Consider the following 1,153,433-nt stretch of genomic DNA (forward strand, 5'->3'; position numbering starts at 1 on the left):
ACAGTCGTAAAAACCAGTTGGAGGTTGACCAAGCAGTGTTCATTGACTGGGACCTGCTAGTTGAAGAGCCCATATCTACTGGTTTTCTGGTGAACAGAAAACAGGAATCAAATATAGGAGAGGATATAACAGTTAGATGGTAACTGTCATTGAGACAGAATGGAGAGGTTAAGAGAGGACAATGAGTTGGTCTCCATTTATGGAGTCTGAGCTCCTGCTACCATGCCACTTACTCTCTGAATAAGGTAAGTGCCCTCTTGGGTGAACTGGAGTTCAAGATGTTGCCCTTAGTTCATGCCTCTTGTTTCCATGTCTGCACTGGGCAGGGCCAGAGCCAAAGCTCCAGTACTGTGAATACCCCATAAGCACTGAAGAAACAGTATCCAGTAGGTGGAATGCCAAGACATATCATGGAGGGAAGTTCCAGAACTCTCAGTCTGTAGGCAAACAGTAGTCCTCAGGGAGATGAACTGTTGTATGAACTCCCTCCTGTCTTTAAATGGAATTTGATGAATTCCTCAGTCAAAGGCAGGTTTTAGAAGCTGCTTAGGGCCTGGATGCAAGGGAGGCCTGAGTCAGGCCAAGCCACCTGGTGGAGCATGGCTGAAGCGACATCCCAGAGAGACCTCCCACGTCCAGAAGCCGCAGATCAGTGTCCTGCATGGCCCATGTGAAGGACATCCTGCTGGCATATGCTGCCCCCCCCCCACCCCCGCCAGGAATCTGTCTTATAATTTCTTAGGTTTTCTGGTGGGTTCTGAGGTATGTGCTGGCTGGGCTTTGGTGACCAGTTACTCTCCTGAGGAACAATGGTCTAAGTGATTGTGTCCAATTCGCGTAGAAATAAAGGGCTTCTAGAGAATAATTAAAACTTCCTCCCTTCTCCCTTTCCTGTCCTCCCTTCCCACTCCATACCCAGCAGAAGCTCCCAGAACTCCTCAACTGTTGAAGAATCAAAGTACATTTCTCTAATGGGGACCAGTAAGGACCAGGACATGGCTCTTTTTTCCCCCCCTGACAGGAATCATTTCTCTTCTTTCTTTTTCTTCTATTTTTTTTTTAATTATTTTTGAGAGAGAGAGAGACAGAGAGAGAGAGAGAGAGAGAGGATCTAAAGTAGGCTCCATACTGACAGCAGAGTGCCCGATGCAGGGTTCAAACTCACAAACCATGAGATCATGACTGGAGTTGAAGTCGGATGCTTAACTGATGGAGCCACCCAGGCGCCCCTCATTCTCGTTCTTTTTTGAGAGAATTTTAAATTTACGTGCGGTTGTAAGAAATGACAGATCCTGTGTTCACTTTGCCCAGTTTTCCCCAAGAGTAATGTCTTACAAGACCACAGCACAATATCAAAATCAGGACATTGATATTGATATATCAGGATACAGAACATTTCCATCACCACAAGGATCCTTCAGGTTGCCCTGTTATGGCTACCCTCACCTACCTTACGCCCCTCCCACCATCTGCTCTCCATTTCAAGAATGTTATAGGGGTGCCTGGGTGGCTTGGTCAGCTGAGCATCCGACTGTTGATTTCAGCTCAGGTCATGATCTCAGGGTTTGTGAATTTGAGGCCTTCCTCGGGCTCTGCACTAACAGTGTGGAGACTGCTTGGGATTCTGTCTCTACCCTTCCCCCATGCTCTCTCTCTCAATAAATAAATAAACTTTAAAAAAAAGTTACATAAATGGAATCAAGCAGTGTGTGACCTTTGAGATGGCTTTCTTCACTCAGCCTGGTTCTCTGGAGATTCATTCAGATTGTTGTGTGCATAACCAGAGTGTGTTTTTCCCTCATTGAAGGACATCTGGGTTGTTTTCAGTTTAGTGCTAGTGTGAGTAAAGCCTCAATGAACATTCTTACACAGGTTTTTATGTAAATGTAAGTCTTCATTTCTCTGGGATAAATGCCCAGGAGTGAAATCACAGAGTCGCATCTCCCTTATGATAGGATATTGGACATATTTTCCTGTGCCTATATGCCATCTGTATATCCTCTTTGGTAAAATGTCTGTTGTCCATTTCTAATTGGATTGTTCGGGGATTTTTTTTGTTTTCGTTTTAAAATTTATTTATTTATTTAGTAATCTCTACACCCCACGTGGGGCTCGAACTCAGGACCCAAAGAGCAAGAATCACATACTCTTACAACTGAGCCAGCCAGGTGCCCCGGATTGTTTTTTACTGTTGAGTTCAACTCTCCATTTTTATAATATGGATGTATGGCAGACTGCAGTATGGAGGCTGGAAAATTCCTGAAATTAACCCATTAATCCTGTTAGGTTTTGTGCATTCCCTAGATCTCTTAGCCGAGGATTAGCAAATTGGGGAGGGGGGCCACGTGCATTTGAATCCTTGTTTTCTTCTCTGAATGAGGTGGGGGTTGTCTGCAAGGACAGAGCCTTTCCTGTGTGTATTTACAGCGGCTAAGAAACAGGGACAAACATCTTTCCTCCAACCTGGTCTCTGAAGGAAGAAAAACAGGGAAAGAGGAAATTTTAAGTTTCATAGTGATGGGTTCCTTGGTCTCCCTTCATGCCCACCAGACTCAATGAGTCTTAAATCAGTGCTTCTCAAATTTCCATGTGCATGTGAATCAACTAAAGATCTTAAGATGCAGATTCTGATTCACTGGGCCTGGGAAGCGTCCATAGATTCTGCTTGTCTCACCAGCTCCACATAATGTGATACCCCTGCTTCTGGGCCCAGGTTTACGGAGCAAGGGCCTAAGCCCCTCCCTCTCACAGAGAAGGAAACTGAAACCCAGGTGAGTTTAGCAGTTTAGCCAAAGTCACCCACAGTGCCTACGACCAGCCCCTCCCTGCCCCCATCGCTGGTAGCACCCCATAAACCCCACCACCTACTTAGGGGAAATGACATTCTTCTCAGGAAGCAGTCAGAAAATCCTGCTCTAGTATGCATTTACTGAGCTAATGCAATTCCCTCCTGGAGATTTCTGCAGTTTTAGTCTCCTCTTAAATGGTTTCTGTCCACTAGACAGATTCCAGGCTCTAACAATATAAATGAGCAGCTATTTCATAAATTGAGTTTCATCAAACCAGCAGACTAAAAAACTTTCAAGGTCTCTGAGAGTGACATGCTGTTAACCTGGTTACCAGCCTTTAGGGGTTGAAGTGTGTCTTCCTAAAACTCCCATGTTGAAGTCCTATCCCCCAGTACCTCAGAATGTGACTATATTTGGACATAGGGCCTTTAAAGAGGTAATGAAGTTTGAATGAGGTCATATGGGTACGCCCTGATCCCATATGACTGTTGTCCTTACAAGAAGAGATTAGGACACAGACACACATGGTAGGGAGACGACGTGAACACACAGGAAGAAGATAGCCATCTGTGAGTCAAGGAGAGAGGTCTCAGGAGAAACCAAGCCTGCTGACATCTTGATCTTGGACTTCCAGCCTCCAGACCTGTGAGAAATACATTTACATTGATTAAGCCCCCAGTCTGTCGTACTTTGTTATGGTAGCAGCAAACTAACACCCCGCTGTTAGGGTAGAGAGAGATGGGAGATAACAAAAAGTCCTCAGCATGTTCTACAGAAAAGTGTCCTGGGAGGGTGGCTGTCTCTCAGCAGCAGGGCCAGGTTGCAGATCCTAGTTTCTGGGAAGAGGCAGGCCAGGCAAAGTAGAATTTCCATTTTCCAAACTGAGAGAGATCTTTTTGTGCTCCTTCTAATCAAGCTCGTTCAAAAGGAAGCGGCGTTATTCACAACAGCCAAAAGGTGGAAACAACCCAAATGACCATCAACAGACAAATGGAGAAACAAATGTGAATGTATATACAATGGAATATCATTCAGCCTTAAAAAGGAATGAAATTCTGACATGTGCTACAACATGGATGGACCTTGAAAACATCATGCTAAGTGAAATAAGCCCATCACAGAAAATCAAACATTGTATGATTCCACTAATAGGAGGTACCCAGAGTACCTCATATTCATAGAGACAGAAAATAGAGTAGGGCTTAACAGGAGGTGGGAGATCCTGTCCAATGGGCACAGAGCTCATGTTTGGGATGATGAAAAAGTTTCAGGTACAGATGGTAGTAATAGTTACACAATATTCTGAATGTATTTAATGTCACTAAATTGCACACATAATTATGTTGTATATTCCACCAAAATTTTATAAATTTAGCATAAATCTAAAAATTAATATTTTTAAAGAATTTTTTTTTTCAAAAAGAAGAGAATGCCCTTAAAGAATTTTACTCAGTTTCATCCTCTTAGTTGGGCAGAAAATCTTGCTGGGGAAGGAATGGTGGAAGGAATTTTGGACCTTGGAGTGGTGGAGTGGGATCCAGACCCTGGGGGGTTCTCTAGAGGAGATTTATATGGCCTCGAGTCAGCAAAGGGAGGAAAGTTAAAGTGTTAGGAGGTTAGAGAAGAGAGAATTGGACTTCACCTCTTTTGAATCCCCCTTTCCCTCCCCAAGACTGGCTTGATTTTCTCCACAGTTGTCTGTGTCTCAAAGCTTTGTGTCTTGAGGCACCCCTGCTGCTCTCACTTCACTCCGCTTTACCTGTTGAAGTATCATGTTGAAAGGTAAAATCAGGACTCTTTTACAAATATAAAGTGCTTGCATGTGAAAGCATTTATTTAACTCATTGATTAATGACAGACCCACTAAGATGTTAAAACCAGATCAAATAAGGTTTAGACTTACAGAGATTTATATTCTCTACTGGACAAATCTATTTTGCATTACTGTGAACAGGACTCATTGGCATCACTAGAGACAGGAAACATTTGCAGGACTGTCAGTTTTCTACAAGTTTACTCATACCTCTACAGAGTTGTAAATTGGTCCAAAGACTATTAAAGGTGCACACACCCTTATCAGATCCGATACTACTGGCCAGGCTGGGGGACAATACCCCAGCATTTCACTGGAGGAATACTACTAGTCTTTTTTGTCCATTTCCAAATCTTTGACAATTTTCCCTGCATAGCTATTTTGCAGAATATGAGTGTGCGTGTCCACGGGGCTCTCCTTGAGTTCTCATCCAACTTCGTGGGTCAGGCATGGATGGGAAGGAACCTGTCACTAAATCCCTGACTGTACCTGAACACAGCCCCCTTGGGTCTGCTCCAACTTGTCTTTCCTGAGCTGAGCTGAAATCACCCTATTAGCTGTCCCCCTCCAACGTTGCTTGAGCCCCACTTCATCCATATCTACATCTTTGAGGGCCCAATATTATTTGGTGTCAAGGGGGAACAGAGTGTCAGCCAACAGTCCAGCATTTTCTGCCTCAGCATTTGCCATTTTGTCTTATCCAGCTTGATCACCCTTAAACTGTGTGTCCGTTTCCTTGGTGCCAAGATGAGAAAACCAGTATCAGCTCCTGTAGTATAATAAACCTTCCTTACTCATCCTGTGGTATAGGCAGATAACAGCTTACAATGGGGAAGAAAATGAATTCAGCAAAGTTAATATTTTTACCAGTATTTGAAACATTTATTAAATTGAGTGCCTATTACATGTTCGTCTTTATGGTAAGAGATAAGATAGATTTTTAAAAATCTAATGGGGATAACAACTAGGAAAGCAGATGATTAGCCAACTATCTGAGAAGTGCCTTGACTGTACATGGCGTTGTAATGTCCCCATCTTCTAAAAGCTTATTGCTTTGCCCTGATGCCCCGTTGGTATAGGCTCTATAAGAGCATATTTATGAGTTTCCCCGAGCATATCTTGTTCGGACAAGCCATGCCACATAGCTGAGTCTTCCCAGTCTTGGCTTGGGTATTTTCACCCTTAGGTAGGTCAGTTAATATGCTTTTGGGGAAATCTGGGTTTGATTAGGAAAGAGAAAAGAGTGGAGGGACATGGGTAGATGTTATGGATTAATTGTGTCTTCCAAAAAAATAAGTCAAAGTCCCAACCCCCAGTACCTCAGAATGTGACCTTATTCAGAAATAGCATTGTTGCAGTTGTAATTAGTTAAGCTGAGGTCATACTGGAGTAGGGTGGGCCCTGATCCAATATGGCTTGTGTCCTTAGCAGAAGAGAAAAGACACACACAGGGGAAGGCCATGTGACAAGGCAGAGGCTGAAGCAATGTGGCTGCAAGCCAAGGAGCATCAACAATGGGCAGCACACCACAAGAAGTAGGGAGAAGAAGGAAGGGTCCTCCCCTAAAGGTCTCAGGGAGGGCATGGCCCCGCTGACACCTTGTTCTCAGACTTCAGCCTCTAGAACTGTGTGAGAACAAATTTCTGCGGTTTTATGCCACCTGGTCTGTGGTTATTTGTCCTGGAAGCCCTAGAAAACTCATACCGTAAGCAACCAATAATGTCTCACATTTGGGAAAAGTGCTCTAAAGGGGGACAGAACTGAAAATATCCATCTGTGGGAGCTCTGGAGCCATCACTTTCTCGGGCATAATTTGACTTTAAACCGGATGATGGACAGATAATAGCTGTTTTCAGGAGGTGACTCTGTTAACCACCCTTCAAAGTGTTTCTGATAATTTTTAGTTTCTGTTCTGTTGAATGTGGATTCAGACCTCTATGCCTTTATCACACCAAATGCCTTTGACCTGAGGGCTTTGGCTGAAAGTGCAGGATTCCGAGGGAGATAGATGCCAACTAACCCATTAACCTGCTCTGACCATCCCAGTAAGGGCTGGGTGCCAGGGCAGGGTGATGACAGCTTTCATGAAGAAGACTTACCCATGTCACTTGCCACAGTTGACAATGGGGCTATTCCAGGGGACAGGAATAGGGTTGGGGTTTTTTTGTTTTGTTTTGTTTTGTTTTTTGGAATTTTTTCAGGAGACAGCAAGCAGCAAAATCTGCTATTCTCTGGAAATTGCTATCTGGACTGACAACATAGAAATGTTTTGCCAAGTCTCTGAGGTTTGACTGTCTTAGCCACTCACTCCTTGAAACTCTTGGCTCTCTCAGTGTGGTTCCCAGATCAGCAACATCAGCATCACCTGAGAACTTGTTAGAAATGCAGATTCTTAAGGCCCTGATCCACACCTACTGGATCAGAAACTCTGCCAGTGGGGCCCAGCAAGCTGAGTTTCCCACAGTCCATCAGGGTGATTCTGATGCCCATGAATGTTTGAGAACCAAAACCTGAATCTGTTGCCATCTGTGGCAATGTATTGCCTTAAGGCACTGCCAGCCTTTTCAGCTGCCTCTTTACTATGTCCTATCCTGGCTCATTCCTCCTTTATCCCCCCTGCTCGTGTGTGAGTATGTATGTGGGCATGAGCATACACGTCAGCAGACATCCAGGAAAGGGTGTGCTATGGTCAGTTTGGTAGGTGGATCTACATGGGTCTGAAGCTCTGATGGGATGTTAGTTAAGCTCCTTAGGTTATAAAGAACAAAGATCCCTTCACATTTTTTCAGGTGGCTGCGTTTATTGTAAAGAAACAATGAGAATGAGCATTTCTTACTACACCAATCAGGAAAAACTGTGAAGTGGAATCACATATAATTTGTATGTCTTTGACTATTTGTGAAGTTGAGCATTTCTTCATATTTTTCCCTTTTATATCTTTGGCTCATTCTTCTACTGGTTTCCTGACATTTTTTGTTAATTTCATCGTATATTCTAGGTAAGAGGTTGATAAATACTGTAAAGGGCCCAGAGAGTAAGCATTTTAGGATCTGCAGGCCACATGTCCTCTGCTGCACCAGCTCAACTCTGCTGTTAAAGCATGTAGCAGCCATGACAGTGCGTAAATGCACGAGCAGGGCTGTGGTCCAGTAAAACTTAAAGGCCAGATCCTGCCTGTAAGCGCAGTTTGCCAACCTCTGTTCTAGATACTACTTCCTTGTTGGGTTTTGACATTACAGTTACCGTCTCCTCCCTCTGTCCGTGGTGTCCTCTGTTGACCACAACCATTGCATTTTGATGGGTTCACATCTATCATATTTTTTCCCTTATAGTCTGTGCTTTTAGAATTTATTTAAGTTCTTCCCAACCTCAAGATGACAAAATTATCTGACAGTTATTTCTATTGGTTTTATATTTTTGTCTTTTCACATTTAGATTTTGGATTATCCAGAATTGACCTTTGTACATAGTGTCGTTTATTTTCCTCCATATAGTAAACCATTTATTTTCCAACATCATCTGATAAATAATCTATCCTTTCCCCACAGGTTTATGGTATCAAGTATCATATATTCATTCCCCGGTGCAAAATAGACCTGCTTTTGAGCATCTTATTCTGCCCCACTCGCTTATCTACCTGTCCCTCTGCCAACAGCACATTGTTTTTATTACTATGGCTTTGTAGTGTGTCTTCATATCTCACGGTATGACTCTTTTCACATTTCCTTTCAAAAGCCTGTGAATCCACATTTATTTCAATGATGTAGACTTCGTAAGTTTTCTGCTACCATTTACAGGACGAAGCACAGAATATCAAGTCAGGCAAGCTCTAAGTGGTAATTCTCTACTCAACATTGTTTAACTACTATTTCTTTTGTTTTTTAATATTTTATTTTATTTTTTAACATTTTATTTATTTATTTTTATTATTGAGAGAGAGAGAGAGAGAGAGAAAGAGGGAGAGCACGAGCAGAGGAGGGACAGAGAGAGAGGGAGACACAGAATTCAAACCAGACTCTAGGCTCTGAGCTGTCAGCCCAGAGCCTGATGTGGGGCTCGAACTCATGAGATGCGAGATCATGACCTGAGCCGAAGTCGGACGCTTAACTGACTGAGCCACCCAGGTGCTCCTAAATATTTTATTTTTAAGTAATCTCTATACCCAATGAGAACTCACAACCCCAAGATCAAGTGTCACATTCTCCACCAACTGAGCCAGCCATGTGCCTGTTAGCTACTATTTCTTGACTAGCTGCTGAATTAAGACTCTTGGCTTCAAGAACCAAAAACTGAACTCAAACAACATTAATTTAGAAAATATATACACACTGGCTGGAAATGTGTCCATACACCTGAAGTCTAATGAATGGCTTTATTAGATCTAAGTGTTCAAACAATATCATTAGGGCTCTCTCTCTCCCTCTCTCTTTCTCAGTTTCTTACTGCTTTTCTCTGTTGCTTGTGTTCTCGAGCAGTCTCTCTCCCCAAAGTAGCTTGGATGGTGATACTGTCAAGCTTTCAGTATCCTTACTGCATGGGATATCAGGAGAGGAGATCCCTTAGTCGCTAAAATTCCTTGCCACACCTCCTTTCCCCCCACCCCCAAGGACTCCGATTGGGCCACATGCCCTATACTGAATCAATCATGGTGGCAGAGAAAATGGTCATGTGAATGACAACCCCACTAACTAGCAGAGGGGTATTCTCAAAAGGAAAGGTACTGGGCAGACTGAACACCCACAGAGTCCACCTCACCTAAAAGAAGCCAAGGCAGAATTAGCAAGCAGCTCTGTCGATGTTAAAGCTGGCTCACTTTCCTCTATGCCACACTGCCATTTGATCATGCTATTGTTACTTCAAACCTGCCATGGCACAAAGTAAGCTCATCATTTTTCCTATAATCATGTTCAAAGTTCAAAGTCTCCAAAAACTACTGCCATTTCCTGGGTCTCCTAGCTGTGAAAATCTGCTTCCTTTCCCATTGATTCAACCTTTTCTTTTACCCTTTGTCAATCTCCTCCCTCTTTCTGTTCCTTCTGGTACCCATTGTCAACACACCTGTTCGTGGGCTGATCATCTGACCTCTGAACCGCTGTACTATCTGTTCCTTACCTCAGTTCAGCCTGTGTACAGCCACACATTAAACTCCCTAAAGTACAATAAGGGTTGTAGTTTTATTTTTATTTTATTTTATTTTATTTTATTTTTAAATATTTATTTTTGAGAGACAGACAGAGCATGAGCAGGGGAGGGGCAGAGGGAGAGGGAGACGCAGAATCTGAAGTAGGCTCCAGGCTCCGAGCTGTCAGCACAGAGCCCGACGTGGGGCTGGAACCCACAAACCGTGAGATCATGACCTGAGCTGAAGTCAGACACTTAACCGACGGAGCCACCCAGGCGCCCCATAAGGGTTGTATTTTTAAAGAAAATGTATTATTATTCTTTTTGCTTAAGATGTGTTTCAATTTGTATCACAATAATGCAGCACAGCACAATAAATTCAGGGGCTTAAAAAAACAAAAAGGATATTTATTATTGGCAAGTGTGTATGCGTCTGTTGAGGTTCGGCCAATCTGGGCTGGGGCAGCTTTGTTTCTCCCTGCAGGTCTGAGGGGCAGCCCGGCTCCATGGGTCTCTCCTTGCCCACATGACAGTGTGCTTTGCCAGGGTCTGCTCTTCTGACAGTGATGGCAACGGTGCAAAGGGCCACCAGAAACATGGGAGGCCTCTGAAGGCCTGGAGCTTCAACAGACACAGGGTCAAGCTCAAAGTCAAGGGGCAAGGGGAACACTCTGTGCATACTGAGCTGATTGAAGGCTGTGGAAGAATTGGAGTCATCAACGCAGTCTACCATTAAGAGGGTCAATCCAAACTCCACTACCTGGATTTCAAAGTCTCCTATTGTCTGGATTCACTCCATTCATCCAACCCAACTCCCCCCCCCCCACTTTGGGCTATTCATTTGGGATACAATTCATGGACTTTGGGAATCTTCTAGAAGCTGGACAATATTGGGCAATCCCAGACAGCAAACCATATTCCAACTGCAGGCCAAACTTAGCTTGCCACTTCTTTCCCACCACACAAAAAAGAGGGGGGAGTTTTATGGGTCCACTCGTTATTGGTAGTGTTTATAAAATAAACAAATGTTAAACAATTTTTCCTCTAGGAAATACACTAAGCCAGAGATCTTCTTTATGATCTTTTTTTTTTTTTCCCAGTTCTTTGGGGGGAAAAATCCCCAGGAATTATTTTCTCAATAAACAACGGCAACAGTTTATTTTCGTTGGATTAACTTGAATCCTTCCCCACTTTCTTTTTTTGGATTAAGTGGTTGACTACAGAAATGAGAAAGAGATAGTTTTTTCTATTCTTTTTTTTTTTTTTTTTTTGTATGTGGTTTCTCTGGCTGGAAAATAAAAGCTCTGCATTCTTTCTGTATTCAGTGTACTTCAAAGTTATAAAAATTTAGATAAAGTACATCAGGGTTATGGTTGTTCTAGATTTTAGTCTATTTATAACTTCCTCATATTTCACATTTGTTTGACCTCAGGTTAAAGGGATGCTTTTGAAAAGTATAATGATTTGATCCTAGCAATGGATATAGCAAAGATACCGGGGTCAATAAGTTAAATTAAAAGGCTTAAAATAAAAAAAAATAAAAAAATAAAGAAGAAGAAGAAGAAGAAAAAGAAGACGAAAAAACTAGATTTGGCAAACTTTAAGTTTGGGACTGCATGACAATAGAATTTCCTAGCTGTGTCTCATAAAAGAATAATGGTGTGAAAAACATTTTTCAAAGCTTACCAGAGTAAAAAAGTTTGAACCAGAAGAAACTAATTTCCTAATATTCTGACTCATTTTCACAATTTACAGAGGGATTTTCTTTGGATTTGTCTTTAGTACCTTTACACATGTGTTTTGTTTATTTTCTTTTCCACAAAAGTCTGAATAATGCCAAATAATTTGGAGTTTTACAATATTAAATATATGCTTCAGTAATTTGCTGAGAGGAAAAAAGCAAGTTTCAAAACTATATATATGTGATCTTAAAAAATATAAAAATGAGTTGTGTGTATCTATAACTATCTAGAGAAAGATACATACACACATGCACGAAAAATGTGTACGAACATGTATATAAGGATGGGGCACCTGGGTGGCTCAGTCGGTTAAGTGTCTGGCTTCAGCTCAGATCTTGTGATTCATGAGTTCAAGCCCCGCGTCGGGCTCTGTGCTGACAGCTCAGAGCCTGGAGCCTGCTTTGGATTGTTTCCCTCTCTCTCTGCTCCTCTCCCACTCATGCTCTCTCTCTCTCTCTCTCCAAATAAATAAACTTAAATAAAATAAAATAAAATGTTTTAAGAAAAAGAACCTGTCTATAAGGAGGATATCAAAATACTAACAATTACCTTGGTGTGTTAACTTTCTCTCCAGGCCCCTATTAATTTATTTTCATATGTTTCAATTTGTCTATAATGAACATATATTATTGCCTATATAATACTAAATGGGATTTTTTTAAAAGAAAATCATTTAAAAAAAAATTTAAGAGAGAGAGAGAGCACACATGTACACATGTCAGGGGGACAGAGGGAGAGGGAGGGAGAGACAGAATTCCAAGCAGGCTCCCCACCCAGCACAGAGCCCAATGTAGGGCTTGATCTCACAACCTTGAGTACATGATCTGAGCAGAAGTCAAGAGTGGGTAGCGTAGCCAACTGAGCCACCCAGGTGCCCCCAAAAAGAGAATAAATATTTAACAATCTGGCCTTTTCACCTGAGGAATTCTTTCGTTTTTAAAAGTTATTTTATTTTTTTAATGTTTATTTATTTTGAGAGAGTGTGTGTGCACTCACACAAGGGCAGGGGGAGGTGCAGAGGGGAGAGAGAGAATTTTAAGCAGGCTCCATGCTCAGTGCAGGGCCCGATGTGGGGCCTGCCATGGGGCCATGTTAGGGCTCAATCCCATAACCCCGGGATCATGACCTGAGCCAAAATCAAGAGTCAGACACTCAACCGACTGAGCCACCCAGGTGCCCCTTGCCTGAGGAATTCTGAAAGTCCTTTAACTTTAAGGAAACTGATGACAAAACCTTCCAGAGGGAGCTTATTTGAAGGCTGGAAATCGCATGGCTAGCTTTATTGTTTCATTAGGCAGAAAATCAGAGTGGGAAAGGATGAGTTTGGATCCCACCAACTGCCTTCGTCACCCGGCTGGTCCTAACACGCCCCTAGAGAAGCATGTTGTGTGCAGGACAGTCTGGGCCTGTGTATCAGCATTTCGTGTACAACTTATCCAGCATGGAGAAGCTGTCACTAGACCAAGGGGTCAGGCAGATGTTGCTAAGTGAGATACTAACTTATGTTTAGAAAATGTTCTCGTGCAGCAATCCTTTATTGTGCTATTATGGATAAGATTAGATACTGACAATATGTTTAGGTTTAGAATTTGGCAGATGGCATTTTACTTCTTATAAATCAAAAGGAATTACAGATCTAATTTAACTTAATCTCTCTTTGTGTTTCCAAATGTAGTCTGTTAAAATTTAGTTATCTGAGGACGGAAATTATGAGAATTTATGAACAAGGCAATCCCACAACTGGTTTGGAGAACGTGCTGAGTGTTAGCTGCTGTAGCCGTTGCTGGGAATGAAGAAATGGACTTTGCATTCAGGGATTTGTGCTTTTCATTGCAACAAGTTCAAGATTTGCTTTGTCCTTTTGTTTTAAATCCTAGAACGACAAATAAAAATAAGAAGAGTGACTAGAGAATCTCAGCCACATGAACAATTATAAACAAAGGGTCCAATTTGTTAGATGGACCATTTTGCCATCCTGGATCAAGGCCATTGTGGGCAGGGGCACAAAGGTTTAGCAAATGGCGATTAAGGAACAGCTCAGAGCAATTAGATCATATAAAGTCCCAAATGCCTACTTTATCAGGATGAATCCAAGTTTGGCTCCTATTGCTAAAAGAAAAAATAAAAAGCAATGCACATGTTACTTACAAGCAAACCTGAGGGCATGCCATCTATTATCAGCAATAAACAGATTTGATTCTTTTATAAACGAGATTGTCAGGGCCCAGAGGATTTGTCAGCACCCAGATAATCCTCAAATCATCTGCCTGGCCTACCATGGTAATAGGAAATTGTCCATAATAAGGCTGGTTAACAATCTTCTTGTCTGGTACATTAAAGATTATTCCACAAAACCCAGAGGGTCTTAGCCAACCAGCCTTCATTGTATGGTTCAATGTTACAAGTCCACAGAGGCTGTGAAGATTGTCACCTGTACAAGTCACTAGGCCCTCACTCTGCACAGCACAGGCTGGGACTTAGGGTGTTTTTTTGTTTGCTTGGTAATGTTTTATTATTTATTTTTGAGAGAGAGAGAGAGGGGCAGAGTGCAAGTGGGGAAGGGGCAGAGAGAGAGGAAGACAGAATCCAAAGCAGTTCCAGGCTCTGAGCTGGAGCCTGATGTAGGGCTTGAACTCACAAGCTGTGAGATCATGACCTGAGCCGAAGTCAGATGCTTAACCTACTGAGCCACTCAGGCGCCCCTAGGACTCAGGGAGTTTTTAATGCAGTATGGGATATGAACAGAGAACTTGGTGGCCATGGGCATGCCAAAGTGACACAGTCTCCCACACTCCACATACGAAGATGGCACAGGTGCCAGGCAGATGTAGGGACCCACAGCTTCATGAAGGTCACACCCTGGTTTCCTGTTTCTTCTTTTTGCCTTATTGTTCATATGATTCAAATTTAGTGTTTTGAGTATTACATACCCATGTTTCAAAAAAGATGTCTCTGGTCTTTCGAGCTATACAGTGTCACTTTGGACTTACAATTGACTTTAAAGGCACTCTTTGAAAACCAGTTTTTATGTACAGGTGCTCTTGGTAAGGTTTCTTTTACTAGTGATAGCAGTTTCTTATTGCTGCTGTGATAAGTTACCATAACCTTGGTGGCTTAAAACAACACAGCTTTATTATCTTGCAATTCTGGAGGTCAGAAGTCTGACATAGCTCTTGTGGGGATTAAATCAAGGTGTATGCAAGACTGCATTTCCTCTGGAGGCTGGAGGGGAGAAGCGGTTTCCTCACCTTGTCCAGCTTCTAGAGAGGTCCGTATTCCTTGGCTTGGGGGCACTTCTCACTCTAGCCTTGATTCCATGTCATACTTTGTTCTTACTCTGACCCCCTTACCTCTCTCTCCTAACGACTGGTGATTCCATTGGGCCCACCCAGATAATCCAGGATAATCTCCCCACCTCAAGTTCCTTACTGTAATCACACCTGCAAAGTAACATATTCAAAGGTTCTGAGGATTAGCTTGTGGACGTCTTGGTGGGGGGGGCGAGGGCATTCTTCTGTCCACCACAGACAATTAAGAGCCTGGCTGGCTCAGTTGGTGCAGTATGCAACTCTTGATCTTGGGGTTGTGAGTTTGAGCCCCACATTGGTTGTAGAGAGATTATTTAAAGATAAAATATTTAAAAAAATAAACAGAAACTGGGGGGGGGGCAAGATAATTAACATACAAGGTGAATTAAAGTAACAAGGAATTATGTAAGGAATAATTTTATCAGAGGATGCCTCAGATTCAACACTTTGCGTTTAGCAAATGAGTTTTAAACATTTGGTGTGTGCCAAGACACATTAGAGAACAAAACAGGCAAAAATCCCTGTCCTTATGGGGTTTGCATTCAATAAAGACATCATAAATAAGCTCATCATGTAGTAATTTGGAAAATGGATAAGGGCTGTAGAAGAAAGGAAGAGTGAATCAGTGGAAGGGACTGGAGAGCAGCCAGTGGGCGTGGGGGAAACCTCCACCTGCGGACACTAGGGGGAGCTGCTGCACAGTTTTGGCGGCTGAGATTGGTGAAGGATTTTAATTATATAATCAGTGTTTGGGAGCCAGAAGGAATTTTAGAGGTCAGCTAGTTTAACTTTCTCAGTTCATAAAGAGGAAGATAAGGCTCAGAAGGTCCACAATGTGGTCGTTAGTTATTCTGCATTTGGCCTAAATTTGAGAGTCTCCTCCTCTCTCCCCAAGAAAGCCAGACATAGTTATCATGTTATCAAAGGCAGTGGCTGTCAGGAGGTGAGGCTGGGAGGGTTTTGTATCAGAGCAGCAGGAGGGATGGATGATCTCAGAGTGTAGTTCTATCTATGCCACTGTTGAAAAATCATTCCACAGAACTTCTAATATGCCTCTTTCTAAGTGCAGCATTCTGAAGTCTTAAATCTGTGACACTGCCCTTCAGCCTTTGAGACTCAGTGTTGGTGAAAATAACCTATATCGGCCAGACACCAAAAGGATGGGAAAAATGGATATGACACAGAGACTTTGCTGTTTATAACAAAAGAATAATGTAGCTTCATTTTCCTAATCATTACTGCTTCAAATGGTTATTTAAGTTATTTAAGCTTTAAATAGTTACAGTAAATCATGGGTTGATTAGTTATTTTCACCCCAGTATCTCCTGGGGTGTGACAATTTGCCAGAGGTGTAGTTGAGCCAATACAAAAGCCCAATATTTCTAAGATTAACAGGGAGAGGTATTTGAGTTTCATGATAATTACAAGACCAAGTGGTAACAATGTAATGCACTTCTATTTAGGACACCTGTATTTTTTCGGGTAACATTAGTTGAGACTTGGGCACTGAGGTAGATTACAGCCTGGCCCCAGGCAGCACCTTTCCCTAAAAGGCAGTGCATTTTTAGATTCACTAGCAGTCCGAGCTGCCTATCCCCTTTCTGCAAAGTCCCCTGGTTGCCCTGCCCCTTTCAAGCAGAGGGGATTCCAGGAGTCTTTCTTTTCTTTTATTTATTTTTATTTATTATTTTTTATTTGAGAGAGAGAGAGTGCACACAAGCAGGGAAGAAGGGCGGGGGGGGGGGCGGGAAGAGTGAGAGAGAGATTGAGAGAGAGAGAGAGAGAGAGAGAAACAAAGAAGGGCAATCCCAAACAGACTCAAACACTCAGTGAAAAGTCTCAAGGTGCAGCTCGATTCCACAACCCTGGGATCATGACCTGAGTCGAAATCAAGCGCTCAACTGACTGAAACTCCCCAGGCGCCCCCCAGGATTCTTTCTGCTTCTGTATTCCTTTCCCCATATCACCAGGAGATCTCAGGACCCACCCATTTTTCCCAATTATCTGTCTGCCTCTTTTACTAGAGTGAATAGCTTCTTTTTAAAATCTTTTTTCTTATTGTGGTAAAATATACATAACAAAAATTTTAAGTATGTTAAGTGTACAGTTCAGTAATGGTAAGTATATTCACATTGTTGTGCAATCATCACCACCATCCATCTCCAGAACTTTTTTCATCTTATAGAATGGAAATTCTGTACCCATTAAACAGTAATCCTCATCCCCACTTCCTCCCAGCTCCTGGCAACCCTCATTCTCTGTCTCTGAATCTGATTACTCTAGGAAACTCACAGAAGTGGAATCATACAGTATTTTTGTGTTTGTGTGCCTGCCTTACTTCTTTTAACATGATGTCCTCAGGTTCATCCCTGCTGTAACATGCTTGTACATTTTATAAAGATAGCTTCTTGAAGTCAGGAATCATTCAATAAATGTTTAAATTTGTTTGAGTTGAAAAACTGGGTGGATATAAAGGTAAAGTAACGAGATCTGTAAATAGTCCCAAACACGAGGAAATAAACACTGACAGCCCCATATCAACAGGGTGAGCCCACAGATCAACAGGCATGCATATGGCCAGAGTGCCTGGTACCCCACACTGACCTGCCACTTCAGTTCCACCCTCCAGATGTCTCTTGTGAACAATCTCAACCTGGAACTACACAGGCAAGGAAATTCAGGGAGAAGTGGTTCCAGCTGAGCTGTGTCAAAGTGTGAAGGCCACTAAAATGCCATGAGAGTGTATCCCAGGGTCACTTGGGTGGCTTTGGCTCAGGTCATGATTTCATGTCCACGGGTTTGAGCCCCACATCAGGCTCTGTGCTGACCGCTCAGAGCCTGGAACCTGCTTTGGGTTCTGTGCCTCCCTCTCTGCCCCTCCCCTGCTCATGCTCTGTTTCTATCTCTCAAGAATAAATAAACATTAAAAAAAAAAAAAAAAAAAAAAGAGCATGTCCCAGACGGGAGAGTTTCCATGTCGAGCAGATACAGATAAGAACCAATCCTTCTCTTTGCAATTGTACATATCTGGTGACTTAAAATTTATCCACGATTGTCTCTGGCTTCATACATTGCAAATTTTCTCTTCTACTACCCACATACTTCTGGTGCCAGGTGCCTTAGGGGCCTATTCTTACTGGGATATGACCTCTGACCTTGCATGTCTACATGTGTGAGGCAGCACATTGGACAGTAATATTCCTAGAAAGCATTCCTAAACCAGGACAGCTAGTAATAACTAAACACGGAAGTGCTTGCAAATCACATAAATACAGGGGCATTTGGCTGGCTCAGTCGGTAAAGCATGCGACTCTTGATCTCTGAGTTGTAAGTTTGAGCCCTATATTGAGTGTAGAGATTACTTAAAAATAAAATATTAAAAAAAATCACATAAACATAGTCTACTAAATCTAAACCAAATATATCCCGGCCCAACTTACCCTTAGCTGGGCCTTCAAAATGCTGCACGCACAGGGGTGCTTAGCTGCCTCAGTCAGTAGAACATGTGACTCTTGATCTCGGGGTTATGAGTTCAAGCCCCATGTTGGGTGCAGAGATTACTTAACTAAATACATAAATAAATAAATAAATAAATATGAAAATGCTGCAGCCATTTCAACACCACTGAACACAAAAGAAGCTTGAGAGAGGGAAAGTTGGAGTACAAAGAGAAAGCACCTTGACTAATGGTAGTTAAAATTTCATTTTTATACACTTTACAAACACAAATGACCTAGAAAGGGCCCATTTAAGTCAGGAACCCTGAGGCTTAACCTCCACTGGCTTCAGGTAAAGTTGCCTTTGGCTCCTTCCATGCTAAGCATTAGTTCAATTGATTTTTGTTTTAATTTTTTGTTAAGAATATTTTCCAACATACACAAAGTTGAGGAATGTGTAACAAATCCCATTCCCACCTCGTGTACCCATCACTTGGCTTCAGTAATTATCAGTATTGGTTCATTATTTTAGTGTCCCCCATTGCTACCCCCAAGCTTATTACGCTCTAGAGGTAATGTCTCTGGCCCCTATCCTTCTTTCTCAGATCTCTGCAAGGTTCTTACCCTACCAGATTGCTTAATTAAACAGGATAATATGTCTTTCCTAAATTTCATATTTTTATTTTTATTTTTTTTTCAACGTTTTTTATTTATTTTGGGGACAGAGAGAGACAGAGCATGAATGGGGGAGGGGCAGAGAGAGAGGGAGACACAGAATCGGAAACAGGCTCCAGGCTCCGAGCCATCAGCCCAGAGCCTGACGCGGGGCTCAAACTCACGGACCGCGAGATCGTGACCTGGCTGAAGTCGGACGCTTAACCGACTGCGCCACCCAGGAGCCCCTAAATTTCATATTTTTAAATGTCCTTGGGGATAAACATGTTCTTTTATTTTTGTTTTAGAGGCTGTGAATAAAAACAGATTTAACTACCTCAAAGGAGGAACGCTGGATCCTTTTCTCTATTATATCCAGAAATATAGGAAATTAATAAAGCCTTATTTTAAAATACACAAAAATTGGGGCGCCTGGGTGGCTCAGTCGGTTAAGCGTCCGACTTCAGCTCAGGTCACGATCTCACGGTCTGTGAGTTCGAGCCCCGCGTCGGGCTCTGGGCTGATGGCTCAGAGCCTGGAGCCTGCTTCCGATTCTGTGTCTCCCTCTCTCTCTGCCCCTCCCCCATTCATGCTCTGTCTCTCTCTGTCTCAAAAATAAATAAACGTTAAAAAATTTTTTAAAAAATAAAATAAAGTAAATAAAATACACAAAAATTAGAAAACAGCTCTTGAAACCTATGAGTTAGTAATCTCATGAAGAAGCTCAACAAAACCACAGAAGTCCTGGTGAGAATGGGCATAGCTACAATTTCTTCAAGCAGAATCTGAAAGAAATTGAATCACCTATTGTGGGAGGTCCTACTTTACTTAAAAGGCCACAAGGCCCGGGGCATTTTAATAAGGAGAACTACTCATATAGCAGTTCTTGGCATTATAATGAAGCTGGTGGAACATCTTCACATTATATTTATTAAATACCTACTGGTTACAAGTCACTAACCCAGGTGCTGGGGGCAGACAGCACTGACAAGATAACCAGGTCCCTGATCTCAAAGAGCTCACAGTCTATTCCTAAAGATGATGTTTTTTAAACTAGAGCACTAGTGGCTTTTCTAAGAGGGGACTTCCCACATGACCCTAGCACTGTCCCCTAAAGGACAATAATACAAGCCCCCCTTCCCTTTGATCAGTGGGCAGAAGTTCCCTCCCACCTTGAGAACCACTGAGGGAAAGGCAACAATAAGAAAGTAAATTCATGGAGAGCCTGGGGGGCTTAGTTAAGCATCTGATTCTTGGTTTGGGCTCAGGTCATGGCCTCACAGTTTGTGGGACTGAGCCCAGAATAGGGCTCTGCACTGACAGCATGGAGCCTGCTTGGGATTCTCTCCCTCTCTCTCTGCCCCTTCCCCACTTGCACTCTCTCTCTCTCTCTCAAAATAGATAAACTTTAAAAAAATATATTAAGAAAAAGAAAGAGAATTCACAAACCCATAAAAATTGTGATATGGGCTGTGATGGAAACCGTCAGGTTGCTGTGCCAGTGGAATAGATTGGGAGGACACTCTAGTTTGGGCAGTCAGTGCAGGCCTCTTTGAGCAGGGGGCAAGTAGTCTAAATGTCCCAGAGGACAAGAAGGTGTAGCTGTGAGTGTTCTTGGTAGGTAAGGAGCAACATGCATGGTAGGTAAGGGCCCTAAAGTGGGAAATGGCTTAGTGAACTTAAAAAAAGTGGAAAGAAGAACATGGGGCTGAAGTAAGGTGGAGAGATAGGCAGAGGTCAGATCCTGTAAGGCCTTCAGAGTTGTGGTGATGAATTTGGGTTTTATTCTAAATGCTTCCTATTGGAAGCCACCAAAGGGTTTTAAGAAGAGAATTGATGTAATAATGGTAATAAGGAGAAGTAATTAATGCTACTGAGCACCTGCTCTGGGCCAGCAAGGCTTTAAGCTCTTTATATATATTAACTCAATTTATCCTTATAACAGCCCTATGAGGTGAGTATATTTATATTCCCATCTTATAGAGGAGGAAACTGAAGCACGGAGAACTTAAGTAACTTGCCTAAAGTCTAGTACAGTCTGGGAACCACTTGCTGAACCAAGTAAAGTTCTGAACTAGTAAAGTTTAGCACAGCTAGTAAAGCCTGTGTTAATACCTTAGTCCCCCAACTGTGAAACGGCAGGAGTTGTATTTGCTGAAAGTAATGCAATCTGGCAGGAAGGAGTTAGAGTGAAGAGTTGTGTTTGCTGCCCTACTTCAGAAGCATTTCTCTGACCCAGAAAGTTGCCCATATCTATTCTGATCCTATTGCAGGCATATGTATCCCATGATGGATTAACTGTTAATTAAGGCATGCACATGGTGAGGCTCACATATTAGGCAGTACTTCTAACAACAAAAACAATGAATCCCTCTGAAAATTGGCCTGTTCTGGCTGGGAAAACGCAAAAGTCGCCTTAAAACCCCAGAAGCACGAAGAGAAGTAACTGGATGGAGTCACCAGAAAACCTCTGAAGAAGTGGCCATCCATTCCGTGCCTCTGCTCTGCCCGCCATGATAGCGGACAAGAAGGTTCTGAGCTCTCAGACATCCCTGGTTAGGGGCGGGAACAGGTGCTCCAGGCAGCGGGGCGTGACTTGCGGGGACGAGGTGGGGCTGGGCTGGGCTTGTGGGGCGGGGCCACGTGGGGGGGGCGTGGCCACGGGGCGTGGCGAGATGAGGAAGGACCTGTCTGAGGCGGGGCGCGCGCGCGTCAGGAAGATGGCGCTGCGTCTGCTGTGGAGAGCGCCACGCGGAACGGCGGCGGCGGCGCTGCCGAGGCTGTGAGTGCAGGTCCCTGGTCCCCCGCCACCCGTGCCGGCCTCCCCAGTTCCTGCCGGGAACCCCCGCCGGCCGGGAGCACCGTGCCCCTCTCGCGCGCCGGCTCGACCTCTGCCAAGGTCGCCGACGCCCAGCGAGGGTCGCCAGTCCTCCGCGTGCCTCCCTGTGGGAGGGTCATTGCTTGGGGGCCGGGAAAATGGGTACAAACATTCGATTAGCAGCCCCAGAACACAAAACCAGCCCCCCGCCCCCCCCCCAAGTGGAAACCGCGAACGTGTGCTGTTTGATAAAAGGGGTTCTGGAATCAGCGTCCGCGAGGCGGCTCGCCTGCTGAGGGAGAACACCCTTCGCTCTTTGGTTCGGCACAGCGGTTCCCAAACTGGTCTCAGGACCCCTTTACGCGCCGAAAAACTATTGAGGACCCCGACGAGCTCTTGCTTGTATCTAGTAATTTTTTGCGGCGTGAGGAATTAAAACAAGTTAAAAAAAATCTTCATTTACGAATAACACACCCGTTGCATTTTAACACACTCATATGTAGTGAAAGAGTGGTGTGGTTTTAGATTTTCGAAAGTCTCTTTGGTTTAATAGAGGACAGCTGGAGTCTCCTCTCCGCTGATTTGGAGGAGGTTTACAAAGCAGTTCCGGGCTCACGGAGGTGCCAGTTGGAAAAGGGAAGACCTCTCAGACCGTGTCGAAGGGGGTCGGGAACTCTCGGGTGTGCTGGGACCGCCCTTGGATAGCCGCTGGGCTAGCAGTTGCCAACTACATGCGCACACGTTAACTTATATGGCTCCCTGACCACCATGTGAAGAAGTCAGAACGAGGAAACTGAGGCTTGGAGAGGCTACGTGACGCCAAGCAGAGAATGGCAGAGTTTGGTTTAGAAACCAAGCCTGTGGCTCTTGGTCTGGAACTTCTTGCATTTGCTTGCTCCCTGCTTCCTGACTCTCCAGTGTGTCCCGTGCCAGGCCCTACCCCGTCTTGTACATCCCGCCTTCCCCTTTCCTAGACCTGAGCCTGGTATGTGGCCCTGGGCTCAGGGGTTCACCCCTGGAACCAGAGATGGCTGCCAAGGCGGTAACACCCAGGCCCTTCCAGAAGGCCCCCTTTTCCTTCAGTAATGTGGTCCAGTGACCACACGCAGTCACCTATTTCTAAGGCACTTGGGGCTCATCTCAAAGTGCTCTTTGCCATCTTCAGCACCTGGGCTCATTCTCCACACACACATCCTACGAAGGCCATGGCAGCAGGCTTTCGTGCTGGGTGCTTCAGGGAGCCTGCTCCCTGGGTTAAATCCTCTGTTTCCACATCTTCAGAACACACACAATTGGGAGAAGTAAAGGTGCTAAACGTCAGCTTAGAAAGGTCTGCCTAGAGATGCCTTAATTTCTAGTTAGGTTGCATTTAAGCTTCAGGCCGGTAGACCTGCTTCTGGTGGCTTTTTCCTTCTGTTTTTAGAGTGTCAGGACCATTGCTGCTAGGCAGGGACCATGCAAGTGCTGTCCTTGATGCCTCATTTTCCACCCTGCCTCTGGCCCTGCTGCTTTCTGTAGCCACTGCTCAATTTATGTAAATACCTGCCCTCAGTCTCGGGGAGCGCAACTCTCCACTCCTAGGGATGCTATTGGTTCGACTGTCTTTTAAGCCCTCTCCGCCGACAGAGAAAATTAAAAAAAAAAAAAAAAAAAAGTGTGAATAGTAACCCATATATATATACCTTCATCTATAAATATATATATTTTTAAAATAGGCTCTACACCCAAGGTGGGGCTAGAACTCACCAACCTGAGATCAAGAGTTACGTGCTCTACCGACTGAGCCAGATGCCCCCGAATATTTCTGTATAAAACCACTGTATCTATATTAACCTAAACCTGAGTTCATACTGCCTCCAATTGTAATCCATTACCACATGGATCATTCTAGCCTCCTCCCCTTTGCTTGATTAATAAATTTTCACTACAACAGTTAGAAACCTGGCTCCCATCATCCACCATCCACCATCCAGTTACTTAATTGTTCAGTTTTAGCATACCCATGCAGCAGTATTTGAATTGTTAGGCCATACTCTGGGGGATGGAACTGTCAACTAAGTAGGGTACTTGTGTGCAGTTCCTTTTCCTTTAGTCTTACAGGTGCCACTCATTTCCATAGTTACTTAGTTCAGGGCCTATTTCTCCCATCCCCTTCAGTGAGGTTGTTTCATACATTTGCAATACAGTTTGAGAGTCCCTTGTCATAATCTGCATTATTTCCTACCTCCCACATGAATTTTTTTTTTAATTGCATATATTAAGGTTTGTTCTTTTTGCTATAAAATTCTGTGGATTTTGACAAATGCATAATATCATGTATCTACCATAAGAGTATTATATACAGAATTGTTTTATTTCCCTGAAAATCCCCCTGTGCTTCACCTGTTTGTCCATCCTGGCTTCTCCCAAACTCCTGATCATATTCTCTATAGTTTTGGCTTTTCCAGAATGTCATAGAATTGGAATTACATAGTACGCAGTCCCGTTAGACTGCATTCTTTCACTTAGCAATGTGCATTAAGGTTCCCCCCATGTCTTTTTCATGGCTTCTTAACTCATTTTCTTTTACTGCTGAATGTTCCATTGTAGAGATGTTTCACAGTCTATCTGTTCACCTATTGAAGGACATTTTAGTTCTATAAAGGTTTAATAAAGCTACTATAAACATTCTCGTGCAGATTTTCTCTGGGTATAAGTTTTCAAATTAATTGGGTGAATACCTAGGAATATGATTGTATGGTAGCTTTGTAAGAAACTACAAACTATCTTCCAAAGTGCCTGTACCATTTTGCATTCCAATCATCAATGGAAGGATGCTGTACATCCTTGCCAGCATTGTCAGTATTGTCAGTTGAAAAAACTGATTTAGTCATGCTAACAGGTGCGTAGTGGTATCTGTTGTTGGTTTAATGTTCATTTGTTTTAACTTGAAATTCCCTGATGTCAGATGATGTTGGACATCTTGTCATATATTTATTTGCCATCTGTGTATCTTTTTTTGGTGAGGTGTGTATTCTGATCTTCTGCCTACTTCTTAGATTGTTTTCTTATTGTTGAATTTTAAGTATTTGTTGCATAGTTTAGATATAAGTCTTATAAAAGATATATGTTTCACAAATATTTTCTCCCAGTCTGTGACTTGTCTTTTCATTCTCTAATGGTATTTTTGACAAAGCAGAAGTTTTTTTATTTTAATGAAATCATGCTTACTTTTTCTTTCGTGGATCATGCTTTTGCTGTTATTTTTAAAAACTCATTGCCAAATCCAGAGTCACATAGATTTTCTCCTGTATTTCCTTCTAAAAGTTCTACAGTATTTTGTTTTATACTTGGGCCTGTGATCCATTTTAAGTTAGTTTTTATAAGTAGAAGGTGTTTGTCTAATTTTTTTGGATGTTGATCCAATTGTTCCATCCCATTTGCTGAAAAAATTGTCCTTTCTCCATTAAATTGCTTTTGCTCCTTTGTCAAAGGTCAGTTGGCCCTATTTGTGTGGGTCTGTTTCTGGACTCTTAATTTTGTTATATTGACCTGTGTGTCTGTTCTTTTGCCAATACTATTGGCTGTCTTTATTACTGTAACTTTATAGTAAGTCTTGAAGTTGGGTAGCATCAGTCCTCCAACTTCAGTTTTCTTTCGTATTATGTTCGCTATTCTGAGTCTTTGCCTTTCTGTATAAACTTTAGAATCAGTTTGCTGATATCCACAAAATAGCTTGCTGAGATACGATTGGAACTGCATTGAATCTATAGATTCAATTGGGAAGAATTGACATCTTAACAATACTGAGTCTTCAATCCATGAATATGGACTATTTCCCCATTTATTTAAATGTTCTTGATTTCTTTCATCAGAGTTTTATAGTTCTCTGCATACAGGTCTTCTACATGTGTTGTTAGATTTATACCTGAATATTTCATTCTTTGGGTGCTGTTGCAAATGGTATCATGTTTTAAATTTCAAATTCCAATTCTTCATTGCTAGTTTATAGGAAAGCAATTATCTTTTAAATATTAATTTTGTATCCTGCAGCCTTGTCATAATTACTTATAATTTACATGAATTATTTTTTGTGAGTTATTTGGGATTTTGTACATAGACGATCATGTAGTTCTCAAAAACTTTTTAAAAAATTAATTAATTTTAAGAGAGAGACAGCGTGAGTGGGAGAAAGAGAGACTCCCAAGCAGGCTCCACTGTGCCAGGTGTGGAGCCTGATGCAGGGCTTGAACCTACAAACTGTGAGATCATGACCTGAGCTGAAACCAAGAGTCAGACACTTAATCAACTGAGCCACCCAGGCACCCTTCAAAGACATTTTTATTTCTTCTTTCTCAAGATATGTGCCTTTTTATTTCCTTTTCTTGTTTTATTGCATTAGCTAGTGGCTCTAATAAGATGTCAAATAAGAGTGATGAGAGGTGGCATTCTTGCCTTGTTCCCAATCTTAGGGAAAGCATCCAGTTTCCCATCATTAATTATGATATAAGCTGTATGTATTTTGTAGATGTCTTTTATTCCCCATTTGCTGATACTTTTTGTTTTTTATTGTGAATGGGTGTTGGATTTTATCAGGTTCTTTTTCTGCATCAATTGATATGGTTTTCCTTGTTTAGCCTGTCAATGTGGCAGATTACATTAATTGATTTTTGGATGTTGAACCAGCTTTGTATCTCTGGAATAAATCCTATTTGGTCATGGTGTATAATTCTTTTTATACATTTTTGGATTTGATTTGCAGATATTTTGTTAGGGGTTTTTTATCTTTGTTCATGAGAGATATTGGTCTGTAGTTTTCCTTTTTTGTACTGTGTGTGTGTGTGTGTGTGTGTGTGTGTGTGTGTGTGTGTGTGTGTGTGTTTTGTGGTGGGGGGGGAGAGAATGCAGGTGTGAGTGGGGGAGAGGCAGAGGAAGAAGAGAGAAAATCTTAAGCAGGCTCTATGCTCAGCATGGAGCCTGGCACAGAGCTTGATCTCACGACCTAGGCCAAAATCAAGAGTTGGTTGCTTAACCCAGTGAGCCACCCAAGCGCCCTGTAGTGTGTTTATTGGTATTGGTTTCTGTGTATCTCATGACTTTTTTGTTTCTCTATTCCTTCTTTACTGCTTTCTTTTGCACTAAGTGAATACTTTGTAATGTTTTAATATTTTAAATTTCTTTAATGATTTTTAACTACTCTTTTACTTTTTAAATTGGAGTATAGTTGACACAGTTTTTTTTTTTAATACTGTTTTTAAAGAGATTTTTTAGTGGTTACTCTAGGGCTTACCATGTACATTTTTGAAAAGAATTGTGGTAAAATAAAATACATGTAACATAAGCTTTGTCATTTTAACCATTCTAAGTATACAGTTTAGTGGCATTGCCACATTCACACTGTTGTGCAACCATTACCACTATCCACATTTTTTTCCTCACTCCAAACAGAAACTCTGTACTCATGAAGCAATAATTCCTTCTCTCTCACCTGGTAGTCCCTAGTCTACTTTCTGTTTCTGAATTTGCTTACTTTAGATATGTAAGTGGGATCATATAATTTACATTCTTTTGTTTCTGGCTTATCTCACTTTGCATAATGTTTTCAAGAATCATTCATGTTGTATGTATGAGAACTGCATTCCTTTTTATGGCTGGCTAATATTCCATCGTAAGTATATCACCATATACATATTAACTTGTAAGAATCTACTTTTGATTTATACTAAATTCCAGAAGAGAAATGTTACTTCTATATAGTTCTATTTCCTTTTCTTCTTTTTTGTGGTATTATAGTTATACATATTATATTTATTTCTTTTTTCTTTTTTTTTGTTAGTGTTTTTTATTTATTTTTGAGAGAGAGAGAGAGAGAGAGTGAGTGGAGGGGGGCAGAGAGAGAGAGGGAGACACAGAATCTGAAGCAGGCTCCAGGCTCCGAGCTATCTGCACAGAGCCTGATACAGGGTCCGAACTCAGCGACTGCAAGATCATGACCTGAGCCAAAGTTAGACGCTCAACCAACACCACCCAGGTGCCCCACATATTATATTTATATGTTACAAACCCAGGATACATTGTTGTAGTTTTACTTATTTTATGTCTTTTAATTAAAAAAACTTTTTAAATGTTTTATGTTTGAGAGTGAGAGAGCGTGAGTAGGGGTGGGCAGAGAGAGAGGGAGACACAGAATCTGAAGCAAGTTCCAGGCTCTGAGCTGTCTGTACAGAGCCCCACACAGGGCTCGAACCCACGAACTGTGAGATCATGATCTGAGCCAAAGTCGGATGCTCGACTGACTGAGCCACCCAGGCGTCCCTTAATTGATTAATTTTCAAAGAAAGCTCCATGCCCAATGTGGGGCTTGAGCTCATGACCCTGAGGTAAAGGGTCACATGCTCTACTGACTGAACCAGCCAAGCACCCCAATTTTATGTCTTTTAAAGAAACTTAGAGAAGGAGCCACAAGTTCACACACACACACATTTTATAGTATTTGTTATACTTACTTTCTTATTTACTAGTTCTGGTTTTCATTTGTTCCTATAGAGTTGAGTCACCATCTGGTGCCATTTTTTTTAACACAGTACATCTTTGTTCTCACCTCCTTTGTGTTGTTATTGGTAAATATACTACATTTCTATATGTTACTGGCCTGACAACACAATTATATAATATTCTTTTATATAGTTGCTTTTTAAATTAGACAAGAGAAGAAAGCAGGAATATGCATTTATTCTTAATTACTTTATTACTATCTGTGTATGTGTGTGTATGGATTTGATCTGTCTGGGATCACTTACTTTCAGCCTGAAGAACTCTCTTTAGTATGTCTTTAAAATTCTTTTAAGTTTATTTATTTATTTTGAGAGAGAGAGAGAGAGCAAGTGGGGTAGGGGCAGAGAGACAATCCCAAGCAGGCTCCGCACTGTCAGTGCAGAGCCCCATGCAGGGCTCAAACTCACAAACCGTGAGATCATGACCCGAGCCTAAATCAGGAGTCAGACTGACCACCCAGGTGCCCCTCTTTAGTATTTCTTGTAAGGTGGGTCTGCTAGCAATAGCCCTACACGTGTGTGTGGCCTTTCAAACCCTCTCCTTTCTCCCTTTTTAGTTCAGTCCCTGCGGCTGTTTCCACTTTTCCACTTTCTCTCCAGCTGCTTTCGGGGGGGGTGCTTTTCCCCGTATTCTCCCCCCCCACCCTCATCCTGTCTCCCCACGCAAAAACAGCTCCCTGCCCTCCACAGCTTTTCTCTCCCCCAGTTCACCTCTCTGCGCTGCGTACCTGCTGAATTCTGTGGTTCAGGTTGTGCAGATTGTTGTGTTAATCCTCACATCAGTTTTCCTGGTGTGCAGGATGGTTTAGTGTTGGTCTGGCTGTATTTCATGGACGCAAGACACAAAGATAACTTCCATGCTGTTCCACCATCTTGGCTCCTCCCTGTTTGCGGCCTTTCAGAAGCCCAGGAAAAGGTCAGAGCTTTTCAAAGTTGATGGATATCTCATTTTCCAGCTTTTTCATTAAAGCTTTATTTAAGGTATACAGGTATACAGCTTTGTTTAAGATTTTATTTTTAAGTCATTGGTACACCCAGCATGGGGCTTGAACCCACAACCTCGAGATTAAGAGTTGCGTGTTCTGCCGACTAGGCCAGCCAGGTGCCCAGGTGTACAGTTTTATAATTTAACATCTGCATACACTACAAAGTGATTACCACCACAAGTCTAGTTACCATCCTTCACCATACTGTTGACCTTCTTTACCCATTTTTCCCACCAGGCCCCCAACCCTGTTAACCCTCTGGTAACCATTAGTCTGTTCTCTGTATCTGAGATTATTTTTATTTTGTTTGTTCATTTCTTTCTTTTTTTTTTTTTTTTTAAGATTCTACATGTAACATCATATGGTATTTGTATGGTATTTGCTCTTCTCCATCTGACTTATTTTGCTTGAATACCCTCAAGATCCAAACATGTTGCAGATGGCAAGATTTCATTCTTTTTTGTGGCTGAGTAGTATTTCATTGTATAAATATACCACATCTTTATCCATTCATCTGTTGATGGACATTTTGTTTCCGTGTATTGGCTATTGTAAACAGTACTGCAGTGAACATAACAATAAACAGGAGTGCATATATCTTTTTAGTGAAAGTTTTCCTATTACCTGGAGGTAGAAGAGTTGGATCATAGGGTAGTTCTATTCTTAATTTTTTGAGGAAACTCCAAATTGTTTTACATAGTGGCTGCTCCAGTTTACAATCCCACCAGCAGTATGTGAGGGTTCCCTTTTCTCTACACCCTCTCCAACACTTGTTATTTTTTGTCTTTTTGGTAATAGCCATTTTTTACAGGGGTTAGGTAATATCTTATTTTGGTTTTTATTTGCATATCCCTAATAATTAGTGATGTTGAGCATCTTTTTCATTTGCCTGTTGGCCATCTCTATGTATTCTTTGGAGAAATGTCTATTCAGATCCTCTCCCCATTTCATAATCAGGTTGTTGTTGAGTTGTATGAATTCCTTTTGTATATTTTGGATATTCACCCCTTATTGGATATGTGGTTTGCAAATATTTTCTCCCATTCAGTGGGTTGACTTTTCATTTTCCTGTTAATTTCTTTTGCTGTACAGAAGCTTTTTACTTTGATGAGGTCCCATTTGTTTACTTTTACTTTTGTTTTTCTTGCCTTTGAAGTCAGATCCACAAAGACGTTGCTAAGACTGATGTCAAGGACTTTACTGCTTATGTTTCTTCTAGGAGTTTTATGGTTTCAGGTCTTACATTCTAGTTTTTAATCCATTTTGAGTTAATTTTTGTGTATGGTGTAATATAGTGGTCTGTATTCTTGTGCATGTAGCTATCCAGTTTCCCCAACACTGTTTATTGAAGAGACTGTTGTTTCTCCATTGTATATTCTTGGCTCCAGCTTTTCCTTTTAAGCTTTTTGGTTAGCCTGTCGTTTGCCCTGTTATCCAGGATCTCAGGTAGCGATGATATTAAATAATTGCTTCTGATTGTTTTGACAAACGCCCTCAGGGAGAATGCTGTTTCCACTGTTCAGGCTCTAAGCCAGGTGAGCCCTGCAAATGGAGTCTTCCAGGGAGCTACCAGGTGGCAGTTCTCTGTGTGTGGTGCTTTCAAAGACCTCCCACCCTACCCTGTCCCCTCCAGTGGCTGCCAGGCTGCTGGTTTTCACAAGGATTATGACTGTTGGTTTTTAAGGCTACCACCGAACTGGGGAGAGGGAGTGGGTAAGTTAAAAAAACAACAACAACAAAAACCCACATGGTTTGCTGTTCTTACTGAGATTCATCCGTGTTTCTTGAATAAATGCTCCCAGATTGCTGCAGGCCTTTGGTTAATGTCTAGAATTCTAAAAAAGTTCATTCTGACTGCCAATATTCTCATTGTTATTGTAGAGGATTAGGTTTTTGAAGTTCCTTTCTCTGCAATTTTGCTGGTCACCCCTGCTTAGAATTTTGATCAAGAATTTGAGTTGGGGTGCCCAGGTGGCTCAGTTAGTTGAGCATCTGGTTCTTGATTTCGGCTCAGGTCATGATCTCATGGTTTATGGGATTGAGCCCCATGTCGGGCTCTGTGCTGACAGTGTGGAGTCTGCTTGGGATTATCTGTATCCCTCTCTCTCTGCCCCTCCCCTGTGCGTGCACGCGCGCTCTCTCTCTCTCTCTCTCTCAAAATAAGTAAAATAAACTTAAAAAAAAAGAATGGATTTGAATTTATAAAATGTTTTTTCAGTATCTGTTGTGATCATGTGGCTTTTCTTCTTAAGTATGTTAATATGATGAATCAGATTGATTAGTTAAAAAAATTTTTTTTTAATGTTTATTTATTTTTGAGAGAGAGAGATAGAGACAGAGCATGAGTGGGGGAGGAGCAGAGAGAGGGGAGACACAGAAGCCAAGGCAGGCTCCAGGCTCTGAGCCATCAGCCCAGAGCTGGATGTGGGGCTCGAACTCACAAACCATGAGATCATGATCTGAGCTGAAATAGAGTTGGACGCTTAACCAAATGAGCCCCCAGGTGCCCTGAAGTGTTATTTTGAAATATTTATTGGCATCATTAGAAATTGACTTTACTTGCCCAAGTGCATGATGAGAAGCTAAAAGGAGATGCTGTAAACAAATATTATGTTTTGGGTTGTAAGGCAGAAAGTAATGTTAAGTGGTCCAGGAGGCAGGGGACCAACCATCTCAACTTTCCCAGGACATTCCTGGTTTTAGCACCAAAAGTCCCACATTCCAGGAAACCTGTTTCAGGCAAAGCAGGATAGTTATTCACTCTAGAGATAGAGAAGTGAAGGGCTGGGACACCTGCGTGTCTCAGTTGGTTGTGTCCGACTTTGGCTCAGGTCATGATCTCATGGTTCATGGGTTTGAACCCCACATTGGGCTCTGTGCTGACAGCTCAGAGCCTGGGGCCTGCTTCAGATTCTGTGTCTCCATCTTTCTCTGCCCCTTCCCTGCTTGTGCTCTGTCTCTCTCTCTCTCTCAAAAATAAATAAACATTAAAAAAAGGGGGGGGGGAGGCGAGAGGGAGAGAAGTGAAGGGCTGTAGGATGAAATGAAGATGACCTAAGGTGGTAGACCAGGGCCTCTGTTAAGAGGCTGAAGAGAAGAGAAAGAGGGAGAAGACTCTGAGGATGTAGGAAATACCATGACGGGGTACACAGACCAGGAGTAGCCTGGGGGCAGGGAACATGTCCTCGGGCTGGATGGAGAAGTTGGTGGGAAATGAGGTATCCCAGAGAAAAACTAGTGGGCAACAGCCAAGCTGGTGAGTAAGAACTAAAAGTGGTAGCTGGGCCTGAATCAGAAGATGCACATGTCCATGGGTGGTACCTCCTGGAGAAGATATCCCTGCAAAGGGCAACTCCCAGCAAGGTACTGTTTGCCAAAACAAGGCTGTGCCACGTCTACTAAATAGCATAGCCTTTGCGTGTGGATCTGTCTATTCCAGCGTGTAGTGCTTCAGCTCTCATTGTACTGTTTCCCTGTCATAGAGTTTTGCTGTGAACTAGAACCATCTGTGTGGGTACAGGCCAGGAGGAAGAACATTGGGTAACCTAAATGGTTTCTGTGGGAAAGGCCAGCAGGTAGGTAGGAAAGGCCAGGACCTGAAGATGAATTCTGACTAAACAACCGTTACCCTATACCCCCTTCGCCCCATGGGCCCATAGCGGAGTTGAGGACAATTTTACCACATGTGCTTTTCTCTACTCCCCAGACTGTGGCCACCAAACTCTTTGCCCTCTCAAGGAAACTGTCCTGAGTGCCCCTGTCTTACAGAATGTTTGAGTGACATATGCACTTTACTATTCTAGAAATACTCCATGTGGTGTGTTGAGGATAGAGTATTCTCTGAAGTTACTTACATATGAGACTTAGAAAGTGAACACATATGCTTGGTTGTGGATGAGCCTGGGGGAAGACATCATACATAGTGAAATCACATCCACAGAGTGGCTGACACGGCTCAGCATCAGTACTTTCCTGAAGTGACTGTTTTCTCCAGTTAGGGCTTTACAGCAGCCAATGTCTGATTGATGTAATTTCTGAGAACAGCCTTTGGTCAGTTTCCTTAACTGGGTGTTGTGGTGGCTGCTCTATAGGAGCTGCTATTTTATGTGTGACTCCCTGTGAGGAAGTCCGCTAAAATTTTAGGTACATGTGGCTAAAATTTTAGGAAGGCAGGGAGAAGAAAGCTGGGCTCCTTGGGGAGTGGTTATTGATGGGTTTGATGACTGTTCTTAAGATTGGAAGAGTTGTTAATTGTAAAAACAATATGCTTTCGTGCCCCTGAGTGCAACTGGAGCTGTGTTCTATTGATACATTTGGCTTCTTTATTCCTCTACACATTGCTCATGATGGCAACAGTTTCAGAATTTTATTAGTTAATAAAAAGATCAAAGAAATAACGTTTATGTTTTCATATAGGTCACTGGGTATGAATTTAAATCCATTGTAATTCAAACAGGTTTAATTTATTTCATGTTGTTAACTTGAATGTTTTATCGCATATCAATTAAATAACTCACTTGAATGATGTAGATAATAAATGGGCTCAAGAATTGAGATTTATTCCTTCCTTCCTTCTCTTCCCCTTTCTTTTCTTTCTCTCCTTTTCCACATCGTCCTTCCCTTCCTTTCATAAACCAAGTTTAAGGTGGCTTTTTATTTAGTTGCTTTGATTTTATATTTTGGTTAAGTTTTAGGATGTTAACTAATCTTGGAGCATTGATATACGCTACAGTTCCATGACTCTGTCACATATATATTTGGGTGTATATAATTCCAGCTATTCATTTAAATTATTTCCAAGTTTTCTGCCTCGGGAAATGCAGAGATAATGTCCCTATACCCAAATCTCTGTGACAGCTCTTACTCATGTACTTAGAGGTGAATTTCTGTATGTGAACTTGCTGGTTCAAAGACTATGGACATTTTAAGCTCTTTGATGCTTGTTTTCAGATCATCCTCCAGAAAGGGTGAGATACCTGGATTGCAGTGTGCCCTTTGGAGGCTCATCTGCCCAATTTCCTCGGCATCTGCAGGCCTGTGCACAGTAAAGTAAGCAAGACTGTCACAGTCGTCAGCATCTGGCCTAGAAAGAACCCCATCCTCTGGCTGTCAGTCAGGGCCAGCTTTTCTCTCTGTGGCCTCAGCTGTCACACTGACCTTGCTTGTGGGTGGTTCTGGAAACAGCTATGGAATTTTACCCCTTTTGCAAGTTCTCTTTTGAACTACACCATATGTAATGTTTTCCTCTTAGTTGGCCTTTTGAGATTGACAGAGGTGCCTGATTTTATAATAAAGAATTCAAAGTAAATATCTGTGAGAAAGTAAAAATTCTTTTTTAATAGGATGCTAGTATGGGCACGTCTTACTTACCTGTTCCCCTTCACTGTGTTCTGGCCAAGAAGGTAGAGTGTTCTGTAAGTATTTGCAGGACACTTTTCAAATATGAATATTCGGAACATGTAAATACTGGAAATTTTAGAAGACACTTCCTACTTTATTGCCCTACTTGGCCACCTTCAGTAAAATTAGGGTCACAGTTCAGTGGTAGAATGTGTTCACTGTTTAACTGAGAGTTCTACATTGGCAAAAAAATGAATTAAAAAAGAGACTCTGTGAACCTTTTGAAAGTTTATATGATTATTTAAAAATACCATTGTACATGTATACATTGTACCACTTTACAAGTAGTGCAGGCTCATTTTAAAGCACACTTGTCTTCTTATTTAATGTCACAGTATTGTTTGTGAGAAAGATGATATGTCCTTAATATACATATCAAAGACAATATGTATTTATTTCTTGGCCAAATACAAAAGTTTAAGAAATCAAAAACAAAAAAAAATCTGTGCCAAATGCAGTTTTCACACAGAGGCACTGGAGGGCGCTCTAGCAATGAGAGATATAAATTGTCTCCTTACAAACATGCCTCTTCGGAAAAGATACGGAAGTTGGTTTTCCTGTCACTTTAAAAAACAATTTTTTTTATTTTTATTTACTTTAATATTTATTTGCTTTTGAGCAAATAAAGAGAAGACAGAGCGTGAGCCAAGGGAGGGGCAGAGAGTGAGACACAGAATCTGAAGCAGGCTCCAGGCTCCAAGCTGTCAGCACACAGCCCGACCAGGAGAGAACCATGAGATCGTGACCTGAGCCAAATTCGGACACTTAACCGACTGAGCCAGCAAGGCACCCCTTAATTAATTTTTTTTTTAATTAAGTAATCTCTGTGCCTAGCAAGGGACTCAAACTCACAACCCTGAGATCAAGAGTAATATGCTTTACTGACTGAGTCAGCCAGGTCCTTTCTATCACTTTTTAAGTCAAATTAAAAACACATAGATGGCAGAGGAAATATTTCTATACTGACCTTTTCCCTTGAAAGGTTTATAAGGAACTTAAGAAGCGGATCTGTGCCCCGCGGCCCCTTATTACTTCCAGGCAGACTGGCCTCCTTACCACCTATACAACATAGCAACTTCCCCCCAACTATTTCCACGCCCTCATCCCTCTCACTCTACCTGATGTTTTTTCCATTGCATTCATTTCCACTTGACATAATGTATGTTTGTCTGTTTATTGCCTGTCTTCACCCCATCCCCCATGCAGCTATTCATAAGAGCAGACACTTGTTCTGTTTATCCCATTGCTATATACCCCAGCCCTAAAACAGTACTTAGCACATAGTAAGTGCCCAGTATAAGTTTGCCAAATAAAAAAAGAACATTTAGGAAGTGAAGTATTTGAGACAGTGTTTCTGGAAATTTGTGCCTTTTTTTTTTTATTGTGGTAAAATATATATAACATAAATTTATCATTTTAACCATTTTTAAGTTCATGGTTCAGTGGCATTAAGTTCACTCACATTTTTGTACAACCATCACTACTGTCTATCTCCGGAACTATATCATCATCTCGAACTGAAACTCGTACCCACTATAGAATAACTCTCCATTGTCTCCTGTCCCAAATCCCTATTCTCCATTTCTGTTTCTATGAATTTGACTATTCTATATTCTCACATAAGTGGAGTCATGCAATATTTGTCTTTTGTGTCTGGCATATTTCACTTAGAATAATGTCAATATCCATGTTGTAGCATGTGTTAGAGTTTGCTTCCTTTTTCAGGCTGAATAATATTTTATTACATGTAAATACCACATTTCGTTTATTCATTCATCCATCAATGGACATTTGAATTGTTTTCATCCTTTAACTATTGCTAGTGCATATTTTATACAGAGCATAGAAATGTGATGTTTAGGTTTTGAGTCTTAAGTAGATTTCTTTGGAACAGTGATAGATTCTTTAGATTATACCAATGAGTCATAGTTCACCCTTGGATGATTTCTGCCTTCAGGAAAATACTGTTAGTTCAGATTAAAGTAGAAACTTATTTAAGACAAGCTCTGAAAGATCAGAAGTGGTTTAATATCCCTACTGGTGCTATTCAAGTTTTTCTTACAAATGCCAAAAAAAAAAAAAAGGTTCAAAACAAAATCAAATTACTAATTCTCTGGTATAAGCAAGAAGATCTTGGATGGATACTCTGGGGTTCTAGTCCAGTGCTGACCCTGCAGTTAGCCCTTGACCTTGTTCAAGGCTCTTGTCTAAATTGAGCCTTATTTCTCTCACAGTTAAAACAGGAGGTTGGACTAGATGCCTCTTATTGGTTGACATTCCATAATCTAGAAGGAATCTAGAAAGGAATTATTGACTTAAAGTAAGAGGACTTTAGAGAATTCAGAAATATAAAATATATGGCTTTTTGAGCTTTTAGTTATTTTGGTCCATTTCAGCTCAATTTTTTTCTTAACGTTTATTTATTTTTGAGACAGAGAGAGACAGAGCATGAATGGGGAAAGGTCAGAGGGAGAGGGAGACACAGAATCTGAAACAGGCTCCAGGCTCTGAGCTGTCAGCACAGAGCCTGACACGGGGCTTGAACTCACGGACCGTAAGATCATGACCTGAGCCGAAGTCGGACGCTTAACCAACTGAGCCACCCAGGTGTCCCTTTTTCAGCTCAGTTTGAACAGAGATTGAAGATAAAAGTTTTGCCTTCCCCAAATTTGTGGGTTCAGTAATTGATTGGAACTCTTCTTGCCACGTTGGGAGGTTGTTTTGTTCATGTATTGTTCATTCTTATCCTTTAGAGCTCCCATACAGGAGGTGTCTTCGTTTCTCTCTCTCTGCAGCAGGGACTGCTGCCAGCTGCTTGCTGTGTTCAAGTCCTTAGTTTAAGTGGCTGCTGACTGCCACAGTACAGAGGGGCTCTGATTTCAAAATAATTTGGCTGTACTGGAAATACAAAATCTTGAAGAGATCAGGAATAATTAGAGGTAGATACCTTAAGTTTTAGTCTAATCTGCAAGATTGTCTCAGAGAAGTGGAGATGTGATTTTTGCCTGCATTCTATCCTCTTCTAGTTATCTCCTGCGCTCCTAGAGCTTTCATACTGACCCACGAATGCTCCAGTGGGTGGAGCACAGAGCTCTTAGAGCCCGCCTATTCTAGCTCCCATAGTCCACGGTTCACCTAGAGATACCCAGTGAATATGAGAAAACCAGCTTGTAATGTCATGTTTGTAATCCTCTCACATGCCTTACCTGCAAAGGAGGTGGGCCACTAAAGAGAATTTCTCTTCTACCAGGAAAGCAAGTATGGACATAGCTTGTGGGGCCCCTCCTGTCCTCCAATCCCTGGACAAGGGTCCAGGCTGTGAATTTGGGTCATGAGTGTCTCCCTGTGCTGCAGAAGAGCCAGGAATTTACCAGGTGACCTGGTAACATGCTTGAGACTGGGGAGAGGATTTACCCTTAGAAATCTCCCTGCTCCTCCCCACCCCCTACACTCACTTCTTACTGACCTTAAGCTTCCTAAAGTGGGCTCTGATCTCCCCCTTACACAGCATAAATTCCATGATATCCTCTGTTGGCTGCATGAAGTCCAGACCCCTGAGTGTGGCATGCATGTGTCTCCTCACTTATCACCCACCTTTCTAACATTGCTCCCAGGGCTGCTTACCTTGCACCACTCAACCAGAAGGCTCACCATTCCACACACCACCCACCTCTCTCTCTGACTTGCTGACTCTCTTCCTCCCACCTCTCATCTTCAGGTTCTGCCTTTACTTATTAGCAGGCAGCCCTCTTCCACCAGCCCCTGGCAACTGTCAGCCTGCTTTCTGTCAATGCATCTACCTGTTCTGGATGTTTCATATAAATGGAGTCATACAATATATGGCTTTTGTGACTGGCTTCTTTCACCTAGCATGTTTTCGAGGTTCATCCATGTTATGGCATGTATCTGTCAGTATTTCATTACCTTTTGTGGCTGAATAGTACTCTCCTGTAGGTATATATTCTGTCTATCCATTCATCAGTTGATGGACATCTGGATTGTTCCACCTGTTGGTGATTGTGAATGGTGCTGCTATGAATATTTATGCATAACTATTTGAGCGCCCGTTTTCAGTTCTTTTGGGTATATACCTAGCTATGGAATTGTTGGGTCATATGGCAATTCTATGTTTAACTTTTTGAGTAGCCCACTGTTTCCCACAGAGGCTTCACCAGTTTACATTCCACTGGCGATACATAGGGTTTCAGTTCGCATCCTTGCCAACTTTGGTTATTTTCTACTGTTTTTATTATAGCCATCCTAGTGGGTGTGAAGTGGTATCTCATTGTGGTTTCCTCCAAACAATTTTTAAATACACAGATCAGTTAAGTAACTGATTTTAAATAAGAATTTGAAAAGGAAAAAAAATGCGCATCAGTTCATTTCACTTCTCTGCTTAGCTCCTTAGAGCTCCTTCTCTTGGCCCTTCAGGGCGAGTCTGGTCTTGTTCCTTCTACTCTTTGTAGCTCACCTGCTTCCACCCTTCTCACACACACTACCCCTTCCAGCATCATTGGCCTTCACTTGCTTTTTTAAGCAAGGAAGGCAGACCATGGGCTTTGAGGCTTAGAGGAGTTCAGACACTTCCCCAAGGTCATACAGACCTGAGCCAGAGCCCTGGCCCTGCCACTTACTAGCCAGTTCCCTTTAGTTTTGTCATCTGTAAAAGCAGCTTGTGATCCTTAACCACAGAGAGCAGTTAGAATTAAATGAGCTCATGCACTGAATGCATGGTGCCTGGCTCATAAGGACATTGATAAACAATGGATATAAAAAGGAAACAAGATAATACATAAGCGCCACCTCCTTGGGGAGGGGGACGACCATCTGAAGCATGTCCTCCCTCACATCCCCATTTGCCTCCCTCAGAGCTTCCTGTTCTTCATTATGCTTGCAGTTCAACATGATGTGAATGAATGGGTGCATTTCCTCTTGTTTGGTCTGTCTCACCCACTCGACTGGAATCTCTGTTTACTCTTTATGCCTACACCCAGCATAGTGCCTGACACATAGTAGGCACTTACTAAATATTCTTGAATGAAAAAACCATCATAGGGTCACAGTAAACAGAATTCCTTACTCATTATTCACTTGACATGAGAGGGTGGAAAGGCAAACTTTTTATGTGTGAGTGTGGGTGTATGTATGTTTTCCTAGATTATAGATTTGTCTAAACATTCCTGCTAATTTAATATGTCAAATCTGAAGGTTCTTTCTTGGCTTGAGTTTTTGAACACAGTCCAGGGCTGTTTTCAGATCCCTTAGTATTCTCCTTTTTTTAAAGAGTTTTTGAAAACATAAAGGGGTATCTTCTGTACATACTTTTCTACATTATTCATTTATGTAAATGAGTTGTGGATAGAGGGGCTATTTTACTGTCAAAATGTGGCTTTACCTTGGCATCGAGGTATCATTAGGAGAACCCAGTCTGTCTGAGTCTATGTGGTTGAAATATCCCTCCAGCCAGTGTTTGTGTCCCAGGTACATTCTGTTTATTTCAAAATTTCTCACCTGTGGAACACACTTCTTTCTTTCAACTCGGGATCAACTCAGCACCTGGAAGATGTGTTTAAACCAATAGTCACAGTCTTTCAGTTCATTGGAGAAATCTTAGGATCGAAAGCAATATTTACTTTTATTCTGCAATTTTCTTTTCTGCTTTTTTTTTTTTTCCCCATTCCACGCTGTTCTCCAACCCCCACCCCACATACCCTGGTTGATATTAGGGTGAGGTGTTCTAGAAGGCTTGGATTTCTGGCCTTGACTATAATCGTGGATTAGTGACCACTGTTGGAGAAGAGCCCTGTATCCTTATGACTTCTCCATTGGGAATTAGTGAAATGAACCCACAGGCTGATAGGGGAAGAATTCTGTTGTTGATCTGATGCCTGGTGGGCTGGATGCTCCCTGAGGACAAGGCACCACATTCTTCATTTCTGTCTCTGTGCAGTGCCTGGGCAGGACTGCTCATCAGCAAGTGTCTGAAACCAGCCAGATGGCTGCAAACATTCTGTTATGTGTGGGAACCTCTAAGTATTAGCAACTAGCCAGAGACCAGCAGTGATGAGCACTTTTTAGGCTCCACACACATTTGATTCCTAAAACGAGGACCCCAGGCATCAGCTGAAGAAATGACTTTTAAAGATAGAAACAGGACTGTTAACACGTGTGCATTTTACTAATCAGTGTACTGTTTTTGAGGCATTAGTAAAAATATTAGTATTTCCAGCATTATTGTTAATGAGGGATAAGAAACTTACATTTATCTTCACAACCATATGGTTTACTGCTTGATGTGGTTTTCTTTTTTGATATTTTTAAATTTGACTTTTAGTAAGGACAAAACCATTAGCTTGTAGGAGTTTATTCTGCAGGTAAATGAGAAAAGTATTTACTTCATAGAATATTTCTTTATAACAAGAAATTCTAGAACATATTGATGGTTTTCTTAAGAGATACTTATATTTTATTATTCAGTCATTCATTTATACATTCTCCTGAAAAGAATGAAAATTATGCCCCTACATAGTCCTAGGGAGCTCCTGAGAACGAGGAAGGGAAGAAAATTTCTCATGGGTTTTTTTTCCATGCCAGGCACCTGGGCACACTTTAGTTGGCACATCTTTTGTAAGATACTGTGTAGTCTAAGGTGCTTGGGTCAGGAGATGAGACACTGAAAGGTAAGTCTGCCACTATTATATTTTATTCCTTGAGTAGCCAGCATAGTGCTGTGGCCCATGGTAGGTACTTAGTAAATGTTGACTAAACAGGATGTGTCATGGGAAGTGGTAAAGTAGAGGCGGGAGCGACTTGCAGAGGGCATGGGGACTATTCCCAGGGAAGCTGACCTCTGAGCAGGTTTGAGAGGATGACAGGGGAGGGAACGGCGTTCCTGGCTGAGGGAACTGCTTGTGCAAAGGCACAGCAGGAGAATTAGGAGTGAGTGGTTGTGGAGTAGGGGTGCCTCCTGGCAGAGGGGCTGGGCATAGCTGAGCAGGTGGGTTGGGGCCGGCTGTTGGCAATGGGGAGGCAGTAGAGATGTTTACTGTCTCTCAGCCTCCATCAAGTGAGTGCTTCATTCCGCACTCTGGTTTAGGGGGTAGTCCCTCGTCATGTCAACCTCTTGCCTTTCTCTTTTCTTTTAATTACATTCAAAACGGGCTGGGAAACCTAATTGGAACAGAGAGAAAGTGATGAAACTGTAGCCTGGGGGGCAGGCCAGTTCATCCGTTCCTCCTAATGCACTTAACTATGTTTAAGCACTTCTAAGTTATTTGGACCCTTCAGATGACTTCATTTCTGTGACTACTGTACACTTAGCTTCCCACATCTGCAGTTAATTTCTTAAGCGACTTTAATGGGAAACTTCAAACAGTTTAAATGTCAATTACCAAAAAAGTGAGGTTTTCAAATTCCAGTAATCTGTCCATATTGGTCAGTGGAACATAATCCCAGGTGGATGTAATTTAAGACAGATGACATTCCAGAGCTTCCCTTACAAAGAGCTTATATATCTTTAGGACTAACAGGCAGGCCCTGTTGTTGCTACACTCACAGAGCTGCCTACAGTTCTGGCTTATCTGCACAGGCTCTGTGCTCAACGCTTTCCGTTCACGGCACTCATTCTGGCTGTGTTTTGGCTGGTGCTTTTGAAGCTGACAAGACCCAAAACCTACTCTGTACATAAAAATATGTTGAGAATATAGTAACTGTAATAATTCCAATTTTTAATCCTATACTTTTGAGAGGCATTAAGTATTCATGATGTACTTTATCATAGGTTTATTCTTTTTCTTCATAGATTTTTTAAAAAGATTTTAAGTAATCTCTACACCCAACATGGGGCTTGAACTCACAACCCTGAGACCAAGAGGTGCACACTCTGCTGTCTGAGCCAACTGGTTGCCCCTTCTTTTTTTTTTAATTTATTTTTTTGATTTACATCCAAGTTAGTTAGCATATAGTAGCTTCCAGTGATTCATCCCGTGTGTAACACCCAGTGATCATCCCAACATGTGTCCTCCCTAATGCCTCTTACCCACTTAGCCCATCCCCACCCACAACCCCTCCAGCAACCCTTAGTTCTCTGTATTTAAGAGTCTCTTATGTTTTGTCCCTCTCCTTGTTTTTATATTATTTTTGCTTCCCTTCCCTTATGTTCATCTGTTTTGTATCTTAAATTCCTCATAGGGGTAAAGTCACATGATATTTGTCTTTCTCTAACTTTGCTTCACATAATACCCTCTAGTTCTGTCCACATGGTTGCAAATGGCAAGATTTCATTCTTTTTGATTGCCAAGAAGTACTCCATTTTATGTATGTGTACACACACACACCACATCTTCTTTACCCATTCATCCGTCGATGGACATTTGGGCTCTTTCCATACTTTGGCTATTGTTGATAGCGCTGTTATAAACATTGGGATGCATGTACCCCTTTGAAACAGCACACCTGTAGCCCTTGGATAAATAGTAGTGCAGTTGCTTCCTTGTAGGGCCAGCTGCCCCTTCTCAACGCAGGGGTTGATCTTACATTTCTGACCGAGAAATCCTGATTTGTTTGTTTCTTGCCACTCTCACCTTTTTTCCCCCTCCTGTGTTCCTTCCTTTGCCTATATTTTTAAGATAAAATGCATGAAAAAAAAAAGTTGAGTAGGGGGATGAGTATTATTTCGACAGGAAGTAAAACCAAAAGCATGCAGAATAAATTAAGCTTGCATTTTCTCTGCAGGTCATTTAATGAATGTTATGTGCTACAGAGTTAAACAGTTTTGGGCAGCTAGTTTAGTTTTTTCCACTTCTAAGCCTCTGACAAATGATTTTAGGTGATCCTTTGGTCTGAAAAAGGAAAACTTTATATGTGTGACTTTTAAGTTGAGTTTTGTTATTCTTTGAAGACTTTTTTATGTAAGCCAAAAATTTTTGTGAAGTTGTTTTAGTTGAATTTGAAATTTTAAAAAAGCTTTAAAAGTAGAGTCTGCCATATTGAACTGTTTTTCACATGTTTTACATTGAAAAGTTAATTTGCGGAGTGCCTGGGTGGCTCAATCAGTTGAGTGACTTCGGCTCAGGTCATGATCTCGTGGTTCGTGAGTTCTAGCCCCACGTCAGGCTTTGTGCTTACAGCCTGGAGCCTGCTTGGATTCTGTGTCCCCCTCTCTCTCTGTCCCTCCCCTGCTCATGCTCTGCTTCTCTCTCTCTCAAAAATAAACAACAACAAAAAAAGTTAATTTGCCTTTTCTTTTTAATTTTTATTTACTTAAAACAATTTTTTAGTGTTTATTTATTTATTTTGGGAGAGAGAGAGAGAGTGAGCAGGGGAAGGGAAGAGAGAGGGAGAGAGAGAATCCCAAGCAGTCTTCGTGCTGTCATCACAGAGCCCGACGTGAGACTCGATCTCACGAACCAGGAGGTCATGACTTGAGCTGATATCAAGAGTCGGATGCTTAGGGGCACCTGGGTGGCTCAGTCGGTTGAGTGTCCGACTTCAGCTCAGGTCACGATCTCACGGTCCTTGAGTTCGAGCCCCGCGTCGGGCTCTGGGCTGATGGCCCAGAGCCTGGAGCCTGCTTCCGATTCTGTGTCTCCCTTTCTCTGCTCCTCCCCCATTCATGCTCTGTCTCTCTCTGTCTCAAAAATAAATAAACGTTAAAAAAAAATAAAAAAATAATAATAAAAAAAAAAGAGTCGGATGCTTAATCAACTGAGCCACCCATGCATCCCTGATTTGCCTTTTCTATTTTTAAAAGATACCAAGAAAATAAAGTTCCCTCATTAAGCAGTCATTATTTGTCAGCTGTTTTTGAAAATTGAGAAATTATGTTTAGTGTGTATGGCTTTAGGTTATCTGACACCTCCCCCAGGAGAAATAATGTCCTACTAAGAAATATTCTTAGTCCTACTATCTGTCCATTTATCTAGTCTGGCATAAATCACTTTCAAAGATAAGAAAATAGTCATACAAAGTTAGATATGGTGGAACATGTGAATTTTATGTATTTTCTGATAATGAGCCCTGTTTTAAAGGTTTCTAGAGTTCTTTCAAAAGCAGCTCACTGGTGCTGTGTTTGGCATGTTGTATGTTGTTAAAACTTCACAGAAATGTGGAGGTGCTGAATTGTGCACTTTATAGAATCTGGTATGTTAACATGATCACTTTTCCATGTACCAGCAATCTTTGGATTGTGAGATACATATATCATGTTTACAAAACTTATGTCTGGCTTATCTGATTGAAATTGAAATGGACATTTTCCAGTAGTTACTTCTCAACATTCTAATTGAGTAATACCCACTAAATATCTATTTAAGTCAAAATGTAAAGGATCAGTGGCTTGCTTAATCAGCTTTAGAGGTATAAAGTTAGAATGTGAATTCACATCCCCTCTTTCTCCAGAGAGGCGACTTGATGACTTCTCTTTCTCTCAGTAATGTAGTAGAGCCTATTTGGCTTAATCAGCAGCCTTGGGAGTTGGAGCAATCATTTGAAATATTGAGTGGAAAAGTTCTTGCACTTGGAGAAGTCAGGAGGCCAGGAGTGAGAGACATATCCACATCCTTTCCCTGGTGGCCCCTCACCTGTGAATTCGCACCAGGGTGGTAATAAAATTGCAGGAGCTCATTTTATGTGAAACCATTAGCAGCCTGAGAATTTGGAGCTAGCTGCCTCTCATACTTTAAGACACTGGAAGGTGTCATTTATAAGCATGGAGAGCTTGAAGGAAGGCAGAACAGGCTTGTAAACCGTAGCTTTAGGCTCTGGACAGTAATCAGTTTGTAATATAGTTTAGTCTTAGGCTATCAGAATCACAAATGTGCCTTTAAGTGTTGCAGGCAAATCCCATGAAATATCGGACTATAAAAGGTAGAGACAATGGCTAGTTATTTCCCAGTTGTTATTGGGGATATGTTATTTTCTTTTTGTTCCTTCATGCATAAGGGTAGAGGGGAAGGGAGCCATGCTGCAAGTGGAACAAGTAAAACTGAATATTCGTGTAAGTTTTTGTTTTTTTACATTGGCCATGATGAAAAGTCAAGTATCACAACTAATATGGAGGTTTTACTTTTTTTTTTTTTAAGTTTTTAATTACTTATTTTGAGAGAGAGATCCCAGAAAGGCAGAGAGAAAATTCCAAGTGGACTCTGCACTGTCATCACAGAGCCTGATGCAGGACTCAATCCCATGAACCTCAAGATCATGACCTGAATCTACATCAAGAGCCAGATGCTCAACTGACTAAGCCACCCAGGCACCCCTGGAGGTTTTACTTTGAAACAGCTACTTGTGCATGGTTCCTGCTTTTTTTGTGTGGCTGACTCTGAGTTCCTAGGCTGGGGCAAGTGTGTGTGAGAGAGCCCTTGGGGCTGGGGAAATAGGGAAGCATTTCCAGCTTCTATTGGCTCATAAGGTGGAGGGTTCCCCAACATGAGGGCAGAATTCAGGTTCTTGGCCACCTGTGGAAATGACAAATGGCCCTCACTGTGGGCTAGCCCAGCTTCAGGATCTCTGCTGATGATCCCAAGAAATGATTCTTTAACTGAACCATGAAGAAAACCAGAAAATTAGGAGAGAATTCAAGAATGCAATTTGCAGATCGAGAACAGTCTATAGAATCTACCTGGGCATAATGATGTGTATGTCAGGGTGCTCCAGGCTTTGCCTCCAGACCAGTACAAACGTGACTGTTCACATCTCAGTGCTTCAAGTCCCCACGGCTTGCCCTCTTCCAGGAGTTCGATAAGTTACCTGAAATGTCCCTGGTTGGCTCCTGTCTGATCAGAGCTGTCCCTGCTGCTTAGCGGTGGTCCTCCTGCTCCAGCCAGGATCCTGTGGCAGTGAGAGACCCAGGTTCATCTGCAGCCCTGTTGCTTGTCTCTTTATTTGGCCAGTAGAAAACAGCCTTTTCGATTCCCATGGGAGGTCCAGAGGAATTTGTAGCCATTCAGTAATATTTCTGTCCTTCATATCAAAGTTCAGTTCTTTCCACAGGACACAAATGGCATTGGGCAGGAGAGAGGTGGCCCTATGCCGAGAGATCAGTATTATCTTAGAGAAACCACTGCTCCCTCTAGACCCTAGGTTCCTGTTGCTCAGGATTCCTGTTTTTAGCCTGGTTCCTTTTTAAGACTTCTTTTTTTTCACAAGGAGATGTTATGCTAATTCTCTCTTGAGGATCTTCACTGTTTCAGTACATGTCTGTCGGCTCAGAGATGGTGTTTAAGCATTTGAAGGTAATCTCTGCTAACATACATGTTCAGAGTCACCAGGTAGAATTTTCTCTGGTGGTGTGGTCAGAAAGGCTCTGCTCATTTCCACAGGCTCTGAGAGGTGCTCAGAGTTGGGTCGGATATGGATTTTCTGCTAGGGCAGTGTTGCTTGCTGCCACTGTGTTCTGTACCCCTGCAAGGGTGGGACCTGGCTAGAAGTAGATTGTTCTCATCCAGCAGAAGTGTGCTTGGATACTGGCTGCCCATTCCCGTCCTCTCCTGCAGAAGCAGCTCAGGGCATTCCTTGTTTAATGGTCATGTGGACTACATTAGCAATGCTTTTCTGAGAGGCAACATAGGGGATATTACCCTGATAAATTATGAAATGCCTCTTTCTGAGCCATCCTGTTCTTTTATACTTCTTTGCCTTTCTTTACTCTGGAGTTCCTTGTAGTGCGGGTGTTAATGTTTTTATGAGGAGATCTTCCTGAGGTTGAGGGAGGCTTTGGGAAGGCTGCTGGCTAGTATAGTGTCCCCCCCACCCCCCACCACCCAAATTTTTAGTTATAACTCTGGCACCAGACTGATAGGGCTCTAGAAGGTTCAGAGAAGTGCTAAAACTGCAAGACTTATGGGCAGGGACCTTGCCCATTTTACAAGTGTTGACTAAAGTAGTTCTGAACAAGAAAAGCATTTGATGGAATCTTACCTTGTACAAAGACATACTATTTTTGGCCTCTCTCTCTTTTTTCACCTCTTTCACCTTTCCCTTGCAACCTTCTCCTCCATCTCAGCTTTCTGATCCCCAGTTGCCCTGTACTATTCCTCTCAATCCCAGATCTGCCCTCTCCTATATCTTGTTCTTATTCTCGGGGAGGATTACATTCTTTTGAGCCCCATGTGCCAAGCCCTGTGCTTGCGCATTTGTGTATTATCATGAGGAAATTCTTTGGCCCATTTTACATATGAGGCAAGTGAGATTCAGGGAAGTTATTGACTTATCCAAATTCATACACCTACTAAGGGATGGAACAGAAGCCAACCCCCTGTTTCTGAAGCCTCTTTACTGAATCACTACATTTTAGTCATCTAGTCTGGGAAAAGAGTATTCTTTTATTGTTACCCAAAGTGATGATAATATAAAACATCTGTAAATTGGAGGTTTGTTAAGTAAATTATGGTATAGTCATACCCTAGTAATGATGTAGGTGTTAAAAATAATAAGGTAGTTTCCATGAATGGTGAAGTAGCTTGATTGCACTAAACCTTCTGTAGATTACATTCTGTACTCTGTAAAAAAAAATATTTTTAAAAACCACTATTTTAAGGCAGTGGAAAGCAAGCAAAGTCAGGCAAAAACTGAAACAGATCTACCCTTGAAACACAAACTACAATGGATAGTTTTTTGGTGGCTTTTTACCAGAAGGCACTTCAAATCTACCTTGTGTCTGTGGCAAAAAGCATAGCCTTACTGTACTGAGGTGTTAGAAGGAGAGGTAGAGACTGGCAGAGCAGCCAGAAAGTTAGGAGGGAAATCCCAGAGGGAAGGAGCTCAGAGGGATAAACTCCAAAATTTACATATAAAATGGCATAAATCCTTGGCTAGCCACTAAGCTGTGTGTGTGTGTGTGTGTGTGTGTGTGTGTGTGTGTGTGTAGAGAGAGCTTCCAGTGGAACTGATGGAAAAGCAGCAGCTGGAAGCTGAAAGACCTGGGTAGAGATCTTAGCTGCTGTTCACAGAGGAGACAGAGTGTGGTGTTTGTGTTCAACCAAATTAACTGTCTGCTAGAACAAAAAAATCACTCTTCAGAGAAATATACAGAATCTAGAATCTTAATAACAATCATAATATCCAAAGTCCTATAAAAAATCACTATATCAAAGCATTATGATGAATACCCAAAATGAATTCAATGTTATATGTCAGTCATATCAATAAAATTGAGAAAAAAAATAACTGTAGAGATGAAGAAACAAGGGGGAAAAAGCAGTTAATTGAGGCCAAACTCAAAATGATCTATACATACATTGCATTTAACAGACAAGGGCTTTAAAGCATCCATCATAAGTATGTTGAAGGACTTAATGGTAAATATATACACAATGAGCAGATAGAGAACATCTCCTTAGAAACAGACACACTAGGGACTCCTGGTTGGCTTAGTTGATTAAGTATCTGATTTTGGCTCAGGTCATGATCACACAGTTCATGGGTTCAAGCCCCACGTTGGGCTCTATGCTAACAGCTCAGAGCTTGGGACCTGCTTCAGATTCTGTGTCTCCCTCTCTGCCCCTCCCCCACTCGTACTCTGTCTCCTCTCAAAATTAAAAGAAAAAATTAGACACATTATTAAAAAGAGCTGAAAGATCAGTGATTGGCATTGGCTGGAGGAGAGGAGGGAGTGGGGAATGACTGATTAATGTGTATGGAGTTTCCTTTTGGGGTGATGAAAATGTTCTTGAACTAGATAATGGTGATGCTTTTACAACATTGTAAAAGTATAAAATGCCAGTATGCTTTTAACATGGTTAAAATTAATTTTATGAAAAGGGAACTTAAAAGTACATTCACTAAGTTTAAAAATTTACTGGATCAGCTTAGTAGTGGATTGTAGAAGCACAAGAGTCAATGAACTCAAAATAGATCAATAGTAATTACTAATTTGATGAAGACAGGAAAAAGATTGAAGAGAAATGAATAGAGCCTCAGAGACCTGTGGGACAATATCAAGCAGTCTAATGTAGGTAATGAGAGTTCTAGAAGGAAAGAAAAAGAGGCCCTAAAAATATTTGACAGAGTAAAGGATAGAAAGTTTCTCAACTTTTTTTCAGAAAGTTCCCAAATTTGATGAAATACACTAACCTGCAGATCACTCAGCAAACCCTCAGCAAGATAAATTTCTCTCTCTCTCTCTCTCTCTCTCTCTCTCTCTCTCTCTCTCTCTCTCTCACACACACACACACACACACACACACACACACACACACACACACACACACACACACGAAAGCCACACTGCTGAAATCCAAAAATAAAGTCTTGAAAGCATCCAGATGGAAAAAAGATAACATTACTTACAAGGGAACAGAGATATGAATGGAACAATGGAGAGTAGAAGGTAAATGCATTGATACCTTTCAAGTGCTAAAAGGAAAAAAATGTCATCTCAGAATTCTATGTTCAGCAAAACTATCCTTCAGAAATGAAGCTAAAATAAAGATGTTTACAGATAAGCAAAAACTGAGAGAATTTGTTACAAGGAAATCCACGCTACAAGAAATGGTAAAGGAGGGGCGCCTGGGTGGCTCAGTCAGTTGAGCGTCTGACTTCGGCTCAGGTCACGATCTCATGGTCCGTGAGTTCGAGCCCCGCGTCGGGCTCTGGGCTGATGGCTCAGAGCCTGGAGCCTGCTTCCGATTCTGTGTCTCCCTCTCTCTCTGCCCCTCCCCATTCATGCTCTGTCTCTCTCTGTCTCAAAAATAAATAAAAACGTTAAAAAAAAATTAAAAAAAAAAAAAAAGAAATGGTAAAGGAGGGGCACCTGGGTGGCTCAAGTCGTTTAAGTGTCTGTCTCTTGATCTGACTCAGGTCATGATCTCACTGTTTGTGAGTTCAAGCCCTACACTGGGCTCCATGCTGACAGTGCAGAGCCTGCTTGGGACTCTCTCTCTCCCTCTCTTTCTGCCCCTCCCCCACTCACTCTGTCTTTCTCTCAAATAAATAAACTTAAATTTTTTTTAATAAAAAAATAAATTTAAAAAATGCTAAGGAAGTTCTTTAGGCTGAAGAGAAGTAACCCCAGATAATTTGGATATCTGTAAATCACCAGAAATGATGAAGAAAAGAACCAGGTAGATCTCTGTGTGTTCATATGAGCATGTCGTAATAACTAACAATAATAAATATTTATATAGCAATTAGTGTTCCGAGTGTCTTAGATATGTTATTTAACCCTCACAGTAATCACATAAAATGGGTATTATTATTAACCTCATTTTACAGATGTGATAACTGAGGCACAGAGTAACTTGCCCAGGGCCACACAATGTGGCAGATGTAGGATTCAAATTCAGCATTCTGATTCTAGAAGCTATCTTTTCAACTGTTCAACTCAAGCCTCTTGATATATTATTACCTGAACCAAGCAGTGTGCATATAGTATGATCTTTGTGTAAATAAAAGTATGTATGAAGATACTATTTTTAGGAGGAATATATAGCCTTTAATGGCGGTCACCTTTGGGGAAAGATTGAAGGCTTGGAGTATGGAAGGGGCGACTAAAGTTTTGAATGTTTTTTAATGTACTTGTGTCACTTTTATTTTTGCAAAATAAAATTATAAAGTCACTAACTGGGAAAAAATATAGGTACATAGTCTGGGGTGGGAGGATAATAATCTGTCTCTGCCTTATAAAGAATTTGACAGAAATGAAGAAAATGTGGACTGAGAATCAGGATTCTGGGTCAGCAAGATGCTGTCATTTGACAAAGGCCGTCATGGAGCTGTCAGGTAGTGTTCTTTGGTCTTTGACACTTTTATCCCTTTGCTGAATCTTCTCCATCCCCAGGCTTCCCCTGTCACTCAGGAGATGACTCTAGGGAAACACTTCTTGCTCTGAAGTTCTCTCCTCCACATTGCCATCTCAACACACAATCTGGCTTAATTCTTACTCAGAGCTGCTGATGTTAGGGCCCCCTGGCTGGTTCTGTCCAAGGTTACTTAGCTACTAAGTGGTAGTGCCAGAATTTGAATAGGGTGGTATGACTCATAGGCACCCTCTTAATGCCTGTGAAGTGTGAAGTCATGTGCTGGTTAACATTACATTAGTTAACCTTATCCATTGCTAGATCAGAGAACCAAGGAGCAGAGGGGTGGGTACCTGCCCCAATATGAAACTAAGGCAGAGTTAGGATCCCAGCCACAGGTTCTGTTCCAAAGCTGGGATTCTTTTGACAAGGCTGTGCTGGCCTAGTATCTTTTGTACACTCTTTCACCCAAGGCTGAATTTTAGGTCACAACCAATTGAATTTTGAAAAATCACCCACTTGAAGATCTTGAAGATGATAGAGATATATGCTGTTTCTAAACCAGCAATATACCAGTCTTCCCATTGATCAACAGTGTGGCCTTAGAATTTATCATCAAAATATGGCATTTTTGAGAGTGAAAGGGATGCTGTTAATATTGACATGGGGTGGGGGGCGCACCTGGGTGGCTCAGTTGGTTAAGCATCCCATGCTTGATTTTGGCTCAGGTCATGATCTCACAGTTTGTGGGATTGAGCCCCATGTTGGGTTCTTCACTGATAGTGCAGAGACTGCTTGGTATTCTTTCTCCCTCTCTTTCTGTCCCTTTTCTGCTCACTCACACACACACTCTCTCTCTTTCTTTCTCTCCCAAAATAAATAGATAAACTTAAAAAAATAATTTTAATATTGACACTGGGACATTAGAAGTCAGCCAAGACTGTCCAGACAAACCAGGGTTTGTGGTCACTCTATATAGACAACACGTTATTTAGTGCCCTCACATATTTATTGTTATTTGTGAATTCTATTACTTTTTGGAATGCAAGCTTCTGAAATGCAGAAATTAAAGCTGCTAACCTTTAATCATACATTGTTTCATAAATATGGGCAACCATAACAGTAACTACTTGGCTAAATCCAATTCTAGAATATAAGCATTTGTAGTCATTCTTAAAGGAGTGAAGCAATGCTTTAGTAGTTACTTAAAATTTTTTTTTAATGTTTTTATTTATTTTTGAGACAGGGAGAGACAGAACATGAGCAGAGGAGGGGCAGAGAGAGCGGGAGACACAGAATCCGAAGCAGGCTCCAGGCTCTGAGCTGTCAGCACAGAGCCTGACGTGGGGCTCAAACTCAAGCTGAAGTCAGATGCTCAACTGACTGAGCCACCCAGGCGCCCCTTTAGTAGTTATTTAAATGCATTTATATGTAACACATGAAAGCCAAAAACAAAAATTAAAATAAAGTATAAACCCATCCTTTTTGCCTATACAAGGTGACTATATTTTTAGAGCCACAGTTTGGTGTATGCACTGAGCACATGATTTGAGTACATTTGTGGAAATGGGTAATTGGACAAAATATTTGAGATTGAAATTATCTGGGAAAATGCCAGGCATGTGATTGTTCTATGTGTAGCTGAAAATGTATACTCTCTATGTAGTGTAGAGTTTAATTAAACAGAATGATCTGATTTTAATCTAACTTTTTATACTTATAAAATTAAGTTTTGGGGCACCTGACTGGCTCACTTGATAGAGCGTGTGATGCTTTTTTTTTTTTTAAGTTTATTTATTTTGAGAGACAGAGCACAAGCTGGGGAGGGGCAGAGAGAGAATCCTAAGCAGGCTGCACCCTGCTGGCATGAGCCTGATGCAGGGTTTGATCTCACCAACTGTGATATCATGACCTGAGCTGAGATCAAGAGCCAGATGCTTAACTGACTGAGCCACTCAGGCACCCTAAACTCTTGGTCTCAGCTCAGGTCATGATCTCATAGTTAGTGGGATTGAGCCCTGTATCAGGCTCTATGCTGAGTGTGGAACCTGCTTGGGATTCTTTCTTTCCCTCTCTCTCTGCCCTACCTGGCTAATGTGCATGCACACTCTCTCTCAAAATAAACTTTTAAAATAAAATTAAGTTTGATTCTTTTATTTTAGGTGTTTTTTAATCATGAAAACTGATGCTCAAAGCACCTATCAAAACAATTTTGTGTATTTTTCATATGAGGCAGTTTATTTACTTATTTTTTAGAGAGAGAGCATGAGCAGGGGAGGAGGCAGAGAGGGAGAGAGAATTTTTTTTGTAGTTTGAGAGAGAACAAGCACAAGTGGGGGAGGGGCAGAGAGCAAGGGAGACAGAGAATCCCAAGAGGCTCCACACTGTCAGTGCAGAGCCTGATGTGGGGCTCAATCCCATGAACAGTGAGTTCATGACCTGAGCCGAGATCAAGAGCGGGACACTTAACTGACTGAGCCATCCAGGTGCCCTGAGAGAGAGAATCTTTTTTTTTTTTTTCCAATATATGATATGTATTGTCAAATGAGAGAGAATCTTAAGTAGGCTCCACACTCAGCACAGAGCCCAATGTGGGGCTCAATCCCATGACCCTGGGATTATGCCCTGAGCCAACGTGAAGAGTTGGACGCTCCACTGACTGAGCCACCCAGGTGCCTCTTTGTGAGGCAACTTAATAGACTGGACAGTTGCATACTTAACTATTTACTATGTTTGCTGATCTCATTATGGTTTTTAAAAATCATTTAGTTTGGAGCCAACTAAATGTCCCTATAGTTTTTGTATGTTAATTAACATAAAATGTCATCTTTAATGTTTCACCAACTTCACCATGTTAGGCTGAAGATATTTTTTTGTTGTATCAGATACCTTTTTGTATTTTATTTAAATCCATATGTACTTGTTTTAAGTATTTGGAATTATTGCTAAGGCTAGTGGAAAATATTTAAGTGTAAAAATTTAGGGTTTTTTTCCACAGTGTTCTTTCAAGTAATTGATAGATGTGAAAAACATTTAGCAGGTTTTCTGCCTTTCTACCTTCTCTTAAGCTGTGCTTCTGAAGAAATATTCCTGCAGAACATACTTCAGTACTGCTGTATTATAGATGTAGCATCATCTAAAAGGAAAGGTTGAATGTGGGTTTGAAGTTGACAAGTGATGAAAGTAGCCCTGAATTGTCAATTAGAAAGTGAAGGCCTGGAACCAATAACTTAATGGGCAGTACCCCCTGCTATTTTACCTTAAGGACTGTAGGATTTTTCTGTTCTGGAAATATATATGTGTGCACCCAGTTATAGACATCTGTACATAAATACACACATGTATGAATATGAATATATGGGAGGAGGTGTAAATCTAAACTACTCACTGATACCTCTCCTAAAAATATATTTCCTTTATGGGAGGACTTGCCAAAAAAATCAGTGCATAACGTTAACTTTGTTTCATGATTATTGCTTTTCTAACATAGAACTTTCATTGTTTGGTTTTATGAACCATATTGACAAATGACAAATGTGAAAAATATGTAATTTTTGTCTGTGGAGTTTTTTCTGAAAATTCTTGCCTTCAATCCTGTGGGAAGTCTTTTTTCCAGTCACCAATGCAAGCATATAATCCTACATTGTTTGCAGTTTATACAACCTCAGTTGATATATAGTATGCTTTTTGCTGATTTTAAAATATGAGAGGCACCTGGCTGGCTCAGTGAGCGTACAAGTCTTGATATTAGGGTTGTAAGTTTGAGCCCCATGTAGGGCATAGAAATTACTTAAAAATAAAATCTTAAAAAATATATGAGTAGGGGTGCCTGGGTGGCTCAGTGGGTTAAGCATTGATGCTTGGTTTCAGCTCAGGTCATGATCTCATGGTTTGTGTGGAATTGAGCCCCACATCTGGCTCCGTCATGACAGCATGGAGCCTACTTGAGATTCTCTCTCCTTCTTTCTCTGCCCCTCCCCTGCTCATGTGTGTGTGAACCCTCATTCCCTGCCCCTCTCTCTCTCAAAAACTTAAAAAAAAATGAGTAATCATTTAAATGTTTATTTATTTTGAGAGAGAGAGAGAGAGAGAGAGAGAAAGAGAGAGAGAGAGAGAGAATATCCCAAGCAGGCTCCACGCTCAGTGGAGAGCCCAACACAGGACTTGATCCCATGATCTTGAGATCACAACCTGAGCCAATATCAGAAGTCACACACTTAACTGACTGAGCCACCCAGGCACCCCTGAGTAATTAATCATTTATAAACTAGGTTAAAGTGAATTTTAAGTGGATAAGGTAGGAACCCAGATGAACCAAAGCTATTTATATTGCATTGGCACTATATACATCTTTCCATTATTTATTATGCCAATAAAAAGTCACTTTATTAAAAATAGTCCTACAATAAAAGAAGGGATGAAAATACAGAAATAAAAAGTCCAAGATGAATTCAGTAGCGTTTGTTGTTTCTGAGATTGGTGTACGTCCTTTTCTTGAAATGTCAATTCAAATTAAACCTTTTAAAATTAAATCTGAGGAGTACCTAGGTGGCTCAGTCAGTTAAGTATCTGACCTCAACCCAGGTCATGATCTCATGGTTCATGGGTTTGAGCCTGGTGTCGGGCTCTGTGCTGACAGCTTGGAGCCTGGAGCATGCTTCAGATTCTCTGTCTCCCTCTCTCTCTGCCCCTCCCCTGCTCATACTCTCTCTCTGTCAAAAATAAATGTTAAAATATTTTTTAAATTACATTTCAAAATAATGTTCCCCAATTTTTTGAATGGAATTTTAATTTTATTTATTTTTAAGATTTTATTTTTAGGCGCACTTGCGTGGCTCAGTTGGTTTAGCAGTAGCTCTTTGTTTCAGCTCAGATCATGATCTTGCGGTTCATGAGTTTGAGCCCAGAGTTGGGCTCCGCAGCTGGCAACACGAAGCCTGCTTGGGATTCTCTCTCTTTCTCTCCCTCTCTCTCTGCCCCATCCCCACTCACGCTGTCTCTCTCAAATAAATAAATAAACTTAGAAAAGGGATATGTTAAAAAAAATAGATGTCCAACGTGGGGCTCAAACTTATGACCCCAAGATCAAGAGTAAAATACTTTACTGACTGAGCCAGCCAGGTGACCCTGAATGGAATTTTTAAATACAATGTGACAGTATGCAAAAAATGCATACCTGTGTTAGTGAAAATCCTTAGGACACATATCAGAGATGACTCCCCCAGGAGGAACTTGTAGAAGGGTCCCAAGTTCTCAGACATAGTGCAAGATTCTGAGAGATTGTTGGGAAAGATCCTCATTTCTGACCTCTGACTTTAAGTAGGTTTGTTTAGAGGCCCACTCTCACTGGGGAGGGTAAGGGCCTCATCCTGTGGGCACTCTGACCCTTCAGTACTGCATCTTTGGCCAATGTGTACCTCCTGTGAGGATGGGAATATTCAGTCACTGTTAGCCAAAGCAGGCACGGGAGGGCTTGGCCAATGGTTGTAGGTGGATTGCTTGAATCTGCCAACAGCATGAAAATGAAAACATTGGCCCCTTTCTAATCTACTGAACTCAAGTGCTTATTGGGCATGATCTTCACGAGGACTTCACCCTGAGCTCATGAGGTTCCTGTCAGGCACTTACTTGTCTCTGGAGTCCCCAGAATCATTCATTTATCCAGAGTCTTTGACTTTTGTCTGGAGAGAAAAAGCAGAAGGTCTGTATGAAGGGGCTACCAGGCTTGGGGTACTGTGCTTCTGCTTCCTGAGGCTGTGCCTAGTGGATAGCAATGACCTTCTGACTACTAGCTACCATTTGCATGCTGCTCCAGTAGTGAAAGCCCAAACATTGATTAAATTATATCGATGTGTTCTGAATATCCAGGAACACTTTTTTTTTAAGCTTTACAGATCATCAGGCTTGTTGTCAGTATGATTTGTAGTCTCTGTTATATAGTGTCTGTAATTATCTAGATCCTCTCATGTTTTCTGCCCAAACCTATATCTTTGACCAAATAGAGAAGGAAGAGAACCTACTGATTAAACAGGTTGGAGCCTGCACATGGATGCATGCATCTCTGACACATTTGCAGGAAATTGTCTCACTTTAATCTTTTTATTCATAATTACATCACAATTGAGGCATTTAGTATACAAGTTGAAGAAACACATGACCAGCTACTGCTCACTACCCTTTGCTCCTCAGTTTGGATTATCCAGGGCAATGGTGCTTTACACTGGGGATCCCAATAAATGAGCTGGAAACTAATTTATTAGGTCATGAGAAGCATTTAGAAAGTGAATTGTAAGAGAAGTTATTCTAGTCAGAGTACATCACATGTTGAATTTCATTTTGTAAAACTTGTTTCTTTTAATTTGTGAGGGGGGGGGTGTTTCTGGGCTCTCAGTATAAAATATGTTTCTTCCTATGAGTTGCAGTAAAAAAAAAATTTTTTTTTGGAAAATGCTGCATTGGAGGAATTTCTGATCCAGGGAGATGGCTTTCCTTCAGGGGGTATGGGGCACCCATAAGCTACTAGCAGTTTCCTGGTTATCTTTTTTTCCTGTAGCTGTGGAGTTCCCCAGTTTAAACTCAGCTTCTTTTCCCATGAACATGCTGTTATATAGTGTTGGGGAGATTGTGGAGTTAAATGGGTTTTTGTAGGCTCTCTTGGGGCCATAGCCGTCACATCTTTTCCATTGGGAAAAATTCATTTTCAGCTCCAAAGAAGCAAGTTCTTGGTGATTTTTTTTTTTAAAGCAGAACTCTGTCATTAATTGGGAACTACTTTTATACACTTTTCTGTATTATATAATAGTAAAATCTATTTGTACCTTAAGCATTCTGTCACACTCCTTTACCCCTTTTTAATTTCTGATGAAGAGTGATGTGTTTTAGGAGCTCTGGGTGGCCTGGGGTAAGTGGTGTCGCTGACAGCACTTCTGAAGAGGGAGGCTGACAAGCCCAAAGGTCAGAACATCTGTGTGTCCGCACCCCTTAATGAGTCTCCGAAGAAAAGCATCTTCTTGCACGTGCAACAGTTGATAATCATCAGGTTCCTTTTACCATTGAAGCCAGTGTGGCCCTATGTTAATATAAGGTGCTCTTTACAAAGGCGCACTCATACCAGATCTGCCTGGTATTCATTCACTAGGCATTGATTGAGTACTTTTTCTGTGCAAGGCACTCCTTAGGTCCTGGGATAAGGCAGTGGGCAATGTGGACAGGGACCCTGCCCAGGAGCTTCCCCAACAGTGAGCCTGCTCTTGGTTGGTCTCACACTTTGGCCTTTTGTTCATTGGGCTTGTTGGAGACAAGCCGTACAACAGATTTACCCTTCCAAAGTAGTAGCTGGGCCCAAGGACTGCTCTGTCCTCACCTTAAGTGGGGCTAGGTGTCGAGCATGTTAAAGGCTTGTAAGAGAGAAGGGAGTTTGTTCTTGGGAAATGCTACAGATTCTTTGAAGAACAAAAACTTTAATAAGATTTTTGAGAGCTCAACAAAACAATAGGTGGGGCACAAGCCGTAGACAGTAGTCAGAGAAGACAATGTGCATCAAATCAAGATTTATTTCTCTAGTCTCTGAAAAGCCTTCTTAGGGAAGCATCCCACCCCATCTATAGCCTCCTGATTCCATAATATCTAACCCCTTACGAAATCTATCCACATTATTCTGCTACCCCCTCCCTACCAGCACAACTTCATGGTAGGAAGAACTTATTTCACTGCCTGTTTTTCCTGAGGTTTATAAAAACAAAACGTGTGAAGGGAATGTATGCTGATTCTCTTGGGACTAATTAAACAAACAGATTCAGGGAAAGAAAGCAGAGAAGATGTAGTATAGTTAAGATGTAAAAAATGTAATTTTCAGGATAACAGCCGTCAATTTTTCCACTCGAGTGTTTTTCCAAAGGGCAGAGGGCAAAAAGCGTCTTACGTCCTCTCAAAGCTGAGACACATTTCAACATGGAGATGTTAGAAGCAAATTTGGTGCCCAAGACAGGTGCCAGATTTTAATTACAGTTGGCATTTCTGAGCATGCTTTTGGCAGAGGTGGCCATCTTGTTGGAAAAGCCATAGATTTTGACACTAGCAGTATGGGTGCCCAGTTAAAAATGATTGAAAATAATTTCCCTCCTATTTTCATCATGTTGGTTGTGAGAGAAAACTTCAGCGGTTAATATTTAAACAAGATACTCTCTGTTCAGAGAAAACAGTTGTTCATTGGAATTGTCTTGGTGGTTTGGAGCGTTAGCTCTGGGGGTAATAATTTCTATCTCAGAGCCTTTGAAAAACCCCAGTTAAAACAATAAAATAGGATGTTTCATTATAAGAAATGAAGTTGGCATATACCAGGTTTTCCATTAAGTTCCAGGTCACAGACAAATAAAGTATGTTCGGGAGAAAAATCCTTTTTAAAAATAATTAGGGAGCTGTCTGTTTTGTTCACCAGATGGAAAATCCGTAGTTGTGGGTGGTCTGTGTTGGAGAGGGCATCTCACAATTGGCAGGACCATGCCTTTAACTTTTCAAGTCCTAGGACAAAAATCTAAATGCCACTGACTATTCAGAAGGCTCCCAATATGTATTAGCCCTTGTAGGGCTCTGCTTCCTAAATTTTACCAGTTTTCTAAAAGAGTGTATAGGTAAAATGATTATGGAATGCCAAAATAAATGGCCTGTTGTTCTTTGAATTCTGAAACAGTTTTCCTGTCAGTCCTTGTTTTCTGTGACTTTTCTCTCTGTCAATACATTACGATGATAATGTGATTAGTGGAACCGCCTGCATTACTATTTAGAAGCCCCTTTTTATTACACTAATGTATTCCAGAGCAGATAGGATGGCCAAATGTGCCTGAAGCTTAAGAAATCATCCTAAGATTGTTGCTCATTGAAGAAAAATATCGTACCTTCATCAGTGTTTAAGGTCTTTTGTATTGTTTCGATAATCTGACGAAATTAATTCAGCAAAAAAATATGTATGCTTTTCTTACTGCTTGCTTGGACTGATAATAGAAAGCATCTAGCTTCGCTAGTAGTTTTTTTACATGTACCAAAATACCATTTTTTAGCCTGATTTTACATGTTACATGGCTTTCCATCTGCAAATCAGACTTTGAAATGAATGTTTTATGTTTGAACATAAGGTTGTGTATGTATGTTTATGTTAATATTTCATTCATAAATTTAACCCTTCCCAAATCAAAAACTGTTCATGATTATAGGACAGTTAAATTGATAAAATAATTTTGGATGCATAAATGCATAAACTCTCAAATTGAGTGAGGAAAAAAAAGCCCTGGAATGTAAATCATTTTTTTTCGGACAGCAAATGTTTGGCTTTGGATGTACTATGATATTCTGCCTGTGTGTAGTAAAAATGGCAATGATTTATTAGTCCCATATCCCCCCAGCACAGATGCCGCACAGTCTGGCCCTTTTCTGGGCACTAAACACTGGGTTTTAAAAAACATAATTTCACTCAAGTTTTCTGCTTGTGTTCTGTGTTGTACTATTAATAGCAACCCTTTGTTGCTGGTGCCAGCTCTCTGCTAGCATAAGACAATGATGCGTAGGAACCAGTTTTAACTAAAATACTGTAATTGGCACCCACTTTTCATATATAGTCCAGGTGCAGTTCTGTGAAGACTACAAAGACCCTTAAAACTTATGTCATGAAGGTAGAGAAGCTAAACAAATGTAGCAGTTCAGTAGACTGCAGTGCACTGTACCTTTGCAATGTCGTTGTTGCTTTGGCAAATCTTACTCATTTGCTGTTAAAAGGGGATAAAGGGTGGGGAAAATTTGAAACATTGATGAAGAACTTAAATGGTCTGTGATTCTTCAGAAGAAAAACATTTTGTCTAGAGGGGAATTAATAAGGAACAATGTTGGAAACCTCAGGTTTTACCCTCTTTCCCCCTCACTGCTCAGGAATCAGAAACTGTATTGCTAATTCTCAGTCTGAGAGGAGGTTGAGTCTTGATTTGGCCAAAGGTAAATGTGTTTACTGAGGAGTAAGGCAAGCAGGGAAGCCTCTGTGTTTGGTGTGTTGTTCTGGTCATTGCACCACTCAAGGCAGTGCCTCTGAGGCCACATTTCCGTATTTCATGGCTGAAACCTTTGGAGTTATTCTTGATTCCATCCAACTTCTCAAATTCTGTGTCTCTCTACCATGGCTCCTGGCCGTCCCTTCCTCACTGCTATCCCAGCTCATCACTCTCTTCTCTTGCCTGGTCTCTCCTCCCTCCTGTCTTCCAGAAGGAGGTCTCTGAACACAAGTCTCATTGCTCTACTCTTTAAAAAGTTTCAGTAGTTCCCAACACTAAAGAATGAAGACCCTCCATGGCCATACAGTGATACAATGTCCTTTATTCCCTGACTCCAAATTACCTTTCCAGAATCATCTTCCCATACCATGTACCTGAGTCACATTAAAATTGTTGCTTTTTTAAAAAAGTTTATTTATTTTGAAAGAGAGAGGAGGGGAGGGGCAGAGAGAGAGAGAGAGCGCGTGAGCATCCCAAGCAGGTTCCACACTGGAGTGTGGAGCCTGATGCCAGGCCCAAACTCATTAACTGTGAGATCAGGACCTGAACTGAAATCAAGAGTTGGATGCTTAACCGACTGAGCCACCCAGGCACTCTTAAAATTCTTGCTTTTAATGAGCTCTCTGCTCCCCCAACCCCAGCTCTTGCCCATCTCCTTGCCATTGCTCATTCTGTTCCTACGTGCCCTTCTTCCCATATTCTACTTGGTGAAATCCTGATCAAATATCACCTTCCTCTTATGGTATCTTATCAATCACCCACACTCACCCTGCTATCATGCACCCTTCCTCTGCATCTCTATAGTTTTGTTCATGTTTACTGTACTTTGTATCCTATTTTGTCTCCCGTATTACATTAAATCTCCTGAGGATAAGGCTAGTCCTTGTACCTGTTTGAAAGCCAGCACCTATCTTGGTGCTCAGTATGTGACAAGAAGAATAAATATATTTTTTTAATGTTTACTGATTTATTTTGAGAGAGAGAGTGTGGGCAGGGGAGGGATAGAGAAAGAGAGGGAGAGAGAGAATCCCAAGCAGGCTCCTTGCAGTCAGTGCAGAGTCTGACATGGGGCTTGGTCTCACAAACCATAAGATCATGACCTGAGCTGAAATCAAGAGCCAGTTGCTTAACTGACTGAGCCACCCAGCCTCCCCAAGAATAAATGTTTTTTAATTTAATGGAATTCTAGGTTATAGCTTTCTATCAGTTAAGATTCTTGGTTAAGCAACAAATACTGAATCAGGCTCTTTTAAGGCAACAACATTTTTTTTTTTTTTTTTTTTTAATAAGCTGTACACCCAGTTTGGGGCTTGAACTCATCATCCGAGATCAAGAGTCACATGCTTTATGGACTGAGCCAAACAAAAGAAGGCAACAAAGAAAGAATTTTTTTTTTTTTTAAGAGACAGAGTAGGCACAGGAGAGGGGCAGAGGGAGAGAAGGAATCTTTTTAAATTTTTAAATTTATTTTTAGAGAGAGGGAGAAAAAGTACACACATGGGAGAGGTAGAGAGTGAAGGAGTGAGAGAATCCCAAGCAGGCTCTGCACTGTTAGTGTGGAGCCCAGTGTGGGGCTCGAACTCACAAACCAGGAGGTCATGACCTGAGCTGAAATCAAGAGTCAGACACTTAACCGACTGAGCCAGCCAGGCATCCTGAGAGAGAGAATCTTGAGGCTCCATGCTCAGCAAGGAGCCTGACCGGGGGATTGATGCCCTGACCCTGGGGTCATGACCTGAGCCAAAATCAAGAGTTGGATGCTCAGTTGACTGAACCACCCATGTGCCCCAAAGGCAACAAAAATTCTTTTTTTTTTTAATTTAATTTTTTATTTTTTAAAATTTGCATCCAAATTAGCATATAGTGCAACAATGATTTCAGGAGTAGATTCCTTAGTGCCCCTTACCCATTTAGCCCATCCCGCCTCCCACAACCCCTCCAGTAACCCTCAGTTTGTTCTCCATATTTATGAATCTCTTCTGTTTTGTCCCCGTCCCTGTTTTTATATTATTTTTGTTTCCCTTCCCTTATGTTCATCTGTTTTGTCTCTTAAAGTCCTCATATGAGTGAAGTCATATGATTTTTTCTCTGATTAATTTCACTTTCTGATTAATTTCTCTGATTAATTTCACTTAGCATAATACCCTCCAGTTCCATCCACGTAGTTGCAAATGGCAAGATTTCATTCTTTTTGATGGCTGAGTAATACTCCATTGTGTGTGTGTGTGTGTGTGTGTGTGTGTACACACACACACACACCACATCCTCTTTATCCATTCATCCATCGATGGACATTTGGGCTCTTTCCATACTTCGGCTCTTGTTGATAGTGCTGCTATAAACATGGGGGTGCATGTGTCCTTTTGAAACAGCACACCTGTATCCCGTGGATAAATGCCTAGTAGTGCAATTGCTGGGTCGTAGGGTAGTTCTGTTTTTAATTTTTTGAGGAACCTCCATGCTGTTTTCCAGAGTGGCTGCACCAGCTTGCATTCCCACCAGCAGTGCAAAAGAGATCCTTTTTTTCCACGTCCTCACCAACATCTGTTGTTGCCTGAGTTGTTAATGTTAGCCATTCTGACAGGTGTAAGGTGGTATCTCATGGTGGTTTTGATTTGTATTTCCCTGATGATGAGTGATGTTGAGCATTTTTTCATGTGTCAGTTGGCCATCTGGATGTAGGGCAACAAAAATTCTTAAGAGATACCAAATCTGGCTTTTTTAGGCAAAAAGGGATTTATTGGAAGGATGTGGGCACATTCACAAAATTGGTGGGAAGGCAGCCCCAGGCATCTTGGCATTAGCACCACTCCTTCGTGTTGTCCCAGCTCAGACAGCCAAATGGATGTGCCGCCAGCATGTTCAATCTTTAACTCTGTTCAAGATGTTAACTGTTGGGGGCGGGGGCACCTGGGTGGCTCAGTCAGTTAAGCATCTGACTCTTGATTTGGCTCAGGTCATGATCTCATGGTTCGTGAGATTGAACCCCTTGTCGGGCTCTGCACTGACAGTGCAGAGCCTGCTTAGGATTCTCTCTCTCCCTTTCTCTCTCCTCCTCCCCTGCTTGTGCACACAAACACTTGCGCTCTTTCTCTCTCAAATAAACGTTTAAAAAAGAAAAAAAAAGATGTTAACTGTGGGGATGATGTGTTTGGTCTAAATTGGTCTACCCTTTGGCTCTGGGAGAACTATGCATCTTGATGATAATTTTGGAAGACCATAAGTTGTGGGTAGGATGAAGGAATTCCTTAAGAGGTGGGTGGACTTGGGGGCAGTCAGTAACCAATACGTGTTCACACAGGACTGAATATTCCGTTTCTAGCACTCAAGCACCCTGACTGGCCTGTCTTATGTGACTTGGTAGGGATTTGAGCAAGACTTTCTACCCAAATAAGAAGGAAGTGCTCTATAAAAGTACAGATATCCCTGGGAAGAGATGATAACATAGCCCCTGCTGTTCACCAAAAGTGTGACCTGTGGCTGCAGGGTTCACAATAGGCACAGAGTAGGCTGAAGTGGGAAAGGTTGGTGTGTGTGCCAGCAGTACTAGTTACCCTGCTCAGTGGTGTCATGGCCCTGTACCACTTGTGGTGGAACCACGCAGAGGCCTCTGTGTGAGAATGGTTGGCTTCTTAGCTAGTCTCTGGGGGTGAGGGTGCCCCTGAAGGTTATTTCTCCTTATAAGTCAAATCGAAGCAAGGGATACCACTCTCCCAGGTGGAAAGGGCTGTGTCAGCCAAGTGTGGGAGGAGTTGCAGTGATGGGCTGGGAGAGACATGATGAGCAAGTGGCAATAAAAGAATATTTCCACGATGAGTAGGCTTTGAACATGCATAGTAGAATGGGTGTGACACTGGGGAGGCAAGAAGGTGCTCAGTGTGCTGAGAAGACAAGCCCAGTTGAAGGCAAGAGTTTGTGTTGGGGTGGCGGGAAATGAGATTGGAAAGTTGTGTTTGGATCAGATCGTGGAGAGCCTGGACTTCTAGGCTAAGGATTTTGGATCTCGCTTTCTAGGCAAGTAGGAGTGCCTATAGATTTCAGAATGGGAGTATGGTGATAGATGTTTTTAAAAGAATAGGGTTAAGGGGCGCCTGGGTGGCTCAGTCGGTTAAGCGGCAGACTTCGGCTCAGGTCATGATCTCGCGGTCCGTGGGTTCTAGCCCTGCAGTCGGGCTCTGTGCTGACAGCTCAGAGCCTGGAGCCTGCTTCAGATTCTGTGTCTCCCTCTCTCTGACCCTCCCCCGTTCATGCTCTGTCTTTCCCTGTCTCAAAAATAAATAAACGTGAAAAAAAAATTAAAAAAAAAAAAGAGTAGAGTTAAGTAATTGGCCACAGAGGAGTCACTGTCATGAGGCTGATAACCTAGGGACAAAGATGGCTATCTGAAAAAAAAAAAAAAACAACAAAACTTTGGGAGAGAGCATCTAGGATTCTAGACTTAAAGTTACTTGGTTGTACCTCCAGGGCAACTATCTGTGTCTCACTTTACGCATCTGGTGGTAATGGCACCATTATTGTTATGACCAAATGAAATAATGATGTTTCATTTTAAAATGTCTCCTTAATCATGTACATCTGTTTGGAAATTTAAACTACTACACAAGAAGCTGTTATGATTATTTTCTCCTTGGCTTTCCATTTGTCCTCCGGTTTTTTTTTTCTTTTTTCCTCCTTGCTAGTTTTTTTTTTTTTTTTTTAATGTTTACTTATTTATTTTGAGAGTCTTAGAGCGTGAGCAGAGGAGGGGCAGAGAGAGTGAGAGGGAGAGAATCCCAAGCAGGCTCCACACTGCCAACACAGAGCCCAATGCTGGGCTCAGTCTCACAAACCATGAGATCATGACCTGAGCTGAAATCAAGAATCAGGTGCTTAACCAACTGAGCCATCCAAGTGTCCCCCTTGCTAGTTTTTCTTAACCTTCCCTTCTACTTAGGAATTTCATAGTGGTCCATATGTCCTAGTGGACCAACTGTATAATTTTGGTTTATTTGTTCTTCTCAAAATTAGACTGATTCAAGTGCTAATATGCTAGGCACAGTGATCTAGGTACCCATTTCAAACACGTAGGGTAACTGAGATAAATGTTGGGTACAGGTTTGGATGTTGTAACAAAAAGGCCCCCAAATACAGTGCCATTATCAAAGACACTTTATCTCTCACTTTAAGTGTAGGTTGGTGGCAGAGGGTGTATAGGATGACTCTGGGAGGACCCAGGTTCCTTTCATCTTGTGGATTGTCCACCCTCAGCATCTTATCTAGGAAGGCTGCTCTGACCTGGCCTGTGACACAGGGAACCCGGAGGATGTGCTCTTCTTTTATGGACGTTTCATACTCCTGGTCACCCTGACGATACCCTGTCAACCAGAACTTTGTCTCATGAATACACCCAGACACAGGAGAGGCTGGGAAATGTCACTGTTAGCTGGGCATCCATGAATTTCACCCTGGGTCTGTCCTGGTGGGCAGATGGTACCACTGTAGCGGTTACACCCCAGACCTGAGGTGGTGGCTAAAGGGTGAGGTGTGCTGGGAAGTGAAACACTGAGCTTGGATGTGCAAGTTGGCATGTCCACACACATACAGGACCGAACCAGGGCACAAAGAGGAAGGATTGGTTGGTGCTTGAGGCTTGGGGCCTTAGACCTTCACTTGAGCCCTGAGGCCCACATATGGAGGGGTGGGGCTGTTCAGCCAAATCTTCAGCTCTCCAGTCTTTTCTTGCCCACAGTATTATCGTGCTTCCATTGTCACCATAGTCTTGCTTTATATCAAGGTCTCCAAAGCAATCACATCAGAACAGTGACTGAGAGTGGATAGAACACAGAGCCTCTGGCCTCAAAGCCGGGAGTGAGCCACATTGAGACAAGTCAGATTGTCTTAATTTTAAAATTAAGTAGTATTTTAACAAAACTTAGATGTCTGCCCAACTCCAGAGCCTGTGTTCTTGAGCATTAAGCTGTGCGTTTTGCGTGCACGAGGGAAATGTGAACCGTGCTGTACACTCCTTACAGTGGAGTTCCCATGGTGATGCACACCGCCATCATCTCTTGGTGATCCCCCTCCTTTCTTTCTGTCATTCAATGAGTATACATTGAGCTCCCCTCCAAGGCTGGTGCAAAACTTTGTGACTACATCATTTCATTTAACTCTGGTTGGGATTGGGACAGGTGTTGTGATCCTGTTTCATATTGGATGAGCACATGGCCCAGAGAGTTAAGAATCTTGCTAGGATCACATGGTGATGTTTGGCAGAACCAGGATTCAGGCCCAGACCCACTCTGAAGCCCATTCTTTCCATGCAGCGACTCACCTGTCTTAAGCACTCCTCTCCCTGCCAGACTGAAGTAGATAGATCTTAAATGTTCTCACTACACACACACACACACACACACACACACACACAAATGGTAATTATGTGAACTGATGGATATGTTACCTAATGTAATTGTGGTAATTATTTTGCAATGTTATGTATATCAAATCATTACGTTGTATATCTTAAATTTTCACAATAATATATGTCAATTATATCTCAGTAAAGCAGGGTTGGGGAAAGAATTCAGAGGAGTATGGCAGGTGCTGCAGTGCTTCATCTTGTTGCCGTCACTGTAGCTGTGCTCTTTCAGGTGTCTGCACACCAAGTGCAACTCAGAATGAAGCCGGGACAGTGGCTTCTAGTGGGTGGGACAGGCATGTGGGTCAGTCAGCTCTGGGCATCTGTCCTCCCTTATGGGCTACCACACTCACGTGAGTACTTCAGGATGCTGCCTCAGATGGCTGGAGAGGTGCTTCAAGGTATGCTTGAAATATTAACCACTGTGCTTGTTTTACTAGGATTAATATCAGCCTAATTATCTCTCATTATTATTCATAATTCACGGTTCCTAAATCCATTTTGCCTCTTGGGCCCTGGCATAATGTGGAGAGGGGAACGTCCTCTCATTCCAGTAATGACACACTGTGGGTCCCTGCTCCATGGAACTTACAATCAAAGTCAGTATTTGAAGAATGGAAACTGTCGGCCTTGCTTCTACCGTCTGTTGTCAGTTTGTTAGAGGCCCTCTCTGGATGTCGGGCAACAGGGATGGTCTCATGGGATGAAAATGAATACCACCTCTGTTCCATTGGACATGACTTTTTACAGAGCATATCCGCACAGATGATCTCATTGCATTTTCAGCAACCTATTCTGAGGTGGACAAGCAGATAACATAGCCCTATCTTATAGTCAGACAAACTGATGCTCTGACATGACATCCTTCCCCAAGGTCACATAGCTAGGGAACACTTACTACATGGCAGCCCTTGTCCTACATATCCAAGGACTGACCCTGTTAGCCCCAAACACCTTCTTGAACTGTTAAATGCTTTAAGTGTCCATGTTTTCATACAGAGGAGAAAGGTGCTTTTGTGGAGGCGACCCAGGCCGGAGCCAGACTCCCACACTTGATCCCAGCACTGCCACTGTTGTGAGCTGGCTTTACCTCTCTAGCCCGGTTGCCCTATCTTTGAAATGTGGATGATAGTATCTACCTAAAGACTTTTTGTGAGGATTCGGTGAGATAAAATTGAAAGAGCTTAGAATAGTGTGATGCAACCATTTACTTTTGTTATTAAAGTGAAAAGGGAGGGGAGAAGGAGTGAGACAGGTAACAGGAAAATCAGTCTCCGTTACCACTGCGTAAGACACTAATGTGCCAGGGCTGGCTTTGACTAAGCTCTCTGAGTCGCCATGTACCCTGGCACAGGACTCTGCAGCACTGTCTGTGGAACATGTAGGTATTCCCCCCCCCCCCCCCCCACATCCCCACTCACTCTCAGAGCTGTTCACCCTCCTCTCAATGACCCCTTCTCGGATCATGGGAAAATGATGAAATGAGTCCTCTTGTCTCCCCAGGTCACTGGGAACAAGCCTTCACCTTCCTGAGTCACTTCAGTTGGAAAGTGAGAGTTGGAGTAGGTACTTTTCAGGTGTAACAGACTACCTACCTCTTGTTTTCTACCTCTCAGTACCTACGGAGGAATATTGATGCCCAGTCATAGAGCTAATTATCTGCCCCCTAAAGCTTAACATCCTGACACGGATGTAGATAGTAGGGCTCCCTATGTGTTTAGTCTGGTCCTTCAGGTGTGGTCATAACAACTTCTTATGTAGAAACTGCTTCTGCACATGGCTTGGAGGCAGCCCTCATTGAGAACACCTGTGATACACTTTGCTTCTGGGAGACCCACCCCAACCTTTGGGATCATCCCTCTTATCATTTTGTTTTCGGAGGCATTTTGTATTGTTGGTTTATTTGGTAATTAGGACAGAAAAGCTACAATTATTGGATGGGAGCATTGGGAGTACTGAATGAGCCAAAATGGGGTGGAGATATGCAGTAAGGAGCCACAGACCATAGCATAGGATGGTTTCCAGGTGTAGCTAGACCAGAGTGCAGTTCTAGGCAGACCACTAGATGGCACTCAGACATTAGCATTAGGACCAGTTCCTGACACTTTCCACTTTGGGTTTTTGTAGAATCTCTCTAGGGAGTAGCCAAAGCTTTGTATCTGCCATCTCCATCCATCCATTCATCCCTCTAACCTCTTTGGCTCTTCTACAGATAGGTAGATATGCCTGCCTCTCTCTCCCCCCGCCCCCCCACTCTCTGTCTGTCTCTATCTCTCTCATCCCCTCAATTTAGTGACCTTAAAAACCTGCCAAAAATACTTTCAGAGGCTCCCACTTTTTCAGTGCTTTATTTTTACTGTTTTTCTAAGCAGATGTTTTCATGGCAGTAAATTCATTTTCAGAGTAAGGAGCAGGGAAACTTATTTCTCTCTTCAATCATTCTGAGGGTATCTTCAATAAAAGGAATAGAAGTCAAAGGGAAAGATTATTAAAAAAAATAGATAAATTTAAAAAAAATATTTCCAGGGGCACCTGCATGGCTCAGTTGGTTGAGTGTCTGACTCCTTTTTTTTTTTTTTTGTTTTTGTTTTTGTTTTTGTTTTTGTTTTGTTTTATTTATTTTTGAGAGAGAGAGAGCAAGAGTACAAGTGTGGGAGGGGCAGAGAGAAAAGGAGAGAGGATCTAAAGCAGTCTCTGTGCTGACAGCAGCGAGTCTGATGTGGGGCTTGAACTCAGGAACTGTGAGATCATGAACTGAGCTGAAGTCAGATGCTCAACCAGCTGAGCCACCTAGGTATCCCTGAGTGTCTGACTCTTGATTTTGGCTCAGGTCATGGTCTCACAGTTTGTGGGATTGAGCCCCACATCAGGCTCTGTGATGACAGTTTAGAGCCTGCTTAGGATTCTCTCCCTCCCCCCACTTTTCTGCCCCTTCCCCATTCTCTCTTTCTCAAAATAAATAAACTTTTTTTTAATTAAAAAAATATTTCCATTCAAAATTATGGGTTACTAACTTGTAATGAAATAAAAAATGACTTAAGATTAATGAGGTGTTTTTTTATCAAATTATTTCCTATTAGAGGATTTTCCATAAAACAGGGTCAAATGCAGGATGTCTTATTACATACTACTGGGTATAGGAGGGAGAAGGGATAGGCAGGAAATCACAGTTGATATTATCTTTATCAGGATGCATGTTGTATAAAAGCAAAACCCCATCTTAAATTTATAATCTGATATTTCAGAGGAATTTAAAAATTAATTTTTCAGTATCAACTGAAATGGGTTCTGCTCCTGCCTGGTGCCGTTCTCTCTCAGCTGGGTGGGCACGTTGGGGAGCTGTTCAGAGCATACATGCAGACGTGCTTCATCTGCGCACTTCTTAGCAGAGATAACAGTGTGCCGAGCCCCACTGCTAAGGTTAACCTGTATGCTGCAGAAGGACAACAGATGGAAATTCTGGTTTGCAGCCACTGCAGAAAAATAAAAACATGTTCCAAAGGGAAAAGGATCTTGTATTTCTGCGTTTGAACCTTTGATCTGCATTCACATCTGAAGGGAAGCCTAGACCTTTTGGTGGAGACACATGGCTTTGCATCTGTGAAAACACAGCTGTATATAGCAAAACAAAACTAGTGGAAAATACAATGGTTTTGCTGTGTCAGGCTAGCTGCTAATGCTCAAATTCTATATAAATATTGTCTTTTGATAGTTCTTGCAAAAACCCTTCTTGACTTTCTATCTAATTGTTTAGGAAAGTTTTATTCTTTTAAATTCAGATTTTGAGCTCTTTAGGAATAAGGTACATGCATCTCTTTAGTCTTTTCTTTTAAAAAGGTAGCAAAATAAATGGCTTATAGTTAAATTGTAATAACATTACTTAAATTCTGACCTAATTGGGGGTGATGGGAAAAAATTAAACCCTTAAAAAAAAAGGAAAGATTAAGGTAAAGTTCTGAGTTGATTTTTGATCCTGAAAATCTTTTATTTTTCCAAGATAATATTGTGTGTGTTTTGTGCTGCAGGTTATATTCTGAAAGCCCTCTTAGGCATTCTTGAAATTTAGCTGCTTGGTTTTGAACAATTAAGATTTGTTTTTGAGTGAATTAGTAGCTCTCCTCTCCTTCTTCTTTAAATAGTCCTCTTCAGCTAGTTTCTTTATCAGTGTTTCCCAGTAATGTAAGCCAAGTTTGTTTCATTGGAAGGCATTTGCCTTGAACCTCCATGTTTCCTCTCGGTCCCAGACACAGAGCCCAAGTCTGTGTGCCTGCCTTATCCTGCCCCATTCGGTGGCTTCCTACTATTGAATTGGCGACCTTTTTCCGTCCCTCCCCTTCCTGATGGAGTTCTGGCCCCTATTCGCACTCCCCACTCCCAGCAGCAGGAGTCGGGTGCAGAGAGGACGAGAGTTTGGTGTGTTAGCAGAAGGCCGCCTGTGTGTCCCCACTCTGCAGAGGTGTGCCTTCCATTTTTCTGAAAGGAGCTGAGCTAAGGCAAGGCCATTGTGCTATCCTCCCTCCCCCCCCCCCCCCCAGAACACCAACATCTTCATCAGCAAGTGACTCAGGAGCTGTAAAGTGGTTTTCTTTAAGAGAGATGATTTTGTTTTTATCATTTAATAACAACCTTGGGTGCTAATCACGCTGATGGGAAGTGCAGAGCTAGCTAACAAGTCCTTCCAAGAAGTTTCCCCTTTGAAGTGTTGGTTCCCGCCTCACCCTTCCAGGAGCGAAGAGGGGGAAAGAAAACAAGTGCGAAGATCTGAGGCCACTGAGGAATGCTGAATTGATGTCTCTCCTCAGCATCCCTGCCCCTCTCACAGCTCTCCCCTCCTTTCAACTCCCTGCCCTTTGAAACTGCAGGGTTGGGGTGGCCAGGCCCTCCAGCCAGGCCCGGTGTAGCTACAGGCCTTCTCTGACAGGCGACAGGCGACAGGCGGTGGGGCAGTGGCACTGGAGAGAGGAAGAAGAGAAAAGAAGCCGGAGGAAGTCCTCATGTAGATCCTCCAGTCGGGGCTGAAGGCTTTATCCATTGTGATGAAGAAAAAACAAACAGCCCCCAAACAAACAAGCCCTCACCCAACCCCAATCCCTTCTTCACGGCTGCATTTTGTTCCTGAGACTGTGGGTGTCACTAGAACCTCTTTTTTTTGCGATTCTAGAAAATATTGTAAAGGACTTGTCAAGCCTATTAATTTTTCAGGCAGAACGGATCAAGCCTGCCTTTGATGCGGCTGCTTCCTAATTTAGTATTCAAAGGTAAAGAGTCCCACCTTCTCTTCGCTCTTTACATAATTAAAGATTTTTTTCCAGTAGCAAAAAACTAGTCATGTGTAGTATTTTTTGAAGTTAAAGGTCCAACTTTTTAAATAACATCTGCTCTTATCTCTTTCCTTAAATATAGCCAATATTTACTTTTTGCTGGTACTTAGTTGCGTATCGTTTGCCCTGTATTTTAATTTTCGACAAATGGGGTTATAAACAGCGTGTTCCCCCTCTACCTCATTCCCCTAATTTTAAATATATATATATATATATATATATATATATATATATATATATATATATTTATTTATTTATGTATTTATATATGAATATATTGCTGTTCTAACAAAGTGATAGTGCACCTAAAGATAACTCTAGAATTGTTGATTGCCCTAATTTGTCCATTACTCTCAGATTTTATTTTATACTCCAGCGTTCTAAATTCACTCGAGTGGACTTTCACATGTTTCCATCTGCTGTGTTTCATAGCAAATTGTGACCCTCAAAACCACTTTAGGGCCTTTTGTGTTCTTATCTGTGCATTTCAATACCTTCTGGGAGTGCCTTTGGTTTCACTACATATGCAAAAACCTCAGCTTGAATTTTTTTGACACCCGCTCTCCATTTGTTGGTGGAGTCCTGTTTTCCATTGTCTGGTTGTTGATGTTGGCAAAAGTCATTTGTTTAATGGTGCCAGGGTTACTGTGCCTTCTTTATTGGAATGAAATCCGAAAATATTGCTAAGTATTTAAAAAATTAATGTATGCTGCTGAAACTATTATATACTCGCATGGTTTTGTTTTCCTATGGTAAGGTGGATACTATTTTAAAGATACTAGTAATAATAGTCACTAGAAGCCAATTAAAACCACTAGGATTCTATCAAAAACCTGTTTGACAGTATGAATAATTGATATCTGGAAATAAAGCGGCTGCTCTGTGCACGGGGCCCTTCTGTACACGACTGGGCAGCGTTAGCAATCTCTGTACGTCATGAACCAGGGGACGATTCCTGGGCATTGTCGCCTAGGTTTTAAAAATTTGATGATAAGGCCACATGCAAACACATTTTTTAAAAACATCTTCTTTGCCTATGGAGAGGAATAGTGACATTATTTTCAGGTGTTTGAGCTTAACGTAAGGGAACAAATACCCCAACTCCTCATGAGCCAGGTATGAACCAAATAAATTGGAGGCACTGTTCTGACCCATCCAGCTTTTTCAACAAAAAGGATGTGATTAAAAAGGACATCTGAGAACAAATTTATGAAGTTGTTATGGCAACTGAAACACTCGGGCTGAAATGTGTGTATCTGAAACATGAAAGATTGTAGGGAGCCGGAGAGATAAACCCGGCATCGTATTTGGGAAAGGCAAGTGAACAGTGGTAGCCAAATGTTATTTCTTCGTCGGTCATCATTCAGAGTTCCTGCCTTGATTTCCACTTGTAAAAATGTGTGGTGATTGATGCTTTCCCAGAGTGTGTCACCCAAAGTCGTCATGCCTTGAACCCGCGTTTGCTCATTGGTCATTTGACCTGTTGAGAACTCACTCTTGTGTTGTGTTCAATGCGGAGATTGCATTTTGAGTTGTCTCAGCGTTTGCCCATGAGTTTACACTTCCGTGTTCTCACATTAATGTCCTGGTTCGTGAGTAGCCTCCACAGTGTTTTCATTCACCATCTCCCCTAACCCTAGGCCACCACCGGTCACCGATAAACAGCTGCACTCAAAGGAGTCAAAAGATTTAAATATCTCCTAGAATTCCCTGCTCTCTTCTGTAAGGTGTATATCCCTTCTACATAATTTGATTCCACCTTAATTTCTCATGCTTTTAATTTTTCACTCCAGTGCTAGCAAGAGCATTAAGTAACTGTTGTTTTAAATCACAAGCAAGGATGTTTAAAATTAACACCTACAAATTTGCATTATAGTGTGTTAGAAAATCAGTACTTTAAGCCATATCCCAAATGCTTCAAGTTTTTCCATTTGTTTCCGATATAGTGTCCAGAAAATTGTTTTTAAGCTGTTATTAAAAATTCTTTGTAATATACATTTTTGGTTTTACATGAAAATATAGTTAGGTGTCAATTATAGTAATTTTAGTAGATTATCCCATAAGAAATATGCTATTTTAATTGAAAAGAGTTTGACATCAAAAATACATTTACACCAAAAATTCAAATTAAAATTTCTTCTCTATAAACATTGTTGAATGTCAGTTATTGGTTATTTGGTCACCTTGATTTTAAGCATAGTACTTTTTACTTTGAATAATCTTAATTCTTAAAATTAAGCTAAGTAAAGCAAAGGAGAAAAAAAAGCAAAATAAAATTTAGAAAATTTTCTTTTTCTTAAGTCATGAATTGGAACTTTTTACTCTTGCTAAAATTACTTAGTAGTATTTTAGTTGGATGTGAGGGTATAATACAAAAACTTTCCTTATATAATGGAGTGTTTTCTTCTTTCTTTACAGACTGAGCTCAAAATGTTATTCTATTGCAAAATTAAGTGCTGTTAATCTGCCAGACTAATTATTCATTTTAAATATTTAAACCTGTGCATTTGTTTTTAATCCCTTTTTGCATATGTACATGGAAGTAAAACTATTTTGATATGATTTCCTTATTTTGAAAATTCACAGATCAAAGATGATGTCAAAATAAAAAAGAATGTTTCAAGAGTATTAAATGTAAGAATTTGGGGTATTTGCACATGATTTACAGTAATAGATTTCCTTTTTCCTTTCTTTAGTCTTTCAGTTTTAAGGATTAAAAAAAGTATGATTTTGATGTTTCCAAAGTGGATACTATTTTATTTCAGGTGGATCGTTTAATAGTTTGTTGATGTTTTCAAGGTCTCTAAACAAAGTCTGATGTGTTAACAGTCTTATTAACGATGTTAAAATAGAATTAACAGCTTGTGGATGCCTCCAGAGCACAATAGCCTGTCAACCTTGCCTGCCCCCTTATAAATTGTACCCCTGCTGTCTTCCCTTTGTTTCATGCCCAATCAGCAAACTAAACTTTTGTGGAGAGAGAAGGCAGTTCAAGTGTTTCTGCTGCAGCTGAAGGGAGGAGCTAATGTGGAATTTACTGGGAGACCAATCCGTGCCGGAGGGAAGAATGACCCCAGATTGGGAAGAAGGACTTTGTTGACCTGCTTGGCTCCCTGACCTTTCCTTGCTATTTTGTCACTTTAAAGAGGTTTACTCTGGTTGTCGAGTACTTTATGATGCTTTTGCTAAAGCCACAGAAGTTTTAGAAGTTTGAGATTATTTAAGATACATCTCAGCACACATTTAATTGTGCTGTGTGATCTTTAGTAATTTGACTATATGTTACACTCAAAATCATTTAAAAAGCTGACACAGAGATAATCACTTTGTTTTGGTTTTGTTTTTAAAGGGAGGAATAGAATTTTATCAATTATCTTGAGCCAAAGTAGATTTTCAGTCTTTTCTAGTGTCTCTTCCCCATAGCTGCTTTTGTGGAGAGAGAATTGCATTAGCTACTGACATTAGACCATTGGTTCTATTTTGTTGAATTTATGCTTTGAAAAAATAGGTTTATATCTTCTTTTTGTTGTTGTTTGTTCGGTTTTTTTTTTTTTTTTTTTTTTTTTTTTTTTGGTAATCTCTGCACCCATCATGGGGCTCGAACACACGATCCCAAGATCAAGAGCCACATGCTTTTCTGACTGAGCCACCCAGGCACCCCTATATCTTCTAAGTCCTTAAAAGATTTTTTTAGGTAATAGTTATGAGTTGAAAACTAAGATTTTTAGGAGAAGGTTTATTTTTTCATTAGTTTTGCTAACTTGACAAATTGTCACATATAAAGGTACAGATTTATGGGTTAACCTGACAGATGGGTGATAGTGTCTTATACTTTGCCATCATCCAGTTTAATAACTTATGAAGTTCAGAATATTTATAAATATATTTATAAAATATTTCCCAATTCTCACTGAGTTTTACACCAGTTTTGGTAAGGGATAATGAGACATTGAAATTTTGGGGGGGAAGGAGTTTCTTATTTACCTTTAAATGGGCCACTGTCCTGTGGCTCAAAATACAGTGCTGAGATCTGAGATGGTCACTGTTGGTACAAAGATAAAACATCTCTTGCTAGATGGAGGATTGACAACATTTTCTTTAAATCAAGGTTTAATAAAATTACTCAAATGCATAAAGTCACAGGGAATGAGATATAGTTAAATGAACTATGGTTTCAAAATATTATTTTGGCAAGGAATATACTGGAATGAAAATGGGGCAGTACAAACTCATCACTTCTCTTAGCTCACATTGTGCTACTTAGGTGAAGCCCACGGGGAAAATTTCTTCCTAACTTTATGAACCCTAGAGATAGGTATCCATTGATGGAATAATGTATGAAACTGGAGCAAACAGGGCCTCGTTTGATACTAGCCACATGCATGAGTATAAATAATAACATTTTCTGGTTGACAACTTTCTACTTCAGTAGGGTCATTTTACCTGGCCAAGGGAAAATGCCTCCGTGGTAGTTCTCCCACAACTGTAACTACTTGTCATTTTTACCCAAGCACTCTTTGTTGCCCACCCATATCTCATGGCCTAGCGTGTGTCTTCACATTCCACTTCTGGGCAGGAGAACCATCTTGCAGCCAAGTGCAACTGACCTCTTTTTTGGTGTGCATGCTGAACCAGTATTCAGGCTCTAGAGCTGGGGTTATGCCTAAAGATGTGGGCATCACACTATTGTGGAGAGCAAGCATCAGTACTGTAGCCACCTGATGCAAGTGTCCCGTGCATGTCTGCACAAATTGGGGAGGATAAAAAGCCAAAGGGATTAACAACAAACAAAGAAACCTTGTTACCTTTGTGCAGAAGCCAGCTGGCATCTCACAGGGACAACTTGAGCTGCTCCATTGTCACTAAAGCTGGGTTCGGATGGATCTCATTTGCTACCGATATTCCAGGAGCATGCCACAGGCTTGGTCACCACAGGGAAAGGGGAAAGAATAAACTGGGAGCCTGAAGCTGGGACCTATTCCTTTTGTTTCAGGTGATGCTGAGAAGGATAAGACTGCAAATTTAATGAAATTTTAGTAGTGCAGTTTCTCTCCTTAAAGACTTTGTAAATAGTATTTATCCTTCAGAACTTCTCCCCCCCCCTTTTTTTTTTGCTCATTTATTTTATACTCTTGAAGAAAAAAGAGAAGTTAGTGGTCCCAGTGTTTGCCTCAGTCGATGACCTAAATGGATTGTAACTCTTGACCACTGACATTTCCTGAGACGATCAGGGTCATAAACATAGAGGTATATCCTTATCCGCTCTGGGTAGACAGAAGTTTTCATGTGCTCTGAGAGCTCTGAATTGGCCACAGCAACTTTTAGGAAAGAAAAGGATCCAAGTAAAGTCTCTGACAATTTAACTATTGGCTTCTGCATTTTAAAATTTGTCAAATGTAGAAATAATTTTTCTCTGATATTTTGTAATTCCCTGAAGTGGATACTTTAAAACCAATTGTGAAATGCTGTTTAAGAAAGGATTCATATAAGTAAATGTGCGTCTTTATTTAATCATAAGGGAGATTGGGAGAAAGGATATTTTATTTTTGGTAGTTTTTGTTCCATAAAGAATATGAAATTATTGTTATTAGGGTTAGTAATACCTTATATTTGCACAGTGCTTTAAAATTTTTAATGTACTTTTGCAAACATTATTAAATATAATCCTTAAAAGAATTTTACAGGAAGATATTATTATCCTGGTTTTATGGATGAGGAAATAATAAATACACATGCTCATAACATGCTGCATAGGGCCAGCTTTGTATTTCCAGAAAATTCAGTTTTAGGAAATATATTTAGTATGTAAAATGGCTAGAAAACACAAATGTAGTACTGAAGAAGTTATTTTGGTTTCACATTAAGAGCTATAAAAGGCAACCAAAAAAATGGAATAAACTCACGTGATAATGTGCAATCCCGCTTTTAATGCACAGTTACCTGAATGTTGGTTTTATGATTGCTTCGTTTTTATGTGTTTCATGTGTAAAATACTATAATATGCCTCATAATAACTAAATAGGATTATCTTCCACATTTTTAAAGATAGAAATTATAATCACAATATCATAGAATATTTTCCAATTCAAAGATCATCTCATTTGTAGTTTATGATTTTTTAAGAATGAAATCTCAAAATACTTACTCTTAGAAATCATGTATTTTTTTTTTTCTTGCTTGTTAAAGACTAGGTAGCCAGGGTATTTGTTTTGGGGCAATTTAATGCTACTGTTCAGAAACAGAACTATATTATTGGGGACAGGAAAATCTGATTAGTGTTTCTAAGAATTATTATAGCACAGCAAGACAGGGAAGCAGTCCAAAGTACTAAAGGTTAAAAGCAATTTATAATAACTAGGAGAAGACTTGTTAAAAAAAATGTTTCTTAAGAACCATTAAAATTGTCTAAGTGAGATCTGACTGCTTTCTATTATAGTACTTTTATATTATTTTCATAAAAAATATTTTGTTGAGAGGACCAGAAGAGGAAGAATTAAAATGAGAAAGAAAACCAAAACAGTTTCCTGTTTTACAAGATCCAAAATCTTATCAATGTAGTTTTCAGTGAAAAAAATTATTAATATAAACTTTCATATGATAACCCTAAGAAAAGTCTCCACATATGGTCCCAAAGGTTTAAAAAAAAAAATAAAACTGGGGAAATAATTATTTTATGAAAAGTCAATTTAGAATTCATCTAGGGCTGCTCTTAGCATCAAATCAAACTTCATTTCTATCTTTAATTCTTATAATCAAGCATATATTTTGTTTTCTAGAAGTTTAGAGAAGGAAAAACTATTGGTATTATATGTCCAGGGTTTTCTTTAAACAGCTCTAACATCAAAATGGCCAAACTGTTGGACTGATTCATGTTAGATAAAACAGATGGGATTCCCAGATCGTGCACCGTTCAGCCGTTTGATGGAATTCGCGCCACCCTGACCAGCGAGCCCAGATGGCGCTTAAATCTGTCACTCTTTAACGACCCTACTGTTTTTTAAAAATATTTTTATATTTGAGCCCATTCGGTTAATCTGAGAGATTAATCATTTCCAAGATATCAGTCTGGGGAGGGATTTACTGTGGGTTTCATTTGGAGAAGCTGAGGATAAGGAGAATGAAGAAGCCTCCCAGACACAGCTCTACCTGCTAGAAGGAACATGGAGAGGGAGGCCTGGTGGACTTGGGCTTTGGAACACTTTCTGGGCAGCAAGGCTGAAAAGGCCACACAGAGAGCAGTGGCACTGGGGGTTCAGGGAAGAGGAGAGGGACATTTGGGAAGGTCTGGGGGTGGATGAGTGGGGATGCCTGAAGAAACTATTGCATTGCTGAGCTTAGACCCCAGCAAAGGGATCAAGTGCTAACTGATCAAGTGCGGTCTGACTCTCATCGCACTGGGATGACTATGGTGGGTGTGCCACCTAAGCCAACCCCAGCGATCAAATCCAACATGATAAGCCTCTCTCAGATGGTTCTAGAAAGAACTTGTTCTGCAACAGAACATTGACAAAGTTCACTGGATTTTTCCCTGAAGGTTCCCCTCTCCCCCTCACCCTCCACCCCGCTCTTCCTTACTATTTTAAGTCAGTCAGTCGTCTGAAGTGCTTCAGTGATTTGGGGCATGAGATGCTGGCTGGCTTCTCCCTCCAAAATCTCTAACCTTGGATACATTTGCAGAGTGGCTTGGAATTGCTTTCTGTTCCTGCTGGGATGGGAAAGGGAAAAATGAATGATTTTTCATTATGCAAACCCAATTTTTTATTTGCATTTGAATCAGATGTAGCAGGTGTCAAAATATGGTGCTGAATTTACACCATTAGTGTGAAAATTTGCACTGCCCCAAAAAGCCACCACAAATGGGCAAACCCACCTACGTTAGCAAAATTTAAAATGCTCTGCTCTCTCGTGGCGCCTGGGTGGCTCAGTTGGTTAAGCATCTGACTTTGGCCCTGGTCATGATCTCACAGTTCGTGAGTTTGAGCCCCATGTTGGACTCTGCACGAACAGTGCAGAGCCTGCTTTGGATCCTCTGTCTCCCTCTCTCTCTGCCCCTCCTCTGCTTGTGTGCTCTCTCTCCCAAAAGTAAATAAACATTAAAAATTTTTTTTTTAAATGCCCTGCTCTCCTGAACGATGTTCTTGGTGGTATTCAGGTTTTCCTGTTTGTCACCTGATGCTGCCTATATAGGTAGATATCCCCTGCTTTTATGAAAGACCTATATTACTACCTGTTTTCACTAACTCAGAGAAATCCTTAGAGGACTTTTGCTTTTACGAAAAAATGCAAAAAGCAAAAATAGCATTCAGCATAGGTTTTATACCAAACTGTTATAGAGGCATTTTAAACCCACAGCAGCAAGAGTGGCCCCTCCAAACTCCTTCCCCGAGAACTACACTCAGCATCTCAGCATCAAGCCACAAGAGCTTTGAACTGTGTCTGTGAACATTTGTGCTTTATCTCCATTTATTTTGTGCATCTGTTAACAAGATGTATTGTAAGGTATCAGAAAAGCCTAAGAGAGGGTATTTTTTGGATCTGGGAAGGCTAAAAAAATTTCCATATAAATTAATGATAATTACTTCTTCACTTGATGCCATTTCAGCTTACAGAAGGTTTTATAGGAATGCTTTACTTTCAGATAATGGGGAAAACCTGTACTTAGGGGTCTCATGGAAGGCATGCTGATGTGTCTTACTCTTGTGTGTGCTAGAGCACATGGGAAGGGAGGCCCGGTGTCCTGTGGCCCACCTGAGTATCTGCACACTGCTTGAGAGGGTTTGAATTCTGCTTCGAGGGTTTCCAACAAAAGTTAAATGATCTTTATGTACACCCAAAAGTCAGCAGAGAAGCAAGTCGTGTGAGGAAGTTCTTTTTGGAAGCTCTAGAGCTCTGGGGGGGTCTTGGACTCAGGGTCTGTTAGAAATCACTGCTGTACAGAATATGGTGGGAGCTGTCACTTGTAACTAACTACCCTTGTGTAAACATCCCATGGGGATGAAGCTAGGTGAGGTGTTTTTTTTTTTTAATGTTTATTTATTTATTTTGAAAGCAAGAGGGAATATGCATAAGTGGGAGAGGGGCAGAGAGCGAGGGAGAGAATCCCAAGCAGGCTCCATGCTTACTGCAGAGCCTGACTCAGGGCTCAATCCCATAATCGGGAGATCATGACCTGAGCCAATATCAAGAGTCAGACCCTGTACCTACTGAGCCACCCAGGCGCCCTGAAGCTAGGGCTTCAGTTTTGAACAGAGTAGAAGAACTTCAAGCACAGAATATGTTCTTTTTATATTAAATCTATAAGCATGCAACTTTCATGGTTCTTGTTTCCTCTCTTGTATGTGGGTGCTCGCTCACTCTCTGTCTGTCTCTCTCTCTCTCTCTCTCTCTCTCTCTCTCTCTCTCTCACACACACACACACACACACACACACACACACACACACACACAGCCAGATTATGGAAAGGATTGCCATATAGTCTTGCTTAAAGGATATTGGTTTTTACAGACAGTAAATAAACTGTCACTGGAAGAGTTGAGAGGCCGCCTTGCATCTAATTCTTTAACATACTTATGATTCAGTGATCATTAGTAAGACTCAATTTTGTGTGTATGTGTGTTGTGTGTTGCCTCAATTTCTTAGGTAGTCTTTGGGTATTTCTGGAATAAAATTGAACATTTTAATAGAAGCAACTAATACCCACATTAAAAATTGTTTTTATGAAATCATATAATGTATTTGGTATTATTTAAACAACCAATTTCTTATCTTTTTAACTACAGTATATATTCCTAATAGTGCTAAGAAACATTTTCTCTTAAATTTTACTGGTCAACTCATTCCATATTCACCTGATTTCCTCTAAAGACCCTTAGAGATTTCTTCTAAAAATCTTTCAGGGCACCTGGCTAGCTCAGTCGGTAGAGCATGTAACTCTTGATCTCAGAGCTGTAAGTGTGAAGCCTACATTGGGTGTAGAGATTACTTTAAAAATGAGGAACAAAAATAATACTTCACTATTAACAACCTGCTGGCCATTTGGACTAGATGACTGTTTTGCTAGATTAGAAGAAAGGAAAACTGCACTATCCATTACCTGTGTCTACACTCCTTGGCATGAGACTGGCACAGCAATCCCAGCCTGGCTTCTGGAGGTTGAACTGAGCATGGCCTGGCCGGATCCAAGGTGATGGAACCAAGCCAGGAAATAGGATTAATGGATAAAACCAAACCCAAAAGCCATGGTATGGTCAAATCAAGGTATTAATGTAGATGAAGAGTTACAGATACAAGAGCCAGTTTCAAAGCAATCAGAGAGCGGGGCCAGCTGGTTCAGAGCAGAATGCAGGGTATGGAGCCCCCAGAGGTGTCCTCAGCTGTCAGAACCGCTGCTGCTCTTCTAGGGTCTTGGCTTTGAACAGGTAGTGAGGCATTAGGTACGCAAAGAATGTGTACATTGTCCATACTTTTCAAGAGCCCTCTCCCATTGGCAAAAATTCCATAGGCTTTTTTCAAAGTATCTTTTAAGAATCAAAGGAAAAAATTCATAAGCCTTAAAAAAAGTTGGGTACGCCTAGGAACCCTAATTTTCCAAGTAGGAAATGTAAAGTTGGCTGATGGTTTCAAATTATTGTTTCATTCTCTTCATCTTTGAAAGATTTCCTAGTTCACTGAGAGCCTGCCTTCCACTGCATGGATATTATAAAGTTTCTTTTTCATTCCCCATAAAGATCCCTATTTTTAGCTTTTAAGAGCTGTTACAGCTGAGATATAAATGGTGTTCTGCACCCCACACAGTACACATCTCAGGATTACAGACAGAGTTCCTGAAACTACAAAACAAGTTTAGTCTTAGTCAATCAGTTAGGTTTCCTTATAGGCATATTTTCTCATATTACTTAATTTTAGTGAAAGGCCTGTTGGAAATTTCCATGAATATAAGCAATGCTTATAAAGTTCTCCCTATCCAAATTATGTGGAATTTCTCATGGCAGTTTATAATTTCCTGAAACATAACTTATTTGTAATTTCTAGACACATGCTCTCAAAACAGCATCCATCAGACCCACCCTTAGCGAAGGATGGGATACTTAATGAAGGACTTTGGACTTAGTAGGCCAAGAAATTGGAACTGAGCTGTGAGGAGCTTCTGAAAGTTTTCACACTGGGGAGGGACATGATTGTATTTTAGGCAGAGTAAATCCATAGCAGTGGGCAAGATAAATTCAAGGGCTCAGTGGGGACCAGGGAAAGACTGGAAGCCAAAAAACTAAAGTTAGGAAATGATTGCAAAAGTTCTATTAGGAGATGATAAGGACCCTAACTCATACATTGAAGATATGTATGAGAGATTCCTCCCTTTAAAAAAAAAAATTAACGTTTATTTACTATTGAGAGACAGACACAGAGCGTGAACAGGGGAGGGGTAGAGAGAGGGGGAGACACAGAATCAGAAGCAGGCTCCAGGCTCTGAGCTGTCAGCACAGAGCCTGACGTGGGGCTTGAAATCACCAACTGTGAGATCATGACCTGAGCCGAAGTCGGTTGCTTAACCAACTGAGCCACCCAGACACCCCAAGAGATTCCCCTTTTATCTGGATTCCGATAACAGACTTGTGTACCCCACTGCCAGCAGGCACTCCTGATCTCACCTCTCAATTCACCTGCAGTTCTCATCTCAGGCCCTCAGGCTCCCCAGTGCCCTTTGGGAGGCTCCCATATAGACCTGCAGCTTTGAGGCCAAGGACTGTGTCTTACTCTATTCTTGCTTTCAGTATCTAATAGAATAGATATAGTAGGTGCTCAGTGAATTCTTCTGAATAAATGAATCAAATCTGAAAGGAACTCACTATGCAAACCTTTAATAAGTTGTGTTGTGACTTTGGAGCAGTTAATGCACATTCCTTTGCTTCCTGGTTTTGATTTGGTGGTAGGAGACAGTTACGGTTAAGAATGTAGGCCCTGAAAGTTAGAATACTGTCACCATATTTGTTGTGCTGACCCCAGGCAAGTTGATTTTTCTCTGTTCTCTCCTTTGAAAACTGAGGATACTGTTAGAATGATGAAATCAGATCAAGTATTCAAACTTCTAAGATCATGGCCTGGCACAATGTTAGAACTCATCTAGTTATTAATTAAAATGTATTATAATTAGTATTGATAGCAATCATAATGGAAGCCATTTAATACATTTTGATTTGGGATTGAAAGTTTACTGCTAGTAAGAGATGTTTTGAGATGATAAGCATGATTGTTTTATTCAATCCTTCACAGTCTGTGGGGCTACTTATCTTTTTAAATGATATTTGTGTATAAATGAAACTTCTGGACAACCATTAAAATTTACCGAAAGTGTGTTATAAAGAATCACTTTGAATATATTAAGAGTTGTTTAGTGAGCTAATACAGAACTCAAAAATATTTGTGTGCGTTTACACAGCATAAACTACAGTGGTTCCCAGGAAGCCTAATCAAATTCTGGTTCTCCTCTTGACTTAGTATTGGGACATGACATGGACTTCATGTAACAAAAGAAGAAAAAAAGATGGAAAAAAGAAAGAAAGATGCTAGACTCTAGTAATGCTGAAGCCCAGAGGTATAACTGTAATCGATCATTGATGTTTTTATTTTTAATTTTAACTCCAAGCACCACCTATGCTGGCTATAGTTGTGAATATGGGGATGGTGAGATTGCTTCCTGTTGGAAGCTGTCACCTCTGAAGCTGGCATTGCGGGTCTCCTGGGTGATGCTTGAGCACTGGATCTGTCTCATGTCTTTTAGAAGACAATATTGCTCTTCAATAGAGACCTATATTATTAGCTGTTAGCTGTTATTATTAATAACTATATTATTATTAGTGATTGTTAGCTATTTAAGCTCTTCTCAGAGTGCCTGGGTGGCTCAGTCAGTTGAGTGTCCGACTCTTGATTTTGGCTCAGGTCATGATCCCAGGATCATGGGATCGAGCCCTGAGTCGGGCTCCACACTGAGTGTGGAGCCTGCTTGAGATTCTCTCTCTCCCTCTGCACCTCTCCCCTCCTCACTCAGTGTCTCTCTCTCTCTCTCTCTCTCTCTCTCTCTCTCTCTCTCAATTTTTTTTTAAAAAGGTCTTAAGTTATTCTCAATAAAAAGCAAATATATTGTAGGTGACTACTTTATATATTTTTCTTTGGGAATTTCTTTAGTCTTAATCAGAAAATGCCATAAGAATACGTTTTTTTAATATACAAAATTTTGACTTAGGATATGGTAATGCTTCCACAGTCTCATTGGAAAATGTGGTGCAACATTTCTAAAATTGCAAATTGTGGATAAGAGCAGTGTGTTCTCGTTTCTAAACTCAGCAATGTATTTTGCATACAAGAAGACCAGTGTTATATAAAGATAGACAGGTCACTTTAACTCATCTTCTTTTGTAACACAAGATATTTTCAGACCTCTCCCTGTTTAAAGACCATCTCCACATGTCATTGCAGGGAGAAGCACCACCATAGAACTCTAAGCATCTCGAAGTTCACTTGAGTTAGATGGATATCTCTGCAATCTGCTCTTTCCTCTCTACTTCAAATGTTGGTACTGAGCTCTTGGGAAATCTAAAACATGTTGTCCTCCTTTACCTGTGAATTTTCATTTGCTAGGAGAGTGTAAATTTCTCAACATCCATGGTTTTATTCTAAGACTCATGGAGTTGAATCTCCTCTGTGTCACCTAGAGTATTTCAAGGCCATAATAAATATTGAATAGCAGCAATAACCCTTTACATCAATTTTCAACACTGTTCATTTTTTTTAATGTTTATTTATTTAGAGAGAGAGAGGGTGAGTGGGGAAGGGGCAGAGAGAGAGAGAAGAGAGACTCCCAAGCAGGCTCCACACTGTCAGGACAGAGCCGGATGTGGGACTCAATCCCACAAACCATGAGATCACGACTTGAGCCAAAATACAGAGTTAGACACCCAAGTGACTGAGCCACCCAGATGCCCTTACACTGTTCATTTTGTGTAAAAATCTGTGTAGCAAAATTTTATACCCTTAGCTTGTAAAGTCACCATTACACAAATGTTGGCAGATGATGAGTCCAGTGGGATTTCAGTAGTCATTCATTTATCCAACCAATATATGTTGAGGAACTACCTTGGTCTAGGCACTTAAGATCCATCCGTGAACAAGGGCAAATACCTGCCCTTCTGGAGGTTAACATTTTAGCAGCCTGACAACAAATAGCAGAGATAATAAGTAGAGGATGCAGGGTGCCTGGGTGGCTCAGTTAAGTGTCTGACTCTTGATTTTGGCTTGGGTCATGGTCTCACGGTTTGTGACTTCAAGCCCTGCATTGGGCTTTTTGCTGTCAGCATGGAGCCTGCTTTGAATCCTCTGTACTCTCCACTCTGCCCCTTCCCTGCTCTCTCTCTCTCTCAAAAATAAACATTAAAAAGAATTTAAAAAAGTAAGTAGAGGATGCAGAATTTTAGAAGATGGTGAAAGAAGAGGTGCAGCAGGGCCAAGAAAATAGGTGGGGTGAGGAGAGGGAGGCAGATTCCTTCCCTCCCTCTCCCTCTGCCCCTCCCCTACTTGCACGCTTACACACTCTTAAAAAAATGTAATTTATATATCATACAGTTTACCCATTAAAGTGTGCAATTCATTGGTTTTTAATCAATTTACAGGGCTGTGTAACCATCACCACAATTTTAAAACATTTTTATCACCCCCAAAAGAAATGTCATACTTATTAGCAGTCATTGCCCCTGAAACTCCCCAGCCCTAGGCATACACTAATCTATTTTCTTTTTCAATATATTTGCCTGTTCTGGATCTTTCATAAAAATGGAATCATAAAATGTGGTCTTTTGTGCCTGACTTCTTTCCCTTAGCAAATATTTTCAAGGCTCATCCATATTCTACCATACATCAATACTTATTTCTTCTTATGGCTGAATAATATTTCATTTTATGGATACAACACACTTATCTGTTGAGCAGTTGATGGACATTTGGGTTTCTGCTTTTTAGATATTGCGAGTAATACTGTTATGAGCATTTGTATACAAGTTTTTTTGTGGGCATATATTTTCTGGGATATATACTTAGGAGTGGAATTAGATTTCTACTTTCTTATTAATATTACCAAATAGCCTATATCAATATTACCACAACTTCAGGCCTAGAGGTAAAAAATGAGACAAAGTTGAAAAGTGGGACCTAGAACACATGTTGTCCTTTTTTCTTTCCCAGGTCCCTATGTTTCTAGAGCTATTTTAGCCATAATTACTGTTGAGTTACCACAGTACTAAGTGAATGGATATTTTTCTTTGTTCTGTTTTGGAGCATAATGCTGTATCATAAGCCGCATCAAAAAGGGCTGAGAGTGAGTGAGAGAATCCACCTGCATTGGCTTACTGAAAATACAAGGTTATTTCAAAACCTAGGTCATTGTTTACTTTTAGCTACATAAAAAAATCTTTAAGTAGATTTTCTTACAGCATCTCCAAAATAAAGAAGCCAGGAAAGACAGCCAAAAACACTGACTTTGAGGGAAAAAAAGACAACTTGTAATTGCCTATCAGTCTTTGGACTTACTTCTGGGGAGCACCAATTAAAAATCTTAAATGTAGCTTTTTCAGCATAATTTTATTAATATGAAAGAGTTTTATCAAATATGATCATGTGCGCATGCGTGTGTGTGTGTGTGATTTTAAACATTTTCATAATGAGTTCCCAAGTGCTTTTTTGGCCGTGGTTATTAAAGCTTGTGTGTTTGCAATTTATTTGGCAAAATGCCTTTAGTGAAGAAAGGATATAGTGTTCTCTTGGTTCATTGCCCAAAGTAATTTTGGAGAAGTCTGTGACTGTGTTTAGTTCATGTCATTCACTGGAGACAAGTCATTGTAATTACATCTGATCACAATCAGTTTACAGTTGTTTTATCATGTTTTCATGCTGAATATCTACTCAGACATCATAGCAAAACTTAATGGCTACTGTTTTATTTGTACATAAAATGTTTTATAGCCTTTTTTTTTTTTTTTTAGTACACATCAGGTTTCAATCATCACTACTGCATAGTGTGAGGAAAGAGATGGATAAAGAACTATCAAAAATCCTTAACTATATAAAATTTTATTTCAGGTCACCTTGGCATAAAAGATACTGAGTATATTCTGTGGCTTTCCCCCCCAACATGTTAACACTTGTAGAAGAGTTACAATATTTGGAGCAAACCAGATGAAATGTGGAACTTAATTCACCCACAATGGATTACATTTGCCTTCCCTTTCCATTGGAAGTGGGTTTACCAGTATTTGGAATGGCTCTTAGGTAATGGTTAAAAGGCAGCATATTGTTTTTCTTGAGATTTAAAAGCAGGTTATCTTAACTGTAACGCTAAACAGTTTGTCATTGTTGTTTCAGAAAGCCTGCTCTAACATTCGCCCTATGTGGCAGAGTTACGGTACTGGGTGTTATTGACAGCTACCAAATGCTGGAGGCTCTCAAGGATGGGACAGTCCCCAATTTGCTAATTGTGGTAGCTTTGCTTCACCAGTGAATTTGGGTGAATTCACTAGTTATCTCTCAGGTGTCAATTCTCACCATTTCTTATTTTCCCCAAAAGGTTGGTCCGTAGCCCTTCTGAAAACTGCTTTTGTCTATATGTTTAATTCTCTGTGGTTGAAGAATCTCCTGTTAGAAAAGTGTAATTAATGGGAAACTTTGACGTCCAGCTGAGAAAATTAGTTTGCATCAAAAAAGGCAGGATAGAGGATTAAAGAAATTTTAGTCCTAATCTAATTAACACCAATTAAAAGATGCAGATGAATTTGCACCAAAAAATTGTTAATTATGCACCCATTTGCCTTTTCTGCGACAAAACCAAAATTAGGAAAGTATTGTTATCTTTTTTGTTTTAGGAGACTACCAGAGCGGGTTTGTTACAATCATCTTTTGTATAATTAGAGAAAAGGTAGGCGGTAGGAGTTAGTGTGAACTGTTTTACTCTCCTGATATTTTTATGTAGATTAACTCTTTAACAATGGAAAGTACAGGATAATTTCTTTTAACAATGGAAAGTACAGGATAATTTCTTAGCATGTCTCTCTCAGACATCTGATGAGGACCTTGTACTTACAGGAATCCCTGTTCCACGCAGTGAAAGCCTGAGTATGTATACAGGGATTGCATTTTCTCATTCTGAATATTCTGGCTGTTTATATTGCTGATGTCTGTTCCTTAAAGAAAGCCTTGTGACTTAAATGGTACAGTTAATTGAACTCTGCCCTAGGTACATGTTAGAAAAGGAGAATTGAACTTTTTTTAGGCCTTAAGAAATGGTCTTACCGGGCACCTGGGTGGCTCAGTCAGTTAAGTCCCTGACTTTTTATTTTGGCTCAGATCATGATCTCACAGTTTGTGGGATCTGGCCCATGTCACAGTCTGCGCTGACAGAGTGGAGCCTGCTTGGGCTTCTCTCTCTGCCCCTCCTCTGCTCATGATCTCTAAGTAAATAAATAAATATTTTTTTAAAAAAGAAAGAAAGAAAGAAATTGTCTTTTTGTCCCCATACTCCTGTTTAACACGGTGGTCTTGTAGGGAGTTCTGTGCATGCCTTCCTCACTTGGCAGATCTGCGCTTCTGTTTACGAGTGTTACTCAGATGTCTACTGTGCTGGGACTTCGATTTTACCTTTTGAATCACTCTTATAGGTCCTCAGATGGTGATCTGAGTAATTATGTAGGGGGCAATGAAGCACAGACCTATTATATCTGCAAATGACACATCTGTCCAAGTGTCATGTAATGAATAACTGCAACTCACTTTATAATAAACTGTATTTTTTCTCTTTCCAAAACGGAGGGGGAGAGAAGGGGAAATATCTGCTAGAAATGGGAAGAAAGTTATAACTATGGATTCCTCTGGCCATTATCCAGCAGCTACCCTTAGATTTCCAGGTGTTCATTGTTAAACTTCATTCAAAGAAAATGTTTGACCAACCAGGTCCTGGTATAAGAAACAGCATTTTGGGGCACCTGGGTGGCTCAGTCGGTTAAGCGGCCGACTTCGGCTCAGGTCATGATCTCGCGGTCTGTGGGTTCGTGCCCCGCGTCGGGCTCTGTGCTGATGGCTCAGAGCCTGGAGCCTGTTTCAGATTCTGTGTCTCCCTCTTTCTCTGATCCTCCCCTGTTCATGGTCTCTCTCTCTCTCTGTCTCAAAAATAAATAAATGTTAAAAAAATTAAAAAAAAAAAAAAAGAAACAGCATTTTAAAGAGCAGTGTTATTGGGACGCCTGATTGGTTGAGCATTTGACTTCGGCTCAGGTCATGATCTCACAGTTTGTAGGTTCGAGCCCTGCATCAGGCTCTGTGCTGACAGCTTGGAGCCTGGAGCCTGCTTTGGATTCTGTGCTTCCCTCTTTCTCTCTCCCCTCCCCAACTCCTGCTCTGTCTCTCTCTCTCAAAATTAAATAAACATTAAAAAAATTTAAAGAGCGGTGTTACTACTAACCAGTACGTGTGCTTAGAATTTAAATAACAATATCTAAATGGCCATGTTTTATTGATGGGGTGATAGTTAATATAAAAATTTAGGATGCCCGGTTTGTATTTTCAGGATTTGTGCTGGAAACTTTTGCATTCATGACTGGCTGAAAGCAGACTGCTATAAAGTAGTTTTTACTGGCTGGTGTTTTCATGGGTAATGGTGGTTTGATGTTGGCCTGCTAATGGGAGAATTTCACTATGGCATCGCCTATGACGGCAAACGGAGGGGCATTCTGTAAAAACAGTGTCTTCCTCCACACTTTCACAAGAGAGTATCTGATACCATTTTTGACTTCTAGAGCATCCATTGTACTTGTCTGCAAGTCTCTAAGGATGCAGTGCACCCTTCCATAAAAACATATTCCCATATCATAGATTCCATATGAAATATTTGGTGAATCAATTTAGAAGGTAAATAACATAGCCTGATGAAATGGCATTAGTGGGATTAGGATAGCAGTTGTTTGATATTCCTGTTGCACTAAAAGTAAAAGAATGGTACCTAAGTTGACCAGGTCTTATAAAAGGCCATTTTGTATGAGGCCTCCAAAAATAATTGTCAAGGGCTAGTCAGCTAGCAGACCAAATCTCTCACTCTAATCCAACTTAGAGTTTGTTGTTATTAGTAGAAAAGCTTATTTGGTTTATATCTAAGTAAGATCTTGAATTATCCATTGTGTTTCCATCATTGGATGATGATGATTCCACCAGAGTAGAATAGGAGGTTGGAGTGTGTTTTCCGTTACTACTTACCATGCCTACAGAATGCCTTTGCCCCATGCCTACCTAGTCTGTCCTCTGACCAGCAGCACAGATGTGATATGACCACTGAGATCAAGGGTCTGATCTGTGGCCTCATAACAGACTCCTTGTGTTTCTGTCCCTAGCCTGAAACCTTAGTTATACTAGCACCAGGCTTGAACCAAATAAACAGCACAGTTCTGAACATGCATCATGCTTTTCATGATGTTTTACTGTGCCCATTCTACATGCTCTTATCCCATTAAAGAAGGAAAAAAAATTACTTTTTTTAAACTAAATTTCAGTTTTTCCCTCGTGATTATTTTCGACCAGAGCCAGAACATCAGAAGATTATGAGAGGAGTCATTTGTGAACAATCTCTGTAAGAAATATGTAGTATTGGGTATCCGACTGGCTCAGGTCATGATCTCATGGCGGCTTGCGAGTTCGAGCCCCACATTGGGCTCTGTGAGAACAGCTTAGAGCCTAGAGCCTGCTTTGGATTCTGTGTCTCCCTCTCTCTCTGTTCCTACCCTGCTCGCACTCTGTCTCTCTTTCTCTTTCTCAAATATAAATAAAGATTTTTTTTAATTAAAAAAAAATACAGAGGCATGAAAACTAAATGCAGTTAGTGATTTAGGATTGGGTCATGGGCCAGAAAAAAAGTGGACATAAATCACATTTATTGGCACAATTGATGAAATTTGAATAAGGTCTATAGAATAGACAACAGCATTGTATCAGTTCTATTTCCTGATTTTGATCATTGTAGTGCAGTTGTGTAGGAGAGTATCCTTGGTTTGGGGAAGTATTTAGGAGTAAAGGGGCACAATATAATATAATTTACAAATGGTTCAGAAGAAAGAATATATACATAACTTATGAACATCAATCAGTCAATCAATAGAGGGCAGTAATGATAAAGCAAATGTGACAAAATGTTAACAATTGGCAAATCTGGGTAAGGGGTATTCAGGAATTTTTTGTGCTATCCTCGCAACTTTTCTGTTAGTTTGAAATTATTTAAAATTAAAAAAAATTAAAGTTGAAATTCTGGGTTCTTCCCACCCCACCCCAAATTAATAAACCTTTCTGTGCATGGTTCTAGAAAGAAATCAGAGGTTCTACTCTGACCGGGATTCTCAGACAAAGCCTGCCACTGGATCACCCACAGAGGGTCAGTAGTATTGACTCAGCTAGCCAAAATGGATTCTTGGGAAGAATGTTCACCAGGGTGGATTGGTTATGTTCAACAGTTTAATGTATTTCTTCAAAATCTACCAGCCTGATGGAACAGAGAACTAAATGATCCTCTCTGAGTCTACAAATAACAAGATAAAATGTTCTCAAGTCCATTTATTTCTCACGTACACCTCCACTGTAAGATTGAGCCATGGCCTTCAGTGAACATTAGAACTGAAGTTCACTGTATTGTATGTTCCCTTTCAGACAGGACTTCACAAAGACCCTCTTTTATGAAGAAAACAACCAGCCAATAAAACAGTATTAGAGTACATTATATATGTGACCAATCATTTTATAAAATCTGATGTAAGCCTTCAGGCATAATTGGAGTTCTTAGCAAAATACTTTGGTTTTTAATATTTCTATGACCCTCTAAGGGGGACTTAGCAATTACTCTTAAATTTTCAAAGTGGTGCATGGAGTTTTAGCTGTGTGACTTCCATTAAAGACCATAGGAGTCTTGTTGCTAAAACATCACACAACTCATGAAAATGTGCTCCTTCTTGTGAAATTGTTAGAAGTAATGGGTATGGAAGTGTAGCCTGGTATTTCTGGTACATTTACAGGCTTTCTGCACTTGTTTCAAATTTAATACTTTTATAAAAACTCAACAGTTCTATAGGAATTGGGGGAAAAAAGCATATTATGTGTATTTCAAAAGTGAAGGTGTAGAAAACTATAGAACCACTAAAAACTAAGTTCTAAAATGATTCCTTAAGAGAATCCAAATGTTTAAAAATATTTATCATCTTTATTTCAAAATTAATATATCAGCTCCCAGATTTTTAAAGTATGCCTTAAAGTAATACCATTAAAAAAAAAAAAAAAGGCTTACAAACTTTCAGTATAATCATATATAAGGATTTGGGTTTGCAACGACCCCTTCTGTTGAAACTTGTGTAACTTAAGCATCTTCTGAGCAAAACTTCCCTCCTTCAGATAGAAGGATCTTCCAGGGGATAAGCCTTAAGGTTTGCTGAGGTCCCCTCTCTGCTGTGAACTTTACACATATGCTCAGCTCACGAGCTGGCATGGCCTTGCTGGTGATCCAGCCAAGGACTCTCAGGGTATATACCCCAGTTCCCTCTTAGGGCAGAAACATCTCTGGAGTTCTGTGTCCTTGGTCCTTTGAGAGACCCGGGAGACCCGGAACTGGCCTCAAACATAGATACATTTGTTTCAACACGTTCAGAGGGGAGGGGGGTGAGAAGTAGAAGTAGAAGACTCAGTGACTACTTCTTGAGTTAATTATTGTTGGCTCCTCAGTGGTACTGTTTTGCTATAGATCTTTTACTAAGCAGCATTGAATCATCATTTTTACTCATTATCTTGGGAAGATACTGTAGGCATTGTTTTTTCCTGCAATCTCTGCTATCTAAGTAGTAGGTTTTAGGATAGATTTTAAAAATGGAGATACTTGACATAGAATCAATTTTTCAACATAGTATTGAACAAATAGCATCAGTTAGGTGTGAGCTATGCCATTGATTTGAAGTGTCCCAGCTGGGGTCAGAATTAGGGACTGTCTAAATCAGGGAATTTTCAGAAAGGCAGGGGAGAATATCAAGGTACAAATGGGAGGAAATAAGCCATTGTTCCTTTAAAAAGCATAGTAACCTCGATAATGAGAGGCTATGAAATCGTTCTTTTTATGACAGTAGCTTCTTAACTTCACAGCCCTAAGAACTCCTAGGGTCACTTGCAGAGAGCCCCAGGGCTACACCTGCCTTGCATAGATTAGGGCCTGCTGCAGCTGTCTTCATTTGCAAGACTAAGGTATAGCTCGATGAGGCTGTGGGTCTCAGCAGGGAGCACTCCTTCCTGATCTCAATAGGCTGGCATTTCAGATTAAGATGGCCATTGCAAGTTAGGCTCAGAAATTGCAAGATGAAGCAGGTAACTATTTCCTGAGTTTTATGTATCAGACCTTATGAGGTATGAAGCAGGAACTCTTATATACGGCTGCCTTGAATTAGCCATGCCTTTTCCAATCAGCCCTACTGAAGGCAGCTGCCTAAATAAACCATCTAGCGTTTTAGGGGCCAAGCCTGCCTTTGGCTCACAAACATGTTTGTAAAGAGCGTGTGAATGTATAGGATGATCTATTGATGAGGACAAAAGGGAACGCTCTTTGGAACCTATACCCGTCAGCATCGGTCTGTGGGTTGGATACGCTTTCTCTGTAATGTGCATTCATTTCACAGAAAATACAATTAGGATAATTCTTGTGTGTTCTCTACAGGAAGGAAGTAGTATACTGCTTGTGAATGGTAGGCTAAATGAGGGAATCATTAAAGGGTTTTTAATAGACTTTTGAACGAAAAGACATAAGGGATTACAGTTATGTTGCCTTAATTGAGAAATATTTTGCAGTGTAAGGAGACTTAATCAAATTTTCATTTCATACCTGGTCAGGGACTAGGCTGAATGTTTCTTTAAGCAATCTGATAAAATGCACATGGAAGACGTGGGTTATGTGAGAACGTGAATGAAGTGCTTAGCATCTCTCCTGTGGATGCCTGAGTATCAGATACTTGGTTTACTGTGTTGGGTTGAATGCTTCTGTTCTAATTTCTAATGAACTTTACCACCAGACTACTTGATCATGACTCAACCCAGGAACAATGCAAATGGAATTGCCCCCTGATGGGGAGGAATGGGCCCAGATGGCCCTTAAAAGGTGATAATTAGGAAATATAGCATATCTGAGTAGCTAGAAAGAGAGAAACTTGTTAAAGACAGTCAATCTGTTTGAAGCAATGGTCTTTCCCTTAATTATATGCATTTTCATTTAGAGTTGCTTTAAAGTACAATTTTCTCAGGAATTTTTTTTATTAGTAGTTGAAATCTAGAAACCATACACATTTTTTTTTTTTTTTTTTTTGCTACTCTGTTTCGGATTATTTAAAGAATGCTTTCCTTCATACATTTTTTGTTTTCTAGATCTGTGTAACAGACTTGCTGTGTGTGTTTTAAGGGGCCGTTTTAGGTTATTTTAGCTCTTATGCTGAAACAGTGGGGGAGTGATCAAAAGTGAGAAAAATATTGGTATATATTTGTAAACTGAGCTTTTAAAATTAAAATAGTTACAGGATATGACAGTCTGTGATTTCATATACTTTGTAGGATTGCCTTAAATGTATCGCCATCTTGGCAGCATAATCTCCAGATTCTTCTTGAATATGTCATTAATATAATTTTACATATGATATGACAAGTTGGACTTTTTAAGCATTATTTGTTTCTCTGAATTAGCATATTTGCATTCACTAATGATATCATCCCTTTGGCTTTTCTTTAGTCACATTTTTTTTTTTAGTGTACCAGTTTGGCATTGCTAGAAAAATAACACGTGAGTGGAAGAAGATGAGAAGGTGGTGACTTAAAGAAGTGTGCTCAGTGTATCTCTTCCAGTTTCTACATGGCCATGAGTGTGGGGGAAATAGGAATTACAGCATAAAACAAAAGCTCTAATGGCCAGTAGGCAGCTGTTTCTTTATTTGTAAAATCAGAAAGTACACTTACATGAAATGCTAAATTAAATTATTCCAAATATCTTGGCGGTCCTATTTTGGTATATGAGTTACTTTCCTGAAATTATCCAGCACCATTGTTCATCCTGACAAAAGCCAAGGGTATAGATGCACCTTTGGGACTATGGCCAAGGGAAGACCTGCATTTTCCTAGTCTGCCCATTCAGGTTTTGAAGAACTTTCCATAAAATAAGCCTCAAACCCCAGGTATTGCCCTTCCCATCCTTAGCAGTTACACTGTGGCTGAAATGTTGGGTTCCCAGGATCTAATCCTTGGGGCTTAATACACTTCGTAAAGTATCTTCTTCCACTCAAAAACCTCTTAGAGAGTCTTTGATATTTTAAGCGTAGTTGTTGAAAATGGATATAGCTCATAATCAGTTTAGGATTCCAGAAGCACGTATGCCAAGACAGAATGGAGAAGCATCGTGCTTCAGCAAGCTTCAGGGGGAAATAGGATGAGAATGAGCCTTGGGTCCGCTATTTGCAGGATCTTTTGAATTGTACCCTTGTAATCATTGACAGGTTGTCCCAGAGGAAATAATCTGGTTCAAACTTTTCTTGTTATCAGTGAAAAACAAAAATTATTTAGTGCAGGTAGGCTTAAGGGAAGAAAAAGTCAAGAGGAAAATTGGAGATAAAAATCACTACTATCTTTAATTCCATGACTCACAGCAAGGAAGGAGTATGTTTTACATCCCATGTGCCCAACTTTATCTGTAAATGAGAGTATGGTTTTTGAAGATTGTATTCAATTATTTCAACCTTAGTAATGGCAAAAAAAGATCTAGCATTGTTTACTGAATAGTCGCATTTATTTATTCTTACTTTCTAGGTGTGACCTGACTTGAAATCTTTATAGTTGTTGACATTTTTTATCCATCACAGAACAAGCTCTGAGGAGAAAAGCAGATTCAACTTTTCAAGTGTTTTTAAAAGAGTCTTCAATTTGATCAAAACCTAACTTCCCTTTTCTTGAGATTACTAAATCATAATTGCTATAACAATATTTGGAATTTTGTTTAGCACAATGTATAAAGAACAGAGTTGAAATAGACCAGTGGATGGATGGCAATTAACTCTGCGTTCTTTTTTAGACTGTTTTATTAATTAGCTCTCTAGACTCAAATAGGTTACATCCTCTAAGCAGTAAATTGCATTTGTAAGCTCTGTGGATGAAATTTGCATGTGGCCTAAATGCTATTCACATTGTTGTGTTAAGTAGCATTTTATCTCTCTAGACCCTCCCCCTACACCCAGTGCAAAGTTTTATCCACTTTCCTTGCTGGAAGGGAAAGTCTCATGTAGTTTGGTCATTTGGCGCCATCTTCTTTTTTATTGTTAAATCCACTAAAGCCGGTCATGCCTGGCAGTACCAAGCAAGCTCTTTCCGGTGTTCTGGTCTGCTAAGCATTTGGAGTTCTTTGCTGTTTATTTACATGGAATGTTTTCAGCTTCTGTCTTTGCTTTAAGAGCCGATTAAAAGAAATCTTAAAAAAAAAGAAAGAAAGAAAGAAAAAGAATGTATATTTTGGTGTAGGTTTTTCTTTCTGGAATCTTCCCTTACACCCCGCCCCCTGCCATCATCACCACCTTACCCTTATCCCCAACAGCATGTACTTTTTTTTTTTTTTTTTTTTTTTTAAATTTTAACACTATTTTAGGAAGCACATTAACACTGCACACAGCTTGGGGATGACTCCCCATCACCAGTTGGTCACATCATCAATGTTGCAATTCTATTCATCATTATGATTTAAGAATGTTACTGAACAGCTGCCTCTCAAGAGGATGTTGATACTTAGACCCTTCTGTCATTTATCTGACTCAAAAGCACAACTCCTTTGAAAGAATTAATATCAAACCTACATATGAAAATCTAATATTTAGTAGGGTGGGTTCCTTTTCAATACATACTTTCAATTCAACAGGGAGGATCCATCTATTTTAAAAATCATTAATCACATGCTTCTGACATTTCCCTTTGACTTTCCTCAGGGGGAAAGTTATTTGAATAACAAACAAATAAACAAAAAACCCTGTCAGCTTCCCACTTCAACAAAAGCTTTCTGTCATACTGAGACCTACAGTGTCCTGTTTGGTTAGAGGCAGCAGGGTGGTGTAGACACTATGCAGAAAATCTTGGGTTAATAAGTACTCTCTGGAGTTAGTGTTTTTCCTGACTAACTCTTGGATTACTGCTTTGAGTTTCTAACCCATTATCGCTGTCCCATGCAGAATTTCCAACATGGTAGCCACTTCCTTGAGCTGCCTCTCCTTGATGTCCTGATGGTCGATAGCATGAAAATTTGTGAGCAGTTTGGTTTTTGAATGAACTGGAAGTAAAACCTTGAGGCATTACTTGATTCTTTGGCCAAAGGACCATTTTCTTAATATCTAAGTTGATCTGGAGCTGAGAATAAGCCGTACAAATTTCTATTTATTTATGTATGTATGTATGTATGTACATACATACATATATAATCTCTACTCGCAACGTAGGGCTCCAACTCATGACCCCAAGATCTAGAACTACCTCCTCTTCCATCCAAGACAGCAAGGCGGCAGCCCAGCCCAGTACAAACTAATTTTTACACACGTGTCTTTGGGTCTTCAGTTCAAACCAACTCTTATATAGAAACTCTGACGTATTTTTTTTGGAGGAGTTTGTTGCCTATCAGAAACCCTCCCCCTTGCCTCCCAAGTTGGTGGTCCCTGAAGATGTGGTCAGAGCCCCAAGTTTAAAATGCACCTTGTGGGTCTCTTGATTGGCTCAGTCAGTGCAGCACGTGACTCTTGATATCAGGGTTGCGAGTTCAAGCCCCACGGTGGGTATAGAAATTACTTAAAAATATAAAATATTTAGGGGCGCCTGGGCAGCTCAGTCGGTTGAGTGTCCGACTTCGGCTCAGGTCATGATCTCACAGTTCATGAGTTCAAGTCCCGCATTGGGCTCTGTGCTGACAGCTCAGTGCCTGCTTCCAATTCTGTGTCTCCCTCTCTCTGTGCCCCTCTGCTGCTCATGCTCTGTCTCTCTCTCTCTCTCTCTCAAAAATAAATAAACGTTAAAAAAAATTAAAAAATATAAAATATTTAAAAAATAAATGCATCTTGTATAATGAAATAGGATCAAAATGATATTCTTTCTTGTGACTGTGTATTAGATTGAACCATTGGAAATTGCTACTGCTTGACCAGTTTTGACCTATAAAAGTGGCACTAGAGTACCAAAATTTTTTTAGTGTAATAACACCTTCTGATAAGAAAATTGAAGAAATAGGAAAGGTTAAAGAGGGTGCCTGTCTGGCTCAGTCGGTAGAGCATGTGACTCTTGATCTTGGGGTTGTGAGCTCAAGCACGTTGGGTGTACAGAAAAGTAAAGGAAGAAAGCAAGCAAGCAAGCAAGCTTGAAGAATTAGGCTATAAGCTCATTATAAGCAAATAGTGACGAACTTCCTCCTTCCCTCTCTCCCTCCCCAGCTCCCTCTCTTCCTCCCTCCCTCCTTTCCTTCCACAGCCACCTGTTAAGTCCTTTCTGGGTGCTGCTGGTTCTTAGGGATATGGAGATAAAAGGTTTAGTCACTGCTCCCAAATTGCTTGAAGGATAAATAAATACAGGCACTTCAGGTGATGGTGAGAGAGGGCTCTGGGGGTTGGCGGCAACACAACAGGTGTTTCTAAAATCTTCAAAACCTGAAACCCACATGGCAAAGAGCTTTAAGCCCCTAAGTTTTCAGAATACTGTTTGTATGGACTGTATCAAAGTAGTCAGAAAGTGGGAACTTGGTGTCTTTCCTTCATGGCCAGGAGGTATTAAAGTGAGCAATGAATCCCATGATTTGTTTTCTTCATTCATTCTCTCATTTTAAGAAAGTGCTTAGAGGGGCTCCTGGGTGGCTCAGTCAGTTAAACGTCCAGATCTTGATTTTAGCTCAGGTCATGATCTTGTGGTTCAGGGGATCGAGCCCCACGTTGGGCTCTGCACTAACAGTGCAGAGCCTGCTTGGCATTCTCTCTCTCTGTCCCTCCCTGCCAAAATAAATAAAGAAACGTTTTTTTAAAAAGTGCTTAGAATCCTCAGCATGTAATACAAGTAGGGGTACCATAGATGACAGCCCTGTTCCTGAGTCACAGTTGCTCCCAACCCTATGCTCCCATGGCAGTTTTAAATAGTTTTATTGAGAGATCATTACATTCAAATACTTTAACCTTCACCTTCTTAAAGTGTACGATTCACAGTTTTTGGTCTATTCATAAAGTTGTGCAATGATCACTACTGTCTAATTCCAGAACATTTTCCTTACGCCGGAAAAAAAAAACCTACACTCATTAGCAGTTGCTACTCACGTTCCCCTCCTCCCTTCCCTTGACAACCCCAGTCTACTCTCTGAACCTATAGATTTGTCTGCTCTGGACATTTCATATAAATGCAGTTGTATAATTGTGCCCTTTTGTGTCTGGCTTATTTCACTTAGCATGTTTTCAGGGTTTATCCCTGTAGTTGCATGGATCAGTGTTTCATTCCTATTTGTGACCAAATAATGACCTATTGCAGGAGTATACCACATTTTATTTATCCATTCATCCATCATGGACATTTGGGTTGTTTCTGGTTTTTGGGTATTGTGAATAATGCTATGAACATTAGCATACATTGTGGATATGCGTTTTCATTTCTTTTGAGCATACCTGCGAGTGGAATTGCTGGGTCATAGGATAGCTGTGTGTTTCACATTACAAAGAACTGGGATAACACAGCGTTTCGTGCCTATGAAACTAATTATGAAGCCACTTATAGTCTGTTATCATTAGGCCTACTAGGTTTTAAGTTTCTTGAGACCAGAGGTTGTCCTTTTTCATCTTTGAACCCCTTCCCCTCTCCAGCCCAGCACCCACCACAGCGCATAGTATATTTTCAAAAAGTTGTTGAGAATGGAGCTGACCAATGCAATGTCCTATTGCTTATGAAATCCCCAACACGCCTAAGCCGTACTTGCTCTGTCTCTCTCCCTCTTTTCCTGTAACAAGTGACAGCTTGTTAGGAATAGAAGCAGCTCCGTATTGTCCATCAAGCTTTCCAGCTGGTTGCTGACCTTCCTTATCTGCAACAGGCCTTTACCCAGATCTTGGGATTTCTCCAAGCTGCCTCATCCCCACAGCAGCAGTTAGGACCCATTCTGGTTTATGCAGATACTTTAAGAGAGATTATTTTAAGCACCACTAAAACCCAGGCAGAGGCAGGGCTGGTGGAAACCCCAGCATTTGGGGGCACACCCCCTGTTTGACATGGTTCACATACCTACTTTCAGGGGATTTGGACAAGGAGGCCCTAAAATGCCTATCTAGGCTTTGACTTAGGAGCATTGTGCAGGAGGTTTAAGAAAGCTTATTTTAAGACTTTCTCAGAAGGCTGGAGCAGTATCTTTATGATTTATTCTGCTACCTTTCACTCAGAGCCTGTGATTTCTAATAACATCTATTTCAGGTTGGATTTAAGAGACAGATCGGCCTCTGCTGAATTGGCCACCTTTGATGTTACAGTACCGAGGAGGGGAGGGACAGATGGAACAAAAGTCGTAATTGCCCAAATTTACAATAGCTTCCCAGCAGCAGCCAGCACAAAAGAAATGTTAATGCAATAAACTGTAAATGGAAGGAAGTTAAGCAGGATTTATGGTTGGCGCAAACCTGCACCAAATCGCTGGAACCTCCTTCCTTCATCCGTGAGCATTTCCATACTCAGTAGAATTGAACTCATTTGAAAGTCAGTGACTACTCTGCATTCTCTGTCCATTATAGGTCTTGAACCCCCTAAACAAACAGATTCCTGTAAGAACCTGGGATGTCCGGTAGAGCAGTCAGGGAGAAAAGATCAGTCATTGAGGGCTCAAACCTGAAATGCTGGCAGCATCAAGAACACACATCAGCTGGAAGCGTGTGCATTATAGCTGCAACCAAAGCAGGCATTTTTCTTCCCGCTCCGAGTTGGGATCTCTGCAGATACAACAGATGGCCAGAGTGTTTCCATGTTTCAGCCACGAAGTGAGAGGGCAGCGTGTCATTCGCCAGCCAGGCACTTACCCATCCGTCAGGGCCACTGCTATAAATGGCTACTTTTCACATTTGGGTTCCTGCAGCTTTCGTTTCCATTTAGGCTCACACATACCTTTACCTGTGTTGTAACGTGTGGGGTGTTCATTGTCTCCTTGTCCAGATTGCTAGCCTGTTTGGTTTTTTAATTAGCTGAGGAGCACAATCTAAATGGAAAATTGCTTTCTGAGATCCCTGTGCTCTGGCTCCATGCTGTGAGGGGCTCCCTGTAATTAAACACGTTTTAAGAGTTGTTCTCTTGCGTATGTGCTGTAGCCGTCAGTGCCCTTCCCACTAGCTAGAGAGTTCTGTTTCAGGCCTTGAGACTTCAATATCAATACTAGGTATAACTAAAAGGAAATTTATATATCAGTTAAGTATGGGGGATTTTTTCCCCCTTTGGTAGTTGGGGAAAAGAACTTGGTGGGAAAGTAAATTTTACACTTTTTAGGTTCAGGAGGATGGCAGAGCATTATGGAGGCACTGAGAGGAACCTGGACAGGAAGTCAGGAGATGAGGGGCACGGATGTCAGCAAAATCCCGAAGTCATCAGTCTCAGGTCCTGGTCCCCATAGTGAGTATTCCCCAAGTCCCCTCAGAGATCTAGAATTCATTCTAGAATTCTAACTTTCAAAATAAAGTATCCTTATTTAAAAGTTGCTGCTGCAGTTTTAGATGCTACACAGGCAGCTCATTAGAGCTTGGACATGAAGGGTATGTCATTGGGGTCCCTGCCTTTGAGGGATAAGTTCACCAATAATTAACAAAGGAGAAAGGAAGCCTTTATGAAGTTTTTGCCTAGAGGCTCAAAATAAAGATTTAAAGTAATGGTCCCTAATCGTCCCTTTAGAGAAGGTCTGACATAGTATGTAGAATGGTGTGCTCTTCTCTGCGTCTTCTCTGAAAGAGATTTGCAGTTCTTTTCTAATCAACATCTGGACAAAATCTGGGGGCATGTAGACGTCTGAGACCAAGACCATGTAATAGACATCATTCATTAGGAAAAACTAGTGGAATTAAAATCTGTTCAGGTCCTGTTATTACAAGACACACGGGCATGTGGTAAAGCCTGATTTAATCACTTCCTGCTAGGCTAGATCTGGCAGAGAAGGAAAAAGACTAGGATGAAAAGAAAGACAAGAAGAAAATCCCCATAGACAAAGAGCCACGCATACTCAGTCTCTATTTTTTGCACAAATGTCCATTCCTGTGTCCCATAACCTCGGTCTTCTTCTGACTCTGTCTTCTCTATGTTCTATAGGAGAGCTTATATTTTTTTTATGGATTTCTGCTGCCAGGACTCTCCCCAGACCTTGGGCCATCGCACTCTTAACACCTTGCCCTGTTTGGCCAAGCTCTTGGAGCCACCCTCTTCTTTTAAGTCCTAATTTCTGTTTAGGGTGTGTGAGAATAGAAAGCACATGGGATCTGGGCATAGCTTGGAAGAAATCCAGAGTTGCAGATGTGGTACTCTGGCTTCCTTCTCTGGACAGCGGGTACAACCAGAGTCTTGGAAGTCTGGCTGTAACGAGGTATGTGGACAGTGGGGCTGTTTGCAACGACCTTCACATGTTGTTTCCTCGTAAGTTTGTAACTCACTGTCACCTGCATCCTCTCCTGTGCTGAGGTTACCTTTCCTTTACCCCACAGGCTTTTAAACCTTGAGGTCAGCAGGGCAGTGGGTCAGCAAGTGTATTTGGTAACATGCATTTGACTTCATGTGTAGTAGGAAATAGATTAATTAAAGATGTTGACGCCATCTAACACTAAATCTCATGAAGCCTCACAGGGCACCGAAGTACCAGTCCATACGGCATATAGACAGCCACGTGCTTCTGAGCATTTTGAAGGCAATTTGCTTGGCTATGTATTTTTAAATTGTTGTTATCAGAGCACCCAGGATTGTCATGCCTTCATGGAGTTTCTGCCAGAGGGATTAGTGTCATTTCTGGGCCCCCACCAGAATTCTGTTGAAGCTGTAAATAGTCATGCAAAGTTGTAGGTTAAATGATTTGGGAATAAAATGTCATTTGATGTGACAGAAATGAACCCTCGGAGGCCCACACTTCCTTTGGGACTCGCTCTCACAGTTCTTGTGTTAAGTAATTTTATTAACGGAGGCAAGGAGGGGCATGAGGTGACAAGGGAAATATTTTTTTGCTAACATTTTAATCCTAATCACAAAATTTGTTGTGTGTGGCTTTATATGCGTTTGTAGCTACGAAGCCATGCAAGAGGATGAAAGTAAAAATGAGAATGCCTTGTTTTTCTTCCCAGGTGTTATTTAAAGCATTGTATGAATTGTCAAAAAGATTAATTGTTGTTGCTTGCAGCTAAACAGATGATAAATTTTAAAATTATATTATTACTGTGTGTCAGCTTAAAAGCTCTGTGTCCCAAGTGTGTCACCTTTTTCTGTTGCTGTTGACAAGGTTCACATTTTATAGCACACCGCCAGAAGGTGTTGACATATATTCAGATCACTGATTAAATGTTTTTAAAACGTGCCACTCAGAAACTAACCCTGATGTTCTATGAAAGAGTCATTTTGGGGAGTAAGATTTTTTTTTCCCTCTTCTTCATTGATATGGAAGAGATTTTAAACATTGCCATTAAAAAAAAAAGCCTAATGTGGTTACATTTTCCTATTTTAAAGTGAAAAGAAAGAGAGAAAATGTTTTTCAGCATTCTGGTTTCTTCTCCTTCACAGGAGGGAAAGCAACAACAATGGTGTAAAACTACCTCGAGGAAGGTGCTAAATGGCTACTTGTAAACACTCCTTGTTGGGTCCAGGGACCCCTGATGTAGGAGAGTCAGGGTGGGTCTGAGGTGGTGTGGGTGTGGTAAAGCCCAGTGTTGTTACTCCTTCGTGGTTTGATGTTGTGACAGTCCTAATGCTGCAAAGTCTACCTGCGGACGACTACTTACACAGCTGCTGAGCAGTGCCGAAGCCTGTCTGTTCCTTTCCATGCTGCAGTGCTGGAAGACACTGCTGGTCACTGCGTTTTGCGTTTTGTGGATGGAATGGGCTGCCCTTTGGACCAAAGGCTTCAGTGAATCCAAATGTATATTTGTTACAGTGATAAACATAAGTCCTCATGAATCAACATTTTAATGCTTTTTCTCTTCAGTTTTTGTGGGACACTGTCAGTAGGTGCTCTGGTTTCTGAGCACAGCACAAAAAACTTTAAAACAAATGATTTATTATTCATTATGGAAAAGTTGGATTTTTTCCCCCTCCCTGATTGTCAAGGTTCCTTTGTCTAGGTCAGTTTTGGAGTGTGACTTTTTCCCGCTCAGTACAGAGGAGGCTGACATTGCTTCAGTGATGTTGCAGAGGATGATGTAAGATGTAAAGCCCATGTCGAAATGTCACTTCACCCCAGCATGGTGCAAGCTTAGAGATGTTTCTGTGACAGTTTTGGGTGCCCTCATGGGGACCAAATGATCCCTGTAACCAAAAGTATATAGGAGGTTGCAAATAGGGAACAGCTCATGGCTGTAAAGTTACACAGCTGCCAGTTACACAGCATCTAATGCATATCAGGGACCCTGACCACATCACACATATGGTGTCATTAAATTCCAACAACATAACAGCAGCTATGCGACGATGTGTGTTTATCCCCATTTTAACAAAGGAGTAAAGCAAGACTCCATCATATTCCTGTAAGTGGCAGCCAGTGTCTGAACCCAGGTATGTCAGATCTTAGAGCCTCTTTCACATTCATCCAATAGCTGTTTATTGGTAATCTATTTAGTAGATACTGTTTTCATCACATCTGTCTTTTTAATCTTATTGATCTTAATTTACTTATTTTGGGCTTAAAAAAAATTGGTTCATCATTAAAAAACAAAGCCTCATGCAGAATTCCCTGCAAGTTCAGGATAAAACAGTATTCTGAGAGAGGCACCTGGGTGGCTCAGTCGGTTGGTGTCCAACTTCAGCTCAGGTCATAATCTCATGGTTCGTGGGTTCAAACCCCATGTCGGGCTTTGTGCTGACAGCACAGAGTCTGCTTCAGATTCCCTGTCTCCCTCTCTGTCTGCCCATCCCCCACTTTCATGCTCTCTCTCCCTCTCTCAAAAATAAACATTAAAAAAAAAAAACAAAAATAAAAAAACCCCACAGAAACAAAACAGAAATCTGAAAGCCTTAAGGTTTCCTACCTTAAAGAAGGGGTGAGGGGAAAAGATTGTAAGATGCTCCTGAAAAATAGCCCCTTGTGGCTCCATCTTGTTTACTTTGGGCACGTGAAGATGACTCTAGAGCATTTGAGTTTATGTGTAAAGACTTTGCTAGGTTACCCAAGTTGCTGATAATGTGGGTTGGCTTCTTAGAGGTGAAGTGAGGCCAGAGAGAGAGGGTGGCTGAGAGGAATACTTTTCACCATTGAACTCTTTGGTACCTTTCTGGAACTGTGAATATACTATCTTTTCAAAAGAAAAGGACACTTTCTGTTAAGAAGCTATCTCAGGTAATTTAGTTGAAAATTTCACTGGACCTGCACTATCATAAAAATGTCACAAGTTCTAAATTTATTGTCTTATTTTGTGGGTCGCTGTAACACCCAGTTTCTGTTTGTACCCTCATCCTTCACTTCTCAGGGCACCATCTCCACGGGGCGTTCTCTTTAATTGACCATGGCCTCTTGGTATACAGTCAGGTGATCTTTCATTTCTTCCCCTCACCTCTTGTTTTTTATTTACTGTGTGGATCTTTTTGGATGGCATTTGTTTCATGGGTTCTTTTCTCCATAAAGGAGATACGTTCACAAAGGTATCTCTCTTGAGTATATGTGTGTGTGTGTGTGTGTGTGTGTGTATACACATGTATATACATACACATATATACGTACATACACGTGTATATACATATATAACACATATATACGTATATACATGTGTATATACGTATATGTGTGTGTGTGTGTGTGTGTGTACACACACACACACACATATATACATACTCTTTTATGTGAAGCATTTGTTTCTTCCTCAATAACTCATCTTTTGGGTTTAGAGTAGAATGGAGAATTTGGCATCCCACTGGTTGGGAACTTTCCTGCTTTTCCGTCAAAAGGCATAAAACACTTGTGCATTTATGATAATGTGTAGCATGCATAAAGCTATATGAAATAAAACCAAAGGTTATGTATGTAGAAATACTCCTGTGTTCATAATTATCAGTACTTCCAGTGAAAGCTGTTGCTGTAAAGGGTAAAAGCATCTGTGGACATTACTTATGTCAATACTCAAGCCATCACTAAGTAAGTAAGACATCTTTATGCTGTTGATGACATTCAGATCTTTTCTCTCCTTCTCTGGAAAATACACAATGTGTCCCTGAGCCAAATTATACCCAGAAAAACAAAAATGTAAAAACCTTTTCGGAACTTTGTGTAAATTCAGTGTACCATCCTCCAGGTCTCTTGCCTGGTCTGCATCTTGAGAGGCCCCTCATTGAATGGCTCCAGTGATTATGAGGTTGTGGGGGTTGACTTATGACAGAATTTTTGGATTCTGTAATTTTGGATTATCTGTGCCATGTTTTTCTGAGACAAAAACTTACCTATCAATGGAATTTCATTGTGTGGAAGGTGATGTGGAGGAACTGATTTTTCTTGGGCATTCAGCATAAAGACAGTTGACAAAGGGACAGTCTCATATAGTCAAGTTCAAATCTCTTATGATGTTATGTTAGACCAACACATCACTAAATTGATCACGGACTTATTTTCCCCTCCAGCACTGGAGAAGATAGATCTCCATTCCTTCATCTAAGTGTGAGAAAGAGAAGGTGGCTACATTTAGAGTCAGAGACTCCAGGAAAATGCGTATTTTGAAATCTGGTTTTAAATACAGGCTTTGCACTAGCTCCCCACACAGGATGAGAGGCTCAGAAGACCTGAGAGACTTTTATAGACTGATTTACATCTTTCTTCTTAGGGAGTTAAGTGGCAGGCGGAGCCAAGCATACTGTTAAAAGGTTTCTGTTCCTCTTTAGATTTTTTTCTTCCAAGTGCACATAGTTGAATTTGAATTTGAGTACTTTAAAGTGCAAGCATGACATGATTTTTAAAGAGAGGTGTTGCCTTGATTTTTGGAGTAATGATTTTGAATACTCATTTACAGTGTTATATTTTATTTTTTTATTTTTTATTTATTTTGAGAGAGAAACCACGAGCAGGGGAGGGGCAGAGAGAGGAAAGAGTGAGAATCCCACTACCAATGAGGAGCCCGATGCAGGGCTCAAACCCACAAACTGTGAGATCATGACCTGAGCCGAAGTCAGATGCTTAACTGACTGAGCCACCCAGGCACCCCTACAGTGATATGTTTTATAATAAGACCTTTAAATATTTAAACACTGGTTATTAAAAAAACATTCTCTCGGGGCGCCTGGGTGGCTTGGTCGGTTAAGCGTCCAACTTCGGCTCAGGTCATGATCTCACGGTCTGTGAGTTTGAGCCCCGTGTTGGGCTCTGTGCTGACAGCTCAGAGCCTGGAGCCTGTTTCAGATTCTGTGTCTCCCTCTCTCTCTGATCCTCCCCCGTTCATGCTCTGTCTCTCTCTGTCTCAAAAATAAACAAACATTAAAAAAAAAAAAAAAAAATTCTCTCTGTACTGGCAGTTTATCATGTTGGTGTTGAAGTAACAGTTGACCTTATATTAGGGAGTTGATAAAGCCTGATAATATGCATAGTTGCCCAAATTGTGTTTTTCCCAGGCTAGCTACTAAAATCTCATCTTTTCACTTACATTTGAAAATCATTTCAGAATTGTTTCGTTAGAATTGGACACACACAAATCATTAATGCATGTGTTTTCTGTTGCCAAACACATTCATTTGGACTCTGAAGCCTGCATTCTCTGTACAGGTTAAATTCACCCTAGATTTAAGGAAGCTCCTAGAAACCTGCTGGGTGCTTTGGACAATAGCTCTACTTTACTATAGAGAAGTTCTCAACTACCACCAAGTTTGTTTATTCCCCATTCATGTACATTCATTCATTCATTCATTCACTTGGCATTAATTTATTGCTATCTGAATAGGTGGGTAGAACCCTCTTTTTTTTTTTTTTTTTTTTTTTAATGCTCTACACCCAACGTGGGGTTTGAACTCAGGACCCTGAAGTCAAGAGTCACATACTCTACACACTGAATCTTCCTGGTGTCCCTAGAACGCTGTCTTTATATATAAGGAGTAAAGGATAGTAGTCAGCATGTTGGTTTACCCTGCCTCAGTTTCAGATTTCTGGCCTCCAGAACTCCAGAACAACATTTTGTTGTTTAGGCCACTAAGTTTATGGTACCTTGTTAGGGCAGCCCTGGCAGATGAATACAGATGACAATATCATCCTTAGCCTTCTGTGTTTCTCATTGGCCTGAGAACCGGCCTCTATTTCCTAGCCAATGGGAAATACATGTGCTCCTTTTCAGCTTGTGTTTCTTTTCCTTCTTTCCTTCTTTCTTCCTGAAATAGCATGAAAAAAAAAATTCCTAGCAAGAACAGGTATGCGGGAAAGTTTCCTGCCCTTTCATTCCTGTTTCTCTTCCTAAAAAGCTATAGTTGAAAAGTTTGTTTTCTGTCTTACCACGTTTCTTCTCACCTTCTTAGCTTGATTTTTCTTTCTTTATAAGATCATAACCCCTTGTAAATTGTTACTCCTAGAGATTGCCTACCCCTCTCCTAAAGTCCTGACAAGAGATGGGAGTTTATTTGGTAGGCTTATGTGTGACTTCTTTTGATAAAAAGGAAATGCAGCGGAGGCACGTGGAGGGGAAGTGCTGGGAGAGATGATGGAGTGCGTGGTGGGCATGCTCAGAGTGTGATGAGGACAGGCAGAACGTGATGGGGCACGTGAGGGGCACACATAGGGTGTGATTGGGCACGTGGCAGGGGCATGCAGAACATAGGTGAACATGAGGGGGTATGATGGGACACATGGGGAAGGTGCTCCAGCGGGCTGTGCAGGCGGTAAAGACTGGCATTGGGGCAGGTGATGGGATGCACCCAATGTGATGGGACACATGGAAGGGTCGGGCCATGTGAGAGGCAGCAAGGAGTGGGGATATGTGGAACGTGACGGGGCACATGGCCAGGAGGCCAGAGCATGGTGGAGCACATGACAACGACATGTGGAGCGTGCTGGGGCACCTAGACCATGTGAGTACATGATGAGGGTGTGTAGTAAGGCAGGTGGGGAAAGTAAAGGGAATGGGACAGGCAGGAATTGAGCATTGGCAGTGGGGCTCAGGATTAGGGGAAGGGCAGAAGCACCAGAGCACGTGTCTGGAGCAAACTGTTGAGGTGAAGTCCCCAGAAGCTGCCTGTTGCTGGAAGGGTCATGCCTGGCAGCAATGGGTTATTTCCACCATCTTCTCCTTTTCCTTCCTCGGGAATTCACTATTATTTTTTTTAAGTAAGCTGTGCGCCCAAGGCAGGGCTTGAACTCAAGGCCCTGACATCAAGAGTCGTGTGCCCAACCGACTGAGCCAGCCAGGCACCCCTGCTCCTGAGAAATTTAGCCACAGAAAGACTTTGGGGTCAAACTGCCCAGTATCTGAGAAAACAAGGTTGTGTCCTTCACTTTCCCGTCACTGAATCCACAACATCTGCTGCCACGTTGTGCAGAGGCGAACGGCCTGGGATTCCACCCCCTTCTGCCGGTTCCCTGGGTCCTTACACTCTTTGCCCCCTCAAGGGCCTGACTCCTTTCAGAATATCCCGTCTCTTTGCATCGGTCTTGCTGTGACTACCGAATCCTTTCTTCAGCTTCTCTGTGTCCTAAAATTTCCCACCTAAAAACAAATATGCCTCCCTTTGTCCCACATCGTACTCCTGCTACAGGTGGTTCCATTACTACTCTCCACAGAAAAGCTCTTCAAAAGTTTTACAAACTGTAAACTCTTCAACTGTTCTGTTTCCAGCCCCTCACCCTCCATTTTCTTTTGAGCCCACTTCAATACCACTTTCTCCTTGCTCCATGCCACCAAGATTGCACTTGCTGCCAAACCCAGCAGACACCTTTGTCCTCAGATGACTGGATTCTTGTCAGCATTTGACAAATTTCACTTCGGTGACCTTTAAACGCTTCTCTTGGCTTCTGTATCAGTTTCCTATCGTTGTGGTAATAGGTTCCCACAAAACTGGCTGTTTAGAGTTAATACCTATTTATTATCTCTCAGTTCTGTAGGTCAGAAGTCTGACCCCGGGCTCACTGGACTAAAATCAAGGCATCAGCCTTACTGGAGTCTCTGGGGAAGGATCCACTTCTAAGTTCGTTAAGGTTGCTGGTAGTCCAAATCCTCACAGCTCTAGGCCCGAGGTCCCTATCCCCTTGCCACTTTAACCTTTAGAGACCTCTCTCCAGTCCTGGCACACAGGATCCCCACATCTCAGAGTTAGCAACCTCGTGCTGAATCTGTCTCAGGCTGGGAATCTTCTCGTGTCCTTTGCTGCTGCTGTTTCTGTCTCTAGCCAGGGAAAGTTCTCTGCTATTAAGGGGTCATGTGATTAGGTTGGACCCATGGAGATAACTCAAATCCATGACCATAATTACACCTTTAAAGTCACTTTTGCCATGCAAAGTAACATTCACAGATTCTAGGAATTAGAGCATGGGAATCTCTGGGGAACCATTCTGCCTACCACACCTTCCTGGGCACCAATCTGATTTCCCTCTTAACTCACTGGCTGTCTCTCCTCAATCATCCTCCTCTTCCTGACTTCTACACAGGGCCCTGCCCTTCTCGGTTTTTAATCCCTGAAAGATCCCAACATTCCCACAAGTTTAAATATGTGGTGTACTTACACAGGTGGTATATTCCTGGCCAGCATAGATCCTCTCCAGGCTTCTGTGCCCAGTTGCCTTTAACAGCCCTTATCAAAGTGTAGTCCCTAGATACTAGAATCAGTATTGCCTGGGAATTTGTTAAAAATGAGAATTCTTAGGGCATCTGGGTGGCTCAGTTGGTTAAACATCCTACTCTTGGTTTCGGCTCAGGTTATGATCTCATGATTTGTGAGTTCGAGCCCTGCATCTGTCTGCACTGACAGTGCAGAGCCTGCCTGGGATTCTCTCCCTCTGCCCCTCCCTGGCGTGCTCTCACTCTCGCTCTCTTTTTCTCCCTCTCTCTCTCTCTTTCTCTCTCTCTCTCTCTTTCTCTCTCTCTGGTTTGCCCTCTCTTTCAAAATAAACTTTTTCTTTTTAGTTTTTTTTTTTTTTTTTCTTAATGTGAATTCTTGACCTCATCCCTGTACTCCTGAATTGGAAATTCTGGAAGCAGGGCCCAAAAGTCTGTGTTTTAACAAGCTCCCCAGGTGAATCTGTTGTTTGCTGAAGGCTCCGGATCACTGGCTACTCAGTCACTCCACCTGGATGTCAAGCACCTGACTTTGGATTCTCTCTCCTACCTTCTTTACCTTCTCTGTATCAGTCTTCACCATCCATCCACCCAGGTGCTGAAGCCACTGTGATCTGTTATCTGCACACTGGCCAGAGTGATCTTTTAAAAATATAAGTCAGATGACTCCCTTGCCTTAAAACCCTCTAATAGTGCCCACTGCCCTTGAAATTAAATCCAAACCTTTGCCCTGCTCTCCAGGGACCTCCCTGCCAACCCCTCTGGTCGCCTCTTCTGGTGTTTCCCTCTCACTACCATCCAGGTATCCAGGTCTCCTCTATAGTGTATCTCATAAATACCGAGCTCTTTCCAGCCTTAGGGCTTTGCACTTGGCTGTCCATTGCCATGTCTGCCCTCCCGCAGTCTTTCAGGTGCCTAGCTTTTTTGCATCCTTCAGGTCTCAATTCATCCATCCCTTCTCAAAGACATTGCCCTGCCCCTTTCCAATGTACCTTTCACACAGCCCACCGTTCCCATCCCTCTTTCTCCCACCATTCACTTTCTGCTTAGCATTTAATACTGTAATATTATCTTGTTTATTTATGGCCTTACTCTGCTCCTACCACCACTACACTATAAAGTGCAAAAGGACAGAAACTTGTCTGTCTTGTTCTCTAATGACTCCCTAATACCCAGCTGAGTGTTTGACACATCACAAGTGCTAGGTAAATATTTGTTGAATTAACAAATAAAATTAGCTTTCTACCTGCCTTTGCCAGAACTTGGTCTTGTTTTCATAGGGTAGAGATGACCCCACTGGCAGACGTGGATGCCTAGGCCTGTGGGGGTCATGGCCTGCTGGTCTAGAGCTCCTTGTTTCTTAAAAAAAAAAATTTTTTTTTTAATGTTTGTTTCTGAGAGAGATAGAGACAGCGTGAGCAGGAGAGGGGCAGAGAGAGACACACAAAATCTGAAGCAGGCTCCAAGCTCTGAGCTGTCAGCACAGAGCCTGACGCAGGGCTCGAACCCACAAACTATGAGATCATGACCTGAGCTGAAGTCAGATGCTTAACTGACTCAGCCACCCAGGCACACCAGCTTCTTGCTTCTTTTTTTTATTTTTTTATTTTTTTTAATTTTTTTTAACGTTTATTCATTTTTTGAGACAGAGCATGAATGGGGGAAGGTCAGAGAGAGAGGGAGACACAGAATCCGAAACAAGCTCCAGGCTCTGAGCTGTCAGCACAGAGCCCGACACGGGGCTCGAACTCACAGACCGTGAGATCATGACCTGAGCCAAAGTCAGGCACCCAACCGACTGAGCCACCCAGGCACCCCGCTTCTTGCTTCTTAATACTCCTAGAGATCCTCTTCCACCTCTGTCTTTTCCAATCAGTAATTTTTACCACACTCCTGTGATGTGCATTGTATGTGACAACCATAATATTTATTAGCTGTATAACAAAATGTCATTGACCTTTGAAACATTTAAAAGACTTTATATTAAAAAGTTCATAATTTGGAGGCACCTGCATGGCTCAGTCAGTTAAGCATCTGACTCTTGGTTTTCTCTCAAGTCATGATCTCACAATTCATGAGATTGAACCCTGAATAGGGCTCCAAGCTGACAGCATTGAGCCTGCTTGGGATTTTCTCTGCCTCTCTTTCTGCCCCTTTCCTGTTCATGCACACACATGCTCGCTCTCGCTCTCTCTCTCAAATAAATAAAACTTAAAAAAAAAGAGTATTTAAAAAAAAAGTTCAGGGGTGCCTGGGTGGCTCAGTTAGTTGAGTGTCAGACTTCAGCCTAGGTGATGATCTCACTATTCATGGGTTCAAGCCCTGCCCTCAGAGCCTGGAGCCTCCTTCAGATTCTGTGTCTCCCTTTCTTTCTGCCCCTCCCCTGCTCATTCTCTCTTTCTCTCTCTCTCTCAAAAATAAGTAAACCTTAAAAAAAAAGTTCATAATTCAATAATACTGAGTAAAGGAAGTCAGACACAGAAGAATACATACTATGTAATTCTGTTTATTTGAAATAAAAACCACACTTTATCAGATAATCTGTGATAGCATGAGTCAAGCTAGTGGCTGTTCCTGTTAGGGTGCTTTGGGGAGTACATGAGGGTGTCTTCTGGGTGCTGGAAATGTCCTGTATCTTTTTTTAAAGTTTATTTAGAGAGAGAGAGAGAGAGCGAGCGAGCATGAGAGCAAGCAGGGGAGGGGCAGAGAGGGAGGGAGAGAGAGAATCCCAAGCAGACTCTGCACTGTCAGCACAGAGTCCAGCATGGGGCTCAAACTCACAAACTGTGAGATCATGACCTGAGCTGAAATCAGGAGTCGGATGCTCAACCAACTGCACCACCCAGGTGCCCCAAATGTTTTGTATCTTGATCTTGAGAGTATACATGTATAATGTGTACATCAAGTGTATGGTTAAGATTTGTGTTACCCTATGGATGTTTTACCTCAAAAAAATCTAAATAAGTAAATAAAAATACCTTCAAAAAAGGGCAGGGGGAGGAATTGTAGATTGGCAGCTGTCTGAAGGAAGTGATGTGAAAGATCTGGGAGAGAGTCCCCTTACTGCACTGCAGTAGCTGACTACACTCTGATCTACCTTTAAATTGGGAGCTTGGGTTTTTCTTTGTTTGTTTTTTAAAGAATCTGGAGATTGGACAGTGTTTCTCCTTCCCCTCCAGAGGCCCAGAGCAATGTGGCCGGGTGCATTCTGGACTGGGCAGCACTAACATTTGTTCTTCCTAGGGACCGTCTGCTACTTTTCTCTGCCCCAGTGGAGCTGGGGGAATAATAAAGCTGTTATTATTTATACTGCACAGCATTTTTGTCAGCGGTCTTTGTCATTGAGAGTTGTGAAGTTGGCATAGGACATGAGGGAGTTTGTGAGTTTTTAATCTGGGTAGAAGAGAGGTAAAGGGGGCTTATTTTCCAGGATGTTGCTTTTCCAAACACTTGCAGTTTTTCCCACCCCTTCTCTCGGCCCCTTCCTGAACTGTGTCCTTTCACATGCATTTTAGTGACCTCTGAACTCCCTGCCTCCAGCCCGTGTCTCCTGGCCACTGCTGCCACCCTTTTGATCTGCCTTTTCTTGTCAGGACTGTCACCGTGGCTCCCAACCAGTGTCCCTGCCACCGGGGAATATATGAAATCCTCCTATTTACTTGTCAGGTTTCTCTATGGTTAGTCTCTAATATCCCTCTGACTTAAACATCCTGTTGTTTGAGGAAAAAAGAGTAATTGTTGGTCTCCAGAAGTACAGGCCTTGACTCAGATATCACACCTGGCTCCATCTCCGACTGCTGCACTTGGAAAGGAACCTTCTTCCTGCCTCCCTAACTTCCTCAAATGAGGAGTTGTTCTTCCTCTCCAGTGTCGCTGCCTCCGCCTTCCTTCCTTCTCCTTGGGGACTCTTAGGACACCAGTTTAGCCCTTCTCTCTCCTGGTTTTTTTTTTTACTTCCTGCCCCAATGCCTACGAAGAGATTCTATACACATTTCTGTCAAAAATGAAGTGAAACATGGACTTTGCTTCATGTCCACTTCTTTAAGCCATTGGCATGTCTCTCAATTTCTCTTCATTCCTAATGTCTCTGAGGAGTTGTCTGTACTCACCTTCTCTATATCCCCACTAAGTGGCATTGAATTCTCAGTCCATTAGAACATCTGTATCTCATCTAACGCTGCACCTGTCCCCTGGGGTTTTAAATGCTTTCAGAATTGCCAAATCCAAGGCCCCATTTTTCTTAAATTTTTTTTTATTTTTATAATTTAAAAAAATATTTATTTTTGAGAGAGAGAGCATGAGCAGGGGAAGGGAGGAGAGAGAGAGAGAGAGGGACAGAGGATCCAGGTGAGCTCCAGGCTGATAGCAGAGAGACCAATGTGGGGCTTGAACTCAAGAACCATGAGATTATGACCTGAGCTGAAGTTGGATGCTCAACTGACTGAGCCACCCAGGCGCCCCAACCAAGACCCCATTTTTAATCCTAATACTCATTTTTTTTAAATTTAAGTTTATTTATTTTGAGAGAGAAACAGAGTCCATAAGCTGGGGAGGGGCAGAGAGAGAGAGGGAGAAAGAGAGGATCCCAAGCAGGCTCTGTGCTATCAGCAAACTAAGATCATAACCTGAACCAAAGTCAAGAGCCAGATGCTTAATTGACTGAGCCACCCAGGCACCCCAATCCTCAGTTGACTTGGATTCTTGGTGTTGTAGATCGTGCCCACTTCTCTAAACTCTCTCCACCCTCTCCCCCATATTGAGGATGCTAATCTCTGTAGGTTTTTTTGTTTTCCAACATTCCTTCCTGGTTTTCTAAAAGGATTTGTTGTTCTTCATTGGACCCTAAAATCCTGATACTGCCCTTGATGATGACATTCTCTTCCTTTATGATGGTCTCAGAATCTTCTTTCAACCTGGATGTTTGTACAGCTCTTCAGATTTTGTATATACCAATCTGATTTCAGTATGTTTCTCAAAAAATCTCTTCCTAAATTTGGGTCTATAAAATGGTGCAGTTTTAGTGCTTACCATGTTGTGTTGTGATTTATCTCTTTGCATGTCTGTCAATCCAACTAAAATCTGAATGCCACAAAGGCGAGACTTACGTCTTTTTTACAAAATCTGTGCTTGATTGTTGCTAGTGTATGGGAATGCTGCTTGATTTTTTTAAATGTAAATTTGCATTTTCATGAAGTAATACAACACTCAGAGTTTCTCTATTGAGTGCTCTGCCGGCTTGTTTTTGGTCCTTATCTTTCAGGTTAGTGACTTCTCATCAAATGTCTACTGATCTGTGGGTATTAGTCCATATTTAAGAATGAGGAACTTAAAATTTTATGGGGAGTTCTTTGTGGGTGCTAACGGATGGACTTCATGTAGAGTTATCAGATAGGGACCTGCCACCTTCACCAGGGGATTGCCTGTCATCAGTATCTGTGAGGCCTCTGTTTCTCACAGGAGGAATCTTCCAACCTCTGACTTACAGGAGTAACCTGGCTGCCAGCATTGTGGGAGCCAAGGAGGAAGGGCCCTGAGGAATCCTCACCATTCCATATGCTGACTTGCACTTGGTCCCAGTTTTTACCTCCATGACTGACTAACTCCTCATTGCTGGGTTTTACAGCCACAAGTTGGAAGCTGTTTTGGTTCAGTTTCTCCAGAGAGAGTTCCTTCCTCTCCTTTATTAGGATGAGAAAGTTAGTAGGGGCAGGGTCTTAGTGCTCTTATACAGATTTACAATCTGTTCAGGCTCACAACCCTGCCTCCAGAGGTTCCAGAAACCTCAGTTCCTAAGCATTTCCAGGGCTGTTATAGAAAGACACTTGATTTTTTTGGCCTGCCACCCACCCCTCTTTGGCCCCAGTACTTGGGGCAGTTGGTAGTTAGCTTTTCATCTGCTGACTCACTTTCCATTTTCCACATTTGTTGACATCTTATTATTATTATTTTTTTAACATTTATTTATTGTTGAGAGATAGAGACAGAGTGCGAGCCGGGGAGGAGCAGAGAGAGGGAGACACAGAATCCGAAGCAGGCTCCAGGCTCTGAGCTGTCAGCATTGAGCCCGACATGGGGCTCGAACCCATGAACCGTGAGATCATGACCTGACCTGAAGTTGGACGCTTAACCAACTGAGCTACCCACGTGCCCCTTGTTGACATCTTTTAAAAGTGGTTTCTTCCATTACATCTGGTCCTGTGGAGTCATACTCCTCCCCTTCAGTGTGGGTTCTTGAAAGGAAGTAGAGATCTGGCATGTTTCTGCTTTTGATTTTAGTATTTTGATTTAGTAACCAGCCAACTTTATGAACATTTATTAGTTTTCAAAAAATTATGTTGTTTTTTATTGTTGGATTTTAGGAGTTCTATATATATTTTGGATATTAATCCCTTATTAGATATATGATTTGCAAATATTTTCTCCCATTCTGTGGGTTGCCTTTTAACTGTTTATAGTATCTTTTCATGCACAAAACTCTTTACATTATTGAATTTGATAAATGATTTTCCTACATCTTTTGAGATGTTCAAAATATTTTTCTTTTCTAAATGAAGTGAGCTATACTAATATACTTGTTAATGTTAAGTCATTGTTGCATTACTGGTATGAAACAATTTTTTTTTTTAAATTTTCTTGATTTGGTTTGCTAAAATTCAGGAATTTTGCATTTATGCTTTGAGACTGGTCTGTAATTTTCTTGTATTCACCTTCTTTGGTTTTTATACTCTCTTCAAATATGTTGGGAGGAATTATTGATGAACTTTCCCTTATTCTATTCTGTGAAATAGTTTGTATAAGATAAGAGTTTTCTGGGGATACCTGGGTGGCTTAGTCGGTTGAGCACCCAACTCTTAGCTTTAGCTCAGGTCATGATCTCACAGTTTGTGAGTTCAAGCCTTATGTCAGTCTCTGTGCTGACAGTGCAGAGCCTGCTTGTCCCTCCCCTGCTTGCTCTCTCTCTCTCTCTAAAAATAAATAACTTAAAACCTTAAAAATAAGATATGAATTTTCTGTTTCTTAAAGGCTTCTTAAAACTTGCTAGAAGTTATCTGTACAACTTTTATATGTATCTTGACTATTAATTCAATATGTTTAATATGAATTTTTATTTAATTTTATTTATTTATTTTTATTTATTATTAATTTTATTTAATTTATTTAATTTTATTTAATATGATTTTTTCAGGTTTTCCTAGTTCTTATTGAGTCCCTTTTGGTGCTTATATTTATCTAGGAAATTACTCATATTGTCTGTTTTCGAATTTACTGCCACAGAGTTGTTTCTAGCATTCTCTTATTCTCTTCTGCACCTGTAGGTTTAGGTTTTGGTTTTTTTTATTTCTAATATTATTTATGCCATCTTTTAAAGAAATTTTTTTCTTTTTTTTAACGTTTATTTATTTTGAGAAAGAGAGTGAGCATGAGCAGGGGAGGGACAGAGAGAGGAAGACAGAGAATTCCAAGCAGGCTCCACACTGTTAGTGCGGAATCCGATGCGGGGCTCGATCCTACAAACCGTTGAGATCAGGACCTGAGGCAAAACCAAGAGTCAGATGCTTAACCAACTGAGCTCCCCTAGGCACCCTTGTGCCGTCTTTATTTTGATCTTGACAGAGGTTTGTTTATTTTATCTTTTCAAAGTATCAGTATTTTATTTTGGTGATCTATGATTAATTTTCACTCTTATTTTTATTATCCTGTCTACTTTCTTTGAATTAAGTCTTTTGCTCTTTAAAAAAAAAATAATTCCTGAGTAGAAAAGCTAACTCATTAATATTTTACTCTTTCTTTTTTATTTATTTTGACTATTTACAAAAGTTTATTTAACAAAGAAGTTCAGTATGAAAATGCACATGATCTGATTTTTATATTGTAGTAAAACAGGTGCTATGCAGAGGGGACACGTGGAAACAGTTGATTTCTTCTGGTGAACACAGCTATTGTTTATACTCCATTCCAAGGCCAAGGTTTCTAACATGATGATAGTATTTCTTCGAATTATCACCATTCTGGTATTGTTCTGTTGCCCACTAGTTGCCATCTCCACACATTCATCTATCACAAGATTTATAAAGGGATTGAACTCCCACAGTATTTCCTGGACATGTTTGCCGCCATTTAATTTCAACGATAATTTATTGTCTATAAATTTTTTCAACTTGGGCAGGTGACTTTTTCTCATGGTGTCTACTCCACAAACTCAGAGGCACCTCCAAATGGAATTTGTGGCATCCTTCACACTGCTACAGTGGGCCTCTATTCTCTCTCTTTTTTTTTTAAGTTTATTTATTCTGAGAGAAGGAGAGAGAGCATGAGCGCACACACACGATTGGTGGAGGGGCAGAGAGAGAGAAAGACAAAAATCCCAAGCAGGCTCTGTGCTGTCAGCGCAGAGCCCTCTGTGAGGCTCGATCTCACAAACTGTGAGATCATGACCTGAGCTGAGATCAAGAGTTGGATGCTTAAGTGGCTGAGCCACCCAGGCATCCCCTTTTTTACTCTTTCTTTCTTTCTTTCTTTCTTTCTTTCTTTCTTTCTTTCTTTCTTTCTTTCTTTCTTTCTTTCTTAATGTTTATTTATTCTTGAGACAGAGACAGAGCATGAACAGGGGAGGGGCAGAGAGAGAGGGAGATACAGCATCTGAAACAGGCTCCAGGCTCTGAGTGGTCAGCAAAGAGCCCGACGTGGGGCTCGAACCCACGAACTGTGAGATCATGACCTGAGCTGAAGTGGACGCTTAACCGACTGAGCCACCCAGGCGCCCCTACTCTTTCTTTTTTAATACATTCATTTAAGCTTGTAAATTTCCCCCTAAGAACTACCTTAGGTGTGTTTTACAGGCTTAGGTATGTAATGTTTCATTTTTACTATATTTTAAATATTTCCCTTTAATTATAATTTTTCTGATTCATGGATTATTTAAAAGTATGTGTTTGAGTTTTCAGAATTACTGACTTCAGACTTCGTTGTACTGTGGTGAGAGAATTCAGTTTGTACAAGATTGGCTAGTATTTCCTGATACTTCTTTTCTGGCCTTGTAAGTCATCACATTTTGTAAATGTTCCATGTGTACTTTAAAAGAATGTGTATTCTCTAATTATTGAGTGAAGAAATATTTGTATATTCATTAGTGCTTATTAATTTCCTCTTCAAACACTCCATTCTTACTAAATTTTTGTCTTTTATTTTTTTCAAATATTTTATTTATTTATTTATTTTTATTAGAAGTAGGCTCCAAACCCACCATGGGACTTTGAACTCATGACCCTGAAATCAAGAGTTGCATGCTCCACTGACTGATCCCGCCAGGCGCCCTCTTTTACTATTTTTATGTACCATTCTGTTGGGTCTTTTTTCCTTCATTTCCTGCTTTTAATTGGATTTACTAAGCTTTATTCCTTCAATTTTTGTTTTTTTGTTTCTTTATATTGATTTTCAAGTTGTATATTCTAGTTTTTTCTTTTGGTGATTACTTTTATAATTTTAATGTGTACGTATATATTTTAAAATATATATATATATTTTTTGGGGGGTGCCTGGGTGGCTCAGTTGGTTAAGCATCTCACTTAGGCTCGGGTCATAATCTCATGGTTTGTGAGTTCAGCCCCACATTGGGCTCTGTGCTGACAGCTCGGAGCCTGGAGCCTTCTTCGGATTCTGTGTCTCCGTCTCTCTCTGCCCCTCCCCTGCTCACGCTCTGTCTCTCTCTGTCTCTCAATAGTGAATAAACATTAAAAAAAAATTTTTTTTATGCAAAAAATATATATGTATGTATATACTTTTTTTTTCTTTCTTTTTTTTTTTTTTTTTTTTACATTTATTCACCTAAGAGAGAGAGAGAGACAGCATGAGCAGGGGAGGGACAGAGAGAGAGACACACACATACACACACACAGAATCCGAAGCAGGCTCCAGGCTCCCAGCTGTCAACACAGAGCCGGATGTAGGGCTTGAACCCACAAACCACGAGATCATGACCCCAGCCAAAGTCGGACGTTTAACCGACCGAGCCACTCAGGCACCCCTAATGTGTATATTTGATTTAACAAAGTCTAAAGTTAACTGATAAATCTCTAATATCCTTCTGAACAAAGTGCTCTAATGTATTTTAGCCCTGATATAGTCTCCTAGTCTTTCATGTCCTCTGTCTAGTCAGAGCCTGCTAATTGTCTTGTTTTTTAAGTCCTTTGTTTAAAATGAGAGGACATTATTATTGCTGCTGCTGTTCTTTTTATAGTAAAGGCCCTTTAAAAAAATTTTTTTTAATGGTTTTTATTTTTGAGAGAGACAAAGCACAAGTGAGCACAAGCATAAGCAGGGAGCGGGGAGACACAGAATCTGAAGAAGGCTCCAAGGTGTCAGCACGGAGCCCAACATAGGGCTTGAACTCATGAACAGTGAGATCATGACCTGAGCCAAGGTCAGATGCTTAACTGATTGAGCCACCCAGGTGCCCCTATAGTGAGGGCTCTTTTAGATATAGTTACCTGTTTGCAACCTCTCAGCTCATCGTTGTTTCTTGGATCCCACTACCTTCTTCAGGATTCAGTCTCTTGTATTATGAAATATACCTTTGGTCACTTCAGTAAAAGTACGAGAGTAGTAACTTCTTTCAGCCTTTGTCTGGAAAATGTATTTATTTTGCCCCAATTTTGAATGATAACTTAATAAATTCAACACTAAATGTTATTTCCTTCAATACTTGGAAAACATTGTTCCATTATTTGGGGGTTTATTTTGCTACTGGGGAACAGCAAAATTTTTCTTTCTTCATGAGTAATTATTTTTTCTGGGTTTTTGTTTTTGGTTTGTTGTTGTTGTTGTGTTTCTTAATGAGGTGTTCTGTAGGCTCACTGCCATATGTGTAGGTGTTGATCTGTGTTTATTTATCCAGCTCATGACTGTGCTTCTTCAATCTGAGAACTTAAATATTGCTTTCACTTCTGAAAATGTATAGTCATGAATCCTCATTCTTTCTGTTCTTAGACATTTATTGTAATATCTCATTTTGCCCTTTTTGTTTCCTATCTTCATGACTTCTGTCACCTACTGTCTGTGCCATGGTCTGTATGGTTTCCTTTTGTCCATCCTATAGTTTAGTAATTCTTTTGTCAGCTAATCTACTGTTTTACTTAGTTCCATAATTATATATATATATTTTTTTAAATGCTATTTGGGGGTGCCTGGGTGGCTCAGTTAAGCGTCCAACTCTTGATTTCAGCTCAGGTCATGCATGATCTTACTGTTTGTGAGATTAAGCCCCATTTTGGGCCTTGCACTGACAACACAGAGCCTGCTTGGGATTTTCTCTCCCCCCCTCTCTCTGTCCCTCCCACGCTTGCACTTTCTCTCTTGTTCTCTCTCAATAAATAAACATTTTTTAAAATGCTATTTGATTCTCTTTCAAATTAATTTTAATTTTTAATACTGTCCTTTTTTTTAATGCTTACTATTCCTTTTTGGGTCATGTTAATAACTTCAAATGTATACTTCAGACTCCTTCTTAGGTTTTCATTTATTTCTAGTTCCCAGGTAACTGTTCACCCTTACATTGTACTTGCTCACTGTCCCACCTGCTGGTTTATTTCTTCACATGATTGGGACTCTTTATTGTAAGCTCCTCTTCAGCAGGGATTATTTTTGACTTTGGAGTCCAAGTGCCCTGAATTGTGGATACATTTTTGCAGCACTACTTTGCATTTTTCTTCTACAAACCAAGACTCAGTTGTTTCAGGGTCTTGAACTGAAGTTAATTGTAATTTCTCTGTTTGTAACTTCCAACCCATCCAGGTGGTATTAACTTAATGCTTGCACTTGCTCTTAGCCTAGGTTCACGGTTTAGAGGACTCCTACAAAAAGCTTTGTTTATTTTCACAGTGCCCACACGGGCTACTTTGCCATTTCTTTGGTGGGCAGAGTTCTTCTAGTTCCTTGTTCACGGATTAGATAGCTGTTTAAGGGGTCCCTCACCTTGCACAAGCCCAAATTGGTGTCTTCTGTCCCAGCTGGGTGTTGATACTCCAGCCCCTAGCCCTTGTTCCAGGACCCTATCCCTCTGTGGATTCAGCATCAGCTCGAGGAGGTCCAACTCTGGAATTCCTGCTGTTTTAGCACTTAGAGATTTCCCTTTCCTTTTTCTTTCAATCTCACTTAACCTTCAAAAACTTTTTTTTTTTTTTTTTTGCTTTATATTATCCAGTGCTTCTGTGTATTTTAAGGAGTGGCGTCTGCATCAACTTAGGCTGCCATAAACCTATTCATCTTTGTCCTCCTCAGCCCAGAAGAGTAACTAGTCCATACCAGATGCTGGATGACTGACTGACTGACTGACTGACTGAACAAATGACTCAGTGAATGAATGAATGAATTTTTCACCTCCAGAAGCAGGTGGAAGCAATGTGCCAGTGAATAACACCTCCTGTCTCTCCAGGGGCACTGGAACAAGCAGAATTTGCTTTTCTATGAGGATATAAGTAAAGAGAGTTCCCAGTAAACAAAATGAAAAGAGAACAGGACTTCTTATGTGCTTTCACTGTAGTCCTGGAATAATGGAACATTTAACTGACTTCCAGTACTTGATATCCAAAGGAGGACAGAAGCGGACTGAGGAGTGAGTGCTGGTACCGTTTGCCGATGGCTCCATACAGCATGCTTACCAAGAGAAGAGATTGAAGAATTGCAGAGAACAGGACACTGGGCCTGTTTAGTTCTCCTTCTCTCCACTGTTTTTAAGAAAAGCGTGCCTTTGATGAGATATAGCTGTGGGGTCTTGTTTTCCATCTTATGTCAGCCACCTTTGTTAGAAGCTGGTTATTGATGCCATGCCCTGTTTTAATTCACACTTCTCTGCTAATCAATTACAGCGTTTATCCATTAATCAGGCATTCTGACAGAGTCAATAACTGCTTTTTTGGGTTTTGTCAGGGGCTGCATGTTATCAAGCAAGGAATAACATTCAGGAGCTCACTTTAAAACAGTGTGACTTTCCCAGGCCAGTGGACTTCCGGAGCAATAAACATCTAGTGGGGATTTTGCATGGTTTTTTAATATATTTGGTTGATGGGATTTTCTCACTGAACACTTCATTAGCAGGGCTCAACATTAGTGAAGTGTGGACAGGTGTACCTCTGTTTAAGAAAAACAGAAACATCAAAAGGTAATTATTCCCATCACATATAAATAACTGCATTCGCTTAAGAGTAGCCTTAAATCATGAACTTCCTTCATTCATATTAAGTGTTTACAAACAATATCTTCTTGGCAGTGCGGTTTGAGAGCAAAGAAACTTAAAGCCACAATGTTTCCAGCTGCTACTAGTTGAAAGCCAATCAAAATTTAGAGCAAATATCTCTATAATTATAATGTGAGTCAAGAGGAAAATATTTTGTAAACAAAAGCTGAGTTGATACACACATTTCCTTAAGCCCATCTTTTACATTAGAGTGTTTTAAACCTTCATATCCATGTCCCCATACATGTGTTCACGCATTTAAGCACCCCAGGCTTTATAACTTGTTACAGCGTATTCACATATTATAAAGTGTCACAGAAATGAAAACTTTTCCTTTCAGAGACAGAGGTGGCAATGTTTAATTGGAGAGTTACAGTTTGGGTAGTTAAGTTTGCCGCACATAATGATGGTAACAGGTTTCAGTGATCTTTTTTTTTTATGACAGATGTACCAACATTTAATTGTTTTTCATCAAGGGTGGAGAGAAAAGACACTTCTGTAGATTTTTCAATTCTCCTACGTGTCACTTAGCTGTCCTCACCATTGTCTAAGCTCCTTTCTCTCATCCTTTTTGCTGCAATGCCTTGTGTCATTCCCTCATGATCAGCACTTTTGTTGTCTTTGTTTTTTGCTGTACCTCAGAAGTCCATCTTTTCTTTCATCTCCTTCCCATTCATGCATGAGGGAACAGTTGTGCCCTGTTGTGGGGATGTTCCGCTGGGTTTCAAACAGTAGGGTTTCTTTTTATTCTCTTCTAAGTAGTACAATGGGGCTGAATGTCTGTTGCAGAATGCACACACTAATATGCCAGGTTATTTGGTTTCTAAGAAGTCAATAAAAATACTACATTTAGGCTCAGTCCTTGGCTTGCTTTTTGCCTGTTTGCCTTTAATGTCTTCGGTTATAAATCTGTTTGTTTCTGATAGTAAAATATAATCTTCCATATTAGATTGAAGCGTGGAATCAACAAACAGAAAAATGTTCCTGGCGGTGGAGTATTTTCACACTAGCAGATTTGGCAGTCTGCACCCTCCCTCGATAAGAGCCTTGAAACAGCCGCCAGAGCTAATTAATGGCAGCTACAACTCAGAGAGGAGGGAAAAAGAGAGTGGATCCTAACTTGGTCTTGGCAAAACTTTCCAGTGTGAGAAAGTAGCACACTAAAAGACCTGCATTTAGATGTGTGCGGCTTTGGCTATTTTCGCCCAGATCACCTTGCTTGATTGTTGTTTTGGGTGGGGAGGTAAGTGTGAGCATGAGTGTACCTAGTTATAGACACAGACCCAGAGGCCATCCCAGCAGTAAAAGGCTAAAGACATAAAAAGCCAGAGATGTCTTAAGACACTTTGTTCTCATATTCAGGAACAATCTTCAAAATCCTCCTTAATGAGGTCATAAAAGAAAAAAATGGAACAAGTGTTCCTTGTGTATCTCACTAGGGCATGCAGTCAGGGTCACTTGCCACCAGTATCCTATTTAAAAAGGGATTGGGGTAGTTCAATCAAGCATTGCATTAAGAGAGAGACTTTGATTAATTCCTTCTCCTTTCTTTTGTGCCACAGATAATTTCAGTAAATTTGTGATACTTTCTGCTTAGCTATCACTGGGGCTTAAAGTTCTGGATGCGTCATGCTGAGTATTAGCATTTATCGGGCCTACTTGGTGATGGTGAAGAGGAGTGTATGCTACAGACAGCTGTCTAATCTTTGACAAGCAGGGCTGGTCTTTAAACATGACCATTATCTGAGATCTTAGCGTAGGGAAGTTTCTGCTCTCAGGTTAGTGGAAAGAAATCTTGGTGCGAAAGAAGGAAAGACTCAGCAGTGAGGAAGATGGTGATTTATCATGGCTAACTTTTTTAAAGGTACTGGATCTGCCTCTCAGCTTGGGTAAGTTTCAGGGATGGCTCTCAAAGGAAACAAAAGCAAGAAAGGGACAAGTGAGTGCTGGTAATGTGTGCTTTCACTGAGGCTGCAGCGGGGGAGTTGCAGATTGGCCCCCGGACGGTCAGGATCAGGTAGGAAATTGGATTCTATTGTCATTTGTTTTCTTTTATTTACCAGCTTTGTTTGTCGAGAGGCCCTCAGAGATATGAAGGGTCATTTTAGCACCATGCTGTAGAAACCTAGTGTCAAATGTCAAGTCTTCTGGTTGTTTAGACCTAGAAGCAAGTTAGGGTATATTTCAAGCACTTAGTTTTTAAAAACTCAATCACATCCCTGTTGTATTTTATAAGCTGATTTTTGAAAGAGTATATAATGTTTACTTTGTCAGCAATGCAAGGTCTGTTAGGTATCTGTACTTTTAGGTGTCACTGAAAAGTTAGATTTGGGTTCTGATGGACCAGAACAGCTCCCAGGGGGCATTGTGATGGTGTGTAAATCCCTTTCTGTTTGCGGTTTACTCACTGGATGCACTAAATCAGTTCTTCGGGCTGCTCCTTTCTGTTCAGTTAATTCAGCCACTGCACATGCGCATGAAGGCAACAGGTTAATACTCCTCACTTAAGATAGTTTTAGGTATGGATAGATAGAATCCCTTCTTTAACAGTTGAAGCATTTGTTTTTCTGTTGAAAGTGAGGTAGTTACGTTGGTTTTCGTGAATTTATACATCAGATATATTTATGTTAAGGCAACAAGTTAAAGCAGGATTTTAGAGTGAATTTTAAAGTATGTCTCATGATAATTATTACTGTCCTGTTAAAGATTTAATAGCCAATTGTAAGGGTTTTTTAAATTATTAGTGTAAAATGAATAAGATGTTAGATTTCTCATAGATTCTGTTTTGGTGTATTTCCAGATTAAAGACCCAAAGATGAATTCATTCATTCAAATGATTTATTAAATTCCTACCTTATGCCAGGCTCATAGAATTATAGCACTATTGTTGTCATTGTCGATGTAATTGGTTTTTAACTTGTATTTATAATGATTATTATAAATAGGGGAAACCTCTAAGTATGCTAGTTTTTGATAATCAGCTTTAACTGTGAGAGTGAACATGTTCTCTGTGAAGCATGTCTGTGAATAGATTACTCGAGCCTGACCATAGTTTTTGGAATGCTAACTGAAGTTGCATGATTGATCTATTTTTTTTTTTCATATTTGAAACTGGAGAGAGCTATGGAGGCGGAGTAGTGTCATGAGAAGGATAAAGGCTTTCACTGACTTTTCCTCACCTGAAAGGGAAGAGCCCTCAACTCAGGGCTTGGTATGAGAATCAAGTTCTATGATTGTGGTGAAGGGAGCCAACACAGCAAGTCCTCCGTGAATGACCCTCCCCCCATTCCCTTGTTCTAAGAAATCGGTATCTACAGGGCATCAAGTATTTACATTCTGATTCCCGTCCTGCATGCTGAAGGCCAGGGAAGTTACCTGGTCACACTTTCTCTGTGCCACCAAAAACGGTGTGATGATGTGTATTCAGAACCTCACCACTGTGAAAAATACCTCGAAGACTTTTTAGGTCCAGGGATTGCCTGCTTCATTTGCTTATAGGAAACATAATCTCAGACATTAAAAAAAAAAATTGTTTATGTTTATTTGTTTTTGAGAGAGAGAGCACAAGCAGGGGAGGGGTAGAAAGAGAGGGAGACACAGGATCTGAAGCAGACTCCAGGCTCTGAGCTATCAGCACAGAGCCTGACATGGGACTCAAACCCATGAACCATGAGATCATGACCTGAGCCAAAGTCGGACGCTCAACCAGCTGAGTCACCCAGGCACCCCCATAATTGCAGACATTTTTAGTAGTTCCTACAGTGGAAATACTCCAAATGTTGCTTTTTTTACACAAAATCAGCATGATGATTGCTGAGAAGAAAGAGGTCATGGCCTTTCTCAACAAAAATCCAGGGTTGCTGGTTCTTTTTTCAGATAAAGGTCTCAGAGAGCAGACAAGGTCTTCTCATAAAATCGGAGGACTGTGATCCTCTGGACACCTCACCTTCTGAAACCAAGTGGAAAAAAGGAATGAACATAAGCACATTTCAGCCTCCCCAAACCTCCTTATGGTCAGATATGGCATCCAGTAAGGCACAAAAGTAGGCCACCAAGCAAACAAGTGATTTCCTTTGAAACATAGGTTAAGTAAGAGATCCGGCTTTAAACATATACCTAGTTCTCTCTCCCATAGCCGATGTGTAATAATTGCTGGCTGAAGAAAATTGTCCTGTTTACCTTAGAATAGATATCATAGGAAATGACACCTTTGCCTTTATTTACAGAGGATATATTAGTATTAATTAATTACAAATGATATATTAGTAATACAGATCCCATTATGCTACTTTTAATGTGTTTTATAATGAGAATTCCTCAAAATCCATTCAGTATAAATTGGGTCCTTCTCAATACTTAAACATAGTACTCTCTCTGTGTGTCTCAAAAATAAATAAATAGACTTAAAAAAAAAAAAAAAGGAGGGGGCTCCTGTGGCTCAGTCGGTTAAGTGTCTGACTTTGGCTGAGGTCATGATTTCACAGTTCGTGAGTTTGAGCCCCGCATCAGGTTCCGTGCTGACAGTGCGGAGTCTGCTTGGGATTCTCTCTCTCTTCTTCTCTCTCTTCCCCTACCCTGTGCTCATGCTCTCTCTCTTTCTAAAAAACAAACTTAAAAAAATAGCAGGTTTTTTGAGATATCTAACACAGGTGTTGCTCCTGCTTTGGAATGCTGAAAATTTTCTGCATAATTCTGTTCTGGGAGTTCTGTGGGGACTTGCTATTAGAGCTAGGGAAAAGCGTAATGGCAAGGACCACTTACTTGTCTTCTTGCAGATCAGGATGAAAGGCTCTATTAAATGTTCTTGCTCATACTAAGTTGGAGGACAAGTGGCACTGGAAATAATGGTTTGTGCTGGGAGAAGGTGTCTTGTGTGCCGCACACATTGTGGGCAACCAGCAAATGCGCTCAGCCACAAGGTCCTCCACATAGGTCAGTTACTAAACCTATCTTTAAATGGCCTTTTAAATTAAAAAAAAATTTTTTTTATTATTTTTTTTTGTTTATTTTTTTTTTGAGAGCAAGAGAGACAGAGTGCAAGTGGGGGAGGGCAGAGAGAGAGGGAGACACAGAATCTGAAGCAGGCTCCAGGCCCCGAGCTGTCAGCACAGAGCCTGATGAGGGCCTCAAACTCAAGGACCAAAGACCGTAAGATCATGACCTCAGCCGAAGTCGGATGCTTAACTGACTGAGCCACCCAGGTGCCAGGTGGCCTCTTAGATCGGACTCCTTTTTCAGCCATCTGCTTGAATACGAATTCTACTTAAGGAAAAGACTTAAGGGAGTGGTGGTTGGTGGTGATTGTTGTGTTTCTCTGAGGCACAGTTTCAAGTCAGTGAGATGTGTGCTTTGGATACATGGCTCTGTTTGGCGCTGAATATCCTCAGAGTTTGATGAGTTCTGGCAATGTACATAAATGGGAGGATGGAAAAGAGAAATCAGAAAGTACATCACCACCCCACCCCTCCCCTCCAGAGGGAACTGAAGAAGGTGCAGGTGGACATTGGCCCACTGGTGAGACACTCCAGAGTCATTGACGATTCTTTCTCTTTCTCTCTCAGTTAGCAAAGTGTGATTTTCTTCTGTTAATAAAGTTTAGGAAAAAGGAGAAAGAGGAGCACTGCATCCTTAACCACTTGTACTGGAGCATCTGGCATTTATGACTGTCCTGACTCCTAATTCCACTGTACCCCACCTCCCACCCCAATCAGTGCTTTGTTACTATTGTTAGTGTTGTTGCAAGACCAGCCTCTGTCTGGAGGGTGGGCAGGAGCTGGAGTGCTGTTGGGCCCCATCTTTCCAGGGGCTTGTCACCATAGCTGTGGACCTCAAATAACACTGCACTGAGGTGCTCAGGACACTGACCTCTTAGTCGGCAGTGAAGGTATCACATTCCTGCTTTATTGTATTGCATTCTGTATCTGTTGAAATTTGACTAGCAGATGTGGTAGAACTGGTCCATACCAGGCCTGCAAGTGCAAGGACAGTGTGGCAGGCCTGGTGGCAGGCAGGAGGCACAGCAAATGGGTCCTATGGGGGCAGCCCCAGTGCCAGCAAAGCCTGGGCAGAAAGCACTTGGCTGCATCGGTCTCTTTGTCAGTGAGGATTGAGGATTGCCACTTGAAGCTCTTGCCCTTCTGTCTTTTCTCGGGACAAGCGCTGTTAGGTCCAAGAGGAGAGGCAAGTGGTTCTCTACTCACTTGGAGATAGGGTGACACTGGGGACAGGGCAGTCTCTGAGCAGTGGCTTGCAGGGCGGGCTGGCCACACGTGGCCTCAGAGCTGAGGGAGCAGCAAAGCAACCCAAGATGATTCTGTAGGGAAGCCAAGGTGCAGAGGCCACAGCCTGCAGTCCCCGTGTGGAAGACCACAACTTTCCCTGTACTGCACCAGCCTGAGAGGTGAGCCCCCAGGAGCCCCAGAGCAAGCTTCTCTGGGAGGTGTTCAGGGAGGAGGGGCATGGCTGTGCTGTGCTTTGTTAATATAGGCCAGATATTGGCAGGTTGCACTGCATTAAAAAATTAACGCGGATGAAAAAGTTGTATGGATTAGTATAGTCAAAATAGGGCTGTCAAAGCCTGCTTTAAAAGTTGAGGATGACTTTAATTAAATAAAAGCCTAGCAGCAGAATAAATGTCTAGCTTGCTTTAAAAAAACAATAGGAGAGGGGTGCCTGGGTGGCTCAGTAGGTTGAGCATCTGACTTCGGCTCAGGTCATGATCTCACGGTTCATGAGTTTGAGGCCCCTTGTTGGGCTCTCTGCTGTCAGCACAAAGCCTTCTTCGGATCCTCTGTACTCCTCTTCCTCTGCTCCTCCCTGCTTGCACTCTCTGTGTCTCTCGAAATAAATAAATAAACTTAAAAAATGTTTTTAAATAAGAGAATACCTCAAAGCATTGAAATAATACTTACTGATGATTCCACCAGAAGAACAGGAACATTTGCTATTGATGAGGTTGTGATGGGTGATGGAGAAGCCATACACTGGTTTCAGAGGTGTGAGAAGACAGAGGTTGTGGGCTGCGGGAGTGCTAGCAGGAGAGTGCTAGTGCACATGCTTTTTGTGTAGAGTGTGAGGCAAATGGACCGTGACAGCACCGGGTGATGGAGAGGGCACAGGGAGAAGGGAGCCTAGAAATCTGACACAGAAAAGGTCTGTGCTGGCATGTCTCACTTCTTTGTTTTCTAGCTAAGAAGTAAACTGAATAACAAACTCCCCACCAACATGGTTTCACATTGCTTTAGCTTTTCAGGAACCAGTACTTCAGTTTTTTAGTGCGAACTGTCACTTACTTGCTTCTCCATTGGAGGCTATTGGGATGACATATATTCTTAAACGTAAGAACTGTGGGTATACTTGCATGAATGGTACCAGAGGCTATGGATTTTTGCAGTATATTCTGCTGGGGCTTCATTTTTCTTGAGGATATTTCATTGTTTTCTTTCTTTCTGTCTCTCTTTCTTCATCTCTCTCTCTCTCCCCCTCCTACTGCCTGCCTTCCGTCCTCCCTCCATCCCTCCCTCCATCCCTCCCTCCATCCCTCCCTCCTTTTCTCTGTATGCAATAATGTTATGTAAGGACTCTTGCATCGTTCAGACCACATTGTTTTAAGGATTTCAGCATTATATAGCAGCATTTTAAAGGTGTTTTCTTCTTTTTTTCTCTTTTCAGAGAGAAATCGGTTCCCGTGTCTCTTAAGCTATATCCACAGGAGGATTATGATAATGAGTCACTGTTTTGTCATTTTGCTATTTTAAGTGAGTTTTAAATAAAACCTGTAGCTGGTTCATGATCACTGGGAACATCTCCATAAACTTTAGCTGCTATAAATATCCTGAGAGCTTAAAATAGAGTTAAAATATGAAAATATAGTGCTATAATAAAAAGTTTTCGTTACTTTCACCCTACCTATCAACAGGACAACTATGTATTTCACCCACAGATATTTAAAAATACAACGACTTCCTTAGAAATTTCCTGACTATGGGGCCCCTGGCTGGCTCAGTCATTGGAGTATGCCACTCTTGATCTTGGGGTTGTCAGTTCAAGCCCCGCATTGGGTGTAGAGATTACTTAAAAATGAAATCTTTGGGGTGCCTGGGTGGCTCAGTTGGTTGGGCATCCGACTTCAGCTTAGGTCATGATCTCACAGTTTGTGGGTTTGGGCCCCGCATCGAGCTCTGTGCTGACAGCTTGGAGCCTGGAGCCTGCTTCAGATTCTGTCTGTCTGTCTGTCTCTCTCTCTCTCTCTCTCTCTCCCTCCCTCCCTCCCTCCCTCTCTCCCTCCCTCCCTCCCTCTCTCCCTCCCTCCCTCCCTCTCTCTCTCCCCGCCCCCTCTCTGCCCCTACCCCACTCGTGCTCGGTCTCTCACTCTCTCAGAAATAAATAAATATTTTTAAAAAACTTAAAAAAATAAAAATGAAATTTTTAAAGAAAAAGAAATTTCCTGACTCTCTGTCTCTCTGTCTCTGTCTCTCTCTATATATCACTGTTTTCTATTTGAATGATTAACATATGCACATTAGTTAGTAGGTAAATAATGTAATTCTACTTGCTCTTCTAATTTGTCAAATATTTACAGATAATTATTATCACTATCACATGATTAAGGAGGGGACATTTATATAAAGCTAATTTAAGGTACTTGGTTTTTGCATGCATTAATTTCCTTATTTATATATTTAATTAGCATCTATTATATGCTGGGTACAGTGCCAGGGTCAGCAAAAAGAATGCTTCCTAAAATCACAACCCCCTAAAATCATGGCTCTTAAAATCAGCTCTTTGTCTCTATTTTCCCCACTCAAATATTACCTTCTGTTCTGCCTTATCATTGTGATCAGAGCTTTCGATTAGTTGTTAAGATTTTGTAATCCCAGTGATGTGTAATACGCAGTAGGAATGCTCAGAGAAGAGAAATCTTTAAGAAATTTTAATTACTGGGGAGCCAACTCTACCAGAATCATCAGAGTTGTCCATGTAAGGATGGGGGGCTGCTCAGACTGAACTGAACCCCTGTTATGATTGAAACTCTTTTCACTTTATTGTCCAAATTACTGCCTTAACTCCCTCCCACTCCTCATTTGCCTATTCCCCTTGCTTTTTATCTTCTGTATTACCAGTATTACAACATAGTGGTGTTTACTTCCTGAAAGCATTAGTAGTCATCAGGAGCACCAGTTCGTTATAGATGTAGATAAATGGGTGTCAACCCCTCAACTACGACTCGGACTCATTTGGAAAATATGGTTCCTTCCCTCAAAAGAAACTGCTCACGCATCTTTGGACGTTTCTATAAAATAGCTGTGTGCATTTCCTTATTCGTTATAAACAACTAGAATCAGTGTGTCCTGCTTTGATGCCAGAACTAGAATTTAATTCACAATGGCAAGGAAGCTTTACCTAGAATGTCTGTACACATGAAAGGCGAGGAAAAACCATACAAGTTCCGTCCCCCTTTCCGTTTTTGGTGAGCTTTCGACTTTTCTTCCCTGCGATTATTATTGAGTGGAATGTAACCCCCAAATCTTTCACCAGATGTTGCCTCACCATCTTAAAGGGAAGAAGAAAATTATAATGGATGTTTTGAATGTGCTCAACTTTTGTTTTGTTCAGAGCCAAACTGAATGAAGCAAAGAAGTTAAAATCTTTTCTTGTTCCATCTGAGTAAGCATGAAAACCTACAATCCTTAATCTTTTAAAAGAAAAATAACCCTCCTCTGTTTGTGGGATTTCTGATTCATTTCTTCCGCCCTGCTCCCCTGCTCTGCATTTTTGTAGTCAAATTCTGTCTGGACTTTTGTGAGCCAATAACCTCCCTCTTCACCCCTCTCCCCTCTACCCCCGCCCCCACCTCTACCCTATGACACAAAGAGCAGAGAGTCCACAAAAGACTCAGTTTCTGGGTTTTGTATTGAAAAGGAGGATGAAATGCTGGATATACTTAGGAACACGAAACTGATCTGTTAAAACTTTACCAAAAAAGCAATTTATTAACATCAGGATAGGGGGAATAAAAAGTGAGAGGAATAGAGATTTTTTTAAAATGCCATGAATAGAAGTGAATATAATGTTACTTTTTTGTAATTCGCACTAAATTGACTTTTCTTTAGTGTCACACAAACTAGTTGGTGTGGCAGCTACTTCAGCCGCCCTGCCCCCAAGTTAACAAGTAATGTAAAAACACAAGAGTCCCATGGGAGGTTAGTGGGGAGCCCTGGAAAGCTATTTGTTGATGTCCCTGAACAATAACCAGGGCTGGTATACTGGCCTGTAGTTTAAAGCTCAGGACCTGAGTCTTAACCATTTTTCCCTGTTGCCATGATTGTGATGACAAGCACTTCTCTGTGAGGTGTGTCCTATGTCTGTGACTCTGGGTCTCCAGGGTGTCAAAGTTTGTCTGTGGCTAAACTCTTAAATAAATATTCTAAACCAAGGGTCCAAAGGCTGAATTCTGCTAACCACTTATTTTTATACAGCCTTTGAACTAATAATTTTTCCAGATGTGTGATTTGATGATAGGGAACATTACCTTTAACTCCAATTAAGCAAAATGCTAATCCCCGCACCAAAAAAAAAAAAAAAAAAGAATGCCATTCTTCTCTCCATTAGAACTGTATTACCAAAAAGTTGTACTCAATTTTATTTTTAATTCCATCAGTAAAAAAAGGTGTGGAAAATTGTGTTTTCTCTTGATGTATATAAGTCCCTGTATAATATCCCAGCATTTGTCTCCCAGCTCACAATCTGAAATAGTTACTATCTGTCCCTTTCAGACGTTTGGTGAGCCCTGTTTTAGACTGTCCATTATAGAGACAATTTTGAAGAGGGGAAAAGACATTCTTGCTATCATTCCTTGTTTGAATCTTGTTTCGATTTTCTGTTTTAATAGTGAAGCTTTTCTGATCAATATGGATATGAGTTACTATGCTTTGGCTTGTGCAGTGTCCTGAGAAAACTGGTGTCAGTTGTGAAGTGCAGCATAATATTGCCAGCAGCTGCCTCTTTGAAAATGTAAAGTCACTGAATAAAATACATCTGTGTTTCCTTATATAAAATAACTGGCAATAATAGTATATTTCATACAGTTGAGGGAATTAAGTGACATATGTAAATTAAGGAATCAGTAGATGTTAAAAAGAACAGAGTCTACCATTCAGAACTTAAGTTTGTTTGCCTTAGAATGAGTACTGATACTTTGTGTTTTAACATTTTGAATCTATGTACAGATACACTGTCCCCTGTACACTGGTAGGTACCTAAATAATGCTGCTGCTAAGCTTCAGGCAATACAAAATATAATCTCTTTCAACATGATTTTGTGGCAGATACTTGTTTAAAATAGAATTATTACTTAAGGCCTATATATTTCTTTTGTAGATTTTTTTAAACATTTATTTATTCAAGGGTCACTTGGGTGGCTCAGTCAGTTATGCATGCGTGATCTCACAGCTTATGGGTTCAAGCCCCGCATCAGGCTCTGTGCTGACGGCTCAGAGCCTGGAGCCCACTTCAGATTCTGTGTCTCCCTCTCTCTCTCTGCCCCTCCCCTGCTCTCTCTCTCTTTCTCTCAAAAATAAACATTAAAAAAATTTTTTAAAATTATTCATTTTGAGAGAGGGGGAGGGGCAGAGAGAGAGAGAGGGAGAGAGAGAATCCCAAGCAGGCCCCATGTTGTCAATGCAGAGCCCGACACAGGGCTCCATCCCACCAACCATGAGCTCATGACCCGAGCCAAAATCAAGAGCTGAAGTCCTGTGTATTTCTAAGATAATTTTAAAGCATAAATAAACCTTATCAAAGAGCAAAAAGAGGAGCTTTTCTGGTTCAGAAAATTTTAATATATTGAGTTGTCACTGTTTTGCTCCCTGTCTGTGACAGACTACATGATTGGAAAAAGGACACCGGCTTGGTGTTTCACATAGCTAGTGTTTATGTCTGGGAACCCCTACATGCATGAAGGCAATGTATGACAGAGCTGGGCATAGCATTTGCAAAGAAAGAAAATCACTGGTGATAATTGAGATGAAATCAATGAGTTCCCCTGTGCTCTTCCTCATTCTCCTGCACCCACGATGCACTTTTTGCCTCCAGGAGTTTGTCCTCCCTCTTCCAAGGTTGTCCCCACCTCTGAGAAACCTTCTGTGAATGTCCCCTCCCACTCCTGGACTTCTGGCCTCTGTTTGCTTTAGAGACTCCTGTCTTGGGTCTGTCTCCCTAGCTGGACCTCAGCTTCCCAGATGGCTGATTCTCTCCTCATTAACATCCCCAGGGTTTGACTTAGGTGTCTGATATCTATTTGTGGAACTAATGAAAGAAAAATTTGTCTAACATTAAGAGAAAATGAATGGAAAAATCCTTCTGATTTCCCTTTAAAAATTTTTTTTTAATGTTTACTTATTTATTTTGAGAGTGAGAGCATGAGCAGGGGAGGGGCAGAGAGAGGAGACAGAGGATCCAAAGCACACTCTGCACTGAGAACAGAGAGTCTGACGTGGGGCTCGAACTCACAAACCCTGAGATCATGACCTGAGCCGAAGTCAGACACTTAACCGACTAAGCCACCCAGGCTCTGCCTTGATTTTCTTCTTTTCAGATGAGATTAATGTGTGTAGATAATCATGAAGGATTATTTTAGAGCTGATTAAAAATTCACAGAGAAGCCACAATTGATATCTAGTTTGTCCAGCTATTAAGTTCTGGAGACCTGGAGGGCATCAGAAGAGAAGATATAACCTAATGTTTCTATTTTCTGCACTGCTGACTCTTAGACTCTTAGCCTGGATGTGGGCTCCCATCCCCTTGGTAGGTGTGTTTCCCAGACGTGGCAGAGTGCCAATCACTGTGTGCGTGTGTGTATGTGTGTGTGCGCACATGTGAGCACGTGTGCATGAACAGCACACCTGTGAAGTGTCCTAGGTGACAGTCTGTTTTAGACCCACATGTATAACTCACAGAGGTTAGAGAAGAGGAGGGGGAAGTGTCTCCTCTTTAATAATAGTAGCTATTATTGATTGGATTTTCTGCATGTGAGGCATTTTATCAGGTGTTACCTGCATCATTTCATTGATTTCTCACAGCAATCCTATTATATTGAACTCATAATAAACCTGAGATTTAGGGAGGCTAAGTAACATGCTTTAGGTGCCACCAGAACCAGGCCTGCTGGATTCCGGAGCCCAATCCCTTAACTGCTCTGATTTCCTTATCACTCACCTGCTTTCCAGGGAAATGAGAGAGCAGCTCAGAGATGGCAGGTCTGGGGAATCATGACCATTTGTTTCTCCTCAAAGCATAGAACAGAGGAGTCATATGGACAAGTATATTATTTATCACTATCTTTCCTCCTCGGAGCTCCAGAAAAACTGAACTTTCAGAGTTAGGAATTATGTCCTGGTTATTGTCCCCTTGTTCCTCTCATAACTCAGAGTAGAGCCATCACACACAGCTCTGGACTTAGTTGAGCTGCAAGTTGCAGGTGAAAAGTGAGGCAAACTGTACCACAAGTACAACCTCCAACTTTAAGGGAGGGCTAGTTCCCGTGGACTTCAAGTCTTGTAACTGTTTTTGATGGATTACGTGGAATTACATGTGAGTTAAATCCATTGAGTACCATGTGCTGAAATTCCAGGCAACGAGAAATGAGCTGCATGGTAATTGAGAATGAAGTTAAGGAAGAAAATTTTATTGTTAATCAAGGGCTTAATTGCCTCTGGGACATTTTAAATAAATGCCATGCCGTACTTAAGGAGCGATATTCTGTAAGTGAGATGCAAAAATTCTTTAATTAAACCATCATGGGTAGTCCCTGATTGAAATATCTGTCTTTATCTTCGTAGTTAAGCCTTCATGATTCATGTAACAACTCAATCAGGGATTGAGTAAATTAAGGGCCCCTTGAAAGAAGAGATCAATTGTATAAAATTGATTGAAATTATTTCTGGGACAGTCTTCATTGTCCTTATTTGTATTGACCAGAGCATATTTTTGGTGTATTTGCTATTTGCTGGTCTTGTAGAGAGTAAGCTGTTTTTCAGCCTGCAGGGGACAGATTGTGGCTATTGCATAGTATATAGCACAGACAGTTCTTAGAAGAATTCATCTGCAAAATGGAACAAATGTAAGGGTTTCTTGGCCGTGGAGAAACCCAATGATAATGACTTCGATGGTCCCTGTAATTTACAAGGAAGGAAGTTGGTAATGAAGTCAGTTAACAAACATGAGTGTGGCCACATGCAAGGACTTGGGCTAGATGCTGATAAACTGTGGCAGTATCCATGAACCGAAGGGCTGAGTTCTTGTTGCCAGCTGAACAGTTCCAAAGACTCCGATTCAGAAAGATGAAGGAGATTTGTCGACTCTCTCATTGTACATGGAAAAAACAAAAAAAAAGAAAACTTAGGTATTCAAAAGTTTTGACTTATTGGATCGCTCACTTTGAGTGTCAGAAGCACTTGAAAGGAACTTGGTAAAGTCTTGTGAAAAGCAGGGAGTGGGGGCCAGCACCTGCGATGGGTGTGGAAAATGTACCACCAGCACATCTGTCATTGTCCTACTCTGCATTCTCTTCTAGTTGGACACTCAGCTGTGATACTCATTGTGCCGTTAGCAGAAGTCTTTATGAAAACTCAGAAAGTACACAAGAGAATACATCAGTGGCCTTTTAAAAACTTTAGTAATGGTTTGTTTTGCCAAACTAAACACTATGATTTCATTTAATTCTTAAAAAGAGAAAAATTACCATCTGAAGTTACCAGTATCTTCAACATATGATCACTTGTATTTTTTTAAAGTTTTATTTATGTTGAGTAATCAGCAAATAACCTTAAATAAGTAATCAAATAAAGGTATTTTATAGCATAGGTTCATACTGAAATTATTACCTTCTTTTTTTAGGGTTCTTTTTAAAATTTACTTATTTTTAGAGAGCGAGAACAGGTGAGGAGCAGAGAAGGAGGGAGAGAGAGAATCCCAAGCGGGATCTGTGCTGTCAGCGCAGAGCTGATGCAGGGCTCAATCCCATGAACCTTGAGATCATGACCTGAGCTGAGATCAAGAGTCAGACACTTAACCAGCTGAGCCTCCCAGGCCCCCTAGGGTTCTTGATACAAAACAACTGAGGCTTTTAAAAGTAATTTCAAGGGTGTCTGGGTGGCTCAGTCAGTTGGGCATCTGACTCTTTGATTTCAGCTCAGGTCATGATCTCACGGTTGTAAGATGGAGCTCCCGGTCAGGTTCTGCACTGAGTGTGGAGCCTGCTTAAGGTTCTCTCTCTGCCTCTTCCTTTCACTCTGCCCTTCCCCCCCCTCAAAAAAATAAAAAAGAATAAAATAAAAGTGGTTTCATTTTCAAATAAACACATAGACACACTTTGTGAACTGAATACTTGAAAAAGAAAGAGGAGGAAAGAAAAATATTTGAGGTCATATTTTCATAAAGGCTCTGTGATGTTTGACATGTGTTGGCCAATTCTGGTCAGGTCAAAATGACAGGTCAGATTTTGCCTGCTGCCCTGGGACTACACTGGCCAGTGTGTCCCCCCTGAAGAGCTTCTCTTCCTCCAGAATCCTTGTTATGGGCACATAGAAAGCCTATGGTGGTATTCAACAGCTAAAGAAGAGTCCTGTGATGGTTTAGATGTGAAATCACAACTTTTTGGCAGTGTCTGGAAACTTAATGTTGTCATGTCACAGCAAGTATAGAAATTCCCGTAGGATTTTACATGATGACTCAAAGGATTAATTCTGTTCTAAACACTGTGCCCTGGGAAGAACTGTATTTGTGTAACTTGGACAAAAACAAGCATATCTGCACATAGTCTGTGAAGAAAGGGAAATGAGCTGTGCACTCCAGAGCAAAACTAGCTGCCTTCCCAAATAGCTAGAAATGCAGCTTGCTTGTCCCCTTCAACTTGTTCTCAAACGACTCAAACTTATTTTAAGAAATGTTTGTGAGCCCAGGAAAACAAAATGATCTCTTAAGCATTCCCTTGCATCAATATTTTTTTGATTTTTTTAATGTCCTGTAAGATGCTTTTGTGAAATCACTTTTTCTGATTGCAGTATATCTACATTTGGGAGTGCTGTGGTAAATACACAGCTCACATGGATACTAAGGGGTTTGAAGTTCTCATGATAAATTTGCCCCTGCTATTTGCAGAGTGATGATGCCTATATAGGAGCATGTTTCTGTAAGTGCCCATTCACTTCCTGGTTGGGTTCAGAGGGTCTCAAGTCATCTCCAGAGAATTGCCATCTGAGCATGATATCACGTGGCCCTGGTATTTGTTAGTTGGGGGGCTGCATGGATTCTGTTTGATCATTTCCCTCATTGTCTTGTACATTCTAAATGTTGGGGCTGCCTTAGTTCATATGCTTCCAGAGAAGGTATCACGAACAACTTGATGCCCATATTATGACTTCACAAGCTGGAAAGTCGGTGTGTATAGATTCTTCATCTCTCAAACTGAGATTTTTGATTCAGAGACAGGTTGCCTGTGGACACTTCCCAGAGGCTTTGGCTGCTTGACACACAGATTGTAATCACAGTAATTAGCACTGAATTTTCAAGTCCTGCTCTCCAGCTTGACCTGGCAGCGTTTAGTCAGCATGCACACAGCTGGATCAATGGCAGGAACTGAAGGACCCAGTTGTGGTGGGCATTGTCCCTGGGGAGTTCCAGGGGAGCCGCAGGGACAAGGGAGCAATGCTGAGACCTGAGACTCAAGAAGAAAAAAAATATGATATTGATAAAGGCACCTGTCAGTGGGAATTGTGTTAAAAATTATTATAAGGGACGGATGACAGTACAGACTTTGCCAGAAATTAATTTTCAATGAATTTGTTTTTCTCCCTTTGGCTTAGTTCAGTTTTGGGTATTCCTAACATGTCCCCTGTTAAAAGTTTACACTTTCTTCCCCTAAGAGAAAGTACCTGCCTATCTTTTCTTTTCTTTTTTTTTTTTTAATATTTTTTATTTATTTATTTTTAATGTTTATTTTTGACAGAGACAGAGCATGAGTGGGGGAGGGGCAGACACACACACACACACACACACACACACACATACACACACAGAATCTGAAGCAGGCTCCAGGCTCTGAGCTGTCAGCACAGAGCCTGATACGGGGCTCAAACTCACAAACTGCAAGATCATGACCTGAGCCAAAGTCAAATGCTTAACCGACGGAGCCACCCAGGCGAGTACCTACCTATCTTAATCCAAAAGCTAGTGAAAAAAAACTATAGGACATGAAATCGATGCTTTGGTGGATCAAAAATAAAGTGTTTTTTTTTTTGTTTTTTTTTTTTTTTAGCACCCTGCCTTTAGGTAGCTTATCTTGAATAGCACAGTTGTGGCAAAGAAGCACCTATGCCTGATTTTGAAATAGATTATCTGAGAAGTTTGGTGGTGGAGGTACAGAGACAGGGATTCATGTTCAAATAAGCTTCAGGACACTTCTGTTATCTACTTGCTCATCTCAGTCCCATGGGGAGTGTGTTACCTAGAAGGTAAGGGTGATAAGAGTATGGCAGCTGGAGGGGATTTCAGACCCTTGATTCCCACCCATTGAGGGTTAATGATTTTGAATGGACACTTGAAGACTGAACACCGAATAAAAATAAATAGGTTTAAACTTACAGAAAACGTTAAAAATAATTTTTAAAAAATGGAGGGCACCTGGGTGGCTCAGTCGGTTAAGCATCTGACTTTGGCTCAGGTCGTGATCTCACAGTTCGTGGGTTTGAGCCCTGCGTTGGGCTCTGTGCTGACAGCTCAGAGCCTGGATCCTGCTTCCAATTGTGTATCTCCCTCTCGCTCCGCTCCCCTCCCTCTCTCACCCTGTCTCTCTCTCTCTCTCTCTCTCTCTCTCTCTCTCTCTGTCAAAAATAAATAAACACTAACAAAAAAAAAATTTACAGAAAATACTTCACTCACAACACAAAACCATTTGAGTGTATGCAGTATCTCTAATACTGTGATCATTATAGTTGGAAAGGCAAGGTAGGCAGATTTTTTTAAATGACAGGTTTTTAAAAGTTTGGTGCTTTTAGAGATGCAAACACAATTGGTTCCATTCTGCTGCTTTGCACATCAGTACTTAATATAAAGTTAAGCTTTGAGGCACTACTTTTGCATTTTTCTGTTGTAAGCTTTTGCACTCACTTAAGTTGCTAGAATATTTGTGTGGAAAATGAGGGCAATTCTGTGTTTGAATGAACTGTTGTTGGATGTTGATAATCATTTTGTGATTTGAAAGTTAAATCCTATAACCCTCACATGCTCACATATAGTAGTTTTTAGGCCACAGTTACATTTGCCACTAAGGGTACCTTAGAAAGTATTTATAGATTCTGCTGTAAAATGCCCTGTTCGAGTGATGAGTGGAGCATTTCTACTCCTCATCTGCTTACAGAATGAAGTTTATCCTGAGAGTAACCTGGTGTCTTTTCTGAAAAGTTCCTTAATATCCAATAGCTCATTCAGGCATGAGCTTAGGATTTTTTCCAGAAATTCTTTCATAAATCAACAGGAAGCCTTCTTTTCCAGTTTTATTATAAAGGGGGAAATGATGGTAAAACTTAAACACACATTGTTATTTTAACATCTAGTCTTACATCTGTTGAGGAGTTGTGTTTTTACTTAAAAATAGTTTAGCTGAGAATCAAAACCAGAGAATTATGCCTGTTCCCAACCTTCTGTCAACGATGGCTCTTTGTTAAAAGCACACAGCAGAAAACACTATGTTAATACACTATGTTGGCTTAAAAAGCCAAATTAAGAAACTTGAAAGCTTCAACATTTAATTTTTTTTTAATGATTTAAGTAAATTGCGGTAGAAATCTGTGCCAGACTTTTAAAGGGTACTCACATCTTGCCTTTATAAGTAACTGTGGAATTAGACATACCATAAATTTACTTCATATTTTCTTAGTAAGTTTGAATTTCCAGATAGCCTCTACCTGTTATATTGTAGATTCTACAAAGCTATTCCGTTTCATGTTGAAGAGACCCAGTCAACATTAGTACACATTTTTTCCCCCTTAAGTGCAAAAAGTAGATCGAAACAGGGACTATTGAATTCTGAAGCCATCGGTTGTTTTCTCTTTTATCCTTCCAGCCCTTCTGTGTTGTTTATTTCATTTTGTTGCTGGGGACTGTGGGGCTTTTTCACCTCACACTTTGGCTCTCCCTCTTCTTTTCTTTTGCTTTACAATTCACACGAGGACAGGGTGGTAGGCTTTTTTGTTCTTGTTTTGGGTTTTTGTTTTTGTGGGGTTTTTTTTTTGCATATTCCTCCCTTTCCTCCAGATCTTGTTGGTGACCAAATTTAAAACACTACAGTGTTTAGGATCCCTGCAGGGCCATTTTAAGTATTTGGACCCTCAGAGGGCCCCAAGCAATAACTACCTGAATTGCTTTTAATTACACAATATAGCTGCATCATTTTACTTCAGATTCTTTTTGATTGATGCTGCAAGGCAATTGTGACCGCGGATGATGGGATTAAGTGCCTCTTGAAGTGACTTTAGCTTCTTGTGGGAACAAAGGGAGAGAGGAGAACACTTAGTCCCTTTTTTCCTGAACTGCCTTTTTCTTCGCTTTCGTATAAAGAAATACAGTTAACAAACATTATCCCCAGAGGTAAATTGAAATGTACATGCAGACAAGAACTGCTCTTGACTGCGATTAGACATATATGATCCGAGGTATTCTGACCATTCATTAGTGTTAATTATTTGAGAAACAAGCCTAGAACAAATGATTAAAATGTAGGCGCCATAACTGGGATTATTAGCATGTGTGATAAAATGTGTGCTCTGCAGCTGTACTAATAAAACGCTTTGGAAAGTGGCTTTGATTAGACAAATGCTTGGTTTAGCTCTGTGGTGAGCTCTTGGTGTTTGCTCAAGACCTGGTGGTGTTTATAACAAACAACTTATATCTTTCATTCTTAATTAGTGGGAATTACTATGCAAATGTTGGTATTTCGTAATTTAATATCCTATCGTTTTCCCTGCCCTTCGATTGTTGTTGCAGTCTACTCGTCTTGCTGGGAATGGGACAAACTGAGCTCTTAGGCTGTGCTGGATGCCAGGGAAAATGACTGCAAAGTTTGCTCTCTTATTTGGTTTATGAACTATTTAGTTGCTTAAATAGATCCTCTTGTATTCAGAACTTATATTACAGTCCCAGAGATCTGGCAGGGGTAACCTAATCAAACATAAACCAACCGGGAGCTGGTTGGCCCATGTGGGCAGTCAACATTCTGCTAAGTCCACCAGCCTAACCCAAGCTGAGTGAATGGAACCAGGGGGAAGGCAGAAATGGCCAGCAGAGTAAGGACCAATTCCCCTGGAAAATGAATCTAGGAGTTTGGGCTTAGCAAAGAAATGTGAGCTCAGCTAAATGTAGAGTTAGCAACAAAAACTTGGGGGGGCACAAGTGGGAGTGGAAAGAAGATATTAGAGGGAAGAATGGAACCACGGTGCCCAAGAGTTGTTGGGAAATATGCCAGGCAATCAGAAGCTGAACTCAGAGACTGGTCTAAGAGTGGGTGTTTTGTGTCTCCTGACTTGTAGCTTAAATGTTCCCCTGTACCTTGCTTGCATTTTTGAAACCAGAGTCAGAGGAAGAATCATTTAGAGATTGTCCATTTGGTGCCATGAAAACCTTCAACGGTTTGTCATTCTCAAGTGGTCTGTCCTTGTCATCCAATAGTCTTCTGAGTCACCTACTTCATAGCATATCATTAGCACTTTCCAAAGGAAGACAAATATCAGTGTTAGTCTAGATAGAATGTAAAATTAAATGAGCTTTTAAATTAGTTCATGCATTCCAAAGACAAACACAAAAAATTGTCTGGTTATCTTGGTCTCTGGCTAACCTATTTCATCTCTCTTGCTATTATCATAGAAAACTGTGAATCAAGTCACAAGTAAACCAAAATATAGCTTATGGAAAGATTCACCTCTTAATTTTTAATTTTATTCCCGTTATATTTACACTAAAAATGTTACTGTCTGAATTTAATCAGCTCATTCCATCAAAAACTAAGTAACAATACGTATTCAATAAGAGTGGTTTTTTGCTTAACTATACTGGCATTAAAATTTAAAACTTAATAAAAAGAGTGGTATTGGGGGGAGAACTAAAAATAAGGAAAATAAAAGCTCTTTTGCACTTCAAGATGATACATGCTAAATGTGGCACTGAATTAAGAAAAACAAAAACAAAAACCTGAGCTCCCCTAAAATTAAAGCAATTTCTAGGAAGTCTTGCCTTAAATAGATATTTGAAGGAATTAATGCCTGTGGCACATTACACATACTTAAAAACAAAAAAAAACTATGTTAGAAAAGCTTCATGATCACATCCATATGTTTAGTTTTAATTTTTATCACATTTAGCTCTGAATAATTAAGAAGAAAAAAAAAAACAATCTTAATCTTATTGTGAGTCCGACACAATCAAAGCCACATACACGTGATTCGTGATCACAGCTTGTATTCACAGCTTTCGTGTGTGTGGTATGGGTCTGGCAATTAGACTCAGACTGTGTTTTTTTCTAAAAATTATTCAGTGCTAGAGAGAGATCAATATTAAATCCTCCCAAAATCTACAAATCAGGATAATCAAAGGTCTATAGCTAACGAAATATCAAAATTCTAAGCTATGTAACATTTTGGCCTTATTTCATTGAGATTGACGCTGGAAAGGAATTTTTGAGAGAATCTAGGAAGAAAACGGAGATTCCATTAACCCACATCATTTTCGTGACAGTTACAAAAAACATTTTAAGATATGGAAAGAACTATTTTCTCAAAATTGTAGAGCCATTTTCTGGAGGGAAAAAAAAATCTCCCATGATTACTTTCATATCAAAGAACCGGTCATGGGGGAAATGCATTAATTTGACACATTTAGCAGCCTTTGAGCTTTTGAAGAACTCTGTGAAAGAATCCATGGTTACATCTGTCAGGTTGACAGTCTTCTTTCGTGACCTTTAAAAAAAAAAGTTAAGGAGAAATTGATCTTTCTAGTTCACAGTTGCTCAGTTACCTCTAAAGCTCTGTCGGGAAATAATCATCCCAGCTTTAAATTTATTATTTTTGAGGTAGAATAACCCAGTTACTAATGGAATCTCTAAATGGAGATATTTTGTGAATGGCCTTTTTTGTGAAATTTTCTGGTGGTCCTATGGGAATGTTTCCTAAACTATCCACGCTGGCTGTTTTAATACATTAACTACTCAATACTATCGTTTCTGCAACGTGTTTTAGAATCAGATCTTCTTAGGGATGCAAACAATGAACTATCTAAACAGAAGGCTGTTTGGTCAGGAATGGAACGAGTATGCACTTTATTGCTCACGCTCAGAGATTCATGATCCAGAATTCCCAATCGTCTCTACAGAGGCAAAGGGAAATCAGATGGTGTGCCCTTTAGGTTTTAATTACAATTCACCAAAACTCCCTGTTCTGTGCTTGACAGGTACTATCTATCTAGTTCTCGATGCTGGGATCACACATGGAAATTCATCTATCAAATCTCTGTGGGTCCTGAGTGTCATTCCTGGACCAAGTTCTCAGCAACATCAACAGTTAACTATTAATGGACAACATCCTTGGACTTCTTTGTGTTTCTAGGAGCCCTGGGTGGAAGCAGCCCAGAAACAGAAGAGATGCTAATCGCATTGTGTTCTTAAACGTGTTCAGTGAAGGAGTGCAGGTTTCCCTCTTGACCTCAGTGTCACTCCAAGAAAAAAATCCCTCCAGTTTTCTGTTCAGATAAAACTTCTGCTCCTCCTTCTCTCACCAAAAGTAGAGCAAGAAAGTGGGATTACTGCGAATGCCCAGTAACAGGCACATGCTCTATTGTCATCCCCTCCTCAACACAAAACAAGGAGCTTTGAGGAAAAACAAAGCTCTTCTCATCTCGCCTCCCCTCCCCCACTGTCCCTTTCTGCCCCTCACTTCCTCCTGCCTTCCTTCACTCCCACTTTTCTCATCCACCCCAACTTTCCCGCAGGTCCCAGCTTTCTCCACCTTCTTTTACTTTTCCTCATTCTCTTTCTCTCCCTCATCTCCTTTCAATAGCCTCCCCCCTCCTCTTCCTCCTTGTCTGCTGCTGGACTGGCTAGGCTTAGCCACTACCGAGCTCTTATCTCCCTTCCTCTTCCTCTCAGAAAAATGGCAATGTTGGGGTACCTGGGTGGCTCAGTTGGTTAAGCATCCCATTTCGGCTCAGGTCATGATCTCCCGGTTTGTGGGTTCATGCCCTGCTTAGGACTCTGTGCTGACAGCTCGGAGCCTGGAGCCTGCTTCAGATTCTGTGTCTCCCTCTCTCTCTGCCCCTCCCCTGCTTGTGCTCTGTTTCTCTGTCTCTCTCTCTCACAAGAATAAACAAACATTAATTTTTTTTTTTTGAAAAATGGCAGTGTTTACCCTCAGAGGTACTGCCAGTTGCCTCAGCCTCCCAGGCAGAGCAACTCTGCAAGGTGCCTGTGCCACAGTTAGAAATAAAGACTAATCCATAAGGCATGTAAAGGTGGGTCTCCATTCTCATGGAAAACTTGCCCTCTTCCTTGGGACCCATTAATGGTCACACCATTGTAGGGATTTCTCCTTGGGACTTTTCCCCATACAGGCTGTGAATGTGTGGAGAACCAGAGTTCTGCAGCCACGCCAGGCCCAAGATGCATGCGCAACTGAGGGTCTGCTGGACGCAGAGCTTCTTGTCCACATTTGCTCAGCCCACAGCCCTTACCGAACAAGAGCCCACTGTGGTAGACTCAGTATTAATTGGATACATGATCGATACTGAATTTGATCAATGCATTTGTGTTTATGAAATGATAGCATGGATATGACAAGGAAAACAGATTTGGTAACTTTTGTTTTCATTGTGGTAAAATATACATAATATACAGTTCTCCATTTTAACTCCTTTAAAGTGGACTGTTCAGTGGCATTAAGGACATTCTCAGTGTTGTGCAGCCATCACCGTCATCTCCAGAACTTATCATCTTCCAAAATGAAACTCTGTATCCATTAAAGAACTCCCCATCCCCCTTCCATCCCCATTCTACTTCCTGTCTCTGAATTTGACTACTCTAAGTACCTCTTATAGGTAGAATCATACAGTATTTGTGCTTTTGTGTCTGGCTTATGTTACTGAGCATAATGAGAATCTTAAATTTTTGACATGGATGTTTGTTTTCTTGTTCTGTGTGAAAAAAGACACCTGTTGTAGGGGTCTCTTGCTTTGCCTTTTGGTTTTCTGATGGTCTGAGGAGGCAGAGATCTGCCCTGAAACAGCATGACACAAACTTTACCAAACTGGGCATAAATACAGACTTTTTCCTCCCTACCACTGCTTTAGGATAAAGTCTGCCCTTTATTCCATCTCCTCCCCTCTGTTTCTGGGGTTCCATGGCAAGGATAGGTTAAAAGGGAGTTCCCTCACTAGTCCCCCTCTTTGTACATGGCACCTCACAATGGCTGAAAGACTGGCCCACAGCCTCTGGGTTGCCCCATCAGTGCCCCCACAGTGGACCACAAACTGCTATCTTGTGTGTCTACTTTGGACACAAAAAACTATTTCTTCATTTCAGTACAAAATGGAGCACTTGATTCAGGTGCGATATAATTGCTTCATGAGAGTTTGCCCTGAAAATGTCTTCTCGGCTTTTCTGAAGTGGGCTGCACGCTTATTTGTATTAGCACCACATGCTAATCTCACGAATGGCCCTGTTCTGCCAATGGGAGAACAAATAGCTGTTCTTTTACTCTCGTGCCCGGGGAAAGCTCCCTCCTTCTCTGTACACTGTTGCCATAGTAACGGAAACAGTTCCTCAGAATAGGGAATCTTTCTGGGCAGTTGGGAACTTAGCAAAGTAAGAACGTAAGTAGGCCTCAGTTATTATAGATGCTTGCATAAATACCTATTAAGTCATAAGCATCGTTGAAATTCATAGGTGAATTTTACTGTCTTTTGTAGGGATGGGAAAATATCGGTTAAGGGGCTCTTATCCTCATTCTAGTTGCAAGCATTCTTCCGTAAGCATCAGAATTGGCATGTGAGGTCAGACCCGTGGGCCATGCAACACGTAACTCAGTTTTTCCCAATGTATGAACTTAGAAGAGGAATGATATAGCTCAATTATTACTCCTCCAACCCTTCAAAGGATTGAAGATCCAGCCCCAAGTAGAAGAATCCATCAGGAATCTGTCATATACCTTGGATTTGTGCAGACTTTTCCGTAAGAATTTTTTATTTTACTTTATTATTTTTTTTTAAGTGAGCTCTGTGCCCAGTGTGGGGCTCAAACTCACAAGCCTGAGATCAAGAGTTGCATGCCCTGCTGACCAGCAAGACACCCAAGAAATTTTTATTTTTAACCTTGGTCAGCTCTTAGAGTCAAAATCCCTTTATTTCTTGTTTTCTTTTTTAAAATATTCTATTTTTTAGTAATCTCTACACTAACATGGGGCTTGAACTTACAACCCTGAGATCAAGAGCCTCACGGTCTACTGACTGAGCCAGCCAGGTGTCCTGAGTCAAAATCTCTTTAATTTTTTTTTTTTGAATGTTTATTTATTTTTGAAGGAGAGAGAGAGCGGGGGAGGAGCAGAGAGAAAGGGAGACACAGAATCTAAAGCAGGCTCCAGGTTTTGAGCTGTCAGCACAGAGCCCAATGCGGGGCCTGAACTCAATCCGTGAGATCATGACCTGAGCCGGAGTCAGACATTTAACTGACTGAGGCACCCAGGTACCCCTCAAAATCTCTTTAAAAGAACTTAAAGGGCTGTATCATTTCTGCACAATATCCTAAATAAGAATTTATTGATGTATAATTTTTAAATGATGCCTTTTCTTATTATTTCTTATATTTATGAACAAATGAAAATTTACCATAACTTAAAATTTTTGGAAGGAAATTTCTAAAGGGCACATAAAAGTTCTTTTTCTGAACTGAAGTTATCCAAACTTCAGTAATTACTGGAATCAGTTGCAGCATAAAATGCTTTAAAGTAGTATCTGAGTGGAGATGTAAAATTGGAAAGCAGTGTGAGAGTTCCTTAAAAAAATTAAATATAGAATTAATATATGATCTAGCAATTCCACTTCTGGGTAAGTACCCAGAATCATTGAAGGCAGATACTCAAACAGATACTTGTGCACCAGTGTTCATAATAGCATTATTCACAGTAGTACAAAGGTAGAAATAACCCAAAGGTCCACCAATGGGTGAATAGATAAACAAAATGGTACCTCCATACAATGAACTATTATTCAGCCTTAAAAAGGAAGGAAATTCTGCCACGTGCTACAACATGGATGACCCTTGAGGACATTATGCTCTGAAATAAGGCAGACACAAAAAGGCAAATGTATGATTACATTTCTAGGAGGTACCCAGAGTAGTAAAATTCATGAAGACAAAACATAGAATGGTGGTCACCAGGGACTGGGGGAAGGGGAGTAGGGGAGTTAATGTCTAATGGGCATGGAGTTTCAGTTTGGAAAGATAAAATGTTCTGGAGATGGATGGTAGTGATGGCTGCACAATGTACTTCATGCCACTGAATTATATGCTTAAAAATGTTTAAAATGGTGACTCTGGTGTTTATATATTTTGCCTTAATAAAAAAAATTGACATGGCAGGAGTATAAAATGTTAGAATATAGGTCAGCTCCTGGTGGGGAATGCCGATCTTAAAGGATTAATACAATCCATAGACTGTTTCATCATTGTTCAAATAAGGTCATTATAAACTTTCCCCCATGGCTTTACATATCCAGTACCTTTCTTTCTTTTCTTAAGATTTTATTAAGTAATCTCTGCACCCACCATGGGGCTCAAACTCACAACCCTGAAATCAAGAGTCATATGCTCCAACCACTGAGCCAGTCAGGCGCCCCTCCAGTCCCTTTCCATGGCAGCCTTCACTCACAACATCACACCTCTTCTTCTTGAATGTCCAAAACCATGGTATAAAAAGTAAAAAGGGTTGTGCAGGAGCACATGGCAGGCTAGGCAGTCTGCTGCATTGCTGGTGGGAATAGAATTTAGTACCTTTTGGAAAGATAGTTTGGTGAAATCTGCAAAGAGCATTACAAGGGTCATGCCTGCTATCATTTTAGCCTTCTGAGGACAGAGGCTAATGGAAATATGTGGCCTTTTCTCCTTGAACGCTGGGTCCCCAGCCCACCACCCAGCTAGCCCCGAGTCTGTTCTTCCCTGCATTAGCTTACTTATCCTGAGTCCCTCTATATGCGACACACATTGCTGAGAGTACACATATAGGAGTGACACAGACCAGGTACCTGCTCACCAGGATCCTATGCACTGGAGTGTAGAGTTGTATGTGCCCAACAGTAGCTGGGGCTGACTTTGGCAGAAAAAGAATTTCTGAGAGGGGTGTGGGCAGGCTGGAGAGCCGAGCTTGGAAAACAGGCAGTGACAAACACCTGAGAACACGGCCAAAGTCAGGCCAAGATACCCTCTCCTGCTGCCCTCAGCTCTGACATCTCTGGCCCCGCCATCCTTGGGCACTTGCTATGGCCACCTCCCTCCTTTGCCACTACCGGGATGGGAAAAGTCTTCCCTGTCCTCCATTTTGCCTCAGCCTCTCAAGGCTCCAGTGCCTGTCTGTAGCATCTCAGTGGCCACACTGTGCCATGCATGCTCACCCTTGCTTTTGAGCCCTTGGGTTGTCTACTCCTCATCCACCAAATAGGAAGGATGTTACTATATGGGATACCTGAAATGGAAAAATTCTGTTAGTTCTGTGGAAGAGACAATAAATAGGCAGTAAAAGAAAGACAATAAAAAGTCAACAGGCTGGGGCACCTGGGTGGCTCAGTCAGTTGAGCATCTGACTCTTGATTTCAGCTCAGGTCATGATCCCAGGGTTGTTGGAATTGAGCCCCGTGTCGAGTTCCACACTGAGCGTGGAGCCTGCTTAAGATTCTCTCTCTCCCTCTCTTTCTGCCTCTCCTCTGCTCACCTGCTGTCTTGTGCTCTCTCTCTCAAAATAAATCTAAAAAAAAAGAAGTCAACAGGCCAATAATTAATTCATTTCAAAAGGAGAAAGCCTGTGAAAGGAATAAACAGGAATATGGAGTTGAGAATCAGGAGTTTGATTTAGATAAAGGGGTTGGTGAAGCTTTTGCTGAGGAGGTAACATTTAGACTTGAAGGATGAGAAGGAAACATTCATGCTTGGATCCGGAAGAAGAACCTTCCAGAGAGGTGATAGCATGTGGGAAGGTTCTGAGACAGGCAGGAAAAGTATGGCTCAATCAGGGAACTGGGAACAGATCCCTGTGATGGAGGGTAGTAGCAGAGGGGGATGGGTGGGCTGGCAGCCAGGGGCTTGTTGGCCAGGGTAAGGTATTTAGGTTTTAATGTGAGAACCCCTGAATGCCATTAAAGGATTTGGAGCAGAGGACTATCACGATCGCATTAACATTTGTGAAGGTCCACCCTGACTGTGGTGTGGGGGAGGAGACTGGACAGGGGCAGGGAGGACCTGGGATGATGATGGGGTCTTGGGGCAAGATGGGGAGATACAGTGTGAAGGTGTGTGGAAGGCATGACTGGTTATGTAGGAATTGTTTTCGGGTTCTCCAGAGAAGCAGAGCCAATGGGATATATCTTTGATGTGTGTGTGTGTATAAGTTATACATGTATTATAAGGAATTGGCTCACGCATTTATGAAGGCTGACAAGTCCCAAGATCTGTAGTCAGCAAGTGGGAGGCCCAGGACGGCCAATGTTATAGTTGCAGTCTGAAGGCCAGCAGGCTTGAGACCCACGAAGAATTGATGTCTCAGTCTGAGTCCAAAGGCAGGAAAAGAAACTCATGTCCCAGCTGGAAGACAGTCAGGTAGGAGGAATTCCTTGTATTTGGATTGAGTGCCAGCCTTTTTGTTCTATTCAGACCTTAACTGATTGGCTAGGGCTCACCCACCTTAGGGAAAGCAGTGTTTTGCTCATTCTACCAATTCTGATGTTAATCTTGTAGAGAAACAATTTCACAGACACACCCAGAATGTTTGGCCAAATATCTGGGCACCCATAGGCCTGTTAAATTGACACGTAAAATTAACCATCTTAGTATTATTAAAGTCCTATTATAAAGGCACTGGTAAACAGCTTGAATACATCATTGAATGTATGGTCAATACTGAGGTTGATCAGTACACTAAAATTTTTTGTTTGATAAATTTACTTGAATTTAACAAAATGATTTAGAATTAATTATGTGACCTAAGTTATTATTATCTTTATAATAATTGCTTTTTAACTTGGTTTTGAATTTAAGAAGTGATGTAATGACTTTTAAAAGTCCTGAATCAAGTTCTTATCTTCACTTGGTCAAGTCTCGACTGCCATTTAGATGATTCAAAGAGAGTATTAGATTCTGAACTTAAGGGATCAAAACATTTGTGTTTATGAAATGACAGTAGGGATGTGACAAGGGAAACACTCAGAAGTCCTTCGCCTTCCATGTTTCCAGCTGAGCCTGCCAGCCTGTGGTGCTTGCTGAGGGTCACCCACAGGTGAGGCAAAGTCATCTTAGAGCCGGCTATCAGGGTCAAGGATAAGATGTGGAGTACTCAGAGAGGGTCTCTGGACCTTGGTCCCCATGTTTTGCCCAACATTGGCTTCAGAGAACTTCTGCTTGTGAAAAGAGATCTCTCCAGGCCTCATCCCTCATCCTGCTCTGCCCACCCAACATTCTGGATTTGGACACTTGCCTGCTTTATCGTTGTGCTTTTTCCAGGGATCTGACCCCCTAGTGATAACTAAAAGCAGATCTGGGGTTGAAAGCAGCATCCAGCCAACAGGCCCCAGTCCCTGACCTGTGTGTACTGACATAAACTCCTCCCTTCCCCAGGTCATCCATTGTCAACATTTTCTAACAAAATTTAAATATGATATAATAAAATCTAATTGCTATTTAAAAAACTCCAATTGCTGTATAAACACATTTCACGTAAATAAAAATACATTTGTTAAATAGGCCAACAGTGATTTGGCCCAGCGTTTGTAAAACTGTCTGATCTACAGGGCTCTTCCTGGAATATGAGTTCATTATAACTTCAAAAGCAAAACAGCATGAGTTTGGACGCTTTGTTAGAGCACTGGTGGGCTCTCAGGAAACGAGAGGCTGGGTGACTGGTATTTGTTAACTTGGGATTCTGTCTGTACTACCTTCAATTTAGTCCTTCTTTTTCAAGATTTGGGAGTTTCCCTTCAGATCTAGTTTGTTGAGTGTTTTTATCATAAAAAAATTGTCAATTGCTTTTTTCTGCATCTGTTGAGATGATCATGTGATTTTTATGAAAACTGTAAATTTGAGTTAAATTGGCTCCAAGGAAGGGGAAATGTGACTCCTTGGAAAATACAGAGTGGATAAGATTTATCAGGATCCCTGGGGCGCCTGGGTGGCTCAATCAGTTAAGTGTCCGACTTGGGCTCAGGTCATGATCTTGCAGTTTGTGAGTTCTAGCCCTGTATCGGGCTCTCTGCTGACAGCTCAGAGCCTGGAGCCTGCCTCAGATTCTGTGTCTCCCTCTCTCTCTGGCCCTCCCCACTCCCTCTCAAAAATAAATAAACATTAAAAAAAAAAAAAAAGATTCAGCAGGATACCTGGGTCCAAGTCAGGGGCACTGTAGCAAAACTCAACTGATGCAACCGTTTGGTTGCCTCAGGGGTCATGGGTCATGAGAAACTACTAAGTAGGAGTACAGTGTCGCTCGTCTTGGAGTACTGTTCCTCACTGCATTGCACTGAGGACAAGTAGAAGTTCCTAAAGAGTTGGAGGCCAGGCAGAATCTTCCCCCAGTTTCACCACTTGGACTCCCCCCATCAACCTCCTGGCCAGCAAACTGCGCTCAGCATCCAGAGTAGCTTTGAGTCCTTTTGGTGGTGGAGATTTTGTTTACTTTAAACCCCCGTCCTCTCTCACTCCACTTCCTGGGAGCTCCAGATCCAGCCCCTCAAGCTATCGGAAATAAGAAAACTTCCTTCTCTGTTAACAAAGGCAAGCTTATCATTTCACTGTGGACTTGGTCCATACTTAGACTTCACACTTGGACTCTAATTTGAAGCTCCAAGTTGATCAGGGACTTCATGGCTGTTCACTTACCACCACCACCTTCAAGCCCCTGGAGGTGGTGACCACTGATTTAGTGGGTGGGGGATGGTGTAGAACATCATGGTTTCCAAGCAAAGAAAACCACAATGCCTCTCAGCAGTATCATTCCCCAGTCACTTGGGTATTGGGAAATCACACAGTTGGTACTCAACTCGTGGCCTAAATATGGTAGGATTCAATTCTGGCAACTGTTGAAGTCCAACAACCTTCATTCCTTTCTAGGATCAGTAAGACACTTTGGTTGTACTTGCAAACCCTGCTGCAGAGGTTCCCTCTCTTGGCTGCACTTGGACTCTCCTTGGAAGCTTTCAAGAAACACTGATGCCTGAAACTCACTGTGAGGCTCTGATTTAATTGGGTTAGGGTGTGTGGACTGGGATTTTTTTCTTTTTCTAAGTTCCCCAGGTGATCATAATGTGCAGCCACAGTAGAGACCTCTGTACTAGCCATTAGCTACATAAAGAAACCACCAAGTTGGGTTCAGAAATAACATACCAAATTGCACATCTTAAAGTGGACATTGGCTTAGTTGATTATTACCATTATTTCAAATATTGTCAGCAGTTTGTGTGTTAATTTTCTTTTTAGAAACATTTTTCTTTAAATGTGGATTTTTGATGCATTTTTAGTTATGATCTTATTTTCATAGCATCTGCTTGTATATAATGGTAGCACATGACTCAAGAGAAATTTTTGTTGGAGCAAAATTTCCTGTATTAGGGCAGTGACTGCACATTGGAATCATGTGGCAACAGTCGTCCTCCAACTGGGCTGCATGTCAGAATCACGTAGGGAGCTTTTAGAAGTCCAAGAGCCAGGCTTTATCTCAGACCAATGATGCCAAATTTTCTGTGGCTGGAGCTTTAATGTCAGCATATTTGAAAGTTCCCCAGATGATTTCAAGTAGTTACTACCATGAGGGACAGGAAATTCTCACATGAGGACGGGTAAGAGACCAATAGTGCTGGTCTGCAGTCACACTCATGTAAGTGGCAAGGACTTAGCTCAAATATATGTATTTGAGAGACACTGGCCATATTACCAGTGAATTGAATTTGATTACACTGGGTGAGGTCCAGAACTTGACCATTTTTAAAAGGTCCCTGAGTGATGGCTATATTGAATTCCAGGTGGAAAACCCCTGTAGCATTAGGGATACCTCTAGTTATATTAGTGGCTAATAAAAGTGTATCAGGTGGAGGAGGAAAGGGGGAAAACCAGAACAAGGCCAGGAGGACCCCCTTTCAGCCAGAAGAACCCCTGGACCTGCTGAAGGATATATTACCCCAAAAAATGTCCTTCTGTAGAGAGAACTCACCATAAGGCTACCAGATTTTTTCAATTCATCTTAAGCCCCTATTTTGCATATTGTTTGAATACATTTACATGTTGACTATCAAGAGGCCCTAACTCCAAATATGTAAGGTAAAATAAAAGAAGTTAGCTCTTGTCACCTACTGCAATTATATTCATACTCAGTAGTCAGTGCTGAGCACAACTCAAGTAGGGAACAGATTTTGAAACAGCCAGAGATGGGGAAGGAGAGGACATACCAGCGGTACGGGGAGGAAGGAGGCTTGAGGACGGATGCCGAGATGGGCTTTGGCCACCTTCCCAGTGCCAGCCCCCTCCTGGATCTCAGAATCCATGATAGAACTTAAGCCCAGACCCCCTCTACACCTTTATTCTTTTCATTATTCCAAACAGTTTTGCTGCCTTTGATCTTTTTCCCTTGAGCTTCATTATGTACAGCCTTTAGCCTTCCTGAGCTGCTTGCAGGCCATCCTGTGGGTGCTCTTCCCTGGACCTTCCGGGCATGTCCTTTTTCTTTTGTGGCACCTCCCCACAGTGCTCAGCACAATGTGAGTCAAGGCCACTGTGTACAGTTGTGTGGAGTATGCCCTGATCAGGGGCACTTACAGGGAGGCACGCATTGGGGCTGAGCTTTGACCTGTCTCCATGCACCGAAGCATGCTGCCTCGGGAGCAGAAGGCATCTTTTTACCCTTCCACCTGCTGGAAAGTGTGAGGAGGCACTTTTTTCATATTTGCACAAAGGAACCTGACGTGTGCTGGTGGAGGCCCAGTGCAGGTCCCTCAATGGGTGCTTACGAAGTGCTTACTGAAGGAGTGAGTGAATGAACAAACGAACAAATGAAGGAGCTCAGTGGAAGGCAAGATCGATAAGAGCCATCTAGGTCTAGGTTTATGAGGCCCTAAACTCAGATGTAAAAACTGTGTTTGTGGAAAGGATGGAATAAACACGGAGAAGCAGCAGCAGGCAGTGGGTTGGATTCAAGTTTCCAGGATGGCAAAGGAGAGAGGGAATAAAAATGACCTCCCACCTGTAATGACCACTAAAACGTGACTCTTCCACAAGAAGAATAAGGACAGTGTGTTTGCAAATCAGCCCTACATCCCCACCTCTGGATTGCCGACTGTTTTAGATGGTAAGGTAATGTGTGAGGCCCTTGCTGAACAGGGTGGAAGAGACCTCATCCTGCCCTTCCCTCAGCTCAAGGTCTAGTTGAGGGTGCTGGAGACAAGACTCTCCTGGTGCAGGGCTGTGCTGACCAGCATCACATATGGGTGACAAGCTTCAGATACTCATAGTAGCTGTAAGTGCATGATGCTTTACTGCTTGTGGTGAGTTCTCCCCTGTACGAGGTAGCTTGTATATTGCTTCTTGCTGATGAGGAAATTAACACTCGGAGTGACATGGCAGCTTGCTTCTCATCCCATCTTCTGAATGCCAATCACAGGATTGGGTTGAACCATATAAAATTACCATTTTTGTAGGTCAAAAATGGCATTTAGTCCCCAAGTTGCATTTGGTCCATCTTAACACTTTTTTGAGACTTTTTGAATGGTTTTATTGATTTTTTTAAGCCAGTTATAAAACTAATTTTTTTAAAAGGAGTGATGCTGTTTTTAGTAAATATGCAACATAGGAAAAAGTGTGCAGAAGCAGAAAAATCTTAATCCCCAATTCTATAGTTCAGAGGCATCCCTAATAACATTTTAATGTATTTCCTTTCAGATATTTTTCTTTGCATTTTTTACAAAGTTGAGATGTTATTGCATATATAATGTTACATCTTCTGTTTAAAAATACAATAATTGGGGCACCTGGGTGGCTCAGCCAATTGAGCATCCAGCTTTAGCTCAGGTCGTGATCTCACAGTTCCTGGGTTGGAGCCCCGCTTTGGGTCCCCTACTGTCAGTGTGGAGCCCACTTTGGATCCTCTGTCACCCTTTCTCTCTGCCCCTCCCCTGTTCATGCTCTTTCTCAAAAATAAACAAACATTAAACAAACCAATAGTTATTGTAACATTAAATATTTTTATAAATATAATTCTTAACAATAGCAGCATATTCCATTGAATATACATACTATAATTCATCCAACTTTTAGGCCTGAAGGTTTTCAGTTTCTTAATATTGTACATATCTAGTCTTATTTCTAGTTACTTTCTTAAGATAGATTCCTGTCTATTAGTTCGGTCCAGCAGATACAGCAGGATATCATAGACTGGATGACATAAAAAACAGGACTTTATTTCTCACAGTTCTGGAGGCTAAGAAGTCCAAGATCAAAGCTCTGATAGATTTGGTGTCTGATGAGGACTTGCTTCCTTGTTGTTGGTTGTAGATGTCAGTCTTTTCGCTGTGTCCTCATGTGGCATTGGGGAAGGGAGCTCTCCGGGGCCTCTTTTCTAAGGGCAGAACCCTTAAGACTTAATCACCTCCCAAAGACCCCACCTCCAAATACACTGGGGATTAGATTTCAGCATACAAATTTGGGGGAGACACATTCAATCTATAAAAGTTCCCAAAAGGAATTTTGTCAAATAACTTGAAGTTACTGGCTCAAAAGGTAGGAAACTTTTAAAGTTTTTTGATTTGTATCATCAATTGCCTTTCCAGAAAGCTTTGTGCTACTTTGATTAACTTTGCCTTGATAGCAGAACCAGTCCTTAACTGGTTCTGGTTTGGTTATGAGTGATAAATCCGATAAGAGTTTAAAGAAGAGAGAGTTTATGTTTATTTATTTATATTTGAGAGAGAGAGAGAGAGAGAGAGAGAGAGAGAGAGAGCGAGCAGGGGAGGGGCAGAGAGAGAGGGAGAGAGAAAATCCCAGCAGGCTCCACACTGTCAGCATCGAGCCCAGTGCAGAGCTTGAATTCACGAACTGTGAGATCATGACCTGAGCCGAAACCAAGAGTTGGATGCTTAACTGACTGAGCCACTCAGGTGTCCCTTAAAGAAGAGAGAGTTTAAAGAATAGTTAAGAAAGGCTCAAGGTTGGAGGGGAACTTGAACTGAACGTGAAGGATCCTTAATGTTCAAATAAACTGAGAAGGAAGATTTTTCCATCAGAAGCACAGCAGAAGCAAAGGTATTCTGGAAACAATGACTGCAGCATGTTGTACAGACAGTCATAATCTAAGTTTCCTAGGGTAGATACTTACTGAGTAGGAATAATGAGCTGTAAGTTGAGGAAAGGAATATCATCTGAGAGTGAACTTAATCATACAGGTAGTGAGGAGCTGTTGACAGTTTTTGAGCAGGGGAAGATATGAGCAAAACACTGTTTTAATGATTGTAAATACTATCCAAGAAACCAAAAACATCATTAACAGTGACAGGAGACTTTTTTTTACGTTTATTTATTTTTGAGAGAGAGAGAGAGAGTACAAGCAGGGGAAGGACAGAGAGAGAGGGAGAGAGAGAATCCAAAGCAGGCTCCACACTGTCAGCACAGAGCCTGATGAGGGGCTCAAACCGACAAAGTATGAGATCATAACCTGAGCCAAAGTCAGTCGCTTAACCGACTGAGCCACCCAGGTGCCCTGGCAGGAGATTTCTTAAGTGATCATCTGTTTTAAATTACACTTCAATGTGGTATACAATGGAATGTTAGCCATCAAAAAGAATAAAATCTTGCCATTTGCAATGATGTGGGTGGAGCTAGAGTGTGTTATGCTAAACGAAATCAGAGAAAGATAAATACCGTATGATTTCACTCATATGTGGAATTTAAGAAACAAACCGAGAACATATGGGAAGGTGGGGGGAAGAAGGAGGGGAGAGGGAAACAAATCATAAGAGACTCTTAATGATAGAGAAAAAAACAGGGTTGATGGAGGGAGGTGGGTGGGAGATGGGCTAGATGGGTGATGGGTACTAAGGAGGGCACTTGTGAGGAGCACTGGGTGTTGTATGTAAGTGATGATTCAATGAATTCTCCTGAAAAACCAATATTGCACCATTAACTAAAATATAAATAATTTTTTTTAATAAATAAAATCAGACTTCATATAAACATGTTAGGAATGATTTGCTCTAGAGCTTAGCATATGATGGTGGTATGATTTACAGCATGAGCTATGTCTGGGAGCTCAGTCTTGAGATTCAAATAGTGTAGCTTGGGGGCACCTGGGTGGCTCAGTTGGTTAAGCATCTGACTTCAGCTCAGGTCATGATCTCACGGTTCTTGGTTCCAGCCCCACATCAGGCTGTGTGCTGACAGCTTGGAGCCTGGAGCCTGCCTCAGATTCTGTGTCTCCCTCTCTCTCTGCCTTTCCCCTACTCATGCTCTGTCTCTCTGTCTCACAAGAATGAAAAAATGTTAAAAAAAAAAAAAAAAATTCAAATAGTGTAGCTTGGAGACCACAGTGGCTGAATCCAAAATGGCAGTCAGAAGCTATTTCCTATGAAGGAAATCTCAGTTTTCATGAAATGAAAGTCAGTTGCCAGTGGGACAGAGAAGTCCAGATATTTACTCTGTCAGGTGAAGTGAGAGGTATAGGAAGGACCCATGAAGCTCTTTCCACTAGAGCCGTTCTCATCCTCTCTTTGGGTTTTACACGTGTGGTTACAACAAATTATGGTGAAAAGTAATTTTGACTCCCCCCCCCCCCGCCCCCAAGCATTTCCTGGTAAATAAAATTTCATCTCCTTTAAGTGTGTTTTTACAAATTTTAAGGAAATGAATATGTTGCAACTTTTGGTTTCCAGTGTGAATAAGTAAAATGTGATTGTTACTGTTACATAGTTATATTTTCTCCCTTTTTAAAAGATAAACCAGGGGCCCTTGGGTGGCTCAGTCAGTTGAGTGTCTGACTCTTGATTTCCACTCAGATCATGATTCCAGGGTCATGGAATTAAGCCCCACATCAGGCTCTTCACTGAGCCTTAAGCTTGCTTGAGATTCTCCCTCTCTACCTCTGCCCCTCTCCCCAACTTGCGCGCGCTCTCTCTCTCTCTCTCTCTCTCTCTCAAAAAAAAAAAAAAAAAAAGAAGCTAGATATTTTCAGTCAATGCAAAATGATGACAGTTCAGTTGTTCTTCAGTTAACTGGCCATAATATATTTTTGTTCATTATATGTTTTATATTAGATAAAGTGTCTTGTAAGACATGTACACTTTTAAAATCCATCTGTATCTCACCATACCTCACACAGTATAGTGCTTTTGCTATGGAAAAATAAGACTAAGACTCAAGTTTTCTAGTGTATTAAGATTGGCCACAAGAAGGAATTGGGGGTCACACATAGAATCGATTGGCCAAAGAGTGAATGATTTTTCTTGAGATTCATTGTCACAAGGCAAAGTAATCATGACAGAATATTACAGCTTTGTAAAATACAGATGGCATTAACTTAGGATAAGTACAGCTGACACGTTTTCGGAAAGGATGATGCAGTTTACTCAGGGCAGAGTAAAACATAGGGCATTTCTGACTTGCTGTGGCTTTGACCTTAACTGGGTGCTTCATGACATATAGCTTGTCTATTATGGGGAGGACTGACTTCATGAATGTATGACCTGCACCATCACACATGGCTCTGTGCTTAGAAGGGTCTGGTGCTTGGTTTGATGGTTTTCTGTCACCACCTAAAATTCTTAATAAATTTTGAACAAGGGCCTACATTTTCATTTTACTCTGGGACCAACAAGTTATGTAGCTCGTCCTGAATGTGAAAACTGATTTCACCTTCCTTTACCACATATTATGGGCCAAACCATAGCACCTAATTATGGATCAGGTTAGGAGCGAGGGCTGCAGTGAGCCAAACAAGCTTCTGGCCAACAACTCTTATTTCCACAGGAGGCTAAACTGAGTGCAGTAGGGAATGGAAGGAGAGAGAGAGCAGAGGTCAGAAGCAGGCAGGGGCTACTGATATCCAGACCTAGTTTTCTCATTAAGAACAACAGCATTCTCTATGCCCACCACCACACCTGCCAGGCTCTCGCTAAGCACTTCATGTGCCTTATTTCCTTTCACTGAAGCCTCTCAATAGTCTGCAAAATTAGTATCGTTTTTATAGATGAAGCACCTGAAGTTTTCAGTGATGAAGTTGGCCACCATTCCAGAGCTAGTAATGATCTTTTCTCATTCGTTATCTATTCTGCTCACTTAAGAAGTGGCCAGCCATCCTTGTCTGTTGTTAACATTGAACTTGAATCACTTCCTTGCCTACTTTAGACTCACTGGCAGACAGAGGGCCATACACTAATGCTTAACATAGGTTGTTTATTTTCTGTTTTTAGTTTCATATAATTGAAGATAGTAATGTTATTTGGGACCTTCTGGATATAAATTTCCTTTCTTTTTGTCCATGGGTACTATCTAGAAAATATACTAATATTGGAAGTGTTTTTCCAAGATGAAATTGGTACACACTTCTTTTCTCTGAAGATTGTCTCAATAAACAGTGCTATATATTTTTTAAACTTCAGCCAAAATGACATTTTGTTTCTTGGTTATTTCTGTTGTTGTTCTCCTAGTTGTGCTGTGTGATTGTGATCTGCTGAAATTAGCTTATCACGTTTTCGGTTTTAATTTTGCATTAAAATAAGGTTTTGCAAAAATTCGTAAATAGATCCTATTTTAGACTAACACCAATTATGTCTCCTGCAGGAAACCACTTCTGGCAGCTGATGTGCCCAGGCTTGGATACAGTTCCTCCTCCAATCACAAGTACATTCCCCGGAGAGCAGTGCTCTATGTACCTGGAAATGATGAAAAGAAAATAAAGAAGATTCCCTCCTTGAATGTAGATTGTGCGGTGCTCGACTGTGAGGATGGTGTTGCTATGAACAAAAAGGTAATAGCATGATTTTTCCTTAAGATGGGAAAAAGCAATGGATTGCAATTTGGTGCTGTCTTGGTAGCATTGCTCATTAGTTGGAAAGATTCTACCATACTCACCTTTTGCTCTTTACCAATATATTCTTGATCAAGCCCTCATAGGGGTTTTGAATGTGTCTCTTTTCTCCAAGACAAAGGAAGAACCCAACCAGTGTATACCTTCAGTATATGTGACTATGTGTATATATTGATAAAGAGATAGACACTGAATCCATTGTGGCTATGATATTTACCAGTTTGGGTAAATTATTTAATCTGAAATTTGTGTTGTAAATTTTTAGAGCAGTAAGACACAATGTGGAATTCATGTCTTTTTAATATTGAGTAATGGCCTTATCGCTTCTGGGGTAAGTGCCAAGAAAATAAAAGATAGTCTTCTATGAATAAGTCACCATTTTCCCTACTTAATTTAAGGGAAGCTACACACAGAACCTTAGGGTTGCAGCTTTAGGCTGATTTCCTCATGGCCTGACCACAGAACTGAGCCTTAAAATATATCCAGTTGTAAACAGGTACAAAAGGTTCTTACTGGGTGGTAGCAGAGTGGGTGCTTTTTGCTTCATTTGGTTTACTTAACTTTATTTTCCAGCTTTTTATAATGAACATGGATTTATTCAGTAATTAGGTGAAATAATTAGGTGTAAATCATTGTAACAATAATTTATGTTTGGAACTTTTTAAGTTAAAAACATGTTTTTACTTGACCTTTGTCTGTCCCTAGACAGTGAGGCTGTCTGGGAATAGATTGTGGGGCTCGGGGACAGAGGGAGTTGGCCATCTGGATTCATGCCTATCTGGATACTTTCTTGTCTTAAATGATCTGAAATAGCATGGCCGTACTGTACAACTTTCTTGATTAATTGCCCTCCTTGGAGATTCTAGCAAATATTTGCCTTAATTAAAAAAAAAAAAAAAGAGAAGAAGTTAATTTCTAGCATCTTCCTAATGGTCAAAGCAAGACTTTCCAAGTATTTGGAAAAGGATTAGAACGAGCGTGTGGAATCTAAAGCGTCTCCTCAACATCTTTGGCATGCCCCAAGGAAAATACAATTAATCTTCTTTCTCCCAGAGATTAAGGTAAATAGGCCTTTTCTTGAAGGATATAATGTGCTTCCAGTATGCTCCCTTCCAAAACTCATGTAGTGCACTCTAAGATTAGATACTAAATTGTAATTTCAGTTCTGTGTGACCCAGGGCAATTCACTTTACTTCTTTGCCTCCATTTCTTATCTATACTGTGGGATGACAAAATCTTCTTTTGTCAGGGACAGGGATTATTATGAGGAAGAAGTTTGATAAAATGCCTGGGAGTAGCTTGATTTCCTATAGGAAATAGATTAGATAAATCCTGTAGTAATCATGATTAGAGGGGAATTTATTTTAGCATGTAGCACAGTGAGCCATTAGGTGCCCTGATAAACTTCTAATTATAGTCTTCACAAATCTTGAGGCTATCTTTCCGTATCCACCAGAGGATGTTTCCTTCCACCCAGATAAGTTTGAAATATGGTCCATTATTGCCTCACATTTTCTTACTGTTCACTGGTGTTCTCAAGCTCATCCTTGTACCCAGAGCCACTTCTTAGGAGGAAACTAAGGGAAGGGAAGGGAAGAATTCATGATGAGTGAGACGTGCCCGCCATCTTTGCGTCTGTATCCAGACAGTGTCTTCATCAGGACGCTTCAGTTCTCTTAATGCAGTTAAACTTTCCATTAATTGCTAGACACACTGTTTTATGCATGCTGAGCTTGGGAGTCAGTTGAATTTCCCTTTCTTACCACAGAAAGTTCTGGCGAACCAGGCTAGTGCTTGTAAAAAATGTTTTCTTAAACTCTCTGTCCAGGACTTAATTTTATCTCATATATGTTATTTCCTAGCTTTTTGGATTTTGATTTTATTATCCATCATTAATAGCATTTGAGAATTTGACAGGCATTTAACAAGTTTCTGATGGAAATGTTGAAGAGGTTGGAGCCAAGTGTTGAACAAGCATGCAACTAGAAGCTTCTGATCATGTTTTATTTATTTATATAGTGCTGACTGACATCCAGGCACTGTTCTAAGGGCTTTAGTTTCATAAACAACCCAGTGAGGTGCTACTGTTATACTCCTTCTACAGATAAGGAAACTGAGGCATGGAGAGGTCAGTTTCATGGATCAATACTGTGAATATGGTCATTCAATCACCCAACTTTCCTAAAATCCAATCTTTTCATGAGGATATTATGAGAGATTTTTATCTAATGCTGTTTCAAAATGAAGATACCATCCCAATTTACCGGCCTAGAAATACCTTCTCCCCCTGAACCTTGCCAGAAAAATGAGGTTAAGTAGATGAGACTTGATCTTGAAGAACCTGTATCAGTACCTAGTTGTTACCGTCTTCTTTTTGAAGTGCTGGAGATAGAAAAGTAGTTAATAGCCTGCTTAAGATTCTCTCTATCCCTCTCCCTCTGACCCTCCCTTACTCTCTTTCTCTTTCAAAAAAAATTCATTTCAGATATTCTTTTTTTATTTTGTTCTAATTATAGTTTTGCTAAAGTCAACTGTTACTGTCTAATCAATATTTTTCCAGTATTAGAACTTAGTTGCTTCATTTTATATCTCAATTTATTTCTTTTTTATTAATAGGCTAATTCAATATTTCATTTGATTGACACTGTGGAGTATGGGCTTGTAATGAAAACAATAAGAGTTCTACAGAGCAGTTTATAAGTGTGTAATACCTTCCAGCAGGCTCTAATCCTGTCCTGCTAATCCAATTTGTGTTTAAGTAGCTCCTTCATGTCAAGGATGGCACTACCAGCTCACCTTCCCAAGTATGGATGATGAAAAGACTGTCTCCACACCCCTCTTATCTTTTTCTTTTCATTGTTAAATGCATGAGGAGATATAGGACTGCATAAGCCACTGCTTGCTGGGACACAGTGAAAATAAGCCAAGTAAGGCACAAATTTCTGGTGAATCTCCATGACACTTGGGCAACACCAAGAAAGTAGGAGTGGAATAAAGAGAGACAGGATTCCAGGACTGCTATTTTAGTTGAGTAAATATTTAAGGAAATATTTAAATATATTTAATATGTAAGTTTAAATATGTAAATTTAGATACTCAATACTTAGGCACTGTGACAAGGAGAGGAACCAAGATGACTGCATGATCCCCAACATGGAGGACTCAAAGACTGGTGGTGAGACACGCAAAATGTAAATAATTATAATCTAACCAGATAGGTCTATAAGAACATATATTTTTTATTACCATTTGGCTCTAAGTATTTTTTTTAATGTTTATTTATTTTGAGAGAGAGAGACAAAGAGTACACACATGTGCAGTGGAGGGAGGGGCCGAGAGGGAGAGAGAGAATCCTAAGTGGGTCCATGCTGTCAGCACAGAGGCTGACTTGGGGCTCAATCCCACGAACCCTGGGATCATGACTTGAGCCGAAACCAAGAGTTGGACACTTAAATGACTGAGCCCCAGGTTCTAAGTACTTTTTAATTTGCATTTTGATCTCTTGCTTGAGCCAGGAGATACTAAAGAGTGCTTCCCAAACTCCCTGTGGTGAAGAACCAATTTGGTTATTTTTATTTGTTGTTGTTACTTTATTTCATTTTTAAGCATTTGTAATCTATTGCAGACGGATACTTTTATAAAATACAAAAAAAATGAATTTCTAGAAAAATTAAATGTTGCTTGGGTGTCATAGCATTGTCAAGTACTATGGAAGTTTCTAAATTCGTACCCCCCCCCCCATTTCATACTTACCTCCTAGTGTCATGGTCATGATCAGAGTTTGTGGACCCAGGGTGGTCTGCAAACCACCGTTTGAGTAGCAGGGACTAAGAATTTTTAAATTTTCAAGCATATGAGAGATTTCTTATTTATTCTTCTACTGCTTACCTCTATTGCATGATGATTAGAGAAGGTGATTTGAATGGTGCTGATTTTTAAAAATTTGTTGAGTTCTGGGGTGCCTGGGTGGTTCACTTGGTTAAGCATCTGACTCTTGGGTTTAGCTCAGGTCGTGATCTCATGATTCATGATTTCAAGCCCTGAGTCAGGCTCTGTGCTGACAGCACAGAGCCTACTTGCAATTCTCTCTCTCCCTCTTTCTTTCTGCCCCTCCCCTGCTCACTCTCTCTGTCTCTCTAAGAAAGGAAGGAAGGAAGGAAGAAATTTGTTGAGTTCTGCTTTACATGAGCCATTTTTGTAACTGTTCCATGTGTGCTTAAGAAGAATGTGTTGTTTCTGTTTAGTAGACTAGAGTTCTATATATTTTTCCATTAGACCAAACTTGTTAATTATGTTGTTCAAATGTCCAAATCTTTACTGACTTTTATGTGCTTAATATATCAATAAGTGAGAAGCTAGTTGAAATTTAGCCTCCAGTAGAGAATTTACCAGTCTCCCCCTATAGTTCTATCAATCTTTGCTGCTGGTAGTTTGAGCCTATGTTATTGGGTATATAAAAATAAGAATTATTATATCTTCCTTTTATATTGAATCATTTATAATTATGCACTGACCTTCTTTATCCTCTAAAATGCTTTTGCTTCAAAGTTTCTGTGGTCTGGGGCACCTAGCCAGTCAAGCAACCCACTCTTGATTTTGGCCCAGGTCATGGCTCATGGTTGTGAGATTGGGCCCTGGGTCCACTTTGCACTGAGAGTATGGAGACTGCTCAGGATTCTCTCTCTCCTTTTCTCTCTGCCCCTCCCCCACTTGCACGGGCTTGTGTGCACATGCTCTCTCTCTCTCACTCTCTTTCTCTCAAAATAAATAAACATTAAAAATAAATAACGTTTCTTGGTCTGATATGAATACACCATGTTTCTTTTGGTTAGCATCTGCCCAGTGTATTGTTTTTAGCCTTTTGCTTTCAACCTTTCCATATCGTTATGTTTTAAATATGTCTCCTATTGTTTTTAAAATTTTTATACCCATGTGGACAATCTGTGTCTTCTAACTGGAACATTAATCGACTTATTTTGGTTTTTTTTTTTTAAGTAATCACTACACCCAACACAGGGCTCAAAGTCTCATGACCCCAAGATTAAGAGTCACATACTTTTCCAACTGAGCCAACCATGCGCTCCTTCACTTATGTTTAATGTAGTTACTGATAAATTTAGATTTATTATTTTTTTAACGTTTATTTATTTTTGAGACAGAGACAGAGAATGAATGGGGGAGGGTCAGAGAGAGGGAGACACAGAATCTGAAACGGGCTCCAGGCTCTGAGCTGTCAGCACAGAGCCCGACACGGGGCTCAAACTCACGGACCACGAGATTATGACCTGAGCCAAAGTCGGCCGCCCAGCCGACTGAGCCACCCAGGCGCCCCAATAAATTTAGATTTAAATATACCATTACTTTTTGCCCTATTTTTCTCACTTATTTATTTTCTCATCTTTTCTGCCTTTTAAAGATAATTTTACTTTTTTGGTTTGTTTTCTTACTCCATGTTCTTCTTTTCATTTAGAACTTATGACTGTATTTCTAACTTTTATTGGTTACTCTTGAAATTTTACCAGGGTACTTAATGAAGCCTAAAATTTACCTGTTAATTCTTGTTCCTGGACAACAAGAATTTTAGAAAACTTTAAATTCAGTCATCTCCCTTACAATTGATGTTATTTTTGCTTAGTATTTCAATTATATCTTTCTAATCGCACAAATTTCATATTATTACTATCATTATTTTATATATACAATTTTTATTTAGATTATTAACCTATATGCATTTTTTTAATGTGTATTCATTTTTGAGAGAGATAGTGTGCATATGCATGTGCACATGAGCAGGGGAGGGGCAGAGAGGGGGGACAGAGGATCTGAAGTGAGCTCTGCACTAACAACATAGAGTCCAATGTGGGGCTTGAACTCACCAACCAGGAAATCATGACCTGAGCGAAGTCAGATGCTTAATCGACTGAGCCACCCAGGCACCCTGAGGTTAACCTGTGTGTATATATTATCACTTCTTTACCTCTCTCATTATTCCTTCTTTTACATCTCAGACCTTCTTTCCAGGTCATCTTTCTTTCTCCTGATGTGCCCCCTTCAGAATTTCCCTATAGCAAAGGTTTGTTGATGGTGAACTCACGGTTTTTATTTATTTGAAAATGTCTTTGTTGTTTGGCTAAATAGAGAAATCTAGATTGACAGTTATTTTCTCTCAGAACTTTGAAGATATTATTTCATTATCTTCTCATTTCTATTGTTGCTATTGGGAATGCCACTGCCAGTCTAAAAACAAGGTTACTTGCCTCTTCTTCTTTGGCTGCTTTTTTTTTCTTTTTAATGTTTATTAATTTTTGAGAGGGAGACAGAGCACGAGCAGGAAGGGGCAGAGAGAGAGGGAGACCCAGAATCCGAAGCAGGCTCCAGGCTCTGAGCTGTCGGCACAGAGCCCAATGCGGGGCTCAAACTCCCGAGCCGTGAGATCATGACCTGAGCTGAAGTCAGACACTCAACCGACTGAGTCACCCAGGTGCCCCTTCTTTGGCTGCTTTTAAGATCTTCTTGTCTTTGGTGTACTGAAGTTTACTAAAATAATGATGAGATGTTGGCTTATTCCTCCTTCCCTTCTTTCTCCTTTTCCTTCCTTTACTAAGTATAAGTTGTTTTTCCTATGTTTATAGATTCATGTCTTTTATCAGTTCTATAAAATTTCCACCGTTAACAATTCAGATGGTGCTTCTATTCCAGTCTTTCTATTCTTTCCTTCAGAGATGCCAAGTAGACCTATTTAAGAGCTTTTCATTCTATCCTCCTCGTTTCTTAGTGTCTTTTCACATTTTCTGTCTTCGTATCTGTCTATGCTACACTGCTGGTTAGTTCTTCATATCTTACCAACACTACTAATTCTCTTCAGTGTGTTTTATCTATTTTATGTATCCTCTGAGTTTTTAATTTTAATTGTTATATTTTTCATATCTAGAAGTTCTATTTGATTTTTTTTCATACCTACTTGGTATATTCTGAATCTATTTCAATTATTTTGCCTTTAAATCACTTTTTGTTGTTCACTGATTCATACTCATGATATGAACCCATCCATATTGATAGGAATTATTCTTGGGAATCCTAACGGCCTAGAGTGGGAAAGTTTTCCTTCAAGGATAATTTGTGTTTGCTTTTGCTGGGAGTCAGGGATATTACTGATTTGAAGCCTCAATTTGTTCTCCCCCACTTTACAGTGATTTCAGACTTAGTATCCTGATACTAGGTCTGATACAGGTATTTAGTTCCAAGCTTTCTTATTTTTCTGATGTTTCGTAAATCAGAAGTTAACTCAGTTTTGTTGTTGTAGTTGTTTTACATTGGCCTCTGGAAAATTCCCTTAACGTTCTTATGAGCCCAGCAATGTATTAAAAAGTACTTTTATTGAAATGTATCCATTTTATGGTTGGATGGCTCTTTAGAGAATGTCGTTTGCCATATTACCAAAGTAAAGTACCCATCCTTTAAAAATTTTATCGGGGCCCTTGGGTGGCTCAGTCGGTTAGGCATCCAACTTCGGCTCAGGTTATGATCTCACAGTTTGTGAGTTTGAGCCCCACATCAGGCTCTGTGCTGACCACTCAGAGCCTGGAACCTGCTCTGGATTCTGTGTCTCCTTCTCTCTCTCCCCCTCCTCCACTTGTGCTCTGGCTGTCTCTCAAAACTAAATAAACATTTTTTAAAATTTAAAAAATGTTTAAATTATAAACTTGAAAAGAATCTAAGTCTAAACTTGATTAAACTTAAATTATAAACTTGAAAAGCCGAAAATTCATTTTTACACATAAAAAGTCAAATAGTTTTGAAATAAAGCAGCCCCTAAACATCATTCCATTTCTCCTCTCCAGAGGCAGTGCATTTTATCTCTTCTAGCTTATTCTTGTGGCATTTATTTCCCTATCTCTAAGTGATACACTTCTTGACTTATTTTTTCAGTTTCAGGCATGATATTGACTCCTTGCTATAGGATTTGCCCGCACCACCACCACCCTTACTACTATATGTGAATTTCCTCATCCCTCAATTATCCAATAAAATTATATATAACTTTGATAAGATTAGTATCTAGTGTAAAAACTATTTGGAGTTTAACTATGTAGCAGTAAGCTGATTACCTTTTTTCTCTGCCAACCTGTTGTTTACCCTGAAGTTTGTAATTATTTTTTTTTCCTCTGATTTTTTGTATTCAGTTCTCACTAATTCAAAACTCACCTCTTCACTAATTATCTAAATCTTTTCTAAATATGTTCAGAAGCATTCAGTATTTTGTTTCATCTTTTTGGGGAAATGTCTCCTTGTGTCTTCTGATCCCTTATAGTTGTTCCTAAGAGAAAGTTCCCTTCTGAAGGACAAAAGCAACTTATATGAACATAATATCATTTTGTTTTTCTAATTTGATTTGTAAGTAGTGGAGATGTGTTAGGATTTTATGGTCATGTGGGGTCTTTACTTAGCCTTTAAGAAGCCAAAGAAGGCCTGAATTGTAATTTAAGGAAGGCCTTTCTGTGGGAACCTAAGGTAATAAAATCTGGGATGTCACTTGTGGGCACCTTGATTTGATACCAGCAGCCCAGTCAGTGGAAAGGGTAGGGGATTTGGCAACAGAAAACATATTGAAATGTCCTAATTTTAACACTATCTGACCAGGAAACTCGAGTCTCAAATTTCAAGAACCTCTGTGTCCTTATCTGGCCCATGAAATATGCGGTAATGAAACCTGCACCACATACCACAAGACCAGCTGTGAGGCTCAAATAGAAAAGCACTTTGTAAACTCTCGAGTGCTATATAAATATTTGTTTAAGTAGTGGTATCATTCTTAAAGGAATAAAATTTAGAAAATTTAGAATAGATAGCATATTCCTTAAGATGATTTTTTCACATAGAAGAATGTAATTTGACAGTTAAGAACACAGATATTAGAGCCATACTGCCTATATCTGGATTCTGGTAACAGCTTGTCCTAATAGTGTGACCTTAAGCAAATTATTCTACTTCTCTGTGCCTCAATTTTCCCTCTGTAAGCACTGTATGAGTGTTTGGTAAATATCTAAAGAGCAATTGTCTTAACTATACTCCTGGCCAAGGGCCTGATGCATCAATTCAAGTCTCCTTATAATGCCAAGTTTCACTGGTATTGATTCACACCTTAGATTCTTGATTTTTGTAGGGTAATATAGGTCCCAGGTAGGTTTTTGCTCTAGATGTGATGGAGTTTGCCAATTTTGCTATTTTTTTAAACCTTCCTCTAAAAATGGTAGACAGGGCACCTGGGTGGCTCAGTCAGTTAAACAGCCAACTCTTGATTTTGGCTCAGGTTATGATCTCCCAGTTTGTGAAATTGAGCCCCACATGAGGCTCTGCAATGACAGTGTGGAGCCTGCTTGGGATTCTCTCTCTCTCTCTCTCTCTCTCTCTCTCTCTCTCTCCCCCTCTCCCTCTCCCTCTCCCTCTCCCTCCCTCCCTCCCTCCCTCCCTCCCTCTCTCCCTCTCTCCCTCTCTCCCTCTCTCCCTCTCTACTCCTCCCCTGCTCACCCTCACTTTCTCTCTGTCTTTTAAATAAATAAACATTTAAAACGGCAGACAGATAGGGGTGCCCGGGTGGCTCTGTTGGTTAAGCTTCCGACTCTTGATTTCAGCTCAGGTCATGATCTAGCATGAACTTGTGAGTTCGAGTCCCATGTCAGGCTGCTCACTGACAATGCGGAGCCTGCTTGGGATTCAAATCTTTCTTTTTCTCTCTGCCCCTTCTCTGCTCTCTCTCTCACTCTCTCAAAATAAATAAACTTAAAAGAAATACAAAATAAATAAAAATGGTAGACAAAGAAAAGACTCTAGAGACAAAAATAACACGTTTTCTCTCTAGTTCCCTCACAGATTTCTTAACACTAGGTGGCTAGAGACAACTCTCCTAGGAATATCTCATTTATTTTTTTCATAGGAATCCAGAGAAGAGATTCTCTTTCTTGAGCAGCTAACTAGGAAATTTTTACTTTGCATTTCTGTGCTGGGTACTTGAATAGTTTTTGGCAGAAAGGGAGTAGGAAAATGGTAAAGAAAGGTATCCAAATCTGCCTGTGAGGGCCTGGGCCCCGTGAGAATGGTTAGAGCAAGGGAGATCTAGGCTGTAGTCTGTGTCCAGAAAGACCCGTTTACAATGACATTCTCCATTATGGGAAACAGAAGGAGGAGGACTGTCACAGAGCCTCCCTCAGCAGACTGTCGAGGTGAGCCCCTGGTTGGGGACTGGAACAGAGGCCCCCTTCCCCACCACTTGCTCTGCTTGCCATAGGACCTAGGGCTTACAGGAGGATCGTCCTGTCAAAGCTGCCCACCATCGCAAAAAGCAAGAGGAAGCCATTTGCCTTCTAAGCAATAGCCAGTGCCTCAGAAGCCCCATAGGATCATTCTATGAGGCCATCTTCTTTGAATGCTTCTGCTCTCTCTATCTACCTTGAGTATCAGGACACATGTGAGGCCTAAAGGAAGGTTAGTGGTTGTGAAGGAGACAACAATTGGGGGCAACACTGCAAAGGTAAGAGGAGTGCAATTGTGTCCCCAGCAGCGAGCCACTTTCTAAGTTCTCTTCACAAGCAGTAGTTTAAAAAGCACTCCTCATCACTTGTCAGACTGCAGAACCCGGGAGTCATTGCATTTGCCAGTATGAGTTGCTCATTAAGAAACCCCAAATATCAATCAAGGTCATTGGCTTATTATCATTTGAGAAATAGAAATACGATTTCCTGACAGTCATTTAAAGCCAGTTAACTTTTGAGTTCCTCTGTAATGCCTTTAATTGTCATACGGTTGGAAGATCCTTTTCTACCCCGAATGCACATATTCTGGCTAATTTGTGCTTTCTCATTTGGCTTCTTTTCGTGCACACATGTGTGTATGCGCACACACACACACACACACACACACACAAGTTCACAGACACCAAACTCCTATTTGTACTTACAGTAAGCACACACAAATCCACTTGGCTAAATTCTATACCTCCATGCTGTTACTTCGGTTGAAATAAATTCGTAGAGTAGTGAGGTATATCCTCCCCACAGGGAGAAAGCTAACTGACGTGCAAAGAATGATTAAATGTATACAGGGGTGTGGGGAACTCACTCTTCTTCAATAGGGGTGGGAAATTGGGATGGAAGGCTCCTCTCCCAGGGGCTGTGCCTTTAGTAAAAGACTTGAGAGCTTGGGAGATTTCTTCAATAGGATTTGGGGTATCTGTGAGTCTTTTTGGAACAGTATGGAAAGCTGAACTGTGCTTAGGAACTCTGCAAGGTGTTTTTGATCCTTAAACGTTCTGATATAAAAACCTATCCAGGTTTTCATAAAAGTACTAAAGTGTTTTCAGTCTTTTATCAATCCCTTCATGCCCTTAAATAACCTTTCCCCTTTTGTGGAGTAATTGCTCTAACCTCCCCCCAAAAAACCCTGACCTTCCCCCCCCTCCATCCCTCGTTGTTTATTCTTCAGAACAGAGTTCTTCATAATGCAAGGATTCAAATATCTCTATTAGGGTCATAATTGTCAGCAATTTCCATTTAATGAGCTCAACAAAATCTCTTTACAAAGAAATGTAGGCTTCAAATCACCAGTTACGTCTTTTCCTGCAATTCCTAGGAATCCAATTAAATAAGACAGTATCATCTATAATATGATATACCTGACTATGGAAAGCCCAAGCCTACAACAGATCTTTGAGCATAAAATTAAGATTGAAAGAAATGAACCCAGTTTAAATGAGCTAAAACTTTATAAAAGTAGAAACTATAGTCATTTCCTCCAAAATGAAGTAAGATATAACTTGGAATCTATAGTGAAAATCATTAAACTTGCTTATTCCAAATTTAGCTACCAATTAAAATCTCTTCTTTTTTATCAAGGAACCACAGGTGGTTTTCACAAAATAAACCCAGGAGGTTTCAGTTTGCTAAATCTCTGTGACTAAAGAACCAAGTACACATAGCTACCACCAAAATGAAGGGAATACAACATGAAATTTTGCAGCACAACATACTTGGGATCAAAAAATCGTGTATTTTTCAAGTTTTCTTATTTCAGTGGCCACAATTTGTAAGTATTAAATACCACTATATTTTCTTTTTTTTAATTTTTTTAATGTTTATTTATTTTTGAGAGAGAGAGAGAGACAGATTGCAAGTGGGGAGAGGGGTGGAGAGAGAGGGAGACGCAGTATCTGAAGCAGGATCCATGCTCTGAACTGTCAGCACAGAGCCTGATGCGGGGCTCAAACTCATGAACCGTGAGATCATGACCTGAGCTGAAGTCGACTGAGCCACCCAGGTGCCCCCCCCCACCATATTTTCAATAATAAATTAGTGGGTATATTTTAAGGCATAATTTAACATTTTGATTTAGAGAGGTGATTAAGAATTAATATACTTTTGCCATGTATTTTTAAATACACCAGAGCTTCTCAGGATGATGATAACTTAATTCTTATTCAATACCTGCTGTGTAGGTTCGGGAAGATGGTGTTTTAATGGGAAAATAAAAGTAAAGTGTGGCTTGTCAGAGGCAAATGTCAAGTCAAAAATTAACCCAAGGCATTACCTGCCTCTCTAATAAAGATAGGCTGCCTGTTTCAAATATGTTTTTGCAACTTTTTCCCATTTGATGCAATTGTGCTAGCCATTCAGGGGTCATAAATTAACCTCCAAAAGTTACCTCCAAAAGTTAGCAGTTGTGCCCTGAATTTCCACCTAAATCTAGTCTAAGAAGCACATATTCTCGGGAAAAGTATTGATTAGCTCTAGGTAACTACACTGAAAAGACCTTCCTAGACATGTGTCAGAAGAGCAAAAGCCTAGAGAGAAAGATGAGCCAGGGAGCTGGCCTAAGATGAAAGTAGGCTTTGCAAAGATGCCTCAAGTTTTTCTAGTAGAGGATGAATTCTTGGAGCCTCCCAGGATAGAAAAATGAAGCTAGGATTGAACCCCAGTAAGCTTTTCAACTAAGCCATTCATCCACATCATCTAATCACCTTTCCCTAGTAGCAGGGGAAGGCTGATGATCTGGCCCAACTGCTACAGGGTATGAGAATGTTAAGAGCTTCTCTTTCCTGGAGCTGTGGATGGCTAGATACATGGGGGGAAGGAATGTAGGAAAGTAGAGCCAATAAATGGAAGGAAGTTCCAAGTAGCCTGTCAAAGCAAAGGATCCTGAAGTGGGTATGAAGCACCCAAGTTTGGAGTCAAGATACGAGAGAACTCCCATTGGTCAGGAACTCCCACTGTCTAGGCTGGGAGCTATTACTGAGTTTCTCCACATTTCCCCTAGAGACATACTCCACATATCAGCTGTCAGTTCTGAGGGTCAGCCATCAGTTCTGAGGGTCAGAGCAGGGATGGGAATTATCAGAAGTCCATCCTGAGTTCTACTTGGATTCTGCATTTTGGTCCATTCCTGGGCCAAAGGCAGTTATCTACAATCATTCTTTCTGGTCTCTGCCCTAGGAGGAATGAGCCTTGGTGCTGGCCATGGTGCTGAAGGTGGTGTAGGAACAATACTAGAGAACATTTAGAACATTCCTGTGTGCCAACACTATTTCTAAGTCTTTGCATGGATTCCCTCATTTCAGGTTCACAGCACCCCTGTGGAAGTGGTGCTATTATTTGCATTGACAGATAAGGAGAGTGGAATACAGAGAAGTTAACAAACTTGCCCAATGTCACAAAGCCAATAAGTAGGGAAGCCAGGTAGTCTACACCCTAGAGCTTCACTTGTGGCCACTACATTTGCTAATGAAAATTATCAGAGCCGTACAGAACTTACCAAATTTTCACTTGTCCAAGTCTTGTCCAAGCAGAAGCAAGCTATGGTTCCCTATCTCAAGTTGCCAGAGAGGCTGCTGTGGTTTGGCATCTTGGAGAGCCAGACACAGCAGTGAAGACTGGTTGGGTGCACAGAAAAAGAGTGGCTCACGTAGTCCATCATAACAGTCATTACGCCTTAATGTAATGAGTTGTCCCACACCTGCTTTCCTGGTAGACTCAACTATGTGCAGAGGGTGCCAGTGTATCCCAACAGCTTACCCCGGTGCTTGGTACATAGTAGGTACTCAGCAAACATTTGATGAATACATGCATTACATGTGATCAATATATATAATGATAACACATGCACCATTTCAACATTAATAGAAGCACCGTAAACTTGTTAAAATCTGAAAAAAAAAAAAAAAAGATAGAAACACTGTGTTGTGGAAAATATAGTCTCTTTGTATTTTGTATTTGTCATGCTCCATCTTGGGAGTTATGTGAAGTTTGGAATGCGTCTTAATCTCTTATAGATGCATCTATACAGACAAATGAAACGAAGACCTAAGGTCATGATTTGGACAGTTTGAATGCTTAAACACACATGTATGATTGAACTTTTGTTATATGTTAGATTTGGGATCTTGTGCTGTATTTGAAATTTGGAGTTTTATAGTATCTCAGGAAGGTAGTTCCTACTGACATGAAAATAACTCTGAAGTGTATGAGTGTTCTGTTGTAACAGTTTGTAGTGGCAATTACAGCATATTCCAACCAAATTTCCCATTTTGAAGCCTGTTTGTTGTTTGATTTTTGTCAAACCATATTTTTGTCGTGTTGTATTAACATGCAGAAGATTTCCATATCTGTCATGGTAACTCTTTCCCAGCACGCGTGTGTTTTTAAACAACACTCCACAGCTGAGCTCTTGGAGGACCGGCCTATTTTGACAGCTCCCCTTAGTCCGTGTATCACCAAGCTCGTTCTCTGCCAACATGTTTCACATGATTCTCTGGACATGTGTAGCGCACTTGTGCAACTTGCAAACACCCATACATTATTACAATAATAATTGGGTTTTGATGCAACTGGAACTCAGTACTACCAAGCTGCCAGCATTTCCTTTTGGCTACCAGTACTAGGCAGGAAAATTATAGTCTAACTGTCTTCCTGTTTATTGATAAACAAAGTGGCCAGCCCAGCAATGGAGCCTGATTAGCAGTTTGCACCCTTTGTGAAAGGATAAACAGAACCCTACTGTTTTCTGTGTTTGACTGCAATTTGCATCTTTAAAGAGGTTGGACTGCCCTGAGATTCATGTTCAACTTCCGAGTGCCTGAATATTCTTTGATATGTTACATGTCAGCCTCCTTGTTTTCTTCTCCTTCATCTTGAAACAATATTTGCCAGCATATCTTTGTTCCCATCTGGCTAACCATAAGCTTCCTGAGTCACCTGTCTGAAGGAGGAGGAAGGAGGGTGGTGGGAGAAATATGTCTCTGTTTCACCACACTTGAATTTTGCATTCCCAGAAGGCCCTTTAATGCCAACTCAACTCCATTTTTGAAGAGAGGATAATATAGGAATGAAGAGCCAAAGACAAAAGGAAATCTGATTACCACTCTTGCTGGCTCACAAGATCATTTTTTTTTAATATATGAAATTTATTGTCAAATTGGTTTCCATACAACACCCAGTGCTCATCCCAAAAGATGCCCTCTTCAATACCCATCACCCACCCCCCATCAGCCCTCAGTTTCACAAGATCATTTTGAGGGCCCTTTGCCTTCCCTTATCTTCACCCACCCTCCAAAAAATGCCCTCCCCTTTGTAAAGTGAAATACGCTATTAGCCTCCACCTCAAATTTGGTGTAGTATTCTATTCTGAAATTAATTTGAACCTAATTAGATTCTTTAAATATTAATAGAACAAATAGTTGGCTCCCCCATAACTATTTTCAAATGAAAGAAATGAAGATCATTTTAACTTGAATTTGCATGATGAAAAAGGGAGCATTAGTAAACATGGATTAATCTGTTTAAGTACATTTTTCCCATAGTCCTTACCATATATAAACATTTATTCTGCCTTAGAGATATTGCATGATTGGACCCACGAGACTGGTTCTCCACTGAACAGTTTCCTTTTAAAACTTCAAAAGAAATGTTATATATTTATTGGAGGGGTAGTGTAGTTAGACATGAATTGTACCTCAGCTATTTTGTTAATGCCAATAGGGATTAAATTTGATTTTATAGCTGTTGTAGAAGTCTATTTGGTAGCTAACAAGTGGGATTTTTAAATCCTGGAAAACATAATCCTATTATAAAACAGGCAGCTGAATTAACATTACCCAGGAAGGTTCTCTTCATGGATTAGCATTTTTTGACAATAACAAAGAAAATCATCAAATTCTATGGGGATATTACATGCTTTTCTCAAAAGTCAGAACAGCGAATTGGGGAAAAAGAGCAAGATAAATGACCAAACATGCTATTACTTAGATTGTTTCTTTTGAAGAAGAGCAGTGGATGCTGGGAAGTACAGCTGAGTGTGGCCTTGTCTGTAATAATGGCACATGCTCTGGAGTTGAAAACGTGGCCTTGCTGATTTATGTGTTGGTGCTGTACCTTCTGTTGATCGTATTTACATCAGTAATTCTCTACTCCTGGTTTCCTTGTGTGGTCATCAAAGGGCAAAACAGTCACTATGAACCAGAGTCTGTGAATTAAAACACAAGTTGGTGATGGAATAAATACTACTTCCTGTGAAATTAAGAATACTCCTCCAGTTATTATTAGAGCCTAGAATCTGAGAATTCTAGAGTTGGAAATGACCTTGACATTTCTTTTCTTTCACTTTTATAGTTTTATTCTAAGTTTTAAACACCACAAAAAGATGAATCTCAATCTCTCTCATACACACTCGTACACACTGCATGCATACACATCTATACTTAGCGTGTATAGGTGGCCTTTTTTTCTGAAGAAGAACCTTTCTTCTTTGGTTTTGGCTTGTAGTGAGGCTTATTATTAGAGCTTACAGGACTTGCCAATTTTCATTTGCATGGGTATCATCTTAGCAGATAATCACATGGGTTTCAATCATGGCATATCATAGTGTTAGATAATTGCATAGGCATAATCACATGTGGGTCTGGATTAAGTCATCACGTGGGCATCAATTCCATCTATAGGGAGGAAGGTAAATTGCATTAGAAGCAGGAAAGGGCATGCCTTCGTGGCAGATAATCGCACAGGTACCAATCACCTTACGTTTTGAGGTAGATAATCCTGTGCATATCTACTGCCTTACTAATGGTGATAATCACATGCATATCAATTACATTAACACCTTTGTCTTCTCATAAGGGTTTACACGTGAAGCAATCATGTCATGTGTTTGCTTATATTGGAGAAGAGGACTGGTGTCCGGGTGGCTTGGTGGGTTGAGGAAGCAGTGCCATCCACACCCAAATGCTGGAAAGTCCAGGATGAGATCCGTTTGAGACTCTTAATTTACGTCTTTATCTCCTGCAAGAGCAGAAATACTGGGAAGAATGTGAATGGATATAGAGGACATTTGTGATTTGCTACTGAGCATCCATTTCTCCTTTTTCAGAGATTGGCTTCTGGTTTCTGTTCCCAGCCCATGTGGGCTGAGTGTGGCTTCAGCGCCCTCCCCGCCTCTTGGAGTAAGGGGTTCAGGGATAACCATTCTGTGGGTTGCATTCTTCTTGCTGCAGAGATTGGTTCAGGCCAGGACATGTGACTTTTGCCAGTCAGAGTGAATCTAGGAACTTACGTGGAACAAAGGGGCAGGAGTTCTTTTTTGCTGGATATTACTGGGGCAGAGGTGAACCTGGTGCTGGAGCAGGCATCAGATCTGGGTAGCCCAGTGTGTCTAGGGTCCGCCACGTGGAGGCAGAAATGAAGCCTCCGTAGAGATATCAGGACTGAGAGGTGGAGAAGAACCCAGCCCTAAGGGCATTTTCTGATTTCAGAAATCCCTGACCTGAAAATACTCCTCTAAGCCGGTAAAGTCCCTCTGGAACTAAACCTGTGGGAGATGGTTTTCTGCCCCTTTTTTCAGAGATCCCTAACTGATAGAATAAATTTATCAGATCTTTTCCTGAGAACAAGTGTTCTTGGAGAAGGAGCTGCTCGCAGGGAGCAAGTGAGGGCTGGGGAGAGGTTTGATTTAGCACCAGTCACTATGGCCTCAGCCTACATTGGAGGGCCACAGCCTGCTTGCTGGCCCTGAGCATCTGAGCTCAAGTTGTGAGGAAGGTTTATTAAAAATCTTTTAAATGCAGCCTGTTTCCACTTCTCCCCTTGCCCATTATTACTTTGATGTTTATCAAATACTCTTAATGTGTGAGTTACACATCATGGTTGAAGTGCAGTTTCTACTACGAAAATAAATGAAAAAATATATATATAGGTGCCCTCATGGTAAGACCTGTACTGCTCTGAGCCATTCTTTTATTGACATTGACAGTTGGGTGTTTGTTTTGTTCTTTTTTGTTTTTGTTTTTGTTTTTGTTTTTGTTTTTTTTTAGTAGACTGAATGCTACAATGGATGATTATTGATTGATTTAGGGAAAGCCAAAAGTTTTAGAAAAGAAGTAATAGGAAAAAAATGTCCTTGAAGTACAATCTACTGCCATCCAGAATGAATGTTTCTTTTTTTTTTAAACATTTTTTTAATGTTTATTTATTTTTGAGAGGGAGAGCGGTAGCAGGGCAGAGAGAGAGGGAGACACAGAATCTGAAGCAGGCTCCAGGTTCTGAGCTGTCAGCCCAGAACCCAACATGGGGCTCAAACTATGATATCATGACCTGAGCTGAAGTCGGACACGTATCTGACTGAGTCATCCAGGCCCCCCAGGAAAGAATGTTTCTTAGAAAAACTAAGTGGAATTTATATGCTTTGTTTACCAAATTCTTTGTGTCAGCCAGTTTGTTGTGCCTTTTTACCTTTGTTTGTTTTCTTATTGATACTATCATTTTCTGCATATGCTGAGATTTGAGATCAGAAGTGAATGGGCCTATCCATAGAAACATCTAATAAGAGAACACAAATAATTAAAATTTACTGTAATCTTAAAACCTCATTTTAATAATTCCCAATTCTTTTTTAATGTTAATTTTTGCATGCATGCACCAGTGGGGGAGGGGCAGAGAGGCGGAGAGCAGACATAGGATGGGAAGCAGGCTCTGTCCTGACAGCAGAGAGCCCAAGCTCAAACTCTCAAACCATGAGATCATGTCCTGAGCGGAAGTCGGACACTCAACCGGCTGAGTGCTCCAAATTATTTTTCTACAGGTGCTCCAAATTCTTTTAATCAAACAAACATTAATGATAACAGAATGTACCACCTGTGGTTTGAAATTCACCTTTTTGGGGTGGTTTAGACTGCGGTGGGAGTTCAAATATACAATAGGATGGCTAGCAAGAAAGAGAGATGAAGTGCAAGGCATGGCTCTTTCACAGACTAATCGTCTCTTGAGCAGGTGTCTTTCACCGATGATGCGCACATGATCTCACCTGCTGCAGGTAGATATTTGTACAACAAGTGCATGGATGAATGAGCGACTAATCAGATGATTGGTCTCTGGCTGTTAGGTGTCCCAAGGACTTAAGGTACAGTGTGAGAGTTCAATTCCTTCTCCACTCTAGTCTCCATGTACTCTTCCCTCTGCCCAGCATTGTCCAAGTCTCTCCAGGACCGTCATTCCTCTGGAGGCCTTCTAGAACCACAGAGACTCAGCTATTTTCCAGACTCTCTTCTATATGTGCTACATGTCCTTCCCTTCCCTAACACACATCACACCTCTAACAGTTGTGCAGTGCTTCCTGTCTTCCATACTAGATTAGAAGTCCCACTGGGGAAGGGATTGCCTCTGGATGCCCAGCACAGGCCTCCTCATGCCACTTTCTGTGGAGATAGAGGTGACACAACTGTGGTGGACATACCCTTTTCTGATGTCGAACATCAGATGATGAGTTCCGGGAACCTAGTCTGACACAGGGCTATCTGACTAGGCCAATGCAGGGCAATTCGATTCTTATTGTCAGCGATCTCTTTTCACAGACAATGAGATGCAGAATGGCTTGCTGAGGGTTTCTAGTAAAGTTTTCCTTGCTTTTAAAAGAAAACCATGGCAACTCAGTCTTTCTTTCCTGCTAATAGTGACAAAGGGGCATATTTTACAGTTACTACAAAGGCAACATTGTGGGTATAAAGTGGGTACAGAAGAAATGGGCATTCTTGACATTGCTGAGCTGAAAGGCTCCTCTACCACCGGACATTGTCACACAACTGTCCTTGGTGTTTAATTGAGCCAGTCTGAACTGAGGTTTCTATTCTCTGCGGTCTAATGTATCCTAACTTATATGGAAAACAGAAGTGCTTTGGAGCCAGGTGCATTGACTTTGATTCTTCTTATAGGTGTGAACGTAGCTCTGATTTTCTTAACATAAGGTGGGGAAAGTAATACTTCTCACATGAGGGTTGATGTGTGGCTTAAATTATGTCTGTAACAGAGTGCCTAAAACAGATTAAGTACTTGACAAATGTTCTTTCTTTTTCTTTTTTTAATTGAAGTGTAGTTGACATACAGTGTTACATTAGTTTCAGGTGTACAACATAGTGATCTGACAATTTATATATTATGCAATGCTTACCATGCTAAGTGTAGTTATCATCTGTGACTATACTCAACAAATGTTACTTCTTCCATTTAGGAGATGTTTTACATGTTGATCTTGGGGGTCCAATAGGTTCAATTAATGAATAGTGAAACGAATAACCCCCAGGTCCTTTGCACGTGAAACGGCAAGTAGTTTCTAATCTAGCACAGCAGTCAGACATTCATAGTCATAATTACAGTGGGGTTCGACGGCAGTCCTAATTGGAGAACATGTCCTGCTAATGGAAGGTGAGAGTACCAGTCAGACCACATCTGATAGCTGGAGTTCAGGTCTTGAAGCCATAGACTAGAGTACGAGGACCAGTTGAAGATGCTGAGGATGTTGTTAAATCTGAATAAAGAAGATCCAAACCCAGAAAAGACTTCAAATAGAGGAGGGAATGAAATTGTTCTGTGCTGTTGCAGAGGGCAGAATAAGGACAGACTCCATCAGCAAATGACTCAGATACAGATTTTCCCTCAACGGGAGAGAGAACTGAGGAAGGATTGGCAGTGGATAAATGTGAGAGAGCAAGTGCCCATCAACAGGGCAGAGGCTTGCCTGGGTCCTCATCACAAGATGTCTCTGGCAGGAGCTTGGACCTCCTGGCCCAGAAACGCTCTTGCAAAGATTTGGATTTGGTGTTCACCTGTTCAGTTAAACTCTTATTTGGACTCTGGCAGGTGGATTCAGAGGCCTTTTCTGTTGGTTTTGCAGTTAATATTGTTTAGCTGATTTCCCTCTAGCCTTTTTAAAAAATTTGCTCCGTGCTCGCTTCAGCAGCACATATACTAAAAAATTTGCTCCTCTGCTGTCACCGTGACCACAACCCACTCCATTGTCCACACTGACATCTCACCTCTGATTGTTTTTTCCACACTCCCTTGATGACCAGGATTACTCTGTACCCACAGGCAGAGTGATGGGATTTGTGCAGCTGTAGTGCAGTTTGTGGGGAACTTAAAGGGCTACGTGCCCTATAGTCTTTCTGTCTTCCCAGACACAGTCCCTGAAATTTTCCCATTTTCTTTATCTTCACCTAAGGCATTACTTCTAGAAAGTACTTGGTAAATTATTAACACATAATCTGGGAGGTATACTAATGCCATATTCTTTTTTAGAATTATGGTAAAATATGCATAACATAAAATTTACTGTTTTAGCCATTTTTTAGTACATTCAGTGGCATTGAACACATTCACAACATTAAGTGCAGCCATCATCACCATCAGTCTCTAGAACTTTGTCATCATCCCCAGAACTTTGTCATCATCCCCAGAACTTTGTCATCATCCCCAGCTGAAACTCTGTACTCATTAAACACTCTTTATTCTGTCTTCCCCCAGCCCTTGCTATCCACTCTTCTACTTTCTGTCTCAGTGAATTTGTCTAGTGTAGGTACCACATGTAAGTGGATTCATACAGTATCTGTCCTTTTATGACTGGCTTCAAGGTTCATCCATGTTGTATCATATCAGAATTTCCTGTTTTAAAAACTGAATAATATCCCATTGTGTGGATGTACCACATTTTGTTTATCTGTTGATGGACACGTGGATTGTTTCTCTATCTTTTGGCTATTGTGAATAATGCTTCTGGGAACATGGGTGTATGATATCTGTTTGAGTCCCTGCTTTCATTTTTGGATATTTACTCAGCAGGGGAATTGCTGGATCATATAATAGTAACTCTATGTTTAACTTGGGAACAAATTGCCAGACTGTTACCATTATATATTTTTCAAAAACCATATATTAACTAAGGAGAAAAGAACAAGTTCATTTGATGAGAGAATCAGAAAGTGTAAGTGCCCAGATCCTATTGAGCTCTGGAAGTCATAGATAAAAAAGAATAAAAAGTGCAGGAAACACTCTTACTGAGAAAGAGAGAGGTATGGAGGTACTTTGTGACCAGTGTTGATCCTGCAGCCACTGGCGACTAAAGTTGGAAGGAAGGAGGGGTGAGGCAGAGAGGGCTGGGGGGAGACACTGTAGAGTGCCTGCAGACTGTATCTAGCTATTTTTGCATCCATTAACTTATTTAATCATCAAAGCAACCCAGCAAGTACCCTTATTTTTAATGGACAAGTTTTGTCAGCTACTTCAAATTTTAATTTTTATTGCTTTTACCAACAGCAAAGAATATTTTTTAAAGGGAAGAAATCATTTTGAATCCACCAGTCTCTCACAAAATTCACTTTAGTACTTCCCTGTTCTTTTTCAGGCTTTGTCCATTTGCAGCAATAATTTTTACATGATTGCATAGTTATAATTTTATATTCTCCTTTTTTATTGCTACAGAATTTTTGTATTTATTATTTTAATGGATGTGTAATATGCTTCAAGTGGTTTCATTTCAGTTCAGTTAACCATTTCCCTATTGCTGAATATTTAGGTTGTCTCCAGTTTTTCACGACAGTTTTATAGCTATTATATAATTGTATTATATAATTAGTATATAACTTAAAATTTTATAACTTTAGCAGTAAAGAGCTTCATTTATATAAGTTTTTCCTCTGTAGATTATATTTCTTTAGGATACATTTTAGGACTAGGATTACCGGATCAATAGGTAGAAACATTTTTATGGCTTTGCTTATGCATTGTCAAAATATTTTACAGAAGGGATATACAAAAAACTATTTTTGAAAGATCGATAATACCTTTTCAGCAGCACTGTTGGAATGTACCAGTGTGTCTATGTTATTATTTATTTTAACTTTGTTTTACTCTTTGGTCCTGTAAAATTACACTTGGGTAGCATTAAAGTGTCTGTAAGAATTGGAACCCCGGGCACCCAGCAGCATTATTCTCAAGAGCCAAAAAGTAAAAGTAACAATGTTCATGGGGGATAAATGAATTTAAAAAATGTAGTGTGTCCATACAATGAAACAGTGTTCAGCCTTTAAAAACACATGCTACAACAGGTATGAATCTTAAAAAACATGCTAAGTGACGATGACCCAGTCACAAAAGGACAAATACTGTATGATCCCACTTATTTGAGACACCTAGAGTAGTCAAATTCATAGAGACAGAAAGTAGAATGGTGGTCGCCAGGGCCCGCAGGGAAGGCGGAAGGGGAGTTACTGTTTAATGGGTATGAAGTGTCAATTTGAGAAAATAAAAAAAGCTCTGGGGATGGATGGTGGTGATGACTGCACAACTATGTGAATGTACTTAATGTACCACTAAAATGCATGCCAAAAAATAGCTGAAGTGGTAAATTTTATGTCAGGTATATTTTACCAAAATAAAATATTTTTTTAAAAATTGGGACCCAACCAAGAACATGAAGAACATGGAAAGAGATCAGTTTGAAAACCATTAGCGGCAATGTGGGCAAGAAGGTTGCAACTCAAAACAGAGGTAAGAATTAAGTTAGATTGTAATTTAGACTCAAGAAAACCAATTCTATCCAAAGGGCATGAACTTCAAGTTCCCTGTTGTCATGGCAACCATAAGAGGGCTCAGGATCCTCTTGGCAGAGGAAAAATCACCTGGGCCTGTGTACTTGAAGATCTTTGGCCTATAAGCAACCTCAGTTCCCAGAGTATCAGCAATTTATAGATTCACAAGCACTACTGAAGTATTTAGGGAGGTTTGGCTTGCTCAGTCAAGTATTTGAAGCACTTAAGAAAAAGAAGATATTAAATCGTAAATACAGTTTTCAAAGTTTAAGAGAATTTAATAAAGTTTTAAATGGCACCATTGCAATTTGAATTTATTTAAATCTATTCAATTTGAACTAATCCATTTTATTTATAAACAGGATAATAAGATTATAGGCTGAATTCAAAGGCCTAAGGAAAATAGATTTCTGAATTGATAATTTTTAAAACCAAAATAGCCGTCATGGTCTTTTCTGTGCACAAAAGCTGTCCTCAGACATTAGGGACACCTGATTGGCTCAGTCATAAGAGCATGCAATTCTTGATTTTGGAGTCGTGAGCTCGAGCCCCAGGTTGGGTGTAGAGATTACTTAAATTTAAAAAAAAAAAAAAAAAGCTGCCCTCAGACATTAAAAGAAGCTCATATTGACACCTCCAATCCCATACTTCCTACTCCACAGCATAGTTACTGATTTATCTGTGGCTCTCTTTCATTAATGCATAAGCTCCTTGAGGCCACAACTGCATTTCTGTCCCAAGCACCTAGGACAGCTCCAGACACACAGAGGGCATTCTCCCAATGGTTGAAGGAGATGGGTTAGGGAGAAGAGATATGCTTGAATTTATCCAGGTGCTTGTTAATTTTGTAATCACACACCTCCCAGATACCTGCAACAACTTCTGTTTTGATATCTATGTGGAATTTTCTAGATGAAGCCATCCACTTATTTTAATAGATTACCATGGCAATATAGTTAAAGAAATTATGAGAACGATTATTTATTTTATTTTACCCCTAGGAACCTTATGCAGTAGCGTCTACACAATGGGTGTCCAGTCCATATTTGCCCATATACTCTCCTAAAAGCAAAAGTTTACTTTTGTGATACATCCTTTTGCAAATGGCCAGTGTCACACAGAAGACCATCCTCTGCCATACTGGGCTTAAGATAACATCTCTGAAGTCCAGAGGCACTACATTTAGATAAAAGCGTCAAGATTTCAAGTTTGGTAACAAAGAGAGGCCTCCCAAAGCATCTTGTGCAAGTTGGAGAAGAAACGCCCTTTTTCTGAGACAGGAGCCATGTCTTCACGCATGGCTTGCTCCTTTGGCGCCTTTCCCCTCATGGTGGGACAGATCCTGAAGTGAAGAAAAGGACGGCTGTAGGCCCTTGGCTGTCATGCTGTTAGTGATTAGCTGTTTGCAGCAATTATGCCCTTCTATCCAGGGTGTGACGGCTGGCACCTCTGGTAATGAGATGGTTTCCAGGGCTTGCGTGTTTAAGGCTCTGCTGGCTTCCTCTTGGCCTTCACTTGCTGCTCTCCTTGGCAGCTTCAGAGTTTACTGACATTATTACCAATGTGACATGTTCCTCTTGGCCAACAAGAAAACTCAGGAAAGACATGCCAGTCTGCTATCAGAGAGGGCTCTTGGAGCTTCAGGAGAGAAACGTCAAGCTGAATATAGCCTCCACAACCAACTCTGGGGAGTGGAGACACTGGCTCACTCTTCCAGACTCTCAAGAATACCCCATGCCTGAGTTTTTGCCAGCAAGTGGTATTTCTACACTGGAGTAACATAGGAGGGTTTTTGTTTTTTTTTTCTTACATAGGAATAACAGTGAGGTTGTCATAGTAGCTACATAAGTGATTCACTGAGTAACTCATCAAATAATTATTGAGGAACTACTATCTGGGAATGCCAGGCTAGCACTGGAAATGATAACGGTGAGCAAACAGAAATTCATCCGCTCCCCTCACAGAGCTAATGAGCCAATGAGATACAAGATATCAGCCCAACGGTTGCTGATGTAACAAGTTGTAGATTGTGATAGGTGATGAGAAGGCAAAATACAGAGCGCTATGAGAGTAGAAAACAGGACCCCAGGCTGGAGAAAAATGGTGTTTGAACTGGGATCTGAAGGGCTGAATGGGAGATAACTAGACTAAGGACAGAATCCAGGGGGAAATGGAGCAGAGAAAGAGCCTTTGGGGCAGGAAGAGAGATGTATGTAAAGGCCCAGGAGAAGCAGGAAGCCTCTGAGGTGGCCAGTAAGGCCAGAGTGCCCCAAGCCTGGGGGTTGTGCAGGATGAGGCTAGAAAGGGGACAGAGGCAGTTGATGCAGGACCAAGGGCCACGGTAAAGACTGTACATGTATTCTAAAAGTAATGGAAGGCCACCAGGGGTTCTAAACACAGAGATAGGTGTCTTATAAAATACCATTCTGTATGCAGTAGAGTATATTGGAGCTGGGAAAGAGGGGATGGGGAGGCCATCCACTCGCTGTCACCATGGTTAGTGAGAAGAAATCAGGGTGCTGAGGAGCATAAAAGACATGGGAGACCAGCTTCTCTTTCCTTCCTTTCTTCCTTCCTCTCCAAACCTACCCACCCTGATTGCTCCAAAAGACATAAATGGATTCTTTTTCTTAGAAGACCTTTATGGTTTTCTAAGTAAAATTCTATCCTCCTGTCCCTATGGTGAAATTCCTCAAAGAAACAGATGCATACTGTTCTATGCCAGATGAAAAATTTTAGGAAAGCCATGTTCCAGTTCTAAAGGAGAAAAGGGCCTCCTCACAAACACAGCATACCTTCCTGTGTCACTCCAAAACTCCTCCATCCAGGCCCATTAGAACCCCCAAAGTGATCTGATTTCCATCAATCCCAAAGCCAGCCAAGCAAGGTCACGTTTATAGGACTCCCTCCCGGTGATAGTCCAGAAAACAATAAAAACAGATGCAAGCCCTGCTGTGGTACAGAAGCCCACTTTGGAAACCAGGGGGTCAAGTGCCCATTATCCAGGTAAGCAGGCTCTCCCTGGGAGACCAGAAGTGCACGTCGACATGCCAAGTGGAGAGGGGCTGGAAATCACAGGGGCCGCCTGGGAAAGGAGGCCTCAGCCAGGCAGTACTAATAAAACCGGACAATGCCACAGAGCTGGCGTGGCTAAGCCAGGAGTGAGGGAAGGATGGACTGGGGGAAGGGCCTCCCTTCCTCCAAAATCAATGTCCCTGTTAACTTGGGCAGAAGAAAATCTGACAGCCCTGGAAACCTGCCCATCCGATGAGAAGGAGGAAGCTGAGAAGCAGTTGGAGCCAGAGAAAGCCCAGAGACGCAGGCACGATCAGTTGCCCGTTGGGGACCTGGTGGCAAGCCCTCTCTGCTCAGCTTTTACTGAAGCCCAAGAGGACAGGTGCTGCTGCCAGTCCCCACCATGACCTCCCCAGCTGCCTCATAACGCACCTGCCCCTCCAGTGATCCCAGCGGGATCTGTTTCATAAAAAATCCAAGAAACAAACAGGGCAGCCAGCTTCTGAACTTAAGCTCCCTAAGGTCTGTCCAGTGTGGGACCATTCCATTTTGTTATCTGGGATGTAAGTGAGAGGCAGTGGGAATAACTAAAGTCTACCGAAAAAGTCTTGACAAGGAGAATCTAGTGAAAAACCATTCTTTTGCTGAGAAAGTGATACTATCCAGCTGGTCCATGACATTTGTTTAAGGCCACCCACGTGAAAAGAGTAGTATGAGTCCACAGTCCTTTTTTCATGATTCCAAATCCAGAGAGCTCTGAAAACCAAAAGTTTTATCATAAATTTGCAACCAACGTACTCAGCAGCAAAACCTGACCTAAACTGATGTAACACACTGTGTAGACTCCATCACCTTAACCTGACTAGCCCTACATTTTGCTCCAGGCTTTGGGGAGGAGCCAAATAGACTATCTGGATACTGTCCTACCTTTCTAAAGTCCAAAAAATGCTTCATTCCAAAATACCTCTGTCTCCAAGATTTTCTAAGAAGGGATTATAAACTTGTATTGTTATGGGCTTGAGGCTCTGTGGTCCAGTAGACAAATGGGAAATCCAAGAGCAGACTCAGTCAAGACCTTTGCATTATAAATATTTCATATGTAGATGTTTAGGTTGATGGAATTACAGAAATGCCCTCTTGTGTAGCCTGAGTCCAGATTTCAGTAGAGACCGCATGAAGTGAAAAAAAGCAAGGATTTGGAAGTCAGAAGGAGTGTGGGTTATTGTTAATGATCCATGTGGCCTGGAAAAGAGTTTTCTCCTCCCTGTATCTCATCAATAAAATGAAGGAATTGGACAAGCTGATCCCTAAGGACACTTTCTGTTTTTGGATTCCATAGCTCTATGAACTACCTGTGGAAGGGATAAGGTGCTGGGTAGCAAGAAGCTCAAAATAGGCTTCCAGGTGGGAAAAGCAAGAACACGGTTGCATGTTCCAGTACATCAATAGGAATGGAAATAACACAAGCTGGTCAACTGGGGTTCAGCTAATCATGCCACCATTTATGGGACTATTCACATACCCTCGGTGACTGGGTGATCAATACACCCAGGACCCTGGATGGTAACAGGCCTGGCACTGAGTGAGGCTGAGAAGAATCCCTGTTGTGCCGAGGCTGTGACATTGCATTCTGCTGAAATCAATTTGGCTCCGTTTCATGCGTACCTAGCAGATTTACCAGATTGTGAAAATGAATGTTTTCTATGCGCGTGGCTGATTTTTGCATGCATCTGTTCACTCATCTAAACCTTAGTTACATGCTGCTAGGAGAATGAAAGGCTATAATTTCTTCTTTTTGAAGCAAGAGTGGTAAAGGCACCATGATTTCTGCTTTACAATTCTGAGCCAAAACGCTGAACCACTTTTCTTCTTTTTGTCTCAGGACAAAAAAAAAAAAAAAAAAACAAGTGATATAGCTGTCTTTTCTTCTGGATTTGCAAATGATCCTGACCTTAATGGGAGTTCAGTGCCTGAGAACATGGTCTTCAGAATATAAATATCCAGTGGAATGCAAACATGAGTATTTAACTATATCATTTTCATGTGACATTAATAAGCCCTTGCTGACTTGTCACGTTTCCATTTTAGATGACAGTGCTTCCTTCAGATGTCAGTGGTCAAGTGCAAGAACAGTAATACTAGTATTTACTTAGTACTTTGCATTTCTGGGATGCTTTTATCGCCCTTAATTAGTAAACCACAATAATTTCTGCTCCATAGCTTAGTACTATAGTCTTCAGTATTCATGAGGACAATATGCTCTAGTGACTAATGAATAGGATGGACTTTTCAGTCAATCAGATTCAGATTTGGGCTCTCACTTACTGGGTGTCTGACCCTTGGCAAGCCTCTGTGTCCTCATCTGTAAAATCAGGATAGTCACAGGCTTATCACACAGAGTGGGTATGAGGATTAAATCAGAATATGCATGTTAATTGCATAAGCTAGTGCCTGGCTTATAAGTGCTCAATATATCTCACCTGTAAATTAGACAACGGCCACTTTGCTGTCCCCATGTCCTCCAGCTTCTGGAAAGCACACCATAGCACAATAAACGATTTAAAATAGAACAATCCATAGGCTACTGTCATCGACCAAAGTCCCACCACCTTTCTAACTCCCCACCCCCTCTCTTTCTCAAACTGCTAGAACCTCTTCATTCTTCTTACTTTATTTAGCAGAGAAGTTTGGTTTTCTTTGTTTCACTCCTAGTCCATCCCAGCCTCACCCTCAGGGCAGTCTTACCACTAGCAACTAACCCAAACAATTTATTTCTTTTTAACTGAACAGAAGTAGTTCTTTCTACCCTTAGTCTTTCTGTGCTAACTATATTGGTGGTTATTAAAATAATACTTTTTAGAAAGATAATTTCCTTCCTGATAATTCTGACGCTGGCCTTTTAAGTTGCCGGTTCCTCCCTCTTCATCATGTAGATATTATGGGTTACTGCAAGCCCTGGTTCAAGGGCTGCCAAAGCCCTGGCGAAAGTAAGGCAAAAGTCACAGAGTCAGAAACAGAGACTGAACTCAGAGAATATGAATTGAGCCTCCTAGATGTTTCTTTATCCCAAAGAATAAAGGTTTCCCCTTTCAAATGTTAAAATAAAAGGTAGCGAGTGAGAGAGTAAGCCAGGGTGGGCCTCCTGAGGCACAGGTTTCTCCAGTGGCCTCAGGGACAGCATCCTACCTGGATTAATCCACTCTGCCTTTTGGGGAGGCACTTCAGACCTGATTGCTTGCCAGATCATTTAGGGTTACCCCATGGAACAGCTGTGAGGAGCAGCATTCCCAAGAATAAAGATACAGCTCGTGTGTGTGTGCATGTATATGAATGTGTTGTGTGTGTGGATGGTGTGTGTGTGTGTGTGTGTGGGTGGGTGGGTGGACTGGAATGTACAGGTGTGTGTGTGTGTGGATAGTGTGGATGTGTGGATGATATATGTGGGGGGGTGGGTTTATAGGGGTGTGCGTGTGTGTGTGTATGGTATGTGTATAGGTGTGTAGATGGCATGTGGGTTGGTGCATATAGGTGTGTGTGTGTGTGTGTGTGTGTGTGTGTGTGTGTGTATCTGTGTGTGTTGTGCATGTGAGGAAATGGGCAGGCCTATAAAAAGTTCAGAGCAGGCCTATAAACAGAGCAGCCTGACAGCATTTATTATAGGTACAGTTTTCCATACTTAATTCAATAGTTTCTGAATTATAGTCAAACAACATAACATAATGATTAGCTCAGTATTGGTATACCAAGTGCCTAAATGTTCAAGGCATTGTACTGGTAGTCTCGGCAGGGGACAAAGAGGTACAAAATAGCAATTTATTTTTCTCATTGTCCAATCTAAGCTCTGGCTATAACTTTGATATTTAGCATAAACAGCATTCACCAAGCCCCGCCAAGGACCAATAAGATCTAATGATTTATTCTGATTTGAACTGATTTGTTTACCAAACAAGAACATTTGACATGAAAAATGCCAAATTTAGGACAAATAGCTGTTTTCCAGGATGCAACCCCCAAATAATATTTTAATGTGCTTTTAATGTCTTTTCTTGAAAATGGCTCTCAGTGACTATATGCTTACTTTTGTTGGTCACAACCACAGTGGATTTGGGTCAGAAAAGTTGGGCGAGGGCCTAGTAAAACAGAAGATAAACATGCCAACTCTTTTCTAGTGCCTTCTGGCTGGGATTTCAGAAAAAGTGGTAGGGGGTCTTAATGTATGCTACAGGTAGGATTCGATTTTCCTCCTACCCACTGATAATGGGACAGTGCCTAAGCAAAGATGTGAGTGATACCTGAAATATAAAGGCCATGGGATTATGTAGGCATTTGCTCATTCTTTTTCAGCTCTTAGCCAAATTCTCTTGTTCCAGAATCTGGATTTATCCCTGGTAAGTATTTCCTTCCCAGGGATGATGATTTTCATTGAGAATGTAATGAGTTTCCTAAAAAGAATCAGATTGTATTGGGAGTCCTTAGATATAGAACAACAGTCTTTTGTTTAGATTTCAACACATAAAGTCTTTAGTGTGTGTGTGTGTGTGTGTGTGTGTGTGTGTGTGTGTGTGTGTGAGAGAGAGAGAGAGAGAGAGAGAGAGAGAGAGAGAGAGAGAGAGAGAAAGAATAAATGAATGAATGAGAAATGAAAATGTAAGCACAAAGCCAAGAAAGGAAGACTGGCTTCCAGTTCTTGCCCTATCTGGTTACATGTGAGAATTTGTGTAACAGATACCAGCCAGCTGTTCACCAAAACCCACTTCTACTTCTTCCTGGCACACAGATGATATTTCCCAGCCTCCTTTGCAGTTACATATTGCCATATGATTAAGTTCTGACCCACAGAATGTGGGTGGGAGTGATGTTTACTACTTCCAGCCCTCACCCATAAAAACTTTTCACTATCCACCATGTTCTTTCTCCTTGTCAATTGTTAATAGCCAGAGAGACACCTTGAAAGTTGTGGGTTAGGGGCGCCTGGGTGGCTCAGTCGGTTAAGCGTCCGACTTCGGCTCAGGTCACGATCTCACAGTTTGTGAGTTCGAGCCCCGCGTCGGGCTCTGTGCTGACAGCTCAGAGCCTGGAGCCTGCTTCACATTCTGTGTCTCCCTCTCTCTCTGCCCCTTCCCTGCTCATGCTGTGTCTCTCTCTGTCTCAAAAAATAAAATAAACATTTAAAAAAAAAAAGTTGTGGGTTAAAGATGATAGGGCCACTGGGGCACCTGGGTGGCTCAGTCGGTTAAGCATCTGACTTTGGCTCAGGTCATGGAGTTTGAGCCCCAGTTTGTGAATTTGAGCCCTGCATCAGGCTCCATGCTGGCATTGTGGAGCCTGCTTGGGATTCTCAGCTCTCTCCTCTCTCTCTGCCCCTCCCCTGCTCACACTTTCTCTCTCTCTCTCTCTCTCTCTCTCTCTCTCAATTAATTAATTTTTAAAAAAGATGATAGAGCTACTGGCAGCCTGGGTCCCTGAAGACTGGGTGGAGCAGAAGGCAACCCCTGCCCCCACTCACAGATTAGATTCAACATGAACAAGACAGGAGCTGCTACTGTGTTAAGCCTCTATGATTGTAGGTTTTCTGTTCTACCAGCTCATATCACTGTAGCTAAAATGTGAAGTCATTTACCCTCTTCGGTTTCTATAGCTGTAAGGTAGGATTTGCTTTGTGCAAAGCTCCACTTAATCCACTTGAAATGTGCCATGTGTAAAAATGCTTTCCTTACCCAGTGTTCTTTTCTAGTCACTCCCCATGCATATTTACTTCGTTGCAGTAATAGTTTGAATGTAATTTTGTAGTTAGATATTTTTTTTACTTAACACAGCACAAGAATTTTTCCACATCACCACAGTCTTCATAATTATAAATGTTAATGACTTCTTAATATTCTATCAAGCTGATGCACAAAAATTGTCTAAAACAAGTATGAGATGCTACTGTTATACCCTGCTTTGAGACAATCCAACTTATCAAAACGCTTAAATCAGGAGGGTGAATGGTAAAGTTAAAGCAATGTTTGCTCATCAAAAGAATTCTCTACCAGGGATTTTTAAATAGCAAGTTCTTCTTGTGTTTCTTTGGTATAATTTAAATTACAAAAATGTAATACATCCTCAGCTACCTACTATACAATGCATGGCATTTGTGTTTTATTTTTTAATGTTTATTTATTTATTTTGGGTGAGAGAGTCTGCAGGAAAGGGGCAGAGAGAAAGGAAGAGCGAGAATTCCAAGCAGGCTCTGCAACATCAGTACAGAGCCCAGTGTAGGACTCGATCCCACGAACCATGAGATCATGATCTGAGCTGAGATCAAGACACGCTTAACCAACTGAGCCACCCAGGTGCCCCAGCACTTGTATTTTATATATGTAAATTTTGATATGCGGGTTCGGTGGCTGCTGGTTGCAGAGAATGCCAGCGTCCATAAAGCAGACCTGATCCAGGTGATCTCTGCTGCACGTCCAGCCTTCTCCACTGGCAATGGCATAACCAGGCACTGAAGATCCTGCAGGGGTTGGGGTGGGAGGGTGTTGCATTCACACTTATATTTGCATCTATTGTTTTTGCACGTTTGTGTTTTAAATATCTTGTCTTAACTGCAGAAAAATAGAATAATAAAAATGGGGAAAAAATCACTCAGATACTTACCACAGTAACAGTAGACATGCTGTTTCAATATTCTTTGTTTACTTGCCCATATGCACACAGAATATATACCTGGTCATATTTGAAAACACTTTTGTTTCCTCCTTCGGTCATGTAACTCTCTACAGAGATCATTGCCATGTTGCTTCATAGTCTCAATATTAGAAAAAAAAAATCCTCTGCACTATCTAAACTCTCCCCATTGGAGTAATTACTATAATAACTTGAAGAAACTTTAAGCCCAGAATTCAACATTTAGATCAAAATACCAACACAGAGATGCATGTATGTGCTAGCAAAAACATTTAGGTTTCTCGTGTTATATTAAGTCTTCTAAGAAAGGTTCCTTAGCATGTTGTTCCATTGTTTATGTACATTACTATACATGTTAATATGGCATAGAAGGAGAACATGAGCTGTATCTGTTACTGTGCAGTATCATTTATTGTAAAAATATACCCATGAGTGCTCATTCACTGCTAAATAATTAGTGTTTTAAATCCTTGACATAATGTAGAAAATACTTGGTGAGTTGTTACATAGGCAATTAAACTTTAAGAAGAATTTTTGAAGTGGAGCACCTTGGTGACTCCGTCGGTTAAGTGTCCCACTCTTGGTTTCGGCTCAGGTCATGATCTCAGTTCATGAGTTTGAGCTCCACGTAGGGCTCTGTACTAGCAGTACAGAGCTTGCTTGGAAATCAATCAATCTCTCTCTCTCTCTCTCTCTCTCTCTCTCTCTCTGCCCCTACCCCTCTCTTGCTCTATCTCAAAATAAATAAACATTAAAAAAATTTTTTTTGAGGGAATTGATCGGGGTTTTGAGGCTGGGGCTGGGAACACAATACTGTTGTTTCCATTTACAATGAGGGAATGTAGGCTCTCACTATTCAAACACTTTTTCAGTCCATTTTCACCCGGCCATTTTCACAAATTGACTAGATTTGGATATCAAAGGATGTCTGTATTTATCTGTATCCCTTAATAGGTTCTGAGCAACTTAAAGACAGTAACTATAACACATTCATCTAACACAGTGCCTGGCACTTAGTTGGTTTAATTCACATTATTCTGTAAATAAATGAATGAACAGATAAGCATATCTCTGTTATTAGATAAGCATATCTCTAACTTTCATTTGCTGTGGGAAATTAGGCTTATTGCTCTTTGTGAAAGGCATAGCCAAGGAATTCTGGTGTGTGTTGCAAGGCATCACCAAGGCACTGTATGTGTGTGGTCAAAAGTGCTGCTGCCTTTTCCCCAGGTCTCTTAGGTCTGGCCTAGCTCAGTGGTGTTGAGATCAGGCTCAGGAGGACCTAGTTTCCCTCACAGAAAGCACACTGCCTTTTTTCTCTTTTATGAATGGGCAATAAAAGTGAAAAATAAATCCTCAGCGAGCTTATATTCTTCTTTGAGAGCAAAAATGGCACCTCCATTTCCTGGAAAGATATGTCTCCATTGAGGGTTGGTGCCCGGAAATCAAGCAGGGACCCACATCATAACCAGGGAAAGTGTCTGTGGTACACTCCAATGATTCATGCCTCCTATATCCACACCCTTGTGTAGTCCCCTCCCGCATTGATTCTGGTTTAGGCCAGGTGACTTGCATAGGCCCATAGATCACATTGGGGAATTGCCCCTCCGGAACTCTGCCATCTCATGCAGGATCCCTAGCTCTCCTGTTGGAGAGCCCACACTACAGTCCCACACTAACAGTGATACCCCACACTAACAGTCGGGTGAGTGGGGTCATCTTAGATCATTCAGCCCCAGACAAGCTGCCAGATAACTGGGTGCACGTAAGCAGCCCCCAGTGAGACCAGCAGAACCACCCAGGTGAGTCAGTGCAAATTCTGACCCACAGAACCATGAGCAAATAAAATGGTTATGGTTTTAAGCCACTAAGTTTTGTGGTGATTTATCTCACTAATACAAGGTCCACACTGTCAAGTCCAAATGAGTAGATAAGAATGTAAACAGGGGCGCCTGGGTGGCTCAGTCAGTTAAGTGTACAACTTTGGCTCAGGTCGTGATCTCACGGTTTGTGGGTTTGAGCCCCGTGTCAGGCTCTGTGCTGAGAGCTCAGAGCCTGAAGCCTGCTTTGTCTCCCTCTCTTTCTGCCCCTCCCCCACTCATTCTCGCTTGCACACTCTCTCTCTCTCTCATAAATAAACATTAAAAACAATTTTTTTAAATAAACATTAAAAAAAGGTTTTTTAAAGAACGTAAACAGGAAGGCAAAGCAGCAGAACTAGTCCCTAGGAGGCTTAAAACTGGGACAGGATCAGGGGCATGAAAGAAGTCAAAGAAGTGGTTCAAAAGTAGGACTGAGACTTACTTATGACACCGGAAGATCCCTCCGGTTTGTGTTGGTCATTGGCAGGAGCAGGCATGGTGACTTAAGAGTCATGCTCAACAAGATCAAGTACAACACATCCACAAATGAGCGCAATGGGCCTTAGTAAGTGGTGATTGTGGCTTTGTGTTGATCGGCTCTATTTGCTGTAGTCCAGTTTCCATTCAGACAAATGGCACATGACTGCAGTGAAATGAGAAGTAAGGTACGGTCAGTGTGCTCAGAGAGCGAGGTCTTAGTTCTAACCTTATTAACATTATGCCCTGTGCCCTACCCACTACACAACTGTGGCCCAAAGTACTGAGGAGTCAGGAACACATAGCTGATTTAGGGGTTTCCTTTCTGCTACAATAAAGCTCAGAAAGAAAATCTGCCATTCCTGCCCCTCCCCAGGCCTTACTCCCTAGAAAAAAATCACTTTCAAATTTTCTAACTTTCTTACTACTTCTAAATAGCATGTTTATACTGTGATTTCTTCATTTTTCAATTTTAAATATTATCAATTGACTTCTTTTTATGTAAGATGAGGATTGAGCTCTCTCAGCTCTCTCTCTTATCCCCATCCTCCCAATATAAGTATATTTTAGGACTAGATCAATATTTAAGGTTTACCTAATATGGTTTACTGTGATTATATTTGCTTTCTTGTTCTTGAAATTAATAATTTCCTTGGTTCTACTTATTTATCAAAAAAATGTTTATTAACCCAAGTCCGTAGCTCGCATTAAGGATTCACTCTCAATCTTGTACAGTTTATGGGTTTTGACAACTGCTCAATGTCATATATCTACCACTACAGTATCATACAAAATAGCTTTATTACTCTAAAAATCCCCTCTGCTCTGCCTATTTCAGTCTTTTCTAGTGATCCCCTGGGAACCACTGATCTTTTTACTGTCTCCGTAATTTTGCCTTTTCCAGAATGTCAAATAGTCAGAATCATATAGTGTATAGACTTTTCAGACTGGCTTCTTTCACTTAGCGTTAATGCATTTAGGATTCCTTCATATCTTTTTTGTGGCTTGATTGTTCTTCTTTTTATTGCTGACTAGTATTCCATTGTATGAGTGCCACAGTTCATCTCTTCGCCTATTGAATTTTCTGTGTCTTCTAGATGTCTCTCGCTAATTCAGTCCCAAACTCCACCAGAGCCATCATCCCTTCTCCGATATGTGTTGACTGCCTACTAACTTGTTATCTGGTAGCTGCCTTCCCTGTCATCCTGGGAAGTCCTTTGGCCTAATTTCTGAGTTGGATTTTCTGTTTATTGGATTTCATGTCTTTTTTTTTTCTTGGTTTATTCCCTCATTTTAAGGGAGTACATCCTCTAGTAACTTCCTTAGAAAGGATGCATGGGAGATAATTTACCAACAAATGTTGACATGTCTGCAAGTGTTTATTCTATTCTTATAGATCAGACTTTTCTAGACTTAAGTCCTAAGAGGAAAGCTAGTTGTTTTACTGATGGCTTAGTATAAGCATGCTATTAAGAGGTTCCTGAATAGTTAACATTTCAACTTTTATATCTTTGGTCTAGGTTTTTTCTTTTCTTTTTTTCTTTTTTCTTTTCTTTTCTTTCTTTCTTTCTTTTTTTTTTTTTTTACTAGTTTGAAAACTATCTAATAGCCCCCACCTAATCCTGTTGTAAAATAGTTTACACTGGCCACACTTTGTTAATTGAACGTTAGAAATATTGACCTCTGTGCAGAGATCTATGTTCCATCATAAGAACGGTTATGTTCTCTTATTAATATTTCTCTCTCTGCTTTTGGATTGAAACAGTACAGAATAATTAGAGACTTTTTTGGCAAATAAAACAGTCAATAGTTGGAAAGGTATGTTTTAGTGAAGATTGTTTATAAACACACCTCTTACTGCCAAGAACTTAAAGTCTAATTAATGAGCATCGGCCTTTCCTCTTCTCTCACTTGCTTTCATTTTCTTTCATTTACACACACTCACACACTCCTTATTGTCTTGCTTTCCCTTTTCCTCTTTATTTCAGTCTGTACAAGTTTGTGTATAAAATTGGCTTCCCTTCTAGCTGTTTTGTCCCTGCGCTCCATCAAAAAATATTTTCTGCATCTCTAATTTCATCAAGATATGCCTGACTGAGAATGTCAAAACCACTGAGCAGAAGTGTTTAATCCAAAGTTGGCTCTGCCGGTGATGATCAGCTGAGGAAACAACCTCGAATTTTTTCTTAATTACTTGTTAGGACGTTAAGTTTTCACTTTATGGAATAGATCCACATCCTGCTTCTCATTCCCTGCTCTTTATTGTGCAGAGCCCTCCCACTGATTTCCAATAGAGAGAGCTCTCTGCACCCACGAAACACACATGGAAGGGAAAAGGGTACCTTGGCCATCTGTAGAAATAGTAACTTCAATGGTTTTCCGTAAGCAGAGAGTCACTTGATTTGTTGGCCAGTCAGATTCTGGCCACCTTTATGTAATTCCATAAACTAGGGTTTGAGGTTGAACTGGTCACCAGCAAGCCCCAGAACAGCCCAGGGTGTAGCCAGGAGCAGAAGACTCCAGTTCCAGTCCCCGCTGAGCAGTCTGATGGCCGTATCAGATCAGGAAGGGCTGCTAATCTTTCCAAGCCTTTTATGGCATCATCTGTAAAATGGGGGTGATGCCATCAACCTTTTAGTCTGAAGGATACAAAAATAAAATGAGTGTATGTGAAAGCACTTTATAAATGATAAAGTGTCATGTGAATGTTACTTATCATCTGACCTTAGAGATAAGAATTAAAACGATATTATTTCTGTTGCAAGTTTTTTTTTTTCCTTTTGGTTTAGTCCTCTTTAGATGAAGGATGCTTCGTTGTTTAAACTATTTTATACATATAAAATTTATGGAAAGAAGGATGCATAGTATAATTAGCAGGGAAGGAAGCTTATGTTTCTTTGGGATGAGAACCCCTGTGACTCACTTGTTGGCCCAATATAATACATTCATCATCACCTTTCATGAGGTTTACCCATGGGTTAAGAGCGCATCATGCTCAAAGGACACACTTAGTGGATATTTGAGAACAGCAGTCAGGGAAGGCATGTGCTAGGAACTGGTCAGGTGGGCAACACAGACAACCATTGCTATGTTGGCCATGGTTGGAACAAGTGCTTTGGAGACACTGGTAGAACCAGAACCGAAAGTATTAGAATAGGTGCTCTTCCTCCTCTCCATTTCAGCTTGTTTGCCATTCCCTTCTCTGTACAATATTTATACAAGGCTCAGAGTCTGCATCTTCTCCCAATGGATATCTGGTGAGGAAGACCAGATCGCTGAGGAGGTGCAGATCGCTCGTGTATCATGCCTCATTTGATAAGGCATGACTTGCAGGACCCTTCCAAAAGGAAGAAGGCAAATATTTATGGACCGAAGACATTGATTATTTTTTCACAGTTTGAAAGAAATCTGTGATGATCTGTTTTTTGCATCAACTTGGTTAAGCTATAGTAAGTACCCAGTCATTTAATCAAACACAAATCTAGATGGTGCTGGGAAGATATTTTGTGGATATAGTTAACATCTCTAATCAGTTTACTTTATGTAAAGTAGATTACCCTGGGTAATGTAGGTGGGTCCCATCCAGTCAGTCGAAGGTCTCCTGGAGAAGAAATTCTGCCTTCAGGATTATAACGTCAACTCTTGCCCAGGTTTCCAGTGTGCCAGCTTCCCTGGTGGATTTTGAATTTGTCAGTCCACAATCTTGTAAGCCAATTCCTTAAAATAAATCTGTCTATCTGTCTATCTCTCTTCTGTTTCTCTGGAGATCCCTGACTGATACAGCTTTTCTCTATCCAGAGATTACCTTTCCTTTGACTCTGTTATAACCCAACTCTCAGAAATCCAGGATGTCAAATGTTTTATTTTCACTAGGAAAATCACTGCATTACTAGGACCACAAACCATGTAAATTAATTCCAAATTATAATCCAACTCTGATCTTAGAATCTACCAAACTTTGATATAGTTTAAGTACATACTTTTTCAATTCTTATTGATTTTACCTCATCAAAAGCCAGAAGTTGAAAACATCTGTATTCTAATCCCATATCTACTTTAGTTCTCATAACTCTACAGTCTCTGGTTATTCTCCAAATGGTCTCCCCAATGAACACATGCTCATCAGCAAAGACTCTCAACGTACTGGCAAGGTGGCAGCCGTGTCAGGGTGCCGAGGCAATAGATCTCAAGTTGTAAGCATTATGTTGCAAAGAAGTAGTCTTTCCTTTGACACCAGACTTGAAAGGTAGCGATCTCATAATTCAGGGTTTCAAGATCAGTCAGAAGTAAAAAATTCTTCCGTTTAAAGAGTTATTTTTATTTGCAGGGCCAGTCCCAGAATCCTTTACATACATTCTAGGCCCTTGATCTCCATGAATCACAAATGTTATGAACCTCACCTCTGGCCATTCCCAGGCAGACGAGTCAGGATCTGGGTTCCGTGAGTCATTTATCACGGACTTCAGTTTTAAGCAGTTCCCAGTGGGATTACGTGTGAGCCTTTTCAATTGTCCGTGACTGTGTTCCGTATACACATATCGATCGCCCTCTCTAATTCCCAGACCTGGTGCCCTGCCCTTCTGTCTGGCTTGGGTGAAGCAGCATGGAGGCACCATGCTGGCCCCTGAGGGGTGGGGAAAGAACCTGGCGCCACTGAGCAGACGTCCCTTAATGGTAATCCTCCAGTGAGTCGGTGGCCTCCAAAGAGACCATGAGTGTGGCCTGTTGATGAGGAATGTAGTCATGGTCACACAAAAAAATCCCCAGTCTCTGCCTCAGGACCCCATGCATGGCCCATCATCCCTGCTGCAGAAAGAAACTGGACAGGACCTCCCCTTAGGAGCCTGTCAGCCCTCGTCACTAATCAGCCCAGGGGCTACTCAGAATGACTGGAGGCACTCACTTCCACCCCCCCGCCAATTGCACTGCCCGCTCTCAGCCCCTGCCACCTGGGGAGCCCCACACCAGGCCAGGGCAATCAAGCTTGGCTTCTGCATGGCCGTGCAAATCTCACCATCAGCCAGACTCCTAAAATATTTATATTTATACATGCAGGGCTCAGACTTTCTTTCTACCCTAACAGGTAAAGACTGAGTATGGTTTGGAAAAGTTTGTTCATACCATGCGAGCAGACCTATCAGCAGCGGCTCACCTGGCCAGAAGGGCAGGGATCTCACCTACCAAAAGAGCTGAAAAGTTGGTCATTGTCATAATCCAGGCACTGAGGAAAATCATGTTAGTCTCGCCTTCCCTTTTATTCAGAGATTTGATTTCATTCATGCACAGGCAAAAGTCAAAATGGCTCTCCTGATGGATGCCCCTCTAGGGACTCATTGCTGGCACATTGAAGGGTGGGTGAGCACAATATATGTATTTATTTTCAAAGATAGCATGACATCTTACCATAGAGCTTTTGTGTCTACCCATTCTCTCGAAGGACTGTTAGAAAACTAGATGGTTGGCAAGAAAATCTAGAGAAAGGGAGGGTGGCAGGAAGGTCCATATTTTCAGCTAAGATGGATGGGTACATTCAAGCCTCAATTAGCAATTGTCCCCAGATATTCAGAAAATACCTTAGACTGGGGTTTTCTTTTCTTTTTTCTTTTCTATTCTTTTTTTTTTTTTTTGACTGGAGTTTTCTGAGAGAAGATAGTGATAATTTGCCCATGTTAGTGATAGCTGTCCCCACAGAAAAAGTTCAGTTTATCTAAAAACTTAAGGTTTCACTAGCTTGTGCCTCTCATCAAATCGGCTTTGCATGCATGGGAATTATTTTAAGTACTCTTAAATGGTATCATTTCCTAGTTGCAAATTATTTGGGTGTATTTTGAAACTAATTAAAAGGGAAATGTCCTATTTTGTAAAGAGCAGCATTTCTACATTTAAAAAATCAGATGTTCTCAGTGGGGAGCAGGGTTTTATCTTTGTCTGTGTTGGCTATTGCTAAGTGCATCCCAGATTGAAAATCTAAATGAAATAACTACAAGGATTTACATGGGGGAAGTTTATATTGGAAAAGCAGGAGGGAGACACATATACATACATAATACATAGACGATTTATCTGTGATTTTAGAAAGCCTTTTCTTGTCACATTTTTTTTCTGTCTTGCTAGTTACTTGTTATTTCCCTGTGAGCATTACAAACACGGAGGGGTGCAGAGATGCCAGGCTCCATCATGGTGTCCAAAAATTGGCTTTGTACATATGCTAAATTAGAGACTGGCTGGCGGAAGCATTTCACAGATCCTGGATTGGCAGGGATTCCTCATGAAAGAAGACAGGGCCTCAAGCCCAAGGGACTCATTCTCCAGCCAGCAGTCATGCAACATGCTCCATCCAGCAATCCAAAATCCTTTTTAAAATAAATTCTGAATCTTCATCAGGAATCATGTCCAGCCCAGGTAACATAGCCCCCAAAAGTCTAGTCCCCTTTCCTGTTTCATGAGGAAGAGACTATATTGAATCTTGCATGGGCCAGAGCTGTGAGATTTATCACCAAAGGATCCAGATCATTTCAGTTGCCTCTAGCAGTGAATAGGCGCTACCCAGTGTTGAAGGAGGAAGGTAGGAATCTTATAGACAAACACCTTTCTGTTTTTGTCTTCCTTGGAAATAAACTGATGTGATGGTTCTGATGGAGGAAGAATTAACGCAGCGGAGAAATGTATTAGACAGCCGGAGCAGATAAGTCCATGCCAAAAGGCTCCACCATCTGGGTCTTTCTCGCTTACTGTGTCAACCAGAAAATGCCTCTCTCACTTACAAGTAGCTGGTTGATAGCTTTAATGCTCCCAAGAGATATACTTTATTTTATGGACGACAATGAGTTTTAATTTAAAAACACAGATTTTTTTTTTATAGTTCTTGTCATGGACCTTGGGTTCCTGCTTAATATTAGAGCTGAGTACAGGAGAGGAAGTAAGGAGATTTATTTTCTAAGCCAAGAAGTGCTTTGGACTTAAATGATGACATGTGACAAGTTAAGGAACAGTTCTAAGTGGGGACATTAACTCCAGGTACTTTACCTTTCCTGTCAGGGTCCAGTGAAGAATTAAGAGCTGAACTCGGTGACCCTAGTCCCAATCAAGGCCCTAATGTGAAAGCTGGATCAGAGCCTTGCAGCCTTTTGGGTTCTGTCAATCCTTCACTGACCTGAGAGCAAGCTCTGTAAGAGCAAAGACCCTTGTCTGCCCATAGCACACTCAGTAAGCATCACTGAGTATATTCAGTGGGTTATATCTTAGTCAGTTCGAGCTGCTATAACAAGTACCATAGACTAGGTGGCTTGAACAGCAAACATTTATTTCTCACGGTTCTGGGGACTCAGAAGTCCAAGATCAAGGGGTAAGACAGTTTGGTTCCTGGTAAGAGTCTATTTCCTAGTTCATAGATGTCTGTTTTCTTGACTTTTCCTCACATGACAGAGAGAAAGATAATCTCTCCTGGGTCTCTTCTTTTAAGGGCACGAATCCCATCCAAGGGATTCACCCTCATGACCTAATCACCTCCCAAAGGCTTTACCTCCAGATGCCATCACATTGGAGGTTAGGGCTTCAATATACAGATTTGGGGGAGATACAAACATTCAGACCATAGGAGGTTGATTATCTCATCAGATGGCACCAGTGAGGCCAACATCTCAAGAGGTGGAGCAAGCTTTGCATCACAACCTGTAGAGTGTGGGAAAGTGCTTAAATAGGCATCGGAAGACTTGGGCCGTAGTCCTAGCTCTGCCCCCATCATGTTGAGTGACCTCCAATAATTTATTGATCACATTTTTTATCTCATTTATTTATATTTCTTTTATCTCATTATTTCTAAAGTGACTGGGTAATTGCTGAGCTTTCTTCAGCCCCAATATTGTATGATTTAAGCCTTAGCCAACTATCTAAAAAATACATTCTCTGGATGATGAAAGATACCTACTAGGCTTATGTGGAAAAAGCCAGCATTGTTGGTAGAAAGAATTTCTCCAGGCACACAGCCTAAAGACTGTGACTCACAAGTACTATCTTGCTCTTTCCCTTAACCAGTGCTCTTTCAGTGGAGGTAGGCAGCAGAAAGGGAAAGAGTAGGCACGGATACACAGCATAAGTGGGGAGGCAGAATATGGCTCCAGACAGCACTGTGGTCTACAATGGAGTATTTAGAGCTAGCCAAGGACAAAGAGATGGACTTCGAGGCATTCAAGCAGTTGTGGATGCCCCTCGGGCCAGAAATATTGCAGAGGGGAGTCGTAAGTGAGCTTAGAGTTGTCCCAGATCACCTCTGAGGTCTGTGCAACAACTCAACTACCCTGTGACTCTGACAGTACCAAGCCCTGTCCCCTGCCATACAATGGTACCCCAAGAGACCTTGCCAAGGACTTAAAGTAGTCCAGGCACTGTTCACCTCACCAGGCACCTGTTTCACCAGGCACTGGGGAGAGGAGGGAGGATGGAAAAGGGAGAAGTCACCTTTATTAACATATTTTCTAGTAGTACTTTTAAGGAATCATTCATTCCACTGTTCATGTTCATTTTGTTTGGTACATTTATTTTGGTTCAAAAAGTTGCTGTCTCAAGACATAAATAAATACACATCAGAAAACAGTACAATTAAGACAGTAGATTAGAGTAATATATCAAACATTTTTAGCTGATTGAAAACAAAGCTGTAAGAACTGACTTGACAAGGTACTGCTATCAAGAGTTTATCAACTTAGTTTTAACATCATATATCCAGTTCCCTCAGCAGTTGTAGTAAATGCAGTGGTGTGAAAAACAACACAGGCAATACTTGTGCACAGCATATCTGGTGTTGATGGCAAGTGTTAGACAAGTGTGGTTTCATTTGTTATTAACCGTGACTTAATAAAGTAATTGTACCATGATCTCTTAGCTAACCTATAGTTCTTGGCTACCACAACCCAATGCTTGTTGATTTCTAAGAACTGGAAGTCTTTGGGGCATCTGACTGGCTCAGTCAGTAGAGCATGCAATTCTTGATCTCGGGGTTGTAGTTTCAAGCCCCATGATGGGTGTAGAGATTACTTAAAAACAAAGAAATAAACTTAAAAATAAAGAACTGGAAGCCTTTTGGTGTTCACCCATCTGAAGATATTCATGCAAGTGTATTAAGGCATGTAATGATTAAAATCATATACCTCAGTTACCATAATGGAGTGAACTGTGCCTTCTCAAAAGCTACATCCATATCCTAATCCCCAGAACCCATAAATGGAACCTTATTTGGGAAAAGAGTCCTTAAGATGTAGTTAGGTTATTGAGATAAGATCCTCCTTGATCATCCAATGTCAAGAGTCCTTTCAAGTGACACACAAAGAAGGCGACGTGGAGAGAGAGGCAGAGATGCAGCGACACACAGTGCAGCCAGCACAAGCTGGGAGCCGCCAGGAAGATTCTCCAGGGAGGGATACTGTCCTGTTGACACCTCCAGTTCAAATATCTGCTTTCAGAGCTGTGAGAAGGTAAACTCCTGTTGTTGGAAGCGACCAGAGTTTGTGGTAATTGGTTATGGCAGCCTTAGGAAACTAATACACTTCAGATGAGTATATTTCAAAGGATGGACATCATTAATTGGGAACTCTAATATCTCTTCTCCTATTAAACTCATAGTAGGTCTTACTGATAATAAAAAACAAAGAACACTGACTTACAACTTATTAGGGGCGCCTGGATGTCTCAGTTGGTTGAGCGTCCTGCTCTTGACTTTGGCTCAGGTCATGATCTCACAGTTGGTGGGTTTGAGCCCCACCTCAGGCTCTGCACTGACAGCATGGAGCCTGCTTGGGATTCTCTCACTCTCCTCTTTCTCTGCCTCTCCTCTGCTCATGATGTGCTCTCTCTCTCAAAATAAATAATTTGGTTCAAAAAGTTGCTATCTCAAGACATAAATAAATACACATCAGAAAACAGTACAATTAAGACAGTAGATTAGGGTAATATATCAAACATTTTTAGCTGATTGAAAACAAAGCTGTAAGAACTGACTTGACAAAAAAAAACCCCTATTAATAATATTACTAATTAGGAATATTAGATCTCTTTTGAGGTAAACATTTTCGCTCACATAACAGCTGTCCATAAATTCCACCTTCTGAATGATCCACAGTTTTCTTAAGCTTTTTTAAAAATATTTTTAGTGTTGGAGCACCTGAGTGGCTCAGTTGGTTAAGTGGCCGACTTTGACTCAGGGCCTGATCTTGTAGTTTGTGGGTTCGAGCCCCACATTGGACTCTGTGCTGACAGCTCAGAGCCTGGAGCCTGCTTCAGATTCTGTATCTCCCTCTCTCTCTCTGCCCCTCCTTCACTCCTGCTCGCTCGCTCTCTCTCTCTCTCAAAAGTAAAAATATTTTTAATGTTTATTTATTTTTGAGAAAGTGTGAGTGGGGGAGGGGCAGAGAGACGGGTACAGAAGATCTTAAACGGGCTCTGTGCTGACAACAGACTGCCCTATGCAGAGCTTGAACTCACAAGCTGTGAGATCATGACCTGAGCTAAAATCAAGAGTCAGACGCTTAACTAACTGAGCCACCCAGGCGCCCCTTAAGATTTTTTGTAGAAAGAAACACCCCATTATCAGACAAAGGGGCTTCATTTTGATATTCCTCCATCCTGGAGAAACCTGTTTCTGTGTCAGACACATACTCTTCAATAACCTCTCCATTTTAAACTGTTCCAGGCTCATAGAGTAATAGTACTAATAAAATTCTGCTGTTTTATTATACATTTATCAAATAGTCACCTATCTGGTCTTTTAGCCAGAATTCATTGGCCTTTTCTCAACAGCTATGTCTCAATACATCTTTTAACAACTATTCTCCAACATAGACTTCATTTCAAATTTAGAATATGATGTTAATCAGTTTACCAGTTCACAATTGAGGATGAACAGTTTATATAGTGTTTGTGACAATATTGGATTTATTACCAAATGAGTGATTTTTTTAATAACAGCACATTGGTTTTTGCTTGTTTTTCACAATCCAGTTCAGTATCTGAGCAACTCTGCTTGATGATTCACTTCTGTTAGAAAAACTAGGAAAACATTCACCTTGTACTGGGTGTACTACCTATTTCTCCTTTCACATATTAAGATGATCTCTTGAAAGAACTTTAGACTCCACCGTTACCTTCAATTTCTTTTTCTTCTTATTTAAATACTTATTAAATACCTATACATGCTATCCAGGTAAAAGAAACCAACATTTGGAAGGGCCATTTCAGTAGATGGTAGTAAGGACTGACTTTGCTTAGGTGTGAGCCAGTATGTTCATATTTATATAAAAACCAAGAGGGGCACCTGGGTGGCTCAGTCAGTTAAGTGTCTGACTTCAGCTCAGGTCATGATATCACATCTCATGAGTTCAAGTCCCGCGTCAGGCTTTTTTTTTTTTTATTTTTATTTTTTTATTTTTTTTTTATTTATTTTTGGGACAGAGAGAGACAGAGCATGAACGGGGGAGGGGCAGAGAGAGAGGGAGACACAGAATCGGAAACAGGCTCCAGGCTCCGAGCCATCAGCCCAGAGCCTGACGCGGGGCTCGAACTCACGGACCGCGAGATCGTGACCTGGCTGAAGTCGGACGCTTAACCGACTGCGCCACCCAGGCGCCCCGCGCGTCAGGCTTTTTGCTGACAGCTCAGAGCCTGGAGCCTGCTTCAGATTCTGTGTCTTTCCCTCTCTCTACCCCTCCCCCACTCACACCCTGTCTCTCTCTCTCCTCCAAAAACAAACATTAAAAAAAAAAAAAAAAAAACTGAGAAATATCCTGGAAAGGAAGTTTATTGTCAGACAGAATTCTCCAGTCCTGAAGTTACCTTCTGAGGAGAACCCAAGACTCATCCCTTAAGTGGATAGAGCAGGGTGGCTGTTTACTCCTTATCACAATGAAAATTAGGAGTGTAATTATAGAAAGAAAGCAGAATATCAACAATGGCTCCATTTGATCACCAGTGGAGGTCAAGTAAATGTGAGATATGTCACCAAATCTATCAAAGAAAAGAGCTATGAGAGGGAAATTAAAAAATGAAAGAATTTCATTAAACAGTTTACATTTCTTTACTCCACCAGCTCCTATAGTTTAAAGGGAAAGGATTAAATAAGCCCCCAATGTTACATTGCATTAGAATCTTTGAGCTTCTGGGATGCCTGGGTGGCTCAGTCAGTTGAGCGTCTGACTTTGGCTCAGGTCATGATCTCATGGTTCATTGGTTCAAGCCCCATGTTAGGCTCTGTGCAGACAGCTCTAGAGCCTGGAGCCTGCTTGGGATTCTGTGTCTCCCTCTTCTGCCCCTCCTCTGCTCGTGTGCTCGCTCTCTCTCTCTCTCTCTCAAAAATAAACATTAATTTAAAAAAAATTTAGGCTCTTTGAGCTGCTACCGTAGCTACAAAATGGTCAGTCCAACTCCACAGTTCAGTGTTAGAAAGTCAGTATGATCTTTCACTAAACTGTGTCCTCAGATCAGCATTTATCCAAAAAAAGGAAGTGTTTTTAATTTTCCTCGTGCTCTTTGTTCAGTTGTTTCAGAATTTTGATGGTCAAGAGGCATTATCTATTGAAATCCTAAACAAACACATCTAAAATCAAATTAATCATCTATACACTCACTCTCTCTCTCTCTCTCTCTCTCTCTCTTTCTCTCTTTCTCTCTCTTTCTCTCTCTCTCTCCAAAATTCCACCTGTCGTTTCTGCTGGGTCTCCTCCCTCCATCTTTGGAACATGCCTCCCAACTCAACACACACACACACACAGAGCAATGAGAAAGGAATTTTCCAGTACCGGGAGAAGGACAGCCAGTCAATACCCAGGGCTTAGAGGCTGGGAAGCCGGACTTTGTAGCAGAGCCTATCTTTATTGTTATGTCTTCCCAGACAGTCTGCCAGCTGCATGTGCAGGTGATTATTCTCCTGTGTTAACGTATAGGCTCAGCTACTGTAACAAAAAGACCCAAAGCTGCAGTGGCTCAAACCAAAAGAAGTTTATTTCTCTCTCACCTAACTGTTCAGAGGCAGACAAGTGGTCCTGGTGGGTGGGCAGCCCTCTTCCTCCAGGCCATTGAGAGACCAAGTTGCTTCTGCCTTGTTGCTATGACACCTTAATCTATGAGGCTGAGACTCACTCCATACTGTGTTTGAGTTCCAGCCTATGAGATGGGAGAAGAGAAAGTAGAGGGCAGATGGCTTCCTTAAGGGATTAAACATTACATGCACCACTTCTGTTCCATTCACATCCTAGCTGTAAATGGGGCTGGGACATTCAGGATTTAAGACATAAAACTCAAAGGAAGAGGCAAGAATGGAAGCTGGGACCAGGAGCAGTCTCTGCTACATCTGTACAGCCACCATGTGATGTCTGCCCTGTTGTATGTATATGTCACCTTGTGTTGCAATTTTTCATATTCTATTTTATTGCATTTTTTTTTTTTTTTTTTACTTAAGTCATGTCTATACCCAGTGTGGGGCTCAGACTCATAATCCTGAGATCAAGAGTTGCATGCTCTTCCAGCTGAGCTAGCCAGGTACCCCAAGAAGGATGCATTTTAAAATACTTTTAGTTGTGGCAAAAAAAAAATCACATAAAATATACCATTGTAGCCATTTAAAGTGTACAACTCAGTAGTATTAAGTATATACATATGGTTGTACAACCAATCTCCAGAATGTTTCATCTTGCAAATCTAGTTTTAAGTCCTCAAAATCCCAGTGCTTTAATATCCATTAATGCTTCTTTAATCTAGTTTATAGATGGTAGGCATTATCTGTTCTTTTATTATGCATAATTATATATTAGAAGTATGTGTAAAGGCTCATAATAAATTTCAGCTAACTTTTTAAAAACTTATCGTTCTGTACAAAATGACAAAGTTGAAATCTTACATATTTAAAGCTACAGAATACTCAAAATATTAGATATTTTTCATTTTTCTACCATAAAATACATACTAAGCTGAGATGTTAACTGAGCAGTATGTTTTTACTTCTACCCAAAAGGAAGTAATAAAGTGTGTATTTCTATTATTTGAAAGAGGGGGTTCTCTTGAGGCAATTGACCAGAGGAGAGTTAGGCAGAGAATGCTGAATGTCAAAGCCAGAAAGAAACTCAGAACTCATCTTGTCAGTTTAGAAACTGAGGCCCCATACACCTCCCACTTTTATCTCAGGAATGCCTCCATCTGTGGCGTATTTTCCATGGCAGATAAAAATGAGTTGCCAAAAGAATAATTCTGAATATATATAATGTTATTTAGCTTTGGGAGAAAGTAAAGACTGACCTTTATGAGATGTGGTAATTTTTCCCATATTATTATAAGTTACTAAACATATAACATTTTTTTTAATGTTTATTTTTTAGAGAGAGCATGTGTGTGTGCACAAGTGAGGGGAGGGGCAGAGAGCAAGGGAGACACAGAATCCAAAGCAGGCTCCAGGCTCTGAGCTGTCAGTATAGAGCCTGACATGGGGCTCGAACTCAAGAACAGTGAGATCATGCCCTGAGCTGAAGTCGGCCACTTAACTGACTGAGCCACCCGCGTGCCCCTAAACATATAACATTCTTCAGACCCCTTTGAAAAACTGAAAAATTGGTATTCACAATGGCTGGATTTAAGAACACTATAATGTAAGCCATATTGTTAAGCAAATGGGTGAATATAAATTTAGTCTAACATCCTAGCAAACCAACACTTTTTACCAACCTTCTTAGGAGTTAAATGTTTGGCCAGCCAGCCAGCCAGATGTCATACCCTCACAGGCTGGGCATATCATCCAGATGAAGAGCAGTGGGACCAAATCTGTTTGCCAAATCTGTCCAGAGGAGGGCAACTCAGCAGTGAGAGGAAGTTGAATCTGTATCCATAGGCTTTCAGAGAGACAGCTATTAGAACTAGGAGTGTTAGAAGACCAAGCACTTAGGAAATACAGTAACCATCCTGAGACATTTATAGGACTGCCCCATGGCCATGCTTACACAAAAGCAGGGAAGTCACTTGCCAAGAGGACAGAAGGACATACTGCCCTGGACAGAGCTTCTTGGGGGTAACTTTGAAGACCCCTCCCAACTCTTTTTTTTTAACATTTTATTTATCTTTGAGAGACAGAGAGAGACAGTGTGAGCCAGGGAGGGGCACAAAGAGAGGGAGACAGACCCCTCCCAACTCTAAGACTGATTCTCTGTGATTCTTACTCTAGGACGTCAGTTACTGATCGTGTTTACAAAATAGAAGAAAGAATCTGTCATACTTAAGAATGTGGCACCTGCTTCTTACTGCAAGAACCTAACAGACATGGAAAAAAACAGCATTGGTGTGTGTGTCAGTGTGTGTGCATGTGAGAGAGAGAGAGATAGATGGGGAGAGAGAGAGAGCTTAGGCAGGGCAAGCAGATTTCCCCATCTGACTCTCTAGGTAATCTTCCCAGATAGGGCAGCTGTTCCGTGCCCACCCTACCCTAGGAACTCTGAGGGCTTCAACTCATGGTTGGACTTGAATGAGTTTATCTCCTCTACCTGGTTATGGAGACAAGACTAATATGCCTAAGATGACAGAGAAACCAGGGGACATTCTGGAGCTCTTTTTCCTCACAGTCTTCATTCTTTCATTTTCCTCCCTATCCCTTGCTCTCCTTTCTTTAAAATAAAAAAAAAAAAAAAAAATAACTCACTATCTGTATGTCACTGCCTTAATCACAACCACTTCCATTCAAAAATGCACACAACCTGGTGTTCGTTTCAGCAGCACATATACTAAAATTGGAACGATACAGAGAAGACTAGCAAGTCCCTGTATAAGGATGACACACAGATGTGTGAAGCACTCCCTATTTTTATGTCCTCAGTCCTGGCATGCCTCCGGAGCTGAAGGTCCACTCCAGTTCCTCCCATCAAGGCTGGGTGCCTCATGGCTACAAGGTTTCTCCTTGCTCTATGGTACTCTCTATACTTTTCCCCTCCTCCCAATCAAAGCTCTGGCATGGGAACAAAAAATGCATACAACCCGAAAAAAGATCAAAACCTCTTGCTCCATCCTGCCTTCTTAGGCAAACAGCACCAAAGTAGCATTTGTTGCCAAAATACATTAAATGTGGCTTGAAAAATCAGCTTATACACAGTCCAAATTTAAATCTTTAAAATCATCCTCTTCCCTAGACCAAAACAGCAACAGATGGGTAAAGGAAGAAACGGAATGTGGTCACATTTTATACCAGCAGTATAGACCTTTTCAGATTGCAGTAAGTCATTTGCCATCCACAACCTGTGGTCTTCCATTCCTGCTGAGGCACGGATTCAAGATTCTGGGTTTGGGGTTTCTGAGTTGGAACAAAAACATTTAGCAGGTGGCTGTATATTTATTTTTTTTTAATCAGGCAGTGGTGAGTCTGGTACCCTGAAGACCACAGCACCCATAGGCAAGTAGACTCTAGATATTTAATATCTGATTTCATTCAAAATGAAAGTTCTAAGATTGGACAGGTAGACAGGCTGGCTCCCACTATCTGTGAGTAAATTTGGCCCCTTCGGGGATTCTCCTTAATGCCAGGAGACCAGCTCCCTGTGTTTTCTTTTCAGTTTGGCATTGCGGAACATAAGAACCACGAGACACACTCCCTGTTACCATTTGGGTATAGTCCTGGTATGAGGACACTGGGTTATCGAAAACAGGTCAAGCTAGTATGAGCTCAGAACCAACCCCAAGTGAGTGGGCACCAGGAAATGGGAGTTTAAATTTGAGGTCCTTTTTTAAAAAGTAGGTTTTGTATACACATTAAAATGAGCATGTATTTTTTTTTAAATCTAACATTTATTAACCATTTATATTACACCATTTTGAATCCTCACCAATCCCTGAGTCGGACATTATTATCATCCCCATTTTTCAGATGAGGAAACCGAGGCACAGTGAGGTTAAGGAACTGCCCAGTCCCTTACAGAGCCAGTTATTGGCACAGTTGGAACATAGATTTGCTGGATCCAGAGCTGGTTTAAAGGGAGACCGTGAGAGTTGGAATTTCATGGCCGGTCCTTTGGAGCCTAAATGAGCGTGTAATTTGACCTAGCGTTTGCTCTTCTAGGATGTATCCTAAGGGAATATTCAGACAAGTGCTCTGAAATGAATGTTCTGGGATATTCGTTACAGCTTTGTGTGTAATCTTTTCAATATCAGGGCAAATGTCACCTCCTCAAAGAAGCTGTTTTGCTGCCCTACTCAAGTACCAATGCCCCCTAGCATGCTATCCTGGTACTAAATTCTGTTCTCTTGATAGCTCTTTCCACAGCCTGCAATTGTTTATTGGTTTACTCATTTATTAGTTGCTTTCCTAACTGGAATGTAAGTTCCATGTAGGCAGGGACCTGTTATCTCCATTACCTAAAATAGTACCTGGCACATAAACAGTATTCAGTAAATATGTGTTGGAAAAAATGAAAGCAGTGATAGCAAAACATTGGGGAAATTTAAACTCTGAGTCATTAGGGGATTGATTAGGTAAATTATGGTATATCTATGCAATAGAATACTGTGCAGTCATAACAAATGATTGTGGAGATTTTCTCCTTCATAGAGATGTACTCTGCCTATTGTTGGGTGAAAAAAGCAGGGGAAGCATGTGTATTATGATCCCTGTACTGGTCAGGGCTCCTGGTAGCCAACCACAGAATCTACTCTATTAAGTTAGAGCAGAAAACAAAATAGTTTATTATAGGCTACTAGGTAAGTCACAGACCTATGCGATGCAAGGAGGGATTCCACAGACAGGGCCCAGGATTGGGACCGTGACACTTGAGTTCTGCATCACCTCCACTGCTGACTCTCTGTGCAGTCTCTGAAAAAGTTAACTCTTGTAACCTCCATGTTCTTCAGGCAAACATGGATAATAAAACCTGCCCTGTCTACCCCTCGGGACTGCTGTGAGAGCAAATGAGATGCAGGCCCTTTGAAAAGTTAAAAAATGCACTCCATCAGGTGGAGCTGGCTGGCTCAGTTAAGAGCATGTGACTCTTGACTTTGGGGTCATGAGTTTGAGCCCCACGTTGTGAATGGAGATTATTTTTTTAAGTAGATAAATAAATGGAAAAACCAATAGGGTATATAAAAAAAAAAGAAAAGTTAAAAAAAGAACTGTGTAACATTTACATCACTATTCCAAAAGACAAGAAATAACAAGTGTTGGCAGAGATGTGGAGAAAGAAACTTTTGTGCACTGTTGGTAGGAATGTAAATTGGTACAGCCACTGTGGAAACCAGTAAAGATGGTCCTCAAAAAAATTAAAAATAGAAATACCATATAATCCAATAATTCCACTAATAAATTTGGGTATTTACCCAAAGAAAACAAAAACACTTATTTGAAAAGATACATACATTTCTGTTTATTGCAGCATTATTTACAATATAGAAACATGGAAACAACCTAAGTGTCCATTGATAGATGAATAGATAAAGAAGATAAGTGTGTGCATATGTGTGTGTGTGTACACACACACACACACACACACACATATACACAATTGAATATTACACAGCCATAAAAAAGATGAGATCATGATATTTGTGACATGGATGGCCCCAGATGGTATTATGTGCTAAGTTAAAGTCAGACTGAGGGGCGAGCGCCTGGGTGGCTCAGTCGGTTAAGTGTCCAACTTCAGCTCAGGTCACGATCTCACGGTCCGTGAGTTCAAGCCCCGCGTCGGGCTCTGGGCTGATGGCCCAGAGCCTGGAGCCTGCTTCTGGTTCTGTGTCTCCCTCTCTCTCTGCCCCTCCCCCGTTCATGCTCTGTCTCTCTCTGTCTCAAAAATAAATAAAAAATAATAATAAATAAATAAATAAATAAATAAATAAATAAATCAGACTGAGAAAGATAAATACCATATGACTTCACACATATGTGGAATCTGAAAAAAAATGAATAAATGAAAAGCAGAATCAGACCTGTAAATAGAACAAACTGATGGTTGCCAGAGGGAAGAGGAGTTGGGGATGGGCAAAATGGGTAAAGGGGAGTGGGAGATACAGGCTTCCAGTTCTGGAATGAATAAGTCACAGGAATAAAAGGCATAGCACAAGAAATACGGTCAATGATATTGTAATAGTGTATGGGTGACAGGTGGCAGCCACACTTGTGGTGATAATGTATAGAGAAGCTGAATCACTATGTTGTACACCTGAAACTAATGTAGCATTACGTGTCAACTATGCTAAAATCTGAAGAAAAAAAGTTTACATCCGTGCTATCCAGTGATTCTGAATGTGTGAATGTACATACTTCCTTCCAAAGCCATATTAGTCAGCACTAGGATGCCACTGGTCCTCTCCACTTACCAACGGCACATCACTCTAAGCATTAAATTGCACGTGGCAGTGACACGTGGCAGTGGTCTGGACAAGAAGTCTGATAATTTTGGCAGTTGTTTTTGCTAAACTTGTCCTAAAATTGCTTTCCACGTGCCTTCAGCCACTCTCCCCGTGGGCTGACCTCCGCTTCAGGCCTGTCCTTTTCTCAAGGCTCACTAAGCTTGCCATCTGCAGGGAGCATGCAGTTCTCATCTCTGAGATCTGCACTGTCTAGCATCAAAGCTCAAAGTCTTCCCTAAGCAGCATCCCAAGGGCTAACCTCTGGAGCATTGGTGTTCAAAGTCACTGTCAACGAACACTTCATGCATGATTTGGGCAACTGACTAAGTATATATTGAAGGCTGGATTCAATAAGTTTTTAAATTTCCTTATTCTATTTTTTGCATATTTTTATATTTAAAAAAATGGTTCTCATTGCCCCCCTATCGTGTGGGAAAAACAGTATTGTGATATAACAGGGCATTTCAACAAGGTACTAACATTGTTAAGAAGGACTTTGATGTTCCTGAAACCAGGCATGTGTTGCAAGGTGGGATGATGTTCCCAGTTCCTGTATGTACGTCCAGAAGCTTTTCCTGGCAGAGCTTTTAGCCCCTGAGACTTTCATCTTCATCTAGCACGAAGGATACAATTTGATCCTGACGCATGGAGTATAGAAGCTGCGGAACGTCCACACAATCTGTTATGCTAAATCACACCTGGTGTCTGCACAGAGAAGGCTCTGGCAAGCTTCCTCGCCGCTGGGACCGAGGCCTCTGACTCTGACGCCAAAACATGGCAGTGTTGCAAGGAGCCTTCTGAGAGCCTGGCTCGCCGGCATGGTAAATTAACCTGCTTGTTCTCACGTTAAATACTTTATGAAAATTTACTGGGCGATAAAAGAGGGAAGAAAACCCAAGTGGCTCCACACTGAGCCTGCCTGGCACCGGTGAAGGAATGAAGCTGCTGAGAAACTCCACGTGAAGAGCTGGCAAGAAGCAAGGTGGACAACACAATGAAAATGAAGTGTGGTGTGGGCCACTGCATTGTTTTAGTAGTATTTTCTCAAGGAAGACATTGAATCGTAGGAGAGCTGGTGTTGGTACGCTAGGTAAGAGGACCCTGGGCTCTGCCACTTTCTCCTTGGGACCCATTTTCAGAGGAATTATGGCATGCCCCCATAGACTGCAAAGAGAAACCTCCTCCCGTGTGGCTCAGTCCTTGAGAAGGGCCCTTTGCTGTAACCAAACCATGTTCTCAAAGGGCAGAATGTGCCTGTTTAAAAATAAAATGTTCTAATGGCCATTATCATCCTCCATTCTTCAATTTTCCACATTAGATTCTTCTCTTTTCCTTGTTGATTTTAGAACAAAAATAAGATGATGAAGAGTAGAATGGAGAAGTTCTACTCCCTAAAATACCTAAAAATTTGGGGGCATGTGGCTGGCTCGGTTGGTGAAGCATATCACTCTTGAACTCGGGGTTGTGAGTTCGAGCCCTACATTGGGTGTAGAGATTACTTAAAAATAAATCTAAGGGGTGGCTGGGTGGCTCAGTCAGTTAAGTGTCTTGACTCTTGATTTTGGCTCAGGTCACCATCTCATGGTTCTTGGGTTCAGGCCTCATGTTGGGCTCTGCGCTGACAGCATGGAGTCTGCTTCGGATCCTCTGTCTCCCTCTCTCCCTGCCCCTCCCCCACTCGTTCATTCTCTCCCTGTCTCTCAAAATAAATAAAATTTAAATAAATAAATCTTAAAAATAATAATATTAAAATAAAATACCTGTAAATTTGCCACCTAAAAGAAACAAAGCCTTTTTAACTATCACTTCCTTTGGGAAACAATTAGGAAGCAAGACAAACAACAACAATGAACCATGAAAATGAAATGATTAGTTACTATAAAATGAAGTGTGACTATGTATTTGAAGAACAGAAATCAAAATCCACAAAGATGGAACAAGCTGATAATACTAGGCAGGGGATTTTAAAATTCCTTTTCATTTTAAAGCCGCACCGACATTGAAAGGAGTTTGTGAGAATAATGGTCCGGTTTAGCATGCGGCAAGAAATATTTCCTTGTGTTTGATTTCTGCCATCACAGAGCTTATCTAGTTACCTGATTTCTTCATTCATGGCTGCCAGGAAGACTAATTAACACTACGGAAGCTAAAGAATCCTATTTGCTCTGCCACAGAGTAAAGCTTCTTCCCCCAAAATGTGAAGCCAAGGCCTTGCACCTGCTGAAATTCCCGTTAGTTTGGTTTGTTGAATTGCAAGGCTGTTTGTGCCTTATCATTAGACATTTATACTCTATCTGTAAGCTTTTATAACCTCCTACTTATGGAGACAAGATTCTTTGTGTCAGCACCTTAGAGAAGTGTTGCTGAAGCAGTTGGCACACAGACAGGAATTTCCCAGCAGCACCATCGGCATGGCGGAGCTCCTGTACAACCTACCTTAGTGCAGCCTCGCAGACAAGTGGGCTCCATTCACCTCCAAAATTGGTGACGGGCAGGAAAACAGATGTTTTCCCACATAGAAGTGAAGCTTTCACTTTTTAAGAAAATTCATTCTTAATACTTAGAGGACAGTTTGGATTAGTTATACTAGAAGTGTATCTCAGGTGGGCTTGTAACCTGAAGGAAGTCATCAGCCAAAACAGTTGTGAGCATCACAGTAAAACTGCTCCGGCCTGGACAGGTGACATGGCTGTTACCTGATGTATCTGAAACCCTGGCAGGGCCGCCTCATTACATCATGAACCAATCACTCTCGACTTACCCTTAAAAAAGAATGAAAGGCCCGCAGACCCTGCCCCAGGTGGGTGGGTGGTCGGTCCATGGCACCTGTGGCAAATGGCAGTGTTTTCGTCCTTATAATGCAGAAAGGTAGGTGCAGAGTCCTTTGATGACTTGGTTCCTTTTTGCTTGTTTGCTTTCATTCTCCCACGCAGACTGCAACCCAGCAGGAGGGCTTTTAAACCCAAACAGTTAATTACCTTCTCTAACCCAGAGAAGTGGGGAAACACAAATCCAGCGAGTTGAGAGGGAGAGGGCAGCTTTGCTTGGGGCTGTGTTTTACACCAGGTGGGAAGGGAGCCACCTTCGCCATCCACAGGGCAGAGGGAGACCAATTAGAAGGCAAAAGGGAGGGAGGCAGGCCTCATTCCCACTCCTTGTGTACTTTACATTTCCTTTTCAGACAAGAAAATGCACTGTACTGCACCTGCACTGCACTCTTCAGATCAGAGGCCTGTGTAAACACACCCACCCCAAAGACAAAATTGAGTAGCTTCAGGACTAGAGGCCCTCTGGAGATAAAAGCATGTGCTTCACGCTCAGGAGATGGAGACATAGCCCGTGGGCAGAGCAGGCTCGGGCAGGGAGCTTCTCCACGGAACACTCAAGGGGCGGCGGGGGTGGACCTTCCCCCAGTCCAGGCCTAAGCACTAGCAGCTTCCGCTATGGAGAGTGTTTTCTCAACTGAACTCCAAGTCTTGTTCCACCACCCCCAACACCCTTGCCTCCCTCAAAGGGGGACCAAATACAAGGACTTAGCCCTTGTATTCCTAAATTGGGGCTCACCCCTGCCCACCTGGGAATCTCTGGTCTTTCTGTCCATCTCCTGGTGCCAGCCCCTTCCCTACCTAACCTCATACGTACTGACCATCTGCCTCTGTATTCGCTCACTGTTCCTGCCTCTGCCTTCTGCCCTTTCCTGGCTCTCTGCTGGGTGCTGCCCTCTCCTCAGCACCTAATGAGATCCCCAACTTCCCTGCCCCCTGTCTGAGCCTGAAGCTCCCCCTCCTGCCTCTAATCCTAAGTCCTGTTGTCTGTTCCACTGACTTTAACTGTTTTACTTCTCATTCTGTGGGTCTTTCATTGCCACAACTAGATGACACATTCCTCTGTTGATTTATATATCAATATAAAGTTATTTATATACCTTTCCCTATCCCTCCACACCTGTTCCCAGCACCCAGCACAGTAGATAGCATTTGATTGATCCCTCTCCTACTGGTTAAAAAGTTTTAAATGTACCAGACCAGAGACATCAGATAGAATCTGGGGATAGTATTCAGGAAATTTTCTTTTCAGAATCACAAACGATCTTAAAGAAGAGGACAAATCCTATCAGTTATCTAAATGTTTTCAAGTATCTAGATGTTTGGCCTTAAGTACATAAAACACCTAACGAGTGATGATGTCGTTCAGATTTCCTCTGGATCCTTTGCATCACGTAGACATGGGTAGTGGCCCCCTTAGGAGAAAGCATGTCGAAGCACCCTGTTCCTCCACTCACAGATTGTCCTGCCTAGAGCCAGTCTCATGGCTCCTGGTGCCTCTGCTGCCCTGCTAGAAAACAGAAATTATGACACTGCCCCTCTGAGGCTGTGAGACCAAGTGATGAGTGAGAACAACGAAAATAGTAAGAGTGGGAAGACTCCACAGCTCCACAGACAAATCTGAGCGTGGCAGTTGTTATTCACAAGGAGAAAGGCAACACATGCCTTTAGTAGGTAAATTGTCTTTTTTAAAAGTTGTGTGCAGGGTCGCCTGGGGGGCTCAGGCAGTTGGGCATCCGACTTTGGCTCAGGTCATGATCTCACAGTTTCTGAGTTTGAGCCCTGTGTTGGGCTCTGTGCTGACGGCTCAGAGCCTGGAGCCTGACTCGGATTCTGGGTCTCCCTCTCTCTCTGCCCCTCCCCTGCTAGTGTTCTGTCTCTCGAAAATAAATAAATGTAAAAAAAAATCTTTTTTTAAAGTTGTGTGCAAAGTGTACCTCAAAGCCACACACCAGGGGTGCCTGGGTGGCTTAGTCCATTGGGCATCCGACTCCTGATTTCTGCTCAGGTCATGATCTCATGGTTTGAGTTTGAGCCCCACATCAGGCTCTGTTCTGACAGCATGCTTGGGATTCTCTCTCTTCCTTCCTCTCTCTCTGCGCCTCTCCCACTCATGCTCTCTCTCTCAAAATAAATACATAAACATTTTTTTGGAAAGATCATAGGGGTGCCTGGGTGGCTTAGTTAAGCATCTGACTTCAGCTCAGGTCATGATCTCATGGTTTGTAGGTTCAAGCCCTACATCAGGCTTTCTGCTGTCAGCACAGAGCCCACTTTGGGTGGGACCTCTCTGTCCCTCCCCCGCTCACTGACTCTCTTTCTCAAAAAGAAATAAACACCTTTAATTAATTAATTTTTTAAAAGACCATAACAAGTGTTGGTAAGGATATAGAGCAATTGGAACCTTCATATACTTCTGATTGGAATGTAAATTGACACAGCCACTTTGGAAATAGTTACTAGTTCCTCAGAAGATTAGACATACATAGAGTTGCCTTATAATCCAGTAGTTCTCCTATCTCCTAGGCATGTACCCAAGAGAAATGAAAACAGATAACCACACAAAAACTTTTACATGAATGTTCATAGCAGCATTTCTCCTAATAGCCAAAAGCCGAAACCAAATGTTCATTAACTGATAATAGATACATTCTAAGTGGTATATCCATACAATGGAATATTATTTGGCAATAAGGAAGTACTGATACATGCTACAATATGATGAACCTTGAAACATTGTACTAGGCAAGGAAACTAGTCTCAAAAGATCACATATTGCATGATTCCATTCACATAAAATGCCCAGAATAAGCAAATCTACAGAGAAACAAGGTAGATTCATGGTTGCCTAGAGCTGGGAAGGTTGGGGGAATCTGGGAGTAACTGCTGAAGAGTATGGAGTTTCTTTTTGGGATGATAAAAAAATTTTTTTTTTTAGTTTATTTGTATTTATTTTGAGAGACAGCAAGCAGGGGAGGGACAGAGAGATAGGGAAAGACAATCTCAAGCAGGCTCCACACTGTCAGCACAGAGCCTGACTCAGGGCTCAGACTCACAAACCATGAGATCATGACCTGAGCTGAAGTTGGACGCTCAACCAAGTAAGCAACCCAGGCACCCCAATGATTCAATTCTATACATTACATTACTCAGTGCTTATCAAAATGGACTCTTTCTTGATCCCCTTTATCTGGCTTCACCATCCACCTCCCTTCAGGCAACCACCAGTTTGTTCTCTGTATTTAAGAGTCTACTTTTTCCAACCGACACATGACAAAATGCTCAACATCACTCATCGTCAGGGAAATAGAAATCAAAACCACACTGAGATACCACCTCACACCTGTCAGAATGGCTAACATTAACATAGACAACAACAGATGTTTACGAGGATGCGGAGAAAGAGGATCTCTTTTGCACTGCTGGTGGGAATGCAAACTGGTGCAGCCACTCTGGAAAACAGTATGGAGGTTCCTCAAAAAATTAAAAATAGAACTACCCTACGACCCAGCAATTGCACTACTAGGTATTTATCCAAGGGATACAGGTATGCTGTTTGGAAGGGGCACATGCACCCCAATGTTTATAGCAGCACTACCGACAATAGCCAAAGTATGGAAAGAGCCCAAATGTCCATCGGTGGATGAATGGGTAAAGAAGATGTGGTATATATACACAATGGAGTACTACTTGGCAATCAAAAAAATAAAAATAAAATCTGGCCATTTGCAACTATGTGGATGGAACTAGGGGGTATTATGCTAAGTGAAATTAGTCTGTCAGAGAAAGACAAATATCATGTGACTTCACTCATGAGGACTGTAGGACACAGAACAGATTAACACAAGGGAAGGGAAGCAAAAATAATATAAAGACAGAAGGACAAAACATAAGAGACCCTTAAATATGGAGAACAAACAGAGGGTACTGGAGGGGTTGTGGGAGAGGGGATGGTCTAAATGGGTAAGGGGCATTAAGGAATCTACTGAAATCATTGTTGCACTATATGTTAACTAACTTGGATGTAAAATTTTAAAAATAATGAAATAATAAAAAATAAAGTAGTTAAAAAAAAGTCTGCTTTTTGTCTTTTTGTTAATTTGTTTCTTAACTTCTACATACGAGTGAAATCATATAGTATAAGTCATTAACTAGTTTTTAACATTTTATTGTGGAAATAGTCTAATACAGATGGTCTCCAACTTATGATGGTTCGATTTAGGATTTTTCTACTTTACAATGGTGCAAAAGTAATACACCTTCAGTAGCAACTGCACTTTAAATTTTGAATTTGGATCTTCCCTGTGCCAGCAATAGGCAGTAAGATCCTCTGTCATGGGAGTGCCTGAGTGGCTCAGTCAGTTAATTGTCCCTCCAACTTTGGCTCAGGTCATGATCTCACGGTTGGTGAGTTTAAACCCTGCATCGGGCTGTCTGCTGTCAGCCAGGAGCCTGCTTCAGCTCCTCTGTCTCCCTCTCTCTCTACCTCTCCCCAGCTCATGCTCTCTCTCTCTCTCTCAAAGATAAACATTAAGAAAGAAAAAAGATCCTCTTTCATAATACTGGGCAGCAGCAGGGTGCCTCAGCTCCATCAGCTACATGAGCCCAGGTAAACAACCAATAAATACACTGACCACCATTTGTACCATACAACCACTGTTAGGTGTTCCCTGGTGGTCTAGTGGTTAGGATTTGGCACTCTCTCCCACACAACCACTGTTTTTCACTTTCAGTACAATATTCAATAAATTAGATGAGGGGCACCTGGGGGTTCAGTCAGTTAAGTGTCCAACTCTTGGTTTCAGCCCAGGTCATGATCTCGTGGTTCATGAGTTTGAGCCCTTCATCGGGCTCCATGCTGGCAGCACAAGCCTGCTTGGGATTCTCTGTCTCTCCCTCTCTCTCTGCCCCTCTCCCTCATGCACGCATGCATTCTCTCTTAAAGTAAATAAACTTAGTTCGTTCTTTGAATTTTGACAAACGTGTAGGCCTGTATGACTTAAAGCCATTGTTTTAATATTTTAAAAAACATTTTTAATTGTTCAGAGACCTTCAAACTAACGTGGGTCTCAAACTCATGACCCTGAAATGAAGAACTTCATATTCTACCAACTAAGCCAGTCAGGCGCCCCTCCTAAGCTTGTGTTTTAATGCATCTTTCATAATTAACACATCAGAGACTTTGCTCTACCAAAATCTATATTTTCAGAATAAACAGAGTGCCTACAATTGTAATAATCTGTGGGATAAGTCAATGAGTGAAAAATTTTTCACTTTTTTTTATTGTGGTAGTAGTATACATAACAAAATTTACCATCTTAACCATTTTTAAGTGTACTATTCAGTTGTTACTGATGCATTCACATTGTTGTGCAACCATTACCACCATCCATCCCTATAACTCTTTTCATTTTGTAAAACTGAAACCCTGTACTCATTAAACACTAACTCCCATTCCCTCCTCCCCCCAGCACCTGGCAACCACTATTCTATTTTCTGACTACTCTAAGTACCTCATTTAAGTGGAATCACATAGTAGTTGTCTTTCTGTGACTGGCTTATTTCACTTACCCTAATGTCCTCAAGGTTCATCCATATTGTAGCATATGTCAGAATTTCCCCTGTTTTTAAAGTTGAATAATATTCCATTGTGTGTATATATGCACACCACATTTTGCTTATCCATTCTCTTGTCAATGGACATTTAGCTTGCTTCCACATTTTAGCAATTAAGAATGCTGCTGTACACATAGGTGTACAAATAATCTCTTTAAGACCCTGCCTTCAGTGCTTTGGGATATATACCCAGAAGTGGAATTGTTGGATCATATGGTAATTCTATTTTTAATTTTTTGAGGAACGGCCATACTGTTTTCTATAGAGGCTGTACCATTTACATTCCCACTGAAAGCACACTAGGGTTCCAATTTATCCACATCCTCACCAACACTTGTTTTTTTCTGTTTTTTTTTTTTTCTAGTAGCCATCCTAATGGGTATGAAGTGGTATTTCATTGTAGTTTTGATTTGCATTTCTCTAATTATCCATGGTGTTGAGCATTTTTTTCATGAGCTTATTGGCCATTTGTATATCTTCTTTGGAAAAATGTCTATTCAACTCCTTTGACCGCTTTTTGAATTGTGTTGATTTTTGTTGTTGTTGAGTTTTAGGAGATCTGTATATATTCTAGATATTGATCCTTTATCAGTTATATGATTTGCAAATATTTTCTCCCCTTCTGTGCATTGCCTTTTCTCTGTTTATATCAAGTGTCTCTTGATGTACAAATATTTTTTAATTTTCATGAAGTCAAATTTCCTTTTTTCTTTTGTTACCCTGCCTTTGGTGTTGTCAGTGAATGAAATTTTAAACCAGTTATTTCGTGGTATATTCAATATTGTTGTAGATTTTCTTTTTTTCAAAAATAAGCAAACCAAGATTTCTTTTTCATGTGGAAAAAACAATGGGATAGAAAACAGTATTACCTTCCTAAAGAAATGCTACCCAGGTTGTACTAATTAATGAGAATTTCTTTGCCTTTTGTCCAATGCAGTCACTACAACAGGCTCTGTGATCATAATAAATTTTTATGCATTTATAAGAAAAATACAATAACATAGTTTACTAATGACCTGTTTTAGTCAGAAGCACTTCCTTTTTAAAAGTATAAATGTATAGGGGCACCTGGGTGGCTCAGTTGGTTAAGCTTCTGACTTCAACTCAGGTCATGGTCTCACGGTTTGTGGGTTCAAGCCCCATATCGGGCTCTGTGCTGACAGCTCAGAGCCTGGAGCCTGCTTCAGATTCTGTGTCTTCCTCTCTCTCTGCCCCTCCCTTGCTCACATGGTGTCTGTCTCTCTCTCTAAAAAAATAAATAAACATTAAAAATATGTATATATAAATATATAATAGAAGTTATATGAAAAAGGAGATCCTTAAATGGAAAGTTCACTCTGAATTTGTATTTTAAACCAAACCTCAAAATTTTCAAAACATTTTTCATGTACCTAGTGATACCAAGGCCCAAAGTTTATTTCACTCCATGCCTGTGGCATCATTTTACAAATTAGATAAAACAGAAATCATATGGACAGATTCAGAAAAGATAGAATTCACTAGTGTTTTTGAATATGTGGCATGGCAGTGTGCCTTTTGTACAACTAAATAATGAAATATTAATTGCACATTTTTCAAAATCACAAAGGTTATATGTCTCCCTGAAATCTAGAAAGTATTTCTTTCTATTTCTTTATTTCTGTTTCTTCGTATTTCTTAATTACCAAATCTGGGTTCGGCAGCACAGCTTTCTCACGGCTCCTGTTGCATCAAGGGTCATCTTTGTGATTTCCTCTGAAAACGACTATACATTAACATACAAGGTTTGAGTGGGGGATGGAAAAGGGAAAGGTGTTAATTCAGATGTTATGAAACTGTGATAATGCCATTATTTAAGGCACTTATTTGGGTATGTTTATACTTTGTAGTTTTATAAATAAACCCAAGGGGCTCCTCCTGGTTGTCACAATCCTCCTTGAATCTCGTATCCTGTCTGTCTCTTCCTATCCGACAGTAGAATTGATGCCGCTCTAATCCCTGGAAGTTTGGAACTAATGAACTGACTGCTGAGCTGCCGCCACGGAGCTTGGTCCCAAACTATACTGTACTTCACACTCGATTTATTCTCCAGATGGCGAGACTGTGCCGCCCTGCCGCGAGGGACCACCTCTTCCACTGGAGTGTAAAAGTGGACGGATGTTGTTTTCTTTGCAGATTTGATCATTCTGAGCTAGAAACTTGCGAGGATGATTAGTTATTAGCTTTAATGGGTGCCAATTGAACCAACTGCACGCATATTTTCTCCTTTAATTTTGGAGTCTGCAGGTCTTGGCGATGGTTGATTTATCCGCTTTCTTACGTCACTGGAGCGTGTCTCTTCCCCAGGTGATAAGAACCGAGTCTCTGAAATCATAGCACGCCTTGGTTCCTGGCCCAGACAGAGTCACATAATACGGTGGCTTATGTATAAGGACAAGTTTATTAGCCACTGGTCCACTGCACTGAGCAGCCCATGGCACGAAATATCGATTGAATGTGGGAAGTTTGGTGACACCACTTTTTATTTAGAACAGGGGCCGATGAAAATTCTGATCTGTGCCCACTTTCTTTGTGACCTCTGTGGAGCCCACCTCTGGAATCACATACTACAGAACACACTATGGTAATTAGTCTCTGCAAAGATCTGACGTAACTGTTGATAAAGGCTTTAATTCCATTCCTTATTCTGTTTTTTTTCCCTCCAGGTTTTCAGATTTTAGAGGAACAAGTTCATCCTACATTAAGAAAAATCATACCAAGGCCATTCTGTAGTGTTAACACATTTAGAATGCAGTTCCTTCTCAACCTCATTTTGAACAACCCATTTTGCTACCAGAATGTAAGACACCCTTCCCCGCAAAAAAAAAAAAGGTCTTTTTTGAGTGGCCTCTTTTTGCTTTAATTTCCTCTTCCTTCTTTTTGCCAGGGAACATTACCTCCCAATCATGTCAGCAAATCACCTTCTGAGAAGGTGGTGTCTGCCAGGCCGTATCTTACTAATCCCCCGAATGAGATGGAAATTGGAAGGATGGTCAGGGCCAAATAGCAGGCAAAGAAAAAGAGAACCAAAGTGTGAAGGGAGCGAGGTGATGCAAAGGAGAGAGCTGTAACAGAGAGAGATTGGTATCAAGGGGAGAGAGAGAAGGAGGGAGAGAACAGAATGAACAAAATTTCTTTCTTTTCACAACTGGGTGGACTGTGGCTCTCTCTAGCAGAGCACCCAGAACTAAACTTAATTGTTCTTAGAAACTGCCTTCCTCTCACCCAGCAGATGGCATGGGTGTGTTTGCTAGCACAGTAACATATTTCACCATTAAAGCACCAAAAAGAAAAAAAAAAAATCAACATACTTGTTGGTTGGTATAAATTCAGTGAGGTTGTTGGATATTTTGGGATACATAGCAGAGGGATGCACACTCAGTTTATGTAAATTACAACAAGCAACAGCCTGTTAATAAGGATGTTGTGTGGCAATATACCTCCAAAGCCATCATCTTTTTCTGGAAAGGTACAGAATGATGAAGTGGAAAGCACTTGTCTTAATTCTGAGCCAAAAAAAAAAAAAAAAAAAAAAAAAAATCTAATAAAATGCTGACTATTCACTATTCATTATTATAATGTGAAAAGTACTAATCAGATTATGCCTAAAATTGGAATTAGGTATTTCATTTGCAGCCAATTTCACAAGGGTTGAATTTTACTAAGTAAACCAGAATGTGCTGAAACCATGGCAATCTGACTTTAGATAAAAATCACGAACAGGTTTAGCACACGAGCTTTGAACAAACAGTCTCCTTCTAATCCAAATGAAACAACAAAACAGCTTAGAGGTCAGATTTTATTTGACACCTACATGAACAGTTTAGGAAGTTGATGTTGCCAGGCTTCCGTCACCTTGAGCACACATGCAGATTAAAGTAGAGAGTGTGGATGATGATTCAAGTAACTCACATTTTTAAATGCATTTCAGGCTAAATGATCTAGTTAGTTCCCTTCCATTTTCCATTCACTCGGTCCCAGTAGGCCCTTTAGAAGCCCAACCTGCTATTGAAAGAAACCCTGGAAATTGAAATATTTACAAGCTGCAGCAATCCTGAGTTTGTAGCTGTTCAGGCTACATGGAGCATAACGCATTTTAGGTTCTCTGAGGCCATGGATCTAAACACACACACACTGCCAAAGAGCTGAAGGCATTTCTCCCGACAGCTCAAGATGTCCTTAGAACCATGATGCTGAGCTCACTTCCGCTCTTCACCTGCAGCATTTTCCTGTTTAATGAACAGGACTTCCTATTTAATGAATGGAACAAGGCATGGGGGGGCAAGTGGATGAGTTTTATAGCTGTGGAACAGCCAAAGGCATGACGTGGAACCAGGCCACTGTTGGCTCCATCATCCCTCACTTTAGCTAGTGTGAGCTCTCTTGCTTTTGTCTAAGCTTGGCCTAATTATCAGCAGTCAGGGCTCTGTAAATCAGGGCTCCACAGAGCTGTCCTAAACTGGTCTCCGTACTCTGTTTCCAACTGACCTGACAACTCTAAGCCACTGTTTCCTCACACTGTTTAACTCAGACCACATTTGGAAGCCTTCCCTCCTCTTACTCGGTCGTAGACCTACATCCGTCTGCTTTAAATCTACTGTCCTGGCTTGTCTTGTTGATTAGACTTAGACCCAATATTGGCTCTAATAATTCTTTTTTTTTTTTTTTTTTGTCTCCACTTTGGTTTGCTATTTTCCCAGATAAGTATTGCTGTTCAAATGGCTGTATATTGTTAAGACTTTTTTTTTTTAACAACATTCATCAGCAGTGAGAAGCTTTAAAGTTTTATTAGTATCATAAAAACCCTTCCCAAATGAAACTACTTTTGATAAGTGTTCATTCTGACAATGAGAATTTGTTGAGGGCTGTTGGCAAGTTGGAGGAATTTGTTTTTGAAACTGAAATTGGCAGGAAGTAATGACCCCAAGTGCTTTCTTTCTCTTAACTCCAACCCCCAGCCCTCAATGTGCTCCTTTCTCTCCCCACCCCCTTCCCCACCTTCAACACCCGAACTCAGAGGCAATAAATAACATGTTTGGTTTCATACAGTTTTTCTAAGGACAATTCATACACTGAAACAGGCTTCAACCTTTCAGCTTTTCCTAACTATGGAGTATAGACTGTCAACTCAGAAAAAAATGTATTTGTCTTCCACTTCATGAGGGGATTTCTTGGTGATATTATTGCCTTACATCTGAATAAGTTGGAGCTTTTTTGTACTGTGGAATGTCATTTTCCTATAAGTGCCTTCTTAATTGAATGTCAAAATTCAACTCAGTTGCAAAAAAATTTTGAGTTAAAAACATGATGCATATGGAAAGAGGAAAACAAATCCTTATTTTTTCCCTAATGTGACTATGCCAACAGATGAGACTACAATTATCCAAATGTTATGTAGTTCCTTATATTTATTAAACGAGAAAATGCAGGTAGAAAACTGAACCATGCCTAGAGCTTAGTAAATGCTCAATAAATGTTATGTATTAATTATTTCACCTTTCAAGTTGGGAAGAAATGCTAATGAGAAAGAGGACAGTATTATTTAGAAGTGCACCAAGAGTGCTTGGGTGGCTAGTCAGTTAAGCGTCCAACTTCAGCTCAGGTCATGATCTCACAGCTCATGGGTTGAAGCCCTGTGTCAAGCTTGCTGCTGTCAGTGCAGAGCCTGCTTTGGATCTTTTGTCCCCACACCCCTCTCTGCCCCTTTCCCGCTTGCACTCTCTCAAAAATAAATAAATCTTTAAAAAAGAAAAAAGAAGTGCACCAGTATGCATTACAGTGGCTGTCATCTCTGTTATAGTCATCTTGAATGAAGTCTGGAAATCAATCACTTGTCTGTCAGATCGGACAACTTGCTTCCAATACCATTTATGTGCTAGACAGGAAATGTGTAGATACAATCATGGTGCTCAGACTCTGAATCCATATAGCAGACTTACGGTCAGTAGGACTGTGTTTCCTCTCAGTGATAAATAAACTTAAGAGATACATTTTATCGACACTTACAGAATGAAGCTCGATCGAGAATAGTAAAAACTCTTGAAGACTTTGATCTGGGCCCAACTGAAAAGTGTGTGAGGGTCAACTCGGTGTCCAGCGGTCTGGCCGAAGAAGACCTGGAGATCCTCCTGCAATCCCGGGTCCTTCCTTCTAGCCTGATGCTGCCAAAGGTCGAAGGTCCTGAAGAAATCCAGTGGGTGAGTAGCTAATGCTTTGCTTTAATTAAAGACTCAGGAGCAGCTATGAAGGAGTAGCAGAAAGGAAGGATTTGGGTGCTGCAGATTTTGAAAACACGTACACGGAACAGAGAAAAAGGGAGCTGAGGAAAAGAGGGGAGTGCAAGAGACTATTGCCTTCACACAAGGGGAGCCTGGCTTTACCCAGCGTGTTCAGAGGAACAACTCCGCTCTTGGGATGATGCTTCTGCACCCTGCTCAGATTTGCGGCTTGGACAGGACAGCCTCCTCAGTCTTTGGAAACTAGCTTTTGCCTGAGAATTGGATCACACCTCACACCCTGCCAGGCCCTAACCTCCACCTGAAAGAGCAGGGAAATAAATGGCTGTTACCCAGGTTCATTTGAAGTCTTCATACACAGCGAAAGCACATTAGCCACGAATGAAAAAATGACCCTAGAGGAGGAGAGGGAAAGGTCACTCCTGAGGGCAACTAGAGGAATAAACAGGAAGCTTTTAACTAGTGGTTTTAATTAGCACAGATATTATTTCCTGAACAGCTCTCCAGTTCGTCCTTTTTTAAATTGCTGACAGGTGTGTTTGTGTTTCACGACAGACTTTTCAGCCAATAAAAACCTGGCATGTCAAATTACTTAAGAAAACTTTGAAATGGGCCTAATTATACTATGATTGTTTTAATTGTTAAAGTACGGGGAGGCTAGATTTTATTTAGGAGTTGCTATGATTTTGCAGATCTCTGCTGAATAAAATAACTGTCCATTGTGCCCCTCCAGGGCAGACAGGCTGTGACTCATCAGTGCTGGAAGCTTGGTAAGGGCATGTGGACAGTGGTGATTTTAAAGCCACATCTGGGATTATCTCTAAGGCTGTGGCTGCAAATACAGCAATACAATGAATAGTTGTAACACCTGAGAAAACCATTCCCTTTTCTAATGCACGTAGATGCCTTGGATCTATACTTTCCAATGCTATAGCCACCTGCCACATGTGGCTACTGAGCGCTTGAAATGTAGCAAGTCCAAATTGAGATGTGCTATAAGTGTGAAATACACACGGAATTTTGAAGACTTAGGAGCCCTCTCCCCCCAAAAGACTGTAAATTATCTCAATAATTTTTATATTGATCACATGTTGAAATGACTATATGTCAGATTGGGTAATAAACATTATTTTCTTTAAGATTTTTTTTTGTTTTACTCCTGAAACCCATGTTACATTATATGTTAACTAACTAGAATTTAAATAAAAATTTGAAAAGAAAAAGAAAAGCAGGCTACAAAAAAAATGAATAAAAATAAAGAATAAAGTTTTTTTTTTTTTTTTAAGTATTCTCTACACCCATCATGGGGCTTGAACTCACAACCCTGAGATCAAGAGTTGCACGCTACACCAGACCAAGCCATCCAGGCGCCCCAGGTTGAATAGACATTATTAAAACCACATTCACCTGTTTCGTTTTACTCTTTTAATGTAGCTACTAGAAAATTTAGAATTACATATGTAGCTGCCATTCGGTTTCTGTTGGACAGCTCCGTGTTGGAGTCTTCTTGAAGACCCACGTTCAAGGACCCATATTTACTGTCTAAGCTGGAGTTCGTCTCTCCAAGGTCACCCCTCAGAAGCTGGGAGATACTGGTTATAGTAGGTTACACTCTCTGAGGCCTCCTACCCCATTTGAACATGTCTTAAATGGATTGAAACGGAATCTGAAGCCACTGTTCCCTTTTGGTTTCATAGTTAATGCCTGTTTATCACCATTATTACCCTTCATTTAAGAGACGAGGACCCACCCCAGCCTTCAGCTACAGCTCCTGTTCACTGTTTTAAATCCTTGGATAGAAATAGGATTTCTAGTTAACAGAAGTCTTTTGGGCTGTTTATTTTTTCCTCTCCGTTTGTATTTATGTGAAGCATAAAACCCAGAGCCTGATGCACAACTGAAAGATGGGCTTCCTTGTTTTCTTTTGTGTGAGAATCTCTTGCTGGTCTTTTGTCGCTAGTGTGGGTTCTTGTTTGACTGGCACGGCTTATTGGACTATAACAAGCGTGACTCTGCCTCCTTTGTCGCGGGACAATTCTCCCACAAATCCCGAACAGTGTGCATTCTTCCAACACACTATTGGGTGTGCACTGGAATTGAAAGAATTGCTGAGCCCTGCTACTTCATCTCCTCCCCAATCTCTTTGTGATTTTTTCCCCTTCTTTTCCTCCACCCCCCTCCCCCTTCCCCTCCACCTCACTGAAATGAACACTTTACCAGGCCGGAAACATTTAATCGTCTCCTTTTGAAAAAATTAATTGAAACTTCTCCACTAGTTACCTTTTGTGTCAGTACTTAATGCAATTTTTTAAGAAAGAAGGGGAGGAGGAGAAGGAGAATGGGCTAGAATATTTAATGTTCAAATGCCCCTATTGGCTTAAAAACAAAAAAGCATTAGAGATTTTTTTGTAAGAACAGGAAACATAAAGTATTTAACTAGTTTTAAACTTCATGATTTTCGTAGTTATAACTGTGATCACAAAGAATGGGGCAAGTAATGTTGCAAGTTTCTTCTTCTTCTTTTTTTTTTTTTAGTGAGGAAAAAAGTTCCTCCAGCGCATATATAACCCCAGAACCACTAATATTTCATTACCCATTTTCTGGCTTAAATGTGACATAAATTATGTTTTCTTTTCATTTACACGGAATATTATCCATTTTGTCTCCTTCAATTGTAGCCCTCTTTCTTGCTATTTTGGTTGAGTTATTCCTTCCCTTGAAAAGTTACTAAGGAGGTGACGATGATGGTGTCTGAGGAGGGGAGGAGCCGTGGAGCAACTGGGAATAATTCTTCATTACTGAAAGCTGTGATTTATTTTAGCCTAATTGTAAAGTTACTGCAAATTGCTCAAAAGCTTTTTAAAGATCCCAGTGATTAGATTTTTTAGAGGGGGGGGGGTGCTGCACAAGCAAGGAGGGGGCAGCTAAAAGGGGAAATAACACCTCTAATCCTGCTTCTGGTAAATAGGCTGCCAGCTTTTAAAATGAGTTTCCTTTCTATTAGTCAGAATATTATGCTAAGCCTTAAGCATTAGTTTTTTTATGTTGCCATAGCAGCCCTATTCCTGCAGGGTGGTGACCTCCGATGATTACAGTACAAAGCTTATAGGGTCTTGAAACCCCCTTTGAAGATGAAAAGTCTTTGATGGTTTATATTTATGCAAATCTCTTAGATATGATTTACCCAACTGAGACTGAATGGAGAGATGATTAAAATTCCCTTTTCCTTTGATATCCATTAATGGCTGAATATTCCTTAAATTTAAAATGGATATATATGTTTTCATCTTTATTTACAAAAATATCTTTGTCATACCTGTGTGTGTTTTTTTTTTTTATCTCCCTACATCTTATTAGATCTAGATAGACATAATAGATTTACAATTTAGAGTGTGGTGGGGTTTTTTTTTTTTCCTTTTGAAAGGGGGGGGTGGTGGTGGTGGAGATCTGTGCAAGAGCTTTTGTATGTTTCCAGATGATAGATTTTGGAATTTGGGCTACCCCACTGGCAGCACAGAGCTAGCTGTGAACTGGTCTCATGGAAAAAATTGGCGAGCTTTGGTCTTCAAAGAATTAAACTTCCTTTTTAAGGTCTTCCTAGGTAAGCTAAAAAATTATGAAGAAAAACCTTCTGAACAAAGGATAATGGTGCTATAATGAATAATGTGGGTGCCACGCAGAAGGCTGCTGAACAGTTATACTGATGTCAGTGCCTGGTCCAAAACAAAAACAGAAAGGCAGGTAGAGCAACACTTTGCTGTTTTGGGGGCCTATCATTTGCATTTAACGACGTGAAGGCTAGAGGTCTTAAGCAAATATGTTTTTAAGAAAAGCATTTAAACTCCAGAATCTCTCTTTCCACTTCTAACTCCTAGGCCTCAAATTACTCCTTTAGGGGGGAAAAAAAATTAGAATGCTTGAAGTTTTACTATTCAGTTTGGTGGAACTTTGTTACCTTTTTCCTTTGGTCTTTCCTCCTGTTTTTGTTTTGTTTTGTTTTGTTCTGTTTTAATTCTTTTTTTTGTGTACGAAATAAGCTGGGATATTACTTCCTTAGGCCAAAGACTTGAATACTACTTTTGTGACTAACATTTTAGTGATTGTACATTTTTTTCCCCTACTAATCACCTATGACACTTTTGGTTTTAGTTTTCAGACAAATTTTCATTCTACTTAAAAGGCCGAAAACTTGAACAACCTATGAATTTAATCCCTTTTGTGGAAACTGCAATGGGTTTGCTCAATTTTAAGGTAAGAAAACATAATGTGACTAATAAGTTAGTATTTTATTTACTACCTAAAGAGAACTTCTGTTCTCTTGACATCTACTTAAACTATTTTTCTAGAAATATTTTTAAAGCAAAGTAAACCTTGAGCACCATTTATTGCCTATAATAATCCAAAATCAGGCTGTGAGCATCTTAGAAGACAAAGAGATTGGTCAAGTAGCAAGGGAAAACTTCCCAGACCTAAATATTTAAATGAAATGTCTATATATTCTTATTTTAATTAAATAAACATATATAAACATATGCTTTGAATTACTATATTTATAGTTGAAATGTACATGAAAATGTATTTTGTTGCCCTTATGAATTAACTTTCAATTATTCTTTTGTATACAATTGCCTTCTATTGGGAAATTTTCTGGCCTCTTTGTAGCAACGTTAGCCATAATGCCTACTATATAAGATTGCTATTTGTAGGTTAGTATACACCAGTAAGTTGTAGTATATTATTTCAGTTTGCCACATTAGAACATAAAGTATTTCCCAGTACACATTCAGGAAGATTAGCTGAGCCAGGGGTTTTCCAGCATTGTTTAAGCTGCCTTAAACAATTTGCCTTAACAATTTCATGGCTACCTTGTTTCCTCCCTTTTATCACTGATCATTTAAACTGTTTTCCAAAATATGTCTCCCATTTCACCTGACTTGTTAACATCAATGTAGCACCCCGTTTCAGAGGGCAGGAGAGAAGAAGTCCCTAAAAACAAAGAAAAAAGATAGTTGAACTGCCTTAGATAATATGGGAGTAAACGCTCTGAGAGGAAACTTTGAGACCTACTGGACCTTGCAGGAGGGCCAGGGGGCACATGTTTGGGAGCCGCTTCCAGCCTCATGATCAGCGTGTTTACACCACTGACCACAGATTCTTCCAGCCTGCCCCACAGTTCTGAGATACAATCAAAGCATATCCCTTAGATGCAACTAGATTCATACAATGATTGAATTCTAAACTCTGTTGTACCGTTATATGCCATAGTGTACTTAGAGCACTTACAGCCTCTGAAATTAATCAACAGTGTGCTCACCCCATTTTCATGTCTTCCCCACCCACATGCTGAATCTCCACCTTTGTTAATTCAGTTCCAGCTATGACAAATGTTATTAATCTTTATTTTCACATAGAAATATGGAAGTTGCTAATTAATACATCTTGGATGTCTTGTTGCATTTTTATTTTCCCCTCTGGAATTGTAGATTTTTGTATGTCTTTAGTCCTGAGGCCATTTACTAAGAAATCCTGATCCTAATGCAAATAATCCAGTGAATTTGATTTAAAAATTCTTCTTATGTTTTATGTTTATTGTTTGAGAGTCTCTTAAAGCAAGAATGAATTTTGGAAAAGCAGAAATAATTTATAGTACAATCAAAATGAGTTAATTCAAAGTTTCTCTAGAAATTAGATGAACTACGATTTGAATATTATATTAAAATACATTTATAACTATATTCCTACAGTCCATTAAGCAAAGCATATCTATACAACATACTTATCTTGGACAATATTAAATGCCTTTGAAAAGAAGTGAATTTGGACTGCATTTTTAGGGCTGCTAGTTTGCTTTCAGCCAAACTGTGTGAAGAGTTGGATCTTTCTGTCACTTAAATACATCATGCTGCTTCTCTCCAAACTGTTCACTTCCTGTGAGATTTGGTTCTGTTCTGTTCCTTCACAGACCGTGTGTGAAGAAGCACTAAAGACCGGACCTCAAGTGGGTCTTTTCCTAGATGCTGTTGTTTTTGGAGGAGAAGACTTTCGAGCCAGCATAGGTATCACATTTCTCTCTCTCTCTTTTTCAATCTCTATGTGTGCATGCGTGTGTGCGTGCATGTGTGTGTGCGTGCATGTGTGTATGGATGGATGTATTTTTTCTTTGCCCCTTCATGAATGGACATTTACATGACAATATATATTTACCAACCATGACAATGGTTGTTCAGCTGAATGGGCAATACTTTCTGATAATTTAGGGCCCCTCAGAGCTGTCCTGCTTCCAGAACACTACATTATTACTTCTGTTCATGTATAAAATAATAAAAAGCCTGTTGCAACCTCAGATGTGGTTCAGGAACATATGACATCTACTTTGTACATAATAATATATGAACAACCTCTCCATTGCTTAAATATTTTATTTTCACATCAGTATGAGGGCTGTCTAGGCTTCTAACACAAATTTAAAGCAATTTCACATTTGCTTTAATGAATCATTTTCTACACTAAATGTAGTATGCAAATATTATTTAAAATAGATCCTAAATTCCTCCTAAAGTATATTTCAGAACTCTTCTTATTAAACATTTATTGAGATAGCATGCTAGTTTCCACTGATCTTCCCCATCCGTTGGGTACTATGCCTCTGGTCTGGGTACAGGGATAACTAGAGACTGTGGACATGCCTAGAAAAGAGGCCAAGGCCACAAAGCATTTGCAGAACCACAGTTCCAGTGGCCTCAATACTGGCGCTTTCCCTGAGCAGTGTCACGGTCCAAATAGAAACAGTGATACTCCATACACACCCGCTCCTAGGGTGAAAGAAAAGGAACTTATTTTAATACCAGCCTTTCCAGGAGACTTTTGTGTTTCCGACAGTTCAGCGGACACTTTCTGCCTCTTTCAAAATGAGTGCCCTTCCGTTTCCCCAAGTTCTTCATCCAAACCCTGAAGCTGCTCTATTTGGCTCAGAACCTTAGTTATGGCAGGACACTGCAACCACAGCACGCAAATTTCTGTGCTCGGTGAGAGAAGTTAACTATTTCCTTGCACAGCCACTCGGCCACCTTTTGTGGTGCTGTCTTTGGATTAATACTTTCCAAGCAATGGCAAGAAGGAAAAAATATACCAGAAGTAATTTGGGACCCATCATTTGTGATTCTATCTCCTGAGATACAGGAGGGGCCTTTTCTTACTCCACACACAAGTAATGACACTGAACGATGCCTTCCAAGAGAAATAGACACATATGAAATTTAATTCTGCATCCACATATCCCTTTCTTCGTCTATACTAGAATCATAGTTTTGCTGGGAAGCAGTTCCCAGGATGACATAGATGTCTTTACAAAGGGAGTTTCTACAATAGATGGCTGGGTTTGGTTTCCAGAGTTAATGTCTCCCTTTGCTGTCAACATCCCATTTCAGGTGCAACAAGTGGTAAAGAAGCCCAAGATATTCTGTATGCCCGACAAAAGATTATTGTTATAGCGAAGGCCTTCGGTCTGCAGGCCATAGATCTGGTGTACATCGACTTTCGAGATGGAGAGGGGCTCCTCAGGCAGTCCAGGGAAGGAGCCGCAATGGGGTTTACCGGTATGACTCTTGATGACATCTTAGAAGCAGTATCTAAATTCGCAAACACTCCATAAAGGTAGAACTACAACCAGAAAGTCGTGTTTCTGTTGCAGCCGCGTGTCTCTTATACTTATTCTATCTGGCGTGTGAAAAAGCCATCTAGGGCAAGAACCTGCTATATAAATGGTCATGGTTTCCTTTGGCTCCGCAAGTCAAAAAACAAAGCACTCGTTTTATTTTCTCTTTACATTAGTTACCACTTTTTCTCTTAAGTATTTTGTTTTTGCTGACCCTCAGGGAGGGATGAAGCTATTACAGAAGTGTTTTTGAGGGAATTGCCATAAGAACTTGGGTTGATGGGTAGAAGAAAATTTTCCTCCAACGTTCAAAATGTTAATTCATTTCTGAAAAACAACAGTGATATCTTCTTTGATTTTTTTTTTTTTTTACTTTTATATTCTCTGCCACTTCAAGCCCCTTCCTTCTGTCCCACCTCCCAGTACGTGTCTCTGCACCTGACGACACCTACGGGCATTGGCTGGCACTCAGATCAGTGGGTCCCCTGCAATCCCATCCTGGAGCGCAGGCAGATATCTCTTGATTGCTATGTCCGATCACTCAGATCCCCAGGAGTCTGGAGAGCAACCGAAAATTGTGTTTTTGCAATAGAAATCCATTTTTTTCAAAACCACAGTAGGATTCTACACACAAACATATGTCTGCGGTTGTGTTCACTCACACACACACGCAACTGCGGATAAGAAACACCATAAGCTCTTTTATTCTTATTTCTTCTGCTGCTGCAAGTTATAAGACCATCATGATCTGAAATGAACCCAGATAAGAAGGAAAAGAGACAAACATCCTTACTATCCCTTTTGTAAATATTTTTGAAATGCGGCCAGTTAGGGATTATGGAGATAAATATTTCATACAGTGACCTTCAATGTAAAAGATCTCTTAATGGATGGTGGTTTAACCCCAAATAAAATTAAACAACTTAAGAAACAATGTTAATGTTACATTAGAATTAAATGAAGCTCTGACATTTGTTTTTATGTTTTTAACATGAAGAGTCAAAATAAAATGTGATTCCACCGCCAAATTTGTTTAATAAACGAATGTGATCTCTTCTAGAGAAATAGTTTCCAGTCATCTGAACTATTAATAAATGAATTCTCCCTACATTTAATAGTGACTAAGAAAGAAAGAGTCCCTCTACCCCAGCCCTGAGGTTGTCCTTGTCTCTGTGGCGTGTTACACCTGCCTCTTTCCAATGACCAGTTAGGAATAGCCCAAATGGAAAAGTTGGAGAAACGCTCCATGAAATCTATCTAATAGACCTCGATGTTGTTGGTCTAAAATGTGTAGCACTGGCTGCCAAGCAGCCAGATGTTGCTGTGAAATGGGCACTAATTCAATAAAAAAATTTTTTTTTGAAAACACTGAATTGATGCTGGCCTGTGTCACCATCATTCCGTATAACCTGGGTGTCCTCAGCTACCTCTGGGGTAAATGTTTGCTCCAGAACTTGTAAAGGAGTTTGAGAATTTCTCCAAGAAACAGGACTGAATTAAATTAGTCCCTAATTCAATCGCAGAAGACAAGTTACTTCAAATCAGATTTAAATTTCTAGACTGTGCCCAACTCAGCGTGAGGAGCTTACGGGCTTGGCACTATTGTTTCTCAACAACAGGGAGTATTAAATCACACACACACACAAATGGAAGCAGGGGGAGAATGGGGAGGCACAGAGGGTACAGTGCCCATTATATATGCAAGTGAACAAGTCAGTAAAGTGGGGAGCTACACTTCATAACCATTTTGCAATTTTTAGAAAGAAGGGCTTTGTTGTCCCAATTATATTTCTACATACCAATAAAAGGTAATTAGTCTGATTATAAGATATGAGATTACTTGTAGTATTTTTAAACAATAAGGGCTTTCTTTGAGTATTTTAGACCCAGTTCTGATCTGTTTGTCCTAATTATTTGTCATTTAATTGCCATAACTTGGGCTTTGCACAGGAAGGGAGGACAGTGAGAAAGGAAGGAGGGACAGAAGGAAGGGGAAATACTCTATCTGAAGCAAGTGGCTGAAAGTTTTCAAATCAAATGGAAGTATTGTGATATCTGTAACGCTGATAAGGGACAGTCTGTGCCATAAGGATTTTCTGTACTTTTCAAAATTATATATTATTTTTAATGAGTTGTATTTTTTTAAAGTTAGCCATGCAGCAAACAGTAGGTTATAGTTTCTTTTCTGCAGTCATTATTTCACTGGGCCACAGTCCATGCAGATTGATTTTAAATCAATGCATTGGCTCTATAAGTGGCTATTAACATTAGGAATTATTTTTATAAAAAGAAGCCAAAAATAAATCTTGGAATAAAGCTTCAACAGCTGACTTAGTCATCACAGGTATTCCAGTCCTGCATGCTGAGAAGAAAGATTATAAATATGAAGCACGGTAGGTTTTCTTCTTTTTTGCAGTCTTTTGTAGAAGACAAAAATGACACCATCATACAGTCACCTAAAAGACTTGACAGGTATTGATTTAAAGCACGATATATCAAGTGGTACTGTAAAAAGGATTTCATGGTCATAAATTTTAATGTCTTCCAATTTTGCACCCTCAGTAACTTGCCAATAACAGCTCTTCTGTATAAAATATTTGCTTCACTCCCACATGACATTAAAGTCTGATGTCCTGTTGTTGGGATATGTAAGAATCGACAAAAGATAACTTCATACATGGATGTTCATAAATTTCTGAAACTTAACACATATCTGAAAATTACCCTCATTACCTAAAAGATGGATACTTGCAAGCCATCCATGGTTTCAGAGCATTTCTAAATAGTTTGTTTTTCTCCTCAAGTCATAGTGTCTGTACCAAGAAGTTCCCGTGAAATCTGGCTTTTAACACATCAGTATAAATTATGTACATAAATTATAAAATTCAGGACTAACAATTAGTACAAAATGACTACCAGAACTGATATCCTTTATTAATAATATTGTAACAACAATTAGATTACTTAAATATAATTGCAATACCTACTATTAAAAAAAGCTCTCATTTATCATCGCTGGTATTATTTGTTCCCTGAAATTATTCCTCAGTTTTAGTATATATGCTGCTGAAGCGAGCACAATTCCTCAAATAATTTAAAGCAGCTTTATTTGTATAGGGTTTTAATGTTGTATTAGTGTGCTGACAGATAAGAATGAAATAACAATGTGAAAGGGTTCTAATTCTGCTACTGTAAGAAAAGATACTGTTACATTTATTCATTTAAACTCTTTTCCTTGAAACACTAAGAATTTTTTTTTAACAAATATTGGGTTTTTTCCTATTCAATAGAATAATGAGAGTAACAGGAATTGACCATTTTTAAAAACATCAAGAGTATAATTTGTACTGCCTAAATGTTAAAACAACTATTTCAAAAGCAAAACAAATTGATATATGGACAAATAAATTTAGGAGAGCAAATTATCATTAAGTGCACATTCATTTTTAAAGAACCAAATATGTCCATAACTTTATAATGTATGTAATAAAATATAACCTTGTCATTATTATATCATTAAATTATGTTGTATTTTATTAATGACCTGATTCAATTGCATACTTCCCTGATTGTTAAGTTGTTTCTTTTAATGACTTCATGATTTCATAGAACCCTGTGAGTCTTATGTTTGTGTAATGTTTTTACTTAAGATCCTTAAACTTAAGAAAGAAGCAGAAAGCTTTTTTAAAGCTATCACTACAGAGATAAGATTTCTTCTGGGGTATCTAAATATTGATAAAAGAAGGAAATATTGAGTCTTCATTCTATTTAAAAAAAGGGAAAATCTGGTTATGTTTTTGGGTAGAGAAACTTTCTGTAACTTTTTTACTTAAACATTTTAAAATGGAGTAATCTAGAGACCAAACCACTGTTCAAATTTGCCTTCTGTGTCACTGTACTGAATAAAATATTTTCATTGACATCCAGTTTTCTGTTGGTGGTTAGAAATGGCACACTGTATTCATCTATAAGAGAGAAAATGTTATTTTCTTAATATGTTATTATATGTTATTATAAGCCGCTATTTGACATCTGCTTCTGTAAGCTTTATGAAAACCAACAGACTACTCCTAAAAGAAATCATGGCAGGTGGGATAAATGATACAAAATAAGCAAAAGACAACTTGTAAAATTTGAAAGAGTTATATCATTTTTTTATACTTTAAAAATAATCACTCTAATTTGCAGTTATTATCCTTTAAAGTTTCTGCCAAAGGATTAGCCAGCGAGCTGCCAGTCTACCCACCTGTAACTAAAAATTAGAGATTATCTGCGCTAAGGTGGTATTTCTATAGGATAGGAAACACAATTATTCCCATTCTTCTAGGTTTCTTATGTGGTATTCTGGAAAAGCCTGCCAGATTGCAGTTCCTTTCTTTTTAAAAAGTTGTAAAATATTAGTTATTTTGCGTACAGTCTGTGAGGCATTAGGAGGCTTTCCTGGTTGAAACATTTTGTTTGAACATCTGTTTGTTGTTTTGTGTTTCCGGTGTTATTAATCTTCTTGTAGGTAAGCAGGTGATACACCCTAACCAAATTGCCGTGGTTCAGGAACAGTTTTCTCCTTCCCCTGAAAAGATTAAGTGGGCTGAAGAACTGATCGCTGCCTTTAAAGAACATCAACAATTAGGAAAGGTAAACGTTTTCTTAATACCTTGGGTGAAACTGGTGTTTAAAATGCCGTGGGGAAAAATATAAAAAATATGTTGTTTCATTTGTTTCAAAAACCATTGCATTGAGAGGGGTAAGTTATGGGGGCAGGGGGACAGCATTCACCAGTGAGAAATTCACTTCAGGTAAATTGGCCCTTCCATGTTTCTGAATATTTCGCAGACTGGCCCTCAAGTCTCTCTATAGTTTATTCTGTTCATAAACTATATTGGAAGCCTTTGAGAAAATAGAAGTCTGTTTAGTTTTTCTCTACAGACTCAGATACAACCAACATTCATAGGAAAATAATTTTAGATCAAAGTGAGAGCAAGTTGTAATGAAATAAACACAGTTTGATCAAATGGACCTTGTGGAGAGAAGAAATAAATTCCAATTTATATTAATTTCGGGGCAAAAATGTACCAAAATCTCCTCCGGTTGAGTCATTTAAGAGTGGGAGGTTGTATATGTGTCTGTACCAATTTCTGGACCTGAGATTTGGATAGAATGGAGAGCAAATTAACGCTGGAGTACGGTTGTTCCTAATTTAGTGCATCATTGAGCCTCGCGTTTCCTGCTCTGTGGGTTTCTGCTATGTAAATATTGCAGTAGTGATGCGCAATCTGTCTCCACTTTGTGCCAGTAACACTTAAATTAGGTGTCGCCTGAAGGAAGATTTTATGCTACTCGCAGCATTGTCAGTTAATTATCTTAAAGGTTATTTGCAGTAATACCGTTTGACTCTTTTTAAGAGAATGGGGGGAAAGTTGCATTTATAAATCTATCCTAGAGGTAATATCTGAACTCGGCCTTGTTATTTACATAAGGAGTGGAGTTTTAATACCTACGATGCAAAAGTACTTAGGAGAGAAAGAATGTTGAAACATTACCAAGGTTCTAAATCTTAAACAGTCCCCTTTACAAAAAAAAAAAAAAAAAAGACAAAACTGGCTCTGGGTGGTGAACTGGTGACATCAGTGTGAGAGGTACCACTTAACACTTTTCACTGGCAGTAAAAACACCTAAAAATCCCGGGACTTGGAAATGAGGGTAACAGTATTAAGTGGGTCACTCCCTCTGCTCATTATGGATACCTGCCTTCAGCTCTGACCTTGCACACACGTTCACCCTCACACACAGTCTCATCTTTGCACAAACCTGCACTTAAAATCCAAAGGCAAAATATGTGATATTAGAAACATCCCATTTGGACTGACACCAATTTCAGGATAGTGTTCTTTGATTTCAAATCAGGAGTGGCTATTGGAAAAACACTGCAGTTTATAGAAAAATATTTCGAAGCTGACATTGTGTTTTATGTTCATTTCTATATCTTGACTCCAAAACCCAGGTGCTCCATGAATACACATAAGTATTTACCTAAGAGAAGAGCCATGTACTTTTCCATTCATACATACCAATAACTCCATCCACTCCCCTCTCCTGCCTGTGCCTATGCACACATTCACTAAATGTTTTACACCTCTCTGTGTGTACCTTCTGCCAGCTAAGAATATGCATGTGATAAATACTTCCTACTGAAATAATAAACTGAGGCAAGATATGGGTCATCAAAATGGCAGACCAAGCAGAGTTCCAGTTCTGGGTCAACACTGCCTCTGTTAGTCTACCCTGGTTTTCACATTGGATCACATCAAAGGATGCCTCTTGGTATTGTAAGCAGCTAGGAGTATGGGAGAGGTTACCCTAAATTTCGGTAGCCAACAAACAAAATTCAAACTAGAAACATACTCTTTTGCTGGCATTTCAGTTCTTGAATGAAAGCAAAAACACTTTTCCATCATATCTTAAAAGTATTGTTCCCAAACAAAATTGTCTCAAAGTGTCCTTGCCTTTTGATGATGGCAACTTAAATGTTAAATTCTGAACTGGCTTTTTTTTTTTTTTTTTTTTAATAAGAAATGCTCTCTTGTTGGAGTATAAGCTTCCACAACAGTGTGACAGGACAGCTTTTCTGAACACAGAACCACAGAAATTAGAGCAGAAGGGAGACTTACTATTAGGTCATTTCCTCTCTGCCCCATTGCTGTTTGTTTCCTACAGCAAATTCTCCTGGTGCTTTGTCCAGCAAGGTTTAAATGATTCAAGTAATAGGGCTTCCAGTGGGGACATATGGTTATTTTATCCTGTTCGCATGTTTCTTTCACTTTGCCTATAAATTGGCTGGTCACAAAAATTGGGTCTGCAGGTAGGTGACTCTGGGTCTTGAAGGGTCTTGGGGTTTAAATAATGTGCATTCTGTTTGTAAAGATTTAGTATAAATAGGTTGCTCAATTGTATAAAGTATTGCTTCCAACAAACATCTAATCTGTTTTATTTCAAATGTGAATCACTGATGAAAACATCTACCCTCAGATATTTTGTCCAAAGCACAGGTGACTCTCTCAACTACAGGAAACTGATAGTTTGTGTCCTAGTGAGACAGTTACAAATTTCCAAAAGACCTTTTTTTCCCCACTCGGATGAAAATTTCATTCAAGTAATGTTTTTAAGTAGAAATGACCCAAGAAACCAAAATTATATATTTTTGCCTTGCTCTACTTCTGCTTAAATTGTATTTAAAGTATATTCTGCCCTGAGACCAAAGCCATAGCTGAAGTTCACAGGTAATGCTGGTTCATTTGTGTTTTCTATAGTAATAATAATTATTCTTACTCCATAACTATAATAATTATTATCAAAAATAAAAGTTCTGCCTTTTCTTCTGTCCCTTCCAAATAACAAAATTTGTGGGAGTACTTAGATCACAAGTAGGTAACTTACTGGAGTTCAGTTTGGTGTCACAGAATTTTTTGTTGTTTTATTTTAATTAGAAGATGTCCCCTTAGTCTAATGTCAGGTAAAAAATACTTTACATTAAAAAAATAATAATCTGCTCATATAATCTGTCACCATTCAGCATAATGGTACCATTTGGGATAATGATACTAGTGACTGCTTTGTTTCAGGAAACTATAGATATTTATAGGCTAAAGAATTTTGCCTGGCACAACAGTCCCCACGAATAGGAATTAGGCTATAGATTGACATTACAAGCTCACCTTTCTTGTAAAAATCTGTTGGAAAAGCTTAAAACATTTCACATACTCTATGCTCCTATTTAATTCCCATAAGCTAAAATATGTCTAACTTGCAGACATGAGTCGTGAGATATATGTCCACAATATTAATCAAACTTGAGTCTTTCTCCAATCCTTCCAGAAAAATATATTTTGAGATATAACCTTCATGTCATTAATTATTTTAGCTTCAAATTATCGGTAGAAACTTTAGCCAGGATAGATTTACTTTAAATTTATAAAGGATTTTCTTAAAGGCTGATTTTGTTTCTGTTATTTTTTCCATATTAGTGGCAATTCCACTATTTGAAAATTCTCTATTCAGAACTGAATTTAGAATTGCTTATTAAAAATATGATTTTGACAGTTCTTTTTTTATCAACTAAAAATTGTGCATAGTATGAATATTGAATAACTGAAATGAAAACATCTCAAGCAAATATTTAGTTTATGTCATGATATGTAACTTACATGTTAAGTACATATAAATATTTATGCAATATGTATACATTCATGTATTATGATATAGCATATTTTTTCATGTCTCTATTATAAACCCAGTGCTAAATGTTTTCTCTTTTCATATTCATTTCTTCTTGGGCAAAAAATGACAACTAAAGGAAATGATTAATAGGTAATTCTAGATATCTTAATATAAGAATTTACCATTCATTTATAAATGGAGACTAACAGAAAAAATGTGAAAGAATAGCAAAGTATATTACATGTGATAGATTTTAAAGATACACTTTGCTAGAATATTCCTGTTTCTGCAGTATCCTACCACAAATACGGCTATGCATCATTTTCAGTTTTACTCAGATCATTATTATAGGTGCTTCATTTGGTTTTGGAAGGATTTCGTCTAACTTTTTCGTTATTTTCATTTGTTACAGCTTCACAAGCTGGCTAAAAACCAAGGAAGAGGAAATGTTCCCCTTTAAAATCTAGGTTCAGTTAACAATTATAAAAGGTCAAAAACAAGGTCACTACTTGACATAATAACTGTAAACATCATCGAAACATTCTACTTTCACTTGCGAGAAAACAATAATGTAAATTAATAAGTTTACATTAATAAGCAAACCCTCTGCTGGAATATAAATTGGGAATTTATATCTTATTAAAGAAAGATTTTTTTTCCTCATGTGAGTCTTTTCATCTAGAGAATTACAAAGAATAATACCCACCCCCCTCCACATACTGAAAGCAAATTATTTTCATAGGTATCTGATTGCAGCTTATACACCTTTCATTTGTGTTTCCAAATGCAGGGCTTTACAAAAGAAATACTGTTTGGGCCAGATGGCCTTCTAGAAGACTCCCTGAGAGAACTCAGAAGTCTCTCTAGCCAAAAATATTGTTTCCGCTTATTCAAGTGCCAGAAATCCCACTGCCACTCTTTCACGCAGATCAAATAAACCATCTAAAGATTTGGTTGTTGTCTTTGTCAGCTGAAAGGGTTGATTCCACTAATAGACAACAGTGTACCCTCCCACACCCATGCGTCCCACCACCCACGGCCTTTCCCCCTTTATTTGTAAGCAGGAATACGAAAATCAGAACCGAGTGATGTCTGGTGAAAATGAAAGATGAAGGAACATAACCTTACTTTTGAGATGCATAGTTATTACATTTCTCCCTTTATTTCCTTGTTCATTTAATATTTTTACAATTATATGCCATAGATTTGACTTTAAAAAGTCAAATTCTTTAAAAAAGCTGATAGTCTGCCAATGAGGACTTCAAGGCTGATATATGATTCACAACAAATTGCAGATCTAAACATGTATATCAAGGCAATACAGTTCTAGTGCTGATAGATCCTATTTCACAGTTTTAGTGGCAAATGGTTTAGTACTAGATAAGAGATCGTATATGTAGGTTAAATCTGATTTTTAAAGTTGTTTGCTTCGACCTTAATTTATAGCATGTTCTTAGGGATATTTTAATCAAAATTTTTCTATTCTGATTTATAGTCTCAAGAAATTTTTTTTGCTCAATTTCAATTAAAAATATAATTCTTTTAGTTGGATAAAATCTCAGAAATCTTCTAGTTAAATTCTTTCAGTTTACAACTTAATACACTAAGACTCAACAAGGGTTTAGAAGCTACCCAAGGTCACTCACAGCCAAGGTGGTGATAGAGCCCCAACCAGAATTCAGGGCAAACTTTATAAATAAAGATATGAACATAGTTGGCATCAGTGAGGTTTCACTTGGGTCCTGGTGACCCTAGGCTAATGACCAAAACCAGACAGAACCTTAAAAGTATTCAGTCACAAACAAAATGTGAATTTGGTTAGTTCACATTTGTATCTTTTTCTTAGTCATACGCTTTTTTTTTTTTTTTTTTTTTTTGCCTGAGCAGAAACTGATGAGGAGGGAAAGAGCAAGAGTATCCGTGTGCCTTCCCAGCACTCCCTGCCATCATTCCCCACATGGTGCCCTCCTTCCCAATTCTGTCCTGCCCCAGAAAGACTTCTGCTCTGATCACCACACACCCCGTTCTGTTCTATTAGTCATCTTTCATTCTATCTCCCAGTGTAGATTGGAAACTCTCCGAGCTACACTGGGAGCCTTTGGCAAAGAGGCCGTATCTCGCCCTGAGCCTCGTTTCATCTCGCTCGAAGGACAGGTTCCCAATGTCCTGTTCTTACACCTGTGGTTGCACAAACACACCATGGCTTTCAGCGTCTTTAATAGCAAGATCCAAATACGGGCCATGAAAGGATGGTTTTACTCCTTGGACATCTCTCTTTTTTTCCTCGTAGAGTATTTCTCTTTTTGTGTGTGTGGGTCCGTATGTGTGTGATTCTATGTATGGCTTTCCTGTTCCTTCCTCGTTTTTCCTTTCCACGAATTCTTGCTTTTTTCTTCTTTTTCTTTATCTGTTTTTGATTCTCTCCCTTTTTTTCCTCTTTTTCTTTCTGTCTCTTTACCACATCATCTCCATACCCCACGACCATCTGTTGCCTTCTCTCCTTTACCTGATTATAGTAAAGAAGTTCAGAGCATTCTTTGAATTTTTTGTTGTACTTATTAAGGAATTTTATAAATATTTTTATATTAAAAGCAGGGGAATTTTTATTTTATTAAATCAAGAGTTTCTACAATTTTTTTTTCCACTTTAGGTTAGTGGACCTGAATGAAAAGAAAGTAGGGAACTTTCTCACCACCACCCTAGGGAGTAAGGAATTCTATTTGCTGAATCACATACCTCCCCACAGCATTTTGGACAGAAATAGGTATACAATATACATTTAGTAAATACTATTTAGCAAACTAGTTTCCAAGTTTCTGACAGTGCTAGAAAGAAATTATTCACTGTACTTTTAACAGTTTATATCATACTGACCTTTTGTTCAGTTCTAGAATAATTGGAAGAAAATCTTTTCACCAGTTATTTCATCATTGTTCTTCAGTGATATTTTAATCTTTGAAGTTTAAAGTGACTTTGAGTTAATGTTAGTTCATGTAGATGTGTTTTCCAAAGAAAGAATGAGCCCACAGGTTATAAAATAGAAGTGTAATATTACTGCTCTTAGCTACAAGCTGCCTTAAAATGACTTCCACCCTCTGCTTTTCTCATAGGCAATACCAGCTTAAATATGGCATAAAATATTCTAAATTAAATAAAAATGTTTACATGTTTAACTCAGTGTTAAAAATAAAACTATTTTCAAGTAAGATTTCTGTTTAAAAAAAATCTGAGAGGAAGATGATGGCTGCAGAGCTCTTCATAATTAACTAAAAATCAACCCATTATTCACTTAACAATGGGTGAATTTTATGGTATGCAAATTATACCTTGATAAAGCTATAAAAAAAATCCAGAAAATTAAGGATGACCTCAAATGTGCTAGCAAATGTGGAAACTCCTTTAGATTGCAATATGCTTATAAATCCAACTGTTTCATTTCAGTAGGTAGCTTTCCACGCGGCATACCTGGCCAGGTTTTTCTAAATTTCCTTGTCAAAAGATAATTTAAAATAAAGACATGTCTGTCCCTATCTGATCATCCTGCCTGAATATTTTTAAAGATACATCTTGCAGCCTACATTTTGTGGGCTCTGAGAAGAATTTTCAAAACGAAGGCACCTTTGGTCTCCCCTTTCCGTTTGTGTAGTAAAGATGGCTCCAATCCACTGAGACCCTCCATCTGGGCAAGTAGACAACTCGGGACCCATCACATATTAAGATAATTGACCCAAACATTCACCTCTGCTCTCCTCCCTCCTGTCCAGTCACCTCTGTCTTCCCTGCCAAATTCATCTCGCAAGCCTTCCACTGTCTCTTCTTTTCTCCTCCAGCCTCCTACAACTGTTGGTAAAGTCCCCAGATAACCTTACTGGAGTATAACACAAGTGTTTCCATTTTCCATGCAGGGCTAAAGCTAAGTGATTTCATGCTTCCTTTTTAAAAAGCAAAATGTTAATGATGTCTATTCATTTTACATTCACTCAGTTTCCACATTCCGGGGAATTTCCTCCTTTTTATATAAATGCATTGGGCCATTTGCCTTTGCCAGTATTCTTCCTTCTCCTGCTCTCTGTTGCTGGAAACCCTGTCCTGTTTTACCTCCTCCTCCAATGTAAGTGATGCTCCCAATATCAGGTCACCTGCATTTCATTAGTATCTCCTCAGCTGATATTCTAAGCTTTTAAGTTCTTTTAAATGTACTTGTTTTCAAATACTGATGAGGTGTCAAATTATGTCACACCCCTGAGTCTAGTTTCTTAAAGCGACAGTTCAGTCTCTGATTTATGTTTGGAGGGGGTGGGAAGCTTTAGGGATGAGTTGGCCTCTGCTCATTGCACCTTCCAGAATGTTGATGTCCCTCAGAACCCTCAAAGCTACTCTGAAGACGTAAAATCCTGTTATGATTCAAATACTGTACACTTCACTGAACCTTTCTGTGATAAATGGAATTAAATCATCTCCAGCCAACAATAGCAGTGGCAGGAGTAGCAGGGATTGTGGTGGTGGCAATAGCAATCAGAGGTGACAGCATTGGCTGTGGTAGTGGCAGCAGTCTCAGAGAGGACACAGTCACAGCAGCAGTGACAGGAATGGTAGTGGTGGCAGCAGTGGCAGCTCCCATGTACTGAGAGCCTGTTGCATGACAGGCCATTGTATACATTATTTTATTCTCAACACAATTTTCTAAGGGACGTATTATCATCCCCATTTTACAGGTGAAGAAACTGAGGCTTAGAAAAGTAACAGTGTGTGCTGCAGATCACACACAGCTAGGAAAAGGCAAAGCTTGAGTTCAAGGTGTAGCTGATCCAAAAGCCCATATTCCTAACCTCTGCACCAAGGTGCCTTAAACAAGAGAAGCAAGACCCTTTCTCTGTATGTATCTCTGTGCACTTTTTGTTTCAGCTACAGAATACCACCTCAGAACACCCATCCTGGAGAGTTGTCTATTTCTGTTTGGTGGAAAGTCACAGAGGGGCTGCCTGGACAGGTGATCCTTGGTGTCCTCTTGGGCCACTACTGACCTGGCCGGTAGAAGTGCCCTGGGGAGCATCAGGGGCGCTGCCTTCCAGACCCCACTGATGGTTCTGTGCTCAGAGTTTGTACAAGTCGGAGAACTACAAGAGTTTGTACAAGTCGGGAAAAGATGGAGGAAAGGAGGCAGCTTCTCCAGACTTTTCACCTTTCAGAAATCGGAAAATAAATCTGATAGGCTGTCCAGCAGGCAGGATCCCCGACACCCCATGCCCCTTCTAAGGCCGTGTCTGAGACAGGGGCTGAGATGCCTTCCCAAGCAGTTGTCGCTGCATTCACCAGTTGGCTCAAAACTAACCCCTCTTCAGATATTCCAACTATTACATTCTTAGGAATCATTTAAAGGGCTTCCCTATCAAAGGCCATGGAATATCATCTGTCAGAATCTCAGCACTGGTAGTAACGACCCATCAGCCCAATGTGAATTGTCGACCGTGTTGAATGAATTCAGCTGAACTCTTAGAAATTCATGTAGACCTACGTTAGCATCTAAAATTCTCTGGCTATTGCAGGAATTGGCTATTGAATTTTAATTCAAAATATTATTAAAATATCTACCAAATTATCACTACAATTTAGGTGTTAAAATAAGAAAAACATGTTCTCTATTTTCCAAGTCTTCAGAAATATTCTTTTACTACCTTAATGGCAACTTTAAAAGACGTGTTTCTATAAAGCAAAGGGTTACTGTTACTAAGAAGCACCTACAAGAATCAAATGTCATCCCCTTTAATCTTTCTTACAAATGCTTTAGGTTTTTTGAGAACTTAAAATATCATTCACATATTTATTATTGAATTTTCTCTCACTGAAAATATTCTTCAGTATTTCTGATGTCATAATAATTATAGTAAAAACTGTCAAGTGGAAACTCAGGATGGAAGCATGTTATATTTCAGTTGTTCCTGAATTCAGTTATTAAAGTTACATTTTCAGGGCACCTGGGTGGCTCAGTTGGTTAAGCGTCTGTCTCTTGATTTCACCTCAGGTTTTGGTCTCATGGTTCTTGCATTGGAGCCCCGAGTTGGGTTCTGCACAGATAGCACAGAGACTGCTTGAGATTCTGCCTCTCCCTCTCTCTCTGCCCCTCCCCTGCTCGTGTGTGCTCTCTCTCAAAATAAATAAACATTAAAAACTTTTTTTAGCTTTTAATTACATTTTCACATATTTGCTTATTTGCACCTTACCTATATACCATTTTTTCAGCCTCATCCTGAGTAATAATATCTCTGAAATAAGCTTAGATATGATAGTTATTTTTTTTATAAATCACATCAAAATAAAAAATTAAATATATAATATATAAAACAAATATATATTAATTTTTTATATTTAAATATTTTTCTTTAATCATCTCAGGTACTGCTGTTACCAGTCATACCTTGGGGTACACCACTTAGAAGAGTTTGGGATTTCAGGTGGTAAGCCTTAGGTTCTAGTCCTATCCTTCCCATAAGTTTCTTTGAAAAGGTTAACTAAATCTGAACTGGCTTTTGCATCTGTAAAACAGAAAGTACCATGCCCTCCCTCCTGCAAGTGAGAAAATGTCTTTGAAATGTTTTGTAAAATCATAAAGTACTATTTGATGAAAATCTCTCTTCTTTTTTTTTTTTTGTAATGGGTCTTCCTGATAAGATTGCATGCCTCCAATTTTTAGTTTGGAAATGAATATTATAGGCTTTCTAAGGACTATGGTTAACTAGAGTATAGGCTACAGTTGCTGAAGGAATCTTCATATTTCCTCCTCAAGGGAGAATGAACATCCTTCCCCTAACTCCAGCACCCTCCTCTGGTGCCCAGGTCAATCCATCTACCATGGTCCCACTCAGAAACAAAGCTGGACCAGGCCAGCTCTTAGCTTTCCCATTGTTGGATCCCCAGATCACGCTTAGAGGGAAAATGCCCAGAAAAAAGGAAAGGAACAGGTTGTTCAGCCTTTTCCCCTCAGAGTCCAAGAAGGAGCAAGTGTTGGGTCTACCAGGGCATGCGGCAAGAACAGAGGGATTCCAGTGGGTTCCAGTCCAGCTTCATCAAGCAGAGGCTGTCTTGTGCCTTGTCGTATGGAAAGTCAAGCAGCTAATGAGTAACAGAACCAGCAGTCACCCCTATTAATTTGGCTGGATTAGGCTTCCTTTTCCTAATGCTAGAGAATCCCATTCAGCCATAGACAGATGCAGTATCTCATACTGTGGTCCTCCATTTTGCTTGACTTGTTGAATCACTGGTGACCAGAAGCGTGCAAGGCTCTTGCAGAGCAGAGAAAGCCAACCCCACTGGTTTGTCTCTACTTGCTATTCCCAGTCTCTTCCCGCCCCCCACCCCCCCCCCCCACCTTGGTCCTTTGGCATACCTGACCTTCTAAACCTAACTTTTTTTTTTTTTTTTAGAGTGAGACAGGAAGTGCGTGTGCACAAACAGGACAGGGGCAGGGGGGGTGGTGGGGAGAGAGAGAGAGAGAGAGAGAGAGAGAGAGAATGAGAGAGAGAATGAGAGAGAGAATGAGAGAGAGAATGAGAGAATATCCCAAGCAGGCTCCATGCTGAGCATGGTCCCACTCGGGGCTCAATCCCACAACCCTGGGATCATGACTTGAGCCGAAATCAACAGTTGGACACTCAATTGACTGAACCACCCGAGCACCCCAAAACCTCACTTTAAATGTACCTATTCCTTGAAGTCCTTCTCTGGCAAGACCACTTCCATTTTGATGGCTCCGTTTCTCTGTAGCCCCTCAGTCTTTAAGTGCTACAAATGTGACAGACTTACTTGCACTTTAACTGTTAAGATATATGCATGAGTTAACCTGACCCCAACCCAAGATCACATTTGTTGAGGTAAGTCACTGTGTCCTACTGGAGTCTCAGCAAGTGTTAGCCAATTTACCAGTGGTATTACCAGACCAGGAGAAGGTCATGTGGCATAGAAAGATGCTTGCAGATGAAGGAGAAGAAGTGGGTAAGATAGATAGCATCTTCCCCTATCACCCTCCCCTCAGTCATCCAACTTGAGCCCCACCAAAGAGCCAAGCTCCACTCGAAACCATGTTTTGAGTACTGGGTTCTGGGGATTCAAAGATGTATGAGACATGGCCCCTTCCCTCAAGAGTCTCACAGCTTACTGAGAAAGATAGCAGTGTAAACAGATCATTACAATAGAGTGTGACAAGGGTTGTAATGAGAAGCTGTATAGAGAAAGGAAGGTGAGGGGTGCCTGGCTGGCTCAGTCAGTAGAGCATGTGACTCTTTTTGTTTTTTTTCTTTAAGTGAGCTCTATATCCAATATGGGGCTTGAGCTCATGACCCCAAGATCAAGAATTGCATGCTCTACTGACTGAGCCAGCCAGGTGCCTGGAGCCTTGAGTTTTGAACTCAGGTTGGTGGGTTTGAGCCCCAAGTTGGGTGTAGAGTTTATTTTAAAAAAAGGAAGGAGAGATCAGTCCTACCAGGGAAGTCTGGAAATGCTTCATAGACATGACATCTGACATTTTGAAAGATGAAGAGAGTACAGGACAGACAAGGAGAGGTGCTTCAGAGCAGAGAACAGAGCATATGGGAAAGGTACAGAAGAGTGTGAGTGTGTGGGTGGATAGGTGAGTAGACTGGCAGGAGACAAGGCTGAAAGCAGAGGTAGGGTCTAGTCTCCTCATGGGGAGCCCTGGTCAGGAGATTGCACTTGATTTTGTAAGTCCAAAGGGAACCACAGCCAGGTTTAAGCAAATGGATGATCCTGTCCAGTATTTTAGAAAGATAACATGATCCCAATTAGGAAGGTGCTCCTTCCCAGTAAGTATCCCAGCAGTCTCTCAGTGAGACCTCCCCATGGGGCTGTGGGTGCCTGGCAACCAAACTAACATCCTTAAAGGAATGTCATAACTGAGTCATGAGGAAACCAAGGCCATAATAGGGCCTGTCTAAGGACTCTCCAGGGTGATAGGTTGAAAAACTGGAAAGAAAGAAGAATGAAACAGTGTCCATCAGAATACCTCAGTGGAGCATCACCCTCTGCCTTCTTGAGGAGTAGGGAGGAGCAGCTGACTTTGTGAGGGAGGAAGAGCTAATCACAGGCCATGCTGGGCCTCCCAAGATTTAAGCAAATAGAGGGCACAACCAAGATCTTGAAGAAAAATTTCATAATGGTCAAGGCTGACAAAAGTTTTAGGAATTCACTGGAAACTGCCAAGGTAAGTGTTTCACTGGCATTAGACTTAGAGTCATGCAGGAAGAACGTCCCCCTGAAAAAGAAGGACTGTGACAGCTGTACTCAAATGTTCTCACTTGTGCCAGTGGAGCACCACCATCACTGGAATGTCAGAGGGAGCTCCCTGGATGCTCAGAGATGTGATTTGGAAATAAAGTGAGTAGGAAAAGAATTACATCAATTTGTATTTCTAGTAAATTACCCTAGAGAAAATTCAATACCCTAGAGAAAACATTCTCGAGTGTTAAGTGCCAGAAATCAAAATGTTGGGGCGCCTGGGTGGCTCAGTCGGTTGGGCATCCGACTTCGGCTCAGGTCATGATCTCGCAGTTCGTGAGTTCAAGCCCCGCGTCAGGCTCTGTGCTGACAGCTCAGAGCCTGGAGCCTGTTTCAGATTCTGTGTCTCCCTCTCTCTCTGACCTTCCCCCATTCATGCTCTGTCTCTCTCTGTCTCAAAAATGAATAAACGTTAAAAAAAAATTTTTTTTAATTAAAAAAAAAATCAAAATGTCTGAATGTTTCCTATAAATGTGATCACTGTTGTCATCACACCACCATCATCATCAACACTTTTGCTTTCAAATTGTAAGTCAGATTCTCCCCCATGAAGAACTTCCAGGTCTGGTAAAGTTCATGTTATCTCAGTGCCTGCCTTATCAACAGGGAATGACTGAGTTGTTAGAAAAACTATAGCCCAGGGTGCCTGGGTATAGCAGTCAATTAGTTCAGCATCTGACTCTTGATCTCAGCTCAGGTCCTGATCTAATGGGTTCATGAGTTAGAGCCCCGCACCGGTCTATGTGCTAACAGTGCAGACCCTGCTTGGGATTCCGTCTCTCCAACCCTCTCCCCCTCCCCCACTCGTGCGTGCGCGCGCCCTCTCTCTCTCTCTCTCTTAAAATAAATAAGTAAACTTAAAAACAACTATAGCTAGCCCAATGGTTATTGTTTTCTGTGCTATGCAGATAACATGCATGCTAAGGTAATACTGTCCTTCACTTCCAGGAGCCTGAAACCCTAAACGTGTATAGTAAAATGTGCCAAAGTGACTGACCAGTGATTTATTACAACAAATAATAGGTAATCGTTGACTAAAAGCCCACTGCATACAGCGCTCCATGGCAACTCTAACAGGAAATGCATGACGTGTGCTAGGTATACAATATCGTATCCGTGTGAATAGTGCAAACTGGCAAACATGATCCTGAATGGATAAGAAGGGCAGTCACTTCAGACCCAGAGATCTCTCTGTGCTCTTCACAGTGGCCTTTTCTCTAATTCTTGTTGCATTTTATGGCACCTGCTTCTTCTCTTTCCTGTCTCCCCCAGCACACTTCTCCTTGAGGGCACGGATCAGATCGTATCCATATCAAAGTGGGCCTGTTTCTTTTTTTATAACAATTTTTTTTTTAGTTTATTTATTTTTGAGAGAGAATCCCAAGCAGGCTCCACACTATCTACACAGAGTCTGACTTGGGGCTCAAACCCACAACTGTGAATCATGACCTGAGCCAAAATCAAGAGTGGACACTTAACTGACTGAGCCACCCAGGTGTCTCAGCCTTCTTTTGTGTGTGTGTGTGTGTGTGTGTGTGTGTGTGTGTGTGTGTGTGTGTCACACACACTTTTTTTTTAAATGTTTATTTTTGAGAGAGAGAGAAAACACAAGTGGGGGAAAGGCAGAGGGAGACAGAATCCAAAGCAGCCTCCAAGCTCTGAGCTGTTAGCGCAGAGCCCAACGGGGGGCTTGAACCCATGAACTGTGAGATCACGACCTGAGTGGAAGTTGGATGCTTAACTGACTGTGCCACCCAGGTGCCCCAGCCTGTTTTTAAGCAGGGGAACTAAAACACCGAACTTCTCTAACTTGAATGTGCTTCAGAACCATGAGAGGATTCCTGGCCAATCCTTCACCCACCAGCCTTCTGCATCAAACCATATAGGATCAGACCCTATATGCATTTTAACAAGCCACATCCCCTACCATCCCTGTCAATGATTCTGATCCAGTTGGTCAGGAGAACACTTTTCAATCGATAAGCTTAAGGTATAATCCTAGAGGACAGGCTTTGGACCAGCTACAGCTAGCTGTTATCCTAGTCCTATACTCACTGGCCACCGGGCAGGCATCTATAAGTTTTTTAAGTTCCTTGTGCCCCAGTTCCCTCAGTTATAAAATGAGGATAGATATGAAACTTAATAGAAATGAAATAGAACAGTGGCTGCTGGGGATGGGAGTAAGTTGTCAATGGGGACAGAGTTTCAGTTCTGCCGGATGGAAAATTTCTGGAGATCTGTTGCACAACAATGCAAATATACTTAACATTACTAAAGTGTATGTTTAAAAATGGTTAAGATGACAAATTTTATGTGTTTTTACCACAATTAAAAAGAGAAAGAAATTTTTAATGGGGTTGCATAATAGTATTGACTTCACACTGTTATGAGCGGTACCTGAATAAAGCATGTCAAGTCTCTGACATAGTCTCTGATCTAGCAACTGCTCAAAAAATTACAGCTATTATTATTGTTGTAGTCGGTAAGGTAGTTCAGGTGGTTAACTATGAATAAGTTACTATTAAAGGCATTTTAAACCTAATGAGAGTCTGAATCTTCAAGCTGATGGAGGTTCTGTATACTTTTTGAAATAGTGTGCTAATTTCTCAGGAAAGCACCAGGCTGGGAAATGGAAATTTATCTATAATCACTCATTAAGGACTGTTTCAAACCCTCCCCACAGACCCAAGCAACTTTTGGCAAACTGCATTTTTCCAAATCCTGACCAACAGACCATTCACATTTCACATGTAGAGCCTTATGTTTTAAAAAAACCGACCATATTATAGGTCAATATGTGAAAGCAGGACGGTATTCATTTTGGTAAACTGTTTCTTAACACTAAAGTCCTCAATTTGCAGAGATAAAGAAAACAAAGCACAAAAATGTTGAACTTTGTTTTTCAGCTTAAGCTTAATGAAGTCAAGCAAAATCTGCCACTGTAAAAGAAAGGCTCTCCATGAAATACTTTGCGTCTTTGATGTGCATGTGGAACCCAAACAGATTTGGGAAACATGGCATAAGCCCAAGGCCGTCATTTTGATTCTGTGTGCATTGTTTTGATTTCATGTGCATCTATTCTAATTTCATCTCTCCAGCCTATTATTTAAACCTTAGCAGGACTGATGTGCTGTTTTACAGGGGCATAATCCACTTGGTGGTCGGATAACCAGGAGGCCTTCGGTCTTCATCACTTACTCCAATGAGAAAACTAGACTATTGCCTTGTAAAACAGCATGAGTCCCACACCCTGATTTCACATGCTATTCTAACCCATGGAACATCCCTGGAACTTCTAATTGAATTCATAAAATTCATCATGGTCACAGAGATGACCAAAATGAGCTCTAGGCTGAATGAAATTAGGCAAAAGTCAGTCTGGAGATATAAATAGTAAAAACGAGAGGGTTAGAAAATGACTTCAGATACAGGATTTTAGGCCAACACAGGTGTTCATAGGAATCAGATTCTAAGGCTGAGAAGGTTAGGTACCACTGGTTAAACCTCTAATCCCATTGGCTTTTAAATCTCTCTTGATTGAAAACTAAATTCCAAAGTCATTGCTAAGGATCCCCTGCCACTTTTTAAATCTCCATTCTGTGTATAACTCTTGTAATTATGGGAGATAAGGGTTTCCAGAGAGACCAGAAGAGCCATTCCAGAACTTCTGAATAATGACAACATTGACTGTTGAGAGGTGGTACTTGTGAAATCCAGCAATGGATGGCAGTATATGCAGATGGACCATCAGCAAGGATTATGATGGCTCCAGTCCACCAGCATCCTTGCCAACAGGTGGAAGGAAGGAGTCTTAAGAATTGTGATTGTAAATGGCAAAAAGAAGTGATTAAAAGAACACAAATAACCAGACATTAACTTCAGATTCTGGGCTTACTGCCTTCTGTCCATTTAATCTTTCTTTGGTGCAGTGAAGACACTTCTCGTTACCTTAATATGTGGGTCTCTGATAAAGGCTTGAGGTTCTGATAACCCAGATATTGGCTCCAGCTCTAACTTTTCCTAGTCACATGACCTTGGAAAATCACTTCCCTACTGTGGGCCTCAGTTTCCTCATGAGAACAGGACCTAGGACCTAGATCACATGACACATTCAATAAGTATTTGTAGAAGTTTAAAAGAAAATGTATCTGAAAAATGGGGATAAATCAGGAGATCTCAGAGATTCTTTCCAGACTCACCATTCAACAGACCTGTGACTTCTTTGTTACAGGCTCATGTCCCTTGTCATTCTAGTCCTCTCCTACATGTGTGTACCAACAGAGGAGTCTCTTTTTATTCAGTGCAATCCTACCTTACATTTTCTCATCACATGATAGTGTTACCCCTCAATTATGTTACAAGAAGGAAGCATTTTGCCATTAACCTGATCATATAGTTATTTTTTCAAACAACGATTGGTCACCAGAGCATATTATTATTTTTAAAGTTCTAGGCAATATTTCAAAACTATACAAGGAAGTATTTGCATTTTCCTTCCATAGTTTTCTGCCTGATTTCAAGAGTTAAATGAACAGTTTCAAATACCTTGTGTGTGATGCTTTTCCCCTCCATTAAAATGCTGAAGGGCTTTTTCTCCCCCCTCTTTAGGAGGAAAAAAGAAATCTTTCCCCTGTAATTTACTTTGGCTTTCTCAAAAGTTGGGTGGGAAAGTCAATATAATTCAGGTGGAATCTAAAATGTTCTTGTACAAGTGTGCACAGAAAGGAAGCCTATAATTTCTGAACATTCTTTTAGGAAGTTTGTATTCTCTGTTTTCCAGGGAGCCTTTACTTTCCAAGGGAGTATGATCGACATGCCATTACTGAAGCAAGCCCAGAACATTGTTACGCTTGCCACATCCATCAAGGAAAAATGATCTGTTAAATGAAGCTCTCATCAGGTGGGCTGAACATATACAGTGGGTTTCTTAAAGACAAACCATAATACTCAAGGCAACTTGTTAGTATGCCAGATTGGAACCTTTCTCCATTTACAGTTCATGGTAATCACAATTTTTTGTTGTTGTTATCTCACTGGCCAGTTGTTCCTCTAAAAATGAACTTTCTTCTTTTTGGTTCCAAGCTTATGATTTTATTGCTCATGAATGTGTTGCAAATATGCACTTACGATTTCACAGGGAGATGAAATCGTGGCGAGAGATGGGCTGAAGGGATGTTAGGTCTTTAATGAAACAGATCTTTTCCGAATACGTATGCTCCCTTCACATTTCTCACGTTAGATGTTTCCCCTGTCGTTCATTTGTTCATTCAACACTGTAAATAATTTTAAGGCCAGTCTTAAAAAAAAAAATAGTAACTACCCAAAGGGGTTGCGTTTAGCTCCTAGAAATCTGATAAAACAAGAGATGGCATAGAAAAGTTAAGTATCGTTTTTGTTCATACAGATACCTTGTAAAAATAAATCTTCAAAACAGATTACTCTTAACCTCCACCTCCCCAAATGAAACACCCATACATATGGGCTCTAGGTAAGGACTATGAAAGCCTTCATCCTGGGTGAATGCTTTGGGTCAACAGTTAACCAGCAATTAAAAAAAAAATGTGCAGAAACACAAGACCATCTATTCTCTCCCTTAATTTCCCCATTTAACTGTTTGCCATTGAGGCCATTCCCCCCCTGCAAATGTATGGCTGGAACAGGCCCCCTCAGCAATAAACTTGTAGCCTCTAAGAAGACACAATGGGGCAGATCTGGTGCATATGGTCCCCTGCGAGATTTGCATCACATTAGAGATGCTGCTGCAGGTCATATGGGTGGTGTGGTTAACGGGCTTAGTAAAGCTGTTTTGAAGAGGTTAACCCAGCTTGTAGTAAGGGTAAATAAACATAACAACCAGCCATTCTTCCCTATTCAGCATGTGCTCTTATATTGAAGGCTAAAGGGTATTGAAGCTGGGAAGGATCAACTTGTGTTTGCCAGAGGACGCCAATGAAATTTGAAACACCAACAATCAGAGATTTTGTTTCTGCTCCTCATTAAATCATGCGCTTTTGTGTTGAGACTCTGGACGACCGTTCTTTAAGAAATTAACAGAATGGGAAGTTTTAAACTCTACACCAACCTTTTCATGACCTACACAGCAGCAAAGCTGCTACTCTTAGACAAACACCGCGGGGAAGGCTGTTCTGTTTATTTAAATTTGTAAATAGAAAACAGTTTTTGATTTTCATTTTTCACCCCCTCCTACCCCCTTGTTGTTTATTTCCTCCGTGGCCCCTACTGTATGCCCCAACCAGGGGTCTTCTTTGCCCCTGCCTCTTCCAGTTCCTACAGAAGTCCGAGAGAGAAGTAGAGTTGAAGGTTATATACAAGGAAGGGCACCGTGGAACCCAAGCAAAGCAAGAGGCCCACACACCATCTTGCATCACCCGCCCACCCAATGCACTGCAGGAAGAGGATGATTCGGTTCTGACAGGCATGCAGAAGGAACCTGACCCAGGCAGGACAGTTCTGGGGGAACACATTCTTAAAACACCCAGCTAATAATCCCAAACTTGGGACCTGAGGAGAGAGCTCTTGAACTGAGTGAGATGGGATGTGTGTGCTAAGCTGGGGTTCTGACCTGCGATGGGCTGCATGTCTCCTCTCCTTGGTGCACCCCTCCCCCCAGCCCCTCCTGGGAGCATTGTTACCCTTCACCTTGGTCATCCTGTGCCGCCCCAGGGTTAGCTGGAAAGGAAGGGAGGCGCAACCCCATCCTCACATGGAGGAGCAGGAAGGAGGAAGGTGGCATCTCAGCCAAGGAGATGGGAGAGTGGGAGGTGGGAGATGACTGGCATGCAGCCAAACCAGGCTTCAGGCCTGCGGACAGAGGCAGTGGGCAGAGTGACCCCGGTGGCAGCACCCATCACCACCACCAGCGTTGCAGCTGTGCCGGCCTAGGCTGGTAGTCATGTGCGCACCGGGAGATTCGGGACCACCAGCCAGGTTCGGCCCCTCCCCTCAGAACACACAGACACAGGAGGACTGCTCAGAAGGCAGAAGGCAAGGGGAGACCTCCTCTCATCCTGACCTGTTGCACACACACACCTCCTCCTCCCGGTGTTAGAACTGCCTTAAACATAAGAGGGAAATAAAAGCCTTCCTTCAGACTTCCCTACAGGCAGCCCCCACTTCAACCCAATTGCCCTTCCCATCCTCCTGTGTTGTTGCAGATAACCAGTCCGGGCTTTGACAGATGAAAGGGCAGACATTCTACTCTCCACCCCAGTTACACAGGCAACCCCCAAACCCTACAGGGGGGCCTCCTCAGGCAGGGGGCTCAGAGAGGCAAGCCCTCCCTCTCAGGGGACCTCAGATGCCATGGTGAAGGCATTCGGACCTTGGGAAAAGCAGTCCCCTCAGTAAGGTCTAGACGCGGCTCGGACTCCCCACCCCCATCACCAGCAGCCCCGTGGGTTCCTAGGTCCCCCAACCATGTTGGACTTCCTGGTCACCACACCCTTTACCTGACACCCAAATGTTGCATTTATCATCTTACTCATAATCCTGTGGTCTGATTATGGTAGGATCGTGAGACTAGGACCCACTTGCGCCAGAAGTCTGGACCAAGGTCCTGCTCTGAGCAGAAACCCTAAGGAGAGCCCCGGAAGAGGCTTTAGTCAGGGTCAGGGACCTTGCGGGGGTTCCTCCAGCTAGGAATGGACTACAAGAGGACCTTGCAACCATCTGATTAATTAAAAACCATACCTGTTTATGTTTTGTATAGCTCATCACAGGCTGCTTTGCCATATCACCCCCTTGTTATTAATTCTTGGGGGCTAAATTATGGATAACACTATTAAAACATTATCAGAACTAATGAGAAACAATTACTTAGAAAATGAGCCAGGACAAGATTGAGTTGAGAACATCAGTGGTGATCACCGTAGATTAGTTTAATAAATCATCAGGTGCAAGGCAGGGCTGACTGTATGTATGCAAAGCCCTGTCACGGGAAAATGAAATTGAGATTTTTTTTTTGCATAATTTTTTCATTAATCTCAATAGGACCCGTGTGGTGTAGATTGTTTTATTCCCCTAATACCTTGCCCGAGGGAGGGGGGTGCCCAATAATGTCTTCATTGTTTTACTGAAGTCTTAATGACAATCTGTGACAACCTCATTTTAATGTATAGAGGATTATATCAGTACAATCATGTTTTATTGAAATGGTGAGGGAGACTCCGGTGGGGTCAGGCACTGTCTGTTAGCACAGGATGGGAATTTCCTCGGGAATCTGGGTTCAGTTCCCTTAAAATTTCCAAGTATAGATCCGCTGGCTGCCCTTAGGTCCTCTCCTCCGGGGACAGGCTGGGAAAAGCTTCCTCAAGAAGACTTCACCGCCTCCTATTTGAATGTGAAAGTAGCTGCTTGCATGGCGTATTTTGCGGGGTAAATAGAACACAACATGTAGGATTTTTTTTTTCCTTTTCTAAAATATACCTGTTATTATTATCATTAACACATTAGCCCCTTAAGAGTTCTGCCCTAGTTCGGGAAAATGACCTTCACTGGAGACCTTAGATTTTCTAACGATGTCTTAAGAGGATAAAAAAGAATACATGCTTTTTAACTTGAAGGATATTCTGGCCTTATGGTTTCCGTTAGTCTTGAAAAGCTAAATGTCTTCCGTTTTTGTTTTTGTTTTGTTTTTGCTTTTTTACTTCTAGTACTTGGAAGGCAATTGATGGTACAAAACAGGTTATAAGATTATCAGCAGGATGTTGTGCATATTAATACCGGCGAAGGGCACCGAACCGGTCTGTCACCGCAGAGTTTACGCCCCAGGCTCCGGGACACTGTCCTCCCAGCCCAGAGACCCTCCCCCCGCGAGGTTTCCACATTGCAATTTAGGGGGAAAGTGGAGGAAAGTAATTAACAGAGCGCAACATTTCAATGTTAAAACTTCCATCTTCCTTTCCGCGCTTTATTTTAAATCGGGATGAGGGGTGGGGGGTGGGGGGAGGCGCTAACAGCGCACAAAATGGGAAATAAATTACATTAAAATACCTTAACTTAGTACCTGAAATCTTGCGCGGTGGTACCGGGCAGCTTTTTGCTGCCCTGTGACGGGGGATGGTGGCTGTTGTGGGTGGTAGTTTGTTTACATTCCAGCAATTATGCGGTAGCATATTTCCTTCCGAATCGATAAGAATTGCTAAACGACAAAAAGAAAGTAGTGTGTACTAAAGGAACCGAAATCGTCGTTGGCGCCTTTTGTGGTCATTTGCTGCCGATCGGACCCCGTTCCAGCTAAGCAGACTGAAGCCTGCTGCATTTTTTTATTTAAATTTTTTTTTTCTTTTTTTACAAGTCTTGCAAAAGACCAGGGATTTGTCGCTCGCGCCCTTCTTTAATTTTTGTGAGTGAACGGCACGGTTTTAGTGTTTGCTTCTTCCGATGGGAAAGGCTCGGCGAGCCCGGGCAGCGCGCCCCGTCGGAAGGGCGTGCGCCCGCAGGGCCGGGACACGCAGAGTCCGCGTCCCCCGCCGCCCGCGCTTCCCGAGGACGGAGGTCGGCGGGCGGCGCGCAAGGGCACCTGGACGCGGACACTGGCGGCCCCGGAGGCCCCTCGCGCGCCCTCGGGAGGCGCGCCGTCCCTTCCCCGCGGGGCGCAGCCTGGGCCAGGGGAGCCCAGTGGGCCGGGGCTGCGGGCCCCGCTCGTCCGCCCGCCCGCCACGGGCTGCCCGGAGCCCGCGAGCCTGTCGCGCAGCCCCGCTGTAATGGTGGCAGATCAAAGGCTGCCCCGTGTCCCCGCGGAGCCCGGGACAATCCCGCGCCTTTGTGCGCTGTTGCTAGGAGCCGGAGAAACTAAGGGAAAGTGTCAGGAGCATGTTAATCAGACTCGTTACAGTGTAACAATAACGTCTCTCTCGGGTCTCCCAGGCCCCCAGCACCCCTGGCGCACCCCGCACGCAGGCCGGACACCTGCGCGGGGCCCTCGCGCCTGCCCTGGGGACCGGCCGGCCCCTGTGTCCCTCCAGCCCCGAAGTCCGCGGCTGAGCCGGGCGCGAGGACTAGTCCTAGGGGTCCTGCAAGCGCCTGGCACGTCTCCTGGGCCCGGATCCCCCTTGACCAGAGCCCCTCGCCCTTAGTCTATCAGGCTCAAATCCGATCCAAGGCCAGAGGGACCTGCGGAGAATCGGGTCCTCCTGCTTTTCAGTCATTGAGTTGAATTTCCCAAGTTTGATTCAAACACGGTATAGAATCAAAAGGAAAATGAGCATTACATTTAGGTTGCTTTTTGGTTGAATTTCTTCAAAAGACTCTAAAACCAACTTTGCTGATTTCCCTCTCAAACCCATAGAGGGTACTGTAAGAGATAATCCCGAATTTAACAAAACAAAACAAAACAAAACAAAACCTTTCCTGAAAGTACAGATTTCTCTGAACTTTTTTGAGAGAATCACTTCATTCGTTTATTCATTCAACAAACATCTGTTGAGCCTGACTGGGTGCCAAACAGCCAGCTAGTATGAAAGTCCTAGGACTGGTTCCGGATGCACTTTTCTTTCAAAATTAAAACGCTCTTGTGTGAAGTCAAAGGAAGAGCAAAGGCGTAAAATAATGTCAAATGCCAAAACAGAAAGTGCCATTGACTACAGTACTGATAGAAACAAGAGAGGTGCGGATTAAGAATTTAAAACATCTGAAAAACTACACACCCTATGCTTGGAAAACCAGCCACTTTTTTCACCTGTTCCATCTCCTCCCCTCCTCTTTCAGTTTTTAGGAGCTCAGCCAGGCTGCGGTCCCGAAGCCTGGAGTCCTGCCTAACGTCTGAGGAGTGAAGTCACTTTGTAAACAGCCTGTCAGACTTGCTGAGGGAACACTCAATCTTGTCCCATTCTCCCCTTGCTGTCCATGCCCAGGGAATTGGAAGGCTGTGCTCACACTTAGGACAGAATCTGGCCAACTGGAGGTGCCTTCCTCTGGTATCTGCTCTTGTGCAGGAACCAAGGAAGTTCCCTTGGTTTAACTGCTGAACCCTAAGTCAAAGACAAAGCTTTCTATTTATCAGAAAGGGTAGAAAACTCACTCTCAAATCACCTGTGCCTATTGACCGAGGGGGAATCCTGTAACTATGTTAGACTTCTCCATTGGTCAAAATCAATTTCTCACACTGTGTGTGTAACATGTAAGCATATAGAAAACTGGTCCCAGAGATTAGTCTAAGCCCTGGAAGGAAATTTCAAGATTCCCTTCATTACATATTATAAGAGAATTGATATACTGAAAACTCCATCTTGTGAAAAACAAGGGAGACCAAACATCAACTATATTGTGATGTTAAAATATCTAGCTAAAGGGGGAGAAATTCAGTGACAAGAAACTGGATTTTTTGGACTACATAATGCCACATAACTGGTTTGGCTGGGTTCTGTTTTGTTTTTAAACAATGAATAAATTGCCTTAGTTATTCAGACACAATGAAAGAATCAAGAGAAAATGAACGTTCCATTTCAGATAGTTTTGTGGTGGAGAGTTTCTTCAGAAGACTATATACTCTAGGCATCTGGCTTAATTTTTTTTTTTGTTTGTTTTTTTTTGTTTTTTTTTGTTAATGGGCTCTTTTGAGTTCCGTGGAAGGAAGAACATAAAAACCAACATGAATTTCTGGCTTAGAGTCTCTGGAAAAACTGTGTTAATAACCTGAATTCCCAGATGCAGAGAGGAGCACATCCATTGCCTCAAGCGGATTTCTCGGGACTGGAATTCATGCAGCAACTTCCGGGGAGCTCTAGGATGCTTCTCCGGTCTGGCTTGAGGGAGCTCCTGCCACCAGGAGCCCCACGGGCACTTCAACACCAGTGACACATCACCTGTGTCCAGGGGCCCTGGCCATGTGCGTCAGGATACCACTGGCTGTAGCTCCTGACTTTGCAAAGTCTTTGCCTAAGCTGCAACCCCTCCCACTCCCCCACACCCACCCAACTCCTCACCATTCTTCAAGACACACCCAGAAGGTCTGTGAACTCTCCCCAACTCCCCACACACAACTTGCTGACGTGTCCCCCACGCTGAGTCCTTTCAATGCATTGCATCAGATTTCTGTTGTAGTACTTATGCATGTGTGTCCCCCAGAGTGTGGATGCCCTGAATACTGGACATTCCATGCATCTCCGCATCCCTCTCCTGCTCATCTGTCACCCCCAGCAAGAGTTCGCTAAAAGTGTGTTTATTCGGATTACGGACTGAGTCTTTCCTCCTTCCAATGTTTAGGTTCAAATCCTGCCTTTCCGATCACCAGGCTGTATTACATTCAGACAAGTCATTTATTCTGAGCCATCAGTTTCTTCGACTATAATAATAGCACCTAATTCAAAGAGCTGCTATGAGGAGGCTGTGAGCATAGAAATGCACCACCAAAGTCCCCCTTCCAGCGTCACTCATTCGGTGGGCCAGGGCTGGGGGGTCAGCAGACAGCCTCCAGCTGCCAGTTCCTCCTTCAACATCTGCCTCAGCTGCAGACTGCTGCCTTGCCCATGGTCTCAACCTTCTCAAGGCAGCCTGCATCCGGTGAATTTTATGTTGTGTATATATTAGCATGACTAAATAATCTTTAAAAATGAATGAATGTCAAGTAAATAAAAAAACAAACAAACATAGTACTTTTAAAAAAGCTCTAAAAAATAAAAATAAAAAATAAAAAAGCTCTAGCATCATGCTTGATGCAAAGCAGGCGTTCAGGAAAGGTCAAATACTCTCCATCCCAGTGCTGAAACTGTGCTGTAGTCCAGGATGGAAGTCCCCCTGCAGCAAAACTGGCTGGAAAGTGAATTTCTATTAAGTGAACGCCATTTTCTCAATTACGTGTGTTGGTAGGTGAAGGATAGGTCCTCCCAGGAGAACCTACTGGTGGGACCAATCCCTGGACATTTCTGGGTATGGCAGCAACTCCAATAGCCATGTGCATTCCAGGGGAGCTTTGTGGCTTTTGTTGTTGTTGTTCATAATCTGCTAGTCCATTCCTGAACTATGGAAATCTCTCACGACAGCGCTGTTCTGACTACAAATTCACGTTCTCATTCTGTCCAACCAACCTAATTTTGTAGAGGACCCTGAAGCTTGCTCAGGGGAGGATTATGCAGTACCGATTCCTGGCTGAAGAGGGCTCCATTCACATAGAAAAACTACAGTGTGAGTGTGCCTCTTGGAGTTGGGCAAATATTGGCCCTTTTAGTGGACTTGCTCAAGGTCACACAGCTGGCAAAACTAGGACTACAACTAATGTCTCGACATTAAACCACTAAACCACATGGCTGCACACCCAAGAAGTCCTCAGATTTCTGCTTTTACATTAAATTCCCCACTAAGGAAGCTGCAAGTTTTCTGAAACAATGAGAAAATAGCTGAAACCTCTTTTTCAATAACTGCCTCCTTCAGATGCAGTGCCTGACCTGGCAAAGATCTTTGAACTCATCACAACTGAAACAGCTGGTCATCAAACGCAGTCAGGAAGCTCCACCACCAGGCAAACACTAGCTCAAAGTGGGCCTTCCTGGCTCATCTCCTAGACTGAATATTTGCATCACTGCCCACTGAGGACTGACTGGTCTAAGTGGCTGGAGAATGTCTGGACTAGTGTAAAGAAAGGAGTCCCAGGGGCACCTGGGTGGCTCAGTCGGTTGGGCGACTGACTTCGAATCAGGTCATGATCTCACGGTCCATGAGTTCGAGCCCCGCATCGGGCTCTGTGCTGACAGCTCAGAGCCTGGAGCCTGTTTCGGATTCTGTGTCTCCCTCTCTCTCTGACCTTCCCCCATTCATGCTCTGTCTCTCTCTGTCTCTAAAATGAATAAACGTTAAAAAAATTAAAAAAAAAAATGAAAGAAAGAAAGGAGTCCCAGTGGAGGGATGAAGGAGCAGGGTGTAGACCTCAAGACTCACCAAGCTGTGTTAGCCTGGGTCCCCCCTTGGCTCTGGCCTCACTGCTTTGGCCCCTCCTCCATGGCCTTCATTCTGTCTCATCTTTCTTATCTAGTCTTTGTGTCCACTGTGGTTCTGCTTCCACGTCCCTCTTCATTAGTTTTACCTTCCTTCCCCCGCTGGCAATTCCAAAAGCAAAATCAAGAAAATGAGGTAAAAAAAAAATTTTTTTTTCCTAATTCTGTGTCCATATTTTGGAAGTAAATCTGGCGTCGTAAGTTGTGAGCTGCTTGCATGATGCTCCATAGTCCTTCATTTACTGTGAACTTGGCACAGGAAGTTTATTAGCCCATTTTACTGCAGAGAGCCCAAGTGCAGAGGACAGCTAATATTGTACTTTGGGAATCAAAGTAGAAATGCCAGTGAGGCTGCTAATTATTCAGTAAATTAAATATTGCTGCCAAAACTGCTATTCCTGATTTCCTGCATTTGATCGTGCTGTCTTACTGCAAAGGCAACATTCAGATTCTATTTAAACGACAAAGATAAGGGTCCTGCAAATTGGTTACTGGTTCCTTATGTTTTAGTAGAAATTATTTGAGTGTGCGGCCTGAAATTCATGATACTTACAAGTAATGAAGTCCAAGGGTATAAAATTTGATTTCCATCCTGTTTTTAATCTTATTCCTTTGGGGGTGGAGGGGTGAAGGGGACGTTATCGGAAAGGTAGCAATAAGTGATTATGATTATTTATAAAAACAGATATTTGCAAATTATGGTAAACATTCCATTTTAGATAACTAAGGATGTGACACCCCCCCCACCGAAATCATCTTTTACAACTCTGCTTTGTAAAAACCTTCTTAAAAAACAATTAGTCTTTGTGTTCACCTAAGGAATTTTAAATTGTGAGATATATTTATGAGAATATTTAAGGTAAATATTTCCAAAATAAGCAAATGAAGGGACCATGAATTTGCACGCACTGCCTCTGAAAATGAGCACATTTTTAAAATGGTTTGTTCAAACGGGGCCATTGGCCTTTTTCCTTCCTTCTCAAAGAGCATATGTGTTAGATTAGTACTCAGAAAAGAGTGTGTTTTCATAGCCTCCAGTGCTGCATTTATAAAAATCATGATGATTTTAGAACTGCACCTTCATTTTTTGAATTTTCAAAAACTTGTCCCTTTTTACTCTTTTATTTTCTTTCAACAAAACAAAGACCGAAGAACCCTTTAAGAAATTTTATACATTCCCACAGAGTCCCAGTTTGTTGACCTTCAGGCCACAGAGTAAAACCTTTCTTTTAAGTCAAGCATTCCCCATTGGGAAGCGCTCCAGCTTTTTCTTTTTATGAGGAATTTTAACTGCTGGACTTAATTTAATTATTGTATTTTGTACATACTCCCAGAAGCCCCAGGGCATGAGCTTTACTTTTTTCAAAACTTTCAAATGAATCTTTAGAAATGCACATCTCTGATGGTAATGTTACTTCTTTCACTTGTATTTCTAATCTAAATACCAAACTTGGATCTGTTTCTTGACTTATTCATGGAGAGGTTTCAGCTTGGCATTTCTTTGCCACAGATACACTTGTGAGACGACAAGCAAGGATGTGGTTATTTGAGCCCTTAGTGTGGGTGCCTAGGTTTTATAACAACAAAATAAAAACCATCTCCAGTTGAATTATGTTTTAAAACATAAGTATGTTTTTAAAATCTGATGGCTCTGGAAACATAGTCTCCAATAAGGACAGTTCCTACGTGGATATTGCCTTGACATCAGTAGCATGCTGGCCCCGTGGCTGCGGCTGCCCCCATCTGCCTTTTAGTGTCTACGAGATCTCCCCCAACATCAGCTGCTCCTCCCTGATCCCAGCAGAGGTTCACGTGCGAACACACACTCACGCACAGGGACTTGTCAACTCAAGCTAACAGCAAAGATTCAATATCTTCATTTCTTCTCTACTTTATCCATAAACATTTCATTGGATCCCCCTTGATTTCCAAACCAAAAACTTGAACCACATCTTGACTCTCAAAGGTGAAAGAAAAAAAAAAAAATATATATATATATATATATATATTTTTTGTAATTGCCTGAAAACTCATTTATGACTGTGTAAGTGTAGGACAAACATAAATTTTCCAGATTCATAAGATATGCCCAAAATACCTCATGGGGTTGGGGTTGGGTCAGTTATGAAGTAAGTTTCATTGTAGGAATGCTGAGATCTTTGAATTTGGAAAGATGTTTTGTTTTCATTTTTAAATGTTTATTTTTGAGAGAGAGGGAGAGAGAACGAGTAGGGGAGGGGCAGAGAGCAAGGGAGACAGGATCTGAAGTGGGCTCTATGCTGACAGGAGAAAGCCTGACGTGGGGCTCAAACTCACAAACCGTGAGATCATGACCTCAGCAGAAGTCAGACAGACGCTTAACTGACTGAGACACCCAGGTGCCCCTGGGTGCCCCTGGAAAGATGTTTTTTAAGCAGAATTCTCTGTGAAGTGAATCTGATTTTCTTATTGACTTTGATTGAAAATTTAAAATTATAGAAATCACAGCCTTTAGGTGCCGGAGAAGGACTTGAGAGATCATCTAGGCCAATTGTTCTCAGCCTGGCTGCACATTAGAATTACCTGGTAGGTTTTTAATAAATACCTATGTCTGGCCCCCACCGAGACTCATTAAATCAGACTGTAGTCTGACCTGTCATTTTGCAGATTAAAAAGAAAAATAGCCAAGCAAAACCCTGAAAGATTAACTGTGGCTTTTACATTAAGGGTCTAAGTCTAATTATGCCGTAACATAGTTTGGGAACTCCTAGCCAGGCTAAACTTCAGAAGCAAATTTACTTATAAGTAAATAACAAGTAAGTTTCCATAATTCTGTTTGGGGCCACATTAATTATAAAATAGTTGACTGATTCCTCCCATGTGACATACTTTCTAACATTATACACATTCACATCCCTGGCTGATTCACAGAAGAGGTTGGTATAATCATAGTCTTAAAATGTCTTACACTTAATTTTTAAAATAAGGTACATTTACATGGATGGCTGCCCTCCTGTACATTTTACTTAAAAGTTTGTCCTCTTCATACAGGGGTGCCTGGCTGGCTGGCTCGGTTTGATTAGGTGTAAATCTCTTGATTTCAGCCCAAGGCATTATCCCAGGATTTGTGGGATCGAGCCCCGAGTGGGGCTTTCCCTTGACACCACAGACCTTGCTTGGGAGTCTCTCTCTCTGCCCCTCCCCGGCTTGCACAAGTGTGTTCACTCTCTCTCTCAAAATAAATAAATAAACATTTTAAAAAAAGTTTGAGGGGTGCATAGGTGGCTCAGTCAGTTAAGCATCTGACTCTTGGTTTGGGCTCAGGTCATGATCTCACGGTTTGTGAATTCAAGCCTCTGTGCTGATGGTGAGGAGCCTGCTTGGGATTCTGCTCACTCTCTCTCTGACCCTCCCCCTGCTCTCATTCACTCTCTCAAATAAAAATAAACTTTAAATAAATAAATAATTTTTTAAAAGTTTGACTTCACCATTGGCAGTGTCATACTTCATGACTAACATTCTGCAATTTTTTTTGACATTTAAAACTTACAGGCAAAAAGCAGTATTTGTGTCATCTGAAGACCTCAAACACCTAAATTTTACATTGTACAGTTTTTACAGAAATGGGGTCAGGGATGTCAAGTAATAGCTCATCTGAGTGAGTCCCACAGCCCCCCTGGAAAGGCAGGAGTGAGCTTAGCTGTCACCCCTGATACCCCAAGAGAGCCGAAGAGACCATGCTGAGCAAGGGCTCCTTACAGGGAGAAGCCTCAGCTGGCCGGAGGGCTCCACAGGCCTGTGAGCCATCTTTGTAAACACTTGTCATCACCCAGCCTCCCCCAGGAACATCACCTCCCTCACCTTCCTCACTTCCCTAACCTGCCTCTTTTCCCACTTTTCCCGTGAGGGATGGCATCAGGATTGGCAACCTCAAAGGTCACAAAGGGAAGAAGTCCTGGTCCTCTTCGAAGGCAAGGACCTCCTGGGACAGATCCAAGAGGCTTTGATCTCAGTTCTTTGCCTTGGGCTAAAAGACCTCTGGTTGGCCACTCCTCTAGGATCCTAATAAGGCCAGGACCTGGGATCACAGATGCAAACCTTTTTTTTTTTTTTTTTTTTTTTTTTTTTAACCAAAGGGAGTGCTGACAGTGATTCAGGCTATAGAGTCCCTAGGAGAGGGTAGGTTTGCGTATGGCAGACAGAACAGTTCATTGATTCACTCCTCCAGCAGGCATTTATTGAGCTTCTATTACGTGCCTGTGGTGATGTCACTGTGTTCATGAAGGCTAAGAGGGTAATCCTAGAGTTGGCCCTAAGTCCTCTGTGGTCCAGGAGTTCTGTCAGGAGTGAAAGCAGGGTGGGCAGTTGAGATCTTTCTTCTTCTGGTTCCCTCCACCCCCATTCTGTTCTAATTACTCTTTATTATCCCTTATAACAAACCCACAGATGAAGCAAGAACCTAGCTCCAGATCTGAGACAAAAAAAAAAAAAAAAGAGAAAAAATAGGAAGAGATAGGAAGAAACCTACAAATACCTTACAGGTAAATTCTCACACAGCCGAGAAAACGAATGTTAAAAAAAGATTAAAAATTTTTCATGGCAAGGAAGAACTGCTGAAAACAATATGTTTTTGCCTATCAATCAATCAATCATTTTCTGTTCAGGTAACCTCCGGGGCCAGCACCCCCATGGCCAGTGTCTGTGTGACCAGATGCAGTCCTCTTGGAAAATATTGGGCAGCATGTCCCAACAAACTTATCGTCACTTTCTTGCAGCTTTTTAATCTAGATCTGGGAATTTATCCTCAGGAAATTTTGTGATCCTAAATGTGGAAAAAGCCTCATTCACAAAGACTACTTAATTCATGGTGGTATTATTTAGATTATTGAGGTGTGCTTAAGTAAATGATGGGACATTTATTTGATGGAATATTAGGCAGCCCCAAAAGCTGGTGTTTCTAAGGAAAATAAGAAAGTGCTTTTAATATAAAGTTAAGTTCAAAAACAGATACCAAGCTTCATATGCAGAGTCTGGAAATGGATGGCATGGTTCTACTGCTTATTATCTACTGCTGGTACTCACCTCCCTATGCCTCAGTTTTAATTTCTGTGAAATGGGAGTAAAAATAGTAGCTACCTCATAATTTGACAGGAAGCTTAAATGAGATAAGACATAGAAAGAACAGTACCCAACACAGAGTAAGCCCTCAACAGATGTTAGCTGCTATTATTATTACAGTGTGATTCCAAATATATTAAAAAGCAATCAGAAGTAAATACAGCAAAATGTTAGCAATTACTGTGTTTAAATGATGAGATTCTTCATTTTACATTTTTATATTTTCAAATTTTTCATTAAATACATATCAAATTTTGGGGGAACCTGGCTGCCTCAGTCAGTGGAGCATGCAACTCTTGATCTCGGGGTTGTGAGTTCGGGCCCCACATCAGGTGGAGAGATTACTTAAAAATAAAATCTTAGGGGCACCTGGGTGGCTCCGTCGGTAAAGCATCTGACTCTTGATTTTGGGCTGGGTCATGATATCACGGTTCATGGGATCGAGTCTCGCTGTCAGAGCAGAGCCTGCTTGGGATTTTCTCTCTCCCTCTTTCTCTGTCCCTCCCCTACTCACGCGTGCGTGTGTGTGTGTGTGTGTGTGTGTGTGCATGCACACGCACAGACTGGCTCTCATAAATAAAACATTAAAAAGTATGTGAAATAAAATCTTAAAAATAAATACATATCGATTTTTTAAAAACTAAGTTTGGAGCTAATTACAAATAAGTCTATTGAAACACTGCTTTCGATCATTATATGGTCACACCCAGAAGACCCTGAAAAGAGAGGCCCCAGCAAGTAGTTTCCACATCATCTGAAACATCCTGCTGCCAAGACTGGCATGGGCTTCCAGGGGGACAGTGGGCTCAGCTGTATTCGGGAGTGGAAAACACCCAGGATTTGCAAGAAATCTGGCCCCCACTCCCTGTGGGTTCTTGGGAAGACCCTTTTCCTTCTCTATAAGGAAGGATCTCTGATGCACTTAATAGCCTCAGAGAATGGGAAAAGCAGTTTGAGGGAATTTTTGAGATACTGCCTTGGGGGTAAAAGAAGGGACTCTGGAAACTGTAATGGTCCACGCCAGTTCTCCTTCCAGGGTGGAGCCCAACTGCACTGTTTCCACACCTTGACCAGGTGTGAAGGGCGGTTTAGGTGGCTCCCTGACCATTTGTGGAATCATTCCTGCTTCCAGGCAGCACGCTACAGGCCGGCCTTCAAAGAAATACCAGAAGCCAAGTATCCTGTCTGTCATCACTTAATAATGCTTGAAGCTTTTCCTATAACAAAAGGGGCAGAAACAACCCTACCTCGCATCGTGGGAGCCCGATAATTCTTCCACCAGCTCTACCTACACTAGAAGGGCTTTCTCTTAACTGTAAGTATTAGATCTGACTAATCGGGACGACCACTGCCTTTGGTAAGTAAAATCGGAATAAAGTGACTGTTTGCAACTTTACTTGGTCACACACGACAATAAGGAGGGACTCGATAGGTTGCAATGATATGTAACTTCCTGTTGTTTTTGGTAAAATAGACAAATGTGTCCCATTTCAAGAAAGTCAACATCATTTTTCTACACATTCTCTTGCGAGGTAGGAATCAAACCACAGAGACAGAAGGGCTGTCTACTTGTTCGTTCCTGGCATCCAGCATGGTGCTTGCCCTTAATACATTTTTGTTGAGTGAATCAATGAATCAGTTAATGAAGTAGGAAACAAAGGAAAGATGGTCTCCTCTCTATTGTGTTAGATGCTGGGGATATGAAGATGTGTAACTCGGGTCCCTCCCCTGGGCAGCTCACCCTGGAGGTGGAGCCAGACCCACAAATAGAGAAAGACTCAAACACCATGTGACTGATTCCTACAGTCATCTTACTGATCGTCCGTACTCATGTCTTAGTTCCTCCTGAAGTTCCTCCTGTTTCAGGTGCTTATACTCAGTAACACATAATCCCTTACTTTACAACTTCCCAATCTAGTCTGGAAAACCAGCATGAAGCACAGAAAGCACGATACCACATGGAAAGCAAAACAGGAATATGTACACTGCAGAGAGGCAACACCCTGTAATTTAATCACATAGACTCTGGCATTGGACTGCTTGAATTCACAAAGCTGTGTGACCTTGGACAAGATGCTGAGCCTCTCTGGGCTTTAATCATTCCATTTGTAAAATGAGGATAATACGGAGACCTATCTTATAGGCCTTTGATGAGGAATAATTGAGTTAATATCTGTAAAACACTTAGGAAAGTGCCAAGCTCATACTTCGTACCATTATAAACATATGCGAAATAAATCTTTCCTGTCTTCTTTGAATTTTAGACTCTCATTAAGAACTCTCTGACTTTCTCTGTGCATGCCTGAATATTCTCCCCAGATAAGATGCATGACCAAATGCAACTCCAAAGCTGTGGGCTCAGGTTAATACGGAAGGAGAGGTGAGATTCCTATCTGTGTATGGAAAATAATGAGCATTTGACAGAATGAAAAAAATCCTCAAAGCCAGGATACCTAAACCAGGATTGCAAATCCATTCTAAACAACCACTATGCCCTCCTCCCTGGTCGAGGGAGGACAGACGTCGCTAATCAACCTCAGTATCCTTTCCCACTGAGTCTAGATTCAGGCTCTACATTATTTTCCAAACAGGGCCCCAGGCATTGACTATTAACCAGGGCCTATTGTATCTCTGGCCTAAAACTTATCTTAAGGTTAGCCTCGGGGTTAGTTTCCCCCTGGGAAGACGGGACAGCCTTCCCTTCCAGGCACCCTGCTGCGGAGCCACAGTGGAACTGCCTGCTCCCAGGACTGAAGGCCAGCTCCTGAAATGCCCTGCCAGACCCCACTCCTGAGAGAACACTAATGGAGCTGGTCCTACTCTGCCCTCCCTTGTGTGTCCACGGCCCTCTGTGACCTCAGCTAAGCAAGTTACTTAACTTCTCTGAGTCTCAGAATCTGATTCTTCCTGGGGCGCCTGGGTGGCTCAGTCGGTTGAGCGTCCGACTTCAGCTCAGGTCACGATCTCACGGTTCGTGAGTTCGAGCCTCGAGTCAGGCTCTGGGCTGATGGCTCAGAGCCTGGAGCCTGCTTCCGATTCTGTGTCTCCCTCTCTCTCTGCCCCTCCCCCATTCATGCTCTGTCTCTGTCTCAAAAATAAATAAACATTAAAAAAAAAAAAAAAAAAAAGAATCTGATTCTTCCTGGGAAAATGGGATCTCTCTCTCTCTCTCTCTCTCTCTCTCTCTCTCTCTCTCTGCTGGAGTAACAGAGCAGACTCCCAGTAAATGGCACATGCCATATTGCTAAGCCCAGCTCTGTCTTCCCACCAGCCCGTCACGGTGCCTTCATGACTTCATCCCCAGGTCCCAGCATAATATAAAACAGGGCTGGGATGCTCCTGTTTAAGCCACTGTTACCTCCCCCTCCCCCTAACACAAGACTAACTGTCTGTGAACTCAAGGTCACATAGGCTCCAACACTGGGGAAGAGGTGAAGACCAGTTTGGGGGATGGACAGTGAAGGGATTCCCCAAGGTGCATGCAAGGACTCCATCACAGACCCTATTAGGGAACAATGGAGGGGGCACTTTGCTCCCATAAGCGGAGAGGTGTCTTCTCCTGGTGGGGACCAGGGGTGAGACCAGGTGGATGGCATCCCACCTGTCCACCTTCTCCAGCTCCTCTTAATGAGGGGCTGACTTACCCAAGACTTTCCATTTCTGGAGCCACTCTCATTACCTCCTTCCACTGGACCTTGGTATGGAAGACTCAATTACCGCTTCCTGTCCCTTCCTCAAATGGGAGGGTTGTGCCCTGTAAAGCTTAGCCATGGCCTTCTCCCTCTGCCTGCCTCTCCCCTCCACCTCCTCTCTCTGACTCTTTGCCTGCTCTTACCAAGTATGTGAGTGATATCCCCCCACCCTCACAGAGAGGAGCAGGTCCTGCTGTCCTTCTAGAGAAAGCAGCCTGGCACTCTTTAGCCCCCGCTTCTGCTCAAGAACAGCAAATTAGTCAAGGACTGGCATTTCTGGGTCATCTGTGGGACAGCATGTGACCTTCCTCTCCTCCCTGTGTCCACTACTTCCTGGGCCAGGCCTGCGATTCAACTCCTCCAAATCCAGGGCCCTTCATGTAAAGGCCCTGTCAACATTATAGACTTCTCTTCTGAGAGTTTTACAAGTTAACTGGGAAAATGAAATGAGCCCGGGCGGAAAGTTGCCTTACAAGGGAGCAAATCTGGGCAGAGAGCGGACTGGGCGGTAGCAGTCTCACAGAGTCCGCATTGAACCATCAGCCAATTTAATGTCTGCATTAAAAACGGATTTGTGTGGAATGTAGTGCTTCTTTTAATTGCTCCAAATAAATATCCTGGGTAATTTTAAGAAAGACTGCCGCAGTAGCTTCCTGAGCAGCAGCACGAGCCATATATTACCAGCAAGTGCTTTGGGGCATTGTTTGCTGAGAAAGGCGTTACATAAATTGAAACTCCTTTTGCTCAGAGCCGAGTCCCGAAAGTTCATGCAGTGAGAAACATTTCTCACCGTGCACAAACTGTGAATTGTATATAAAATTAAATTTTCTGATTAAAATCTGCATTGTTGGACCTCCCGCTGACTGCCACCATTTTGCTGAAATAAGATACTATTTGTGGTAATGGCAGCGCGGGAAACCTGTTATCATTGATTGTAAACTGGCCTCACTCCTACGGCTTAAAAAATCTGGAGAGCTTTATTGTGCAAACATTGCATTTTCCGTACAAATATTACCGAGCAAAGCTTTACCACCGATTCATCAGCTGGGGTGCACGCAGATTACAATCCGACCCATCAGCCCTAAATCTGCTGCACACCCAAGGCTGCAGGTAGGGTTCTGCGAGGTGCAGGATGCTGGCAGGAAAACGAGACAAGCATACACAACCATCTGCTGTTTTTTAATTTAAAAAATATTTTGCTTCACAAGGGCATTATTACTTGAGAGACTAAGGAAGATAAAAGGAAAAGCTGAGGCCTCAGAAGAGTTCAGATTCAACAGCCTGCCCCACACCCCAACCCGTGCCCCAGGGAGCCGCCTAGCACCGCCCCATCCCCTCTCCCCAGACTGCCAACCTCCAAGCCCCCCCACCCCCGGGCCTGAGAATCAGCCTTAGGAAAGTCAGCTACGACTCCTCCCAGCAATGTTGACGGAAGACTCCAAGCTAACAACTCCGTCTGACAAATGCAGAATCTGAAACCAAAACAATGGAGATAATTTTTTTTTCCTAAGAAAATCTGTGTTCAGAATTAGAACCCCAAAGTCTGCCTTTCCATCTTACATTTTCCCCCAGCTTTCAGTTTACAAGTGAACGCTCGCTCTCCAAAAGTCAACATCAGCCAGGCACACATAAATATTTTTTACTGCCTCTTAACCATTAGAATAGATTGTCCCTCTCTTTCATGCGTAAATCACTTTGTTGCTTGGGTGATACAAAATCGCTCTGACTTACAAAGAAAGATGGGGCGGGGGTGGGGAGGGTTGGGGTGGGGGTGGAGAAAGGTTTCACAAAATGATTGCTCCATAGCGGCCTATCTCCTATTTTGACAAATAAAATGAGCCCAAACAAACCAACTTCTTAAGGAACAACCTAGTCTGAATGTAATAAAGCATCTTTTTCTAGAAGAGCGCACTAAGGTTACAGGCAAAGCCAGTGCTGGACGAATAAACTAAGCCACGATGTGCTCTGAGGGAGCAAATGCGAGGCAAGTGGGTTGAGGTGGATGGGTGCTCAAAGACCTGAAGTTCAAAAGCACATACTTCCTGGAAGGCACCTGTGTAAAATGGGTAGGATCACACACACACACACACACACACACACACACACACACACCACACCACGTCACGTCACGTCACGTCACATCACATCACATCACATCACATTACAGTGTCCTTTTGCACTTTCTTTGCCCTAAAAGCCAATCCCAGGTATTCATATGCATTAACTAAGCATTCACACCTGTGGGAAAGATATGTGGGGGTAGAAACAGGAAGTTCCCAGTGGGGTACCCGGCCCAATCCCCTGTGTATTGCCTTGCCTATAGAATTTGGGGAAATCACTATGCCGATTTGTGTTTCAATTGCATAATGACTAAATAAATTAAAATAATTTACACATTTATGAATTAGCTGTTTTTGAAAATTATTCCACTGGTTTTCTTTTCTAGATTTCTCTTGTGATTTCCAGTCTTTCATAGTTTCCAAAACTCTTAACTAGCCTGAACCTGAGTTTCTTACTTGGATGTAGCTGGGGAGAGGGGGCATAAGTAATGTGTTTTCCCTTTTTCTATTATTACCACCCATACACGTGCCTTCTGTTTGAAAACCAATAATAAAATCAGTTGCAATATTACATTCATTCATTTCGATAATGTCTTGAATTTACCAGGTGCTAGGATCTAGATTTTTTTTTTTTATGTTTATTTATTTTGAGAGAAAGACAGAGCTCTAGCAGGGGAGGGGCACAGAGAGGGAGACAGAATCTGAAGCAGGCTCCAGGCTCTGAGCTGTCAGCCCAGAGCTGGCCATGGGGCTCGAACTAGCACTTAGGAGCCGTGAGATCATGACTTGAGCCGAAGTCGGACACTCAACCAACAGAGCCACCCAGACGCCCCTAGGATCTAGATTTTTAATCCGCTTTCACTCAGGAGTTCTGCCAGCCTGAGGAATACATCAGATGTCCCAACTTTACTGTCTTTTCAACTAAGATTTGAAGAAATCAAAAGAATCTACAATAAGAACTTGCACCTGATGGAGCCTTCTTCTCCCAACTTTACTTTTCTCCTTTGCCCTACCTCCTGCCTCTTTCCCATTAACCAGACATCCTTGGTGTTCTCCTTTCCCCCACAGGGCTCTCTGCCCAAAGGATTCCTTTCCATGGCTCTGTTATCTCCTCTAGTCTTGACCAAAGATGGAATACTTGACCTCCCCATGCCTCTGCCCAAACTTTGCCCACATTTTTGCTCTAGGATTCCATTGATTCTTTTTCTTTTCTTTTTTTAGATTTTATTTTTGAGTAATATCTACACCCAATGTGGGGCTCAAACTCACAACCCCGAGATCAAGAGTTGCATGCTCTACCACCTGAGCCAACCAGGCGCCCCCCTCATTAATTCTTTAAAGTCATTAATTGTTTCTGTAAAAAAAAAAAGTCATTAATAATATTCCACTGACTTTCCATAGTTTGCAGCAAAAAGACATAATGCCTGCCCCTATACAGGACACCAAAAATCAGTGACAGGACAGACATCCAGAAATGACTCAAGATTAAATAGGTTGGACAAGCCAACCATACTCTGTTCACGTGCTCTGGCAAGCACATCCAAAGAGTGGACAAAGCTTGGTAATATGGCAAGAGGGGAAGGGCTGGGGTGAGGAGGAGCTCTAGGGGCCAGTGGTACTGCCACTACCCTTCTCCCCAGAAGACCCTCAAGCCCAGGCATATGCTAAAGGGCTAGACAGTGAAGCCCTGCCTGCCTTGGGGATTACTGGTAGAATCCCTAAAAGGAATAGAAATCTAGGGTCGGTCTCCATCTCAAAGAAGAGGTGGGTCAGGATAGGTATCTGCAATTCTGAAGGTTGGCCACCACCCGGTTCTCTTCCCCATTGGTTCCCCAAAGAGGAAAGGCCAAGTCCCATCCTTCCATGAACCTACTCTTCCTCATCACAGATCACAGAGACACCAGATTTAGTAGATGAATAACCATGGTGGTATCTTTCTCCTTCTCAGCCAAGGGGGAATTGAAATCCCATCATCCACCAGTGAGAAGAAGACCCAGGGGGAATGGATGCCATACTCATCTCCCATCTTCTTTCTCCATTTCCCTCCCTCTCCGTGTCTCCATCTTTCTCCAGGTATGGAGTGTCCTCTTTTTATCTTCTGTCTGCCTCTTATCGCCTTCCCAAGTTCTAGCTCTTTCTTTTGGGTTGGCTGACACCAGAGGGCAACATAATCTCACCTACTTGTCACTTTTTCATTTCACCAGTAGAGGGAAGAGTTTGAGAGCACCTACAGGAAGTAGGAAGTATGTGGAAATTATTTTGAAATATGGAATTAGCTAGCGCACTAGGACAGCTCTCTCAAAGGCATCTTGTGCCAAGGCATTCTGTTCCCGTTGGTAAATAATCTGTTATAAAACTGTTTAAATGCATATTAACTCACCAGAGCACGACACTGGCAAAATTTCCCTCCAGGCTGTATTTTGCAAAGAGACAACTTTCAAGTGATGTGAGACCTGAGAGTAAACTAGCAGAAGTCATACATTATTCAAGGTAACACTGCTGCTCTATCCCTTACTCACCATTTAGTCTTTTGAGATCTGGCTTTTTTGTTTCAGAAATAATTAGTAAGGCATTTAGCCCCAGATGTCTTGTTTTGAGTCCCCATCATCTCCCCACTCTAGGTGCTTTGAGGGTGCATATGGGCTTATTTGGGCAAGGACTGCTGAGTCTGTCAGAAAAACTGATTATGAACCAAGCAGTAGAGCCCTAGGGCCAACAAGGGCCCAAGCAGGCTCCATCAAACTTGGAAGTCCGTGGAAGGGCTTTGCCACACCCTCCTGGTTCCGCCACACATATTGAGGGATTAGAGAATGTTCCCTTTGAAAAATGTTGGGAAGAAAGAGATTCAGAAACTAAACTGTACCAGTGAACTGACCATTTACCAAATAGTCATCCTGACCAAGGTAACATCAATGCCTTTAAAAAGTAGGCAACGTGGAGCTCAGCGATCTGCTCAGCCACTGTGGTGCTCTCGGTTGTTTGGATCTAATTACCTGGATCTTTTCTGCTTGGTGTCCCCAGCCTTTGAACCATTTCCAAAGCCAGAGCTTTATAGAAAGAGCCATGGAAAACCCCAAGAGTGTGATTCTATCATTCTTTAGGTGGACTTTTGGTCCGAGTTGCTGAATTTATCCTTTGCCTTCATTTCTTCAGCAACACTCTTTGTCTGACCAATTATCTAAAGCAAGAGTTCTCTTTCTGAGGTCCCAAAGTGGACTTGAGTGATTTTATGAGTCTCTGGAAATTATGGGCAAAATTCTGTGTGTATGTACAATTGTGGTGTTTCTGGGGAGAGGAAATATAACTTGAATCAGATTCTCAGAGGGCTCCATGACCTCCGTCTTGTCACTCTGTATATTCATGATGTTCACTAGATTAGGGTTTCCCCAATCAACATGCAAGGATAGGGTGTGCCTGGGTCTACGATCCCCTCAGCCCTCTGGTGGCTGGACAGGGCCAGGAATGGTTGGAACTTCTAAGCTGGTCATCTCCTGCCAAGAGCTTCCCAGTCGCTGTAAAAACATTATTTTCTTGGTGTGCCACAGTGTATAACAAGTTGGGAAGCATTGTATAAACTCTTCAATGTTTTGCTTTCTTTTGTTTTTTTAAGTAAGCTTCATGCCTAATGGGGGACTTGAACTCATGACCCCAAGATCAAGAGTCACATGCTCCACTGACTGAGCCAGCCAGACACCCCTAAATTCTTCACTTTTATCCCATTCTCCATCTTTGCTCTCTACATCTCTTTCCTCATCTCCATGGCCTTAAATTTCCAGAAAGAAGTGTGGCATTGATTTGGCCATCTGTGGTACAATCTGCACTTCAAGTACTCTGATGGGAAAGAAAGTGGTGTTGTAGTTGCCCCTTCCAGAAATGCTCCCTGGCTCCCACATCTGGGAATCTGTCTTGCCGGCCACATGGTAGTAAGTGAGACCAGCTCATATCCCCATTTTCTGGGAGATTCCCTTTGCTGATTCCCTGCATCTGCCCCTTTCCGGTAGTAGCTCTCTCTTGTCCAGAAGAAGCATCTAGAAGAATCTCTATGCCAGATAAATGGCTCCCAGCTTCATTTCAAGTACCCCTCCAAAGTGCTTTCATGCAGACATTCTTTCTTGCATTAAGATCTTACACAGAATCCATGGAGAATCAAATTCAAACTCAGACATAACAAACAGGAGGCAAATTCTCTTGACTCCTGGCTAACACAGAGCACCCTAAAAACAGTTACCTTCAAAGCCCTCCCCTGCCCCGACCCCAAAACACACAAAAGTCCTTATAGCCCATGACCAGATGGGTCATCTGAGATCAATCTCAATACCTAATGCTCAGATCACATCATTTTCCTAGCAACAACTTCATAATTTTGGTAAATTAAGAAGTATTCCATCCACTTAGTTCATTTATTTACTTATTTTTAATGATCTCTATACCCAATGTGGGACTCAAACCCACGACCCCAAGATCAAGAGTTGCATGCTCCCCTGACTGAGCCAGCCAGGTGCCCCAGTGTGCCATCCGTTTAGAGTTAATATATGATTCAGATTTTTATATGAATGACTGCAACAAAATGTCGACAACTGTGCTTCAACTATCCATTTCAAAGTCTTGATCACCTAATTCTTAAATATTCTTCCAGCCCACACCATATTTCTATTAGAGAATAAAACTATTTTTCTCCACTTTACTAGTTCTCCGAGCTGATAGCCCAAGTTGTCGACCACAGTTCTAACATCTTCAAAACTTTCTTTCTTCATCCTTACCTGAACCACCTGATCCTAGGCACATCCCTGACCCATAACTTTCCAGTCAATAGACCATTTCAAAAATACCTTACTTCTGAGGGAAGGAAATTTCTGCTAAGCCATAAAGAACAAGAAGTACATGTTTCTTAAATATATAACTACAGTGCTACCAATTAGGTTTGGCATAAAATAAGGAATGTGAGGTCAAGAATATAGGTATTGTCTCCTTTCAGGGTGGCACTGAGAGTCTCCTAAACCTGTCACTGTCACAAAGCCCCCACCCAGCTCTACAGATTTCACTTTGCTATCCAAGAAAAAACACAGACACACAAAGAAGTCTTTTCTTAACACCTACCACTATTAACTCTAAAATAACAAATTAATTCATCTTAGACTATTTCCAGCTGTAGTTAGAAAGGTCCCCCATCTGGGTGCTCCTAAAAAGCATGACTGTCAACATCACAGGGCGTTGCTGAAGAATATTTATATGAGATGAGCTACTTCCTTCTTAATGAAACTGACAACCAAGCTGAATTCAGGATCACTTTACTTGAAGGGTATAATCTCTGGCAAATCCTTTAAGAAAGCCAACGTATCACTTTTCTGTGTATTTTAGAAATGGGATATACTTGAAAAAATGCCTGGAAACCACTAGCAGTCATCTTAAAACCTACTTTTTCAAGCCAACATCTGGAGTTAACAAAAAACTATGTGATGGGATCCCCAAAATATAGAAAGCACTAGTTTTCTTTTTAGGATAAAATTATGTAGACTTGCAAGTTGCAAAAAAATATTAAATCTTGTTTTTATTTTTATTTTTTAAGTTCATTTATTTATTTTGAGAGAGAGAGAGAGCAGGGGAGGGGCAGAGAGAGAGGGAAAGAGAATCCTAAGCAGGTTTTGGACTGACAGCACAAAGCCCAACGTGGGGCTCAAACTCACCACCGACACGATTATGATCTGAGCTGAAATCAAAAGTCAGACACTTAACCAACTGAGCCACCCAGGTGCCCCTAAATCTTGTTTTAAAAATGTTTGCTGAGTTGACAGAAAATGAAATGCTACACTCCTATCTGCAGCCATTATTTCTTTTTTTTTTTTTTTTTAACGTTTATTTATTTTGGGGACAGAGAGAGACAGAGCATGAACGGGGGAGGGGCAGAGAGAGAGGGAGACACAGAATCAGAAACAGGCTCCAGGCTCTGAGCCATCAGCCCAGAGCCCGACGCGGGGCTCGAACTCACGGGACTGCAAGATCATGACCTGAGCTGAAGTCGGACGCCCAACCGACTGAGCCACCCAGTCGCCCCTATCTGCAGCCATTATAACAGAGGATTTACTGGTTATTAGTCACTAACCTGAAGTGTGCTCCAGCCTTCGAAGGGAGAAATGAATACAGTTGGGAGTGGGGACATACTGCAGGTATTTGCAGGGTGATTATAAATAAATGAAACATTAGGCACATCTCAAATTCAGCCTCTTAAACCATATACAATGTAGATAGATCATGCTGATTTAACTTGATAGGGATATCCCAATATCCCAAGGACCTCAAATTTGTGCTCAAGGTGCTCAAAGACTTCAGAATTTGCGTGATACTGACGATAAACAGTATTCCTCATTTTGTCAATAGGAGCCACTTGAACTTCATTCATGGTGATGTTTGTTTCCATTTTCTCTTCCTCTTAGTCACTAAAGATGGAATGGCAGTGAAACTTTCCTTTTGTATTTTTTCACATATTCAAGGGTTCAAAGTATGTTTTACTATCTTTTCATTTTCCTTTTGACCAATCTAAAAACTAAAGCTGCTTTCATATTTACTTCTTTTTTTTTTAAAGATTTTGTTTTTTAAGGAATCTCTATACCCAGTGTGGGTCTCAAACTCACAACCCTGAGATCAAGAGTCGCAAGCTCTACTGACTGAGCCAGCCAGGCATCCCTCATATATACTTCTGTTTGGCCATCTCTAAGTAAACACACGCTTTCCACTTGATGCTAATCTAATATGTTTATCAACACAGGGTTTTCTTTTCTTTTTTTTTTTTTTGATTAATTTTTTTTTAATGTTTATTTATTTTACGGAGACAGAGAGACAGAGTGGGGGAGGTGCAAAGAGAGAGGGAGACACAGAATCCGAAGCAGGCTCCAGGCTCTGACCTGTCAGCACAGAGCCCAACGGGGCTCGAACCCACGAAGCATGGGATCATGACCTGGGCCAAAGTCGGACGCTCAACCAATTGAGCCACCCAGGTGCCCCTTGACACAGGGTTTTCTTTAAGAAACAAAAAAGAAGTAAATATGAAAGCAGCTTTAGTTTTTAGATTGATCAAAAGGAAAATGAAAAGATAGTAAAACATACTTTGAACCCTTGAATACGTGAAAAAATACAAAAGGAAAGCCTCAAGAACATCAATTTGCAAATCCCCAACAGTCTCATAGGGAAGAAGCGATAGGGAAACACGTAATGTAACAGCTATAGCATGAGATCCAGCAATAATGAAGGTCTGCCTGTAACCCTGGCTGATGGCCTTTCATTTTCTGATATGTCCTCTCTCTTAAAATATAAATGCACGGTAAGAAAAATATGTAGAGAAACAATTCCATGTGTGTAATAGCACAGGGCGTTCTGGACGCTGGCATCTCACAACCCCCAGTTATGTCATGCTGTACCAGTGTTGAGTGAGCTGTGTGTCACTTCCTCTTTGAAGCCTCCCTGACCCACACACCCTAAACTCCCCCCTCATACCCCCAATGGACCCTGTACGACCTTCATCATAGCAGCCATCACACTGAACCTGTCTACATCCATTGGCTTTTATATCCATGTCCCTGGAGGTATAACTGACTCAAGAGTGGAAGGAAGTGCCTCCATCACCTGTATCCCCATCAATGGCCACAGCCACTGTGACCGAGAATGTGCTCATAAATGTGGAAAGAACAAACACTTGAGTTTTCTGGAATCCTTGCTGTATTCTCTAAATCCCACTTAGCACATTTAGCCTGGAGCTACTTGGCATCTAGAACAAGGATGAATCAAGCCTTTTCAATTTTCTAGTAAAGCCCCAGGTGGTGAGAAATACAGGTACTAATTCCCAAAGAAGTAGGAGGAAGCCAGAAGTAGAGATGTGTGCATGGGTGCATCCGGACGGAGAGAAGGTAAATGGGAGACAGAGACTCTGAAGAGGTCATGGAGTGAGTGGGAATCGGGCGACCAGGATGAACCCACACAAGAATTCTGACACAAGTGAAGACACTTCCCCCTTCACATATATTTTACCACAACAAAATTTTAAAAAATCACCCCCCTTCCTGCCATCTCTAAAACCCAACCTCATCCATCCATGCACACCATAGAGAACTCATCCAGGACCCTAACCCCCCAACCCCCATTCTCCCCACCCCCATCCCTACCCCAGCCCTGAACTTGCCTGCCTCACTTGGACCCCTCCCCTCCCTAGCAGCAAGCACAAGCTTGGGATCAAGCTTGGGGTCTTCATCCCAGGCTCCCTAGTCCTGGTGGTATTCATCTCCCTAGTGTCCACACCTCGGCTTTTAGTCACTGACCTCACAATGGCTCAGCCTTTGCCTGTCTGGGGCCTGTGCCTGTGCTCAAATGCCAGCGCCCCAAACCCCAGAAGTAAACTTTACACTCTCCCAAGAGGGATAAATGGACAAAGAGAAGCATTCAAAGACCATTTCCAGTCTTCATCTTTAGATACTACTCAAGTAATGTGTTAAATGTGTATTACGAGCCAGGTACTGTGCTAAGCATTTGATTATCTCATTTTAATTCACACCACAACCTAACAAGGGAGTTCTTGTTACCAGTAACCTCATTTTGTAGTGCGGAAGCTGCTTGAGGATGCTAAGTAATTTGCCCAACGTCCCAAAGCCAGAGAGGTACATGTTCAGGATATGAAGCCAGCACCGAGATCGACAGCCTGTGTTCAGCTACAAGGCCATGAGAAATCCTTTATAAGCGTCTGTCTTGGATGACCCCGTCTTGGTTCTCTCCCCCGTTAATATTAAAGTTATTTATTTAGGGAAAGGAAAAATGGTTGCTACAATCTGACCGGTGCTCACAGCAAGCCAGGTGTCAGCTAAAGGTCCCACTGTATGTAAAAACAGCACACACACACAAAAAATCCCATGTGACTGGATCATAATAGCCCAATCTAGGAAATTCTGAGGCCAGAGGTTCAAAACAGACTCTTCTTTGCTCCATTGGCCTGTTAGCTTTAAACCCCAGCATCTACTTCACAATCTTGGGAAAGCCTGTTAGGAGGGTTTCCATTAAAAAGCATCAAATACAATCAAATTCTGGTCTTTCCCAAATACAGATCCGTATGACCAGGCTGTTTCTCCAGCATGCCAGCAGCACCTAAGGTGTTTAATTTGGAATTTGATAGCTGCCTAAATTTCAACATTTCCCGTAGGTGCTGCACACAAAGGGTCCTCAATGGCCACTGGCAGAAAGTCTTAGAAAAACAATCCTTCTGGTTGTTGGAATCACAACTACCACTTTCGCTCCCCGCCTCCCTGTCACTGAAGAGGCTGTTTTGACTTGAATTACAGGGGCCCATGCGGACTACCTGTGGTCCAAATGTGCATGTGACAATGGACACTCCTTTGCTGGCTGCCCGGTGTTATTTCAGACACTGTTGGACAGATGGGCTCTGTTCCGAGTGGGGAAGAACCACACCTCACAGAGGAGATTTTTTATAAGGCTGTCTTCCCACCGCACACAAAATGTCTCATCAGTTTGCCAGGGTGGGGGCAGATCGCTTCTGAATGTCAGAACAGTGATTTCTCCCCCAGCCTCTCTCTCTGGTCTCAGAACTTGGACAGAATTTCAGGGATCCTAGTTGTCTGCTCCCACCACTGCCTGCCCAGCTCAGTTCTGCCATGTGTGGGGCATGTGCTTGGAGCTGAGCAGCTGTTGGAACACAGTAAATCCATTCACATCCTGACATATCCCAATGACTAATATGGGCTTAGTGAGGAAACAGAAGCATTTGACCAGCAGAAACAACTGAATTACTTTTGGAGGGGTGAGGAAATGACACCCCCAATGGGCTTGATCTCACCATTTGGTTTGGACTGGGGAGCTCACCATGGGAGGCCACCCAGATGTCATTGCAGTTATCCACCATCATTAATTCTGAGCAAAAGGGGAGCAGAGCTGGTGTTTGGGGAGCAGGAGTAAGAGAGATAAGGAGATGGTGGTCTTGGGACCATGTTGAACATGAAAATAAATCACTCAAACCCCAAAACTTGAAGTAAGAGGCAAGTCTCATTTGCAGGTGGGAATGGGGGCTTTGGAATCAGACACAACTGGGTTCAAATCCTGCCTCTGCCACTTCTTCTGTGACCAAGCCATGTAACCTTAAGCCTGTTATCTCATTTGTAAAATGGGAATAATAATAGGATTCCTACCTGCTGGGTCTATTCCAGGAATGAATGAGACTACTGTATAAGGCACTTAGCCTATGTATATATAAAGCCAGGCATACAGTAAGCACCTAAATAATGATAGCTATTAATCCTAATAGTATATTTCCAACAGAAGATAATGAACTTGGTGTTTGTCCACATGTGCAGACAGGTAACCGAGAATTTGCCTTGCACTGACTAACCTAGCTCCTAAAAGACTGTGGAATAAAAATGAAACTCAACAATTCTTCAAAATAACACTTTCTCACCAAGATCCCTGCCACCCGCTTGCATCAGAACCATAAGGTGAGCTGGAGAACCATCTAAGGCTTGAAGATGTCAGGGCACCTCCAAACTTTGTATCCCCAACAGACCTCCACAAACTCTCTTGCTCAACGTGGAACACCATTAAGATCATGCTCCCACATCGTTCCATAAATTACGGGGCAGCAATATGCATGGATTGTCAGTCATGGTGTTTGGGATATTTCATCCTGTAGAACCTTCTAGACTGGATATTAACAAGTATTATACAAATAAAGTGTTATATGCTTCATCAGGTGCACATAATCTCCATAATCTCCACTTATGAAGTGCACCCACCGATGATGTTCCATTCCTTTTGGACATCTTTTTGTTGTTGTTGTTGTTGTTTCAAGGTTTTATTGTTTTTTTCCCTTTGTTTTTTGTTTGTTTGTTTATTTACTTTGAGAGAGAGAGAGAGAGAGAGAGAGCTATCAGCACAGAGCCGGATGCAGGGCTCAAACTCACAGACTGTGAGATCATGACCTGAGCAGAAATCAAGAGTAGGATGCCTAACCGACTGAACCACTCAAGTTCCCCCTAAAGATTTTATTGTTAAGCAAAGTCTACACCCACTGTGGCTCAAACCCACAACCCCAAGATCAAGAGTCACACGCTCCAAAGACTGAGCCAGCCAGGCACCCCCCCTTTTGGATATGTTAAATCTATCAGTCAGAAACCACTGGAGCCTCCTCCCCAAGCCAGTAGAACAAGGGAGAATGAATGACTTGTTCACACCTGCTATCTAACCCAGGAAGTGGGCTGGGAGGTCTTGGATGTGCCCCTTTATAACAACGCTGATCAAATGAAAAGTGAATTACTGGACAAATCACAACTAATAAACTGGAGAGAATACGACAAGGAGAGAAACATGAATCTGATTTTGCAGAAGGGTGGAAGTGGAAAACTCTGGAAGAATTCAACTTCGTGGAGGACTTTCTACTGTGACCTACTGACCACAGCAGGGTGGGGCCATGGCAAGCTGTCCACAGGTCCCCCACCGGACCCCACTCCACCTCAGCTCCCACTGACTCTTCTTCTCCTGGCCTTCCCTTGGGCCTGTGGTTAGAGCATAATGTTGTTTTGGGTCTTTCTGCGAAGTTCATCACTAAAGAGGCTTCTCCCTCCCCATGTCATATTTTACTGGTCTGCTCCATCCCATAATATCCCAGGAAACACTCGACCCTTGCTGTCTTTCCTGGGTCCCTGTCTCCTCCTTCTCATTCTCCTCCACTGAGATTCTTTATTTGCTCTGGCAGCTGTATACCCAGGAAACATTCAAATCCTGCACTGACCCAGAGTAACTAGGAATATACTGAGCCTGGTGTCTCCATATTTGCTCAAGGCCTTCCCCCTTCCCTCAGCTCCAGCCCCATCGACTATTTATAGACACCAATCAACACCAAGCTGTTTGAAGACACAGGACAGAAGAAATTCTGGGGGCCCTCCTTCATTATACCTCCCTCAGAGCTGTCTCCAAGAATTTAAAGCAAGAGACTTATTGAAACACATTTCATTGATTCATTATTAAGTGTCCCTTAGGTGGGCACAGACAGTACCAAGCAGGGGAAGGGATGCATGACTTGTGGTCACTGAAAAACTTTTGAGTGTCTGCCCAAGTCCCGAAATTATGCCAACAACAGGGGAGCCAAAAGGAGGAAACAAAAGTTACAGAGACTGGACGGGAAGTAGAGAGGAAAAGGGAGGGGGGGCCGGGAGCCTGATGATGACTGGGAACAAAACAGGGAAGCTTGCTGGAGGGGGAGCTGAAGGAGGCTTTCCTGGAAGCGAAGCCAGAGTCAGGGTGTGGGATCCAGAAAACTCTAGCAGGTCAATGTGAGTGAGAGCCCACCAGCAGAAAGACAAACACCGCTCCTGGCCCCAGAAACACAGGCATGGATGGCCATGGATGGCCGAGGACGTCAGATCCTCCTCAAGTCATCTTGAGGACAAAGGCCCGGCGACCCACTAGCTCAGAAACATGTTATCGAGAAAGGGACACTGGAACAGCCAGAATGTTGTTACTGCTGGCTGAGCATCTCAGAAGCCCCCACCCATGGGAGAAAACAGGACACACACCTCACCATATGCACACATTCACACACACACAAACCATGAGGACACAAAATGGCACCGCACTGCCTGACAAAGCCCAAGTAAGTCAGAGACTGTGACATACAACCAGACCCAAGAGGCGTCTTCCCTGAGACTCAACCGCTGTGGGCGGATTTCTATTTCCTGCAGTAATTTACTTGGGAAAAGGGGCCTTTTCTTGTTCATGTTTCATGAATAGGCCAGAACCATACAGACAATAGTGAACAATAAAAACTTGATTTTGGAGAGTCTGAAAAACACCCCTTGGCTGTCACTCCTTAGGGTTCTCTCCTTCCTGCTTACCCAGAGTCGTTCTATCTTTTATTGATTAGCATAGCAGGCATGAGCCCCTTCTTAGGGCAAGGGACTCAGTCTAACAGAGATACCGTGTTGTTTTCATTCCCCAACGATTTCACGGGTATGCTTGGGAGGCATCAATCCCCCATGGTGTGCTGGGCAGGGGGTGTGACTCTTCACAAGGGTGGAAGACAGTCCAAATGCTCATGGTGTTCACTGATTCATACCCTTTCATCGCTGCATCATTCATTCATATTTTGCCTAATCAGTATGCCAAAGTCAGTAACGCACCTGTTGGGGAGCCTGTAAAACCGAGGGTCCTTTCAGATCACTGGGTGAACATGGGATAAATCAACTATTAGAATAAAAACAGTCTGGATGGTATGGGGCACCTGCCTGGCTCAGTCAGTAGAACATACAACTCTTGATCTTGGGGTCATGAGTTTCAGCCCCATGGTGGGCGTAGAGCCTACTTTAAAAAAAAGATCTGGGGCACCTGGGTGGCTCAGTCGGTTGAGCATCCGACTTCAGCTCTGGTCATGATCTCATGGTCTGTAAGTTTGAGCCCCACGTAGGCTCTGTGCTGACAGCTCAGAGCCTGAAGTCTGCTTCAGATTCTGTGTCTCCCTCTCTCTCTGCCCCTCCCCCACTCATGCTCTGTCTCTCTCTTAAAAATAAGTAAACATTAAACACTGAAAAAAAAAAAAAAAGATCTGGATGGCATGTGAAGTTTCTGTGTCTTCAAGTAGTTATCACTGGTCTTCATTTCTACTGAATACCAAATCTTTGTTAAAAGACACAGTAATTCTGACCAGACTGTAATGCCGGAGTGTTTAACCTCCTCATAATCCCAAAAGCAACCTGCTAGACTAGCAGGGCAGAATGTTTATCTTGCTAAGAAACTGAACTATCTCCTGAAAAGTTAAATGATGAAGGTGGTAATGTGAGTGTACTTAACACTAGTGAAATGTACACTTAAAAAACGGGGACAGTGATGTCATAGTATATGTTTTTTTACTATAAAATAAATGCAGACATCTTTAAAATTAATGATGAAGATTACCACAGGGAAGCAAATGTGGGGAAAAGTGGAAACTGCTGGAAGACAGCTCGGCTTGTTTCTTTTCATGGGCAGTTTTGACACCTGTGAACTTGTGCCAGCAAAACTCAGGAGTACTTTCCTAAGAAGGGAGTTCTAAAGAAAGGGTGGTGTCACTAGCAATGTCCCTATAAATACAGTGGCTTTCCTGGCAGATGGCTATTCCCTGGCTGTCCCCAAACCAGGGCCCTCCAGCATGGCATTGCTGTGATCCCCTCTGAGGAATATCCACATGGGAGGGACAGGAAGGAGGGACAGAGGCTGGCATTTACTGAGGGGCAGCCCCAGCTACTTTATACAAACTCCTGCATTTAATACAGCAAATCTGTGAGGTGCCTTTTCATCCTAGCTTTTTTAACCATAAAGAAACTGAGATGCAGGGCTAGCAAACACTTTGGCCAGCGTCACGTAACAAAGACCTGATTTGTGTGTCTCTAGAGCCTATGCTTTTTTTCACAGTCCTTTTGCCCCATGGCCTACAAAACTGCAAAACAGAGGGGCGTCTGGGTGGCTCAGTCGGTTAAGAGTTCGACTTTGGCTCAGGTCATGATCTCACAGTTCATGAGTTCGAGCCCTGCGTCGGGCTCTGTGCTGACAGCTCAGAGCCTGGAGCCAGCTTCAGATTTTGTGTCTCTCTCTCTGCCCCTCCCCTGCTCGTGCGCGCTCTCTCTCAATCTCTCTCTCAATAAAATAAACATTAAAAAAATTTAGGAGCACCTGGGTGGCTCAGTTGGTTGGGGTCTGACTTCGGCTCAGGTCATAATCTCACCGTTTGTGGGTTCGAGCCCCGCATCGAGCTCTGTGCTGACAGCTTGGAGCCTGAAGCCTGCTTCGGATTCTGTGTCTCCCTCTCTCTCTCTGCTCCTCCCCTGTTCGTGCTCTTTATCTCTCTCAAAAATAAACAGTAAAAAAATATAGGGGCACCTGGGTGGCTCAGTTGGTTGGGTGTCCAATTTCAGCTCAGGTCATGATATCACCTTTTGTGGGTTCGAGCCCCAAGTTGGGTTCTGCACGGACCGTGCAGAGGCTGCTTTGGATTCCCTGTCTCTCTTTCTCACTGCCCCTCCCCACTTGCACTCTCTCTCTCAAAAATAAATAAATAAACATTAAAAAAAAATTTTTTTTAATAAAAAAAAAAAAAACCCAAACTACAAAACAAGAGAATCAACTCTCCAGGACCCTAAAGTAAGTAGGATTTTTTTCCTGCACCCCATTTGAGAGCTTAATTGTAATGTAACCAGAATTTAGCTGAAAAAGCGACTCCAAGCATATTCTCTAGAGCTGAGGTCCACCTGCCCCACAGGTGTGCTGTGGAAATGAGGCACAGGCGTGCCAAGACCCCGAGCACCCCCTCCGCCATCAGGGTGGCCAGGGTACAGCCTGGGACCCAGGAGTCCCTGGGCCGAGGCCCTTCAGATTGTGAGCAGCTGTGGCATTTACCCTAGTGTGTCATAAAAGGTCACTTCCTGTGAGTGCCATCTGTGACAAAGGTTGGGCTTGGAAGGCAAACTGCCTGGATAAATCCCAATCCCACCACTTCATAGGCATGCAGGCTAACCTCTGTGCTGCAGTTTCCTCATCTCAAGGGGAATGAAAACAGAATCTACCTCATGGAGTAATTTAAGAATTAAATAACATAAAATACACAGTGCTGTGTACCTTCTAGAAGTAATCCTTCAACAACCACTAGCTGAGCCAGCAGATGCAGTCACACAGGCCATGCATGCCATTACACTGCGGCCCCATTCACTTAGGCTAGGCTGTGAACAGCGCCCCCCAGGGTTGTGCGACTGCGCATCACTGACCTTAGTTTTGCATTTGAATCTGTAAGTGTCCTTCATAGTCGAGCTCCAATTTATTGCCCAGCCTCATTACCTCCACCAGCTCCCAACCTTCATCCCCACTAAACGTCCAACACAGCTGTCCACTTACGACCCCGAGGATTTTCATGGATGTTCCTACTGCCTGGAACATTCCCCTACTCCTGCCTGCTTCCACTCTTACTCATCCTTCAGGACCTAAGGTGCAGTCACCTCCTCCCTGACGCTGTCTCTGATGTCCTGCCTTCAGTGTTCCCAGAGCACTTTGCAAACACTGTGTTAGAAAAATCAGCTTGTTTTTGTGTGGTTCACAGTTCCTCTGCATACAGGCCTCCCCTCTGAACCTTCCTGTGATCAGAGTCCTACTTTTCTTGGCACGAACTTGAACTGTTTGCCCTGCTTGTGGGCCTGCCTCTCCACCCACCTCACTCATGTAGAAGACAAGTGTCGGTGGGACCTGAGGTTGTCAAAGAAAGTTGAGAATACCAGGCGCACAGACCAATTTCAGGGTACAGAAAATACCCTTGACCACATCTGAGTGAGGGTAAGTTCCCCTGACTGAGGGACTGAATACACCAAAAGGTAACGGGGCCTCCCACTGCCTCCTGGTGCCAGCGTGCACAGTCCCCTGGCAGAGCAGGACAGCAGACTGGCAGTGGTCTTCTAAGTTGGGCTTTGTTTGATATGTGAGAGTAAAACCCGGGAAATGTGGCCCACCTGCTCTTTTGAAATCCCTCCCTTTATTGTATTTGAATTTCATGTCTCTGTGCTTTGTTTCAAACTAAATATCAAAAGTCTCTCGTTTCTGTTATCTCCCTGACAGTTCTTCAATATACTGTATTAAAAACTCTCCAAGGACAAAAAAAAAAAAAGCACTTTTCAAGTGGTGTTCAGGAGCTTGCCACCCCCCACCTTTCTTCATTTCTGAATCTCTGGGATGCTTCATAAAACAAAAGAGAAGGTACCAAAATGTGCTTCTGTGCTATATGAAATACTTAGCGAGGTCTCCTCTGTCTTACAGAGAAAACAGTACAGACCCAGATATTTTGCAAGTCATATAATTCATCCCTAATGCTGCTGGACCACTAACCGGGTCCACACAAACTCTATCACATGTGGTACATGTATTCTGCATGCATGGTGATTAAAGAAAATGGCATTCTCCTTGTCAAAATGCCCTCTCCCTACCTTCCCACCCCACCAAACTGGGGAGCTACAGGACCTGAATTTTATTAGATGATGTTTTCTTTTGCTTATTTTCTGTCTTATGTAAACTCAGGAGTAGTTCTCTCTAATTTATTCAAATGCTTCTCTTGTAAATGTTCATTCATTTAATATTTATTGAGTATCTATTATGTACCCCCACAGAGTCATTGATTAAGGAAATCCAGGCTTGGCCTCTGCATCAGGATTTATCAACCTCGGTACCATTGACATTTTGAGCCAGGTAATTCTTTGTTATGGTGGCTATTCTGCCCCTTGTAGGACGTTTAGCAGCATCCCTGGCCTCTACCCATAAGATGCCAGTGGCATCCCAACCTCTCAGCTATGACAACCAAAAATGTCACCAGAAAACAGTGAAAAGAGTAGTGGTCACCAGGAGTTAGCGAGAATAGTGGGATGAAAAGGCAGGCACCGAGGATTTCTCAAACAGTGAAGCTATTCTAAATGATACCATAATGGTGGATACATGTCCTTATAGAATTGTCAAAGTCCACAGAATATACAACACCAAGAGTGAACCCTCTTATTTTTTTAAAGTAGGCTCTACACCCAAAGTGGGGCTCGAACTCACAACTCCAAGATCAAGAGTCACATGCTTTACTGACTGAGCCAGCCAGGTGTCCCTCTATTAATTTTTTTTAAGTGAAAAAAAATGTTCCCATACATTGCCAAATGTCCCTAGAGAGCAAATTAATTTTCATACTGTCACAGACATTATTCTGCTCACAATAATACTTTTTAAAAAAAATTTTTTAACGTTTATTTTTAAGACAGAGAGAGACAGAGCATGAACGGGGGAGGGTCAGAGAGAGAGGGAGACACAGAATCGGAAGCAGGCTCCAGGCTCTGAGCCATCAGCCCAGAGCCCGACGCGGGGCTCAAACCCACGGACCGCGAGATCGTGACCTGAGCTGAAGTCAGACGCTCAACCGACTGAGCCACCCAGGCGCCCCACAATAATACTTTTTTTAAAAAATTGTGGTAAAATATATATAATATAAAATTTATCACTTTAAACCATTTATTTAATGTTTACTTACTTTTGAGAGAGACAAGACAGAGTGTGAGTGGGGGAGGGGCAGAGAGAGAGAGGGAGACACGGAATCCGAAGCAGGTTCCAGGCTGAGCTGTCAGCACAGAGCCCGACGTGGGGCTCAAACCCACAGACCATGAGATCGTGACCTGAGCTGAAGTCGGTCGCCCAACCGACTGAGCCACCCAGGCGCCCCTGTTTTAAACCATTTTCAAGTGTATGCTTCAGTGGCATTAAGTACATTGGCAATGCTGTACAACCATCACCACATCTATTTCCAGAACTCTGTCATCTCAAGCTGAAACTTTGTACCCATTAAACAACAACTCCCCTCTCCTTCCAGCCCCTGGTAACCACCATCCTTTCTGTCTTTATGAATTTGACCACTTTGGTCCCTCATATATGTGGATTCAGACAATATTTGTCCTTTTGTGGCTGGTTTATTTCACTCTGTGTATTGTCCTCAAGGTCCTTCCCCATTATGGCATTTCCCAGAACTTCCTCCCTTGTAACGCCCGCATAATATCCCCTGGTATGGAGAGCCCCCACTGCGTTTGTCCGTTCATCTGCTGATGGTCATTTGGGCTGTTTGCACCTTCTGGCTGCTGTGAATAATGCTGCCGTGAACATGGGCAGGCAGACATCTGACTGAGTCCCTGCATTCAGCTCTGTGGGGATGGATCTAGCAGGGGAATTGTTAGATGCTTTTAAATGTGATAGTTTGCAGATCACTTTTTACAAGAGAATGTGTGAGGTCACGGTGAAGTATTCAGCTGGTGGTGGCCAGGAGGCATCACCTGCATGTGGGGCCGGACGCTGGGCCACAGCAGCACATGGAGGGCTCACTCTGTCCTCTGCCACTCGCTGCCTTGGGCAAGTGACTCGGTGGCCTTACATTCGGTTTCCTGCTGTACAGAAAGAGGATGATGACAACGGGCACCCCCCTCCCTGGCCTGTAGGTAAGAAATGCGGCACAGGGTTCTCGTGGACCCTTTGCACAACTGCAGTGGTGGCTGTCCAATTAGCACAGGCCTGAAGCAGTCACAACCACGGATGTTCACAGCCCGAGGGGTTGAGACCTGGCACACGGGCCGGTCTGGCAGACCCAGCGTGCTGCCGCCCAAGGTCTCATCCCCTCTCTTCTTCCTATTTTACTGATTCCTGCTCGGGCTCCAAAAGGCCACCTGCCCAGTAAAATACTCACCTCTCACACCCCCCGGTGTGGCCTTGCAACCCAAATCTAACCAAGGCACCGAAAGAGAAAATGTCTAAGTGAGGCTTCTTTTTTCAAACACTTTTTTATGTTAGGTTTTGGAGACGCAAGCATTTACATGATTTCAAAGTCAAAAGTGTGAAACAAGGTACATTCAGAGCTGTCTCACCTCCTTCCCTGCCTCACCCGCTCTGTTCCCCTCTACTTCTCTAGTTGTTTCTTTTTCCTGTTTCCTTGCAAGTATAAGCGCATGCGTGTGCCTGCGCGTTTGGGCAGCGGTGGGGGTGGGGGGGGGCACGTGCATGTATAAACGGATATATATCAGGACGCCTGCATGGCTCAGCAGTTAAGCGTCAGACTCTTTTTTTTTTTTTTTTTTTTTAATGTTTATTTATTTTTGAGACAGAGAGTGGCAGAGCATGAACGGGGGAGGGTCAGAGAGAGGGAGACACAGAATCTGAAACAGGCTCCAGGCTCTGAGCTGTCAGCACAGAGCCCGACGCGGGGCTCAAACTCATGGACTTTGAGATCATGACCTGAGCCAAAGTTGGCCGCTTAACCGACTGAGCCACCCAGGCGCCCCAAGCGTCAGACTCTTGTTATCAGCTCAGGTCATGATCTCATGTTTTGTGAGAGCAAGTCCTGCATCAGGCTCTCCCAGTCGGGCTTGGGATGCTCTCTCTCTCCCTCACTCTCTGCCCCTTCTCTGCTCTTTCTTCTCTCTCTCAAAATAAATAAACTTAAAAAAAGGATATATATCAACATATCTACATTGATATCTGCGCTATTCTCATTCTTTATTTCATATTCTGGAATCTTGGAGATCACCCCACATCTTCCTCTTTCTTTTTTACTGCACAGTATTTGATTGTGTGGCTATACTATGTCAGAACACTCCCCTACTGACGAACACCTGGATGATTTCCAGGGTTGTTTTTTAATCACCAATGATTCCACAGTAAGTAATCTTATGCGTGAGTCCTTTTGTATTATGCCTTTTGTATGTATGGCTTGGGACAGAGTTCTAGAAGCGTGACTGCTGGTTGAAGGGCAACAGCATGCATAATTGTGCTCAACTTGCAGCTTCTCTGCCCCAGGAGTTGTGCCATTTCGATTTGCAAAGCTTTTTGCTTGTCCTTTGCTCTTTTTCCATCTCCGTTCTTCCTGCCTAGGACCCAGAGCTGATTCTGGAAAGTACAACAGCCTTCTCAGAGGAGGACAGGCACACCCTAAGGGCAGCACAGCTGGAAGGCGAAAGAGCTCCCCAAGGCCGGTCCAACCCACCAGCGTGGCCCTCCACTGCCCACCACTGCCCTTCCTGCCATTCCTTCCTTCCTCACCTGTACAGACCTGGTTGTTCAGATTCCTATTACTCACAGCCAAAGACGATCGTGATCACTTAGATACCGAGTAAATCTAATTAAAATAATGCTACGTTATTGGAAAAACTTGTAACTGGGGCACCTGGGTGGCTTAGTTGGTTGAGTGTCTGACTCTTTGATTTCAGCTCAGGTCATGATCCCAGAATCATGGGATCGAGCCCCAACTCAGGCTCTACATCTAGTGCGGAGCCTGCTTAAGATTCTCTCTCTCTCTCTCTCTCTCTCTCTCTCTCTCTCTCTCTGTCCCTCTCTGTGCCTCGTGCATGCTCACTCTTTCTCTCTCAAATTTAAAAAAAATGGGGGGAGGGGTGGTGCCTGGGTGGCTCAGTTGGTTGAGCGTCTAACTCTTGATTTTGGCTCAGGTCGTGGTCCCAGGGTCCTGGGATCAAGCCCCATGTCAGGCTCCAGACCTAGTGCGGAGCCTGTTTAAGATTCTCTCTCCCTCTCTGAAGCCCTCCTATGTCTTCTAAAACGTTCCTGAAAATACCATTCATGTGGGACTAGGTTTATCTATCAATGTCATGATATAAGGTGTGACCTCCTTCAGCTTCTCCCATATGTGGAAAAACCACCCCCTGTGTCTTTCTGCCTCCTCATCAAGGGCATCTGTGCTGTGGGAATGGCCCAGAACACTGTTCCCTTCTAAGATGTTGCCTTGTACACAGTGCAGTGCATCTTTCAGGAACAAAAGTCGGAGGCCAAATATATATATAAATAGGCAAAATCAGAAAACTCATTGATCAGAAAGGATCATCGGTGTATTGCAAAGAAGAGATGATTTCATCAATGATGCAGAAAAGAGCCCAGGATGTGAAAAGCACCAAAGAGATGAGGTCTGAGGGAGTCTCAGAGCAGAGAGTCCACAGCATCTGAGAAAGGGCCTTTCTACCTCCACTTCAGTCTTGAAGGGAGAAGCAAGGGCTGAGATACATAAAAGCAAGGACGTTTGCAAGTTCCTGAAGCTTTGGGGGTTTTCACACCGTGTGGATGCCCATATTGTGTGATCAGATAAAGTGGAATCATCTGTCAGCCTGTCTGTTCACATAGCTATGCTATTCATAGAAAATGTACCTCTTTCCCCAAATAAACACCATATGCCTCTTCTCTTACCTAATTGGGTGCATGTATCCTAGGGACCTGTAGCATTTCGGGGGAGGGGGTAATGCCAGGTGCCTCAAGTGGCCACTGCGGGCTCTTGTGCAGAACATTCTTTAGGGATGTCAAGAGCAATAGGGAACCATATTAATTAATAAAGCCGAAATGAGGTTTGACTTATGTCATCCACGGCGTCACAAGAGAGGAAAGGAGACAGCACCACCTTTTGGACTTCAAAGACACCAGTGGTCCCTCTTCTTGCCCTCCCATCCCCTGCTTGCCCTGCCTGAGTTACCTGGGCCACCGTCATGGCCTCTGCCTCACAAAATGCCTTTAACACCCTTGCTCCCCCTTCTGTCCTCCTCATCAGGCTGAGGTAACTCGGTTGTGTACCCAACCGTGTCTGTACCCCAACATGCTGGGTGAGAAGCACACCACCTATGGTTCCCAGGAGCTTTGGGGGATGGGGGGGGGTTACTGTTTATGGAGCAGAGCATCAGCTTGGGGTGATAGAAAGGTTCTGGAGAAGGACAGTGGTGCAAGTTGGAACAACATGAATGTGCTTAATGCCACTGAACTGCACACTTGAAAATGGCTAAAAGGGTAAATTTCATGTCATGTATATTTTACCACAATAACAAAAGAGTTTAAAAAACAAACTACTCAAGGCTGTTGGCTGTCACTTTAATTCAAGGGAACAAACAGCAAGTGGACGTTTGACACAGGCCATCAACCCTAGCATACTCCCTGGTTTCGCACTTTCCCCGCTCTTCACATGACTCTGCACACTTTCCCCCATCTCCTCCTACACTCTTACCCCCCTGCTCACTCTCAAGCCTCAGTGAGAAAATAGAGACTCCCTCCTCTTCCCAATGACAAAACCACCACCCCTACCCTGCGCTGTGCCTTCCTTCCTGTTATTAGGGATGAGATGTCCTCCTTTTATCAAAAACTCTCTCGCCACCTGGCTCCCTGCATTTGAGAGAGCAAGATGGGTCACCAGCAGCTCTACTGGGGCCATCTGGGGACAACTGGCCAGGACTCTCGCTCTTGCCTCGTCTGCTGAATCCGCACGGGGTGATCCAGCAACATGGCCCGCATATGAGCCGCCAGTGTGTCCATCAGGACAGAAGGATACAAGCTTGAGTGAGTTGGCTTAGGTCAACTTCCCTGCATGGGTCATTCAGGATACCCACCTCAACTGCAGATACCCAAGATACCTACCTTAACGCTTTTTGTCCACAAAATAAAAATACTCCACTTAATAATAATAATAATAAAAACCCCACCTCTCTCTGGGGGAAGGGAGAATAGGGAATTAGTGCTTAATGGTTACAGTTTGGGGTGATGACAAAGTTTTGGAACTAGTACAATCTGGTTGAACAGTGTTATGAATCTAATTAATAATATCACTGAATGGTACACTTAGAGGTAGAAAAAATAGCGAATGTTACAGACATTTTAACACAATAATTTTATTAAAAAATAACCCCGCTGGCCCCCACCCCGGCTTGGGTTCTGGATCCCACTCAAGGACTTTCTTCCTGCAGTATCCCCTCTTGCCCCTGCGTCCTTGGTCTTCCTTGGTCTCCCCCAACCCCCAGTAGGCCACTTGCACCAGCATGCAAGCACGTTGGGATGCCTCCTATCTTGAGAAAACTCCTGTGATCCTGGCCGCCACCTGCTACTGCCCCATACTCTGCTCCCTTCATGGCCATCCTCTTGGAAGGTTTCTGGATCACTCTATTCCTTCAGATCACCTGCCCAGTCAGCTGTCCTCCCTTACCTTCCCACACAGACTGTCCATATGAAAGTGATCACCGAGCCCCATGTCACCCATCAACCTTCTTGATAAACTTTTGACGTCCATGGCACCACCTTTGCCTCACTCACAAAGAGCTCTGTCTGGATCTTTCTCTGGCTCCTCCTCCACCTGCTAAAATGTCTTCAGGACTCCACTCTGGGCTCCCTTCTCTTGTCCATTCACACAGGACCCCTAGATGATCTCATTCAGTCACATAGTTTTAAATACCAATAAACATCAACATGCCCCAGATTTCCAAACCCACAGCTGCAGCCTCTACGTTAATGACTTTCTGTCCCAAACCAGGTAAGGCCTTTCTAATGGCACTGGTCCCCAGCCCGTTGCTGGACTGAAATCCTCGACGCTTCTCTCCCTCACCTCTTACTGTTGATTCAGCGAGTGCTGTCAGTTCGTCATCTGAGGCATACCCTGGAGACAGCCCTCTGTCTCCATTCCCATCACCTGGACCACCATAATAGCTTGCTCCCAGGACTTCCTGCTCTCCTCTTGCCCCCAGCATAACTACCTCCCCCAAAGTAAATTATACCATTCCATGCCCCAGCTTAACCCCCTTCAATGAATCCCCAATAACATCTAAACTCCTCACATGATCTGAGCCCAGCCTGTCTCTTCAACTTCATCTTGAACCACAGCCACCTTACTCACTATATTCCAGACACTCCAGCCACTCCGGCCAGCTTCTAATTTAGTGGTTCTCAACTGGAGAGGACTTTGTCTTCCAGGGACATTTGGCAATAGTCCAGGAGACATTGTTTGATTTTAAATTTAGAGGGGAATGGATTCCTCCTGGCATCTAATGTTTAGAGGTGGTGAGGTGGGGAGCAGAGGGAACACTGCTAAATGTCCAATAAGGCAAAGGAGAGCCCCACCCCCACCCCAACAAAGCACTTATCTGGCCCAAATGCCAATAGTGGACTGAATATTTGCATGTCCCCAAATTCATAGGTTGAAGCCCTAATCCCCAAGGTGATATTTGGAGGTAGGGCCATTGGGAAATAATTAGATTTAAATGAGATCACAAAGGTGGGGCCCCCATGATGGAATTAATGCCCTTAAAAGAAGAGAAGGAGACTCTCTGCCGTGTGCAGACACAGCAAGACGGCAACTATCTGCAAAATAGGAAGAGACTTTCACTCGACACCATCTCTGCTAGAGCCTTGATCTTAGACTTCTAAGCCTCCAGAACTGTGAGAAAGAAAGGTCTGTTGTTTAGGCCACCTAGTCCATACTAATTTGTTATAGTAGCTCAAGCTGACTAAGACAAGTACTGAGGTTGAGAAATCCTGCAAACTGCTAAAGGAATTGGTCAGCTATCTCCTTCCTGCCTCAGAGCCTTTGCACAAGCTATTCCCTTGGCCTCGAATGCTCTTTCTCTACTCTCTGCATGTCTCTTTCCTTCTAGTCATTCACAGCCTGCCTTAGATCTTATTTACCCAGAGAAGTTCTTTCTGACCCCCTATTCTGAAGTAGTGCCTGCACCCTGTCACTCTCTATCATAGCCTACTTTAATTTTCCAAATGTACTACCTGGTAATTCTCTTGTTTTATCTGTTCATCACGTTTCCCTCACTAAAATTAAGTTTCTTAACAGCAGAAATCTTATCTGACTAGCTCACCAGGGCCTAGTAAGTGCTTGTTGCATAGTTGGTACTCAAGGAATCCCTGGGAAACAAATGACTTTCAGTTGATTTAGCTCGATTCCAAAAATATGTGTGGGTACCTATTATTACATTGTATAAGCAATAGGTACCCAGAACATTTAAAGCTGATTACCACAGTCGCCACTCTCAAGCAGCTTACAATTGCTTAAGAAGGATAAAACGTGTTTTTACACACTTTAGGCAGAACGGTCCACGTGCTGTAAGGAGATGGTGAGGCGTCATGTGGTGAAGGGCACTCTCTGAGTTGTGAGATAGTGTGTGTGAGATGCTCGGCAGGGTCAGGGCTGAAAGGCAGCATCGTGTAAGGGTGAGAGGCGTGGACTCCGGAGTCCAGACTAGCGGGACTCGAATCCCAGCTCAGCCACTTCTGGTTGTGTGACCTTGAACCAGCCTTTTCATCTCTCTGTGTTTCAGCTTCCTCATCTACAACATGGAGATAACAAAAGCATCTGCTTCGCAGCTTGCTGTGGATTTAAATGAGTTATATTATGGGAAGCGCACGGCCCTGGACGACACTACAGGTCTGGCCTCTGCTACCCAAAGGAAGGCGTGACCACCCAGGACCAAATGGGGATGGTGGAAGGCTGACTTTTGAGATAAGGTGAAGTTCAGTGAAAAGGACGATGAGGGCCTTCTCAATGGAAAGGTTACGTTATACATCAAAGAAGATGCACTGTGGCCTGGAGTGCTGCTTAGGAGTAGTGTTGGACAAACATCCATTTTTTCCGGTTCACCCATCTGTGTAAAGAAAGATTTTTTTTTTTTTGAGAGCCGCTGATGGGGCCATGGTCATCTTCTCTGCTCAGCCTATTACATCAGAAAACATGAGAGGGGCGCCTGGGTGCCTCAGTCGGTTAAGCATCCGACTCTTGATTTTGGCTCAGACCATGATCTCATGGTTCGTGAGTTTGAGCCGCACATGGAGCCTGCTTAAGGTTCTCTCTCTCTCTCTCTCTCTCTCTCTCTCTCTCTCTCTCCCCCTCCCTCCCTCCCTCCCTCCCTCCCTCCTCCTTCCCCTGCTCATGTGCGGTCTCTCTCAAAAAAAAAAAAAAAACCTAAAGGAAAAAGAAAACTTGAGAGAGAGCTGGTCACCAAATCACAATATCACTTTCTTTCTAGTTGTTGTTATTTTTAATTCCTGTCCATTATGCTTTGGTTAGGGAAAAAAAAAAGGACTAGAACTCATCTGGTTCTACCCTTACTACACTGTGAGTTCACCCCTGTCCCCTGGAAGGAGAGAACTAGAGCCTGCCCACTGTATTCTAGAGCAGTCTAACTAGGCTGAGTTAGAGCATGTGCAAGGCTCCGGGGGTTAGGGACGTATCACAGAGATGTCAGATATCTCCATTACTGTGATTCTTTTCCTAAAAACACCATCCACCGTTCTAGTCACAGATATTACATGCAAAGCATTTTAATGTAGAGGAAAGGAAGTAAAGAACTCGAACTTTCTCTAGCTACATGTTTCAAAGCAGAGAGAAGGGAGACGCCTGGAGGCAGCCAGCACTGCTTCCCACCACGCTGGGAGTGTCCGTGTCCACTCTTTTCTACGGTGAAGCCGGACACAGGCTCTATCCCCAAAAGGAAATGCCAGCAAAACAGCCTCTCCTTGTTTCTTGAAAGGAAAAACTGATTTCCTTCTACTGTTTAGTCTAATAAGCAGGAACCTGGGAGCCTCCGGCTCCATCGTCTGCACTGGGATGCTGCGGAAAATTCTGCAGGACTTGCAAGCCATCGAAGTCAAACTCGAGAGGAGGCATGACTGAGCATTTCTTGAACTTGCAGACATTTCAAGACATGCCAATCCACATATTTTTAGCCTCCCTGTCCTTTCCTTTCTTTCACTCCAGTGACGGGACTGAACAGCAAGAACGATACTCTCCTAAAAGAATAGCTCCCTGGAGAACGAAGGAACTGAGCAGCTACCATAGGAAGAACTGCGTCCTAGCCCCGTAGTGCTCTAGGCCTTTGCTGTCCCCTCCCCACCAAAGGCTGCCAGAGCAAAACAGAGGCAGGAGGCAGGTTTCCAGCCCAAGCTTAGGCAGCTCCTTCCACCTGGGTGGGTTTGGGAGCCCCTTACACTCATTGACCTCTATTCCTGCCAGGTGTCCCAGACAGAGTTCCTAAGTAAAGGGCAGCCCCACAATGGCCGAGAGCAAAGGCCAAAGCCAGGCTTCTGGTGTCACAAGGAGACCAGAGCCAGTGGGAGAAGGTGGGCCCCAGGGTGGAATTAGTGACAGAGGCCAAAGCTTCTGGTATCTAATCGAGAACAAGATAAGAAAAAGGAAGACGGTCCCATTGTCCCCACTCTAGGAGGTTGAGGGGAGTGGGAGATTGGAGGGAGGGGTCCTTTCAGGAAGCTCCTCAAAAAGATGGGGGGAGTTAGAAAAAGTGTTGCAAAACAAAACCAAAACCAAAAATAAATCCAAAAACCTAGAGCAGGGCCAAAGAGAAAAGCTGGGAGGGACGATTAGTGGGGGACTGCGAAGTGGGGGCAGGGGCTGGGGGACCAGCAGCTGGGCTGGTGGCTGGCCACAGCCCAGAAACCTTGACTCAAAGGACTCACTTGAGTTTAGTCCTCCCCCAGGACTGTGGAAGGGGGAAAAAGGAAGGGAGAAACAAGTCAAAAGTCTATGGAGGAAGGAGCTTTCTGTTGTAAAGGACTACCTCTTGGGTCTGTCCCCAATTTTCTGGGTTTTGTTCCTGGTTTAAAAGAAGTTTTATGTCACCCATGAGAGTCTGCATTTTTGTGGGATTCAAATATTCCTTAATTAGGTGTTGTCTCTTTACAGAAAGAAAAGACGCCTTTTATTTCATTTTACTTTGCCATTTTAATTTACTCCCTTTCGTGTTTAATAACTAGGTAGGGAAATGTTAAACAGCTGCTGTAAAATATTACAAACTCTGCTCCCTGGGAATGCTGAGAAGGAACTTTCTAGAGCTATCTCCCTCCCAAAGAAGAGCCCCATGGGAGGGGGCCCACAAATCCCAGCTTTGTGGTAAAGGTGGAAGGAGGGGAGCTGTGCTCTTTCCCTCCAAGCCACTGTGGTTCCCTAGCACCCTGTCAACCTTCACTCCAGAATCTTCTTGGGTAGAGGTCTGAATGCAGAGGGAGTTTGAGGGAAGCTGAGAAACACACACCGAACCTGTTTGTTGCTCTCCTTAGGCACCACCTTCTGAGCCAGGCTGAGACTACCTTAACTACAACTAGGGAATCTGCCCTGTGAAGCTCTGGAAAATCAAGAAAGACCAAAAAAATCACAACAGAAAAGCAGAAGTGGCCAGGCAAACGTTTCTTTATGGCCTTGGTCTACTGGATACTGGCTCTCTTATTCTGTCTGAAGTTTGAGGGAAAGGACAGACAAGGGATGGAGCTATAGTTTTTTCTACAGCTAAAAAGTAAGGGGGGCACACTCCCCATCTAGATCGGGCCGACCCTCCAGCCAAAGGTCAGTACTTGTCTGCACATTGCAGATGCTTCCCAAGGGATCTGGAACACAAATTCGCAGGGCAGCGCAGGGCACCAGTCTCCGTCTACTGAGCTGTGTATGATGCTTATACGCTCATTTTGCTGGTAAAAGAGCCTGTCATAAAATGTAATACTGACTATAAAACAAATCAGCGCTTTGAAACGACTGGCTTCAGATGTTTTCATAAATCCCTAATGGCTCAGGCACTGCCTGCTATTGATAATATTAATGTGTTAATAGTTCCTCTGAAGCAGCAGCGCTGGGTAGGGCTGGACACACACACACACACACACACACACACACACACACACGGGAATACCAGGGAATTGGAAAACAATGCTTTGGCTCTCCCTTGAATTCTGGCTGCACTTGGTTGACCTCAGAAAGCCAGATCCAAGGGAGAAATCTGATATTTAAATTATTGGCCGGAACTCCCCTTTAAAGTGTTTTACGTTGGTTCATAAAAAGGTATATTATATAGGTATATGAACATATAAAAGCATGCAAGCATAGCTGTGCTCCCAGCAGCATTATTCACAGTAGCCAAGAGGTGAAACCAACCCACATGTCCACTGACAGAGGAACAGATAAACAAGATGTCATATGTGCACTCCCTGGAATATCACTCGGCCATAAAAAGGAACAGAGATCCTGACACTTGCTACAACACGGATGAAGCTTGAGGACATTATGCTCAGTGAAATAAGCCAGCTACAGACCGACAAATACTGTAGGGTTCCACTTGCATGAGGCACGTAGAGCAGTTAGATTTCACAGAGACAGAAAGTAGAAGAGAGGCTATCGGCAGCTAGAGGGAGGGGGGAAAGAGGAGTTAATGTTTTATGGGTATACAGTCTGTTGGGGAAGATGACAAAGTTCTGGAGATGGATGGCGATGGGTACACAACACTGTGAATGTACTTAATGCCACAGAACGGTATACTTAAAAATGGCTCACATGGGGGCTCCTGGGTGGCTCTGTCAGTTGAGTGTCCAACTTTTATTTTACAAGAATTTTTTAAATGGGAGCAGAAAAGCACGTGAATAATGGATAATGTCCCCAGAACTTGGAGCTCCCAACACTACCCACCCGAGGCTGAACCAGCCATGCTGGGCTTTCTCTGCCCTTAAGAGAATGGAAAGTTTGGGGGCAGCCATCTGGCTCAGTCAATGGGGCTTATGACTCTTGATCTCTGGTTGTGAGTTTGAGCCACGTTGGGTGTGTAGAGATTACTTAAAAATACAATTTTTAAAGAAAAAGAAAATGGGAAGTTTTGTGTCTGCACTTCCCCAGACACCCAAGCAGCCCAGAGAAGCCTACCCATGAAAATCCCGTTCCAACCTCAAAAGGAAACTTAAGGAACCAAGAATGACATTTTTCATGATGCAATTTCTCCACTCCTTCCTGGCCAGCATCATTCAAGTCGGAGGAACCTCAGAAAATCAACGTTCCAATCTCCCTGGCCACAGACACAAGTTTTTTTGAGGCGCATTTCTGTGGCTGGACCCCCCACCCCCACCCCCCTGCCAGCCCTCTGATTCATGGGATGGAAAGAAAGGATCTAGAGAGTCAGAGTTACAAATAACAGAGGGAGTGGGGGGCGGGGGGGTGAGGGGTGGCTCTGGCTAGCTCACAATGTTTTTCCTGGACTCGCCTCTGTCTTTTGGGGTTCCTCTTTCCCGAGAACCACTTGCCTAGAATCTGTGATTTTGCCTCACACTGGTCCAAGAAAGAGAACCTGGGAACCACCAAAGCTGTTGCATCTGAAGGCAGAAAGAGGTGGCCCAGTCAGAGGCTAGCGCCTACCCAGAAGCTTCTCTCAGTAACACAACAGACATTGGATGCATGCCACAGGTTTTGCTAATGCTTGTTCTTTGGGGTCAGTTTATTTAAGAAATGGCCAGAGCATGGGACACCTGGTTCACTCAGTTGGTAGGGCATGTGACTCTTGATCTCAGGGCTGCGAATTCGAGCCTAGAGTTGGGTATAGAGATTACTTAAAAATAAAATCTTTTAAAAAAAAGTGGCCAGAGCCTTCAAACCCCTGCCCTCTTCCCCTGCAAGGAGATAAACATTGGCATAATCTTTCCCATTCCAAGTCTCCCTGGGCCCTCCCCTCAATTTCCATTACACTTCATTACCCCCAGGCAGCCATGAGCTCCTGAGTCCCCTCACACAGACTTTGGCCCAGCTTTTCACCTACAACATGTCAGTGCCCATTCTTCCTGCAGATGGGGAAGATGAAACCCATAGCCAGTATGAGAAACCTGTTCGGATCCCTCCACAGAGAAAAGGACAGAAGAGAACATGGTGCCTATTAACATGATGCCTAATAGTTTTCAGGCTGATGGGCCCAGTGGCAAAGACCCCAGGCAAAAGAGGGGAGCCAGCCAGGAGGATCCGACACAGCCTGTAAGGGGAGCCCCACTGGAAGAAGGTGGGGAGCACAGCACAAGGCTCACACTGCTGAGGTAAGGCCTTAGGTGGGATGGCCCCAGGGTGCAGCCCAATAAAGGCAGTCAGAACAGAGCCTGAGATGTGAGCCAGTTAATGGGTTAAAAGCTGTTAGGCTGTTAAGACTTGGAGCAGGGAGAAAGATGCATAATCTGAATATCACTAAGAAAATTTTGCAGCCAGCATCCAGATTTTCTAAATCAACCACTTCACCAAATTCCCTGCCAGCTCATAAAATGCCTGTCTCCCTTTCCTTCCTTTTTCCAAATGATGCTATTTTATTAAATAGTGTTTAACCACCTGGGTGGTTCAGTTGGTTAAGAGTCCAACTTCAGCTCAGGTCATGATCTTGCAGTTCGTGGGTTCGAGCCCTGCATCAGGCTCTCTGCTGTCAGCATGGAGCCTGTTTCAGATCCTCTGCCCCTCCCTTGCTCTCGGGCTCTCTCTCTCTGTCTCTCAAAATAAATAAATAAATTTTAAAAAATAATAAAATAGGGGTGCCTGGGTGGCTCAGTTGGTTAAGCATCCAACTTTAGCTCGGGTCATGGTCTCATGGCTCATGGGTTCAAGCCCCGCATTGGGCTTTGTGCTGACAGCTCAGAGCCTGGAGACTGCTTTGGATTCTGAGTCTCCCTCTCTCTCTGCCCCTCCCCCGCTCACTCACTCTTTCTCTCTCAAAAATAAACACTAAAAAAATAATAATAAAACAAAAACAGTGTTGGAGGTTGGGGGGAGAAGTAGAGAGAGAACTCAGGGGAGAATTACATTTTAATTTTATTTTAAATGCAGTTTTGTTTCCTTCAAGGCTGTCCTAAATTTGGTTAGGTCCAGAATGTGTAGGCCCTCATAATTTGCCAAGTTGGATTTAAATGTGCTATAATAGTGTGTGTGTGTGTGTGTGTGTGTGTGTAGACTTATTCGATCAAATATACATTTAATATGCACAGGTATTCATTATATCACAGCAGAAACATGTTGACTCTGTGTTTACAGTCTTTGGAGATATATTTTTAAAAATCGTATTTTTGCTTTGTGTATACACATTTGCTGTTGCTTATAATTCTTCTGGAAGCCTGACCGGTTTAACTACTTCAGCTTGGACTCACTTGAGGGGCAGAGAGAGTATGCAAAGCTGCAGAGTGCTTTCATATTTAAAAGAGGCTTCTCCATGATTGCAGACCTGTGGGTTGATGGTCTTTCTCTGGATCCATTTCCTGTTTTTCAGGCTGACCCAAGTTCTCAGACCACCTGGGGTGGGTCGGCTGCAGCTGGGGGTCTCAATGGGATCTCTGCAATTCAAGGGGGCCTATTCCAAAACAGGATCTGAGCTGCAAACTGCCTTTCTCATCCCTGTGTCCAGGGGGCACCGGGATGCATAGGACCCTGGGGTAGAGGGCCTAGTGACCAGTGAGTCAACTTTACAAAAAGGAGGCTGGAAAAAGGAACGGAATGAGTTTAGGATGGTGAGACCCTAGGACATAAGGAGGAAAATGGGGTAATGAGGAAGCTGGAGGCTTAAGACACCCTCCTGGGAAACCAAAGAACGAGTTGTGACTAGTTTTTGGTCAACAGACTGGAGGCCTCAGGAGAGCCCAGATCTGGGTCTCTACAAGCTAAGCTGCCACCCCCCAGGAGCACAACCACAACCAGCTGAATCCAGAGGCCTTGGGCCACTCCCCCAGGACAGACCCTGTCACCAAGAAGCCACCCACTGACGCACTCTTGGGGCCCACTAGAGTATAAACACTCCAAACACTGATTTAATCTGTTTGGAAACCACAGGTCAGAAGATACCAACAAGGCAAGAACCACGTTTAACACATTCAAGACTTCCAAACATTTAACTGAATCAAACACGTCTGGCCACAAATACCAGTGGAGAAATTTAAGACCCTCTTGTCAAAAACACAGATACACAGGGCCCACCTCAAGGACCCCCAGGGACCACTCGCTTCTGGAAGCCCACGTGTGGTGTGTATCTCGTGGGCCTATTCCTAACCTCGCAGTTGTTCCCACTCGCCCGCTCCTAGGAGATCCGGATCCTCAGTGACCCTTCCTCTCCGCCCCCCCCTCCCGCCCTCTCCGGCCTCGCCATTTCCTGAGCTGGGATCTCCCACAGAAGTCCAGCGTTTCCTGTGTTGCAGGGACTTCTCCAACTTGGAGCGGAAATCAGGTCCGGGCCAGGGACGCAGGGGCCCGTCGCCCCGGTTTCTGGCCCGAGCCCCGAGACCCCTATGGTCCGCACAGTATTTGGCCGGTGCCGCGGCGTGTGGGGAAAGATGGTTACACCCGAAAGGAATCTCGACTCCTCGCGGAGCCACTGCTCGCGTCTCTCCGCACGCTCAGGTTCTGGCTCGGCTTTCAGCAACTCCCCCTCCTCTCTAACCACTCGCTCGTAATTCGTGGGCCGCCGCGGAGCTGTGCCCGGGGCTACAGTCCCCAAATTAAAGCGCTTTTGCAGCCTGGACTCCCAGCGAGCTGCCTTCGCGCGCCACGCCGGCACCTCCTGCCCGCGCTCGCCTCCCCGCCCCGCATCCCGGCAGCTGAGATGGATGTGATTTCACGCACATCCTGCGCACACACACGTGCGCATACACGCAGTCGCCCTCAGCGCCGCCCGCACACACGTACGAGCCTGGACGCTTTCCTTTTGTGCTCGCTTTGCAGGACGTGCTTCTCTGCCCCTGGCTTCCGCTTTTCGCTCCTCGTCTCCTCCGCTTCGCCCCGGCGAGTCCCCCGGGCCTGGCTCACTCGTCCCGGCCCCTGTGGCCCCGTGGGGTACCTCTCCCGCTCCGCCCGGGAGGAGAGCGGCCGCGGAATCTCCCAAGCGCGCCCAGCGACGGCCGGGGTCTGCGGGCAGCTGGGGCCGCAGGGCTGGCCTCGGGCCTGCGCCCTGTTTGTTTTCCCTTCGCCCCCTGAATGCTAGATTAAGATGTAAAGATTACCCGCGCCGAATAATGCCGGGAGTCAACACTCGAGCAAACAAAAGTGCTTGCACAACTCCGCCAACCCCGCTGGGACCCGGGCCTCGGGCTGGGGGAGAACGCGCTCCTCGCTGCTAATTACAAATAAATGATGATGTGCTCACTAAGTAATTGATTTAATGAAGTTCCTATGAAACTATTAAACCCGGGTGGAGGTCAGGCTAGAGGCGCCCCAGAGCGCCCATTGTGGGCTGTTTAACTCCACCAGGCTCCTCGCAAAGACATCGGGGCTAATAGGTGAAGTCACAGCTGTTCGCACTGACTTCTCGGAGCGCCCGGCCGGCCGCGGGCACCCTCGCGCCCTCCTCCTGTCGCGCCCTCGTGCCCCGCCGCCCGCGCCCCGCGCCGGCCAGCTTACCCACGCCACTCCCAGCCCCGCCGCCAGCTCCCGAGGGCCTCTCCAAAGGGATCCCGCGTCTCGTTAAGAGCGGGAAGTTGAGCGCTGAACTTGTGCGCACCGCCAGCAGTCGGCGGCGTCCACCGCCGCCCACCCCTCCCTCCTCACCCCACCCCCGCCACTTGGTGCAGGAACTGCAGCCAGTGTGCCACGCAGGGTGCTCGCGCGCTCTTGGCAAGGTGCCTGGAGCCCGAGAGTGTGCCCAGTGCACTGGCTAAGGCGGGGGCGGAGGGGGTTGAGTTGTACATAAGTGGGGGGGGGGGGGGGGAGAGTGTGTGTGTTTGTGGTGTGTGTGCGTGTGTGTGTGTGTGAGCGCGCACCGTACGTTTCCGGCCAAAAGGCCACGTTTTTACATGCCTTACCCTGGCCTGCGGCCTGTTCAGGCAAAAAAGTAATAAAGAAGGGGACCGAAGATCAAGGTGCAAAAAAGATCACCCAGAGGGACAGTGGGCATGGGAACCCTAGTCTTAGGTTTTGCAGACCTGCTGTGGGAGGAGGGGGTTGTACTGGCACAGCCCTCTCATCATCCCCACCTCCCATTTCTGCCAGCTCCCTGACCCGGCCAGGCGGTTCCGCCCCAGAGCGACACCTTCAGCTCCCAGTGGGGCGGATCCTGTAGGCCGCAGGCCCCGACGCCCTGGCTGACAGATCCGAGCTACCTCCCTCCCCACCGTGCACAGAGCCCAGCCCCTGCAGGAAGGTGGGAACTGCTTCTCCTGCGCGATGGCTCTTGATAGGAAATGTAACCGCCTCTTATCCTGGAGGCTGGGGGACCCCTGAGGGGACACAGCCTCTAGATGGAGAAACAATCATTGCAAACGGATCTGAAGTTAGGGATGCTAAACCCCTGCACTGGGCAGCAAGGGCAGGAGAGAGCGTTTGAGTGCATCTCCTCCTACCCTCCGGGAACTTTGTAATGAAAGAGAAGGCCCAAGTCCTTCTGGAACTCCACACCGGCAGACAGGGCCTCCCTTGGGGGTTCTGGCTGCAGAAGTCAATGGCCCAGGGTACCCTGCACCCCTATACCCCGCCAAGTCTTGTCTCTCCTTGTCAAGAACTAAGAGTTAACAAAGTTTCTTAAAGTACTCATTTCATCTATGCCAGTTTAATGTTAGTAATTTCCAGCTGCTGAAATCAACTTCCATTTGATTTTCAACCAAACGCTTGGAGTTGAGGAGGAGGGGATATTTTGCATGCTGTTGGCGCCCTTAAACAGAACTCCACTCTGTCTGGGTCTTAGGTCTTCCAATACCTGGAGGGAAAATTGACAAAAATCTTCCCTGAGTCTTGCTTGAGCCCTCAGTTTCACCGTCTGTAAAATTGGATCAGAGATCCTTGGCAAAACTCCTTTGGGCTTTGTGATCTTGGAAGGGGACCTTCAGGGGAAGGAGGAAGTCAGTAAAGACGCCGGTTTGCACCAGGCTTTTGTCTTTCTTTGTACAAGCTAGCCCCTTTGTAAAATAACGCCTCACCAGACTGCCAAATGGATTTTTGCAGGGCTGGGGTTCTAATTTTCCCCACTCACAAGCAGATGAAAGAGACTGAGTGTTCCATCCCAGCGAGTCCCGCGTGGCCCTTGTTTGCTAAACAGCACCTCTCCCAAATGTGCCCAAAGTGGTGCACGCCGCCGGCGCACTCTCCTCCCTGGCCGAGGGCAGATGTTCCCATTTTGTTCCCGCCTCTCCTCCCCTCACCCAGCTCCTCGTATTCCTTTAACGCCTGCTGAGGACTGCATCCCTGCTGCCCTTAATGTAGGATGGGCCCTTCTCTTCAGCCTCCAAATGAGAAGTGACATTTGCACTCGGCTCAGCCAACGCGTGAGCACACCGCGGGGACACAGGCCCATTGAGCGAGTGAGGCCGAGGGGCCGGCAGGCTCGGCGGCGTCCGAAGCTGCCTTAATTAATACCATCTTAAATAGTCCAGCAGCCACCGAAGACAAAGTTGAAGAAAGACTTTAAGGCTGAGTGCCCCTCGACAAGCTCTTTTTCCCCATGTCATTCAATATTTAATGCGCCCGCTTCTAATGCTACTACTGGTGTTCCTTTCTCAGCAAGGACATTATTTTTTCACGGTGCCCATAGCCAGGGAAAGCCCTTTAGGCAAAGAAAATCAAAATGTTTGTTGTTTTGGATGACTTATAACTCTTGTTTAACACAAGCACTTTCAGCAAAGTATAACAGGCGCAGCGTCCAAAGCAAACAACACAATCCTTGTGACAGAGTCGGACACAAAAAGCACATTGTCTTGCGGACTACCCCTTTTCTCTGGTGCTAGATGGGGGCCTGTCTCCGAGTGAACACCACGATGCCATTTCACTTTTGAACTATTGTTTTTGAGTTATGCCATGTGGTCAAAAGGAGCGAGAAGGGGGTTGTTTCCAGGCTCATAAGACAAACGAGTTGCCTTTTCATTGAAATCCCCCCGCGATCCTTGAAAACGGAGTTTAAATGTCACCTCCGCCTTTCTAATGGGCACAGGGCTGGAGGCGACCCTTCAAAGCGCCTGGGTGATAAACGACCCTTATTAAATATAGCCGGGACCGCTGGGAAAGTCCCGCGCCCGGCCAGCACGTGGAAGAGCGCCCCTCGCTGGAGGGCCCTGGAGAGGCCGGGCCTCCCCTGCAGCCGACCGAGGCCTTGGCGGCCGGCCGCGGCCCGGCCCGGCCTCGGGGGTCGGGGTGGGGAGCCCGGGTGAGGGGGGCCAGTTGTAATACAACTTCTTATCTGCCGCCCCCAGCACGCCCGTGCGCCCCCATCCCCAGAGTCTCGGCGTGAAAGCTTGGTGCATTTCCCCCTGACTTCTTTTTGTCCGTTGCCGAGTGGCGTCTGCAAGTCTGAGCTGCAAAGTTACTGATTTGCAGGCTGCATGTTAAGGCAGCCCATGTAAGTAATTTCTCCGGGCACCCCAGCAAAGGAGAACAAATCGCTGACAAAGGCGAGCGCTTTCGATTCAGCGGCGTCGTTAAGGCAACCCCGAAGTATTCCTCCTATAATAAGTTCCACTTCAAAGGGTTTCTCATTCAGCGGTGACTGCTTCGCACTTTTATTAAGTCCGGGCTTTTTCACTCGGAGGAATCATCTGTTTGGTTATTTTTCATCGTGTTTATTTTTCACCATTCACACAGTACTTGTATTAAATAAACAAAGAACAATCGCTCTGCAAATAAAAGTACTTAGGTGGGGAGAGAAGGAAGAGGCACTGGAGCTCCGGCGCCCCTGGCCCTGTCCCCTCCTCCAACTGCACCCACCCCACCCCCACCCGGCTTTCTCTCCTCCTCTCCTCGGTCCCCCTCTCTCCTTTCTGGAGAGCTAGGAGGTTGCATGGGAGATCGTAACAACAAGTGGGTGGAAAGACATACGTTATTATAGGTCGTGCATGTCATATTCTATGGGTAACACTATATGTAATACATATAGTTCCGATGAGGTGTAAATTGAGTGTGCTAAGTTGGCATGAAAGTACAGGTCACTGCAACTGTGTCTTAATAGAGTGTCTCGAATCACTGTGGACCCTCTGCCAGCGACTCCCCTGGCCCAGCCCATTGCCATAGCAATCCTGACGCTTGGTGTGGGTGTACCATAAAAGCAGCAGTTTGAATTTCAAAGAACATGCCTTTGAACTTCTCCCTGCCTGATTAGGCACTTGTGCCCGAGTGTGAATGTGTGTGCCCCGGACTGTTTGGGCGTGGACGTGGTGGGGGGGGGTGAATTTCTGTGAGTTTTTTATCACATAGGGAAAGTGTGCTGGCAACCCCAGGGCAGTTTGTCTGTGGGTCTCCTTAGCCATCCCTCCAGCCCTGGAATGGTGGGTTTCCCTGGCCATGTGTCTATTTTGGTAGATGATGGGGAGTGTGATCTGACAGGCTGAAAGTATTAATAAGTGTCTGGATTCAGCTTTCCTTTCCTCTAACTTAGATGATCACTTGAGAAACCAGATTATCTCCCCCTCCAACGCCCCAGTCCTTTTTTCCAACCAAAGTGGGATAAAAAATACTTCTGGCAGGAACATCTCTCATTCCATTTGATAGAGAAAGAGATGATAGATAGATAGATAGATAGATAGACAGATAAGATGGTAGGTGGGCAGGTAGGTAGGTATGAATGGTAGGTAGGTAGAATGAACTACTATGGTCTCAAAAAACTTCCACAAAATGCAAGATGTAAATGACAAGAGGGCAATACTAGCATGTCTACAGATAGTTGGGCCTCGCTTTCAAGGACTTTGGGCCTCCTCCTTTCCTGTCCCCAGTGCTGTCCCTCTTGTGTGGCCATCTCCAACTCCTTAAAAGAATAGAATTCTCACCCTCGAGCTATTTCTCAGTGCTTTAGATTTTTGGAGCATTCTCTCTAGCAAAGAAAATCCTGAATGGGAAAAGATATACATAAAATACAAATAACCATGTGTTTGAAGATTCTCCTAGCCTGGAAAACAAAGGTAGATGATTTAAAATGTTCGCGAGGGCCACAAGGGCCACGTTTTGCCTAGGAGAGATGAAGTCTTTGATGATAGCCAACTTAGTGTCAGTAAGTGGCTTTCTTTGAGACATATTCAGATGGGAACGTCTTGCTTGCCAATTGCCATAGAAATCTTAACACACCATGAAGATTGTCCAAGCGCCAAGCCTTCCGTTCTGGACTAAATTACTTTGAAGTGGCGCAGGACGAGCAGTGGTCAATTTTAACTCTATAGACTGGACAGAGCTCTGGGAGCGGAGATTGTGCGTTTTAAAGCAGAAAATAAGAAGGGGAAACTTGTTTTATACACTCTATACAAGGTTCTGCTCATTGTCAGATATCTTTTATCTTTTATATTTCCCATGAATGATTCATGTCTTGGTGGCTTTGTGTCCTCCCTTTCACCAGAAACTTCATTAGAGAGCTATAAGTTTTCCCATTGATTGGGGCCCTTCGCTGAGTGTTTTTCTCCTTCGTGTGCTGGTTATTGTCATCTGACTTGAAACAAGTCTTTGCTTCGTGTTTCACCTTTAGTACATTTAACAAACCTGACTTTTCAAAACCACTGTAAGCTTATGGAGAACTGCTTATTGACGTTACTACCAAGAAGAAGAAGAAGAATAAAACTATTTGCTTTTATCAGTTTTGTATCAGCTAATATAAAAACAAGCAAATGTTCAGCCCTGTTCAAATGGATGGCCAATCACATTAGTTTAAGCCACTTGAACATTTTGTTGCCATGATTCTAATTTCTAACACCTGCCTTAAAATGCTGAGCTAGGTTACATAGATCAGCTCAACTTGTAAATAAACCACAAACTGGATGCTACCCGTCCCCTGCCCCCCCCCCCCCATTACCTGATGTGAGCAGTGTTTAATGTCCTATTCATTCAGCATGTAGTTAACTCAGTACCCATCTCAGCCCCTGATTTTACCCTTCTTTGTGCCTGGATACCTCTCACTGTCCCTCCACCTTTTCCTCATACTTTTTACCCTTTTACTTTAGAGGGTAGGCACCAAAGAAATGCTAAAACTCACTTTTCAGATTTTCACTGATTAGGATCTCCAAGGATATTATTAACAAATGAGTGCAGTAACCCCTAAGATTTATGTTAGTGTTACATGCAACTTACAGGGCTTAGTCTTCATAAATATTGTATTTTCTAGATTAGATGGTAAGTTAAACCAAGCTGTAAAAATATTTTATTGCTAGGGAGAGGCTAAGAAATAAAGAGCTCAAGAAGACCCAATGTTCACCAGTCAGCAACCTGTTCTATTTGTAAAAGAATGGCAGAAATATGCCATTAGGCAAAACATAAGCAATACATAGGAAGAATACCTTTATTAAATTTTTTACTTCATAATCATTCTTGCTTTCTTTCTATTGGAGGTACACATTTTAAGTTTTTATTTTAGGTGTATCAGGAACCAATAAATCTGTGGCAGAGTAAACCTATGCATGGCAAAATACATAAAATACATATTCCTTTGTTTCAGAATAAATAAACCTGTAGCATAATAAAGAATAGTGCAAACTACCATTGAAAAAGTTGTATAAATAAAACAACTCATTATAAATCAGGAATATTTTGTTCTAATAAGTTTACGATACATAAATTATCCCCCCGAAGTTCATACCTTATTTTGTCTGTTTGAAAGAGCTTTGAAAGTGAATAATACGAAAATCAAATAAACTTTAAAAATGTAGAATTATTTTATATTCAAGTTTTATGGTCTTTTTCTTTATAAAGGAGGGTCTGCATGTTTCATATTCACTGTAACAATCTGAAGACAACATTGAAAGGCTTTCAAAGTGACAGCACCATGCACTGTACTAGTAATAGAATATATCTATAAACTATATATAATCTCGTCAACACAATGCAAAAAAAACATGCAGGAAGAGTCCTGGTTTTCACATTACGTTGTTCATTCAAGTAAGCTTAAAAATATATTCCCCCATTTTCTTTCCTTTTTTTTTTTTAAATAAACCGTGGATCATAAACGACAATCTTTCACCAAAATGTATAATATAATTCTTTGGTGTGCTTTGAACTCTTCCAGGAAAACAAAGGATGATGTCTGAAAATAAATTAATTCAACTGTACAAATAATAGTGTTCACATACAAGTTATTAACAATGACAAGACTACATCAACCACTCACAGCACACAAAACAAATTTCTACAAACCCTGGGGAGGGGGTGTCTTCAGGGTCTCTGAGGATAAATTAGTGCTCTTTAGTATATTTGTATGATGTTTATGATGGACTATATTTTGCACAAGATGTGTTGCATGAAGTGAAAATAAATTGACTAAGAGTTATTGTCCTAGGTCCTTGACCTTTTTTATCCTAGCTTGACAGCTCTGGCAAAGGTCACACATTCATCAGTGTTTGGTGGTAACTAGAAACCTTTTAAAAATTTTAATATGTATAGCCACTCCCTCCCCTCTTTTCATGTAAATCATACACTTCACACACTGTCGTTTTCAAATGGGATAGAATTCAGTGTGCTTAGTGCTCAGGTGGGAAAAAAATGCATGAAAATGCAGTTCCGGGCATTGAAAAATAAAGACTTTTTAAAAGGCTGATACAACAGTATAAAAGAGGGGTTGGCCTGTCTTAAAAAACAACAGCTTTCCCAAAAAAGTAGGCATGTTGCCAACATCACACCTCCTTAGACTTGCCTGTTAATTTTGGCATCCCAAAAAACTTCTCTAAAACTTATCTTTTTATGACACAAGGAGTTTGGACACAGTAAAAAGGCAGCATCTGAGATTTCAGATTAAAAAAAAAAAACCATAGAGAAAAAAAAAGCACTTGAATTTCTTCTATTTTATAAAATATCACAGCTTCACAGTTGACTGTTGCAGCAGCGTGTTCTTGTCCCCACTTTTGCGGGAACAATCACAGTAGCACAATACGCAGAGACGTAATAAGGTTGCTGCATCTTTTTTCTTTTTAAATCCTACAAGCAGGGTACTGAAGAGATAATCCCGTATAAAAATACTGTGTTAAGATGAGAGCAGTAATAAAAGAGTGGAAAGTTAAAATCACAACTATTAGAACTCAAAGGATTTTTTTACAAATATTTTTGGACACAGGTACAGTCTAAGATCTGTTGGCAATGCAGCAAGTGTGTGGTTTACAATCAAGAGGCCTTTTCAGAAATAGGGCCCAAGGAGGAGGCAAAGAGGCTCCAGAGAAGCCCTCGTTATGGTGTTAAAGGCAATCTCGAGGCACTCCAGGAAATGCAGAGGGCCTTGGTGCTGTGGTGAGTTCCGACTTAATGCTTTTTCTTGCTCATTTCCAAATATACATATATTGAGTCAGCAGTGTGTATATCCATTAACCCTTGGTACATTTTGCTCCTAGCCCTGTTCCCCTGTAACCTACAAGTCCAGCTTGGTTGGGTTTTGTTTGTTTGTTTGTTTGTTTGTTTTCTAAGAAAAAAAAAAAAAAAGCCCAAATATCTTAATTAAATTAATTAAATGTACAAACACCATAGGGTTTCATACTGAATAAATAGGGCTAATTAGACCCGGTGGCAAGTCTGAGTCAAGGGTTTGTCTCAGGCTCGGCATTGTCTCAGGTTAGGATATGGTCCAAGGACTCCCACTTATTACTTATTATTATTACTAGTAAATTCTAATGTATCGTCCGCGGGACTTCAGAGTTCCCATACATCTCTTCATCTTCAGACTCGGAAGTGGTTCCGTTGCTGGAAGGTGTGTGAAGGTGGCTGGGGGCTCCACTGGCCTGGCAAACATACCACTCATTGAGGTTGGTCACCTGAGGAGACAGAGTGCTAGAACGACTCCTGGTTGGGTCCAGCACAGGGGACAAGGGGGCACCCACTGGAGTCCCCACTGAGGAGTAACCAAGGGCTCCTGGAGAAGGTGGTGGGGACTTGCAGTGAATCTTCATGTGCTTCCTCAGAGAGCTGGGGTGAGTGTAGGACTTGTCACAGCCTCGGATCTTGCAGTAGTAAGGCTTGTCGCTCGTGTGGACATGGGAATGTTTCTTCCGATCGCTGCTATTGGCAAATTTCCTGTCACAGCCATCAAATTCACATTTGAAAGGCTTTTCCCCTGCAACAAAACAGAGGGCAGGTCAACAATTGCTTTTCAGAGACCCCTCACCTGAGAGAGAGAAATCTTGGAACAGAAATGAGGATGCATTTTCCCATTCTCTCGAAGAGCAACCCCAGCCTGGTTTCTATTCCTAATTCCTACGTTCCAGAAGGCAACAGGGAAGGGACACTGGGCCTGTGAGTGGCTAGATGTCAGTCCCTGCAGTACCAGAGGGTTCAGGGAGACGATGGCTAGACCATGATCCAGGATGTAACACCAAAATCCAACAAGGACCCAGATACCCTGTCCTCACTGCCCTCAAGGTCTGTACCTGCAAGGATACAAGCAGATCCCCTGTCAATATAAATGCTAATAAAATGATTCTTCCAAAGCCACAGCTTGGGGGAAGGATATAAAAAAAAGAGAAAAGTAAGCACATTACACTAAATTAAAAGTGAAGTGGGGGAGGTGCCATGCAATTATAATAACGGCATTTTGTTTCAGAGCGTCCCCAGGATTCCACCGATGGGAAAGGAAATAAGGCAAAACCCCGTTCTCTTTAGAAACAAAGGCACCTGTGAAACACACAGTCCCATCACTAGATTTCATATATGCCTGGATGGGCAGAGGCGAGGCTGTTGGCCTCTTCTTTCTCCCAGCTTTCCTCACAACTTGCAGGGCAATTAGGAGCCTTTGGAACAGAACCTCGGAAACGTGAATAAAGACCACAAGCTGCAACCAGAACTTAGCTTGTACCTGATGCCCCACGGAAACGTATTCTGACAGCCTTCTACCCCACTTAATAGTCAGAAAAGGGACTGTTTACCACAGTCTTTGGCCCATCGTCCCTTTAAGCTGCTCTAACCACCCCAGGAGCACAATGCCTTTAAACACAAGGCCCTAGTTCAGGGAGTGGACATGTTAATAACACAACTAGAAATTCAGCCACAACACCTCGGTATTAAAAAGCAAAAAAGGAAGACAGCAGGTAGCAGTAGGAATTTTCCTTCTCACCTAAGTATCTATGAACAAATACATCTATGATGTATTTGAGTCATAATTGAACCAGTCATCTCATACATACTATTGTTTAATAATATCTCCCTCATATTTAAATGATTTTTAAAAATTAAGTTGAGTTTCTCTACTGAATTTCAGGACCTACTCTGGTGGCTCACTAGGTATGGCTTCTTCCTTGGTTTTGGATACGTTTCTCAAAAAGCAACTATTTAAGACAGTTTAGTGTACATAAATTTTTGTGGTGAATTTTCATATACAACTATTTCAGTGTAGTTTTTTTTCTTTTTCTTTTTAATCTCACCAATGACAAAGTCTTGGATGCCAGAGTGTGTTAACACATCTGAAAGTATTCAGATGCCTGGACTACAACTTCCCCTACCTCTAAATACTGTTTAAAAATGAAATTAAATATTATTCAAATACACTTCCTACACTGATCTATAGAGGGGAAAACACAACATAACACAACAACAAAATAGTTAATCACTTTTCATAAAAATATCAGTTATCTATCCTGATCTGAGTTTTACTTTTAAGTTGGAGATAATTCTAATTTAATACAGCATTATTTAAAAATTTATAATGGGCCTTCCTTCCATAGGGAGGCTTGAGTGGTTTTATTCACCCTATGCAAATGTGCAGTGTCGTTTGGAGTTGCTCCTGTCCTCGCTAAGGATCCCGGATTGTGAAGAATACAGTAGCTCTAAGCACTGCTGCTGGTCCCACCACTGACCACGATGAAGAGAAACAATTACGCCCAGAGAAGGGAGATATGGAATGGGGTGGGGGGTGGGGGGAGTAGAAAAGTAGGGATTAAGGTAATATTAAGGACGAAAATAGAAGGAAAAAATAAGTAAAGGTGAAAGAATTGCTTGTTTTATTCAGGGGGCCTAGGCGGGGAACAGTGAGCAAATTCCAGCTAACTGGAAAGGGTGAGAAACCCCAGTGTTTACATTTCAGATTCCGACAGAGGAGTCAATCAGAATCTAACTACTTGCAGAATCCGAGAGAGTAAAGGAGGCTACGTGAGCTGCTCTCTGTTCTACCAGTTCCCTCTCCCAGAGAACTCGAGTCTGGCCCAAAGGAAGGTTATAAACCGAATGGGGGTGGGGATGGGAGGAACGTGGGTCAGGAAATGGGCCTTCGGGAGTGGCCGGGGGATTATTCCCTTTGATCAATCTGTTCCGGGATTCCAAATAACCCCCAAAAGGGAGAGCGCCGTGGTAGGGAGGGGGTTCCGGAATGGTCCCTGTCCGCACCCAATGCTCAACTGCTAAGCGGCCTAAGGACCGCCAAAACCCCCTGGCACCGGTTTGAGCACTAACGTGAGGCGCCGGTACCCCTCCCTGAAGGCCTCGGCGAGAACCACTCCGCCACCCGCAGCCGGGCAGGAAACACAACCCTGAGCACGCCGTGAAACCAGAAAACACTACTGCCCAGGGGCCCGCAGTGCTCGGGATCTCCGCCCCCGCCGTGCGCGCGCGCGCACGCCCCTCTCCCCCTGGACTGCCGTCGGAGGGAGCCGCGACCCGTGGCAGCTTCCGCGCCAGCAAGTTCCAGTTCCTTGCTCCACGGGGGAAGAAACTATCCTCAGGTCCGGCGGCGGAGAAGGAAAGGTCCACTCTCTCTCCGAGGCCTGCAAAGGCGGGAAAGGCCCAAGGCCGCAGGTTCTGCTTTCAGGGTGCCCATAGGGGACGGGGTTGGGGGCGGCTTCACCTCCCGCGCCCCGCGAGCCCCCTTTACGGTTCCAGGCCCCTGTCCTGGCGGCAAGTGCCAGGCACAGGGGCAAACAGCTGGCTAAGCGGGCCAGGGAGTTTTTCCGAGAGCCTCGTGGGAAGTTTCCTTTTGGAAAATTCCTTAGGGTGGACCATCTCGATTAGAAAAGCAGGGGGCTGGCCAACGGAGTTCCCGGAAAGATGTGCTCCCAGCCCAGCATCGGTGCACAGGAGGCCTATCAGGTGATGGCCGGGAGGAGCCAGGCCCCGGGCCCAGCCCCAGGCCACCCTGGCCCGGCTTGCACGCAGAACCCCCTGATGCCCCGGGCTCCGGCTGTTGGCCAGGCGTTGGGCCCACGCGCGGCGGCTGCCTCCTTGCCGCCCAGCGCCGATAAATCAGCCAAGTAATTACTAAATGTAAACTCCAGTTACTTAAGTGTCCTCCGAGGGGTAATATTGTCTATCCCTATAAATCCCGACTGCTCGCGCTCATCAGCGCTTCCGCCCAACGCGCTAGTACGTTCGATGGAGGCACACGACCCACAGTAAACACCCCACCGCCCCACGCCGCAGCCGCCTTTGGGATGGGAGGGGTCCCCACAGCGCTGGGGGCTTCCCTCAAGTTCTTACGGGGGGGAAGGTACCAAGGACCGCAGGAGACTGCAGCTCACCCTGCTCTCCTCCAAATAGAATCCTCTTTGAAAGGACAAAGCCAAGTTCTCTAGCACCTTGCAGGGTATGTGTGATAAAATGTGTGTGACAGCTGTATGATACTGTATGGGTATGTATGAAGGTGTGTAAATGGGGAAGTGTGCGTATGTGAGGGTGTATGTGGAAGATAAGCGTGTCAGGGCATATGGGTGTTCCAGCTACCAGGAAGTGTGGGGGGGGAGGGTAGTATGTGAGATACGGGTGTGTGAAGTTGTGTGCTGTGTGCACGTGAAGATGTATGTGTGGGAAACGTGAGTGTGGGGGGGGGGAGGGGGTCTTCAGGGCCCCAAGGGCGCATTTCTATGGCATTTTGCACCACGCCCCGGAGGGACAGGACCCCTCCCCTCCTGGAAGGGCCACATTGAGCTGGGCCTGGTCGCCTCAATATCGGAGTAAATCCCACGTGCCCCCTCGCACGCCCGCGCTTCGGAGCACGGTGCGGGCTCTGCCACCAGGTGGGGAGGGAAGAGCCACCAGGGCGGCTCCAGCTCCGGTCCCCCTTCCCCATCGCCCTCCCCAAGTTCCCGGGGCCGGGCGAATGGGGGCTGCCGACCGTCCTGGGCTCCTTCCTGCTCCGACTGCTGCTGCTTCTGTTCCGGGGCGGCGGCGGCGGCGGCGTCTGGAGCGCGTTGCCGGTCCCGGCGGAGGGGCTGCGAGCGCGCTGGAGACTCCACCGTGTGGGAACCCAGCGCGGGGCCTGTGTGTGCTATCGAATTACTTATTCATAGAAAAAAAGGGGGGGAGAGAAAAAAAAGAAGTCACATGTCCGGGTTATACGTATGCGAAGAGAAGCAGCAGAAGGAGGGAAAAATTAAGGCGAGCAGGAGGAGGAAGAGAAGCAGCGGCGGAAGCGGCGGCGGCGCGGGAGGCGGCGGCGGCGGCGCGGCCGGGGACAGACACCCACCTGTATGAGTGCGCTTGTGGATCTTGAGGTTTTCCGAGCGCGCGAAGACCTTGCCGCAGCCCGGGAACGGGCAGGGAAAGGGCTTCTCGCCCGTGTGCACGCGGATGTGGTTGATGAGCTTGTATTTGGCCTTGAAGGGCTTGCCCTCGCGCGGACAGTCCTCCCAGAAGCAGACGTGGTTGCTTTGCTCTGGGCCGCCCACGTGCTCCACCGTGACGTGGTTCACCAGCTCGTGCATGGTGCCGAAAGTTTTGGAGCAGGGCTTGGCGCCGCCGGCCGGGGGCGGTGGCGGTGGCGGCCCGGCCAGCTCCTCGGGGTCGATCCACTTGCAGATGAGCTCCTGCTTGATTGGCTGCCGCATGTAGCGCAGGAAGGCCCCGGCCGCCCCTGGGAGGTGGGGGTGGTGCTGGTGCGGGTGCTGCGCGGGCGCCGGCGGCGGCGGCGGCGGCGCCGGGGGCGGCGCGTGGTGCTGCAGGTGGGGCCCCGGTCCGGCTGCCGCGGCAGCAGCAGCCGCCGCCAGGTTCAGGTTTAAGTTCACGGCTCCGTAGCCGTGCAGGGCGGCGGCTGCAGCGGCCGCCACCGCCCCGTAGTGCGCATCCCCGGAGCGCGGCGCGAAGGGCGGCTCGGTACGTCCGTACAGCTCAGCCGCCGCGGCTGCCGCTGCCGCCGCCAGCCCCAAGCGCATCTGGCCGTTGAGCGGGTGCGGGTGGCCGCCGGGGGCTCCCGGAGCGTCGTGCAGCGCGGGGAAGAGCGCCGGGCCCCCGCCGCTGCTACCGTCCGGGCCCGCGTAGGTGCCGCTGGCCGAGATGAACATGCCAGCCGAGTGAGGAGGCGGGGCCGAGTGCTGGGGGGAGCCTGTGCCAGACCGCTGCTCCCCTCCAAGAGGGACCCCGTGCATGGCCGCCGCGGGGGCCGTGGCGGAAAGGTCCCTCCGGAGGACGAAGTCCCTGCTGTGGCCTTTGCCGCTGCTGCCGCCGCCGCCACTGTCGGTGGCGGTGTAGCCCGAGAGGGCAGAAGGAGGGGGAGGGGGAGGAGGAGGGGGTGAAGGGGAGGGAGGAAGAGGAGGGGCTGGGGGCGGGGGCGCGGAGGGCTGCGCGCGGCCGCTGCCCCCGTCACCGGGGTAGGTGCTGGCGCCGGGGTGCGCGACCGAGGCTGCAGCGCGGGCGGCGGCCGCCGGCGCCTCGGGATGTGCCGGGAGCGCCTTTGAGGGAGGGCTGAGGCCGAGCGCGCTCGCCTGGGCCATGTGCTCGGGTCCGAGCGGAGTGATGACCACGCCGGGGTCAGAGCTCAGGTCCCGAGGGCGGAGGTGCGTGGCTGTGGCTCGGAGTTGGGAGTGGACGGGCGGGCTGGCCAGCGCCGGGAAGCCTGTCATATTCTGAAGCGGCCTGGCCTGAGCCGTTGCCAAATCCGCTAATCTCAGCGCTGGCGGGTTCCTCTTGCTCAAAGGGGGCTCCATCAGAACTACACAATCAGACCCATAGACCCTCACTGGGGGGACTTTTTTTTCCCTCTGCCCACCTTCAAAAACATGTATATATTAGGCTCTCTTTAACTTCTTTGTCCTGGCCTCCTAACTCTGCGTATTCCTGTTCCCACTCTGTCCTCCAGCGATTGGCAGAGAGAACACATTTGAGCTGCACAGTGGGACCGAGATTTTGGAAATGGCATGGGTGGGATTGGAGGGAACATCGTGATTGACAGCAGCCAAGACTGCCGGATTGGCTCCCATTCAGGCCCTCGGCCCAGCGGGGATCCGCCCCCGTGCTCGCAGCATCCTTCGCTTTCGCTTCGCGCCCCCTCCTCCCCTGGAGCCCTACGTCCCCGCCTTCCAGGGGATGCCCAAGTTGCACTTGCAGAAAGTTTGTGCCGGGCCTGCGCGCGCAGCGCCCAGCGTTCCCATGACGCGCCTTTCGGAGAGCGTGCGCCGGCACGCGGCCGCAGGGTGCAGGGTGGGTAAGGGCTGAGGACCACCCCCCCCCCACCCCGGGACAAAGGGGGTTGGGGGAGAGCCCCCAACTTCAAAAACCTCCGCCTGACCGCACGCAGCGACTCCCCCAGCAGCATCCAAACACTTTCTACCTCCTCCGTTGGAAGAGCCCTGGGCTGCTCTCCGGAAGAGGAAGGTGAACCGTGTGCCGGTCGTCATACTTGTAGAGGTGATGCTAGAAACTTCTTATTTGGGAAGGACATCCAGTCTGCCGGGCGCCCAAGTAGAGCGCAGAATGAGGGAAGATATTAAAGTCTTATTGGTTGCAAAACAACTTAAGTGATTTGGCTCCGCAAGACACCAGGTGAAGTCAAAATAAATCTTTCCCGAAAAGGAACCGTTTACCTCGACTTCTTAGCTCATGCAGTCCTTTTCAACGTGGTTCAAAGGAGTTAGCTTGAAGTGTAATCTCACTGATCGTCAGTTCTAGATCTGCCAGTTCCAATTAGATGTACGGGGGTGGGGGTGAGGCAACACCCGGCAGCGATTCTAACTTTTGACTTTCTGAGATACAGTGGCAGGGCAGGCCAAACAGCAGCTCTCCAGAGGGAAGCGGCTAAATAAACAATATCCTTCACGCAGAATTCCTCTTTTCGGCCCAGAGAGTACTCCTTATGTGCGCCTCAGTTTCTTTGAAAGGGCCATAAATTAAAACTGATCCAATAAAATGAATATTTTAAAATCAAGCAATACCTTTGCTATGTATTTACTATTAGAATAATCTCTTACCTTGTCATTGTTTTCTAATATACTGACCTAGGAGGCGAGATGTCTTATTTGAAAACTGTAAACTGGCCTTAAGGGGGGGGGGGGGAGCGAGTCCCATCCTTTTCAAAGGATTTGTTATTAAATCACTTGACAAAAAGAGATAGGTTCCTGCATCATTTTGGGGGGAGTAGAGAAATGTGGCATCCCCAAATTTCAGGGTTATTGCTGCCCAAAAGTGTCACGTCAGCTCTTAAAAAGAAAGCATCTTAAGATTTTGTGATGTTCCAAGGTGTTCAAAAACTGAAGTCAGGGTTTTTAATTTTTATTTTGTTGCCTTGCATAAAATTGTTTTTAAAAAAAGTGTTATTGACTAAAATGTGAATTTTTTTCTTGGGGGGAGGTACAAAAAACAAGTTACCAGCTTGATTCATTTGCAGTCCAAGTAAAAATAGACTGCATAAAGACATCATCTTAATGGTCCCGAGAGATGGTCCGGGGAAGTTGTAAGAAATATTTTCAAAAGAACTGATTCGATGGCCCCATTTACATCGGTGTGAGCAATTTTTAACAGGCAACCTCACTGTAAGCCTTGGGAATGTCATTCCTCTTAGAAAACTGACAAGCAAACAAAGAAAACACTACAATCAAATTTCAAATAGTTTTTTTTTCTTTCGGCTTCAATGAAGTTCAAATACGGGGAAAGAAAGGCATGAGTGCAAACACAATGAAAAAAATTAATAAACAACAGCGACAAAAATCCGCATCTGCGTTTGGAGAGGATGAGTCCTTTCACAATTCTCCTTTCAAAGACTCAAAACGTCTCAAGCCAACCAGGCAAAAGTGGAGAACGGACTGCCATCTCTGTGGATGGGTAATGGGGAAAGCATCATATTTGGAATTGTCACTACTGTCTTAACCCATTCTCAGGACATTTCAAATGAGTTTCCTTTATTTGAATTTCTTGGCAATGAGCATCACTACTTCCATAATGGCAGCATTGCATTCAGTCCTGCAGGTTATAAGTAAAAACAAACCAAAAAATGAACGAATAAAGAAAGAAGAAAATAAGCACAACCTACCTTTTAATATGGACTATTGAGCATTTTTATTGTGCAATAAAATGAGTACCTCCACCCCCTTCAAAATAGCTTTTCCTCAAAATTATAACTGCTTTGTTTTATTGAATTGCTGAAATTTAATGGTTTAATGGGTGAAGGCATGAAGGAAAGGCTGTAAAAATGTGAATAATGGTGCAGCAGAGCCGTGCGGAATCTGGAACCCGCCTCCTTGTACAACTCTTGTTAAACACAGCATGATATGTATCTGTCATCGATTTAATATGTCTTAATTCAAATATAGCTCCCTGATCAATTTCTTTTTATGGAAGCCTTAAAAAAGAAAAGACTTTCTTAGGAAATAATAGAGATTTGGATGATGATTAGAAAGAAAGATATTTAAGTACGCTTAATGAATATTTGCAAATTTATGGCCAAACCCAGACTCTAAAAAGATAATTGACTCAGGTAAATCGACTTGAGATGCTAATTCTTAAAAGAAAGAACTGGGAGCAAAATTTCAATCAACACCAATAAGGCGCCAATAAACTGCCTGCCAATTAAACCTGAGAATAGGCCTAGCTAGATGGTCACCAGGAAGGCTCACAGTGGATTTCCCGGATTGCCTTTCTTTATAAAAGAGCTTTTTATTTTGTAGACGCGCTTTTTGTTATTGTGATGACCCGCCTGACCCCAGGTGTGCTGTTTCTTTTTCAAGCCGTTTGGGAGCCAAATCAACCCCCCTTAAACCTCCCGAGTTTCTAAGGACCCAATAACTGTGTAACACTTCCTAAATAAACACCAGCAATTTCTAGGGCGCTGAAGAAAATAATAATAATGGTGTTGTTGTGTTTTGTTTTAAACAGGGGGGTATAGAAGTCGTTATGCCAGTTTCCGTCGGTGGATTCAGCCCCATATTTCTGCGGTGGTGATGGTTGTCAGGGCCGACTCTAAAACTCATGCCCTTGTCTGCGCTTTTGCAGTGGAGATGCTTGTATGGAGACAGCAGCAACGTGGCCATCTATGGAAATGCCCTTTCTGGGGTCAACAGGTGCTCCTGGGGAGCATCGATTTTCAGACTTCCCCTGTTGCACCCCGAATCCCAACCTTCTCCCAGAGCCAAACAAAGGCATGAGGAGGCTGAGGAGGTACAGAAAATGCCGAGCTGGCCCGAACCCGGCAGCACCGCTGCGCTCAGCTGCCTTGAGGCAATAGGACCCGGTCGCGAAGATGCCTAGGCTGGCGCTTATGGCTACCCGCTGCGCAAAAGGGGGAGGGGGGCTGTGACTGAGGCTCCCCGGCGCCCTCCGTTCGTCACTGAGCACAGCCAAGTTTCCTTGTGATGGGTGTGGGCGATTAATAAACTTAAAGGAAGTGAATTGGACATTTCCTGGCTTTTGAGCCTTTGTTTGATTGTTTCTGCAGGCGGGGGGAGGGGGAAAGCTAGGGACGGTGAGGTGGACAAGAAAGGATCTGGGGGACCCACCGAGTAGCCTTTCATTGCCCTTGCAATTGCTTTACCGCTCGCCAGCCCCGCGTGGTTTCAGCGAGGAAGTCCTCCTTGCTGAAGGACAGGGTGCCCGCCGGGTTTGGAGCGCCTAGTGCCATTTGGGCCGCACCAGAGCCAGGTTCAAGGGTGAACAGGGTGCCCCGAGTTACTCCGGGGTTCAGAACACTTTTGGAGCCCAGCCCAAGGGCGCCAGTAGGTGCTCAACCGGGAGGAGGAGGGTTACGCCAGCAGATACTGAAGGAAGTGGAGAAGGAGTACACTCAGACCTCTCTAAAGCCCCGAGTTACTCCGGGGTTCAGAACACTTTTGGAGCCCAGCCCAAGGGCGCCAGTAGGTGCTCAACCGGGAGGAGGAGGGTTACGCCAGCAGATACTGAAGGAAGTGGAGAAGGAGTACACTCAGACCTCTCTAAAGCCCGCGCAAGGTGGGCAAAGGGACCCACAAAGGTTCCTTTTCATTGAGCTTTGTCATGCCCGAAGTGATGAGGACTTTGGGTTCAAGGCTTTTCTCAAATCAGGCTGGCTAGGCGTCTAGGCAGTGAGGTACCCTGCCACCTCTCTCGGCCCCAAGCTTGGCTTGCACTGGGCAGGTACCAGATCCCCACACTTCCGCCTTCACCACTCCAGATCTAACCCCGTGTGAGCTGCCAGCCAGCCCTGGGGGGTTGGGTGCTCCCAAGAGCTGGGCAATTTTCAGCCCTCTGAGCGTCCCTCCCAAGGTTGCCTCTCCTTCCCGCCCTTCTGAGCTCACCCTGATTCCTCAGGCTTCACGGTTACCAGCCGGACTAAGAGTAACCTAAAAATGTGCTTCTTGCTAAAGTTTATGATCCCTCTTCCATGTACATGGGCTTAATGATGAGAATTCTTTTTTTTTTTTTTTTTTTTTAGCCACAAGATTGGGACTTTGTAGGCGTGACTGAAACGTTGGATTTGGGGGTTGTTTATTTTGGATAGTCAAGAATGGGACCCATCCCATGTCTACCTGACCTTGGTGCTTAAAAGCCCTTCAAAAATTATGGCTCTCTTTACTTCCCCATTACTAAAAAATAACTTGAGTAAAATTGGCCTGTCATCAAATATTCTCATTTGGTTATCAATCATTTTTACCCTCAGAGATGGGGGTTGTAGGAGAATGGCCTTTGACCCACATATGACCATTAGGATTGGTAATTTCTTGGGAAATGACTAATTGTTGTGCTTTAAAATACACTTAGAAGGTCAAAGCAGGAACCACAAAACTCTCTTATGTGTTCACAGTCCATATAACCACCCAATATTTATTTATATTGGATCCCAGATGTGCTTCTCCCCCCGCCCCCCTCATTCTTTATCTTTCAGGATGTTTTTGGATGAGAGGTAAAGGAGAGGCAGAGGTTGTGTGGGGTTTCTTTTTAATCTCAGATTTTGTGGGCACTTTCTGCCATTCCACACCCCTTCCAATACCTATACTTCAATATTTGAAGAAGCCATGGAGGCAAATCAAATACTGACACGTTGACGGATTTACTTGTGTAAGCAATATGGTTGACATATGGCATTGTTATTTATGAATGACAGCATAAATTGTATTACAAAGTCTATTGCAATAATACTGCAGTTTATTGGAAAACTGCTCTCCTGTCACCAGTATTCAGCCTCCCTGGATGTGGTTCATTTGGGAGCCCCAAGGATAACGGTCCTCAAAATAATTAAACACATTCATGTACGCTAATGCCTCCTGTTTGGGGTGTGTTTTTCTTTTGCTTTGTTTTGCAGCAGAAACACCTCCCATCAGGAAAGAGGGGACAAAGTCAGGACAATTAGTTCTCTTCCTTTTGCAAAACCACAACGACTGTCAGATAGAAATGGCGACTTGTTTTTTCTTTCTGAGTCCCTAATGACAAATAGACAAACATTTGCATCCCTATCACTAAACTGCCAGGGAGCATATATTTTATATAGAGAGTTTTTATAAGCCCAGTTACAGAACAGTAAATTTTAACTGTAGAAAGAAGTTCTTTTAGCAGACTGGAGAGGGCCTTATCCTATGGTACCTCCCCACCTCCACTCAACCTCCCCCTTCTTAAAAAATGGTATTTAAAAGTTACAACATTGGCTGAGATTTTCATGATTTCCCCTTCTTTCACATTGCAGATTCTCTCTCTCTCTCTCTCTCTCTCTCTCTCTCTCTCTCTTTTTACATTACACTTCTCTGAAGCTCTGACAAAGAACTTTTGTTCTAGGTGGGTTTCACAGAGGGGGCTCCCCCACCACACATGTGGTCCTTCATGGGTCAGGGGTCGCCCAGCCCAGGAGTGTCTGAGAGGACTGAATCAAAGGTGCCCTGCAACTTAATATCCTGTTGATGATCTTGTTGAATTTATGAGTCTGTGATACTGAGGATGCTGCTAAAATCCTCTTTTTTTTTTTTTTTTTGGCCTGGTGTATATAGACAGGTGATTCCACATTTGTTTCTCTCATCTTTACCCCCTTCCCACCCCTTTCCTTAAGAGGAAATTAAAATTTTGAGTGGTATGGACACGGAGTATTTATGTTTTCCAATTTAAAGGTCAGTTTTGTTTGCTTGTTTGTTTTTGGCTTCTCCTGGCTGGCAAGATATACCTGTGTGTGTGTGTGTGTGTGTGTGTGTGTGTGTGTGTGAGAGAGAGAGTATGTTGTATTGTGTACATACACATTGTTTTTATGTATGTGTGCACACAAAATACTGGTCATGCTACAAAAGAAGTCAGTCAACCGTTCACAGAGGCCCACAAACCACAACGAGGTGCTCAGCGAATGAGTGCCCGGGTGTTTGATGGGATTTGCCGTTTTTGAAGACAAATTCTCTATGGCAGGGGAGAATGGACGCCAGACCCTCCATGGGCCGGCCGTCCGGGACCATCCACATGAAGCAAAGCCCCAACTCTGTCCAGCCCCAGGCACCCACCCCGCGGGGGGTGTGTGGGGGGGGAACGATGAGATCGTCAAAGAACAATTTTGGAGAACTTACAAACGGGGAACATGTTTGCCCGATGGAAACAGTTGTGGATCCCGGGGGTCTGACACAGCCAAGGCGGGCCCTTCCTGAAACCTGTTGAAAAACTGATCACTTACAAGGTACAGAACGCAGCCTAGCCGCTTTTTTCCCTTCCGCCAAGGAACCCAAATCTACTTTTGAGGCAATGACTCTGAAAGCCTTTGCAGTTTTTTTCCCCCCTTGCTTTCTTGCTCTTCTTTTTCTTCCTTAAAAAAAAGAATAATAATAATAATAATAATAATAATAAAAGAATAGTGTGTTATGAGGGAAAGGGGCTTTGCGGTTTGTAGAGAAATAAAGCACTTCTAAGAGGGTATGGCGACATGACTTTGAACTTGGCTCCGCTCCTCTGTGTCCTGCAGAGAGAGAACTGGAGCCGGGAAAGAATAGTCAGGAGGGCCCAGCCCGCGGGCTCTCTGGCGGGAATTAAGGAGTCTGCCCCACCACCCGGTTGCACGCGGCCCCCGGAATTTACCGAGAGCCAGCGCCCAGCCGCGCCAGCCCGAACCGCAGGCGCTGCAAAAAGGGAATCAAAGCGAAGGTAGAGAATGGGGCAACGAGGAGAGGGACCGAGGAGTGGGGAGGAGGCGAGAAAGTGGGAAAGGAGGAAAACTTGAAGTCTGATGGCTGGAGAAAAGGAGGGAAGGGAGGTTTTTAGATGTGCAGGACTGCAATTCTCATGCCCAATCTCTAAGAAAATATTTTATTTTGTAAATATTTTTGGAGTAAGCTTTTCCAATATTCTCCCTCACTCCGACCCCCCATATAAATTGATGAATAAAGTAAACAAGTGTGCAAGGCTGTGCACTGGGCAATTTTTTATTGATTCAATGTAGCAAGGCAGCCTTTTCTCCCTGGAGATTTTCTCTCTCCTCTCTCTCTTTCTGTCTCTATGTCTCTCTCAATGCCCTTTCTGCTTAGGGAGTTGGTATTTGCGGCCCACGCCCCCAACCCCCAACAGAGAGAGAGGTGTGTGGAAGTGAGAAACATTTCCTCCTTTCAGGTAAGGCGAGAATCTCCAGCTTCCAGACAAAATCTCGGGCTTTCAGACAAGAAGACCCAGACTCCTTCCTTCTTGCCACCCTCCAACCGCAATGAGGGGTGGGCAGCGGGATGGCACAGGGCACCTTAAGCAAGGGGCTGCGGCCAGCTCTGACCTGCAGAGACCCGCTTAAGCCAGGAGAGGCTGCCTGTGCCGGCGATAGAAAGCCCGGGTTCGTCCAGCAATAGCGAGCAAGAGTTGTCTTCCCGCGTTTTTGTTGATTCACTTCAACATGAACATTTTAAATGCGTATTGATTATTTTCTCTTACTTGAATTTTATTTCAACTCCCATAGACTTGTAAATAAAAGCAGTTCTCGGAGCCAGCTAGGCGAAGGAAGGCTCTGGCTTCAGGCCTTTTCATTCACACCTCTGCAGCCTCCGGGCCCGCGGTAACCCTCTCCCGTTACCTCTGGGAGCACAAGCTTTCCGCAGCGGGATAGGAAATGTCCCCAACGGCCAACCAGGAGCCGGGGTGGGAGGCCGGGAGAGGGGGACGGTTGTAGCCCCAGACCCGCGAGGAAGGCCTGGCGCAGCGAAGGGAGCAGCCACCCGGCCCCGCCACCGCCCGAAGGTGCGGAGGCATTCCCCGCTCCTGGAGAAGCAGTGATTAATATCTTCTAGCAGGTTTAAGCCCTACCGGTCTGGAGGTTTCTTCTCTGGAGGCCCTGAGCCTGACCCTCGGTCAAACTCCAGCCAGAGCCTTGCCTGGCCGCGCGCCTCCGCCGGCCCCATACTTCCCACCCCACGGTGGCAGCGGCTGGGGCATCTGGGCATCCACCCCGAGGATAACACTGTCTTTAAACGACTTCCAATCAACCCCCTCCCTCCCGGGGGCCGCTGCCCAGTGTTTACTGCTGTAATCGGAGCGGGACGCGAGCGGCGGGGGGAGCAGAGCGCGCCGAGCTGGGGGTGGGGGCCACAGCCTGGGAGGAGGGTGCCTGGGTGAGTGTCCAGAGACCAGAAGGAACGGGCAAGTCTGGTTTTACCTGGGCCCACCATCCAGCACCTGTGTTTTCAATACCACTGAGTAAGTTTTTTTAAAAAAAGGGGGTGGGGGGAGAAGATAGAGAGCGTGCCAACCGATCAGGGGACCGGTTCCCGGGACGCTCCCCACCGCGCGCTCCCGACGGGGCCCAGGGCCTGTAGAGTCCCGGCGCGTGGAAACCTCTCGCCCGGCGAACCCGGTTGCTAGCCAAGTTCTCGAGCGACCACGACTGCCCGCTCTCGGTGCCCGTCAGGAGTGGCTCGGGTCCCCGGGGAGTCGGTGGCCTCTGCAGAAGGGCGCGAGTGCAGGGTGCTGTGTCCTCCGAACCCGGCCAAGGGCACAGTGACCCCGCGGCCCAGGCCAGCGCTACGCCGGCCTCCTGGCTCCGGGGAGCGCAGCGGCCAGCCGCGAACATGAGCCGCGGCGCCGGACGCTCAGGCGAGGAGCCGTAGGCTGGCAGGCCGGGCTGGCTGGGAAGATCCGCGGGATCCGCGGCTGCGGGGGCAGCGGGGAGCTTCGGGAGAGCGGGGGAGGAGTGTCGGATCAGCCGCGGGGCGGGGGCACCGGATTGACGGGGCCTCGGCGGCCAATGGCCGCGACGGAAGGGCGGGCGGGGCGGGAGCCGCCGTTAAAGGGGCGGTGTGATCGGGAGTCCCGGCCTGGAGCGGGAGGGAGAGAGGGAGAGAGGGGGAGAGGGAGGGAGGCCGGGGCGGGAGACGTGGGGGCGAGGCGGGGGAGGGGAGAGGAAAAGGAGGAGACAAAAAATTAAAAAAAAAAAAAAAAAAGGTTTGCGGCGGCGTCTGTAGCGCCCACCGAAATAAACAGAGGTGGAGGTGGTGGCGAACGAAGCCCACCGCAGCAGAAAAGGGGGGACCTGATTTGGCCTCTTCGCACTTGCTCGGGTCTCGGACACCGGTCGGTCCTCAGGAGTGCGGCTGCCGGCTCCGGGTCCAGCGCCCCGAACCGACCGGCGAGAGGGAGCGAGCGAGCTAGAGATCACTTTTTTATTGTTGTTATTGTTTTTCAGCCTAGCCTCCCCTCCTCCCCTCCCTCTGCTAGCCTTCTCCCCTCCCACAGCCCCAATCTCTCCTCCTCCCCCTCCTCCTCCTCCCGCACAACTTAAAGAAAGAGGGAGCGGCGCGGCCGCTTCCTTCATCTGGGGGAATTCGTGGCTGCTGCAAGTTTACTACGCGAGGCGCAGCCAATGCCAAGCGCGGAGGACGAGGAGGGCTAAACACCTCGGCCGCGGCTCCGAACAATACCCGCCGCGCACGGGGCGGCGCGAGTAGGGCCGCGGGGGAGGGAGCGGCCGACCGAGCGCGCTGCGGAGCGGGCGCCCGGCCTCCGCCCGCCGCCCTTGTGCCCCCGCCGCGGTCAGGTGGAGCCGCGGGCGCGCCGGGCCGGGGCGCGGAGCGCAGAGCTCGCCTCCGTCCCCTCCTCGCCCTCCTGCCTGGCCCGTTGCACAGCCGCCGCGCTCGGGCACCGTGGCCCCGCTGCTGCTGTGATTTCATTCTGCCGGCGCCGCTTGGTGCTGCCGGGCCCCGGGTCCGCGGGGCTGGTGAGCGAGTGAGTGTGTGCGTGCGCGCGCGGGTGCGCGCAGGGGTGGGGGCCTCGGCGCTGCGCTCGCCCCCCGTTGGCCCCCCTCTCCGCTGAGCTCCCCACACCTCCCTCCCGCTCCCTCCTCCCGCCCGCCCTCCCCTGCCCTGCCCGCCCGCCCCCGCCGCAGCTCCTTTAATACACTTTGGTTCTCCGCCTGGCTTTGGACTCTTCTCCTCCTCCACCTCCTCCTCCTCCTCCTCCCGCGCCTCCTCCGCCGCCGCCTCCTCCTCCTCTTCCTCTCCGCGCCTTCGCTCCGCGCCCGGCCGCCGGAGGCAGATCCAGGCGGCGGCGGCGGCGGAGGCGGCGGGCGCAGGAGCGCGGCTCCCGGGGCTGAAGCCGCCACCACTACCGCCGCCTGCGCTCGGAGCCGGGCGGCCGCTGGACGCACAGCGCGCGGGGCGGGAGTGGGAGCGGAGGAGGCGCGGGGCTCGCCGGGGCCGGCGGGGCGGGTGGGCGCGCTGGCCATGCTCCTGGACGCGGGGCCGCAGTTCCCGGCCATCGGGGTGGGTAGCTTCGCGCGCCACCATCACCATTCGGCCGCGGCGGCCGCGGCGGCTGCTGCCGAGATGCAGGACCGCGAACTGAGCCTGGCCGCGGCGCAGAACGGCTTCGTGGACTCGGCGGCCGCGCACATGGGCGCCTTCAAGCTCAACCCAGGCGCGCACGAGCTGTCCCCCGGCCAGAGTTCGGCGTTCACGTCGCAGGGCCCCGGCGCCTACCCCGGCTCTGCCGCGGCTGCCGCCGCCGCCGCCGCGCTCGGGCCCCATGCAGCGCACGTCGGCTCCTACTCTGGGCCGCCTTTCAACTCCACCCGGGACTTCCTGTTCCGCAGCCGCGGCTTCGGGGACTCGGCGCCGGGCGGCGGACAGCATGGGCTGTTTGGGCCAGGAGCCGGCGGCCTGCACCATGCGCACTCAGACGCGCAGGGTCACCTCCTCTTCCCTGGCCTCCCGGAGCAGCACGGGCCGCACGGCTCTCAGAATGTGCTCAACGGGCAGATGCGCCTGGGGCTGCCGGGCGAGGTATTCGGGCGCTCGGAGCAGTACCGCCAGGTGGCCAGCCCGCGGACCGACCCCTACTCAGCGGCGCAGCTCCACAACCAGTACGGCCCCATGAATATGAACATGGGTATGAACATGGCAGCGGCCGCGGCCCATCACCACCACCACCACCACCACCCTGGTGCCTTTTTCCGCTACATGCGGCAGCAGTGCATCAAGCAGGAGCTCATCTGCAAGTGGATCGACCCGGAGCAGCTGAGCAACCCCAAGAAGAGCTGCAACAAAACTTTCAGCACCATGCACGAGCTGGTGACCCACGTTTCCGTGGAGCACGTCGGCGGCCCGGAACAGAGCAACCACGTCTGCTTCTGGGAGGAGTGTCCGCGCGAGGGCAAACCCTTCAAGGCCAAATACAAACTGGTCAACCACATCCGCGTGCACACAGGCGAGAAACCCTTCCCCTGCCCCTTCCCGGGCTGCGGCAAGGTCTTCGCGCGCTCCGAGAACCTCAAGATCCACAAAAGGACCCACACAGGTAACTGCGGGCCGGGACAGGGATGGGGCGCGGAGAGGAGAGAGGCTGTGGTTGGTTGGCTGGGGGAAACGCGCCGACCGCCAGCCCCTGCTCTCGGATGGGAGGTGTTTTTGTGTACGGGAGACAGCCAGCGGCTTGTTTTTGTTGGAATGAAAGAATAGTATCGGGCTGGGTTTTTCCATGTACGGAAACTGAGTTTTAAGTGATCAGTGTAACATCAAATATATGTTTTGGGTGATGCAGTTGCTTCATTTGCTCAGCCTTGGTTAATAATTTCCGTTCTAGATAGAACGCACAAAATAAAACTGCTCTCCAACTCGGCGCCCGGGAATCGAGCCTAGAGAGGATTTTGCCAGCTTGTCTGGATGTGCTTTTCTGCTCCGGCTGTGTGTCTGTGTTGGGTGGCTTGTGTGTTTTCCCACTTCTTTTACTCCGGGTCCAAACGTCCTTCCCGGGATTGTTTTTCCATTAAATGAGTCTGATGCGAGCCGAAACTGTAGAGCATTTCTTGTTTAAAAAAAAAAAAAAAAAAGTGTTTTTAAAGCCTATTTAGGGGTAGGTCACGGGGCTTTACGGTGGATTCGCAATAGTTTGTGAAAGTCTCTGATGGGCACCAGAGGGTTTGCGATTCCAAACTTGGACCAACAACTCGGTCAGAGAAAACCCCGGGGCAGCGCGGCCCCGCGGGGCAATCGCGTGAGAAGAGGGAGCTGCAAAAGAACGCGCCTCTCGCCTCATAGATTATTCATCTCTGACCAGGTCCCAGCCAAAATCGTGCCAGACGATTTCCTAAAAGAAAGCCAAATGTTTTAGCAACTTCCCCCGTCAATATTTACTCCAAAGTGGGGATGCGCCAGCGGCCTATTGTTCTCTTCCGGGAAGGGAGGGAGCCGAGGTGCGAGACAAGCTTTTAACAAGGTTTAAAATTTGAGAAATTTATTTGCATGAAATGCTTTCGAGTCCTGTGTCTGAGCGGATGTCTTTAAAAAACAATTTAGGTGCTAATGGAATTTAACGTTAAATGGCCCCCTTTCCAAGAGGAACGATGTTTGAGTTCTCACACCTCTAAATGACTCCAAGCATTTGGAATTCTGGCAACAGGATGCAGGGACCGCCAGAAAATTAAACAGGGAGATTTTGAAAGCCTTTGCTGACGCCCCCACCGCCCAGCCTGTGCCTATGCAATCGCTAGATGTTGTCTTATCTCTAATATTTACCTTCCCCCCCCCCCCCGCTTATTTTTAAATGACTGGAAGTGAGACTAGAAGAATGGTTAATTTAATTTGCAGAATTTTGGATGAAAAATACTGGCTCAGTTATGATCCACAGTCCCATCCCCAAACAACATAGCAACTCCAAATGTAATTGCCTACTGGCCCCAGAGACAAACCGACAGCAGCCCAGCAGCCTGTGTGATTTTGATAATGCCCTAAATATTTTGTCATAATAACAGCTTCTCCATGGCGAGACCAATTTGTTAGAGGCTGCGAATCCAAGGAGCCCTATAGAAAGGTGGGCAGGACGGGGTGCTACCCCAAATTCATTATCAATCTCAGGAAATGGGTGTTAGTCTGGAAGACAATTAAAATATGACATAAATGAGCAGGACTGTCAGGTGGGAAGGCAGTTAATTTCATCTTCAGCTACAGAGGCTATCCGACCTGGCTAAGGGACCCAGGCCCTTCCAGTTCCTCTTTCCTTCTCGCAGCGGCCTTGTTCCCTCCAGAGTGGGTGGGGGCTCCGGGAAGGTCTGGGTGTGGGCAGCAAGCGCCCCTGTTTCTATCCACAGGGGAGAAGCCGTTCCAGTGTGAGTTCGAGGGCTGCGACCGGCGCTTCGCCAACAGCAGCGACAGGAAGAAGCACATGCACGTCCACACCTCCGATAAGCCCTATCTGTGCAAGATGTGCGACAAGTCCTACACGCACCCCAGCTCGCTGCGGAAACACATGAAGGTACCACCGGGGAGGCCGGGAGGAGTGTGAGGCCGCCGGCCCGCGGCGCCGGCTCCCAACCGGCGCGGACAACCGCTGCCAGCCTGGGAAGGCCAGGGTTCCCCGGGGCCCCGGCGGGCGGGGAGGGCCTTTCTTGGAGGTGCTCTCCCCCGGGAGCCCGGCCCCACAGCAGCTGCACTCACACCCAGTCCCCTTTGGTCTCCCCTCCCGGCTTTTGTCTTGCAGGTCCATGAGTCCTCTCCGCAGGGCTCCGAGTCCTCCCCAGCCGCCAGCTCAGGCTACGAATCGTCCACGCCCCCGGGGCTGGTGTCCCCCAGCGCCGAGCCCCAGAGCAGCTCTAACCTCTCCCCGGCGGCGGCGGCGGCGGCGGCGGCAGCGGCGGCGGCGGCGGCGGCGGCCGTGTCCGCGGTGCACCGGGGCGGAGGTTCGGGCGGCGGCGGCGCGAGCGGCGGCTCCGGCGGAGGCAGCGGCGGCGGGGGCGGCGGCGGGGCGGGCGGCGGGGGCGGCGGCGGCAGCGGCGGCGGGGGCAGCGGGACAGCCGGGGGCCACAGCGGCCTCTCCTCCAACTTCAATGAATGGTACGTGTGAGAGCCCGGGGCCTCTCTTCCTCTCCCGGTCCCCGCCCTGGCGCAGCCCTCCCGGTGGCGAGCGCTGAGGGCACCCTGTGATGTGTTGTTAAAATTATGAATCTGATTTTTATGATGATGAAAATGATTTTACCAGCAGAAGGATTTTTAAAAGTTTGTTTTTGTTTTTGTTTTTGTTTTTAAATAATCTAGGCATGAAAAGCAAAAATATCCCTTCCGGAGTCTCCGCTGAAAACATAAAATAAGAAATTTTAAAAAAATAATAAAAAATAAAAAACCCCATAAAAATCTTGAACCAAACCCCCCTTCCCTTCCCCCCATGCCCTCTTTTCCTTCTCACCCACTTCCCAGTCTTCTGACAAACTGTACATAGCGAACTCCTTCCTTCTCCAAGGTGGTTTTAATGGCTTCTTGGTGTATAGAAGTTTGTCCATTCGTAACTCTCCGGATTGCGTTCCTCCCTGCCTTTCTTCCCTTCTCTTCCCCAAGTGATGGGCTTTTTCTTTTCTCTTTTTAGTTCACCCGGTTTCTTTTTAAGTAATGTGGAAGAAAATGGTTTATTTTGTATCGTGGTATTGAATATTGTGTTCCTTTTTATGAGGCAACTTGATTGTAAACTTCATGCAACTATAGACTGGAAAAAACCGAGCCGTGCCAAAGTCTCCCTTCTGTTTCTTCAACACATTGATCCACAGCACACACACACCACCACCACCACCAACGCTTGTGAATGTATTTTTCTGTTAGCTGGGTTTACATGTGATGTTTTAGTGCTTTTGCAAGTTCAATTTGTTAGTTCCTGTATGAAAGATTGTGGGGGAAAATAAACGTTGTGCCGTTAGCTTTTCCGTAATAACACCCTTCCTTCTGTAAATACCCGTTACCATATTTATCCATTTGTAATTAAATTATGGTATTAACTTGCTACAGAGGAAACAATATTTATAAAGAATGTTTCTTAACTATAAATATGTACAATTGTGGGCATAAACTGTTTCAGATTTTTTATTTGAAGGTTTTAAGTGGTTTGATCATTTCTTGTGATATGTTTTGAGAGTAATGCATACAGAAATATAATAAAATGTGTTGAAACTGCATGAACATACTTTTTTTTTTCTAGCAGAGTTCTTAAAGAAAAAGGGGAAGGGGGCAGCTGAGGGTTGACATGGGTATGGAACAGCTGCCTAAATGAAGGGGAGGAACCACCTTACCTTCTAGGGAGGAAGGTATATGTATGCATAGGAACCAGGCCAAAATGCCCCTTTGGCAGAAAGTCTCAAAATTATTTTCTATGTCCTTTGTTTGTAGCTGAGAGTGAATTAAATTTTTGGAAGGGCCCTGTGAGGACTGGTGGCTGGAACCTTCAGAGTTTCTAATGGCTCCATTATCTGAGGGAGTGCCTTTCTTTCAGCTATTTGGACTGGATTTAAGAGCACTAAACATTTCCTTATTCTTTGTTTTCCCTCTTCCCTGCCCCCTTTCCTCTCCCTCCCTCTGAAAAGCTGAGGTACAGTTATTTTTAATTGCACATTTAAAACTGAGCTGAGTACTTTGTTTTTGAACTTGGCCCGGTGATTATAGTTTAAGGGCCCTTTTCTACCTAAAGTGTTTTCTTGGAATTTCAGAGAGCTTGCTCAAGAAAGTCTGCTTATCCTCAGAGCTGCTGCACACCAACAAGGAAGATGTTCAAGGGAAGAAGGTGACAGAGTATGCTTTAATTTAGGAGAATAACAAACCCTTGGCTCAAAACAAAAGAGAATCTCTTCAAGAATTCAGTAAAATAGAGTAAGATGTAAAGACTAAAATGGTCAGGTGTGAGTGAGGCAGAGCATTGAGGACCAGTTTGTCTATAAGGTTTGCAGCTTTAATCTTCTGCGCAAGAATTTATCAGATTTCAAACTCAGTGCTCTAAGGAATAAGGCAAAAATAATTTTAACGATCAAAGGGTAGGAATGGGGTAGGAATAAGCAGGCATCAAAGGGTAGAAATAATCTTAAAATTATTTTGAAATCCCTGAGCCATGAAAATGTCTCCATTTCTTCCTTACTATGCCCCCACACCCCCCACACCCCCCCAGTACTGAGAAGATTCGGGCTTCAGTCCTCCACACCTACCTAGGATCGCCCAGCAGGTTCTGTCGGGGGAGACCCAGGTCTCCGCGGAAACCGCTATTTCTATCCTTCCCTTCCATGGTCGCCTGAGCTGCAGGGCCAGTCAGGCTAGGCCAGAGGGCTGTTTGGAGAGAAGGGCAACTCTGACCTCCTGGAGGCCACCTATTCAATGCGGAGGGAAAGACTCCAGCCTGGGTGTGTGTGTGTGTGTGTGTGTGTCCCAGAGGGTGACAGACACCAGGCTAGCCCTCCCCAGCGGACCTACGAACTGCCCAAGCACCAGCTCCTGAAGCAATCAACCCCCTATTAAAGTCAAATTTATAACCCCTAATAATATTAAGGAAAATTATTAAAATAATTGGCATATGTTACTGATCCTTGGGAGATTTCATTGAACACATTATAAGCTGTGAGGAAAAGCCTTTAGTTTTTCAACCCACCCCCCCGGAGGAGGGGACGAAGGAATCAGATGAAATATTTATCATAACTTGGGCAAGAATGAAATGGTATATCATAAATGTTTTAAACTTTTTTTCCTTTTTCGGTGGAAATTATTGGCTTTGGGACACCTCCCCAATCTAAAGAGAAGAGTGGCGTGGAGGTGTGTAACTTTAGTATCAGCTCAAGGCTTGGGGCGTTTCTTCTCATTTGGGGGAAGAAGAGGGACACGTCAAGAAGAGGCAGACGCTGTCGCAGCCTTGAGTGGGCTGGCTGGCTTTCCACGCTCAATGTCGGAGAGCTACCGCTGGGCCCTTTAGGTCCAGGGGAGCTGATCCTAGTTTTCAGCAGGAAATAAAAATGAGAAGGCGCCTGGCGCGAGGAGGAGGAAGATCGCAGCCTGGGGGCGGTTTCCTGGTCCACGCTGGGGTATGAGGAGCGGACGCGAGCAGCTTTCCCGCAAAATGGCTCCCAGCTCTGCGGCCCCTGAAGCCCACCGCTTTGTCCACACCAGTCACCCAGCCGGTGGTGTGGCCCACTCCCCGCCTTCCCCTAACACGCTTCGAATCCCGGAGACAGGGTGGGGGAGGGGAAGATGGCAAAGTGGTCAAAGGTGTCAGCATTGCTCATGCTAGAAAGCGCGAGGGAGGCTGGCGGCCCAAGATTCTGCGCCGCAACCGGGCGCCTGGGCCTGGGGGTGGGGGTTGCGTGCGTCTCTCCCACTGTTGCGTAAATAGAGCTGCATTCTAACCTGCCCTCGCGTGGACTCCGGAACTACAGAACTGGAGCCCACCTTCGCTTCCTTCAGGGAATCGGGGAACCAGAGACGCAGCTCTGGTTCCCTGCTCGCGGGGAGGCTCGACTGCCTCCGCCTGAGGACGGTTTCTGCCGGTCACTGCCATCAACTTGAACTTCAGAGCGCCTTTGCTCTCGGCTCCATCCACCACCAAATAACTTCCCTCACGCGGGAGTCGCTTTATCCGGAGGCAGCTGGAGCCCCCTCGGGAGGCCCATCATTATTATTATTAATTATCGTGATCCTCACTGCATTATTAATGACCACAATGATAACTGGCATCGGTATCAGCTTCTCCCTGTTCAATGAAGTCCCCCAAGTGTCAGGCGGGGAGGAGGTCACTCGTGGAGCAGAGGCCGGGTTGATTCTGTTCTGGGCGCAAGAGGAGGCTATACTAAGGCCGAGGCCCGGCTGGACGACGCGAGTAGAGGAAGCAGGTCCCAGGCCCAGCACACCCGGTCCCCGCGGTCCTGGCCCCTTTCCTTTCTGCTGGCACCTTCTCTTTTCCTCCTCCTCCCCACCCCCTGCCTCCTTTGTCTCTCTCTCTCTCTCTCTCTCTCTCTCTTTTTTTTCAGACGGATGTTTTCAGTATCAAGTGGTGTATTTTCCGCACAAAACAGTGAAATCTAGGGCAGATCACAGGCTGGACCGGAGTTTCGGGGTTCCCTGTACACCGCGCTGTTCTTTCTCATTCCAGGGTTGGCTGGGAAGGCCTGGGTTTTCCAAGTGATCGGTCGCAGTCTGGGTAGGCAGGACTGACTGGGGGAGGTGTGTTCTAGTAGGATACGCGGGGGCCACCAAATACTCGAGCCTGGGATCCTACCCTCCCCTATATCACGCCCCCGAAATCACCCAAAGGGCGCGCTAGGCCTGTGTCCAAGAGCTAAGAAAGAGCTCAAAATAATATCCCACCAAGACTTGGTTGAACCCTTGAATGCGTTTTTACTTAAGCGGACACGTACCCCGGAAAGCGACCCTCGGGATCCAAAATATACGTTCAATAAATACTGGAGGATTGATTGATTATATAGTCTGATACCCCTCTGGTTCCGCAGAAACTTGGAGCTGCTGGGCCCACTGCTACCCCCAGCAGACCACAATGAACGGTTTCTATCTTTAACTGGCAGCTTAGAACAGGACTGGAGCCGTGTCGCCCTCCTTGCTAAACCCCCTCCCCAACCCTCAACAGATTGTTGCAAGGGTTCTATTTTAGGGAAGAACCTAGATCCAGAAGGGATCGAGTGATCGGGCATAAACCCTCGGGTCGTCCCGCTGGGCTCCTGAGAAAGAAAAGGCAGCCTTGGCAGTTTGAACAGGGTGTTACGAACGAGAACTTCTGTAAACCATAACCAGGGCAGCCGGAGGGTTCGAGTTCACGGTCAAGGCTGTGGGCGACTGGGGCCCCAGTGTCCACGCCCGGCTCCGCCCCTGCTCTGCGGCGGCCCAGATTGCGGGCAGGACGAGCGGAGCTAGGGTCCTCCCACTCCCGCCCCGCCCCTCAGGCCCAGTCCGAGAACTGTCCGTGCTGGGGCCACCTCGTTGCCCTTGCACGTTTCCCTTTTGTTTTCAGGGCTCGACGAGCTTTTGAAGAGGTGACACTTCGCTTCGTCTGCAGACCTGCAACGTGCCCTTGTCCCGAATCGAATCCCGCATCCTGCCTCCCAGTCATTCGGGATAAGGCTCTGCGCAGCCACCAGGCCAGAGCTGAGGGCGCCGCATTCACTAGCATGCGCGCACACAGACCCCCCACATACGCACACATTCTCTCTCACAATCTCTCCACACCTTAACACGCACACGCACACGCACACGCACTCTCATATGCTTGCCTCCTTCGGCATCCCCCTAGGCACCCGCTCACGTGCGTGGGATGGACCTGAGTCGCAGAGATTGGGGACGTGTGGACAGAAGACCCAGCAGGAGATGCTCCCCTCACCCGTCCATTTTTTCCCAGATCCCCCCACCCCTATAGCCTCCCTCCAAAAGGGCCATGCCTGCCCAGAACTCTCTATCCAACTTGGTTTTTTGAGAGTCCGCTGTCTGGGCCTTATTTCCCAGGCTCGCACCTCGAGCCACCAGCCGGAGACAGTTTGGGTGGGGGATCCCTGCACACAGTGCGGATCGCTCAGCCCCATTTCCCTGGTAACGTGATAGGCCAGACTGTCCGGCAACCCCGAGAACCCACCGCCTCCCGGTGTGCTTTGGGAGGTTGCTCCCTTACCTCTCAGTTAAACCAGGAGGGAGGGAGTTTTCTAAACCCTCGCTCCCCTCCTCCAACCCCTGCCCTTAGCCTCTTTTCCTAACCTCCCGAAGCCAGTATTTTTTTGTCCCTGAGGCCAAACCTGGTGGCCTGGGGGACCAGAACAGGGCGCGACACCGCCAGAGAGGTTGGGGGTAGAAGTAATAATGTTAATAACGTCAAAGATAAGCATCCTAGTTAACGCTCTCGGACTGGGTAGCTCCCTAGAGACTGGGGGAGGCCTGGGGCGGCTACAGACCGCTCGGGGCTGGGAGTGGGCCTGGGTTCTTCTATGGGGGAGGGTGCGGAGGGTGTTCTTATATTGTCCCCCCTCCCCCAAGTAAATCTCGGGTCTGGAGCCAGGCCGAGCCAGCGACCGCCTGGCCAGTAGCCGCGCTGGGCCTCTGGCTGCAGACGCGCGCGGTTCCTTCTTTTTCTTTCTCCTGGGTCACCCGACACACAGTAGTTGGTGTGGCGGAGTATGGTTTCTCGAAACTCTTCGGAGTTGGTTGGGTCTGTTTGCCCGTTGCCCCCACCCCCCATCCCCCTAACCCAGGACTGTTCCCCCTCCCTCTCCCTGCCGGCAGATGAATGGTGGCTTTAATGATCCTGGGCACGGCGTTGGGCCGCCGGTTCTGAAGATGCTCTGACCTGTAGGGAGGGCGCGAGAGGTCAGGCGCACGCAGGGCCAGGCTTGGGCTCCTCCCAGGCCCACGCTGCTCCGATATTGATCTTGGGAGAAAGATAAACAGAAAAGCTGGACCTTCGGTCATGAATACTAATGAGCCAGGGTAGGAGTTTTAATTGCTATGGACTTCCTTTTTCCAGTTAATCTTTATTGCAGACTTCGGAATCAGTCTTTTTGAGCTTCGTTTTTGTCTCCTTCTCTCTCCGCCCTCCTTCTTATATTTTCATTTGAAATGCCCAGGCGAAAGAGATCTGTGTCAACTTGACTTTATCCCTTTCGCAGTGCCCGTGTGAGCGCGAGAGCCCACAGCCCGCGTTCCCAGCAGGGCGCTTCTTCTGCTCACTAATTCTGGAAATGTAGGGGATCCTATAAAATAAATTGTTTCAATGTGGCTTTGGCGAGTCTGCTTCTTGACTTCCTCACCCTTATTGTTTCAAAGACTTCGTGTGTCCTTGGCCTTTAAACTTCCTCTTGACAATTGCATCTTTTCTCCAGGCACTGAGATCCTTTCTACTCCAGACGGGTGTATTCCATCCCCAAACGTTCCCGTTTCTCAAGTCTCCAGGATTTGACACTGGCTTTGCCAACCGCGGTGTCTAAGTGTTTCAATCTAGTAGCGAATTCTTAGGCAAGCTAATTCGTCAGTTTACATAATTGCAGTGTTTTCTTTGGTACCTGTAAGCAATCGTGAAATCTGAGACAGGAACCTAAGGGAATTTCCAGAAACATTTCTGTCTCCATTCTTAATATGCATTTGATAAGTTAGTTTTACTGTTTTTCTTAAAATAAACCCATTCTTGAATTGAAATTTCTCTTGAAAATATATAAATCGACTGTAAATCCCATAAAGCAGTTTCGGCTGTGCGATCAGGAGAGAGAGAGAGAGGAAAAAAAAATGCAAGCCCATTTCTGCAACAGACTATGAAACTCAAGGCAAAACCAAGCCAAACAAAAACAAAAACCAGCTGTATTAGAATAATCTCCAGTATTATTTTGATCTTCAAAGTTTGGGACAAAATAAACCCGCATTTCACATCCTTGTCAATAGGTCCCAGCACTGAAGTCTCCTGAGGATTCTGTTCCACTTACACTTTTCAGTCCAAACTTTTTTTCTTCACACAATGATTTATTATGTAGGTAATTTTAGGGGATACAGTTTACAGCTTGAATTATTAGACTGAACACCTCTGGCTGACACCACTGTGCCTTTTTTTTTCAGCCTGCAGCTGTGAGTCACAACCCCATTTTCATACCCAACCGCTGCACATTCCTCCACAATGTATATTTCCTTCTTGCAAAGATCAAACATGCTTTGGTCAAAGTGTTTATTTTAAAATACAGGAAAATTAAAACTAAACACAGCTCTACTGAAAAATCCCCCAATGTATCATATTTTTCCTCCTCCTGTGCCCACAAAAAAAGTAACAAGTTGTAGCACTTTCTGGAATAAAATTTCAAATCGAAGGGGAGCACAGGCACATACAGACTCGATTTTCATTTTATTATTGAAACACATCAGGAAGTCTCCCACTTCTCTTCATATTTGAATCCTGTTTGGACGTCTTTAGTTTTTACCACACAAAATCACAAGCAGCAGCAGCAACAACAATAGCAACGTATCTTTAAGACGTTGACAGGCATCTATTTTATTCACCAACCTATACCCTCATCATTTCTAGTTCATTTTTCCATCTTAGTATTTTTTTTTTAACTGTAGCATCCACAAGATAACTTAAGGGGGAGAAGGATATTTTGAAGTATTTGCCAACAGGAAGGGGGGGGGGAGTAACTCAGAAACAACTTAATATTTCCCAAGCATCTGGGTAGGTTTTTGGTATGTACATGTGTTTCCTTTTCCCTTTCAAATTAAGGTGAAAAATTATAAGGTAAAATCACTTTTTTTTCCAGCACCTAAATCATGTGAAGTGGATTTGAACTGCAGACTTTGATGGACAAGTTGTCCTTCTGTAGCCTACTATCCACTGCTTTTTTCAAGCTTCTCTTGATTCCCATATGACAGGCATATAGACCTCAGCCACTCCTCTCCTGGGCAGTTTACTCAGCTTTTCAAGCCACACAGTTCTTTAACGGGGCAGAAACTGGTAGGCTGTTTTTAATCAAGTTTGGAAGCAGAATCTTTTCCCTCTGATGACTGTGCCCAGGGGTGGATCCGGCTGAATGTCTGGCGCTGCGGGCTGCAGGCTCGGCCACCCCTTTTTCAGACACAACACCAGAGAGGGGTATTGAAATAATTGTGTGTGGCAGAAATGTTAAAAAAAAAAAAAAATTAACCCCTCTTACTTCCCATACTTCTGAACTAAAAGGCAAAAGAAGTCAAAAGGAAATCTGAAATAATATTCACTTACCTGCCTAAGGCAGACCAAGAAACTGGAAAACGACTTGATGCTTTGAAAATGTACTCTACAGAATCTTTCAAATTAAATGCTGCTTAAGATCAACGGCAGTAAAAAAAAAAATGTTTAATGATTTGATTGGTTACAACCTTCCTAGATATTACTAATAAATGAATCGGGCTAGAAGTTTCTTTCTAGAAAGAATTTGGAGGGCATATAGAAAATAAGCCGTATGTGATCCTCTTTCCTGTTCTTTAAGGGGAGATAAATTATAGTACATACTATTTGGATTTTTAAAAATTTCAAATAAATAAATAAAAATATCTAGCCCTCAAATACTATTGAGAATTGTTTGCATGAGTGAAGAATCAAGGATTTTCAAGATGAAGAACAAAACAAGGAATCAGATTACAATCTTCCTCTAAATACATTTCTTCCTCTGCTGGGTTTTCAAATGATCTCTGTGGTGACTGTTTATCTGAACAATCCATTCAAATTAAAATGAATTGAATATTTTCCCCTTGATAGTTTAACTTCTGACACACAAAGCATTTCTAAAAGTTCTAAATAAAATCAAAGGCTTTTCATAAAGCCTTAGTAACAACATTACTTGTCATGGCTAAATCAATTTATTGTGAACTTCCTTTCATCTTTGGTAGATTATCTGATACATCAAAAATATCTCACCTTGAAAATATCAACTTTTCTGTTAATGGTATGAGAGGTTATTTTCATGATATGCAGTTTGTGATTTTTGATTCACTTTTTTTTAATCCAAGAGAATTAATCCAAAAACTGATTTGGACTAGGGAAGAGAAATCTTAAACTATAAATCAAACATATCTCAACTACCTCCCAGTACATGCATATACATACCCTTCTTGTGAAAAGAAAATGTTTTAGCTAAAGAAAGCAGTCATATCAGCCATCTGACTTCAAATGCCTTCTAGAGAAGTCTATCACGGTTATTTTACATTATGGGAAAACTGTCACCTAAAGTTTCAGGGTGACATTTTTCTAAATCTTCACATGATAATTTATTAATTCAGAAAAGTAAAAAACAATTGATTTTATCTGGCAAAATATTGCTTCATCTATCTGTTAACATAGATATCTCTCATAGGGTGCTATTGTAATTTATGTAAGTTCTCTCTTTTTTTGACAACTGAGTTCACTTGTAGTCTACAATTCTCTTGTGTCCCCAACATTTTTGCAGTCGAAAGTTGAATGCTGGGCACCCTGAGGTTGGCAACCAAACCAATTGCTTTTTGTGGAAGCAAAAGGTGTCTCCCTCTGACATGCTACTTTAGGTGTATTTTCTTTGAAGCTCATCTCAGAATTCAATTGGCTTCATTTGCTACTGTTTTTCTAAGGTTTGTGGTCCAAGTGGCAGCCCTCTCTGAAACATACTGTAGGTTCTGTCTCATAGTGGCGAAGTCGCCCATTTCTTTGCTTCAAATTTCGTTTTGTGTTTAAAATACGATAACGTCAGTTTAAAAATCATTTTTAAGAGAGCACTTTCAAGAAGCACTTCCTCTCCTACTGCCAGACATCGCTGCTCCCCAACCTCTTGGCTGGAACCCTTGCTTTCGATTTGTTTGTTTCACGCATTTCCCTAAAGAACCCAGCTCTTTGCGCTATTTAATTCTGCTTCAAAAATGCATCGCTTGTGCCTTGAATCTCTGTCTGAAACAAATTACCATCGAAAGTGTATCAGATTCGTTCCAAGTATGGATTTTGAAGCAATATTCCCATGTTAGAATATTTCTAAATTTGAAGAATATTTTAAAAATTGTTTTTGTTATGAGTCCACATTTTTGCAATGTATTTTCAATTGAAGAAGGGTTGCCTGTATTTCTCATGATAAACAAAAAGTAACGATTACTTTCTGCTTAGACCTTTCTTTATTATTATTTTTAGCCCGTGTATCATTACCTAACTGGTATGTGTTATTCTGTCCAGCTCTTGATGATCTAGTTGAATTCTAGACATTGTGCCAAGAAGTGTATTTGAAGCAGATAAGTACGTATAATACAAATGCGTTTTGTTAGACCTGATGGATGCTATTTTTCTTTTAATAGGTTTGTAGCAAACTAACACAATAACACAATGTATTCCTTTTCAAGGTACATTGTTGAAACAGGTCTATTAAGAGCGCGTTGAGCTATTTCTCGCTTCTATTGAACAGTCTGTTGCTCAAACACAACAGCCAACAAACGCCAGCTGCCTCAACAAAAGTAGAAACCTAACCCTTTTATGTAATGTTTTAACAGAAAGGGTAGCTCTGTTTAATTAAAAACATTGATGATTCAGTGAAACAATGGAAACTCAAGTTCAAGTGGTGCTCTATTGATTTAAGATGATTTTTACTAGCAATGGGTATAATTCATTTTTTCCCCCTGGCTTTCTCTTCTGTAAAGGGGTTCCTTCTTGTGGCATTATTTGGGTGAATAGGAAAAGACAGAGATGGCTATTGCCTTAGAAACCTGATTAACGCACGCCGCTTTGAGGGTAAGGTGTTTAATTTATAAGTGCACCCCATATTTTTTGTCAGTTTATTCGCGGTGGGGAAGCTTTGAAAGTAGCTCTTCTCAGCAGGTTAAAAAGTGAAGTCTGCGTCCTGGCATTTAAATGTCTTTGTTATTGTGTCAAGCAAGTTGTTGAAAACCGCATGCCCGGAATACTAAGGTTGGGTAGCTAGATGAGGCAAGTTGTGTGTGTGTGTGTGTGTGTGTGTGTGTGTACGCGCGCCCCTGGGCGCAGGGCTGTGTGTGCTAGGACAATTATTTTCATCAGCTGCTTGCCTGCCCGCGCCCGACCGCTTCTCTTTGCAGAACCGACGGCCTCCAGGCTTTCAACTCTGAAAGCGAAGCAGGAGGAATTCCTCCATGGAGACTCCCTCCTTGGGAGCGTCGAGCTCTCTCGGCCCTGCGGAGCGGGCCTCGGTCATGGGTACCCGGGTCGCCCCCACCCCCCACTCCGTCCCCCGGCAGGGGAGCGAGCACTCGAAGGCCGCGAGGATCCAGGTTTCGCCCTCCAGAGACCTCCGTGAGGACAGCCCGGGAGGGGCGCCCGGAGCTCTGGGCGCCGGCCTCGGGGTCAAGGTGGGCGGAGGCAGGTGCTTCCCTGCGCCCGGAAGCCGGCGCCGCGGCGGCCGTGCTCGGCGGCCGCATTTCGCACTCCTTCCTCCCAGGCCGGCCCCGGAGACCGGTCTCCACTATTCCCGGACTCCCCGAGTGCGAGAAATTTGAGAACGCAGCTCCCGTCGATCTCCCTCCCGCAAACCAACGGGCACGAGGGCCCGAAGCCCGCAAAGCCGGCCTACAGGCCGCCCCTCGGGCCTCTGCGCGGGGCCCTTCCCTGTAGGACACCCAGTCCGCCGCCTAGAGAGGGGGGCGGGGTGGGCCAAGGGCAGTGGCCTTCTGGATCCTTTCCAGCGGCCAAACAAGTCCCCGGGGTAAGGCCGGCGACAGAGCGCCTCGGACATCATTTGCTTTACACGGCTGCCACCCGGGTCCGGCGGCGGCGGCGGCCTTGGAGCCGCTTCCTCCAGGCCAGGCCAGGCCGCGACAGGCCGCGACGGGCCTTGGTGCCGCACTTCCGCCCGCTCCCGGCGTCCCGCTCGCCTGGGGGTCAAAGGGCCCCGGGCCCCTTCCGGGGTTCTGCCTCGGCCGCGTGCCGACCGCCACTCGCGCCCTGAAAGGCAGAGGACAGGCATGGCGATGAGGCCTCGAGGCCGCAGGTGGCAGCCCGTCAGGCCCGCGTTCCCAGATGCAACCCGGGGAAAATGTAGCCCGGGAGGGAACGAGAGGGAACCGTCCACATGGGCCCCGCAGGCCTAGAGTGAATTATTTAAGCCGTTCCCGGTGTTTAAAGAGGTTTTTCAGTTTTTAAAGAATGTTGTAAAAAAATATCAGCCCTTGTTAACTCCCTCATTATATGCTTTTTTCTCTTCAGCCGAACAAGCCATATTTCCTGAAACTGAAGAGCTATGTAAGTGTTTAAACATGTGTCAAGTGTCTTATAAATAATACAAATTCATAAAGAAGAGGAGGAAATTTAACTGATACCTGAAGTACTTGGCGTAGCTACGTTTCACTCTCGGGTTATTTTTGGCTGTGGAATCGTAGTAAGGAGACTACTCAGGGATTATGTGGCACCTCATGGAGCCCTTCCCTTTTCTTTGCCTGCTCACTCTAAGTCTGTACTGTTCTCATCTAGAAATGCCTTTGTCCAGTCCATGGAAGAAGTTCAAGTGGTCTGCTGAGTCTGTATAATATAGAGGTCATACTTAACTCAGAATTTGGGAGTGACCCTTCCTGTCTTTTCCTCTTCGCCACCCCCCCCCCCCAAGCCAAAGTGTCTGCCACTATGACATTGCTATGACATCCTGCACCCACCATGTTAGAATGAAGGTTAGTGCTGCTTCTGGAAAAAAAAAAAAAAGAGAGACAGAGAGAGAGAGACAGTAGGAGAAATGAGGTCTGGGCTTTAATTTGGGATCTGGGCTAGCAAATCATTTCAGTTTTTGTATTCATTGTCTTACCTAGAAAAGCTGAAAAGAAGATGCTGCCCTAACGTGGTCTGAGGTCCTCTGAGAAGCGTAAGTACAAAATGTTATTTTACAGTAAAATGACATGTGTTGTTGTTTTGAAATTAGATTGAACTTTAAGGTTACCTCCACACTTCAGTTTCTTGGATGATATTTTTCATATTGATTGCCATTTTGGGAAAGATTTCTGTGGGTATTCTATTTCTAGCTGTTTTTAAAATGTCTAAATGCACGTCAGGCATCTCTTGTGTGTACCTTTTCGCTGCTGCTTCTGGGTATAGCTGGTGAGGAATGTAATGGTAATATGGAGTTGCTAGAGCTCTGCAGTGTTCATTGTTGATTATCTGTGACATATGTTGTCACAGGCTTCCTAAATGGTCTGCAATGTACTTTGTCAATTGTTTTAATATAAAGAGGCCTTTTCATTTTTATTTATAGCCCTCTCTCTCCTTAGAGCTTAGATTTGAATCTAAGGTGGTCTGAGCTAGGAATAATGCCTAATTTCAGGAACTATGAGACACTCAAAATTACTCCTCTCCTCTAAGCGCCAAGACTTTGTTTCAAGATCAAGCTACCTAATCTTTTCTTTGCTTAAGATAATAAGTTTACTCTCAGGAGGTTTCTTAGTGTCTCACGTAAATAGATTTCAGGTAGTTGTCTTCTTGTTCTTGCAGAATTGCTCAGACATGTATGAACCTCAGTGATGAAAACAGACTGTATAGTTGGGGTTATTCCTCCTCCTAACAAATTCATTCGGAGTCAGATCTATATACACACTGATAAATTCCCAGGTTGGCAGATGAAAACTTTGCTGAGCTTAACAAATACCTTTTTGATGTTTAAACAGTCCCTAATAAGAATGCCAACCATCTGTTGAAAGCCAAACAATAAATGGTGAACAGAGTAGTCAATGCATAGATGATTTACTCATTTGTTATTTGTTCTTAAACATTAGCCAGTTGTCAACAAATTGATATCCAGGCACTCTTTGAGCCTGAGATAGGACATTTTGATCTTTTTCTTTATGTGCCACTCCCCATTCCATGAGAGAACATGGTGCTTCTTTATAAGAAAAGGTGTACAGCATTTACTACTTTTATCAGTAAATTTACTATAGTTATCAGGTAGTTTGTTCCTTAATGGTGGAGTTAAGGCAATTACATAAAATGCCTAAATAATACAAAGTAAATAAGGCTAGAGTACAGGGAATGACTAAATAATACGAAGTGTAATGAGTACCTTGAAAGGCATGTTTATAAATTTTTATAGAGTGTTCAGAGATGGATAAAACAATATCAGAAATTGTAGAAGATTATATACAGAGAACAATATTTAGGCTAGCAGCATTCTTATCAACATCAACAAGGGATGTCTGAAGACAAAGGACTACTATTTCAAAAGGGCTGAGAGAAAGTAACTATAACCCAGAATGCCATACCCAGCTAAGTCGTTATTTAAAAGTGAGGGCTAAATAAATATGTCTTCAGACCAAAAAAAAGTGGGAATTTACCACTCACTTTTGATAATGACTGTAAGAGGTTATAGTAGGAACAGAGGGGAAAAGTCTGTTAAATCTGGAAGGGGAGAGTGGACTGCAAGAGGAAATGGTGTATAAAGAAGTTGTTCACTGACGTGGGAAACTGAAAGAGGTATTGCATATATAAAATAATATAATGATTAGTTTAGGGTGTTTAAAACCATGATGGGAACACAACTTTCCCAAACTGGGAGAATCTGGTATGCCAGTTCATGATATAAACTCTTAGCAAACTAAGGAATAGAAGACATCTTCCTCAGCCAGATAAAGAGCGTATAGAAAATCCACAACTAACATAATACTCAAAGGAAAAAACTGAATACTTTTCCCCCTAAGATTGGGAACAAGATAAGGATGTCATCTCTCACCACTGCTATTCAACATTGTTTTAGAGGGCCTAGCCTCATAGCCAGTTGCAATAAGTTAAGAAAAAAGAAAGAAAAGGCATAAGGATTGGTAAAGAAGGTCATAAAATTTATTTGCAGAGGACATAGCTGTGTTGGTAGAAAATCTAAATGAATCTACAAACTATCAAAAGTAATAAGGGCATTTAGCAAGATTAACTAGATACAAGGTCAAAATACAAAAAAGTCCATTGTATTTCTGTATGTCAGAAAGACACAAATGGAAAAAGAAAATTTTAAGGTACCATTTGCAATAACATTAAAAAAGATAAGGGAAAAATCTAACACAGATATGAAGAGGGAAGTAAGTAACAATAATGAGCACAGAAATGAATGAACTAGGAATCAAAGAGGCAAATTGAGAAACTCAAGAAAATGAAAGTTGGTTCTCTGAAAAAAAATTCATAAAGTAGACAAACTTTTAATTAATTAAAAAATTAATTTTAAAAGGCACAAATGTACAATGCTGGGAGTTGTTTTTTTTTTAATTTTTATTTAAATTCTACTTAGTTAACAGCCAGTGCAATATTGGTTTCAAGAGTAGGATTCAGTGATTCATCACTTACATACGACACCCAGTGCTCATCGTAACAAGTGTCCTTAATACCCATCACCCATCTACACCATCCCCCACCCATCTCCCTCCATCATCCCTCAGCTCTTTCTCTATCATTAAGAGTCTCTTATGGTTTGTTTCCCCCCCTCATTTTTTTCCCCATATGTTCATCTGTTTTGTTTCTTGAATTTCACATACGATGAAATCATATGGTATTTTCTCTGATGTATTTCACTTAGCATAACACACTGTAGCTCCATCCATGTCACTGCAAATTGCAAGATTTCACTCTTTTTGATGGCTGAGTATTATTTCATTGTATGTATGTGTGTATATATATACACACCATATCTTCCTTATCCATTCATCAGTCAGTGGACATTGGGGCTCTCTCCATAGTTTGGCTATTGTTGATAGTGCTTTTTTAAACGTTGGGGTGCATATATCCCTTCAAATCTGTATTTTTGTATCCTTTGGGTAAATCCCTAGTAGTGCAGTTGCTGGATTATGGGGTAGTTCTGTTTTTTTTTTAATGTTTATTTTTGAGTGAGAGAGAGAGAGAGAGCGAGCAGGAGACGGAGGATCTGAAGCAGGCTCCACACTGTCAGCACAGAGCCTGATGCAGGGCTCAAACTCACGATCCATGAGATCATGGCTCAAGCCGAAGTTGGATGCTTAACCGACTGAGCCACCCAGGTGCCCTACGTAGTTCTGTTTTTAACTTTTTTGAGGAACCTCCATACTGTTCTCCAGAGCAGCTGCACCAGTTTGCATTCCCACCAACAGTACGAGAAGGTTCCTCTTTTTCTGCATCCTTGCCAGCACCTGTTGTGTGTTGAGTTGTTAATGTTAGCCATTCTGACAGGTGTGAGGTGGTACCTCATCATGGTTTTGATTTGTATTTCCCTGATGATGAGTGATGTTGAGCATCTTTTCATGTGTCTGTTAGCCATCTGGATGTCTTCTTTGGAAAAATGTCTGTTTCATGTCTTCTGCCCATTTCTTCACTGGATTATTTGTTTTTTGGTGTTGAGTTTGTAAGTTCTTTATAGATTTTGGAAACTAACCCTTTATAAGTTATGTCATTTGCAAATACTCCCATTCTGTCAGTTACCTTTTAGTTTAGTTTTTTTTTTTTTTAATGTTTATTTTTGATAAAGAGAGAGAAAGAGAGAGAGAGAGTGCAGGAAAGGAGCAGAGAGAGAGGGAGACACAGAATCTGATGCAGTCTCCAGGCTTTGCACTGTCAGCACAGAGCCTGATGTGGGGCTTGAACTCACAAATTGTGAGAGCATGACCAGAGCCAAAGTTGGACGCTTAACTGATTATGATTAGGTCACCCAGGTGCCCCTAACTTTTAGTTTTGTTGATTGTTTCCTTGGTTTTGCAGGAGCTTTTTATCATGATGACATCCCAATAGTTCATTTTTGCTTTTGTTTCCCTTGCCTCTGGTGATGTGTTTAGTAAGAAGTTGCTCTGGTTGAGGTCAAAGAGGTTGCTGCCTGTGTTTTCCTCTAGGATTTTGATGGTTTCCCATCTCACATTTAGGTCTTTCATCCATTTTGAATTTGTTTTTGTATGTGGTATAAGAAAGTAATCCAGTCTCATTCTTTTGTATGTCGTTGTCCAGTTTTCCCAACACCATTTGCTGAAGAGACTGTCTTTCTTCCATCAGATATTCTTTCCAGCTTTGTCGAAGATTAGTTGACCATATAGTTGTGGGTCCATCTGGGTTTTCTATTCTATTCCATTGATCTATGTGTCTGTTTTTGTGCTAGTACCATACTATCTTGATGACTACAGCTTTGTAATATAGTTTAAGGTATGGAATCATGATACCTCCAGCTCTGCTTTTCCTTTTCAGGATTGCTTTGGCTATTTGGGGTCTTTTGTGGTTCCATGCAAATTTTAGGATTTTTTGTTCTAACTCTGTAAAAAATACTGGTGGTATTTTGATAAAAATTGCATTAAATGTGTAGATTGCTTTGGGTAGTATAGACATTTTAACAATGTTTGTTCTCCCAATCCATGAGCATGGAATGTTTTTCCATTTCTTTGTGTCCTCTTTGGTTTCTTTCATAAGTGTTCTATAGTTTTCAGAGTATAGATCTTGTGCCTTTTTGGTTAGGTTTATTGCTAGATATCTTATGGTTTTGGTGCAATTATAAATGGGATCGATTTCTTGATTTCTTTTTCTGCTGCTGCATTATTGGTGTATGGATATCAATGCTAGGAATTTTTAAAGGTGACAGAACTATAGATATAGCAGAGATTTTTCAAAATGATAAGAGAATTTAGGAACTTAGGTGGTATGGACAATTTCCTACAATAATATAACTTATCCAAAGTGAGTACAGCAGATGCTGCCAATTGACAATTCAAAATGCCGACTTCTTCCTCCTTTATTAACCTGATTTTCTTTGGAGTAATTTGTCCAAATAAAAACACTTCCCTAAATTCCTCTGTGGCTAGATGAGCCATGTGATACAGTTTTGGACAATGAGATGAAAGCTTTTGATTTCCTGATATGGGTGTTACAGTTTGTGCTTCAGTTTCTTTCTTATGTAGAAAAAAGCAGCTATTTCGAGTCCAAAGTGTACCAAGTGTGAGGTGGAGGCCTCTAAGCTAAGGGTAGTGGAATGGAAAGTTAGAGCCTACTTTCCTGACAGCATTATTACAGAGCTGTGTCTTCTCTGGACATTTTTTATCTAGCCTTCTTGTTATGTGAAGAAAAAAAAAATAGGCTCTTTTTTTTTTTTTTTAAGTGCTTTATTTATTTTGCAAGAGAGAAACACACACAGAATGTGAGTGGGGGAGGGACAGAGAGAGACACACAGAATCCAAAACAGGCGCCAGGCTCTGACCTGTTAGCAGAGAGCCTGACTTGGGGGCCAGAACTCGGGAGCCAAGAGATCATGACTTGAGCTGAAGTCAGATGTTTAACTGACTGAGCCACCCAAGCAACCCAAGCATCTGATTCTTGATTTCGGCTTGGGTCATGATCTCATTGTTTGTGAGTTTGAGCCCCACGTTGGGCTCTGTGCTGACAGTGTGGAGCCTGCTTGGGATTTTCTCTCTCTCCCTCTTTATCTGCTCCTCCCCCGCTTGCACTTTGTCTCTCAAAAATAAATAAATAAACATTAAAAGATAAAAAATAAAAATTTTCACAGTAAAACATACCATGGCTATAATGCTTTTATTTTTATTTATTTTTTAAATATTTTATTTTTTATTTTTTAAAATTTACATCCAAATTCGTTAGCATATAGTGCAACAATGATTTCAGGAGTAGATTCTTTAGTGCCCTTTACTCATTTAGCCCATCCCCCCTCCCACAACCCCTCCAGTAATCCTCAGTTTGTTCTCCATATTTATGAGTCCCTTCTGTTTTGTCCCTTGCCCTGTTTTTATATTATTTTTGTTTCCCTTCCTTTATGTTCATCTGTTTTGTCTCTTAAAGTCCTCATATGAGTGAAGTCATATGATTTTTGTCTTTCTCTGACTGACTAATTTCACTTAGCATAATACCCTCCAGTTCCATCCACGTAGTTGCAAATGGCAAGATTTCATTTTTTTTGATTGCTGAGTAATACTCCATTGTGTGTGTGTGTGTGTATGTATATAACACATCTTTTTTATCCATTCATCCATCGATGGACATTTGGGCTCTTTCCATACTTTGGCTATTGTTGATAGTGCTGCTATAAACATGGGGGTGCATGTGTCCCTTTGAAACAGCACACCTGTATCCCATGGATAAATGCCTAGTAGTGAAATTGCTGGGTTGTAGGGTAGTTCTATTTTTAGTTTTTTGAGGAACCTCCCTGTGTTTTCCAGAGTGATTGCACGAGCTTGCATTCCCACCAACCATGCAAAAGAGATCCTCTTTCTCCACATCCTCGCCAACATGTGTTGTTGCCTGAGTTGTTAATGTTAGCCATTCTGACAGGTGTAAGGTGGTATCTCATGGTGGTTTTGATTTGTATTTCCCTGATGATGAGTGATGTGGAGCATTTTTTCATGTGTCGGTTGGCCATCTGGATGTCTTCTTTGGAGAAGTGTCTATTCATGTCTTTTGCCCATTTCTTCACTGGATGATTTGTGTTTTGGATGTTGAGTTTGATAAGTTCTTTATAGATTTTGGATACTAACCCTTTATCTGATGTCATTTGCAAATATCTTCTCCCATTCTGTCAGTTGCCTTTTAGTGTTGCTGATTGTTTCCTTTGCTGTGCAGAAGCTTTTTATTTTGATGAGGTCCCAGTAGTTAATTTTTGCTTTTGTTTCCCTTGCCTCTGGAGACGTGTTGAGTTAAAAGAAGTTGCTGTGGCCAAGATCAAAGAGGTTTTTGCCTGCTTTCTCCTTGAGGATTTTGATGGCTTCCTGTCTTACGTGGAGGTCTTTCATCCATTTTGAGTTTATTTTTGTGTATGGTGTAAGAAAGTGGTCCAGGTTTGTTCTTCTGCATGTTGCTGTCCAGTTTTCCCAGCACCACTTGCTGAAGAGACTGTCTTTGTTCCATTGGATATTCTTTCCTGCTTTGTCAAAGATGAGTTGGCCATACATTTATGGGTCCATTTCTGGATTCTCTATTCTGTTCCATTGATCTGAGTGTCTGTTCTTGTGCCAGTACCATACTGTCTTGATGATTACAGCTTTGTAGTATAGCTTGAAGTCTGAGATTGTGATGCCTCCTGCTTTGGTTTCCTTTTTCCAGATCGCTTTGGCTATTCGGGGTCTTTTCTGGTTCCATACAATTTTAGGATTATTTGTTCTCGTTCTGTGAAGAATGCTGGTGTTATTTTGATAGGGATTGCATTGAATATGTAGATTGCTTTGGGTAGTATTGACATTTTAACAATATTTGTTCTTCCTATCCAGGAGCATGGAATCTTTTTCCATTTTTTTGTGTCTTCTTCAATTTCTTTCATAAGCTTTCTACAGTTTTCAGTGTATATATTTTTCACCTCTTTGGTTAGACTTATTCCTAGGTATTTTATGGTTTTTGGTGCAACTGTAAATGGGATCGATTCCTTGATTTCTCTTTCTGTCACTTCATTGTTGGTGTGTAGGAATGCAACCGATTTCTGTGTGTTGATTTTATATCCTGCAACTTTGCTGAATTCATGAATCAATTCTAGCAGTTTTTTGGTGGAATCTTTTGGGTTTTCCACATAGAGTATCATGTCATCTGTGAAGAATGGAAGTTTGACCTCCTCCTGGCTGATTTGGATGCCTTTTATTTCTTTGTGTTGTCTGACTGCAGAGGCTAAGACTTCCAATACTATGTTGAATAACAGTGGCAAGAGTGGACATCCCTGTCTTGTTCCTGACCTTAGGGGGAAAGCTCTCAGTTTTTCCCCATTGAGGATGATATTAGTGTTGGGCCATTCATGTATATAGCTTTTATGATCTCGAGGTATGCTCCTTCTATCCCTACTTTCTTGAGGGTTTTTATGAAGAAAGGATACTGTATTTTGTTAAATGCTTTCTCTGCATCTATTGAGAGGATCATATGGTTCTTGTCCTTTATTTTATTGATGTGATGAATCACGTTAATTGTTTTGCGGATATTGAACCATCCCTGCATCCCAGGTATAAATCCCGCTTGGTCGTGGTGAATAATTTTTTTAATGTATTGTTGGATCCGGTTGGCTAATATCTTGTTGAGGATTTTTGCATCCATGTTCATCAGAGAAATTGGTCTATAGTTCTCCTTTTTAGTGGGGTCTCTGGTTTTGGAATCAAGGTAATGCTGGCTTCATAGAAAGAGTTTGGAAGTTTTCCTTCCATTTCTATTTTTTGGAACAGCTTCAAGAGAATAGGTGTTAACTCTTCCTTAAATGTTTGGTAGAATTCCCCTGGAAAGCCATCTGGCCCTGGACTCTTGTTTTTTTGGGAGATTTTTGATTACTAATTAGATTTCCTTACTGGTTATGGGTCTGTTCAAATATTCTATTTCTTCCTGTTTCAGTTTTGGTAGTGTATATGTTTCTAGGAATTTGTCCATTTATTCCAAATTGCCCATTTTATTGGTATATAATTGCTCATAATATTCTCTTATTATTGTTTTTATTTCTGCTGTGTTGGTTGTGATCTGTCCTCTTTCATTCTTGATTTTATTTATTTGTCTCCTTTTCTTTTTCTTTTTGACCAAACTGGCTAGTGGTTTATCAATTTTGTTAATTCTTTCAAAGAACCAGCTTCTGGTTTCATTGATCTGTTCTACTGTTTGTTTTTTTTTGTTTGTTTGTTTTGATAGCATTAATTTCTGTTCTAATCTCTATTATTTCCTATCTTCTGCTGGTTTTGGGTTTTATTTGCTGTTCTTTTTCCAGCTCCTTAAGGCGTAAGGTTAGGTTGTGTATCTGAGATCTTTCTTCCTTCTTTAGGAAGGCCTGGATTGCTATATACTTTCCTCTTATGACCGCCTTTGCTGTATCCCAGAGGTTTTGGGTTGTGATGTTACCATTTTCATTGACTTCCATATACTTTTTAATTTCCTCTTTAACTTCTTGGTTAGGCCATTCATTCTTCACTAGGACTTCACTAGGACTTCAGTCTCCAAGTATTTGTTACCTTCCCAAATTTTTTCTTGTGGTCGATTTCGAGTTTCGTAGCGTTGTGGTCTGAAAATATGCATGGTATGATCTCGATCTTTTTGTACTTACTTAGGGCTGATTTGTGTCCCAGTATATGGTCTATCGTGGAGAATGTTCCGTGTGCACTGGAGAAGAATGTATATTCTGCTGCTTTAGGATGAAATGTTCTGAATATATCTGTTAAGTCCATCTGGTCCAGTGTGTCATTCAAAAGCCATTGTTTCCTTGTTGATTTTTTGATTAGATGATGTGTCCATTGCTGTGAGTGGGGTGTTGAAGTCTCCTACTATTATGGTATTATTATTGATGAGTTTCTTTATGTTTGTGATTAATTGATTTATATATTTGGGTGTCCCACATTTGGCGCATAAATGTTTACAATTGTTAGGTCTTCTTGGTGTATAGACCCATTGATTATGATGTAATGACCTTATGCATCTCTTTTTTTAAAAAAATTTTTGATGTTTTTATTTATTTCTGAGACAGAGAGAGACAGAGCATGAGCAGGGGAGGGGCAGAGAGAGAGGGAGACACAGAATCTGAAGCAGGCTCCAGGCTCCGAGCCGTCGGCACAGAGCCCGACGCGGGGCTCTAACTCACGAACCATGAGATCATGACCTGAGCTGAGTCAGATGCTTAACTGACTGCGCCACCCAGGCACCCCTTCAGTGTTTATTTTTGAGAGAGAGTGAGCAGGGGAGGGGCAGAGAAAGAGGGAGACATAGCATCTGAAGCACGCTCTAGGATCTGAGCTGTCAGCACAGAGCCTGACGTAGGGCTCAAACCCACGAACGATGAGATCATGACCTGAGCCAAAGTCATGCTTAACCAACTGAGCCACCCAGGCAATCCTATAATATAAAAATTCTAAATAAAACATGAGCAGATTAAATGTGGCATGTATAAAAAACACAATTTTGGTTAAGGAGGAATTTATTCCAAGAGTTCAAGGATGGTCTAACAGTAGAAAACTTACTGATATAATCTACCACATTTACAAATTAAAGAAAATGATAAGATCATCTCAAAAGATTCAGAAAAAGCTTTGGTAAGATTCAAAATTTATTTGTAATGCAAATGATATACATATCTATGTAGGGATGATAAAAGAATTTCTGTTAACATGATAAAGGGTATCCCATAAAACTCTGAGTAAGCATCAGAAAGTGTTCTCCTCCAAATCAGGAACAAGACAAAAATGCAAATTTCACGATTTCTGTTTCATATTTTACTGAAGATATTATCTAGGGCAATAAGAAAAGGAAGTGAAAAACAGAGGGACTAAAAAGGAAAATTTAAGTAGTTGTTTTTTTAAGGTTATTTATTTATTTTGAGGAAGAGATAGAAAGAAAACGTGTGTGTGTGCACATACCCGCACACATGCACTCATGAGGAGGGTGGCAGAGAGAGGGAGAGAGATTCCCAGGCAGGCTCTGCACTGTGAGTGCAGAGCCCAACTCAGGGTGTGGCTTAATCTCACGAACCACGATATCATGACCTGAGCGGAAATTAACCTTAACCTACTGAACCACCCAAGCTCTCCTAGGCTTATATAGAAAATCTAAGAAAACCAAACCATTAAAATTAGTAAGAGAATTCAGCAAAATTATAGATTACAGGATAAGTATACAGAAGACCAACAATAAACAAGTTGTGCCAACAATAAATAAGTTGAAAATTCAGTTAAAAAAATACCATATGACGGCATGCCTGGCTGGCTCAGTCAGTAGAACATGCAACTCTTGGTCTTAAGATTGTGAGTTTGAGCCCCACATTGGGTATAGAGATTACTTTATTATTTTTAGTATTTTTAAAATCTTTTTTTAAGTTTATGTATTTTGAGAGAGAGGGAGAGTGTGTGTGAGCAGAGAGGGACAGAGAGAAAGAGAGAGGGAGAGATAGAATACCAATAAGTCTCCACGCCATCAGCGCAGAGTCTGACATGGGGCTCAATCTCATGAACTGCAAGATTATCATAGTCGTGCATATGTATGTGTATAATTTGATAGGTGGATGTTAAAATTTAAATGGCAGAGTAAAATGTCAAGAATTGCCAAGATAATTTTGAAAAATAATGAGGTATTTGTATTGCCAAATGTAAAGTTTGATGTAAAGTGTTAGTAATTATAGGGATGTGACATTGGGACAAACCTGTAAGCAATGGAACAGACCACAGTCATGTATCGGTAGTAATTTGGTATATAACACAGGTGATACTATAAATCAGTGGGATGGTATATTCAATAAGTAGTACTGAAACAATCAGCTAACTGCATAGAAAAACTACAGATCCTTACCCCGACTGTACATAAACCACATTCTAGTATTAAAATCTCAATTTTAAAAGCAAAACTTAAAACATTTTTAGAAAAAAAATATAGGAGAATACCTTTATGATCTCAAGAGAGATTTTTTATACTAGACACAAAGAGCAATCACCCTAAAATAATTACTATCTCTGTGTTATCTAAGAAATTGTTTTTAAACATACTTGGCATATTTGGTCAAGTTTCTATTAAAAAAAAAAAGATACCCCAAATGTGGTCACCTATTAGATAGAAATTTAATTCTTTTTCATGTACTACTTTAAGTTAGATAGATGGACTTTGGTCCATGAAGCCATGAAGCCTAGTTGCACAGCTTTCTTACCCTTAACACATAGCTTGCAAGGTATGGTAGTTTTTAGCATTTAACCAGACAGTGTGAAAGAAGGTGAAGAGACAGCAATTGAACACATACGTGCTTAATATTCGAAGGCTTATACCCAGAAGCAACACACATTATTTTCAGGCACATTCCGTTATTGGCAACTGAGTCACCAAGCTGCAAGGGAGGATGGGAAATGTAGCTTAGCTCAATAGACATATGTCTGGCTCCAGCTCTTATTGTGGGAGAAGGGGGAAATGGCTGTTGACCTCACTGGAGTGGATGAAATGGTCACTACAGCTTGTTGTGCTCTGGACCATGCACTTCCCTTTCTGGCCTCAGTACCCAGTGGCCAGCACTCGGTAGAATCTATTAAAAATAGGCCCCAATGCAAAGGCTAAAGTAGGCTTACCCCCAAGAACAGCAAAAAGAGCCTTTCTGCCCGTGGACACTACTATGTAAGCATCACTAAAGTCCCTCCACCCAGTGCCGTCATGTCTAAGTCAGAGTCTCTCAAAGAGTCTGAACAGCTACTGAAACTCTTCACTGGAGGTTTGAGCTTTGAAACAACCGACGAGAGTCTGAGAAGCCATTTTGAGCAATAGGGACCACTCATGGACTGTGTGGTGATGAGAGGTCCAAAAACCAACCACTCCAGAGGCTTTGGGTTTGTTGTGTACGCCACTGTGGAGGGGGTTGGATGCAGCCATGAATGCACAGCCACAAAGCAGATGGAAACACCAAAGAGGTCTGTTTCAAGAGAAGATTCTCAAAGACTTGGGGCCCACTTAACTGTGACAAAGATTTGTGTTGGTGGAATTAAAGAAAACACTGAAGAATGTCACCTAAGAGATCATTTTGAACAGTATGGGAAAATTGAAGTGATTGAAATCATGACTGATAGAGGTAGTGGCAAAAAGAGAGGCTTTGCTTTTGTAACATTTGATAACCGTGACTCTGTAGACAAATTGTCATTCAAAAATACCATACTGTTGGGGCACTTGGGTAGCTCGGTTGGTTAAGCCTCCAACTCCTGATTTCAGCTCAGGTCATGATCTCATGGTTCATGGGTTTGAACCCCGTGTGGGGCTCTGGGCTGATGGCATGGAGCCAGCTTGGGATTCTCTCTCTCTCTCTCTCTCTCTCTCTCTGTGTGTGTGTGTGTGTGTGTGTGTCTGAGCCTCACCCCCATCAAAATAAATAAGCTTAAAAAACAAACAAACCAACACACCAACCCCCCAAGTACCATACTGTGAATGGCTACAACTGTGAAATAAGGAAAGATCTATCTAAGCAATAGATTCATCTAGCTAAAGAGGTTGAAATGGCTCTGGAAACTTTGGTGATGGTCACAGAGGTGGTTTAGGTGCGAATGACAACTTTGGTTGTGAAGGAAACTTCAGTAGACGAGGTGGGTTTGGTGACAGTTGAGGTGGTGGTGGATATGGTGGCAGTGAGGTGGCTATAATGGATTTAGTAATGAGCAAAGCAACTCTGGAGGTGGTGGAAGCTATCATGATTTTGGCAGTTACAACAATCAGTCTTCAAATTTTGGACCCATGAAAGGAGGAAGTTTTAGAGACAAGCTCTGGACCCTATGGTGGTAGAAGCCAATACTTTGCCAAACCACAAAACCAAGGTGGCTGTGTAGGTTCCAACAGCAGCAGCTATGGCAGTGGCAGAAGGTTTTAAATATGGCCAAGAAACAGAGGCTTAGCAGGAGAGGAGAGCCAGTGAAGTGACAGGGGAAGCTACAGATCTGTGGACTCTGCCAAACACAGTGGTGGCAGGGTCTAGCAGCTACAAAGAAGACATATTTTAGACAAGACTCAATGTGTATGGGCAAAAACCTTGAGGACTGTTATTTGTGAGTAACTGTATAACAGGTTATTGCAGTTTCTGTTCTGTGGAAAGTGTAAAACATTCCAACAAAGGGTTTTAATGTAGGTGTTTTTGTTTTTGTTTGCACTCATGCTGTTGATTGCTAAATGTAATAGTCTGATCATGACAATAAGTAAATGTGTCTTTAAAAAAAGAGGGGGGACCTGGGTGTCTCAGTCAGTTAAGTGTCTGACTCTTGGTTTTGGCTGAGGTCATGATCTCAGTTTGTGAGTTTGAGCCCTGCATCAGGCTCTGTGCTGACACTGGGGAGCCTGCTTGGGATTCTCTCGCTGCCTCTCTCTCTGCCCTCTCTCCACCCCTCTCACACATGCTCTTTCTCCCTCAAAATAAATAAACATTAAAAAACATAAACTTAAAATAGTTTTTGTGATGTCGCATTTTAGTGAAATTTTCTGAGTTCTACAACTTCCATTTTTTGAGTTGCTTAAATTTCTATCCTAATGAGTAGCAACTCAGTTAAATGTTTCTCTTTTTTTAAAGATTTTTCAAAAAATATTTTATTTTATTTATTTATTTTTATTTTTTTATTTTAGTGAGAGAGAGAGAGAGAGAGTGCATACGCTGGGGAGTGGGGCAGAAGGAGAGAGAGAAGAGACTCTTAAGCTGAGTGTAGAGGCCAACGTGGGGCTTGATCCCAAGACCCTGGGATCATGACCTGACTTGAAATCAAGAGTCAGACGTTCAACCCACTGATCCACCCAGGTGCACCTAAGATTTTATTTTTCAGCAATCGAACTTAATCCAAAGACTAACAGTCACATGCTCTAACAACTGGGACAGCCAGGTACCCCTGTAAATATTTCTTCTTTGTGATCCAAAATGGTCTTAGTTTATTTTAATTAAGAAAAAGAATGTCTTTATTTTTCTCTTCTCTTCTCTTCTCTTCTCTTCTCTTCTCTTCTCTTCTCTTCTCTTCTTTTCTTTTAAGTCCAGTATAGTTAACATACACAGTGTTGTATTAGTTTCAGGTGTAGAATATAGCGGTTCAGCACTTCCGTACATCACCCAGTGCTCATCACAAGAAGTGCACTCCTTAATCCCTGTCACTTATTCCACCCATCCACCTACCTTCCTCCCCTCTGGTAACCATCAGTTTGTTCTTTGTAGTTAAGAGTATGCTTCTTGGCTTGTCTCTCTTTCTCCTTTGCTCATTTGTTTTTTAAATTTTGCATATGAGTGAAATCATAGGGTATTTGTCTTTCTCTGACTGACTTTTTTTTACTTAGTATTACATACTCTCTAGCTCCATCCATGTTGTTGCAAATGGCAGGATTTTATTCTTTTTATGGCTGAATAATATTCTGTTGTATAAATAAACCACATCTTAAAAAAATTTTAATGTTTCTTTTTGAAGGAAGGGGGCAGAGAAAGAGGGAGACACAGAATCTGAAACAGACTCCAGGGTCTGAGCTGTCATCACAGAGCCTGACTCGAGGCTCAAACTCATGAACGGTGAGATCCTGACTTGAGCCGAAGTCAAACACTTAACCAATTGAGCCACCCAGGCTCCCCGATATACCACATCTTCTTTATCCATTCGTTTATCGATAGAACACTTGGGCTGCTTCCATCATTTGCTATCGTAAATAATGCTGCTGGTAGAATGTCTTGCTGTAGATAAACAAATGAGTTCTCAAAAATAAATTTCAAAAGAATGTATTTGTGTAAAAAACATACTCTTATAGTAAAACTTTAGAATTCTCTTAGCAAATTTGTGGATTTTTTATTTTACCGAATTTAAATAAAGCAGTAGTTGCATTGCTAAAAGTTGTGTTAGGTTACTTGGAGTTTTCTTTTACCATCTTCTGTGTATTTCTCATCTCACACTGGAATGTTCTTCCATTTGCATTATCAATGCAGAGAAAAGGAAAGCAAGTCAACTATACTTGGCCCTTGAGATTAGGGGGCAATCTTATTGAGTTGTTAATATACCAGAACAGGCCACAATAAAATGTTTTGGCTATGAAAAATATAGATGAGTACAACTTTAAACATCAATTAAAAATATGTACAGGGGCACCTGGGTGGCTCAGTCGGCTAAGCTTCTGACTTTGGCTCAGGTCATGATCTCCCTGTTGACTAGTTCAAGGGCCCCGCATCAGGCTCTGTGCTGACAGCTCGGAGCCTGGAGCCTGCTTCAGATTCTGTGTCTCCCTCTCTCTCTGCCCCTCCTCCGCTCATGCTGTGTCTTTCTCTCTCTCAAAAATAAATGTAAACATTAAAAAAAAAAAGTACAAAAAAAAAATTAAAAAATAAGTACAAATAATAAAAACTTACGTGTAGCAATAAATACAACAAGCAATGTGAAAAGACATATGACTAAGTGGGAAAAATATTTGCAATTCATATTTGCAAAGCAAGAAGATCCCTAAAATATAAAGCGTTTTAGAAATAAATCAAGACCAGAGCAACAACCCAGTAGAAAAATGTAGAAAATATTTTAACAGATAGTTCAGAAAAAGAAATCTTTTAAATATGTGAAAAGATGTTCAGTTTCACACACAAATTAAAGCCATACTGAGATAAATCATTTTTCACCTATGAAATGGGCAGAACTTCAAAAGTTTGTTAACACACTTTGTTAGAGAGATGGTGAGGAAATAGGCGTGTTGCTGGTAGAAGTACAAAAAGGTACAAACTTTATGGAGGCAAACTTGTTAATATGTAGAAGGTTTACATTTGGTTTACTCTTGTGCTAGTTTCCTGTTGTTGCTGTAACACATTAGTATGAACTTAGTCACTTAACTGACACATTTATTGTAGTCCTAGAGGTCAGAAATCTGAGATAGCTCTATAGGGCTGCATTCCTTCTGGAGATTCTAGGAGAGTATTTCTTTGTCCTTTTTAGTTTCTAGAGACCATGTATATTCCTTGGTTCATGGCCCCTTCTCTGTCTTCAAAGGCAGTAGTATAGCATCTTTCCTCTCAGACCTGCCTTACTCTATGTGGACCTTCATGATTACATCAAGCCCACCCAGACAATTTGGGGTAGAAGTAAGGAGGTCCATAACTTAATCATATTTGTAGAGTTTCTTTTTTATGTAAGGTAACATGTTCACAGGATCCTGGGATTAGGATGTCCACACCTTTAGAGGCCCTTTTTCTGTCTGCCACACCCTTTGACAAAATATTTCCACTTGTAGAAATCCATCTCGCAGATACATCTACATATATGAGGATATCATTGCTTCTAATAGCCAAAGATTGGAAACAACATGTCCTGTGATAGGGGTCTGGTTAAATAAACAATGGTACACCCACTAAGTCAATAATAGAATGTAACTATAAAAGAGAATGAGGACAATCTAAATGCCCCGATATAGAGAGATCTCAGATGTATTGAAAAGTGAAAAAGGCAAACAGCTGAAGACAGTATCTATTATGCTACCTTTTTTTAAAGGGTAAAATATGTTTTGCTTGTGTTGCATAAATGCTGGATAATGACATGGGGCTTGAACCCACGGACCAGGAGATCATGACCTGAACCGAAGTCGGACACTTAACTGACTGAGCCACCCAGGCGCCCTATCAATTAAACATTTTTATCTTTTGTTTTTTCCTAATTTTTTGTTTTGAGACCTTCCTTCCTTCCTTCTTTTCTTTCTTTCTTTTTCTTTCTCTCTCTCTCCATTCCTTTCTCTATCCCTCCCTTCCTTCCTTCTCTCTTAAGTAATCTCTACACCAAGTGTGGGGCTCAAACTCACAATACTGAGATCAGGAGTTGCATTCTCTACTGGCTGAGCCAACCAGGTGCCCCTGTTTTGAGACTTTTCAAACATATTTACATGAGTAATTTGACATCATGAACTTTCGCCCCAGCATGCGCCTGCTAAGAGTAAGGACATACTCTGTTATAAATGTACTACCATTATCACAACTTAGTTAACGTCTAATATCCAGTTCATATTCAGATTTATCCAGTTGTTTCAACAAATGCTCTTTATAGCTTAATAAAGATACAAAGTTTTGGGGCGCCTGGGTGGCTCAGTCGGTTAAGCGTCCGACTTCGGCTCAGGTCACGATCTCGCGGTCCGCGGGTTCGAGCCCTGCGTCGGGCTCTACGCTGATGGCTCAGAGTCTGGAGCCTGCTTCAGATTCTGTGTTTCCCTCTCTCTCTGCCCCTCCCCCGTTCATGCTGTGTCTCTCTCTGTCTGAAAAATAAATAAACGTTAAAAAATAAATTAAAAAAAAAGATACAAAGTTTCTACATTGTTATCTCTTTAGGCTTTTTTGGTCTAGAATAGTTCCTCACTTTTCATTTTCTTTTCATAACATTAATAGTAAATATTTTTGAAAGGTCCAGACTACTTTTCATTTAGTATGTCTAACATTCTGTGTTTGTTTCCTCATGACATCATTTAACCCGTTGTATCACTTCTTTTTTTTTATGTTTATTTATTTATTTTGAGGAGGGGAGGGGCAGAGAGGGAGGGAGAGAGAATTATAAGTAGTCTCCATGCTCAGTGTGGAGCCCCATGTAGGGCTCAACCTCACTGCGAGAACATGACCTGAGCCAAAATCAAGAGTCGGTCGCCCAACTGACTGAGGCACTCAGGCATCCCATCACTTCTCATTTGTATAAACTTGCTATAAATCTGGAGGTTTGATTAGACTCAGGTTAAGTACATAATGTCATTTTGTTCCGTTATTAGTGATGCTGCATTTGGTCACTTGGTTAAGGTGGTGATTGTCAGTTCTCTGTCTCATAAAGGTACCTTTTCTCCTTTGTAGTTAAAAGTAATCTATGGAGAGATCCCACTGTGGAAATATGCCTTCACCCAAAGAATAAACATACATTTAATTGTCTTATTTGGCTTGCCCTGATGTAGGGTTGATTCATTTTTATAGGCTCAAGATCAGAAGACACTTCCATTTAGAATAGTGGCTCTCAACGGGGGGTAATTTTGCCCCACAGGGAACATTTGGGGATGTCTAGAGACATTTTTGGTTGTCACAACTGAGAGGAGGTGCACGCTACTAGCATCTAGTGAGTAGAGGCCAGAGATGCTTTCTGTATCTTACATTGTACAGGAAAGCCCCCATAGCAAAGAATTATTTGGCCCAAAATGTCAGTAGTTCTGTTGAGAAACCTTGACTGACCTAGATGTAGAATTAAGCTTCTTTCTCACACACAGTTCATTTCGGAGACACTAGTAAAATTTTAGAGCCTATCTTCAGTGGTGGTAGAAACCAAGCAGATGTTAGAGTCCATCATAATTTTACCATATTTCAAAAGCAGGCAGATTTTTACTTCCCACCTGTGGTGTCTTTCCTTTTCCTTTTCTTTTTATAGGTATATTTTCAAGAAAGATTTAAATTCCTTTTCTCTACTTTTTTTTTAAAAAAGATTTTATTTATAAGTAATCTCTGCACCCAGTGTGGGGCCTGAACCCACAACCCCAACAGCGAGAGTCACATGTTCCATTAACTGGGCCAGCCAGGTGCCCTGCTTTTCTCTACTCTTAATAAATTAATAACATAAGGACAAAAAGATGAAAACTCTAGAATTGACACATTGAAGCATTTTTGTCTGTTTTTTTGTTTCCTAGAAGATTTTGTAATGTCATCTTAAAAGCCCCAGTACCAGGAAAGAAAAATAGAGAAAGAGAAATATTAAGTTAAGAATTCACTGTTACAAAAATGGCCCAGAAAGAGTAACCAGAGTTCAAGAAGGGTCAGGGGAGTGCAGAGGGCATTTCCACTCTCACACCTGTAAGTTATTAATGACCTTTGAAGTGATTGTTGATGGAAGCACTTGTACATTTGAGCTGCTTCATATGTATACTTAGTGTGTTCAGAGAACTGCCTAGCTTCTGGAGCCCTGAAATATCTTCAAGCTGCATCAGAGATCAAACGGCAAAATCCATGACTTGGGAATATCACGTAGCCATGTGACATATGGAAGGATCCAGAGGATGGGAACCAATGCCTACATAACTACTCTGTATATTTTTAACTCTGAGAGATTTAGCATTGTTTCCATACCTTTTAAAATAGCAATCTCAGAAAATAATGTCCCAAAGTTTCAAGATAAAGTAGTAAGAGGTAAAGTTTTTATACATTTATTTTGGGTTCCTATTCTTAAAAGGTTAGAACATAAGTGCCTTATTTTCATTCAAGTTGTCATTGGATAGCTTGTACAGCATTTGTTTGTTTTAGGTTTTGAACTCCTGGGACAAGGACATTGCCTTTCCCTATTAAGAGCTGAGTCAACAGTTTTGTTTGCACTTAACAAATAGGGAATCACCCAAGTCTGACTTCTCTTTCCTGTGCCATGGAGTGAGCACATGAATGCATCCAGCAGCTGTAGTTACATTTTTGGAGAAAGCAGCAAAGTACCTAAGTCTGTGCTTTTATTTTATTTTTTTCACTATTATTTCTTAAAATTCTTTTTCATGCTTTTTTACAACCTGCTTTCCAACTAGAATAACATAGCAACTGTTGGCATGACATGGTATTAAGAAATAATCCTAAAGAATTCAGTGGAAAATTATAGAACATGATTTACTTCCCAAGTATAATTTCTACTTCCTCTTATTAGGCAAGTGTTCCAGGCGACTAGTTGGATTAGAAAGTAAGAATTAAGGGGCACCTGGGTGGCTCAGGCGGTTGAGCATCTGACTTCGGCTCAGGTCATGATCTCACGGTTCGTGAGTTTGGGCCCCGCATCGGGCTATGTGCTGACAGCTCAGAGCCTGGAGCCTGCTTTCTATTCTGTATTTCCCTCTCTCTCTGCTCCTCCCCTCAACACGCTCTGTCTCTCTCTGCCTCTCAAAAATAAAGAAAACTAATTTAAGAAAATTAAAAAAAATTAAGAATTAAAAGTTAATCTAAATCCTTTGATCATTATTTACATATTTTTCTGTATTTGCTCAATTTCTACAAAATACACAAAATTGAAGAAGTAGATGACATAGTTTATGTAATGATTCTTTTATACTATTCTCTATAAATGGGAAGAGGAAATAAGGAAGGGGGGATAGGGGCACCAGCTGGCTCCATTGGCAGAGCATGTGACTTGATTTTGGGGTTGTGAGTTTGAGCCCCATGTTGAGCGTAGAGATTACTTAAAAAAATAAAATCTTGGGGCACTTGACTGGCTCAGTCGGTGGAGCATGTGACTCTTGATCTCAGAGTTGTGAATTCAAGACCCGCAGTGGTGTAGAGATTACTTAAAAATAAAATCTTAAAGTAAAAAAAAAAAATGAAAGGGGGAATAGGAAGATGGTCAGAGTAATTATTCTAATATCTAGGGTATCATCTGTTGTCACTGTCAGTGCCATTTCTTTATCTTTGAAATTCTAATTATTCTCTATGAAAAAATTAATATACAGCAACACCAAAGTTAATAAGGATAGTACAAGAAAATAAATTATAGGCCTATCTCATTCATAAATCCTAAGTAAATCTAAGCACACTGAATCTATTGATGAATAAAAATGATGAAATACATCATGACCGAATTGGATTCATTCCAGAATTGCAAGTTAGCTTAATGTTTGAAAATTGATTTTATTCCAGTTTATATATAGTTTGTATATATATATATATATATAATGACCATAGGATCATCTTAATAAATGCATAAAAATAAAATGAGAACACTCTAAACAAGCTAGGAATATAAACGAACTCCCATAACCTGATAAGCCCACCTCCAAAAAATTCATGGCAAATATACCATTAACCCTTGAACAACATGGGGGTTTTCACCACACAGTTGAAATCCTGCATATAACTTTTGACTCCTTAAAAACTTAACTACTAATAGCTTATTGCTGACCAGGAGCCTTACCAATAATATAGTCGATTGACACATATTCTGTGTATTACATGTATTATATACTGTATTTTTATAATAAATAAACTAGAGAAAAGAAAATGTTATTAAGAAAACCATAAGGAAGAAAGAATATATTTATAGTGCTATACTATAAGAAAGCTGGATTAGGAATAAAAATCCGCATAAAAATGGACCCATATATTTCAAACCGGTGTTGTTCAAGGGTCAACTGTACTTAATTGTGAAATGTTAACATTTATTTTATATCAGGAAGAGTACAGAGATGCCCCAAACCATCATGTCTACTCAAATTGTTTCTTGAGGGTTAATCTCAAAGTAATGTGAAAAGAAAAAGAAGATATGAATTTGCAAAGAAAAAACTGACATTTTTATAGCTGATATGATTGTTGATGTAGAAAAGTTAAATAATCAACAGATGAACTATTACAATAAATAAGAATGTTTAGCAAGTTTGTTGGATACACAAGCACTATTAAAAACTCACTTACCTTAAGGGGCACCTGGGTGGCTCAGTCGGTCAAGCATCTGACTCTTGATCTCAGGTCAGGTCATGATCTCAAGGTTCATGGGACCGAGCCCTGTGTCAGGTTGCATGACCATGAAAAATCTGTTAGAAATATAATTTTTTCAAGGCTTTCTTTTTTTATTAAAAAGTTTTTAATGTTTGTTTATTTTTGAGTGAGAAAGAGAGACAGAGCATGAGTGGAGGAAGGACAGAGAGACACAGAGACACAGAATCTGAAGCAGGCTCCAGTTTCTGAGCTGTCAGCACAGAGCCCGACATGGGGCTTGAACTCATGAACTATGAGATCATGACCTAGGCTGAGATCCGACGCTTACTGACTGAGCCACCCATGTACCCCTTAAGGTTTTATTTTTAAGTAATCTCTGCACCCAACCTGGGGGTCAAACTCACAACCCTGAGATCAAGTCACATGCTCCACTGACTGAGCCAGCCAGGTGCCCCATTAGACATGTAGGTTTTTTTAGTTAAAAAAAATTTTTTTTAATGTTTATTTATTCTTGAGAGAGAGAGACAGAGTGAGTGGGGGAGGGGCAGAGAGAGGGAGACACAGAATCTGAAGCAGGCTCAGGCTCTGAGTTGTCAGCACAGAGCCCAACGCAGGGCTCAAACTCATGAACCGTGAGATAATGAGCTGAGCTGAAGTAAGGTGCTTAACTGACTAGCCACACAGGCACCACAGAAATATAGTTTTTTTTGATGTTTATTTATTTTTGAGAGAGAGAGAAAGAGAGTGAGTGCACAAGCGTGCATGTAACGGGGGTGGGGCAAAGAGAAAGGGGACAGAAGGTCCTAAGTGGGCTCCACATGCTGACAGCAAAGAACCTGATGTGGGGCTCAAACTTACGAACCGAGAGACATGACGTGAGCCGGTGTCAGATGCTCAACCAACTGAGCCACCTAGGCGCCCTGAAATACAGTTTTTAAAAATTCCATTCATTTGGGGCACTGGCTGGCTCAGTCGGTGGAGGATGTGACTCTTAATCTCAGGGTTGTGAGTTTGAGCACCATGTTGGGTGTAGAGATTACTTAAAAACAAAAATAAAATCTTAAAAAAATTCCATTTATTACAGTACCAAAAATTATGAAGTACTTTAGAAAAATGTAACAAAAAGTTTATTCAAGAGATCTAAGAAAATGCAGAGCCATTTTATGTACATGGGCAAGACTCAGTATGGTAAGAATACCAATTCTGCCCAAAGAGTCATTGGAATTCCAATGTCCCCCGCAGAATTTTTCTTTGAATTTAAGATGCTGAATCTTAAATTGATAGAATAATTGATATGAAAGAGCAAAGCTCCAAGAATATCCAAGACACTTCTAGTGAAAAATGGTAAGGTTGCTATAAGATCTTAAAATTTACTTTATAGGTATGTAATTGAGAGTGTCGAACTGACACAGGAATAGAGAAATAGACCGGTGGAACAGAAGAATCAGACCCCCCACATGTATGGACATATATGGACAGTAAAGACACTGCAGATCAGTGGATGGGAAAGATGGTTATTCAAAAAATGGTCCAACTACAATCCAATTAGAAGCAAAACAAAGTCAGTACCCTACCTCAAACCATAAACAAAAACTAATTCTCTGTAAATTAAAGATTTAAATATGAAGGAGATCAAGAGTCACATGGTCCTGGGACTGAGCCAGCCAGGTGCCCAAGGCTATATATATATTATATATATATATATTTTTAAGATGTGAGAACACAGGAGCTGGGGAGAGGGGCAGAGGGGAGGAGAGAGAGAGAGAGAGAGAGAGAGAGAGAGAGAGGGAGAGAATATCTGCTTGATGTTTAGCATGGAGCCCAATGTGGGACTTGATCCCAAGACCCTGGGATCATGACCTGAGCCCAAATCAAGACTTGGATGTTCAACTGACTGAGCCATCCAGGCGCCCCAAAGGTAGTCTTATAAAAGTTTTGTCTTGATCTGGGGTGCCTGGGTGGCTCAGTCAGGTGAGCATCCAAGTCTTGATTTCAGCTCAGGTCATGATCTCATGCTTGTGAAACCCAGCCCTGCATCTGTTGGGATCTGCGCTGGGTGTGGGGTCTGCTTAAGATTCTCTCTCTCCCTCTGCCCCACCCCTGCTCATGCATATACTCTCTTTCTAAAACAAAACAAAACAAAACAAAAACCCCAATAAATTAAACACAAAAGGACAGTGTCTTTATCATCTCAGGATAAGAAAGGATTCTGTTAAAAACAACAACAACAAAAATACGAAGCCAAAAATGAAAGATTAATCAATTGGATTACATCAAAATGAAAAAGTTCTGTTTAAAAAGACATCAAAAAGAGTGAGAATATAAACTACACACTAGAGAATATAATTGCAACATATTTAATTGAAAAAGGATTAACATTCAGAATGTATGAAAAAGTTTTACAGATCAATATGAAAAGGAAAACCCAAGAGAAAAAAAAGCAGAAGATATGAATAGGCATTTCATAAAAGAGAAAGACAAACAACCCATAAATACATGCAAAGAGATCAAGTTCAGTAGTATCGAGGGAAATGCAAATTAAACCATAATAAGATACCATCCATATTTACCAGAACAGAACGGTTTTAAAGTTGGATGGTACCAAATGTTGCCAAAGGTTATGGGGTTGTGGAGCAGCTGTTTCTCTCATACATAGCCGGTGGAAATGTAAATTGCAACAATCACCTTGAAAAACATTTTGGCATTGTGTAGTTGACGGTACCAGTTAGCAATAAAGTTGAACACTGGTGCGTACCACGAGTTCGGTTCCTAGGAATGTGTCCTAGAGAAGGCTCATGTATGTATTTATCAAGATACAAGTGCAGAAATGCTAACAGCAACAGTATTTAATAATGACAAAAACATAGGAGCCGCACAAATGTTTGTCAATAGTAGCTGGATAAATATATTGCAGTACTATAGTCATACACTGTCCTATTTTATGGCAATGAAAATTAATGAACATTAGCTATATTCATAGTATGAATGAATCAAAAAAAATGTAGTATTGAGGGGTGCCTGGGTGGCTTAGTTGGTAAGTGACCAGCTCTTGATTTTGGCTCAGGTCATGATCTCATGGTTCGTGAATTTGAGCCCTGCACTGGGCTCTGTGCCGACAGCACAAAGTCTGCCTGGGATTCTCTCTCTCTCCCTCTCTCTCTCTGCCTGTCCCCCTTCAATGAATAAACTTAAAAAAAAATTTTTTTAATGTAGTATTCAGCAAAAAAAACAACAAAAAACAACAACAAAAAAACAAGGCATAGAAAAAGTAAACATTCTATCATTCTCAGTCCGTTCAGGCTGCTGTAACAGAATCCCATAAACTGGGTGGCTTAAAAACAGTGGAAATTTATTGCTCACAGTTCTGGAGGCTGGAAGTCCAAGATCAGGGTGCCAGGATGATCAGGCGAAAGCTCTGTTTCAGGTTGCATACTTCTTGTATCCTCACACAGCAGAAGGGTTTGGGGAGCTCTGTGAGGCCTCTTTTATAAGAGTACTAATCCCATTCATGAAGGCTCTATCCTCATGACCTAATCACCTCCCATATGCCCTCCTCCTAATGCCATCATGTTGGTGGTTAGGTTTCAACAAATGAATTTTGGGGGGACACAAACATTCATACCATAGCACATTCTATTTGTTTAAAATGTGAAAGACACATTTAAATTATATATCGTAAAGTTCTACATACATATATGAAAAAGACATGAAGAAGATTGAAAAATTACAAAAGTCAGGATGGTGATTGTCTAGGGTGGAGTCATGGGGGCATGATTGAGATCGTGCGGGCAGAGGCTTCTAAGATACTGATAGTGTTCTGTTTTATCAGCTATATCCTAGGTACACAGGTGTCCATGTAACTGTTTTTCAGACAGCGTGTTCACAATGTACACTTGCCCATTTGTGTGCTATTTTCTTTTTTTTTTTTTTTAATAAGTTAATGTTTACTTATTTATAAGCGAGCAGGGAAGGGACAGAGAGACAGGGAGAGAGCAAGAATCCCAAGCAGCCTCTGTACTACCAGTGCAGAGCTGAATGTGGGGTTCAAACCCCAAACTGTGAGATCATGACCTGAGTTGAAGTCACACACTTAACTGAATGGGCCACCCAGGTGCCCCTTTGTGCTATTTTCATATAAAAATAATTAAAAAGAAGAGGTATTTGTTAAACAATCAGATATATGTCTCTTGGTCCCTGTTTTTAATTTTTATTTATTTTGAGAGAGAGAGAGAGGGAGAGAGAATCCCAAGTAGGTTCTGTGCTGTCAGTGAGGAGCCTGACTTGAGGCTCAATCCCACAAACAGTGAGATCATGACCTGAGCCAAAATCAAGAGTCTGAAACTTAACCGACTGAGCCACCCAGCTGCCCCTTGGTCCCTTTATCTTTAGCAAGGATATAAATGAGTCATGTTCTTGGAGATTTAAAAGACAGCAGATTATTATTCATTTATTTATGTATTTATTTACTTATTTATTTATATATATTTTTAATACTTTATTATTTATTTTAAGTTTATTTATTTAGAGAGAGACAAAGCTTGCAAACAAGGGAAGGGCAGAAAGAGAGGGGGACAGAGGATCCCAAGTGAGCTCTTGTGCTGACAGCAGAGAGCCCGATGTCAGGATTGAACTCATGAATATGAGATCATGACCAGAGCCGAAGTCTTATGCCTAACCGACTGGGCCACCCAGGCGCCCCAACACTTCATTTTGAAGTAATCTGTACACCCAACGTGGGGCTGTCTCAAACTTACAACCCAGAGACCAGAGTCACACGCTCCACAGACTTAACCAGGCATCCCTTAGAGAAGATTTTAATATAAAAAGCCTAGTATTTACTTGGAAATAATTTCAAAGTCACAAAAAAGTTTCAAGAATGGGGCAAAAAGTACCTGTTTAGCTTCCATACAGCTTCACTTACTGTTAACATTTTATCTTACTTGCTTTTTTTGTTGGAGTTTTATCCTTCTTTCTCTCTTTATTTTTTTCTAAATTATTTAAGAATAAGCCGCATATGTTACACTTGTCTCCAGATACTTTATTGTATGTTTCCTAAGAAAAAGGACATTGTGTTATGTAACCACAGTACAGTTATCCGCTGCGGGAACTGTTAACCGTGAAACAGTTCCTTTGAAGAACTTAAGTTTACATTCCAGTCGGTCAGCTGAATGGCGTCCTTCCAGCTTTTGTTTTCCTCCTCTAGGTGTTGCAGTGTACCTGCTACATTCGGCTGTTCTCTGTAGTCTCTTTCATCTGGAACAGTTATGGAGCCTTTCTTTGTCTTTTAGAACAATGGCAGTTTTGTAGAATACTGAAAAAAAAATTTTTAAAGGAACAATTCTTATTTTTACTTTGTTTGCTATTTTCTCATGATTATATTCAGTTTATGACACCGGTCAAAATGGTACATAAATGATGTATTTTTCTCAGAGCATCGCATCTTGGGGTGCATAATATCTATCTGCCTGTTATTGACTATACTAATTTTGATACTTTGTCCAAGGTGTTGCAATTTCTCCACTATAAGGGAGAGGAATTTTTTTAAAGGATTCCTTTGGAGACAGCTGTTGTTGGGTTTGAACCTTGCTCCCCTCCCAAAGAGAAGTAGATATGTGATTTCCTCCTCACCTCGAGTCAAAAGAGAGAGGCTTCAGCTTGCAAAGCCTAAAGTACGTCCTTTGAATTTATCAGGTCACCGTTTGCTGATGTCTGACTCCTTTTCGGGAAATCTGGAGATCAAGAGAAGAGCTGGCTTGCTGCTTGGAAGTAGAGCAGGGGAGAGTATCTAGTAAATTGGAATCAGCCTGTTCTTCCAGAGTTTGTTAGGCAATCAGTGCATGAGTGTTTCCCATGAACCAGATGTGAAAGAGAGCCTTCTTGGGGTCATCGCATAATCTGGCTCAAAGGCCACGTAAACAAGGAGAAGCTGGAGGAGTCCCATGGAATTCCTAGTGTTTGGGAGTATAGAGCGTATCCTTTCAGGTCGAGGGAACGGCAGCCGAGAGATCAACAGTGATTTGTAGGGGGCATCTCCTACAAACCCATGAAGAGCCCTGGAAGAGAAAGTTGGCTTTAAATATCTGCAAGCAGAGAAAACATGCAACCGTCCTATGAACTTACCTGTAAAAGTAAGAACATGTCTTTCCTCCTCTGGGTGGAGGGCAGTGGGTCAGAAAGGTAGAGTAGTAAAATCGCAGTAAGGAACAGTAGAAGCTTGGAGAGGGGAAAGAGGGCCCTGCTCCCCTCTGCCACTGACAGGAGTTAACCCACCGCAGAGCCCATCTGGAGGACAGGACAAGAGCTAGCATTAAATTAACTTTGAAGCTTTTGTTATTTTATGGGATCAAACATTTCTGTTTAAAATGGAATTGAGACTGTATTTATGATTTAAAGTAACTAACCTTTAATTATGTAAGAATGGTTTAAAAAGTATGTGACTGCTTTAGTCAGGGAAAAGCCATATCTGAGTGAATGGTATTTAGTTATTTGAAAAAATCTATTCATTTTTGAATAGGTAGTATATTACATGATTTAAATACAAATGGTATGGGGCGCCTGGGTGGCTCAGTCGGTTAAGCGTCCGACTTCGGCTCAGGTCACGATCTTGTGGTCCGCGAGTTTGAGCCCCGCGTCGGGCTCTGGGCTGATCGCTCGGAGCCTGGAGCCTGCTTCCGATTCTGTGTCTCCCTCTCTCTCTGCCCCTCCCCCGTTCATGTCTGTCTCTCTCTGTCTCAAAAATAAATAAACGTCAAAAAAAAAAATTAAAAAAAAATACAAATGGTATGAAAAGTGTACACAGAGAAGTTTCACATCTGTCCTTATCTACCTAATTACCGTTGTCTTACAGGTAAACATTTTAATATGTTTACTGTTATAGTATTTGTTTATGAAAACGTAAGCAGATATGATGTTATGCCCCTATTTTACACAAAAGGGGAGGGGCAGAGAGAGCGGGGAGGGGCAGAGAGAGAGGGAGACACAGAATCCAAAGCAGGCTCCAGGCTCTGAGCTGTCAGCACAGAGCCTGGCGTGGGGCTTGAACCCACAGACCAGGAGATCATGACCTGAGCTGAAGTCAGACACTTAACTGAGTCACGCAGGAGCCCCAGGTAGCATACCTTCAAAACTTTTCTTTCTTTAAAAAAAAAAAAAAAACGTTGTAAAATAGAGGTGCCTGGCTGCATCAGTCAGTGGAGCATGTGACTCTTGATCTCAGAGTTGTGAGGTTAAGCCCCATGTTGGGTATAGAGATTACTTAAAATAAAATCTTAAAAAAAAATTGTGGTAAAATAAACATAAGATAAAATTTACCCTTTTATTTTTTTAATGTTTATTCATTTTTGAGAGAGAGAGAGAGAGAGAGATTGCACACGCATGCGTGCACACACTGGGGGAGGGGCAGAGAGTGGGGAACAGAGGATCCAAAAAGGGCTTTGCACTGTCAGCACAGAGCCTGATGTGGGGCTCAATCCCAGGAACCATGAGATCATGACCTGAGCCGAGACTCTGAATCTCAACTGACAGCCCCCCACCCCCAAGCGGCCTCCCACCCCCAGCTTTTTTTTTTTTTTTACAGTGGCTTCACCATTTTCCATTGTCACCAGCAGTGCTGGAAGATTTCAGTTTCTGTGTCCAATACTTGTTATTTTCTGTTTATTTGTTTGTTTTTGATAATCAGTCATCCTAATGGTGTGAAATGTATCTCATTGTGGCTTTGATTTGCATTTCTCTAATGACTATTGATGTTAAGCATCTTTTCATGTCCCTATTGGGCATTTGAACATCTTTTTTTTTTTATTGTGGTAAAATATACATAACATTTTACCATTTCGACCATTTTCTTTCTTTCTTTTTTTTTTAGGTAGGCTTCACACCCAGTGTAGAGTCCAACACGGGGCTTGAACTCATGACCCTGAGTTCAAGACCTGAGCTATGAGTCACATTCTTGGGGTGCCTGGGTGGCTCAGTCGGTTAAGCAAACTTTGGCTTAGATCATGATCTCACAGTTTGTGAATTTGGGTCCTGTGTCAGGCTCTGTGCTGACAGCTCAGAGCCTGGAGCCTGCTTCGGATTCTGTGTCTCCCTCTCTGTCTTTCTGCCCCTCCCCTGCTTGTGCTCTCTCTCTCTCAAAGATAAATAAGCTTAAAAATAAAAAGTCTGTTGAGGAAGTGGAAAGAGCCAAAAATTTGGAGAAAATATGTATAAAACATTGATATAGTGAAAGATTTCTATGATGAATATGTTAGTTCTGTTATGTATTCATTTATTTGACACTTTTATCATTACTAGCATCCTTCTTTATCTCCATTAGTATTTTTTGGCTTAAAATCTACTTGTTATGAGGGCACCTAGGTGGCTCAGTTGGTTAAGCATCTGACTTTGACTCGGGTCATGATCTTGAGGTTTGTGGGTTTGAGCCCTGCATCAGGGTCCGTGCTGACAATGTGGAGCCTGCTTGTCATTCATTCTCTCTCTCTCTCTCTCTCTCTGTCTCTCTCTCTCTCTGCCCCTCCCCCACACATGCTCTTTTTTTCTCTCTCTCAGAATAAATAAATAAACTTAAAAAAAATAATCTACTTGTTAGGGCACCTGGGTGGCTCAGTCGGTTAAGCGTTCGACCTCGGCTCAGGTCATGATCTCATGGTTCATGAGTTCGAGCCCCACATTGGACTCTGTGCTGACAGCTCAGAGCCTGGAGCCTGCTTTGGATTCTGTGTCTCCCTCTCTCTCTTCCCTTACCCTGCTTGCACTCTGTCTCTCTCAAAACTAAATAAATGTTTAAAAAATTAAAAAAAAATCTGCTTGTTATGTCTCAAAATAAAAAAGAGGAAAAAATGTGTACTTTTTTTTTCTTATCTGGCTGATCCATAACATGATCAGAAATCAATTTTGTCATCATAGAAAGACATGCTGTAAGAGTGAAGAAGAAAGAGTATACCTAGTTCTGTAGATAAAAGCTTATTGTATGTTGCCTAATATAACATCTTAGATATACTCAATTATATTTGTTCATGGATCCTCAGAAACAGAGAGGCTTAGCTTTTTAAAAACCTTTCAATGAATAGTTTATAAATCTTATTTTTAAACTATAAACTATTTCATATATATATGTGTATATATATATATATATATTTTTTTTTTTTTTAAGATACTATTTTTAAGTAATCTTTACTCCCAACATGGGGCTTGCAACCACAACCCTGGGATCAAGAGTTACAGTCTCCACCTACTGAGCCGACCAGGTGCCCCTTTTATATATTTTTATTTGATTTGAAAACAATTAAAGTCACTTTCATGATTTTAAAGAAACTCTACTTGTCAGTTATTAATATACTACTATACCAGCTTTACTCTAGCTAATGTTTTCATGCTTATCCTTTTTCATACTTTTACTTTCAGCGTTTATATGTTCTATAAACTGAGCAACATGTACATAGCATATGGCATATTTTTATCCAGTCTGAAACGTGTCTTTAAATTGGCCTATGCAGTCCTTTTACATATAACATAGTTACTATTATAATTGGGTTTAATATTGCTTGTCTGGCTATTAGTTTTCTGTTGGTCTCTGTTTTTTTGTTCCTCTATTCCTGCTTTCTTGCCTTCCTTTATATTAACGAAATATTTATGTTAATCCATTTTTCTCCTCTATTCTCTTTTCATTCATGACTTTTTATAATTCTCTTAGTGTCACACTAGAAATTACAATATACATCCTTGACTTATACTCTACTTAAGTTAGTACTTTGAAGAATACAAGAATCTTATCACAGTCAAGCTTCATTTACCACTTCCAGCTTTTTGTACTGTTATCATTTATTTTACATCTTCATACATTTTAAGCTCCACAAGATTTTATTGTTTTAAACAATCAAAACTTATTTATAGTTACTTGTATCATGAACCTTAACATAGTTAAAGTATATTTATGTTTCGAGAGAGATTGAGAGCGTGCGTGCGTGCTCACGTGAGTGGTGGGGGGGGAGGGCAAAGAGAGAGAGGGAGATTCCCAAGCTGGCTCTTGCTGTCAGTGCAGAGCCCGAAGCAGGTCTTGATCCCATGAACTGTGAGATCATGGCTGAGCTGAAATCAAGAGTGTGATGCTTAACTGACTGAGACACCCAGGTGCCCCTGTAGTCTGTTTAAATTTAGCAATATGTTTTACATCTTTATCTGTTAGCAATTTTGTTCTTTCATCTGAGATTTTTCTTTCAGCCTGAAGAATTCTCTTCAGTGTTTCTTAAAAATCAATCTGCATATGATGTATTCCTTCAGATTTTGTTTTTTTGAAAACATTAAAAATTCTTCTGGGGGGCACTTGGGTGGCTCAGTCAGTTAAACATCTGACTCTTGATTTCAGCTCAGGTCATGATCTTACAGGTCATGAGTCCAAGCCCTACATCAGGCTGTGTGCTGACAGCATGGAGCCTGCTTGGGATTCTCTCTCCCCTTCTCTCTCTGCTCCTCCCCTGCTTACTCTCTCTCTCAAAATAAATAAATAAACATTAAAATAAAACAAAATGCACAGCTTAAAAAAATTTTCTTTTAATTCTGGTAAAGAACACACAACATTAAATTTCCCATTTCTACTGTATTCAAGTACACAGTTCAATAGTGTTAAGTATGTTCACGTTGTTATGTAATAGATCTCCAGAACTGAAACTGTATGCCCATTAAACAACTCCCCATTTCCCCCCACCCCCATCCTTCGTACAGTATTTGTCCTTTTTGTGACTGGCTTATTTCACTTAGAATAATGTCCCATGTTGGGGCACCTGGGTGGCTCAGTCGGTTGAGCGTCTGTCTGACTTAGACTCAGGTCATGATCTCATGGTTTGTGAGTTTGAGCTCCACATCAGGCTCTGCTGACAGCTCAGAGCCTGGAGCCTGCTCTGCCCCTCCCCCGCTCATGCCCTGTCTGTCTCTCTCTCTCTCTCAAAAATAAATAAAACCTTAAAAAAGAAAGAATAATGTCCCATGTAGCTTGAGGCAGAATTTCCTTTTTAAGACTGAATAATATACCATGTGTATATATCACATTTTGTTTATATATCCATCCATTTGTGGACATTTGGGTTACTTCCACAGCTACTGTGTCAAATGCTGCTGTGAACATGTGTAAAAATGTCTCTTTGAGACTCTTAAATATAGAGAACAAACTGAGAGTGGATGGGGAAGTGGGGGAGAGGGGAAAATGAGTGATGGGCATTGAGGAGGGCACTTGTTGGGATGAGCCCTGGGTGTTGTATGTAAGCCAATTTGACAATAAATTATATTCATTAAACAAAAACAAAATGTATTAAACATATCCATTCTTTAACCAAAACAAAATATCTTTTCGAGATTTTGCTTTCAGTTCTTTTGGGTATATATCAAAAAGTGGGGTTGCTGGGTCATATGGTGATTCTATTTTTAATTTTTTGAGGAACTGTCATACTGTTTTCCATAATGACTACACAATTTTACATTCCTACCAACAGCACACAAGGGTTCCAACTTCTCCTCATACTTGACAGTACTTATTTTCTGTGTTGTTTTGTTTTGTTTTGTTTTGGTAATAACCATTCTAATGGCTGTGGGATTGTCTCATTAGTTTTAGTTTGCATTTCTCTAATGATTAGTGATACTGAACACCTCTTCATATGCGTGTTTGGTAATTTGAACATTATCTTTGGAGAAGACAAACTGTTAGAAAGAACTATTAGAAGTATTCAAGTTCTTTGCCCACTTTTGAATTGGGTTATTTTTTGTTTTTGTTGAGTTGTAGGAATTCTTTACATATTCTAGGTATTAACCCCTTATCGATATACAATTGGCAAATATTTTCTCCCATTCTATAGGCGCCTTTTCACTCTACTGATTGCATCCTTTGATGCACAGAAGTTTTTAAGTTTGACTTAGTCCAGTTTTTCTGGTTTTGCTTTTGATGTTGTGCCCTTTGTGTTGTAAACAAGAAATCAGGTCAAATCCAGTGTCACAAATCATTTTTTGTATTTTTTTTTCCTTAGGAGTATTATAGTTTTTTTTCCCCTAGGAGTTTTATAGTTTTGGATCTTGAATTTAGGTTTTTAGTCCATTTGAGTTGAAAACATCTTTATTTTGCCTTCGTTTTTGCTGATATAGAAGTCTGTTGTTTCTTTCAGCACTTTAAAAATGTTACTTCATTGTCTTCTGACTTCCATAATTTTTTTTGAAAAGTTACCTTTCAAACTTATTGTTGCCCCTTTTAATCTTTCTAAGATTTTCCCCTTTATATTTGTTTTTCTTCAGTTTGACTATCATATACCTAGATGTGGTTTTCTCTGTATCTCATTTGAGATTCATAGAGCACCTTGAATGTGTGGTTTAATAACTTTCATCAGGGATGAAATTTGGGAAATTTTGTCTACTATTTCTTCACGTATTGCTTCTCTTCATTTTTTTCTCTCCTCTGCTTCTTTGACACCAATTACATGGATATTAAACCTTTCTATCATGTTCTTTAAATCTCTTATACTCTTTCTTGTGTTCTTTTTTACTCTCTGTGCTTTAATTTAATACACTGAAATGTTCTTTAATTGATTAATCATCTCCTCTGTTTTGTTTAATCTGATATCAAACCCATCAATTGAATTACTAAATTCAGGTATAATCACTTTCTGTTATAGAATTTCTAATTGGCTTTAAAAAATATATGCAGGTTCTTAGGAAACAACAGGTGTTGGTGAGGATGTGGAGGAAAGGAACTTTTGTGCACTGTTGAGAATGCAAACTGGTTCAGCCACTGTGGAAAACACTGTGGAAAAGTGTTCCTCAAAAAATGAAAAGCAGAACTACCTTATGATCCAGTAATCATACCACTGAATATTTACCCAAAGAATACAAGAACACTAATTCAAAAGGATATATGCACCCCTATGTTTATTGCAACATTATTTATAATACCCAAATTATGGAAGCTGCCCAAGTGTCCACTGAAAGATAGATAAAGAAGATGTGATATATATACACAATGGAATATTATTCAGCCATAAAAAAGAATGAAGTCTCGCTATTTGCAACAATATGGATGGAGCTAGAGAGTATAATGCTAAACAAATTAAGTCAGAGAAGACAAATAGCATATGATATTACTCATGTGGAATTTAAGAAACAAGCAAACAAACAAAGGGGGGAAAAAGAGACAACCCAAAAAATAGATACTTAACTATGAAGAACAAACTGGTGGTTACCAGAGGGGAATTGAGTTGGGGGATGGGTGAAATAGGTGATGGGATAAGGGTACACTCACCAGGATGAACACCGAGGAATGTATAGAATTGTTGAATCACTGTATTAATATAACACTGGATGTTAACTGTATTGGAATTAAAATAAAAAACTTAATAAAAATATATGTAGATTCTTGCTCTTTGGTGAAATTCTTCATCTTTTCTTCTCCTGGATATAAATCATAGATGTTTTAGTCCTTGTTTGATTACATTCCAAAATCAAATTCACCGGGTAGCTCCTTTTTTCTATTACCTGGGTTTCTTCTCTTGTTTTTTGATAAGTTGATCCTTTTCTTTTAGCATGTGTTGATGAATCAGGACATCGTGGATAACAAATTGTACTTATTCTACCTGACAGTTAGAACAGCAGTAAATCAGCTTGATTCTAATGTGCTTCCCCTCTCTAATTGTTCATAAACTTTAAGTCCTGCTTGTGTTTATTGCTTTGCAGTAGTTTCATATGGTTTGTCTTAGGTTGAATTCTTCCAGAGGTAGACCCTGAAGCAAGGATTTGGATAAAATGATTAATTAAGAAAGTGCTTCTTGGATAAACCATTAATGGAGTAGAAGAGGGGCGCTTGGGTGGCTCAATTGGTTAAGCGTCTGACTTCAGCTTAGGTCATGATCTCACCATTCGCGAGTTCTTGCCCCACGTCGGGCCCTGTGCTGACAGCTCAGGGCCTGGTGCCTGCTTTGGATTCTGTGTCTCTCTGTCTCTCTGCCCCTCCCCTGCTCACACTCTGTCCCTCTCTCTCTCTCAAAAATAAATAAACATTAAGAAAATTTTTCTTAAAAGTTTTTTAATGCTTATTTATTTTTGAGAGAGAGAGAGAATGAGCATTAAAACTGGGGTGGGGGGGGGTCAGCACAGAGCCTGACGCAGGGCTCGAACCCACAAACTGTGAGATCGTGACCTGAGCCGAAGTCGGATGCTTAACCGACTGAGCCACCCAGGCACCCCAAGAAAACTTTCTTGAATTTGAAAAAGAAATGGAGTAGAAGAAACAAGATATGGAAAAAGAAGGCAAGGGAGGGTACCACATAGGTAAAGACTCAGGCTCAGATTCATCTCCAGAACACTCCGGAACATCAGTCACCACCTTAGAACTTGTCTCACCCCAAGGGAAAGGAATTGGCTGTGGTCCATCCAGGGAATGCCATACTTTCAAGCATTTCTGGCTCTCCTTATAGCAAAGCAACTCCAGGGCCCATGTATGTTCCCCTAAAACACGGTTCCTCAAGTTTTTGCTCACGATAACACCCTTAGTTAAACTTCTTCATTTAAGAAACTAAACTGCTTCAGCAGTTTTTCCCCTAATCACTTTCTGTGAAATTTTATTGCTGTAACTATACCATATGTCTGGTTATGTACTATATTTATATCCGTATTTGCTTTTTTAAAAAATGTTTATTTATTTATTTTGAGAGAAAAAGAGGGAGACAATCCCAAGTAGGCTCCAAGCTGTCAGCACAGAGTCTGAAGTGGGGCTCAGTCTCACAACCATGAGATCATGACCTGAGGTGAAATCAAGAGTCGGCTGCTTAACCGACTGAGCCACTTGGGCACCCCTTTTTATCTGTACTTTATACATAAAAAGAGTACAATTATTTTTCTCCCCAAGGACCAATTATTGCCCACAGTGAGAATGCATCCTCTAAAGCTTGCAGGGATGAATTGTTAACAACAAAGTGTTTAGTTGCTGGCCATTGAGTGCATAGGACTGGGAAAAGGGATCCCAAGGGATATGGATGGGTCACCAACAGTTTTGCCACACAGTTGTTTTAAATATTTGTGTAGTTTATGGTTGTTATTTTGTGGGAGGGTTAGTCCAATACAAGCTATTTGGTCATGGCCGGAGCCAGAAGGCCCTCCTTTCTCTTTATTTCTAATAGTAGAATGAAAAGTATTTCATAAGCATCAGCAAGCAAGTAAGGGAGGTACAATCTTCTTTTTTACTTTGCATTCTCAATATGTCAAAAATTATTGTGGCTAAGCACTTCTTTTAATCTCTTAAGGGAGCCTGAGTTATGAAGGGCAATAATTATGCATTTGCTTATTTGAAGGGGAGCACTAGCTGAAATGTTAGCAGACTAATGTTTGGTGGTGGAGGAACGTGACTCAGCGTCACTGCTTCTCTGAAGCTTTATCATTGAGACCTACAATTTTAATGGTTAAGAATTCTAATTTTACCCCTCACTGGTTGTGTGACTTGGGCACAGTAATGGATTTGAGTTAATGACTAAAGGAAGGTCACTCAGTGGATTTTATTTCTGTATTAAACAAAGGACTATATCCAGTCAGAATGTGGCCCTGATTGGTATATCCTGTCTAGCTTTTTAAATTAAAAAAAATGTTTTTTAATGTTTTTATTTATTTTTGAAGGAGAGAGAGAGAGCATAAGCGGGGGAGGAGCAGAGAGGGAGGGAGACACAGAATCCGAAGCAGGCTCCAGGCTCTTAGCTGTCAGCACAGAGCCTGATGCGGGCTCGAGCCCATGAACTGTGAGATCATGACCTGAGCCGAAGTCGGATGCTCAACTGATTGAACCACATAGGCGCCCCTTAAATTAAAAAAAAAAAACTTTTTTTATTTTGTCCAACTTTTATATTGTATTGGTGAGAGAGTGTATGTATCTTGTTTTGCAATGGGACAAGGCACAGTGTGTTCATTGGCAATGTATACAATTGTTCCTCAATGCCTTGAGGAACAAAGTTGTTGTATAGTATGTGTATGTATGTTCTAGTTACACAAATTAGTCAAATATAGTATGTCAAACTGCTGCAGTGCTATTGATATACAAGAGTAGGCTTTGTGTACTTAGCACTGCTTGAGGCATTTCAGTGTGGAGTGGCATATCTACGTATATGTTATGTATGTGCAGCAATCAGTTTGCCTACTTGTTAGATACTTTGGTGAGATTCATTCAGGAGGCCAAAAGTACTGGTTAAATTTATTTTCTTTCAGTATCTGGTTTTTGGTTATGTGCACTCTTGTTTTTATTAACAAAAAAATGAGTATATCATTAGGAAGAGAGAGAACCCAAGCTGTATCCAGTGATTAGTAGTAAAGAGTATCCACTGAAACTGGATATGCAAATAAGCTTTCTTAGACTGTGCAACTAAATGTTATTCATTTATTCATTTTAATTTGAATTTTGCAAATAAAAGTATCTTTTAAGAAGTATGGCATTCATCCAGAGGACTTAAAAAAAGTAAGTGTACTGTTTGATTTTAACAAAGTAAACACACCTATGTAACCAATGCCCAGATCAAAAAGAGGATATTTTCAGAACAGCAGAAACTCCTCCTTGGCTCCCTCTCAGTTACTGTTACCCCAAGGGTAACCACTACCCTGGCTTCTTTCTTAATTTTTTTTTAATGTTTATTTATTTTTGAGAGAGACAGAGCATGAATGGGGGAGGGGCAGAGAGAGAGGGAAACACAGAATCTGAAGCAGGCTCCGGACTCTGAGCTGTCAGCGCAGAGCCCAACACGGGGTTTGAACTCATAAACCATGAGATCATGACCTGAGCTGAAGTCAGCTGCTTAACTGACTGAGCCACCCAGGCACCTTTGACTTCTAACATCATAGAATTGTTTTGCCTGGTTTAATATAAATGGTATCACATTGTATGCTCACTTTGTGTCTGGCTTCTTTTGTTCAGCTCAATGTTTGTGAGATTTGTTGCCTATTGTATATAGCAATAGTTCATTCATGCTCCATGAAAACCTTAAACATACACAAAAGCATACATAATAGTATGGTGAACCCTCATTTCCTAATCAGCTTCAACAGTTATCAACTCATGGTCAATCTTGTTTCAGTTTTCCTCCCACCTGCCGTCCTCAACTCCAGATTATTATGAAGTAAAACATATATGTGTGTGTGTGTGTGTGTGTGTGTGTGTGTATACATATACATATATATATGTACACACACACACATATTTGTATTTATTTTTTAAAATTTGTTTTTACATTTTACTTATTTTTGAGAGAGAGAGAAAGAGAGAGACAGAGACAGAGCACAAGTGGGGGAGGGACAGAGAGAGAGGGAGACACAGAATCCGAAGCAGGCTTCAAATTCTGAGCTGTCAGCACAGAACCTGATGCGGGGCTCAAACTCACAAACTGTGAGAGCATGACCTGAGCCGAAGTTGGATGTTTAACCGACTGAGCCATCCAGGCGCCCCACATGTATATATATTTTAATGTTTATTTATTTTGAGAGAGAGTGTGTGTGTGTGCATGTGAGTAGGGGAGGGGATAGAGAAAGGAAGAGAGAGAACCCAAACAGGCTCTGTGCTGTCAATGCAGAGTCTGATGCAGGACTCAGTCTCACGACCCTGGGGTCATGACCTGAGCCAAAATCAAGAGTCGAACGCTTAACCAAACTGAGCCACCCAGGCACCCCAAAAGAATGGCTTCTTAATGCCCTTTGAAAATCACACACTGGAGTCTGTGTTTAAGGGACTCTGAGGCAGAGCTGAGAGATAGAAATGTTTCTGGGGCAGAAAACAGGAAGTTTGTGGTGGGTCCCAAAAGGAAAAAGAGTGAATGTACTCTAAGCCCCAAAGGAAGCAAGGCAGGAGGCAGCTACAGGAAAGGTGGCACCAGCCACTTGGTCACAGGGAGAATGTGATTGGAGGATGCACAGAGAAGCCAAATAGTTGAGGGGGGTTGCGACTCCAGAGTGGACCGCAAAACAACACTTAATGGCAGAGGCACCTTTGGTCAGGATGAAGACAGTGAGAGCCCACAGGAATCCCTGAGGCAGGGAACCTCCAGGGGCCGTGGAGATTCCCAGGTCCCTCCTGCTTCTCCAAGGGTGCCCAGCTCCCACTGGGCACCCAGCAGGGATGGAGAGAACAGCAGTCCTGAAGTGTCAGATCCCAGAAAGATTGGCTTCACTTTTTATTTGGACTTTTTTTCGCCTTTGTCCCTGTGTTCCTGTACTAGTCAATTTGGATTCTATTCCCTATGGTTTTATCTTAGTGTGAGCCTTTATTCTGTCCTACTATTGATTTTAGCCATTTCATTTTCTCAAGTCCTTCTTGCTTCTATCTATGCCTTCCCTCACAAACGATGGTATTATGTGGATCTTGTGGCTTCTCATGTTTTTTTTTCCTATCCACTTCTATTTTGGCATTTTGGCAATGTATGTCACTATGTGATAAATGTCATAAAAGAGATCTTATCAGAGTGAAGAGGAAGTAACAATTATGGCTAGAGAAATCTAGTACGATTTTACAGGGTAGGTAACATCTGAGACGGGTCTTGAAGAATAGACAGTAATTCAGTAGATGTGCTAAATAACTTATACAAAAAACAATCCAGTGAAGAAATGGGTAAAAGACATGAACAGACACTTTTCCAAAGAAGACATCCAGATGGCTAACAGACATGTGAAAAGATACTCAACATCACTCATCATCAGGGAAATACAAATCAAAACGAGATACCACCTGATACCTGTCAGAATGGCTAAAATTAATAACTCAGGAAACAACAGATGTTGGTGAGGATGTGGAGAATGGGGAGCCCTTTTGCACTGCTGGTGGGAATGCAAACTGGTGCAGCCACTCTGGAAAACAGTATGGAGGTTCCTCAAAAAATTTAAAAAGAGCTACCCTATGACCCAGCAATTGCATCACTAGGTATGTATCCAAAGAATACAAAAATGCTGATTTGAAGGTGCACATGCAACCCAATGTTTATGGTGGCACTATCAACAATAGCCAAAGTATAGAAAGAGCCCAAATGTCTATCAACTGACTAATGGATAAAGAAGATGTGAGACACACACACACACACACACACACACACACACACACACACACGTCATACAGTGGAATATACTTGGCGATCAAAAAGAATGAAATCTTGCAATTTGCAATGATGTGGTTGGAACTAGAGTGTATTATGCTAAGCGAAATAAGTCAGAGAAAGACAAATATCACATGATTTCACTCATGTGGAATTTAAAAAACAAACAGATGAACATAGGGGAAGGGAAGGAAAAATAACAGAGCGGGAGGCAAACCATAACAGAACAAACTAAGGTTGCTGGAGGAGAGGTGGGTGGGAGGATGGGCTAAGTGGGCATTAAGGAAGGCACTTGTTGGGTTGAGCACTAGGTGTTATATGTAAGTGATGAATCACTAAATCCTACTCCTGAAACCAATGCCACACTGTATGTTAACTAACTTGAATTTACTTTTTTTAAATTTTTTTTAACGTTTATTTATTTTTGAGACAGAGAGAGACAGAGCATGAACAGGGGAGGATCAGAGAGAGAGGGAGACACAGAATCTGAAACAGGCTCCAGGCTCTGAGCGGTCAGCACAGAGCCCGACGTGGGGCTCGAACTCACGGACCGTGAGATCATGACCTGAGCCGAAGTCGGACACGTAACCGACTGAACCACCCAGGCGCCCCTTGAATTTACGTTTTTAAGTTTATTTATTTAGGGGCACCTGGGTGGCTCAGTTGGTTACGTGTCTGACTTTGGCTCAGGTCATGATGTCACGGTTTGTGAATTCAAGCCCTGCATCAGGCTCTCTGCTATCAGCGCAGAGCCCGCTTCAGATCCTCTGTCCCCCTCCCTCTCTACCCCTTCCCTGCTCACTTGTGCACGCTCTCTCTCTCTCAAAGAGAGCATGCATGCAAGCATGCGTAAGTAGGGGAGGGCAGAGAGAGAGAATCCCAAGCAGACTCAGGCTGTGAACACAGAGTCTGACTCTGGGCTCGAACTCACAAACTGTCAGATCATGACCTGAGTTGAAATCAAGAGCCAGATGCTTAACTGACTGAGCCATCCAGGTGCCCCAACCAATTTGAATTTAAATAAAAAAATAATAAGTCAGTGATCAACAATTTCAAATTATATATACAGGTTAAGCTGAAAGTACTCTAAAGCAAAGCATTGGATTTAGCAGTTAGGAGGTCACTAAGGATTCTCAGTGATTTCATTTGCTTCATTTTCCTTCAGATACTTAGAGATTGTTACAATTTTTTTTAAAAAAAAATTATTTATTTATTTTGAGAGAGAGAGGGAGAGAGAGAGCATGTGGGGGGAGGGGCAGAGAAAGAGGCGGGAGAGAATCCCAAGCAGGCTGTGCGCTGTCAGTGCAGAGCCTGATGCAGGGCTCCATCTCACAAACCATGAGATCATGACCTGAGTTGAAATCAACAGTCGGATGCTTAACCATCTGAACCACCCAGGATCCCCAAGGTTGCTAAAATTTAATCCTGTTTTAGGGGCACCTGGGTGGTTCAGTAGGTTAAGTGTCCAACTTTGGCTCAGGTCATGATTTCATCATAGTTCCTGAATTGGAACCCCGCGTCAGGCTGTCTGCTATCAATGCAGAGCCTGCTTGAAATTTTCTGCCCCCCTCTCTGTCGCCCCCCCCCCCAAAAATAAATAAAATATTAAAAAAATTTTAAAAATTTAACTCTTTTAGATCTGTGTAAAATATTTACATGGTTTCAAAGTCAAGTATACAAAACATACCTGGCTTCTATCTCTGTCTCTATCCTATTCCTCTTCTCATCCCATTAATAACGATTTCTATTTTTCTTTTTTTTTGTTTAGTTATTTATTTTGAGAGAGAGAGTGTGTGTGTGCATGTGTGGGGGAGGGGCGGAGAGAGAGAGAGAGAGAGAGAGAGAGAGAGAGAGAGAGAGAAAGAGAGAGAGAATCCCAAGCAGGCTCTGCTTGGTTAGCACAGAGCCTGACATGGGGCTCGATCTCACCGTGAGATCAGGACCTCAGCCAAAATCCAGAGTCGGTCACTTAACCAACCCAGGTGCCCCAGGAACGATTTCTTTTTAATTTTGTGATTTATTTTATGTTGTTTTTTTTTTTAGATTTGAGAGGGTTGTTTTTTCATGTCCAAGTACATATGGATGTTTGGTCCTACCAAACAATCCCACTACCCTTCACAAGAAAGAGGAATGTTTACTTTCAGTTTCTCTTTTAGAGAGTGCCTAACCTTTGGTAGCTGACTTGTAATGGGTCAGAGTGCAGGCAGAAGGGTAGTGGCATTGATCCAGTTGGGCATCCAGTAATCGGTCAGCCAGTCAGCCTGGCCTGGGTAGCAGCATTCAAATATTAATGGTAGTAATTGCCTTTGTAGGTTTGAGGAGTACTGAGGGAAATGTTTGTCTTGCAGTTACTGTCAGTGTATCATGAACCTAACGTTCAATATGTTCCTGTAAAATCATAAACCAGAAACTATTAACTGAGGTTATACCACCATTGAAGGCTTCTATTGGTCACCAGATAATCTCTCTCCTTTTTTTTTAAAGTTTACTTATTTTGAGAGAGAGAGAGTGTGTGAGCAGGATGGGGAAAATAGGGAGAGAGAGAATCTTTTTTTCCTTTTTAAAAAAAATCGTTAACGTTTATTTCGGAGACAGAGAGAGACAGAGCATGAGCGTGGGAGGGGCAGAGAGAGAGGGAGACACAGAATCTGAAGCAGACTCCAGGCTCTGAGCTGTCAGCACAGAGCCCGACGTGGGGCTCGAACTCACAAACTATGAGATCATGACGTGAGCTGAAGTCGGTTGCTCAACCGACTGAGCCACCCAGGCGCCCCGAGAGAGAGAGAATCTTAAGCAGGCTCTGCTCTGTCAGCATAGAGCCCAACGGGGGGCTCAGTCCCACAAACCATGAGATCATGACCTGAACTAAAATCAAGAGTCAGATGCTTAACCAACTGAGCCACCCAGGCACTCCACCAGATTCTCTCCAGATTGAAGACTAGAGTCTTCAAATACTCTCTCTCTTTCTCTCTCTCTCTATTCCATTCTTTGCTGGTACCAGAGACAAGTAATGGGAAGAAAATCAATGATCCAGGAATGGGATTCTCAGTTCAAGTCCATGGGCAGCAGTAGTTTGATCTGTGTGGAGAACATCAAACAAACAGAGTTCTTTCAGAAGTTTCTCTCTCTACCATTGGCTTTTTTAAAAGAAGTTTTCGTGAAAATATATGTAACCCTGTGGAAGTACATCAGAACCTTCTCCAGAGAAGATCACCGTGCTGTGTTCTTCCAAATGTACTTGGAAATTAAATACATATCTACTGGAGTGTTAGCTGTTGTAAGGTCATAAGTTTCCAAGGAAAATATGACTTCATTCAATATCTGAATGCGTTCCTCACAGTTAAAAAGGACTTCATGATGTTCACTCCCAATGTGATCTGCTACCTTTCCAGCAGCCAGTAAATGGGGACTTTCTCCCTGCCAGTTGCAAATGTCTGAGAACATACTGTCCCAGAGCCTCTTTTAGCTGCTTCAGTAGGGTGACAGCAACTCCGCTGGAATCCAAGCCCCCTGATAAAAGGCATCCAGTCCTTCTGTCATCCAGTGTTTCTTAATAGCACTGTTAAAAAGGATCCAAAAAAAACAAAAAAAAGTAGACATGTATATGAAGAGGAAAAAAGAACATGACTAAATCTGCTTCCCCAGGAAACATTACTTACTTTGTCACAATGGAATCACAACAGGTTTGCCTTGAGTTTCAGTTTTAAGGATTGTTCCCCTTGTCCCTTGCATCATCAGTTTTTCTCCTCTCTACTGGATCATTTATAGCATATGTACATCCACACACACTGTACTGTCTCTCATCTTCCACCTTTCCCTGTCCTTTATAGCAAAAGTCCTTGAAAGAGTGGCCTATACTTGCTGTCTCCAGTTCTCTTCACCTTCTCTTAGCAGTTTCTGTGTCAAGACCTGGGAATAGTTTCTCTACACTGTTACAGAGGGCAAGCAGATGTTCATCTCTGCAGTGATGATAGTGAATCATTTCCATAGATGCAACTTTGTCACTTGGCTTTAAATCAAGAATTTGATAGTGTACCAGAAGAAAAGGCTCCACTTTTTTTGGTAAGGTTCCATTTTGATAAAGGAGTTGTGATATGCTTCAAGTTAACAAGACCTTTAGCTTCTAAACAAATAGCCAAAAATCCGTCTTCTATCGTGACTTTAAACAAAGATCTGACTTCATAGGTGACCGTGCCCAGGAACACTTTCTTATTGGCAGTATCCTAAAAAATAAATACAAACACCTCATCCAACATACAAATTATTTGCTCAGTTCCTCCTTTATTATAATGATGAAGGACGACTCACCATCCATTTTGGTCTAATAATTAAATTCAAAATAAATTCAAAATAAGTTCAATAGGAGAATTAAAGTCTAATTAAATTAAAAAGGAAAATGTGTTTTGGGGTGCCTGGGTGGCTCAGTCAAGCGTCCGAATCTTGGCTTTGGCTCAGGTCATGATCTCTACGTTTTGTGGGTTTGAGCCCTGCATCAGGCTCTGCGCAGGCAGTGTGGAGCTTGCCTGGGATTCTCTCTGTCTCCCTCTCTCTCTAACCCTCCCCTACTTGCACTATCTCTGTCTCTCTCAAAATAAATAAATGAACTTAAAAAAAAAAGGAAATGTATTTCGTCTCCTTGTGGTTATAGATTTTGCCTTCGTAACAAAGCCACAGTAAAGATATTTCTTTGCTCAAATTGGTTGCAATCCAAACAACTGGTCAACCACGGCCAACCAGTGAAATCCAAAACAGCAATTTATGTGTCTGTTGACATTCTGAAGATGAAGTGAATCTGGACCTCTATGTGAAATCTTCATAGCACTCAGACACTGATCAGAGAAACCATCATCACTGCCAAAAGGGGCCCAAATGCCACAGATGGCACAGTGGAGTTACAGGCTCTCTCGGTGTGAGCAGGTCAGACTGTTAGCAGGAGTGGAGGCAAGAGCTATGGATTATCTCCATTTTTTTTTTTTTAAGTAGGCTTCACACCCAACGTGGAGCCCAGTGCAGGGCTTGAGCTTATGACCCTGAAATCAAGACCTGAGCTGAGATCAAGAGTAGGACACTCAACCAACTGTGCCACCCAGGTACCCCTCCATTGTTCCTAATATAAGCATATCTATGTATCTATATCTAGTCCTCATTTCTTAGATAAATGTTAGTATACTATACATACTTTTCTCTACATTGATTTTTTTTTAAAGTAGGCTCCACACCCTAACATAGGGCTTGAACTCACAACTCTAGAATCAAGAGTTGTAGGCTGTACTGACTGAGCCAGCCACACATCCCTACCTTGATTTCTTTCTCTCAACAATATATCCTGGCAATCAGTCCACTGTTGTATGTAGATATTTTCCTTATTCCCTATTACAGGTACACAGTACCCTATTAGATGGATGTTCTGGTACATTTTAAGACTGAGGGTATTAGGAAAGGTTCAAAGCATGGGAAGTCTTTTGGAAGAGAAGGCCTTTTATTTTGCTAATCTGTGGGTAACTCCAGGGTCCCTATTGAGGCTTAGATGATGGTGCCAATAGAGAGATGACTGAGTATTATTAACACAAAATTGCTGCTGGTCCTATATAATAAATCTCTTTGTTCTCTGAGCTAAAGAGCAGCTAGAAGGATTTGAAAGAAGAAATAGGCTTTTTCCTCTCCTCCTATACTTCCTTTTTGTAATATACTGTCTGTTACACCATTAGGTTTTAAAGCAAGCCTCGAGTTAACCTGGAGTACAGCTATCTCACAGCAGAGATATCTACCAGGGAAGTGCTGCTTTCACCTTTGTGAAACCACTTTCCTGATAATTGCTATTTCTCCTCTGATTCCTTCTGGAATCAATTCGTTGAGCAGACGAGGTCTCCTGTTACAAATCTCCGACTTGAGTAAAAAGTAGAATAGCTTCACTCCAAAGCCCATTATACACTAGATTCCCAAATTCAGTCTCTAGTCTGTCTCCCATCCCGCATTATGCTCAGCCATATTGTCCAGTAAAGCTCATGGAAGACAGTGTTTCAGTGAGTACTATATAATAGCATAACTAGCAGCATACATAGGCAAAACTCTCAGTGGGGCTAATAGAACAAAACTCAGGGAAAGTAGAACATAGAAGATATTTGCTCTTCTTTTCCCTCTGTCTCAGCCCACCTCCTCATCCCTCCTCAAAGAGAAGAGCTGCTACTATAATTGGCCATACTCGGTTGACCTAGTTATTAGAGGAGTGGGAAGCACTGTTTTAAGAGATTATGCATAAAGCCTATATGAGGAAGATTTTGAAACATTCTGAAAAGTCACAAAAATATGATCAAAAATAGAAACACATTCCTTGTTCTTGGAGAGGACCAATCAACATCATAAATATTTCAAGTCTCTCCAAGTTAATATATAAATTTAATGTAATTCCCTAAAAAGATGCCAGCAAAATTTTCCTGGCACTGGATCCTAAACTTCATATGGAAAAATAAATAAGCAGGAATACTCATGAACATCTTCAAAAGAAAGCAATTAGAGGGGTTGGCCTTACCACATATTAAAAATTACTATAAAGATCCTATAATTAAAACAGTGTGGTGTTGATACCTGGCTAACAGACAAACCAATGGAAATAATTTCAAGCACATGTGGAAATTTAGCATATGACAAAGGAAGCATCTTAAATCATTGAGGGGAAAGATTAACTTAAAAAAATGGGATTAGCACAACTGGAGAGTCATTTGAAAAAAATATAGTTGAATTTATGTCCCTTACTTTACATTAAAATATACTCCAAATAGATCAGTTATTTCAATGTAAAAAAAATGAAACAACATATTCAAGAGTGAATCATATCCATTTCTTTATTACCTGGACATGAGGAAAGCCATTCTATTATAATTCAAATCCCAGAAGCCACGGAGAAAGATCAATACATTTAAATACATCTCTACCTATCTAACATTTGATATCTAAGTTATCTATCTACATATACATACATACAGACAGATACATATAAACTTGTGCTTGGCAAAATCATCATAAGCAAAGTCAAAAGACAAATGAAAAACTGGCAGAAAATATTTTCAACTGAAATTACACAAAATGATTAATTTCTATCAATACATAACAAAAAATAAAGAAGTGTATTGATTGATGCTACAGCATGGATGAACCTTGAAAGCATGCTGAGCAAAAGAAGCCAGTCACAAAAGACCACATACGGTGTGATACCATTTACATGGAACATCTAGCATAGGCAAATCTGCAGAGAAGGAGAGGAAGTTAGCAGTCACCTAGGGCTGGGTGGGGTGGGGTGGGGATGGGGTGTGGGAATGAGAATGACTGCTAATGGGTAAGAGGTTTCTTTTGGAGGTATTAAAAATGTTCCAAAGTTATATTATGGTGATGGTGGCACAACTCTGTAAATATACTACTTATTGAATGGTATTCTTTAAATGGGTGAGCATGTCATTCTATGTAAATTATATCATAATAAAACTGTTTAAAAAAAAGGCCAAAGACAAAAACCCAGGAGGAGAATAGCTAGAAATGTTGAGACAGTTCACAGGAGATGAAAGGCAAATGCCTATGAGACATTTGAAAAAGTAGTCGGTGACATTCTTCCTAAAAGAAATGCACATGCAGGGGTGCCTGAGTGGCTTAGTCCGTTAAGCATCTGACTTCAGCTCAGGTCATGATCTCACCATTTGTGTGTTGCAGCCCCACGTCGGGCTCTCTGCTGTTAGCACAGAGCCTGCTTTGGATTCTCTGTGCCCCCCCCCACGCCCCCCTGCCTCTCCCCCAATCGTGCTTTCTCTCTGTCAAAAATAAACATTCAAAACAAAACAAAGAAATGCACATGCAACAGAGGGCAGATTTGTTTTCTGACTGGGATAATAAAGATAATATTTCCTTCGGAGTAAAGCTTAGGCAGGTTATATAGCAGCCCCATATAAGATTAGGGGTTTCCTAGGCTCGGTGTTCCTCTGCTGTGACACAAACCCACTTGGCCACAGCATTCACTCGGGCTGCTCCTCATCATCCCCATGGGACGTGGGAGGCAAGATGAACTGATGCCAACATGAAGCTCAGGCTTCTGCTGTACCATAACTAATAGATTCTCTTGTTTTTGACCTAAGAGTCTGAGGCCTTCTTGTAACACCCACTAAGGCTAACTTGTTAGCACTCAAGGAAGGTGACATCTCAAATCCTTCCCAGTTCCAGACTGGCAGAGGTCCAAAAGCTTGACATCACCCTATGTTGGTAATCCCGGAGAGAAACAGGTATTCTTTTTTTTTAAAGACTTTATTCTGGGGCACCTGGGTGGCTCAGTCGGTTAAGTGGCCGACTTCGGCTCAGGTCATGATCTTGCGGTCCGTGAGTTCGAGTTCCGCGTTGGGCTCTGTGCTGCCAGCTCAGAGCCTGGAGCCTGTTTCGGATTCTGTGTCTCCCTCTCTCTCTGACCCTCTCCTGTTCATGCTCTGTCTCTCTCTGTCTCAAAAATAAATAAACGTTAAAAAAAAAAAGACTTTATTCTGAAGTAATCTCTACACCCAACGTGGGGCTCAAACTCATAATCCTGAGATGGAGAGTCATATGCTCCACCAACTGATTCAGCCAGGCACCCCAGAAACTTTTCTAAATTTATTTTACTTATTTTTGGAGAGAGAGAGAAAGAGAGAGAGTGAGTGAGCAGGGGAGAGGCAGAGGGAGAGGAAGAGAGAGAATCCCAAGCAGGCTCTGCATGGTCAATGCAGAGCCTGATGTGGGCTCAATCCCAGGAACTGTGATCATGAGCTGAGCTGAGATCAAGAGGCAGACACTTGGGGCGCCTGGGTGGCTCAGTCGGTTGAGCGGCCAACTTCAGCTCAGGTCGTGATCTCACAGCTCAAAGTCTCGTGAGTTCGAGCCCCACGTCAGGCTCTGTGCTGACAGCTCAGAGCCTGGAGCCTGCTTCGGATTCTCTCTCTCCCTCTCTCTCTGCCCTCCCCTGCTTATGCTCTGTCTCTCTCTCTCTCAAAAAAATAAAATAAACATTAAAAAAAAAATAGACACTTAACTGAGCCACCCAGGTACTCCCAGAAACAGGTATTCTTAAACATCACCAGTGGGATTGCAAAAGGGCAAAATTTTTCTGGAGGGAAAATTGGACAATATTCAACAAAATTATTATATGTGCGTTTACCCTTTGACTCAGTAATCTTTCTGGGAAACTAGCTGACAATAATCCCTTTACAAATGCAAAATATGGTATGCACTTTGCTCTGCATTGTGAAGTTATTTGTAATAAAAGCTTAAAAACAAATCCAAGTATCCATCAATAGAAGACTGATTGAATAAACTAGGGCATATCCACACATAAACATATTTGTATATACTTGTACATAGGTATATATATTTATTTGTATGAAAAAAATAAGAATAAACAAGATATTTCTGAAAATGGAAAGGGTTCCTAATAAGGATGGGTAGAATGGGTATAAGGAATAAAGGTGGGTGCAAGAATTTAATTCTTTGGGTATCCTTTTAGCTTTGACTTTTGAATCATGTAAATGATTTATATATTCAAAAAATTAAGTTAAATAAGAAAAAAAAAACCCTAAAATTGAACACAAACAGAAACCAATGAGTGGAACTGAATATGAAACCCAATTGCACTGAGAACATAATTACTTTTTTTTTTTTAAGATTTTATTTTTAAGTAGTGTCTACACCCAACATGGGTCTTTAACTTACAACCCCAAGATCAAGAGTCATATCTCTACTGACTGAGCTAGCCAGGCATCCCGAGAAGATAATTAAAGTTACTTTGGAACATAGACCACTGTAACATTTTGCCCATATAAAGTCTAAGGACAAATAAAACTCCAAAGATACTTTGAACTGCATTCAATAAGTTTATTGTTAGCAATATTGTTGTTCTTGTGCTTTTGTGTATGATAAAATAAAACAAATAAGGAAATATTAATGTTATTAGGAACCAAGATTTCCAAGTTATGAAGATAAAAAAATCACTATAATCCTAACTTTAAATTGGAACTATCAATATAAACCCATATATATACATATATATGTATATGTGTGTGTGTGTGTGTGTATGTGTGTATATACATATTTCAGAAACATTTATTGTGTGCCTAGTATATGTGTCAGGCATAGGAGAAACAACAATGAATGATAAAAGTATAAACTCTGCTACAATAGAGTTTATGGGTGATACATATATTAAGTATATAATTGCACAAATTAATGGAATTAAGCCTTGCATTTACCAGGAGTTTACACCATCACCATTTGACACATGAAGTTCCTCAGCCTGCAAAGCAGCCCAGCCTGAAATGCAGCCTTATTATTAAGACAAAATACTCAGTGTCTATTTTAAGAAAGATTAAGTGCTCAGAGTGAGGGCCACTTGTGCCAAAAATGAACAATTTGGATCTCTCTTTTTTTAAAAAAATGTTTAATGTTTATTTATTTTTGAGAAAGACAGAGTGCAAGTGGGGAGGGGCAGAAAGAGAGGGAGACACAGAATCTGAAGCAGGCTCCAGGCTCTGTGCTGACAGCTCAGGGGCTCTAATTCACAGACCGTGAGATCATGACCTGAGCTGAAGTCAGTTGCTGAACTGACTGAGCTACCCAGGTGCCCCAAACAATTTGGATCTCTTAACGTGTGTGAGAAATTTTAGTTTTCTAGTGGCAGGAATGAAAGACACAGGCCTGTGCTGAGTTGTCCAGGCTTAGAGGGACAGGCAGTGGTGCCTGCCCTTCCCAGACAAGGTTGAGAAATATTCTGTGTCTTCTTATCTCTCTCTAATAAGAAACATCTTGCTTTGGAGCCAAAGTTGTGAAAGGAACTGGCAGCTAGATTTCAGCTCAGCACACGATTTTTACAAGAAAAGGAGTCTTGTGGTAACTTCGGTGATGGTGTCACTCATCGAGATAAGTCCAGTGCCAGCAAGTGAATTTAGAGTAATCATGGGCTAGATCTAAAGCGAGAGCTCCATGTTGAGCATCCCTGGTGTGCTGCCTGGTAAGGTGTGTGAATGTGACATAACCTCTGGATATACGCCATCTGTTTCCTGCTTTCTAAAGCTCTGTGACTGTGAACAGTTACTTCCAAAGTCTAGCACTCACGAAAGATTTACAAGTGGAGAGAGGAATCTCTCTTTTTAGTATTTTATGATAAGGAGTTTCAGATCTCTGGTCACCTGGCTTATTGAGGTGTTTTCCATCTAAAAAGGTGCTTAGTGGTTGAGTCCAGTTACTTAGGGAACCACCTGATACCTAGGAACTGGTACCAAGTGAAGCTGGGTGGTCCTCAAAGGAAAGTGAATACAAATTTAACAGTTTAGTGGTATATTTTAGCCATATCATAAGCAAATTGTAGTCAGTTGGGTGTATGCTTGGAAGTGACTAAGAATGCAAAGGGCAATATTAAGGATGGGTACTTTTTAGGCAGTGGTGTGCTGGTAAATGTTTAACAACAGATTCTTTCTCTGGGACAGTGGGAGTAGGGGAGGCCCTGATGTGTAGTTTTCTTGTTTCCACTGTGTAAAAGTTTCCACAGGCTGATTTCAAGCTTTGAAGAATTTAATAAGATTCCCGACAATTCAACAATTCTCATCAGCTGATTCTATCTATAAGCGAACCATTGCTTATAGGTACCATAGTTAAGAGGTAACAAGCTGTCAACAATCCAGAACCTTAACCCAAAAGAGGTAAAGGAAAATATGTAGGAAAATTAAGAAAACGTGCATACAGATTGAAGTGTGACAATGTGCAGTGCTGGTTCCCTGACTTCCCATGTTCCATGGGGCTTGGGCTGTCTCCTGCCTGCAGTCGTTAGTTTGTTCTGATAGTCTTGAGTGGAAGCTCTTTCCTGTGGTTTTCTGCTTCTGGAGTACTCCTAAGAATTCTCAGGTTGAGGTCTGTAGCAGGAACAAACAGTCTTTCTGATCAAGAAGGATTTCTTTCTCCTTCATTAACAAGTAAGAAAGCAAGGATCAACACCCCAGAGTGGGACGACTGTGTTAGTTGTTCATAGTGCCTGTAATGTCCTTTCCAGTGAGGTCAGGGCAGTCTTTTTCTCATGGTTCTTTAAAGAGATAACACCTCTCATTTTAAATAGTGAAAAGGGTTGTTTTGAAGGATGTTCTGAAAAAGCTACTCACATCTGTTGACAAAGTTGTGCATTGATTTCACTTATAGGAGATATCTAGAATAGTCAAACTCATAGAGACAGTAGAAGGGTGGTGGCTAGGGTCTGCGGGGAGCAGAAAATGGGCAGTTAGTGTTTAAGAAAAACAGTTTCAATTTTGCAAGGTGAGAAAAGTTCTGGAGATGGATGGTAGTGATGGTTTATACAACAATGTCAATGTATTTAATACCACCGAACCGTACCCTTAAAATGGGTGGCTATATATATGTATATGTATATATGTATATATATGTATATATATACATATACACACATATGTATATATACATATATATACGTATATATACGTATATATACATAATGGGGTGGCTTAAAATGGTTATAATGAGCCTGGGTGGCTCAGTCAAACATCTGACTCTTGATTTCAGCTCAGGTCATGACCTCATGGTTGGTGGGATCCAGCCCGGCATTGGGCTCTGCACTGAGGGCATGGAGCCTGCTTGGGATTCTCTTTCTCCCTCTTGCTGCCCCTCCCCTGCTTGTGCTCTTGCTCTCTCTCAAAGTAAATAAATAAACTTAAATGGTTAAAATGGTAAATTTGATGTTAATTATAATTTACCATACCTTAAAAAAATTAAAAACAACTCAATGTATCACATGAGTCATTTGCAATACTTGGCTATTTCAGCCTGTAATAAGGAAAAGTCTATAACTGGGGACAGGCAGATAAGATGCCTGCCTATTAGTTAATAGACTGAGAGTCAATGGGCTCCCTATGGAGTTTGATTTCGTTGTCATTAAGATAAAAGGCAACTGTTCAGGCCAAGTTCCAGAGTTTCTAAAAATTTAGCTAGAGTTGAGAATTCTATTTGTCTTTTCTGTATTACCTGAGGATTGAGGATGATATGGGCAATGAAGTACTGAGCTTTATAAAGCTCCTTAGTAAAAATTCCAGTGAAATGAATGTTTCCGCCCCTAGAGAGAAAGTTAAGACTCCTTAGGTAGGAAACTTTATGCTTCTGTACAAGTTGTGGCTTTCTGAAAAGAGAAAACTTAATTCTAATAAACACACAATTACCAGGGTGGCTGGGTGACTCCGTTGGTTAAGTGTCTGACTCCTGATTTTGGCTCAGGTCATGATCTCTTGGTTTGTGCTTTGAGCCTCGTGTCATGCTCTGCTCTGACAGCGTGGGGCCTGCTTGAGATTCTCTCTCCCCCTCTCTCTCTGCCCCTTGCCTGCTTGTGTGCACTCTTTTTCTCTCTCTCTCAAATTAAATAAATATACTTAAAAAATATGAACACACAATTACCAAAACACATTCATATCCCATTGTTAGGGCAATTTTATTTTATTATTATTTTTTTTTTTTAATTTTTTTTTTTTTAATTTTTTTTTTTAATTTTTTTTTTTTTTATTTATTTATTTTGGGGACAGAGAGAGACAGAGCATGAGTGGGGGAGGGGCAGAGAGAGAGGGAGACACAGAATCGGAAACAGGCTCCAGGCTCCGAGCCATCAGCCCAGAGCCCGACGCGGGGCTCGAACTCACGGACCGCGAGATCGTGACCTGGCTGAAGTCGGACGCTTAACCGACTGTGCCACCCAGGCGCCCCGGCAATTTTATATAAAGCATTTGGAAGTGCTCAAAGAAGCTTTGGTTCTGTTCTCTTTTCTAGCTTTAGTTTTGCCAGGATTTTATTATAGGGAGTAGGATATGCACTAGAAACATTCTTTTTTATTTTTTTTTTAGAAACATTCTTGACTATGCTTTAAGTGTTTCAAACTCTGTTGTTGGATTAAGATGGTCACCAAACTATCTTTGCTATGGTAACGAGACTGAAGAGCTTGCTTGCTATGTTAATCAGCACCCAGGGATGGAAGAGGGTGAGATCCTCTCCTGAAGTATGACACATAATTAATTTAGAAAGATATCATCAATTATTACCTTGGGAGAGAACATGTTATGGATTGTAAGGGCCTTTCAGGTCATAAAGTATACTATGATTGGCTTTGATTGGCAATGGTATTAAAACCTAGAAACAATCTATAGACAGTTACTATACCAGTTTTAGTGCTTAGCAGTTGGGTATCTTAGCAGTTGTTAACCAGAAGGTGGAAGCGATACAGCAGAGCTGAGGAGGTCATTGGTAAGTGTGCAGAGGAGAGTTGGAACAGCAAGCCTCATGTGACTATCTTTATTCATTTTTTTAAAGTTTGTTTTTACTTTGGGAGAGAGAGTATGAGTGGGGGAAGGGCAGATAGAGAGGAAGAAGGGAGAATCCCAAGGAGGCACTGCAGACAGCCCAACTTAGGGCTCAATCCTACAACTCTAGGGTCGTGACCTGAGCCAAAATCAAGAGTCAGACGCTCAACCGAGTGAGCCACCCAGGCACCCCTGAGGTGACTTTCTTTAGAAGGGGCTGATTGCAAAGTTGGCCCTTGGCTGGATTTTGGAAACATTCCTACTGCCTTCCACTGATAAGGGTGGCCCACTGTGCTCAGACTATGCAAATAATGTGGTTTATTGCTGAACACCTGCTTTTCTTCTGGGTATCTGGAGTTTTGGTAGGTGTTAAGCAAAGGGTGCTTACATGACTAGCCGCTGGTAGAAACATTGCTCACTGAGTCTCTGAAAGTCTTCCCTGGGCAAAAACATTGCACATATGCATTTTCATTGCTGGGTCAAGAGTGTGCTATGTGTGACCCTTCATGGGACAGTGTTATGGGCTGAATGTATCTCCCCCTCCCCACTCCTGCCCCATTCATATGTTGAAGCCCTAACCTCATTGTGACTGTATTTGGAGATAAGGCCTTTATGGAAGTGATTAAAAGTTAAATGAGGTCATTGGGGTCAGACTCTGAACTGACAGAACTAGAGACTTTAGAAGAAAAGTTACTTGAGAGTTCTGTCACTCTCCTTGAACATAAGCAGGGAAGAAAGGCCATGTGAGGACACAATGAGAAGGTAGCTGTCCACAAGCTAGGGAGAGTTCTCACCAGAAACTGAATTGGCCAGCACCTTGATCTTGGATTTCTAGCCTCCAGAACTGTGGGAAAATAAAAATCTAAGCTACCCAGTTATGGCAGCCCTAGCCTCCCTCGGCAAGGGCAACCTGCCTCTCAAACTCAGTAACTAGTGTTCCCACACATTATTTCATCCCTTTATTACTTATGCATGTGTTCTTCAATAATATAAGACTGTTTCATGTTAAAACTTTCATTAAAATAGTATCAAACTGTATATATTCTTCAGCAATTTGTTATTTATTTATTTATTTATTTATTTATTTATTTATTTAATTTACTTATTTATGCTGCATCTTATATTTGTGAGATTTATCCATGTGGATACTTTTGCACTAGTTCTAGAATAATACAAAAAAATTATAAAATGCAAAGACAGTATCACTTCCTAGATTAAGATGCTTCAGGTTTTCCACCTCATAAAACAGGGATTAAAAAAACACAAGCATCTAAAGAGAATGAGTAAAGGACTGAGTGTGGCACATGGTGATGCCTTTGAATGTTTTTAGGTGGGGATCCCCGCATTGTTAAATCTTTCACTATCTCAAGAAAAGAAAATTTGGATTTATACGCGAAAGCTGCCATATTTTGAATAGTTAACTAATTCAATTTGAGAAACATACAACGTGCACAGGAGTGCACTGCGCGCGCGCGCACGCACACACACACACACACACACACACACACGCACGCACACACACACACACACACGGCTAAAGCCAAACATAGTCTTGTGCTATGTGTGGCCCACATTCTGCCACATTGTGATTTCTGGCCTGGAAGATGAAAGCCCCAAACTCCATAGTATAATATTTACTTTCCTCAGGGTCTGGTCTTTCCTCTTCCTTCAGCTTTGTCTCCAAACACCACTTTGCTGAGAACAGTCTCTGGCATAGAATAAGCATTCAATAAATACTAATTATTATTATTTTATCTACTGTCTTTTTTTCATTTGGGTCAGAAATGGACTCTTTGTAGTTCTTTTGATCTTCCAGGATCCAGTCAAGTTTATCCTTAATCTACACATATCAAAAAGAGTAAGCAAGGAAGTTCCCTAAATAACAGTATTTACAAATGTTATTTGTTTTCTCAGGGCAGATATGAAAGGGTTTGGGGACCTTGGCATACGTTGCTTAAAGACAATAGTCATAAACTATTACTAATTTGTTTCTGTAAAAATTGTTATGCATAGGTACCATGGTCCCAAACATATTTGAGAATTCTCCCACAATCTTCCATTAAGAGTCAGGTTCAATTCTTGTGTCCTTAACCTGTGGCCAAAATGAGGAGGCTGCTGGACACAAAGTTGGTTACCGAGAGCTTCAAGGATGTTCTGTGGTTGCTATGCTAGGAAGGAGCTCTGGGCCTGGCTGCACCTCCTGAGCTGTTTAGAGATAGGCTTTTGTATCTTGGTGCACAGTTTGGTGCTTATTTTTTGTTTTTGGTATGCTACTTTTCACTCTCTAGATAAATTTTGAAGTCCTTGAGGAAATAGACCACATTTAAAAATTTTCTCTTACACTAATTGGAACAAACTCAATTTTTAAAATGATTTTTATTATTTATTATTATTTCTTACAAACTCCAAAATTTTTTATTGAAGAAAAACATAATCTGGTGTTAATCTGGTGATAATCTGGTGTTAATGATAGGACCTGAACACTGTTTAATTTGGGATGGTGAATTAATTTCGTTTATCAGTAAACATCTATATCAGTAAGTTCTTAGGTGCAATAGAAGAGTCTAGCTAGTCTAAACAGAAATGGAATCTATTAAGGGACATTAACTCACAAGATCTCCAAAGGGCTTGAGAGTAGAATTGGAGGATACATAGACAGGACAGAATACTCCAGTATTCCTACAAGACCCCAGCGAAGACCCCACATGGATCCTGTAGCTGGGAGCCTGTGCTGCTACCCTTACCAGCAAATGGATTCTGGGTAGCAACTGCTTATCACATAGCTGTCTTGAATCAACACCTTTCTAGGGTGCAGCTACTGGTGCAGCTAGATCATCTGCCTGAATCTAACTGTAAAGGAGTAAGACAAAGCAAATATCTGGTTCTATCTTGGGGAGAACTCATCCTGTAGGAAACTCCCCAATGTTAGAAAGGTGTTCCAAGGATGGTGGATGTCCATAAAACATGACATGACTTTGATTGCAGCACCATACAAAATTTGGTCTGCAGGCCAGTGTCAATCCTCAAAACGTTAGTTATAGGTTCCTACTAGGGACTGAATGTATCCTTCCAAAATTCATGTGTTGAACCTAATCACCTGTATGATGGTATTTGGAGTTGGGGCCTTTTAGAAGTGATTGGGCAGTGAGAGTAGAGCCCTCATGAATGGGATCAGTGCCCTTATAAGGAAAGACATTAGACATTAGATATTTTTCTCTGCTCTCACTGTGTGAGGATACAAGATGATGGCCAGCTACAAACCGGGCAGCGGCCTCCAGCAGACGCTGGGTCTGCTGGTACCTTGATCTTGAACTTCCCAGCTTCCAGCATTGTGAGAAATAGTTACTGCTTAAGCCACACAGTCTATAGTACATCTGCTAAAGCAACCTGAACAAATATACCATAGACTGTGTGTTGAGATAAATACATAAATTGTTAAAAGATCTTATCACAGCCTTGTCACATAACTCTCACATTGGTGGCCAATGGGCAGTGGTTGCTGGAGTACACTTAGTATAGCACTACTCTAGAGCAGAGGTCTGCAGACTACACCCCAGGCCAAATCCAGCCTGCTTCTTGTTTTTATAGGCCTGCAAGCTAAAAGTTTAGTTTAAAAACTTCTACATTTTAAAGGGTTGCTAAAGAAACAAAAAAGAATATGCAACAGAGACTTATGTGCCTCTTACAGGCCTGAAATCTTTACTGTTTCTTAAACAGAAAAAGTTTGCCAACTCCTTCTCTGGAGCCTACTCTAATACTGAATTCTTTGAGAAGAAATTCTTGCAAGGTGCCTCGGTGGCTCAGTTGGATAGGTGCCTGACTCTTGATTTTGGCTTAGGTCATGATCTCACGGTTGTGAGAGCCAGCCCTACACTGCCAGCATGGAGCCTGCTTAAAATTCTCTCTCCCTCTCCCTCTTCCCCTCTCTTGCTTGTGTTTTCTCTCTTGCAAAAAATAAATAAGTAAAACAAGGAGAAGAAATCCTTGCCATGTTTTTAGATACCTTGGGTGCTATTCATAGGATGGATACTATTCCTGATATTGTTAATGTATATTTTCATTCTGACAGTTTTTAAGCAGTGGTCTAATTCATTTATAGTAATAGTAAAAAATATTTTCAATATTTTGGAGAGTTCTTGTCAAAATTTATCAATTCTATAATTTAGTGTTAAATATTCCTTCATTCTATTTTCAGAAAAAAAATCTACTTTCCTCTTAAATATCATCTTTTCCCTTCTGATGTGTACAAAAGTCCTTTTTAGTCTGTTTATTTTCCCTTTATTAACACTGTATTAGGCTGGGTAGATTAACTGCTTTTGCAATCCCCAAATCTCAGTGGCTTAAGCAAATACAAAGTTTATTTCTTGCTCATGTCACAGTTTAGTGTGGGAAGGCAAGAAAGATCTTGGTCTACTTAAGCATTGAGATACCAAGGCTCCTTCTATCTAGTGCCTTCCAGTAGTCTCAGCAGATGAGAGGAGAAAGAAAGGGTGTGAAGAAATGTATGGAGGGTTTTATGAACCTAGCCTCGAGGTTGGAGTATCTCACTTCCACTCACACTCCACTGACAGGAATGCAGGTGCCTCACTACATCTAACTGTAAAGGAGGCTAGAAATGTTGCCTAGTATTATGCTCAGGAAGAAGAATGAACATATTTGGAGAGCAGTTAGCTAGATCCTGCCATCTCCTCAGCTCTTTGGAATTTTCCTTATAATCTGTATGCCTCCATTCTGGCAAGCTGGGAAGAGAAGGGAAAGTGGAAGACGTGCCCCTTCCTTTGAAGGACACAACCCAAGAGCTGTCCACGTCCCTTCTGCTTACATCCCATTGGGCAAAACTTAGTAACCTGGCCACTCTTGCTGCCATGGAAGTCCTTCCTTCCCCGAGGAAATGTAGTTCTTACCATACACCCACCTAAATTGTGAGAGTTCTTTTACCGAAGTAATGAGAGCAAGATGGACATTAGAAGACAATGAGCAGTGTCTGCCATGGTCCCCCCTTTCATCACTCAAATAGTTGTGCCACATTCTCTTTCAGTGGTGGGACACAATGGCATTTTGGGTCTCTACGAATTACTAGCAGTTCAGAGCCAGTAATTCCTGAAAACTTGGGCTATTTTTCCTTCCCTGAAGCATTCTCTCATTAGTCAATGGCTACAGGCTCCTTTCAGAGGGCCAGAGAGAGAGAGAGAGAGAGAGATTAAAACAGTCTGCCTGATGCATTGCAACGTAGACAAGATGGAGTTTGACAGACAGCTGAGAAGCCATACATGTCTGGCTGCCAAATGGGAATGAGAAGGATCTCATGGGGGGGTCAATAAGGAGCAGTTACCTATGTATAGTTAACCCCTTTGTGGCTCTCCAGTCAAGCAGCCAGTGGTGGGTGTGGAGTTGCTGGTGGTCAGCAGGGGTAGCAGTTGGGAAAAACAACCTGGATGACAGCAAACTGAGACTTTCCAGGAAACTACGTTACTTATCTTACGGTAATAATCTTCAGAGAGTAATGTTTCACTCCTGCCTTCTAAATATCTTATCAGTTTTTCTTTTGATCAACTCTAACCAGGCACCATAAAGGGAAGAGGATTTAGGGAAACACAGTTTTCAATCCAGCATACCTAGTCTGCGCATACTCTCACTCAAAGAGAGCCAGATACGTGTCGCTCAAAGGTCAAGATCTCTTGGTGGAGCGCAGGCTTGCTATTTGTTGTGCATATGGCTGGTCAGGATTCCCTAATTTACAACTCTGACTTCTCTCTGCTCCATACCCACTACACAACAGTATAGCAGCCAGGTAACTGTCATCAGATACATTGGATCACAAATAAGAGCAACTCTGGAAGCTAGAAGACGATGTAAAGATACTTGCAGAGTTTTGAGAAAAGACCTACTTCTGGCCATGATGAAGTAACTGCTTCTCTGTCACTGTGGATAGACAAAGTATATGGAACAACTGTTCACAGACATTTCAGACAGGAAGTGGGCTTTGGAGATCATAAACATCCTAAGTGTGTGGCACAGCTCAGACAAGGTAGCACTGTTTAACTTAAAATGCCGCTGCTGGTCTTTGAAAACATTGCATTAGAAGTATAGGTTGTATCAGTGATAGTGATAGCAAGACTGTCCAGAAGTTTGAAAGTAACCATTTTGCCAAAGAGGTACCATGGCAATAAGAGTTTTCAGCTTTCAGCTTCTGGTTTGCAATTTTGGGGTTGTCACTGTTATCACCATGCATTTCAGGTTTCACTATGTCAGCACCTCACTTCTGGATACTAGAGTATGAGTTGGTTAAGATACAGTTTTGGCTGCTGTAGTAAAGGCAGAAATAACAATGACTTAAACAAGATAAAACTTTATTTCTCTGTCCCAGAACATGCATTAAGTAGCAGCAGGCTGATAAGATGGCTCCACATAGTCAGGGGGTTGGGCTCCTCCTGTCATTTGCTCTGCCATCTCCAACATGGGGCTCCTGTCTTGGAGTGAAGATGACTGCTCCAGCACCCACCCATGTCTAACTTCAGGAAGGAGAGTAGAGGAAATGGAGGGCATGCGTCTACTCTTTAAGGGCACAACCCTTACATTCCATGAGACTGCCCTTAGTCACATGGCCATACCCCTTGTTAGGGAGGCTGGATACTGCAGCCTTGAGCTGGGTGGCCTGTGTGCAGCTAAAACTTAGGAGCTCTCTTATTAAAGGAATGAGTGGAGAAAACAAGTAGTTTCTGCCACAAGTGCCTTTCATGAAAAGAACAAAACAGACAGGATGTAAGGAGAACAAATCCAAAGGTTAAAATGGGAAGAAGAAAAAGAAAAAAAAAAAAAAAGCAGGTTTCTTGGGTAGGAAATGATTCCAGCCTTAAATACATAGATGAAAAAACCTGTGAAACTTGATACTCCTTTTTATTTGGTCTGTCATGAAAGTTCCTACTTACATTTTACAGTTCCACGAAATGTCACCTCTCTGCTATCCCAAACACTTTGCTTGTATCTCTTGGCATTTGCTATGCTGTAACATACTCTAGGTCATTCCTAGTTTTGCAACTCTCTCAAGGTGACTCTGAAGGAGCAGGAAAATAGTTAAGAGCAGAACTGCTGATACTGGCCTGTTTGTTGGCGGTATGACCTGATGTCTGAGATTTGCTTTAAAATACTCCAGCATGGGGCACCTGGCTGGCTCAGTCTTTCAAGTGACCGTCTCTTGATTTGGACTCAGGTCATGATCTCACAGTTCGTGGGATCAAGCCCCATGTTGGGCTCTGTGCCGAACGCGCCAAGCCTGCTCAGGGTTCTCCCTCTCCCTCTCTCTCTGCCCCTCCTCTGCTCGCTCTCTCTCTCTCTCTTTCAACTTAAAACAAAACAAAACAAAACAATGTAAAATACTCCAGCAAAAGATGAAAAGGGGGACTAGATGAAATAAGACTGACAAAATGTTGATTTGTTGTAACCATGTAATGGGGGCCTGGGTGATCATAATATTATTTCTCTGTGCTGCTTATGTTATAAAATTTGTAATACAGCAAAGCAAAAGCCTAGTCTCTGAAGACAGCCAGACCTGGGTTCAAACCCTGGTGTCACCATTTACTGGCTAAATGACTTTACCTCCCTATGAATTCAGTTTTTCAAAATGGGAATAATGTGTGGGCCTTTAGAATTCTTGTGAAGGTTAAATGAGATAGAATTTGGGACATCCAGCACAAGGTCTGGCCCTTAGTAGTTGTACTACTACTCGTAAGGGTGCCTGCTAGCAAGCAACAGAAACTGACCTGGTTTTGGCTAATTCCTCGGACAAGCAGCTATTTTGAGCCTGAGCTCCGATCTCTGATTTCTAGACCTAGAGCATTATCTCTGCTATCTGTTCAAAATCTTATCTTGATTTGGTGCTTTGCAATTTATGCCTTCGAATAAAAGGAATATAGTTCGGGCTTATGTCTGGAACTTAGGGCACTCGGCCCTGCAGGGTGGCCATGGGGCTTAGGTCACTAACTGACGTGGAGTGAGTGGCCAGGCCACGGACTGTAACTAGGTGGACGCTGGTACAGGACGGGGTTTACCCCAAGCAGGCTTGGACCAGCTGCCGCCAGAACTCACGCGCGTCCTCCCCGACTCGCTCACGCCGGGGTCCGGTCGGGGCCCCCTCCCTCGGGTCCCGGCACTCGGCCGTCCCGCGGCGGGTCTGCCAGTTTCCGCGGTTGGGCCAGTCGCCCCTACGTCCCCTCCTGAGCGGCAGGGGGCGGGGCCGCGGGTCTCGGCGCATGATTGGCCGAAGCTCTGGCGCTCCCCTTCTCCGCCCCCTTCGGCGGGGTGAGAGGTCAGCAGAGCGCCGGTCGGCCGGGGCGACAATGGCGGGGCTCTGGGTTGGGGCGGCGGCGCTGGTCGGGGCCGGGCGGCGTGGGCGGCGGTTGCCGCAGCCGCTGATGCGGAGCTCAGCGCTGTGGACCCTGAAGGTGAGGAGCGAGCGGGCTCCCCGCGGGCCTGGGCTTCGCTGGGCTTCGCTGGGCTCGCAGCCCCGCAGCGCCTGCGGTGGCCGGTGTGGCGGAGAGCGCCCCGCGGTTCCCGGGCGACGCCGCGGCCCGTTCCGCAGCCGTCGGCGCCCCTCGTCCCTCTGCACCCGCGTTGGCGCTGGAGCGCAGCCCTTACCCGGAGGCTCGTGGAGTCGGAGGGGCCCTCCGAGCCGGCAGGCGTGCGCCCTCGGCTCGCTGGCCCCTGGGAGCGGCTGACAGCCGTGTGGCTGGCGCCTACGTGCTTTTTCCCTGCAGCCGTTCTTGTGCCTTACGGCTTCGGCTTCCCAGGGTGGATTCTTAAGGATCCTTACAGTTTGTTTTCTCTTGGCTTTTTCCTAATTTTAGGGACACTGAATTGCTGCCGAAGTAGAATTAGGGTTGTGAGTTTATCTCAACTTCTAAAGTGTCTGCGATGCCAGGATTGCTACTACCTTTTACGTTTGAGTTGAGAGCCTATTTCAATTGAATTACATGGCGGTTTGCTGTGTGTGCATCCTGTGAGTTTAGTTTTCTTTTCTATGTAGTGGTTAGCCGGAGTTTTGTACAATTGATCTAAACCCATTTTTCCTCTGTGCTGTGTGCCCCAGGGTTTCTTGATGACAGCCTTGGCTCATATGTTGGAGTGTCTGTGGGCCGCTGTTAAGACTTCCTCTTGAAAATGGAGTCTCTTGTAGTTTCTGAGCAAAGACGACTTGACTTTACTAATAGGGTTTATTAAGTCATTTCAGCGAATTCTTTAAAATGAGGGTCTCCCTGAAAACCACCTGTCATTTGGTTCATCTGCTTGTTAAACTTCCTTAAAAGAAAAAAATCTTTTAAAAATTGTCACATAACTTGATTTATTGTCCTTGAGCTCTAGAATTGGAAAACACTTTAGAGATGATCTGGCCCATCCCATTCTCTTAAAGAGGAGGGAACTGAGGCCCAGGTGAGCACTGTGGGAGCTCCAGCTCCAAGTGGAAGTGAGCCTGCACCTGTGTTAGCTTAGCTTCAGCTTTGGATGCCACTCTCAAAGTACACAGTGTTCTTTGTGTGGCCACAAAATCTGTTTTTAAATGCTTTTGTTATCTTAGTCTTTGTTGGCTACATTAGTTGCAGTTGTCACATCTTATGCTTTTACATAGGAGGCGGCCTGGTGTAGTGGAAGGAAGGCTTGGGCTTTGGAGTCAGTCACACAGATGATGTTTTGTATATTAGACAAGTCACTTTGCTGGGACTCAGCTTCGTCCTTTCAACTACTTTTTTATTCAACAAATCTTTATTGGATTATTTCCTGTATTCTACCAATGGGGAACAAATATAGTTTCTGCTCTCTTAGATATGGTAGTCTATTAGAGAGAGACAAGTAAGTGTAAAATGCTATTAGGGGAGAGGTCTTGGTGCTATAAGAAAATACAATGGAGAGATTTGACCAAGTCATGATATTGAGCTCTATGTCATAGGTACCGTTCTGGTGCTTTACTTGAATTAATTTATTCAGTCCTCACGACAGCCATATAATGCCGATTTATAGATGAAGATATTGAGGCACAAAGTGTTATGTGACTTGCTCAAAGCTATGGAATTGGTAAGTGGCAGAGCTAGGATATAGGACTCCAGAACTGGTGCCCTTAATCATGCTATCCTGCTTAAGGGAAAGGACTGTTTTCCTTTGGAAGTGAAAATTGAAACAAGTTTTGAAGGATAAAGTGACTTGTAAAGATAGAAGAGATGACTGTGAAAGAATAGCATGTGCAAAGGCCCTGTGGCCAGAGGGAATGACAAGATATAAGCACTGAGAAAAGCCTACTTAGGCTGTAGTGTGCAGAGATTAGACAGTGCTAGGGAGGTAGGTATGAATCAGGTTGTGCTTGCTTTGCAGATCAAGCTATTACTTTTGGTCATTATGTTATAGTGATGGGAAGTCATTCATGTTGGAGGTAGGAAGGATTGCACTGACATTTTAGATTGGTGAGGCTGAGAGGAAAGTTGTTACAGTATTTATTGCTATATACTTTTTAGACGTTATTGGGGTATAATATATAAGCTTTGATCTTTCTCCATACTCCCCCCCTTTTTTTAAAGATTTTCTTTTTTTTTTTTTTTACATTTTTTTATTTTTGAGAGACAGAGTGAGCAGGGGAGGGGTGGAGAGAGAAAGAGACACAGAATCTGAGGCAGGCTCCAGGGTCTGAGCTATCAGCACAGAGCCCGGCGCTGGGCTCGAACCCATGAACCGTGAGATCATGACCTGAACCGAAGTCGGATGCTTAACCAACTGAGCCACCCAGGCGCCCCAAAAGATTTTATTTATTTATTTATTTTTTATTAAAAAAAAATTTTTTTTTTTAACATTTATTTATTTTTGAGACAGAGACAGAGCATGAACAGGGGAGGGGCAGAGAAAGAGGGAGACACAGACTCTGAAACAGGCTCCAGGCTCTGAGCTGTCAGCACAGAGCCCGATGCGGGGCTCGAACCCAGGAACCGTGAGATCATGACCTGAGCCGAAGTCGGACGCTCAACCGACTGAGCCACCCAGGCGCCCCTAAAAGATTTTATTTTTAAGTAATCTCTACATCCAACATGGGGCTCAAATTTACAACCCTGAGGTGAAGAGTCACCTGCTCCACCCACTGAGCCAGCCAGGCACCCCATCTCCCGCTTTCTTTTAGCGTGTTGCCAGAGACTGCATCTTGTCTATTTCTGTGTTCTCAGCGCAGTGTTTAACACAATAGGTGCTGGATGTGTGACAGTACTGACTGGAGTAGAGTGCCAATAAAGAATTCCTCCCATAAGTGGGAAGAATCTCTGGAGTTCACTGTTACTTTGGGGGAAGAACTTGCACTGCTGCTTAGCTTCTTTATGTGCTTTTTTTTTTTTTTTTAATTAAAAAAATTTTTTTTAACACTTATTCATTTTTGAGAGTGAGAGAGACAGAGCATGAGTGGGGGAGGGTCAGAGAGAGAGGGAGACACAGAATCCGAAGCAGGCTTCAGGCTCTGAGCTGTCAGCCCAGAGCCGGACACGGGGCTCAAACTCATGGACTGCAAGATCATGACCTGAGCCGAAGTCGGACGCTCAACCGACTGAGCCACCCAGGCAACCCTCTTTATGTGCTTCTTTTACATGAATTTGAAATGTGCTCCACTGAGTCTGCCTTTGAAGCAGAACCATTTAAATATTTTATTCCTGCCATTCCTCTTTCCCATCCTGCAAGCCATTTGGTTGGTTGGAAAGCAGACTGGCAACTCTAGACCCTAGTGTCCCCATTCTTTTAGCCAGTTAGCAGAACTTGTTTGCTTTTAGGGTATATGTAGAGTTGACCTTTTAGTCTTGTTTTGTGTATCAGCACATTTTGTTTAAATACCCAGTTTTTTTTTTGTTTTGTTTTGTTTTTTTTTTTCTGTCTCCATTTTTCAGTGGCTCTAGGATGTTGGTTTTAGGGTGATTGTTACAGTGTATTGAACTCTTATATGCCTTACATGGTTTCATGTTTTATCTCTCATCTGTATAGCAAGTAGGTAAAAAGTTGCAGTATTACAGACCAGGAAACAAACATCAGCAGTGAAGTAACTTGCTTAAGGACACAATTGATTGAGGCAGAATTTCAACCTTGGATGGTATGATTCCCAAACCTTGTTTTCACAGTTACAAATTGTCTCTCATTTAAGTGATGGTCTCATTGTATGGTGCATTCACAGAACTTAAATGCTCAAGCTTTATGTTCCTTAAAATTCCAAGAATTTCTTTTCTAGTCTTGAAAAAGAATGTTTAAGCCTATCTGAATGCTTTAGAATTGCCCGGAGGTAAATCTTTCCAACATGCTGATAAATTTCTGACAATCATTTGGGAAGAAAATTTTCTAAGATTATTACAGAAACCAGTTCTGGCATGATAAAATGCTTATGGACATTTGTGTATTTATACATCTGCTTTTTGGGTTTTATTTCGTCAAGAGGTTCAGAACTGAGGAGTGATTGGTAAAATCCTTTTCTAAATAAGAGGGAAAGATGGGGGACAGTTTAATCAAAAGAGTGAGGGAAAAGGCATTGTTTAAATGATTCCAAAAATTTTTAAAGATTTTATTTTTTTAAGTAATCTCTACACCCAATGTGGGACTTGAATTTATAACCTCGAGATTAAGAGTCGTATGCTCTACTGACTGAGCCAACCCTTAAATGATTCCTATTTTTTAAAAGATGTGGGTAGGGGCGCCTGGGTGGCTCAGTCAGTTAAGCGTCCGACTTCAGCTCGGGTCACGATCTCGCGGTCCGCGAGTTCGAGCCCTTCGTCGGGCTCTGGGCTGATGGCTCAGAGCCTGGAGCTTGCTTCCGACTCTGTGTCTCCCTCTCTCTCTACCCCTCCCCCGTTCATGCTGTGTCTCTCTCTGTCTCAAAAATAAATAAACGTTAAAAAAATTTTTTTTAAAAAGATGTGGGTAAATGGGAGAATAGGGATGAAAAAGGAAATTTGAGAAGGAAACATATTTTGGGGGTAGAAACAATGTTTCCTTTTAGGTAACCTGAGTTAGATGACTACAAGAGTCATGTTGAGTTGGTGGGAAATAAGAGGGAAATTGGCGGCAGGTTTTTGGGTGATCTGAGGTAGAAGTTGGATGTGAACTCTGCAGGATATAGTAAGTTAATACTTAACTGAATACTCCATCTTTTTAAATTTATTTATTTTTTTGTTTTAGAGCATGAGCGGGGCAGAGGAAGAGAGAATCTTAAGCAGGCTCCACACTCAGTGGGGCTCGATCCCACAACACTAGGGTCATGATCTGAGCCCAAATCAAGAGTTGGATGCTCAATCGGCTGAGCCACCCCGACACCCCAAGAATACTCCCATCTTATTGCCCTAAATTCAGATTTGAAAAAAAGATGAAGAGACAGGAGGATTTAGAGGAATGGTTTGAGAGGAGTCTGTATAGTTCGTTCCTTCATCTAGAGATGTAGTTCTCTGTCCCTTCAAAGAGTGTTTGTGGAGCATCTGTGAAGTGCCTGCTACTATGATATGTACTGAGGAGATCAAAAGAAACTAAAACATGTTCCCTCACCGTGTCCCTGGTGTAGAGAGGTCAAGGAATAAAAATAAAAGACTGAAGGAAGAATTTGATAAGGTCTGTAGTCTTTAATGATAGTGATTTCAGTAGTGTGGTATATTCTTATATATAGAAATATTGCTTTGTTTTGAAGATACCTTCCAGTAGTTGGAGCAAATACATACTGTTTTGAAAAATCAGGGTGTTGTATGATTTAAAAAAAATTATTTTAAATTCCTACTGACATTTTTATAAAAAAAAAGACAAACTGTGATGGGGTCAGTATTAATAAGATAAAAATAAAAGTGAATTTCAAAAACGTTGGAAAATATAATTTTCAGGCTTATAATTTCAGTCAGGAAAACTAATAGAGCATCCGTGGGACACAGCTGGTGGCTTAAAACCACACTTATTTATTCCTTCACAGTTATGGAGGCTAGAAGTTGGAAATCAAGATGTTGGCAAGGCCATGCTCGCTCTGAAGGCTCCAGTGAAGAATGCCTCCTTGTCTCTGGGCTTCTCGTAGCTCCAGGCATCCCTTACCTTGTGGCTGCAAGTCTCTGCCTGTGTCCTCACATGGCCTTCCCTTCCTTCTCCCTGTGTGTACTCTCCTCTTCTTTCTTTTCTAAGGGCACTTGTCTTTGGATTTAGGGCCGTGACCAGGATCCAGGATGATCCCATCTGGAAATATATCACCAAAGACCCTTTTTCCAGAAGAGGTCATAGCCACAAGTTCTAAGATATGGACACACAATTTTGGAGGCCACCATTCAATCTGCTACACCTGCTATGTGCCAGGTGCTGTTTAATGCTGGGGTATAACGGTGAACGTCTCTGCCTTCATTGTGGTTATATCCAGGTAGAGCACACTGACTGTGTTCACAGAAATAGATGAGTTCAGGGTTGCCTGCATGGCTCAGCCAGTTAAGCATCTGACCTTGGCTCAGGTCATGATCTCACTGTTCGTGAGGTCGAGCCCCACTCCAGGCTCCACGCTCTCTCTCCCTTTCTCTGCCCCTTGCTCACCACGCTCTCTCTCAAAAATAAAAAAAATAAAAATAAAAAAGAAATAGATAAGTTCAAAGAGCAGTAAGTGCTCTGAAAGGAGAAAAATAGAGTGGTGGTGGTATTGAGAACTGCTAACCTAAAAAAAAACAGGGGGCACATTTCTGAGCATGTGGCATTTGAACAGGAAAGTGACCCAGATTACCACGTGACAATCTAGGGGACTAGCAATCCAAAGGAAGGCCAAGCAAAAGCTCTGAGTTGCGATCGTATTTGGTATAGTCAAGGGATGGGTGTGGCCAGTGTGGCTGGAGTGAATGAATGACCGAGGAGTGCTAGGAGATGCGGTAGGTATGCCAGTCATATAGGGGCTTGTATGTGCAATTTATCCTAATCGTGAGAGTCCCTTGGAAGATTTTGAGCAAACTGGATCCATGTTTTGGAAAGACCATTCTGAATGCTATGTGGAGAATGTCCTAGTGGAGACTGGGGTGGGAAGAGTGGCATCAGGGAGACCAGTTAGGAGGCCATTGTAGAAGTTCAACAAGAGAGGATGGTAGGGTGGTCGCACTGGAGTTAGACCTGGTAAGACTTGGGATATATTTTAGAACTAGAGCCAGTAGTATTTACTGTTGGGTTCAAAGGGAGATGTAAGCAAAGAGTGGAATCAAGGATCCCTGAAAGGAAGGCACAAAAGGCTGCCGCATATTGTAGGATTCCATATATATGAAATGTCCAGAATAGGTAGATGCATAGACAGACGGCAGACTAGCAGGTGCCAGGGGCTGGGGGTGGGGACTGGTAGAAACTGCTAATAGCTAAGGGGTTTCTTTTTGAGGCAATGAAAAAATGTTCTGGAATCAGATTGGTGATGGTTCCACAACTTTGTGAATATCCTAAAATACATAGTTGTGTACTTTATTTTTTTTTTATTTTTATTTTTTAACGTTTATTTATTTTTGAGACAGAGACAGAGCATGAACGGGGGAGGGTCAGAGAGAGAGAGGGAGACACAGAATCTGAAACAGGCTCCAGACTCTGAGCTGTCAGCACAGAGCCCGACGCGGGGCTCGAACTCACGGACCATGAGATCATGACCTGAGCCGAAGTCGGCTGCTTAACCGTCTGAGCTACCCAGGCGCCCCCATAGTTGTGTACTTTAAAAGAATGCGTTTTATGGTATGTGAATTAAATCTCAATTTACAGGGGGGAAAAAAGAGTGACTCTTAGGTCTACCTGAGCCCTTGGGTGGGATAGTCTTAGTGTTTTGGAACGCTGCAGCTTGGGGTGGAAGATGAAGACAGCAGTTTCCATTGACATGATTTGATGGAATTTACAAAACACAGAGGGATGGTTGATCTTATTTGTTGTTTGTGGGGTGCTGGATGGCTGTGCAAAGTATTTTGAAACCATATTCTAGGGTTGATGATTCTAGGGTTGTTGCAAATGGCAAAGGAGGAAAAAAGCTGTATTCACATTTAATCATCAAACCGCCTTCAAATGATTCTCGTTTCCACAGCTGGGGTTAACTAAGTTGCTCAAGGTCACACAAGAATTAAGTGGGAGATTCAGGATTCAAAGTCAAATCTACAGTGCTTTTATTATACCATATTAATAAACTTAGTAAAAAGAATAAAGGAGAAATTTATACATCTTGACATGAAAACTAGTTTGAACTCCCTAGTAGCCACAGAGAAGAGGGAAGCAGTAGGCTATTGACTGCATAGAATATGTAAAGAATATGTAAAAACAGGGCCACCTGGGTGGCTCAGTCGGTTGAGCGTCTGACTTCCGCTCAGGTCATGACCTCGCGGTCTGTGAGTTTGAGCTCCGCGTTGGGCTCTGTGCCGACAGCTCAGAGCCTAGAGCCTGCTTCAGATTCTGGGTCTCCCTCTCTCTCTCTCCCCTCCTCTGCTCATGCTCTCTGTCTCAAAAAATAAATAAACATTTAAAAAAAATAAAACCCCAATTCGTCGAATAAATAAGTTTGATACTCATTTTACAAAAAAATGCAGTCATCTTTCTTCCTATCTCATTGGTTGTCACTGATCTAGCACTTTGTGAAAGTTACAGTTGTGGAGAAACAGTTCTATTGGAGGTGGGATGGTTACAGAAGAGTGAAGAAAGCAGGATAGAACAGGGGGAAAAAAGCTAAGCAAGGAAGGGGCCTCAGCTGGAGACTAGCTTTAGTCTCACCCTATAGGGGAGCTCTGAAGCAGTGATTCTTAAAGTGGGGACTCAGTCTGTAGCAGAAGTAGCATTACCTGGGAACCTGTAGAAATGCAAAATTTTCAGTTGCCCCCCAGACTGGCCAATTAGAAGCTGGGGATGGAGCCCAGCAATGTTTTCACAAGCCCTCCAGGTGATGCTGATACACAAGAAAGTTAGAGAAGCACTGCTGTAAATTAGCCCTGTTCAATAGAATGTTATGCGAGCTGCAAATGTAGTTTTCTAGCACTCACATTAAGAAAATAAGATGAAATTAATATTAGTGTATTTTATTTAACTCAGTATATTCAAAATATTTTAACATATAAATGTAAAAAAAATTATTGAAGTCTTTTGCATTGTTTGGGTATTAAGTCTTCACATCTGGTGTGTATTTTATACTTGGAGCACATCAGAATTTGGACTGGTGCATTTCAAGTGCTCAGTATGTGGCTAGTGGCTGCCATATTGGACAGCCAGTTCTTAATAACCAGAGCACCCTACTGAATTGGTCACACTTTGAGGTGAGTGGGGATGGCCTTTTGTACACCCTTGTTAGTCAGTCATTGGCTGTGGGCTGAGAGAGGGGCAGCTCCCGGTCTTAACGGAGAACTCCTGTCTGGTTAAGGCAAGTGGGTCAGTCCAGGGAGCAGGTGTGAGTTGTGAGTGGTCAACACAGCAGCTGGGGAAGCCGTGCTGACTGCTGAAGAGGCTCTGGAAGGGGCCCTGGCAACATCTGCTACAGGCGGGATGGGAAGAATGGCCTGAGAGGGGAGCTGGGTAGAATGATGACAAAGTTTAGAGTTGATGTATGCAGTTTCCTGGTGCTCTAACTCACTGTGGAGGCATAGCCAGAGAATCTTGAGGTTTGATCACCTCTCAAATACCAGGTATTCAGCCTCGCTTTTGACGGAAGGTCAGACTGTAGAAGATTGGGCTGGCTAGTGAGGTCCCAAAGACTAAATAGTTCATGTCTGTTTTGAAGAAAAAGCTGTGCTTAAGTGAAAAAGCCTGACTTACGTGTTTTTGGAGGTTGTTCCCAGGTCGCCCTGGGGCTGTTACAATGCTGCAGTTAAATACTAAGCGAGGCTGCTCCTTGTGAAACATGGAGAGGAACTTCTCTTGGAGATTTTGAAGCTGAAGCATTAGCTAATGTTGACTTTCACCTTGGTAAGATCACTTTATGGCTCTGTTAATCCCTGGTCTTGAGGATAGCTGCTACTTTGAAGCAGAATGCATCCTAATCATGAATTAGCCTGTTAACAGATTTTAGTATTCTCCATTTGAATGCTGCTGTGGATGTGTTAAGCATAATGGTAGTTTTGATTTTTACACTAGCGTTTGGTTTTAAACTAGTGTTTACGTTTCTTTCTTTCTTTCTTTTTTTTTTTTTTGAGATAACTGCTAGTGGATTTACCAGTTTCGGCTGCCACATGAGGTCATGTCCAGAATGTGAAAGTAGGTGCTGTGTTAGAAACACATATTTGTTTCCCTGTTTGCAACGGCTGGAAAGCTTGTATGCAGTTTGTTGAAAAGCTATAGCCTTTGTCGTCCTCCCCCGCACCCCCCCTTTTTTTTTTCTTTTGGTTAACAATTATTATGTACTTTATAGAACATGCAAATCTGAGTCTGGACCAGAGCTCCTGATTATTACTACCCTAATGGCAACTCCCAAAGGAAGGGTCTGGTACAATTTTAAGAAGGGAACAGCTGTATAATTGGATTTAGTTATTGTGTAATAATCTCTTACATTTTGTTGGTGCTTTACAGTTTGTAAAGGTTTGTGTGATCCTTTCAACAACTGTAGGGTATCTCTACATTTTACTAAAAGAAACAAAGTCCAGAGAGATGATTTGCTTGGTGGTGCATGACTACGAAGCGGTGGACCTAAGTGCTGACCCAGGTCTTGTGACCCTGAAGGTTCTGCTACTTGCCATGTGCCACACTGTTAGCAGATATTTCTTTTCCACATGTGGAAATCTTTATCTTGTAGAAGAGAACCAATGGTAAGAGGTTGTTGGGAAGTCATTTTGTATACACTGACCTTTCTCCTCTTGGCTGTGATAGGCTAAATAGTCTTTATAATTGGAGTTGATTCAGGTGTTTCTCTTGAACTTCTGTTTTTAGGAAATACCTTAAAAAACTTTGGATGGAGCTTGTAGCCAGTTTGTTATATGCTTAATAAAAGTAATGAATTAAAATTCTGTGTAGAGGTGCAAATTAAGCAGATTTCTCCTAACTATTCTCTGTATTTAAAAAAAGAAATTTTAGGGGTGCCCAGATGGCTCAGTTGGTTAAGCGTCTGACTCTTGATTTTGGTTCAGGTCATGATCTCACGGTTGTGAGATAGAGCTGGGTGTTGGGCTCTACGCTGGGCTTGGAGACTGCTTAGGGTTCTCTCTTGTCCCCTGACCCTCCTTCTCATGCTCTTGTTCTCTTTTTCTCTCTCAAAAAAATAATAAATTTTAGGGGCTCCTGGCTGGCTCAGTTGGTGGAGCATGTGACTCCTAACCTTGGGGTCATGAGTTCTAGCCCACGTTGGGTGTGGAGATTACTAGGAAACAAAATGATGAAAGAAATTTCATGTTGTATCTCTACAAAAATTATCTGATTTTTGACCTGTATTTTTTATAACTTTGATCTTCCATAAAGGTCTCCCAGGAGTGAACAGGAACAGAGAAAGGTCAACTATAAACCAGTTCAGACCCTGGTTTCTTCTTTATAGTTCTGCTCTTCTAGTTTTGCTTGGACCAGTTGTACTTCTAGTTACTTGGTTAACCAGGGGAATCCATGTTTTTTTTTGAAATTTTGGGACACATTATCACAAATTCAAATGTGTAAAAGCTATATGCTTTTTTTTTTTTTTTTTTTTTTAAATACTGGTGGTAAAATAGTCTGAGGTCTTCAGAATCAGGTATTTTAAATAGTAATAAAAAGATTCCAAAACACCAGTTTGATCAATAAGTATAGTGCTACAGCTTCTACATTTTGGCCAGATGTAACTTGTAATAGAGTGGATTTAGTTTTAAGAAGTGTGTGGCATAGACTTTTTTTTTTTTTTTAAGCGTAGGCTTTTTTTTTTTTTTTTTAAGGTTTGTTCATTTTTGAGAGAGAGGGAGTGTGTGTGCTTGTGCAAGCGGAGGGGGGTGCAGAGAGAGGGGATAGAGGATCTGAAGTGAGTTTTGTGCTGACTGCAGAGTGCCTAATGTGGGGCTCGAACTATGAACCATGAGATCATGACCTGGGCCAAAGTCAGTCACTTAACCTACTGAGCCACCCAGTGGGCACCCAGGTGCCCCTGGCGTAGATGTTTTCTATTTTAGTTTTAGGTTACTGATAGTTTCACTGGAAGTAAATATAGCATAATTGAGTCAGTGCCCCCAAACAGTGGTCAGAGCCTGGCAACTTGAGATTTCTGAGTGGTTTGGGGATAGAAACTCTTACTTTTGGGGCAAGTGTAGCTTATTCCTCATGGGCTCATCTAATTAGGTAGAGTCTGGAGGTTTTTATTCCCAGAAGTAGCCTGGAAACTTAGTGCATTAATTCATACTGATGAAAATTTATGAAATCAGCTCGATTTACACCAAGTAGGTCTGCATGTTTGTTAGTTACTCTGAGTGTAGTAGTAGTTCAGCAGTGAGATCTGGGTCACCGCCTTGCGTGGCCTCACTGGCTTACATGTTGACTTTGGATCGAGTGCATATCCTCCCATGATCATGAGAAGCTTGTACACATTAGATACCCCTCTACTACGTAAGCTCTTGTTTTTTTGATAACTGTGGTTTAGGTTTGTAAGGGACCTTAAAGAAAAGTCATCCAGACTTTCATTTCTTAGCAGATGGGTTAGAGTGGTTTGCTCAAGTCCTAGAGTTAGGGTTAGAATTCAGGTTTCTTGATTTTCTTTCCCATAGTTCTTTGCTGGGTGGTAGGGTGCTTTTTAAAGTATTCCCCTCCCCAGACATAAACATCGCTGTTGTTCTCACTCTTCATAGGTAATTAGAATACCTAAAATGTCCATCCCAGGTTGTGTTTTTTTTGTCTGCAAGATGCACATTTGTCATCAGGAATCAGTTACAGCCTTTATTTGTTAGCGATTAAAGACACATGTGTGATTTTGTCTTTTATAAAAAGATCTTGTTGACCTGTTCTTACAGCAGACCACTATGTGCCTTACAATATTAGGGAGAATTTGTAAAAATGTCAACTATTTTGTTGTTACATTTTATAAAATGGGTAGGAAGCTTGCATGTTATTTATTTTGTGTAAATACCCTAGTGCTGGTTTGCAGCAGAATGAGAAATTTCCAGGGAGCTTTTGTTTTTCTTTATTCTTGGAATTTGTTTTCTTAGTTTTCTGCATGGGCTGAGGCTATAAACACAAGACCTGATTTTCTGGAGAAGTAGTATTACCTTTATCTTATTAAGTCTGATGTGGGACTAAAATTGCTAAATATAGCTGTTCTGCTGAAGGCAGTGGAAGACTGAATTTTTATTTGAATGCATAGAGTGGTGAGACCCTCCTGGTAAATTGTTGTTGTTTTTTCCCTCTTTTAATTGTATCTTTGCATAGACATTGGTGTTCACGTGGGAGGTGCCATTACTTTTTATTATCTCAAAATAAACTCCAGAATGCTTTGAATAGATCTGTGCTTAAATTTTGCAACCATTGCAACCTAGCCTAATGACTTTGGACAAATTAAAATTCTCAAGACTCTGTTCTCTCATTAAAATTGGGCCTAATACTCTTGAACTTACAGGGATGTCTGAAGGTATTTAAGAGTGAGTTTTGGTCTTTAAAAAAAAATTTTTTTTAAATGTTTGTTTATTTTTGAAGGAGAGAGAGACAGAGTGTGAGTGGGGGAGGGGCAGAGAGAGGGAGACAGAGAATCCGAAGCAGGCTCCAGGCTCTGAGCTGTCAGCACAGAGCCCGATGTGGGGCTCGAACTCACAAACTGAGATCATGACCTGAGCCGAAGTCGGACGCTCAGGTGCTCCAGCGTGTGCCTTTTAAAGACCAAAACTCAGGGGGCGCTTGGGTGGCTCAGCTGGTTAAGCGTCCGACTTGGGCTCAGGTCATGATCTCACAATTTGTGAGTTCCAGCCCCATGTTGGGCTCTGTGCTGACAGCTTGGAGCCTGGAGCCTGCTACGGATTCTGTCTCCCTCTCTCTCTGCCCCCTTCCACTCATACTCTCTCTCTCTCTCTCTCAAAAATAAGTAAATGTAAAAAAATAAAACACACAGTATGAAGTGTGTTTTCCCAGTTTCCAACCAGTGTCTTCACTAGTCTTTTACTTTTTTTAAATTTGAGAGTAAGAGAGCACGAGTGAGTGTGTGCACAAGTTGGGGAGAGGGGCAAGGGGAGAGAGGGAGAATCCTAAGTAAGCTCCGCACTCAGCTCAGCCCATTGTGGGGCTCAATCCCATGATGCTGGGATCATGACCCGACTCAAAATCAAGAGTTGGATGCTCAATGGACTGAACCACCCAGGCACCCTGATTCACGAGTCTTTTACTTGATAGTGTGAACTTCATTTTTAAAGTGTCTTTCTTATCTATTACCTTCACTCTTATATTAAGATTACATTTTGTAATTTAAGACTTGGTGCTTTAAAAAAATAAGATCTTTGAGTTTATTTAAGAATGTTGGTATAAAAACATTTGCCTCTTATTAGCGTTGTCCTCTTAGAAAGTTCTGAGGGGTAGTACCATTTGCTTTTCACTAGCCCCACCTTTTTTTTTTTTTTTTTAATAGCTTTATCAATGACTACTGGGTAAATTGTTTTCTTAAACCTCAACTATACATTTTATTAGTGATGATTCTTAATGCTTTAAAGCCTTAAGAGAACATTTTTTTCCACATTTATAATAATGAATTAGAAGTCAACTTGATTATTAGTATTACCTTTTCACTGTACCTGTATGTTTTCCCTGTACCAGAAAAAGTAGACTAAGAAATCCCATTCAAGACCTCAGCAAATAAAAAATTCTATTTGATTACTTTCTGGTCCTTGTGAAAATTGGAGCCCCTTGAAGGCCAAGACTCTTGTTTTATGTTTTATAAAGTTCTGTGTGGTATGTGACCTTATGATCCTGGCATGTCAGTGTGCATAATCAGACCTTTCTTTAAATTTTATTTGACCCATTGATCCTTTTAAGTTTTTAATTCCAGTTAACATACAGTATTATATTAGTTTCAGGTATACAATATAGTGATTGAACAGTTCTGTGCATCACTGATGCTTATCACAAGTGTACTCCTTAGTCCCCATCACCTATTTAATTCCTCTCCTCCCTGGTAACATCAGCTGTCTATAATTAAGATTGACCCATCAGTCAGAGAAAGACAAATATCATATGACTTCACTCATGAGGACTTTAAGATACAACACAGATGAACATAAGGGAAGGGAAGCAAAAATAATATACAAACAGGGAGGGGGACAAAACAGAAGAGACTCTTAAATGTGGAGAACAGAGGGTTGCTGGAGGGGTTGTGGGAGGGGGGATGGGCTAAATGGGTAAGGGGCATTAAGGAATCTACTCCTGAAATCGTTGCACTATATGCTAACAAACTTGGATGTAAATTAAAAAAAAAAAGTTGACCCATTGACTCTTACTTTACTTTTCTGGAGATCATTCTGATGCCTTTGGTTTCTCTTGTGTGCCAAAGGGATATGTCTGGTAGTTATGATTTATCTTCCAACCTTCCATAGTTACGGCATGTGGCTTAGGACTACATGTATTGATAAAATATTTTAGGTAGATGCATACTGGAAGAATTACTCTGAAAAAATATTTTTAAAGCCCATTCAAGGATCTGTAATTTATTTCACCTTTTTTTTTTTTTTTTTTTTTTTTGGTAGCATGTCCCACACTACTCAAGACAGCACTTAATGGTGTCCCGTAGTCTCTGTTCAGCAGGATATGATTCTAATGAAAAAGTAAGTATTTAAAAAATACTGACTAGCAAAGTTATAATGGTTTTGCTTTCTTGTTTCCATGCTGTGTTCAGTGGACAGATTAAATATTAGCGCTGTATAATTACTACTCTAACATCATAGGTTTTATAGCTGCTCAATCTTTTTTCATTGTGGGCCACAACCTGAGTCTTAAATTTTGTGTTTGTACCTTTACCAGAAATTGAGTAAACTTTTAGTGTGTTTCCTTTATTATTCAGCAGAATAACTAACATAGCATTCTTTCTTAAATTCTGGGTTATTTGAGAGATTTTGATTGAACTGATTTATTTTTCCATTTACTTAATATCTGTAGGATTAATTTTGAAGGCACCTTTGTGTATTGTAAATTTTGGGGCAAGGGAATTCCAGTTAAAATCCTGATATAGGATAATAGTTGAGGCTTGTAATAGGAGAAAGAAAGGGGCTATAAGTGGTGATTAGAAAATGTCATTTTTTCTAATGACAATGACAATGAAGACCTCAAACAGGGCAGGAGAGTTTTGGTTAAGAAGAAGTGATTCAAGTCGAGAGTCAGGAAGGTAAAACTGATGAATGATTATTTGAGAACGAAATAGCTGAGGTATCTTCTGAATCCTCTCTTGAAGTATACAAAACTACTCAAAAGAATTTGGAGGCTTGGAGAAAGGGTCTGTATCATTGCAGTTTAATAACAATGTGGACACAATTTGCAGGGTATATGTCATTTAAAATTTCCTAATAGCCACATTAAAAAAAACTGAAGAAGTTAACTTTAATAGTATGTTTTAATTCTATATCTAAAGTGTTATTTCAATACATAATATAAAAAGTATCAATGAGATACTTTTTTTTTTTTTTTTTTTTTTTTGGTACCAGATCTTCTAATCCAAGTGTATAATTTACACTTCTGGCATCTCAGTTTGATTAGCCACATTTGAAGAGCTTAGTGCCAGTGGTTACTTGATTGGACTGCACTGGTCCAGATGAATTAGCTATGATAAACTCCCTTTTATGAAATAAATCCATGGTTTAATATGAAAACTTTAGTATAGAAGTTGGGGTGCATGTATGTATATTTCTGCACATGTGTTGAGTTGCAATCTAGAGGTAGTGAGCTGTCCTAACTGGGAACACACTCTATGGAGTGGTTAGCTAGTATTTGTTCAAGAGGCCACATTCAAGATTGGGGGAGACATAGAATACTACGAAGTGTTCAGCTATCTTTCTCCCTGTTAACTTTGGTAGCCTTCCTCATTAGCATAATAGGTGTTAGAAGTGGGCTCTCATTGATGAAATTAGTGGTTATGCAAGATATGTGTTCTGGCTGCTATTTAATAGAAATTCTTAGCCCCTGAATTAGAATAAAACAATCTAGTTGGCCTTTCATTCTTTATCTTTAAGGATAGAAACTAAGCTTGATCCCTAAATGAAGTGATCCTATGTGCAGCTCTTTCTTTGTCTGGAGGTTCTTGATAGATTGAGTCTGACAGTGTAGCTGGCCAAATCAGAATATTGATGTATTTACCTCAGGTGAACCTTTCATTCAGACTGTTGGAGCATTATACAATGAAGGAAGTTGAGACATCATTGAGCTTTATTTGGTAGATTTTAAGATCTTTTTTATGCCTGTTCATAAATGTATGTGTTGGTGGAGTTTGGTTTGAGGCTTCTTTTTGCCATAACCTCGTAATGAGCTTACAGTAATAGCTGACTCACCCCCCACATTGGTGGCCATTGATAATTACTAAAAATAAACAAATACGTATAACCTGGTTTAGGGAATTTATAGAGCTCTTCCCCCCACCTTGGAGTCCACTAAAGTACGTATTTTGTTTTAAATGTCTGAAATCAGATCTGCTGCCTGCTGTCTTTGTCTTCTTTGCTGTACCTTTGCTTTTAGGTAATTGTGGTGAAACTATATAGTGTGTCAGTCATGTCATAATGTCCATGATCCTTGTTGACACCTAATGGTAGTATATAGGTTTTGTGTGTTAAGACCAAGTTGCAGGCTTGCCCTTCACTCCAGGGCTGCCTTTAATTGAGCCTTTCTACTTCTAGGAATTCTTGGTGTTGTCATAGCTATTCATTAAATACTGCACTTTTTTGTTTTTTATTGTTCCTGTCCTAAGTGCAGATAGATCTGATTTTTTGGTAATACATATTTGCTAAATAAATTGATTCTCATCTGAACTTGTCATTGACTCCTTCATATTTTATCAGCAATTTCCATCAGGTTGAAATTAAACCAGGTAAAATTTAATCATTACTAAATGTACCATTTTTTTTTTTTTGACTTGAATTTTAACACATCGACTTGTCTCTGATACGTTCATAACAATAGGGAAGATTTAGTAATAATCTGCTTAGAAAAAGACCAGGAGGCTACTAAAGTAGGCCTTAAGTTAGCAGTACTATATTGTGCCTGGCGTAACAAATGTGATCTTAGGTGTCACTGTTAATACAGTGTTTAAAGCTTGTACCATTATACTCCGATCATGTCACATTGTGGTATGTTTTGATATGAATACCTGGATGTGAGCTCTGGCTTTGCCCCTGTGAATTTTAAGTGATTTAGGCAAGTGATTTGGCTTCATCAAGCCTTAATTTTCTCATTTGTAAATTGGGGATGTTCTCAGCTGACCTCATAGGACTATTCTGAGCCTTAAATGAGACATAGTGGACAGAAGGGATTTGTCCTGGCATATAGAAAGCATGTGCCCTAAATGTTAGCTGCTTAATATTAGTCTTAACAACTAGGTTTTGTACATTTGGAAACAGCCTCAAAATCCACAGATAGTAAATAACTGGGGTGTAAACTCAAGCCTGGGCTTCTCTAGTGAGGTGGTAGATTTACCCACTGTTCTGTACCACTTCTCAGAAGTGTTGGTAAGTGACTAGTCAGTGTGTGGAGTTCTGTGGTCATTCCTTCAACAAGTACCCAGGGGAACGGGCCAGCTCAGCCCTTCTCTTGGGCTGTGAATGGAGTGAAGTGTCCTTGGTGGTTTTAGACCCTGGCTGTGAAGATCTAAGTATGGGGAGGAGAAAGAAGGAAGGAGGGATAGAGGATAGAATAAAAGGAGGTAACTTAAAACAAAAAATCTTCAGGAATTTCCATTGTGTTTCTTACCCTGGATGACCTCATTAGTAGTTAGAGAACCGCTGCTGCGAAAGTCCGTCTCTCTCTCTCTCATGGTACTTGAAAGCCCCTCTGTCTTCAGGATATAGGTTCCTGATTTAAAGATTTTTGTTCGTTTCCCTTAGAATATCTTCAGAGTGCCTCCTTATATGTGGCTCTGCACCTATAGGATAAAGTCCAATTCCTTAAATGGCATATAAGTCCTTTTATCATCTGGCCTTTTTTACCCTAGCTTTGTTTGCTCCAGCTCCCCTGTACATATCTTGTGCTTGAGCTATATTAAAAATCCCTTGTTTTTCAGTGCTACCGTCTGCTTTCAATGTCACTGCCTTTGCCCTTGCTGTTCACTCTTCCTTCTCTGCACTGGCCACAGCCTCTTGGATGTAGCTGCGTTATGGCACTTACCACACTTTGTTGTCATACTGCCATATTGTACACAGAAGTTATCAAATGCACTTGATGTTTCCCTGTAATTTTCGATGCAGAGGGGAAGTTTTAAAGTCTGTGTAAATTTATTTGTATGTATTCTTTTACGTGCATAGCTTACCTGAAAGAATATATGTACAGGAAACTGGTAATAGCATTGCCTTTGGAGCAGAGACCTAGTTGTCTCTACAGTATATCACCTTTTGTACCTTTTAAACCCTGAACCATATACATACATTTATTCAAAAGAATATCTTCTGTATGGAAGGTTAATTGATATGATCAGCTTTATTTAGCTTGTGCACTAATTGGTATTAACAGACCTGTATTAGGGTTCTGCAGAGAAAGAGAACCAGTAGGAGATGTATGTGGAGATCCACTGGCTCACACAGCTATGGAGGCCAAGTCTCACGATCTGCCATCTGCAGACTGGAGACACAGGAAAGCTGGTGATGTAATTCTAGTCCAGGTCCAAGGGCCTGAGAACCTGGGAGCCCATATGTCGGTAAGCCCCAGGGTAGGCCAAGACCTGTGTCCCTCTTGAATCAGGAACGCAGGACAAATCCTCACTTCTACTTTTTGTTCTCTCAGGCCCTCAGTGAATGGGATGATGCTCACCCACACTGGGGAGGGCAGTGTACTGGGCTGAGTCCCCTGATTCACATGCTCATGTCTTCTAGAAACACTCTCACAGACACACCCAGAAATCATGTTTCATCTGGGCACCCTGGGGCCCAGTCAAGTTGCATGTAAAAGTAAAATTAGCCATCACAAGCCCTTAATAGAGAAGATGTGTCAGGTGCAGATAGTTGTTTTAATGTAGATTTTTCCCTGTTAGATAGGTTCACACTCTTGGATTTGTCACAAACAGTGTGGTGTGTGGCCCAAAGGGGTGAATAACAATAGCTATAGCTAACACCTCTTGAGTATATATTATGTGCTAGGCACTATTCTAAACACTTTAAGGGTGTTAATTCATACTCTCACAGCCTCTTGTGGCAGGTGCTATTATTACTCTCATTTTACATACCAGGAAATGAGGGTCGAGAAGGATGGCTTGCCCACATAAGAACACGTGGTGGTGTTGGGCAATTTAGTTCCAGACTGGCTTTTAACTATTATTCTGCCATGCAGATAAAAATTAGAAGGAAGTTCTTAATCCCTATAATGTTATGATTGGTTATATTTGCTATAACAGTTTCTTATTGTGTAACTTCATGTTGTGTTGCTTTTATCAGATGTCATCTGTTTAATACTTATAAAAATGCACATTTTAAAATGCACTTCAAAGAGGTATAAAACATTTTTTTTCTTTGTATATTATCAGTGTTTAACAGGGATTTACCATGACCACTTAGGTATAGAATGGCCTATGATTTTGTAGTCTCAGGCTTGACGTGACATGAGGGTATTTTAAGGACCCATCTGCTCAAGGCTCTGAATGACTCAGGATATTATCAGATTAGGAGTTTACTGATTTTTAAGGCAGAGGCTTGTCTCAGTTTGCTAGAATAAGTAATGTGTGACATAAAGTTTAAACCAAGACTTTGAAAACCTTTTCCAACTCTGAGATTCTGTGACTCCCTGTCAGGTTAAAATATTGCTTTCAGTTGTATGAGTACTTTAAAGATCATATATAGCTTTAACTTTCTTTTAGAAATATAACTAAGACTTTTTCTGTAGTTACATTCAACTTACAACAATTCACTAACCCAGAAATGTGTACTAAAAGATATCCATATTACTTGTGTGTTTCTTTCAAAGGATTAGCCTGTACAATTTTAGAGTAGGAAGAGAACCTTATAAAATAGTTTCCTCTAGAAATGCCATCAGTTTATATGTGAGAGTGAAGATCTACAGAGATTGATTTGCCTCAAGTCAAATAGGTTATTGTTAGTGGCAAAGCTGGGCTTAGAATTGAAGTATCTAGGCCTACCCAGAATGGAGGTACTCTCTTATGAGGCCTTAGCTGCTTCAAATATGATGGTTACTCAAACTTAACATAAATTCCCTGAATTTAGAATATACGTTGTGAAGTAAGTGGTCAGACAATTCTGTCTAAAGTTTTTTAGTATTCAGAAATGTTATCTGAAGATTACCTTTTGGCAAGAGAATTTATAAATATCCCCTTAGTCCATTTAAGATACACCAAACCAAATCAGTTGATGCTTTAACGGACTAATTATAGGGCCGCATCCTACCAGATGAGTTTAGTAGCAATCGGGTTATAGATGAACATACATGTAATATTTAGTACTACTCTAGGAAGTAATTTTTTTTTTTTTTTTTTTTTTTTTTAGAATCATGTCCAGTGTTGTGAGAATACTTGTTTTCTGGTTCCAAAGTGAGAGTAACAATTTCTTATGTGTGTTTTTTCTCTCTTCAGACTTTTGATAAAATTCTTATTGCTAATAGAGGAGAAATTGCATGTAGGGTGAGTGGAATTTTAATCTTATTTTCTATTTTACTTTGTGAATTTTATTAAATCCCTTGAAATATGAATCTCTATTAATAACATTGATATATTTTAAAATAGGTTATTAAAACTTGCAAGAAGATGGGCATTAAGACAGTTGCCATCCACAGTGATGTTGATGCTAGTTCTGTAAGTATATTTCGCTTTATCTGAATGAAGACCCTTATTTGGGGTATATTTAAAAAAAAAAAAAAAAAAGCCTGGGTGGCTCAGTCAGTTGAGCATCTGACTTCAGCTCAGGTCATGGTCTTGCAGTTTGTGAGTTCGAGCCCTCTGTCGGGCTCTCTGCTAACAGCTCAGAGCCTGGAGTCTGCTTCAGATTCTGTATCTCTCTCTCTCCCCCTCCCCTGCTCATTCTCTACCTCTCTCTGTCTCTCAAAAATAAATAAATGTTAAAGTAAATAAATAAATAAAGGTAAAATATGTAGGTTTTCTTCATTCTTGGCCTGAAAAGGGTATACACAATTAAAAAACAAAACATGAAATTACTGACTCTTGTATTAAGCAAAATGGAAGCATCATAATGTCTTTAATATGTGTCTTAATTTTTTTTTCCTCAGGGTTTTAAAAACCTAGAGTAGAGTTTAAAAATTGCTTGACAGATTGCTGGTCACCAAGTAGATTTAGACAAAGCTTGAGAAAGATTCAAAGATTATTGTAATGTTTATATCATGCTGCATTAGGAGAGCACGTTTTTCCACAGCTGAATTCCGGGATCACTAAGGGAATGCTATAATTGTTTAATTTTCCTAAATGCTGTATCGTGTTCAGCTGAAAGGTTGATGAATGAAAGATACACTAATACTAATTGGACATGAACAAAAGGAATAACATAAAGCCGTGAATGATTTTATTGGGGATTTTTACCACAGCAGGCATTTTTAGCAGTAATAAACTATGAAGGAATAGAAAAAAATCTCATGAGAAAAGAATGTAAATTATTAGAACTTTAGGGGATGAAATTTAAGTAGTGGTACTTTACGTTGCTGTTTTTCATTCTTTTACACTACTTTTGATAATGGGACCTATCGGTGATGTCAGTTTTTATTATACAGAAAGATAATACAGAGGATTTTCATTGTTTGTGATTTCTTACCTAGAAATGTGTTGTTCATTCTGCTTTATTGCGACTGACTTCCTTTAAAAAACAAAACAAAACAAAAAAAAGAGAAACCATTACAAGCTATTCTAATTTCCTGAAAATAAAGGTTAAGTATTTATCTCATCTAGTTTACTTGACAGATACATTTAAAATAGTCCTCTTTTGGGGCGCCTGGGTGGCTCAGTTGGTTAAGCGGCCGACTTCGGCTCAGGTCATGATCTCGCGGTTCGTGAGTTCGAGCCCCGCGTTGGGCTCTGTGCTGACCGCTCAGAGCCTGGAGCCTGTTTCAGATTCTGTGTGTCCCTCTCTCTGACCCTCCCCTGTTCATGCTCTGTCTCTCCCTCTCTCAAAAATAAATAAAACATTAAAAAAAAAAATTAAAAAAAAATAAAATAGTCTTCTTCTACTTAAAAAAGAAATTAAATAAATTTATTTTACATATGTGGTTTTTTTTTTTTAATATTGGTTTCTGGCCTCTTTACTAATAATTTGTTTTAACTGATAGTTTCAATAGTAGTTTATATTCCTTACAAGATATCTATGAAATAATGAGAAAACTATTACTTTAATCTGTTTCTTGGTTGGTAAACTAAGACATTTATCAGTAGCAAACTCTTTTAGAAAAAAGTTTGTGTTACCATCAGGCTAGTAATAGATTTAAAATTTTCTCTTGTCTTGTGTTCATTTTCAGTGTATTAGGCCAGGAGGTGTTTTTCACTCATGGGTAAATTGGGAGAGAAAATGGACACTGTTTTTTATATCAAGTCTTATAGTAAACTTTAACTTACTTTTCTCGTATCAAGATAAAGTTCTGTATCCTGTGTTCTCATGAAGGTGACTGTTGGCATGCATGGTCCAAAATTATTTGCGTTTTGATTTTTTTCATATATGTTTGTATTTCAGTGTTGGTATTATAGATCCCAACAGCACGACTGCTTTTTCCCATTCTTAATTTTCTAGGTTTGTGTTCTTGTTAGGTAGAAGCTTTGCAGGAGCAATTTGCATTGCGGGTACAGCCCCTACCTTGGAGAAAGGCTGCCATGATGGTATGGTACAAACCTTGTAGGGCCAGAAACTCCTCCCAACCTGTGGGGGGAGTTTCCCAACTGACTGGAAGCAGCCTCCATTAGAGACCATCCCACACTGTCTGTCTCAGCTCCTCCCAGCCCAGAGAGAACCAATACTATCCAATCCCAAAACAACGTAGGAGCCAGCTCTCCCACCTTGAGAGTGTACTTCCGATTTAATAAACTGCTTTGCACTTGCTACTTTCCTTCTGGCTGTCTTTATTCGAGTGTGGATCCTCACATAAATCTTCTCATGGGGAATCAAGAGACTGAGACCTCCATTCACACAACCCAGACTCACCCATAACATTTTGATCTAGAGGTACACTGTCACTTTCCAGCCTTTGAAAAAAATGGTTTCAGAAGAGTTGGTCAGAGTTTTAAGATGGTCCTTCATATCCTTCTAAAGCAGAGATGGTAGTTTTATATTTTAAAGACTTTTAGTCACTTTTTGCTGAAAGTGGAAATGAGCCTACTAGAGATTATAATACATAATTTAGAATAACATTTCCTAGGGCCCACAGTGGAGGCAATGCATGATCAGTCAAAACTTCCTCTTAGTGTGAACTACCTTAAGCCCTTTTCTAGAAAGATACTATTTAGGATAATAATGATAGTTAGAATGTTCAAAGTTTAGTTTAGGCCTTAGCACTAGAACCAAATCTATTTGCTTTCTGCATCTCAAGAAAGCCAAAAGGGTGAATTCCTCTAACGGTTTGGTTTTTTGCTTCCTTAACATGTGACCAAAAAGATTATCATTGTATCCAATGAGCTTTACAATATGGGTAATATGAACAAGTCTTGCTACTTTGATGTATTGTTAACATTGCAATATTTATTTTCAACAGGTGAGCATTAAATTTTTTTTTTAACATTTATTTTTGAGCAAGAGAAAGAGAGGAGACAGAGTGTGAGTGGGGAAGAGCAGAGAGAGAGGGGAGGGAGACACAGAATCCAAAGTATGCCCAGGCTCTGAGCCATTAGGGCAGAGCCTGACGCAGGACTCGAGCTCATGATCCATGGGATCATGACCTGAGCTGAAGTCGGACGTTTAACTGACTGAGCCACCCAGGCGCCCCAGGAGGTGAGCATTTTAAATGTAATTTGGAGTAAAAAATATCTTATATGCTTTATGTTAATTTCATAAATGGAAATGTAAATATTGCAGTAGGAAAATACAACAGTTGATTTTTTTTTTTTTAATGTTTATTTTTGAGAGAGAGTGTGTAGGGGGGAGGGGCAGAGAGAGAGAGGCACACACACAGAATCTGAAGCAGGCTTCAGGCTCTGAGCCGTCAGCACGGGGCCTGACATGGGGCTTGAACCCACAAACCGTGAGATCATGACCTGAGCCGAAGTTGGACGCTCAACTGACTGAGCCACCCAGGCGCCCCAACAGTTGATTGTTTTTAAGTGGCAAGTTAATATTTTCCACAACTAATTTTTGACAGTTAAGCAGGGAGAAAAGGCTAATGGTTTACGATGACTATTAAGTGATAAGTCCTATAAAGAAAACGAACTACCTTATAAATGATGTGTAATGGAAAAAAATTGGCTTTTAAAGATGATTATGCAGTTTTTTCCATTGGTCTCCTTTCCCCCATCCTGTTCTTCAAAATTGTCTTCAATATTCTTGTCTTTTTGTTCTTCCATGTGAATTTTAGGATAAGCTTGCTTACCAAATTAGACACATCCACCCACCAGTTTTTAGCTATTGTGAACAAGACTTCTTTAATAATCTAGTACAAATCTTTATGTAAACACATACTTTGATTCGTCTAAATACCTAGGAGTGGAATTACTTGGTCATCAGGTAGATGGGAGGCAAAGCAACTTTTTCCTGTATGAATAGTAAATCTCTGGGGAGTAAATAAATATATTTTAGACTTTGCAGGTCACATGTTCTGCTACTTTTATTTATATATACATACATATGACCCTTTAGAAATATAAAAACCATTTTTAACTTGCAGGCTATAAAATAACCCTCCTTAGATTGGATTTGGCCTGTGGGTGGGTGGTATTTTGTTGACTCCTGGCATTAATAGATGTATATTTAACTGTAAGAAGCTGCCACGGGTGCCTGGGTGGCTCAGTTGGTTAAGTGTCTGGTTCTTGATTTCGGCTCTGGTCATGATCTTGTCGTTTGTGAGATTGAGCCCCATGTTGAGCTCTGCACTGACAGCATACATCCTGCTTGGGATTCATTCATTCCCTCTCTCCCTCTCTCCCTCCCTCCCTCCCCTTCTCCCTGTCCCTCTCCCTCTCTCCCCCTTACCCCCTCTCAAAATAAATAAACTTAAAAAATAATAAGTGTTAGAAGCTGCCAAATAGTTGTTCTGTATGACTCTGCCACATTTTGCTCTCACCAGTAATGTACGAACATTCATGTTGCTCTGCGTCCTTGCCTGGACTTGATCTCAGCAGTCCTTCTGATTTTTGCTATTCTGTTGGTGTTCACATGTTATCTTATTGTAGTTTTAATTTAAATTCTCTGATGAATATTGATGTTGAGTACCTTTTCATATTAATGGCCATTTATATTCTTAAGTGTTCAGACGCAAAATTGGAAGAGCAAGTACAGTGAGTGCTTATACCTTTTGCTTGGACTCACCAGTTAACATTTGGACACATTTGCTTATAACTGTGTCCATATGTATGAGTATAAATATATATTGTGTGTATATTTCTTCTTTTTTTATTTTGCTAAGGAAATTGGAAGTAAGTTACAGTCATGGCATTTCACCCCTAAATCCTTAAGTTTTTATTTCCCGGGAAAAGGCTATTCTCTTACATATACCCTATCAAAGCTAGGAAAATTATTAGTAATTCTATAGTATAATCTAATACACAGACTGTATTCAAATTTTCCCATTTGTCTCCAAATGTCTTTACTTTTTTTTTTTTTTAATGTAAGCTTTACACCCGACATGGGTCTTGAACTCATGACCCTGTAATGAAGATGCTCTACTTACAGAGCCAGCCAAGTGCCGCTCCCAATGTCTTTAGTATTTTTTTTTTTTGACCCACAGTTCAGTCGCGGTTCATGAATTATATTCGGTTATTATGGCTCTTTAAAGAGTCTCTTAATCTAAAATAGTCCTCTTACCTTCCCTCTTTGTTTGATTTTCACGATACCAATGTTTTGAGGAATCCAGGCCAATTGGCTTATAGATAGTCTGGGTTTGTTTCCTCACAAATAGATTCAGTGTAAATATTTTTTTTTTTTTTTTGATAAGAAAGCTTCATAAGTGGGGCGCCTTCATAAGTGGGTGGCTCAGTCGGTTAAACGTCCTACTTCGGCTCAGGTCACGATCTCGCTGTGAGTTTGAGCCCTGCGTTGGGCTCTGTGCTGACAGCTCAGTCTGCAGCCTGCTTTAGATTCTGCATTTCCCCCACTCTCACTCTGTTTGGTCTTGAAAGTAAATAAACATTAAAAAAAATTAAAAAAAAAACTTAAGTGATCCTGTTGTATCAAGAAGTTCATAATGTTGGGTGGTTCTGGTTACACTGATTACTTGGTTGAGGTAATGGTGCATTATTTTTCCCCCTCTTTTGAAATTTTTGGGGGTGAATCTTTGAATCCATGTGAATATTTGTCCCCCAACAACCTCTCATCTACTATTTTTCATCCACTGATAAAAAGCATCTGATGCAAAAATTACTTTGGTCGCATTTGTCTCGTGCTGTCTGCTGAGAAGTCTGTCAGTTCTACTCCATTTTGAATCTACCTTTTTTTCCCCCTTTCATGTCTTACTCATTTTTAACTACTTTTTTAGAATTTATTTATTTTGAGAGAGTGCATGCGCATGTGCTAACCAGGGAGAGACAGAGAGAGAGAGAGAGAGAGAGGATCCTAAGCAGACTCCACCCTGTGAGCACAGAGCCTGATGCGGGGCTTGAACTCAGGAACCGTGAGATCATGACCAGAGCCAAAACCAAGAGTTGGGCACTTACCTGACTAAACTACCCAGGTGCCCCTTTAACTACTTATTTTAAAGCTTCTATCATACTGCTGTATTATTCCAAGTTCTTAAGTGTCTACTTCTGACTTCTTACACAATGGATGAGCTTTTCGTTTGTGTGGATCTTGGCTTGTGACCTCCTATCTGGTGTCTTTAATGTTGAATCCCAGCATGGTTTGGGTTGCAGATATGGCCTTGTTGGGTGGATGCTATATTTGTTTCTGCCAGACTCTCTAGGGTACCCTTCTTCTGGTACTAATCTTTCTGTTAACTTATTGGCATGAAAGTTGCTGAATTTTGAGGATAATGGAAAAAACAAAATGAAATGACATATATCACTCCCTCTCTTGAATAGACCCATGGTTTCTAATTTACAGAGGAGACTTCTTACTTTGAACTACAGCAGATAATTTTAAATATTTGTCTTCCATGTACTTATTAGATTGACATTTTTCTTCCTTTTCACTGAGGATGTAATCTTTGAGCAGCCTGGCTGTATGTAGGGAGTTTTTCTTATAATTTTTAACTCCTTTCTCTGAGAATTAACTCAGTTCTTTAGATTCTCCCCCCCCCCCCTTTTTTTTTTATTAGATTACCAGTTTATTATAAATGAGTATAGCTCAGAAACAGTCAGTTGGAAGATCTGAGTAAGGGAAGGTATGGGGACAGGGCAGGAAGCTTGCGTACCCTCTCTAGGCACACCGGTTTCCCCCAATTTCCATGTGCTCACCAACCCTGATTCTTGAGATCCCCCCCTCCCACTCTCCATGATTAGCTGGAATATTGGCTCTGGCAGATGCTGTCTGGCTTTTAGCTTCCTTTTTTGCTTTTGAGCCCTGGGGATTGCCTGTAATTTCTTGTAAGCCAAGTTCATTTAAAGGGTGTCTGTTAAATTTAATCTAGGATTTGAGGTGCTTGTAGAGGTGCTTGTAGGGAGGCTTTGCAGATTATTTAGTTGGTTGTTCTTGGATAGTCTTTTTTTTTTTTAATGTTTATTTATTTTTGAGAGAGAGAGAGCACGCATGAGCAGGAGAGGGGCAGAGAGAGAAGGAGACACAGAATCAGAGGCAGGCTCCAGGCTCTGAGCTGTCAGTACAGACCCCTATGTGGGGCTAAAACTCACAAACCATGAGATCATCACCCGAGCCAAAGTCAGATGCTTAAGTGACTGAGCCACTGGGGTGTCCCAGTGGATAGTCTTAAAAGAGGATGACATCCTGTCTGTTGAGGAAGTTGCCCTGCTCTTTTTGAAAAGTGAAGGCTGATCTAGAGCAGTATCAAAATCAGACTTTACCCAGGATGGTAGTTCACATATGCTGATGGGATTTCTGCAGCTGCGTCCAGGGGATAAGTCCACAAGCAGTGGGAAATGGTCTGGGCAGGAGAGGCAAGTGGGAGTTAGGCCTCTTACCAAGTCATGAATTGTCTTTTATGTGTTCTCCAGGTCTTTATTAGTCTTTGGAAAGATGTTTGGAGAATGGTTTATGAAGGAAAAATTGTCCTGGTGGAAGACTGAATCCTGCTGGACATTTGATAGGGATTGTGTTGTATCTGTACACTAATTTGGGAAGTATTATTATCTCAACATTCTCAATTCTTCCTATCCATGGACGTGGATATTCCATTTGCTCTTGTTCTAGTTACTGTGGCTACTTTAATTTCAGCAGTGTTTTGTAGTTTTCAGAGTATAAGTTTTGCACTTAACTTTGTTATATTTCATAGTAAATGTTTTGGTATTTTTTATATTAGGATTGCAATGTTTTAAGTTTCAGTTTTTATTGCAAGTTTATAGAACTATAATCAACTTTTGTATGTGATCATTTCCTGCAACCTTGTTGAATTTGTTTATTCTTTTATATACACACACGCGCGCGCACACACACACGTGTGTGTGTGTGTCTATATATGTAAGATCCTTAAGATTCTCTCTAGAAGACCATGTACAAATAGAGATAGACTAGAGATAGACTTCTTTTGTTTCAATCTGGGAGCTTTTTATTTCATATTAATTTTCTTGGCTTTAACGTTCAGAGTGATAGAATAGAAGTAGTGAGAGCAAGCATCTTGTTTTGTTCCTCATCTTTGGCAGAAAGCGCTTAGTATTTCACAATTAAGCTTCATTTAGGCTCTGGGATTTTCATAAATTCCCATTATCAGGTTGAGGAAGTGCCCTGGTATTTCTAGATTGTTGAATGCTTTTTTGTGATTGGATATTGGATTATTTCAAATGCTTTTTCTGTGTCGACTGAGATGCCATAGCTTTTGTTTGTTATTGATATGGTATATTCCATTAATTTTTGGATATTACACACTTGGTCAAGGTGTATAGTTTTTGTATATATTGCTGGATTCATTTTATTCGTGCTTTGTTGAGAATTTTTCATCTGTGGTTATAAGAGCTATTGGTCTGTAGTTTTCTTGTGATGGCTTTGTTTTGGTATCAGATCTTGGCCTCATATTATAAGTTAGGAACTGTTCCCTCATCTTCTCTTGTTTTGGAAGAATCTGTGAAGAGTTGGCATTAATTATTCCTTAAATGTTTGGTAGAACTCACCAGTGAAGCCATCTCTGTGGCTTTTTTAATTTTAAATTTATTATTATTATTATTATTATTATTATTATTATTATTATTATTATTATTTTTGAGAGAGAGAGATACCAGGCAGGCTCCATGCCTAGCATGGAGCCTGACATGGGGCTCGATCTCATAACTGTGAGATGACTTGAACTGAAATCAAAGAGTGGGGACACTTAACCAACTGAGCCACCCAGGTGCCCTAAAGACTTTATTTTTAAGTAATCTCTATACCCAATGTGGGGCTTGAACTCACAACCCTGAGATCAAGAGTTGTATGCTCTATCAACTGAGCCAGCCAGGTACCTGTCTATGGGTGGTTTTTTGATTATTCAATCTCTTATTAAAGGTTTATTCAGATTTTTGATTTCTTTTTCTGTGCCTATAATTTTTTCTTTCTAGGAATTTGTCCATTTCACCTGATTTATCTAGTTTATTGATATATGATTATAGTATTTCCTTATTTTTATTTTTGTAAGTTTGGTAGTGATTTCTTTCATTCCTGATTTTAGGCTTTTAAGAGTCTTTTTTTCCTTGGTCACTTTAGCTAAAAGTTTTCAACTTTATTGATCTTTTCAAAGAGCCAACTTTGATTTCATTGATCTCTATGTCATTTGTATTTAGTCTTTATTATTTCCTTTATCCTGCTTGTTCTGGGTTTATTTTGCTCTTTTTTTTTTCTTTTTTTTTTAAATAAATAGGCTTCATGCCTAGCATGGAACCCAATGCAGAGCTTGAATTTAAGACCTGAGCAGAGATTAAGAGTTGGACGCTTAACCAACTAAGCCACCCAGGTGCCCCTAGTTTTCTCTTTTTAAAAATAGTTTAAGGTAGAAGATTAGGTTGTTGACTTAAAGTCTTTTTTTAATCTAAGTGTTGAGCTGTATAACATTTTTCTCTGTTTAGCTGTACCCCATATGCTTTGGTATGTTTTTCATTTTCATTCCTGAAACTCTTTTCTGACTTCCCTTGTGATTTCTCTTTTGGCCTGCTTATCATTTAGGAGTGTGTTGTTTAGTTACGCATTATTTGTGAGCTTCCCAAGTTTGTTTTTGTTACCTGTTTTTAGTTTCCTTACATTTGGTTAGGCAACATGCTTTCTATTTCTGTCTTTTAAAATTTGTTGGTGTTTGTTTTATGGCATACCATATGCTCTGTCCTTGAGTTCCATGTGAACCTAAGAATGTCTGTTTTGCTGTTTATGGTTCTCTCTAGATGCCTTTTAGGACTGGTTGGTTCATAGGGCTATTCAAGTCTTCTCTTTCCTTGTTGATCATCTGTTCTATCCATTAATGAAAGTGGGGTTTAACATGTTTGTAAAAAGCTTCTTAAAATGTTAAGTATTTATTTTGTTTTGCTCAGAAGACAAAATCGGTGACAAGTAGTTATAGGCCTGTAACTCTGCATGAAAGAGCCTGAATAAGATAAGAGATCATTGACTAAGGAACTCTAGGCTGTCATAGAAGTAATGAAGTAGGGTGCTTGGTGTAGAGATTCTCACAAGAATTCTTTGCAGTTTTCAGTAAACAAGAAATTTTGACATGGATTGTTATAGACTTAAGTAAAAATAGATTTCCTTTTTAAAAAATGTTTGTTTTTTAAAGGTTTCTTTTTTAAAATCTGGGCAAAGATGATAAGCGAAAAATAAAACAATGACTGTCATATATTGATAGAAAAATCCTAAGTAATAGGAAAATGGAATAAAATAATTTACTTAAGTAATATGCTGCAGCCACATGGAGTGTATTCATGACATTTCAGTATGGTTCAAAATTAGAGAATATTAATATATTAATAAGTTAGTAGAGGAAAACTAGATGATTATTCTGATAAAAGCCTAGATGTCATTTAAAAGAAATTCACTGTCTTTGTAAAATCCTTAGTAAAACAGGATTAAATACATGCTGCCTTCCCATAATAAGGTTATACCTCATAGGAAGCATTCTCATGAAATTCAGGGTAAAGGCTGATAAATTTACTCTCACTACTGTTATTTAACAGCATTCTAAAAGTGCTAGGTAGTGCGTTAAGCAAATGTAAAATGGTCGACAGGAAAGGCAGAAATAGTAAGATTGTGTTGAGTTTCTAGTTATGTAGTTAACTGAATAACTATTTAGAAACATAAAAAACCATCTCTATGGTTGTTAAAAAATAAATCTATAGTTTTCCTATATGTATCATCAACAAAATAGCAAATACAACTGGCATGCCTGGGTGGCTCAGTCAGGTAAGCGTCAGACTTCAACTCAGGGCATGCATGGTCTCACAGTTGGTGAGTTCAAGGCCTGCATCGGGCTCTCTGCTGTCAGAGAGACAGACTGCTTTCACGTCTCTCCTCTGTCTCCCTCTCTTTCTGCTTCTCGCCCGGACACATACGTGCTTTCTCTCTTTCAAAAATAAATGTAAAAAAATACAACTGAAAATGTATAGCTTCATAGAAACAGTGGAAAAGGTAAAGCACTTGATATGAAATCTGTAGGACTTATAGGAGGACTTATTTTTGTATAGGGAAATTGAATAGTGTAAATACTAGTTATTTGAAAGTTTATGTACATTTCTCTATTAAATTCTAATGCAGTATAATTGGGGGGGGGGATGACAAAGGAGTAAATTTGTAGAATGTCCTAGAAAAGTCGGTGGAAAATTGAAGAGGGGACCAACCTAACAGATACTAGAGTACATTTTAATACCTTTTCATGCAGAAATAACCAGGAGCACACCATAAAATTTTGGAGCAAGAAGAGACAGGTCTGTGGAGTAAATTCATTAGATTTTAGGCAGAGGGCTGATATGGGAGAATTTCTTGATTTGTTGAAGAGGGCCTTATTAATATGAATATTGACTTAGAAGGCAGGAGAGGTAGATTCTAGGGGTTTATGCCACTAATTTGTAATTGTAGGTATTCCCAGAGAAGTTAAGAAATATAAAAGATGAGAAATGTTTGGATTTAGTGACTAGGACTTTTCTAAATGGGAAGGTGGATCCTACTTTGTTAGTTTGGTGAATAGTGGGAATAAAGAATTTGCAAACATAGAGGTTGTACTCAAAATGCATGTTAGATAACTATTTATTTTTATAACTTTGTTTTTAAGTAAAAAGATAGTATGCTTTCCCGTAAGAAATAGCAAAATCTTATTATATTTGTATCAAATCTCTGAAGTTAACATTTTGATTTTTCTTAAAATGGATTAAATGATTCTGTGCTATAACCTTTCGCTACATTTTCTATCTAGACTCCTAAATTGAATGTATCAATGTTTTGTTGCTTTGTGTTCAGTGATGTTGGATGTAAATGAGAAATGCCTAATATTTACTACTTCAGAACCCAAACTTAAAATCAGGGAAGTAGCCATTGTGACTCCCATCTTGGTCAGACAGCCTGCTGTTTGAAGTATGATTCCTGATGTGTATTGTAGTCTTACCCTTAGGATTCAGTAATGAGATTGAGCGGGGTTTCCTGTGAGCAGTCTGGGATGATTGACAGTAAGGTGAGGGGAATCATCACTTAGCATGCCTACCCTTGATAATATTTCCCTGCTGTCTGGGGAGGTACTAAGGACAAATAGGACTTCGTGATGTCTATGTAATTAGTGTACGTTGGTTCCAGCTGAACAAACTGGAGGGTAATGATCAGGTAAATGAAGAAGGAATACATTAATGTAGGCTAAGGTATAAAAGACCTTAGGGAAAACGTTATAAAAATTTTATGGGGTTGTTAGAATATATGTTTTATTTTTATGTATATCTTTATATATTTATTATTTTTGTTAAAATATCTTTAGTTTTAGCTGTATGAAAAGCAGTTTAAAGGTAAAAACCTCATGCATTAACTTTTTCTCATATGGTTTAGTTTTTAGGATATTTTCAACCTTTTATTATTTGGAAAAGAGTTATGAGTTCTTGAGTTAAAATACATTTCACAATCCGTTAAGGACTTCTTTACAATCAATGTAGTCATTGATCCTCAAATTGGAATAAAGAAGTAAAGGGCAGGTTTGTAAAACTTTTGGGTGATAACTTAATTCAGGTGACCATTTATTGTATGTGTGTGTAGTTGAGATGGTATATTTATTTATTTATTTTTATTTTTTTATTTTTTATATTTTGAGATGGTATATTTAAATAACATTTTCTTAAATAGCTTTTACCAGTACAGAATACTTTAAGATGATGTTCGTGAGGATCCCTGTTTCCCATTTGGTCTTATTTCATTCAGAAACATGGCCAATTATTTAGATTGCATTTAGAAAATGCAAGATTTAGAAAATGTATAGGATTCTTAAATCAGTTTTTTGAAAAAATACTGTCATTGTTCATCACGAGGTATTCTTATCAGCAGGATAAAGTTGCACAGTAAAGCCTCTGATAGTGATTGCAATACTGTATTTAATGGGAAGGGAGGAATTGGTTTCATTAATGTGATTTTTGGACCTTGGGGTTCTGGGGATTAAAGAGTTTTTAAAGAGTTTTTAAATGGCATACCTGCTTTAAAACTTGTTATTGCTCACTTTTCTTGTAAAACATAGTGCTTTCAGTAACCTTTTTGGATTTAGAATACAATGTATCAACCTTTGCAAATTTAAAACACTAGACTTGATGGTGAGAAACTAATCGGGAGAAGAAAGTATATGAAATGTTCAGACGTTTCTTCTCTTTGCTTTTATTGTCCTTGGAAAAACATATTTTGCAGAAACATTATACTATATCAATTTAAAATGTTTTTATTATCTTTGGCTTGGCTAAATTACTTTCTCTATATTTTTGGGTAAAATGGAATAGGTTAGGATTCCTGGTAGGGATTTGTTCACATTAATATGGCTCATCAGGGACATTATATTTAATTGGAGGTCCTGCAGAATAGTAGCAGGAGGCTGAAGAGAATGATTTAGCATTAGCAATGGCTCGTCTGGGAGTTGTGCACTAATCAAGGAGCTTGAGTGCTAGCAGTGGGGATGATGGGAATTATGACGATTATGACATTTAAGCATGTCTGTGTGCGAACTGGACGGGCAATGAGTTAATCAAGAAGTATATTAAATGGCTCCCATGCTGATTCATTATCATTTACCATAGTGCCTGTCAGGTTGTGTATTTAAAAAATACAATTATTGCTGAACTCAATATGTATAAATTCAGCCACCATTCTTCGCTTTTCAATAAAATACCCTCAAATTACCTAATACATATAAAAATGGAAAAATGAACCAACCCTGCTGACTGTGTGATTTGGGTATTACAGTATCCTTTTTTTTAAACACTTTAGAGTTAACCCTTAATTTCAGATTCATTTAAAACCTTGTTTACTTTGCCCTTTCATATATTCATTTAAATACCCTGGCTTATTTCTGCTGTATAAAAAGTTTGGGTTCAAAAAAAATAATCTTTTCAAGCTGAAAAATAATTCTGATATTTGCGAAATATATTAATATTTAAGGCATGAAGCTGCAGACAAATCAAGGCATTAATCTTTTCTACCATCAAAATGCTCCAAAATCAGGGGGGTGGGCGTGGTGGTGGTAGAAATTTCCTTTGCTCTAGTGGGTGGTCTCTTTGTGCCAGGTAGACCCATTCTGTGCCCAGCATGGTTAGAGCCATCTGTCATGAAACTACCAGTTAGAAATGCTAGAAGTGTACATATTTTGGGGGAAATGGAACCAATAAATTGAATTCCTTTTAGAAAATAAATTGAAATACAGCATAAATCCATGAGCAAACTGAATTATATCTATAGGCAAATTTATAGAGTTACTGTACAGATGAACACACACAGTTTCTTTCTTTTACTGTAAGCACTGCCAAATTTAATAAAAGTTTCTACCAAACTGTGACCTTCATGTATTAACTTAATTAAAGCAATATTATGGGTACTACTCAAAGTGTTAACCTGTGGGTGGTTGTTACTGAAATCCATTATCTATGGAGTCAGTGTTAGTGGTCAGCTGCATCAAAAATAAAACTTGCAACCAAGACAGTCCCTTGGGTGCTGTGAGCTCAGCAGGTTAAATTGTCAAAATCTGTCAAAGCTGCTTAAAAGACTATTTTAAACCCCCTGGAGTTCAAGGTACACCAGCCATTACAGTCAAGAAGGACTATGACTTTATTTAGCAGCAATGTGAAAATTACATTTGGACAGGAAAAAAGGATTTATATCCATATCTTCATGTATGAATTACTTTATTGACATGTGTTTGGGTACTTGCTATTTAACTTAAACATTAAAAAAAAGTTGGACTTTGAAAATTTATTTTGAGAGAGAGCACACGTGCAAGTGTGCAGGTAAATGCACGTGTGTTTGGCAGAGGGACAGAGGCGGGGAGGGGGAGAGAATCCCAAGCGGGCTCCATGCTTGTCAGTGCAGAGCCCCAAGTGGGGCTCAATCTCCTGAACCATGAGGTCATTTTCTGAGCTGAAATTAAGAGTATGGCGCTTAACCAACTGAGCCACTCAGGTGCGCCTCCCAACTTTTAATCTATGGAAAGTAAGTTGTGAAGATTTTCCTTTGTAAATTGGAAAAGAGTATCCCAAGACCTTCTCAATTTTGTTAACAAGAACTTTGACCTTTCAATGACATTAAAAATTTTAATTTAAGACCAAAACACACTGAAATATTGAGTATATATATATATTTGTATATTTTGATAATTCTGACAAATTTAAACAGCATAATTTGAAAAAGAACATTGTTTCAGTATAGTTAATGCCTGATGGTGGGAAAAAGTACTTAATTGTGGATTTTTCTTCAAGCATCTATTTAAATAGGCTTAGAAGTTCTGTAGTCTTACTGAAAAACATAAAAATATTTGAAAACCTAGCTTACCTAGTATTTATTTATTATTTATTTGTAGTATTTATTATTTTTAAAGATTCCAGTATAATTAACATACAGTTTATGTTTCAGGTGCATAATGTAGTGATTCAACAATTATATACACTACTCCGTGCTCACCAAGTTAAGCGTACTCTTAATTCCCTTGACCTGTTTCACCCATTGTCTCACCCACCCTCCCCTCTAATAGCCATCAGTTCATTCTCTATATTTAAGATTAAGGCTGTTTGTGTGTGTGTGTGTACACATAACCACATCATCTTTACCCATGCATCTATCAATAGATACTTTGGCTGCTTCCATGATTTGGTTATCATAAATAATGCCGCAGTAAACATAGCTGTGCATATATCCTTTCAAATTAATGTTTTTGTATTTTGGGGGTAAATACCCAGTAGTGGAATTACTGTATCCTATAGTAATTCTATTTTTAATATTTTGAGGAACCTCCATAATGTTCCACAGCGGCCGCACCAGTTTGCATTTCTATCAGCAGTGGGTGAGGGTTCCTTTTTCTCTATATCCTCCCTAAAACTTATTTCTTATCTTTTTTCTTCTTAAGATCTTATTTTAAGATTTATTTATTAGAGAGAGAGAGAGAGAATGAGAGAATGAGAGGGGGGAGGAAGAGAGAATCCCAAGCAGGTTCCACACTGGCAGCACAGAGCCCAACGTGGAGCCCAAACCCATGAACCGTGAGGTCATGACCTGAGCCGAAATCAAGAGCTGGATGATCAACTGGCTGAACCACCCATGTGCCCCTCTTGAGATCTTATTTGTAAGTATTTTCTACACCTAATGTGGGGCTCAAACATATAACCCTGAGATCAAGAGTAGTGTGCTCTACTGGCTGAGCCAGCCATGCACCCTGTGACAACTTAATACTAGCCATTCTGACAGGAGGGAGGTAATTCCATTGTGGTTTTCATTTGCATATCCCTGCTGATGAGTGATGTTGAGCATCTTTCTTTTCATGTGTCTGTTGGCCATCTCTTTGTCGTCTTTAGAGAAAGTCTGTTCATGTCTTCAGCCCATTTTAATTGATTATGTGGGGGTTTTTTTTTGATCAATTTTAAGATCTTTATATATCTTTGGATAATAACCCTTTATTGGATATGTTATTTGCAAATATCTTCTCCCATTCAGTAGGGTTTTTGTTGTTGTTGTCAATTGTTTCCTCTGCTGTGCAAAGCATTTTATTTTGAAGTACTCTTGACAGTTTATTTTTGCATTTGTTTCCCTTGCCTCAGGGACCTATCTAGAAAAATGTTGCTACAGCTGATATTAGAAAAATTACTCCCTGTGCTATCTCCTAGAATTTTATGTATGGTGTAAGAAAGTGGTCTAGTTTCATTCTTTTGCATGTAGCTGTTCAGGTGTTCCTAGCATAATTTATTGAAGAGACTGTCTTTTTCCCATGGCATATTCTTGTCTCCTTTGTTGAATATTAATTGGCCATATAATTATGGGTGTATTTTGGGATGGTTTGTTCCATTGATTTATGTATCTGTTTTTGCGCCAGTACCATACTGTTTGGATTACGACAGCTTTGTAGTATATGTTGAAATCTGGGATTGTGATACCTCCAGTTTTGTACTTCTCTTTCAACATTACTTTGGCTATTCAGAATTTCTTGTGGCTCTGTACAAATTTTAGGATTATTTGTTCTGTTTCTGTGAAAGATGCTATTGGTATTTTGATAGAGATTGCTTTAAATCTGTAGATTGCTTTGAGTTGTATGGACATTAGTATTTGTTCTTCTAATCCTTGAGCAGGCATGTATTTCCATTTGTCTGTGTCCTCTTCAGTTTCTTTCATCAGTGTTTTATTGTTTTCAGAGTATAGGTCTTTCACCTCCTTGGTTTAATTTATTCTTAGGTGTTTTATTATTTTTGCTGCAATTGTAAATGAGAGTATTTCCTTAATTTATCTCTTTCTGCTACTTCATTATTAGTGTATAGAAATGTAACGGATTTCTGTATATTGATTTTATGTCCTGCGACCTTACTGAATTCATTTATCAGTTTTAGTAGTTTTTTGGTGGAGTCTTTAGGGTTTCCTATCTTCTGCAAATAATGAAAGTTTTACTTCTTCCTTATCAAATTGGATGCCTTTTGTTTCTTTTCCTTATTTGATTGAGGTGGCTAGGCCTTCCATTACTATGTTGAATAAAAGTGGTGAGAAAGGATATCTTTGTATTGTTCCTGATCTTAAGGGAAAAGTTCTTAGTTTTCCATCATTAAATATGATTTTAGCTGTAAGCTTTTCCTATATGGCCTTCATTGTGTTCCCTCTAAACCTACTTTAAATGGATGTTGTATTTTGTCAAATGCTTTTTCTGTATTTATTGAAATGATCATCCAGTTTTTATCTTTTGTTGATGTATCACATTGGTTGATTTGTGAGTATTGAACCAGCCTTGCATCTCAGGAATAAGTCCCATTTGGACGTGGTGAATGAGTTTTTAAAAATGTATTGTTCAATTCAATTTGCTAATGTTTTATTATTATATTTTAATTTTTTTAAATACTTTTAAGAGAGAGACAGAGATGAAGAATGAGCAGGGAGGGGCACAGAGAGAGGGAGACACAGAATGTGAAGCAGGGTCCAGGCTCTGAGCTGTCAGCACAGAGTTCAACATGGGGCTCTAATTCACGAACTGCGAGATCATGACCTGAGCTGAAGTTGGACGCTTAACCCACTGAGCCACTCAGGCACCCCTGATTTGCTAATATTTTATTGAGGATGTTTTTATCCATGTTCATCAGAGATATTGGCCTGTAGTTCTTTTTTTCATAGTGTCTTTATCTGGTTTTGGTGTCCGGGTAAGCTGGCCTCACAGAATTTGGAAGCTTTTCTTCCTCTTTTATTTTTTGGAATAGTTTGAGAAGAGTAGGTATTAACTTTTCATTAAATGTTTGGTAGAATTCACCTGTGAAGCCACCTGGTCAACTTTTGTTTGGGAGTTTTTAGATTACTCATTCAGTTTAGTTGCTGGCTATTGGTCTGTTCAAATTTTCTATTCCTGATTCAGTTTTGGGAGGATGTATGTTTCTAGGAATTTATCCATTTCTTCTAATTTGTCCAATTTGTCAACAGGCAGTTTTTAAAAAAATTTATGTGTGTGTATACACACATATATATATATATATATATATATATATATACGTATGTATATATACGTATATATATATATAGACAGAGAGAGAGAAAGAGAGAAATCTCTGCACCCAGTGTGGGGCTTGAACTTACAGCCCTGAGATCAAGAGTTGCATGCTCTACCAACTGAGCCAGCCAGGCACCCTGACATATAATTTGTCATAATATTCTTTCATAATCTTTTGTATTTCTATGGTGTTGGTTGTTATTTCTCCTCTTGCACTGCTTATTTGAGTCATTGCTCTCTCTCTTTTTTAATGATTCTGGCTAAAGGTTTATTAATTTTGTTGGTCCTTTCAAAGAAACCAGCTCCTGGTTGTATTGATTTTTGTTCTTTTTCTTTTTTTTAGTTTCTATTTTGTTTATTTCTGTCTAATATTATTTCCTTCCTTCTGTTTTGGGGTATTGTTTGTTCTTTTTCTAGCTCCTTTAGGTGCTTAGGATGTTTATATGAGATTTTTCTTGGGGCATCTGGGTGGCTCAGTCGATTAAGCATCTGATTTTTGATTTCAGCTCAGGTCATGATCTCATGGTTTGTGGGATGGAGCCCCACATAGGGCTCTGTGCTGGCAGAGGGATTCTTTCTCTCTCTGTCCCTTCCCTGTTTGCTCGTGTGCTCTGTCTCTCTGTCTCTCAAAATAAACATTTAAAAATTTTTTTAAAAAATGAGATTTTTGTAGCTTCTTGAAGTAGGCCTGTATTGTTATAAACTTCTGTCTTAGAGCAGCTTTTGCTGCATCCTGATGAATTTGGACTGTTAGGTTTTCATTTTCATTTGTCTCCATGTATTTTTTAATTTGGTTGACCTGTTAGTGTTTAGTAGCATGTTATTTAACCTCCGTGTATTTGTGTTCTTAACAGAGTTTTTCTTGTGGTTGATTTCTAGTTTAATTGGAAAAGATGCATGGAATGACTTTGATCTTTTTGAATTTTTTGAGACTTGTTTTGTAGCCTAATATGTGATCTGTTGGAGAATGTTACATGTGCACTTGAAAAGAATGTGTTTCCTGTTGTTTTAGGATGGAATGTTCTGAATAAATTGGTTGGATCTATCTGGTCCAGTGTATTATTCAAAGCCACTGTTTCCTCTTTGATTTTCTGTTTGGATGATCTATCCATTGATGTTAGTGGGGTGTTGAAGTCCCCCACTATTACTGTATTACTATCTATTACTTCCTTTATGTTTATTACCTGCTTTATATATTTGAATGCTGCCATGTCGGGTGCATAAATATTTATAATTGTGTATCGTTTGTTGGACTGTTCCCTTTATGATTGTATAGTGTCCTTCCTGTCTCTTGTTACAGTCTTTGTTTTAAGATCTGTTTTGTCCAATGTAATTATCACTGCCCCAGCTTTCTTTTTACTTCCATTTGTATTATAAATGCTTTTCCATCCCTTCTCTTTTAATCTGCATGTACTTCTGGGCCTGAAATGAGTCTAATGTAAGAAGCATATAGACGGGTCTTAGTATTTTTTATCCATTCTGCCACCCTATGTCTTTTGGTTGGAGCATTTAGTCCATTTACATTCAGAGTAATTATTGATAGGTGTGTACTTACTGCTGTTTTGTTACTTGTTTTATGGTTTTGTAGTTCTTCTCTGTTCCTTTCTTCTTTTGCTCTTCTCTTTCACAGTTTGCTAGTTTTCTTTCTCTAGGATTTCTTTCTTATTTTTTGCATGTCTATTACCAGTTTTTGATTTGTAGTTACCATTCAGTTTATATATAACATTTTATGCATATAGCAGTATATATTAAGTTATTGGTGGCTTAAGTTTTTATCCATTCCCAAATCACTTAGTCCTTTCAGCCACATTTTAGGTATATGGTGTCATACTTGACATCCCTTTGTTTTGTGAATCCCTTGACAGATTTTTAAAAGTCTACTTAATTTTCCTGCTTTTGTACTTCCTTTTCTTACTCCTATCTTTGGTTTTTCCTTTCTACTCAAAAAGTTCCCTGTAACATTTCTTCTAGGGCTGGTTTAGTGCTCATGAATTCCTTCAGCTTTTGTTTTTGGGAAACTTTGTCTCTCCTTCTATTCTGAATGACAGCCTTGCGGATAGAGTGTTCTTGATTGTAGGGTGTATTGTTTTGTTTTGTTTTTTGTTAATGCTTGTGTATATCATGCCATTTCCTTCTGGCCTGTAAAGTTTCTGCTGGTCAGTCAGCTGATAGCCTTATGGGGTTTTCTTTGTATGTAATTGTTTTCTTTTCTCTTGCTGCTTTTAAAATTCTTTGTCACTACTTTTTGTTACATTAATTACTACATGTCCTGATGTGGACTTCCTTGAGTTGATTTTGTTGGGGGCTTTCTATGCCTCCTAGATCTGGATGTCTCTTTCCTTCTCCAGATTCAGGAAGTTTTCAGTTACTATTTCTTCAAATAATTTTTTTGCCCCTGTTTCTCTCTTTCTTCTGGGATCCCTGTTATGCAAATGTTATTATGCTTAATGGTGTTGCTGAGTTCTCTTAGTCTATTTTCATTTTTAGTTATTTTTTTGTTTTTCCTGTTAAGCCTGATTGATTTCCATTACTCTTTCTCCAGGTTGCTGATCGATTCTTCTGCTTCCTCTAGTCTAGTATTTATTCCTTCTAGTGTAGTTTCAATTTCATTTACTGAGTTCTTCATCTCTGATTGGTTGATTTTCTTTGTGTTTGTTGAGGGTCTGACTGAAGTCCTCTACTCAAGTCCAGTGCGTATCTTTATGACCATTACTTTAAGTCCTCTTTCAAGCATATTATTTCTATCTGTTCCATTTTGCTCTTTAGCTGTGATTTTTTTTGTGTGTGTCCTGTTTTTCATTAGCCATACATTTCTCTGTTTCCTCATTTTGTCTAACTCTCTGTGTCTGTTTCTTTGTGTTAGGAAAATGAGCTATGTCTCCTGCTCTTGAAAGTAGTGGCCTTATGGAGAAGAGGTCCTATAGTACCCTGCAGGGCAATGTTCCCTGTTCACCAGAATCTGGCATTTCAGGAGTGTCTCCTGTGTGTGTTGTGTGCGCCTATTAGGACTGAACCACATTTGCCTTCAGTCCAGTCATCTTCAATGACTCTTTGCCTGTTGTACTTAGCACTTGGTCCTTGTGTTACCGGGACAGTCTGGGGTCAACTTGGGTTTGAGTTAAGGCAGAGTAGGCATTTGTCAGAGCTGCAGTAACACTGAAGTGTAGGATGCTTTCTGTGCTGTCCCCTGAGGTACTTTTGTTAGTGGGAACGGCCTGCAGTCAGACCACATGTCTGCCCCTGTTCCACTGCTGGGGCCACAGCATGTGTCGTTCTCTTCCCCTCTCTCTGGGTCTGGAATTACTTTGGAGTGGTGCTGGCACACTAGGGGCTGCTTGCACACTGCCACCTTTGTAGCACCACTTTGGATGGACTCCTGCCAAGGGTGTGTTAGATGGGTTGGTTCCTAAGAGAATTTGGGGCATGGTGTGGGGTGCCAGCGAGGTATGTGCTGGTCTGCTGTAGGAGAGCCCCTTCAGTTGTCTGGGAAACTCCTTCCCAGGCTGATTGCATTGGAGGGGGTAGATCTGCAGAAGCTCGTGTGTCCGGGCATGGCATTAGCAAACTAGGTTTAGAGTGTTTACCCTGTGCTTCCTGCAGATGTCTGTGTATTGTTGCTGGGGAGCAGGGGAGGGAAATGGCACATGCCACCTCTTTTGTTCTTGGAGAAGTCTTCCAAAGATCCCTGCCCCTCCCGCACACACTGAGATTAGTCAGCAAATCTCCCTTGCATATCCCCTAACAGCTTTTCAAACTGCTGCTTCTATGTTGTATCTCATTGTGACTCTTTATTGTGCTGTGTCTTTAAGGGCAGGGACTTAGTTTCCTACTGCCCTTCCACCTTGCCCAGAGCCAGGCCCACTGATGTTTAAAGTTTCATCTCTGGGTGGCTCAGTTGGTTACTGTCTGACTCTTGGTTTCTGCTCAGGTCATGATCCCAGGATCATGGGATTATTGAGCCTTATGTCAGGCTCCAATCAGAGATGAGTCTGCTCTGCTTGAGCAGACTCAAGCAGTATGGAGTCTGCTTGAGTTTTCTCTCTCTCCCTTTGCTCCTCTTGCCTGCTTGTATTCTCTTGCTCTAAAAAAATATTAAAATATTTAAATTAAAAATAAAAAGTTTCAGTTGTTAAGCCCATTTACTGTAAGAATTAGTGAAGGTTAGGTCCTTATGGCTCTCAAAGCCAAATGTTACAAGATTTGTCTTACCAGTGTGGGTCCCCTGTGTCTGGGGGTACCTGGTGTGAGGTCTGTTCCTCTCCCCTCTCTGTGTCTGCACCATCCTTGCCTCCTGCCGATAGTCCCTCAGGTCACAGGTCAGGTCACTGACCATGTCTCTGCCTTTCTTACCTTCTTTGTTGTGGCCTGTTCTCCACATTTAGCTGTGGAGAATCTGTTTTGCAAGGGTTCTGGTTGTTTTCTGGTTACTTTCTAATGATGTGGATGTTACCTATATGTGTGTATACATGGGATGAGGTGAACCTTGGATTCTCCTACTCCACCATCTTCACTGGAAATAAATACATTATTTTTGATATTGTAGTGTTTATTAGACCATGACTTAACCTTGTATCTGTTGCAGCCTCCCTCATTTAAGACTTCTTAGTGGAGGGAAAGATACAATCACTCCAGGTAATAACTATCACTTATTAAATATCTACAATATACGAATGAATTAGAATAACTATGTAAGGGAAGAATTATTGTCATTATTTTAAGTTGGGGAAAATGAGGGCTTTAAGATATAGTTTGCCCAGGAGTGCCTAGGTGGCTCAGTCGGTTAAGCCTCTGACTTTTGATTTTGGCTCAGGTCACAATCTCATTGTTTCCTGAGTTCAAGCCCTGCATCTGTAGTGCACTATAGTGCAGAGCCTGCTTGGGATTGTCTCATTCTGTCTTTCTCTGCCCCTCCCCTGCTTTCTCTTTCCTTCTCTTTCAAAATAAATAAGTAAACTTAAAAAAGAAAAAAGAAATTTATATATATATATATATATATACACACACACACACAATATATATATATACACACACGTGTATATATAGTTTTTTATATATTTATATTTATTTATATTTATATATATTTATATGTATATATGTATATATAAAGATATAGTTTGCCTAAGTTCATTTTGCTAGTTATGCAGTGGAGCTGAACGTGGAGTTGTGTGACTCCCCAGTTGTGCTTTTTCCATTGTACCCTATTGCTTCCCACACTAACTTTGTGGAAAACTCCCCTTTCTCCCCCAGAGAAGTTAGTTTATTAATTTGAAGGCTGGGTATTTATTAGGGCCTGTTGTAGGCCAGATGCTATACTAGTTGCTTGAATTAGAATGATGACCAGGAGCAACATGATTTCTGCTGTCATGGCACTTACAGTCCAATGGTAAAGCTAGATATAAAATAAGAAAACATATAAATAAGTATCTACAAATTGTGGTGTTATGAACCAACCAACCAGTTGTTGAAAGAGAATAATGGGGAACTCTTCGTTAATAGTATGGTCATAGAATTTCTCTCTAAAGGGGTAAGATCTAGTGTGAGACCTGATGGGTGAGAGTCAGCTTTCAGTTGGGCAGTCAGCTAGTCTGCTAGGTAGATGGGACAGCATGTGTGAAGTCCCTTCGCCCGTCCAGTAGATTGAAACGAAATCTGTGAATCAGCTCAGGTTTTCTAGGCACTCATTTACTGGGTCTTGAGCTCTAGCTATAGCCAATGCATTGACACTACTTGGAACAGCTGCTTTTGCTAATTGCTGCTGCTACTTCTCTGTGGTTACAATGGCAACTGCCAAGTGAGAGTAGCAAAGGGATGAGACCAGGAGGTATCTTTAGGAATACACAAAATTGTGTGATTAAGGAATATGGCACCAGTGGACTTATACCTGATGTGTTTATCTGAACTGGCACCTCTCTTCCTTAGGAGAGGCTTTAACTCCAGTGAATACATCAGACGTAAAGCTGCTGTTGCTGTCTCCAGTCACTTACGTATTCAATATGTTTACAGCAAAGGTCTGTCCAGATACTGGGAATGAGGAGTGGTCTATCCAATAGAGATTTTGTAGACTTGGGACAAAGCCACCCAGGTGTCCATCATTTTTAAAAAATGATGTCTGTAGTTTTTTGAATAATTGTTCCCCTGTAGTTAATGTGTTGTTTTTCGAAAACTCTTTCTGCTTTCAGGATTTGTTTTGTCTTTAATTTTCACAGGTTTGATTAGATGTGTTTGATCCATGATTTCTTTTTGTTACCCTTTTTGGGATTTATTAAGATTCTTGAATCTGTAGTTTTGTCTTTCACAAACCTGAGGCGTTTTCAGCATTTTTTTCCAAATATTTTCAAATGTTTTCCTTCTTGTTCTCTGATAACCTGTATATTGTACCTATTGTTATTATTCCACAGTTACCTGAGGTTTTGTTTTGTTTTTTTTTCTTTCTGAATAAGATTGTATAGTAGATTTTTGTTGATTTATCTTCAAGTTTATCGACTCTTTCCTTAGCTATTGAGCCCAACCATTAAGTTTTTAAAACTTCTGGTTGTTATATATTTCATTAAAGTTTCCATGTGTTCTTTTTTTATAAATTCTGTTTCTTATACTTTATAGTTTTTCATTTGTTTCATGCGTGTATACTCTTCCTTGTTGGAATATTTTTGTAATCCCTTACAGTCTTTGTCAGATAATTGTCACCAGTTTTGTCATCTTGGCTTTGGTGTCTATTGATTGTCTTTCTCTATAAGGGTTGAGATTTACCTGGTTCTTGGTGTGCTAAACAATTTTGGATTGTGCAGTGGACCCTTGAACAACATAGGGGTTAGGTGTACCAAACACCTGTGCATTCAAAAATGCACATAAAACTTTTGACTTCCCAAAATACAATAGACTACTCTTGACTGGAAGCTTTACCAGTAACAGTCGATTAACTAACTCTCTCTCTCTCTCTCTCTCTCTCTCTCTCTCTGTCTCTGTCACACACACACACACACACACACACTTATACGTGTATTACATATATATGTATTATATGTATCTATTATATATATGTAATACATATATATATGTATTTTTTAAACTTTTATTAAAAAAAAGATTTTTATTTTTAATTAATTTCTATACCCAGTGTGGGGCTCCAACTCCCAACCCTGAGATCAAGAGTTGAATGCTTTACCGACTGAACCAGCCGGGCACCACTTTTTCAACTTTAAGAAACTGTTTCTTTTCTATCAACCTTATTTCCATATTGTTTGGTTTTGTGGAAGAGCATCTTAAGACCGCTCAGTGGTTGTTCCTATCCATTTAGTGGCCTGAATAGTGGGAGCTGTAGACCAGTCTTCAGTGACAGGCTGAGCTTTCTTTTGTAGGGAACTGCTGAATAGACATAGAGCCTCTGTAGGTCTTTAGACCAGAAGTCTGTGACTTCAGGTTGAGTTATCAGTGACCCAGGAGCTAGAGAAGTCCATGCACCCTGAAATTCCTCTGTGGTCACAGCTTTTTCCAGCAGCGGCCTGCTCTTCCTTTTCAACCTCCCGAGGATCTCTGTAGAAGTAGAGATCAGTCATGACCTCCCAGATTAACACATATTTTGTATCTTATAAGTGTTATATGCTATTTTCTTAAAATGAGCTAGAGAAAAGAAAATGACAAGGAAGAGAAAATACATTTACAGTACTGTAAAAAAGTCTATGTATAAGTGGACCTGTGCAGTTCAAACCTGGGTTGTTCAAGGATCCAACTGTATTTTGGATATTTTATGTATTATGAAATTGAATCTTAAAATCTTTGGAGAATCTTATTTTTGTTTTAGCGGCACTCAACATGGTTGACTTCAGAATGAATGTTCTCATCTTTTTTCTGTGCTCCGTAGGCCTTTGTAATGTTGTTTGTGTGTGTCACAGGTGTATTACCATCTGGTCAGTCTGAGAAGTGTCTTCTCTCTGTTCAGTGTTTAAGTTTTTTTGGTGTGCTTAATAGGGTCATATCTACATATGCCCAGCCTAGGGATGGACCTAGAAGTTGATAAACAATTTTATTGGGTCGCTTCTCTATGCTAGCTTTTCAACTTTGTTATCTGTGCTTTCTTGTTCCTGAGGCCTTCCCTTTTCATTCCTCTTGTTGAGAAAGCTGGGATTTTGGTGACCTTGCATTGCTGCAGACTTCCATGTGTATGGCCAGCCACTGAGAGTGCAGGGGGAGACTAAGGAAAACTGTTACTTTACTCACAATACTTCTGACGCTATATGTGTGGGGTTTTTCCTCTTCCTACCAAAACCCAGTTCTTCAAGTCTGGACACCAGAGGGATGTCCTACAATTTAATTCAGTTCTACCTGGAGTTAGCTCAGATTCCATGGTTAAGTCCTGTGGGACTTGCCCCCACTTCAGATGCTGGTCTCAAGTCCTGGGTTATCAGTTGTCCTTTTTACCAAGTGGCTATAAATCAGGGATTTCCACGACCTTGTCTTCAGGTTTGAATATCTGCTATAATGACTCAGAGTTCAGGCAGACACTTTATTTAACATTTACTAGCTTATCACAAATGATATCATGAAAGATACAAATGGGTATGTAGGTGAAGAGGTACATAGTGCAAGGTCTGGAAGGGTCTTGAGCACAGGAGCTTCTGTTCATGGAATTAGGCTGTGCCACCTTTTCTAGCTTTGGGTGGGTTCACAAACTCAGAATCTCTCTGAATCCCATTGGTTAAGGGTTTTATGGAGGTTCCATTATGTAGGCATGATTGATCAAATTGTTGGCTATTTCTGATTAACTCGATCCCTGGTCCCTCTCTCTCCTCCCCTGGGGTTGGGGGATGGGGTTGAAAATTCCATCCCTCTGATTGTTAATCTGGTGACCAGCCCCCATCCTGGAGCTATCTCACCCCCCCCCCCCCCCCCCCCCCCCCGCACAGTCATCTTATTAGCATACAAAAAGACACTCTTATCACTCCGGAGATTCCAAGGATCTTAGAAGCTCTTGTGTCAGGAACTGGGGTCAAAGACCAAATATTAGAACAAAAGATGCTCTTAGCACCCCTATTTATCAGGAAATAACAAGAGTTTTAGAAGTTTTGTGTCAGGAACTGGGGGCAGAGACCAAATATCTATTTCTTATGTCAAAAGAAAAAAAGCAGTGGGGATTTACCCATCCTCATGGGACTGCAGTTTCATTGATGGGAGAAGAATGTTCCTTCTCTGTTTTGGCTCCTGCAGGCTCCCATTTTGCCACTCCTGTTGAAGCCATAACATTTCTTGGTGGCTGGGACACACACACACACACACACACACACACACACACACACACAAACACAAATCAAGTTTTAAACAAAAAACCTTGGGGCATTTCTGTAGCGTTCTAATCTTAGGAGCTCCTTTTTCTGTTTTTTTGAGTCAGAAGTACAGGGCTTCTTCTGGAGCTCTCTGTTAGCACCCCAGTGCCTACTTCAGGCATCACATTTTGTTGATCAGGCAGGGGGATCTTGGAGGAAAAGAAAATGGGAAAACCCAGCACTGATTTATAGTAGTTTGAATTTTGTTCTTCCTCAATCTGTCTGCTACTATTTACTTTTCAGGGTTCACATATAGTTGATTCATATATGCAGACTTTTGAGCTGCATTTAGTGGGAGAGACAGAATGGACTACGTTTTCTCCATTTAATCGGTAATTAGAATGGCCAGTGGCATTTCTTAGAAGTCTCCTAAAAACAAGTGTGGGGAGGAACTCAGTGTAGCTGAATAGGTGTTTGTGTCCAATATTATTATGCTGTATATCCCAGATTATGGGAAAAGTATGGTCAGATAACGTTAGAGGAAAAGGGAAGAGGTTTTCGTTGTTAACAGCACTGCCTGTTAAGCTTTGTCTGAGGTTTGTGGGAGAGAAAGGAGTACGTCTATAGCTAACTGCTGGGAACGTTCCAGCTGCAGTAACTTATAGTAGGCTGCTGTTTGTGATGGAGTAGAACATTTCCTTTTTGTAGGAGATCAACAGTGAGAGCCATCAACTTCCTCCTTAAAGCCTGAACCCTTGACTATGACATTAAAGATTGCTTTCAAGGTTTCCCTTCTAGTCTTTCTCTTCCCCCCTCCTCTCCCATAAGTACCTCCTTATACACCTTGCTTTCAAGCCATTTTGGGGATGTCTGCATAGGCTGGGGCCTTTCACATTTCCATGACTTGGAGCGCAGAACTTGCCCATTAGTCGTTCTCTTCACTTTTTTTCCATTTATTAGAAGTTCACTGTTTTACTTAAAGAAAGGATTCTTCATGAAATCATTTTCTGTATTAGCAACATGTATGTGCTCTGGTTAATTATTATTTTTTTTAATGTTTATTTTTGAGAGAGAGAGGGAGAGAGGGACAGAGTGCGAGTGGAGGAGGGGCAGGGAGAGAGGGAGACATAGAAGTGAAGCAGGCTCCAGGCTATGAGCCATCAGCAAAGAGCCGGAGTCCAGGCTAGAACTCAGAGACCTCGAGATCATGACCTAAGTTGAAGTTGGACGCTTACCCGACTGAGCCACCCAGGCTCCCCTGATTAGTTACTTCTGATTGTGTAGAAGTCCCTTTTGTACTAGACAGAACTCCTGGAAGGAAGGGGACTGATGTCCCATCTCCTTATACCCTGTCGTAGCAGAGTACCGATGAGAAATGTTGAGTGAGTCAGGTATATCTGTATATCTGTATATTTGACATAAGGGAGAGGGGATGCGTTCAGGGTCTATTTAATGGTAAAAAGATATGGTGAGTGGAGCATAAAATAGTTGAATTACAAGAGACTGAAAAGCAGAGACCAGTACTGTATAAGTGGAATTATGAGCTTATGTTTTTGGGGAAAATATTTTGTTACTTTGAGTTTTGGAAACAATAGTCCTTTTCCTTGTCTTTTTATTACATATGGTTTTTCTTTGGGAGGGGTGGCCCTTTCTCTTGTTCTTTCTGTCCATAGAGCCAGCTGCCACAGATTTTTCTACCTTGTGTTGTCCAGATGTTCACCTTAATTTGAATATGCTTATTTTTTCATACAAAAGAGGCATGTGGACAGCTGCACAAGGTATTCTTTCCTAAACCAGCCAGCCATTTGGATTGGAAAAAAGTAGGATTTTGAAATGAAAGACCAGTAGCTTGTGCCTGTTAAGCCATTGATCTTTCCCTTGCCCATTGCTGCTGCCAGGTCGGGTACCACTTTACTTCCATCTCTCTAATGGATCCTGTCACAAATCTGTTTCCACAATTAAAGAACTAATTCATCCTGAAATCTGAGATGCAGTACGCCTTTCTATGGACTAGAGTCTATACCCTGGGACTTTGGTTGCATTTGGGAAGCTTACTGAAGTTATTAAGCACACTTGGGCTTTTATGTGGTAACATTCAGCTGTGACCTCGCAGAGTGGACTGTGCAACCTGTGAGAGGCAGTACCGTGGGAGGTGGGTCATGCTTCATCCTAGCAGGTAGCTTGATCTCCTCTGATACACTTATGTGTTCTTCCTCCTTTTTGACTTGTAGTCTCTATCTTCTCTGGTGCTTCAATTCCAAGGAAGGTGGAAGATGGGAGCCCCAGATTTGCCTCAGTCCTGATTCCTGGGCTCTTTATCTGATTGTGTTTCTTGTGGTCTCCAGACTAAATCCCCAAAGAGGGACTTCTCAGCTTTTATTCCATTCCTGGTAGCGAGGCCCAGTCACAGAGCCACAGGTAGATTCCATGAATAACAAAAATTGCTTTAGTTCTAACAAATTATTGAGGTTAATTATTAGGCTTAGAGCTCATTCAGAGTACCCATCCTATCCTATGGAGAAGAATTTTCTTGTTTGGGAGATGGAGAGAAAAAAAGATTATTTATTTTTAGAGAGAGAATAAAAACATTTCCCAGATGTTTTTGATGGTTTCACATATCCTCTCCCTGCTCACTGAGAATGAGTGTGTTGACAAAAACTTTTTGAGCTGCTTAACTGCTTTTGATGATTGCTGCTTCAAGTAAGGGAGCTAACTGTAGAATGCCAAGAATTTTATGGAGAGGACCATTTACGTGGTTGATTTTTTGTTATTGTTAATAATCATCTAAAGCTCTTGGTGAGAAAGCAAGCAGTCACAGGCTATATAGAAGTCAAGGGCTTTCATATCCTTTGTGAACCCAGCAGCAGTTTTGGACGATTTAGGGAATGGAATCTGAGGTTGGAAAGCCAGCTTTTGGAGCTCCTAGGAATGCCTTTTTATCTGGTAGAGGGGCTGCTCTGGAAAAGACACCTACCATCGAGCTGCACCAAGGGAGAAACGGTAACATGTGTTACCTAAAGCTAGGTTGCATTTGTGGCTGTGGTAATTTAGGAACTACATGATGATTTTCATATACCTATTTTAATGCCAGATTAGATTGGCAGTAAGGGTTTGTTGATATTTTTCATGGCCATCTTAAAAAGTTTTAGCTGTTTCATTTAGAGAATAATATTCACAATTTTTGCTTTTTAGCTTAAAATAAAAATACACATGCTCTATTTCCTGTGGTAAGAAATACAAAATTTTAAAGAGTCCTGACCTCTAATTTAGGCTGGTGGGATAAATCAGACTTCATCTTCCTGTCCCAAATTCCCAGGAAAGAGAAACACTTAAAAAAAAAACTGAAAGAAAAATAACCAGAATTTTGGTGCAAAATGGTGGGAAGTATGGTCCTGAAATGATGAGGAATTTCTGGAAGATAGATGGTGGATGTGTTCATTTGATAGGACACCCTGGTCTAACACGGGAGAAAATGGCTCCAAAAGGTGGACCAGCTTCAGAGGAGAAAGGTCCAGAGCAGGAAGGAGGACCTGGGATAATTGACAGGAGGTCTGGCTTGGAAATCTCGTGGTCATCCAGCTGGGTGATTCCTCCATGCTCAGTTTCTATCCGGGGAGTGGTTGGTAAACTGGTAGCACCATATCTTGGAATTCTTTAGGAGTTAAGAAAGAATAAAGTAGATGTCTGCCTATGGACAGAACATCTCTAAGACACATTAGAGATTGAAAAAGAACTTAGAAAATGGCACTGGAATAATACTGTTGATGATAAAACATTTTGTAGTTTTTTTTTTTTTAAATGTTTATTTTTTTATTTTTGAGACAGAGACAGAGCGTGAACGGGGGAGGGTCAGAGAGAGAGGGAGACACAGAATCTGAAACAGCCTCCAGGCTCTGAGCCATCAGCCCAGAGCCCAATGCGGGGCTCGAACTCACGGACCGTGAGATCATGACCTGAGCCGAAGTCAGATGCTTAACCGACTGAGCCACCCAGGAGCCCCCATTTTATAGTTTTATAGTTAGATACATTACATAAAAAGCATAGACCAGGGGTACTCAGCAGTGTCACTTTCGACATTTTGGCTGTCATGTGTTGTAGGGTATTTTGAATCCTTGGCCTTTACCCCCTAGACACCAGTAGCATCCTTCCAACCCATGGTTTTTTGTTGTTGTGTTGTTTGTTTGTTTGTTTTCATTTTTTTTTTAGTTGATTTATTTTGAGAGAGCAGGGGAGGGGCAGAGAGAGAGAGAGACAGAGAGGGAGAGAATCCCAATCTGTCAGTGCAGAGCCTGATGCAGGGCTTGAACCCACGAACTGTGAGATCATGACCTGAGCCAAAACCGAGAGTCGGACACTCAACCAACTGAGCCACCTAGGCGCCCTCCTCCAACCCACAGTTTTGACAAGACTGCCTCTAGACATTGCCGACTGTGTCCTGCAAGACAAAATTGTTTCATTTCCCCTGGCAGAGACAAAGGTCTAAGAATACATACTCACCTGAGAAGTGACTTTTGGAGAGAAAACATAATGGGGATAGAGGTATGGTTAGTGGAGTGGTTAGCTTTATTTTGAAAAAGAATAGCATTTAAACATTATGTGTAATTAAAAAAAAATAATGGGATGCCTGGGTGGCTAAGTGTTCTCTCAATTTTGGCTCAGGTCATGATCTCACAGTTGGTGAGATCGAGCCCCACTTCAGGTCTGTGCTGACAGTGGAGTCTGCTTGGGATTCTCTTTCTCCCCTTCTCTCCCTCTCCCCCTCTCCCCCTCTCAAAATAAATGAACTTAAAAATGTTTAAAAAGAAACCAAAATATACTTTTTCTTCTTTATAGGATCTCTCTCCTATTAAATTTAAAAATGGTTAATGGTCAAAAGGAGAAATACAGATAGCTCATGAGTGTGGAAAATATACCAAAAGTCATTGATAATTAGGGAATGTAGACTTAAAAAATTGAAGAATCATTATTTTTCTCCATTAGTTAATTAAAATCAGAAAGATCAGTTATTTAGTGGTGGTATAGGGAAATTCATCTCCAGTAGACATGTTAATTGATGTAAGCTTTTAAGTGTGTAGTTTGTAGCATTTAAACTTTGAAATATTTTGCTTACAGAAATAGATACATGGATACAGATTGGCTTGTTAAGGGAAAGCCTATTGCAGTGTATAATCCCTGCAAATTGGTAACAGTATCCATTATTGGAAGAATGGTTAGATAAATTGTGGTTTACCCAGGTTCCCAGGACATCGTACAACAGTTAAGCTAGTTGCAAGAATAACCTATAGTGTGATACAATTTATGGGAGGCAAATCTTAAGCACATGATAAAACCATGCATTTTCATGCCTATATGTGCATGTGAACATGTTTAGGTAAGACTAGAAGGACACATGTAAAACTGTTGGTAATTGCTTTTAAGGTAGGAAGTGGCAGTCCTTTAAGGTGGTGGAGAGCAGTGGTTATCTTTATTGCTTGAACTCTATGTTTTCAAAATCATAGTAGTTAGAGGGCCTGGGTGGCTCAGTCAGTTAAGCCTCCAATTCTTGATTTCAGCTCAGATCATGTTCTCTGTGTGCATGATATCAAGCCCCGTGTTAGACTGTGCACTGACAGTGTTGAACCTACTTGGGATTCTCTCCCTCCCTCTCGCCCCTCTCCTGCTTGTGCTCTGTCTCTCTCAAAATAAATAAATATTAAAAAAAATCAAAATAGTGTATATTCATACATTCCTTGGGTGATTAAAAGAAAACAAACATTTGGGATGCCTGGGTGGCTCAGTCAGTTGAGTGTTTGACTTTAGCTCAGGTCGTAATCTCATGGTTTGTGGGTTCAGGCCCTGCGTTGAGTCCTGTGCTGACAGTTCAGAGCCTGGAGCCTGCTTCAGATTTTTGGCTCCCTCTCTCTTGGCCCCTTCCTCTCTCTCTCTCTCAAAAGTAAACATTAAAAAAATAAAACCCCCAAATTTAGGAACCTCTAGATGGTTCATTTTTTATGCATAGTGTCATCAATTTGTGGCACATATTGAGCAATGGTAAGTGATGGCTCCAGTAGTTTTTTGAGATCTCATGACTTTGCTGGCTATCTGTATTTTAAATTATTAGAATTGACATGTAGCTATTCATATGCTTTGGAAATACTTTTTAAAAACACCCTAATTACAATTGGAAGTAACTTCTTAATCATATCTCTCAAATTTCGCTCTGCCATTGTTTCAGAAATTTGTATTCAGAACTATGATATATGTAGGTTTGTCTTCATCATTAGAGTCCTGAATGCATGTGGGATAGCTTTGTTTAGCAAGTAGAAAATGATTACAGTCTGGAGCTGAGCCCATACTCTTATTATTAATATTTTTCTTAACTCTTCCTTTGTTTTCCTCCCGTGGTGCAGTTTTTCTTAGGTGATAATATTTACATTTTCTATATAGCTAAGCTCTACAAATGTATTCTTTCATCATTGCTGGTCAGTGATAGGCTGCAGGTTGTGATTGAATCTTTATTGTGTGTGTGTGTGTGTGTATACATATATGTATATACGTGTGTGTGTGTGTGTGTGTGTGTGTGTGTGTGTGTGTTTTATATTCAGGTAATCTCTACACCCAGTATGGGGATTAAACCCACAACCCTGAGATCAAGAGCCACATGCTCCACTGACTGAGCCAGCCAGGTCGCTCTGTGTAGTTTGTTTTTGTTTTTGTTTTTGTTTTAATTGTAATGTATATAGAATGTACAATTTAACACTTTATTAACTTTTAATTGTATAATTCAGTACATTCACAGTGTTATGCCACCATCACAACCATCTGTTTCCAGAACTTTGTGATTGAATCTGTAGATTTTGTAAGATCTCTTTCTGGGTTGTCTTTTGTCTTTATGGCCATATGTTTGGCTACTGATAGTGGTTTTGTTCCCATCTTGGGGACTTCTAGTTAGGTTTGTGAGGTATACATGCACATATCTGTTAGCTGTTTCTCTGTGGTGGGATCTCTTTGAAAAGTAGTATTAGTCTGCAGTCAGAGAGTTGTTGTACATTGTGTGTGTACCTAGCTTTCCCAAATAGTTACAGGGAGAATAAAGTAAAATATCCTTGTGTGCCCAACCATTACATTTAAACTGACATGAAAGACTAGTCTCCTGTTTTTCTTTCTTTTTTTTTTAAATATGAAATTTATTGTCACATCGGTTTCCCTACAACACCCAGTGCTCATCCCCACAGGTGCCCTCCTCAATACCCATCACCCACCCTCCTCCCACCCCCCATCAACCTTCAGTTTGTTCTCAGTTTTTAAGAGTCTCTTATGTTTTATTTCTTTTTTTAAAAAACATATTTAAGTTTATTTATTTTGAGAGAGACAGAGACAGTGGGAGAGGGGCAGAGTGAGAGAGGGAGAGAGATAATCCCAAGCAAGGTCCATGCTCTCAGTGCACAGCCCAATGCAGGGCTCGAACTCAAGAAACTGGGAGATCATGACTTGAGCCAAAACCAAGACTTGGTTGCTTTAACCAACTGAGCAACCCAGGTGCCTCACCTGTTTTTCTTTCTTGTTTTGCATTTGTTGTTCAACCCAGAGAAGGCTGGCTTCTACTTGCTATTCTAGTAAGTTGGTCCCCACAATTGCCAGACATGTAATTTGTTAGATCCAGTAGCTACTACTCTGAATCCCCATCTTAGTCACTGTGTCTGTGGCATGCAGCCCTGATGACTGTCCCTGTGTTTCCATGGCTTTCTTCTCCCTTTATATCCTCTGGTCTCTCAGGGCTCTGTGCATCTGATGCCCTCCACCCACTGCTGGAGTGCCTCCTCGAGTGCCTTCTGTCTCCAGAGTCGTCTTTGTCAGGTTAATTCTAACTTTCTCTTCATTGGCTGCAGTTATTAATCAAACATTTATAGTCTAGGTCACTGCGCTATGGGCCAGAAGTTTCTTGCATAGCAGAGCTCACAGCATAGTGGATTAAAAAAATGAACATGAAACTTCCCAATTTTTATGTAACAGCATTATTGAGGTACAATTTGCATATCATAAAATTTACCATTTTTAAGTGTACAGTTTAAAGAGTTACAGTAAATTAAAATTTTTTTTAATGTTTATTTTTGAGAGAGAGAGACAGACACAGTGTGAGTGGGGGAGGTGCAGAGAGAGAGGGAGACACAGAATCCGAAGCAGGCTCCAGGCTCCAAGCTGTCAGCACAGAGCCCGATGTGGGGCTTGAACCCATGAGCTAGGAGATCATGACCTGAGCCAAAGTCAGATGCTCAACTGACTGAGCCACCCAGGCACCCCCCCAAAATTTTTTTAATGTTTATTTTTGAGAGAGACACCGCATGAGTAGGGGAGGGACAGAGAGAAAGGGAGACACAGAATTTAAAGCAGGCTCTAGGCTCTCAGCTGTCACACGGAGCCTGAAGCAGGTCTTGAACTTATGGACCGTGAGATCATGACCCGAGCTGAAGTCTGATGCTTAACTGACTGAGCCACCCGGGCGCCCCACTACTGTCCAGTTTTTAGCATGTTGCCATCACCCAAATGGATCCCTCATGTCCATTTATAGTCCTTCCTTGTTCCACTTCCATCGAGGTAGCCACTCATCTGCTTTCTGTCTATATATAGTTTTGCATTCTCTAGAAACTTCAACTAAATGGAATTTTATAATTGTTGGGGTTTTTTTGTGTCTGTGTGCTTTTCACTTAGCATAATGCTTTTAAGATTCATTTGTGGTTGCATTGATCAGTTCCTCCTCCCTCTGCCTTTGGCCGAGTACTGTTCCATTGTATGAATATAACACATTTTACTCATTTACCAGTTGCTGTGCATTTGGATTGCTTCCAATTTTTAATTACTATGAATAATGCTGTTATGAACATGTGTATACATGTCTGTATGAACATATATTATCATTTCTCTTGTGTATATACTTAGGATTGGAATTGCTGGACCATTTGGTGACTATACTTACACTTTAGGTATTGCCAGACTGTTTTCCAAAGCAGCTGCACCAGTTTACATTCCCACTAGTAGCGTATGAGGGTTCAAATTATTTCTCTTTCTTGCCAGAGCTTGATATTATCTTTTTTATTATAGTCATTCTGGTCAGTGGGAATTGGTATTGCATTGTGAATAATGGTGTCTTGAGAAGAGCAAAAGTTTTAAATTTTGATGAACTCAAATTTCTCAAATTTCTTCTTTTTTGGATCAATTGCAGGACACTGACATCTATGGAGCATATCACTTGAGCTTCCTTGTGCTTTGTTTCTGTTCAGCTATTTAAGATATCAAGCAGATCCCTTTATCCCCCTCCACATCCTTGCCTTGTCTGTGTTTGGACAGTACTCGCATTCTTTTAGGGTCGTAGTGACTGTTGAGCCCTGTGTTCCCCAGCTCTGCTTATGTTCTTCCTGCTCTGAGCCCCTTCATGACTGGGGTGATCATGGTTTCCCACTCTCGCTAGTCCCTGGACACCTCACCATCCTTGGGTGGTTTTTCTAACCCTATTCACACATCTGTGTTATTTTCAGGTAAACATGTTTGATGGTGTCACTTTATTCCTAGAGAATCCTGACTGAACTAATGTAGACTGAAAAGCATTTCTGAGAGAGGGAGTGGAAAACAGTGGCCTATGAGCTAATTCTGGCCCATCACATGGTTTTGTAAATAAAGCTTTATTGAAACACAGCCATGAGCATTTGGTTTTGTACTGTGTGTGGCTGTTTTTGTGCTACAAAGGCAGAGTTGAGAGGTTTGATGGAGTCTGTGCTCTGCAAAACCTAAAATATTTATGGCCCTTTACAGAAAAAGTTTGCTGACCCTAGCTCTGTTGTATTTAAGGTAGCTCACAGAATCTCCAGGAGGGCCACAAGTCATAGATAGCCCCGTCAGGTGAAATGAATCTGTTCAAGAACAGTCCCCACTTCCACTCCTGACCATTCTTGGCAATTGTGATGTTCTGGGATAGACCCAAAAGTTCTTCTAGAGCTGTTCTATGAGATCTGCCTGCAGGAGTACCACTTCACATTACTCTGACTTCTTGGGATGTGCCTGATTGGTGGAACTGAGATCACACATATGCACGCTAATTTCAAGGGAGTCTGGGAAGTGTTCTTTGCTTTTTGTCCTTGATAGTAGAGGAAAGTAATTTAGAAAGGAATGTTGGAATGGTCATTTTGGTGAGTCTTCCTACAGCATGGGAAGTTACTAACCACTATTAATTGTTTTTGTTTTTAACATCCCTTGTTATGAAATTTATTCTTATTCTCCCTCTCCTGCCCATAAACCAACCCAAAGAAAAAAACCCCTAAAATAGTTAAATGTTAAGGAAGTAATCCATGTCCTAGAAGATGGTAAGGATACATCTGCCACAGTGCCATCAGTGCCAAAAGTACACAACAATCCATCAGAGCAAGAGAATTTACTCCTGTGAACACAGCAAATAGTAGGAGTGTCAGTGTGGTAGTGTTGGTCGTCAGCTCACAAGCCCCACGGCGGGGTGTGATCCTTCTGTGCTGTTGTGGCAAATGAAGTGGGTTGTGTCACAGCTAAGGGACACGGGCCTGTCAAGAACTGTGTTTTACTCTAGTCTTCACTGTGAGATTTTACTCTCCTTGCAAGCTAACGAGTTAGCTCTCATGGTTTCATGGTGCTGATAGTAGATAAAAGGCTGCTGGGTGACAGATGAATGGCTGTTTACTGCTCACAACCATGGCAGTGGTCGGAGTATCAGCATTTTTGCTCTCGTTCCCCAAGTCCCAGTTTCCAGAAGGTGATATGAAGAGGAGGATACCTGCACCTGAATGGTTTGAGCTAGAGTTTTTCTCACATTAATGGACCATTAGCGTCTCTGTCCATCGCTCCCCAGTTCTTCTCTTCCAGGGCTGTTGGCTATTCAAACACTTGTGCAAACATAGTTTGAGACAAAGGCAGTTGGTGCCTTACTCACGTGATGCACAGAAATACAAAATACTGATGGAAAATTTTGCCAACGAGGGTCAAGGATTGCTACCTTTTGTAGCAAGCAGCAAACAAGTGTCCCTCCATCGGGAGGCAAGTAGTTGTGTGATAGTAAAACATGCACCCATAGTGACTTAGATGCCTGGCATATGTGACTGGTTACAGAAACTGCTCAGGATGAAGAGCTGGTTTAGACTTCCAGCGATTTGGAATACTGAGCAAACATGTTTGGGGTGCTCAGACCCATGGTGAACTCCGGGTGCCAGAAGTGTATCACCACCAGTTATTTTCCTCTTGGAGAACCTCTGAGACTGATCTGGCCATATTCTAATGAAATCACTATTTCCACCTCACTAATCTGGTTCTTCTCATTAAGAAGAATTAAGTTGGGGACCCGTTGGTGACTCAGTTGATTAAGTGTCTGACTTCAGCTCAGGTCATGATCTCATAGTTTGTGGGTTTGAGCCTCATGTTGGGCTCTGTGCTGACAGTTCAGAGCCTAGAGCCTGCTTCTGAGTCTGTGTCTCTCTGTCTCTGTCTGCCCCCTGCCCCTCTGTCTCTTTCTCTCAAAAAGAAATATAAGAAAAAAAAAAAAGGATTAAGTTGGTGCTTATGGCAGTGATTATACTTGAGATGTTATTACAAGTAATAGATATTGATATTACAGAATACAGTAGTTTAGGATGACATTCAAATATTCCCTCACATCTAACAATTTTAGGTTAGGGAGGTCAGTGTATTTCTGTGGATGTACAGGGGCTCTGGTTCTTGTACAAGAAGGGGCTGCCTTCTTGCTCTGTTATCCCTGAGGGCATGGATGGGTAAACTTTGCCTGGACAGACTCAGAGTAAATATTTCATGTCTCTGTCCCAAGTACTCAAATTTATAGTTCTAGCACAAAAGATGCCCTTAATAGGTATAGCTGTGCTCCTATAACACTTTTACCAAAGCAAGCATTGGGCTGATTTTGGCCCCCACTATAATTTGCTGTCCCTTGTCCTGTGAAGTTGCCTTAGTTTGCATAGTTGAACTTGGTTCCCACAACATCTGTGTTCCAGGATGAAGGAAAGAACATGGCCAGAATTCAGAGAAGTAAGATTGTGTTTAAGTTGTAGATAATTTGGAAGTTGTATGTTTCACATTCTGATCCCAGTGACTCAAACTTACTTTATTCACTGATGTGAGACTCTTAGTCTGAGAAATCTTATCTCTAGCTGGACAGTCATGTGCCATGAGAGTAGGGGAATGAAGGTTTTTGGGCACAATAGCGATCTGCCATAGTGGTATGATGTCTGTAATTTATTTTTAGTGTTTATTTTCAGAGAGAGAACATGAGCAGGGAGGGCCAGAAAGGGTGGGAGAGAGAGAGAATCCCAAGTAGGCTCCACACAGAAATAGTCCTCGACTTTTTCTGAATGCCTCAATCTCTACAGTGTCGGCACTCATCCAATTTGCTGGGGTTGTAGATTTCATCTTCTGCATCTCTGCAGCCTTTTCTTTCAGCACAATATTTTACAAATTTTTTTTTTAAGTTTTTATTTTTGAGAGAGAGGGACAGAGTGCAAGTGGGGGAAGGGCAGAGAGAGAGGGAGACACAGAATCTAAGAGAGAGGCAGGCTCCAGGCTCTGAGCTGTCCGCACAGAGTGGGACACAGGGCTCATACCCATGAGCTGCGAAATCATTACCTGAGCCGACGTCAGATGCTTAAGTGACTGAGCCACCCAGGCACCCCCACAAAATCTTTCTGAAAATTCTTTCTGATGTTGACAAAAGCATGTCCTCTCTTGTTCCAATGACAAACACATCTGTTTCATACACTGCAATGCAGGCCCCTTCTGGCTTGGAGTTGGCCAGTTCTTTACACATGGATGCGAGAGCAGATGTGAGGAATGTCACCGCCATCCTGCTTTCTGAGGACTCAGTGCAGAGCCTGACACAAGGCTAGATGTCCAGAATCGTGAGATCATGATCTGAGCCAAAATCAAGAGTCAGGTGCTTAGCCAACTGAGCCACCCAGACACCCCTATCTTATTTTATTTATGGCAGTCCCTCTATGCAGTCAGATCATGAACTAAGCCAAAGTCAGGCCCTTAACTGATAGAGCCACCCAGGTGCCCCTTATTTTATTTATTTTTAAATGCTTATTTTTGAGAGAGAGAGCAGGGAAAGGCAGAGAGAGAGAATGAATAAATGAATGAAGGAATGAATGAATGAATGAATCCCAAGCAGGCTCCTTGTTGTCAGTACGGAGCCAAACTTGGGGCTCAAACTCATGAACTGTGAGATCATGACCTGACTCAAAACCCAGAGTCGGTGCATAACCGACTGAGCTACCCAGGCACTCCCAGGGATGGCTTTTAAAAGCATTTACAACTTGCTGTATCTCAGTCAAGACTAAATCTTTTTTTTTTTTTTTTTTTTTTTTTAACTTCATTATTATTATTATTTTAGAGCATGTGGGGAAAGTGGAGCAGAGAGAGAGAGAATGTTGGGCTCCTTGCTGGGCATGGAGCCTGCTTGACTCGGAGTTTGATCTCATGACCATGAGATCATGACCTGAGTCAAAATCAAGAGTTGGACCTTAAACCACTAATGTCACCTCAAGACTAAATTTTTAAGTAAATGGATTTTTGTTGATGACATTAGTGGTTTAATATATAGCAGTATGGATATTAGAAATGGATGCTTCTTACTGAAATTAGTGCTGTTCAAGATATTTGGATTGGCTGAAATATTTCAGAGACCTTTCACCCTGGCATGGACAAGATATAAAAATCTAGTAGGGCATTTACCTTTAGGGATTCTGCTCTGTTCTTGAATTCCATATTTTTGGTGTCCCACCATCAGAGAGGAGGATTTCTGGTAGTCTTATAGTAACTGTAAAGATAGGAAAATCTTGCCTTTGGAGTTTAATTATGCATCCCTTGGTGACCCTTTCATGCAAGATGGTAATCAGATAAGAATTAGGATTTTATTCAGCATGTGGAACAGGTTATATGCTGTCTTGCTGAGAAATGTTTGCTTAATAAACGTATCTGTTGCAGACTTTGGACTGAGAGTTGCTTTTATTATAAACTTTAGCAAGATGGGTTAAAGGAGTAGCTGATCCTCACCCAACTCTTTCTGTTCAACTTTTTGGTGTTTACCATCCTCTCCAGTAAGAACCTGAGTTGTATATGACCGAATTGGCTGAAATTTGTTCGTTCATTTTTTTCTTTTAATTTTGTGCTAAGAACACTCAACATGAAATCTGGCCTCTTAACAGACTGTAAGTGTAAAATACATTTTTGTTGAATGTAGTTACAATGTTGTATGTGGATCTCTAATGCTTATTCATCTGTATAGCTGGAACTATGCCTGTTGATAACTCCCCATTTCTTCCTCCTTTTGCAGCTGGTAACCACCATTCAGCAGTCTTTGATCTTATGAATTTGACTGTTTTAAATGTCTTCTGTAAGTGGAATCATGCAGTATTTTGTCTGTGTCTGGCTTATTTCATTTAGTATAATGTCCTCAAGTTCATTCATGTGGTCACACGTTGCAGAATTTCCATTTTTAAAGAGACTTAATAGTATTCAATTGTGAGTGTATATCATACTTTCTTTATCCATTTAGTTGTAAATGGATATTCAGAATGTCTCTAAACACATTTTAGCTATTGTGGATAGTGCTGCAGTGAACCTGGAAGTGCTAATAGCTCTTTGAGATCCTGATGTCACTTTTTTTTTTTTTTTTTGCATACATATCCAGAAGAGGAATTGCTAGATCATATGGTAGTTCTTTCTTTCCTTTTTAAAAAAAATTTTTTTAAACTTTATTTATTATTGAGAGACAGACACAGAGCGTGAGCAGGGGAGGGGTAGAGAGAGGGGGAGACAGAATCTGAAGTAGGCTCCAGGCTCTGAGCTGTCAGCACAGAGCTGATGCAGGGCTCAAACTCACAAACTGCAAGATCATGACCTGAGCCGAAGTCGGTTGCCCAACCAACTGAGCCACCCAGGCGCCCCTCCTTTTTTTTTTTTTTTTTTTTTTTTTTTTTTAATGTAAAGTCCCAACGTGGAGCTCAAACTCATGACCCCATGGTCAAGGGTCACATGCTTCGCCAGTTGAGCCAGTGATGTGCTCCATGGTAGTTCTTCTTCTTCTTCTTATTTTTAATGTTTATTTTTGAAAGAGCAGGAGAGTGCTCATGCAAGCAGGGAGGAGCAGAAAGAGGCAGGGAGAGAGGATCTGAAGCGGGCTCTGCACTAACAGCAGAGAACCTCATGCGGGGCTTGAAGTCACGAGCCATGAGACCATGACCTGAGCTTAACTGGACGCTTAACCAGAGCCACCCAGGCTCCCTCTTTTATGTTCTTCTTACACCACCAGTGACTCCTCCTTTGCTGCTTTTGTCAGAAGGTGATCTTGTCTGTTGCTTCACACACTACATAGGAACTGCCAAAGGTCAGAGCCTTTAATTTCTGCAACAAGTCTGTAAATTTACCTGTATTTATACCCATTCTTGGCATTTGCCTGCTATTTAGAAGGAAAGAAACATTCCTGATCTTATCCCTGCTGCATTCTCTGTACTGGTGGCTCGAGAATGTCTGTGGAGAGGAGCTTCTAGGCAGCACAGTGCCTGGGGAATGGGTGCTTGGGGGGCTTGTCTTGGACTGCACAACAAGCTGTTTGTTCTTCTGCCCCTCCTGCTTGTCTTTCCTGTCTTCTTTTCTTTTCCTTTATCTGTTTTTCTTTTTAAATCCTGGCGTGTGCGTGTGTGTGTGTATGTGTGATGATCTCTATCCTGTTTCCCCTTACCTCCTAGCTGTGACACTCACTTGTCAAAAACCATTTACTGTGAATTTTTCATCTCTCAAGTGTTTTTTAGCTTCTTACTTTGTAGAAGAGTCCTTCTTAAGGGCATTTGTTCAAGCATTTCCTAAGCTAAAAAAATGGACAAAACACTTCAAACCTTTTCTCAGCGATCACTCTGCTTCTCCCACCCTTTACAACCAACCATACTTAATTCTGCACTCCTGCCATTCCACAATCCTTTTCACCTTTTCATTGTGGTCTTAGCACATTGGTAATTGCTTTTGCTAAGCGTTTGTTTTCATACTTGGTGTCTCCTTCCCCCTCTTCCATCCTTCCCATCGCTCCTTGCTGCTTCTCCCAGGGGCCAAAGTAAGAAAATATGGTTCTAGTCCTTCTAGTTTCTTTTCATTCCTTTGTTTTTGACTGTATTCTCAGAAATGCAAATAAAGACTCAGCAAACCCTTTGATTCCATGATTGATTCCGGGACAGTTCCCTTTACTGATAGGAAAATAGGATTTTAGGAAATTGAGAGTTTTGCAACTAGCAAAAACCTATTCCCTTTTCACTGTAGTTTTTAATTTTTGGCTTTGTCACTTTGCAAATTGTATAAGTTATGACAGAAGAAAAATAGTAAAGTCACTAATTCTACCATCCCCAAATAATCATGAATAAATGTGTCATGGTGTTACACCTGTAGTTTTACAAAATGGAATCAAAGCAAATGTAATATTTACTGACTTAAATTCTCATGTTTTATTTTCTAGGGATGAATTGCCTTTCTAGAAGGATGTGCAAGAAAGCTAGTCTGTTGACATTTGTATGTCTCTTTGGACACATTGTATAGAATAGAAAGAAAGGTTCTTCTCCGTGCCCCCCCCCCCCCCCATCGTTAGAAATAGGATTTTATCTGGTTTTTAAAAATGTTTTTTTCTGGGGCACCTGGCTGGCTCAGTCAGTGGAGTTTGAGCCCCATGTTGGGTGTAGAGATTACTTAAATAAAATCTTTTCCCCCTGGTTTTTCAAATTAAGATTGTTGCAGTTGGCATTCTTTTCATTGCCTTTTCAGTGTTTTTTTTTTTTTTTTTTTTCCCTAGAGTTTATTTACTTATTTTGAGAGAGAGAGAGTGTGAACAGGGGAAGGGCAGAGAGTGAAGAAGAGAACCCCAAGCAGGCTCCACACTGTGAGTGTAGAGCCCGATGTGGGGCTCGAACTCAAAAACTGTGAGATCATGACCTGAGCTGAAATCAAGAGTTGGATGCTTAAGTGACTGAGCCACCCAGGTGCCCCTGCCTTTTCAGTCTTTAAGGGTGACATTTGCTTGTTGGTAACGTTAAAGAATTGGGTTCGATTTGGGTGGGTACTGAAGTGTGGATAGATCGTATGAGGCATTGCCATTCTTCTCAAGGAGCACATCTAATGTACAGTCTGTCATCCTGGCAGTGTTCCACCTCATGTTGTGGTCACATTGGATGATATCCCAGGGAAAACTCAAGTATTCATGGACGTGGTGGGGAGTGCCCACCCGACTGCAAATCTTCTTGAGTGATAGGTTTCACAGACCCTCCCAGCATGACAAAACGTCTTCACACCTGCTTGTCTTCCCTATCTTCCTTAGTCTGTAGTAGTTTAGAATGTATTTAAAAGCTTTCATTCAGATCTGGTCTAGTGTACTGCTTAACACTAAGATGCAGTGTTTTTAACCAAGGAGAGTATGTTTTCCAAGCATATCTTAGGCATCTAATGGACTAACATGAAAATGTCCATTAACTCAGTTTTAAAATTCAGGCACAATTTCTAACCTATCTGGATCTAAGTGTTTAAAGTCATTAAAAAAAGTCAATGAGGAAGATGATTTTTTTTCAGTTCTGTAATATGAAAAACACACTTTGTTCTGCTATATTATTATTTGGAAAATAAAAGGCCAGTTCATGTACTTTTCTCCTATTTAAATAAAAAAATTGAAAATATAAAACTAAATGTTGAGGAAATTAATAATTAAAAACCTGTTGGAAAAGTTTCTGAAGATTACTTTGTACTTAAAATCTTTTATTTTTGTCTTTGAAACTTGTAGCCAGCAGTAATCCTAGTTAATTGATTAGTTCTGTTTAAACTTTTCCATAATTGTTACATATTACTGAAGTATATAAAAAGGGATTTATATTTTTCAAGATACTGAAGTTCTTGAAACATAAATCCATCTAGTCATTGATAGGCAGTAATAAGTTGCTCTTATTACATGGCTTGAATGTAGTTGGTTTTGTATTAGCAACCCAGTGAAATCACATCAGGCATTTAGTACAACAATGATGACAAAATTGCAATTGAGTTTCAAAACTTTTTTTTTTAAAGCTTATTTTGACAGAGAGCACAAGTGGGGGAGGGGCAGAGAGAGAGGAAGAGAGAATCCCAAACAGGCTCTGTCTGCCAGCACAGAGCCTGCTGGCGGGGCTCGAACCCATGAACTGTGAGATCATGACCTGAGCCAAAGTCGGATACCTAATAGACTGAGCCAGCCAGCTGCCCCGAATTTCAAAAGTTTTTAAAATTGAGGTGCCTGGGTAGCTTATTCGGTTAAAGGTCTGGCTCTTGATTTTGGCTCAGGTCATGATCTTGTGGTTCAGGCGATTAAGCCCTGCGTCAGGCTCTGTGCTGAGCATGGAGCCTGCTTAAGATGCTCTCGCTCTCGCTCTCGCTCTGTCTCTCTCTCTCTCTCTCTGTCTCTCTCTCTCTGTCTCTCTCTCTCTGTCTCTCTCTCTGTCTCTCTCTCTCTCTCTGTCTCTCTCTCTCTCTGTCTCTCTCTGTCTCTCTCTCTCTCTCTCTCTCACTCACTCTCACTCACTCTCACTCACTCTCACTCTCACTCACTCTCACTCACTCTCACTCACTCTCACTCATTCTCACTCATTCTCACTCATTCTCACTCATTCTCACTCACTCTCACTCACTCTCACTCACTCTCACTCCCCCCCACCCCATGCCCCACTCCCTTGCTCAGGCGTGCTTGCTTGTTCTCTTAAAAAAAAAAAATGCTTCTTAAAAATTACTTCACGGCGAAGAATATAACTTAGCAGTATTGAAAAGTACTTTCTATCTTAGACTTTTGGGGGGGTGGGCTCATAAATGTCCAGGTATATGCAAGTGCTCTAGTTTTTATGTCTGCTTTGTAAAATAAAGTTAAACTGATGGGAAATTCCTTAAACTGGAAGACCGTTAGGGAAATCCATTTCAAAGATACATGAATCCCATTATCATTTTAGAATAGGTTCTTTTTAGAAGTAAATAAGTTATTCTTTTCAGGAGTGAATGCCTACACTTAAAAATAGATTTAAAATGTTTTAAAATAAGTAGTCTTAAAAATGGACTATATATTCTGAAGTTTTGAGTAGACTAATGCACACATCTGCTCTTCTAGGAGAAAGGTAAAATGGATGAGGATCAAATGTGAGGGTATTTAAATGATTGTCAAGATTCTGTGGCTCATGTGTAGTGATAGTGAACTCTTTAGTGGTGAACTTTATGCTTAGTGCTGACCTGCTGCTGTGTAGGGACACTCACTGTGTCCCTTCATTCAGTCCCTTTAATTATCCCCACTTGCTTGGGGAGCTTGCTTAGAACTGAGCATGAGTGCTTCTCGGGAAAATACGGGGCTACTCTGGCTACATGTAACAGGGTAGTTTTTGATATGGGATTTATGTATTGATGAACCAAGTAAGGGGCTAAAGTTGTTGGCAGGGGGTTTATTTAATCAAATTGGTAGGGAATATTCTGGAAGTTACCTGGTTAGAGAGTGATTAGGCTTCTAATAAATGACAGTCATGGTTAATATACCTCTTGAGCTTCTTTGTTCCACTTTTCTTTTTTAGTGCACTTTTTAAAAGAGATCTGACTACCTAAATGATATGTGAGACAATCAGATTTGGAATTTTGTGTATATTTGCAGGGGATGGGAGTTCTTTGTGCTGGGAGCATCTGTTAATGCAGAGATTTGTCTCTTCAGGTTCACGTGAAAATGGCGGACGAGGCTGTCTGTGTTGGCCCAGCTCCCACCAGTAAAAGCTACCTCAACATGGATGCCATCATGGAAGCCATTAAGAAAACAAGGGCCCAAGCTGTGAGTCTGAATGAATCTATCTACTGCAGCTGTTTCATCTATAGTGAGCAGAAAGCTAGAGTTGGTATTCAGGAAAAAAAAAATAAGAAAGAATGATCGAAAATGCTGTTGCAGTTAGTTCATGTCATACGAGTTAAATGTGTCCGAATTCGCTACTGGAAATCAAAGGCTTTGTAGCATCTGGCAGTGTTGGTCGCTGATCCTGCAGGTGGCTGTTGGATTCAGCTTTCACACCAGGGAGCAGTTTCAGTTCATTTCCAAATTTGCTAGGGAAAAAAAAATCCCAATTAGTTTTGAGTATTAACCCTTTCAGTGTAATAAGATTAAGAAAAAAATCTGTATTACCAGTAGGATCCAAAAGATTCTTCAAGTTCTCTTTTAATCATGTTAACCTTAGGACACCTGGTTACACTTCCAGAATAAAAACTATGCAATTGGTAATTATTTCAGTTTGATAATGTCAGTGGAATACACTTGACTTGCACGGAGAAATAAATAATGCTTTCCATGTCTAATTCTGTTTGAATGGGGTGGAATCCAGGGAAGGAACTGGTTTCTGACATCAGGAATAGTGTTTTGTTGTTGGTGGGTATATATGTTTCATATCAGAGAACTAATTATATATAATGTTGTAACTACTGGGAGTCATCTCTGAAATGGGATGGAAACAGCCAACACCAGCAATTAGCCTGGAGTGCTTCAGTTAGCGCTCACGTGTCTTTGAAAGAAATGTTGTAGTAAGATACAGGTTTAAATAAAAACTGAATTCATGAACCCATATTATAGATGTTTACAGTTTATTATCAGAGTTAATGAAGGTAAAGCTCTTAACCTTTTGACGACAGCTTGTCAGAGTGCAGTCTTTCATGAAATGTTTCTGTGAAATGCAGTTGATGGAGTGAAACTTTTCCTGTGATGCAGTCATTTCAATTCTGTACCATGTTCCTAAAGCGTTTAAAAATCTCAGATGTGTAGCTACTTCTAGATTATGATATTGGCTCCTTCCAAAATTTGACTTTCCTTCTAGCAGACTTGTTTTCTTGGAAATACATTCAATGCTGACCAGTGATAGAGTGGCTACATTTGTTTGGCTGGTGTGGTAGAACAGGACGGTAGAACTTCAATTGTAGCAGCGAGGCTTGTGAGAGAGGATTGCATAAAGTGGTTGTGAGTGGCTAAATGGGTTGGGCCAGGGGAGAAAGAGTAGACGTCTAGTTAGCATAAAAAATTTCAGAATACAAAGAAAAAGTAAAACCAGACTTTGATTTTACCTAGATTTGACAGAAACTGCTCACTGGATAGTGGTTGAGTATATTCATGTTATTAGGAATAAAATGTATTTGTTGGCTTACCCAGGGTTTTAGAAAGCAGTAGTTCCTGGGACTGTAAAGGAAGGGGAATTAGGAGTTTTTCATCTATCCGTAAATGGTTTTGTTTAACCTTGTACTTCAACCCACCAGCCATTAGAAATTTCTCCACTCTTGTGGCCAAAGGCAGCCTCAGAAGAAGTAGGGAGAATTTGGGTCATGTTGAATAGCATAGTCAGATGTAGGTGGATAGGCAGAATTATGGTCCCGATTGTGGCTAGGAAAAAGGTAGTGTGCTGCAAGTGAATGCTGCATAGTCAGTCTCTTGGAATTTGGGTCTGTACTCAGGAATGTGAGTTGCGGCTGCCAGTATTGAGGAGAAGTAACCTTACTCAAGGCCCTTAAACTATAAGTACAATAATGCACTGTGTTGGTTACAAAAGGTTTTGTGAAATTTTTTGTAAAATTGAATGTGTGTTTTGTTTTCATTTCTAAGGTACATCCAGGTTATGGATTCCTTTCAGAAAACAAAGAATTTGCCAAATGTCTGGTAAGTTTGTCATGGATCAGAATCTGTTGACTTCTATCTCAGAAAGCAGCGTGATGGTATTGCTTTTGTAAATGTGGGTCATGATGCATTAAAGAATTTTAATTGACCCATCAAGTCTTTGAAAATTACTTGTAAAAAGTGAAGAGTTTTTGTTCTGAAACCCAGGTCTTGGTTTAAAGAATAAAAGTGGAAGAGTTATGAGATCACCTTTATACCTAGCTAATGACACTGAGTTTGTCATATACTATATGGACTTTTTAAAAATTCGACTCTTCAGATTTGTAGCTAACTATGTCAAAGAGTCCAGTGATTTATTATTATAACACAAGCATGGACTGTGAAGCCAGAAGTAAGATTCTATCTATTTCCCTTTTCATTGCATATTGTGATATTTAAGATCAAATTTCTGTTTTGGGAAAAGACTTTTGTATTACCAAAGTCTTTTCCAGATATTACCACGTTGGTTAAATGAATTGAACTACATTCAAGATGGTACTGAAAACTTAGTGTTCAGGTGCTAAACTAGGATTTTGAATGTTTCAAAAAGCTCATTGGATCAGTTATCCTAGGAGGTATCTTAATTTACTATTCTAATATGTTATACTTTATTTCTGTGAAATATTTATATTTTGTTGTTTCATGGATTCAGAATTACTTACGAATATAATTTTCTAGATGAAATTTTGACTTAAGATCCATAAATTTAATTTGGACAATTTTTGAGATCCTAGAGTTCTAGTTTAGAATGATTTATTTTAACCAGTTAATAGGTTATAAACTAGGGACTAAAGATTAAAGTGAGGCCTGACGGAGTTGTGATGTAAGGTGACACAGATAGCTAATGGTAACAGGTGCCTGGAGAGGGCAGATGAGGTGGAAGCAACCAAAGGCCCACATTTACCACATTTACCATTTGTGCAGCATGTGCACACTTTCCCATTTCTATTCTTTTTTGCTAGCCTCTTGCCTGAAATTTTGACTGAGTTGTATCGTTATGTCAAAAGTGATTTGAATATAATACATGTGAATGTGCTTGTACAATATAATGTATTAGACTTAAGTTTGTGTAGATGAGGAGTCTCTAAACCATGGTCCATCGGCCAAATGCAGCCTGCCGCCTGTTTTTGTAAATTAAATTTTATTGGCACACATCCATGCTCATTCATGTACGTGATGTCTGTGGCTGCTTTGGCTTTATAACAGCAGAGTTGTGAAGCTATAGCAGAGACCAAATAACCTGCAATGCCTGAAATATTTACTGTATGGCCCTTTGTGTAGAAATTTGCCAACCCTTGGTATAGAGTATCTGGGTCTCAGAGAAGTTAAATGACACAGCCTGTGTGTTCATCCATGCATTCAATCGTTAAAAAAATGGTTGTTTGCTGTGTTTATATTTGAGAAGGATATAAAAAGGCATCAGATGTGTGTCCCGCTCATGAGGGGCTCACAGTCATGTTGTGGAAAATAAGTCAAGTCCACAAGTGACTTCAGTTCAGGGGAAAAATACTATGAGGAAGTTCACATTCTCCTTAAATGAAGGATATTTCCATCAGGGGCTTTGCATTAGAGAGAAGAGTATAGAATAGGTGAATGACCACCTTCCTTACTGACTAATTTGCTTTGTAATTTCTCCTCCATTTCCCATTGTCAGTGCTATGCCTCAGCCAAGACAACAGTGCCATTCTCAAACATGGCTAGTTCTTTCCTGTTCCATCCTTTTCAGCACTCTTTACCCTGTGGGCACACCGGTCCTCTCCCACATTTCCAACTTCTGCCTGTCCCGAAAGGCATGGTTCACATGTTACTACTATCAGCATAGTTTCCGTGCCCTTCAGGTGAGAAGTAATCTCTTTCTTCTATTTGCTAGAGCATTTTTTTTTTTGAGATTTCTTGTTTGATATACCTCTTTCCATATTAAAATTTTTCCTTTACTGTATTTTAATCTCCTCTTGAGATGAGAGACTTGGTCTCATTGGTCTTTGTTTCCCTTTTGTTTTATATTTTAATGATTTCTGCATAGTAGGTTCAATGAATGATATGGAAAGATTAATTACTAGATTAAAAATAATAAAACAATAACCTGCAAGAAAACTTTTCGTCTATCACAAAAGGGACTGCTTTATAGTTAGAAGGCAATGTTGCTGTGTTTTGGTTCACAACGAAAATATGCAGCTAGTGATAACTAACCCTGTCTTTTTTTGTGTGTATCGTGGCAAGATTCTTTTTGGGATATAGCTTTCCTAGCATTAAAATCTTTTCCCATTGGAGTGTGCCATTTAAAATGCTCCTTTTGGGATATCTAGGTATAGTTGGTAAGTTCCATAAAAAATAATACAGCATTGAAATGAAATTGCCTACTGATTATGTTAGGCCATATAAACATTGTGTGATTGGTGACCAGCCATCGGATTCAATAGTTACTCTCTCAAACTGAATATATTCTTAGAAATATGCTTTACGTTGTAGTGGTGATAGATAACCATGTTGGTGGTGGTGACTTTGGCAAGGAGAAGCTGAAAATTTTTTTTTAATGTTTATTCATTTTTGAGAGAGCATGAGTGGAGGGAGGGCAGAGGGAGAAGGGGACAGAGGATTCAAAGCAGGCTCTGTGCTGACAGCAGCGAGCCCAATGTGGGGCTTGAACTCATGAACTGTGAGATCATGACCTAAGCTGAAGTCAGATGCTCAACCAACTGAACCACCCAGGCACCCCTGGAATTTTTTTTTTTTAAGTTGGATACTGTGGAGTTCCTTTTATTATAATACCATATCTTATGTTTGAGATTTAATCAAATATGGAGGTTCCCCCCTCCATTTTTCTAGTTCTGTTTTTTTTACTGTCTTTTTAAAAAAATATTTGAGAGAGAAAGAGAAAATCCCACGGAGGCTCCACACTGTCAGTGCAGAACCCAGTGTGAGTCTAGATCTCACAAACCGTGAGATCATGACCTGAGTGGAAATCAAGAGTCAGATGCTCAACCAACTGAACCACCAAGGTACCCCTGGAATTTTCTTTTTTTTTAAAGTTGGATACTGTGGAGTTCCTTTTATTATAATACCATATCTTATGTTTGAGATTTAATCAAATATGGAGGTTTTTTTCCCCCCATTTTTTTCTAGTTCTGTTTTTTTACTGTCTTTTTTAAAAAAATATTTATTTTGAGAGAGAAAGAGAAAATCCCACGGAGGCTCCACACTGTTAGTGCAGAGCCCAGTGTCAGGCTAGATCTCACAAACCGTGAGATCACGACCTGAGTGGAAATCAACAGTCAGATGCTCAACCGACTGAGCTCCCCAGGCACCCTTGATTCTGTTTTTTAAAATTGCTGTTCAAAGACCAGCATATTTATTTTGCTTATGGAAAAACGAGTTGTGCTTTATGTGATACATTGTTGTTTTTAGAAACATTAGAAAATATATAGTAAACCAAGTATAAAAGCATACTGAACATTATGGTTTTTTTTTTTTTTCCAAGACTAATTCTTTTTGTTTTTTTTTGTTTTGTTTTTTTTTTTGTAATAACAGCCTTCATTTGGGCCTCTGTGTGGGAGTATGTTTGTGGGTACCTGTGACCATTATTCTTTATGCTTAATTTACATGCAGTGGGATCAGATTACCCAGAATCCCTACTGTACCTGATTTAAACCAAATCATACTTTGGTTTTGCTTAAATCATGGAAAAAAACAAAGCTACAAATCACCCTCATGAAGAAATTTCAGTAATTTTCAGTAATCTTAATGTGCCGAGCCAACAGATTTTATTTCCAAACTGTGTTTCATTCTGTATTTCCCTTCTGGGCTCCTTGTATTCTGAGCGGTAAAAACACAGTGATAGGATGCTATGAGGAGAATTAAGAAAATAAATTCTTTAATTTATGAAAGAGCTTTGAGGGGCACCTGGGTGGCTCAGTCAGTTAAGCGTCTGACTTCGGCTCAAGTCATGATCTCACAGTTCATGGGTTTGAACCCCACGTCGGGCTCTGTGCTGACAGCTAAGAGCCTGGAGCCTGCTTCGGTTTCTGTCTCCCTCTTTCTCTGTCCCTCCGCTGCTCATGCTCTTTCTCTCTAAAATAAACATTAAATTAAAAAAAAAAAAAAAAAAAAAAAAAAGAAAGAAAAAAGTAAAACTACCTGCTCTTGAAAAAAGGAGGTATTGGTTTAAAGAGATTTTAGCGGCTTATGGGTGGCTCAGTCGGTTAAGTGTCCAACTTTGGCTCAGGTCATGATCTCTCAGTTTGTGGGATTGAGCCCTGCATCGAGCTTTGTGCTGACAGCTCAAAGCCTGGACCCTGATTCTGATTCTGTGTCTCCCCCTCTCTCTCTGCCCCTCCCCTGCTCACAGTCTGTGTCTCTGTCTGTCTCTCTCTCAAAAATAAGTAAACATTAAATAAATATTAAAAGAGATTTCATAGTGTTCCTAGTTAGTTTGCTAACATGTATGTGTATAGATATAGTAAGTATCTATGTAAGTATAGTAAATATATATATATATATTTATTTATTTAGTAATTTATTTTACTAAAGCACAGCATTACAAATTATAGGGATTAGCTTTATGAGAAATTTGTACGTTAGATTTAATAGTTCGTGTTTCACGTTTGGGTCTTCCCCATGTATTTAAAAGATATGTGTGTACATGCATATCGACGGTGAGTTTTATCCACAGTGCTCAGCGTGGAAGCTTATAGAAAACTGTAGCAAGCACTTCAGATTTGATGATCATATTCTTTTATCTCCTTCTGTTGGACACCTTTTAACAGGATAAGGAATATAACTGTTCAAAAACAGTGATGAGATGTCATTTTTCTATCCATTGGATTTACCAAAAATTTAAAAACTGGCTGTAATATCCAGTGTAGGCAAGTGGACAGGAAAATTGTTCTTGGGAATATAAAGTATTTTAGGCTTTTTTTTTTTTTTTGCTAGAAATTTACTATTATTTATTACAATTTAGTGTATATATTCTTTGACTTGACAAGGAACTTCACCTACAAAGACAAACCTTAAGAAATGTTCATTGTAAGGTTGTTTGTAACAGCAAAACTTGGAAATAAGTTAACATTGTTTCATCTGTAAAATGAAGAGAATGACCCCTACCTGCAAGGTTGTTGTAAAGATGGGAAACAACTTATATAAAGAACTTAGTACAGAGTCTGGCATTGCCAGGCAAATCATCTTAATCTTTATAATTGTTAATAATTACTTTAGTAGAGGAGAGAGCTGTTGAAGAGCATTTAGCGACAAGGATATAGTTGAAGTTAGTGCTTTTGGGAAATTAGTCTGATAGTTTTCATGTCTATTTTGTGAGTTTAGATTTTTTTTTTCCTGTTGAGGTTAATAGTTTGATAGAATTATACTGCTGTATATCTGTGCATAATAATGTAGTTTACAAATTATTATGACCCATGATTTCTTTCATTCATGCAACCACCGAAGCTGGATATTATGAACTCTATCATGAAAGGAAAACAATGACTCAGGTACAGTGACCTCTAATAGTTACACTATGCTAGTAGTAACAGAGTCAGGACTTGGCCTACGTTGGTTGACTTTCAGGTACAGAGCACTTGAAATAAAAACCACTGTGCCCTCGTTGGCTAAGTTGGAAATAGAGCATTCACAGAGAACCCAAACGGTGAAGACCAAATAACTGTGGTCAACTTACCCAAAGCTCATAAACCTTTCTCTCCATTTAACAGTAATACAGGTAGTGCATGGTCAGATTGTAGGAAAATGACTGTTGTGTAGGCAGAAACTTGGAAGACAGCATCTTGCTGGGTCCCTTGTCTCACTTGGGAGATTGTAATCCATAGTGCGTTATTAGAGTTAAGAAGTGTGCTTTAAGTGGTTTGTAACTGATACTAAAATTCTGAAGTTAGCAAGTTAGCCAATAGTTTCATTTAGCACTATTTTTGTTCTTAAAATAGTAGAGTAAATTTAAAGTGATTCCTATGATACTCTATTCACTCATAGTTGTAACAACTTTTTTTTAGGTAGGAGGATAAAGGAGAGGCTTAAACCTTGCAAGTTCAGAATTGTATATAACTCTGATTTTATCTATATGTAGGCTGTGATCTGGGTAACTCACAGAAGTATGTTTTGTGCATGACTGTTGAAATTTATTTATATCATGGCTTAAGAAAGTTGAATAATGTTACTGCAGTGTATTTTGTAGATATCTAGTTTTAACTATATACGTTTTCTTAACATTAGTAGAAATTCCATATTGGACATAGATCTTTGATTTTTATTATGTTAAAATGAAACATTTTTGAGAATGTAAAATCTTAAATTTCAGTCACATGCATATTCTGGAAAAGAAGGTTTTCTCCATCTGTGAACCTCTGACCCTAGCCCCCAGTTTGGAAGCTACCACTGCAACTATATTTATATTCTTCCGGAGTGAGTGTGTGTGTTAGAATTTTGCTATAGATTTGTCTTATTTGCCAAAGTAGATTTTGTTTATGAGAAAAGAAGTGGCACAGAATATTTCTTGCCTTCCCCCAGGCTTTTAAAAATAGGTATGGAATACAACCTACAGATACACTAGCACCATTCTTATTTAATCTTCCCGACAAGCTGTGTTGTATTATCATCATCCCTTGGTGTTAAGAAGAGAATAATCTCAGGAGTAAATGCCTTGCCCAGTGTCACATAGCTAATCAATGAGACTATAGTTTGTAACAAAAGTTACAAATTCTGTACTCAGTAAATGTTCCAAACTGCTTTGAAGATGGATTGAAACTAGACTGGGTTGTTAGTGTTTTGTTTGTTTCTTTTGTTCTTTTGTCTTATAAAAGATAGCTTTGGCTGGTGCCTATTTTTGCTGTTGATGGAGGCTCTTTCTTCTCCATTCTTCCTCCCCTCCGCTTGGTGTGCCATTTTTAAGGTCTGAAAACAGCTATTTCTTTTGTTTTTCTGATCTTGTGATCTTGGATCCTAGTGAAAGTAACTGTCTTCACTTGGATTTGCTCACTTTTTGAAAGAGCTGGTGGAAATGTAAAATAGTCATTGATACCTTTTACCACTCTGTGATTTTATGTATATATATAAATGCTTTTTATTTATTTGAGAGAGAGAGCACAAGTGGGGGAGGGGCAGAGGGAGAAGGGGACAGATGATCTGAAGTGGGCTCCAGAATGACAGCAGTGAGCCTGATGTGGGCCTTGAACTGAAAAATTGTGAGATCATGACCCAAGCCAAAGTTGGACACTCAACTGACTGAGCCATCCAGTAGCCCCCCACTCCATGATATTCTTAAATTGAATCAATCTGGTCTCCATGGATTGGGAGGGGAAGTTTGGCAACTCTTCTGACAATTTAAAAAACAATTTTTTTTAATATTTATTTTTGACAGACAGAGCATGAGTGGGGGAGGGGCAGAGAGAGGGGGAGACACAGAATCCGAAGCAGGCTCCAGGCTCTGAACTGTCAGCACAGAGCCTGACGTGGGGCTCGAACTCACAGACCGTGAGATCATGACCTGAGCCAAAGTCGGACGCTCAACCGACTGAGCCATCCGGGTGCTCCCCTTCTGACAATTTTATAGTATATTTGTAATTGTGACTCTTAAATGTTATGTTCAGAATTTATGAAATAACTTCATAAAACCCTTATCATAACAGAATGTCCTCGGAAATGTTTGAGAAGTTTATTTTCCTGTGTGTTGGATTAGAGTTCAGCTTCTAGAGTATTTGTTGAAGAATTTGAAGATTTGAATAGAAATGCTCTGACATGGATAAATCCTCCTTTATTTTTAGGGAGATTTTTTAAGGGTGTAGACAAGGCAAATTCATATAGGTTTGTGGGGTTTGGGGATGCCTTCAATAGGAAGGTTAAGAATGTAGGATTTGAGGGGCGCCTGGGTGGCTCAGTCGGTTAAGCAGCCGACTTCGGCACAGGTCATGATCTCACAGTTAGTGGGTTCAAGCCCCTCGTCAGGCTGTGTGCTGACCCCAGTTTGGATTCTTTGTCTCTCTTTCTCTCTCTTTGCCCCTTCCCCACTTGCACTCTGTCTCTCTCAAAAATAAACATTAAAAAAAAAAAATGAATCTAGGATTTGATGAGGTTGGGATTTCCTGCTCTTGGCTTGGTTAAAATAGCTTGAATTTTATCCTATGAACTTTCCTTCTCCCCTAATTCCTTACTGTCCCCTTCAGTTATTAGCACAGTCTGGAATCAGTTAAAATTCTCCTTCTGCCACATTGTAGCTATGTGATCTCAGATAGGGTGCTTAATGTTTGAAGACTCAAGTGTCTTTGCTCACAGTTCACACAGTATATATTTCCACATCTGACTCTATGTTGAAAACATGTCTCTTGTAGCAGTGTGTAGGTGGGTCATGCTTTTTAAATCATTCTAATAATCCATATCTTTTTCAAGTTGTAGTGTTTAGACAATTAAGGTTTTTTGGTTTGCCTAATTCATTCTTTCTTTCTTTCTTTCTTTCTTTCTTTCTTTCTTTCTTTCTTTCTTTCTTTCTCCCCCTTCTCTCTCTCTCTCTCTCTCTCTCTCTTTTTCTCTCTTTCTTTCTGGCATGAGTGGGTGATAGGGGTTGGGGGGGAGTGGAGAGAGAGACAGACAGAGCCAGACATGGGGCTCAACATGTGGCTCGATCTCACGAACTGTGAGATCATGACCTGAGCCAAAAATCAAGAGTCAGATGCTTAACTGACTGAGCCACCCAGGTGCTTTGCCTTATTTTCTTTACTAACAGCTTTACTGAGGTATAATTCCCATGTCCTAACATTCACCCTTTTCTCATAAACAATTCAGTGCTTTTTAGTATTGTCATGGAATTGTGTAACCATCTTCAATATGCAATTCCAGTAAAATTTATTAACATTTAATAAATTACTAGTGTGACTGCATTTATGGCTACCATTTTGTTTGCTTTCTGGTTGTCTCACTTTTTTTTTCTTCTGTTTTCTTGTTTCTCTGGATTATATTAAATTTTGGAATTCCATTTAAAGTTACCTATTAGACCTTTTACATTTTTTAGTGGTTTTTCTAGGGATTACAATATACATCCTTAACTTTATATGGTCTACTTAGAGGTAATATTACACTATTTCATGTAAAATGTAGACATGTTACGGTTGTATAGGCACCTGGGTGGCTTAGTTGGTTGAGCATTCATCTCTTGATTTTGGCTCAGGTCATGATCTCATGGTTTGTGGGATGGAGCCCCGTGTTGGGCTCCACGGTGAGCATGGAGCCTGCTTGGGATTCTCTGTCTCTGTCCTGCTTATGCGCTCTCTCTCTCTCTCTCTTTCTCAAAAAAGAATTTACAATTGTACAGTCCCCCCCTCCCCCATTTTTCCATCAACATTCTCTGTGTTAATAGTTGTCATGAGTATTTCATCTGCATAGATTACAAATTCCATAGGAAAATGTCTATTTTTGCTGTAAACATGTTTGAGGTAAGTTAGGACATTTCCTTCATTAATGACACAAGTATAAGTTGAAATTAAGACTTATTTTCACTTTGGTCCATTTTTAGGAGAAATTCTTAGTTTTTTAGAAAATTTTTAATTACATACATATTTAATTATACATAATTATATAACATAGGATTACCCTTTTCACTATTTAAAAAATATATGGAATTCTTCATGAATTTGCATGTCATTTTTGCTTAGGGGCCATGCTAATAATCCTCTCTATCTTTCTAATTTTAGTACATGTGGGGCCCCTTTTCTCTATTTTTTGTAAATTTTTTTTTTTTTTTTGAGAGAATTTCAAGCAGGCTCTGCACTGTCAGCACAGACCTCGATGTGGGGTTCAAACCCACAAATGGTGAGACGATGATCTGAGCTGAAATCAAGAGTTGGATGCTTAACTGACTGAGCCACCCAGGTGCCTCCCCACTTCACCATTTTTAAGTGTACAATTCAGTGGCATTAAGTACATTTACAGTGTGCAACTCTCACTACCGTTTTATTTTTCATCATCCAAAACTGAAACCCTGTACTCATCAAACAGTAACTCTCATCAGTTGAGCGTTTGACTTCAACTTGGGTATTGATCTCATGGCTTGTGAGTTTGAACCCACACTGGGCTCTCTGTTGTCAGCACAGAGCCTGCTTCGGATCTTCAGTTCCTCTTTTTCTCTGCCCCTCCCCTGCTCGTTCTCTCTCTCTCTCTCTCTCTCAAAAAACAAAAACAAAACAACAACGAAAACAGTAACTCTCTACTACTCCCACCCCTACCCAGGATAAGGTCTGTTTTACTTTCTGTCTTTATGAATTTGCCTATACTAGGTAACTCTTATGAGTGGACTCATATAACTTTTGACCTTTTATGTGTGGCTTATTTCACTGAGCATAATGTCCTTGAGGTTCATCCATGTTGTAGTGTGTGTCAAAATTTCATTGCTTTCTAAGTCTGATAAGTCCATGGTATGGCTATACCACATTTTTTAAATGTTTATTTGTTTATTTTGAGAGAGAATGCATCAGCATGTGTGGGAGGGGGGCCAAGAGAGAAGGAGAGTGAGAATCCCAATCAGACTCTGAGATGTTAGTGCAGAGCCTGACGTGGGGCTCAATCCCAGGAACTGTGAGGGCATGACCCGAGCTGAAATCAAGAGTCAGGTGCTTAACTGACTGAGCCACCCAGGCGCCTTGGCTGTACACATTTTTATCTGTCATCTATTGATTGTCACTCAACTTGTAAATGAGTAGAAAGTTGAAATCATGCTTTTAATTCTGTTGTATTACCGAAACTTTCAGTAGGTGCTTGCTCACTATTTGATAGGTGAGAAAAGTTGCTGAATTAAAATTTGGAATTCTGGAAATATAGAAAGGGCACTTTGAGAAACCTCCCTGTATTTTTAGGTTGTGATGCTACTTTTAATTTATAGTAACTTTGTGATCTCTTAAAATTGAGTTTCATCTATTTATTTGTATATAATCCCTAAATTTAGAAGGAACTCAGTAGGAAACACTTTTTGTTGTTCCAGTGAAAGTAGTAGATTGAAGATTTTGTCAGATTAAATGAAGTAACATTAATTATCACTGTTACGTATAGTTAATGATTCTTATTGCCTCAATACATTCTAAAATTAAACTTTTAAGTGCATGCTTTCCAACATGGGCAAAGAGGCAGAAATAATGAGATGATTGCTGGGGTTTTGTTTTTGGACTGGACCTTATCTAAAGATACTGTTACAAAGTTCCTGAGACACCATATTGAATGAAGCACAGTGTGTGATAGGCTAATTTACTAGGAGTATTCTGTTCTTGTGTGTGCACACTTCCCAACATATGGCATATTTGTTAACATCCCTGTGTGGGCACATGTGTGTATTTTCTTAGCTTTTTATTCAGTTCTTCACATGCTCATTGGTTGTTGAATATAGGTGTTAAGAGAAATAAGAATCTGTTTGAGGGGTGCCTGGGTGGCTCAGTTGGTTAAGTGTCTGAGCTCAGGTTATGATCTCACAGCTCCTGGGTTTGAATCCTGTGTCCGGCTCTGGGCTGACAGCTTGGAGCCTGGAGCCTGCTTCAGATTCTCAATCTCTCTCTCTCTCTCTCTCTCTCTCTCTCTCTCTCTGCCCCTCCCTATTCATGCTCTGTCTCTCTCAAAAATAAATAAACATTAAAAAAAATTTAAAAAGAAACTATTTGAAAAAATTATGTGTTACATTTGTTAACCATTATATTTTACTTAAAAGGAAATGTTTTGATTAGTAATGATAGCCTTATGAGTGCCGTTGTTGATTAGAATGCTATAATTTCTATAAAATGTATTGAATGTATGAACAGAATTGGTTGTATATTAATATACATAAAATGCCATTTCACTAGGGTAGCATCCATTAGTTCAGTGTCTGATATTATTAATGGTATAAGGGCATACATAATATTGAGAAGGCTAACTTGGTTACACCATTGCTAAAATACAAATTTAAAATGAGTTTTAAAATAGTTGTTGAATCTGGGTAATCAATAACTGGGGATTTATGATACCGTTCTGTCTAATCTTCATTATGTTTGAAACTTTTCATTAAAATCAATAAAAGGAAGTATATTAGGCTCCAAAGAAGTATTTTTTTTTTAATGTTTATTTTTGAGAAAGAGTGAGAGAGCATGTGTGCACACGCCAGCAGGGGAGAGGCACAGAAAGAGGGGTACAGAGGATATGAAGTGGGCTCTGTGCTGATAGCAGAGAGGCTGATGTGGGGCTTGAACACAACAACTGGGAGATCATGACCTCATCCGAAGTTAGACATTCAACCAACTGACTGAGCCACCCAGGTGCCCCCCAAAGAAGTATGTTTTTATATCCCATGTTGTTCTGGTAGGCTGGATTATCATAGAGTAAATAATAGGTTCAGTGTTAGTTGATTGTCTTGGAGAATTTACTAAACTTGGGAGAAATTAAAGCTCTCCTGTACATCCTGTGAGAGGATTTTAGCCTTGTCTTTGAAATGTTATCCTGTCATTAAAATGTATGCCTTTACTCTTTAATACTTGCACTTGATAGTTTCATCACAAGGAGAGAGAGAATGTTTTGTCCTTACCCTTTAGTTTGGTGTCTGTCGTTGATGTTAAAGTCAAGGTATGCTCTCTAAAAACAGCTTTTTCCAGCCCATCTTGACCTCTTGATTACAGCATGGCACCATAAACGGTAAAGAAGTGCCCTTCTCATGTGTGTAAACTGTTCCTTAGACCAGAGGGAAGATGTAAAAGGAAGCTCCCTTCTATGTCAGGTTGGTCACAAAATAAAGAAACAAACAAACAAACAAATAAAATTGTTAAAAGAGCTTAATCTAAGGTGGTAAGGAGGTGCCTATCTTTATTCCAGATATCACATTTAAGTATCTCTTTTTAATGAAAAAAATGAGGCTTGGGGGGCACCTGGATAGCTCAGTCAGTTAAGCATCCGACTTTGGCTCAGGTCATGATCTCATGGTTCTGGAGTTCAAGCCCCGCACTGGGCTCTGTGCTGACAGCTCAGAGCCTGGAGACTGCTTTGGATTCTGAGTCTCCCTCTCTCTCTCTCTCTCTCTCTTTCTCTCTGCCCCTCCCCTGCTTTCACGTTGTGTGTGTCTCTCTCAAAAATAAATAAACCTTTTTTTTTTTGTTTGTTTAATGTTAATTTTGAGAGAGAGAACCGGAGTGGGAAAGGGGCAGAGAGGGAGAGAGACAATCCCAAGCAGGCTCCATGTTGTCAGTTTGTCTGCAGAGCCTGATGCAGAGCTCAATTCTACGAACCCTGAGATCATGACCTGAGCTGAAAGCAGGAGTTGGACGCTTAACCGATTGAGCCATTCAGGTACCCCTGAAGTATTTTTTATGCCTCATAAGCAACTTCTGCTAAGATGATCTTTTACATAGGACTGCATTTCTCAAAGAGTTTTTACCGTGCTTTGTTATTATGATGTGTGTTTAGATTAAAGTAGACATGATTGTCTCAAGGACACATTAATTGCCAAAAGAAATAATCATGTTTTGATTGTGTTTTTGTACTAGAATAAGAATTTGAGAATTCAAGTCTTTAGTTTGTCTTATTATTTTATTAGATCATTACTTACCTGCCCTCACAAGATATCCATTAACACTCGATACAGTTTGGAAAAATGACCTAGTATAATAGGATGAGCACCTTCCACTCTTGGTGTAGGTTTTTGTTTTGTTTTTGGTATAGGGGGGTTTTAGTCACAAGGAACCCACAGGGTAAGCCAAGGGTAAGCATATATGTGGATTACTTTCAGAAGGATGATGCAAATGGAAAACCATAGTTTTATTTTCATAAGAGATTTATCTCCTATCTTGTGGCAAGAGTGGGAAGGTGCCAGATAGTCTTTTAGATAATAGATATAGTCAAGATGAACAGGATAAAAATCTGAGTGTTCATGAGGTTATATTCAAGTACAGAGAGGTAGGTGATTAGAAGTGAATTCACAAAGTCAGATCATTTGAATGCTGTAAAGAGGAAGAAAAAGTGGGTGAGTGGCAGAGTATTGGCTGCCAGCATGTTCTGGGGCACTTGGGGATCCTTGGGACCTTTTCAGAGACTCTGCCAAGTAAAAAATGTTTGAGTAATAGTTTTTCCCCACTCATTTCCTCATGACTCTGCAGTAGAGTTTTCGTGTGGCCACACGATGTATATTGTAACAGATTAAGTCCAGAACAGATAGGATAATCCAGCTGTATTAAGCTTGATGTTAGAAGTCTGTGCAAATGTAAAACATTTACTAACTTATTTGTTATGAAAGTGTTCATTCTAATTGTTAATTCTAAATGGGTTCATTCTTGGAGTGCCTGGGTGACTCGATCAGTTAAGCGTCTGACTTCGGCTCAGGTCAAGGTCTCATGGTCTGTGGGTTTGAGCCCTGCATCGGTCTCTGTGCTGACAGCTCAGAGCCTGGAGCCTGCTTCAGATTCTGTGTCTCCTCTCTCCCTTCTCCTACCCACTCACCTTGTGTCCTCTCTATCAAAAATAAATCAACATTAAAAACAATTTAAAAAATGAATAAACATTAAAAAAAGGGTTAATTCTCTTAAAATTAATATATATTTTATTGTTTATTTTTTGATTTTATTTTTAAGTAATCTCTACAACCAGTGTGGGGCTTGAACTCAAAACCCTTGAGATCAAGAGTCACACAAGTAAATATTTAAAAAATTTGTTAATTTTAGCACTGTAAATATTGATTTAACATGAATAAGCAGAAGCTCTTTGAGGTCAATAGAGTTTTAAAATGAAAGAGGTTCTGAGGTCCCCAAATTGAGAAATGCTGTGCCGTAAGTTAACTGGATGGCCTCTTTAGAGAAGGTGGGACCAAAGAATCTCTCAGAGAGGGTGACCATTAAGCTGAGATGTCATGGGAAAAGAACATTCTAGTCAGAGAGAGCAAGACTTCTCTGACTACTCCTTCCCTCTGCACTCTGGCATTCTTTTCTGGCCTTACAATTAATTATGTGTGAAATCAAGGACCTTTACTTACTCATCTTTGAATTCCTGTTATTTACGACTTTACTTACTAATCATAAATACTTCTTTGCCAATTTTAGTGGAATTGTTTATATATACTTCCAAACATGAGACAAACTTTGGGGAGTGGCCTAATCTCCTTGCTATTCACGCTATGCTCATTTGAAGTACATTTTTATTTTTAAAAGTAATTAACAAACATTTATTAGGATCTATTTCCTATTACTTTCTTTTACATGACAGAATCTTAATATTGGATGTCTGTGACTGTTAGTATAATATGGCTTTGTTTTCCATACATATTTGTTAATGGTAAATTTGTTTTGCAATCTTTATGCTTTGGAGTTAAATTTGAGCCTATGTTTATTAGTGAAATATATAAAGGCTGTGGTTTTTATTGTCATTCCTGCCATTACCATCCTTCATCACACCATTTATAAGCAAAAGCAGTTTTTTTTTAAGTTTATTTATTTTGAGAGAGAGAGAGCGCGCGCATGCGCGCACACGTGGGGGAGGGGCAGAGAGAGAGAGAGAGGATGAACTATGAGATCATGACCTGAGCTGAGACCGAGGTGCTCAACGGAATGAGCCACCCAGGCACCCCAAAAGTAAAAGAAGTTTTTAAAAAATGTTTGTTTATTTGTTTTTCAGAGAGAGCAGGGTAGAAGGGCAGAGAGAGGGAGACAGAGAATCCCAAGCAGTCTCTGCATTGTCAGTGCAGAGCCTGACTCAGGGCTCGAACTCACAAACTGTGAGATCATGATCTGAGCTGAAATCAAGAGTTGGACGCTTAACCAACTGCACCACTCAGGCGCCCCACAAAAGCACTTTTAAAAGTGAGTAGTAACAGAAAGACGAGAAGGAAATAAGGAATCTAGATGAAGAGTATGAGTAATAAGGTTTATTGGACCATGATAACGAATGGATGAGATTTCTACCTTTAGCAGATTAACTTGTTCTGAGTGATAATTGTGTGCCGGACACTATTACACTCGACATTTAGTAACTCCATTTGCTTTTTGCAACAGCCCTACAGGTGGATACTAGGTTTTCAGTACTGTTTATAGATGGAAGAAGTAAAAAGAAGGAGAGTGTCAATAAGTTAGTTGCTCAAGGCCACACAGCTGTTAGTGCCAGGGCGATCAGAACGCAGGCCTATCTACAGCTCCTGTCGTGCTCTGACTCCTACTGGGCCACGCTCCCTCTGACGTGATGGAGAGATTCTACAACATGTTATAGAGCAAAACAAAATAAAGCCTTAAAATGTTTTCAACTTTTTTCCCTCCCCCATCATTATTTTTTTCTTTTTCTGTAAGACTATAATTTTATAGTTTGTTGTAAGCCTCTTGTTATCTTTAGCTGGTAGGACATTTCCAGACCTAAAGGGGCTCCATAAAGAGTGGGAGGGAGACAAAGCATAAGAGACTCTTAAAAACTGAGAACAAACTGAGGGTTGATGGGGGGTGGGAGGGAGGGGAGAGTAGGTGATGGGTATTGAAGAGGGCATCTTTTGGGATGAGCACTGGTGTTGTATGGAAACCAATTTGACAATAAATTTCATATAATAAAAAAAAAATAACACCAAAAAAAAAAAAAGACAAAAAAAAAAGAGTTGCCTGTAGAAGTTGAGGTTTCCCCACTAAAAGCTAGAAGTGGGAAAGAGAAGCAGACGAAACAAGGAGAAGAGCATAGAGAAGAAAGAGAAGAGAGGAAAGCGGTGATGATGGTCTGGAGGGGAGTCTATAGGGTGGTAGCTATCCTTGCAAGTGTGGGGCAGTCACAGCAGCGCCAACAACACGCATGGTGAGGGCTCGCTTTCCAGGTGCCTTGGCCAGTATGGTTTTGGTGAGTGGGGCGAAGGGGCAGCAGTAGCCTTCACAGGATTTGGTAGAGGTGAAAAACAGCAATGGGGATGATTGACTACAGATCTTAAAAGATACTGAGTTAGAAGAGCTGGAAGATAAAACAGTTTTCTCTGAGGTGCCACAAAAGTGACCAGTAATGCAGAAATACATCTCTTTTAGGAAGTAGACAGATGTTTTTATACTTGGAGCAAATTACCTGGATCACCGTACATTTTCTTGAGGATAAAAGACAAAGCTGCCGGACTCCCAACGCATAAGCAGGCGTACTCCTGAGTAAGAGAAGACCTTGCCAATCACCTTCTAGTCAGTGATCAGTTCTTTTGACTGAGGTCTATTCTTTCAAGCCCTGAGGGTTCTAAAAAACTGGGGTTTAACTGCGCACAATATATGGAAAACTTCAGTTTTTTACTCAGAATTCATAAAGAGCAAGTAACCAGATTTTTAATGTGTTGTTTTGTGGTATTTAGTTATTGTGATTAATTTTTTGGTGGTGTGAAGCTTTAAGAATCTGGCAGGCTTGGAGCACCTGCGTGGTTCAGTTGGTTAGGCGTCCGACTTCAGCTCAGGTCATGATCTTGTGGTCCATGAGTTTGAGCCCTGTGTGGGGCTCTGTGTTGACAGCTCAGAGCCTGGAGCCTGCTTCAGGTTCTGTGTCTCCCTCTTTCTGCTCCTCCCTCACTCGTGCTGTCTGTCTCTCTTTCTCACAAAGAAATAAAACATTTAAAAAAAATCTGGCACGTTTTTAAGGTCATCAGAGAACGATAAATTAAAAAAATTTTTTTAAATGTTTTTATTTATTTTTGAGACAGAGACAGAGCATGAGCAGGGGAGGGGCAGAGAGAGAGGGAGACACAGAATCCAAAGCAGGCTCCAGGCTCTGAGCTGTCAGCACAGAGCCTGATGCAGGGCTCGAACTCACGGACTGTGAGAACATGACCTGAGCTGAAGTAGGATGCTTAACTGACTGAGCCACCCAGGCGCCCCGAGAATGATAAAATTATATTCAAACGTGTTAAAAGTACAAGTGCTTACTTATATAATAGTATTCTTTAACAAATGTTACACAGTAAGTCAAAATAGCAAGTTAATATATTAATGGTACCTTCATTCTATTGCCACATTTATTTTGAAATTAAAAATGCTATTTTTAAATTATGAAAACCATAACTTATTTTTTTAAAGCTGTACACCCAGCATGGGGCTTGAACTCATGACCCCAAAATCAAGAGCTGCATACTTTACCAACTGAGCCAGCCAGGAGTCCCTGAAAATCATAATTTATCTCAAAAGTTAGAAAGTAGATATCTGTTCACATTTCATTTTAGGTTTTTCTACTGTAAATTGCAGATTATATTACGGCAAATAGGCTAATATTTTGTGGCCCAACAAATGAGGCCCTGCTCATGTAAAGCAAATATTTTGTTTATCTTGAGATCTAAATCATTAGTTTATATGATAATTGTTTTCTTGACGAGCTTCTCAACTTTTCAGTCTTCCCGAGGCCCTGGTGAGCTTTAGATTGCCAAAGTCCAAATTTGTCGAATGACCAATGAAGAAACCAGTAGTTTACTACATTGTTTTTTATTTCCTTTCTTTTCTTTTTAGACAACCAGAGATCTTATTTTCACTCCTAGGAAATTGTTTGAAGTCATGATGGCTTTTAAACGGGTCTCACAAATCTTAACCGAAGCTGACCACGTTGACAATCCATGTTTTGCACAATATTTTTTGTCGAGGAAGTGTAGAAATTTCGTGTTTGTCTTAGCTTTTCAGGCTCTGAGGTATTACAAGTGGTGACAGGGGCTGCTCTGTTACTGTTTTGCAGCTAGCTCTTTTAATTGATGTTGAATTGTGGCTTTCTGTGCACACAGGGTTAAGTAAAAGGGCTGCAGTCATCCAGTGAGCATTTTCCTTTAATGTGCTCATTAGTGGTGGTAAGTCCACGTTTCAGCACATGTCAGTAATTTACATTTCCTTGCCGAGCGGCTGCCCTTGTTCAAGAGTTGTTCCTAAGCCTGATGAATATATATTGGGAATAAACAGAGTAGAAGAATTGAAAGCCAAATACCCTGCCAGGCCTTTCAGTTGGTTCTGAAGCTTCCAGTGGATCTCTGATTAGCAATGCATGAAGCAGGATGAAAATGCAAAGATGAGGCCTACAAAAGTGGTCCCAGGTAGGCCATCCCCTTAAATCCCCTTTTTGTGACCACCTTTCCATTTCATCTTCCCCAGATTCTTCTTTCAAGGCAGGCTTTCTGTTAAAGTGAAAATACTCTGTTAGACCTAGGAAGTGAACAAAAGAGGATCAACCTGGTTCCTTTACTCCTTCTAACTATTAAGCCAAGTTTGATTGTTAGGCAATGAGTCCACAGAAGCAAAGGGCTTGATCGGCTTTGCTGCTCCTAGGGACCCCATTATTGTGATTGGGATCTCTGTGGTGATTCCTTCTGGGATTCATTTTTCCCTCTTTGCCTGATTGGTACCAGCTTGTTCTGGCTTTTGATAGCTTGCATAGATCATTAAAAGGTAATCTGTGGAAACTGTGGTCAGTGTTTCTGGACATAGGGACAGGACTCACGTTAATGTTGTCTTTGAAACTGGGGTGTTGGGGAAAATCCAGAAGTTTTCTTTTTGTAGAAAAATTTCATAGATTATAATAAGCATTTTTAGAACTCAGAGTTTTATTCCAAGTTACTTTGTGCATAGATGGAATAGCATTAGGAAACACCAGCCTAGCTATCTTTAGAAGATTAAAAATGTCCTAATTCTTTTTACATTTTAAGTTTACTTTCGTGTATTTGGAAATTTGCATTGCAAGAATGTAGGTATTAATATTTCCTGTTGTGTGTGTGTGTGTTTAATCTCTGGCATCTGTTTATTTTTGTGCTGCTTTCCAAAACATTGAGTTTAAGAAGTTTTGTTCATACTTCATGGTTAGAACCAAAAGTGAATGAATTTGTGACTGATTATAGTATTAAAGGACATTGAAAAACCTGAGAACTCAAGTCAGATTATTATTATTATTTTATGGTAAATTTCAGTTGGATGTGATTTAGCTTTTGGATCATTTAAGCATGAAGGTAGGTTAAATACGGTTTATTAAGTCTTTTAGCTTTTTTTTTATTAGCTAGAATCTTAGTAGAGGGGCAATATATTTTGGAATTTTTTTATAGGTAAGAAGGTAAAGATAAGAATCTTGAATATTTAGTAATGTTCTGATCAGCATGTGCAGCCTTTGCAAAAATGTAACAATAAATTTACCTTCTAGATGACTACTTGAAACTATTCTTTCTGGATGCTTGCCAGATAAAGCCCCATGGGATTAAGTTCTGGAAAATCACTTGCAAATTTGTGGGGGATATCAGTGACTTTGAATATTTAACTGTCTAAACTGTCATCTACATGCATTCTGTCTCTGAATTGGGTAAAAAAATTAGAAGTTTGTCAGCCAGTTAGAATTAAAGGTGACATCTGCTTTTAATTGGTGTTTTATTTTCTTCCAAGTCAGTAAAAATTCAGTAAGACATGAATTATCAAATTTTGCAATGCTAAGCAACTTGTCAAGTGACAGTAAGCACTACCTTGAGCACTTGTACAGATGGGAAGTGTTAAAATGTTGATTAATCGGCCCAGTTCTGATTATGGTTTTAGAAGGTGAAAGCTTGTACAACCATTGCCAGCTTTCTAGTGTCAGAATAGTATTCATTTGTTAATTTTGTAGGCTTTTTTCAATTATTGGCAAACTGCCTCTTCTGTAATGAGTGCATAAATAGTTTTAGAGATACTTTGTTAGTAGATTTAGGGTCAGATAAGGAAATGTAGAATTCTTTGGTTTCTCAAGTCTATTATTTATTTAGTAAACACCTTAGTTCAACTGTTTTTTTTAGTAGAAAACAATTGAAAAAATCTAAAAGCGAGCTTAAGATGGTGTTCTTTTGTTCACACCTGTGATGTGTTGAGAAGGGTGTATCTGTTTGAAACCTTGCCTTGCTCCCCTGTTGAAAAAGAAAATTAGTTATTTCTGTTTTTACTATTTCCAAATGATATTAAGGTATATAACGTAAAGATAAATCCATTCCTTCAAGGTGAGCATGTAAAAATAGCTCAAGACTTCAGACATTCTCAGAGCTAAAAAAGACCAAAGAAAATATTCCCATCATGCTGATTACATTTTAATTTTCTTGTTGAGCATAGTACTAAGTGGTCTCCTTATATAAAGTGTGTCTTTAAAAATTTCACTGTTGAAGGAGATTTCTCCCCCCAACGTATTGTTAAATGGAGAGATTCTCTTCCCTTTTGAATAGATTTATATGTTAGAGGTAGAATTCGGTCTTAAAAGTGATTAGGACTTGAAGTAACATTTCTTAGATTAGTTTCTTAATATTACCAGACTTCAGTTGAATTCAGGTCTTCTATTTTGTTGTCTACTTCTGAATATCTGATAAATGTTTTATGTAGTACTATATTTTCCTATCAGGAAACCATCAGGTTATTTAATTTGATTCATAACATTTGTCCTGTTCAGTTACTTGGATCTTGGGTAGATTTTATTTCAACCTAAAAAGTAGACAAGATGCTTACGTAAATTTACTTAATAGTTTTACATATAGTTGATAAGTAACATCTTAAACCCACGAGCCAAGTTCAGCAGTTCTCACATGGTTTTAGAAAATAGTTGAAAAATAGGAAACATAGATTTTCTAGCTTAACTCTGCAAAACATTTTGATGCCTGATAACTTCAGGATTCATTGCCTCTGTACATTTTTCAAGTTATTTGCCTCTCAATGCGTAAGGCTTTAATTTACCACCTACTGACAACCACCAAATGGGTTTTTCAGAACTTTTCAAGTGGACTGCTAGAGTTGTGCTTCGGCCCTGGTTTTGATTGCTGGCACAGAATCTCCTAAGATGCTCCAAACCTAGCAGGACAGGAGGCTCTGGCAACATCTACTGGGAAAATGTTTTTACATATTTTTCCAGATACAGAATTACTGTTTTCTACAAGATTTTTGCTTCTTTGAATCCCGTTTTAATGCCTGTTTATTTTAAGAAACAACTTAGACACAAGATAAAACAGCATTTTTTTTTTCAGTTTGTTAATTTTTGTTTGTTTTTTTACCTTGATTTTTACAGAATAAAGTTAAATACGTGTACTTTGAAGTAATAATTCTTCTGTAAATAACTGATTTATGAAGTATAATTGATAAGTTGATAAAAACTGCTGTTGAATAATAGCTCATGTGCATTCTCTTAGAGATGCTCAAAGGGACTTTCATGTTCCTCCTTCTATGCTTGCTGTGTTTCTAAGGCATAAGAGAAACGTTGATAACTGTATTTTACTGAAAAGAAGGCTAAAACCTGAAGCTGGTATTTGAATTGGGTCAATAATTTACTTTTTTGGCCCTAAATGCTCTCATGATCTTTTAGGAAACTGAGATCATGGTAGGCTTGGCTGGTTAATCATTTCTGTGTTTTCAGCTCAGTTTGGTCTCACTAATACTTTTTTTTTTTTTTGAATTGTTGATTCTCTTTGCCTGTAGCATGTGGTTCCTGTTGTTTAAATTACCAAGCTTTCTTTATCATGTGATCCTGTCACTCTATTGATAATTGATTGGATCAGGGATTAGTGTCTGACCCAAAGGTAGTCATGTATAGAAGGGTCATAGCTTAGGGTGTGTGTGGGGTGAGGTGGGAAAGGGGTGAGTGTGGATGTGGATATGTGTGTGGTGGGGTGCAGAGAAGGTTGTGACATTTGAACTGAAATAGCTGAAAGATGAGAAGGAGTGGGCAGCGAGGGAAGCTCCACAGTAAGCCCTCTCCGGGCAGAGGGACTGGCAGGTGTAAATGTATTGAGGCAGGAATGAGATGAGCCTGCTGATGGAGAGAAAGAAGCTGGTGTGGTCAGAGAATAGTGCATGAGGAGGCACATGGTACAGTTTGGAAAGGTAGGCTCAGGGCAGATCAGTTGGACCTTTGTAATAAGCTGGGATTTTCATCTACATGGCACTGGGAAGCCACTAGGGGAATTAAAGCATGTGGTGACATAATGTGATGTACTTGTTTATTACTACAAGAAGAATGCACATCAGAATGAAGAATATGATGATATGAGTAGAAAGATTTAAGCTACATACTCCTTTAGAAGTAGGTAAAGTCTCATACCTGCCCACCTGCAGATGCCCTCCTTAATTCCGTCCTGTTCTCAGGACATACCTCTCTGTGAAAACAAAGCTGTCTTCTAATTTATACTTGTCAGTAAGTCCCAGCCTTACCTTCAAATGTTCATCTAATACCAAGAATCATTCCTCTTCCCATAATGGTTTATTTCCCCAAGACTGGATTATTTGGTCTTGACGCTCCAGTAAGAGAGCCCATAGGAACCTTTGGTCTTCAATCCCAAGAGCAGTTAAGAGGTAGGTGTGGATATAAAGGGAATACATGGCAGTCTAGGTCAAGGTGGCCACTTGAAGTTCTGTCTCCTTTGATAAATTCCCACCAGTGTTAATTACTGATATGCTTCTTTGACTTTTTGTCTGGCTAGCAGGTGATGGTTATACCACACATGCATGCTTAAATGACTGCTTGTATATGGCAGGTATGCACCTGCACACGTGTACACTCACGTTGTAGTGGACCATTTGCTGGTACAACATCCCTTATACTGTGGGTGAGTTATTTAAACCAGTTATGATCCCATTGTCTTCCCTGACAATTATTGATATAGGGATAGATCAATGAAGGCTTAAGCCAGTCTGGGTCAACGAAACATGATGAGAAGCTTTTCTGAGATTCCCAGGAGAGAATCTCTCTAGTGCTTAGGAGAGCATTGGTGTTAAAGCTTTTTGCCCCTCCCCTTTTCTCCTCCCACACCTTTTGTGAGTGAGAGGGCTTGGTGCTGCTCGCGGCCATATTGCAACTATGAGGATCTCCAGCTTAAGGACACAGTTGACTTACACAATGGTACAGATCCAAGAGAATGGCAGAGAGATCCAGAATTGTGTGATGTGCTTTTAGAAAAATTTGTGTGTAAAAGTGTTGATGGAGTGTGTATTATTTTAAGACTATTTTTGCATTGGATTTGGGGACTGATTTTTGCATTGGATTTGGGGACTGATAAAACACTCATTTATTAATATTTAATGAAAATTATAGAAACCCAGAGGTTAAAGCATTAATCCTCACTTATTTGGGAACCTGTCTCAGGGCTGTGAGTTGCTTTAATGTTGTTGCCAGAACTATCTGCATATCATATGTGTGTGTGTTAAGGGATCCAAGAGGTAGAAGATAGGTAGGCTTGAGAAAAGTATTAGAAGCAGATTAGCAAGGTGTTAGCTCTTCTTTGTGGTTTTGCTTCTTCAAAATCTTTCTGCTTGCCTGTTTACTTTCACCTGCTGCTTCTCTGCTCTCGTGGCCCTGGTGGAACAGGCAAATTCATAGCCCCTGAGCTTATGTATTTTAGGGCTGGCATCCTGAAAAGAAGAGAGCTCCTTTTTTCTTTCTGTCCTCATTCCTAGGAAAGGGACTATGATAGATGTAGTTTGGGTTAGCTGCTTTTTGCTCTAATCATCTCTGTTCAGGGGGCAAGATCACATCATTCAAAAGGGCTGCAGTTGAGGGGTCTTTGGCTGTGGTTGGGAAAAGGGACAGTTCAGGAAAGTTGTGAGCTGGCTAACTCTGCCACAAAATGTCTGTTACACCCTCTTATCATAGGGCAGTGTGATCATTGCAGCAGAGTATATGTGGTGTAGGTATTGCATGAAAGTAGTGGTTAATTCTGGTAGGTTTGGGATTGAGTGTAGTTGGGAGAGAAAATTGTCACACTTTATGTAAGAGGTAGGTGTGTGTGTGTTTGTGTGTTTGAAATGATTACTTAAGAGATTTTGTATTTGTGTAGTCAATTCCCTAGGAATTGATACCTATTCTAAAAGCTCTGTGCCCTTATAAAGCTGTGTTTCATCATTGTAGCTTTTTCAGAGTTATGAAGTACACATGGAGAAAAAAATCATGGACTTTTTGAGCCAGGAGAAATTTAGAGCTTAACTAATTTGATTCCTTGATGGGGCAGATGCTGGTGAGTACAAAATTGAAGAAGGGGCGCCTGGGTGGCTCAGTTGGTTAAACGTCCGACTTCAGCTCAGGTCACCATCTCGCGGTCCGTGAGTTCGAGCCCCGCGTCGGGCTCTGGGCTGACGGCTCAGAGCCTGGAGCCTGCTTCCGATTCTGTGTCTCCCTCTCTCTCTGCCCCTCCCCTGTTCATGCTCTGTCTCTCTCTGTCTCAAAAAATAAATAAAACGTTAAAAAAAAAATTAAAAAAAAAAAAAGTTGAAAAAGGTTCACTGCCCTGAAGAGGTTGATTGGGGAGAGATGCAGCGGGGAGGAGAGTGTGGTAGATGGCCTCTCGGGAAAGTCAGATGATGCGATTACTTTTGATCGGGAATAGTGTCGTGGAAAGTCCCATGAAGAAGGTGGCTTTTGGATGAGGCCTCGGAGACAGGCAGTATTTAGATAAGATGGTAGAGGAGAAGCACAGACCTACAAAAGGGGGAAGGATGTTTCAGAAAGGGGGCTGGTTTTCCTGGCTCTCTCTCCGAAATAAGCTTGGAATCTGACCACTTCTCAGCACTCCCCACGCTGCCGTCTAGTCTGGTCACCAGGGCCTCTCCTCTGCATCGTTGCTTTGGCTTCCTTCTTGCTCTCCAGGTTTCCATCCTTACCTCCCTCAAGAGTATTCACAAAACCCAGTCAGAGTGATCTGTCAACATGTAAGTCAGATATCAAAGCATTTCTTGGCTAAAAACCAAGCCATGAAATACCTTTAATAGCTTCCAGTTTCATTCAGAATCAGAGCCAAAGACCTTTAAGACTCCCCCTGACCTCCCTGCACTGTTCTGACCTAATTATTTTACTCTTTCTTGCTTCCTTTGTTTTAGTTCTTCTTTGAGCTAACATATGCTTACAACCTCAGGGCATTTTCACTTGCTAGTGTCTTTGCTTGGAACACTGTCCCTCCAGATAGATCTTTTTTTTTTTTTCTTTTTTAAGTTTTTATTTATATATTTTGAGAGAGAGAGAGAGAGAGAGAGAGAGAGAGAGAGTGAGCGAGCAAGTTTGGGAGGGGCAGAGAGAGAGGGAGAGAGAGAGAATTCCAAGCAGACTCTGCACTGTCAGCACAGAACCTGAGGCAGGGCTCGAATTACAAACCTCGAGATCGTGACCTGAGATGAAATCAAGATGTGGATGCATAACCGACTGAGCCACCCAGACACCCCCAAATAGATCTTCTTTAGGCCATTATCTAAAGTCATCTTCTCAAAGATGCCTACCCTAACTTTACTATTAAAATTGTAGGTTACCATTCCCCACCTCACACTCTTAATTCCCGTTTCCCAATTTATTTTTCTCCAAAATATGTATTGGTGCCTGATAGATACTTAGTAACCTACACAACCACAGGAGTTTTGTTTTGATCATTACTATTCCCTCATGTACCTAGAACTGTATCTGGCTCATATATATTTGTTTGATGAGTAAGAGGTGGATTGTCTACCTTTGGGCCATTCATGGAAGAGATTTGATGCCCTAAATTCCCTCGTAAGTAGATAGATGTTTATAAATGCAGAAAACACATGTAAGGCATCTCTGCAGGATGATTCAGCTGGCGCTCATAATTATAGTGACTGGACTTTTAAACCTTTTGTCATATAAGCTTGTGTTTGGTAAACTTCATCTGTAAAGGACTGATAAATGTTTTAGACTTTGCAGGCCATACTGTCACAGCTGATCAACTCGGTTGTCACCACACAACTCTGTAGTTGCAGTGTGAAAGTGGCCCTAGACCACAGGAAATGCATGGGTATGGTTGTATTCTAATAAAACTTTATTTATGGACACTACAATTAGAGTTTTATAGAATTTAACATGTCATGAAGTTTTTTGTCTCCAGTTATTTAAAAATTTCCCTTTTTAGTTGGACAGAAATGGACTACTCTGTGGTCTGTTTGAAACAGATGTATATCTCTGCAAATATATTTAGTCTATTATATATTTCACTCTCGTGCTGGTAAGCGCTTATGTAGTTGTGGCCATTGGAAAGAGACTCTGGGCAGATCAAAAAGTATATGGTACAGTTATTTCTACTAAATGGATGCGGAGTGTAGAATAATAGGGAAAATAAAAAAGTAAGGATAATATAGAAGTAATCTTAGAATGTGTTGTTTAATTTGAATGTGTAGGGCCTAGTAATCATTTTCAGTAACATTCGATTTACATTCTCATCAGCTGAGAATGTGAACAATGAATTCAGAAATGCTGTGGAGGAATTATTTTCAGAACTAAAAATCTTCTGTGTATTGAGAATTAATTGCATTGATAAAATATATGTAAAATATAGTAGCTTATATAAATATTAATGTTAGATTTATAACATGTCTGGTCTTCCCAAAAGATTTGAATTATGCTCTCGAAGAGGCCAGGGATTTATGCGCCCAGCCCCAAATAGAGTTGTGCAGGATCTGGCTGCCTGATAGATGTGGAATTCGGACATCAGAAGCACCACTCTGTGGGTGCTTAATACATTCATACTGGTTGATTGTTAATGTTTATTTATTTAAAAAAAAATTTTTTTTTAACGTTTTATTTATTTTTGAGACAGGGAGAGACAGAGCATGAACGGGGGAGGGTCAGAGAGAGAGGGAGACACAGAATCTGAAACAGGATCCAGGTTCTGAGCAGTCAGCACAGAGCCCGATGCGGGGCTCGAACTCACGGACAGTGAGATCGTGACCTGAGCCCAAGTCAGACGCTTAACCGACTGAGCCACCCAGGCGCCCCTGATTGTTAATGTTTAAATGTATGGATTAAGTATTTTCTGTGATGAAAAAATTGGAGAAAGTAGGTAAGCATGTCTGGAGGAACCAGAATTATGTCTTAGCACATTGCGGCTAATGTGGAGAAAAGGAATTCTTGGAAATAAAAGTCAAATGGTATGTGTGATAGAAATGAAGTTTTGGGGAAGATACAGGGATTAATGCTAATTTTAGTCTGTTTGTTTTCATGAAGCTGACCACAAGGTGGGGGTATATTTTGTGTAGTCTCTGGATGACCTGTGACATCATCCCAAGTTGTTACAATAGAAGACTTAACATTATTTTAAATAACTTCTTTCTATTTTATTTAGAAATTTACAGATGGGTCAGTTTGAAACAATTATTTTGAAGATATATCTTGAATATTTAGTAGTGTGATCAATGATTATAATTTTTCCTCCCAATAGTGTAAGTTCTTATTTTAAGCCCTTAAAGTTACACCTGTCCAACCTAAGGTAATTTCTGTGCTGTTTTCTCATTTAAAAAAAAAAGCCTCCAAATCAATTTACACATGGTCAATTTGAAAATTCTTTAATTTCTTATGGATTGGATAGTCCTATTGGAAAAGGACTGAATTTCTTGAGGGCTCTATTAAAGGTAACCTAAAGAAGACAGAAGACTGTATTTAAATTTTTTTTGTTTTTTAACGTTTATTATTGAGAGACAGAGAGCATGAGCAGGGGAGGGGCAGAGGGAGAGGGAGACACAGAATCTGAAGCAGGCTCCAGGCTCTGAGCTGTCAGCACAGAGCCGGACGCGGGGCTCGAACTCACGGACCGCGAGATCATGACCTGAGCCGAAGTCGGCCGCTCAACCGACTGAGCCACCCAGGCGCCCCACATAGTATTATTATTAAAAAAATTTTTTTTAATGTTTGTTTATATTTGGAGAGAGGAGAGAGACCCAAGAGTGCAAGCAGCAGAGGGGCAGAGAGAGAGGGAGACAGGATCCAAAACCGGCTCCAGGCTCTGAGCTGTCAGCACAAAGCCTGACGCAGGGCTTGAACTCCTGAACTGCAAGGTCATAACCTGAGCCAAAGTCGAACGCTTCACCAACTGAGCCACCCAAGCACCCATAATTACATAGCATTATTAAACCAGAGTTGAAGTCTTTGGTCAAGTAGAGTAACTCCAGTGTCAAAATTGAGCTGCTAAAACAGAATAACTTCCTAAACCATATTGCTTTATAGCATGAACAGTAGTACTCCAAAAACACTTTTTCTGTTTTGGAAGTGAAATATTGAAGGTAATAATAACTGTTTAAAATCTGTCAGAAGTATTTCACAGTACATGACAGTAAAGATTATATAGGTAATGTGAGGTTTCAAATGCAGAATAGTTTATCACAAGAAATTATATGATTGGTTTGGTATCTGATTTACTGAAGACATTTCCAGGCCCAGGTAAGAATATCCCCCCTGGAGTCTCCCCCTGGTTGTCCTACTAACAAGCCACTAATGAGCAGAATGAATCTCACTGTCCTTGTAACCAAACCTGCTTTTTGGTTCCGCATTTCAGTTGAGTTTTATGGCCTGAAAAGCCTTATAGTCATCTTTGGCTCTTCCCCTCCCTTACCCTTCTTAATGTGCTCATTCCCCCTAAATCTGTGGCCAGGCCTCCTGTTAGTATCACTGCAGCTTTTCTGACCTCTTTCCTCCTGCTAGATGCCACTGCTGTTCCAGTACCTCCTCACTTCCTCCTTTTCATCTGGGCCACTGATCTCTTCACCTCAGTCTTTCCTCCTTGGAGCCATCTCAATACCGCTGCCGTGCTCATGTTCCTGAAGTGTTTCAGAACTCTCTAGTGGCTCACCGTTGTCTGGAAGGCTGTGTTCCTCAAGCAGTAGTTCGCGATTCTTTTCTTTTAGTCAGTTTTCCAGCACCGTTTGTGCTTCCCTTCTCTGGCATTTCCGTTACCAAAGGCTACCTTACTGCTGTATTGTGACAGTCATTTCAAAGAAATTTTGTCTGTGTAACATCTTTTCCTCCTTGAGAATAGTGTCTTGCTCTTTTTTTGGAAGATTGCTTGCCTCTACTTGAGTCACATGTTGGGAGGGCAAGCAAGTATTCAAGCAAGCAGTGTTTTTGGCCAAGGGGAAGGAGCCAGTTGAGAGGAAGCGATGAAAGGTGTAGGGAAGAGGTAGGTTAGCCTCTTCAGGAAGGGTCTGAGTTAGTTAGGGCTAAGGGGCTAACAGCAGTATTCCTGTCTCAGGAACAAGGCTCCATGAATGCATCAGACATGGGCACGCAGGAAGGCAGGCAGAGTGTCCTCACCAGCCAACTGACTTCAAAGTCTTGCTTACATAGCAGCTTACTGTGGGTCCCCTCTGCTCTGTGTGCCTTACATATATCAATCCATTGAATCCTTACAGGTTCAGAAATAGGCACAGAGTGATTAAGTAACTTGTCAATGGCCAACCAGGTAGTTTATGGTAGAATTGGAGTTGAGGCAGGCACCACAGTCCCTGCTTTTAACTATTATACTTTGCTGCTCCTAATTACTGCCTTTCTTTCAATAAAATTATTTAAAACCCTGCTTGACCATTGTTTTGTCTGATCTAAGTGGCATGGGAGCTGAGGGGTGTACGGGTGGTGTCAGTTGTAACTTCAGAACTCCAAAAGCCTATGTCAGGGTGGTGATCACATGTTTGAAGGGAGTCACACTGGCTGGTAAAACATTTTAAGGATATCATTTTGCTGGCATTTATGCTTACTGGATGTTGATGTAAAATGAAGCTTAGCCTATTATATATGGTGTCCGTTTTCTCCCTCAGTCAAGTTACAGAATTGACTTAAATGAGGGGAGAAGATTGCATTCTGAAATCTCATTTATCAGAAGTTAGGAAGGCCCTGATTGGATTTCTGAGAAAGTCAGAAATATCAGGTGATCTGAGTGCATTAAAATTGTTGCATATTTACTACAACTGAAGGTAGAAATTTTCTGAAGCAAAAGTTGGAATTTTTGAAATACTGCACTCATGTTTAATAAACTTCATTTGGCTCACAGTTTCCACCCATGTTTGCTTTATTCCAGTTACCATTATTGGTTTCCCAGAGTATTCTAGACTCACACTATCACAGTACTCATGCTGTATTGTGATTTTAATTGCTTGGCATATTGCATCCTCTTAGTTGGTATGTCAACTAAGGGAGCAGTGATAACATCTCTGTCTTGTCTGTCATGGTATCCCTAGATTTAGCACAGTGCCTGACACAGCATGGCTCCTTGGCAGGTACTTGTGGAATGAATGTATGACTAGCTGTTGAGTTGTACACCAAAGAAGTCTATAATTGAGATCTGGTTGTTGTTGGACTTCAGAGAAAGAGGAGACGTGTCTGGATGAACACTGGTTGTGTATAACCTCATCATCCTCCTCTGATGACCATACAACCCTTTACAGACCAGTGAGAGGTGTTTTTCTGTATACTTAAATGTTTGATTGCCCATGCTGCTTTTCCAAATCCTAGTTGTCTTTTTCCATCAAATGCTTCCCTTTTTGTGTGAAGCCTTTGATTTCCCCATTGGACTCCTATTTATTTACTTTTAGCTTTTTTAGTGCATTTACTGTCTACCATGTATTATTTCTGTCGTTTGGTACGTATTGTTTGTTCTCCCAGACTGTAAACTTCTTGTGTGCAGAAATCAGATCTGTCCAAGCCAGCATGCTTCTAAGAGTAGAAAGGGACTCTAGTCAGGTGGATGCTAGGGTTGTAGTTATGTCCTAGGACTGTGCCAGGCATACCTGATGTATGCTCACTGTCAGTAGTCAGTGTATCATCTTTGATTGTTGAATAAGCACTGGCCACCTGAACCTGTTCACAAGTGTGTGGGGTGGCATGAGAAGGTGACAGGGTCTTAGTCTTGTCTTATTTCCATTACTTTACCCATTTAGTGACAGTGGGCAGTTGATTCCATCCCTTGGATCCTAATTTTACTGACCTGTCAGTAGGGATGATTATTTATGGCCAGCTGGTTTCTTAGCCTCTCCCTCTTTTTAAGCATAAGATACAAAAAACCTTTAAAAATTTTTTAAAAATGTTTATTTACCTTTGAGAGACAGAGAGAGAACACACATGCAACAGATCGTGAGCAGGGGAGAGGCAGAGAGAGAGGAAGACACAGAATCCGAAGTAGGCTCCAGGCTCTGAGCTGTCAGCACAGAGCCCACCGCGGGGCTTGAACTCATGAACTACGAGATCATGACCTGTGCCGAAGTCGGATGCTTAACCAACTGAGCCACCCAGCTGCCCCCAAAAAACCTTTTAAAACTGAGATGTTCTACAACGTAAGACATTACTGTGGATTGTAGAATAAATTAAGGACTAACTTTGTGAACAAACTAGAAACCTGCGGACTGAAATGTTTATCTGTAAAGTGGTGTTTAGGATAAAGTAAGCCTGAAAATAGTGCCCTGTAGACAGTGTTAAATAAGTCAATAAAAAATATTAGTATTTATTTAACTTTAAAAAATTAAAAAAAATGTTTCCTACCTAAAGAAAAATTAACCTCTATTTGGGTCATTCCACTACATCTTCTTGTCACTTTGTCTTCATTGCATTCTAGTTAATAACTAAACCAAAGAGTGAAAGTTGCAGGTTGATGGGTTAGACTGTGCTGAATAGAGTGGGGAATTAGTCTGTTGTTCTTGGCAATTAATTAAAAATCATGATCTCTGTTTTTTTAGCATTCCCGTTCAGTATTTGAAATAAGCTTTATACTGTTGGTTATCCTAGAGTATGGCAATTAAGTGTGCTAACAAAAAAGAATATCCCAACTTTCAGTAGAGTATGGTTTACTTACAAACCACGGTTCTTATTTCCATCCAGTAGTGGTATCGAAAACTTGATGTGTTCCAGAAAGCAGTAAATTAAGCAAGGAGTGTGGAAGGACTTCTGCTTGTAGTAAATTTTACGATAAATTCATAAATACTTCCAAAGGAAATAAGAAAAGTACATAATTCAGATCATATCCCAGAGCAATTAAAAAATTTAAATTAAATTTAATATCTAATATTTGGACTAAACAAAAGTTCACTGGCCTTTCACCAGTTTACCACCTTACTATTCTTAGTCACTACTGGCAGTAAATGTTAATGGACTGTGAGGAATGAACAGGAAGCTGAGTCATGAGACATCTGTATTAACACCCCCTCATGCTAATTGAAGTATTATTAAATCTTAAGTTATTTTTTTACTTACACCGTAAAATTGCTTATCTAATTTCATAGTTATTATATGGTATATTCCAAAATTGTACTGGAAAAGTATTTGTTTTCAATCCAAAAGTACCAATTAATTTTAGTATTCATGAAACATTAAAAATAATTGGATCAGGGAGAAATGAAAGCACCTCATTTTTAATATCCAGAATGTGGGGATATAAAATATTTTATGTGAAGAGCATAGAAGGAAATTACAACTTCATAACTAATTTCTGTGTCCAGTTTACATAAGGAGAACCTTAGCACTACATAACAAATTTAAATGTGAAGCTTCTTACTTTGTCCTTTAAAAAACATACATTCTAAAAGAAAAACTTGAAAATTTGTACCTGTATCTTTAATGAAAGCATTATTGCCATTATAATATAAATTAACTTCTTGGAGATGCCAGGTCTCTGGGTGATAAATTTAGCAATTTCTTCTGAGAAAATTTAGTGTTATTGAACTCATTGCCAGTATTTTGCTAATGTATTTTTTAAAATGTTCTAAATATTAAAACTAGAATTTCTTTACAGGAGGGGAGGCTAGGATTCATCCCAACGTCTGACTTTTTACTTAACTCTAATTTTCTCAAAGCGATTGCTGAGGAAGTTATTGAATTTATTTTCTCTGGGTATCTTCTCTATTGCTTTTCTTTGATTCTTGTCATTGCAAGGAGTCTGAGAGTTTACATGATAAAGGAAATCTGTGGAACTAATCCTAGAAACCTCTTTCTGTTTTCTCACATAACACCTCCAGGCACAGAAAAGACAAAATACTTCATTTGCATTCTCAAACATTAGGAACTTAGAATGAGTCTTTCAGCTGGAAATGTTATTACATCTACATTTCCCCTGAAGAAAAAAAAAAGGTTAACAGCCCACTCAGGTTTATGTGAACTCATCTCTTTTTAGTATCCTGATCTGCACAAAGAGTAGAGAACGGTGAAGCTTAAGTGCCCAGCGTCTTTCTTCTTTACAATCAGTTAGACTCTGGAAATAGATCTCAGTGCTGATTACAAGGAAATAAAAAGAAAAAACCAGATAGGCACAAAAGAGATGGCAAACACCGACAGACTTTAATCTTAATCTTCTAAAGTGGAAAGAACATTTCCAATGTGAATATAGGATCTACTAACTAGAATTAAAAAAAAAAAAAACAAAACAAAACAACCAAAAACATTTTCCCTGTGAGCTTGAAAAGCTGACCCAGGAACTACAGAGATATTCAGCGATTTATAGTTTTTTAAAAAGGTTTTTATTAAAATGTACCAAATGTATCAAAAACCTCTTGTTTGCCCTAAGTACCTTTGTCAGAAACCCAACATTTAATAAAAGAAATTTAACCATTTTCTGACTTAGTAATAGTTGGAAAGTAGAAATGGAAATCATTCCACTCACTACCAAATATTAGAAGTAGAAAGTCTTCTTTTGCTGTAATGCTCACTTCCTGTGAATGAAAAACAAGGTTTTATGTGTAACTATATTCCTCACCTAGAAAACCTGACTTCTGCCAATTGTTACAGTGGGGAAAGTTACTACTAGTCTATTTCTCTAACTAAATATTGTACATGGCGATCATCTGGAAGTAATAATATTACTTGAGTGCACTATGCCAAGTAGACACTTAATACAAAATATACACTAGACTGAATGAAATCCAGATACTGGTAATATTGAAAGAGAAAGAGACAGATTCCTTTGGTTAAACTAAGTCACAGCATATACAGTGTACCGTAAGCTAAATACAGTTTGTAAGTATGTCATTAAGTTTCAGTTGATCTTGTGATTAAGATCCCAAACAAATGAAAAAATTGTGTTGGTTTATGTTTACATTTAGAATTTTAAAATAGAACCTTTGTCTCTCCTCTGTCACCTATCTCCCATATCAGTCAAATTCATTAATGTTCTGGGGCGCCTGGGTGGCTCAGTCGGTTAAGCGGCCGACTTCGGCTCAGGTCATGATCTCGCGGTCCGTGGGTTCGAGCCCTGCGTCTGTGCTGACAGCTCAGAGCCTGGAGCCTGTTTTGGATTCTGTGTCTCCCTCTCTCTGACCCTCCCCTGTTCATGTTCTGTCTCTCCCTGTCTCAAAAATAAATAAAACGTTAAAAAAAATTCATTAATGTTCTTAATCCTAATTTTTTTAGTCACATAAATTGGGTTCTTAATGCATGGTGAGCTGACTAGCACATTAAAGAAAATGACTCTTATAAATGTAGGGCGTTGGAGGCTGATGACACCCTTTACTAGGGTTATTCTGCACCTCTCTTTATTGATACCCCACAGTCCACGTGGAGGAAAATGAATTAGGATTTGGACTCCAGTCTTCTTTAATCACACACAGGTACACTGCACAGCCTGAGGCCTCTGGTAGAATATTGGATGGTGAGGGTGGGAGTGTTCACCCACCTACTTGTCTGCTCCTGGTCCAGCCATTGGTTTCACTCCTATAAGCTGATGGCTACTGTGAAATTGTTTTTGAAATTTTTATCATAAAACAAAAGATACAGGAAAAACTATGCAAGACAAATGTGTGGCTTGCCTAGGGTAAATTAATCTTGGAATCACTACATAGGCCTAGACATGAGACGTTTGCCCTGATTCTTGTCCATGTGACCCATGTCCATCTTAGCCTCCAGTCTTTCCCTATATGTGCTCACTACTTGAGTTTTGTAGTAATCATTTTCTTGCATTTAAAAATAATTCTGTGGTCCAAACGTGCATCCCTAGACACTGTGGTTTGTCTTGCCCATTTATTTTAAGCTTTCATGTCTTTTAAATTTCTCTTAATCCATAGGTTCTCTTTTCATACCTTTTCCTTACAATTTTCTGTTGAAGAACCCTGGGTTATTGACTTGTAGAATTTTTGTCAGACTTGACTTAGTTTATTGCAGACTCGAGTTGCAGGTCAGTGTTTTCCTTCATTCTTGGCATTTTCTACAAATTGGATTCCTACACCTGGATTCAGAGATGGGATCAGATTCAGGTTTTGATGCATTTGGCCAAGACTGTAGGAGCACATTAGTGTCTTGTTAGCACTTTTTAAGATCTAAGCAACGGTCGATGCTTACTGTCTATATTTAGTATTTCACTGGATTGCAAAATGGTGATACTTTAACATCTTTTTCGTTAATTAATTAGAATATACTTATAAAGAGACTCTGCCACATTTATTGTTTGGTTACCTAGCGGTACGACTCCTTTAGAAAGAGCAAGATAAATGCCTAATTCTTTACTTTTATGTTATGTTTTTGAGGTAATGAATCGGTTCCTTATTCACAATTGACCCAATTCTTATAAAAAGTGTCATTATGAAATCATAGATTAAAACATATTTTGTAGGCTTAAATCTGTTGGAATTATTAGTGAAGCTTAAGTTGTTTCTCTTAGGCCAGTGGGTCCTAAGTTGGTTCATGCTCTTTTTGACTTGACCTCGTAATCTTTTATAGCTTCCTTGTTCTCTGGTCTAACAAGACATTCTAGGCTTAAGTTTTACATTTCCTGCTCCAGGCCTTTAATCAGCCATCTTATCAAGATGCATTGGTTTTTTTAAAAAATGGTATCGGAGGCCACAGCATGCCAGACATGGTCATTGCTACTCATGGTCATCGTTTGTAGGCCTTTTCAGTTTATAGGGCCAGGAAGATATGTGTGTTAACAAGTTTATTTTTTTAACACGTTTTATGTTACATATGTGTATTACGTATGATGTATGTGTTAACAATGTTCCATTAATAGAATATATAACATTCTAATACATTTAATATGTGTATTTATTAAAAAAATTTTTTTAACGTTTATTTATTTTTGAGAGAGACAGAGACAGAATGCGAGTGGGTTAGGGGCAGAGAGAGAGGGAGACACAGAATCTGAAGCAGGCTCCAGGCTCTGAGCTGTCAGCACAGAGCCCGACGCGGGGCTTGAACTCATGAACTGTGAGATCATGACCTGAGCTGAAGTTGGATGCTCAACCGACTGAGCCATCCAGGTGCCCCTAATATGTGTATTTAGATATAATGCTATCCCCAAGCCCAAATAGGGTACATAAAATCTAAATGTATAGTATAGATGTTGCATAATATATATACTATATTATAAATATGCAACAATTTTCTTCTATATATAACATGAAATAAAAGTATATAGACTGTGCTTTATGTGAGATTAAAAATACCTCCTGTGTTTATAGTGATACTTATAATTAAAATTCAGGATTGCAGAACTTTTACTTACCCTCTTCTTTGTCATTCTTTCATATTTAGAGTTCTGACTCTCAGGGACAGGGGAGATGATGAAATTAGAAGCCTTCATAATTACGTGTCAGTAATACACACACAGCAACCTCAGGATAGCAGTGTCAACACCGATATGATTACTGAAAACATTAAAGAAGTTTTACACATCATCTTTCTATTCTTCCCTCGCTTTAAAAGTAGTTGTACTGTATCTGTACTGTCAGAAAATACAGCTAGTATAAAGTATACTCTCTCAGGTAGCTATAGACCATTTATGTTGACCTCTTTTTAGTCATTTTGGTTGGTTTTCTGAAGCTCATTCTGTAGTAAAGGAGTGGACAAACTTTTTTGTAAAGGTCCAGGTGGCAATTATTTTTGGCCTTGCAGGCCATCCAGTGTGTTGCAAATAGTCTTATTGTGGTCATGAGAAAGGAGCCATACAACATGTAAACTAATGCTTTCAGCTTCATGTAATTTACATATATCATGATACAGTATTCTAATTTTTTTTCCATAAATGTTTCCCCCCTAAAATCCATTTTTAGAGTGTGGACTGGACAGAAACAGGTAGCAGGCCATATGTGGCTCACAGCCTGTAGTTTGCAAACCCCTATTTTACTCGATTCCTCAGAAAAAGGCCCGGAGTTGTTGCTTATCATTATGTTTACTCTGCAATACTTAGACATCAGTTTTGTTGGATTTAAAATCCTTGGCTCATACTTTTTCTTGACCACATTATTCAGTTTTCTTTTGGCATGGATTATTGTTGTCAGAGTCTGGTGATAATTTATTTAAAAAAAAAATTTTTTTTTAACATTTATTGAGAGACAGACACTGAACATGAGCAGGGAAGGGCCAGAGAGGGAGAGGGAGACACAGAATCTGAAGCAGGCTCCAGGCTCTGAACTGTCAGCACGGAGCCCGACACGGGGCTCGAACTCACAGACCACGAAATCATGACCTGAGTCAAAGCCAGACGCTCAACCGACTGAGCCACCCAGGCGCCCCAGAGTCTGGTGATAATTTAAACTTCTCTTTTATATAAATGACATATTCTTTTTTTTCCTTGCATTTTTTCTTTTTCTTTTAAGCAGTATTGCTAGAATGTGTCATTCTGGGTTGAATTTCTCAGGTTTACTGTAGTATTTTTTTTGCTATGTATTTTCAATTTTAAGACGGTTTTCTTGAAATAGAGTTTTTAGTATTTGCTTTAATTTTCTTGAAAGACTCCTCTTATCCATATGTTGGATGTTCTTTATTTTGTCATTTTCTCTTACGTCGTTTAAAAATAGTTTTTTTTCTTGATGTTTAAATTTAGAATAATGTCTTTCTTTCACTTTCTATTTCTTGTAAGGCATTAGCTGTTTTCTTTATTCACTCTTGAGTTTCCTCTGGGTTCGTCTTCATTTCTAGAAAGATATTTTAATTTCTGATTGCATCTTGAGGTCAGTCACTTCATTTCTGAACATTTCTAATACTGATTTATGTTATTTAATGTGTCCTATTACTTTAACATGTCTTTCAGCTTGTTTTGAAACAGCAGGTAACAGTTTTAATCTATTATGTGTTGGTATGTTTTTCTCGTTTTTTTTTTTTTCTTTCCTTCATATACAGTATTCTCATCCATATTTTTTTTCCTTACAAAAACATTGTATGGGATTTTATCTTGACCTTTTTATTTCCTTAGTTTTATGTGTGAAGTTAGTTTTCTTCTATATTGCTTTTTTAAAAGAACTGCATATTTTTTTTTAAATGAGTGATACATGTCCAAGAAGTTTAAGTTTGAACAGAGATAGCAGGAAAAGGTTTATTCTGAGAACTTGAAAAGATGAATTAACCTTGTAATCTCCCTATTACTAATTTTTGTAAGTTTATTTATTTGAGAGCATGTGTGTGCCAGCAAGGGGAGGGGCAGAGAGAGAGGAGAGAAAGAATTCCAAGCTGACCCCACGCTGTCAGCACAGAGCCCAACATAGGTCTCAAACCCATAAATGGTGAGATCATGACCTGAGCCAACCTTAAGAGCCAGACGCTTAACTGACTGAACTGCCCAGGCGCTCCCAATTCTTTTTGATGTTCATACTGTTATCATATTCAAGAGTTAGCCTTTCTATCTGCTACTGTATGCTTTTGACATAATCATACTATTTTTGGAAGCTTTTTCACTGGCTTACTTTTTTATCTCATGTACTAAGTTCCCTGCACCAATCCTGAACTGACCTTTTCTAACTGAAGTGTATTTTGTATTATTCCTTTCTTTTAGCAAGGAATACATTAAGGTCTGGAATCTGAGTCCATTGGGCAGTTCCGCAATTTTTTCATGGCTATGTCTCTTGTCTGACCCTGGTTTTATAATTATCGAAGTAGTAATTCTTGGTGAGCCTAATGTGTATGCATTTAAAAGAAATCTGAATTCATAGTAAAGCAGTTTAGTAACTGTTGTATTTCTGAGAATTTATTATGCATCAGACATTTTTTAGAAGTGATGATTATTTCTGTTCTTCATTTACAACATAAAGCCTATTGTAAGTTAAATCTCATTATTCCCCTAAGATGCTGTTCAAAACCAACCCTTTTTCTTATTCTTCTATCAAAATTTGACCAGAATCATAAAATCACAGAATTTAGCAAGGGGAAGGAATCTTAGAGCAGTGATTTTGGCTTTTTGGATTTTGATTTTCAGCTTTTTGGATATTCCTATATATCACTCTTAAAATGTTTTCCAATGCCATTTAAAAAACACCCACTTTTTGGGACACCTGGGAAGCTTAGTCAGTTAAGCATCTGACTTTGGCTCAGATCATGATCTCACGGCTTGTGAGTTTGAGCCCTGCATCGGTCTCTGTGCTGACAGCTCAGAGCCCGGATCCTGCTTCAGATTCTGTCTCCCTCTCTCTCTGCCCCTCTTCCACTTGTGCTCTGTCTCTATCTGTCTAAAAAATAAATAATGAACATTAAAAAATATTAAAAAAACACTTTTTTTCCATGACTGTAAGACCTCTATCTGCCTTCAGGTATTATATGTATCATTCATGGTAAATTTACAAAGTCCCTAAAAAGCATATTTTCAGAAGTAAATTGTATTGCTGTGGAATGTCAAAAAGACTTACTGTGATTGAAGGAAATTGACAATTAGATGGATAACAATAAGATACAGGGTTAACAGAAGATTATCAAGAGGGTGGATAAATTCTTGCCTTACCTTCTAAATCATGCAATGACTTTGGTCAAAATCTCAGAACTTTTAAAACCTGCTCCATCACTTTGCAGTTATCATACTGTCTTACCCTAACTGCATCCTTGCTCTATTGGTCAAGGAGTTGTGGGAGTCAGGAGCCAGGATTCTGCATTCTCATTTTGCTTTAATTACATTTAAAGGCTAACCCAGGGAATACTACCAAAATGTAGATAAAAAGGAAATTGGTTCATTGGAACATCTCTTTGAGTAGTTAGTTACCCAGCTTACTACTGACTAATTTTCTTTTCTGTTGAATGGGACGAAAAGAATAGTTACTAAATACTTGATGTGAGCTTTTTTTCTTGGTAGTTTTTGCATTTTGGGGTGAGTAATTTTTCTCAAATCAGAATCCATGAGAAAAATCTAGTTGATGAGTGGTTCCTAGTTGTTGGGCCCTTGTTAATCAGAACTTTTACTGTACAATCGTAATGTATTTTGGATGTTCTCATTTATATTATTTCTCGAACTGTCTGCGTGGGTATTCTGACTACTTGGTTATATCTATCTAGCATAGTGGTATTTTAAAACAGCATTTATAATAAAAATACCTCCATCTTAGCAAGTAAAATGAGAATATGGAAAGACAGTTGATAGTTGAAATATGATTGTTTTCTTTTGACTTAGCATTTAGTGAGTTGCAGGTTTGGGATAAAGAGAAATGAATATGGTAGTTGCTGTGGTAGTTTATTGAGCTGGAGACCAACAGCATGGAGATGTGGGCCTGCAGTCACATTCCCCTCTTATAGAGAAGCTCCACTTTTCATGTGTTCTATCTACATTTTGGGGTTCCACAAAAGATTTTTTTTTTAATTAAGAAAAGTTTGTCCTATTACAACTAAATACAAACATTTGATGGAGAGGTACTTTATGAGCATCTGTTTTGGCTGAAAAGGTTTCTTACCTAGCATTATGCCATTTGTAACTGGTAATTGTAGGTATTTGGGTTCCTGTGATGTATTTTAGGGTCCCTGTGGACCTTGCTGTCATACTATTCTCATGTTCTCTTTTTATCAGGACTTCTGGTTAACAGATAACTGATAGTTGTGATATTCAGCTTGATGTTTTACATTATTTTATTTAATCCTTCAACCAGACTTGCAAGGTGGTGGCTATTCCTATTATCACACAAAGAAAAGGAGGCTTTATTATTTTAGAATCTAAAAATTCCCTTCTGTCTTGTTTTTGGGCATGAGGGAAAGTATACATCCTGAGTTTAAAAGCATCAGCTTTTCTATGCATTTTATCTGAGTGATTTCATCTGCAACTTTCAACTTTTTCCTTCATTTAATGCCTTTGAAACTCCGTATCTCAGCCTGGACTCATCTTAGAGCCTCTAGACCTCTCTGTCAGCTTTCTGAACACTATCTCATTGACCTCTCAGTTTAGCATGTGCAAAATTTAAGTCATCGTATGTCCTAATTATTTATCTCTTTGTACATTCCTTTTGTTGATTCCCTGTTCTCCTTCCACCTTCTGCTGTGGGTGTGTGTAATCTTCTTGGTTCATAATGACCGAGAGGCCAATCCAAGCAACACACTGCAGTAACCACTCTGGATAATACAGGGAGAATGAAGCTCCCCCAAGCCGAGTCTTTTTAGGTGCCAAGGCCAATAGATAGAATGTGAGACATAAAATACACGGTTTATTCTTTATACTGACCCAACCAAAGATCACTGGAGAATCGATAGGCACCTTACCCAGATGGCGCCCAGCATACAATCTGGTTTTCCTTTTTTTCATGTTTAATCTTCATTCTTTACCCAATAACCTCATTCTTTACTTCAGCAAGGCTCACCTTTACTTCTGTAAACCATGCTCTGTAGTGGCACTAATAACTACATCATATTTTGTTCTGTCCCTAATTAGTTCATTAGCAAAATTCACTAGCATTTTGTTCATTATAATACCACAAACACAGAGGGGGTAGATCTATTGCTGGGGAACTAAATATGAGTTATACAGAACAGTTTTTGTTGAAACTGTAACTCTACCTGGTAAATTCCCACTGTATTCTTGACTCATTTCTTATAGTCACAAAGATGTAAACATTCTCTACTTTCTTTTGTCTATTTCCCTGAGGTGTCAGTGATCTCGTTCCCTTGAATTAGCGGATATCCTGTGGTTTTCATCCATGTTGTCCCCTGTGTTTAGCTCTAAGCCTAGCACAGAGTTGGTATTTAATAAAAGTGGATATTTGTGTTGAACTGGGCAGTGTGCTGCAGGGTTTAGAGAATACAAAGGTTTATAAGGTGTTTTAAAGGTGAACCTACTGTTTAGGTTAGGTGGCAGCATACTATATATAAAAAATAACACCACAGCCGTGGCTGTTCCAGAGAATACTGTTAACATCAAGCAGGAATTCATCTTTGTTATTTTTCTTTGACCCGACTTTGTTTTCTATATCTTTGTGTACTTTAACTATATACGACATTATATATTTTAATGGCTCAAATGCTTGCTTTTAGGTTGTTTTGGGTGGGTAAAGGATTAGTAAATATATGTATGGGTTTTTCTTTTTATAAGGTTGTGATTCTGTATCAAGCACTGTATTGTTTTTCTCATAAAATTTGACTTGTATTTCTTCACAGGCAGCAGAAGATGTCATTTTCATTGGACCTGACACACATGCCATTCAAGCCATGGGTGACAAGATTGAAAGCAAATTATTAGCTAAGAAAGCAAAGGTTAACACAATCCCTGGCTTTGATGGAGTAGTCAAGGTGAGAAACTGTTTTACTGAAATATACATGTCCTTGAGTCAAATATTTTGTCAAAAGTGTAAGATAAAATGCACTTACTGCTTTTATAGAATATATATGTGTAGGTTAAAATAAATCAGTATTGTTGACCCTGGTTTATTTTATTTTTTAAAAATGTTTTATTTTTAAGTAATCTCTACATCCACCATGGGACCCAAACTTAGAACCCCAAGATCAAGAGTCACCTTGCTCTACCAACTGAGTCATCCAGACACTGCTGGATTGTTTTAAATGGCATAAGTTCGGGGTGCCTGGGTGGCTCAGTCGGTTAAGTGTCCGACTTCGGCTCAGGTCATGATCTCGCTGTCCGTGGGTTCGAGCCCCGTGTCGGGCTCTGTGCTGACAGCTCAGAGCCTGGAGCCTGTTTCGGATTCTGTGTCTCCCTCTTTCTCTGACCCTCCCCTGTTCATGCTCTCTCTCTCTCTGTCTCAAAAATAAATAAATGTTAAAAAAAAAATAAATGGCATAAGTTAAAAGGAGCAAGAAGCCACTTATGCATTGTATTTCACGATCAATGTTTTTTAAACTGAAGTATTGTTGACACACAGTGTTACATTAGTTTCAGGTGTACAACATAGTGATTCCCCAACTCTATACATTATGCTGTGCTCACTACAGTGTAGTTACCACCTGTCACCATACAATGCTATTACAGTACCATTGACTATATTCCCTGTGCTGTACCTTTTATCTCTGTGACTTATTCTACATGTGGAGACCTGTACTTCCCATACCCCTTCAACCACTTACCCATATCTTAACCCCTTTCTCTTTTGGCCACTATCAGTTTATTCTTTGTGTTTATGGGTATGAATTTATTTTTTGTTTTTTTTTCAGATTCCACATATAAATGAAATCATATGGTATATCTTTTTCTCTGATTTATTTCACTTAGCATCATAGGTCTATCCATGTTGTTGCAAATGGCAGGATCTAATTTTTTTTTTAAAGCTGAGTAATACTCCAGTATGTGTATATGTGTGTGTATGTGCATGCACGTCACCTCTTCTTTATCCATTTGCCTATCTACGGACACTTGGGCTGCTTCTATATCTTGGCTATTGTAAATAATGCTACAGTAAACATATATCTTTTTGAATTCATGATTTTGTTTTGTTTGGGTAAATACCCAGTAGTGGAATCACTGTATCATAGGATATTTCACTTCTTTAAATTTTTATTTATTTATTTTGAGAGAGAGAGTGAGCATGAGCAAGAGTGGGGCAGAGGGAGAGAGGGAGGGAGAGAGATTCCCAAGTAGGCTCTGCATTGTCAGTGGGGCTCGAACTCATGAACTGTGAGATCATGACCTGAGCTGAAATCAACAGGTGGACACTTAACTGACTGAGCCACCCAGGCACCCCTCCATTTTTAATATTTTAAGGAACTTCCATATTGTTTTGTAGTGACTACACCAATTTACATTCCCACCAACAGCGCATGAGGGTTCTTTTTCCTTGATGTCCTCTCCAACACCTGTTATTGCTTTTTGAAACTTTTTTTTTAAGTTTACTTATTTATTTTGAGAGAGAGTGCACGTGTGCGCATGAGCTGGGGAGGGGTAGAGAGAGAGTGGGAGAGAGAATCCCAAGCAGGCTCTGTGCTGTCAGCATAGAGCTCAACTTAGGGCTTGCACTCACAAACTAGAAGAGCATGACCTGAGCTGAAATCAAGAATCAGATGCTTTACCGACTGAGCCACTATTTTCTTGTCTTTTTGAGTCTAGCTGTGCTGACAGGTGTGAGGTGATATCTTATTGTGGTTTTGATTTGCATTTCCCTGATCATTAGTGATGTTGGCCATCTTTTCATGTGTCTGTTGGCCATCTGTATTGTTTTTTTTTTGCTTTTTTTGAAAAGTGCCTATTCAGGTCTTCTGCCCATTTTTAATCAGATTATTTGATTTTTGGTGTTGAGTTGTATAAGTTCTTTATATATTTTGGATATTAACCCCTTATTGGATATGTCATTTGCAGATATCTTCTCCCGTTTAGTCATGAGCAGTATTGGCTTATAATTTAATAGGAAAAATCTTGGTGATTTAAAAATGTTTTCTTAGATCTCTGGATTTCATTTAATGATGATATGTGTTTAATGTTTGAAGGATTATGATGTTCTCTGTGTATCTTTATGTTGAGTTTCTGTCCATATGCATAACACATAAATTATAAATGTGTTTCTGGTAGAAAGTGATACAGCTGTGGATGATCATAGATCCTAAACATAATTCCTCAGTAAGCAGCTTCAGCAGCTGAAGGTTTCTAAGAAATGCAGAAATTGAAGTGAGTGGGTTTGTGTGTGTGTGTATGCATGTGTTTCCCGGGGAAAAGTTACTCTCTGTATATATATAGTTTGTTTTTTTTTTTTTCCTCCCTGATTAGAAGAGTGTCCCTATGTAGGCTTTAATCTGTGATTTGAGTTAATCTATAAAAACTTAAAATTTCAGTGTTAACTATGGTTAGTTTTTGGGCTGGACAATTCTTTATTGTGCAGGAACCTTTCATGTGTTACAGGACAGTTAACAAGCTTGGCCCTTATTAATATCCTCCACTTCTTGCCCATGTTTACCTTAATCTGTATTCATCCTTTGTTTGTTTGTTTGTTTTGTTTTTTTGTTATAAGGAAGAGGTATTGTTATCCTCAGTAGAGCCAGTTCTTCCTGTCAGGCTCTAGATGTATCCCTTATAGACTTCATGGGCTATAGTTTTTACTGATTATCTTTTCCCTCTTCCATATCTTAAAACTTGTCTTTCAGCAACTTCCTATTGCCCTTGCTGTTAAAAATCCTCAGTCAACAAATGTACTGATCCCAGGCTAACCGGGAAGCAGGTGGTGATAAACACAATACCCATGATCCCTCACCACTGCTTCCAGTTTAGTGGAAAGAAATGTGTTCCTCTGCCTCCTGGAGCACAGTAACCCCCTGCCCCTTCACAGCTGTCACCTTAGTTATCTCTACCCTTTCACAGCCACACATCTTAGAAGAATTGTCCTCACTTGCTTTCATTTCTACACTTTTCACTCAGTCTTTAATCTGCCATAGTTTGGCTTCTTTCCTCATTCCCACTGAACTTTCTCTTGCCAAGGCTACCAGCAACCTCTCCTTTTCACTAAATTCAGTTTATAATTTGTAATCCTGATCTTCTCTCTATCTTTTTGAAGCATTTGAGTCTCTTGATCATTTTCTCCTTCTCAAAATATTCCCTTTTGACACACTACTCATTCTGGTTTTGTTTTTGTATTTTTTAGCGTATTTTGAATGCTTATTCTTAGTTTTCATGCTGATTGTTCTTCCTATGTTTGTTCTGTAAATGTTGGTTTTATTTTGGGTTCTGAGAAGGAAATTTTTTATTACTGTACACACTTGCCCTGGGGCAGTCTTCCATCTGGAACCTGTCTGTATCTGTGCTAGCTCTCTCTGGAACTTCAGAACTACATTTGCAGGTGCTTCTGAAACAGTTCTGCTCGATGCCTCTGAGGTACCTTGATAGTAACAGGTTGAAAGCTCAGCTCAGAATTTTCTCTCTAACCAGTGATTGGCAAGCTATGGCTCTGGCACACCTGATTATAAATAAAGTGTTATTGGAACACAGCCGTGCTCATTCCTTTACATATTGCCAATGGCTGCTTTTTCACTATAATGACTGAGTTCAGTAATTGTGACAGACTATGTCACCCGCCAAATCTGAAATATTTACTGCCTAGCCCATTCTGAAAATGTTTGCAGACTCTTGCTGTAAACTTCTTAACCTGATTCTTTTATGCCTGGGAAAGTGGTGGTAGTTTCCACATCTTTCCTCAAGCTAGACATGTAGAGTCATTCTTGATAAATACAACTACAGAGAATTCATCTATCGATCTTTCTGATCCATTTACTTCTTTCTTTGCTCATGCTAACCCCAAGTTCCAGTTACCATCATCTAATCTGGATTACTTTGTCAACATTCTAATTCGTCTCTTTGTAGCCAGTCTTGGTCCCATCTAATAAATTTTCAACACTGGGGGCTTGAGAGACCTTGCAGAAATCCAAATTCAGCTATATGTTGAAAACTTGTGACTGTGTTTAAAAACTTGTGAATGGCTACTCATTTAAATCCTTTTAATAGCTGGCCTTGGTTTCTCTCTTCAGACTGATAGCGTGCCAGTTCACCCTTTACATTGTGTAGACTAGCCATGTAAGACACCTTTCTGGTTCTTGAAACTTCTCTGCTAAATTCTGTCGTGTGTGTTGATTCTGCTTCTGTCTTCATTCTTGATGGTCTCCACATTGTTTAGGTGTTGGCTTACACATACATTCCTCACAAAGACATCCCTTGACTGTCTAGATTAGATTAAGGCCCCTGCTATCTTTTCTTAGTACCCCACACTTCTCCCATCACATTTTATTTTATTTACTTCAAAACATTCATGTATTTATTGATTTTGTGAGAGAGCACACACGTATGTGTGCATGAGTAGGGGAAGGGAGGAGAGAGAGATAGAGAAGGAGGGAGAGAATCCCAAGCAGGCTCTACATTGTCAGTGGAATGCGGGGTTTGATGTCATGAACTCTGAGATCGTGACCTGAGCTGAAACCAAGAGTCGGATGCTTAACTGGCTGAGTCACCCAGGTGCCCCTGCCCGTCACATTTTAAATCATGCATTCATTCATCTACTAAGTATTTAAGTGCACGCTGTTTGTCTAGCATTATTTGAAGTGCTATGGATATTGTCATGAACAACAGCAATAAAAAACTTCTGCCCTCATGGAGGTTATACTATAGAAGAAGTAGACAGACAATAAACAAATAATAAACAGTACATGCTATGGTGAAACATAAGACAGGGAATGAGAAGAGGAAATGCTGGGGAGTGGGTGAATCTATTGACAATTTTAAATCGCTTCAGCAAGCCATCTAAAGAGGTGACAGGGCAAGTCATGTGGCTAGCAGCAGGAAGAGCAGAGCATACTAGGCAGAAAGAAGAAAAAACATATAGGTATTGAGGTTGAAAGGTACTTGATGTTGAACAAACAGCAAGGAGTCATGTGGCTTCTGTGATCAAGGGAGAGAGAAGTCAGAGACGAGGTAATTGAAGTAAGGTATAGTGGGGAGTGCAGATTTTATGGGCCTTTTTGCCCATTTTAATGATGGGCTAAATGCCTACAGCCCGCACTGGATTGTAAACTCTTTGCTGAAAGGGATTGTATTCTTTTTATTACTGCATCACTTATAAGTGGTACCTGGTACACAGTCGGTGCTCACTAAATACTTGTTGGATGAATACTTTTCTAAGAGATAGATTTTTACACGTATAACCACTGTATACACTTTATTTGTCCTTTAGTACATATTTATTAGACACACCATAAAGGAAAATGTAATGAAAAACCAAGAGAAAAAGTAAAGTAGACAATAGATATAGATCCACATATGCTGCAGATACTGGAATTAGGGATAAGAACTATAAAATAAATGTGATTGGTATGTTAAAAAAATTTGAAGAAAATGTGGAGAAAAATAGATTAACATGTAAAGATTTTCACCAGGGAATTTGAATCTCTAATAGAATTAAATGGAAATTACATAACTACAAATATATGGAAATAAGGACTTTAGATAGGTTTAATAATAAACTAAGAATATAGGACCCATGTGTAGCATATATCTGTATTTCATTCCTTTTTATGGCTGAATAATATTTCATAGTAGGACTAAATCACTTAAAAAAAAACCTATTCATTAATTGATGGATGTCTGAGTTGTTTCCATCTTTTGGTGACTGTGAATAGTATTAGTACAAACATTTGTATGCAAATATTTATTTGAATATCTGTTTTGAGTTCTTTGAGGTATTCACCCAGAAGTGGAATTGCAGGATCATACGGTAATTCCATGTTTACCTTTTTGAGGAACTGCAGGGCATCCAAGCCTTTGTGTAACCCTTTCCTCTTCCATTTGGGTAAAACCTGTGATTTGCTTCTCTGTTAGAATATGGCAAAGGGTGGGGCGCCTGGGTGGCGCAGTCGGTTAAGCGTCCGACTTCAGCCAGGTCACGATCTCGCGGTCCGTGAGTTCGAGCCCCGCGTCAGGCTCTGGGCTGATGGCTCGGAGCCTGGAGCCTGTTTCCGATTCTGTGTCTCCCTCTCTCTCTGCCCCTCCCCCGTTCATGCTCTGTCTCTCTCTGTCCCAAAAATAAATAAAAAACGTTGAAAAAAAATTTAAAAGAATATGGCAAAGGGTGATAGTATGTCACTCGCTGAATTAGGTTATGTTATAGGGCAAAAGGGATGGGATATCACCGCATTCAGTTGCATTATGGGGCAAAGTAGTTGGGTATTACTGCTGTGATTATGTTCCATCTTAGTGGACTAGCGAACAGATTGTAGTTTTTGGCTTGAAGAAGTAAGCTGCCATATTGAGGACGTGCATGTGGCAGTAAACTATGGGCAACTTCTAAGGATCTGAGTGAGGGCGATCTCTATCTGAAAGCCAACAAAAAGGTGGGGTGCTGAGTCATACAGCCACAAGGAAATAAATTCTGCCAACCCCCTGAATGAGTTTGGATTTGTCCCCAGTTGAACCTCTAAATGAAAATATAATATAGCCACACCTTGACTGCAGACTTAAAAAACTCTGACAAGTGTTTTCTTTACTAGGCTGTCTTGAGTAGGGTTTTAGTTTTTCTTTAGTCCTTCTTTACATTCTTGTTTGAGTGACTTGTGCAAGTTCAGGTAGTGGTTTAGGTGGCTTATTATGCACTGTGATCTATTTAGACCCAATACTTCTATTGGTATAATTGCAGTTTGTTTTCTAACAAGAAATCTGGCCTTCTTGAAATCTTCAATTTGGACTTAATGAGAGTCCAAACTAATTCTGTCTTGAGGGTGAGTAGCAGAGTCCTTAGGAGTTGACATATGTGGTCATTAGGAGAGCATATGATCTGGAAATTCTGCTTGTATTGTATATGCTTTCTTATGAAATTAGTGAATGTAGTGTCTTGTAGGGAGAAGGAATGTTCCTTGAACCAAGGTCCCACGGTGACCGCTATGGGTTGGGACATGGTAAATTGAAGGTTATTAGAGATACTCATGATCTGAGTACTTTGTTGACTCTGAGAACAAGCTTGTGTAACAGTGGCTGGGCTTAAAGTTATGGTGTATTACTTGTATCACTAATAACTAGTTAGTGAAATTTCTCGTAAGTTGAGGGGTAAAATGGGAAATAGGTACTTAATTTGCTGTTCAACATTGTCTATTATATATTTTTTTTCTTCATTTTCTTGGCTAATATAGAACAATGGTTTATTCATTGTCACTTCTGTTTACAATACTGCAGGTGTCTTTATCAAAAGATTGCTTTAATTTCTGGAGTGGGAACATCTAGTTTTATCTGTAAGTCCATCAGTTTATTCTGGGTCTTATTCTGCTTTTGTTTTCAGGCTCTTTCAAAATGTATAGTATGTCATTAAAGATCAGACTATATGACTGTATACATCCAGTTTTTGCTTGTTTATAAAATTTTCAGTTTCTGGCTTAAGGCTACTCACAACAAATGAGGAGGGAAATGGATGACAACTGCTTCAGGGTCTACTCCTGAATGCTATCTAAAGGTACTGAAGAGTTCTCTCTGAAGAGCCCAATAAACGTATCCTTTCTTTGCTAGCACAACTGGATTAGAGTCCAACCTGTTTCCATAGGAAAGATTTCGGTAGTGGCTTCCCAAGCACCTTTCCCATCATTTCCAGTTCGAAACTCCAGTATCGAAACCTCTCTGGTTTCCTGTGCAATTAGGAGTCTGAAGTCACTCTCAGGTCTTTCCATTTTTCCCTTTCCTCTAATAGTTTATAATCTGAGGTTCTTAGAAGCAATATGAACCAACTGATACAAATATGAGGGCCCTAGATTATTTATACATTCCTCAATTTCTTTGTAAATATCTGTCTAATCTGTGTAAGCTTTGGAAAGTCTTTAATACTACTTAGTTCAGGAGAGACCAAAGTTTTAATGTAGCCCTCAAGGCTGGCCCTGTTCTGACAGTAGCTTAATTTTATTTATAAATTTTTTAATGTTTTTTATTTTTGAAAAGGGGAGAGGCAGAGAGAGTATGGAGAGAGAGGATCTGAAGCAGGCTCTGTGTTGACAGCAGGGAGCCTGATGTGGGGCTCAAACTCATGAATTGTGAGATCATGCCCTGAGCCAAATTCGGACACTCAATCGACTGAGCCATCCAGGCACCCCGACAGTATCTTAATTTTAAAAGGTAATGTTGCTTTGAGGGTTTCTGGCCAACTAGAAGAATAAGGGAGCAGGTCAGTGGAAGAAAGAGCAGGGCAGGGGCAAATGGAGGAAAACAGGACGGAGGAAAAGGAATAGCAGGATGAAGACCAGGAGGTTTGAGAGAGATGTAAGTTTTTCACATTTTTCACTTGACTTTTCCTGTGCTTTTCCTCTTCCCTGTGAGCTTTGTCTTCCTTGTGAATTTGTAAGGAAACAAATGTGGAATCTGAATTCCTTTTGGAGGTTTCCTCATTGTATTAAAAAAAATAGCAGAACACTAGGTGTTTGAGATTTTGAGTCTTCCCCTCACCTCACAGGTGACTCTCAAACCATATCAAAAGGTTACAAAAGAGGGGTGCCTGTGTGGCTTAGTTTGTTAAGTGCCTGACTCTTGATTTTGGCTCAGGTCATGCTCTCATGGTTTGTGGGTTCGAGCCCTGTGTTGGGCTCTGTGCTGACAGCATGGAGCCTGCTTGGGATTCTGTCTGCTGTTTCCCTCTGCATGCACTCTCTCTCAAAAATAAATAAATTAAACTTAAGGGTTACAAAATAGTCTACTATAATTCTGAATTATCCTAGGTGAGAGTATGCTATTTAGAAGGATAAGAACGTAAATATAACTTCTGAATTTCGTACCTTTAAGGAGAAGTCTGCCTCACAGCATAGACTTGGCCTGTGATGAACCCATGTGAACCTCATAATAGCATATCTTGAGCTCCCAACCTAATGGTTGGCTATCTCTGATTGTAGACCTGATAATATGCAGTGCTGTGGTGGTTTAAGATTTGAAGGGGAGATCTCTCCCATGGACAAAACAAGGTAGAGAAGATTGTCAAGGTTTTATTATAGGTTTCAAAGCAAATTTTATCCTATTTAGATACCAATGTGATGAAACCATCTGAATATATTGGCTTCTGGAGCTAGTACAATGATGAATTTATAGGTCCTATACTTGTCTTCTTCCATATGAACTCTTTCTATGGACTTAGAACAAGATATGCTGAGGATATTTTATTACTAATAAGGAAAGTTTTGTTAATAAAAAGGAGGGCTTCTTCCAATAATAAACATTTCAAATCTAATCATGATATCAACAGATTCCTGGTTTCTGAGGTTCCTGAAAAGGAAATTGGGACTCTCCCAAAAGTGAGATTTTTCTCACCATTGTTTTTGGGGACACCCCTGGGTGGGGGGCTCAGCAGGCATCCGAAGATCACTACAGTTTTGGAATCTAGGGTCTTGAACAGAACTTAGTGGAACTTCTAAGATTGCCTCAAAGTGATGGTATCTTTAACTGTAGTAGGTAATAAAGTTGGTTTTGCTTGTGCATCCTAGTCTTTTCAGAGAGGCTGCATTTGACAACCTGCATTTGAATTTGCAACCTCTGTTAATTTGGAAAATAGGGAAAAGTAGCAAGTAGAAGAAAAAAAACCCCATTTATCTTTTCAGTTTTGTCTTCTTGTATGCTTTAGGTGATTTTTAAGATCCAATCATACTCTTAAATAATGTCAGATTCTTCCTACTGTGTTAACTTTATGGTACACAGTTCTTGGCACCTATGGTCTGAATTAGTTAAGCCACAAGTGAACCTGCAGGTTATAGTTTTCTGATAAGCATTTGAAAATAATTTTGGCTGATAAATTTTTATGCTGGTATTATTTCTAGTTTGCTTTTAATTATTTGATATGAGAAGCTGTACTTATTTTTTAAGTTTGGTTATTAATTTAGATTTCTTGTGTAGTGACTCTGTATTCATTTGGAACTACACTACTTTTCACATTTTATAGTTTAGACTTGTTGGGTAAAAGATTACTTTTAAGGGTATCTATGCAGATGGAGGTTCGCTTATACAAATAAACAGTGTAAATTTTTGGAGTATCTTGTGGTTTTAGCAATTGCATTAGCAGTACTTTACCATTGAAAGAATGTATGTGTTAATTATAGATAATTGTGTTTTTTAAAATCCATATGTTTTTCTTTTCTTTTTTTTCTTTTCTTTGTTTTTTCTGTCTCTCTTTTTTTTACTTAGCTTCTGGTATCTTTAAAGATAAATTTCTTTTTTTCCTTGGCAATTGTATTATATTCTACTTTTTTCCCCCAAGTAATTTTCACATCTAACTTGAGTAAATTAATGTGATTTCAATTCATTATATTTCTTTTTAAAACTTTTGTTCCTTTCCCATTTGAATGTTTATACTGTTGTATGGAGGGTATAGAGGGATGGTTTACTACATTCTTTTAAAATCTTAACACAATTTTTTAAAAAAATGTTTATTTTTTTATTTTTTAGGAAGAGAATACGTATGCACATGGGGGTAGGGCGGGGGGGTGGGGCAGAGGAACCAAAGTGGCCTTTAACAAGTTCTGTTCTATTCAACATCTTATTAACTTGACCTCAGGAACTTGAGAGCAGTGAAAAGTGTGTATTTCAAGCTAGAGAAGACAGGGTTTGGAACCCCAGCCCACTTGTTTAGCAAAGAATAACAACTGCACACCATGATTTCAAAGAGCTTCAAGTCCCCTTAGGAGGCTGTAGACAGGCAACATAATACATTTTAATAATTCAGAGCTCAGAGTGCAGGGGACCCACGTAGGAGGGGCACCAAACCTAGTTTGAGGGCATCCTGGCAGATCTACCAATGATTTCTAAAGTTTGAGCAGTAGTGAGTTAGCTAAAGAGTGAGGGTGGTGATGGAGACACAGCTCCAGGTCAGTGAGAACATCTTATCGTGAAAGCTTAGCGCTCCGAGACGGTTGGAGCTTTAGAAAACTGCAGGTCTGCGGTGTATGGGTCTGTAGTAAGAGCAAGCTGGAGAGAAAACGAGGATCCAGGTATATGTGGCCTTGACTGCTATGTTCCTGGTTTTGGAGGTTAGCCTTAGAGCTTTGGGAGCCTCTGAATGGTTTGATGTAGAAAAGTTAACATGATAGAATTCTAGAATTGGAAAACTTACTTTTGTTTGTGATATGGAAAAAGGATTGAAGCAGTACAAAACTTGAAGTTGGCCAGTGAATTAAAAGTGCTTTTCCTCAGTAAGAAGTGATAGGGGCCTAAAATAAAGTATTAGGATGGAGCAGAGTGGCTGGTGTGGAGTGCCTGGTGGAAGCTGAATTTATAGCTTACATGATCTGGTACCCGTCAGGAGTGGGGCAGAGGGAGGAACCACCATTGATGAAATTGCTGCATTTGCTTGTGAATACCTATCAGCATTCCAATTTGGGGGTAAATTCATTAAACTTCTCTGAATTCTTATTGCCCTTTAAGAGAGAATAGTAGGATTATTACATCTCAGAGCAGAGTGTGGTAATTTGAGGTTTGTGGATTATGCAGTGTAGGTTTAAAGTAGTCATTGTTTTTGTCACCCAGTTAGCCAGATTTTACAAACTGCACCCTTGCTTTAGCAGAAAGAGCCAAATAACAACAAAAACTAGCATGAAGGGAATCATTTAAAAAACCAAAAAACCAAAAAATTGAAAAGCTGTGTCCTATAATTACAAAGTACAGTATAGATATCAGTATCCTTTTCTCCTGCTAAACCAAGAAGAACTCTCTTGATGATGCCTCAAAGGCTCTATATTTTTGAAAAAAGATTCAATTATGTTTGCTATGCTGACAGTAATAATAGAAATGTGTACTAAAGTTTAGAAAGATTTGAAAGTATATTAGTCTATAGACTACGTGTAGTCTGTAGACAACATAGTCGTCTGCTTGACTCGGAGTTGTCTGGAAAACACAGTCAGCTGGAAACTATTTTCCTGAACCCAAGACTGCTGAAAGTGTAGCTCTGCTTTATACACAAATGCAGAATAGTTTGAGGATGCTTTTTGTGTACAGATACGCTTTTACCCATATTATATTGAAGCAATGATTTCCTACCCCCCCCAAACAGTTGCTGATTTGTTGTAGAACCAGCCAAGGAAAGTAAACTGTAAGTAGCTTCTTATGTGAATTAGTAGCAGGACTGGCAGCCATTGAGTGTAGAGTTCGGGGTTGAGTGGGTAGGCTATATGTATGTAGCAGGGAGATGTATGGTCTGAATCATTGTAGAAGTAAATAGGGTGTTAGTGTTGTTTTTTAGCACGCAAAACATAGCATCAGTGATAACGAATTGAATTTGCCTTTGTTATAGTTTTTGCTTCCCTTCCCTGCCCTTCTTCCCTTGCTCATTGGCAATAGTGAGTATACAGATCATCTGATCCTGTGGAGTGTTCTAGGGATGCAGGCGCACGTTTTTTGTGGTATTGTAATACCAATAATAGTTCTGTGTTGTACGGGTTCAGAGGCTGCATGATGACCACAAGATATACCAACCAAAGACAGGCAGGGAAGAAACAAACTTGGGACTCTTGGGTGGCAGACTGCCATTGCTAAGCATACTGTGTGCCACATATTGTTCCGTTGTACTTTAGCCTTAGCTAATTTCATCTTCTCAATGATCCTATGAAATAGGTATTGTTACTATCTCCATCTTAGAGATGAGGAGACCCAATTCCAGGGAGACACCCTGGGAGGTAACTGGTTTGCTGTCAGAGAGCCAGTGTCGGAGCCCATGCCTTCTGGCTCCAGCACCTGTGTTCTTAGCCATTGGACTTTGGATGCCCCCCAGGTAGGTATCATGGAGTATTAAGAAACAGGTTTGTAGAAGAACCACCCAATTTTTATTAACTCCTTTGGACATTTTTTTTTTTTTTTTTTTTTTTAGTGTTTATTATTGAGTGACAGAGACAGAGCATGAACAGGGGAGGCTCTGAGCTGTCAGCACAGAGCCCGACATGGGGCTTGAACTCACAAATTGCCAGATCATGACCCGAGCCAAAGTCGGATGCTCAACCTACTGAACCACCCAGGCACCCCAACTCCTTTGGACATTTTTGTGATCTGCTTATTTAGATATAGCAACATCATCCACTCCTCCCATCGTATTCTTTTGGAAAACATAATTTTTGACTGTTTTGTTCTTCGGTTAGATGATAGAGCTCATTTAATGTAAATTATGCTCAAAGAGAGGAGTAAAAGAAATAGTTACTGGTTCTGGTGGTGTCTTTACTCTTTCTGCATTTCTGGGACTGCTGTTTTGGAATTACACAGCTTAATGTTTACCTCATCAGTGTCCCAAGTGCTCAGTAACTTCAGAACCTGAGTGTGGCTTCCTTCAAACTGGGTTTATAGGCTGGGATTAGAGAAAGAACCACAGGGATCATAATCATTTAGGAGAATAGAATCAAATGATATTGTTAGACCATTCCTTTGTCCTTCTTCCTGATTTGAAGCCATCAGGAATATTATTGCTAATGATTTGTTTCATTTAGTTTTATACTTTCTGTGTTTTCTCAATTGTATTAACTTTTGATATAAAAACAGAAATATTCTAAGTTCTTAAAATTGTATAAGGGCATTAATAGCACCAAATTTGTTTTATTCCTTGTGTTGAAATTTTTGTATTTGACTTTTCTTTGATTTTCAGGGGATCATTGTCCCACCTGTGAGAAATTTTCTCTTAATAAATCATAGAATGTTATCGTATAGAACACTTCTTGAATGGAATCTGCTGTCTTAATCCCTGTAATATTTTCACATGTTGTATATCATATAATGCATAGATGTGGGAACTGTCTTAATGTTCTAGGGGTGCCTGGCTGCTTCAGTCAGTAGATCATGTGACTCTTAATGTTGGGGTTTTGAGTTTGTACGCCATGTTGGGTATAGAGATCACTTTAGAATCTTAAAAATAAAATCTTAAAAGGGGGCACCTGGGTGGCTCAGTTGGTTAAGTATCCAACTTCAGCTCAGGTCATGATCTCACAGCTCATGAGTTCTAGCCCTGCGTCTGGCTCTGTGCTGACCTGGAGCCTGCTTCAGATTCTGTGTCTGTTTCTCTCTGCCCCTCCCCCACTTGTGCTCTGTCTCTCTTTCTCTCTCAAAAATAAATATTAAAAATTTTTTTAAAGAAAACAATATTCTAAAGCAAAGAGTAGAAGCAATTCTTTTTCTTCAAATATTGCCAAGTTGGATTTGTGAAGAAGTAATGATGTTTTGCTTAAAAGGGATTTGTTTTATATAAATAGTGAAGTGTATTTGGTAAAATCAAGTTTAATACTTATTTTACATTTTTATAAATAAAGTTGATATCTGTTGTTTTCTTCTATATTTTAGTATAATGTGTGGCCCTTCAATTTGAAAAGTTACTGCCATGTAAAATTTGGTCACTTGTTTATTTAGAAAATTTATTTATTTATTTTGAAAGAATGAGAGAACAGGAAGGGCAGAGAGAGAGAATCCCAAGCAGGTTCGACACTGTCAGTGCAGAGCCTGATGTGGGGCTTGAACTCATGAACTGTGAGATCATGACCTGAGTCAAAACCAAGGGTCAACGCTTACCTGACTGAGCCACCAGAGCGCCCTAAAGTCTGATCTTTTAAATTAATGAAACGTTTGTTTAAAATTACAGCTTGGGTAGCACTATTTTTTAAGTTTTTTTTTTTTTTAAAGAATAGTTTTTGTGAAACGCAAGTTTCAAACATTTGAAGCTGCAGCATGCAGTAAGAAAAGTGCTTGTCTGCGGCGCCTGGGTGGCTCAGTCAGTTGGGCGTCTGACTTCAGCTCATGTCATGATCTCTCAGTTGGTGGGTTCGAGCCCCGTGTCGGGCTCTGTGCTGATAGCTCGGAGCCTGGAGCCTGCTTCAGATTCTGTGCTCCCTCTCTCTCTGCTCCTCCCCCCACTTATGCTGTCTCTCTCTCTCTCTCAAAAATAAAATAAAACATGAAAAAAAAAGTGCTTGACTGAAGATAAAAAGACAAGGGCACATATTGGGCTTGGTTTTGCCCAGTGGCAGTGGTACTTCATTGAGTGTGCTTTGTGTTAAACTGAAGCAAAACCCTAGCCCATCTGGTTCTTGAGCTCCTGCTCTGAGCTACCAAGTGGTACTTCCCTTGCTGTATATCACTTAGATGTGTCAATTTGAACAAGCCACTACATCTCCTTGGTTAGAAGTTTATTTGCTTCAAACACTGATACTCTGGAGATGAGCCCTTCTGTTGGTGCTGGCACCTACTGCAACAGGTTGGTTTCTGTGGAAGCTGATGCATAGTTGTTTATTCACTCAACAAATAACGTGTTGATGTATTGACTTGCTGAGCTCTGGGGATTTCTTGAGAGCAAGCAGACCTAGTCATTGCTGTCAGGGAGATTAAGTGATAGGGGCTGTCATAATTGAAGGGCAGAGTGTAATGTTGCACAGCAATGGCACCTAACCTGGTGTAGAAGGGCTGGAGAGGCTTTCTAGGGAAGGTGAGGTTTAGGTGAGATGTGAAGCACGCACCCCTGTGTTTGAGAGAAAGTGGTAGTTTTTCTCTCATCTGGACTATAGCTTCCCAACTAAAGTCCTCACGTCCCTCTTGCCTCTCTCTATTCATGTGTTCATAGTCTTTTTATTCAACAGCTGTTTATCGAATGACTACTATGTGTCAGGCAGTTGTAGGCTTTTAAAATATATCACTGCACCGGTTAGTGATTTCTGCTTTCCTGGAGGTTGTATTTTAATGTGGTAGGGAAATGAAGAGGGTAGACAATACTCAAAATAATGAGCAAATTATAAGTTCAGATTCTTCAGAATGCAGCCATAGTGGGGACTCGGTTTTCTTGCTCTTAGGCTGAAGTTCAGTGTCTTTATTGTGGCCTGTGGCAGCTCCGCTTCCTTGTACAGTTGGCTTACTCTTCAGGCCCCAGCCCCGCTGACTCTGTTCCACCCTTTCTTTCATTTGCAGGTCTCTTTTCATAGTTGCAGTATCTGAGAAGTTTCCAGGAACTCTGTTTTTAAATTAGAGATTCCCTGTTGTCACACGCCCTCTTCACTTCTGCGTAACATGCATCTCAGTAATGGTTTCTTAGCCACTGTGTGTCATGTATGGGTCTGCCTTTTCCACTAGACTATAAATTACATGAAGGCTGGCATGGTGCCTTTCTTGTTGCCTTCTGTCGTCAGGGCCTGGTATGGGGCGTATAGTGTAAGAGTTGGATTGGTGGAAGGGGGCGGAAGAGTAGTGGGTTTCTGGATGAGCTGAGGAGGAGGTGTAAAGGCCAGACAGCTGGAGGAATGCCTGTGTGGGCTTGGGGGTGGGAAGGAAAGCAGAGGTAGGGAGGGACTGGGGACAAGACTCGTGGCGCAGGCAGGTGGGATCAAGTACTGACACAAAGTAAAGGAATTAAAATTTGGTTCTAAGGCAGTGGGGAGTCATGAAAAGTTTAAGCACATTTTGGGAATATTAGTTTGTTGTGATAACATTTAATGTCCTGGAAATCATTAAGTAGATTGAATAACACCTTCAAGTGTGGCTGGTTTAATTTTTAAATTGTGAAAGAGGTATGAAGTATGAAATTTTGATCTTACTGGTAATAAAGTTAAACATCTACCTAAGGGTCTGTAGCCATAAGTCAAAGTTGCCTCTTCTCCAACTCTTAATCCTATTTTTGAGCAGTAACTCAAGCTGAGGTGGTTGAATATGTCCATACATGACCTTTGATGAGCATTCCAAGGTATTTTTCTATCTTAATGTGGATAAGGTCATATATATATTATCATACAACTTGCTTTCCCCATGGCACACACTATATTTGGCATATTCTTGAAGTGGAAGAGTTACCTTCCTAAACCCTAGTCCTCATTCCCTGGCATAGAGCCAAGGCATTTGGAACTGTGTCCTGAGTCTCAAAAGGTCCTGCTGGAGAGGCCATGCCTTCCACTGGATTTTATACTGTCCTTTTCTGCCACTTGCTTTTTGCCTTCAGTTTTCACCTCACAGACCTGGTTTCTAGAACATAGGAAATGGCTTCCAAATTTGGGGTTTGGTTCATGTTGTTCCTTCTGTCTACACTTCTTTTTCCCTAATCTTCCCATGGCAGCGACTGTTTTCTTCAGGCTTTAGTTTATATTTCACTTCAGAAGGATCCTTTTTTTTTTCTTTTTAATTTATTAAGTAATCTCTACCTCTGAGTTGGGGCTCGAACTCGCAACCCCGAGATCAAGAGTCACACGTTCTACTGACTGAGCCAGCCAGGCACCCCCAGAAGGACCCTTTCTGGGCAGTCTGTCTAAAACATGTTCTCCCTCCCTGTCTCCCTCAGTACTGTTTGTTTCCATGTGCCATTTATTTCAGTTCTCGGTTGGTTTGTTTGCTCTCTTTCAGTTTCCCTTATTAAACAAGTCTGTTAAGTTCTGTGGGTGCAAGAACTATTTCACATAGTATTACATATGGATCAACCTCATCTTTTAAAACTTTTAAAAGACTATAGCATATTCCATTTCATGTATGTATCCTTTTTGGTACCAGTCCCTTTTTGGTACCAGTCCCTTACTGAAAACCTGTAAAATTGTTTTTCTGATTTTCTTATCAAATCACAAGCAACAAATTAAAAATAATTTTATTTATATATCTCTCTGTGTGCATGCATGTGCCTATGTGTATAGGATAGCTTCCTAAAAATGAAATTGCTGGGTTGAGAGATTTAAGTCTTCAAGCTTTATAATATATATAATATGTCCTGAATAAAATATCTTGGGATAAATGAATGACAAGTGAAAAATTTATTTTTAAGGCAGTTTGATTTTACTTGGAAGTGCATTTAGTAACATTTGCTTGTCATAGTAGGAAAAAAAATTTGTTAAGAGTTGTCAGATAAAAATACAGGTTGCCCAGTTAAACCTGAATCTTAGATAATGATTTTTTTAAATGTTTGTTTATTGTTGAGAGAGACAGAGAAACAGCATGAGCAGGGGAGGGGCTGAGAGAGAGAAGGGGACAGAGAATCCCAAGCAGGCTCTGTGCCCTCAGCACAGAGCTGGATGTGGGGCTTGAACTCACAAGTTGTGAGATCATGACCTGTGCTGAAACCAAGAGTCAGACACTTAACCAACACTCAGGTGCCCTGATAATGATTTTTTTTTTTAAGGTCCCAAATATTGCATAACACATCATGGTAAGGAAATGTAACATACTGATTAAGTTAAAAGACAGGATTGTTTTGTGGTTATTTATAGAAATGTTGGATTTGTGACAGTCAAAATTTTTGTAAGTTGTGCTTTGTGTAAATAGATATCTCTTTATATACACACATCTACAATGTGTACATAATAAATATCACTAATGAATTCTGTGCATTATCTTTTAACATTTGCCTGTTTGTCAGTTCTCTCAAGATAACAGACTTTTGAGACAGCAGTTTATCTTCTCTCAGAATATCTTTTGCAAATATACTACTACACATTTGAAAGAAAAGACATGTTAAAAGTTTCCTTCTAGGCTTCTTATAATCCAGTCTCCATCAGCCAGCACTCTTCCTGTATTTTGTTCGCTAGGCACTAATTGTCCGCATTTGGCAGCTTTAACACTTCCTGACAGAGAGGCTATTAAGGGGAAGTATTCTCCAATAACTGTCACTGGCTTGAACAAAGAACCTCCAAACTCAATGTGTGGAAACCACTAACATTCTTAAATGACCCTTTTCATGGATTTTTATCCCTTTAAGCTAAAATTTGGAGAATGTAGGGTCAGTGAAAACAGCAAGGTGTAATAAAGCAGTAAACCTTGATTTTTGGGGGGAGAGTAGAGTGGGAGGTATAGATTTATCTCTGACTTGCAAACAATTGTTATTTGGAAAATCTCATTAGCAGATGTGACTGCTTGGAGTAAAAAAAAAAAAAAAAAAGAGAGAGACTTAAAACTGATGTTGCTTTCAGGACCGCTTTGAACTTAACAAGCACCTATTTGTGGAGCAGACTGGCTAATGAAAGGAAATTAAATTTTTCTGACAACTTCCCCTGCCAACCTCCTTATTCAGGGGATGTTATTAGGTACTGAAGACTTTTAAGGAAGATTTTTTTTTTTTATTAGACATAAATGAACCAGTTATAAACATCCCCCGCCCCTCCTTTTGGGGGAGAATTCTGACATGGTTACTCTACACCTTTAGATTACTAGCTTAAAAGCTTAAAAAATACCAGCCTTCACTTTAATATTTTAAAGTTATTTTTGAAAACTTCAGGCATTCTCACTACCTAATGGTTTCAAAACATTACTGTTATTCCTTGTGATTAGTTTACATCACTGAATTGTAAAGAAAAGTCATATTTACTAGGGAGGCTTAGATGTAACACCTTCTTTTCAGCTGTCTTTTTATTTTTCCATGGGGAGATGTATCAGGAGTGTCCTGTGCTGGGCGTGTTAGGTGAAAGTTAATGATCAATGAAATGGTTTAGATTCAAGGGAAATTTTTTTCCTTTCAGTTGCATTGGTTGGTATTTGGCAATAATTCTTACATGCATCAACTCTTACCTTGTACTGTTTTGGGAGGCATTTGCTTTCCTTGGCTTTTTTGAAGTTTTCCCCCACAAGTTGGTTCATGGAATTTAAAGTTTTAAATTACTTGTCTTAATAAGATATAAAGATAAAATATGTACCTAACAAAATAATGAAATAAAAAAGAAAAAGTAATGGAAACTACTAAAGGAATTTTTGGGGAGACAGTTGACAATTCCTGGAGATATTGGAAATTTACTTTTTTTATTTCTGGAAAATCTTGAGCCTCTCTGAAACAATAGAGAATCAACTCCCCCTGCTGACAGAATCCAGGAAAACATGACATGTAAATATCAGAGGACAGGAACAAGCTGGTTGTAGACAAGCTTTAATGATCTGATTTATGATTCAGTATTGATTGTAAACATCTAAATTCTGCTGTTAAATTCCAGCAACTGCACCAAATCATTTGGCAATTCTGGTAGTGCTTCCTGCCAGCTCATTTCAAACTGCTTTGAGTTTCTTAATATAATAATGATGAGGTAGAATTTACATTCCACTTATGGTATTAATTTTACATTTCTCTGAAAGAAAAGAGTTAGAAGGTTGTAAAATTGAACATTAAATGAATCAGAGGAGACAGTAGTGCAATATATGACTGCCCTAAAGACATTGTGCAATGGCTGATGGGATTAATGTTGGCTCTCATTTCCTGCTTTTACAGGATGCAGATGAAGCTGTCAGAATTGCAAGGGAAATTGGTAAGTTCTTAAATTAACTTTGCTAGAGTTTCTGTGTCTTTCAGCAGATACGGTTGAGTAAACATGTAATAAGTAACCCCATAGAGCAAATAATATTTTAATACATTTAGGATTCTGATTACTTGTCCCTTTGGAAGAATTTATCTGCTGAATTAGCATATTATTAAAGTGAACTTTAAAGAGTAATTTGACTTTTTAATTACAGCTCTTTTGTAAGTTGAAATCACTGGCTAATTAAAAGAAGGAATTGTCTTAACTCTTGAGATTGGATATAATGTAAATTTTATGTACTTAGCTGAATACAACCTATTAAAGTTAAAGACATAGATGATTAAAATGAAGATTTCACATTTGACAAGGCTCTTCAAGTTTTTACCTTGTCCTAAGATGTTTTAATAATCTTGCTAGGAAACAGAATTTGACAAATCAGAACTGGATATTCTAAATTGGAGTAAACAGTAAACTGAAGGACATTTTAATGACTGTGTTACTTGATTGTTTTAGGTACAATTATACTTAGGGCAGGGCTTATCAACTTCTTATTTAAAAAAATATTCCTTTATTGCTCATGACAACTGTTATATTTTCAGTATCTGCCAATTAAAAAAATAGGTGAGGACAAATTGTTATCATGGATTAGTGGTGGTATCCAGTTACTTTACAGTTGTGTTAATCAAATTAGTATTTGTATACATTTGACAGAACTTTGTAGGTTTGTGAGAGAAATCTGACAATGCTCAGCAGTCAGGAAATCTCACCTTCTTAGCATTCCTACACGGATGGGGCCAAACTTTTCAGCATCCCGCATTAACATTTCTTTGGTCCTGTTTTGTCATTAAGATCCACTGTTTGGAATTGTTTTATCCACTGGGAGAACATTTGATTTGGCAACATTTACAGAGTTGTGATACATGGTATATACATCTTATTTCTGAAAGTAATCGATTGCATTAGTAAATACATTCTTTACAATTGGCTCAGGCTAGCTGAACAGTTCTTTAGTGATCTGGAAAGTTGTTGGCTTGTTGTGTCCCTGTTTCTGGTTGGGTCTGGCTAAATTATTTTGGTTTGGCTCATGGTTAACTGTGTTTCATTGTTTATTTGTTTTGCAAACATAGCTGCTACTGATACAGATTTGGATTTAAGACCCAGTCTTAGAAAATCTTATTTTATCTGACTATAACATCTCTTCCTTAATCATTTCTTCTGACACATCAACATTTTCAAAAAAACATTTCAGTACTTCACAGGAAAATTTGCTGGATTGCTGAATAAGTTGGACTGCATGGAACTGATTCGTGGTTTATTTCTTTGAGAAAATCAAAAGCGTCTCTCTGAAGTTTGAAATCACTGTCATTCCTCACAGCCTAAGAGGCAGGTAGCATATACCTGCTGGCTTTTGAGGAGACTTTCTTCTAAAGTAATTTCACTTCATTCTACTGTATACGTGTAGATTTAAGAAGTCATCTTTCTAGTTTAGGTGGTATTGTTATTAACTACAGAATAAGATAGACTAGTACTGTTAACACAATAGTATCTACATAAAAAGGACAGAATATTTGGATAAATTTAGAGAAATGAAAGGGATTGGAAGAAAATCTTGAATTATATTGGCATGCTTTATTTCGAATTATGAATCTTCACCTCTTAAGCATTTCCTTTGTGTAAATGGCAGGCTGCAAATGGCTTTGCTTGCTTTTTCATGTCTTGTCCTTTATGTTTTCTTTCTTTTTTCCCCCCAAATAATCTGTGACCTTTAAAATAATCAGTTAATCATAGTGGGACTCTGAACAGTTCTCATCACCTGGCTTTCCTCAGTATTTTAATGCTGTGCTTTGCTCCCCTTTGAGCTAAGGAGTTACCGAATTCCATCGCAGGCTCTTTTCTTTATATTTAGGCACAACCTTTATGACTTCTTCCTCTTTCCTATCTTCTCATTCTTCTCCAGTTATACCTTCTCATTTGTGAAATAAATGATCGTAATCATGGCTGTGAAGTCTAACACTGCTAGTGTTTTGCTTATGCTGAAAGAAAGGGAAGCCATAAAATTTGAGGTGAAATAAAACATAATAAAGAACCAGGGTCATCAGCCTATTATAAAGCTCTTGGAATTTCCCTGAAACCCCCCCTGAATCACCACAGAAACCTCCCATAAAACTGTTTCCCTGAAGTGCCAGCTTCTAAAATAAATGAAATGAAATTAAATATTATTCCACTCTCAGTATTCTGTATTCTTTGGTGATTCATCAGTTTTGTTTTCTACTCATTTTATTGAGATCTATCACACTTTAACTACATTATGATTTTGATGGGCTTTGGTGAATTCATTTAAGAGTTGAATTAAACATTGATTCCACAGGAAAATATGCTCCTAGTTCTAAACAACTGAACTATAATCAAACCTTTGAAACTGTCTACTTATGGGTAGCAGATTGACGATGTCATATATACCTATTGACATATTTTTCTGCTTTCCTTCTTTCTGTGTTACCTGGAGAAAATTAAATTGGGCTTTTCTGTGATTCCCTCCTCTCTCGAGTCTTCTCTCCTGGAAACAGGAATCTGTGAGGCCAAAGGAGGAAGCTAACTGCCTTGAGCATTGATGAATTAGGTGTCTTTTACATAATAGTAGCTCTTGTTTATGGAGCATTTTTTCCATGTTGCAGGCACTTTGTGAATGTTATTTCTAATGCTAATTCCTGGGTTAATTATTTTCATTTACATTTAAGAAACTGAGGATTAGAAATGGTAAGTAATTTGCTCAAGGTCACAGAGCTACTGAGTGGTGGGCCTGCTTTTAAATATAGGTTCATATAGCTCCAAAGACTATCGATTTTTCATTATACTTTTGCTAAACTAATGGGATTAGAGGATGAGAGCTAACATTTCAGTCACCACTTGGTGTAAAATACTGTGAGTCACTTAAGCATGTTATATGTGGCATTAAAGAAACAGCTTCGTATCGTCGACAGGGTGAGAGACCATTAGGGCTTAATATGTTACCTCTGTGTACTTGATTTTTGGTCTGCCTTGTCTCCTTCATTCTCACTCCTGATGTTTTCCTTTGACCTCTCTAAGTTTACAGATACAGGGCTATTGATCCCCAGTTTATCTTTAACCCCAGAGATAAACAACAGTAATCAGTAAGACTGATTTGCATTAAAGTTTGATCTTTTTTTACTGGATCAAAGGTCCTTAATACAATCAAGCTGAATTGATTGGTGAAAGGAAAAGAAATTGTAAATCTGAAACCTGTCATTTAACCTGCCCTTTAACTTCCAGATTGTTCTGATTCTTTTCTTTGGCACGTCTTTCTCAACAATTGCAGATCATGTCCGATTTAAATAAATGTTTTCTGATCCCCAGATTCACCATCCTCTAAGCCTGCTTCGTCCACAGTTTCTGCATCTCAGTACATGTCACTCCCATTTACTCAGTGGCTAAAGCTAAAACCCAAGATCTATCCTGGTGCCATTGCCCTGTCATCCTAATGTCAATATATCAATAGATACTGTCAGTCCTTCATTCAAAATACCTCCTGTGTTCACTACTCACTATCTGTACGACTAGTACCCTCTCCCAAACTACCATTGTCCTCTCTGGGACTGTGACAATAGTTTCTCTGCTTCTTTTCTTAAACACTTCAAAGCCATTCTTCACATAACAGTTAGTGTGATATTTGAAAACTCTAAATAACAAGGACACGCCCCCATCTCATCCCACTCCGTATCTGCTTGAAGCCCTCTAATGGCATTTCCTTGCACTTACATAAAATCAAAATTCCTTAGCCTGACTAACCCCAAATGATTTGGCACCTGCTTTCTCTCCAATCACATTTTATACTACTCCCCGCCTTGCCTGCTATACTTTAGTTACACTGGCTTTCTTGAACACCTCAAACTTCAGCCAACATCTGTTGTTGCCTGAGTTGTTAATTTTAGCCATTCTGACAGGTGTGTGGAGTTCTCACCAATAAAGTTGAACAATGTGCCTTCCAGTTAAAAAAAAAATTCTTGATTTGTAGAAAGTTTGCTGATTTCCATGATGTCACTACTTCTACCATAGCCAATTTCAAGTTACCAATGAGACGTTATTACTTATTTTGAGAGGAAGAGAGAGAACGTGCATGTGTGGAAAAGGGGCAGAGGGAGAGGAAAAATCCTAAGCAGACTCCGTATTGTCAGCGTGGAGCCCAACATGTGCCTTGACCTCATGAACCGTGAGATCGTGACCTGAGCCAAAATCAGGAGTTGGACACTTAACGGACTGAGCCACTCAGGCGCCTCACCAGTGAGACATTATTGAACGTGGAACTTGGAGAAGTGCAGTAGCATGCCATTTTATAGTATTTCCACCATGCCAACACAATAACATCAAGAACATAGATATAGCCAAGTGTAGGAAAATAATTAGACAGTGGTGCATTTTGAGTATTTATTACCAAGTTTCCTGAAAATTTAGCAGTTGGCTCTTCTGAGCTAATAAAAGCCAATTCTAACACACGGCTGGTTCTAGCCAGTTGCTATAGACAGAATGTTTGTGTCCTCTCAAAATTCATGTGTGGAAATCTAATCCTCAATGTGATGGTATTTAGAGGTGGGGTCTTTGGGAGGTGATCAGGTCATCAGGACAGAGCCATGTGCTCTGATGAGTGGGATTAGCATCCTTATAAAACAGACACCAGAAAAAGATATTTGCAAATGACGTATCTGGATACAGGGTTAGTATCCCAAATCTATAAAGAACTTAACCAAACTCAACACCAGAAAAACAAATAATCCAGTGAAGAAATGGGCAGAAGACATGAATAGACAATTTTCCAAAGAAGACATACGGATGGCCGACAGACACATGAAAAGATGCTCAACATCACTCATCATCAGGGAAATACAAATCAGAGCCACACTGAGATATCACCTCACATGGGTCAGAGTGGCTAAAATGAACAAATCAGGAAACTACAGCTGCTGGCGAGGATGTGGAGAAACGGGAACCTTCCTGCACTGTTGGTGGGAATACAACTGGTGCAGCCACTCTGGAAAACAGTGTGGAGGTTTCACAAAAAATAGTACTACACTCTGACCCAGCAATAGCACTACTAGGAGTTTACCCAGGGGATACAGGAGAACTGATGCATAGGGGCACATGTACCCCAGTGTTTATAGCAGCACTTTCTTTCAACAATAGCCAAATTATGGAAACAGCCTAAATGTCCATCAACTCATGAGTGGATAAAGAAGATGTGGTTTATATATACAATGGAATACTACTTGGCAGTGAGAAAGAAAAATCCTGCCATTTGCAGCAACGTGGATGGAACTGGAAGGTATTATGCTGAGTAAAATAAGTCATTCAGAGAAGGGCAGAATCATATGTTTTCACTCATATGTGGATCTTGAGAAACTTAACAGAAGACCATGGGGGAAGGGAAAGGGAAAAAGTAGTTACAGAGAGGGAGGGAGGGCAAACCACAAGAGACTCTTAAATACAGAGAGCAAACTGAGGGTGGATGGGGGAGTGGGGGAGAGGCAAAAGTGGGTTATGGGCATTGAGGAGGGCACTTGTTGGGATGAGCACTGGGTGTTGTATGTAAGCCAATTTGACAATAGATTATATTTTTAAGAATTCCATGAAAAAAAAAAAAATAGACCCCAGAGAGCTCCCTTGCCTTTTTCACCATGTGAGGACTCTTGGCTGTTTATGAAACAAGAAGTAGGTTCTTACCAGACGCTGAATCTGTTAGCAACTTAATCTTCTATTTCTCAGCCTCTAAAACTATGAGAAATAAATGTTTGTTGTTTAAGTCAAAACAACAACAACAACAACAACAACAACAACAACAACGACAAAAAGAACATCTACAGAGAGGATCAGTAAGGAAATACAGATCTTGAACAACACTATAAAGCAATTAGGCCTTATATATATAGAATACTTTGCACAACATTAGAAAAATACACATTTTCCTCAAGTATTTATTAAAAGGAGGCATGAAGGACTGAATGATTGGGTTATAAAACATTTTTTAAGGAAAGGATAAAATAATATCAAACCAAACAGTATCTCATAAAGTGTGTTCTTTGTCCTGCAATGTTCTCAGGACTTATTTCAATATGGAAATATCTCCTTGCCGCTTTTATTGAAGTATATTGATGGATTGCTTTTCTCTTAAAATAGCATGGGATTCCCTGCATTAAACAGATTCTATTTATCTTTGCAAATGGTGGTTTTATGTTCATTTAGTTACTGTTTTGTAATAAAGTTGACCATGTGAGTTAGTTTTCCTTGCATTTCTAGTACTTAAGACAATGCTTATCACATAGTATATATTCAGCAAGTGGTTATTCAGTGAATGAATACAAATAGAAATGTGTATATCAGTATACAAATGAATTAGGTAATCATACATTAAATTTTTTTTCACAATATTTATAGACCATAATTTGACAGAGATTTTCTCACTTCCTCCCCCCCTTTCCTAATCTTGAATTTTGTAATGGAGATACCTGGGAAGAACTGGAACATTAAGTAAACCATGATAAAGTGTCAGCAAATAGATAATTAAAAAGTAATCTAAGATTATTCAAGTAAATTTAGTATGTGCTTGTTAACAACTACTCATCAATTCTCGAAGGTTGTCCTTGGATTCATTAGGCTGGGATAATGGCAGTTTTAGGAATCTAAGATTCAGATGTATGAGATTATGTGACTGATCCTTATTGCCTTCTCACTTCTCTCTGATGGTGACATCTTATGTTCTTAGCAAGATAGGCTCTCCCGTGTGTGCGTGCGTGCGTGCATGTGTGTGTGCTTGTTTTTCTTTAAGATTTTTATTCTAAGTAATTTCTACACCCAATGTGGGGCTTGAACTTACAACCCTTAGATCAAGAGCTGCACGTTCTACCGAGAGAGCCAGCCAGGTGCCCCCTTCCATTGGTTTCTTTTTGATATTAGTCTTCAGACTGCCATGGCCTCTGGCTCTGGTTAGTGGGGGTGGCCTTGCTTTCTTCTCTGTTCTGGCTCTTTTCCCCTGCCTGTACCTCCCATCTTCCTTTTGACATATCATTACATAAAAAGTTGCTTGTGGTTTTTTTTTTTTTTTTTAACATAAGAACAAATTGTGTTAAGAGGGATAAAAATACTTGGCTAAGGCCCCAAATCTTTTATTTCCTCTATTTCATGCTGTTTATTTCACACATGGTATACGGCTGTGTGGTTGAAGATATATTGAAGAAACCTTTGAAGAACTATTACAGTTTGTATACCTTCTTCTCAATCTCACATTCTGTTAATTTATTTTCCAAATAGGTCCACAATAGAAGATATGATTAATATGCTAAGGAGATTTAGTAAGAAATGCCTAAGGAAAAAGTTAGGTTGAAGAGAATGGTGTTCTTTGTGAAATCTGTTAAAAAGTGAGGATTTTTTACCTTGCTCTTTTCCCATCATTGAAGTAATGTGGTCATTCGAGGTCAGAATGATAATCCCTGGGAGATGGGGGAACGAGAGTCCTATGTCCCCTTTCTTCATTTCCCACCGTCACTTAGGGTACTTCTGTTTTCTTTTATTACTCCAGCATACACGTTTTGGTTTTAGCGTGATTTCACAAGTTCTCACTGTGTATTTTTTCCATATTCTTTCCCATTGCCTCTCTTTTGCTTTTCTCAGTTCTTCCTCATCTTCTGTTTTTCTTGCATACCTTTTCTTTTTTCTGTTCTTCTGTTACACAAGAGGCTGTGTTTGATGTTCCAACAGTAATGTGAAAACATTGAGCCTTTGGTTTTTGTTTGGAAACTTGCTGTGTGTGAACCCCTTTTGCTCTAATCTATCAATACATTAAATGTGCTCTATTTTTGTTCCTAGAGCAGAGCTAGGGATCTAATTTTTTATTTGCCTGAGTAGAGGGAAATAGGTAGACAAGATCAGTTTTTCTAAAAAGGATAATTGCTTTTCCTTGCCAAATCAAAACAAGTCATGTTATGTTTTGGTTTACTTTAGCTTATAACATGTCTTGATTATATCTTTATGTGTGCAGTATTGGTTCATTCTTATTTAAACTAAATATATTTCTGTAGTTATTTGTGTTGTGTGTGTATGGACAACGTAGGAAGGGCAAACCATCCTGTGCCCTTTTCACACTTTTTAAAAAAAAAAAAAATATATATATTTTTACTGTTTATTTTTGAGACAGAGAGAGACAGAGCATGAACAGGGGAGGGTCAGAGAGAGGGAGACACAGAACTGAAACAGGCTCCGGGCTCCGAGCTGTCAGCACAGAGCCCGACGCGGGGCTTGAACTCACAGATCGCGAGATCACGACCTGAGCCGAAGTCGGCCGCCCAACCAACTGAGCCACCCAGGCGCCCCCCTTTTCACACTTTTTAAAAATTTTCCATTGGGAAAAATAAAGTGATAATAAGGATCACTTACAGTATCTTTTTAGAGAATATATATATTATATATCTGCAGTGGTAGTGGAGATATGAGTCATTCATAGTTGGACTGCAATACATAACATGTTTACATTCCAGTTACTGGATGATGATAAATCCCAGATAGTATTCGATGCAAATATGTATCACCTCAGTCTAAATGTGTTAACCCAAAGTGTATGGCAAAACTAAGTTGATAATGCTAAAACTAACTATTACTGATTTGGAAATAAAAGAAAGTAGAAAGTGTTATGACCAAGTATACACAACATGAGTAATGCATTGATAATGGAATTCATTACCTCAAATTGCTTGAACTTAAACTACCTCTGTTTGTATATACAATAGGAGCTTTTCAGTGTAGCCAAGTGTTGTGTGACAGCCACATTTCCCAGCAGATTCTGAATTGTACTTTCTCAGAAAGCTCTAGTAATATGCTGGTTTTTATTCAAGTCCATATAGTTGTCATTAGTTCATAAGCTCTCTAGTATTCCACATATTTATTGTCTTCTCTTGTGATCTTAAGCAACAAAGACTATTTCTTTGTCCTGTGTGTTTGCTTCCCAGCAGTCATGTTGTGGGAGCCAGCCTTGTTCTGTGCCAGCCTTGTTCAGGGAGTAAGAGGGCTCATGGTGGAAGTTCTGCCATGTGCAGTGTCATGTATCACAGAGGCAGGAAGTGGAGAGGTTTCAGTTTCGATATCAGCAATGAGGCTTTTCCCATGATTCACTGTTCACTATTCTATTTCATTTTGTGGTTTTGCTCTTTGTGCATGATAGTCATTATCTCCCAAATCTTGAATTTATCAGCTTCTCTCCATTTCTCGGCTCCTTTTTCTGTTTAAGCTCCTGTCACCTCTTGCTCTGATCACTGTAATAGTCTTTCAGATGTATTCCTTTGTAATAGGTGGAATTCCTTTGGAAACAGATTCTGGAAGTTTATTGCAGAAATACACTTGGGACCAGTATATGTGAAGGAGTGAAAGACTCCGGACTGAAAGAGGAGTTGAGTTGAGACGCAGACTCAACAAAGGACTTAGCTGACCCTACAGAGAGTTCTGAATATTGAGTTGGTTTTTTATAACTGTTTCAATGACATTGAGCCTTTGTACACCGGTGTCAGCTCACCATTGGGTGTGGGCTGTCCCTAAGATTGGGCAGAAAGCTGAGGACAAGTCAGCTGTTGGTTGCCAATAATATTTCCAGCAGCTGGCAGAATGGCCTAAAGTGATGATCTGAATTGGAAACCCTATTTCACAGTTTTGATATGTATTTTTCGTAATTGTTCATATCTGGGTATTTTCAGATTTCTGTCTCTCTGTTTCTCTCTCTTCTCTCTCCTTTTGTCTTTTTTTCCTTTTCTTGTCTTTTTCTTTTCTCTTTTTCTTTTTTCTTTTCTGTTTCTATACCCAACATGGGGCTCAAACCCACAACCCTGAGATCAGGAATTGAATGCTCTCCTGAATGAGCCAGCCAGGCGCCCCAGATTTCTATTATGGTTTTTGACTGTGTTTTTTAAGAATGCATTTTAAAATAACTGAAAATTTTCTACTTTTTGTATTATTGATTTCTTTTTTTTTTTTTAATGTTTACTTATTTTTGAGAGAGAGTGAGTGAGTGAACATGAACAGGGGAGAGGCAGAGAGAAAGGGAGAGAGAGAAAATTCTAAGGAGCCTCATGCAGAGGTAGGTCCCGTGAACTGTGAGATTATGACCTGAGCCGAAATCAGGAGTCGAACAGTTAACTGACTGAGCCACCCAGGCACTGCTTATTTTATTGATTTCTAACTTAATTGCTTTCTGTTAAATGAATATGATCTTTTTTATTTAGAATCTTATTTGATAAGAATTACCTTATGGCCAAGGCATAAGTCACTTTACATCTTACATCCGTGCCTGAAAATAATGTATATTCTCAAATTATGCTGTATTTTATAGATAACCAGTAGGTCAGCACTACCTGTTAGGATGTTCAAATATTCTAGTGATGTTTTGATTATATGATTATATGATTATATGATCAATTTGTAAAAGAGTGGATTTTTCAGTTTTTCCTTGCTTGTTAAGGTCTGTATATTCTTAAGATAAGTTAATAAGTAATATAACAGCATAACATGTATCTTCTTGGCTAATTTTACTTCTTAGCGAAGTGTAGTGACTTTTTGGCTTTTAAATATGATTTTATGTGATGATAATATGTCTAAGCCACCTTATTTTGGTCTTTTCTTTGTATGTTCCTCCAACTTTTCAATCAACCAGTGAACCATTGTTTTAGGTGTATCTCTTGAAAGTATATAGACTGATGTTTGTTTTGTTTCTATTCAGATTAGCAGTGTCCTTTTTTTTTTTTTTAATGTTTGTTTATTTTTGAGAGAGAGAGAGAGAGAGAGCGCGCGAGCACACTTGTGCACAAGTTGGGGAGGGGCAGAGAGAGAGGGAGAGAGAGAATCCCAAGTAGGCCCTGTGCTTTTAGCATGGAGCCCAATGCAGGGCTCAGTCTCATGAACTGTAAGATGATGAACTAAGCTGAAATCAAGAGTTGAATGCCCAACCCACTGAACCACGCAGGTGCCCCTATTTTGTGTTCTTTCTTGAAAGATGTTTTGCCACATGTGCAAATCTAGACTGATAGAGGTTTTCTGTCAGCATAGTGCTGAAATGGTTGTGCTGTGTTCTGTAGCTGTTGAAGAGATAGCTCTAATTTTTGTTACTTAATGGCGATCTGTTCTTTTTGTCTGCTTCCTAAAATCGTTTTTATTGATGTACATTTTATGAAGAATAGAGCCTAGCTATTTTAAGTGTATACCTTAGTGAATTTTAATAAATGCAGCCAAAATTAAGATCTAGAACATTGTTATCCTTTTTGAAAATGTCCCTTCCTCCATTTTACATTTCCACAAAAGTGTTTGAGAGTTCCAGTTATTCCAGAAAAACTCTTAACATTGCCTGTCTTTTTAACTTTAGTTATTCTGATGGATGTGTAAGTTTTATTTCAGTGTGATTATAATTATATTTCCTTAATACCTAATACATAATATGAGTATATTTTCGCATGCCTAATGCTTTCACATTCATTAATCTTCTTTTGTGAACTGTCTTTTCAAATGTTTGTCCCCCTTTAAATGATTAATAGACTTAATTATTTTTTAAGCACCATTTTAGATTTGCAGAATAATTGAACACATCGTTAAGTACATGCAGTTCTATATACATCCCCACCCCCAGCACACTGCAGTTTCCCCAATTGTTAACACTTGGTGTTAGTGTGGTGCATTTGTTACAATTAACAAACCAACCTTGATACATTATTAACTACAGTCCACAGTTTACAGTAAGGTTCCCTGTTTGCATTGTGTAGTTCTATGTGTTTTGACAAATGCATAATGACTCGATTCTACCGTTATAGTTTCATACAAAATAGTTTCCCTTGTGCTTCATGTTTTCAACCCTCCTCTCCCTACCCCTGCAACCCTTGGGAAACACTGCTTACTACCTCTATGCTTTTGCCTTTTCCAGAGTGTCATATAGTTGGAATCATACAGTATGTAGCCTTTTCAGATGGGCTTTTTTTTTCACTTAGCTGTATGTATGTAAAAGTTCCTCCATGTCTTTTTGTGGCTTGATAGCTCATTTCTTCTAATTATTGAATAATATTCTATTGTATGGATATACAACAGATTGTTTATCCATTCACGTTTTGAAAGAGATCTTGGTTGTTTCCAGTTTTTGGCAATTGTGGACAAAGTTTTTGTATGCGGGTTTTTGTGTGGACATGAATTTTCAACTTAGTTGGGTATATACCCAGGACTCTGACTACTGGGTTGTAGGGTAAGATTATTTTACATGCACACCAGCAGTGAATATGCATTCCTGTTGCTCTCCTGTTGCTTTACATCCCAGATAGCTTTTGATATTGTGCATGTTTTTGTTATTAGCCATTCTAATAGGAATATAGTATCTTGTTTTAATTTGCATTTCCCTGAATGCAAAGATGTGAGCGTCTTTTTCTATGTTTGCCATCTTTACATTCTTCTTTATAGAGGTGTGTCTTCAAATCTTTTACTGATTTTTTTTTTTTTTAAGAGAGAAAGAGTGGGAACTGGGGAGAGGGATAGAGTGGGGGAGAGAGAGAATCTCAAGCAGGCTGCATGCTCAGCACAGAGCCCAATGTGGGGCTTGATGCCATCACCCTGGGATCGTGACCTGAGCCGAAATGAAGAGTTGGACGCTCGACTGACTGAGCCACCCACGCACCTCTTTTGCTGATTTTACATTGGGTTTTCTTACTGTTGGGTTTTAAGAACTCTATTTTAGATACAAGTTCTTTATCAGATACATGTTTTGAACATATTTATCAATGTTTTTCTCTGATGGATTGTGCTTTGGATGTTGTATCTCATTGTAACTTCATGTAACTCATTGTCGGGTGCCAGGGTGGCCCAGTCGGTTAAGTGTCTGACTTTGGTTCAGGTCATGATCTTACGGTTTGTGAGTTTGAGCCCCGTGTTGGGCTCTGTGCTGACAGCTCAGAGCCTGGGGCCTGCTTTGGATTCTGTGTCTCCCTCTCTCACTGCCCCTCCCTGCTCATGCTCTGTCTCTTTCTGTCTCTCAAAAATGAATAAACATTGAAAAAAAATTTTTTTTATTTTAAAAACTCATTGTCAAACCCAGGGTCATCTAGAACATCTAGGTCATTCATCTTCTAGAACTTTGGTTGTTTCTGTATTCAGGTCTAAGACCCACTTTGAGTTACCTTTTAAGGATTGTGTCTAGATTAGTTTTTTGTGTGTGTATGGATGTCCAGTTCTAGCACTATTTGTTGAAGAGACTTTCCTTTGTTGAATTGCTATTGCTTTTGCTTCTTTGCCAGAGATCAGTTGACTCTATTCACGTGTGTCTGTTTTTGGTCTCTTTATTCTATTCCATTGATTAATTTGTTCTTTTACCAATACCATGCTGACTATAGCTTTATAAGAAGTCTTGAAGTTGGGTAGTGTCAATCTTTGTCTTTTAAATAACTTAAAAAAATTATTTTCAAGAGTACAAGCAGGGGACGGGGAGGGGGGAGAGAGAGAGAGAGAGAGAGAGAGAGAATGAGAATGAATCTCAAGTAGGCTCCACAGTCTGTGCAGAGCCTGATGCAGAGTTCAACCCCATGACGCTGGGTCATGAAATGGGCTGAAATCAAGAGTTGGACGCTCAACCAACTGGGCCATCTAGTTGGCCCTATATCAATATTTTGAAATTGTTATTTTTCTTTACTGTTAGTGATTCTGGGCCTTTTGTTTTCTGTATAAATATTAAAATCAGTTTGTTGATATCCACAAAATAACTTGCTGGGATTTTGTTTGGGATTTATTGCATCTGTAGATCAGGTTGAGGAGAATTGGTATCTTAACAATATTGTCTTCCCATTCATACACATGAATATTTCTCCATTTATTTAAATCTTCCTTAATTTTATTTGAACTTTGTAGCTTTCCTCATATAGGTACCATACATTTTTTGTTAGATTTATGCCTAATTTTTTTTGGGGGGGTGCTAATGTAAATGGTACTGTGTCTTAAATTTCAAATTCCAAGTTTTCATTAGTGGTACATAGGAGTGTAATCAACTTTTTACATTGACCTTGTATCCTGCAACCTTGTTACAATTCATTTATTAGTTCTAGACATTTTTTGGTTGTTGTGTTGACTCTTGGAGATTTTCTTTATAGACATCCTATTACCTGCTAATGAGTTTTATTTCTTCCCAGTGTGTTTACCTTTTTCTTGTCTTATTGCATAAAATAGAACTTGTATAGAATGTTGAATAGGAGTGCTAAGAGGGGACACCCTTACCTTGTTCATGAACTTAAGAGGAAAGCATCTAGGTTCTCATCACTAACTTTAAGGTTAGATGTAGGTTTTTATAGATGTTCTTTATGAAGTTTAAGAACTTCAATTTGTAGCTTGCTGAGCTCAGTGGGTGCTAGATTCTGTCAAATACTTTTTGCATCTGCTCCTATAGTCATATCGTATTTTTTCTTCTTTAGCCTGTTGATGTGATGGATTACGTTAATTGATGTTTCGAGTATTGGAATAACCTTGCTTACTAGGAATAAATCCCATGTGGTCATGGTATAATTCTTTTTTATACATTGTTGGATCTTTTCCTTTTAGTTCTTTTATTTTAATTAAAAAAATTAATGTTTGTTTATTTTTGAGAGAGAGAGGGAGAGAGACAGAGTGCAAGTGGGGAGGGACAGAGAGAGAGGGAGACACAGAATCTGAAGCAGGCTCCAGGCTCTGAGCTATTAGCACAGACCCTGACATGGGGCTTGAATCCACAGACTGTGAGATCATGACCTGAGCTGAAGTCAGGCACTCAACTGACAGCCACCCAGGAGCCCCATTTTAACTTTTTGTTTTAAAGTTTAGAGAGAGAGACAGACAGACAGACACAGTGTGAGTGGGGGAGGGGCAGAGAGAGAGGGAGACAGAGAATCCCAAGCAGGCTCCACACTGTCAACTCGAAGCCTGACTTAGGACTTGAACTCATGAAACTGTGAGTGCATGACGTGAGCTGAAACCAAGAGTCTGACGCTCAACTAACTGAGCCACCTAGGTGCTCCCCAAATTTTAATTTTTAATAATCTTTAAAAATTTCTCCCAACATGATTCTGTTTTCCTTTTAGAAAAAAAATTAATTGGAGTGTAGTTGATGACTTTTTCTTTAAATCCTTTTCCATACTTACAATGTTTCTAATAGCTATAATTTGTAATAGCTGTTGTATGTTTTTCAGTTTGGGGCTTTTCTTTTGACTGTTTTCCTCATGAGGTGATTGCATTTTCTCTCTCTCTCTCTCTTTTTCTTTTGTTTTTTGTTTTTGTTTTTAAGTACTCTCTACACCCAGCACGGGGCTCAAACTCACAACCCCAAGATCAAGACAAGAGTCCCATGCTGTATGGGGCTGGGATAGTCAGGCATCCCTCTTCACGTGTCTCTTAAGTTTTGATTGGATTGTAAACATTGTGAATGTTATATTTTGTGTTTGGATTTTGTTATCTTTGTGTAAAAGCGGTTAAAATTTATTTTGTTTGATAGGTCAGTTAATTGATGTTCATATTAATACCTTTTAGGTGCCTTTTTTTTTTTTTATAAGCTTCCTTAACTCAAGTGAAGCATAGCGTTACCTGGTACTGTGATTCAACAAGTTTCTGTTAAGCCATCTTGTACCTTCCACTCTTCCTTTCCTTGAATTCATAATTTTAATTTCATTAAACATCTATGGTTTCTTGGTACAACATAAACTCTTAATGTTTTAGGCTGGAGAGAGAGGTGAGAAAAAAAAATAGAGAATTCCAGTGACCACTGTATAGTCCGAGGGGACCAACTATAGTGGCAGAGAGTTGTGTTAGGAGGCTACTACACGCATCCTATAAAGAGGTAATGGTAGTTTGTATAAGTGTTGTGATCATGGAGATAAAGAATAGTGAAGAAACTGGATTTTTTAGTACTTTGTAACTGTTGCATACTATCCAACAGTTATAGTCCTAGACATATACCTCTTGCACAGGGTTCCAAGCTACAGATACAGAAATACTCATGGGAGCATTGTATGTATAGATCTGAATATCTATTCACTAGAATGAATAATGTGTGTTTATACAGTGAAATATAGTACTAAAATTAAAGGATTTGCAAGTACTGAAATTGTTAATTAATACATTTTATTTAGTAAGTACATTTTGCATTCTCTTCTCCAGGCCCTCTTTTAGTCATTGGAGAAACAACAGTGAGAAGAGGCAAAAATTGTCAGCATTTTTAAAAACTCATTTTGCTATAAGCAGTGTAAAAATTATATAAAGCAAGACTCATTAAAGTTTATTATTACTATTGGGTGGAATATTGTTTGAGTATAGGATATTCACAGTTTCCAAAGGTTGATCTACAGATCGTCTGCTAATTATAAACTGAAAATGGCATATTTTTCATGAGGAAATTTAATGGTCACCATCTTAATGAAGCAATCAAACTTCTTCATCAGGAAATGGACAATTAGACTTTTTTTTTCTTTCTGATGTGATATAAGAATTAGGGTACAATTTCAGTTATGTAGTATTAACAGATTTTTATTCTGAATCTAATAATGAGACAATCAGGTAAATTGAAATTGTAGGATATTGTTTGCAACAGTAGTTTGGATTTTTCAAAATATCACTTTCATGGAGGATAGCTCCTCCCATAAATATACACACAAACTCCAAATCAAAAAGGTAATAAGTGAACTATTCAAGGAGAGAAAAGGAATCTAACCAATGCAATGTATAATACTTGATTTCCCTGTAATTATAATATACAGCTGTTAGCTGGAGATTTCCTTCCTGGCTGTCTGAGAATCTCCCTGACCCCCACCCCCATTCTTTTGTTCTCTCTTCTGAGGTTCCATTATGAGATTCTATTCTGTCCGTCTGGAGGACTGTCCTATTCTCTGAAATAGCTTTCATTTTCTTTTAATTCTGAACCCTACTTTTAGGAAATAAAGGCCTAATTATAAATGTTTTCCAACTGTTTTTAAAAGAACCCCCCCCCCCCCCATCATATGTTCTCTTTGATGCTGGAGAGATTTCTGATTTACACTATCAAATTAGGAATAGGACATTTTCCAAGAAATACTTCATTTTTTACCTTTTCCCCCATTTTTCGTCTCCATCAGTCATTATATTCTACGAAATCTTAATTCAAGAAACTGAAGGTGAAGAACCACATAAAATTCTTTATTTTATGACTATTGCATCACTGAGGTATCATTTGCCAGCTTTAAGTTACCAAGTTGTTACACCGAGTATAGGGGCAGATTTTGCTTGAAGGGGGAGGTTATGTAATGTATTGTGTCTTATATGGGTCAATGTGGTGCTATCAGTTGTTCAAAAGAAAAAAAAAAGTTCCTTTAGACCTGTAATCCATAACAAAATGGGAAAGTGCCTAAACTCCCAGAATCTTCCTTCATTTCCTTATCGTCCGTATCCACACTATCAGCAGGTCAAGCTGACTCTATCTCTAAAACAAACTGCAAGCCTTTGTTTCTTCCAGCCACGTCCAGAGCACAGTTGGCTCGCCCTTAGAACATTGCAGAAGCTTCTTAATCAGTCTCCCTGTGCCCACCTTTGTCCTCAGACAGTTCATCCCTTGCGGAACAGCCAAAGTGATCTTCACAAACCCAACATTAGGTTGCTGCCCTCTCCTGTATTGTAGCCTTTCCAACTCATTCTTTCTGTCACGAATGTTCTTCTCTCACTGGTTTTCAGAGGGCAGGCTCCAGCTCAGTCAAGTCTCAGTTTCAGTATGTTTTCTCGGAGAAGGCTTCAAGGAAAAGGAACCCTGATCACCCCCAGTCATATCCTTCTGTTGTCTTTATTGTACTCCCCGCCCCCTTATGTGTTGTGTGTATATTCATATTTATGCATGAGTATGCATATTTAGGTGCCTGTGTACTTACACATCATTGTCCACTAGATGGTAAGTGCCATGAGAGCAGAGAACTTTCTGAATTGTTTACCTTTGTGTCCCCAGGAGCCAGATTGGTGCTTGGCACATAGTGTTTACTGAGTGTATATTTTTGAGTTGATGAATGGGAATTTGGTAGAGAGTTAGAAAGAAAGAGGATTGCTGCTTTCTGGTGGAAAGTAAGACCTGTTGATTGCTGGGGGGACAGGAGACCAGACCTGCCCTTGAAGTTTGAGGACAGAAAGGGAGCAATAGTGCTTTGGTAACCTGAGTTTCTGTACTTCCTTAAATATTTAATTTTTTTCCTCATGTAGTATTTAGTAGGTTTCTTTTTGGAAACATTAGGTGGGAGGGAAATAAAGAATGGAGACTCGCTGCATGTTGGAGTTGAGAGTGTTTGCAGGAGCGTCACTGGGTGGTGAGGTCAGGTAGTGGGAGTAGGCATCTGGGGAGAGGCGAAGAAACCTGTGGAAGAACTTGCCAACAGCACCAGGACCTGTGGTATCTTTTTTTTTTTTTTTTTAAGCAATCTTTTCATACCAAGAGTTCTTCTCCTTTTAAAAACCTTAGAGAAATTTGTTTTGTTCTAAGGGAGGTTGTTCTGCTTCAAATCTATGGCAACCAAATAATATTAAAGAACTCCATCATAGTACTCAGAAGTGAGTACTCCAATGGATAATAAATTGGGGTAGAACATTAGTGGAAATTTTGGGTCTAGACCAGGTAAAGTGAGGGAGTGGTGACAGCCATCTACTTGACTAGTTTGGATTTTTTAGGAATTTTTACTTTTGGTTGAATCTTTTTACCTTTTCTTCCAGTTCCTGGTCCCCCATGACTTACCCCATTTAGAGTTTCAGAGACACAATAAGAAAGTAGGGATGAGGGACTGGGCTCTTTGATATTATTTAACATCATCTGTGTGGAATATTGTTTCCCCTCCTCTTGAAATGGCTAGGTCTAGTTTCTGCATGGCATGGTGACAACATAAAAATATGTTCTGTCTGAAATTTAATGACTTATTTGGCATAGGAAGTGGAGTATAAAACCTTAGTTTTATATTATTTCCAATTATAGTTCAGAAATTAGATTGAGTTGGTGACTGTAATGTCACCACTAGCTTATGCCAGTTTCTTTTTCCCTCCCAATTGTGTTATATTTGACTTGTTCGTTTCATCAGAGAATCTTGTCTTCCTGGGTTATATGTATTGACAGGTCTCATGCTACATTGCCTCCTTTTGGGGGGACCATATGTAATTGCCTTATTATGTATTACCTTGTTGCCTAACAATGACTCATCTTTTCTGAGCATATAATAATTTCTTGTTGACAAGTTACTTTTTCTGTTTTGTTTCCCCATCTAGTTCCTTCTGACCAAGGACACTTTCCCAGTCTTATTTTGAACTAGGGTCCATAGTAAATAAGATGAGATTAATACTGAAATCAGAATAACTGCACATTTCCTAATCCTCAGAGGGAACTGAAAACAGAGATACGGGATATAGATAGCTTACCTCTTGTGGTTTCCTGTTTCCTGTTTGTATGGATAAATAGTTTTGGATGGTGAAGTGATAACATGTTTTTTGGGGTATGGATCCATTTGTTTAAATTAAAAAAAAAATTTTTTTAATCTTTATTTTTGAGAGAGAGGGAGGGAGGGAGGGACAGAGAGAGAGGGAGACACAGAATCTGAATCAGGCTCCAGGCTCTGAGCTATCAGTGCAGAGCCTGACACGGGGCTCAAACTCACAAACTGCGAGATCATGACCTGAGGTAAAGTCCCTTAACTGACAGAGCCACCCAGGCACCCCACCATTTGTTTCAATTTTTGATTTAAATTTTATTTAAATTTTAATGATTTCTTAAGCATGCCAATTTCTAATTTTTAGATATTTTTAGGTATTATTTCTTCACTACTCTAAAACAGGCTGATTCCTCATGAATGACTTCAATCTGATTCCTTTATGGGACATTCCTGTGAGGCCACAGCATGGAAAGAGACGAATACTCCTTTTTTTTTTCACTCTTGTGCAGGGTCTGTGGCATGCAAAAGTGTGAAGCATATTTTTCCCCTAATTTATGTTTTGGTTCTCTTTTTCTTCTGCCATCCTGCGGATACTCTACAGCTGGATTATTTTAGTCATTCCTTAAGCCAATCCCATGCTTCCCTGCCTGTTTTGTTCCTGCTATTCCTGCCTAAAGTGTTCAAATCCTGCTCATCCTTCACAGCCTCATGTAAATATTTGGTCCTTGCTGTAAGATGATTTCCTTAATCGCTTTTGTCTTACCTTGTTGTACTTTTCTCTTCTGAATTCCCAGTGACAGAGTTATTTGGGTACTTTCCCTCTCTCTTCCTAGATTCTGACACTCCAGTGTAAAAACAGTATTGTTAATCTTTTTTCTCACTGCGCTTAGCATTGCTTTTAAAATACTGTCCCACATAAATATAACCAACATGAGAATTTTAAAAATTGAATTAATTATGAAACACATAGAAAGCAAGTGCCATTTTAACTAAGTTGAAGTTAAGAGCTATGTTTTGTGGCTTAGGGGCTAAAGGTCTATGACATTTGGCCCTCTCTTCCTTTTCCTCTAAGATCCTATAGCTAGAGTGTAGTGCTGTTAGAGCATCACAGGCCAGGAAGAGTCTTCCTGGTGCTCACTGTTTTCTTCAGAAAAGATCATAAACAAGTGGTCTCAGACATAAGTGTATCCACCTTGTTTTCAGGAAACCTGTAAGCAAGGAGACTTTTATAACTTTTCTTGGTAACTCAAGCTGTCACAAACCTTAGAATAATCTAAAATACTAAAACAACAATCTTATGTCATTTTCTCTTATCAAACTTTAGCTGGAGATGTCATTTGTTTGGGTCTTACTTTGTGTTTTCATCACACTTGCTAGCATATGCATTCCTTGTTGAATCAGTGGGATAGTGCAGTAGCCTCTCCATTGATAATAGCGAGTCCTGGACCTTCTGCTTCCACCCATGATAGAATAATGTGACTTGATTTCTCCCCAAATCATTGTGTCAGTTTTTGCTGATAAAAGCTGCAGGGGTTCCCTGTGAATTTTCAGATGAAAATACCTCAAATACATGTAAATCATTACTTTTGAAAAAGGGAGTTTAATTTGTGATGCATGCAAACAGTACTTTGGAGGAATTGTGTGTGTGTGTGTGTGTGTGTGTGTGTGTGTAAATGTCATAAAAGTTAGTTAATATTATATGTGCTTCTATTTTTGGAATCCTCTGTCAAATAACTTATTTATGTTTTCTTAGCTTTTTATTTCATTACTGGTAAAAATGTTATATTTATTGATACAAATAGTCTTTTTCTTTCGAAATGATCACCTCTCATTTTTAAAATATATATGAGATCATTACACTGGTGTTATTTTCCTGACTCTAAAGAAAGGAACTTTTAAATAAATTAGTTATTGTCTTCTGTGTTATTGAACATGTGGTCAGTTGTCATGTTCATGCATCCAGATGATCAAAGTCTGAACTTCTGTTTAATTCTTCCCTGCTGTTAGGCTACCCTGTCATGATCAAGGCCTCAGCAGGTGGTGGTGGGAAAGGCATGCGAATCGCCTGGGATGATGAAGAGACCAGGTGAGGTGCTGTCCAAAATCTACTTTTGATGAAAATTGCAGTTACTGGAGTTTTATTAAACTGACAAGTAAACAGATACCAAAAGTGTAATGGAATAATTACAATAACCAGATAATTTTTACTCTTTTAGATGGGAAAAAATGGAGATTATGCAGAAAACTTTCTTGTTTATATGTTGATGATGATTGTTCTGTTAGAGAAAGGTTCTTACTTTTTTATGCATTAACAAAGGAGGATTGTCTTTTTGTTTTTATATTATATTTTAAAAATTATAGTCATGATTCTGTTTTTTAGGCAAAAGCTACTAACATTTGATGTATATTCTGAGTGTGGTCAGAAGATTTGAAGCAAATATATTTAAAGGCAGTTATGATTTCATTCGTGCATTAGTCAGTGTGTACTTTCTATAGCTTGTCTATAAAAATGGTGAACTACTTCAATAATTCTATGCTGTGGAATATATTTCTTCTGAATTTGAAACTACTAAATGTCCTTTATATACAGTGCACTCTGTTGTAAATGTAGACCAGTTTCTTATTAGTAGTTTCAGAAATCAAAAGTAACTTTTAAAACCAAATTTTAAAAATCCAATGCATTGATGACATCATGGTGATTAAAAAATAACTTTTTGGGAAAACTGCATAGTACAAACAGGTTTTAGGTGCTTCTATGTAGGTTTGTGTTTTTATGGATTTTCGGATATGGCAGAAGAGATTTATGTCATTTTTTTTTGGAGGGTTGGAGGGGATAAACAATGACTTAATTATTGTCTTATGTTGCTTTTTGGTGCCCTTTTTCTACCCAGAAGTAATGTGGTCTTCCAGGTCGTTCTGCTTTCTTCAGTTCCTTTGCTTTTCCTTTCCTCCCCACTCCCCCATATCTCTCAAAAACAGAAGTCTGGAGCAGTCGTCGTGAAAGTTGTTCACTACAAACCTAATTCAGAAATTAGGTTCTAAAGTGTACAAGCAAGGTAAAAATTTCCTCAAGGCAATATATTATTACCCTTTAAAATCTTTTGGGAAAACACCAGGTTGCAGACTTGCACAGATGATTTTACCTCTAAAGGAAAATTATCTCAGGACACCATTGTTTCTTTGGTTGAGCATCAGAGAAAGTAATTAGTTGTGTTGTGGCGTTATAAGAGATAACATATACTGCTCTTTAAACCCCAGTCTTGGGGCGCCTGGGTGGCAGTTGGTTAAGCATCTGACTTTGGCTCAGATCATGATCTCGAGATTTATGGGTTCAGGCCCCGTGTCGGGCTCTGTGCTGACAGCTCAGAGCCTGACTGTAAGAATAAACTCATTGCATGGAGTGACAATATTGGTTGAGGATCTGTGTGATAGGCACTGTTTTAGTAGTGTTCCAGGAATACAGACAAAATAATCCTTTCCTCTATGCAGTTTATATACTAGATCTGGAGTTCTTAACCTTTGAGTTCCCAGCCCCAGGAAATTGAGGAGAGGTTTATGCATCTGAATGAGGGAAAAAAAGGACCTATTTCTTCACTAGCTTCTAGTTGGGATTTAGTGTTTCCTCCAATATAGGCAACAGACTTACAATAGTGGTAATATCTATGAAACTTTGTACCACTTTGGAAGTCACATGTTATCACATTACAGTTGTTGAAGATATCTCTGAGTAACAGTGATTATTATTAGATTTGTTGTTGGAGCTTATTATTATAAAGAACCCCATACATTGTATCCCAAATTTGTTCTTAAAAATATTTTGATGCCTGTAGTTCAATATAATTTGTTTCGTGTGCAGCCCTATGCATTTTCTTTCTTGCACTTTTGGCCTTGTTTTCACAAGAAGTTCATGTGTTGCATGATTATGCAAAAGATGTATATAGCATAAATCCAGACAGTAGGAGACACCACTGTGGCCATCTTTGGAAAAGACAATCTGCTGCAGCCTCTTGGTAGGAAAGAATGATGTAATAAAGATATAAAACACAACGGTTCTGTAAGAGATGTGTATTTTATAAACTAACTTTTTTCTCACTGTTTTGCCCTCTTGTATGGCACTTACATAGCAATTTCACTGAAAGCTTTAGCACTTACTTTTCATTATTCTTCTTGGGATCTCAGATTGCTTATCCATCATTTCTCCAGGGCTTACTGTTAGTAACATATTCTTTTATGGTGAAGATAACTCTTAAATTTCTAGGTATTGAGATTTGCTGTGCTATTAACCAATGGATTTTAATTTAGCATTCAGTATTTTCAGAAATCACTGTATCTATTCATATATTGGGCATCTTTTTGGGTAATAATTTAACCCATTAAATGGCACATTGGTTCAAAATATGTTGATAAAATTTATAAAAATATGTGCACCCATACTTTTCTATCTAAAATACTGCTCTCACTTTGATAAATCGTATCTGAAACTTTGTTGAGATTAATAAAAGTATGACACTATTTGGTTTGATAATACATGCTCTTTATTTTAAAAAGTTCCTCTGTATCCCCTGTTACTTTGGAAGAATCTGAACTACAGAAAAATTGAGAGAACAGTCCAGAAAATATCCATGGGGTTTTCTTCTATAGTCACCAGTTGTTAATAGGCCACACTGCATCTACTCCTTGCCTTCTCCCTTCTTAAGGCAGAAATATTTTTTGCATACGCGATAAAAATTTTAGCCTTCTTTGGAAGGAAAATCTGATAGCCATTAATTGCTTTATTATTTTATCCAGAGGAGTGTCTTCCTCTTGTAACATCTTTCCTTCGTGGTTTTAGGGAAGTAGCATTTATGGCTTGTCTTAGAATCTTGGAACATCTGAAAGATTAAAAAAAATAGTGTTGTTATTGTATATTAAATTGGGAGAATCATGAAGGCTGTTGAAAGTAGACTCAGATATTTTCATAATAACCTCTGGCTTTCTTTTCCCTATCCACGTTTCAATGAAATACGGCATGACTGGAAAATTGATCATGTCTGCATTGTGGAATACCCCTGCTAGATTTCGAGGACTGTGAGGGCAGTTTCTGCTTTATTTTTGTATTCCTGTCACCTAAATATGCACCAGGCACATGGTTTCATGATTAGTAAAAATGTATTGAGTGAATGTGTAACTTAGGTATAACAAATGATGTTTTTAATGCAGTTTCCATGAGTTCCAAAATATCCCCGTGATGCTTTCAAATGTGACAATTTATTTGGGTGATTTTGATTTTCACCTTTAGTATTCTTGGTTTAAATGCAAGATGTAAGCTCTGAGTCGTTACAGCAAAGACAAACTGTAAAGTGCCTTGTTTTTCTTTCTGAATCCTCATGTCCCATCTAATAAAAAGTTGGTCATATGGTATTGAAAACAATAATTCATTGTGCTTTAGTTTCTTTGAGCTTTGCAGTCTCCTGAGATCTAAAAACTCCATTCCCCTAAATCAAAGAAGTAATAGAGGACTAAGAAAACCTGATACCTTTTCCCTCAGAACTCTGAGAAATAGGAATTGTTGCAATATGTTTTGAATTTATCTTCTAGTCATTGTTTACTTTCAATGTTGTATTTTTTTAAGCACAAAAACAAAAGTGGTATTTATTTCTAATATTGCCAGATGGAGTGTTTGCAAATTAAAAGATTGGAATAATTTTAATACTGTATTTAAGTACAGATACTTAATTTGAAGATTAATAAACTATTAATAATGTATAAAAAGAATTAAACTTTATATTCTGAATATATCAGTGAATGGAAAATAATATACTCATTTAGTTTTAGGTAAGCAAGTGTGAGTTTTTAATAGACTGAATGAGCCGAAGTGTATGAATTTAGTGAGCATATTTTAATTCTAATGATTTAAATGATTACAGCTTGGGAATAAAACATGTAAAGCGATAATCCTATCCATACTTTGTATTTTCAAAAATTGTACTTTCCTAAGTATTAATTTTGAACAAGTTCAGAAATGACTAAGCTGTCATGACCTGTATGGGTGTGTAGAGGGCAATTATATTTAAATAAAGGTGTGCATTTAAACTATCGTGAAATGTTCTTGAGGATCCTCCTGTTCTGTGTTCATTTTCACAGAGTATTTTGCTGTAGTTTTGCCCCAGTTGTGCCGTTGGTCAGTTTGACCCTTTGCATTTTTGTGTGTATATTCTGACTCTTGAATCAAATGGACATGCATTTTTGTATTTTTTAATAATAGAATTAAGGTACATTGGGTTGAGGAAATGGAATTTTATGTGATTTGTGTGGTTTATTAAAAATACCTGATTTTTCACAGTGAACTAGGTATTGGTATTCCTATGTCATTATAAAATCTAGGATCAGGGAAATTAAATCACTGACCGCACGTCACAGAGCTGGTGAGTGTAAGACTTGCAGCTCACCGCAAGTCAATTTAGATACTTGTGCATTAAGTGAATTTTTCTTTGCTTTGTTCATAAGTAAGCCACGATAAATATTTAATTGCTTTGTTTTCTTTTAGATTGAGGGCTGTGTTTGTTTTGTTAGTTTGACTGTTCTTCCTTTTTAAAAATTTTTTCCAGGGATGGTTTTCGATTTTCATCTCAAGAAGCTGCTTCTAGTTTTGGTGATGATAGACTACTAATAGAAAAATTTATTGATAACCCTCGTCATATAGAAATCCAGGTTGGTACATTTTAAAATGTTTTCTAATTATTATGACTTCAAAATAACATCATTTATTCCTATTGGAAACACATCCTTTCTTCCATTTAGAATGATTGTGAATCGTTCTGGTATGTTTCCATAACTTCAAAATAGAGAATGTACATAAATTGATCACTTCCCTTTGGAATTGGGTATACTTTTTGTCAGAGTGCCAGAATGTTGGTCAACAGAGGGAATGATATAAAAATCCCATAGGAACAAGCAGTCCCAAGATGGACCAGGCTGAATACATTGTGCCCAGAGGCTCATTAGCCCTCTTCTGAGACTGGCCATTTCAGAGCTGTTTTTGTTTTATTTTGTTTTGTTTTTTAAGTGCTTCATCTGGATTCCTATTATTTCAGTTCACCAAATGTCTGCGTGGCTGGCCCACTGAGACAGGCATTCTTCTAGGAGCTGGTGGTAGAGAGATGAGTAAATGATTTCTTCTACTCAGGTTAAGATTTTAATCCAACTGCTAAAGTGGTTGTGGGGAGTATGGATTTCAGCAGGACAAACTGGGTTTCCTGAAATGGCACACAGAGGATGATAATGTGTCCTGAATTGTCATTTTTGTCAGAATTGTCTTCATTCTATTTTACACATTAGGGCTATGAATTGAATTAAAATTGATAAAACATAAATATCAAATTTGAAATCATACTGAAATTTAGGTTATTATTTTCCTCATTTCAGTGTGAATAGAGAACCAGAAAACTAATAGGTTATTTGCTGCCCTTGCCCCTTCTGATGGGGCATAGTAAAAGTCCTAGATTTTGTCATTGTGGTTTTGTTAAGTTTAATTTCCGTTTTACATAGATATTATTTATGAGTAGAAAATCTTCATTTAGATCCTCAAATTTTCCAGAATGGGAAAAATGTGCAAACATACATAATCAGTTAGTAGTTAAACAATTTTTTTTTAATGTTTATTTTTGAGAGAGAGAGAGAGAGGGACAGAGCATGGACAGGGGAGGGGCAGAGAGAGAGGAAGACACAGAATCTGAAGCAGGCTCCAGGCCCTGAGCTGTTGGCACAGAGCTCAATGCTGGGCTTGAGCCCACGACCCACGAGATCATGACCTGAGCCAAAGTCGGACGCTTAACCGACTGAGCCACCCATGCACCCCATCAGTTAGTTTTAAAACGTCGAATATAGTGTATTTATTTCTGAAGTTAGCAGGATTTTTTGTTGTTGGTTTTTTGTTTTTAGATATTATAAATTGAGATAACATAGCTCTTCAGTAAAGTCCACAAATCTTGTGTACGCTTCAATAAAATTCTTGTGCATACATGGAAACCTGTATAGCAACCATCCAGATAGAGAGATGGATGGATGGATAGATAGATAGATAGATATAAGATGTATAGCACATTTCTGTGACATTAGAAGATTTCTTCATACCACTTCCCAGCCAATCCCTGCATTTCACTACCAAAGTGCCTGCTGTTCTGACCTCTAACACCACAGATTATTTTTGTCCTTAAACTTCATATAAATGAAATTATACAATATATATTTGGTTATACGTACTTGGCTTCTTTCACACAATATCATATCTTTGAGATTCTTCCATGAGGCTGTATGTTATTTATTCATTCTAAGAAATTGTTCTGCAGGGGCACCTGAGTGGCCCAGTTGGCCAAGTGTCTGACTCTTGATTTCGGTTCAGGTCATGATCCCAGGGTCGTGGGATCAAGCCCTGCATCAGGCTCCATGCTGAGTGTGGAGCTTAAGATTCTCTCTCTGCCCCTCTCTCTCACTTGTACTCTCTCTCTTTCTAAAATAAAAAATAAATAAATCAGAATAAAAAAAATAAATTGCTCTGTGATATTTCATTGTTTGAATAACCTGTAATTTATCCATTTTCTTGTTGGTGGGTCTTCTGGTTGTTGTCAGCTTTTTAATGCTGAATAAATTGCTATGTCTTTTCATGGACATATATATTCTTTCAGATATACTGAGGAGAAATATTACTGGATTACATGGTAATGTTATGTTTAGTTCTGGTAAATACTGTAGTTGTCATATATTTGTATATATTTTTTATTTTTATACAAGTTTTTTTTAAGTGAGAGAGAGAGAGTCAGACAGACACAACAAGTGGGGCAGGGGCAGAGAGAGGAGGACAGAGGATCTGAAGTGGGCTCTGTGCTGACAGCAGCAAGTCTGACTTGGGGCGTGAACTTATGAACCATGAAGTCATAACCCGAGCCGAAGTTAGACGCTCAACTGACTGAGTCTTCCAGGCGCCCCATATATATTTTTAATAAGCTTTACTCCCAGTGGGGGGTTGGAACTCACAACCCTTACATCAAGAGTTGCGTGCTTCACCAGTTGAGTCAGCCAGGTGCCCCTGTCCTTTATATATTTTGGATATTAACCCCTTATTAGATATATCATTTGCAAATATTTTCTCTCATCAGTAGGTTGTCTTTTTGTCTTGTTGATGGTTTCCTTTGCTGTGTGAAAGCTTTTTATTTTGTGGTAGCCCCAATAGTTTATTTTTCCTTTTGTTTCCCTTGCCTTAGAGAACATATCTAGAAAAATGTTGCTGTGGCCGATGTCAGAGAAATTACTAGAATTTTTATGGTTTCATGTCTCACATTTCGGTCTTTAATTCATTTGGAGTTTATTTTTGTGTATGGTGTTAAAAAGTGGTCCATTTGCAGGGAGCCTGGGTGGCTCAGTTTTCACCTCAGGTCATGATCTCATGATTTGTGAGATTGAGCCCCACATCAGGCTCTGTGCTTACGGTGTGGAGCCTGCTTGGGATTCTCTCGCTGCCCCTCCCTAGCTCACGTGCCCTTGCTCTCTCTCACTCTCTCTCAAAATAAACTTAAAAAAAAAAAGTGATCTAGTTTCATTCTTTTACATATAGCTGTCCAGTTTTCACAACACCATTAACTGAAGACACTGTCTTTTCCCCATCATATATTCTTGCCTCCTTTGTCATAGATTAACTGACATAAAATCATGGGTTTATTTCTGGACACTCTGGTCAGTTCTGTTGATCTATGTGTTTGTTTTTGTGCCGGTACCACACTATTTTGATTACTGTTTGTAGTATATCTTGAAATCTGGGATGGTGATACCTTTAAGCTTTGTTGTTCTTAAAATTGCTTTGACTACAAATTTTAGGATTATTTGCTTTTAGTCTGTGAAGAATGTTGTTGGTATTTTGGTAGGGATTACATTAAATTTGTAGATGGCTTTGGGTACTATGGATATCTTAACAGTATTCTTCCAGTCCATGAGCATGGAATAGCTTCACATTTGTTTGCGACATCTTCAGTTTCTTTCATCAGCATTTCATAGTTTCCAGAGTAAAGATCTTTCATCTTCTTGGTTATTTTATTCCTAAGTATTGTATTCTTTTTAGTGCAATTATAAATGGAATTGTTTTCTTAATTTCTCTTTCTGCTACTTCATTATTATCATATGGAAATGTGGCTGATTTCTCTATATTGATTTTGTATCCTGCACCTTTACTGAATACATTTATTACTCCTAGTAGTGTTTTTGGTGGAGTCTTTAGAGTTTTCTATGTATAGTATCATGTGTCTGCAAATAGTGACATTTTAACTTCTTCCTTACCAGTTTGGATGCCTTTCATTGCCTGACTGCTGTGGCTAGGACTTACAGTATTTTGTTGACTAAACGAGGCAAGAATGGGCATCCTTGTCTTGTTTTTGATTTTGAGAAAAGTTCTTAATTTTTCACCATTGAGTATGGTGTTAGCTGTGGATTTTTTGCATCTGGCCTTTATTATGCTGATGTACGTTCCCTCTAAACCCACCTGAAGAGTTTTTATCATGAATGGATGTTGAATTTTGTCATGCTTTTTCTGTATCTGCTGAGATGATCATATGATTTTTTTTCATTTTGTTAATGTGGTTATCACATTGATTAATTTGTGAATATTGAACCATCCTTGCATCCCTGGAATAAATTCCACTTGCTCATGGTGAATGGTTCTTTTAATATATTGTTGAATGTGAAGGCTATCTTTGGATATGAGCTACCACAACCCATTCTTCAGGCCCTAATGATCATGTCCTTCCATAAGTAGAATATAAACATCTTCCTTTCAAGACCAGAATCTCTTTTTCAAACTTGGCCCTGCTATGGATGAGACTTCTTGTGTACAGTTCATTAAAAGCAGTTCTCCTGATGCAGAGACCTCTGTATTTAAAGACAGTTTGATGCCTCCTTGTCAAGCTTGCAGTGGTGGGAGGAAAGGCTATGACACTGCAATAAGTAGCCCCATTCAACAAGGTTAAAAAAAAAAAAAAGCTAGGCACACAGTATTTATTGGCTGTTACTTTTTTTTTTTTTTTTTTTGAGAAAGATACAGAGAGAGACCAAGTGGGGGAGGGGTAGAGCGAGAAGGAGACAGAATCTCAAGCAGGCTCCATGCTGTCAGCACAGAACCCCATACTGGACTCAAACTTACCAACCATGAGATCATGACCTGAGCTGAAACCGAGTCTGATTCTTAACTAATTGAGCCACTCAGGTGCCCCAGCTCTTATTTAGTATTTGAAAACCAGCAGTTGAAGTAGAGAGCTCTCATAGGAGATTTTTTGTTGTTGTAATTCTTAGTGAGAGATGATGGCAACTTGGGCCAGGGTGTTGGTATTGGAGGTGAGGAAATGTGATTGAATTCTGGATACTCTGTGAAGGTAGACTAGATTTTCTAAAAGATCAGATGTGATGTATAAGAAAAAGTGTAAGACATCAAAGATGGCTTTAGGGTTTGGGCCTGAGGAATTAGAAGACTGGGACTATCTTTTACTGAGGAAGGAAAAACTATGAGAGATGCATGTTTTGGGGAGGAAATCAGGGTGTGATGTTGGATAAATCACAGTTGAGATATCAAAGTGTAGGTACTAAGTAGACTGTTGGATATTTAAGTCTGTAATTTAGGGGAGATACTTAGGCTGTCCTTCCTGTAAGATCTTACAGGCAAAATTAATTCCCCCTTCTTTGTATTCCCCATCTGTCACTTATTTGTGCTATTAGAATACCATTTATTTTATCTTTGTCTGACTTTTCCAATAGACCAAGAAGTCCTTGAAGGCAGTTAGTAGGTCTTATTCACGTTTGGTTCCAACAACCAGGCCGATGTCTTTCACATTACCAATACTCTATAAAGCTTTGTCAAGTTGTGTTAAGTAATTATATATCTACATCAGCCTTTATTTTCATTAGCCATGGCATATAATCTAGGTGATAATTTTAAACACAGGTGAAAGTGTTTTAAATAGGTAACAGTAATTACTTAAATAGGTAACAGAGATGTTGCTCTATCTGATCTGTGCTTGGAAGTTTTTTATTTTCCTCAATTTGCGTTTATATGAGGTGATTTGTGCACGCTATAAGGGACATTCAATGAAAAGTGAGCATTCCTTTCACCCTTGTCTCCAAGTCCCCTGGTTTCTGTCCCTAGAAGCAGGCACTGTTACTGTTTTTTGAATATCTGCCATGGACTGTGAAGTATAGATATGTATGCCGCTTACATGCATATAGATATGTATGAAGCACTTTTCAGTAGGCAGTATTTCTGGGAGATTTTTCCACATTGAGTACCTGCGCATTGGTAAAGGGCTATATTAAAAGTTTTTTGTTTTTTTTTTAAATCATGATGGGGGGCAACTGGCTGGCTCAGTCAGTGGAGCATGCAACTCTTGATCTCAGGGCCCTGAGTTCGAGCCCCACATTAGGTGTAGAGATTACATTTAAAAAAAAAATTCATGATGGATTTAAGGATTAACTTCCCTTACAAGCACTTTTTATTTAGATTGTCGGGTCACTTAGTTTCTTCATTTATTTAGTGGAATAAATCCTTGTCAAATTATTTTTGTTGAATGCTTAGGAAATGGCAAGACTTTATAAAAAGAACCAGGAGACTACACAGACTTCAGGGAAAAATAGATGTGATTCTATATATGAATCTAATCTGTTATAGTTAGAAATATTTCTGAGAATTCTTGGTTATGGCTTAATTTCTTGGACGCAAGGTTTGCTTTCACTCCCTTGTCAACTAGAATGAAAAGAAGTAGAATAAATTTAGTGTTAAACTATTTTTCAGGTATGCTTCATGCAGCCACCTTTGAGTCTTAAAAATCAAATTCCAAATTTTTTGACATTTAATTACTGCAGTGTTTTCCTTTGCTTGGATCATTCTTAAGATTTAGATAGGTTTTATTCCTAAAACTTAAGTTTGCATTCATATGTTAACTACTCATTTCATAGTTTGTTATACTTGCTGTAACCATGATCTTTTTTGATTTTATATTTTCAGCAGTCATATAAAATATTAAGATGATGTTATCTGCTATTTATAATGCGTAAGGAAACAGAGTGACTTGCCCAGAGAAGTGAGTTAAAATTGTTGCCTAGCCTAAGCCTTCTAGAGTAGCTTTTACTTCTGTGACCTTAACATATGCATTCAATAATAGTTATCTACTTCTTAATCATGAAAATATATTAATCTGTTCCTAAAAGCAAGCATTCTGTCCAAAAATATTAACCAAGAGCATGTTTTAGGGTTACCAGATTTAGCTGATAAGATACATATTAAATTTGAATTTCAGATAAACTGGTTTTTGTTTTGAAGTGAAGGTACGTCCTAGTAAGTATTTGGGACCTATTTTCTTTAAGATTTTTGGTTGTTTATTTAAAATTCAAATTCAACTGGGTATCCTGTTATTTTATCTGGCAGTTCCAGCTCATTTTTCAGTATTACAAATGGGAAAAATCATAATGTGTTACATGGTAACCCCAGACTTTTTATCACTTTCTGTAACAAAAAAAAGCACATAAAAACATCCGTATATAAATAACAGACTACATATTGGATGTAAATAAGATAGCATTTCTTGACTAACAGGTATTTAATGATGTTAAAAACAAACCGATGTTTGTGATAACAGTCATGGTTTTCCTAAAGCATCACTGATACCTGGAACATATATTCCCCTTTGTTGACACTCAGTTTCCTTCACAAAATTTGTACAATTGATGTGGTATTTCCCCTAGTACATTGGAAATGTAACATGAGAATTTTTTCCTCAAGTCTTTTAAAACATTTTAGTGAGTTTTGGGGGTTGTAAATAGTTTTCCTCTATTAACATCAACCAAAAGAGAAACATATTTGAGAGGCACATGTGTTCTGTGAGGTGTGCTTGGTAAAAACCAATGGTTGTTGCATGGTGAAAACATTAATTGGGCACATACTCTATAGGTTTGGCAGTATAATTTTTCAAGCAGTGTACTCTGTCAGGTTTTAGGTGATAAACATGGGAATGCTTTGTGGCTCAATGAAAGAGAATGCTCAATTCAGCGAAGAAATCAGAAAGTGGTGGAGGAAGCACCCAGGTAAGAGTTTCTCTCAGTGAGCATTTATAACAGACTGATTTTGTTTCTTACATTCCTTTCCCATTTTACTGGCTAAAATTGCTTTAATTGCAGTTTGGTAGACATGGTATGATTCTATTGATGTATATTTTTATAATTAAGAATTTGCCACTTCATCTTCCTCAGTACTTAGTGCATGACACGTGAGAGAGTTCTTGGGAAACAAGGTGGGGTTTTGTTAGAGGAGAGAGTTGGGTGGATAGCCAGCTATGACTTCCACAGGCTTCTAGGGAATAGACCCTGCTAGTGTTTCCAGTCATGTGGAATGTCCAGGATCTTCTGTTGGTGAAAGTTTCATAAAGGTGATCCTGAAGTTTTTAAATTTATCTTACCATGAAGAGGCTTCTGGAGCATAATTTTTAGAGATTTCTTGATTTATCAGCACTCTTTCAGGCACTTCTCCAAGCCACCTTTAGATGTGTTGAATATAGCAATTTCATGGAACTTCATGTCTAATTTGATGCTAGGTTGGTATTTGTATATATCCAAGTTGTCTCTTAGTCCTTAAAAATCCCACTTGAGTGTACATTGTTATTTTTAATAACCAGGCGATAAGGAGTATAGCCAATTATAACTTTGTCATAGCCAGTGTGCCTTGATATATGTGTATAGTTTCTGTAAAAAGTAGATGTGGCTATGAGCAGATTTTTAATCACAGGGTAATGGCAAAAAGCAAATCCTACTTCAATTATAATGGTTTTTATTTATTTACTTTTAACGTGTATTTATCTTTTAAGGAGAGAGACAGAGCATGAGAAGGGGAGGGGCAGAGAAAGGAGGAGACACAGAATCCGAAGCAGGCTCCAGGCTCTGAGCTGTCATCATAGAGCCCGTCGCGGGGCTCAAATTCAAGAGCCATGAGCTAAAGTTGGGCGTTTAACTGACTGAGCCACCCAGGTGCCCCTGGTTTTTAAATATATGGTATAGTATAGTGGTTTTAAAACATGGTTCCCAAGTTTTTTGCCACTTCTCCTGTTGAGGAGTAGGGGTAGGGATCTGTGTACCTTCCCCCTGGTTTTGTGTTCTGTGACTGTTTGAGCAATAGACTGTGTAGAAGTGATGCTGCCTGAAGGGGCCTTAAGAAACTGCCAGCTTCCACTTCTGTTTTCTTGGGACGCTTAGCTTGAAGAACAGCCCACTGCAGCCTGCACATGGCCTACCCCTGTCTCATGGCCCAGGATCAGGATGTAAGAAGGAAGGAAGAAGAAAAGGCAAAAGCAATGTTTATCTGTATCTTTAGGAAGGATCCCTAAATTTACCCGTGCTAACTTGGTGGTGATCTGGAGTTAGGCACTTTGCTGGGAAGTTGGGAAAAGTCTTTTTTTTTTTAATTTTTAATGTTTATTTTTGAGAGAGAGACACAGAGAGAGAGAGCGCGCGCGTGCGCACATGTGCAGGGAAAGGGCAGAGAGAGAGAATCGGAAGCAGGTTCCAGGAGCCTGATGTAGGGCTCAAACCCACAAGCCGTGAGATCATGACCTGAGCCGAAGTCGGATGCTTAACCGACTGAGCCACCCAGGCACCCCGGGAAAAGTCTTTTTTAAATTAAGTAACTGTGTGTCCTGCTAAAATTCTTCTAGTTGTGTAGAAGGGGACAAGGATTCCTGGTAGAATAATAGTAGTCTCTGACACACTGCTTTTATAATTTGGTGCTATCTTCTTATTGCTTCTAATATGACTAATTTTTTATTTAAAATTCACTCAGGTTGAGTGGGGGAAAAAACCTTTCACAGACTAGGAAACTTGAATCATTATTTTTGTTGCATTTCTCTCTCTTTCTCTGGAAATGTAAGTTTTTGTTTGAACTCACCTATTCCTTGAGAGAAAAAAAGGAAAATTTAAAGCCATAGGAAGCAAAAAGAAAACAAATACAAACAAAAAAAATGGGAACTGATCATTATACTTGATAGGTATTTGTGTATTATTATTTGTGAAAAAGTAAAGTAAGTGTAATATGTAGGTTTCAGTTTCTAGATTTTGACTTTACTGCTGTGTTTTGAGTGCAGTGATGAGGTTGCTTATCGCTCTGAGTATTTTTTACTTCTTTACGGTTTATTGAAGACATTTCAGGTTTATTTGCCTGCTGGAGGGTTATTTTGGTATTGTGAAACAAAAGTTTTGAGGATTTATTACATGTACAATGAGTTCTTGTTATATGTGGTAGTTATGTTTTATAGAGTCCCTGTGAACACTGAATTAGTGAATACTGAAGCATTGTTCCTAGGGGAGACCCAGAGTTACGTTCTGTGAGCCTCTAGTTGGGTCATTTTAATCCCTACATAACCTTGATGAAAATGTCCTGACATAACCTTGTTTTATGTGTGTTCCTGTTGAAAGACACCTTGCTAAATGCATGTTGTTGGTTCATTAATACTGATCTCATAGCCCCAGTCGGCAGTGCTGTAACACATGCCGGAAGGTAGTTCATCCACCACACGTGTTCTTCTGAAGGCACATCTCATGCTCTGGTTTCTCTTCAAATCGCATAAATCTTTCGCCTTTCACTGAAGGCACATCTCCCAATTTTAGCTTGCGTAGATTTGAATATATGTGTTTAAGTTTTACTAGTTGGAAACAACTACTTGTGCGAAAACTGATGGAAGTTGCAGCATAATGTGGAAAGTTCAAATATTAGTTTTATGAAAAATCTGAAGCTGACTTATTTAAACATGTTAGGCTTAATAACACAAAAAGCACATGTTATAAACACTTGTAAAGCATATAATATAAAATCTTAAATTGATAGAGATCATAACCTGAGTAAACTCTAAGAAAATTTTTATACGGTGCACACAAAAGATTACTTTTGTTCAAAATGTTGATTAATCTTTCTGTATTGGCAGCATTTTTCTGGATTCTGAGACTCGAAGAGCGATGGGAGAACAAGCCGTAGCTCTCGCCAAAGCAGTAAAATATTCCTCTGCTGGAACCGTAGAATTCCTTGTGGACTCAAAGAAGAATTTTTATTTTTTGGAAATGAATACGAGACTCCAGGTAACTGTTTTTCATTCCTCACCACGCCTCTATACTTGACCCTCTTCTCCCACCCATTTTTGTTTTCATGAAACTTACAAGTCAACTTCATAAAGTCCTAAAGATTTCATGTTTATGCTTGTGCTAAGACATGTGTTGGGAATGATAGATAAGTAACAGGGTAATTTAATGGTCAGTGTCTAGGCCTTCTGCTTTGTTACCGTTAATATGCCATATTGGGAATTTCACTTGGGTTTTTTCCCCTAACCTCTCTTGATGACCTGTATTAGTCAGGGTTCATGTCCTGTTGAGAGAACTGCTGTGGGTGTGATAAACAGAAAGGGATTAAGTGCTTACAAATCTTTGGAAGAGATGGAGGGAGGAAGGGTCCCTAGAGTAACTTTCAGGAATGGCTCTTAGAACTAGACCAACCAGCCTGGCTTCTAAAGGAACTGCCACCATGATGAGGTTGAGAAGTCAGGCTGCCACCCTGGAACTCTTTTTTTTTCCTTTTCTTTTTTTTCTTTTAACTTGTTTTATTTTTTAAAATTTACATCCAAATTAGTTAGCATATAGTGCAACAATGGTTTCAGGAGCAGATTCCTTAGTGCCCCTTACCCATTTAGCCCAGCCTCCCTCCTACAACCCCTCCTGTAACCCTCAGTTTGTTCTCCATGAGTCTCTTCTGTTTTGTCCCCCTCCCTGTTTTTATATTATTTTTGTTTCCCTTCCCTATGTTCATCTGTTTTGTCTCTTAAAGTCCTCATATGAGTGAAGTCATATGATTTTTGTCTTTCTCTGATTGACTATTTTCACTTAGTATAATACCCTCCCAGTTCCATCCACATAGCTGCAAATGGCAAGATTTCATTCTTTTTGATTGCCGAGTAGTACTCCATTGTATATATATACCGCATCTTCTTTATCCATTCATCCATCGATGGACATTTGGGCTCTTTCCATACTTTGGCTGTTGTCGATAGTGCTGCTGTAAACATGGGGGTGCATGTGTCCCTTCAAAATAGCACACCTGTATCCCTTAGATAAATGCCTAGTAGTGCAATTGCTGGGTCGTAGGGTAGTTCTATTTTTAGTTTTTTAAGGAACCTCCATACTGTTTTCTAGAGTGGCTGCACCAGCTTGCATTCCTGGTGGAATTCTTGACATTAGAGACATACTTCCTCTGTTCCAGTCAAGGTCTAGGAGGACTGGTGGCTTTTATTCCTTCTTCCCCTTTTTCTTTTATTTAAGCTGTAAACTAAAATACACATTCAGAAAAGTACATAAAACACAAATTTAAAGTTGAAAAATTACTATAGCAAAAACCCATGGAAGCATCAAATGGATCTTGAAGAACCAAAATGCCAGCTTCTTACACCCCCTGCCCAACTTCTTCCCCTTCTAAGGATCCCTTCTCCATCCTTCTAGAGCTATTTCCTATTCTGACTGAATCCCGACTGAATCAGCCAGGATCATATGATATGTAACTTTTTATACCTTGCTTCTTTTTTCAACATGATAAGATTACACTGTGGGATTGGATTTCATTTATTATGGCAGAATTTATGGTATCTAGATGCGTTTCAGACCAATGTTGTAAATATTTGTTGAGTTTGTGTATGTATTTACCTTAGCAGTTGTTGCTAAAAACTTAAGATACTTGTGTTTGAAATCACTTTTTTAGCCTGTAGTTTATTGGTGTGAATACCTTTAAGAGTGACAGAATTTTGTGTTTTGGAGATTAATTTGATTTTGATTAAAAATAATGTCTTTGTAACGAAGTATGTCTAATTAGATAATTAGCTGGGAAATCACGTTTTTTATTAAAATGGAGACTTTATCATATCATGATGGGAATACTAGTTTGTAATATGATTTCTGAAGGGAATTTAAAGTGACCAGAAGACATTTGTATTTTATTACAGACGCAAGAGCTACTAGATTGTTTAGGGTAATTATCAGAATTTACAAAATTAAAAACAAGTGTTGTCTTCAGGACACTTTATTCGTGTGTGTGCGCGCGCGCGTGCGCACGCGCGTGTGTTTTATTTGTTCCTGGCTCATCTATCTCAATCCGAAAGTTTTTCCAAGTTGGCCCCCCCATGGTTGTTTTGGTATAAGACCTCTGAAAGTTGGTATTATGTCAAATGATGCTATGCAGTTGATCAAAGTCATTAACTACTTATGTTTACAGTTTATGTCTTAGATAGCTTGTCAGCAAGTTCTGTTCTGGTACTCCCAGAAAAAAATTATAAATGAATTTAAAAAATTAATTTTGTGACAAGTTTTATCCTATTATATCTGATAGTACCTAATTTTATGCTATTTAATATCACACTTTCATCCATTTGTCTTTCCCATTTAATGTTTTATTATTATTTTTTTATGTGTGTTGACTTCCAGTGACTGTAATCCTGTCAGTTATTAGACAAATTAATTTTGATTTTCTAGAAGCATGTGTGTTGGGATATTTCTTGGTGGAAGCTGTAACTGAATGGGAACATGAAAAAAGAACCTTGAATTTCATCGTATTCAGAAAGCCATTCTTACATATTTCAGAGACTTCTTTCTGATATTTAAACAATTCAAATGTTCTTGTAATAGATTTTCTCTTTCAAATTTCTTTACTAACCTTAAATTATAATACTTAAGGCACATTCACCAAATTCTTTATCTTCTAAGATACATGTTATCTCTAATTAGTGTTTCATTTTGAGCCTGGAGGGCTATAATTTTCTGTGTTCTTTTTTTTTTGTTTTGTTTTCTTCCTTGAAATATCTTGATTGGGCTATCACTTTTTCCAGCTTCAGAACTTAACACGCTTTTTTCTGGTTAACAGAAATGTGAGTAGCATCACATTGCTTGATTTTTTTTTTTTTTGGAGCGAAATTTGAAATACAAATATAGTTTCTCCTTAAAGAGGTGCGACACTGAGAAAGTCACCACTTTTGGTGCATGAATGCTTGGTTCAGTTGACTGGCTTTGTTCTCAGTCTGGTCAGAATTTATATGTCAGAATTATCTATGCTGTCCTTGTATATGTTTGATTGTTTTCACAGTCATTAGTTTTCTGTTGCTTAATGAAAAAATTCAAATGCTTCCCCGTTACGGTTCCTTTTTTCTGTATTCTCCACCTTCCCTCAGAGTCCTCTTTCCTGCCACTGTTATTCTTGATATACTAGTTAGGAGAGAGTCCTTTCTTTCCCAAGTGTGCTATTCTGTGTTACCTCTGTGTACCTTTATCATGTCATTCCTTTTGCTTGAAATGTCTCATTTCCTGTAGTAGAAGCTCACATATACATCTACTCACACACACATACCTGTATAGATGTTTCCTTCTCTCCTTACGGAAGACCAAAAAACGTGATTTTGTTAAAATGCCATTTTAATTAACGAAGTTGTATGTAATTCTGCTTGAATAGTTTTAGTTTCGTATCTTAATGATAAAACTAAGAATTGGCAATATTTGGTTTAACAAAATTCCAAATGGTTCAAAAGAGTATACATTGGAAAAATAACTCTCCATACCACGTTTTTATTTCAACCATTTAATTTTCCTCTGGAAGCATCCTTTGTTTTACTTAACAACGCATCTTTGGTAGTGTTCCATATCTAACTTAAAGCATTATCTTCTTTTTTTATGATTTTTAACATTTAGTTGTAGCTGTACAGTCCTAGAATTTCACCAGTTTCCTGTTGGCAGTTTTTCCAGGATTTTGCTATCACAAATATTGCGATTATGAATGATCCTGTACATCATCATTTTGCACATGTGGAAGTAGAATTGCTGGGGAAATGTGAGCTTTAGTAATTTAGTTAAGTATTATTGGTATCTTTTATAGGAGAGCTTATTTCTTTATTCCCTGACCAAAAGGATCTTTGACTTTCTGCCTTTGTCTAATAGTGAAAAATAGCATCTCATTTTCATTTTCCTTCTTATGAGTGAGGTTGAATTTTTCTTCACATACTGATTCACATTCCCTTTTCTTTGAATTGACTATTAGATCCTTAGCCTTTTGTTATTGTAGGTGTCCTTTATTTTTTTTAGGCAATTAGGCATTTGTGATATTAAGAGGAAGCAATGCTCTGTGAATATTTTTCACCTTTCTATAGAGTGAGGGCTTGCCTTTTTTTTTTTTTTTTTTAAGTTTACTTATTTATTTTGTTAGAGAGGCAGAGAGAGGGGGAGAGACAGAATCCCAAGTAGGCTCCTCACTGTCAGCACAGAGCCAAATGCGGGGCTCAAACCCACAAACTGTGAGATCGTGACCTGAGCCAAAACCGAGTCAGCCGCTCAACCGACTGAGCCACCCAGGAGCTCCCCTAGAGTGAGGGCTTTCTAGTCAAAGAAAGACCGTTCGTGCCTAGATTGAAGGATAGCAACTTTTTTAAAAAAAAAATTTTTTTTTAACGTTTTATTTATTTTTGAGACAGAGACAGAGCATGAACGGGGGAGGGGCAGAGAGAGAGGGAGACACAGAATCGGAAGCAGGCTCCAGGCTCTGAGCCGTCAGCCCAGAGCCCGACGCGGGGCTCGAACTCACGGACCGCGAGATCGTGACCTGAGCTGAAGTCGGACGCTTAACCGACTGAGCCACCCAGGCGCCCCGAAGGATAGCAACTTTAAGACAGAACTGGAGAGAGTCTTATTTTTCCTCAGAGCCATTTGAATTTCCCCTTCCCTCAGAAAGATAGGTGTACATTAGAGCCAGGTTGGCTCACTCTCCTCAGGGTCAAGGAAGGGCAGATATGGCATCAACTCTTACATAAGCCCTGAATTTAATAGTTTTGGGGTTCCTCTCCTGTGCTTCTTACTCTTCTGCATGCGCAGGGAAATAAGGCCTTTATCACATTGCCTTATATGGAATTGAGATGTGGGGAATAGTGCTAACATGTTCTATGACTAAATAATTGGTTTCTTCTCCCATCTACAAACCATTTGTTTCTTGGCAAGATTACCAAATAAATGTGGATTAAAACAAAACAAAACCAGGTGTGATTTGTTATTTTTCCTTCTTCACCTCTTGCCTCTTTGACTTGGTATATTGTTTTTTCTTCCTATGTAGATATTTTTTGTTTTAAGTCTTACAGTTGCATTTTAAATATCTTATTTTTGGTGTTATAACATACTTAGGCTTTTCCTACTCATTCATAAATTAAATATTTTTCTTACATGTTTTCTTTTAGTACTTATTTCATCTTTCCTGGTGAAGTTTTCACTTCATCTGAAATTTGATTTTATCTATTTATCTTTTTTTTTAATTTTTTTATTATTTTTTTAACGTTTATTTATTTTTGAGACAGAGAGAGACAGAGCATGAACGGGGGAGGGTCAGAGAGAGGGAGACACAGAATCCGAAACAGGCTTCAGGCCCTGAGCTGTCAGCACAGAGCCCGACGCGGGGCTCGATCTCACGGACTGCGAGATTATGACCTGAGCCGAAGTCGGCCGCTTAACCGACTGAGCCACTCAGGCGCCCCTGATTTTATCTATTTAAAAAATGGCTACCTGATTGTCACAACCATCTTTGAATAATTTTTCTTTTATGTAGTAATTGGAAGTCACCTTAATTATATCATGAATTCTCATATGTATGTAGATCTGTTTTCTTTTTTAACCTTTCTGTTTAATCATGTGCTAGTACCACACGGTTTGGGATGTTCTATCTCTGTGTTATAACACAATATCCAGCAGGACTGTTCCTTTCTCATTACTCTTATTTTTTTATATGATGTTTTAGAATTCACTTATTTCGTTTATATTTAACCAAAGAAAAAGATTAAAATGATGAAATTGCTGAACTATTAGATAAATGTTTCTAATTTTCCAGAGATATTAAGTCCTTAAAAGATGTTCTTAATAAGAAAAATGGTTATTAAAACCATTTATGTTTTTGTCATCATATTTCTTCATACTTTAATTTGAAAGAATATATTGTTTCCCTTTTACAAAAATGAATGGAAATTGGCATATTTATATTTAATTCTGCTGTCTTTTCCCCCTAACTCTTCATTTTTGCTATTTTTATTATTTTATATTACTGTAACATTTCTGTAGCAGAACTCTCCTAGTGTCTTCCCTTTTTGTATTTTAACTTGTTTTTATGGTCACCAGCAGCATCTTTCCATAGCCTCATGATTAATCAGTTCTTCATTTTGATTCATCTTATGGTTATATGTTCTTCTTTTTCTTTCTTTTAAAACCAAGGACTTATTTTTGAGAGGTATCCATGGTGTATTTTCTGAGTTCTTAGATGGGTGGTAAGGTTGTGTTTATAACTGAAAAATTTCCTTTCACCTGGGTATAAAATTCTGGGGTTTGAGATAGCTGAATTAGCATGTTACTGGACTTTTGATCCAATACCAACCCTTGAGTAACTACCAAAATTCACTAAGAAAACAGAAAGAAAGAAAGAGGAAAAGGAAATAGAGAAAGGAGAGATGAGAAATCACTTGGAAGAGAGAAGGCTCTTTAAACTGATCTGTGTGGGGAACTATAGCTGTAGGGAGGGAACAGCCAGTGCTGCTAGGGAAAGAAGAGCAGGAGGAAAGCTCTTGCTTGTTCTTTGCTTTTGTTTAGGGACAGTTATTGCCCCTCCCTCACAGGGGAGCCTCGTATTGATGGCTCTGACCAATTCGAATTAATTTAGCTGATTCTTTTAATATTTTTTATATCTTCTTAATCACTACATGTACACAGGTCTTTCTTGATTTCCCATTTTCTTCTGTCAGCATCTCACTTTGTCCACACCCTCTGCACAAATGCACATTTCCCATCTTTCTAGTCTACTATGTCATGATTTGGGTTAGCTCAGTGTTTGGGATTTTATTATGACCACAGTGTGAACACTATTCACAGCAGTCCTGTTGTCACCTAAGATTACTTTCACTTTCTTGCACCAGTTTTTCTTTACTGTTAAAAATTGTCTTTGTTTGCTTAGTTTTCTGTGTGCCTATCACTTATTTATCCAAAAACTTGTCCCATGTTTGAGTATTTGCAAGCACATTGAGTTTTCTGTCAGTTTTACTTTTTGGTAGAAATAGTTGGTTCCTTTTGACTTACTGTAGTCTGGACTGGTTGCCTTCTACATTTGCATTTTGACTTTTTAGCTGAGATTTCCCTACTTTGTCTTGAAGATTCCTTACACTTCCCTTTTTTGGATCTCTTTTCTCCTGCATTTTTGTCGTAAACATTCGTTTATTCCCTTTTTTCCTGGAACACATCTTTAAAAGGTAGCTTCCTAAGAACTAGTGCACAGGACCTAAATTATATGAGAATTTGCATGAGTGCAGATGACTCTGTATTAACTTATTGTGGGGAAAAAACCCAATAGTTTTTATTGTGGTGTAATGTGCATATCGTAACATTCATCCATTTTAAGTATACAAACTCAGTAGAGTGAATGTTTGTATCCCTCCAAAATTCGTATGTTAAAACATAACTCCCAAGGTGATGGTATTTGGAGGTGAGGCTTTTGGGAGATGATTAGGTTACAAGGGTGGAGGCCTCACTAATGGAATTTGTGACCTCGTAAAAGAGACCCTAGAGAGCAACCTTCTCCCTTCTGTCATGTGAGGACAGTGAGAAAGAAGACTCCCATGTATGAATTGGAAAGTGACTCTCATCAGACATTGAATTGGCTGGCACCTTGATCTTGGACTTCTCAACCTCAGAACTGTGAAAAATAAGTTTCTGTTTTTTATAAGCCACTCAGTCCATGTTATTCTGTTACAGTGTCCCAAACGGACTAAGACAAGTCAGTAAAATTTAAATAAATATACAGAGTTGTGCTACTAACATCAGAATCATTCTATAGAACATTTCTATCACCCCATAAAGTTACCTGTGCACATTTGAAGCCATTTCTTTTCTTTTTTTAAAAGATTTTATTTTTTTAAAGTAATCTCCACACCCGATGTGGGGCTCAAATTCACGACCCCGAGATCAAGAGTTGGATACTCTAATGACTGAGCTAGCCAGGTGCCCCTGTAGTCATTCCTTTTTACATCCCCACTCCCAGACAACTGTTAATTTACTTTGTTTCTGTAGTTTCCATATTTTATATTTCTGGACACTTTGTATACGTGAGATCAAACAATATATGGTCTTTTGTTTCTGACTTCTTAGCATGTTTTTGAGGTTTATTTATGGTGTAGTGTGTTTCAGTAGTCTGTTCTAATTGCTGAATAGTATTCCATTGTGTGGATATCCTATATTTTACTTCCCTACTTATAAGTTTGTGGATATTTTAATTGCGTCCACTTTTTGGCTATTGTGAATAATGCTGCTATGATGATTGAGGTATAAGAGTTTGGACAAATTATTTAATTACTCTTGGGTAGATACATAGAATGGAATTGTTTGTTGTGTGGTAAATTATCAAACTGTCCAGCTGTCTGGACAGCTGTAAAGTGGCTGCACCATTTTACATTTCCATGAATAATGTGTAAGAGTTTCAGTTTCTCTACATTTCCATATCCTTCCGAATAGGTACTTTTTAATTGTCTTTTTCGTGATAGCCATTCTAGTGGATACAAAATGCTATCTCTTTGGGGTTTAATTTGCTATTCCCTAATGCTTAGTGATATCAAATCTCTGGGTGCTTATTGGTCAGTCATGTTATCTCCTTTAGTTAAAGCGTCTAATCATATCCTTTGCCTAATTTTAAATTGGTTTACCTTATTATTACTGAGCTGTGGAATTATTATTTTTTTTAAAGATTTTATTTAAGTTATCTCTACACCCATTGTGGGGCTCAAACTCACAACCTTGAGATCAAGAGTTGCACACTCCACTAACTGAGCCAGCCAGCTGCCCCTGTAAGAATTCTTTATACATTCTTGATACAGATATGCAATTTCTAGGTATTTTCTCCCAGTTTGTGGCTTGTCTTTCTATTTTCTTAATGGTGTCTTTTGAAACATAAGTTTTTTACTCATTAAAGCCCAGTTTACTATTTTTTCCTCATTTATGGATTGTGCTTTTGGTGTCGTACCTGAGCATTCTTTGTCTAACCTGAGGTCACAAAGACTTTCTCCTGTGTTTTTTTCTAGAATTTTGAGTATAGAATTCTGGATTAGAATTAACTTTCTGTTAGTGTCTTGAAGACCTTTTTCGGCTTTCTTTTAGTTTCGACTTTTGATATTGAGATGTATTCTGATTCTTGACCATTTGTTTGAAAAATTTTTCTCCCTCTTGGGGCGCCTGGGTGGATTAGTCAGTTAAGTGTCTGACTTTAGCTCAGGCCATGATCTCACAGCTCGTGGGTTCGAGCCCCGCATCAGGCTCTGTGCTGACAACTCAGAGGCTGGAGCCTACTTCGGATTCTGTGTTTCCCACTCTCTTTGCCCCTCCCCTGCTCAGACTCTGTCTCGCTCTCCTTCAAAAATAAATATTTAAAAAATTAAAAAAAAAATTCTCCCTCTAGAAATTTGCAAGATCTTACCTTTGTCTCTAGTTGTGGCCAAAACTGTTAGTTGTCTACCAATTACTACTAATAAGGAAAAATAGCTTTTATCTTTTATTAACATTGTGAATTCTTTTGATACTTTTGCTTTATATTCCTATAATAAATTTTAATTAGACATAATGTTTTTCCTTTTGGTGTTTTACTGGATTTTGTGAGCTAATTATAATGATTTTGAATTTTTATTTTTTTAAATACTGTCTTTACCAGACTTAATATTATATGTATTTTTTGAAACTGTGAGAATATTGTATAGGTAATAGGCAATATGTGTTCCTTAAATATTAAAACTCAGATGTGAATCCATTTGTATTGGTATCTTTCTCAGTGGTAGGTCTTTAAACAACTTTCTAATTCCTTTTGTGGTAGACTGTCAATACTTTATGAGGTAATATGATCTATTCATAATCAAGATTATTGAAGGTTAATGATTTATTCATGTTCTTCTAGATTTTTTAAAATACTTTTTAAGTGTATTTATTTATTTTGTGTGTGTGTAAGAGAGCATGAGCAGGGGAGAGGCAGAGAGAAAGGGAGACAATCTCTCAGCGCAGAGCCTGATGTGGAGCTCAAACTCATGAACCATGAGATCATGACCTGAGCTGAAGTTGGATGCTTAACCAACTGAGCCACTCAGGTGCCCGAGTTCTTTTTTTTTTTTTTTATTGGATCTATTTGATTTAGAAAGAGATACGTAGAATTTCTCATCATAATTTAAAAAAACAGGGATGCCTGGGTGGCTCAGTTGGTTAAGTGTTTGGCTCAGGTCATGACCTTCACGGTTTATGGGATTGAGCCCTGTATTGGTTTCCATGCTGACAGCCTTGAGCCTGCTTGGGATTCTTGCTCTCCCTCTCTTTCTGCCCCTCCCTCACCTTCTCTCTCAAAAATAAGTAAGTAAATAAAAATATATTTTATCTTTTAGAGAAGTTTTAGGTTTACAGAAAGATGAGTAGGAAGTACAAAGAGTTCCTATATACCCTTTTACCCATCCAGCCTTAGTTCCCCCTATTATTAATGTTTTGTATTAGTGTGGTATATTTGTTACAATCGATGAACCAGTGTTGACACATTGTTATTAACCAGTAATTTACATTAGGGTTCATTCTTGGTGTTGTACATTCAGTGGGTTTTGACAAATATTTGATGACATGTATCCACCATTACAGTGTCATGCAGAGTAGTTTCACTGCTCTAAAAATTCTTGCATTCAGGACCTTCTTGCATTTCTTTCCTTGGCTCTTTCCGTCTTTCTTATTTCTTTCCTTCCCCACCCGCCCCCATCCCTTCCTTCTTTTTCTTCCTCCATGTGTCAGTTTTTCTGTCTCTTTTATGCATGGAAATTGTCAAACATACAAAAGTCCTAAGAAGAGCAAGAGTGGTATGGTAAAGTCCCGTGAATCTGTAACCTAGCTTTGTGTTTACTTTGCTCATATTGTTTTATATAAGCCTTGCTTTTGTCCCTTTTAGATGGAGTATTTTAACAAAAATCTCAGACATTATGTAATTTCATCTGTTACTACTTCAGTGTACATCTATATTCATTCTGCAGCAAGTTGTCCTTGCATTTTAAGCAATGTTTACTTTGCATATTTATCTATATATCTATATCTGTATATGGTAGGTATATGTTTATGACATTTTACTTGCATTGTGTACCTTGTATCATTATATCATATCTTTGTCTTGTTTAAAGGGTTTAATTTTAAAAAAATTTTTTAACATTTATTTTTGAGGGAGACAGTGTGAGAAGGGAAGGGGCAGAGAGACAGAGGGAGACAAAGAATCTGAAGCAGGCTCCAGGCTCTGAGCTGTCAGCACAGAGCCCAACGTGGGGCTCGAACTCACGAGCGATTATGACCTGAGCCAAAGTTGGACACTTAACTGACTGAGCCAAACAGGTGCTCTTGTGTTCTGTTATTTGATATTTATGTTGCTCTTCCAGGCTTCTAATTCGAGTTCTAATGGCTACATCTTTTCCTTAAAGTATTCAACTAAGTTGCATAGTTGGGAAATCGTGTTATTTTATCCCAGAAATTCCCCTTGAGCATGGGGGTATGTGTGCATGTGTTACTACCCTTGAAGTTTCTAAATGCCCCATTGCTTTTTTTTTTCCTCCTGTTCCTCAGCTGCTCTGTTTCACTAGGTATCTATAGTCATTATTCTGAATGATTGGCCTGTCCCTGATGGGTAAGCTGCCTCCCGTGGCTTTACTGTAGTTGATTTTGGGTTCACTACTGAGTTCTGTTTGTTGTAATATTCAAAGTGGCAGCAGTCCTTCGAGTGGTTGAAGACACAGCCTTATCTACTCCTGAGGTCAGGAAGAGCATATATCTCTTCGTGTTCTCTTCGTCTCCAGGAGAATCCAGCTAATATTCATTCACTACTCAGACTTGTTAGCCGAGTGATCAGGGACTCTCCTGGAGCCTTTAGCGACTTTGTTTTCTGGCAGCATAGATCTCTGCAGGCCAAGCTGTCTCCCTGACCTCTTCTTTCATATCTTTTCCTGGGGATCTCTGAAGCTGGCCTCCAGGTGTCCCCCAGCCCACGGGAGACCACAGCCACCTGCTCTTCATCACTGTTTGCAGTATCCTGAACTGCTCACTGACTCTGGGGGAAATAGAGACCATGGGATTTGGAGTGGAGCGGTGCTGGTTTGGCCATCTTCCAAAGCAGAAATATTTAACCAGGGTTACCTGGATATCGTTAAGCAGCTTTGGAGGAATCTGTGGACCCTCTGAAATTGGATGCATGCTTTTCTAGAGAGAAATTTAGTGAGGTTCTAGACCCTAAAATGGTTCATAACAGCTATAGCTGACTAATGGGCAAGTCCTTTATTCATTGTTTTCATTAATTGCAAACATCCTCTATTCTGATTAGCGCAAGTAAATCCTAGCTCTACTCCTTCCTGGTTGTAGGACTATGAGGAAATTCCTTAACTTTGCTATGCTTCATTACCTGCATCTATAAAGGGACAGTAACTGTAGCATGTGCTCTATAGGATTATGGGCATTAAATGAGTTAATGCATTTAAAATGCTCAGAAAAGTGCCTGATTTAGACTAAACACTCCTTCTTCCTGAGAATTTCACCATGATATTCTGCATGCTATGTTTGTTAAATGTGGTTAACGTGTTTACTATTACTATTGTCATTATTAGGAAAGCTTGTCAGTAGTCATTTTTTTCAAATGGCAAACTGAGCCACAAATTAATAACTTTTTAAATTATTCTTTTGTCTGTTAACTGCAGAAACATTGTTGCAAATGAACAAATATACTTGCAATAAACCACTTTGAAAGGTATCTTTTTATCATAAGGATATTTGTGCAAGAGACTAGGAGAATAGAAGAAGACTTGGAAATGTAAAAATGAAGCTGATGGGTAAAAGTGTTTGTTACATTCATACGTTATTTTTGCTTAGACCTTTTTCTAGAAGATTAATGTTAGGACCCTGAATATACCTTTGCAAATTCGTGTGTGTGTATAATTGCTAATTTCCAAGCGTAGGTTGTTTATAGATTTTAGTTCTTTGGGAAGACAGCCTTTATGTAGTCTACAAAGATGATAAGAACTGGAACACTGTCAAGTAGAAAGGAATAATATCTTACAGTAGTGAACGCCCAGGTGTGGTCAGCTGGCTGCCTATTCCATATCCTTAAGAAAAGACAGCTGAATTCTCCCACTTTTGTTAGATTTTAGTTAGTTGCTCATATGTGATTGCCACAGTGAAATCAGAATCTACTTTCACAATGGGATGGAAGAGAAAGTGAAGTGGAATTGATGAGATTCTATGGAGACGAGACACCCCCACCTCCCATCAGATAATTCTGCACCATGTGGTATCTTTATATTGCAGAAGGATTTTAGAAACTCTAAATTGATTTTTCCTCTTTGTTATTTCACTTATTTAAAAATTAAGAATTATTGCAATCCAAATTCTGATTTCTAAGAATTGACTGTAACTGACAAATACCATATTCTAATTTCAGAGCAGTTTTGGATTTTAAAGATATTCAGGATTGTCCATACTAAAAGAGTTCGGTCTTCTTTGAAGTTAGAGTGTTGATTGAAAGAATAATTGATGCAATTAGGATAAATTAATAGGGAAAATGGATTTGTAACTAATTTGTAAAATTACATTTTTGCCAGAAGGGACATTTTAGATATGGGCAGAAGTTGACCTTTTTGATTATTTTTAAAGTCAGGCCAAGGTTCACAGACTGGCTTAGAGTAAGCCAGAACTGGAGTGTTCTGGAATATTTGAAGCCAGTCTCATATGAAACTGAGAATACAGTGTAGGCTATGCTATATTTTCCCTTTATATTTATTGAGTCTTATTAGAAAGTTGAAGGAAAGAAGTTTCTATTACTCAGATGTGAATAGGTAAACTGGTCAGATACCTTCACTTAGGTTTTTGTTTGAAAGCATATTGTGGTGTCTACTATTGAAAGACTATTTTGGTGTCTTTGAGTTCTGGACTCTTACCTAGATTTTAATTTTTCAAATTTGTTCCTGTGTTAGTTTCCTAGAGCTACTGTAACAACGTGCCACAGACAGGGTGGCCTAACCAGAAGAAAAAAATTTTTTTAATGTATAATTTATTGTCAAATTGGTTTTGACAACACCATACAACACCCAGTGCTCATCCCAACAGGTGCCCTCCTCAATGCCTGTCACCCGCTTCCCCCTCTCCCCCACCCCCATCAACCCTCAGTTTGTTCTCAGTATTTAAGAGTCTCTTATGGTTTGCCTCCTTCCCTCTCTGTAACTTTTTTTCCCCCTTCCCCTACTCCCTGGTCTTCTGTTAAGTTTCTCAGGATCCACATATGAGTGAAAACATATGGTATCTGTCTTTCTCTGCCTGACTTATTTCACTTAGCATAACCAGCAGAAATTTATTTTCTCATAGTTCTGGCTAGAAGTCTAAAATGAAGATGTTCACAGTGTTGGTTTCTTCTGGTGGCCTCTCTCTGTGGCCTGCAGATGGCCATCTTGTCTCTGTGTCTTCCCATGGTCTGTCTTCTGTGCTGTGTGTTCGTGTCCTAATTTCTTCTTCTTTTTTTCAAAAAAAGAACATTAAAAAAAAATTTTTTTTAATGTTTATTGCTGAGAGACAGAGACAGAGCGCAAGCATGGGAGGGGCAGAGAGCAAGGGAGACACAGAATCTGAAGCAGGCTCCAGGCTCTGAGCTGTCAGCACAGAGCCCGAAGTGGGGCTTGAACCCACAGACAGCGAGATCATGACCTGAGCTGAAGTCGGACACTTAACCGACTGACTCACCCAGGCGCCCCCCTAATCTCTTCTTTTAAGGACATTAGTCATGTGGGATTAGGGCCCACCCTAATGACCTCATTTGAAGTTAATTGCCTCTTTGAAGACCCTGTCTCCAAATACAGTCATATTCTGAGGTACTAGGGGTTAGGGCTTAAACATATGAAATGGGGGAAGAGGGGGGACACAGTTCAGCCCATAACATAAAACCATTATCCTTTCTTCATCTAGTTATTTGTGTTGGGAAGCTCGGGGAAGCTCTATAATAGAATCTCTTCAGTTTTTACTGCCACACTTGAATATAGCCATTATTTTCAAGGTGAGTTTACAGGAATCCTATGTTGGGGCCCATTTCCCAATGTGCTTTTTATCTTTGAGTGCTGTGGATCAAAATCTAATAACTTTAGATCTTTATTTTGAAATCCTGTATTCTCAGAAGGTAGAGCATCAGAATTTTAATAGATGTATGCTAGATTCTGTTCTGGACAAGGAAGCTCTCTGAACCGAAAGAGCACAACCAAAAATAATGGCATCTGTTATACTTTCAGGCTGGAATAACAACAAACCGAACAGGGATCTGTTATGCCAAATACCATTATGAAACTCAGTTTTATATAACAGGGCAATTTCCTCATAATTCAACAGGTAGTTACACCTAAACTACTCTGTTGAGTTGAATCAAATAGGTTCTGCTTACCAAAGAGAGCGTTCCCAAACCAAGTCTTGTAACATTTGTTGGGTTAGATTTGATGTATTTATTTATTTTTTTCTTTTTTCTTTTTTTAATGTTTATATTAGAGAGAGAGAGAGAGAGAGACAGTCTGTGAGCAGGGGAGGGACAGAGAGAGCTGGAGACAGAGCCTGCACAGAGCCTGATGCAAGGCCAGAACCCATGAGCTGCAAGATCATGACCTGAGCCTGTCAGGTGCTTAACTGACTGAGCCACCCAGGTGCCCCAAGACTTGATGCATTTAATAAAGATGTTTCGTAAAATCACGCTAATTTTGCAAAATTACAAAAAACATTATTTGAATATTATTCTTTTTTTAATTAAAATTTTCTTTTTCTTTCTTTTTTTTTTTTTTTCTTTAGAGAGAGTGCACCATCAGGGGAAGGGCAGAGAGAGAGAGGGAGAGAGAGGGAGGGAGGGAGGGAGGGGGGGGAGAGAGAGAGAGAGAGAGAGAGAGAGAGAGAGACAGGCTGAATCTGAAGCAGGCTCCAGGCTCTGAGCTGTCAGCACAGAGCCCGACACCAGACTCGAGCTCACAAGATTGTGAGATCATGGCCTGAGCCGAAGTCAGACACTTAACTGACTGAGCCACCCAGGCACCCCTGATTATTAGATACTCTTAATGTTCACTCACCAAATACCTCTTCTTTGTAACTCATATGCCTTCTCTATAAAATGAGAGTGGAGTATTAAGGAACAGGATCATGCATATGGTGGGATTTTGTAAATTTCAGTGCTGTTACATGTTAGGTATGTTGGTTGGGTCATCTTTGGGGACACCTTCTGCCTTGACTAGGCAATTGGGCCACCATTTACCAGTTGACAATTACAACCAAATACTTCTTCATTTAAGGAATTTTGAATACTTTTCATAACCCTCCTTCTCTCTCATGGCCAACACATACTTCTTTGTTCTGACTTCTCTATACTTTCTGTGACTTTTTTCTCTTTTGAACTTCCCTCAGTGTTAATTTTCATTTGAGGTTAACTTAAGTGTATAATTAGAATTGCCTGAATTTTGCTCTTCTTGAGGAAAACTTGCCTGTTACTTCATTACCTATTCTTTAAATCTTAGGAATTGTTAGGCAAATAACACAAAATATTTAAAAGTTTAAGTCAGAGAAAACCTCTTGAACATATTATCTACTATTGATTATTTAACACAGTGGATTTTGATTAAAGAGAAAATGTTGACTAAGGCAGATATCTTTATTATTATTTTAATGTTTATTTGAGAGAGAATACAAGCAGGGGAGGGGCAGAGAGAGAGAGAGAGAATGAATGAATGAATCCCAAGCAGGCTCTGCACTGCCAGCACAGAGCCCGATGCGGAGCTTGAACCCACAAACTGTGAGATCATGACCTGAGCTGAGATCAAGAGTTGGATGCTTAACAAACTGAGCCACCCAAGATATCTTTATGTTTGATTGAAGATAAAATGTTGATCAAGTCAGATATCTTTATTTTAATAATATTTTATTATATAAAACAAACTTTAGTGATGTTGCTTTAATTTGTATTAATTTTATGTGAAATTCTTTCAGATGTACAAAAAAATTGCAAAGTGTTACAAAGATGTTCTGAACACCTTTCACTAACATTTACATTTGCTTTATCCTTTTATCTATGTCTCTCTCTCTATATCTTCTTTGCCTGGAACATTTAAGGGTAAATTGCAGGCCTGGTATCCCTTTACTTCTAAATAAGTCTGTATTTCCTAAAAACAAGAAGATTCTTTCTTTCTTTCTTTCTTTCTTTCTTTCTTTCTTTCTTTCTTTCTTTCTCTCTCTCTCTTTCTTTCTTTATTTCTTTCTTTCTTTCTTTCTTTCTTTCTTTCTTTCTTTCTTTCTTTCTTTCTTTCTTTCTTTCCCTCCTCCTCCTCCTTTTTGAGTGATGGGGTGGGGGAAGGGGCGGAGGGAGGGAAGGAGAGAGAGAGAAAGAGGAGAAAGAGAATCTTAAACAGGCTCCATGCTCAGCTCAGAGCTCAATGCTGCACTTGATCCCATGACCCTGGGATCATGACCTGAGCCAAAGTCAAGAGTCAGATACCATCCAGGCACCCCAAGAAAATTATTTTACGTTACTACAGTGCCATTATAAAAATCGGGATATTAACATTTACATATTATGTATCATCTAATCTACGGATCATATTCAGATTTTACTGGTTGTTCCACTAAAGTCTTTCAGGGTAAAAGAAACCCATTTTCTGGACCCTACATTACATTTACTTGTCATACCTCTTTTTCTCCATCTAGAACAGTTTGTTAGTCTTTTTTTTTTTTTCAACTATGATCTTTACATTTTTTCATGAGCACAGGCTCTTTATTTTATAGAACATCCCTCATGTTGCATCTGTCTGCTTTCTGATGATTATATTGAGGCTCTGTATCTTGTGAAGTATACAGAAAATGTACTGTCCTCCTCTGACCACCACGTAGGAGACCTGCAAGGTCTGTTTATCCCGTTACTGCTCAGGTTGACTTGGTTAACTGATGTCTCTTGCATTTCTTTACTGTAGAGTTACTACTTTTCCCTTCGTCATCAGTAAGGTATTTTATTGGGAGTTACTTCAGTACTGGAAATGTTTCATGATACTTTCACTCACTAGTTTTAGATACTTCACTGTTTGTATTTAATGAAAAATGAGGTTAAAGATTGCGAATGGCAGACCCAATGCTGGAAAGACTTGTTTTTCTAAGTTTGTTAGTGTTGAAGTTTGATACATTAAGAACTCAGAGGTGAAGCAAAATCAGATTTATCTCACTGTTGGATTTGATAAGCTCAGTTATTTATTTTTGGGGGGGAAATACATTTAAAGGAACAAATACATTTGAAAACAGAGTGGCAAGAGGTCTATACACAAACACAGATATTAGTGACAGCTTGCTGGTGATCAAGAAGACAAAACTAAATGAAAATAGCAAATGGATTTATAAAAAGCTGGATGTTTGCAATCATCTGATGTAGGCATATAGAACTATATAGACTCACTCTAGCACGATTGTGTGTTCCATAGTATGACATTTCATGATTGTAGCTGTTTGCACCTATTTGAACAAAACATCATGGAGAGATAGGGGCATTGCCAGTACAAACTGATTTATCAGCTACTAACAGACCCTGCAGAGTGCACATTCTCTCACTAATCCCAATCACAAATTTGTCTTCAAGGATTCAGAAATTCTGACTTGTTTTGGGCTTTTTTTTTTTTTTTTTTTTTTTTTTTTTTACTAATGTGTAATTTTTGTGGTGGGGGTAGTTTAGGTCTTTTGTTGACTAAACCATGAGATTTATATACTAGAATGTCAGTGTATTAATCTTCAAATGCAGAATCATACTATTTAGTGTATCCTTATTCATATATTTCTTGGAACTAGCACCCTTTCTACTGGGTAGAAAAATTATGTGTGAAGCCAGGTTCTCAAAAATTTTTTTGTCACAATAAGGGAATTCATTTTTGTATTTTGAATATTTAGGGCATGGTTTCTAAAAGTGTGTTCCATGGACTTCTCAACCCATAGGATATCGTCCAAAGGCAGGTGTGTGGGTGAATAAGTGCTGTATAATACCCTCCTCTTGAGAATCCCAAAGCATATTGACAGATTAATGAGTCTGAGGAGTCTTAAAAAAAAAAAAAAGAAGAAGAACATATTTAACTTAGGTGAAATCAGTGTTTTCTGAATAGAAGTGACATAGAAACCTTGTGGGTTTTTTTCCCCCCTTCCACATAATAGTCCTCTGAATATATGTTTATCGGCATTAAACTTATGTAGATTTTTCTTCTGGTGGGACAAGACAAAATTGTTGGCCTACCAGACACCAGTCTTTGAGTCTCTCTTTGAATAACCTTTCGTTCCAGTTAGCTGCCTTCACTTTCCATTGATCCTCACTCCCTGCCCTTTTTTTCCCCCTTTTAAAACATATTTTTAAAACTTCTATTGAATTATATTTTGGCCTGGGAACTGTTTTGTCTCTTTGTATATCTCTGTTCTGATCTCTTAAGTATGGAATTTGACTTGCAGAGGGGAACCTGTTTCCAAGTTCTCAGAAATGGGGCTATACATGGTTATTTAAACAATGTTATGCCTACAAGATTCCTGGTAATACTAAGGCAGGGTCTAAAGGAAATGTTTCACACATCCAGTTGAATAACTTCAGAATTATATTCAAATGTATTTAGAAATATTTCTTTAACAATACTTGAACCTAAGTGGGTATGTTTTTTAAGTTCTGCAAGTAATGAGTTTTGCCTTTAGCAGCTAGTTGTTATTCTAGTTACCTACTTAATTATTTTATTTTGATACGATTGTAGCTCACTAATTGAGATTGGAAAATGTGTTGTTTCTGTTCTATAATTCTAAGTTGGTGTCAAGTGGGTCCATTTTTGGATTTCGTTTAATATGGGTCTTACATACTTTTCTCTTAGACAGTTACAGAAAAGTCTTCTAAGGTAAACAGAGCCTTATAATGAATTTGGGTCTTTAAACTTTAATAATACTGTGTTTTATAGAAGACAACAGCACCTAATTATGCAGCTGTTTATGTTTACTACATTTTTTTAAGTTTTTTTTTTTTAAGTAATCTCTACACCCAATGTGGGCTTGAACTCATGACCCCGAGATTAAGAGTCACATGCTCCCCTGACTGAGCCAGCCAAGCGCCCCAGTTTACTACATGTTTTTATATGCATTTTTACATGAGGAGAATAGGAACGTCATACCATCTCTGGAGTGACCTGAATGCCAGCGCTGCCTCTACCATTTGCTGTAGATGTGTCTCTGGATTTGCTGCTCACTTATTCATTCAATATATATTGATTTGCCTAGTATATTTTCTGGGCACTAGCCAGAGGAGGAAATTAAGTCATTCACTTTTAAAATTGTTTTCTCACCTATGGAGGTGTATGAATAGTATTGATACAAAGCCCTTGGCACATAGTAGGCTCACTTTGAATAGAGTGATAAGATGCCTTCCCATTCAGATTTGTTTCTAGCAGTGATAGAGGGGCTTTACATTGTTCCCTTCTTGTTATATTTATCATATAGAATCTTGTTTCTCAAAAAACCATAATTTGCTTTGAAAAATTTAATTTTTGAACTATCTAATAAGATCTTTATTTAGTGTCACGTTCATTTTGCAAAGGGTAGATGCTTATTTTAGTGATGATTTGTCATTAAAATTATGTCAAAATGTCTTAAAATGTTGTTGAAACTGTAAACAAACTCATAACACACACAGAGCTAATTATGGATGCCATCTGTTTATTTTTACAAAGCTTTTTTCTTTTTTTTTTTTTTTTAAGACCATGGCATTGTCTGCTTATGATAAGCTTCGAGATTATTATAATGACTAAGTCCTGTCCTTCAATTAGTGTAGTTGAAGATGGGAAGACAATTCGTTTGTTCATTGACCTTTTCCCGTGTCAGAGTTTATGAAATCGGACATGTCATGATAAAGAAACTATTAAGAGGTGCATTTGGAACATGCTTTAGTTTTTATGAGAAAAGAAATTGGTATTTAAAGTAACAGATGTGGCTAAAGTTTTAAATTTTTAAAACTTCTTCAAGGTTTTTGATGAGAGACATATCATTTGCTCCTTATCAGTGCCATAAGTGGCTTTTTTGTAGCTTCGTTAAATTTAGGAACTTGCGAGCAATCAAGCAAATTCATAATGATGTGTATCCCTGTTAGCATCCCTCTATGTCAGTGCATGTTTTTGTACATGTGTATCCCATGTGTGAGTGTGGAAGGCCAGGGATCCCCATGACAGCATCATCCAAAGTAGTTATCGGCAATTTGCTGAGAAAGCAGAGTGATTTCACTGGCTCAGTTTTGCTATTGTGCATGCTAAGCACTCCCCATGTAAGTCTGAAGGGAAAACAACCTGCAGGATCCATCTGCTCCTTTCTGCTACACTGCATTGATGTAAGAGTACGCTAATCTGGTTGCTTGTCAGGACAGGTTAGTGAAAGCATGAGAGTGAGTGAGACCAGGCTAGCTTAGTGCTTTGGAAAATCATAAGCTGCCTCTGTGGATGCCATGCTAAGTGTAGCAGAATAGTTGATTACCAGCCATACCGAGGATTGCAGCTAAATATGTAATTTTCAGATAAGAATTAGTTTCAGAATTGAAAGTGGGAAGCATTGCTGGACGACATCTAATTAAAAACTGAGACAAGTGATACAGATAGTTTACAAATACTTTTTAGGCATTGGGGTTTTTTTCTTTTTTTAAATCATGCTTTGTATTAGATTGTGCTTGTTTAGTTTTATTCTCTCGGTTTTTTAGTTAAAAATGATTAAATGTTATGTATAATTAACCCCATTTTGTCCAGGAACTGCTGAAATTGTTCTTGCCTATTCTGTTTATTCCCTTTTCCTACACCTATTGACTGGCAGATATTGGCCTTGCAGGTGGAGCATCCTGTCACAGAATGCATTACTGGCCTGGACCTAGTCCAAGAAATGATCCGTGTTGCCAAGGGTTACCCTCTCAGGCACAAACAAGCTGATATTCCCATCAACGGCTGGGCAGTTGAATGTCGGGTGTATGCTGAGGTAAAATGAATGATGTTCACAGGAAGCATGGTGGTTGTGTCCCGAGACATGGGACCAGGGAAAACTAAACAGCAAGAGCAAGTTAGGGCTTCGTAACCCATGTGATGTGTTTGCTTATGTAATAGAGAATCAAACCAGGCAAAAGAGGGGGCAGTTTTGACGCAATGCAAAATAGTTTTAAAAGACCGAGTTTGTTTAAGTTCTGTGTATTTCTGTGCACGGGCAAGATAGCCACCAATCAGTTTAAGGGGCAACAAAGCATTCGTTAAATGTTCTTGCTTTTGTTAAATATTCAGTATGTTTGCATGGACCAGGGTTTTTATTTTGTTTGTTTTCAGATCACATTTGAAACGAACAGAATCATTTATTTCTCTGTTGTTGTTTGTCTTTTGCTTTTTGTTTTTAAGAGCCTACCCTGCATACACATTAGTTGTTAATATTAACTTAAATTTTTTCGCAAGTTTATTTTCTGATAAACCTTATGATTACATGAAAGTAGTGATTGAAATTTAAATTGCAAAGCTTTCATTCATAATTTTAATTATGGAATTTACTCCTAAGCTTTCAGTCCAAAACTTTTGTATTATCTTATAACTATATTAATCAGATAATAAAGCAATCAACATCTGAAAATGCTTTTTTCAATGAGTGAAACAATTCAAGGAAGCATTTAATACTATCTTTTGCTTTTAGAATTCAAAGTCCTTTAAAAAAAAATAAATTAATGGTACCTGTGTTTAAGAATACTTGAAGTTGTTTTGAAATGTTTTTCAAGGATCTTGAGAATATACTTGCCCGGGTTATTGTTCTTGCTTTTTATCATATTTTAAATGGTATTGTTATGACACTGAACTCATTTAATTTTTATTCTGATGATCTAAGATAGTTACAAGTGGGGCATATATCTAATAATAGCACGTGCAAAGTTTTTTTTCAGGTCTTTACTTGAAGAACCAAAATTCTCCAATTTTGCCATATGTGAACTGTTTTGAGAGCAAGAAAAACAGTTATCTTTAGTGCACTACAGTTGCTGTTCTGAACTTGGGGATGTTTTGATGTAATGCCTAGGTTATTTTATTTTTGCCCAAGGCATTTGAAGACAATTTATAAAATGTTGGAATTTTACCAATTTCAATAAAGTATGACTAAGGTCAGGCTCAATTCTGCTTACATTTCACTTTAATTTTTAAATACTTCTCTAAGTAATCTAGAGTGAGTATAAGACAGTGATCTTAGGAAATCGTGATTTGGTAAATACTGTGTGTTGAAAATAGATCTATAAATGCTTTTTCATTGTATAAATATTTAACCTTACTTTGCTGATTTATATTTCAAAGACTGTGCTTCCTTTCCTTTGAACTTTCAGGACCCCTACAAGTCTTTTGGTTTACCGTCCGTTGGGAGATTGTCTCAGTACCAAGAACCAATACATCTACCTGGTGTAAGTCATTAAGCTGCAATGCCAAGTGAGGGGTTAAAATCTTGATTTATGTCATACTTTTATGTTAAAGCATGTCAACACCAAAGGGTGTAAATAGAAGGACAAGTGAAATTTGTGGATAAATCACAGTTTTTTGTTATTTTTTTAAAAAAATATTTTGTACTTGGTGATGTGTAGGGAAGTCAGAATTCCCTTCACAGGGAAGTCTAGAGACATCTGACTTCTGAATAAATGATAGTTTACAATGTTCCCAATTCTTTTGAAAATGGTAATGAAAAAGATCACAGGATCCTAAGAATGGGAAGTGACTTTTCTGTATTACTTTAATATTTTCAATAAATCTAACCTAGCTTCCCTGTATAGTCAGATGTCACGAAATTCAGCCTCTTAATTGAAATGGATTAAGGAAAACAAAGTGTGCCTCATTCTATTAAGTGTCACGTACTTTAAGAAGTACATATTTCTACCAGTTAAAGAAAAGTGATCACTGTCCACTTAATTCATAGTTCTTCTATATTTAATAAGTGTTCTTTAAATAGTTTTTGTTGCATATAAAGAACAAGGGCATACCCTTTTTCTTAAGGTAGTGTGTGTGTGTGTGTGTGTATGTATGTGTGTGTGTGTGTGTGTGTGTGTGTGTGTATGTGTGTATATATATATACACATATATACACACACACACACACACACACACCCCATTATGTTAACTAGTGGATGACAAGGCGGTACCATCTGTGAATATGATTATTCAGTCTGATTACTGGCATGAAGATGGTGAAAGATTACAGGAAGGATCCTAAATTTGAAGATGTTATTGGATATATGATTTATTTCACTTTTTAAATTGTTTTTGCCCATATGCGTTCTGAAGAGACTTGACCCTTTCTAGGCTGGGAGACTCCATGCTGTGTTCAAAGCCTGAAGGCAGAAAAAAAATTGTAAAGATTTAACAGGCATTATGTGACGTTAAATAGCAGATGAGAAAACCAGTATCATAGGGACATATCTAAACATTTTTTTAATCAAACAAAAAAGTATTAAATAAGAATTCATAATGATTACTCTAGTTGTTAGAAGTTTTCACCATGTTGTAATAGCTAACAGGATGTCAAACATTTTGCCCTCGCAAGTTTTTGCAATTTGCAATTTTCAAACGTGAGACCTGTTGAAAGTACAAGTGATAATGGACAAACTATACCCCCTACAGTCTTTGTCCCACCAAATCTTTCTTCAATTAATGCTGCAGCAGGAGTTTTATGTAATAACATTTGCGGTTGTGAGCCATCCATAGAAAGAAAAAACAATTAAAATGCCTTAAATGTTCTGCTTACTGCTGTTATTTGCTTGTGTGAATGTTGCATGTCAGCTAAATGGACCAAGGAATAGATAAAGTGATTGGGTGCGGGAGAGTGCACACCAAGCTTTGTCTATCATTATTGCTGGGAGCAATCAAATTGATGTCAGCAGGACAGTAGATGCGTTGACAGCTGTAATTATGTATCTCCATGGTGATCACTTTTGGCCTGTCATGGAGGCCCACGAGTCCCCTCCCTTGGAAGCATTTAATCAGATTGGGCTGTCACTTGTCAGGTAGACATGGCGGGCTGGGAGTTGGACTGAGGGGGAGAGGTGAATGGAGCATGAAGGGTGGGAGACGGCTGGTAGTTTCACACGGTCCACCGTTGATACAGAAGAAAGACATTTAAATTACGCTAGATGTTTTCTGAGCAATGGCTTGAGACCCTCAATACACAGGTGCCTGGGTGTTGGTGTTTCCTCCTTGCCTCTTTAACTAGATCAGTTGGTTTTAATTTAGGAAACTTTTTGGTTATTACCCTTTTTTTTTTTTGGTCACAGGAATACATACTTGAACGTTAACTTACAGTTTGTAGTTTTCACTTGCTTTTTTAAGCCTACAATTTACTCATTCTGGCTTTGTGGAAGATTTTTTGTGTGTGTCTTTGATCACCATATTTTATAAATTTGGTAGTTTCTGTAATTTTGTTCTCAGAAATTTGATTACAATTCCATTTGACTTATTCTTAAAGCTTTGTGTGCAAAAGCTAAGATACATATATGTTTTTGTGTGTAGCCTTTGTTTCCATCGGGGAATAGCAACTTAGTTTGACTTTGAATTCATTGTTAGAAATAAAAAAAAAGCTGATGATTATTTGAAAACTACATAAGCAGGAAATTATAAGTCAGAGTCTTCATGCTTTGTTACAGTTTTAAATTACAAATGTTGATTTGCTAATGAGACATGTGTTTGATTAGAGATGTGTGTTGATTATGTATAATACCTCTTGATTTTACCCTATGTATTTTTAAATTAAAATGACATACCTTCTGTGATCATAATTTTAGTAAATGAAATAGTTATATCTAAGAGCCCTAGGTAACTTAACTTTCAGGATGGTGTTGTTCAAAGTGACTAAAATTTTAAATTATGAACCAGAGAAGAGTGTAACAAATAATCTTTACTGTCTATGTTATTTTACCAGTGGGTTGAACATTAAAGTTCTGCACTAGGTTTGTAGCAGTTTACATAGCAAATAGGAGGATATATTTAAAGCCAAAGATCTTAGAATTTTTACCAATCTCAATTGGAAACACAGCTTTAGCAAGCATGCTCTGGTTTTAAATAATACATGGTGATAAAATAAGCTTTTTAACTTCTTGCTACTAAAATTAAGAAAATGCAAGTTCAGAAGGCTCTTTTCTGCTATTTAAGTTGGATGCCAGCTGCCATTTGGGGGCTCTGTAAATGTGGGGAGAGGGTAGATTATGATTTTATTGCTTTCACAGCTGCCCCATTAATTCTTTTCTAGTTTTTATCAACACTGTGTATTTCATAGCACTGAAGTATGTTTTCAGAAAATAGAAAGCCAGGATATTTTTAAGTGTGCTGAGTGACTGTCATTTAAAATTGAGATTTTCATATATGAATGTGAATGTAAATACAAATAACCATACTTTTGTGTTTGCAAATGCAGAGATAAAAGCACTCTGAGTTTGTTATAGTGTTACCTTCTAAAACCTTACGAAGAGAATAATAGTAGTGTGATTTTTTTAAAGATTGAAACTATGCTTTATCTTTTGATGTCACTGTATAATAAAGCCATCATCATACCCTCATGTGGATATCCTAGACAAGAGGTTCTACATGTGGTCCCTTGATAATTGCCTAAATTAAAATATTAAAGGCCTAACAGCCGCTGTGTTGACCTTTTTCTGCCTTGCTGCAGACAGATGAGCTGCTGTTTATTAGGAAGGCTTCTTCCCACAGGTGAAGAGCTATGTGAGCTTCCGCTCTTCTCTTCCCACCCCTTTACGATGTTGGGCATCAAAGTCCTGCTGTTCTGGCAGCTTCGATTAAATTCCTCTATCTTCAAGACCCCTAGGACATGCTTGACAGTCTTAAGTATTTTGATTAGCTTTTAAATACCTCAGATTCCAAAACTTAGGCACAATAATTTAATAAATATTTCATACTCAGCAACTGCTCATTTTAAAAGTTTTACATGGCTAACCTCTGTGCCTTACTGCTGGTATCAAACTGGGAGATGAAAACAAGAATCAGCGATGTACTAACTAACTTGTTGGCTGGTTAACAGCAATCAGGCTCTTCAAAAGAATATTTTGAACTTGGGCTATTTTTTTTCCCCCATGAAAATTGCAAAATCAGAACTCTAATTGGGGCTGTGTCCTTACAAAGCAAAGCTATGAGAAAAGCTGTGTAAACATTAAAGTCTCAGGGGACTGACAGTAACAGAGAAAAAATGTACAGTTGAGAGGGTAAGGCAAAAAAGGAAAGTGTTACAGACATGAAAGTCGCAGGACCAGCGTTCTTGTAGAGCTGATGAGCAGAACTCCCGAGTCCTGCTGCATGGCTTGACTGGGGTCCTCCCTGAAGCTTTCAGAAGGGTACAGTGGGGAGTATGCCTAGAAGGGGCATCATTCATGCCATGCTTCAGTTGGAAGACACCATCAAATAGCTACAAATGCATCCCAGGATAGTGATGTATAAAGTTTTATTGTTGTTATTTTTTGCAGTTTCTTCGTTCCTTTGTTTAGAGTGAGAACAAAAAAATGCGTTATACTACATGGTATATATAACAGATCAAGATAATTTGGTCTCTATATGGTTTAGATTGTTTTTCTGTTTTCCAGAAGTTGAAATGTTACTTGAGATTAAATTATCCTTCTGCTCCTTGGAAATTAAATTTGTTGTTAGAAAAATATCTGCACAATATGAAGTTACTTTCATTTCTTTCTTTCTCCCAGGTCCGGGTTGACAGCGGCATCCAACCAGGAAGTGACATTAGCATTTATTATGATCCAATGATTTCAAAAGTTAGTTCGATTTCTTAATGGCTTTGTACATTTTTCTCCTGAAAGACAGTGGAAGTATTAAAGTTAAAAAATCTTAAATTGATCCTTTCTCTGAATCATGTGCTGTGTAATTAAACAAGTAATTATGCATTGATGGAAAAGTGAAAGCAGAGCAGATTTTCTTTCTCTTGAGAAATTTCAACAGCATGTTACTTTGTAATACTCCCCAATCAAGTCAGTCATTTGCTCGTCCCCAATCAAATCAAATGATGATCCCCTCCCCCAACAATAATAAAGTTATCTAATCAGTGGCTCCAATGCAGCCGATACAGTGAGCATGAATTACGTTATTTGGTCATCCCTAGAAATTACCTGAGGTGGAAGTATGGATGGCTTGCCATGTCAAGGAGTTGAGCTGATAGGTCATGTTTTTTGGCATACTTTTTACCATTTCTTTTCCATTTTTATGAATCACTAATTACTTGTGGTGATTGCACATAATTAAGTTTTATGTTAGAGTACAAGATGTCTTTTTGCCCACCTGTCTTTTGAAATTTGACTTCCCAGAATAAATTAACAGTGCTGCTCAAATTTTTAGGTCTTTCAAAATCATTAGAATCTTAAGATCTCATAAAATGTAGGATTCTGACTGCAGTAGTTGAAACTGGGGATTTCATGGGGCGCCTGGGTGGCTCAGTTGGACAAGCATCCAACTTCGGCTCAGGTCATGATCTCTTGGTTCGTTAGTTCAAGCCCTGCATTGGGCTCTCTGCTGTCAGCACAGAGCCCATTTTGGATCCTCTGTCCCCTTTTCTCTCTGCCTCACCCCTGCTTGTGTTTGTTATCTCTCAAAAAATAAACGCTAAAAAAAAAAACCCAAAAAACAAAAAAACCAACAAAACCTGGGGATTTCATTTAGAAAATCCTGTTTGTCCTATCCCGAAGAACGATTTTATTATTACTTTTTTTTTTTTTTTTACTAAAAACCCTTTGTCAGATGGTTTTCTCCCCCAAGTACTTTTTATGTATTTGTAGCAAACTATTTTTTTATTTTTTTTTCCACTTAAGTTTTTATAGTAACATTATTAAAGTGACCTTTAGGTATTTCATTTGTTAGAGAAGTGCTATTTAATTTAAAAATAAAAAAACAAAAAAATTATAGATTGATTTTGATATATGTGGTTCCATTTTTTGATGAATACATTTCTGTTCAGAAAAGTGGCCTGCAAATAAATTTCCAACCTGGGTTGATACTGAGGAGCTGATGAAATGTACCAAAGTAATTGTAAACTATAGACTGACTAATGTAATAGAAAAATATTTTATGAGTAGGTAAAGTCTTATTTTAACAAGCAAATTAGCAATAAAATATTATTTATTGCTTGTATTTAATTGCTAATTTGTTTAAGATTCTTATAAATAGGCACAAAATCATATAGAACAGTAAGACCCTTCTGTTTTTGTAATACAAGAACAGTTTGCTTCTATGCTATGTTATGTGTAAAAGTTAGCTATGCAGGGTATCAGACTTGGAAACGACATTTTCGTAGGGAGAGAAAAATCTTGCCTGATCCTTCACTATTCCAGATGTTTATATTCTATCCCAAATGTTCACATTTTGATATCTTTCCTTTTAAACTTTTTATGGTTATTTTTATTACGTTGTTGTTTATCTCAAATAGCTCTTTTCTGTGATAGTGAATGTAGGAGAAAAGTCTGAAATATCTTGATTCTAATATTTATTGAGTTTTAAAAAAAATCTTAATTGACATACTTTATATTAGAAATTGAGCTACTGTGAAATTTCAGAGGATGTTTTGGGAAACCTGTTACAAAGTATTTTGATTTTTATTAGGATGAATTGTTTGACTTTTAGATAGATTGGTATCTATCTATGTAAATTGTTTTTTATTTGCTTTTAGCTGATCACATATGGTTCTGATAGAACTGAAGCACTGAAGAGAATGGAAGATGCACTGGATAATTATGTTATTCGAGGTAAAAACAAATATTTGAGGTCTTGGTATTACACATGGTGTCCAGTTCTAGAAAACAGCTTGAAGATGTGCTAACTAGAGAATTCAGTAGAAAATGTGCTTACTATGTATTTAAATAGAAATAAGAAAAGCTTGAATTAGACATACTAATTAAGAATAGGTATTTTATTTTCCTTAGCAGCCCTATACTTTACATATATACCTTAAATCCTTTAATTAACCTTACGGTGCATAACCTTTCCTACACAAATATTTAGTATTTTATAGGTATGTATTGTATGGGAAATGGTTCTTTTTTCTAAAGTCTTTTATAGGCCAGTGCAGCAAATTAACTACTTATTGTCTTTTATTGTTATTGATGGTGTTTTGAAGTATGAAGCTTAAGAATGTATGGAGCTATAAAATATAGTGACCTATGGTTGACTAATTTGAGAGTGAGGGAATAGCCTTTTGTGTCTATAAATTAGAGCAAATTATGGAATGTCTTCTAGCATATGTAACAGTGTCGCCTCATGTACATAGACGTCAGTTCTAATGTCTAACAAAGTCCAGTCCTATGGCCTATAGAATGTGGAGTGATAACTGAATCAGGAGTAGCCATTTTATTGATTTGTTTATTTTAAAGATTTTTAACTAATTTTTACACCGAGTGTGGGCTTAAACTTACAACCCTGAGATCAAGAGTTGCATGCTTCACTGACTGAGCCCACCAGGTGCCCCACAGCCATTTTATTTAAATTATTAAAGCAAAGTTATACTAATTCCCCTTAAGGAGTAAATTATGTTGTAAGTTGTATTAGCAACTTTTTATTAGCATTGAAAAGATCATTTCATTTTAGTCCAACATAAATTATCATCAACTTAAGAATAATGGAGTTTAACATCAAATTTAAAGTACAGTTCACTTTGAATTATGAGTGAATAGTGTGGGTCTACGAACATTCCCATAGGAAGGACTGGCTGTATAGTTTTGTTCTTTTTTCATGGCTTACTAAAACAGTGGAGCTGGGAGGCTAGAATTGGAGGCTGAGGGGATAGAATGTTGGTGGAGTATGATTACTTAGCGCCTCTCAAGTCCATGCAGAGCTTTTATGTAATTTCAAAAGGGTTCCCTTTGAGTGGACACGACCTGTAGGTCAGAAGGCTTGGCAAGTGGACTACAACTTTGTGTGAATTAGGAAAAGTGCTCCATTTTCTGGGCGCATCCAGCCCTGAGACAGAGAGCCCAGCTTAGCAATGGAGCATATTAAACCCTTACTCTGCACCCTTGACCCAGTGCCTATATGCAGTGAACAGTTTGTACAACTGTACAGTAGTGACTCAGGACAATTTAGTGACTCCATTTTTACATATTTTCCTTTCCCTGATCATTAAAAAATTTTCTTAAATGTTTATTTTTGAGAGAGAGAGAGGGAGGGAGGGAGAGAGATTGTGAGCGGGGGAGGGGTCAAGGGAGAGGGAAGCACAGGATCCGAAGCAGGCTCCAGACACTGAGCTGTCAGCATGGAGCCTGATGCGGGGCTCGAACTCACTAGCCGTGAGACTGAGCCGAAGTCGGACGCTTAACCAACTGAGCCACCTAGGCACCCCTCCTCTTGTTTTAATATATGGCAATTAAGTCATATAATCATTACTTTTAATCACTTTTCTCTTCTAGCTTTTCTTTTGTTATACCTGGAGAAACTTCTTCCCTCCCTTCCCTTTTACTGTCACTCTCTTTTCTTCCCATTTGTTAACTAACAGGTAATCAGTGATTGTATCTAATCTCATGTGCTAGTGATTCACCTCTGTCAATGAAAGGAAAACAGTTCTCAAGTGAACCTAAAAATAAAATCCATAACCTCAGTATCCAAAGCGTATACAAATTTGAAAAATCCCCTTCACGTTCTTTCTAGCTCATTCTCTAGTTCTTTTCAGCCTTAATTGTGGAGTATTTACTGGTTTTTAAACTCTGCCATGTTCCATCATGAGCCATCATGAGCAGCAGCTACATGTTTTCTCTGTACATTGGTTAAGTAGGCTTGGAGGGGTTTATTTTCCTTAGAAATAGTATTCCCCCAGAAATACTTCAGTGCATGTTTGGAACACACATCTAATTTGGGTGTATGTTGGTCTCTGTGTGTTTAACTACACACACATACAGACATAAACAAGGTACTTGGGAATATTATCCCCAGAGGCGTTTAAAGTATTTGTAAGAGCTTTCTAGATTCCTCCCCCCATCAGTATCTTTGTAATTTTTATTATGGTTGTTGAATTGTTGGATTTTGGTTAATTTCGGTTTTGTTCTAATGAGCTTGAGTGGTAAATTCATGAATTTGAGATAGTCCATTTGTGTAAGAATATTTTGTCAAATCACATCTCTATTAAGCTTTGATGTAATGTAGTGCCATGGCATATTGGTAGTTGGTCAAAATATTAGCGTTGTATTCTCCTCTGTCTGTATTCTGAAAGGAATACTCTAACATATTTATAGAGTACACTTTTCATCTTTTATATTTAAATAAATGTTTGCCACTGAATTTACTTACTTAGTGTGTGTGTGTGTGTGTGTGTGTGTGTGTAATAAATGTTCACCAGTTACCACATTTTTAAATTAAAGTGACTTAAATACAGAGTAGTAGGCTTGCTGTTATTCTCCTAACTTTGTATGTATTTTCCAGGCCCTTTTCCAGGCCTAGTTTGAAAAGGCCTTTGGTTCACTCTGATAAAATAGAAATCAGAGGGGCCTAGGTTCCTATCCTGTCATAACACCTTTTAGTAACTATGTGAGTTTTGTCAAGTTACTTTGTCTCCCTCCATCTCATACTCTACGTTTAAAAGTGGAGCGTTAGCCTCTGCTCTATAAATTAGTAGCGAAGATGAACTGAAGTTAGGTACACAAAAGGGCTTGGCACAGTACCAGCTCAATAACTTGAGTTCCTATCTTCTTTTGTCCTTCTCTCATTACAGTTGTAAAACCGCATATTTAAAGATCATATGTCATGAGTCATTATCATTCAGTCAGTGACATGGGAAATTGATGAAGCCATAGATAGATAACATTGAAAACCCATTTGGGGTCATTCCTGGTACTGTGTGCTGGGTTACTTGTTTTCATTGCACACTGTTCTGCTTCTTCAAAGCATTTACCGTAACTATAATTAAAATATTAGTTGCCTGACTAATTGCTAAATGTTGGATTATCCCATAAGAATATTAGGTGCATGTGCGCAGTGATGGTGTTTATCTTGTTCACGTGTGTATTACTAGGGCTTGATATGGTCAGTGAGTAATAAGTATTTGTTGAATGAATTAATGAATGAGTGACAGTAGCCCTATTTCAAGGAGTTTCTGGTAAACTTGGCATGAAACATATAGAAAGGACATAAATTTATAGACGCCATAATACTGGAGTGAAAAACTATGGTGGGAATTCAGATGGGGGAGGCATTTTTCTTTTCCCACCTTTGCTTTTGGTTCTTTGGAAGTAATGTGAGCATTGCCTTAGGTGACTCTCACAAGTGACTCTGTTGAGAGTACCTCACTTTGTGTTTCCTTCAAACAGCTCCCCAGAGTGGCAGCATTTTTTTTTTTAAAAGACTGATAACTTACTGTGGAGGTGAAATATAGGAGAGAGCGCACTCAGGCCTGTTTGGAATATGACTGACTGTTGTCTTTTGGGAAGATAATCTGGTGTTGGATGTTAAAAGTGCATACTCTTTGAGCTGTGCAATTTTCAGGAATCTATCCTTCAGAGTTAAAAGACCGAATTGTGAAGTGATATTTACAAGGACATTTGTGACAGCAGCATTTAAAGTAGCCAAAATTGTAATCAACCATCATGTCCACCAAATGGATGAACGACCGGATAAATTATAGCGTCTTCACTATAAGTTGCGGCACAGCCGGTACTTGAAGGCCTGTCTGTATGTATTGTTAATAGAAAGGCTGTTCGCAGAGTAGTGTGTGTGGTGCAGCCTCACATCAGTTAAGCCACCTTCCCATCCTGAAGTATCTTTACTGTGTTTGGATGAGCACAGAGAAAGATGTGGATGTATACACGTCAGATTGAGATCTCTCTCTCTCTCTCTCTCATAATACATACCTATATATGTTATATATAATATATATTGATATTGATACATTGCCCCCAGGCCTTTTATTTTAGGTATTTTCAAACCTAGAGAAAAAGAACAAATACTACGTTGCACACCTGTATGCTCTTCACTTAGATTGTTAAGCTTTTCTACATCTTTCCCTCTCTCTCTCCATTTATACCTTTCTTTGCTTTCTCCTTCCTCCCCCTCCTTGCTCTTCTTCCTTCTCCTCTCTCCCTTCTCTCCTTGTTCTTTTCCTCAACTATTTGAAAGAAAGTTGCAGATGTCATGACACATGACTCCTAAATATTTCAGCATGGATCTAAAAAGTAAGATCGTTTTCCAACAAAATCACAAAACCAGTATTACACCAAGGAAAATTGACAGGAATCTCATAATATCGTCCAACATACTGTCCGTATTTCAAGTTTCCTTAGTTTCGCTAAGTGTCTTTTTATATCTGTTTATCTGTTTGTTTGTTTTTTTAACACCACCTATGGTCCACTTAGAGTTTACACGTTGCTTTTATTTATTTCTCTTTATTATCTTGCTCTTTTTATATTTTGTATCATTAACTCTTCGTAAGAGTGAAGGGCAGCTGACTTCCAGAATGTCTCATAGTCTAGATTGGAAGTTTCAGTATTGGTCCAGTCAAGTCTCTTGGGAAAGGAGGTGGAAAGATAGGGGTTGCAGTTGGAAAGCAATTTATTTTGAGTTGGTGATTTCGAATATGGTGCACTTAGTGAACACTAGATGACTTTAGGGTTTGACTCTGGGACTAGGTGGCTAAAGTGAAAGAATAGGTAATTTGAAATGAGATCCAAAGAGCTGAGTGGTGAGGATGTTACCTGGGTCATACTCATGGTGACATGAGTTAGGGGAAGGAAGGAAGGTTCTTCCTTCCAGGTGACATAAATTCTGCGTCTTCCAGGTGACATAAATTCTGCAGCGAATATTGGGTTGTTAAAAGAGATGTCGATAGATGACAGGTAATTGGGGAAGACTTTTTTGGCCAGCTAAAATAAGCCTCAAGGAAATAGAATTTTCTCCAAGGATTAGAAGAGGTAATGTTCTAGAAGTGACAGTGGATCTCAAGGAGGTATGTGAAGGTTGCTGGAGAAGTGAGGTCCTTGAGGTCACTGAGGTTTTCAGTGAGGCAAGGAGATAGATGGAATGTTCCATGAAAATACTGAACCCTCAGTAGACCTGAGTGGTAATCATGAAGCAGCAGTCTCAGAAAACATTGTGGAGTGGCCTAGAAAAGAGTTGGAAGAGGTGTTTTGGGGAAGTGAGAGTGGTTAGGTCAGCTGATGTTCCAAGGATGAGGGATGGCCAGAGAACCTAGCCCTTCTGGTGATGGGTGCAAAATCCTTGAAGTACCTGGTAGGAAGGTGAACCCTTTGGCTCAGAAAAGTGGTTTCTGAGGCATTTTGAGGGGGCTTGATCTGTAACTTCATCTAAACAACCTCTATTTCCTTTCTTTGGCTGTGCTATCCCATACTCCAGCTATGTGTGTCATGGCTCAGGTAAGAGCTTTCTGAACAGGTTCTCTGTAAATACTCTTTGTCTGCACCAATCCATTCTTTGGTTTGAACAGCATAAAATTTAAAGTATAATCCCAACCCTGCTTAAAACCCTTTAATATTTCCCCATTGCCCTCATGTGACTCTTTGGTCATTTACACAACTTTGTCTCATGTTCTTTTTTTTTTTTTTTTCCTTCCTTCCTGCTTCACTGTTGTTTTCATTTGCTGGAATGCTCAGTCCTCTTCCCACCCAAGGACCTTCATAGTTAGGCTGTAGTCTAACCAGTTATAACAAAGAGAACGAAAAATACAGTGACCTGTGAAAGATAAAATTTAATATATTTACCATGTCATAGTCCCAAAAGGAAATATTGTCAAGGGCTGGTAGGGAGACTTGGATTCACAGCAGATGGTTTTCATTTGGGGGCTCCAGAGTGGCTGCTTTTATGCCCATCATCCAGCCTCAGCAGGAAGGTGGCAGGGGCAAGGGGAGTTCACACCCATTTTTTTTCAGGGCATAACCTAGAAAGCACCCTTTATTTCTGCTCCCATCCTATTGGCATTTAATCACATGGCCATACCTATCTGCCAGGAAGATGGACAATGTGGTTGATACCAAGGTGGCCATATACTAAGCTAAAAAGTAGCATTTCTCTTATTAAAGGAAAAATAGACTAGATATTGGTGGATGATTAGGGGGAATAAGAATATATACATGTATCTGCTTATTTGTGGAAACACACACACATACACAAGAGCAGAGCTAATAAGATGGTGGACCTATAGGGTGTACCTCCCAGATCCTCATCTGGTAGAAATGATTGGGTGATGGGAAATGAAGTACCTGAGATAAAGGAGAGAGGCTTCTCCAATTATACTTTTAGAATTCTGACATTAACATTTCCAAATAAAATTATTGACATTCTGGGGGAAAAGCTCTAAATGGAATACCAACAGTGGACAGAATTTTATGAATAATGTACTGATGGAGGGAGAGAGAGAGAGATAAAAAAAAAAAAAAACTAGCTTTAAATAACTTTTAAGCATATTTTAACTGCATATCCTCAGGCTTAAAAACAGTAGAAGCAAACATTGAACTGTAGTTAGTAGGTTTGTTTTTCCTAGTTCATGGGTTAGCAGTTCTGAAACCAGTTTATGTATATTCTGGGATTAAGGAAATAAATACATGGATTGTGGATAAGATGAGTGACATTTCTTCTTGTCAGAGAAAGAAGTTACAGATGGGGAAATGGATGAGGATTTCCATTCTAAATGAGTCCTATGTATTGAGTTGAAATTGGAGGTATCAGTGGAAACTCATGGTTTTTAACATATATTGAAAAATAACTGTATAAATGTGTTACTGCACATGTGTGTGTATATACACAAATTCTGTAGCTCAGGGTTTCTTTAGCAATATTGACATTTTTGGGTAAACATTTTTTTATTGTGTGTGCAGGAGGGTATCCTTTGCATTGTAGGATGTTTATCACCACTCTTGGCCTCTACCCACTAAAAGACAGTAACATTTCCTCAGTTGTGACAACCCAGTATTTCCAGACACTGCCATATGTCATGAGGGAGGGGGGCAAATCACCCTCAACTGAGAACCACTGGCTTGCTGAGAGGTCATGGAAACATTGGCACCCATAGCAATGAGCATACCAGGAACCCAGATCTTATTTTTTAAATACCATTGTCTCATAAATGGAACCACTACTCCATGATAAAACGGCTGATTTCCGGAAGAGTGTAAGATGAGCCTGAAACATCTTGTATAAGAAAGTAATCAAGTGCTCAAAGATGATATGTCAAAAAGACACAGGAGCCAGCTCTATGGGGTTTCCCACTGGCCAATCTGGGAAAACTTCAGCAACAAAATAAATAATGTTAGCGATGGATTAAAGCCCATGGAATAAGACAAGAGCCTGTGGGTCCATACTGATATAAATAGATAAGAAAGATAAAAGAGGCAAGAGGCACAGCTCTTCTCTACAGCAGATTTTTAACTTATAAATATAGAAGAATCCCCATGGGGTAAACACCAAATTGTCTAGGGTCAGAATCATCAATGACAGATGCTAAGATAAGCGGGTGAAAATATGATGAGAAACAGGTATTTGCATAGTTTCATAGTATATCCCCAGGTGATGCTAATTAATTACAGTGGGAACTATAACACCTTTAAAATAGACAAACCTAGCAATTTACCCAAATGATCACAGTTAGCATCACTGGTAATGGGACATATCAACATCTCATGCCTCTTGAGGTATGATGCACTGAAAATAGCACATCATTTCTGTGATGTCCTTCTCCAAAATGTATAACATGGATATAATCGTGAGGAAACAGCAGACAAACCAAATTGAAAGATAGTGTACAAAATAAATGGCTTGTACTCTTCAAAAGTGTCAAGGTCAAGAAACACAAAAGTGGATCAACTTATCTAGATCAAAGGAAACCAAGGATACGTGGCAACTAATGCAGGATAAGTTCCTGGACCAGAAAAAAAAAAAAAATGTTTTTCTTTTGTCGTAAAGGTCATAAATGAGACAGTTGATGAAATTTGAACAAGGTTTGTAGATTAGATGATGATACTGTTATCAATGTTAATTTCCAGATCTGGTCATTGTACTGTGATTACATGAGAGAGTTACCTTGGTTTTAGGAAATACACTGAAGTGTGGAGAGGTAAAGACATCCTGTCTTTGGCTTACCCCCAGATGTTTAAGAAGAATTGTGTGTGTGTGTAAAGAGAAAAAAATATGATAAATAAATGATAAGTGAATAAATATTTGGGGTAAAGGATATGCAATAATTCTTCCTACTATTTTATGAGTTTTTTTTATAATTCTGAAATTGTTCCAAAATAAAAAGTTTAAAAAATAGGTGAAGAGGAGCATGTGTCCCCTCCTCCCAAACCTGAGGAGTTTTATTTAAGGAATAAAAACAGATGCATTTGTGATGATATATTATTTATCTGATAAAATCTAAAGGATAGAGGGCTTAAAGAAATTGTTTTGTGAAGGACAATTTACTGTCTTGTTGGATAACTGCTTAGTTGTTCAAATAATTTTTTTCCTAAGCGGATTGTGAGCTTTTGTTAAAAAAAAATCTTGAGAGCAAAGATGTAATTTGGTTAAAGTTAATTTCTGAGTCCCCATGAAATAAGCGGTGACTTTTGGCCTCTGTTTGATCCTGGCAGTGTGTGCAGCTAACGTCTGGCCAGTGTTTTGGAAACAGCAGGTAGTCAGGAGAAAGCCGCTCCTAGGGGTCGTCTCTTCTGTGGCCTGGTGGTGATTTCCCATACAGATGGGACCTTGTGAACTTTGGTAGAGGTCATTTTCAATTCCCTGTCTAAAACTGAGAGCCATAATTTTTATGAGTATGTGATTAATAATATCGTTGAAGTTATAAACTATGTCTCAGAGTACCTCTGCCACCGACTTCTTGTTTGAACAACGATTGCTTTAAACAGCATTGTCTTTCCTGGGACATGGAAAAAAAGTATGTACAAAATGGTAACTTTCAGATGTGTAGGATATCTCTTGAACAGTCCAGTGATTTGTCCCATTTATCTGTTCTTTTGTGCTTTTAGGGAAGAAAATAGTTCTTTGATTATTCCCCCATTTGGCTTTAGAATCAGTGAATGTACAGTAGTCTTTGGAGTCAGTTGAGGCACCTAGATTTTGGTTGTCTGCCATTAGCCATTGTTTCATCTTCTAGTCCTTCAGAAAGAAAAACATAATGATTTGATTTTGCATAGTAATATGTAATCTTTCATTCAGAGAACATTTAAGGAGAAAATGCTTTTGTGTAGTAATTTTATTCCTGAAACATCATTTAGCAAGATAAAAGTCTGTTTTCATGCTCTATTTACTATTCAAGTAGAAATAGTTTTGAAAGTCCGTGCTTCATTTGTGTGCTTGAGTGGCTCTGCTCTTTGATATCCACAAAGTAAATTAATGTTTGCTTATAATTCCTTTGACTTCTCTAAAATCACTTTTTACAACTTTGAATTTGTAATAAAAATACAACATATTGGGGCGCCTGGGTGGCTTGGTCGGTTAAGCGTCCGACTTCGGCTCAGGTCATGATCTCACGGTCCGTGAGTTCGAGCCCCGCGTCGGGCTCTGTGCTGACAGCTCAGAGCCTGGAGCCTGTTTCGGATTCTGTGTCTCCCTCTCTCTCTGCTCCTCCCCTGTTCATGCTCTGTCTCTCTCTCTGTCTCAAAAATAAATAAACGTTAAAAAAAAAAAATTAAAAAAAAAAACAACATATCATTTATCCTGTAAAATTGCATACATTTTATTTTTATTTATTTACTTTTTAAATGTTTATTTTTGAGAGAGTGCAAGTGAGGGAGGGGCAGAGAGAGGGAGAGAGGAAGACAGAGGGGTCAGAAGCAGGCTGTGAGTTGAGAGAACAGAGCTCGACGTGGGGCTTGAACTCATGAACTACGAGACCATGACCTGAGCCAAACGAAGTTGGATGCTTAACCAACTGAGCCACCTAGGCACCCCTTTATTTTTATTTTTATTTTTTTAAAAGATTTATTTTATTTTTAGAGAGCACACATGAGTAGGGTAGAGGGGCCCAGGGAGAGATAATCTCAGGCAGGCCCTACTGTCAGCGTGCAGGGACCAATGTAGAACTCGATTCCACAAACTGAGATCATGACCTATGCCAAAATCAAGAGGCAAACGTAACTGACTGAGACACTCAGGTGCCTGAAACTGCATCCATTTTACTAAAAAAAGTTTTAAGTTTGTTTATTTTGAGGCAGATAGGGGCAGAGACAGAATCCGAAGCAGGCTCTGTGCTGCCAGCGCAGAGCCTGACTTGGAGCTCGAACCTATGAATCTTGAGATCATGATTTGAACTGAGATTGAGAGTCAGGTGTTCAACAAACAGCCACCCAGGCGCCCTGAAACTGCATACATTGTAATTTTTTGATGTCCTCAATCACAAATTGATCACTATCAGAAAACAATCTTATTTTTGTTCAGATGATCATTATTTCTGAAACTTTATGTTCGAGTTTCCTGAAGACAGTCTGATGCTGTTTTGACTTCAGCCTCACAGAGGAACAAGAAAATTTATACTATCACTAGGTTGTAACAGGAGAGCTAGTAAAGTTAAATACGAAATAGGAAGTTTGTAAGTAAACACTATTATTTTTATTTAACTGGAGGGAGGAGGGATGGACAGAAATTCTGAAAGTTAGATTGCCTTTCTTTATTACTTTTTTTTAAATGTATATTTATTTTGAGAGAGACCGAGAGCATGGGCAGGCTTCCCATTATCAGTGCAGAGCCTGACATGGGGCTTGATCACATGAACCGAGAGGTCATGACCTTAGCCGAAATCAAGAGTCAGACGCTCAATCAACTGAGCTATCCAGGTGCTCCGAGATTCTACATTATTTATAATTTATCTAAAAGCTTACAAATGGAGACATTTTGAAATACTAAATTGCACCTAAGAACACTTTTTTTTTTGGAAATGAAATTCCAGCTGCACCCTGATCTTCGTATTTTCATCCTTTCCAGTCCCTCCTTTAGGATGTTTTCTTCTTCCAAACTTGAGTTATTGTATAGGGATAAGCTGCATACTGCTGGCTTTGTCTTGCATTTCTGTTTCTGGATTTCTTCATGTGGGCATCTGCCCCCATGTGTTCTGTGTTGTGGGTGGATCTCTGTTCTAACGGACCTGTTCTTCTGAACTCTAACCACAGGGATACCATCAGTCTACTCTCCCAGGCCTCTCCAGTTGAACTTGCCCAAAGTAAATCACATGTTTTCCTCTTAACCTGTTTCTTGTCTGTAAGTGGGGTCTTCAGTCATGTAGCATGGCAGAGCCAGAAGGGTGCATGTTGTGATTGACTCCTCTCCCCTATTCTTTTTTTTTAAGTTTTTTATTTTTTTCATTAAAGTGTTTATTTATTTAGAGAGCTCAAGCAGGGGAGGGACAGAGAAAGAGAGAGAGAGAGAGAGAGAGAGAGAGAGAGAGAGAGAGAGAGAGAGAGAATATCCCAAGCAAGCGTCACGCCATTAGCACAGAGCCCAATGTGGGGCTCAAACCCATGAACCGTGAGATCATGATGAGCCCAAATCCAGAGCTGGACACTTAACCCACTGAGCCACCCAGGTGCCCCTAAAGATTTTATTTTTAAGTAATCTTTACCATGGGACCTGAACTTACAACTGAACACTTAACTGACTGAGCCAGCCAGGTCCCTCTGTCTCCCCCAATGATGTCCACTAAATCACCATGCCCTCTCTGCCTGCTAAATGTCTCTCCAGTCCATCTGCTTTTCTCCGTCTGTAGTGGCCACACTCTTGCTGTGGTCTGATGCCTTGCAATTTTTCAACATGTCTCCTGCAATTGTCAGCTAATGGTTTTTCCCACTTACACCCTCACCCTTCCTCAGACCCCAGTCCACTAACAGCCTGCATGGTTCCTGGAGCTCAAACGTAGTCGTTCCTGCCCTGCTTCAACTCTTCTGGTTGCTCTCAAAGAAAGGTAAAACGTTTGCATGACTGTCAGACCTGGTTCGCCCCCCCACCCCCACCCCACCCCCCTTGGACTTCTTAGGCACACAGCTCTCTCCTTTGCTCATGCTCTTTGGCCACGGTGCCCATCTTCCAGTTCTCTCCACACAAATACCTGGTGGTGTCCAAAACAACATGAGAATTCTTTGTTCCTCCCTTATATTACCCATCTTTGTGTCCTTCTGTGTCTTTCTCTATTTCTTTTCCCAGCTAGGAGGATTTGCGTAAGTCACAGATACTTCTCTCTTCCTGGAATGCCACATCTGTTGTTGCCTATGCATAGAAATCTCTTCTGGCAAGCCATTCCCTTTCCTTCTTCAAAAGCGCTTTAGTTTTGTCTGTTTGTAAAACATGCAACAAAGGGATTCAGTTCCCTTTCACAGCCTGACCTCTTTCAAGGAGTCTTTTATTTTAAATTCTTGCCTACTGTGTTTGGCTTTCTAAGCACTCGTAGCATGTTGCTTTCAGTTGCTCTTCATTTTCATCTACCCAAATATCACCTGTAGTAGACGAAGATGTCACATTTTTGCAATAATTTGTGAGGTATACTTGTGTCATCAGATGAAGTTTCTTACACCTTCCAATACTTTCCTCGTAGAAATACACATAATCACAACAGCCCTTCAACACATGAGTGGTTGAATATTGGCTAAGTCATTACCTACAGAGCAAGGTTGGGATAACTGCATTACCCACAGAGCAAGGTTGAGATAATTTGTTTGGGGCATGTGCTATGAAAGATACTTATTAGGTCATTGTCTGTATGTGATAACTTCTTCCTTGGAAATTTATGTAGCTAAAGGAATACCATTAATATTTTAATTGGGAACTTTCTCTAAATGTTTTGAAGCAGTTTGAATAGATTGAAAATTGGCTTTTATAAAGTTTTTAGGCACTTGGTATTTTTTGAGTGAGGAACAGATAATGCTCAGATTTTTGCACATGTTTGCTAACATTGTCTAGTATAAAGAGATGCATAGAGAAATGCCTAGTTGGTTGGCTCAGAAATAGGAAATCATATTGGAAAGTATGCCCTTCTCCCCCATATGTATACATGAGAGTACAGGGTAACCTGCCTTAACAAAGATTCTTAAATACAGTAGTATAAATAAGATAGAATCTTATTTACTTCTCATTTAACTGGCTGGCTGGTCTGTGCTGATGGGGCAAGTTTGTGTCCTGTGGTTCTGTGGTCATTCGAGGAGATCCTCCCTCCCCCCCTGCCAACATGTTGCTCTGTTTCACCTTCATTTCCAGAGCTGAGTTCCTGCCATATCAGGAAGCCCATAGGAAGAGGGAGGAAAGGAAGCCCAAGTAATTATTCTTTTCAAGTAAGCGAGGCTGGAATTGGGCGCATCACTCTAACTTCTAGCCCCTTGTCTGGAAATCAGTTTGTCAGGTCCAGCTGTAGGACAGACAGGAAAATAGAGTCTGTGTCTGTGGAGTCTTTTGTTCTGCTAAGACTCTTGTTACTGTGTAAAAAATGGAAATCACATTTTCGGTGAAACCCGCAGGCTGTCATATTTTTAAACATATATTACTATTACAATTTCTATTTTACTAAACTTTAGATATATGATTCATTCTCTCTAGATCACAATTTCTTAGTTTTAAGTCTCTTTTCTTTGTAATTTTCTTATTCTGTGACTGGTTACTGAAAGTTCCCCCAAAGCAGGTACTATAGTGTTACAGTGTTTGCTCTCATATTTTTTCCTGTGTGTGATATCTAGCTGCCACATGACCAGTAGGTTTAGAATAAATGTTGATAGGTGTAGACTAATTTGCTCAGAATATCAACATTGTTAAAAACCTTATAGCCAATGTCCACAACCTTTCTCAGGGAAGGGCTAGAGTGTAAATAGCTTAGACTTTTGTGGGTCATATGGTCTCTATTACAACTGATTGACTCTTGGAGCACACACACTGTATGTAAACACTTCTGTATTCCAAAAAAACTCGATATACAAAAATAGGGGGTGGTCTGATTTGTGTCCTGAGTTTGCTAAACGCCGCCTAGTAGGATGGCTATGTTCTCTGGATAGAGAGGTGTAAACTTTTGAGGAACTGGATTCCTATAGGATATGAAACTGGAAGTTGGGGAGGGAGGTCAGTGCTGAGGCTTGAAATTCAGTGCATCTGCCCTCTGATGTGTTTTTTTTTAAAGTTTGTTTATTTTGGGGAGGGGGAGAGGGAGGGGCAGCAAGAGACGGGAGAGAGAGAATCCCAAGCAGGCTCCACACCTGCAGCACAAGCCGAATGTGGGGCTCGAGCTCCCGAACTGTGACATTGTGACCTGAGCTGAAATCAAGAGTCAGATGCCTAACGGACTGAGCTGCTCGGGCTCCCATGTCTGATGTTGATTAACTACACATTGTCTTCTGCTGTGTATCGGTTCTCATGTGAAAGGATAATAATGAGCACAACACTGATGCATGTTCCTGAGTGCCTGGCATTGCCTTAAGCATTACCTCATTTGTACTTCATGACAGTAATGCAAAATAGGTCCTGCTGTGATCACCACTTAACAAATGAGGAAACTAAACATTTGAGAGGTGAAGTAGCTTACCCAAGGTAAGAGGCAGATCTGGTACTTGAGCCTGAGGTTCTGATTCTTTGCTTACTTTGGAATTATTATTTTTTAAAATTATTTATTTTTTTGGTAATGTTTATTTTTGAGAGAGAGAGAGACGGACAGAGTGCAAGTTGGGGAGGGGCAGAGAGAGAAAGAGACACAGAATCTGAAGCAGGCTCTAGTCTTTGAGCTGTCAGCACAGAGCCTGATGCGGGACTCGAACCCACGTACCGTGAGATCATGACCCAAGCTGAAGTCAGGCGCCCAACCGACTGAGGCACCCAGGTACCCTACTTTGGAATTATTTTTATAAAAATGAGCACTCTACAAGACTTGAATAGCAAGATCAGAATCAGGCTTTCTAAGTTTGTTATGCAGCAGAATGGTATGATGAGGACTGTGCTGTCTGAAATGGTATAGATGAGTATGGAAGTGGGTGAAGAAACTGGAAGGAATTAGCAAACCTCTCATTACTTCAGCTCTATCATACTCCAGTCCCCTGCTCCTCTTGTGGAAGCCTGATCGAATTCCTGCTCTCCCTGGATTTGACATGCCTCTCATCCTCCCTTTTATTCCTCTTTACGTCTTTGTAATCTGCATGACCAAGATCAAATACTCCGTTCATAAAGCCCTTCTATCTCACAGAACTCTCCCGATACCTTTCGAGTCCCTGTTGTGGCAGTTAGCTATTGTAACATAACTTTGTAGTGGTCCTTGTGTTCCAGACTCAGTGTTTCCTGCTGGATCACAAGCTGTTCTGTTCTTTTTTTTCTTCTTTTTCTTTTTTTCCCCCCTCCTCCTTTCTTACTACTCATTGAAGTATACTTGACATGAAATGAACTTCTCGTATTTATTCAGTTTGATGAGTTTGGACATATGTATTCACCTGTGAAACCATCACCACAATCAAGATGCTGAACATTTCTATCACCTCCAAAAGTTTCCTCATTGCCTTTGGAATCCTCGTTGTCTCTACCCCTGTCGCAGTGCAACCGGGTGATCTGCTTTCTGTCACTGTAGGTTTTTTAGCCTTTTCTGAAATTTTATATTAATGGACTCCTACAGTAGTCTTTTTAAATTCAGCATAATTATTTTGAGATTCATTCTTGTGTTTTTAGTAACCCCTGTCTTTTTATTGCTAAATAGAATTTCATTGTATGGACAAACCACACTTTGCTAATTCATTCACCTGTTGATGGACATTTAGATTGTTTCCAGTTTTGACTATTGTAAATAAATTAATAATCTATGTGTGTAAGTGTTTGGATAGGTTACCTAGGAGTGACTTGTCTGAATCATATGTATGTATAAATCTTTAAGAAACTGCCACGCAGTTCCAAAGTATTTGTGCCATTTATATCCTCACCACAGGGTGTGACAATTCTACTGTTTCACATCCACACTGATATGTGATATTTCTGTCTTCTAACCTTTAGCCACTTAAATTGGTTTTGGGGGGCATCTCATTGTGTTCCTTTGATGATAGCAATGTTGAACAACTTCTTAAAAAAAGTTTTATTTATTTTTGAGAGTGCACAGGTCGGGGAGGGGCACAGAGAGGGGGCAGAGGATCCAAAGCGGGTTCTACGCTGACAGCAGTGAGCCCGATGTGGGGTTCGAACTCGCAAACCCTGAGATCATCACGACCTCAGCTGAAGTCAGACGTCCAACCGACTGAGCCAGCCAGGCTCTCCAAACAACTTTTCATTTGCATATTTTCTTTTGTGAAATGTGTTCAGATCCTTTGCCATTTTTTACATTGTCATCTTACTATGCTGTAAGCATTCTTTATATGTTCTAGATACAAGTTCTTTGTCTGATATGTGTGTTGTGCACGTTTTCTCTGTCTGTGGCTTACCATTTTGTTTACTTAACTGTATCCTTTGAAGCAGACTTTTAAATTTTGATGAAGTACAATTTCTTTTTTTATGGCTCATGGTTTTTGTGTACTACCAAAGAATCTATTGCCTACCTCAAGATAACAGATTTTTCTACTACATTTCCCATAAGTCTTGAAATTTTAGGGTTTACTGTTAGGTTTGTGATCCAATTTAGGTTAATTTTTGTGTATGGTGTGAGTTATAGGGCTGAAGTTCAATGTCCTTTTTCCCAAATGGACATGTTAGTACCATTTACTGAAAAGACATTTGTTACCCTATTAAATTGACTTGGCAGTCACAAGCTTCTCAGGCTTACATTTAGTATTTTATTGCTACCACAGATTCAGGCCTTTTTTGTTGTTACTTGAAGTTAAGGAGATGGATAATCTTGCCTGGTTCTTGCTAGATAATAAGACACAGATGATAAATTTCTCTAGATAGTAAGACTTAGATTTTTAACTGACTCTTTGTTCTCTAATTCCATCTGATATGTTTTTATTTTTAGGTGTTACACATAATATTGCATTGCTCCGAGAGGTGATAATCAACTCACGTTTTATAGAAGGAGACATCAACACTAAATTTCTTTCTGATGTGTATCCTGATGGCTTTAAAGGTTTGTGTGCATTGAAGTATTTTACTGTATTAAAGTTATTATTTTTATACTTTTTTATAATGTATAATTTTTCTGTTTTGAAATTAAGGCCTCTGGTCTATACTGTACTTGATTTATTAACAGAGTATCCTAGACTGTTGACATTCATGATTTTGAGTATTCATGAATGACTCATGAATGTGCAGTAATCCATAATTTTGTTGAGTGAGAAATTCAACTGTAACGAACATTTTGGCCTCTTTTCTCTGCTGCCTTGCTATATATAGTTAAACCGGAAGCCTCATCGAGGGAAAAGATCAGAATTATGTTTTCAGGATTTCCATATGCTTTTATGTCTGCTTGGCTAATGTGTCTGTGATGGTGATGTGTCATGAAACAGTAGGCAGAAGCAGACAACAGGTGAAAACTTGAGGGAACTTTTAGAGCAAACATGCTTGCATACATACATTTGTGTAAATGTCTATATGTGTACATAGATGGTGTTGGATCCCATTATGGGGAAGAAAATGGCATTTAAAATTTGTAATTGAAGTTGATTACTATGTGCTATACACTTAGCATCAGAAAATGTTACACATTCTCAAGGGAACTCAGAAATTTACTTAAAACTTAACATTGCCATTTTCCATGATAAACTTACTATATTACATTGCTGTTTTGATAGGGAATTATCAGCATGGACAATGTAATTCTATTCATGCTTATACAAGATAGGAACACAGTTTTAAAAATTGTTAGAAGTTGTTAGAAAGGACCATTAGCAATTATTTCATCTCATCCTTTATTTTTCCATGTGAGGAAATGAAAGCCCAGAGAGCTTGATAAGGCTAAATGACCAGTAGTATAATAAAGCCAGAAGCTGAACTTAGTTTCCACCTCCTGTTTCAGTACTCATTCAATTGTGCTAGGCTTCAAAATCACAAATCATACAGGTTTTCAGAGTATGCTGTATGTTGTTGTTGTAGAATGCTTGTAAGCACTTTAAAAGTACACACCTAGCTTTGCCCTTCTTAATGTGGACCTCTCATTGTCTTCCTTCACATTATTCTCAGGTCAGTCCTTCTCTGAATGGCTACTATCGCTTGTTCTTCAGATTACTCTATTTCCTCCTTCCTATTTTTCCCTACAGCAGGTATCTGATATTTTAAACTGTATCATCTTTGATTGTTTGATATATGTGCCTGAAAGAGACAGCAGGAAGTGGCCACTGAAGTTAATCCAGGATCTTCTCCATATGTTTGAGGCTGGGTCATTTTGTCCCTTTGGGATTACCCGTCTGCTTCCCATCTGTCCAGCTATCCTAGGCACTGTTCACAGGCGAGGACGTGTTTTTATGACTGCATTAACATTTTCTATTATATATGTTTATTATCCCAAATATATTTGTGGACTGGAACAGTGTTACTAAAGGTTCTGAGGTTGACCTTTGGAATGAATTACTGTGACTAAAACCAAAAAATAGGATGCACAGGAATGTATTCTTCATATCTGCTTATTAGAGTCTCAGGTTGAAAAGCTGCTGTGCATTTATTTGAAAAATAAATGAAAACTGGGGAAGATGTTATTTTGACTCTGGAGTAAAGGGAAAATGAGGAAGAAGATATTTTAGGAACTATAATTTCAGTTGGCCTGTAATGAACATTTTGGACTTTTTTCTCTTTTGCCTTGCTACAGTTTAACCTTTAGCCCTGTCAGAAGAAGAGATCAGAATTATTTTTCTCTTCTGGAAAGCTGCAGATTTTTAACAAAAATTGGATTCAACACAAGTAATATACCACTAATTACACCTTTTTCTTTTCCATTTAATTTAGTCAAGTATTTCTATTCCTTTAAAAGCGGTGTAACCAAATCAGTATGAGTTGCTCCTTGGTGAGTCACAGGCAGACACCACACCATGGTTTCTGTTGCACAGATCTGTGCAACAGGATAATAAAATAAAGGGAACTTAATTTGCAGCAAATGAGGAGATCGTGGGGAATAACTTCCAAAGCTGTGACTCTCTGGGCAAGGGTGAATGGGTTCCTTCTATTTAGGGTTAGGATGAATATTTAGATAGGGAGCTTTGTCACTGTATGTAAAGGCAGGCATAAGGTCTCATATGTGCCATAAGGAAATATACCTATGTATACATTGTTTGTAAATGAGGCTTGTTCCTCCTTTGGTGGAGATTTTAGTATAATGAGGTAAAGGTAACTGTCAGTCATTCCACTGCCCATCTGTGCAGGTGCAGGTTGGGGGCAGGGGATGGTGGCATGGTTAGTTTTAAACTGGTCTGGTTGGTCTGGCTGGCTGGTACTCTGGGCAGTTGTTTTGGTTTCCATCACTGAATATTATCCCTATAGGGTCTTTTGTCTGAGTTAAGAGATACGCTGGAAAGAAGAGTGTAAGGAAAAACGGGGACAAAGGTTGGTGAGCACAGGCAAGTGGGGAGTAAAGGTCATGTCTTGGGGTCTAGCTGGTGATAGTGGTAAAATGAAATTTGGGCTGTAGCATTGCCTTTGAGAATTCAGTCATTAAAATCATCCAACAAATAATTGATGCAGGCTCTAGAAGAAAATGGAAAGCAAATAATATATTTTCCCTGCACTTAAGGAGCTTACATCACAAGGTAATAAATATGTAACGAACTAACCGCTATAGGACAAAAGAAGGGCTAAATGAAGATGTAAGCAAAGTGTCTTGAGCACAGAGAAAAACCACTTCCGATTCAGGGAATCAAGGATGGCTTCCAGGATGAGGTACCATTTAGACCATTGCAGCACTTCCCCAAGAACTATTCTGGGACACTGCTCATCTGTGCCCAATCCGTCCTCTCTGATGTGATGCCGGTAGTTTGAAATCAGCCTTGAAGAGAGTATTTACAGTGAGGAAACTGTCAAAACCTGCACTGGTGCATTTCTTCTTCTTTCACACCCGAGTTGATTATTATCATTTACCAGCATACCAGCATCTGGTCCTTTGACCTGACTGTACAAAGGAAAAGGCTTACCATGTAGGGAGGAAGACCTAGAAGAATCGCTGAGGACAGGCGGTGCTGTGTTAGAACTCCTGTGAGTCAAATGACGGAGTTTGCTGAAAAATGGTAAGAACATTTAAGGACATGAAATCAGAGGAGAGAGACTTTAATAAAGTATAAAAACTCTGATTTTTAGAAGTGTTTCAGCAAAGCGAAAGGTAGGATGGTCACTTTTAAGAACTAAATTAGTGACCCTAAGGAATAAGGGTCCTATTCCCTTATTCCTTACACTTTTACTACAGGTAAAAAGGTAGAAAGGATGAAATAATTTGTGAAATAAGAGATGTGGAGGGATGATCCAAGAGATTTTGTATGTATATAACAGTTTCATGAAGAAAAGATGGACAAGTAAAGGAAGGTTAATTTTAAAAGAAATAATAAGGGAGATTTTTGTTTCACTGTTCTTGAGAAAGCCTTGATGTGTTGTTGCAAAGATTCACTGAGTTTCAGACAAAATTAATGAAAAAAGTAACTCTTCTAGAATATCAAGAATAAAAAGTCTTTAAAGCTTCTAGAAAGAAAAAAAAAGCACCAAGTTATATGCAGAGAATGTAGAATGAGATCATCTTCAGATTCCATAAACTGGAAATTAGAAAATCTTAAAATATCTGATTCATTAGAACGTACTTGACCCAGGAGGTACTATACCCAACTAACATATCTTTCATTTCTCAATTATGAAAAGAGATTTTATTTATTTAAAAATTTTTTGTTTATTTGAGAGAGAGAGAGAGAGGGAGGGAGGGAGGGAGAGAGGGAGAGAGGGAGGGAGGGAGAGAGGGAGAGAGGGAGAGAGGGAGAGAGGGAGAGAGGGGAGAGCAGGGAGAGGGAGACAGAGAACACCAAGCAGGCTCTGCACTGGTAGCTCAGGGCTTGAACCCATGAAACCATGCGATCATGACCTGAGCCAACACCAAGAGTTGGATACTTAACTGACTGAGCCACCCAGGCGCCATGAAAAGAGATTTTAAAATAAAGATTCAGAAATATGTCATTATATATATTTTGAGGAAATTACTGAAGAAAGTGCTTTAACCAATATGAGGTAAAGATGACACCTAAATTATACCCATTTTTCCCAACCAATGAATTGAAGTTTTTATTACTTTTATTTTTACTATTTATTTATTTTTAAGTAGGCTCCACACCCAATGTGGGGCTTGAGCTCATGACCCTGAGATCAAGAGTTGCATGCTCCACTGACTGAGCCAGCCAGGTGTCCTGAATTGAGGTGTTTTTTTTGTTGTTGTTTTTTTGTTTTTTTTTTAAAGACACAAGCCCGTAAGGAAAAAGAGAAGAGATAGTATTCTGGAAAATGAAGAGCCAAAAAATGATTCTTAACTGACTTGGCAACCTAAGAAAGTTGAATCCTAATCTGACAGTGTGAAAAACTGAGAAGTTGCTCATTACCACCATGGAACCCTTTAGTAGTCTTAGCTCCTATTTAAGTTTCAGGAAGCTTGGGAAATTTCTAAAGGTAGGACTATTGGTCTAAAAATCTCTGGAAAAATTTTCCATATCCCCTCCTTCACTCTTTAAAGGAGGGTGGCTCTCTCCTCCACTTTGGCAAAGACTTCGAAATTCTTCTCTTTGGAGAATAAGATGCCCTCTGCTCCAGGGACACCAGGCACAGTTGGACAGAGGATTGAGTGAATGTGGACATACTGAATGTGGTGACGCCCCGTCTCCCAACCCGTCCATGAAGCCTACACACAAAGCAAATGGTCAGCAAAGCCACATCCCAGAAAGAGAGAACATGCATAGCTCAGGATCAGGACATCTGTCAGCATCATTTAAGACAACACTAGTTTGAAAGGGAATCCCCAGATGACTGTTAAAAATAGATGATAGAACTAAAGCCACTTAGGAGAACACTGATCAGGCTTCTGAAAAACTGGGTCATGCACATGGAGTGATAATTGCATGAGGTTTACAGAGGTATATCACAGACCTTGTGGGTGCTACTATGTGATTTGATCTGCATGTAGTAACTACCAACTTAATGAATAAGGACGGGAGAGCTTAAATGTTGTTTGAAGTTTGGGGTTTTTGTTGGAAATTCTCCCCCCACACTCCCCAACTCCCTCAAAGGCTAAGAAGGTGAGGGCTAATTGTGAAGAGGAAGTTTTTCTCCTTTCTTTCACAAATATTTGCTGAGCCCATTAGGTAAAAGGTAGTGTCTAGGCTCTGACACTAATAAATACTGAAGAGTATTTATTATTATTATTTTTTTAACGGTTATTTTTGAGAGAGAGAAAAAGCATGGGGGAAAAACAAAGGATTCGAAGCAGGCTCTGTACTGACAGCAGAGAGCCTGATGCAGGGCTTGAACTCACAAACTGTGAGATCATGATCTGAACCAAAGTCTGATGCTTAACCAACTGAGCCACCCAGGCGCCCCTGGAAGGTATTTTAAAAAGCGTAAGGGTTTTTAAATCAAGACCTGCACCTTTTTCCAACCATGTCTTCTGCAGAGAGTATGGTAGAGATTTCAAGCCTTAATGCTCTTGAAGGTTTCAAAAGATGGGTTTGAGAAACCCTTAGAACTCCTTCCAGGCTAGGGTTCTAACTTTTACGTGGAGGTGAGTTGCTGCTGTTGAAGATGGCTCTTGCTAGAGCTTGTGAGGCTGCATCTGTCCTTGCATGCCAGGCTGGAAGTTCTTGGTCTTTCTGCCTCAGTGTTTGGACCCCATGGACTGCCAGGGTCATGCTTGTGAATCTTCTCAATCAGGGTTGGCAGAGGTGAAAAACAAGGGTCAAGTTGCAATGCTCTCTTAGTTTACCTTCACACTTGAGAAAGGGATAGGAAGAATCTGAAAGAATTTAAATACACTTTGTGTCCCAAAGTTCTGGGTGCTTAGGATTCATCGGTAAGCAGAAACACTTGCTGCCCGCATGGGGTTTACAATGCCAGGAGTTAGCAGGCAGCATGGGTCCTCATCCCCCTCACCACAACTCTCCCTGTAGGTGTTTTCAGATGTGAACCCACTCACGGTCGTCAGTACAGTGCACTTGCCTTAGCTTGTTCACCTACAGCTGGGAATTGAATGCAGGCGTGTCTCATTTCAACACCAAACCAGCACACCAACACCCCTTATCCAAGCTGCTATACTCTTGTCTGGATTTAGAACAGCCTTCTCATAGCCCTCCCTCCTGCCGCCATTGCACTTTGTAATTCATCTTCGCCCAACTGCCAGAGTTCACTTTTAGAACCAAATCATATCTTCCCCCTCCCTTACTTTGAAAGCCCTCAGTGAATGAATGGCTAAACAAATAGCAGTATATCCATGCTATAGAATACTACTGAGTGTGAGAATGAAAGAAACTGTGATTCACTCAAAAGCATGGGTGAATCTCAAATATATTAGGTGCAAAAGAAGCCAGACACGAAAGAGTACTTACTCTCTGGTTCCATTTAAATGAAACTACAAAAGAGTTTAATTGCCTGAGGTCAGGGAGGGAAAGGAGGTCCAGAGGTGTTGATTGGAAAGAGATGCAAAGGAGCATTTTGGAGTAATGGAAAATTTGATATGGATTGTTGTGGTGTTTATATGGGCATACACATTTGTCAAAACTCAATTGCTTATTTAAAATGGACCCATATATTGTATGAAAATTGTACCTCAGAGTTAAAAAAAAAAAAAAGTACCTTTGTTAATGATATCCATTACAATTAGAATAAAATAAAAAGTGATGGCTTACAAAAAAAAAGTAGGTGCTAAAAAGGTGTTGGGTGGAAATTCAATAGCCTTTCTTTTTTTGACAATGTATGTATGTATGTATGTATGTATTTATTTCAATATATGAAGTTTATTGTCAAATTGGTTTCCATACAACACCCAGTACTCATCCCAAAAGGTGCCCTCCTCAATACCCATCACCCACCCTCCCTTCCCTCCCACCCCCCATCAACTCTCAGTTTGTTCTCAGTTTTTAAGTCTCTTATGCTTTTCAATAGCCTTTTCTAATTAAAAATTCTTTGAAATAAAAAAATTAAATTAAATTTGATTAAAAATGTACTTTATGAAAACTAAAAAAACCCTAGTTTTAAATGATGAAATGCTAAAAAAATTTCCCTTAAAATCAGGAACAAATGAATTCTGTAAAGTGACGGTTATTATCAATCATTTTTATTGCTTTGGAATATCAAAAAGACCAAAAAAAAGTTGGTTTAAATATTTTGAAAATAAGAAAATTTTCTTTTTCCATATATAATTGTGTCCCTAGAAAACCCAGAAGATACTACTAAAAATTTCTAGACTTAAAACATGTCTGTCAAGGTGACTGAATGCAGCAAGATAAACATGCAAAGTTAGTGTCTCTTCTCTGTGTTAGAAAGAGCCAGTTTGAAATGAACCCTGTTCATATTAATTGTAGCGTCTTGTAAAATAGTCAAGAGAAATTTAATAGGGAAGACATAGAACCTATAGGACTCTGTAAGCTGTAAAAATATTGTTGAGGAGAAACAAGATGTGAACAGATGGGAAAACATCAGTTATTTTTTTTCTTTCAAATTTTTATTTAAATTCAAGTTAGCTAACACATAGTATAGTATTGGTTTCAGGAGTAGAATTTAGTGGTTCATTGAATACCCAGTGCTTGTCACTTAAGTGCCCTCCTTAATGCCCATCACCCATTTAGGCCATCTGCCCACCCAACCCCCCTCCAGCAACCCTCAGTTTGTTCTCTGTAGTTAAGAATCTCTTATGGTTTGCTTCTCTTTCTGGTTTTATATTTTATTTTTCATTCTCTTCTCCTGTGTTCATCAGTTTTGTTTCTTAAATTCCATATATGAGTGAAATCATATGGTATTTTTCTCTGATTTTGCTCAGCATAAAACACTCTAGCTCTACCCGTGTTGTTGCACATGACAAGATTTCATTCTTTTTGATGGCTGATCAGTATTCCAATGTGTGTGTGTGTACGTACACACACACACACACACACACACACACACACACACACACACTACATCTTCTTTATCCATTCATCAGTCCATGGACATTTGGGCTCTTTTCATAATTTGGCTATTGCTGATAGTGCCATTATAAACATTGGGCTGCATGTAACCCTTTGAATCACTGTTTTTGTATCCTTTGGATAAATACCTAGTAGTGCAATTGCTGGGTCTTGTGTAGTTATATTTTTTTACTTTTTGAGGAACCTCCAAACTATTTTCTAGAGTGGCTACCCCAGTTTGCATTCCCACCAACAGTGTAAGAGGGTTCCTCTTTCTCCATATCTTTATCAACATCTGTTGTTTCCTGAGTTGTTAAATTTTAAACATATCAATTATTGTTTGGGGACTCAATAGTATAGGAGTGCCAATCTATCTCAGATTGATGCAGATTTTATGTCATTCCAGTTAGATTCACAAGGTCCACTACATTAAATGATTTAAAAGATTATATGTATTCATAAATTTCTGAAAATAGCAAATTATGAAGAATGATAGAGGAAAATTGGCCTTCCATGTTTTAAAATGTACTGCCAAGCCTCTGCATCTAAACAGCATGATATAAAGTGGAGGAATGGGGGTAGGATGCCTGGGTGGCTCAGACAGTTAAGTGTCTGACTCTTAAATTCTGCTCAGGTCATGATCTCATGGTTCGTGGGACGGAGCCCCATGCTGGGCTCTGCACTGACAGCAGAGCCCACTTGGGATTCTCTCTTTCCCCTCTCTCTCTACTTCTCCTCCCCCGGCTCATGCTTTCTCTCTCTGTAAATAAACATATATTTTAAAAAATAGTTTAAGAAAGGAAATACTTGAAAGAAAACAAAAAAAATGGATAAGTATGTCAGTGTAATGGAATAGGGAGCTCATAAACAGAAATTAGTATATGTGGGAGTTTTTTCTTTTACTCTATATGAAATGTTAGAACTTTAATTTATGCCAAATTAAAAAAAATGAGTCCCAGGCAAAGATTAAATGTAAAACATAAAAACAATTAGAATAAAACTGAGGAGTCTAGTTACTGTCTCGACATTGGAGTAATCTTTTAAAAGAATAGTGCAAACATTTCTAATGAAAACTAATGATATGACTGTGTTCTGTAAAATTTTTCTGTACAATGTTCTGTAAAATTTATTTCTGTTTGGCAAAATACTAAGTGCTAATTGAGCATATGTAAAGAATTCTAATTGGCCCATAAACTTGAAATTGAAAGCTGTTGTAAAAAAGTTTTCTTTTTAAATTATTATTGTATGGTCAGTGTCAATTAAATGGCTAAAACATAGATTATTTTTAGATTTCATATGTCAGTCAAAAATTACTTGATGAAATTTCAGACATTTTGTAATTAAAAAAATTACTATGTCTATATTATACCTTGGAAGTTATGAGGATAATAAATACAACTACTTTTTAAAAGCTAAAATGAGTATTTTTATATATTATATATTGTATACTATATGGATCTATATTAGACTATAAGCATACTCTAATATTAATGTCTTGTTTTGAGCCATAGCATGTTTTTTTTTATTTTTTAATTTTTTAAAAATTTACATCCAAATTAGTTAGCATATAGTGCAACAATGATTTAAGGAGTAGATTCCTTAATGCCCCTTACCCATTTAGCCCATCCCGCTCCCACAACCCCTCCAGTAACCCTCTGTTTGTCCTCTATAAGAGTCTCTTATGTTTTGTCCCCCTCCCTGTTTTTATATCATTTTTATTTCCCTTCCCTTATCTGTTTCGTCTCTTAAAGTCCTCATATGAGTGAAGTCATGTGATATTTGTCTTTCTCTGACTAATTTCACTTAGCATAATACCCCCTAGTTCCATCCACGTAGTTGCAAATGGCCAGATTTCATTTTTTTTTGATTGCTGAGTAATACTCCATTGTATATATATATATATATATATACCACATCTTCTTTATCCATTCATCCATTGATGGACATTTGGGCTCTTTCCATACTTTGGCTCTTGTTGATAGTGGTGCTATAAACATTGGGGTGCATGTGTGTCCCTTTGAAACACCTCACTTGTATCCCTTAGGTAAATACCTAGTAGTGCAATTGCTGGGTCATAGCGTAGTTCTATTTTTAGCTTTTTGAGGAACCTCCATGCTGTTTTCCAGAGTGGCTGCACCAGCTTACATTCCCACCAGCAGTGCAAAAGAGATCCTCTTTCTCTGCATCCTCGCCAACATCCGTTGTTGCCTGAGTTGTTAATGTTAGCCATTCTGACAGGTGTAAGGTGGTATCTCATGGTGGTTTTGATTTGTATTTCCCTGATGATGAGTGATGTTTAGAATTTTTTCATGTGTCAGTTGGCCATCTGGATGTCTATTCATGTCTTTTGAAGTGTCTGTTCATGTCTTTTGCTCATTTCTTCACTGGATTATTTGTTTTTTGGGTGTTGAGTTTGATAAGTTCTTTATAGATTTTGGGTACTAACCCTTTATCTGATATGTCATTTGCAAATATCTTCTCCCATTCTGTCAGTTGCCTTTTAGTTTTGCTGATTGTTTCCTTTGCTATGCAGAAGCTTTTTATTTTGATGAGGTCCCAGTAGTTAATTTTTGCTTTTGTTTCCCTTGCCTCCGGAGACGTGTTGAGTTAAAAGAAGTTGCTGTGGCCAAGATCAAAGAGGTTTTTGCCTGCTTTCTTCTCGAGGATTTTGATGGCTTCCTGTCTTACATTTAGGTCTTTCATCCATTTTGAGTTTTCTTTTTTTTAATTTGTTTTTTTAATGTTTATTTTTGAGAGGGAGAGAGAGACAGTGCGTGAACAGGGGAGGAGCAGAGAAAGAGGAAGACACAGAATCTGAAGCCCGCTCCAGGGTCTGAGCTGTCAGCACAAAGCCTGATGTGGGACTCGAACCCGTGAACCGCGAGATCATGATCTGAGCCGAAGTTGGATGCCTAACCGACTGAGCCACCCAGGCGCCCCTATTTTTGAGTTTATTTTTGTGTATGGTGTAAGAAAGTGGTCCAGGTTCATTCTGCATGTCGCTGTCCAGTTTTCCCAGCACCACTTGCTGAAGAGACTGTCTTTATTCCATTGGATATTCTTTCCTGCTTTGTCAAAGATCAGTTGGCCATACATTTGTGGGTCCATTTCTGGGTTCTCTGTTCTGTTCCATTGATCTGAGTGTCTGTTCTTGTGCCAGTACCATACTGTCTTGATGATTACAGCCTTGTAGTATAGCTTGCAGTCTGGGTTTGTGATGCCTCCTACTTTCTTTTCTTTTTCAAGATTGCTTTGGTCATTTGGGGTCTTTTCTGGTTCCATACAAATTTTAGGATTACTTGTTCTAGCTCTGTGAAGAATGCTGGTGTTATTTTGATAGGGAGAGCCATAGTATGATTATATAACCTCTAGTCAAAGACTATCTCAACATGGCTCTGATATTAGAGATTTTTATGTCTTTTATCTCACAATTTATAAAAGATATCATTTTAAGAAAAGAACTAAAAAAACTGTCCTTCAGTTTTTTGGGGTGTGTGCAAAAAAAAGTGATTATGATAATGAAAATCATAACCTCTTATTAGAGATGGTATGATGACTTGTGGTTTGTGAGTTTGAGCCCTGTGTCAGGCTCTGTGCTGACAGCTCAGAGCCTGGAGCCTGCTTTGGATTTTGTCTTCTCTCTTTGCCCCTCCCCTGCTCATATTCATTCTCTCTCTCTCTCTCTCTCTCTCTCTCTCTCTCTCTCTCTCAAAAATAAACATTTAGGGGTGCCTGGGTGGCTCAGTTGGTTGAGTGTCCGACTTTGACTCAGGTCATGATCTCATGGTTCATGAGTTCGAGCACTGCATCGGGCTTTGTGCTGACAGCTCAGACCCTGGAGCCTGCTTCGGATTCTGTGTCTCCCTCTCTCTCTGTCCCTCCCCCGCTCGCACTCTGTCTCTCTCTCGCTGTCTAAAATAAATAAACATTTAAAGAAATAAACAAACACTTAAAAAATGTTAAAAAAAAAAAAGATGGTATGAGATCCATCTCACATCAAGAACTTTGAAGGAACTATAGGTGGTTAGCCTGGAGAAGAGAGGACTCATTAATATGGAATAATGCAGCTGTAATCAGCTTGACCCAGCAGTTGAGCCCTGGCCACTGATGTGTGTTTATTTGTTGACTGTGTCTAATACACAATGGGTCACTTTTGTAGTTGGTAGGGCATACTATATTGATCATTCTGGTGAAGGAGTCAGGTGATGAACTAATCTTCATCTCAAAGCTAAGATTCAGTCAGGGCCACTTTCTGCCTTGGATCAGCTTTGGTCCAGGTGGTTAGGCTGGATTTTAGTCTAACTTAGTTAGGAACAACATTTGGATCATGGATTGCAAGACACCAGGACCAGCTGCGCCAGAGATTTCAGCAAGGAAAAACCTGAGGGCATAGTAATGTAGAACATTCAGAAGAAGTCCAGGGTCAGAGCCAGGGCAGACATGTTGCGGGTATGAGGCCATAAGAGAACAACAGGAGTCAAGGCCCCTCTGATCTGTGATCAAGAGTAGCCTTATGCTAGAACCATTATCATAAGAATAGTTATGATAGAATATCTTCTACACTGCCACTTTGGACCTGAAAAGTATCTTTTCAATGTGGCTAGATACTCCAAGGATGGTCAAGATATAAAACCCATTTTAATGAGTGGCAGAGTGTGTAACTGCAGTCTATATCCTTCAAGATGGGTAATGTACAAGCATAGGAAAGAATAGAATTAGAATAGACTTATTCAAAATTACTTCAGATTGGAAAAGTTGGGTGGAAGTCACAAAGAAACAGTTTGACTCAGGGCGCCTGGGTGCTTCAGTTAGTTGAGTATCCAACTCTTGATTTCAGCTCAGATCATGATTCCAGGGTCGTAGGAATGAGCCCTGCTTGGGACTCCGTGCTGAGTGTGGAGCCTGCTTGAGATTCTGTCTCTCCTTGGGCGCCTGGGTGGCGCAGTCGGTTGGGCGTCCGACTTCGGCCAGGTCACAATCTCGCGGTCCGTGAGTTCGAGCCCCGCGTCGGGCTCTGGGCTGATGGCTCGGAGCCTGGAGCCTGTTTCCGATTCTGTGTCTCCCTCTCTCTCTGCTCCTCCCCGTTCATGCTCTGTCTCTCTCTGTCCCAAAAATAAAAAACGTTGAGATTCTGTCTCTCCTTCTGCCCCTCTCCTATGCTTGTGCCCTCTCTCTTTTTCTCTCAAATAAAATTTTTTAAAAAGTTTGGGGCCCCTGGGTGGCTCAGTCAGCTAAGAGTATGACTTCAGCTCAGGTCATGATCTTGTGGTTTGTGGGTTCGAGCCCCGCATTGCGCTCTGGGCTGGGCTGACAGCTCAGAGCCTGGAGACTGCTTCGGATTCTGTGTCTCCCTTTTTCTCCCCCCCGCCCCCCACCACTTGCATTCTGTCTCTTCTCTCTGTTAAAAATAAACATTTAAAAAAAGTTTGTAGAAGCAGTCTGATTCAGTATGAGAAGTAACCATCTATTTAGAAATCTTTGAGTTTGTCACTTTCCAACTATTGGGGTTCTGTCAATCCTAGATAACCATCTATGCAATAGTGCTGTAGAAGAGGCATTCGCACTGCATGGAGGATGAAATAGATCATCTCTGCAGCACTACTCTGTTAAAATTACCTGAGAGATTCTTAAGTTGTGGAAACAAATTTAGATTGTAGAAGTAGATAAGTTTTCAGCAGGCTTATATCAGATAGAAATTTATTGGGAATTAGTCCTTGGTAGAATTTGCAAATCTGTTCCAGTATCAATAAAAGGATTAAAATTGATATACATTGTATCAATTTCTCTGTGAGATGTGATGAATAATAGTGAGTTTTATTTGGGAATCTCCTTTCTCAATATTATCTTAGTGCAGCTAGCGATTAGACCAAATGAAACACTGAACCAGTGTCCAACAGAGGAAAGGATTCTCATAATGTATTGCCTTTTTCCCTGCTGATGACATACAATGTGCAAATGTATCTAGAGGAGTGACTGTTTCAACCACTGTAAGAAATCTCTTCTGCATCTTGATTAGTGTACACACATCCACAAAAGATTCGGGGTGCAAAATGTTCACATAATTTGTCTTTATGGTCATGACCCACTAAACTGGTTTCATGAACTACTTGAGTGGTTTGCATTATGCAATTTGGTAAACATGTGTCTAAAATAGTTCTATTCAAGCTGAGATCTGTAGACGTGCAGCATCAGCACCACCCTGAAGCTTGTTTGAAAAGCAAGTTCTTGGGCCGCATCCTAGACTTACTACCAGTCAGTCTCTGCAGATAGAGCACAGGAATATCTGCTTTAATGCAGGTGATTCTGATGCACAGTGAAGTTGGAGATCATTTTACTGGTCCTCTTTATACTCCAAAGAGCTTTTGTGGTTATATCCGTTGATAGTTGCCATATTATAAATTAAAACTTAGGAGCTTCAGGGGCGCCTGGGTGGCTCAGTTGGTTAAGTGTTCAACTCTTGATTTTAGCTCAGGTCATGATCCCCCAGTTTGTGGGATTGAGCACCTCCATTGGGCTCTGCACCAACAGTGCAGAGCCTGCTTGAGATTCTTTCTCTCCCTCTCTGTTCCCCTGCTTGCACGCATGTTCCTTCTTTCCCTCAAAATAAATAAATAAACATTAACAAAAGAAGAAGAAGGGTGCCTGGGTGGTTCAGTCGGTAGAGCATCTGATTTGGGCTCAGGTCGTGATCTCACATTTAGTGGGTTCAAGTTCTACATCCAGCTCAGTGCTGACAGCGTGGAGCCTGCTTTGCTCTCTGTTGCTCCCTCTTTCTGCCTCTCCCTAGCTTGCTCTCTCTCTCTCTGTTTCTCTCGAAAATAAACAGACATTTAAAAAATATTTTAAAACAATTTGTAAAAAAGAAGAAAAAACTTAGGAGCTTTAAAAATATTTATTTATTTTCTTTTTTCTTTTTTTAAAATTTATTTTTATAGTACTAGTAATAAATCCATTATATGTTGACATCAGAGGAATGAAGTCACCACACATATATCTCTTGGATCAGGAAACCTCCACAGTATACACCTGAAAAAAATGATGGAGGAAAAGCAAATAAATCTTAGCATTATTGTGAAAGTAGTTTTGACCTTGCAGTCCCCAAAGGTTCCTGGGGACTCCTGATAGCCCATAGGACACACTTTGAGAAGTGCTCTTGTAGACTGTTTTTGGGAAGACTAAGACCAAATTTTTGTAATCCTCATATAGGGTAAGTATGGGGTCATGTGAGTTGTTTTCATCAGGAACTTTTCAAAGCCTGGAAGAGTGCAGTTTATCCAGGCCATTGAGGGGTCTATTAACAAATTCCTAGAACTAATTGATAGACTCACTTGGGGTTTTTGGTCTTATTTGAATAATCTTGCTCTCTTCCCTCTCCAGTGCATGCCTCAGTGCCTGGTATAATACTAGTTGTATAATAGATGTTTGATAAAATACTTATTTGAATGACTAATAATTCTATAAGTTAGAAGCACTAGATGTTAACAAGATGTATGTGATTGATTGATTTCCCTCAGGACACAAGTTAACAGAGAATGAGAGAAACCAATTATTGGCAATAGCATCATCATTGTTCGTGGCATTCCAATTAAGAGCACAACATTTTCAAGAACATGAAAATTCAAGGTATGTTAGATTATTTAAGACAGCATAAATGAACAAATACCGACAATCTAATCGTAGAAAATAGCTAATAAAAAATATAACTGATCATAGTTCTGAATCTTGTGAGTGTTTGCAGACATATAATAAAATCACACTGTTTAAAAATGGTATTGCTTCTATTTTGTTCAAATGATTTTTTTTAACTCAGAAAAAAGGATCTTGACCCTGCTAATTTGGACATTATTAGAGGTAAGAAGATACTCTGAAGCCCTGAGGAATATCTGTTTAAGTAATTTGTATTTTATTATTTCTGTTTTATAACTTCGTTTGTTAATCTTTGTTAACTTTGTTGACAAAGTTTTGAAAAGTGTTATAGTACTAAAAACTAGGATTGAGTCTGAGCAGCTAAAATATATATATAAGAAATTCATTTATAAGATACAAGAAAGAGTTAACAGGTTGAGTTAGTTATTTGTGATCCCTAAGTATACCTTTTAGCTTCCTAGAAATGTAAGTGAAAGAAAAAATATCCTTTGTATCAGGGCAAATAAAAACAAAGTCATCATGACATTAATGGCTCTAAATGACAGAATTACTTAACATGAATTTCTGTGTCCTTGCTAACATAATCCTACTTTAGCAAGTACAGTCTATGACTTGCTAGGGTGATGTTGTTGATAAAACTGTGTCACTTCAACTTCTTTTCCATGTTTTTTGCTTTTCCACAAGAAGAAGAACAAAGAGAAAAAGAGAAAAGATGGCAGGTGACTGAGCAGCTCTGAAGAACACAGATCAGAAACTCAGATTACCCTCTGAGAATTAGGTAGAGGAGAAGTAGATTGGGTTTCGGCTGTATCTTAATGGCTGACTGGTCTTACTCAGAAAATCTTGGAGTAAATAGTACTCTTCATTTGTTTTTATTCTCAACAGAGAGTATAGGAAGCTTAGTTGATGATTTTTTTCCCACTTTTTTTTATTGAAGTATAGTCGACACACAGTGTTACATTAGTTTCAGGTGTACAGCATAGTGATTGAACAGCTCTATACTACATGCTGTGCACACTGTAAACACAGTAACCGTTTGTCATCCTACAACACTATTACAATACCATTAACTGTATTCCATATGCTGTAGCTTTCATATGGACTTAGCATTCCATAAATGGAAGCGTGTACCTTCTCCTCCCCTTCACCCGTTTTGCCCATGCCCCCCCCCCCACCCCTGTGGCAACCATCAGTTCTCTGTATTCATGGGTCTGTTTCTGCATTGTTTTGTTTTTTAGATTCCATGTATAAGTGAAATCATATGGTATTTGTCTTTCTCTGTCTGACTTATTTCACTTAACCTTATACCCTCTAGGTCCATCCATGTTGTTTCCCATAGCAAGATCTTATTCTTTTTTATGGCTGAGTAGTATTCTCTCTCTCTTTTTCTCTTTCTCTCTCTGTGAATGTGTGTGTGTGTGTAGGAAATGGCTATGGTAAATAATGCTGCACTAAACATAGTATTCATATATTTTTTGAATTCGTGTTTTCGTTTCCCTTGGGTAGATACTCATTAGTAGATTAATGTATAATCTTTTTTTAAGTCATGATTTGATAGATGTCTAGGGAGAGTTGAGAGGTTACAGAATATCAGTAAATTACTGAATGATGGAAGGAGGAGGAAAGTGGGCAATAAAGCCATGAATCTGGTTGTTTTTTTTCCCTAAAGTTGCACTAGCCAATGTAGTAGCCATTGGCCATGTGTGCTTACTTGAACTGAAATTAAATTAAAAGTTCAGTTTCTCAGGTTTCAGTGCCACTATCTGTGTAGTCACCAACCTCATTTCATGTGCTCTGTAGCCACTGCTGTACTGTGGTTAGTGGCTACTGAACTGAATGATAGAAAGAACCTTCTATCATTGCAGTTTGTTTCCATCAAGCTCTGTTGCAACAGGGATGTTTTGGAGGGATGTGTGTATCTAGCTTTTGTTTTAAATCCAGAATCATACCTTGTATAATTTTTTTAATTATTCTTTTGATAAATATAGTGTTCATATCCTGATGCCCTTCAGATGTTATTTGGACCTTGATCATTTCTGAAGTCCTGAGGGTCACTAATAATGAAGTGGTTTGATATTTAAGATATGTATTCAAATTATTTTCAGAGAGTACTGACTTACCACTGGCAAAAATCTGAAAAAGCTTTAAAAAGGAAAAGAATAAAAATTACTTGTATCCCACAAACTTTTCAGGAAGTACTTTTTCACATTTTGATGTATTCCTTTCTAAGTGTATATATGTGTGTATATTTATAGACATACATACATGTAGCGTGCATATACCTCACATAGAGTCATACTGGGAATATAGTTTGACTTCTATTTTTTTATTGTAATATTATGTTGTGAATATTATTTTTATTCCCTAGTCTTTAGAAGCATATTTAAAAATTTTTATTACAGAATTTAAAACATATGGAAACTTTTGCTCTTCAAAAGATACCATTGAGAAAACTATAAAATAATATATGTAGCAAATGGCAGAATGTATCCAGAGATATATAGATATATAGGTATATAGATAAGGAACTTGAGTTTATAATGTATAAATACTTCTTAAAACTCAAAAATAAGCCAGACACCCCAATTAAAAAAATAGAAATCTTTATTAAAGGCGTTATGTGAATGGCAATAAGTTCATGAAAAGGTGTTCAGCATCATTAATCACTAGAGAAAGACAAAATCACATTGCCACACTAATACACACCAACTAGAATAATGTACATTAAGTGGTAAGTGGATAAATAGTTGTGGTATATTCATACAATGAAATACTATTTAGCAGTAAAATAGAAAAAAAGTACTGGTATATGTATCACCATGCAAAAAAAAAAAAAAAAAAGTCCTGCTAAGAGAAACCAGATTAAAGAAGACTATATAGTCTGTAGTTTTATTTTAAATTTCTAGTAAAGGCAAAAATATAATGATGGGAAGATTAGTGGTTCCCTGGATGCAGGTGTTGATGTCACAGAATTACGTCTTCATACATTCTGTGCCCCAAACCATAAATTAATAATTCTTTTAAATGTATTAATTTCTTAAATTATGTAGAAAACAAAATATGGACTTTCAAAAAAAGTTATAATAATAACAGCTATTATTATTGTCCATAATAATATGGACTTTACTGAGACATTTATTTATTCATGTGGCTTCCTGGCACTGTCTGGAGTCCTTCCATTTCAACTTGCAAGACTGCCTTCTGCATTTATTGCAGGGCAGGTCTAGTGGTCACAAACCCACAAACTGCCTCAGCTTCTCTTTATCTGGGAATGTCTTAATTTCCAATTTTATTTCTTAATCCAGTTTTGCTGGATTTCAGATTCTTAGTTGACAGGTTGTTTTGTTTTTTGGTTTTTTTTCTTTTAGCACATTGAATATATCAGCTTACTGCCTCTGGCCTCTTCAATTTCTGTTGAAAATCGGACAGTCTTATTGAATATCCTTTGGAGGTGATGATTTGCCTGTCTCTTGCTACTTTCAAGATTTTCTCTTTGGCTTTTGAAAAGTTTGACTGTAATGTGTCTTCCTGGGGGTCTATGAGTTCATCTTACTTGGAGTCCATTGAGTTTTTTGAATATTTATATTCATGCCTGTCATCAAATTTGGGAAATTTTCAGCCATTATTCACATATTTTCTCTACTCCGTTCTCTCTCTCTCCTTTTGGGGCTCCCATGATGAATACATTCGTCTGTTTGATGGTGTCCCACAGGACCCAGTCTTTCTGTTCTTCAAATTCGAGAATTTCTCTTGCCTTATTCTCAAGTTGGCTGATTCTTCTGCCTGCTCAAATCTGCCTTTTAATTCTAGTGAGTTTTTCATTTCAGTTATTGTACTTTTTAGCTCTAGAATTTTTAAATTTCCTTATAGGTTTTTAATCTTTTTATTAATATTTTCATTTTGTTTTCACATTGTTTTCTTTGTTCACATCTTCCTTTAGTTTTTTGAGCATCTTTAAGAGAGAGTTGTTTTAAAGTCTTGGTTTACCATATCTGCCATTAGCTCTTTTTTCATGGTCATGTTCTGCTAGTTTTGTTCTTTGAGAAGACCATACTTCTCTGTTTCTGTATATGACTTGTGATTTTTTTGTTGTCGTTGAGCATAGGACATTTGAATCTGTTAATGTGGTAACTCTGGAAATCAGATTCTCCTCTTTCCTCAGGGTTTACTGGTTGTTGTTGTTGTTGTCTGCATTTATTTGTTGTAGGCTGTCTCTATGCCAGCAATCAGCTGATCAGCTTGAGGTGTAAATGTAAGGTCTTCTCAGGTCTTTTCTGAGCATTTCCCTGGGTGTTACAGTCACTTTCCAGTTTCCCTTATAAATGCAGTTGTTTTTGAATGTCTTAGTCTTTATTGTCTGGCTCCTGACAGGGGGAAAAGCAGAAAATGAAGGAGGCAAATGGGGGTACTGACCCTTTAAATCCCCTGGAAGTCCCTTCAGCCAGAGGGAGGGGCTTGCAACACTGGGAGGAAGTGCAGTAACAATGGCTGTCTACCTTTTTGTCTGCACTTCTGTGATCACAAGCAGTAGTCAGTCATCATAACACAGATGCCTAGTATTTGGAGGACAGGATCCTTTTTTTGCCCACCCTGGCTTCCACAAGCCGTGTGGATGCTGCTCCAGGAACACATGCCAAGCTTCCTGCCAGTTGCTGGGGATGGGCTGGGGGATGAGTAGCTGTTACTCTGGTAAGACCTGAAATTGACCAAAATTAATTGCAATTTACCATCCCACTTTAACCTGGAAGTTGGCAAGCCTTTGACTGGGCTGGAGTTCTAAACTAAAAATATCAGAGAGATTCTGCCAGTATAATCGTCATTTAGGAGGGTAGACACATTCCTGATGTTTCCTAGTCCGCCATCATCCCAGAATCCTTCTCCTCTATATATTACTATTGAACTTATTACTCTTTAAAAGTTGGAAAAATTATATTAATAAAATATGTGGCAAAAATTATGTAAATAACTGTGCACATGTTACGTATATAACAATGATTTATTTCGGGTGAGTTTATTTTCTATGGAACTTACTCATTTAGTAAGCCAGTTTATTGTGAAACAGTATTACCCATGACAACGGAGACCTGTAATATCTAGCAAAATATATTGATTTTTTTGGCAGAGTATAATCTTACTTAAACGAAGTAAATCTAAGTTATTTTTGCTTGTTTGCTGCAAAGGTCCCTGACATCAAAGTTGATGTTAGGTGATTGAGTCTTTACATTTTGGTTCACGAAGCATGATTTCATTATTGGCTTGGGAATGGTGTCTAAGAGTCAGCCTCCAGGTGTGGCTGCACATTTCTCCATCATGGGTGTGCTCATGTAATGTTTATGCTTCCAGATCCAGTAGCCCTCAGCCCTTCCTTTGTGTGGCTTGTTTTGGCTGCTGATATTATTTTCCCAATATCTCTATGGATTTTATTCTTTCATCATTTATGACTTGGAAAAAGACACTGATGATATGTACCCATAGTATTTGGATAGTAAGAAGATAGCAGTGCCTTTTAGAAGAAAAAAAACCAGCAAAACATTAATGTCAGAACAATAGCAATTTTTCTCAGGATGACCGCAAATAAATTTGGCAAACACAATTAAATTTTTACAGAAGTACATGATAATTATTTTTAATTGTCATGTCACTTATTCTTTTGACAGAAATGAATGTTTGAAAGTTGTGTTAAACAATCACTTCATGTTATTTGAAGTGAGAGTGATTTTGTTGCAGTGTGGTTTGGTTTAATAATTTGTTGCACTAACAGATAATGATTGGAGGAAAAAAGAGTAAAGGAAACAATTTAGTCCCTTATAGTAATCTTTCATTTAGTTTTGTTCAAGATATGCCTGTTTTCCTTGGATCTAAATGCTTGTTCACAGGTCAGGAATCACCTTTCTGAGCGAGGCCCTTTCCTTTCTTTATTCTTGTTCAAGTCCACCTCTGCCATCCCAAGCTTCTCAGGCGCTAGTGAGAACGCCACTGCGCTCTCTCTAAACTTCTGTACTTCTTTCCTTCCCACTGTTATTTCTACACCTGTTGCCTTTTTTGGTTAGGTCTGGTAGCTAAGTAAATAGTCAACTAGGCTTTCTTGAGCTTTATCACTTACATTTCCTAATTTCATGATTATTATCTTTCTGTTATGCTAATTTATCATGTAATGATTATTAGTTCTTGGGAGAGCTGTACCAACTTCCCTGGTGGTGGAAGGCTGGTGACCAGGTCTCTCTTCCCTAGCAAAGTGCTGTTTTGCATTCACTTAACCTTGTGTGTTGTAAGAATTTGGCAGGGGGTATGGCTCAGGATAAGTCTTTGACTCCTTTTGGCATGTCAGTCCTCATAGTGTAGCTACACTGAGGTATATTGAAACTATTTTAAGGTGTTTCAAAGTAAATGTTGATTTCACGGGTTTTATAAAAATATTTATTTTACTGCAGATTTATAGTAATTTCATCATATATATTTTTGTGGCTTGTTTTTGCTTGTTTGCTTCCTTTTCTTTCTTTCTTTGTACTTTTCCATTTCCCAGAGAATGTGTTCAGATTCCTAAATGTGAACTTTTGGGAAAATCAGCAACATCTAACTCTTGAATTCATTTGGGATTCACTTATGTGTATGTTATGAAAGAGTTTCTTCATTGTGATCTGGTAGCCTTTTATTTATAAAATATTCCAACCTACTTCTCAAATAAAGTAGTATCTCTTTGTATGTCCAAAGATAGCAAGACAGAAATACATATGAGTGTCTCAGTTTGGGCCACTCTCACAAATTACCATAGACAGGGTGGCTTAAATAACAAACATTGCTCACAGCTCTGGAGCTGGAAGTCTGAGATCAGGGGGCCGCCCTGGCTGGGTTCCGGTGAGGGTTCTCTTTTATGTTGCTGAAGGCTTGTTTCTTATATCCTCATATGGTGGGAAGGGGGCAAGTTAGCTCTCTGGCCTCCTCCTATAAGGGCATAATCCCTTTCATGAGTGCTCTACCTTCACGACCGGATTACCTTCCAAAGCCACCGCCTCCAAATACCATCATATGAGGCATTAGATTTCAACATTGGAGTTTTTGGAGTGGGGACACAAGCATTTTAGTCACTAACAGTGAGTGTGTGCTTACTCATGCACTCCTTCTCTCTGCCCATCTCTCCCTTCCCTACTTCCGCTCTCCCTTCTCTTTTCCTGCTGCCCTCACATCCCTTCCCCTCCTCTTTCCTTCCTTCTCTTTCATTTGTGTGACTTGCGTGCATGTGTGCAGAGCACCCCCCCACCACCACACCACACACGTCTAAGTAGATATGCATATGTTACATAAATACATTCTGTGGTTTAGTGGAAAAAACTAGAATTTAAAATTAGAAGTCTGGTTTCCAGTCATAACTGTACCACTTATTGTAATGTGACCTTAGATATATTACTTTAGATATATTACTTAATTAGATATATTACTTTAAACTTAAGTTTACCACTAAAATGGGAATAATGTTTTTCGTAAGTTTTTGTGAGAATAATTGATGTTGTGTAATTATATTTCAATACCCAAATTCTTTTACCTGATTTGTTATGAAGAAATAAGGGGCGTCTAGGTGGCTCAGTCGGTTAAGTTGTTGGACTCTTGGTTTTGGCTTAGGTCATGATTTTATGGGATCAAGCCCACATTGGGCTCCTTGCTGACAGCATGGAGCCTGCTTAGGATTCATTCTCTCTCTCTCTCTCTCTCTCTCTCTCTCTCTCTCTCTCTCTCTCTCTCTCAAAATAAATAAATAAACTAAAAAAAAATAAAGAAATGAATTTTATATTGTACAAAACTACATAAATGTTTTATAGATAAGCAAAAATCATTAAGAATAAGAAATGGCCTTTTTTTGTTTATTTATATCGGGTAGCTATGAATATGACAAGAAAGTAGAAATTGGGGTCTAATTATCTTTAGTGAAAAAAATGAGATGTCTTATCTTACAGTCCAGCAAATGAGACACCAGTAGGGTGTGTTTTCCATGTTAATTTAGTCAAATCAATCTTTTTTTTTTTTTTAAGGTTTTATTTTTAAGTAACCTCCACACCCAATGTGGGACTCAAAAACACAACCCTTAGATCAAGAGTGATACATTCCACTGACTGAGCCAGACAGGTGCCCCTTCTTTGCTTTTTTTTTTTTTTTTGTTCTTAAAAAACCCTTATATCAAGTATTTACTTATATTCTATTTCCATTCTTTTATAGTTTTTCTTTATTACACTGGTGTTTCATATTTCAGGCTTATTTTGCAAAGTGATAGGAGGTTGAGATCTAATTTTGCTTGTTCATATAGTTAACCAGTAGAATCAGTTCCATTTTTTAAAAAATGTAATTCCAGTATAGTTAACATACATTGTTATATTAGTTTCAGTTGTATAATACAGTGATTCAGACTTCTATACATTACTCAGTGCTTCTCACGACAAGTGCACTCTTAATCCCCATCTCCTATTTCACCCATCTCTCACCCCCCCCACCCCCCATTTGTCCTCTATAGTTAGGAGTCTGTCCTTTGGTTTGTCTCCTTTTTTCTTTGTTTTCTTAGAATTGGTCCCATTTATTAATTTATTCTTTCCTCATTGATTATTAAATGTCACATTCATCCTATGCCAAATTCTTTAATTTACTTGAAAAAAAATTTTTATTTATTTATTTTGTTTATTTATTTTATTTATTTTATTTTGAGAGAGACAGAGCACAAATGTTTATTTATTTTGAGAGAGAGAGAGAGAGACAGAGCACAAGCAGGAGAGGGGCACAGAGAGAGGGAGACACAGAATCTGAAGTAGACTCCAGGCTCTGAGCTGTCAGCACAGAGCTGGATGCAAGGCTTGAACTAATCAGCCATGAGACTGTGACCCAAGTCAAAGTTTGGATGCTCAACCAACTGAGCCACCGAGGCACCCCAAATTCTTTTATTTTTAAAGTTTATTTATTTTGAAGTTGAAGGAGAGACAAAGAGGGAGAGGGAATGCAGCCCAAGCAGGCTGCATACTGTCAGCACAGAGCCCAATGCAGGGCTTGATCTCAGCCATGAGAACCATGAGATCATGGCCTGAGCCAAAATCAGGAGCTGGACTCTTAACCAACTGAGCCACCCAGGTGCCCCATCCTATGCCAAATTCTTAAATACGTTAGGGTCTACTTCCAAATTTTTCTCTTCATTTGCATTTGTCATTCTATCCTTAAATTAATAATTATTATTTTCTTCCCAAAATTTATTGTTCATTCTTCTAGCTGAGCTTTGAAAGCACTTTGATATTAGAATTGCCTTAAAGCTACATAAATTTGGGTAGAATAGACATCAGATGTTGAGGTTTTTCAGAAAATGTGACTGTATTTATCAAAGTCTCTTTGATTCTCTCATTAAAGCTTTATAATTTTTTTATTGTAAGAGTAGATTTCTTGTTATTCTTAGATAGTTTATGTTTTTGTATTATTATTTGGTTTATATATTGTATTATGGATGGGATCTTTTTCTCATTTTTAAAATGATTATTCATTTCATAAAGAGAAGCTAATGATATTTGTATTTATTTTTTTAATTGTAAAAAAACACATATCAGAATTTACCATCTTAACCATTTTTAAGCATATAGTACATTAGTGTTAGCTATATGTACAGTGTTGTGCACCCGATCTTTAGAAGGTGTTCATCTTGTAGAACTGAAATTCCACCCTCTTGAATAACATCCCGTTTCTTCACCTGCCCACCCACCTCCTGCCCCAAGCCCTTGGCACCCACCATTCTTTCTATCACCAGGAGTTTGACCACTTTAGTATTTGTATTTCTTTTGTAATAATTCTTCCTAGTTGTAAAAAATCCATTGTAATACCTTTTTAATTGATTTCAAGAGGGGCAATCATATAACCTTCTAAATCACTTGGGATCCTTTTGGATACAGGTAACAGAGCCATTGATTCAGACTGATAGTCGTTCTTGCTTCACAGTGAACAAGAAGCTCGGAGAAGAGAAAAGATAAAGTTCAGTATGGTTATCTGCTGATGCTACTTTTCTGTAGTTCTCTTAGCCTCACTTTCTTCTCCGTGTGGCTTTTTCATAACTCTGTGATAGCAGGATGGCTGTAGGGAGTTTGGGAAGTCAAATCTAGATAAGATTCAAAGGATTATGTCTGAGCAAACTTTTCCCAGATGATCCTCAAGCAGCTACTTCTCAGTTCCTATTGACCAAAAGTGAGTCTCCTGCCCATTCATAAGCCAATAACTGCAAAGGGAATTGGATTATCATGATTGTCTTGGAATGATTTTTTGGTATGAGATAGATGTTGAGTAACCAAAGTGGCCTCTGCATTTTCTAATTACCCCATGCCTTCCTTTCTGCTAGAGCTTCTAGTACAGTTTCATGTTTAAGAGCAAAGCTTTTGTGCCAGAGACTTGGATTTCCCCTGGTTCTGCCAGTCCCTAGCTATTATCTTAGGATAAATTATTTAATCTCTTTTGGACTCTATTTCCTCATCTGCAATATGAAGATAATTAGTAGTTCTTAATGAGTTTTTGTCAATGTCAAATGAGATATAAAATACTTAACATACCCATTTAATTTTAGCTATCCTTGCCCAATTTTCTTTTTTAGAATTTCTAATGACAAAGATTCCATTTCAAGGGTAATGGTCATGATGCATGCTTGTTTTATTTTTAGCTAACAAATACCTTGAGCATTTCAATATTAACAGATAGTTTAGCAGTTGGTAGGAAATATTTTTTTCTTGTGTTAAGGGTGTGTTCTTCCATTCCACTTTGAATAAAAGAATAGTATACAGATATTGAGTATAATCACATGTCTTTTAATATCATCTGTTGATCATTATAAGAGTTGAGTTAGAAAATTTAGATATTTTAGGGGCACCTGTATGGCTCAGTCAGTTAAGAGTCCAACTCTTGATTTTAGCTCAGGTCATTATCTCACAGTTTGTGAAATTGAGCCCTGTGTTGGGCTCTGTGCTGACAGTGTGGATGGAGCCTGCTTGGTCTTCTCTCTGTTCCCTCTCTCTGCCCCTCCCACCCCTCAAAATAAATAAATAAAACATTACGAAAAGAAAATTTAGATAAATTAGCAGGGAACAAATGATTTCGAAAAATCCTACCCCCATTGAGCTTACATTTAATTAGCAGATGGTTGATAGACAAAACAGGTCAGTAAACTGTGTGATATGAGAATGATAATGATGATAAATATTTTGGTGATAAACAGGGATGGATTATTGATTATCCTGGAGGTGGATTATAGGGTAGTTGGAGTTTTAATTTGGATCACAGGGAAGTGGATGGCAAGAAAGATTAGCAGGATGAGAAGATGAACTTTAGAGCAGACACCTAATGGTGGAAGGGAGCAAGTCACATGAATATCTCCAGGAAGAACCTTCCTGTCAGTGGAGACAGCAAATGCAAAGCCCCTGAGGTCAAAGTATGCCCCACCTGTTTGAAAAATAGCAAGGAGGCCAATGTAATGAGAAGAGTAAGCAAGCTCCCCTAGTAGGGCTAGAGTTGGTTTGGGTAGGCTGTTGTAAGGACTTAGGTTTTCACTGATTGAAGTGGGGAGGCATTGCAGAGTCTCGGGCAAAGAACTTGTACCATGTGTAGTAATGAGCATTGTGGTTGCAATATTGTAAACAACCGTAAGGAGGAAAGAGTAGAAGCCAGGAAGCTGGTCAGGCATAGAGGTCCTAGGCCTGAGCCCTGGAACACTCCGCAGTAACAGGTTGGGAAGAGAGGCAGATCCAGCAGGAAATTAGTCTGGGGTGGAGTTGAGAGAGCCAAGTGCAGAAAGGGTTCAAGGAGGAAGACGTGTTCAACTGACATACATGATTTGAAGAGTGACTGTTGACTGTTGAAGTTAGCGATGTGGAGGTCATGGGGACCTTGATGAGGGCAGTGTTCGGGAATGTTGTGTGGGAAGTGGTGGTTGAAGGTGGATTGAGGGGTGTTTGAGAACAGGTGGGGAGAGAGAAATGGCAGCTTGTAAGTTCTAGAAACTCTTAGGAGGATTTGCCTTTTTTCTATGTATGTACATGAAGTGTGTTATTTTGATTTTACAGAAAATGGGCCATTCTACTTGAAAGGATGTCTTTTTTTTTTTTTTAAAGCATGTTGTGTTGTCAACATTTCTCTGTATTAATAGTTTTTGAAAAAATGGTTTTCAAAGACTGTACAATATTAGCAACTTGAAAAAATTAAGATCTGTAGAAAACCTTGTTCTTACAAAATTGATAAATCCTGAGAATTTTTTTTTAATGTTTATCTTTGAGAGCGAGCGTGAGGAGGGATGTGGCTGAGAGAGAAGGAGACACAGAATCTGAAGCAGGCTCCACGCTATGAGCTTTCAGCCCAGAGTCGGACACAGGGCTCAAACCCATGAACCGCGAGATCATGACCTGAGCCTTGACTCAGGTTGCTTAACCGACTGAGCCACTCAGGCACCTCTGTCTAGCTTATTTTGTTTATGGCAGTTCCCCTATTCAGTAATTGGGGTTAGGAAAATTATGTCATCTGTGGTTCTTTTGGCTCCTTCAGCTGGCACTGAAATGTCCGTGCTCGGTGTGGTCCAGTTGGCATCAGCCCGGAATGAGGTGGCAGGACTCAGAATTTTGGTGCCAGCACCACTTCCAAGTATACAGGTGGCCCAAGTCTCTGTACAAATGCTTCAACTTTTGACTCTGGTTTCCTCCTCTGAGAACAGCAGTGTTAGATTGGATGATTTCTGACTTTTTTTTTAAGCGCTTATCCTGAGTGATTTGCATGGGGCTGAACAAGACCGTTTGACTCTCTGGTTTCTACTTAAAGCTTCTAATGTCTCTCTTGAGATTTGAGCAGAGGTGAAAGACTCAGGAAAGGGAACTCCTTCACTGTGGCCAACGATAACACTGTTGAAAAGACTTTAGCCTGGAAGGTTTTAAAATACGTAGGGTTCACTTTTGGAGAGATTGCTTTGGGTATGTGGAGTCAGTGTATCACCGCCTCTGGGAGTTGATCCTCCGTGGAATGTGTCGGGTATATGTATCAGGTATGTAGATGGGCTACAGAGCCTGGTGTGGGTTTCAGTGTCAGCCAGAGTGGCATAATGGAAAGTTACATTCACGTGACTCACACTCATATTGTAGTTTCTTTCCTCTTCTGGCTTCCTGATAAAACAGAGAATCAATTCTTTAGTGATTTTTACCTGACAGATGCAATTATCTCGGGTTTTTTTCCTTGCTTCTTTCCTTTCCTGGTTGTGGATTTATAATTCTCTTACCTGTTACTAAGTTTTCAATTAGATGATAAAGTTTGAGGTTTTAAAATATCACAATCATTGAAAGATAAGTAGGGAAAGAAACAGAAAAAAGCAGCCACATGAAAATAGTTCCCAAGGAAAAGCTAGTATTGTGGTACAGATGCAATTGGTTCTTTTACTGAAATGTCTCTGAGTTTAAAAGGACACATTATTAATGGATTTATACCATCTGTGACAATAAAATACAACTTTTTATCATACTTGTCTCATATATGTTCTGAGGTAAACTACTTCATTATGAGAATGAAGTGGGTGTTCTGATAACTGACTATATAATTAAAAAAATCATACTTTGGGTATATATTCAGAAACATACATAGCCATGCTTTGCCTTTGGAAATGCCTACTTTGATTTGAGCAAATAAGTCTCCTAAAAGCAACAAAGGGGAGAAAATGTTAATTCAGTCATTAACCTTTAAGCCTGCCTTACTTTTTACTATCTCTGTTACAGTATTTTTTGTTACTTAATATGACCACATCCTGGGTGATTTAGAAATCTACGTGAGTTCAAGCACACACTATTAATGGCTAAGATGGCCTATTTATACATTTTTTTTTTGCTAAGTATTACACTTTAAAATATTTTTTTCTTTGATTCCACCATACCAGCTGAACAGAAGACAGAATGGCCTCATTATTGTAGGAGAATTTCTCCATTCCCTGCAATGATTCCAGAAGCTCTTGCACACTTCATCAGTATTATTGTAATTCTTTGGCTGCAGGATATTTGGCAGCTGTTGCACCCCACTGGCAAATCCTATTCATACTTCTTTCCCATTCACTACTGCCATTGGAGAATTGATTTCTCTCTCCTCTACTCTAACCTTTCCCAATTCATTTTGGATTGTTCAATGTGAAACATTTTAATTTCATATCATACAGCTATTCAGCTCACAATCCCTTTTTTAACCTGTCACCAGGGTAACAGCATAGCATGCTTTCTTTAGGCAATCAAGTTTTTATTTCACATGCTTAATGTTGCATTAAATGTTTGCATTTTGTTTAACCCCCCTTAAATACTTTGAACTCTGAATATGTTTTATAGGATAATGAAATCCTTGATTTTTGAATTGAAACTAAGTCAACACCATCACTACATTCATAGTAAAATGTCAAACGATTAATTTACATAATTCAAAGATTATTATTAAAACTCTCAAGTTAGCCGATCTGTGTAAAGCAATTTTCTGTAGGTAATGGAGGAATATTTGTATATATTTATGTTTTTCCTGGTCCCCAAAAAAAGATTTAAAGGGGATTTAGAGAGATTTAAACAAGGAACATTTCAAAAGAGCAATGGAATTAGTACAAATGGAAAAATATATCTTTTGAAGATAATAATTCATTTTTCAGTATTATGTTCTTTTCTCTGTGTATGTACTTAAATATATATACTGTAATAATTTATGTATTTGGTGATGGATGAGGTAATCTACCAGAATGAAATTAAAAGTCTCTTGTAGGTGATTGATTTGGGCATTGTGTTCATTAATAGCTATTTATCCATTTACTTCAGTACAGACGTTACCTCACAGATGTTGCGAGTTTGGTTTTAGCCTACCACAGTAAAGTAAATACTGCAATAAAGCCAGTCAGATGAATTTTTTGGTTTCCCAATGTGAATAAAAGTTATGTTTACACTATACTTTAATCTGTTAAGTATGCATTGTGTCTAAAAAAGCAATGTGCACACTTTAATTTTAATACTTTATTGCCAAATAAATGCTCACCATCATCTGAACTTTCAATGAGCTGTAACCACCAGAAATCACTGTAACAAATCTGAAAACTTTGAAATATTATGACAGTTACCAAAATGCAGCAGACACAAAGTGAGCAAATGGAAGAGTGGTGTTGATAGACTTGCTTGAGGCAGGGTTGCTACAAACCTTCAGTTTTTTTTTTTTTTAAAGCAATATCTGCAAAGCCCAATAAAGCATAGTGCAGTAAAATGAGTTGTCCCTGTGCTACTTTGTCTTTAAATAATCCAATAATAATGATAGATTAGTAAAGATGAAAATTAGTATGTTTAGATCTTGATTCTTTGAATTGAATAGACTTGAGCTGTCTTTATAGAGCTACTTTCCATTTTTATTCTAAATAATAGTTTCAATGAAATTTGTTCCGTGAATAAATTTTATGAACTTTGGAATAGTCCAAGAAATATAAAGAAATGTGTATGGAAAGCAAGAACGTAGATTAGTTAATAACCCATGTTGTTTGAAAGCACTGTTAATTAAAAAAATATATATTGGCATAGTACCTCTTTAAGTATCCTAATACTCCCCTATACAATCACTAATGTTTTTGCATTAATCTATAGGATAAACTTCGAATTAACCTATTTATTCTTTTATACTATCTTTTTATTTTACTTAAAAAAAAAACTTATGATTTAGTACTCTTTAGAATTTGTGGCCTCACACAGTGTGTCAGACTAATTTCTAATTTCATACCTTCAATGCCCCTGTGTCATAAGTGGCCCTGAATCTAGGTAATGTTGGTCTAGATGACCAGTATCTTGACCATCTACCTCACAAAGGTCACTTTGTTTTGGTAGAATAAATTCCTGAATATATATGTTAATGGTAATAACTTTTTACCTTCAGAATTAGAGTTATTAGATTATTCCAAAAATAACAAATAGCATGCCTTGTGGTAAGTTTCTTGGGCTTAGAGTAATAACAAAACAATTCCTTCCATTTAAGAAGCTTAAAATAGAATGGAACAGGTAGACATTAAACAGATGATTATCAGCCCTGAAAACTGCTAGAGAAAGAGTGCAGCGTGAGTGAAGTGTGAAGGAAGGGAATCTCATTTGCAGGTTAGCTGCACTATGTGAATATCCAGTTTTCAATAAAAAGTTACAAGACATGAAGAAATATGGAAGTATGTCCCTTTTACAGGTTAAAAAAATCAATAGAAACTGTTCAGAAGGGTGGCTGAAATGTTGTGTTTTATTATGCCATAACCTTAAATAACCTGTTAAAAATATGTTCAAAGGACTAAAGGAAATCAGATACAAAGAAGTAACAGTATGGCAACCATGTCTCACTAAATAGTAAATATTGATAAAAATTCCAGAGATGAAAATACAATGCCTACAATGAAAAAGTATACTAGAGAGAACTCTACAATAGGTTTGACCTAGCAAAAGAAACCATCAGCAATTTTGAAAATACATTGAAATTATCTAGTGTGAGGAATAAAAAGAAAAATGAACAGAGCTTCAGAGACCCATGGGACACCATCACATGTACCAGCACACATGCTGAATCCCAGAAGGAGAGGAGAAAAAAGATAAAGGAATGGAAAGAATAAACCATAGCTGGGATGCCTGGCTGGCTCAGTCAGTAGAGCATCTGACTCTTGGGGTCATGAGTTCAAGCTCCACTTTGGGTATAGAGCTTACTGGAAAAAAAGAAAACGAAAAAAAAGTCATTGCAAAAAACATCACAAATTTCATGAAAAACATTAATCTGTACATTCAAGAAGTAGATAAATTAGAAGAAGCTCAAAAAGTTCTGTATCTACACACATTATTGTCAAACTGTCAAAATCAAACAGAATCTTAAAAGCGGCAAGAGAAAAATGACTCCTCCTGTGCAGTTAACATCTCATCAGAAACAATGGAGCCTTGATGATATAAATGAAGTGCTGAAGGAAAATAAAAACACAAAGAATGTCATCAAAGAATTCTATATCCAGCAAAACTATCCTTTAAAACTTTAAAAAATGAAGGAGACATGAAGACATTCCCAGGTAAACAAAAACCAAGAGAATCCATTGCTAGTAGACCTATCCAACCAAAACTCAAATACACATGAATAAAGAGCAATGGTTAAAGATTAGTGCATCTTTTTTCTTATTTAAAAGACAAATGCCCTTAAAGATAGGGGTGCCTGGGTGGCTCAGTCAGTTAAGCATACAACTTTTGGTTTTGGTCCAGGTCCAGGTCATGATCTCAGGGTCATAAATCTAGTTCTGTGGTCAGGCTCCATGCTGGGTGTGAAGCCTGCTTAAGATTCTTTGCCTATACTCTCCCCTGCTCAAGCATGTCTCTAAAAAGTGGGGTAGGGGGATGCCTGGGTGGCTCAGTTGGTTAAGCATCTGCCTTTTGACTTTGGCTCAGGTCATGATCACATGGTTCATGGGATCGAGCCCCATGTAAGCTTGGAATTCTCTCTCTCCCTCTTTCTCTGCCCCTCTGCCCCTGGTATGCCCTCTCTCTCAAATAAATATTTTTTTAAAAAATTTAAGAAGTCAACTTAATGCAGTAGTTATAATTGTAAGTTGGTAGGTGCACAATATATACAGATGTAATTTCTATGACAATAAGATATGTAAGGGTGGAGGAATTAAGATATATTGGAGCAGATTTTCTGTATGCTATTGCAATTGAGTTAGCATTAATCCAAGCTATAGGGTTTAAATGTAAAGTGCTAATTTGTAATCCCCAAGGTAACCGCTAAGAAAACTGCTTTTAAAAATAGTAAATGAGGGGCGCCTGGGTGGCTCAGTCGGTTGTGTCCGACTTTGGCTCAGGTTATGATCTCACAGTTCATGAGTTCGAGCCCCGCATTGGGCTCTATGCTGACAGCTCAGAACCTGGAGCCTGCTTCAGATTCTGTGTCTCCCTCTCTCTCTGCCCCTCCCCTGCTCATGCTCTGTCTCTCTCTGTCTCAAAAATAAGTAAAAACATTAAAAATTTTTAAAAATAGTAAATGAAACATTAAGGGAATTAAAATGGTACAACAGTTGAAACGAAAGAAGGCGGGGCACCTGGATGGCTTAGTCAGTTAAGCATCCAACTTTGGCTCAGGTCATGATCTCACCATTTGTAGGTCCGAGCCCTGCATCAGGCTCTGTGCTGACAGCTCAGAGCCTGGAGCTTGCTTTGGGTTCTGTGTCTCCCTCTCCCACTTCCCCTCCCTGGCTTGGCTTATGCTCTCTGTCTCCAAAAAATAAACATTAAAAAAATTTTTTTTTAAAAAAGGAAGTAATGGAGGAATAGAAGAACAAAAAAAGACATAACCTATAACAAGCAAAAATTAAAATGAGAGATGTAAATCCTACTTGATGCATATATTAAATGTAAATAGATTAAACATGCCAATTAAGGGTAGATATTGGCAGAATGGGTAAAAAGCAAGATCAAACTGTATGCTTTCTACAATAGACCTGCTTTATTGTTATTTTTAAATTTTTCCGTTGTTTATTTTGTTAAATCCTGATAAGTATACTCTTTAATTCCCATCTCCCTTCATTCCCCTGCCTTCTGGTAACCATCATTTCTCTGTAGTTAAAAGTCTGTTTCTTGGTTTGTCCCTTTTTTTCCCCCTTTGCTCATTTGTTTTGTTTCTTAAATTACCCATGAGTGAAATCATATGCTAATTTGTCTTTCTCTGACTGACTTATTTCACTTAGCATTATACTCTTTAGCACTCTCCATGTGGTTGCAAATGACAAGATAAAACAGAAGATCGGGGGTACCTGCTGGTGCATTCAGTTAAACATCAACTCTTGATTTCAGTTCAGGTCATGATCTCATTGTTCATGGGTTTGAGCCCCATGTCAATCTCTGTGCTGACAGCTCAGGGCCTGCTTGGGAATATCTCTCCCTCTCTCTCTGCCCCTCCCCCATGCTCACTTGTTCTCTTTCTCTCTCAAAAAACAGAAACAAAAACAAAACAAAGATTGAACTGGATGCTTTTTACAATAGGGTATTTCTATTATTATTGTTTTTTAATGTAATTTATTGTCAAGTTAGCTAATACATAGTCTATACAGTGTACTCTTGGCTTCAGGAGTAGATTCCCATGATTCATCATTTACATATAACACCCAGTGTTCATCCCAACAAGTGTCCTTCTCAATGCCCATCACCTATTTTGCCCGACCCCCCCCACCCCCATCAACCCACAGTTTGTTCTCTGTATTTAAGAGTCTCTTATGGTTTGCCTTCCTCTTTGTTTGTAACTATTTTTTTTCCCTTCCCTTCCCCCATGGTCTTCTGTTAAGTTTCTCAAATTCCACATGAGTGAAAACATGAAATTTGTCTGTCTCTGACTTATTTCACTTAGCATAATATCCTCCAGTTCCATTCATGTTGTTGCAAATGGCAAGATTTCATTCTTTTTTAATTGCCGAGTAGTATTCTTGTGTGTGTGTGTGCACACCATGTCTTTTATCCATTCATCAGTCAATGGGCATTTGGGCTGTTTCCATATTTTGGCTATTATTGGGCTGGTATAAACATTGGGGTACATGTGCACCTATGAATCAGCACTCCTGTATCCTTTGGATAAATTCCTAGTAGTGCTATTGCTGGGTTATAGGGTAATTCTATTTTTTTCAAGTTTCTTTATTTTCAGAGAGCACAAACAGGGTAGGGCCAGAGACACGGGGAGAGAGAGAATTCCAAGCAGCCTCTGCACTGTCAGCACAGAGCCTGATGTGGGGCTTGAACTTATGAACCATGAGATCATGACCTGAGCCGAAATCAAGAGTTGGACACTAACTGACCTAGCCACCTAGGCATCCTGGGTAATTCTATTTTTAATTTTTTGAGGAATTTCCACACTGTTTTCAGAGTAGCTGCACCAGTTTGCATTCCCACCAACAGTGCAAGAGGGTTCCCCTTAATAGAAATACTTTAGACTCAGAGACACAATAGGTTGAAAATAAAAGGAGAGAGTTATTAGACAAATATTATATTTACAATACTAATACTGTTATTACTAATACTAATATCAGACAAAATTTTAAGACAAAAATTGTTACTGGAGACAAAAGGAGATATTTTATAGGACTACATAACACAATTGTTAGAAACTATAATACCCCACTTTTAGTAATGGATAGAACAATTAGACAAGATAAACAAGGAAGTAGAAGACTTGAAAAATACTATAAACCAAATAGATGTAATACAGATCTGTAGAACAATCCACCCAACAACACCAGAGTATGCAATTTCTCAAGTGCATGTGTGACATTTTCCAGAAAAGACCATATCATATGCTAAGCCATAGAACAAGACTCAGTAAATTCAATAGGATTAGAATTATACAAAGTATCTTCTCCAACCACAACTGAATGAAATTAGAAATATACAATAAAGGAAATGAGAAATTCACAAATATGTGGAAATTAAGCAACCCTAGAAAACCAGTGGGTTAAAGGAGAAATCACAAGAGAAATTAGAAAATATTTTGAAATGGATGTAAACAAAAACATGGTTCAAAAACTTATGGGATGCATTAAAGCAGTGGTTATTAGAGGGAAATTTAGAGCCAGAAACACAGATGTTACAAAAAGAAGAAAGATACCAATCATGTCATCTTCCACTTTAGGAAAATAGAAAAAGAAGAGCAAACTAAACCCAAAGTTAGCAGAGGGAAGAACATACTAAAGATTAAAATGAAAATAAATGAAATAGAGAATAGAAAAACAATAAAGGAAATTAATAAAAGCAGTATTTGGGAAGATCAACAGAAATGCAAATCTTACAGTAGACTGCCAAGAGAAAAAGACTTCCAACAGTTAAAAATGGTAATGAAAGAGGAGGTATGCATACAGACCTTAGAGAATTAAAAAGGATTATAAGGGAATAACTTGACCAGATGTTTACCAACAAATTAGGTAACATAAAATGGAGACATTCCTGGAAAGATGCAAGCTACTGACAGGGACTCAAGAAGAAACAGAAAGTCTGTATAGACCTGAAAGAGACTGAATTGGTCATCACAAAACTTCCTAAAAGGAAGAGCCCAGGACCAGAAGTCTTCACTGATTAATTCAATCAAGTGTTCAGAAGGGAATTAACACCAATTCCTTACAGACTTTTCCACAAATAGAGAAGAGAAACATTTGCAACTCATTCTATGAGAGCAATATTACCATCATACTAAAATCAGATAAAGATGTTATGAGTAAAGGAAACCGGAGATGAAAATCCCTCATAAATGTTAATGCAATAATCCTCCACAAAATACTACCAAATGGAACCCAGAAATATATAACATAATTATACTCTGTAACCAAGTGAGATTTGTTTTAGGAATACATAGTTGGCTTAATATCCAAAAATTGGTCAATGTGATTAACCCTATTAATAAAGGACAGAAATCACAGTATTATCTCAATAAATGCAGGAAAAAAAAAACATTTGATAAAATCCAGCAGCCTTTTGTGGTAAAAACCACAATAGAATAGAAGGGAATTTCCTCAGCCTGATGAGGAAATACCTACAGCTGAAAAACCTACAGCTAACATTGTATTTAATAGTGTATGACTGAATGTTTTTCTCCTAAGATCAGGAATAAGACAAGGATATTTGTTAATTTTGTTGAGCATTGTACTGGAGTTCCTAGTACGCCACTTTGCCAAGAAAAATAAAAAGTGTCAAGTTGGGGAAGAATTAAAACTATATTTCCAAATGATATGATCTTATATGTAGGAAGTCTTAAGGAATTTACAAAATAAAATTGTGTTTTGTTTTTTTTTCATTTAAGACAGGGAATACTTTATTCAAACCCATCAGGAATGGACAGCTTGGGTCTGTAACAAAGCATTGTGTTTTATTTTTTATTTTTTTTATTTTTAAAAAAAATTTTAACATTTATTTATTATTGAGAGACAGAGAGACCTAGAGTGTGAGCAGGGGAGGGGTAGAGAGAGGGGGAGACACAGAATCTGAAGCGGGCTTCAGGCTCTGAGCTGTCAGCACAGAGCCCGACGCACGGCTTGAACTCAGGATCTATGAGATCATGACCTGAGCTGAAGTCAGTTGCCCAACCAACTGAGCCACCCAGGTGGCCCCAAAGCATTGTGTTTTAAAGCATAGGTCCGTAATTGTATATGAGACCATACACTGGTACATACATACTAACTGATCAGAGCACAGCTTTTAAGTGTGCAAAATAGAATAAGCTTTCCTGTAAGAGCAGCACCTTTGTGAGATTTTTAGCATTAGTATTCTTCACCCTCTCCTTCAACAGAATCCATTCCAACCTCCTCATAATCCTTCTCAAAGGCAGCCATGTCCTCACAGGCCTCAGAAAACTGTCCTCCATACTCTCACTCACATATCAGTGAACAAAGGCATGCTTGCCATACATTAGGTCAAATTTATGGTTCAGGTGAGCTAAGGCCTCACCAGTGGCTGTGGTGTTACTCAGCATGCACACGGCTCACTGTTCTTTGGTGGGTCTTCACCATGTACTGCAGTGGGAGGATGGTAATTAATGCCAGCTTTAAGGCCACTGGGGCACAAGTCAACAAAAGAGATGGTATGCTTGGTCTTGATGGTGGCAGTAGCAGTATTGACATCTTTGGGAACCACATCACCACGGTACGATAGGCAGCAAGCCTTGTATTTACCATGGTGAGGGTCACATTTCATCCTTTGGTTGGCTGGCTCAAAGCATACGTTGGTGATCTCTGCTACAGAAAGCTGTTCACGGTAGGCTTTCTCAGCAGAGATGATGGGTGTATGTGGCCAGAGGGAATTGGATACAGGGATAGGGCACCAGATTGGTTTGGAATTCTGCCAGATCAACATTCAGGGCTCCATCAAATCTGAGGGAAGCAGTGATGGAGGGCACAATTTCACCTATCACCCTATTTAGGTTAGTGTAGGTTGTGCACTCAATATCAAGGTTTCTGTGACCTTCATAGATGCCCTCGTTGTCTACCATGAAGGCACAATTAGAGTGTTCCAGAGTGGTGTGGGTAGTGAGGATGGAGTTGTAGGGCTCAACTACAATTGTGGAAACCTGAAGTGCTGGGTAAATGAAGAACTCCAACTTAGACTTTTTGCCTTAACTGACAGACTTTCTAATGAACCTGGAACCAGTTTCTTCTCCAAAGCTATGGACAACCAAGAAACCCTGAAGACCTGGGCACTGGTCAGCCAGTTTCTGAATTCGGTCCAAGACAATGTCAGTGATCTGTTTGCCAATGGCCTGGTGGCTTCAGGCGTAGCATCTTCCTTGCCTTTGATGAGCTGCTCAGGGTGGAACAGCTGGTGGTAGGTGCCAGTGTGAACTTCATCAATGACTCTGGGTTCCAGGTCTGCAAACACTGCCCTGGGCACATGCTTGCCAGCACCCATCTCACCATCTCATTCAAGAACTTGTTGAAGGAGTCATCTCTTTCCCCAGTGGTTTTGTCAGTTGGCATCTAGCCATCGGGCTGAATGCTGTGTTCCAGGCAGTAGGAGTCCCAGCAGGCATTGCTGATCTGGACACCAGCTTGGCCAACATGGATGGAGATGCATTCACACATGGTTGCTGCTTTGTGGCTGCTGAACAGATGGCGGTGAGGAAGAGGAGAGGTTACTTTTACAGCATGATTGTTAAGTGGTTGATGTAAGAGAACTTCAGGAATTCGTAAAATCGATTAGAACTAATGACTTTTGCAAGGTTGCAAGGTATAAGAATGATATACAAATACCAAATTTATTTTGATACAGTACCAGCATACAAACTGAAAAAGCAATTAACAAAACAATTTTATTTATGAAAGCACCAAAAAGAATGCAATACTTAAGCTTAAATTTTTCTACATAGAAGTGCAAGACTTGTGTGGCAAAACAATTGTTGATAAATTAAAGACAACTTAATTGGATAAACTTCCCCTATTCATGGATCAGAAAACCTAATACTGAGATAGCAGTACTCACCAACACGGCATACAGATTTTGTGCCATCCTTCTCTCAATCCCAGCTGTATTTTTTTGCAAAAAAAAAAAAAAATTACAAAATTTGTATGAAAGTGCAAGGGACACAGCATAGCCAAAACAGTCTTGAAAAAGAACAAACTGGGGACTTACACTTCCTAATTACAAAACTTGTTACAAAGCTACAGTAATCAAGACAGGGTTGTACTGGCATAAGGATAGATATGTTGATCAATGGAATAGAATTGAGGGTCCAAAAATAAATCGTTACACTATGATCAGTTGATTTCAAAAGTATATGAAGACAATTTAGAGTATTTAAGTATACTTTTTTCAATAAATGCTGCTGGAGCAACTCTAGTGGCTGTCTTCATGCAAAAGATGGAAGCTAGTTCCCCCCATTACACCATACACAAAAATGAACTTAAAAAAAAATCACAGTCTTAAAAGTAAGAACTTTGGTTCACTTTTGGTTAGGGGATGATTTCTTAGGTAAGATGCCAAAGGCACAAGAGACAAAAGAAAAAAACTTAAGTGCTTTAAAAGGCAACATCAAGAAAATGAAAACACAACCTATGGAATATGAGAAAACACTTGCAAAACATAGGTATGTTGCTAGGAAACTTTTTTTAAATGTTTATTTTAGAGAGAGAGAGAGAGAGAGAGAGAGAGAGAGAGAGAAAATGTGAGTAGGGAAGGGGCAGAGGGAAACTGAGAGAGAGATAAAATCCCAAGAGACTCTACACTGAAAGTGCAGAGCCCGATGTGGTCTTGAACTCATGAACCCTGAGATCATTACCTGAGCCGAAATCAAGAGTCGGACACTTAACCAACTGAGCCACCCAGGTGCCCTGCTAGGAGACTTTTCTCAGAATATGTAAATAATGCTTATATAACTCAATAATAGAAAGATAGCCCAATTTAAAAATGGGCAAAGGACATGAATATAAATTTTTCCAAAGAAGATATACAAATTACCAACAAGCCCATGAAAAGAGGCCCAGCACCACTAGTCATTAGAGAAATGCAAATCAAAACCAAAATGGGATACCATTTTATATCCACTAGAGTGGCTGTAATAAAAACGACAGACAATATCAAAGTGTTGGTGAGGATGTGGAGAAGTTGAAAGTCTCATACATTCTTGGTAGGAATTTGAGTAAAATGGTGCAAACCTGGAAATAATTTGGCTGTTTCTCACAATGTATGACATTACCACATGACCTAGCCATTCTACTTCCAGGGTTATACCCAAGGGAAATGAAATCATATGTTCACAGAAGTGTTGTATATAAATGTTCATACATTTTCCATAGTAAATGAGCAGTAGAAACAACCCTAATGTTTACAAAATGATGAATGGATAAATAATATTAAATGGAATGTATTTATAGAATGGAATATTATTCAGTGATAAAAAAATAAATGAAGTATTGGCACTTCATGGATGAAATTTGAAAACACTATGCTAAATGAAACAAGGCAGTCATAATAGGCCACGAATTCTTTGTTTCCATTTTTATGAAATGTCTAGAATGAGCAAAGCTATTGAAATAGAAGGGACTTTAGTAGTGGTGTAGGGGGAGGTGAGTATGGAGTGACTGCTAATGGGTCCAAATTTTCCTTTTTGGGGTTATAAAAATGTTTGAAAATTGCCTGTGGTGATGGGTACACAACCCTGAATATACTAAGTATCATTGAATTGTGCAGTTCAGGTGGGTTAAATTTATGGTGTGTGAACTTCATGTCAATAAAACTGCTTACGATTTTTGAAACTTACGTATTTTATATTTAAGAATTTATTTTCCTGTTGGCATAATAGAAGTTTAAAATTTAGGAATTAGCTGAGATGATGTATCTTCTCACATGATGGAATCTTCTTTAAGATTATTCTCATGATTATAAAATGTTTATGTGACTGCTCTCAATTTAGTTCCATGAATAAACGTGTACAGATGTCAAGTGTTCCTGGGCTGCTACTTGGCAGGTGGAAGTGGTATATATATGTGATCCAGTGTTCTCCTATTTTTATTTCCTCCTCTGCCTTTGAATGCAAGTGAAAGAAGGTTAAATCAACATAGAGAATTTCTACTTTCTGTAATAGTTATGTAGCTTATTTCCAATTAACCTTCCTCCAAATAACAATGGCAAGCTCTGGAGAAGATATACAACTATTATTAGAAGGCTCTGGATGACAACTAAAACCAGTCAGAATTTGAATGGATTTTGAGTGTTTGTCGAAGGAAAACACACTGGATGAGATCCACCTTTGTATGGCATTTCCCCTGAAGGTGGTCACCGTTGCATGCGCGCATCAGGACATGGTAGAACTCAGGAGTTAGCCCCAATCTTATTGACTTGAGGTCTTGGAGAATGATGCTTAGAATTGTAAGAACTGCTGAAGATTGGGCAGGGATCTCATGGCAAAAAGAGAGCAACAGTGAAGATTTCTATCTCTGAATTTAGCTTCGCTCAAATAGATGATTGATTCCTGATATGTGCATGCATGAAGACTTTGCGAATCCCAGTGTATGAATCCCTCTGGAATGCTGAGTGAACTGAGTTGAAGTTGTGTTGCTGCCTTTCAAACAGATGATAATGATTGGAATTTGAGCCTCATCAAATTTGAGGGGCTTGTAAACACCTCGAATTTTCCATTAAAACCCCAGAAGGATCATGTCTTAGGAGAAACACTGTTTCTGGAATAAGTGATTTGGACTTTTAATTCAGTAAAAGCAAAACCAGAAAGCATCCTAGCACAACACAAAGGTGAGTCTTGATGACTTCACAGTGATCAGTCAGTAATTTAACTGCCTGCTGAAATAAAAATCAGAATTTTTCAGGGGAAGATAACAGGAAAACTACAGTCTCTGCGACATAGCCACAATCTGATGTACAAAAAACAATTCACTTGGCACACAATTCAAGAATTAAGTTGACCCATGGTCAAGAGAAAAAGCAGTTAGTAGAAGCCAACTATAATACTATAAGATATTGGGTTATGTATAAGACTTTAGCACAGTTATTAAAATTATTTTCAAATATTAAAGATCAAAATGAAGTAGTTAATAGGGAATATAAACATAGATCTGGAAACTAGGAAAGTACCAAGTAGAAATTCTAGATCTTAAAATGTATTGTCCCTGCAATGGAAAACTTACTGGGTAGGCTGAAAAGCATATTGGTTAGTGCTGGCAGAAGGCAGAATGGGTAAACTTAGAAGAATAGAGACTATACACTCTGAAGAGAAAAGGTATTTCACAACATTGAAGAGACTCTCATTGACCTAGGTTCATAAGATCGGGAAGTCTAACTTACGTATATTTGGAGCTACAAAAGGAAATAGAAGACAGAAAATGGGGTAAAATATATCTGAAAATACGGAGTTTGTCTTCTTTAGATTGGGAAGAGGAAAGAATTCTGTGTGTGTCTTTTATTCAACTTTATAGTAGTGATCCTACCCAGTAAGATAAGAAGTCATGGAGATCAGAAAGGGAGAAGTAAATCATTTCTATTCACCAAGGATACAATAGTTTGCATGGAAAACGTTAAGGAATCTATAACACAATTACTGAAATAAATTTAGCAGAGTTGCAGGATAAAAAGTCAATCATATAAATTGTTTCAGTGAACTAACAACAAGAAAATAAAAATTAACAGTTTTGTTTAACAGCATAAAAATGTAGGCAAATACTTTAACAAAATAAATTCAAGACTGTCAGTTGTCAGAGTAGTTAAGGCATGAAAAACTAATAAAGCCTAAAGATTGGAAAGAAAGCTTTCCAGGACACCTTAATAGGTTACTTAAGAAAACTCTAAGGAATCTGTGATACAACTAATAAAACTAAGAAATAGGTATAATTTTCACAAAGGAGGTTCAAGACTGCCACACTTTGCTGAGAGAAATTCACAATATAAAATAAGAGCTATTGTAGATAGGAGGATAAAATGTTAAGGTGTCTGCTCTCCCTCCATTAATGAAGAGATTCAGTGCAAGCCCAAACGTAACCCCATTAGGGGGGTTGCTTTAGGGAGGAAGGAGAAGAAATTGACCTGTTTTGAAATTTTTGTGAAAATGCAAAGGGATATAGAACAGCTAATATCATCTTAACCGATGGACAAAGCTGCAGAACTTGGTATGCAAGTCTTGAAACAACTAGATGAAACTCCTCTCTCCCATCACACAAGAAAATTAAGGATGAATCATAGGTCCACCTGTAAAACCTCTAAAGCAAAACATGAATATTTCTTCTGAGCCTTGCTGTAGTCAGAACACTTCTTAGCAAGGACATAAAAGCACTGAGCATAAAAGGGAAAATGCATATGTTTTTATTCATATTAAAAATTTTCATTAAACAACAAAGAGATATGTTTGTTAGAATAACTAAAATCCCAAACACTGACAATACCAAATTGTGAACAACAGGAACTTTCATTCATTGCTAATGGGAATGCAAAATGGTGCAGCCACTTTGAAAGACAGTTTAGCAGGTATTTTTCCAAAATGAAACATCCTTTTACCATGTGATCCAGTATTTGTACTCCTTGGTATTTATTCAAATGAATTGAAAATGTTTCTACCCTACAAACTGAATGTCAATGTTCATAGCAGCTTCACTTCACTCGTATTGCCAAAACTTAGAAGTAACCAAGATGTCCTTCAGTAGGTGAATGGATAAGTAAACTGTGGTACATCCAGACAATGGACTGTTATTCAGCAATAAAAAGGTATTAGCTGTCATCAAGCCACACAAAGACATGGAGAAACTTTAAATGCATAATGCTGAGTGAAAGAAGCCGATCTGAAAAGGTTACATTCTGTATGATTATAGCTATACAGCATTCTGGAAAAGGCAAAATGGTAGAGATAATAAAGATCAGTGGTTGCCAGTGATTCAGGGGGATGGAGGGAAAGTTAAATACGTAGAGCACAGAGCAATTTTAAGGTGAAATTATTCTATATGAAACCTTAATAGTGGAGATCTGTCATTATACATTTGTTCAGACCTGTAGAATGTATAGCCCAAAGAGTGAATCCTAGTGTAAACTATGGACTAAAGTCCATACCTATTGTCAACCAATTTGTCAACCTTGGCTCATCAATTTTAACAAATGTACCACAGCAATGCAGAATGGTAATAACTGTAGCCAGGGTAGGGTGAGTGAGGGTATTTGTAGGAACTCTACTTCCTGCTCAATTTTTCTGGAAACCTAAAGCTGCTCTGAAAAATTAAGTCTGTTAATTTTTTAAAAACTGCTGAAGGTAAGACATTTTTAAGAGAATTTATAAGCCTCAGGGGTGGTGCAGAATATTCACAAGACCTAAATCTGATAGAGGCTTTCTAAAAAATAACTCCCGCAAATCAGTAAGACCAACATCTTAATTAAAAAGATGGACAAAATTTTGAAACAAGTGGCCAATAAGCACTAATATTGAGGTGCCCAACATTATTTGTCATAAGGGGAATGCATGTTAACTTGTAATGAGAAGTTTCTAAGCCACTGGCCTGACTAGAAGTAGAAACACATCACCAAATGGTGACAAGGCTATGGAGCAAGTGCCATTGCTGGGGGGAGTATAGATATGTTTTAATACCTTGTAAGACAGTTTTGACAGTTTTTATAAAATTAAACATGGTTGCCCTCACATTTCCACTCTCAGAGTTTTTACCCACAAGAAATCAAAACTTCTGTCTTCAAAAAAGGCTCATACAAAGAGTGTTTATAGCAGGTTTGTTCATAAGAGCCCCAAACTGGAAATAGCCCAAATGCCCATCAGCAGAAGGATGAACTAATTTTGGTATGCTGGTACCATAGAGTACTGCTCTACAATAAATAATGAACTATTAACGTGAATGAGCCTCAAAACATTGCATTGGGCAAGGAAGAAAAGAAAGCTACATGCAAGAGTGCATGTTTTTGGAGTCTGTTTATGTGAAGCTTTAATCTATAGTTGAACTACTGGGGAAAGGGACAGATTTATTGGAATGATAAATGATGGAACTTACAGTTTTGAATTTCACTGTATATAAATAATAAATTAATGTATTTTTTAAAAATAGGGTTGGGACACCGGGGTGGCCCAGTTGGTTGAGCTTCCTACTCTTGATTTTGGCTCAGGTCACAATGCCAGGGTCGTGGGATCGAGCCCCGTGTTGGGCTCCGTGGTGAGCATGGAGCCTGCTTGAGATTCTCTCTCTCTCTCTCTCTCTCTCTCTCTCTCTCTCTCTCTCTCTCTCAAATAAATAAAATGGGGTTGAAATAATAGAGGAGAGTTTCAGATATTTCACCATATTCTGAAAATGATGAGAATAACTCTTATTTTAGCATTCATGTGCCAAGCACGAATCTGAGTGTGTTACACCTTTTACCTTCTTTAATCAACTTGTGGGGAAAGTGTTCTTACTGTCTTGGGCTCGCTGACCAGGAAATTGAGATGCAAGGAGGAAAAGTAACTTGGAAGGTCACAGGGCTTTTGGGGTTGGTGGTCAGTCCATGACCAGGGCTTGCAGAGGCTAAATTCCATTGCCTTTCCTGACTGTTCATGCTCAGCATTTAAATTGAGAACCTGAACCCTTTGATAGCACAAGAAATAGGGTTTGCATAATATTAAAATCTGTAAGATTATAAGTAACATTAGTATTCGGTTTCCTGATTCAGGTGTCATTTGTGTTATTTGTAATGCTAATGACTCAAAACTTGAGGGTGTTCTGTAACCCTTTCTGGGCACTGTTTTGTGATACACAGCCTCATCTATTTGAATGTACACATTTTAAATTGCATATAAGCAGGATTCTATTCCTCTACTGTGACAATTTCTAGCTTTGAAGAGCTTCTCTGAAAATGCTGCTTTTATCTTTCTTCTGCAGTGATGAACTTTAATGTTGGAGTGTTGTAAGTTCTCACATAATAAGGCTTAGATTTTTGTTTGCTTTGGCAGTAGACTTCTGTTTAAAATTCCTTTAATCTGTTCATTCCATGCTTATATTCATTTTGATAGCTGATGGCTCTGTGAAGAATTTTATATGAATTTATTGCACTAATAAAACTTGTATTTGTAATTCTTTTTCCATCCCAACTTGCTAAGAGTGAGTTTTTCAGCAAATTGCTGAATTTTTGTCTTCTTTAGATTTTTTTTCCCTGGAGGAAATAAGAAACAATTCATATGCTAGATCTAAAGTTTCATTAAAATTGCTTATGCCCTGTCTCAGGCATTTTAAGTGGGCCATCTGTCTAAACATCTCTCTCTTTTTTTTTTCTGATCATTTCCTCGACTTATTCATGAACCATGGGAGGGCTCCTTTGTAGTCACCACATGTAGCTGGTTCCGTCTACCCCCACTGAATACATCTATGTGCTCGCATAACATATCTTTTCACCGTGCTGGAAATTCTCTGAACTTGGTTCAGATGAATGGCCCACTTTTCTGAAGGCCTTTTTCTTCCTGCAAAGATTTGTATGCAGAAGCTGACCTCTGTGGCTATGGAATGCAGCGTATTATTCTTGATCATTTTACAGACCACCCACTGTGAAAGTTATGATCAAGGATTGCTTAATGATTCTTTGACCACTAACATTGTTTTAACTCAGTGTTTCACTCCTAAATATGTAATGGCACAATTGAAAACCAGCTTTTCTGAGTGTCTCATAATATGGTTTTGAGATGTTTATAATCCTTGATAACTAAAGATGCTGTGAGTTATGTTTACATAAAATCTGCCTTAAAACATGAAATGTAATGGGTATTTGGTTACCCAGATTTGGGTATTTGGGTTAGTATTATTTACACATTTTTGAGTAAAATATTCCAATAAGTTAAATGCATTAGCATTAACATTTGTGATAATCAGCTGACCGTTTTTACTATAAAATACAGAAACATTCAGTTTTATTGAGCATATTCATTCTGGTTGGCTGATGATAATCAAAGTGGACAGGTCTGGGTAAGACCTATTATTTGATTTGCTTTGTGAGTCTCTGTTTATGTGAATTCCCTTTTCCTGTGTTTTGGGGGTTTTGTTTGTTTTTTGAAGTAGTAGTTTAAATGATAACAGCTTTTCAAGTAACTAACAAGCTGCACAGATGAAATTTTTGATCAGATGTCAGCCTCTTTTACTAGGCACATAGTTCAGTAAAGAAGCTGTTTTCTGTGTAACATTACTAAGCTGAGTCGAGTGAAACTCTAGGACTTTTTCTCTCCCTTTCCAGAGAGCTATTCATAAAAATATCTGAGACTATTTTGGATTTGATGGATAAAAGGAACTCCTTTCTAAAATTTAAAATATAACTGTAAAATGTAACTGCCACCATTATAAACACGTTTGTGCTGGTGGAATTGATATCAGTGTTTCAAAGTAATTATTAACATAGCCCCAATGATTTTGCAGAAATAGAACACATATACTTTTATACTTCCAGGCTGGTGCATGTTACTTTCTTTATTTGTAGTTTATTACAGTTTATTTCTGCTGCCCAGTTTATGGATCTTTACACTGGGCATGTATGCCCAACCCCATCCATTTTATTTAAAAACAAAACAAAACTACTTTCAAACTTACATAAAGCCGGAAGGAATCTTAGCAGATTTTGTTTGCAGAAGAGTGAACTCATGAAGAGATTCCACGGTGTGACCATCTTGTATCTCAAGGGCTTGCTGTCACAGTGAAGCCTCTTTCCTACCTCCTAGTAACACATCACCTTAAGAGAAATTGTTAGGAAAGGGCACTTCAGGAGTTGTGTGCTCAGAAGAAGCGACAGCTCCCCCATCACCTGCCCAGCGCTGCACCAGCTGTATTTCACAGGTGTGGAAATTTTGGGGCCAAAGTACTGGAGTCCCTGGGACCTTGTTAGTAAGGGAATGGACTGAGATTAAACCCCAGCATTTTAACTCAAAGGAGCCTGTGCTCTTTCTACAAGGTCCCTCTTGGGGCAGGTTCTAACATATATGAAACAGATGTGGGTCAAAATAAAACAATGGAAAAATAAATAGTAGTTAGGTTCTGAAGGGTGGCAACTGTATCTCGCCACCATCTGTAGGTTTGCTTTCTGTGGGAAAATTCAGTCTGGGTTCCAACCGGATGTCAGCATTAACTTCCCAGCTCCTCTGGAAACAGAGGCTTGTTGCATAACTGAAAAGAGTCTCCACATTTACTTGAAAGAATTACCTCCTTCAGGCTACTAAATTGTGAAAAATATTAAGCCTATAATGTAGGTTAAGTGGCAGGGAGCTCACTGAAGTTGTTTGTACTATGGTCAGTACCTATATGGTTAGGGAACAGTTTATGAGAGAGATGATATTCTTCTTGAAAAATCTGTTGGTTTGTGGAGCAGAAGGAATCCAGGGTTTCCCTTAAAGGGATTTCAGTTATGGGGGTGGGTGGAGATGAATATGTAGCCCTATGGTTGGGACTAATCAAATTAATAAAAGTTAACATGCACTGTTTGATTTACAGTACATCATCACTGTGATGCAGATACTATTATATATCTAGATTGATTCATAAGGAGATTGAGACTTAATAGTTTGCTCAAGAATGAATTAATGAAAGGGCTGGGTTTTTTTTTTTTTTAATGTTTTTTAAAATTTATTTTTGAAGGAGAGAGAGAGACCGAGCATGAGCAGGGGAGGGGCAGAGAGAGGAGGAGACACAGAATCCAAAGCAGGTCCAGGCTCTGAGCTGTCAGCACAGAGCCCAAGGCAGGGTTTGAACCCACAAACCGTGAGATCATGACCTGAGCCGAAGTTGGACGCTCAACCGACTGAGCCACCTAGGCGCCCCAGAAAGGGCTGGGTTTTTAACCCACTTGTGCGAGTTACCAGAGCCTGGGTTTGTGACCACTGTGCTTATTTCTCCTGCTTGTTTTGGTTTGGTTTGGTTTGGTTTGGTTTGGTTTGGGAAGTAATTTAAGGTTTTGGCGCAACCAGATACACAAGTCATGAATAATCAGAAATAAAACTGGATACAAAGAGAGGGACCTTATTTATAAGAAACTTGAATGGTAGGTAACTCAGTTAAGATTTCACCTGATATGAAGTAGAAAACCATGGAACAATCTTGAGCAGCAGAGGTACATAATTGTCAAGGATAGTAAAGACTTAAGAAAGTTAGGTTGCCAGTAATATAGCTGGGAGGTTATTTCTGTCATCACAAAACCCCTGAGAGGTTGGGGTGTTAGCCCCTTTGAAGGTAAACAGAGTGAAGTCTGGTGAGGTCCTTTATATAATGCAAAAAGAGCCAGGTAGTAAGCCAAGAGCTCAGGGGCCATGCTCTTTCTGGAGCATACTCTGTCCCTTGGGTGACGCGGCCTCTCCTATGCGGTGCTCGGCACATAGTAGGTGCTCCTCAGATTCCTTCCTACTGCCCCCATCATCCCTTTCTCCCCAAACTGTGCTGGGACCTGGGAAACAAAAATAAGGAATGACCTTGATCTTTATTTTTATAATTTTTTAAATGTTTGAGAGAGAGAAAGAGCACGCAAGAGCATGAGTGAGGGAGGGGCAGGGAGTGGGAGACCCAGAATCTGAAGCAGGCTCCAGGCTCTTGAGTTGTTAGCACAAAGCCTGACTCAGGGCTCGAACTCATGAACTGCGAGATCATGACCTGAGCTGAAGTTGGATGCTTAACTGACTGAGCCACCCAGGTGCCCCAGGAATGATCTTGATCTTTTAGGAGCTCACAGGCCAATTAAGGAGACAAACTTAGATGCCCTGTGGAATAGAGTGACAAAATAGAGGGGGGTGGGGTGTTGGCATACTGGAGCACTCTGCCCTGTGACACTTGTCTCCTCCCCCTCCTCCTCCCCCTCCCTCTCCTCCTTCTCCCCCTCCTCCTCCTCCCCCTCCTCCTCCTCCTCCTCCTCCTCCTCCCCCCCCCTCCTCCTCCTCCTCCTCCCCCCCTCCTCCTCCTCCCCCTCCCCTCCCCCTCCCCCTCCTCCCCCCCTCCCCCTCCTCCTCCCCCTCCCCCTCCTCCTCCCCCTCCCCCTCCTCCTCCTCCTCCCCTTCCTCCTCCTCCTCCCCCTTCCCCTCCTCCTCCTCCTCCCCTTCCTCCTCCTCCTCCCCTTCCTCCTCCTCCTCCCCTTCCTCCTCCTCCTCCCCTTCCTCCTCCTCCTCCCCTTCCCCCCCTCCTCCTCCTCCTCCTCCTCCTCCTCCTCCTCCTCTTCCTCCTCCTCCTCCTCCTCCTCTTCCCCCCTCCTCCTTCTCCTCCTCTGCGTCCTGTATGCTCCCCTGTTGTTCTTTCAAGCTCTCGTGTGAAGCTCTATCCTCTGAAACAGCCCTATTTAAGTTGCTGAGAGAATCGTCCATGTCTGCCATGTTCATTAGTATTGATATGTTGATACATTTTAAAACGTTAATTTTCACTTCTAGAGTATTTAAGACATTTCTTCTTTTTCAGAAAATAAATAGTGGGCCAAATACAAATGTTCTCCTAAGTTATCCATCATCCTCCATTAGACCTTGTGTCTAGAGATGATTTGATTATAATCATAGTTTTTGTGCCTGAATTTGTTTTCATTGAATACACAAAGAATCCTTTTGAAATTCATGGGAGGGGGTGTGACCTTGAAACATAACCTGCAACATTTTTTCGGAACTATAACTTAAGACAAGAGTCTGGATAGTATCTGTGTAGTTGCTTTGTAAAATATTCCTTTATGACCATAAATAATGAAAACATGCAATATTTAAATTAGGCTAATTCACAAATGATTAAAATCTTGTTACTTTAAAAAATTGTGGGAAATATTTGTATTCTAAAAATGTTTTTGTCTCTGGTTGCTTTACCCAGTTTTTCTGGACCATGTAATATGGATCATAGGCAAGAAAAGACCTGTTATTAAGATTGTATTCTTACCCAAACAAACAAAATACCAAAAAGGAATGAAGGGATATACAAGGGAACTTTTGGAGGTGATGGATATATTTATTACCTTAATTATGGTGATGGAAACACAAATGAATAACTATGTTCAAATTCACTAAATTGTGTGTTAATTATATGCAGTTCTTATGCATACCACTCATAACTCAATAAACCCAGAAAAATAAAAGATTCACGTTGTAAATTTTTGAAAACAGTCTGGAACAGTAGCAAAATACTGAAAAGATATTAATATTGCATACAGTTAATTTTTGAAAGTCATAGTTAAGCAACTCAAATTCATAGAATGGATAATGGTATTTGAATGGATGGCACTAGGACATTTATCCCAGAGTGATTACTGTTGTCCTTGGAATGTCTATGTGTTTTTTGTATGTTTGTTTTTAACTGCTCTAGTTTAAATCTGAAAGCTTTTTTCCAGGGACAGAGCCTTTTAAAATAATGTTCTGAAATATAATCTGTGGCAATTTTACCCTGCACACTTAACGCCAAAGGAAAATCAGTTTACTAAGAGAATAATGTAAAATTACTAACTCCTTTTCTTTTTTTCTGCTTCAGAGTGCCTATTATTCAACCACAAGTGGCTAACTGGCAGTTCTCAGTAAAATTGCATGACGAAGTTCATACTGTCGTAGCATCAAACAGTGGGCCAACATTCTCTGTGAGTTTTATTTCTTTATTTTTATTTTTTTTGGCAGTCTTGAAAATTGATCTGTGCCTGTTTCAAACAATTTTTAATGTATTCAGCGACTCTCAATCTTTTGAGTCTGTAACACAGCAATGTGCTTGTTTCACCTTCTTTAGGAAGCTGAATGTAAATGGGAGGTTTTGTTCTCTCATGTTAATTAGGAAATACATTCCTAGATTTAGCCACATTCTACACCCACTTCCTGACACCTGATTCATTTTCCTTTTGTTATTGAGAAGTAATACTTTTGTTTTTGTCCCAGAGAAGAGCATCTTTAAGTATAATTCCAAACATATGATAGCTGTGGTAGGTAATCACTCTTTTAAAACAAGTCATCTGAAGCCTATATAACATTTTCTTGAGACTTCATGTTGTGTGAGACATTCTTGAGGCTAAATTTACCTTGTGGTGACATTCCTTTTGTTTTGAAGGAATTTAAAACTTGAACTTAAACCCCTTGGATAATATCCATGATAGAACTGCTTTAGTTTAATTCGGGTCTGTACTAAGCAGTGTTACGTTAACATTTAGTGTTTACACTGTGTTATGAATGATATGTTTAAATTATATGATTTGAGAGTGAGTGCCAGAAAAATATCATGATATTGTGAAATGTTTTTCCTGTTTTACTTTCAGCCTGAACACACAGAAGCTTCTAGGTAGTTAGTGCAATGAATATTTTATTAATCTACATTTCTCTTCTCATGGCTAAGTTGCAATGAAATGTCATTTTGTTGTTTGGAAAACATGACTTTTTCATCAAAAGATTTAAACAGGATATGAAAATAAAAATAATATGATTTCACGAAAAGAAGAACTGGTGAAGCTGAGGTATAGGGTGGTAGTTTTTTCGCTTTTATGTGTATTTTTTTTTTTTAAGTAAACTCTGCCCCCAACGTGGGGCTCGAATTCGTGACCCTGAGATCAAGAGTCACATGCTCTACCAACTGAGCCAGCCAGGCACCTCCTGGTGGCAGTTTCCTGATCCCAGCTAGAAAGTACCATCAGAGTTAGGAGAAGTCACTTATTCAACATATCCGTACTACATTCCTACCTTGTGCTAGGTAAGTGCTAGGCTGTTAAGACTGGAGAAGCTTACATTCTTATGTGGTAGTCAGAGTCACACGTAAATGAGATTCATTCATGAGTGAAGGGTCATCTCCTTGGTTGTCTTTAAGTGTTGGGATTCATTCTGTGTGCCAAAATTGCTGAGGCATTTGTTCCTGAAAGGTATTTCACTCCACTCTGTTAACGTGAAAACTGCGGTGGAGTTAAACAGTTGTCTTATGATGTATTTTTTTTGTGATGTACTTACGTGATTCCTTATGTTCCTCCTTTCTATATGATCATTTAAAAACGTAGCTCTATAAGTGGAGACTTAAGTGTATATCAGGTTGAGTAGCAAACTATGTGTATTGAATAGTAAAGAGTATTAATATTATAACATTTTCCTCAGGGAAGGTTAACTTTACAAAAATGTAGACTTAGCATAATATCTAGTTCTGTACTGAGTCACCACTGAAGTGTTACTGTTCATCTGATACTCCAATACACTGTTTTTCTAAGCAGTGCCTTGCCTTAATAAGAAAACGGCTCAGATTACGTCTTAGAGCTGTTATTTCTTGGTGCTTGTTTCAGATTCCATGTTGAAAAACTAGAGACCATCAGCTCAAATGGTGTCTTTGAATTTTTCCAGTAGAATTACCTCTTGTTTTACTTTTTAGCTCATAAGAAAAGCAGGGCTGTTTAAAAAAAAAAACACATCAAAATTATTGCATTAAAAATTTCCCTGGAAAATATCCACCTTGATACATAGTATCAATAGCTACTTACCCCTATTTATTGGCTTTACAGTATCAAACCTAATGAAAAACAGGTAATCCTGATAGTGTCTTTTTTTTCCTAAGTATATTTGGATTGAGTTTCATTTGACATCAGTGTTATTGAAGAGAGTCAAGATGAATAGCACAGACTAAGTAAAGACCCATTGATACGAAGTCTCAGATTTTAGGGTCTCGGGGGGAGAGCTGTGACTGTTGGTTTCCTAGGTCATCCACTGCCACATCAAGAAAAAGTAACTGGCCTCAAGGTGACACTCTAGGGTCATGATCCCAAGAGTGGTACAAGCAAAGTCATATGCCTGAAGTAATGCTTCAGATACCCCACATTTTCAAAATTATTTTAATCTAAAAAATTTAAATTAAAAGATGTTTCAAATAAGGAAAGTATTGCAAATGCACAAATGTTCTATACAGATCTCTTACTGAAAAAGAAACAATTCATAGTTACAGCTAAATCCCTTCTTTATGATATCTCATTCCGCCCTTTCCCTCTCCAGAGGTGACAGCTATCCTGAAGATGCTATGTGTCCTCCTTGTGCATATTGTTCTACATTTAGTATGTATGCATGGACTTAATAGTAAAAAAGAAGACTGTGAAAATATAAGTACTTAATGATGCCATTTATGTAACAGTTTGAAATATACAAAGCAAAAACAACTCCATTTGCAACACTATCAAAAAGAATAAGATGCTTAGGAATAAACTTAACCATGGAGGAGAAGGACTTGTACACTAGATACTACAAAATGTTGCTGGAAGAAATTAAAGAAAACACAAATATATGCAAAGCCATCTTGGGTTCATAGATTGGAAGACTTAATGTTGTTATAATGTCAATATTACCCATGATTTGGCTTCAGTATTACCCATGTTCAGCAGATTCAAAACAATCCCTATCAAAATCCCAACCGATTTTTTGCAGAGATAGAAAAGTCAGTCCTAAAATTCATATGGACTCTTAAGGGAGGGACCCCAAATAGCCAAAACAATTTTCAAAAAGAAGGACAAAGTTGGAAAGCTCACACTTCCTGATTTTAATACTTATTACAAAACTGCTGTGGTCAAAATGGTGTGGTACTCGCATAAGACAGACACATCGACCAAAAGAAGAAATTCTGATACGTGCCACAGCATGGAGGAACCTGAGGGAATTGAGCTCAGTGAAATAAGCCAGACACAAAAGGACAAATACTGTATGATTCCAAATCATACAGTATGTAGAGTAGTTAAATACATAGAAAATAGAATGGTGGTGCCAGAGGCTGGGAGAGTGGGAAACAGAGGGTTATTATTTAAAGGGAATAGAGTTTTAGTTTCACAAGATGAAAATAATTCTGAAGATGGCCATTGGTGATGCATATACAAAACTCTGCATGTCTTTAATACCACTGAACTGTACACTTCAAAATGGGTAAGATAGTAAATTATATGATTTGTAAAAATTTTTTAAGTGCAAAAATCAATACAGATCAGTATTTTTTGATAAAAAATTTAAAAGTAGTGAGGATGAAATTTTTGGGAAACAAAGGAAGCATGGTAGGGGGAAAAGTTAAGTGAAGAAGTAGTAGGTGGGGGCGCATGGGTGGCTCACTCCATTGAGCATACGACTCTTAAATTTTGGTTCAGGTCATCATCTCCTGGTTTGTGATTTCGAGCCCCCTGTCAGGCTCTCTGCGGGCAGCAGCATGGAGCCTGCTTGGGATTTTCTCTCTCTCTTTCTCTGTCTCTCTCTTTCTCTCCCTCTCTCGACGCCCCTCGCCTGTTTGTGTGCTCTCTCTCTCAAAATAAATAAATAAACTTAAAAAAAAGAAGTAGTAGATAGGGTGAAATATTTTATGCTTTAGATTTTTGATTTTGACTATAAGGGTCAGAATGAATAGCAAAACTGAGTATAAAATCTGCTAACACCAAATTGAAATATTGTTTAGCATATTAAGATGAGAAACTTAAAAATATCAAAAACAAACTAATGTTTACTTACATTTAATTCATGATTATATTCTGGATTCCCAAGATGTTTTCCGTTCTCTTTTATTCTGTGTAATGTGATACTGGTCAAAATAGTTCATGATAGTGCGTTTGTTATCTTAAAGATGATGGCCTAACTTCATACTGAAAACAGTTCACTTGGAAGAAGAATGTCAGAGTACTCTTGATGTGAAGAAAATTAGCTCAAGAATTCAGCCTTCCTAAAGATGAAAAAGTGTGCACTGTACATGCACTTAAAATTTTTTTGCCTAATATTTCTGTTAACTACTAGTAAGTAGAAATAATAAACAGAAAACAGCATATGATCCTAGATACTGATTTAGATATCCTTTGTGTTACAGTGAGCCATCAATAGAAATTTTTATAAAGATCCCGTAAACTACTTAAGAATATCCAGAATCCTCAAACTCATGAATTTTGGCACAGCAATGTAATTTTTGTGCTAATAGTTGAAGAGAAAAATCTCAATGATGAAAAGAAACATTTAGTATAGTTAAGAAAAATGAAAATTGTTTTTATCTTTTTTAAAACTCTTTTCAGCTCATTTTCTCCTAAATGAGATTTTTTTTTTTTTTGCTTCTTATGGAAAGGTCAAAACTTTCCTTTTTGATGGCCATAAAATTGTGCTGCAGTTTTATCTTTTTTTATTATTTTTTTAATATAAAATTTATTGTCAAATTGGTTTCCATACAACACCCAGTGCTCATCCCAACAGGTGCCCTCCTCAATGCCCATCACCCACTTTCCCCTCTCCCCCAACCCCCATCAACCCTCAGTTTATTCTCAGTTTTTAAGAGTCTCTTATGGTTTGGCTCCCTTCCTCTCTAACTTTTTTTTTTTTTTTCCTTCCTTCCCCTCCCCCATGGGTTCCTGTTTAGTTTCTCAGGATCCACCTAAGAGTGAACACATGTGGTATCTGTCTTTCTCCGTATGGCTTATTTCACTTAGCATAACACTCTCCAGTTCCATCCACGTTGCTACAAAAGGCCGTATTTCACTCTTTCTCATTGCTAAGTAGTATTCCATTGTATATATAAACCACAACTTCTTTATCCATTCATTAGTTGATGGACAATTAGGCTCTTTCCATAATTTGGCTATTGTTGAAAGTACTGCTATATAAACATTGGGGTACAAGTTCCCCTATACATCAGCATTCCTGTATCCCTTGGGTAGATTCCTAGCAGTGCTATTGCTGGGTCATAGGGTAGATCTATTTTTAGTTTTTTGAGGAACCTCCACAGTTTTCCAGAGCAGCTGCACAGTTTGCATTCCCACCAACAGTGCAAGAGGGTTCCCGTTTCTCCACATCCTCTCCAGCATCTATAGTCTCCTGATTTGTTCATTTTAGCCACTCTGACTGGCGTGAGGTGATATCTCAGTGTGGTTTTGATTTGTATTTCCCTGATGAGGAGCGACATTGAGCATCTTTTCATGTGCCTGCCTATTGGCCATCTGGGGTCTTCTTTAGAGAAGTGTCTATTCATGTGTTCTGCCCATTTCTTCACTGGATTATTTGTTTTTCGGGTGTGGAGTTTGGTGAATTCTTTATAGATTTTGGATACTAGCCCTTTGTCCGATATGTCATTTGCCAATATCCTTTCCCATTCCATCGGTTGCCTTTTAGTTTTGTTGATTGTTTCCTTTGCAATGCAGAAGCTTTTTATCTTGATGAAGTCTGAATAGTTCATTTTTGCTTTTAATTCCCTTGCCTTGGAGATGTGTTGAGTAAGAAATTGCTGAGGCTGAGGTCAGAGAGGTTTGGTTTTTTTTTTTTTTTTTTTTTTTTTTTTTTTTGCTTTCTCCTCTAGGGTTTTGATGGCTTCCTGTCTCACATTCAGGTCCTTTATCCATTTTGAGTTTATTTTTGTGAGTGGTGTAAGAAAGTGGTCTAGTTTCATTCTTCTGCATGTTGCTGTCCAGTTCTCCCAGCACCATTTGTTAGAGAGACTTTTTTCCATTGGATATTCTTTCTTGCTTTGTCAAAGATTAGTTGGCCATACATTTGTGGGTCCAATTCTGGAATCTCTATTCTATTCCATTGGTCTATGTGTCTGTTTTTGTGCCAATACCATGCTGTCTTGATGATTACAGCTTTGTAGTGGAGGCTAAAGTCTGGAATTGTGATGCCTCCTGTTTTGGTTTTCGTCTTCAATATTACTTTGGCTATTCGGGGTCTTTTGTGGTTCCATACAAATTTTAGGATTGCTTATTCTAGCTTTAGAGGAATGCTGGTGCAATTTTGATTGGGATTGCATTGAATGTGTAGATTGCTTTGGGTAGTACTGACATTTTAACAATATTTATTCTTCCAATCCATGAGCATGGAATGTTTTCCCATTTCTTTGTATCTTCTTCAATTTCCTTCATAAGCTTTCTATAGTTTTCAGCATACAGATCTTTTACATCTTTGGTTAGGTTGATTCCTAGGTATTTTATGCTTCTTGGTGCAATTGTGAAAGGGATCAGTTTCTTTGTCTTTCTGTTGCTTCATTATTAGTGTATAAGAATGCAACTGATTTCTGTACATTAATTTTGTATCCTGAGACTTTACTGAATTCACGTATCAGTTCTAGCAGACTTTTGGTGGAGTCTGTAGGGTTTTCCATGTATAATATCATGTCATCTGCAAAAAGTGAAAGCTTGACTTCATCTTTGCCAATTTTGATGCCTTTGATTTCCTTTTGTTGCTGATTGCTGATGCTAGAACTTCCAGCACTATGTTAAACAACAGCAGTGAGAATGGACATCCCCGTCGTGTTCCTGATTGTGCTGCAGTTTTAAATTACAATCAGATTCCTTTCATTCTGCCAATTTCAAGTAAGTTGTATATTGATACAATTTATATTAAAAGTTAAATGGCAGAGATCCACTTCTGAAACAGCAGTTTTGTGCAACAAAGCAACTACTACTGGTGAAAGTTATAAAAATCTCTATTGTAGATGACATATTGTTGTATGTAGAAAATTCTGAAAAATCCATTAAGGAATTATTACAAAATAAGTTTAGCAAGGGTACAGGGTACAAAATAAATATATAAAAGTCAATTGCATTTTTACTTATTTGCAATGAACAATCCAAAAACAAAATTATGAAAAAGTTACCATTAAGAGCATCAAAAGAATAAAAGAACAAAAGAGGTATAAATTTATACTGTGAAAACTAAAAACTAAAAACTATTAAAAAAGATATTAATAGAAATCCAAATAAATAGCATCTCATATTCCTGAATTGAAAGACTTAATGTTGTTCAGATGGTAATATTTCCTAAATTGGTTTACACATTCAATGCAGTTCTTTCCAGAATCCAAAAAAAAATTTTCTCCAGAAATTGACAAGCTGATACTAAAATTTATATGGAAACTTAAGGGACCCAGAATAGCAAAAGCAATCTTGAAAAAAAGAACAAAATTGGAGAACTCAGTTTCCCTTTTCAAGACTTAACAACAGAATTGTCTCATAAAATATAGTACTTGCATAAAGATAAACATATAGATCAATAGAACAGAATTAAGAATCCAGAACTAAATCCCTGATTTTCGACAAAGGTGCCAAAGTAATTCAGTGAAGGAAAGAATAATCTTGTCAACAAATGGTACTGGACCAAGTCGGTATCTACGTGTAAAAGAATAAAGTTGAATCCCTATCTCATATTGAGTTAATTATACCAAAATTAACCTAAAGTGGATAAAAGATCTAAATGTAAAAGATGAAACAATAAAACTCTTAGAAGAAAACATAAGGGTACATCTACATGACCTTGCTTGTGGCAGCAGTTGCTTAGATAGGACAAAAGCACAAGCAACAAAAGAAAAAATAAATTGGTCTTTGTCAAAATTAAAAACTGTGTTCAAAAGATACAGAACAAGAAACTGAAAAGACAGAACACAGAAGGGGGAAACATATTTGCAAATAATATATTCAGTAAAACACTTGTATTTAAAATACATAAATACATACAACTCAAAAGTAAATTAAATAGGAATATATAATATCCATTTACCCTTTCTATAAAATAATTTGATAACATTCATCAAAGACCTTTAAAAAATGTTCATATTCTTTGGTTCACTGATACCTCTTCTCAAACCCCACCCAATGAGGGGTGCCTGGGTGGCTCAGTCGGTTGGGCGTCTGACTTCGGCTTAGGTCATGATCTTGCAGTTCCGGAGTTTGGGCCCTGTGTCGCGCTCTGTGCTGACAGCTCAGAGCTTGGAGCCTGCTTTGGATTCTGTGTCTCCCTCTCTCTCTCTGACTCTCCCTGGCTCATACTCTGTCTCTCTCTCAAAAGTAAGTAAACATTAAAAAAAAAACCAACCCTACCCAATGAAAAATTGTGAATGTGAACGTGAAAAAAAGATGAATTAATGGTGGCTTGCCTTGGAGATATCCATGTAAACAATCTCTACATATGGTAATAAAGGGTCAGCAGGCTTGGAATTAAAATACATAAATGTCTTAACAGAAGTGTCTTCAACCACTTAAATCCTGAGAAAGATAGAAGAAAGAGCACTCAACTGGCTGGGGGAAAGGAAGTGTCTAGGTGAAAGTGAAGTTCTTTTTGGCCAAGATGACTAATGAGTAACAGATTAGAATGTGATGACATATGTCATGACTTACCTCCAAATTGTGGTAAAATAGGTGAGGAAAAGCACTGGCACGTGGTAGCAAGGTAAGTTTTTTGAAACATCAGAGACATTTTCTATAGATAACTTTGATTTCTTATTATGGAAGTGTATGCTTCCTTAATTTTTCTATTATTTGTTTTCCACAAACAGTAGAGTGAGGAAGGGGTGTCCCTGTCTTGTTCTAGTTGCATTGTTGTTTTCTGGTACCTATTTTAGCCTATTTAAAGGTATTTCCATGAAGCAGTTGATTACTTTGGTTTGCGATTATCGAAGATGTACCCTGTCCCAGGCACTGTGGTAGGCACTACACATAATTTATCTCTAAATGAGATAGTAGGAAACCGGAACGCAGTTGTTACTAGCCCATGCACTAGTACCTCTCTATATCTCCTTTTATAGGGTAGTTTTGCTAGACAAAATTCTGAGATATAGTAGCACTGTCAAGGAAAATTACAAAGAATAATGCATTTATTTCCAAACAGAATATTTTTGACACATGATAAAGGGATTTTTCTTTGTGATAGGCAGAAAGTTAAGTCTGCAGTCATACTATTTAAAGGATCATGCAAGGTATCACAAAAATGTACACAATATTATATACACAATGTACCCAGTGTTGAAAAGTACACAATCAGGAATACTGGTTAAGAGTAGCTGTTAGAGGGGTGTCCGGGTGGCTCAGTTGGGCATCCAACTCCGAATTTCGACTCAGGTCATGGTCTCATAGTTCAGTTCGTGAGTTCAAGCCCCAACTTGGGCTCCACGCTGACGGTGCAGAGCCTGCTTGGGTTTCCCTTTCTCTCTCTCTCTCTCTCTGCCCCTCCCTTGCACTCTCTCTCTCAAATAAATAAGCTTAAAAAAAAAAGAGTAGCTGTTAGAAAGCATTTTTAGTATCTTATTACCTCTTGTAGAGGTTACCGTATTTTTCAAATGGGTATTAAAATTCAATATATTGAGTTTTAGCAGTGATCTTACAGTTTTATCCAAGTAAGTAATAATCTTTGAGAGCAATACATGATTTGAGATAAATAAGATTTTTGCATCTAAAAGAGCTTTCATTTCATTTTCTTAGTAATGTTTGTTTTGGTTGATATAAAATTGTCTCATCTTTAGATGCCTGTGGGAGGGAAATGTTTTGTAGTATTCATATCATTGAAATTACCACCCTATATTTTTCTTCTCGAACAGAGAAAATGATAAAGAACATAAGAATAAAAAATAATAATTACATATGGATGCATAATAAATAATTACATATGCATCATCTGAAGGTTTCCTTCTCTAACATAGCTAACCCTTTCCCATTTGTTCTACCATTATAGATTTTGTTCTAGACTTCATTTGTAGGAAAACATTCCACCAGAGTTACTTTGAAAATGTGTGTGTGTGTGTTTTAGTTTATTTATTTATTTTGAGAGAGAGAGCACAAGGAGGGGAGGGACAGAGAGAAGGAGAGACAGTCCCAAGCAGGCTTTGTGCCATCAGCGCAGAACCCGGTACAGGGCTCGAACCTGTGAATCATGAGGTCGTGACCTGAGCCAAGATCAGGAGTCAGATACTTAACTGACTGAGCCACCCAGGCACCCCTGAAAATATGGTTTTAAGTAGAACTAGTTAAGTATTTTTAAGTAATATTTTCATAAAGATTAAGAATTAAATGAAGTTAGCATTTGCCAATAAATAATTCTGTGCACAAAATCATATTTTCTTTATGTTTTCAGTAAGAATTTATTCTTGCATTTTACATCACAGTCTCTGTTCCTTTTATCCCATTTGTAGGGAGTAATGCTAAATCATGTAGTTACTGGAATTTTTATAGGGACATGGTAAGAATCATGGTTCTTTTAAGGAAATAATTTTCCAGTGCCCTTTGTAGAATAAAATGCAATATTATTCTATCTGTCCTTTTGTCACTATGGTCAAGTTTTAGAGTAGACTCTTATTTTTGAACATGAAAAAGACATCAACAAACAAGGTGAATTTACTTTTACATTTATGCCTACTGTAGGCTTTTTATTAAAGAGTTAGCTATATAGCTTAAGGGCATGGTAGGCAGACAGAAAACTGAAAAAACATTTTTGTAGTAACTTATTTTATTTTATTTTTTATTTTACTTTATTTTATTTAGATTTTTATAGTAACATTTTAAAATGAATACCATAGTACTCTTAAGTGCTTGTAATGAAGGACTTTATTATTATTTTTAAAATTTTAATGTTCATTTATTTTTGAGAGAGACAGAACACGACTAGGGAAAGAACAGAGAGAGGGAGACACAGAATCTGAAACAGGCTCTGAACTGTCAGCACAGAGCCCAACTCTGGAACCCGGTGATATCAAACTCTGGAAAGGTGATATCATGACCTGAGCCGAAGTTGGACATTGAACTGACTGGGGCGCCTGGGTGGCTCAGTCATGATCTCACGGTTTGTGGGTTCGAGGCTCCTGTTGGGCTCCGTGCTGACACCTGAGAGCCTGGAGCCTGCTTGGATTCTGTGTCTCCCTCTCTGTCTGTCCCTCCCTTGCTTGCACTGGGTCTCTTGTCTTTCAAAGAATAAACATCAAAAAAATTTTTTTAATTAAAAAAAAAGAAAATTGACATATGGTATGTGATAAATGACAAAAAAAATTGAGGTTTTTGAATTTATGCAGTATTTTTTTAACGTTTATTTATTTTTGAGAGAGATACAGAGTATGGGGGGGGCAGAGGCAGAGGGGGGGGGATCCAGATTCCAAAGCAGGTTCCAGGCTGTCAGCATAGAGCCTGACATGGGGCTCGAACTCACAGTGAGATCATGAACTGAAATGAAGTCAGATGCTTAACTGAGTGAGCCACCCAGGCACCCCAAGAAATTATGCACTATTTTATATTTAAAACTTAAAAATCTTTTTCTTTTGGCAGCAATTAATTCAATGTTATGATCATATAAGCTACGTTTTTGTTAGGTGATTTTTTTCACTTAGGCTTCCCCAAACCCCACCCCCCCCGCTTTTAAAAAGAATGCTAGATAAAGTAGCAAAAATGTTACCCTATTTGAGGAAATGAATTTTTTTTCCAGAAAACATAATATTGTGCAAACATGAAATTCTTTCACTGTGGCAACAACATTTGTTTTCTTGATAAAGTTATTTTTCCATTTGAGAAAAATTGCTAGGAAAATAGGTTTGTGCTTAAAATTTTAAATATTTTGGCAAAAATTATAAAACCATAATCATAAGTAAAGCCAATAGAGAAGCCAACAGACCAGAGGAGAAATATGCCGCTCATTTCAGTGACAAAAGGGGAATAAATGTTCTTAATATATAAAGAACTATTGATCAGTGAAAAACACCAGCCTTCCAGGTGAAAAATTCTCAGGTGGTTTATGGCAGAGGAAATATAAATGGTGCCTCCATCCATGACAAAATGTGCTAAACCACACAGAGAGAATAAGGTGAAAATTATGACATACCATTTCCCACCTACATTTCAGCAAAGATAAAAAGTTGGATAATTCTCTAATTTTATAAGGTTATAGAGAAACAGGCCCATGTATGTGTAACTGGTGGGTGCGCAAATTGATACAGCCTCCATTTTTTGTCGAAAGTGAATTTATACTCTAGGATGTGTTCACATGCAGGAGACGTACAAGCATGTTCGTGGCAGTATCGTTTGCAAGAGCAGAGGACTACAGACAACTGGACTATGCCTATCAAAATGGGGTCATTAAATAAAGCCCTGTCATTGAACTATAGGGATCCGAACTTTCTTTGTATATGCTGAGTGTATTAAGTGACATTCTGTGTATATGCTAATAATGACAAAAGCATTGTATTTTCATTTGCATAAAAAAACATTTGTTTGCTACGTGTATAGGTTATCTTTGGAAGGAGGCACAAGAAATCGATAACCATGGTTGCCTTTGAATTAGGGAGCTGGATGGCTGACCCCTTGACAGGGTGAGAAGGATACATACCTTATACTAGATGTCCCTTTAGTACTTTTTGAATTTTGAACCTATTTTGTATTACCTACGTCCCCACTCCCCCAAAGTAATGTTTCAAAATTATGCAGTGGACAGGTCTGCAAGGTATGGGACTATTGAAATAATGGAATTTTAATAACCTGTCAAGGATCTTACATTGCCTATCCCATCCAGGGAAGTAGTCACATGAGCAGTTGGCTTATTGAATAAAGAGCTCTGGTCTTATACCCATAACTACACAAAGTGCAATTACTGAAACTCCAGCTGGCACTCTGAACTTGAAGGCAGTTGGTGGAGATCACTGAATAGGCTATACTAAGAGCTTGATCTAACGTGAAATAAGAAACTGGAAAGAAGCAAAGGAAAGATGGTAAGTAACATGAGTGAGAGAAAGGAAATTGAGTCGATAGATCTGGACAGCCCCTCCAACAGCTTCCTATTTTTTCCTTCTTTAGGTATGTAAACTGTACAGAGAGATTACTATTTGGAAAAGCCAGAGAGATGCCTGTGTTACAAAAGGTAGCGAGAGCTCACTCCAGAAGCTTTGCTCAGGGTCCCAGAATTCACAGTAATTTCATTGGTTCTAAAATATCAGTGGTGGAATGGATTTATTCTCTGCTACTCTTGGCTTACAGAGGAAGGCCCCAAAGTAACTTCCTTACCAATGTGACTCCTTTACTCCAAACTAAAGAATATCCTTTCAAAGAGAACTCCTCCAAATCAGCTTGATGTCTGATAGGAGGGGGTCGGATAAATGAGGTTGTAGAGAAATTAAGTCTGAAGAGTAACCTTGCACAGCTTGACCTGTTTACTTTTCCAACGCACCCTTGTGCAGTGGGTATGTACTGTGCTTCTGAACCATAGGAGTGAATTTTCATAAAAAGGTGAGGCTCCTGCCCATGTAATCTGGAAAATTGCTTGTCTAATTGGGGGCACAGTTGCACCTGTACCCTCTTGAATGATTCAGTCATGTTGTGCTCAAGAGTCCAGGAACTTGTTATGTGACTAAATGAAGGAAAAGTGCATTATAAAATCCAGTTACTTTGGAAATGGAAAACACTGAATGGTATTGGTTGTTACCAAATTAAAGTTGGCAAATGCTATAATTAAGACTTTAAGTGATTTTTAGTATTATCCCCTGGTTTCAGCCACTTTCTGAAGCATTTCATTTAGAAGAAAACTTTCAGTTTTATTTCAGACACCAGACATTCAGGTTGAGTCAGTTCAGCTTTATAAGCTCTTATAAATAATTCGTTGTAGTCTAGTAGCTCATAATGGCCACTGCTAAAACTTCTACCACAACAACTTACTATAAGTTATTTACTCATTTTATTATATTATTGGCTCCTTGTGAACAGTGAAGCAAACTGTTAAATGTGCCTTTGCTGAGCAATTCAACCATTTAATGAATTTTGATCTATTTATAGCCATTATACATTTATCATTTCAGTTGTAATATAGTTTAATAGCTGTTTATCGAGTACCTCCTACAACATATATTCCGGAGAACCAACAGTCATCAAGAGAGATGATGTCTTACTCCTCAGAATTTGTCATCTGTTGAGGGTGGCAAGGACAAAGTCTGTGTCAGTCAAGTAGAACAATTGAGATAGGACAATACTTTGAATTTTGGACATGTTTACAGTGTCTGAAATAGACAAGTGGAGATGTTTACTAAGACTTGGTATTAAGATTCTGTGTTTTAAGAAAGTTTTGAGAAGGTGAAAAGGTCAATGATGCCAGTGAATATTAAGAGGTCACAAAAGAAGAAGAAAACTGAGGTGTGCCTATTGGATTTAGCAGAAATAATTGGTCATAGAGAGAACAGTGCCTGAAGCAGGGCTTGGGGAGGAGAGGGACAGAAAGTTAACGGTGAGCAAAATGGACATACACAGTTCCTGGAGGGCCTTTTAGACCATGAGTTTTGAATTTACTCTGAGGTTGTTCATTATCTCACCATCTCTTCTTGGAACATTTTATAAAGTGTGTTCTAGAGAAGACTCTTGATCAATCGAGATTTTTTGAAAGTCTAACTTGTGCTCAATTTGGTATCTTATGAATTAATAGACTCTACACTTTAGTCATGATTAGGAATGAACAAACTTGTCATATTTTTAGTAAACTCATATTTTATACCAATTTATTTTACTCACTAATTCTGGTATGTGAAGAGGCTTTTTGTTCTTCATTTTGTTTTGTCTTCATTGTTGTTTTTACATGGGGGAGCAGGAATAAATTGGAGGCCTCCTAAGTGAATCACATGGTTACTTGCTGTCATATCACAGTATTTATTTTCTTCATCGCACCTATTATAAATTTTAATTCTCTCTTTTTTTTAACGTTTTATTTATTTTTGAGATAGGGAGAGACAGAGCATGAACAGGGGAGGGTCAGAGAGAGGGAGACACAGAATCTGAAACAGGCTCCAGGCTCTGAGCTATCAGCACAGAGCCCGACGCGGGGCTCGAACTCACGGACCGAGAGATCATGACCTGAGCCGAAGTCGGCCGCTCAACCGACTGAGCCACCCAGGCGCCCCTTAATTCTCTTTTTTTATTTCTTTGTCCACTTATGTAAGTTCAGTCTCTTTACACTAAAATATAAGCTTTATATAAGAGGAGAACCTTGCCTTGTTTTCCAGTTGTACTTCTCAGGAAATGTTGAACGAGGGTATGGGAGCAGGGAAGGAAGGAAGGAAAGTGGGTAGAAAGTTGAAAAATCACTTCCTAATGACACGGTATGACGAGGCTTCAGCCAATAAATTAGAACATTACATCTGTTACATGCAGGGTCATCTGCATTGGCAGTTGCCTGTTGTACTCTCTCAACAAATTAGTTACATGATGGGGTATGAAAATTCAGCCCAGTATGTTTGCCAGTTTAATTTGTTACGATTAAAGAAAACAATGATTTTATTTATTACAAATCCAGCACCTGGGAAATGTAATCCCAAATATCAAATTTAAGCTTTCTTCATTCATTTCAAGGTTGAGTTACTCATACTGGATTTATGTATGTATGTAGGAGTGTAATTAAAACTATGCAGTCATTGTATCATTAAAGGGGAGATAGTTCCTTTTATTCATTAAAACTTAAGAGATTTTTATTTGTCATCAGATATATTGTTTTAGTTAATAGGTCGAATGAAATGTTTTCTGGCTTTTCTTGTAGTAACGTGGCAAGCATGTAGTCCTGTGTTTGTCAGCAAAAAGGCACCTCAAACGGGATGGGCCTAGAATAAGTGATTGCTTTTACAAGGAAGTCTAATGAAGAGTATCAGCTCTTCGTAGGGTAAAAGAAAAGAAAAACACCCCAGAAAATCACTGTGGCTGCATACAGTTTGGCTGTGACGTCTTTTGGTGAGACTCTTGTCTTGGTTCTCCCCAAGATTGGGCTGGGCTTAACCAGGCCCACCTGGGCATGGCTCTCAGCTGCAGGCCAAGCTCAGGTTTTTCCCCACGTAGGTCCCTGTCGTAGGTCCCTGTCGTAGGTCCCTGTCGTAGGTCCCTGTCGTAGGTCCCTGTCGTAGGTCCCTGTCGTAGGTCCCTGTCGTAGGTCCCTGTGGGGACCCAGGCTGGAGGAATATTGCTTACCACCCTGTGGAGCATGTTTGTTTTCATCAAACAAGGCAGGAGAACTGGAGGGCGAGTCATACCATGCAAACACATTTATAGCCTGATCTCAGACATGCAGTCAGTGTGTCTGCACAAAGCAAAACAAGTGACCTAAGCCCAACATCGGTGTGGAGAAGTATACGCCTGCCGCAGTGGGACAGATAGGAGAATGGGCTAGTGATAAACCAGCCTACCTTCAAGAGCTGGTTTGTAAAGAATGGGTTGTCCCTGCCCCCTGGAACTTGAAGAACACAGTGAAGAAATCTAGATTTGAACTTTTTAAAAAAATCCATTTTTTTTGTAATTTATTGAACTTACCTGTAACAATAAATAGGCTGAATAATCTTTTCACTTCTTCAAATGTTATTAGAAATAAAATTGAATTTTTGTTTCACAAGCTAAGTTTTAACTGCCAAGCTTCAGTCTGCCTTTTAGGCTAGGAATGATTGAATGTTTTCTAAAAAATCATTTTAATGTTACTGATATGACAGATTCAAATGAGTCTTAACATACCATTAGGTGATTTTTGTTTGTTTTTGCTCACATAGGACATTGATGGAAAGCAAAAAAGAACACTGCACATTAGTGATGTAACATCATAACTTTATTCATTAGGATCAGCTGGACCATCCTACAGTAGCAGTCACCCTAAAATTGCAGGAATTTAGGTTTGTTTCTTACATGCATTAGATGTGCATTGTGTATCTGTTGGGGTGCATCCTTACTAGGAAGCTCAGGACCTGACAAAGGAAAGGAAAGAGAATGGAAATCATGCACCAGTTCTCAGAGCTTCTGCCTGTGTCCATCTGTTCATTCCGTTGGAAAAAGCACATGATGTGACTATTCCTCCGCCTTTAGGGGATGGGAGATGTAGTCACACTATGTGTCCACATGGAGGAGAACGGGCCAAACCACTACCTCAGAAGATACCAGTTGGGAGGAAAAACATTTATTTTTGTTAACAAAGAAAGTTGCTTACTATACCAGTAGTGTTCTTTTGAAGAAATGAAACACTTCTATGAGTAGGTTAGATGCAGGATAAATATCCATTGCATATTTTGGTTAAATGTTTTAAAAATCTTGCGTTATAAAAGTATCTGTCTTTGAATTTTATATTTTATTAAATTTTCAGTGATGTTATTAGCAAAGGTCATTGCAACTTAAGACGTTAACTGTTCTGATAAGTGTTAAAATCTAACTTTACCAACGTGAAGTACATTTTTACAGAATGTTATCTAATTTTTTTGGACAAATAAAAAAATGATATATATATATATAGGTTTAGAAAATTGCTAAAATATTTTTAGGACACAAAATGAGTTTGATTAATATATTCTGATAATACTTCACATTTCTTCAGGTTCTTAGGAAAAGCAGAGTAATACGAAGATTATTTTTTTTAAAGCAACAAAAGCAATTTAAGAAATATTTGCCGTTAACTAAGAGGAACATTATTCCAGTCTCTCAAAAGGCAAATTTAGGGAACATTCAAGCTAATTAGTTTCAATTATGTGATTAGAAAAAGGTAACCATCAGGGCGCCTGGGTGTCTCAGTTAGTTGAGCGTCTAACTCTTGCTTTTGGTTCAGGTCATGATCCCAGGGTTGTGGGATCAAGACTGGTGTTGGACTCTATGCTCTTAAGATTCTCTCTCTCTCTGTCTTCTCCCCCAGTTGTACACACTCCCTCTCTCTAAAATTAATTAAAAAATGAAAAAGAAAAAGATAACCATTAAAGCAAATTCAAATTAATATTCTATTTGGACATAGATAAAAACCAGCACCTTGAATGATACCAAGAGAGTAATCAGGAGCACAGGTACAATGGCTGCACGTGAGAAAGATGGAATTGTGTCAAATGGCGTGTTATTGCAGTGGGAAGGCAGCTGGCCCACTCAGAAATGTCACTTGTCTACCTAAACTCTGTAGCCTGTTGAGTGGCATTTCCAACTTCCAACAACTCTTATAACTGCACTTGTTTACACATTTTACATATCTCATTAATTTAATTATAAATGATGAATAACATTGATACTGAACACATTTAAAGCTGTGTAGTGCACATGTTAGTATGTTGTATCATGCTTTATTGTTTTGAATTTAATAAGGCATTTTAAATTTGGTTTTCATTCAGCTGGCCTAATTTTAGTACTTAATATTTCCAGCACTATAATTGGTACCATATGAATTAAATGTATACTTTCCCCTATAACTGACATTTTTTTTCAAGTTTTTATTTAAGTTCCAATTAATGTAAGGTGTAATATTAGTGTCAGGTGTAGAATTTAGTCATTCAACATTTACATACAACACGCAGTGGTCTCTGTAATCCCCATCACCTATTTCATTCATTCCCATCCCTTTCTGGTAACCATTAGTGTGTTCTCTATAGTTAAGAGTTTGTGTAACTGACATTTTTTAATGCTAGGATCAGCTGCATTTGTAAGTAATACCTACTAGTGAATTCTTGAGTGTACAGTTCCAGGCAATTATTTTATTTTATTTTATTTTATTTTATTTTATTTTATTTTATTTTATTTTATTTTATTTTATTTTATTTTATTTATTTTATTTTATTTTATTTTATTTTTTAATGTTTATTTTTGAGTGAGAGATTATGCATATGCAAGCAGGGGAGGGACAGAGAGAAAGGGGGACAGAGGATCTAAAGCAAGCTCTGTGCTGACAGCCGAGAGCCCGATGTGAGGCTCAGACTTGTGAACCATGAGATCATGACCTCAACCAAAGTTGGATGCTTAACTGATTGAGCCACACCAGTGCCCTGGCAGTATTTCAAATTAGATAATAAATTTAAAAATCTATTTTTCCTTTAAGTTTTTTCTCTTTCAGTAATAAAGCAGTCTGTTATTTATTTCTAGAAACTTATTCTCTGCTATGAAATTTTCTCTGAATTGAAATCTTTCGGTTGGAGTTAACTTGCTAAACTGTCATAGTATGCCCTGAATTTTCTTGGGACAAAAAAGATAGGGCAGAAGTGGGACATTCACATGTTGCTATTACATGAACAGCTGTAAGTAGGATTCTAAACCATCTATGTAGTGTTTATGAGTTCGGGTTTGAAGGAAAAAAATCAGAATTTTAGAAGTTATAAGAATTTTTCGGTTTTTCTGAAATGTTATCATCCTGCTAGAGTCTTAAAGATCCTGTCTCCAACTGAGATTTCAGAGGTAAAACATAATCTAAAGTAACTGTGTAATATTTCATAAAATTTCTTACTGTTTTTTAAGAAACCATCTTACATGGTATTTATTGTGATCATTCTTAAAGTTCGGAGACTTGTAATAAACCACCATGCTTATTCTTAGTGTGTACAGACTGCAATACAGTAAATCAGGGCATGGTATTGGCTGATTTCTCCCAGGCTGGCCGCAGAGGGCCACACTGCTCCGCAGGCTAGTTCTGCTCTGCTGGGTTCACTGCGATGATTGCCTTTCCCCCATTCTTACGGACAAAACTATTCTTTTCCCTCTGCTGACCTTTACTCCCTAACTTTATGCTGGATTGAGGATGTAATTTCTTTTGTTTTCATTACTCTTTTTAATTGAGATATAATTGACAAATTAGTTTCCAGGATGTAACATTATGATTCAGTATTTGTATGTAGTATTGTGGAATGATCACCACAGTAAGTGTAGTTAGCATCCATCACCATATGTAGTCTTTTTTCTTGTGATAAGAACGCTTAAGATTTACTCTTAGAACCTTGAAATCTGTGATATAGTATTAACTATAGTCACTATGCTGTACATTACATCCCCATGGCTTACTTATTTTATAACTGGAAGTTTTTACCTTTTGACCCCCCTTCTCCCATTTCATCCACCCTTTACCCCCTTCCTCTGGCATCCACCAATCTCTTCTTTGTATCTGTGAATTTGTGTATATGTTTTTTTGTCTTGTTTTGCTTTGTTTTGTAAGATGCTACACATAAGTGAGATCGTATGGTGTTTGCCTTTCTCTGATTTATTTCACTTAGGATAATGCCCTCAAGATCTATCCATGTCATCACAAATAGCAAGATTTACTTCTTTTTTATGGCTGAATAATATTGCTGTGTGTGTCTGCACGTGAATGCGTGCATGCGTGCACACATTTTCTTTATCCATTCATCCATTGGTGGACAGTTAAGTTGCTTACATATCTTGGTTATTGTAAACAATGCTATAATGAACACAGAGTTAGTGTTTTCATTTTCTTCAGATAAACACCCAGAAGTGGAGTTGCTGGATCATATGGTAGTTCTGTTTTTGATTTTTTGAAGAACCTCTATACTGTTTTCCAGAAGTTAAAAAGTATTTGACTCCCCTAGGTCATCTCCTTGTTTAACAGTGGAGAACACATTAAGCCTGGACGATTGAGTGCCTCATCCAAGGTTATTAGGTGAGCAAAGCCAGAAGTCTCAGGTCTTCTCATGACCAGTCCTCTTTTTGTTGAGTTCTCTACAGGGAGAAGAGATTCCAGTTTAGTAAGTATGAGGGTGGTGTCATATATATATGTGTGTGTGTGTGTGTGTGTGTGTGTATATATATATGTATGTATACACACACAAATATACATATACACATGTATATACATATATATACTTGTATATATGTACATATATATATTGCTTTTGAAGTATTGAATTTCTCCTATTTAGAGTTTGTTGCATACCATCGTATCTAATAGTGTTCTTTAAGAGAAGGATGTGATTGCTCAATATGAGTATATGAGCCCACCATAACCAAGTACAGATAGTTAAAAAGGGTTGGTAGAGTAGACACCAAGACTACTTTATTCTACTGGGATAATATTCCTGATTCTGAATGTAACTTTCTTCTACCACTTCATAGTCCAAATCATGGCTGTTCAATGGAATATTTTGCCAAATCAACAAGTTTTTAAATTTTTGAGCTCTTTCTGCTGGCTTTTATTAACTAAAGAGTTGTAACATCAGAGTCCTGGGGTTTTTTGTTGTTGTTAGGGAAGAAATTAACTGTGCAAACCATGGCTAATTTTTTTTATTAACTTTTTAACTACTTCCAGTCAACAAATATTTGAAACACTTGAATATTATTGATGTATCTCCTCTGTTTTTTGAGGTCCTGTAGAAGATGTGCAAAAATAGAGTTGGAGGCCAGAAAGAAATTTCAGATAGAAGTAAAAATGTTCTGCCTTAACTTTGATTTTTGTGTAAGGAAATCATGTAAACTTGTAACATTACTTTTATGGAGCTTTGTAGTCCATAAAAATAACATTGTCGTAGCGTCTCGATGTGCGTCATTCATGACTGAGGGTTTTGATGTCTTTGCAGAAGGCAGCCTAGTGCCTGCCTTTGAAATGTGTGAGGCAGTTTTAGACGCGCTTCTCAGATGGATTTAATTAGCCCTTCCTGGGACTGGGTGTCCGCTGGTTACAACTGAATTCTCATTTCATTCACCCATAACTAGAAACACCTCGCTTCAAACGGGCTTCTTCAAAGAAAGAGAGCTTTAGGGTTCTATGTTTTACTGCTGTTTGATGTTGGTTTCCCTTTAACTGAGAAGACCTTCTGTTTATACAACTGTTATTATTAAGAAAACATAGCTTTCTTCACCGAGGTTCCTTTTGTATCAGAGCTGGTTATTGGGGGAAGTCCGAGATCTGTGGAATAGATCTTGCTCTGTCAGACTATTAGGGCAGCTGTGTGTTTGCATATTTTGCTTACGGGAGACGTGAACCAAAATTATGGCATAAACTTGTGGAATAATTCTGTAAACCCGAAATTTGAATGCCAGTATATAAGGTGAAAACCAGTAACTGAATATGTTAATAGGGCAGTTGGTTCAGAAGCTTATAATATGAACCGCAAAAATAGAGCAGATCAACCAACAAGGCTTGCCATAATTCAAATAGTAATTGCATTTTGATTTACTCTCCCTACCGTGCATGGCTCATGATATGCTTTCAATAAATACTTTAAAAAATTAATTGAAATTAGTATGCTTCAATATCAGAACATATTCTCCATAGTAAGGTTATAGACTTTTAAAAACATATACTGCTAGTAATATTTGGAGTCTTTGAACAATTATCCCTCAATCTTCACATTTCATTAGAATAGCTACTTGGATTTGCCCTGAAAATAATGCTCTTTCTTCTCTTTTTTTCAGCTAGTGTGCCTAGGGTCTGGCATGCTTCATCATCAAGGCAGCTTTTATCTTCTGTGCCCACAGTTCTAATTACATTTCAGGGGTTTGTGATCCCTCCCAGAATCCTGGTCATTCATTGTATTTAGGATGAAATGCTTCAGGGGTTTTTTGGGCTGTTCACTCATAGGCACAGGTTTGCATCTCTAAAAGTTTTTCTTGCTAGAACATCCTGATTTGTTTAAAAAAATCCTAAAAAAAGTACTCTTTAACTTATTCTTTTTTACTTTTATGGAAAATTAATTTAGACTATTCAAGCTTAAAATTGTCCCATAGCCACAGATCACACTGAAAAATACATAGTAATATATCCCACAAATTCTTTTGGTGTCTTGTTTCAGGATTCCATCCAAGAATCTGTAGATCTCAGGCTTGTATTTCTGCCTAGTTTCTTAGCCATAACTGATCTTTTCCATGTTATTCATCAGACGTAGTTGTACATAACTGCCAGTTTCTAACACTAAAGGTCAGAGATGTATCCACTACTGAAGATAATGAAAAAAAAAAGATTGATGAAGGCTTATAAACAGTTTTGTTTTTGTTTTTTTTTTTTAAATGTTTTGAGCAATGCTGGCGTAAGCCAGAAAGGGATTTCACTGAAAGGGCCAAAATATTGTTGGGAATTGATCTCTGTGTTCTTTATTACACGTTTTGTGACTTGTGACTATTTGGGGGAAATCCTGGTGTTAGGAGAATTATAGATGGACATATGGCTCAGGAATATTTGATTTAATTTTGTAAATTTAATGTTTAAAATTTTTATCCATATGATTTATTTAAGGTGTTCTTTGAATGGTTCTGCCCTTAGTACAGTGTTATATGGTTTCACAGTCTTTATGTCCTGCAAATGTTCTGACAATCCTGGTAGAGGGATGCCTGGATGGCTCAGTCAGTTGAGCGTTCAACTTCAGCTCAGGTTATGATCTCGTGGTTTGTCAGTTCAAGCCCCACATCAGGCTCTCTGATGTCAGCACAGAGCCCACTTCAGATCCTCTGTTACCACCCCCCCTGCCCCTCCCCCACTTGAGATCTCTCTCACCCAAAACAAAATCCTGGTAGAAATATAAAATGTCAAATACAAAGGACAGAACATTATGAATTTTCTTTTATATCAATTTGCAAGACAAGTTTTTAGGGAATCCTATTTCTAACATTTGGAGTTAATAAGTAACACATTACAGTTATCATGTTTTCTATTCTGCAAACTGGGCCATCTTATAAAAAAGAAATCAGTCACATTGGATATAGGGACATAGACAATCATACTCTTCCTCCATTATCTTTATAAAACCTGCCAGCATTTACTAACAGGTTTAGTTTGGGGCTAGGTAAACAGGTGGTGGAGAATTAATAGTGTAACATTGTATTTAAAACAACACTTTTTGAAAACTGATATACCTCTTTACCAGTCACTTAGCAGTTATGTAACCTTGAAAGAATTAATGGAGTATCTCTGAGCTTCTGCTGAGGTAGGCGCTAGTACTCAGGAAAACAGAAAGGCCAGAAGTCAGATGGACTCAGGTTTATGTATCAGTCCTGGAACTGCTGGCTGTAAAATCAGAAGTTATTCTCTTTTCTACGCCTTCATTTTCCTCATGTATAACATAGGGTTAATGTTCTCCAGGGTTTTGTAAAAATCAAATAAGTGTACGTAAAGTTGCTAGTATAGTGCCTGGCACGTAGTTGGCACTCGAGAGTGAGCCCCCTTAATGATCTCACCCCTAAATACAGACAAAGTGATTTTTAAAAGAACCTAAAATAGCTTTTTTTAAAAAAAAGTTTATTTATTTTGAGAGAGAGAGAGAGCACGCAAGCGTGAGCCCACTTGAGCGGGGAGGGGGCTGGGGGGAGAGAGAGAGAGAGAATGAATGAATGAATGAGTGAGTGAGTGAGTGAATGAATGAATGAATGAATGAATATCCCAAGCAGGCTCCAAGCTGTCAGTTCAGAGCCCAGTGAGGGGCTTGAACTCATGAACCATGAAATCGTGACCTGAGCTGAAATCAAGAGTTGGCCGCTTAACTGACTGAGTCCCCCAGGTGCCCCAGAATTCATTTGATTTATGAAACTCTCTTTGAGGCTGCCACAGAATACCTGGGGAGTAGTTACAGAAGTAAACTTCACCTCTTGGTGTTTCACCTTGGGAAATTTTGTCAAGTGAGCCTGGTGAGCCAGTGGCTGCTGCCTCCATGACCCCTCAGGACCCTGTTGTGGTTTGAAAGCCCATGAAGCCTGCACTTCCCCCTTCCCCACTACAAGGCCCGCCTATACTGTTACTAGGTGCAGGGCTGAGGGGATCAATCTCTTTGGGGGAATCTGTCCCTTCTCTATGTAGAGCCTTTTCTTCTCCATGGACACTGTACTGATGTCTGTTTAAAATTCCAGGCATCGAGTCACCTGGGTGGCTCAATCAGTTAAGCGACTAATTTTGGCTCAGGTCATGGTTTCACAGTTTGTGTGTTTGAGCTCCATGCAGGGTTCTCCATGCAGGGTTCTCCATGCAGTGTGGAGCCTGCTTCAGATCATTTGCTTCTCTTTCTCTCTCTCTGCCCCACTCCTGCTCTCTCTGTCTCAAAAATAAACAAACATTAAAAAAAAAAAACAAAAAAAAACCACAACAACTCCAGGCATCATGGAATTACCATACCGTATACTGACCATTTTTGCCAAAAAAAAAAAAAAAAAAAAAAATCAACCCTTGCTGTTGGATTTTCCCTACAAATGAATTTATCTACAAATATCTAAGTTGGCTCAGTTGATGTGTAATCAGATCAGCCTGAGTTTGGATATGCTACTTTGCTAGTTGTGGAGCCTTGAGCAGTTATTTTAATTTCTCTGAGCCTCAGATTTGTCATTTCTAAAATGTGATTAAAAACATCTCTGTTGTAGGAATGCTCTGAGAATTCAGTGAGTTTAGTGTTTATTAAAATATCTGATTGATGTTAGGCACTCAGTGCATGTTCCCTTTTGTTTAGACTAATTTTTGTGAACAAGTGACAAAAGTTAGTTAGCTACGAAGAAAACCAGGGGGCATTCATAATCGGGGTATTCTCACCATTGGAATGTCTGTTCTGATTCATTGTTTTCTTTTTTTAACTTCATCTTATTTCTAAGAAGGAAATTATAAAATAAGCCATGTCTTTTGTTCTCAGTGTTTGAATCTTAAAAAAAAATACAGATCTTGCTTGAAATTTTAAAATTTAGTGCAGTGACTTTGGGTAAGGCTCTGCATGGATATATTTGCGCTTAGCCATATCTATTATGCTGGTGTGATGGTGGGTATATACTGCTGTTGCCCCATTTTGTTACTTGGCTTTTTACAAAAACCACTGACTGTGTTTACATGTGCGATGCATGGTTGTCATATGGAACAAGAGTAAGGAAATCAGCTGGCGATTAAACATAGCACATGCCCTGTTGTAAATAACCACAGACAAATTTGTGTACAGCTACCAAATTTATCCACTTGGACAAAAAGTGCTTATGTTTAGCTTTTAAAATCTAGTAATGGTCACTTAAGAGCTAGCTTGACTGTATCTCCAGCGTTATTAATAGAAGAGTTGTTGTTTATTGTTTTTATGATCAGATTTGAAACAGAGTTTAGAAGAATATATGATTTGGTTTATAGCCAGCTGCTAAAAACACAAAGGAAGTGTGAGAGCCGTTGGTGCTCGGCAAGATTGCTGGTGGTGGATGTGGTATTCCGTCAGTTTATCAAAGATTGGTAAATCTGTTCTGTTTAAGTCCATCCTGCTGGTTTACGTGTGTTAATGGAGCTCTTAACCCAGAAGTTTAAGCCATGTCTTCTAGGTTTCATCTATTCCGTTGAATTTATCACATATCCATATCGCACCACACCTTGAGAATTTTACCCCTGTGGGGAGGTATTTTCTTTTTGTTGAGTACAGCATACCAGCTTGGAATTAAGCCGCAGTACAAGAAATACACTGACTTATGGGGAGGATAGTCCTGTTAGCATTCTGTGTGTATCATTTGCTTATTCAAGCATGTGAACTTCAACAAGAAGAGGTAATTTTGCTTAGATTTCTTGATTTGAATTGTTCTACTGTTTGGCACTGGGTGGAAAAAGGAAAAAAATCATATTGAAAGCATTGTTCTGTTAATGAAGTTGCTTGTCCCTTTTTGTGCCAAATTTGGCAGGTAAAATTACCATTTATTCTACTTGCTAGAGCTGGAGAATAGATTGTTGAGGAAAAGTAGCAATTTAAGTAATGACACTAGATAGAATGTGCTACACTATATACATCTCCCATACTTTTAGATATTGACATGCAATTTTTATTTCTCTTTAGTAATGCACTTTGTCTTTAACCACTATATTACTTCCAGTAGCTCTCATCAGCTACATGCAATTTGCTTCAGTTGTGAAATTAAAAAAAAAATACTATGTTATTAATTATAACAAACCAAAGTGAAGCATTTTGATTTCAGGATAAAAGAACGATTGTATTTTGTTCTGGATATTTCAGAAGTACTGCATGAATTTTCTTTTTTTTTTTCTTTTTTTTTTTTAATATATGAAATTTACTGTCAAATTGGTTTCCATACAACACCCAGTGCTCATCCCAAAAGGTGCCCTCCTCAATACCCATCACCCACCCTCCCCTCCCTCCCACCCCCCATCAACCCTCAGTTTGTTCTCAGTTTTTAACAGTCTCTTATGCTTTGGCTCTCTCCCACTCTAACCTTTTTTTTTTTTTTTTTTTTTTTTTTTTTTTTTCCCTCCCCCATGGGTTTCTGTTATGTTTCTCAGGATCCACATAAGAGTGAAACCATATGGTATCTGTCTTTCTCTGTATGGCTTATTTCACTTAGCATCACACTCTCCAGTTCCATCCATGTTGCTACAAAAGGCCATATTTCATTTTTTCTCATTGCCGCATAGTATTCCATTGTGTATATAAACCACAATTTCTTTATCCATTCATCAGTTGATGGACATTTAGGCTCTTTCCATAATTTGGCTATTGTTGAGAGTGCCGCTATAAACATTGGGGTACAGGTGCCCCTATGCATCAGTAGAAGTACTGCATGAATTTTAATTATGAATAATTAAAATTTAAAAAGGAAAGATGAAATATACACCTTAATATGATGATATATAATACCAAATTTCACATGTTCATGATTCCTTCCATGTTTAATTTTTTTTAATGTTTATTTATTTTTGAGAGGCAGAGTGTGAGTGGGGGAGGGGCAGAGAGCGAGGGAGACAGAATCTGAAGCAGGCTCCAGGCTCTGAGCTATCAGCACCGAGCCCGATGCAGGGCTCGAACCCACAAGCTGTGAGATCATGACCTGAGTGGAAATCGGATGCTTAACTGACTCAGCCACCCAGGCACCCCTGATTCCTTCCATGTTAATTACACTTTGCTCTTTTGTATATATATGCTTTAATATTTGGCAAATTCTAAAAGACGAATTTTAATCAAAAATCTTGGTCTAAAGTGAGAAACATCTCATTCAAAATATGAATAGGTGGGTTTTTTTTAATAATGTGTTTAAGTGAAATGCATAAATTTAGCATTTGTGAAACTTTGAAGTAAATATATAATCCACCAAATTTATTTTAGATTAGATTTTTCTCTAGTTATGAAACTTCAGGTTTTTAAAAAATTATTATTTTTGTTGTAGTTTAAAATATAATGGCTAAACCTGCCTTCCTTCCAAAAATTAAGAAAGCCTCTATAGAAACTGATCTGCAAAATAAATTAAAAAAAAAAAAGCACCAACTGGTGAATTTGTAGACTTGCCTAATGTTAATGAAGAAACAGAGTTTCAAGTTGCTGAAACTTGTAACCATCGGTTCCTTCTTTCTGCCCACTAAGCTAACTGGCAGGCAGGTGCGGATGCTATAAAATCTAACATTGCAATTGACACTAATTGGCATAGTTGTTGGCAGTCTTATCAGAAAGCAAAGGGCTGAATGGTTGAATGGGTTTAGAGAACTTGAATGATAATAAGCATTTTTATATGCATCTTGAATTACTTTTGTGACCCAGACTAACAGGAACACTTCATTCTGACCTCATCCTTCAATGAATAGAAATTATAGAAGGCACAATATGCAGTGTGTGTGATTACTGATTATTTTTCAGGTAACCTTTTACAGCTGCCTGCTCCACTGCCTCTTTCCACCTCCTCCCACCCCTCTCAGGCTCAGAGAAACCAAAGTATATGTGCTGTAGAAAAAGGAGATAACTATTGTTACTGAATATTAATTTTTTGATTGATTTGTTGCCAAAAGCTTGGTGCATGTCATAGCACTTTAGGCTTAAACTTAAGAAAAAATATTAATTGAATTTATGGATGAAAGAACAAGAAGTCTAAGATTTGCTTCTGAATAGTCACAGAGCAGGTTGGGGGAATCAACGGGGATATAGGTGAGACAAGATTGGCTTTAAGTGGATAAGTTTTGAACTGGGGTGATGGAAATATAGAGGTTGTTAAACTATTCTTGCTGTTTATGTCGAACTTTCCCCAACAGAAGTGTTGTTGTTTTGTTTGTGTAATATGCTCCATGACCTTACCCCCTACTTTTTTTTTAATGTTTATTTATTTTTATGAGAGAGAGACAAAGTGCGAGTGGGGAAGGTGCAGAGAGACAAGGAGACACAGAATCCGAAGCAGGCTCCAGGCTCTGAGCTGTCAGCACAGAGCCCGACGGTGGGGCTCAAACTCACAGACCAGAGCATGAGATCATGACCTGAGCCAAAGTCGGACACCCAACCAATGGAGCCACCCAGGGCAGGCACCTTCTCTCCCCCTACTTTTATAAGGTCTTTTATACTTACCAGTTCCTTCCTAGTGCCTGCACTGCCCCTCCCCCCCCCCCTTTTTTTAAAGTTTATCCAGTTTGAGAGAGAGAGAGAGAGAGAGAGCACCAGCAGGGGAGGGGCAGAGAGAGAGAGAGAATCCCTAGCAGGCCCCATGATGCCAGTGCAGAGCCAGATGCAGAATCTGAACCCATGAAACTGTGAGATTATGACCTGAGCCAAAACCAAGAGTCTGATGCTTAGCAGATTGAGCCACCCACGTCCCCACAAGTACCTGCTTTTAAAAAATTTTCCTAGTTCCTTTTATCAAAAATGACTCCTTTAAAGTGAGAGCTATATAACCTAGTGAGCTCATCTATGTGATCGTGTACAAATGAGTTAATTTCTAGGCAGTGTAAATTTTAATAGGAGCTTTTTAAAGACACTTTCTTAGTGTTTATTTTTGAGAGAGAGAGAGAGAGAGAGAGCGCGCGCGCGCGCATGAATGGGCGAGGGGCAGAGAGATGTAGACACAGAATCCGAAGCAGGCTCCAGGCTCTGAGCTGTCAGCACAGAGTTCGTGAACCCATGAACTGTGAGATCATGACCTGAGCCGAAGTCAGATGCTTAACCGACTGAACCACCCTGGTGTCCCTGAAGACTCTTTCTTAACTGAAAGGAATGACTGGGTAGAATTTTTAGTCACTGAGCTGGATCTTTATGCCTGTTCTGAGTATCACCCCTCATAGAAGGATTAACGATTTTAGGTATTGTGTAATGATTGATATTAGCTTTTTTGCTCTAGAGATAATAATGTTTTTTTTCAGTAGAAATATTTTCCATTAATGTAACATTTTTTTTTAGCTGAGTTAGGAGAGGGTATGACTGTATTGTTTAGCTTATGTTTGTTCATGTGGGTATTTCTGAGTGTTTTTAGTCCACTCCCCATCCCCAAATAATTTAGAATTACCTGTGTTAAAAATAAAATCAAGTCTTCTTTAGTTCAAAAGGCCCTTTTGCAAAGAGGTATCTAGGGAGGACGGATGGTTACTCAAGGCTCTTGCTGGAAAGTTCAGTGCTGCAAACAGTTACTGTATCCCTTCCTTCTATCTGCTGGTTATTACATAGATGAGTAGTTGATGTAAATTGTGTACTCTGCTGTTGATCCAAGTCTATTTGGGATTTATTATGATCAGGTAATAGTAAAGTTTTTAGGTGTTTGTAATGTCAATCCTTGGCTAGTGAAACATGGAGAAACCAAGATCTTTTACACTATTGTGACTTTTTCCATGCTTCTTGTCTGGAAATTGATAGGAGTTGACCCTTATTTCAAAGTAGCATTGCCTGAAATAGTTCAGAATTTTTTATAGCTTCCTAAGAAATTAAAATGTGAAATTTTTACTATTTCTGTTTCAGTTTGTATCTGAAATAGGTCTTGAGGCATGAATGCAGTTTGCTCATTAATTCCTTATGCTATTCTTTGTTGGTGTCCACTCTTCCCTTTCCTTGTTAGCTTTCTCTTTGGCCATGATCGGTGTATTATCTCTGGTAACTGCTACCCAAACTGATATATTACATTAGCCATGACCCTTTCCAAGGCTTCTGGAAAAGTGCCAGTTTTCATCTCCTTTTGGTTTGGAAGCATAGTTTTAGAAATAATAGAATGGTCTTCCTTTGTTCGCAGCAATCAGAATGAAAAGGGTTTATCTAACAATTTGAATAGATAATTTTATTTGTGTGAACATGAAAGTGAAACCCTAGAAATGGGATAGAATTTTAAGTGGCATTTTAAATTTGTTTTGAAATTCTTTCTTTCTCTCTTTCTATAAATGAGCTATGTTAAATATGCGTGCATGTGTGTGTGTGGGGGGGTGTTCATCTTTGATATATTAGATCCTGTGTAGATTTTGTATCCTAAAAGGGCTTAATGGAGTTTTTTTATATAGTTGGAATAACTTTAATCTGCTACTCTAAGCACATGTGGATTTTTAAGTACACGTATTACCAACAGTTCAGGACATTATGACTAAAAATACTCTTACATAAAGTTACTTTATTAGTCTTACCAAAAGCTGCTGTAGGGAGTTTTAAATTAGAACTATATTTTCATTGGTCAACAATCTAAGATAAAAGCTACTTATTTGAATAACATGCATTAAGACTATGAGAGCATGTCATTATGCTTTTGTCTGCTTTATGTTGTGTCAATTGTAAACATAGCTTTGTTAGCTTTTTAGCTATGAAAAAATGAACAGAAGTTATAATAAAAGTTATAAATAAATAAAGTTAGGTTTTCTCTCACTGAATTTGATAATTTTTATTTTTAATACAATAGATATTTATCAAAGATCCTCAGTCTTCAACATCAAAGCACTGTATTAAGCTCTTCATGAGGCACATGAAAGAATAAGGCACATGAAAGAATAAGGCACTAATCTGCACTCATGAGCTTCCGGTTTAGTTGGGAGGTTTTGAGATCAATACTCTACTGATCTGTAATATAAGGCATAATTTGATAAGTGCATAGAGGTACAGAATGTTATAGAAATTCAAAGAAAGGGAAGATTCCATCCAATAGAGCAGAGGACTAGAGGTGGTACAGTTGGCTTGAGCGGGATTAGGCAGAAAGTCAAGAGCAAACTTGATGCAGTAAATAGCATATGGAGCAGGTAATGAAGAATGGATGGTAGAAGTCTATTAGGCTGAGTTCCTGGAATAGGGCCTGTGCACGTTTGTTAAATGGAAGAGAAAGAGGGAAGAAAAGTCAGAATGACAGGTTGCTGGATCAAGACCATTAGTATAGAGGACCTTGAGGGCCACTTTGAGAAGTTAACATTTTATTTAGTAAGCAACCAGAGGCCAAGAAAGATTTTGAGCTGAGAAAACTTGTAAGATAAAAGCCACATCTTTAACTGGTCAGTGAAAGTAAATAGAATTGTTTTTTTTTTTTTGTTTGTTTTTTTTTAATGTTTATTTATTTTTGAGACAGAGAGAGACAGAGCATGAACGGGGCAGGGTCAGAGAGAGGGAGACACAGAATCTGAAACGGGCTCCAGGCTCTGAGCTGTCAGCCCAGAGCCCGAAGCGGGGCTTGAACTCACGGACCGCGAGATCATGACCTGAGCCGAAGTCGGCCGCTTAACCGACTGAGCCACCCAGGCGCCCCTAGAATTGTTAAATGCTGATAGGGCCTTGGGAAGGTTTTCTATTTGAATGGGTTGCTAAGAGGAAAAGAGTTTGTATTTGACTTAGTGGCTGATAAGAGAATTTGGGCAGATAGACTGGAGAGAAATCAGCAATAGTGGGAGGAGAAAGGGTTAAAAAAGCAAAACTTAGTAAATGGAATATCTTTTAGAACGAGTCTGCTTCTGTCAAGGCCACTTGTGCTGTGACTCAGTCTGTAAACCATCTCTGCTTGTGACCACCTTGGCTTGATACTTAATCAAGAGTAGGGACTGGAATTCTTTGGTACCAAGTATGACTGTCCAAATAGTTGGCCTGACCTGATAGTCTGTGTTTTTAGACTTTTGATTGTGGAAAAACCTAAAGTATACATGAAACTGAAAGAAAAGTATAATGAATATCATGTGCTATCCTTGTTTTATCTCTGCTCACTTTTCAAAAATTTCTGGAGTATTTTAAAGCACGTACGACACATGCTATCAATTCATCTTTATTTAAAAAAATTTTTTAGTTTGTTGAGTTGCACATCTTCCAGTGTCCCAATTCCCAAACCCTTGTACACTGATCATCTAATTCACAGTTCATTTTTTTCTCCAAAAAGAAACCTATTTCTTTTGAAATTCACATTAGTGTCAAATCACTTGACCTTTTTTAATTAAAGCACTATCACATTCTTTTTCTAATATATATTGTAAAATATATGTAAGGAAGATGATACATATATATGAATGTTGGGCAGAGAAAACAAGTAGCAGACTTGCTCTTTAGGTGGATAATGGAAGGCAGGTTTCTCACTGTCAGAGAGTGACAAATATAGGACAGAGGAAGGCTAGAATGTACCTGGTGGTATTGGATAGGAATTGGAGGGATCAGTGTGATCTCATGGTTTTTTATACATAGATACAGAAACAGACTTAGATGGAGTTACTTAGTATTTAATGTTACAGTGGGCAACACCTTGTTGTTGTGGGCCCTTGACACCATGGTATGATGCTGAAGAAAGCACAGTATCACTGCTCTATTGTTCCTGGTAAAAATACATAATCATGAGGAAACCTTCCAAATTCAGGGATACTCTACCAAGTAACTGGTCTATTTCTACAAAAGGGTCAAAGTCATGAAAGATAAGGCAGAATTAAGAAACTGGTCCAGATGGACAGAGACCAAACAGACATGACAGCTACATGCAGGAGCATAAATTAAATCTTGGACATACCTTAAAGGTTAAAGGGCATTATTGGGTCAATTTCTGGATATTTGAGTAGGGTTTGTGGTTTCAATGTTAATATTGGGTCCATATTAAACTCCCTGATTTTGCTGGGTTGTACAGAGGGCATCCTTGTACTTGGGAACGCACTGCACTATTTTGTTTTTAATTTTTTTAATGTTTTATTCATTTTCTGAGAGAGCGAGAGAGAGAACAGGGGAGGGGCAGAGAGAGAGAGGGAGACACAGAATCCAAAGCAGGCTCCACGGCCTTGAGCCTGATGTGGGGCTTGAACTCATGAACCATGAGATCATGACCTGAGCTGTAGTCAGACTGAGCCACCCAGGTGCCCCATTGCAGTTGCACTATTAAGGGGGCTATAGGACGTCATAACTGGCAAAAAATATTAACTGTCAAAAGTTATTAACAAGTAGGGAATCTGAACTTGATGTACAATTGCTGTAATTTTTATGTACATTTGAAATTACTTCACAAAAAAGGAACAGATCATTCATTAGAATGATGGAAATTGATTGTACTATGTATTATTCTATTTCGTGTTAGAAGCAATGAAAAAATACTGGTAACTCCATAAACCCTAATTCTTACTAGTTGGGTTATATTAGTGGTTTATAGAGCTGAGAAGCTATCCTACTGACTCTTTCCGAGTGTTTTTTCTTAAAAATTGTGATCAAGTTGATAGATTTTTACTAGGGTTTTTCCTGAGATATAATTGGGACTTACAGAATAAAAGGCTGGTTGTTACTTTACTTTATTCACTGGATGGATTTGGTGAGTAGTTTTTGGGCATCAATTCCTGTATCTCACTTCTCACCATGACCAAAAAAAAAAAAAAAAAAGGTTTTTTTGTTCATGCTTAGAAAACATTGTTATTAGATTTGCAATTCATGAGAAGTTCTAAGGACATAAACTATATAGTAATTCTTTTGGCAGTATATTTGCTACTACAGTTTTAATATTCAAACATAAAACTACCAAGTTTATGTTGTTGATATTGCAGTATAAGAGAGAGATAATAAATATCTTCGTATATGTATTAGAAATCATATCACCGATGGCCACAGAAGCTGAGAAGAGAGTGCAGAACTGGGGGGTAATCCTCGGTAGGTAGGAACATAGAAAATAGAATGTCAAATATATTTGTTGCTGGCCCAGAGAAATGAGCCATTAGGGCAAACTCATGTGTCTAAGGGTAGAACTAGAATGCTAAACAGTCACAGGTAGATAAGATGGTCAGGAAATAGCATGTTGCAGATGCAGTGCATGGGAATTTAGGGGGAAGGAGGACTTAGACACTACTATGCAAGTCCTGTAGCCCACATAGGTCCTGTGTGGGCAAGCCAGCAGCTAAGGTTTTTGTTGCAGGGGACAGGGGGACGTGGGAGTGAAATACACAGGAAAAGCAAAAGAGATGCTAATAGGAATCAGATAAAATTTAAAAAGATAAAAATGAGGGGTGGTTGAGCGTCTGACTCTTGATTTTTGGCTCAGGTCATGATTCCAAGGTCGTGTGGTCTATCCCCAAGTCAGGCTCTGCACTGAGCATGGAGCCTGCTTGAGTTCTCTCTCCCTCTGACCCTTTTCCCTGACTGCATGCTCTCTCTTAAAAAAACAAAAACAAAAACAAACAAACAAAAAAAGGAGGACTTGGAGGAGGAGGAGGTATTAATGGAAGAACAAACAAAAGTAGGTATGTTGAAAAATGGATCCAGAATAATTATTACTGTGGGAGGAGGACATAGTATCACTGCATTGAACTTCTGCCAACAGCCAGCATTTGCTGAGGGCTTATTACATGCCTGGTACTGTTCTAAGTGCTTGCCTTATTCCTCCAGCATAGAGTTAACATTTGAGGGCATGGAGACATGAATAATTAGGCAGCTTCTGAACCTGAGGTTCATTTACAGGCATATTGACTATTGATGACAATACCACATAGAAAACATAGGATTCCACCATGATTTGGTATGTTTGGTAGGAGAAGTAAAGGCAGTTTCACTTGCTCCTTATGTTAAATTCATCTACCTTGAGTTATTCATTAAGCTGTGACATAATTTACAGTATTGCCTTCAGAGAATGACCTTATCACACCAATCGAAAAGAAACTACTACTATAATTAAAGTGTGGGCAAAATAATGTAGGATTTTTTTAAACCATACAACTGAAATTACAGTTGTTACTGATCAATTAATGAGGCGATAATTAAAGAGAAACTAGTCAACCTGGCTGATTGTAGACCAGTACCTAAAATTTGTTTTGCAATTCACATCCTTTGAGATATATTTAATTACATTTATAACACATGCATATTTAATATAATCCTTTGTGACAGATTAACAGATCTTCACCATCATTATGTTTAATCCTTTTTGATGTTTTTGTCATTATTACATATCTCTTTGGGACAGAAATAAAAGACTGTTTCCAAGGTGATAGTGATAAAGAAGAAACTTATGAAAAATGGTTGTCTCCTTTTGTTTTCAGAAAGCAAGCATCTCATCTCCTCCATGGAAGGGCAGTAGAGGTATCACAACTATATTTTGGAATAATATTTTAGGAAATAGGTGAGCAGGATAAAGAATATCTACCCCTTTTTTAATGCTAACTTAAAAAAATAACGTTTTATTTATTTTGAGAGGAGAGCACAAACAGGGGAGGGGCAGAGAGAGAGGGAGAGAGAGAATCCCAAACAGAGATGTCAGCAGACTGTCAGTGCAGAGTGCTATGTAGGGCCCAGTCTCACCAACCATGAGATCATGACCTGAGTTGAAATCAAGAGTCAGATGCTTAACTGACTGAGCCGCCCAGGCACCCCATGAATACCTACATTTTTTCTGTCATTTTAAGATCTGTATTAAGATTTGCTATACTTCCTACTAAAATGTTAGGAATCGTTATTATAATTGAATAAAAATGTTTGAGTTATTTTTCATGTTTTACCTGAGAAGTTAACATTGAAGCAAGTAACTTAGCAAAGTTATGAGATCTAAATTTTAGGAGAATTAATATGCTTCTTATTGGCAACATATTCAGAATTTTTTTAGAAACCTTATTTGTGTTTCATATGTTCAGCAGCACTGTATGTAGGAGTCAGTGAACTATAATGATGGTAGATGATGGTAATATCCCAAGTGTAATTAACTGCATGGCCTACAGATTCCTTTGTTATTGGGGAGTGTTGGATATACTTCATTGATTTAATATACAGTGAATAACCGTATTTTTGTTAGCAGTAATTATGAGATAAGAACTAAAAAGAATCAGTAAACATCTTTAGAATAGTCTTTGAAGGTACAAATAAGCAGTGAGTGTTTGCTACATACAAGGATTGTACCTTAATATTTAGATTACATGTGTTACTTTTGCTTTTGACGTGTGGATTTCAGTGAGATACTCTGAGAATTGCAAGATAATGGCTTCTCTTGCCTACATAATTTATATGGTTCTTTAATTTCCTTATATGTGCAGGAACAGGAGGAGAGGGTTGAATTGGAATATATTTTTCTAGGATCTTTTCCAGCCTGATAGTCAAATCAGAAAACCACAGATCTTTTTCCACATTTCGTGCAGACTCGTAATTTTTAAGATATGCTATGAAAGCCTATTAACTAGGCAGACACTAGTCATTCCTTTCTGATAATTAGTTATAGTGTGATCAACAAATCTTTTTTATCCTTCATACTGCCTTCAGAAACAGAAACAAAATATATAATTGAAGTCTTTTTTAAAGAGTGGAATGAATACCTTGATTTTTATCTGACATCTAATTCTGCACAATGCTAATCTTAACATTTGATGACAAAAAAGCATTTAAAATTTGTGTATAACAGAATAGAAGAATTGTATGGTGAATCAGACACACTTTTTATAGCCTGTATCTTTCCCAATTTTTATTATTTTTGGAAAAAAATTTTGGCAAATATTTTGTTTTGTAAGTTTTACATTCCTACTACTGAAAAAATGTGTTTAACAGGTGCCTACTGCAATAGAAGCTATAATATTTGTGTCATGAGGCACCTCTGAGGAAGTGCTTTTTTTTTTTGTTTTGTTTTTTAATGGCAAAGGATGTAAGTAATCTCTCTCAAATGTCAAATTAATTTTGGGTGTGTACTTTCTTTTTTCCCCTATGATTACGTAGATAGGAAAACTGAAATGTTCCAAACAACTCATGGAAAATATTCCACATCAACATTATTTGTACCATAAATGCAGTTAAATGCTTTTAATGGAATACAAAGTTACCAGCAGATTGTTAAATATGAGAAGATACTTTGTTGAAATAGGAAGGAAATCATGTTTTGGAGTGATGTTTTAAACATCATAAATATTCTTATGAACAATTTAACTAATCCTCTGTAGGTGGGGGAAACTTTGCAGAAAACAGTGTGTGTTAAAATGCATTTCATGAATTCTATCTACCATAGCCTTGCTTTGTTTAATTTGATCTTAAAATATCAATATATTTTTAAAGCTTATTTATTTATTTATTTATTTATTTATTTATTTATTTTTTAATTTTTTTTTTTCAACGTTTTTTATTTATTTTTGGGACAGAGAGAGACAGAGCATGAACGGGGGAGGGGCAGAGAGAGAGGGAGACACAGAATCAGAAACAGGCTCCAGGCTCCGAGCCATCAGCCCAGAGCCTGACGCAGGGCTCGAACTCACAGACCGCGAGATCGTGACCTGGCTGAAGTCGGACGCTTAACCGACTGCGCCACCCAGGCGCCCCTTATTTATTTATTTTGAGAGAGAGCGTGAGCAGGGGAGGGGCAGAGAGAGCAGAGGTGGGGATGGGGTAGGGACAGAGGATCCCAAGCAGGCTTCTTGCTGCCAGTGCAGAGCCAGACGCAGGGCTTGAACTCATGAAACTGTGAGATCATAACCTGAGCCGAAACCAAGAGTCGTATGCTTAACTGACTGAGCCATCCAGGTGCCCCAAACTATAGATACTTTAAATAGAATGTAATCTTTAAATGATTCCAGAACACTGAGACATATGATGTTCTCATACTCAAGATTGCAGTATTACACATCTTTTTTGAAGTTTGCACTTTTCAAAAGCTGGCAGGACCTTTATTTGGTCATTCTCACTCTCTTTTTATTTCCCCTTTCTCTCTGATTTTGTACATGATCAGCTTTATGTTTACAAGAAACTATTCTGCACTATAGTGAGGGAACCAATCGGGGTGGGGGGGGGGGGCTTGTGGAAGACTGACTAGTCTGTTGCAGGAGCCCAGGTGAGAGGCAGTGGCAGGTGCAGGTAAGGTGGTTGTGTGAGGATGGAGGGAAGTGGGGCTGTTTGAAAGCCTCTCCAGTCATCCATGCTCTTCGATATGATCTCTCCTCTTCCTCTCAACCCTTTCCATGGTAGCCTCTGTATCTCTTGCTTTGTTACCAACAAACTGCCCTGTATCTCCAGACATTCTTGGAACATTCTGCCACTTACTTGCCTTCACAGAAACCTGGTGGTTTTTCTTCCATACCACATGCACCTCTGAGGTGGGAAGCGAGACTGTTTTTTTTCCCCTAGTACCATTCTAGACCACAGTCCCCTCCTTCTTAGAAAATCCTTGTTCTTTGAAGTTCACATCACCTGGCTTCATCACTACCTCCCCGCTGTCTTGGCAACCTCTAAGTTCCTTTCCCTGCATTTGAAGGCTAGCAACCAGTTTATGGTCTCTCTGCCTCAATACAACCATTAGTCCTTTTAGTTTCTCTCCATCCATTGATCCTACCTCTGTTTTTCCATCCTTCATCCAGCTTAGATACCCTGGCCGTAGTAATTCGCTTGCAAATACCCTTAATTTCCTCAACCCCTTTAATTCTTCCATCATTCCTAAACTTGGATGAACCCATCCACCCACCTTCTTAATGCCTGCATCAGGCAAAGTACATGAGCGTTGCTGGGCAAAACCACATGCCAAGGGCAGATTCATATCATTCCATGTGCATATTGCCCACTGTGGCTGAGCAGCCGACACCAGGTGGCAGTTGTGCTGTTTTTCTGATAAACTCATCCCTCTCCTTTTTCTTTAGTGACCTCTGTGTTTCATGACCTCTGTATTCATACTTTTCACTTTCCTTCTCCAGTTAATACTATTCCTGAGTATCCCACTTATCCCCACTGCCAAGAATCTAGTCCTGGTCACCATTTTCTTTTTTGCTTCATCTGACTCATTCTTCAAGCTGTAGCCAGACTGATCTTTAAAAATAAAAATTGATGGTGTTACTCTCCCGTTGGAATCCTTTAGTGCTTCCCACTGCTCCTCCTCTATCTGGGTACTATGCTCACCTTTGTTTTCTGTGCCCCACACACTGATTTCATATGAACCAAGCTCTTTCTTGCCTCTGGGATTTTCTTTTTACGTGAGATTCCCTCTGGGATATTTCCTCTGGATAGTCCTACCCACCTACACACCCACTCACTCACTGCTACCAACTGATTTCTACTCACTTTTCAGCTCTTAGCTTAAAGATCACCTCCTTTGAGTGCTCTTCCTTCCTGAAGAGTAATAAGAATTAAGAAGAGAGTATACAATTGCTGAAGATTTGTGGCCTTTCAGAATATAGTTTTAGCAGCCAGATTGTAGAAGGTTAATGGAAAAAGTTACATGGTAGGAAATTGGGAGCAGAGTACTTGCTCTAGAACTTGTCAGAGAAAAGGAGAGAAGTTTGGTGGTTCAAGTGGGTCAAGTACACATCTGTGAAAATGTGGAAGTCCTGTATGTGCTTGAAGGTGGAGAGAAAGCAGCTGGTATGTGAGATCTCAGTAAAGGAAAGAAAATAGTTGATGATGCTAAAAAATAAGAGGACTTATGTCTTGTGGCTTCAATTTTGGTAAAGCAAAGAGGAGGTCATCTGCCAAAAGTGTGGGTCAGAATTAATATGATAATTAATGTAAATTTGGTGCACTTGAGTCCTAGGTCTGTTTACTCTAAAAACATGAAATCTTTATGTCTGAATTAGTGTTTCTAAACTGAGATTTGGCGTCTTTGGGTTGTTTTTTATTTTTATTTTTATTTATTTTTAATGTTTTTATTTATTTTTGAGAGAGAGAGAGACAGAGCATGAGCAGGCCAGGAGCAGAGAGAGAGGGAGACACAGAACCCGAAGCAGGCTCCAGGCTCTGAGCTGTCAGCACAGAGCCCGACGTGGGGCTCGAACTCACAGACTGTGAGATCATGACCTGAGCTGAAGTCAGACGCCCAACCGACTGAGCCACCCAGGCACCCCTTGGGTTGTTTTTTAAATAGAGTTTTAAAATAATTTAGAATATTCTAGTGTTTTCATAGTGCTAGAACATTTCCACAATATTATCTGCCTTGAAAGTTGTGAAACTTTATTTGAGCCTCAGAGTATTATGTCATTTGTCATTTTACACTTGGTCTATTTGTTTTTTTAATACCCACACCGAATTTGACTTAATTTGTTAGCTTTTGTTTGTCAAAGGAAAGATCTTAAAACCTTCCAACCCCAAACGTAGGTACTCAAGCAAAACAAAATCCCTTTCTAATTATTAGAATTTGCCATGTCTGAAATTAACTGTGTAAATGTATCTTAAAAAAAGAACTTTGCAACCATAAAACCATAGAATTTTAGCCTCAAAGAGATCTTCAGCATTGCTCCTTCAGGTCCCTCATTTTCAGATAATGAAGAGTTGATACAGAGACAATGTCCAAAATACACTGTACAATTGGGTTTGGTAGATGAAATCCATAAATTTATGACCAGAGAAATTGAAATGAGTATTGCTATGTTAACTAAAATGAAGTTTTAAAAAAGCAGCTACTATGTGTTACGTGCCTGTTAGTGAAAGGTATAAAGTAAATATTGACTTTATGGTGCTATGAGAGAGGAAAAATAGGCCCTTATCCTTCTCCTCACTTTTAAAGTTTTTAGTATATAATATACATAAAGAGGAAAACTTAAAAATATGAATAGATTTGCAGTAAAAAGCAAGCCTCCCTTCTATCTCTGTCCTTCAACCCCTCCCACTCCTCTTATATATTTGTCTAGAGATATTCTTTACATTAAAAAAAATAATAAAACCACACACTTCGAAGGGTTTTTTTTCTTAACAAATGATAGCACACTGTATATGCTATTCTGTATTTTCTTGGGAAAATTTCATATCAATATATAGATATGCCCTTTTTTAAAGAAGGGGTTCTAAGTTCTCTTATAGGCTACAAGATGTGTTTCTATGATATAAGGACATCTTGGCTGGGTATAAAATTGGGGGCAACATTTTCTTTTTTAGTACTTATACCACACTGCTCTGTGGTCTTATATCTCAATTTTGCCCTCGAACAATTAGGCTGACCTGATGTTTTTCCTTACTTGTGCGTGATTTCTTATTTTTGCCTAAGTAACACATAAAACATTCTTTATCTTTAAAGTTCCATAAACAGCAGAATTCTACAAATTTAAGGTTTTATTTAGTTTGAAAAGTTTTACCCTATCGTATCTTTGAATTTACATTTATTCGTTTTTCTTCTTAAGCTTTTCTGAAAAAGTATTTTGTATATTCTTTGGATCCCATTTCTCCCTCCTTCGTATCTGTTGTCTTCTCTATAAATTGTTTTTATATTGCTAGTCTTTTCTGTTTTATATGATTTCTCCATGCCCTTATCTTTCTTTTTAGTCACATTGATTCTATTTTTGGTTGCTTCTTAAAGTAGCTTTTATCTCTATAATGTTATTTTTCTCTTCATTTTTTTGCTGAGTTCTTCCAGCTTGATTTTCATTTCCTTCTGTTGTTGTATGATCTCTTCTTTGAACCTTTGTTTTTCTTCTTTGAGCTCATTTTTTAAAAGAGGAGTCAGGTTTCCTACAGTCGTCTTTGAGACTTTGCAGAATTATTTATCTGAACTCTTCCTGTGTTTCTTCAAGTGGTTCTTCTTGTGTTATAATGCTCTTAATTTACCTTTTCCTCTTGATAAAAGTATGTTCTGCAAACTGTATGCAAAGATGCAGTATTGGTTATTTTCTGATCATCATTTATGTGCAGTGGGGTAGGTGGTTGGGTCTAAGCATGGACAGCCCACAGCTCTTCCTTTAATTAGGCTTATAATACCCTCTCATCAAGTCTGTTATTTCCATTGTCCTAGATTTCACTTCCCATTAGTTTTTGGCATAGGGTGGGTTCTTTATGTCAGCTTCTCGGTGTTGTAACAGTGAAATGCCACTTCCACCCCATATCTGCAGCTTTAGTCCCCCTTGGCTAAAGAATTACGCATAAACTGTGTACATAGCACAGTAACAAGAATTCTTCAGTCTGTTCCTGTATTTCTATGGTATTAAAATGTACAAATTTCCTGCTTCTCCTAGTAGCTTATAAGTATAAGCCATTGAGATTTCACTCATCTGATGATAGCATCAATAGAATCCTTGCATCTGCTGTTCCGAATTATGCTTCTTGGTGAAATCTGTTTGTGGCTGGAGGCCTGAGAAGGCTGGTGGTGGTTTTCAGCATGTTCTTTTCCCTCATTTAAAGTTTATAGATGTGTTTCATAGTTTATGATTTGGAGCTTTGACAGCTTCCTTGTTTCAGTTGTATAGTAACATTTCAAAATTATGCTCATTACTTCCCAGATGTACAAGGAAATGTCGTTTCTGTATGTCTGTCGCATGTACTCTTTCTCATAAGCCCTCTACCTTTACTAAGGGGGGAGAGGGAGGAAACACTTGGTAATAAATAAGATCTTGGGCTCCTTTGGTTTAAGCAGTATCTTTCAGAAACTGTGGTATTTCAGGTTTCTTTTCCTTCCAGGTTCCACTGAGGCATGGAGTTAGGTGCAGGTAAAAGGGGCCTTTGGGTATGTGGTTGGACTCACTCATAACTATTGAGGTAAGGAGGAGAGCTCAGACCCAGACTGTCTTTACTAGGCTTTGCTGTAAGGATCTGGACTGGGTACTGGCAGGCGATGATTCATCCTCTTTGGCATTGAAGAGGCCTCTGTACCCATAGTCCTGGGTACTGTTTGCCTGCAGTCATGGAGTTCCTTGTACTATGTTGTCTTTATCTTGACCCAGACTTTGTTATCTCACTAAGATAGGTAGAAACTTCTGGATTCCTATCATGATGTGCTTGGGTCATCTTTCCAGGTTCTTCCTCAATCAGTGCTGTGCTGTTGCTTCATAAGTCACATTAGGATTGCTGTGACACTAAGTACTGGGCTTTAGTAGAAGCCTGCAGCTTTCCCTAGACTATATCCCAGAAGTAGATCTCCAGCCCAGATATTTTTAGGGTACCTGATACCTGTCAGAATATTTTCATCCATCTGTCTCCATTCCCTGTCACCTATTCCCAAGGATCCATGCAAAAGGAAATGGGGAGGTCTCGGATTTCTGATATCTGCATCTTCCCTCTGTATCTTTCCTTCATGTAATCCACAGGGACTTGAAAAGGCCTCCCCCCCAGCCCCCCATGTTTCTATCTGGAAGGAACTTTCCTTCTATTCTTCTTTCCAAGTTAACATTCACATCCACTCATCCAATAGCAGAGGATGCAGGGAAAGAAATTAATTTATCAGTAAGGGAAGATAAAGGTAGTTCAGAAATACCACTTTCATTTTTCTCCCTCTGCTTTTGTTTTTAGAAAGTCAGATTTATTGAGGTATAATTAATATAAAATTTAGTCTTTAATTGTATGGTTTTATTGAGTTTTGACAAATCTATGTAGTTATATTATTACCACCAAAATCAAGATTTAAAACATTTCTGTCACCCCAGAAAGTTCCCTCATGCCCTTTGCCAGTCAAACTCATCTTCATACCCATATCACCTAGCAACTGCTGACCTGATTTCTGCCTTTTCCAGAATGTTCTATAGATGGAATCATACTCATGTACTTTTTTCTTTTTTTTTTTAAGGGGGAATCTCACTCCTCCCCTTTATTTATTTATTTATTTATTTGTGTATTTATTTTTTGAGGGAGAGAGAGCACGCGCGTGCGTGCGCAAGTGGGGGAGGGGCAGAGAAAGAGGGCGAGAAAGAATCCCAAGCAGGCTCCAAGCTCAATTTGGAGCCTGATGCAGGGCTCGATCTCACAAACTATGAGATCGTGATCTGAGCCTAAATCAAGAGTTTGACAGTTAACTGACTGAGCCACCTGGGTGCCCCCATTCTCATGTTCTATTATATCCTTTTTTACCGGCCTCCTTTCACTTAGCATAGTGCTTTTGAGATGCTTAGTGCTAATTTTCTGTTGTGTGGATATGCCATATTTGTCCATGAATTAGTTCATTGGACTTTTGGGGGTTTTCCAGTTTGAGGCTGATGTAAACATTTTGCTGTATGTATTCTATCATAAACAAGCTTCTGTGAACATTCACAAACAGGTCTTTGTATGTATGTATCATTACTTTTCTGGGGCTTTCTAAAGCAGGCCTCCCATTTAGCATTCCCACCAGCAATGTATGAAACCTGCTTCACAGGTTTGCCAGCACTTGGTATTATCAGTACTTTTCATTTTATCCATTCTAGTGGGTGTGTAGCCCTATTTCATATAGTTTTGGTTTTTTCCTAATGACCAACCCGTGATGTGCTTGTGTCACCCATCTGTCTTCCCTGATGAAGTCTCTGGTCAAATCTCTTGCCCATTTTTAAAGAAATTCAGTTGGTTTTCTTATTGAGTTGAAAAAGAGAATTCTTGGGGTGCCTGGGTGGCTTGGTTGGTTAAGCCTACGACTTTGGCTTAGGTCATGATCTCACGGTTCATGAATTTGAGCCTCACATCAGGCACTCTGCTGTCAGTGCAGAACCCACTTGGGATCCTCTGTCTCCCTCTGTCTCTGCTCTCTCTCTCTCTCTCTCAAAACTGAATAAACATGAAAAAAAAAAAGAATTCTTTGTAGATTTTGAATTCAAGTGCTTTATCAGATATATTTTTTGCAAATATTTTCTCCCAACTTGTGGCTCAGGTTTTCTTTTCTTAACAGTGTCTTTCAAACAGAAATTTATAATTTTGGATGAAGTCTAATTCACCTATTTTTTCTTGCAAGATTAGTATTTTTTGTGTCCTAAGAAATCTTTGCCTGGACCAAGGTTATAAAGATTTTATCTCTTTGTTATCTAGAAGTTTTGTAGTTTTAGGTTTTACCTTTAGTTTTCATTGTTTTGAGTTGATTTTTTTTTTAATGTTGTGTTATCGAGGTTGGGATTTATTTTTTTGAATGTGGATGTTTATTGTTTTAGGACTATTTATTCACAAATTATGCTTTCCCCATTTAATATTTTGGCACTTTTTTTTAAAATCAATTAATCATTTATGTATGGGTCTCTGAACTCTCATTTCATTCTATTCTTACACCAGATCTTGTTTACTCTAGGTTAATGGGAAGTCTTGAAGTCAAATGGCATGAGTTCTCCAAATTTGTTACTTTTCAAAATTATCTTTACTATTTTATATCCTTTGCTTTTCTCTCTGTATATTTTGGAATCAGCTACCAAAACAAAAAAAAGCCTGCTGGGATATTGATTGGAATTACATTGAATATATATATGAGTTTGGAAGAGAACTTCTATCTTGATAATACTGAAACTTTTCTAATTCATGAACATGGTATGTATATATATATATATATATATATATATATATATATATAATCTCCATTTTTTAGGTCTAATTCTTTATTTATTTTTTTTTTCTTTTTTTTTTTCAACGTTTTTTTTTATTTATTTTTGGGACAGAGAGAGACAGAGCATGAACGGGGGAGGGTCAGAGATAGAGGGAGACACAGAATCGGAAACAGGCTCCAGGCTCCGAGCCATCGGCCCAGAGCCTGACGCGGGGCTCGAACTCACGGACCGCGAGATCGTGACCTGGCTGAAGTCGGTCGCTCAACCGACTGCGCCACCCAGGCGCCCCTAATTCTTTAATTTCTCACAGAATATTGCTTCTGACTTTTGAAAAAGTAAAACCTCTCCCTTCTGTTTTCATTTGTTATTTATTTTTCCACAGCTTTTTTGAGATATACTTCACTTTAGTCATTTAAATTGTACAATTAAGTGGCTTGTAGTATATTCCCAGAGCTGTGTAACCATCACTACAGTCAATTTTAGAACATGTTCATCATATCAAATAAGAAAGCCAATGCCCCACTGCTGTTACCCCTCAATCCTTCCATCCATCCCCACACCCCTAGCTCAAGGCAACCACCAATTTATTTTCTGTTGGTATGGACTTTTCTGGACATTTCATTATAAATGGAACTATATAATTTGTGATCCTCTGTGACTGGCTTTTCAGTTAGCATGTTTTCAAGATTCATCCATGTAGTAGCATGTATCAGCATTTCATTCCTTTTTATTATCAAATGATATTCTGTTATATGGATATGCCGCATTTTGTTTAACCAGTCATAAAATAGTTTACTTTAGGCTGTGGTAAAGTGGTTCCTCTTCTGCATGATTTGAGTATGTTAGGTTATTTTCTCTGAGAACCCCTAAAGATGACAATTACAGTTTCATTCTGTCACCCCTATTGACTTAAAATTAGTATCAAATACAAATTGTAAATGCCTGTCATTAAAAAAATCTTTCCTTACAGCCTCTAACTTTCCATTTTAACAAATAAAACTTTTATAATTGAACACTGACCTTTTTTAACCTTTTAAATTTAGGAATCATGTCAAAGCAAATATTTTTCTCAGTTTTAAAAGGTATTTTTAGCACTTAATATTTGTAAAACTATCTTTTGGGAGCTTCTTTTGGAACTCTTCCATTACATAAGGAGATATTTAATTCAGGAAGAAGTGCTAAATAGATTATTTTATTTTTTTAATGTTTTATTTATTTTTGAGAAAGAGAGTGAGAGTGGGGGAGGGGCACAGAGAGAGAGGGAGACCCAGAATCTGAAACAGGCTCCAGTCTCTGAGCTGTCAGCGCAGAGCTGGATGTAGGACTCGAACTTGGGAATGACAAGATCATGACCTAGGTCAAAGTCAGACGCTTAACCGACTGAGCCACCCAGGGCAGTTAATGGCTAATTATCTAAATAGATAATTTTAAAATGTTGCTCTTCTCAAAACTATAGTCTTTCTGCTTCACAGATCTTTATCACCTACTTTTTAATAGTACATAATTTATGAGATAGCATGATATCTGACCTTATTTTTAAAACCCATTTAAGGAAAGTGGAACCATTAGAAACAGGAAAAGGGAAAAAATGTTTAGGACCTACTATAGTAGGAATATCGGTAGAGACTGTTTTATGTTAATTTTTTAAATATTACAACAACCTGACAGCTCAGATCCTGGAGCCTGCTTCAGATTCTCTCTCTCTCTCTTTCTCTCTCTCTCTCTCTCTGTCCCTCTCCTGCTTGCACTCTGTCTCTCTCTCTCTCTCAAAACTAAATAAACATTAAAAAATTAAAAAAAATATTACAGCACCCTTTCAGATAGAGTTTTACCGTATTATAGTTTGGCAGCTAAAGTTCAGACAGGTTAAATACTCCAGCGTGGTAAGCAGCTCTTAGTCAAATAGTAATGTCAGGTGAGACCCAAGCTGTCGTTCCTTCTTCCCAGTTACTGAAATGTGCTGTATGGACCTGAAGGCTCCTGAACCCAGAAACAAGCAAGTGCATAATGTATGTCCAGCTGACATTTCATTATGTAGCCAATAGCATGTCTTTGCTTCTAGACTGTATGACCACACTATTGTGGAAATAAACAGAAAGTCTGTATAGATGTATATGGATACAGTTATTCTTCTAAATAATATCTGTGTGTCTTTTATTATAATAAGTATCTTTTAAGAGAATTGAGAGAGAGAGGGAATTGTTAGGGATCTTGTGTCTTGACTTTGCTACAGTTTTATTTTGAAACTTAAATATCCCTTCCTTATGTGGTTTACTGTGGATGTAATACTGTTATTTTCTCTTAGCTCTCCCATACAAGACTTAGGGAATCAGTGAGTGAAGGAAAGAAAGAAACTAACAGTACTTTTTATTTTAGCTTTGCTTGTTTTCTCTTTTATATTATTTATTTGGAAATTAGAATTTTTCTCTTAAAAGTATCTGTTTTAAAAGATATGGGTTTTTGGTTTTTTTGGTTTTTTTTTTTGTTTTTTTGTTTTTTTGGGTTTTTTTGCATCTTCATAAGTGATGACTTGGTGAAATTAGTCATTTAAGATTGACAAAAATATGACAACTTTTGCAAAGTTCAAATGGACTTTTAATATTCAACACCAAAGAATTTTGCCTAATTAAAGCTTCTGTTTAATTAAAATCACAATGCACAGTCCTTCATTAAAATTAACACAGGAAAAGTTCTTTCTTGGTCCTTGGAGAGGATATTATATGCAAGCCCTGATGTGTGGGTTGCAAAATGTCACTGGAATTTATATGCATTACTTGTCTAATTGCAGTAAATGTAGCATGTCCAGATAGGTTTAGAGTGAGAAGGCTGTTTGTTACTTACTGGAAATCACTGGAAACCTCAGTACCCAGAGGCAGCTGTGCCCAGGTCCTTCACCTCTCCCCAGAGACAGCTAAGAAGACTCCTGTTGGACCCTGTCTCTCATGGCGGGAGCAGTAAACATGACAGGCTGTTGGGAGCCATCTGTTTAAAGTGGCTGCTGCTTTGTATGTGGCAGTGAACTTGAGATCAGTTTTCTGTCTTTCTTCATGGTAACAGTCTTATTTGGTGTCACAACAGGTGGAAGTTGATGGGTCGAAACTAAATGTGACCAGCACGTGGAACCTGGCTTCACCCTTATTGTCTGTCAGCGTTGATGGCACTCCGAGGACGGTGCAGGTAAATGTTCTGATGATTTACTTTGAGGGGTCCGTCAAGTCCAAAATCCTTACCAGCACCTGGGTGGTTAACACTGACAGAAGTGGCTGGGAGAGGCTGCATTTTATCCTGTCTCATACATTCCATAGTTGAAAACATTGTTTCGTTCTTGAGGGGATCTTGAAGCAAGTCTTATTCTGAGGAATGGATGTTTTCTTTTTTTCAGGCAATCCAGGAGTGTCAGTGTATTTACTGTTGTACACAGAGCATCCTGCGTGTTTTTCTAAAAACATGGGAAGATAGCATTTTTGTTGCCATTGTGGGTTTTTAGTTATAAAATATGACTTTGTTACCTTCCTTTTCTGTGTGACTGAGATTGTGTACTGTTCGATCAGCAGAAATGTGAGCTGTTCAGATGGACTTGCCAGAACACCTTGATGCCTTTTAAAAATTCAGTGATCTTAACATGTTAACCTTTCTTTTCCCTGCAAAATACAATCTCTTACATTGAGGAAATGACTTGAAATCCAGAGTTGACTGAATACTCTTTGCTATCGGTGGCTTCCATATTGAAGTAGAAGCTACAAAGGGAGGTGCTGCCAGAGTTCCTGCAGCTCACCTCCTAGTTGAGGGGAAGGGTTCCAGGGAAAACAAAACAAAGAACTCCACGTAACATGTGACGATCACATGCAGATAAAAATCCAGACCCCCACCCCCACCCCACAGTATTAAACGCTCATTCTTTTTGTTGTTGTTTTTTACAAAAATATTTTTGTGTTTCCTTAACTTGATTTTACACAGGAAACTGATTTTTAAAACCTAGAGAAGTCAACAGAATCACAGATCAAGACTTCTCTATACCAGATTCACATATATCTCTATTAGAGACAGAGGTAGTCTAGAAACTTCCTGGTAAATATTTAATGACTAAACTAATTTATAAGCCAGGCTTAATTGGTAGATTATCTTTATGGTTCTAACAAACATTGAATGTTCAGGACCGAGTCGTATATTTTGGCTTTGGTTTTCTGGCTTGCCCCAGTATATTTATTCTCTCATATTTTCTTTCATATTCTCATTATGAGGTGAAATACTTTGAGACCCTTGGAAAAAATATCACTGCATAATTTCACACTTCCAAAAACATGGTTTTGTGATATTTGTTTATGTATAATAGAATATGCTCTGCCCTGAATGTGCTGTGGCCAGGCAGCATTTTCTGGTCAGGGGACATAATATGACCTGCCAGTAGAGAGATACAAATTCCTACTACCCAAATTAGTGTATCATATTTTCAGCTTCCTTCTCAATGACTGTGTAGATAGGTAGCCTGATGGCACTTTTATATGTAGAGTTTCTAGCTAAATTAATACTGGATATGTATTTAGAATAATTCCCAGAAATATTTTCCCTATCATAGGGATACTGTTCAGTAAATCCTTGTCATTCTTGTAAGTTCTTTGCTTAAAAAAAAAAAAAAATTAGGGGCTTCTGGGTGGCTCAGTTGGTTAAACGTCTGACTTCAGCTCAGGTCATGATCTCACTGTTAGTGAGTTCGAGCCCTGTGTTGGGCTCTGTGCTGACAGCTGAGAGCCTGGAGCCTGCTTCCGATTCTGTGTCTCCCTCTCTCTCTGCCCCTCCCCTACTCATGCTCTGTCTCTTTCTCTCTCTCAAAAATAAATATAAATTAAAAAAAATTAATGTGAAATAAATGACCCCTCACGCAGACCCCCCTGACTCTGGAGAAGGGTGTTGCATCTAGTTAAGTACCATTTCATCAGAAGGAAATAAATTCATTCAGAGAGGTAAATGGTAGACTGGATAAAAACCAAACAAACTCATTGACCTAAAAAATGCTGAGGAAAGTTTTCCTTTCCAGAATAGATGGATTTTATTCACTCTTTATGGACATTAACATTCACTGTTGACTCTCTTTGTCTCTATAACGTGGTTCCCATGAAATTAATAACATAATGAGGGTAAGTAATACACAGTACTTACTGTGTATCAGGCACAGTTCTGAATGCATTTCATGTATTCATATCATCTTCACAGCAACTGTATGAAGTGGGTACTATTATTTATACTTTTGTATATGAGGCAACTGAGGCTCAGAGAAAAGTAAGTGACCTCAAGGACAGGAGGCTGATAGGAGGTAGAGCCAGGCAGGCTTGCTGTAGGACCTGTGCTGTTAAGCATTACACTTCACTGAGGCAAGCTAAGCAACTTCTCTGTGGTTACAAAGCTAGGAAGAAGCTAAGCAGAAATTTGAACCCTGGCACTGGGACCCCAGAGTGTGAGCTTCTAACCTTCTAACCACTGTGCTATATAGTACTTTTTGATTGTCTCCATCAGAGTTCTTCAGATAATAATGTACCTTTCCTTCATGCTTTAAGCCAATATGTTCAAACTTAGGTGTGCTTCAGAATCACCTGGAAGGCTTGTTAAAACTCAGATGGTTGGACCCACCCCAGAGTTTACTCCCACTTAGTAGGCCTGGGCTAAGTGTGCATTTCTAGTAAGTTCCCAGGTAATGCTGATACTGCTACTCTGGGGAAAGCAGTCTGAGAACCATTGCTTTAAACCCTTGCAATCAGAGAATAAGCTGGGTGTGAGGAGCAAAAGTGAAGTGAGTAGGAGCCAGGTCATTGGAAGCCTTGATAATTACATAATGAGGCCACTGCTTCACCCTTGGCCGGTGGGACTCGTGGACGAGTGTTCACAAACGAAGTGATGCTGTGGAGAGGATTGGGAGTTTAGGAAGAGCTTGGTTCAAGTTGCATTGTGGAGACAGGAAGGGAGGAGAATGAGACTGGACACGAAGAGAGAAATTAGGATGCATTTCAGAAACAGAGGAGGGAAATCATGTTGTCTCAGAATGTTAGCTGTTCATAACATTGTGTGGGGAAGGGATTTGAAATGACAGGAGAATGAATGATGGCTTCACAGTGTTCTTGGTGGATTTCCCCTCCACCTGCCTTAAGCCTGGGCAGACCTTCAGGATTTGTGCCCAACTCCCTTTTCTCTGTGCTGACTTCTGGGGCTGAGTTCCTCAAGACTTCAGCTCAATACCTTCAAATAGATAGCTTTGAAAATGTGGCTATGAGTTTCAAAGAAGAACTAGGATGGATATTATCACAGATGATTTTCAAGTGATTTTACAGTAATAATGGCTGGAGGTTTTTTTCCCCTAGATTTTTGTGCCTGCATTTAAACTTTTTTTTATTAAGTATTTTATATACACAAATATGTATTGATCTATATAAAATCTAAAGAAAAACACAACAAAAACATTACTTACCATCTGGATTAAAAAAGGAAAAAAAATTACCAATATTACTGACTTTCCTCTGCATTCCCCCTTACTTAAAATCCTTCCTCCTGCCCCAAGAGATAACCACAATCCCAGTTTTTAAATGTATCTCTCCCTTCCTTTTCTTTAAGGATGTTATATATACGTACAACTGTAAACAGTATATTGTATAGCACCATATTTCTGTGTGCTTCTGTGAGTTGCTTTCTCCTTCAGCATTAGGTTTGTGAGATTGATCATCTGGATGTATGTAGTTTTATTTATTTCCATGCTATGTAAGTCCTATTAATATACCACAATTTATTCTTTCTCCCCTAAGTAGATATTTGTGTTACTTATTTTGTTTTTAGAACAAACACTGCTTCTCTGAACATTTCTGTTTCCTCTTGAAATCGTTTTTCCAAGGAGTATGCCAGCCAATAGAACAGTTGGCTTGTAAGGACCATGCATTCTTAATCCTACACAGTAATGCCAAATGGTTTTTCCTGTATGGCTGTACTAATGTATATGTCTACCAACATATAAAGCCTGGAGCCTGCTTCTGATTCTGTGTCTCCCTCTCTCTCTGCCCCTCCCCTGCTCATGCTCTGTCTCTCTCTCAAAAATAAATATAAATTAAAAAAAATTAATGTGAAATAAATGACCCCTCACGCAGACCAACAGTGCTGCTGCTATCAATAACATGAATAATAATAAAACCTTATTGTATATTTACTATGTTAGGCACTGACTCTCCTATAATACCTCATCTGTATCAAAGTATTTAATCCTCACACCAATCTAGTGTACTAGTATTACCGTGCATTTTGAGGTTAGGGAAACTTGAGGCCTATAGAAACTAAATTGCTCACCCAAGGCATTCTGCTAATAAATGGAGGAGCCAAGATTTGAACCCAGGAATCTGTTCCTTTAACAATTTTGCTTCACATCCTAGGTAACCCTTGATATCCAGACTACTTATCTTTTTGTGGTTTTAATGTATAATAGGTTGGTAATGACAATGAGCATTTTAAAAATATATTTATTGTCAGTCCTGTTTTCCTTTCTGCAAACTGCCTGTTCATGGCTTTTGCCCATGTTTTCTTTTTATTGGAGCATTCATCTTTTACTTAATGATTCATAAAAGTTCATATTTTGTGAATCCCGATCCTCTGTTAGTGGCTCATGTAGTAATTCTGTGTTTAACCTTTTTAAAGAACCACTGTGCTGTTTTCTACAGCAGCTGCACCATTTTACATTTCTACAGTAATGCAGAAGGATTCCAATTTCTGCACCTTTTCACCAGCACTTGTTCTTTTCTGGTGGTTTTATTGTTCTTTTATAAAGTTACCCTAATGGGTGTGAAGTGGTAGTACCTCATTGTAGAACAAAATTTATTTAGATAGTTATTGAGAAAACATTCTGAGTACTTCCTAATATTTGTCTTTCTTTTTATCTGTTTTACCACATAACTGCTTTGCTGCACAAATGAAACTTTGTCAGGGCAAATAGAAGGAACTTTTGTTTGTTTGTTTGTTTTGGTTTATTTTTTGAGAGGGAGAGAGAACAAGCAGGGGAGGGGCAGAGAAAGAGGGAGAGTGAGAATCCCAAGTAGGCTCTGTACTGTCAGCACAAAACCCAGTGTGGGGCTCGAATTCACAAACCGTGAGATCATGACCTGAGCTGAAATCAAGAGTTTGAGGCTTAACCTACTGAGCCACTCAGGCACCCCCAATAAAAGGAACTTTTTTACAACTCTTCTTTTAAACGCACTTTCTCATCTTATTCTTTCCTCCCCTGCATAAAATCACATACAGTTCTCAGTTGTATAGTTGCTACCAGGGAATAGGCAAGCAGTATTCTATTTGGGAGAGGAAGTGTTTAAAAGTCTAGTTCAGGGGCACCTGGGTGGCTCATTTGGTTTAGTATCTGACTTCAGCTCAGGTCGTGATCTTGTGGTTTGTGAGTTTGAGCCCTGTGTCGGGCTCTCTAATGTCAGTACAGAGCCTGCTTCAGATCCTCTGCCCCCTCTTTCTTTGTCCCTCCCCTGCTCATTCTCTCTCTCAAAAAAATAAACATTTAAAAAAATAAATAAAAATCTAGTTCATTGTAATGTCAAAACTGTTAAAACCTCTCCTCCTGAACTCATTTCCACCTCAGACAGAAATTTTATAGGGAAAATGAGAGTGTTGCTTTCTTCCCTCTTGCTTTATATCCTCTCTCACTTCTTGTTTGCCATCTGAGGTCTGTCCAAAGTTTCAGTCTGGGGTAAAGAAGAGAGGAACATGGCAGGAAGAACTAGGTTGACCTAGGCTAATGTAACCTGGCACTCGTTACTTTGGAGGCATGTCAAACATCCAAAGTTGGACACTTGGCTGGTGTCCTCAAGGACACTTTTGTGGATTTGGGGGAATTTCTCACCTGTAGAACCCTTAAAGTCTGCTCTGTCTTTCCCAGCTGTCTTTAGCCTCCTGATTCCCATCCCTCTAGATATTTCTGTTGAGCAGGTTCTCTCATAACGACTCAGCCTTAGTCTTTTCTGTACAATCCACGTCTAGACCACAAGAAATAGTTACAAATCGATGCCTCACCATACTCTTCTCTTCCTGTTTTGTCACTAAAACAATTGCTGATCTTACCTAGATACCCCTCAAAATCTAGGAGATACATGGAAAACCAAGGGATTCTCATAAAATCCCTTTCACATAGCTTAAAATGTTCAACCTTGAGTTCTTAGCTTAAGAATTTAACTTCAAACAATTTTTAAATTTCTTTCATATTCTCTTGAGGTGGGAGTTGGGCAATTGTTGGTTTTGTGGTTTCCTAGCATGTTCTACTTGGTGTAGCCAGTCTAGTACACCAGTCTACTTTTGTGTAGCCAGTCTTATTCAAGAATATGTGAGTACTTAGCACCTATTTTATTTTAATTTTATTTTATTTATTTTTGAGAGAGAGAGTGTGGGGAAGAGAATCCAAGGCAGGCTCCGTGCTGTTAGCACAGAGCCCAATGTGGGGCTTGAACCCACAAACCATGAGATCATGACCTAAGCTGAAGTCAGATGCTTAACTGACTGAGCCACCCAGGTGCCCCTCTGTTTAGTTTTATTATTGAATCCCTGTGACTACGTGAAAAGTAGCAGTTAACGACTTCATCTGATTAAATGATAAAGTAGTTGGGGAGGAAGCATACCTTTGCTTTAAGAGTTAGCTCCCTATTCATCCAGTCAAATCTAATCATATCACATTATCTTTTGACTTTCCTGGCTTTCCTTGGTAAGCCTCAGGAACTTGATATTATCTATTAATTCCTTTAAAAAAATTGTATTTTGGCATGTACTCTCATTTGGAAAATGAATTTGATAGGTTACTAACTTCCTTTAATCAGAATTTTCAGTTTTGATTTGACCTTCAATTCCCACCGCCATACTGAGTTCCTGGCACATGTGAAGAACGGCTCATTAGCTGGAGGAAAGGATGAGTGGATGAATACATGGATAGTTATCTTGCATTTTATAATTTCAGAAATAAATCTGTCTTATCTATACTTTTAAGATTTAGATTTTATTTCTTCTAAGACTTTATCAAACTAAGCTTTGTTCATAGGATAGCCTTCTTAGCTGTTTTATCAATTCTCTTTAGTTCTTTACTTTCCAACATTTGCAGAATCTGTACTCTTAGATAACATGGCAGCTTGATCCCCATGGATATGGAATGACATAGTATTTGTGAGTTCAAAGACAAACGAGGGCTCCCAAGGGTCTGCCCACAAAAGTATCATGCTTACCAAGTGAGTTTCTTTCCAATCAAGCAAACATCTTTCCTATTTTCCTAAGCTGTTTAAGGCCAACAGTACCACCTGTTGATAGGTATCTATAGGTATAGTAAAGGTTCACCTCAGACTGTTCCTGATTTCCCCTGTCTCTATGAGGGGAATGCGAACATTGGCACATTGCTTGAGCTGTATCTTACCCAGCATCACTAATAACCCATTGTTCAGTTAAGTCTGCTGCACAAGCTCTTACTTCAGTTACCCACGCGGCTGCTTTTTCTCTTCTGATGTTTAGAAAATCCTATTTTTGGACAGAAGTTCTAATCATTATTAATAGCTTTAAGTATATAGCTAGTGATGCACGTATCCAAAAGGAGGGAGAGGAGGTCCTGTATTTTGAAATGAAGTAATTTATGCTGAAGAATCAAGGATATAAGCATTAAAAAACTCTTGGAGATACTTATAGGTCCTCTAGAATTTTTATAGGTTTTTAATCTATTTCTTCATCTAATAAGTAAGCCAAGTTTTCCTCAAAGAACATCATTCAAGGGAAATAAAATGATAGCATTTCATAATTCTCTTTTTTCTTATATTGGGTATGTACCAGTGTTTTCCTACTAGTTCCCCATTGTAGATGTAGAGTCCGTCAGTAATAATGTTTATAAAGTAGATCTTAATGGTATAATCTGAGGACCTACAATCATTTCTCATTTTGACTATGGGAAGATAAAGTCTCATTAGTATGAGAGTAATTCCAAATCTCTAGTAATTCCAAATTACTGATTTAAAAAATTATAGAGTGAAGCAGCATTGTCTAATAAAATTTGTTAAGCCATATATGCAATTTTAAATTTCTTAGTAGCCACATCAAGAAAGTAAAAACAAGTGAGATTCATTTCACTAATCCATTTTGTTTAACTCCATATATCCAAAATGTTAGCGTTTCAACATGAAATAATCTAAAGAAAATTATTAATGTGATATCAGAAACAGCACCTATGCCTGAAATACGTATGCTAATATACCAATAATATCTTAAGCAACAGAATGATGAATGTGAAATGTGGCCCTACCAGAATGTTGTGTGTAAAGAAAAATAGGTTCCACAGCTTCTGTATTTAAATTACTTAATATTAATTAAAATGGAAAATGTAGTTTCTCACTTGCACTGGTCACATTCCAGGTCCCCAGTAGCCAAGTGTGGCTAGCAGTTACGGGTTAGATGGGTCACAAAACTTTTCCTAAATGAGAGTGCTCATAGAAGACAAAATGTACTGGTTTTTATGCACTCCCCTGTGTGTCCACCGCAGTTTTGGTTTTTATCATTTAAAATTAAGAGGAGATGAACTAACTTCATTTTTTAAACAGAAGACAAATTTCTTCTCTAGTTGACAACCTTTTCACCTTAGAAGTTTAGCAAAATTTAGGACTGTTTTTAATAAGCGGAATGATATCCTGCCTGCAGCATACAATTAAGTGTTGAAACAAAAGATACGTGGTGTTCTGCACATGTTGAACTCACTGTATTTTCTCCATACGCCGTAGCATCTCGTAGTGTGGAACATGCTGATCAAATAGAACTTTTTTTTTTTTTTAATTTCTGTGAATATACTCTCTTCCTATAAAGCATTCTTTTTAACCTCCAAAGAAGCTCTTCAGTTTTACTTTGAACAACTCACATAGTCTTCCGTTTCTTACAGTGTAATTTGTCTGGGATTTAATGTGTTGTTTCTCGTTAGCATTTTACATACAAGATTTTCGTTTTGCGTAGTCGCGTTGTTTGAACATTTGCGAGCAGAGCTGCCGACTAACTGCTATTGGCCTGTTTCTTTGTGTGGCATGATTTCTTCTCTCCACCTGCTCACAGCAGGTTGTCTACAGGCCTGAAGAGGAGCTAAATACTTTTGAAAATGTCTTGAGATCCCGCTAAGGTCTAACAATCTCTGCGTTTGTGTGATGTGAAGCTATTCATGATGTACCTTTGAAGGCTTTTTTTTTTAATTTCTCATATTCTTGCTTAAATATTTTCAAGAGAAGATAAATTTATGATAAAGAACAGGAGAAAGCTGACTGCAGCACTAGCACATTCTGCATTGAATAGGTCATTGATACTCAACTAAGTGGAACTAATTTTCTATGTTAAAGCAGACACATTTGGAATAGTGTCACACGAATGTCATGTTATTTACTACAGAATGCCAGATTAAATGGATTATTTGTGAATTGATTGCAGTGTTAAATAGATTACATGACATGATAACTTAAAATGCTCAGTGGGCCTGTGTAATACAGAATATGATATAAGCACATGAACCTGAAGGAACGGCTCTAATTGTGTTCGCAGATTGAATAACTATCTGTGGTACGTGTGCTTGCAAATGCTTGTGCAGAGTTTGAATAGAATTTAAAATTTTAAGCTTAACTTTCTTTTTTCAAAGAAAATGAATTGATCCTCGTACCTCTTTGAGTAAGGAAAGTTAAAAATAAGCTGTTTTCTTTTTTTGTTTTTTTTAGATGAAAGTAACAACCTCTGGGAACAAACTTTGGTTACAATAAATGTGTAAATGTATACAGATGCTATATAAATGAATATAGATGCTAAAGTAAATATTTTAATGATATTTTAATTAGAAAATTAAATGAAGGGGCTTCCTTGTTTGCTTATACTTTGCCAGTACCAAAAAAAGTGGATTTGGAAGTGATCACCTTATGTTTTTAGTCCCAAAATAAATGTTTTCCATGGGTTTTAGATGTTTCTCCCCATCCCCTTAGAAGTAATTAGCTGTTATTTTGTACTATACACATGTGATTACTCTAGAGTTACCAAATGTAATATGGAACCATCTATTTAGGATGTATAGGATATATAAATATATAACCTAGAATAAGTGGAGGTTGGTATTTTTTTTCCAAAGAAGTAGGAAATAAGAGAGTAATTATTAACCATCTCCTTTTCACACTCCTGAAAACATCAATTACAGTTACACATCTTAGAAACAAGCCTGCCAGGAGAACAGAAATAACTCCTTTCACTATGCTTCAAAAAATTTAATCACAATTTAACAGCTGGGATGTATTTACAACTATAATTTAAAATATTAATTTTGACACATTTACCTGCTTTTGAAATGTAGTCTTAGAAGCTTAGTGTTTTTTTGTTTTGTTTTGGTTTGGTTTGGGTTTTTTGTTTGTTTGTTTTGTGTGTGTGTGTGTGTGTGTGTGTTTTTTGTCTCTAGTGGCATTATGATTTGGAGTTGCTTTTAAATATTTACTATAATGGGAAAATGTTCTGAATCTTCCCCCACTCCCCTCACGTATTCTTTTTCTCCTCTACTGTCTGTTTACTAGAAAATTATATTTTAGTAGCTGCCAGAAGAAGAGAATTTTCAATAGTATAAACACTGATTGTAGTAAATGTGGAAAATAATACAGGCAGCCACACTGGAGACCGATAAGACAAATCCCCCAGTAATGGCCTTTACAACATATTATCATGTTGGAAATCACTGAGGGGAAAAGAAAACTATTACTATTTCTTCCTCTTACCGTTCAGTGAGATTACTTTTAAAGGTGAAATTGCTTCTGATTTTATTATACCAGGGAGATATTTTTGGAACATTTATTATTTTGTGAATGTTTTGCCTTTTTTGAGTGAACAAACAGCCTTGCTAATTTGTATGAATTTGGTTCTCACAAATGTTGAAGTCATTTTGATAATCAGTCTTCTTAAATATTCTTTTCTTTAAAGAAACAAAAAGGTGTGTATTTTGTAAATGTTGGAGCAGAGTATCAATATAAGAACAGAAGGAAATTTTTATCTAGCTATGAAGTACCACTTAAAATAGGAGAAGGGATAAAATAAAAACTTGGAGAAAGTATTTTAATAGGGATGGAATATATTTCATGAAAATAAAAGTCTTAATTTTTATTTTATTCTACTTTTTGTTATTAGCTAATCAAATGGTCCGTTCCTATTTGTTTTGGCATGCCTCAGACTGTTTTGTAAGGTCTGATACTTTGTTCTTGGTGAACTCTAAAACCTAATTGTCTTAATTGTAAACTGTGGGAAAATTCTATATTCCTGTTTTGTGTACAGAGATCAGTCTCGGTGTGGATGAAATTTTTTTTCCCTGTGTTTCATTTTATCAGTGCTTGTTGCTGAGCTGTATCAGATTTGGGTACTTCTTTTTTCTCTCTCTTCCTCCTGTCATTGTCCCCCTCACAACATGTACAACATTTGCTACAGGGGGATGTAGATACCAAACATGTAAACACATAAATAACGTAATTAGTGTACTAAGAAGGTCGATAAAGGCTCTGAAACAGGATCATTCACAGAAAGTATGTAGAGGAGGTAGGGTGGTTAGAAAGTCATTTCCTGGAGCACCTGGGTGGCTCAGTCAGTTAAGTCTGACTTTGCCTCAGGTCATGATCTCGGCAGTTTGTGAGTTCAAGCACCATGTCAGGCTCTGTGCTGACAGCTCAGAGCCTAGAGCCTGATTCAGATTCTGTGTCTCCCTCTCTCTCTGCCCCTCCCCTGCACACTATTCTTCTCTCAAAAATAAATAAACATTAAAAATTTTTTTAGAAAGGAAAAAAAGTAAGAAAGTTTCTGAATAGCTAACATTGAGTGAAGACCTTTGAGGACAAGGGGGGCAACCATGCAAAAATGAAAAGTGTGAAAGTCCCAAGTAGCAGAAATGGTAAATGCAAAGGCCCTGAGACAGGAACAAACTTGGTCTTTGCAGAGGCCTGAGGGAAGACCAGCATCTTGAGTGTAGCTTAGGAGAGTGCAAGAAGGAAGCAGGAACTAGACCATATAGAGCCTTCGTAGGCCAAAGAGTTTGGGTTTTATTCAGTTCCAACTGTGAAGCTTTTGAAGGGTTTTGAGTAGAGGAATGATGTGATGTGATTTAAAATCACTGCTCTGGGGACGATGGACCACAGGGGACCAGTGGCAGAGGTAGGACAACCATTTTTATGACATTGTAGTCATGGAGGTGAGAGGTGCTGATGGCTTAGACCAGGAGTCGGCCAAATCCAGCCCACTGCCTGTTTTTGTATGGCTCACAAGTTGTGTGGTTATTTCATTTTTAAATGTTTGGAAAAAATTAAAAGAAGAATAATGCTTCATGACACATGGAAAGTATATGAGATTCAAATTTCAGCATCCACAAATACAGTTTTGCCAGAATATAGCCACAATCATTTGTTTTTATTTGCTATGACTGCTTGTAGAATTTTTGTTAAGTAGAACCTTAATGTCCCAGTTTTCCAGCTATCTCACAGCAGTTCAATTGGCTTAGCAGTGGTAAAATTTATTGTGATTATTTTTTTAGCACAGAACCAAGACTTACATGTTCCTAAACAAGAAGAACCACTCTCAGCCACTGTTATCAAACATCGGATAGCTTTGAAAATTAGTTCATGCTGTAGATTTGATGTTTATTAATGAATTCAACCTAAAATTGTAAGACAAAACAGCACTTACATACAAAATTTATACTGTGGTAACATTATTTTGACAACAACTAACATTTGAATCACAATTAATGTCCAGCTGCTTTTTTTGTTTGTTTGTTTGTTTGTTTGTTTGTTTATTTATTTATTTATTTATTTATTTATTTTTTGAGAGAGAGAGACAGAGCATGAGCAGGGGCGGGACAGAGAGAGAGGGAGACACAGAATCCGAAGCAGGCTCCAGGCTCTGAGCTGTCAGCATAGAGCCCGATGTGGGCCTTGAACTTGTGAACCTTGAGATCATGACCTGAGTCAAAGTCAGATGTTTAACTGACTGAGCCACCCAGGCTCCCTTGTCTAGCTGCTTTTTACACTTCCCAGGCTGTCAGAAGATTAAAATAAGAAGTGAACTAGCTTCAGCAGCAGTTTTCAAACGTCAGTGCAAGAGCAAAGGAAATTTCCATATGTGAAAATCCATTTCACTGTACAATTGAGGATCTTCCACTCAGCCTAAAATTGGAAGTGATCAAACTGCAATGTAATGCTAGGCTAATGGCGAATATCAAGAGAGGAATTTAACAAAATTCTATAAATCCCTTCCAAGCAACCACTATGCTCAAGTAATATCCCTTACCCATGGATTATTGTTAGTATTTGGCAGTACCTGTCTCTGGGAAAAGGTATCGTCAAAGATGAAATCAGTAAAATCTCACTGTAGGTCAGCATTAAACAGTTGTATAATTGCCATTGACTTTGGTGATAGGGAACACTAACTTTGAGCCCCAATTAAACAGAATTTTATCTCTAAATAAGAGAATTCCATTTTCCGTATTAGTATTAGCAAAAACTGGTACTTATTATATTTGGAATGTTGTCCCCCCAAAAGTTGTGAAAATCTGTTTTCTCTCTTGTTCTCTAACTAGCTACATAATACCTTCAATTTTGCCTCACAAAGCCTAAAAGGTTTACTGTATGACTCTTTACGGAAAGAGTTTGCCAGTCCTTGGATTAGACTAAGATGGCAGCAGTAGAGATGGTGAGAAGTGAACTGATTTGACATCTAATTGGGTAGGAAGGCAGCAAGGATCCACAGGTTCAGATACTTGAGTGTGAAGGAAGTTAAAGAATGAAGGGGTAAGCAACCGAGTGAACAATGGTCTTACTTAGGTCGGGCAGTGGGGGTGGGGGCGGTTAGGAGAGGAACAGGTTTGGAGAGGCAAATCAGTAATTCTTTTCAGACTTGGTAGGTTTAACATGTACATTACATATCCAAGTGTTGATGTCCAGTTAACTATTGACTGTATGAGCCTTGAACTCAGATGACAAATGGGAGTTGAAAACACAAATTCTGTAGTCATAAGCCTGTAGATTTTCTCTCAAAGCATGGATCTGCCACAAAGGAAAGGATGAAATTGGATCTGTATCTTACACCATAAACAAAAATTAGCTTAAATGGATTAAAGACCTAAATGTAAGACTTAAAACCATGAAACTCCTGGAAGAAAATGGAGGCCAAAATCTTCATGACACTGGACTTGAGAATGATTTCTTGGATATAACACCAAAGTCATAGGCAACAAAGACAAAGACAGATGGGACTACATCAAACTAAAAAAACGTTTGTGCATCAAAGGACACAGCAGAGTGAAAAGGCATCCTACAGAATAGGAGAAAATATTTGCAAATCATAAATCTGATAAGGGGTTAATATCTAGAATATATAAAGAACTCCCACAACCTAAAAAAAAAAAAAAAACACCTGATTTAAAAGTGGACAAAGGGCTTAAATAGACATTTCTCCATGATGATATACAAACAGGCAATAAGCATATGGAAATGTGCTCAATATCACTAACCATCCTAGAAGTGTAAATCAAAATGATAATGAGATATCATTTCATATCCATTAGGATGGCTACTACCAAAAACAACAACAACAACAACAACACACCCAGAAAAGAATAGGTGTTGGTGAGAACATGGAGAAATTAAAATACTTGTGCATTGTTGGTAGAAGTGTAAAATGGCACAACTTGAAAACAGTATGAGGGTTCCTCAGAATATTAAGAATAATACTACCATATGGTCCAGCAATCTCACTTCTAGATATATATCTGAAAGAATTGAAAACAGGGTCTTAAAGGGGTATTTGCATACCCCAGTTCATTGCAGCATTATTTAGGATAGCCAGGAGGTAGAAGCCACCAAAATGTTCATCGGCAGATGTATGGACAAATAAAATGTGGTATATACATACAGTGAAATAATTTACAGCCGTAAGAAGGAAAGAAATCCTGTCACATGCTGCAGCATGATTAAACCTTGAGAACATTATGCTGAATGAAATAAACCAGACAAGAAAAGACAAATACTGTATGATTCCGCTTAGATGGGGCACCTAAAGCAGTTGAATTCATCGAAACAGAAAGTAGAATGGTGGTTACCAGGGACCTCAGGGAAGGGAAAGGGAGCGTTGTTGTTTAGTGGGAATAGAATTTCAGATTTGCAAGATGAGAAAGTTCTGAAGATCTGTTTCACAACAGCGTAAATATACTTAACACTACTGAACTGTATACTTTCAAATTGGCTAAAAGGGTAAATTTTGTCATGTTTTTTTACTGTAAAAAAAAAGACCCTGTTCACTGAAAAATCATAGGAGCCAAAGCAATTTTTAAAAAGAAATATGAAGTTGGGAGAATTATGCAACCTGATTTCAAGACTATGAAACAGCAGCGTCGAGACCGTGTGGCATTGGTAGTTAGATATGTAGAACAGAAGAAAGTATAGTAGATCCACATATAGATCAATTAATTTTTGGCAAAAGTGCTAAGGACTTTTAATGTGAAATTCTCTTAAACGGTACTCAAACAGCTGTATGTCCATTTTGGTGAATAAAATGACCTTGTGTATTAGACATCAGATCAATGGTGGCCTGGGGGGCAAGGACCAGGATTGGAGTGTAAATGGGCAGGAAGAACATTTTGGAGGTGTTGGAAATGTTCTCTGTGTTGATTGTGGTGGTGATTTCTCAAAATTGTCAAAAGTCACTGAATTCTGTTCTTTAAATAGAATGCAATCTTTTGTACCTAAATTATGCTTCAGTGAAATTGATTTGTTTTAAGATGGGCATCAGGATTGGGAGGAAGAGATGAGATTACACAGGGGAAGAGCATGATGGAAAAGAGAAGAGTTGAGGACTAGGCCCTGGGGGCACTCCTGCAGGTAGAAATTGAATGAAGAGGTGAAGCTAGCAAAGAAGGCTAAGAAACAGCTGCCAAGGAGGTAGGAGATAAACTAGGGGCATGGATATCCTTGAAGCCAGTGAAAGAATTGTGTTTGGGAAAGAGAATCATTGACTGTTTGTAGTGTTGCTGGGTAAGATGAGGACAAAACCGACTGATAGGTAAAGCAACATGGAAATCATAGGTGATCTTGATGAGAATGATTACAGATGAATAGTGGGGGGGAAACAAATGGAAATGAGTTCAAAGGAGAATGGAAAGTGACAAAGCAGAGACCAGGAAGAGAGACAACATTTTAAGGAGTCTGGCTTTAAAGGAGAAATGGGATAGTAGCTTGAGGGAAATGTCCGTAGAATTTTTTTTTTATTCTTTGCATTTTATTTCTTGAAGGAACAGGATGGTTTGTCCTATACAATTTTCCATGGTCAGAATTTAGCTGATTGCATTCCAGTGGTATGGGTTAACATGTCCTCTCTCCTTTGTTTTCTAGAAATTGATATTTGGATCTAGAGGAGCAATCAGATTCAGGTGCCATTATCTTTGGCAAGACTGAGTCATAAATGCTGTGGTGTGCCTCTGGAAGAGGCACATAATGTCTGCTTACTTCTCTGTTGATGCTCAAGCTTCAATCAATAAATTCGTTAAGGTTTACAAAACGATGATATTCCAATGTTGTCATTTCTTTAAATTTATTACCAGGATTAATTCTTTAAAGAGAAGCTCTACCTCACCTACTTCTTGGGTTATCCAGCAGATCAGTTTTCATAGAAAAGGCAAGACAAATGCTGGATCCTTTCCTTTTACTTCTCAGTTCCCAAAGACTTGGTTCCCTATCATTCTCCAAAAGTGACTCACTTAGGGTGTTATTTTGTTTTTGTTTCCGGTATCTGTTTTGAAGTCATGGGTTTAAACATACTTGGCTTTAATCCATTGCAGTTATAACCTTAGTGATGGTCAGATTTTGCCATCTTTGGCCAGGGACTTTTCTTCAGGTTGGCTTCTAAGTCCCTTTCGTGTGACTCCCCCCGTCTTTGATAGCCCCCTTGCTTTCTGAAATGACAAGATGTAGCAGCCTCATTTCTGCCTCAAACCAGGGCTAAGCTGTTCTGCCAAGAAGCCTTGATTTCTTGGACTGGGAAACGGTATTTGTAGGCAGCATTTGGGGTGCTAGGGACATTTGTTGCCACTGGGCCTCTTCAGTGTTTCTGGAGAGGACTCAGAAACCATGCCACCACTGCCATCTTCCCAGAGTATAAGGGCCATACTTTTCAATCAGAAAATTTCTCATTCTGAACAGCCGTTATGATTGATACTGTTGCTGCCTTACAGTAATTAATTGTGCTGCTTCTGTCCTGGTAAATATGGACTGGATTCTGGATCTCTGCCTTGAGCTTCTGAGGAAGGAAGATTCAGCTACTGCGGGGATGAGTCCTGGGCTGATAGTAATGGCGACGCTTGCACTGAGTGTTTTCCTCCCTACTCTTAAAATCTCAGCAGTGCGGAAGTCAGCGTATTATTGGATTGCCTATCCTCACTCTATCACACGCCTTTCCCTAATTTCTTGGCAGCTACACTTCTAACTCTCCCTAGCTAAAATTTCCACTAGACAGTTGAAGATTGAGAGAGCTGTAGGTCACTGTTCTCTTTCATAGTATGAAAAAAATTCAGAATTCTTGATGAAGATTGATTTAAATCTTTTCCGTTTCTGCGGCACTGACTTGCATGCTGTTGGGATTAAGGAGGAAATGCTAGAAATGGTCCTTGTCCTTAAAGGACCCACCATCTAAGTGATGATTTAGCCTGATGTTGTAGAGATATTCCATCCCACATAGTGGGGATACCCAAACCTTGCACAACTGCTTGGGTTGGAATTCTTATTTTCCTAGTGCAATATAGGCATCCCTGTACCTTTGATTTCCTCATAAGTAAAACAAGATGAAGATTTTGAGATCTGTTTGCTTTCCAAATTCTAAGTTTCTGTGAATAAAACAGGCTTAGTTCTACTGTTGGGTTTACCTCTAGCATTGGAGCCCTACTAACCTGGTGATTGCTACCTGCTGCCTTTTCCTTGTGCTCCCAGCCCACCTCCTCCTCCATTCTGGTGTACCCTCAACCTCACATTAGACCATCAGTCTTTCTAAAACAAACATGTTACTCCTCAGTTTTTAAGTATAAGAACTTCGTAAAGTATGACTCTGTGCAGGATGGGACTTGGCTCCCTAATTTCTTCTTGGTTTCCTTTCTTGCCCCTTCCCTCCATCAACCAAACCTATCTCTGGTCATACTGGACTGTTCACCATGCCTTAAAATCACCGTGCTTCTTCTTAATCTGAAATTTGCATAAACAGTCCCATCTGACCAAAAGTGTTTCATTTATTACCCTTTTGGAGAATGCTTGCTCATTTTTGAGTACCCAACTCTAATGTGTATCTGCAAGTCTTCCTTAACCTTTCTGGGCATTTAGCTAGTCTGGCCTCTTATCCTATAATACTTTGTACATTTTGTACTATGGATTTATCATATTGAATTATAATTTATTTTATTTATTATTTTTTAATGTAATCTCTATCCCCATTGTGGGTCTCAAACTCATGACCCAGAGATCGACTCACGTGCTCTACCAACAGAGCCAACCAGACGCCCCTATGATTTCTTTTCAAATTTTCTTCTTTCATTTGGTCTCCCAGAGGATGATTCTTAATTCAACTAGCAGTGCTCAACTCAATATAGTGGATGGATGGATGGATGGGTGGATGGATGACCAAAGTACAAGTGCCAGTGTCAGAACCCATGATTCAAGACTCAGTTTTTAATCCCTTAGGACATTGAGGGAAATAAATTACTTTATTTCATTCTGTATTATTTCTCTTTTTGCCTTTATTAAGTTATGTATGTCCATTTGGAAGAATAGGAATAATAGGTAAGCCAAAAAGAAAGGCCAACTAATATCTTCCACCCAGAAATAATAGTTGACTGTTTTATGTGCATTATTTGTGCTAGAATTTTATCTTGAACATATAGAAGCTTTTAACATGATGTATTCTGAACATACCATTTTGATTTTTTTGCACTTAGAAATATACTATAAACATTTTTCATGTCTCAAATTTTTTAATGGCTGCATGGATTATATCATAATTTATTTAACCAGTTTGTTTTATTTATCATTTAGATTGCTTGAAATTTTTAGATTCTGGAAACTGCACTACAGTGTCATTTTTGTAGCTGTGGATTTTTTTGTGTGGGGTGTGTGTGTGTGTGTGTGTGTGTGTGTGTGTTTCCTATTCATGACTTTTTCCCTTAGGATAAATTCTTAGAAGTGAAATTAATGGATAAAAATACGGATTTTGAGTTTTCTCCACCTTGAGTGTGCTGGTCAGATAGCTTTTTTTTTTTTTTAATATTTATTTCTGAGAGAGAGAGAGAGAGAGACAGCGAAAGAGACAGCACGAGTGGGGAAGGGGCAGAATGATAGGGAAACACAGAATCTAAGGCAGGCTCCAGGCTCTGAGCTGTCAGCACAGACCCTGACATGGGGCTCAGACTTGGGTTCATGACCTGAGCCGAAGTCGGACGCTTAACTGACTGAGCCACCCAGGCACCGTCAGATATTGTGTTGAGTCACTGGAGGCAATATTTACAGGTGGTGTAACCAGTTGTCATTGTACACTGAACTACTTTCTTTCTTATTGATCTAACTTCCCTCAATCAAGGACCCAAGGGCTCAGCTTGAATTCTGGAGATGTGCTCTGTGTTTTATGACTTGGGTGATCTTAAAGATTGGAACTCGTAGGGGGTGCCTGGGTGGCTTGGTCGGGTAAGCATCCGACTCCAGCTAGGGTCATGATCTTCTGATCTGTAACTTTGGGCCCCATGTTGGACTGTGTGCTGACAGCTCAGAGCCTGGAACCTGCTTCGGATTCTGTGTCTCCTTCTCTGCCCCTCCCCTGCTCATGCTCTGTCTCTCTCTGTCTCAAAAATAAATAAACATTAAAAATATTTCTTAAAAAAAGATTGGAATTGGTAAACCTGCACTTGTTAGAAAGGAATACTATTAGGATATGTCTGTAATAGTTCACGGCATGGAGTTGATTGATGGCCACTACTCCCTCGAGGGCCACATCTGGGAACTTAAAAAAAAATGTATAGCTACGTAGTTAGAATTGCTTTATTTTTTTGTGTGGTCTTTGAAGCCACTGGGCCCTCTCTGAGTAGCACAGGGAAGAAAGAATTTTTAAGAACATGTTAGGAATAACACAGCAGTTTTATGGGTAAGAATTACCTGAAAAAAAAAAAAAGGTATAATTTACTTTTTGTGAACTATTTAGTCATCATTTCTAGCAAACTAAAATTCAAACGAGATATGCATAAATCATACTGTATTCATTTTGAACTTATTTTATTTACAAATAAATGCATAGCATAGAGGTGCTTTTTGACTACTCTCTGGCCATAGAAGAATTGTGTTGTCTCTCTTGTCATTTTAAACAAATGCTAACTTACTTTTTATAACAAGTTTATTGAGATAGAATTCACATACCACATGGTTCACCTAGAGTGCACAAGTCAGTGTTTTTTATTTTCATCACAGAGTTGTGCAGTAGTCACCACAGGCAATCGTAGGACATTTCCACCAATGTGGAAAGAAACCCCATGCTAATTAGCGGTCATTTCTTATTTCCTCCTAGTCCTCCTCCCTCCCTCTTTCCTTCTCTCCTTCCTTCCTTCCCTCTCTCCCTCCCACCCTCCCTCTTTCTTTCTTTCTTTCTTTCTTTCTTTCTTTCTTTCTTTCTTTCTTTCTTTCTTTCTTTCTTTCTTTTCTGGAATTTGATCTGTGCCTTATTCCTAATTTTTTTTTTTTTTAAAGTTTGGTAAAAGCATGACCACTTCCAGAATTAGCGTGGCATAAAAATACTTAGACCAGTCGATAAGTAAATTGTCATTTGACTGGAAACATAAGTTCTTTATGAAACCCCTTAACATATATTTACTTTTGTATATAGACTGTTATCCAAGAAAAAATGGTAAGTTAAGAGTTCAGATTTATTAGATAAGACTTGACTTGTGGGCTTTGGAAAGATGTGGAAACTCTTACTGAAGAATTTTTTTCTTACTTTTTTTCCCTAAACTTTTCTTCCTGGCTTTAACGTAGGCTTACTTCTTGAGTCTCAGTCTGTCAAAATGTCCCACGTAAAGCATTGCAAAGAATAATTTTTTATTGTATCTATTACTTAGGTACAAATTTCACTTCTTGAACTTGTGCCAGATGATTCTTCCAAAGATGTCTGTCTGTCTGTCTCTCTCTCCTTTTTTTTTTTTAAAGTTTTTTTTAAACGTTTATTTATTTTTGAGACAGAGAGAGACAGCATGAACAGGGGTGGGGCAGAGAGAGAGAGGGAGACACAGAATCTGAAACAGGCTCCAGGCTCTGAGCGGTCAGCACAGAGCCCGACGCAGGGCTCGAACTCACTGACCGTGAGATCATGACCTGAGCCGAAGTCGGACGCTTAACCGACCGAGCCACCCAGGCGCCCCTGTCTCTCTCTCTTTTTAATGTTTGTTTATTTTTGAGAGAGGGAGAGAGAGTGCAGGTGGGGGAAGGGCAGAGAGAGGGGGACAGAGGATATGAAGCGGGTTCTGTGCTAACAGCAGAAAGCCCAACATGGGCTCAAACCCATGAACTGTGAGATCATGACCTGAGCTGAAACTGGACGTTTAAACAACTGAGTCACCCAGGTGCCCATCGAAGATGTCTCTTGTCCAAGCATGAGGTCTAGTTTTTTCTGGAGCAGTCTGAAGAAGCCTTAGGGGCATCTTCTCTTTCCTGGACAACTTTAATGCATCCGTGGAATCTGCCACCCTTTCTAACTCTTCCAGACTTGGCCTTGGCAATCTCTGCCATTTGGCATTCTGCTCTAAAGTTATAAGCATGTCTCTTTTTTCAGTAGGACAACCAGAGTTTATGCATGTCTTCATTACTTTCATTCCTAATTGTTGACAGGTCCGTGAAGCCCCAAGTTTCACTTTTTTCCCCCTAATTTCTTGGGTCATCAAAAAATTTTTTGAGTCGTTTCCTTGACCAGTGGTGTAATTTACCCCAAAGAAAAGATGTGATATTTGGTGTATTCTTAGGCACCCTGTCGTAACCGAGGAAGTTGTGATGACCGGAAAGTCTCTGGGGTAGCTGCGGATCTTCTGCAAAGAACAGGCAAACTGCTCAGCTGCTTCCTGTCTCTGTGGATTTGGTCGTTCTGGACATTCCATGTTAAATGGAATCGTAGAACATGTGGTCCTTTGTGACTGATTTCTGTTGTAGCATGTATCAGTACTGCATTCCTTTCTATTGCCGAATAATATTCCATTGTATGAAAATACCATGTTTTGTTTATCTGTGTACTGGTTGATGGACATTGGGTTATTTGGCTATTCAGAACAATGCTGCTACAAACATTCATGTACACATTTTTGTGTGGATGCGAATTCATTTTATACTTCTTTTTTTCCAGTGTCTTTCTCGAGAAGCAGGTGGAAACATGAGCATTCAGTTTCTTGGCACAGTGGTAAGTATGAAAGAATTATTACTTTGTATAATCATTTAATTTACAGAGAAACAAAAGCGTTCAAATAGCTTTAGCCCATGTATTTGAACTTGCCTTCATCATGGTTTTATTTTACTATTAAATGAGGTATCTTTGTATAAGAAAATACATTCTTTAATGTGTTCGTCACGTTTCCGTGATAGAATAGTTTTAGCTATTTCTTTTTAGAGAGAAAATGTTTTTTTTTTATTATTATTTGAACTTTGTTGAGTATTTCAAGTGCTTTTTTTCTACTGAAGATTTTCTCTCTGTTTTTATTATAAAAATAAGAACATATTATTTAAGATGCTTTTGAAAATAGTGACCATGGCTTTTTTCTCTTTAGTTTTCCTTCTAGCTTTCTCTATCAGGTCCTTTCAAGTACACATTTCTAAGGGAACTGAGACATAATTTTGGATCTTGATTTTTTTCACTTAAGATCCTATTAATCATTTTCCATATTGCTAGAAAATATCAGCATCATTTTACTGGAGCTGTGTTTAACATTCTGATGAGTAGTTGTGACATATTTTCTTATCCATGAATCCCAATTGTTAGGTATTTAAGTTACTCCTCGTTTTTGCAATTATGAATGGTGTTCTAATGAACAACTTAATGGGTTTTGCTTTTTTGACATTTTGAATTATTTTCAAGCATGCTCAGAAATGTATGAAATATATCTCATTCTAAATAAAATCATGGCGCACCCATGTGGCTCAGTTGGAAAAGCATCTGACTTTGGCTCAGGTCATGATCTCACGGTTTGTGAGTTTGAGCTCCACATTGGGCTCTGTGTTGTCCGTGCAGAGCTTGCTTTGGATTCTCTCTTCCTCTCTGTCTCTCTCTGCCCCTCTCCCACTCATACTCTCCCTCTCTCTCAAAAATAAATAAGCATTAAAAAAATTTTAAGTGAATAGAATCAAAACCATGAATAATTTTATGGCTTAGTACACATTATCAGTTACCTCATATCTCTTTAGAATGCCCTTCGTCATGTGTCAGCATGCCACTTTGCACTCTCACTAGTAGGAGTTATGATTTTTAAAAGCATTGAGCTTTATCTATGGAAAGCAATTTACAGTTACTATTTTTACTTTTAATGTAAAAGTAACGAGCATAATAATCATATCATTAGTAGTATTAGTTATAATTTTCAAAATAATTTAACTGTTAAAAAAGGTAACTTATTTATTTTAATTAGCATTTCTGTTTACTCCTTATGTATTCGAATGTTTCTCCATGTGTTCATTTGCTAGGTATCATTTATAATCTGTAAAATGTCTGTTCATAGTTTTGGGTACCTTGTTCAGGTTGTAAATTCACATTGGATAGTTCTGTTTGCTCTGTGAGTTTATTGAGAATATCAGAGGAGAGGCCTGTGGCGTGGATCAAAGGATAAGTGTTTTTGTAGTCATGGAGATAGGAAGGACATTACTAATAATGTGCATTTATAGTTTATATATAGAGACACAGTAAAGTTTACGTATCAAAGCATATGTAGTAGTATATGCATAAATTTTAAGTGTAGCACCTGCGATTTATAGTTATTTTTTCTGATAAGTTATTTCATGCTTTTTTTTAATTTAAAAATTTAAATATTATTTCAATGCATGTCCTAAGAAATTGTATTAGGGTTCTCCAAAGAAACAGAACCAGGAGTGTGTTTGTGTGTGTGTGTGTGTGTGTATATGTGTGTGTGTGCGTGTGTAGAGAGAGAGGAAGAGGGGTCAAGTCCAAAACCTGCACAGTAGGCCAGGAAATGGTTGGAGTTCAAGTACAAAGACCATGTGCTTGCAGGATTCCTTCTTGCTTGGGAGGTTAGTCCTTTTTCTTCAGTTGATTGAATGTTACCCAACCAGATTATGAGGTGTAATCTGCTTTACTCAAGATCTACTGATTTAAATGTTAATCTAAAAATAACTTCATAGAAACATCTAGAATAATGTTTGGCCAAAAATCTGGATACTGTGGCCTAGCCAAGCTGACACATAAAATTCACTATCACAGAAGTATACATCCCATCTCCTAGAGTATTTTCATTATTAACAGTAGATATGCAGGCATACCTTGGAGCTGTTGTGGGTTTGGTTCCATACTACAGCAAGAACGCTTATGTCACAATACAGCGAGTCAAATGAATTTTTTGGTTTCCCAGTACATATAAAAGTTATGTTTACACTATAGAATAGTCTCTTAAGTGTGCAAAGCATTATATTAAAAAAAAAATGCACAGGGGCGCCTGGGTGGCTCAGTTGGTTAAGCTTCCAACTTTGGCTCAGGTCATAATCTCATGGTTTGTGGGTTCAAGCTCCACGTCAGGCTCTGTGCTGACAGCTCAGAGCCTGGAGCCTGCTTTGGATTCTGTGTTTCCCTCTCTCTCTGCATCTTCCCTACTCGTGCTCTGTCTCTCTCTTAAAAAGAAATAAACATTAAAAAAATTTTTTTTAATAATAATTAAAAAACAATGTACGTAACTTAATTTTCAAACACTGTATTCCTAGGGGTTCCTGGCTGGCTCAGACAGAAGAGCTCAGACATGTGACTCTTGATGTCAGGGTTGTAAGTTTGAGCCCCATGCTGGGTGTAGAGATTACTAAAAATAAATAAATAAATAAACTATTTAAAAATAAATAAAAATACTGTATTGCTATAAAATGCTAATCATCATCTGAGCTTTCAGTGAGTTGTAATCACTCACCGATCACAGGTTACAACAATACAGTAGTAATGAAATACAGTCATAATGAAAAAGTTGAAATATTGTAAAACTTATCAAAATGTGACATGGAGACAGGAAGTGAGCAAGTGCTGTTGGAAGAATGGCACTGACAGACTCACTTGATGCGGGGTTGCTACAAACCTTCAGTTTGTAAAAAAAGAAACAGTATCTGCAGCATGCAGTAAACCAAAGCACAATAGAATGAAATACGCCTATATTCTTCCAGAAATAGAATTACACATCTTCTTATGCAGCATTAACTCATGGGCATCTTTCCTAGAATGTATTCTGTGGCGGTCTTTCTGTACCTCAGTGTTCATGCTGGAAAGGGCACTTTTTCTGTCGCTGCTACTTGATAACTCTCCTTGGATTCTAATTGATTTCTCAGCATTCACACATGGAACACTGAGCTGTCAACAGGCAAGACCCACAAACAAAACCAAAACATTTCTCTTGCAATTTTTTCCTATCTCGAAAATGGCTACATGAGCTGCCCCAATCCTGACCAAAGCTTTCATCATCTCCTGTCTGAATTACTGCAGTCACCGGTCTTCCCACCTCTGCCTCTGGTCCTTAGCCTGTTTTTAATTTAACCATTAATGTGAGACACGTGTGTGTGTGTGTGTGTGTGTGTGCGCGCGCGCGCGCATGCGTGTGTGTTTTAGTTTATTTTGAGAGAGAGGGAGTGAGCACATGAGCTGGGGAGAGAGAGGCAGAGGGAGAAAGAGAGAATCCCAAGCAGGCTCCACGCTGTCAGCCCAGAGCCTGATGCAGGACTGGATCCCACGGACCGTGAGGTCATGACCTGAGCTGAAACCAAGAGTGGGACACTTATCCAACAGAGCCACCCAGGTGCCCCATTAATGTGATCTTTTGAAATATAAATCCAGTTAGTTGGTCTTGTCACTCTTCTTCAAACATGTTGGGCACACACCTCAGGGTCTCAGCTGCCTTTCCTCTGCCAGGACTGTCTGCCCCCACATACCTGCACAGGAGATTCCTTCACTTTCTTCATGTCTTTTTACACAGCAGCCACCACCTCAGGGATGGCTTCCGGGTCACACTGTATAAAATTTTGACCACCTTTCCTCCACTTTGTTCTTTTTCTCTAGCAGTTATCACTATTTGACGTACTTTAATATTTTACTTTTAAAAACTGGTTATGATAAGCCCCATGAGCAGAGGGCTCTGGTCTGTTCTGCTCCCCACTCTCCACCCAGCACTCAGAACAGCACCCTAGTGAACAGTGGGCACCCAGTAAATACTTGTTGAGCGAATTCATGAGATTGACAGGCATGAGACCTAAGGATTAGGCTTAAGAAAGAAATGGGAAGAAAGCAAATACAGAAACAAATGGAGAAATGGAAAAGTGTAGGGGACTTTGGGACCTTAGAGTGAATCCCCCTTCCTTAGATCAGGAACTTGCATCAGAAAAGACAGCTTGTTTTGCCCAAGGTGTCACAGCCAGTTGGTGTGTAGAGCAGGCAAGCATGCTCGGGTTTTCCGCTGTGCCCAGTGCTCTTCCCATCAGCAAATGCCCTTTACCTCATTTACTTTCATCCACTCCAGGCACCTAAAACATACGCACGTGCCCCTAAACAGCCACAACCTCCCCAAACATCTGTCTGCGTTGTTTATACAGCTTGTATGCAGAAGGAACGTCAATTTCTAGTGCAGTTTCTAAGCACTCTAAAATTCTGCATCGCCTGGGTTGGGATGGCCAGTGTAGTTTGTTTACAATGCATTTTTCTATTAGCAATAATAGACCAGGATGGAAGAGGGAAAGAAAGGGTTTGGAGATAGTGGGACTAATAGGACAGATACAGAGTACTTTCCAGGTGATTTCTAGCTAGGTTGTGCTGCTTCAGTCCTAATTTTCTAAAGCAGAAGCAGGTTCCAAAGCTTGCACTCCAGGAGCAGGAGCATTAGCAGGTCACATGGTAAATGGAGGACTTTCCCAATACACATTTGTCTTTGTTTTGCCTTTGTGAGAATACCTGTGGAATTTTCCATAGAAGTTGGCCTTTGAATATTGATAAACATGGCCTTCAGAGTTTAATTTTATGAGTTTTTTAGAAAGAGCTTAATTTTATTTGTTTTTTAATGTTTATTTTTGACAGAGAAAGGAGGAGGAAGGAGAGAGAGAGAAGAGAAGAGAGGGGGAGAGAGTGAGAGACAGAAATTATGAGCAGGGGGTAAGGGCAGAGAGAGAGGGAGTCTGAAGGTCCAAAGTGGGCTCTCCACCTAGAGCAGAGAGCCTGATGTGGGGCTTGAACTCACTAACGGTGAGATCACGACCTGAGCGACCTGAGCGGAAGTCAGATGCTTCACTGACTGAGCCAGGAGCGGACCAAGTAAGAGTTTAATTTTAGACCAAGAAGTACTTTGTTGCAATGATAAACTTCAAAAATGTTACTGTTTCAACTCAGGGAAGGTACAGACTTCAAAATAATTAATTTCATTCCTTTTTTTATACACACTTTGAATTTTAAAAAATACCATTTTGTTATTTTCATGTCCAGCAAAATAAATCTCATTAAAATTAGATTTTGTTAGATATATAAATATTAAATATTATATAAACTATTATATATTTCAAATATTTGTAAGTATGTGTAAAAGGACATTTGTAAAATATTTGTTGGGGTATCTGGGTGGCTCAGTCAGTTAAGCGTGTGACTTCTGCTCAGGTCATGATCTCATGGTTAGTGAGTTCAAGCCCCGCATCAGGCTTTCTGCTGTCAGTACAGAGCCCGCTTTCAGTCCTCTGTCCCCTTCTCTCTCTGCCCCTCCCCTGCTCGCTTGCTCTCTCTCTCTCTCTCTCTCTCTCAAAAATAAATATTATAAAAAATATTTATAAGCTACAAAGCATAAAGGTAAAACAAATGTACACCCACCATAGTTTTTCTGAAAACAACAAAAAAATTTTCATTATCTTGGAAGTTCACTGTGGGCTCCTTCTCAATCCTACTAGATACCCTTTCTCCCCCTTTACAGAGAACTTTTTGATTTTTATCACTCTTTTTTTTAAAGTTTTCCACATATATGCACCCCTAAATATCATACAGCTTAGTTTTGCATGCTTTTAAGCTCAAAATGCATGGGATTATATTCTATAATCATCTATGGCATGGTTATTTGGTTCTGTGTTGTTTGTGAGGCCCACCTCGACTGTTGATGGACCCCCGGGTGGTCTCCAGTGTTTTTGCTGTAACTCAGTGCTGCTGTAAGCATTTATGTCCATAAGTGCACGTAGCCTACTTTGTACGTATGCAAAAGCTTTGTTAGGGTTGATGTGCATGGAGTATGCAGTGAATGAATTCACTCTGTTCCACATTTTCACTAGTACTTGATATTATCAGACTTCTTAATTTCTGCCAGTGTCTGTAGTGTCTTCATTGTGGTTTTAATTAACATCCTGATTATTAATGAAGTAGGACTTATTTTTCTGGATGTATTGCTCCTTTATGTTTATTGACCATTAAGTCTATTCCTCTGTAAAGTACCGCTTAAACCTTCTGCCCATCTTTCTGTGGAGTGAGACTGTATACGTGCATGAATTTAGTCTATTTATGTCATTTGCATTTTCAGTAATAAGGCAGAAGGATTGGGTTGGACCACATGACTAGTTCTGACTATGAGCTATGAATGGAAGTGACTGTCAAGAACAATGGAGGGTCTGAGGTTTTACCCTATTTGAAGATTAACCCATTATAGTCATGTATGCTGGTGGAAGAGGCGAGACTCCAGGGTCTGAGATGGATGGTTTATTACAGCAATAACAATAGCCAGAATATCATTATTTTTGCACCATTTCCTTGAACTCCAGTTCCCACAGGGCAGTGTGATGAGGGCAGGGGGACACCTGCTTGCACAGTGGGTTGTGTGTTATAGCAGAGGAGCCTGAGTTTAGTTCAGAGAACCCTGAGTGTGTCTGTATGGGCAGGGAGCATGCCTTCCTTTGTTCTGAGGGAGACATTGCTATTCAAACAGCCTTGAAAAATAGTCCAGAACAAAAGACAGTGCCGTGCTCACAAGAAGTGGAGAAGCACGAGAGACCCATGGAGAATAGTCTCCTCACAGAGAGGTCCTCACTTGTGGTCAGGGAGTGACAAGAGCAAGTGTGAGCTTTCTGGGTTCTACCATGTCCACCAAGCTGTATGCTTGGTTGTTGAGTCCTAGCAGCACGTGTCCCTGAGGAAGATGGGAGCTGGGCACTGTCCCCTCAGCCTTCCACGGACTAAGATTTCTGTGTTATTTCTAAAGCCTAACCTAGCTTATCCTGACACACAGCCTTGGAACTTAAAGGGCTCTCTTCTTGTTCATAGAGCCCCACACCCACTTACATAGATTCAGATTCATATAAAAGGTAGAGATTGGAGATACGGTGGATTTAGTCCACTTTAAAGCCTTTGGCTCTTCAACTTTAAAGCTAAGAGTAAGGTCTCTCCTTTCTGTTACTGTTTGAACTTGATTTAAAAATTGTTAAGTAGTAGTATTTTTATGTAATGAAAGGCAAACTCTTCTGAATTAGTGAAGGGCGTTGAGAGATGAAATTTGTGCCTCTGTGATTCAGAGAAGCAGCCTCTTTGACTTGAATGTACATACAAATTCAGACCATCCACATTTTAGCCTTTGGTATCTATTAGTTTCATTAACCGTCCCCAAAAAGTAGGATATAGGACAGTTGTTAGTTTCATAAGTTTGCCCGCAACAGGTTGCCACAAAAGGGGTGGCTTAAAACTACAGAAATGTGTTCTCTAAGAGTTTGGGAGATGAGAAATGTGAAATCAAGGTGTAGGCAGGGCTGGCTCCTTCCGGAGGCTCTCCCAGGGAATCAGGTTCATGGCTCTTGTGAAGCTTCTGGTAGTTGGGAAGCACTTGCTGTTTGGTGGCTTAGACCTGCATTGTTCCGGTCCCTGCTTCTGTCCTCACATGGCTCTCTACCTCGGGTCTGTGTATATTCGGTCACAGACATCTGACGGCACCAGTCATTGGATTTAGGACCCATCCTTAGTTAAGACCTCTTCTGAACTAATTACATTTGCAAAGACCCCCCCCCCCCCCTTACCACTGAGGTCACATTCTGAAATATCAGTTGGACGTGCCGTTTTGGATAGCAGTGTTCAACCCAGTATACACTCCATATAGACAGGCACGAAAGCATATTTGATGTGTATGAAAAGTTGAAAACTAATTCAGGCAATGTACGTAAAAATATATTTTATAAACAGAGCATTGTTCCTTAGGTCTAGATCTTACTAGTAACTGACTTGAGTACTGCCATTTATTTTCCTGAGTATTTTCTTACCTATTATCATCACCTATATCTCACATTTAAACATGTGGGATGCTGATGAAGAGTATGCCTGATTTTCAGAAGACAGAATTAGCACAGGCAGGTTAAATGACTATTCAGTGCTAATAACTGGTAGAAACAGGACACAAAACCAGGTGTCTCTAACTTTTAAGTTAAGCTGTTCACTGTCAGAGTTCCTTAGAAACAAATTGTTTCACGGTACATCTGGGTGGCTCAGTCAGTTAAGCGTCCGACCTTTGATTTAGACTCAGGTCATGATCTCACAGTTCATGGGGTTGAGCCTCGCATCAGGCTTCACACTGAGTGTGATCCTGCTTGAGATTCTCTCTCCCTCTCTCCCTGTCTCCCTCTCCCTCTCTCTCCCTCTCTCTCTCTTTTTCTCTCTCCCTCCCTCTCCCTCCCTCTCTTTCCTTCCCTCTCTCTCTCTGCCCCTCCCCCCTGCACTTGCTCTCTCTCAATAAACTTTAAAAAAAAAAAAAAAAAAAAAGCAAATTACTCAACTGTATAATCCAGTTATGGCCATAACTGCTAAGTACAACTGTGACAAAATACCTTAGACTGGGTGGTTTAAACAACACACATTTATTTTTCACAGTTCTGGAGGCCGGGAAGTTCAACATCAAGATGCTAGCAGATTCATTTCCTGGTGAGGGCCCTCTTCCTGACTTACAGGTGTCTGCCTTATTAGCTGTATTCTCACATGGCAGAGAGAGTGTTCTGGGCTTTCTTCTCTTTTATTTATTTCACTTTTATTTTTTTAAAGTTTTTATTTTCATTCCAGTTAATTAATATACACTGTTATATTCATTTCGGGTGTACAATACAATGACTCATCTTTTTTTCCTTTTATAAGGGACTAATCCCATCATTAGGGCCTCACTCTCCTGATATCATCCAATCCTGACTGCCTCCCAGATGCCCCCACATCCAAGTAACATTATATTGGGGGTTGTTAGGGCTTCAACATATGGATTTGGGGTGGGACACAAATATATAATCCATAACATACACTTACTTGGTAAGCTACATATCCTGGAATTTTTCCAAGATATATATGCCTATTTCAAATTGTAATCTGTCTGAGTTTTGTTTGTTTTGTTTGCATGTCTTTGGTGAAGCTGTGAGTTTGTACATACCAGATAGTATCAGTACACGAAGAAACAGAAGACGTCCAATGTTTCACTTAACCAGAATTCCTTACTTGACTGTGCTTTATAATAAGGATGAATATTTTGATACTGTTCTTAGGAATGCACAAATTACCATTTTATTCCACAGTTTTGTATTGTAATCATTGTTTACGTTTAATTTTTATTTTTTTATTTTTATTTTATTAAAAAAAATTTTTTTTTTTTTAACGTTTATTTATTTTTGAGACAGAGAGAGACAGAGCATGAACGGGGGAGGGTCAGAGAGAGGGAGACACAGAATCCGAAACAGGCTCCAGGCTCTGAGCTGTCAGCACAGAGCCCGACGCGGGGCTCGAACTCACGGACCGCGAGATCGTGACCTGAGCCGAAGTCGGCCGCTTAACCGACTGAGCCACCCAGGCGCCCCTACGTTTAATTTTTAAAGTGCTATTATTTTTTAAGTACTATAATAGGATGTCAAACGTATCTCACCAAGACTCGTTTTTTTTTTCTTGTGAAAATAATGCACATTGTCCAAAAGCGAAAACAAGCTCAGGGTACAATGAGCAGCTTCTTCAGGGTACAGTGTGCTACTGGCACTTACCCAAGGACTCTTCAGGAACTATCAGATTGTATGTCTTTGAAGCTTAGCCAGAGATCTTAATGAAACCAAATCATGGTGAAGTTCTTAAAGCTAATTTAAATCTCAAATTGTGCATTTAAATTAAGTTTTTATTGATAATAAATATACTTTATTTCTTATTAGCCTTGAAAGCTTGAGTGATAACATCAGTAGAATAAACATGTTTTACAAAGATTTACCATTAAGAAGGCCATTAATATGACCCTTGATACGCTAGCACAATTAGATTTCAAAGTAAGCGTTTACGAAGTAACAGCGATTAATGACAACCATCGAAAACAATTTTGAACTCCATCAGTTTAGCTCAGGAGGGTAAACTTAATATGATAATTCATCTAGTTGAATTGTATCAGCTTAGCAGGAAAGTATGTAAATATGTGACCCTTACCTACTTTCTAAATGGATGCTGTGCTGGTAGATTTATCAGTTCCATTAAAGAACTTTGGGGAACTTTGGAATTTCAGCGATGTTCCCTTGGAGGCTGAAAACCCAACCTGATCTCATACTGGGACCATTCTGGTCTGCATATTTCTATAATTTGCCTTTGCTACTAATATGACAGCAAGACACAAATAACTGTTTCTAATAATATCAGATGGAGTTGTGGAGGACAGCATTTTAATGTAGTAAAAGACCTCCCCGTGGGGTTGTTATTGCTACTATAGAACAGCAGCTATGCGGTTGCAACTGTAGTCTCTTAATTGATTCGTTTAATTAGCAAGAGCTGAGGCTTAGGCTGTGTCTTGTCATCTGATATCATAGGATCCACAGTCTGCATTATTCATATTTATAGATGTATGAACATCATCAAAAAGTTCTTCTGAAAACTCACATATGGATATTGAATTTTGATACAGTAAACTCCCATTTGTTTGAACTCCAAATAATCGGAAAATGAAAAAAGCTATGTTATTGTTTTTCTTAGTACTCTGGAGAAGTGAGTGATGTCATACGGTTTGGGTTATTATTGTCTTCCAAAAATAAACTTCCAGGGAACTCTTTCAGTATTGTATACCTTACAAATTCGTAGGCAGTCCCTCTATTTACATCATGGCTGACTCCTCTCTAACTCCATCTGCCTTTTCTCCCTTCTGTAGCCCATCCCCTTCTCTCTACTAGTGGGGTTTCGGGAGTGAACGATGGCTTATTGGGGGGTTTTGTGTGTGCTCGTCCATGCCTGCCTCTGCCGTCACACCAAATGCTGCTGGCTTAGGCTTTCCACTTGTGCCCACCTCCTCTTACCTGAATTGCACCCCCTGAAGTTTGCTCACCTCACCCAGCTGCGCCCGTTCCGATTTCCTTGGATCGGGGAAACTGGGGGGGAGATGGGAAGTGTCTAGCCACAGAGCCTTCACAGGGCCACTCCTGCCCCAACCAGACAGGGCTCCTTCCCCACTGGGTCACGTTCTCCTTTTTCCTTATCCTTAGCCTATCCAGCCACAGAGATCAGACAGAGGCCGCAGAGCATTTTATGGAGGGTTGATGAAGTCGTTCTGTTCTCTAGATGCATTTTACCATACTGTGAAAAAGTAATTCCATAGCATTCTGTCTTGCCATTCCCCCCATACGCAAAATCTCAGCCAAAATGTCACTAAAACAAGATTTTTTGAGATGGGCTTTCAATGCAATCTCATTCTTGAACATTATTTTTGTGGTAACATGCTTTCTGTGTACTATGTAACCAACCATAAATAAACCTTTGAGGGGCACCTGGGTGGCCCAGTTGGTTAAGCATCCAACTTTGGCTCAGGTCATGATCTCACGGTTTGTGGGTTCGAGCCCCGTGTTGGGCTCTGTGCTGACAGCTCAGAGCCTGGAGCCTGCTTCGGATTCTGTGTCTCCCTGTCTCTCTGCCCCTGTCCTGCACACACTCTGTCTGTCTCTCAAAAATAAATAATAACCATTAAAAAATAAAAACAAACCTTTGGGATGTAGCTAAGTTTACTTTTCTGGCCTTTTGAGATTGGCATGCTGTATATCATATGAAAGTGCAATTATTAATATCCCATGATGTGATGCCTTTTGAACAAAACTTTTAGAGAAATCATGGACTGCCTGCTGCACCATGTGCTAGGAAGTTTGCTGGATGATGTGATCTGGTTTCTGCCCTATTGGCTCCAGATAAAAACAGACACACTGGTATCATGAGTATGTGATAAGTGCTGAGATGGGTTATGTACAGGCTGATGTGGTAGCAGAAATTATATATCTGTTAGCTTTTCTCTTTTTTCTTTTCTTTTCTTTTCTTTTCTTTTCTTTTCTTTTCTTTTCTTTTCTTTTCTCTTTTCTCTTTTCTTTTCCTTTCCTTTCCTTTCCTTTCCTTTCCTTTCCTTTCCTTTCCTTTCCTTTTCTTTTCTTTTTTCTTTTCTATACAGAAAGCGAGATGGCATGTTCAGAAGCTGTGCTCTGTGATGATAGTAGAGAAAACAAATGGTATAAAATAAATGAAGGTACAGAGGCTGAGGGTGTCCAGATGTTTAAGGAAGAGCAGGTTGGCTGGTGAGGGTGCCAGGCAGGGGGCAGAGGTCTGTATGGGAGGTGAAACTAGGCAGGAGCTTGATGATGCAGAGGCCTGCTAAGGCGGTTGGAATTTATTCTTTGGACTTCCAAAGATTTGAAAGAAGAGGTGTGGTTTGTTTTGTTCTGATTTAAAATTTTTTGTTAATGTTTATTTTTGAGAGGTGGGGGCAGTGGGGGAGAGGCAGAGAGGGAGGGAGACACAGAATCCGAAGCAGGCTCCAGGCTCTGAGCTGTCAGTATAGAGCCTGATGCAGTGCTCAAACCTGCGGACCACGAGATCATGTCCTGAGCCGGAGTCAGATGCTTAACTAACTGAGCCAGCCAGGTGCTCTGGTTTTAGAGAGAACTTGGGGGAGCACATGAAGAAGAGGGTGGGTTTGAGAGCTTCCTCTGGAGGACCCAGTGTCCAGTTATGTGTATTAGAGTTGAAGATGATTCTGAGGTTTCTGGATGTGAACAATGATACAATTACCTGAGGGAGAAAAACAGGAAGAGGAGAGGAATTATATTAGAGAAAAGGTGGAAGAGATAATGAATTGGAGTTTTGACTGTTTTAAGTTTGAAATGCCAGGGAAACATCTCTGATATCAGGGACATTTCTGGTCTGGAGATCAGGAAAAAGGTTAAGGGTGAGCATGTAAATTGGTGCTTGGTCAACATGCAGAGGTGAGATCTGAAGCCTCCAGTAGCTGAGATTGTCCAATGGGACGATAGAGAAGTAGAGGAAAGGCCCAGAACAGACCCCTGGGAAATGCCCACATCTAGGGAGGAGGCTCGGAGCCTCGGAGCCTCTCTAATATCATTGTTAAAATGACGTTATCTCTTGTCCAAATCATTTATATTATATGTGGCTATTAGAAGCCAATTTAGTGTAACCTCAGTCATGATTTCACAGTATCCTAGCATGTCACTAATTATTTCAGAGTATCTCAAAATCCTGCTGCCATCTGTCAGAGATCCTCAAAATAAAATTAATTTTAATGAATAACATAATGCCTTACATTTGTATGATGCTTTAGGGTTTTAGAATGCTTATTTGATTCCATTCCATTTCTAAGACAAATAAGCCATACAGCAGTTTAGACGTCGTTGTAAAAATAAGACACACAGCACTCTGAAATGTCAATTAAAAATATTTGCTATTATTGAGTTATATGTTCACAAGCAATTTCCACAAACCACTACCAGGATGTTAGTGGATATTGGGATGGGCCGGGCTCATGAGTGGAGGAATGCTGCATAAACCTTGATTCCCTGAGTCTGAATCCCAGATCTCCCACTGACTAGTTTTGTGAATTTGATCAAGATACTTAACCTCTCTGGTCCTCGGTATTTTTCATCAGCAGAATATCTCCTTTGTGGAACTGGTGAGGGTTGAATAAGGAAGTGTTTGTCAAATGCCTGAAAATAATAGGTGCTTGACATACAGTGGCTCAGCTATTACTCTAGCCCTCACCCCCAACATTTAATACACTTTCCCTTTGCTTCATTTTGCTTTGCATTTTTTTTTTCCTTTTTCTTGCTTGCTTGGGGACATGTTCTCATCTGAATGTGTAATCTCCAGATGAGATTATATTTGGTGCTCAGTCCCAGAAAAATTCAGAAGAAAAATATTTCTCTTTAATTTGGAAAGTCTGGTTTTTGTTCATCTTATGGTTATGACCTCCTCTCACAGTTAATGTGTTGTCATTTAATGACAAGTATAAAGCATGTATGTGAACCTGTACCTTGTGGCAGCCAGACATTTAAGAACATCAACCTGAAGAGTAAGTATGTTTTACCAAGAACAGTCTTGACTGGGTAAATCTTGAGTTTGCAAGACAAAATACTTCTGATACAGGGAATTTTATGATGGTGCTTATGAGCTTGCTTTCTTTCTTTCTTTCTTTCTTTCTTTCTTTCTTTCTTTCTTTCTTTCTTTCTTTCTTTCTTTCTTATGTTTGTTTATTTATTTTGAGATAGAGCATGGGGGAGGGGCACAGAGAGAGAGGATCCCAAGTAGGTTCCACACTGTTAGCATAGAGCCCGACTTGGGGCTCAGTCTTACAAACCATGAGATCATGACCTGAGCGAGAAGTCAAGAGTCAGATATTCAACCAGGGACTTCTTTCTTATACCAGACCCACTTTGAAGAGATATTATTTCAGGTAGCCCCTTTAAAGCCACTGTGGCATAGTGCAATATGTTGCTGATTCCGTATTTATAAATTATTTGATTGTTGCTATTTAACTTATGTAAGAATGATTTGGAAATGACATCTCTTTTCTCGTAGACGCAAAGTCAGTGGTTGTCAAACTTGAGCATGTATGAGAATCACTGGGAAACCTTGCTAAAAAATGCAAATTCCCAGGCCGCCTTCTCAGCAAAGCTCATTCTGTAGGTCTCAAGTAAGACTTAGAGATCTGTATTGATAGAAATCAGTGTAAAATACACCAGGATTAGGATTTAGAATCTGTTTTGACACTTAATGGTAGAATTAGTCTCTAGTTGAGGAAATGGATACCCAATACACATTAAATTACTGGTGTTATGAGTCAAGCATAACAGCAGTATTCTGGATGTTTCCTATTATAATGAGAGGGTAGGATGCACATTTGATAACTTGAATTGATTAGTGTATGTACTTATAACACATATATATTTTTTTTAACCAGGAAGGGACAATAGGAACCACAGTATAATTAAATCTATAGTATCAAATGTATCTCTTAAGTTTTGTAGCCATTAGACAGTAATCATTTTTATTTTGGGCCTAGAGTGGGGTTTTTCAACCTTGGCAGTAATGACATTTTGGACAAGAGAATTCTTTGTTGTAGGAGATTGTGCTGTGCTATATGGGACCTTTAGCAGCATCCCAGGTCTCTATCCACTAGATGCCACAGCACCTCCCCCAGTATCACAACCAGAATTGTGTCCAGACATTGCCATGTGGTCCTGGGGGTGAGAAGGGGGCAAAATCTGCCCCACCCCCACCCCCCAGCTGAGAACCACTAGCTTAAACTACAAGCAACAGTTGGAGTTTCAGAGTTTTCTTTCCCCTTTCACTAATAAGTTTCATGTTGGAGACACGAAGTCTCTAAAGCAGATGTAATACTCCTCAGTGGCCTGAAGTTTACAATCTTACATACATCTTGACCTACTCAAATGCCTTAGGCACAGAAAATGACAACAAACTTTAGCTAGCCTCTTGTTTGATTTTTGCTTTAGTGGCATTTTTAACTGTTAGCTGTTGGAGGTGGGTATGAGGACTGCTCCTTCATAGTCTTCCTTGTATTGGATCATAATCTAGATCTAATGAGGACAACTGTTCATGAAAGCTCTCGTCTGCATAACTGCATTCTATTTGTTTGGATCCTTTCTACCGTTTACCAAGAAGAGTTTACCAAAGATCCTCACATGCAGAGTCGACAGGGAGAGGGTACAGGTAATATTTTATCTCAGAAGCTACTGCTCTTTGTTTGGCCTTCCATTTTGTAAAAGTCCTGTAAAACCTTCCTGGTAAGATGTGTCATATAGAGTGTGTTACAGCATCACCTCACAGTGGGCTCTGCAAAAATTTTTTGTTGTTGTTCTTTTTGGCTAGCATATAATTGCATAGCTCTTTAATGTTTTGTTGTACTTGCCCCCACGTGTGGGCGGTATATGGGCATGGTGCCCAGCAGGACATGTGAGAGGCAAATAGTATAGTCAGTATCTCAGGTATGTGTTTCTGAGAGGGGGCTTTCCCAAGCTGGCACGGGTGTGTGTATGGATGTAAATTCTCAAGCTTGTGGGGGACAGCTAAGGTAATTGCTAAGGTATCAGTGTTAATTACCCTAGGTAATTATCAAGTGTCAGGGGACACAGGAAACTGTGAGGTGCCCTTGTTTGAAATAGAACCCCTGCCTTATTGAAGCACAGGGAAATGGTTAGTTGCCTAGGTTTTAACAGTCACCCTGAATGTACACCGTGTCCCAGACCTCACCCAACCCTTTCCTGTCTCAGTTGCTCACGAAACTAGACCAAGGAGACAATGCTCCTTGAATGCCTACAGTGTGCCCAATGCTTTATATTTGTCACCTCAGTTCCCACAACTGTTTGAAATCATCAGCAGAAACCCCTTTTTACAGGTGAGGTCATATCCACTGAGCCACCCAGGTGCCCCAACCTTCCTTTTAAGTGTTTGAACTTAGGGACCAGCCACTTAATGGGATAGAGTATAAAAGCTTCAGGCTCCTCTGCTTCCTCACAAGTTACTTTGTATTCAGGGAGGGAATGTTCTTTTTACAAAAGGTAGTATTTATCCAAGTAATCATTCCAGATTTTAAAAATAGATTAAAATTTCAGTTTGATTTAAAGTCTTTTTTCTTGGGATGCCTATTGGTTAAGCATCCATATCTTGATTTCGGCTCAGGTCATGATCTCATAGTTGTAGGTTTGGGCCTTGAATCAGGTTCTGCTCTGGGAGTGCAGAAACTGCTTGAGATTCTCTACCTCCCTAATGCCCCTACCCTGCTTGTGCTTGCTCACTCAGTCTCTCTCAAAATACATCAATAGACTTAAAAAAAAAATCTTTCAATTTGAAGGTGAGAAAAACCTTAGATGATATTGAAGGTAATTAGATTGTGGAATACATGTTAAAGTGTGTGGTAAAAAATTAATTGTCCTTATTTGAGTATTTAACCCTTCTTTTTCTACCTCCCACTGCTTTGTTCAACCAAACTATGAGCCCCCTAAAGGATTTTAGGAATAACATGGTTAGTTTTTGAAATACAGGTGCCTGGCAGTATTTCGCAGTATTGCAAGTCTAGACTGGCAGTTCTGAGCCCTGGGCCATTTTGCTTCTGACAGGACACTTGGCAATGTCTGGAGACATTTTGGTTATTGCAAGTGGTGGGCTGCTACTGGAATCTAGTGGGTAGATTTCCTAAAAGTTATTGGAGGCATCACCAGGGATATTTCTAAATATCCTACAGTAAACAAGACAGCTCCTGTAAAGGAATTATCCAACCCGAAATATCAGCAGTGTCGAGGTTGGGCTGGAGTCTAGACAATAACTATGGAACAGCATGTAATTACCCGTGACCGTCTCTCCAACTGTCCTCAAAGCTCTCTACTGTTCTGCAGACTTAGGTGTCCCCTGGACAGATAGCCCGCAGCTGCCCCACCCTTTTCAGTCTTATTTGTGAATCGATGGACTTGCTGACATCTTGATCATATTAGCAAAGAACTGGGCCCCAGACACATATATGTCACACGTATTGTTTTGCTATTATGTCCTAATTTGATGATCCTCTCTGCATTTTGTGTCTTCACAGACTTTTGACCAACATGTCATTCCTCTAAATGAAGTTTTCTCTTAACCAGTGTCTGCAGTTATGATCCAAAGGGCTTTGATATTGTTTTTTATATTGATTGTACCTAAATTTCATTTCAAAAAAACCCAAACATTTTACATCTCAGGCTTGCCCATCAGTAGAGTTTTCTTGTTGAATCAGCTCTGTTAATGCCACAGCTGCTCAGAGTAAAAGATCAATTAGATGTTGTGGTATCAGTTTATCAATTTGTTGAAAATAAACCTATATAAATACATGCTGTGTGCTCCATGTGTGCACACAGCGTGTCTGAGCTTTCCACAAAGCCTGTATCTTCCCAACGGCGGCTCTTGTGGTTTGAAGGCAGGGTTGTGAGCGGGTGAGAGTGGGGCCCAGGTAGGAGCTTCCTGACCTCACACTTCGGCGCCCCTACACCCTGTGGCCTGCATTCTAGCCTTCGGTGGTTCTGCAGATTTGGTATTTACTTTGCGGGGTGTTCTGAAATGTACCTACAGGTTTTTAATTTATGGAGGTAATTGAGTGTTGACGCAGAGGTTAATGCCATTGAAAGAATGACTTAACATTTTCCATGAGAAGGGAGTGCCCCACACCACGCGGGGCCACTGCAGAAGCACCAGGGTTTGTCAGGAGGCAAAAAGGAGCCAAGGGGGAAACATGGACAGGAGGAGCCTTTATTGGGGTTTGCACAGGAAAGGCAAGGTAGGGCAGTCTAAGTGACTTAGGACTGCTAGTTGGCATTTCATTGGGCTTTGGACTTTAACAAGTGGTCTCTGGTTGTCTGATACCTGGCCCTGGCATGATTTAGGGAATGGGAAATAATGGCTTGGGTGAGTGTAGTTAGCTTGCATAGGTAAGGCATGTTCCCAGGTAAGTTCCTCACTATCTTCAGGAGTTAGCCAGCCCTGGGAAGGGCAGTCTCTCCCCAGGTCTGTAGAGTCTCGAAGATGTCAAAACAGTATAAGAAGTAGGAGGGAAAACCCTCACGATTAATACACATAGAACCCGGAAATAATCACATCCAATGGAACTCACAGCAACTAAACCACAGTATGTAGTTATTAATTTGAGATGAGGAGTATTTCTTCCTGTGACCAAATCTTTAAATCTGTTCTTCAGAATACCAGGTGAATGATGGTATCAGAATAATTAGGAAGGCTGGTTAGGCAGATTATTTCAAAACTAATGTGGGTTGTCAGAGCAGAGAGAGACCTAGTGTACTTATGCTATGCTGAAATCTCACAGAATCACTTCTTTTTTTCTTTTTATTTATTTATTTATTTATTTTGAGCAAGCGCGAGGGAGCACAAACAGGGGAGGGGCAGAGGGAGAGGGAGAAATAATCCCAAAGCAGGCCCCACACTGTCAGAACAGAGACCGATGAGGCACTTGAACCCACAAACACTGAGATCATGACCTGAACCGAAACCAAGAGTCGGACACTTAACCAACTGAGCCCCAGAGGCACCTCTGACAGAATCGCTTCTGACTTGCAGCAGGAACACCCTTTAATGCCCACCTCATCTTCTCTGGGCCTCAGAGAACATGCTCTTCATGTTCCCACATGGCTCTTGCAGGTGACCAACCTGCAGCTACTGAAACTATTGTCATGGAGCCAGGCTGTGGAATGATAGTCCTGCTTCCCTTAGGGTGACACACAGAGAACTTTGGTTGGAATTTTGAGTGCCCCCAAACTCTTTGGTGATGCACTTTCACCAACAGTTAGTTTTAACACTTATGTGTGGAGTTTCACACATGCAGGTCTCGGAAGTTCCTAAGAATTTTCCATTTCTTAGGTACCCCCCCCACCCGGCCCCCATAGTACATACACTCAGAAAAAATAGTTCATGGAAAGAGCCCTGAAAGATCTCATTTTAGCCCATAAATGCTTTAAACTGATTGTGTGACCTTCCCAAACCTCTGTTTTCTTTGTTGTAAAATGAAAGGTTGGAGTTCGTGACCCCGGAGGTCTTCCCCAGCACCAGCCTGCCCTGAGAATGATTATATTTGTCACAATATGGGGTTTGCTTTGCTATGGTAGCAAAACATCACACATGCAACTTATTATCATCGTCTTTTGATTTTCTTGGGTTTCTCAGTCTCTTCTGGGGGAGACATCGCTGGCTTATCACACAATGATACTGTGTCCTGTCACTTAATTTGGGGGGACAGCACATTGTGCTGGCACAGGCTCAGTGCTAATAATCAAGATTATATGTTCTGCTTACTGTGACTTTTTTGTGGTTTCTGGGGAAAAATGCAGATGCTTTTCAATTATTCTAAGGGAATTTTGATTAACCCCCTGGGTAGACTTCTCTGTACCACCTGCCACGGAGAAGCGAGTTTTATTGAACAGAAGGTATAGAATTGAATTGCTCATATTTGTTTTCTTTCTGGTGCCTATAGCATTATTTCAAACTAAAGCATTTTAATAAATATTTAATAAATATCTGTCTAAAATAGGTTGAAACTGTTAGAAACGAAACCTCTTTTGTTCTTCAATTTCAAATGCAAATAAGCTAATTTGACTTTTAAGTGGAATCTTCAAATTAAAAACTCACATCTTCCTTTTATGATGTAAAAAGTAGTTATTTTTGACTGGTATAGTCAGTGTCCTGCTTACAACATAATTCCAAGTATCAGCCCTTGGAAGCAATCTGTTTAATAGGTTTATTGCAATGTTGCTATTTTTGTTTTTCTTGTAGTATTTTGCGTGTTCACTACTTGTCTCTCTTATATTCCTGTTTTTAACTTTTGCCTGTGGCCAGGAGATACCAAGTTCTTGATTTATAGAGCATTTTCAAATGGCTGACTATAAGGCCTTTTTAAACAAAGTTTTATTGAAGGGTGCCTGGCTGGCTCAGTCGGTGAGCGTGCAACTCTTGATCTCGGGGTTGTGAGTTTGAGCCCAACGGTGGGGGTAGAGTTTACTTAATAAAAAAAGTTTTATTGAAATGTAATTCACATTCCACACAAGTCACCCATTTAAAGCGTACAGTTCAGTGGTTTTTCGTCTGTTCACAGGGCTGTGCATCCCTTAGTCCATTTGAGAGCATTTTCATCACCCCAAAAAGAAGCTCTTTCCCCATTAGCAGTTAACCCCCATTCTCCTTCAGCCCTGCCAGCCCCTGGCAGCCACTAATCTTCCTATTTGTGCATGTTTGCTTATTCTGGACGTTGCATATAAACAAAACATATAGTATGTGATCTTTTGTGAGTGGCTTCTTTCACTTGGCATCAAGTTTTCAGAGGGTTCATCTCTGTTGTACCATCAGTAGTTCATTCGCTTTTTGCCGAATAATTTTCCAGTGGACGGATACACTACAGTTTTTCCGTTCCTCAGGATGGATGTTGTGTTGTTTCTTTTTAGCTACTATAAATAATGCTGCTGTGAACATTCCTGTACGAGTTTTTGTGTGGACATATGTCTTCATTTTTCTTGAGTGTGTATCTACAAGAGAGGTTTCTGAGTCATATGGCAACTCTATGTTTAACTTTTTGAGGAATTGCCAGGATGTTTTCCAAAGCACCTGCACCATCTTACATTCCCACCAGCAATATGTGAGTCATTTATTTTCCCCACATCCTTGCCAGCATGTCATTATCTTTTTGTTATTGAAGTGTAATTGACATACAGCATTGTTAGTTTCAGGTACTCAGTATTTGTATGCACTGTGACATGATCACCACAATAGGTCTAGTTCATATCCGATGTCTGTCTTTATTTCTAGACACCTAGCGGGTATAAAGATAGGACTCGTTTTCAAATACTCTGTGTAGGATTCCTTCTTTTCACTAGAACTCCTGATTCAGAAAAAACCCAAACAGTGTATTAGTTGTGTCTTGTTTTGTTTTGTTTAAAAACAAACTTAACCCTAATAAAACAACAAAGCACATTGATTTTAATTATTGTATATTTTCTATTGCACTGTTGTCTTTTCCTTCTGCATGTAAAATGTTTTTGATATTAAAGCAAGCAAATCCTTTCATTTCCCTTGGGTTTTTTTTTTTTTTTTTAATGGTAGCACATACTGTGCAGGAAGGTCATTATATAGAGAGGAAGAAAGAGTAATCAGCACTGAAGAGAAAGTTAATGCTGCTTGTATAATTTTTTAATAGGTATCTTGTAACATTTTGAGATATAAGCCAACTGATATTTTTTGCACATTACTGGGCAGTTTCTTCTTGTTTCCTGTGAATTGATATTTTGCTTTGGAAACTAAGATAGTGGGAAAATATCAAGCTTCAAATACTTGATTCCTTAGTCATTTAGGTAGTAATTCTCTTCTGTAGACCACCTACATGTGTTTGTAAGGGATATAATAACTGACACTGTATTTAATTAGTGCTAATACTGTGCAGAAGGAAAAACATACTAAGTATCTTTACGAGTCACTAGTTCAAAGTTAGCAGATGCCAGGAAGAAAAAGTCCTTGTCTATGTACCACTGTTATTTTGCATAGCTGTGGAAGTTTGTGATTCATTCATTCATTCATTCATTCATTCAACAAATATTTGTTGGGTGCATATTACTTGCCATACAATGTTCTAGGTCCTGGGGAAATGGACCAATTGATGTAAGACAGAATATAAATCACAAATAAGTATCCAGAGGCAACCAGCTAATGTATACAATGAGCAGATGTAGTAAGTATGGATCTTCCTCCATTGGGGATGGGGTTACATACTGATAAACCCATCCTCCGTTGAAAATATCATGCATGGAAAATGCATTTAATACAACTGCCCTACTGAGCACTGTGGCTTAGCCTGGCATACCTTAAATGAGCCCAGAACACTTACTACATTTGGGCAAAACCATCGGACACGAAGCCTGTTCTATAATCAAGTGTTAATTTATTGAATGCTGTACCGAAAGGAAAGACAGAGTGGCCGTATGGGTGCAGAAGGGTTGTCATTGTATGGCTGCTTACCCTTTTGATCATTACCCAGCATGGCTGACTGGGAGACGTCACTGCCCCACATCACCAGAGACAATCATGCCACTGATTACTAGCCTGGGAAAGGTCCAAGTTCAGATTCAAAGTGTGGTTTCTCCTGAATGCATATCCACTTTCAAGGCATCATAAATTAGAAAAAATCCTATAGGGCCATCATAGGTCAGGGATCATCATATGCAACCCAAATTACCTTTCCTTAGCTTCTCATAGCAAAACGAAAGGCCTTTGAGGTCAGTTCTCAGAGTTCCCCTTTGAGTTTGGGGGCAGGGAAATTGAGTAAGGGGGATGATGAAGACTTTGGATTCTGAAGACTGTCACTTTATTCTCCCTTTTTGAAGTAAAAGCCAGTTTTTAGTTTTGTGGTCTTAAGTCTCCTTCCACAAATGTAAAGATCTTGCTTCCTTTCTTGAATTTCCCTTGCATTTTATAATTATTACTTCAATTATATATTTTCCACCTGTTTGTATACAGAAAGCAATTTACTTGTTGATGGAGTTCCTGCATGTGGGGGGGCAGGGAGTATATGGGAAACCTCTCTATTTTCCACTTTATTTTGCTGAAACCTAAGGAACTTCTAAAACATAAAGTCTGTTTTTTTAAAAATGTAATTACAGAGTGGCACCTGAGTGGCTCAGCCAGTTAAGCATCCAACTCTTGATCTCAGCTCAGATTATGATCTCAGCTCAGGTTATGATCTCACAGTTCATGGGATCATGCCCTGCATCAGGCTTTGCACTGGCATCACAGAGCCTGCTTGGGATTCTCTTTCCCTCTCTCTCTGCCCCTCCCCAGTTCTCTCTCTGAAAATAATAAATATTAAAAAAAATTTTTTTAATGTAATTTACAGAGTAATGATTAAAGGTACCTGGTTTAAAGTCTGGCAGACACTTATTAGCTATTTGATCTTAGCCTTATTTGCTCTCTCTAAGCCCAGTTTCCTGGTTTGTAAAATGAGAGTAATAATCCCATCTATTGTGAGAACTAAGTGAGAGAATGCATATGTGCCAGTTATTATAATTCTCAGTATAATTCACTCAATAAGTTTAACCAGCACTGTGGAAATATATTTTATACCAAGGACTAAACTTGTGTTCACCTTTATGAGACACCATCCTGGGAACTTTCTAGTTGCCATGGCGGCTTTATCCTAAGGACAACTAATTTAGATGCAGAGCCTCTAACTTGGTGTGACTTGCTGTGTTTCTTCATTCTATTATGAACATCTCTGTACCACTCTGTCTTTTCCCCTGAAATATCTAACATGTGGATGCCTCAGATAAGCTGTCCATGGGGTAGAGAGGCCTTCCTGCCACAGGCATGGTGGAGAATAGAGGTGGCCGTGGTGGAGACAGGGGGAGGACAGGGGGAGGTAAGGCGAAGGGTGGGGTGCGGGGCATGAAGGGGAAAGCAGAAACCAGATGGGATGCAGAGTCAAAGGAGAGTTTGTTTTCTTACTGGGAATGACTCAAGCTTGTTTTTCAGGCTGAGCAAAAGGAGCCAATGGAGAGGAAAACGTGTAGTTGGTGAAGCAGGGTCATAGTTGATGAAGGAAGGAGTAAAGAACAGGCCAAGGATTCAAGTGCAATGTCTGATGGCAAATAGGAAGAGCACTCCCTCTCTCCCTCCCTCCCTAAGCTAGGGGGACAGAGCTACAGATCGACAAATCATGGAGAGTTAGTTGGGCAGTAGGCTGTCTAAGGAGCCCAGGGAACTTTTTTTCTTTGTGAGAGCGTTCATCCATTCAGTAATAATTATTGTGTTGACATGACAAGCTTTTCTATTTCAAAAGACCAGAGTGAGCAGAAATTTATTTTATCTTATACTCTTTAGGGTGAAAATTCGTATTATTTTAAAGCTATCTACCATAGGTGCTATTATATATTTATCATCTAATGTTTCTAATAATGGAAATAACAAAAAAGTGACTAAAGTATCCACATTTGACCTTGTACTAACATCATTCTTGGCTTACTCAACGTCCCTGAAGGTCAGCAAGAGATGAATCTGCCCTAGACTGGTCTTTTCCTGCATTCATCACTTAAAAAAAAAAAAAAACGAAAGAAAGAAAGAAAGAACAGCGAGAACAAGCTATCTTTTACTTTTATAATTTTTAATCCATCATTAAAAGTACAACTTGCTTTATGATCTAAAGAAATATCTAAGTCTTTATATTAGGAACAAAAGTGAGCCTTTCAGGAAAAAGGGAGGAGAGCTTAATCTGCATTAGCCCTTTGATGTATTTCTAGATTTTAAAGAGCTTCCTGCCGTCCCCAGCCACACTGAGACAGACCCAGCCGTATGTCCAGCAATGGCCTTGTCCTTTCTCTTCTCAGCACACACTGAGCTAGAGAGCGGGCCTTTTGGGAGTGAGCTAGGCTCCTGCCATTAGTGACATACTGTTTCTTCTCCTTGTACTTCCGGGGGAAGACTCTTAAGCTAATGATCGGTTTAGAAAAATAAACTAGATCACCCTTTGCTCTTCTTTGGAACGTTTCTTTAACATGTGACTGTCACTGGTGGATTTCGGGGACTTTATTGAGTGAGAAGTGGAAGAATGCTAACTGAAATGAGGTCTATCTGTCTATAGCGATGAAGTAGGGACTGCAATAGATAAATTTGAAATTAAATTAAAAATTGAAATCCTATTGTTTGAATTCTTGCCATTTTTACTCTTGGATTTCATTTCTTATAACCTAGCTTTCAACTTTAGAGAGGTTGCCGAGCCGTATATGGCAGCTTCTTGATACTCATGTCTCCTTACGTTGTGTGGTGGAAAGTGATGGGTTAGTGCGTGTTTTTAATGCTCTTCCTATTCATGGACATTTTTGCCAGGAGGGGTGCCTTGTGCCAGCTAGTTTCATAGATGGAGGAAAGCAATCTGGGTTTCAGTTTCACAAAAGGAAAAACAAAACCTAAGAGGAAAAGGAAACAATTCGTTAGCAGTGGGCCCCTGTGCAGGGGAGGATAACCTGCCTTCAAAGATTTTTGTGTTGGGCACTGTAATATAATGTTTAATAAATAGTTTACTTCAAAGGGCCTCACAACAAGAAAATAGGCAGCTTTCCTGCCATTCTTGTTCCCTGGTTCAGTTTTACTATAAGTAGCTCATATCCGGTCCTCTGTGGTCTCTGGTGGTCGTTTGTGTTTATGACCCTAACACTGAAACGGTAAGAACTGTGGCCCTATTTTAAGTCAGTAGCAAATCCACAGTGTTCTTCAGGAACTGAGCGAGGGGCCCTCCTGAAACCCTTGACCTTTGACCCGTCTTAAGGAAAGTGCCCAGATGCTGTAAACCGTACGCGTGGGATTATGTCCTCCCAAAATAGAAAACTACTGAGGAATAGAAAAACTCATTGACATGCACCTAAAGTTTTTGATGTATTGTGACTACTCCTGTGCTCCCATTCTAAACTTCTAAACAGTATGTATGTTCAGTATCCTTGAGATAAAAGCCTGAGGTTACAAAGATCACTGGAGATGTTTGAATTTTTCTTTTTCTTCCTGTAGATATATTTGGCATATGGAGACTTTGAGAGCCCACTGTTAATATCAGTTGCTTCCAGATATGACCAGATATCAGGTAGCCAGATGGAACTCAGAAGAAACTGATGGAACTCATAAAGCAACCATTATATATGCTTTTTTCACTATGAATTTTAACCCAGCAGTGTATTGGGTCTGGGTAGGGCCTGGCCATCTCCATTGTGAAATGGCTTCCCCATGATTGTGGTGAATACCTCTGTAAAACCACCGTTGTAAACTCTTGTTAGGTATGGTTTCATCTGTGTGTTTTTTGTTGCTAACTGTTTGGTGCAGGGCCGTTCTAAGAAACATGGACTTGAGATAATTTCCCACCGGCTTACACCTCCTTCCGTTCCTGTTCCTCTCATTCTCCCTTTGTGTAGAAGCAAAGGGAAAGCATTGCACTAAGACCCAGCAGTCAGAAGGCCTGAGGGGTGAAGAGGAGGAAACAGAGCAAGTGGGTGTAGAGAAGGGGGCAACTGTCCCACCCCATTGCTTTCATGGGTGTGGAAAGGGTTTGTGGATTGGGCCTGCGTTTCTACATTAGCCACACTGTTCTCTAAAGCAGTGGTAGTAGAGCCATCTTTTTCTCCCACCCTTCATATTCTTGAGTATTTACCCAGAACCAACCCACTGTGGCAGCTCTGGTGGGGAGGGGAGGTGCACTATCAGTTCTGGTTGTCGTTTCTGAGACCCATGTTGAACTTGAACGCAGTTAACCATTGTAACAGCCAATGACAAATCCTCAATTCATGTGAACCAAGCATTTCTACAGTTTAGGTATCATGTGGTTGAATTTCTTTAGAGGAATCAGTTCACACCAGTGTCCAGTATGAATAACTTCTAACAGAAGTTTCTCCAAGAGAATTATATATACTCCTCTTTGAAGTGGCCATCCCAACTCTAGAAATTTATCATAAGGAATTGTTTTGGTTAGGTTCTTTTGCTTGCAGGAGATTCACTCAAGTTTCCTAAACTTATCACCAGGATGTGTGTAGAGAGGCCTTTGGAAAAGGCCAGTTGTCTAGGCCCCAGGGCATCCATCCAATTGTCTGGACCCAGGGTGGCTCAGATCATAATGATAAGACTGTAATTATGAGAGCTAACCTATATTGAGTGCTCGGTATGTAGGAGGCATTTCAGCTTATCTTCTCATTTAATCTTTCATGAGGTAAATACTGTTACTATTCATGTTTTTGAGTTGAAGGACTTCAGATGTACAGACATCAAGTAATCTTCCCAGGGTTGTGTAGCCAGAATCAGAAACAGGGGTTAACCTCGGGACTGTCTGATGGCAAAGCCCATCAAGAGTGGCTCCTGGACCCTCCTTACAGTGCACCCCCATTAACATGACTGAGTGCCTCTACAGGAGTCTGCTTGCATCCATCTGTGGCTTTTACTTCTTCTGCAGGGTACAATTTTTGCCTGGTAACTGAGGACTACATATGGCAGATTGACGCATATCATGGCCTTGTCAGCCGTTCTCCAAATTATGCCCTCCCTGGAAGCTGCCTCTCATCCTGAGAGACTAGCTCATGTCATCCTCTCTCACTTATATGTGTAGTGGATCACTGGATTATTGAGGTTTTCTGTCCTCTCATCCCATCAGCCAACACCATGGACAGAAGGTGGGGCATGCACTATGCTATATATACCGCCACCTAGCAGGACTTGGATGGGAAGAGAACCCAGCCTGAGGTCCACCAGGGGGACTAATTGGATGAGTTCCCAAAAGTCTATGTCTGTGATATTCATCACAGTGTTGTTTATGTTAGCAAAATAATTGGAAACTACCAGCCTGTCCATCAACAGGGGTTTGATTAAAGAAATCATGGCATTCCATATGGTAGAATATTAATATTCAGCCATAAAAAGTAGGATTAGGTCAGTGTTTATTCACATGGAAAGATGCAATGTGAACTACGCTGATGTGAAAAAATAAGGTTAAAGTGATGTATATAGGATCCTGTTTTGTTTTAAATTTTTTTTTTCAACGTTTTTTTATTTATTTTTGGGACAGAGAGAGACAGAGCATGAACGGGGGAGGGGCAGAGAGAGAGGGAGACACAGAATCGGAAACAGGCTCCAGGCTCCGAGCCATTAGCCCAGAGCCTGACGTGGGGCTCGAACTCACGGACCGCGAGATCGTGACCTGGCTGAAGTCGGACGCTTAACCGACTGCGCCACCCAGGCGCCCCAGATCCTGTTTTGTTTTAAAAGCACAAACTTGGACGGTGGAATTCAGGAATATTAATAGTTGTGTAACTTGAACAGAATCTTCTTCATGCCTTTCTGCTAACATCTGTTTGTGTGATAATGAACATCTATCGCGTATATATTCAGCAGCATATTTGCAAAACATATCAAGGTATAGAAGTTGTACTAATTAAAAGCTGAAATGAATAGTATTTATTATTGAGAAAGAAAACAAAGTAAGACCTAGGGGCTACGAACTATAGTTACCTCTACCGGTATCACACAACAAATTAAGGGCATAAGGGGGAACGTAATAATAGAGCGTCATTATTACCAAGGAGCTAAAATGAGAAAAGTGCATTTCTTTAATAGAGTAACACTCCAGATTTCTGGAACTGTCTTACCATGGAGATGTTTTGTGTGTTTTTTTTTTTGTTTGTTTTTTTTTTTTAACCTAGAATAACTGGAAAGAGGCTTGAGAATCAATGAAAGGGTGTCATTAAGTTCATGACTTTAAGTTTATTGACTCTTAATTTACATAGAATTCTAAGAATTAGCTCATTCTAATCATTTACAGCTGATTCTAAGAATTAGTTGATCTCTATGTGCCTGGGTCTGTGTGTGTGTGTATAGGCCAGTTTTGCCAAGCAGTGTGAATGGTAGTCCTTAAAAAAAAAAAAAAAAAAAAAAAAAAAAAAAAAAAATCTATTTCATATAATTTGGGAAATGGTAGGTTAAATTAAACAATTTTGTAAGGGAACCTCGACTCCCAGTGTGGGGCTTGAACTCACTGACCCCAAGATCCAGAGTACACAAGGTGTACCAACAGAGCCAGCCAGGTGCCCCTAAACAATGTGGTTTTTATTTTTATTTTTTAATAATGTTTTTTACTTCAGGACTTCTTAGTCTTTATTAGATTTATATTCATTTTGAATCTCTGAGAGGGAATGTGGAATGCAGTAGTATTTCTCAAACTTATTTTTATCACTGAATCCTTTTTTTCATTGAGTATGTGTTAACCTTTCCCAGAACTTGTTTTGTAGACTAACATAGGAGATGCTGCCTTGAGATCTTTTATTTTTTATTTTTTGTTTATTTTTATTTATTTATTTTTAAGTAATCTCTACCCTACAACATGGGGCTCAAACTCGCAGCCCTGAGATTAAGAGTTTCATGCCCTTCCAACTGAGCCAGCCAGGTGCCTGATGCCTTGGGACCTTTTAAACTAGGAATTAGAAGATAGCAAGATGTGCAGAGGACTGAGAAACAGAAATAATACCTGAGTTGCCAATGACTTGGAAAAAGAACCCCCTCCAAAAAAAAAATCCCCTACAAAACTATAATCTTACAGGAAGGATAGTAGCATGTGATTTATAGGGACCTGTCTCAATTAGAATAGGCTAAATTATGTTCTCTATTTTATCTCTATAAGTAGGAATTATATAGTACATTTTACAAAGGTGTTTCAAATACATAGGTACTTTCGAAATAGTTACTATTTTTTTTAAAAAAACATATTGATTTACTTAATTTTATAGATTTAAAAAATATTTTTACAAAGCAATAACCCTCTGACTTGAGGTTTTGAAAAATATTCTGTAAGGGCTCTCCCTGGGAGATTCACAGTGCATACTGGCATTTTAAAGCTGTTGAGCAGTGCCGTAGTGAAGAAACCTGCTTCCCAATTTCCCCAAATCTGTTCCCCATCTTTTTTTTTTTCCATATTCCTTATTAACAAGCCCTAAAAGTAGTGTTCCTTCGAATACCTTTGGGAGACACTGCCCCGGAGCGGTAAACTGCAGCCCACCATTCCCTTTTGTAAATAAAGTTTTATCCGAACACCGCCACACCCGTTCGATTCTGTATTTTCTGTGGCTGCTTTCATGGTGCCGAGGCAGAGCTGAGTAGTTGTGACAGACATATGACCTGCAAAGCCCAAAAGATTTACTATCTGCTCTTTGTAGGAAAAGTGTGTCCACCTCTGCCTGGACAATCAGTTGTAGGTAGTTGTGTGTGCACACTAATTTTATCTTCTGCTTTTTTGTTCTCTAGCACATGCATACAGGTATATGTATGTTGTGCATATAGGTGTGTACCCTAAAATATCATAAAATGTCAAGGGATTCAAGTAACATTGTTAACCAAGAGTGGATAGAAATGCCACCCAAACTTGTTCGTTATATTTACTGTGTCAAGAACAAAATGCACTGGAGAATTGAGAAGAAAGATACTTTTATTCAGGCTATTGCAAGAGGGAGAATCCTCATTAAAGAGGAATGTCTTAAAAGGAAGGGTTCGGGTCCATCGAAGCAGGTACACAAGGGAGTCATCGTCAGTCTAATGGGGCTTATGGAGGAGGAGTGGACAGTAAGTCTTGTCTAAGTCATGGGGGGAGAGTGGCTCTCTGCCTTTAGCCACTTACCAGATGGAAGAGAGTGGAGGTTCTGTGACCGTTTCTGCACAGCACTCGGAAGATTCAACATTGTCAGTTGTCAGTAAGTCAGTATTGTTAAATACCTACTCATACATAGTTCTGGCACTAACGTGTGATTGTTTTCTCAGGTTCTACCCAGGGCCACCTTCGAGCACTTCCCGTATGTTGCCTTGCATTACTTCTCTTGCCCATATCCTAATCCTAATATAGTTTATGATGAGTCATTGTTATTGAAAGAGATGGCAGTAATGAAGACTGCTACTCTGAATTAAAGTAAATCTACACGGTCACTGTATTTTATTTTATTTTATTTTATTTTATTTTATTTTATTTTATTTTATTTTAATGTTTATTTTTGAGAGAGAGAAAGGGAGAGGGAGAGAATGAGCAGGGGGAGGGGCACAGAGAGAGGGAGCCACAGAATCCAAAGCAGGCTCCAGGATCTGAGCTGTCAGCACAGAGCTCAACGTGGGGCTCGAACTCATGAATCATGACATCATGACCTGAGCCGAAGTCAGACTCCCAACTGAACACCCCACGTTCACCATATTTTAAAAGGAAAGTGAGTGATTATGGAGCAGTGTAACTGGATTGGTTACATGCCAGTTTGCTATTGATACATTACTCTGTGGGATATCGTTTTTTCCGTCTGTAAAATCTTCATAATAGAAATGATTGCCATAGGCCTAATTTACTTTTCAAATCAATTACAGGTTACAACACAGATCCCATTCAAGACATCAAGGCAGAATGTGACCCTCACACTTTGAAGGGAGATTAGTTCCTTTTATGACATGTCCAATTTGATAAATCCTTTTGAATGAAATGATAAGAGCCAACATCTGATACTATGAACTGGGCACTCTTCTAAACATTTTTAAGTTTTAAGTTTTATTTAAATTGAGGTATTCTTTACAGACCACAGTCGGCCATGTAGGTTGCGATCCAGTGATTGGTAGCAAATGGACTCGTGCAGCCACCACTACAGTTCGCTGTTAGAACATTCCAGCACCCCAGAAGTTCCTTTCTGCCTGCATGCAGCCAATCCCTGTCTCCTCCACCAGCCCCAGGCAACCACTAGAAACACTTTATGTGTGTTACTACTTTGCTCCTCACAGCATCCTTCAAGACAGGTTACTCTCATCATCTCTGTTTTCCTGGTGAATACAGTCTCCAGCATTGTGAGAAATACTCCCTTTTGTGATGGGTCTTCTGTGTGTGCTTGTTACGATCGTGCCAAGCATTTCTCGACAATCAGATATGGTGAAGTCTAGAGGAAAGAAATGTATGAGACTACATGGTAAACATGCCAATAGATGCCATCTGAGAGGTCATGTTTTCCAATCATCTTGAAGTGCCATTGCTGCTGCTGCTGTGTGTGTGCATGCACACGCACGCCTTCTCCATCAGTTTGTGACTTTCATTAGAATGAATTAAGGTCACATGACTCTATATCCATTTCTGCTTTTGAAAAAGCAGACAGCTATTGACGGCAGCAAGACACAGACCCAAGCTTGGTTCTGATGCCCCTAGTCACAGGCAAAAACGTCAAGGGTAATTTACCCAAATAGGAGAAAAAATCAAGACGAAGAGAAAGTACTGACTCACTGCAGACAGCTGCAGAATGTTGCCCTTGGGATAGAGGTTAACTCAGTTGTGAAATAATGGCCAAAGCTCACACTCCTAATAACTTTTTCTTAGCCCTCGAGAAAGCTCCTCCATTTAATGTGAGAACACTTGGCAGAAGGTCTGCAGTTGAGTGGCTGGCTCAGCAGGAGGCCCGGATTGAAAGCTCTCCGTTTGTACAAACTCATTTGCATTTGTAATGCTTTTATTTTAAATCTTCCCTACATGTAAATATTTTGGTCTCCTTTTCTCTATTTTTTAAAATAGAGTTTAGGTAAGATGAACCTAAATTAGGGTGAATCAAGTAGCTTTTCATACGCCCCGAAAGAACAAGTGGAAATGGTAGATAACTCTCAAAAGTGATGCTGAATTCTACTCCATAAAGAACCTGGTGAACGTCAATTGGAGGGCCCATTTCAGAAGTATATTGGAATACAGGGGAAGAGTTACTTAGGAAAGGTTCATTTGCAACTTTTGGAGGTGGTCCAATAGGTTTGATAGGTTTCTTGCAGAAGCCAGCAGCTTCCTGCCCCTCCGTGACTGCTCAGATAGACCATCCTTTTTCTGAACGGCAGAAGACAGAGGAGTCAGCAGAAGGGTGTTTGCTGTCTCCCTCAGTTGAGTGCACAGATGTAGGGGCCCCAGGACCAGCCTACCTCAACTGCCAGTGGGCCTCCTGGCATTCTCAGACCTCCAGAGGTGTCATGGATGTGAGCTGTCCACCCTGCTGCACTGCCAACCAGTGCCTGTCCAGAGGAGGAACACTAGAAGTGTTCCCTTTAGTCTCCAAGATTGCAATAGATTCTCTGAACGTGAGCCCTTCCAGAGCCTTCCTGGGTGTATCTGAGCGCCATGCTGAGAGGAGAACCAGCCTAGTCTAAGGAAGCTCAGTTCTTTTTTTTTTTTTTTTTTAATGCTTATTTATTTACTTTGAGAGAGGGAGCATGTGAGTGGGTGGGAGAGGCAGAGAGAGAGGGAGGGAGGAAGAGAGAGAATCCCAAGCAGGCTCCATGCTGTCAGCGCAGAGCCTGATGCGGGGCCTGATTTCATGACTCCTGAGATGATGACCTGAGCCGAAACCAAGAGTTGGACGCTTAACTAACTCAGCCACCCAGGCACCCCAGGAAGCTTGATTCTTAAGGCTGGCGCTAGCCTTGATCAGACTCTGCCACATGCCCAGTTTTCTCACAACCACAGCGTAATTTGAGAAAACTCACTTGGGGTCAGTTTTGGATCTATAGAACCAAACGAAATAAAGACTGAAGTATTGGTCATCCATACACCTGCAGATTCCAACCTTCTTGGCATGTGAGCATTGCTTGAATATTGGAAAATGTTAACATTCTGCCATCTTTCAGGAAATCTGATGCATTTCAGTCCAGCATCTGATGACTGTTATTCTCTTCCTCTCCCTACCCACCACTCACTTGCCATCTGCTTCTCTTCCATGTGGACTTTAAAATGACAGTCAAATCTCTGTCATTCACATGTAGAGAGCAGTGGTAGATAAGAGAGCAAACATTTATATTTTTTGAAAATGGAGGAGTGGATAATATGGTGTGTTGCCTAACTGTCCAGGATGCCATCATTCTTCCAGAACATTGTCTCTGGATAGGACTGCGTTCACCTTTGACTTTCCCATGATATGGGTAGGTCATGGATACTAACCTAAGCAGCCTTGACTTTGGATTGGAAATTCCTTCAACACATTACAACATTACAAATACTCCTAGTTTTATCTACTGTTGAACGCTTTTGCTTGGCCAGCTGACTTCCTAATAGTCCTGTTGCAGTCTTGTTCTTTCCTACCTCTTCTACATCTTGATTCCTAGCATACTTTTCCAAGGAAGCTCACTGCTTCCTCTGCCCTTCTTCAGAATTCTTTTACTCCAAGACTTCTCTCCAGTCTTACCTTCTCCACAAGTCCTCTGACTACCTTAGGCCCTCCCTCTGAAATTCTATGGTATTTCATTTTCTCAACACGGACACTCAGAGAAATTTGCTTGTTTGGAGTCCCTCAGCTAGGGACAGTCTACCTCCGCCCACCACCAGGGGACATTTGGCAATGAATGGAGATATTTTCAGCTGTGACAACTGGAAAGGGGGACTACAACATCTAGTGGCTAGAGGCCAGGGATGCTGCATTGAGAAACGTGACCTTCAGTGATTCAGCCTAGATGATGTAATAAGAATCCTTGGTTCTTGTAGGACTTGAAGAGTACATCCTGGATATACCTAAATGTATTTGGTGGCGAGGCTTACTACTTCACAAGGCCACCTATTGTATTGTTGGAGAGCTCTGTTGGAAATTGTTTCCTTATGTTGGATTGAACTCTGCCTCCCTGTGCAGGTCTTCTGTGGCTGGGCAATAAATCGATTCCTTTCCCTACATGGAGGTGTTTATAGAGAGCTCCCTTGTGAGTCCTTGCAGCTCTCCCACCCCTCGCTGGTTTCCACATTATGCTTGGGCCCACGACTCACCTCTATACGTGTGTTCCTCACGTGTCATGGTAAACTTCCTGACGGCAGACGCAGTGTCTTACTCTCTTTGTTTTGTAGCCCTGCCACTAGAACAGTTAATTTAATCTTGTCCTAGAAAATGCTGCCTCGGAAACGACCAACCCCATAGAGATGATTCCCCTGCTGGCAGTGAGGATCAGTCGGCTGCAAACCCTAATCCTGGCACAACATTATTGTTCCTTATCTTTTGTGTAGGGTATTTGTAGGATCATTACCTTTAAGGTGGAGTTTGTTGTTTGTTTGTTTTTGTTTTTTAGTTTGTAAAGGCTGTGAGAAAAATATTTATTTCTAAAGCAGGTAGAGAGCTCACCATTATGGACAGTGTATTTGCTTCCCACTTACGACTATACAAGTAAAGAAAATTCCTTGTATTGCAACGCTGTCCAGTTTGTTGGGTTAATCTGGGAGAGTGTATCAGTGACCTGGAATCGTGCCAACTTCCAATTAGCACTCTGTGTAGCCACTGATGTCACTTTAAAAGTAATTACTGCACGGGGGGAAAAAAAGGTAATTACTGCAGATTTTCTCATCCACCCTGAACATAGCATATGCGTTTCTAATCCTGTACATTATTATTCTCATCAAAAAGGAAAATTTTCTTTAGGTTTTTATAATTAAAAAAGTTTTAAACCTATCTTGATATAATTTAAGACTTCTAGAAAGAATGCAAAAATAGTACAATTATGAATGTCCGTATAATTTCACTGATTCCCCAAATGTTAACGTTTTGTATAACATGTTACTATGTATAACATTTGTTGCGGTGGCTTTATTGTGTGTCATCCCACACCCCCATGATTGTTTTTCTGAACGATTTTAGTTAAGTTGCTAGCAACTTATTTTAAAGTCAGGACAGCATTCCCTTATATAACCACAGTGCAGGAAGTTAACATTGGCACAGTAATATTATCTAGTCTAAAAGCCTTTAAAGTTTTGCTGGTTTTCCTACTTATGTCTTTTATAGTAAAAGAAAATAATTTTTTTTCTGGTTGGGGCTCTAATTCAGAAACACACATTGCATTTACTTTTCATGTTCTTTTACTTTGCTTCATTCGAAAAGAGTTCCTTGGTCTTTGTCTTATGTGACCTTTACATTTTTTTAAGATATGTCTTTTATTTTGTCAGATGGGTCTCAATTTAGGTTTGTCTGGTGTTTTCTTATAGTCAGATGAATTTATACATTTTTGGAATGTATACCAAAGTGTGGAATACCACCGAAGTGTGTTGTGCCCTCAGTACATCCTAGGGAGAGAGGCCCATGTCCCATCACTGGTGATATTACTTTGATTACTTGGTTAAGGTGGGATTTGTCCAGTTTCTCTGCATTAAACTTACTACTTTTCCTTTTTCTAGTTGTCTGGTAAAGGAAATTGACACTTAAACTGGTCATTTTCACACAGCATGGTAGGTATGACAGACAGCCAGGGTGCCATGGGAGCCATGGAATCCCCCGACGTGATGACACCTCAGCAGTGACTTAGGGAATGATTGTTGAATCAGCCAGCCAAAGGAATCTGGGGAGGATATTCTAGAAGGCTACAATACCATGAACACAGCCATAGAGCCATGAAATAGCATGATATGTTTAGGAAACTGCAGTGGTTGGCATCTTGAGTTCTGAGATTGAGTTCTCCAATCATGGAATCCTCAGATGGAAATCTGAGTGTGTGAGGTCTCATGGGAAGCTAGAAGTGAAGGTCCTGCTCTCTCTCAGGAATTGTGGGGTCTTTTTTGTCTCTGAATTCTACAGTCCTCTCTTCCCTAATTCACAGAGCCAAAAGTAGCAGAAATGTGGGCATTAGAGGGAAAATCACAGTATTTGATAGTTGTACAAGTTACATCATCAGTGGGATGCAATTTATTCCACTGGAAATTGATTTCTTTCTCAGAGAAGGTAATTATCTTTGCAAAAAGCTCATGTCACTTTTTTGTCTCATCTTTTCCAGCATAAAAATTATTGAAAATAAAAATAGGAAAAATGATGCAAATAAAACAAAAATCAACCTGAATCTGGCTTTGCAATATATAGCCGAGAAGCCTGCTACTCTTTGGCTTGAGTAAAAAGTTAAAATTGTGGAGTGGTGAATGGGTGTAGGCTCTCTATGCTCTTTGACACTCAGCCAATTTGAAATTTTTATTTTTGTGGCAAATGTTGCTAACTTACCCAAGTATGAGGTAGCAAATACATTTGGACTGCCCAGGACTTTTCCAGTCTCCTGTCAAGAAACTGCTATAATTCTCCAAGAGTCTCCAAATTAAATTCGTGTCAAGACATCTCCTTTGTTCTAGAAGTGAGGTCATCTTTGGAAAGTGGACATTAGCGATGCTGTGAGTGAGAAAAGGATTATGAACCTCTGTCTGAGCTTTAATGATGTCTGGGCAAAAATACATGTTCAGAAGAATTCCTTGAGGTTTTCAAGACCCTATAAATTTCTAAGAAATTACTAGTTCTGAGGCTCAGAGAATTTCATTCTTCAGCATTGGAACTTTTCATAACTATCTGCTTTTTGCCTCCTCTTGCTCGGGTAGAGGTATGCAGAGCTTGGCCAAAATGATCATAGATTCTTTTTACTTTTCATCCACAATTTTGACTATCTTCTGTGTACCAGACACTATGATCCCTAACTAATGGAGGTCATCACATCAATGTGTGTATCAGTGCCAGCCCCAAATCAGGTAGCATAATCCAGTATTTCTAACTAAAGAGCCTTAATGTGAATGCTTTACTACATTCATGTGGCCAACTGTATTCTTTTAATTGAGTCAAAATTTATGTAACATAAAATTTGCCATTAATTATTTTTAAATATACTATTCTGTGGCATTTAGTACATTTGCAGGGCTGTGGCCTCTCTCTAGTTCCAACGCAAAAAGCAACTCTGTACCTCTTAGCCATCACTCATACCCCTCTCTCCCCAGCCTGCAGCAGCCACTAGTCAGCTCTCTGCGCCTGGATTTTCCTGTTCTTATGTTTTGTATAATTGGAATCATAGATTATATAACTTTTTGTGATTGGCCTCCTTCACTTAGCATAATATTTTTTTTGTGGTTCACCTGTTGTAGCAAGTGTCAGTTTCCTGTTTTTTGTTCCTTTTTATGGTTGAATAGTATTCTACTACCAAGTGTATTCTTTTTAAAAAATGTTTATTTTTGAGGCAGAGAGAGAACACAAGAGGGGAGAGAGGGAGGTGTGAGGGAGAGAGAGAATCCCAAGCAGACTCTGTGCTGTCAACACAGAGCCCAGTGCAGGGCTCAATCCCATAAATCATGAGATCATGACCTGAGCTGAAATCAATAGTTGGACACTTAACCAACTGAGCCACCCAGGCCCCTCTACCAAGTATATTCTTTAAGTATGTTTAAAAATCAACTCCTCCCATTGAACTGTTTTGAAGTGATATTTCTAGAATACAAGCAGTTTAAGGACTCAGCAGTATTATGTTAGCAGATTTTTTTATAGTAGAGAAAGATTTTGTATTCTGCCCTCAAACCTTGTCCAATTTAAAAAAATATTTCTTTATTTATTTTGACAGAGAAAGAATGTGAGTGGGAGAGGGGCAAAGATAGAGGGAGAGAGAGAATCCTAAGCAGGCTCCGTACTATCAGCACAAAGTCCAACACGGGACTCCATCCCACGAACTGTGAGATCATGACCTGAGCCAAAATCAAGAGTTGGATGCTTAACTGATGGAGCCACCTTGGCGCCCCCTTTGTCCATTTTGTTTTTGAACAAGGTACTGACTCAGTTCTCTGGTTCTGAGAGCTTGGCAATGACAGCAGACAAGATTTGTATTAGCCTGGCGGGCAAAATCACTGCTGTCAGTTCATACTGTGGTGGAAAACTATGAGTTGGGTTGACAGGTGGAGGCCTTTCCACCTGTTATAGGTAGAAATCACAGGTGTGCAATCCATGCCTAGGACACTGTTTCCTAACATTGCTTAGCATGGAACTGCTTTACCTTTTCTAAAATACCAACAGCCTTTGCTGTTCCTAAAAATAGGCCTAGAAACTAAGATTTTTTCCTTTGTCAGCAACAGTGTTCCCATACTGGAGCTTATTGACCTGGGAGATAGTTTCATTCCACTGGAGTATTGGGCAGAGAGAATGGCATATCAGTCTGTTCCCCAGGAGATATTAGTGAAATATTTGTGATTCCGATCACAAATGAGAAATGTTTGAGAAACTCTTTCTACTTTTTTCCTCTGGGCCAGGAGTCACTGTTTCTAGGCCACGTGGCTTCCTCCTCCCCTTCTGGTACCGTTTGACCTCTTTTATTTGGCAGGGTAACAGGCAAGCCTGTAGGGTGTCTTGAGACAGACGTTTATGTTGGGATGAATAATACTTTGGTAAAGTTAGTTTCAGCCTTTCATGTCATGCCTTCTCATGATAAAGAGCATGGGTTGCTGCTGTTTCCAAGATGGACTGATGCTCATTGCGACAAGCACTTCTCCACAGAGCACTTGGCCACAAAGGAGCATATCTGTCCCATCATCTTGAGTGGCAAAAATAAGACCAGGGCTCATGTGAACTTTGACAGACTTCCTTATAGAAATAAATCTTAAATATATTTGATATTAAAAATAAAACTTTTTCTCTCACAGAGGACAGTTTTCAAAATGACACAGAAGAAGCCAAGGAAAACAATATTTTATGTTTCTGGTTCATAGGCTATGTGAGACTTTTCTGGAGGTGCTAGTATTTAATTGTCCCTAACTTAAGAGTCTATAGAGTTTGAAGGAATATTCAATTAAATCATGCTTCTGCCATTGGGGGAGAATGAATAACAGATTTTTTTTTTTTTAAGATGGACAATATTTGAATCCCATCCTCAAATCCCTCTGGCTCTGAACTTAATTGAAGTAAGAAATTTGGCAAGAATGGAGTCCCACTGTCCAGGAAAAGAGCTAAAACAATTCTAGTTCAACTCCTTTTCTCCTGGGACCATCTTCAGATTGAGGCAATTAGTTTTAAAATGAATGGAGTTTCCAGATTCTCCACATTCTAACAAGATTGTAGAAAGGTTGAAAGTCACATAGAAGTCAAACTGGTTGAGTGTATAATTTCCTCTTGCAGATGCCAGACCAAAGGCAGTAGTGATCTAGTACTTATATTTGCTGTCATTTATTGAGACTAGAATTCTCCTTGGGATATATTATAATTTCTTTAATATTAAAGTTTCTTTTCAAGGGATTTGTACTTAATAAGTTTTGTGTAATAACATATGCATTCCATTTGAAGTTACCTTGCCAACTTTTCTAGGACTTTTTTTTAGCCTCCCCATAGTTTTTAATAAACCAAGAGATCAAATGAATACTCCCCCAGTTGCCCAGATATTGGGTGGTTATAGCTGGTTTCAGCCTATCTATAATCTGTAAACATTTAAAGAGAACCCCTTTCCAGAAGATACTTTGAGCCCAGAGGTATTCTCCAACCTCAGAAGGTCACTTACAGAACCAGAGAAACCTTCAGTCTGTATTAACATGTTTCTTTCTCTAATCTCACCCTTCAAATGATGTGTATGATCTCATTCAGGGGCAGCAACATTGGGGTCAAAGAAGAACTAACAAGAGAGTAACTGTTGACACCAGAAAACTCCCCAAACTTAGCAAAGCTGGAAAGTTTCGAGGTAGCTAGAAGGTTTTGAAAGCTATTTTTAAGTACACATAGCATAAAATATATTGTGAAGAAGTTCACCTAAAGACTCTTACCCACGTACATCTATGTAAATTCCAACATATGTTTACTCACAAAAACTTCTTGAGACAGTAGACAAAGTCAGCCATCATCCCAGGCTGTTTTTCTTGCTGTTGAAATTTGCAAGAGGTATTAAACATATTTAGTAAGCCTGGGTAGAATAAAAGTATTCTATTGAATGTTGATAACTCTAAAGACATGTCTATGTTAATTAAACCAACAAACTTAAACTAGTTTTAATACTGAATGATTTCCCTGATGACCCATCCAGAGGTAGAAAAATATGACATCCTAGAGAAGATGGAGGTAGAAAATCCACATCACCAAGGTACAGAGTAAGTATCCAACTTTTCTTCAAGGAGTTTTGGGGGTATATCTGCCTCCTATCAGAGGTCTAGAGTGATTACTTTTCATTTTTTTCCCTTTCTTTAAGTGCAAGACAATCCTGTTTCTAATGTCCTGAATTGTATGCACCTAGAAGTATTTTGAGATGAATAGGGGAGGTTTGAATTGCTTCTCAAACCACATTTCTGGTATTGTAGAGATCACCAAGACAGTACAGTTGTTTGTAATTCCCCAAAGAACTAGATTGCAGCTTGAATATCAAGGGACTGACCTGCTCATCTAATTAAATTTTCTTCAATTTGCTTCTTTATATCAGGGAGAAGACTTGCATTCCAACTAAAATTAGAATTAAAAGATTTCTGTGTTCTAGAACTTCAGGGTTTAATGCATTACATCTTTTAAAAGTCTATATAAAGTGTTTTAAAAAGGACTTTGGGTGCTCTCTTTCCTGAAAGCATAATTCAGTCTTGGCTTTTATCAGCCCCCAAACATCGGCTTCCAGCTGATCATTTGTAGTAAGGCCTAGAAGAAATTTCGTCATCTGTTTCCTCTGTGAAGGGGGTTGTAAATGGCCACGAATCTTTCTAATTTCTTCCTAAGTTTGGCAAGATCTTCTGAAAATGGAGGTCAAAAGAGCTTTATAACTTAAAAAATCTGTTGCTGTCCAGGGGACATGAATTCTTTGCACTGGGGGTCCAGGATATATCTGCAGAGAACATCGTGTATGAAGGCCTGCGGCTGGCAGGGCCTGATCTCAGGGCTCTGGAAAGTAGAAGGAATTGTAAGAGAAAGATGAGCTAGTCTGCTGGCCATTCAGGTGCTTCTGCTGAATTCACTACCTGACTTTTAGTGTTTACTTGAGGAGCCTGTATAATACCCCCGGTGCTCTGGGGTGCCTGGGTGACTCAGTCGGTTGAGCCTCCAACTCTTGATTTCGGGTCAGGTCATGATCCCAGGGCTGTGGGATCAAGCCCTGTATTGGGCTCCACTCTGAGCACGGAGCCTACTTAAGATTCTCCCTCTCTCTCTCCCTCCCCACCCCGCTCCTCTCCCCCACATGCACACACGCTCTCTAAAATAAAAAAATTAAGTTAAAATTAAAAAAACATTACAATATAGAAGTTTGTCCAATTCAAAGGATCCATCATCTGGCCGTTGAGTAGAATCTTATTTTAATCTCAATAACAACTCAAACCAATAAGCCTTTTTATAACTTAATCATGGACACCCCTCAGAGCTGTCCCCTCAGGAGAGTATAAGAAATGGAGCCCTCACAAGTCCAGAAGTTCACTCCCAGGGTTAGCCTTGGAAAGCAGACTTCATTGTCACAGGCAGTAGGAATAGTATAGCCTAAACAGTGTCCCTGGTTTCCCATGAGAATGTGAGACACCTCAGTCACAGATCTGCTAAGCTGTCACACTGAGCAGGTACTACTGGATTGGGACTCTACCAGCTCTAACAAGACAACAAAGGCTGAGATGACAAAGGTCCCCTCTTATCCAGGACCCCTTATGACGAACTCCTCTGTGAGCTTGCACGGTTGGAGAAAGAGAATGCTGACACCAGTCGCAAATCCAAATTGTTACTTGTACTCTGACTGACTGGCTATAAATCAGAGGTTTCTGTGACCTCCTCTCTCTCTTTTTTTTAAGTTTGTTTATTTTTAAGAGAGAGGGGGTAGGCACATGAGCAGGGAGGGGCAGAAAGAGAGAGAGAGATAGAATCCTGAGCAGGCTCTGTGCCACTAGCACAGAGCCTGACATGGGGCTCGATCCCACAAACTGTGAGATCATGACCTGAGCCAAAATCAAGAGTCAGGCACTTAACTGACTGAGCCACCCAGGCACCCCATACTGATAATTTCTTAGGTTTATCAGTGATTATCATATATGAAGAAAGACTATGTCACTCAGAAGATTTTTCTACCCAGAGCAAGAGTCAAAGACGCATTCTTTAGGGGCTCCTGGATGGCTCAGTCGGTTAAGCGTCCGACTTTGGCTCAGGTCATGATCTCATAGTTTGTGAGTTCAAGCCCCGTATCAGGCTTTGTGCTGACAGCTCAGAGCCTGGAGCCTGTTTCGGATTCTGTGTCTCCCCCTCTCTCTGCCCTGCCCCTGCTTGTTCTCTCTCTGTCTCTAAAGAAAAAAACTAAAAAGCTCAAAAGGAAAATATGTGATTAAATATAAAATATTTTTAAAAAAATAAAAGGGGCCCCAGAGATATCCCTTGCCCTTCTACCATGTAGGACACAACAGAAAGATGGCTGTCTGTGAACCAGAGAGCAGGCTCTTACCAGACACAAAATTTGCCAGTGCCTTAATCTTAGACTTCCCAAACTTTATAACTGTGGAAATAAATGTCTGTTATTTATAAGCCACACATGCATGCTTTCTGTTACAGCAGCCCTGAAGGTCTAAGATAGGCCCCCTGAAAAGGCTGCTCCAATAGTGGAGTAGGGTGCCTTACATCCACACTTCTCCAAGGGTGGTCCCAGATCAGCCACCTCAGCGTCTCTTGGGAACTTATTAGAAATACAATCCCCGACCCAGTCCTGAGTCAGCAACCCTGGAGGTGGGGCCCAGCAATCTGCTCTAACCAGCCCTCTGGGTGAGTTTTGAGTCTTCTGGGTGGAGAACCACTACTTGTGCTGTCTTAATGGAGAGCACTGCTGAAGGCCCCTTGATGCCACTTCTGCTGATTCCATGTGTATCAAACAACCATGGATATAATTTGTCTACACACACACACTACACTTGCGGGATGTGCTACTTCCCTTTACAAATGTATTTCTGATTGTAAATTTACAGGATGGTTTTCACACATCAGTTTCTTGTGAGCTTGACAAGCAAACCCATCTAGCTGAGAATGACCCATTCTGTGCTATAGAGGAAGTCTGTAGCACAGTCTAAGTCTGAGGAAGTCTAAGGCTGTGAAACAGTGGCCCGGCCTGTGATCTAGGGTGGATTCACTAACGTAGATGCCATGGGGTGAGTCAGCCCAGCAGCCACGGTCCCATCCCAGCCCTCCTGGGGCTCTCTCTTTCCTGACCTTATATTCCAGTGGAAGAACTAACTGATAGTCAGCCCTCCTGGTCTCTGGGTTCTGGACACAAGTGAAGTGTTTCCTAGACTTATTTTCGTGGACTGCTGTGTAACATTATTTAACTGTAATTGTAAAAGTGTTAGGTGTTTTTCAATTTGATTAGACAGCTTTTGCTTAGGAGTAAGTCCACAGGGAAATGATCCTAGATTCTATGACTAAAGCTTCGGGTGATTTCTTTTGGCATTTCTGACCTTCTAGACTCAGAAAAATCACTGAGTGGTTAACAGTTTGTAAAGTTAAGAGAGCTTTATGTTGATTGATATGAATATTAGTATTTGAGCGAAGGACAGCTTCCGGGACATTATTGTGGAGTCATTGCAACCAGGCTTGGTTATCTGCTCCATACAGATAACAGGTCATGCTCTCGGGGACAATTAGAGAAAACGAGAATGAAGTTGAGTGAAGGACAGGGGGATAGAGCAGACGGCAGACATGGTTTGTCAGTGCAGCCTTGGGAGGAAGGGCCTGAGAAGCTGAGGGGCAGCATACCCAACGCCTTCTTACATTTACAACTGTGCCTCATAGTCCTCAGGAATAAGAGAGCTGAGTCCTGGGGAAGAGGGACCAGCCGGGCCAGTTGGGGCTATTTTTCTGCATTCTGGAGTTGTCATAGCAGAGTCTGTGTACTATGGAAGGGGGTTGGGAACAACACAGGGGTATATGGGAATTTTCCCTCTGCTTCAGATGAGCTAAGCATGCAAAAAGAAGTAACCTAACTTCCTTCCTGTGTTTAAAAACTGATAGTCAAGGATGCTGACTGGCAAAATACCATGGATTTCCCCCTTTGTATTTATTTATTTTTATTAAAATGTTTTATTTATTTATTTATTTATTTATTTATTTATTTATTTAGAGAGGTGGGGGTGGGGGGTGGGGCAGGGAGAGGGAAACCCAAGCAGGCTCCACACCATCTGGCCATCTGCACAGAGCCTAATGGGGGATTTGATCCCATGAACCATGAGATCATGACCAGAGCCAAAATCAAGAGTCAGATGCTTAACCTACTGAGCCACCCAGGTGCCCGAATTCCCCCCTTTTTAGATAAGGCAGCTTCCTTGTTGTATTGTACCCAGAGTGGATGCATTTATAAAAATAGATATGTATGTTTATGTTTTTATAGATTTACATGAGTAGATTTACAATCCAAATTATTTCATGACTTCAGGGGAGTGGGATTGGAGGGGGGATTATTAGCTTGTTTTATATACTTCTTTATTATAGGACTCTTACAAGTCTTTAACTCTTGCTCACTTCATAAAAGAAATCTTAAATTTTATAAGAGTTTTCAAAGTTCACTCACAAACTCAGTCCCCAGTTCTCTCTCTCACTTATAAATCTCTCAATTTCCTCAAATATGAATTCTCCTGCCCTGAGAATTTAGAACATAGACCCTAAGTCTGGGGCAAGATTATGATAGATTAGCATAGATACAGCAAAGTTTCCAGGTAGTATGCTCATGAGAATTGAATAGAAGGCCACATTATTAGGCTAAGAATATTATCAGAGGAAATTCCAAATGTAGGAGACTGAGGTGTGAAAAATAAGTTGTGTGTTTACATGTGCTTGAGAGAGAGACTTAGATCTATGTGTTTTGATGAATTCTGGAATACCCAGTACAGCCTCCAGTGTCTTCTCGGAGAATATGCCCAAGCATTTTGGTGTCTGAATTTTGACTTCATGAGATACTGTGATTTGTAATAAGAAATACATGTTTGGGGGTGCCTGGGTGGCTCAGTTGGTTAAGTGTCCAGCCTTGGCTCAGGTGATGATCTCATGGTTCATGGGTTTGAGCCCCACATTGGGCTCTGTGCTGACAGCTTGGAGCCTAGAGCCTGCTTCAGATTCTGTGTTTCTCTCTGTCTCTGCCCCTCCCCTGCTCATGCTCTGTCTGTCTTTCAAAACTAAATAAACATTTAAAAAATTAAAAAAAAATTAATGTTTGTTCTTTGTCCTATTCCTGGCATAAAGCTCCTAAAGCCCTTGGAATTTCCTAAGTGAAATGAGTGATAAAGGTAAAGAGAGCATCTTTCATTATTTATAACAAGCCCCTTCCAGCTACACCTGAGCTTAGGTTAATGAGTGACTTTTGGAAAGCCTCTAAGGATGGGGGGGTTGCTAGTTTCCAGGGAAACCAAGAAGGTGATTAGAGTTCTGGCACTTTCAGCCCTACCCCCCCCCCCCACCACCACCACCAAAAAAAGAAAAAAAGAAAAAAAAAAAACTCTGGGGAGAGAATAGAGGCTGGAAGTTAAACTAACCACTAACAGCCAATGATTTAATGGATCATGATTCCATAAGGAAGCCTCTGTAAACTCTTAACTGAAGAGGTTTGGAGAGGTTGTGGGTTGACGTGCCAGGAGGGTGGCACACCTGGTATGGTCATGGATGCTCTGCACCCTCCCTCATATTTTATCTTTGCATTGTTTCAGTCTGGCTGTTCCTGAGGGGTTTTCTTTTGTAATAAGTGAGTAATCTAGTAAGCAAACTATTTTCCTGAGTTCTGTGAGCCATTCTAACAAAGTTTCAAATCCGAGGAGGGAGTTGTGGGAGCCTCCATTTTATTTATAGCAGGTCCATCAGAAGCACAGGTGACAGCCTGGACTTGTGATTGGCATCTGAGGTGGAGCCAGTCTTGTGGGACTGAGCCCTTAACCTGGGAGGTCTGACACTAACTGCAGGTAGACAGTGTCAGAACTGAATTGAATTGGTGTGGGGAAAATGCCCACACAGTTAGTGGCCAGAGTATTCTGAGTATGAAAAAGTGTTTTGTTTTTCCTTTCACTTCATTTCAAGAGAGGGGCTAACATAAAAAAGCTCCCCTCACATTGATTACATGATTTATAGTCCTCATCTATATTTATATTTGTGTTATTTATGAATGTCTTTTCTCTCTGGCCAGATTCTGGTGTTTGAGGTCAGGAGCCAATTTTTCTTATTTATATTGTATTCTCATATTGCCCATATGTGCGTGATAAATAGTTTTTGAATGAATGAACCATACTCTTTCACTAATTGAGTATGACATTATCTAAGGAAAGGATGACCATAGAATCCTGCACTGCCCGATCTGGATGCCTTCTTAATATCAGAACCAACTTCTTTTCTTTGATCTTAGAGCCAGGTGTCATTTTGAAAAATTTAGTCTATTTCCTTAATGTGGAACCATAGAACTAGAATTGTAACAAATAGAATTTGCTATTCCATGATGCTTTACAATACACAATTAAAAAAATCACAACTACCACTGTCTTTTCTTTGACAATCAGAGGTACTTGGGAAGGAAAGAGGAAATCATATTTGGTGAGTGGTTACTGTCAGGCACTTGCTACTTAGTCTGCAAAACTTTTTCAGTTTAATCTCTCAGTCATTTAATCCATGTTTTATCTTGATTTTAGAAATGAAGAGATTTGTTCTGAGAAGTTAGATCACTTGGCCAAAAGGTGAATCTATTGGGATATCAAAATTCAGGTCATTTGGCTTCAAAGACTTGTGCTTTTTTTTCTTTGAACTCTCTTCTGCTTCCAGTATGGTGGCCACATCTCCTTTTACCTCTGTTGTCCACATGGCTTTATAGGGCTTGTCTGTCTTCAATACTGTATCTTCTGTATAATGTGCAACATGTGACATGCCAGAAGTCCACTTAGTAGCATGGGTTAAACTTCTGAGATATGTAAGAATTCTAAACTATAAAATTGCTAAGCAGTCCCCTGATAGATTGCACAGGCCAAGGGCAGGCCACAGCAAAATGGGCCCTTTGGTATGAAGATAATTTTGAGTTAAAAGCAGTCAAAACCCAGCAGATTCAGGAAAAGCTCTTTATCTCCCGCACAACTGCCTAAAAAGAATTTAGTTAGGGGGCCTGTTCCAGGAAGAGAGCTGTCACCACAGATGACTACGTTACACCTTGAGCCAGGTACAGTAGATAGGGAGGAAGCTAGCAAGGCCTGTTTGATCCAAGTCCTCCATGTTCTGTTGTTTCTGAGTGGCCCAGCAAACACTTGTTTACCAAACATTTATTCTTTCTCATTCTTCCTAAAGGTTACATTCCTTCCCTTTGAGGTCCCAGACCCATACCCCCTTCTCCTCAGTGTTCAACATGACAGAGATGCCTTATTTTGCCTGTGTTTGCGATTTCATGTCTGTGTGGATTTCCTGTAACTACAGTTTTAAATTTGATCTTCTGTTCATCTTATGTCCACCTGATCCTTAATCCAGCTAGAAGGACCTTGAATGGCAGAGGAAATTTCTTCCTCCCTGACAAGATCATTCCCAGTACTTTGGACCAGGGGTTGTTGGGTTGTGTAGGAGATGAAAACTTTTTCTTCTCACCTCTTAGATTTCAGTGCCTGGAGCCTTGCAAATCAAACTGACAAAAGGCAGCTTAACAAAAGAAAAAAATAGATTATGTTACACTTATACATGGGAGTTCCCAAAGAAATGTAAAATAAGACATTTAGAATGTGGGGGGTTTATACTATCTTAACAAAGGACACTATAGTGTGGGGACAAAGGAAAGGAGGTTTGGGACTTCTGGGGGTGGGAGTAAGTTGTGGGAAGGTAACTAGGAAATATAGGATAAATATGGTATTTTTAGTGTGGTTTCTCATGCCGATAAGAGCCTTCTCAGGCCGTAAGAGTAGCTCTGGAGCAGTTCTCTTCCTTGTGTATGAGAGAAAGACACCTGCTTCTAGACCAGAAGGGGAGGGAAGAGAGCTCATTGCTTTCAGCTCAAAGCAATCCTTTCAGCGAAAGGGCATTGTTTTGGGGTGGCTGGCATACTGTGCCCTTCTTTAGTTTTCTGCTTTCATCTTCTTGGCCAACAGTTTACTCCACAATATTATCCTCTGTACTTTTGTTTGCTTTTGCCTTGAAATATTTTAGTTTCAAATTTCTGACCAATATAAGCTAACATTTTGCCTTATTAGATTCTGAGTTTCTTTAGTGAATTCATACTAGTAAGAACATTGTATCATTAAAAAAAAAATCCATATAAAGCCCAGAGCACTGTTGAACAGCCCCATGGCATCGGCACACTCCCCAGATCTCTGATGTTCCATCTCTGGACTAAAGAACTTTCCAGGGAAGGCCAAGATCCCTATCTTTTTTCCCCAGAGTTCACTTATTCTGTGCCCTGTAGACAACATTACTTTAACTTGAGATGAGCACAGAACAATTCAAATAGAAGAGGAGGAAATGGAGGCGTAGGGACCATAGCGAAATGGTACACTTCCCTACCTATGTGCTTATTTACATAATTGTGTTTTTATAACACTTCCTGTACTTTTCTGTAAGCTGATGCTGCCCTAATTATAGATTTTCAAGAGAACACTTCATTGTACCCCAAATTATATAGTGCTTTAAAAAGGTACCTTCTTACTGGTTTACCAAATACCTCATAAATGCGTAATTACGTAAAACTGTTCAGGATACAGAATAGAAACAGCCTGTACTGTTCACAGATGTTGGTATTGTTACATAATTGAGCACAAGGCTTTCAAAGATCTATAATATTTTTCTTGTATGAAAAAGAAAGAAATGACTCATTATAGTCATAATGTGTCACAGAGACTCCTGATCAAACAGAATGCGTGTGTTCTGTTTTGTGAGTTCTGTACAGAACATTGTCAATGGACTTGCCTTTGTGGATGGGAAAGTGCCACTTATTCCAGCAAATTACCTTTGTGGCATATGTACTTGCTTGTTAGACAGCTTGCGGGCACCTGGGTGAGGCAGAGGCTGGGCCCCTTTATCCAGGCACACCTGCACACTGCGTCCCCACAGCGCCGGGCACCAGGGAAGTTCCCCCATTCACTGACTCGCTCTTCCAGAAACCCGTTGAGGACCCGCAGCCAGCGCTGTCCTGCAAACTGGGAGCGGGCTGGCTTCCTGTACGGTAGCTCTGTGGCTTTTCCTTCAGTTTTGGCTCTATCTTGAGACACCAGTGATTCAAATTGCAACGAAGGTAACTCCGTGGAACACGGCTGAGGAAATAGGATTGGTTAAGTGCCGGGTTTAATGTTTAAGTTGCAATTTAATTTTCAGTGCTATGGTGACAAAAGATGCGTTGCTGATCTTAGGATATTAGAATTGGAAGGACTCGTGTTTCTGAGGAAAAACAAAATTGGAAAAACAAATTAGGTTAGATTTTTACATGATTGACAGATGTCCCCATGTTTTTCTCTTCCGAGGAAATTGTCTTTTGGGAATGAGCCGGAGAAACACACGAACTTACTCATTCCTTCAAAGGCTTTGATATCAGCCTTAAGATTAGTTCTTTTCTCTAAGGATACTTGGTCTTTTTTAGCAAGAATTTGAAAGATGCGGTGCAGAAGTGGGCCTCACGTATTTTTCTTGTTTTGCTTTGTTGGAATTCACCTCCCACCTCTCCTTTTGTGATTCTTGCCTCAAAAACTGTCCTTCATGAGATCGTTGCGCCACTGTGGCTCCTTGTGGCACATTGATCGGCCCAGCAAAAGCCTGGAGTTTGAGAACCAACTTAGCAGTGAGAGAATAAAACCTGGAGCATAGATTGATTCATAACCGTAAGTGGGCCAGTGTTGAAAGTGGCGTATTATGTCACTGCCACATATTGACATTATCAATTATGTGTCATTAAACAGCTCACCTCACTGAATGATTTACTTTGTGTGTAACTGCCTTTTTCAATTAAAGGTAGCAAATGCTGGGGAACGGGGTCACAGTATCAGAAACCATATATTTTCTCCTGTTAACACCAGCCTCGCAGCCTTGCAAGCGAGGGGTGTGTTGGTGTTTTGCTTCAGGCTGTACTGCTCTAGTTTAAATGGTCCAAACAAGTGATTAATGATTGGGGGCAGGCCCTTACACTGCTTTCCAGATCTTTTCTTCAGCGCACTTCCATTTATGTCACCTAGCCACACGCTTGGGAGGTGTTACTTCAGCACAGATCACACTATTTTGTCGGCATTGGTTTCCATTTTGGGGACCCTTGATGTTACTCTATATACATGTACCTGTTCTCTGTGTATGTGTGTATTTACTGAAGTATTATATTAAGCGCACTGTAATGCATATATACTCACGTGTTATTTATTTATTAGCACAATGACCTAAACCTTAAACTCTTTGACATGGCGGTTGCAACGCAGGTGTTCCTGATATATAAAGACTATATGGTCCAGTGAAAGGTGGGCTTGCCCCCACCAAAGCAGCTCTGGATTTTTTTCTCCAGGTTTCAGTGGTGATAATTCAATCCAGATGATGCAGTTTCTTGGGACGTTCTTTTATTGTCTTACAAGTCGATGTGATATTTGGATTTCGCAAGGCTAAACCATACACGGTGTTTCTCAAACGTGCGTTTCTCAAAAGTGTGTTTGCGAGAATCAGATATGTTAACTGTTACTCTGAAGTTGAGAATTTGAACTATTAGTCGACCCACTATATTTGCTCTCTGTGTAAAAGTTTGTTATAACAGTGCTAATTACTAAGCAGCTGGATTTGTGAAAAAGTGCACAGCAGTAATTTGCACCTGACTGTTGCTTTGCTAGGAAAAGAATTGTGATCACGTACATGGAGTGCATGCGCTTGATCTATAAACTTCCAAAGAGCATGTTTATCTGTGGACCTTCAGCAGTTTGACTTTTTGAGTATAGCATTTGGTTTCTATGTGTGTACTTCTGAGACACTCGTTTTTACCCTAATAGGAGCTGTTGAGCACTGATAGGACATTTTACAAAGAGAAGGGTAGCATTTTACAACAAGACTGAAGCTTTTAAATGACTATGTGCTTCTGCTTATTATGTTTTGCTAGTTTTAGGGGGCCAGACAAGAAACAAGATTTCCTTTCTAATTCCTTACTCTCATACAAAATCATGAACTGGCCTAGTCAGATGTCAGTAAAATCATTGTTTCAGTGGCAGATCAGAATGGGCCTGTCCCATTGGACTCACATCCTGAATAATTCTTTCTACGCAAATGGAGTAGATAACACACCACACCGAAACCAGCGGATTTTTGTGTTTGGTTTTGGTCTATTAAGAACAACTCCAGGTCAGGTCTTGGGAAAGAATTTATTTTTGCCCTGTGGATGCGTCGGAAACATCTGCTTCAGGTAGTTGACAGGTGTTCCTTATTAACCCATGAGCCAAAGACCCAGATAGGGAGTTCTCACTATTTGAAAACTGCACATTCCTTGTGTTTGTAAGTGTATATTCAGATTAATTCCACATACCTCTTATTTAGATTGCGGACAGACAGGAACTTCGAAAAGAAACGGGTGCTTTTAAAGAGGAATGTGAAAAATGAAATTTGCTTTCTTAGTACAAGAGTTTTTCTGTACTTTTAAGAACTGGTGCTCTTGGGCAGAAAGGAAAGGTTTCAAAGGAACCTCATCTCCATATGGTTTTACTCGATAATCCTTTATCCAACATCTTCAGCTCTCATTCCTTTGCTTTCTTGCCTGTGGCTACATTTCTATCTCGGCATCAATTAGCACAGTGATTTATACAACAAGCAAGCAGTTTAGAGGTAATGGTACACAATTAACATCTCATTCCACCATAAAGGGTATGCTAAATACCCCAGTCATTGCTTTCTCTGCCTGGAATTGAAATAAGTGTTTGTCCTAATTCATATGCTATCTGATGTGAAGTGGGCCGGCTTTGTACTGCACTACACCATTAATCTAATTATAGCTAGCTGCAAATGAAGTGCTGTCTGAGCACGGAGAGTGAAGAAAATAGCCTTTTGTCATTTAGCCTGACTCTGCGAAGCAAGATCACACTTTACGGGGCAATACTGCGAACTGGAAATCTCCATAATATTGCTGCCTGTTGCATCTTTTCTAATTGCCACAGCATTGTAAACACAACCGGGCGCTGATATAAATAGAGCTGTAGATATGCTGTCATGTGGGTTGTCGGAGAAAGTCCTCCGAGTGCTGTTGGATTAAATGATGCGTCCTGATTGACAGCTACCTCGAGACTGTGCGGATGGAGTTGTCACAGCATTATGCTGAGGGGCTGCTCCGGTGGTTGCAGCTGTACTGACTCGGGGACAGCCGCCTGTTCGGTTCACCTTCTTGGCCCGGGGTGTGTGTTGGGGGGGGGGGGCGGCGGTGGCAGGGCTGGTGGGGGGGGTGCTCTCCCAGAGAAGGGCAGCCACAGGCTCTGATTCTCTCTGTTTGGGGTATTGTTTCTTGCAGATTTTTTCTTGCAGATTCTTGCAGGGTCGGTTTGGTTTGGCTGGGCCCGATGCTGCTGTATTTTGCACGGCATTGACCCCTTGCTGTGGTTTTCCTCCAGTGTTCATAGTGATCCCACAAAGAACTCAGGAATGGGGGAAACAAAAAACAAAACAAAAACCGTTGAATTAAGACTCCAAATGTACCTCAGTGTTCTAATGTATATTTAGTGAGGCTTTTTTTTTCTAGTTTTCTGAAACTCCAGTGTTTTTAAAGATGTGTCTTTTTTTTTTTTTTTTTTTTTTTTTTTTTTTTTTTTTTTTTTTTTTTTTGCAGCTAGTCATTTCTGACACTTTAAGAACACTGACACTTGCTCTCCAGCTCAGAGTTAGGAAAGTAGATTTTTAGGGGCATGTTGGAGTGTTAGCTCTCACTGCCACACCGTGGAAATGAAAAGGCAGTTTAATGTTGGAGACCCTTGGGACCAGAAGGTGAAAACTTTGAAGAGGAGAACCTTATATCTGAAGAAATGCATCTGCTCCCTTACTTAGTGAGGGTTGATATACAGTATATGGCCGGTGCTTCAGGATGTTTTGGGAACTGATGTAATATAATTCCCAGCAAAGTGCACCATTTACCCTTGACTGAGATGGCCCACGGTTGCCCTGTGAAAACACGAGCAGTTCATCAACTGCACATGTCCTGATCGTTTTGGAAGAATGGCATAGGAGTGGAAACCAGAGGTGGGCTACTTTAAGGTGAAATCACAACTGAGACAGTATGCAAAGCAGCTTGGAAGCATTCATCCTGCTGGGAGCCCATAGGCCTCCAAGGCCTGCAGGTGCGAGCACTCGGGGTGTGTGACTTGGTGAAGTCGCTGGTAAATCTCAGGGCCGTACAGAGAGGCACACGGATTTAAACTCCCTAAGGAGGCGCAGACACCAGCGGCAAGGCACTTTGTGTGACCATCTAGTGCAGTGTAGCCGTAGCAAGGGCTGCTTTACGCGGTGGTGTGCGTGTGCGTGTGCTGTGTGTGTGCCTGGCACGGGTGGGCTTGCCCATTTGCAGGATGTTTCTGTTAACCAACCTGACCAAAAAGCATATACGCCCCCCACCCCAAACCGTGACCACGTATGGCTTCTCCCCCAACTACCATGGCTCTCTGCCCCCACCTTTTCCCCCTTCATTAGGTTCCATGCTGAGAGCCCCGAGAGCCGTATGTTCATTGTAAAAACAATTCCATTGTGTTCCTTTTAAGCGTCCATCTCTTGTAGTTTTCTTCCTGACCCTTTATGTCTGGTGTGATTCCCTTCTCTTTCTTTCTTGTTGAACTTTTTGGGAGAAATTTTGTTAGACATGGTTTTACATTACAGACACCATAAAATTCATTCGCTTAGAGCCTCTGGCTGGGGTCATTAGAGAACACCTCCCATGAATGTTCCCTCCCATCACTGTCCTTCCTACATGGGTTGAGCTGACCAGGCCACCCCCCGGAGAGCACCTGTTCTCAGCGTTAAGTTCCTCCATGCGGACCTTGATAATTTGTGGTTTATGAGCACCTCCCTAAAACCACAGTGAGGTTCCATCTACCGAAGAACCCAGAACGAATCCAGTTCAGGCCCCACAGATGTTTCTTGTGACCTTGCAGGGTGAGAACCTTCTGGGTTCTTCTAGGATTGTACTTCTCCGTCCTATCAAGTAACCTTTAAAATCTTGGACTCCCACCCCCAGAACCTCAAGTTTGTGGTTTATCTGCTTGAAAACAGTAACAACCACAACAACAACAACTTAAAAGCACAACTCTCCAGGGAGGTTTCACGGAACACTTTAGGAATATTTAAATGCCTAGCGTAAAAAACCAAACTCTTTGCGCGTCATAGGGCATTTTCCTGAATTCTTTTAGCTCGTTGGCTGGCTCTGCCTGAGCCCCGTAAGAATCAGAGAAACCAATAAATAGCAGTTTTGATCAGAAGCTTTGAAAGCCGTAGTGTACACTCTTAAACGACTTCTTTTCTGGGGGCAGCAAAAAGCTTTTATGGCTCTCACCAGGCACTTCATTCTGATGGGCCCATATGCTGCACCCGCTTAGATCCCATCCCGCCAGCGCGCCCCGCGTCCGCTGCACGGCTGCCGAGCCAAGACGTTGTTTTAAGAGGCGTGTTTGTGTGGGCACGCTGAAGGGGTCAGGACACATCAAAGGTAATCTTAAAAAGAGAACCTCTTGCTGCCTCCTCTCTTTATATTCAGAAAGGTCGTTTCTTAGCCAACTATTTGCAAGGAGGCCTCTCCTGAGGCATTTACCCCGTTGTTATTTTTTACTTGTGATTACAATAAGTCGCTTATCCCCCAAACAGATTTAAGAACAATAAACAAATACAAGAGGAAAAGGAACATCTCATCAATAACAAAGACTGCATCTAAAGGCGCTGAGTTTTGTGACTGTTTTACATCTCTTTCCAAGCAAAGCAGGAGTCCTACAGAGAAAGGAATTCAAAAGATAGGAAAATTATAAAAATAGTAAAAGGATCCAGTTTTAGTCAGGATCTTGTAATTTCTGGGGAGAAATGGAGCTCGGTACGATCTCAGCTCTTTATTTACATTAAGGCTTGTTTGTGATATAGCTAAAATTAAGTTTTAAGCCTGTCCACTGTGGTGAAATGTGATTAATCATATTGTTCACAGTGCAGAAAGAGCCTTTCCCTGAATTTAGACTTCACATTTTGTAGTCAAATGGTACAAAAAACAAGGGGAAAAAACTAGATCTGTGTGCTACACTGAACCTGGACAGCTGGGCCCAGTGCTGACCAGTCACGTGTTGGGAGCCGGGGAGGGCGCTGCCAGCTAGAAAAGTGACTTTGCTGTGGACTCTCCTGCTCCTAGGGGTGTTGGGTTTTCTTTTCTAAGGCAGACAGAGCACAGCTACGAAAACCATGCAATTTGGTACAATTATGTTATCCCTTCTTTCTCCGTCCACCCCCCTACCCCCCCGCCATGGTCTAATGAAAGACTTTGAGGTACAATTCATCTCTGATAAGTAGTCCCTCTGCCTGGAATGTTTATTAGACTGACAGCACAATGCACTCTCCTTGCCACTTAGGACTCAGATGAATTTTAATAGGAGCAAAAAGCTTTTATTTGCACTGTAATTTCACTTAAGGATCATATCCTTCAGAAACTGGCAGACACTTGTATGTCTTGATTGCAAAACACACACTCAGGAGTAAAGAAACATGCAAAAGATGTTATTATTCAACCTGTCACAGTGGCAAATCTGAGCGGAACTTAGGCCATCGGTGCTCCTCCTGGGGGTCTCCCTTGCCCTTTTAGAACAAGTCCCACAAAGAGCATCCAGAAGGAATTCCGCCATGCCTGTACAGAACTAGAGGGGGAGTTCTATTTTGCCTTTGCATCCCTGCCATCATGATGCCCACAGGCGGCTTTGAGTTACAGCATCTTTTCTCGAACAAAATGGAGCTGCCTCCGTGTTGTATCTCTCTTACCCAAGGGAGATGCAATTTGGAAGGAATTCAGAAATCTTCAGGTGCTGGTTTCAGCCTCACTGAGTAACCCCTCCTCAAACCAGCTGAGTTTGTTTCTTTTTGGGTAGACCAAACTGTGGCTCTTCTATTTGTTCATAGAGATCCAGGATATTTTCCCCTGCCAGGCAGAAACTCTCTTTATTAGAAATGTTCTGTTTGACTGAACTCCCTTGAACCGGCCCGATTGTTTGAGAACCATCTACAAAAGGTTCCATTAAAAATACTTGCTTGTGCATAATGTTTCTCTCAATGGCTTAAAGTCTGATATTATTGTCTCTCTGTGTAGAAGATAGTCCTTCTATTTCATTTTTATCTACCCTAAGCATCTTGGTACCTTGGAAAGACTACGCCATGTTGTGCCCAAAAAGAAGAGCTAACTTTTTCTGTAGTGAATATAACATACTGTGCCTCTAGAAAGAGATTGAATTTTAAATATTATTTTGCCCCAAACGAACACTGAAACCCTTTGTCTTAACTTGGTGGCGCGGCCGCTCTCGCGGGGAACAGGAGCCTGAGACAGCAATCTGCTGCCATCTGCTGGCGGGTGCCCGCAGAGTCACCCCTCTCCCTCCTGCTGACCCAGCCAGCTCATAGAATCCGTGTTAATTGGGATAAGTTTGTGAGCAGTGAAGGGAATATAAGGAAAAATCCTCACTGTTTTCTTTACAAAAGTTTTGAGATGTTTCTCTTCCAGGGTGACTGCTATTTCTCACTAATTAATTACTGGAGTTGTTCTCGTTTCAAGAAATTTCTTAAATAACCAGCTCACAACATGTGCCAGAAACAAAATGACTATATTTTGTTTATCTGTACAATAATTAAAAACCATTGAATTCAAAGATGTGATCATTTAAATTTCAGAGCTAAAAATCTGATTCTGAAAGAATGCTACCTTTGAGGAAAAGTTCATTTAAACTCACTTACGTTTTTTTTACCCCCTTAAGTACAAGGTGCATATATTAACCAAACTGGCTGCAGAATTGAACAAATTTATGCTGGAAAAAGCGGCTGAGGACACAAGCAGTATTCTGCGCTCCCCGATGCCTGGCGTGGTGGTGACCGTCTCTGTCAAGCCTGGAGACATGGTAAGGACCGAGCCTGTCTGTGGGATGAGGCGGACTGAAGCGCGATCACATTCCGTGCAGCTCTTTCTTGACTCCTACCACCCCCACAAAACCGCTAAATAGCTTTTGCACATTCTCTGTCCAACTGCTTCACATTTGAATTGGGTTAGTAACAGTATCCCTGAGTGTCTCCCCTACCAAAGACCTGGGACTGGAATAGAAATAAGGCCAGAGTCATTCTGTTAATTGGCAAATGCAGTATTTTGGAAGTAGTTTATTTAAAATTTCAATTTGCTTTCTAGTTCTCTGTGCTTTAAGTATCCTTGAAGAACCGACACCAAGCAATAGTCCTTTGATGGGGAACTCTCTATGATTTCTGGGGCTAAGGAAAGCTAATTCCATAAACTGTGCGGTACAGAGCACTTCCGTAACTTGATACATATAATTCAGGATCACAGTTTGAAGCTTTTCATCTCGACCTTGTGACATTAAGGCACAAATCAAAGCTATCTTAGTATTTCCTCACATGTTCAGAGTCACCATAACATGTTATGGACAGATTGGTAGGATGCATTTTCATAGAGCATGGAGAGAGAGCTCTATTGATTTGCAGCAGAAATTTGTAAAAAGAAAACAAAGATGTAACCAGATTTCTAGGGGACAGTTAAATACTAGCATTTTTATTTATGTGCTGGAAAATCATGGCCCAACATGATAGTCTTTAATGGATGGTATGGCGGTGATTCCATTGTGTGTCTCAGTGAAATCACAGGAGTTTACATACTTTCCTGTAAAGAGTGCATTAGAACTTCCTCTGTATTTCTTTATTAATATACTTAGTAAAATCACATGGAGAAAAACTCATGTAGCTTGCATTGGCCTCTAGAGAAATATTTATAATAAATGAATATTAAGAAAAAATGATCAGGAAAAAAGAAAACGATCAGTTTGTTCTTTAAATGATGAGCCCTGAAATTGATAAATGAAGTCAGAAAACTGACTTAGCAGTTGCTCTTACCTGATGATATAGAAACAGAACTCTACGCACTCTTCTAGAAAGGCATAGGAGAGGCTCAGTAGCTATGAATTGTTATATTTACTTTAAAGGCTTTGACATTCCTGGAAGAAAGCCCTCATTAAGACTGTCTTATTAAGGATTTAGGAGAAGTGATACATAAAATTACATTTATATGTTGAATATGGGGAGGGGTTTGCCTCGTTGGTCTTCATTCTAAAGGGTTAGGGTCCTAAGATGATAGCTCGTTGGCCTTGACATGAAGAATGCTTACACCAAGACGTCGAATCGCTAAGTTGTACACCTGAAACTAATGTAATCTTGTGTGTCAAATATACTATTTGGATTTTGTAAAAATGCCTCCACTCACTCACTGCATTATGAGAGCAGTCAGTGGAATCTTCCAGCAACTAGACGTGCAGGTTAGTAAACAGTGTGGTGTGTTCTTTCTTTTTTTCCCATTTTTCATCTTAAGCCTTTTCTAGAAGCTACATAGGCTGCCATCCTGAGCTTGTCCTAATTGTGTGGCTTTAATTATAAAATCACATTTGCACTTAAGAAAATAAGTGTAACTGAAATCCTTACTTTTCCAACACCTGAATCAAAACCAGAGGCAGGGTGGGGGGCAAGAGGGGCTCACACTGTGGTCGGTCTTGCTCCTCCCTTGGCACTGGCCTCCCCCGCACCACTCCTGGGGCAGAGAACCGGGAAGCATGTAGCCTCCTTGTTTCCAGCAACTGCTTTCTCCAGGTCTGGCTTCTCCAGACACCAGAAGGGTTTAGGCTTCATACTTTCCGTGTCCTGGCTAATAATCTAATGGGGGAAAGCAAAGCATTTAGTAAATTGGAACAACGTGGGGTTAGTCCTTGGTTCATTGGGATAGCTCAGATATTGAAAACCACCACCAGTCATTAAATGTGGGTATTCAAGAATGGTTTAATTTGAGAACCGACTGTTAAAAATGTTACTGTGGGGTCATGGGACCTCTACTTTATGTAGTCCTTTAAAGTCCAAGTCTGGGTGTGCACCCCTAGTGAATTGGCTTCTAGTCTCTGTGTGGTTCCCCTTACTTAGAAATGCTCTCTGCACGCGTGTGCCTAGGCTGGTCAGGGAGAGTGCACACCTTCTTAAATTCTTCACCCCAGCTTCCGGTGCCACTTTTGGTCCTTGCTGAACTTCCTTTCTTACTCTGTGCCGTCATGTTTTGGTAAAACAGTATTTTCTCTTGAGTTACTAGTTGTGAGAAGTGTCCCAAACCGTTCCCTTCCCCAAATGCAGGGTGAGAAGCTTCATCTTGGGCTCTTAACAGCAGCTTCTATCATTAAATCTGCCTTGTGTAATTAAAACACAAGAAACTTTCCTTTGACCAAAGGCACATGCTTACTTGAGGCCATTATGAGAAAATAATACTTGTAACTTTTAAGTTTTGTGGTTTTAAATTGTTTTAGTGCCACGGGCATGTTGTATTGTTCTTAGCAATAACAATAGCTGAGCCAAAGTTCCACTTGTATCAGTAGAAAGATAATGGAATCAGTCATCCCTGTGTGTTTTCAAGGAAAACAAGGACGTAAGAAACAAATAGGGGCCTACAGCTCTTCTCGTTTTCTTTGAAATGTTATTTTTTTATAGTTTGAATTCCAGTAATCTGATATTTTTATATTCAGGTTAAGTAAAACTTGAGAAATCTTAGAATGGAGCTCCTGGCAATAATGTGTTCCACAAAAGCATCACATAAATAATAAATAATAAATCTGTTTTGTGAGGCAAACAATCTTAACAGAGTTAAAAAAAAAAAACAAAACCTCAGGGCGAAATGATGTGGGGTGGCTGCTCAAAAGTAAGAAATGCACTCTGAGAGCTTCCTGTGGAAAGGTCTTTCCCCTCCTAAAGCACAGAAGCTGTGTTCTTTTGGGTTCATGCGGCAGAAGTTTCTAATATCCTTTCAGTGTCTGTTACATAGTATTTAACATTAAATGTGGCAGTAAAATCATTTTTCAAATGATGGTAGAGTAGCCTTTTTGAACAAGTGGGAGGGGGTTGTAGTCAACAGTCAAACACATACCAGCAAACCACTAAGAAAGAAAGAAAGCGGATTGTGGAAAGTCAGGAGACACACATTTAATTCAGAAGACAGTTGGCAGAATGACTTTCATATGCTTTTGTCTGTTTTTGTTTTGTTTTCTTGTTTTTTGTTTTTTTTGTTTTTTGTTTTTTGTTTTTTTTGGTAATCAGCCGTCTGAAAATAATTTTGCAACAGACTTTCATTTCAGTTGGAAGAAATCCCTATTTTCCTGTATATTTAGCACCATCATACACTGGCGGCATTTTAATCAAAGCCAGGAGTTTTTATAACTTGTTTTAATTTTAAAATGTCTGTCTTTAGGATGTTGTCGAACAACAGTATTAAGTACACATATTCTCTCATAATAATGGCAGAGTGCACCTGCCAGCTTTAGACTGAGAGCTGCTGAAATGGCATAAAGTCAGTAAGGAGCAGAGTTGTTTTGTTAGTCCTTCGATACGAGAAACAAAGCAGAAAATGAGGCAACCCAAGGGGAGATTTTCCTGTCGCAATCAATCAAGATTTCTTCTGAGGTGGGTTCTAGTTAAGCAGACATCTCAGATTTGCATCAGAAATATTCGTCTTCTTGATTACAGTAACAGTGGAGACCTGAACCAGAGGTAGGCTGTGTCCCCACTTAGGTAATTACCACTTTGTGACTTACTAGTTTGTGAGAACAGGTCCAGTAATAGATTGGCAGCAAGTACCTGTTGCTGCTTTTCTTGCCACTTACCCTGTTCAGTATTAGTGAGACAGGCTTGGCGGTATTTTTGTGGGGCCAAGACAAGGGAGATGTACTCGGTGAGGGCACTGACCTTTAGCAGCAGGGGAAGTAGGTGTTTGGGACTGTTGTTGTCATGCATGGGGTCTTGGGCACAAAACTATATACTCTAACGTGCACCAATGAAGACAAAATTTGTGATCATTAGTGGGAGTCCCCCCCCCCCACCCCGCCGCTGGCCCCAGAGTTAGCCCTGATTTTTTTCCTCCTTGCACGTGCTCCTGCAGGGGCTCTGGGGGAAGGTTCCCAAGCAGTTGGATGGCCACTGATCATGAGACACAGGTGCGCCGTTTCAGAGTGTGGCATTCATACCCCCCTCTGCCCCCAGACCATCTGGAACTGAGCCCACAGCTGATCCTGGGGAAAGCGCATGTCAAATTTGGCAAGAGACCTTTAGTTTTCATTTCTTGAAGAAACAGACTTGGAGCCTCTTTTGCTCTTAGGCATTCTAGATGGCATTGGAATGGGCCCTCCTGACATGTTTATCTGGCAGTGACTTGTATGCCCCGTACAGCCCAGTATAATAATGATAATGGTGTCTTTCCCTGGCAGAGGCCCTGGCTCGACTGATGGATTTTCCAATTTCTGGATATCTTGATGGACACTCGTGAAATCACGACAATAATTACATTTTCATGTTTTATCGCAGTTTACTTGACAAGATGCCAGTTTTTCACCTAGACCTCAGATCGTATTTTAAAGCAGGTATAAATAAATTTATGCATTCATTACTTAACATTTCTAAACTTTAAATTACAAAATATTACAAACATAAAGTTACAGAGAATAATACAAGTACTCATGCTCTCTGCGTACCTTTCCTGTATTTCCACTTGTACTTAACCATAAAACATTGCTCACACTGTGGACTTGCCCGTGGCCCCTCCCTACCCTCATCAGATTCCTGTCCTGTCTTCTTCAAGTGATGGCTACCCTGAATTTGGCCTTCTTATCTTTTCCAGGTAACATTCGCTTTTCAGTGTTTAGGCAAATTTTTATTGGAGGTAACCACTTGAGAATTTTCACAGTGTAACTTAATGATAATTATAAGAGAAATATTTTACAGATCAATCAAATATTGTAGGTGAGTCTTCTGCAAGTTGGGCATTTGATTTTATTTTTCAAGAAATGATCCACTTGGGATTAGAGGTTATGTTATCTTCATTTTAACCATTTTTGAAGATGGCAGTTCTCGAGATCTTTTCTCACCCTTTTGCTTAAAAAAAAAAAAGAGAGAAAAGCCAAAAACACTGAATCACCGAGGGCTTTAAAACAGCATATTTCACAGAGGTAGAGGATCCAGACTGATACCTTAAAGATACTGTTAAGTTCTTCTCTAACTCTGGGGGCTTTGGCTCCAGTTCCTGGCTACTTAGAAGGCAGTAAGGAGAAATGCTTTTCATTTTAAGGAAAACTAGACTTTTATCTTGGCCATGACTCTGTATTCTCTCCCGGAGCCTCTCTGCTCCCTGCTTCCATGCCCACTGTACAGACCCAGGGAGGCAGCTCTGGGCGGGGGTGGGGGTGGGGGGAAGCGGGGCCAGCGCTGCGCAGGCAGGGGCCTGGAGTCCCCCCAGCCGGCAGCCTTGGCTGAGGTGTCACCTCTCCTTGCTCCTGCGTGAGCAGGCGGCTAGAGCACAAACCCATTGCTGGAGGCCTTAGACTGGAGATAAGGGGTTTGGTGGCATTTCTTTCGCCCGCCTCCTCTTTCTTTGTAAATTTGATGACGGTTCCTTCCATCACTGCTTAAATACTAGACCATCTCCCCGGGTCTCCCTCCCTCCCTCTTTACATGAAGATGTTGGGATGTGAATGCACATTTCTTCTTCAGGAAATATCAGGGGATATTTACCAGCCTATCTTACCAGCTCAGAAAGAGGAAGTTATTATAATCAGATTCTAGCAGTGCCTTTTAACCAAATCTGAGAGGCCTTTTTCTTGTGGCTGTTAACTGCGTCTTTCTTCAGATCTAAGGGCCGTAAAATGCATTGCATTCAGGCACCTGTGTTCTAAGTAGAACAGCCTTTAAAAATGTAATTGAAGGATTTTCACTTTTGTGGAGTCGTCAGCAGGGTTGATATTGATCCGCGCTTTCGGGTGGCCCAGAAGGGGAGCCTGCAGCAGGCCGGTAAGCCCTCCGAGCCTTCTGTCTAATTTGGCAGAAAAACACAGAATGTAGGACAACAAAAGAAGGCTCCCTTTTCCATAAAAATTCGTCCTCCCACCCACCCCTCTTCCCCAAAAAGGGGACTTAATTTTTCAGCTGCACACAGTGATTTGGTGCTCACTCTTGCATTGAAACAGTTGCTGTCTGAACAGGCAGGAAACAGTTTTCTTTTAATTGCTGAAATCATTCGGAAGTGCTGCGTGCCCTGCTTCTATACAGCAGATGCTGTGCATTAATTGGCCTGCGTAGAAGTGACCCAGGGTTCCTTGCAGCGGGCCCAATTTTAGGCAGAGGGTTTAAATAGCTTATTTATTATTGTGTATAATCTGGCGTACATTATGTGCTCCTGCACGTGTCGTATTTCATGGTCTGCAGTTTCTAATGTCATGTGGGCTTCAAAACCTGTGTTTCTCTGGTAATGTACTAGCAGCAGGTAAGCTCAAAATACCATCCATCAGGAGCTAATTTTTTATCCAGATACCACAATGACTGATGAACCTGTCTTTTGTGTGAATGTTTAGCACAGTAGAAAGCCATATGCCACTGGCACCGTTTCCGGGGCCTTCTTTACAGTTGCCGGAGAGGAGGCTTACAGGGGGAAAACCCTCCGTGACATTATGTCCTCTCTCCTCCACTTAAAGGATAACACCTTTAAAACAGCCCTGGTTCTGGACGACAAAAGAGGGTAGGACCCACCTCAGAGGAAAGCCGACTCCCGTAATCATTTTCTTTATCAGAAATAGGACTGCACACTCTTAATAGGGAACCTTGTTTTGTTTCTCCCCGTCTGTTCCAAACAGACCTTCGCCCATTAGAAGGGCCTCCCCTGTGTGGGAAGAGCACAGCTGTTACTGTAAACCTCATCCCGGCACTGTATCACCCCCATTTTGTGGCTCTGAAGGATGAAATTGAGAAATGGGATACTGTGCAGTCAGCCTTTACATCTCCAATTTTAGGCCTTTGCCATCATTTTCATGCTTTTATTCCAAATCAAATAACATTAGTGAGCTACACCACCTTCTGATGAATGTCTGCCCTCGAGCACAGCTTTCAAGTCTGGACTTTTGGGGGCTCCCTTTTATGTTTGGTGGAGGTCTTTCTTCCCCCTCTCTCTGCCCGCGCTCTTCCTGCACTTTTCTTTGAGCCTTCTTCGTGCATTCACAGTCAGCACGATACAAGTTGCCAGACGTGTCCCCGTCTTCGCGTGCTTTCCAAGAGGGACGTGTGCTGGAGAAGGGTCTGTGTCTTTTCATCTTTGGGGAAGGAGGGAAGCGAACTTGGGAGAAGGATATTGGGGGCTTTAATCAGAAATAAGAAGGGGTTTAAATCATTAGCACAACAAAGCATACTATAAGCTTGAAGATAAAAGTCTCTGGGGAAAGAGTCCTCTGAAAATAAATGGAACTTGATAGATTTCCATATCATTTATAACTTCCCTTAATTACACTTGGAAGACTTGCCAGTAAAACTGGAAAATTGGCAGCCTATATCCATTAGAGTCATTTTGCCGACCATGGCAAGCAGCTGGCTTTACTGGATTTTATTTCCCATCACTCACAATTAATCATCAGCTGGAGATGTCTGAAACTCTTCAGCGCAGAGCACTGCCGGGTGACATTCAGGCCTCCTAAACATGCTAAAATCTGCTGAGTAAATGGGCCGAGTTTTCTCTCCAGCTTACTCATTTTGGAGTGAGGCAGGCCCCCGCTTAATGAGCGCTGCGCTCTGATAATCGGATGCGAATGTGAACCTTGACCCCATGTCAAAGGAGAGGACGCAATAAGCCGGATGAAAGATACAGGACTCAGGCCTCCAAACTTTACACCAATTAGACAGGGAGCGGAGAAGGACATCAGGCTGACTAGGTTTATCGAAAAGACTTGCGAGGCTTGTGACCATTTTGTAAGCCCAACGTCGGAGACCTCCTGTCACAATCAGTGAGCCTTTATCAGATGATGCACAAAAGTGTTAGAGAAGTGTGTGCACGGAGCCTTCGGGAGCCGCGCGCTCACGTGGAGCCGTCGGGGCCAAGTTCCCCACGTCAGCGCTCCGGGCCCATGCCGCGCCTGCCTGGGCTTCGCAGGCACCTGGGGAAATGCGGGCGGCGCCACCGCGACCTCGTCAGCCGTCAGCCCCGTGGGCAGGCCAGCCACCACCGGTGGACTGGAGGCTCCCAGATCGCGGGGTGGGGGTGGGGGGCCCTGGGATGCCCTTGGGTGCGGCGGGCCAAGCCCGGGTGGGGCGCCCTGACAGCGTGGCCCGCGGTCCCCGACCTCGGCATCCACCCCACGTAGCTCCTCCGGCTGCGGTCGTTGAGGGATGACATAATGTGAATTTAGAACACGTCCGCGTGTGACTCGATTCTGCTGACCAAGACGGACCTCTCTGTTTTGTGGGGTCTCAAGGGACAACTTCCAAGACTTCTTTCTCTTTCAGGGATGAATGAGTGAAAACAGACTAGAAAACCCATTGCTAAGTGAACAGAGAGGGAGAAGTGAGTACTTCACATTCCACCCGGACCGAAGTAGAGATGCAGACTGGCAGGTGGAGGGAAGGGACCAGGGGGGAAGCAGGAGGGAGAGGAACCGGATGTGGGTTCGAGGCAGTGCTGCCAGTGGCCCCTTGGAATCCGAGGCGCTTTCTTTGAAGTCCTTTTAATCAGACTGCCAGAGGGACTTAATAAGAGTATTTTTACTTTGGGACTTGCCCCCCTCTCCAAGGTTTTGTTTTTCTGAGTAGTGTGATTGGGGACCTCTGCTTGAGTCACCTGTATGGCACCTCTTTTCACATCACGCAGGCTCTGGGCGCCCGGGGCCAGCCAGGAAGGATGGCCAGGGGTGGCGAGAGCAGAATCCTGTGAACTTGCCCCGTGCTCCAGCGGGCCCTGGTCTAAGCACCAGTGTGACCGGCTCATGTCGGGTCGTGGCCCGGGCTCCGCTGCCCTTTAGCACAGGTTCTATGGTATCCTTGTCAGGTTGGTCTTGCCCCCTTGGTGTGACCGCTGGAAACTTCTGGAGTTTATTTCTTTTTCATATTTGCATTAATTGTGACTTCACTTGAAGATCCCGGAAAGAACAGCGAGGGGCGCTCGGTCTGGCCTGCAGACCCTGAGCCAGGCCGAGCAGCAAACAGGGAACAGACCTGCTACGGGGGGGGGTGGGGGGCGGGGTGTGCCCTCCCCCACGAAGCCCACAGGGCCCAGGGCCAGGCAGCCCTGGGCTCTCAGTGGGAGGCCGGGGAGGGGGGCAAGCTCACACAGGTCCCCACCATGGGCACTAGGCCAGCTGTGAAGGAGAGAGCTACCAGCATCTGGGGGGGGGGGGGGGGGGGAGGGGGCTGGACAGGGGAGAGCTGGTTAGTTTGGATAGAATTTACATTCTGTTGTGTTGGGTGTCAGATCCATTTCCAGAAATCCCCCCTGGCATCTTTTGCCAGGATGCCCAGTTGTCAGGCGGGGACGCCGAGCAGAGAGGCCAGCTCTGGCCCCTCAGCCCCCAGGAGACCGCGGTGCAGGCCCACCAGGGGCTTGTGAGCGGGGCCCCTCCAAGGGAGTCGCCCTTCTCCCATCTCGCTGGGCCCCGCCTGCCTCTGAAAAGAAAAACGGCCCCGGAACGACGACTGGAGGGGGCACGTGTGCCAACGCCCACCTGCTGCCCCCTGCCCTGCGATGAGCGGCCCTCACGTGCGTATCCTCCGCTCTCCGCGGGATGCAGATGCCAGGAGAAAATGAAGCAAAACGGGCAGTGAGCACAGAGCTTCAAAGCCCAGCTCCCCAGCTCAGCGTCTCTCCTCCGTGCCAGCCCCGCAGCTTTGGCAGCCCCTGTTCTAGGTTTCTGTGCCAGGAGAAGGCAGCCCACCACCTGATCAGAGGAGGAAAGGAATGCACGGGGCGCAGGCAGCCCTGACTGCCAGCGAGACAGCTTGTGCCACACAGGGGGCCGGGGGCAGGGGTGGGGGGGAGCTCGGAGATCATCTGGGGATTTCAGGAAAGAACATTCTCCAGGCACTCCTGCCACACTGGGCCAGCGCCACCTTGGTGGTGTGAGTGCCCTGGAGCCCCACCCCAGGATGCCCACCAGCACCCCAGAAGAGCCAGCCAGTTGCCCTGGGAAACAACTTTACCATTTCAAAGACTGGGAGGAGGCCCTTTTTCAGAGGAGAAAAATCCAGCCCGCTCCTTGATGCTTCCCCATCAAGGGCAGCGAAGAGAATAAATAGAGCGGCCTTTGGTCACAGCTGCCTGCTGCTGGAAGCCCCAGGCTTAGCCCCGGGAGCTCATGCCAGCTCCACCTGGACTGGCCCCGCCACGAAAGGCAGGTGAAGCTTCAGCCAGTGCCTGTGGGAGCTACCGGTCTCCTTGCAAGGACCGGGCAGAGCTTGAGAAATCCCTCCCTGTTCTGGAAGGCACTTCCCAGGAGCCACCTGGTTGTTACTTGGCATGTCCTGCAGAAGTTGAGACCGTGGTCCCCATGGCTGGCTGCTGTTCCCGGCACCCCCCCCCCCCCCAAGGCGATAGACAGGAACACTATTTTTTGGTCACAGCTTTCCTGAGATAAAATTCACATCCAGTGCAGTTTGGCCCCTTACAGCATGCACTTGGTGGTTGTCATGGCTTCACAGTTAGGGGTGCAACCATCACAGCATTTTCCTCACCCCTAAAAGAAATGCTGTGTCCACCAGCGGTCACTCCCCTCTGCCTCCCAGCCCCCAGAAACCCCAGATTTCTCTGTATGTAGAGATTTGCCAAATCTGGACATGTCACATTAAGTGGAAAACATCCCATTTTGCCACATCTCTATAGCAAAGGCAGATTCAGAGACTGATTCCCAGGGGAGACCCCACAACCAGCCCCCCTAATCCTCCAACATCAGGGATTTTTTTCCAGTGAGTATTTGATGATGATAGAGAAAATGGTCCTTCTCTGTTGTCCCCCAAGAAGCACTTGGAACATGAAGTATTAGAGGTCGTTGCTGCTGTTTGGATAACATTTCAGAGCATTTGACAAAGAATCTCTTGATGGCTTCACTCTTGAGCATTGTTGCAAAATTACAACGATTTTAAAATGTGTGTCCTTTTTCTGTTCGCTCTTCCAGGTAGCAGAAGGCCAGGAAATTTGTGTGATTGAAGCCATGAAAATGCAGAACAGTATGACAGCTGGGAAAACTGGCAAGGTACGTCCCCAAGTTCCCAGTAGCCCATGCCAGCTCTGTGACAGGAAGCAGAATTTCCACCCTTGGATCTTGGATGGGTAGGCCTGGAAGGGACCGTGGAGGTGACCCCTGCCAGCACACCAGGACATTAAGATTGGGAACTCTTTTCACTTTGCATCCGTGTGTCCCTGCCTCGTGGAGAGTCTTTGCGATGTGCAGGTAGTCCAAGAACAATTGTTCTTCACCTTCATGTCTTTCAAATTAAGGACTCTTTAATTTTTAATGTTTACATCTGTCTTGGAGGCAGTTAGTTATCTGAGACTCAGGTGACACAGCAGGAAATGGTTTTAGAGATTGCAAAAATTAATGTAACTCTTCAAGATAATTTCTCCGCAAAGAGAACAATTCAATGTTAGATCAAGAGGAGCTGAAAGCCCCATGCACACATGTGGGATGGCATGATTTAGGGAGGAGAAAAGGTGCTATATTTGTCCTGAAACTTGTTAAGAGTAAAACTTCTTAAATGTGGTTTCTCCTTGAAGAATAAAGAAAAGTCCTTTTAAAAATAACTTCATTATTCCCCCTGCTTCTAAAAAGATGCCACTCGTAGCAGAATGAGCCTTTTCTGAGGAGGGTTTGGTTTGGAAGTGTCGGGTGTCCTGGAGGAGGCGGGGTGGGGCGGGGAGGGGAGAGGACTATAGGCATCCTGCCCTGCGGCCACACCTGGGAAGTGAGACCAAGCCTTGGGGACATGGGTGCCCTGGCAGAGAGGTGCTGTCAACTCACAGTGTCACTTGCAGAGAGATACAGCCTCTGTCACCCCAAAAAGAAATGAGGCTGATATGCAGACAGTAGGCCTGGCTGGGGGGACAGAGGCCCAGTTTATGGTCATTGGGCCTGGAGCTGGCTGGTCAGGCTGGAAGAGACTGTCGTGGGCTGTGTCCAGGCTCCGTGGTGTTTGGGAGAGGAGAATCGCATGATTTGGGAATTCTGCTCTCGACATCTGATTTCTTTTCTAAAAGTGGACCAACAATCGTTTCTGTTCCTGTAGAAATCGTTGCATTTGCTCCCTAGGGTTAATTTAACATTTATGCTGCATTAGTGTCAAAAATTTTCCAGGCATGATGAAGACTTGGCCTTATCTGGGGGGATCCAGAATATGTCTATGTCGTTACGTGCCAAGGGCCCGTGTTGCTGGACCGAAGTACTAACACAAAAATGAACGCTGTCTTAGCTCCCTGAGGGAGCGTGGAGCCCTGGTCTGTCAGTGTGTTCTGAGCCCCGTGGCCTCACGGTGGCTTCTGGGTTTCATGTGGAACTTCGCTGATCCCTGGCCATCGGCGGCCCAGAGTTGCTTTCAGGGTGTCGATGGGCTCTGGTTGAATTTGTACTCTGGCCTGACCCCTTTCAGCTGGAGTCTTTCCTGCCCATCCCATTTCCTTCTGCCCCTCCCCAGCAGGGCTCCCAGGAGTGGCCAGAGGCCCCTGCACAGAGGAGCAGGCCCCGGCGAGCCTGGGGACTGGCAGCTCTTATCTGGAGGGCCATTTTTCCTCCCGGAGAAAACGTTCACAATGGAAACCGGTCCTCATGTAGTAATCGCAGCATGAAAGATACGCGCTATACAAACATCGGAGGCTTCAGATCAGAAAGGGCGGCCGCTTCAGTGCCAATAGCACCTACCAGGCCTTTGAAGTGGCCACTGCACATGTTCACATCATGAAGGCCCCAGAGCTTGAATTCCAGGGAGAAAAGGCCCCTCTAGCCCTCCGCTTCCCAGTGGAGCAGTGGGGACGCAGGCCAGGGCCCCGAACCCGCCGTCCGGGACGTTCTTCCTGTTTGCCAGGTGCTCAGATGGCCAGGAAGCTCTAGCCCATCGTTTGTTTCCATGCCTGAGCAGAGCCTCCAAGAAATCAAAAGACTGCTTCATCTCCACTCCAGTATCTCCCTGCTCATCTTAAATCGGAACACAAATTCGGGAAAGCAAAACTTGATTAAAATTGAGAGGAATCAGTAGAATGTAAGGGCACAGTGGCACAGCTGTGGGAGCTCAGTGCCTGTTCCACATTAGGCCATACAGTACTATCCCTGCAGCCACATGTCTTTGGAGGATTTCATTTCCCGTCAGAAGGAAGTTTATGATCTCAGGCTAAGGAGTTTGTTTTGGCTCGTGTATAATTGTGTGGTTATTTTTGGTTTTGGGTTTCACACTAAACCAAGTATATACCGTTAGCTCTCAGAGACCATTTCTAGCACCTGATGCTGTAGAAGAGACTGGGAGGGCTGGCTGTTGAGAGCTCATCCGGCATAAATACACTGAGCTTTTAGGACACTGCACAGACCCCCGGGTGCACCCAGCGCTGGGCCCAGGCAGACAGCAGCAGAGACCCCCTGCGCCAGCAGCTTTTAGGACAGCAGGGGACAGGCCGGGGCGGGGGAAGGTGGCGAGTCACAGCCCCCAGCAACGATGTCCCTATGCTCACAGTTTCCTCTGCCGGCAGGAGAGGACTGTTGTACCTGTGCTCCGGAGCCTGCCAGGCTGCCTCCTCGTTTCCAGAAAAGGAAGAGGAGCTCTCCCTCGTGGTCTACTTAATAATTTTTACCCCGCCTCCTTTTTTTTTTTTTAATTCAAGGTGAAATCAGTGCGTTGTAAAGCTGGAGACACAGTTGGAGAAGGAGATCTGCTCGTGGAACTGGAATGAGTATTTATAGCCTTTCCGTCATCACCCAATTTAATTAGCCATTTGTATTATTATTCTTTCACACTCAATTTAGTCAAGCATTTTGCAGGAACACCCCTGTGCAGCAGATTTTACATGGTCATATTTATTCCACATATAGTCAAAACCAACATTTCTGCCAAAATATCACCAATGGAAATTTTTATTGATATAAATACTTGTACATATGATTTGTACTTCTGCTGTGAGATTTCCTAGTGTCAAAATTAAATCAATAAAACTGAGCATTTGTCTAAATATTAGCTTGCCCTTTTTTTGAATGAAGACAATGTACATAAGAGGCTACTGGCTGTGCCAGTAGACTTTAAATACTAGCATTTCATTGTGATCCTTTAAAACATTTTATATAAACCCCAGTTCTTTACCTCGGTTTCATGAAATTATCATTTGCCACTGTATACTCTGATTACCTACTTCTTCCTGGTTGAGGACCTAACTCCCATTTGTGGCCGTTCATGATTCCGGGAGCCCGCGCAGTACCCACAGGGGGCTAGAGGTCTGGAGCTCCCTCCTGTGCTGCTCTTGGCTCTCATTGGGCAGGCGAATGAGCTGGCAGGGTGGGGGTGGGGGGCACCTTAGTGACAGCCGCTCGCCGGGTTGCTCTTGCCCAGCCCACATCCCCAGGGCTTTGCTGGGGCTCCCTCCCCTGGGAGTGGTGGGTGTGGCTGCCACAAGCCCATCAGCTGATACCCATCCTTGCCTTTTTGTGAAGCAAGTTTCCCGTTAAGAAAAAAGGGCTAAAAATAATGATGATGTTTTTGTGCCAGATGCAGTTAGCGATCACAGTGTACCATTAAATTGAAGAGTGAGTGAGCTCTCCCAGCAGAGGACGAGGTCACTGAGGATCAGCAGCTGCGAATGCAGTTGCTTCTGCAATTCTTGGAATCCATTTCCTACTTCGCTGGTAAGGAGGCAGAGGCAGAGTCGTGCGCGGATTCGAAGCGCCGCTGACAGATTATCAGATGGAGGTGGGTAGTAATTGGTACTTCGTGCCTCGCTAGAATTATTTTAAGTGCTGTTTGTATTTGGAAGCTAAGCTTCCGTCAGGCCTGAAGAACAAATTACTAATGTGTCGGTTCTTCCTTGAAAGGCCCGCCCCGCAATGCTGCTCCTCGGGGCCCCAGGCCCTGGCTCACATGAGCTCCGTCTGCAGTCACGGTGCTCAGCACCTGCCATCAAGTAGGTGCTCAGGACTTTGCTGGGTTCCAGTGAAGAGAACCTTCTGCCAAATAAGGAGACGCAAAGAAAAAAAAAAAAAGGCCAACAACAGTACCAGCACTTTTAAATTTGGTTTCCTAAAATACCCGGTTTAATTTTACAGGAACATCTTTAGTAAATCCTTCTTTAATAAGCTTGATCTGAAAACTCAATGATGTTTTATAGAGTCTAAAACTACCCCAAAACACAGTGTGTTTTTCTTGAGTTTCTTTTATTATACCGAGATAATCAAAATCGGTTTAAAAACTTACTTTTCTTGCTGCTACAAGTTAGAATCAATACAGCAGGGTTGCTAAAATCTAGCTGCAACACAAAGTCTACATTTTAAATGTTATCTTCAGATCAAAGCAAAGAAAAAGTATGACATATGAATTCTGGAAATGTCATTTAGGGGAATTAAAATCCTGAATTTCCTTATCCGATGTATTCGAGCCCATGGCCGCCTTTAAGCAACAAAAGCAACAAAGCACTACTGGAGAGACAGACTTCAGGTGCAGGAGACTGCGGAAAGCAGCTGTGACTGAAGAAGAGATCGTCCCCTTTCCCATACACTGAGTGTACAAACACTTGCTTCAAAGGGCATTATCATGCTTCCACCTTCAGCGAGTGTAGGCCAGGCTGGTGTCCCCGACTGATCACCAGGGCTCTGTCCACCTTGGCCCTTCTCACCTGTTTTCCCGCGGGTTGTAGGGAAGGCCATGCTCCCCCCGGGAGTCGTAACTGTCGTGGTGCGGGAGGCGGACCCACTCAGGTGCGTAGGAGGCCGTGCTGTACACAAAGCACTGCAGGGTCCCGTCGGTGGCCGGCATCTCCTCCGGGGTGCCCTGCCTGCCCTCCCACTCGAGGACCGTGACCCTCACAGGGGTGCGCTGGTACATGTCGGGGCAACCCTCAAACTCATCCAGGAAGCTGAGCATCTGCTCGTCCACGACATAGATCTCCCCTGCCACGCGGCGCCCCTGCCCTGGGAGGTTAAGCAGCCACGGAATGTTATGTTCGCCGGCGATCACCAAGGGGTACGGCTCCACCGTGCGGCCCCGGCCTTGGAAGGCCGCTCGGCCATTGGCACCGTCCAGCAGGACCTTGTGGTTGGGCTGGCCTCTCTTCAGGGTCCCGTATATGAACACACGAGCCATGCGGGCTGCAGGAGCTGCAAAACAGAAGGGAAGCAGACCGGTACCTACTGAATGTGTCAGAGAGCCGGGGAAGGGCTTTCAGTCCTGCCTGGGGTTGGAGACTTTGGGAAGGTTCCAGGGTCTGCTGGGCGAGCGGGTGCTCACAATCCCACTTAGCCCCACAGCCCACTACTCTCGACCATCCTGTGCTGGGCTCCGAGGTGCCAGGAACACCCAACCACCTTCTATAGTCACCCTTCTGGGAAAAGGTACTCATTTAAGAACATACTTGTCAGAGGAAGACAGCCTGTCTCGGGATCAAGCCCTCAGAACTGCTGTTTCTTAGACCAGTTAGTTTTTAATCTTTTTAAAATGACTGTACAAATTATACAATAAATATTTTTTATAGAACAAATACTGGTAAGTGAATATAAATATGTATACATACACGGTACCTGCATACATATAAGATAGGCCCATGGAATCCGCTACAAGAGGTCATTCAGGTTCTAGTACTAAATTTACACACCAGTCCTGGCAGCGTGACCCAGCAAAACTTCAACAATCACACCTTCCGTGTCCCTTTTCAAGGTCCTAGAGGGTAATGATGCTTCCCTGTGACTCACTGTGACTCAGCGCAGCAACCTTGGCTCTTGTGTGAAGGTAAATATTTACTGCTCACCTGGGTCTGGGCTACAGATTGTTATATAAATTGCTAGAAGTCATTTGTGTAAAAGTGACTCAAACAAAACTAGAAATGGAAGTTAGGCAAGTTGGGCCCCTCCCCAAAGCCTGCATTTCACTGCCCTCCTGGCCCAACGCTGTGTGATAACGGCAGGCTCTGGAAGGAAGACACCGTGCACAGGACAACAGAGGACGTGCCCGTCTGCCGGCAGCAGCCCACCACCAGCCACGAACAGCTGGAGGGTGATGTCCCTGGACACCCATCAGGTGGTCCTTGGAAAAGTCCCACTTGGCTCACAGAACTTCCACTTCCTGGTATGGGGGTCTCGGCCTCACCCGACCTCTTCAGGGTATCTGGGGAGGATGCACAGCCCCCACAAACCAGCACGCCTGCTGACCTCCCCTCCTGTCCACTGCGTCCCTCTCGGTCGTCAGTGGAACGTCAGGACATGCACAGATTTTGGATGAACCTCAGGAAGGCTCGGCTGTGGGAGAAGCACCAGGTTGGCCGTGCATGTGCACCCTGAACACTTGGCAACATTGGGTCACCTTGCACAGGACGGGGACGCACCCAGAGCTCTTGTTCTGGTGACCCTGGTGACAGGGAAGGACAGAGCAGAGCTATGGGGTGTGGAGGGAGTCATGCCAGGGAGGACAGCACGGAGGTGAATCAGGCGGGAGCTGGAGCACAGGTGCAGAGGGAAGAGGAAGGAGTAGACGCTGGAGCCGAGGGTGGCCGGGGCTGGGGGATGGCACAGCTGGGCACAGAGAGCGTCAGCACGAACTGTGGGGACAGCGGGAGCGCACTGGACGGGTCTCTGCGGAGACCAGACACTTGGGAGCAGCCCCGACTCCCCCACGTGTGTATCCTGCCCTCCAGCAGGCTCTGTCCACTGCTCCACCCAGTGCAACCCCGGGTCCAGCCATTTCCCGCCCTCCTGCAGCCTCCGCCCAGAGGGTCTTCCTCCAAAACAGAGGCCTCGCCTCGCCCCCCACCCCAGGGGTCACCTGCCCACCTCCAGGCCCCTTCACAGCAGCTTCCTCGGGCCGGCCCAGAGCAGCACCCACCCAGCCCTGCCTCGCCCCAACTTCTCTCCAAGGGGCCTGCTCCCTGAAGGGCCGCCTGTCCTGTTTCCCGCTGGAGTGTTCGGAGCTGGCAGCAAGTGTGGAAACCACATCGGCTGGTAAGGCTCAAAGAACGCGCAGGTGGACAAAGCCATTCAAAACTGGAGACTTGCTCTCGCCATCACTGGCGCCCCAGCTTTCTCCTCTTTGATTAAATGTTTTTTTTTAAAAGTAATATGTGTGCGTAATGTAACCGTGAACTAGTTCTACGGGAAAGATGAAAGTGCCTACCCTTTCCCACTCCCTGGAGGCTGAACTTAATTTTAAGCCTTAAGCTGTGGCATCGGTATTTATCTGCGTACTGTTGATGACATGCACGCCTACTTCTGGATTTTTCCATTTTGTCTTACCTTCCTGAAGCAGGTGAGCTCAGTGGTTTACAGCACAGACTTTAGAACCCAATTGCCTGGGTTGTGACTTCAGGCAAACCACCTAACCTCTTGGTCTCGACTGTAAAAAGAAGTAAAACAGCAGCCTGCTGCTCCGTGAGGTCGTACCGCCGGTGGTCCCGCGTGCCCTGGTGGCCGTGGTCATCACTGCCACCGGTGCCCTGAGGACGCATGCCCGCCTTGTCCCCGACCCTCCAGCGGACTCCCATCACAGTGTTTGCTCAGACCCACACTCAGTTCAGCAGCAGAACTATGTAAACACTGTTCTCAGATAAGGCACACAGTGTACTATCATTAACTTCCTTTCTTGGACAACTTTTCTGTTTTCCTTGGAATTAAAAATTGCTTGCAGCTTCCTCCCCCCCCCCCCCCCTTTGCTCAAGTTTCTCTGACACTAATTCAGCCTCACATTTTCAGAAAGTGCTGTAAGAATCCTTTCAGCCTTGACCACTGTTAAAGAACAAACACTGAACTCAGGAAGTGTGAGGATGGCATTGCCTTGATGTGTAGGTTGGGCGGCCCCCATCTGGCACATGGAGGGGCGCTCCAAGGACTTGTACCAGATGGAAGCTTTTCACAGGACTGCAGCGGTGGCGGCGGGGCAAGAAAGTTATTAGCAAAAGAACAGGATTGCTCCGGGCAAGGTCACCTTCCCTTAGAGGGGAGCCAGGCAGTCTCACCAGGTGGGTTACTTCCTGTTCTCTGGGCTACGGACAGGGCCTGTGACAGATCACTTCATTGGCACTGATCAGGAAACTCCTGATCGACCACTTCAGACTACATTTCTGGGGAAGTCTGAAAGGACAGTTAGGTTGGGTGTAAGGTCTTGATTTAGTGCCTTGGCCTAAGTGCAGCCATTTTGGGCCTCTGCTTCTCTTTTTAACACCACCCACTGGGTTCTCCTCATTTTCCCCTGGAGCCATCACCCCTGGAGCCCATCCTGTTGCAATCTGGTACTGCTGCCATCTGGGATGTACCGCCATGCTGCCAAGGGCTCCCCTGAGCCAGTGCAGGATCCTGGCCCCTGGGTCCCATGGCCCCTTCTTCATCGACTCCCTCATTGTGCCGAAGCTAATTTTCTCCCACCCTCAATTAACAATGTGGCTTGTTAGAGAATTCTAGAAATAATTTTCTAAAGAACTTTAAAGTCATTTCTTTGTTTTCTGATTTCCCAAGTTCTTGTTGAGAAGTCCAGTGCTATTGGACTCCCCCATCCTCTGTTCAGGACTTGAGCTTTCCTCTCTGGAAACTCTCAAGGCTTTCCTTTTTCCCTTGGATTCTGAGGTAATGGTGTATCTTCTTGTGGGTTTCTTTCATTTATTGTGCCGGGAATTCCCATCTGAAAACTGACCATCTTGGATCGTGGGGAATTTTCTTCTCATTCCTACCTTATTGTTCTCTTTCTTGTCTTCTAATACTCAGGTATTGTGTTTCCTGGATTAATTTCCCAGTTTTCTTTTTTCCAGGTATTTCTTTTTTCAAAAATTTTTAAAAAGGTTTTTATTTTTGAGAGAGACAGAGCATGAGCAGGGGAGGGGCAGAGAGAGAGGGAGACACAGAACCCAAAGCAGGCTCTGAGCTGTCAGCACAGAGCCCTACTTGAGGCTGGAACTCATGGACTGCGAGACCATGACCTGAGCTGAAGTTGCCGCTTAACCGAGTCACCCAGGTGCCCCCCAGGTATTTTTCTTTATACACTAATTTCCAGGTCTTTTATGAATTTGTGTCTATTTTTTGCCATTGTATTTCTTTCCCAGCACAAAACTATCTCTCATCTTTGGGAAGGTATTATCATGCGTTTGGTTTGTTGTTTTCATCTTTGCCTGCTTTGCCTCTATTTTGGTGTGTTTCTTTAGATGTTTTCTTCAAATGCCAGTAATCCTTGGCTGTTGGCCTTTCATATTGAGAATCAAGACACCGTATAGGAAATTAAAGCTCTGTGTGCTAGGGAGGGAGCCTGATGGTCGACAGGCCTCATGTGGGGGATCTGGGTACAGGTTTGGGGGGTGCCAGATAATGATCTACAGGTATGCAGATTTTCCCTCGATCCCCATTTTCAGGGTGCCACTCACCCCACCCTCAGCTGGACCTGATGTCCCCAATACCAAGCCTCTCTGGACAGTAACCCACCTGTTCTCTGTAGGAAGCAGGGAGACTGGTGTCTCTGCTCCCTATAAGGACGTTCACCCTCTCCTCCTGTTTCTACTCTGATCCTTGTCTTCGCATGCCCATGAGTCCAGAGTTCCTCTGCTGCTCTGCTCTACCAGGTGGCTAGCTGCTTGCTGGCTTCTTACTACGCAGGGTCTTAGGTTTCCGGTTTCTCCAGGCTGCTAAGTCATTTTCTGTCTACCATCTTGTCTTTATGGGCCACTAGAGTGATTTTTAGGGAGAAAGCAGGCACAGAAGAGCCTGTTCCTCTTGTGTCTCCCTCACTGCACCACCCATCCAGCCACTTCACAGGGCCCTCAGCCCCATCATCTTTCCAGAGGCTCAATGTGAACTGGGATGGAGGTGGGGGTTTGGAAACCACTTGCTTAGAGGGGCACTGAGGAGAGTTTATGGCACCACTGACTTGGGTGTGTTTAAGGTCGCCAAGAGAAAGCCAGTAAGGTAGCAATCATGGGCACAGAGAGGGCTGGTGATGGCTGGGGGGACAGAGAGAGGTCTGCTTATAGAGGGGGAATCCTGTCTGCTGAGGCAAGAGCAGGGGGGAGAATGGGAAGCAACCACAGGAAAAGGCCACCACAGCCCTCAGGGAGATGCAGGCTGTGTACCCAGAGGCCTCGTGTTGAGTGCAGGGGTGCACGCTGTAGGGAGCAGAGCTGGTCACCCCAAAATATGCCTCTTTGGCATGAGGATTATTTTAGGATGAATGTTTTTAAGAAACACAGGAGAAACTCTGATAGAAGTTACCCTTTATATAAGAGTCATTTACATCTATAAGGGGTGTCTCCATACATTATCTTCCCAGCTCTACCAGCAAGCAGAAGATGCCTACATCTCTAGAAACTATCGATGCCAAAGGCAAAGACCAAGAGATGCACATCCTTGCCCTTGTTCACTGTACTTTGCCTGAAGACCTCCCACAGCTGGCTTCCTGGCCCCAACATCTTCTTTTGCCTTTTGCTGGAAATGGTATTTAAGGGGAGGGTGTGGGTCATGTGCGGAGGTACTCCGTTCTCCTGGGTCTCCCCATGTATGCAGGAGGTATATGTGTTACAAAACTTGTGTGTTCCTCTCCTGTTAATCTTTTATTACAGAGAGTGTCTCAGTCAAGAGCCTATGAGGGTAGAGGGCATATTATTTTCCCTCCCCACATAAAGGAGGAGATATATTCGCCTCTCCTCCGCTTGCTGTGAAGGTCAAGGGAAAGACAGGTTGGTAAATGGGCAGCATCCAAAAAAAAAAAAAAAAAAAGTGTAGCAGGGACAATAGGAAAGAGTGCACCCAGGGCGTGGTGAGGGGGACCCTGCCTTAGAAAGGACAGATGGGGGGTGCCTGGGTGGCTCAGTCGGTTGAGCATCCGACTTCAGCTCAGGTCATGATTTCACAGTCTGTGTGTTCAAGCCCCGCGTAGGGCTCTGGGCTGACAGCTCGGAGCCAGGAGCCTGCTTCGTATTCTGTATCTCTCTCTCTCTCTCTCTGCCCCTCCCCCACTCTCTCTCAAACAAAAAAAAATTAAAAAAAAAAAAAAGAAAGGACAGATGGGTGGCCACAGGGACGTTTGTGCCGGGTTGCCTGGCCTTTCCTTAAAATAGGTGATGTTGTCTGTCCAGGATGGGGCGGGTGCCACCAGGGCTGAGAACTTGCAGAATGGAAAGAGGTTTAGAACAGTCCTACTGGAGAAAGCCTGGGCTTTGGAATAAGACCCATAAGATGCCAGAGCAGGTTCTGAGCAAAGAAAGTGTCATGCTTCCATTATTCAAGGGATTCAATTGCAAAGGAAGTAAAGAAATGCCTCATCCAGGAGAGGAGAGGGGAGGAAGGACAGAAACTGTGGTCAGAGGGCTGCAGAGGATGGCACTTCTGCAGGGGCTGATTACTTCCCTGCGATGACCGGCCCTGGGCCAAGTGCCACGTGCCATCCCAGCTTACCGGATCCCCAGCACCCCGTTAAAGACGGGTGGTGGTACCTCATTTGAGGGATGAGCAAATTAAAGTGGTCAAGGTGCGGCTCCCTGCACAGAGTCTGTGGGGGCAGCACCAGGAACTGGGCTACATCTATAGGACTCTGAATGCCTCCAGGGCTCTGCACTTCCAGATCCCAAGGGGAACTGTGACCCTGTCACGTACAGCCCAGGACTCAGGCTCTGCAGTGACAGTGCCAAGGACATACTATACTCTTTTTCTCTCCCCTCCCTTTGTTTTGACTGAATTTTATTTGATAAATCAATTACTTCTCTGTATTTCTCTTATTTTCAAATTTTTAAAAATTGTGGTAAAATACACAAAGCATAAAATTTACCATCCTAACCATTTTTAAGCGTACAGTTCATTAGTGTTAGGTGCATTCACACTGTTGTGCACCCATCACCACCATCCATCTCCAAAACTCTTTCCATCTTACAAAACTGAAACTCTATACCCATTACATAAGAACTCCCCCTTCCCTGTCTTCCCACCCCTGGCAACCCCATGCTGCTTTCTATGAGTTTGGCCTACTCTAGGTACCTCACATAAGTGAAATTATATAGTGTTTATCTCTTTGTGGCTGGATAATTTCACTGAGCATAATGTCCTCAAGGTTCATCCGTGTTGCAGCGCATGTCAGAATTTCTTTCCTATTTAAGGCCGAATAATACTCCATCATATGCATACACCATATTTGTTCATTCATCCACCAAAAGACATTTGGGTTGCTTCCACTTCTTGGCTATTGTGAATAATGCAGCCACTCACATAGGATTGCTAGATCATATGGTTATTCTATGTTTAATTTTCTGAAGAACCTCCATATAGTATTCTATTAGCAGCTGTACCATTTTGCATTCCTACCTACAGTGCACAAGGCCTCCAATTTCTCCACAGCACTTGTTACATTGTTTTCTGATGCTTTTTTTGATAGTGGTCATCCTAACTGGTGTGAGGTGGTATCTCACTGTGGTTTTGATTTGCATTTCCATAATTAGTGATGTTTTAGCATCTTTTCATGTGCTTATTGGTCATTCATGTATCTTTTTTGGAGGAATGTCTATTCAAGTGCTTTGCCCACTTTTTTATCAGGTTGTTTTTCACTATTGAGTTCTAGTTCTGTATATCTTCTGGGTATTAACCTTTCCTCAGATGCATGATTTACAAATATGTTCTCCCATTCCATAGGGGGTGCCTTTTCATTCTGTTGATTGCATCTTTGATGCACAGTTTTGAATTTTGGTGTTGTCCAATGTATTTTTACTTTTGAACTTTTTTTTTTGTTTGTTTTTTTTATTTTGTTTTTGAGACACAGAGAGAGAGAGAGAGAGCAGGAGCGGGGGAGGGGCAAGAGAGAGAGGGAACACCAAATCCGAAGCAGGCTCCAGGCTCTGAGCAGTCAGCACAGAGCCCGACGCGGGGCTCAAACTCATGGACCGCGAGATCATGACCTGAGCGAAGTCAGACGCTTAGCCGACTGAGCCACCCAGGCGCCCCTATTTTTACTTTTTTTTTTTTTTTTTTTTTTTTACCATTTTTGGTGTCCTATCCAAGAAATCACTACCAAATGGAATGTCAAACTTTTGCCCAATGTTTTCTCCTAAGGGTTTTATAGCCTTAGCTCTTCTGTTAGGTTGTTGATCATTTTGAGTTAATTTTTGTATGTGATGTAAAGTAAGGGTCCAGCTTTATTCTCTTACATATGGATATCCAGTTTCTCAACTGTTGTAAAGACTGAACTTTCCCCATTGGTCTTGGGACCCTCATCAAAAATCACTTAACTATACATGCAAGGATTGATTTGTAGACTCTGCCGTCTTCCATACCATACTGTTTTGATTACTGTAGCTCTGCAGTAAGTTTTTTGAAGTCGGGAAGTATGAGACCTCCAACTTTGTTATTGTTCACGATTACACTGCTTATTTGGGGTAGCCTGGTATTCTTCATGAATTTCAGAATGGATTTTTCTATTTCTGCAAAAAGTCACCTTTGGGAGTTTTCATGACAGTTGCATTAAATCTATAGATTTGGTAGATCTGGGTAGTCTGAGCATCCTAACAATATTTAATCTTCCAATCCATGAACACGAGCTGTCTTTCCATTTATTTGTCTTTAATTACTTTCAGCAACGTATTGTAGTTTTCAGTGTACAAGCCTTTTACCTCCTTGTTAAGCATTTTACTTGCCTGATTGTTTCAGGTAGGATTTTTTTTTTCTTTTTAAGAGAGAATGAGAGAGTGCGTAAAAGTGGGGAGAAGGGCAGAGAGAGACAGAATCCAAAGCAGACTCCACGCTCAGCCCAACAAAGGGCTCAATCCTGGGATCATAATCTGAGCTGAAACCAAGAGTCAGATGCTCAGCTGACTGAGCCACCCAAGCGCCCCTCAGGTAGGACTTATAATACTACACTGAAAGAAGTGGTGAACAAGACAAGGATGCTTGCTTTCTGATCTTAGAGGAAAACCTTTCAGTCTTTCACCATTGAGTATGATGTTAGTTTGGGGATTTTTATATACAGCCTTTATTATGTTGAGGTAGTTGCCTTCTGTTTCTAGTTTAAGTGTTTTTACCACAAACTGGCATTGAATCTTGTCAACTTTTTCCCCTTCATTCTGTTAACGTGTATTACATTGGTTATTTTCTTATGTTGAACCACCCTTGCATTCCTGAGACAAACTCCACTTGGTGGTGGTATATAATCCATTTAATTCTGTTTCCTAATATTTTGTTTAGAATTTTTGCATCAATCTTCAGCAGGGCTATTAATCTGGTTTTGGTATCAGATTAGAATGCTGCCCTTATTGAATGAGTTTCATTGAATGAGTTTGAAAGTGTCCCCTCCTCTTCAATTTTTGGGAAGATTTGGTAAAATTCATCAGTGAAGTCATCTGGTTCTGGTCTCTGTTAAGGGGTTTTTGATTAGTAATTCAATCTCTTTTTTGGTTACTCTGATTTTCTATTTCATCACAATTTATCCTGATAGGGTATGTTTCTAGGCATGAGCCATTTCATCCAGGTTTCAATTTGTTGGCACACAGTTCTCTTATAATCCTTTTTATCTCTACTAAATGGGTTGTACTTTTCCCTCTTTCATTTCTGACTTTATTTATATCTTTTTTTCTTCCTAGTAAATCTAGACACAAGTTTGTCAATTTTATTTTTTCCTTCCTTTTGCTAGCTTTGGGTTTAGTTTTCCTTTCTTTTCTTTGACAGGTTCATCCTGTCTCCAAGGGCTGCGATGAGGGTCACAGCCAATAGGACATGCAAAAAGCAAAAAGTCTACGTACATGCACCAGATCCTCTCCGAACCCCAGCCAGGGCTAGCTGAGAATATGCGTGTGATTCATCCAGGCTGGGACCAGGCAGCACTGCCACAGCAGAAGGGAATGCCACCTCCTGAGGCTCATACATTACTATGTTTCAGCCTGGTTAGAGTTTTGGATAAAATGCAAGAGTTTAGGAACAGCTCTAGGTGAGCCATCTGGGCTTTTCCAGAGGAAACTGAAGAGTGACCTTTAGAAGTGGCTCTGTCTCTGCTTTACTGTGGTGTATCCCCCCCAGGGTAGGCCTCTTCTAGGACACTGATGGCCTGGCCTGGCCAGCCCTGTGGGCTCAGACAGCAGTGTGGGCTGAACCCTTGTAGGGTGGCCTCAGTGTTCTACAGATGGACGTTTAAGAACACAGTGCATGGTAAGTGTAAGGAGATGCACTGTGGCACAATGACAGGCCTGAATCAAATCCCCACCTCTACCACTCAGCAGCTGTGGGTCTTTGGGAAAAGTTATTTTAAACCTGGGTTCATCCCATCTCTAGTGACTGCTGATTGTGTGCCCGGCCTCAGAACCCAATGAATGTTCTGAAGTTCTCCACCCTACCTCCTTCATTAAGATCTTATAAAAATATCTACTAGCTTATATTCTTCTCAATGAAGCCTCTTAAAAAAATAAAAATTAATATTCTACATAATAAATGGGAGAGGGAATCACGCCATATCAATTACTGGTTGGGTGTTGATGAGTTTTCAGAGCCAAGAATCCCTGGGAAGGTGCTGTTACATAGAAATGATCATGGTTAGGCCACAGGTTGTTAACTTCGACTCTGTGGAAAATCAGTCCAGTAGCTTTCTTCTACAGAAGATAGCTTTTTCCCATAAAAGAAAACCTAGCAATAAAAATTAAACTTCTTTACTAGGAAAAAATGTAGCTAGCTAGAATGACCAAATTATAGTAGTCTACATTTCATCTCTTGTATCCTTTACTACTTATGTAAGGGGAGGAAAAAAAAAAATTAACATTTTGCATTTCTGGCTCCTTTCATAAGAAAAACATCATTACCTTTCTGATTGTGTTTTGAACAAACACAGATCCTTCAGGAAGAAACTCATCCCTGTGGGGATTGAGAAAGGATCAGAGTTAAGCACTGAAACAAGCAATTAATTCCCATTAGAGGATTAAGGCACTCATGTTCACTTTGAATCAGAAAAACAAATTGTGAATAAAATCATGTACAACCAAGAGGTTACTTGTCAAAGTTAATAAATTAGAGAATTGAAGGGCCAACTGGAATGCACAGGGGAGGCTGAGCACCACAGGCAGGCACACTGGTGGGGTTTCATATTTGTGGGATAAGATCAGCCATCCTCTTTAAATGCCACAGAGCCATGGCAGGGACTGGGGCGGGGGGGGGGGGTCACGGTTTGTTATGCTGTCCTTCCGCTAACAGATGGGGTCTATGAGAGGATGTCTAAAAGTGTTTTTCAACCCTGTTATGTCACCATCCACCACACATGGATTATCCTACAATATCAACGAGAGAGACACACGAGATGCTAACATTATTCAGTGTGGCAGGAGCCGATTCTAAATGACCTGAAGCACCATCTCTGCCAACATTACCAGCGTATACAGGACTGAGTGGGAGGCCACTGCTGCACTAAGGTCTCAGGACTCTCCACTTGGGAGTCAAGGAGCCCAAAACTGAACCCCTGTCCCAAACCAACTGGTTGGGAATGACGTGGACAGTGAGGGGTCAGTAGGGAGGTGGGACAGGCACAGAAACTTCTACTTCAGCAAATTTTGGTTGCTTTAGCATTGTCAATATTTCAGAACACGAAACCACCCGTGGAAGTGCCCATCTGGCCTGGCGCTGCTGGAAACGCCTGCCCCTTGCTCAGCAGTTTTCAGTCTTCAAACACAGCCCATCTATAGTTTCGTATTTCATCGCTGAAGCAGAAATTGAAAGTGATTATGAATCATTCCCATAATTGTTGGATTTTTCCTGCTTAATTTTTTTCTTAGCCACCTGGTGGTAAGAGTGTAAAAGGCAGGGTTGCAGTAAGAGTTTATTGTGCTAGTTTACAAACGGCAGCTATCGCAAAGGCTGAGACCACATTTAGAAACACACGTACCAGGTGAAGCAAAGGGCTGACGGTGAACTGTTCTCAAACTTACCGGCAAAGGGACTTCAATGGGCACCAGCTTCTAACATGAAAACAACCTTTAAGTAAAGGCACCTCCATAAAATATTCATCCCGCATGGATTAAAATGTAATGAAATGGGGAAACGTTAGTAAATCTGTATGTTTTCTTGGATAATTCATCAAGCCGCTAACACTGTTCACTGGCTGGTGTCAAATTAAGAGGGTTCGAGAAGGTGGGTGAAGTGGCGGGATTTGGGTGGCACAAAACTCAGCGCCTAGGAGCCGGCCCTGCCTCTTGGCACTGCACTGTTTCCAGAAATGCCTGCCCCAGAGAAGTATGCGGTTGTCGGGCCTGTCTTCTCCCATCTTCTCCCCCTTCTCCTGCCGTATGAAGCCGCTTCAGCATTGGCTCCCGCAGACCCCGGCCACCCTGTCACAAATGAGGACCCACTTCAGCAAAGCCAGCTGCCACCCTAGTCCTTCCGTGGCCACCAGCTGCCCTTAGCAGGTGTCACCAAGTGTGGCCGGATCTCGGTAAGAAGCGCATGTGCTGTGCGCGCCTGCTCTAAGGAGGGTTTTTATTTTATAGAAAACTCTGGCATCTCAGTCAAGTGGCTGCTTCTCCCCCGACTGTAACATTATTTTCCCTTGAGAAAACCCCTGAGTGTCTGATACAGTTACACATTAATTCTTTAGAAGTTTCTCAGAACTGTAGGAAACAGGTGAAAAAACAAAATGCCTTGAACTTTAAGCTGGGGCTCGGCCTGGAGCACCAAGCGCTGGAAGGTCACGTCACTCTCCCCTCTGAGTGGCTCGTGGGCGACGCGCCAGGGAGGGCTCCGGCCGCATCCTGTGGGTGCTTTGATGCTGTCACTCTCCTGCTTGCTAGTTTCTTTCCAGCAACGACAAGGGCTTCCTGCCCGGCCGACCCCGCGCCAACCCCACCGAATACCCCGGAAACGTTGATGGCAAAACACCTTTCTTACATTAACCGAGCAGCGCCGGTGAAACAGCGGTGCCTTTGAAATCAAGAAGCGAGGGTCTCCACTCACAGCTGTCCCCTCCAACTCTGACCCTTCATGGGTCCATGAAACAAACAGGCGCTTTATGGTCCCTGATGCCACACGGGTTCCTCTGAATGCTGCCTCAGCAACCATTCCATGCGTTTTCACTCTTTGGCCATACCAGACATTTTTACAAATAAAATTTTGAATGCCATACCACTTTTAAGGCAATTATTTTACCATCTTTAAACACAGAGTGACCAACGAGGGGGACGTGACCATGCCCTCACATCCTTGGGCCCACTCAAAAGTCTGGGAAGAACAGCTGTAAAGTCCCCAAATGCCAAGTCAGGGAAAGGCCTCTCTGGAAACAGGCTGGACAGTGGCCCGGCCAGGGCTGCCAGGGCCACAGCCACAAACACCAGGCACGGCCAGGGTGGCAGTGCTGCTGCCTCCTGGCCGGAGGCACAGAAAGGTCTGGAAAGGCCTGGCCCCGCCAGCTGGAGGTGGTGGGAAGAGCACTGGGTACCATCAGCCGGTGAGATGCCCAGAAGAAGGTGCTGAGAGTCCTCACAAAGAGCCCACCTGTGGCTCAGAGGGGACAGTATGAATAATGCTGGCCATCAAGAGTTCACAGCATTTACTCCGTGCCTGGCCCTGTGCTAAATGCTTCATTTTACATTCTCAAGTTAACATTCAATGGGAGAGCTCCTTACTCTCTAGCTTCTCCCCATTTTACAGATGGGGAAACCGAGGCAGAGTGACTTACACAAGGTGCCCAGTTATAGCCGACACAGCAGCTGTGTCTGCCTTCACCTGTCCTGCCCTCCGAAGGCTCTCGCCCAACTCTGGGAGGAGGCATTTCTCTCACTGCCTCTGGCCTCCAGAGGGCCCAGGCAGCTGGTGGCTTGGGCCACCGCTCCATACCGGACTCCCTTGATATCCTCACCCAGAAGGCAGCCACAGGTGTCTACGGAGACCTGCGGGGTGCCAGGCACCATGGAATCAGCACTCAGAGGCTGCCACCATCCTGGAATTCCTAATAATTTTATCTTTGAACTTAAGTCTGAGGGAGCGCTAGCGAACAGAGAAGATCCACGCAGCCCCACTGGCACACAGCATTCTTGGTGCCCCAGGAGCACAGTCTCGGGGACAGGAGCATGGGACTCTGTGAGACTCAGTGGGCACAAGTAACATGGTATGTCTATGACCAGGTCAGCTGGGAGAAGCAAAACTCCATTCCAAGCAGAACTTGCTTTGAATGTAGGAAGGCAGGTATATGTTTGTCAGAATCATCCACCTACATACTTAATGTGTAAATTTTCTTGTGTATACATTATATCTCAAAGAAAACTGAAGTAAAGAAAAAGATGAAATGAGATCACAGAAGGAACACAGTTTGCCAGCCTCTCAGTCTATATGATTATCAGTTTATATTCTTACCTGAGTTCAACATGTTCCACAATCCCCAGTCAACAGCAAACACTTCCTGTCTTTTATTTAGGATTTGTGGTGGCCTCCCTTAGTCACTTTCTGGAACCCAACATGCAGTACAAGGCCGGAAGACTTCTTCCCGGAAGGTGAAGCAGCCCTAGGAGCTGGGGCTGAGGGAGCAGTGAATCAGCTGCTGGGATTCAGACTCAGGCCCCACCAGCTATCCTTGCCCACCCAGGGCCCGTCCACTGTTGCTGACTGAGCGGAGGTTCCCACACTTGGCTACTAAGAAACACAGCAAATGATCTGCCTGTTAGAGTATATCTGCAAGCCTGCTAGAGAAGAGTGGAGCTCTTCCCCGACATGCTGGCAGCTGCTCAAGGTATGTTCATGCCGCCTGGCACAAGCCCTCGGGTCAAGAGAAAGAGCCAAGAATCTGCACCGTGTCCCAACCCAGTGTCTGTCTACAGGGCAGGGCAAAGGGGCCAGTGGGTCTGGTTAGAGGCAGGTAACTTGCATCTCGTATCCCCCCAAAGGTCTTTGTTTTTCCTCCATGACAACTCAGGCCCACAAGCAGCAGAGAGAAGGGGAAGGACTATCCTTTAGTGTACTACTGAAAGTTTTTTTCAGAAACATTTTAAGTCTGTAGTAACAAAATGGTTTTTATTCAACTGATCTGCTTTCCTAGGTGAGAATGGGAAGCTTGGAAGTGCAACTTACATGTGAGTCAGAAGCAACACAGAACTATTACAAAATGTCATACAAAGCCATGCTTTTTTAGGTAGTGTGCTAACAAACTATTCTAGAAAGAAGAGAACATACACCTGTTTAAACAACTCTAAGATAACGCTTTAGAAGTCAGGCCTACCCAAAAGTGAATAAACTTGCTACGAATGCAGGTGAGGGTTCCTGGCTAGGTCTGAGCCCTCACTCCCTCTACTTAATATAGTATTTCATGGCTTTACAGAAACAAGCCTCCCAGAAGGAGCACTGGACAGAGAGCTGGGAAATCAGAGGTCAAAGCCAAGCCCCTGCTGACTGTCAGAGGGGCCTGTTTCACCCAGCCACATGAGGCAAGGCCACAGCGGGTGGCAGTGGGGGGTGTGGGCACCCTGGGCTCGGCTGCCCTGGGACCCGGGATCCACAGGGGGCAGATCACAGGCCTCTCTGAATGACATGGGACAGAACTGAATTAGCGAAAGGACTCTGGAAGATGACCAGCAGATACAACTGCAAAGCTCCAGAGCACGACCTAGACCACCAAAGTGGCCCTGAGCATCACTTGGAAACCACCAGCACACGTGGCTCCCACCCACTGGTGTGTCCAGTGCTCCCGGCCCCATGCTCCCCTGCCAGTTGGCACTGCCAGCCCACAGTGAATCAGCAATGAGCCGAACTTCGTTCCCAGTGGGCTCTGGAATTCAGGACCTAATTCTTCCGGTAACAAACAGATCTACCTTCAGAATTACCTTTGCTGAGAATATTGTTAAATCCTGTCTAAATTCTCTGCAAAAGTGCTGGCTACCCACAGGAAGTCAGGTAGGCGAGGGGGAGGAATGCAGACCTAGAGGGAAGGTAACTGCCTGCTGGAGCACCAGGAGGACCGCCCCCGGTGCACATGTGACACACGGATCTCCGTTTTTAAACAGTTCTTAAAAAGAAATAAGCTTTCTTAAAAAGAAAAGCACAGAATATTAAGTCTAATGCGGGTTTTGATTAATTACCTGTCCCCAAAGCATTCAAATCCTTCCCGTGCTTTTCTCATTCCCTCAGTTCAACTCAATTAAAACAGTTGAGAGGGCAGCAAAAACTGAATTATAAGAAAGAAGTGGGGAGGAAATGAAGGCTATGTTACTGAACATACTTTTAAATACTTCACGTAAAGTGGATCCATTTACTCACATTCCTGTGGGGCCTAAACACGCAGCTGGTCACTGTTTGCTGATGGCAGCCAGAACTCTTTGGGTCCAAAACTACTAGAAAAATGTGTTGGGTTTCAAGGGAACTGAATGCACTGAACTGAATCCAATCCTTTCATGTACGAAATCCCCACCAATGTTTTTTTCAATCCCACGTTAAAAGCTACATTATCACTAGGACCAGCTGACAGAAGTCAGTAGCGTTGAGGCTGAACACACCATTCTTCCTCAGGGTCCATGACACTTTGGCCTCGCTAGTGTTCGCGGATGGATCCCAGGACTCAAAATATTACTAAAAAGCCAATCTGGTCTAACTTGGCTTTTAAAAACCACTTAAAAGCCAACATAGAGTCTGTTCCTGGGAAGAGCAAAATCCAGTTAGAATGTAAAACTCTGTTGTTACTATTTTGTGGTTATCAAAGAACAGATACTGCTATATTTAGTTTAAACACTTTTCCAAACTTATTTCAAAACAACAGAACAATAGCTTTGTTTTTCCATTACTGGATATATTTTTTTAGGTTTATAAATGTTCTTTCAATCATGATAAACAAAAGTACTCAGGGAAGCTACCATGGGTTTGCTCAAACATTTTCCTAATCAAATAGCCCAAGGATTTTAGTTTTTTGTTTATAGGAGCTTTGTCATTTTCCTTGCCCAAAAGACTTTCCTACTGAAAAACAAACAAAAAGCCATGTTGTATGTATAAACACAAAGAGAAGAAAATAAGGTGTCTCTCCTCTCCACCCTCCTCTATCCTGGGACCAACCAGCCTGTGGTCAGCAGGAGGACGGTTGTCTCCCCACTCCAGCCAGAGCTGGTAGTAACAGATGTCATCTGGTATCTCAGGAGTTTCCCCCAAATGACAAAGCAATCCGTCCCCCCCCCCCCGCCCCGAGGTGATGCTTCACAAACTACAAACTAAAGGTTAAAGACAGTCCCACTTGAAGCCCCCTACTTAAAGTAGCTGTGCAACTCTCTACCAGTCCTTTGAGTGGGTGCCCACAGCCAGGACCCCTGGGCTCTGCTGTCCAGTGTGACATGGTGCAGAGGCAGCAGGGGAGGGCGAGGAAGGGGAGCTCCAGAAAGAGCCGCCTCTCTCTGCATCATCCCCCAGCTTCCCAAGGAGGGAAGGACACCACCAGGCCACAGTTGCCCAAAGGAGCTGATCCTTCAAAATTCATGCAAATTTGGCATTCTATCACTATAACAAAGATTTCAACTATTTTTAAGTTAAGGAATTTCTCTCTCCCTCCTACTGTTCCAATCTTGGAATAAAGACAGTTCTTTAGAGAGCAGGTCCCTGTCTCATAGTGAGAGCAAGACCAATGCAGACCAGGTGGACTTACCTCTTTCCCAGGTACTAAACACCTGAGATTTACATTAAAAGATGATTATAAGACACACTGTGGGGAGGCCAATGAGACATGCCTGGGGAAGCAGGGCATCACAGGTCCCAAAGGAGAATGACTATCTGAACAGCAGAGTCTTTGAAGAGAAACAGGAAAGAGGTGGACACAAGTCAGGGGATGGCTAGGGGACAAATGGGTGGTTTGAGCAGGAGGACAGCCTGGGCATGCCTGGGGGTCAGGGCATGAGTGTGAGGCCAGGACTATAGGGGAAGAGACAGAGAAGGGAGGCTGGGTCCGGGTCACTAGAGACCTAACTCTCAGCCCTATGTGATGGGGTAACTAAGGGTATTAAGCCTGAGAGGTGACATGGTAAGATTTGTGTTTTAAAAAATTATCTAGTGCAACCCCAGTGGAAGACTGCTTGACATATTCTGATCAGCACTATTTATAATAACTCAAATGCAGATACTACCCAAATGTCCCTCAACAGTAATTAAAACAGGCTAATAAAGTGTGGTATACTGTGGAAAACTCCACAGCAGTGAGAACGAATGGACAACTACATGTAACAACATGGATGAATCTCACAAGCAATGCTGAGTGACAGAAGTCAGGCAGAAACAGCACATACCGTATGACTGTATTTATAAGAACATGAATAATAGCCAGACTGACCTCTGCTGCTAGATGTCAGGCAGTGGTTACTGCCAAGGAAAGACATGAGCACACTTGATTTGGGTGCTGTTTACACGGTGTGTTACTATTATGATTCCTATCATGCTATATGATTTCCACACTTTTCTGATGTGTTATATTTTCATAAAATTGCATTTTACATTTTTAAAACACATATAGTAACAGAGTAGAGGACAGACTTCCAGGAAGGAGGAAAAGAAGAATAAATTAAGCCTAAAGTTTGCAGAAGGAAGGAATAACAAAGATCAGGGCAGAAATAAATAGAGGCCAGAAAAATAGAAAACATCAAACTAAGAGCTGTTTAAGATAAAATTGACAAAACTTTAGCTAGACTAAGAAAAAAAGAGAGAAGACTCAAGTACATAAAATCAGAATAAAAAGAGGAGGCATTACAGTTGACACCACAGGAATACATAGGACCACAGGAGACCCCTATGAATAATTATCTGCCAACAAATTGGACAACTACAAAAAACTGATAGATTCCTAGAAACATACAACTTATTAAGATAGATCGGTGGAGAAACAAAATATATGAACGGACTATTAACAAGGAAGGACACCAAGTCAGTGATCAAAAAACCTCCCAACAAAGAAAAGCCCAGGACCACATGGTTTCACTGAATTCCACCTTAATGCCAATCCTTCTCAAACTCAGCCAGAAACTTGAAGAGATGGGAATACTCCCAAACTTATTTTACAAGTCCAGCATTAACCTGATACCAAAGCCAAATAACAACACCACAAGAAGACTACAGACTCATAATCCGGATGAGTACAGATGCAAAAATTCTTAACAAAATATTAGCAAACCAAACTCAACAGCACATTAAAAGGATCATATACCATAATCAAGTGGGATTTATCCCTGGATGCAAAGATGGTTCAACACACACAAGTCAACAAATATGACAAATATGACATTAATAGAATGAAAGATAAAATCATACGATCATCTTGATAGATGCAGAAAAAGCATTTGACAAAAGCACAACATCCTTTCACGATAGAAACTCTCAACAAACTAGGTACAGAAGGAACATACCTCATCATAATAAAGTTTATATATGACAAACCCACAGCTGACAACATAATAGTGAAAACCTTAAAGCTTTTCCTCTAAGATTAGGAAAAAGACAAGGATGCCCACTCTCACCAGTCTTACTCAACATACTACTAGAAGTCCTGGCCAGAGCAGTCAGGCTAGATGAAGACATAAAAGGCATCTATGCTGGAAAGGAAGAAGTAAAACTATCTTTGTATGAAAACTATACATTCTTGTATATAGAAAATTCTAGAGAGTCTTCCAAAAAACTGTTAGAGCTAATTAACAAATTTAGTTAAGCTGCAGAATACAAAATCAACACCAAGAAATCAATTGTATTCTATACAATAATGACAAAATATCTGAAAAAGAACTAAGGAAACAATCCCAGTCACAAAAGCACCAAAAAGAATAAAATTCCTAGGAATAAATTCAACCAAGGAGGTGAGGGATCAGTGCACTGAAAACTGTAAGACTTTGATTAAAAATAATTGAAGACATGAACAAATGGGAAGATAGTCCATATTCATGGATTGGAAGAATTAATATTGTTAAAATGTCCATATTACCCAAAGCTATATATAGGTTCAATGCAATCTCTATCAAAATCTCAATGTCATTTTTCACAGAAATATAAAAGACAATCCTAAAACTTGTACAGGACCACAAAAGACCCTAAATAGACAAAGCAGTCCTGAGAAAGTAAAACAAAGCTGGAGACATCACACTTCATGATTTAAAACTGTACTACAAAGCTACAGTAATTAAAACAGTATGGTACTGGCATAAACATAGACACATTGACAATGGAACAGAATTGACAGTCCAGAAATAAACCCCAGCATATACAGTCAACTAATATTATACATGGAACCAAGAATACAAAACGGGAAAAGGACAGTCTCTTCAATAAATAGAGTCAGGAAAACTGAACAGCCACATGCAGAAAAATACAATTGAATACTTACCTTACACCACTTCAAAAATTAACTTGAAATGGATTAGAGATTAAATTAAGACCCGAAACTTAAATTCTCACAAGAAAATACAGGGGAAAAGCTCCTGGACATTGGTCTTGTCAACAATTTTTCAGATATGACACCAAAAGCAAAAGCAACAAAAACAAAAATCTGTGAGACTACATCAAACTAAAAAGGTTCTCTACAGCAAAAGAAACAATTAGCAATGAAAAGGCAACCTATGGAATGGGACACAATACTTGCAAACCATATATCTGATAAAGGGTTAATATCCAAAATATATTAAAAAAAAAAAAAAAACGCCTACAACTCAGTAACAACAACAACAACAAAAACAAACAATCTGATTAAAAAAGGGGCAGAGGAACTGAATAGACATTTTCCCAAAGACATACAAAGGGCCAATAGGTACATAAAAAGGTGCTCAACATCAGGAAAATGCAAATAAAAACCACAGTGAGAGGGGCACCTGGGTGGCTCAGTTGGTTAAGCATCTGACTCTTGTGCTCTACATTGACAGTATGGAGCCTGCTTGGGATTTTCTCTCTCTCTCTCTCTGCCCCTTCCCAGCTCATGTGCTCTCTCTAAATAAATAAACATTAGAAAAAAACTACAATGAGGTATCCCCTCATACCTGTCAGAATGACTATCACCAAAAAGATGAGGTAACAAAGGTTGGCAAGGGCTAGAAAAAAGGCAACCCTTCTGCACTGTTGGTGGGAATGTAAATTGGTACAGCTGCTATGGAAAACAGTATGGTAGATCATATGAGGTCACAGAAAAATTAAAAACAGAACTACTATATGATCCAGTAATCCCACTCACAGGTATATATACAAAGAGATATCTGCACTCCCATGTCACCGCACTAATTGCAACAGCCAAGATACAGAAACAACCTAAATGTCTGTCAACAGATGAATGGATAAAAAAGATTGTATGTGCATGTAACATATGGAATACTACTCATCCATGAAAAAGAAGGAAACCCTGCTGTATGCAACAACATGGATCAACCTTGAGGGCATATTAAATGAACGTCAGAGAAAGACAGAAAGCCAAACTTGTAGAAACAGAGTAGAATGGCAATTACCAGGTGCTGGGGCTGGGTGAAATGGGGAGATGTTGATCAAAGGGTACAAACTTCCAGTTAGAAGATGAATACATTCTTGGGATCTAATGCACAGCACTGTGAATACAGTTAACAGTACTATATTATATATTTGACAGGAGAGATCTTAAATGTCACCACAAAAAAGAAATAATAGGGATGCTTGGCTGGCTCAGTCAGTAGAGCATGCAACTCTTGATCTCGGGGTCATGGGTTTGAGCCCCTCATGGGTTAGAGATTACTTAAATAAAAATTAGCCTGGGTGGCTTAGTCGGTTAAGTGTCTGACTCTTGAATTAGGCTCAGGTCATGATCTTGCAGTTTGTGAGATCGAGCCCCACATAGGGCTCTGTGCTGACAGTGTGGAGCCTGCTTGGGATTCTCTCTCTCTCCTCTCTCTGCTTCTCCCCCTCCTCGTGTGCGCTTCCTCTCAAAATAAATAAACATGTAAAAATAAGTAAAACTTAAAAAAAAAGAAATTAACAACATGTGACATGATAGAGATGTAAGCTGGTACTATGGTGGTAATCATATTGCAATATATAAATGTATCAGATTGGGGCACCAGGGTGGCTCAGTCAGTTGTTCAGCTTCGGCTCAGGTCATGATCTCATGGTTCGTAAGTTCAAGCCCCACATGGGGCTCTCTACTGTCAGCTCAGAGCCTGCTTCAGATCTGTCTCCCCCTCTCTTTACCCCTCCCCTTACTCGCATGTATGCATGCATGCTCTCTATCTCAATAATAAACATTAAAACAAATAAATGTATCAGATCAACACACTGTATGCTTAAACTTATATGCCAATTATATCAACAAAGCTGGAAAAAATATCAATGGAATTTCTTTCTGTAGTAATGGGAATGTTATAGAATTAGACAGTAGTGATGGTTGTACAACCTTGTTAATATACTAAAAACCACTGAATTATATGCACTTTGATATGGTGAATTTTATGGTATGTGAATTCTATCTCAATAAAAATAACTGGTTAAAAAAATCAGTTGAACAGAATAGAGAGTCTAGAAGTAGATAAAGGTACCAAGGTAATTCAAGAACGGACAGTCTTTAAAACAAAAGGTACTGGAAAACAGGATATCCATATTAAAAAAAAAAAAAAAGAACTCATCTCATTCCATATACTTAAAATGTGTGCAAACTGTAAGAGTAACAATTCTAGAAGAAAAGCTTTTGATAGGACACAAAAAGTACAAATAAACAGAGAACATGGATAAGATGGACTTCATCAGAATCAAAACCTGCTCTCAAAAGGCTCTGATGATTAAATGGAAGGGCAAACTCAGACTGGGAAAAACATCTCCAAAACACACACAGATAGACCTTGGAGATACTGCGGGTATGGTTCCAGATAACTGCAATATAGCAAACATTGCAATAAAGCAAGTCAAATGAATTTTCTGGTTTTCCAGTGCATATAAAAGTTATGTTTACACTATGCTTTATATTAAGTGTGCAACAGCATTATGTCTAAAAAACTGTACACGTTAATTTAAAAAATTCTTTATTACTAAAAAAATGCTAACCGCCTGAGCTTTCAGCAAGTTGTAACCACTGATCACAGATAACAAATACAGTTCTCCCTTGAACACAGGTTTGAACTCTGTGGGTCCATTTATAATTGAATTCTTTTTGAGAAATACAGTACTGTAAATGCTTTTTCTCTTCTTTATGATTTTCTTAATAACATTTTTTCTTTAGCTTACTTTGTCGCAAGAATACAGTTATGTAATACATATAATATATAAAATATGTGTTAATCACCTGTTTGTTATCAATAAGTCTTCTGGTCAACAGTAAGCTATTAGTAGTTAAGTTTTTGGGGAGTCCAAGTTACATGCATACTTTGGGCTATTTGTAGGGGGGCTGGTGTCCCTAGCCCCCTCCATTGTTCAAGATTCAGCTGTTTAATATTAATAGAAAAGATTAAAATATTGCAATAATTACCAAAATGTGACACAGAGACATGAAGTGAGCAACTGCTATTGGAAAAATAGCAACTGTAGACTTGCTTGGAACAGGGTTGCCACGAACATTCAATTTGTAAAAACAAAAAACCACACAAAAAACAAAAAAACACCTAATTATCTGCAAAGTGCAATGAAGTGATGTGCAATAAAACAAGGTATGCCTGGATATATTTGATAAATTACTTATATCCAGAATATACAGAGAACTCTTAAAAATCAGGAAGAAGAAAAACAGCCCAATTAAAACTGGGCAAAAGATTTAAACGCTCTCCTGACATATGAATCTCATAAGCACATGAAAAGATGCTTAATGTCATTAATCATTAGAGAAATGCAAATAAAAACTATAGTAAGATACTATCATAGAATGGGTAAAATTGAAAAGACTACTGATACCAAGTGTTGACAAAGATGTAGGGCAACTGAAACTATACGTTGCTTTTGGAAAAGAGTGCAGCAACTTTGGAAAACAATCTTAAAAAATTAAAGATATGTTTATCATACAACCTAGCAATCTCACTCTTGGGAATATACTCAAGATGAATAATTTCATATCCTGCATGAAGACCTATATATGAATGTCTACAGCAGTTCTATTCATAGTAGGCAACAGCTGGAAATAACCCAAATGTCCATCAACCTGAGAATGCATAGACAATTTGAGGAGTATAGATGTAATAATACAGATAAATCTCAAATGTATATGCCAAGTGAAAGAAGCCAGATGCAAAAGGCTACATGCCATATGATGAGTGTCCACTGACATTTTGGAAAACACAAATCAGAGGGGCAGAAAACAGCAGTGGCTGCTCCGGCTGGGAGAATAGAGGAAATGGACTGCACAGGGGCATGAGGCAACCTTCTGGGTTCATGAAAATATTCTGTATCTGCTTATAGTGGGGAGCACATGAGTATATACATTTGTAAAAATTCACTGAACTGAAAAAAAATTACTGAACTTCAAATATTAAATAGGTGAATTTCATCTCATATAAATCAATAAAGCCAACTTATTTTTTAAAGGCCTGCCAAACATCAGTATTTGTACAAAGTCCCCTTTATCCACTCTGATTGTACTTGCTTTTTTTTTAAAGATTTTTTTATTTTTAAGTAATCTCTACAACTCAGAACCCCGAGATGAAGAGTCGCATGCTCCACTGATTGAGCCAGCCAGGCACCCCTGTACTTGCTTTTTTGCAGTATGTTAGGATTCCATAAATTTTAGGCCTTATCTTTGCCAAACTGATTTATCCATTCCTCTGCCTCAATTTCAATGAAGATCGCTGATAAGTCTCTTTACATTCTCGTTTCTTAGCTTTTACCCAGGGGAGCTTAACTCAAGTCTCCATCTGGAAACAAGATGGAATTGCCCTGGGTTCAAGTTCTAGCCCCACCAGGACACCAGGATTACCCATTTCCTGGGTGAGTGAAAACCCTTCCTCAGCCAGGCCCGTAAGAAGATTTAATAAGGATGTGGAGCACCAGGTTTGGCCTCAGGCACAATGCCTGTTTCTACTATTTTCACCTAGTGATCCTCTCAGTTAAGGACCCATATCTCTGCCATCATCACCTGCCCTCATTAGATGCCTGTGACTTGCCTGGGTTTTTTTGTTATAGATAGTTCCATTTCTTCACATAATCTATCTTTGTTCTCCCAGACTCTTGTATGAGTTCTGTGTGTATGTGTGTGTTCCTGGGACACAGTGTCCTAAAAAATACAGTGCAGCTCTTCTCTAAAGCATTAGGGCACGTGACCCAAAAAGACTGACGTACGTGTGGGAGAAATCTTTGCTGTCCAGAATGTCTCCGACAGCACATGCTGTACCCCCACCCCCACCTCCAGGGCTGGTGATTGTGGGGGATCATTTCATCACATGCACATGCCCCCAGAGCACCCACCACTCACACACTGTCTCATCTACCCAGTCCCAAGAAACACCTCTTTTCTCCCTAACTTTTGACTCTGCACCCATAGGTAAGCTCTTGGCTGCACTCACCTGTCTCGTAAACATTAAAATTCCTGGAGGAATATTTTAAACTTTGTTTCAGTATTTCAAGTTACATTTCTTATTAACTCACCATTAGATCTAAACTTCCTTGAGCTCACCATTAATTATCTCAACTTCCCTGAACTTTGTTTTATATTTCCTTTTGGTTCTCATTTTCTCATATGAGCAAAATTTCCGTATTAGTTACCAACTGCCCAGGAGAGTTGCTTATTCCTGAGTGTTAGTGAGACGTAAGACCCACCTTTTGCTCCATTACTTCCATTTCTGACCCATTTTAGAGGTTGTGTTAGCAATGAGGGCTCTCCTGAAACATGGGACCTATTTCAAAATGTGATTTTTAAAGGCCAAGCATTCTCCAAGTGGGTTCCCTTTTGCTACCTTCAAAACAAAAGCAAATCTGTGCAATAAATATTCCCTTAGAACTTAGCTATGCTGCTGCCCAGAGGTGCTTTTCATACTTGACCCCGGGCCTGAGAGGGCAGAAGTGCTGCCCTGTGGGGGGACTGGCTTCGGGACCAGACAAGCCTGGGCAGTGACACTGGCAAATGACCAAACCTGTGGCCCTCAGTTTTCCTTCTCTGTCCAATCACACAGCAGCACTTCACAGAGGTATGGTAGGCATCCCCCAAGATAACCCAGGTAAAGCACCCAGCACAGAGCCTCAGGTGTGTGTGTACCCAACCAATTGGAGTCATTCTGGGTTGCTGTAACAAAACTACCATGGACTGAATGATTAATAAACAACACACACTTGCTTCTCACAGTTCTGGAGGCTAAAAAGTCCGAGATCAAGGCACTTGGCAGATTCAGTGTCTGGTGAGGGCCCGCGTTCTGGCTCAAGGATGGCATCTTCTCACTGAGGTCTCACACGACAGGAGGGCCAAGGGAGTTCTCTGGGGTCTCTTTGTAAGTACACTAATTCCATCAGGGGGCTCCACTTTCACAACCGAATCACCTCCAAAAAGCCCTACATCCATCCAAATAGCATCACATTGGAGGTTTAGATTTCAACAGATGAATTTGGGGGGCACACAAACATTCAGACCATAGCAGTGTTATTTTGAATAAAATAAACAAATAGAAAAATATTAGTTCTGCCCAAGAGATCACTCTCCATAGTCTCCCTGCTCTGAGAAAATACTGGAAACAGGCTTACTGCCTGGGGTCCTCTTCCGGGCTGTGTGACATAGTGGGACTCAAAAGGACTGGATTGGGGGCAGCCCCTGGGGGACCTCACTTAGCCTCACAGGGAGGAAACTTCCATCTTGCCCACCTCACTGGCTCTTCCATAATGTTCGAGTTACTGGATGCACACAGAAGCACTGTAAAATAACTTTTCCATAAAATGACAAGCCCTGCCCACCACCCGTGTGGTCCTCCAGTTGCACACACTTGACAGCAAATACTCTAGGTGTTCTATTCAACTAAGTTCAGGGGAGGTGACATCTTGATTTTTATTCTCACAAATACACTTTAGTTTTGGAAGAAAAGCAACACTTCCTTGCATAATCACCATCCTCTCCAAATCTGGTGTGAATAATAATCACGGCCGGCACATAACACAGAACTTACAAAGATTCAGGTATACTTTTAAGCACTTTACATGTCTGAACTGATTTAATCATCACAGAAACCTATGAAGTAGGCAACTTTATTTCCATCTTACCCCTGAAGAAGTGGAGACAGAGGGTGTAAGTAAAAAGTGTTGACTTGACCAAAGTCAAATAGCTAGTAAGTAGCAGAGCTGGGATCTGGATCCAGCTGGTCTGACTCTGGAGTTCAGGCTCTTAACTACCTAGAAAAAAGTGCTCCTATTCCCTGCCCTGGCCCCATGACACACTGAAAAATAAAGCAGAAGTAAATGGTTATCTTGAATTGCAAGGGTAGTTTACATAACCTTACTTGGATAAATCATATGTGCTATTACAGCCTGAACTGTGCGCGCCCCCCCCCCCCCAATTCATATGTTGAAGTCCTAGTCTCTAGGACCTCAGAATGTGACTGTATTTGGAGACAGGCCCTTTAAAGAGGTGATTAAATTAAAATGAGGTCGTTAGGGGGGGCCCTAATCCAGTCTGACTGGTGTCCTTGTAAGAAGAGATTTGGACATCAACACGTACAGGCACAGAGGAGAGACCAAGTGAGGACACAGGGAGAAGTGTTTTGTTTTTTCCAGTTACTTCATTTTTACTACTACACATTTTCAGCAAACAAATCAAGGTGTAAACAGGATTTACTTCACATTATTATCTGGATCTTTGTCAAATAAACAGGAAATTCTCTTTAAATAACCATCTCACTGCCCGCAAATGAGCGCAAACTTGCCTGCATATCACAAATGAGTCATAAACCAAGGACAGAGGCCTCAGGAGAAACCAACCCCACCACGCCTGGATCTTGGACTTTCGTCCTCCAGAACCATGAGGAAGAGACTTCTGCTGTCTAAGTCTGCGGTGCTTTGTCACAGCAGCCCACGCAGACTCAGGCAGTGTGGATGTGAGATCCACCTTCCCCTCTGGCCTCCACCTGATGAGCTCACTTCCCTCAGCCCCCACTGAGCCCACTGGGACAGGCACACTGCCTGTGTGCCAGCCCCAGTATCCAGTCTAACTCAGACTGGACTCCCTGTTTTCCTCTCCAAGGTGGATCTTCTCCCAACTCTCTCCTTGACCGGCATCAATTCCAAGTCTGTCCCCTCAAAGCAGCCGCATGCCACCCTCCTGTCCACAGCCTCTGCCCTTACCCACCTTCAAACAGCTACAATCCAGATCATTACTCTCCTTTCAGGAGCTCTAGCCCCTGCCTTCACCCCTGAGCCGTACCGAGCTTCCTGAGGCCAAGCTCAAGGGCTGCAGGCTGTGTCCTGACAGGGTTCGGGGTCCAGACACCATGTGTCCCATCTAGCTGTTTGCATCCCTACCCTGTAACTCTAGCTTGCTGCCCTGCTGCTGCTCCCCAAAACCCTCCCCAGCTTAGCGTCCCCTGAATCCTAACCTTTTACTGCTACCTGGACCACACTTACACCTTCCTGCTCAAATCCAACCCAGCCCTAAAATCTCAGCCCAGACCCTGCATCTGTCCCAAAGCCTTCTCTGCTTGTATTTTAGTGCCCCAGTCACATTCTGCCCTACATTTCAGTTATTTTCGCTCTTACTAAATTTCTGAAGGACAGGTGACACATTTTAACTTGTTCCCCATAATGTGTGGAGAAAATTAATGAGTATTTTTGCCTGGTCCTGGGAATTCTCAATTAGCCAATTTCTTTTGCCTGTTTTGATCAGAAAGAAAGAAATGACAACAGTTTCCAAGCAGATACTTCGTTTAAAGCTGCCTCTTCTGACAACAGGAGTTGCAAGGATCATTAGTTCACTAGACACACCAGTGTTGTGTACTTACTGCGGATAGAGAACGCAAAGAGGATACGGGCCTGAGAAGTGGCCACTTGCTGCGCTGGGTCTGGACAGTGGCACTGGGCATCCACCCAGGGCTGGCTGACACCGGCCGGCTGTGAGGACACAAATGTGAGCTATGCCCTCAAGCTCAAAGTCCAGAAGAAAGGTGGGGCATGTGCTCAGAGAACTCTACAGTGGACAGTGGTATGAAAACGAAGTAGTGAACAAGATCTACTGACTGTTATGGGCTGAATCTGTACCTGCCCCAACCCGCAGCCAAATTCATATGTTAAAACCCTAAACCCCCAGCACCTCAGAACGTGACCCTATTTGGAGACAGTGCTTTAACCAGGTCATTGAGTTAAAATGAGGTCTTCAGAGCCTTAATCCAGTGTGACTGGTGTCCCTATAAAAAGGGGAAAACTGGACACACAGACACCAGGGACACTTGAGCACAGAGGAAAGGCCATGTGAGTGCACTAGGAGAAGGCGGCCGTCTGCCAGCCCAGGAGACACCCCTCAGGAGACACCAAGCCTGATCTGAACTTGTAGCCTCCATGCTCTCTGTTGTTTAAGCCCCTAGTCTGTGAAATGTTGTTACAGCCACCCTAGCAAACTCCTGTCAAACAACTCAAATGATAATGTGATCTACGATAACAACGTGGATGAAGCCGGAAAACATCCTGAGTGATGGAAGCCAGACATGAGGTCACACGTTGTTCGATTCCATGATATGGAACACCAGGATGGGCAAATCCACAGACCAGGAAAGCAGATTGGTGGTTGCCAGGGGCTGAGGGCAGTGAGAAGTGACTGCCGAGCATATAAGGAGTTTTCTTTTCAGGTTGATGAAAATGTTCTGGAACTACACGGAGGTGGTCGTACATTGTTATGATAGTGCTGAAATGTCCCTGAATTCTTCACTTTAAAAACAGTGAATTTTATATTATGTGAATTTCACCTAAATAAAAAACTCTTAAATTAAAAAAAAATCTTTAAAGAGATACACAAATAATACACTATTGGAATACAATATGTTGAGTGACCAAGTGAAAGTGCTGGTACAGAGGGTAATGAAGAACAGAAAGGGACAGAGGAATTCTGCTTGTGATTTGGACGTGAACTGACCCTGAGAGGAGGGCAAAGGTCATCCTGAGAGTGACAGGAGGAGAGTGGGAGGGGAGGCTTTCCCTGCGGGGAGATGGGTGGGACCTGGGTCCCCAGGTAGGAAGGTGGGGCTGCCAGCAGCCCAGGACTGGGCCTGCTTTCAGAGGATGGACAAGAGGAGTCTGGGGTCTGCAAAGTGGACTCGGCTGAGCTCCCAAAACATGGGAAGTTTCAACGTATCTGTTCCTGGGCCCCTTCCCTGGAGAGTTTAATGTAGCATGTCTGAAGTCGGGAACAGGAACCTGTATTTATAATAAAATACAACATTTCTGAAAGCTCTCTAGTGATTAATCTTTAGGGAAACCATTTATTTCCCAGTGAGTCTTTCCCATTTAAGGGAAAGGTCTTTCAGGGTTTTTGCCCCCAGCTTTACTGAAGTATAATTGGCGAATTAAAATTGTGTATATTTAAGGTGTACAATGTGATGATTTGATACATGTACTCATTGTGAAATGACTACCACCATCAAGCTAATTACCACATCTGTCACCTCAGTTATCGTGTGTGTGTGTGTGTGTGTGTGTGTGTGTGTGCGTGTGTGCGTGTGTGTGTGTGTGGTGAAAATATGATCTAGTCTCTTAGCAAATTTTAAGAATACGATACAGTATAATGATAGTCACCATGCTGCACGTTAGCTCCCTAGAGTGTATTGATATCACGGCTGGAATTCTGTGTCCTCTGACCACCACCTTCCATTCCCCTCTCCCCCCAGACCTTGGCAACCATCATTCTACTCTCTGCTTCTATGAGTTCAACACTTTCAGAGTCCACATATAAGTGATACTATACAGTATTGATCATTCTGTGCTTGGCTTATTTCACTTAGCATAACATCCCTAGGTTCATCCATGTTGTTGCAAATATCAGGATTTTCTTTTTTTTTTTATGGTTGAATAATATACATATGATATGAATATATTATACATAATATGAATGATAGTACATACATAAAATTCCATTATGTTATATATATATAGATATATCTATATATATCTATATATATCTATATATATATATATATATATAATTCCATTTGTTTTTTTTTTTTTAACGTTTATTTTTGAGACAGAGAGAGACAGAGCATGAACGGAGGAGGGTCAGAGAGAGAGGGAGACCCAGAATCTGAAACAGGCTCCAGGCTCTGAGCTGTCAGCACAGAGCCCGATGCGGGGCTCGAACTCACAGACTGTGAGATCATGACCTGAGCCAAAGTTGGACACTCAACAGACTGAGCCACCCAGGTGCCCCTATATAATTCCATTTGTAATGGAATATTATACACACTTTATCATCTGTTGACACTTAGGTTGTTTCCATATCTTGCCTACTATAAGGTCCTTCAATTTTATGCTGATGCTACTGTAGAATTACTAACCTTTGGGTTAAAGAGGCTTCATTATTTTTTGTACACTATAAAAACACTGATTCACAAGATTTTCTAGAAAAGATTTTTGCTTAACCTTCAGCTATATGGAAAGTTCCAATTAACCAGAAAAACAAATTTTCCAAATATTAAAGATTTCACATGTATAGAAACCTGTATCTTTTAAAAAATAAAATGCTTCAAGTGTCCAAGTTACACAAAAAGGAAAACAAAATACATAAAAGTAAAGATGATATAAAAAGATCTCAAGATAACTAAAAGGTGGTCTTTTCCAAGTTTAATACACATTAGCCCTTTCAATTGCTCCATCATTTTATGTAACTATGAGACTGTTTCCCAAACACTATTACTGAATACAAATTTTCTAAGAGCATCATGTTTTCACTCACTTATGATTCAAGGTCAGCCTTAAGTGCAAGTATTAAGCAACAGGAATAACCATTTTAAAACATGTGGAATAAATTCCATTTTTAACTTTCAACACCTGGTGTCAGCAGCATAACACAGTACAGGGCTATACAGGCTCTGTGCTGGGTGTGCCCCAGGGTGGTGGCAGCCAGCCCTTCATGGGGGAGGGAAGCAGGGTCCCAGTTCACACCTTCCAGAAGCATGACTTTACCATTCTCCCAGATGGCTGCATTCCCAGGAATCACTCGGGGTTAATGGATGGTCTCTATGCTTGTTTTTAACTTTGAACATAATGATGCTAGGAAAAGACTAGAGTGAAGTAAACCTGAAATACTTTTTCTCCACATACAGGGTTTCACAAGTGATGGCCTGTCTACCTCCCCCTCCCCAATCCTATGACCCTGTGCCCACTACTTATGCACATCTACTTCCCCAATGTGCAGGTAATCTTGTTTACGTTGGCTTGCTGACGACACACCTGAAATACAAAATCCAAAATCTCTGTGGAAACATCACTCTTTAAAGTAACTGGTTGGTGTTCAGGTCAAACTTCAAACAAAGGGGAGATGTCAGGAAGGAGAAGCCATCCTTCAGATGTCCTCAGTAAAGATCACAGCGTTGACCTCCAAGAGGGATCCGCTAGAACCGTAGAGCCTGGTACAGTTCAGCCTGCCCTCAGCCTGCCCTCAAACCCAAGCAACCTTCATGTGTCATTTCACTACCAAATAACAGTGTGGGTGGAGAACATGTGTGAGATAAAACTGAAGGGATTACAGCCGAGCTCCCACAGCCTGAGCATGTGCTTTAAAATGAGGTAATGGCCCAGCAGCTCCCACTTGTTTCCTGGCAGCAAAGGGATCCTGCAAAGCCCTGTCTGCAGAAGCTGGTTTCCACCCACTGAAGTCCATGAACCAATCTGCTTAACAGCAAGTAATAAGAAAGCATTGGTGTTTTTTCAAACAGCAGGCATCTCATCACAAGTTTCTGAAGATGATGCCTGCTGCGGCTGGGTGCACACGCATAATCTGGGAGGCATCGGCACCGCCTGGTGACCTAAGCCCTCTTTCTTCTCACTTCAACTGCTCCCAGCTACTGATGACAAGGCCTCTCCTTGCCCACGTGGATGGCCACCTCCTAAATGGTCTCACTGCCCCAGGCTTGCCCTCACCACCCCCCCCCACCTGCAACTGCATGCAAGACCGTGCCCCTCCCCATTTCCCAGCCTGGGCATCTGAGGGGCCCCCTCAGATGACCCTAATGATCCTCTCCCCTACTGACAGTGTCCCTGTGTGATTCGTGCCCCTTGTGCAAAGGCTAGCTTTAGTGACTTGATTCAAATGAACACAATACAGAGGATGTGATGGGATGTTACTTCTGAGATTAGGTTTTAAATAGACTGTGCCTTCCGTCTGGAGGGCTCTCTGGTACACTCTTTCCCTCAGACCCCTCGCTGTCAGGGAAGCCAGCTGCCATGCTGTGAGACTCCCTAAGGAGACACCCATGTGGAGAGGAGCTGAGGTCTCTGCCGACAGCCAGAAAGGCCCCAAGGCCTGCTGGCTGTCACATGAGTGAGCTCAGATGCTCCTCCAGTCAGCTGGGAGGTGACCACAGCCCCAGCCCACACCCTGTCTGCAGCCTGCTGAAGACCCTGAGCTAGAGCCACGAGCCAAGCAGCTCCCGGATTCTCACCTGCAGAAAATGGGGGATAATGCATGTTGTCTGCAGCCACTGATGTTAAGGATAATTTGTTATGCAGCTCTAGACAACAAATTCTAAAGGGTCAAGCCTAAGTTTCTGCATGTGGCTCACGCAGGACAATGTGTCCAGCTGCATCTTTCTCTTCAGCCATATCTAGGCCATGCCTTACACTGCTCTGTGGCAGGTATAATCTGACCCCCTCTTTGCTCATAAGGCTGCCATTGCCCCTAAGGAACTTCTTCCTTCCTCAACATGCTGCCTGGCAAAATCCTACTCATCCTTCAAGGTTCCCAGGTCACTTCAAACATCATCTCCCCTGTGTAATCCTCCCTTGTGGGCAGAACTGTTTCTGTCACTGAGTCCTAAGAATGCATTTCCTTGCTTTCTGGCACAAGATGTTCCACATTCATCTTGGACTTTCTCTGCCCCAGGCCTGGAACCAGCCATTTCTCCAAGGAGCCCTAGTTTCCAGCTGTTAGTTGGTATTTAGAAGCCAAGATCTGGGTGTGAGGTGTGCTTATTGTTCTTGCGGTGTTATCTGCCCAAGAGGCTCCCTCAGTAGACTATGTACACATATATCTATATCTATATATCTATATCTATCTATACACACACACACACACACACACACTTATATCCATACGTATTGAAAACCATGAGTTCACACTCACACACCTGACCCAATCCATACCACCACACGGTTCATCCTAGTTCTTGACATTTCTGTACTGACAACTCCCTTCAACAGTGGCATAGCTGGCTCATATGATCTTTGGTACAGTTAATTACATGATCAATCCTTCCATATGTAACTAATTTCCAATTTCAGTCACAACCATCTTCCCTGCACATAAAACTCTCCTCTTGCCGCTCAGGCTCTGACAGCCCACATTGAGATAACCCTCTAAAAGGGCAGTCTACTCACCCCACTCAGCCTGGGACTCCCCGTGCTAGGTTTAGGGGTGGAGATGGTGACTTCTCCCCTTTATGGGAGGGGCTGCAAAGGTGCCCTGCACAGGTGCACACACAAGAGAATAGAAAGAATTTGTGGCCATTTGTGTAAGCCAGCACACCAGGCTCCTTGGTGTCACTGCTAACAGATGGCTTCCATTCTTAAGGTCCTCTTAGGAGAAAAGATGGCTGGCATTACACTGGCCATAATATCTTCATGCGAAGTAGTAGGAACTATGAAGGGCAGGGTGAGGAACAGGAGCAACCTCACTGACTCAGGTTCCTTTGCAAAACTTGGCAGAAGTCTCACACATTTCTCCTTCCTGTTTTTTACCATAACTTGAGGGACATGGTCACTCAGAATAAAACTGCAGATCAGGAACTAAGGAAGGAGACATTGAACATTTGGTGGTGACCACAATTTCTGCCACTCTCATTTTCTTTATTTACTGCATAACATCCTGCTTTCAGGAATTATCGAAGGCTTTGAATGAATCTTGGAAGCATTCCTGAGCCTCACCTATCACTAGGTTTGTAAATTCCCAATGTAAGTCATCCTAAGTGCACAGGAACTCTTAGAGAAGCTTAAGTGGCTGCTCGGATGCTATATACCACTACATCTCTGTTAGTCAAAAAATCCCATGTTGCAATGGGCCTTTCCAAGAGCTTACGGACTCTCCAAGAAAACCACCACCTATAAGGACATTTTATAACCCTTTACCTGTGAAAAAACACTACGCAAGGAGCAGATCAAAACTCCAAACCCAAGCAGCATAGTGTTCAAGAGAGGTGGGAGCAGAAAGTGGTGAAAACGGTCCTAGCTATCTGCCACATCAAAGGAAAGGGAGAAAGAAAAAGGGGAAAATAACACATGGAAGATAACCTCAGAAATGGGGGGACCGGCACAAGAGAACCACTCTTTTGGAAGTCCTAGGAAGGTTTATTTTGCAAAATGCCCCAGGAGGTAAGCCTTGATACATTTCAGATGAATTCATCTGAATCAATGCTGTTTCTCTGCAAGGAAAACCCAAGGACTGTTATTTAATGGAAAGGCACTACAGAAGTGTTTCTATTTATAAATTATTATAGCAGTGTAATCTTGATATTGTTCCAACATCTTTCAGATCATAGATGTATAGTGTTATTTCTGAAAGCAGGAGAAAGTATGGTATATGTCGAACACATCTGAAACAGACATGTTTCATTTTGTACTCAGGTAAAACTCTGCTACCTTTTAGCTATGTGACCTTGTTCAAGGTGTTTCATCTCTCTGAACCTCAGTTACATGAGGGATACTAAAGCACACCTCAGGGTTAATGTATGAAGATTATATGAGATAACGTATATAAAAATTCTGGTACACAGTGATTTTAATAAGTATTAGTCCCCTCCCAAGAGAAGGGTAAATCACAGAATTACTGTAAACACTAAACAATAGAATGGATCACAGATACAAAAGTGCCTGACATATAGTTTGTATGTTCGATAAATGTTAATTCCTTTTTTAACTTACTCATCCACACAAAAAGCTATATCCTAGTTATTTAGCATGGTTGAATGGTGTTTTTATAATGAAATTTAACCTTTTATGCATGTAAAAATTGTATAAACCCTCTCTGCATTAGTAAACACTGTATACTAAAAATGCAGCATATCCTTGGTTCATTGCAGCATTATTCACAATAGCAAAGAAGTGGAAGTAATCCAAGAGTCTGTCAATAGATGAATGGAGAAGTAAAATGTATCTACATACAAATATTCAGCCTTAAAGAAAAGAAATCCTGTCACGTGCTACAATTTGGATTCGCCTTAGGAACATCATGCTAAATGAAAGAAACGAGTCACAAAAAGACAAATACTGTATGATTCCACTTACATGAGGTACCTAGAATAGTCAAATTCATAGAGACAGAGAGTAGCATGGCAGTTGCTAGGGGCAGGGGGAGTGTAGGGGGTTGCTGTCTAATGGGTACACAGTTTCAGTTTTACAAGAAGTAACAGTTTGGAGGTATGTTGTACAACACTGAATATACTTAACACTACTGAACTGTATACTTAAAAATGGTTAAGATGGTAAAGTTTATGTTATTTTTTTAACCACAATAAAAATTATTTTTTAAATGATGTAACTTGTGAGCTTTCATAATAATGCAAGATTGTCACACTGATTAATTATGGACTGTGCTACAGATAGCCTATGCAGTCTGCTGCCCAGAGCTGAATCTGTATCGTGCCTCAGGAGTTACTCTAGAGTATGCTTTCTTAAATAAATATATAGGATACGTTAGGATTCAGCTGCTAATGGAAAAAGTGGAACTTCACATCTTTTAGTACATAATATGTGCTATTACCATCAGAGAATTGTAAGATGTGAAAGCTGGAAGAAACTTATAAAATAAAAGGTAATCAAACTAAATGATTTATCTAAGGTCATATGGATAGTAATTATGAACAGAGCTGGAAAGAGAAAACATCTCCTGATTCCCCCTATAATCCTCTTATACAACCAACTCAGCTCTCCAGAATTCCTCACCTCTGAACTTCACTATTTAATACGCTGCCACCAGGGGGCAGCAGGTGTATTAGTCTGGTATTCTAAAACCCCAATTTAAGACCCCAATACCCATCTATTATCCCTTCCTCCACTTCCCCATATATATGCACATTTATAGGACCTTATTAATGTCAACAGGAATAAAGTTTAAAGAACATCTATAATAATTTTTTTTTTTAAACAAAATAAAGACTTGGGTCCAATGGAGGTAACAACCTTACTAATCCTTCATTATTTTTTATTTATTCCAATCCAAATTCCAATCCAACCAGTACGTTAGTTTTAAACCAAAAATGACTTAGCTACAGAAACTCATCCCATTTCTATACATTTTGAACTACATTTCCCTAATACTTGGCCTTTTAGGTTTCATACCACAACAACCCCCGAAGCCCATCTGGCAACTTGTCCTCCATCTTTTTTCTTCACATCAGGCTCAGTTCTTCTTTCTAATGCCCCTGCATTACAAAGGAAGGTCTGTCAACAAGTCTAAGCAACTTTTCAGAAGTGAAACAGGGAGATTCTAGATGACAGTAATTTCCACTGTTCAAATGATACTACCAACCTGAAGCTCAAACTACGGCAGCTAATGGGTGAGACTTGATAGGGCCATCTCATAGCAATGACCTGTGCACCCTGAGACTTCCCACAGTTTCATCTAATTCAAGGAGTGAGGGACAACATTAGCAGTGACATTTAGGTACTTTAATCTAGGAAGCAACTGCACACTTTCAAGCAATAGAGACCAGTGACTATGGTCCCTAAGTCATCCAAAAAGAGGCATATGATCTTTATTTCACAAATTTCAAATGGTTTTCTTCCTTGAGCTTAATATGCTTAAATTAAAAAAAAAAAGTATTTAAAGGCAAGTTTTCACTACTGCTTCAGACACATGGGAGCAGTCCATTTTTATTTAAAAAATTTTTAAGTTTATTTATTTATTTTGAGAGAGAGAGAGAGAGAGCACAAGTTGGGAAGGGACAGAGAGAAGGAGAGATGGAATCCCAAGCAGGCTCTGCACTATCAGCGCAGAGCCCGATGTGGGGCTCAGACTCACAAACTGTGAGATCATGACCTGAGCTGAGATCAAGAGTCAGATGCTTAAGCGACTACACCACCCAGGCACCCCAGGAGCAGTCCATTTTTAAACTACAACAGTGTTCACTGTATTTAAAAGGCATTCAAAGAAATTACTCTTTACTTACATCCAGTTGTCTCATGTAACTTACTATTCACTGAACAATCTAATCTAGCATAAAATTGATGGCAAAAGCAGTCATGGCACTATCAGTTACTATTTGTAAAATAGGAATGAGACACACACAAGATGCATATAATGAGGGGATCACTGCAAAACGCATCCTGCATTCAGACACTATTCTGTTAATCTTTGCCAAATATGATGATTCAACTAGTGAGACTTAAGAAAGTCTCCTACCTAAATAACATTCTGGTTTTAATTATTTTCCATAGAGAATATTTACCATATTTAAATATGGAATATCACCAGAAAACCAGAAATAATTATTTTTATAACAAGTATATAAAATAAATTTAATTATTAAAAATAATGGTCTATCGTGCTCAAAAATCTGAAATCAGATAATTAAAAAAAAAACAACACACCTATTAGGTGGGCTCAAATAAAAAAAAAAAACTGATAGTATCAAGTGCTGACAAAAATATGGAGCAACTGGAACTCTCACACATAGGTGGCTGAGATGCAAAATGGTCGGGATGCAGCCACTCTAGAAAAGTTTAGCAGTTTCTTCAAAAGTTAAATACACACTTACCATATCACCCAGCCATTTTGCTCCTGGGGATTTGCTCTAAAAAGATGAAAAATTTCGACCACATAAAAACCTATGTACAAATATTTATAGCAGCTTTACTCACAATCTCCTCAAACTGTAAAGAGTTCAATATCCTTCAACAGTGAATATACATAAACTGGGGTATGTCCGGAAGATGGAGTACACTACCCGGCAATAAAAAGAATACACACATGGAAGAACCTCAAAGATGTTGTCTGAGTGAAAGAAGGTAGTCTCAAAGGTTGCAAACTATTTAATTTCATTTATGTGACATTCTAGAAAAGGTAAAACTTATCAAGATGGAAACCAGATCAAAGGTTGCAGCAATTAGGGCAAGAGTGAGGGTTTGACTTACAATGGGCCAGAATGAGGGACGTTTTGGTCCTCTGGTAGTTTTTGGTTTTGTTTTCTGGCTTTTTTTTTTTTTTTTTTTGGTGATGGAAATGCTCTGTAATGTAAAAGGACTGTGATGATGGTTACATGAATTAATCAACTTTAAAACTCAGAATTATACAACAAAAAAGGCCAATTTTACTTTATATAAATTCTAATAATAGTGAATGAAAGTATGAGAGTATGTGACTACTCTAAAACAGAGTTAAAAATAAGAGGGAAAAGTAATAAGAGAACTCTGAATTAAGCTAATGCCTGGAATACATCAATTATTTATTAAAAGAGACTTAGGAGATGTATAAATCAAATACAATGAGTGGTTTGTTTTGACCCTGGTTTGAATAAATCAACCGCACATACCTTTTTAGGCAAATAGGGATATTTGAATACAGTATTAGAATCTATGGCGATACCACCCTGAATGCGCCCAATCTCATCTAAATACATTATTGGAAGATATTAAGGATTTTTTGTTCATTGTTAGGAAGGACTGTAGTTTTTTAAACTAAACTTAAAAAAAATTCGTACGAAAATAGTGATAAAATGGCACAGTTTCTGGTATTGGCTTCAGAATTCTTCAGAAGTAAGCAAATAAACAAAAACTCAAAAAAAACGAAGGGAGAAGGGCTAATGGAACAAGTGTGGCCAAGCCACGATGGTGCATGCATTTCTGATGCTGTGTTGGTTCATGAAGGTTTACTGTATTCTACTTTTGAGTATGGCTGGAAACGTTCATAATAAAACACTGACAGAGAGGGAAAAAAACAAACAAAAAACCAGTGACTTCGTCTTCGTAAATACTCCCCAAAATGCCATGTAACTGTTTTTTATTCACTTATAAGATACACTACAGTTGACCTTTGAACAATGCCGGGGTTGGGGACGTGCCAACACCCTGTATTTGAAATATCAGAGTATACCTTCTGACTCCCAAAACTTAACTACTAATAGCTTCATGTTGTCCAGAAACCTTAGTGATAGCATGTGTCAATTAGCACATATTTTGTATGCTGTATGTATTATATACTGTATTCTTACAATAAAGTAAGCTAGAAAAAAGAAAATGTTATTTAGAAAAACCTTGAGGAAGAAAAAATACATTTATAACACTGTATTTATTTTTTTAATAAGGCTGCATATAAGTGGACTTACACAGTTCAAACCCATGTTGTTCAAAAGTCAACTGTGATTTCTCCTTATAGTTTTTATTAGGCTTTTATAATCTGTATCTAACTTTATAGAAAACCAAATTGAGGCAGAAAGAGTAATTTAAAACAGGCAGTTGTGATTCTTCTCACAAATAAGGGCTCAATAATGGCATGAGTAATGGCTTAAAGAATGTTTTTCAAATCTCATTTAATACTCATAAATTAGTAAAACCAACCTAAGATGTAGAAATATTAATGATTTTCACGAACTTCTCTGCCGCATACTCCTAAGTGCAGGTGACAACAGCAGGAGGAGGTAATTAATACTCAAAAGTTTAAAAACAGATGCAGTAAATACGAACACAAGGAGAATCAGAATAGGAGAAGTTCTTATTTATTCTTTGTCGCTCCAATTTATTCTGACATAACTCAAAATATCAGAGTCCCAAAAACACTGTCAACCGACTGGAAATTTCTTTCTTACTGGTGGCCTATTATGTGGAAGATACTATGGGGGAATTAAAAGGGGGAGGTGTGGTTCTCATCTAAACAGAGTTAATATATGAGAAAATACTAAATATTTTAGCATGAATTTTGTTTAAAATAGTCTGACAGTGTTTAAGGCTAGTGGGCAAAGACAATTACACAGGCAAAAATAGCAGAGAAAATAAAGGTTAAAGAGCTGCAGCGGGAAAAGGCTCCTGCACAGGCAGGAGTGACCCGTGGGAAGGGTGGGGCATAGGAGTGGATGAGGGTTCTGACAGCTGTTCAGTGGAGCTCCCAATGATGGGGGACATCTCGCATGCAGGCCTGTCTCCTGTCACCCAGAAGCCTCTCTCCCCAATGCTGAAGGAGAGGCCCCAAGAGTCTCAAGTCACCGCCTCAGCATGGAAGAGCAGAGGCACCACACCCTGGGAATTATTAGCGCCTGGTAGTAACTGACTGTCCCAAATGTCTGACCCTGATGCGCCTACTGCAGCACAAGGTGAGGTGACTCAATAAAGGCCTCCCAAAGGTCCCCAGGGCCTGTGAACATGTTACCTTGCATGGCATAAGGGACTTGACTGATGTGATTAATGTTAAGGGCCTTAAGATGCAGAAATTATCTTGGATTATCCAAATGGGCCCAATCTAATGAACATGAATCCTCAAAAGTGGAGGAGCTTTCCTGGCTGGGAGCAGAGGGAGAACTGTGACCGTGGTGGAAGGGACAAAGGGACGAAATGCTATCTCTCAAGGTGGAGGGAGGGGGCCCGTGAACCAAGGAATGTGGGCAGCCTCTGGAAGTGGGAAAAGGCTAGAAAACAGATACTTCCCAGCATCTCCAAGAGGGGACACAGCCTCACTGATGCCCTGATTTCAGCCCAGTGAGACCCGTGTTGACTTCTAACCTAAAGAACCATGAGACAAGTATCTGCGTTGTTTTAAGCCACGAAGTTGGTGACACCTTGTTCTGGTGGCATTAGGAAACACCTCTCCTAGTCTCTAGGCCTTGGCCTGTCGTGACCCCACCACCCTCTCACTTCACCAATGAAGGGCACTTTCATTCGATTTGAAAGACAAGATATTCCTGGGGCACCTGGGTGACTCATTCAGTTGAGTGTCAGACTTGATTTCATCTCAGGTCGTGATCCCAGGGTCATGGGATTGAGAACCTTGTCAGGTTCCATGCTGAGCAAGAATCTGCTTAAGATTCTCTCTGTCCCTCTCCCCCATTCGCATTCTCTCTCTCTCTCTTTAAAAAAAAAAAAAAAAAAAAAGACAAGATATTCCACATACCACATCTCTGCTCAAAGGTCTTTTCCTCTGAAAAGTGCTCCCAAACGTCCTTAACCAGCCCAGGGCAGGTCAGGACCCCCACTCCATACACTCATTCACTCGTACACCTCTCCACCTCAGTGTCTGCCTGACTACAGTTATTCTCCTCCTTCAGAGCTTACATTTACTGAGCAACTACTAAACGCTTAATGCCATGCGAAGGAATTTTCATGGGTTTTCTCATCCAATCCTTCCAACTACCCTATCAGGTAGACATAATTATTATCCCTCATTTTTTTAAATTAGAAAAGTCAAAATCATCCAACTAGTAAGGGCAGAGCCGGGATCTGAAGCCAGGTAGTCTGACACAGGAGTTGTTGCCCTTGACCGTAGCATTAATATCTGTCTCCTATGTGAGAAATCTAAGTTCCAAGATCCTGTGTACTGATTAACACAACACACCCCAGTGTTCAACACAGAGAAACTTACTAGTTGCTGAATATGAACAAAAGGGGACAAAGATGATTTTCCCCTATTCTTTTTTTTTTTTTAAAGAAAATTTCTTATTATCAGAAGTCAAATATATACAGAGGTAGAATAATGGTATAATGATCCCCCAAATACCCAAATCCCAATTTCAACACTTATCAATGTAGGGCCAATCTTAACACCAACATTTAATCAATTCAATGTTACATTATCTAGTAGAAAGAGCCCCCTTTATTACTCTTCTTTTACAGGATTCCATGTTCCTAGTTATCACATGTTCATTTACCTGTGTTAAGACTTTTTAAAAAAACAATCTTGAAATGGGCAAGTCTTTCTAAGCAAAACAAAAAGCAAGGGAACTATAAAGGAGAAATTGATAACTTTTTTCCTATATAATATTTAAATTTTCTGCAGAGCATAAATATTATAAACAAAACACAAAAAATGAGGGAAACAGGGAGCACCAGGGGGATCAGTCGGTTAAGCATCCGACTCTTGATTTCGGCTCAGGTCATGATCTCAATCGGTTTGTGAGTTTGAGCCCCGTGTCGGGCTCCACACTGACAATTTGGAGCCTGCTTGGGATTCTCTCTCTTTCTCTCTCTCTCTCTGTCCCCCTCCCATGTGTGCACTTTCTCTCTCTCTCTCAAAGTAAATAAACATTAAAAAAATTTTTTTAATGGGGGAAACAGCTGTAACCTATATGACAAATGATTAGTATTTATTTCCAATGTATAAAGAATTCTTACAAATCAATAAGAAAAAGGCCAATACCACGTTATCTGGAAAAATGGGTACAGGGATGAACAGACAGTTTCACCTACTAATCTTAAACATGAGAAAAGCAAGGACTTCCAAGTGACACTGTCAAGATACTTCCTCTGGTACTCTAGGATTTAGGAGTAAGACGCACTCCAGAACAAAGGAAAAAACAATTCTTACCTGTAAACTTGTTTCTTCAAAACCCGGTCACCTTGGAGTCCAGCACCATAGTAAGTGTGAGAGCCTACAAAGCTTTTGACTTCAGAATCCTTCCTAATGGGACGCCGGGATAAGTACCCCCACCTCACAGTGTGACCAGTAGCTCATGAACCAGGTGTCCTTCTCTCAGTCCTGCTGGGGGATGAAGAGAAAGATGAGTGAAGAAAAGTTGAGTGTTTCAGAGACAAAGAGCTTAAAAACAAAAGCAAACCACCCAGCCCCTGCTAGATGGCATCTGAAACCCTGGGTCTGGGCCCAAGAAGGAAGGTATTTCCATTCAGTGGGAAAATGTGGTCCACATTTCCCAAGGGGCTTGAACAGAGGAGGGTGTCCACTGACCTGGCAGAAGGATTCAAAGTAGTCAACACCCTTGAGAAATAGCACCCATATCCTCTTCAAGTAAGGAAAATAAGATGAGAAAGAAAAAAGTGTATTCTCAGCCATCAGGCAAAGCCAATTTAGGAATATTGAGCCTCTTGGATGAGGGTTTATGAGTCTTTTGAAGTCATAGATTTGTATTAAAAAAACAATTCAGGGGCAGCTGGGTGGCTTAGTTGGTTAAGTGTCCAACTCTTGATTTTGGCTCAGGTCATGATCTCATGGTTCATGAGGCCAAGCTCCATGTCGGGCTCTGTGCTGACAGCTTAGAGCCTGCTTGGGATTCTCTCTCTCCCTCTCTCTCTCTGTCCCTCCCTGCTCACATGCACTCTCTCTCTAAATAAATAAATAAACTTAAAAAAAAAAAAATCAAACCACCTCTGAAGTTTACCTGCCAAAAATGGAGAAATGGAACCTAATTAACCTAAGCCTTTAGAACTAACTTCCAGTTTATAGGAAATACAGGGGATAGAGGAGCAAGCTAAACCACACCATACAAAAGCCAAATAAATCCAGAATGTGAGGCATCTACAGGCAACCAAGGGCCACCAGTAAATCACTGGGGCTGTGATAGACCAGGGTCAACCCTGGTTTAAGACCAGCCTGCCAGTGAAGTTTCAAACAAAAAGTCATGAGGGGCGCCTGGGTGGCTCAGTCGGTTGGATATCTGACTTCAGCTCAGGTCATGATCTCACACTCCGTGAGTTCAAGCCCCGCACTGGGCTCTGTGCTGACAGCTCAGGGCCTGGAGCCTGCTTCTGATTCTGTGTCTCCCTCTCTCTCTGCCCCTCCCCCACTCGTGCTCTGTCTCTGTCTCAGAAATAAATAAACATTAAAAAAAAATTTTTTTAAAGTCATGAAAACAAAAGTATATTGGAATGCAGCCATGCTCATTCATGTACACACATCATCTATAGCTACCTTTTGCGGATCACACAGTTGGGTAGTTGCAACTGAGACCACATGGCCCTCAAAGCCTAAAGGAGTTAGTATCTGGTCCCCCCCCCCTTTTTTTTTTTTTACAAAGTCTGCTGAACCCCTGTCCCAAATTAAGACACAACAGATATTTATGGATCTTGTATGGATTCCAATTCACACAAACTAACAGTAAAAGTAAGCGCATTTTTGAGGCAATCAAGGAACTTTGTGGACTGGGTCTTAGAAACCATTGTGGAATTATTGCCAATATGATCAGGAGGTGACAACGGTGTTAAGGTTATACAGGAAAAAGCCCTTTTGTTGGAGGCGCATAATGCACTATTTAAGGGTGACCTGATACGGTGTCTGGAATTGAAACTGCTTCCGACAACAAAGAAGATGAAGCAGATGTGGCCAAAGAAACTGCTTTAACAAACTGTCCAATCTATTTGATAGATATGTGGAAGTTCACTGTACTATCCCTCTGCTTTTGCATTAATAAAAAAGAAAAAAAGTAGAGTCTTCTCTTCAGGCACGTCCTCCCCCCCCCCCCCCCCCCCCCCCGCTTTCACCCCTTCTTACACGGAGTCCCTCTCTCTCTCTAGGTCTGGTGCTAACAGTTAAGACCCTCGTGAGCAAGGTCAATTAGTCCAAAACATCTCCGAACAAAAATCCACCAATTAGAAATTAATTTAAACTCACAAACTCGGCTTTTGAAATACAAATACTCTCTACCAGGGTAGTCTGCTTATTCAGGAACTTCTAGCTTCTCTGGGGAGCCAGTTCAGGAAAACAAAGCATTTTGGGAAAATAAGGGCAAACTGCAGGAGCTCCCCATATTAGCATTTCAATAAAGTGAATGAGACCGGGGAGAACCGTCTTCAGTTATAGGAAAAAGTACAGACGGACTGACGGTGTGCGACCTACACCTCATATAGGTCAACCCAACAGATTTAGAGATGTCCTTTAGTTTTTAACACGTGATTTCTCCCTAGGACAGGTGGCAAAACGAAGTATCTGCTTTTTAAAAAGTGGCTGCAAGTCTCAGGAGTTTTGTGATCAGTTCAATATTAACAAAGCAAGCTTGGAGTCAAGAAGGTATGTTGTTTTTTGTTTTTTGGGTTTTTTTTTAACCACGCGCCTATACAGGGTTTCAAGGGCAGTTACGGAGTTATTTCTGGCCAATACAGTGAAATAGCAATAAGCCAGACTTCGGAATCAAGGGAGCAGGAGAAATTCCTCCCTGAGATTCACATGTGTCACTAACAGCTCCAAAGAAACCTAAGGTCATCAACTGACAAATGCCAGAAGTTTTCAGATTGCTCTGGTAGCTTTCAGCTTCCTCACAAACAGGAACCTGTGAAATTAAAAGCAGCATTTTTGAACACAGCTACCTTCGTTCACCTGAGCGATCCTTTTCAAACGACCTCCGGGATAATCATCGCTCTTTGCTTATTAGGAACCGGCAGCGTCCACACCTGCAGGCAGTCCCTAACTTTTCCCGCCCTCGCCCACTCTGATGGGGGCACCCGCGTCACGCCGCGCGCAGCGGCTCTGGGAGCGCGTTTCGCGGCCCGATGTCCCCTCCTCGCCGGCTGGTCCCGCAGGCCGCCCGTGGCCCCTTCACGGCCACCCTCGGTCCCCGGCCTCCCCTCCCCGTCCCCGGCTGCCGCGGGCACCGCACTCGGCCCGGACGCAACGCGCCCCGCAGGGAGCGACGCCCGAGTCCCCAGAGCCCCCGCGCGGAGGGAGCGGCGACAGGAGCCCCGACTCGCCCCGCTTCCAGCGCCTCACCTGCCGCAGAGCGCGGCGCCGTCGGGGAGAGCGGACCAGGCAGCGAGCGGAAATCCCCGGCGAGACTGGCGCCGCCGCCCCAGGAGGCCGCCCCCGGCGGCGCCCCCTGGAGGCGGGACGCGGTACCCGCCCGCTCCGACCCCGCCCACACCTGGGCACGCGCCGGGACCCACGCCGCCGTGCACACCTTGGGCGCCCCGCCGCGGACGCTAATGTCCTAACCCGTCCCGCCCGGGACCTCGTATCCGGCTTGAGTCTGTGTGGGACCCAGACGCACTTGGGGACACACGACAGCTACAGACACAGAAATGAGCCCACACCGGGGAATGCCTCCTGGAGGACGCATGGACACATCACCAAAGCCTCACACTGGAGCATCCACACTCGGCGCTGGTACCATACTGAATGCAGATAATCATATAGTCTTGATACCAATTCTCCCTTTTAAAATAAAAACAGTGGATGTAGGAGATAGTGAAAGAAATGACTTCCCTTCTGTCCTCTGGCTCCTAGAACTAAACTTGAGGCCCAGAAATTAGAAGAGTGAAGACCAAAAGCTGAAGGAGAATTTTTCTCTAGAGATTTTGTTCATTCTGGGTTGAAGCAATGCTACTTTGGGGACCCAGGTGACAAGAGCACAGAGATAGAGGGCCACTTCTGTCACCTCTCCCCAAAAACACAAATACATAAGTAGTTATTGGAATAGCAGTAACCCCCTTAATCATTTTCTGCCCCTTCCACTTTCTCATGTATGTGGACTAGTTGAAATCTTACTACAATTTGATTTTTATTTGAACGATTCCAATAGTATAGATGTGGTCGTGTTTTGAATGGATGTATATAGATTTCCAAAAGAATTCTTTAGGACCAGATTCATAAGCCATAATTTATTTCAAAGAGATTTCTTCCCAAGATTTGTTTTGGGAAGTTCATGATTGAATTAAAATATATTGAAAATCTTGTCTAGCATGTATTTTTAACATCATTTTAAAAGAGTAGCAGTAATCATCTTAATTTTTTTTTAAATGAAGAATGATTCTTTTCCTTTTTGAGGGAGGATGATCATGTTGGCAAAGGAAAATGAGCCAAATGCATGAATACATAATTCCTCTGGTGAAGGAAAATTAAAGATGGTTACAAGGTGAGTGTTCAATTGCATTTAATGGCAGGTAAGGCTGGAGAGTTTGATTCAACATAGAGTAGGCTCTGTGGGATGAAGTCTTCAGCTAACTCTCAAAAAACGACTTATAGACAAATGGTTCAAAGTAGTAGTTTTCAAAATGTGACCTCAGCCCAGCAGTATCAGGAGCACCTAGGAATTTAGAAATGCAAAATCTTAGGTCACACCTGAGATCTTCTGAACCACCAATTCTAGGCGTGGGGCCTAGCATTTTAACTAGTGTTTATGATGCCTTTCAAGTTTGAAAATCATGATTTAGTGAAGAGTTGCTCCAGTGTTTCTCAAACAGAATTGTGTATGTGAATCAACTGAAAATCTAGGTTAAAAATGCAGATTCTGGTTCGGGTAGACTGGAGTAGAATCTAGATTCCCAGGATTTACTTGTGTATGGACACACACAGGGACATTGTGTCTGTAAATACAACTGCCCAGCAAAGGGAAGGGTGTGGGCTGCCCTTAGAAAGGTGAAAGTCACCCAGTTTCTCAAGGAAACTGAGTGGTTGGTTACAAGTCCATGGCTTGTCAGTTTAGTATTGGTGAGTTACACAGGAGTCCTTTACAAGCCAACTGCTCTGGTGGGTTTAGGAACAGAGTGGACTCATTGAGGTTGTCACGTTGCATCCAAATTGTAGGGTGAGTCACTCACCGAAAAGGGCTTAGCTTACCATCAGCTGTTTTTGTGCTCATTCTGGTCCATTACTTTGCCATCCATAATGTCCCATATCATCCAGGCTCAGGGTCAAGCCTGCAAATCATTTACGTAGGTTTAAAGCTCAGCAGATGTTTCCTTTATCAACTCAAATGATTTAAACCGACAAATTATCTTTAATTGGAATTATGCAATTTGGCCATTTTTGTTATCTAAATCCAAGTAGGTGATTTCCAAGCTCTGTTTTCCAGACTTTAACAAGGGAGATAAGATAGATGCCTGCTTTATATTTATATTTGACTAAATGCACTGCTACTTAGTATTATGAGAAAGAGTCCAGCCTCAGTGTCCTTGTGACCCTTCCCGCAGGCCTCCAGCATTGCAAATACCACACTACAGATAGGAAAACATTTGCATCCCTTGAAACTGTAGGTATAATGTGAAATATATATACTGTAGGCATAACATGAAATAAATAACAGAACGAGGAGACTATGTAAAGAGCTTGAAATCTAAATAACACTATAAAATCTACTGAAATATTATCAAATTATTCTAGTAAATTAAAAAAAAATCCTCTTTGGCCCCAAATAACCTACAACCTAAATCCAACACTTGTTTTTGTATGGCCCACGACTAATGAGTTTTACATTTTTAAATGCTTGAAAAAAAAAAGAAAAAAGAATACTTCATGACATATGAAAACTAAACGATACAGTTCAATGTTTATAGTCACGATCATTCGTTCATGTAGTCTTTGGTTGCCACTGAGACTGTGTGGTCCACAAAACCTAACACCTACCATCTGCCTTTTTACAGAAAGAGTTTGTCTACCTTGCCCTATAGTTTTTTGTTCTGTTACAATATCTAACTCTCTTTCCTGTAATAGTTAATTTATATGACTGACTCCCTACTGGACTGAGTTTCATGAGAGCAGATTTGTATCCTTTGTCTGAGTTTCCAGCACTTGCCACCATGGTACACAAAATTAGGTATTCAGTAATATTTATTTAAGTGAAGTTTACATTTTGGTCATTTTCCCTATGTAAATCTATATAAACTTACCAAAAAGCCTTTGCGGTTCAACACAGCATCCATTAATTAGGCTAATTTAGAAAATTTGTGTGCAAAAAAAAAATAGAAAAAATGCATTATGCAAATAATTGGATTCCTTTCTTCCATTTCTAAACCTGACTCTAAAAAAATTGTTGTTAAATTTGAAAGCAGCGGGGTTATTTTTTTGTCTTCTTTTCATTCTGTCAAGTTATTTTACTTGGTACAACAGATCTCACTGCTAAACAAGTCCCATGGCAAAGAAATTAACGAACAGAGAAAACCAATCTCATGAAGCTATGTTAATTCACATTAAATTCAATCCTGGTATTTCTAGAATTAATGTTTTAAAGATGATGTGCATTGCTGTCAGATATTTAAAACTAAGGTGTTGACATTTTCTCCACAAAAGAAATGCAGTATATTTTCTAAAAAGTCTATGGACTTCTCAAGGGAATTGCAGTTGAAATGGTTTATGCTATTCTTGCCCATTTTCTGGACTTCTAAGAATAAAAAGCCAAGACTAAAGAGATTATATACATAAGATTATTTAGTTTTGGTGAATAAATCCCTATTCATGAATAGGAGAATAGTTGTAAGAACTCCCAGAAAAAGTAATATGGCCAATGAAATATGCCATCCACCATGATGGAAGCTAATTACATTGCAAAGAACCATTGTCAGGCCACAAACCAATATCTGACCTGTAATATCACTACCATTGTTCTTCCTAAAGCCAGAATCAAGTAATTTGGTTCTGCTCTCCAAACAGTAATTGCATTTAATGGAAAGGAAATAATTGCATTTAAGGGAAATAATGCTTACCTGGTGCCTAGAAATGTAGACATTACAAAATTAAATGTAGCTTGATTCCCTTGAGCTGTCAATGTAGGAAATGAACACATTTTGAGTGCTGTTATGTGCCTCACACAGTATGACTCTTCTCTCGTCTTAGCCCTTGAGCAATAGTATGAAGCAGATATTATCATTTCCATTCTACATATGAAACAGCTCCAAGAAGCTAAACAGCCCACTTAAAGGCATGCTGCCAGAAAACCAGAGTGACAAGATTTGAACCCATATCCAGGTGAGCCCCAGCCCGTGCTCTTTAACATGAGGGCTAAAACAGGGAAGCTGGGTGGTATACACTGGAATGTATGTCATCTGGACTAATAGTTTCTTTTATATTTGAACCTTGTGGTTAAAATGACTGATTCTGATGACCAGCCCCATACATGTAGTTCTACCCATGAAGAGGTTTCATATACATTATATTTGAGGCTTATTCCTGTGCTGTATGGTAAAGACCTGGTAGAGAATTTCTTCCACTTTACAGATGAAATAGAGAGGTTGCATTGCTTGCCCATTCTTATTGATGATTTCAAATAGCAGCTCTTTTTTTTTTTTTTTTTTTTTTTAAGTAGGCTTCAAGCCCAGCATGGAGACCAACACCTGGCTTGAAGTCACAACCCTGAGATCAAGACCTGAGCTGAGATCATGAGTCAGACGCTTAACACAGTGAACCACCCAGGCACCCCAAATAGGAACATTTTTTAATAGTGCTCTTCAGAACAAGATTTCTCAGTAAGAAAACAGCAGTCAGCCACCGAAGGGGAGTATTTGACATTGACTTCAGTGTGTCCATGGGAGGAATGTGGTTTCCTGCTCACTTTGCAGCTAGCCTAATCTGTGCTATCTTGGCATGATGAGTAGCAGAGGAGAAGTTTCCTTTTTCAGTCCAAGATACTTTTTAATTTCAAAATATTTTGAAGGACTAGAAGCCTTGAAAACATTTTATTTCCACAAAGGTGTTGGCATTTCAAACATTCTTACATTTCATAGCAATTTTTTTAATGACTATTTATATCAGCACTCACAGCATCTCACTTTTATAACTTTAAAAAAAATTATTTACGTTTATTTATTTATTGTTGAGAGAGTGAGAGAGAACAAGCAGGGGAGAGGCAGAGAGAAGGAGAGAGAGAATCCCAAGCAGGCTTCGCACCATCAGCACAGAGCCCAACACGGGGCTCGAACTCCTGAACTGCGAGATTATGACCTGAGCTGAGATCAAGAGTCAGGCGTTTAAGGGACTGAGTCACCCAGGCACCCCTCACTTTTATAACTTTTTATAATGGACCTCTGTCTAAGATTTAAGTTTTTTTAGAAAAAAGGGTTAAGCGTCTAGGGATGTTTGAAGTCCACTGGCGTAGCCCAACCCTCTTATCTTGTAGAGGAGAAATTAATGACAAAGTAGCAACCACCACCACCATGATTTTTATTAGAAGCACCGGAGACATGCAGTAGTTAAGTGGTTCACTCCAGGTTCATGCTAACTAATGGCAGGTTGGAAATGTTGGTAACTAACTGAATCCTTGAAGCTTAAAAAAAAAAAAAAAATGACTTATGCCTTGAAGTTGGCCCAAGGACAATCTCACACTCATGGGCTCTGTTCTTTATACTTTATCACCTTGTTTGCTGATGTCTGTAGATGCCTAGACAAAAACTCTAAAAGCTATCATCCATTTACTTTATCAGAAAGTTCTAGAAATGAGTAGTTTTGATTTTCTCCAAGATAAATCTCAAGTCCAGCCATCAAAATTAATGTTATAGGAATGTAGCTGATGAGACAAATCTGTTTTTAAAAGATAGATGAAAGTGCAATTTGAATCTACAAGGAAAAATGTTTTCTCAAACACTTATCACCAAGTTGGAAGCAGAAAAGGATCACCAAGTTGGTCCTTGAAAAATGCCGCATATTTAAAAATAAAATTATGTGGCACCTGGGTGGCTTGGTCGGTTAAGCATCCGATTCTTGATTTCAGCTCAGGTCATGGTCTCAACGGTTCATAAGTTTGAGTCTGGTATTGGGCCCCACACTGATGCAAGGAGCCTGCCTGGGATTCTCTGTCTCCCTCTCTGCCCTTCCCCTGCTCTCTCTTTCTCTCTCAAAATAAAAAAAATAAAAAAATAAAAATAAAATTATTAGACATGCAGGATGCTCAAGGCAGTTTTGATAAACAGTGTAACAGACTTAAAGTACTTGCTAAATGAGTCAGAACGTAGTGCTAAAAATATAAATCTGAGGGATGCTTGGGTGGCTCAGTTTGTTGAGTGTCTAACTTCAGCTCAGGTCATGATCTTGCAGTTTGTGAGTTCGAGCCCCACTTCAGACTCTGTGCTGACAGCTCAGAGCCTGGAGCCTGCTTCAGATTGTGTCTCTCTCTCTCTGCCCCTCCCCTGCTCATGCTCTGTCTCTCTCTCTCAAAAATAAATATTTTTTTAAAAAAACCAGGGTTACTCAACTCTGGGATCCCTCTATTTGGGTCAATATGGTAGGTGCCTCCCCTTATCCATGTACAATATGGCTGACCCCTCAATGGAGTTTCTGCCTCAATATACTCTTCCCTTCCTGTGGATGCCTGGTGAAGCTTTCACTATAAATATGGGGCTCAAAGGAGAAGGCAGAGGTAACCGAACCAATATCTGTTCCTGTGAAATAGAAAATTCATCTTGATTGTATATTTCATTGCCTCCAGGAAAAACAGATTCCCCAACTGATGGAGAATTTTGAACTTGGACAGCTACAAATGTAGAAGATGCAAATGCCTGACCAAGGGGCCTGTGGGCTGAGAGAAGTCCCCTGGAAAGGGGGCTGGGAACCATGCTTAAGGCAGACATAACGTAAACTGAAGCTCCACGGGGGCATGGATCCCCCTTGTTTTCACTTTCGATGGTATCCCCAGCAGCAGGCACAGTTGGTGCTCAAGAAAATATTTGAGACAAATAATAACATGAGAGTAGCACAAGAGATCCTTGTAGAGGGATTGTTCTATATCCTGACTGTGGTGACCACACAAATCTACACATGATAAAGTGTCATAGAGCTAAATATGCAAATGAGTGCATACAAAACTGGTGAAATCTGAATAAGGTTGGTAGATGTATCAATGCCAATTTCCTGCCTGTGATATTGTACTATAGTCATGCAAGATGTCACCATTGGAGGAAACTGGGTGTAGAGAGTATTGGGATCTCTATATTATTTCTTACAGCTGCATGTGAATTGACCATGGCCTCCAAATAAAAAGTAGTAATGTGAGAGTAAAAACAATCTAAGATGGGTGACAGCAATTCAGAGTGTAGTAGGATGGGAGTCAAGAGAGATGGGCTTTGAAAAGCTAGACCCTGTTTGAAAGAGAGAGGCCTTTAAGAGAGGAGGCACATTAGTCAAAAAAGACAGACATGTGTGTGGAAATCTAGGGGTGGAAGCTCACCAGATGGGGATAAAGAATATGGAGAGCTGTAAGTTTAGTGCTACTTGGTCAGGTGGGGGGAATGCATGATGGGCCCCAAAATACAAATCACAAAATTGGGACCAATGTGTTGTAGAGTGAAAGGGGCTCCAGTGACCCGAACATCTGCTGGACACCATATTTGGCAGGGCCTCTGTCAAGATTCTGGCTTGCCTTACTGATGATTTTCATTCCCAAACTGGGGTTTGGCCAAGCATACAAATGTACAAATGTGTCTACATCTGTCACTATGTGGAACTTGTTACATGCATGGACTTGATTTCCTCTTGTCTAGAGCTAAACTCCAACCAGTCTGAGGTCCTGACTGTTGGCTTCTATGTGTAACCATATGGGAACACAGGCATTCCCTCACCCACTCTCCTTCTACCCATCACCAATTGATTCCTAAGCATTTCTTAGGTCAGTTCCCATGTCTCCCAACTTCACTGCCACTTGGCTACAGCAAGCCCCCTCATCCCTCCCCTGGCCACATGGAGTGGTCTCTTCACTGGTTTGCCTCCTTACAATTTCGTCTCCACTGACAGCCCAAGTGATCTTTTCAAAATAGACATCTGGTCATGTTGCCCCCCGCCCCTCACCCTGCTTTGCAGTGTTCCATGGTTAAGGACCATCTGGTCCTGGTCACTTTTACCTGCTCCAGCAAGTGCCCCTCCCCCTTCCCCTTCCCCTTGGACTTTGTTCAGCAAGTACTTTAGCTTTCTCATGGAAGGGCCTTTGCATGTGGGTTTTCTTATGTATGCAGTCCAGGTTTTCTCAACCTTGGCACTACTGACACTTTGGGCCAGATCATTTTCTTTGGTGGTGGCTGTCCTGTGTATTGTAGGATGTGTAATTGTAACATCCTCCCACTCACCATCAGTTCTGACAACCAAAAACATCTCTGGGCATTGCCAACTGTCCCCTGTGAGTAAAATCTCCTGTGAGTGAGAATTACTGACCTAGAGTGATCTTATTCCCCTCTGCCTTTCAAATCTCAGTTCAAAAGCCACCTCAGGGAACCCCTTTCCGACTATTCAGGCAAGATCCGGTCTCCCTCTTCTATCATTAATTATATGACTACGTGATAATTATAGCTTCTCACTGTACTATCCCCTACATGAAGGCAAGGGGTCATATCCACTTCTGCTCATCACTGTATTCCCTCTGCCTAGGAGAGTATCTGGCACACAACAGGCACTTAGATTTGTTGACTGAGGGAATGAATGTATTTAAGGTCAAATCTGTGTGCTGCAAAAATCTACACCCTTCTCTAAAATTCCAATCTGTCATTTTTTGAGGGTCTCCTGGGCCAAGTACTTCATTAGGGTGAGGGAGGCTGTATTATCTCCATTTTACAGATGAGAAACTGGGGCTTAAGCAATGCTAAATGGCTTGCCTATGACATCACAGTGGGAGAACCAAGACCCAAGTCTAGGTTTTCTCACTCCAAAGTCTAAGCTGAAGGATGAGAATACAGACATAGATGTCCACTGCTGTGCTATGGGGCTCAACCTTTTATTCTGCATGATATTTTAAGTCAGTCATTTGAAATAGAATAAATGTAAAGACCATGCTTAAGAAATAGGATAGAATCAGAACCCCAGAGAGCCCCATCAAGGTAGTAGGCTAAGTCTAAGGATGAAACTTTTAAAATTTATTTATTTTTGAAGTTTATTTATTTTGAGAGAATCCCAAGAAGGTTCCACACCATCAGCACAGAGCCTGACATGGGGCTCAAACTCACCAACCGTGAGATCATGACCTATACCGAAACCAAGAGTTGGGCTCTTAACTGACTGAGCCACCTAGGTACCCCAAAACATTTTTTACAATTTTTTAAAATGTTTTTATTTATTTTTGAAGGAGAGAGAGAGAGAGAGACAGAGCATGAGCAGGGGGGAGCAGAGAGAGAGGGAGACACAGAATTCGAAGCAGGCTCCAGGCTCTAAGCTGTCAGCACAGAGCCCGATGCGGGGCTCGAACCCATGAACTGTGAGATCATGACTTGATCCAAAGTCAGACACTCAACCGACTGAGCCACCCAGGCGCCCTGTACCCCAAAACTTTTTTTAAATGTTTACTTTTTTTTTTTTTAATTTTTTTTTCAACGTTTTTTATTTATTTTTGGGACAGAGAGAGACAGAGCATGAACGGGGGAGGGGCAGAGAGAGAGGGAGACGCAGAATCGGAAACAGGCTCCAGGCTCCGAGCCATCAGCCCAGAGCCTGACGCGGGGCTCGAACTCACGGACCGCGAGATCGTGACCTGGCTGAAGTCGGACGCTTAACCGACTGCGCCACCCAGGCGCCCTAAATGTTTACTTTTGAAAGAGAAATAGTGGGGCAGGGGCAGAGAGAGAGGGAGACAGAGGATTTGAAGTGAGCTCCATGTTGACAGCAGTGAGCCCAATGGGGAGCTTGAACTCACGAACCTTGAGATCATACCCTGAGCCAAAGTTGGATGCTTAACTGACTGAGCTACTCAAGTGCCCCTAAGGATGAAACTTTTAAGGACTACTGGAAGGCTGAATATAAACAGGGAAGAAATGTAGCAAACAGAGGACAACCACAAACTGCCTTTTTGTGTGTGTGTGTGATCTCACCATTAGGGAGCTATAGGATGATGGTCAGGCTCTCAGATTTCTCAACCTGGACACTTCTCCCATGTCTGTTTTGACAACCCCCCCCCCCCCCCCGCTCCACCTCCTACTGTGATTAGCACTGAAAACATTAAAATAAAATAAGAGGGGAAATGAGAGACAGACTCCCACTTCCCGCTTGTTGGGAAGGAAACCCAAGAAGCAGAGGGTGGCCACCTCAAGGTGGAGAGAAAAGGGCCAGTGCCAGCATGGTGCACTTCCAAGATCTGCGGAGACAGAAGACTGCCTGAAGTATCAATCAAATTAATGACTGTTTTCTCTGCAGAGAAGACAGCCATAATGGAAATCCTGAGAGATGGGGCAGTGGACGCTAAGGGGATTCCTTCTGCAGGCAGGGGTCCCAGATGTGCATGTCTTGGTTTGACACTAAAGTTTTAGTATTGGTAGGAAAAAAACTCCTGAAGGAGCTTTTACAAGAAATATTTTTCTTTACTCTCAAAAGGCAAGTACTGTCATAAAGAAAGAAATTTGCTTTCAAAACAAAGATCGACAAGCATATAGTGCATCTATTATCTGTTGAGCGCTAAGCACTGTGGGAACATAAATAAGAATAAGACAGCTCCCGCCCCTAAGAGATCTATAAATTGTTACTGTTATTTTGGGACCATTTAAAAAATGTTTGAAACACAGCACTTCCTTTTCTGATGTATGTCACACACCAGTACTTTCTTTCCTGATGTACCTCAACCATCATAAGTCACAATTTCTAAATTACAATTCATTGCAGATCTGCTCCCCAAAATGTGAGTGTAGAGAATTAAATTCATCTCATTGTGGATCTGTTCATCCCATTCTCTAAACTTGGATAGAGGACAATTGTATTAAATGGTCTCTAACACCAAAGAGAAGCCACATATGAAAAAGGATGAATTGGTCACTTGGATTTCATTTTAAGGGAAAGGAAGACACAAAGTTCATAAACTTGAAAATCACCTAATAAGAAGGCAATACATTTTTATACCAGCCTGTGTAATAATTTTACTGCATAAGATATTATAGAGGTTGCATAAAGCATTAGGTCAACATCATATACAGAAGAATAAAGCAAAAAGGATTATCTTGATCAAATAAAATAGAAAAAAATTCAATTCTTAAAAATACCACAAATTCCCCAAATGTGGCTCTTTTTAAGACAAAATCTACCTCTTGCATTTCCTGGATATAGTAATGACTGTGGTTCCATTAAGCCGAACAGAACACTGCCTTATAGCTAAAAACTTAAAAAAGCAACTTACAGAGATATGTAACCCTCTTAATACTGGATATAACAAAAACAAAAACATCAGGCTGACTGCCTGCTTTTGCCTAAAGCATGGCTTGAATTTACTATTAATACCAACAGCTTATATAGAATGTGAATACTACATAATTTCCTTTGTCATGAAGCTGCACAAATCGGAGAATCCAAAAATGATTGCAGGAGTGAGTGTCTTCCAATGACGGGAAAGTATATAAATATACTAGACGTTAAAATTTCCATTCTTCATTCAATTATTTGCCCTGTTTAAAACATAAAAATACAAATAAATATATTTCCTTACAAGGGAAATTCAGTCTATCGTTAAAAAAAGATAAAGAAACAAAAATCTTAATTTACTTTTTCTTGTCATTAAATAAAAATTCTAATATACAGACATATTCGATATTTATATAAACTGTGGGAGTCCATTTATGATTTCTTGTTCACAATTTACATTTAATAGTGTTAGTCTCTGTACAACGTGGCTCACATCCCATATGCAGGTTTAATTTTACATTCTGCTCCACCTAATTTTTTTTTTCTCTTTTTTTCTTTTTAATTAAAAAAAGATTTCATTTTTGGAATTTTAGGATTTACATTTGAGTCGTCTGAAAAAATACAATTTCAATGCAAAAACCACATCGAGCATTCAAGAAGAGTATACTGCTGGTGCTGTAATCTTTTTGCATGTCTTTGTTTTCATAGAAAAAAAAACAGTCAAATAAACAACATGTAAGACTTTTAAATGGTTAAACACAATCATATCATATTAATGATATGCCTCATGCACACAAACAACAAATGAAGGAAAAAGGATCAGACGTCTTTCTTTTGCTTTTGTTCTAGCTTTCTTCTTAATAGACTATAATTCTCCTTAGTTCCTGATGCAGTGGGGTCAAGCTGCAGAGAGATTTCATAGTGTTTTTTGGCCAAGTCTAGATGTCCCCAACGATGATAAAGCACAGCTGAAATAGCAAGAGAGGGATTTCATTGGAAATGCTTCTGAATACCTTACAGTATTCCCAACCACTTGTGCCAAAAAAAAAAAAAAAAAAAAAAAAAAAAAATATATATATATATATATATATATATGCACACACACACACACAGTTTTCAAAAATCATTGTTTCAAATAATATTGTTTGTGCCGCCAACTTTATTTAATAACCACATTCCCTGGTGATTGTCTGTTTAACCACCTCCCGTTACTCCTGGGGTTCTGCAGATCACTAGATATGACCCATCTTCTTACAGCAACATTATTACATAAAGAAGGAAAGTAAGATTACATCAAGGTTCTCAAAGTTGCCATGAAAATTCCAGGAAGTCAGGCTGGATATGGCTGGGCTCTGGTATGTCTCAGGGCCCCGACCGTGCGCCAAGTCCAGCATCTGAATAACGATTCCCCTACATCTTTTGTCAAAATACTAGCTTGTTTGTTGCTAGCTAGGAATAAGGGCACTCACATCAAGATCTGACCATAAAATGATAGTTTTATGTAAATTGTAATTTGTAAATGCACTTTAATTTTGTTTTTTTTATAGCCTTTTTAAAAAAAATCTTTCTTCATTTTGAGAGAGAGAGAGACAGAATGTGAGTGGGGAAGGGGCAGAGAGAGAGGAAGACACAGAATCTGAAGCAGGCTCCAGGCTCTGAGCTGTCAGCACAGAGCCTGATGTGTGGCTCGAACCCATGAACTGTGAGATCATGACCTGAGCCAAAGTCAGACACTTAAAGGACTGAGCCACCCAGGCACCCCTGTAAATACACTTTTAGCAGAGACCTAAGAGAACATAAGAACACAGTGGAGACCAGGCTATAATGGAAGGTCCTCTATGGAATAAAGGAAAGTATGTAAGTGAGACCAGAAACTTCCAAAGTAATTTTGTGTTTAACATTCTAGGATCTTTCACACAAAGAAAGAAACTCGAAGTTTATCATAAGAAGGGGATAAACTGAGTGGGGAATTTTGGGTGTTGGTCTGGTCATACAGTTATAACTTATACATAGGACTACTATTTCGCTACCTTTTTAATGTAATAATTTCTTTAAAAAAAAAACACATCTTAAAGGGGCACCTGGGTGGCTCAGTCGGTTAAGCATCTGACTCTTGATCTCGACTCAGATCATGATCTCATGGTTTGTGGGATTGAGCCCCACATGGGGCTGACAGCACAAAGAATGCTTGGGATCCTGTCCCTCCCTCTTTGCTTGCACTCACTCTCTCTCTCTCTCTCTCTCTCAAAATAAATAAATAAATAAAACCCCACATCTTAGAACCAGATTATAAAGACCAATGCAGGCTAGATTTGTTAAAAACTACTTTCTCTACATTGATATTACAGAAATGCACCCATTTCTTTAAACTTACGCGGACTTTTGATATGATTCAAATTGAAAATTTTCCTTACCCAAATTGCCATGGTAACTTGCAGAATTTGGATGAGCTTTAATTGCTTTGAGGAATAAAGCTTCGGATTCCTGACGAATGATATAAAAAATAAGGTATTGCATGATGCAAAAGCAACACATAGTTTTGCTGTGTACAGTTTTTAAACATTTAATGTCCTTGTTTTGTGACACTGCATCCTTCTCCCAGAAACATTTGGGAAGGCCAGCGGGGCCATACCCTGTTAAGAGGTTCTGAAGGGCAATCAGGGAAGTGTGTGACAGGGCAAAGGGGACAGAACAATAGTGAGGGGAAGATGGGCAACGGAGAGCAATGGTGGCTGCACAGAGAGCACGAATATGCTAATGAGCTTTGCCGCCTGCCTCCCAGAAGTGGCTGGAAGTTTGCAACTTGAAGCAAGTAGCTCGATTCAGGGTGCATGGAGGATGAGCCAGAGTCAAATGACCAGGAAAGGGCTAGGCTGTTGAGGACACCCACAAAAGCGTCATTTTCATTCAGCATCAATGAATTCATTTCTAGGATTCTCAAGGTAGGAGCTGGGGCCGATTTAATCCCCCCAAGACTCATAACCCTTCAGCAACCCAGAAGGGGCTCATTCAGCTGGAAAAAATAAGCAGGGAGAAGCAGGGAGAGACAGCTACCTGTCACGTAAGCAGTGGCAGGATTGTATGTGACCATGACCAAATGCCCCTGGTGTGTGTGAACTGGTTCTTGTATAGACTTGCATTTCCTCCAAATAGTGCTCATTTCCAATCGGGCTGCAAAAAGGCATGGCCAAGTGTTTTTTTACCTGATCATCATGTGACCATGGCTGCCTGGATGGTCCCGTTCTACCATAATGCTGGGAGATAAAGATGCCGAACTGTTCTTTGCTGACATCTGCTGGGGGTAGCTACTCATACCCGTCTGCATTTGTGCTACTGAAGGGCCACACATGCTTTAGTGAGTATCAAACAGTAAGCTTAAACAACTAAAGTTGGTGGATGGGGGACAGGTTTGCTCCTTCTAGCTGCACCTTCTGTGAATTTTCCAGGTGGGCTTCCTGGAAAATATCTAGGATCGTGCATTTTATAAAGTGTAGAAGGACCAATTTCCTTGCCCTGTGATGGCCCATGGTACTCCTGAGAAACAGGCTGGGCATTTGGGCAAACAGCTCTGAAGCCACAACCTTTTTAGAGAGAGCTGGCAGAGAAAATTTTATATTTTGGAGATGTTGTCCAAAAAGGACTGAATGAAGACATTGTTACAAGATGTCAGCAAACAGCACTTCCGGAGCTCAGAGTCAATGTCTACATTCCAAGCTATGGTCGCTGAAACTCGTTCAAGGAAGTGTAAGGTTTTCCTGACATATTAGGTATGCTGGTAAAAAAGAAACCAAATGGATTGCATAGATTTGGAGTGGTTTCTAAGTACCTATGCTTTCTGATGACTTTCAAATATTACCATTTAATCTAAAATCTGAGAAATAGGAAGTCCAGGGAATCTAAATCTACTTTAAAATGCTTCTCTACTTGCAAAGGAAGCAGAGTTAATTAGAGACAACTGATGGAGAGAGAAAAAGCAAGTTAGGAGTTCTCGGGGGACTCTGGATTCGTTTAAGGGATTTTTGAAATGCCCATGAGTGTGGACACCATTCAGGAGGACGTGGAGTCAGAGTCAGGTTTGGAGGACACGGTGGTGTTCAGGATGGCATGTGTAGAGAGGGGAGCAGGGCTTGTACCGTCTTGGGGGGCTGCCGCTCTTGGCAAGGCAGAGCCTGAAGTGGGGGTGTGAGGAGGCTGAGTGAGGTAATGGGGGAGGAAAAAATAAGTCAAAGTTCCCGAGTTTAAAAATGGCTCACTGACAGAAGGGTCATCAGGAGGAAAGAGAGGTTCTATGCTTCCATCTCGGTTATGTAACAGTGGGGTGGCCATGAAAGGATGCTTCAGGGGCTGCTGTTAGGTAACAGGGTTGCTCAGATGACAATCTGCCCCATAATCACAGGGGCACAAGGCATTGTGCACAGATACAGATCACTGTGCACATCAATGTCTTAAGAGGGAATCTGGAAGCCTGAATGTTTCACGGCCAAAGGTGGGAAGCATTCAGCCATTTCACAGCTGTAACCGGGCACTTAATAAATGCCCATTAGCACGCTGGATAGCAGAGGAGTTGTAAAAATGGGACTTGGGGCTCTGCCCTCACGAAGTCTCCAGGCTCACTAATGAGATTTGTCAAGTTAATGATAATACAGAACAGCAAAGGCTTAGGTGAAGTGAGTTATATAGACAGCAGACACCTGTCCTGACTCTCCATCCCTAAGTCCCCACCACCTTGCCACCTCTGCAGAGAGTCCCCACCCAGTGCCCTTCAAGGACGGGCTAGAAGTAGCTGACCAATAGCAATGGGGGTCACTTCTGCAGCATCGTGAGAGGAAAATCCAAATTCCAAATCCTGAACTTAAAACAATATATGAAGCAAGCACCCGGTGGCTGACACCACAGCTCAGGGAGTAACATCACGTCCCTCCTTTTGGCAGAACTGTTGCAAGATTCTTATTTCGGATTTCATCTTCTGTTTCCTCATCTTAGGCTCAGCACTCTGGCCTACACAATTAGGATGCAAAATGTGTAGAGAAATAGGAAACCCATTTCTCCATTCTGCTCTATGGAGTATTTTCTACTTTATCTGGAAAAAAAAATGATATGAACTGGAAGCCAAATGGACCGTGGGTTCTGTCACCTTAATAGAGTTCTAGTTTATAGGCTGTGGGGTGATAGAAAAATCAATACAATGGTTACATAGGCTGCATCTTGAAAATGACTTGCTGTAGCTGGTCACTGGACACTCCCGACCCGTCCCAGGCTGACGGGGATGCCTGGAGAGGTCGGTAGAAGGGAAAACCACAAAACTTGCCTTCTTTCCCTGGCTCTATACAGGTAAGTCCATAAAAAATAAAAATTAACCCCCTCAAAAAGTCATCTCTGGAGCAAAATCTAGAAACATCAAAATATTAACCGGGGCTATCAAACTCCCTGATATTTAAAAATGAGACATGCATGGACTATCTTACTGTTGTTTTGGAAAACTATGCCGATAATGGTATGTGATAAGCAGAGGAGAAGTTAAGTAACATGGAACACACATGAATGAATCACTTCCTTTAGGCCCGGTGTGATCAACATTCGATACAGCTCCTGATTCTGAAAGAAAAAATTGCTGCCACAGAGGATGAAGGCACTGCATCTGAAAGTGTGTTTTCTGTAGCATCTGTGTTAGAAACCCAGGATGCTAGCTGCAAGTGCACAGTCCCTGACTCCACCCTGTCGACTGAGACAGCATCCTGTGGGGAGGAATCTGCGCATTTGTATCTAATACACTCCCTCACTGGTTCTCAGCCGCACGCTTGAAGTCTGAGATCACTGATGTTAGGAACACAGAGTCCCCTTCAGGCCACAGGGCGCCGTGCGCCTTCTGATTCACAGTTGTCACTCCTGGCCAGTCCTGGGAGCCTGGATCTAGTATCTTTTGGTTCCACTGGTCAGACACGTCCAGGGCCTTCCAGATGACCTACAGCTTAACTCTAGATGAGGAAAAACTCTAAATGGGCAAGAACCAGTCCTGCATTCCCCATGGGCTGGAATTTTTTTGTGCAGAAGACCGCGCCAACAAATCAGAGCTCCCACCTGCCTGCGAGGGACAAAATCAAACAACTTCGTGCCAGGGTTGGGGCTGGGGCATCACTGCCTCCTCTCTGGGCTTCTCCTCCCCACCCCACATTTGAGCAATGGTGATGAATTCTGATGAGAAAGGACACAAAGTCTGACTGTGCAAATCCATCTTTTGGGCAAATCCATCTTTTTGACCAAGCCACACTGGTACACTGCCCCCACTGTTTTTGCCTACTTCTGAATTTAACTGGGCAGAAGTAACATTTATGGCTTCTGTCAGATGCTGGCATTAATTGCAAGAAATCACGGCCTGCAGTTTACACACCTTGTATTTCTGGGACTTCCCCAGCACATTTGCCAACGAGAACATCAGAGAGTGATCATTAGGTATTAATTCCAGTGCCTCTCTTCCAACTGCTTCAGCTTGGGCTAAATTACCTGCAAGGAAAACATAGGAAAATTAAAAAAAAAAAAAACATGTTAACATTGTACTGCATGACTTAAGAAAATCAATGAAGAATGCATAACACACATATACACATGCAATATACACACAACACACAAACACCACACACATACACACAACACAGAACACATATACACACAGATAACACATACATACACACAGCACACACACACATACACACAACACAGACACATACACACATGGCACATAACACACATATACACAGATGACACATACATACAGCACAGCACACACATATACATACACACAACATACACATACACATAACACATAACACACATACAGCACAACACACACATACACAACATGTAACACATATGCACAGATAACACACATACACACAGCACAACACACATATACATACACACAATACACACACATTACATACATATACACAGCACAACATACACATATACATATACACACAACACATAACACACATGTCTATAGATAACACACACACATCACACACATATACACATAACACACATATACACAGATAACACACATACACATAGCACAACACACGTATACATACTCACCACACACACACACACACACAACCCCATAAATTGCAAAGATACTGCAGTCTAGTGCAATTCTAAAATAATATACAAACAGCTTTTGATTAAATTCTTTAAAAGCATATAAAACCTAGTTTTAATTTTTTCCCAGATACCAGTTATACCCACATCGGAGAAAACAAGTCTGCACCATAAGAGTATCCACAGTAACACTTTAATAACTGAGTATTTATCATATCGAAGTATACATTTTGTATTTTCATTAGAAGCACTGCTTAGATGGCTCACCAGCTTGAAATTCTGCCAAATTAAAACTATCATTTCTTATGGGCTGCTTGGATTTTCAAAAGTAGGGGAGCAGGGTAACTCCTGGTTGACCGAGCTAAGATCTGGGCTGAGGAACCACATCATCAAGTCTGTTAGCATCCTATCTAAAAGAAGAACCCATGACTCTGACTGTAGGTTTGAGGGCATCTCCTTTGACAACAGTCCATGAACTTTAGAGCATGGTCTTCACAGGTCGTAAACCCAGAAGCCATTTTTGCTCTTTTGGTGGCTCTAGCATGGGGACGGGCAATGCTAGATAACACACTTCAGACGAAACGAGATCTTAGCACCCATCTTCACCCCTGGCTCAGCACTAATTCCAAGTAAAGTGTCATTTTTCCACACATACCTGTTTCAATAGGTCAAAGGAAACTCTGTCTTCTAGAAGAACAGACATTTTTGTACTACCCCATATTATTTTTTTAAAACTAATACACACTAGAGAAAGAAAAAGCACGCTAATCTGTTTCCTAAGTATTCAATGGCACCGCATCATGGCTCCATTTCCTCCAATGTATTTAATTCACCTTTCCATACCTGTATTGTCAAGGAGTATGATCATGTTGTTCCAGGCCAAACTGTGCTCTGGTTTCAGCACAGTGGCGTTTCTCCACGCATTCAACGCATCGACATGACGATTCAGATCTGCGTACTGGAAACAAAGCATGGCCCCCAAAAATCAGTATTCCAATGTTCTTGCTTCCTCTAGGACATAACCAAACCCAAAACCAAACCCCTACCAAGCCTAACTTATAATTACAGAACTTCTAATTTTTCGTATTAACTCGCTGAATCTCAAAATACCTCATTGAAGTACATAACTATCCCCATTTTACAGATGAAACAACAGAGGTACAGAAAAATTAAGTAATTTGCCCAAAGTTACACATCTAGAAATGGCAGAGTGGGGATGAGAACCAGGTAGTCTAGTTCCCAAGCCTACAACCTCTTAACTATAATTCATAATTTAATGATCCCAGGTGTCAAATCATATTTGAGACTACTAGAGAGACAAAAATTAAAAACCGAATCATTATTCTTTTTACAGAAAGACTTCACATAGTCTATCTTTGATAAGGTATTATTTAAAGGGGTAAATAAATATTTAATGTGATTAACAGCTACATATGACGAATTCGCCATGTGAAGAATGTTCTAGTAGGCGGTTTCTGCCTACATCTAAGCTACACAGAAAACGATGAGTGTGTTAGACATACTCAGTAAACTCCTTGGAAAAATCTTAAGCGGCAATGTGAAACACCTTGGCAATTTTTTTAAGATGTTATTTTTATGTAATCTCTATATCCAACGTGGGGCTTGAACCAACAACCCAGACATCAAGAGTCACACGCTCTTAACTGATGGAGCCAGCCAGGCACCCCCATCTTGGCAATTTGAAGCCTGTTTGCCTCCTTTTGGAAGGAGAGAATGATCTGTTGCTTTCTTTTGAGAGGGCCTGTTGTTTAACACTGACAACAGCACAGAAAGCCTGGGTCTCAATCTGCATAGTTAATAAAAGCATTCCGAGGCAGAAAATGATGGATTTTTTAGCAGGTGAACCTCTTGCCTTAACTCCGTTCAAATGCCCATGTCTTATTTGAATGAACTTCCTTTCACTCTACAAAAACTACACACGGTAACAATTTATCCAAGGTCAAGGCAATTTCCTTCCTTACTGGCAAGTCTGTCTTTTCATTAAAGGACAGAAACGTTTTTATTTTCTCATGACCCACATGGTAAACAGGTGACATATGATGCAAGCAAAAGAAAGTTTTAATTATGGAAACCTTACAAATATCCATTTGCTAAAGATGTTGTCAGATTTCTCAGGAGGCTCAGAAACTCAGGTCACAATATTTCACCCTTAAACAAGGAAATGATGTGAAAAGTTCAAAAAGTAAAATAACTTAGGGTGCTAATTATATCAACATTTAATTGCCTGTATCTGGGTTTCCACTGATTTCTCGGTCAATTCTCTCTAGCAAGTGACATTCATTTGAGTTAATTGGGCAAAATCTGTGATGACATTCTTTCTAACACACAGGCAAACCAACATAACTTCATTAACACAACACCAAAATTCTTCACATAGGTTATTACTTCTTCTTCTTATTATTATTACTATTTACTGAAGAATAACAACCAACTGAATCAGGCAAAATTTACTTTTATTTTGTCTCAACCTTTACCCTTCTTAGATTATCAATACAAAGTGAACAACACTTTAAGGGAAGCCAAGGAAAATGGTGACTTAGCCAGAACTACCATCCAGAAAGTAGACAGGCAATGAGAACATTATTTACCTCTTAGCTCTATGCTCTATGCCCATCCTTCTATACTCTGCAATATGCATTTCCCAGAGTCCTTTGCCACTTGGCCCCTTGTTAGGCTTCTGCCAACAGGAGTCACAGGTGACATCAGATGGCTTGAAGAGGGGCCCTTTCCCCCACTCTCCCATTGTTGCTCCTGTTCCTTGGCAGTGCATCTGATGGGGCAATTCCTCCCACTCCCTACCCCCTGCCCCCCACCTCCATGATTCCAGGCTGGAAGCAGTGGTTCTTCTTCATGATCTTAGTTCTTGAGATTATGGTAGCTCCTGAGATGGTAGCCCCCTCTCTGAGCCCTTCTATTCTGGTGGCACCACTTCCTCTTGTTTGTTACCCCAATGCTACAGGGTTTCCTTACACTCTCACAGTTCATGTCATCTAACCACTTCTATCTTCCAGCCTTCCAACAGTTGTCTAACCCATTCTCTGCACTGAATCTTCTCTATTTAAAATACTTAGCATAGGGGTGCCTGGCTGGCTTAGGAAGAGCATGTGACTCCTGATCTTGGGGTTGTAAGTTCGAGCCCATGTTGGGTGTAGAGATTACTAAAAAATAAAAATAAATAAAATAAAATAAAATAAAACAAAATAAAATAAAATAAAATAAAATAAAATAAAATAAAATAAAATCGCATAGCTTCTGTTTTCCTAAATGGCTCCTGAGTGATACATACAATCAGTTCTTGCAGAATGAACTGTCTGTAGTAATGCCTCCAGTCACTATTACTGCAATTCTCTAATAGTAACGTATCCCAAATAATCCAGCTTTTCCTAATTTTCTATTTCACAAGAAAACTACATTATATTCCCTTCTTATATGGGTGCAGAAATCAAAACACATTTCTGTCATTACTAAAGAGTGACTAAAGAGGATTTTTAAAAAGAAATTTTGTTATTAAGTTCGTCTTATTCACCAATATATAAATGTGTTGGTTGAGCTGTTAAAGATTAAGCTCTTAATGCTTTTAAGCTGTCAAGCAGGCAAAAGCTGGATAATTAAACAACAATGGAGACAAAAATCTTTAAATAAGCAAGAGCAGTTGGCAGAAGGGAACATAGGAAGGTCATTTTATGGTAGCATAATTAGTAAACAATACACACAGAGAGTGGCACAAGGTCTCAACACACTTAATACAACAGATGATCTTCTATGTGAAAGTGGAATGAATCCCAAGGACTGGTGTACATGGATAAAATCCCGAACCTTATATTTTATTTTCCTTTCTTTGGACATAACTCTTACAAAGGGTTCATTTAGGGGCGCCTGGGTGGCTCAGTCGGTTGGGCAGCCGACTTCGGCTCAGGTCATGATCTCGCGGTCCGTGAGTTCGAGCCCCACGTCGGGCTCTGTGCTGACAGCTCAGAGCCTGGAGCCTGTTTCGGATTCTGTGTCTCCCTCTCTCTGACCCTCCCCCGTTCATGCTCTGTCTCTCTCTGTCTCAAAAATAAATAAACGTTAAAAAAAAAATTAAAAAAAAAACAACAAAGGGTTCATTTAGCATAAATTCTCTATTTTCCAAACCCCAAGGAATTGCAGTGACAGGCAGTTACTAGGGGAAAGAAAAAGACTGCTAAGTTTTAGAGCTTGAAAGTATAACCTAGAAGACTATAGGCAGATACACTCAGTTTGCAAACAATAATCTAAAAAGCTACCTTCAACGCTGAAGAAAAAAATGAAAGAAGAATTCATATGGATATCAAACACAATGTCATGCAGGTATTAGTGTAATAGTCACAGTGAATAAAAACAGTAATCCCTGTAATAACTGCCCAGTGCAAGTACTCAGAAAATACCCAATTTGCTCCCATCCCCCATTCTCACTTCATTAACTTTGCAAGGATCCGTCCTGCTTTGTATGTGCCTGACTTTTTGGTCTCTACTTATATCATTATAGGTGAAGTTTTACTGTCTTCCCACCATCCTCCTCAGAGAGAACGATGTAGGGTATCAAAATGTGCTTCCCCAAATATACCACTTTGACATAAGGATTATTGCACTAACGACAATTGAGATTCAACAGATGCAGAAAGAAGCCTTCCAGAAGCTTCCCTTATCTGACTCAAAGCAGAAACAGTGACATGAGGACTGCCATAAACCCCCTATGGCCACGAAGGAGGACCCACACAAACCTTCATTAGTTTCTATATGCATTTACCCTCTGATAGTTTGCCACCCTTGGAAGTCTAAAACATCTTCCTTTCTTTTGTCACTTCTCTACAAATGTATTTTAATTACAAATGTATTTGTTAAGATGCTATATAAGCCCAAGTTCTGTCTCTTTGAGTTACTCATCACTGAATTTTTCCTATGTGTATGCATGATGCATGTGTTAATATACTCTGTTTCTTTTCTCTTGTTAATCTGTAGTCAGTCTAGTTTGCAGGGCCCCAAAGAAAGAACCTAAGAGGATAGAGTAAACTTTTTTATCCCTTTTTGACAGCTTCTCATTAGAATAATAGCTCTCCTTGAATCTTCAGGCTTCACAGAGAAAGCTGCTTCAACATCAATGTATGTAACTAGATCAGAATTTTAAAATGTAGAAGGAAACAAATGTGGCCGAGGTCAAGTGGCTCTGGAGAAAGTTATGTGGGACAACAGGAATTGCCTGCTGTCAATTTTCCTTGTTTAAACATCTTGCTGTTGCACGGATTTAGTCACATTACTGTCACTTTCCTCCACGCCCAGGGAGAAACAATTCCTCTTTTCCACACTAGAGTGGGTATATAGAAATGGAAGCTTCCTAGAATACATCATAGCTGAAACACATCTTCTATTCTTTGAAAAATAAACACAGGAGCCACTTCACTTTAAAATTTAGAACACCAGCGGTATCTGCCCATTTAAAGTGACCTATGCATAATTTGAAGTGACATGTGCACAGTGGGAGAGGTGGAACTTCACCATCATTAGCCACACATTCCTGCCACCTTGTTTCCCCTGTTCATAAAATTCTGCCTCTGCAATGTGCACAATCATGACTACCCAGTCCAGACACAAAGCAGATTAGACCAAACATATTCCCATCAAGGTAATAACTGAAGACTGGATTTTCAATAATCTTAAAGCAACTCATGTTTTCTAGGTTGTCCTCCCCAAATAGTCTCTTCTGCTCTGAGCTGATCAGTCTGTCTGCTCAAAGCTCAGATAGATCTGCTTCCCAAATGCAGGGCCAACAACAGGGTATTGAAATGTCCAGGGAATTTTGTTGGTTTGTTTTGTAAATACAGATCTTTTATGGAGCCTCTGATTCCCTAAATCCAGGATGGGTGGAAAGACTTGGATGTTCAACCAGTTTTGGGACTGACTTGTTTTGATAACACAAGGACTCCATAAAAGCAAGTCTTCAGGACCCTTAAAGTGAAGATAAATAGGCATCTCTTTAAAACAACTTTGATGTAATCCTATCTGTGCACAAGGTTGGATAAAATCTGGAAAATTATATATAAACTTCTTTTATTAAAAAAATTTTTTTTAAATTTATTTATTTTGAGAGAGCGGGGGGGCAGGGGGCGGTGGAGGGGCAGAAAGAGAGAGAATCCTAAGCAGGCTCCACACTGTCAGTGCAGAGCCCGACGTGGGGCTTGATCCCATGACTGTGAGATCGTGACCTGAGCCGAAATCAAGAGTTGGATGCTCAACTGACTGAGTCACACAGGTGCCCCAGTATACAGGGCAACCGACTTTGGCTCAGGTCATAATCTCACAGTTCATGACTTCAAGCCCTGTGTTGGGCTCTCTGCTGTCAGTGTGGAACCTGCTTTGGATCCTCTGTCCCCCCACCCCCTCTCTGCACCTCTCCCTCTCTCAAAAAAAAAAGTCACATCACTATACATGCATTCCAGTTTGGCTAAAATGAGCAAAAAATTTTCTCTTCAATGTGTCATTTAATCAAACTGAATATATGATGAACATATGTAGTTTCTTGAAACCCAATTAAAAGCTTAACTGAAGGGAGAATATATAATCTTTCTTGTTTAAAGAATTTTTCTCTTTGTAGGTAAGTCTTTTTCCTCCCAGCCTTATAGAGATGTAATTGGCATTTAACCTATGTAAATTTAAGGTGCACAAGATGATGATTTGATACAGGTGTATATCATGAAATGATCACCACAGTGAAGTTAGTTCTACCTCCATCAAATCATATCATTATGTGTACAGTTCTTTTCCTTATTAGGAAAATCCAGAGCTTTAAGGATGAAGCTGTGTATCCTCATGGAGGGTTTTCAGAAGTGATGACTGATCTATTTCACCATCATTTGTCAATACATGTTTTCAGATTTTAAGATTACTGAACTTCTTGTATTAGCTACTCTTGTAATATTTATTTGAATAAAGAAATAAAGTATAAGAAAAGAAAATCAAGAGTCATCAGCTCGTTAGTCAGTAACTAAAAGAAGAAAGTCTCTATGGAACACATTCTTTCCTATTTCCATTGGACAATCTCAAAGCCCTTTCAAATAAATCCTCCTGAGCTCTCTTTTATGGGGAGAACAGTTAGTACAAATGCCTGGGGACCCAGGGAGCTGTCCTTGGAGGAAGGAGAAGTCGGAAGCTCAGAAACCACATTATGGGTTTGTTTTTTTAATCTCCGTTTTTATTCGTGTTTTAAAAACAGGGAAAACTGATGTTTATCAGGAAGTGACCTTTGGAGTACTGTTTTATAGGGCACAAGGGATTTAAGAAATTCTAATTTATTCCTTGGTTTAACCTGTTGCCTTTGAGATAACTTAAACTTGGGTAATTCAAGTTGAATTGTTCTCTAATTAGAGCTTAGAAAGTTACAGACAAGGAAATCCAACAGCTACCTTCCAGTGATAAGCGTCTGTGAGAAAACTTTATAAGATGTAGGGTGCTAGCATGGGGGTTATTTCTGTCATTTTATTATAAAAAGGAAAAAAAAAACCCAAAACACAAGCTTTTCTTCTGCAGCCACAGCCAACTCCCGCTTACCAAACGTCCGAGGTTGTAGTAGCAATCTGGGTACTTCCGTCTGTGTTTGATCGCCGTCCGGTAGCTTTGCTCGGCGGCTTCGAACCGTTTCAGACTGTTCTGCACTATGCCCAAATTCATCCACGCGGCAGCAAAGTCTGGCCTGGAAGAGAATTTTTTTTTTAAAGATGAACAAGGAAAAGAAAAGCTAAGACCCCAGAATGCAGGAGCTCATCACTTTGCATAATTATATGCAACTTAATTATATGCAGCATAATTGTAGAAAACAATGCTTACTGTATTTGTACAGCCAAAGACAGCAGCTCTTCCGCTTCCTGTAGCTCATTCCTTTCTTTTAAGATATTTCCAAGATTGTTCATGGCATGAACGTACTTGGGATTTAATCTGGAAGCAGAGAGAGAAACCAAGCTGTCTGTTAAAGCTTGATAGTCTTCACTAAACTGTCAGGAATTGGCAAAGATATCTGAAAGTCGGGGGTCTTTGTAAATCCTAGACATGTATATAAATGAGACAAGCTTGCAGTACCTCACAGCTTCCCGGTAATATCTGATGGCAGCTGTCTGATTGCCTTTATCGGCCAGGTTTTTGCCAACATTGTAGTGAACCTGAAAATACAGATAAAAACTTGGCCAACAGCTGATAGACCTCTTTGTTCAGAGCACGGGTACCTATCACAGATTCAAACCAAAAACAAAAGGTAAAGGTACAAAAAAAACCCCATCCCATCAGAACTTTGGCTAAAATCTTACAAAGGGCAGGCGAGGGTCATGCTTTAATCCCCCACCCTGTAAGATAAGATTCAAAGGACGGGCTGGCAATGAGCAGATGATATCACTCAGGTACAACAGAAGGATATTTAACTAAGGAAAACTCAAAAATTACCAAGTGGGACTGGTTTTATTGCTAAACCCTCAGTCCCCCTCTTCTCATCCACACATCCCCTGTTGGGGCTGAGATGCAAAATCCAACCACATGTGGCTGTGAGAGGGAGAAACAAGAATTCTGTATTTTAAAAAAATGCTTTATGTTTATTTATTTTTGAGAGAGAGAGAACATGAGCAGGGGAGGGGCAGAGAGAGAGAGAGAGAGAGAGAGAGAGAGAGAGAGACGGAGACAGAGAATATGAAGCAGGCTCCAGGCTCCAAGCTGTCAGCAGAGAGCCCAATGTGGGGCTCGAACCCACATGTAAGATCATGACCTCAGCCAAAGTCGGACGCTCAACTGACTGGCTACCCAGGGCCCTGTATCTAAAACAAATTCAGCCCTTTCTTGCAGGATACCTTCTACTGTAGTATTGCAAACATTCTAGTTCATACTAATGAAATTCTCCCTCTCTCATTCCTTCAGGTAATGACTGATGCTGACAGCCCGAGTGCTGCTGGCAGTTAGATACAGTCATGAGCAAACCTGTCAGACCCAAGTCCTGGAGCCCAGGCTGCGAGTCAAATGACCCTGTTGGAAAGTGTGTCACTAGAAGGCACCTGGGGCTGTGGAGGAAGGTGGGTCCCCAAGTGGTGCCTGGTCTGGGCCTGGGGAGGGCTGTCCTGGGGAAAGGCCCTGCAGATCTGGGAGATCTGAAGGGGGTCACTAGGTAACGGGGCTCCCCTGCAGTACGTGTGCCAGGCAGGGCAGGCAATGGCAGGCTCCAGTGCTGTGAGGAAGCCCAGTGTGTTTAGTTGAGCAACTACAAGAAGCCCAGTGTCGCTGGAGTGCAGAGGGCAAGGGAGACCAGGGAGGGCATGGGAGAGCAGGCTGCACAGGGAATCCCGAGCTGTGACAGGTCTGGTTTAGTCTCTGCCCAGAAGTAATAATAGGCCAGTACAAAGCTCATGTAAGTACATGAGCTTCCTAGGGCTGACAGAGTAAAACACCACAAACTAGGGCGGCCCAAGACCACAGAAGTTTATTCCCTCCTAGTTCTAGAGGCAAAGAGTAAGGGGCAGCAAGGTTGGTTTCCACTGGAGGTTCTGAGGGAGGAAGTCTTCCATGCTTCTCTCCTGTCTTCTGACAGTTGCTGGCAAGGCCTTGGCGTTTCCTTGGCCTACAGCTGAGCGGTTCCAATCTCTGCCTCCGTCTTCACAAGGACTTCTCCTTGTGTGTCTGTGTCTGTCTTTATAAGGATACCAGTCACACAGGATGAAGGGCCCACCCTTTACCACTTCATCTTTGTGACATCTGCAGAGCCACCAGTCACAGGTACCAAGGGGTAAGAATTTGAACATGTCTTTTGTGGGACACAATTCAACCCGTAACAACAGCCAGGTATATGAGGGTGGCAGAGGGTCACAATCAGGGCTATATTATAACAAATTAGTCACACTGTGGGAAACACATGAGCGGGGAAGAGACAGATGTCAGGGGTCCAGGGAGAGCCTGAGGTGACAGTCCCGGGGAAGGAGGGCAGCAGATTGTACTAGGGTGGTGTGGAAGAAGCACAGGAATTTGAGGAATACCATGGAAGCAAAAGGCACAGAAATTGCTGCTGGATTGATAAGAGTGAGGAAGCGTGTCAAGAATGAACTCGAGGTTTCTAACTACCAGAACTGAGTGGATGTGATGGTTTGCAGGGAGATACGACTGGTGACTAGGCTTGCTTGGGAGGGATAGGAATCAAGCTGATTTCGAAGTCCTTGGAGAATCCAAGAAGAGAGACCAAGATGGCCACCTGAGCTCAGGAGAGGAGCAGGCTGGGGACACCAGTGTGGCAGGGAGACAGAGGCAGTACAGCCACAGGTCATGTGATCACATGGAGCAAGCCAGCCAGGGGAGGAAAAGATCCCATAAGACCTTCTTGTTTCCACTTCTCTAATCAAACTACAAGCTGGAGAAATCACCAGGGAATAATACAGCAACAGAAAGAGAATGAGGTGATGAAATATTCCACAACTAGAGACAGGTGCTGGTCCCACCACTCTGTGAATGCTCTAAATGTCACTGAATTGTGCACTTTAAAATGGTTAATTTAGAAGCACCTGGGTGGCTCAGTCGGTTAAGTGTCAGACTCTTGATTTTGACTCAGGTCATGATCTCACGATTGTGAGACAAAGTTCCATGAGGATTCTCTCTCTCCCTTTGCCCCTCCCCCAACTCGTGCACTCTCTCTTTCTCTCTCTCTCAAAATATGTATATATTAAAAAAATAAATAAAATGGGTAATTTAAAAAGGGATTTAATACTGATCATTTTATTCTGAAAAACACATGGGAGACTTTTCTTTAGTTTTTAATTGTAAATTAAACATAAAAATTACCATCTTAACCATTAAAAATGTTTTTAATCTTAGTATTGTTGACAATGTTTAATTACTTTTGAGTGATTAACCATTTTTAAGTGTATAGTTCAGTAAGGTTGAGTATATTCACACTGTTGTGCAACCAACCTCCAGAACTCTCTTCATCTTGCATATCTGAAACTCTATACCCATTACACAGTAATTCTCCATCTTTCCCTCCCCCCAGCCCCTGGCGGCCACCATCCTGTTTCTCTGAGTTTCTGTTTCTATGAGTCTGACCATTCTAGATCCCTTTCAGAAGTATAATTGTACAGTCTTTTCATGACTGGCTCGTTTCACGTAGATAATGCCCTCGAGGGTCATCCACATTGTAGCACGTGTCAGAATTTCCTTCCTTTTCAAGGCTGAGGAATATTCCACTGCATGCATACACTACATTTTGCTCATCTATTGGTCTATCGATGGACAGACACTTGGATTGCTTTCATCTTCTGGCTACTGTGAACAGTGTTTCTATGAACGTGCATGTTCACACATGTCTTTGAGATCCCGCTTTCAATTCTTGTGGGCATCTACCCAGAAGTGGATTTGCTGGATCATATGGTAATTATATTTTTAATTTTTTTTGTAAGAACTAAAGTGGTTAACTTTGTTATGAGAATTTTGTCTCACGGTAAAACAAGAGAGGTAGAGAGGCTCAGGAGAGCATTTGTAACGATTGAGGAGGGTGGTAAGGGAGACCAGAAGAAACTGGACTCATAGTTGCAAAGCTACCAGAAATTCTCAAGTCAGCTGAATTGAAGGCACAGGGCATTTTCTCAACTGTACGTGGGCTCAGGACAAGTTACAAGGAAAGGGGCCGGGACCCAAAATGACAGCAGGGCAGCAGAATGGCAGACCCACGGGACTATTATCAGAAGTATTTACTGATGCTCCTTTTAGAGGCTTCCAATGTACAGGCCAATAGCAATCTCAGAGGAGATGATGCCACAGAAGTTCGTTCAACAGCTCATGGTAACAGGGGTCCTGGCAGCCAGCACGTGCTGAAGGGTGCCATGAGCCCGTGCAGGGCTGGCACTGTGCACGCGTGTCTTCTCTGCATGCAGCCCTGCCAGGTTGAGGGGTTGCTACGGCATCATTAAGCATCTCACCCGAGGATGTGGTGCTAGATTTGAAGCCAGGCTCCGAAACCTGTGTTTTTCTCACCATATCACACCCATCGAAGAGGGTGCTGGGTGAGGACGGGGCCAACTGCTTGAGGTGATTTCTAGACCCACTCATTCATGCCATCTGTTCTTTTTCATAACGTAAATAATGTTTCTTGTTGCATGTTAACAGCTGAATTCTACCCCCCACCCCCAATTCATCTGTTGAAGTCCTGACCCCCAGGACCTCAGAATATGACTATATTTGGAGACGGGACCTTTAAAGAGGAAATTAAGTGAAAATGAGGCTGTTGGGGTGGGGCCTTAATCCCATCTGACTGGAGTCCTTGTAGGAGGAGGAAATTTGAAGACAGAGAGAGACACTAAGGTTGTGGGTTCACAACAACTGTACGTGCACAGAGGAGAGACCATGTGAGGACACCGTGATCTTGGACTTCTGGTCTCCAGAACCGTGAGAAAATAAACGTCTCTTGTTTAAGCCCCTGGTCTGTGGTCTTTGTTATGGCGGTCCTAGTTAATGTATCATGAAACACAATAATGGTTTGAACACATTTCAAGTAGCATTACATTGGAACACTTCAAAAACCCTTTGGAAAATATAACCATATCCTGTCTTATCAATCTTAACCTACAGTTACAGCATGTCTTCAAAAATACCAATATTTCTGGAAGGGTATGGAACAGTGTGACATTCTTTGAGCACGTATGTATCAGAGATTTGTTTTTTAACTGCCAATTTTTAAGTCTATACGTTTATTTTTATTCTGTCTGACAAAAGGAATCGCAAGCAGAGAAATCACAGGTGACAGAAATATGTATTATTGTGCAGCACACGGTGTAATTTAGACTTCCTGAGCCATACTATTGTCCATTCATTGGTATTAACATCTTCAAATTATAGCTAATGCTACGGGAGTAGCATGTGCTTTATAAAGTGTGCTCTAAATGGTTTCATTTTGTGCCTCTCCCAGCCCCAGCCTGGACGTGCTTACCTCTCCTCCCATCCCCGCACAAAAGAATCGTATCATGAACCCACCAGTGAGCAATGTGCTTGTGGTCCCCAGAATACAAATTCAGCTTCTACTCAGACTTCAGCACAACTCCTGCCTCTTCCGCCCCTAAGCTCCTGCTGCTTTCCTTTGTTCTGGGCAAATTCTGTTTTCTCAATAAGAAGCTCAGACAAAGAGTTCAACTGCCCTCTGCAGTATACATGGGGTTCTGTTAGACACCCAGAATGCCAGGGAGAGCCACCCAGATCAGGGGAGAGAGAAAAGGAGTGCTCCAGAAATGCAGACTGCAGTTATTTCCATGGAACTGGTTAAAAGTCTAATCCAGCCCAAGAAGGCAAGCTTTCCATAATTAAGAACTGATATGAACAGTCTCATCGGCCCAGCCTCATCCTATGGGTTGGTTACATGGAGGGAAGTATCTGAAGAGAAAACAGGTCTCCAGATAACCCACTGGAAAACAAAAACAAACCCCGAAGAAGCCCTCCTAAACAGTTCACTTGAAACAGTGTTTAAAGAATAAGTTATTTTTGTTTCCACGCAATGTAAGAGACTGAAAAAGCCTGTTTATTCTCGAACTTTCCCTCTAGCTTTTATGATTCATAGATGGAGGCAAAAAGCCAGCAAAGAGGGGCACCTGGGTGGCTCAGTCAGTTAAGCGTCCAACTTTGACTCACATCATGATCTCACAGTTTGTGAGTTCGAGCCCCACATCGGGCTCTGTGCCGACAGCTCAGAGCCTGAAGCCTGCTTCGGATTCTGTGTCTCCCTCTCTCTCTGCCTCTCCCCCACTTGCACTCTGCCTCTCTCTCTCAAAAATGAAATAAAAACATAAAAAAAAAAAAAAAAGCCAGCACAGAAACCACAGACGAAGATGTCCACTGTAGCCCCATGACCTGTAAATCAACAATGGAAGGGACTTTCCAGGGCTGAAACCAGTTTGTTTCAAGTTTTCTGCTAACATTCGATGCCAAAATGTTTTAAACACATAAAAATCCTATAGCCCATCCTGGCTCATCCTTAAGGAAATACCGCATTGTGGCAGATGATCCTTTTCATGGTTAAAAAAGTTTAGAATTGTATCTCAGAGTTGATACAAAGTGGCACATCCTTTTAAGCCTTAACAAGTAAAAATGACTGTAAATATAATTAAATACTTGGTATCTCATCCATTGTAGGGTAAAGAAATCTGATTTCCACAAGGCTCAATTCAATCACTAATTTTGAGTGCCTACCATATGCAAGGCAATGTGGATAATTCAACTACAGACCGGGCATTGGCACTGCCTATGTGGATAGTGCCATCTTTTGAAAAAGATTGAGTCTCAGTTTGTAATTCTGGGCCTAATCCAGAGCCAGATGCCAAATACTTACTTCGTATACAGTGAATATAAAGTGGAAACCAATACAGAAGATGTATTTCCTGCAACAGAGTTGAAGGAAACTGGTATCTTCTTAAATGAGGTCTCTTCCCTGAAATCAGCCTAGCTTTTTTCAAAAAAAAAAAAAAGGAAGTAAAGACGATTTTTCTACACTGCAATTTAGAGTGGAAAGTAAAACAAACAAACGAACAAAAAACCAAAACTAAAACCCCAAACCTCCATCTTGCTCAGACTGAATGGTAATCCTGAAAAATGTTCTTAGAAAGGACGATCACCATCGGGTCCATTTTGAAGATGAGGTCCTATATGTGTGTCTTAAATTTAAAAAAGAAAACTACATATGTGTGGTGTGTGCACACCTCGTGCTTTCTTTCCTATAGCATATGAGATCACATCCTAGGGCAGACGTATAGGCTTGAACATCACCTAGGTCGTCCCTCCCCCTGACTTACTGGCATAACCTGGGTGGCACATCATACCAGGTCTCTATCTACCCCTAAATTACTAATCTAGATAACATCAGTTCCATCCTTCTATGCCTCAGTTTCTTCCATTTGGAAAAATAAAGAAAATAAAACCTTTCTCTCTAAAAACCTTAGAGGGAGGATAATGGAGATTAATTATAGAGCCTCTACAAAGAAATCTGAGCTCCTTGTGGGGAAGAACTTTATAAATAGAAGCTATAATTACTGCTGTTCAAACAGAAAAGCAAAAATAAAGCAGATCTATTAACATTTATGAAATTAAATCACAGGCAATTTATTTTTAGTAGCATAAAATAAATGGATAGGTCAGCAAATCAAATTAAGGATAAAAGCTTGAAGGAATGCATTCTTTTATCTAAGTCTCTTAACTATAAAGATGAACAAGATTTCTTTTTTTAATCCAAGAAAAAGACAAAGAGTTAGCACCTTTTACATTATTCCTCACTTCAGGATCACAATAGGATGGCAACCGTTCATGAGATTTATTCATACAATTTTGCCTGAAATCACTGATTTCTCCCTTTTTAAGTTTTTTAATGCTCATTTATTTTTGAGAGAGAGAGAGGGAGGGAGAGAGAGAGAGGGCACAAGCAGGGAAAGGGCACAGAAAGAGGGAGACACAGAATCTGAAGCAGGCTCCAGGCTCCGAGCTGTCAGAACAGAGCCTGATGTGGGGCTTGAACTCACGAACGGCAAGATCATGACCTGAGCTGAAGTCAGACACTTAACTGACTGAGCCACCCAGGTGCCCCTGCTTTCTCTTAAATATAGACTACGGAAATGAGACAGAACCCCAGAGAGCTCTTTTTCTCCCCCTACAGGATCACAGTTAAGCATGCTAGGAACTCGTGTTCTGATGACCCAAGGCAGAATGTATCATTATTTATGAATACTCTATACCAAAAAAAGGTTCTTCTAACCTAACCCCTTGGCCTCTCATTTTGACCAAGTAGCATTTTCTCATTTAAGGAGACAACCAAAACTAAAACGAGCCTCAAAAAGCTAACCTTTCTTGAGCACCCACCATGTTCTAACTACCATGTTAGAGCTCTTCAGACGCCATATTTCATTGAGGCCTCACAACAAATCCAGGAGACAGACATGATCTCCCCTTGATGGAAAAGGGCAGTGAGAATTCAAAGCAGTTTCGTTTTGCCCCAAAAGGCACAGCTGGTTAAATGAAGAGACTGGATTCATCAAGAATACAAGTGAAACACATTCCTACCAAACAGCTTCAACAAAAACACTGCCAATTTTCAAGCCTACACATTTATTTTTACCTAATCTGACAAAAGGAATCACAAGCAGAGAAGCCACAGGCAACAGAAATGTGTAATACTGCACATCAGATGGTATAATTTAAACTTCCTGAACCAAAGTGCTGCCTGTTCACTGGTGTAGTCATCTTCAAGTTACAGACCGGAGGAAGACTTGAGGCGGTGGCCCGGGCACGTGTTCTGAGGTTCAAACTCTGCCCCTCCCCCAACCACAGTCTGGATGTGTGCGGCCACCTCACTGCTACCATTTCAGTGGGTGACTGGACCAACTGGAAGATGGGCAAAACGTCATTTAAGTAACCTGCAGTTTCACTGACGCTGTCTGGTTTTAATGAGTTCTTTTGAATTATTTTGGCCAACTGGAAGTGTAATGAATTTATCAAAATCATTAACAAAACCAAAGAAAAACCCGAGTATTTGGTCATGGTCTTATGCTAGCTTCTGCGTGAAGGTAAAGGGACCTTCTTCTTATTCAGCTGTTCAACTTAAAGTATATGCTAGGAAGGTCTTTCTCAGGAAACATGGCAGTCAACATACCTTGGCGTTGAGAGGACACACAGACAGGGCGCTTCTAAAAAGCTGTTCTTCGTTTCGCCACTCACCACTGCGAATCATGCACCTCAGCATGTTTATGAATAGAATTCCCAGTACGACAGTAGCAATCAATTTCTTAGGAACAGAGAGATACCATAAATGTCATTAGGAAGGTCTAGCCAGTCGTCTTGGGTATGAATGGCACACCACCCTGGGCCAATACCTTTTTCTTAGTGTGTTTACTGAGCACTCCGAATCCAAAAGTCAGCAGCATGCAGTACCCAGCACTGGGGAGGTACAGGACTCTTTCTGCAACCACAAAGCCCACTCGGAAGAACAAGTTACTTGCAGGGAGAAATGGGATAATGAGAAATCCTAGGCCCAGCGTAAGGATCCTGGAAAGTGAGAAGTAATTAAAGTAGCTATTTTCAGACTTCTCAAAAAAAAAAAAATCCTACTCAACATTAAATTAGTGATAAAGGCTGTGTTTTTTTTTTTTTAAGTCATCAATTGGGAAAAGGTACCAGCAGTAGCAGAGAAACATCATCAGTAAAGAGGATTTAGCCTGGCAGTATTAGGATAAGTCATAAAATCTCACTAATGCACTTAGTTTAGCATCAAGCATATGGACAAGACTTGTAAGGTGCTCAATCCATACAAGTAAGGTTAGAATGATCACACTTTGTGAGCCCTTATTAATTCACTTACTCCTAACACCCCTCAAACCATGTAGGCATTGAATAGATCAGTGGGTATTTTGGTCCCAATTAGTCCACTATAGTTTTCATGGGAAAAAAAAATCCCCTCTCCAACCTTAACAGGAATAATAATACTTTACTAGTTTAAGCTTTATAAAATCTGAAATAAACAAAATTGCAATCATTTTTGGGAGCTATGTCACCACATATTTCACTCAAGCAAAAAGAAAGCTGAGCAACAAAGAGCTTCCGGAACTAGGCAACATTTCTGATGTCCCATATGATGCAAGAGGATAAATTAAGAAGCTAGGTCAAATTTGGTGGCTCCTTCCTGGACCCTGTGCCTTCAGTACTTAAAAAAACAAAACAAAACAAAACAAAACAAAACAAGGCAAAATCATTATTGCATGTGTATAGGTGAACTGGGGCTAAAGTTAGTAGAATTATGAACCAATTTAACAGGTAAACTTAAAACTTATTTTGGGGGTGCCTGGGTGGCTCGGGAGGTTGAGCGACCAACTCCTGATTTTGGCTTAGGTCACGCATGATCTCATGGTTTGTGAGATTGAGCCTCGTATCAGGCTCTGCACTGACAGTGCAGAGCCTGCTTGGAATTCTCATTCTCTCTCTCTCTCTCTCTCTCCCTCTCCCCTGCTCATGCTCTCTCTCTCTCAAAATAAATAAGCTTTAAAAACAAAACTTATTCTGAGAAATTACTAATTCCCTAAACACATATGCTTAAAGGGAATCAACTACCTTAAATAGTCTTCTTTCTCAGGAAACACATTTGTTCCCCCCACCTCCATTATTTTCTCAATAACCTTTTATTCTCTCTCTCTCTCTCTCTCTCTCTCTCTCTCTCTCTTTGTGAGAAAGAATAGTCTCTTTGGAGCAGCGGTTTATTTTCTACTAAACAACAACAGAAGGAATCACTAGAACATCCACCAGAGTTTTTTGAAGGAGAATTGTGAAATGATGGGCACAGCACACATCAATTACACTCTCTGTTCTGACCATAAATTACTCTTTACCACCTACAGAGAAAAGGATCTCAAGATGCTACTTCAAGGGAAAGGTGGGAGGGGGAGACAGAGCAGTCATCCGTTCCCCTCCTCCAAGTTCACTCCCCACTAGTTGAAGCCAGCAATGGATTCCAAATGGATGGAACTCATCCTAGGCATAAATACGTTTTGGAAATAAATGTCCTTAGATGTTACTTCCACAAAATTGTTAAAATGATCAGTGCAAAATGGATTTAGCAAAATGCTCTGATCCAGCCCAGTGTGGAAGTTAAAATTCAGTGCTGCCTCTTACCTTCTTTTGTGGCTGTCTTCAGAGCACAGGGCTTGGCATATTAGGCCAATTAGACAGAACCACAGTGCTGCCAGTGCAATTACTCTCCAGTCACCGGCTGACTTAATGAGGGGGATGCAGCCCATTGACCAATCAAAACACAGCCACCAGGGGCACAGCAGCAGCCAGGCATTCAATGAATAGTAGTAATTATAGTTTATGGCCTGTCAGTCAAAAGGAAAACAAACACTCATTTGATACAGAACTTCTACATATATACATATATGCATATATAACACCCATATATATGTATATGGTGTGTATATATACACATACCTTGTAACTTCACTTTTGAGGCATCCATAGGCTTCTGTTCAAGGAGAGCAGTTGTATAAAATAAAATGTCAATTTCTACATTGGACGTGGGACTATACTTTGCAATCTATTAAATGTGTTCAGACTGTAATAGAGAAAAATACAGCAAAGCCACCAGACTCTGCTATACATCTGTTATATTTCTGGTCAAAATGTGTCCCATTTACTTAGTGATGCCCAAAGTCTGTGACCCAGGAAATCTGAGGCCCAGGGTTCACCTATGTGTCTGACAATTTAAGAAGAGCGTTTTTCCTCCTTTTGATTTCTACCTCTATGAAATGCACCACTAAGAATTTGTGGCTTGACACCTTGCCTTCAGAAAAAGCAAACCTTTACAAGAAATAGTGTCTGGATACTGCCAGACATTTAAAGATATATTACCGATGCGGTTAGATTTTGTGTTAATCCCACTACATCAATTTCCTTTACCACAACAGTAATGGGGTCAGGGGACACTTTAGTGAGGCTGGCAGGAAAGCTGATATTTGAAAGAACCATTTCTCTTAATTTTGATTAGAATGGAAATACAAGGGACTCACGCCCTCTCAATCGATCCCTTAATCAAAATCTGGTTTCATCCGAGAATATCCTTAGTGAGAGCAAAAAAATGTGGAGGTGTTCCACTGATTAGGGATTTTGTGGGCGTGTTGGGAAGTCAGAGAGGGGGACAAAGGTTCTGAAAGCTAGTGGGCAGAGAAGACAGAAGTGGAGGACAGGCTCAGCACTCACCCTGACCAGCATGCTGTCGGCGAAGGAGGCGGGATTGTCCACCTCGGTGAATGCCGGGGGGCCGGTGCCCATGATTTTCCAGCGCATGTAGAGCACCCCTGCTCCCCCTGAGGCCAGAAGGGTCATCCTGAAGAGGAGGCCCCCATTCCTGAGCACGCCAAGGTTCTGAAAGGTCAACGCAAAGCTCCTGATGTCGTGCGTTTTCAAATAAAAGCGCAGCCGAGCTCAGTGCACGTGTGCAGCACTTCTGCCCGAACTGCTCTGCTGCCGTGCTGAAAAGGGCTAGCTATTTTCAAATTCAAAACGGCGAGAAATATTTTGAAAATGGCGTTTTAAATCAGCTGGTACTTGACATTTTCCATGTCTGGGCTGGAGACAAAAAGTATATACTCACCTCTAATGATTTGTCTTTATGTAGTACCTTCTGGACCATTTCCAGAACATTTAATTTGCCTATCACCAAGATGTCAAAGACTGCATTCAAACCCTGAGGAAGCAAAGCAAGGCAATCAGTGAGGGAGAGCCTGGCTCTGATTAGGTGGCAATTACACTTCACAATTTTATTACTGAATCTCGACAAGAATTGCAGTGGCTAAGATAATCACGGGAGACGTCTCCAGCTGTAAAACAGACACCCCACTATTGTTCTTATGAAATCGGCTCATGGTGATGTATCAGATTTCCTGCCTAGTAGATCCCTGTTGGTCATAATTTCATAGTCTGCACAGAAGAGTAGTCTAAGGATTCAGGATAGCTGGAAATTTGGGGTTCCCAGGAGAAGTTCTCCAGAGGTCCCTCTTGCCTATTTTTTTTTCTTTTACTATAAAATAGTCTCTTAGTGGCTTAACAGAGGGGTTACCTGCACAGTAATTATGCCTCAGAAGATAAAGGCAGCCGTCAACCTCGAAAACCGAGCCATGTAAGTAATTAGTCACACCTCAAGAACGCCAAGCGCTGACTGATTTCAGCACGTGTAGTAGTAGCAGGGGCACAACATAAGAAATCATCTCTGATGGGGCTCTGGATCTCTCAGGTGCAGACTCCTGGCTGTCCGCTGGTTTTCAGGTCTTGCTGGGCACACAGCCCAGCAGCACTTCCCAGCCAGCCCTGCAGCTACCTGTGGTCATGTGACTTGAGTTTCAGCCTCCAGAACGTGGCTCAAAGCGCTTATGCATTATTTTGGAGGTTTGCTTATAACCTGGGCACACTCCGTCACTTGGTTTCCCCTTCTGGCTGGCTGTGATGGACACCATCAGGGCAATGGTGGAAACTACACACTCCAGAGGGCAGAACCTGCACCAGCTAGCGTCCACTGTGTGGACAACAGCCACCTCCACCCACGGCTGCGAGGTGAACGACAAATAACTTCCATTACGTGAAGCCAGTGTCTGGGATGTGATGCAGCTCCACTTCCGCTGGTAACTTCCAGTAGACCCAAAATAGTTTCTTTCCAGAAGGCGAGGGCTGCTTTTGCCAGGCTAGATGGGCCTTGGATTCCCTTCTCTGCCCTGCAATGGACTTTCTGTAGACGTCACCGCTGTAGGCAAGGTCAACTTGTGGAACTCCCTGACCAATCTAAAGTGGTCACAGTGCATATGGCATCTGTGGTTAAAGCTCCCCCTAAATGACTTTGGTCTTTTTGATGTGGGGCTTTGCGGTGAAGAAAATCATAAATCATCAGAAGCCAGTGGTAATTTGTGGCTTTTAGAGCAAGGATCCCTACTTAACCCTCTCCCATAAATGCTGGAAGCCATTAATTATCTAATACACAGGCCAGCACTGGGTTAATCATTTCAAAGAATTCTGATTTTATTCACTCATGAGATACAGGATTTTAGTGAGTCACAGAAGACCATTTCTCCCCTGGTGTAAACCATCTTCTAGAAGGCAGAAGCTTCCTGTTGAGCTGCCACTGTCTTATACCATTTGTTTTTCTCCCTATGAGTCACCAAGGGGTGAGGGGATCACATCATTACAAGGACTGAGCCAAATAGAATTTTGGCACTCTCCAACTGCCCATTTAAATACATCATCAAAATGTCCACATTCTAATCAAATGTTTGAAAACAGCTAAATTTTACCATATCTTTAGTATCTTTAGTCACATAAATTCAACCTTTAGTGCTTTTCAAACATTAACAGGAGCCACCTTGGACCTTGTTACATGGAGATTCTGGTTCAGCAGGCCTGGGGTGGGGTCAGAGATCCTAAATTTCTAATAAGCTCCCAGATGGTATTGATACTACTGGTCTTTGCGAAGCAAAGGTTTAGAGCAGTGGATGATTCTGCCACCCAGGGGATGCTTGACAATGTCTAGAGACATTTTAAGTTGTGACAGTCAAGACAGTCCTACTGGAATTTAGGGGTAGAGACCAGGGATGTTGCTACACCTGCCACGGTGCACAAGACAACCCTCCCATAAAAAAGAATGATCTAGCCCAAAACATCAATAATGCTGAGATTGAAAAACATCGGCTTGGAACAAACTTAAAAAAAAATAATAACCCGTGAAGTTCAAGTATCTTTGCGCAGTAATTCTTTCTGCACCATTTCTTAGCTAGCTAACCTTCATCTTCTAGACTGAGCCTCATAAACTCTTTCATCTTTGCTTTGACTTACATCAAACCCCATATAGATTTATCTGCTCTTTCCTTCCCAGGTTATTCCTATCTGGGCCATGCAAATCCCATAACTTTGTTTCCGTTTCTCTACCCCTGATCATAGCCCTAATTTCTAAGTTTTCCTCTAATAACATCAAGCATAAAATTGGCTACGATGGAAGAGAAGGAAAGTGAATTTCAATGCCTCTCCCTTCCTGGGGCTTCGATTCTGATCAGACATAGGAGGTGGAGGCCTTTGCTCTTCAGGACCCCTCTTTTCCTCTTTGATATTTCCAGTCAAGGCCAAGCACAACATACACTCAATACTTCTTCAATCAGGACCAGAAGCATTGATGGCGTCAGCCCACTGCTGTATCTCGAAGTGCGGCAATAGGACAGCACCCTGGAAAACTGAAACTGTTCTTTTCTCTTTTTCTACGGCACCCCTCCATGAGAGAGCTAATCACTGTCTGTAAGAACTTCCCACTTTCCGTTTCCCACCGGTTGCTAATGATAGTCAACTGAAACAGTCCATTTCCATGAAACACTACATGTACTAAAAGCACAAGTAACTGATAGAAGGGTCCCTGACTGGCTGGTAATGGGGTTGAGAAGTGGAGGAAGTCACAGAGGCAGGGCTAGCCCGAGACGTCTCTACTGTGGCAGAGGGAGGGGCAGGCCCTGACTGCATCTCAGGTCTTACCAGCACAGTGATCCCTTGCTCTTTACACAGCATGGCCACCGCTCCCAGGAGGATACTCAGCAACACCCAGAACGTAGAATGTGTTCCCTCCTTGTTACCTGCTGATAGAGAAATGACAGACATAAACATCATGCAACACAGCTTAGCCCTGGTAGCACCAGGGACTAAAATCCTAAGCATGTGCTCTAAATAGCCACGATTTAAAAAGAGGTTGGTCTTCTGATAGCATTTCTCTGTGGGCAAGTGTATTACACTCTGCATTTCTAGTTAAACAGCACTGTCTAAATGATATACATACCCACTCTCAAGGCACATCCTAGCAGGTACCCACAGCCTGTTGGAGGCACCGCAATGAAGGCCTGGCCACCAAGATATCTCATTGCAGACTCCCTATGGGGCAAGTTCCTACTTCCTGACCTGCCAGCCACCTAACAGGCCACTCTGACAGGCTGTGTTGAGAAGTCCCACTGAGAGTGTGAGCACTGCATCTGATTATAGGATGGCCCCAGCAGTGACTGCTGCTATCACCACAGCAGTGATGGCAATGCCTGAGCTGCCCTGAGAAAGCCTACAACTGTAGGCACAGAAGTCCAGGTAAAGGCCCAGGCCAGGCTGGGCTGGGCTGCCAACCTACATGGGGCTTCAAGCCAGAACATCCTTAGAAATGGGAACTCTGTAGTAAGAAGCCTGGGGTGGGACTGACCTTGAGTTAAAACTGATGGTCCCTGAACTGCCTCCAGCCAAGGGAGGGTCTGGCTTTATTCTGTTTGGTGGGTGATATCTGCAATTTGGGGCCAGGGCTGAACTGCTGGAGAGAGGCCACATGTCCTTTGTAAGGCCCTCACCCCCTCATCTACATAGATGGTACACATTTAAAAAAGACATAGGTTTGAAGTAGGGCAAAGCAAACCTGCTTGGAGGGCCAAACCATTAGCTTGCCTGGAGTTCCTACGAATCTTGGTTCAGTTCTGATCAAAACCAGAACTCTTGGTCCAAAATCCGGCTCTGCCATTTACTATGTGACCTTGAGCAAATTACTTCCACTCACAGTCTCAACGACTTCATCTATAAATTGGGAGCAACATTACCTACCTACTGATATATTTGAGAGGAGAAAAACTATACAGAAATGCCTGGCCATTTGTGTTAAAAATTATAGAAACATGGTTGTAAATGCAAAACATATCTGTAAAACACACAAGAAACCAACCACAGTTGTTTCTGAACAGTTCTAAGAAGAAAATTTGGGCAGCAGAGGGATAAAGTCTATGCTTTCCCACTGTACAGCCCTTCACATATCCTTAATTTTTTTTTAACTATGTGCATGTTTGACAGCCTCGTTAGCTTCCACCCATTAGATGCCAGCAGCCCTCCCAGCCCTCAGATGTGACAACCAAGAATGCCACAGGCTTTGTCAAACACCCCTGAGAACAGTGGGGCAGAAATCACCCACACTTGGGACCAGTGCCCTGAACCAGGGTAGTGACAGTGTGTGGTCCATGCACCTGCCCTTGGATCCTGTTAGAAATTCAGAGTCTCAGGCCCCACCCAGAGCTGTGCAATCAGAAACCTGATGGTGGAGCCCAGCAACTGGCCTTTTAACCAGCCTTCCAGGTGATTCTAATTTTTTTTTTTAATGTTTGTTTATTTTTGATAGAGGGAGGGAGAGCACCAGCGGGGAAGGGCAGAGAGAGGGAGCCACAGAATCCGAAGCGGGCTCCAGGGTCTGAGCTGTCAGCACAGAGCCCGACATGTGGCTGGAACCTATGAACTGTGAGATCATGATCTGAGCTGAAGCTGGATGCTTAACCGACTGAGCCACCCAGGTGTCCCTTGGTCAATTCCTTTTAAATTATGATTTTAGGAAAGGCCTCACAAGTATCAGCAGCTCAGCCCAGGGGTTCAGCGGGCAGAATGGAGGTGGTCACAGCTCACAAGGCACTGTAACCTTCTGCCATATGATGGAGATGGATGGCAGATAACACCCTTAAGGCTTGTCCTCTCCATGCTGTGGACATATGGTCCACTGAGCTTTTCTCCCATAACACATCCTCCTGAGTCTGCGTCAAACCACTCTCAGGATTTTCTCATATTAGCAGTTGGTAGGTAATTAGATGTCTTTAATTATAAGAACTCATGTATTACCATGGGGTCTTCTCCACAGATAAAAGGGTAAATGACCCCCAGCCAGGCTCCTGTGCCCCTCAGGGCTCACAATGGGACGGGCACTACGGCAGCTCGGGAGATGTGCTGGGGTCCCTGGTCTCAGCATGCTGCTTCCACGTCCACTAAGCATTAGATCTGATGGTTCACTAGAAACCAAATGGACCTCTCCCCCACCGCCTGGACTGGCTTTTTCTAAGCTTCCTCATTCCCACAATCTGTATTTGTAACTTTTCTTTTTAAGTTCATTTATTTTGAGAGAGAGAGAGAGTGTGTGGGAGCAGGGGACCAGAGAGAGAGAGAAAGGGAGAGAGAGAATCCCAAGCAGGCTCCATGCTGTCAGCACAGAGCCCAACGTGGGGCTTGATCTCCCGAGCTATGAGATCATGACCTGAGCTGAAATCAAGAGTCTGATGGTTAACGACTGAGCCACCCAGGTGCCCCTATGCTTGTGAGTGTGTGTGTGTGTGTGTGTGTGTGTGTGTGTGTGTGTGTGTGTGTGTGTCTAACTCTTAATAAAACATAATGACTTCCCAATGTGATGCTCCCTGTTCTTAACATTTAAAGAAGGTTCCTTGACCATTTTACATTCCTTCCTAAAAAACTGAACTAGCTTGTATTTTACTTGACTGTGTAACCTAGATGAATTTCCCCCTATCATGGACCAGTGGCTTGGATAGGAAAAAAATTCCCAGTTCCTCCATTAAAACACCCAAAGGACAGCTTCTGAAGCACTCCATTAACACAAAGTTAAATGAGTATGGAGATGTGAAAGTAATGGGCTCAGGTTCCACTTGTCTGGAATTTAAAATGGTTTTCTCCTTAGATGGCAAAATCAGAGATTTCACTGAATACAGAAAAATAACTTGCATAGGAAACACAGCTTTCACATTTACTGATAACCTTCTTCCTAATCTCACTCCATACTTTCACCACATTTCTCAAACCCCAAATTTCTGCAAGGGACCTGGACACCTCACACCTCTCAAATCCTCTATCACGATTCTTTTGGAAGATTTCCACTCTCTACTTACCTCTTATGATTTTGTGCAGACATGTCTGGTAAAAAGCATGCGAAAGACAACGTTTCTTTGCTGAAGAAATTTCTTAAGTTACAGTGATTTTTAAATATTATGCCACTTCTCAACAGTGGCAATTTCTGGTCAAAAGCAAAATTTCAGTTGTCAGTTACAAACCTAGGGATGGCTTTATATTCAGAAAATCAAATCTTAGACTACACTGTTCAGAAGAGTAGGCATTATAGCTAATGAGCACCTGAAATGTGTCTGGTCCCTAGTGAGATGCGTTGTTAAGTATAAAATACACACCCGATTTTGAAGACTCAGTATGAAAAAAGAAAATGTAAAATATTTCATAATTTTTATACTGACTTTTACATGTTGAAATTATAGTATTTTTTATACATCTGGCTAAAAACTGCAGTTAAAATTCATCCAACTGCATCTTTTTATAATGTGGCTACTAGACATTTAAAAATTACGTGCATGGCTCATCCTGTGTTCCTACTGCACAGCCCTGTCTATATCATGTGCTCAGAGACCCAGCTCACAGATGAAATGATCTGCTCATGGCTTTAATTGTATTCCAAGTCTGCCTTCGAAAACTCAGAAAGTATGAAGCGAGCTTGTCTATTTAAATCTTTCTCTTGCAACCCCCTCCCAGACTGGCCACTTGACATGTTATCAGGAGTTATAGGACTATTCATGCACACACATTTCACTTTTTCCAGCATTCAAACTGGAAAGCTTAATTTAACTGATGTCTTAAAACGCCAATGTACATACCATTGGCACTATTTCCAGTATGGGAGTGGTCAAGGAGGGCCTTATAAAAAGTAAATACTCAACTGGGAAACTGGTTCTGAGTCTGGGGACAGCCCAGCCTAGTGCACTTCTAGTAATATGGCCTGCTCTAGCATAGTTTTACCCATGTAATTCCTCAGACTCAAGACTCCTTTTTGAGTCTTGATTTGTCAAGGTGACCAATGCTAATAGTTGCAAAGATATAGCATCTCTAGATGAGTTTGGGCTTTGCATTTCTTTGGGTATGCTCTTATTAACTAATGAAATTAACTTATTAACTAATGAAAGCCATTTTTTTATTTCCAAGTTTGAACATTTTAATAGGACAGCTGAAACAGATAATGATAGGCTACCTCCAACAGCTGGTGCTCAATAGGTATTTGGGGAATCAATTTCATTTATTTCTATGTCTACCAGAAGTCTTATATTACCACATTTGTTATGCAATTATGATATGCAATTTAATACAAAAAAGTTAACAATTCACTTTCAATGTGAACAAAAATACAGCCAGAAGTCACATCTTTTGACATTAATGTCTTGAAATTTCCTCACAATGGAAAAATTCCCATCATGTAAGAGACTCTTTAAAAAAAAAAGTTAAAAAAATTACATAAGCCTAATATAACACTGTATGTCAACGATACTGGAATTAAACATTTAAAAAATTACACAAGGAATATTAAAAAGGCACAGCAAAAGTTGACCGTGTTAATTTTAAATTCATAGCTGTTACAAACAGTGACCATAAATTCTGAGAGCCAGATGTCGCCTCCAGTGTGGTTGTATTTATGAATATTTGTATTCAAAACAATCCTCCCCAAATAGGGAAATCTAACTGGTACGTAGCTACATGCGAGCATCTCAGGATGTTGCGTTTACCCAGAGTCCTCTGTCTCATCTCCAGCCAGTCTGCTAAATTGCAACCACCAATGACCCAGGAGAAGGAGAAAAGGAACCATTCTTATACCATGTGACCTCTCTCCTCACGTAGGAAGACACCTTGCTCTAGGATAATTATGCAGCTTTAGGAAACATCAACAGTTTATGATCCAGAGCTTCATAAACTGGCCTCGAAAATGTTTGTCTCAGTCTATGTCTGCATTATCTAAGATAATACAATCACTTAGATAAATGAGGCAAAGGCTAATAGAGTGGAGGAAGCACAGGCCAAAAAAGAAAAAAAAGAAAAAAAAAACCAAAATGCACTAACAGAGAGACACTTGTCAGTGCTAACACCCACAAGTGCCAACAGATGTGATCAATTTAATGAAGCATGTGCTTCGGAGCTGGTACTACTTTCTGGTGGGAAGATCTTCTTTCAGTGAAAGCATCACATTGTATGAGCTCCCCTCTTCAGCACTCGATGCCTGGCATCTTTGCTGCCTTGAAGCTGGCACGTCATGTTGTGTGTGGGAACCACGCCACCCCGGCAGGTGGCTCCCACTCTCTCTGCCAGAGCGACACAATGAGCGTCAGATTCCCATTCCAAAAGTTGGAGCCAACCAGGCAGTGCTTCCACCCGCAGAATGAAAGAAGTCAGACGTTACTATTCTAAAATACCAGCCCGTTTGGGGGACATCAAGTGGTGTAGGAACCGAAGAAACATAAAGGCAGAGAAAAGAAAATGCACATGAATACCACAGTCAGAATTCAGTCGGCAATGACCCCAAATCTAAAAACAAGAGTCCTATAGTACATGAGATACACAGTCTCCCTATTGTTTTTTAGAGCTGCATGATTCTAAGTCAAAGGAAAACAGATGTCTTCAATCAGAATGAAAATATGAGGAAATGATACCCCAAGAGTAAGAGTTATCCTATTCTAGCTCCCCGAACTGTGGCAAGGACAGCAATACAGCAAACAACGTTTAAGAACTTACAACAACTAATATTTGGGATATTGTCTTTTGCAATAGTTTAGAATTTAAAATGGTTGGGGTGCCTGGGTAGCTCAGTCAGTTGAGCTTCCGACTTCGGCTCAGGTCATGACCTCACAGTTCGTGGGTTTGAGCCCCACATCCGGCTTGCTGCTGTCAGCCTGTCAGCTCTGTCCCCTTCTCTCTGACCCTCCCCCACTTGCACTCTGCTCAAATAAATATTTAAAAAAAAGTATAGTTTCCCTTATAAGGACATTTCCTTTTTAATTTTTATTTATTTATTTTAAAAATGTTTATTTATTTATTTGGAGAGAGACAGCATGTGAGTGAGCAGGGGAGGAGCAGAGAGAGAGGGAGAGAGAGAATCCCAAGCAGGCTCCACACTGAGTGTGGAGCCTGACTCGAGGCTCAATCTCACAACTGTGAGATCATGACTTAAGCTGATATCAAGACTCAGATGCTTAACTGACTGAGCCACCCCGGTGCCCCAGGACATTTCCTTTTTAAAAAAGGATTCTGTAACAAAAGATCTTGCATGGAAATATTCTATTTAAGCACCCCAACACCACCGCCACCACAAAAAAAAAAAAAAAATCCAGACAGAAATGTTATGTGAGTAGATTTTTTTCCATTTTCTGAAAATGCTGGGGATTCTAGAGGTAAGCCCAAAATTGCTTGTTAATAAACTCAGGCAGTTAAAAATTGCCTAGAGCTTTATAATACATACATTGCATCTATAAAGAAAGCTAATAAGGTTATCAAAAAGAAATACATCCTTTGAAAGAGATTTTTTTTTGACTAGTTAAACCACTAATTTCAGAGTACTCAATGTTTTGTTCCCTTATAAAAAATATTAAAAACCTCTCTTGAACTACAAGTTTCTGTGTAACTGCTGCGAGACCTTTCTTTGAATTTATGTTCAGATCCAAAAAGAACAAAGACCAGGTCACGTTAAGCCTTGAGTATAAACAACAAACAGCATCATTATTTGTATCCAATAAATGCCGGACTGAACTTTTACCACAAAAGAGCTTTGATTCTCAGTGGGACACTTAAAATATGTGGCATAACACGAGCAACTGTCATCACCGTCATGATAGTGTGTTTACCACGTGTGCTCACTAGTCGGCTTTTTGTAAAATGCACACTGACGAGGCAGGGAAAACAGAGGAGTGACTATTTCTTAACGTAGCTCAAAGTCCAAATGAAAAAATATACACCTGGATATATGAACGTCCATTAGTATCAACCTCTCTGCTCTGTTGGACTGAAGGAAATTTAATAGAGAGTAGATGAAAGAAATTAGCAGCATAAATAAAACTGCCATGTGATCCAGAAATTCCAGTTCTGGTATTTATCCAATGGAAATGAACTCACTATCTTGAAAAGATATTGCACCCCACATTCACTGCATTATTTATAACAGTCAAGAAATGGAACAATCTAAGTTCATGGGTGAATGAATAAAGAAAAACCATTTTACACACACACACACACACACACACACACATATGCACATACACATTCTATATACATAAAATACTATATGTATTATATATATACTATAAAATATACATTATACATATACTATAATACTATGTAATACTATATATATTATATACACACCGTATATTACATACTATGGTATATTACAAACACTATGTAATACCATGATATAGTATAGCATATTACGCTATAGTATGTAAAATACTATAAATATATAATACATATAAAACATATACTGTGTGTGTATATATGTACATATACACAGTATAAACAAAATGGAATATTACTCAGATGTAAAAAAGAAGGAATTCCTTCCATTTGCAACATGTTTGGACCTTGAGGGCACTGTGCTAAGGAAAATAAGTCAGATAGAGAAAACAAATACAGCATGATCTCTCTTATGTGTAGAATTAAAAACCAAACAAACTCCAAAATAGAACAGATTGGTGGTTGCCAGAGGACAGTGGAGGTGGGCAAAGTGGATAAAGGTGGCCAAAAGGTAAAAATTTCTAGGTATAAATCCTGAGGATGTGATGTATACCATGATGACTATAGTTAACAATACTGTAATGCATATTTAAAAGTTGCTAAGAGAGTAGATCTTAAAAGTTCTCATCATAAGAAAAAAAAATTGTAACTATATATGGTGACGAATGGGGAGCCTGAGTGACTCAATTGGTTGAGCATCTAACTCTTGATCTCGGCTCAGGTCATGATCTCAACAGTTTGTGAGTTCAAGCCCCACATCAGGCTCTGTGCTGACATTGCAGAGCCTGCTTAGAATTCTCTCTCCCCCCCTCTCTCTCTGCCTCTCCCCTGCTCTCAATCTCTCTCTCAAAAGTAAATAAACATTAAAAAAATATGGTGATGGATGCTCACTACACTTACTGTGGTGATAATTTCAGAATATATACAAATATTGAGTCATTATTTTGTACACCTAAAACTAATAAAATTTTATATGTCAGTTATATCTCACTTAAAAAAAAAGAAGATGCACATTTCAAGGAAAATAAAGAAATTAACAGTACAAAGTCCACAGTCATCAATTCTGTATAAATGCACTATGATAAGAAGAGAATACTTATTGAGAGCCCATTGTGAGGTGTGCACAGGAAGGAAAAAGTTAACAAGGAAGTATGGAAAACTAGAACATTCCACTCCTTGAGTATTCTGAATGCCGAAACCTTTATTTTAATCAAAATATACTGGACCATAAGCCCTTCAAGGCATGGACTTTCTAGTTTTTTTGTATCCCCAACACAGGACACAGGGCCTGGTACAAAGGACACTCTTCAGGTTTGGTTAATTATTGGTGAAGGAATGGATGACAAAAATTGATAAGGCTGTATACTATTTTAGAACAGAATCAGAAAAGTCTTATCATGGATGCTTGACCAGAATCACTTTTGCATATAGGGTTCTTACCGCTTCTTCTCTATGATGGTATTATTAGTTTATGAAAGTCTTGCTCCTCTTTATTTATTTTTAAGAAGGAGAGAGAGGGGCGCCTGGGTGGCTCAATCGGTTGAGTGTCCGACTTCGGCTCAGGTCACGATCTCACGGTTCGTGAGTTCGAGCCCTGCGTCAGGCTCTGGGCTGATGGCTCAGAGCCTGGAGCCTGCTTCCGATTCTGTGTCTCCCTCTCTCTCTGCCCCTCCCCCATTCATGCTCTGTCTCTCTCTGTCTCAAAAATAAACATTAAAAAAAATTAAAAAAAAAAAAAGGAGAGAGAAAGAGAGAGAGAGAGAGAGAGAGAGAGATTCAGACTTAAGCAGGCACCACGCTCAGTGCAGAGCCTGACACTCAGGGTTGATCCCATGACCCCGGGATCATGACCTGAGCCAAAACCAAGAGTTGGACGCCCAACCGAGCCACCCGGGCACCCCTGAAAGTCTTGCTCCTCTTTAAAAAGACTCTTATCCACCATAGGTATGAAGGTGAACATTACCATGCTGTGTAAGGATTATTCCAGAGAGTTCTCTATAAACGTAGATTCTATTCTTAGTATGTTTAAAAAGGAGTATGAAAAATCTGAAACATAGAAAAGTGGCTGAAAACACAGTGTCTCTATCAGCAAAGACTAGGAAAGGCTCTACCAGACTTGGTGGGGATAATAAGACAAAGGGGGATTTGGGAGTGTCGAGGGGAGGAGTGGCTGGCAGAGCTGAGGGGGCTGTCCGATGTGAATGGAGCAAGTGGGCGACAGGGCTGGGCATCTGCTCACCAGCTCACCATGTCCTGCCCTGCTCTGCTTGCTCCTGAGATTACAGCAGGTGGAGCTCAGGGCGCAGAGCCTTGTAGGGGAGGAATCAGAGAACTGCCTTACGTTTTGGAAATGGGACTTTCCCCGGGGAAGCTAATAACTGAGTGTAAGTCCTTCTCTTTCGAATACAGGTTGCACTGCCTCCGGACCTGCAAGGAACTTGGGAGGCAGAATTCAATCATATCATCCATACTCCGTGATGTGAAAACAGTGAGCGGGACTGAAAATAGCAGTGAAAACAGTGAGTGGGACCTGAAAACCAACTCAAAATGATGGAGAGTGCAGCTTGAGAGATGGGTGTTTTCAACCACCTACTTTAAACTCCCAAGGGGAAAAAAATGATTATGATCTGTAACGCAAAGCCTATGTGGGCAGGTGGATACAATCAGAGGACAAAAAGGACACAAAAGACCACAGCCAAGAATAACTGGCAGGGTCAAGACACTGAGGCTGGATGTGTGGAGAGGGGCAACCTCATAGCTTTATATTTTCCAATGACTAAATAAGCTGACAGAGACTGTAGAAGGCCATTCACTTCAGTCTGGAAGCAGGGCCACAGGTCTCATTTTCATTTACCCTTGCCTTTTCCTGAAGGGGGTTCAAGTGAACAGGAAAACAGATCCTGGGAAGGGGGGGTGACCTGTAGACAAGAGGTCAACAGAAAACCTTTTTCCTAATTGATCCATCTGTCTTCTGTCCTAAGGAACTTCAACCTAATGAAAATCTACTCAGATTCTTAAAAGGCTCTCCACAGAAGCCACATTTACCACTGCTATCTGTGCCCAAACATGAAGTATTTCCAGGTTAACTTTCTTGAAAACATTTCACATGTAACATTAAAGGCCCAACAATCTCTTTCCATTTTTAAAGCAAACACAACAAATGTCAAAGGAATGCTACTGAACCAAAAAAGAAAGATCATGTTGCTACTACTGTTAACACAGTTCCATCCAGACTGGAATATACTTCACCAATTTCTCAAGAATCAATGTATTAGTTGAAAAGCCATCACACGTTAAAACACTTTTACCTTTGGTATTAGTTTCCAAAGCCTTTATTAAAAAATTTACCTTCTGTAGAGATGGCTCTTGGAGATAATTTTGTAATTTACAAATGAGTTTAACACAGATGCATATGTCAGAATATGTACATTTGTGAAATGAAGGGGGGGGGGAAGGTAAATACTAAAGGAACCAGGGAAAGAATATAAGATGTCTTTAGTTTTTCACCATTCTCTGAGAACAGTCCACACTAAAGGAGGCTAATAAATTTATCAGTTCACACTTGATAGAAGAATTGTTAGTCTTCTGATAGTTTTTTCATTAATCCACCCGAGTAATCTTTAGAAATAGTGAGACGTTTTATTCTATCTCCTAAATTGTGTCCCACATGTTAAAATCTATCAACATTTAGTATTTTCTTCAAAAAAAACCTTCTTATGTCTTTGACAGGCATTCAGTATAGGGAATAGAGTCTTTAAGGGAGGGATGTGTTAAAATTAATAAAATGATTGATTCTTCATTACAACTTTAGAGTTGTCTTTGATAAAGGCCAACAGATTTAATTTTTAATTTTATTTAGGAGAAATATGATGAATAAATTATCCTCTGTAATTACAAATGCAGATTTATTTGGCAACTTAAGAACATGAGTACCACCGTCTATAATGAGCATAAGAGTGAGTAGAAAATGGACTCTCTCCCCCTCTCCCACTTCCCCATTCTGATTGGGTCTTATGGAAAACCCACAAAATGGTACTCAATGTGCTATGAGGCTGGGGCAGGTGCACTCTGTCATCCTACTGCTCCCCCTACCAGATACCGGGGCCATGTGTATCTTAGGAGTTTTATGATCACCATAGGTGGGGAGATACCAACCCCAGGAAGAGCTGGACATGCCTAATTGCTAAGTTAACTTTCAGTTTCAGGAAGAAAAGTTACCACCAGTATTCTATGTACTCGAAGCTGTTCTGTTCAGCTGTCCCCAACCTCTGCTCTATCAGAAACATAGTGAGTCAGAAGAAAACTGGTGGTTTTATCTCAGTATGATAAAATAATGGTAACAAAGGGGGGTGCAGGGTGTTTGGGTGTAACCAAGTCCTCGGTAAGCATGGTGCAGTCTGGGGCCACTGGGGTCACCCTTCTGCTGTGTCTCAGCAGAGCTGCAGGTCTGAGACAACTGATGCTCCAAGACATAATCTGTCCCATGTTCAGCCTGTATAGGATGGGATGGAGGAGGGGCAGTGAGTGAAAAATCTCACAGGCCAACTCCAGTCCACCCTTGGGAACTACGGGTAGTTTCTATATGGATGTTCTAGGTACAATGCGTAGAACATCAAAACAACACAGCTTGTGCTAGAAGAATTTACAACCCTGCCTAAATCTTTTTGTAGAAAAAAAAATAAGGTTTAAAAGAAGTCTATTGTTCATTTTTTGAAAAAGTCTATTGGGTACACCAATGTTCAAAGCAGTACTCACAGTAGCCAAAAGGTAGAAAGAACCCAAATGCCCACTGGCAGATAAATAAATCGTGATATATACATACAATGGAATTATTCAGCTTTGAAAAAAATTCGGACACCTGCTACTACATAGATGAACCTTGAGGGTGTTATGCTCAGTAAAATAAGCCAGACACAAAAGGACAAATATTGTATGAATCTACTTCTATGAGGTACCTAGAACAGTCAAACTCATGGACAGAAAGTAGAATGGCGTTCTCCAGGGGCTAAGGAAGGGGGAGCAGGGAGTTGCTGTTTAATGGGTACAGAGTTTCACTTTTGCAAGATGAAAAAGTTCTGGAGATGGACAATGGTGATGGTTGAACAGTGGGAATATATTTAATGCACTGAACTGGTACATTTAAAATGGTTAAAATGGTCAATTTGATGTTACGTATATTTTATCACAAGACAAATAAGGGAGGAAAAGTCTATGGGGATTTAGATAATATAACTAAGTCTTTGTTTTGCTAGGGAACTCCCACTAATATACAGGACACTAAAATATCACAAGAATCTGGTCCTTGGGCCATTTTCTCCTTAGGATAGCACTTTTTGAAAGGCAAACTGTTAGAAACTCTTTCAGAATCCTGAAAGCAAATGTTAAGATTAAGTAGCCCCGCTGACACTTACTGTGGGGGTGGACACTACCTGGGAGTTGTGGGGAGGGAGAAAACGAAGGAGATGTTGTTCAACCTTCTAAATGGTTGTCTTCCAAACACACAGAGACCTCAGGAGAGGCAGAACCTCAGGCCTCAGGGATGGTCCCATGTCATTAACTACTGATTTGTTTCATGTAAGGTTGAAAGGAAAAAAATACTTAGAAATGGATTGTCTAGATGTCTGAGATAAGCACAATGTTTTAAAGATTAAAAAAGCATGTCATTAAAATCTGTTGATGCTTAATCTGGTGACTCACCTGGCCTTTAAAAAGAAAACAACTATTTAAAAACAAAAACAAAAACAAAAACAAAAAACATCCAAAGTGGAGGTATGGCAGTAGGGACCCTTATATCCCCCTAACTTAGCTCGAATAATGATCGACTTCTGGCCAGTTTGGCCACATGCTTCTTGCCTCCCCTCAGATTAATTTGAAGCAAATTGCAGACATTATACCATTTCCTCCACAAATATTTCACCATGAGTCTCTAACAGAACTGTTTTCAAAACATACCTGTGATGCCATTATCATGCCTAATAATTTATCAATTTGTTAGTAGAACTGAATGCACCTCCTGGCTATTTCTTTTTAAGTTTATTTATTTATTTCAGTAATCTCCACACCCAATGTGGGGCTTGAACTCATGACCCTGAGATCAAGAGTCACACGCTCTTCTGGCTGAGCCAGCCAGATGTCCCCCTCCTGGCTATTTTTAATGATGGTTTTGATAAGTTTTGCCTCATTGGTCCAATGAGTACAGGGAAGCAGAGGAACACAAGGCAGCTGCCGTTGGCTTTGAAGTGAGTTAGACTCCAGTGTGAACCCAGTTCTGCCATAAGTAGCTGTGTGACCCTGAAAAAGTTACTTAAACTGTGAGTCCTACATCCGGAAAAATGGGGAAGTAATTCCACAAAGACTGTTACATACTTAAATGAGAAAGCGTATATATACATATACATATATATATATGTATATATATATGTATATGTATACACACACACACACACACACACATAACATACACACATATACATGTGCCACTAGATATAGCCAATAAATGGCAGCTATTATATTAACAGCAAAGTCATCTATGTTTATAAGTAAAAAATTTTCTTCTGGAAACCTGTATTAATCATTACTAAAAAAAATTGGGAACCACTCAGATGGTGACAACAACCCTGAAAATCATCTGTCTCAGATATTGGCAAACTTTGCAAAGGACTGGGCAGTAAGTGTCTTAGGCTTTCAGGCTAGGTGGCCTGTGTCGACATTATGGAACTGACGCTGTAGGGCAAAATCAGTCCCAGACAGAATGAAAATAAGTGGGTGTGCCTATGTCTCAATAAAACTTTATATGTGGGCACTGGAATCTGAATTTCATGTCATTTTTTATATGTCACAATAGGTTACTATTGGTTTTTATTTCCCAGCCACTTAAAAATGTAAAAATCAGAGAGCCGAGGAGGAGTCAAGCCCAGACAGCAGTGTAAAGGCTGGAAGAAAAATACCTCAACAGTTGAAACCCCAGTGCCAGCAAGCTGGGGCCAAATCCCTGGAGGTTCCAATCTTGCCTGTCCTCCAGACCTCTTTCCAACTCCCCCAGCAGCTGCTGGGGGATCCAGCTTTCCCCCTGGGTGCACCCCTCATCTTGTACCACAACCAGGGGATCCAGGGTGCTCACCCCTAGGTCCCTACCCACCTCCTGTTCCTGGCATGCCTCCTGTGAATCCCTTGGCACATGGCATGGTAGGACCAGGTATGGTGATGGCCAAGAAGATGCGGAAGAAAATGAAGAAAAGCTCATAAAAAGACACGCAAACACCACAAGCATGCCAAGCATTCTTCTTCTTTCTCTTCCCCTTCCTCCAGCAGGGACTCTGACTAAATACAGGGCCTGGACCCTTCCCTCAAGCCTCTCAAGTTCCCATCAAGCTTCAGATGCCATCTTGTACTGGGGAAAATTAGCCCTCCTCCCTCACCCCCCAGTCAAGCCTTACTCTGCTGTTCAGACCTGACTGGCTGGGGAAAATGGGACAAGAATGACCATTGGCTAGGGGTGCCTGGGTGGCTCAGTCAGTTGAGTGTCTGACTCCTGATTTCGGCTCAGGTCATGATCTCACAGTTTGTGAGTCTGAGACCTCCATCAGGCTCTGTGCTGATAGTGTGGAGTCTGCTTGGGATTCTGTCTGCTCCCTCAGTCCCTATCCGCTCCCACTCTCTCTCAAAATAAATACATAAACTTAAAAAAAGAAATAAGAGAATGACCATGGGCTAGCAAAGACCGTCTTGTCACTACTTGGACGGAACTTTTAGCTCATGAGTTTAGCAGGAGAACAATTTTTTGAGGATGGTGAGACCTTTGAGCTAAATGCTGAAGACAAGTTTAGGATCTGAAAGATATGATTTTTTTTAACTTTCTTTTGTAATACTTGTGGTTGGAAGGTGTGTAAATTTAATTATGGAAAAAAAGAAACTACTATTTTTGAAATGGTAAAAAAAAAAAAGTTATAAAAATCATTCTTAAAATTTGCCTGAACACGTGATCATTAAATTAGGTAGCAATGGCTCAATGTGTATTTTGGAAAAAAAAAAACAAATCATTCTTAGCTTGCAGGCCACATGAGAAGAGCTAACGGGCTTGATTTGGCCCATGGGACCACCCCGACTCCTGCCTGCCTGCCTGCCATTTACCAGCCCTGAGATTTCCATGTCACCAGCCCCAGCACACACAACATTATGAATGAGTGGTTTGCTCTTTGTGATCAACAAGGGATTAATTCACAGAAGGTACCAAAGAACAAGCATTAGTATATGACAATAACAGGAAAGTCCTGGACCCCGGACCATACCTGAGCCTTGGGAAATTGTGGAAAAACCTCAAGGAGGCCAAGGCACTGAGGATATTCCAGAGGAAATCATCCTTGGAGCCTTCCCTCTTTTCCCTTCACCCCAACCCCCGATATAAATCATTGATTGTGACACATAAGGAGAGTTCTACAGTCCATAAACTTCTAACTTCTTCAGATACAGAAACTGGACATGTACTGTTGCTGGAGCTGGCAGGTATGACTACTACATAAGCCAAGTTCATCACACCCAATGTCTACGATCGAGCAACCTGGAAGGTATGACTTGACTTGGGGATGACTGGAGTCCATCTAATGAGCAGAGCCATACAGGGATTCTCTGCGTCTCAGTAAGTGCACCTGCTATGCTGTCCCAAGACATTCCTCCATGCCCCCACCCCGACACACATACCCAATGAGTCATTTCAATTCCAGCAACAATGACTTTCTTTGTAAGTACTAATAACACTCCAATGATTAAAGCAAGAATTTCATAATCCAGGTACCTATCCACAGCTAGTCATCTGTTCCAGTATTTTTGTTTTCTTTTTTTCCACTGAGAGGTTTTCATAAAGAATAAACAAAAGTGCTTCCCCTACAATTTTACTGTCAATAAAATTACAAAAATCAACCACGACTGTGTTAGTAAGAGCAGAAGCTCTTGGTTTCACCACTCAATAGAATGGCCCCATGCGAACGCTAATGTATGAAGTTTGTATTATTAAAAAAGCAATGGAGTAAACACATATCTAAAGAGAGACTTTTTGACCCACATCCTCGTGAAGTGATAAAATTATATAAATGGATTAATTTCCCATCTTAAACATAAGAAGGCAAATATCATGCTTACTTTCTCTAAATGCTTTACAGTAGCCAAGGAAAGATAACAGAAAGAACAGGGCACCCAGGAGGTCTGCACGGCCGACAACACCAGCAACCTTAAAAGAAGGAGAAGAAAAATAGATTTAGGTAAAAAAAAAAATTTTTTTTTAAATCCTAAATGTATAAAAAATTTCTTAGAAACGAAAGGCAAAAACCTTACTAGATTCTTCCATCTATTAAAATAATCTGTGCTGACTACACAGCAGCCCTGTGGTCTTATCTTATGATTGGTTTTTCTTTTCCCTCTTTGGTCTAGGACTTGAGCTAGCTGCTCCCAAGAGAGCGGGACTGGCAGGGTCGTGCTGATGGCCGTTCTGGGAGCAGGACACAGTCGGCGATGCATGTGGGCCATGAGAGCTCTGTCACAGCACACCGCACCCTAGAGCTCAGAGGCCTGTGCCGCTGATATCCCCAAAGTGGATTTATAATTGGAAAATGTTATCAGCCCAAAGGGCATAATATTTACTAAAGAAAATTTGATTGGAAACATGAAGGAAAGCTGGGAAATTAATGTTGCAGGTCACTGGGCAAATAGAGAAAGCACAGGAACAGTGGTTCAGTGCTACCTCTGCTCCTCTTCCTCCCTTCGAGACCAAAACTTGGGTTAACCCGGAAAGCAGAATGCTTCAAAAGGGATTGAGAAATAAGATGAAAACAGAATAAAATGTCAACCATCTCTTTCTCTCATGACTGCCCTTCCCTTCTTTACCTTAGTGATAACAAAGCAAATGTGAAATTCATGTCTCATGTCACATCCAGTAATTGTTCTCCTGGCAGAGAAAGACACACAACTCCACTCAGGAGTGTGGGTCTAGTTAATGTGGCACGCTCTGCTAACGAACTAGCACCTGGATATGACACGTACCAAATTCTCTGGATTCTCTAGGTGTCACCCCAATAGCTGGTAAGTTTATCTTTTCTTAAAGGACAGATACTATGATTATGTGGGACAGAACAAAGACTATGCTATAAATGGAGAGAAGAGGCTATACAAAGAATATGAAAATGACTACAATTACACTCGATTCCCAAGTGTGTGGACAAGAGATGGCTATTTTAGCAGCATTCCCATGCTACCCTGCTAGATAGGAAACTCTGAGGGTGATTTTCCATGCTGATTGTTAACTCCTAAGGGCAGTGCGTGTGGCATCCCAAGGAGTCACGCAATCACTAGGATGAAGGGGCTGAGGAATCCAACCTGTGAATGCCACCCACGTGAAAAACACCTCCCAAGAAGGAAGCTAAGGACAAACAAAGCTTCAATGGATCTGGAACAAGTATGCCAATATGCCGGAGGGTTGAACAGTACAATTAACTTCAGGAACGAAGTGAGTACGCAATGAGAGTTCTTGAATACTCCAGCCTGCAACTCACTCAATCAGGGACACAGTAAAATCAGGGATGCAGGTAAACCAAACAGAGCTGGCACACAGTAGATGCTGCTCACGGTTAGCTCCCTGCATGACTCTTGATGTGTGCTTCCAGAAGCATGGGGAGCAGAAAGAAACAAAGGGCATAGGAGCCCAGGGTGAGGCAGGTTTTGGCTCCATAGCACTGTGGTGACAAAGAGAGCAGGGGACCACCCCCACCCCCCAGGACAATGACAGGGAAAGGAGGGGCATCTTCCTTCTGAGACTACCTACAGGGGCTGAGGATGGCCCTGAATCCCAAACCCTTACGGAACAGAAAGTTATCCAAACCAATGCAGAGAAGCTTATCCAAAGTGGTCCCTAAGGCAAGGGACTCAGGGGAAGCAGGGAATGGGGTTGTGAGGGGTCAGAGAACAAAGTTTCTTCAAATGAATGAGGGAAGGGTAGTGTTCCTATAAATACCAGGGATGGGGTGAAAACAACCAGCCTAAACTACTTATTATCTAGGTAGCTAAGGTACATTTAAAGACCTACACTAAAATGAACTTTTAAACCTATATAAACTTAAAAAATGTTTTTAAAGTTTTATTTATTTTTGAGAAAGAGAGAGAGAGAGAGTGAGTGAGCATATGAGCAGAGGAGGGGCAGAGAGAGGGGGAGAGAAAGAGAATCCCAAGCAGGCCCTGCACTGTCAGTGCTGAGTCAGATGCGGGGCTCAATCTCATGAACAGAGAGATCGTGACTTGAGCCAAAATCAGGAGTCAGACTCTTAACTGACTAAACTATCCAGGCATCCCATTACACAAATCTATTTAGAAAATAAACATTCGTTGGGTAACTGGTGAAAATACTCCCAAGTCTTTAAGCAATGTATGTACATGACATTGTCTGACATAAATAAAAACACATTTTAAAAAGAATGGCTGGTGTTTTAAAGCAAAAGAGTTTTTAGTCCTTACAAAGAATTTTTGACATTATAATTAAAGAGAGACTTCACAGGAAAAAAATTTAAGGCTATCCAAGGAGGGATGCACTGTGTCCAATTGTTTGGGGAATTGACAACAGTATGGAAAGATATTATTTTCCTTCCCTGTTATCTGTGGTATGTATTTTCAGGCAAAAGTCTTTACAAAGGCTATTTTTTTTTTCTTACAAAGGAAAGGGAACAGACTCTTCCACCTTAGATATGCCACTTCGGCATATTGATTATCTTGAATTAAAGGTACTTGAGAAACAGCAAATACTAGATGGACGATCTGACCATCCTTTATCCCACTGAAAGCAGGAAATAAATCTCCCCTGTGAAAAGTAGCCTCCTTCTATCAGGAGTGTAGAAGGTATCCCTATCACCAGAAGTAGGGAATTTAGGGCTGGAAAAATCTATGTAAACAGCCCCTGTTACTTCTTCACTAATTCACTACCCCAATCCCACATCCCTTTGTCTTACCAATTCTTCACAAATTTAGAAAAGGTTCCTGCTTTGGTCACTTCTTTGAATCTCATACTTTTATGGGGCTCCAGAAATTAAATTTGTTTTTCTCCTGTTGATCTGTCTTATGTCAATCTAATTATTAGGCCAGCCAAAGAACCTAGAAATGAGGAAGGGAAAATTTTCCACCTCTTCAGAGATAACCTGGAACACTCACATCAGCGTTTTCTAGAGAAATCATTGCAATTCCCTCAAATCCATAGAGCAGGTGGTGTATTTGCATAGGGATGGTAAGAAGGAATTAGAGGAAGGGAAAGGGGGAATGCTTCCCCACCTAATTCCTTCAGTATTAAACTTTGGCTTCATACATGGACAGAATTCCTAAGGAGGCCTGAGCTTCCCTCTTTGATACCAAATTCAGGCAACTTGAAATCCTTACCAATGCTCTGAGGAAAAGGAAAATCTATGGTGGCACTGGTGTCCCCTGGGCCTCCATCCTGATGGCCACAGACAAGAGCAACCCTCCCCTGATGACTGGTCTGTCGGAGGCCTTATACACCTACGAACACCCTGGAGTGATTTGGGGTGGCATATTGGAAAACGAGAGGCATTCAGTATTAGTTGAGGAGCAAATACCACTAATTACAATTATTTCATTACCAGTTGGGGAGCAATAGGTGGGAAGACTATAGGGTGACCAACTCATCCTGGTTTGCCTGGGACGGTCCCAGTTTCAGAATGGAAAGTCCCAGGCCGCAGAACTCCCTGAATATGGGGCAAACTGGATGGCTGGTCACCCTAGAAGACCGGGAAATTTAGGTTCTTATTTGCAGTGGACAAAAACATCCTCAAAGTTAATATCAAGAAGGCACAAAACACATAAATGTTAACACAAAGAAATTTATATTACTAAAACCTGGAGGGGCCACATTGCTGTTGCTTTCCCTTAGTAAATGAAAAGAGAAGCACAATGACTCCCACCCCCGAGTCCTCATCCTAGATCACTGTTCAGCTGGGGGGCGCTGTGCCAAGGACAGTCATGCGGGACCCTGGCCCAGCCTGGAGCCCGAAGCCCAGGGCTACTTCCCCAGCACTGGCCTGGGGGCTTCGACAGGCTCTCTTTCCACCTAGCTCCTTGGGCCCTGCTTTTTGCTTATTTTTATAGCTGTGTTAAATGGAGAGTGGGGGATAATGGGTGGGTGTAGATAGGAGGAAACTGAATACTATTGGCCACGACAATGAAAGATGAACATACAAATAGTCTGTTTTAAGAATGCTAATTTTGGGGGTGTGTGGGTGGCTCAGTCAGTTAAGCATCTGACTCTTGATTTCACTCAGGTTATGATCTCATGGTTGTGAGATCCAGTTCTGTGTCAGGCTCCATCCTGAGTGAGCGTGGAGCCTGCTTGGGATTCTCTGTCTTCCTCTCTCTCTATCCCTCTCCTGCTCTCTCTTTCAGAATAAATAAATAAACATTACCTAAAAAAAAAAAAAAAAGAATGCTAATTTTTAATGATCCATAATTTTTTCTTGCAGTTTGAGTTTGAATGACTTTGATGGAATGGAGGGGTGGGGGAGATGAAGAGATTTTTCTCAAAAATTCCCTACTCTCCTATAGCTAGATTTCCCTTGGCTTCTTTTTAAATACTTCAAATGCATAATTTTAGGGTTAATATGTTCCCAGATTACATTTACTGGGGTGTGTGTGTGTGTGTGTGTGTGTGTACATCCAGTTACACTTGCTGGCATTTCAAAATTTTCTATAAACTAACTTCTCAATATTTAAAATCAGAATTTTAGAAAAGTTTCTTTGGTTAATAACTCAAATATTTATTTTGCTTTAAGATCACACTAAATTAAATGAGGACCAAAACTGTAAATCAGTACTTCTGCCAGAAATTCCCTTTTTTCTGACCAACCCGTACACTATTTCTGGGTCCCAACAAACACTTAAGCCATAAGGAGAAATCACATGGAAGCAAATTCTAATTTGGTTACCGTTATATATAAATAGATGATAACGAATCTTTTACCACAGTTTCCAGATTGTCAGTCCTCCGAATTTGCTGAAGTAAAACATTATGATAATTTTTTTAAAAAAAGCTATGAAGTAATAAGATACTAGAAGGTTGTGATAACAACTCTACAATCCTCTTAATACCAAAGAACAAAGAGTTTAACAAAAGCAGAACACTAAATTCTGCTCAATATTTTGAAACTCACTTCAAGACGCTCAATGTATTCAGTTAAGTGTGGGGGTTTAAATACACACGAAATGTAGAAATCTATTGCAGAGAAGTAATAAGGAACATGTAGTATTTTACACGCAGGTACTTCATTACACAGAATGAATGGCTAAAATCAAACCTTTTACCTCAAGCACACATGCAGATTTTTATTTTCAAAGGGATCTGTGGTGGGCAGGGGTAGGGTGGCTCCTAAAATCCCCATACATCTGGGTAAATCCCAACACAGTTTGTACCGAATATATCCAGCAGCAGCTCCACGGAATACAGGTGTGGCCCACAGGACAGCAGGTTACGGCCCTGTTAGGAGCTGCCCCGTCACCTGGGCCAAGCCCTTCAGTGGGAGAATAATCCAGGTAGTGAAGAGTGGGGGGTGGAGGGGGGTGCAAAGCAGGTGAGGAAAGCTCCTGACCAATCCCAGCAGAGATTTCCAGCACAACTCCAAGTGTGCCCTCATGCCCTCAGTGTGAGCCTGCGACACCAGGTTTCAAGTTCCACCCCGACATCTGCCAGCTATGTGATGGACCTGAGGAAGATGTGTTATTTGTCTTCCCAGGCCATTCCTCTGCTGTAAAGTGGCCCATCCACTCTCCCAGCAGTTCCGTTACAATTACATTAAGCACAAAAAAGTATTTTGAAAATGAGACAGTTCTCGGTGAAGACAGGAAAACTGCGTCTGACCCTTTGCTGAAGACGAGTTCTTAGCTTCTGACCTTCAGACCCCCAAACCAGGTGTCTATTCAATATTTCAATATTCAACACCTACATATTCAACATTTACCCTTTACAGTGTAGTCATATAGAGGAAACAGAAAGTATCACCAAAGATCACACCATGATTACGAAGTCTTTGCCCACCTGGGACTCTGCATCTTTCCTAAGAGAGAAAGACCTGTCGGACCTACAGAGTCATTTCAAGCATCTGGCAGCGTTTAGCACCATATACTTTCTACAGCAATAAGACCATTCAAGGGCAGCCTACTTTAGGGAATGAGCCAACGTATGAAAGGCTCCTTGTCCTGACACAAGTACAGAGGCCACGGACGGACACTACTTACACACTCAGTGTGTACCGGATGTGCAGCGAACAGCAGAGCGGCCAACAGGGAGGATCTGGGGGCCAGGTTCAACCGCCGGCCTCTACTGCTGTACTGCAGGCCGCCAAACAGCACGGAGAAGACGTCCACCATGAGGACAGAGATGCCGCCGTGCAGGAGGATGTTGACCACGTGGAAACTCATGGGGTAGAAGCCTCCGGACAAATAGTAGTTAATCCTGTAGTGAGCAAAAGGGGTTCATACCAGGTGCGCAGAAGTGTGCAAAATAAAATGCAAAGCATCTGAAGGAAGAAGGCTGGTGAGTGACAGTGTTAAAGGGAGGAGATGTAGAAATGGCAAGAACATAACTAACTACTGGGGGAAAAAGAGCAGATAAGAGCATGTCAGACAAGTGTGGCAGAAAACACGTGGAGAGGAAAAGCAGAAGGAAAGCTAGACAATTTCTTAAGGCCAAAAAGGCAAGATTGCCTCCCAAGATGATATGACACAGCACACCTTACTCTTGGCTACCCCACAGGGACCTGGATTGAAGACAGTCACATAACTTGCTTATCCAAAAAACAAAAAGTACTCCTTGGTAGTTCGTCCACCAGCTTTCTGTCCAACAAAACACATTCTCATCCGTCCAACAAAACACATTTCTGACTGCTTTTCAGTTACCAGCAGTTCTAATTCATCATTTCTGTGCTTCTGAGAGATCTGTACATAAGTACTGAATGCACCTGAAACAGCTATGAATGGGAACTTTGGGGAGGTGAACACATCTATTCAATGCAGATGGGGAGGTGGGGGAGGGTGCTTTTAGCTTTATTTTGTATTTGCATATTGACTTGGTAACAGCAGGAAGATTTTTACCTTGTTATTATCATTTTTACAGTGGAAAAAACCCCACAATTTCCTTAGATGCCACGTGTTGCCTTGACTCACATGGTTTCTCCAGTGGTAACCAGCAAAGGTCCAATCTCCAACAAACGTGCAAAATGTGGAACGTTTCGCTAATTTGCACATCACCCTCGCACAGGGGCCACGTTCATCTTCCCTGCATCCTTCCACTTTTAGGATCTGTCCTGGACGAGCGAGCCCTGGAGTCGTGGTTCCTCAGGCTCGTTCTCCCCACGTTGCTGGGACCTACCCCTAACAGCTGGAATTAGCATGTACTCCTCGGAGACCCATATGAGTGAGTGGTCTGTTCTTCCCCAGGATCCACCGGCTCCACTCGCCCACACCGGGAGCCTTGTCACACAGAACCTGGCACAGCATCCTACGCAGCCCACACTGTCATACCTCACCTGAAAGTCAGGACGGTCAGAGGGCGGTAGGACTTGTGGCTGGTGTTGCTGCTCAGCCTACTGCCCCAGAAGTCATGATGCCACAGGTCCCCAAGGGGCGTTTCTGCTCGGAGGTCCTGCAGGGACATAGTAGAGGGCATTCAGGACCCTCTCTCACCCCGTGTTTAAGCCCTCACCAGGAGCTCTTCCTTAGAGCTGCTCATTCCCCTTTGGTCCATCTCTTCCATTAGCCCTGAGCCAAGCCGCTGCCACCTCTCACCGAGGATACGGCCAGGCCTCCCTCCAGCACGTTCTCCCGGCTAATCTCTCCAACCTGCAAATTGGGTCACCCACTCCACCTTGCTTAAAACACCCAGATGGCTCCCCCCACCCCCAGGACAAAGCCGACGTCCTGATGTGGGTACCACAGCCCAGGGTGCTCTGGCTCCCGCCGAGCTCTGCCTGCTCATCTCGTGGACTCTGACCTTTGTCCGGTCCCCACACAGCACCTGCTGCCACCCTTCCCCAAGGATTTGCACACGTAGGTGTCCACCAGACAGTTACCCCTCAGCTCCTCACAGCCCAGCATCTCCTGCCGTTCATGTTTGGCCAGCAGGCTATGACCTTCCTCAGCTGATGCAATTCTCCTTCCATGGGCCTCAGGGCATCTCACACCTGTCCTCACAGTGCCTGGCACCCTGGCGGTTTATCATCTCTAACTACCATCTGTCTGCCCCACTGGACTGGGGGTGAGGCCCCGGGGCCACATCATGTGGGTGGGGAGTATACAGAAAGTGCTTAATCCATGTTGAATAAACTAATGCTTCTTTCATACTCAATACAGAAGGCAATTTTCCTAAAACATCTCAGTTAAAATTTGACTGGATAAGCATATATTGTCTATTTTTGAATCTTAGCTAAACAGGAAGAAAAATGAAAGAAAAAACAACTTCCATCTAATTTTTAAAGATAAAAATCACTAATTATTAAAAAACGACATCTATTTTACTATTAAGGTAATTTAATTTGGTCCTGTGCTACAGACGCTTAAAAATGCATATTTAAAAAATACACATTCATTTATTTTGGGGAGCACACAAGCAGGGAAGGGGCAGAGTGAGGAAGACAGAGGATCCAAAGCAGGCTCTGCACTGACAGGTTGACAGCAGCAAGCCCGACGTGGGGCTTGAACTCATGAACTGTGAGATCACGACCTGAGCCCAAATCAGACACTCAACCAACTGAGCCACCACCCAGGTGCCCTGAAAAATGCATCTTTTTAAGAAACATTTAAATGTAGAACTAGATTGTTTAAACCGTGTCTGACAAGAAGAGAGACAGACAAGGCATTGCAGAATAAGCAATAAAAGCAAATACTAATTTTCTCTTCAAAGCATAACAAACACGGGAATATTTTAGGGACTAGAAATTATGACATGCTAAGCACCCCTAAGTGTATCAGTCCAGACTCTTCCCTGCAGTGACCAGATTAGCACTGATTAACATAAACAAAAAAGAATGCTTTAAAGGAGACTGCAAGGCTCACGGACACCCAGGGGGGCTCCCAGGTTTGGGGCTCTGCAGCCAGAAGCACGCCCACAAATCACACCGCTAGACACTTTGTGGGGGAGAGGGGGCTGCCTGGCTGCCTCCAGACCTCGGCCTCTTGTGTGATTAGCTCCTGACTCCAGTAGGTGGGTGCACCTGAGAAGAGACCCTCTGCCCACGTCTGCATCCAACCTGGACAGTCCCTGCAGCTTCTAACAACCAAGGTGGGGAAAGCCTCAAGCAGAAATGTGTCAAATCATGGCTGGGACAAAGAAGCAAGCAGTGTCCATGGCACACGGGGACTTCAGTAAGTACTCACTACTTAAGTGCTTACTGATCAAAGGGAAAGGGCTTGAAGATGTGCGACAGAGGCAAAGTTGGTCACCTGATATCCACTTTGTGGGTGAATTTCACTTCATTGGGTATTGGCTTCAGAGACCTTGAGCATACTGACCCCTCTTCTAACAGTCAGTCCGGTATTTCATGAAGGTCTTGCAAACTACCCACAAGTCTGGTTTACTCAGTGACAAAACTGGAAGCCCATCTTCTTCTGCACTGTCCCAGAAGTACCTGCTCACTTGTGAAGGAGCTGGGTGGAGGATCTTTCCCTCCATTTGAGCAGAAAATGAACACCAACAAAGCTCTAAATATTTGATTAGGTGTAGCCTACACACAGCAGGGCGCGCTGCAGGAAGAAAGGTCCATTTCTCTTCACAATGATTTATGGAAAAGACGTGTGTCTGAAATTCCTGCTAACTCCACTGTCTCAAAGAAAACCATCATCTCAATGAAAAAAGGCAACTCAACACTACAAGGAAGCATCTGGAAAACAGTCTTTAACACCAATAAAACCCAGGAACAGCCTGTTTCACATTACTGTGGGCACAGCGCCAATGAACAGAGCGGAGCCTTTCATTAAACAGGAAAGGAAAAAAGGAGGGCTAGCAAGTTAACAAAGGAGCACAGTGTGATGCTCTAGAAAACACTGCCAAGACAATGTGCAGCAGGGCCACAAAATGGCTTCATCGGCCTTACCCCACACGGAGGGAAGAATTATAACCGCGTCCCAGGCCATCCCGCATACAACAGGGCTTGCGCTTTCCCCTGCCTTGCTCATCAAAGTTCTTCCACGTAAGGTTTTTTTCTTTTTAATTTTTAAATGTTATTTACTTTTTAATTTTTTAATGTTTATTTATTTTTGAGACAGAGAGTGCGCGTGAGCAAGAGCGGGGGAGGGGCACAGAGAAGGAGACAGAGGATCCAAAGTGGGCTCTGCACTGACAGCAGAAAGCCCGATGTGGGGCTCGAACTCACGAACCATGAGATCATGACCTGAGCTGAAGTCAGACATTTAACTGACAAGTCACCAAGGTGCCCCCTTCGAGATAATGATCTAAGCGAACACTTTATGTATCTTCCACTTTATAAAAGTGGAAGAGTGAAGAAACTCTTAATGAAATGAAGAACGGGCTTTAAAAACTAAGTCATGTTCTCCTTTCCTTGTTAGCAAAGCAATCCTGCAGCTATAAAACCACCCATGTGATGTAGTTGCTAGGAGCTACTACTTTTTTCTTTTAAGCGTGGTTTAAAAAGAAACAAACATCTACAGTAACTGCTGGGTGAACTTGAGGAAACTTATAAGTGAAGAACCTGAATTAAAAACAAACATCGGGGCACCAGGGTGGCTCAGTGGGTCTGGCATCTGACTCTTGATTTTGGCTCAGGTCATGATCTCACGGTTTGTGAGCTCAAGCTCCGCGTTGGGCTCTGTGCTGACAGGGCAGAGCCTGCTTGGGGTTCTTTGCCCTCCCCCCCGCCCCTCCCCCACTCATGCTTGCTCATGTACATTCTCTCTCTCTCTCTCTCTCTCTCTCAAAATAAATAAAATTTAAAAAAAACTAAACACCAAGGTTGGTTGATAGTCTGCATCATAAAATAGAGAAAATCAGTACATACAAGATGTTACAAATAAAATACTTACAAAAGTCACCCCCCCTTCCAACCTCACTGTCACCATCACACATACATGTTGGTCACAGAGAATTTTTCTCAACATTTTCAATATGAAAATGAGGTTTTGCTCATTTGGGAGAATCCATGACTTCAAAATTTCAACAACAGTGTTACCGAGTTGCTACAACTACACCGCCTGGAGAGAAATAGATTAGGCTATTCCTTTGGGCTGTCTTCACTGGTGCAGACACACACGCACGAAATAACTGCTGAGTAACTGAGAGGTCACAAATCTGTGCCATTTCCGCATTTCTTCTCCTGGGCTCTCCCTGCCTCCAAGGCTCTTGTCTGATTTTCTTTTAGTTCCCTTGAATCTTTTTCTTTCCTTTCTCCAAACCTACTTCTTTCTCCCTCTCTCTAGCTAGTGAAAGACAGGCATTTTCCCTGCACTGATATAGCACCCACTGGAGAGCAAAATTGGCTGGGATTTTGCAAACTCAGCAAATTTGAGTCTCCAAACACGAAATGGGCAGAAACTGCAGCTTCAACCGACAGCACACTCCTCATTCTCCAGCGCCTGCCAGCAGGCTGTCCTGATGCTATCAGCAAAGGACAAAGAAGAAGCCAACTTCCTGCCTGCTGTTGCGAACGGACGCAGACGGACGCACCTCTTGGCAGGTGATCAGACTCGTCCATCACTGCAGCAAGTGCATGTTGGGGTGGGGGGAGGGGGAAAACAGCTGTGGCCTAGGATTCTAGAAATCTGTCATAAAACCTGAAATACTTAGTCTGCAATGCCCTCCTTGCCTTGTAAACTGAGAGTAATGGTCTCTCTGATGTGTGTGTAGACTGGGGCCTCGGATGGGGTATGTGGTGAGGGTAAAGCCTGAGGTCAGGCAGGGGCTGGAGACCGTAAACAATAAACAATAACAATAAAAGAGGCCCTAAATCACAAAGATGCTACCTAAAAGAGATGGGAAATCTACAACACAATTGGGGCCCAGGCAAATGCTTAACCAAGGTCGAATAGAGAATTATCCAACACGAACTTAGATTACTAATGAGAAACAGGCAAATGATTAACACAAGTTTACCAAAAAGGGGTTACCATACAAACCTTATTGTTAATGATAGCTTCAGAGTCATCAAAGACAAAATCTCCATCGTAGCTGCGTGCGAAACATACAAGGGAAACAAATCCCACTACTAACTTAGCCCAGAAAGGGGCAAGCACAGAAGAGGGGATGATGTGACCCAAATCAGCGTCCAACTCGGCCATTTTGAAAACTGCTGGCTGCCAGCCTCTTGCTCTAGCATCATGCTGGTTAGAAATCTATGAGAAAAATGACACAACACAAATATCCATCAACACACAGTTAGGAAAGTTTCTGCAGTGAGTAGAAACTAGACAGTCACCTACACTGTGAGTGCATAGGATCTGGTCATTACAAACTAAGATGTGGTTTTCAGAGTCTACTGGGCAGAAGGGTCACTGGGACAGATGTAAATTCTCCTGGGCCTAACTGCAACCACCGAAACACAAACCCTTGGGTTTCTGATACTGGATTATCTTGAGACATGCTGACTTAAGGAAATACTATACCTATCAACCCCATAAGGCAAATTGTTTTTATAGTCCTTGAACCAGTTACACCAAAGTTAAAAAAAAAAAAAAAAAAGTTACCAGGGTGCCTGAGTGGCTCAGTTCGTTAAGCATCCGACTTTGGCTCAGGTCATGATCTTGCGGTTCATGGGATCAAGCCCCGCATTGGGCTCTGTGCTAACAGCTCAGAGCCTGGAACCTGCTTTGGATTCTGTATTTCCCTCTCTCTCTGTCCCTCCCCAACTCACACACTGTCTCTCTCTCTCTCTCTCTCTCTTTTAAAAAATAAAACATTAAAAAAAATTTTTTTTTGAAGTTACATGTTGCTTCATCCAATCCAGAGAAATCAGTAAATATTCCTTGTTAAGTCTTAGCACATGGTACGTGCATGTGTGGTAGGGTATAAAACATGGTCCTGATTCTGAGAGAGCTTAGTCTCTCTAGAACTCAGTCACTCATGCCAGTTAGCAGAAAATCTGGCAGAGAAGAGTTTTAACACAGATGATCAGGCAGGACACATGATCGATGGCCAGCTGAGGGGTTCACACACAGACGGACGAAGGAGAGAACACTGTAGACTGACCAGTCTAGGACAATATCTTAGTCCAGAAAGAGCTGAGCCAAATCCTAAAGGAGAAGAGGGGGAAGCTATCCCAGGTAAGAATATGACCTTCAATGTTGGTGAAAGAGTCAAGTTAAAAATACCCTCTTATTTTTTAACTTTTCTTTCAAACAGGAAAAATGTTAAAGCCAGAACAGTTGGTCTCTCTGCCTTGCCATTTATTAGTTCTATGGCCTTGTCCTTTCAGAGTCTACTTCCTGTGACACTCAGCAAAGCGTAAGAGCTTTCCAGTGGTGACAGCTGCCTGAGAACCCCCTGCCTTGGAATTTGCCCAAATACAAAACTACCCTGCGAATCACATTTTATCTGTCTCTATCTCCACTATACCTCCAACAGGTGCTTTCTTTGGATTGACCAGAATCATGTTTGGCTCAAAGTGTTCAGGTTCCAATCCTGGGTAACTATGGACAAGCTACTTAACCTCTCTGGCCTCAGTATCCTTGCATCTAAACTGGGGATAACTGTTGTACCTAACGTGGTTGTCATTCCACAGGATAGCCACCTGAGGCGCTGAGAACACAGGATAGCCACCTGAGGCGCTGAGAACTGCTGTCTGGCTTTAATGACTGCTGAGGGGAGGTTAACTATGATTACAAGCACTTTCTTTAAGAAGGGTAAAAGCACGGACACAGAATTATTTTTTAAATCCTAATATTAGTATTAATTTTTAAATACAAATATTTTGTTTATTATCTACATTAGTAAGGGCCCTGGCTCCCAGTCCTTTTGGGCGAAGGTGGAGGAGAATCCCAAACCCCTTGATTGTGAAGGCAGTTTAGATGTATTTGTCTCTAGGCCTCCAAGGGACTACCCCAGACTATGGAATCAATGAGAAGTCAGCCAAATGAGAAGTCAGGCCATCTGAGGTCACAGGCATCTTTTCTCTGGCTTTTATCTGAGTGAATGTGGAAAAAGATCCAACAGTCAATGGGACACATCATCCTATGATAACACTGTCCCTTTCCGGGTGCTGAAAAGAGGTCCAGATTTACAACCCAGAGAGGAAAGACTTTGTATCTCTCACTGCTGGTCCCTCAAGCTTCTCCACTTAATGTAATTCACTCTTAGCAAGTGCTGGTGGGAAATATCCCAGCTCCTATCTGCTGCCTTTGTCTTTTCCAATGAAAGGGTAAACCATTGGTTCAACCCAAATTATAGCTGCAAACACCATATAGGTCACCATGCAGGCCAACTGTTGTGTCTACATTTCAGCTAAAGAAACTGCTGCTAAAGAGGCACCAAGGGGGCTCAGTTGGTTAAGCATCCAGCTCTTTGTTTTGGCTCAGGTCATGATCTCACGGTTCATGGGTCCAAGCCCTGCACTGGGCACTGCGCTGACAGTGTGGAGCTTGCTTGGGATTCTCTCTCTGTTCCTCTCTTTCTGCCCCTCCCCTGCTCTGTCTCTCTCTCAAAAATAAATAAATAAAAACTTCAAAAATTTTTTTAAAATAAGAAATTGCTACTAAAAAAGCAAAGCAAAACAAAAACGATGTGAAAAAGAAATCATAAAGACCATGTAGTTAGAAAGATGGCATGACTTCACATGAAGGGAATAAAAGTGTTCTTGGATTTGGAAAATTAATGTGGAGGAAAATGCGACAGTTTTAAATGCACAACAGAGCTGTTCTTGATGTTACCTGCTATGGGCCCAAAGATCTGAATATTATTTCACAAAAGGTTGTCGTGAGGTTCCAATTCTTATAGGAAGAACACGGAAGCAAGACACATAATCTGTGCTCCTACATGAGCTGTCCTGCCCCATTTTTCATTTCAGATTATTTGGAATACAATGAATCTTTTTGGTACTCAGGCAATAGCAGAGATATATGGAAGGCAGACCATGGACTCAAACATCTGCAGCGCCCTGGTGGGCCAGGCCGGGACTCCTGAAGCATCACCAGGATGGTTGGGTTAATCTCAGAATGATCTCCCCCTCTTCTACTGCAGGGACATCAGCAAGTCCTACCATTGCAAGACTTCTATTGCGGCTTCCCTCCTGAGTCTCCAAGGTTCCCGCTACTTTGCTGTCCCTGAAAATACTCCCAAATGCCCTTTTTAAATTTAAGGCATTATGGTTAATGTATACAGTGGAATGGTTCAGAAAATACTGCAGATAAGCAAATGCCATAAAATCTACAATGTGTCAGGAACCCATGCAAAGTTCTCAGAGTGCAGCACTGGGGTTAAGAGGGCGGGCTCTCCAGGCAGGCGGAGGTGGACTCACTACCTTTGAGACCTTGAGCTTCTCAGTCTTTCTAAGGCTCAAATCCTCACTGGCACAACAGGGTACCACCGCATAACTTTGGGAGGTTGTCAGAGGATTAAAAGGAAGAATGTATGGAAACAATTACTTCCCATTCTTGTTACCATTTTGGAGAATCTAGTTCCCAGGGCTTCATCCCTGATCTCCTGTCTTGGGAACAGAGATGTTGCTATCAATTCTTTATTCCTGCAGATGGTTTTACCAACCGAGACCAGCAGTAGCCCATCCAACTGTCCCAATGTAACTGACAGAAGGATGTCCTTCCTTGGATGGGCCCAGGGCACTGCCTCCTTGGCCGGTGTCTGAATGTCCTGCATAAATGGCACAGTCTAATACAGTGACCCTGCTCCAACCTCCCTTCCTCCAACAGGAAAGCGGCCTTTGTTCTGATGATCCCAGCCAGGCTTGGTGCTCAAGTTAAAGAAGCCCTCCCTGAGTGAGGTGGTACAGACAGGCTGACCTGCCCCTCCACCTCTTTTTTTGTACACAAGCCATGAAATAGGAAGGTGCACTTTCTGTTTTTCTCTTGCTAGGTCTCCAAGTACACGGTCTCATTTCTCCCCTCCAGGTGTCCTGCCTGGGAGCCCTGGCTCTGGGGTGTGGCTGGATGGTAAGTTCACCATATGAAGTACAAAGAAGGGAGTTTCACGGAGGTCTCAGGCTCAGTCCCAGTGGTGCTACAGCCAGTTTTTCAAGTGGTAAAACTGCTGCTCTGATCCCTATCTGACTCCTGTGCTGATTTCATACTGTTCAGAATTAACTGGCCCTAGAAGTAACTGAATTTTGGAATGAAGCAAGGCTCTTTATTCTCAATTTCTCAAAACTTCTAATATGAAGCCTCTATTTTCAGGGGGTTCAAATAAATTCATAAATCATCAATGGTCAAAAAAACAAGGACTCCACCTCCCAAAAGGAATGTCACTGAGCTGTGAACCCTAGGGACCCAGTGACAACTGACATAGCAGCCTCAGACTGCAGGAAATAGGGATGGTGAGACCAATCTAAAGGATTCGCCCTGGGACTATGAGCAGCAGTTACCTACTGCAGAATATTTTTCCACATGCATGGAAGGGCCTGCTGGCCTCTGGCCGACCTTTCTACCTCATCAGTAACAATCCATCCAAACGCAAGCTGCCCTCTGCCAGGCTGCGATGAGACAGTGCTTCTGGAAATCAGACTAAAGAACACGATCATTTGTGACCCAGCATCTGGTGATGTTAGCTGGCTGCTCCTCTCTTGGGGGCTTCAAGTTTTGGGAGCCTGTCATCTCCACCGCCCCCCACAATGCAGCGCTGAAAAAAATGCTACTCAAAGTATCTTCCTCTTGTGATCACCTTCCTGCTTTTTAATTCAGTAACAGGCGAGAGCCATGCCTGCCTACAGCAAGAAGGACTGTGTGTGGTTCGGCATTCACAGTTACACTGTCTCAGAAAGTTTCCAGCTTGCTAGCTTGTAGCCATTTCCCCCTCTAAATCAGCCGGCACCACTTCACCCCACGTCGATTTGGGGTGTGCCAGGCAAGGTCAGGCCTGCAGGGCGAGGGGACAGAGAAGGGATCCAGTCAGTCGTTACTGTAATTGTTCCTCAAGGAATTCTCCCCTTCCATCTGCTCTCCCAGAGATAACTGTGTGGGATGATTCACAGCGCGCTGGCTAGATCTCTTTTCTAACTCCTCCCTCCTTTTGTGTGTGATTAAAAAAAAAGAAAGAAAGAAACACACACACACACACACACACACACACACACACACACACACCTCACAGTCAAAACATCAACACGACCAGAAGCCCCGCGGAGTTCGCAGGAGGTGAGGCGGCGGCTGCACCACCTGCTCGGCTTCCCTAAACTCCAAGCCCGCGCGGGGAAGTGGCAGCTCGTTGGCCCCGGGCGCCCGGGCCGGTGGCACGCGGTTCTCCCGTCGCTCCGCTCGGCAGCCAGCGCGGAGGAGCTGGCACTCGCGGCGCTGCAGGGGAGCCGCCTTTAACCTAGGGCAGGCGGCCAACAGGCCCGGCTGTGCCCAGCCATCGCCGGCGCCACGGCCAGCTGGCGGCCAGGAGCGGGGCTCCGCGGCCAGGTGGCCACTCCTGGGACGCACCGCAGACGCCTGGTACGCCCCGGGGGCGACGGAGCGCCCCTGCAGTTGGAGCAGGCAGGGGTGGCAGCGGTGACCACGGCCCCGGGCGGAGGGAGCGCAGGAGCCCGGGCGCGGGCAGGAGGAGCGCGTACCCTCCACGCCGCGCCCATTGTCCCATGTGCAGCTTACACCGGGGCGCTTGGGGCTCGCGTCCCCCGTGACTCTGGCCCCGGTCGCAGCCCAGGTCCTGGAGCCAACTCCCAACAGCACCACCGCCGGACCCGGGCCGGCCCGCGGGGCTCGGGGCGCGGCGACAGCGAGGACCCCGCGTCCGCTCCGCGCCCAACTATGCTCGTCTCGCAGCACACTCGGCCACTCGGCCCTGCAGGGGCCGCCCCACGCATTACCTGCAAGGAGCCCGAGCGGCGGCCGCATCTCCCTCCCGGGCGCGTAAACTCCGGCCGCTCTCGGCGCCCGCCCGGAGCTGGGCAGGGGGAGGGGCCGCCCGCGCCGCGCCCCCGCCCCCTGCCGCGCCCCCCTTCCTGCGCCGCGCGCCGCCCGCACCGCCCGCAGCTCCCCCACGCGTGCGGGCGCTCACTCTCACACTCCCGCCTCGGCCCGCCCTCTCCTCGCGGCCATTGGCTGCTCCTGTGGTCACTTTCACGCCGCAGCTTGTTCCTCTTCAGCTCATTGGCGGAAGCGCCGGTGACGTCGGGCCAGAAGGCGCTACACGGCGGCGAAAGAGGCGCAGCGACCGAAGGCGTCGGCGGGAGAGCAGGAAGCGGAGTTCCAGGCGCGGAGGCCGGGCGGTGCCGGGGCGGGAAGGGGCGGCCCCAGCCTGGCCCCTGGAGGCGGGCCGCGTGGGCGGGGCCGCCTCCTCCAGTCCGCGGGCGCGGGAGCTTGTTCCCGGTGGGTCTCGCCCTTCTCGCACTGTGGGTGGCGCTCCGCGGTGGGACTGCAGAGTCCTTGCAGGAAAGGGAGCTGGAGGAGAACCGTCAGGGCTCTTCCTGGCAGGGAGGAGTTGTTCCAGATTTGCGTGTCTCCACATTCTGCCTGACTTCTTCCTGTCTGGGAGGAGTTGTTTCCAATTTGTAGGTTCACCAGAACTTCCTTCCAAGGCCCTGCCGCCTATTTTTAACAGACCCTCTTTCTGGACTCAGGTCTTGATTCTTCACCTGGCCAGATGAGACATTCAGTCGTCCATCCATTCACCAGTAGTCACTTTGTTCTCAACTTTTAACTCCCAACCGGATTGCCACTCTGCCCTCCAGTAACTCCCATCTCAGTAGATTAATTTGCCTCTTGCCTCAAGAAAAAGAAACTTTTGGGGCGCTTGGGTGGCTCAGTGGGTTAAGCGACTGACTTCATCTCAGGTCATGATCTCTCAGTATGTGAGTTCAAGCCCTGCGTGGGGCTCTGTGCTGACAGCTCAGAGCCTGGAGGCTACTTCAGATTCTATGTCTCCCCCTCCCCTGCTCACACTCTGTGTCTCTCTGTCTCTCAATAATAAGTAAATGTTAAAAAAAAAAAAAAGAAAGAAACTTTTTGCCTTTTTCACCCCCAAACCTACACACATCTTTAAAGCACGGATTCCGCCCTCCCCATTCCTCACTTCCACCTCCACCTCCACCCCCAGTATCAGAGTCCAGCCTGAGATCAATCTCTCCCTCTTGGCTGGATCCGTATCATCAGCATTTAATCAGTCCCAAGCCTTCCTTGCCCCCCACCCCCCACCTTACCCTGCCCTTCCAGCTGCCACCCTGCCCCCTCTCCTACTCTTCATAACTGAAGTTAAAAGAACTGCCCATCCCCCCCGCCCCCCCTGCCCTCCCCTTTTTAGTCTTCAACTGGCAGTGACTTCCTGGTTTCCACATTCTACTGTAACTGCATTTCCTATAGTCGTCCACAATCACTAAATCCAAAGGACACTCTCTTTTCTCATTTTACTTGGTCTCTCAGCAAAATTCTTTCTTCCTCAAAACACACTTCTTTTGGTGATAGTGGTGTGCTGCTCTCCTGTTTTCCCCCAGGCTCCTTACTTTGCTCATCTGCTGCTCAATGATCTCCAGAGGGCGTAACAGGTCTCAGTCCTTCCATGCCACAATTTTTCCCTGTGTGATTTAATCCACCTCCAACTTTTCAATTGCAGACATACAATTCCAGCCCCTACTTATCTGAGCTTCAAATCCATTTATCTAGCTTCCACCTGGTTGTGTCACTAGCAATTGGGATAGAAAGCATGCTTTCACTGCTTTCTCCTCCTCAAGTCTCCCTCTAATAGTGACGGTACCACCACCTGCCCAGTATTTCCTAAACTGTGCCTTCACCCTTGGCATATAGCAAATCACCAAGATTCTACCTGCTAAATGTCTATCAAGTCTGTCCACTTCTTTCCATCTCCAAGGCCACGTATGATGCCATGCTGCTGTGCATGTGTCTTCCTAACCCACTCAACGATGTCGCACAAGCAGATTGCAATCAGCCATGGTGAGGGTATTTACACCATAGAAAAATTGACAAACATTATGAATCAGCCTAATTTGTTGTTTTGCTGATTGTCTCTAGACTTAATAAAGTACAAAAATAAATGGTGAAAAAAAATTTTTAAAAGAAAGTAATGGAAAAAATGTTAATATTGCAGATTAAGCTTTAAAATGGGTTGTGCTTGGGGTGCCAGGGTGGCTCAGCTGGGTAAGTGTCTGACTTCGGCTCAGGTCATGATTTCACAGTTTGTGGGTCTGAACCCGTGTGGGCTCTGTGCTGACAGCATGGAGCCTGGAGCCTGTCTAAAATAAATAAATAAATAAATAAACTAAAATGGGTTGTGCTTAGTGCTAAAACTAAAAGATTTTAGTTTAATGGGTTTATTTGAACAGGGTAAGAAATAGTTTAATAGATCACATATCAGATTTAATGACAATAAGTTCTTTGGGAAAAGAGCACATTGAGATACAATCCTTTTGTGAAACCATGTTGAATTACAAGCATTGGTTGGATACAGATACAAGGCTAGAGCAAAAATCAACAAAGATGTTCTGTGAGAATGCCCAAATGATGCTGCATGACCTGGACCATCTCCCCAAACACTCTTATGTCCCTCTCTATATGCTCTCATATTCTTATCATAAGTGTAACTAACTATTCATGTGATCACTGTATAAAGTCTGTCTCCATTATTAGACTGTGAATTCCATGGAGGCAATGGCCATGTCTGTCTTGAACACTATACCCCCTGAAGTAGCTGTGCCCCTCACAGAGCAGGCACTCAACAATGTTTCTCGAAAAGAAGTACATTTCTGAGGGGTGCCCAAGTGGCTCAGTTGGTTGAGCATCTGATTCTTGAGTTCGGTTCAGTTCATGGTTTCACAGTTCATCAGTTTGAGCCTCGCATCAGGCTCTGTGCTGACAGCAGGAAGCCTGTTTGGGATTCTCTCTCTCTCTCTCTCTCTCTCTCTCTCCCTCTCTTTCTGTCCCCTGCTCATGCTCTCTCCCTCCCTCTCTCTCTCTCAAAATAAATAAATAAACTTAAAAAAAAAGTACATTTCTGAAAGTCATACTGCATGTTATTAGAAACACTGGAGTTAAAATTGGAATCTCTGCCTTAATCCAATGGTATTCAATTCCATAAATTGCTGTGCCAGCCATGATCAAAATGTCATCAAACTATGTGCCAAGCAAGGGGCAGGCTCTGTGGAGAATATTAAGGTGAACATGGTGCTGATTCTACCTTTCATAATCTTATGGTTTATTAAGAAGTACGAGATGTGGGGTGCCTGGGTGGCTCAGTTGGTTAAGTGTCCAACTCTTGGTTTCGGCTCAGGTCATGATCTCATGGTTCATGCTTTCGAGCCCTACATCAGACTTCAAGCTAATAGTGCAGAGCCTTCTTGGGATTCTCTCTCTCCCTCTCTCTCTGCCCCTCTCCTGTTCACTCTCTGTCTCTGTCTCTCTAAATAAATAAATAAATAAATACACTTAAAGAAGTATAAGATGCAGACGATACCTCCCTACTGCTAGTTCATACACAGACCCCCACCTCTTGATCCCAGTCCCTTGGACAAGGGCTCTGTGGTCATTGTCACACATAGAACACAGGTTGGTTGAGTGCTTAGTGTGTGCCAGGCACTGTGCTAAACCCTTTGCATATGTTATTTTTAAAAATTCTCACAAAAACTCTAACAAGTGAACATCATTATCCTTATCCTACAGATAAGGAAAAAGAGGAACAGAGGTCCAGAGTCAGTGCATTTTTTTTTTTTTTTTTTTTTTTTTTTTTTTTTTTTTTTTTTTTTTTTTTTTAGCCAGTTCATTTCTCAGTGGAACCAAGACTAGGTATACAACTGAGGGATGTAGCTGGAGATTTAAAGAACCCTCAAGGGGCACCTGGGTGGCTCAGTCGGTTAAACATTCCAACTTTGGCTCAGGTTATGATCTCTCAGTTGGTAGATTTGAGCCTGGCTTCGGGCTCTGTGCTGACAGCTCAGAGCCTGGAGCCTGCTTCGGATTCTGTGTGTGTCTCTCTCTGCCCCTTCCCTGCTCATACCCTGTCTGTCTCTCTCTTTTTCAAAAATGAGCATCAAAAAATTTTTAAAAAATAAATAAAGAACCCTTGAAATGCCCAACAAGGTTGATATTTGGGGCTGGAAAGAACTAGAACTGAGAAGATCGTAAGTATTGCCTTCCTTTCCCCCAACCCCCCATATGTTCTCCCTTTCTCTCTTCTCAGTAGCAGATGTCAATGTTGGAGGGAGATGAACAATTTGAGTCTTTTGGAGGGAAGCTACATAATTGGTTGTGGAGCCCCTTGCCCAGCTGCCACCCTTTTGCCTCTGATTGGTAATACTCTGAGAGTTGGTGCTGCTATTCAGTGCACCTGCTGTTTTTTGATGGCACTTCTAACTGGGGTGGCAAGCAGGAAAGGAACCTTGGAGTCCCTACACTTACACTCTTCCGAGGGTCAAGGTGGACAGAAGTTGTTTGCTCCAGGGTTGGCTCATTCATCAGGGACCCAGGTTCTTTCCATCTCCTTGCTCCTGCCATCCTTGTTGGGGGTGCCATTTCAGTTGCCCTCATGGTACAAAATGGCTCCTTCAGTTCCTGGCATCTTATTTGGAATGGCAAAATCTAAAAGCAAGACAGAACCTTCTCCTGTGATGTCTGACTCTTAGGAAGGAGGAAATCTTTCCTAGAAACGGCCTACCTGAGATCCTGGCCACGTGTCCACCCCTAAATCATCTACTAGCAAGGGAAGAGAACCAATGTAGGTAGGGCTTACGTGTAATGCAGTCTTCTTTCCCTAAATCACAGGGGGTGGGGGCAGTTGGTGGGCTGGAAATTTAGAGTTTCTGTTGGGAGGAATGGATGCTGGATAGGTAGATTAGCATGTCTTACCAAATGGCATTTGGAAGAGGATGAAGTGTTAAGGGGGAGGGGATTTTACTATTAACACATGAAAGATTTTGATTTGTATGTTGAGAAGTAAGAATCAGAAGGGAAGGAGGGGTTGAAGATAAAGGAGAAAACAAAGTGATATGGATCATGGTCTTTGAAGAGCTAAAATGAAAATCTAATCCAGGGTACAGATTGAAATACTTACCTTTTTTCCTCTTAAGCTAAAGAATATTTAATAATGTCAAAATATATAAACCTTCCATCCATGTGTTGTCTAATTTTGGGGAAACATTTCCACTTGTTTTCCCAAGTTCAAGTTAGCTATCTACTCTATCCTTAAATTAACTACCTACTTTCTTTCATTTCTTCTAAATTTTCCTCTTTTCAAGAGGCCTATGATCATCTCTGTTTTTGGAATTCCCAAATCTCACAAGAGTTAGTAAGAACTTGTGTAGGTCAATCAATATTTGCCAGCCATAGAGATTTTTTTTGTACAAATATTAAAAATGCCTTGGAAAGAACTGCTAAGCGGTTTTATTTGCTTAATCTTAAAGCATCATATTTTACATAGTATTTCCATACACTTTCATTTTCATTTTTTAAAAAATTTTTAATGTTTATTTTTGAGAGAGAGAGACAGAGTACGAGCAGGGGAGGGGCAGAGAGAGAGGGAGACACAGAGTCTGAAGCAGGCTCCAGGTTCTGAGCTGTCAGCACAGAGCCCAATGCAGGGCTCGAACCCATGAACCATGAGATCATGAACCGATCCAAAGTTGGAACGTTTAACTGACTGAACCACCCAGGCGCCCCTACACTTTCATTTTTAATGTGTCTCTTCAACATTAGATTTGTAATAATAAATTAAGCAAACAAGCTTGTCTAGCCAATGTAGTTATATTTGAGTCTAAACTTTGAGGCCTATGATGTCAGAAGAGGGAATAAAAAAGTGCTTACTCTGTGTAGTACTAAGCATATAATGTATATTAATTCATTTGGTCCAGACAACACCTTATAAAGTAGACGTATTATTGTCCCCTATTTTATAAATGTGGACACTGAGGCACAGAGAAGTTAAGTAACAGCTGTATGTGATAGAGCTAGGAATCAGGGCCAAGCAGCCTGGCCAGGAAAGGGTCAAGATTTAACCAGTTCATTCTTTCGTTCCTACACAGCCTGGGGTGTACATCAACTAAGAATTATGCAAATTCCTCAAAATCTGCATCTTTATCTCCTTAGCCTTTCTTCTTCTCAATCTTCCTTTGCCTAATCTTCAGTGTTCCTTTGCTCGGCATCTTGTTCTCTTTTCCTTCTCCCTATCTCCTTATCCTCAGCTGTCTCACGTTAAATCTCTACTTAAAATAAATATTAAAATCATGGAATAATTAACAACAATAATGGTTAATCTTCACTGATAGCTTAGTATGTGTCAGGCACATACATAAGATACATGTGTTCATGGATGATTTTCTATAAACCTGATAACCCCTTGGAGTGTGCTAATTTTCCCTGTTTTACAGATGAGGAAGTTGATCTTAGAGACATTAGGTAGCCTGTTAAAGGTCATGCAGAAAGCCAGGGGCAGAGCTGGGATTTGCACTGGGCAACATGACACCAGATCCCATTTTTTGAATCATTACACAAGATTGCCTCCTACTTGATTATAGTTTCTTCTGATTTTTGCTTCTCTCCTCCAGAATACTAGAATCTTTCCCATAAGCTCCCCTTTCTTTGGATTGACAAATTCTTGCTCTTCAGCTCAAGTTTTATGGTCTTTGTGCAGACCACCTGTCTACATTTTTAGCAATGAGCTACATTTCCATGATTGTAATTTATTTTTTATAAATTACATTTATATTGTTGCAGCTCTTATGGAATTTGAAGGGCACTCTAGTACCTTGTGACTATTTGAGCATTTTCTCTTGGCTTTTTTTTTAAATATTTTTTTAAACGTTTATTTATTTTTGAGAGAGACAGAGCGTGAATGGGGGAGGGGCAGAGAGAGAGGGAGACACAGAATCCGAAGAAGGTTCCAGCTCTCAGCTGTCAGCACAGAGCCCAACGTGGGGCTCGAACTCACGAACCGTGAGATCATGACCTGACCCGAAGTTGAATGCTTAACCAACTGAGCCACTCAGGTGCCCCTCTCTTGGCTTTTTTGTTCATACTTTTTTTTAGCTTTGTCTAAGATATCCATCATACCTTGATCTTCCAGAGACTTCCCACTTACTTTTAGAACCTAGTCCAAGGAGCACTTTCTTTGGGAAGTCAGCCTTTCTCAAACCCTCAGGTAGAATTAATCATGCCCTCCCTTGGGTCTTCATTGGAGCCCATAAACCTGTGAGACTCTTTCCAACCTATTAATTGTACTTGCAGAGATTTGTTTATAAATGTAGTGCTTTCTCCCTTTCTTTGCCTTCAGGACCTAACATGATAGTCAAAAGTTGTGTTTGTTGAATTTAACTTCCAAATTCAATAGGACTACCTAACAGAAATACTCTAGTGTGCATAGGACTCTAATGTATGTAATCTAATCTAAACTAATTTAATCTAAGGATTAGATTTGGCCTAGGAAAGAAAAATCCCATGGGGGATATGATCTCAAATGTTCCAAGGGCTGTCAGATTCTGTGCTCTGTTAAACACAGTTAAAACTAATGGGTACGAGTTGGAAGGGGAATGTATCTCAGTTTGAGAAATAACTTTCTAATAATAAATATCTAACAATGGAACAGGTTACCTTAAGAACAACCATGAGTTCCCCTTAAATTATGTCTTCAAGCACAGGCTGAACAAACCTATGGCAAATGTACTGAGGAAGTGATGAGGGACCAAGCTAACAACAACACCCCCCCCACCCCAACCAGGTGATTTATGTGTGTAATTTTCCTCAGGTACTCCTAGAGGCCCAAGGACAAAGGAAAGGGAAAGAAAACCAATGGTTAACTGATAGAGGTCACACCCATGCAGAACATGAGTCTCCATCAGTTTCCAAATATCTTAGTAAATTATAAGAAAAAGGCTTATCAGGGGCGCCTGGGTGGCTCAGTCGGTTGAGTGTCCGACTTCGGCTCAGGTCATGATCTCACGGTTTGTGGGTTCGAGCCCCGCATCGGTCTCTGTGCTGACAGCTCAGAGCCTGGAGCCTGTTTCAAATTCTGTGTCTCCCTCTCTCTCTGCCCCTCCCCTGTTCATGCTCTGTCTCTCTCTGTCTCAAAAATAAATAAACATTAAAAAAAATTAAAAAAAAAAAAAAGAAAAAGGCTTATCAATAGACTTTTTCTTATCGATAGCCTAATCTTCAGGAACTCCCTACTATCTTAATAAAAATGTTTTGCTAGAGGGAAAAACAACCTTAGCTTGACAATAGCCAACCTCCAGTAATCTGTGAACCTTCTTTAGCATATGGAAATCCCTTTAAGGAACTTCCTCTTGACTTTATCCTCCCCCTGACTCAGTATATAACCAGTCACTCTTCACAACCCCAGTGCAGCTCTTTCTACCCACGGGTCCTGTCCCCGTGCTTTAATAAAATCACCTTTTTGCACCAAAGATGTCTTCAAGAATTCTATCTTGGCTGTCAGGTCTGAATCTCCACCACTCAAAAACCTCATCAGAAGGAATTCTTTCCTGCATTCAGAGGGACATTGAATCAGATGACCTCAAAAGGATGTCTTGACCTTGATGATTCTGGTGCTATTAAGGTATAATTTTCAAAAAAGTTGACAACACGACTCCCACACATGTATAGAATGAAGAAATGTTAAAGATTTATTTCAACTTTCTAATGAAAGAACTAGAGAAAATGTGGCAAAATCGGTTCAATGAGAATCAGAGGAATAGAAATTACCTTCACCAGAAGACACATTCTGATATAACTTTGCTGAGTGTGAGATAAAACTGGTTAATGTCTACAGGGCATTAAAATTGTAACCTTTAGCATTATCCTTTTTCCTAGATAGAAATCATTTGCATCTCTACTGGACAAAGTTTACAGATTAATAGTAACTACATAGAGACGGAGCTCTTATCTAACAATAAGCAGAAAAAGGAAATAAAGTGACAATCCCCTAAAAAAAGTTAATAATACTTGGATGAGCCTGTCAAACAACGTCCCAGTATATGAAACTTCCTGGAACTGCTGCAAAAAATTACCACAAACCGGGGAGCTCTCATTGTTCAAGAGGCTGGATGTCTGAGATCAAGGTACTGGTCCTTGATCAGTACTGGTTCCTTTTGGAGGCTGTGAGGGAGGATCCCTCCCATGCTCTTCCCTTAGCTTCTTGTGTTGCTGTAAGTCCTTGGGGATCCTTGGCTTGTAGACACATCCTAGCAATCTCTGCCTTTGCAATCACATGGCATTTCTTCCCTGTGTGTCTGACTGTTTCCTTGTCTTTCTTCTTGTCTAAGGACACTGGCCATATCGGATTGAGGGTGCACCCTACTCTGGGATGTCCTCATCTTACTAATTACATCTACAAAACCTCTATTTCCAAATAAGGTCACATTCTGAGGTTTTGGGAAGGACATGGATTTGCTCTGTGTGTGTGTGTGTGTGTGTGTGTGTGTGTGTGTGTAGCGGGTATTCAACCTAATATACCCAGTAAGAGAGTAAAAGGACATGCCACCTACTTTTTTTTTTTTTGCCTTATTTCCAAGTTTTAAACACTTTTTCTTAACAGCAGCAGTCACTTTCTCAGTCTCTCCACCGATATCACCTACATTTTAGCAGTAGTCATTCAGCTGAGGCTAGCTCTACATTTATTGATATGATACAAAGGGATACTAAGTATGGGTCTAATAAGAAACGTAAGGTCTGGGGTGCCTGGGTGGCTCAATCGGTTAAGTGTCCGACTTCAGCTCAGGTCATGATCTCGTGGTCTGTGAGTTTGAGACCCGCGTCGGGCTCTGTGCTGACAGCTCAGAGCCTGGAGCCTGTTTCGGATTCTGTGTCTCCCTCTCTCTCTGACCCTCCCCTGTTCATCCTCTGTCTCTCTCTGTCTCAAAAATAAATAAACATTAAAAAAAAAAGAAAAAAAGAAACGTAAGGTCTAAATCACATAGGAATGCTTGTATATAATCATCCAAAAGGCTTTAATAATTCCAGTGCTGGTCTCAGGTCGCTTGGTTACCATTTTGGGACAAGTCCTTTTCATGAACTGTTTGGGTATGTAACCTGTCCTTGGAATTATGAAGTCTGATTCAGGAGAGTAGGTTTTGACAGACATTAAGAACAGAGGAGGAAATTTTAAGTTATACTGGCAGCTTCCCTGTTCTCTTTTTTTTCATTTGTTTGTTTGTTTAAATGAAAGCTTTTTAATAAGATATTCAGTTAGGTAGAATTTAGGATTTTATAACAGAGAAGTCACCAGCAGTTATCTAGGTTAGCCTCTGTAGGAAGTGTCTTAAGAGTGGATTTTTTAGGGGCTGGAGAAAGGCATCATTACAAGGGCCCCTCAGTCACACAAATGTTAGACAAATAGGAATCCATTATTGTGGTCATTTAACAGGAGCTTTTTTGGGGCTAGACTTTGTTCCAAAAACCCTGGCTGGTAGAGGCAGTTACTGGGTTAGCACGTGGGTAGATGTGAGTGGAAGGGGAGTGAGACTCATCTCCTACCCTTTCACTCCTGAGATTCCATGTTCTTGAGGCTTTTTCTGATGAAATGTTTATAGCGGCACTATCAATAATAGCCAAATCGTGGAAAGAGCCCAAATGTCCATCAACTGACGAATGGATAAAGAAGATGTGGTGTAAATATACAATGGAGTACTACTTGGCAATGAGAAAGAATGAATATCTTGCCATTTGCAACAATCTGGATGGAACTGGAGGGTATTATGCTAAGTGAAATAAGTTAGAGAAAGACAGATATCATATGTTTTCACTCATATGTGGAATTTGAGAAACTTAACAGAAGACCATGGGGGAAGGGAAGGGGAAAAAATAGTTACAGAGAGGGAAGCAAACCATAAGAGACTCTTAAATACAGAGAACAGACTGATGGTTGATGGCGGGGCAGGGGAAGGGGAAAATGGGTGATGGGTATTGAGGAGGACACTTGTTGGAATGAGCACTGGATGTTGTATGTAAGCAATGAATCATGGCAATCTACTCCCAAAGGCAAGAGCACACTGTATACACTGTATGTTGGCTAACTTGATAATAAACTATATTAAAAATAAAACAACAACGATGGCTCTGATCCAGCTGAAGTCAGATGATGTGAAAGGTCACTTAGAAGTCAAATGGGAACTCATTTATCTATCCATTCATTTATCCACTTACCTACCTATCTACCTACCTACCTACCTAATCTATCTATATGGGTGAAACTGGGCTCCACACAAGCCTTAAATATTTGTGGCCTTCCTAAATATGTTCTGGCAGAATGTCATGCTGGAAAAACTGGGTGAACATGTGGTTGAACTAAAAGTGATACAACCTTAAGTTCCAGGTGTAGAACATGACTGTGTCTGAAGCCAAGAAGCCATTACTACTAACTGGGCATCCATCAGGTATCGTGGTGGACCCAGAGAAATGGCTCTGGACTTGATCTTCAAAACTCAGGTTTTCCTCTGCCTGGGCTGAGGGAGTGGGTAAATGAACTTCGAATTCTTGGCACCGAGATGGTAAGTATAAGGAAGATTCCTGGAAGGAGATAATGAAATCTCCGATAAATAGAGCAGGTAAGGGCTCAAGGAAGAAATTAGAAAAAATAAAAGCAATAATGACCTTGGTTCTCTCCCAGGTTGATAAGATGGCTCAACTAGTTACAAGACATTCAGTAACATTTTGCCTGATTTTCTTCTTGCTGCAAGTTACCCCCCAAGTAAGTCAATCTTTCTTTTTTCTCTCCTTGATATGAAAACTCTGGGTTTCTGCCTGGAATTGTGTTATTTTATTTCTGGAAAAACATTCAAAAGAATTGGGTAGAATGATTTCATTCAAAACAGATGATGGCATTCTGTTTGTTTGCTTATGGCATTTGCCAAAGTGTACTTTGTGTTACTCTTTATGATACTTGTTTTATCAAATGCTGTCATCTTTCCCAAGTAGTTGATATGTAAAAAGCCTAGGTATAATCTTGAGCTGTTGCAAATGCTGTTATTATTGTTTTATAGCTCTTTTCAAAGTTAGCTTTATATTTTAAAATGTTACTTATTGTAAAATATTTAAGTAAAGAAGAAAAATAGAGAATATACTAGAAATTCTATCTCAAATGAGGACTATGTTGGCGCATATAGACACATTTAAGTATATGTATACAGCTTTATATAAAGATGTATATGACATATATATGATGTTCTGCAACCAACATTATTACACAATAAATTGTCATGGACACCTTTCCATCTTCATAAATGTAGATCTAGAAGTCACTTATAGTGATTGGAGGTTATCACATTGTCTATACCATAATTTACTTACTTAGTTGCCTACTGAAGGACATTTAGGTTACTTCCAATTTTCCATCATTATAAACAATGCTGAACATCTTTGTGCTTACATTTTTGACATTTTTTTGTAATTATCATCTTAAGGTAAACTCCTAGAAGTGGGATTGCTAATAATAATATGCAAAAATTTACAAAAACTTTGAAAAGATTATACAAATAAAATATTTAAAAATTTTAAATTCATGTTTTCTATACCACCTCAGTGTCCAGATCTACTCTGTAAGATCCCCTGTTTTAAATATTGCTACTTTTATTATTATTCATAATGGCTATTTCTGTAACTTAATACTGATATATCTATACATATTTATTTATCAATGTTAGAGAACATATTGACTTCCATTGAATTATCAAGGACATGTGTTCTCATGGTCCTTTTCTGCTTGTTTTTCTGCATCTACCCTTGCTGTGTCTATATTATCTCCCATTAATCTAGAGGTAAAAGTCAATATTTGGATTTTCAAAAAAACCAAAATCCATGTATACAAAGCTTTTATAAACAATATACATTTCCCAAAGAGATTAGAGATAAGTTTATATTGAAGCAAAGCAAATCATTTTATTTATTTATTTTATTTATTTTTTATTTTTGCAAAGCAAATCATTTTAATGGGCACAGAAGACATTCCCATTTTCAAAAAGCCCCATTAGCTGTCTGTAGCTAATTAAAGATGGCAACCAATTCTTGGTCATTCTTCCCAATAGAAGATGGAGTTTATTTCCCCTCTCTTTGAATCAGGGCTGTCCTGGTGACCACTTAACCAATAGAATGCAGTAGAAATTAACCAGTGTTAGTTTATTTAAGGACTTGTGGCTTCTGCTTCCTCTCCTAGAATGTGTGTCCTTGTGATGTCCTCTTGAAGCCTGGCCACCATGACGTGAGATGCTCTGCACAACACATGCCTACCCAAGCTCCCAGCCAACTACCAGCATCCACTGCCAGCCATGTGGGTGAGCCATCTTGGACATTCCAGTCTAGTGGAGTCTCCAGATGTTTGCAGCTCCAGTTGCCTGTGATAATGTGGAAATGGACAGTGTATCCTAATCAACTTACAGACTTGGCTAAGAAGATTTCACCTGAGCTCCCAGATGTCTTCAGACCCAGCTCACATCATGTGGGGCAAATGAAACATGCAGGTGAGTCCAGATTTAGGGTAGACTGCTAGAGAGAAATGCATACCTGAGGCAGCTGCCCAACTACTGGCTCTATCATTCATTTCACCCCAACATCACCCTCCTTTGTTGGCTCTTCCCCATCTCTTGTCCTGTGTGCCCTACTGTCACTTCTTTTCCTTTCGAGAGGCAAACAAGCCAAATTCTTCCTCTGGTGTCACTGAATATATCTTTCCCCACCCTGGATACTTTAGAACCTGCTGAGCCAGGTTCTCAGTGGGCAGGATCTTACAGAGACATTCTTCCATGTAAAGTCAGTTCTCTCTCAATAGAGAATTGTGGCAAATGAAACCTTCTCCAGGATGAACAAGGGATAAGTTAGACACACTGCTTCCCCGACATTCATAGCCAAACTTCTCTTCCTTCCCTTTTTTGTTACCTCCCCTTCTCCTTCCATCTCTTCCTCTTCTCCTTTGTCCCATCTCCTTGTTCTTGCCCTCATTCCTCTGCACACTGTGAAGCAACCCAGTTGCTTTTTCAGACTGATCACTGTTCGAATTCCAAAAAACAAATGACCTCACGGCAGAGCTGCATACCCAGAGTCCATGAATGAGTGTTAGAGGACAATGGAAATGAATTAATTAGTTATTCAATACATTTGTTAAGCACCTGTTTTCTGGAAGGCAGTGAGCTAGCCAATGGGGAAGAAATCAAAGATATATGATATTCACACTTTGTTTCTTCTCCCATTTTTGTTCTCAGTACCTTATGCACATGGCAGTGACTCTCATTCTAGCCTATTAATTTAAACATATTTACTGAGTTCTCCCAAAGTCTCAGGAACTATAGAAGTATGTACCTTTAGGGAAGTTCCTTTGGCTCTGTACATGCTTTCCTTGTACCAATTTCCTATGGCTGTTTTAACAAAGTACCACAAACCCAATGGCTTAAAACAATAGAAATTTATTTTCGCACAGTTACAGAGACCAAAAAGTCTGAAATCAAAGTGTTGGCAGCATCATTTTCCTTCTGAAGACTCTAGGGGAGGAGCCTTCCCTTCCTTGTCTCTTCCAGCTTCCAGTGGCTCCAGGAGCTCCTTGCCTTGTGAGGGCATCACTCCAGTCTCTGCCTCTGTCCTCACATGGCCATCTTCCCTCTGTGTCCATCTGCATCCAAATGTTCCTCTTCTTATAAAGACACCAGTCATGTTGGATTAAGGCCCACTCTGTTCTAATATGGCGTCATCTTTTTTAAAAAAATGTTTCTTTATTCAACTACTCGGCAATGAAAAAGAATGAAATCTTGCTATTTGCAACAACATGGATGGAACTGGAAGGTATTATGCTAAGTGAAATAAGTCAGTCAGAGAAAGATATCATGATTTCACTCATGTGGAATTTGAGAAACTCAACAGATGCACATAAGGGAAAGGAAGGAAAAATAAGATAAAAACAGACAGGGAGGCAAATCATAAGAGACTCTTAAGTACAGAGAACAAACAGGGTTGCTGAGTGGGGGTGGGGGTGGGAGGGATGAGTTAAATGGATGACAGGCATTAAGGAGGGCACTTTTCAGGATGAGCACTGTCATATGTAAGAGATGAATCACTGGGTTCTACTCCTGAAGCTAAGACTACACTGTATGTTAACTAATTTGAAAAAAACTGTTTATTCATTATGAGAGAGAGAGAGAGTGAGAGAGAGAGAGCAGGGGAGGGGCAGAGAGAGGAGAGAGAGAGAATCCCAAACAGGCATCATGCTGTCAGTGCAGAGCCCAACACAGGGCTTGAACTCATGAACTGTGAGATCATGACCTGAGCCGAAATCAAGAGTCAAACATTCAGCCATCTGAACCAACCAGGCGCCCCTAATATGGCCTCATCTTAACTTGATTAATTCTGCAAAAACCTTATCTCCATAAAGGTCATATTCGCAACTATGGGAGTATAACTTCAACCTGCTTTTTGGCGGGGGAACAATGCAACCCCTAACACTCTTCTGTGTTTCTTTTTCTGTCTGATTAAGCTTCTCCTCCTACTCTCCATTCTTTAACTTTACTCTCTTTTCTCCACACATCTGTACCTCCATTCTTACGTGCCTCCACCCCAGACCCGTCTCCCTTTCATTTCCAGCTGTAGACCGAACCCTATGTCTCTCACAGTAGTGATGCTGCCTCTCATGGAGGTGGATCACAGTAGCCCACAGGTGAAAAAAGGAGGGGAATATTTTTAGAGTGACAGAAGTCTCAGCAATTGCTTCCTCTCTCCCACTCTCTCAGTGTCCTGCCATCTTGAATATACCACCCACCGGTAAACACTCTGGAAGGAAAGAGCTGAGAAAAAAGAAGGGCGATAAGGATGAAGAAATTCTCTAGATAATTATAGCAGGCAATTAATCTAATTAAGTGAATATTATTCAACCACTTTCATAATACCTGCCAGAATGTTGTCAGATTCTGATAAAATGCAGCAGATTTTTAAATAAGTAGGAAAGGATTACAGCTCTTAACTTTGGCAATGAAACTTTTAATAAATCCATCAACTCCATTTCACCTGTTTTATATTTCCTCCTGTGGGTCCTGCCTTTATTAACAAGTGGGGTTTGCAATTGGCCAGCATGTCATTGGCGCCTAATACTTGAGTGATTTCAATCAGATCAGCCACAGCGCTGGCTCATGTAAATGCTGATGAATACACTTTATCAAGCTGAGCCAGCTTCTGGTATCGGGAAGTCAGTGCCTCTTGTGTCTGCTCTCTCCCCTCAATCACACGAGAGTGAAGGCATGTGGTCAGATCTTAGTGGACACAAGTGTATTATCTCAATTGTTGATGGTCTGTTCTCCAATGTCTCTTTCCCACATAAAGGGACACTAGGGCCTTCACTGCCCTGATTTCTGGCATCCCAGGTGGGAAAATGAAGAGAGGCATATTGTGGTGACACATTTCAAACCAACTCCTACAGGCTGTGAGCCAGCTCTGAGACAGGTAAGAAGGGCTGGCTTATTAGTTTGCTAGGGCTGTCATGACAAAATACCACAGACTGTGTGGCTTGAACAACAGATACGTATTTTCTTATAATTCGGGAGGCTAGAAGTCTGAGATTGATGTGTCAGTTAATTTGGCTTCTTCTGAGACCTCTCCCATTGGCTTGCAGATGGCCACCTTCTCACTGCGTCCTCCTGTGATCTTTTCTCTGTGTTCACCCCTGGTGTCTCTTTTTGTGTCCAAATTTCTTTGTCTTATAAGAACACCAGTATGATGGGATTAGAGCCCATCCTAATGACCTCATTTCCACTTAATCACCTCTTTGGAGACCCTATTTAAAGAACCAAATACAGTCACATTCTGAGGTACAGGGGGTGGGATGGGAGTGGAGCAGAGGGGATGTCAGGGCTTGAACATATGAATTTGGAAGGGACACAATTCAGTCCATAGCTGAATTGCCAACACTGGTTGGTCTTAGCAGCAGCATATGATTCTTAATGTGGTGTTACTTCCCTCTTCCTGGCTTTACTCTCCCCATCCAGAGTCTTATAGGTATGAATCTCTCAGGGGTGGCACCTAGGAAGACCTGCCCAGGTCATTCTAAGGAACACTGAACTGTGGGGCCTCTGTGTCACTGTCAGTTGCTGATAACTGCCTTTCCAATACTAACAACTATTCTCTAATTTTTTAATATGCCGACAGGCTGTTCAACTAAAAGTCTCAGAGAGAGAGAGAGACAGAGAGAGAGAGGGCAAGCTGCTGTGGGTAAACTGTGCATAGCCCACACTATTTTATTGATGTTGTGATCAGTAGGGATGGACTGTTACTGAAGCATTTAATGAAGAGTTGTGTTGATTATAAATTATCATAGTCCAATGCAGGGAGTGCCACAAATGGCGTGTTGGGCATGAGAATTTTATGCCTCATGCAATTCTTTATAAAAAAATCAAAGAGCATAATTGCTCTAGACATCCTTTCTAAAACCAGTGAGATTTTATATATTTATGTATGTATATTCAACATTATACATGCATATACATATGTATGGATCGGTATATCCTGGTGTGTATGTTATGTGCACACACATATGTAAATACATATGCACATATGTATATATGTGTGTGTATATGTATGTGTGTTTACTCATCTCATATATAATAAAGTATCAAGCACCCTACCTACAGACTTCTGAGGATTTCCTTGGAGTCTCTGGTCCTGCACTCATCCTTAGCTCCATATTCCAGTATTATTATCTCCATTTAAAGTTCTTTGCCCAAACTCAACACAGTGAATAGCTCACCTGCCAATTTTTTCATAAAGGTTGACTTTCTACTATGTTTCCTGGCCTTCTCTCTTACTCTGTCTCTCTCCCTTAAATCACTTCCCATGCTTCTTTCCTGTGTTCTAACACCTACTCCAAACTTTTTCCTCCAACTCCATGCACAAAAAAAACAAAACAAAACAAACTTATGTTACTGAGTTAGATACAGCAATTTAGCTCTCTATCCTGATCCCAGACTGGCTTCTGGGCCTTCCTTTGAATTAAGAAAAATCATTCCACAGGTATTTATTGAACACTTACCAGGAGGCGCTATTTTAGGTGCCCGAGGGGCTCTTGAAGGTGTTCTTCTAAGTAAGGAGAACATCCACCTTCAGAAAAAGAATGGGTTGAAACAGATTTTTTTTTTTTGAGATTTCTTTATGTTTGGATGAGGTAAAAATTTCTATTTATTAGGAGTATTTCTTAAACGTCTTGTTGTACTTTAAAACAATTATTGTGAGGCACCTGGGTGGCTCAGTCAGTTAAGCGTCTGATTTCGGCTCAGGTCATGATCTCACGGTTCATGGGTTCAAGCCCCACATGGGGCTCTCTGCTGTCAGCGCAGGGCCCGCTTAGGATCCTGTCTCCCTCTCTCTCTGCCTCTCCCGTGTGCACATATGATCTCTCTCTCTCTCACAAAAATAAACACTAAAAAATTATTGTGATCTTCAGAACCTTTTCATCATGCCCAACCAAAACCCTACCTATTAAACAGTAACTCCCCATCCCCTATACCCAGTCCCTGGCAGTCACCATTCTATGTTCTGTCTTTACAAATTTGCCTACTCTCCCCACCTCATGTAAAATCATATAATATTTTCTCTCCTGTGTCTGACTTACTTCAACTGAGCATGACATTTTGAGGTGTCATCCATGTAGAAACCTGTACCAGAATTTTGGGGTTTTTTTTAGGGTCAAATAATATTCCATTGTATGGCTATATCACCTTTTGCTTATTGATTCATCTGCTCACAGACATTTGGGGTGTGAGTGTGTGTGTTTGAGTGTGTGTGTATGTGTGTGTGTGTGTGAGAGAGAGAGAGAGAGAGAAAGAGAGAGAGAGAAAGAGAAAGAGAGAGTGTGTGTGTGTGTGTGTGTTGGTTAGGGAAGACTTGGTGACATTTTTGAGCTGGGCTGTGAAACTGGTCAGGATTTGGGGAAGTGGAGATGAAAAGCTCTTTCCCAGTGACATCAGTAAGACATCAGATAGGTGTGGTAGATACTGTTACTTCTCCACCCGAATCCTCTAGTCCTTTTTACCTTTCTTCTTCCACCCCCTACATAAACTTTGGTGTGCTGGGCTTTTAAGAGCTCTGCACCTGTGACTCTTTGAGGGCTGTCCTTGGACGACTTAGACCAGTGTTGCCTCCTTGCACAGAGATCCAGAAGTGCCTGGTGTTATATCTCACATTCCCTGCCCCCGCCCACCTGGGCCCCTAGCCAAGGACTTGCTGGTGCAGGAGTGGGAAGGCCAGTAAACTTTGCCTCTGAGGCTTACTTGAAAACTGAAACTTCCCCGCTGGATCAGGCCCATGCTCCCATAGCTATATCACACCGCTTCTTGGCTTTTTCCCCTCCTGTCTAGCTTCCTCCCTAAGTCACCTGCACACTAATCCTCATGTCAGGGACTCTGGGGAACCCCACCTAAGATAGTGGGCATGTGTACTGGGAATAGAAGTAGCTCACTTCAACTGTAGTGAAGAAAGGTAAGTGGGGGTCAGGTTACAGAGGGCTTTGAATGCTGGGCAAGTCATTAGTTCTTTATTATGGAGGGAATGGGCTGTCATCAGCAGTTTCTCAATGTGAATTAGCCTCCATGTGAGGGGGATTAATAAAGAAGTTAGAGTGTAGGGAATCTGGATGCTGTCAGCTGGCTAGAAGGCTATTTTGATTACCCAGTTACTGTTGGCTTAAAATGTGTGTTAAGATGTGGCAGCAGGAGTTGAAGATGGGCCACATGTAAGGGGGACTTTGGAGGCTGTGTTGGCACATTGTGGAAGCAAACACCGAGGATGAGGGAGAAGTCACCTGATGCCATGTCCTGAGTCTCCACCTGTGAGGAGATGGGGGCGCCATACACACAGGAAGAAGGATGGGTTTAGAAGGAAATGTGAACTTGGTCTCCATGTATGGTCTGCCTCATAGAAACCACCTATTTTTAACTCAGAATTAATATTTCTTCCCCTCACATGCTTCACGATTTATCTCTCAGGAGCAGACATTCCTTTCCTAGTCATCATCTTGCATAATTCTTAGATCACTGTGGCTTAATTGGTGTTTGATCATTCTTAGCCTCAGCTCTCCAACATCAAGGGAGGGTTTATGGAGGTGTGAGGGTTGGGAGGGGAGGGAAGCTCCTCATTGCAATGACAGGGAGTTTCACAGAGCTGCGTGTTGTCTCCTTTTACAGGTTCTGGATGGCATGCATTGCATTTAGATAACACCTAATGTCAACGGAGCAGCAAGCTGGGAGAACTGAGCTGTGAACCAGTTCCATTTAACAGTAGGGCTGAGTTTACTGCACACTTGAAAAATTAACTATGTCCTTCTTCATGATCTTCCAATACACTAATTATTCTGCAGAAGCAGAGTGGGTGAACTTGCAGGCCAAACATTCCAAACAATAAAAACACAAGATAATCAGTGTATCACTGAAATAATTTTTCTTACAGACACAACACTTAGCTTTATTGTCAGTATTATCTAAGATTGTATTTTGCTTAAGATAATGAGCACTGTGCTAAGAACTGAGAAATACTCAAAGGCGCTTCACTTTTAATTTAAACACCAGTTAAATGTACCATCCCAGAGCAGAGATGTCGCCATTGTTCTTAGTGCATCTGGGGTTTATTGCTTTCCAAATTTACATGTTCTTCATGTTGATGATGGTGCTGTGCCCTATCAGCAGCTCTCTGCGGGGATCCCGAGGAAAAATTCTGTACTTAGTAAACAAGGACCAAAACACTGAAGGATGATGCCTAAATTAGTTTAATCACTCATGAGTTGATTTAGACCCACCAACATTTTTGAACTCTTACTATGTGCTAGGCATAGTGTTAAACACAACACTGGAGATATACTGGATATGGATAAATGAGGTACAGCTCCTGTTGTACAAAGACTTGCAGGCTAGTCCGGGTTACTGACATTGGAAATGGACAATGTCAGTACTGTGTGATGTGGTACACAGAGGTCTTACCATGTGGCAGAGAGGAGGGGATTCTGTTGGAGGTTCGCCCATTCTGGGTCTCCATCCCTAACAGCATATTTCAAATGGACTGAACACTCCTTACATCTGGCACTTTAAAAAGCGAGGAGACTCCTCAAAAAGTGAAAAAATAGAATTTTGATCCAGAAATTCCACTCCTAGGTAGACACCTGAGAGAAATGAAAACATGTCCACACAGAAACGTGTTGCAGTCTTCTTCACAATAGCCTCAGGGTGGGAACAACTCAGATGTCCATCATTTGGTGGAAGGATAGGCAAAATGTGGTTCATCCATACAAGAGAATATTATTATTCAGCCATAAAAAATAATGGAATTCTGACACATGCTATAACATGGATGAATCTTGAAAACATTATGCTAAGAGAAAGAAGCCAGACATGAAAGGTCATGGTTGCATGGTTCCATTTCTATGAAATATCCCAAAGAGATAAATCCAGAGACAGAAAACAGATTTGTGCCTGCCTTGGATTAGGGGAGCAGGAATGGGAATAGGCATGGAGAATCCTTGTAGGTTATGAAAATGTCTTGGAACTAGATAAAGGTGAAATTGCACAACATTGTGTGTATACTAAATGTCACTGAATTGTACACTTCAGACTGGTGGATTTTTTTGTATGTGAGTTTTACCTCCATTAGACACAGAGAAGAGAGAGAGGAGAGACTTAGTTATTTGTGTTCAGACCAAAGCTAAAGGGACACCAATTAGGCAGTCTGAATTCCCTAACATGGGAAAGCCATTAGTAGGGATGAAAAGGATCTCTTCAAACTTATCTTTGGTTCATGGTATGTTTTACATCAAAATATACTCAGTCTTTGAAATACAAACAAAAGTATTCTGATTCTTACTGTTCCTTTTGCAAGGGGAGAAATGTGTAACAGGCTAACCTCTTGATCTCCATTCTTTACCTTCCCTTCAATTCTAGAAGAATCTCCGGGTTAATGGGATTTCAGAGGAAGCTTTCCAGAGGAGAAAGTCCCTGTCTGAACTGAGCATTTGAAGGATGAATTAGAGCCATTTAGATGAAGACTTTGGAAAGGAGGAGTGGGTAGAAGGAATTGCAGTTGGGGAGAGAGCATGAACAAAATAACATAGCATGAAGAAACATAGTATGTCTGGGGGAACTACAAGCAGGTCCTGATTACTGTACAGGAAGGTGAGGCAGGGACTTGAAGATGGGCCCGTAGAGCTGGGAAGAGAAGGCTTTCTGTGCGATGCTAAGTATTCTGGAGGCAGTGGTATTCTGGAGAGGGCTCACCTGTGCACAAGCTGACTGTGTACATCTCCCAACTTGGAATGCAGAGACATCAGACTGGCCAAAGCGAGGGCTCCTTGGGTGTGAAATCTGTGTCTTTGCACAAGAACTCATGTTTGGTTTAATGCTTTCTTGTCGCTATCTTGACGTTCTGAATAATTCTTTAACAATCAACCCTACATGTTCATGTTGTGCCTGGCCCCATGAATTACGTAGCTGGTCCTGGGTGGGAGAGTTTACATGGCAGAAATTGGCGAGTGCTGCAAATTGGGGCTTTACCTCCAGGAGAACCAGTTACCAAACATCGATCAGCACACCATTGTCTGGAGGAAAACCCCCCAAAGCTGTAGTTTCCGAGGTGTGACTAGGTAGGAAGCAGAACGTTGTGTGTGTGTGTGGGGGGGGGGGGTGGGAGAGGAAAGATGTCTAATGAGTCCCTGCTTTAGGAGATGACCTGAGCGTAATGTAAATTATGCATCTGTTGATTGTGTCAAAGAAGTAGGCAGTACCTGCTCTGCCTCAGGTACTTTGTGAAGCTCTAGGAACGAACACCAAATAGAACTTAGTCTTGGGGAAAGAAGGTCAGGGAAGACTGGCCACTAATCTGAATCATGAAGTAGAATGAAGTTATGTGCAAAAGCAAGAGAATCTGGGTCCTTTTAGAGACTGGCACTTGGTCCAGTGTGGCTGAAGTTGGGTGCTTCTGGGGAAGGGGGGATGGAGTCGAGACTGAAAAGTGGTCAGATGGCTGTTAGACCACCACCAACATGGTCACAATTTTGGCTTATTTGGCAGGTGGTGGGGAACCACCATAGGAATAAGTAGAGTAGTGATGTGCCTAAATCTTCATTGTGCAAAAATCCTCTTTGCAGTGTAGGCATTGACTGGAGTCAGGACAGCAGGCAGGATGGATTTGTAGCCATCCAGGATGGGAGTGAGGGGTGCCTGCATCACCAAGGTGGTGGCAGTGGGAAGAAAGAGGAAGGAGGTGTTTGAAATATTTCAGTAATAATGGCAATTTAATGCCTGGATGTGGGTAATGAGGGAGGAATGAGAGGCTAGGATTACACTCAGGTTTCTGGCATGAATATCTGTGTGGAAAAAGAAAAAGAAAAAAAATTTAAATTATTAAAACATCTCTTCTATCCCTGAAACCACGTACCTTATTTTTCTTAGTGAGGGTTATATTAGTCCCATACAGGCAATAAAAGCCATAAAAATGTATACTTCGATGAAAACATGCTCCAGAAAGAACTTATACAAGGAAAACATTGGTTCAGTACAAATGCATCTTGTTTTTAAGCCAACCTGGGAAAGGTAGATACAGTTTAGTTTCATAACACAACACAGCTTCATGAACCCTGTTAGATCGTATTCTGCATCTCATTGGTGATGTGTCATCTTAATTTCAACTGAATCCAGGTAAGGGGAGGTACAGAAAGATGGTGAGAGGTCAGAGATGTAATTGAGGTCAAATCAGCCACAAGTGGAGTCTGGAGAGTTGTTAGCACAGGGAGGGTGTCTTGCTCCAAATGGAGGACGGTACAGTTCTGTGCATTTAGAATTACGGGCTAAAGGGAAAAATAAAACCAATGACTAATAGGAAAAATGAAATATAGTCACTTTACTTCCACAAATGTGTATGTGAAATTTATTCAATTTAATTTTTAAAATAATTGTCTTAGACTCTGGGCATTGGAAATACAAATAAAGAAAGATTTGATCTCTGTTCTCAAGGAGCTTATAAGCATGAACATAGCCAACTTTAACAGATGAGAGACTGAAATATAAAATGGACAATGACCAGTGCTATGGTAAAAAAAAAATGAACTTATAAAAATAGAATTCTGACCTCAAATCTGCAGCAACCAGCTCAGAAAACCAAATCCACTATCTACAGTAACCAGCTCAGGAAGCCAGACTACTATCTGTAAGTTAGACTTGTAAGAGGTCAGACCACTATTTCTGACAATCAGTTCAGAAAGCCAAACAATAACCCCTGTAATGATTGGCCCCATGTGGCCAGGATCTGACTCATATCTGACAGCTCCCTAATTTTGTCTTGTCCCTGCTTCCACCCTAGCACCTACCAGAGTAAGCCAAATATGCACCCCTGACCAATCACTCAGGATTCCCTCCTTCCAGGGAGCCCGTCTCCAGCTGCCCCAGGCCAACAGCCTCCAGTCAGGACACCCCTGGAGACCTCCCTTCTTCCATTACAAAGTGCTTCCACACCACTACCTCCTTGCAGCCTCTGAAATGCAAGTAGTGGTGCCCACTCCCTTGTCACAGCAAGCTCTAAGTAAGTAGCCTTTGCCTGTTCTTACTTGGGTGGTTCATTTACTGCCACATAGGCAAGGCAGAAAGAATAAAGTAAGTGCGAAAAATGCGTACAAATCTCACACTGTGTGGGAATAGAGGAGTGCTTCATTCTGTCAGAGAAGGTTGGGCATGCCAACTTGTAGCAACTGGCTGAAAAACACCCATGGTACTTCTCTGAATAATGTCTCTTTTAAGTTTTTGTATGCTAGTGCTAAAATAACTTGTAGACTTTTGACAAAGGGGGAGATGCTGTCTGACCTTTAAAGGGAAAGAGCAGTTTTGGCGGCTGAGGCTTTAGATCTTCCCTCCCAGCTCAGGACTCGAAGAAAAACTTGAATTACCGAAACTGGCAGGGGCTCAGCTAGACTTCAGGCATTCTCTATCAAACATGAGCATAAACCATGTTTTGAGTGAGAAAGGCTGCATATTTTCATTACTCTTGGTGAAATAGCATTTCGTGATATTTGTATTTCAGCCCGGTTCTCTCCCTTTATTCCCCTTATTTAAACAGATAGTAGTCCCTGAGGTTCCTTGTTCAGAGAGGGTTTTGCACTGACTGGTTTGTTTCCAAGCTTAAACCATTGAAGAGATAAGACAGTGGGTTTCCGATAAGGAACCCTCACTAAGAGTGTCCTGCTTGGAGATCTGATGTCGTGGAGAAGCAGGAATGAAAGGCATGAAGGACCCTTCTCCTCTCCATCTGGGCTACTCTCTGCCACAGATTAGAAAGAATTTAGGTAAAAGGAGAAGGAAGTCTGGGGGTCTTGGAGGAGGGGGTCTTAGCTATGGCTTCCTAGAAGTACTTGGACCCAAGGGAGAAGCAAGAGGAGCAACCCAGCTTATTTAGGCAGATGGGCTCCCACATGTGGATGGGAACAACAGAGAGCTGGGAGGCCAGCTGGGCCGTGCAGGGAGAAGTGATAACCTGATAACCCTTGTCCAGAAGACCTCTATAACCTCCCAAGCACTCCAGGGAACCTTGGGAAGCTCTGAAAGTGATCAAGGTTATGTTTTCTTCCAGACTTGCATTATTGGAATTGAATCAGAAATCAGTCTGATTTATGTAAATAAAGGGATGGGGGGGTGGGGTGGGGAGAGGTTGCACCAGAGTTTCTGCACTGTGAGTCATGGATACTTACATGAAATAAAAGGACCACAGAATAAATACAGATTATCTCACATGTGTGTGTTTAAGTTCACAGGATGGACTGTGTATATGGAAACACTCATGGCTTGGGGGGATAGAAGACCCAAGTAGGAGCCATAGATCAGTTATCTAGCCACCACTTGCTGATGTCAAGGAGCATGTTTGTTTACATTTGCATGCAGATTTTTTTTGCCTTTCTTGTCCCTTCTTCTTATTATAGACTTTGTGGCTGTTCTTTGTGTCAGGATTTTGTTTGTGAATTGGGTAAGAAGTTAGACTCCCTTAGGGAAATGCATTGAGTAGGAGTTTAAAGCAGAGTAGAAATGAGGAGGAAGCTGGGAAATATTGAATCTTTTTTATATAAATTCTTGGCCTCTTTATATTATCTGGGTTTGGAGTAAAGAGAGCTAAAACATATTTCTTTTGGGGGAGAAGCGTTTCAAAAAAGCAAAGATTTAGGAGAACATATCACCTACATCTGTAGATTAAAAAATGTGGTTTCATTAAAAATATTGACTGGATTTCCAACAGAAAAACAAACTGGTCCTGATTTATGTTTTGTACAGGCAATCTATGGCTTTGCAGACTGTAATTATTCCTGCTTTTCTGCTGCCAGCTGTAGTGAGGAGGGTCTCTTTGGTGGCCATTGTAGGCAGAGAATGGAGGCTGATTCTGGCAATTGTTCGTAGTGGATCCTGGGGGCAGCGCATGTTGGAGGCCATTTCACCAGGATAAAATTTTGGGGATGTCACGCCATTCTGTTCCTGGAGTGCTGTGCAATTGTAGCACAACACCAGCCTGAGGGCAAGCTCCTGGGGAGGGAGCCAACAAGTTGTCGCTTAGAGGACAGTTTCTCAAATGAATGCTTAGGTCATGTGGAGGAGACCTGAGTCCCTAGCAGGACAATGCATCAGATTGAGAAATCAAGGTGGTTGGTAAATTCCATGGCTTAGTGCAGCACACACAGTCTTTCCTGCATGCAGAGGGCTTGCTCTAGGCACAATGGATTCTGGATCTGTTTGAAAGCAAAGGAAATTTGGGGGATGGTGGTAGACAGAACAGTCCCCCAAAGATGTCCACACCCTAATTCCTGGAGCCTGTGAATGTGTTACATTATATTGCAAAAAAGGGTTTTGCAGATGTAATAAAAATTTCTAATTAATAATCAGTTAACATGAAGATAGGGAGACTATCCTGGATCAAGTTGGGGAAAGAAAGGCAGGAAATCAATGTAGTCATGAGTCCCAAAAGCAGAACCCTTTCTCTGAATGAAGGCCAAGAGGAAGGGTAGAAAAAGTCAGAGAAACTCCAAGTGTGAGCAGGATCCCATGCGTCACTTCTGGCTGAAGATGGAGGGAGAAACTACAGGCAGCCTCAGGTGGTTCAGACAAGTTTCCAAGCAGACCTTGGTCCTAGAGCTGCAAGGCTGTGAAGTCTCCCAACATCAATGAGCTTGGAAGCAGATTTCCTCTCAGGGCCTCCAGCTGAGAGAGCCCGGGCAGGCCAGCACCTTGATTTTGCCTGAGACCCAGAGCAGAAACAGCTGAGCCCACCCAGAATCCCAGGAGCATTTTTGTTTTGCTTTAAGCTGCTAAGTGTGTAGTGATTTGTTATAGGAGCAATAGCGGGTGAATACAGGATGAGGGGATTGGGTGTCTTAGTAAATTCAGGCTGCTATAACAAAGACACCACAGACTACGGGGCTTAAACAGCAGACACTTAATTTTTCGAATGCCCAGAGGCTGGCAGGCTGAGACCAAGGTGCTGGCATGCTTGGGTTCTGGCAAGAATCCAATTCTGCTTTGCAGAAGGCTCTTGTCGCTATGTTCTCTTGTGTCAGAGAGGGCAAGCATGGGTCTCTTCATCTCCTCGTAAGGGCAGTAATTCCAACATAGGGGCCATCCTCAAGACCTAATTACCTCCCAAAGGACACACCTCCAAATACTACCATTAGGGAGTTTAGCTTTCAACAGATGAACTTTGTGCGGGATGCCTTCAGTCCATAGCACAGGGTGATGGATCCAGTCTAGCTTGATAGTCGCGGTGGCTTGGGCAATTCTGGGGCATGGGGCTGAATCTTTGGGTAGGGACTCTGTGAACCCAGTGCCAGAAGGCAGAGAGAGAACCCAAAAAAGAGTAGGAAAGGACAGCAACTCAGGATGGCAGAATTCTCTGCAAGTTCAGGGCCTTTTAACTCAGCTGACTTCATCTTGAAGTCTTGGTGGGTGGCAGGTTAATCATGTTTTCACATGGAAATAGCATTTGTACCCGATGGCATAGGAATCAGCTGTATTTTGGTCACTCTTCATTCTCAAGCCTAACTGTCCTGTGTCTAATTCTCTTGCAATCTGTTAAGGCTTTTCTAGGAAACCAGTGAGAAAAACAAAACACCAGGTTGAGAAGGGAAGGGTTTGCGCAGCTACCATTACTTTCCTTGATGCAGTATTTTAGAAAATAAGTGATGTCTCTTCTGTATCCTGTGTGAAAGATGCTGGCAACTTTGGTCAGAAAAACAGAAGTATTAAGATTTATATTGTTTTTATCTGGAAGAAAGTTGTGACTAAAAAAAAAAAAGGTAAAGCCTAAAACCAACTTCCACTTATTTCTTGCGATGTCACTTTGAGATATTTAGGACTCAAAGCTCTGTTTGTAATTGTAGTGGCTGCTTGATGGAAAGCCAGTGACAGGATTGCTGGTGGATGCAACCTACCAAATGCCTTAGCTTTGAACACAGCGACAATACCGTCCCCTCCTCTTCCCCAGGGACTGTGACCGGGCTTTGATGGCCACTTCTTCCATCTCAAAGGTTGAGGAAATCACTGTGTTCCCCCAGCAATGTTTGCAGCTTTTCATCAGTCACACCCACACAGAATGAAGGTTGTGACCTCTCAAGAGCTAATCTATTAATTAGAACAAGAAATTGCTCTGGAGTGCCCATCCTTAGAACAGCTTCTGAGAATCTCAGTTATCCCAAAGGAATATTTCTTCCTTTGCAAGTCTGAGCCATCTTTAGGATGTGAGATACCATGTTCAAGGTTTTACTGGCATTTTGAAGTCTACGTTGTCTACGGATGAATAGCAATTTCAAATATTACAAATAATATGGTTGATTGTGTGCTTGTCTCTATGTGTTTAACACCGAACTGAATGTCCTATGCAATGTGCCAATTTAACCTGAATCCTCCCCTGGCTCTCACAGATTCCATCTGCAAATCCTGTTTGTCTTTGTCTTTAAAATTTCCCCCAAATGCTATGACTTGCCATTACTTCCACAAACACTATCCTAATCTGAGCCCCCAACACATATTGCTTGGACTGATACAGTAGCCTCCAAGGTGACCAACTTACATCACTCTCCAGCCCTGTCCTCTGCTTTTTTCTTTTTTAAATACCATCTATATGTGGGATTATATTACCTACCAATCGGTTTGTGGTCTGTTTCTTTACTGGAATGTAAGCTTCTGTTAATTGTTGTCTCCAGTGTCCATAATAATGGCAGTCATGAAGGATGCATGTGATAAACATGATGTTGAACTAAAAGTACCTGACTCATACGTATCAAATTCGTAGACTTGTTTGGATTTATTCCTGTTGTCTTATTTGCTTTTCTTTTACTATGCTTTTGAGTTGCTTTAACTGGGTTAATTGGTATTTTTGTTTATTTGTTTTCCACTTTTCCCTTCTCTAAGTTTGGAAATGTATGCAACTTATATGGAAATTTCTAATGTTTACCCTTAAATGCTTAACGTTGTCTAGAATGAGTAATTATCTAGAAATAATCTGGAATTAGTAAACTTTGTCTGGAATGAGTTTTATCTTCCACCTTCCACACTCCCAACAAAAAGGTAAGAACTTTATTGCCCTTCTAGTCCCCCTACCTAGTCACTATCTCACCTATCTCCATGAAACTCCAGGTTGTATGGGATATCTTACTTAAAACTTAAATATTTAATATTCATTCTAAGGTCACAATTAATTTTACCACTGTGGTTGTAACCTTTTCCTATATAAATCTCCCCTCTTCATCCTGAAACTCCCTTCTCCTTATCCCCATAATTTTCATCGTGATGCTTCCAAGAAGGGTCACTGAATAGTAAACTTTATGAAAGTTTATGTCTGTAAGTGTATTTATGTTAAAACATATGTCAGGAAACTTTTTTTTAATGTAATCTCTATGCCCAATGTGGGGATAGAGACAATGAGGATAGGAGTTGCATGGCTCTACCAACTGAGTCAGCCAGGTGTCCCCAGGACACTTTTTTAAATGGTACAAATAATAAGTACTTTAGGCTTGCAGGCCATATGATCTCAGTTACAGCTACTCAACTCTGCCACTGTGCAAAAGACTGCAGCCATAGAATGGGCATGCTGTGTTCTGAGAAATTTATATTTATAAAAACAGGTGTTTGGTCCACTGGCTATAGTTTGCTGACCTCTGTTTTAAAGAATGGTTTGTCTGGGTATAGAATTTTAGGTTCAAAGCTATTCTCCTTTAGATAGTGAAGATAATTGCTCCAGTGTCTTTCTGTATCCACTGCTGTTCCCATGAGCTTGACGTTAACCAGATTCTCTTCCTTTGCAGATAACCAGTTTATACTTCTTCAGAAGGTTTTAGGGTTTTCTTTTATTTTTTTATTTTTTATTATTTTTTTTTAACGTTTATTTATTTTTGAGACAGAGAGAGACAGAGCATGAACGGGGGAGGGTCAGGGAGAGAGGGAGACACAGAATCGGAAACAGGCTCCAGGCTCTGAGCCATCAGCCCAGAGCCCGATGCGGGGCTTGAACTCATGGACCGTGAGATCGTGACCTGAGCTGAAGTCGGCTGCTTAACCGACTGAGCCACCCAGGCGCCCCTAGGGTTTTCTTTTTATTGTAATGAAGTTTCTCCATAGATTTTCAACAGCCAACTCCCAAAAAATGTCTATTGAAAGTTACTTTTTGATAAAGCAAAGCTGAGTTTATTAATCCTACTGTAGTAAGGGAGACCATCACCTTGAGAGGCTCATAGCAATGTCTCAGAAGGAGAAAGTCAGGGGAAGATATTTATAGGGTTCTGGAGTCAGGGCTCATGTGACTTAAGGCAGGTCTTCTGAGGCAGGGAACTTATTAGGATTGGGCAAAATTCCTAACTAATAGTTTAGGTTTGGTGGACACAGTGAAGCTCAAAGCAAATATTGATATATAAACTGTCGTTGATAAATGAGCTGTTTGCTCAGGTGTAAACACTGTTGTTCAGAGAGGAAAACTGCCCAGATGCACATACCCTTTACCCAGACAAATTGGTTTTCAGCAGTTTCCTGAGGTAAACAGCAATTATTTATTGATTTATGGCCTTATCTTTCTGGGCAAGTATTTTCTGGAACAAGTAAGTCATGTTGAAACAGGTGGTCTTGGTTCTTGGTCCCATTAGCTAAGCTATATGGACACAACTGTTCTCTAATACCAGTTGTGTCTGAATAATTTTGTAAAAAATGATCCTGCTGGGTAATGAGCTCTTTCAGAGACCTCATGTTTTACTTCAGTTCTGTAAATTTCTAATCGATTTCTTTAAATTTTGTTTTGATTTTCTCTAGGCTCTTTTGTAATTGCTATTTATAATGGATGCTGGAACTAGATTTATTCTATGAAGTCTCTTAATTTTGTATCTTTTGAGCAAATTCTATGGCTTCATTTTCCAATTGATTTGCTCCTCAGCTGTGCCATTCTATTTCTCTATGCATCATATTAAGTTTTCAATTTCAACAACTATAATTTTAATGCCAAACAGCTTTTATGAGTTCTATCTATTCTTTTGTTTGCATTATTTCCTTAAATCTTTGATATAGTTATGTGTCTTAAAGAGAAAACAAAAAACCCTTTTCTATGATTGCACTTCAATGTGCTTCTTGAGCTGTACGGTTTCCTCTCTCCATTCATCTCCGCCCCCCTCTATCTTACGGTGTTGACTCTCCTAGGATATTGAATTCTTGCTTCTACACCTTATGTTCAGATTCCCTGTTACAGATCTGCTGTAACAACTTATGTAGACTGCTTGAGGGGGTGTGGGAACTCCCATTCAGACTTGTCCTCACTGCTCTTAGTGAGTGTGGCAGAAGCTTCTGTGATGTGTCAGGATAGGCTATGTCACATCCAGTCCTTAAGGCATACCAGGACCCTGCCCTCCATGTCCTGCGCCCACAGTTCCTGTGCCTGCCGCTTTGTGGAAGGTCAGAGCCCACACCGTGGCCACCTGCTGCGCCCGCGGAGGAGGCTGGGGCTCTGGGGCTGCCTGCTGTCCTCACTTGGGGGGCTCTCAGCTGCCACCTCCTTCTGGATGCCATCGCCCTTGATCTGGTGTACGTTCGAGGCTTTTAGCAGAAATCGTCCACCTTCGTCCTGGGCCGCAGTTTTTCCTCTTTATTCCTGTCTGCTTTGTAATTTTAACAGATTCTTTACAGTTTCTTTTTTTTTTTTAATTAAAAAGTGTTTATTAAAATTTTTTTAATGTTTATTTATTCTTGGGAGATAGAGAGACACAGAGCACGAGCAGGGGAGGGGCAGAGAGAGACACAGAATGGGAAACAAGCTCTAGGCTCTGAGCTGTCAGCACAGAGCTCAACGCGGGACTGGAACCCACAGACCGTGAGATCATGACCTGAGCCCAAGTCGGACATCTAACTGATTGAGCCAACCAGGCGCCCCCAAAATATGTTTATTTATTTTTAATGTTTACTTATTTTTCATAGAGAAAGAGCGTGAGTAGGGGAGGGGCAGAGAAAGAGGGAGAAACAGAATCTGAAGCAGGCTCCAGGCTCTGAGCTGTCAGTACAGAGCCTGACATGGGGCTCAAATGCATGAACTGTGAGATTATGACCTGAGCCCAAGTTGGATGCTTAACCGACTGAGCCACCCAGGCACCCCTACAGTTTCTGGCTGACCTAGAGTTTTCTTTCTTTTCAGTCCCAACTCTGTATTCATTTGTTTACTTTTAAAAATGTCTATCTGATGATTTTTATGAATTTCATATAGGAAACACTAGCAATCTGTCATGGACCATTTATTTCCTTTCTTTGTTTAAGTTTATTTATTTGCTTATTTATTTATTTACTTAAAATATGAAATTTATTGTCAAATTGGTTTCTATACAACACCCAGTGCTCATTCCAACAGGTGCCCTCCTCAATACCCATCACCCACCCTCTCCTCCCTCCTACCCCCCATCAACTCTCAGTTTGTTCTTAGTTTTTAAGAGTCTCTTATGTTTTGGCTCCCTCCCTCTCTAACCTCTTTTTTTTTCCCTTCCCCTCCTCCATGGGTTTCTGTTAAATTTCTCAGGATCCATACAAGAGTGAAAACATATGGTATCTGTCTTTCTCGGTATGACTTCCTTCACTTAGCATAATACTCTCAAGTTCCATCCACGTTGCTACAAAAGGCCATATTTCATTCTTTCTCATTGCCATGTAGTACTCCATTGTGTATATAAACCATAATTTCTTTATCCATTCATCAGTTGATGGACATTTAAGCTCTTTCCATAATTTGGCTATTGTTGAAAGTGCTGCTAAAAACACTGGGGTACAAGTGCCCCTATGCATCAGCACTCCTGTATCTCTTGGGTAAATTCCTGGGTCGCAGGGTAGATCTATTTTTAATTTTTTGAGGAACCTCCACACTGTTTTCCAGAGTGGCTGCACCAGTTTGCATTCCCACCAACAGTGCAGGAAGGTTCCCGTTTCTCCACATCCTCTCCAGCATCTATAGTCTCCTGATTTGTTCATTTTGGCCACTCTGACTGGCGTGAGGTGATATCTGAGTGTGGTTTTGATTTGTATTTCCCTGATGAGGAGCGACGTTGAGCATCTTTTCATGTGCCTGTTGGCCATCTGGATGTCTTCTTTAGAGAAGTGTCTATTCATGTTTTCTGCCCATTTCTTCACTGGATTATTTGTTTTTTGGGTGTGGAGTTTGGTGAGCTCTTTATACATTTTGGATACTAGCCCTTTATCCGATATGTCATTTGCAAATATCTTTTCCCATTCCGTTGGTTGCCTTTTAGTTTTGTTGATTGTTTCCTTTGCAGTGGAAAGCTTTTTATCTTCATGAGGTCCCAATAGTTCATTTTTGCTTTTAATTCCCTTGCCTTTGGGGATGTGTCAAGTAAGAAATTGCTATGGCTGAGGTCAGAGAGGTCTTTTCCTGCTTTCTCCTCTAGGTTTTTGATGGTTTCCTGTCTCACATTTAGGTCCTTTATCCATTTTGAGTTTATTTTTGTGAATGGTGTAAGAAAGTGGTCTAGTTTCATCCTTCTGCATGTTGCTGTCCAGTTCTCCCAGCATGATTTGTTAAAGACACTGTCTTTTTTCCATTGGATATTCTTTCCTGCTTTGTCAAAGATTAGTTGGCCATACTTTTGTGCGTCTAATTCTGGGGTTTCTATTCTATTCCATTGGTCTATGTGTCTGTTTTTGTGCCAGTACCATGCTGTCTTGATGATTACAGTTTTGTAGTGGAGGCTAAAGTCTGGGATTGTGATGCCTCCTGCTTTGGTCTTCTTCTTCAAAATTACTTTGGTTATTCGGGGCCTTTTGTGGTTCCATACAAATTTTAGGATTGCTTGTTCTAGCTTTGAGAAGAATGCTGGTGCAATTTTAATTGGGATTGCATTGAATGTGTAGATAGCTTTGGGTAGTATTGACATTTTAACAATATTTATTCTTCCAATCCATGGGCATGGAATATTTTTCCATTTCTTCTTTTTTTTTTTTAATTTAACGTTTATTTATTTTTGAGACAGAGAGAGACAAAGCATGAACGGGGGAGGGTCAGAGAGAGGGAGACACAGAATCTGAAACAGGCTCCAGGCTCCGAGCTGTCAGCATAGAGCCTGACGCGGGGCTCGAACTCACAGACCGCGAGATCATGACCTGAGCCGAAGTCGGCCGCTTAACTGACTGAGCCACCCAGGCGCCCCTCCATTTCTTTATACCTTCTTCAATTTCCTTCATAAGCTTTCTATAGTTTTCAGCATACAGATCTTCTACATCTTTGGTTAGGTTTATTCCTAGGTATTTTATGGTGCAATGGTGCAATTGTGGTTTATTCCTAGGTATTTTATGCTTCTTGGTGCAATTGTGAAAGGGATCAGTTTCTTTATTTGTCTTTCGGTTGCTTCATTATTAGTATATAAGAATGCAACTGATTTCTGTACATTGATTTTGTATCCTGCGACTTTGCTGAATTCATGTACCAGTTCTAGCAGACTTTTGGTGGAGTCTATCGGGTTTTCCATGTATAATATCATGTCATCTGCAAAAAATGAAAGCTTGACATCATCATTGCCAATTTTGATGCCTTTGATTTCCTTTTGTTGTCTGATTGCTGATGCTAGCACTTCCAACACTATGTTAAACAACAGCGGTGAGAGTGGACATCCCTGTCGTGTTCCTGATCTCAGGGGGAAAGCTCTCAGTTTTTCCCCATTGAGGATGATATTAGCTGTGGGCTTTTCATAAATGGTTTTTATGATGTTTAAGTGTGTTCCTTCTATCCCAACTTTCTCGAGGGTTTTTATTAAGAAAGGATGCTGAATTTTGTCAAATGCTTTTTCTGCATCGATAGACAGGATCATATGGTTCTTTTCTTTTATTAATGTGATGTATCACATTGATTGATTTGTGAATGTTGAACCAGACTTGCAGCCCAGGAATGAATCCCACTTGATCATGGTGAATAATTCTTTTTCTATGCTGTTGAATTTGATTTGCTAGTATCTTATTGAGAATTTTTGCATCCATATTATCCATATTCTTCAGGGATATTGGCCTGTAGTTCTCTTTTTTTGCTGGGTCTCTTTCTGGTTTAGGAATCAAAGTAATGCTGGCTTCATAGAATGAGTCTGGAAGTTTTCCTTCCCTTTCTATTTTTTGGAATAGCTTGAGAAGGATAGGTATTATCTCTGCTTTAAATGTCTGGTAGAATTCCCCTGGGAAGCCATCTGGTCCTGGACTCTTATTTGTTGGGAGATTTTTGATAACTGATTCAATTTCTTTGTTGGTTATGGGTCTGTTCAAGTTTTCCATTTCTTCCTGTTTGAGTTTTGGAAGTGCGTGGGTGCCGAGGAATTTGTCCCTTTCTTCCAGGTTGTCCAGTTTGTTGGCATATAATTTTTCATAGTATTCCCTGATAATTGCTTGTATTTCTGAGGGATTGGTTGTAATAATTCCATTTTCATTCATGATTTTATCTATTTGGGTCATCTCTCTTTTTTTTTTTTGAGAAGCCTGGGTAGAGGTTTATCAATTTTGTTTATTTTTTCAAAAAACCAACTCTTGGTTTCATTGATCTGCTCTACAGTTTTTTTAGATTCTATATTGTTTATTTCTGCTCTGATCTTTATTATTTCTCTTCTTCTGCTGGGTTTGGGGTGTCTTTGCTATTCTGCTTCTATTTCCTTAAGTTTATTTATTTTGAAAGAAAGCAAGTGAAAGAGAGTGAGAGAGAGAGAGGAGTGAGCACCAGTGGGGAAGGGCGGAGAGAAAGGGAGAGAGAGAAAGAATCCCAAGCAGGCTCCACGTTGTCAGCCCAGAGCCCTACACAGGACTCGAACTTATGGAACCATGAGATCATGACCTGAACTGAAATCAAGAGTCGTCACTTAACTGACTGAGCCACCCAGGTGCCCCACATTTATTTTCCTTATATCAAATCAAAGCCCGAGGCACCATCTTATCCAGCAAAAAAATTCATTCAGTCACTTTGGGGTACCCTCATCAGATAGCAGGGCCCTGGGATAGTTGGCACATAGCTATCCTGGAAGCTGATCTGCGGTCTGCCCTGGTTACCCTTCAGAATCCCATTGCCAAAGCCCATTGCTTGTTCTGCTACTTCTGTCCCACCATTGATACGGAAATCTTTGCCAATGCTGTGCCCTGTGCCTAGGGTCCAGTCTTTCTATGGTGACAATAGCCTTTCTCCCTGAGGTCAGGCTACCTTTTGTGACCATAATGAGGGACTTGGTAGTGAGCTGTAAGTTCCTGCTGCTGACCCTACTCTAGTTTACCAGTTTAGAAGACTCTCCCTTTTCTGTTTTTCTTTTTGTTTTGTTTTTTTCCCCCCATTCCTTCTATATCCCCCTCCCACCCTTTCTCAGACACCCATTTTCCTCCTTTCCATCTTTGGGATATAATCTGCAGAAGAATGATAGGGTTCTAGAAAGGTCTCCTCTTAAGGAAAGGAAACACAAAGGCTTTCTTGGAACAGGCAAAGAAAAATCCAGCAAATAAAATACATAGCTTCCACTCTTACTTTTTCCATTACTATTGCCTTGTAAGCAACCAGAGAATTCAGTAGTATAAAATAACCATTCTGTTATGTTCACAGATTTGGTGAATCATGAATCTGGACAAGAAAAACAGGGCTGACTTGTCTTTGTTTCATGACACCTAGATCCTCTGCTGGGAAGACTGGGAACTACAGGGTAACCTAAGGCTAGGGACTAGAATCATCTGGTAGCATCTTCAGTTACATGTTTGGTGTTTGGTGCTGGCTATCAGCTGAGTTCTCAGCTACGTTCTTCACTTAAACACCTGTATGTGTCCTTTCCACAGCATCTCTCCACATGGGCTAGTTTGGGCTTCCTCACGGCATTGTGGCTGAGTTCCAAGGAGCAGCTTCCCAAGGCAGGCATATGTGGCATTGTTAAGCCTTGGAAGTCACAAAGAGTTACTTTATACTGGTGAAACAGTCCAAGTTTCGGTGGCAATGTTTGGAAAACACAATCTGGCAGAAGACACCTTTTGGCCACAACAGTTCATATACCTTCCACATGTTGAGTTTATTCCCTCCCTTCTCTGAGAATGCTCATATTAGGTCTTGCACAGAATTATCCAGGGGTGGCTTGAGTAGGAGAGCTTTTGCCTAACACATAAGTCATAATCTTTCCTCCCGAAATCTGCCCAAAATAAGCATGCTAAGTAAAAATGGTAAGCACCTCTGCAGATATTAGAACAATTAGAAATGTCTTCAGGGCATTAGAAAAAAAGACAAAGCTATCAGCAAGGCCCCTAAATAAACATGTAATCTGATCAAAAGCAGGGTGATTATTATATGTATTTTACCATAATTAAAAAAAAATTTAAATATGTGCTCCATTTCAAAACAAAAGTGGGAGTGGGTTCCATGGTTACATCATGTTTGGAAGAGTTAAGTATTATAGTTGTTTTGTTTTCAGATTTACTGCACACCAGAGAAATCTAGAGTAAAAGCTTTACTTTCTTCTGTATAAAAGCATTTTTTAGAATGAACTGATCAAGGAGAACATAGTTTTGAATGTAAGGGAAGCAGATCATCTCTAGGGTCCATTGTGGTGCTAAGTCCTATGATTGTTTTCTGAGTCTGAAAAGAGTAAACCCCAGATGGTATTAATTCTGACATTTATTTGCTGCCTTTTCCTGAACTCAGGGTTTTGGTTTTTTTTTTTTTTTTTTTTTTTTTTTTTTGCCACAGATGTGTCTGGATAGTGACAGATGGGAAAGAATCTTCTTCAGTGACCAGAATCTGTGCCGACAGCCTTGGGAGCCCAAATTAAGCTGCATTTATTTCCTTGGGCTCTCTGAGTACTGGGTGAAAGGAGCCTCCTCAAAATATTTGAGGGTTGCTTGAATACAAGTATTTTGTGTGTGAGTGGTTTTCAATTGCTTTCTTTGTTAGTAATACTAACATGGATCAAAATCCAGGAAAATATAATACTAAAAACGCTTCAAATTCCCTGTAGAATTTTATTGTATTTGTTGTATTTTGTTTGATTGTTGCATGAGCTAGAGAATTTTTACAAGGGATATTTTCTTTGTAATTATGTTTATTGTATCAGAAATCTGATTTGTGATAATCTGATACAGACCGTCTTCAGTCAAATTGTACATAAGCACTTAATCCTTTTAGACTTCCTTCAAAAGGTGAATTATTTGGTAATCAGGAAGAATCATCACATAATTTATTTTATTTTATTATTATTTTTTTTAACATTTATTTATTATTGAGAGACAGAGAGACACAGAGCATGAGCAGGGGAGGGGTAGAGAGAGAGGGAGACACAGAAATCCAAAGCAGGCTCCAGGCTCTGAACTGCCAGCACAGAGCCCGACGCGGGGCTCGAACCCACGAACAGTGAGATCATGACCTGAACCGAAGTCGGCTGCCCAACCGACTGAGCCACCCAGGTGCCCCAATCACATAATTTATTTTAAAACAATACTTTTAGGAGCTCACTAATGATAGAAAATTCCAGAGAAATGACTATACTTTATTAAGATGACACTTGAACCAAAAAAATATATTTGTACTACTTGATTCCTAGCATTGAATTGGCCTGGTAGGAAACCAAGAAAATTATTTGATAGTGTGATTATGATACCTGACTTCCTCTTTCTTTACCCATTGCAGGGTCTAAAAAAGGGGGGCACTGCTTTTTCAGCCTCCTTGCAACTGATCGTCTTTGACCTACCCGAGAAAACAGGAAAGCACGTGAGGACATGTCTCTTCTAGGATGGTTATTATTGCTGCTTCCTCCTTTTGATGTTGTGCTATCAAGGGTATGAGTGGGGCTGTGGTAGCCACTTTGCCAGTCATAAGGAAAAGGCCAGAACCTCACAAAGCGGTTGACCCAGAGCGCTGGGTGGATCGGCTCTGGAACCACCTGCACCTAGATTTCTCACTGTGTGTGATAACTAAATGCCTCTGTTATTTCAACAAATTCAATTCAACAATATTTATTGAATATCTATAATGTGTTTGGGGCTGTTCTATGTACTTTAGAAGATTTCAATAAACAAAGATCCTTGACCTCATGGAGTTAATTCTAGCCGTTTTTAGACAGATCCTATTACCTGTCTTTTAAAGCATTCCCTAATGTTGGTGGTGTAATGTAGCCTTTTGTGGGTCAGGTGCAGTGGTGTGCTGAGGCTGGCTCCTACCAGCTTGCAAGAATTTGTGATTAAATTCAGAAATTTTGAGAACTGGGGCTCCTGGGTGGCTCAGTTGGTTGGACTTCACACTTCAGCTCAGGTCATGATCTCGCAGCTCATGAGTTTGAGCCCCGTGTTGGGCTCTGTGCTGACAGCTCAAAGCCTGAAGCCTGCTTCAGATTCTATGATTCCCTCTCTGTCTGTCTGCCCCTCACCCATTCATGCTTTGTCTCTCTCTTTCTCAAAAATAAGTAAACATTAAAAAAAGAAAAAGAAAAAAGAAATTTTGAGAACTGGTTGTTAAATACAACCATTATTCAAAACTAAATTGTATACATTTATAATTAAATCAGTTGTATTAAAAAACAAACTCTTTACTTCCTGTTTAATTTAATATCTAACCTTTTGAGGTTTTTACATTTACTCTATTTAGATGATATAAATAGTATATAATGGTGTGCTACTGTGCATCTTTTCCCAAGTTCACATTCAATGTCACTTTGGTAGCTTGAAATCTGCAATAGTGGGAGTATTTATGCCATGGGAGTTGACAACTGCTACAAGTTAGGGCTTGATTTATTGGTTTAATGACTGTCTAGACATAAGAAGGGATGGAGGAAATATTAATAATGCAGATTAAACTTTAAGACTGTCATATCTGTAACCATTACATTGTGAACAGCATAAAACTTGGAGGAAATATTCTCTCTGCATTAGAAAATTATCTGATTCAGCAAGGGAGTCAATAATGTCAATGATGAGCAAGTGCAAGTTTGAATATGTTTTCATTGTTTCACCTTACTTGTTAATGTAAATAAACACATCAACTGACATTCTTGTCAAAACTACATTTGCTTATCAGTTGCAACCATGGGTTGACACAGACACAAGAGTTTGGCAAAAGATCAAGGAAAGTGTTCTGTGAGAATTGACTGACTAAATACAACTTACAAGGAAGAATATTGTATGCTTTATCACTTGTGAACTGTTATTTATTTTATTTAAAAATGTTTATTTACTTATTGAGAGAGAGAGAGAGAGAGAGAGAGAGGGAGAGAATCCCAGGCAGGCTCCACTGCCAGTGCAGAGCTTGATGTGGGGCTTGATCTCACAAACTGTGATATCATGACCTGAGCCAAAATCAAAAGTCAGATGCTTAACCCACTGAGCCACCCAGGTGCCCTTGTGATACATGTCTTTTAGAATAGATAAATGTTAAAAATGGCAATACATTTTTGTATGTATACACTTACATGTTTTGTTTTAGAGACATCACTGGTTAGGTGGGATCAAGGGGGAAACAGGATAAGAAAATGAATAAGAACAAAGAGAATTGCCAGGCTATCCAACCGAAACCATTTTGTAGGACTACTCTGGAATCCCTGTTCTTAGAAGTCCACATATGAAGCCAGACTTTGAATCTAGCATTGTGAGCAATTATCTAATCTGATCAGAACAGTTAATTTCATCCCACTGAAACAGTTAGTTTAGTTACTAAACCCAAATAGTCCTTCATCAGGAGAACTATAGAAACTATGAACCAGATGACTTTGATATAACATGTGTGATTTGGACTATAACTGTCCTGAGTATATGACCCCAGTCACTGTAAGTTGTGAACATGTTACTAAGAGGCCCATCTAGCACCCAGTTTGTAATGTGCCTTCCTAACATGTCCTATTATGTGATGTAGTGGCCTGTGCCCCATTGAGGAACTAGCATGTTGAGGACATAAAGTAAAGCAGAGCACAAAATGCAAACACATACCAACATGCAAAGGTGATATGGGACCTCCCTGGTCAGATTCTCCTTTATGAACTAGGGACTTTACCCACACATTCTACACATGTGATTATTTTCTTTCCCCTTGGGGAAAGAAATTGGAATGAACAAATTCTAATTATTAAACAAGTTACCAAAGGGTTCTGTATGCCCTTCTCAAAAGAGAAGTACCTCAACAAGGGAAGAGCATGCAATATTTGCAAAATCCCTTAGATACATTTCTTATTTACCTAACAAGTTTGGTGACTGCTGGTTAATGGTGCCATTGGAGAAAAAGTTCCCATTAAATCTTATCAAATGAGTTCAGAGAGATGACTGGATTCACCATGGCCCAGGTTACCACCATGGGAGCTATAAAGGGATCTCTTTGTGAAGTAGCTGTTGGAGAGTGCCATGGAGTGGAGCTGTGACTTGTCTACAAAAGCTTCTTTGTCCTTTACCAAGAAGACTCCAGGCCTACTTGGCTGTTTGGAAAAAAAAAAAAAAGAAAAGTTCACCTCACTAGCAGAGGCCTAAAACCAGTGTGGATAATTTGTGAATATTGTTATCATTGTCTTAGATTGAGATTTTTTTTTTTAAAGCACAAAAATGGTTGACTGTTTTCAATATTTGGGCATATTGAAACTTTCATCTAAAAACCTTTTGCCTCCCATCCATTTATTTATTTTTTTTAAGGTTTTTTTTTTTCTTTTTAATTTATTTTGAGAAAGAGAGGGAGAGAGAGAGAGAGAGAGAGAGAGAACCAGCAGGGGAGGGGCAGACAGAGAGACAGAGAGAGAGAGAGAGAGGAAGAGAGAGGGAGAGAGAGGATCCCAAGCAGGCCCCACATTGTCAGTGCAGAGCCCGGTGCAGGGCTTGAGCTTACGAACCGTGAGATCATGACCTGACCCGAGATCAAGAGTCAGATGCTTAGCTGACTGAGCCACCCAGGCACCCCATTTCTTATTTTTTAAAACTCCTTTGTCTCTTATAGTTACCATGAATGTAGCATATTGACTGAACTTGAGTTCCTGTCTGTTAATATAATATTTACTTAATTGATATGTACATGAGAACTTAAAATATTATTTCTTTATGATTTACATTAGAAGACGTTACTTCAAAAATAATTTTAGCTCAAGAGGATTCTCATCAGTGAATGTGTAAAACTGAAGTGATATGGAGAGATCGACCTGATTACATGGCTGTTTTACTTACCACTAAAGACAGGTGACTTTGTACAGCTTCATTCAGGACCCATTATTTTGTTAAGAATTTGGTAGGCAAAGCCTAGCTCAGAGATGCAATCCCCCTTTATTTCAGCAAGACTTAAAATAAGTTAGGAAGTAAGGAAAGGAAAAAAAAATCATTTATGAGGACAGATAATGATACCTTCTAAACGTAAACATTTACCCCTTGGAGATGAGCTCAGCTCACTCAGAAATCTCACTGGAATCAGTGCTGCTTGCTTACAGTGCACTTATATCCCATTTCTACCCTTATGGAGAAAGGAATCACAGTAGGTGGAAAGAGAAGTTAGCTAGATCCAGGTCTATACTTTCCTTCTGCTACTTACTGAGTAAGCTTGGGCAAGTCCCTTGATCCCTATGAGCCTCTATACTTTCCTTCTGCTACTTACCGAGTAAGCTTGGGCAAGTCCCTTGATCCCTATGAGCCTCTATACTTTCCTTCTGCTACTTACCGAGTAAGCTTGGGCAAGTCCCTTGATCCCTATGAGCCTCTATACTTTCCTTCTGCTACTTACTGAGTAAGCTTGGGCAAGTCCCTTGATCCCTATGAGCCTCTATTTCCTCATCTGTGAAGTGGGGATAATAACAAGTAGCACATAGGTTATTGTGTTTATCACATGAGAAAATGTCGTCATGACCCCTTAGCAAATGTTGAGCCAGACTCAACGTGGAGTAAGAAATGACACGTACCTTCAAGTAAGTTACAGTGTAGCAGGCCTTTGAAAACTGATTTATGATGATGATTTAGGCATAATATAGTGATTTCTTGCTAGCTACTGATGGATATTATTGCATTATTTCAGTGAGAGATAGTATGGTTGGAACCCTATAGGGAAAATAATGGGAAAATGTCATTTGGGACAGTGTGAGTGTGCTTACACCTGACCAAATAAAACATTTCAAGATGAAAAACCTAGTCATAACTTTTTCTGTCCTATTCTACCCCTATCTTGACCTCTATAAAAGATAAATCACAAGGGCAACATCAAAACTCAAAGTGGCTACTACCCAATTGAAAAAAACTGGGCAAAGTATTTAAATAGACATTTGTTATGGGCTGAATTGTGTCCCCTCCCCTCCAAATTAGTACGTTGACATGCTAACCCCTGGTACCTCAAAATTTACAGGGTCTTTAAAGAAGGTTAAATGAGGTCATTGGGGTGGTCCTTAATGCAGTAGGACTGGAGTCCTTATAAAAAGAGCAGATTAGGACACAGGCACAGAAAGACCACATGAAGACACAGGGAGCAGACAGCTATGTACAAACTATGGAGAGAGACCTCAGAAGAAACCAAATCTGCTGACACTTTGAACTCAGACTCCTAGCTTCCAGAACTGTGAGAAAGTAAATTTCTGTTGCTTAAGCCACCTAGTCTGTGGTACTTTGTTATGGCAGTCCTTGCAAACTACGACATTTCTCCAAAGATATACAAATAGCCAATGAGCGCATGAAAAGATGCTGAATATCACTAGTCAGCAGGGAAATGCAAGTCAAAACCATGAGCCACCACATAGCACCTACTACCGATGGCTACAATTAAAAAAACCAAAGAAACCCAGAACAGAAAATAAGAAGTATATTGGAACCCTTATACATTGCTAGTGGGAATGTAAAATGGCACAGCTGGCTGTGCAAACAGTTTGGTGGTCCCTCAAAAAGCTAAGTTAGCATGTGATCCAGCAATCCCACTTTTAGGTATGTATGCAAAAGAACTGAAAAGAAACTCAGCTACTTGGGGGCCAGTGTTCATCGTGGCATTATTCACAGGAGCCAAATGAAAACAATTGAAATATCCATCAACACATGAATGGATGAACAAAGTGCAGTATATACATATTATGGAGTATTATTCAGCCGTACAAAGGAATTAAATTTTAACACATGCTACAACATGGAGGAACCTTGAAGACATTATGCTGAGCCAAATAAGCCAAACACAAAAGGACAAATATTGTATGATTCCCCTCACATGAAATATCTAGAATAGGCAAATTCAGAGGGACAGAATATTGGTTAGAGGTTACCTAGGGCTGGGCGGAGGAGGGAAAGAAGGGGAAGTTATTGCTTACTGAAGAGAGTTTACGTTCGGGGTGATGAAGAGTTCTGGAGATGGATGGTGGTGATGGTTGCACAAAATGTGAATGTACATAGTGGCTCAGAACTGTGCACTTAAAAATGGTTAAAACAGCAAATTTTATGCCATGTATATTTTACCAAAATCAAGATTATCCCATCAAAAGTGTTAAAATGGAAGATTTTGTTATACGTATTTCACAACTTCAAAAAATGAATAATGTAATATGCCCAAACCTACTGAATTATACACTTTAAATGAGTGAATTATATGTTATGCGAATTATATGTCAATAAGGCTGTTAAAAAAAACCTCCCCAAACCCACAGTGGTTGAGAAAAGGAAAGCAATGGAGAACGACAGGAGAAACTGAGGAGCCCACTGGGGTTTTTTTCCAATTTTCCTCTGGCCTCTAACCCGCTGACGCGGCTCTGGGACCAGGGAGTGAGCGGAGACTGACAGGCTCTCCTCTGTTGCACCCCTTCTTTCCTGAGCCTGAACAATCTCAGGATTAGAAGGCAATGTGTCCTGTGGCTCTTCCTGGGCTGACCGGCCCCCTGCCCCGGGCGGAGAAGGACTCCACTAGTGGGTCTGAATCAGCCTCACATATGGTCAGGTGACATCTGCTTTTTGTCGCCGCTACATGCACTCCCTTAGACTCTATAAACGTGGATTGAACGTCCATAAAGAGCCCAGCTTTGGGGCCTCTAAGCGGGATTGTTATTTACTGTTATGTAGTCTGATTTTGCCAATCTCCCATGCCCCCAGGGCTTGTAGGATAGTATTTGCTCTGGGGGCCTGAGTGAAAGGTAGTTCTTCACGATCATAAAAACAAGTTGAAATCCTCTCCTGCGATCCAGCCTGCTGATACCAGCTGCACTCTGTGCTTTTACATTATGCATGACTCTTGACTGCTCATACTGGAGGAAAAGATACACAATTCCATTAGTGCTTCCCAGCGTTATGTGAAGCGTTTCCAGGCTACTGCTGCTAATTAATGCTAATATAGAACTGCTTACATATTTATGTCTTAGCACATGCATCATGAAGGTGGCACAATGGTTGTCTTATTTAGGACTGATCAAGCCAATTTAAGCTGATTGGAAAGCTAGAGAGATAGGACTTTGCAGTAGATGGCTTTGGCATTGCCACTTTGTGATATTAAACAGGAGACACCCACGTAGGTGACTTTCTCTCTGGGGCTGCGCCTGCACACACATATGTGCTCCGGCTGTTCTGTACTCTCCCTTTTCTCTGCCCCTCCTGCCACATTTACAGCATTTGATAACCAGTGTGGGTCTGGTACCTGCATTCATTCGTCCATGATCTGTCCACCCGTTCAGGTTACAAGCTCCGCCCTGAATCACACACATCATGCATGTAACTGCAGCAAACGATGATCTCCCTCTGCCTTTTGTCTTTCTGGCTTCCCTTCCTCTTTGCCTCCACTCTGCTTCCTGCTCAGAATGCACTCTCTTCTCTCTGTCTCCCTAATCATACTCATTTTTCAAAGTCAAACAAAGACTAGAAGCGAGGGCCAGGAAGAGTGAGAGAAGCAAGGCAGAAAAGCCAGTAGAAGGGAGGGTTGCTCGGCATGTCACTGCTGGGGGGGCAATGGGATCAGTCCCCCCAGCCCTTCTGGGCACCTGTAGCAGGACTGTCCACTCAAGGATGGTCTTGGAGGAGCCTCCTATGCTTCCCAGTCTGGGTTGGCCTGAGGATAGTAATAAGCTCTGAATGGAAGTAGACAGAGTGGGCTCCCTCCCAGTTCTCTGAAAGGTGCAGGGTGAAGGTAAGTTCCCTGGGCAGGTAATAAATCAAGTGAAAGCTACGTGGGACTGCTGTCCACAGCTGCAGCAGGAATCCAAGGTGAGGTGGGCACAGAGGCACCTGCTATATCAACTGGTGAAATGAAAGAAGCCTCATCTCAGCCATTCCAGCGAGCCCTCACCACCCAAGGGCATCTGGGTGGCTCAATTTGAATTGGTGTCCCCTCCTCATTCTTTCCCCTTTCCTCATTTCCACCTGAATCCTTCCCTTGAGGGTCTCCCTGCAGTGTTAAACTCAATCACAGCTCTTCATTCATCCATTTGAGTATTTGTTAGTGCTGGAGCAGGCTCTTTGTTGGCACTGGGAATAAAAAGAGAATAAAGGAAGGGACTATGCTGGTCTCAGAACCAAGACATGAAGACATGGTCCCTGAAACAGACCACAGTGCGATGCTGGTCCGCCAGGTAAAAAGGCTCACACACTTATCTCAGATATTTAGCTTCCTCCTCTTGCTCTCCCCCTCCCTTTCCTTTTCTCCTGAGGACACAGTGAGAAAATGGCCATCTGTGAGCCAGGAAGAGGGCTGTCACTGGGAACCTAATCAGCCGGCACCTTGACCTGGACATACCAGCCTCAGAACTCTGAGCAATAAATGTGTGTCACTTAAGCCCCCAGTCTATGGTATTTTGTTATGGCAGCTGGAGCTGACTGAGACAGCACCTTTCATTCCCCTTACAGACTGGCATGAGGGGGTGGAGCCCAGAGACCTGAATGTTTGATGTTCCCCAGGTGATTCCAGTGCAGATAAGTCATGAACCTACCTTGGTGAATACAGACAGTTCAGCCCTCTCATCCGACAGCTGATGCCATTTGCTCAAATCTCCTGCCACCAGAACTGCCTCGCCATGCTCCTGCTTCGAGCCATTTCCCACGCAGCAGTCAGAGAGATATGTAAAGACCGAAGGTAGATCAAGACATTCCTTTGGTCAAAACCCATTAAGGGCTTGCCATTATACCTAGCATGAAATCTAAAACTTAAAGCACAAATAATTCCTATATGCTTTTCACCCAACTTCCCCATATGATAAAATCTTACAAAACTGCAGTCCAACTATCAAATTCAGAAAATGAACGTTGATGCAGTATTGTTCTCCAATATGCAGACCTTGGCCAAATGTCACCAACTATCCCATTAACATCATTTTTTGGAACCGGGTTCCCACGTTTGGTTGTCTTCTCTCAAGTCTCTTTTCATCTGGCAGAGTTCCTCAAACTTTCTTTTTCTTTCAAGACTTTAACATTTTTGAAAATTATGGGCTGCTCATTTCATAAAATGCCCCTCATTTTCAGTTTGTCTGCTATCTTTTCATGGTTAATTTAGGTTATGCATTTTGGGGCAAGAATACCAGAGAAACCATGTTACGTCCTTCTCAGTGCATCCTATCAGGAGGCATATTGTGATAACACTTGCCATTACATGTGTTAAGTTTGATTAGTTGGTTAACGTGGTACCTGTCTGTTTTTTTTCCACTGAAAAGCTATTATTTTCAAAATATAGAAAAGGTACCATGACGGAAAGACCGGATATGATCTGGCCTCTCTTTACTTCTATGTTTCTATCTCCTTCCATTCCTCCTTTCTTTCAGTTCCTCAAATACACCGGTCTCTTTCCTACCTCATGGCCTTTGTTCATGCTGTGCCCTTTTCCAGGACCTTCCTTCCCACCCCCTTTGCCTTCTAGCTCCTTCTCATAATTTAGGCCTCAGCCTTTTGAGCTTCACAATCTAATCTAGGTCCTCCCCGGATTCTGTCTTGAAGTATTTTGCACTGTCTTATAACATTTATCTATATTTTGAATTATATATAATTTGTACAAAGTCTTTCTCCCCAGCTAGATTTCAGGCTACCTGAGGGGAAGGACTTTGTCACTTTTGTTTACTATTATTTGTCTAGAACCTAGCATAGTGCCTGACAGAATAGTCACTCCATCATTATTTTTTTACTGAAAGGTGCATACCATAATTTTTAGACCTATTTATAAACTTCATTGAATATACTCTATATAAGGACCAGGAATTTGGGTTAATCACCCCAACTTTTACAGCAGTTATGAATTCGCCTATGTTCTTTCTTAGGTTTTTTCAAGCTTATTGCTCTTAACACAGTAATACCAGGGATTGGGTGAATTGGGGTGGGTAGCAAGGTGCTGGTATTTCCCAATTATGAAAGCAAAAAAATCACTCAAATAGAAACGATTCCCTTCCACCCAGTCTCCTGCCTCCCTCCCACATACACGCACACACAGAGCACACAAACATACACACTTTCCCATATACAGCTGCCACAAAGATGACAATCATGGTGGTTTGATTTCAGATCAATGGATTCCTCATTCCCTGCCTTAGGCTCTTTGCTTTGAACAGAGACTTAGGAAACCTTTTTTTTTTTTTTTTTTTTTTTAAAGGCAATTCCTTTTTTCTGTTACCTTTTCAACTATAAATCGAAATGTCCCTACTGGGGCTTGATGCAAAGGAAGCAGGTCCACAGGTCTCCGTGAGCTTCTTGGCTGCTACCCAGCTAGAACTTGGGCAAAAGCAAATGACTCGAATCATGTTCTCTTTTTCTCCCTTGGTTCCCCATAATCCTGCCCGTCACCCACTCCCCACCCACATTGAAAGAAATTCACCCACAGCCTGCCGAAAGGCTTCAAATGGTGCTGTGTTCCCTCCCTTCAGATTGTTGTTCTACTTTCCACTTTCACTCACCCCCTGGAGCCCTGATCTGTCACCCTGGTGCCTCCTGTAACTCCCATCCTTCTCCATGGGGCCTGGGGCTACAAGGAGAGAAAGACTTCTTCCATGAATTTCTGAAGCAGACAGAGCACGTTTTGGTTCTGCCAGAGCTTCCTCTAAAGGCTCAAAGCTTGGAATTTCTCCAAGACGATTGACGGAGTGTTGGGCTAAGGTCAGCGAAACATCGTTTTTCATTTTTCTCGGTGGTGCTTAACATCTGGGCTGTACCCTTTGCCCCCTCACTGGGTGTTCACCTCTTTGCTGCCTTTGCTGGTGGTCTCACGCTGGAGAGGTCACTACACCTTTCACTGGGTGGTGTGGGGGGCAAGGAGATCTGCACCCACCACTACAGGGCGTTGCCAGGCATTCAGGCTGTTCCTGCTGCTGGAGAGCAGCTGTCAGAAGGCCAGGAGCAGCTGCGTAAGGTGAGGAATACATGTGTTCCTCTGCACTGGAGAGAGAGGGAACCCCAAAGGTGGTCTGGCTTCTTCATTTAGCAAGATGACATACCCTCAAGTAAAACATGAATATCTGCAGAATCCCATCATCTAAACCCCAGCTGAGAGGACGGTGCTGGTGAAGACCCCTCCCCAGCCAGCCAGAACTGCCAGTGTGCCAGCCGGTGCTGGGGTGAATGGCATGTTCCCAAATTTAGGGGCCTGAGGGAGATGCTCTGCACTGAGAGCCATGAGCTGTTGGTGCTTCCATGACAGCTGCTGGCTGTTTTCCAGTACTGCGGGGCACCAGGCAGCAGCAGATGATATATTCATGAGGAATTTGGAGTTGATTCGTATGGGAAAGAAGACAGCCTTTACACCGCCAACATACTTAAAGCTTTCGTTAGTTCACACATTGCTGTCTGGATGGCATTGATAGAGTCAAAACGGAATCGAGAACTGAGGCAATTATCCACATTATTCAACTCACAGAAAACACTTTTGCACAATCAGCAGGATTTTTCTTTCTGGTGAAAGTAATTGGGAACCTTGGCTTATAGGGCTAATCTCCTCAGTTAATTTGGCATTTAGAGATATGGCCCCTATTTCCAGAACAAAACAATTTCTAGAGGCACTTCCCCTGAAGGATATGACTTTAGCTGGTCTCCCACCTTCTCCAGTTCTTTCATACTTCTAGGTTCTGATATACGTGTGCTAGAAATGTGGATTCATACAAGGCATTTGCTGTTCCACCCACCCTAAATTAAGTTGTGCTTTGCATTTGGTTTTTCTCAGTGAGAATTTTGAAAGCCCCATTTGTAGAGCTGTGGTGTCAGCCTTTGGTGTCTGGGTGGCAACGTAAGCCTCATCTCTAGCAGGTGTCTCAGTTTGTTCAGGCTGCTAGAACAGAAACCCACAGACAGTGGCTTTTAAACAACAAACATTTGTTTCTCACAGGTCTGGAGGCTGAAAAGTCCAAGATCAAGGCACCGGCATATTTGGCGTCTGTGAGAATCTACCTCCTAGACACCGTCTTTTCTCTGTAAACTTACATGGTGGAACGGATGAGAGAACTTTCCAGATTTTCTTTTTTAACAGCACTAATCCCATCATGGGGGCTCCACCCTCATGACCTAATCACCTCTTAAAGGTTCCCACCTCCTAATACAATCACCTTGAGGATCAGAATTTCAATATATGAATTTTGGGGGGGAGGACACAAAATCCAGTCTATTGCAGGTGATGAATTACATATAAATAGGGCTTATGATCATATTATTAGGTTAGAAACTGAGTTGCTTGAAGTCTGCAGTCTTGTACACCATAATAGGGTCAGAATCATTACCCTCATTCTCCCCCTTCCCTGAGGTTGGGAGTCACAATCAAAGGATTTCTTTCTCTTTCCTCTGGCACCCCCGACAGGTAGATGGTTGTCCCAATTCTACCACACCTCAATCCACCTGTCTTTCTCGTGCGTGTGTTTCACAATTTCACATCCACTGTTAGAATCAGAAATATGTTTTTATTGCTGGCTTGAGTTTAAGCAATTCTGGGAATGCTATGGAAGAAAGGACAGTTTTGTCTATGGTAATATGCCAGGAATATTGTAAACCCTCAATAAATGTGTTGGATTTCATTGAACACAAACACACACCATGAGCCCTTAGGTTCGCACAGTGCATTCATTTTCCAAGTGGTTTCCTGATCTGTCACTGTACATGTTCTAGTCTACAGCACCTTTGGCCAACATGGTCAGGGGTCTATTCTTCCAGGACAAACGAGTTCATCTAAAGGAACTGATGGGTTTAATTATAAAAGACGCTAACCATGATAATCCATGGTACGAGTGGGAAGTTCTCTATACAGATAAGAAGGACAGCAATTGTGTCCATCCTTCCAAAGGACAAAGGATGTGTTCAATAATTACAGAGCAGCTGTCTTTACCTGCTGTGCCTGGAAGTGACTAGGATGTGTCACCCCACAATCAATTTGTAATCACTTAGAAAAGCAAAAGGTGATACAGAACAATCAGGCTGGCTTTGTGTAGAGTAGATCATGTCAGAGCAGATAAATTTTTTTCTACAAGAAAGAGAAGGGCTGAACAGAACAAGGTGTATAGAAAATATATCTGGGCTCCAGGAGCCTTTCTACACATTTTCATCCTTGGGCTGGTGGGATTTGGGTGAGTCCTGCTACTGTTAGGTAAAAGGTGAGTTACTAGTAATTTCATGCCAACCCGGAGAGGGGCATGATGGCCTGGAACCTCACAGAGGTCAACCCTCTGGATTAATTTTGCACAATCATTGTTGGGAGACAAGCCATGTCCAGTAACAACTTTCACCTTAAGACACTCACATGACTGATTTCAGTGTCCTGACTCCTGCACTGGGTCTCTCTTAGAGTCAGTGAGCCAATGGTTGTGGTGGCCACGGCTTGTGCCCACATCTCTAAAACCATTGGGAAGTGGCAGTTAATCAGATATTTTCTCTTTGCACATTCATGGGGGATGGTTTCCTGGATTTTTGCATAATTGGACACAGGCATATTCTGTTTGAAGGCAACCCTCCTTCATAAGTTGCATTAAGACTGCCAAAAATCACCCCTCACCAACAAATTGATTTTTTTAATAACATCGCTTGGAAACTTGCAAGTTAATGACCCCAAGTAGGAGACTTTAGAAAGCCTAGGTACCACTTAAAACTTGCAGAATATGCATTTCAGGATATAGGTGACATTTAGAGAAGGGAACCTGGGGGACGCGCAGACACCCATTTCTTATTGCTACGAAAAGCACATTGGGAGGAAAAGGGAATCCTAGTTCTGACAGCCAGTGTTTCTTTACCACCAGGCATTTTAAATGCACTATGTGAATTAATTATCATAACCCCATTATGAAGACAGGTTTCGTAGGAATCCCAAGGTCACACAGGGAGGAGATGGTAGAGCTGGGACCCAAATTTTGCTTTGGCTGTCTCAAAGCCAATGATTAAAACTCTACTCCTCCCAACTTTCAACACTAACAACCTTGTTTATAACCTTTCACAACTAACTCCCTTTATGCTTGAACAACCTATATACACATATATAAGATTTAAATTTTATTTACTTTTATAAAAATGGAACACAGTTGCATAGTTCTCTGAAATTCATATGAAGGTCATACTAAAGACGTCTTCCATTTTTTCTTAAGAGCTAGAAAAGGCTAAGAAGTAAGAATTTTCTCTAGAAAAGTTTGAAAGCAGCAATAAAACCAAATGAGTCCATGTGCTTTTTCATAAGTAGCTCTTTAATATTCTAATCTCTTCTCCTGGTATTGGTCTTTTGAGGTGTTGGCCTTCTTGGATTGTTTTTTTTTGTCATACAAATTTGCTTTTAGAAATTCAAATGTATTATTATAAATGCATTTAATATTTTCTGAAATTTAATATACTTCACACCTGAGTAATCTACTTATTCATTACTATGAATTTTACAATAAGTAAAATCTACTTATTCATTACTAAGAACTATATATTAGCTATCTCTTTCTTAAAAATTATGTTTTCTAAGGATTTTCTATTTTAGAAATCTTTTTAAATAACAAGTTTTAGTTTTTATCATTCTTTTAAGAATTTTTATCTTTTCTACTTAATTAATTTCAGCTTTTACCTTTTGAAATCAATTTTCTTCTTCTATTTTTGCCAAATTTTATTCTGTTTCCTTAAATTGAAAAACTTAGGGTAAATCTAATGTAGTTGATGAAGTCCATGAACTGAACATTAGCTACTTTGGTTCAAAGCCTGGCTTTGCTACTCACAAGCTGCATGACCTTGGGTAAGTTACTTAAACTCTCTTTGTCTAAGTTTTCTTACCTGTAAAATGATTGTTGTGAAGATTGAATGAGTTAATATACGTAAAGCTCTTAGGAAGCTGCCTGACACATAGTATCTGCTTGGTAAAAATATTTAGAAAGAAAACAAATGAACCCCTTTACATAATAAGAGCTAAGGCGATATTATTATTATTTTTATTCCAGTATAGTCAGCACACAGTGTTATGTTAGTTTCAGGGGTATAATAACATGATTCAACAATTTTACACACTACTCAGTGTTTATCTTAATAAGTGTATTCTTAATCCCCTTCACCTATTTCATCCATCCCCCCACCCACCTCCTCTCTGATAACCATCATTTTGTTCTTTATATAAAGAGCCTGTTGTTTGGTTTGTCTCTTTTTTTTTAAATTTTTAAAAAAATTTTTTTTAACATTTATTTATTTTTGAGACAGAGAGAGACAGAGCATGAACAGGGGAGGGTCAGAGAGAGAGGGAGACACAGAATCCGAAACAGGCTCCGGCCTCTGAGCGGTCAGCACAGAGTCCGATGCGGGGCTTGAACTCACGGACCGCAAGATCATGACCTGAGCTGAAGTTGGACGCTCAACCAACTGAGCCACCCAGGTGCCCCAAGTTTGTCTCTTTTTTTAATTCCTTTGTTTTGTTTCTTAAATTCCAATATGAGTGAAATCATGTGGTATTTGTCTTTCTCTGACTGACTTATTTCACTCAATATTATACTCTCTAAATCCATCCATACTGTTGCAAATGACAAGATTTCATTCTTTTTTATGGTTGAGTAACATTCCATTGTGTGTGTGTGTGTGTACACACACACACACACACACACACACACACACACACCACATCTTCCTTATCCATTCATCTATTGATGGACATGTGGGCTGCTTCCATAATTTGGCTATTATAAGTAATGCTGCAATACACATAGAGGTGCATATATATTTTTTTGAATTAGTGTTTTCTCATTCTTTGGGCAAATTATTGTTTACCAGTAGTGAAATTATTAAATTATATGGTAATTTTATTTTTAATTTCTGAAGAACCTCCATGCTGTTTTCCACATTGGCTGCACCAGTTTGCATTCCTACCAATAGTGCACAAGAGTCTCTTTTTCTCTACCTCCTCACCAACACTTGTTTCTTATGTTTTTATTTTAGTCATTCTGATAAGAGGTGTGAGGTGATATAGTACTGTGGTTTTGATTTGCATTTCCCTGATGATTAGTGATGTTGAGAATCTTTCCGTGTGTCTGAGGGCTATCTGTGTGTCTTTGGCGAAATGCCTGTTTATGTCTTCTGCCCATTTTCAAGTTGGGTTGTTTTTTGGGGTATTAACTTGTATAAATTCTTTATTAGATACTAACCCTGTATTGAATATATCATTTGCAAATATCTTCTCCCATTCAGTAGGTTGTCCTTTAGTTTTGTTGATTGTTTTCCTCACTGTACAGAAGCTTTTTATTTTGATGTAGTCCCAATAGCTTATATTTTTGCTTTTACTTCCTTTGCCTCAGGAGACATATCTAGAAAAAATGTTGCTACAGCCGATGTCAGAGAAATTACTGCCTGTTCTCTCTTCTATGATTCTTATGGTTTCAGGTCTCACATATTTGTGTATGGTGTTAAGAAAGTGGTCCAGTTTCATTCTTTTGCATGTAGCTATCCGGTTTTCCCAGCAACACTTTGTTGAAGAGACTGTCTTTTTCCCATTGCATATTCTTGCCTCTGTTGTCAAAGATTAATTGACCATAGGCTTTCAGTGCAGAGCCCATTTTGGGGCTTGATCTCACAAACTGTGAGATCATGACCTGACCTGAAATCAAGAGTCAGATGCTTAGCTGACTGAGCCACCCAGGTACCCCAACAGAATTTGCTCTTCCAGTCCATGAACATGGAATGTCTTTCCATTTGTTTGTGTCATCTTCAATTTCTTTCATCAATGTTTAGTAGTTTTCAGAGTATAGGTTTTTCACCTCCTTGGCTAAGTTTATTCCTAGGTATTTCATTATTTGGGGGGTAATTATAAATGGGATTTGTTCTTAGTTTCTCTTTCTGCTACTTCATTATCAGGGTATAGAAATGCAGTGGATTTCTGTATATTGATTTTGTATTCTGCAACCTTATTAAATTCATTTATTAGTTCTAGCAGGGTTTTTTGGTGCTGTATTTAGGGTTTTATATCTATAGTGTAATGTCATCTGCAAAAAGTGAAGGTTTTATTTCTTCCTTACTAATTTGGATGCCTTTTATTTCTCTTCCTTATCTGATTGAGGTGGCTAGGACTTCCAGTACTATATTGAATAAAAGTAGTGACAGTGGACATCCTTGTCTTGTTCCTTGATCTTAGGGGTAAAGCTCTCAGTTTTTCACCATTGAGTATGATGTTCACTATGGGTTTTTTACATATGGCCTTTATTGTGTTGAGGAATGTTCCCTCTAAACCTCCTTTGTTAACGGTTTTTATCATGAATCGATGCTGTACTTTGTCAAATGCTTTTTCTGAATCAACTGAAATGATCATATGGTTTTTATCCTTTCTCTTGTTGATGTGATGTATCATGTTGATTGATTTGTGAATATTGAATCACTCTTGCATCCCAGGAATTAATCCCAGTTGATTGTGGTGAATAATTTTGTAATGTATTCTTGGATTTGGTTTGCTAATATTTTGTTGAAGATTTTTGCATCTATGTCCATCAGAGATATTGGCCTGTAGTTCTCTTTTTTTGTAGTGACTTTATCTAGTTTTGGTATGAGGGTAATGCTGGCCTCATAGAATAAATTTGGAAGCTTTCCTTACTCTTCTGCTTCTTTGGAATAGTTTGAGAGGAATAGGTATTAAGTCTTTAAATGTTTGGTAGAATTTACCTATGAAACCATCTGATACTGGACTTCTGTTTGTTGGGAATTTTTTGATTACTGCTTCAATTTCATTGCTGGTAACTGGTCTGTTCAAATTTTCTGTTTCTCTCTGATTCAGTTTGGGTAGGTTATATGTTTCTAGGAATTTATCCATTTCTTCTTGGTTGTCCCATTTGTTGGCATATCATTTTTCATAATATTCTTTTCTAATCCTTCATATTTCTGTGGTGAGTGTTTGTTGTCATTTCTCCTCCTTTTTTCTGATTTGAGTTCTCTCTCTCTCTCTCCCTCTCTCATGAGTCTAGCTAAACTTTTATCAATTTTGTTGATCTTTTCAAAGAACCAGCTCCTGGTTTCATTGATCTGTTCTATTGTTCTTTTTTTTTTTTTTTTTTTTTTTTTAGTTCTATTTTGTTCATTTCTGCTCTAATCTTTATTGCTTCCTTCCTTCTACTGGCTTTGGGTTTTGTTTGTTCTTTTTTTTCTAGTTCCTTTAGGTGTAAGGTTAGGTTGTTTGAGATATTTCTTGCTTTTGAGGTAGGCCTGTATTGCTTTCCTCTTAGGGCAGATTTGCTGCATCCCAAAGATTTTGTTCCATTATATTTTCATTTTAGTTTGTTTCTATGTACTTTTGATTTCCTCTTTGATTCCTTGGTTGACCCATTCATTGTTTAGTAGCATTATTTAGTTATTTAATCTCCATGTATTTATGTTCTTTCCAGATTTTTTCTTTTGGTTGATTTCTAGTTTTGTAGTGTGTGGTCAAAAAAGATGCATGGTATGACTTCAATCTTTCTGAATTTGTTGAGACTAGTTTTGTAGCCTAATGTGTGATCTATTCTGGAGAATGTTCCATGTGCACTTGAAAAGATGTGTACTCTGCTGTTGTAGGATGGACTGTTGTGAGTATATCTGTTAGATCCATTTGGTCCAATGTGTCATTGAAAGTCACTGTTTCCTTACTGATTTTATGTTTAGATGATTTATCCATTGTTGTAAGTGGGATGCTAAAGTCCCCTACTTTTATTGTATTACTACTGATTATTTCCCCTGTGTTTGTTATTAGCTGCTTTATGCATTTGGGTGCTGCCATGTCAGGTGCATAAATATTTACAATTGTTGTATCTTCTTGTTGGATTGTTTCCTTTATGATTATATAGTGTCCTTCTTTGTCTCTTGTTACAGTCTTTGTTTTAAAGTCTATTTTGTCCTATGTAAGTATTGCTACCCAAGCTTTCTTTTCACTTGCATTTGATTGATAAATGTTTCTTCACCCCTTCACTTGAAATCTGCATATGTCTTTAGGTATGAAATTAGTTTTTTATAGGCAGCATATAGATGGGTCTTGCTTTTTTTTTTTTTTTTTAACCCATTCTGTCACCCTATGCCTTCTAATTGGAGCATTTAGTTCATTTACATTCAAAGTAATTATTTTTTTTTTATTTTTATTTTTTTTAACGTTTATTTATTTTTGAGACAGGGAGAGACAGAGCATGAACAGGGGAGGGTCAGAGAGGGAGACACAGAATATGAAGCAGGCTCCAGGCTCTGAGCTGTCAGCACAGAGCCCGACGCGGGGCTAGAACTCACGGACCGCAAGATCATGACCTGAGCCTAAGTCGGCCGCCTAACCGACTGAGCCACCCAGGCGCCCCATTCAAAGTAATTATTGATAGGAATGTATTTATTGCCATTTTGTTATTGGTTTTATGGCTGTTTTTATACTGTTTCTCTGTCCCTTTCTTCCTTTGCTCTCTTCTCTCACAATTTATATTAAGTTGATGGTCACTTAGTTTGAACCCATTTTTTATTCCCCCCACCCCATTTTAGGTATATGGTGTCATACTCTACGTCCTTTTATTTTGTGAATACCCTTGAGTGATTTTTATAGATATACTTAATATTACTGCTTTTGTACTTCCTATTTATCTTACTCCTTTAGGGTCTTTTCTTCCCACTCAAAAAGTGCCCTTTAACATTTCTTATAAGGTTGGCTTAGTGGTCATGAATTCCATCAACCTTTGTTTAGGAAACTTTATCTTTCCTCCTATTTTGAATGATAGTCTTGCTGGATAGAGTATTCTTGGCTGCAGGTTTTTCAGTTTTAGCACTCTGAATATATCATGCCACCCTATCTGGCCTGCAAAATTTCTGCTAAAAAATCAGCCGATAGCCTTATGGGGTTTCCTCTTGTAAGTAACTGGTTTCTTTTCTCTTACTTCTTTTAAAATTCTCTCTTTATCACTATTTTTTGCCATTTTAATTACTATTGTCTTAGTGTGGACTTCATTGGTTGATTTTGTCAGGGCTCTCTGTGCCTCCTGGATCTGGGTTTCTGTTTCCTTCTCCAGATTCAGGAAGTTTTTAGCTATTGTTTCTTCAGATAAATTTTCTGCCCCCCTTTCTTTCTCTTCCTCTTCTGGAACCTCTATAATATGAATGTTAATATGGTGTTGCCAGGTCCCTTAAATCTATTTTCATTTATTATTATTATGTTTTCTCTCTTTTGTTCAGCTTGATTGCTTTCCATTATTCTTCCTCCAGGTTGCTGATTCATTCTGCTTCCTTTAGTTTACTATTTATTCCATCTAGTGTGTTTTTAATTTCAGTTACTGAATTCTTCATCTCTGATTTTGTTTTCTTTCTCTTTGCTGACAGTGTCCCTGACATCCACCACTCTTTTCTCAAGTGTAGTGAGTATCTTTATGACCATTACTCTAAATTTCTATCATGCGTATTACTTATGTCCATTTCATTTAGCTCTCTTGCTAGGATTCTGTCCTGTTCTTTCATTTGGGACATATTTCCTCTGTCTCCTATTGTCTGGTTGCCTGTGTCTGTTTCTATGTGTTAGGAAAGTCAGCTCCATCTCCTGCTCTTGAAAGTGGTGGCCTTATGAAGAAGAGATTCTGTGTCCTGTAGTGCCCTGCAGTGCAATGCCCCCTGTTCACCAGAACCTAGCACTTCAGGGTGTCTCCTATGTATGTTTTGAGTGCCCTACTGTTGTGGCTGAGCCAGGTTTGCTTTCAGTTCATTCATCTGCAATGGCTCTTTGCCCTATTGTGGACAGGGTTTGGTCCCTGTGTTGTTAGTGGACCAGTCTGGTGCCACCTTGGGCTTGAGTTGGGTCAGACCAGGTGTTTGCCAGAATTGTGGTTGCACTGAACTGCAGGGTGTTTTCCTTGTGTTGTACCCTGAGAAGCTTTGGTTGGTGGGCAGTGCCTGCAGTGAGACCAGATATCTGCTCCCAGCCCCCTCCTGGAGCTGCAGTGTGTGTGGTTATCTTCCTATCTCCCCAGGGCAGGAGTCACTTTGGGGTGATTCTGGCCCCTGTCAGGGCTATTTGCACACTGCCAGGCTTTTGGCACTTCTTTGAAGGGGCTGTAGCCAAGGGCATACTGGGCAGGGCAGGTTTGCAGGAGAGCATGGGGGGCAGGGCATGTGGTGTTAGCAAGGTTTGCGCAGGTCCGTTGTGAGAGGGGACCTGCAGCCACTTTAGAAAATTCCTGCTGAAGACTGGTGAGATGAGTCTACAGGAGAGCTCAGTGGCAGGGCATGCTGTTGGCAATGAGGTGCTTGATGTGAGAATCTTGTTACTCTCCTCTTTCTGCACCTGTGGCATCCCTCCCTCCCATGGACAGTCCCTTGGGTCTGTCCAGCTCTCCCCCATGTCTCAGCCCTTCCTACCCTCTTCAATGTGGCCTCTTCTCTACATTTAGCTGTACAGAGTGCTCTGGCAGTCTTCAGGTCATTTTCTGGGTAATTTACATTGATGTGGGTGTTATCTAGTTGTATCCCTGGAATGAGGTGAGCTTAGGATCTTCTTACTTCAACATCTTTCCTGGAAGTCCTGAAAATATGCTTTTTGAAAACATATTTAGCTGTGGTTTTGGTATGAAACCTTCCTCTCGATATTTTTTAGATGATTATTTCAGATTTTGATGTATTTCTTTGAATATTTTTATAAAATATTTCAAACCTACAGAAAAGTTGACAGAATCATACACAACTACCGCCATCAAATTCTCCAATGAACATTTTGTTGTGACCTACTCATCCCTCTGTTAAAAATTTTTTTTTTAGGTTTATTTATTTCTGAGACAGAGAGAGACAGAGCATGAGTGGGGGAGGGGCAGAGAGAGAGGGAGACACAGAATCCGAAGCAGGCTCCAGGCTCTGAGCTGTCAGCACAGAACCCGATGTGGGCCTTGAACTCACAAACCGTGAGATCATGACCTGAGCAGAAGTTGGTCACTCAACCAACTGAGCCACCCAGGTGCCCCTCATCCCTCTGTTTATCCACCAATCCAGCTTGATTTTGAATGCATTTCAGGTAAGTTGTAAACAAATTTTGATATATTTTTGATAAAGGGGCCAATTAAGGCAGTGTTTCTTAATTCTAATAATGTGTTATGAGACCATTTTGTCATCAATCTTCTCATTTTATTAGAGTATGAACCAAGAATATGGCTTATATGATTTCTACTTTGGGGAGGTTTTCTTCATGATTTTTTGTAACATGGATATAAAAGTTGTATTCTCTGCTTGCAGAAAACATAGTTCTGTGTGCTTATTAAATTGTTTTTGTTGACTGTATTATTCAAATCCTCTATATTATTGATTTTTCTGTACTTGATTTGTAAACTTCTGAAAGATGAATATTACCATTTCTTGTTATAATTTTTAAAAAGTTGCCCTTGTATTTCCATTAAGTGTATTTCTTCTATTTGAAGTATTTTTCTATACCATTCATATTCTAGATTCCCTAACACCCTATTATCCATTTAGTGTGGCTATAGATGGAAAGAATCATTGTATTCACTCCCCTCATCTTTTCTTCTCTTGAGGTGTCTGATCTCAGTCAATTGGCATTTCCTCAGCTAGGGGACATTGATAGATTTTTCTTGAATCTTTGCAGGCATTAAAAAATAAATCCTTCTGCCCTTATGGCTAAGGGATACATCAGCCTGATTGCTCTTCTAAACCTCTTATCTTTTCCCTTGGGATTTTCATCTCATTGTGTTTTTGCTTTGGGCTATGAGCTCTTGATCTTTTGGACCATTAAATTGGTTCTCAGCCATGATCATCTTTTTCAGTTCATACATTGGATATCTAAATTAAGATATCAAATGTCTTAGTCAGTCCAGCCTGCCATAACTAAATATCATAGATTAGGTGGCTCAAACAACAGAAATTTATTTTCTCTCTTTTCTGGATGCTAGAAGTCCAAGATTAAGGTGCCAGCATGGCTAGTTTCTGGTGAGAGTTCTCTTCCTGGCTTGTAGATGATGATTTTCTCTCTGTGTCTTTATGTGGTACACACACGAGCGCGCGTGCGCGCGCGCGCACACACACACACACACACACACAGGGGGGCAGAGAGAGAGAGGGAGAAAGCAACAGTATGTACATAAGCTCTCTGGTATCTATTATAAGGGCACTAATCACATTGACTAGGCTTCATCCTCATGATCTTATCTTAACCTAATTATCTCCCAAAGACATCATCTCCAAATATCATCACTTGGGGGTTAGGGCTTCAACATATGAATGGGGGGTGGGGAGGCAAGCAATTGAGTCCATAGTATCAACCTTTTTTCTTTCTCTATTCAACTTCTAGAACATGTTGTCAGTATTCTACTTAAATCTTCTTGGAGGTTCTTATTAGTCATCTGTTAAAAGTTATTTTCTGGGTCTTCCCATAGTTCTCCTCTAATGAAAGCCCCCACCCAGATATTCCATGACCTGGCCTTCCTCCCTATGTCTCTCTCTCCCTTTCCCATGTTACTGAGCCCTCTTAAGTTCAAATTTATATATTTTTAACCTGATCACTTTGGTGTTGTCAGCCCTCACACTGGTCAGGATGTTGAGACATCCTGAGCAGTGTCAAGCTGGTGAGCCCACAGTGAACAAACTGGAACACTGCCAACTCTCCCTGAAAGTGAGTCCAGGTACAGTCCTTCCCAGCCAAGGTCTTCCTGGACTCTGACAGGAAGAGGGTCTATGCTGCTCTCTCTTTCAGAAATGGTGGGAGAAACCATGGCCTCAGTGCACCCTCCAGACTCTTTCAGCTTGATTGGTGTTTCTGCTCCAGAGTGGTAAGGTGGAGAGCTGATCAAACCACCACCTTCTTCCAGTTTTCTCATGCCCATGCTTTTAGCATAATAGGCACTGTGTTCTTAGGAGTAATTTCTGTGAGAATGTGTTTTGCATCACACCTTCTGTCAGGTGTGGAGATGGTGTGCTCTGCCTTCTGTCAATAGAGTTAGGAGAAGTACAGGATTAGGGTGAGACAGACATTCTCAAAGCTGTGTAAAGAATCAAGGTCACTTGCATTATTAAACCTCAAGGCATGCTGGGGTACAGAGGGTCTCTGAACAAGGAGAAGGAATCTACTGAAAAAAGTTTTAAATGTCAACAAAGATACCTTTCAGAAAACACCTGGGAAGCCAGGTACATTTTTGGACTAATGAGGAAGGGAATGTGGCAGCCATAAGCAGTTAGGGATTAGCTCAGCCTGTCTGGGGGTAGAGCCATCTGGAGGTAGAGTGGTCTGACATAGTATCAGTCCCGAGAGATAAAGGTTAGAAAGGGAAGGTTTCTCCTGGGTGAGGTAGGGCCAGGTCTGGACTAGTGGGTGACATTGGAAGGGAACCAGCATTGCTCTATAGTGTGAAGATAGCACAAGCTCAAAGGAGCCTGGTAGAGGGTGCAGGTGGGGGCTAAAATTCCAAGAAAGGTGCCACTGTGTAATTTTCACAAATGTGAGATAATGGTAGCAATGACTCACTGCTGTGATCTATGGATAATTAGACTATAGAACTAAAAATTATTTTGCAGTATCAACTGTGGTGCTTAGGCAAAGTTATATAATGAGATTTATTATCTGTTGTGTGGTCTTGGACAAAGACAGTGGTGCTGGACTGTAAGAAAGTAACCTAACTTTGTGCCATGCACGTAAGGCTAATCTGTGTAAAGAGGACAATGATAGCAGGTGCACAGTCAATATTAATGGAATGAACACGCGCACAAAGCCACAAATGAGTGCTGAAAACATAACAATCCTTTTCTTTGGAATATTAAATGTGCTGATGTCTTTATCTGCTCTGCTTACTTAATTTCAAATACTAAAGTAAAATTATAGTATCACTTTTTCCCAGTGTGGGAGATAGGTCCCTGTGGTAGGGGTGCAGGTAGTCCAGGAGGCAAAAGTTGTAACAAAAATTATGTTACAGCAAGGAGCCATATGGTTTTCAATGCTGGGTGCATCTTATAGATGGGAATGAAACATGTAAAATTCTCACTTTTCAGTTAGGAACTTATATCCTGAATTTTAGCTTAAAATAAATAAATAAAATTGTAATGTGAATAATGCCTTGTATATTTCTGCAGTTTCCAAATGTGTTGTAACTGAACTGGAGGAATTACTGAGAACAGATGCTAACCATACACTATACATACCCTACAGCAAGATAAATGACAGACTTTGCTCTCCTTGCCCAAAATACATTTAAATTTTCAATAGCCTTAATTGTTGCATATTTTTTATACAATATAATGGAAGTTTACAGAAAGATCCAATGGAAAACACTAGGTTTTGTAAAAAGCTTCAGGGTTTTCGTTTGTGACAAACTAGCCACACCTATTGCAAGTGGCTATCCAACTGGGATGTGCTTTTCATCGCATTTCTTTTAATAGAAAAATGTTATCGCCTACATATCTCACCATTATTTACATTCTAATCACCCTCTAGTGATGAATTCAGATGGAAGCATTTTTCATTAGATGGTTTGCCATGGCAACTGGAGTTGGGGAAGGCCCTTCTGCTGGCTCTGTCACTGGGCTGGTAGTGGGCCTCTCTCTTCCTCAGCTATCATTGACCTCCTGCCAGGATATTCATCTTCTGATGTGCACTTGGTGGCAAATGGGACCAGAAAACCCCTACAAATTCTCATTTGGAAAGAAGAAAAGATAGTTTGTCTCCAATCGTTAGAAGTACAATTATCTGTTGATAGACAAATACAAGGCTGGAAAAGCAGGCGTTAAGAAAAAGCTGTAAAATCTTGTTTCATCCAGTCTGAGAAAGCCAAGTGGGATATGTCACTGTTGACCCCAACTGAGCTTCCATTAGCATGGCAATTCTTAAATCACCACATCTTTTGATCTTTTGAAAAGGGTCCTGGGTTTTCAACCAGTTGTCAGGAAATTGGTAAGAAATTGTTGGTAAGAAAATCTGGCTTTGGTAACTTTGATGGCAGCTGCAGAGAAAGAAAAGGAGGTTTTCCAGGAATTACTGGAACCAGTAGAATTTAATACCTTTTATACATGTTTCAGAGAAAAATACAACTGCTGAAGAACAAATGAATGTTGAGGCAGGTTTTACATAGGTCCAAGGGCTAATATGATTCATTCGTTACTATGCTCACTCTTAATTATTCAAGAGTGTCTATCATGAGATAAGTTCTAGGGAATATTAAAGCAGACATTTGTGTCTTTTGATTATAGATGGTCTTGCCTATTTGCAGATATAATACTTTAGTCTTACGGAGATTTTTAACACAAGGAAGAAGGACAATAACATATTGAAAAAATAAAGAAAGAACATACATATAAAAGCACAAATCTTTACATATAAAAAGTGGACAAAATATCCAACTGTCAAAAGCATTATGGAAGTGATAGGAGTAAGTGGAGTTAAGAAAGAGTAATATGGTAAAACTTCATGGAAAAGGTACTCTTAGAATAATTGTTTTTTATTTTAAATATTACAGATGGGTTGCCTGGGTGGCTCAGTGGGCTAAGTGGCTGACTCTTGACTTCAGCTCAAGGTCATGATCTCACAGCTCATGAGTTCCAGCCCCATGTCAGGCTCTGCACTAACAGCAGGGGGCCTGCTTGTGCTCTCTCTCTCTCTGTCTCAAAATAAATAAACTTAAAATAAATGTAATAATATTAAAAAAATAAGTATTACAGATGTATAATATATACAATGTTTAAATATCACAAATATATCACAGATGAAATTAAAAGTCTTCCATATTACCACCCCTTACAATACTGTAGATTCTGCAACTTTTTAATACATATCTGATTATATATTTTCAAAAAAAATTATAAAAATAGGACCATGGTACACATAATGCTCTTCAATTTGTTATTCACTAAGCAAAAAAAATAGTATTGTGAAGTCCTAGGAGGATAACATGAGTCATTTGGAAGTGGACATATGATCAAATGGATGTGGGGCAAAGCTGGGCGAGGGAAGAGGTGCTACCGACAGGCTTGGAGTTGATTTTGCTAGAGTCAGAAGAAGGGCAGCAATCATCAGTCCTGCATGGCTAGAAGGGTTGGTTGCTCAGTGGGCAAGGCTTTATATTTATTGATTTGATCATATGTGTTAATGGTAAATTTGACTTGATTTTACATTTCAATTTGATTAAAAAGGCAAATTGGGGGGGGGCACCTGGGTGAATCAGTGGGTTGAGCATCTGACTTCGGCTCAGGTCATGATCTTATGGTTTGTGAGTTTCAGCCCTGCATTGGGCTCTGTGCTGACAGCTCAGAGCCTGGAGCCTGCTTCGGATTCTGTGTCTCCCTCTGCTCTCCCCTCCCCAACTTGTGCTCTTTCTCTCTCAAAAAAATAAATAAACGTTAAAAAAAAGAGCAAATGGGAAGTATTACAGCCATGAGAAAGATAGGAGTCTTTGAGGAATATTGAAGAATATGATTCTGTTTACAAACTGAATAAAGGAGAAGAACCAGAAGGCAAGGAAGTGGCAAGTTGGGCCACAGCATTCCAAAGAAAGCAGTGAAAAAAAGGAAGAAATACCTTGTTTTAACAAATTAAAATCCAGTGAAATTCTTTTTAAAAAATCATCTGCTTTTTGCTGTTTATTTTTTTCTTTCTTTTTTTTCTTTTTTTTAGTTGAATCGTGTTCTTCTGAATTCAGCTAAGATGACCCCTGACCCATAAATGGCTCATCTCCTCTTTCCTTTCATTCTGACAGCAGCCTGGGCAGCAGCCTCTCATTTAGAGTTAGACAAAGTAACAGTATAGGTTTGTGCCTTCTTTGAAATTAATTCTTGATTTTCCTTTGAATGTTTTCTGTTGGATATGTGGTATGGAAATGGCATGAAGAAATGGCCTGATTGTTCACAGCAGTGCAATAATCTTCCTGTTTTGTTCTCAGCCTGATTCAAGATTCCGTTTTCTGTTTATCCTGATTGCAAATAAAAACATACAATCTACACATATAGGAGGATTCTGCCAAACAGTTCTGGGGAACACCAACAAAAATCCAAGTTGCTTCTAGTTTAATTACACAGGCTTTGTAACTGAGTTAGTGAGAGAAGCATTTACTGAGTGCATCCAGAATCAAGTAGGCACGTGAGAGGCACCTGGGTGACTCAGTCGGTGGAGCTTCCGACTGAGCTCATGGTTTGTGAGTTTGAGCCCCACGTTGGGTCTGCTGTCACCACAGAGCCTGCTTTGGATACCCTGTCCCTCTCTCTCTCTGCCCCTCCCCTGCTCATGTGCTCGCTCTCTCCCTCTCCCTCTCCCAAAAATAAATTAAAAAAAAATTAAAAATAGGCATGCGAGGAGAGGTAATGTAAAATACACTTTGTACAAATTACTGTTGTGACATGCAATTGAATGTTCACTGTAACATTCTATTTCTCGTTTTTCATAGAAGATAAATTTAAAGGTTTTTTTTATGTTTTCAAAAGTTATACAATACAAAACACATGTACAAGATTTCTACTATTTATGCAAACAAAAACCCCTGCATTTTTATATTTTTACTTTTTAAAACCTACTGAATCCAAAATTAACAAATCTAATTTTGAGGAAAGCAGTTTTCAGGTATATTATGCATTCTGGGAGAACCTGGGGAGAGAACTTTATTTTTTATCTCTGTCATCTGTGTTTCCGTATACCGTAACTCATTAACTGACCAGTTACTACGCGTCCACTGCTGACCTAAGTGGTCCCTGAGCATCAACTCATTTAATCTTCATATCAAACTGTCTGGGACTGATACTGCTCTGATTCCCACTTTATAGTTTGTTTTATGCAAAGCTGTGGCTCCCACCAAAGAACAACCAAAAATGAAGAACTAAAAGTTTTACAGGCAATTTGGTTTTTCATGGAGCTTTCTGTTTTCCCTCTGCACAACTCTTTCCCCCATATGGCTTCCTTGGAAACAGGACTTTTGTTCTATGACCTCTGCTGGTCGCACCCTTGCTCACATCCCAGACAACCTCATTCATACTCATGGCTTCAGTTATGCTTTTGTAGATTTACATTCCCCAATTTATAGCTAGCTCCTCCCTCTCTTCCGAGTGCCAAATACACATAGCCAACAGCTCATCCACTGCTGCATTAGATGTCTAAAGGGCATTGTCAACCAGCTGAACACTCTCCAAACTGAGTTGCTAACACCCTCTCCAGAATCTGCTTTTCTAGTTGTCTTAGTCTGTTTGGGATGCTATAACAGAATACCATAGACAAGGTAGTTTAAGAACAACAGAAATTTATTTCTTAGTTTTAGAGGCTGGAAACCCAAAATCAAGGCACTAGCAAATGTGGTGTCTGGTGAGAGCCTGCTTCTTGTTGCATGGACAGCTGTTTTCTCACTGTGTCCTCACATGTGGAAGGGGTGAGGAAGCTCCCCTTTTTATAAGGGTCCTTTTTATAAGGGTACTTTTCCCATGCCTGAAGGTTCCACTTTCATGACCAAATTACCTCCTTGAGGCCACACCCCCTTTTGTTACCACATTGGGATGATATTCCACATATGAATTTTGGAGGGAAACATTTAGTCTTTAGCACTAGTGTCCCCGTATCAGTAAACACACCACATTCCACCAAATTCCTCCAGCAGAAACCCAAGTAGTCTTTACTTCTCCCTCTGCCATCTTTCACTTTCAATCAATTACCAAGTCCTATCAGTCCTGCCTCCAATATAGTCCAATATCTTCCAGTGTCTTGTTTTATTCCCACTGCCATCACTTTAGACCAGGCCTCCATCATCTTGTCCTGGATTATGGCCATTATTTCCTCTCAAAAATCTTTGAGGTTATAAATGACACTTACTTTAAAGTCTTCTGTTTGCTTTACTGGCTCTGTTTCTTTAGGATTATGTTTTTCCCTTTCACAGGTTTACGTCCCCTTTTTCCCTGGTTTGGTTTTCCTCACATATCTATTGATTCCTGGCTATTTGTTACTATTATTGAGACTGTTCTCCAGCCCACTCTGTTTATCTTAGCTAGATGCAGTGACTACAGTGGTGGTGGCAGGGTATTATTTAGATGATTTGTCCTTTGCTTTTGGGGATCCCTATTCACCCTCAGAGCTTGTAGCCACCTGGGAGTCCTGCCCTGCCCTTCCAGTCTGAGCCATGCTCATTCATTCATCTGTACTCAATGAGCAACAATGATTTGCCAGATCTTCTTCTAGACTGGAGGGATCCAGCAATTGAACAACATACAATACACTGCTGCTGTCACCCCCCCCCCCCCAAGGTTGGAGGGGGCAGGAGTAGCTGAAATTCTATAATTATCACCCTGCAAGGTACCCAGGGCCCCTCCTACTGTTCAGATACTTGCCTCAGAGCCTGAAGTTTCTCTTGATCTCTCTTGGGCTCTGATTTTCCCTGTGAAATGTATCCTATTTGCATTTCATCTTTTAGGAATTTATTTTAAAATTTCCTCTTAAATTAGGTGCTCAGTCACCCTTCTTGATCTAATCCTCTGAGACGGTCTTCCAGAATCCCCTCCTGTCCTCTTCTGCTTAATCCATTCATCATCTTCAAGTGATCTTTACAGAATGTTAGGTTGATTCTTTCACTCTGCTCCTTAAAACATTTCAAAAGTGTCCTGGTGCCCTTAGAACTAAGTGCAAAATTCTTAGCATGGTCTACGGAAGCCCAGATGATCACAGCCTCTGCTTGCCTCATCTAGTACTATTTCTGCCTTCATCTCTCCAGCTAACCTACTTTCCTTAATTTCTGAAATATGCCATTGTTCCCTATGAGGAAGCCTAGGACACATGGAGAAGCAGTGCATTGCTATTCCTGCTGACAATCTCAGCCAAGATCTCAGTCAGCATCATCCATAAGACCTGTAAGTGAATTAAGCCTTCAGGTGACTCCATCCTCCAGCCTTTGTGCCTTCCAGCTAAAGCCCCAGATATTGTGAGCCAAGGTAAGCTGTCCCCACTTTGTCCTGTCTGAATTTATGACCAAAGAATCTGTAAGCATAATAGTGGTTATTTCACAGTACGAAGTTTTGGGGTCATTTGTTACACAGCCATAGCAAGTGAACACAAGAATACACAAAATGATTAGCATATGAGTTGCCTCATCGACCTCTTTGGCACACTGGGTCCTAGCCCTTCAGATACTGAAATGTACATTAGGTTAAAGAGACCTGGAAAAGCAATGTGGCTCAGGAAAGCAACTTGGGCTCAGGTGGCCTACCTTCTTAATGCTCACCTACCACTTATACTGCTCTTAAGAGAAGACATGTTTATTGTTTTGTTGCATTCCTAGATGTACCCTTGTTAGGGGTTGAACTGTGTCCACAAAAAATGGTATGTTGAAGTCCTAACCCCCAAGGTACCTTGTAATGTGACCTAATTAGGAAATGGGGTAGTTCTAGATGTAATTAATTAAGATGAGGTCATATGGGAGTAAGTAGGGTGGATCCCTAATCCAATATGACCAGCACCTTTATAAGAAGATGGCATGTGATAACAGATATGAACAGAGAGAATATGATGTGAAGACACACAGGGAGGATTGGCATGTGGTTGGAGTGGCATCTACAAGTGAAGGAATGTCAAAGATTGCTGGCAAACCCTGGGCGTTGGAAGAAGCAAAGAAAGATTCTTCCCTAAAGCCATCATAGACAGCACAGCCCTGCTGTGGATTTCTAGGTTCCAGAACTCTATGACAATATATTTCTGTTTGTTTTTTTACACCATAGGTTTGTGGTACTTTGTTACAGCAGCCATAGGAAACTAACACAAACCTTAAGTTTGCACCAAGCTACCTCAAAGGCAGCTGGTCTCTCTTGTGCTTCTTACAAATGAGACTGTTTTTGCCTGATGGGTGACTTCACCTGACACACTAGGTAAAGTGTGTATGTGATGAACACTTGAGGCTTCATCAATTCAGCCTGCAGCCCAATGATTTTAGCAAAGCAAAACTGTTCTTTTATTTTCTTCTCTTTCACTTTCTTCCCTTGTCTTTTTCCCTGCTAGCAATTTCTGATATAGGATAAGTCCTCAGTAAGTGTTATTTCATTAATCCATTCATCTATCTCTTAGTTTTTTCATTTTCCTTCTTTTGCTGATGTTTTTGAACCTTTATCTTCTATGATTTCAGAAACACTTGATTTTCATTTTTAAAAACAATCTTTACTTGAACCTTCTGCTTTGTATTTTCTCCTTGAACAGTCTTGATGACCTTGCCTCTTTCCTCACTCTCTTCTTTCTTGACTCCCTGACATCGATGCTTTTCTTTGTCATTCCCATGAGGCTAATCTCTCCAAGGTCACAATGTTTTCTTTGTATTTGAACTCATCTCCCTTGGCCTTTGTTTGGTCTTTGGCCAGACCTTTCTATTTATAATATGTCTACTTATGCTTAGCCATTTCTCCCTTTTTGCTTCTAAAGAACTTTTTTTTTTTGATGAATAACATACCTATGAAAAGCACACATATTATAAGTGTATAGCTTGGGGAAGTTCCACAAAGTGAACATACCCTTGTAACTACCACCAAAATCAAGAAATTGAACATTCTTGGTACCCTGGGGGTTCCCTTCTCTTCTACTCCCTTCCTCTTCTCTAAAGGTAAGTAAAATCTTCATTGTAATACCACAAATGAGTTTTGCTTGTTTAAAGACTTTACGTAAATGGAATCACTTAATCATTTAATTATCATTAAATTAATAATTTAAATATTAATTATGGTTTTTTGGCTTACGATTATGTCTTTGAGATTCAATCATATTGTCATATGCAGTTCACTCATTTTCATTGTTGTATAGTATCTCTGTGTATAAATATACCAAAATGTATTTCCCCATTCTACTGTTGGTAGATACTTGGGTGGTTTTGAGTTTTGGGCTCTTATGAACAGCCCTGCTACGAACCTTCTTGAACATGTCTGTGGTAATGTTATGTATCTATTTCCATAGGACCGATTTTAGGGGTGTAATTGTTGTGTCATAGGGAGAGGTTTGCCATTGATGAACGTTAACAGTTTTCCAAAGAGATTGAACCAATTTACACTTTTACCAGCAACATATGAATGTTCAAGTGGCTCCACGTTCTTGACAACTATTAAATTTCTGTTAAATTCTATTTAATTTCAGCTTTTCTGGCAGGTGTACTATGATATTGCATTACATTTTCCCTGGGGAACTAATGAAATTAAACTCCTTTTCATATGTTTATTGGTCATTTGAATACTCTCTTGTGAGAAGCCTATTCAACTCTTGGACAGTTTGTATTTGGAACTTTTTTGTTAATTCCGCTTTCAATTTAAGGTTAGTACATTTTGTGTTCCGTTTAAGAAATTTTTTCATATATCAAGGCAATAAATATAATCTTCTACTTTCTTGGTTATAAACTACCATTTTACTTTTCACAGTTAGATTTACCTGGGAAAGAACTGTCTATGTGGTACGAAGCATAGGGAATAGATACGCTTTTTCCCCATATGGCTGTCTAACTGACCTATACCCTTATGCTTCCACCACTACTGTTCTGCTGTGTTCTGTCATATAGCAAGTGTCCTTATACATTAGAACCCCAAAACTTCTGAATGGCTGTATTATTGATACATCATCAACTAATCATCCTAAAAAACAAACCAACCAAACCAATAAACCTCTCACTAGATTTCACTAGATAATCTTTGACAGGGAGGCTTTCAAACAAGAGACACAGAAGAAAGAGCCTGGACTTTGGGTCAGGTCATTTGTCCCAATCTTAGCTTACTGTTTTACTCATCAACGGCTTTTTGTATGTTACTTCGCTCAGCTTTTCTCATCTATAAAACAAGAAAAATAATAATGACCTCATCCAATTATGGTGATGACTAATAGTATAGCTAACAAGTTCTGGCACAGAGCTGGCTCTCCAAAAGTTGCAGTAGTTACTAGTAACTGTGAAAAGTTCAGGAAGGGAGAATTTGAGAATTCATTTCCATTTCAGAAAGACCTTAGTTGTCTTTGGAACAAGGAAGCTGCTTTCATCTATTAGCTTTGTTTGGTGGTGGTGGTGGGGTCTGAACATACTCCAAGGACTATGAGTTTTTTGGCTCCTGACTGCCTTTGGCTTGAGAAAACCAACATGACTCAAAAGACAGCGTGTCTGAGACAACATATGAAAACCTTTGTTGCTACTTTCACGCCAACACCAAAGAAAACTCACACAAAGAACACACAAAAAACAAAACTATCACTTTGTGTTCACAGGATTTTTTTTCCTCTTGGAAGGACAAAAAGCATACTTAGATAGTATTTCTGTAATTAATTATTTATTATTAGTTTTTAATTTCCCCTAAAGAAAAGAAAGCACTGATTGATCTAAAAATAAAACAAAGCAAAATAACACTTAAAAAAGCCATAGGTGAGGGCATTTTTCTAATAGACCTTTAGCCTCTGGATTTCTATATCACTGTTTTTATAGCTCTTAATAGCTTTGACCCTTCCCAGGTGACTGGGAAGGCCTGCAACATACCATAGTGTACATATTTAAGAAATAAAATTTTTTTATACCTATTGCTGTCAGGATTATTGATACTGTACTAATTATTATGTTAGAAATCTCCTTGGAAAGCTAGAGGGAAAAAAAGTTCTTTACAGCAGGATAGGAAAACATCTTTACAGAGGGATAGAAAAACAATGCATAATCATCTTGGTTTAGGATTCCCCTACCAAATAACTATCTAAGTTAGCAGTAAGGATGGAAACGTGCTGATTTTTGGACTCATTCTATTAAAAACTCAGAGTAAACTGATTGACTTCCCCCCTTTTTTCATAATAGGATCATCTTCTATTGCAAGATACAGCTTTTCTCCATAAAACTATGATATTATAATCATATCATCAATCAGCTTTGCAGAGACCTCTCTCGGGAGTATTTCTTTACTCCTCCGTATAAGCGCACAGCAATGTGACCCTTGCTTTCTCTGTGGCTCAAGGCCCGCCCGGGTCTGCGTGCTCGTCCTCGGTTACCTGTTTGGTCCCCTTTCACTAACTCCTCCACACGGCGGGGGACAGGCAGGGTCACTGAGGGAAGAAACAGAAGAATGACAGGACCCCCGCAGCGGCTGTGACTCGCGAAGTCCTGGCTGCCTGTCCTCGCATCACAGCCGGTAGGGGGGTGGAGGAGGGTCTGGACCGGGGCTCCCTCGAGCCACGTGGTCACGCAGGTGGACCCAGAGGTCTCCGCCCGCTGCGCCACAAGGGCCGAGTGGAGCACCGCCCCTGAGTGCGCCCGGAAGCAGTAGGAGCCGCTGCCAGGCGCCCCCGTGAGGCACCTCGCCGCCGCTGGGAGGAAACTGAGGCCCTGAGCTCAGGTGGAGCATCCCAACTTGTAAGACCCTCACCTGAAGGAGGAGACCCCAAACCTCTCGCTTGCAAACCCCAGCTCCCACCTCCAGACCCCAGCCCACGTGAGGACTCACCCTGCAGCGTTAGGCGGCCTCTGCGGGTGGAAGGGCAGCTGGGCTGACACACCTGTGTCTTGGCCTTGTCCCCGCTCCAGGGCCATTTCCCCCCACTCCTGGTTTGCATCTAGGCTAGGTTTTTACTCCCGAGGCCGTGGTTTTACCTCTGGACCACATATGTGCCTGGGTCCCTGGCTTTACATCCGGGTCCTAGCTTTATAGTGCATGCGGTTTGCATCTGGGCCTCAGTTTTGGGCGGGGGGGGGGGGGGTCCTCCTCCCCATTTGCGTTGGAGTCCAGAGGCTGTGCGGTGGACGCTGGCCATGGGTACCTGCAGGGCTGATCCTTGCAACCCCACAGGACTGTATGTTTTTGCACACTTTATTTTTTCTATTTTTATTTTTTATTATTTTTAAAAATGAATTAACTTTTAAATTTACATCCAACTTAGTTAGCATATAGTGCAACAGTGATTTCAGGAGTAGATTCTTTAACGCCCCTTACCCATTTAGCCCATCTCCCCTCCCATAACCTCTCCAGCAACCCTCTGTTTGTTCTCTATATTTAAGAATCTCTTATGTTTTGTCCCCCTCCCTGTTTTTGTATGATTTTTGTTTCCCTTCCCTTATGTTCGTCTGTTTTGTGTCTTAAATTCCAAATCTGAGTGAAGTCATGATATTTGTCATTCTCTAATTTTGCTTAGCATAGTATCCTCTGGTTCCATCCACATAGTTGCAAATGACAAGATTTCATTCTTTTTGATTGCCAAGTAATACTCCATTGTATGTATGTATATATATGTATATATATATACACACACATATTACATGTATGTACATATATACATACACATATACATATGTACATATTGTGTATATATATATATATATATATATATATATACACACCACATCTCCTTTATCCATTCATCCATCGATGGACATTTGGGCTCTTTCCATACTTTGGCTGTTGTCGATAGTGCTGCTATAAACATTGGGGTGCATGTGCCCCTTCGAAACAGCACATGTGTATCCTTGGATAAATACCTAGGGGTGCAGTTGCTGGGTCATAGGGTAGTTCTATATTTAATTTTTTGAGGAACCTCCATACTGTTTTCCAGAGTGGCTGCACCAGTTTGCATTCCCACCAGCAGTGTTTTGCACACTTTAAAAGGTGCTGCCTGAGGGGCTGGCTTCTGGCCAGCCTGAATCCAGGTGCTGACTGAGAAGGACCCTCTGGTTCACTGACAGGTCTTGGCTTGGCCTCAAATATTGGGAGCCATGAAAAATAAAATAGGCTGTGTGGACACGCACAGATCTTTGAGGACAACCGGGAGCAGAGGGAGGGTTGACTGGCAATGTTTATCTCCTAGAAGAGACTGCTCCTTCCAAACTGGGAAAGGGATTGCTTCATCTGATGCATAGAAACCAGCACAGAGAGTCCAGCAGGATGAAGAAAACAACTGCACTGCTGTACGGGAAACCAGCAACCCTACATGTCCTGTGGTAAGTGCCAGACCTCGCAGCCCATGCTGTCTTCTCTGCCCAGTCGCACACACCTTCAGAATCTTGCAACTCTGGATGGGCTTAAAAGTAGAACCTCCTTTTGTGTTCCGCCCGGAGCCTTTGGCTTACTCAGCGCCTTTGGCAAAGTAGATCTGTACTCCAAGACAAGTCAAAGTTCGGCCCCCAGGACATTGACTGTCTAAATCCATTGTGCAAGGCAAGGCTTTTTTTTCCCCTGAGGACTGCTTCCTTTAGTGCTAATTATCTTGTGCTTGTCATTGAGTGTCAATGCTTTAACATGTCTAAAAAAAATGAATTTGTTGCTTTTTGCTGCCACAGTGGTGGAAGCAGTTAACTCTGTTCCTCACCAGGCCTCCTCATGACTTTCATGACTCTGAATTCACGGTTTAGTATGAAAGGACATAACTCAGGAACAGCCAGATGGAAGAGGTGCACTGGGGGAGGCATGGGGAAAGGGTGTCTAGCTTCCGTGCCCTCTCAGGGCACCACTCTCCTTGAATCTCCATGTGTTTACCAACCTGGAAGCTCAGAGAGGTTTCTTATTATTGCTCAGTAAATATAAATGTGTCCACCCCTTGTCACTTCTGGGTGACATATAAGAGCCAATGGAGATTTTTCCTACATAAATGGTGAACACTCCATCGGTGAGGGGGATGGAAAAATGACTTATCTCTGCTTATAAAGGGAAGCTTTTCTTAACCCTTTTGTTATGTAAATAAAATTCCTCCAGGAACCAGGTAGCCCTGTGTGACTTGATTTTATGTCCAGAATGATAATGCTCCAATCTCCCCAACACCTTTGGAACTTACTTGGGTGCCTCTTCCAGGATGTAATGGTTAGGCCTTTGGGGAGGTAAGACAAGATTTATTAGCTTTTCTGATCTGAGCAATTAAGTAGATATATGGCTATAGATCTAGCTCTCATGGTACATGGAGAATCTCTGGAGGTTGGGGCCTTTCCAGGACCCCCGGAATTGTTCCTTGTCTCTGTGATGCTTGCTTGTAGTAAAGGCATCAGAGGAGACAGGGGCTGCTTTCTCCAAGTGTAGCAGTGAACATGAAATCACTACTACCAGGATGAGCGAGAGATATCTGCTGGCTGCTAGTGGGGTGGTGGTGGTGGAGGAGATTCCCCCTCCCTCTATTATAGCAGAAAAGCACTGTTTTATGTGCCATTTACCAACTGTCAATGTGCCAAGAACAAATAGAGTCAATGGCCAACAAATGATTATATATACCTCACTCCTATTACTCCCTTCACCTGATGTGTTTAGGCAAATTTGTTCAATTTGTCACTTGGAAATGTGAATGGCAACAACTGCATCTATAGCAGAGAGACTTTATTCTATGACACTGTAGTTCAGGGGCTGGCAAAATTTTTCCCTGAAGGGCCAGATATTTTAGGCTTTGATGTCTGTATGTAGCGTCTGTGCCTCATCTTCTTTGTTTATCTTATAACTGGTTAAAAAGGTAGAAACCATTCTGTGCTTGCAGGCTCTACAAAAACAGACCGGTGGCGGGATTTGACGCTCCAGGTTTTACTTTGTCTAGAACCTCTTCTCACTATGGTTGGGTGATCATATTTAAAGGAAATGTTTCAATAAAATATTTTTTGGAGGATATGATTTCAATGCATATTTTGTGCCAGTGAGTGCTAATTTACAATGATGTAATTCTCAGAGGAGAGAACACAGATCCTCTATTCCTCCCTTGTTACTGGATCAGCAGAGTGATACGATCTTTGTGAATATTTCTTTCCAAATTCCATCTGACTGATGGGAAATATTTAGTTTAGCTTTGCATGAAGCTGTGTCGAATAGGTAACTTGATACCAATAGTGCATCTTTTTTGGTCTGAACACTGAGGAATCAGGTAGTGTGATCATTATTTCAACTTCCTCAAGCTGGGAATGTGGAACATGGCAAATGGAGACAGACTGGGAAAGTGGATCTGGAGCAGGAACAGGAGCATTCCCCCCCTCTCCCCACCCCCACCCCAGGAGGAGATAAACCTCAAAACAAACAATAACCTCACAATAATAATAACAACATGTGGCATTAAACACCATCTGATTAGGATGGGGCATGAAGGCAGGATACAAACTGGATGACTTCTGAGCTTTCCATGGCCATGACCCTGTGATAAGCCTGTTTTGTCCACACCATATCTATAGCTTCTTAACAATATGCAGCCCAATAACTGGGCTAACCAAGGTTATCAACAGCAGGCTGGGTATTAAAGATAATATTCTATTCACATTACAGCTTTTGATTTCCACCATTGAATTATATTCTCCATTCTTATTTGTTTTTAATTGGAAGGAGTTTTACTTATGTGACTTACTTGGTTAGCCAGTAATTTTGGGGAAAAGAGGACCTCATTTTCTGGCTGACTTAGATATACAAACCTTATATTAGGAAGGCTATGGCAGTGCTGTTGGCCCGTATAGGGTAAAGTCCTCTGACATGTGCACAGGGCATGGCCACTTAGAGGGAAAAAAATATTTCTTTTACTTAAAGAGACTGTTCCCCCAGTCTGTGGGACTTTGTTGTGGCAACCCAGATCACAGGCTGATATGCACCTGGCAGGAGAGGGGAGTAGGCAAGAGTGCTCTAAACTGTACCCTTTTGGGGATATCCTGGTGATAATTTACCCAGTAGGTGGGATAGGGAAGGATCTGAGATCTGGGGGAGACTAAATGTGATAGAACAAGAGACCTGTACTTGGTAAACTGTGTGGGTCCCATGCCTCCTGAATTCTCTTTGACTGGCCCAGCCGGCCTCTGCTTGCAGAGAGCGGCCAAAGCAAGCTGAACCCTTGGTCAGGGAGCAGCCTGGCAGGGGAGCAGTGTGCTCCTGCTGGTGGTCAAGGCCATAGAGGAAGAGCACTCAGGGATTGGGATCAACCCTGTAGGTCAGTTATTCCTCCTCATGGTGAGTTTGATTTTTTTTTTTTTTTCCTGAGCACTAAGTTTGAAAGTTTGGCTTTTGTTTTAATAAGATAAGTACTTTCCTTAAAAAAGGAGAGAGGGAAAAATGCTGATTCTTTAGGAATCAATACAAAAAGAAGGACTGAAAACCATCTTTCTCATGGGTTTGCGCCCTCTCTTCTGTCTTGTCTTGCTTCAAGTGCTGCTGATGCCACTTCAGATGAGTTCTCACTGTGCACACCTCCTTCTTATCCTTATTCTTTTAAAGTTGGTTTATTTATTTTGAGAGAGGGTTGGGGAGGGGCAGAGAGAGAGAATCCCAAGCAGGCTCTGCGCTGTTAACACAGAGCCCAGTGCAGAACTGCATCCCATGAACCATGAGATCATGACCTGAGCTGAAATCAGGAGTTGGTTGCTCAACTGACTGAACCACCCAGGGGCCCCATTGTCCTTATTCTTAATGATCATCTCTCTCAATCTTTGCTCAGATCCAACGGTGGTCTCCTTTTTCTTTTCTTTTTTTTAAAAAAATTTTTGTTTATTTTTGAGAGAGAGAGAGAAAGAGAGACAGAGTGTGAGGGGGGGAGGGGCAGAGAGAGAGAGAGACACAGAATCCAAAGCAGGCTCTAGGCTCTGAGCTGTCATGACAGAGACTGACACAGGGCGACTTGAACTCATGAACCATGAGATCATGATCTGAGCTGAAGTCAGATGCTTTACCAGCTGAGCCATCTAGGCGCCCCAGTGGTCTCCTTTTTCATTACACTTAGGGGCTGAAGCACCTCTCAGTCTTGATACTAAACTAAGGATATGGACACCTCTGTACTGACCCAGAAGTGGGACATGTGACAAAGGGCCAGGCTTTTGTCGTGGAAAGTTCTAGAACAGTTCTCTAAGACTCATTGGAAGATCCACAAAGGTTTCTGTGTTGCCCTACCTGCCTTTAACTGAACTGTTTCCCCTCAAATACTAGTGGCCATGGCAACTCAAGGAGGGTTTCCCTTTCCATTTTGTTTACTTATATGTTTTGTGATTGAACTTGCCACATGGGCTTTTAATTTTTCTATTCTAAGTATATGTATAAATATCCATAAACATAATAATTATATATTCCTTTTTATAAGGAATCTGAATGCTTAGCTTGCTGACTAGCGACCTGTTGTGTTGACAAAAAATCTATCACCTCTTAAAACAACTCATTCCCTGGGCAAAGAACTCTGAAGTTAGAAGATGCTTCTGTCCTCATAAACCTTCCATTTATAGGTTTATGTGAAATTGCTGTGAGGAATATCAAACAACTGATTCCCAAAGTTGGAGAACTCAATCTGTTTGACACTTCTACAAGTTGAAAATACCTACTGCTATGGTTTAAAAAAAATATATGCTGGAAACCAAAAATTATTGTAATGAATGAAAAATACCTCTCACACAGTGTCTAGCAGAGAGGAATCTGCTTTTGCTCTGAATAGAGCCTGTCCTCGGGCTGTGACCTTAGTAAGACTGAGCTGCCAAGGAAGGAAGCTGAATGGTGTATTTGTTGGCACCCTGGCAGATGTCTAGGAATGGAGGAAAACGAATACCACATAACGCCCCCACGCCCAAGACCACAATAAACAACCCATTTGATCTGGGAACAACCCCAGATCTGACTTCCTAGACCAGCTGGGGCAGGATGAATTGTGGAGAGGAAACAGTCTCCTTCCAGAAGGTACAGGAAGAGCAGTGAGCTCGCTCTTGAGTGGCTCTGGCTGTCTGCCAGCAGGCAGCCTCTGCTTCTTGGCTCCCAGGAGGTGGCTGCACGGTGTGTCCAGGGAGGAGAACATGAACACGATAATGTTGCATATTACATGTGAACCATATGGGCCAGGAAAAGCCCCATGATAACATGAAAGAAGAAAAACCTAGGGAACACTCCCAGTACTGGGCATTTAGTGAGGAAAATCATCCTCCAGAGTTGCTTGCTTAGCACAGAATCAGTATGAGTTGAGATGGAGAATTCTGTGGCTGCTTGAAGCTTGTTCTATGTTATAGAGTAACCTACCTAATGACCATCAGGCACAGGTTTTCCTTCCTGGGACTGTGCAGCATAAATACTGAAAAATTCTAAGCCCCAATATTCCCTTTTATGATAACATTTCTTATGAGTTAGAGAAATTTGCCATTTCAGGGTCCTGTGCTTCCTATGTGTCATAGTTCTGATGACAGCTTAATTTATCTTAGTTGCATTTTATAATGGTTACTTCTGGACACTCCAAGCCATCAGTAAATTTTCTCCCCTTCACACCATAGGATGGCTTGTTTCTGGGAATGTTTTGGGAGATGGCTAATAGTAGCCGTCATTTGCTGCTCCTAGTAATTTCTCTCTCCATTCTGGAATAACAAGTTAGCTTCCCAGCTTGTAGCATCTAACAATGGCTTACAGACTTTCTCTTTTTGACTTGTGTGTGGGTGTGTTTGTGTATGTGTTTGTTCAGTGGAGAAGAAACATGGCCAGACTCTTGTTGGTAAGATCTGATTATTTTTATTTCTCCGTACTGATTCTACAGATTGAAAATGCTTTTAATTTCGATGGTAATTCATTGCAAATGGTATTTATGGTATTTATGTCTTTAATATAAAGTGTGTTTATTATCATATACAAGTGACTTAAATAGTGAGCCTTTCAAAATAAGGAGTTTCTTTCATTTTTGTCATTTGAGAAAAATGTGCTTTCTGGGGAATAAATTCTACAATGAATATGGTTCATTTTAATTTTTGTAATAAACCATGCCTATAGTAGAGACCTCTGAGAGTAACAACAACAGCTAATTTATTTTTAGCTGTTATTTGCAGAGAAGTGTCATTTACAAATTACATGTGATTTTAATTGATATTTGCAGAAACTTAATAAGGCAAGATACCTTCATTTCTGCATTCTTTTATTCATTCAACAAATCACATTAATTGCTAGCAGGTGCGAGGCACATTACAAGGCACTGTTGAAACAATGGTGAACCTGATGGATCTACTCTCAACCTCATGGAATTTATGGTCAAGTATGAGCAGATATAATTAACATTCCTCTTATCAGAGTTCAGGTAAATTTGTTTCAGGCTGTAACACAGAATCTCTGAAACATCATTCATATTCAACTACCCCGTCTTGTAGAGGTGAGATGGCTGGACAGCAATTGTGAACTCAAGAATGCCTCCATAGGGCATTTGTACAAGGAGGAGCTCAGAAAGTGCTAGAAGGTATGTGCAGGCCATTGGAAAACACTCCCTTCTGAACATAGATTACTTTTGAAGGGGGTGCATAAGGGATAAGACTTTATAATTCGGATTTAGTGGCTTAAGAGTGTCATCCCTCTCTGGGTGTGGGACTTTCAAGGACCAGAGTTGAGGTTTTGTATCTGTATAGACCTCCAACTGAGTTTCTTTGTAGCCAGCCTTGCTCAGAGGTTTGTATTTATTCCACTGAGACGAGTGGAGGACTCAGTTCAATGTCATTAATCAAGGGGGTTTCAGACAGCTGAGAGACTGCTGGTATTTACTTGGGCAGATGCCAACCTCCACCAGGTCAGGGAAGGATGGGTGTGACTGTCTAAGGACCACTGTCTGTGGTATTGGTGATGATGGGGGTGACTGGCCATGGGGACAGGTTCATGTGAATTTTTAAATGCCCATGTCACTGAAATTGTATGGTCGAGGCATCCACTGTCTGGGTGCATAATCCTTTAGACGGTGGACTTGGCAGGGAGTTGCTCTTTACCCCTCCCCCACTTCCCAGGACAGCTCTTGAGAAAGGTGTGTAGGTAGGGTCCATTCCCTTAGCCCCATCTTCCCATGATGGTTCTGGGGTGTCCTGGTGCAGCTTAGTAGACAACCTGGGGAGAAAAAGCTCAGCCACAGCCTACTTAGTTTAAGATTTAAAAGAATAACAAAAGCATCAAGGGTTACGAAAAGACTCCATGAGATTAAGTGGGGTGGAATTACAGACTATACCCCCTCTCTACCTTTAGCCGTTATATTCACCCCCAAACATGTGTTGAACATTATCGGGGGAGTGAGGTTAAAGAAAATATCCAATTTCCCCATAGCGCCATCCACACCATGTTTCTGATTATTTTCCTTTGGGTCACCAGAGTTTTAGAGATTTTACCAGCTGTGTGACTCTGGGAAAATTGCTTGAACTTTCAGAATCTGTTTTGCCTCTGCATAACGGGGGAAATCAAAGCACTTTCTTCACATGGGATTTTAGCACAGTGCTCCCTACATGGTAAGCACCTACTAGATGCTCACGATTCCACATTTCTTACTCTCTGCTTTGTCTTTGCCAAATTTTGGTCAGAGCTCTGTCCTTCCTACAGTCAGAGCAGGGGGACTCTGTCCCCCTTATTAGTTTCTCCTGGCAATCAGCTGGCCACAGCCAGACCCTTTCCAGTCAGACCCCACTGGTCAGTTCTCCTTGCTTGCCCAGATTCCCCTCCAAAGATTTTGCTTACAGACCTTGTGCTCAGAGTGGTCCCCTCTTGCAGTGATTCCCCTTCCCCTATTTTGATAGCCCCTTTCCATCCCTCACAATAAACCTTTGAACAGAAGTCTCGCCTCACTGAGTCCTGATAAATTTTTCTTTTGATAGTGCTTAATAAACATTAGCCAGTAACTATGAATAGTCCTTTTTTATTTTTTATTTTAAAGTTTATTTATTTCGAGAGAGAGAAAACAAGTGGAGGAGGGGCAGAGAGGAGGACAGAGGATCTGAAGCTGGCCCCACACTGACAGCAGAGAGTCTGATGTGGGGCTCTAACTCACAAACTGTGAGATCATGACCTGAGCTGAAGTCAGACGCTTAACCGACTGAGCTACCCAGGCGCCCCTAGATAGTCCTTTTGATCAGTTTTCCGGTTTTACCCAGTATCAAGATTCAATGAGAGAAAGCCAGGCAGTCCAGGGCAGACCAGCTGCCATTTGATAGTATCCAGTACACTCAGAAATGGCCAATGGTTAAGTCTTTAGGTCTGAGTACCTTTCCAAAATGCCTGGCCTTCAGTCACCGTATTTTGTTTTCCACACAATAGGAAAGGGATAATATGCACTGCTTCACTCTTTTGGTCTGAGCATTCAAGTGTCCACCTTGTTTGGGAAGAAAGGAGTTTCTTTCCAGATTTAAGGGTGCATGTGGCACGTGCTGTCCAGGATGGATCCATCCACAGTTCCTGCAGGGTATTGATGGGGAGTCACTGCAGGTTGGAGGCAGGCACGGAGGAGGCAGGCGGGCACAAGTCACCTGGCATATCTACCCCTTGCTAGGGTCAAGCAAGCTATTCATTTTTGTGCCGGCCAGCTGGCCATCAAGTCGACATAAGGTCAGGATGCAGTCTGTGGTTTGCCTTTCTGGCGTGTTCCTTCTCCCTGGAATTGTTTTGTTGAATTAGGAGAAGAAGGGGAATTCTGCTTGGAAAACTACCCCACAGGAGGTGGTCTTTGGAGTTTAAGGATCCCTTGAATTTGTTTTAATAGCAAAGAAGGTGAATGAGCAAGTGAGCACTGACAGACTCCCATCATCCCTCCTGACTGCTTAGCTCCTTGCCCCATTTTCCCCTTTTCCTTTCTTTCTCTCCTGGTCTTGGCTCCCTCTTGGGTAAATAGCACCTTCTCTTGACTAAGTCTACCTGTTTACACCTGTCTACACTGCAGAACCAAAGGGAGGCACCATGAGTTACAGACTTCTTTATGGCCTTTCATGTTCACAGCAGCAGAAGTTTCCAAGTCGGAGGAGATTTTGTTGTCAGGGTAACTTGTGTGTAGACTATATAGCCTTGAGGGGATCACCAGCATGCTCCTTGACAACTGACAGTCTCTCTCTCTCTCTCTCTCTCTCTTTTTTTAAAGTTTATTTTTATTTTGAGAGAGACAGAGAGAGAGAGAGAGAGAGAATGTGAGTGGGAGTGGGGGAGGGGGAGGGGCAGAGAGAGAGGGAGAGAGAGAGAATCCCAAGCAGGACACTTAACTGACTGAGCCACCCAGGCACCCTGACAGTCTCTCATTGCCCAAATTTTAGAAAGGCTTCTCTGAGCCCCTTTTCCACTCGACCTTGTCCTTGAGCCTTGTCCTGTAGAGACCAGTTGTAGAAAGAATCTTGCTAAGTCAGCCTAGCGTGAAATCCACCCCCCCCCACCCCGCTCCATATATGATCCACCTGGATATCTGATCAAATTTCCTCACCCTCTACCATTCCCTGGTAATCTCTGATCACCCAGGTCTGCCTTCAGCAAGAGTCCTACCAGGTCTGTTTAACTAGATCCCTTCCAGTCCCTGATGTTTCCATCTAGTACTTTTCCCTTCACTGGCCCCACTCTGCCCCTTGGCTATAAATCCCGCTTGTCCATGCTCTATTTGGAACTGAGCCAGTTCTATACTGAGTTCTCTTTTCCCCTATTGATAGTTCCTGAATAAAATCTATTTACCGCTTTACCAGCCCCCACACCTGGTTTTCTTTAACCACCACAATAAAGGCTCTACAAACTATGTTTGAGTTGCTGATCATGATGGTTGGGAAGTTACCTTTTTAAAATTGTTTTTACTACTGCCAACTCAATTTGTCATTGTTTCTTTTTGAAAAAAATCTATCTTCCCTCTCCCCACTTAAAAAAGAAATCCCATTCAATATTTGATCACCTGGCTGAGTTTTGCATGCAAGTAAGATTTCAGAGCAACTGGGCTCCCAGAATAAAGAGGGTAGGCTGTATTTATAGTTCAAATTATTATATAGCGGTTGACAGTTCTGTTTTGATTTAAAGTCCTGTCTCTGATAATAGGAAACGGGATCACAGCTTATCTCTGGCTGTAAGGCTTTAGAATGGCCCTGTAATTCAAGGCTTATCTCTGGGAATGCATGGCTTTTAAAAGTGTAAATCTTTTCTGAGCTGTGATAGTTGCCATCTTCCTGTATGAGACAGAGCTAAGCTAAGGATAAGAATGTCAGTTTTATTTTTTGAGGTCTTGTGAGCAAATTCTACTCTGATGGCATGAATTTGACAAAATATATCTAATCTAGATTTTATGATTTAGCATAATTAACTTGATGTTCTGCTCTATTTGGATGGTTTCATTGAAAAAAAATAGATACAAAAAGAAGTGATGATATTATGCAAACACCTGCTTGTCTTGAGCTTAGTCATAAGATGTTAGGGTTAAAGAGTGAACTTGTGTTTGTGACCCCCTTACAAAGCCCCAGAGATCATATTTTTGATCACCTTCATTATGCCAGATATGTTCTAGATTGTCATTATTTGTTCATCTATGTCCAGTCCAGGAACCAAGAATACTTACTGGGTTTCCTTTTGTAGTACCTGTAAAAGTTTTCTCTTTTCTCTAAGATTCCTCATTTGTTGTAGACTGTTCAGGCTGCCATAGTAAATCTCATGGACTCGGTAGCTTATAAACAGCAGAAATTTCTCATGGTCTACAGGCTAAGAATTTCAAGATCACCATTCCTGAAGACTGTTTGGTGAGAGCCTGCTTCCTGGTTTATATACACCCACCTTCTTGCATGGTCCTCACGTGGTGGAAGGGACAAGAGAGCTCTCTGGGTCTCAGTCCCATTTGTGAGGGCTCCACCCCATGACCTATAACTCCTCAAAGACCCCCACCTCCTGATACTGTCACATTGGAGTAAGGATTTCAACATACGGACTTGGGAGGACACAAACAGCCCATTACAGCATATTTTTGTGTCCTAGCCTGCCAGGAAATTCAAGTCTTGGCCTTTTTAAAAACTATTATTAAGTTTATTTATTTATTTTGAGACAGAGAGAGACAGTGTGTGTTTGTGTGCATGCAAGTGGGGGGAGGGGCAGAGAAAGAGAGGGAGAGAGAGAATCCCAAGAAGGCTCCACACTGTCAATGCAGAGCCCAATGTGGGACTCAAACTCACAAACCAAGAGTTCATGACCTGAGCTGAAGTCAGATGTTTAAGCGACTGAGCCACCCAGGTGCCCTTAGTCTTGACCTCTTTTAAGACTGGGACTCTGTAAGCTACAGATCAGGCATTAGGGCAGTTTCCCTGGAGGATTTTGTAGGCATCATTGTCATATAGGAAGTACAGTCCTTGTTCCTTAATAATGGGATGCTCATCCTCAATTAAATGGGATTTAAATGAGACATTTATGGAATGGTTACAAATTTGGTGTATCCAATTATAGCATTACAGATTCTTACTGAATCTATGCAGATAACCACATTGCCATGAGAAGTAAAGGCACTCAGTGGAAGGCACCTTGATAGTTTGGATTAGTCTTGCAGGCAAAGCCAATCAATATCCAGCATTTCTACAGATTCATGACCTTAAATTCCCTTGTCAATTCAGTAGCTTATAACTACTAAGATTTCTCATAAAGTATTCCCCCTGAGTTCTGAAGGGGGACTTGGAGCAAGATGCCATTCAATGGGTGTTTTCTTGCAGTTTGCACAAGATTAGCCTGCTAAATTCTAGAAAGAAAAGATAGATCAAAATGAAAGAAAAGATTTTGTTTTTTCTTCTATGACCAAAGGAAAAGGGTACTTACTACAATTAAATTACCCTTTTTGGTTCCATTTAGTCCTACGCAGTTGATTCCTGTTCTTCTGAATCTTGGGCCAGCAGGTGGCTTTCAAAAGTCACCTGCTTCTGGGTTATAGGAGTCCAGGGCATTCTATCTCAGTCCTCTGGGACAGTCTGACAGGACACGATGTTGTCTGACAGTGGCATCATGAGTAGCTGGAACAGAGCTCTCCTGAGGCTGTCATTCTTTTGAGATTTCTCCCAGAAAGTTCAATTCCTACTCTAGAACTCATAGCAAAGACATAAGGGAAAAAAGGAGCCACCTTTGGTGATAGGAGTTAATGATTGCTGTTAATGATTGCAGTTAATTTATTACAGTGATGTCAGAGACGACATCAAGGACACTTGATAATGGCAGCAAGACAACTTTTATTCAGTTGACTGCAATAGGTGACAGAGATTTCCGAATCAGCTGAGCTCATCCAACTAAGACAAAGGTGACTGAGGTCTTTAAAAGGAGAACAGACAAGGAATGAAAGGAGGTTCTGGGGAAGGGAGGAAGGGGGAACGAGAAAGGGTCTAGGAAAGGAATGGGGGAATGGAAAATTACAGGAGAGTAAAAAGAGAATTACCGAAAATGTTCTGGCAGTGCGGGTGAGGACAATGTACATTTTGCAGTTGGGCAGCATTGTATTTTCTTGAGCAAAAATTCAGCCTGGAGTGCTTGAGTCACCTTTAGAGACATGGTGAAGTACAAGTAGAAGCCGGGATAAACTTTGGTCAGCACAGTGTTTTTGATGAGCTCCATGTGTCACATGGGAGTTCACAGTAACCAGCAATGAAAGAATGGAGTGGAGTCTTCTATTGGAGTGTTTCATAGGGATTGATTATCCTGAGAGTAACAACATTTATATCATCAAGGGCACTGACAATTCTCCAGGACTTTCTAGTCTAACAGGAAAAGAATATTTTAAATACAAGGACATTTTAAATTGGGGGGGGGATCTTAAAATTTAATTTGTGAATAGGCCATTTTTTACTTTTCAATATGTGATATCTCTGACTCATCCTGATAAGTCTACAGTGGTGAAAGAAATTCATGCTAATAACCTAGATATAATTTTACTTGTACCTAGTAATATGGTGAATTGAGTCTTTCTTTTTGACCTGATAGTATCCACACTGTTGACTTAGTAAACAAGCTACCTCTACAATAGTGCTGAGTATTTGAAAATTTGGAGGATACCAACCCTCATTGTTTTGGCATCCTTCTTCATTCCTAAGAGTGTTGGGTTCTGGTCTCCACAAGATTCCCTGCCCTGCTGGCACTCTGTGCCTCATCCACATGCTCTGGCGCTTCCTGGGCCCTGCAGCATTCTCAGGATAGGGCTGAAACATCTAGTTTCCAAAGATTCCAGACCATTCCTCCTTTTCCAACTCAACTTTTCACCCTCACCTTTCCCCTCGCATCCTGCCCTTCTGTTTTCAGGTCAGCCAACCAAACAGCTAATTCCTGGGGGCTCGTGAGGACAGGATTAGACATTTGTATTAATCATGTCTTTTTATTTTCTGTATTTTGATGCTTAGACATCTTGAGGACTTGCTGACCCTGGAGGGACTGCCTCTTCCAGGGTTGGTTAATTCCTAGAGATAGCAAATGACTCACCTGTGAATATGCCTTTCACATGCAAACCAACCAATACAGAGTCCAGAGCCACCTCTTTTACTGTGTTTATACTCCAGACCGCTATCTACCTGTCCCAGTCACCCCAGGGCCAGGTACCAGACAATTGGGGACAACCTCTATACCCCAGAGCCTGCTGAAATTATTCAAACTAGCCAATCCTCAACCTGCTTACCTTGCCTCATGCATTGCTTCTGAAGGCTTCTGTTGGATGTATGAGGGCTGGGATCTCCTGTTCTGCCATCTTGCTGAAGAATAATGTTGTAAGTGCACCGAGAGGCCACGCTGTTCTGTGTCCATCTGGTTCTGTGAACTTTTATGAAACCCAGCCCTCAGGGCCTTACATTTTGCCTCCATTTATAAGAATTTTGGATTATATTATCTAATTCTTCAGATTCTATTTTTGGGGGTTTTGAAAAATTTTATCAAAATCTCATGTTTTGAGGGACAATTAGAATGTTGCAATTGTAAACAGAAACCAAACAGATGCACTATGTATTTATCTTTGCTGATAGAAAGCAACTGGCCCTGGCTCTCCAGTTTGACTTCCAGAGCATTCTTAACACAAGGGCTTACTCTGGCCAATTCCTATTTGAATATCTATTAAAGCAGAGGTCTTTCCTTGATGATTTAATGGGAGGAAATCCTCTTAGTAGATTATCTGTTCTCACTGCCCACAATCACCTTGGCCCAGAGCTTGGTGTTTCCCATCTTATAAGGGAACTGCCAAATACAAAAGCCTCCAAATAACGTTCTCGCTTCCGGCCTCGCTAAGTTACCCTGTGTATTAGTTTCCTAGAAATGCCCTAGCAAAATATCGCAAATTTGGTGACTTAAAACAACAAAAATTTGTTCTCTCATAGTTCTGGAGGCTAAGACTCTGCAATCAGGGTATCAGCAGGGCCCCGTTCTCCCTGAAACCTATAGGGAAGTGTCCTTTTCCAGCTTCTGGTGGCTCCATGTGTCCCTCAGGTGGAGGCAGCATTACTCCAATCTCTGCCTCTGTCTTCTCATGATCACCTTGCCATGTGTCTCTGTCTCCATGTGGCATTCTCTTCTTCTTTTTTTTTTTTTATAAGGACACCAGTCATATTGGATCCAGGGTGCACCCTAATCCTTATTGATTTCATCTGAACTAATTGTACCTGCAAGGACCCTATTTCCAAATATGATCACATTCACAGGTACCAGGGGTTAGGGTTTCAAAATATTTTTTGGAGGGGGATATATAATTCAGTTACTAATTCCCTGTTTACCATAAGGACATTAATCTTTCTGTGATACTACTGGGTTTTTTTTCAATATATGAAATTTATTGTCAAATTGGTTTCCATACAACATCCAGTGCTCATCCCAAAAGGTGCCCTCCTCAATACCCATCACCCACCCTCCCCTCCCTCCCACCCCCCATCAACCCTCAGCTACTATTGTTTTTTTTTTTTTTAAGTCACTATTATAGAGGACAATAAGGAACAATCCTGAGGAATTTCTAGCAAGAACATGAAGAAAAGGGGGGGAACATTGTCCTCTGATAGTTAAACTATACATAGTGGGTTAGTGCAGGGAGAACATCAACCTAAAGAAATAAATCAGATTCTAACTTAAGACCCAGCTGCAACCAGATCAACATTGTGTTACTGTGTGTGTGTATGTGTGTGTGTGTTTGATGGTGGACGGTGGATTAGTTAGCTATAGAAGCTGAGGCAAAGGAGAGTACATTACAAATGTAGGTAAAGGAATTTTGTAAATACAGTGAAACCTTGGATTGTGAGTAACTTGTGTGAGTGTTCTGCAAGACGAGCAAACATTTCTAATAAATTTTAACTTAATAAACAAGTGATGTCTTGCAATATAAGTAGTACGTGACGCCAAACATCACATGATAACAACTGAGCCAATGGTTCTTGAAATTCGCTTTGATATACAAGTGCTTTGGGTTATAAGCATGCTTCCAGAACAAATTATGCTCGCAAACCAAGATTTTACTATTAGAATGCAGACCCATGAAGGGGAGCGTCGTCTATATACTCCTGAGGTGTAGGTCCTGAGCCCCATGTCCTGGGAAGTGGTAACAGAGTAATTAAGGTCCAGAGAGTCCCAGGTTTATGTCCTTGCTCCCTTTCTTCATAGTTGGATGACTTTAGACAATTTATTTAACCTCTTGAAGCCTCAGATAGCCTGTCTTTACAGTGGGCATGGTCAGACTTCCCTTTGGTTGATGGCGTAGATAGAGCATGTGGTGTGGCAGGTGTGTAGTAAGTGCTAGGTTATCAGAGTGCTAGCAGTTACCACAGTAATGATCATATAGCAAGTATGTTAGGACTCTGGGTGCAAAAGGCAGAACCAACTTAGAAGCTGGGAAGTATTGGTGACTACAATAGGGAATCAGGGTCATGAAAGTCACCAGGACTCTGTGCCTCTGTGGATTATTTGGGACAAACTTTTATAAAATTTTATTGCCTGGGTAAGTGAAATGAAATCTTTTTCCTCAGTCTTAGGCTGGGTCAGTGAGCTTTAATCCTTCTCTCTGCATCCAGCTAACTACCCCTCTAAGAAAAAAGGGTGAGGAAAATGAATATTGCTCTGTTCACAGAAGGTTTACAGCAAGGACAACTTTAATTATTGAGAAGTTAAAATGATCTCATGCAGCTCCAGTTTTCTCAGCACCACACAACCAAAGGATCTTTATTTATATACATGATTCTCATTCATTATTTGCCTAGGTTTTGCTCTCAGTGTCCCAATTTATCACTATGTTCTGAAGCTTTCAGTCATAGTGCTTTAGATGTTCCCCTGGGCTCTGAAAACGGAATCGAGCGGTCTTCTCCTTTTGTTTCTCTGTTTACTTTACCACCCAAGGCTTTGTTTTGGATTATTAAACAGTGTATGCAATAGAACATTTCCACAGGAAAGATGAGGAAAGATAAACTACACTGGGATTTATCTGTTTTCAATTTTGCTGTGACTTCTTTTGTCTTTGCTCAATAGCATTTCTTGCTTTTGGTGAGAAATGGAGCTGGTAATAAATATAGTCTCATGGGAAAACGATATCACATTATCTAGCCCAAACCAGCAGATGCAGCTAACTTCCAAGTTACTATATGAAAAGCATTCTTAGCTTTGGTTTTCACTCCCTTTGGCTTTCACTTATGGCTATTTCTGGAGGAGATGGAATACTGTTCTGGAATTAGTAGACTGAGAAAATTATCTGATTAATATAGTTATTTTGTTTCTTGAGAATTCTTTTCTATATATTTGTGGGATATAAAAATATCATAAACACAAATGTGATTTATAGACATAGTCACAGATGCAGATGTGAATGCAGGTTTGGTAATCAGCACTTCAATAGGTGGACCTAAGAGCATAGTGAGATGATAGTGTTTGTAACCATCATTGTTCCTATACCTGTTTCGGAGGTTTGCCGTATTACTATACAAAACCCCATTGTGCCTGCTTTCCCCTTCTAACCATTCCGGGTTGATTATGACCCTGACAGGAGCTGTGGAGAGAGAGACATATTCACTCTTTTCTAGTCCTTTGTCCGGACTAGACCCAGGCCATTGTGAGTGGAAACTGGCTTGGGTGTAATTAGTTGGCTGCTATGTTTGCAGGCCAACAGGACGATAAGTTTTTACTCTCAGTACCAAAAAAATCCTGTTGTCTGTAGTAATTTCTAGTAGCCTCAGTCCATTCTGGAATTTAGTACTCTTAATTCACATGGGATATAATGAGATATCTTAGCATAGATTTTGATAATGCTTAGAGCTTCTGCACTTAGACACCACTGGCCATTGATGGTATCAAATGAAAAAGCAAATCTATACTTAGCAAGGAGACACTTTCTTCTAAAGGTTTGCAAGAGTGGGAGAGAAAGCTATTAGCGTCCTTAAGTGTCTCAAGAGTCAGGCAAAAAAAAAAAAAAAAAAGATTTTTCTTTTATAGGGATGAATAAATGAGGCTAGGAGGACCGGGTAAGGGAAATGGTTGGATAACAGATCAGAGACTATTTGACCCTGAGGCCAGCCTGTTCTCAGAGGGGCTGTGTGCTGCTCAGGCAGAGGGTGGGCCAAAGTTCAGGGGCCTGGAGGAAGGAGAGACACTTAACCAAAGTTTGGTTGAAAAGCATTTTGTTCCTGTTCATCATTGGGCATAAGAAAGAAGTTCAGCTAATCTTTTATGAGGCCAACAGTGGGGATTGCAGGGTGTGGGTCTGGCCTTGTCATAGGTAAACAAAGGGAACATCCGTGAGTCTTATCTAAGTCACATGAGGAAGGGGAGGTTCTTTGTAGGAAGTCACAAAGAGTGAGGGCATTCCTTAACCTTCAGTTTTCCAGAATCACTGGGCTCAAGTAAAATCCAATATCATCAATGGTTGTGCTTATAAGTGACCTGGTGTCTTTGTAAGGCCAGGTTGCCAGGTTATGCTCTAACTCAACCCGGGAGAAGGTAAATGCCCACCAGCCATGGCAGAAAGACATCATGAGGGAAGTGAAGCCCAGTAGTGTTTCAACTTGGGAGAGGCTTCTGTTTAGGGAGAAAGATCGCTTTGGAAACAGAGTTTGTTTTTCCTTTCCAAAGCAATCTTTTTCCTGAAACTCGAGGAAGGAGCAGACTAAGACCTTCTGTTCTTTGCAAAAGAAGAACAAAATCATGTTAATAAGGCAATTTTAATAGAGAATTACAAGTGAGGCTTAGATGGGGAGTGGGTGGTGATTCCAAAGCTGAAATTGGGTATCATGGAAGGCAGGTTTTATTTTTGTTTTAATTTGGTCTATGTTTGGTATTGCTCATTTATGATGTCCATTTCTGGTATGCATTTGCTTGCATTTACTCGATTTCTCGTATGTACAATAAATGTGGTGGTTCTGCATGTATTCTTAGTTGTGAAAACCTGCCCTGCCCTGGCTTTGATGTATTGTAGAAACCAGCAAGAATTCATCTCACAGCTAACAAAATCAGAGCATAGTCCAGAAGACAAAATCCCCTTCTTGGATTTGCCCCATCTCTCACCTGTGACAGGAATAGCAAACCAGGTTGAGGTCAGCTTCTATCATCTATCTTAGGATTTGTGCTTCCAACATCATAAACTTCAAGTGACACATACAAATTCTAAAGATGACCTGATACAGTCCTTTCAATATATGTGTATTTCATAGCCTCTGTTTCATGCAATTAAATAAGAAAATTATTTTATAAGGAAGGCTTTTAAAGCTCCAGTGTATATGTTGATTACTAAGCAAAACTTGAAAGCAAACAATAAAATTGCAGCCCATCTTTTATATTTACACGCATTGTAAGAGATTTTTATATGCAAGATTTTTGTAAAACTGGGTGGGACCTTTATTCTGGAGTCTCTCTGTATGTGGCTATCAAAGGCATCATTTTATCCTTTTTCCCTTCCTTTTTGTGTTTTGTGTTTTTTGCCTAGTACGTTTAATCTTTCATATCCCCTAGCTTCAGTATACATGAATTGATGATTGAATAAATTAAGGATAAGCATACTGTTCTGTTCTTCTAAAACCTGTATTTATTGCTGTGATTTATCTAACAATTTACATAAAGTGCTAGTTAGTACAGCTGAAATTATTAATTCTTCAGAGAATGAGATGTTCAACTATTTCCACAGCTCCAGGCAGTTTTTCCACATTGAAATGCAGGAATTACACAGACCACAACTTGGTTTTTGAATTAAAATGCATCATTGATGCTAATTTTAAGGAAGTCTCTATATTGTACTCCTATTTAACCAAACATCACATTTCCTCATTAAAATATCAGCATCCATAATGAAGTACTTTGCTTTATAATTTAAAATGCCCCACTATGTTGAAGGCACATTTGAACATTTAAATGTAATTCTGCTAATGTACTGATTAATTTATGTTATTCTCTGCCACTCACGTGGCAGATTTTAATTGCAATTAGTTAGCTGCTGTTGGGTCTCAGCATGCTGAAGGCTAGGGGAAAGCCTGATCACCGTGCAACAATTACTGGGACTTTTGAGCAGGGCTGGCATTGGTGGGGGGTAGGAGGGTGGGGTGGGGTGGTGGCGGGACAAGAAGAACCATCAAAGTTGTGAATCCTTATTCTCCTGGTAACAGCTATGCTTGGGGGGTCATAGTTTGCTCTGAGGAAAAAGCCAAATAAATGGGAATTATCTGAGCACCATAATACAATTAAGCTGTCACAACTTTGGGGACTGATCTTTTGTACACTTTCCACGTCCCTCCGGCTGCTTGGGGGTTGCTGTAGCAGGGAACGTGCTCTCACTAGCCTCCTGAGCTTTTGATGTGTGTAATGTACAGCTGTAACAAGGCATGGGGTACAACACCCGTCTTTCACTCAGTGTTGTTGAGCTACAAATTCATGTAATTAATTTTAAAAAGCCATTACTTGATCTTCATAAGTATGCCCAGGATTCACATGGAAAACCTCAAGGGAAATTTTCTCAGGAGGATGATGATAGGTCCAAAATGCAGTTTCATTAGGGTCTACTACTTGTCTATAAATGAGGCTCCCCCCCCAACTTCATCCTTTATTTTAGTGGCTGCTATTATTACCAGCTGCACTGCCATATTATGCAGAATATCTGCTTGCTTACCCCACAAACAAACTGCCTTGGTTCAATGAGTTATTTGTAATGCTGTGCTAAGCTTTGCAATATATTGCTAGAATTTAGTTTAAAGTACTTTTTGGTTCTTGTGCTGGTTATGTTTTAACTATAGGGCACTGATGTTTAGCAATAAGATGAAAACATAGGAGGGAGCTCTAGGCCCCTTGAACCTGGGTTCTAGTCCTGTATAGGACCCACGTTCAAGGTCTCTCTGGACTTCTGTGTGCTTAGCTTTTGGGTGGGGATAACAAGGAATGATTCCTAGCTCAAGGTTCTTTTGTGGGGCACATTACACATACAAGGAAAGGAGTTTTGTAGAGATTAGATTGCAGTGTTTAAGGCTTGATGTTATAGTAGTGTTTTACTTTTGTGTGTGTTTTTTATTGTTGAAGTGATTTTAACTTATAACAAAAATGCTGTCAGAAAGAAATGAAATTAGAAACCCTTTCTTCTCATTCTTTAGTACATTGTTTCTAATAACTCTAATAAATAGGGTAAAGTTAAACAGGAAGAGTTTTAAGTGGTGAAATGGTAGGGTATTCAAAAGGGATTATGGAAACTGAATTTACCCCTTGTTCAATAAAATGCAACAAGATTGCAAGCAATTCCCAAATTTCAGTGGCTTGACAAAATGGCTTCAGTGGCTTGACAGGGACCCAGGCTAACGGAGACCCTATTTTTGTCGTTGCTTAAAAAAAATTGTGGCAAAATACACATAGAATGAAATTTGTCATCTTAACCACTTTTAAGTGCACAGTTCAGTGGTAATAAGTCCATTCACATTGTTGTGTTGCTCAGGAACTGTATCTGGACGTATTTCCAAGGACACCAAGACAGGAGAAAGGGATGTGGGGAAATGTGTGCAGGCCCTCTGGTGCTTCCCCCACAAAATGATGCAAGAAACCACTGCTCATATTTCATTGGCCCCATCAAGTAATGTGGTCATGCCTGACTTCAGAGGGGGCTGGAAAGTGCATCCTCGTGTCCCCTGAAAGGGAGGAGAATTAGAAATATTTGGTGAGCAGCACTAATGTCTACTACACTCTTTCTCTGTTGAATTTAGTAAAATAGGTCTTCGGCCCCTGGGAAGCTGACTAGCTCTTCACAGCCTGGAGAGGGGTGTTAGGGCACAGCGAGGGAGGTTTTGAAGACAGGCACCGTCTTCCTAATTAAAGAGGTATCTTCATCACCACATACCTCTGCTATGCCCTTTGGTTACTTCCATTTCTCCTGCATCCTTGGCTACTCAAATTGAGCCTGACCTTAAGGTCTGTTCAAGACTTTGTGTGTGTGAGAGAGGAAGTCCAGGCAACTCACTCTTTGGCTCAGAGGCTCATTCACTCACTCTCTCAAGACTTAGTGACCAAGCTGTCTGGCACTGTGCTGGGTGTTATGGTATAAGAGGAATATCATATTAAGGGGCCTTTAACCCTTGGTTTCTTCCCTGAACATTGTATAGTCTTCCTTTACTTGCCTTTTGTTCATTATCCCAGGCCTTAGTTTGCCTTAATTTGTTGTAACTGCTTCCTCCTTCTGCTTCCCCTCTTTCAGGAGTGGAAAGGCAGTTTGTTATTTGGACCCCAGCTTGGCTTCATATTTTCACATCCCAAGTTAGCCCCACTTGGCTTTGGTCCCCGGGATGCTGGGGTCTTAATGATGGTCTCTGAGAAGGGACTATGGGTTTTAGTCTTTTTTGATCCTCACTCTATTTTTATAGGCTCTGATATTCAGACTTGGTGGCAGAAAGGACTTTCAAAAAACAATAGTCCTCCATTCAGGGAGCATAGCTTAGGTGAAGGTCCAGAGGCAAGTGAACATGCTGTGTTTGTGATATGAAAGAAATTTAAATGGTTGGTGCTGGGTGGTGTAGGGCCATTGTATATGATTGGGTGGGTTGTGCACTGAACAATCATGGGGGTGACTTTTGCACCATTATCTTTGTGATTGCCCCTTTACCCTGGAGTTGGGCAGTGACAGCCTGTTCAGCCACACACTGGCCCCAGGGGCTTAGACAAAAAGAGAGAGAGAGAGAAACAGAGAGGGAGAGAGAAAAGGAGGTAAAAATGGTGGCTGAGAGAATCAGATTTGCCAGATAATGCAGAGACTTGCAGCCATGTTAAAGAGTTTGGAATTCCTCCAAAGGAAGGTCAAGCCAATGGGAGGATGGAAGTGAAGCAGGAACTGGGTGTATGAAGGCTGGATTGGAGAGGAGCCACCCTAGAAGTGGGGAAACTAGTTGGGAGAGATTATGTGGCCCACCAGTCTAGAGATTGTGTGGATCAGGGTCCTAATGACAATGTTGCTGGAGAGAATGAAAGACTTGAAAGACATACAGAAAGTGGTATCACTAGGACACCATAAGCCTGGCCTTGCTTGGACACATTCTCCTTTCTACAGACATTTTATTTAGTTGCTTTACATGCATGTTCTGTTTCACTAATTCCATTTCGATCATTATATAGACTGGGATTGCATGTCTAGTTTCTTGGCATACTTGAATATTTGGACTTATAAAATATTCAATAAATGTTAACTGACTCATCATCAATTCACTTGTCACCTGATCTGAACTATCATGCCAGAAACCCAGTCTCCTGTGTTTGGTTGGAAGGGATGACCAAAGAGAGGTCCCAAGGGGACAGGTGCTTCCCTGAGAAGCATTTCCAAGAGGACTGATACACTGGCAGCATTTCCCTAGGCTACCAGACAGACAGTATTAAAATGATGCTTCTAGAGATTTATAGATACTGTCACTGGGGTTATTTATCTTGATGCATTTTACTCACTCACCCAAAGGGTCAGTTAATCAAACTCTGAGGACTCCTCCAAGAGAAAGGTTGTAAGGGATATAGAAATGCAAGCCATAGTCTCTGCTCTGAACACTTTATATTCTGTCAAAGCAGATTTCCTAAGGAGCAAGACAGAAGCATATGGAAGAGATAACCACATAATACCCTTATTTCCCTCACATATTGGTTTCCTGTTGCTGATGTAGCAAATTGCCACAAACTTGGTGGCACAATACACATGTATTGTCTTCTGGTTCTATAGGTCAGAAGTCTGATATGACTTAAAATCAAAATGTCAGCAGGTCTGTGTTCCTTTCTGGAGACTCTTAGGCAGAATGGTTTCTTTTCCTTCTCCAGTTTCAAAGGCTGCATGCCTTCCTTTGCCTGTGGCTTTGTCCTCCATTCTAGTGCGGGCAACTTCACATCTGTCTCCAACCCCCATTTATCGTCACATCTTTCTCTCTTCTTCCTCCCTCTTCTGCTTTCAAGGATCCTTGTGATTACATCACTCCTATTTGGATAATCCAGGATAGTCTGGGTCCATGCCAAGGTCCCTAATTTTTTATTTTATTTTATTTTATTTTATTTTATTTTATTTTATTTTATTTTATTTTATTTTATTTTTTTAAATATGAAATTTATTGTCAAATTTGTTTCCATACAACACCCAGTGCTCATCCCAACAGGTGCCCTCCTCAATACCCATCACCCACCCTCCCCTCCCTCCCACCCCCCATCAACCCTCAGTTTGTTCTCAGTTTTTAACAGTCTCTTATGTTTTGGCTTCCTCCCTCTCTAACCTCTTTTTTTTTTTTTTCCTTCCCCTCCCCCATGGTCTTCTGTTAAGTTTCTCAGGATCCACATAAGAGTGAAAACATATGGTATCTGTCTTTCTCTGTATGACTTATTTCACTTAGCATAACACTCTCCAGTTCCATCCACGTTGCTACAAAAGGCCATATTTCATTCTTTCTCATTGCCATGTAGTATTCCATTGTGTATATAAACCACAATTTCTTTATCCATTCATCAGATGATGAACATTTAGGCTCTTTCCATAATTTGGCTATTGTTGAAAGTGCTGCTATAAACATTGGGGTACAAGTGCCCCTATGCATCAGCACTCCTGTATCTCTTGGGTAAATTCCTGGGTCACAGGGTAGATCTATTTTTAATTTTTTGAGGAACCTCCACACTGTTTTCCAGAGTGGCTGCACCAGTTTGCATTCCCACCAACAGTGCAAGACGATTCCCGTTTCTCCACATCCTCTCCAGCATCTATAGTCTCCTGATTTGTTCATTTTGGCCACTCTGACTGGCGTGAGGTGATATCCGAGTGTGGTTTTGATTTGTATTTCCCTGATGAGGAGCGACGTTGAGCATCTTTTCATGTGCCTGTTGGCCATCTGGATGTCTTCTTTAGAGAAGTGTCCATTCATGTTTTCTGCCCATTTCTTCACTGGATTATTTGTTTTTTGGGTGTGGAGTTTGGTGAGCTCTTTATACATTTTGGATACTAGCCCTTTATCCGATATGTCATTTGCAAATATCTTTTCCCATTCCGTTGGTTGCCTTTTAGTTTTGTTGATTGTTTCCTTTGCAGTGGAAAGCTTTTTATCTTCATGAGGTCCCAATAGTTCATTTTTGCTTTTAATTCCCTTGCCTTTGGGGATGTGTCAAGTAAGAAATTGCTATGGCTGAGGTCAGAGAGGTCTTTTCCTGCTTTCTCCTCTAGGTTTTTGATGGTTTCCTGTCTCACATTTAGGTCCTTTATCCATTTTGAGTTTATTTTTGTGAATGGTGTAAGAAAGTGGTCTAGTTTCATCCTTCTGCATGTTGCTGTCCAGTTCTCCCAGCACGATTTGTTAAAGACACTGTCTTTTTTCCATTGGATATTCTTTCCTGCTTTGTCAAAGATTAGTTGGCCATACTTTTGTGGGTCTAATTCTGGGGTTTCTATTCTATTCCATTGGTCTATGTGTCTGTTTTTGTGCCAATACCATGCTGTCTTGATGATTACAGCTTTGTAGTGGAGGCTAAAGTCTGGGATTGTGATCCCTCCTGCTTTGGTCTTCTTCTTCAAAATTACTTTGGTTATTCGGGGCCTTTTGTGGTTCCATACAAATCTTAGGATTGCTTATTCTAGCTTCGAGAAGAATGCTGGTGCAATTTTGGTTAGGATTGCATTGAATGTGTAGATAGCTTTGGGTAGTATTGACATTTTAACAATATTTATTCTTCCAATCCATGAGCATGGAATGCTTTTCCATTTCTTTATATCTTCTTCAATTTCCTTCATAAGCTTTCTATAGTTTTCAGCATACAGATCTTCTACATCTTTGGTTAGGTTTATTCCTAGGTATTTTATGCTTCTTGGTGCAATTGTGAAAGGGATCAGTTTCTGTTTTTGTCTTTCGGTTGCTTCGTTATTAGTGTATAAGAATGCAACTGATTTCTGTACATTGATTTTGTATCCTGCAACTTTGCTAAATTCATGTTATCAGTTCTAGCAGACTTTTGGTGGAGTCTGTCGGGTTTTCCATGTATAGTATCATGTCATCTGCAAAAAATGAAAGCTTGACATCATCATTGCCAACTTTGATGCCTTTGATTTCCTTTTGTTGTCTGATTGCTGATGCTAGCACTTCCAACACTATGTTAAACAACAGCGGTGAGAGTGGACATCCCTGTCGTGTTCCTGATCTCAGGGGGAAAGCTCTCAGTTTTTCCCCATTGAGGATGATATTAGCTGTGGGCTTTTCATAAATGGCTTTTATGATCTTTAAGTATGTTCCTTCTATCCCGACTTTCTCGAGGGTTTTATTAAGAAAGGATGCTGAATTTTGTCAAATGCTTTTTCTGCATCGATAGACAGGATCATATGGTTCTTATCTTTTCTTTTATTAATGTGATGTATCACATTGATTTGTGAATGTTGAACCAGCCCTGCAGCCCAGGAATGAATCCCACTTGATCATGATGTATAATTCTTTTTCTATGCTGTTGAATTTGATTTGCTAGTATCTTATTGAGAATTTTTGCATCCATATTCATCAGGGATATTGGCCTGTAGTTCTCTTTTTTTGCTGGGTCTCTTTCTGGTTTAGGAATCAAAGTAATACTGGCTTCATAGAATGAGTCTGGAAGTTTTCCTTCCCTTTCTATTTTTTGGAATAGCTTGAGAACGATAGGTATTATCTCTGCTTTAAATGTCTGGTAGAATTCCCCTGGGAAGCCATCTGGTCCTGGACTCTTATCTGTTGGGAGATTTTTGATAACTGATTCAATTTCTTCACTGGTTATGGGTCTGTTCAAGTTTTCTATTTCTTCCTGTTTGAGTTTTGGAAGTGCGTGGGTGCTGAGGAATTTGTCCCTTTCTTCCAGGTTGTCCAGTTTGTTGGCATATAATTTTTCATAGTATTCCCTGATAATTGCTTGTATTTCTGAGGGATTGGTTGTAATAATTCCATTTTCATTCATGATTTTATATATTTGGGTCATCTCCCTTTTCTTTTTGAGAAGCCTGGCTAGAGGTTTATCAATTTTGTTTATGTTTTCAAAAAACCAACTCTTGGTTTCATTGATCTGCTCTACAGTTTTTTTAGAGTCTATATTGTTTATTTCTGCTCTGATCTTTATTATTTCTCTTCTTCTGCTGTGTTTGGGGTGTTTTTGCTGTTCTGCTTCTCTTTCCTTTAGGTATGCTGTTAGATATTGTATTTGGGATTTTTCTTGTTTCTTGAGATAGGCCTGGATTGCAATGTATTTTCCTCTCAGGACTGCCTTCGCTGCATCCCAAAGCAAGAATCCAGGGTCCCTAATTTAGCCACATCTGCAAAGTCCCTTTTGTCATGTAATCTAACACAAGCAGAGGTTCGGGGGACTGGGGCCTTTGGGAGCCACTATTCTGCGTCTTATGTGGACTGACAGTGGGTCAGAGCACTTGCTCTGGACCAGAGTCTGCTCTGTGTTCTTTGTGTGCACTGTCACACTCTGCCTGTCCAGTGCTGCGAGGCGGGACTGTGGTGTCCTTGTAAGCAGGTGAGGAAATCAAGGCTAAGAAAATGACTAGCAAGAAACTGTGGCAGGCTTTAAACCTACCTTTTGCAGTGGAAAGAACATGGGTTTTGGAACAGAAAAGGCAAAGATGTGAATTCAGGTTCACATCCTGTTTACCTGTGTGATACTTGGCTCTTCTGAACTTCAGTTTTCTTGCACACACTATGTCTGCCACCGGGCATGTGGCTTTCATTAAGAGAACAGTGCCAATTAAACAAAATTGAGATATATTTCCAATTAAAAAAAAACTGTAAAACAAAGCAAAACCCAAAACAAAAACCTGAATCTACCCTCCCCCCCACCCCCCTAGTTCACTGGATGCTGTGCTGGAAAGAACACAGGATTTGGAGCAAGACAGACTTGGGGTTGAATCCTGGCTTTTAGCATGCAGCTGGCTCACTGCTCCTGGACTGATATGGTTTCATTAGCTAATAAATATAAGGGACCTTTTTCTTCTGTTCATTCATTGAACATGTTTACAGCAGCAAGCTGAGCCCTGGAAGGTATAAAGATGGGCATGACTTTCATCCTCATTGTCTAAAGGAGTGGGCGCCTATATTTCCTGCCAAGTCTGCACCCCCTCACATTTTTAAAGGTTGGGACTGTGGACCAGAAAAGGCTGCATCCTAGTTAGCTTCCATCATTTCCTTCTCCTCTCTTCAGGAGTTTTCCCTGGTGCTTGCTGTGCATGCCCCCTTTATCCTAGTTTGCAAGATCATTACTCTCCCCCTGCTCCTAGCATCTGGCCTGTGTCATTATTCCCTGTGGAGTCTACCTCGTAAATGTTTCTCCTCCTTCCCCTCCATGCCCACTGTCTTAGGTCGCCATCTTCTCTTAACTGGGTGTGAATCCTCCTATGGAGTTTCCTGCCTCTGGGCCTGTCCCCTGTAGTCCATGGTCATACTTTGAAGACTGCTGGGCTCTCTAAATGAAGTGACACCCCAGTCCACCTAGAAGATGATAACAGAGTTTCTTGGTGGGGGGGATGGTGAGGAGGGTTATTTGGGTCTCATGCTCCCCCTCTTGTGTCCTAGAGATTTAGCCTCTCCATGGGATTGCTGTCAATCATGGCTGCTACCTTTCCTGGCTTTTATAGCTCTAGTTTCTTATTGCCACTTTGGGACATGGACCCTTTGTTTAATTTTCTATCTCACAGCTGAGACCAGCATTGACATGGAAGCATTTAAAAAGCCTTTTCTGCCCGTGAGAGAAACAAGGAATGACAATACAAGGAGCCATTTTGTATTTGTTATTCGGGATACCTAGTAGCCTCTTTGAGACCTGTAGTTGCTCTCTGTTGGCTTCTGCACTCCTGAACTAGGGCAGAGACCACATTTTCCCTTCAGGCAGGGAGTCCCAAGCTTCCAGAATCTTCTTTCCCTTCCATCCCACAGCAAACAAACCTTTCAGACCTCAATTTTTGCTCTGGAATCTCAGTCTTCCCAAGAGAGCTGATACAGGGGCTCTACTCCCTCCAGGGCAACTGTACCCCTTGCCTAGAAGGGCATGGCCTGTCTCTGCAGTCTCAGCATGAAAACCACATCCAAAAACGATAGTCTAAGCCCATGACCAGAGCAACACGGAAAGTAGCAGGGGCACTATTTTCTTAAATCCTCCTAAAATGCAAATCCAATCAAGTCAGTTACTATTAATGATCTGTCAGTATCTCTCCATTGCCTTCTGAATAAAGTCTCATCTCTTTGATGTGACTTTCATATCTTGCTAAGAGGCTTTCCAGCATTTAGCACATTCTCTATCCATATTGAAATGCTTGATGCTTCCCGAGGACATTCTGCTCTCTCACGCCGCTGTGCTTTGCATCTGCTGTTCCTTCTGCCTGAAATTCTTTCCACCTGGCAAACTCCTATATTATCTTTAAGACATAGCATGAGCATCCCCTCACTCCTCCACGAATCTGTCTCTGACCTTTCTCCCCTCTCCTTTCATAAAATAATCGCTTTCTTTTCTCTGTTCCTAATACCTATATACAGCTCTGTAGGGAAAAACAAACAAACAAACAGATGTGCTCTACTTTCTCAAGTTCAGTGACTGGGGACCTGTGAATTAAATTGAAAAAAAGACAGATTAATAGGAGAAAAGGCATGTGTCTCTTTACTGATGTTAGTATTTTTACATGCATGGAGGCTTCACAGGAAAGAAGTGAAAACCTAAAGAAGCGGTTAGACTTGGAAGCTTTACATACCATTTTAACAAAGGGTAGTACATTGGGGGAAAGTGACTGTACAAAGGAAAGCAGGGTGTGGGATGCTAGGATGGTAAATTATGGGAAGGTAGATACATGGGGAGACTAATGAAAGATAAGGGGTATCTTATTAAGGCTCGTGTATGCAGACTTACCTTGGTGCCGACTTTCCATCTTCTTCATGGCCGTAAAACTCCTCTGAGAGAGTTTTCTCAGAACTTTCTGCTTTTAGTCAAGTAAGGAAAAGCTCTGAGAAAATTTGCATGTGTGGATTCTCAGGTAACTTCAGCTCAAAATAATCCAAATGCCAAAGTGGCATATTTGGGGATGGCATTTTCCTTTTCAGCTTTCTAATATGGCCTAGGTCACACTGTTTGCTAGTCTGCTTATGTGTTTCCTCCTCTGGTTGGCCATCCAGAACTCATCCAGCACCAAGCCTGTGAATTATCTATTTTGCATCCAAATACCTACTGATGCTTCAGTCTCACAATCCCAGATTCTGATGTAATTGATCTGGGATTCTGCCTGGGCACTGGGATATTTAAAAGCTCCCCAAATGATTCTAATCTGCAGGCAGGGTTGGGAACAACTGCCGCTGACTGTATTTTAGGTCCTGCCATTTTCCTAGCATTCTCCCAAGCTCTTGGGGAACTTGCTCTCAAGGGGTGTCAGTGATGGAGAGGTGGATGCTGAAACCAACCTCTGGCTTTGGTTTTGTTGTAAAATCAGAGTATATGTGGGGGAGAAGGTGGGGATGCTAAGTAGAGACCTAAAATCATATGGGTGTCATAGTAGAACCACCATTGCATTTGAGGCCTCACGATGGAATGGATTTTATGGTGTTGTCTACATCAGACTTCTGGCATTTTGGGGCTGAGATACTCAGGGGTGGGGGGAGACACTCCTACTGAAAAATGACTAGATTCTAAATAACCCCCCCCCCTTTTTTCTTTTTTTTATGAATTGCTTAGCTTGAAGCATGGAGGGGATTTTTCCACCTTGCTTGCTCCAAAGGAGGAAACTATGAGTGAGGCTGGGTAATAAGTGAGCAGGGGAAAAGGTTATCCTGGGAGCAAATGCCAACAGCAGCATCTTGATTGAATGAGTGGGTACTCAACTGAGGACCAGAAGCTGGAGGGCAACTAGCTTGGAGACTTGGCGTTGACTCATTGGAGCAGTGTTTGCTGGCTAAAATGCACAGATTAAAGGTAGCACAGAGCTAGACATCACAAAGGGGACCTTGACCATGGGCTGTGGAGCTGTAAGCTGCATGGTTCAGAAAGAAGCACAGTAGCAATATGATGTGGCAGAACTTTGGCTTCAGCGCTGTTCTGTCAACTCTGTGTTCATGGATGAGGAAGTGCAGACCATCCCGTGGTATGGTCAGAGGGCTACAGGCCAAGCTTTGAGGCTGACTAGGATTGATTACCATATGCATTGAGCCATGGCTGGTTTCCACATTGCTTTGTAGGAGGCCAAGTCCTCTTTGAGGAGGCCAACCTTCAGGGACTCTGTCTTGGACAAGTTAACTCTTGCCACTCAGAGAGAATGGAATCACAGAGGTGAATGAGTAATAGGAGACATCAGGAATGACCACAAAGGTTCAGAAAAGAGCATAATAACACCTCTAAAATGAAAACTATAATTGTTGGAATAAAAAAAAGAAAAACTGGGGCATCTGCATGGCTCAGTTGGTTGAGTCTGACTTTAGCTCAGGTCATGATCTCATAGTTCATAAGTTTGAGCCCCATATTGGGCTCTCTGTTGTCAGCACATATCCTCTGTGCTGGAACCTTTGTCCCCCTCTCTCTGCCCCTCCCCCACTTGCTCTTTCTCTCTCTTTCTAAAATAAATAAGCAATAAATAAACATTAAAAAAACCTCAGTGGGGCTAAAGAAATAGTGAATTAGATACACTTAAAGAGTGAATTATTGAAATATGTATTTAAAATCATTACAGAGTACACAGAGACAAAGGAGATGGAAAGGAGATGGCAGAAAACTTAAGAGGAAGCATGAAATGAGAAGTTATATGAAAAATCTAAGAGATTCTAGAAAAAGAGAATAAAGTGAATCCAGTGAAGCAATGTTTAGAGAGACAGTTGCTGACAATTTTGCAGCATATTGAAAGAGATGAATATATAGATTCTATACCTAGACAAAGCATAGTGAAACTTCAGATACTAAGGACAAAGAGAAAAATTTAAAGTTGCCAGAGGAAAAAAAAGATCACAAATGAAGAAAGACAATTAGAGAATAGATTTCTTAATAGCCACAATACAAGTTATAAGACAATAGAAAAATAGCTTCATGAGAGAAAAATAAATGTCTCAGAATTCAGTACATAGCAAAATTACCTTTTATTTATTTTATTTTGTTTTTAAATATTTTTATTTTAGAGCGAGAACGTGGGCCAGAGGGGGAGGTGGGCAGAGGGGAGGAGAGAGAGAATCTTAAGCAGGCTCCATGTTCAGTGTGGAACCCAAAGCAGGGCACGATCCCACAACCCTGGGATCATGACCTGAGCTGAAATCAAGAGTTGGATGCTCAACTGACTGAGCCACCCACCTGTCCCCTAGCAAAAATATCCTTTTAAAGTATGAGAGAAATAATGGTATTTTCAGTTAAAAACGTGGATAGGATTTACCACTACCAAGTTAGCATTAAACAATCCACTGACAAGTTTATTTCAGGAAGAAGAAAACTGATCAAGATGAAGGTATAAGAGGCAAAAAGGAATGATGAGCCAATAATATGGTAAACGTATACATTTAAACAAAGAGTTTCTAGACAAGAGAATAATGACTAATTTTTGTTCTTAAAAAGACACAAAATGAAAGCACTTTTAAAATATGAGCTTGTAAGGGTGTCTTGTGGCTCAGTTGGTTAAGTGTCCAACACTGGCTTAGTTAATGATTTTGCGGTTCGTGAGTTCAAGCCCTGCATTTGTCTCTGCACTGACAGTGTGGAGCCTGGAGCCTGCTTCAGATTCTCTGTCTTGCTCTCTCTCTGCCCCTCCGCTCTTACTCTCTCTTTCTCTCTCTCTCTCTCAAAAATAAACCTAAAAAATTTTTTTTTAATAAACAAAAAAATATGAGCTTTTCAACTATATTAGGGAAAGGGTAGTAGCTATGTAAAAGTGCCCAATGTTTTTGTATTTTTGGTAAGAAATTTAAGATATAATCTATTATTTGACTTTGTTAAGTTAAATGTGCAATAAAAAATTGCAAAGGAATTACTAAAAGAACAGGTTTAGGATGCTTTAATTTTCCATCCAGTAAAGAGAATAAATGGAAAAATAATATGAAAACAGACAAACAAAAATTCTGTCAATTCAAAAAGAAGACCAAGAAAGAAAAAAGAGGAATAGAAAAGGAGAGACAAATAAAAATTATTTGGTAGAAACACTTAAACGTGTTTCATTAATCTCAATGACAATAAATAAACTGGATTTACAATTTTAAAGAGATTACCAGAAAAAAACAATGAGAATGGGAGGAAAATAACAAAACTAATGCAGTGCTATGATATTTCCAAGAAACATACTTATGAGAACAGAAAGCTTGAAAGAGGATGGAAAAATATATACTGTCAAATACAATTAAAAAGAATACTGGAACAGCCAAATTATTATCAGACAAAAGTAGACTTTAGGAGAAAAAGCATTACTAAGGAATGAGAAGGTCACTTCTTAATGACAAAGATTCAATTCACCAAGAAGATTTAATATTTTAAATGTGTATGTACATAATAAAATATCTTCAAAATATATAAAGCAAAAATTGTTAGAACTAAATCCAAGAACTAATTGACAAATGCACCAGCACAGTGGGAGATTTCAACACGTCTCTCTCAATTTTTGATACACAAGCAGACTAAAATACGGTAAGATTTGCCTAACACAATCACCATGCGTGATTTATTGAACATATGTAGAATTCTGCTTCAAGGTGCATTCTCTGCAAACACAAATGGAACATTTACAAAAATTGACCATATAACAGGTTTTAGGCAAGTACCAACCACTTTCAAAGAACTGGTTATATTCAGACCACATTTTTCTTTTCATACTGCAACTAAGTTAGACATGAATATTAAGATTAAATCATAATATATCCCCATACATTTAGAAATTAAACCACATGTCTGAATAGCCCAATGGATTAAAGAGATCATAATGCAAATAAAAAAAAAAAGATGACCCATAGTTGGGAATCATCCAATCCAGTCTTTTCTTTTTTTTTGTTTTTAAAACTTGTTTATAATGCTTTTTTATTTTTAAGAGCGAGAGAGAGAGACAGAGTGTGAGCTGGGGAAGGGCAGAGAGAGGGAGAGACAGAATCCGAACCCGGGCTCCAGGCTCTGAGCTGTCAGCACAGAGCTTGATGTGGGGCTCAAACTCATGAACCATGAGATCATGACTTGAGGCAAAGTTGGACACTCAACCAACTGAGCCACCCAGGCACCCTTCGTCCAATCCAGTCTTATATGCCCTTGACCCATAGAACAAAGTGGGAGGGATGACAATGGCTCTAGAGCAGGATAGATACTGAAGTAAGGCAAAAGCAACCAAATCTCTAACCCGTGGTGATTTAGTTCTCTTTATTGATTGGTCAAATGGTTAAAATTTCCTAGCTTGGGTTGCTTCTTCTCTAGTTGAGGAAACCAGTGTTTCTGTGTTGTATTGCATGATGCTGGGAAAATAGCCCATTGAGCAGACCATGCAGATGTTGGAAGGATGGTCTTACCTGGCTTTTGGGATGCCTGCTGGACTGTAAGCCCCAAGAAGGCATCCATTGTTTGGTACAAGGCTGCCAACATGTAGGCAGGGACTTCTGGGCACCATAGGAGAGGGCATTTGATGCTTGGAGGCAGCTGGCTGTAATTTAATTATCAAAAAGATCATCCTCCATTCAAGTGTTCAGACTCACAGCTGAAATGCCTTTGGACTGGCAAGCTAAAGGAATTGACTGTACCCTAGGCTTTTCTTACTCTCCTTCCAAATTCCACTTTTAGTTCCTGCTTACGCTGGAGGAGGGCAGGGTAGAGAAGTCCACATTTGTTTTCCTGCCTTAACATATTGCAAGCAATGAGGGGCATGTCTGTGCGAAGCACTGTGCAAACTAGCAAATTCAGAGAGCACCTGTCATTTCAACTGTAATCTTTTCATACGTTGGCTAGAGAAACTCAGTGCTGTTTCTGTGTTCTAACACTGACCCATTAGTAGAATACTAGAGTAGTAGCCACCAATCTAAATTCTTTTTCAACTTGCTAATATTAGAATGCAAATCTGTAGATGATAGAGAATCTTTCATTTGCTCAGTTTTCTGACTCCAATTCCTTCATATTAATGAATTGACTAATCCTAAATGATTAATCCTAAAATTATAATGGAAATAAGGTCAAATCTCCCACTTCACAAAGGCAGCAAACTGCCATATGAGCCAAAATGGTGAGTATTTCAATCATTTGTGGATGGTGCATAAATATGAACTCCTTAACCCAAAGTTTTGTGCAGATGGGATTGGATCTAGTAAAATATCACAACTAGAAAGCCTTTTCTTGGCTTTCTTACCTGAATTTTGAAGTACAACTAAATTTCCTAGAAATGTAAACTGTGTTGTCTGCCTTTTCCAGGTGGTTAGTAGCTGGCATTTACTTCTCAATATGTAATAAATTTATGAGCAAACAAATTACATCTCTAACCAAATCTTGCAACCAAATTAGGGCAAATATGCTCTTGCTGTACATTTCATTCACAGTTCAAAAGAGGCAGAGAAAGAGGCATCTTCCTCTCCTAAAAGGCAATTTTAAAAAATGAATTGCTTTGAATAATAATGTCTGAATAATATCAATAAAAAGAATAGCCACAGGACACCCTGTAGTAAATGGAGACGTAAGATTACCATGTGTTGTTCAAGCAATAGCTAGGTCTAGAATGAGGGTGGGAAAACACACACGCATTTCTTGAGGCAAGAAAATGATGTGAACGGAGACTATTCTTTCCTACCCCTGACAAAATTGATATTATTTCCCTGTCTATTTTCTTGCTTGCTCCTGGCCAATACTATAATTAAAAGGCCTCCCTCCAAGGAGCTCAAAGTGCTTTGAAGACATGGTCTAATTAATCCTCCTGTAATGTCCACAAGCTCCAGGCCCTACTCTGCTGGGAGAACCAGGCAGCCCCATCTAGGTTCATGCAGCAGCTCTTCTTGAGAGGCTTATGGAAAGTGACAGCAGCTGTCGAAACCAGCCTCTTTCCCAGATGCTGTGAACACAGCCCCTCTTCAGTGCGAGTGCCACTGTATCAGCTGAGGGGCTACAAGGCCTGCAGTCAGCCCCTATATGTGTAATCTGCACATTCATCCTTCCACGTAAATCTCCAGTTCCAGAATTCCTTCTACCTTGTGCAGACCATCTGCTCATAGCCCCAATCACATAGGACTGCATCAGTCCTTTAGATGTTGCCTTGATTGTGGCTGGAGCCAAACCTGTAAAAATGTAGTGGCGTGTTTTAGAGACTTTCAGCCAATTTGTCTTCCTAAATGATCCTTTTTTGACCCTAGATGTTGCTCTGCTCCTTATTATCACTTATCTGACTTTCTCTGCTTCTTTTCCAGTTTTATCTGTTGGGAGGTTGGAGACACCATTACTGCGTTGGCCGTGTTGCTGATGATTAATGGTTCTGTTTTCTGTACAGTTCTAATCCTGATAGTGTTAAATATTCTCTTGGCCATTTCAACCCTAACAACATGTTGGGGTGATGTTTTCAGCAGCACTGTCAACTACAACTCTAGATTTGCTTTCTGTCCTGGGTTGGGTGACCATTGCAGATCCCTCAAAATGCGGTCTGTCTGGTAGTGAGTATGAATACTTAATAGGTGGATTTTTGATGAATCTCATCATTAGGTTGGTTAGTTTTCTCCTAAATACTTTTTATTTTCCCATCTGCCATTTTTTCCCTCTCTTCCATATCTTTGTCTGAGGTCTGTACGAGTGATAAAATATTGGGACAGGCTTCTAATGAAGAGTTTCAGAGACAGTGCTTTCTAGAATCCCAAAGAATGTTTTTCATTTTATTATTTATTCTATCACCTGATAGCACTTTGATACACTCAAAATGATATTTTATTTTTTAAAGTTTTTTATTTGAGAGAGAGAGAGAGAGAGAGAGAGAGAGAATGTGAGTTGGGGAGGGGCAGAGAGAGAGGGAAAGGGAGAATCCCAAGCAGGCTCCACACTGTCAGTACAGAGCCAGACATGGGGCTCGAACTCACAAAACTGCAAGATCATGACCTGAATCCAAATCAAGAGTCAGATGCTTAACTGACTGAGCCACCCAGGTGCCCCTCAGGACGATATTTTAAAGAACACTGTGAAGAAGTACAATGGTAAGAAGCATTGGTCTCATGTCCCATAGTGAAACAAAACTCAGAGAGGTTAAATAAACTATTTTTAAGATCACAGAAGTCAGATTCAGATTTGCTTCTTACAATATCAATTTTCTTTCTACTCTCATCTGTCAATATTCACTCTCTCTCCATTACCACCCATTATTTATTCAATGATTGTTTACTTTATGTCATTTTTTGGTGGCAGACACTGTGCTAGAGCCTAGATATACCAAGATGGACAAGATATTGTTGTTACCCTAAATAATCCCATCAAATGTGGGAGTCGTTTAGGGATTGATGCAGTCCTGTGTGACTGGGGCTGTGATCAGAGGGTCTGCACAAGGTAGAAGGAATTCTGGAACTGGAAATAGAGTAATAAGCATAAAAGGGAAGAGTATATGCAAAACAGAGATGTAAACCAAGATGCAGGGTCTGAGGAACTCTAAATAGTTCAGTTTCCAGGGCTGGGTTGGGAAGCAATGGAAGAGAAAGGTGGAGTGACCTTTAGGACCACATCATGGAAGGCCTTGTATGCCATTCTAAGGAATTTGGACTTTGGTCTTCAAGGCCATGAAAAGTCATTGAAATCTTGTATGCAGGAAAGTCACATGATCAGAAATGCTGATTTGATCAAACTCTCTGTGTTCTTCTTGGAGCCTCCCCACTGGCAAAGATGGAGGAAGTTGCGCATGTTTCATGTCAGCGACAGGGCATAGACATGGAATTTCTGACAAAATGTTAGTAGAAGCATCTAGTGATGCATGATTACTGGAAAGAACTTCGGCAATATGCGCTAAAAACCTTAAAAAATTCATTCTGTTTGACTCAGTAGTTCTGCTTCTGCAAATATATTTTAGAGAAATTATCTCAAAAAATGAATATTTCAGGGCAAAGTTGTTTGGGAGACTATGTTTTAATAGCAAGACACTAGAATAACATAAAATGTCTAACAGTGGGGTAGTAACTAAGAATATAATATAGGCCTCTATTTATACTGAATCTGATGAAAAGTTTTAAATATAGTGATGTAGTGGACAGCTGCCTGATGTTTTTGTTGCCAACACCCATTCAAGCTTATTTTTATTTAATTTTAGTTTATTACTTTTTAAGCTTTTATCTAACTTCCAGTTAGTTAACATACAGTATAATATTAGTTTCAGGTATACAATATACATGCTTATTTTTATAAAAGAGTTTTGCTTTCTATCTGGCTCTAGGGGTAGATTATCAGGTTAAACCAGTCAGCACTCAGCACTTCACTTATGAATTAAATGAGTGAGCAGACAAAAGATTTATATGGGGGAGATTCTCCTCCTACCTTAAAACATGACTTTCCCATGTAATATACAACATTGAGAAGCTGGAACAAAATATTAAACAAGTTCCCAAAGATTCAACATTAATCCCATTGTCACACTCCAGAGTAACCTTTGTTAATTGAAATGGAAAAAAAAAAGTCACTTTCCTTCGAGCCTGGCTAAGCTTCAGTAACCAAAGCTCCAGGATTGTGGAATATGAAATTTAGGCAGCAAAATGTGGTCTCAGAGTATGACTTTGCTGATTTCACTTGTGTGACCTCAAGCAAAGTCTCTTAAATTTACCTCTTACAAAAGCATAGGTTGATTTCCAAATCTTAGTCACTTCAGGCTTACCATATAATGAAGAACCAACATATGTGGCACAAAATTAAGGGAATAATGTAGAAAAAATTATTTTCCTGGGTATGCATTTCAGCCTCTATTTGTCTCAGGAATATTTCGTTTGGTCATTTGGGGATATTAAGGTTGAAGGTGACTGGCACTACTCAAGGTCAATGCTGTTCCTTGCAAAACACAATAAAAGCTTGCAGGAGGCTGAGGGCTGTGTGAGAAAATTAAGTATTGATTGAGGAGTAGATATGATGTTGTGCAATGTAGTTATTAGGCTCAATTCAGTGCTGTTAATTGGAGGTCTCTCACTTTCTCAGAAGATTACATCAGTTAACAATACATTATTGAAGTCTGGGGAGCTTTCGTTCTCTGATCATTGCATCCTCTTTTCTCAGCTGTGGAAGACTATTTTACCAATCGATATGCTTTTATTGAACATAGGTGCGTATAAGCACTCAGCTCAAATATGATCACTTTCAGGAGTTTGTGACACTTGGCAAAGTCAACTTTTCTTCCAAACACTCTCTTCCTATCAAGAAACTGAGAATTCTGAACTTAATTGTCCTCATTTACAGTTCCCATGAATTATAAAGGGACCCCAGAAAAGGAGAAGAAAGAAAATTCATGCTTTTAGTGAACCTCCCTGCCCTGAGTCTATTTAGGTCAGTACCATTTCCAACAAACCTGGACTGGACAAGGTCCCTGAACATGGGAGGGGGTTTGGAGTATCGGCTGCTCAGAACAGTGGATGGAAAAAATCCTCCATAAAATCTTAGAACTGGAAAGAGCCTTAGAAACCACCGAGTCAAGTTCTTTCATTTTACAGATGAGTAGTCCATATCCTGAATGGCTGTGACATGCTTAAACTCTGTAGCTAGTTAGTGGCAAGCCTAGGAGAGTAACTCAAGTGTCTTGACTCTGCATCTGATTCTTTCCACTGTGTATTCTGTCTGCGCAATTGTCTTGATTATGGACAGAGAGGGGATCAGAGTCAACAATCCCTTTATGAACATTTACATTTATGAAAATTTAGATTTACATTAGATAACTTTCCCCCAACCCTTAAATGCCATATGCAACTGATATATAGACTTCTGATAGACTTGTATATGGTTTTATTGCATTTTCTAATGATTCTGTTTAATAGAGAGTGAAGCTTAAAAATTTTTTTTAAATGTTTATTTTTTTTGAGAGAGAGAGAGAGAGAGAGAGAGAGATAGTGGGGAAGGGTCAGAAAGAGAGGGACACAGAATCTGAAGCAGGATCCAGGCTCTGAGCTTTCAGCACAGAGCCTGATGTAGGGGTCGAACTCATGAACTGTGAGATCATGACCTGGGCCATCTAGTCACCCCAAGAGTGAAGTTTTTAATTGTCCCCCACTCCTCTGAAGACAAAACTGAGGCCCAGAAAAGCTAAGTGGCTTATCTCGCATGGCGTAGCCATTTAGGGTAGACAGGTAGATTCTTAAGCATGAATCTTTATACTCTGAATTCGGTGCTCCTTCTTCCATTCAAGGCTGCCTCCATTGCTTACTCTAAAAGGATGCAGGTACTTTACACTTCTGTGGTTATTCTTTCCCCAAGCTGTATGCTCTGGAAGAGGCTATGTGTGCTCAGTGTTTTAGCATATACTCTGACTTAATGCTCAAGGTTGGAATTGAGGAGAGAACTATAATATTATTTCTGGCTTCTCTGGGCATGGCATATATTGTGCTGATCACCTTACTTGGTATTTGCAATCGTTTTCATTATGCTTAATATGAGCATGACTTAACAGTATATGAGTCATTTCTTAACCTCTCTGAATTTACATTTGGTAATGTTCCTCGCAGCCTGTGCAGCAAATACATCCAACCTCACTTGTGATAGGAACCACAGTCTCTTACAAACACTGTTCCTTCCTCTGCCGTCGTCTGTGACCAGCTCTTTTCTTTCCAAGGAAAATCACTCTGGTTGACAAGGGCTTCCAATGTGGAGCTTCCTTTTGAAGTGATTGCAATTTATCTTTTCTGATCAAATGGGAACAATTTGTTCTTTCTTCCAACTCCAGAGCTGCCATAAATTGGGGTAATAGATTTTTCAGTGCCTAGTAAGATAATTGCACTGGGGAGAAGATTAACGTGGAGGCTGGGAGCTGTGTGAATGCAGTGCCCCTCCATTCTGTTCCATGTGGCTTCCAGGACGACCTAGAAAACAAGGCTGGAGGAAGACAGCTTTACGTTCCTCATGCTAAATTAGTTCTGAGCTGCTTCTGGGCAAAGACTGCCAACTGAACTCTGTTTTGACATTGGAAGTATTTATAATGAAACATGACGAAGTAAAATTTAAGTCCCAAATTGCCCCAACACGGCGGCACCGAAATTACAATTCTGGTTACAGTGACACCTCCAATTACTGAAATGTGAAGTAATTCTCTTTGGAAAATGACTTCACTTTGAGGAAATGAATACTGAGTAAGGGTTATGACACACACATCAGGGGCTTCAAATCCTCTCTCTGGTGCTACTGCCGACCTCAGACAAGCAAATTGGACTCGCCCTGTCTGTTTCTCCCTCTAGAGGCAAGAAAATTACCAACAAGCAGTGTTCTGGGGCTCCTGTGATGGCTGTGAAACACCGTCAAACAACTCTAGAAATGAAAGCACTGGGTACAGATGGGAGTTTTTGCAGCAATCCTAACAATTGATAGGATGTAATTTTCAAACCCCAATGCTATCTCTTCCTTTTGTAGGCAGTGCTCATTTTTGACAAAGATCCTCAGAGCCATTGCATTGAGACTGATAGTCAAGAGCAAAGAATATTTCTGATGCAAGCTGATGGTTGCTTTATTTATTAGTGTATGAATTCATTTATCCGGTTATTCAACAAATATTTACTGCACACTTACCGGTAGCTTGAGACTGAGGATGTAACAGTGAATATGGCTGATGTGGCAATTTCCCAACCAGATATTAAAGAAATATTAAAGAAATGATTTTTGATATTCAGGGTAGTTATGTTCTGTAAAGTTACACTGAATTAGTGGATACTGAACCATTGCTCCTAGGGGAAATACAGCATTAGGTTCCTGTGAGCCTCTGGTCTCAACATTTTTGTCAACTTATCAATACATAACCTTGTTTTATGTGTGTTTCTGTTGAAAGATTGTCACTCAGGTCTGAATGAAGCTCACGAGTATTTTTTCGTAAGGCTCATTGCAACTTTCTTTCTCTTGGGAGCACTGGAGAAAAATAGCTGAGCAGAACCAATCTGACCTCTGACAGATTTCTTTGGGAAACATAACTAACTCCTTGAGACTTGTAACATCTCAAGGAACTCCTTCCTGCCACTGCTCACAGAATGACTGAGACTTGATGTCTATCCACTGTAGCAGCTTAGAGCCAAATCGCAGTCTAATTTCCCCACTAAAAGAAAGATATCATTTCCTACGCTTTAATGTTGTAAAGCAAAATCATACTGGCTCTCTAGTGAATTGAGCAAGAATCTTGGTTTTATATATTCAGGGTTTTGTTTTTTTTTATAATTATAGAATGTGTCTGCTACAGTATTTATGACATTGTATTTACTTATTTATGCTGGCATAAATGATCAGCCTTCAACTTTTCTTACAAGCCTTCTGATTACCTTAAGAGGAAATTTCCAGTTTTCAGTGGTTTTATTTTATTATGGCAAAATACACATAATGTAAAACTTGTCATTTTAACCATTTTTAAAGTGTATGATTCAGTAGCATTAAGTACATCCACAATGGTGTGCAATCATTATCACTACCTATTTCCAAAACTTCTTCATCATCTTGAATGGAAACACCACACCCATTAAACAACAACTCACCATTTCCCCTGCCCCTCTACTACTTCTGTCTTTCTAAATTTGACTATTCTAATGGCCTCATATAGGTAGAGTTGTACACTATTTGCCCTTTTGTGTCTGGTTTATTTCACTTAGTGTAATGTTTTCAAGGTTCATTCATGTTGTAGTATACATCAGAACTTCATTCTTTTTAAGGCTAAATAAAATTTCGTTATATGGATATACCACATTTTCTTAAATGTTTATTTTCGAGAGAGAGAGAAAGAGCACAGGGGAGGGGCAGAGAAAGAGGGAGATAGACAATCCAAAGCTCGCTCTGTGCTGACAGCAGAGAGCTCAATCTGGGACTGGCTGAAACTCATGAACCACAAGATCATGACCTGTGCCAGAGTCGGATGCTTAATGACTGAGCCACCCAGGGAACCCAGATATACCACATTTTTAATCCATTCATATTATATTGTATTTTTGTTCTAATCCCCTACCATACTCTGAGTCCCTAGGAGTCAGAGAAAATACATAGTGTATCTTTGTACTTCTGGTACCTAGCAGAGTTGAAAAAAAGGACAGATGGTCTTTAGTGATAATTCAATGGTAGGCAAGGAGTTATAGCTCCTTTATCACTTGGAGGCACTTGAGCTTGTCAGTAGACCTAGATCTATAGTCCTGAAAGATGATGCTGTCAACTTCAGCCATGTCCTCATAAGATAGCCCTCTGGGGACCAAATGCTTACCCCACTTCTGTGTCTTGGAGGAAGAGGACAGAATACAATATATTTGTTTAGTCTGGGGCTTTGACTCACACAGAGGCAAACAGGAGGGAGTTGGGGGGGCAGACAGAATTCAGCTAGAGAAGCCTCTGACTCACTGCTTGACAGTGTTAGGCAAAATGTAAGTGCATACATAGCTTTTGAAGGAAAATTTAATTTTTTGCCTCATCTTGCATTTTGCAATACCTGTTTCAATCCAGGTAATCAAATGTGACCTTTGGAACTGATCCAGTATTGAATGGAATGAAATAAAAATTGATCCTGTCAACTTAGTCAAAGATGGCCTAGTCAATCATATGCCTCAGACTTTAAAAACAGCTTAGAGAATTTCTACAAATACAGAAATAGCTAAGCTGCTGTGCTGTATGACAGAAGATATTTGCTTCAGTGCCGTAGTTCACTTGTGCTTTTTATCCTTTCCTGCCTGGGACCTGCATGTACATTTATTTCAAGTTTGACAACAGTCACATATGGCTTTATTAATGCCCAAGAAAGAAAGTCTTGGTGAAGGGAATTGAATGTGTGGACAGCGAAATCAAGAAACTTGTGAGGGAGCAGAGGCCGTGGCCCCAGTATCTGGAGGCAGACAGACCTAGATTGGATTTTCAGCCTTCATTTTAGTAGCTGGGTAACCACAGGCAAGTTGCTTTCTAAGACTGAATTCTTTCCTTGCAGGACCGATTGGGGGATTTACATATATGTAGGAATCACACATGAAAAGTGGTTGTCATACAGTAGCTTTTAACATAACTGGTAATAATTCTTAATATAGTTTTGGGTCTGTATGATGTGGTTCTCTATTATACCAGGGAATGATGGACCTTGGAAATATGTCTGCCCTTTGGAGAGGAGCAATATGGAGCTGCCGAGATACCATAATTTAAAGAGGTTCTAGTACGTATAGTTGCAGACCGAGTTAATGAAAATGAAGGGTGCACAATTAAATATCAACTTTAGATAAGCAACAAATAATTTTTTTTAGTTTAAGTATCTTCCATTCAATATTTGGAACATACTTACACTAAAAACAATTGTCGTTTATCTGAGATTCAAACTTAACTGGACATCCTCTATTTTTATCTTGGAACCCTACAGGTAAGGCACCTTTTCTAAAAGATCTATTTTAGGTTCATTTCTGTGGTTCTTAGAGAGTTTTTAAATTTTTTTTCTAGAGCGTTCCTTTATTTTTTTAAAGTTTATTTATTTATTTTGAGAAAGACAGAGACAGCATGAGTGGGGGAGGGGCAGAGAGAGAGGGGAGAGAGAGAGAATCCCAAGCAGGCTCCATGTTGCCAACACAGAGCCTGATGCGGGGCTTGAACCCATGAAACCATGAGATCATGACCTGAGCAGAAACCAAGAGTCAGTTGCTTAACCTACTGAGCCACCCAGGCACCCCTAGGGTGTGTCTTTATTAACGTGCCAGTTTAAATTCAACAATAGTAATAGTTTGGTGACACCTAGTTGAGAGCAGGCATTGTGAGAATGAGGCCCTATCTTTAGAACCTGTTCTGTGGCAAAGAAGAATTAAGGTTGGTAGAATTGTTTGCTCATCAGCTGACCTTAGACTAGGGGAGTTATCCTAAATTGTTCAGGAGGCCTCCACAGAGCCGCGAGGGTCCTTAAAAGGGAAAAAGAAACATAGCAGAGGATCAGAGAGATGACAGTGGGAGAAAAACTCAGCCTGCTGTTGCTGGCTTGGAGGAACCAAGGAGGGTGAGCAGCTTATAGAAGCTGGAAAGGACAAGGAAATGCATCCTCTCTGAGAGCTTCCAGAAAGGAAGGCAGGTCTGTCAGTGTCTCAATTTCAACCCCGCGAGACCCACTTCAACTTCGGAACCACAGAACTGTGAGATAGGAAATGTGTGTTGTCTTAGAGTGCCACGTGTGTGCCACAGAGTTTGTTACGGCAGCACTAGGGAACTAATACAGGGAACAAAGTGAGAAAAGAAGTGGCCTATGAAGTGGCTCAAAGAATAACTAGAATTGGGAGCCGGGGGTGTGCACAGGTGTCTTAAAAGAAAACCCTACTGGGGCACCTGTGTGGCTCAGTTGGTTGAGCATCAGACTTTGGCTCAGGTTATGATCTCACAGTGTGTGAGCTTGAGCCCTGCACTGGGATCTCTGCTGTCAGCACAGAGCCTGCCTCAGATCCTCTTCCCTGCTCCCCCTCCCCTCACCCTTCCCCACTTGCTCTCTCTCTCAAAAATAAATAAACATTAAAAAAATATTAAAAGAAAAGAAAACCCTAGTTGAGTGCATTGTCTACACCCAGAGAGTAATGGATTGAATACATATCCTGCCCACACAGAACCATCAAATAGAAGCCAAAGAGGGGTAGAGCCTGAGGGAATCCTAGAAATCCTCTAGTCTGGCCTCTTCGTTTCTCTGATGACACATCCAAGGCTCAAAGAGATAAAATTGCTGGAGTTCACAGAGTTAAGTAGGGAATGAGCCAGAATGACAATTCTGTTTTCCTGACCCTTTGGCCAACACTCCCTACACCACATCACACTCGCAACATTATTATTTTATAGATGAATGGATTATCTATTTAAACTTCAAAGAAATCTTTGAGAATATTTTTGAACCCTCCAGGGCTAATTAGTGAATCGACTCAGAGCAGGAGAGGGGTTCTGCCTCCTAGACTCCTTATGGCTGTGTCTCTGCCCGTAGGGCACTCTCCCTACTTCTTATTTGGACCCACAGCTGCGTGTGCTCAGGACTCTGCTCACCCAACTGTCACCTGCTCAAGGAAATAGAATATGGCATTAAGAGAGCATGTGTGGGCATTGGATTCAGATAGGCCTGAGTTCTCGTCTTGGTTTTGCCCCTGACATGATATCGTGTATCCCTTAGAGTAATGTGGGTAATTTCTTGGAGACTCAGCGTCCTTATCTATAAAATGGAGATAATAATTGAATTTAATAGCATTAAATAAGATAACTTCTTATTGAATGGTATCTCACAGACCTGTAACTTACTTGAATTCCTCCCTGTTCTAGACCTGTGAGCAACAGAGGATCTATATTCATGGCTTCCGGTGTTTATATTTCCCAGTACCATGTACATACAGTACCTGACTTAAAATTTGACCAAAAAAAGTGCTCACATGTATTTTGTACTTATCACGTGCCACTGTTCTACATACTCCACATGTAAGAATTCATTTTATCCTCTTGGTACATCTGAAATGTAGGTACTGACATACCCATTTTATAGAAGGGGGAACAGATCTGTCAGTTTTCCAGCCTTTTCTTTTATTCCCTCCTTCTGCATAGTCAAGCATTTGTCAAGTTGTCTTTCAGATCGATCACTTCATCTACCGTTTCTATAGAAAGAAGCATGGCGGGGAGTGGCTGCTAAGGTTGGAGAGGCCAGTTTGCCAATACAAACTCCAGGGGGCTTATATGCAGGCACACAGAGGCTTGAAAAATGTCTGTTGTATGGATTAATAAATGAACAACATATACATTTGATGAAAACAAAACAAACCAATCAACTAAACAAACAAAAAACAAATAACCCGGGGCAGCTTCCTTTACTACTCTAAAAATAGCTCAGTCTTTAATGTGGCCTCATTTGAAAATAAAGTACCAGTGTGAAATCTCCTAGTGTTTCTGGTTGGTCTTTCAAGCATAGCAGACAGGTAATGACTACTAATTAGTTAGCTATTGATTTTTCAGATTTGCTTTCCCAGTATGGGTAAATGAAATTCTCAGCGTGGACAGGAAGGAGGTGATGCTTGCTTTGATTTCTATAAGCTCTCTTCCAATTCTAAGAGCTTGCATGGTTTGACATTTTTATGTTATACTTGTGTTTAATTGGAAATGTGCTTTCTTGCTACTACTTATATTCTATGCAGGATTAGATATTTAGTGAGGAAATATTCCTACGAGTACATGACACTTGAGGGGGGTAACTGACAGTTCCCAGTAGACTCTGGAATGGTTATTGCTACTGAATTCCCTATCAGACACACACCATAGTCCTCCAAGTGGGATAGGTATTCACATACTGTAGTTTTATGGGGAAATTTGTTTTCAAATGAACTCTGAGACTTGGAGAATATACTGACCCTTCATGAGCTAGAGAGAGTGACATCTTTATAGTTTTGGGCATTGCAGAGAACTCTGAAAAGAAGCACCCTCACTTCCAAGTATAAAAATTAGCTGATACCAACTAAACTCCCTTGAGTTTTCTTTTGTCTAAGATTTCTAAGTCTGAGATATGAGGGGAATTTCATTTCATCCTTGAAGTGGGAGGATTGGGATGATTAAGCCATTGGACTTGGTTTCAGATGGAAATACAGTGAAATAACCTCGCCCTGCTCTCACTGTGTGGTTCTGGACCTCTGGTTCCAGGAGCTGCCTGGAAGGGTTTACCATCAGCTAAAAATAACTAACATGAGGGCTGTTTTAAAAACATTTGTCTACAAACTTATGAGTAGCTGGAAAGGGGTCAGAGAAGAATCACAAAAGGATTAAAATCTTGGAAAAGAAGATTTATTAGTAAGGATCTCTAATTACCCATAAGACAAGACCAAAGAGTTGAAATAATACTCCTAATGTATACTAAGAGTGGTTTGGCTCACCACAGTAGATAAATGGGCAAAGGACAAGAGACGATTTTTCTCAAAAGAACTGATGGTTACTCTACTTTATTAAAAGATAGCATAATGAGCACTAGAAGATGAAAATTAAAGAGCAAATGTGGAATCGTTTTTTACAAATCGCACTGGCAAAGATTGCAAAGATTTGCTCCCACCCAGGAGGCTAGGGTGAGGGAGGGGATTCCCTTATTTTCATACATTGTAGCAGTTCATGAGAGTTTGTCTTAGTCTTCTTGGGTTGCCATAACAAAATACCACATAGACTGAGTGGCTTAAACAACAGAACGTTACTTCTTACAGTCCTGGAAGCTGGGAAGTCCAAGATCAAGGTGCTGGCCAATTCAGTTCTGAGTGAGAGCTCCCTTCCTGGCTTGCAGACAGCCACCTTCTCCCTGTGTCCACACAAGCTAGAGATTCTCTCTCTCATTCTTCCTTTCTCCCTCCTTTTTTTAAATGTTTATATTTATTTTGAGAGAGAGAGAGAGAGAGAGAGAGAGCGAGTGAGCAGGGGAGGAGCAGAGAGGGGAAGAGAGAGAATCCCAAGCAGGCTCTGCACTGTCAGTGCAGAGTTGGAGGTGGGGCTTGATCTCATGAACCATGAGATCATCACCTGACTGAAACCAAGAGTCAGATGCTTAACTGACTGAGCCACTCAGGTGCCCCGCTCCCTCTTCTTTTAAGTGCATCAGTCCCATCAGAGCAAGGCCATGTCTTATGATCTAATCACCTCCCAAAGGCTCCACATCCTTATACCATCACTCTGGGGCTTGGGGCTTCAACAGGGCAATATGTATCAAAAATGTTAAGAAAGAGGCTACTTCGTTCCAGCAATTCCAGTAATAGGAATTTATCCTAAGGGAAATTTGGACCAGTGTTCAAAAATATATCTACAGGTTGTTCTCTGCAGTGGTGCTTATCTTAGATGTTGAAGATGCCACACATATCCATTAATCTGAGATGAACCACGTGATTTATGATATACTTATACCAGAGGTCAGCACTTTTCTTAAAGTGCCAGATAAAAGTTTTAGGCTTTGGGGTCAAGAGGCAAAATTGAAGATACTATATAGGCACTAATATAATAATTTGAAATGTAACCATTTAAAAATGTAAAAATTATCTTTAGCTTGCAGGCATATGAAACCAGACAGTGAACTAGATCTCTGGTCTATACACTGGAATACCTTTTACAGCTTTATAGTATTTCAATGTATAGACGAGAGCTGTTGAAAATAATGATGTAGATCTAAATTTATTACCATGGAAAGATATGTACAATAAATTAAGGGAAATTAAGGGAAAAAGCCTGTATAGAATGACTATGTACTATAACATGTATGTATACATACAAAATGGCACATTATTATAACTCTATTTTTGTGAAAATCAATTTTTGTGTACAAGTATATATGCATACAAAGTCTAAAAGGCCACAAACGAAAACATTCCTCTGTGGTTAGCTCTGGGTTGTGGATTGGGGTGATCTTTATTTCCTTCTTTAAGAATTTCTGTATTTTCTTATTTGGGATAACCAATGGGCATATCTTAATTCTAAAATTCTTTTTTTAATTTTTATTTATTTTTTTATCTTAGAGCACACACAAGCAGGGTTGAGGGGCAGAAGGACAGAGGAAGAGAATCTTTTATTTGTTAAGTTTACATTTATTTTGAGAGAGAGAGAGAGCACATACAGGGGAGGGGCGAGAGAGAGGGAAGGAGAGAGAATCTCAAGCAGGCTCCATGCTGTTAGCATGGAGCCTGACGCAAGTCTTAAACCCACAAACCCTGAGATCATGACCTGAGCTGAAAAGAGTCAGATGCTCAACCAACTGAGCCACCCAGTTGCCCCTAAAATTCTAAAATAACATAGAACTATTATTATTATTATTATTATTATTTTAATGTTAATTTTTTGAGAGAGACAGAGTGTGAGTGGGGGAGGGGCAGAGAGGGACAGGGAGACACAGAATCCGAAGCAGGCTCCAGGCTCTGAGCTGTCAGCCCAGAGCCCGACGTGGGGCTCAAACCCATGAACTGCGAGATCATGACCTGAGCCAAAGTCGGATCCCTAACCGACTGAGCCACTGAGGCACCCCAACATAAAACTATTATTTATGAATAAAATTTAAAAATTCATAAGCACCTCCAAGAAACAAACATAAAGTAAGAAAACAAAATGCCATTATGCAGAATATTGCTAATTGCTAAGTATTTTGCCTGAATTTGGAGGCAGGAAATAAAAAGAACTCAATCTGTTTCTCAGATGATAGATTTAAGATAATGTTTGGACACTGAGAGGATTAGGACTTTCCCCCCTGCATTTCCTAGAAAGTTATAAGTGAAAATTTGAAGAAGGGAATGGTCTGATTAAACCCTCAATACTTTTTCCAAACATCTAATCATTGCTCTTGCTTATGTTAAACACAAGTTTTACAATCTACACCAAAATAAAAGTCTTGTAAGACAATCTTGGTGGGAATGGAAGACATATTGATATTTTCTACCACAATGAAATTGGGAAAATTTTAATTTAACCATAGCTTTCAGTTTTAACATGAGAACATTGCAAAGTCAGTAAAAATACAGTTATCTAGCCAGAATGAGAATGTGGCTAGGGAACAGAAATTTCAGAAACATGACACTTAGCTATTTAGCTAAAACCAGTAAGTAACTTATTTTTCATCTTAAATGAATTAATTTCCCAGTGCTTGCAAAATATTTCTCTTGGATACATTCTTTAAAATCAGCTTTTCAAGTTTTTCTTACCACCAGTGAAAGAAATTCCCTCTATGAGTGGATTCTTTGAATTGTCGATTATCCCTAATGATGGCAGCTCATCTTGTATGGGAAATGCAGGCGTGTATGTATGCCCAATAAAAATGTACTGAATGAGTGGTGGTCTGTAACTTTGATGAGCTTTTAGTTTGGCAAGGAAATAGATGTTTAAATGTTTTGAGCTAAAAAGTTCTGATATATAGCAAAGCCAAATAATGATAACCATGATAATAGCAAAAGCTTTGATTTTTCAGATACTTAATAGGCCAGGCACAATATGAGATCACAAGTCTGCTGGGACACAGGTGTTATTCTATTCTTTTTAAGATGTGGGTTAATGTTCAGAGAGGCAAAATAACTCTTTGGAGGTCACACAGCTAGTAAGTGATAGGGATGTAATTCAAACACAAACCTGATTTAATTTTATCCACTTTCTGCTATGCCCATCTGCCCACCATATACTACAAATATAAACTGTAATTGTATTATTTATTAGTATGTTATTGTTATTCTTTAGCATACCTAATGCCTTAGTCAGTTTGGGCTACTATAAAACGATACCATAGACTGGGTATTATTTGACTCAAACAATAAACATTTGTTTCTCACACTCTGGAGTCTGGAAATCTGAGATTAATTGAGTTCTTAGTGAGGATCCTCTTCTTGCTTATGTCCTCACATGGCCTTTCTTTGGTGCATCCACTTTTTATAAGGGCATTAATTCCATCAAGGGGCCTCCATCCTTATAACCTCATTTAAACCTAATTCCCTCCAAATACCATCATATTGGGAGTTAGGGATTCAACACCAGAATTTGGAAGAGACACAAACAATCAGTCCATAGAACATAATAATGAGTTAGTTACTTGTTTAAAACCATATCTGAGAGGAATATTATGAATCTTATGAAACCATTAAGAAACTGTTGAATGCAGAAGGGACCCAGTCTTGATTATTAAAAGACAGCAGCCACATGCATTGCCTCAGTGAACATGTGTAGTCATCAATCCCTTTTCCTTCTCACAGAAATACGCCCTTGCCATCCTGTAGTCCTTGCTAATGGATAGCTGCTCTCAGACCCTCAGTTCTCTTATAATATGTGCTGCAGACTCAGGTCTTAGGGAAGTCACATGCTTGTGTTTCACAGACTGTGGACTCTGCAGCAACCCCTACTGCTGCCTGATATATGGTTAATTGCTTCTTCGATAATCCTTTGTTCCAAAGATATAGCATTTACAAAAAAAGGACTAAAAAGAAATAGACATTTGAACATGCAGTTTCTTTTTTTTTTTTTAATTTTTAATTTGAGAGAGATTGGACATGGGAGTGGGGTAGAGGGGCAGAGGGAGAGACAGAATCCTAAGTAGGTTCCATCCATGCTCAGGGTGGGACCCCACATGGGGCCCAATCTCATGATGCTGGGATTACAACCTGAGCTGAAATCAAGAGTTGGATGCTCAGTTGCTGGGCCACCCAGGCACCCTGAACATGCATGGTCAGAGGGAGGAAGAAGCCCAACAAACAGACAAACAAACAAACAGAACTCCTCTCCTTTACACATAAACTCTAAAATACACCCCAAATTTTGCCCTTGAGTTTTTAAAACCATTCATCTCTCATATTTCCTTGATTACTTTTCTTAGCCAGGGGCAGCATTCATTCATTTATTTGTGCATTCCCTTACTTCTCTCTCATTCATTCATTCCACCATTATTTACTGAATGGCTGTTCTGGGCTAGGCATTGTCCTGGATATAGGGACAAATGAAATGGAAGAAAGCCAAATGAAAGAGGGCCCTGCCCTCCAGGAACTTTTGTTTTGTGTTATACAGTCCTAACATTTATATTGTGACTAGAAGACACTGTAACATGGATGAAAAATGGAAATCTATATGATGGTTAGCTATTAATCATCACAGTGATGCTGGGTAATATCCCACTCCCAAGCTCAATGGCTCCAAGTAATAATCATTTACTGTCACTCATGGGAGAGTGTTGGGTAGTGTGTATTAGTTTCCTAGGGCTGCCATAACAAAATACCACAGACTGAGTGGCTTAAACAACACAAGTTTATTTTCTCACAGTTCTGATGGTGATATAAGTCCAAGATCAAGGTGTTGGCAGGTTTGGTTTCTTCTGACACCTCTCTCCTTAACTCATAGATGGCCACCTTCTCTCTATTAACTTGGTCTTCCTTCTATGCATTCACATGTCTGTGGCCTAATCTCTGATTATAAGGATATTAGTCAGATTGGAATAGGGCCCACCCATATGAACTCATTTGGCTTTACTTCTTTGAAGGTTCTATCTCAAGATGTAGTCACATTCTGAGGTACAAGGGGTTAGGAATTTAACAATAAATTTTGGGAGGACATAATCCACCCTATGATCAGATGGGAGTTTTAGTTGATCTAAGCTGGGTTCCAGTGGGCTTGGCAGGTCTCATGTCCCTCAATCTCCTGGAGATGTGGGTTAGCTGGGGCACATTCTTCTAGTGGCACAAGATGGAAGCTTCTAGAAAGGTGAGCAGAAACTTGCAGTGTCTCTTGAGGCCTTGGCTCAGGACTTGCACACGATCACTTCCACCCATATTCCATTAGCTGAAACAAACCCATAGTGAAATCTAACTTTAATGGGGTTGGGATTACACTTTGCCTCCAGTAGGAGGAACTGCAGAGTCACAAGACAGAGTGTGAGGACACAGGGAGAGCTGAAGAATGGGGAACAATAATGAGTCTACGCCCAAAATGGAATGTATTAATTCATTCTGGAATTTTCTCTACCTGACAAGAACTGAATATTTATTTTGCTTCTGAGTATTCAGCACAGAGTAGTTTCATTGAGATTTTAAAATGTGTGACAGTATGCTTGTACTGTTTGGGTAATTTGAAAATTATTTTCTGAAACAACTACATTAGCCTTCATCTTAGTTGAGTAAAAATGATTACAATCTAGAATCCAATTGTTTCCCTCTGTAGATAGAGCACCATCCATCCAGATACAGAGCAATGGGCTGGTGTCCCAGGTCTGATACACACATAACGGCTGGTTTACAGCTATAGATTGTGTTAGAAGGTTCTCCATCTGATGTATGGTGTGAGGAGAGACCAGCAGATGTTTGCTGTCATGATTGAAAACATTTCAAATTGGAGTTTCCTGATGAGGGGTCAGTAATATTTAGATAACATGAATTAGGTCATAATGTGGTATAAGTCATTCAAATACCCTGTAAGCACCCTAAGTGGAAGGAACAGTATGAAAAAAGCAGGTATCATCAGGACATTTGCTGAGGGAGAAAATTAGAATGGCTCCTCTTATAGTTACCTAGTGGGTAGCCTTGGCTTTTTACACTCCTCAGCTCAGCCTGAGCTCCACCAGAAATAAGCAGGGAGGGATGGATAGGTGGGAAATTAGTATCTGTGGGGTTTGCTATTAGGTAAGAGAGAGGGGAGTAAAACAGACTAGGCTGCTTTACAGAAGGAAAGTAAATTTATGGGAACAAAATAATTTCAGCAGCTGATGTTGAGGAAAGAAGGTAGAGAAATGAAAAAAAAAACTAGATTAAAAATGTCCCAAATGGTTTTCTGGCCCCTGGGGCTTATGGTTACATTCTCCAGGGTCCATGAGTTTTTTTATGGACAATCTTTTTTATTTACAATCTTTTTACTTGCATATATTTTTGTTTAATAGCAAGCTAAAGAAAAATTAACTGGAGAATATACTGAATGACCCGTATGATTATCTTTTAACTGAGTGCTGTTGGGAAGTTTCAGGCCTTCATTTTCTGTCTGTCACTACAGAGAACTGAATTATACTGTGAACTAGGTACAGTAGACAGGGAGGAGCCTAACAAGGCTTGTTTGATTAAAGTCCTCTATGTCCCATTGTTTCTTTTAAAAATTCAATAGGCGTACATATGGGGAATCCACAGACATGGAAATTCCAAAGACAGTCAGGCAAAATGAGGTATATATGTAAGAAAGGGGTAGGGATCTGGGATTTCAGAGGAAAGGAAAGCATTTTACAGGGTGATGACAAGAGCAGCTGTTTGGTAATTAAATGTTTGCCCTACTATGCCGATGGGTTGCTCAGATAAAATTTATCTCTACCCCTTATTCTGGGAAAGACCCCCAATTTCGATTCTTCTATGTAGTTAATGGAGGGGCAAAAGTTTGTCTTGAGCCCTTGGGGTCTCAAGGTGCCTTAAGTTCAAAATTACCCACATGCCAAAGTGGCATATTCTGGGAAGGGGGAAGAGGGGCTGTCCTGAACCCCTTCATACTTTCATAGGGATAATTGCCTTCTTGGTTATTTTCACAAGGGAAAAAATTCACAACTTTACTTTTGGACATCTCCAACTACAAGAAAATTCTTATTCATTCTGAAATACAGAGAAGGCCTTGCACACAGGGATACTTATCATGGCATCATTTAAATATATGAAGTGTTTGAAACAGTCTCAATAGCTAAGGATTGTGGTGGTACATCTACCACACTGTTATATAGTTTCATAAATTACATTTATGAAGATTTTAATAATGTAGAAAAATTTTTTTATAATGTAAGTTATAATACAAAATTATTTACTTAGACCATGTGAAAAGTGCAAAAGACTTGAAGGTAATATGCTAAGATATTAATAGAGGTGATCTCAGGGTTAAGGGTAATTGTGTTTCTTCTTTGTGTTTTTCTGTGCTTACTGAATTTTCTACAATCACCGTAAATTATATTAATAATTTAAAAAGGTAGATGGAAAGTATGTCATGTTATCCAATAAATATTTATTGGACACCTACTATGTGCTAGCTACCGTTCTTGGCTCAGGTAGTGAATAAGACTGAGACCTTGCCCTCATTTAATTTGTGTTGTATAATTCTTATTTTAATAATTCTATTATATTTAATAATGTTATCATTACTTAGGCATCCATGCCAAGTAATAGACACTCTTGGATTTACAGGCAACCAAAACTTTAGTGTGTTTGTGTGTGTGTGTGTATGTGTGTGTGTTTAATGAACTGTTAAGTCAATCGTGTTCTTAGAAAGTTTTTTCATCAAATAAGCTCAGTCTCTTGAGTTGTTTTTACTTCAGGGGTTTTGATTCTGACAAAGAGTGTATCCCTTCTAGGATTGAGACATTTATATATTTTTCAAGCACATTTTCTCTGACTTTTGTAGGGGAGGAAAATCCGTCCTCTACCAATCTTAGGTTCTCTATCTGGGCCCCTTAAATTAGACCAAGATAAGACAGATTATTATTAACTAGAGAAAAGCAAACAGGTTTATTATCATGCCCACCCCACCATGTAACACATAGGAGCAGCCAGAGATGTGTAACTCAAAGGGTTAGTTAGAACTTGAGTTTATATAGCATCTTAGTAAGGGAACAGTAAGTTTTTAGAGAAGTGACAAGATAAAGAAAAAGGACCCAGTGTTGAAGGCAAACACATGGGAAACTAATGGATCAAGGCTAGTTGTAAAGTTTGCTATGTGGATTCCTCTGGTGCCATCTCCAGGCTGATGAGGGTCCAAAGTTGTGTCTAGTGATTAACTTTTGTCCTTCCAGGTAGAGAGGGGAAGAGGGACACCTTTGTAAATTGATATCCTGCTTTTAGCAAATATGGGGAGGATGGGAAGCTTTTCTTGTATGTGCTGCTCCTTAATTGCCCTTAGCTCAGAACAATCCTTCTGTCAAAGATGCATATTTTGGGGGTGACATATTCTGGTTTCCTTCACTTTGTTCAGCACTAGAAATAATAAAGGGACAGTACCAAATATGGAGTCAGAGCTTCCCTAAAAGTCCCATCTTTGAGTCTCTGATAGTCCCATAAATTCTAGATGTGGCTATTCAAACAGCTGGCTCATCTGCTAAATATGTCTACTAGGAAGTCATGAAAGATTTTTTCCAAAAATCTTTGAGATATATTTATGGAATGCTCCTGTTAAGCCAGTTTGGAATTCAAAGAAGGAAATGACGGCAGTCGGGCATATTTCATTCTTAGAGAGCCCACACCACTTCTTAAGGTCTGTGGCCTGTGTGCAAGGTATTTTCTGAATACCTACAAACCATCTGTTAAGTAATTCGTTATAGAATTTCTCAGTGAATAATATTAAGTTCATCTGTCTACCGTTTGGGAATTTGCATTTTTGTAAATCAGAACAATATTTTCCCATAATAAAGTCCTTGATGGGCTGAATGGAGAATCACAAATACCTTGATAGGTGGTCCTTGAGATGGAAAATAGTCTCTAATCCTGATTAGCCAGAAGACCGTAGAGTATCTTGGCCTCCCTTCTGTGGTCCTGAAGGTCCTCTGAGAGAGGTGAGCTCTGTTAATTAAACACTCTTCATTTAAAACAAAGCTTGCCGGCACAGGGAGATTTCAGAAGAACCATAAATGTGAATTTCATTTTGCATTTAAAAAGCCACGCTTTATGCCATTGACATGTTGGAGAAAAGATTGATAGGGGAACTTCTTAAGAACACGAGAGGGCCTGGCAATTTGCATATTAATTTATGTACCCAAAATGAATGCAGACAGCCATAAAATGCACTTGTAATAATTATACTACCATTGAACTGTGGGCTTTTAATTAAATGGAATGTTTTTATCTTGTGTTTTTCACGTTAGCCACGTTGCTATGGGTGTCAAGCTGTTCTTGCAAATCAAAGCATTGGAGATGCCTGATCCTGGGCTTTCATCGCTCTGGGCCTGCAGTGGCCTGCATTCCAGGACTGTGGCAGCTGGGTCTGGTGCTCTGGGCAAGCTCTGGGCACCTCTGCTTTATGCACACTTTAAAGAAGGGCGCTGGAGACCTAGCTCAGTCACACTGGCACAGGACAGGCATGACAAACCCCGGCTTTGGAAATGAGAAAGAAAGGAGGCTTGCAACCTGTGAGCCTTTTAAATAAATCAGAAAACGAAACCATGGGTGTTCTTCTTGAGACCCTTTTGCATTATTTGTTTGTCTGTGCTCGCTATTTTGATCTCCATCTACATTGTGGGCATATCAGCGTTCAAGGCAGAAGCTGTGTTATACAAATGATCATTTTCACACTTTTCAATGCCGCAACAAGAATGCTCTTTTCTCCTCTTTTTTTTTTTTTTCCTTCAAAAAGCCTGTTAAGTGGAGCCACTTGTGACTGATGTAAGTGATTACCATTGTGTTTTGATGTTCTGGGCTGGACTCTGCTGAGCCCCTTGGTGTTTTTTTTTTTTTGTTTTTTTTTTTTAAATCTGAGTTGCACTGTCCCAATCCATTATCATAATGACAACAGAAGAGCCTGGGCCTATCCCAGCCAATGACAACCAGCCTTGTTTTCCAGGAGGGCCTCGAGGGCACTTGACTTGGGGCTGGAGAATGTCTGTTGATATACAATGAGTGGCACACAGGCATTGTTCATATGTTACAAGGAAATTCACAGTGGGAGTGACATCGTATATATGCAAGACTTTAGTGTTTGTGTGACTTTTTGTTTAAAAAAGTTCGTTTAAAACTTTGTATTTATTTATTTTGAGAGGGGTAGAGGGAGAGAGAATCCCAAGCAGGCTCCGTGCTCATATGAGGCTTGAACTCTTGAACCTTGAGATCATGACCTGAGCTGAAATCAAGAGTTGGACACTTAACCAACTGAGTCACCCAGGTGCCTGGTTCATGTGACTTTTTGCTACAACTTACACACCTAGGACTTTTTACAACAGTTCTGTACTGTACTGGTTTCTTGGTTTCAAGTAACAAAGCAACTTAACTTTAAAAGGGGGGAATAGGGGGCGCCTGGGTGGCGCAGTCGGTTAAGCGTCCGACTTCAGCCAGGTCACGATCTCGCGGTCCGTGAGTTCGAGCCCCGCGTCAGGCTCTGGGCTGATGGCTCGGAGCCTGGAGCCTGTTTCCAATTCTGTGTCTCCCTCTCTCTCTGCCCCTCCCCCGTTCATGCTCTGTCTCTCTCTGTCCCAAAAATAAAAAAAAAAAAAAAAAAAAAAAACGTTGAAAAAAAATAAAAGGGGGGAATTAGGGGCGCCTGGGTGGCGCAGTCGGTTAAGCGTCCGACTTCAGCCAGGTCACGATCTCGCCGTCTGTGAGTTCGAGCCCTGCGTCAGGCTCTGGGCTGATGGCTCGGAGCCTGGAGCCTGTTTCCAATTCTGTGTCTCCCTCTCTCTCTGCCCCTCCCCCGTTCATGCTCTGTCTCTCTCTGTCCCAAAAATAAATAAAAAACGTTGAAAAAAAAAATAAATAAAAGGGGGCATTAATCATAAGGGCACAGTGTTCAATTAATTAAATAGGGGGAGGGGCATTAGAGGCGCATTAGACTACAGTGACTCTAATGGCTTAGTAGCTACTTAAGCAAACAGAATCTAAGCCTGAAATGCCTAAATTGAAACTTAGGGACAACTGATGGCCAACGAGGCTTTAAGCTGTAGCCAATCAATCATTTCCTGGCTTTGCTGCTGCCTTTTCTCCACCGGCTCCTGTCAGTGGAAAGCTCCTAACCACTTCTGGTTTTCTGCTGCTTGATTCAAGATGATCTTTGCTTAAACAAACTTAAAAAATTTTAAATATGCCTCAGCTTATCTTTTAACAACCGGTAGATATGTTTAATAGAACTTAAGGGCAGGGATGGGGCTGAGATTCAGAAATGATCATTATAGGAGCCAGAAATTTGGCCAAAACCCAGAGAATGTTGTGCCCATCTCTTGTCTGTGTTTCTGTCTGTTGTTAGTTCTTCATTCTTTTCTCTTGGCGGACTGGGTCTTTCTGCTGCTCTGTCTACAGGGCAAGCCAAACCAGGGACCACTGAGACCACCCAAGTGATGATCCAGCCTCAAACATATTTCTGTCTATGTCACTCTTTGTCCAGAGGAGGGGCCCTGGCCCAACCTGCTTCTAGTCCAATCACTGGGGCCAGGGGTGGGGGAGGCACGAGCGAGTGTGAGTGTGTGTGCATGTCTGCACACAGAAGCAGGCCAGGCTGACCAATATGATTGTGACTGGTGGAGTCACCAGGTGCCCTTGTCTCTCTGCCTCTGCCTTCTTTTAGTGTGATGTGCTCATTGATTCCATCTAAGGGTTTTCCTAACATGGCGGATAATGAAAAGCAGGAACCATGATGCTGAGGTTTTGGCAACTCATATCTTTTCAAAGCTAAGGGAGCTGTAAATATGTGTCTTCAAATGAATCACTTAGGGGAGCATTAGTATAACCACAGTGTGGTACCCAGAGTTGACAAGCTTAGAGGGAGCAGAAAAGGATTGTGACCTCTCAGGCTGAGTCCAAGATGCTTTTGATAGTAGACCAATACCAACACACCATTTCTCCTACATAAAAGAAGGATTTGGTCAGAGAGCTCTCTGAAATTATGTGCATCATATACTGAGTGGTCCATATCAAGACAGTCCTTATCACAGTAATGATGAAAAGTTTGAAAGTAAGGCCACAGATTTTATCTGTGACTCCTGCCATCTTCTAAAGTTTAGTTTCTGCTTTGTCCTATTAGTATTTCAAGCTTTCTTCTTCCTCTTTTTCAGCATCCAAATTTGTGGTGACAAAGTTGCATATTCTATGGCTTCTGCACCATATTTTTCTCAAAAATAATTTTCAAAAGCCTTTTTAGGCTGTGAATTAAAAACTGGAGAAGAAATAGCAGCAACTGTGAAGTTCTAATTATTGCTATTATGACATGAATTATCAGGGAATAATAAAAACATAAATTTCAGTCTAACTTAAGAAACAAGGTAAAATAAGAAACCACAATTCATTAGGGAATTGGGAGTTATTTTGTCACCCCTGTCATTATAAATCCCGAGTGACATTGTCACAGAAGGTGCATAGACATTGTCAAGGAAGCACATACCAAAAGGGGACTGATCGTGTGGTTTGGTTTCTGTGTTGGTTACACATCTGACTTTCTGTCTCTGTCCCGTAACACTTTCTATCTCTATAGTACCACAGTCTGTTGTGTACTAAAATTATGTGTGCTTGTGTCCTATGTTCCTTAAAGATTGTAATGTCCTTGAAGGCAGGGAATGTGTCAAATTATATAGTTTGTGACTGCGTAATTAGGTGTTGGCTTACCTTTTTTCTTCTGTCTCTTCCGTTAAGACTCTGTGGGCATCTTTGAGGGAACCTATGATCCTTTCGTATGAGTCTCATATACCATCTTTTCAAGTAGTTCTAATTAGTTCATTGTTTTAAATTCAAACCTAGAATTTTGTGCAGGTACTGTGTTAGGTGGGTGGTGCCAACTGTTCTCCTGGCCATGAAAGAGTTGACTGGTTGAGGCAGGCCAATCACTCCTGAAATGGAGGCACTTCCTTTGCCCAGAAGAATCCCTCCAAAACTCGGGGTGTAGTTAACTTGTTTCCAGTCTCATCTTGGAATAACAAATAGAAAGGCATTAAATGCATCCCAGGCTCAGTTCAAGCTTACTGCAGTCTCAGAGGACGGTAAACAATTTTCCTATTTGCTTTTGGCACCTGCCATGTATGTGAGTCAGGAAAACTGAGGCCTGATGTGACTGTCCTATTTAGGGAAGCAGTTTTTCTCTCTTCCTCATTTTACTGAATATGTTTAAAATGAACTGTTGTGGGTTGAACTATGTCCCCCCAAAAGATATATTGAAGTCCTAATCTCAGAGGTGACAGAGGCAGAGATTGGAGTGATGTGGCTGTGAGCTGAGGAAAGTGAAGAATGGATGGCCTCCATCAGAAGCTGGAAGAAGCTAGGAAGGATACTACCCTTCAGAATTTCAGAGGGAACATGGCCTTGGCAACACCTTGATTCCGGATCTCTATTCTCCAGAACTGTATGAGAATAAATTTCTGTTGTAAGCCACGAGTTTGTGGTACTTTGCTCGGGCAACTGTAGGAAATGAATCCATAAGTATTCATGCCTGTGAAGTGATTCCTACTGCTTGGTGCCTTGAGATTCTGAAGGTCTAAACTCTCCAGATCCTCTTAACAAATCCCATTTGCAAGTCAGGAAATTCGAGAGTCAGAGTCATTAGGCGTTCTTCTCCAGAAGGTTTGTCTGAGTGCAGAGCTTGTGTGCCATCCACTCTTCATGCCTGTGTGGCTTGACCATCTGTGCTGTAGGCTCTAGTTTGACACACTTGCGTGGTGGAGACAATCTGTGTAACTGCACTGGCTTCTCCTTTAATCGTGTCTTTAGTGGGTGGTTGATGCCCACACACATGTGATGTCCTTCTTCTGAGTACCCTATAGGTGAGTTGTACTTCAAGCTTGCTTTTGTAGCAGTAGTGATGTGTGATGTCAAGTTATTCACACCGGCCAGGAATGCCATGTGCCACCATCTGCAGTGGGACCACCAAGAGGTTGTAGGCAAACACCTCGGGCTCTAGGGCAACTAAGATTCTGCTTTTTGTTTCATAACTAAATTTTCTTAGTAAAGGACATTCCGTTCTCCAGAAGAATCGAAGGAGTAAGCCAGGTAGTTATCCAGTGCTTCTGATTTCCACCCACAAAGATAAAGGGGAGGGTTTGGTGTGGTTAAGATAGCGAGCATTTCCTTGGAGCCTTTGGATGTTACACAGGACCCTCTAGTGTCATGAGGATGGGCCACAGGAGGGAGAAGGCATAGTTCCTTATTCAGGCCTTTACAAACCTAGTCAGAGTGGGAATGGAAGTAAAGCCTGGCTGTTTCTTGTATTAATGTTTTCCCTGCATGTATTTGCAATGGCTGTTGTCACAAGGTATCACAGACTAAGCATAAGTGGCTCAAACAACAGAAATTTCTTTTCTTACCATCTTGGAGGCTAGAAGTTGAGATCAAGATGTCTTCAGGGTTAGTTTCCTGTGAGGCCTCACCTGGTGTGAGGATGGTCCACTTCTCCTTCTGTCTTCACTTGGTCTTCCTTCTATGCATTTCCTTCTATGCGTGTCTTCTGTGTATGCATTTTCTCTTCTTATAAGGATACTCATCATATTGGATTAGGGTCTACCCTGATGACCTCATTTTAACTTAATTATCTTTTTAAATAAATACCTTATGTCTGAAAACAATTTTTAATATTTATTCATCTTTGTGTGTGTGTGTGTGTGTGTGTGTGTGTGAGAGAGAGAGAGAGAGAGGAGTGGGGAGGAGCAGAGAGAGAGAGAGAGAGGGCAACACAGAATCTGAAGCAGGGTCCAGGCTCCAAGTTGTCAGCACAGAGCCCAACTCAGAGCTCTAATTTAACTATGAGATCATGACCTGAGCTGAAGTTGGATGCTTAACTGAATGAGTCTCTCAGGCACCCCATGTCTGAAAACATTTTGAGGTACTGAGGGTTAGAATTTCAACATGTGAATCTTAGGAGGGCAAAATTTAGCTCCTCACAGTCTCCTTGACTAGGTAGGACCCCTTGAGAGCATGGACTGGTCTTGACACATTTTGATACCTCTGGATCCTCACATAGAACCTGGCCCCAAGTCACTGCTTAACTCTTTTGCTAAGTGAATGTGTTTTGATTCTTCAGGAAGAAACAAAAATGAAAACAAATCTGGTGTTTGCTTCTGTGCTTGCTATACGTAGCCCCCCAGTCCCGAACTGAATTCCACATTACTTGTTGAACATGTACATATGGGAAGAGGAAAGCAAGGAGGAAAAAGAGACAGACATGGCAGATGGGCAAGGTATGCCAGCGCATAACAATAATAATAATGGCATATGGCTTGTTGTTCTCAGTACAATGCTCTTAACTGGATGAGAGATGCAAAATGAAAATATGCCCTTGGATATATTATGAGCTTTGTTTCGTAATCAAGATCTTGAGGCAATAGAAAACAAAGAGAGAAGACATAGTCCACACCTGGGAGTTGTTGTTTTTCTCCACTATGTCCGAGTAGTGCCAGCTGGGCCCAGTTGCTCAGGGTTTTAAAAGCATCTCTCTTTTCCACCCACTCACTTGCTGGTTGTTCTAGTCCAGCCAGCTCTACAGAGTTGGTGGGCCAATCTCTGGTTTTCCTATTATTAGAATAGCAAACTGCTTACACATTTGATTTCTTCCCTCCACCAAAATAGATAGAAGTAGGTGCAGACATGTTTGATAACTTATGAAAATACAGGATACCTCCATGAAAGCAATGAATCCTTCATTCATTTGACTTCTTTCCTTCCTTCATTCATTCATGCACACATGCATTTGACATATCAAGAGCCTACAATATGTGCCAAGTACAGAGTTAGGCACTATACATCTAGAAGATTTTTCCTTCTTCTAACGTACCCACTCTTCCCTTTACTTGGTTTCCTTTCTGTCCAGAAGCAGGTTATTGTAAACTGTAAGCCAATGCTTTTTATACTTTTCTGTGAATGAGATTCTCCTGGGGAGCTTAATAAAAATGCAGAGATTCTGTACAGGTTTCCAGTTTAGGAATGAATAAGTCATGGGGATGAAAGGTACAGTGTAGGGAATATAGTCAGTGGTACTGTACTAGCATGTATGGTGACAGATGGCAGCTGCACTTGTGGTGAGTACAGCATAATGTATAGAGGTGTGGACTCACTATGGTGTGCACCTGAAACCGATATGACATTGTGGGTCAACTATACTTTAATTTTTTTAAAATACAGGGATTTCCCAAATATTCTGATTCGAGGGGTCTGGTGTGGAGCCTAGGAATCTGAATTTTTAACAAACACTCCTGGAGATTCCCTTACAGGTGGTCCGTGGACAAAAGCCCTTTGAGAAACTCTGCTCCAGGACTGGAAGTACAGGTTGAGGGTGTGCAGGCCTGTAGCCACAGTAACTCCTTGCTGTCAGCACTTGTAGGTGGCCCCCCGTGGAAGAATGTGTGTTGGGATGACACCTGTGGGGTGTGTCCAGGGGGATGGAGCATGTGTCTGTGGGCTGGGAAGGGGGCTGGGCAGGGAGAAATGAAAGGGGCCTCCCCCAGCTGAGACCCACCTTCCCCCGTCTCTGTTTCCTCTGAGAAGTCTCAGGTTCCAATGGTCGGGCCACACATTTCTTTCTTGGCTGCACTTTAGTCCATGCAGCTCACCAGAGTCCAGCATCAAATTGTTTTCTTTAGTAATGGAATTTAATTTTCAGCTTGTGAAAATATAATCAAGTTGCATGGCCCTTTGACTTGGGCCTTATAGCAGCTTCTCATCGGTTTATACTAACTTGTCAGTGAGAAGATTCGAGCTGTCTCTGGAATTTCCATGGAGAGTTTTCCTTGGCGGCCCTGAGAAGCGATCGTTTTCACACCCATTATTTCCAGCGTAATTTAAAATGTTTGTTGTGGAGGGAAATAGCCTTCGCTTAGTATGCTGGGAGGTCTTTTGCTGAGATCTGAGGCGTCTGTGTTTATAGAACGAATATTCCAGCTTGGATGAATAGTTATTTTTATCCCCTTCCTATGTTGAAAACTAATGGGAAATAAACCCATGAGAACTAATAGGGAACCGCACCACCTCTGGCAACTCATTTCAGCATATAAATTTGTTTTCTTTTACCTTCAACATAAAAATCCTTTGTAAGTCTCCCTTGGTAGTATCCAAAATTGCATGTCTGATCTTTTATGCGCCAATCACTGCCGAAAATATCCCTGCAATTTCAATGCTATCTGGAGCAGTTACTGTCCATATTCTACGTAGAGGTCTAATGGAGGAAGAGGAATAAATATTATGGCAATTATTACTATGAGACTTTATTTTGAGAGGCAAAGCCCAAGATTTCTGTGGAGATGCAAGTATATCAAACTATATTTTTTCATGGTCACATCTAAACTGGGCAATAATAGCATATCAATAAACTTCAATTACACTCAGGAAAATACCAAAAGTGAACCTTCAGTGATGCTCAATAAAGTGTACAGGCGCATTAGAGTTACATAGAGCAGTGACATCCATCTGGTATTTCCTGTGACTTCTAGTCAATTACTGCATTTCATCATGTGTAATCCTCTTTTATCTGCACTTCCTGCTGGTGCGGTAATTCTCACTCTGCTACATCTGTGGCTTTACTGTGAATTTTTATCGCCTACGAGGCAGTGCGTCCCTTCCCGCTCCTGGATGTTGTTGAACTGTATCTGTTGAAGATTTAATTGCAAGGTGGTATAAAATATGGATTTAGAGACACATAGGAAGGCTGGAAAGCAATTGGTAACATTAGAAAATGGGCATGCTTTGAGATACAAAAATGTATTACAGGCAGAGTATGGATTCCACCGGAGCAATTGGACGTGGAGTTTGCAGTGTTGTTTTTAGAGGGTAAAAAGTAAGCACAAGAGAACAGAAATAAAGAAGCAAAATCCACCCTGCTCCATGGTGGTCTTCTGGAAAAGAGATTTTGTATACATGTTTTACATATTTATGTGAAGCGTTCTGTGTGTATATGGACACGTACCTGCGTGCACATGTTAAATGCATATATTCTTTTGTATAATTGTTTAAGGCATATTATTTATATTTTGGAAAGTTGACTGTGTGTGTGTGTGTTTAATAAACTTTAGTTTTCAGCGCAGTTTTTGGTTCACAACAAAACCAAGAGCAGGATCCAGACAGCTCTCACATACCCCTGACTTCATGCCCGTATCTTCCCTCACCGTCAACAGCTCCCCCCCGGGTGGTATGTTTGTTACAATAAATGAATTTACTTGCCAGAGTTATCACCCTAAGTGTATAGTTTATTTTATCATTCACCTCAGGTGTTTTGTATTCGAAGTGTTTTGACAAATGTATAATGATGTGTTTCCACTACTGAAGTATCTTATATAGAGAGTTCTCAGGGCCCTAAAACTCCTCTGTCCTCCACCTGTTCATTACTCAGTGCCCCAGTGGCAAAGTTTATTTTCCTCATCCTGTGATAGTTGCTCTATCATAATACATATCCATCTCTTCTTCCTTCCCTCTCCTCTTCTCCCTCTCCCCCCCCCATTTTCCTTTCTTCCCCACCCCTTCCAAAGCGATTCATTATGCATCACCTAGTGCCAAGTTCTCTCCTGGGCATTGCAAATGCAAAGGAGAGCAAGCTAGACACAGTCTCCGTCCTCATGGAGCTTAGAGCATGGTCAAGGACACAGATTTGAAACGGTGCTCACCGAATAAAGGCGTAGTGACATAATTGCTGGGAATGAGGAAAGGGTGTGAAGAGAGGTAACAAAGAAAAGACCCAATTTGGGGATTAGGAATAGCTTGGAGGAAGTCCCATCTCAGCTGAGATCTGAAGGAAGAATTAAGAGCTCACTAGGAACATAGTGTGCTCAGCAGAGGGGATCCATTCCCTCTGGATTGGGACCCACAGCCCCAAGATTTCCTTTTGTTTGTTTGCTTTGAAATAAACTTTTCAATTTAGAAATAGTTTCAGATAGTATGGATAGTTTAAAGATAGTACGGAGATAGATTTGTAAAGATAGCACAGAGAATTCCCGTGTACCCCTCATCCAGTTTCAGTAGGATGATGTTATCGTGTGACCTTACTTTAGTTCATTCGTCACAGATAAGGAATCAACATTGGTACGTACTCTTAAGGAAACCTCAGACTCTATTTAGATTTCACAGCCTTCCCTTAATGTCTGTGTTCTGTTTTGGGTTCCAGTCTGGAACACCACATTGCATTTAGTCATCCTGTCTCCTGAGCCTCCTCTGGTCTGTGACAGTTTGTGATTTCCCTTGCCTTTCAGGACGTTGGCAGTTTGAGGAGTGCTAGTCAGGTAGTTTGTCATATGTTGTTTGTAGAATGTAGGTAGTTTGTAGAATGTCCCTAATTTTGGCTTTTATGTTTTTATCTTAGTTAGATTAGGGTTATTGGTTTGGGGGAGAAAGACAACAGAAGTCAAGTGTCCTTCTCATCACATCCTACAAGAGGACATGTGTCATGCTACCCGCATGACTTATCACTGATGACATCACCCTTCATCACCTGGCTCAGGTAGTTTTCATCAGGATTCTCCAATGTACTTTGCTCCCCTGCTTGCCATTTGCTGCTCACTGGAACCAAGTCCCTAAGTGCAGCCCACACTCAGCTTCCTTGAGGAGGGAGTATTTACATAAATTATTTGGAATTCTTCTGTATGGGAGATTTGTCTCTTCTTCCACATTTATTTATTTAGCCAATCATTTATATTAGTATGGATTCATGCATATTTATTTTATACATTGGGTTACAATCCAGTACTTCAGTATTTATTTTGTTGCTCAAATTCTTCCAGCTTTGGCCAGTGGGAGCTCTTTCAGGCTGGCTCCTGGATCCCTTTTACATACTTCCAATAGTTTATTTTTTTGAGCACTTCCTGACTTTCTGGCACTACAGGATGCTTGTTCTGTGTAACCTGCCCCAGCCCTAGAATGAGACATTTCTTCAAGGAGCCCTGGTTCCTTTTATTGGAGAATGGTATTAGAAACTGATTTGTGACACACCTACTGGAGTGTCATTGCTTCTAGATCTGAGAGAGCAAGGAAATATATGTGGGTATGCTAACCTGTGTATATACATGTATCTATAAATGTTTCCATATGTATCCACCTGTCTCTGTATTATACTGAACATGAGTTCATATTCGAGTCTCCAATTCTCATCTATCGCTACATGGATCATTTTAGCCTTCCTTTGCTTGTTTGTAACCTCCTTTCCTACCATGGAAAACCTGCTCCCACCATCTGCTATCCATTTACTTACTTGTTCAATTCTAGGATATGGATCTTCTTTGACTTCGGATGGGGTTACATCCCCATAAGCCCATTGTAAGATAAATATCATAAGTCAAAAATGCATTTAATACACCTCATCTACTGAACACCATAACTTAGCCTAGCCTACCCTAAATGTGCTCAGAGCACTTACATTAGCCTCCAATTGGGCCAAATCATGTAACACAAAGCCTGTTTTATAAGAAAATGTTTATTATCATAGAATTTATTGAATACTGTACTGAAAGCAACACACAGAAAGGTTTTATGGGGACAGAAGGGTTGTAAGTGTATTAGTTGTTCACCCCTGTGATCATGTGGCTGCTGGGAGCTGCTTGCTGCTGATCAGCACCATGAGAGAGGGTCATACTGCATATCGCTAGCCCAGGAGAAGATCCCACTTCAGAATGTGACATGTGGCACTTAACATGCATTGCTTTCTCATCAATGTAAAGTCAAAAAATTGTAAGCTGAAACATTGTAAATGGAGGACCATCTGCACACATATCACGGTTTCAAAATTGTTAGCCTGTTTTCCCCTGGCAAAAGCTTTCCCAGCTGGAGCACCATGCCCATGTGCAGTTCCTTCCGCCTGTAGTCTTGTCCCAGCGGCAGCACCACGCCCATGTGCAGTTCCTTCTGCCTGTAGTCTTGCAGCCTCCACTCATTTCCAAAGTTACAAGATCAGCACCTTTCCCCCTCCCACCCCTTCGATGAAATCATTTCATACATTTGTGATAACGTTAGATTCTTTGGTCTCCATTCCATCCCAGGAAATCCTGACCTCCTAAGTAATTTTTAAATTTGTTTATGCTGAGTTTCCCTCTTTGTGCTGTAAGGTTTATGGGTTTGACAAACGCATAGATACATGATGTATCTACCACTGCTGCTCCAGGCAGGTTAGTGACATGACCTTAAAAAGTGTCCCGTTCTCCCACCAGTCAAACATTCCTGTTCAGACTCCTGGCAACCACTGATCTGTTTTCTGTCCTTAGATGTTCCCTCCTCCCCCAGAATGTCATACATGTATATACATAGCTATTCAGAGTAGTTTTTTTCACTTCACAAAATGCATTTAAGATGCATTCATGTTGTGTGAATTAATAGCTTGTTCCTTATTATCACTGAATAATATTCCATTTTATGCATGTACCACAGTTTGTTTATCCATATCGCATATTGACGGACATCTCGTCACTTCCAGTTTTGGCAGTTATGAATATAAAGCTGCTGCAAACAATCATGTAAATCTTAGTTCAGGCTGCTATGTAACAAAGTACCATTGGTGAGATGGTCTACAGCGATTTATATCTCACAGTCTGGAGACCGGAAGTCTGAGATCAGAGAGCCAGTATAATCAGGTTCTTGGTGAGCGCTCTCTTCTGGGGTATAGACTGCGACTTCTGTTGTGTCTTCAAACGGCAGAGTGCAGAGAGGAAAGCAAGCTTTCTTGGGACTGCTGTAAGGGCACTAATCCCATCTTGAGGATTCTACCCACATGACCTCATCTAATCCTAATTACCTGGCAAAGCTCACACCTCCTAACAGTATCACACTGGGGAAGGGTTGTGTTTCAATGTATGGATTTTGAAGGGAAATGAAGAAACTGCCAAACTGTCTTCCAAAGTGGCTGCATCATTTTGAATTTCCACCAGGAATGAGTAAGAATTTCCGTGGCTCTACATCTTTGTTAGCATTTAATTTTGTCAGGTTTGGGATGCTAGCCATTCTACTAGATGGTAATCATTTTTACAATCTCCGTGGCCCGCATAGGGCATGCATTGTTGGAATGAATCAACGAATAATTGAGCAGAACAAGAAAATGCGATTTTATAATTTCCATCTTAGAGATTCCTCTGTTATGAAAGGGGGTGCATTTGGATAGGGATTATATTTGGGAACAGACTGCAAGCTCAAACGCTTTACAAAGTGAAACAATGAGTGTAAGGATGATACGGAGCATAGGGACTGTGGCATTGTGGAGACTCTGGGAGAATCCATGGATCCGGGTTTGCCAGATTTTCCAAATTTTTAGGTTCAGACAAAAAATAAAATGTATGAGAAATCTCACCATTTTTCTATGTTGGTAAACAAGTGAATATCAGATTTGAACAGTGAGCTATCAGTTTTAAACCTATGTGTGTGTGGTTTTTTTAGCCTATATGTTTTTAGTCCCTTCTGGTGGGGCATCAAGATAAGTGTCCACAATGGCCTAAGATTTCAGTCATTATCTGATCAGTCTTTATTATTTGCAATTAATTTTATTTGAGATAATCAAAAGGAGCTTGGGAATGTGGGCAATAGAACTGAGGAGGAGAAGAAAATCAATGTGAAGGTTTCACTGTTAGAAGGGGGGCTAGAAAATGTGACTTTATGCCCAGTTTACAATTACAGGCTTATATTAAGGAGCACAATTTAATGGTTAATTATTTGAATCTTTGTGAGTATGAGAATTCTGTGTCTGGAAGTCACCTGGATCAATCACTTTTATCTTGGAATGTGAATATTTCACTTAAGCTCCTGCCTTCCAGAATTTTGAGAATCTCTTTCTTTCTCCACAGTGGGGTTTTTGGTGGAGAAAAGAATCAGGCAGTCCCCGATGTGGGACAGTCATTTTAACTACCTGTTTTGTTCATTGTCGTCCTACACTTCCCCACCTAGTGATGTATAAAATGTGAAGATATTTTATAATTTATGGGGAGAGAGAAATTATATGTCACATGCAACAATCTGGTAAATATTTATGAATTTTCCGCTTCTTAATATAAGGATGTGAAAATAACTCCTGACTGCATATTAGCAGTTACCATAAGTCTGGAGAGGACAAGAAACTCACAGTCCTAAACAGGGTCTCTGTGTTTATAAAGAAATGTTCCTGTTGAATAGTCTCTCCTTTTTGACATGCCTGACTCCCTTCTGTTCCATTACTGTTCTTTCTAATAAACCCCGAAGCTGTGTTTCAATAGAACCAATACACTGTCTAATCAGTGATGATGTTATACACAGTGAAATGGTTTCTACATTCTACATGGAATGGACAACAAGCAAGTAAAATACCCCCTCTCTAATTTTAATTAGAATTAGAAGGCTCCCCAGGCTGGTTAGCTGAGTTAGTGAGAGCACCCTGCAGAGGCCACGTTCTGACCCTCCCACGGGCCAGTTAATTTTGCCTAGTTCAGTAGCCACAGCTTGTGGCTCTGACTGTGCAGTCATCTGGAGAACACGTCCCTTTAATCATTTAGGAAACAGAGTGCGCATAGAAGCATTGCCATTTCTGGCAAAACCACTTAAAGTGCAAGCCCTACTAATGTCTGTGGTCAGTACCATTATCTCGATAGCCAAAGAGGAGAATATTATATGGAGAGAAACCCACTTATTATCTGTGTGATAATAGCATTTCTTCCTTGACCTTTCAGAGCCTCTTCTTTCTTATCAGGAGGTTGGCAGTTAGGATTTAATGATATCTTGTCTGTGAACACCCTCAAAGAGCTCAATCCAAAACAGGATTGTTAACTATGGTTGCTCTCTATGGAAAAGAATCTCCACTCATGGCAGTAGCTTTAAGTGGAAAATCTGCTATTTCAAGAAATAATATGTTGATCTCATCCCAGTTCAATGGTATGAACAAGTGGAGGTGTTTAAGAGCTCACTTTGAACAGAAATCCATGCTTATGTATTAATTCTCCACCCCAGAGTTGTTCAGACCCAAGGCCCCACAGTAATTGTGGAGCAGCACCCTGTTCTGGTATGGTAGATAAGGGTCACATGTGGCATTTCCAGCTCTCCCACCCTGCTTCACTCCGATAGGAAAGCCACACCTTCCTGTGATTTATCCACAGTGAATATTACTCACATAATATTTTCTTTAAAAAAAGAGAGTTTTGTTATATAAAAAAATCATATTTAGAAACCACCAAAGAAATTCTAAATTATACCACGGAAATGCAAAGAGCAACATCCAGACTGTGGGAAACTCTATGAGATGAGTGATCTGGTGTCTTCAATAAATATATCCCAAGGGGGAAAAAGGAGGGGTCCATATAGACTACCTTCTCTCCATCAATTCTTTTCTCTCTTCTGCAAAAGTTGGTTTTGATCCATTTCCTCTCAAACAGATTGTTCCCATCAATATACAGGCATGTTATTATTTTTCCCATCTTGAAAAACAAATTTCTCCTGGCCTGATTGAGACCATCAGTGCAATTCCTTTCTTTGCTTCCCTTTGCAGCAAAACTCTGGAAGTATTGCCCATAATTGCTTCCAATCTTTCTCCTCTCATTCTTTCTAGAAAACACTCCAAACGGGTTTTTTTCTTTCATTACAGTTGCTCTTATCAATGTCACCAAAGTCCAGTTGACATTACTGATTCCAGTGATCAATATCTGGTCTCATTGCACTTGAACTATCAGCAGAATTTGACAGTCTTTCCTTCTGGAAACACTGTTGTTTCACCTGGCTTCTGGGACATGCCCCCACGTGATTTCCCTCCTATCATTCTGTTTTCTCAATCTTTTAAGTATTTTTCCTGTTTTCTCTTTCTCTTCCTGACCCCTAAATGTTCTCTGTCTCAAGGCTTAGTTTTTGGACCTCTTTCTGTTCTGCACTACTTGCTTCGATGAGTTCTTGTCTTTAAATACTGTCTCTGTGCGGAGAACTCCTGAATGTTTATCTCTAGCCCTGATGCCTCCCATAGCTTGGATGCATAGCAGATATCTCAAATTTCATCACACTTGGATGTATAGTGGATATTTCAAATTTAACATGTTCTGGACTCAATTCCCAATATTTCTCAATAGGAGTCGCAGTAACCAGTGTTTCCCACCATTAATGGTGGTCCTTATCCTTTAGTCCTTCAGATGAACCGTCTCAGTGTTATCCTTGTTAAAGAAAAAAAAATTCTGGGGTGCCTGGGTGGCTCAGTTGGTTGAACAGCCAACTCTTGATTTCGTCTCAGGTCAAGGTCTCATGATTTGTGAGTTCAAGCCCCACACCAGTCTCTGTGCTGACAATGTGGAGCCTGCTTGGATTCTCTCTCTCTCTCTCTCTCTCTCTCTCTCTCTCTCCCCATCTCTCTGCCCCTTCCTGCCCCTCTCTCTCCCTTTCAAATCATATGACTTCACTCATATGAGGACTTTAAGAGACAAAACAGATGAACATAAGGGAAGGGAAACAAAAATAATATAAAAACAGGGAGGGGGACAAAACATAAGAGACTCATAAATATGGAGAACAAACTGAGGGTTACTGGAGGGGTTGTGGGAGGGGGGATGGGCTAGATGGGTAAGGGACATTAAGGAATCTACTCCTAAAATCATTGTTGCACTGTATGCTAACTAATTTGGATGTAAATTTTAAAAAATAAAAAATAAAAATAAATAAGTAAACTTAAAAAAATTTTTGGAAATAAAAAAATGAAAAATAAATTTAAAAGTAGAAGAAAATTATTTAGACCCTTGTAAAGTCAGTAAGGCTGACTTTATTCATGGGGCCTACTACAGCAGTGTTTGCAGTAGGGGAGAGAGGCCAGACCCAACTCTGAATACAACAAGGAAAGTGGGAATTTATATCTAAGGAGTAGGGTGGGAATCTGTGCGTGGAAATTGCTAAGAGGAAGCATCAAGGCTAAGAGGATTCGTATTCAAGCAGTTCAACAGGGATCTTGCTAAAGGAAAGCCAGGGTGATAAGATACTGTCTTAGCTCAGCTGCTATAACAAAGTGCCGTAGACTGGGTGGCTTGTGAACAACAGAAACTCATTTCTCACAATTCTGGAAGATGGATGTCTGAGATTAAGGCACCAGGATGGTTGGATTCTCATGAGAGCTCTCTTCCGGGTTGCAGATTGCCAACTTCTTCATCTTCACATGGTGGAGAGAACAGAGAGAGAGAGAGAGAGAGAGAGAGAGAGAGAGAGACAGGAAGTAAGCTCTCTCATGACTCTTATAAGGTCACAGACCCTCTTCCTGAGGGTTCCAGCCTCATGTCTTAATCATGTCCCACCCCAATGGAGATTAGATTTCAACATATGAATGTTTGGTTGTGGGGGAGGGACACAAACATTCAGTCCATACAGATGCAGGATGAGGTAGTTTCATTAAACAAACCCAGCAGAATTCTTGCTGAGACTGGTCTAAATGGGCCAAGGGCAGAGTCCAAGGGTGGGGCATTGGGGGCTGAGAGGAGCCTACTAGAGTCAGGTCAAGGAAAGCATCTTTGTCATCCCGTCTCTTCTCTTTCACTCATGCCACAATTCTGGTTTGTCAGCAAACTTGATTTTTGGCCCTATCTTTAAAATATGTCCAGAATTTGACCACTTTTCATCACCCCTGCTACTCCTCTGATCCAAGCCACCATTATATTTCACCTGATTTTTGCAAAAGCCTTCTGCTCTTCTGCCTTTGCTTTCCTTCCTTAGATTGTCAACTGCAGTCAGAATGACCCTGCTTAAACCCAAGTCAGAGTGCTTCTCTCCTCTGATCAGGACCTTCCAATGGCTCAGAATTGACTTGGTGCAAAAGCTGAGGTCTTCACTCTGACCCACCTGGCCCCCATCACCTCCCACTGCCTTCCCTGTCTTTCAGCAGCCCCTTGCTGGCATAATCACCCACTGTCTTTATTGTCACTGTTGCCTTTCTCCTCCCACCAGAATGCAAATTCCATGAGGTTATTATTCATTCTCTGCAGAATCTCTGCTCTCAAGACAGTGCCTCATCCAGGGTAGGCAGGCATCGAATATTTGCTGAATAAACAAATAAATTAATTTTTAGTTTTGGAAAATATATTTAAAGATGCGTATTAAAAATTTAAAGGTAGTTATTTAAAGAATAGCACTAATACAGGTGATTTCCAAGTAATTAGAAAAGAAAAAGAGCATTTTGCCAACAAGAGATCAGAAAAAAAAGAGGACTAAAAACTGGGCACACTAAACAGAAAACCAAAACAGGATAGCAGAAAGGAAAAACATGTCAGGAATCACAATCTTATTTTAATGACACAGACTCTCAGATTGAATTTAAAAATCCAGTTATGAGCTGTTTACAAGAGGCAAACATAAAACCAAATGATGCAGAAAGTTTGAAAATAAAGGGAAAGAAAATTATATGCCAGGCAAATGTTAATAAAAAGAAAACAGGAGTAAAAAATGTTAAAATGACAAAATATAACTCAAGGGTGAAAGCACTGAGAAGGAAAAAGGGAAGATGCATTATATTAATAAATCACCTACCAAGAAAGAAGAATCATAAAGCAATTTACAATTTTCATCATTGCTTTGAAATATAAATAAAGCAAAAGAATAAATTGCAAATCTACATTCATAGTGAGAGATTTTAACATCCCTTTCTCAGAAACTGGCAGATCAAATAGACAAAAAATGAGGACATTTGTATAGTCTGTTACAGGTTTTCTTGAGAACTGGGTGAAAATCATGGCACAAATATATATCTAGAGGATCATGGGGGTTTAAAAAACAAGGAGAGATATATGAGGATGATGAAAATAATCATATGTTGTATATACATTGTCTAAACATAAAGAGTCATTTGAGAATCCCAGTCCGTTTTCTTAATCTTTTGACACATCTGGATCCTCACATGGCATGGAAGAGTGATTCTCAAAGCAGGATCACTGGATTAGCAGCATCAGCATCATGTGGGAATTTGCTAGAAAGGCAGATCCCTGGGTCCCAGCTCCAGACCTTCTGAGTCAGCAACTCTGAAGATGAGCCCAAGTGTAACACACACTCTGGGGGGCTCCTGATGCCAGCTCGAGTGAGAACCTCACTCACAGATCTAACCGCACAGATCTAACCTCAGAAGCCTGCCTGCTTTCCTCGGTTTGGGTATGCTCAGGGCAATAGCAAAATAAATGCTTACACATCGTTTGCATTTCTGTTCCATAATTTTGCTGATGGTCTGTTTCATGGTAAAGCTCTGGTCTGGGACTTCAGGTCTTAGATCATCCTGACAGTTTCCTGGGTAATTATGGCTCAAATCTTTATATTTTATTTAAGTAAAAAGAGGCAAAAAAAATAATAAGGAACTCTCGTGCTGTGAATATTAGAAGTGTAAATATTTTTAAAAAAAGAAATGGAGCAAAATCAACCTTTTATGATAATATGTCATGCCTGAATTTTGTGCATGGATTAGGGACATAGTTTTCACCCTTACCCATCACTGGCTTTCCAGTGGCTGTCTATACTCATGGAAATCTCTATGAGGGAGAACATCAAAAAAACAGGCAAAAGTGTGAACAGAGAGAAATTAATTCCCTTGGCCCCCTTCTCTTCTCCACCCTTGAGTGGCATCCCTTCTCTGCTACCCTTCAGGTACATGCTTTCCAATTAACATGGCTGAAACTGCTCACAGGGCGCATTCGTAGGAGTAAGAAGGGCATGTTCTTTGGGGAATGCTTTTTTGCAAAAACGGAACAGTATAACATATGCAAATTTAAATTTTGCACATGACTATGGACTAGTTGTGTCCACCCTAACTCATATGTTGAAGCCCTAACTTCAGATGTGGTGGCATTTGGAGATGGGGCCTTTGAAAGGTCCTTAGGTTTAGATGACATCATGAGGGTGGTGTGTTCATGGTAGGATTAATGTCCTTAGAAATGGAGATACCAGAGAGCTTTCTCTTTCTTTCTGCCATATGAGGACATTTTGAGGTGGCTATTTACAAGACAGTAAAAGAGCTCTCAACCGAAACCGACCATTCTGGCTCCTTGATCTTAGACTTCCAGCTTCCAGAACTGTGAGAAAACAAATTTTCATTGTTTAAGCCACCCAGTCTATGACATTTTATTATGGCAACCTGAGCTAAGACAATTTTATCCAAGATACTACCCAAGATGCATATCAAACACATCACCCTGAGCATCCTTGGAGGAGAGGAAGATAGGAATGAGGGTTGGGGATAACACAGAAAGAAAAAAGCCCAACAAAAACAAAAGAAAGCAAGAGAGGGTCCTTGAATGAAATCACTGTTAAAATATGCTCTGAATAAAGAGGTATGATTAATTAAGTCTATGTATCTATGTACTTAAGATCATAAAATAATTAGCTAATGAATGGCCTCGAACAAGTCCCTCATCTGGTCCTTCAGAGACCCCACCTGAGACTTGATTTCACTGATGGGCCATCACTGTGCCTCCCCCACAGGAAGCCTACCCAGTCTTCTCTCGCTAACTATGCCCACCCTCAGTTCTCCTTATTGTTTCTGTGCTTCTGCTGGAGAATGTTGTAAAAGGTGAGGCTTTTCACCAGAATGGTCTATTTATGCTCTCAGATGATGCAAGCTAGTGTATGTTCACTACTGGGATCACTGACCACTTATCTTTTATATGCCACCCATATTATTTTTCCCACTGAAGACCCTGCATTTTCAGACATGCAATGATTCCTGTTCTCTCTTCCTTTTATACCCACCTTTCATGATAAAGTAGACTTCCAGAATTGATTTATTCACCAATTTTGAGGTTGATTCCTGGTAAATTTAAAATTCTTATCAACCGTCACAGAAAGCTATTTAAGCACTCAAGTATGTAGGACATTTTTATGAGCTGGGGATTTGAAAGGTGTAATTGGTTTACTCCTTATTAAAAACTTAGCTTATTGAAAACAAGCTGAGAAAATGTAGGACAGGAAGTTTCTTTTAGAAATAACTTTAGCTTTTGAGAATGGAACATATATAAACTTGGAGGCTAATTGTAAGTTGACTTAAGCTATGGCCTGATACGATTTTAGGATTAAAAACAAAGACATAGCTCAGGGTTTGAGGTAGGCAGCCATGAATTTGAGTCTTCACTAAGCCACTAACTAGCTGTATTAGCACACACTTGGTACTTAATTATTTCAAATTCACTTTTCTTATCTGAAAAACTGGGATCACTCCATTTTACAGTTTTTTTTTTTTTTTGCAAGAATTAAATAGGATACCATATATAAAGAAACTAGCAGTGTGTTAGGTACAGAAAAGGTGCTATTGAGAAAGTCTGTTTCTTTCCTCTTTGGTGGAGAGACTTTTATTAGACAATAAGCATGGGATCTACACACATTACCTGGTTTTTCAGAATGTGATTATATTACTTACAAAGGAAAGTGTGGCTAGAAATGATAAAAATCATTGTGGATTGATTCATTTTATTGGAACCTAGCTCGCTCGGTTCTTTTCACATTGAAACTTTTTTCAATGTTTCTTAAAGTTGTGGAGCATGCTTCTTGTCTAGTACAGTTGTGCAGACATGAGAGAGACAAAGCACCCTCCTCCCTTCCTCCTCTCCACCCCCACCCAGCCCCAGCCCCAGCCCCTCTCTACTCCCCTTCATCACAGTGCACACACTTGTCTTGCTTTCCATCAATTGGGATCTGTGTCTTTGGGGCTGTTAAAAGGACTACCACTACTCTGTAATGTGACTGTGGGTGAGTCCCCTAAATATTCTTTTTTCTTTTTTTCTCTTTCTTTCTTTCTTTCTTTCTTTCTTTCTTTCTTTCTTTCTTTTAGAGAGAAAGAGAGGGGCTGGGGGAGAGAGGGGAGAGAGAGAGAGAGACAATCTTAAGCAGGCTTGATGCTCGGTGCAGAGCCCAATGCAGGGCTTGATCCCACGATTCTGGGAATATGACTTGAGCTGAAATCAAGATTCAGATGCTTAACTGACCCTCCCTTAAACACTCTTTAAACATGAAGCTTATTCTGTGGGGTACCTGGGTGGCTTAGTTAGTTAAGTGTCCGACTTTAGCTCAGGTCACGATCTCAAGGCTTGTGAGTTCAAGTCCTGCATAGGGCTCTGTGCTGACAGCTCAGAGCCTGGAGCTTGCTTCAGATTCTGTGTCTCCCTCTCTCTCTGCTCCGCCCCCACCCCGCTTGTGTTCTGTCTCTCAAAAATAAATAAACATTAAAAAAAATTAAAAAAAATTTTTTTAATGTTTTATTATTTATTTTTGAGAGAGAGAGACAGAGACAGAGTGCAAGCAGGGGAGGGGCAGAGAGAGGGGAGACACAGAATCCAAAGCAGCTCCAGGCTCTGAGCCCTCAGCTCAGAGCCAGACGTGGGGCTCGAACCCACAAGCCATGAGATCATGACCTGAGCGAAAGTTGGATGCTCAACCAACTGAGCAACCCAGGCGCCCTCCAAAAAAATTTTTTTTAAATGAAGCTTTTTCTAGATGATTTCTTAGGTCTCATCTCACTCTTACACTTTCCAATTCTGCATTTAACAAATATTATCCTCTATCAGTCTGAAGCCTAAAGATTATTCTTTGACTGTGGAGAATTAATGTGCTACTTAACTTTGCTACTGAAAAGGTGGTCCATAGATAGGCACCATCACCATCATGTGGGAGCTGGTTAGAAATGCAGAATCCCAGGCCTCATCCAGAGTCAAAATTTTAACAGGATCTCCAAGTGATGTGGTATCCCATTAAAGTTTGAGAAGCTCTGCTGTAGAGGGCCACAACTCACTTTTATTTGTTCACGTGAATTCACTGCTTTGATCTTCAAAGTATGTCTCCAGGAACCACATCAAATCCTATCCAATTCCCATGAGGAGGCTCACATTTTGACCATTTTTATTAAGAGAAATGGAGTTGGAGAATAAAGGGAGCTTGCTGAGGGACTGGGGATGATGCATGTCATATAGAGTATGTGACTGCAATCACATTTAGACAGCTGTCATGGGCTCCCAGCTTGTTGGATGTAATATGGGGATTCCCGTTGGAGCCACATCAGCCTTTTGATACCTGAGTTAGTTAAACAAAATAGTGTGTGTCATTTGCACAACATGATCTCCTTTGGAAGTTGCCGAAGTTCTTTTGAAATGAAAGAGATGAATTTGTACACTGGTATTTTTAATACTTGATTAATGTCATTGTATTTATTTTGGCCACCCCTGCTCTTTAATTATAAAATTACATGGTTTGTAATGAGACTGTTAGCTCCCCACCTGTGCCAAGTTTAACTGAACACGTTTCTTTCTGGTCTCTTGTTGTGGCGTGGGCTTCAAAGTCAAAAGCAAACTGCCTCACTCTCAGACTCTTGATTCTCTTTGGCAGTCTTGATTTTTTTAGAGGCAAACATCGATTGCTGCAGCTGTGGCCAGCTGCTTATGCAGACATTTCAAAAGGGCCGTGGAGGGAGACAAACTTCATTTGGCCACTAGGTGAGTAGATGAACCTGAGCTTCTTCTGTCAGGCCATTGGTTCTGCCCTTCTGTTTTCCTTGGAATGTGAATTCCCCCTCCGAGAAAGGAATTACCAGTGGGCCATAAGTAGTGTGTCCACTTAAACCACCAAGAAATGCACAGGGAAAATGGAAGCTTCTGCAAATCTGATGAAGAGGTGGGAAATGCTATCGTGCAATTTTCTCCTAAAGACCTTTGTCTTAAGATGAAGTCAAGCTTTCGCTTTTTGCAGATGACATGATATTATACATGGAAAATCTGATAGACTCCACCAAAACTCTGCTAGAACTGATACATGAATTCAGCAAAGTTGCAGGATACAAAATCAATGTACAGAAATCAGTTGCATTCTTATACACTAACAATGAAGCAACAGAAAGACAAATAAAGAAACTGATCCCATTCACAATTGCACCAAGAAGCATAAAATACCTAGGAATAAATCTAACCAAAGATGTAAAAGATCTGTATGCTGAAAACTATAGAAAGCTTATGCAGATAATTGAAGAAGATATAAAGAAATGGAAAGACATTCCCTGCTCATGGATTAGAAGAATAAATATTGTCAAAATGTCAATACTACCCAAAGCTATCTACACATTCAATGCAATCCCAATCAAAATTGCACCAGCATTCTTCTCGAAACTAGAACAAGCAATCCTAAAATTCATATGGAACCACAAAAGGCCCCAAATAGCCAAAGTCATTTTGAAGAAGAAGACCAAAGCAAGAGGCTTCACAATCCCAGACTTTAGCCTCTACTACAAAGCTGTCATCATCAAGACAGCATGGTATTGGCATAAAAACAGACACATAGACCAATGGAATAGAATAGAAACCCCAGAACTAGACCCACAAACGTATGGCCAACTAATCTTTGACAAAGCAGGAAAGAACATCCAATGGAAAAAAGACAGTGTCTTTAACAAATGGTGCTGGGAGAACTGGACAGCAACATGCAGAAGGATTAAACTAGACCACTTTCTCACACCATTCACAAAAATAAACTCAAAATGGATAAAGGACCTGAATGTGAGACAGGAAACCATCAAAACCCTAGAGGAGAAAGCAGGAAAAGACCTCTCTGACCTCAGCCGTAGCAATCTCTTACTCGGCACATCCCCAAAGGCAAGGGAATTAAAAGCAAAAATGAATTACTGGGACCTTATGAAGATAAAAAGCTTCTGCACAGCAAAGGAAACAACCAACAAAACTAAAAGCCAACGGAATGGGAAAAGATATTTGCAAATGACATATCGGACAAAGGGCTAGTATCCAAAATCTATAAAGAGCTCATCAAACTCCACACCCGAAAAACAAATAACCCAGTGAAGAAATGGGCAGAAAACATGAATAGACACTTCTCTAAAGAAGACATCTGGATGGCCAACAGGCACATGAAAAGATGTTCAACGTCGCTCCTTATCAGGGAAATACAAATCAAAACCACACTCAGATATCACCTCACGCCAGTCAGAGTGGCCAAAATGAAGAAATCAGGAGACTATAGATGCTGGAGAGGATGTGGAGAAACAGGAACCCTCTTGCACTGTTGGTGGGAATGCAAATTGGTGCAGCCGCTCTGGAAAGCAGTGTGGAGGTTCCTCAGAAAATTAAAAATAGACCTACCCTATGACCCAGCAATAGCACTGCTAGGAATTTATCCAAGGGATACAGGAGTACTGATGCATAGGGGCACTTGTACCCCAATGTTTATAGCAGCACTCTCAACAATAGCCAAATTATGGAAAGAGCCTAAATGGCCATCAACTGATGAATGGATAAAGAAATTGTGGTTTATATACACAATGGAATACTACGTGGCAATGAGAAAGAATGAAATATGGCCCTTTGTAGCAACGTGGATGGAACTGGAGAGTGTGATGCTAAGTGAAATAAGCCATACAGAGAAATATGGTTTCACTCTTATGTGGATCCTGAGAAACATAACAGAAACCCATGGGGGAGGGGAAGGAAAAAAAAAAAAAGAGGTTAGAGTGGGAGAGAGCCAAAGCATAAGAGACTGTTAAAAACTGAGAACAAACTGAAGGTTGATGGGGGGTGGGAGGGAGGGCAGGGTGGGTGATGGGTATTGAGGAGGGCACCTTTTGGGATGAGCACTGGGTGTTGTATGGAAACCAATTTGACAGTAAATTTCATATATTAAAAAATAAAATAAAAATTAAAAAAAAAAAGACCTTTGCCTTATTCTTCATGTCATGTGTATTTTCCCAAGCTGACTTGTCATCATCTGGAGACTCTTATGGCTTACAATTTTAAAGGAGTTGCCCCTGTCCCATCTTGTGTCCATCTCTGATCCCTAAGGAAACCACAATGATTTTTCTTTGAGGTAGAAGTAATGGGAAGTAATACTTGGACAAAGTCCTTTGAAATACTTCTGGAACCAGATGGTAGTTTTTAATGATATGTTTCCTGACATGGTTATGTCAGATATCTTTCTGTCCTATTTGTCTCCATTGCCCCCCACTCATCATTCTTGGGTTTATTTGAAACCAGGCCAACCCCATAATCTTTATTGTATAGATAGTTTTGGTTTTCCATTCCTAAATCTTCTAAATAAAATTTCAACATGCTTTTTAACGTTTTGTCTCTGGTGAAAATTAAATGTTGCTTAAAATCACACCATGGCAGTTTTTTGCAGAATATGAAGCTTTCACACTACTTGATCCTATTATAAATCATTCATTTTGAGTAAATGTCAAAAATGACTAGGATTTAGTAGCTTAGGTAATAATATGCTTTTTTCTCCCCACTCTTATCCAAAGAATTCTAATGTAGTTTGAAGATGCTGGGAGATGAGTTTAACTATTGTATGATGATGGAGATATTCTCTTTTTGGGAAGTCCAATATGGCAACCACTGGCTGCATATGGTCATTGAGGACTTGAAATGTGGCTAGCACAACTGAGGAACTGAATTTTAAATTTTATTTCATTTTAATTAATTTAAATTTAAATAGCCTTATGTCACTAGTGGCTACAATATTGGTTTATATCTAAGGTTGAGCCAAATCCAGGCTGCTGCCTGTTTTTGTAAAGAAAGTTTTATTGAAACTTAACTACACCCATTCATTTACATGTTGTTTTTGGCTGCTTTTGAACAACAGCAGAGTTGTGTAGTTACAACAGAGACTTCTCCACAAGGCCTAAAATACTTGCTATGGAGCCGTTTGCAGAAAAAGTTTGTCAACTCTGGTCAAGACCAATGTTGAATGGAGGAGAATCTGTAGGGCATTAAGAAAAGCAGTCATGCCAATCCAGAGATCTCTAGATCTAGGCACCAACTGTAGTCTTGAAAATTTTGAGATTGGTGATTTCTTAATTAGTATTTTTTCTGTAAATGTAGTTCATGGTTATGGTAAAATTTTAGGAAAAGAATGAAAAGTGAAGGTAAAAGTCATTTTCCACGCATAGATAAGTACATGTGTGTGCTATAGAACATATAATATCATTTTGAAAGGTAGTATCTTACAAATTTCATGTAAACCCCTTTTGATACTTTATCTTGACAGTTTAAAGACTTCAAACATTAATCTGTCCACTGTTATGGCAAAAAACTCACTTCAATGATTATTTCCTTTTTTTACTTTTTTACTCTCTGAGTGGGTTTTGTAGTATCTGTGTGCAAATATGAGAAAGGGAGTTTCAAGCTTTTGGCTATGTTTGAAGTCTCAAGTAAAGTTTTATACCTGGATGTTTGTGTATTCCAAATTTCAAAGGTAATAGTTTGATGATATTTCTTATTAGTAAAGGTTAAATGTGAGGAAAAATTTAAATTTACTATTTGCTCCTGCATCTAAGAACAATCAAAGTAAGAAAATTGACAAGTGTATGATGAGATTTTATTTGTACCTTTGGGAAAAAAATATGCAGTCTTATTTTTCACATAGTGGAGACTAGGCTCATTGTATAAGAAAGACACTGATTTAACTAAATTCTTTAAGCACCAACTCAGTGATGGCTAGTAGGGTTATAATATAAATGGAAGATATGGTAGGGTCTTGGTTTATGGTATCTCTGAATATTCAATCATACAAGGGTAAAAAGCAAGACAATACATAATCAGAAGTCATTTGGGTAATATAGTAAATGTTAAGGAACATCTACTGTTGCTAATTTTAATCTGTGCTATGGCACATAAACCTGAACTGGGCACTTTTATGGGAAGTTCTAGAAGAAGAAATGAATCTTGCCTTCCAGGAGGTCAACATCGATTTGATGTATGGGAAAGATGTACAGTGGAGGATAATGTACAAGAGAAAAAAAGCAGCGTAAAAGACTATATGGTAGAAATGCCAGGGGGAGGTTCAAATGATAACTCTAAACATACAGAGACCATATATTGATGGGAATACTTCAAAATTTTCATTTTTCTCCATAGTCTTTTTTTCATAGAACACACACTATTGAGTTAAACTATATTGGAAGAAGAACCTTCTGAGGTTGTCTGAAATGCAACCTATTTAGGAGAGGCTAAAGAATCTGATTATGTCCAGGGTAGAGAGATGAGAAAATCTGGAGGAGGCAATTAGCAGCCTATATATACTTAATGGGCTGTTTTAAAGGGTACTGGTGACGATTAGCCTGGTACTTATACTGTGCCAGAAGGAAGTCATTTAAGTTAACACCAAAGTTGCTTTGTGCAGATTTGCTATAAATAATACTTTCCTTTGGCTGGAAATGACTCAGCAATGTCCTTCCCCAACCCCACTGTGTCATTAAGAGGTTGTGAAGGAAACTTATTCCAGGTTCCCTGGGGACAAGGTGAGCAGGTAATGAAGGCAGAGAATGTCTTTCCTTGGGGACAGAAGAGCCTCATGAGCAAGATATGGCTGGCAATGTGAAGACATCAGTGTTCTGTGTTCTTGGGTTGAGTACCCACTGTGTGTTTTGGGGAAAGAATCAGAAAGGCTTGCTGAAAGGCCTAGACCCTGCTCCTGTGGCCTTGAGCAAGCTAGGCAACCTTTGTTTAGATCAGTTTCCATTTCATTTCACTGCCCCACCTACCTCACAGTCAATAAGAGGAGATGATGATAAAGAATACATTGGAAAAGTAAACAACAACAACAAAAAACCTATACAGGTAAGAAATCATCATTATTCTACAGAAAGGTCTAAAAGTGAAGGTCAGAATTGGATATGACCTTAGGGTAAGAAGGAGAGGGAGGTGTCACTTAAACCATGGATCTATTGTATTCCATGGCTCTATTGTATTGACCTACAGAGTGTTGACCATGAGTCTATAGAAGGTCTGCTGGAAAAGGCCCACCCTGGGCTAACTTAAAAAAGAGTCATCGTCTCAGTGTGTCAGTATGAAGGTATATGCAGTGCTCAGTTGTTAGTGATATTCCTTGCTTTTGAAACTGTGAAGGATAAACATGAGTTGCTAGTTGTGGAAACAGACAAAGACCAACCTAATGAGAAAAGCGAAGGCTATTTATTCAGAGTGCTGTGATGGCAAGAGAGTCAGCCATTGCCACTTGTGTTTTGCAGAGACTCGAGAGAGCTTCATAGAGGAAACAAGGGAGGGCTCCAGGTGTGCCCTGATTGGAGGCCCTTGGCCTGGGGAAGCTGTAGGTGGGCCAAGTACGAGTGCGGTCCTATGTGATAGGTTAGGGTGTGTATCTGGCTTTCAGTGGTTGGCACTAAATTGGAAGCAAGGTCAAAAATTTGGAAAACTAAAAACAAGCAAACAAACCAAAAAACCAGTTCAGAAATTTGGCACTTATTAAGTCCTGGCCATTGGGGCCAATTTTTAGGGAAGTTACTGGGTTAGCTTCCTGAACTGTCACTAAAGATAGCACTCTGGCTTCCTGCAAGTCTGGCTTACGGCAGGCTGGCTTCCTGGAATGTTTATTGCAGATAGCGGATTGGTTTCCTGGGCAGGCCGCTGCAGGTTTTGGGTCTAAGGTTCATTTTTCATATGTGGTCTGGCCATTGTTTATTTTGTATTCAGTCTCTCATAGTTAAGCCCAAACACTGAAGAATGTCTTCCAGTTCATGTTTTGCTATGATTTGCATGACCTTGAGCAAGTCAATTAACTTCTCTTATATAAATGAGATCAGATCACCTGCCCCAGCATAGCTCACAGGTTTGCATGGGGGTCAAATGTGATAAACTACCCAATATGGTGGCCTGTTTTCTAGGGTGTTGAATAAATTCTAATGATGACAATGATAGAGACCAGTATGGGGTAATAGCTGTCCTCTTTCCCCTTCCCTGCTCTATGATACATGAAACATATTGTTATTGATTGGAAAAGGCTAATTCATATTAACTTAGCATTTTTTTTTAAGATTGAAGTTTGTATTTATTTATTTTTTTTTATACATTATTTATTTTGAGAGAGACAGAGACAGCATGAGCAGGGAAAGGGCAGAGAGAGAGGGAGAGAGAATCCCAAGTAGGCTTCATTCATGCTGGCAAAGCAGAGCCTGATGCAGGGCTCAAACTGACAAAGCTGTGAGATCATGACCTGAGCTGAAACCAAGAGTCAGATGCTTAACCTTAGCACTCCTGGCACTCATTAAATTTTGAACTACTTCGCCCATGAGTCTCCCAGTTACTAAATAAGTAAGATGAATGCACTCTTTTTTATTTTATTTGTATTTTTTTGAGAGAGAGTGCAAGTGAGGGAGAGGCAGAGAGAGGGACAGAATCCCAAGCAGGCTCCACACTCAGGGCAGAGCCAGACACAGAGCTCAACATGGGGCTTGATCTCATGACTGTGACATCGTGACCTGAGTCAAAATTAAGAGTCAGATGCCTAACCGACTGAGCCACTCAGGTACTCCAAATGCATGGTCTCTTAACCTGGCATATTATTAACCACTTTTAACATAACAGATCTTTTTGAGAATTTGATGAAAGTTATGGGTCCTTTCCTAGGAAGATACATATATGCACAGACACCCAATTTTACATAGAATTTCAGAGGGTCCGTACATGAGGAATCCATTCATATAGATGTTTTGAGGCAGAGATTCTCAACTTGGGTTGCATATTAAAAACATCTGGGTAATTTTTTAAAACCTTGGGAATTTTTAAGCAAACTACACTCCAAGCTAATTAAATCAGAATCATGGTGGGTGTGGGGTGGTGGTGAGACCCAGACATCAGTCCTTTTGAAAACTCCTCAGGTTTAAACTCTTCATCAAAGTCAGTGGTTCTCAAGCTCTAATGGACATTCTAATAACCTGGAGGGCTTTTAAACCTGGTTGCCAGCCCTCACTTGTGGAGTTTCAGATTCTGTAGGTCTGGGGTGGGAAGTGGACATTTGTGGATTAAAAAAGCTCCCGTACGTGATTCTGATGCTAATCTCTGAGATTCACAGTCCTTGTGGAGGAAGTCCAGGTCCAACCTGGGGCGTGGTATTAGAGTAGCTCAAAGGTCAAACTAATGCATCAACATACCATTCTTGGCCTCGAGGGGTCAAGGCAGCATCTTGGCTTCATACTCTTGGAGGAACAACTAGATGCTTGTGTCTCTCCAGGGCTCACCAGCTCAGAGGAGAGACCAGAGGATGGAAGCCACCTCCAGAGCTCAGTTCTTTTTTTTTTTTTTTTTTCAATATATGAAGTTTATTGTCAAATTGGTTTCGATACAACACCCAGTGCTCATCCCAAAAGGTGCCCTCCTCAATACCCATCACCCACCCTCCCATCAACCCTCAGTTTGTTCTCAGTTTTTAAGAGTCTCTGATGCTTTGGCTCTCTCCCACTCTAACCTCCTTTTTTTTTTTTTTTTTTTTTTTCAGAGCCCAGTTCTAATGGTGGTTTGCTAGGCCTGTTGCCTCCCTTGAGCCCTTCCATCCCATGTGGCCTGTTGTCTCTCAGGCTCTGGACAGGGTGTCCATATTGCACTCTGATGGGGAAATAGAATTTAGAACAAAATCTCCCAATCCAGAAGTCCTCTCCACAAAGGTAGTAGAGAGAGAACCTGCTTTTATTATTAAGCATTAAATCAGAATGTGATGTGCATCAACGTGAACCTTAAAAAAATTTTTTTTAATGTGTATTTATTTTTGAGAGAGAGAGAGAGAGAATGACAGAGAGACAGAGAGACAGAGAGAGAGAGAGCACAAGTGGGGCAGGGGCAGAAAGAGAGGGAGACACAGAATCTGAAACAGGCTCCAGGCTCCAAGCTGTCAGCCTAGAGCCTGACATGGGTCTTGAGCTCATGGACCGTGAGATCATGACCTGAGCCGAAGTCAGACGCTTAACCACCTGAGCCGCCCAGACGTCCCCAAGGTGAACCTTTAATATTGTAAAGACAGAAAGCAATCTCACCCTTTTATAGCCAAGCAGATCCAACTTGTTACAGATTTGTTCTCAAGATAAACAGTAACTAGTTCTCAAGTAACAGTACTTTCACATCTTTAGGACTGGAGGTAGTTGTGTAGCTCAGAGCCAGGCACCCTCAGAAATTAGGTTCCCACTCCCACCGTCCCAGGAAATGGGAATAGGAGTGCTATCCATATATACATTTGCATTTCAAAGAGTTGACTCCAGGTCTTTGAGAAAGACATTTCTAGGTTGTAAAACTGACAAAAGACCTATCTAGTTTTCAAGAGGATTTATCTACCTTTTAAAGAGAGGAAAATTACTGATAGTTTTAGGTTTTTGAAAGTAAATGCTCTAAGAAAAAGGAAGGGAGGGGGATATTTTCTATTTTCAAAAGGGAGAAATATGGCTCTTATTTTAAATTAAATTAAATTAAATTAAATTAAATTAAATTTTTACAAGCTGTGTTAGTTGTGGGCTGTCATAACAAAATTCCATAGACTGGGTGGTTTAAACAACAAATATTTATTTCTCACAGTCCTGGAGGTTGGTGAGTCCAAGCTCAAGGTGCTGGCAAATTTGGTGATTGGTAAGAACCCACTTTCCAGCTTGTAGATGGCCACCTTCTCCCTGTCCTCACAGGATGGCAGGGAAAGAGAGAGAGAGAGAGAGACAGACAGGAGAAACTCTGGTGTGTCTTGTTGTAAGGACACTAATCCTATGATTCAGGGCTCCACCCTTAGGATCCATTTACATTAATTACCTCCATATAGGCCCTATCTCCAAATACAGTCATGTTGGGGAATAAGATTTCAACATATGAATTTTGGGAGGACGCAATTCAGTCCATAGCACATGCACAGTCCAAGGGCTGTGTCCACCCCATTGTGGGAAACTTTTCAATGTACCTTTCTGTGGCATTAACACCACTGTCAGTTGGGCGAGCATCTGCCAGGCCAGATCAATCCACTGGAATTGTTCTCTCTTGCCTGTCATGTCCCTCCCTCTTCTTCTTCCTCCTCCTCCTCTTCTTTTTCCTCCTCCTCCTCCTCCTCCTCCTCCTCCTCCTCCTCCTCCTCCTCTTCTTCCTCCTCCTCCTTGGATAGCAGTCTTTTCTGCCTTTCCTTCTCTTCATCACTTAAGGATTTTAAGGGCTTTGAGGGGACCTCAGCCAGACTTTATTTAACATCCCAGATGAATTTTGAGAGTTCTTTTTGGTCCCCACTGGAGCATCCAGTAAGAATTCACGTATGGTGCATCATGCAGCAGATTTACTTCTACAAGCCCTGCTCTTTGACATGGTACCTGGTCTCTCTGGATTAAGGGAGAGGACAGATAGGCAGTTTCTTGGGTTCTAGAACCTCAGTGGAAATGTAAGAAGGTTCAAAAACTGGTCCTTACTAGAACTTCCCTCAGGGCATTTAATACTTCCGCAGGAGTAAAATTGAGACCCCCTACAGTACATACTTTAGTTACAAAAATAGGCTATAAACTTTCCTTAAAAGATGTGCTTGGTTAGCTGTAGGGAGAGTTGTTTTGCTAGTGAAGAGAACCCATCAGAGCCCCTATTCTCCTGCCTCCGAAAGCTGGTGCCCATTCTCTCTTCTGAGTAAGTGATGAACAAATATTTAAATATTTGGAGGCTTCCACATTATGTGTCTTTCCACCCCCTACCCCCCGCCCCCCCCCCCCGCCCCCGCCAAGCTTACCCATATGTCTCAGTCTGGCCCTTTACCTCTCTCTCTCCCTCCAAGAAGTCATCTCTCTCTCCCCCTCCAAGAAGTCATCTTTTTCTCCCCCTTCCAAGAAGTCATGTTTTTCTTGAGTTGACTGAAATCCTGTACTTTTTTAATATAAACTTTTACTATGCTTATGTTAGTAATGTCTTTAAGACTACCAAAATCATGACATATGGCAACATTCTTCAAATTCTTATTCTTTGTGTTTCTTTAGCCAGAATCTCTCTATCTATACTTTTGTTAACCTCTTGGTCATCTAGCTCAGTCCACATTCCCATCCCAGTAGGACACCAGAACTTCCAAGGTCGGGCAAGACTGAGCCTTGCCCCATGTGTTCTTAACAATATTCCTCTTCCACACATTTAAAAATGTGTAAGATAGTTGTCTTGCTACTTGACAGGAGCAAGGGCAGAACCACCAGAATAGTATAAAATGGGGAAAAGAAGAAGGTTTTAGTATATTGTTTTTTCCAGAGGTAATAATAGAAACAGAAAAATGACTAAGAGACATGAGAGTTCACTATGGGACAGCACAATACTTCACATATGCAATCTCACTTAATCCTCACTGCAGCCCTGTGAGGGGCTTCCCAATGAAGGAAGCACAGTTATGACCTAGGTTTTACAGACGAGGAAGAAGAGGATTAGAAAGGTGAAGTACCACGTAAAGGTTGGGGAATGTAGAACACCAGGTGGAGGCAGTACCTTGTTGAAATCTCTTTACCCCAGAGCTTGGAGTAGAGGCTAAAACAGTGCCGTCTAATACAAATATAATGAGATCCACACATGTAATTAAAAATTTCCTAGTACCACATTTTTTATTTGAGAGAGAGAGAGAGAGGGTGTGCAAGTGAGTGAGAGGAAGGGACAGAAGGAGAGAGAGAGAGGAAAAAGAGAGAAGCTGGGCTTACCCAAAGTGGGGCTTGTGTTCACCTGAAGCAGGGCTTGAGCTCACCCAATGCGGGGCTCGAAATCATGAACCATGAGATCATGACCTGAGCCAAAGTCAGATGCTTAACCAACTGAGCCACCCAGGTGCCTAGTACCACATTAAAAAAGGAAAAAGAAACATGTGAAATTAATTTTAATAATGTATTGAACCCAATGTATAAACAATGTTACTACTTTAAGATGTCATCAATATAAAATTATATGTGAGATGTTTTTCATTTTTTTATACTAAATTTTTGAAATCTGGTATGAATTTATATTCACAGTACATCTCAATTTGGATCAGCCACAGGACAAAGCACCCAATAGCCATATGTGGCTAGTGGTTACCACCTTAGGTACCATATTACATACCATATTACAGTGCAGGTCTAGAATCCAGTAGGTGATTATAGAAGAGACAGTAGTGCTCAGCAAATATTCCATGTGCTCCACTGCATTTCCCTCTTGCACATAGGAGAGCACATCATTAGTTCTAGTCAATGGGCTGTGAGCAGTAGTTACATGTGCCATTTTTGGGTCAAAGCATTTAACTGTCCGTGACAGCTATCTCCTTTAGGTTTTTCCTTTGGTGTAGCAACTGAGGAGGCCTGTGTTGTGTTGGTGAAGGCACAAGTTGAGGTAGCCTGGATCTCTAAGTTGCCACATGGCAGTGGTTGCCCTACTAGACACACTGGACTTTGCAAGGGGGAAAAATAAACTTCAGTTGTGTTAAGATACGAAGATGTTGGAATCATTTGTTTTGACATCAGAGCCTAGCCTTATCTGACTAATGGGATGATCACAGATTTTGGTGAATTAATGAGTGAAGGGGCATAATGAGAAGAACCATATTCCTCCAGGGGCCAGAAGAACAGGGAGAGTTTGGACCAACCAGCTAAGGTGACCTTAACCCAGAAATACTGGTGTAATTATAGACTGTGCTAGACCTGGTGATGTCGTCTCTGCTGGATACAATGGAGCAATCCAGAAGAGGTCCAGAACACCAGGATCCTGGCAACTTAGCACTGATGATCTCACTTGAAGAAAGTTTGTGCCCTGACATTTCCTTTTCCTGTAGCAACATTTACTCCTTTCTTGAGTATCCTGTTTGCTCGAATGTGCTGTGTAAAGTATAAAAAGACGGAAACATCAAAAAAGCCATAATGTGAAGAAAAACTCTTAGACAAGAACTTCTCTCGTAGGTGAAAAAATTCTCCACTTTTGATAGAGGAAGCTGAAGAGAAATCTGATCTCATCCAGTAAACTATAAATAACAATCCAATAAGGTACAATGTCTAGGGTTCTAAGACCTAAATGGTTTTGCAATTAAAGGCTGCCCATCTCAGTTTTTAATATCTTTTGGAAAAGTTGTAAAAATTTATTGAATCCATTGGATCAATTTATTCCTGAAAGTATCATATTTAACTTATGAGGCTGTCAGCAGAACCATTCATAATTTATCCAAGATACCTTCAACTCATGATCACTGGTGTTTCCTTGATGTTGAGCTGCTTATAGACTACAAAGACTGATGTTTTCAGCATCCAGAGAGATTATTTTAGTAATGTCATTGCTGTTTGTAGTCATGTCCTATCAAGGTCAAAGACTTGTGAAGCCATCAATCCCAAGTCACTGTTACTGAGCACTTACCGTGTGCCCAGCATTTCATGTGCATTATCTCCTTCAGTCCTCCGAATAGCTCCATGACATAGGCATTATTATTCACATTTTACAGACGAAGAAATTGGGCCCAGAAATATGAAGTACCTTGTCCAAGATCACCCAGTGAGGAAGAAGTGGTACAACAATTCCAACCAAGCTTTGTCTGATTCCCAACACATACTTCTACCCAGGGAACCGTGCTCCTCCCTAGTGTGGAAATGGGCATTGCATTAGCTTGCTGGGGCTGCTGTTATAAAGTACCACAGAATGGGTGGTTTAAACGACAGAAATTGATTGTCTCACTGTTCTGGAGGCCAGAAATCTGAAACCTAAGTGTCAACAGGGTTGGTTGCTTCTGAGGTCTTTGAGGAAAGTATGTGTCCCTGGCCTCTCTACTTGGCTTGTAGATGGCCATCTTCTCCCTGTGTCTTCACATTGTCTTTCCTCTATACGATGTCTGTGTTCTGATATTCTCTTCTCATAGGGATGACAGTCATATTGATTAGGGCCCACCTTAATGACCTCTACAAAGACCTTATCTCCAAACATAATCACATTCTGAGGTACAAGGGTTAGTATTTCAATATGTGGGTGCTAGAAGGGACATAATTCAGCCCATAAAGATATGCAGTCAATTTGTTTTTCTAAGAAGTTATACTACTGTCTACTTTAGGGATGTGACCTTCATTTGAATCCTTATGGCTGGAATTTCAGTAGCCAAGTCAATTTGAGTTGTGTCTGATTTGTATTCATCCTTCTTAAGGCTGAACTTGGAAGTGCCACCTAGCAGTGACATCCGTGGCATGGAGGCATGACTGTCCTTTCTTCAGTGTGCAAAGGGATACATGGAAAAGATTGACTTAGGGTATTTTGGTTTATCGACTCTTTGAGTCACTGCTTCCTCCTGCTTCAAAGGACTATTTAGAGATTAATTGAATAAAAATTGCAACATGAGTGGGTAGCTGGGACTTGGAGGCAGTGACTCATATTCTTCACAGGACCTGGTATAAATTATAAGCGAAGGCTGGTATGCTTACCCTTTTGTGTCACTATCTATGTGGAGGGCACATTTGATTTTGAGTGAGTTTGAATGGAAAGAATAAAGGATTTGGAACAGGTTTTGGGGTTTGTGTGTGAATGTGTGTGATATATACGTGTGTGTGTGTGTGTGTGTGTGTGTGTGTGTGTGTGTGTTTGTGTATGTGTGTTTGCATGAAAGTGTTTGAGATGGGCAAGTCAAGAACACAGAGATAATGAATGACCCAAGAGGAACAACAAGCCTGAGGTGGAGCAGGGGCGGGGAAGAGGACTCATTAAAGGAACACCAAAGACCATCTTTGTTGACCCTACTGATTTTTCCAGACACAGAGGTCTAAATCTAAGTCTCTGAGAGCAGTTTTAGGTTTCCAGAAGACAGAGGTCCCAAGTTGGCTTCTTTCCTCCTTTTCCTAAAGATGGAACTTTGGAACATTCTGAGGCCTGTATTCTCTTCTGTCACTGCGTCTTTCTAGTCTGAGATTTTGCAAAACTGTAACGAGGGGCTCATCTATCTGTTTCAGAAATGGACAAGCATCCTAATGGTGGCTGTCTCAGCTCTGTGCTGCTCACTGGATAGGAGTTCTAGAAAAAGTCAAGCTGTGTTATGCAGCTTAGTCAGTCACCTTTTGTGTCCTCAAAACATAAGCACGTTGTGTCTGACAAAGGTCATATAATAATCAGAGTTCTTTTGGGAGGACAGAGCTTCCTGAGTTATCCCATGGGGATGCAGTGCAAAGGAAGGAGAATTCTGTTTTATATCATTTTCAGAGTAGCCATCTTCTTGCTCTTGTTGATGGCTCACAGTGGCTCTGTGTCTGAACCATGCTTGGGGTATGGAATATGACACAGTATGTAGAATTGTTTATTATTGTTAGGTAAAAGACATTCATTTCTCAAAAGGAAACCTTACTCCGTCTCTGTGTGATTCTGCTCTTGCATGAGAGTATCAAAGCTGTAGTCCTGTGCTCTCGTGAAGAGAAATCTTTGTTTTCTGATCTCTGGCTGAGTAGGCTGAGTTTAGCTGAGAGGAGATTCCAGCTTTTTCTTTTGTCATAGTCAAGCTTTTCAGAATGAAGCGTTAATAGATGCAGAAACACTTTTACATGGTTGGAGAATTGTTCTCATAGGAGGATACGATGTAATGATCCCCGTAGAAGTCAGACTAGTCTTCAGGATGAAACCTGTCAACACCAAAGCTCCACACAGTGTAAACACGTACACCTTCCTCACTTGCACTCTTCCTGAGGTGCTGTCTCTTTGCAGTTCACTGTTTTCTCCTTATTATGTATGCATGGGGGTTATTTCTTTTCTTTTCTTTTCTTTCTTTCTTTCTTTCTTTCTTTCTTTCTTTCTTTCTTTCTTGCAGAACATGAACTCAATGAGTGAAAACAATGGTATCTTTCTAACATACTTGGTTTTGTGTTTACCATAGCACCATAGAAATGTACAAGCATGTTGACTGTGTATTTACCTTCATGAAAAAGTATCAGAAAGCTGCAGGGAATAGAATTTGAAACTCTGTAGACTGATCTGGCAAAACAATTAGCCATCCATCTGCTATCTGCCTTAGAAATGCTAAAAAGAACAAAAGATGGGTTTAAAATCTAATTCTGTATGAGTAAAATAGGAAAGAGAAGGACCCTAAAAATTGACCCAGGCACTGGCCACATGGTTCCACTATCCCTGGAGGCTGGACTAGCCCTGGAGTCTGGGAAGTGGCACCAGAATCTTGGTTCTGCAAGAAACAAGGAAGGGCTATGGTCACTAGTCTGCTGTGTAATGGAAGTTTCCTTGGTCAACTCCAGTCTTTCTGAAGGACAGGATAGTACTAGGCTGCCTGTTGACTAGCCTATACTGACAGCTAGAATAAGGTCAGGGCTGGAACAGTGAGAAACCTGTGTTTTGGGTATAGAAAGAGACAAGGACCACATGTATTAGTCATCTATTGCTATGTAAAAAGTTACCCCAAAATGTAGTGTCTTAAAACAACAAAAGTTTACTATATCATAATTTATATGGATGAAGCCTAGTTGGGTGTGTCTTTCTCTAGGTCTCTCTAAAAGCTTCCATCTAGGTGTCCCTTGGGGCTGCCATCTCATGTGAAAGCTTGGCTGAAGGAGAATCTGCCTTCAGGATTGCTCTCACATGGGATTGCTGGCAGGATTTCAGAGTTTCTCATGGGCTGTTGAACCAAGGACCTAGGTTTCCTGCTGGCTGTTAGCTAAAGATCTCCCTCAGTTTCTTACCACATGGGCCTCTCCATGTAGCAGCTGGTTTCCTCAGAATGCAGAAATGAGAGAGCAGTAGAGGGTGCCCAAGATGGAAGCCAGTGTTTTTGTAAACTCTTCTCACAAGTGGTATCTCATAACTTGTGCTGTTTCTTTTCCTTATAAGTGAGTTGGTAAGTGTAGTCAGACTCAAGGGGAGGGGATTACACAAAGATTTGTGTACCAGGAGACAGCATCATCGGGGTCTATCTTAGAGGATTCCCACCATATCAAGGCAGAACAAGATAGGAATAGCAGAGTCACATGAGAAGAAATATGGAGAATTGAAAGCCTAATAATGAAAAAAAAACCCAAAAAACCTCACAGGAGTTTGGGCTTTGCACAAACAGCCAAAAAGGACAGACATGAAACAATGAGATCTTACAAGCTAGAATAAATTTTGCTAAACTCATAAAAAGGGCAAAGAACATAGTCTTACACATATTCAGATTTCGCATAAGGCTAAAAAGAAAGTACAATGCCTTATAAATATTTGTTGAATGCATGAAGCAGAGAATTTTATAGTTTTCCTTATAATGCTTGATCTTTTTTGTTTCTTATAATGATTTGAAGAATTTGAGTCTCTTATAGATTAAACCCAGATAGAATTAGCAGTTCTGTCATTAGTACAATGGCAAAATAATATGTTGCCCAAATATTTTGCCTACATTCACTTCTGAGAGTAAAAGGGGGTGCTATTAATGACTTGGCAAGGTCTGCTGATGTACATGTATGGCTTCCTGGAAACTAGGATATATAGTCCGTTTAGATGTTATCTAAACTCCCTCAACAAAATATCCAGGGACTTGGGACAGCCTTGCAATGACTCAAGAATCCTCTGGTTTGGGGAAGATCAAGGAATACTGGGCCAAAAAAATTCTCAGGAGGACCCTCTTCCTCTGGTATGGGCCATGGCCACCTTGTTTGTGGAATCAGAAAAGAGTGAGACACTGTCCCTTTTCCCTTGGGAGTTGACCCTATTATGTTCTCCCTTCCTCTGGAGATTAATACAACTTTGGGGATCTCCTGGGTAACTAGCGTATCAATCAACTAATGAAAGTGTGGGTGAGCATCTGCCCAGTCCAAGATAGGTTCTGACTTTGAGACCACTTTACTCTGATGGCTCTTGCTTTTCCTTTCCCTGTAATATTTAAAGGAAATCTCCTTGTTTGGTAAATAAAAGTAAACAGCTTATATCCTATGGTGATGGAAATAAAGACCCTAATTGTTTTCAAATATTTTGTAAATAAAACATATGGTACAAATGACAATTTACCCTCACCATTTATCACAATATTTACAAAGAGACCTAGATTCTCATCTCAAAATCAATACCTTTTGATGATCAGTCATTAAAAGCTGTGGGGTTGCTTTTTCAGACTAAGGCTGTGTCTTGTGCCAGAACTGCCCCTGATAAGGCACAAGCATCATGTAAGTAAAACCCAGAACTAACTGAGATATTGGCAGTTATAATCTTGAATGTAACATTGAGGAGAAACTACTCTCAGATGACATAAGGCTGATGCTCTGAACCATTTGATTTTCATTGGCCAGTGGCTTCTTGAATTTTCTGGAGATCTCTGAAGTTGAATCTGAATGTGTATCTTGTAAAGCATTGATCTTTTCTCCCATGTGGAGCCAACCAACCTTAACAGGAGGGGAAACATGGTCATGTACCCACCTTAGTCTTTTTCCTTAGACAGAAGTATGAAATTATGAATTGTGCTACTGCTGATCTAACTCCATTGATATTTCTAGGAAGAAGTTCATCTTATTTATAAAGTTGGAAGGAGATGGAAACCATGGAGAAAGACAATAGATTTTTATGGTACAGTCATGGCAAAATGACAAATTTTACAGTTAATTTCGTGTAATGGAAAGAGACTCTTGAACAGAGAATCTTGAATAGAGTAATTTCTTTTACCCCAAATTATGCACAGATAGATAAATGGTGCTTCTCTAACAAGTACAAGTAAAGTAACCATTTAACCCATACCGTTATATTCAACATTGTTGATATGAAGGTAAGAACAATGGGCTGAAAAATGCAAAGCTTCCTTAGGAAGGAGCTTTGCTGGATTTGGCCAATTTCTTTTGACATGCATCAAGAGTTGTATTTCCATGGCAGGCTCAGAATTTCACAGCTTTTGTGGCTTGTGACATTCTGATTTATGTGGAGATTAAAGAGGAACAACACACCAGACCAGAAGAGCATGATCACAGAATGAATGTGGCACAATTGAAATCGAAGATGCTTCTTTCTTTCTGAGGCTCCACAGAAATCTCTGTGGCTTATACATCATATTTGTGTCTTACCCACACGATAGGGCTTTGCCAGTGTTTTCTTGATGGACCTCAAAAAAGTCCATCCCATCTGGGAGAGTAGGCTTGCAGTGGGTACAGAGCCTGGCCTCCATTTCTTTGGAAGAGAGATTCCTGAAGGTTGGAGGCAGTGCACTGTGGTGGAGAGGGGCAAGGCATAAGCTACAGAGTTTGGGAGAAATGGGATTTAGACCCAGCCTTGAACTTTCTGGTTGTGCGACCTTGGCCAAGTCAATTATTTCTGGAGATGGGTTTCCTTCTCTGTAAACAGGGAACAATAATTAAACCTATCCAAGACATGTGATGGAAAGTGAAAAGATTGCTTATAAACTGTGGTAATTACATGAAAGAACACATAAAAGCACAAGCACCATGGAATCATCATTAGCTGTTATTATCAAAGCATTCAGGGGGCATCTTCCAGATGGTTTTGAGTTGGTCTTTTGAAGGATGAATATTTACAAGGTAATAATAGTTATATCCTTGTTTCCAGACCTAAAACTTGTATCACATGAAAATGAGGGAAATTATTTTCATCAATACCTCTGATTTGTGGGGGGGGGCAGTGGTAGGTGGAGATGAGAAACATTGAGGGAGTCTCAATGTGGATTAAAATAATGCAGAGAGCTATTGCTTACTTTGGAATTGATGCAGTGTTCTCCCAATCTGCAGGCTTCTGGAGGCTGGGCTGGGGTTGGAGGAGATCTTCATTACTTCCTGTACTTGGGAAGTGGGGAAGTTAGTGCTGCTTCCACTGCCTCTTATAATGCTTTCTTGGTGCACCATTTCAAAAACTTTCCTCCTCCAACATGTTAAGCAATAAAAGAATTGTTCCCTCCAAAGACTGATTACTGATCTTCCTCCCTCCTAGCTCAATTCTCAGATGTCCTTCATTTATCCCGTTAGTGCTGCCTACATCCTGAGCCAGTTCTGACCAGCAGAATGGAGATGAAGCCTCAGTTCACCAACTACAGCCCACTGAGAGCTTCTTGCTGGACAGATCCATTCATAACACTAGGCTCTTTCATTTTTCCTGCTCATTCTCCAGTTTCTTGTGGGTACCCCTGGAGGTTGGCACCCATGCTTCCTCTGCCCCTCAGCTGCTGGAGACCCCAAAGTTACCATCTGACGTACCATATTGCATGCTGCTTGTCTGGTGAGGGTAACTACACATAGTGGCTCCTTGAGACTTGACTTAGTGATGCCTGTCTGTTCCCACTTGAGTTGGGTCTTTCCTCTTCATCCTCTGTGCCAGGCACTGAGCACTGGACAAGAGTAAGTCTTCTGTGCACCTGGTAGTTTGTTCACCTCCATCCAGCATGATCCTGGTTTCCTCTCCATTCTCTTTAAATCATAATTCCGAAGTTCTTGCGTGCCTCATGCTTGAGAATGTCCTAATGACTGGTAAAAATAAAAAAAATGAAAATGGAGTCCTGTTTCTTTAGCCAGACAAAGGTTTAGTTACCAGCTGACCAACTGGAACATCAACACAGAAGCCCGAGTATAGTGGACTGTATGTAAACTTTGGGTCAGACAGACTTGGGTCCAAATCCTGACTCAGCTTTGTGCCCTTGAGCAAGATACCCATTCTCTGTCAGCCAAAATTTCCTCACTTTCAGGTGACGATAAGCATACTATATTTTCAGGATTGCCATAAGGGTTAAGTGCGACAATGCAGGTATGTAAATTAGCTGGCACTTAGTAAATACACAGCAAATGTTAGATGTTATTATCATTACCACATTAATAACTAATTACCATTGAAAAGAATTTAGATACATAACACCACTTTGTAATACAGTTTCTAAACTGGGTTTCTAAATAATCTCAGCCAGAGGGAAGGAACACATGGAAGGTTTTCATACAGAATCAAAACATTAAGACACTGAGTAAAATTTATTAATTCTTTCTTGAAGGAGAATAGCTCTTTATTTCGTTGGGGGGGCATTGGAAACCCTTGGAATTCTCTAGTTGCAACAGGTTAACAAGTTCTGATGAAAAAATGTAAGATTACAGACTATACTATGGCATCAAATGATAAATTCTGAGTAAAACTTAACAGATGTTCAACAAATCAGTGATTCATTTAAAAGATTGTTCTATTGCTTTGTCACCATCACTCATCAAGACTCAAAGTAGTCACAGAAAAAAAAATCTAATGTGTGTAATTTATCTTTGAGACACTTTTGTGTCTAATAAGTACACAATGTCTGGGCCCTCAATGGTGCAGTTTGTTTTTCTTCTTTCAAAGTAGACAGGTTGGTGTAATGACTACTAAAGGAATATGAGACATAAGGAGGGATGTGCACCCTACCAATCTGGTAGAAACATCTGGAAATACATAATGGAATAGGTGGGAACCATTTCCATAGCCTTATCACCTATTTCTTGGGGAGAGAACCCACTTGTCTGAGGATATTAGTATCCTTACAGCTGAACTGAATGGTTTCATTTGGCCGCTCACAGTCAGACTGTGTCAGCAAAGGAAGAGGTATTGCTTTTTGGGAAAGTCAGACATTCCATGAACTGAGAACAAAATATGAGATCATTAGAAGTTTGTGATATGTCACATATATTTGAATACCTACTTCAGAAATATGCTTATGCTAAACTTGACTTCACTTCTTCTAGCAAATAAAGATAACATAGTTTACTTACACATCCAATAAACATCAATGTAAATGTGATAAAAATACATATGTATAGATTAAAAATAATAATAACATGAACACCTGTGTACCCGTACCTTAGAAGCTTCTCTGTGAGACCTGTAGTCTGACAAAATCAGGTTCATTGGCCCCCTCCAATGAGGGAAACTACACACCAAGAATCATTAGGTGTCTCACGAAACAAAGGAAAAGAGTCTCATGAGTAGAGTGTGGAAAATGAGCTGGAAGCTGGCTGGAAGGGATGGGAAGTAGCTGGAGTAGTGTGGAGCCCATTGTGGTATATCAGCAGAGCGATAAAGGTGACTTGGCCAAGGGTGATGCACTGTGCCAAATAAAACAAATTCAAATAATGGAAGGAGAGACTTGAAAGGATTGTTTCAACAGGGAGAAAAGGAACTGCTTGCAGGAGGGCAAGCTCTTTGGCTATGAAAATGCTCCAAGCATTTCCAAGGTTAGGCAGAAAAGGCTTCTCATATACAAGACGGGGTGCATAAGGCTGGGACCTACGACTGAGGTGGAACATCTATTCAGAACCAGGTCTGGGCCATGGAGTGAATAAGGAGGGTGGCCTGATAGGACAGTAATACAGAGAGTAATTCACCCTGAGGTTTGCCTATTTGGGGAAGGGGCTTGTACAGAAGGGCTATATGCTGACTCGGGCTGAGTCCAAGATCAGGGACCTGGAGGAAGGAGAGAAGCTTATCTAAAGTTTGATCAAATCATATCAGTGGGCATTTTATTCTGATTGATGAGTGGGGACAGACAGTTCATCTAATTGTTTATGAGGCAAAGAACAGGAACTTGGAGAGTTTGTGTCTGGTCTCGTCACAGGTGAACAAGGGGACATCCATGAGTCTTGTCTACGTCATATGGAGAAAAGGGAGTTCTTTGCAATAAACTGTGTCCTAGAAGACAAGAGGATGGGGGAGGTTGTTAATCATCAATAATACACATGAGCACAGGGTTCAAATAAAATTCAAGACTGTCAAGTGGGTTGGAAGAAGTAAGCATATCTAAGAAATAATGAGCAGTTGATTTCTTAGGATTTGCTGATAGATTGAGTGTCAGTGTAAGGAAAAGAGAAGAATTAAGAATGTCTCCCAAATTTCTGGCTTGGGATTTGGAAGAGTTATAGTGTACGAATGCTGATAGTGACAGATATAAAAGCAATTCAATGTGATGGCAAGATGGAGACATTGCCCATGGGATATTTTCAATTTCTTTTCTACACATACCCTCTTGGTCATCAATTTCTTTAATATTAAGTCTTAAATACATCTTAAAGCCAACTCCTCTGCTGCTGCCTTAATTCAGATTTCCATCATATGTTGCCTGTACCATTAAGTTAGCTTTCTAAACAGGCTCCTTGCGCCTGGGTTTTCTTCCACACTCCCCAAAACGTGTTCCACGTTCCACTGGGATAATATATCCAAATAAATTATAGCATGCTACTCATGCTTTCAGTTTCCCAGTTGCACATGGCTTTGGTCCTGGAATAAATGTTCTTTCTTAGTCAATGGCAAACTTTCATTTATCATGCAAAACACTTCTTACCCTTTTGTGAAGCCCTATCTCACCATACTCCCAACTCAAGTGAGTATCTCCCTGTTTAAAAATATATCTTTACATTCTATTCTCTTAAATTATTTGTCTAGAAAAGCCCACAGCTAACATCATCCTCAATGGGGAAAAACTGAGAGCTTTTTCCCTGAGATCAGGAACACGACAGGGATGCCCACTCTCACCGCTGTTGTTTAACATAGTGTTGGAAGTGCTAGCATCAGCAATCAGACAACAAAGGAAATCAAAGGCATCAAAATTGGCAAAGATGAAGTCAAGCTTTCACTTTTTGCAGATGACATGATACTATACATGGAAAATCCGATAGACTCCACCAAAAGTCTGCTAGAACTGATACATGAATTTAGCAAAGTTGCAGGATACAAAATCAATGTACAGAAATCAGTTGCATTCTTATACACTAACAATGAAGCAACAGAAAGACAAATAAAGAAACTGATCCCATTCACAATTGCACCAAGAAGCATAAAATACCTAGGCATAAATCTAACCAAAGATGTAAAAGATCTGTATGCTGAAAACTATAGAAAGCTTATGAAGGTAATTGAAGAAGATATAAAGAAATGGAAAGACATTCCCTGCTCATGGATTAGAAGAATAAATATTGTCAAAATGTCAATACTACCCAAAGCTATCTACACATTCAATGCAATCCCAATCAAAATTGCACCAGCATTCTTCTCGAAACTAGAACAAGCAATTCTAAAATTCATATGGAACCACAAAAGGCCCCGAATAGCCAAAGTAATTTTGAAGAAGACGACCAAAGTGGGAGGCTTCACAATCCCAGACTTTAGCTTCTACTACAAAGCTGTAATCATCAAGACAGCATGGTATTGGCACAAAAACAGACACATAGACCAGTGGAATAGAATAGAAACCCCAGAACTAGACCCACAAACGTATGGCCAACTAATCTTTGACAAAGCAGGAAAGAACATCCAATGGAAAAAAGACAGTGTCTTTAACAAATGGTGCTGGGAGAACTGGACAGCAACATGCAGAAGGATGAAACTAGACCACTTTCTCACACCATTCACAAAAATAAACTCAAAATGGATAAAGGACCTGAACGTGAGACAGGAAACCATCAAAACCCTAGAGAAGAAAGCACGAAAAGACCTCTCTGACCTCAGCCGTGGCAATCTCTTACTCGGCACATCCCCAAAGGCAAGAGAATTAAAAGCAAAAATGAATTACTGGGACCTTATGAAGATAAAAAGCTTCTGCACAGCAAAGGAAACAACCAACAAAACTAAAAGACAGCCAACGGAATGGGAAAAGATATTTGCAAATGACATATCGGACAAAGGGCTAGTATCCAAAATCTATAAAGAGCTCACCAAACTCCACACCTGAAAAACAAATAACCCAGTGAAGAAATGGGCAGAAAACATGAATAGACACTTCTCTAAAGAAGACATCCGGATGGCCAACAGGCACATGGAAAGATGCTCAACGTCGCTCCTCATCAGGGAAATACAAATCAAAACCACACTCAGATATCACCTCACGCCAGTCAGAGTGGCCAAAATGAACAAATCAGGAGACTATAGATGCTGGAGAGGATGTGGAGAAACGGGAACCGTCTTGCACTGTTGGTGGGAATGCAAACTGGTGCAGCCACTCTGGAAAACAGTGTGGAGGTTCCTCAAAATATTAAAAATAGACCTACCCTATGATCCAGCAATAGCACTGCTAGGAATTTACCCAAGGGATACAGGAATACTGATGCATAGGGGCACTTGTACCCCAATGTTTATAGCAGCACTCTCAACAATAGCCAAATTATGGAAAGAGCTTAAATGTCCATCAACTGATGAATGGATAAAGAAATTGTGGTTTATATACACAATGGAGTACTACAGGGCAATGAGAAAGAATGAAATATGGCCCTTTGTAGCAATGTGGATGGAACTGGAGAGTGTGATGCTAAGTGAAATAAGCCATACAGAGAAAGACAGATACCCTATGTTCTCACTCTTATGTGGATCCTGAGAAACGTAACAGAAACCCATGGGGGAGGGGAAGGAAAAAAAAAAGAGGTTAGAGTGGGAGAGAGCCAAAGCATAAGAGACTGTTAAAAACTGAGAACAAACTGAGGGTTGATGGGGGTGGGAGGGAGGGTAGGGTGGGTGATGGGTATTGAGGAGGGCACCTTTTGGGATGAGCACTAGGTGTTGTATGGAAACCATTTTGTCAATAAATTTCATATATTGAAAAAAAATTATTTGTCTATTTCATTGGATTTTTGTTTTATTTAAGGAAGAGACCAGTATTCTTTTTTTTTAAATTTTTTTTAACGTTTTATTTATTTTTGAGACAGAGAGAGACAGAGCATGAATGGGGGAGGGTCAGAGAGAGGGAGACACAGAATCTGAAACAGAGACCAGTATTCTTAATCTTTGTCTCCCCAATGCTGATAGAAGTGCTTGACATATTGTAGATCCTTAATAAATGTTTGCTGAACTAGTGATTAAACTAAGTACTTGAATGGAGTCTCCTTGAAGCTGTTTCATTTGAGCTTCTTTTTTTAAATGTTTATTTAATTTTGAGAGGGAGAGAGAGAGAGAGCAAGTGAGTGTGTGAGTGAGCAGGGGACCAGCATAGAGGGGGGCGCAGGGGATAGAAGATCTGAAGCAGGCTCTGTGCTCTTAGCACAGAGCCTGATGTGGGTCTCAAACTCATAAACTGTGAGATCATGACCTGAGCTGAAGTCAGATGCTCAACTGACTGAGCCACCCAGGCATCCCTCATACCAGCTTATTAAATTCTACTTATCCAGTAAGTGAAGGCAGTCTCTCCTGTAGATTGTGATTTGTGGAGAGTTGTGAATGTCCTCACTACTTGGTATCTCCAGTGTCTCATTAGATGCTTTACTTGCTTGTTTTCATGTTTACTCTTTCCCTCTGGTCTTTCTAGAACTATCATGAAGGGGGTGAGCCATGACTCTTCTGTACCTCAGTGTGAGTGGGTTCATCTGGTGCCCTTTCTCCTCAGCAGCAGACATTACTCTGTGTTTGGGGAGTGGGTAAAGGAGCAGAAGAAGAGGTGGAGAGTGCTGAAGGCTGGCTTGATTTGAGTCATGGTCTCTCTTGGATAACCCTGCTTAGAAGCGTTCTTTCTTACTAGTAATTTAGTGCACTAATTATTATTATGGGCATCAGTGTTGACGGACCGGTGTCCAAATGTGTTCTGTGGAGCCTCAACCTTCTGTAGAGGGGCTTCTGAGACTTCAACTCTTGTTGGGTGGGGACAGCACATGACCAGTGAGTAAGGTCGTAGGCCTCTTGCCCTCATTGAACCAGCACTCTGACCTGGATTCAAGCCTGGATTTGCACCTGTCCCATCTAAGCCAGTTATCCATCCATAACTGTTTTATTGTTATTATTTTTTAAATGTTCATCTCTTTCCTGGGAGAGACAGGTCCTCCTTTTCCCTTTAACTATTTTTGCCCATGGAGTTCACAACTTATTTCAGTTAAAATAAAATGGGAAATTTTCAGTCTTCATTCTCTTTGCTTAGTCTTCCCCATTAGGCTCCTGATTCTGAAGACTGACAGGAAAGGCCTGATTTTGTTTCCCGAGATGTATAAGGAATCAAAAGAGGCTCAAGAAATCTCAGAAGCCAACTAGAGAAATACTTCGCAAACCAGGCTCTTTTGAGATCTAGGGTATCGCAAAGGCACTTAGGGCCTCCCTGGAGGGCTGAGAGAATCCTTTGCATCTGTGTTTTGGCTGAGCAGCACTACTTTTAATCTTTTTTAATTACTGGGACTTTGTGGAATATTTCACTTGAAAACAGGGTTCTGCTGCTTAAAGGGAGTTTGAACACCACTGGTCTACAAGACTAACAAAAGCCTGTTTCAGCCAAAATATGTGCATGTTCTTTCCTATGAGGCAATGATGGAGGGGAAGTCATATTCTTTTTGTCATGTAGACCATAAACTATGGCTCACGAAGCACAGAGGTTGAGCTCTGATGGCGTTGACCTTGAACGGCAGATCCAAGTGTCTCGTACATGAAAGAGGAGAAAGAATCTTAGTTTCTGGGAATGCATGGTGCACTCTACCAGTGTGCATTTTAATGCCGGTGTCAGGGCAGACTTCCACCAGCTGTCTAAACATTTACTGAACCAAATAATAGCATGCAAGATATGTGGGTTTCAGATATTTGCCATCTTAAAACAGCACTTAGTCATTAACTTAATCACAGCTGCTATATGCCAGCCAATGTATTTTGTTGGTAAACAGTGCATTTGCTCCAGACAGCCATTGGGAGCTTTGTTATGGTAGGTATAGCAGGCTGGTTAATGCAGAGGTGAGCATTCAAACACCTGTTGGGAACAAACAGTCCCGTCTCCCAGACTGAGACCATTGGTTCCAGGAGGGAAACAAAAACTTGCGGTGTATTCCATGTCAGGTGCTGCTGTCACAGTTTTACTCTGAACAGAATTAGACGTTCAGTTTGGAGAAACGCCCTGATGTCCATGATCATATGTTCATTTGAAATGGGACATATCCCCTAAATAGTTCACTGTTTACCCTTTGTTATGGATGGAATGTTTGCGTCCCCTGTCCAAATTCGTATGTTGAAGCATAACCCCCAATGTGATTGTATCTGGAGACAGGGACCATGAGGAGGTGGTAAAGGTTAAATGAGGTCGTAAGGGTGAGGCCCTCATCTGACTGGGCTCGTGCTTATAAGAAGGGGCGCTTGAGTGGCTCAGTCAGTTAAGTATCCAACTTGGGCTCAGGTCATGAGCTCACTGTTTGTGAGTTTGAGCCCCGCGTCGGGCTCTGTGCTGACAGCTCAGAACCTGGAGCCCGCTTCAGATTCTGTCTCCCTCTCTGTGCCTCTCCCCCACTCATAGTCTGTCTCTCTCTGTCTCTAAAAATAAATAAACATCAAAAAATTAAAAAAAAAGAGGAAGAGACACCAGGGCTCCCTCTCTCTCTGCCATGTGAGGACACAGTGAGAAGGCAGCTGTCTACATGCCAGGAAGAGAGCCCTTACCAAGAATCCTGTTGGCTGGTACCTTAATTTTGGGCTCCCAGCCTCCATAACTGTGACAAAAAATGCCTGTTGTTCAAGCCATTCAGTCTGTGGTATTTTGTGATGGTGGCTTGAGCCGACTAATGCACCTTTATGTTTCCTTCTTTAAAATCCTTCATCTAACTTGTTTCTTAATGTCGATGCATAGCTCTGGGGCTTCCAACATCCTGACCCTTGCTTCTCACCACTCATTCTCTTCCTTTGGTACAGAATGAATTTCTCAGTTCTGCCTGAGAGAAAGTACCGTGACTTCTTGTGGGTCCTGCAACATGACTTAGGCCATTTGTTCTTGCTGTCTCTTCCCAGACTAGGCCCAAGGGAGTTAGATTAATTTGTTTCCACTTTGAAGTTGTATAGCTGACACTGCTAGTTGTCTGTGAGGTATCCATCCCTCCTGTCTGGCTTGTTGAAAGAGCTCTGATTTTGCTCTGGGTGGTAATACATCGTCGCGCTAAGAGGAGAAATAAAAATTGGTCGAAATCAAGATTGATAATTCTCCTTTCTGGCTTTTACTGGGGTGGCTATGTGAACTGGTTCTGGCAAAGCATAAGAAAGCCAAAAAAGAGTTGTGAAGTGGAAGTCTGATGAGAAGTAGACAGATGGGACTGGTGTTGTCCTAACCCCTTTCTCTTGCCCTGGACATGAATGTGATGTCTGGAGCTGTAGCAGCCATCTTATGACCATAAGAATGAAAGTCAGGATGGTAATGTCAGGATGGTTCCGAACAGAAAGAGGGAAAGAGCCTGGGTCCCAGAGGCACCACTGAACTATTGAACAATATCAGAAACTGCCTGCTCTGGACTCCTTCTTCTCGACATAATATTTTGGAGACTTATCTACGTTGCGGGAGGGTTGATTTCCTTTTATTGTGTATATTCTATTATGTAGATATATCCCCACAATCCATTCTCCTGTTGATGAAAATTTGAGGGTTTTTTTCCCTCCAGTTTTTGGTTATTATTAATAAAGTTACCATAAATATTGGTGTACAAATCTTTTCTAGTCATCAGTTTTCAGTTTTGGTGCTGGTGGTGGTGGGGTAAATGCCTAGGAGTAGTGTAGCTGTGTTGCAAAAGAAAGTGTATATTTAATTTTATAAGAGATGGCCAAACTGGCTCTTCCATTTTCTGTTCCTATCAGCAGTGTATGAGGATTCCAGCTGCTTCACAACATCTGTCTACATTTGGTATTGTCAGGCTTAGTCGTTTTAGCCTTTGTGTGGGTGCTCATTGGCATCTCATCTTCCTGTTAATTTGCATTTCCCTCATGCCTTATAACGTTAACCACTTTTTTCCCATGATCACTGGCTTTTTGTATATATATTGTGTGATGTGCCTGTTCAAGGCTTTGCCCTTCAAAATATGTTGGCTTGTTAGTCTTTCTCTTATTGAGTTGTAGGAGTTCATGATGCATTTGAGATACGAACTCTTTTGTTTGATGTAGGTGTTGCAAATATTTCCTCCCACTCTATGGCTTGCTTATTCCTCTGCTCAAAAACTTTCTGCCATGCTCTAACGTCTGTGGAAATTTTTTTTTGCCATTCTCCAACATCTCTTGCCCCCATCAAGTTGGTTTCCTCTTCAGCTTTCCAAAGTGCCATGCTCGTTCCATGGCTTCACTTCTTTGGACGCCTGGCTACCCCCACACCCCAGGGTCTCTCTCTTCCCTGAATGGGAGCTGTACTTGTTGCTTATAGCACTTGTCTTTGCCTGCCATCAGATAGCTCATTTATATTCATGCTTTAAATGTGTATGTTTTGTCTTACCACTTGGATGTTAGCTCCTTGAGGGCTGGACATGCTTCTTATTTTTTCCTTACTACATATAGAACAGTGCTGTGCAAATATACTTGGAGTCCTCTATGTGCAAATATTTCAAGGTAGAAATCCTCTAAACAGGAGGCTTTGGAGAAGATCCTTGTTCAGTTTCTTTGTTCAGTGCAGTTGGCTATTTGCCAATTTCTTCCTTCCATTTTAGATGAGATGTTGAGTCAGTTTTATACATCTGCAGAATTTTTCTACCAATTCATGATGCCTTTTTATTTTATTGCTCTAAATAGTTCATTAAGTATGTGCAAATTTGGAAGTACAGATTACCTTTTATGAGACATTATACCACTATATTCTGGCTTTAGGGAATTGAACAAATTGCATACTCTCAAAATCAGAGTTTCCAGAATATCACTATAATAAATTTTTAGGAAATAATGGGAAGGAAAAAAACCCCTTTACTCATCTTTTTGTTGTTAATTTAAGGTGTCTAAGGGTGCTAGGTTAGGTACTTAGAGGCCATACTGACACCTTAATCAATTAACCAGGCAAGAACGTTTGGAGGAAATGTTACTGCTTTTTTTGGGAATGGAAAATTTAAGAGTAATGTAAGATGCTCTCGCCTTCTTGGGAAACTTATAATCTACTTACTAGTCCAGAATTTTTTTCTCTCATCCACAAAACAACAGTAATAACAAAAACCCTCTTATAAAGTGATGTATTTCTTTGGTTCCTTGGGTTTCTTTCTTTTTTTTTTTTTTAACGTTTATGTATTATTGAGAGATAGAGGGACAGAGAGCAAGCAGGGGAGGAGCAAAGAGAGGAGGAGGCACAGAATCCGAAGCAGGCTCCAGGCTCCGAGCTGTCAGCACAGAGCCTGACACGGGGCTCAAACCTACAAACCACGAGATCATGACCTGAACTGAAGTCAGACGCTCAACTGACTGAGCCACCCAGGTGCCCCTGGTTCCTTGGGTTTCTTATCCTACATAGCCACATTAAGAATTCTGGGCTATGAGTGATGATCCACTGGAAGAAAGAGTGAAAAAATTGTCAAGAATTTTTCAACTATCTATCCATTAATTTATTCAGCAAAAGTTACTTGATCATATATCATGACTGAAAAGATGAAAGCCAAAGAGAGAGTTATAGTTTCATGCTATGGATGATCAGGGAGCATAGCCCTAAAAATGTTGGAGATCATTTCACGAAGAGCAGCTATGCTGTCCTACGAAATGTCTAAATGTTTCTTGCTTTCTCAGAAACAACTTGCTGAGATTAGTGGAGAATTTGTCCAACTAAGCACAGCATTTCCTATGTTTTTTCAAAGTGGTAAGATATGAACTGGGTTTGTATGTGCTCAGGGATGCAGAATATAGATGTGACAATTTGCTTTTAATTTCCATGATTACAGGTTCATAGAAATCAGTAACCTCATTACAGGTTACTTTCCAAGTATACATTGGGAGCTTTATCTACTTCCAGGAGGTAAAATACCTACATGAGTGCATAATTTCTACCCGTTCCTCTAGATCTGTTCTCCACTTAGCACATGTTCTCTGTCTTGGACAGTTGACCCATGGAAATAATATCATGGGCTTCCTTGTCATCTGGCTTCCACTTGAGTTTGACCAATGGAGATGCTGGCAGGTCATTGGAAGGAGCAGGATAAAGATGTCATTTAAGAAAAATTTTTTAAGTTTATTTATTTAATTAGAGAGAGAGAGAGAGAGAGAGAGAGAGAGAAGGAGAGGGGCAGAGAGAAAGGGAAACAGAATCTCAAGCAGACTCCTCACTATTAGCACAGAGCCTGATGTAGGGCTCAAACTCACAAACCATGAAATCATGACCTGGGTGGAAGTCAGACACTTAACCCACTGAACCACCCAGGTGCCCCTAGGTCATTTTTTAAACCCATGGCTTTCTTCCTCTGAGATCATTCTAGGTTGGCTGTGTCCCTTGATTAAAGGTCATTGCTCAAATCAAAGTGGATTCTCAACACATCTCTCACCTTGTGAGTGCAGGTGTCTGCTTTCTCCACTCATGCCTTTGGTCTAGGTGTGGTAATAGCTCTGGGTATTAACACCATGTTACTGTACTATTCCTATGTTCCTGGCCCAGACCTTTTTTTGTAAACAGACTCCTCCTAAATAAATCTCCTCAGATTATCTTGCTATGAGTGTGCCATCTTGTTAGTATCATGGTCGATATGTCACAGTATAAAACTACATTCTATTTATAATTATTTACTTTCTTTTTTTAAAAGTTTATTTATTTTGAGAGAGAGAGAGAGTGAATGCATAACAGTGGGGGAGAGGCAGAGAGAGAGGGAGAGAGAGAGAGAGAATCCCAAGCAGATTTGGCACTGTTGGTGTGGATCCCTTCCTGAGGCTTGATCTCATGAACTGTGAGATCATGACCTGAGCAGAAATTAAGAGTCAGATGCTTAACCACCCCAGCACCCCAATTACTTACTTTCTTAAACATGCAACTAAACTCATTGTGTTTAACTTCTGGCATCATTCATCCCCTTTGGCCCATCCTGTAGATCCTCTAAAATGGCTTTTCAGAGTCTCTGAGGGAAGTGAGAGGTAATTAGTCGCTTAACCTATACTAGAGACCTTCACGTGAAGTGGTTTCTGTTATTTTAACTCAAGAGCTAAATGGGACCTTGTGGCCAGTAGGGAGGTCTGGCATAAAATAAAGGCCCCTCTTCCAACAACATATAAAGATGCTGCATAAACTAGGGCAATGGTTAAAAATATGTCCAACCATTTCACACTCATGATGGCAATTATCAAAACATGGATGTTAACAAGGATTCAGAATCCTTGTGCATTGCTGTGGGAATGTAAAATGCTGCAGCTGCTATGGAAAACAGCTTGACCGTTCTGCAGTGAAATGTAGAATTCCCATATGACCCAGCAATTTCATTTCTAGGTATACACCTCAAAGAATTGAAAGTGGGCACTCAAACACATACTTGTGCACCTGTGTTCATAGTGCTATTATTCTTAATTGCCAATGATGGAAACAATCCAGTGTTCATCAACAAACAAATAAATACAATGTGGTATACACTAATAATGGAATATTATTCAGCCATAAAAAAGAAAGAAATTCTAATAAATACTATAGCATGGATGAACCTTGAAAACATTATGCTTAGTGAAATAAGCCAGACATAATAGAACAAATATAATTCCACCTGTATAAGGTCATTAGAATAGGCACACTTGCAGAGATAGAAAGTAGAGTAGAAATTATCAGGGGCTAGGAGGAGAGGGCAATGAGAAATTTTTGTTTAATGGGTACAGAGTTTCTGTTTGGAATAATGAAAAAGTTATGAAAATGGATAGTGATATGGTTATATATAGAATGAGAATATACTCACTGAATATAGCCACTGAACTGTATGTTTAAAAATGGTTAAAATGGCAAATTTTGTGTTACGTATATCTTAACACACACACACACACACACACACACACACACACACACACACACACACACAAATCTCTCCCACAATGTGTGCAGCCTGAAAACAAGAAAGAGAAATCTGCAGGTGCCAATGTTTCTTTAATGTTTATTTATTATTTTGGAAAGGGAGAGAAGGGGGAGGGAAGGGAGAGGGGAACAGAGGATCTGAAGCAGGTTCTGTACTGACAGCAGAGAGCCTGATGTGGGGCTCGAACTCACAAACTGTGAGATCATGACCTGAGGTGAAGTTGGACACTTAACTGACTGAGCCACCCAGGTGCCCCTGCAGGTGCTAAAATTGAAGACAGATTAAGGAGCAGGGAGCCGGGGCTGAGTGCAAATGCCTTACGAAGGTCGTGAAGGCAAGATATCAGCTGATATTCACTGTAAGCAGTGGTGTCAACCTTGGCTGCACAGTGAAATCACCTAGAGAGCTTAATAAAGTACCGATTCCTGGGCCCGGCGACCAGAGACTCTGATTTAATTGTCTTGAGAGTAGCCTGGGCTGCCTCTTAACCAGGTGCTGGGCATTTCCATGGAAATGAATCTTCTCTGAATATGAATTCACAGCCCAAATTATGAATCATATGAAGAAAGGAGGGAGGGTCAGCAGACATAAAACAAAGGGAGTATTTTCCCATCCAAACAAAAGATAAAAGAACAATATAAAAGAGAATTTAAAATAAATGTACTTTAAGGGACCAAATATTTAAAGAAAGGAATAGAAATCACAGAGTAGAAACTTGATATTGTAATGGAGAACAAGTTGATTTGAAAAAGGAAACAAACAAAAATTCTAGAAAGTCAATGAGAGAGACCAAGAGATCGAAAATTTGAAAGAGAACCTATGAGGCTTGAAAGAGAACTTTCAGGTAACAAGCTCCAACATAGACCTGATAGATATTCCTGAATGACAGGATAAGAAGAATGGAGGAGTGGAGAACATTATATATTGAGGACAGATACACATTCTCAAAGTGAAGAAATGCACAATGTTAAGAGAATAATAATAATAATAATAGTAATAAATTTGCACCCCAGATGCATCAAAATTAAACTGTTAAAAAAACCAAAGACAAAGAGAACATCTTATACTCTTCCTGAGAAGGAGGACTGATGACTTGGAATGGACAGACTCTAGATTGAAAGATGCTTCCCACGGCAGGGGGAGGTGCCCGAAGATGGTCTTCAAGACTGAGAGAGTACATGCATCATGCCAGTCATTCAAGGGTCAAGGCAAAATTCACATTCAGATTAGACAAATTCAGATCTACAAAGGAAAAGAAAATGTATTGCCTTCAAGCCTCCTCTGAAGGAGCTGCGAGGAAGGATTCGGCAGCAGGGACATCACATAATTTTTTCAGTTCAGTTAAAGCACTATCTATCAATTCTTGTGGGCAAGCTAAAGCATATACTTAGGGAGATATTTGTAGCTTTGTATGCGCAAATTAGAAAATAAGAAAAATAGAAAAACAAAGTGTCCAAATCAAGAAAATGACAAAAAAACCCCAGAGTAAACCAAAGTAGAAG

General features: G+C 40.8%; 8 protein-coding genes, 2 long non-coding RNA genes, 1 other non-coding gene and 5 pseudogenes across 34 annotated transcripts; 6 read left to right on the top strand and 10 right to left on the bottom strand.

The window, feature by feature from the left end:
- Positions 1 to 21,570: 21,570 nt before the first annotated feature.
- On the top strand, positions 21,571 to 281,933 carry CLYBL (citramalyl-CoA lyase). Of its 9 annotated transcripts, XR_006215108.1 has the most exons (10): positions 21,571 to 21,646; positions 165,429 to 165,615; positions 235,412 to 235,600; positions 239,789 to 239,890; positions 241,602 to 241,695; positions 243,067 to 243,234; positions 247,804 to 247,928; positions 265,576 to 265,695; positions 280,974 to 281,156; positions 281,760 to 281,926. XR_006215108.1 is itself a non-coding variant. In XM_042979687.1 (9 exons), exons 1-8 carry the CDS (start codon positions 21,585 to 21,587, stop codon positions 265,669 to 265,671), a joined length of 1,023 nt encoding a protein of 340 aa, XP_042835621.1. In that variant the 5' UTR covers positions 21,571 to 21,584; the 3' UTR covers positions 265,672 to 265,695; positions 280,974 to 281,933. The 9 variants fall into 9 exon arrangements, 8 of the variants coding, with proteins under 8 accessions (XP_042835621.1, XP_042835625.1, XP_042835613.1 ...); XM_042979687.1 differs by having other exon boundaries at positions 280,974 to 281,933; XM_042979691.1 differs by lacking the exons at positions 280,974 to 281,156; positions 281,760 to 281,926 and adding an exon at positions 269,468 to 269,624.
- LOC107181191 (small nuclear ribonucleoprotein G-like) lies at positions 22,329 to 121,279 on the bottom strand. The gene is made up of 3 exons (XM_042993365.1): positions 121,048 to 121,279; positions 22,881 to 22,957; positions 22,329 to 22,409 (listed from the first exon to the last, which is right to left on the bottom strand). The coding sequence occupies exons 1-3, from the start codon at positions 121,277 to 121,279 to the stop codon at positions 22,329 to 22,331; spliced, it is 390 nt and encodes a 129-aa protein (XP_042849299.1).
- Positions 217,314 to 217,419, top strand: LOC122232037. Its single transcript, XR_006209359.1, has one exon. It is a non-coding gene; the product is annotated as a U6 spliceosomal RNA (small nuclear RNA).
- A 46,290-nt stretch (positions 281,934 to 328,223) lies between the features above and the next one.
- Positions 328,224 to 334,528, bottom strand: ZIC5 (Zic family member 5). The gene is made up of 2 exons (XM_042958054.1): positions 332,999 to 334,528; positions 328,224 to 328,666 (listed from the first exon to the last, which is right to left on the bottom strand). The coding sequence occupies exons 1-2, from the start codon at positions 334,452 to 334,454 to the stop codon at positions 328,224 to 328,226; spliced, it is 1,899 nt and encodes a 632-aa protein (XP_042813988.1). The 5' UTR covers positions 334,455 to 334,528.
- Positions 334,529 to 345,365: 10,837 nt separating this feature from the next.
- ZIC2 (Zic family member 2) lies at positions 345,366 to 348,978 on the top strand. Its single transcript, XM_042958060.1, has 3 exons — positions 345,366 to 346,437; positions 348,227 to 348,390; positions 348,616 to 348,978. Exons 1-3 carry the CDS (start codon positions 345,366 to 345,368, stop codon positions 348,976 to 348,978), a joined length of 1,599 nt encoding a protein of 532 aa, XP_042813994.1.
- A 12,575-nt stretch (positions 348,979 to 361,553) lies between these two features.
- PCCA (propionyl-CoA carboxylase subunit alpha) lies at positions 361,554 to 839,521 on the top strand. 4 transcript variants are annotated; one of them, XM_042979710.1, is made up of 25 exons: positions 361,554 to 361,596; positions 362,154 to 362,206; positions 441,134 to 441,211; positions 447,157 to 447,204; positions 447,307 to 447,375; positions 494,943 to 495,056; positions 496,860 to 496,913; positions 539,847 to 539,978; positions 560,291 to 560,327; positions 581,777 to 581,855; positions 586,357 to 586,459; positions 593,766 to 593,860; positions 596,743 to 596,893; positions 618,758 to 618,901; positions 620,268 to 620,342; positions 624,627 to 624,695; positions 626,597 to 626,672; positions 643,790 to 643,900; positions 659,390 to 659,498; positions 695,938 to 696,040; positions 745,143 to 745,241; positions 767,490 to 767,543; positions 825,250 to 825,390; positions 836,488 to 836,565; positions 839,175 to 839,521. In XM_042979710.1, exons 3-25 carry the CDS (start codon positions 441,164 to 441,166, stop codon positions 839,241 to 839,243), a joined length of 2,058 nt encoding a protein of 685 aa, XP_042835644.1. In that variant the 5' UTR covers positions 361,554 to 361,596; positions 362,154 to 362,206; positions 441,134 to 441,163; the 3' UTR covers positions 839,244 to 839,521. The 4 variants fall into 4 exon arrangements, with proteins under 4 accessions (XP_042835644.1, XP_042835634.1, XP_042835641.1 ...); XM_042979700.1 differs by lacking the exons at positions 361,554 to 361,596; positions 362,154 to 362,206 and adding an exon at positions 425,865 to 425,977; XM_042979707.1 differs by lacking the exons at positions 361,554 to 361,596; positions 362,154 to 362,206 and adding an exon at positions 431,531 to 431,855.
- On the bottom strand, positions 389,155 to 397,430 carry LOC122237012. Its single transcript, XR_006215210.1, has 3 exons — positions 397,389 to 397,430; positions 389,747 to 390,171; positions 389,155 to 389,429 (listed from the first exon to the last, which is right to left on the bottom strand). It is a non-coding gene; the product is annotated as an uncharacterized LOC122237012 (long non-coding RNA).
- LOC102969250 lies at positions 405,358 to 425,787 on the bottom strand (annotated as a pseudogene).
- On the bottom strand, positions 506,510 to 506,608 carry LOC122232238 (annotated as a pseudogene).
- LOC102962194 lies at positions 681,790 to 683,327 on the bottom strand (annotated as a pseudogene).
- On the bottom strand, positions 766,030 to 766,914 carry LOC102962482 (annotated as a pseudogene).
- A 223-nt stretch (positions 839,522 to 839,744) lies between the features above and the next one.
- On the top strand, positions 839,745 to 843,698 carry LOC122236980 (formin-like protein 16). The gene is made up of 2 exons (XM_042979717.1): positions 839,745 to 840,250; positions 842,207 to 843,698. Exon 2 carries the CDS (start codon positions 842,923 to 842,925, stop codon positions 843,412 to 843,414), a length of 492 nt encoding a protein of 163 aa, XP_042835651.1. The 5' UTR covers positions 839,745 to 840,250; positions 842,207 to 842,922; the 3' UTR covers positions 843,415 to 843,698.
- GGACT (gamma-glutamylamine cyclotransferase) lies at positions 840,693 to 888,195 on the bottom strand. 11 transcript variants are annotated; one of them, XM_042979741.1, is made up of 6 exons: positions 887,725 to 887,830; positions 884,996 to 885,169; positions 852,279 to 852,330; positions 851,232 to 851,369; positions 843,775 to 843,874; positions 840,693 to 841,650 (listed from the first exon to the last, which is right to left on the bottom strand). In XM_042979741.1, exon 6 carries the CDS (start codon positions 841,634 to 841,636, stop codon positions 841,166 to 841,168), a length of 471 nt encoding a protein of 156 aa, XP_042835675.1. In that variant the 5' UTR covers positions 841,637 to 841,650; positions 843,775 to 843,874; positions 851,232 to 851,369; positions 852,279 to 852,330; positions 884,996 to 885,169; positions 887,725 to 887,830; the 3' UTR covers positions 840,693 to 841,165. The 11 variants fall into 11 exon arrangements, 10 of the variants coding, with proteins under 10 accessions (XP_042835675.1, XP_042835677.1, XP_042835680.1 ...); XM_042979743.1 differs by lacking the exon at positions 851,232 to 851,369; XM_042979746.1 differs by lacking the exons at positions 843,775 to 843,874; positions 851,232 to 851,369 and having other exon boundaries at positions 887,725 to 887,831.
- An 11,277-nt stretch (positions 888,196 to 899,472) lies between these two features.
- Positions 899,473 to 964,071, bottom strand: TMTC4 (transmembrane O-mannosyltransferase targeting cadherins 4). Of its 3 annotated transcripts, none has more exons than XM_042979763.1 (18): positions 963,915 to 964,071; positions 957,872 to 958,087; positions 953,275 to 953,390; positions 951,986 to 952,202; positions 945,851 to 945,938; positions 929,357 to 929,457; positions 926,448 to 926,540; positions 926,054 to 926,218; positions 924,971 to 925,173; positions 923,182 to 923,353; positions 922,962 to 923,093; positions 914,402 to 914,481; positions 914,153 to 914,260; positions 913,877 to 914,018; positions 907,136 to 907,250; positions 905,586 to 905,698; positions 901,612 to 901,681; positions 899,473 to 900,165 (listed from the first exon to the last, which is right to left on the bottom strand). In XM_042979763.1, the coding sequence occupies exons 2-18, from the start codon at positions 958,031 to 958,033 to the stop codon at positions 900,017 to 900,019; spliced, it is 2,226 nt and encodes a 741-aa protein (XP_042835697.1). In that variant the 5' UTR covers positions 958,034 to 958,087; positions 963,915 to 964,071; the 3' UTR covers positions 899,473 to 900,016. The 3 variants fall into 3 exon arrangements, with proteins under 3 accessions (XP_042835697.1, XP_042835698.1, XP_042835693.1); XM_042979764.1 differs by lacking the exon at positions 963,915 to 964,071 and adding an exon at positions 963,724 to 963,795 and having other exon boundaries at positions 929,357 to 929,454; XM_042979759.1 differs by lacking the exon at positions 963,915 to 964,071 and adding an exon at positions 963,724 to 963,795.
- On the top strand, positions 945,180 to 946,564 carry LOC122237032. Its single transcript, XR_006215231.1, has 3 exons — positions 945,180 to 945,350; positions 945,871 to 945,969; positions 946,139 to 946,564. It is a non-coding gene; the product is annotated as an uncharacterized LOC122237032 (long non-coding RNA).
- LOC122232249 lies at positions 952,962 to 953,058 on the bottom strand (annotated as a pseudogene).
- Positions 964,072 to 1,153,433: the final 189,362 nt, after the last annotated feature.

Source organism: Panthera tigris, chromosome A1, assembly GCF_018350195.1.
Source record: "Panthera tigris isolate Pti1 chromosome A1, P.tigris_Pti1_mat1.1, whole genome shotgun sequence".
Taxonomy (NCBI): Eukaryota; Metazoa; Chordata; class Mammalia; order Carnivora; family Felidae; genus Panthera; species Panthera tigris.

Bases quoted from the DNA above. Each gene is read 5' to 3' on its own strand.
- CLYBL (XM_042979687.1), top strand. From the start codon at position 21,585: ATGGCGCTGCGTCTGCTGTGGAGAGCGCCACGCGGAACGGCGGCGGCG. The intron at 165,616-235,411 runs GTAATAGCATGA...CGACACTTACAG, and splicing joins GTGTTGCTATGAACAAAAAG to AATGAAGCTCGATCGAGAAT. The intron at 241,696-243,066 runs GTATCACATTTC...ATCCCATTTCAG, and splicing joins AGACTTTCGAGCCAGCATAG to GTGCAACAAGTGGTAAAGAA.
- LOC107181191 (XM_042993365.1), bottom strand. From the start codon at position 121,279: ATGAGAAAAAGTCACCTGCCCAAGTTGAAAAAATTTATAGACAATAAA. The intron at 22,958-121,047 runs GTATAAACAATA...TGTGTTCTGAAG, and splicing joins AACCTTGGCCTTGGAATGGA to ATGTGGAAACAGAGGATTTA. The intron at 22,410-22,880 runs GTAGGATGTGTG...GTGCGCATGTAG, and splicing joins AGCCTGCTGCCATGGCCTTC to TTGGCAACTGCTAGCCCAGC.
- ZIC5 (XM_042958054.1), bottom strand. From the start codon at position 334,454: ATGGAGCCCCCTTTGAGCAAGAGGAACCCGCCAGCGCTGAGATTAGCG. The intron at 328,667-332,998 runs GTGGGTGTCTGT...GTTTTGTTGCAG, and splicing joins CCACAAGCGCACTCATACAG to GGGAAAAGCCTTTCAAATGT.
- ZIC2 (XM_042958060.1), top strand. From the start codon at position 345,366: ATGCTCCTGGACGCGGGGCCGCAGTTCCCGGCCATCGGGGTGGGTAGC. The intron at 346,438-348,226 runs GTAACTGCGGGC...TTCTATCCACAG, and splicing joins CCACAAAAGGACCCACACAG to GGGAGAAGCCGTTCCAGTGT. The intron at 348,391-348,615 runs GTACCACCGGGG...TTTGTCTTGCAG, and splicing joins CGCTGCGGAAACACATGAAG to GTCCATGAGTCCTCTCCGCA.
- PCCA (XM_042979700.1), top strand. From the start codon at position 425,873: ATGGCGGGGCTCTGGGTTGGGGCGGCGGCGCTGGTCGGGGCCGGGCGG. The intron at 596,894-618,757 runs GTAACTGTTTTT...TTGGCCTTGCAG, and splicing joins AAATGAATACGAGACTCCAG to GTGGAGCATCCTGTCACAGA. The intron at 624,696-626,596 runs GTTAGTTCGATT...ATTTGCTTTTAG, and splicing joins ATGATCCAATGATTTCAAAA to CTGATCACATATGGTTCTGA.
- GGACT (XM_042979731.1), bottom strand. From the start codon at position 841,636: ATGGCTCGTGTGTTCATATACGGGACCCTGAAGAGAGGCCAGCCCAAC.
- LOC122236980 (XM_042979717.1), top strand. From the start codon at position 842,923: ATGGGGTGTGGAGGGAGTCATGCCAGGGAGGACAGCACGGAGGTGAAT.
- TMTC4 (XM_042979763.1), bottom strand. From the start codon at position 958,033: ATGGCCGAGTTGGACGCTGATTTGGGTCACATCATCCCCTCTTCTGTG. The intron at 929,458-945,850 runs GTAAGCATGATA...TTTCTCTATCAG, and splicing joins CTGTAAAGCATTTAGAGAAA to CAGGTAACAAGGAGGGAACA. The intron at 914,261-914,401 runs GTACTGCAAGCT...CTCTGCTTCCAG, and splicing joins TATTACCGGGAAGCTGTGAG to ATTAAATCCCAAGTACGTTC.